Source organism: Ambystoma mexicanum, chromosome 1p, assembly GCF_040938575.1.
Source record: "Ambystoma mexicanum isolate Mex_15411 chromosome 1p, UKY_AmexF1_1, whole genome shotgun sequence".
In the NCBI taxonomy this organism is placed as follows: Eukaryota; Metazoa; Chordata; class Amphibia; order Caudata; family Ambystomatidae; genus Ambystoma; species Ambystoma mexicanum.
In genome coordinates this window covers 1,309,967,905-1,311,121,337 of record NC_090921.1, presented here as the reverse complement: position 1 = coordinate 1,311,121,337, position 1,153,433 = coordinate 1,309,967,905, and the positions used below count along the sequence as shown (strand labels likewise).

At 46.3% G+C, this 1,153,433-nt stretch overlaps 3 protein-coding genes across 4 annotated transcripts; 2 read left to right on the top strand and 1 right to left on the bottom strand.

The window, feature by feature from the left end:
• Positions 1-204,381: 204,381 nt before the first annotated feature.
• Positions 204,382-212,056, top strand: LOC138453482 (prolactin-2-like). The gene is made up of 5 exons (XM_069606385.1): positions 204,382-204,461; positions 207,207-207,388; positions 208,889-208,996; positions 209,299-209,478; positions 211,172-212,056. Exons 1-5 carry the CDS (start codon positions 204,434-204,436, stop codon positions 211,358-211,360), a joined length of 687 nt encoding a protein of 228 aa, XP_069462486.1. The 5' UTR covers positions 204,382-204,433; the 3' UTR covers positions 211,361-212,056.
• On the bottom strand, positions 212,028-408,334 carry PIH1D1 (PIH1 domain containing 1). Its single transcript, XM_069606372.1, has 11 exons — positions 408,167-408,334; positions 360,241-360,360; positions 329,779-329,845; positions 328,971-329,156; positions 328,584-328,645; positions 291,460-291,541; positions 290,819-290,915; positions 274,029-274,076; positions 248,657-248,747; positions 220,276-220,419; positions 212,028-212,801 (listed from the first exon to the last, which is right to left on the bottom strand). Exons 1-11 carry the CDS (start codon positions 408,326-408,328, stop codon positions 212,766-212,768), a joined length of 1,095 nt encoding a protein of 364 aa, XP_069462473.1. The 5' UTR covers positions 408,329-408,334; the 3' UTR covers positions 212,028-212,765.
• Positions 408,335-408,972: 638 nt separating this feature from the next.
• ALDH16A1 (aldehyde dehydrogenase 16 family member A1) lies at positions 408,973-1,112,280 on the top strand. Of its 2 annotated transcripts, none has more exons than XM_069606350.1 (17): positions 408,973-409,126; positions 522,184-522,286; positions 522,770-522,896; positions 587,897-588,075; positions 685,349-685,426; positions 736,352-736,536; positions 736,700-736,852; positions 737,447-737,644; positions 742,817-742,915; positions 743,756-743,892; positions 745,719-745,824; positions 802,357-802,526; positions 835,504-835,671; positions 913,073-913,277; positions 913,468-913,653; positions 1,074,281-1,074,406; positions 1,110,578-1,112,280. In XM_069606350.1, exons 1-17 carry the CDS (start codon positions 409,022-409,024, stop codon positions 1,110,749-1,110,751), a joined length of 2,499 nt encoding a protein of 832 aa, XP_069462451.1. In that variant the 5' UTR covers positions 408,973-409,021; the 3' UTR covers positions 1,110,752-1,112,280. The 2 variants fall into 2 exon arrangements, with proteins under 2 accessions (XP_069462451.1, XP_069462460.1); XM_069606359.1 differs by lacking the exon at positions 408,973-409,126 and adding an exon at positions 409,628-409,649.
• Positions 1,112,281-1,153,433: the final 41,153 nt, after the last annotated feature.

Below are 1,153,433 nucleotides of genomic sequence, written 5' to 3'. Positions count from 1 at the left end.
TACATTTCTTCAGCCATCATGCTAATCATATCAAAGCCAATTTGCCCTTTGGGCAGTTTTTAGGCTAAAGAGAAATAGTAGTTTACAGCAGGATTACAAAGAGAGTGCTGCTCTCTTGGCTAAAAAACTTTGCAGTAAAGGGTATCCAGCGAAGTTGGTAAAGAGATCTTCCAAAAGAGCCTTTAACAATAATCGAGAGGCATTATTGGAGAAAAGACAAAGAGATGACAAAGGCGATCGGATTGTATTTGTTAATACTTTTTCGAACCTATCATACAAAATCAAAGGCATCATAAATAAGACATGGAAAAAAGTGTATAATGATAAATTAACTCCTCCACCACTGGTGGCTTTCAAGAAAAGCCAAAACATCAGAGAGATGCTCATCAGAAATGATATATCCATTAAACAATCGACAGAATCCAGACAAACTATACTGTGGGGGCTGCCACCTGTAAAGGGACATTTCCCATGAGGAAAATGTGTTATGTGTGCCACTACCAAAGAAACTAAAAAAATAATGTTGAATCCCAATGCTGAGTGGATAATGAATGAAATGACTAACTGCAACACCGAAAATGTCGTTTACCTAATCACATGTCCCTGTGAACTGCAGTATGTAGGCAAAACGAACAGGAAATGCCGCACACGGATGATAGAACATCGTAGTTGCATAAAAAATCAAGTACTGCTAGCACCGATGGTTAAACATTTTGTGCACATGAAACATTCCCACGAGGATTTTAGATGGGTGATTTTGAAGAAGATCTGTGGTAAAAATAAATCAGAAATAGATTGTAAGCTTATACTATTTGAACAAAAAATGATTTATAAATGTCAAAGTCATATCATTGGCCTCAATGAGGAAATAGACTGGCAACATACACAGTGATAAGGGTGCAATTGTGAGATGGTTAACCCCTTGAGAGATGCATTCTATTTCTATTTTTATATGTGTCATGAAAACCAATGGGAAACATAAAGATAGCCAGTTATTGTATTTCATCACACTGGGTACCTTTGAAAATAAAATGTATTTGATGCCGTGAACTATGAAATGTACATGTAAATATATGTTGGGGCAAGCCTTTAAGGTTCTAACTGTGTTGTAACATATATGCATGTTATTATTAAGCATGGACAGTGAGTTTCTCCATCATGAAATGTAGGGTCTTAACCATTTGTTGCACATATCTGTTGACACTAATCGCTGTAACTTTCTGATGAGTTCTTTTAAATGTGGTGGTGTGATGTTGGTATGACCTGTATTATACACAGACATTGATGTAGCCCCTGTACCTGTTGAGGCCGTGATGTTGGCGGTCCAGCTAGCGCAGATCCCCCCGTTACTTTCTTGTCCCTTTTCCATGCCCATGCCACTGTTAGGTCCCGCAATTCATTCAGCTCCTATTAATGTGCAGTCATTTTTTCCTTTAAAGTATTCGTAATAGCGTACTTGTGTGGCCTAGTTTGAGGTTTCTACTACATCCATTGGGATACATTGTAGCATCATAGTGATGCTTGTGAGTGCCGATTTTTATATTTTTGAAACCGAGGGGGTTAGTCCTTTGTTTGTGTTACGGCCCCTATGTATGACATTGATACAACCGCTTTTTTGTGCTGTCATTTTCCTTTTTTAAAAAATAAAAAAAAATATGTGTCCTGGTTTAGAGTTTCTATTACATCTGTTGGGATACATTGTAGTATCTAAGCGTTTTCCGCGTGTACCGGTTTCTATGTCCATGAAACCGTGAGTGTTAGTCCGTTGTCTGTGTCACGGCCTCTGTGTAGGTATTGATATAACCGCGCAGAGTGTGCAGGTCGCGTGTATTACAAACCACGTTTCACAATGATGTTGTACCTTTGACGAACGGAGGACCAGTCGTTGGTGATTTCGGACCTATAATAGGTAATGGCGGGGTACATGGATAATTTGGTAGTGCGGATAGAGCTAGATGCAAGTAGACTGGAGAATATATATGGAGTTGTTGTTGTTGTTTTTTTATATAATAGAACACCTTGGCTTTCTGTTATAGGTTGGTCAACATGGCAAGAGTTTTTTTCATATATTGGCGGCTTGGCTGGAGTACGTGTATTACAGAAGAGGTACTTTTGAGTCAGATGTATTATCTCTGGTGAAGGGCTCAGCACTTTTAGAGTCGTGTATGGGTAACGAAATTGTAGTGGGACACGGCTATGCATAATATAGCTTGGCAAGCGTCCAACGTTTTTTTGTATTGCACAACAAGGTGTAATAGGGTGCAGTAGGGTGTTGATTGCGACACGGTGATGGGTACCCGGTGTGGGAAGTAGTACTGATTGTGGCACGTTGATTGTGGAAATTAGTATTGGTGTTTAATACACGTGGCGTGGTGTTTGTTCCTTTGCAGCAGTGATCACAATCCAGGTTATTAAAGAACCCCCAAGAAGAATTGTTATAGACTTTACTAATGGAGTCTGAGGTTATTCGGTTGCATTTTGGCACACCATCACTACGGAATTCCTACTTGCGAGGTATGTAGTAGTTATCAATATTGGTTGATAGGGACCATTGAAATCCTGCATAATACATTGCATTTAAACAGCAATGATATTGTGGTGTAGGTATTAATGTTGAGCTATTTTTGACGTACATTTTGGATGATGTTGATGTGCAGTCACACCCCCCCTATTCTTGTGTTTTTGACTATTTTAGGAGCACAGGTTTGAAGATTCGTTGTGGGGCCCTGTATTACATGGTGGAGAATAAGTATAACAGAGTTGTTTTCCCCTGAAGAAGGTTCATGCATTGAGCGCAAAGAGGAACTGAAACATGTTGGGACTGTATAACCTGGGTTAATAACACTCAGAGTTCAGAAGTGTTTAATTTGTTATATATATGTGGATGTACTGTTTATAATATATGAAAAAAATATATAATGTAAAAATATAATGTGTGTGAAAAATGTGTACTGTATTACCGTCCACCTTGTGTTGTTGGGTCGATTTTAAGAAATTTTTTTTTGATTTTAGAGTTGGTTTTATAAAGAAAATCTGGTTGTGATAAACCTTATTAAAATAAAATGTTTTTTGATACTGTGAAAAAGTAACTAGGTACTAAGTCTATTTTTTTAAGACTGTTAGTACAAGGAGGGTATTTCTTATATCATACTGGGTGTATAGATCAATATACGATTGGTGAACATAATTACTGTCTCCTTTATATGATATAAATTTGTGGTCATCCCCTGACCGTGAGAGAGAGGGAGTATTCCATTAGGGGTACTATATGCCTTTGATAAGGTAGGCCTATCGTTCCTTTACATGGTGGCTTCACGGGAGGCTTGGACACCGCATTCGAAGAGTAATACCCGCCTGTGCCATTCGTGCCATAAGAGAAACTTTCCCGAGTGACAGCAGTCAGTACAGGGGATTTTCCCTCGCTGTGCTGCAACCTGACCTGTACAATGTGTAAAGTCTTGTATTTTTGTGCCATCAAAATAAGATACAAAATAAAACACCACATATATTTCAACAACGGTTGTTTCGATTTTTTAAATGAATGAAGTGTGTCTCCATTCAAGGATGGACGTCAGACATCTGTGCTCCGAATGGGTGAAGGTCAGGTCGCTGTGAAGCGGGGTGGTCACTATCTAAGCTAACATAATATATTCTCAATAATGCATGCACTAAATAACACTTGTTCAAAGTCTTTCAGTAGGTTATGTCTCTATAAAAGTCACACATATATCTATACTATCAATTAACATTGGATTATACAGGCCTTAGGTTAAGGGTCTTGACCACTATAATACACTGGTTGAAGTGTGGGTCTGTGCTCACAAGAATCTCCGGTATGTGTCATTTGTTATTGATAGGCAACGATATACTGTGGTAGGGGTCTAATGTTAGTTGGGGATCTGCTAGGTGGGCATCATGGCGTGGTCAGTGGTCTGGCACATGAAGAGAATACCTTGCAGGGACACATGGTCAGAATGGCAGTAAGTTTCCACTGGCGAGGGTGCGTGGGCAAGGACATGTTTGTGGAGATGAACGAGCTATATGCTTAGTTCAGGCTGGTTCACATGCAGGACAGTGATCTCAGAGGAAGAGGGATGTTTTACATTTATTAGCTGTTGTACATACTTCCGGAGTTTTCCAGTCAGAGTGGGAACGAGGGTGGGGCCATGTGCTCTGCGCGCTGTACTATCACAGTGAGGCCTGGTCACCAAGATGGAGTCGAAAGGGGGTACAAAAATGGATGCCCCTTGTCCTGCTCAGTGGTCCCATCTACGCGAATGTCAACCAAAGTTAACATCACATAAGGGCAAGGGGCGAAACCACTACTGGAGGCACTTGGTCCGAGTTTCTACTGAGAAGTAAAGGATGAGAGGGGCCTAATGGCCCCTCGCTCCCACACACTTGCCTGCACGCCCACCGGCTCATCCACCGTCCCCTATCAAAGGCATTTCACACCCATGGATGAGCGCTGCCATGGTGTGCTGTCAGGGGTGATAACGGCCAAGGTGCCAAACACCATGTACACTTCAAAAGGTATCCCATGCCCAGGGGCAATCGCTCACACGGCCTCCTCAGACCCCGTGTCTCCAGGCAGGCCAAGCCTGACACTGGCCGCCCCCCTGCAAACCACATAATACCACGACATACACACGTTATTCATTCACAAACATACCCCTGTTTCTAATACTTTATAAACCACTTGATATGTCTCATGAGAACATCTTTGTGCTTTGCAAGTCAATTCCTGAACGTTCTACCTGAGAAGCACTGAGATCTATGCTAATCTGCTCATCGTCGTGCCACCTGTGACCGCTTCGAGCAAACTCGTCAATGTGCTACCTGTGGCCATCAACCTGTTCTCCTGCAACATACTGCTCGGCCTGCTGAATCCAACTGTTTTGTTGGTCAAGGTAAGGCCATGTATCCTAGCCATATTTCACTCATTTTTAAATTTCTATCTATTTGCGATTAGAGTACCCAATAGTGCTATGTTCATTTGGCTCATTGCTATTGACTTGAGTTTCAATTGCTATGCTATCGATAGATCTATTTATTTTCATCTGTGTCAATTGTCATCGAATTCATCCTTCGGGGATCCAGTCTATAATGTAAGCATGTTTCCTTCTCGTGCAAGACAGAACATCCAAGGGACGAGTCACATGTTCAGAGTTTAGTCACATCATGTAAAAATTTCTGCAAACACTAAGCCGCACATGATGAACTGGTATAGTTCCGGCGAGTAAAACAAACTTTGCATTGAACATTGTATGGTTCATTTACTTTTGTATCACATTTTTATTCATCAAGATTGTTTAATAATGTCGATATTTACTTTTCAGAATGTTCTTACAATGCCTGCCTGTTCGATTAGCGGTTGCCCTTTGAAGACCCATGCTAAATCTGAAGGCACTACAATGCATGTATTCACGAAAACTGTTGATCGAATAAGAGAATGGGTCAGACATTGCGGATATCCACTGGATGAGCTAGAAAGTAGAGTCCAAGAAGTCTTACAGGACAAGAGGGGTGGTCGATACCGCATCTGCAGCCGGCACTTTTCCTCGAACATGTACGCCACATCTTGGGTAACAAAGAAGAATAAACGGTGAATGACACGAAAATTGCTTGCAAACACTATTCCCACTCTATTCGTCCACATTCCGCCACTGGTGAGTCAAGTGTCCGTTTTTAGCTGTAGGCCTTGCGGTAGTGTAGGTAGCCGAATGGATTCATTGATATTTTAGGTGTTGTTTCCAATTTGTAATACTTTCCACATTGATATGAGTGTATAGCTTTTTGAATAATGACATTTATCAATATATTATTTTTAGATTTCATAACCCACAAAAGAAATCTATATATGGGCACAGGGAACTGTGCTATATTGCGCATTTTCAATAGCATTACTCAAGTATTCTGTCTCCTTACATGGCAATTTTAAATATTGGCATTTCATAATCAAACAATAATTTACCTTTACAACTGCTTGACTATCCCTTGAATCTGAAGCAAGAACATTCTACTTCTGTGACGTGCTCGCAGTTATCAACCACTTCTAGCGCGTATCAGGTAATCTTACTTGGCTATTCCGCTACAGACTTGTTTTATGCATGTCAAGTAATCGTGTTTATGTATCGTGTGATTATTTTACCAATTGTTTGGTTAGTGCTTTCCAATTGATATACACCTTAGTTGTCGGCCCCTGGTGTTTGTTTTCAGTTATAATTAGTGTTATCCATACTAATGCAAGTACTGTCTTTCAGGGAGATGCTGAAGCGTCCACCACATTGACAGCAGCCCTAGATGTTCTTCAGCAGCACGAGGTATGGATACTGACAGCTCCATCGACCGTGATCTTCAGGAATGGAACACTTGTCGTTTGTTCTACACCATGTTTCATTCGTGGTTAGCCATTGATATGTACCTGTGCGGTCGACCACAAGTGTGTGTTATGTTTTCAATATTGTAATCCTTACTAATGCAAATACTATGTTTCAGGCAGTTGTTGAAGCGTCAACCCCCGCACTTGATGCGGAGCCTGACATTCAAGTAATTCCAGGGGAAGTGGAAGCGGGACCATGCGGATACGAATCGGCGCAACAGCTTTCGGAAGTGCGCACTACATTTACAACATCCCTAGATATTCTTTAGCAGCACTAGGTATGGATACTGACAGCTCCATCGAGCGTGATCCAATAACGTGATTCCATTTGCTATACTTTCTTCCCTTTTAACGCAAGTACTGTGTTTCTGTCAGGACTACAGGCAGACAGAAACATGGACAGGCAGGGCACAGGAGGGTTGTGGGTGTTGTTGTGGGTACTGTTGTGGGGAAGTCAACTTTTCAGGGAAGCTTGCAACCATACAGAAGGCTGCTTTGCCCCATGTGCAGGAAACAGAAGCTAAGGACTGCATTACCCAGCAGCCGGCGTCTAAGGACTACAATCCCCAGCATGCCAAGGGCCAATTGGGGCCAATCAGGGACCAGGAAGGGCGCGGCAGCCCCATCGCGCATGCGCAGAGCCCCAAGCACGGGGCTTGCACTTGAGACTCCATGCCGAGAGGACGTGTGGACCGGAGCTCCAGGAGAACCATACGCGAGGGGCCCAGCCCCACCCGAGCAGCAGCCCGGCCCCTCGCCTACACGAGATAAGTACCTCTCCATGCTAAGCGCCCAAGGGGATCGAGGGGGAAGTGCAGGGGGCGACCACAAGCCCATCCAGAGCCCCTGCACCGATGCAAAAAGCTAAGTGGGCATAACTTTGGCGCCCTACGTGCCGGTCGTACATTCTTTGGGGAATATTAACCCGTACGGGGCGCATTATCATAGGGGTGTTTCCGCCTCCTGGACACCACTGGAGGCCCGCGAGGCGAAAACACTGTACCGAAGAAATCTCGTTACGATCTTGGAAATACGATCAATCACGAAGGTCTGCAGGAAGACCGGTCGTGAAAAGTGACTACGGCAAAATTCGCAGGGGTTTGCAGGAAGACCGCTGTGCAGCATCTTGCATAGAACAATCTAGGCCCTAAGGGGCACTTTCATGTGTGTGTGTGTGTGTGCGGATGTCGCATGAGGTGAATGCTGACAAATTCAGAGGGAATGTTTTAATGCTTGTCAATTTCTTTTAGCCTGCATCTTGAAGACAACACTTCAGACGTGCTCAAGGACGCGACCGCCCTTCACGGACAGGACTCAGAAGACCAGAGCTAAGTTTGCATGCTAATTCTTGGTACTGGTCTGTTGACTTAGGGTAGTAAGGGCGTTCTTATGTGCAAATTGGTGCTTATGTAAGACTAGCAAAGTAAGGGCTGAGGACACCTGAACTAAAGTGCGCAGCAATTAGTCTACCCTAAGAATTCCCCATTCCTACCCATAACCTCTACCTTACCCTCAATCTGGTTTACCTAACTTCCCCTACCTATCCAACCATCGAGACCCTAACCCTCCTTCCCTGCTCTGGTCCAGGAAACCCGTGTAAGCTCTGACTTGCGGGCTCCGCGACCAAAGTGGGGGTGGTTGGTACTGCGTCGCTCCTGCGCCTTGGAATTTGGCCTTCGTGACAGTTTCAGGGAGACGATGGAGCTGCCACTACAATCACAACATCCCATTTAGATGATTCAGATGTAAAGAAATCGGAGAATTAAGTTGATTAAATCTGATCATATTTAAATATTCCTTGATTCTTTTAGACAAAGCATAATTTGTGGTTATCTCTTTATATGTACCTGTGCCGTCGACCCCAAGTGTGTATATGTTTACAATATTGAAAACCATACAAACGCAAGTACTGTGTTTCAGGGAGTTGCTGATGCATCCTCTCCAATACAATCATTCATGGCAGTCCATGCAGAGCCAGAGGTATGGATACTGACAGTTCCATCGAACTAGGTCATCAGAGCTCGAATACTCGTCGTTTGATTGTTCTACACAATGTTTAAATCGTGTTTAGCTATTGAGATGTACCTGTGTGTTCGTCCTCACGTTTGTTTTATGCTAACAATATTGTGATACATAGTAATGAAAGTACTGTGTTTCAGGGAGTCGATGGAGCCTCATTCCGTGCTGTCTATGCGGATACAGAAAATATAGTTGTTGCAGCGCAACAGGAAGGGAAGAGATGCAGAAACGAATTGGAGCTACAGCGTGCAGATGTTGAAGGTCGAGTCAAAAAAGTTGCAAAGAAAAGAAACAAAAATAAGGTTAGTTACAAACAGTTCATAACTTTAGGAATTTTTTTGTGCTGGGGACTATTTTATGTTTTTTTCCAGTCAATTGTACTATACTTTATCTTGTGTTTAAACTGAACATCCCTTTTCCAATCTGTCCTCTAGTTACCCGTGGGTGTACGAACTATACATACACAGACAGTGAAGCGAATGAGAGATGTTGCTTGCCAGACCATTTACACTATGGGGGAACTATTAATTCAGACGCCGCGTGTTGAGACTAGAGATGCTCATGTCCAATGGCCAGAACATGAAATGAATGTATCCGGAGAATCCAGTAAAGTTGAAATGGACCATTGTTACAGTGCGACTGCAACACCACAAGAAGATGATACTGAATGTATTGAAGATAGCTCTGAAGTAGTCGAAGATCAATTCACACAATCTACACCCGCCAAAAAAATTGCCACCAAAAAAGCTGTCGACATTGTTGTGTTCTCACATCAATGTTGAAGTAACAGATGTTGAAATGACAGAGAATGAACCAGCAGCAGCATTCACCAACGCATCAGAACCTGATATCGGCGATATTTCTTTCAATTCTGCTGATTTGTCCGCAACGATGCAGTCCAAAACAAGTGTGATGCCGGATGACATTCTAATGAAAGAGGGCAAATACATAGTATTCAACAGTTGTTTGATGGATATTATAAGTATGCTGAAATGTGGGCATTCCATCAGAGGGAAAGTATGTGGGAAGCCATTGATTCATGTGACTCGTCAAAAACCTGGCAGTAACGTCACAATACATGCCGCCTCTAGATTAAATCATACGTTCTCATGGTCTGCACAACCGATGCTGGGGAAACTGCCAGCAGGCAATCTACAGCTGCATCACTTTTTAGTGGCTCCAGTTTTAGAAAGTTAGAGTCTTTCTTTCAGTTTGTGGGACTTCATTTCATTTCTAAAACGCAGTACTACAAATTCCAACATGATTATCTATTTCCGGCCTTTAGTGATGCTTGGAAAATTGAACAATTGTCTCTAGCAAGTACATTCAAAGGCAAATGATTCAGGCTAGCCGGCGATGGGCAGTGCAACAGCCCTGGATTTTCTGCCAAGTACTGCACCTACCACTTTCAGGACATGGGTAGTAAGAAAAGTGGTCGTGCAGGTGTCCCAATGTAAATCCTCAGTGGCCATGGAGAAACTAGGATTTATAAAATCAGTGGAATATCTACAATCAAGGGGAATGCACATCGACCTCGTAGCCATGGACAGACACGTTTCAATTGCCAGGACAATGAGAGAGCAGTTCCCACATATTAAACATCAATTTGATTTATGGCATCTTGCTAAATCAATCAATAAGAAAATCTCGGCTGCAGGGGAAAAAAAAGTTTGGAAAGTATTTCACAGTGGTCCCAGTCTATCAGCAACCATCTTTGGTGGAGACCCAAAACTTGTGAAGGGTCAGTGGAAATCCCACTTGAAAAATGGTGGTCACTGATGCACCACTGTACCAACGTTCACCGCTGTACAGAAAACCTACATTTCCACCAATGTGAACATGGCCCTTTGTCCGCAGAGGAGGCACGGAAGAAGAAATGGTTGGTTCCATCTTCACCCACACACAAAGCCATTGAGAAGATTGTTTTCGATAAAACTCTATCAAGAGATTTGAGGGGGCTGACAGAATTCTGTCACACAGGAGGTTTGGAAGTGTTCCACAATATGTGCCTAAAGTACAGGCCAAAGCGCTTGCATTTCAGCATGCAGGGCATGAAACATAGGACTCTACTTGCGGTCTTGGCCCATAACGAGAATGTGTGCCGTGAACAATCTAGAACTACAGGTAATGTAGGGATGCTTCGCTACACTACGGCCTTTGCAAAAAGAAGTAAGCAATGGGTGATCAAACCAGTCTATGAGGAAATGGAGTTCGACTTTGTTAAAGGCCTTATTGTTGCTGTACTCGAGAAGCACAGATATGGAATTTTGAGCGTTTCTGTGCAGAGCACTGATGCATTGCCACCAAACATTGCCACTGTGCCATGTCCACCCAAAGAAGAACTTGTTGAGAAGTACAAATCCCGGTTTAAATCATTATAATCTGATTGTCTTTTGTAAAAAAAAAGGTTATTGTACAGTGTACATACAAAGTATGCAAACCCTAACCCCTACCTTCACCATCCTGGGTGGCGAACAACCTGGGTGTCATCTTTGACTTCTCTCTCTATTCACCTCATATCGCTGACCTTGTCAATATGTGTATGTATATATTTTTGTTGATGTAACTAAGTTTCGCAATCTCATATAAATGCTGCGCACTTTTAACGGAGGGGAGGCTTGCGTATTGCAAATAATAAAACAAACAAACAATAAATCTCACTTTCAACTCAACTCCTCGGGTACTTTATACTTTCCCTGACTTTCCCCCAAAAAAGTCAATATCCCCATAGTTATGGTTCTCTAGGGCTGCAAAGCTCGCGGACAATGAGGACAAAATTGGGGGCCTTAGAATGCGCCGAGCGAGCCGTTGCAGATGGGAGAGAAGCCAGTTTGCATTTGCACATTGAGGCCCAGTACATAGATGGATTCGTAAATTCTCACAGATGGCTTTACTACGGGATGTTGCAAAGTAAGAATGTATGCTCATTTCGAGTGAAGGTCAGCAGCTTTGATTTTCAGCTCGCGGCCTGAAGAGGCCCACAACTCGCACTGGCAGTATAAGGTTCTATTGTTTTTTGACCTTGAGAGACAGGGACCATGCTGAAAGGACTTCATTTGAAGGAGGGGTGCAATAACGTAAGAGACGATAAGGCAGAAAATTCAGATACTAGACCGAGTTTCATGTTAGTTCAGTATACGAAAAATCGTTGTCACAAGAACAGTGGGATTTATGGACTGCATTACGCAGAGACACAATGGAAATTACAAATATAATGTAAGTAACTCTTTAGACGCTATTATACCGGAATTAAGAATTAATGAATGGATGAATGAATGAATGAAGAGCAAGTAAAGCGTTTGTGGAATTCGTCTTTGTACCGGGCACATGGGCATGCAGGTCCACATTCCACACGCATGTAGACAAACAGTCGTTTCTCATTGTGTGTTAACCTCGATTTATTTTGTTAGTTTTCGCATTGATTTTAGAGCCGAACATACTCCATTGCACTATCCTTGCAAGCAAATCGTTTCTGATCGGCCGTAATAAATAAAATGAATAATAGTAATAAAGATCGGCTGGCGAGACTATTTATAATTTTTATGTTTTCAAAACAAGTATATCCTACCCTACTGCTACTGCCACCAGTTTCAGACCCCGGCAGATGTTTTTTTCAACCGCCAGCTGCAGCTTCTCATAAACAACTGCACCACTTTGACGATCTTATGGGACGATCGCCAAGGGCCCATATGCCCTTACGCGGTACTAGCGGCTAGAAGCAACATATCAACCTTTACGCTGGCCTAGTGCCTAGTTGATGGAACAGCCTTGCGGTTCACCGTGCGACCAAAGTGCTTCTTTTAACGAAAACCAACACCCAGTATACCATAAAGGAACAGCGCGTGACTCACGATAAAACGGAACAGCATTTGCGGATAGAGAGAAAAGAAAAAAATCACATTCCGATTTAATATGCCAATTGCTGAATATTCTATAAACATTTAATGTCAAATAAATGTACTTTACCAAATGTACCGTTTTGCTATTTGATTTTAAAGTACAGTTTCATATTCCAAATTGTAGCACGCTGTGTTGTGAGTTGATCTGTGTTGGTTTCCGGGTTCTGTGTGAAGTCGCGTAGAAGACGACTGGATGCGTTTGCCTACGCAGCACAGTAACGTCACGGAGAGAGGCGGGGAATATGAATGTTTTGATAATGTCAGGCTCAGGGGCGGGGGATATGCTTTAGTGCCGCAAAAGCAGGTCAGCCAGGGCGATGTGGCAAGTGATAGGATTATCACAAAATGGCAGCTCCCTGGTGCCTGTTTTCGCGTACGTTTAATGGACGACAACTCAGGTACGGTCCATAGGACATTTTTCTAAAATCGTGCGACTTAGGCTTAAAAACACATGGCCGGCCCGTAGGGACAATAAAAGATTTTGACTGAACCATTCCTTTAATGTGTTTCTGCATATTCTGTAGTTGCAGTTTATAAAAGTTGTTCCAATTAAAGGCGGAGTTGAGATCTTTTCAGTTAGCCCACAGCAGGGCTGTTTCCGAGCCACTCTCCCAGATGATGGGAGTTTAATAAATCCTCTGTTTCCTGCAATGATGGCCATTTTCCTTCCTGTGGAAATGTTTTTATGTATTTTGGAGGTATGCCTGAGAATGGGAGCTTGTTTAAACCATCTTCCTCTCTTTCGTCATCAACAAACATTGTATCACCACTTTCATTATTTCCATCATCCTCTCTATCCTCTAAGTCTAGTCTCTTCAGGGGAATCGTCCTATACAATCCACTCATCACTTCTTCCAATGCACTCCTTTCCCCCCTCTGTGAAGATCCTCCTGTACTATTGTGTACACTACAGACACCACTGTCCCTCCTGCTTCTGTACAAATTACCAATTCTCCTTTGCATGACTTCTCCCTTATCTTCATCTGACAGGGTAGACGTTTGGGGTATTTCATCCATTTCCTTGCAAAGACTTTCTAAACTCGTTTCTCTTTCTTTAAGCTCCTGTCCCCTTGTCTCTCTCTTTCTCTTGGAGCACATGCCCCTTAAAAAATCTCATCAATTTCTTTTTGTTGCCTTTCTCTACTCTTTTCTATCTCTCAATCTCTTTCTTCCTCCTTTTTCCTCTCTCTCTTCTCCTACATTTCTTTGTCTATCCTTTTCCTTTTCTTCTTCCTGTCTCTTCTCCCTTGCACTTTTCCTTTTTTATTTCCTATCCTTCTCTCTGTCTACTTCTCATTTCCTTTCCTTCTCCTTTCTCTTCCTCATACCTTCTTTCCCATTCTCTTTCTTTCTTCTCCTGTTCACTTCTCTCTTGTTCCTTTTGCTCTTGTTCTCTTTTCTCTTCGTCTTCTTTCTCCTGTCTTTCTCTAATATCCCCTTGTTTTAGTCATCCACGTATCATCTGTCTAGTTTAAGCAGAGGTTGTCCTCCTATCCACTCATTCGGGGCAATCTCTATCTAATCCCTGTTGCCCTGCCTGCCTCTCTCTTATCAAATCTCCTCCTCCTGTGTCAACTTTGCCTGCAACTCACAGCCTTCCCTGCATTCATCATGGGCAGACGCAGAATTCTATTTATTTATTTGTACTCTGTTTAAAACATCTTCGCTGCTGTACGGGGGGGCATATGTGTGGTTAGTGTATCCTGCTGCTGCTTTTAATTCCTGCAATTAGTATAGTCCCTGTATTACGGGAGATGGATTGATGCTCTGGAGAGGAGGAGGAGCTGAGGGCACTGTGCCCTCCCCTTCATGCTGATTAAGCATCTACGTTTTCGCTGGTGCCTCTTCCGTCTCTTCCCCATGCATTTTGCACAGTTCTAGAATGGCTAATTGTTTTTCTAATTTCTTCCGTTAGTATGCTGCATGCACATATGTTGTCATGTGTTGCACTACTGATCTCGAAAGAGTGCCTTTTTGCGGCCAGGGCATAAACATCTTGCCTGCAGTACCCTTCACCCATTGGGTGTGGTACTCCATAATGTTGTCCTTGTAGCAGGGTAATGCTTTACATAGATGCATAAGGGGAGTTTCTCCCATGATTACATGTCACACTTTAGTTGCTGATACATTCCAAACCTGTTTTAGTTCTACTTACTCCCTATTCCCCCTCCTTCCCACTCTCCCTCCAACAATATTTCCCTTTATTTCCAGCACCTCTATGTCTCCTCCCAACACCACACCTTCTTTGTCTCAAAAACTACCCAGGCAGGCACCACAAACACCACCCATGCTCCAGACCACACCCTGTTGGTCCAAACCACAACTTCACATGCTCCACAATACGCAAAAAGCTTCGATTTTTACAAAACTAGACCACTTTACACCCTACCACTGGAGCCAGCAATCACTACACATTAATACACCACAGTATAATACGGCCGTCTTCTCATCACCTGATGAGGTAACCTTCTCCTATTATCATCCCCCAGAAGGAGGTTTACAACGCACTAGTGTGGACTTGTCCCAAGAAATCCAGCATTGATACCTCATATGAGGTTTAGTGCATTGGCTTCTGCAACCTTTTTGTGTTTTGACACTATAATCAATCCTTTATCATTTCACAGTACCCCAATATACAAACAATTCCCTCCCTCATTTTACCAAGCCGATGCTACTTACGCAAATCTGTGGATCAGCTGAAGATGTTCGGTATCGAACTTCCCTCAATCAGCCAGCCGCCTTTGCCCTGCGGGGCACACCGCGCTGCACCCCATGGGGATTGGTCAGGTATTCCTCCAAGGGGGCTTCTGTCGACCTCTCTCAGTTTACACGTGATACCGGTCTCCACAGGTCACCTCGCAGTCCTCAGGTCACTGCAGGGCACTTCACCAATCTGAGTGTCTTGGCCACCCATCTGACCCACTACAATATGTAAAGATAGTCTGAAAAAACCCAGTTTAAGCAGAAATGATATGCCGGGAAATCCTGTACTCGATAATGGAAATTGTCAAAGTGAAAGGCAAAATACGCTTGATTAACAATACACCTAAAGCAGGGACAGTATACAAGTATTAAGAATCTCACATTACTCTCAAAGTTTCTCCGGTCAAACAGTGGATTAAAACTGAAAAATATGTCACAACTGATGTCATACCACAATCTGGGTTACAAAAACCCATGGGTACGGGGATTGGTTAAGGGAATTGTATACATATAGAAGATATAGGGGTGAGTCTTTTCATTGGTTATATCCTATCTGATGGCCCCACCTGAGACCACCTCTAAATTGATAATGGTGAATACATGTCATCTCTATATTAATTGGTCAATGCAACATATACTGAGCAGCACAGCATTACGAGTTTCTATTGGTTGGCACCTTCCTTACCAACCTTCAGCAATTGGCAGGTCATCAACACATGAGCCAAAACGGGAGTAAGGGGTGAAAATCCTTTCAATTAAATTAAATGTAATCCCCTAATCCTAGACCATAAGCCAGACTTACCTCTTTGTAGTCGGCCTTGCTCTGTGCCACATTTCTGAGAATATGTGGGAAGCCGAAGCAGGTGCTTGTCTGGGACTAATGAATAGACAGTGTTCTTTAGTTATGGGTCACTTGTGAGAATGCCATGTTCCTAATTATTTCACCCTGCATATATTGAGATTTTATCTAATATGAGCGCAAGTGTTATTACTTTTCTAACCACTAGGGAATCATTCGACCCATTCCTTATAGAGTTTTCAGCTCGTAATTATCCGGCTTTCAAAGGCTTGTTGTTCTTTAATTAAGAGAAATATGTCTTGTATCATGGGAATTATTTTCTATGTTCTTTTCTGAACCATCCCTTCACTCCCTAATGTCTCTGTAAACTTGGCTGGGTCTATGCTGCTACCGTCTGGGCTCTGCACGGATCTATAATTCAGTAAATTCAGCAGTTTAAGCTTCCATGAAGCCTTGAGGCCTTTATTTATTTTAATGTTTGCTGTGACTTCTATTTTGTAAAGGATGGTCACCTTAGTGCATAAACTGTGTCACCAGTGCGATATTGGGGTGGGGGAGGGGCAGTAGCCATGAATGACACCTTTGTCTGCCTGTGAACACAAGGCTGCCATATTACCAGGTAAGAAAGTCTCCTAATAGGATGTAATTGATCAAGCAGATGACAAGCAAATAACATTATTAAAGCTGATACGTTATTTTAAAACAACCACTGAAATTAGCCTGATAATCAACCCTAGCACCTCGCCATTTACTAACTTAGCTCCTTTTTGATCATTAAAATATTACAAATGTATGTGGAGATTGAGAATGAGCTCTTTCAGAACAACTCTAACCTGAAGACTAAGATATCTCATGCCAATAGTAGGACAACTGCCAAACACCTTGATCATTTTTTGTCAACTAACATTTGTAAATATTGGTATAAAATCACCCATGGAGAGTATCATTGAAACTTCCATAAGGCAGTTGGTAAAGAAATACATCAACATATAGACAAGAATAGTCTACAATGGAACTTGATGAGGAGGAACTTAAGCAATGAAGAGATCAGAGCTCTTAGTAGCGTTTACTTCTCCATACCTTAACTTCTCCTAGCATTCACATTGTCATTACAGGGGGAGAGCCTCTTGTACCCCCCTCTTTTTTACCCCATATCCTACCACCTCGCCCGTGAACCCAACCCTAACTTTTGGCCAACCTTAACTACATGCATTGCAACTGTGACAAAGTAAATATCTGGCGAAGTGAAGGTAGACTCAGTGGGCCACATTACAACCCTGGCGCTCCCGTAATGAAGGGTGCCGGTACGGGACCGGCACCCTTCATTATGGGAGCGTCTACTATGAGGTTCCCTTTCCGGGTCCCGCGAGGGGAAGGGGGAGCTAATAACGGGCCATTTGTAATGTGCCCATTATTACCTCCCTCCCCATTCCCATTGAGCCCTAAAGGGGCTCAATGGGATGGGGAATGGTTCCTTCAAGGAGGAATTACCAGGTCCTCCAATGTTGGAATGACCCGGTAATTCCCTATTGAAGGAACCCGGTATTGGGGCCCGGTATGGAGGCAGCCATGGCGCTAATAGCACCATGGCTACCTCCATACTCGTAATGAGTCCCAGTAAGTATAGAGGACAGTTTCTAGATGAATTAAAGGGGGGGGTTCCCTCCTGACCTTCACACCATGCTCATGCTATTGAGGCCAGCTATAATACTAGGCTTTTTGAGACCCCCCAAAATAAAGCCTACTGTTAGTGACAGATAGACAAGGCAGTAGTGAAGCTGCCAACTACACTAGACATTGGCTCTGGCTTGCACTATAAAATGCTGAGAGACCCTTGCACAGTGGACTCTGATGAGACCGCACCAAGTACTACGCTCTGATGAGATGTCCCATGTGAATAGAAGCTGCTAAGAGGGCTCCCAGACCACACACATCCCAGACTGCCTCCTTGACTGGAAGCTGCTTAGTCTTTCCCCACACATGAAAATGCCACGACTACTTCGTGAATAGACTTTACTTAGATGGCTCCCTAGACTTGATGCTACTTAGACTCGCCCTATACAAATGATTGCTGAGACTTTTTCAGTCTACCCTAGTGAAACTGCCTCCTGTCCTGGACTTGATGATGCTTAGACTACCCCCAGAATGTACCCTGTGAAGAATGTCCAACTGAACCCTGCTGAGAATGTGCACGAGGCTAGACCCTGATGAGCCTACCATCTAGCGTAGACCCTTTCCATCAGGCGGGAACCGGTAGATAAAGCCTTCTAGAAATTGGCCTCCTCTGACTCTCAAAGATTATTCCTTTTAAGACTGACATAGGCACGTTTAAATAGCACACATACAGATAATAATATTGATCACACCACCAAAGAATTTTTTACAAAGACACATTTTTGTTTTAACTGACAATATAAAAATACAACGATACAAAATTCATACATTACAGATCATAGTCAAAATGTTACATAACTGACCCTAAAAGAACATACCAAAATATTAGATGTGAATGAAGAGAAACTAAATGTGCTTAAACACAACCACACAATATTACAACACATGGGGGTCATTACGAGTTTGGTGGTATCCCGCCGGTAAATCCAGTGTGATACCACCATATGGTAATACTGTTACTGCCACTTGGAATTACTGACAGATTACAAGTGGCTGCAAGGGAAGGTTAATCCCCATTCCATAGAGTCCCATAGGAATCCATGGGTGGATTGCCGGTATTACCGGCACCTGTAAAACCGGTGCCGGTAAAACCGACTGTTGTTTGCCGGTGGGGTGCCTGAATTACCTCCAGCACATGGCTGGAGCTACGCCAATCCACTCCACCTGCAAACGTATAGTTTGCTGGTCCAGAAACGTGCCGGTAAACGTTAATACCGGCACGTTAATTACAGAATGGCAAACTTGCAATGACTCCTAATGTGTATGTTTTGTATTTTATTTTTATTTATATAGTGCCCAACTCCTAGGCACTGTACAAAGGATATGTGGTGAGTCAGAATTAATGGGAAGAAAGAAGGTGGACCTTGAGCCAAGCGTTAAAAAGTGAACGGGAAAGGAGAGAACGAATGGAGAGCGTTCCTATGTTTGGGGTCTAACAGAGAAAAGGAACGGAAGCGGGAAGAGGCACAGGGAGGGAAAGGGACAGATAAAAGAAAAAGGGATTGAGAGCAAAGAGAACCAGAGGGAGTATAGAATGAGAAATGGGAGGAGAGATAAGGAGGAGCAAACCCATGTAGAGATTTAAAAACAATTCACAGGAAATTAAAGAGCAGACGAGTATCAAAGGAAAGCCAGGGGAAATGTTGTAAATAAGCAGAAATAGAGTCACATGGAGAAATCACAGACAACACATCTATGGAGGCATGATAAATGGAGTGAAGAGGGGCTATGTGCGAGACAGGAAGGCCAAGAAAAAGACTGGACCAGTAGAAAAGTCAAGAAAAAACAAGAGAAGAAATGAGGAGCATAGTAGCATCGAAGGTAGGAAAGCGACAGGCCTTGCGGAAGTTAAAAAGGTGAGAGCAACAAAAGATAGAAGTAAAATAGCAGTGAAGGAAAGGGAATTGTCAAAGGTGACACCCAGATTGCGGGCTGAGACAGTCATAAGAAGATACACATGGGGAATGAGATAGACAACAGTGAAAGAGGGGGGTATTGTAGGAGTAGGGAAGAAAGAAACTTCTGTTTTGGATGGGTTATGGTGAAGATAGAGGGAAGGCATCAAAGCTTGGATGGCGAGCATGCAGTTATAGAGGGTAGAGTGGATAGTGTCAGAGAATGAGGAAAAGCAGAGAATGAGTTGGGTATAATATCCGTAAAGATGATAAGAAAACCCAAAAGAAGAGATAATAGAAGCAGGGACGTCATTTCACCAAATTGCCAGTGGTAGCGGCAGTGACATCACGTGACCCTTGACCGCTGATGATATCCCAGGAAGTGATGTTACTGAAAATGGAGCAAGAGAAAGGGTACACAGCTATGTACTCTGTGATTTTGAAAAATTGCTTTGTGCAATTTTCTTATTAGTTTATAGTTGCTTAAGAGGGTGCAGCCCACTAAATAGTGCCTCTGTGCTGGGCTCTCGTATTGGACTGAAGAAAAAAGGACCTAGGCTGATTAGCCATCGGTGTGGGCAGCACACCTGTAATTACCACGAATGGTTAAATATTTTGTATTTTATTTTTTGTCAGAAAATGTATAATGATGAATGAAACTCAATTCAAATAATGTTTGAGTAATGTTCTTTAATCCACAAAATTGTGAATTGATAAATGCTTGTCATTGGTTAAAAATCACCAATTTCTAATTTGCTGTTTTTGTAGGCAAACGAAAAACCCTATGGCTAATGCATTTCGGATATACTAATTTCCTTCTTCAGAGCCGGGTAAATCAACACAGGATTATTTTAGTTCTACTTCCAAAATCAAAAAGAATCAAAAATTGCAAATTCATGTTACAATAAACGTGTTGAAAAACATTTGAAAAGACAGGGTACCCACAGGAGACAACAACGATTTACAAACAACACATAAAGAGAGAGAGAAAAAAGACATATGTCGTTATTAGTGACTTGTGTTAAAGTTTCTGTTAGTTATTCCCAGATCCACATTTAACTTATTCATTGTGCACTCATAAAGCAATGATCAAACATAATTCACGTGTTACAGCAGCATTAGAGACTGTATACCACTTCTTCTCCGTAATCTCATGGTTAATTATACACTTTTCATAGTCAGAACTGCACCAATTTATGCTGATAGTTCATCTATGTGTTAACGGCTCTCGCCAAATTTCATTCCTATCTAAACTTCCTTTTACCGTGTGCGAGCACTAACCTGCAAGTACTTCTATGTTCCAGTCGCTGTCAGCGCTGGTCAGCATTGTCAATTGCGTTCGTAACGCTGTGAAAAGTAAAATAAAATACAATGAACGCGTTCTTATGCGTGTTCATCATGATAGAGAGCACTGCCGCTCTTGTTACGTTGCTACTTATTGTTTTCTTATGCTTACCTTGAGAACTTTGCTATCGGTTGATCTGATCCTATCGTGTGTGTCCTTCCGAGCTGCTTGCTGTCTCGGATGTTACAGAAAAGTGAAACGTTGTCTAGGCAAGGTATATATCTAAGATGGCCATTCGCAGTCGGGCATGCCGGCCATGTTGGTGTGGGCAAGTCCAGTGTCCCTAATATTAACTACTGCGATCTGTCTCTGTAATCTGCTTATTTAACTTGGTTAATGGATGTCTAATGCCTTAAGGGCAAATTATTATTGTAAATTGCATGTATGCTAATTCAAACTATGTGATGGGTTTCGAGGAGTATATATGATACGTGTGTGTTACGGTGTGTATAATAAAGTTGTGATGTGGAATGTCTGGTCTGTGCCTATGTGTATACTGGTGTTTGTGTAATGTAAGCTAGTAATGGTCACAGGTGATGTTTCTACCAGCAATATATTATGTTAAATAAAAGTAAAATAATGAACGGCGGAGCAGTTCAATTGCTGTTACTTTTGAAAGTGTAATGTAAATGTAAATGCTGAAATACGGAGCGCGCATACGGCCCGTGATTAACTTGGTGAAAAACAAGTTTATCTAAATATGTGGATCTATGGTACAATACTTACAGAGATTTGTTTGTTTAGAGGTGACCATACATAATGCGGTTAAGTGATACTAGGCAATTTACAAAGTAATTAAAGAAAACAATTAAGGTCAAATTCATCGTTGATTCCTCACGGTGATAACGCTTCTAGTCAATCAATCCAGTATGCTTCTCTCTGCTGTCTCTTCTTTTTTGTATCTCCGGAGGTGTTATTGATTAGTTCTAGTACTTGGAATCTAAGTTGTGAAATGTTGTCCATTAACCTTATACAAATCAGTTTTTTCTGGGTGCCGGGGAGAAAACAATGACTCTGGTATCAAAAAGTCAAGAAAGACATGAGAAAAATGAATAGTTCCTATTAGTAATAGAAACTCCCTTCCCCTGCACACCATTCAAGAGGGGAAAGAAAATTTTCCAAACAACTCTCAATATTTTCAGTAATTTCAAATATTCAATATATCACTCTTTCAAGAAGTTATTTTGCCACAATCAACGTAAACAAACATTGAAAGTAAAGTTCAATCAACACATTTTCACCTTGAAGGTATTAGTTTTTTTACTAAAGATATTTATAAAAATTGTACAAAATAACATTGTTTTTTCTTTTGAGTTCAATTCACTCAAACCATTGTAATTCAACAAATAACCCAAAGTAATTTCTTTCAACAAATTCAACAAAATTCAGAAGATTTGATACGAATTTCTAACAGATTCAAGGGAGTCAAAGCTGTTAAAAAAATAGGTTTCTAAAGTAAATGTCTACACAAATTTCTAAAAAAGGGGGGATAGTAATGATCTCAACGCGTTTCGAGAGATTTGCCTCTTCTTCTTCAGGAGCAATGACTTACTGCTAACTAGTACAGTAGTCACTAATTTCAACAATTGTTCATAATAATTTCAAAATGATACTTCAATGTGGAATGAGAACAACAGCCCCTTTTTTTTGATAGTGAGTATATCCTCAGGATTTTTCAGTGGCAACTATTCCATTGTGAGATGATGGAAACGTCGTCTTTTCGCAGTTCCCAATTCGTTTATAATTATCTGTGTATTCCTCTACTCTCCGTTTAATGGTGAAAAAGCTTCTTCCAAATTTCACATTTCCAATCAAGTTTTCAGTATGGAATCTTGGCATGGTTTGAGCTTGACACAGAGTCCCATTCAGGGTATATGAAGTATGTTGTGGTCAATTAAAGTTTCCTCCCTGGAACGGTGACTGTTTGCAGCCGCGTATGTTTCTTTCCTCTGTGCTGTTTCCTATCGTGTCGCCGGGTCGCTGTGAATGTATCTGAGTTAAGTGCTCTGCCGTTCTTGAGTTTGTTTCTCCTCCTTCCTGCTCACTCCAAGTCAGGGGACGGGAGTTTCTATTACCAATAGCTTACATCACACAAACACCAGTATACACATAGGCACAGACCAGTCATTCAACATCACAACTTTATTGTACACACCGTAAAACACACGTATCATATATACTCCTTGCAACCCATCACATAGTTTGAATTAGCATACATGCAATTTACAATAATAATTTGCCCTTAAGGCATTAGAGATCCATTAGCCAAGTTAAATAAGCAGATTACAGAGACAGATCGCAGTAGTTAATATTAGGGACACTGGACTTGCTCACACCAACATGGCCGGCATGCCCGACTGCGAGCGGCCATCTTAGATATATACGTTGCCTAGACATCGTTTCACTTTTCTGCAACATCCGAGACAGCAAGCAGCTCAGAAGAACACACACGATAGGATCAGATCAACTGATAGCAAAGTTCTCAAGGTAATCATAAGAAAACAATAAATAGCAAAGTAACAAGAGCGGCAGTGCTCTCTAGCATGATGAACACGCATAAGCACGCGTTCATTGTATTTTATTTTACTTTTCACAGCGTTACGAACGCAATTGACAATGCTGACCAGCGCTGACAGCGAACGGAACATAGAAGTACTTGCAGGTTAGTGCTCGCACTGTGAAAACATAAAAATTGATATGAGGCTGGGAAGCCCAAAAGAAACACACCAACACAGGTTACAAAGGACATACAAGTGCTTTATTAAAAAGCTACAACAGTTACCAAAGTCAATTGACAAACGGATAGCTATTCGGCTCTCAGAGTAACGTAACGAACTTCAACGAGGGTTCGATGCATTAGTAGAGAGAGCGTACATTCGGAATACTTGGGCTTTTATATCCTTTATCCAGCCCTTGGCCAACCCCCTCGCGGGTTAACCATTCTTGGGATCAGGCCTAGGGTTCCTTGCCAGGTCAATCCTATAATGTATACATTTTGATCAGTTCCGCTGATACAGTTGTTCCTTTACACATAGGTCAGGGATAGGACAAGGTCTCAGTTCGCGACCCCGACAAGTGGCCTGCAGGCATATTAATTATTCGTGTGTGCGGAGGTCACAACGGCCAGAATCTCACTCAGAATGTTATTCAGCCTCCATTTTGATGTTCAGGGTGACTTCCACATTACAAGAGAACCTAAAATGGCGGCTAAATCCAAGATGGCGACTAACATTACTTTTCGTTAAGGTCAAGACCTTGCCGCGGAGTCTATTCACATGATATTTTCAGACAACTTGGCGTAGGCCAATACACATTCAATTAATGAGGTAGGAGGCATAATATTATTTCAATTCCAACAGACCCTCCTTTTGACCGATGCCAAGTGCTAATATCATTTCTAATACTTTTGCAAATAACTCCATGTGTTGTCATCCATACATCCCAAATCATTGTCTGTTATATCTATAGCCATTAGGTTGTTCATCAGAACCTCTTGTAACACAAAATCTTTGGATGCTGTATCTGGGGCATACATCCTATGCCCTATTGTGCTCACTGCTTGGGCACAACATCCCCCTAGCATTCCACATATACTCGGAAGACATTGAAAACAGCAACAAAGGAATAGCAGGATCCCCAAAATAACTAGAATAACAGAAAGCACCTTCCAACCCCAAGATCGTAAAGAATCCCAGAACCAGGTACTAAGATTCCAATCTCCTACAGGGATATGTACTTCAGAACTAAGAATATGCAAGTTCTGTATTGCTTTAAAAATTGTCGGCGAGGAATCTGGTAAGAAAACACAGCAAGCGGACCCCACTAATTTGCATACTCCACCTCGTTCTGCCAGAATGACATCTAATGCCATCCGATTTTGGAGTGCTACCAATCTTATTGCTTTTTGTTCTAGTGTCATATTGTAGAGTATGTCCGTGGTCCGGCTGAACGTTCTCTCCAGTACCCTTGCTAATCCCCTAATGTTCTCAGAGTTTATTTGTCCCCAAAAGGGCACAACTGATTTTGCTATATCTCCCAATACTTGCCCAGGGGTATCTCCGTTCTTGTCCCGCCGTGGGCGAGCCCTAGAAACCTCCAATGTACTAGCTACAAATACTCTGGGTAACAGGATTCCTAAATAACAGGTTCCTTGCCAATCCTTGGGCAACCAGGGGAATGCTAAACTACCACAAACAAAATAAACAGGCCCCCCTACGTACAGAGGCCTGTTTTCTCCAGTCAAATTTACAATGTTCATACAAACTTCAAAATCTCCCATTGGCCAAGTGCCATTTCTTTGTACACAAAAGGGGACCGAGTCAGGGCTATGATTTATAGAGTAAGAAGGAGGCACAGCGTCCTTATTGCCTATCAGAGCCATTTTAAAGGAAATTAAAGTTGGAAAAGGAAGAGACAGTTTATCAGACGGCCTAATAGAAGCGACATTAGGTTTACTTCTATTTGCAAAAAGCGAGCATCCCAGGGGAGTTAATTCACGTTTCTCGAAATCATTCAAATTAGATCCATCAAAGTTCCCTGAGATGCTATCATTCCAACGGCCAAAAAATAGTGCTCTAAGAGAGGCATAGCAAGCAGTCGTTAAAGGTAAAGGGTGAATATACCATCCTAGTCCCTTGTTCCCATGTTGCGGTAAATGAGTGCAAATCCAACAATTACTCTTATTAAAAATGGCATGCGTTGCATTCATTACTATCATTAGAGTGTTATTATGATACTTTTGTCTATGTTGGGAGTCTCTAGGGGACAGAGTGTGAAGGTGCACAGAGGGAATCAAAGCAGTCGGTACAATCTCGGTCGGTAGGTTTTAGAGGATAGATTTCTTCGAAGTACCAAAGTCCTACAGCAGTAATTGCAAAAATAACAATTATCGTTATCAAAACACAGCAGTACGTTTTTCGGGGCCCAAGCACATTGTTCATTGTCCAAGTTGGTCACCCCCTTATTCACAAGTCCAGTGCGGGGAGCAGCAGTGGAGGTGGCAGGCATTGTAGTTCCTCAATCGACGACCCCAATGTTCGTTGCTGACGACGCTACGGTCGTGCAATTTCTTAGTCCTTCCCAACCCTAGCCAGCAGAATCCCTTTTTCTTCCTGTTGTTTAACAGAAACTTTCTTATACAAAAGAAAACTTTCAATCACTTCTCTTTCCCAAATGCACGGAAAGACCCGTGCCGTAGTTCTATTTTCTTCGTCAAAGATTGTACCTGGTGGTACCCAAGATTGTTTGATCCGAAAACAAGGTGTCGTCACTTCCTGAGGGAAGCGACGTATCGGAGGCGACGGAAGTCGCAGAGCTTGAAACAGTGTTTTCCGGAAATGATTTTTCAAGAGAGTGCAGAGACGAAATGGACTGTTCCCCAAGCTCCACGGGCTCAGAGAAATTCTCCGACGCACTCACAGCGCTGTTTGCTACTCCAAGATCAGGGACTGTAGCATCAGCGAGGGGTTCTGCTTCTTCTGTAACGTGTGGCGTCGGGTGAGGATGTTTCTTGACGTGCGTCGCGTGCATCCGGTGTTTCTTCCCCGCCACTCGCACTGTTTACGGGTGACTATTCAGCACCTGGTAGGGTCCCTTCCAACGAGGAGCAAGACAGGAAGACCTTTCGTAGGCCTTCACTAGGACCCAACTTCCAGGCTGTATATCGTGTCCTGGGCCCGTGAACCGTACAGGTAAAGCTGAAAACACCTGGTGATAAATGAAATACAGGTTTTTAGTTAACTGGTTACAGTAGTCTACAAGCAATACATTTTCCACCTCTCTCAGGGCTTTAGGTTTTGGGAGACCCCAAATATTAGCAGGTCTCCCCATCACTACCTCGAATGGAGAAAGCCCAGTCTTAGTTTGAGGTGTGGTACGCATAGCCAATAATACAATAGGTAAGGCATCTGGCCATTTCAGTTTGGTATCGGCAAATGTTTTTGCAAGCTTATTCTTTAAGATTCCATTATGTCTTTCCACCAACCCAGCACTTTGAGGATGTCTAGCTGAGTGAAATCCTTTCTCAATATGTAAAGCTGTGCATATCTGCAAAATTACTCCTGCAACAAAATGAGGACCATTGTCCGACCAAATTATCCTTGGGAGCCCAAATCGAGGAAAGAATTCTTTTACCATAATCTTTGCAGTGGTCATGGCGGTAGAATCTTTAACGGGAAAAGCCTCGACCCATTTACTGAAGGCACAAATAATTACAAGAACATATTTCAGATTGCTACACCGTTCCATTTCAATAAAATCACAGTGAATGACCTAAAAGGGACCAGAAGGGGGCCCAAAGCTTCCCCTTGGAGTTACTCTCCCCTTACCCACATTGTGCTGTAAGCAGATCATGCAATTCTGAACATAATGTTTTGCAGTCTCGGGAATCTTGTTAATCACCCAAACATGTTCTAACATTTTCGGGATCTGCTGAGCACACACATGTGTAGGACCGTGTGCCATCGTAACCATTGCCAGTACATATGAATCAGGGAGCAACCATTTTCCTTCAGATGTATTCACCCAACACCCATCATCATCTAGCCTCCCCATTCCTTCGGCCCACCTTTTAGATTCTTCTTCTGTAGCATCAGTTTGAATATCCCGCACAGACCCAATACCTTCATCCATTACATAGGCATCTTTTGTTTCCCTTAGCGCATACATGTCTCTGCTAAGGTCTGTGGCCGTTTGCCTGGCTATCAGGTCCGCAAAGGCGTTCCCTTTTCCCACATCATCTATGACCTTACAATGTTCTTCACATTTCATGATCGCTACCTGCCTATGGAGCAAGAGTACCAAGAGCAATTGCACTATCAAGGGGCCATGCTGAATCTTGGTCCCATGTGAGGTCAGGAACCCTCTTTCCGACCAGAGCCTCCCAAAGTTGTGAGCCACCCCAAAGGCGTACTGGCTATCAGTATGTATATTTACTATACGCCCTTCGGAGAGTTCACAAGCTCGGGTCAATGCTATAATCTCTGAGGCCTGCGCAGAGTTATGCGAAATTCTCTTAGTTTCAACAACTTTACTCAATGTGGTAACTGCGTAAGCAGCTGTAGATGTACCATCTGAAAGTTTGAAGCAGGAGCCATCACAAAACAGCTCCCCTTCTGCATTGTCCAAGGGAGTATCTATAAGATCTATCTTGCCCTTCGTTTCTTGTTCAGTGGTATACAGGCAATCATGTAATTCTTCGTCACCGCAAACAGTGTTTTGTGGGAAAGGTAAGAGTTCAGCCGGATTAAGAACACAACACCTCTAAATTTGAATGTGAGGGGCAAACAGAATTAATTCATACCTTGTTAATCGTGCAGAGGTGAGGTGTTGCGTTTGGTTTTTGTTCAATAGGATATCTACAGAGTGAGGTACCATCAAAATCAAATCATGGCCTAGGACCATTCCCTCACTCTGTTTTACAGACGCGGCAGCAGCAGCGACAGCTCGCAAACATCTTGGCAAAGCGCATGTGACAGGATCGAAGGCGGAGGAGTAGTAGCCGCACGGCCTATTCTTCCCTCCGTATTAATGTGTTAACACAGCCAAAGCACATCCATCACATTCATGCACAAACAACACAAAGGCCTTATCATAATTTGGAGTACCCAGAACCGGTGCAGAGCATAACGCGGTTTTGAGAAGCTCAAATGATCGTTGATGTTCCGATTCCCATGGCAGTGGCAGAGAAATGCCCTTCTTCGTCAAAGCCAACATCGGTTTTATCACTAGCGAACAGTTTGGGATCCACAACCTACAGTAAGAAGCCATACCTATTAAGGCTCTGACTTCCTTCTGTGTATTTGGAACAGACATGCCAGAAATGTGTTTTATTCTTTCAGGTGTCAATCTTCTCCCCTCCTTTGACAGGAGGTACCCTAAATAGGCGACATCCTGACAAAAATATTGAAATTTTTTGAGCGAAGCTTTATGACCATTTTTGGCTAGATGAACAAGCAACAGAATAGTGCCTTCTTTACAAGCACTTTCAGAGTCTGCAGCCAAAAGCAAATCATCAACATATTGAAGCAGTGTACAAGTAGGTGGCAATTCAAGGGTGTCGAGCTGCTCTTTCAAAGCTCTACTATAAATGCTTGGACTTTCAGTATACCCTTGAGGTGCCCTAGTAAATGTAAATGAGCCTCCCCCCAAGGCGAACGCAAACAAATATCTACTTTCCTTATGTATAGGGATGCAAAAGAAAGCATGTTTTAAATCCACAACACTGAAGTGAGTAGCCGTAGCAGGGATCATTGTCAATATCGTCGTCACATCAGGCACGATTGGAAATTGTGGGGTGACAACTCTGTTAATAGCACGAAGATCAATTATGAACCGGTATGGGATTGCATTGTCGCCTTTCTTATATACAGGCAAGATCGGACTGTTACACAAACTACCTGTAATCTCCTCCACCACCCCACGATGCACAAAATCGGAGACAATGCATTTCAAAGCACGCTCGCCCTCAACTGATATTTTATACTGCGGAATGTGTGGTAGTTTAACTCCATGTTTCAAAACTATCTTAACGGGCTCAATCTGCAGTACCCCGACATCATTGTCATCAACCGCCCATAAACATTCCGGGACAATGCTAAACTCGGAAGGTAAAGGTCGAATCAGAAACTGAGAATCAGGAAGTTGCTGTGGTGAAACCGTCAGCCGTACTCCATCAAAGGAACAATGAATTACTGCATTCAATTTCTTTAACAAGTTCAACCCCAGCAAATTCTCTCCACAGTTCGAAGTGAGAAGAAAAGGGCAATGGTCCGTAAAGGGACCCAAAGAAACAGACACTGGTGAAGAAACCGGACAGACAATTGGTATACCAGAAAACTATTCCCTACTAATAATTCAACGTAGGGGCCTTTCTGATTAACGGGAATAGGTGAAGGTTGCAAACCCTGCTTCGGGCAGTCCTAATGAAATAGAGTATCGTCAGAAGGAAGCTCTTCAGAAAGATAGGCAGCAGAAGGGTGATCAAATATGTTCCTCGAGTCCACACTCGAGGTCTGATTTTCCCGTGAAAAAGGTTGCTGAGGATCTTGCAAAAACTGACCTCTATCAGGGCCCCCTGCTCCAGGGCGGCCCCTAGGTCGTCTACCTATACTCCCAAACGCACTGTTTGACCTTTGTCGAAGGACGGGGCACTGTGCTCGCCAATGACCTTCCTGGCGGCAATAAGCACATTGATTACTATTCACAGAACCCAAAGGAGCATTTCCTTTTGGGAGATACTGACCTCTAGTTTGTGTCGTGCCTTCTCTGGGGTTTCTAACAATTTGTTGTAATAATACTTTGGTTTTCAAATCTCCCTTCCTCTTTTCTATTTTCTCCTTCTCATTATTAACACGGTTCTCATAATACTGAGCCATGTGCAAAACTTCAGATTGAGATTTTGCCTGCCAAGCGCTCTCAGAGGACATAATCTGTGACTGGATGTCAGGCAACAATCCACGTACAAATTTGTCCACAAACAACCTTTTCCCAGACTCTGTACCCAAATCCTGCCCACTGAAGTCAGAAAATACCTGCTCGAATCTGTTAAAGAATTCGGTGGCGCCTTCAGTTTTCCCTTGAACACAGGCCGTAAGCTTGTCCCAAATAATTCTTTTCTCTGGAATTATAGTTTTTAATTTTGCGACAATTCTATCAGGCAAAGTGAGTATTACCTGTGGTGGTTTCTCACCTGCTGGTCTTTCCCCATCAATCCTAATCATATTAGCCCACGTATCTCCCAACCCTGGCACATTGTCTATTGTCCGAACCTGCTTCCATACATCTACGGGTAGGAGTACAGAGAATAGCAAATCAATATCACTTAAGGTGAACACAGAGGACTGCAAGACGGACTCTATCTCTTTGTAAAACCCCGTCGGGTTTTTCCTGATATCGGGAACTGATTGTCTAATAGTGTTCACTTCCTGTCGTGAAAACGGGACGTGAACGAATTGTGATACATAATGTGCAGGGATATCCACAGCGGGTGCACCAGTCCCAGCGTTGGCGGGAATCTCAACCTTTGGGACAAAGGTCGGAGGAACCTCTCTCATAGGCAACTGAGATATAGGTACCTCTGGCCGCTTACTAAGCAACAGAGCCAGGTCGAGCGCTAAGGCGGCCGAAGAAGTGTCGGGTGAAAAAGCCCTTTTACAAATCCCCAACAATTCTATGGGGCAACTAACCTTCTTTCTTACACATTCTTCTTGCAGGTACTGTACCATTACCTGAATTACCTTTCTTTGCATTTCTACTGTATACTGACTATACGTGTCATATACTTCATCTGGCGCAATCGATGAATTTGAGATCCATCGAATCGCATCTTTGGTACAAATTCGTACTTCCTCAGGTGCCGATCTATGACACGGAAGGAACCGTTTCTGTACATACATACTATCGTCTTCGTCATCCTCATCTCGTGACTTTTCCAAGTCCTTCCTATACTCAAACAATCTTCCAACATGACCATATACTTTCTGCTCTGTGTCCCTCGAAAGTGCCAAAGCATTTAGATCTCTCACCCCTTGTGGAATATCCGAATTTTGTAATCTACCCCACATCACACATAAATGAGTCCCCAAACCTTCGATAAAAACGTTTTTCTCGGGAAAATTGTTCAAATTAGATAATGTGGAAAAAACGTTAACTTGATCACCTTTCTCCATACAGTGTTTAGTCCATGCAAATAATTCTTGTTTCTTATCTGCAGAAACAGTATTACGAGTGACGATCTTTGATCCTGCACCTTGATCAACTTCAGTCAATACGGGACCACTCTGGAGCGGAGGTGCAGGTAAATTTAATAAAGGTGCAACTATCGGCGCAGAAGGAAGGGGCGGCGCGATAGGTGGAGGAACAAAAACTAGAGGAATAGGAACAATAGGTTGTACGGGGGAACAGGAATAACAGCAGGAACAACAGCAGGAATTGGCAGAGCGCCCAAGAAAGGATCATACGGAGGTGGCGCAGAGGCACCAGGGCTGCGTTCGTTTTTTCAATAAATTCTTCGGAAACATGAAAATCTTTAGAGGGGTACATTTTCTGGATTCCAAGTGAAAAAGCTCTATCCATATTTTTAACTGATTCTGAATGTTTTTCTTTATCATATAACAACGCTTTTTCGGCATTTGTTTTATGACGGCGTGCATGTTTATCCCTACTTTTAAGCTGCTGTAACGCTTCTTTTTTCCAATTCTGTAAAACATCAAAGGCTGCAGGTCTAGCCTTCTTTTTTAGCAAGACCGATTCTAGGTATTCAATACGGGAGATCTCAAAACTACCATTGATTGGCCACTGGAATTCGGAGGCAGGTCTGGTCTGTCTGTGCCAAATATCATTAAATACTATACTACCAATGCCATACTTACAGTACATAGTACATGCCGGCGACCCCTCCTGTGGTGCCGGACGGCTAAATTCCAAAGATTGTCGATCGCTGCGGAACAGAGCCCTGAAGCAGCTAGACAATTTCCCAGGTAGTTCACAAAAAATTGGTGTTACCTGGTCAATAATTGTGTCTGCAGATACAATACGCCAAATTCAAATTGTCAGGGTTAAATTAAGAGCCGGGTCACGACTGCACCTGACCAAACCTAAGGAGGACCGTACGGTTTATCAAAGAACTTACCCAACAAATTTTACCTTGTGTTTGGTGGTTTCGACAAATCTGCCCGCCTCAAAAATGGACCCTCGTCAAGATGCCGTGTCAGACCACACGACTACCGTCCAGGGATCGGATCGTGCAGCGCTGCCGAGGTATCGCGTCTCATTCGGTCGGGCCCGCAGAATCACACTGCCCGATCCCGGTTCGATAGTCTGCATCAACCTTCAATGATCCGGCATCAATCTTGAGGGTCCCTATTCGGGCGCCAACTGTGAAAACATAAAAATTGATATGAGGCTGGGAAGCCCAAAAGAAACACACCAACATAGGTTACAAAGGACATACAAGTGCTTTATTAAAAAGCTACAACAGTTACCAAAGTCAATTGACAAACGGATAGCTATTCGGCTCTCAGAGTAACGTAACGAACTTCAAAGAGGGTTTGATGCATTAGTAGAGAGTACATTCGGAATACTTGGGCTTTTATATCCTTTATCCAGCCCTTGGCCAACCCCCTTGCGGGTTAACCATTCTTGGGATCAGGCCTAGGGTTCCTTGCCAGGTCAATCCTATAATGTATACATTTTGATCAGTTCCGCTGATACAGTTGTTCATTTACACATAGGTCAGGGATAGGACAAGGTCTCAGTTCGCGACCCCGACAAGTGGCCTGCAGGCATATTAATTATTCGTCTGTGCGGAGGTCACAACGGCCAGAATCTAACTCAGAATGTTATTCAGCCTCCATTTTGATGTTCAGGGTGACTTCCACATTACAAGAGAACCTAAAATGGCGGCTAAATCCAAGATGGCGACTTACATTACTTTTCGTTAAGGTCAAGACCTTGCCGCGGAGTCTATTCACATGATATTTTCAGACAACTTGGCGTAGGCCAATACACATTCAATTACTGAGGTAGGAGGCATAATATTATTTCAATTCCAACAGCACACAGTAAAAGGAAGTGTAGATAGGAATGAAATTTGGCGAGAGCCGTTAACACATAGATGAACTATCAGCATAAATTGGTGCAGTTCTGACTATGAAAAGTGTATAATTAACCATGAGATTACGGAGAAGAAGTGGTATACAGCCTCTAATGCTGTTGTACAAAAACGTGAATTATGTTTGATCATTGCTTTATGAGTGCACAATGAATAAGTTAAATGTGGGTCTGGGAATAACTAACAGAAACTTTAACACAAGCCACTAATAGCGACATATGTCTTTTTTCTCTCTCTCTTTAAGTGTTATTTGTAAATCGTTGTTGTCTCCTGTGGGTACCCTGTCTTTTCAAATGTTTTTCAACACGTTTATTGTAACATGAACTTGCAATTTTTTATTCTTTTTGATTTTGGAAGTAGAACTAAAATAATCATGTGTTGATTTACCCGGCTCTGAAGAAGGAAATTAGTATTTCCGAAATGCATTAGCCATAGGGTTTTTCGTTTGCCTACAAAAACAGCAAATTAGAAATTGGTGATTTTTAACCAATGACAAGCATTTATCAATTCACAATTTTGTGGATTAAAGAACATTACTCAAACATTATTTGAATTGAGTTTTATTCATCATTATACATTTTTTGACAAAAAATAAAATACAAAATATTTAACCATTCGTGGTAGTTACAGGTGTGCAGCCCACACCGATGGCTAATCAGCCTAGGTCCTTTTTTCTTCATCACAGGAAGTGATTTAATTTGACCCAACCACAAAGTGACATCACAGGGAGCTAAGGAACACGATCTTTCGCCCCTTGACAAAACAAGAAGGGGCATCACATAGCATTGTTCCTAAGTACACAACGAAAAATATGGTTATGATATCACTATAATCTGATATACATTTCATACAAGAATGGATCACCATATGTATCGTTAATATAAGTGTGTATAAGCCCATATTACCACATTACTGTGAATGCAAGCAGACATCCAAGGCCAAATGATAATGATGTGTTATTATAAAGCACGTACACTTAAGTGCTTTATATAGAACAAATATACATACAATATCACCCAGCCTCTGTTGGTACTCATTTATCGACCTCAGAACGAAAAAAGGCTGGAATGAGGTTTTTAAGAACAGACTAAATCAGGGACTCATCCCCTGAAGTGTGACTGAAATAATCCTTTAATGAGTCTGGCAATTATTGTATGGAATTCCAGAAAGAGAAATGATTTGTTATTCCTATTCTTTCTTATTTAGGGTGACTGCTGAAAGTCTTACACTAGTGCACCCCCCTGTTACTCCAGAAACAAAGAGCCACATGGCACTGGCATCAGCCAGCCCAGGAGCTTACATTTAAAAACATTCGTTTTTTTTAATTTATTTTTTCGGGGTAGCAAGGGAGACCTCAGGGGTCACAGTTGCAACCCCTGGCCACCCCCAAATAACATCCCTGAATAGAAGCAAGAGGAGTAGTCTATAAAGAAAACAGTAGAGGGCCAGAACAAAGCCTTGGGTAACACGGTGAGAAAGAGGGAGAATAGGAGAGGAGTACCCAGCCCAGGTGACCAAATAGGTACGGTTAGAAAGATAAGAATGAAACTAGTCAAGCACAGAAAAGCAGCATCCAAGAATGCTAAAATAAGAAAGAAGAAGCGAGTGATTGACTGTATCGAACGCAGCTGATAGGTCGAGGAGAACAAGGCGCAAAGAACTTTGGAATAACAAGCAGAGTGAAGAATGTCAGGCACAGCAAGGGGGGCAGTTTCGATGGAGTGGTAAGCCCGAAAACCAGATTGATAGGAAGGAAGGAGCGAGTGTAAGCAAAAAAAAGCTAGAAACCTGTGAGTAGATGAAACAATCAAGCTTCTCAGAGAATGGAAGAAGTGAAATTGTGTAGATATTCCAAGGAATTGAAGGGTCAAGCGGGGGTTTTTGAGGATAGGGAGAATAGAAGCATGTTTAAGCATAGACGGAAAGGTGGCAGAACAGAGAGAGGAGTTAAATAAAGATGTAAGAAATGGAACGAGAGAAGGGTAGACCAGAGGGATAAGAAAAGAAGGAATGGAATCACTGGGAGCAGCAGTAGGTTGGGCAGCGCAAAGGAAAAGTAGGCTATAAGAGTCAGAGAGAGGGGAGAAACAGTTCATAAGTGGAAGAGGGAGTAGGAAAGGGGTTCACAAGTTCAAGGGGAAATGGAAGAGCAGAGAAAAGAGAGTTTATAAGAAAAGTAATTAGCAAAGTCAGAACCAGATAGAGGAGAGAGAGAAGCAGGGTCAGAAGAGGGAAGTAAAAGGATATGGCTAAGATTCAGAAAAAGTCAGCGAGGGTGAGATGGAAGAGAGGTAAATAGATCATAGAAATATGTTTGTTTGGTGGAGAGAAGCATAGAATCATGGAGAATGGCGAGAGGACAGAAGATCAAGATCAGAAGATGCCTTGGATTAATGCCAACGCCGCTCTGCCCTACGCAAAGAGAGCGGAGAATGCAAAATGCTGGCCTTCATCCAAGATGACAAGAACAATGATCTTAAATTGATATTAAGTTGCTGTCATGTATGCAGGTCTACAAGGCCGCCTCACCCACTGGCAGCAGTGGAGAGATAGCCACCAGTGACCATCTGGTCTTTTTCCAAGATGGCAGTGCCTTTTGGACCCTTCCAACATGGCGGAATGACTTCTGATTTGCAGCTTTAGACCAATGAGCTATCTTCCAGCCGGACCTACCACTGTTGTGTCACAATGCTTCTGGATCTTTCTCAGGGGAGATGTGTGTTCTAGTCCTGACAGTCTCTATTTTCCCGCATCATTTTCCGCCCTGTTCCTCCGGAGCACATGAATGTTTTTCTTCCCCTGTGGTGCAGCTATCACTCGGTTGTCTGTTTCCTATTTTACTAACATGTGCAGCTTCTTCCGCTGAGGCGGCCCAAGCGGAGCTGGCCTCAGGCCACTCCTTCATGCCACGCTGCAAGTCTTAAAATGACCTGTAGACTCAGAGTGCTGTCACATGAAAGGTCCCACATCCTTGTGCAGACTGTCTGCACACACAGCACTTCGAGGTAACAACAATGGCAGGGGGCTCAAATAACACAACACACATCAATAGACCTGAAAAGGTATGCGTGGCAGCAGCAGGGCCGTGAAAGCCAGGCCCCAGTCCCTGGAGCTGCCAACTGTCGGCAGATTTACACACAGTTGGAAGACGGGGGACACTGTTCCTGGCAGCGCCACGCTGGGGCACGCCAGGCTCCGAGGCAGACGGCACTCTCCTACAGGGGCACAGCGCGCGGCCTCTGACTAGGCCCGTGTGGAAACGCCAGCTGCTCCAGCGCATTCCCACCGGAAGCTGCGGAGCATCAGACCGAGAGCAAAATAACGGGGGGATGGGGAGACTGGGACGGATGGATGTTAGCGGGAAATGAAGACGTCAGGGCCAAACCGGCTGCGGGGATGCTGAGAGGTGTGAGAATGCGAAGGAGCAGGGGCCAAGCTATCAAGCCGTCCGATGGTGGGTGGGGGGAGTTCTCTGTGCTGACCCCGAAGTCGGAACCAGAGCCTCTTCTGGTCGCGCCTGCCTCCTTTCGCCTGCATTTCTCGTGCATTATTAATATCACCCGCTCCTACCTCTCTCGGTTTGCTGCCACTACTCTCTGCCGCCTTCCCCGTTCACCCCCATCCCCTTCCCAAGAGGTCTTCTTTTGTTCATCACTTCTTGCCATCGCGACCCTGCCCATCAAAGGCTCGCCACTCTGTCCCAGGCCCCTTTTCTCGTCGTGTTTGTTGTCTTGTTAATCTTGGTGCTATGCCAATTCATTTTCTCATGTGTCCCGTGTTTTTCTGGCAATCGCTCTCTCTGTCGTGTTCTTATTTTATATTTCGTGGCGCGTTGTCATCTTTTTTGTACTTAGTGCAATCTTTATGTAATCTCTTACACACCGTCAATTCCCGGAGTGTTCGCTGTGCGCACTTCTTAGAATACCGCTCATCTGTTGGGCATTGTATTACATCTCATCACGGCACTCTTATGCTGGCCCTTTTCCCTTCTCTTATATTGGATTTTAGAATTTCCCATTACTTTTTAAATTATTGTTTTAATTTCCCACAACCACTCGCAAATGTCGTATTTCTTTAATCCTGCATAAAGTAATTCTGGTTTTCCCACCCAACCCCCTGCCCTGATACTCCTACGGGAATTTCTTGTTTTTTCATTCCGTTGTGATCTTTCCTCGCTCTCTCCTTTGTCGCACAGACATGTCCTCCGTTTCTCCCCCCTTTTCCCATCTTCCCATCTTCCTTCCTCTGTGCTCTCTCCCGTGCACCTCAAGCATCCCCTCTTTTCATTGCGCCTGTCATTTTCTTTTGCCTCCCTCTTCCCGTCTGCTTCCCCTTTTATCTGTAACTTCCTGTCCCCTCGCACCCACTGTCTCCCACGCGCCACCGAGTTCTTCGTAACGGCTGCCCCTTTCCTTAGTTTCACTTGCAGGAAAAGTGGCATGTTCGGCATGTCACTCCAGCCCCTCCAGCCTTTCAGTAGATGCTTCCTGTTGGAAATCCTCCACTCTCCCTGGATGCCAGGCCGCGGGTGCCAGGAATTCTGCGTGGAAACAAGTAAACGCCATATAGCAAGTGGGTACTTTATATCTATTTATTTTAAACAAACACTGCTCTGTCTTTCCACTTCCGGGCTTCACCTATAGAAAACCCTGCGTACATTCGGCCACGGTAGAACACGTGCTAAACTGGGTAATGTCCATTAACTGCATGAAACAAAAAAAGGCTCATCCTTCCGCGTTCTTGTTTTGTACGCTTCAGCCCGTATGGTGTCAATTTTTTCCTGGAGCTGGATTATTTTGGCGATGCCGCCCTCACATGGTCAAAGAGAGAACTGCCTGCAAAATGCCTGCACCCTGCTTCCGGACATTTTCTAATGTGAGGTAGCAGGATTTTGCGGCAATTCAGCATAACGCAAAATCCCACGATGTAAAATAAACCCGCTTCACTCCCTTGGTCTTGCTCGTGCATAGTGCATAACGTCCACGAACGAAAGCAGGCGAGTGCGAAAACTCGTGGATTCTTTTGAAATGCGATATGTGGATGAAGTTATGGCAAATGCTTGACATAGCAGTTCCAACCTACTTCAGGAATAGCGGGAACACCTTAAAGAATTCTCAAAACACACGAAAGTGGGTAATCTCGTTTATCAGACAAAATACTTGAAGTTGGGGTACCTGGTGCAGTTACTCACTGCGCCTTAAAGTTCATAGCTGCACACACTATGAGGGGCAGACGTGCACTGTCGCTCTTTCAACAATTTTACCGAGGTGTCCAGGGGATGCTTCCAAGACAACTCTTTGGGCCTGATTCATGGAACGTTTACCTATGGGATTGCACCATTATAAAACACTTCCATGAATCAGGCCCTTTGTTGCCAGGGGGAAAGAAAATGGAAGGCATCAGGCTAACTCTTTCTACAAGTACGCTGCATTCCTGTACCAGTACAGCAGTCAAACACGAGTTTTCTGCCGGGCTTAAATGGTAATGTCCCAACTATTTATTTATTTATGCGCTGAAAACCCACAGGCATCGGTGCGCCAAAACATTGACACCAAAAGACACAGGAAGACAGGACACTGATCGGAATGTTAGATCAGATCACAAATGAGAGTTACTTGAAGAGAAAGGTTTTTAACTCTCGTCGGAATCGCATTAGGTTTTGTTCTTGTATTAAAGCCAAGGGGGAGGGATTTCCAGAGCTTGGCTGAAAGGATTGGGAAGGATTTTCCAACAGTCGGGGGTAGTAGGTACAGTTTTTGACCACCTGGTTGATATGAATCTCAGTGCTAAGGGACGACTCAAGGTGGATGCCTAGGGTTTTTACCTTTTCAGATACCTGGATGTTACAGTCTTGAATTGAGAAGACTCAGTAACTGGCAGCGAGTTTAAGCCTTGCCTGAGGTGCCCCAAAAATAAGCAGTTCAGTTTGGTTTCCGTTAAGACACATTCAGTTTAAGTTCATCCGAGACTCAAACTGGCAGTAGATGTGTTCTAAATTCTTGGTATCAATCTCGTAATTCCCAGAGAGTTATAGGACTAACTGGGTGTCATCTGCATAGTTGGTAAAGTAGATACCAATGTCCTCTAAGAGGCTACATAGAGGTCTGACATATGGATTAAAGAGCCGCAGGGATCAGCAGGTCCCTTCGGGACACTAGAGTTGATTGGAGCCAGGGGAGAGGTGGCGTCTCCCCAGCAGCTTCTAGAGTGACGGTGCAGGAGGAAGGACTGTATCCATGTGATAGTTTGCTGACTACACAATCCTGTGCCCCTCAAGGTGTATAAGAGGAGAAGAGTGAACAAGCAGGTCAAAAGCTGCGGACAGATCCAATAATACTAGCAGACCCGATTTACCACTGTCCATAATTCCAAGCATACGGGTTTGAAGGTCTATAAGTACTGTGATGTGGTATGAACGTAGATTATCTGGGGTGTAAGATCTTGGAAGATTCGACAAACGCCTGCAGTTGGCATGTGGCTGTTTTGCCCAATATCTTAAGCAAGAAATTACAATTGGTGATAGATCTTAGATTAATGGTGTCATTAGGGTCAAGTCCAGCCTTTTTTTCCAGGGGTGTAACAGTGACAGCCTTAATGGAGTCAGGAACCTGGTTATTGCTAAAAGATGATTTAACAAATCTCGCAAAGAAGGGAGCAATGATATCTTAATGAGAAGGCATAGGGGAATGGGTCCCTGCCAGGCTCAGACTGGACTACAGGGCAATAGGCCCATTGCCGAACCAAAAACACAAAATGCTGGCGTGGGCCAGTTTGATGAGTTTTTTCACTATGCGGCTAGTAGTTTTGACCAGTGTTGCTGAATAAATATTCTTTAGAATGTACAATTTGCATTACATTTTATCAAAAAACTCCACCTTGGTACTATTCAAATAGTGTCACAAAAGGAATGAATAGTAATTTGCAACTGTATGCCACTTTTTCATTGGTGCCCGAGACAATTTTATGGGCCAGTCCGACCCTGGTCTCGGTTGCTAATTTTGGGGTCAATCTGTACCCAATTCTACAGCACCTTGATGCCTCCATGTGAGGTGATTGTCTGCATTTAATAGGTGTTGGACCATACCATACCATACCATAATCTTCATTACTCCCATTCCAAGTCTTCCTCATCACAGTGCTTACTGTATGAAGTGAGCCCTCACCTGGGAGACATGTGTGTAGTGAAATCTATACCGAAGTAAAGAATGCAAAAAAAGAAAAGCACCATTTTAAAAACAAACATGCGAGCTGCAGCCTGGGCACAGCATCTGAAAAACACACGTGCGAGGAAATGTGCAACGTTTTCAGCGCATCTAAAGTAAAAGCATATGTTCAACATTATTTGACAAGGCACAAAAAGGAATTGAGTTACATGGAAGAATCCAGAATATTTTTATTAAAATGGAAACATAGTTTAACTTGCAATGAAAAGCACAGCCTTTCACAGAAGATCCAAAGGTGAACCCGAGCCTGCATTTTTCTGCTGTTGTTTTTTTCATTTCTTTACAGGATTAAGAATCCAAATTGTAATACAGATACTTAAAATATAAAGTCTCTGGAGGACTTTGATAAGAACATGTAATGTAGTAATGTTGTTCTGTTGAAATGACAGTTGCATAATGAGAAGAAAAGGACTTTTCAAAGCTGCATTGGGGAAAAAACAGCTTTTGGGAATATAAAGCAAACGATTAAGGCCCTAAAATGAAAATAAATGGTACCCATTTACAACTCACATCTGTCTCTGAGTTTGGGCTTAAATCCTTAAAAATACATTGAATGTATTCTGTCCCCTCTCAAATAATCTAATAGTTTAATCACCCAGGCCTCTCCTGCATAGGTGTCCCTAGACGGTGGGAAAAGTGTGCAATTGTCCCCCATTATTTGCTGCTTTGCCCCTCCCCTAAGTGGCAACCTCACCCCCCCTCCCTACTTCTAGCAAATAACTTTTCTCAGGAGTCTTCAAAACTCTCCTTCGCCCAGCCGTCATTCACGTGTTGACACGTATTTTGTTTGCTTAGCCTATGTTGTTTCTTCTGTCCTTAGAGGGACACCACGGGAATCAATGGGCCATGAATATCACTGGATCAGGGCTATCACGGTTACAAGCAGGATTCCAACATGCTGGCACACTATTGTTTTCCAAATGTGCATCTTATACTTTCATAGAAAAAAACAAAAATTACATTTCCAAACTGAAATGTGTTTCTTAAACTAACATCCACTAGTTTTCTTTAAACTGTGTTTAGTTTTCTTTTTGTCTATCACACAAATACCCTGTGATTTTTGTGCCCCTTGGTTTGTGTTGTCTTCATTTATCTTTAGTAATTGTCTCTCATCTCAATTGTTACCCCATTTTGGAGTTTGATACACACTCTTCTTTTTGGCCTTCCCTCAGGAATCCTTAAATAATTCTGCTATCTGGAGTCTCAGTGCGTACCCTTCTATCCCTCTTGGAACCAGGAATTGTGGTATCTAGTTCTCTTCTTTCTTATCCCCAAAAATCATGTTACTTCTATATATATATTTCCAATACAGTCCCTCCCCTTATTTTGCCAATTTCGATGCTCTACTTACATCCGTGGCTCAGCTTGAGTCCCTCAGCATCGACTCTTCCCCAGTCGACCAGCTCGCTCTCAGTCCACGGGGCACCTGCGGGTACCGGACAGGAATTTGGACAAAGCTGCAACTGCCGACCGATTCTTCTCACATGTGTGTTTTTGTCCACTGATCTCCACAGGAAGCTCCACTGTCTTCTGGCTAACGGCAGAAGTTGTCAATCATCTGAGAGTCTAGATCTGGGCCTAGGTCAATTAGACCAGAACATCTGCACTGCTACCAAAATGTGCTTTAGCAGCTTGAAGGGTCTCATGTGCTAGAAGAAATTACCAGCAATGATCTCAGACCCAAATAACTGGACAGACTCAAAGAATATGGCAAAGTACTACTTTATTATTAGCATAAAAATAAAGTAAGGCATTCTGGCGAACAACCAGCAGTAATTCACACACTCACACCCACATGTGATTATACAAAGGTTTCACACCTCGATATGTGTCATCTATAACATCATCCAATGGGGCAAACTGTAAAACCTATTGAAGGGAAGGTATTGGATACGGAACATGTGTACCTATAGTATGTATCAGTGTTAATAAATTCATTGGCTGCCCCTTATCTGGTGGGCACGCCTTGAACCACCTCTAATTAAGTATACAACTGATTATAGCGGAAAAATGGCAGCGGGTTGGTCTTTGCAACTTTGTATAGCATGTTACTACATAGACCCTCTGATTGGTTGGCATGCTTTCTCAACCTTGGAATTTAAGCTCCTTCAGCAGCACATAAGCAACACGAAACTCAGGTGCAGAGAGTAACGTCAAACTACTCCCCACTTTCCCAATTAGTCCCTCATCTCTCATGCCCCAAGCCAAGGCTTCTCCTTTTTAGTTGACTTTGAAGCATATTCTCTGTTCTGGGACATTAAAAGGAGTATAGGCACACCATTATCTTCGCTTGGGCTTAATGAATAGTCCTTGTTTTCACCTTCTCAATCACGTGTGAGGAGACCACACATTTGTCAATTTTCACCTTCTATTTGCTGCTATTTGATTCAGTTAAGCTGGGTGTCATTACCCTTCTTGGCCTTTGGAGACCTGCTCACTCCATTTTGCATAGGTTTTCTGCATATTTAATTGTCTAATACTTGGCTCTTGCAGATGTTTACTTCTTTGCTTAATCTAAGGGAAGTATGTCTTATCCTTTTGACTCCCCTTGTGCCTTGTAATTATTCATTGAAACTCCTTTACAGTGTCTTATTACATGATATAATGCTAAAGATGGTATATGCTTGTAAAACTGCTTAATCATAAATAAATGTGTCTATTGTGCCAACAGCAGTTATTAGGAAACTAAAATATGGGCTGATGGCTGTTAACTTTTGATTTTGACTATGAGGGGCAGTAATTCCCCCAAACCCACCCTGAATATAAGAATATAAGAAAATGACCAGCCCAACGCATCACTCAGTCGAAATAATTTATTTTATAGCAGTTGTTTCAATGGTTCTCTTAATTTGCTCAAAATCACTCTGCGTTACCAACAGTGCAGTTCATGAGCATGACTCCAAAGTCAACAGTATTTCATCTCCAAGGGTTTGGGGGTCCTGTTGCGCAGCAAGCAAGATGGTGGCATTCTTCTGAAGCTCTGCGCTTGCCTATCACCTAGATTCTCATAGCACCCTCTAAAGCCATGTGCAGTGCCAAACCTAGCGGGCATTGAAGTGTGAAGCCACTCTGAAGTCCCCAGTGAAATCCCAATCATCACCAGCGCGGCAGAGGCCTGGAGGTGACCAGAGCTGGGATCGGGCCTGTTGTGCTCCATACTGAAGCTTGGTGGCCCGGTAGCCCTGAAGTGTTCCCTGAGGCGAGGAGACAGCTGGGTTTGGCTTGTGAGGTAACTTTACTAGTAAGGGCATCCTCAGACAACAACCACCTCGGCGGTGCCCCACATTACCTCCCGGGTCCTACTGCAGCAGAGATAGCTGGAACCCCATCATGGAGCGACACCCACCCCACAATTCAGGGGGGCAGTGCAGCACACCGCCTACACCTGGAAGGGGCAAAAGTGTGGGATTGGGGTAACTCGTGGAGTTCACAGTGCTTGCCTGGTGGACTATTTGCGCACCTCCAATGGAAACATTCACCAGCCGCCACTGAGATGCACAGCTGAGAAACTGAAAACTGTAAGCAATGCAATAGGGGCAATGTGAGATTCCTGTAACCATTGGGTGTTGAACATAACTAAAGAACCAAGGGAGCAGTTGCCTCCTTCCCTCTGTACTCTGCACCTGAAGGTGATATTTCATCTGTTAAATAGAATATCATTGCTTATCATTTGAAACTGATGTATGAGTGATATCTCTTCTGTTAATCTGACTTTTTTTGACTGGCTATTATTTAAAGTGGAGTTGGAAAAGATGTTTCCTTTGCTAAATACCACCACTAATTACACATTAGTAAAGGCTGTGCTGGGAGTGATGCCTGCTTGAGTTAAAAGAGTGCAGTCTCTTGCTGAGTGCATAGTGTATTTTTTTGCAACTGTTGAACGCAAGTAACATTTTTAAGATGTGTATTAAATTGATGCAAAACCTTTATTGTCTTAAACCTACTCAGAACATGCTTAATGTCAATTTTATTGACCAGCTTGGTAAAATATAGGTATATTTAAACCAGCTTGGCATGTTGACCCTTGTTTGATGTGCCACCACTCACCCCCTTGTTGTATTTGTGCCTTCTGGTTTGCCCTTCCACCCCCGTAATACTGAACTCTAGTGACACCACTACTCTCCTGAAGGACGCTCTTCACTCCTGGAAAGACTGGATGTCTCATCTAAAGTGCTGCCAGATCCTGGAGACATTCAAAGGGGGTGGGACTAAAGTCATAAATGGCCCTTCCAGCTTAACTACAAAAAACATTTGCCATGACAACAGCATTCACATGAGTCATGTATTTCCCAACTCTGCTGGAAAGAACTCACATCAGATGTTTTGTGTCTGGGCAGAGAAATTGGAGTTGCCATCTAATATTTTGTAAATAAGAAACAAATGCACCATAGGAGTTACAATGGGAATCATATATGTGTTGATAACCTTTGAGCAGAAAGTCTAAGAGACAACTTAAAATAAAAATCAGCTTGAAAAGCCATATAAACTCAATACAAAACGATTTGTTATATATGTTAATTATCTAAATTAGGCAAATCTGGGTAATTTCATGCAGAAATTGATCACGTTAGTGATTTATTTACCCTAGCCTCTGTGCTGGTGAGTCAATTTTTCTGAACTGGGAATGGCCTGTGTGTGTTAAAGTATCTGAGCAAAAAAGATAAACATTTGTAGCAAACACAACCATGTTGTGCCGAGATCAAACTAGCATCATTTAATTTGCCTGAGTGGGAGCAAACCAATTAACCGAATAGTAGTATCATCACATGTGTGGAATATGGTGTGTGAGACAGGAATGTATCAAGAGAGACACAGACTCAAAGATGTTATTTTCAAAATATTTATTTACTAAGGATCCTGGGTTTGTGTAATGCCTAACTGGCGGTAAGGGATGGTTCCCTTAACTGATGTTTCTAAGGGCCTTCGATGTCTGAGAGTCCAAACCAATAATCTGTGTCTAAACGTATGCCTTCCCTCATTCTTTACAAAAAAATATATTAGGAAGTCTTTAAAAAGGAAAAATAGTGGTTTGACAGAAAATAGGACACCAAGTTTGGTTTCAGGTGGTCTTCTCACCAGGTGTAGCTTGGTCAATGTCACAAAAATGAGCTCAATCCAAAAGGGCATGTTCGTAAGATCTTCTCCACAGGGCTCTTGTAATATTCTCAAATCCTTTCATTGTCTTTGGTTCCTTGGGATTCCCTTCCCCAACTTCAACTTGTCCAAGTTCAAAAACAACAAATGAAATATAACACAGTTCCTTTTTCAACTTCTCAGGGTTCCCATCCCCAAGCTTCAATTCCTTCAGTCTCAAAATTATTAGGCCTCTCAGGATTCCCTTACCCAAACACAGACCCCTTTGTTTAAAAAAATAAGTATTCACCTTTGTGTGGCCTCTTAGGGTTCCCTTCTCAAAGCGCAGGCCCCTTTCCAGTTCAATCTATCAGGATGAACCCTTTCTTTTATGTACAGTTATTTCACACAAAATTCACTTGTGGGATACAATCAGAGACTTTTGAAACTGTCAAGTTCTTGGCTCCTCCTAAGCATGACCACTCTGATCTGTTCCCACTCTTGATTCCTTCCACTTGCTTTCCTTTCTCACTTCTTCTTCTGCTGCTTCCTGCACCACTTTACTGTGCACACTTGCACTGTCTTTCATTTTCTTTCCTTTCACCTTGTCATGCCCCTGTCGCCTTCCTTTTACTTCCCGTGCCTTTTGCACACTTCTCGTGCCTCTTGCACACTTCTCATGTATCTTTTCAACCTTTAGTGCTTACTTGCACCCTGCTTTTCTCAACAGGTTCTCGCACCGTCTTTGTACATCATTATTCTTTCCTTCTTCTCTCTTAGCGCTTTTTGCTTTACCAACATTCACTTGAATTTGCTCGATTCCACTTTTCACACTTTCACTTGCTTTCCGCTTCGTTCTGCTTTACAAACCTTTGCTCAGTTTTCGATTTGTTACGCTTTTCAAACTTTCACTTGGTTTTTGCTTCATGCCGCTTTTCTATCTGTGCCTTTCTCCCGCTGCATTCAAATGCACGCTCCCGAGTACCTCTCTCACTAACTTTCACAAAACTCACTGAGCAGGGTCGCGTTTACAGGCGGTTCCTTCAGGATACATGGGGTTGAGGTCAGGGTCTCACCACCTGCCCCTCAGACACCCCTGGAACCAGAACAGATCCCAATGGAATGAGCATTCTGACAAACACCACCAGCAGGACACAAGCTGCCTTACTCTGGCTCCTTGGAGGAATGGCTCCCTAGCCACACTGCAGCTTCTTCCAAACACCGGGCCAGCGTTGTGGCACGCCATTCTGCTTCTGGCTTCAACTCCTGCTGCTCTCTGCTCCATAGCTTCTCGGCCCCAGACTGCATCCCCAGCTCGCTCTCTTCCTTGTGAAAAACCACCCCTTTTATAGTTGCAAAGTCAAGTGGAGTCAGGTGTCAATGGTCATTATTGAATACCTGAGCCTGCCTGATTAGTGGGACAACTTGAGTTCTTTCTTAAGTAGGTTAATCTTACTTTACCCATGTTGTTTCTGTGGGTAATCTTTACTGCTCTTAGTTGCCTCCTCCTCATCTCTGTATCTGTTGGAGATGGGGTGATTTTGAAAATAAGGTAAGAGTATGAGTTTGTGCCTATGAGCGTGTGCTTTGACCACTGTAAATATAATTAGTGAGAAGCTGCATCGCCATTTCCCCAGGGCCTACCCATAAAGACCTTGAATGAATATGACAGAGAATAGATTGGTATTGGCAAATCGTGCTTTCCCTCCTTGTGATTAGATATATAGTCAGTTAGTATGAAAACAAATTAATTTCATCAAATTGTTCGTATGTAGGTGATTTTATTCCTGTAATGTCAGCTAACATGTGATTCGACCTTAGTCGTCCTCAAGGCTGACATAAAAACCATAGAAACATACATAAGATAATGTGATAAGATTAAAACAGTGTGTGTACAAGAAGCATGACTATTTTGTGTGCCATGAAAGGTGACAATATATAGAAGATCAAAGCAAAAAAGAGAAAATAGAAAATTCCAACATATTTGTTGCAAGGCACAAGAATAAATGCAAAGTAATTGATCAGATGATGAAAAAGTTGAACCAAGAGTTACATAGCCAAGGTTAAGTCACCGATACAAGGTTATGCAGAGGCAAGAGAAACAGACAAGGACACATTGTCACAGATATGCATAAGTAAACTCAATCTTGGCATTAGTTGCGGCTCCAGTCTATGGATGATGCCCCTCATCCGCACATGGCCACTGAGTGATTAGAAACCATGAAATATTTCCTACAGAATTTGATAAAAAGTGTGTTGGCCATGATTTGCGTCCAGGGGTATATGAAGATAAGTGTTCATAATATAAATGTGGTTATTTAAACTCGTGTGAGATGAGCTGCACCTTTAGTTATATACAAGTGGTGCATCGTACGTGCCTGGTATGCCATTCACCATTCTAAGTGGTCACCCGATAGAAGTGGGTTTCTGGAAAGATTAATACAGACTCACCCTTAGTATTCCACACTTGGTATGATAACCTGTTGGAATGCAAAAAAAAAGCAATGGCGTGTACTGGATTAAGTCCTCTATCAATATAAGCATGGTAGCCAAATCTGAATCGAAAATTGAAGCCTACCAGAAAAGATTGTTGAGCTTGATTCTGGTAATATCTAGAATAGATTCTCTGAAAGTACTTGATAAATAAGGTTTGGATCCCAAAAGACCTGTCTGTGGGATTTAATAGAATCTGTGAACTAGAGAGCCCTAAATTCACTGATAGTTGTTACACCTGTGGTAGAATTAAAACCTTACCATAGGCTGGCACATTCTGATAATAATTCTTTAGTGATGTATATACATCTTGGGTTGATTCCCAAATCGAAATCCTTATTATTACCTATAATTGAACAGAAATGAGTATATATCCTTACTGGACCCATGTGTACCACATATACCTAACACTAATAATTTGAGAAGACTAAGAGATAACCACAAGGACTCACCAGAAGACTTCTTGGGTTGTTCGTGGAGAGTTTCCCAAAGGGTAAGTAGAAAGTAAGAGCCTCCCCGAGTCCCTTCCTCCACTTCCTATAGCAAAGGCTTATAAGAGAAGAAGGACCTCAGGGAAACCCCCTGCGGTAGAAAACTCTGGTTCGTTGTCTGCTGGACTGAAGTCTTCAGATGGGAAGAGCAGAAAACGGTTGTGTTGTTGATTGTAGAAAGGCGTCTGATCAGACGGTGAGAGAGAGAGAGAGAAAGCGGTAAGTAATTTGTAATGAAGGGCGCATAGAAAACAAAGAAATGGGACAGATGTATAGTTACCCGTATAAAGGATGTCGGTGATTACTGTCTTAAAAGGGGAATCTCTGGTGTATTCCTGAATATGTGAAGTGTTTTGTTCGAATAGTCAAAGTAACAGAAATCAGGTAAATTAAGGTAGACAGGATCTTTACCTGAGACAGTGGACAGTAATGGCAACGGGAGGCTTGTAGCGGTCTTGTCAGCAGAACGGGGGGATAAGGCTGGAGATCACGTCAGTTCCCTTCTAAGTGACAAGAACAACTCTGTCTGTCAACTGACTGTTTTGATCGTGTTTCGATCGTGGCGTCTGTCAATAAATATCCCACTAAACTCCGTTCCTCGTACCTGGCTATCGGAGAGGGATGGGCTGTGATGTCCGCTCAACAAACTCTCGACTGAAAGTTGTGGGTGTGCGTGTTTCGGAAAAGGGACCGCGCCGCCTTCACTGGGAAGGATTCGATCTTAGAGGTGGAGCCTAGATATATCACACATGGAATTGTAATCAGGAGAAGGAATATAGAGTAAAGTAAAGAGAGTATCGAAGAAGCGTAGTATATTCAAACTCACGAAGCGCTGTAAACTTGGGGTAGCAACGCGTCCGTGCGTCGGTGTCAGGGACTGATATTCCGGAGATCAACCAAGAGGGCGTGGCCTGCTCCACACTCGAAACAGCATCCACTAGACCAATGCCTTGCGAAACGGCCGCCACCTTGGAAGGAAAAATGGATGATACTTGTCCATGGGACCAACGATGCAAAAAGAACGAACGTTTTCGGAAGGGCGTGACAGTATGCCCCCTCCGAAGGTCCAGGGATGGGTCCGAAAGAACCGGTGAATCAGAGCTGGGGCATGAACCACCAAGGCAGGCTCCCAAGAGCGTTCTGCATGCAAGTAACCGCACCAATCAATCAGGTACTGCAGCCGACCCCGGAAAAAATGAGAGTCGCAAATGCCAGCAACCTCGTATTCAGGGTCCAATGGAGTAGACAAAGGAGGAGGACGAGTATTCCGTAGTCTAGAGAAACAGTCCTTCACATCCTTCTTGAGTTGAGAAATCTGGAATACCGGGTGAATCCGGGACCAGGATGCAGGAAGTTTGAGGCGGAAGGCCGCCTCACCCGGACATCTCAGGATCGGAAACGGGCCGAAATATCTTGGAGACAATTTGGAAGGTATCAGATGCCGGGGCAAGAATCGAGATGCCAGCCACACCAGGTCGCCGGGTGCGAGTTCAGGCACCGGAGTACGACGCCTATCCGCAAACAATTTCACACGTTTCTGTGCGTTCAGAAGGGAAGACTTAGCAGTCCGATGTCCAGCTTGAATGTCCTTGAGGAGACTGTCCACACCAGGGAATCGTGAAGGCGAAGTAATGCCTGTAAGGAAGCAGATTGGATGAAAACCATATGTGCAGAAAAAAGGACTGGAACGTATGGCGGAATGATGAGAGTTATTATAGGTGAATTCTGCCAATGGTAGTAGAGCACACCAATTGTCCAGAGATGCAGAAATGTAGCAGTGCAAGTAACCCTCCAGCGTCTGGTTGAGACGTTCTGTCTGGCCATTGGTTTGAGGATGAAACCCCGAACTCAATGCCCGGGAGATGTTCAGGCTTTTACAAACTCGACGCCAATAATGCAAAGTATATTGGGCCTCATCACGAGTTGGGCTGTATTCCCGGCTGTAATACCACTGATTGTAATAGCCCTAGCACCGACCGGCCCGGTGGTATTACCACCGGATCACGGGTTGGGCCTTAACGGTAAATCCACATTCCTGATTGGGTCCATTGAATCCAATGGGGAACTTTCGGTGCTAATACTGCAGGCTTATAAAGCCGGCTGTAATACCGCCGAAAACAGGGATTTTCACCTCCAGAAAAAAGCTGGAGGTAAAACGGCCGATTTAGCGCCCAACTCGTGATAGGGCCAGCCCTTAAATGCAGCGGTAATACCGTTACCACCGCATTGAAGGGCTACAGCCCAACTCGTGAGGAGGCCCATTGTGATCCACGGTCCGATACAATAGTGTCTGGGAGACCATGAAGTGTAAAAATCTGTGAGATAAAAATACGAGCCATATGTGCCGCTGTAGGAACCTGCGCTAAAGGAATGAAATGGGCCATCTTTGTAAAGTAGTCCATGGTAACGGTACAACCTTCGGAGATAGGTAATTCAACAATTAAATCTGTCGAAATCATTTGCCAAAGGCGGTCTGGGACGGGCTTAGTAGACAGGAGATCCAGTGGGGCCGAACAAGGAGATTTGGACTGCAAACGTATGGAACACGCAGATACATAATCCTGGATGTCGCGGGCCATCTCGGGCCACCAAAAATGACATTGGTTCAATTCCCTGGTGTTTGTAATGCCTCTATGACCGGCCATTAGTTGCAGGACTGATTTCCTTAACTCTGTGGAAGGAATTAATAATTGTTTAAGTCTGTAAAGACACCCTTGTGAGGGTGTAAGCTTCCATGTGTCTATCATCTTCGGATGAAGCTGTAGGAATTGTGAGGTTGCTTGCGCTACCAATTGGAGGAAGGTAGTGACTACTTGTAGAAATTTCGCTCTGGGAAACAAAGGTTCAGATCGGAAGGGGGTAAAAGAGTTGTAATCCTTTCTTGATAGTGCATCAGCTTTAAGATTTACACACCCTGGAATGAAAGTGAAAACAATCTCATAGGGGGAGAAGAAGTGAGCCCAACGGGCCTGTCTGCTATTCCGGGTCTGTGAGTATTGCAATGCTCGGAGATTGCTGTGGTCCATCCGGACTTCAATAGCATGCCTAGCTCCCAATAACAGATGCCTCCATTGCTCAAAGGCGGGTTTGATTGCTAGTAACTCCCTTTCGAAGACTGTATAGTTAATTTCAGAAGGTGAGAGTGTCTTTGACATATAGGCTACTGGACATTGTATTCCCAGATCATTCTCCTGAAGCAGTACTGCCCCTAAAGCTTGATGAGATGCATCAGTTTCCACTATAAATCCTTTTGTCTGATCTGGGGTAAGTAGTATGGGTCCCGAAATGAAGCATCTTTTGATCTGTTCGAAGGCCTGATGGGCTTTGTCCGACCAATGAAATTTTGCCTCTTTCTTGAGTAGAGCGGTCATCGGTAGGATCTCTTCTGAGTAATTGGGAATGAATCGTCTATAGAAATTGGCGAATCCTAAAAATCTTTGGAGATCTTTTACACATATTGGAGCAGGCCATTCAGTTATAGCCGAGACCTTTCTTGGATCCATGGCAATGCCCTGGTCTGATAATATATACCCTAAATATGCCACCTTGTTCTTGTGGAATTCACATTTGCCTAACTTGCAAAAGAGATGGTTGTCTGAAAGTCTTTGTAGTACTTCTTTAACATGATGAATATGGTCGGTAAGTGAAGTAGAAAAGACCAAAATATCATCTAAATAGACGATGACTGTGTGCAAGAGAATATCCGAGAAAATGTGGTCCATAAAACGCTGGAAGATGGCCGGGGCATTAGACAACCCAAAGGGCATCACTCTATATTCGTAGTGCCCAAAGGGAGTACGAAAGGCCGTCTTCCACTCATCTCCAGCTCGGATCTGGATCTGATGATACGCTCCCAGGAGGTCCAATTCCGTGAAAATGGTGGCCCCTTTTACTGCCTCGCGGATGTCTGGGATCAAGGGCATTGGATATCGATCTGGAATCATAATCTTATTCAGCCCCCGGTAGTCTATACACGGTTGGAGTGTGTTGTATCCTTCTTGGGGATGAAGAAAAATGAAGCCCCTGCTGGAGATGTAGACTCTGTGATAAGACCATTGCGTAAGTTCTTTTGGAGATATTCTTTCAGAACCTCTCGTTCTCGTGAGGACAAAGCATACATGCGACCAAAAGGAATAGGGGAATCGGGAACCAACTCCAGGGAGCAATCATCTCTCCGATGTGGGGGTAGCTGTGCATACTCTGAATCCGAAAATATGACCTGAAAAGATTGATAGTCATACAGAATCTCTTGGACGTTATTCAGTACAGCTGCTTTAGAGCTATTCTCCAGAATTGAGGTTCCAGACCAGAATCCTAGGGCTCCGTCTGTAACACAGTTTTCAAGACAATGTTCTGAACCCAGAAATATAGTTCCGGCTGTCCAATTGATATAAGGATTATGGGTTCAAAGCCAAGGTAATCCTAGTATCAAAGGATAATGAGCTGTGCGTATGACATCAAAAGTGATTGTCTCTTGGTGGGATGCAATCTTCATCTGAAGGGCTTAGTCTGTTCCTTGATGGGACCCAAAACTAAGGGACAGCCATCAAACGACTCCACGGGAATTGCCAAAGGTTTGACAGAACAGGGTATTCTTTGATTTGTTTTCCAGTGGGTATCAATAAAATTTCCTGCAGCCCCGCAATCAATCAAGGCAGAAACTATGATTGAGTCGGAAGAACCCCACTTTAGAGTGACCTGCAAGACGACCATAGGGAGGTCTGGAATATCTGTTGAGAGGATATTGGTAATGTTGAGGAACCTTTCATTGATTCCCTAGCCGCGGTTCCCCGAGCAGTTGGGAGGGAGTGTTTCCCTGTCTTTTAGTTGGTGCAATAGGACAATCTTGTACTGCATGATCTTTAGCACTGCAATACATGCACAAGCCTTGCATGCGTCGTCAGTTGCGTTCTTCAGGGGTAAATCTACCTCTTGTCGCTCCTATCTGCATTGGTTCATCAGTCAGCGTCTTAGTGGAAGTTGAAAAATAAGTAAGTGCATATCTAGTAGGTCGAATTCGACGTTGTTCTTGATGTCGTTCCTGCAACCGATAAGCCATCTGCATAACCATTGAGATCAGTTCTGCTAGATTCAGAGGACGCGGTACTCTGGACACCTCATCTTTTAACTCCTCATTCAACCCTCGTCGGAACAATGTTATCAGGGCATCATCTGCCCAAGAAGTTCCCACAACCAGTTGTTTGAATGTGGTAATATATGACAATAAGTCATGTGATCCTTGCCTAAAGTCCAACAGATGTTCCTGGGCTGATACCGTGATCTCTTGTCTGCCAAACATTGTTCTAAGGCTATTTAAGAAGGCAGGGTAGGAATCCAAGAGGGGGTTGCTTGTGGTGACTAAGGGTGCTTCCCAGGCCAAAGCAGGCCCGGTTAAGTTAGATATCAAATGCCCTACTTTATCTCGATCGTTATGAAAAAAGGCAGTTTTAAATTAAAACTGGACTGGGCATGCCTCTATGAAGGCCTTGAGTTTATGAGGATTTCCATCATATGATCCACCCGGAATAGGTCCAGGGGGTAATTTGGAGCAGCTAGGAACACTTCCTACCTGTTGTCGCAGGATAGCGTCCTCCTGTTTAAGTGACTGTACTTCTGCAGTCAAAGATTGGAGAGCCGTTAATAGCTGTTGCTGTTGAGCCGGATCCATGACCCTAGTAAAGAGGTGTTATTCGAGTAAGTACTTGTGGTGCCCACTCAGTCTTTCTCGGAATACAATTCCTAATCCGTCTCTTGGACGTTGCTATCTGTAACATATATTCCTAACACTAATAATTTGAGAAGACTAAGAGATAAACACAAGGACTCACCAGAAAACTTCTTGGGTTATTCATGGAGAGTTTCCCAAAGGGTAAGTAGAAAGTAAGAGCCTCCCCGAGTCCCTTCCTCCACTTCCTATAGCAAAGGCTTAGAAGAGAAGAAGGACCTCAGGGAAACCTTCTGGGGAAGAAAACCCTGCGTCGTTGTCTGCTGGACTGAAGTCTTCAGATGGGAAGAGCAGCAAACGGTTGTGTTGTTGATTGTAGAAAGGCGTCTGATCAGACGGTGAGAGAGAGAGAAAGCAGTAAGTAATTTGTAATGAAGGGCGCATAGAAAACAAAGAAATGGGACAGATGTATAGTTACCCGCATAAAGGACGTGGGTGATTACTGTCTTAAAAGGGGAATCTCTGGCGTATTCCTGAATATGTGAAGAGTTTTGTTAGAATAGTGAAAGTAACAGAAATCACGTAAATTAAGGTAGACAGGATCTTTACCTGAGACAGTTGAAAGTAATGGCAATGGGAGGCTTATAGCGGTCTTGTCAGCAGAACGGGAGGATAAGGCTGGAGATCCGTCAGTTCCCTTCTAAGTGACAACAAGAAGAACTCTCTCAACTGACTGTTTCGATCGTGTTTCAATCATGGTGTCTGTCAATAAATATCCCACTAAACTCTGTTCCTCCTACCTGGCTATCGGAGAGGGATGGGCTGTGATGTCCGCTTTACAAACTCTCGACTGAAAGTTGTGGGTGTGCATGTGTTTGGAAAAGGGACCGCGCTGCATTCACGTGGAAGGATTTGATCTTAGAGGTGGAGCCTAGATATAATCACACATGGAATTGTAGTTAGGAGAAAGAATATAGAGTAAAGTAAGGAGAGTATCGAAGAAGCGTAATATATTCAAACTCACGAAGCCCTGTAAACTTGGAGTAGCAACATGTCTGCGCATTGTCAGAGACTGATATTCTGGAAACCAACCAAGAGGGCGTGGCCTGCTCCACACTCGAAACAGCATCCACTAGACCAATGCCTTCAGAAACGGCCGCCATCTTGGAAGGATAAATGGATGATACCCGTCCATGGGATCAACGATGCAAAAAGGACCAGAGTTTTCGGAAGGGCGTGACACCATGCCTCATCCCTCTGCAAAAAATCTTGTTAACAATTAAAGTCTTTAAAGGGTACCTCAAATGGTACAGGTTACATTAATTACTGTCCTCAGAACAGATTCCACGGGTTAAATCCCTGGTGCGTGCGCCACATGTTCTCCATTGGCCTGCCGCCATATTAGTTGTTGCCAAAACGAGGTCAAGCGTGTGATGTCACGCGCATGGCAGTGCCGATGTGCACAACGTCACACATCTGACACGCATGACGTCATCCATATCATGCCCGCAATTGTACATTGACAATTATTGTGAAATTATTCCACATCAAAATACACCTACAATGTGTGATGGTATGTGCTAAGAGGTCCAATACACGAGATTGGAAATAGTTGCGTTACTTGATGCTTAATGTAATAAGTGATGGGCAGTTAGTCCGAAACATTCCCACAGTTGTGTGAATGTTTCGGACTAACACCATATATATATTACAGGCGGATTTCCTAACAACCCCAAAATTAGGGGTTGTTAGGAAATCCGCCTGTAATATATGTTGGTGTACGCTCAAGAATCAAAACTCAAAATTAGAGATAGTAACATTGCTGCATGCTGAACTTAGTAGGTTTGGGCAGTTCTTGGGAAGGATCCCATGTAAACTGGATATATTGTTCTTGTGAGATATGGCTCGAGATTTATGTGCTAAGTATATGCTTTGGGAAGTGTGACATCCACAAATGCCAAAGTTCCCATTTTATATTATCCTATAAACAGGTCTCCAATCAGCAGAAGTGTTGGATTAAATGTTCTCTGACCTTTACCCTGTTAAGGAATACTCAATATATAATATAACGGTTGAAGTCCAACATAGTGGTGGTTGTAATATGTATGGAACACGTGTCGGCTGACTTAACGGGAATAAAATCACCTATAGATGAACAATTTGATGAAATTAATTTGTTTTCATACTAATAGACTGTATATCTAATCACAAGGAGGGAAAGCGCGATTCACTAATACCAATCAATTCTCTGAGATTTAAAATACCCCATGAAGGCTGAGAGAGAGTGGGTCAGGATATTATTGGGAATGGGAATGGGTGACCACCATGTCTCACCTTTGGGTATCCTCCTCCCAATCCCTCATGACCCTCCACTCAGGTGATCCTCCCTCGCTTGTCCACCCCCAGGTTTGGAATCCACAAGCGATGGCCCTGCCCTGGCCACCTGAATGGAAGATTCAGAGGGCGTAGGTGGGAGAATACTGTCAAGTTTCTCACAGGTGTTATAGACAGTTATAAATGTTTAACCCCTTAAGTCATAGACTTGATTAAAGCTAAACAGTAGAGGGTTAATGTCAAAATCTGTAAAATGACACCACATCAAATGGGAGAGAAACTGGGTTTGGAAGTTAATCCAATCAGACACCCTCCACATTAATATCCCAATGACCAGAGATGGGTTGGTTTAGTGTGATGTCACTTTTGGAACACTGTGCAATAACATACATTGACTAACTAAATTAGAGAATAAAAAAATGTTTTATTATGTTTGGTTAAAAATTTGAATCAACAAAATCAACCTTTACAACCTTTAAGATTCATAGCAGTAATAAACTCTATGAACAATGGGCACCTAGTAAGATAGCATTAATACAATTAATGGTTATGTGTGATTTTAATGAATCACAAAACAACAAATTAATTTTGTACAGACCAAAAATATCTAAAAAAATAACACATATTTGTCCCTTGTTTGGGGTGTTTCCCACAGCACCCCAAGCTCCCCTGTTTTTGTGTTCATACTTTTCTCCCACCCTCAAAACTTCTATTCCCATTTCTAACTACATATACATAGTTTTAACAAATGTGTTAATTTATTTTAGATGTTTTTGGTTTGCTAAAAATTAAATGTGTTATTTTTCATTTGTTATATCACTGCATACCACAATCAATATCTCAGCTGTGGCAACTTGATAGGATGTATGAGCAATTTTCACTTCTTCCTGTATTGAAATGTTATTTCCAAATAATTATTCCTACTGTAATACCTGGCGTGAAAGTGACAAATGCTAAGGGGGCCTGGGTGCAGTTTGAGGGCAAGCTTTGGTGCAAGGTGCTCTAACTACACAATAAGACACATTTTAGACATTATATCAATCCAAGCCATGACTGATTGGAGAAGTTTGCAACTATATCGAAGTTTACTTGTTTCACCAGGTGGATCTTTGCTTGTAGAGCTGCAATGTTTATTCTTGGCAGATACGTGTAAACCTCCCTCTGATTGGGCTAAAAAATTTACTATGATTATGTTAGAGGGTGGTATCTCTGAGGAAATGCTTGTGTGTAGACCAAGTGCAGCCAGGAATCTGCTGTTTGATTTGGATTTGATTGAAAATAGGAGGTAGCTGTCATCATATAGGGTGTTTGAGCACTTTATTTATGATATAGGATCTAGTGGAGGAATGCATCCTATATTGCAAAAATACACGTCTAAAGAATTGAGACGCACTTGGCTTTATCTAAATTTAAATTTACTTGCCACAGGTGAGGCAATATGGGCTAGAGAAAATGTTCCCATATGTGGGAGGCTATGTTGGCTTTTCCATTGGTAAACTGAGACCCTCTCATTTGGTAATGGTATGCTCTGAGCTTACTACTCTGCATGCCAACACAATAGGAATATTTCTATCTGCTACATGACTTGAAGGGACTGTAAAAATGTAGCACATTTTGCTTGGAGCCCCAACAGTGTCTGTGATGATTGAAGCTATGATATTTTTAGATATGATTTTTCCTGAGCAATTGTCCTATACAATATAACAGTTGGGGATTTTAATTGTGAAACATCCTTGGAGGTTTTATATTGTGATCTACATCTGCATTTATTTTAAATTTTAATTGTATAATCAATTGGTAAGTTTGGTGATTGATGTAATAGCTGGTATGGATTATTGTTTTATTTTGATTTTATGAACTGATATATTGATTCATTGAATTGTTTGTTTTCTGTAGATTAATTTGTTCTTAATATTTATCTGCACTGTTTTTAAATCTGATATTTTGTGTGAAAAGCTTATTTTTGTTTCTTAACCTGTAACACACAATCAATAAATAAAGAGAGAGATAACATATACACATCGACTTCATTAAAATCCACTGATTATTTTACTGTCCCTTGTTGGCCATTTTAAATACACCTGTTATATCTCCAAAGACGTTATTCATTTCATAAACATGTATTAAATAGGACTTGCAAAATTCATATCCATTAATAGCTTAATATACACAAAATCATTAATACCTCACATCATATGCATGTAGACATTTAAATAATTTAATTAAATTCGTCCCATATGCTTCAATTCAAGATAATACTTCACATCACTCTAGTATACACTTCTAGACAATTAGTAAAATGCTGCACCTTCTCAATTGTAGAGATCCAATCCGCCTAATATAAAGAACGATTTGCAAACCCTGGCTGAAAAGTCACATCATCTTCCTTTAGGTGTAGACCCCTTAAAAGATCTTTACAATAAGCACTCAAGTGCCTTAGCGTTTAATTTTGAGATTGTATAATTAGAGGACATAGATCCTCCTATAGGGAGTGCACTGGCGGATTGTACATTTTAGCAAACAAAAACAACAGTTTCCAACGTATTCTTGTTTGCAATGGCAAAAGGCACAACTCATACTTCAGAAGCACAGCCGGAATACAGTTTGGTAGTTTTAAAACACGCCTCCATAGATATCCCTCCAACAAATCCAATTTCTCCCAAATCCACGGCTGCATGGTTTCCATGCCATACAGTAGTTTGAGTAAAACATTTGCCTCGTAAAACTTCACCACTAGTACTAGGGAACATTTACCAAAATGACCAGTAACTTTAACTAATACAGGCGACAGCATAGACACCTTACTTTGTTATACTCCCACATGCTATACTTCGTTGGCCCACCAAACAGAAGTAAACCCAAATAAATCAGGCTGTCCACTTGATCTAAATGCACCAAATTAATAAACCATCTACTTTTGACTGCTTTGCGTCTCTCTGTCAAATCGAGTATTTTACTGTTCCTTGGATTTATTTCTAGACCATTTTTACTTACATAATGTGCAAAAAGGCCTTTAAGACCCTCTGAAGACCCAGCCGTGTACAATCAAATAAAAGAAATTCATCCGCATTTGACAACCAAGTATAACGAACCAGTCCCAGTTTAAGGGGTACAAAGGCAGCCGGGCTCAAATATTCATCAATGTCAGCCATGTGTAAACTAAAGAGGCACAGTGCCATTACACAACCCTGTCTCAGGCCCAATTGTGTGTCGATCTTCCTACTTGAGGTCCCATTCATGTCTAGTTTAATTTGGATATTTAAAGCATCAAGGAGCTTAATTAAGATGTTTAGCATTATTTCCTCAAGACCCCACGCCGCCAACTTGGCTCAGAGACACCCACTATCTACTTGGTCAAAGGCTGATGTAAGATCAACAGATGCCACATTATTCACTCGTATTTCTTGCTCCATGCTAAGTCATGGAAACGATGTATCAAAAGGCCATTAAGAGCAATCACGTGCCCACATCTAAAACCCATGTGATTTTTCTTAATAATACACTACCCATCCACTGATTTTTCCAGGTCTGAAAGGACAGGGACGCGAATACCTTACTATCCGCGTCCATGATCATGATGGGCCTAATGATCCTACTAGGATCAGAGCAGAGTCCCTTTTTTATAGACCCGGGATGACGTACAATATTTTTCAAGACTCTGGGAAGTCATTCCTTACAAGAATCTGTCTATATAGGAATCTCAAGATAATCGCCCAAAGCACAGGGTCAGATTTAAACAATATATTTGTCAACATATTTGGTCCCATTGCACGAGACATACTAGATTTTTGAATCATTGGTATGTCATCATCATCAAATTCCAAGACACATGAGCCCGTCCCAACCACCTTACAAATTCTTTCACATTTCGAAGTTTCACAGACTTTCCCATGGAAATAATCCAGTATTCTGTTTCTGAGATAAAGTTTGCATGAGAAAATTCTTGTGGGACACCATTTTTATTTATTGAGCCCCAAAAGCCTCTAATGCCCTTTTTTTATCAATGCTTCTATCATAACCTTGTAGTCACATTGAATAAGCTTCCATTTACGTAATTTGACCCAGTTACAATAAATCAGTTTAATCTTGCATAACTCTTTCTGCTTCCTCTCCTCACACACCATTTCTCTCCCAACTCTCCTCAATTCTCTTTTCATGTCACGGTTTTTCTTTCTTAATAGGTCATCATAGACATGCTGATGTTGTTTTTACTGCACCATAAAGACCCGTAATGTATTTTTTACAGCAAATGTATGGTCTATAAAATCTTTCTTAAAGTGTTCGAAGAGGTCCGGGGAAACATTTCTCATTTTATACTCAAAATCCTAAGTAAAAAAAAACCTGATACACGCTTTCATTATATATGATCATTTTCCTATCAGACCATTCGATTCTGTTACCTGCAGCGTTAACTACTGCCAGCCCCTGTAATCTGTCCTGATAGACATTTTTCCTCCAGTTAAGCGTTAAAGACAGCAATTTATGATCACTGGCTAAAGTATCTAATATTGACATCTTTTCTGACAGTGATTCCACAAATTATAATCCACAAATAGGTAGTCAATCATTGAATTGAAGTTACCATTCTACCACATAGCTGCCATAGGGAAATCATCCTTAATGTTACCGTTTAACCTTTTCAAGTCCAGTGAGCTAATACAAGCTGACCACAATCTGCCAGTTGTATCTTTCTTGGTTGGTACTTTTACATCCTTTATCCACTCACCAAGATCTTCCCCCTCATCAACCATCAAACAATGCAAATGTAGGTCTCCTGCCACCATGACACAACCCTTTTGATGCGCAGATGACCAATTTTTGAAAAATTCCCTTACTGCTTCCATAAATACGGCAATGGGGCCCACACCAACATGCCAATATATATTGACTATTCGAATAACATCAAAGGATTCGACACTTCTCAACTCAAACTCCAAGCCCAGAGCACCCTCTAAAATATCGGACCGTTGTCCCATTTGCCACTGAGGTACATGTTTTATAGCTGTGAGCAGACCCCCAGACGGATGCCCACCAAGACTATTTTTAGCATTCTGCACCACCAACACCATCCATCACTGGTGGCGTCCTCAGCCACGTTTCTTGTGACAAGATTATATCATAGCTGGTAAGTAGTTTCTCCAATGCTGCATCTTCATAAAGTTTTGAATGGGCTCTTGAATCCCAACAGACTCATTTTACCTTCAGTACCTTGATCGGTTATCCATCGGGCCCCTTTATTCTTTGTACACAAGGTACTCGATACCCATGACCAATCAGTCTCTTTAAAGATAACTGACTGCAACTGTCAAGTCTAACAAGGGATGAAGGGTTTCAACCCCCTCTCCCGAACCACAGAAGCCAAATAGATTGACCCTCCCACCGTGGTTGGCACGGGCGTCTGAATTGAAATACACAGATAACCACATGGCAGCCAATGGGGGGAAGACGGAATTAGGGAAAGGGGGTGGAATGACAAAGGAAAGATAGGGAACAAACAACATGCATCTCAATACAATTACTTAATCCTAACCAAGAAATAACCTAGACTTTCCTACTTGATAATTCTTGTCTTACTTGTCTCCTGAGCAGAGTTTTTTGGGGTTCTTAATTACCCTATACCATATCCATAATTATGACCGTGTTAGTGTAACATGCAGCAAACACATAGCAGACGAGAGCGATACAAACTGCATGACACGTACAAGGGAAGCCCCCTTCAAGAAGTCAACATACACATGGCCCCATGGGCTGACATAGAACATGAGCGAACAAAAGCAACATAACCCAAGATATCCTTTCAGGATTGAAATGAACAGTCTTGCCCTTTATCTCTTAGTAGAAGGGTCTCTGCGATAAGTATTGCCTCATACTTCCCATAGAGATTAAACTAACCCCAACCTGGGGACTGGCTAGTAACTCATTCAAGTCTTTAACGTATCAAGTAAAACATAATTCTTGTCAACATTAATGAAACATGTATCCGTGTACTTATCTTCGAGTCTGGGTGCCTCACAAGTACACCCGGACGTTCTGGTATGTCGCTGTGAGACGCCGCCGCCCCGTGGAGCAGCTGCCGCGTATGGAAGTGAAGGCAGCGGTCTGGAAGGGAGGAGATTTCACCGCTGCGGCCCAGGAGCTATGGGGAGGTCTTACGCGAAGTTTGCGTTGCCTCCCGAGATTAACAGCAAGGCTACACCTGCTCGGCCAGATACTCTCCCTCACTGCCGTGGTTGACAGAAGCCTCGGTCTGCCTTCATAGACATAAATCACTCGCTCGCCATCCTGCGTTCCTCACACACGCCGTCGTGGCCACCCGTGCTGCACAACATTAATTATCAGCACCTGTGCACAGTCGGTCAACGGCTAAATACTCCATTAATGAACTCCAGCTGTCTCCTGGCGCAAATACGTGAACTACCATTGCGCCTCTAAGCATGCTGGCAATCGTAGTTTTTGTCTTATTTCTTACAATATTGTCGTCTAGGCTTGCCCCAGACCCTATTCCTGACAGCAACCTTCCAGGAAATTTCTCCAACCCTACCCACCTGCTCCTTATACAGACCCATTTTCCCCAGTGCTTGGCCCCGCTTCCCTGCTTCTACCCACCAGTAGAGGACCAAATGGTGTGGCTTCATAACCTAACTAATGCATTATCGGGCCTTCCTTCATGATAATGTCAAATACAATTTTAGATATTATGTCAAGTGTGAGTAAATCCACTTTTGCATCTTTTATAAAATCAACCCTTGCTATTAGTCGAAATTGATCGTAGGTTTGGGATTTCAGAGAACAAGAAATTTTTCTGATTCATCACCACGGTCTGGGATCTTTCATTATTCCTTCAAGTATTCTTATTTTCTCCCACATTGGACTACCCCATTTATCTTGGTCATCCCTATGCCATAAGACAACAGTCTCTTCTTGGTGCGTCAAGTACTCAGCCCGTGGCCTGCTATAAACATCCACTGAGCTTGCTCCTCTCAACACACTATAGATTTGGTGTGTAACTCCATCCTCCCAATCCTGCAGTGCCCGCTGCTTGACATAACCCATACACCTTGATTGCACACCCCTTAGAGTACTGTTAGAACATGGCTTCTGTTGGCGGGTACCTATGTCTTTTTATTCACCAAGGTCCCTACTCTCCCGGGTGCCACCAACCTCCCCCACATTTCTAACCTCTACCCAACTTAGATGACCAAGATCACATTTTACTTCCCTGACATTTGGCTGTACAGCCAATGGTTATGAGCTCACCCTAGGAGAATACATATGTCCTTGGTCTATAGCCAACATGTCCTGATATTAAGATGGCCCGAGCTACTGAGATTGATCCAACAAGCTCAGGACCAAAGGACCTTCCATGTTACTCACACCAGATGCACTAGGAGTACCCTTAATGAGGTTCTTCATCATTGCTGTTGCTCCCTAAGTTGGGTTGTCAGGATAGTAGCCAAGTCACTCTGCAGTTGATTCCCCAATTTGTCCATTATGTTCTTTGTATCTTTCCTGCTGATTTTTAACATCAGCATATGAATTTATTTTTACTTCACTTCCTTGATCCATTCATTGTTCTCTGACTTCCTTGTCCTTTTGGTCTTCCGCCAGGGACACATTCAGAGCTGTAGAACCCTGGTCTAAAGATTTTCCAGACTTCCATTTTTTCAAAGCCATACATTCCTTTGCATGAATCATGTTAGTTACTGAAGTACTCGCTATGGATATTGGCGTTATCTCCCAATTCGACACATTTCTAAGAATCTTTCTGGAGCCTTTACCCTTCACTTTTCTAATTTTCTGTTTTTTAGGCTTTTTTGGTTCCATTGTGTTACTTTTTACACTTATTATTTGGGTGTTCTTCTCTTGCCCATTCTGGATTAATGAGACTATTCAATTGAATGCAGATGGTGTAGGGTCAGTAAGTACAGGTGAGATAAGATAGATAGCCACCTGATTACGTGTCTGATCTTCCAGGACCTGATCCAGGACCGCCTTTTCCAACAGGTTCAATAGAGGGGGCCCTTTCTTGGTCGCCTATATTAGCACATCCTGCTTCCCCACACTGACTCTTGACACCACCATCCTTGCTAGGAACTTGTGCCATTAAGACACACAAAGAACATCCTGGATGCAGACCTCGTTCTTTCATCCTAGATTCTTTGAACATGTGTTGTTCAAAGTGAGTGCACAGGTCCTTCTCACCCATTAAACTGTCTTATTTTGATGTCAATGACTCCAACATAACTGTGTGCAATTTCACTTAAATGTTGATGTTTTCACATAAATGTATGAACGAGGTAAGTACAACGTGCATTGCATGTGACAGCGAACCATCCACCGCTGTCTTGATGTTTTCCTCCCCTTCTTGCCAATTAACAGAGTGTTCACTTTCCCCAACCTTCAAGGCTTCTTTTCCTCTCTGTCTTGGAGAAGAACATATAACCCTAATTTCTTCCAGAGTTACGTCATAAATACATCCAACAAGGGAGGGATGGCAGGAGAGGTTTCCTCTAGCTGGCGTGATGTATTATTGTCCAATAAATCCATGTCTTCATCCCCGCACGGGTTACGCTCATCTGGATTAAAATGCATTAATTCAGCATCCGAGATGGACAGACTCTTATTTGCCTTTTCCTTTGATTTCACGACCTGTACACCCTCCTTTTTCCCAAAAAAGGATGTAATTCTGGATTCCTTTGCCCCCTTGGCTCCTTTCCGTTTGCCTTTTTTCGGCATGGCAAATATTTCTCTATTCACATCCTGCCCGCCATCTACTTTGTTTACATTCCCCCTTCCTCTTGCATTTTCACCGCCGTGGACCCTACAGAAAGCTTGGGTCCCCTCTTAATCAGTGAAATAGTAGGGGAAACGGGTAGAGGCAGGGCCCGGGCTAACTCCAGCTGGGGGACAGCTAATCGTTTTGACATACATGAACCAAAGCAATAATAACTCTAATTTGCATGCTATGCAAATTATGCATCAAGCATCTGCAGGCACAACAAATGTCAAATAAATACACTCACCACGCTGCTCACAAAATCTTGACTCTCGTTTTTCTTTTCACACACAATGTTGGCACACTGCAGTTGTAAATTTAGATTGTAGCCAAAAGTAATGGACTGCGACCGCACATCCAAACACCAAACACACTGCCTACACACTGTGCACACTGCGCTCCAGTGTTTTTGGGTGTGTTCACTCTTGCTGGCCGCCATTGAAGAAAGACTGTCACCCCCTCCGAAACGCAAGTAGTCCAGGGTCCGACACCAGCAACACCAAACACACTGCCCGCACACTGCGCATGCTCTGCACCGGGCCAGTGTTTTTGTGTGTGTGTGCACTCCTCATGCTGGCTGCCACTGAAGAAAGACTGTCACCCGCTCCAAAACTCCAGTAATCCAGGGACCAACACCAGAAACACCAAACACACTCCCCACATACCACATGCACTCCGGGCTGGTGTTTTTGTGTGTGTGCACTCCTCCTGCTGGCCACCACAGAAGAAAGACTGTCACTTGTCCAGTAGTTCAAGGACCACCAAAAGCAACACCAAACACACTGGCTGCACACCGTAATTTTTAGAGAAATTATACATGCTTTTAGGTGTGGTTTCTGATCTATAAAAGTTAAAACCCATAGATTCTGGACACTCGCTCACTCATTGATGGAGGGGAAGAAAGAGAGAAAGTATCATTGAAGACTACAGAAGGGAGAATGGAAAGATTGCTTTCCATTTGGACCAATTTTTGAATTATAAACATAGCACTGTAATTGAGGCCTACCTGGAGTTAAAATTCCAGGGCTCCTTCAGTGGAAGAGACAACAGAGAGGCTGTAGAGGGAGCTAATACCTTCTTGTGTACTGATGCCCACCTGTTCACAGAGGGGAGAGTTAAACCAACCCTTAAAATGGTACCCTCCTGTCTGAGAGATAGACAAAATAAGTTCCTAAATAAGTATAATGCCAAGGGGGAATATATTTCTTATGGGAAAAATACTCTAACAGGGAGCAGATTAAATTCTGGCCCCTTCATATTTTTTTATTATTTCTTTATTTATTGAGCATTTGTTAGGTGTCTATACAACAGAATGGTGTTTCCAGGTGCCACAAGACAACGTGGGGAGGGAACAAGGGGAGAAGATAACATAGGCAAAAACAGTAAATATACAATTGTGATCCTACTACGCCTTGTGACATCCGGATATGCAAGTGCAGTGAAGAGATGTGCAGGGGATGGGGATGGGTGGGTGGGGGGTCGGGAGGGAGCAAGGAATGCACAAGTGCTGGTGGGGGCCTGGAAGGGAAGTGCCAAGGGGAGCCAAGGGAGAAAGCCTCAGACTAAGTGCTAGGGTGGACGAATCGCAAGGGTGGGATGCACAGCCACCAGGCAGGGGTCCCGCAGGGGCAGTGCTGGGTACTAGTTTCAACTGGGTAAAGGTCCTGGTATCCTATGAGGTTATGATATGATATGATATGACATGGTATATGATATGACATGATATGATATGATATGGCATTTATAACGCTCCTATACACAAGTGTTTCAATCATGAGTACCAGGCCACCAGTCTCAGCAGCAGTGGGTGATTAGCAAGGAAGGGGGAGATAGAAAGATGTAGAGAAAAGCAGGGTTTTGAGAAGTTTCCAGAACTTAAGGAGGTCCGGCTCAAGTCTGAGAGGTGCAAGAAGGCTGTGCCAAAGGGAGGCACCAGTCAAAGAGAGAGACCTGCTCCCCACTCGTTGCTTGTAGAAGCGTTTGACAAGCTGAGAGTTGTAGTTGGAGGAGCAGAGGGCTCTAGAAGGGGAGCATTTGGGGAGGGAAAGTTGGAGATAGCATGGTCACAGACCCCAGAAAGCCTTGTGGATGATGCAGAGGGTCTTGAATTTGATCCTTGCGGTCACCGGGAGCCAGTGGAGAGATTTTAGGACTGGAAAGATACAGTCCCTGGGCTTGAGAACAAGTTTAAAACCGGCAGCCCTATTCTGGATTAGCTGAAGGGGTTGTGGGGAGGAAAGATGGTGTTGCAGAAGTCCAGCCTAGAGAGAACCAGAGCTCTGGAGACATTGAACTTCTGGAGGAAGGTGAGGAAAGGGAGAATGCCACTGAGGAGGTGTAGCTGGAAGTGGGCCTTCTTGGCAAGGTCCAAGATGTCAGGCGTGAAGCAGAGAGCAGAGTCGAAGATGTGTCCCAATGGGAAGGATCTCCATCTTAATGGCATTAAGCCAGAGATTGTTAGCCACATACCATGCTTGGATGGTAGTTAAGCAATCAGGGATGAGAGAGGAGGAAGAGGAGGTATATATATATATATATTTGGTTATTTTTAGTAGAGGGAAGTTTGAAGGAAAGCTGTGTGTCATCAGCATAGCACTGGAAATGAGGAGACAAGGAGGAGGTCAGGTGAGCCGAGGGTGGAAATATATATTGAAGAGCCACGGCGATAAGATAGATGGAGCACTGGGGGAGGCCCCAAGCAGAGAGTGTGGTGGTGGAGGAGAAAGAGCCCGGTTGTAACTGGGAAGGGCGGTTAGTAAGGAAATAGGTCAGCCATTCCAGTGCCCGGTCTGTGATGTCGAGGGTATTACCGAGCCGTTTTATGAGGATAGAATGGTTGACCGTGTCAAAGGCAAAGAAGGGGTCGAGGAGAACGAGAACAGCAGGAGAGTTAAAGCCAAGATTTGCAAGCATGTCTTCACAGGTGTACAGGAGAGCAATTTCAGTGCCTCTGGATGCCCGGAATCCAGATTGGCGGTCATGGTGTTCTCGGGAGAATAGTTCAGGGGCAATGTGCTTGCCTTGGAAGCAAGAGGACATGGAGCAACACAGGTTCGATCCCCGGGTCCACGCTTAGAATCCTGTGGGTATTAAGCGCGTTATGAATAACCTATTATATCATATCATGGAGGCAACCAACAAGTTCAGTGTGGAAGGTCATTTGGGGGAGGACCAGTTTCTCCAAGAGTTTACCCAGGAAGGGGGTAGTGGAGATAGGGTGATAGTTAGCAGGGCAGGAGGGGTCAGCAGACAGCTTTTTTAAGAGAGGGTGCACAAGGGAGTAGTTGAGGGAAAGAGGGAAAGAGCCAGTGGTGAAAGAATGATTACAGAAGTCGGCAAGATCTGGCGCGAGTGAGGATAGGTTTTCCTCAATGGTTCTAGAAGGGCAGGGGAGCACCTGTTGGGAGTAGACCTTCATAGAGCGGACAGCTTTAGAGACCTTATCCAGTGCTATGGGCAGGAAGGATGAGAGTATGGGCGTGGAAGGAGGGGAGCCAAAGGGAGGCAGGGGAGCAGGAGCGAGAGTGGAGGTTGGGGTGGAGGAGAGTGAGGAAAGGATGTCCTGAGTTTTAGATGTGAAATGTAAGGCCAAAGCGATGCAGAGACCCTGGGAAAGGATGGAGAGAGGTAGAGACTGCAGTTGGATTGGTGAGTTCCTTGCACATTCTGAAAAGTTCAGCCTTGTTGTTAGTGGCTCCAGAGATGCAGATTTACTTTCATTTGTAAGTACTGAGGGATGGGAGTGTATATATTGACTGTAAATCCTGAGAAATTAGAAAAAATTGAAAAAGTATATGTGCTTCTGGAATTGTAGATTTGATCAAATAGATCCTATCATCTGTATATCACGAGACGCCCTGACTGCTTCTCTGTGAATTGCACAAGCACAGCTGAGTAAAGGGTGTCTGTGTGCATAACTAGAAAAATTAAGCAATTGAAATAATTTCCTGGTTACACTACCAAGCAGAGTTCTGTTACTAGTGCTGATTCCTTCAAGAAAGGGGGAAAGAGTTATTAACTGCCACCTAATTTCCTACCATTAAGTTGCCCATTGAAGATGACAAATGAACACTTTTAAACTGTAATGCAATAGAAACACCACTGAAGTGGGTGGGTGGGTGCTGCAGAGTTATCAAACATGGCGGTTGCCTGAATTATGGGCTCCACACTGTACTGAGACATTGACTAGCATCCCGACGGTGCCACCGTCCAACTTTGCTGGGTGCACATCAGAAGGTGAGCTGCAGCGCAAAGGGCAGTATGAAGCACAATCGGGACACCGGAGGGGCACTAAAGGCTAGTCCACGGTGCGTGGGGCTGGGCCTGTAGCCATGGCTGTTATGGTTCTGAAGTCAAAGGACACAGCAGTGAAGTGGGCTGCGGCGTGAGTGGTGTTATGCTCCCCAGTTTCGTCGAAGGACACTGCTGAGCACCAATCTGGACAGAGGCGATGAGACTCCCTTTGCTCCCCATAATCCGTGGAGCCGAGAGTCGACTGGCCTCTTACCCTGGTTAGTGGTATCAATGATGACCTGAGGCATTGTCTTATGGTTGGGAATAAAAGGCAGTGCTTTTTATTGCACATATATAATCATACAACACATTAGGATAAACGTATTTAACCAAAACACACAATGAAAAGCACTGTTATCTTTTGGGCACTGGGACAAGAGGCATCTACCTGGCCCGTGCCGCCAACATCTTTCCACGACTTTGTGGGCCCCGTTCGTTGCCCTGCTATTTTCTCTCTTCTCCTTTTCTTTTCTGGGTGGGTGGGATTAGGGAAAAGAAAGAAGTCTCCTGTGTGCAACGTTCGGAGGACCAAGGAGAACTGGCTTCTTCCTCCCAGCTCCTTCCTTTTATTCCCTTCTCATAGCCTGAGGCTTTGCATTTTCTCAGGGGCTTCCTGCCTCTCTGACCTGCTGGTGCTGATGCCAATTCACACCTAGGTGTGGCCTTCTTTCCCTTTTTGTCCCTACACTTCCTGTCCTTACGCTTGTCCCTGCCTATGCTGACACCCTGCTGGGGTCAGTGCTAGTGTGCTGTTTGGTGGGAACAGCGGGCGGGGCGCCAAGGCTAGTCCCACATTTCTCTGGCTGTTAACAGCAGCCAAACTGTTCTGAGGTGAGATACACTGCCCTGGCCCACTGGATTATTACCCCTTGCCTGGTAGCTCCATTGGTGCCCTATTGCACGGCACAGCCAAGTACTTACCATGGAGCCCCTGCAGACATAGTGGTGCGGCGTGCTGCCATGGACTGGCAAAACTCCTCTCAGGCTGAACAGCAGCTGCAATGCTCTACCCTGGCTGGGGGTGCCGGGTGCACCGGAGCTGTTCCATGGTCAGGCCACCCTGTGAGTAACATTATTGGAGGCTTCTGATCTCTCTGGTCCGTGGTGTTGAGTCCCATGCTGGGGGTTGCCTTCAGGGTGGTCTGACTCCCAGCTGTGCACAAGTGGGCCTGAAGGCTTGGTTGCCTCCTGGAAAGATATGTGGTCTCAAAAAATAAGCGACTCGAAGTTTGCGACTGCTGGATGGCAGTGTGGTGAAAAGAAGCAAGCCTTGGGTGCACTGTGAGTAGGAATCCTTGCACCTGCTTGTGGTGCCGCATATGAACATGGGAACCTGGGAAAAATGTTTATACCATGCAAATTGCAACTCTTGCACTTGTAATTGTGTAGGAGCTGTGACTCTACACATTGGCTGTGCAGTGACGTATGAATATGGTGCACAGTGTGGGCAAAAAGCAGGGTAGCCTGGACGCATTTGTTGGGTCTACACCATGGACATGGACTCGTGTGCATACAGCGCCTCTGGAGATGGAAGAAGATCCATCGCCAGAGTCACCCCTTGAGCTGAAGCACATTTTTCACACCATGCAAGCTAGCTTTGCTCTGTCACCAAGTTAGATGATAATAATGCCAGTGTGAACTCTCTGTCGGTGAAATTGGAGAAAGGAGTGATTGTATAATCAGGGCCAAAACAAAGATAGGCCACCATGACCATGCCCTGACCATGTTGCTTCGGGCATGCAGTCTACGATCGTGTCCCTGACTAAGGCTGCCCAGGTGAAATGTTATGATCCAGAGTCATGCTCCTGACGTAATAAAATACACACTGTGGGAGTCCCCAGAACGCCCAACTAGGCAATATGGACAGATTTGTAGAAGATCTCCCGATGAAGATTCTGGACGTCCCAGGTCTCTTGCCGCACTTTACAGTGGAACGTGCGCACCAAGCCCTGGAGCCTAAGACCAAACCTCGAGCTCCACCCAGACCATTTATTGCCTGGATTCTGAACTATAGGGATTGTGACCCATTGCTTGAATATGTGAGGGAACAGGGGGAAGTATGCTATGAGACAAGCAGATATTTCCGGACCCAGGCGTTTCCCTGGCAGTACAGCATGAACACAAGTCTTTCCTGAGTGTAAAGAAACTCCTGAGAGGGATGTCAGATCAAGTATGTCATGTTATTCCCAGGGAAGCTTCGCTTTCAGTTCAAAGAGAACAAGTTTTTCTTCACGGTCCCAGACGAGGTGCATGCCTAATTGTGTACCTTCCTGCCAGTTTATAAGCAACTCCTATTTCTGATTCATCAGGCTAATGCTGCACTGTCGAACATGTGAGAATTTCGTTAAGGTACAAGTGCGTGTCCCACCAGCGCCCCCTGTTAGCGGGAATGCATGCGCGAGGTTTACGTAATCTTCATTGTGTTCGAGGTGTACACCACACATGTTGGGGCTGTAGGGAGTGAGGGCGGTGCGTCGGGGGTGTTGTATTACAATAATTTGGCTTGGTTTTCTTGTTGGTAAATGAGCTTGGTGCGGCAATGCTATGCTGTATATACAAATTATAGTATGTGTATATGGTGAGAAGGAGTGTTGCTGGCTCTTTGGGATGGACGGACATTAAACTGTTGTGTTGGAATGTCAGTGGACTGAATAATCCCGTTAAAGCACGTAAGATCCTCTCCAATATTGAAAGGCATGGGGCAAAAATCGTGCTCCTGCAAGAAAAGCACGCTCCTAAATTAGTGCATGAATCATTTGCTAAGAAGTGGGGTCCTCACAGATTTTATAATGACTATTCGTCCCAATCAACGGGTGTATTAACGTTGCTTCACAAGTCACTCAATTTCCAACTTAGTTACTTCAGATGTGACGCTCTGAGTAGATATGTTCTTCTTCATTATGTTTTTAATGGTTCCCCCAATCTGCAGGTGAATGTCTATAGACCTAACATAGATAACGCAACATTTTATCAGTGCATATTATGCCTGCATGATCATTCCCTTGGGGTTCCGGTAATATGGGGTGGGGACCTCAACAAAATATTAAATGTGCAGTTGGATCATTCTAGCTCTACGCGACGCTCCCATACCAACTCGGCCAAAGTAATTATCAACTCTACTGCAGACAGGGATTGGGTGGACATCTGGAGATTCATGCGTCTGACGGATAAGGAATTCTCATTCTTCTCCCTAGTGCACAATATGGGTTCTAGCATTGACTTCTGGATTCTGTCCCATTCCTTGATCGGGCAGGTGAAGGAATGTATCATACAGCAAGCGCTATCATACCCAAGGGCTGTTGTGTGCTCTATCAATACTAATAATAAATAAATAAATTCTGCGCACCTCCTCAGATCTCTCACCACTCCTGCTCGGTACAATATTGGGGTGCTAGGCCCAAGGAAGACCTGCATGGTGGTAAGTCGTTGGCACTGCTGGCCATTGAATTTGAGACCAACATTCATGACAACAGCCACACATGTTTTGACACAAGCAAGGGGTCAGTGTCTGCTATGTGCTCCCTGTGGCAGGCGTTCAAGGTCTACATTTGTGGAATAGCCATGAGCACAGAATTTGGGGTGCTTTGTAACATACGTAGAGTTAGCAGCATCTGAGGCTGAAAAAGCTAATGCAGACATATATCCTAACACAAGAACCTTGCAGACTTCTGCATATTAAAGAGGAATCAGTGAGAGAAAAAATACTTCTCTGTCCCGGTGATGGCCAAAAGGTATGGTGAGGCAGACCGGCCAAGCGGGGACCTTGCCAGGCTTATACGAAGTGAGGTGGCAGGGGCTGCTCTATGGCGGTGCGTAATGACTCAGGTGATGTATGTGTCAATCCTGACGCCATACTTGATGCATTCCTGCTTTTCTATAAGGCCTTATACTCAGAAGGACTGGGCATGTTGAAGGCCAAAAATAAGGGATTTCTAAGCTCCCTCCTGACGGCATTGCTTTCACCGGGAATGGTGGCTAGACTCGAATTATCGTTTACATTGAAGGAGATTTTGTCTGTAAATTATATGTTTCCTATGGTAAAACAGCGGGCACAGATGGACTGTGTGTGGAATTTTATAAAAGAAAAACGAGGTGCGCTTTGTGCCTACATGTGGCAACTTTGAGAGGAACCTGAGGTGGTCATTATACTTTTGTTGAAGCCTGGCAAGCCCCCGGAAGAGCATGGCTTGTACCGCCCTTGTCGCTTCTGAACGTGGATAAGAAAATGATTGCTAGAATTTGGGCATCACATTTACAACCAATTATGCCATACCTGATACATCCAGATCAATCGGGTTTCATACCTGGATGGTGCACGGTGCTTGATCTCAGGCACCTCTTTCATATAATCTCACTGATTAGTTCAGACATGTCTGCAGTTGCCGTTACGCTCAATGCTGAGCAGGTGTTCGATTGTGTCCTGGCAGTTTAAATTTGAAATACCGGAGCATTATTGGTTCTGTCCTTTCTATAACGTCTTGCATTAAGTTGTTGTACACTCAAACAATGGCTAGAGTTAAAATTGGGCCTGGTCTTTCGCAGGTCTTCGTGTTGGGTACCAGGCAGGGCTTTCCCCCTTCTCTTCGCTGTAATCATCCAACCTCTGGCAGATCTATTTAAGTGTCGACATAAACAAAAAGGGGTTAGACTGGGTCATCTGAAATAGTCTAGATCTATGCGGATGATATCTTGATATTTATTAGGGACCACACCACCAAATAACAGCAAGTAAAGTCTGATGTTATAAACATCTGGGAATAACTGGTCCAGGTTTGATACATTTCACCTAACAGATACACAACTTGTCCAGTGACCAACTTGATTCTAAAATGGTCACTGCAGTAGATCATCTATTTGGGAGTGGTCATCTCTAGGGACAGCTGTCAGCTCTACTTGAGGAATGGCAGTGCATATTTAGAGGCTCTCCCATCCAATTTAGCCAAGTGGAAAAAGTTGCCCATATTGCTAATGAGGAACATCGCACTGGTTAAAATGGTTGTGCTACCAAAGATGCTGTACTAATTCCTCAATGTTCCCTTAGATTGTGTAACAGATTTTTCTCAGGCCTGAATAGCCACATCACCCGAATCCTCCGGGCCACGAGGGTGGGACACAAATGAAAATCGCAGACATCTGAAGACCATTCACAAAGGGGGGACTACAAGTCCCAGATTTTTAATTATTATATTCCTTCACTCCACAGGCTAACTTATTCTCTTACTGGGGGGAATTAATAGTGCCTCCTACCCATATGTGAAAATAGCAGAGAGCTTCGCTAGACCTATGCACCTTGGGGAGGCCATGATCAGCAGTGGGTATGTAGATGCATGTCCATTTGACTCCTTGGGCTCTACATTGGGAGCTTGGCAACAAATGTTGAAACGTTTGTGCATGGGACACCTGTACAGCCGGAAGGCTCTGCTTTGCAGGGTGTTGGATCGGCACCAAGCATGGACAGGGGACTCGGGAAGCCTGGTTGCCGGTGGGAATTGAATGCTTGGGTGATCTCTGCTCTGACAGGGTTATTTCGCTCATGGCAGGACCTTCAGAGACAATTAGGGCCTGGTGCTGCCGTATTATTTATATTTGCATTTTAGGTCAGCATTTGGGAACAAATGGACAACTTTCCCCAGTGAGCTTGGGATGCCTAGGTGTGTGGAATTTATTTATTCTTGTCTGCCATGTCATCGCTTTATATCCAAGTTTTATACCATGATACAGCATGAACCCATAGAACCCGACATAAGGTCACATGCATAAATGGAATGAGGCTCTTGGCATGTTTGAGGGGGATGATGTGCGGCAAAAGATATGCTCATTGACTAAGGAAGTATCATTCAATTCTATATGACGTCTAATACATTTCAAGATATTGCATAACCTACACTACACACCTAAGATGTTATATACATTTTATGGGAATACCGGGGGGTTGCTGCCCAAAATGTGGGACAGTGGAAGCTGATCATTTACATATGTTTTGGTCCTGTCCAAAACTTGTCCCCTACTGGGTGGCAGTATGCGCTGAGATGTGTGCAATGTTGAGTATGACTGTACCAGTCAATCCACTTTGGAGCCTACTTGCACATTATGATAAATTGGAAGGGATAAAGCACGAATTTCTTAACCTAGCCTTTCTTTTAGCTGAAAGAGTAATTCTGCTTCAACGGAGGCATGCTGAACCTCTGAATTTACAACATTGGCTGTGGGATCTTACATGGGAAAATAATAATGAGGATGTCTATATATCATTCCAACCAGTAGTGAGTCGACCTAAGGACATATGGATTTTTTTACCATGCCTACCTGTTCACTCAAAGTAACAACCAGGCTAAAGACTTAGGAAGTGGTGTACTAGATATTCCTGACTGCTAGTGAGTTGATCTATTTTACCACTTTCACCCACTCATGTAATATCTTTATTGGGAATGCACTGTACTGTTTTAATCCTGTAATGTTGTGCTGATGTAACGCATCTTGCCAAGCTAACAGTAAAAAAAAAAGAAACAGAGCACGTTGGTGTCCTGAGCAGTTGTGTATGCATGTGAGAGTGGAACTCTGCATTCCCCTTAGAACGATACAATTCAACGAGTGGTTTTAACAAGAAACAAGAGTGAGATGCTAACGCTGTAGGTAGAGCACTAGTCTTTCAAGGACCAAGTAACACCTTGAAGAGGGCCTAGTGTGAGGGTCGAAACACGTGTTAGCACACTATTGTTTCATTGCAATTAAAAAAAGAGAAATTGCTATTCTTTGCCCACTGTTTGCTATTTCTTATTGTGGAATAAGGACATTTTTAACATATATACTAGGGTGTATGCGCATGCGGCTTAGGACACCTATGTGCTCTGTTTCTTTTTTGTGCCTCGGGGCTCTAGTCACGCCTTTTGACCGCTGCAGCTGCCCATATTTTTAGTGTTTAGATGTGAGCTCGGTGGGGTGAGCCCAATCCTCAAACGCTAATAAGTTTTAAAAAAAGTTCAAAAAAAAGAAACCCACTGAAGGGAATTTAGCAAACATATATTTATCATTTGTGTAAGTGATTGAACTGCAAGACATTGGGCCTCATTATGACCCTGCCGGTCCGGAAACAACGGTGGCGATAAAACCGCCTGCACCATTGTCTCCGGACCGGCAGGTTAAGAGTTCTGCAGGCGGGTGGTGTCACTCCCGCCAGGTGTGACCTGGCAGGAGTAAGGCCACCCGCCTGAAGACGGAAATGGAAACACCAGCACCGTTATTTACGGTGTTGGTGTTTCCATGGTTCCCATCCCCATGGGTTCAAGGATACTACATGAAGGAATATTTGCAAAGTACAAGGGGAGAAAAAAGGATAAGCCATGTACGTAAGACATATTTCTCTTAGATTAAGCAGAAAACATCTGCAAGAGCCAAGTATTCGACAATTAAAGATGCAGAAAACCTTTACAAGATGGAGTGAGAAAGTCTCCAGGGGACAAGACGGGTAATGACACCCAACTCAATTAAGCCCAAACGATGATAATGTTGTGCCTACATTCCCTTGAATGTCCTAGAGCAGAGAACAGGCTTAGTGGTCAACTACAAAGGAAAATCTTTGGCTTGGGGCCTGACCGATGAGAGATGATGGACTAATTGGGAAAGTGGGGAGTAGTCTGACATTACTCTCGGCACCTGCGTTTTGTTTTGCTTGCGTGCTGCTAAGGAGCCGAAAGTCCAAGGTTGGGAAAGCATGCCAACCAATCAAAGGGTCTATGTAGCACCATGCTATACAATTTAGCAAAGACCAACCCGCTGCAATTTTTGTGCTATAATCAATATGATATGTATTTAGAGGTGGGTCAAGGCGTGCCCACCAGATAAGGGGCAGCCATTGAAGTTATAAACACTTATACATACTATAGGTACACATGTTCCCTTAACCAATCCCTCCCTTCAATAGGTTGTACAGTTTGTAACATAGGATGATGCCACAGATGATGCATATCAAGGTATAAAACCTTTGTATAATCACATGTGGGTGTGAGTACTTGAATCTCGCCAGATTGCCCTACTTTATTTTTATGCCAATAATAAAGTAATACTTTGCCATATTCTTTGAGTCTGTCTGGTTATTTGGGTCCGAGATCATTACTGGTAATTCCATCTAGCACATGGGATGCTTCGAGGTGCTAGAGCACATTTTCATAGATGCATAATTTGTGTATATTTAAATTGATTCAAATAATTTCTATTTTATTAATAAATGCGACTTCCTTGTAACCCTGTATATTTTCTGTCCGAAAGGGGAGGCATGCTGCTAGAAAGCCATGTTTTTAAATTTGGGGTCCCAGGTTCATAAAAGGAACTTTAAAAATTGTGTGTATCTGGTTTAGGAGGGAGGAAAATTCCATAAACGATACTCGGCTGATTAAAACATCCTACAGGTGATTCACAAGCCCCCTATAAAACCTTTGATCTTTCTGTTTTTTTAAATTCTCCCCTAAGCTGGGTATAAAAGCACCTCTGACTCACTGAGCATTCTTGTTTGATTAACCATTGGTCTGAAACCACCATGGGTCGAGGATGGAGGGATGTCAAAGATTGAGGCAAGAAACACCTGTACTTGGTGTAATGAAGATTAATTGGAAGCAATCGGGCCAATCCCCTCTTGGTCGTCTTTCTCACCACATTCCTTACTCTATGAGGATGTACCAAGCTAGAATCCTTGCAGAGCTATAACCAAATGAAGCATATGTAGGTTCTGCTTTGGCATCTGGTCAGTGACAGCTATCTCATTTCCCACAAGATCAACGAGCAACCCAAAGACACTAAGCTAACACCTCTGGAATTGCATCTTGGGTAGTGTATGAAAACTCAGGAGCTGCAGAGCAACTTAAAGCCATTGCCTGGAACTTCATGTAAGTCACCAGTCCCTGACAGCCTCCTCCGCAATAGAAAGGCATGCAATAAAAAGAGTCATGGCCCGCACTGAGGGCCCAACTAGAACAGTGCAATAGGAGAAAACCACGGACAACACAAAACAAAGAAAATATTATACCCAATGCATTTATTCCCTTCTACAGATGCAACCTGTTCCAAACAGGACACCTCGAAGACAACACCCCGGGGAACTTCTCTGCAGTTAATACAGACACACTGATAACCAAGAAAGCCTGGGTAGACAATGGGGAAATTGGTCCTGACTGACAGTCTAAAACTCAGAAAAAGGGAAATGAGTTCCTAGTCGTGAGAATTTTGAGAAGACCTCACTGATGTCCAAAATTGAAATATGAAGATGGAGCATTAGGTTCGTCAATCAGGGGAACCTAAATGACAGCTAGTTGCTATAATAACTTAAGGAATGGCAGAGCAATCTCCTCAATGGACAAGAATATCATATCAATTACCTGTTTCGTGAGGAATAATTCAGGGGAAGACAACTGCCAAGTGCCAGTAGAACAAGGCCCCTATTCAAGGGCCGATCAGCTGCAGACCCTGCTTAGTTTTAAGGAATGCCATTATTTCACTCACAGCTACACCACAAAAGGAGAAATCGCAAAATATCCCCTTTTATGGAAATACATAAAACGAATCAGTCAACCACGTAAACTCAGACTGTCTTAAACCAAGACATACTAGTACCCTTGAAACTAAAATGCTGCAGCAAAACCCCATACACAACCAGGAGCAGAATGAAATCAACAAGAGAAGTGCCTTTGCAGAAAGCAGACAAAACACATTTTACATAATGATGATCCTAACAGTCGAAGACTAATATTCCCATTCACATGCAAAATAGGGCAACATAGACATAGCAGACGATGGACCAGCCTGGCGAAAATAACTAGCAAGAGAAAACCTGAAAATACATGCAAAGGACCTTAAATGTGGAACCAAGGAGGTTGACAGAGAGATAGTCCTACCTGGAAGGAGTTGGAACTCAAAGTGGCAGTCTGATATAAGATAAGCCAGTCAGAAATATGGACAGCCCTACCCATAACAGAACATCACCATAGGGAAAGAGACACACCAGCAGGCATGCCACAGCCCCAGGACACAGATTCCAAAACCTAAAGATGACAATCACACCTGGGAATATTATTAAAAGGTTGATACAGAAGATAACTTGCTAATGTATAATTATTCAAAGATTTGGTACTGGACAAGAAGGCCTAGAAAGGGACAAGGGATTCAATTGGCATACTTCCATTCAGACAGTTTAAACCTAAACACACATGCAAAATTACCTACAGAGAAACGTCATGCCCCCTCTTCCTAAGGTATATGAAACCCCCTTGGAAAAACCTATGGATATTGTTTTCTCCTTTTCCTGTGAAAACTGAAATGAGCATCTTGTAAAGGGAAATACAAGCCTAAGCACGGTAGGACAACTTGAACTTCCCCTACCTCGCACCTAAGGCAATTGTTTTGAATAGCAGTTCACAAAAGTTCTAAAAAAATGATTACCTTTAGTCTTTCCTGTAATGACATACTTCCATTTGGCAAATTGCAGTAAGCAATTTCAGGGGCATAGGAAGCACGGGCCTGGGTGGTGATAAATCCACCGGGCAGTACAGAGTAAAGGGGATACAATACCATGTATCCTCTCCCAGACCCCCACATTTCTGAGCTAACAGGGCTTGTTTTGACGGGAAGGCCCACAACTAGCTTCCGGATACAAATAAGCTCTGGCCAAAAATAAATAACACTCCATGATTATTGTATAATGTGCTGCCCTACTGACTAACTGTTGTTGACAACTGAATTCAGATCTGATGAATTTCTTCTGTAGCATTTTCCGGGTTTATTGTTTTACACACAGTTTCTGTGTTCACTGGAGCACAACTCGTGTTGTGTTTATACCCTTCTTGGGGAAATATACTGATCACGTGCAATAACCCACAATGGTATATTGATGACTTTTGAGTGCCACAATCGCTCTGCCACCTAATAGCCCAGACTATTGAGATGACTCATTGCTCCTCCCAGACCACCACATGGCAACCAATCAGTTTGCTGATTGGACACATGTTGTTCACTGCTGGCACCAGAGCAGGGACGACAGCCAGGAACTAGGAAGATATAAAAACAAGCCTTGGCAAAGACAATAGTTTGGGCTTTTGTGAAGACATAGGAAAGGCACTTTCCAGGCACTACCACAGTGGTATTTACTGGCTATTAATGGAAACCGGTGCAAAATAGTGTGAGTACCTGGACATCTAAGAGCAGTGCCTTCAAAGGCATAATTCCTATTCACAAGACAGAGCAGTTGGCTTTGACAGTGCTTGTTTTTAACAGGCCTTGAGTGAAGGACACGCATAGTGCTTATAAATAGAGTGGCTGAAGGCAGACCTGGTTAAGACATTTTTATTACACCAGTAGCATGTTTAATTAAGTAATTAAATCTCGGAAGACTGCTTTGAGAAAGCACTGGCAGGTGCTACGGTTGCAAAGTTTGATGGTTTGGCTTGAATAAAGCAAGCTAAAAGAATTCCTATGAAGAGGTGTTTTGGGTGAGGAGGGGTAGGAACTGAGAGGAAATGGCCATAGGGATTAGCATGACCATGGGCAGTCAATTGGTGGGCAAATAACCAAACAACACCTACAAGCTTTGTTTCCCTCCTCATATGCCATTTCTCCCTATATGTAATGTAATGCAATAGTTTCGGCTTATAGGTGGTGCTGAAGCACCACCTAATAGCACAAATTAAAAAACAGTAATGATGATTGACATGGAGGTGCTTATGTCGTCTGATGTTTCCACCCCATCCTGCAGTGAGCCAATCATGTGTCACTGTTCTCTCTGCCTTCCTTGAGTGCTGAGTGTGGCCGTGGGTGCAAAAGTGAGTGAGTGCACCTGCGCGAGCTTCAGAGCCAATCAGCATGAGGGCCCATGCTTTGAGAGGCAGCAGGCCCTGGCTTCTATCCTGATTCCTGCCTGCCTTGGATAAGATGCTTCCCCTCGCCCTATGCGGTTGGCAAACTGCAGCAGCTTGCCTGAGGTGGCTGCTCTGCCTCTGCCCTTCCTCAGTTCGTGGTGTAGCAGGTTGCCACCACTGTTACTGTTTGTACGATCAGCACTTTCACATTGCTGCCTGCAGCTTGCCTGTCTGATATTTGTGATTTTATAGACGTTTAATGTATTTGATGTGAATATGTGTATTTGCTTATTTTTGTTGGTCACTGATTGTTTGTTTTTTGTCTAATTTTGTGAAAAGTTCACAAGTTCAACTAAACACAATAAAAAATTTAATAAAAAAAAGGACAGCCAGCCAGGAACTCAAGGAGCTCTTCCCAGAGTTGCACCTCAGGCCATGAGGTGAGGGAGACGAATAGCCATCAAATTGGGGAAGGTACTTGCATTCATCATCCATGCAGGGCCATCACAAGGTGAGTGCCAGTTTGATTGGCAAACTGTCCCAGAGCTCACGGGGCAGGGTGGCCTCGCTGGGTGGGGGTACCTCATTTGTTGTGTTGCAGGTTATTATTTTCATAGCACTTCTGGTGTCTGCGGCCAAGTCCCAGTGATGAAGAATTCGGATGCGTGGCTTTGTGCGAGATTAGCATGCAGACACTTCGATTTAAATCCCAGCTTCAGTACCTGATCGGCACAGTGTTATGATGGACCAATCTCTGCATCTCCCTATGTCTAAAAATGTAATTATGCAGAATCTGATGTGAATCTGTAGCCGCCGTCTGCTGTGCTGCTGTGTACTAATATAATCCCATCTCTTTTAGGATTTTCTAATTTGGCCCCCACAGCCCAAAGGCCAGATTTCTATTGGTGTGGTAGCAAATAGTTGAGGGGGCCCTGCCGCCATCTCAAATATCAGATTTTATCCAGCAGGATACGGGAGATGGGCAGTAACAGTTCACCTTTCACATTATGGTGGATTTGTAATAACCTGCTTAGAGTACAACAAATATACACAAAGTTAAAAGAAAATGAAATGGGGTGCTGAGATCTGTAACCTGCAGGACACTGTTTCTGAACCCCACCAGGACTGACTCAGCCTTTCTTCCTTACAGAGGCAGATAAAATGAGTACTGTTTAGCTGACCATTGAAACCCCTGATTACTTAAGCGCCAGGTTAGTTTAAAGTGCCCAAATAACATGACTCATAGATTTAAAAAAATGTTTGAGGAAGAAATCTGGTCATCACATTGCGGGAGGGAGCCTGAGGAGGGCACTGAAAAATATTTCTGACGTGGCAGCCTCACTGATCCCTTGATTCTACAAGGCACACAGTGAGGGGGCTCTTCCATGCATGGGGTGCGTAAATAAATGTATGGTTACAGAAAGCAGGGATGTATACCTGTATATATATGTATATATGAGTACCAATTTTGGTTGGGTGATATTGTATGTAAATATGTGCTCTGTAAAGCGCTTTGGATAAAGACGCTATATAAATAACACATCATTATCATCATTATATCCCAAGAGGGCAACAATTCTGAAAGCAACGGAGTGTAGTTTTCGCACAGCATGCTGTACGAGCTAAATTATGTCTTTGTCTTTTAATTGTTTGTATAGCACCTTGTACCACACGTAAGCCAGGAAAATGTAATCTCAGTCAGCTACTGGGCCTCTTCTAAGCCATGGGACATTTGATTCACAGTCATTATTGGCCGGGGTGACCTCCCTGGAGCCTGTGTCTCCAGGAGAAAACAAAAGCAGGTGACAGATGGGGCATGCGTCCATATGTAACAAGAAAGTAATATTAATGCTAATTATGTTGACCCAATGCACAATAAATATGTTTTGGTGTGTGAAGACTTTTGTTGATAATATTTTCTCTGGCAATTATGTGCGTGTCGAACTATTGTAGGAGGAGCTGTACAAATTAGAATACACAGACATAGGTTACAATCTTGCCTTAGTCCCTACCACTCAATTTTGGCAATCCTTTTGAAACACAAACATCCCTGACATGCTTCTCTGCGAGTGTGAGCTTTCCAGCACGTCTGTTATAGTTAATCTTTGATGCAGGGCTGGCATCCACACACTAGCCATTACCACCGTGTAAATCTCAATCAGCGCTTAGCTAAGGTGATGGCTGAGAACAAAAAAAGAGTGATAAGAGGCAGGACAAGTGTGATCTATTTGTCTGCATAGTCTGACATGTTGCACTGTGGGGGAGGCCACCACCGGGCTACCTGGCAAAAAATTATTACACTTTTCTTAAAAACTTAAACACATCATGATAATGCATAGTGTGCTGATGAGGTATTGCAACCAAGTTCAGATCAGATCAACTGAACTTCTAAATAACCAGTTTGTGCCTTCACTACAGCACACCCTTTATGGTGATTCTATTGTTATTTGTGGAATATATTAATACAATGGAATAATCAAAGTTGAAATGAATATTGATAAGTTTGAGTTCTACCATGGTGAAGAAGATAGCTCAGTGTGTTAAGCACTTTTTGCAGAGATCTGTGTTTGTGTGCTGGGATTGATATTTGTGTATATGCATGCTGTTGATAGGAGCATTTACTGTGCTACTAAACAACATACCTGCAGGAAAAGGAATTAATTAAGTAAGCTAAAATAGCGTCATTATGTGCTGGTCTAGTTAGCGTGCTGGGTGTCTTTCCTCACGCCAATATTTTTTATAGCAAGAACAACGTTGCAAGATAAATTATAGCTGCTACATTTCCCAGTGCCACCCATGTACTGGTTTATGCAAAATGTGCAAACGGAATTGATGTTAGCATTTCTCAAAGCCCTTCTCATCTCTTCTTTACTTTACTTTAATTTGTGCTTTCTATGAGACATATCTTTCATACTACGGGTCCCCTTTGGTCAATGTCCTGTTTTTTAAAATCAATTCCTGAGCATGACGTATGTCACATTTTAGAATGTACAAAATGTGAAGAATTGCAATCTGGCAACGGCACAAACCCCTGGGTTTTGTGATTTTTGTTAATGGAGAAAATGATGCAGGTAATTTCATCTCCAAAAGGGCAATCTGCTAACAAGGTTCCCCTTTTTGTCAACTCTGTGCCAAAATCATAGTGTACTTGTGCCCTGCTGCATCAGTAGCCTGATCCGCAGTGCCTGCCCTGCTCATGGCGTAGAGCAGATTCAAAGGTCAGAAGATGCCCATTCGACAGCGACAGCCATGTTTTTGCCATGCAGGGGTGGCATTTAAGATATAACCCCTGTACCAAACCTATGATGATCATGAGTAGCCCATGCTGGTGGCAGGGTAAACTCTAAATAAAGCAATGCCCGAGTTCAGCCATGGTGCATGGTACTGCCTATGATCATGGCCACCACATCCCAAATGATATCGCACATCTGTCAGCTCCTGTGAGTCAGCTCTGCTGCAGAAGGTAATGTGTATTCTGGCCAGCCGGATGGAGACTGCCAAATGGCAGTACAGGAACCTGGAGGACCAGGTCACTTATTTGATCTTTTTGTGAGGGCAGGTAACAGCCTCCACCAGAGGAAGTCCTGGCCCTGGCATCAAAGATGCACACCCATACAAAAGAAGTAACCTTACACCAGGGTGCTGCATCTCAAAAGGCCTTTGTTCTTAGTGAGAAGTGAAGGGGGCAGGGTTAGAGTAAGCAAGAATGAGACTTCCACCATCTTGATTCTCTCTGTCTCTCTCTTTCTCTTTCTTGTCCGCTCCACTTCCGCTGGAGCAAAGCTCTTTGGGTGCGACATCAGAAGGGTAAAGTCCACTCCATTCAAGAACAGGGATTGGACCACTAAATCAGGCTAGCATTAGTCAAATCACCTGCGGACCTTTGCCATTAAAAGATGGGGTCTCCCACCCCTTCTTTAGATTTTCTCAGATCCTCTTGGATTCTCTCTAGGCACGAAGATTCACCTGAGAAGAACTTACTGGAAATCCTTTGGGAAAGTTGTGCTTTCCAAAGCCCTCAGTCTGAGGTGAAGAAGGATCTGCCCAAGGCAGAAGGAAGGTCCACCCCCTAGCCACTGCCAGGGCACATCGGGAGTGACCTTTGTGGTGACCACTCTGCACCAGAATCTCCTGAAACTGGGAGAGCAAAACCTGAACGGAACCATCCTATCCCTCCCCCTAACCTCCCTGAGTAGGCTTCACAGCAGCTGGAGGGCCAGACGGGCCAAAAATCTCAGTTCTACCAAACCGGTCACTCTGTGTTTATTGCACCGCGAACGAGAGGGAAGGTTCCAACGCTGGCTTTTGCACTCCTCCACTAAGTCAAATAATTGCTTTCACTTTGAACCAGCTTGACTCTGCCTCGTCTCCTACCTAAGCCTGTCACCTACAAGGCCTGAATCAGCTGCTCGATGCCGGAAACCAACTAGAATCACTGGGGAGTCGCACACTGACTCTGACTAGGGGTTACAACCATGGCTCAGCTGAGCTAAGCCATGAACAGCCGCATCATCGGCCTGCACATCGATGCCCCACAAGTCAAACCTTCGACGACTGTTGATCACAGACTCAAACCGCTGGAGCGTTGACCCCTCCCAGCAGGTAAAGCTGGAGCGTTGACCCCTCCCATCAGGTAAAGCCTGACTCAGCCTGGCCCAACTGGAAAGCAATCTTTTAACCGCTCTGAACTGCGTCATTCAGAGTGCCCCTTCTGCTGCACAGAGCAACCACATTTGCCCCTACTCAGCACTCACCAAGAAATGAATCCAGGTTCTGTTGAAACTGAACTGCCCCCTCGGTCCACTTGGGCCCTAGAGACTAGTCAGGTCACGATCACACCTATTTTCAAAATCAACATATCCTTTTAGTGGATACTAATTCTCCTTCCACCCCTAGACCACGTTCAGTGTGCTAGTTTCTTTTTACATCTTCTCTGTTCTTCTTTCGGGGTGGGTTTTTGTACAGTATTTTCTATTTGTTCTGTTACAAGTGGTGTGTTCAATTAAAGTATATATATTTGTATACTTCCTTGATTGAACAGTCCCTTTATTTTGGGCTGTGATCCTATGTTATATGGGTCACTACTCGTTCACCCCCACCCCCTGTTAAGAGCATAGCCTTGCCTCTGCCCATGTTACCACACAAGGTGAATGAGATGTATCGCTTAACTGTCCTTGTTCGACCTTTATGATTGAAGCACTCTTTGGCTCTGTTAAGCATTTAGTCTGGAATGGTTCAATTTTCTGACATAATGATTTTGCAATGTGCAATCTAGATGGGAATATATAGTTCAATCTTGGCAGTGTTTGACACGTCAGCCTTGGGCAGTAGAAAGCATAAACTCACTGGGTGCTTTTAATTTCATTCTATCTATGATTACTTGAATGTGTCTGCTGTGTGGGCATGCACTGAAATGTTAAGAGGCTTTTGATGTTTTTTACATGTCTTCTGTTTTCTCTGCTGCCTGGTGATGTAATGTTTTTCCAAGTGCATGTACTTTGGACACATTCATGCACAAAATAAGGGTCAGATTGAACAGTTATTATTAAATAAAGACTGACTTAAAACATGGTTTTCCTTTATTTAATTTCAAAATGTACATATTATTAAAAAAGCAAAGTGAAAATGTCTTAGATATAGCACCCTCTTTGGGAAACTGGTCGTCAGACTCCCATCCAATGAGGAGGTTCAGAATGGGGGCTTTACCACATGGAGTTGGAGGACACCATCTTCCCCCGTGGGTAAAGATAAGTGCACACTGCCCTGTGTGCCCTTCCTCCCACCCCCACTATCCACATCTCCTCTCCCCTCCGGCCCCCACGCAACTTACCTGGCCCTGCTATGTCCCTCGCTGGCGCCGGGAACACTAGTGTTACCAGTGCATCATTGACCCGGCAATGGTTGCCATGGAAAGGGAGAAAGGACTATGTGTAGTTCCCTTCTCCCCAATCCATGGTGGCCATCTTATTTTGCAGTTTTTTTAAAGTTGAGAAATGGTGAACATGTGGTTTCTCAACTTAAAAGAACCCACTATTAGTACCTTGGTACAATGTGCTGGGGTACTAATAGCAATATTCCCCTCACAGGGGGGTCATTACCAGGGCAGGTGATGCCCCGGCTATTGTTAAAGCCCTTGCTTCGCTCTGGCTTCTAACTGGTCCGGGGTATTACCTGGCCTGGTAATGGCCCCCCTGCCTGCTTAATATTGCTTAATTAACAACTAAATAATCAATTTAAAGCCTAGACAAGTTTCTGTTTAATTTGACTCGAGGGATGTAAACCCTTAATTTTGCAGGAAGCGGAGCAAGCATCAGTTTTGTGAGGGGAAATTTCCAGGGGGGCATTGGTTTGAGGGGGGCTGTCTGTGCCCCGGATCCCAGAAACTGTTAAGATGGCCATGCCTCCACTTCCTCCTCTGTTTCTATCCCACACTCTGGTCCAACCTCCCCTCCACACTCCATGTTAAGCAACTGTCTCCTAACTCCTACACCTCCCTCTTGGTTGTCCTTCCTACGGCAAGTTAAAACTGTCGTATTATTACAAAAACCCGACAGGGATCATACAAGACAATTTCGATTCTTCAGTACATCTCAATTTTACAAGGCGCGTTTCCCAGTTTTGATGCCACATGTCGTCATCACCTGGGCCCTCCCCCAAAAACCTAACCCCATTTCTAACAGGGTGCTGGGAGTAGTATCACCTACAGCCAGCCCAAATAGAGGTTATTCTACTGGCCTTTACATGTCAGGTGGCTGACCTGCCCCGTCCCCAAAAAACAATCTATTGCATTGTTGCAGGGTCGTAGAATTACCATTGGCCCTTGCCCTCTGCCATCCACCCCTGGATTTCTGTCTCTTGATTGTTTAGATCTGGTCTCCCCAGGCCTGGGACCCAGTTCAGTTCTCAGCTCTCTGTGCAACTCTTCAAGGTGATGTGAAATGACTATGGTCCTCATTACGAGTTTGGCGGTAGCCATGGAGCTACAAACCGGGCTCATTTACCTGGTTCCTGCAATGAGGAATAACCGGGTTATTCCAGAATTGGAGGACCCGGTCATTCCTCCTTGCAGGAACCATTCCCCATTCCCATTGGAGCGCCCATAGGGCTCAATGGGGATGGAGTTAACAACGGGCAGATTACATCTGGCCTGTTGTTACCTCCTTCTTCCCCTCGCGGGACCCGGAAAGCACGCCTGGTTTTACCAGGCGTGCGATCCGGGTCCCGCGGTGGGAAGCTTGTAATCAGCCCTGTTGGAATGAAGGGGGCCGGTCCCATACCGGCCCCCTTCATTCCGACACCGCACGGGTTGTAATGAGGCCCTTTGTGTCCCAATTGTATCTGGTAGTAGACCACCTTTGCCTATGAGAGTGTGCTACTGATTGCAACATCTGTCTCACTTCTCATCTGGGTTGCTGAGAACGGCTTGTTTTACCACCACGGGTGAATGCCCATTGGCTAGTTCAGCTGCATCACGTGGTTGTGGACCACAAAACTGACCTCTTTGGGTCTGCATTTATGAGGATTTATTCAGTTTCCCTGCAGCTAGCCCCTTGTCGCTTGGAGCTTGGAATGTGCTTGTTTTATCTCTGACCTTGGCTGTGAGCTTGGTCTTCACTTCGTACAGCCTGAGCCTGCTTCCCTTGTCTGGTATCTTGTAGCTGAGGACTTCTATAATTTTCCTTAGACTCATAATGTGATTTCTACATGCTCGTTCTATAGTTTGTTTCTTATAGGTTAGTCATAGGTGGTCCTACCAGGCTCCATATGAACTCCTGTCGCGCCATAGAGTTAATTGCCATAAGCATCTGCAATCTTGTTCTGGATCTCTTGCTGCCTTGCCTTTCAGCATTACTGCATTTGGCTGATGAGAAAAATTATTAAAGCGTTTGACAGTATGTATATGTATCCATCCTCTATCTACAGAACTGTGTAAGCATGTTCTTCATGTATGGGAATGTGTGTTCGTATTATGCTGTACATTGCTGTAAGTGTTCTTTTTGGCTACCGCTGCTATGTCGTGGTGTCACTAGTGACATCAGCAAAGTGACTTCTTAGTACTTATTCGATGCAGTCCAATAATAGTGTTCGGATCCACGATCTCCGTCGGGTTCCCTGGATCTGGAAGGATAAGCACCGGATATGGTTGGAATGGCTGTCTGAGAGGATACCTCTCTGCATATGTGTCAGTTGGAAGTGCACTTGGGGATCGTCCCAAAAATGAATGACTTTGGGAATTCTTGATTCTTCGACTTGTCATGCACATGGGGGTGAGGAGGGGCATTACTGGGACCCTCTCTTCACCATGAACAGGAAACCCACAGCACCTGTTCTTTTATCAGGAGTGAGCTGTCTGATTGGAAGGACAGGGGCAAATGAAAATGTCCCCATGTGTAGCTGTTTGAGCTGCGGAGCACATCATGCCTCCATGTAGCAAGGAAACATAGGAGGTCTGCTATCTTGGAGTCAGGAAGCGTGTCCTCCGTGACCACCAGATTTCAGGATGATGCTGCAGGCGACCCTTTCTATACAGAGCGATGTCTGATTTTATTGACTACCAGCAGCACTCACGCACTTGTCTTTCAAAAACATCATATACCTATTAGTGTTATCGGTTTGTTTGCAGAGTCCCGCACCCATAGGCTTGCAAGTGGCAAATTCTGTGCTTCCATCATTTCTCCTTTTCAATTTACAGGTATACTTCAGCGGTCTCAGGGCCTACCAGGTGGAATAACATACGAGGTTAGGGATGGGACAGAGCCTGCGTCTCGGGACAGGCCACAGTCCACAGGCCCATCCCCTAGCCTCTTAACATTGACTTTGTCACACCCTCTATATATTGCACATCATAAAATCATTTGTTTAATGACCCACCCAAGGCAGCACTCAATGGATACCATGACCCACTTCTAATCACACTCCCCTGTTAGACATGTACACCTTCCTGATAACCTCTTAAACATATTTTCTATCTATAATACGGCATGTGTCCAATTCTTGTTGTTTCGACTCTGTCTCCTTTGAGCACCTGCTCCTTGTGTGTGGCTGCTAATCTGGATTACGTGTCTATGCAGGGAAAGTGGGCAGTACATTTTTCATAACCCTACTGATCTGTGTCCATGACGCTATATTTATTTATTTATTTATTGGTCATTTGTCAGGAGCTTATACAATTAGCAAAAACTGTTTAAAAGCGCCGACAGGGCAACAGTGTGGGTACAGGGGAAGGTAGACAATGAATTACAACACAGATAAATAATGTAATTAATATTACAAACATATAATGAAAATAACAGGGAGGGGAGACAAACCTACTATGCCTTGTGAGTGTTCAGGATTTGCAAGTGCAGAGGGAAGGGGTGGGGTAAGGGATAGGTGCTGTGGTGCTCATGGAGAAGTGTTTGGGGTGAAGTGTTAGAGAAGAACCTAAGTGCAGCCTCCCATGGGAGCCTAAGTAAATGCAGTAAAATAGACAGCGGGTGGAATGAGAGATGTGGCGGGTCAGGGCCCCGGGGATACATAATGGCCCTGCACATCAGTCACGCTACTTTATGATTAGCAGGGAAGAGAGGAGGAGAAGGAAGAGGTAAAGAGAAAGGTCTTGAGGCTTTTCGGAACTTAAGGAGGTCCTGGTCAAGTCACCAGGGGTGTTGCTAGGTCTGGAAAAGACCCGGGGCTACGATGATGTCGGAACTGTTGGGACTGGGGGCTAGCTAGTCTTTTGGCTGTAGCTCCTGAGATTCTATCCGGGGCTACAACCAAAAGACCAGGGGCTATAGCCCCCTTAGCCACCCCCTAGCAACGCCTCTGCAAGTCACAGAAGGAGAGGAAGTCTATTCCACAGAAGAGAGCCTGCCGAGGAAAGTGATCGGCCACAAACTATCTTTTTAGCAAACCGCTTCACACGCAGTTAGTTGGTGCCAGAGGAACACAGCAGTCTAGAAGGGGGGTATTTGGTCAGGAAGCATTGAAGATAGAGTGGTTCCCGGCCCCAGATAGTCTTGTGGATGATACAGAGGGATTTGAATTTAATCTGTGCTGAGACCGGAAGCAAGTGAAGGCTTTGTAGGGCAGGAGAGATGCGGTCCCTGGGCTTGAGGCCAAGGATAAATCTTCCTATTCTGGGTTAGCTGGAGGGGTCGCAGGGTGGACGAAGGAAGAGGCTATTGCAATAGTCTAGCCTGGTGTGGACCAGAGTATAGGTAACATTGAGTCTCTCGGGGAAGGTGAGGAAGGGTAGCGTTCCTTTGAGAAGGAAGAGCTGAAATGGGACTTCTTGATGATGTTCTGAATATGAGGGATGAAGGAAAGGGAGGAGTCGAAGATGACTCAGAGATTCCTGGCTTCAGAGGAGGGGGCTGGGGGTGAGCCCATGGAGGAAGGCCAGAGTGGTGAAGGGAGGAAGTAGCATGCAGGGGACCCAATAGGGAGAATCCCTGTTTTGCTGGCATTGAGGCAGAGGTCATTAGCAGTACCTGGGTGGCAGAGAGGCAGTCAGGGATGAAGGAAGGTGCAAGGGCATCAGTAGGAAGTTTGAAGAAGAGTTGTGTGTCATCAGCGTAGCACTGGAAGTTGGGGGAGAAGGAGGAAATGAGGTGTGCCAACAGAGAAAGGTATATGTTAAAGAGCCAGGGTGAAAATATTGAGCCCTGGGGGACGCCACAGGTGGAGGAGGAAGTAGGGGAGGAGATAGAGCCAAGAATGATTTTGGAGGAACGGTCGGTTAGAAAGGAGGTAACCCAGTCCAGTGCCCGCTCCAGATACCAAGGGTATCATGGAGCCTTTTTATGAGGATGGAATGGTTCACTGTGTCAAATGCAGAAGAGAGATCAAGGATTAGGACAGCATGTGAGTTGGAATCCAGGGATGCAAGCAGTTCTTCACGGGTGTTCAGAAGAGCAGTTTCTGTGCCTCTGGATGCTCAGAATCCAGACTGATGGTCGTTTAGACCTCTAACAAGTTTGGTATCAGAGTTGAGTTGGGGGAGGGTCAACTCATTAAGCAGTTTCCCCAGGAAGGGGTTGATGGAAATGGGACAGTATTTGGCTGGGCACGAGACACCTGAAAAGGGTTTTTTAAGGAGGGGCGCTCAAGGGAGTGCTTGAGGGAGGATGGGAAAGAACCAGTAGCAAAGGACTGGTTACAGAAATCAGCAAGAGCAGGGGCGAGAGAGGAGATGTTGTCCTTGATGATTCTGGAAGAGCATGGGGCAACCTGTTTCGAAGAGACCTTCATGGAGTTGACAACTCTGGTGACTTCTTCAGGGGAGACAGGGGCAAAGGAGGAGAATGAGGAAGGAGGAGGGTGAGTAGCAGGAGAGGGAGAAGGGGGAAGGTTGGGTTGGAATAGTGTGTGACAAGGCTGTTCAGTATGTCCTGTTTTTTTTAAATGAAGTGATCGGCGAGTGATTTGCAAAGGTCCTGGGAAGGAGTAGAGTAAGAAGATACTGCGGACGGGTTGGCAAGTTCCCTGCAGATTTTGAAGAGTTCAGCCGTGTTGTTAGATGCATTGGGCACTTGTGCCTAGGATGTGAGCTCTTTTTGTGGCATGGATGGAGAGCCCATAGTGTCTCTGGATCAGGCGGCAGGCCACTTTGTCAGAGGAGGAGCCTGAAGCGTGCCACTTACGGTCAGCAGCCCTGCACTTATGTTTCAGGGCTGCAAGTTCGGGGTCGTACCAGCTGGTATGCTTGAAGGTAGGTTTCAGGCGGATCCTCATGACTGGGTCAAGGATGTCAAGGGTGTTGGTAATGGACAAGAGGGCAGAGTCAGTGGTAGAGTCTGGGTCGGGTGGGCAAGAGGGAATGACGGTGGAAGAGAAGAGAGCAGCTGACACTCCTTTCATCGGACGATGTTCGTGAACGAGGTTGATAGAGCTTTATGAGGAGTTGTCACTGGGCAATAGGGACCCAGATGAGAGGTGAGGAGAGTGGGGTCAGGCCAGAGGAGAAGAGAGAGAAGAGAGAGTGAGGTATTATGGTCTGTACTTTCCTCCTGGCTGCTAATGTCCCTTAAAATGTCATTTGTTGATTAATCTGATTCCAGAATGGATTAAGTGAATCAGTCAGGAGATTACAATGAAATTCTCATGCTTATTTTCATTCCTGCCAGAGCAGTCTATCAAGCTAGGGGGTTTGAGTGGGATGAAAGGGGACAGGGGGCAAACAGACACCCTTGGAGCCCTTAATTTCTTTGGAATGGGCCCAATTTACTGTGCCAATTTATTGATTTGCCCCAATGTATTGTGCTCTAAGCTACAACAACCCTTAGGATAGCCCTGTCTGGTGAAATGCAGTGCTGCGTTGCAAGGAGAGAAATCAGGGAGGCCACCAGTGTAAGGGCATTTCAGTCCTTTCATTTTACACGTTTCCTGGAGCCTTGAATGCTAAAAATGTCCAGGAGTCAGACACTGACTCAGGTGAAGCCGAATGTCTGTTCATGGTTATTCCAAAAGTAAAACCTGCAAAGTTAAAATAAAACTAGAGACCCTTTACTTTCAAATTGCAATCACAGCAATACATCTCTGTAATGACAATAAATAGAGCTAAGCATTTTTGCAGCCAGATTTGGCTGCTTAAGATTCGCTGATCCGCTGATCCTGTGGATCATACATTGACCCAGGCACACGCAAGGCCCTGAACATTGCCTCACTGGCCAGCGCTGTGCCACCACAGAAACCACAGATCATCGATCAAGTGAGTGACTCGAGTTACACTCACACACAGTACACACACTGCTTGACACTCACACACAGTACACACACTGCTTGATATATATACCCTGTCTGATTTTAATTGGAGTACCTAGAACCAGAAGAGCGTGTGTGTGGACATCCCCAGCGTGTGTGCTTCACACCTCAGTCTTCTGCCCTAGGTATCCAGATCGCACAAACCAGTACTTCTCCTTCAGGTAAATAAATAATAGAGGTGTTATGTACATGACACTTGTGCAGACAAACGCGTAGCCAACTATAATTATTAAAATTATGGTATTTCTTGAGCACGGACCTAATGTCGAGTAGTAATGAGCACTTTACAGAGGTATACAACAATACAGATACACAACGGAGCGCTTTTCAGTGGAAACAACAAAACAGATATACAGCGGGCGGTAGGATACAGCAGGGCACAGAGACGAAGGATACAGCAGCACAGAGTGGCAGGGAACTACTCCACAGTAGCACACGAGGAGTTTGTGCATTCAGCTACACGGGGAATGGATTGCAGTTCTGGTAGATTGCCCAGACTCTGATGTAATCCTGCATTTTAGGTGGATATGGTGCCGGGAAGGGATCCGGTGGGAGACGAGTGGACTGCGTGAGCTTTCTTAGGTTGTTATGTTTTAGAGTTATATTACAGGGGACTACGTTTTTGGTATGGAAAGCATTTCAGTGATGAAGATTGTGCATAGATTAACAAGTGCTGCACAAGGGCTGGAACTAAGAGGATGGGTATGCAATCCAGGAGCGTTTATTTATTTATTTGCATTTGTAAAGCACCTATCAGCCCTGAGGCATCGTGGCGCTGTTACAGAAGGCTTTGCTTAACATGCATGGTACATTAGGAAAACAGTTTATGCAGTAACGCAGTAAGGTGGAGGTACAAAAAAGTTAGAGGATAGGACATGTTCGAGGGTTACATGCAAAGCTGTCTGTCCTTACATACATGGAAGGCAGGGCTAGTTAAAGAGCTTAGTTTTGAGCGTCCTGCGGAACATTGTGAATGATGTTTCCTTCCTGAGTCATAGTGGAAGCACATTCCAGTTCTTTGGTGGCAGGAAAGGAAAGCTTGCACCTCCCACTTTGGTCTTTTTAACGGTGGGGATTGAGAGCTGGTCGCAGTGCTGGGCCCTCTTGGGTCTGTTTGAGGTGGCGCTGTGGATTCTCTCTGATAGATAGGGAGGAGCAGAGAGGGAGAGGCACACGTGTGTGATGGAAAGAGTATCCGCTCTTTAACTGGAAGCCAGTGGGCGTCCCTTCTGGCATGGGAGATGTGTTCCCTTTCTGAGATGCTTAGAGCAGCTCTAAGTGCGTTATTTTGTGTGATTTGTAGTTTGCTGAAGATTCTGGTTGATGTGCCTAGAAGCAGGGTGTTGCAGTAGTCTAACTTGGCTCTAATTGTAGCTATAGCTACGATTAGGAGGTTTTTGACCATGTTTATGATCTTGGTGGTGCGTGCAGCGGATGAGGAGATAGCATTTACTTGCCGCGTCATAGAGAGGGTGGAGTCCAGGGAGACTCCAAGTGTTTTGACTGTTGATGAAGCAGTGATTACAGTGTTCTCAATGCTGAAGGAGTTGTATTTGCTGTCGAGTTTGTTGAGGATTTCTTTGGGGCCTACCAAGAGTAGCTCTGTTTTGTCCCCATTGAGGCACAGACCATTGACTGCCATCCATGCCTGGATAAGGGCATATGTTTCGTTGAGTGTGGCTGCATCCTGTCATAGGAGCCTGTGAGGGGGAGGAGAACTTTGAGTATCATCGGCATAGTTGGTGTAGGCTATGCCGTGATTGTCTAGCGTTGGCAGGAAACAGGAATATTTAATAGAGAGAAACCAGTACATTTCTATAGAACTACCATGACAGCGAGGTACAGTGTGTGCCTAAAACAGGCCGCATACAGTCAGAGAGCAGTTTGGATTCCTTGCCTGTTTAATTCTTGCTTGGCATTTCTGCTGAGACATTCAGCATGAACCAGTGTTGTGCCAATTCTGGTAGGGTTATGTGGCAAAATGATATTGAAAAAGACCAAAGGACACATACTGTCCGGGCTTCTGATGGTTGTCCAGGCAACATTCAAACCAGTTTATCCTATGATGTAAATAACACCATTTTTTAAAATAGACATAGCAAGCGAAAAGGATCTTTCCACATGCCCTGTCTAAGAAATACCAAGTACAAATGTATACGACTTCCCAGACTAATCAGGGTTCCAATATTGAGAAAGAAGGATTACCATTCTCCAAAACACAGATAATGTTTTCTTTAGTCAGGAAAATCCCTGAAAAAGCTTGTGTTCAATCCCCCCCCCCAAAGAATTTCACCTATGAGAAATGTATTCACATTGTGTCCATGTTGTGATGGAGTCACGTGAACGCGACGGCAACGTTTGCCGCCGCGCATGCGGTGGTTAAATAAAGTGGGTGTACCCCCGGCTCAAAAGTGCGCAGTGGGAACCCGAAAAGTAAACGTCGTATACAGAAACACATCAAGGGGGGCACAGTTTCCCTGTATTCGCCTGCAGGGAAAACACTACATGAGGCAGTCACAGTCTGGGGCAGTGGGAGCCCACACAGCCTAACACTGGTAGACAGCAGAAAGGCCGGGAAATCAAGTAGCCGGAGACAAGGGAAAGCTGAAGCTGCAATTCTCCAGTTACTTGTGTCCCAGCCGGGTCTTATCAGAACCTTATTCTGTAAATAATGTGTTTACTAAACAAAGTGCCTCTGCCAACACGTGTATTGTACTCTAAAAGGACACTAAAAGGTGTGAGGGTTATTAGGTCTCCTGACATTCCCAGACCGTTCAAGGCTAGATATTAAGCTGTCTGAGTAATTCCCCCAGTCTGTCCCCAATTATTTATGTGAGATGGGAGGGGATGAAAGTGGAATTTCACCTTTAACTTAAAAAGGGCAAATACTGAAAGTGCCACAAGGGGGATCTAGATGTGTTAAAGGGCCTACTCTAAAGAACCAAACTAATGCCCATGTCTGGGTCCCTAATGCGCACAGTCTCATCGATAAAGGCCCAACTTGTTTATTGGTTTACACCACAGGGTTAATTTTATTAGAAGGTCTGATTGCATGCAGTGGACCACCAATGTTAGCACTTACCTGCTGCTGGATCCCCTGCATGCAATTTTAAACATTAGTTGGGGTGGTCAGGAAAGGTCCCAGCAATGAAGAGGGGTTCAGATTGTGCACACCATATTTGTGACTGGGGGTGCGGTGAAATCTTAGTGATGTTTTAATTTCATATGTATCCAGTGTAGTTAAATGTGAATGGGATATGTTACTTTAGTGGTACTTTTTGTTTAAAATTGATACATATTAGATTTGCACACGCGTACATAGAAAGAGAAAATGCTAAAACCGCAAAATGAAATATAAACACGATTCAGACATAATGTGCTACAGAGTGCCCAGAAGCTGGCAACAAGGAGTTTCGTAATACGCTTGCAAGGAAGAGGACTGGTCATAGAGAACCCACTGCGTAGAAAATATGACAGTCATTAATCATGCATGCACACAGGTATAAACACACAGGGAATTCATAAATCTGCGTGTAGTGTTTTTTTTTTTTTTTTACAAATGGATGAAAACATGGCAGTCAGGGTTTTGCAAGGTGAATTCTAAAGTGACTTTGAGAAACTGGTTTTGCTGAGTTTCAGGGGCAGGGGAAGGGTAAATGAGTAACTACAATTTCATTCAGATGGTCAGCTCAGCTAATAAACATGCAAGTGTTTATGAACTTGTAGTTCCGCAGGAGGTAGATGTAATCTCTTTAAGTGCATGGAAGTTTTGCTGAGGGACCCCGCCATTTGTTTTGACCAGTAATAAACAGGTGAAGTGGTGCTCGAGGCCAAAGTAATCGTTAACCAGGGGTTTCAATTGTATTCTCAGATGTGCTGTGCATGCTGAAATGGTAGTCATTTAGATTAGAATGTTCTGGGACGCCAGTAAGATTGGAGTGGCTGAGATAGTTATCGTCAGTTCAAAGAGAACATGTTTATTAAGCTTTCCTCATGTAACTTGAAGTATCCATTTGTATTTCTATTCTATTTATTCATATAGTGTGCCTGGCCCGGAGGCATTTGGATGCATTTCTTAGGGGTTATAGGTTACATAGTATGCAAATCAAACACAGTAAAATTACAGTAAACTATACAGGATATAAGCATATTAGTTACAAATTATGGTGTACTATACAAGATATAAACAAATTAATTACAGGGTGAAAATAAGGACATAAGCAGTAAATGTGGTTTACTTTACATGATATTTACACATTAATTACAAAATAAAGATCAAATCGGCAGAGCCGACCCGGCAGGTCAAGCACCGGCAATCAGTGTCGGTTAATGAAATCAATGGGCCAGAGGGGTACTTTGTGAGTCCTGTGAACCATGTGCAATTATGTTTAAAGGATAAGAGGTTTCAGGCCAGTTGTGACCTGTAATGAATTATGTTTGTATATGAATGTGTAACCATGTGCTGATGTCATGACACACCATGGACGAATCTCAAGAAGTGGTGTGCTATGAATATGAACTGAAGGTGGTAGGTAAGATAACAAGTGGTCAATGAGACTGGACGAATTGGAGAAAGATGCTATTTCTTTGTTTTGGATTTTTCCAAACACATGTGGGGGGTGGATTGTAATATGGGAGTGTTTTAACTGTAGGAAAAATGTATATAATGTGTCAACTTATGGGGTTTGGTGAGACTTTTGTTTGTTTGGTTCGACAGGGTCATCTAGCTGCTCCCCAAATGATTGTGCTTTAGGTACAACCGTGCACTTGCTTCTTAAGTGGTGGGCCTGCTTTGAGTTAAGGTGATTAGGGTCCCACTCATCCATTTGGTGAGCCAGATAGGAGCTGAGGCTTTCTGAGAGGTTGGGGGTCTCCTGTCTGCACACCACAGCTGCGGTACCTCACTGCAGGGAACAGTCTTCATTGAAAAAGAGAGATTTGCAGCTGCCATATTGGTTAAATGCCCATCTGTTCCCCGGAGACGTGGTACCATGGTCCAGCTGTGAAGGATGACTTGATGGAGTACTACATCAAAGCACTTTTGGGTTCACGTGAGTGGTCTTTTGCGGGATAAAGCAAGAGGGGAAATAAGGGTAAAAGAGATGGGTTCCAATTTAAGGGGTTTGGTAAGGGTAGGCTTGGAGTGCATGTGTGAAGTTAGTTGAGGTTACAGGCATTGAAAGGGTCAATGCCTTGAAGGTGTGACTGGACTGTTTTACAGAGGGTTTCCCTGGGGGTTCAGTCCCTCCGCTTTGTAATTCAGAGCGGGGGACACAGGATTACGAGAGATTTCCTTCGCCTACACGAGATGCTCTTCTGGTCCAGGTTAGTGATGAGTCTTTATTCCAAACTGTGAATCCTGGTTTAACACGAGTCTTAACATTTAGCGATGCCCAAAAGATTAATATCACTCAGATCAGCCATGGACCAAATGCAGCAGCTCGTGTCGGCAGCACAGTCCTTAACCCTCGAAGTTCAGGGCTTAAAAACAGGAGAATGCCGTATTACGGCAGCAAATGGTACGGGCTCCCCAAAGCTCAGAATTACCCCCTGTCCCTTTACCCGGGGGTAAATATGATAGTAACCCTCATAAATTGAAGGAATTCCTGGAATCCTGCACAGTGCAGTTTACTTTCAAAGCCTAATTTTTTTTCCCAACAGGTCGGCATCAAGTGGGGCATATGATCTCACATTTAACCGGAGCTGCACTGGTTTTGGCCATGCCTTTAGTCACCACAAATAATCCCATCCTGGACTCTTAGTCTGCTTTTACAAATAGACCTGAAAGCCATGTCCAGCTACCAAGAAATACTGTGGCATCACAAGAACGTCTGTTAGATTTTAGGCAAGGGTCTCAGGACCTTCTTACTTAGATAACCCGCTTCAAACAGATGGCATCAGACACGGCTTGGCCGGATGATGCGATGATAACTCTCTTCCAGAGGGGTTTTTCCGAAGAGCTAAATGATGAGGTCTCTCAAGTTTCCATCTATGTACGCTATGTCGATTATATCTTTGGCATCTGGACTGGATCATCAGAAGAGCTACAGGAATTCTTCGACATGATGAACGGAATGCACCCTAGGATCCAATTCACAACTCAAACCAGTGAATCACCAATTAATTTCCTAGATGTTGAAATTAACAGCAAGGGACAGAACTTGGAAACCAGAATCTACCCAAAAACTACTGACAGAAATAGTCTCCTACTGGCGACTAGTTTTCACCCGCAAAAAACTAGTGACAGTGTGCCATTGAGCCAATTCCTCCGCTACAGAAGGCACATCTCTGAAACCAATGAGTAAGAGCGCCAATCTACGCTACTGCAGATAAAGTTCCAAGAGAGGGGCTATAACCCCACTTTGATCTCAAACATTGCAGAGAAAGTGAGATTGATCAATAGAGACACTCTTGACACCCAAGCCTCCCAAAAGAGGAGAACCTCTTGTCTACGTGACGACACACTCCACCCAGGATCACAGGAGCAAAAAGATAATACAGAAAAACTGGCCCATGCTACAAATGGACCCTCAACTACAGTAATTGTTCCAGCAACCACCGACATTTGCTTATAGGAACAGTAAGGCATTGCGTAACAGTTTGATGAGAGCAGAAATGACAACTACACCCACACGTAAAATTCAGTTTAAAGGGACATTACTATGCCAGAATTGTCAGCATTGTGGGAACATAATACTAGGGAACAGTATTACACATCTACACTCAGGGAAACCCATCTGGCTCAAACATTCATGTACTTGTGACTCTACCAATGTAATTTATGGTCTTAAATGCCCATTTGGCTGTTACTATGTGGGTATGACCACGAGGAAGGCCAAAACAAGATGGACTGAGCACAAGTCTAGCATAAGCACTAAGAATCTCAAATCACCAGAAGCCATGCACTTTGTTGAGGCTAGGCACACTGTGGCTCAATTAAAATGTGTGATCCTTGAACAGGTTAAACAAGGAAACAGGGGAGGATATTCAAAAACGATTGCTATAAAGAGAGATTCTATGGGTGGATCTTCTTGACTCGCTCAGCCCGAGAGGCATGAATTGCGACTTTGATTTGATGTGCTTTGTGTAATGACCTATGATCTTGCTTATTGCTTATTGTTTATTGCTGCATTCTTTGACCAGATAGGATTTGTACCAGACATCGTCGAGCGACATACCCGGTTCAAAGTCTTAAGATGCAAACACTAGATTGTCAGTGGGCATGTCCCATGAGGAACGATCTAGAAACATTTTCCCTAATGACTATACTTCCTCTGACGGCTGGCCTAGACAGGTATGCAGAGATTGTGAGTGGGTGAACACCCGAGAGTCTATGAGATGAACTGCACTCAGATCCCTAATCTCACCCTGACAGTAAGGGACTGCCAATATATCTCTTTTTTGCTACTAGGTTACACCTAGAGAGGTAGGCTTTGCGAATACCTGGTACCTGCACTTTATACTACACTTTGACCTTCGACAGAAGGGCGACACCAGTACCTGACGTCCACTTAACTGCCATATGTTAACAAGTATTGAGCTTCGGTTCCTTAGCAGGGGTGGGGCGCCCCGCAGAATTGTTTCTGCACCTTTGCCCTACGGCCTGCACATTTACATCACAATTCTAGGTAATTTATAGGTCACCCATCTAGACAACTATTACAAACTTTTGCCCGACGGCCTGCTAACCATTTTTAAAGACCTTCTCCCATTGCCAGTGGGCGTATACATTTTCAAACTTTTACATCTTTTACAGTTGTAGGGAATCCGATGTGGAGCCTCTATTCTTTGATTCGCGACTATTTTCTGACTTATGACAACTGTTATCTTTCTTTATTATTATTCTGTAACAAGATTGCTTCCTTTGGCTTATTCGCATAATTCCAAACCTAGTCTGTGACTTGGGGCAAGGGCTTGTTCCCCTGTAGTCATGGACACACAGTCCCACACCAAGATGGTGGCCGATGAACGTGGCACCAGTGCGGACGGGTGCCATGATGACCACATAAACAGTGAGGGATCGGGCAGCGCGTCTCCCAGATGGTCTGCTCCGATCCCTCACTGTATTTCCAAAGTAAGCACTTGCTAATGCCTACGATACTCTCCATGTCCTGATGATCTGACCTGCGACCCACGCGGGCCAGACTTAGGACAGCCTTGATTCAAAGGAATGCAGTAATGCAAGTACGAAATGACAACAGTTGCCTGATAGCCACACACGTTAACCTGTCAGGGTACGGATTAACAAATGAATCGCAACTTTTATTCACTTTCCACGTACGCTGTACTTCATAATCCCCTTCAAGTGAACGCTGTATGTTCTCATATTAAATATTACGTTTATCTTACCTTATTGCAGGATTAATACCCAGGCAATTTACATATAGCCTTGTAAATGTGTTGTATTAGATAAAGAACTGTCACTATGTTACCTTAAGGTTATTAAAGACACCATGCCCATGGTTATGGGGACACATGTCCCTACCTACACCATGGGACTTACTCCTGTTGCTCAAAGGGTGATAGCTAATTCCTCCTTTGTGAGTCCACGCTAGACCTATACAATTATATCTCTTTTTTAATCCCTCCAGAGAATTCAGTGCCTCTATGACCGTACTCCTGACACTACTCGGCTGCTGTTGCTGGGTGAGTTTCTTTTTACATATACCTAAATGGTATTACAGCACACATTGGCCCTCATACAACACCAGCGCTGAACCATGGCGCTATTAGCACCATGGTTGGTGCCTGTGTTGTAACGGGTCCGCCATGGTTCAATGGGGAATTACCACCCCATTCCAAGGTTGGCGGGGCAGTAAATCCCCATTGAACCATGGCCCTTCCCCATTCCCATTTTCGCCCCAAAGGGCTCTATGGGAATGGGGAAAGCGCTAAGTACAGTACCGCAAATTGCTGTACCGTACTTAGCACCAAGGTCCCTTTGCGGGTCCCTACTTTAACTGCTGGTCTAGACCAGCCGTTAAGGTCGGGTCCCGCAAAGGGACCTCGTAGTAAGGCGCTAAGTGTTTAACGGCGCCGCAGCCTTTTACGGCGCCATTAAACACTTAGCGCCAGGGTCGTAATGAGGCCCCTTGAATTTTAATATTGGATGTTATACATGGATGTTTTCTTCCAAAGGTAGAACCCTACCTCACCTAATGTTCGTAAAAAAAGTTTGAAGGTCAGTACCTCAATATGGCACATGTACAAGTGCATTTCCTATTCAAACCACTAGCTCATACTGAGTCACTCTACTTGTAACCCCCCCAGGTATCCACAGGCAGTGTATGTGACAAGACTTAGGAACAAGATAGCTCCACAGCCCTGAAGATGGATCTTTAAGATTCCGAAACGCGTTGGCAATCCCACAATCTAAAAGGAGCCTTTTTGAATATATTTATGATTCAGCGGCTTCTGGCCACTGTGTATACTTATGTGAATGTTGTAATCACAAAGCCTTTATTTGTTTAATGTTATTGATTATTGATTTTTGAACAATATTTTTGATTGCTCTTGAAAGAATTGGTGGAATGAACACTAAACATTTATTCAAAGAAGTGTTTGTTATGTACTATCACTTTTTTCCCTGGTTATAAAAAAGATTCTTGTTTCACCAGGATTGACGACACGTCATTTCTTCTGAAGTATTCTGTTACTTGAACTCTATTGTTGAAGTTGAAATTTGTATAATGATCGTTGATCTCCAAAAATTATTCTGTAATCTGACTTACTAAAGCGAAAACTCTTGGATTTACCCGGTTTGGGTGCTCCATTACTAAAACCACTGAATTCTTTGTGACTATTCGTCCTCCAAGGAGTGCATCATAGGGCCACCGCTTGGCAACAATCGGTTTGTGTTTTTTGCAGTCTCTCGTGTTTCCAGGCCAGTAAATTTATCTGAAATGATTACTCTGGTAATGAAAATGGATTATCTTCTACAGGAGCGACATTAGGAAAGGTGCAAAGACAGGCCTCATCGTCCAAGAACAGCCAGAGGACCTCTATCGCAAGAAGAACGGAATCGGAGACATTCACTTGACCTGTGTATGTACTGCGGTTCTAATGACCATCTGGTAAGTAAAGGATTGCCTGATAGCGCCTCCCCACAAGTCGGGAAACGCAGCGACCCGATCATAGGGGGAACCGCGACTTGGGTACTGACATCAGGCTCCCAATCCTCCCAGGATACCACACCCCAGATGGAACTTCCAGAAACTCCTATGATGGTTTTCTTGGTGACCTTCAAGTGTGGACCTTTGGAGATAACACAAATCCCCACCTTGGTAGATAGTGGAGCCGCAGGAAACTTCGTGGACGATCATTGGGCTCAAAGCAAGGGCCTGCCTCACCTCGCCAAGAAAACATGTATTCCCATAGAGAGTGTAGATGGTAGCCCCCTCATGTCAGGTCCCATTCGCAAACAATATGTAGAGAAACAGAGGGTGGGTGAGGCGCACACTCAAGTTCCAGTGTTGAATACCTGCTGCATTTCAAGTTTCTGTTCTCCTCCAAGCACTTTCATGCCTCTAACAATCCTCAGGGAGGATGTCTTTTCAAGTGTTGCAAATTAATCTCAATTGATCTCAAGGAATTCTGGTAGCAGTAGTCTGTTTTTGGTAACCCCTGCCGTTATTGGCGGCAAGTGTGTTCGATTATAAACATCAATAGTGCTCTGAGTTTGGGATTTCATCCACAGACGAACGTTCAGACAGAGCATCTGAACCAGACATTGGAGGGGTATCTCCGTTATTTCAGCTCCGCAGCCCAGGATAATTGGGCGGATAGCCTTAGTCTTGCAGAATTTGCTTCCAACAACTCTATTCATTCCGCCTTGAAAATGAGTCTGTTCTTCTGTTCCTATGGGTATCATCCAGTATCCTTCCCAGTGTCCGTACCTACCTCCACTCATTTCCCAGACATAGATGACCTGGTTTCACAGATCCAAGCAGGACATGTCTCTGCCCAAGGAGCTCTACAGGACGCGCAGGATCGTGTGAAAAGGTATGCAGATCGGCATTACACCCCAGCTCCAGTTTTTAGAATATGAGACAAAGTTTGGTTGGCTTCTAGATTCCTCCCCCGACGCTTGGTTCCCTCCAAGCTGTCCCCTCGCTACTTTGGACCCTTCAAAATTCTGGGTCTGAGAGGACCTGCACTGTCCGGCTTTAGTTGCCTCCTTCCTGGTCACAGTTGCACCCTGTCTTCCATGTCTCACAACTGAAGCCTTATGTGCCAGACCGCTTTTGCAGGAATAATGTTTCCAGGCCTCCTCCAGTTTTGACTGGTACAGGCCCCGAATATGAGGTTTCCGGAATCTATGATTCCCGCTACTTTTGGGGTCGTCTCCAATATTTTGTGGATTGGCAGGGTTACTCCACGGCTGTTCCGTCTTGGGAACCTGCATCTGCGGGCCATGCAAATCGACTGATCTGTCGCTTCCACCGCCTGCATCCGGGCAAGCCGGCGGATCTTCCCCTTCGGAGGGGGCATACTGTCACGGCTCAGAGAGAGAGATGCTCTATCTGGCGCTGTTGGCGTCACACGGCCCTGGTTACAGAACCTTCTCCCAAGATGGTTGCGTGTTTAACGTGACGCATTGCAGTGTTCCTGCTTCTCCACTCTTTGACCACACCCCCTGGAAGCCTGAAACCGCATATTAGCAGCCAGCAACTTAGCAAAAGTGCATTGCTACTCTCCCAGCAGGACTCTCCTTCGTATTGGCAGTTCCTTTGCGGCTTTACAAGCATTTCCTGGTTCGTCTCTGAGGCGCGTCCATTGCCTAGCAACGGTATATCCGCCTGCAGCATATCGTTCCCTAAGAACAAATTAGGAATTATTTTGTTGATATTAACTCTCGACACATTATTCATCCCTTAGCAGAGTTGTCCTCCGCCTTTCAGGCTGTACCTCAATGTGGGACGGCAGCCCACGCAAAGACCCGCCATTGTACAGATTTTGTCCTTCATCACAGTCCCAAACGGTTCTGCGAATACACGCCTGTAGGCTCCACCGTCTTGCCCGTCTTATCAGTACTCACCTTCTACACACTCTCACTAACACTACTACTTTACATTCCCTCTAGAATCCCTCAGTTCAGGAAGACAGAGGAATTGTTCAGTCATGCCAACTGAGTTAACAGCACAGAACTCTGTAACCTCTCCTCAAAGGGTAATTTTCCTCTGCTCTGGGTGTACTTCACAGATATTGGGGAAAACACACTCATTCTCTTCTCTCGCTCTCTCCTCAAAGGAAGGTCAGTGGGAGTATCCACAAGTAACCCAGCACTCGATATGTCAAGGGCTTGTCATCCCTCGTCTCAGCACTGGAACATCCCTCTGATGAGAGCCTGAGAAATAAATTCCATCAGGGTTTTTTTCCCAAGAGGGTTTCCTTGGGGGTTCAGTTCCCTCCGCTTTGTAATTAAGAGCAGGGGGTGCAGGATCACAAGGGATTTCCTTTGCCTACACGAGACGCTCTTCTGGTCCAGGTTAGTGAGGAGTCCTTATTCCAAAGTGTGAATCCTGTTTAAACACGAGTCTTGACATCATGTTACTTGAAGTTTCCACCCGAACGATGTGCAATTATATTTAAAGGTTAAGAGGTTTCAAGCCAGTGACCTAGAATGAATTATGTTTGTATATGAATGTGTAACCATGTGCTGATGTCATGTCCTAACACGGACAGATCCCAAGAAGAGGTGTGCTATGAATATGATCTGAAGATGGTAGTTAAGATAACAAGTGGCCAATCAGACTGAAAGTATTTGAGAAAGATGGGATTTCTTTGTTTCAGTTTTGTCTAATCACATATGGGGGTGGATTGCAATAAAATATATGGGCATGTTTTAACTTTTGCAAAAATGTGTATAATATGTCAATTTATGTTGTTCAGTGAGACTTGGGTTTGTTTGGTTCGACAGGGACATCTAGCTGCTCCCCGGACGGTTTTACAATGAACTTGATTTACGTACAACTGTGCACTTGCTTCTTAAGTGGTGGGCCTGCCTTGGGTTAAGGTTATTAGGGCCCCACTCGTACACATTTACAATATGGACTTTACAAGGGAAGAGTAAAAATAGGTGAAATCACCTTTACTCTAATGGTCTGTGCTCCTAATTTTGAGAAATAAATGTAAACGCTGCGTGCAAATTACGCTCCTATGAAATTCACCAGCTTCTATTAGGTGCTAAATGCTGATGGAGATGTAAAATGAAGACAGAGAGGAAAGCAGGAGGGGACTGTTAATTCCACTTCGTGCCTCTTCCCCTTCTTTAAAGTTATTGAAAATGTTCCGGGGCAGAAAAGCAAGACATAAACGCATTATGCCTTGTTTTTACTCCTTGTATTGCCGCTCCACCCCTTAGTAAATGACCTGCACAGTCTCGCTTCTCTTCTTTCTGGCTCTCTGCACGCACCTTCTCATCTTTTTACCAACGTCTAAGTCAATTAATGCTTCCTCCTGTACTGCTGTAAATTACCCTGCTTGTCCAATAATCCCCTTTGGTTGCCCACCTTGTTTGATTCTGTGCGTCTCAGAATTGGCCCAATGCCAAATGCCAATCTTTTCTTTCAGGTCTTCACCTCCCTATTTGGATAACTCGCTCCGGTTCATCCTCTCTTCCCCTGACCTGATTGGCCAGCTGACTATCCCCCTGGTATGGCCCAAGGGTTTAAATAATTGGTCTTGTATTTTGAATTCAGGTTGAAGGGGATTCAGCAGTGCACAGCTTCCTGCAATGCAACTAGCCTCAGGTAGTTATCGTTGTCTGTAGCAGTGACCACCCCTGAGCTGAATAATCATGTAAGGGAGGCCTATGGGAGTGAGGGACGCCATGAGGTGGAAGATTTTATGTGTTTCTAAGCTAGATACTTGTCGGCCGAATTGATAATCCCACCTACTCCGGTGACACAGGAGAGAGTGAACAGCAATCAGCCTCCATGTGTGAATAGCGCAACAATCTACCACTCGCTAAGGGAATGTTTGTGACAGTGTGTGTTTGCCTCTCATATGGCTCACTGACCCAGGCTAAGATCATTTCCCCGTTGCTATAACTATATTCCCAGGGCTCAATGTAGGATAGCAGATTGGGCAGAAGGAAGGTAATACTCTGGAGGATTCCCATTGTACCTCCCCCAATTAGCATATTATAGCCATTGTGGGCATCCCAGCCGCCAGAGTAGTCTAAGTTACGGGGTATGCATTCTGGCGGGAGAGGGGATCACGTGATGGGAAAGGATCAGGGAGGAGCGTGCAGAAACACAGGGACCTAATAGGCATTGCAGTTTCCACAATTTAGAAAGTGCTGTACAAGGGGGGAGGTGTTGAATGGGAGAAAGAAACTAAACAAGCATTAACAATACCAACAGTTTGGGCTTTTGTGCAGGCATGGGAAAGGCACTTGCCAGGCACTGCCATAGTGGTATTAACTGGCCATTAATGGTAGCAGGTGAGAAAATGGTGCTAGTACAAGGGTATTTAATAGACAATGCCTGCCAAATGCCTAATACTTATATACAAGCCCAAACTGCTGGCTTTGCCCATGCTTGTTATTAACAGGACTTCAGTGGAGGACATCCACAGTGGTTATACATTGGGTGGTTGAAGGCAGACTGGGTAAAGACATTTTTATTACACCAGTAGCGAGTTTACAGTTCCAATTAAGTCATGAACTCTGAGAAGACTGCTTTGAAAAAACAATGGCAGGCATTTGCAGTGCAAAGTTTGATGGTAAGGCTTGAATAAAGCGAGCTCAAAGTGTTCCCATGAGGCAGTGTTTTGGGCAAGTGGGGGCAGGAACTGGTTGAGAATGGCCATAGGTATTAGTATAGCCCTGGGCAGTTAATGGCTGGGTAAATAACCAAGCAACACCTACAAGCTTTGGGTCCATCCTCATATTTCATTTCTCACTCTCTGTACTCTGATGCAATAGTTTTGGCTTATAGGTGCAAGCACCACCTAACAGCCCAAACTAAAAAGGACTAAGATGACATCGTAAGAATAATTAGTAAAGCAAAAAGCTCAAGGGCTCCCGGGCCGGATGGCCTGACTAATTTCACGATTAAGCAACACCCAGAGATATGGGCAGATGTCTGTGTGGCCCTCTTTCAGAGAGTAAATTTACAGCGGCAGATGCCACAATCATGGAAATCTGCTGTGATTGTCCCGGTGTTTAAAAAAAGGGACAGAACATTCCCGAAAAATTATCGTCCAGTTGCTTTACTTGATGTCCTAGGGAAAGTGTATGCAACCATGCTACAGCACAAATTAGTAAAATGGGCAACGCAATCGAAACATGTAGACGTTAGAGAAACAGGTTTCGTTAAGCAGGTTGGATGCTCGTTGAATTTGTTGCTGTTGAACTTACTCAAAATGGAGGCGATTAGATCACAAACAACGGTATACCTCGCCTTCATTGACTTTTCCAATGCGTTTGACACGATTGATCGAGCACTTTTATGGATCAAAATGCGTGCATGGGGTTGCCCGGAAGATCTATTGGCTGCAATAAAAGAACTGCACACGGGAACCTCAATCAGAGTACGCCTGGACCAAATGGGTACTCTGTCGTCACCGATCAACACTTTCAAGGGGGTTAAGCAGGGCTGTCCATTGGCGGCAGCAATATTTAGCCTGTTTATATCTGACATTGGCAAATCCATTGAGGCAGTAAATTCCTTTCCTCCAAAAATGCATAGATCTCAGCTAAGTTGGCTTCTCTACGCCGATGACCTCATATTGTTGGATTTAACACCCATTGGCCTACAAAGAAAAATCAATGCAATTCAACAATATGTGGCTGAGAACCGGCTGCTCATTAACACGAGGAAATGAGAAATCTTGGTTCTAAGAAACCTTAAAAGTGGTAGGACAAGGCTTGCAAAAAGAACATCATGGTCGATGGGACATGACAAATTGCTAATTTCACCTTGCGTAAAATACCTTGGAATGACGGTCAGTTCCTGTCTTAACGACTAGCGGTGACAAAAGGGAAATGCAAGCAATTGGCGTGTCAAGTTCTTGTGATAAAAAATAGATTTGGGAAATTTTCTCTGAAGGCGGTTTTGCGATTCTACGAACAAAAGGTAATACCAGTATTAACGTATGGGCAGAAAATGCTCTGGGCTGCTCATGGGAGGTGTGGCCAACGCTCAAAAATATCTTTTGGACCAAAGTACTGGGTTTACCGAGAGGAACAGCAACGGCAACCATACAACATGAATTATCGTTAATCTCAATCCATGCGAGAGTTTGTTGGAGCCTGTTAGCACTGTATCACAAAACAAAAGCATGCGAACGAATTCCGCAATTTGAAATTTTCCATAGTGCCACCTCGTCTGCACCAGATGTTATGTCAATGTGGATGAAACGTTGCGAAACCTTAATGTCTGAGTATGACATCAGGCCTGAGGTGCTCCAAGGTAATCCGAATGCAGCAAAAACGAAACTTTGGCGTGCAGATTGGGATCTAACATGTTCCAAAGGAGCGTCCTCTAAAATGATGAGCGAGGTTCCACCTGAGGCTCGGGAATATAACAGTTTACAAAAATACATTGTATTATTCCCCGATCCTAATGCCCAAAGGCTGTTCATGCATTTTCGGCTGAATGGGTTTAAAACCAAAGAACGGTTGCGAGCTTGGTCAACAAACGCAAACCTGAATCCGATGTGTTGATGCTGCACACAAGAACCTGAAACATTAAAACATATGGTGCTATTCTGTAATTGTTATGTTTCAGCCTTGGAAGGTCTGGCAGAAATGGTCCCTTTCTCGGCATAGGAGATCGATCTATGGCTAGAACCGTTTTGAACGGTCTAGTCTTCCTCCAAGATGGCCGCCTCATGCGACGTTTCTATAACAACGCACTGAAGCCTACGCTCAGTGCGTTGTATCGCTCCCATTTCCTGTTTGACGTTCGGATCCTCCGTTCGTTAAGCCTTCTGTTCGCTTTTGCTGTTCGTTCCTGCTCGCGGGTTTTTTTCCGGCTTCTGTCACTCCTCTCTTCGGACTGCTCCGTCCGTTCTCCTCCTCTTGCCTACGTTCTGCTTTCTCTCTCTCTCTTCTGGGTACGGGTGGGTATTCTCTCGCTGCTCACCTCCGGTACCCAGTTAACTCTCCATTAGGGCCCTAGGTTTTCTTCCTTTCCCTGTGCCTCTGCACGTTCTGGAGCCCCGCTCGGCGTTTCTATCTATTTCTTACTCTGCTTTCTCTTTTCTTTCTCCATTTTCCCTGCATTCTTCCTATTATTAAACTACCTTCCCAAGGAGTTTCCCATTTGCACTTGCTGCATCCACTGCTTGCTGGTTACATCCAGTCTCACAGATTCGACTCTGACCAAGCCCCACGTACAGCCGAAGTCCTCCAGGGTTTTTTGGTGCCACAGATGCTTTTTCCCTGAATTTAAGGCGGGCTTGCTGGGGGTGCCACTTGGCTGGGAGTTTCCCTGTTGCCAAGGTGGCCTCCAGCGGATCCCGTCCTTACCTCCGCGACAAGAAGGCAAGGATCAGAAGAATGAAGACCCAGAAGGCAACTCCTAGAGGAAGTAGAGAGACCTCACGGACACAGAGCACGTCTTCAGGAACCTCAGGTGAGGAGGGGTCACGGGAGACAACCGTAGCCGGTAGCAATCACGACAGTATACAACGCCCAAAAACTCCCATGGCTACCCTGGAACAATATCAAGAGTTAGTGGCTGCCATCCAGGGACTCACTTTGCAGATGCAGAACATGCAGGCAGAGAACACCTCTTTGAGACAACAGGTGGCCGCACGAAATGAGGAAAGAGGTGACCTCCCCCCTATGCCTCTGTCGTTTGGCAAGTATGATGGAAGCCCCAAGTCGTGATAGTAATTCATGGATGCCTGTAAGGTGTATTTCATGTTCAGACCGAAGGCCTTCGAGACAGATGAGGCGAAGGTGGGTTTCCTAATCTCAAACTTGGTGGGGAATGCGTTGGCATGGGCCACTCCATTAGTGACTAATAATGACCCAGTCTTACAGAATTTTGATCAGTTTTCGCAGCAGTTTCAAGCAAGATTTGACCGCCCAGAGGTGGTTTTTGCTTCTTATGAGGCAATGCTGGACATCCGGCAGGGTGGTTTGGTTCTGACGTCCAAACTTATGTTTCCAGATTTCAGAAGTTGGCCACAGAGCCGGGATGGCCGGATTCGGAACAACAAACCATCTTTAGGAGGGGTTTGCACGAAGAACTCAAGGATGAACTTGCACGGGTATCTCGACCCAGTTCGTTCCAAGAACTGGTTTCCTTAACCCTACAGATCGAATATCGGCTGAATGAGAGGCGTCTTGAGAAGAGACGGCAACGGGGTTACTCTCCCTTGAATGACCCTCCTCCAGCTACCAAGGAAGTACCTAAGACGGAGTCGGTACATGAAGAACCTATGCAGATCGGTTCAGCTAGGGGCCCGCTGACACCCGAAGAAAGATGGAGAAGACGAGAATTGGGACTATGCATGTACTGCGGGTCATCTAAACATTTACTCTGTAATTGTCCCGATGTGCCTCCCCAGAAGAAGGGAAACGCTCCCCCCCACCCCGAGTCTGTGCAGGGGTGACGTCGGGGGAAACCACCGAAAGCCCTGCGATCACACCCAAGCCCCAGGTTTAACCGAGGATTGTCGGCTGATGGTTTTCCAGGTCCGACTTTCCAGCGATTTTGGATAGCGGCGCAGCAGGGAACTTTGTGGATAGGGTTTGGGCTACAGACCAAGGAGTTCCCTGTCAGAACAAACACCGGGCCATCCCGGTCGAAGGAGTAGATGGCACGCCTCTCGTCTCAGGACCCATAGTATTAGAGACAGAACCTTTATTGGTACAGATGGGAAATTACCAAGAAAGGATCCGTGTTGATGTGATAAGAGCGGCTCATTTCCCTATAATATTGGGTATTCCTTGGCTCAGGAAGCATAACCCTCACATAGACTGGTCCCTTAATACCCTGAGTTTTGACTCTGGGTTTTGTCATGAAAACTGCCTCTGTCGACAGGTACACGAGGAACAGGAGGGTCGAGGCTGCACCCTACAGACTAAGGTGGTCTCGAGCATTCCGCTGGTATACCAATGCTTTGCTGAAGTATTTGAAGACAAGGTACCACGCCTACTACCACCCCACAGACCCGAAGACTGCGCCATCGAGTTGCAGGAGGAAGCAGCAGTGCCCTTCGGAAGAATGTTCCCTTTATCTCTTCCAGAAAGGAAGGCCCTAAAGGAATATCTGGAGGAGAATCTGGAGAACGCACTGATTCGTGAGTCACGATCTCCCGGTGGGGCCTCTCTGTTCTTTATACCTAAGAGGGGAACCTCTGAACTAAGACCCTGCATTGACTATAGAGGACTCAATAGGATCACCTGTCGGGATAGATACCCAATGCCACTGATTAGAGACATCCTAGAGGCTGTGCAGGGGTCACGAGTATTCACCAAACTGGACCTAAGGGGGGCTTATCATCTCCTTAGGATCAAAGAGGGCAACAAATGGAAGACTGCCTTCAGGACTCCCCTAGGCCATTTTGAATTTAGGGTGATGCCATTCGGTCTAGTTAATGCTCCCGCAATTTTCCAGAGGTTTATGGACCGGATATTCTCAGATCTATTATACCGATCCGTAGTTGTTTACCTTGATGACATTCTTATATTCTCTGTGAATTTTAATGAACACATTCAGGTGGTAAAGGAAGTTTTGAGACGTCTCCAAGAGAATCAGCTCTTTGTGAAGCCCGAAAAGTGTCAATTTCATGCTGACTCTATCCCTGTCATGATCTCTGCTTCCAAAAGGTCAGGGTTTTCCCAACTCCCTTGGAAGCAGATCCATAACCCAGGTTCCGAGTGCCAACCAGTCCCAATTGGGACCTTTTGGACCCAGTCCTGGCGCCAGTGGCACCAGGCTCATAAATATGCCCAGTCCCAGCGCTGGAAGCGCCAGGCTCATAATGCTTGGGCGGACTTACCTGCAGCAGACCATGCTGCTTACTTGCCTGCCAGTTGAGCCTCTGATCCTCTTCTGTTTGGAACTACTTTTCCTGTTGGGTGGGGCAGGAGCCACTCCCTAGATTCAGAACACTGGAACTCTTCTGGAAAGCAGGAACTCTTTTCTTACCTAGGCGTGGCTGTGGAAGGAGACACCTAAGCACTACAGGAGGCTATTTAAACCACACCCGATGGATGAATCTTGCTTTGCGTTATTCTGCATCCTCTGCAGCAGAACGCTCATCGTGTCTTCTGCATCTGATCCTGGGCCTAAGGAAAAAGGCTTACCATCCTGAATCCAGTCTACAGCAACACCTATAAAGACAAGAAAGAACAGGTTAGCATTATGGTCTTCAGTGACAGCTCTTCACTTACCTGGTCCATCGGCTGTCACCAACGCCTCGCGCTGCATTCCGGCATCTGAAAGACAAAGGCTTACCTACTCTTCGTGCGCTCCGGAGGTCTTCGGCGCTGCATCCCGCATCTGAAAGACAAAACAAGGTGCGTTTAAAGACATTGGGGAACTTTAATACTCACGTGCCATTACTCCTTTCCACATCTAACCCAGTGGGTATTCCGGCACCCTGCAGCCGCTCCGAACTTGTACCTGCAAAATAAAAAGACAGTTAGAGCGCATCGTGAAGCAGGCAACAAGCGCTTACTTACGTGCTTCCAGGCGCTTCTATTCATCACACGGGCTCCATCTTCAACTCACTTCAGCCCGTCATCCGCCATCGCCGGAACCCTGCAAAACAAGAGACATCATTACTAAAGACCTTAAAGACATTAGAATTACTCGAAACTTACAGTTCGTGCAGTAAACGACGGACAGCAGTCCTCTGAAGTCAAGAGGCCTGCTCCCCTTAACCAGTGAAGAAACTGGTTACAGCACCCTGCCCCGAGGCAGATGGAGAGCACAGCGTTCACTTACCTAAGGTGAGAGCGTTAACCTTTGGGGTTCTACAGGAGAAGAGAAAGGGAAGAAGAGAGAGACATTCAATAACCCAGTTCCTTAATCCCATATTTTCTATCTGCAGACATCTTACCCTTCGAGTCAGACATACAGTGCACAGAGGTCCAGCCCAAAGAGCCAGCCGTGTGTTACACATCACCTTTGAAGATAAGGTATACGCCCAGTCAAGACCGGCGCCTCTACGGGAATCAGGTGAGCGTTACAGAATGCAAAGCCTACCACAAAACTCCCGTCCAGGCGCTATGGAAACCTCGGATACCGACCAGCTAGCCCAGTTACTTGGGGAACTAAGGGCAGAAGTGCATGCAGCCCGTCAGGAAACGAACGCTCTAAGAAGGGAACTGATTATTTCCAAGGAGCGAACAGATGATCTCGCTAGACAATTGCTACAGTCACAAGCCGGACAGACCCTGTTACCCGCATCTGGGGGAAATCTTCCTTCTACATCCTCTATGAATCCAGTGCAGATCAACCTACCTGGGAATGTACCTCTGGCTCCGCCCGAACAATTTTCTGGTGACCCAAAGAGGTTTGCAGTATTTATCAATCAGTGCCGGTTGCATTTCTTATGCCGGCCAGCAGCCTTTCCAACTGATCAAGCTAAAGTAGCTTTCGTGCTTTCATACCTTAGTGGCAATGCGGCAGACTGGTCGATCCCTCTAGTAAATCAAGATGATCCGGTCCTCCATGATTTTCAAGCTTTTCAGCTCAGTATGGAAAAACTGTTCGCAAGACATTCACAGGGGCAGGCCTTGGACAATGAGCTTCTTTCGTTGCGACAAGGTATTCAAGACCTTTTGGCTTATATTGCGTCTTTCAACAGACTGATAGTGGAAACTCAATGGCCTGAGGACAAAAGGATTACGCTGTTTTATAGAGGTCTACGTGGAGAGCTCAAAGATGTGTTAGCCCAAGTAGTGAATCCCCCACAAGATTGTTCGGACTATATAGACTTAGTCGTTCAAATAGATCACAGACTGCAGAACAGGAAGGCCGATCGTTCCAAGTTTGATGCTCGAGTATTTTCCAAACCGCCAACTCCTTCCAAAGGAGTTGACTCCGGGGAACACAAAAGGAGCGGGAAAGGAGAAAACAGTTGCAATTATGCCTCTATTGCGGAAACTCAGGGCACTTTCTTCGAGACTGTCCGGTGAAACCTGCCAAGAAGGCAGTAGGAGCTGCAGTTACCAAAGTTACAAACTCTGAGCAGGGAAACGACCTCGCCCGACAAGAATAGAGGTCCTCTTGCCGAGCGTGAAAACCAGTTGCGTGACCTCGCATTTCGTGATACCTATGGTCCTCATTAGCCCTGATAATCCGGATCGATTACATGCAATTGAAGCTTACGTCGACAGCGGTGCCATCGGCAATTATGTGGATCATGAAATGGTTTTGAGGATGAATCTAACTCTTTGTCCCAAGGCTGTAAAGGACGTCAGTACTACGGTGGATGGTACGGAGATAGCCTCCGGGCCAGTAACGCATAACACTCAAGAGGTGACGCTAGTAAGTCAAGATGGACACCATGAGAAGATCGTGTTCGATGTGATCAATGCCCCTCAGTTTCAGATTATTCTAGGAATACCTTTGTTAGAGAAACACAATCCTCTGATCGATTGGCGAGCAAGAACGGTCCAGTTTCCAGAATGTGTCTCTACTTGTCACCCTCCACCTGGTGTTGCACTGGCAGCAATTTCTTCAGAGACTCCCCAGTTACCTCCCGAATACCTAGAATACCAAGATGTTTTCCGGAAGGATCAGGCTAACTCTCTACCTCCTCATAGGTCTTATGACTGCCAGATAGACCTGATACCTGGATCTACTCCTCCTTGTAGTAGAATTTATGCCCTCACCGAGCCTGAGAACCTTCACCTTCGACAATACCTGGATCAATACCTGGCAAATGGGTTTATTCGTCCTTCCAAGTCCCCTGCTTCTTCAGCTTTGTTCTTCGTTCCAAAAAAGGAAGGAGACCTTAGAACTTGTATAGATTATCGCTCCCTGAACCAGATCACCGTTAAGAATAGATATCCGTTACCTTTGATCCCTGAACTCCTGGACCAAGTCAGAAAAGCATGCATATATACAAAGCTGGATCTTAGAGGAGCTTACCACTTGATACGAGTAAAAGAGGGCGATGAATGGAAGACGGCCTTCCGCACCAAGTATGGGCTATTTGAATATCAGGTCATGCCCTTCGGACTTTGCAATGCCCCGGCCGCCTTTCAATATTTTATGAACGATGTCCTCAGAGAGCTCATAGATGTGTGTGTTGTTGTTTACATTGACGACATCCTCGTTTATTCTTCATCGGAATCTGAACATCGGAAACACGTGAAAATGGTCCTCGAAAGATTGCGTCAACACAAACTTTTCGCTAAGTTGGAAAAATGTGTTTTCAACGTGACTGACGTTGAATTCTTGGGATTCATATTATCACCTGGCGGAGTGCGTATGGATTCAAAGAAGGTCGATGCAGTTCTCAAATGGCCATCACCATCTTCCGTAAAAGGTGTGCAAAGCATGTTAGGCTTCGCTAACTTTTACCGCAGGTTTATCCCCGAATTCTCTCGAATAGTCCAGCCCATCACTACCTTGTTAAAGAAAAACAAACGTTTTGAATGGTCTACCGAGGCGGAACAAGCTTTCCAGGATTTGAAGACTAAATTTATCTCTGCACCAATCTTAAAACACCCTCGCCCCGAACTCCCCTACATCGTGGAAACTGATGCTTCAAGCCTTGCCATGGGGGCAGTTCTATCACAAAAGGACCCGGTAACCAATCAGTTGCATCCCGTGGCATTTTGGTCCCGCAAATTCTCGCCTCCTGAAATCAATTACACGATTACTGACAAGGAACTTCTGGCTATCAAGTCTGCCTTTAAGGCTTGGCGGCATTATCTGCTGGGGGCCCGACACACCGTTACTGTCATTACGGATCACCGAAACCTGCAATATTTGAAAACCGCAAAAGCCCAATCCTCTAGACAACTCCGTTGGGCATTATTCTTTGCCGAGTTTGACTTCATAATTACCTATCGACCTGGTACAAAGAACGGTAAAGGTGATGCCCTTTCTCGGATGGGAGTGGAAGAACATTTGATCAACCCTAAACCTGTACCAATCATTCCCGAACAAAGAATTCTGGGTGTAATCACCACAGAATCCATAGAGGAAGTTAAGGATAAAGCCAGGCAACTTGTAACTCCAGCAGACATACAGAATTGGCATCTGCAGGGAAAGGACTTTGCAGTAAAGGACAACTTATTGTATTTCCAAGAACGATTATACCTACCCAGCACAGATTTACAGAAAAAAGTAATCTCTTGTTATCACGATTCTTTAATGGAAGGACATCCCGGTATGGCCAAGACCTCAGAAAAGATCAAGCTCTACTTCTGGTGGCCGTCTTGGAAAAAAGATATCAGAGACTTTATAATGTCCTGTGGAGTATGCGCCCAAAACAAGAGTCAAAAGGAAAGACCAGCAGGCCTCTTACGCCTTATTGACATCCCACCTCGCCCTTGGCATACGCTTTCTATGGACTTCATCACCGATCTACCTCCATGCTCCGGATACAATACGATTCTAGTAATCGTGGACTTATTCTCCAAGATGGCGCATTTCATTCCGCTCAAAGGCTTGCCAACAGCAGCAACTCTGGCCCGAGAATTTCTCAAAAACATCGTCCGACTGCACGGTTTTCCTTCGGTTCTAATTTCGGATCGAGGTAGTCAATTTATTTCTCATTTTTGGCGAAGTTGCTGTCGGTCGGCTCAAATTGATGTGAGACTATCGACCAGTCACCACCCTCAGACCGACGGACAAACCGAGAGGACCAATCAAACTCTGGAACAGTATTTACGCTGCATGCTGCAACAAACTGAAAAAACTTGGAAAGACATCCTTTGGATAGCCGAATATGCCTACAATAACTCTGTCCATTCGGGAACTGGGAAAACCCCGTTTTTTCTTTTGTACGGCAGTCACCCTCGAACCTCGGAGTTGGATCCCCTCCAAGATCTTGAAACACCAGCAGTAGACTACCTGCATTCTACAATCACCCAAGCCTTTAAGGAAGCTGTTTCTCACCTTCAAAGGGCTAAAGAACAATACAAGAAAGGAGCAGATCAACATCGGAAGGAAGCCCCTCAATATCAAGTAGGGGATCAAGTCTGGTTATCCACCAAATATCTACCTCTAAAAGGGCCACTCACATTCAACCCAAGATACCTTGGTCCCTATTCCATCACTACCATAGTAAACCCAGTAGCGGTCAAGTTGGACTTGCCCCCGCACATGAAGATACATCCGGTCTTCCACGTCTCTCTATTAAAACCCGTGCAACCTCAAACCCGACTAACTAAATCTCCAAAACCTATCCTAGTTGATGGAGAACTCGAGTTTGAAGTCAAAAGCATTCTGGACTCCAAGATCTCCAAATCTAAACTATTTTACCTAATTGACTGGAAAGGCTACGGCCCCCAAGAGAGATCCTGGGAACCTGCTGAATATGTCCACGCTCCTCGCCTAATCAAAAGATTTCACCGAACATTTCCTGACAAGCCAAAACCCCCGGAGAAGCCCGGTTTGGGAGGGGCCTTGAGGGGGGGTACTGTCATGATCTCTGCTTCCAAAAGGTCAGGATTTTCCCAACTCCCTTGGAAGCAGATCCATAACCCAGGTTCCGAGTGCCAACCAGTCCCAATTGGGACCTTTTGGACCCAGTCCTGGCGCCAGTGGCACCAGGCTCATAAATATGCCCAGTCCCAGCGCTGGAAGCGCCGGGCTCATAATGCTTGGGTGGACTTACCTGCAGCAGACCATGCTGCTTACTTGCCTGCCAGTTGAGCCTCTGATCCTCTTCTGTTTGGAATTACTTTTCCTGTTGGGTGGGGCAGGAGCCACTCCCTAGATTCAGAACACTGGAACTCTTCTGGAAAGCAGGAACTCTTTTCTTACCTAGGCGTGGCTGTGGAAGGAGACACCTAAGCACTACAGGAGGCTATTTAAACCACACCCGATGGATGAATCTTGCTTTGCGTTATTCTGCATCCTCTGCAGCAGAACGCTCATCGTGTCTTCTGCATCTGATCCTGGGCCTAAGGAAAAAGGCTTGCCATCCTGAATCCAGTCTTCAGCAACACCTATAAAGACAAGAAAGAACAGGTTAGCATTACGGTCTTCAGTGACAGCTCTTCACTTACCTGGTCCATCGGCTGTCACCAACGCCTCGCGCTGCATTCTGGCATCTGAAAGACAAAGGCTTACCTACTCTTCGTGCGCTCCGGAGGTCTTCGGCGCTGCATCCCGCATCTGAAAGACAAAACAAGGTGCGTTTAAAGACATTGGGGAACTTTAATACTCACGTGCCATTACTCCTTTCCACATCTAACCCAGTGGGTATTCCGGCACCCTGCAGCCGCTCCGAACTTGTACCTGCAAAATAAAAAGACAGTTAGAGCGCATCGTGAAGCAGGCAACAAGCGCTTACTTACGTGCTTCCAGGCGCTTCTATTCATCACACGGGCTCCATCTTCAACTCACTTCAGCCCGTCATCCGCCATCGCCGGAACCCTGCAAAACAAGAGACATCATTACTAAAGACTTTAAAGACATTAGAATTACTCGAAACTTACCGTTCGTGCAGTAAACAACGGACAGCAGTCCTCTGAAGTCAAGAGGCCTGCTCTCCTTATCCAGTGAAGAAACTGGTTACAGCACCCTGCCCCGAGGCAGATGGAGAGCACAGCGTTCACTTACCTAAGGTGAGAGCGTTAACCTTTGGGGTTCTACAGGAGAAGAGAAAGGGAAGAAGAGAGAGACATTCAATAACCCAGTTCCTTAATCCCATATTTTCTATCTGCAGACATCTTACCCTTCGAGTCAGACATACAGTGCACAGAGGTCCAGCCCAAAGAGCCAGCCGTGTGTTACACATCACCTTTGAAGATACGGTATACGCCCAGTCAAGACCGGCGCCTCTACGGGAATCAGGTGAGCGTTACAATCCCATACCTAGGCTTCATACTATCCTATACGGGCGTCTGGATGGACCCAGGGAAGATTGAAGCTATACTCCAATGGCCAGAACCCAGGTGTGTCAAGGAGGTACAAAGGTTTTTAGGGCTGGCAAATTTTTATTGTCGATTTATTGCTCACTTCTCAAAGATTGTCCTACCACTCACGGCCCTATTAAAACAGGGGGTTAAGTTTCAGATGGACTCTGACGCGATACAATCTTTCCAACATCTCAAGAGATTGTTTACTTCCGCTCCCATTCTGGTCCAACCTGATCAGACCCGTCCCTTTGTCTTAGAGACCGATGCTTCTGAGAGTGCCATTGGAGCTGCCCTGCTCCAGAACTCAGAGGACGGGGTGGAGCATCCTGTAGCCTATTTTTCCAAAACCTTGAGCCCCAGTGAAAGAAATTACTCGGTATTGGAGAAGGAACTTCTGGCGATGAAAAGAGCCTGTGAAGAATGGAGACACCTTTTACAAGGATCCCTTGAGCCCTTCGTCATAAGAACTGATCATCGCAATCTGCGGGTGCTGCAACAGATGGAGTGCACCAACGCTAGACATGCAAGGTGGGCGTAATATTTTTCCCAATTTGATTTCCACCTTACGTATCTACCAGGCTCTCAAAATACCTTAGCAGACGCCTTGTCTAGAAGCTAGGAGGTTTCTTCAGAAACACAGTCCAGGAGCGAGCTACTGCTAGCCAATAAGAGGTTTATATCAGTGGTCTCTAGTTTCTCGCAGGCCATGCAAGAGGGGATTCAGAGCCGCGACCGAAGTGACCCCAATCTCCTTCGGACTGTTATATCATGACTCAGCTTTATTTAACCCAACGCATAATCTAAGGACGCCGGTGTTGAGGTGGTGCCATGAGTCTCCCCTGGCAGGTCATAAGTGCCTGAGCAATACGGTGGAATTGGTGAAGAGGATTTTTTTATGGTGGCCAACCCATGTCTCAAGATGCCAAACGATATGTGTCCTCTTGTCCTGTCTGTGCCTCTATTAAATCCCAGACCGGCAGACCTTTGGGTTTGTTACAACTTCCGGAGGTGCCCTCTCAGCCCTGGGAACATGTGTCTACTGACTTCATTGTGGATTTACCTCCTTCGGAAGATCACCGAGCCATAATGGTCACCGTGGACTCCTTTAGCAAGGTGGCTCACTTCATCGCACTTGCAGGACTCCCTTCGGCTCCAGAAATGGCAACGGTATTCCTTCGTGAGATTGTTCGACTCCATGGATTACCTAAAACAGTACTGTCAGACAGAGGGTCGCAGTTTACTTCACGATTCTGGGCCTCCTTGTGTAAGCAATTAGGAATTCAGAGAGCGCTATCATCTGGATTACATCCACAAAGCAATGGCCAGACAGAGAGGCTGAATGCCACCCTCGAGCAATACCTCAGAAGTTTCTGTAACAGAGAACAGGACAATTGGTCATCTTTGTTACCCTTGGCAGAATGTTCGTATAATAACACCTATCATTCTGCCATTAAGATGAGTCCGTTTTTGTGCACCTACGGTTTCCACCCATCCCATGTACCAGACATTCGGAAGAAGGGTTCAGACTCTCCCACTGTGGACAGTTTATTGGAAGCAATTAGATCCACCCAAAGGATGGCCTTGAGGGCATTGGAGGAAAGCCGTAAGAATACCAAGGAGGGGGGAGATCGACATAGACGAAGCAACCCGGAGTGGATACCTGGAACTTTGGTTTGGCTTTCGACTAAATACCTTCCTCGATGGTTACACCTTGGCAAATTCGCTCCCAAGTACCTAGGGCCTTACTCTATAGTTGAACGAATCAACCCAGTGGCGTACCGTCTTCGACTCCCTCAGAATATGAAGAGAGTTCACCCTGTATTTCATACCACCCTATTGAAGCCTTATGTACCAGATCCATACCAGAGACCTAGAATCCAACCAAAGATACCTTCCTTCTCGGAACCCGAGGAATATGAGATGTCTCATATTGTGGACTCCAGATATTACCGGGGGTCCTTACAATATCTGATTCATTGGAAGGGGTACTCTGTTGCGGAACGCACCTGGGAACCCCGCCATCACATTCATGCACCTCGTCTGCTGCAATTGTTCCACAGAAGACATCCTGACAAGCCGGGTGGAACCCCGAGTTGGAGGGCTCATACTGTTATGTTTCGGCCTTGGAAGGTCTGGCAGAAATGGCCCCTTTCTCGGCGTAGGAGATCGATCTATGGCTAGAACCGTTTTGAACGGTCTAGTCTTCCTCCAAGATGGCCGCCTCATGCGACGTTTCTATAACAACGCACTGAAGCCTACGCTTACTGCGTTGTATCGCTCCCATTTCCTGTTTGACATTCGGATCCTCTGTTCGTTAAGCCTTCTGTTCGCTTTTGCTGTTCGTTCCTGCTTGCGGGGGGTTTTTCCGGCTTCCTTCACTCCTCTCTTCGGACTGCTCCGTCCGTTCTCCTCCTCTTGCCTACGTTTCACTTTCTCTCTCAATCTTCCGGGTATGGGTGGGTGTTCTCTCGCTGCTCGCCTCCGGTACCCAGTTAACTCTCCATTAGGGCCACAGGTTTTCTTCCTTTCCCTGTGCCTCTGCACGTTCTAGAGCTCCGCTCGGCGTTTCTATCTATTTCTTACTCTGCTTTCTCTTTTCTTTCTCCATTTTCCCTGCATTCTTCCTATTATTTAACTACCTTCCCAAGGAGTTTCCCATTTGCACTTGCTGTATCCACTGCTTGCTGGTTCCATCCAGTCTCACGGATTCGAGTCTGACCAAGCCCCATGTACAGCCAAAGTCCTCCAGGGTTTTTTGGTGCCGCAGACGCTTTTTCCCTGAATTTAAGGCAAGCTTGCTGGGGGTCCCACTTGGCTGGGAGTTTCCCTGTTGCAAGGGGGCCTCCAGCGGAGCCCGTCCTTACCTCCACGACAAGAAGGCAAGGATCAGAAGAACGAAGAACCAGAAGGCAACTCCTAGAGGAAGTAGAGAGACCTCACGGACACAGAGCACGTCTTCAGGAACCTCAGGTGAGGAGGGGTCACGGGAGACAACCGTAGCCGGTAGCAATCACGACAGTAATAGCCTACGAACGGAAAAAGCGACATCTTGGCCTCTGGAGTGACTCCCACCCGTCTCTTAATGCTGAAGAGTGGTGCAAACAAATGTTTAATGGGAGAGACATGAAACTAGTCCTGCCTCTAACACATCTTTTAGCGATAATTGAAAATCGACTGTTAGTCCTAAGTGTACTTGGAATGAAGTGAGGATGGGAAAACCTTTTTTTTCGGACTCTTTCGAAATCCTTCAAATACGAGCCTATGATGATAAGGTAGAAATACCCAAACACCCAAATAAATGGGTGAGTTGGATTTAGCAATAGCAATAAGAAGGATTGTAAAGTGAAGGAATGAGCTGGTAAGAATGTTTAGTTTTTTATTTATTTTAAAGGTTTGTATGTAAACCAATAAAAACATTTTTTTTTTAAAAAAGGACTAAAAAGAAGCAGGATTACAAAGGTTGGCAGACAGGTCGGTATGGGTGCCAGATCTCTGGCCTCCTGGTATCCCGGAGAAATACTGGGTCGGTCCTGTTTTTTTGTTCAAGGGGGATCGAGTTGCAAAAGGACCAGGGGTACTGTACTCCTGGTATCGCTCCCAATGGCAAGGGGGTAGGTGGTACATTTAGACTTGAAAGCTAACGTTGTAGGTTTTTTCCTTTACTGATAATTAGATTGTCCTGAGATCACTACAGCGGATTCATTCTTGACATTACTCTGTGTCTGTAGCAGGCTGTGTACACCCGACCCTTGCAAGTGCACTGTTGCACGTGACATCCTGCCATGGACCACGCCATGAGCGTGTGACATGCATCCTAGGAAAACAGCTCAAGTAACTCCCAGATCCGATTGCCAGGCCTCAGTGAACGGCCCCTATGGGGGGGTGAGCGGGCGGTGGTCGGAGGGGGCTGAATAGAGGGATGAGGAAAATTCAAAGGATAAATTTAGAGCAAAAAGCAATCAGCAGGATAGCGGGGAAGGGGCTGCCATGATGAGATACAAATCCATTCATTAGGCCCAGGGACAGGCTGTCACCTTCCAGAAAGGCTTTCATGAATTTTTAACCAGAGGCTGACCTTTCCAGAGTGTGCTGGATGGGACCGCTCCTGCCGAGAGACATCTCTGTGATCACTCTTCGGTTTCCTTCAGAGCCCACCTATCCCTCCCGCCATCAGTCTCCCAGCAATCATTGGTCTATCCGAGAAAAGACAGGCTGCCTGGCTTTCCGAAGAGCATACACAGGGGCTACGGGATTTACACAGCTGCTCACTACAGTCAGTAGTTTCTCTGTAAGTCTGAGGATCTGCTTCACGCTAGCATTTAAAGCAGAGTCAGACTCAAGGGGGCTAGGAAAGCAAGTCACCTTACCATGCTGCAAGAATCCCCCTGTGAGGAGCAGAAAACATGGAAGATGAAAACACGAGCCTCTTTTGGTGTCCAGTATTTCCAAAGATAGCATTGCTCCCAATGTGCAACTTCCCCTTAAGGATTTATCTTGCATGGGCTGCACTGATCTTGGTTTCTCTACAGCCCCCTCCATACAAAAGAGGACACATGGGTGGGTGACTGGGCACCATTTTAGCGACACCAGTCTTACTTACCCAGCAGAGGTCCAACAGTTCACCAAGCAAATGGTGGCACCATCACACTCATTGAGATCTTGCCTGTCTTGCTTCCCCCAAAATTCCTGAATGGGGATAGATCCTTTTTGGTTCTGGCTCCATGTCTCTGGAACAGCCGTATGCATCCAATGGGAAAAATTCAACACAAATCAAAAGAGGACTGAAGAGCTTACCCTTCCTAACAGTGCATATGCGCTGGTAAACAAAGCGGAACCCTTAAGGGTTCAACATGTATTACGGCCCCTCTATGTCAGAGTCAGGAGGCCTTTGAGTTAAGGAATGCTTTTTTGAATATAGTTAATACAACATGCCCTTCAGGCCTGAACTGATGCTGGTCACATAGCACAGTGAGCTAAGCGGTCGCCACGAATATCTGTGTGCAGCATGCTGTGGCAGGTTCGCATCCCGGCAGGGTCAACTCATCCTTCAGAGGTCGATAAATTGAGTAGCACTTTGTGGGATAATAATGCCTTCTGTTATTTCAGGTCTCTGAGACCTATGGATGTTTAGTGCTATATAAGAAATACATTATTATCCCCCACCTCTCTCCAGACTATTCCCACTGGATCCCCTCATTGTGGCATTCCACTATTCCCAATACAAATCTTTCCTTCTCACTCCTCTGTATTACATTGCCACCAATGTGAAACTCCACGAATCTCCTGTAGTATTCTGCAGATACTCCCATTTCTTTGCAGAACTGCTGATATTCTCTCCAGCATAAACTAAATAGCCCCTGTTCATGCCTAAGCTAAGGCCACTCTTGTCCAAAGATAACAAAAAACAATGGGATGTAATAATGAGTTGACGCCTTTAGCACAGCGCCAACTCGAAAAGCATTTACGACCTACCAGGGACGGAACCAACTGAAGATTGTGGGGGAGGGGGCTGGATGGCAGTTTTGAAACCTGGTAGTGAGTGGGGCCATTAAACACATTGCACTGTTGAATCCCCAACCCTTTCCCTGGAGGCTGAATGGCTATTTCTACTTCCTTTGGCCCATTAGATGCATCTTTCACCACAATTCAGAGGCTATTTAGAACAAAGAGTCTAATCATTGGAGGTGTGATCCATCTAAGCCCACCAGTTAAGCCTTTAGATTCATCACAGGGCAGTGGTCTTCAAACATTGTTATGCCAACTCCCCCTGTCCCCCTTCTCGAAGAAACATTTGTTCAGGTGCCCCGCCCACCTATCCCTGGTCATGGGATTAGCTGGCATGTGGAAAGGGAGGCACGTGGTGTGTTGAGCAATTCCTAACCCAGGGGTTGGCTGTTGGGTGATGGCATGTCAAGATGCCACCTTCACCCACTCTAATAAATGCTACTGAACCTTTTTAGCCTTGAAGGGGAGGCCCCCCTTGGATGCTTTTGAGGGATATCCTATTGAGGTCAAGATGATATTTGGTTTTCTATGAGGCTGAAAATGAGTACCAAGGAGGACAAATGTATACCAAGGATGATTGGATAGTATGCTTCTGCGGCAGGAGGAGTGAAGAGGGGTCAGAAGCCTGCTCATCAAACCAATTGTCTCAGATGGTTTTCTGCAGGTGGATGGAGCGGAGAATATGTTTCAAATTTAAAAGATCACTGATCACTAAGGATGTAATTTACACAGCATGGAACAGGCTTGCTCAGAACATATGCTTTTTCGTTTTGGATTCTTAATTTGCACTACCTTCTTTGGTTCCTCATCTCTCACCTTCCCCTGCTCACTCTCCACTATCTCTAAATGTGTCACACTCCCTCCGCTGTTTTTTCTATCCGTCCCGTGTTCTGTCACCCTTCCCTCTCTCCCTCCTTTGGTGTCATGTTCGTACTCTTGTCGACTCGTTCACACTCCCTTTTGTGTTCTCAAATTCCCTCTTGAATTCTTGATACCTTTTCTCATTCTTTCCCTTACTATTTAGTGTCCTTTGTCTTTGTGACTCCTCCCTGTTCATTCTGTATCACTTCTTTTCCTCCCATCCTGGCATTTTGTTTAGTTTCTTCCCTTTATGCCTACTATTCTCGTTGCTATCCCTCCCATGAAGTCTCCTCACTATCCCTCACTTCCATTCTGTCTCTTCACTCACCCTTTCTTTGGTTCAGCTGCTTGGATCGTCCTCCATCGCATTCTCTTTCTTACCCTCTACAATGTTCTTTCTCTTTCACTCCATTTTAATCTTGCATTACTCTCCCTCCCATTCTGTCTCTCCTTTCTCCCTCTTTTTCGTCTGCTCTATTTTCACCTCCAATTTTAGATTTTGTCTCTCTTACCCCCCTTCTCCAGAGCACTGAAGTTGCCCCATTCCTCCCATGCAGTCATGGTGTTTCCTTCCCAGCAAGAGTAAAACTCCCAGGATGCAAAGAATAAAGCCTGGACTGGATGACCCAGTTATATACGGGATTATGCCATTACTTCGACCGAAAATGTTGACTGTCTCAGTACCCATTTCATCCCATATATATGTGGGGGATGGGTATAGTAAGTACATTATGTTGTACAGAGTAGGAGGGGATGTGGGGGGGGGCTCCCCCTGCATATATATGGGGTGAAAATGGTACTGTGACAGTCAACATTTTCAGCAGTTACAGTTAATTGGTCGCAGTGATCACATAAATCCTTTATATACCACTATACCATATGGTAAAATTCTATAACTCTCTGTCTGTCCCGCTCTCCCCTTTTGACTCTCTATCCGTCCTGCTATACGCCTCTTTTTCTCTCTCCCTTTCCCTCTATCTTGCCCTCTCCTTCCCCTTCACTCATTCAATATCTTGCTTTCCTCACACTCACATTCTCTTGCCTTGTGCTTGCTCTTACTCATTCTATCTCTGCTTTCATTCTTAATTTCCCATCTTCCAGTTTCATCTCTCTCTCTCTCTCTCTCTCTCTCTCTCTCTCTCTCTCTCTCTCTCTGTTTGTGCCGCTCACTCTGTCTATCTCTTCTTTCTAACTCTCGCTCTGTCTGTATCCCCTTGACCTCTCATCCTGTCCCTTTCCCTATGTCTCAATCTCTCTCGCCCCCTACATGTATGTGATTGTCACGTTTCACCCTTTTCGTTCTGTTTCTCCCTTCAGCTTTATATGTGCTTCTGATTCATATACAGTGGCTCTGTCTCTTCACTTTTATCGTACTCTGATCTTTCATCTCCTCCCAGACCCTTTCCCGTTTGTTTTCTCTCACTTCAGTTTTTTGTTTTCTGTGTAACAGTTGTGGGGCACTTCCCAATGATCAGACCAATCAAATACAACCCGCCAGGGAAAAAGACTGGATGCACCCGCTTTTGAGAAAGACAAGAGTTTTATTTTGTACACAAAAGGAAAAGGCGACAGAGTATTATGAATCCACTGCCACAGAGCTCTCTGGCGTCTTTTGTACAGGATTTGGGTTTTAGAAACACAAATCGTCACTCATGAAGTAATCGATATACAGTATTAATCCCCACCCTCACTGTCTGCCGCCTATTTACATACTAATGATTACATGTAGCCTATTCTCTAATTGGTTACGCTGTTTGTTCACTCATCTTATTCACACGTGAGTAACGTCTGTGTCCACCATGGAATGCTGCAATGCAATTGGTTTACATCAACTGGCACCACCGTACCTTTCATCCTAGCAATGTGAGATGCACCTGGTTATCAATATGAACTCAGTGGGACTCTTTGAGGTCAGTCTGGTCCTTGCGGACAAAGCAGCGCTTTTTTTTAAATCTCAGACACATTGGGGGCCCCATCATGCCCTCCCCACTATATGGGTATTGTTTATTAGCTCTCCCTGTCACAAAATGTAGATAATGTCATTCTCTGTTTTCCTCTTTATCAGTTCCCCACCCCCAAGAGTGAACTTAGTGTCCCACTAATCAAAGGATTAAGTGCCAATTTTCCTGCACATCTGGTAGTTCAAATGGAGTGACCATCATTCTGGAAGGCACTAACGTCTTAAATCCTGGTTCATGTTTTGGCATTTCGAGACCTCTGCCTTCTTTCTCAGGAATACGACCTTGGTACTAGGCTGCAGCCCTTCACTTCTTCAGCTACACACATTCCTACTTAATTAGTTCAAAGACCTTAACTGATGTAGGGGTCTGTGTGTGTTCTTTGCCGCGCCTGGGAATTGGGATGCAATGATGAGACGAGAAAAAAGACTGCATTGTTCTGTGTTGTCATTGTAAACACGGGCTGCAAGGATTCAGGCCTACTCGTAAATGCGAAACACCTCCCTGCCCCCTACACCGCCCTGTGTTAATTTCCAGAATCTAATATATTTACTGCAATTTAAATTGTCTAGGAGGGGCAGTGGTCTGGAAATGCATCCCAACACAGCCACAGTTGTCGCAGTGTGCCCTTTTCAGCGGACTCTGCTTTCCACTTCAGTAACCGAGAAATAAAAACAGCGTGAAACTTTCTTTCAGGTTGTGCTTATTACCATTGTTGTGCCCATTTGCTGGAGGTAAAATGCACGCAGTCTTAGTTGAAATGCAAATATGCCTAAAAGGTTTGGGTGGTGATTCTCGCTGTGGGATTCCTGCACCCCTGAGAAGTTGCCAGAACTCACCAGGGGAGCGAGCGCCATACTTTGAAGACCACAGGGATCTAATGATATTTCCTAGGCAGGCTTCTGTTCTCTGCCTTTGTGTTTGCTGCCAGGGTGTCACGTTAATGATTGTTAAAATACGCTGAGTTTGAGAAATTTGACAGTCCCTTGCCATTGGAGCGGGCTGAGCATCACATCAGAGTGATGCATTCTGCCTCAAAGTGGCAGGGCTTTAGCCCTCCCAAGCCCAACGATGGCACTGCCCATTCAACCTACAGGCAGAAATTGCCTTCTGAGAGGTCCCAAACCTGGTACCTCATCCTTGCAAAAGCCAAGTGAGAAGGCTCAGGCTGGCCCGGCTTGGATAAAGAATTTGACTTTTTGCCTGTAACCGAACATCCCTCCTTGGGAAGAGCTTCCAGGTAGAAACAATCGACATGTCCAGGAGCTCTGTGTACCATTGGTCCCCCAAGAGCTAAAAGAATGATGGTTACTCTCTACTGTCTCACCCATTGTAGGATGTTTGGAATTACAGGTCTAAGCAAGAAGGCATACACACAATCGAAATGCCAAGCCCCAACTAGATCACTCCCCAATGACTGCCAGAAGGCACACTCCCAGGAACATAAAAGTGGCACATGTGATTCTGACTGGTGGCAAACAGATCTTCCTAAGGAAGACACCACTATGCAAAGTAGGCCTCCACCACTTTCTGGTGCCCCTGTCTCGGCGTGCAAAAATCAGCACTCTCTGACACATATACCGATTTGTACATCTCGTACCTTTTTCCGCCCCTGGTGGTTACCATGGTGTCTATCTCTATGCCATGGACGCAGAAGGTGGATATGATCTGATGTTCCTCTACACGTTACTACAGTATCATTATTGCTATGTTCTGGAGGCGAACATGATTTGGCGCTTCTCTACACATCACTTTGGTAACTTCTTGTTACGTCTCACATTACCTTCAACATCATTTAAGTGCTGCAGGTTAATTCCCCCAGCGCTTCTGATTAATGTCGGTATGCGCTCCTACGTACCTCCCTTTTGAAGTTCAATGTCTGAAAACCTCGAGACATTCAGCCTTCCTACGTACCTCCCCTTTGAATTTCAATGTCCGAGAACCTTGAGACATACAGCATTCCTGTGCTACAGTCTCGAACTGCTCACGGACCACCTTTCTGTTTTCCTTTTGTTCTTTTCCTCTGTTGCTTTCATTGATTTACGACCTACAGAGCATTTCTCAGACAGCTCCTGCCTTGACTACTCGGCTCCCGACCTCGGATTTCCCCTGGGCTCCTCTTGTATTCGATTCTATGCCATATTGCCCACAAGGTAACGAACCACGCTTTGCTAACAGATTGCATTTCAGTCTAGCACTTACTATCAATTACTTTGCTTGCTTGCCATTTGTCTGTCTATTATTTGATTGAAGGAATACATTTGACCAAAGAGAGCTAGTTTTGGCTGACTGGAATTCTCTCCTTATCATCTAATTCCTTAACTTCACTGTATTCCACCATTCATAAACAGGTTAGTGGTTCTTGGGTTGCTTTTGCACTATTTTATGTATTCATTGGATTAAATGAACAAGTTACTTACCCCTGGTAACGTTCTTTTGACTGGATGTTCCTCCCACATATTCCTCATCTTTGATATACGTATCGTCAGCTTTGCTGCGTCAGAAAAAAAATTCCACAGCAGAGGGCGCTGTGCTTGATGGCAGGGCATCGATGTCCCTCGAGGGTTGCTGTCGAGCGTCAACGTAATCAGCAGTACAAATAGCTTGAGCCTCGCCGGTTCGCTTCAGTTCTGTTTTTTCGTTTCCATCACTGAGGGCTTGACCAGGCGTACCCCAAGACCGCAAGCTCTCAGAAAGCGCAGAGTGTAAAACACGTAACTTGTACAATGGGGTAGGCTGGGAGGGGCGATGAGCGATACGTGGGAGGAACATCCAGTCGAAAGAACATTACCAGGGGTAAGTAACTTGTTCTTTGAATGGATTGTGTCCTCCCACGTATTCCTCATCTTTGATAGACTCCCAAAGCAGTGACACTTTGGAGGAGGGAGTACCAATTAATTTAGTCATGGACCGTATGAAGAACAGCCTTTGCAAAAAGACCTCCTTGAGACGAGGTTGAGTCTAAACAATAATTCTTTACGAATGTATGCATAGACGACCAGGTGGCCGCGCAACAGATATCATTTAGCGGGACACACTTTTGCAGAGCCACAGAAGTTGAAATGCCCCTAGTAGAATGAGCCCTTAGCCCATCTGGCAGTTCTTTACCTGTCAATATGTAACATTTTCCAATTGCTAGAATCTGGATATAGTCCATTTGGTTTCTGCCAGGCCCAATTTGTGGCCGGTACCACTTCTATGCTGATGACACTCAGCTCTTCCTATCCTTTTCTTCTTTCACGGCTGACATTCGTGCTACTCTTTCAACTTTCCTGTCAGCTATCAAATCCTGGATGACCTCCCATTTTCTCACTCTGAACGCCGGAAAGACTGAAGTTTTATTCTTTCCCGCCAATACTCTTACTACAGTCTCCTCCCCCATGTATTTATTTTTCTCCCTTCAGTCTATCCATCTCCTCTACTTCCTGTAATCTTGGTCTCTACTTCGATTCTAACCTTTCCTTTGCTCATCATATCTCTGTCACATCCCGTGCCTGTCGATTTCATCGCTAAAACATACGCAGAGTCCGCCCTTTTCTCACTTTCCATGCCTCAAAAGTGCTTATCTCGTTGTTAATCTTTTCTTGCTTTTCCTATTGTTGTGTCACCTTTTTTGGTTTTCCTCACTCACGTCTTGCTCCTCTTAAATCTATATATCACTTGTCTATTTGTTTACTTTGTCTTCTTTCATATCGTGACTCGATCTCGTCTTCTCTTACCTCACTTGGTTGGTTGTCTTTCTACTCTAAACTTAAATACCATTTTCTTTGCCTAGTGTTTAAATCTCTCTATGGACTTGCCCCTGGCTATCTTGCATCTCTCCTTTCATTCTACTCTCCTCGTTCTCTCTGTTCCTGTGATCTTTTTAGACTGACCGTTCCCCGCCCTCCCTGCGCTCAATCCCGCGTTCGTTCTTTTCAGCTCCTCACCCCTCTTCACTGGAACATGCTCCCTCTGTCCCTTCACTATATTACTTCCTACTCCTTGTTCCGTTCTTCCTTAAAAACTCACCTGCTTCAGTACCCTTATTGATTGTTACCGGCTGTAGCTGAACCATGATCTGCACCACTGTTTTTATGTAGCGTTGATTTCCTATGTAAAGCGCTTTGGATAAAGGGGCTAGATAAAGAAAATAAAAATACTAAAAATACAAATGCAAATAAAAGCTTAGAGCCCCTTTTTGGGTCTATCCTGTGAAGCCTTTCTTCCTCCTTACCTGCATGAGGGGGAGGATAAAAAGTTGGCAGTGTTATCTTCTGCGACAAATGGAAATCAGAGACTACCTTCGGCAGGATTGATGGTTTGACTTTGAGGATGACTTTATCCTTATGGAAAACAGTGTAAGGAGGCTTACAAGAAAGAGCTTGTAACTTACTCACCCTGCGGGCTGATGTTAGAGCCACTAGTAGGACAGCTTTTAATGTAAGAAGCCTTAGAAGACATGAATGTAATTGCTCAAATGGAATGCATGTTAGAAATTTGAATACCAAATTTGAATCCCAAAAGGGCACATGAAATGGGACTGGAGGGTACATGTTAGTGAGACCCTTTAGAAATTGCACAGAGACCTCTTCAGAGGAACGGTTAACAATGGAAAGCGCAGCCAGGTATCCTTTTATCGTTCTAATCTGGAGCCCCAGATTGGCTAAATGTAACAGGAAACAAAGCACCATAGGTGTGCCACATAGGTATGGATCCACATACTTATCTCTGCACCAATTATTGAACTTATTCCAGCGACACCGGTACAAGGATTTGGGTGCTGGTCTTCTGGCCGAAAGCAAAATCTCCATTACGTCTTCCGGGAGGTCCCAATCTTTATATCTCGGCCTCTCAGAAACCATGTGTGAAGGCTGAGTGTCTTGACCTCTGAATGGAGAACCCGACCTTCCTCTCGTGAGAGAAGATCCTCTCTTTGTGGAAGACGTATTGGAGGGCAGATGGACATGTCCAGAAGGTCCAGGTACCACAACCTCCTGGCCCAATCCTGGGCAATTAGGATCATGGGTTTCCCAAACTTTCTTAACCTCCTGATTACGTGAGGAATCACGGGGACTTGAGGAAACGCATACAGGAGTGGAAATTCCCAGTCCACTACGAACGTGTCCCCTAGAGGTCCTCTTGGAGGAAATTCCCTTGAGCAGTACTGTTTGCACTTCCGATTGACACCGGTCGCAAACAGGTCCACTTGAGGGGTTCCCCAAAGGGTGAAGATCTCTTGAAGGACTTCCTGAGCTAGTTTGGAGACCGTGCTCTGCCTTCTCAGAGGGTCCACCGCCGTGTTCTGCTCTCCGGCTAGGTGAACTGCCGACAGAGAGATTCCTTTTTGTATTGCCCAGAACCAGAGCTACATTGCATCTCTGCACAGTGGTAGTGACCCTACACCACCTCTCTTGTTGAGGTAGTACATGGCCACTGTGCTGTCTGTCATTAACAGGACATTCTTTCCCCATACAGAGGGCAGGAAGGCCTTCAACGCTAGTCTGATTGCCCTCAGCTCCAAAAGATTGATGTGTAGTTTGGACTCCAATGGAGTCCAATGACCACTGATTGTCAGTTCATTGGTGTGGGCTCCCCACCCTGTGAGTGAGGTGTCTGTCACTACCGTTATCTCCGGCCATAGTTGCCAAAAAGATTCTCTCTTGAGAACATTGTCCCTGCATGTCCACCATAGAAGGTCCTGAGAAACTCTGCTCAGAACTTGCAGTAGATCCGGCATGTTCCCTGAAAATTGGGACCACTGAGTCCTGAGGGCCCATTGAAGGGATCTAATTCTCAATCGGGATTCTGGCACCATAAAAATGCAGGATGCCATGGGGCCGAGCAACTTCAGAAAATCGAAGGCTGGCAGATGCTGGGCATTTTAGAACTTTGTTACTGTCTGCAAAATGTGTTGAGCTCTCACCTCGGGAGGCAAGGCTTTCCCCGTGGAAGTATCCAGGACTGCTCTGATGAATTGGAGTCTTTGGAATGGTATCATATGGGAATTCTTGTAATTGAGGGAGAAGCCCAGTCTGTGTAGTGAGTGGCAGGTGATTCTGAGATGTTCTTGGGCCTGTTTGGGTGAACAAGCCCTGATCAACCAATCGTCCAGGTAGTGGTAGACGTGAATTCCTCCTCTCCTGAGACTCGCTGCCACTACCACCATCAGTTTGGTGAAAACCCTCGGGCAGAGGTTAGCCCGAATGGCAGAACTCGAAACTGATAATGAGAACTGCAAACCTCAGGTACTTTCTGTGCTTGAGATGGATTGGCACATGAAAGTAAGCATTCTGAAGGTCCAATGATACCAACCAATCTTGGAGTTGGAGAGCCTGAAGGATCTGAGAAAGGGTTACCATCTTGAACTTGGCCTTCCTGAGGAATTTGTTCACATTGCTTAAGTCCAAGATGGGTCTCCATCTCCAGTCCTTCTTGGGAATGAGAACGTAGGGGGAATACGAACCCTTCTTCCTCTCTGCTACAGGTACATGTTCTATTGCACCTTTCTCCAGCAGGATTAAAGTCGTCTTTATCCGGGGGAACAGAGGGGTAAGCAGACTGCCTGATCGATGGGGCTGCCTGAACCACCAAGCTTTCAGGTGTAGGGTGTTTGGTCAAATAGTCCAGATCAATACTAGAAGGCCTATATTTTCTGGCAAAGTTCCTGTTTACAGCAGGTCCAGATTCTGGAGTTTTGCAGTTTGCCATGACCTTCCTTTGAAGGGCTGCATGAAAAGGTAATACTGGGTCCTTCTGAGGGCCTTGATTCAGGATATCCATCATATCGTCTTGTTCATAGGCATGAGCATTCCTGCTCCAGCCCATGTACTCAATGACCCTATTCATGATGTTCCTGTATGCAGAATCTGCATGTTCAGCCAGATCAGGTCTGCCAAATTCCAGCTGTGGCGAAGTGTCTATACCACTAGCTGACTCGAGACAATCAAAGATCAGTGGTCCTGGATTCCTGATTAATAAAGCTCCTCAGGAACATTTTGCGTGCCATAACGCAGACCAAAAGGGGGAGAATCCTCCTCAGAGGCTTGCTCTTCCCCATAAATTGAGGCCATAGACTTGAAAAAGTATTACTTCAGCATAGGTTTATAAACTTTCTCCAGACTGGGCAGAGGCCTCGAAATAGTCGAAGTGACAGTCGAAGGCGCTGACACTGGCTTCGACAATGGCGTCGATAACGCTAATGGCGTCGATGAAACCTTCAACAAGGGTGTCGACAAAGGTTTCAACACTATCAGCGTTTTGCTTGGCGTTACCTTCGACTTATGTTTCGACAGGCTTGATTCTGTCGTCGATTTGCTCTTTTTCTGAGGTATCAGAGAAGGACTATGTTCTTGAGACGATATCGTCGACGATTTCTAGTCGGACTGAGAGCGATTCGCCGGTTTGACACCCGGTTTTGCCATGGTAGTCTTTGACCTCTCTAAATTGTCCGAAGGAGCAACCAGGGCGTGGCCTCTGCGTGATTCCTTCGAGGGGGTTGAGGCCGCATTCTCAAATATATGCAACATTTCACTCTTGAAAGCCTCCCATTTTCTGAGGCAATCATTTTTGGTTGGGCACCTGATAACCTCGGTAGAAGAATCAGACGAAGAAGAAGATGGAGACCTATGGCGTCTCTTCATCGCCGAAGACGAAGATTGTCTCGACTGACTCCTCAAGTCAGACTTCTTTGACTTTTTGCGCCGGGACGAGTCCCTAGACTCCCCAGACATCTTATCCCTCTTCGAAGGTGACTTCGAAGCCTCCCTCCCACCACCAGTTTACCCCAGCGTTCCGTGAGAGCTTTTCCTGTCATGGCCTGACAGAACACGCAGTCATCGGTTCAGTGTTCAGAACCCAGGTACCACAGGCAGACGCGGTGGGGATCGGTAATAGACATCTTCGCCCGCAGTCATGGCACTTTTTAAAACCAGACCTTGGGGACGAAGGGTTGGAAGATGAAGACATTTCTTGACGAAACTGAAGCGAGCCATTCAACACTCGAAGCAAAGCTTTTGGAAAAACGGAACTGAACCCAACGGGCACGGCTCAAGCTATTTGTACTGCTGATTATGTTGACGCTCAACGCCAACCCTCGAGGGACATCGATGACACGACATCGAGCACAGAGCCCTCTGGTGTGGAATTTTTTTTCCGAAGCAGCAATGCTGACGATACTTATATCAAAGATGAGGAATACGTATTTTCTTTTCTTTCTCCCAGCTTGCTGTGCTGGTAGTACACTGCTCTTTCATCTGAACTGCGGTGGTGCCCGTTCTTCCTAAGGGCAGCACAGTATCTCAAAGGGAAGGTCACCCTCTTTTGAGGAGATCCTTATTTGGGTTCATTTCATTTCGGAAATTGTCAAGACGACACCAGCCGATTCTGCTTCACCCCAGGCAACCTGATTCCATACACGTGAGTCTGTGGCACTCCGCTTACCCCCACAATCTCATGAAAACTTTCCTCCTGTCTGCAAAGAGCAAGGTTCTGCTTTTTTCCAGCAAGGTGGCCCAGCAGATGGATATGACCTCCATGCATAGCATCTCCAGGCACCTGAACACCACCTCTCCCCTCTTCTTCAGGTAATGCAGGAACTCCCCCTCCATGTCTGGGTGTAATCAAGCAAGCGTGAAGTGTATACCCCTCAACTATAGGAATGAAGCAACTCTAGCGACCTGTTCAAATTAGGGCCAGGAGCTTTATGTATGTTTGTTTGTCTTTCATATGTTTTCCCCTTGAGTCTTGCATGCAGCAAGTTAATATTCTCGTTTCTCCTGCTGTACAGTGTTATCACTCCCAGGGTCAGTTTCACTGGTCACCTAAGGAAATTGTGATCTAGCAATTTTCCCATTAGGGGATTGCTTTACATGATGATATCCGGTATCCTGGGAGGGTGTGGGCTGACTGACAGGTGCTGTGGCCAATCACATTTTTGTATTGTGACAGTCAGTTCTGAGAGGACGGAGAGCCCCCATACAACTGCTGATATTTTAATGACAAAGGTTAAGGGAGGGGGAGCTCCGCCAAACAACTGCTAGCATTTTAATGCAACAATTGTGAGCTAACAGGAACCTTAGATACGTCCATCAAGAGATGGAGGTGTCCCGGAATCCGGCAGAGCACAGCCCCAGACAGGTTTTAGACACTGATGGTCTGTGAGTTGACTGATTAGTTATCTAATGACTGAAAAAAACTTGATTGTTTAAGCACTGCAGGAATGAGGTAGAAGTGAATGGGGTTTTAGTTACTGGGAAGCTGGCTTTAGCAAACACCCAGTGTTTGAAGCGGGCATGTTGTTGGTGACTTGGGGGAGGGCTCCTGACAGAAGGCATAAATGGTCCAAGGAAATGGCTTTGAGTTCCAGGCTCTGTATGCCTATAAGTGTGTCCTAAATATACCTACTCCAGGAATGTCTCACAGGTATTTAGAGAGGAGGAGGGTTGCGTCTCTCGAATAGAGAGACGTGAAATAAAACACACGAGAGTGCATACGGAGGTTCTCCCCTAAGATGGAGGAAGGGTTGAATTTAGTCATGAAGAGACTGCCCCATAGATGTGTGATTAAGGCAATGTTACGTACAGGCTATGCTGGGAGCACTGTCACGACGAGCGATCAGTTGTCAATTGAGGCCAAGGTACATGTTACTATGTCTTGGTTTCACACAACAGAACGTCAGGGGATTAGTTTTGAATGAGCCCTCAGGGTGGGGTTGTGCAATTGATGTAACAAGGTCAGCTTCCTCATTCTTTCCCTCTCTCCCCAAAACAGCTCTGTTTCTTGCTTTCACAGTCACTCACAATCCCTGGGGTGTTGAGTATGCTTATTTCTTTCTTGACAAATGGTGGGGTCTTTCTCATTTAGGCCTGACTTGTCAGGATGTTGCGTTTGTCAGCCTTGACTTGTAGAGTACTTGGCACCACCAGCTGTAGTGTCTTGAATTATCTAGACAGAGGTTTGGCGTCAGATTCTTTCGCTGCTGTTGGATCTTGGTATTACAAGGCTATTCCCCTCTTGGTTGTAGTGAGGGCCAGGCCCAGCTGGTTACTTGGCCAGGCCTTCATCTTGCTGTCTGTTCCGAACTGAAGGAGTCTTCTCAGGGCTGAGAGGTTGTGAACATTTGCGCTCCAAGTACAAAGTCCCTTGCCTTCCTCCAGGGACATCTAGAGAGATAGCAAGGGGGGCAGGTACCTGCCCGAAGTAGATGATGGTCTTGCGCATCATATGGTAGCATGGTCACCCATGACTTACCCCCACTACTGGACAGGTGACAGTCACATGCCATGTAACAATCCTACAAACCCTTAAAGAGAAGACTGATGTTCTCACGCAGAGTATTGCACGCACTCCCCATCACAGACTCAGCAAGATGTGAGCCCCAATGTCATCAGAAGCTATCATTACAATCTTCAAGCATTGAAAAAAACTTTCCGTGGGTCCTCCAGCTGACACTGTTCCACTGTCATCGTAGAAGTGCACGAACATGTGCAGGCCCACAGAGACAGGAAATCGAAGCTGCTGGATTGGCCGCTGCTTGTATTAAACTATCAGACATACACTATTCCAGTGGGAAGAAAGCAGTTCACCAGCATCCAGTCACACTGCAGCATCAATGGGGATACACATGTGAAGTCCCTAAAACTGAGATCAGCCCAAGGCCCCCTGGAATATAAAAGGAACGACACAGGAGGTGTTACAAGGAAACATCAAAAGGGTCAAAAGTGAGCCAACTGGGTGTGGCAGAAGGAAGAAAACAGGAGATGGTAGGAGGAAGACAACAAGAAGTAGCCTGAAGAGGAAAACAGGAGGTGATAGGAGAAAGACACTTGGAGATTAGGAAGCAGGAGGAAGCACCCAGCACTAGGAACGTAGTAGATAGCAAGAGCATGAATGAGAGGGCACGCACCATCCAAGGTAGGGGTGAAACCCTGATGAAAAGGGGCTTACCCCACAGTCGGGGTCTGGGGCGTGACAAGCAGATGGTATGGCATGAAGGAGGGGCCCAATCAGAAGAGGAGATGTGGAGGGTAGAAATCTGGATGCCAAGGAAAGGAGGTGTTATGGCCTTCTTAAGATTCTCTGTGGAGACTGAAACATACAGATACTTGCTCCTTCTCAAATATACACCTCTCTATCCAAATCAAGTTCTTTGATGTTTTCTGTATTCCTGTGGCGAATGAGACGGGCAAATCCAGTTATCTCTTTGCTAAAGTAAAGAACCGTCTTCACCTGGTTCTTCAACTTGTGCTTGAGACAAAGTGATGATCTACAGGACCTGCCATTGGATTTGATGTGGTTGCTTCCCACCATCACCAGAAAACAAACAAGAGGACTCTTGAAAGAAAAATAGAGACTATTGGGACTGACTGAAAGACACTAGGGAGGTGGAACGAAACCGAGAACAAGTCCCACAGTTGACTAATTTCCCAATGGGAAAATGAAAAAGAAATCTTTCTGACAATCTAGGAAGAACACATTATTTGCCATATTGGGACTGGTAATCGGTTTGAAGGTGTTGAAAAACTGCTGAGAAAGAAATAAAGCACCAAACTAAGTCAACTTCAGGAGTAGGAATTAGGTTAGAGTTCCGTCCAAGACACACAATTACTAGGTTTCTGTACAGTGAGACATTTAAAGAAAGAGTCAAGCTCCTTCAATCCTTATGCCAGGCATGATTTGAACTGTTGATCAATGTCCATTAGATGAAATTCAACCTGTACCCACTATCCTCTTCACTCCTTCCCTCTTCTTTTCTCCTCTTTTCTTTTCATTCCTCTTGGCCTTCCATCCCTCTCTCTCTCTTTCTTCCTCTCTCTCTCTCTCTCTCTCTCTTTCTTTGGCTTTCTCTGCTTACTCCCTCCTTCCCACTTTCAGCCCTCTTCACATCTCCGCAACATAGCTCATTCCTCCTCCTTAAATATGCACCTCTCCCTCTTTTCCAGTTTCTTTGATCTTGTGTATGCCTTTCCCCCTCCCTATACCTTTCCCTTTCTTTAGTGCCTCCTTTACCAATTTCCTCTTTTTTTCTATAATTTTCTTCATTCGTCTCTTCCTTTGGTCTCCTGCTCACCTAGCCTTCTTCCTCTCTTCGTAGGCTCTTCTTTTCCACCTTATCCATTCTTGTCTCTCCCTCCTTGACCTGTGCTCTTCTCTCTTTTCCTCTGCTTCCACTTTTGTCTTTCTCACCTTCCTCTTTGAACTTCTTTCTCTCCTCTACTCTTTTTACTCTTGCTACCACCTACACTGCTGTTTCTCCCACACGTTTTACCCCCACCTGCATTCTTATCTCTACCACTTCTGCTCTTCTAACATCCTCCTCCGCTCTTCAATCTGCATGATCCGTTCCTTCCTCTCCCTCCACCGCCTCCACCTCCACCTCGCTGCCTCTCTAACTTTCTTACTCAGAGCTGAGAGAATTGTGCGAGCATGCTCGCTGATTGGTGGCTGCATTTGTCAAGAACAAACTCATCCTTCCTAAGTAGAAAGCAAAAAAGCTCAACAACTTCCTGGGTTCAACTGTGAATCTTGGGAATGGATAGTTGGAGGAGGAGAGAGGAGGGTGAGTTAGTCAGTCAGAAATATTTCATTTTTGATATTGTTTTTAAAACATAGCAACAAAAACAGTAATAATAAATTGTCCGTATTAGTTACATACCTAAATCACAGCAATTAATATATGTAACTTTAGGGAAATACAGTATGAGTCTGTTTAAATCCAGTTTTCCAAATAAAATTGTAAAACCAATTACAGAAATAAAAAACTGCATTGGTATAATAAAGCAGTTCTAAGAAGACTGCAGAATTAGTCTAGATCAACCTCAAACCTTATTCTCATAACAACCGTCAAAATGTTTTCTAATCTCCAAATAATTGAAACATCTACAGCTTGACAATACATATAAAAAGCTAATTTACATTGCCTGATGTTCAAATTCATGAGGACAGGGATAATGTATTTAGAATGAGACTTGGAATAACCTTTATAAAAAGCCCCTCTTTTATTCAATTTATATGTATCCTGTTTAGACACAGTTTTAGCAAAACTAAGAGTAGATGTTCCTTGCACAGAAAAGAAATTGATATGTAGACTCGCATATGTGGATGATGTTGTGCTGTTGGAAGAACACCAACAGACCGAATTCCTCTATTACAAGATTATAAGAAATAATGCCACATGGTTATTAATGCTGGGAAATCCCATGTTATGACATTTGAAAAAGTTAATACAAAAACATATTATTTCTCTTCTGGAGATGCGTCATCTCCGATGCGAGAGAGCGCATCGGCTTTGCCATGCATGGGGCCTGGCCAATAAGAAACTGCAAAATTGAACTGTGCAAAGAACAGATGCCACCTGATTTGTCTGGAATTGGTACATTTGACAGTAGAAAGGGCTTGAAGGTTACGGTGATCTGTGTAAACCGTAACAGGATGCCGTCCCCCCACTAAATGGTGTCGCCACTCTTTAAAAGCAGCTTGTATAGCCAGCAACTCTCGTTCCATTATGGTATAATGCCTTTCCGGGGAAGTCAGTTTTCTGGAAAAGAAAGCTACCGGATGGAGTCGCCGAGTCGTGGGGCATTTTTGTGACAAGATGGCCCCAAGGGCATTGGCAAAGGCATCGGCCTCGATGATGAAAGGCAACAGGGGATCTGGATGCAACAGGACTGGGGCCATAGTGAAAGCCTCTTTCAGAGTCTGGAAGGTGTCCTGAGCCCGATTGTCCCAACAAAAAGGAACTGAGGGGCTGGTGAGGCGGGTCAGAGGAGCCCCAATAGATGAAAATGATTCAATAAATCTTCTATAAAAGTTAGCAAATCCTAAGGATTGCAAACTCTTAAGAGACGTAGGAGTAGGCCAGTCTAGGACTGCTCGTATTTTAGCATCATGCATGTGGATACCCTGAGAGGATATCACAAAACCTAAGAATTCTACAGAGGTAACGTGAAAAATGCATTTTCCTGCTTTGGCATACAACCCGTGTTCACGAAGGCAGAGCAATACCGTCCTTACTTGTTCCGCATGTTGTGACAATGTCACGGAAAATATTAATATATCGTCCAGATATAATACCACAAAAATGTCTAACACATCTCAGAAGATGTCGTTAACGAAATGTTGGAATGTAGCGGGGGTATTACATAAGCCGAACAGCATCACTAGGTATTCAAAGAGGCCGTACTTGCACTTAAAGGCCGTCTTCCACTCGTCGCCTCTACACACCTGAACCAGGTTGTAGGCTCCCCTCAAATCCAACTTTGTAAAGATCTTAGCCGATGTGAGACGATCCAATAATTCCGAGATGAGAGGTAATCGGTATTGATTTTTTATCGTTACCGCGTCGAGTGCACGGTAGTCCACACAAGGGTGGAGGTCCCCCTCCTTCTTTGGGACAAAAAATAAATAAATCGGGGATGCAACTGAGAACGGAAAGGTCTTATATGACCAAGACTTAAAGCTTTCTCAATGTAACTCTTTAATTGTTCTTCCTCAGGCTGTGCCAAGGAATAGATCCGCCCGTGAGGAAGCATGGCAATGGGTACCAAATCAATAGGACAGTCGTATTCCCGGTGGGGCGGAAGTCGTTCAGACAAACCCTTATCAAACACATCGACTAAATCCAGATATATGGAAGGTAGTTCAGGTACCACCTTTGTGGTGGCATTAACAGTGTGCGTGCTTGATATTAACGCCATGCATGGAGAGGAGAGAGGCATCCCCTTAGCGGGAAAACAATCTACCTTGCATGATGGAGAGGAAAACATCATCGTTTGTTTCACCCAGTCAATGACAGGGTTGTGTTTTTGCAACCAAGGGAGGCCCAAAATGATCCCAAACTGGGGTGCAGAGATAAGATCAAAGGACAGGTATTCAGAATGCCCTTCCACCATACTCATTTGCAAGGGTTGCGTTTGTTTTGTGACACGGCCCCGAAACCAGACAGGAGCCATCTACCGCATAAATTGCTTCTGGTGGGTCTTTAGGGTCTACAGGGATACCATAGGTTGCTGCCATTTGCTCGTCCATATAATTGCCGGACGCCCCAGAATCGATCATGACTGGACTAGAGAAGGTCTGAGCGTTGGACAACGAAAAGGACATGGCCAGGTATATATGAGTGGCAGCTGGGCAAAGAAGCGAGCCATTAGAAGGCTGACCCTTCTCATCGGCTCGATTTAGGGACGGGTCCTGGCATTTCCCGCTCGTTTAGCAGGGCGCTTCGGACATGCACGAATGAAATGCCCCATCTGTCCACAATACAGACATAGATTATTTTGTAGTCTTCTCTCTCTCTCGGCTTTCCTAAGCGGACATTTCACTGCCCCAATCTGCATGGGTTCTACATCCCCAGGGACTGGGGAAGATACCAGTTCAGATTTACTGGGGCGTAGATCAGGATATCTGCGTTCTCCACTCCTCTGTTGCAGATGAGCATCCACCTGCAACACCAAATCAAGAAGGTCAGAGAATACTGAAGGCACAGAGGGAACAACGGACAATGCGTCCTTCAGTTCATCTGACAAACCCTTGTAGAAGACCGCCAACTTTTTCTGTTCAGGCCAAGAGGTTTCTGTAGCCAACTGGTTGAATGGGCAAGGTGCGCCAATAGGGGTTGTTTACCCTGAGAAAATGCCAGAAACTCCAAATCCGACGCCTGAGCTTTATATCTGGCATCAAAAACCAGGTTCATAGCTACAAGTAAGGCATCAAAATCATACAAGACAGGGTGATCAGATTCCAGTAAGGGGTTTGCCCAGACTGCGCCATACGCCATAAGTGTGAGAGCACGAATGCTGCTTTTGTTGTGGAATTGGGAAATGCCAAAGGACGGCATAAAACATGTAGACGACATTGGTTAATGACTGTCCTGTAGGATTTAGGATCCCCCGTGAAACATTCTGGTGGGGCCAAGCAAGGGAAAGGGGCCTGGTAGTACCACCAGAGCCAAACCAGGCTGGGGTGTCGGAGGGATGGGTGGTGGTACAAGAGCGGGAGCATCCCCAAACTCCTCGTCTGTGGAGAAGGGCTGCACAAGGCTTTGCATAACGTCCATTCGTTGATGCAAGGAAGCGTGTGCTGCTGCCATTTCTGTACGGAGTGTGGAAAAGGCCTGCATCATAGCAGCCATGGGATCCGCACTAAGATCCATTACAGACAGGCACCAATATTGGGCTCCTAAATCTGTTGTACTCCGCCAGATCCGCCGTTAGTCCGGGAGACCAACCGGACTACACGCCCCTGAAGAAATACAGACTTTCTTCCTGAGAGCATGGCTTGCAGGGTAATGAAACCTGTCAGGCCAAGGGCTCAGGCAAAAAGGCGGAATGCACAGCAGAGCTAGAGGGAAAAAACACAAGGCGACCATTACATACCGTTGTTTATGGCACTGAACCAATCCCTCTAACCCCTCCAAGACCCACAATCTTACCTGTGTAAATTCCTTGGTATATGGAATATGACGACGCACAAGGCAAAGTGGAGGAGCAGGTTTTCTGGTAGCACCTTTGAGTGTGTTCCAAAGAAAGTGTTACTAATGCCCCAAGACCAGACAAGTGGGATTCCCTGACCCGGGCAGCACAAGGACGCTACTAGGGAGGTGGCAGAACACAATCCTGGGTAAAACAGCAAAGCGTCCCAACAATCCAACGTGTTGTTCAAACAGCAAAGCATCCCAGTAATCCAAAGTGTTGTTCGACCAGCAAAGCATCCTATCAATCCAATGTGTTGCACAAACAGCAAAGCGTCCCAGCAATCCAAAGTGTTGTTCGACCAGCAAAGCGTCCCAACAATCCAATGTGTTGCACAAATAGCAAAGCGTCCCAATAATCCAACCGGTGAAGATAGAGTGCAAAGTGTCCAAAAAAACAACAACAAAAAAAGTGCACAAACAAAAATAAACCAAGTTCAGGAAAAAAAGGCAGAGTGTTATAAAACACCTTGTTACAAGGAATGTTTTGTAAAACTAAACACGCTTCTCTAAGAGGAGCGCAATAACGGGAACTGACAAGAGATACAGAGCCAAGAGTCAGGAAGGGAGCCGAGGACCAGAAATGAGGAAGGGAGTCCACAAGCAGTCCGGTAAGAGTTCTGTGGTCAGATAGGCAGGGCTGATCGGAACAGCGTCAAAACAGAATCAGAAGGCAGGTAACGAGTCCGTGAGGCAAGCAGGAGTCAAGAACCAGGTAAACAGGGAAAACTAGAAAGCTTCTGATAAACGCTGCTCACCATAATACAACGGTTTAAGAGCACCGGCTTTACGTGGCTAGATAAAGGAAGTATGTTTGTGCGAAGCTTGGAACTCATACAAAGAATCAAGCGTTCCAAGAGCGTGCCACGCGCAAGTCCCATTGGGAAGTGTAGTGCTTTAACTGCGCTGACCCCGGCGTTGATTCAATTGTCAGGGCAAGCGCCACGATCTCCCCCCCACGGGCATGAGAACGCCATAAGAATCCGGGGGGCATGACACCCCCCACCACTTTCATCTGCATTGCACCAACCCGGTCTGCTTGATCTTTCCTGCTCGTTACTGCCTCCTTTAATAATCGCCACCCCTCCTACTTCTTTCCAACTTTCAAGATGTCCCCACCTCATTGTGGCTCCCACTGTGTTTTCCTGTTGCTACCACCTCCACCAGCTCCTCCTTCCTCTCTACTGCAGGGTTGACCTCCTTCCTTCCATTCTAATCCATGTTTGACCGCATCCCTCATTGTCTCTGAAGTTTCCCCTTCCCCCTCCAAAGTCTTATTGCCTCCTCCTGACACCACCTCCTCGACCTCTTCACTACCTCCTGCTCCTACTCCAGGCTCAATCTCCACCATCCTTGCAATGCGCTCCAAGGTCCTCCAACGGACAGCCACAACCTGCTCCAGCAACCTAAATTGCAAGGCCTGGACTATCTTGATTCTCTAGAGCTCTTCCTCCTAGACTTTTTTTGGACTTTCACTAAGGACCTGCAGCTGTAAATGTTTGGAGGGTGAGGTCTGTGATTGGCTGTGGCCCCAGACTCTCTGTCGGCCAGAGTGAGGCTGCGATGGCTGGCATTAGTCTAAATAGAGCCTGACAACTGTCTTGGGGCCACTTGTATTTGTAAGGAGTCAAGGACCTGCTGGTGCCTAAGTGTTAGTCAGGTTAGATTATTTAAGAAGGTTTAGGGTTGTTTACGTTGTCTTTTATTTATACCTCATGGGCTTTAAATTGGACTTGTGTGCTTGCAGACCTTTTCTGTGCATCTGCGAAACCCACAGGTGAGTTTGTGGACTAAGACAGGAATTCAAACCTGGCGGATGCGCAAAACGTGTCTCCATGGTGCTCTGGGATTATGGAGGCCTGATTGGGCACCCTTCCACATCCTTTGGGTCAGGGGTCGGCCTTCTGGGGGATTGGTGTTGGGGAGGGCTCCAATATCATTTGGTCCTCATTAGGGAGTTGTGGTATTATCACTGTGACAGCCCACTGCCAAGTGACCTGGAAAGAGGAAGAGCACTCTAGGTGTCCCTCCCAATCTGCATAGGGGACTAAATCCACTTGCTCGGGAGGCATCAGGCCCAATGATTTCTCTCCATACTGTCCATAGAGCCAGGGAAGGGACTTGGTTACATTACCTAACATGGAATCCACATCTTAGGAAGTAAGTATCCATACCAAATGTCTGCTGGTACTTAGGCCGCCTGGGAATCATGTTGTTTGCAGGTTGCCAACCACCATTCATAGGCAAGCTTGGTTGTTTTGTCTAATAGAATTCTGAGTTCCCACATTGTAGCCGATTCTGTCCATTGGTCTCCTCATCCATCTTGCAGCAGTTGCATTCCTAAACTGCAATCTGGGACAAGAAGGAAGCTTGAACACATCAGGCCCAACAGACCTTCCATTGACTTACTGCACTATTTCTCTCAAAGGAACACCACTCCCACACATGGTAGTTTGTAGTTGCTGTAAATATCATTTTGTTAGATTCACTGAAAAGTCTATGTTCTCTAAATGATTCATGCGAATGTCCAACACACCGATCATTTCCTGATTACTACTCATTTTCAAATGGCAATCGTCTAGGTAAAGGTACACATGAAGTCCAGTTCTTAAGGCCAGTAAATACTGACAGACATTTGGTGAAGACTCTTGGTGCTGTCTTCAGGCTGAACAGTGGGGGGCCATTCCTTTACTAGCGACGTTTGTTTATATGGAACCCAACTTATGTACTGTGCTTTTGATGCATCAAGACATTGAAATAGCATCTTCCATGTCTCGAGGCACCAGAAAGGGATCCCTTTGTATGTTCTGTGTGGAGTGTGACGGTCCTAAACATTTCACACATTTCCCCTTGCTCCAGGCTGGGCACCGCATATAAGGGTTACAGAATAATTAAAAGCATTGCCTGCTCCCACTCTTTCCTGGTGCAACTTTTCACCTGCTTGATTTTGTTGCAATGACAAAATATCTTACCTCACTGTCACACATTGTTCTGAGATGGAGGCATGGCTTGGGTCAAGTTCTCAAAATGAATGTCATACCCTGTGATTTCGACCTTCTGTTCGTACAATTGCTTCTTTCCGTTGTCAATGAATCTGGGAAAATCTTCCTTCCACTAGTCTATTATGGTATTGGGAGGTACGCAGGAAGTCAGGAAGTGTTGCTTGATGGGTGTCTTTCAGTGAAGGGCTCCAGTATTTGGACAAGGAATGCTGACTCCTGTGAGAAACCTGAGGGTATGCTCCCAAGTAGACCCAAGGAATCCCTTATTCAGGTGGCAAGGGAAGGGCTGGTGCTCTCAGATCCCAACCCTGGGGGTGGACGAGAGAGTGAGGATCACCTGGGAAGGGAAGCCCAGGGGTTGTGCTTGGGGAAATACCCCAGGTGAGACGCACTATTATACTGGAGAAGGAGAGGACGACGAGATCTCCGAGACCTTTGTAGGTTTTACCACATCGGACTCCCTTCCTCCCTATAAATCTCTTGCCCAAATCCCACAACACCTCTGTATATAACAAATGCTCTAGGATCCCACACCCCATTGCACCCGAACACCACAACTGCCAGAATCACTGTTTTCCTGATTTCTACCTGAATACTCCCAAATATTCTTCTTCACGGCCCTCTGATTATTCTTTCCTGAACTCCCAGTCTACTTTGACAAAACACTACCGTTCCCACAATTCCCCCGTTTATCTCACAATAATAATTCTGATAATTCCTGTTTGCTTCACAAACCCTACCAATCTCACCCTTCTGAGTTTACCAAACCACCTAGTATGAGGGCTATAATTCCATATGACACTGCTTCCCCATCCTACCCGTAAGATACTTGGGAACTCTACCACCCCCCTTTTCCAACACAAACACTGTCTCATACCATGAAAACCGACAGATTAACCACAGTGCTGTTTACCTGACATGTCCCAACACAAGGGTCAGGCAGAGTCAGGCAATTAATAGTAATAGTAACAAAACACACCCGACAGCCCTTTCCTCTCCCCACAGTGATAAAAGGTGGAATACGAGAGCACAATACGAGCAAGGCAGACCGCAGGACGAGAGAGCTATCCAAGCATGGCAGTTCAAGAGCAGAAATCCGGCGAGAACCAAAAGGGCGACAAGGAGGGAAGCAACCTTGCCCTTTCTGACCCAAACCATGAAGCCTCCATGGGAGGAAACATAAGACCACAAACAATAGCCAGAGTGTGCTGCAGCAGATGTCAATGGTACATGGAGCATGCCTACACTGATCAGCAGGACAGAGAGAGACGCCTGCTACTTTGGTACAGCCCTTGACTCCAGATACAATATCACAGTCAGTGAGTCGAGGGAGAGCTGATAAGAAACCGAACTGTGTTGAACGAAAGTCGCAAAGTGGCAAATTGAGGGAAGGTCAAAGAGCTGTTAACATTCAGGGGAAACCCAGCTGTAGAGAGGTCCAGCACCACGTGGGTGCTCACTCGAGAGACTCTGGTTGATCCCGCGTTTGTTGAAACTACCAATACCAGAAGGCCCTAGGAGAGCCGGAAGGAGAAGGTCAAAGCAGTGATACAGGGGTCTAAAAAAACACATGTACAGTCAAAAGTCTTTGACCTACACGTAACTGAAAAGCGAAGGGAGGTTAATCCCATATAGTGAGAAAAGAGAAAGAACTGAATGATTGGCAAGAGTGAACCCGACAGAGGGATGCCAAAAGAAAAGGGGTGAAGTCTGAAGTCCCAAAAAACAGTGTGTTGACAAGAGTGAACCCGACACAGGGTTGTCGAGAGCACAGTGTAGACGGGGTAGGGCTTGAGCAGGCAAGGCCAACCCAAAATCTGTAACTCTGTCAGCAGCATTCTGTGGGCATTTACAGATGTTAATGTCAATGCGGTGGGCCCAACTACATTAGCTTCAGGCCCCACAAGTTAGACCATCCTGGCTACGCCTCTGGTCCACAGTGAACTGTTTAAAAAGACATTAAGGCTTGTGAGTGGGGAATTGTTGTGAGAAAAGCCGTAGTGAACCCGACGGAGGGAGGCTGATATTCGAGATGGATCTCAGCCCGGAAGAGGGGGATCCAATGGTGAAAAGGCGCCACCTAAAGAGTTGTGAAAGCAAAAGAAGAAAGTGTGTGAATGAGAGCCATAATAAACTTGACATCACCTCACCGACACATAAATGCAAAAGAGAAATATTTTGAATGCAAGCTAGAGGGAACCCGACAGACGGAGGCTGATATTCGAGAGGGGTTAGAGCTCGGAAGAATCATCACACCAAGTGCAATCCGAAAATAACTTTTGTTTGTTATTTTGAACCTATCAGGCCATTAGGAGCAAGACAGTCAACCACCCAAGGTCCTGATATTGATAGGAACTGTTTGTGGACCCGAGCCTGGAGGAATGGGCTCCAGGGATGAAAAGACATCACCCAAATTACAAGCAGAAAGGAACTTTTGTTTATTGTTTTGAACACATCAGGTTCCCGGAGGCAAGAGACTTTTTGTAGAAGAGACTTCTACTGATGGCAAACCTCATGACATTAGCAATGAGATCCTAGTTCTCAATGTTGTACCTTCTGTGAATCTATCCACTGTAATAAAAGAGAGCACTGATCTCTACATCCGTCAACCTGGTTGGAGGTTCTGGGAAGATGACCAGGGGTTCATAGACTTCACCATAGTCCTGGTCACTCACATCAAATTCAAGGGTGGAAATCATAACAAGAACCACCAACGTTGCAGATGATGGGGTTGTGGGTAGAAGGTTTGGGGTGGGCGAATGGGGAAATCTTCAGAAAATATATTCCTCTCCCTAAATACCCATCTAGTATATTTGTTTGTTTATTTGTTTATTTATTTATAGGGCGCACCAAACCCGTAGGTAGCTGGGTGCGCAACATCACAAGAATACTTAAAGCTTAATTACAGGTATAGACAGGTACAGAAATACTTGGAAGCTTAGTTACAGGTGTTGACAGGTACAAATAGGGGCCTGCATGTAGATATACAACAGTAGCCATAAGTCTAGTGGTTGTTAAGGCGTAGCCAGGTGCGGGTGTTGCGTCTGAAACTGTAGTAAGACTGATCCCTACTGAGCTCAACTGGTAGAGCATTCCAATGCTGGGCCGCTTTTACTGGGAAGTTGTTGCCTCCTGTTTTTTTTTTTTGTCTGAATCTCGGTGTTTGGAGGCAGTAGGAGTTGGATGTCCTAGAGGGTCGAGTAGAAGTTTTTCTGTTTAAGTTTTCCTTCAGGTATTGGGGGGACTGCGTTGTTGAGACATTTGAAGTTAAGTGACACAGTTTTAAAGAGGATCCTATTGCTACTTTTCATATATTTAAATGATCAAACGTGACAACTTATAATACAAGGGTTGGAAATACAGAAATGTAACTTGCTGGTTTCCAAGAATCCTCAGCTGTTCTCTTAATGCTAAAGTTGATCATACTTCCTTGTGTGCTACCCATAGACAGCCTGAAATCATCCACCCTGTGATGAATCATGCAAGCACCAGACATGAGCCAGGCATTGAATTCATTTCTAAAAGGTCTTCTAAGGGTTATACGGACACATTAAAGAACTTCTATTAGGGTCAGCAATGTGAACAATAAGCAACTAATTAAGTCATTATGATGAGTTCTGAGGGCCGTACCTGGTGGTACTGGCCAGCAGACCACATTTAACGAGGGCCCCAGGGCAATACTAACCCATACAGGCTTGAGGAACTCATCATTATGGCCATTAGCACCCCAGGTTTACATTCCAGAGTGCTAACAGGCATTTATTTCTTTGAAAAAAATGTGTTGCAACCAGCAAGACCCGTTTCAAACCAATACTGGCTGCCATGGAAATGGATGCGAGGCTAAATCGGAGCCCCTCTTCCCTTTTTAATGGTGGCCGGTGGATATGAGAGGAGTGGTGATGCAGTGCTGCAGTGTCGCAGCCTCTTCACGGAAGTGGTGGGGAGGAAGGAAGGGGATGGGGAGAGAAGAAGGGATGGTGTGGGTAGGAAGGGAAAATGGGGGTGGCCACTGCGAGCTCCAAGGCTGCTCGGAAGATGGGCTTATACGGCGAGATTCAGCCCGTGTTCTGAGCAACCTGATTGTCTGAAACGCCCACCCTGGGTATTAATCTGGGATCAGGATGGCCATACACCAAAGTAAGCATTATAGTTTCTTTGGGGATGTTTAAAAGGGTCCAAAGCAAAGGTCCTTTCAGTTGTGGTTAGGGCCAGGTCCGGGTTCTTCACGGCAGGTTAGTGAAACAAAACCAAATGTCGGGGTATGTGCTCAGTGTCCCAAACAACCTTTCAAAGAAAAAATGTCTCATGATCTTGTTATTTCGGTCCATAGTAAAGTCTCAGTTTCTGGTAATCTCCTTTCTTGTGCAGTTAGCATATAGTGGGGAGTCATCCTGCCTGGTCTGAAGTCTGTAGTAGAGTCTGATGACTGAATCTGTAGCTGGAGTCATGCTGGAGATGGCCTTAACCTAAGAGCAAGACTCATATGTAGACATGAGGTCAGCATAAGGCTTTTACAGGGTTACCTCAAAGCCACCTGCCTCTTCTGTGGACCTGGTACTACAGTATTCCAAACCAATCTCTCGCTGCTGTGCTTTTCCTGTATCCTGTTGATGCCTCATATAAGGCTTTCCTTTATTTCTTCTTTTAGTCTCATCCCCCTCTTCTATTCTCTCCTGGTCTTCTTTTACTCCTCCTCTTCCTTACTCATAGTGATTCTCGGCTTCACCTCTTCACTCTTATTACCTTGCTCTTTAATAATTTCCTAACTCTTTAGGACCATCTCTTTATCGCCCCCTCCTATAGTAAGGGCTGGCTCCTTCACAATCTCCTCCAGGATTCATAGGATTCCTCTCAGCACCACCTCCTTAACTTCTCTCCCTTAGAAACCTCTATAATCATTGGTAATGTTGCAATTGTTCTCTTACAGCTTTCTGGGTCCTTAGATCCCCATTATAAAAGGGGTATATATATATTTCTCTCTCTATATATATATATATATATATATATATATATATATATATATATATATATATATATATATATATATATACACACACTTTTCTCTCTCTCTCCCTCTCTCTCCCTCTCTATTTCTCTCTCTCTCTCTCTCTCTCTCTCTCAGCTTCCTGGGTCCCTCTCCATAGCTTTCTGGGTCTCTCTCTACCCTATTTCCTGGAGCTCTCTCTCTCTCTCCTTGGCCTCCTTGGCCTCCTTGGATCCTCTCGGCAGCTTTCTGTGTCTACCTTTCCCAATCCTCCTGGGTTTCCCTTTCTCCAGACTCCTGGGTCTTTTGCTAAACCAGCCTACCGGGCCTTTCCCTCCCCAGCCTCCTGAGTCATTCTCTCCTCAGCCTCCTATGTCTTTCTCACCCCAGCATCCTGTGAGTCTCTCTTGCCAGTCTCCTGGACCTCTCTTTCCCCAGCCTTCTGTCTCTTTCTCTTTCAAACTCCTTCAATGAGCTCTAAAAATCTGAAATCTGGAAGTGGACGGGGCTTGCAGTGGTGCCTATGTAATTCAAGAAGAAAATAGGCGACCTTGGCACAGTGACATTGTCAGGTTATAAAAGGACCTAACATGCTATTTTCAGGCCTGGAATCCTCCAGACAGATGGTAGAAGATATCTAAAAGTGCGTCCAAATCTATCAAAGTTCTAATTCTGGAGAAATAGTTCTTCACCATGCCTTAAAAGCTCCGGGCAACTGTACTTAATGCATAGCTGCTTACTCTTTGGGCCCTCTGCCCTCACTTTCTAAGGAGACAAGAAACCTTGGGGTCATCTTCAACCCTACCCTTTCCTTCTCTACTCACACCACAGACCTTGCCAAAAAGGCACACTTCCAGCTACACCTCCTCAGAGGTATTCTACCTTTTCTCACTTTCCCCCCAGAAGCCCACTGTCTCTAGTGCCCTAGTTCTCTCCAGGCTGGACAACTGCAACAACCTCTTCCTCACTCTTCCTACCTCTACTCTTTGCCCCCTGCAAATAATCCAGAACAGGACTGCAAGACTGATCCTTGGCCTCAAGCCCAGGGACCATATCTCTTCTGCCTTGAAATCTCTCCACTGGCTCCCGGTGGCTACAGGGATCAAGTTCAACAACCTCTGCATCTTCCAGAAGGCTTTCTGGGGTCGGGGTGCACACTACATCCAACTCTCTCTTCTGAAAAACCTTCCTTCTAGAACCCTTTGCTCAGCTATCTTCAACTCTCTGAGGATCAGATGCATTTCCAGGCAGAGATTGGGGGATAGATCTCTCTCCTCTGCAGGTGCCTCCCTCTGGAACGGCATCCCTGCCCCTCCCTCTCAGACTTGAACCGGTCCACCTAAAGTTCCGGAACCAGCTCAAGACCATCCTTTATCCTCTCCCTCGCTCCCTTGCAAACTTACCTATCTGCGCCTCCAATTGATTTGCTTGGTTCCCTCAGAATCTCACTGGTTCCAGGTTCCTCCAAACCAGAGACAGTTCTTGCTTTGCACTGCCTCCTAGCCTATCACGCACTTAGGCGCTGTAACTGTAACCTCAACAGCCCCCTGCCTCCTTGTACTTACCCAGAGCCACACTGACCTGGCTGCACTTACTTTAAGCCAGGCTGCTCTGATCACACTTCCCCCTTACCTCTCCCTTGAACTTACAGCATCGCACTGGCATGATATGAATATAACAAGGCCTAGTAGGATCGTTTGTCTTGTCCTCCCAATGTTTACCCTACCTTGTCTTGGAGCAACTAGAAACACTTGTGTACAGGGACATTTTAAATGCCATAGCATATCATGTCTTGACCCTATTTTACATACTTCCCAATCTGAGATTCATCTTGTCTAGTGTTAAAGAGCAGCTATAGTTTATGGTGAATGACCAATACTATTTTACTTTGACAATCCCCTGCAAAATTATATGGGGCATGAATGTGTTGAATGTGGATGGGTTATGATGTTGTACCTGCAGCAGAATGGGTCCGGTCAAATTCATCTACGACCCTGGCTGCGGTGAAAATTCCCTCCTGTAGATGAGATAACATTATGATCACATGCCACTTGGTCTCCGACTCCCAGCAACTACAATCTGGCGCTCTCAATTGGTCATGGCTACCATCTGTACAAGGGCAGGCCTTTAACCAGGTCAGACAGCCTCTGGGATGCCTTTAGCCAATACTCGCTCTTAACAGTAGCTTTTTTGAACACCCGTGGTCAATCGGCACCTAAGGACAAATACCTCATTATGTTTTATGCTTTCCAATTTTTCATTATTTCTCTTACAAGACGTATTGCACATGTAATGTCCACACTAGGATTGGTATCAGATTTCTTTCCTACTGGCCTCTCATTGTACTAGGTGCCGCTGACAGGTGGCCTTTTAGTGGCTATCGGAAACACATGCGGGCTCACAACTGGTAAAATATAGTCTGTTACTGAAGGAATGTCAGCAGTGCGAGTTCTATACCACTCAGTCTCTTCCATACTGTCATTATTAATTGAAAATATTCACTGAAACCCTGCAAAACATTCCCTAGTTGAGTTTGAGTAACCTAACAACAATCCTTGATGATTAGCACTCGAAAACTCATCAAGGTTTAGTCCTGATTGCAGGAGATTAAAACGCCAACTGTGCTGGTATTGATGATCCCTTTAGTGGGCGGAAGAAGGGTTCCCTGTGTCCCTCAGGGCTGGCCGGCCGTGCTTGGTCATCCTTTATGAGTAATAACGAATTGCATAAATTAAATGGTAATGTGCCGGGTGAGTCTAAAGTGGGGGCTACCTGGCATGGGGGTATTCTTGAGTCTTGTACTGATTAATTCTTTGTCAGTGAAGTATTGTTTGCAAACTGCACTCAGATAAATTTGAGCGACCATAATATACTAGTAATGGATTTAAAATGTTGCACCACTGTGGCCCCATGTCTCAATGAAAAGGCCTAAAAATGTGAGTAGTCATGTCTGGGACTCGCATCCGTTGGATTCCCTGTACTTCCTGTAAATTTAATAAGTGCATCTCGCCTTTGATTGAGAACCTCCTTCCAATCTGTCTCACATTTTAACATCTAAACACTTTTGCAGGCCCTCTGGGCACTGTATTTACTAGAGGGAATAAAACTAAACTTAATCATACTCATGGGTTTGAGGAGGTTGTCTTTAATAGGGAAAAAAGAGCTTTGCCGCTCAATTAGAGCAACTCCTCGCCTAATTGTAAACCTTGTTGTGGCTTGTAAGGAGATTAAGTGTCTGAAGCAGAGTTACAATAGTTGAATAATTGGATGATCCAGCATCGTCACCGTATGATTCGAGAAGAAGGAAAAACTATCTGCATATTAGTGACCAAAGCAGATGCAGAATTCTGGTAAATGGCTGAAAGTAGTCAACTTGAGAGTCAGACTAACCAGTTTGTAGTTATTCCCCAGTATAATCAAGAATACTGATATGAACATTTGGAGGTTCCTTTTATCAATCATGTGGCTTGTGTTATTCCTAGTACTTTCAGCATATATTTGTGCGTTTCTGCTTGCACCCCCCGTCTGGTCGTCCTCCTCCTCCTCTACCTCCACCTTCACCTCCGCCACCACCAAGGACATCCTGTCCAGCCTCTCATCCTCTGCTGCTTCACCCTGCGCTCTCTCCTCTTCCTTCAGCCCCCCTGCAGACACACCCCCTCAATTCTCAGCATTTCCTCTCTTGAATCCCGACAAGGTTTCTAGACAAGTCCGATCTATGAAAGCCTTGTCAAAACAGGTTCTTCCCTGTTCTTCCAAAACCATCAAGGACCACATTGACACCCTCGCTCCAGCCTTGGCTGAATTCAGCAACCACTCTTTCGCCACTGGAACCTTCCCTTCCTCCCTGAAGCACTCTCTTCTCAAGAAACCCTCAGCAAACCCCTCCTGTCTGGCTAACTATCGCCTTATCTCCATCACTCCTTTCCTGGGCAAACACCTGGAAAAGCTGCCCATCTCCCAGCTCACTCTCCACACTGAATCTGTTAGTTGTGTCCATGACCATCAGTCTGGCTTCGGAGCATCCAGAAGCACGGAATCTGCTCTCCTGAACATCTGTGAAGACCTGCTCTCTTAGCTTGATGCTAATCTCCCCTCTGTCCTCATTTTACATGATCTCTCGTTTGCCTTTGACACGTCAACCATGACATCCTGCTCAACCGGCTCCGTGATAACCTGGGTATCCCTGATCAGGCTCTGTCCTGGCTGACTTCTTTCCTCTCGGACCAACCCTCCAAGTCCAACTTGGGTCTTTCCACTCCTCTATCTCTTTCTCTACCTGTGGTGCTCCCCAGGGGACTAACCTTTCGCCCTGGTTGTTCAACCAATACCTGGCACCTCTTGCCTAACGCATTGCTGCCCTCTGCTCCAACTTTCAGTGCTATGCGGACAAACAGTTTGCTTTCAGGCTCCCCTCTGCTGCCTCTTCTCCTTCTCTCATCCCGGATTGTCTGTCTGCAATCCAGGAGTGATGTGCCGCCAATGATCTCTGCCTGAATGTCAGTTAGACAGAGATCCTCCTCATTGGCACACCTGCACCTCTTTTTCCTGCCTCTCTCTGGCTGGTCTTGCTTGGCCCTGTTCCTGCTCCCACCTTTGAGGCTAAGAACCTCAGGGTCAATTTCGACTCCACACTCTCCTTCTCACCTCACATTTCTGATGTCTCTAAGAAGTCAAACTACCAACTGCACCACATCAGAGGTATTCTTCCTTTCCTCTCCTTCCCCCAGAAGCTCTCTGTCTCTAGAGCTCTGGTTCTGTCTAGGCTTGACTATTGCAACAGCCTTTTTCTAAATCTGTCTGCCTCTACTCTCTGTCCTCTACAACTCATCCAGAACAGGACTGCAAGACTTGTCCTTTGCCTCAAGCCCAGGGATCGAATCTCTCCACGACTGAAATCTCTGCACTGGCTCCTAGTGGCTGCAAGGATCAAGTTAAAGACCCTTTGCATTGTCCACAAGGCCTTCTGGGGTCTGGGACCGCAATACCTCCAACTCTCTCTTTGGAAATATCTTCCTACTCGAGTTCTTCGCTCCTCCACCTCCAGCTCCTTGAGGGTCAGGCACATCTCCAAGCAGCAAGTTGGGGGCAGATCTCCCTCTTCTGCTGGCGCTTCCCTCTGGAACAGCCTCCCTGTCTCTAAAACTTGAGCAGAACCATCTCTGGTTCCGGAAGCACCTCAAGACTTTCCACTTTGCTTCTGCCTTCTATCTTCCTCTTCCCTGCTGATCTCCTGTCTGATACTGCACTGGTCACCTGGCTACCCTCTGAAATGCAGGCCCAGGTCCCTGGCCACCCAGCCCAGCTGCACACCTGCACTGCCTCCTGGAGGCAACCCTTGCACTTGGGTCTGTATCTGCAACCCTACAGTCCCTTGTTGGCGACACTTAACGTTGCACGGACACCTGCTGGCCGCACTACAAGTTGTTGATCCTGTGTCCTGCACTTGCTCCTCCTCCCCTTCCCCAAGCACTTTCCTCCTTCACTCTCCCCTGCACGTGCACAAGCTCAATTTCACTTGGCCTAGTAAGATCGTTGTCTTGGCCTCTCTTTGTTTCCCCTCCCATGCCCGTTGCACCTTGAAACACTTGTGTATAGACATGTTATAAATGCCATATCATGCAACACTATATTAAACACAATTGAATTGTAGTGGCTTCGTATGAATGACAGTTTTTGTTACTAATATGTATTTTTTATTATTCGGCGTGTAGTAAGTTACAAAATTTTTGCCAATCACATCACTATCATCTTCATTTCTCCAGCTCTTATATTACCGATATTCTTTTAAAACCAATGTCCAAGTATTTTACCAATGCATACAACCACTTGACATTTGAACCTGCATATAGGGCTTCCCACCATCATTCAGCATCCAGTTCAAATTTTGGGTACAGGTGGTCATACAAATATACACTTCTCAGATGTCGTAGTTCCAGGCATAACAGAGTCAGGTGTTGCAGACACTCTACTTCTCCATCACAAAGTCTACAGGTTGTGTTATTGGAACCTATTCCATATCTGCATAACGTTGTTCTGTTGTGTAGGATGTTCAGTCGGAATCTTAAGAACAGGTATCCATTTTTAGGGTTTGGAAATTTAGTCAAGTAGGATGGTATCACATTGAGGCACACTGTTGTAGTTTTTGAGAGGGAGTGAATCTTTGAGCCTAGTCTTTTCATTTCTGTAATTCTCCAGTCGTCTGCCCACAAGATTCATTTAACGTACGACGGGTTACGGCATAGAATCTCTACAGAGACGCCCACTTCAGATAGCAGGGCAAGGCAAGATTTCTTCCACAGGTCCAATGACAATCTGCAGAAATATTCATCTTGGTGATAGGACATTGAATTGAATCAGACATTCCGATGTTTGCGTTTAGCTGAAGAGTAAAAGATTTCAATTTAACTCTTACATAGAGAGAGAGGAGCCCAATCTAGTGTTGGATAATGGATATGGGGACAGTATTCGGTAGGCTTAGAGTGGTTCACCAAAATGTTCCTTCGAGCTTGTCCCATGTTTTCCACGGTAGCCCAAGTCAGGCCTCTGCTGCATATGTGATTGCTTGAATTACCTTCTGGTTATAGAATTGCACAATTGGGACAAGTGAGAATTCCCCATATTTCCGCCCTATTATTGTGGCTTGCGATGTCAATTGTTTTTGTTTGAGTTCCAGGTGGTCGTTTCACAGGCCTTCATTCAGACTTGCACTGATCAATATGTATTTTATATCTACCATTTGCTAATAGCTTCGTTACTTGGGAATTTTATGTTTTCATCTCGCTCCCTCAACCAAACTTTTTAATATCTGATGTTTAAAATAAAAAAATATTCATATCTATCCGACTGTCATGTGCCTGTTGGAACACCTTAAATGTAACATAGTATTGAAAATTAAATGGTGATGGGAATTGGTATTTAAAAAATATTATAGGTAAATGTAATTTTTATCGGAAATATATACTTTTAAGTGTACATTACCCGTATTTGTTATTGCAACTGTATCTGATGTTATGTTTGCTTTCATGGCAATTTGTCAAAATAAAGTTAACATTGATGGATTGATTGACTAACCAAATTAATGGCGCTGTTTGGAGTGCACACTTTTTAAAACTGTATTCTTTTGGTCCATCTCCCAGTGCATGGGTCCAGAATTTTGAAAACCCAGAATGGTCCCTTACATTTCACATTGATGACATCTTATTGATGATTAATGGGATCAGTGACTCTAGAGCTCCTGGACCTAATGGCCTCTCGAATCTTGCCTTTAAAAACTCCCCATTTATGTGGTCTAAAATCCTGTACTTTCCCCTTCTCTGATATTGTTGTCAACAAAATCACACCGGATACCTGGAAGGAATCTCATGTGGTTCCATTCTTTAAGAGGGGAGAGCGACTAGACCCCCACAACTATAGGCCAATGATGCTACTCCACGCGGACAGTAAAATCTTTGTGATTTTAATGCTGAAGGAAGTTGAAGCCTGGGCCATTAAAACCGGATTCTTGAGAACATCTCAATACGGATTTAGGAGGAACATTGGTACCATGTTAAATGGACCAATTATTAATCTGTTGCAGCAGTCCACCCTAAATATCTCTGAGACGCATGTGTTACAGTATTCTGTTGACTTCTGCTCTGCATTTTATATGATAAATTGTAGCATAATATGGGTCACATTTCACTCACAGGGTCTTCCATCAAGGCTCCTCAACATAATTGTGTATTAGCATTCTGACACCAACATTAAGGTCAGATTGGATTTAACTGGGATCTCATCGGATACTAGTCCCACGTATCATGGGCTGAGACAAGGTTGCATTTCGGCGCCCTGTCGCTTTAACACACACATAATAAATATCCAATCTGGGTCAACATATCAAATCATCATCGCTTCTACCACCTCGTCTTGGGAATTTACATACCCATGTTTGGCTTACGCGGACAATATGGTGCTCTTGGTTCATACCCCCATATGATTCAGAGGCTTTTGGCATCTCTCGTCCAGTACGTGAAAATTAACGACCTCATTATTAATAAGAGTAAAACCAAAATCATGTGACTATCGCCCTCTAATCAAAAAATAATAGACTTTAAATGGGTAGGTGAGGGTTCTTCTCTGGAGGTAGTTAAACTCTTTCCTTACTTGGGTATAGCCCTCATCTCCAATGGGAACAAATCCACAATAGTGGGTAAGATCTGGACAAGAGTTAGAAAGTTGACCCCAAGAATTAAAGCTCTTATTTATCAATACGGCAGATTTTCGCTCTTACCTTTCAAAAAGTACTATACTGGCAATGTTATCTGCAAGGTTACTTATGAGCTAGAAACCATCTCGTCATTCAATGTTGATGATTTTGGATGTTTAGAAGGGAACATTTGGAGAGCTCTGCCCCATCTGCCGAATTGTGTCCCTGTCTCTGTGATTAGATTCAAACTGGGACTGCTCTCCCTTGGAGCCACAATACTTTAAGTACACTCTGCCTCTATAGGAAGGTGCTCTTAGCGCCTCCAAATTCATTATTCGAGGATCTAAATGCAATTCATGAGAAAAGCAGAGGTGAGCTTCTTGCAGGATGGATGACTAAATGTCATTCTCTTCTAAATGAAACTGGTGCAAAGGGGTCGTACTAGTGCAATGTCCCCAGACCATTAACAAGCGACTGTGGGACCATGACTGTATTAAGAGCATGCACGATTTGCCTAGTTACACACTATGTGAAGACTTAAACAGGTTCACAAGAGAAAGGGAAGTCTCCCTACGTATCTTGTAAAAATCCCACGTGGTAACTGGAGAAGCTAGTATATGAGAGTATGTTTTAATCTCTTCCACGCCAATACAATTTTGCACCTGAGAGACAAAATGGCACATCCATCAACAGTTTGTCGATTCTGTGATCAACCAGTGATTGAGACCCTGAAATATTTGCTCGTGCAGCACTTTTGACTCAGGGGATCGATTATATAGTCACGTTTGTTTTTAATCTTGCCTTTGTAGAATCAGCCCCTTTCTGGTGTTGTATATTTTTAGCTTCCAGTACTTCATTGTCATTGGCAATTTTACTCTTTTTAAGACACACCATGCTTGTTGATTTGTAGAGTTCTTACCACTTAGGAAGTTATCCTAAACTGATTATAGCTAGATGAAATTCATCTTGTTTTGTTGTCTGTCTGCTGGAATCGGTCTATGAACCATAGTTTAATATTTTCTGATGAATGTCTTAACCTGTCCACTGCGCTGTAAAATTGTATATTAACATAATTTTTATGTAAATATGTTTTCTTTTTTTAAAAGCATTATTTAACCCCTTAAGTGTGGAGGGCGAGCCATCTCGTCCTCCGCACTACGTTCACAGTCCAGAGGATGAGATAGCTCGTCTTCCGTACTACTCACCTCTGGGGTAGGGCGGAGCGGATCGCTGTACTGCTGTCCCCAACCCCCAGGCTGTGAAGGGGAAGACCTCCCCTTCAGTGCCTGCGGGTTGGGGTGCAGCCGTGATGTCTTCGGCGCAGGCTACGTGCGCGACTTCACCAGGAAATGAAATTTACATGTTAAGCGAAAGGCTCCAGCATGTACATTTCGCAAACACGCTTTTGCGTGCTATAAGGGCATTTATTGCCCAATATTCTTGAGTGAGGGCTCGTTGGAAAGGGGATGGCCCAGCAATGGCCACTACATCACCACAACATTGATTTTGGGGGTACCCCCGCCCACACCAGGCCAAACAGCCCCCCACCCCACCAAATGGCACGATATTTTGCCTTCTTTGGGGGCAGATGAGTGCTGTTTTGCACCCATTAGCCCCCAAGGAAGGCAAAAAAAAAACATTTGCCAAAAAGAAAGGCACACTTGGAGCATTAGGGGGCCACCCCTGTGCCTGTGGGTCAGCACCCCCAGAAATCCCCCAAGGATGGGGCTGATTCTTGGTGCTTCACTGGGGGAGGCAGAATTGAGGGTCTGATCCCGTTTTGCCACCCCAGGGAAGCAGCAAGGACCACTAGGCCACAAGGGATATGCCCATCAACCGCCCACACCACAGGAAATGCCAGCCAGATGGCATAATGTTGTTTTGCCTTCTTTGGGGGCAAATCAATGCACCTATTTGCCCCCAAGGAAGGCAAAACAACATTACACTCCACATATAGTGGAACGCCTGGGGGTATCAGGGGAATAGCCCTGTGCCTGTGTCCAGACCCCTTAGTATTCCCTCCCCACACCCCAAGGATGGGCAGACCCTTGCCGACTCCTGTGGGGGGGGCACTGGGAAGCAGCAAGGACAACTGGGCCACCAGCAATATAATCTTGAGGGTGGGGTCCCCAAGTAGACCAATCCGCCCCCCCACTCTCACACCCACAAAATGCCAACAAGATGACATTATGTTGTTTTGGCGTCTTTGGGGGCAAATTAGTGCAGTTTTGCTCCCATTTGCCCCCAAGGAAGGCAAAACAACATAGGGCAATTTTGCCAGAGGCACGCTTGGTGGCATCAGGGGGTGGTCCTGTGCCTGTGGGGCTAGCCTCCTCAGGAATCCTCCCCATGGTGGGGCATATCCTTTCTGCTTCCATGGGGGGGCAGAATTGAGGGTCGGGTCCAATTTTGCCAACCCTGGGAAGCAGTAAGGAGCACTAAGCCACCAGGGAAAAGATGTTGGGGTTGGGGGGCTGTTTAGTCTGTTGCCCGTCGCAGTACCGTCATATGTCCTGGATCTCTGGCTGGGCCACATTAGAACATAGCCCTCCGGGGAGGGATGGGAACTTTGCTGGGTCTCCAACGGACTGCCACACTGCTGGGGGCGGTCGACACATGTGCAAGGCAGACACCCAAGGCCGGGGGTAGCACCCCGGTCGTCCTAGAGCTCTGGCTGGACTGCATTACAGCTTTTTCCCTCCGGGGAGGGGTGGGGACCCTGCCAGGGCTCCCTGGAAAGGCTGCTGGGCCTGGGGACAGGCGGCCGGGGGCAGTACCCACGCCTGTCCTGGAGCTCTGGCCATGCAGCATTACAGCTTTTTCCTTGAGGGAGGGGGACTGTGCCAGGTCATCTGATGAGCGCTGCTGGCCTGAGGGAGGTCGATCTGTGTGCAAGGCAGATGCCCAAGTCCTGGGGCAGCACCCCAGGCTGTCCTAGAGCTCTGGCTGGACTGTGTTACAGCATTTCCCCCAGGGGAGAGATGGGGACCCTACTGGGTGCTCCCTGGGACCGCCACTGGGCTTCAGAATGGTTGACCCACATTGGAGACAAGCGCTGAAGGCATAACCCCCGGCCCTCCTGGATCTCTGGCTGGGCTACATTACAGCTTTTCCCCCCTAGGAGGGATGGAGATATACTGCCGGAGCTCCCAGGCACCTCTGCTCAACTTGTGGAGGGTCGACCCACATTGGAGACCGGCAACCAAAGCTGGGGCCATCAACCCGACCATCCTGGAGATCTGGCTGCCCTTGGTTACAGCATTTCCCTCCAGGGAGGGATAGTGACCCTGCAGGGGCTCCCTGAGACTCATGTTGGACTTGGGGATGGTTGGGACACATGGGAGACAGGCGACCAAGGATGGGGACATCACCCCTGACCATCCTGGGGCTCAGGTTGGGCTGCGTTTGAGGTTTTCCCTCAAGGAAGGGATGGGGACCCTGCCGGGGCTCCCTGGGACTGTCGCTGGACTTGTGGAAGGTCGACCAAAATTGGAGAGAGGCACCCAAGTACGGGGACATCACCCCCAGCCACCTTAGAGTTCTGCGTGGGCTGCGTTACAGCTTTTCCTTGTGGGCAGGGATGGGGACCCTGCCGGGGAACTCTGGCACCACCGCTGGACTTGGGGATGGTTGACCCACATGGGAGACAGGCGCGCACGTCTGTGAATATCACCCCAGGCCGTCCCGGACCTCTTGCCATGCCGAATTACAGCTTTTCTCTCTTTTCCCTCCAGGGAGGGAAGTGGACCCTGCTGGGACTCCCTGGTACCGCTGCTGGACTTGTGAACGGTCCACCCACATTGCAGACAGACGCCCAAGGCCGGGATGCAGCACCTCCAGCCATCCTGGAGCTCTGGCAGCGCTGCCTTACAGCTATTCCCTCTGGGAGGAATGTAGACATTGCCGGGGCTCCCTAGGACCGCCGCTGGGCTTGGGGACGGTCAACACACATGGGAGACAGGCACCCAAGGCCAGGGGCAACCCCCACGGCCATCCTGGACCTCTGGCTGTGCTGCGTTACCGCTTTTTCCTCCGGGGAGGGATGGGGAACCTGCTGGGCACCCTGGGACAGTGGCATGACTTGTGGATGGTTGACCCACACTGTAGACATGTGCCCAAGGCCGGGGACAGCACTCCCGGCCATCCTGGAGCTCTGGCTGGGCTGTGTTACAGCTTTTCCTTCCAGGGAGGTATGTGGATCTTGCCAAGGGCTCCCAGAGACCGCATTTGGACTGGTGGACTGTCAACCCTGTGGGATATATTGACACACTCAACGACATTGCACCACATCACCAAGATGCATTTGCGCAAGAGACAGCAACCTGGCTGCGCTGCTCCTGTGCACACCAGGACTTCAAAACTGATTTTTGCAGCAACAAAAGATGGCTGCACCATCCTGCCTAGTACACTTCAGGCAAGATGGAACAAGGGGATACACTGAAAAAGTATACCTGTCATGACCCATCGGACACGTCCCTTCTGGGCCTCCTGGTCCCTGTCCCGCCGGGGCTTGCACTCAGTTGTACTACCAACATGGCCGCAAACACTGAACGCTGCCTACCAGTCTTCACATTCATTGCAGCACGCTCGATAAAATAGCCAAACCACCGCGCATCTCAACGCTACTGTTAGCTGTGGCTAGACGTGTGCTCCGTAGTTCGCTTTCACGGTTCCCGGACCCTTGCTCCATTGTATCCCTTCTCCTTCTTACCCAACCTTCTCCCGGAATCCGTACACCCGCCTCCGAGTGATTCTTCCCCTTATTTTTTCCTGGATTTCCTGGAGTTTACTATCGATCCCGGACAAGAAGTTGAACGAACACTGGAAGCCGAAGACGGCCGAGCGGGATTGTACAAGACCCGAACCATAAGGAAGAAAACTTCTACAACGGAATCCATCAAGCAGCGAAAACAGGTGAGAAAGGGGGAAACCTGTGACAATACCAGCGTGTTCTAAAACATATATGGAATCAAGTGAACAGGCAGCACTGCATTGCTGCAAAGGCAAACATTCCCCTTCAAAATGAAACCTTTTTTTCACCCTTTCAAAATGCTGTGTTATGCTATTCCCATCTGTGCATTCTGAAACCACTGTGATGGAAACGGCCCTGCCAGGCCCGGGATAATTCATGGTGCCTCAGAAAAACCGGCCATAATTCCTGAATAACAGGTCCTGTCAAAGTAGATTTGAAAGAAATCAACAAGCAACTTTCTTTTCACTCGCACAGGAACAGGCATTTATTTATTGCCAAAATGTATCCAGGCGCAGAAGTTCAAACAGACTTTTTACTCTCCGAGCCAGGTCAAGGATAAATGTATCTATACTTTAGATAAAACTCCTGCTGCAAGGAAATGACTACAGCTGCAAAGAGAGTGGCAATCTGAGGAGCTGGAAACCGAATTAAAGAAAGAATGCTAGCAGTTTTTAACACTTGTGGAAAAATGGGCTGTGCTGACTGAAGAGAAAAAAATGGCCTGTTTAAAACTAAATTGTTAATGAAAGCCTCCTTACTTATCAATGTAAAGGGATTATTTTAGTAGTGATATACACACATAGGATATCTTCTGTCACAGGTTTGTTTAATTCAAGAACCAAAGTAAGAAATTAAAAGGTTTAAAACACATAGGCTAGAGTTGCAAGATCTCAGAAAAACCTGTTATTCCAGTTGCCTGCTATGAAACTTCCCAAAGGAAGGGAGATACACCATAAATCCAGGACAGGTAGGTGCGAAGTGCCAGCTTTAAAATCTTTGTATGGGACAGGACAATGAGAGTTCACAAGCTCGTCAGACATTTGTCTGTGCTCCAGGCTGGGACAATAGCAGTCCTGGGACACTCACTTGTCAAGTGCGAAGGGGCAATAACACCTTCAATTAAGAATGGAAACCCCCTTGCCTGGAAGGAAATGACAAATGCCTGCAGTTGGAGGAAGAAGACAACAAAAACAGGATCTAGTAACAAAGGGACTGCCTTTTGGTTACAGAGATTATGTTATAAAGAAACTTTAAAGACTTTTATTTCTGTATCAAGAATTTGTAAAAAGTTTGCAGTTTTAAATCTCATTTTGTGGGATATCTTTCAAAACTTGGTAGAACTCATTGTCGCATGGGGTACATAATTTACGAAATATGACAGATTCCAAGGAAAGTATCAATGTAGCAAACATACAATTTTGTACATACACCCCTCGGGACAATTCACATTTGGGTATAAAATTGTGGAACTTTAGGCCAAATCTTTAGTGTGTAAAACCACCAAAATGTATCAGAAAGTCAAAACAAGGTTGCACAGACCTGAGGATTGGACTGAAATGTGATGCACATAATATGTAACTTGTGTGTATAATTTGCCAAGAGTTTGCAAGTGAAGAAATGTATGTTTTTTGGAAAAATCGGATTTTAAGTAAAGTAAATGTGGGAGTGTTGGGACATTGTAAACCTCACCTCATAAATCTGACATCATCCTCTTAGAAATCCAACCAACTGAGAGCGAGGCAGGGACTAGCTCCCCTGCCCAATCCAAGTCGATTAGGGGAGGGCAAAGTTAACTGTGCCCAGCCTCTACCTTGATGATGTCATTTTGCATTATAAATAAGGGTCCCTGAGAAGACCCTGGAGACCAACACACTCTTCCTGATTTCCTGCGCTGTGTTCCTGTTCCATCTTTCAGACTCCAGACTCCATCTACAAGGCCAAGCATTGCTGATCCTATTCCAGGGCCCATTGCAAAACCCAAGCATTGCTGATCCTGCTCCAGCAATGCCTACTCTACAATATTAAAGCCCACTAATCTCCAAATAACTAGGAGTAACTGGGGTACTTTTGGCATCCTAATCCAGCTTGGCTTGCGGCCACTCACTGCATGCTGCTGCTATCCTGCTACCCTGATGACCTATAGTATCCAGTAACCAGAATTACCAGCCCAGAAGAACTATCCTTTGGTATCCAGTCCATGCCCAGCTGATCTGTCCTGCTGATTTTGTCCAGCTGTCCTTTGTTAGACCAGATCTGTGTGATGACCAGAACCGCTGACTGTCCAAAATCCAAACTACAAAGTGGACTGTGAGTATCAATAGGAACCATAGAAAGCCATAGTATACCTTGCCTTGCCTTTAGTTCCACTATCTAAGTCACCCTGTCCCTATTCTGATAACTTGTAATATCAAAAATCATCCTTGAAACCCTGCCTTTGATTTTTGTGCTAGCGCCAACATCTTTAATAATTTTTTCTTGTGAAATCCTAAGCCCTTAGTCCTCTTCCGAGTGATCGGACTGGTTCCGCCAGGGCAGGCGCAGAGGTGCTAGGGTTGAACTCGCGAGTCAACCCTGGAGCTTAATGTGTCTCAATCTAGTAGCCTAGCCTGAATGCTGTAGTGTACAGTAAAACTGTCCTTGTTAAAAATTGATTCATTTGCCTTTTTCGCACCTTCATTTTCTCAAAACGCACCTCACTAGATCTTGCATAACTCACTCAATTTACCAGCTAGAGACCTAATTTCACTTCCATATTGTACCTAGGATCCATAGCTACGATTTACAATATTTCACCCGTTTTTTATTAAAAACCGTTTTGGTAAATTCAGGCAGGAATTGCAAAGGTTTGCTAAATTTACAACATATCATTTGAGTATAAACTGTTTTAAAATCTTCCATTCAATTTCGAATTGTATGCTTGTGCTCAATCCATTGCTTGTGATTACTAGTATCTTTCCAGTGTTGCTCCAGTAAAGAATTGTTTTTGTTTCAAGAGTTTTATACATATTCATTCATTCATCCATTTCCGAGTGTCATTTTTAGCATTGTCAGGGTTTAAAATTAGTTTTCTGTCTTGTTTGGGGAGGGAAAGTCGGATTTCCATTCTGTTTTCCATTTGTCATTCCTAATTACCTGATGCTTCTGTTTATCCACTCAAAATTGATTATTTGTGGGTTGAGGGAACATTGCAGGGGGAAATTCTAACTCCAGTGCTATCTTATCTAAAATCAAAAAGTTCTCCTATTCCCTGGTGTTTTGTAGTTGTGTCAATAGAAGGTTAAACTAAGTGCGTGCATTGCTCACATTCCTATTGTTCTTATCACCCCATTTTTGATTGCTGCCCCATATTGAAAATTGTATGATTTCTTTTGAATTTACAAATAAATAAATATTACATTTTATCAACCAGCCTGGTTCATGGTCCATTGTGACCCGGGGTACTTGAAAAGGGGGTGTGATATGAGTGGTGTACCATCTCAATATTAAATCTAACATAAAACAATAGCATTTCAGTCATGCGCTGCATACTGCGCCGAGACTGAGGTGTGCGTCGCCTGATTGAAATCCTTAACAACCCACATGGGAGATAGGCACCCAAGGCTGGGGGCAGCACCCCCGGCCGTTCTGGACATCTGGCTGGGCTGCGCTACAGCTTTTACCTCCGGGGAGGGATGGGGAACCTGCCAGAGCTCCCTGGGCCCACGGCTTGACTTGGGGATGGTCGAACCAGGCTGGAGACAGGCACCCACAGCTGGGGGCAGCATCCCCATGTGTGCTGGAGTACTGGCAGTGCTGCATTACAGCTTTTACCTCCAGAGAGGGATGGTGACCCTGCCCGGGCTCCCTGGGATTGTCACTGGACTTGGGGACGGTCGACCCACATAGGAGACGGGCACCCAAGGCCAGGGGCAGCACCCACGGACGTCCTGGACCTCTGCCGGGACTGCGTTACAGCATTTCCCTCCTGGGAGGTATGTGGATCTTGCCGAGGTTCCCAGACACCGCAGTTGGACTGGTGGACTGTCAACTCACATGGGAGACAAGCACCCAAGGCTGGGGGTAGCACCCCCGGCCGTCCTGGACATCTGGCTGGGCTGCGCTACAGCTTTTACCTCAGGGGAGGGATGGGGTGCCTGCCGGGGCTCCCTGGGACCACAGCTTGACTTGGGGATGGTTGAACTAGGCTGGAGACAGGCACCCACGGCTGGGAGCAGCATCCCTGGCTGTGCTGGAGTTCTGGCAGTGCAGTGTTACAGCTTTTACCTCCAGAGAGGGATGGTGACCCTGCCAGGGCTCCCTGGGAGCGCTGCTGAACTTGTGGATGGTTGACCCACATTGGAGACAGACACCAAAGGCCGGGCCCGCCCCATCCCCGTCATACTGGAGCTGTGGCTGCGACGCATTACAGCTATTCCATCCGGGGAGGGATGTGGACCTTGCCGGGACTCCATGGGACCGCCGCTGGGCTTGGGGACAGTCAACCCTCATGGGAGACCCACATGGGAGACAGGTGCCTAAGGCTGCGGACAACACCCACAACCATCCTGGAGCTCTGTCCTGGCTGTGTTACAGGTTTTCCATGCAGTGAGGGATGGGGACCATGCTGATGTTCCCTGGGACCGCTGCTGGACTTGGGGACAGTCAACCCAAATGGGAGACAGGCGCAGAAGGCCGGGGACATCACCCCCAGCCATCCAAGAGCTCTTGTTATTCCGTGTTACAGCTTTTCCCTCCGGGGAGGGATGTGATAACGCTGCAAGGACTCCATGGGACTGCCGCTGGACTTGGAGAAGGTCGACCCACATGAGAGACAGGCGCCCAGGGCCGGGGCCAGCACCCCCGACTGTCCTCTAGCTTTGGCGGTGCCTCGTTACAGCCTTTACCTGCAAGGAGGGATAGGGAACCTGCCGGGGCTCCTTAGAACCACCGCTGGACTTGTGGTCGGTCGACCCATATTGGATACAGGCGCCCAAGACAAGGGACAGCATCCCCAGCCGTCCTAGAGCTCTGGTCGTGCTGCGTTACAGCTTTTACCTCTGGGGAGGGATGGTGACCCTGTATTTGGAAATCGTCGGCCCACATGGGAGACAGGCACCCATGGCCAGGAGCATCACCCTCGAGAATCCTAGAGCTCTGGCTGCAATGCATTACAGATTAACACTCCAGGGAGTGATGGGGACCCAGCTGGGGCACCCTGGGACCGCCGCTGGACTTGGTGACAGTCAACCCACATGGGAGACAGGCGCCCAAGGCCAGGGACATCACCCCAAGCCGTCCTAGCGCTCTGGCTGGGCTGCGTTACAACTATTCCCTCCCATGAGGGATGGGGACCCTGCCAGGGCTCCCTGGGAATGCCACTGGACTTGGGGAGGATTGACCCACATTGCAGACAGGTGCAAAAGGCAAGGGGCAGCACCTCTGGTCGTCCTGGAGTTCTAGCTGGGCTGCATTACAGCTTTTCCCTCCGAGGAGCGGTGTAGACCTTGCTGGGCTCCCTCGGTCCGCTGCCGGGCTTGGGGACGGTCAACTCACATTGGAGACAGCCACCTAAGGTCAGGGGCAGCACCCCCAGCTGTCCTGGACCTTTGCCTGGTCTGTGTTACAGCTTTTCCCTACAAGGAGGGATGGGGACCTGCTGGCACTGCCTGGGACCACAGCTGGACTTGTGGACCGTTAACCCATATTATAGACAGGTGCCCAAGGACGGGGGGCAGCACCCCCGGCCATCCTGGAGCCCTTGCTGTGCCGGGTTACAGCTTTTCCCTTTGGGGAGGGATGATGAACCTGCTAGTCTTTTTGTGTTTTTATGTTTATAGTGATCAACCATCAGTGCAAGGAACCAAGTGAAAAACCCTGCCAAGCACCACACACTAACTGCAGAAAACGTGAGACACGACCACCAGCGTTTCAGGCTTCCGCGATATGCTACCGGCAGAGAAAGACCAGCCGAGAGAAAATGGATCACAGCAACATCATTTAGATGTGGCAGACAGAGAAGCCGTGCAGCGCTGCTGCTTGATGGCGGCAAGCACACACAGCTGCCACAGAGCAACCTAGAGCACCATAAACATAACTGAGGGCCCAAAACCCTTGCCACTATGAGACTTACCTTAGGGATGCCAGGAACTAGGCAGTCTGAAACGAACAAGGACATCATTACTCTTCCATGGTGGGCCCACAAAGAGGAAGTGAGCAGGACTCAGCCCGCTACTTGCAACTTTGCCAGTCATTAGAACATCCCAGGTGAGATTGGCCAAGAACAGAGAACCAATCCAGAGAGGGGGGTGAGGGATAAAAGGAAGCCACAAGAAAAAATAAGTGTGGGTTATTTGGGTGTGGTCAGAGGATGTAGATAACCAAAAGAGCAGCAGGAGGGAGGAAGTAACAGCGAAGTGTAGAGTTGATTCATGGAGAAGGTAAGGTATTCACTAGTGAGTGAAAGAGGTACTGTGGTGTAAGTGTGCATGGAAGTGTTGCAAGTGTGATTAGGAGGAGAGTAGGGTATGAATGCGTAAATGAATGCTTAAATAAAATAAGGTGTCTGAGCTAGAAGTGGGTGGAGTATTAGTAGTGTGGAGGAGGTGGTTGTGGCATCATAGTAGTAGTGTGGAAAGAACAGTAGTAGAGTGTAGGAGCGAGTAATAGTGTGGAAGGAGGAGCAGAGTGGAGAAGGGGGTAATAGTGTGGAGGGAGGTGTAGTGAGTAGATGGGTGTAGTAATGTGGAGGAAGGAGTACTAGTAGGAAGCAATATCATCATAGAGTGTAGGCGAGTACTAGAAGGTATGAGAGATATTGAAGGAAAGAGGAATATAAAAAAGGCGGGTGGTCTGAGAGGAGGAGTGCACTAGAGAGGTGGAAGAGGAGAGAGTGGGTATGAGAGGAAAATACCAAATCAAGCAGGGAGTCTGCAAGGCACAAAACCCACATCCATCTAAATAACTAACAACTGGCTATAGAAGGGAACGTTAGGCAGTCCCTCAGCCAGTTTAGTGAGATAAGGGCCTTTAGGTGAACAAGAGTGCGGATAAGCAAGGAATCCTTGCAGAAAAACCATCCTTACTCTGCATGATTATCATTGCTTCTCCGTGGTGAATTTCCTTCAAACCCTTTTCAGAATCATCCATCCTCTCGGCACTCCTCATGCCACAAGAAGTATACCCTTTACATTCCAAAGCTGTTGATGAAGATATCACCACCGCCGCTTTCTATTTTGTGGGTCACAAATGGAAAGTGTGTGGGGCGCATGGTAAGACATGGACGTAGGGCAAGCCAACGTGTTCGCAACACACAGAATGAATGTGGGATGAGGGGCAGAATGGATGTGGCAAGGTGCCAGACAGCATGCAGATATTGTAATTTATGACAGGTGTTTAATGAATCTCACTTCAGGCACCAGCAGGTAAACTGATGCCGAAACCAGATGTCACGCTTCAGCACTCCTGGATATATATTCATAGAGGGGCTCTTACACAACATTATGCATCTCATAAGCAACTGCGCGGCTAGACTGTGGATGATCACAGATAAAGGTGCCAGAGTTCATTCAAGAGACCGTCAAGGTGTATGCAGTAAAGTTCCAAAGTTCTGCAAGTGGGAGCATCAGGGCACAACAAGGAGAGGCAACCAACAGGGTACAAAAGTAAAACAATGCACTGACCCTTCCATTCTCAAACGTTACAGTACTTTCCAATCTTTGCATTTACAGCCTGATTCGGATGGGTGCAGTTGCAGGAACACAAACAGGGAGAACTGTGGCTCCTCTTTCACCCCCCTCCCTCAACCCCCTCACCCACATCCACCCATTCTAAATAGTGTAGCTTCAGGAGTTCCCACACAAATGTGGGATCAACACACAGGAACTCCCCACCCCCGCCCAGGGTTTCTACAACCACTGCACCTACAATAAACACTAGCTCAGTTCTGACGGATTGTGCTTGGATTTACTGTGGTTGCAGAAACATATTGCAATTAGTTAAATGGGACAACGGTAGCTGACATTCCTGCAACGGCAACCACTCATGTGAGACTACCACTGTATATCTGTTAGTAGGGCAGAGATGACCATAGTAGGTCTGCATGTGCGCTATGACAGGTACTGCAACATGGATGGTTACAGGATTTCCACATCTTTACCAGCAGATATGTAAAAATGTGGTGATCTATTTCTGCAATATGCAAAAACGCATCAAAAGGCTGACCTTGCAGACACTTGGACATTTATGGTCTGTTCCTAGAGGCGCAGGAGCTAGAGAATTCCTGGGTAGGGCAGAGCCAGAGTGGTGCCACGGGCTGATGGAAAGGGACATCACACGCTGTGACGAATCAAGCTAATTTATTCCTTCTACCCGGGCAAGCCTCCTCCTTTGAGGCTATGGAAGTGAGCCCGCTTAGCAAGACCCTCCACTGGGGTTCGGGAAGCAGGACCTCACTGGGAGAGACTCACCCGTAGAGGACAAGGACTCCTGTTCCTTTGAGAAACTCCCTAAGCCATTTCTCATGGTAGCATACATGGGACTGTCCGACCTGAAGAACAATATAAAATCGAGACACTTGGCTGAAGGCAAAGCTAAAATATGTTGTTGCTATCAGGAAAATGGTTCTGTCTCTTTAAAGAGAGACATCCAATCAACTAGGACGAGCGAAATGAAAAAAGGAGGACACGCCCAGGCGAGGAAGACAGATGTATATGGAAGCAGGGGAGACCCCCTGAATGCATAGCACCTCAGAGAGGAAGAGTCGAGGAGAGCCGTGGAGCCCGCGACTTTAGGAGGTATTCAGACACCAGGAACAAAAGGCTGGAGAGCCAGCATTTACCCGGAACGAGAGACAGGAGAGAAGAGGATATACATCCTGGTGATGGTGTGACCACGACTTCATGGTGTGCTGTGCGCCCTTACGACGACACTGAAACCATAAGGCTGAGAATTCAGTGAAAAAATATCTTACTCGCAGTGATAAGAGGACACAGAGCGAGAGAGGACCGATAATGGCAACCCGGTCGAAGCAAACAGACAGAGGCCGAGCGAACAAGAAGAACCTGAGTGAGTGCAGGCGAAGGAGAAGTTCCCCTGTAAGACCAGAGGTAATGGGGAGAACTAGAGGCCACCAGGGAATCATTATTTAACAGGAGAAACCGTCCCAGTGAAATTGGCAAAGTCTTGAATGTAAAGTTAATGAAGTTGAACTTTGATCATGTAAAAAGAGAAAATCACGCTGAAGCCTGAGAAAGAGGTAATAAAACCTGAATACAAATACCCTAGGAAGGGGGGAACATACCCAACCTCGGAGGAAGTAAAGAATGGGTACCTGGAAGAGGGAATATTCCACTGAAAGTAAAGGAATTACGATTAACAATGAAAGAAAGATCACTAAGATTCAAACACCAATATCCTGGGATGGGGATAAAATATCCAATACCCTAACAAGAAGGGAAGAGTGGAACAATACAGGAAAAGAGAGTATGCTAATGAGAAGAAGAAAGTAACGATTAACTATGAACGAGAGGTCAGTAAAATGAGGACACCAAGACCATGCAAAGAGGAGAAAATAGTCCCTAATTCAAGAAGCATAAAATGGAACGTATCAGAAAGAGAATTCTATGAAGTAAAAGAAAGAGGAACCAATAAGAGAAAAGAAATACAAAGTAAATCATACCAGAGAAAGAAATTAAACCCCACCAGAAAAGGGGAAGGAACATTAATAGCCAAGAACGCATACTACATGTTAAAAGTATAGGTTACCGAAGCCTCCAAAGCACGTTAGCCTGAATCGAAGAATAACCCTGGGTGCAAATATGGGTTCCTGGAGAACAGTGGCGTCGCCAGGAATCAAATTTAGGACGGTCACAGAGGGGGCCAAAGACAAAACTAGGGGGGGCACAGACAAATGTAGGGGGAGAACATGGTCACTGCTCGTTTTAGGTGGGGGGGCACAAGGTTTCACAGGGGGTCCCCGGCCCCCCCAGCACCCCCCCCAGCGACGGCACTGCTGGAGAACAACCCCTAGAGTGAAGGAAAACCCCAAAGGCATGGTGAAAGAATTACAAGAACTCATACAGAGGATGACAAACTATTTAAGAATATCGTTCTAGCGAGAAATCTGTGCTGAAGATGAACCATAGTTATTTAAAGGCAGGGAACACTCACATAGAAATAGGGAAAGATAGGCTTTTTTCTTATTGAATAAAACACTCATAAGAAATGTAATCACTGTGTCTGCATCCTTCTTCTGACCCGCCACAACGTCTAGAATATATATATATATATATATACACACACACACACACACAATACATCAATCTCCAACCATCCATCACCCATTTACTCACCTTATCATAGAGTTAGATCATTAAAGCTGTAGGTCCAGAGCAAGCCACTATTTTCTTTTGGGGGGCTTAGAGGACATTTTGTAAGGAAATTCCGAGTGAACACACTGTTCTCCTCAGTGGCGGCCAGAGACATCACCTTACCGTTTTTATTAAGTGCACCCATTTACTAAAGTCACACAATATTATTCTTTTTTTTTTACTGCACTACTCATTGCCGTAGTAGTCTCAAAGCACGTAAACCTTTTCCGAGTTAAGGTACATTAAAATCCCACCCTGGGACATCAGAACCTTAGTTTGCTTAGGATAAATTGACCGGAAGATGGTGTGATATAAGAGAGAAATGTGTAGAAGTAAAAGCTGGTCCGGAGCATGATAAGGTGTGTAAACGGGTGATAGTTGAAGATTGATGTATTGTTCATATATATGTAAAGTCTGGTTGTGTGATGGTCTCAAGATGTGCTCAGGGTATCCTAAGTATATTGTGGGCATGGTTATGCTCGGCCATCCCCAGTATATTGTGGGTATGTTTGTTTGTGCTCGGGCTATCCTAGGTATATTGTGAGCATTGTTGTGTTCTGGCTATCCAAGTATATTGTGGGCATGGTTGTGCTTGGGCTATCCCCTGTATATTGTGGGTATGGTTGTGCTCATGCTATCCTAGGTATATTGTGGGCATGGTTGTGCTTGGGTTTACCCAGGTTTATTGTTGGCATGGTTGTGCTCGGGCTATCCTCAATGCATCGTGGGTATGTTTGTGCTTGGGCTATCCCAAGTATATTCTGGGTATAGTTGTGCTCAGGCTATCGTAGGTATATTGTGGGAATGGTTGTGCTCGGGCTAGCCCCAGTATATTGTGGTCATGGCTGTGCTCAGGCTAGAACCAGTATATTGTGGGCATGGTGTGCTCGGGCTATCCTCAGTATACTGTGGGTATATTTGTGCTCAGGCTATCCTAGGTATATTGTATGCATGGTTGCGCTGGGGCCATCCTCGGTATATTGTCGGCATGGTTGTGCTTGGGTCATCCCCAGTATTTTGTGGGTCTGTTTGTGCTCGGGCTATCCTAGGTATGTTGTGAGCATTGTTGTGTTCTGGCTATCCCCAAGTATATTGTGGGCATGGTTGTGCTTGGGCTATCCCCTGTATATTGTGGGTATGGTTGTGCTCGTGCTATCCCAGGTACATTGTGGGCATGGTTGTGCTTGGGCTTGCCCAGGTTTATTGTGGGCATGGTTGTGCTCGGGCCCTCTTAGGTATATTGTGGGCATGGTTGTGCTTGGGCTAGCCTCAGTATATTGTGGGTTTGGCTGTGCTCAGGCTATCCTAGGTATATTGTGGGCATGGTTGTGCTCAGGCTATCCCTGGTGGTATAGTGTGGGCATTGTTGTGCTCGGGCTATACCCAGTATATTGTGGACATGGTTTTGAGAGAAAGAGTTCAGGGAAAACAGAATGTAGTGACAAAGAATGGCTTAACCGAAGTGGGAGAATGGATGCATTGCCAGTGTGGTGCTGCAGGGCACCTTTGGAACTCACCCAAGCTTGATGTGGTGCACCTTCAGACCTCATCACGAATCACTCCTGAAAGATTACTTTAATAGTGATATGGTGCTCTATTTTTCTTCCAAAATGCTGCCCATGAGCTTGGTTTCAGAAGATCTACTTTATGCAAGCTGCCTAAATTGGAGGTTCAGCTTTGCTATACTAATGTGTCTTGAAACCATTCTCTCACGCATGCCTTTCTTGCTGCGGCACTTTTCTTTTACATCAGATGCCTGAAAGAACCCTGCACAATCTTCATCACTGTAGCAGTTGGTAACTAGAATTGCGGATGTGGTCAACTGACAGCAAAGATCCTGTTTATGAGAGTCACCCCAAGAAGTGAATACAACACCCGCAACGACTCGCGCCAGTTCCGCAGACCCAGGTGCCACCGCAAGGTACGGGGACTACGTGTGAATCAGCCAGCATCACCTACTCACATTCTGTTGTCAGTGTATTTATTCTGTTTTGGATTTGGCGATTATTCATGTGCTGTTCTAGCCATCCTTGAAATTGTGGTGGGGGAAGTTATTGTAGGGGTGGCCTTTGACCTAGTCTCTCATATTTAGGCCCACTTGGTATTGCAGTATGCCATTACACAATCAGCCTCCTGGAATCCTGCCTATTGACCCTTCCCTGTGACATTATTATTTATTATTAAAGGTCATTTATAACGTGCTTAATACCCAGAGGTTTCTAAGCGCGGACCTGGGGATCGAACCTGTGTTGCTCCATGTGGAATGGTGCCTTGTCATCTGTGTGGCAGTTGGAGCTTGAGGCAATGTGGTGCTGACAAAGATACAGTATCTCTGACAAATAGCTAAGCAGGAGTATTTTGCAGTGAACTTACTGTGGAGCAGTTCCCTCCCCCACTTCCTCCCACGAAGCACATTACAAAAAGGGAGGCAGGTCATATGGACGTTTTTCCTAGAAAATATAAGTTGTTCAAGCATGTGGTGGCCGCCCCACCAGTATTTCTCAAGGAGTTGTGGAGGTAGGAGCAGCCTGGGGAAAAGAAAGTGGAGATGCCCATGCGAGTGTCATATTCAGGGGGGAATATTCGTACACAAAACACTGAAGCAAAATTGATGAACAAAGTTATTGGACCTAGTAGAAGAGAGCTAATCGTATGTATAGACTGTCATGCAGAATCTATAGATATTGTTAAAGCATCAGAAATGATCTGCCAGTTAAGATTAGAACCTAAGGTTCTAATCTTAACTGGCAGATCATTTCTGATGTTATATATCTTGGCTGTTCGTTAATTGCAAGGCTAAAAAGAGAGCTATTCTTCAAGCATTAAAACTTCCCAGCCCAGACATTGCAGATGTTAGGACGCAGACGCCAAAGATTTTCCGAAGCAGCACAGCTGTGGAGATTACCTGTCATAGATATGGAATACGTCGGAGGACCCAATCCCCTCGAAAGGGGGCACAGGTCAGCAATAAAAACTGGGTGGACCTAATGGAAGCAGCCAGTAAGGATAGTGCCAAATCCTTCCCGATTATTGCAGTCAGAAACTTTATTGGGCTAGATACAGGGTGTCCGAAGGCATATAGTACAGTGAGGGACTGTGCAACTCCTTCCTAAGCATTATCACTACTAATCATGCCACTGCAGGGGATATTAGACTGGCTTGCAAGGAGGGGCGACTAAGTCCAATCAAAATGATCGAGTTGGAATATGTTTTGGGAAGGCAAAGACCTTCCCAATCAAATGGGCGTGATGGGATCCCAAATTATATCTTTTGTTCTCAAATACAGCTTTGGCGCCCCTTTTTGGCGCATGCTTTTAATGCAATCATTTTGACCAGTCAAACCCCACAGATTAGGAAAAAAGGGATCATAGCGCCTATTTATAACAAGTCCTCGCCATCATCTTACCATCCTGTTACTTTATTGGGCAGCACGTCCAGGCTGTTCTATGGAACAATCCGGAAGAGGTTAGAGGAATGGGTGCTAGAGAATAAGATTTTGTCAGACACACAACTGGTCTTTATGGAAGGAACATGTACAATCCATCAGGCCTAAACTAGATCCCATTTTGTCCAAATATGTATTAGCTTTGGGATCCCTGGTCTACATGGTCTTTATGGACTTAAGCTCCACATTTGACCATGTTGAGAGGAGACTCCTTTGCAAACCCTCGATGAGATGGGGGGCCCAAGACATTAGATGCACATGATGGAGGCTCTTTGTGAAGACTCCAAGGTCTGTGTCCACTCTGGCACCAGGGGGAATTCAGTGAATGAATTTCAGTCCCTAAGGGAGTTAGACGAGGCTGTGTGCTAGCCCCTTTCCTTTTCAATCCGTATGTAAATGTCCCTGCAACTCACCTGGAGGCTACTGAGGCAGATGTGCCATGTTGTGGGAATAGGAAACTGCTGGTCCTCAGCTATGCTCCTAGCTAGAACCCCAAAATCATTGCAGATAGTGGTTCAGGAATATTAAGTATATGATGTCCAGCAGTCTAAAAGCTCATTAGACCAAGTGTTTAGTCATGTGTGTCTCCAGGACAAAGAGCAGATTTCTGCCAATTGCTTTGGAAGGACATATGTTGGCACAGTGTTCTTATGTTGACTACTTAGGAAATCGTTTTAACAATTGGGTGACTTGGAACTACCATATCAACCAACAAGTCATCAATGTGAGACAGCCAACAGATGGACATATTTGTGTTTGCAAGGACCATGTAAGATTACCCTCTTGACCATATGTTCTCAAAATAAAAGGGGCAGAGGTATTCCTGCAGGCTCGCATGGCAGCGAGATATATGCTTTCGGGAACTTGGATTCTCTACAAAAGGAGAACTTGTAAGTTTATTGGCGGTTCCACCCTCTATTTCAGTGCACTCTGCAAACTGCTTCTAATTATTTAATTGACTTGTTACTCTCAAGACCTATTCTGCTATGGTATGCTTTGTGGGCATGTCAATATGATGTGCTGATGAAAGTATCAATCAGGAATTTGCTATCTATGGGAAGCTGTAGCAAAATAGGATGCCTTGCTCCTAGGGGGTCTTTACTACACAACGTAAGGACTACCTACTTTGATAATCCAGAAACTGTTACTAGTTTACCCCAACACACACTAAACAGTAAACACATGCAATGTATTGCCCTAAACAGAAAGGCGGTGAAGATTCAAAAACCTCATGTTGGGGCCCACTTTCCATTTTCTCTAAAGGGCAGCGGGGTACCCCTCGATGGTTGCGAATAACCAACACAGGCTGCTCCTCACTAAGGCTAGGGTTAACCTCCTCAGAAGGCAGTGATACGTGATCTGGGAAATGATCAACCAGAGGAAGTTAACCAACGCTGCATTTGTGGGCAGCACGAGACACTGACCCATTTTGTTTTGCTTTGCCCCTCATACGTAGATATCAGGAAATATCTCCTATTGGGAATTCTATGGGAGAGTGGACGGAGGCACTTCAGATCTGTGTTAATGTTTTTTTGGTGCTCAGCAGGGGTTAGGGGGATACTTGCCTTTGCAAGTTATCTAAGGAGTGCCTGGAAAAGGAGGATTTCATTGTTGGGGGTTAATGTGGGGGGGAGATGAGGAATCAGGATTTGATTTTTCCAGGGATCATGCAGTGTGCTGATGTGTTTTAGCTTTTATTTGAATGTATGTATATGTGATGTTCTATTATCTAATCAATTATGTGCATGGCATGGATTTTACTTTGTATCAGAGAGTGGACATAAGTGTGGATTATACGGTTTTATAATGTAAATATTAGTTTAACTGAAATGCATGCTTTGTCTTGAGTAATGTGATTTTTGTGTACAATTTATTTTGATAAAGGTAAGACTACATCATCTCTTCTTTATGGGGTTGGTTGGCACCAGTCGATGGGCGACATGACACTACAAATTGTAATAGTTTGGCATTGTACTAACCAACCCTGGACACTTGACAGGTCGTCAATATATGAGCTAGACACGGTGTAGTTGTAAGAGAGGCCCATGGATTGTCCTTTGTTAATTTAAAGAAGATACCATCCCTCATCCTCAAGCAATGAGACTGTGCAATCACTTTGTACTTGACCTTGCAAGGCATCTTACATCTGTGTACTTTAGGGAGGCTTGCAGGTGTCCGATCTTATGCTGACCACTAGTGCTCTCCAATTATGAGTCGGGTGTTAGTGGATCGTGAATGGAATGGAATTAGCTAATTTTGACGTGTGTGTCGTGTTTTCTGTTTCCACCAGGGACACTCTTGAGTTATTCTTTATGGAGTTTATTGGCTTGCTATTCTATTGCACCTGGTAAACAAAGACTGTTTGTATTCTTATAACTTTTTAATGAATTTGGGAGTATCCTGCTTGCATCTTGGGAACTGCTATCTCGTGCCTTCGTTCTTGTGGACCCCCGCCCCCATCTCATTCTAACCTTAGACCTAATTGCCAGCTACCGTCTGATCTGTGCATAGCTCTGTATTTCTGTGGAATCAGCCTTTTGAGGATGTCTCGAATTCTTGAGGCCTTGGTCTATCTAAAAGAATGCTCTGGCTTCCATTTTTAAGAAGATGGATACCCTATTACACTCTGGCTTCTATGTTAGTGAGCTATGCTCACGCATAGTTCATGTTGCATTCAGCTTATACATTTGCTCTGTTAGTGTGCTTCATATTTTGTGGTTGCTATGTTAACATTTTTCATGTATAAAAGCATATTTGACCTAGTATACATGTGGAGTACATATTTGCTTTCTGTCTAATGCATGCGCTTATTACTGATCCAATATTAGCTAGAATGCGTTTTCCATCTTCAGCTTAGATTGTCTATATTTCCTGTTGTACCTTCCTGTGTGGTGTGGTTGGCTTAGTGAATAACGCTTCTCACCTGTGCGATAATAGATTGGGGCGGGGCAGAAGCTATGGATGGCCTATCTGCAACTCAACAAAGCCAAAATGTCAAAGAAAGATTCTGAGAACGTTGTGTTTAGAACTGTATCAGAAGTATGTTTTGCTATGTCTGAGAGTTTGAAAAGGGAGAGGGTTTTCCGTTTTCTCTCTCGTAAGCAAACCTTGCTGGTGGCGATCCAGGGCTACAGAGCATTTTCCCGGCATCAATGTTACCTTGTGTGGAAGGTCAGAAGAAGGACACAGACTCCGAGTAGACAATTCACTGCTTTATTTTTAAAAAAGGAATAAAGCCTTCCTTTCCCTATTTTACAAGGCATCCCTAACCAATGCAACCAGCTAAGGTGCTCATCAGTCGTCAGTACATTTCTATAAACGAAACGGTACACTTGCGACTCTAACTCTAACCTATCTGACCCTACCATTATGTCTAACAACTCCAAATCTGGAGAGCTTCTCCTGATTTGTGTTGACTTATCTTTCAGCCACTTTTCAATAGATGAATTTCAGATAGTCTCTAGTGATTACCTTTATCAGTTCATACAGTTGATGTATTATTGTTTTGGACTTTGGAGTCTTTTCCTGTTTTCTTCTAAAAGGGTTGATCCTTTTCTTCCCCTCTGGTAAACTTGTCACAGAATAATCTTTTCCTCCTGGGCTGTTTCCTGTTTCCCTGAACAGTTCATAGTCTTTGATTTCCTTTTGCTCTTTATCTTGATATGATTTTACCAGTTCTAACTGGTTCTCATGGTTCCTGCTTACACCTGGTTATTTTAATCCACTTAGGCCTTATTGGTTTGACGTATTATGAGCTGGGTCATTCCCATAATATTTCTCTTTCCATTCTCTCTGTACTGACTGTACAACACTTCCATCTGGACTAAGAAGAGTATGAGCAGTCCAACAATGATTCTCATTCACTCTTGTTATGTGTTCTCTCACGTGATTGTGACAAGTATGGGCATTCCAATAATGATTCTCACTCTTATTAGGTTTGCTCCCTTTTGACTGTAATAAATATGAACATTCATATAATACTGGTTTTCATCCTCTCCCCTGGGTCTCCCGTTATCCCCATTATCTTACTTTCTTATGGCCAATGTCAACATGATTTTCGTTCATTGAGGATCAGCTTTCTCTGCTCGGAAGCGGGCTTCTTGTGTTCTTTTGCCAGCCACCCTTTCCTCTGGTCATCTAGGATGGCGATTCAGTATTTCTGTTGTCCGCTTCTCCCAAGCTGATCATATCGGAATGGTTTTGACGTTACTTGAACCTCTGGTCCATCAAGGTCATCTTGTCGTCACGCCACCGGTCCCAGCTTTTCTCTGCCTCTCTCTCCGCTTCAGGATGCCCTGCATCCAATGTCAGTTCCTCTGGCTTCCTGGTTACCAACGCCAACATGCCTGTTATCTTTCTGTCTCTCGTGTCTGCAAGACGCTGCGCGTCTAGCCTCTGTTTCGCGTTGAAGTCAGTGTTCCTCCCTTTTAAACCCGCAGGATCCTCTCGCATGTTCCCAGGCTCCTGCCCTTTTTGGATTGACGTAGCCGTGGCACAAAACTTGGTTCCTCTTTCTCTTGTAGATTCTCCTCACCTCCATACGTCCTCTTCTTTGTCCCAGTGGAATGAGAGTTTGTAAGGAGGTTTTCCATTTCGTAATAGCAATAACACATATTGAACTTTTCTTTACAGATCTTCTCCTCAGAAAGGTTTGAAAGGAGTTATTTTGCAAGGTCCTCTAGCAAATTCCTCCTGTGAACAGGAGTCGTCCTCAAAGGGGGGGGGGGGGGAGTCTCTCGTGGTAACACCCCACTTGCCTGTACCCCTAAGGCTTACCTCCCTAGCCTCACATGGGGGGCTCCCCCTTGCGTAGAAGGGACAAATTCCCTAGATCGGTCACACTGGTCAGGTTGGAATAGACCATCCGGTCCCGAAGTATCGGTGGTACCTGTCCCTTCCACACAAAGCGTTACTTGAATTTTCTCACTAAAATGGAATATTGAATGGTAAGAAGTCTTTTCAGACCCTGGTTTTGAAAGTGCACTTTTGGTGGAAACTGACCAATTACATGCGTGCATATATAAATATGTATGTGGGGTTAGGGGAGGCACAGGGTAATGGTCAAACCCTGGGAGTACTTCCCAAAACAACTCCTCACCTGTGTCTTCGATGGAGCTGTCTGGGGTATCGGAATCCTTCTTCCGACATGGTCTTCTCTGCTCCTTTGTCTTCTTTTCTTTCTTTTTGTGCAGGTAGGGGCAAGCTCCCTCAGAGGCCACCTTGACAGGTATGGATTCCAAGTCTAGGCGACCCCAGAGGAGCAAGCCCCCAATCAGGGAAAAAGCCTTTAAGGCACAAAAAACCCTGGGCGGTGGTTGGTCTGATGCGAGTTGTAGAACAGTTGTAACTGGTAGCACTGAAACAGTCTGTCTTCCTAGGCAAAGAGTCTTTTTCCAAGTAACACACCAATTATCCGAAAAGGTAAATGGACCAACAGTTGCAGTAGTCTGCTCCGAGTCTGCAGAAGATCATAAGTACCAAGTAGCAACTCCTGTCAGGTTCAGGAAGCAGCCGAAGAAGCTATGCCGCACAATAGAGGGCTGGAGACTTGCTACAAATAGGAAGTCAGTAACAAGTACTAAGATACAGAAAAAGTAAGTACTGCAATGAAAGAGATTGCGGTAAGTCAGGAGAGAGTTCAGGTGTTTTATCAGAACGGAATCAGTACAAAGGAGCGATGATAGAGAAGTAGTAAGAAATACATGAACCGAAAAGATAAAGTAGGACAGCAAGCCGAATAAAAGAGGAGGAGGCAGATATGTAAGGACAGGCAAAGCCGCCAGATGATAAGGTAGAAAGCACTCTACAAAAGGCAAAGATCCAAAGAAAAAGCATAAGTGAAGGATAGGTAGATACGGAAACGCAGAAGTGACCGCCAAGGAAAAAGGGGAGGATAGAAAGTAGCAGTAAAGGAAGGAATCCTGTGAACAATTACTTTGAAGAGGAATGAGTACCCTAGCATGCAGGAGGGCAACGAGGAACGTAGAAGAGTTCGGAAAATAAACAGCAAGAGAGGAGTAACAGAAAGTTTGCAAGAACGCTGGTGAAACAGGAACCAGCAGCGCTTAACCAAAGACGGATACAACGCAAGGAAGCAACAAGCAGTGCACAGTATTATGGGAGTAACGGCCATCTTGAAAAATAACTAGACCGTCAAAAATGGCACAAAGGGAGGCCATTTTAGAAGTACTTCCACCTTTGCCACACTTCCAAGGGCGGTGCATGACAGTAATCCCCATTTAACAAAAAGATTACTGATCAAATTAAATTAGACCAAAAGTGAACGAATAAAGTGCACGGCAACCAGACTTGTGGGTATTACTCCCAAGAAAGGACCCACGCCTGAGACGGGTCAAATGGACCAGCAAATGGTCAGAGCATGCAAAAGCGGTGACCGAAAGGAAGGTGACAGTGCAGGCACCACAGACTTATTGGAGATGTCTAAATGTGGGAGTGACCGAATGGCTTCTTTGAAAAACCCAAGTATTAAAAATAAAATCAGACCGTCATTAAGGGCAGGATGAAGGGTCTTTGGCCAGACAAGCAAGGCATCCGTCCGTACCCTGTACCCTGGCCTACACAGTGCTGCGTTGCTTTCAAAGCACCTGCATACATACACACATTCTTAAACCTCTGATGCTCCCTCAAACGTTTCACTGGCGTGCAACCATTGGCCCAACATGTATCCTGACAATGCTGAAAAGAGGGTTCCATGTGCTAATATCCCCAAAAAGATATCGCTATACAAAAATATCGCCATATTTTTGTGGCGATATTAAGCCATGGAACCTGCGGGGGTGTGGGGGGAACCCCCGCATCCCCTATAACTTTTTTACTGGAGCAGGGGACACCCCCCGCAACCCCCGGTCCTAATTGCCCCATAAATTATCCCCACTAATAATATCGCCTATGGCCTTGCCCCATGACCATATATATATGGTGATATTATTGGTGGGGATAATATTACCTGATACCAAAAAAAAACCCAGAAGCTCTTCTTTTTGGCCCTCCTCACAAAAATGCTCCCCTCCCAAACATTCACGAAGAGAATGCTCGGCGCAGATTTGGATGCCTGACAATGCGTCTCTGGACATTTTTGTGATATGTTTATCAATAGATACAAAATATAAAGGAAAAAGAAATAAAAGAAGTGTATTGAGTAGCCTGAAACAATTTGAGGACTATCAGGAGGGAGGTCACAAAAACCTGCATACCACACGAAGCTGGAGAACACTGGCCCCAACTTAGGTATTAGGACCCCAAAACCACCCTTCTACTGATCCCACCCGAGGGGAAGGGGCACACACAGTGACGACCCCCTTACCCATCGACCAAGATGGCGGCAGGCCCCAAGATGGAAAAAGCCAGAGTCTTTGTCATAGAGCCTGTCCCACGTTACATTAACCGATGAAGCTCAGCCCAAGATCATGCACGTGCACACCCTTAGCCAAAGTCCTCCGAAAGGGAGAGGGATCACACTATATAAACCAAGAATCTCAGTCTAGCAGTGTGGGTTATTGAAGAAACAGAAGAAGAGTTTAGATGAGTGGTAGAGGAGATACTAGAGGAGTGTGGAGAGGAGAGGGGGAGAAGGCGACAGGGAGATTGGAGGTTGAACATCAGTTGAGGCAGGAGGTGTGAATGAGGATTGGAAGTTAGGGTGGACATCAGGAGAGGAAGGAAGTGGTGAAGGAGGATTGGAGATTAGAGGAGAGGGCACACATCAGGGGAAGGTGGTGGTCATGAAGGTAGACTAGTAGTTGGGGGTCTAGCATGAAGAGGTGGAAAAAGAGGAACGAGGACCAGAGGATGGCGTAAGAGTGGGGGCAGCTAGAGAGCATAGGAAGATCCTGGCAGAACAGGTCAGTACAAGGCAGGGATACGGGAGGAACTATGAGTCAGTGCTGTCACTCCGATGGTGAGGGAGCTTATTGCAGGTTCAGAAAAGTGATGAAGGACCCAATTATCAGGACCTTAGAAATGGGAGATAATCATGTTTGGAACCTCCGAGAAGAACACGAAGACGGTTGGGGAACGGGGAGAGTGGAAGAAAGCTGAAACCCTTCTGTGCCCTTTTAAAGGATAGCCAGTGTACGTCTGATGGAAGTGAGCTCCTCAGATTAGGACTTTTGTGTTTAGATAGTCATGGTGTACAATACGCTGGAAAGCCCACAGACAGATGGATCGCCACCCGAAGCGAAGAACTGATTGAGACCTTGGGATGGTAATAAATAAATGCAATTTGCAGGAACTGTATACTGGATTTGGTGCACCAAAGGCTCATAGGATTCAACCAAAGACATTCCTTAACCAGGCTTGGCCAAACCGAACAAAACTCTAGAGTCGATATGCCAAGTTTGAAATTTACAAAAGATTTAAGTGTAGTTAAGGAACTCATGGTGGCAACAGTAAAGACAGACACAAGTAGTTCAAGGGTGTTTGTTAAACTGTATGAGTAGGTTAGAAAAACGCCTCATCTAAATCTAAGATGGGAGCAAGCTTCGACCATCAAACAATAATAAGGCAGTACTAGTGGTGTCATAGTCAAATAAAAACGGCCAACACTAAAAAAACTATTGCCAATCCTTAAGCTAAATACAAAAAGAAGTGTGGGATAATGTTCTTCAGAAAGGAGTTGTTCACAAATAATAAGTCAGGATGCAGTACTTGAGGTCTCCCTTCCCCACGTTTTCAGCATGCGACAAGTTAGGACTTTGGAGCACAGCATACGCTCGAGCTTTCTCAGCACAAGCTAATAGTTGCGCTTTCAGCAATCACGGCTTTCGTGGGTTAAGTCTCTTTTCTACCAAAAAGTAATTTGCTGCTGTGGGCCTGATGTGTTCAATAAATAACAGAGTTCCTTTTCACATATACATTAAGGGATGCCTTTTCCACGCCTGAGTCGCCCTCTTGCGGGCTCAGACCCTTCTCAATTGTTAGCCTCCCTCCGCCGGGTTCCATATGCCTTTCAACACAATCTTCTTTGTGACATTCACAAATGAAAGTCTTTTGAAACATTTCAGTGTGGACATCCCTCAGCTGGGTTCCCTCTTGTCAACACACTATTTCGGGAATTTAGACTTCACCCCCTTTTTAATCGGCGTTCTTTGATCGGGTTCACTCTTGCCAATCTTGTCAATTGCGCCTTTTCAATTCGAATCTTACGATGCTGGATTCACTTCCCTTAGTTTCACAACTGTCGGTCAAAGACTTTCGACTGTACAGAGGATTTTCCAAGACCCCTGTATGACCACTTTGACCCCCTTCCCGCCTTTCCCAAGGCCTTCGTTTTATGGTAGTTTCAACAATCGGGTAATTGACCAGAGTTTGCTGAGTGAGCACCCACGTGGTGCCGGGCTCCTCTTTTGCTGTTTTCCCCCTCTTAGCATCAATAGCTCTTTTAACCTTTTACAGCTCAATAAGCTGTTTGTTACTTTTCGTTCAACACAGTTCTGTTTCTTGTCGACTCTCCCCTCGACTCACTGGCTGTGACGAACCACTTGGCTTTCTTTCTCTTTGGAGTCATTGTTGGTACCACGGAGACCAGCGTCTCTTCCCGGCTTGGTTATCAGCAGAGGAGGGTCTTGTGTTCTGTTGACATCTGCGGCAACAGACGCTGGCTATTGTTCACTGTCTTAAGATTACTTCTGCAGAGGTTTCACTGTCCTTGGTTGGAAAGGGCAAGGTCGCTTCTCCCCTTGTCACCCTCTCGGTATGTCTTTCTCCTCCACTTGAACTGCTGTGCTGAGTTCGCTCTCTCATCCTGCGGTCTGCCTTGCTTGTATTGCGCTCCCGTGCTCCACCTTTTATCCCTGTGGGGAAGGGCAAGGGCCGTCAGGTGTGTGCGGTTCTGGTCAATTGCCTGGCTTTGCCGGACCCTGGTGTTGGTACAGGTTAGGTAAATGGCTCGAGTGTTAGTCCATCGTCTTTTGCAATATGCGAACATGTTGGTGTCGGAAAAGGGGGGGTAAAGTGTTTGTGTATCCTACGTAGTAGGTTGGTGAAAAGGTGTCATAAGAAGGGGGATAGCGCATCTCACCCGTCGGTGTACCACTTCCACTCCCCAAGGACCCCCCATCCAGATGATCCTCTCTCACTGGTCCACCCCCAGAAACTGGATGCAATAGCGATGGCTGTGTCCTGGTCACCTGGATGATAGACCCCCGGGTACTTGTCAGGGAGACACCTTCAGGTTTCTCACAGTAGCAACTGTGTCTGTCTTGCAGATCCCATCCACTCCTGTATAGAATACACAATATATCTTGGCTCAACAGCACTGCTCATTCCAATAGTCCCCATACAGAATGGCAGCCCACATACAGACGGTTACTCCTGCGGCAAATGCGTTTTTTAAAGTCCCTCTTCCAATCAGTGGTGGACTGGGAACCAAAAGAATCCCTGGAAATAATTTTCAAAGTAGATCCATCACACATTTTCCACAAACCCACGTCTTTTTCTATGAGAAAATGTGGACATAAAATAGGTTAACACATAAAAGAGGACCAGGTTGCAGAGGCCTACGTGAAAATCCACAGTGTTCCCTATAGGCCAGTCCACCCCTGCTGCCTGGGTATTTGGCATGCTAGTTAACGGTGCATTAGCACACAGAACACATCTAGTGAACTCCAAATAGACTCCGTGAGCCATTCTTACATTCCAACAACTTGAGATGAATTCAAAAGAAGGTAAAATAAACCATTACAAACTAGATAAAGCTGTGAATGGAAACTTGAACGGGTTGAAAAACAACTTCCCCCTGTGCAATAATGCAGATTGTCCTCAGAAGAGAAAGTTTACAACAAGCTCACTCGACAAAATGAGATGAAGGCAATAAGAAAGGCAGTCTAATTTAACATCATTATACGGCGACAGTTTAAACATTTTATAAAATAGTACAGGTAAAACAAAACTGAAATCCTGAACAGAATGGAGTCTTGGAAACAGCTGCTAGAGATGGAAGAACCCACCAAAATGTCTTTTGAATGAGAAAAACCCCTCATTCGATTTCCAACTGTTACTGCTCATTGTACATGGCTCTACATGGATGCATTATATGATCATCTTTTACTCGAGTGACAGGACATAACCTGAACTGCGGGAGACCATTATTTCACTTTATTGTATGTATTATGAGTTATGTACCATGATATAAAACAATCTCTTCAGAAATAGAGGACAGCGCAAGTCACTTGTTTCGATACAGACTTGCATAGAATTCTCTTGGCGATATGACTGATCAAGTGGCAGATATTTCTTGAAATCGCAAGACATGCCTTTGGTGGTAACTGACCACGTCTGACATTGTGATAGAATGAAAACAATTTCCTCGCATCAAATGCGAGGTCTACAACTGAGTCAAGCTCTTATAGTTTCAGGAGGCAAGTCTTTAAGCATGCCGGTCTACAAATCCTCACATCCAGCGGCATTCCCCGGGCAAGCCCATCTACGTGGTTGGAGACGAAAGTCACATTTAAACAACCATCTACCAACAGTCTGCCAATCTACTTGCAAATTCATCTTTCACCTGCCAAAGAACAGCATCTTGGGAGGACTGAGACATCTCCCGATCATAAGCTGTATTTAGCCAGTAAGGAATGTGTTTGTTTGTTGCAGTGAAAGAAATTCCAGCATCACTTTCTCCACTTAATGGTCAGACTTCTTCTCCCTCTCTCCGGGAGATGAACAGAATGCTTCTGCACCTGCCTTGATACCCAAGGCTGCAGTTGTTGCACACAACTGCTGCGATGATGATGATTCGAGAAGCATGCCCTAGATTCAGGAAGTACATTTGCTAGTCAATTTCCTACGAAACTTTGTTGTAGGCACTTGAGTTTGCCAACATTTACACTACCACCTGCATACATCATCTTATATGGGTATAGAGGATTCCCTTTTAGACCCGCTTAGGAGAATATGCAAATCGGCACACTTTATAGTTGAGAACTCTCCTCTATCAGATAACTAGGCTAATCACTGCATCTTCATTACGGCTTTGGAATAGTGGCATTTTTTGAGGAATCCCTCTTCTTTATCCCCATCTACTCCATCATCTAAATAAATATGGCAAGAATGACTAGGATCAATTAATACCATGATTCTGCCCTCATTGATTCCATCATTTCCCTGAATTGGGACTTAACCAACAGGGGGACCCATCAGGAAAGCATCAGGTGAATCTACTCAGCCCGTTTCACTCAAGGGAGAGCCGTTTTGCATGAATCTATTTGAGTAGCTGGTCCTCTTACTGTGCTATATTTGTTAACACTTGGCTGGTTCGCCTTGTCGACGTCCCTTTTCAACTACGAAAAACAAAATGCAATACTCCGCAGTGACCACTGGATGTCGGACCTATGCACAGCATGTGATTCTAAGCAGATTAACAAACATCAGAATTAATGTTATTAAGAATCCACAAGAGCTGGTCTCCACCTTTAATTACTTAGGTGTCCTTTTTTCAGCTAAATGGTCTTCGGCTGCTCAGATTTCTCAAACCCAAACCAAAATGAAACAATCGATGGGGTGATTTTGAGCCCATCAACAACGTTTGGCAGTACATCATGTAATGCTGCGATAATTGTAAACCGCAGCCCAAGTTTTGTATGGTGCAGCACTTTGGGGGTCTAAATTCGCAAGAGGTTTTTATCCCAATCAAAAAGAACTTTTTGAAGAAACTCATATGGGTAAATAGTTCTATGGTAAACGTATTGGTCCATCATGAAACCAGTTTAGACAGGTTAAAAGATAGACTTTTATGTCAGGGGGCTCTTACATGTAAGGTAGGAAGGATAGGGAGAAACTAGACCAATTTGTAGGAATATTGTAGGTTACTAGCCCGGCATATCATACTTTGAGATATTTATCCATATATCCCTCCCTCTCCCTCTCATTCTATGTTTTGGTCTTTTTCTAAGTGGGCATGGTCAGGTTACCCCCCACCCCTGCCATTGCTGACAACAGCACGATTAGAGGAAAAATACAGCTAGCTTTGGGTGGGGGTGGGGAGGGCGATGCTGTATTTACATGCAAAAAAAAAAAATCAATTAAAAACAACAAAGAGGAATATTGTACAAAGAAAAATGATCTTTCTGAAATGTGCCAAACCTTCTCTCCACAAAAATAAAGTCACTCTTAGCACCCCTCAGGACACGATGCTGGAGTGCTAATGGCCGCAAAGGCAGGTTGACCCATCCAGAAGCTGCACTTAGCCGTTGTTGAAAGCCAATGCTCCCATTGCTTGTGCCTGTAAACTTGTGCAAACGGGCTGTTACTGGCTGGTTAAGAGTGATGCAGTGGCAAATAATGCCTCATTACAAATAATTCACATTCTTTTCAAGGGCCCAATGGTAAAGGTTGGGCCACTTGCTCTTTCTCCCAGCCTGTATGGTTTGCAGATTGTCTTTGGGAAGGCTGACATGGTCACGGAATTGTTCCTCAGGGGACAAGTTTAGCAATAGTGGCGGGATGAACTACACGCCTCTGCTAGCAGGGCAACAGGTCCTGCACTATAGGGTGGGGAATGGGGGATTCACTGGCAGACAGAAGAGGCAGCTATCTGAGAAACAGAACCTGTTCAGGCAAAAGGGAGCCGCCAGGATCAGCTGGTAAACTACCAGACCTTTCGTTTTAGCACCATATTAGGAAGAAGTGGTACAGGATGGGTGCCATAAGCGAATTTACCTTTTCAGTTTAGCAACACATATGGCAAATCCTCAGCGGTTTCATCCCGTCCCTGTGAGGGAATGGATGAACAAACGTTACATTCCTGCTTGGTTGGAACCTGAATTCCTTTGACCACACTTTCAACTAGCCACTAATGAATTATGGAATGGTTCTTGGTTGATTGGACTACAGAGGGAAGTTGGGTGAAGCTATAAATTGCATGCATCATTACACAGGCCAATTGCACTAACCCAGTCAGATGCCAAAGAGCAGAAAGGATGTACCCCAGAGTCAATCTTGTGAAGGATTTATTGAGACGGGGAGCTTGAAAAGGATGGGGGGTGGCTAAGACCGCTCTAGATTCCCTCCCCTTTGTACACCATTAAACTTCTTTAAAAGAACTAAGAGCAGGCATCCCCTGCCACCCTTCAAAACACCCAACTCCTACAGCTCTGCAACTTTAGGCAGAAACCGAGCGGGCAGGCCCTGGAAACCTTGCTATACTAAGAGTAAAGTTCTTTTAGCATCTTTACACATTTTAAGATGAAATGAAAGGCTGCCTCCCACTGGTTTCAGGGGATCCTTAACAATTGCCTTCCTTTGTTCAGCAGATGTAGCAGAGGAGAAGTTCTTACAAGGATCTCGTCTGTCTGGGAGCACCAGTGGAATTGTCGAGCCAGGTCCGACTACAGCTGTTTTTCTATTAGGAAAACTCATTGAGAGGCAAAAGAAGCAGAGTTCTTGGTCCTATGCAGTGCAGCCAAAACAAAACCACAAAGTAAGGGCTACACGGTCAGGGTGATTTCTCCAGAATTGTATTCTGGTCAAACAGAGTTGTGTTTGTGCTAACAACGCTCTCCAACTCACAAATGAAAGGTAGGGAAACCCTTCCATCAGTACCGAGCTCGTATCCAACAACAGAACTGATTAGATGAGAAGTACTGGAGGCAAGGTGAATGTTTTTTTTGATCAAACAATTTTATTGATTTTATTACATAATACACAAAAGGAACAGTGACCCTGAGGGGGTCCAACCACCAGTAACATCATAAAAGAAAATAAGGTCCGTCTTTCAACAACTTAAGGATATGTTAACAATTACTTATACACTCTTGCTTTGCCATTACATACTGGCCACTGGCCTGTGACATGCAATAGTTTTATTGTGCATTCTCCCACTTTTCCCATATTTTCCCCCGCTTTCCCAGGGCATCCTCTGGCCGCATATACTCTTCGCTCCATCGCAATGCATGCTTCTACATCAACTATCAATTGAGCATGCTCAGGGGTTACATCCGAGCCCCATAGCTTGGCAATGTTGCGCTTGATCAGTGCCGTGGTGGTTGCAAACAGTAGCTTGTCGGTGCGAGACATCTCACCCTCTTCCTCGACACCCAGCAACATCAATTTCGGATCTCTGGGCACAGTCCGACCCAGTACCTTACTAAGTGTGTCACAGCAGCATTGCCAGTATAGCGTGATGTGTGGACAGCCCCATATGATGTGGAAAAGGGTGCCCTCTTCCTGGTGGCAGCGCAGGCAATTCGGGTCTGTGATTTTACCCCATCTATACAATGCAACCCGTGGATAGTAGACTCTGTGCAGTATTTTGAGCTGGACAAGGCGTAACCTGGCCGAAATGGCAGTTTCCCTCGGGTACATTAGGATTGTTATCCAGTCTTCAGGCAGTATTTCTCCCACATCCCTTTCCCATTTAGATTTTAGACTCGATAGCTCCGGTGTGGCAAACGAGGTGAGAACATTATACATCACTGAGGTGATTTTGGCGTCTATGCTATCTAGTACCAGGTTCCTCTCTATGGGGGTGCAGTCTGCCATGTCCCGTAGGTTAGGCAAATACCGCTGTAGAGCATGACTTAATTGCATATACCGGTATCGGTCAGTGACAGGGAGGTTGAATTCCTCCATCAACCTCTCGAATGTCACAATTCCCCCATCCCGAATCACATCTCCCACTTTTGTTATTCCCGCAGTTATCCAGTTCCGCCATTTTGGGAGCCTGTCCAGCTCAGGGATGTGTTCATTTACCCACAGTGGCTGTACCGGCGTGGTTTTCCCTTCCCAGTTTATGTGTTTATGCGCCTCTGCCCAGATTAATGCCCGGTGAGCAGCCATTGTTTTGGTAGTGTTGCTATTAGTTTTCTGGTATAGGCACTCTAGTGGGGTTATGCTTGCTCCATCCAGGGTATCAGATTTAATATGAGGTAGCGAGGGGTTGCCATGTAATAGGTCATTTATCACTGCCATCTGACTCGCCCAATAGTACGTCTGTATACGCGGCAATCCTATGCCTCCCTCCCAAATGGAGCGCTGCAGGATGTGGAGCGCTATTCTCGGGTGCCCATTGTTCCACAGGAGTTTCCGGAGGATTCTGTTGATTCTGTGAAACTCCCGTCTGGGATGTGTAACGGGGCGTTTTGGAGTATGTACAGGAATCTAGGTAGTGCCATCATCTTAAATAGTGCTGCTCTCCCCAGTAGGGTCAGTGGCTGAGCGTTCCAGTGTTTGACGTCCTCTGCAAAGCGGTTTATGATTGGGTTGAGGTTTTTTTCTACGTACTCGTTTAGATTCGTCGTTATCTGAACCCCCAGGTAGCGAAACTGGTCAGCTTCTATACGAAAGGGGCAGTTCTGTATCTCTACGCTACCCATCTCTCTCAGTGGAAACAATGTGGATTTCGACCAGTTTACCTTCAAACCGCTAAAGGATTCATATTCCTTCAGTAAGCGTATCACTGCAGGACAAGAGGTTATGGGGTCTGATAGATACAGGAGCAGGTCGTCCGCATACAGTGAGACCTTATCCTCCCAATCTTCTGTCCACCGGAAGCCCTTCCACATTTGTGATTCTCTTAACAGAATCGCCAATGGTTCTATGGCAAGCGCAAAAAGCATTGCAGACAAGGGGTATCCCTGTCGTGTCCCCTTGCCCAGTTTAAACGGCTGCGAGAGCCATCCATTTACTCTGGTCACGGCCTCTGGGGACTTGTATAGCAGCTGCACCCATTCCAGGAATTGGTCACCAAAACCCATTCGACGCATTATTTCCCACAGTGCTGGCCAGTGCACCGAATCAAAGGCTTTCTCAAAGTCTATTGCTAAAAGCGCCAGGGGACCCCGCAATAGGGAGGACTTTTAAAGTGCAGCGTGCAGTCTGTGTATGTTCATACTCGTAGACCTCCGGGGCATAAAGCCGCACTGGTCTGGGTGTATAAGTGACAGGATAACTTTCTGCAGCCGATTTGCTAGTGCCTTCGCCAGGATTTTGGTCTCAGTGTTGATTAGCGAAATTGGCCTGTACGAACTGCATTTCTCTGGAGGCTTATCTGGTTTGGGGATCACTATTATAGTTGCTCTCCTTAGGTCTGGGGGAAGCTGTCCTTGCTCCCTCGAGTGTGTGTACATTTGCAGGAGATGTGGGAGTATCGCACTTGGTTCTATCCTTTTCCATGTCTCCACCGGGAAGCCGTTCGGTCCCAGTGTTTTCCCGGGGTGTAGTTGTAACATGGCCAACCCTAGTTCCTCTTCAGTAATGGTTGCCTCCAGTAGATCTCTCTGTGTGTCCGTTAGGCTGGGAAGGGTGATCCCGTTCAGCACGAAGAGGTTAGTGGGGGCTTACGGTGACCCATAGAGCGTTGCATAGTAGGCTGCAAAGCCTTCTGCGATAGCCTGGTCTGTCCACAGTGGTTCCGAATTGTCGGGTTTGATCATCCTGACCTGTTTGTGCCCTTCATCCCTGCGCTCTAGCCAGGCTAACAATTTACTCGCCTTATCTCCAGTCTCATATAGTCTGGCGCGCATCGTGGTGTGCGCCTTTTTAGCGTTGTCTAGGGCTACATTGTGCATTTTATTTTGGGCAAGGACTAGTGCTCGGTTCGTTTCAGGCAGGTCTCGCACCAGATGTGCGCGCTCTGCACGTTCCACCTGTTCTTCAGCCTCATTTACTTTTTGCATTTGAGCCTTTTTGTGCGCCGTAGTCCAGGAGATAATCTCTCCCCGCAAAGCCGGCTTGTACGCTTCCCACAACAGTCCTGGGTCATCAGTTGACCCTGCGTTTAGTTCAAAGTAATTGGTTGTGGTTTCTTGAATACGCTCTACAAGCTCCGGGAAGCCTAGGTAATAGTTGTTAAGGCGCCATGAGGGGGGAGGGATTGGCCTTGACGTTGATAGTTCTATTAGTAGGGGCGAGTGGTCAGAGATGCCGCGTGGAAGTAGTGTGGCGCTAAGTACTCTATGCACCTCTGTGGTTGGAACGAAAAAATAGTCCAGTCTAGAGAGGGAAGCATGGGCGCCCGAGTGGAAAGAGTATTCTCGCCCCTCGGGGTGAAGGTCACGCCATACATCCCTCAGTCCCAATGCTGATGTGAAGGTGGCTAGCTTAGTGTGCGTGTCGGGATTCCTGCCCCTTAGGTGTGTACGGTCCATACCCAGGTTCATAACATTGTTAAAGTCGCCGCCAAGGATTAGTGTGTCTGAGGGATCTTGTACTATTAGGGGGGTTATTTCTTCTATGAGGTTTGGTAACAGCGCGGGTGGTGCATACACAGCTAGTATTGTTATGGTTTGGTTCCATAGGGTTCCTGTCATATGTACGAATCTGCCTCCTGTGTCCTGTGACACACTGGACAGTGTCAGCGGCAGTTTCTTATGGATCAGTATGAGGACCCCCCTGGAGCCTGAGGTAAAACCCGAGTGCAGTGCTGTGCGATAGTTACCACGTTTGAATAGGTTGCATGTGGTGCCCGCTAGGTGTGTTTCTGTAAGCAACGCCACATCCGGCGCTTGCCTGTTCAATGCTTGGGTGACCAGTCTGCGTTTTATCCCACTACCCAACCCATTGACGTTCCAAGTCAGGAGACGTAATGATTTCGTATCAGATCTAGCATTCGTCATCTGGTTGGGGGGTGGGTTGCTGTTGGGCAGTATATGTAGGATTCCGGGAAGATGCACGAACTATTGTTTCGCCGTGTGATGCAGGTTCGTAGGAGTGAATATTTAGTGTTGTCGGACCATACATAAACAAAAGTAAAGACGAAACCCAGAACAAGGGTAAAACTACCCCTCCCCCCCAACTCCATCTCTTGCTCCCGGTAGTGTTACCTAACCCCCCTCCCTATACTCCCACCCAACCTGGAGTATCTGTCGCCCGAAATTTAAACAGAACAAGTAAACCTTAACTAAGCCACTCTCAGTGGCATATGAACTTCTTAGATTACACTACACCTGTCCGTGGTGCTGTCGCGGACTTCTTTGGTTTTAGTCTTCGCTCGTGGGTTCGGGTGGCTGTTCGGCCACTGGCCTGGTTGTATTCCGTGCGTAGATCGGCGTGGGGGTGAGAGATTTTGTGGTGCTCCTAGGGTCAGTAGCTTGGCTTTCTGCCCAAAACTGCTCCCAGTTCATATTTCTTCCCGCAGCGGGTTTCCTGGTTGTGGACGCTGCTGTTGGCCTTGCTCTGGTGGACGTTCTGGGCGAGAACTATTGCGTCTATCTCTCCTTCTCCCCTCCGTGTTCCAGTCTCCTTCTATGTGCCGTTCGGCCCAGTTCCACGCCTCTTTGGGGTCGGTGAAGTGCACGGTCGTGCTCCCATGGAATATCTTGAGCTGGGCAGGGAAGAGCAGTCCATATTTGACACCCACTGATTGTAGACGTTTCTTAAGCGGGTCAAATGACTGTCGTGCTTTTTGTACTTCCCTGGTGAAATCGGGGAAGAAGGCTATTTTGGATCCGTTGAATGTGACCGTGCCCTTCGATCTTGCCAGTTGGAGTACCGTGTCTCTGTCCCTATAGTTCAGAAACCTGGCAAATACTGTGCGTGGTGGAGCTCCTGGTATCACCTTGCCAGCTGGGATGCGATGGGCCCGCTCGATAGAGAAGAATTTAGAGAATGCCTCTCCGTCATAAATATTCGTTAACCAGTCCTCAAGAAAGAGTTCCATGCATTCCCCTTCGGCTTTTTCCGGCAGGCCGATTATGCGGATATTATTGCGCCAGGATCTACCCTCGCTATCGTCCACTCTTGCTTCCAGGGTCTTTATCCGTGCTAGCATACTCGCCACTTGCCTATTTACGCCTCGCAGGCCGTCCTCGGTTTCAGAGATTTGTGCCTCTGCCTCTCCCGTGCGGGAGGTCAGCTTTTGCAGATCATGGCGTAGCAGGGACACGTCTGCACCGATGCTGTCCATCTTTTTTTCCATCGAGGTCCTGGAGTTGGTGATGGCGCTCATGATATTTCTTAGGGAAATATTATCCACATGGTCCGAATCGACCGGTGGTGGCCTCTCTGGTGAGCGGGGTGCTGGTGTCGCTGCATACTGCTCGATCCTGCTCTGTGTGGATGTTTTCCTGGGCTTCTCCTTACCCATTCTCAGTTTGGCGTGGTACTGTTGCAGTGTGCTGGTGTCTGGTCCCGGAGGTGGGGGGTCCAGCAGGTGCTGGGGGTAGGCACTGCTGTTGGTGCTGGGCCCGCTGCGGCCGGCGGGTATTTATGCTCGCTTGACCAAACAATGTCTATTAGCCACACTTTCAGCAGTTCTGTGGTTCTATCCCCTGGTAGCGGCCACAACAGATGGCCGTGGGGGGAGGGAAGGCGGTTCGCTAGCACTCTCTATCCCACCTTCCCCTCTCCTTACCACATCGCCGGATGTTTCAGGCCTCGGGCAGCAGGTCCCTGTCTCCGGTTGTAGGGGGCGTGCTAGTCGGATCACCAGCCGGTGTGCCGTGCGTCTTCTTACGCGCCAACACTGACACGCCAATCTTCCCGCTCCGGGCCCTCTTCAGGCCCCCAGTTCGGTTGGGTTCTCGCTAGGTGGGCTGGGCCTGCGACCACTGTACTGCCCCGCCACTGCGGTCAGGATGTTGACTGCAGGGCCCGGTGGAGCGTGCGCCGGCCGACAGTTAGTGCGCGCTCGCAGTTATGGCGGCCATCTTGGGCTAAACACTTGTCGCGGTTCCTGCAACTTGCACTCGATCTGGACGGCGATTCCTTTTACGGATTTGCGTCGGAGCACCGCGATTCGGTGCAGGAGAGTCACACACCGCTGGAGTATTTCAGGGTTCAGCTCGGATATATATTTTAACAGGATTTTAACAGGATGAGGCCAGTGGCACGGGAGCAGCGCAAGCTCACGTCCTCATCGGATGGCTGCTGGCCACGCCCCCCGAGGCAAGGTGAATGTTGATAGCATTACTGAACAACACAGCTGCATGCAGCCCCAGAATAGAAAACAGCTCTGTGGAATGTGGGAACGCAGAGGCGTTGCTGGGGGGGGGGGGCTAAGGGGGCTATAGCCCCTGGTCTTTTGGTTGTAGCCCCCGATAGAATCTCAGGAGCTACAGGCAAAAGGCTAGCTAGCCCCCAGTGTCAACAGTTTTGACATCAGAGAAGCCCCGGGTCTTTTCCAGACCTAGCAACACACCCCTGTGGGAACGTACCTCAAAGGGAGGAAAGAGACTCATACAGTACCAAGGCAGTCGTAATGTCGATAGCAGAGGCAGTGGTGGCGAGTGCCAAGAAGCTCTAAAGCACTTGCAGGACAGATAATCTGAATATTTCATGAACACCATTGAGATCCAACACCTGAGCCCCAAACTCTTCACTCTTTACATCAGGGAGTGTATTTCCATTAAAAAATAAAGCAACTCGGATGAACAGCTGGAATTAGTCCAGAATTCAGAAAAAACACTGCATTTCCCCAGAACAGGTATTAAAATACAATCTGGGGGAAAGGCGGGTTCCGTGAACTAAGCGTTCGAAAAAAGAAATAACGGTTTCCGATTCTGTGTAGCAGACTCCGAATCTGTTGCTAAGGATCCTAGACAGAAATCCTGACCGGCAGTAAAATCTTGAAGGCTCCTGCAGTCATAAAAGATGTGCAGAGGGGACGTGTATTAAGCAGACATGTCACACCTGGACATTACAAAAATGACATGTGAGGGACTGAAGTGGGAAAAGGAGAAGAGGAAAAAATGCGGCCTTGAAAGTATATTTTAAAAGTCATACAAATAATTTACTAAGGAACACTCTGTGGGAGGGCAGCCATAGGAGTGCCTTAAAAAATAAACTCAAACTGCTCTGAAAGGATGTCGAATCGTCGAAAGGAACTATTCTGTTATGCACTGACCAGGAGAGCTGGGGTAGAAACTTGGGAGTGGTGACAGACACTCGTGGTTCTAGATCACGATCCAAGTCAGAGGCGCACAAATCTGACTCCAAACCCTACATATCTGTCACGTTTCTGGATAGCCACTGAATATGTAAAAGATTTCCACATGTGAATCCATTGGTAGCAAATTTCTGTTCTGAAATTGCGTGTTGGATGCTCTGAAAACCGTTCTTGCTTGCGGATCTCCAGGACCAGCTTTGGGCATTCCCAATCTAAGAAAGTGCAATGCAAACAGCTCCGATATTCACTACTCAAGGCATATGGCAAAGATGGGAAGAATGGGTCACTGTATGCATAGGCATTGACCAGTCTCCACACTGTCCTCACACCGATAAGGCATTAAAGGTCCAGGACACGAACCTAAACTTCAGTAATGAAAATAAGACTATTCATGACATGGCTAGAGCAGGCTCATTGATCTTGCATCATCATGATTGCAGGCTGAGCTAAGCATCCACCTGTAGAGGCAATAACCTTGTATCGCTCCGGATGAAACCTCTGCAGCCGAGCGAGGCAAATCTTGAAGATAAGTTGATCCTGACCGATTTGGAAGTTGCAGCTTGAAAGAATGGTGGCAGCATTGATCCGCCACAAAAATAAATGGCATGCTCTAGTTTATTATATTCTCAAATAAGGGCATGCGCCCTCTGTCGAGTGTTGCAGAGTAGCAAGATTGTGCATGCTTAATTTGGCCGCAAGGAGGGCTACAGAGACAGAATTGTCCAGAGTCTGTATAAAAGATGCTATTTCATCCCCTACCTCTTGAGACCAAAGGTAAAACTAATCAAAAGTCATTGGTCCCAAAAATAGCTTCTTACTACCATGCACATGTGAACGGCACAATCAAATACTGATCCTGTGTCAGTTTCTTAAAAAGATGCTAGGAAGGAGAAAGGCTGTGGAGGCATTGCTTGCTTTCTAGAAGGGCTAAGTCTTATGTAGTCTTTGAGCTGGAGTTAGAAAAATGTTCCTCTGTGGATCAGAGCTGTGAGCATCAGTACTCACTATGTGCACACAAGTATTAAGACAACTTTTTGTCCCAAATCCAGCACGTCAGCGAAAACAGGGAGTTGTGACTCAGTTCTTTCTCCAGCTGTGTGCATGCATTACGACAGAGTTGCAAAACGCTTAGCATTGGTTATGGAATACTACATGAGCAAAGAGAGGAGACCAAAACTCCCTGGGTGTCCCCGGGCAAATGCATTGCACGAGGAGCCAGAATGCAGCCACTGCTGTTAAGACCCTCTGCAGAGAGGTATCCATGTATAAAATGGCGTCAGATTTTCTTTTCTGATCCTCATATGGTTGGGTGTCTGTGGAACAGAGCAGGCATGGTGTCCAGAGCTCAGCTCCTTATGGGATGTGGTCGTATGAGCCTCCTATGCAGAAGTGATAAGGCGATGGCCTGGACTCCAGCTAAACACAGTTCAGCTGGAACAGGGTCTACGATCCCCATTTTAGGATTAACCTAAGCAATGGAAAGAGTTCCCAATGCAAGCGCTATAGAGGGACGGCAGCAGTGGGGGACGGAACGACCAGAGGCCCTTTTCTAAAGCCAGGAGCTTAGGCAGAAATTACATTAATCAGATAATTTCCTTAAAATGAGCCTTGGTGATGAGCACAGCCTGCCCATGCAGAAGCGCTCCTCCTGAATATGGAGCGTGTGCTGTATGTTTCTGATTACCATCCTGATGTCACCAGCACGAAGCACGCAGGGGCCAGCCCATGCTCCTCGGGGTATAAAGCGCTATCCACACAAGGGGCAGAGGAGAAAGAACAACCAGACCTTGAGGGGGCTCAGAGGAGAGGGTACAGGTCCAGACGCCATGATCGCTACGGGAACCTCGCTTGCAGGTACCAACTATGTGCTGTGTCTGAGCAAACGTATCGATGCACATATGAGTGGGGTACAGAACATGTGTGGGTAAAGGGATATCTATATCAGGAAAGAGAGCTGGAGGCTAGCATTGCAGCATGTAGTGAGATGGTCAGAATGAGCGGACCTCCTAGCATCTACCCGCCATTAATGTCGGTGTATGTTTGAGAGCATCCATTTTGTGTTATATGTAGATCCAAATATTTCTGTCACCTGACAGTGTATGCATTAGATGTGGGTGTGCATGGGGGAATGTTTCTGGCCTTAGACACTGTGGACTAAGCATTCAAGTAGTTTGCTATGGTTCAGAGGGTACATCCATTTGTTCTACCATTCAGGGACACTGCACAACAAGTCCCATGGACTTCAGTGAAATCCTTGTCAGGGCTACATTAAGAAAAACCTACTTTTCATTACATTCCCTTAAAAAAAAAAAAAAAAATATATATATATATATATATATATATATATATATATACTACAAGCACCAAATAGCATTTTCAACGATCTATGTTTAAGCCAAGAACGGGTAAGCAGCTCTCCTGTGGTAACCAGTACAGCATGCTATGTTGCACGTACACATACATACATACATACATACATACATACATGAATGAATGCATAGGCCCATATGCCGAGGGCCAAGGACAGGTGTCTCGTTGCAGCCTGCTTAAAGTCTATTCCGACACAGCAAAATGAGCTAAGCTGGAGAGAGCAGTTTAGAATATGATCTTGCTAAAACCATGGCAGATACCCCAGCTCACGTTTTACTATCTTTAATTCCAAATAATAGCTAATATTGTTATAGAAAGGCAGTATCACTCTTTGGAATGCAAAGACTGCCATCTTCCAAACGCAGGAGATTACATGACTTTCCCCAGAAGCATAGAATGTATTTATTTATTTTGTTGATAGAATGGGAGAGTGAATAATGAACAGTAATGCCTAAAAGTGTATCTCCAACTGAATTTTCCACTAAATTAAAAAATAAAAAGCATGACATCGAGGAAGGGAACTTCAAACTCGGTTCTCTGAGTCCCGGAGTAGGTACTTTAAACTTTCAGACACTGCTCTGCTGTTCTATGCTTTATCCATCCAGGATGCCATTGAGGTGAAGGAACACTTTGGGCACATTCAGGTGGTTAACAAATGTGTGAGAAACGATCCTGAATGTTCAGCCAAATACCTGCATTTCACAATGTGTGCGCAGTGCGAAGCATGTTCACATGGAAATCGCAACGGGAAGAGACTGTGTCAAACTCCCCACACAGTCTTCAGGTCAATTACCAAATTACTCCTATAGTCAATCATCCAATTTCTCCAAAGTTCGTTTATACAAAGCTTTGCATTCTGCAGTCAACAATAACTGTTCTAAATTGTTCAACATAAAATAAAAAACCTTTTCCAAATGAAATGGCCACAACTAGTGAAAGAAAAAAAGACTTGCAGGTGTGCCACAGACGCCATGCCAAAGCTTTGCTGCGCTGCAGCAGTAGCATCAGTAGGTTTGTGGTTGGCACCTCTGATGCGAATCGCAATTCTCGAAACGCACATCGATTCCATTATGCTCTTTGAATGCCAATGATAAATTGAATCGCCCGTGTGAATGGAATAGATAGATAACTTACTTTCAGATACAGGACTAGATGCTGACAACACAAACATCTGGAGTGGATCGGCATTTGTGTGGCTGTGCTACAAATTAACAAAACATCAATTTGAACTAACCAGAAATACTTTTTTACACCACCCACTCCTTAAAAAAAGCGTCAATGGCCGAGACAATCTAATACAAATGTCTTACATATAAACCGTTTCCTAGAAAGGATGCCAGTGTTGCCTTTGTAAAGCTTCATGCATTTTTGACAGTTTGTGCGACAGAAAAGAAGAAGATTTGGTATGTAAGCTCTGTTGTATCCTTTTCTGTTGCTGGTGATACTCGTGTGCATGACAGAAGAGGCGTCTTTTAAATACTCCTGCTCGATTTACAAGACTGTCAATGCAGGTGTGCAAGGGGCTTTCAAATTCACACATGTTTACAAAAGGTGTGCAGTTTACATGAAGGGGCTTCTACCGCCGTCTCACTATCTGCCAGAGGTGGCCTGGTCGAGAGGGCATCAAGGTGTTCGGACACTAGCCCTGTGCAGGGCTATGATGCAGGACAGCTTTTCCAGCCATGCTGGCTTTTCAGATGCACACAACGTACACAAAATCACTCTACAGCGGTACGCTTCTGTGTGCCTCAGGTGGCGATAGGTTTCAATGTCGCCAAAAATGATGGGCGATGTTAATGCATTGTTGGTTTTGCATCTCGATGCGGTTTGGAAAAAGGAATGGTCAATTGAGCCAAGATCTTCAAGCAAATATCAAAAAGTGGCGTGTGGCAGAAGACTTGCCACAAGCCATTTGGGATAAAATAAAAGAAAGGGGGCAGAAGCAGGGAGTGGGGAATAGGAGGGAAAACATACAATAGTAAAAACCAGATTGAATGATAAAGCATTAAAATGCTTTTCACAACAATGTTATCTCATCTAGAGCTTGTGCCACCATTTTTTTGTGTGCAGCGTCAATTGCAGGGCCACCGATGCAAATGCAGGTCAGCGTGGTGACACAAGACTGAGTGCTGTGGGCTTGGAGCATGGTGGCGCTGAACTGGCAGGGCTGTGTAGAGGTGGGGTCTTCTGGCCTTCTCATTTTCATGCCATTCTCCCATCTCCTTGCAGGCACATTGCTGGCCGTCCTGCTCATCATCAATGTGATCATGATGAGAAACGGTGTCATCTCCTCCCCAATCTGCCCCGGCGGACCAGCCCAGTGTCAGATCTTGATCGGGGACCTCTTTGAGCGTGCAGTGAAGCTCTCGCACTACATACACTCCCTTTCTACGGAAATGTTTGAGGACTTTGTGAGTATGCCAATGCCAAGTCTACCCATTATCTGGGCAGGGGTCCAAGTGGGGATGCACATTGCACAGCTGCAACATTTATTAATAGGACTCTAAAGGTATTACCAGAAATAAACAAGGCTTCTTTGGGGAGCAAATAAATAACATTTAGACTGGATGTCCGGCCTAAACAAGCAGATGCTGAACTCTTTCCTCAGGTACTGACAAGAGTTTGGGAGTACACAATGTTAAAGACGGGGCTGATGATATCAGACACAGGTAACAAGAAGTAGCCCCACTGAAAAACAAAATGTTGCATGCTTACAAAAGAGCAAGTTACCTACTGAAGTACCTACTGTACACCCCTAGTTTATAGACCCCTTATCTACTTACTCTCTGTAATTATTGGATAAGAACCTTGCCACTATTCCAGTCGAGTGCTAAACATAGGAGCCCAATAGAGATGCAGAATCACCTGCAAAATATTCGAGATGGGATCATGCTAGAAAAGCCCAAGGCAGCTGGATATTAACTAAGAAAGCCTGTTTGATAAAGCTGTGTGCCAACTGAGGACATTTTTTTAATATGCAAAATTAAGGGCTTTGGCAAAAGCTTGGGTGCTGTACCTAGCACGGCAAGAAGAGATGCACTCAGTGTAGGAGCGAAGGTGAAGGCCAGCTTTGACGTCAGGCTTAGTTTGGAAATATCCAAATTAAAAAAGTAGTTGGTGCGTGTGGTGCCTTTGCCTCCAGAAAGGGTCTGAAGGTGTTGAATAGCTGGATATTGTGCAGAAGATGCCGCAGGCAGCAAGCCGTTTGGGGATGCTCAGTTATGTGACATTGTTGGAATCCTTCCAAGCATATGGCGAGAATCCACTGGTTCTAAAACAGATGCAGTCAAAAGGTACACCGGATAGCATGACTGAGCTGGCAGCTCCCATTCCTGCCCTGGTATAATTTCCTCTGAGTCAGAACACAGGAACATGTGTTCACCCATTGTCTGAAGCATCAACACATTTAGCAGGTACGGGCAACACATGCTACAAATCTGTCAGAAAGGAAGAAAATACTGCTCTGGGGTGCACTCTTCATGGCACGGTTCCTACTGGACCCTGGGATGAGGTAAATGGTTAAGCATAGATTACCCACAATTACCAAGAGGCTCCTTGAGAGAACAGGCTGCTTCTGTGGATACACGTTTAATCAAACATTCACTGTGTCAATGTATCAATTAAAAGCGTTGATTGAGGTAAGTGATGTATAGTTCCCTTGAAGACATATGGAGCATGGTGTATTATTCATCCTAGATTTACAGTGGCATGCAGCAGCCTTTTAAAACTTTCTCTAGGAACACCCTCCTACAAAGGTGTGCATCCAGGGTCAGGATTAATGTGATGTAGTCCTTATGCAATAGGGACTTCAATAACATTTATGGGCCATTTTTACTTTAAAAAAAATACTGGGGTAAGCTACTGTATTATGGGTACAAAAATCAAACCAAGTCTGGTTTCTTTTTCTGCAGGATGAGCAACATGGACGTGGCCAACAGTTTCTCGCCCGCGCTATGAATAGTTGCCACACCTCATCACTGAGCACGCCCGAGGATAAAGAGCAGGCCCTGCAGATTGATGTGAGTAGCGCTGCCCCTTTGTTGTAATCCGGGATGGGTTTCGGGACTAATAGGGTTTGGAGGCAATAGACTTTGAAAATAAGAAGGGCATGGCTTGGTATTAAAGTGAGGCATAGGTGTCTCCTTAATGATCACATTTCTACCAGGTTCAAAGCACGTTAGAGACTGGTCAAAGGAAGGTCTCATGCGAATAGATAATCCACCAAACTTTATAATCAAATATTAGACAGAGACAAATCAGTGTGTATCCATTGTGTTGAGATCCTGTTTTTATTTTGTATTCCCTTCTTACCTCCCCACAGCATGAGGAACTGATGCACCTTGTGCTGAGGATGCTGCGTTCCTGGAATGCCCCGCTGCTTCACATCTCCACCCAAGTACAGAACTTCGGTGAGGCGCCAGACACCACCATCTTGAAGGCGATGGAAATGGAAGAGCAAACCAAGCGACTTCTTGAAGGGATGGAGAAGATTGCTCGGCGAGTGAGTACTATCCACATGATAGTTGTACCTTAAGGTCCGGCTAAACTCTAGAACTATAACTTTAAATCAAAGAAATCCATTGCAACTCAGTCAGGTGGAGACCCCAGAATGTGAAGGCTACTACTGTATACAATAATATTTGACCAGGTTACGATCACACACTAGCCCTGTGCTGTGAGGATAGCTCAGGGGCAACGGCTCGCTTTGGAAGCAAGTCGGAGCGGAGCAATACATGTTCGATCCCCAGGTCCCTGCTTAGAAACCTCTGGGTATTAAGTGCGTTATAAATAACCAATTAAATTACAACTACAATGACTTGGTTACATCAGTGGCACATTTGAACACGTCATACATATTTACCGAGCTTACAATATTGACGCCATTACATCAGAAAATTGGTCCCATGAACACACACTATAGTGTCTGTACTATCCATTCATCATATGGGAACACATTCCTTGTGGCAACAACAGTCATCTGGATGTGCTCTGAAATGCGCATGCTCACCCTGAGCCTGTGATAAGAAATCTCTCGCAACAAAAGGGTCATGTGCCAAATAGTCCTTTGGAAACAGACTGCAGTTTCCGTGTAGGAACCAAACCTCACGGCCCATACAATCAGCGGACTAGTGAATATGAATTTGTAACTTTTGTACTATCTAAACTAGCCAAATAAATGCTCTACATCTGGACCGAGAATCTTAGGATAATCATTCAGGCTGCAACACCAGCCGTTTGGGTTATGTGAATAGGGCATCGTCGCCCAGACTTTTAGTGGCTCCACTGTAGTGTGCTAAAACAGGCCTTTTCCCACATATGAATTGATGGATGGGCTGATAAATCTCCACCATGCAATACACATTTAGATAAAATCAGGGTGGACGGAATGGAGGAAGGGGTATATATTATTAACCTTCGCAATTATTGTTTGACTAGCAGTGTTCTTAACGCTTTGCAGAAGGCTTCACCAAACTCACAGGCGTTACCTTTTTTACTATAAGGGGAGATAGCTCAGCAAGTTAAGTGTTCAACATACAGGACCCTGGTTGGAATCTTGGCAGGGCTCATTCATTCCTGCATCCTTCAGAGGATGACAAATTGAAAACCATTACACCAGGTAGTAATAACACCGCCATAACACATTATAGAGGCGACCAGACGATGAAGGAATCCAGAACTCAGGGCTACATTTATTTTAAAAAATTGGAACATTAAAAAAAAGATAATGCACCAGCAAGCTACTCGGTTCATAGTGTGCGCATTGTGAAATTGACACAGTTCAGTAGCGAGGTGGGATGAAGTCCAAATTTGGAAGCCAAGCAGCAAAACGAGTGCATTGCCCTGGGGTGTCTTTCTGTACCCTAGGGACCACCAGTAGCAACTAGAAAACATCTAAAAGCAGGACAAGTGGGCGACTAATTATGGAACTTATGTCGCAGATGTGGAAGGTAATGTCCGTGGAAGACTACAAGAAATAGGTTAACCAAATCGCTATTAAAATAGTTTTTAGAGTTGCTTGATTATCATCAGTAGAACATCAGCAGCTTGGAGGGTCAGCAGGTGGGGACATTTAAAACTCTGCGTGCAGAGGGGGTGGTGGGCCCCACCCATGGTCACCTCCGCAGACACGCCACGGATTAAGTAGAGGGCATTGTCACAGTACAACATTAATCGTCTTTTTCTTTCTGATGTAGATTCAAAGTAATCCCGGGAACACAGCGTTTCCACAGTGGTCAGGACCAGCGGAGACCGAGGTGCCTGGTGACAACTCCCGCCTCTTTGCCTTTTACCACCTACTGCACTGCTTTCGCAGGGACTCGCACAAAATCGACAACTATCTGAAACTACTGAAATGCCGCCTGGTGCACAAAGGAAGCTGCTAGCAGACAACTTCCCCCTCTATTTTCACCCCAGAGTCAGAGGTGTCTTGGCCATCATCGCTGCAAGGCAGCGCTTCAAAATGCAGCTCTCCACAATGAGAATTACTCAGTGTGTGGTTTTCCTGAAGAGTTCCCACGCATCATCTTTCAACCACGACCTCTCACACAACCATTCCATCCTTAGAAAACTGTGTTAAGAGGTCTCCCTTTTCTGCAATGCTCCAGGAATTCCACTCTCTTGAAGAGATATCCCTCGAGATAACCTATCTCACAGATCCTACATAATTCACTTCACCTCTATCTCCTTCTCTACATCTTTGCATGTAACAGGCGTGCATGGTGTGTTGCGTTTGCACTGCATCCTTTACAGCCCCTAGTATATGCCGTCTCCCCTTTCTCTACGAATGTTACAGGTGGTGGTCTTTACTTGCACTGGTTCACTTGTATGAAGAGGTTTCATGTTGGTATGCTTCCCTGCAGGAGGCCAGCTATCCCAGTCTGAATGTGAATTCCTCTGGAGATTTCACCCATCTCTGTCTGCTTCCATCCATCCATCCATACACCTACTTACCAAAGGCCAGTATCTGCTGAATACGTATGCTTCTTCTGTGTGATCTAACCATGCTATGATTCCCTATGCAAGATTCCCAATTCAATCATCATTTCATGATTATTTTTCAATAAAAAAATATTTATTAGGCAAATCTTTATGACAGTTTTTTTCAAAGCGCTGTTACATGAAATCTTTTTGAAACTGTAAATGGGAACAATCTTCCACAGTATGCACTTCAAATATCAGTACTTACAAGAACAAACAAAAAACAATATACATCCATACAAATGGAGCCATCGGGAAGATTGTTGACAAAAAAGTCATGGTCTCCGAGTACAAAGAATACGGAAGGGTTTTTTGTTACAATGCAGATTGACCTACATAGTAAGCGCCTGTTTAGGCAGACACTTCTCCTGTACTTTGGACGTCTGAGTTGGCCATGCCATAATTGGAGTACGTGGCCTTTTAGACTTGAACAAAGTAGAATGGATTGGATCTGGCTGGAAAATGTAGTAGGGGGATACAAGCAGGATGTCTGTGAGAGTGTAGAAACCACAGTAACTCCTTACTTCTTAAATGTCATACATTTGAGCACTATGCCCAGTAGTATATAAAGAGCTTTTTAATGATTTTACAGAGAAGTGTTCCTTATATTTATGGGCTGTTGAATGTTCTGATTGCAGACAAGGGGTTAAAGCTGTCCATCTTCTCCAGAAGCGCCAGCACCAGGCTCAGCGATTTGCCTTACAGGGCCGAGGGTCAGGCGATCCATGCTCGGAGGGAACACAGGTTGCATTTACAGTAGTAAAGTTGGAAAAGAAGGCCTTGCTTTCCACCAGTCAAGAAGATTTCCCACTATGCTGGCTGTACTGGCATGGTTATGGTCAGCACCTGCAAAAAGAAAACCATACCTGAGACATTTGTACTACACATACATGAATGCAAAAGGGGGAGGGAAAGTGTGAAGCAAACTGATCTAGGCACTGCCTGCCAAACCTACCAACCTAGCGACCCAGCACCTTTAATCCTTGTTCTGCCTCCTTCAGAAGTAGCTGGGACCTACACATTCCACGGGTTGGGTCAGAAATAGCACGCAAGGGGCAACCTTTCGCCCATATAATGCTGTGTGCATGTCCCACTCTCCCTACCGGCAAGGCCTGCCCTTGCATCACCAACTATTCCTCTCCATTACAAAGTTATTTTCTAGCATATACACTTGCAACACAGCACAAGCTAAAAGGGATGAGAGGGTATGTGTTATGAAGAAGCAAAAGTTAGGACAGAGTCACACAGGATCACCTTATACCAAAGTCTTTGTGCCACTCTTCAACACTGGCCGTGAGCAGACGGCATAGCCAAATGCACTGTGAGGTGGGGGTCACGATATGGTCACGAGGCTTCAAACAGAAATGTTACAAAGAACCTAGTTTCCAAAATGCATGTTTCTTAGAAGAGGGGTTCACAGAGTAACATTCACATGTCTGGCATTGTCACATTGCAAAGCTACTAAGGCACATTTTCCTCTGCTGGAATAAGTATTTATTTAATTTACAAAGCTTATATAGCGCTTTTATCTAAAGCACTGGCCAAAGATACAAGCAGCACAATCAAAAATGAAAAATGACTGAATAAACTGTGAAAATGAAGTCCCGGTGTAAGAAATAGGAAGAAGTTGAGAGGATACTAATTGAAGCAGAGACATTTTAAAGAATTTCTTGAAGAAATAAAGAGTGGGGCAAGAGAGAAAATACAAAGGAGAGCATTCCAAAGTTTAGGAGCTAGAAGTGAAAATTATCGCAATCGGGAAGATGAGCAACAGATGGAAGGTATTGAGGCAGTGCAACGCTCTAGATGGATGATACAAAGAAACCAAAGAGCAGAGATAGGAGGGAGCCAGTGTATGAATACTCTTGAAAATGACACATAAAAACTGGAATTCAAATCGTTATTTCACTCGAAGCCAGTGAAAACTTGACAAGTACGAACAAATATCCGAAGCTACAGCTAAACTAAAGAGTGTTCTGAGTGCAGAACTTAGGATAGAGGGCAGAAAAAGAACATTGTCATTAATTAGGCCGCCGTGTAAAGAGCAGCAATAATTAAGACGTGAAAGAACAATAGTTTGCAACAGTATTTTAGTAGAATTAAAATTCAAAAGAGGTCGTGTTTTCCTAATATTCAAAAGATGAAAGTAACAAGATCGAATAACAGAAGCAACTTGGGCCGAGGATGAACTAAAGATTACGCGCTTGACGATTGACAGGAACCTCAAGAGGAAAAAGAAATGGACCTGGGTAAAAGGCAGAGGAAAGAACTGAATTTCAGCCTTTTTAGGGTTAAGGGAAAGAAACCGATTAGCCATGACTTCAGAGCAGAGAGACAAACAAAGTTGCTGATGAACAGAATCATTAAATGAGGAGTATGAAATCTGTGTCAGCGGCATATAGGTGCATGTGAAACCCATTGTCAAGAATAAAGGTAGCCAACAGATGATATGTGCAGATGGAAAATAGGGGGCTACAGAGGACAGAACCCTGGGTAACTCCAAATGGGAGAGGATGTGACAGAGATAGACCCCTTCCAGGAAACAACAAACAAGGGTAAGATAAAGAAGAAATAACCCATTTGAGAATAATATCAGAAACGTTCAAACAAAAAGTGTAGAAAGAAGAGTAGGGTGGGCAACAGTAGGAAAGGTGGTGCTAAGATCAAGGCAGACAGGGATAGATGACTGTTTAAGATGGCACCCAAGAGAAATAGAGTTTAGAACAGAGAGAAGAGCTGGTTTCATGGAGAAGGCAGGCTGGAAACCAGACGGATGAGAAGGGAGAAGATCAAAATAAATTAAGATGAGAATGGATGAAATGCTGGGGTAATTTAGAAAGGTAATGAAGGAACGATATGGGATGGAAATTAGAAGGTTCAGTAGGATCCAGGGACGATTTTTGGGAGGAGAAGAATAATACTGTCAGCTTTAAATGTAGACAGAAGTAACCAGAAGATAAAGTAAAGAATAGTTAAAACGAGTAGATAAAACAGGAACTAATGGAGGAAGAGCAGGTTTGATAACTGGAGGAGGTAGGGCAGCAAGAGGGAGCAGCGGTAGGGCGAGTCCGAGAACTGTAAGAACCTCAGCCTCATAAATGGGGATGGCCAATGGGCAGAGCAAGGATGCTCGTAGATCTATCGGGAGTAGGAGCAGCCTGCAAAGTAAGATAATGTCTAATTTTCTCCATCTCAGAAAGAAAAAAGTTGGCAAAGTCATCCTTGTACAAGGACGACGCCCTTGAACAACTGTGGCTGTACTAATTGCATAGCTGCAAGAGAACTGCAACTACCTCCTTAACATGGTAAAGTCAACCATGCTCTATTTGTAAAACGATACACCAAACATTGGACGGGGCGAGGGCGGGGAGGGGCAGGGAATAGTGAATTAGCTCCAATCAAAGTGGTAATGTGACAGATTAAAAATAAAAGATCGGCCTGTGTATTAAGTCACCTAGTCTTCATGAGAAATTTTATAAATTCTCTTGTTGATAAACCATACAATTCACGTACCCTTTGGGTATAAGCTCGAAGGGTACTTGAGAACTGTAAGATGTTTTATGCACGCAGGAAGATTGGAGCATGCAAAATCCACAATCTTTCAAAATTACCCTTACTGTTTTCATATAATAAAGCACAAGGGTCACCAGGCTTAATGAGGCAGGCAGTACTTGCAGATGCATCAGATAGAGCAAGATAAACTTAGGTTTCAAGTAACTTATACATTCTGCTGTTCTGCGGAACTGGCTCTGTCCTGGCCATCTGCGTGCAAACAGGAAGCATCAAGGGATGATTCACAACATCCATCCCTGAACCCCACCTCCGTGTGGCCCGGAGGAGGCTATCAGAGGTCCGATTCAGAGCCCCAACATGTGCTGCTCTGTGCATGCTCAGACTACAAATCAGACGCCCTGATTGCCTGCCTCGGAGCTGGGTCTCACAACCATGTGAACTTGGCAATCGCAGCTATTGCTACACAGAAAAAGAAATCTACAGATTCATCTGTCCATGTAATGAAATATGCATTTGTATGACCAAACAAGCAGTCGGTATTTGCTTGGGCACCACAGATCTAAACTGAGCACTTAAAACTTACAAGCACCAACTTGGACTAACATTTTGTGGAAAAGCAACGCACGGACATGCATGTCACAACCAAACATGCTTCATTTCCCCACCTCTGCTACTGTAGCCTCATCTTTTGCTTTCTACGGACATGCATGTCACAACCAAACTTGCTTCATTTCCCCACCTCTGCTACTGTAGCCTCATCTTTTGCTTTCTACAGACATGCATGTCACAACCAAACTTGCTTCATTTCTCCACCTCTGCTACTGTAGCCTCATCTTTTGCTTTCTTCCTACTCGACAAACTTCCCCTTTTGTAAGTAAAACATGGAACAAATAGTACAGCAAACTCCAGAAATCCTCATAGGAAACCTACCCTGCTTATTGCCTGCAACAATACCACAGAGACTTGAGTGAGTCAAAGTGCACCTCAAGGAAGCCAATAAGGTCAGTGGAGTTGGCTTGAGAATTACCTATGGGCGTGCCTAAGGCACCCCATTGGGGCCAATATGTATGGCCTGCTGCCATGTCACTTTGCTTGGAGCATTGACTCCGATCATGCCCCTGGCTCATCGCAAATCACCCTCTGTGGCAGGTGAGCACGGCTGGGCCATGGCCTTCATCCATGCTCAGGCACCTCCATATCAACCTCTGAGGTGGCAACGCACGTCCTTAGGAAATGCTCAGTAGCCATACCTGCACCACTGCCATCGCACAACAACCATATCTCTGCTCCTATATGCACAGCTCATGACATCACCCCAAATCGGCTTTTCCCTGTGAAATCATGTCTTCCATATATTTTTTCCAATTGTTGGGTTGCATTTTCTTTGTGTTGTCCACGGCATTTAATTAAACTGACCCTAAACAGTTGCAGTGCTCCTCTTTTTCTTTCCCTTTGTCATTGCTCAAGTACTAGGGGTGCAGAGAAGGGTGAGGAGTGGTGAGTAATATCGGAGAGTGGAGGTAAGCAGTAAAGAGAGAGGAACATTGGAGGGATAGAGAAGGAAGTTTCACGGGTTGTAGGGAGGTACAGAGGTTGGAGTAGGAAAGAGAAGAGTAGGAGGAGATAAGGGAGCATGATAGAGACATACAGGGAGAGGAACATCAGAGCACGAAAGGGGAAGACCCAGCGGGCCGGAGTGTCTGGAAGGCACAACCGTTTGTGACATCTCATTGCCATATTTCGAGCAGAGTGACTCCTCAATAGTTCCCAGAGGGATATTAGATAGATAGGGGGTTGCCTCTAGGCCATCTGTGACAGCAGCCATACACCACATTGGCCGAAAGGCCGGAGCAAAAGGCAGCAGTGAGGTTGAAAACAAAACCCACTGGAGGGGTGATGGAAGGATCCACACAAGAAGTGAAGGGTGTTTAGGTGAGGTCAGGTAGTGTGCATGGAGACAGAGACCAGGAGAAGGAAGGAAGGAAGGTGGGGTGGCGAGCTGAAGAAGTTGGATAGGAGTGCAGGCGAGGTATTCAGTGTGAGAGAGAATGGTACCCAGTGGAGAGTGTGAAACTGCGATTGAGTGCATGCAAGAGTGAGTAGAGCGAGTAGCATTGGAGTGTAAGAAGATGTGAGAGAAATTGGACGGGGGGGAGCACAGAAGGTGAAGGTGACAGGCAAGAGAGGACAAGAGAGCGAGAGAGCGCAAGGTGAAATTTAGGGGGTGTGGTTGTGAAAGATAGAGGAGGCAGGAGTTGTAGAACAGGAAAATGTGAGAGTGGGAAGGGAAGTGACAGGGGGAAGAGGAGGAGTGTGAGACGATTGTGATAGAGGAAGAGGTGAGAGTGGAAGGTGGGAGAGTAGGAGTGAAAGAGACAAGATCAGGGAGAAAGTGTGGGCGAGTGGTTGAGAAAAGTACCATCTCAAATAATTAAGAACATATTTTGGGGAACACTAGAATAGTGTGCACTTAAGTACTGGGGGAAGAAAGATAAATAAGGCCACGGCTTGTAGGTCCTCTCATGGTAGAGAGATTATCCTAGACACTAGGGGTTACCAATAACTTTGGGCGACAGGGAAGCCTCGGTTAGGGTAGAGGAAGCCCACGGGACTCTGTGGGACGCATAGTCAAATGATGCTAACGCTTCAAAGCCCTTGCCACATAGAGTTTATTTATTTATATATATTTATAAAGCGCCCTACAGTGCTCGGGCATTTAAGCCAGGAAATGGATGAAGGCATGATTCAGGGTTACAAGAATGCGGCCCCACAAAAGTACTTAGAGCAAAGTCGATTACATAGTGATCAGTTACATTAAACATTACAAGGAATCATACAGTGTGAGCAGCCGTTGAAGGCGTGACAGGATGACCTGTCATACAAAGATCCTGGTCTTGATAGCTTTCCTGAAAGCTGTGTGAGAGTCAATCTGACGCAGTTCTGGAGGGAGAGCATTCCAGTAGGTGGCAGCCACGTTAGGGAAGCTCGAGCCACCAGCACGCACTTTGTGTGTGGTGGGTACTGGTATTCTGTTGGGGTAGACCATTCTTGATGGTTTGGAGGTGGTGTGGGGGATAAATCTGTGGGCTAGGTAGGGTGGTGCCAGCCCGTGAAGGCATGTGCGTGTCAAGGCCAGTGTTTTCAACACAATCCTTTCCTTGACGGGAAGCCAATGAACCTTTCTCCAGATTTCCAAAATGTTGTCATGTCTAGAGATGCCCGTAGCGGCTCTCAGAGCATTGTTTTGAGCTAGTTGGAGTTTGGCCATGTTTTCGCGAGAGGAGGTCCCTACAAAGAGCTCATTGCAGTAGTCCATCCTGGAGCCAATAATCGCCCTAGCAATAGTGAGGCAATTCTCTTGGGAGAGGAAGGGTCTGGCTGCATTAAGAAGTTTGGAATGGTACGCTGATGCGGATGCAACAGCATTGACCTGCCTATTGATGGTTAGGTCAGGTTCGATGTACACACCCAGAGTTGATGACTTTGGAGACCGTAATAGGGATGATGTCGATAGTAAAGGAAGAGTATTGCTTGCCCAGTTTTCCCAGATTCCCTGGAGAGCCAATTAGTAGAAGTTCTGTCTTCTCACTATTGAGACAAAGCCAGTTCTCTGCCATCCAAGTTGGATTGTAGAGTAGATGGCATTGAGGGTGTCAAGGTCGGTCTGGTAAACACCTGAGAGATGGATTAACACCTGCTAGTTGGTGTATATATACACTGCATAGTTGGTGTATGAAATGCCCAGTGAGTCTAGAATTTTGAATAGTGGCCTTGTGAAAAGGTTGTAGAGTGTGGGGGCAATGCAGGAGCCCTGCGGGAATCCACATTTTATGAGACTCGGGTTGGCACAGGAAGATTCAGAGAAAACCTTCATGACTCTGTCCTGTAGAAAGGAGGTTATCCACGTACAGGCGCTCGGAGAGAAGTTGGCTGCGGTGGAGAGGTGGTGACATAAGGTCTGATGATCCACCAGATCGAAGGCAGCGGATAGGTCCAGTAAGAGAAGGAGTGCGGGTTTGCTGACGTCTCTGAGATTGTCCATTTGATTTTTTAAGCCGAGCAGGGCAGTTTCCGTGCCATGCCTGGGTCGGAATCAGGATTGCCACAAACCGAGAAGGTGGTTGTTCTCAATGAATTCTTGAGTTGAGAGTTGTTAATAAAATTCCTTGAACCTTACATTGCGATTGCGAGTTTGTTACGCCATCTGTGATGGGTAGGATAAGGAATAGCTTGGACACAGTCGAAATAGTTACTGGAATAACTGAAGAAATATAACTATGGTGCTTCGAAGTTGATGCAGTTCTAATGTCAAACGTACATATTTATCATTATAGATACAAGCCTACTTTATAGTAACATTAAATGTCTGTTTTGATCAATGCAGGAAAGGGTGGTTAGAGCAAAACCAAGCAGGACACAAAAAACAGATAGTGAAAAGAAAACACCAGTACACAACTGAAAAGAAAAAACGTTGAATGCTCCAAAAAGAAGAAAACAGAAAGTTAAGAACAGAGAAAGCCTCACAGAAAAGCCAACATCCAGGATTCTTTTGGTGTTGATGGAAGGCTGTGAGGGTCTAGACAAATTAGTAGTTCTAGTTCATCACAGAAATAGAGAGGGACTTAATGGGTATCAAAAGCTTTTTAAAGTGTTTCAGAAGAGCCACCAATAGAGCGAGATCGATCCACAGGGTTTCTGGCAACTCAACAATAAGCATGCAGCATTCATAAAAGCTTTCAACTATTCCGTTCCAAGTTGGAGAACTTACTTTATGCGGGAAATGCAGCACCATCTTCCCATCACTTACCTTGGTGCTTTTGTTGAACTGGGCGCCACTGTCTTCCTGGATAATGTTATATGGGATGAAAACTTCGAGGTGATATAGATCTGGGTGTCCCCACAACAGAATGCGGTCCTCCCCGAGATCCAACACCAAGGAACGAACTGAAGGCTGGAAAGATAGGAAGATGCTCATTACATGCGACTTGGGAAAAGCACGAGATCCTGAAACATTCCCGCTCAGTTGGGTACTGAGCGCCCAATCATTTCCCTAAAGAAACAATAATTGGCAAAGCCAATAGTTTTGGGTTGTCTATACGTACTAGACATTTGCCAGGCTCTGCTATTATGTGCCAGGTACACGCACCATTTTGCAGCTGCTACCATCAGTGACAGTTAGTACCACTAGGCAATGCCTGTCAAGTGTCTTTCCCATGCCTACAAAATAGACCAAAAGGTTGGCATTGCCAATGCTAGTTGCGTAGCCTGCATCTTCATTTACACAGTCAACTCATGTTTAATGGGCACCTTTGCCAGGTGGCCTGGCGCCCCTAGGTTATCCTCTGGGTACAACAAGAGGAAGGTTTAAAAACCTTCTGTGTATAATTACAAGGGGAAGCTTCTTCAAAACTCGCATCCTTCACACAACCATGCACTGACCAGCGCCACTGAATGCCTGTTGAAACAGGCAATGGTAGAGCAAGCAGTTTTGCAAGGACATCACTTTTGCAGGTTGCACACCATTTCATCAAACACATACAAATTATTTGTGTGCGGGCTATCGGTGCAGTTATCAATGGGTTATTAGCCAACACACTATCAAACGCCATCACTATGTGTTGCACTAAACAACTTCGTGTAAATACCACACTCGCAAACACTTTGCTTAGTAAAGAGCCAACCGTTTTGGCATGATCATAATCTCCCTACTAACATTTAGCGGATGTTGCCATCCTATGACCAAGTAGTACCACTAGCTCAATGCCAGAAAAATGCCTGTACGCACTTCAAAAATAGTAGCTTTCCTAATGCGCGTTTACTGCTAGCTATGGCGAACACACGCGTCTCCATGAGGGCGAATACAAGCTACTGTAGTTAATTAGCACGATATGGAATCCAGCAAAACAAACACTGAACACAGTAACTGATTGTGGGTTCCATTGCCGCGCGCATGTGATTTATTAGGGCAGACTCATTACATTACAAGGGGTGGGGCCATCGAAGAACAGATTGTCATATGGGGGAACAGTATATACTAATACGAGGGCTGTCAATAGAGTATCATGGTGCAGTGCTTACCTACGGAGGTACACGTTAGTGGTGCTTACTGGGAGAGGAGGATACACTGTAACGAGGGCAGTCATGCAGGGGTAAATAAATCATTAAAAAAGTTGAACATGTATGTTCATGAAACGATCAAACTGGCTACCTCATCAGCTGTTATCAACTTCTGATCTGTAGTCAGAACAGCTAGTTCGCACTGGGATGAAGAAGGGGCGTGCCCTTCATTTCTCACCCTGTTCGCCATCCACATACAGACGCTTGTAAGTAGTGCTTAGCTTGTCGTTTTTCGTGGACAGCCGCGTCAGAGTTCTTCGTAAAAATATAAAATCCAACGTGTTGGAATGAGCAAGAAATTCTTCGTGTTCCTTCTTTGCTGTTGTCCGGATTGTTCTAAAGCTCCATTCCTCATAGATCACGTGGATGGAAATCATTGGCTGTGTTTGGGAATGTATTGCAATGTAGCCTTGTGATCTAGTGCGAACTCCACACATATGAAGCGTCTGTGTATACAGTAATTACCATTAAAAAGTAAACGCCAATAATTAACATTTAGATCTGAGAGAAAGTCGTTCAGTATTGCTTTGAAATTAACCACGTAACAAAACAAGACGATACTGATGGCTTTCGCAGTGCTTATTTTTAACAGGGATTAAGTGCAAGGAACAGATGGAAATGTGATATAAACTAAGCCTCCTCCCAATCAGGAACACCAGAAGGTATGTAGTTTACATGTAGGTTTATTTCTCTTAGTTGTAAAGTAGAGAAAGCACTGGGACATCCATCTAGCCCAGCACCTCGGGTCCAACTGACACCAGTAGAACCCTGCACACCAAACATACATCAACATTCCACCTAGAGTCCCAGTGACATCACCACACCAACACTCCACCTAGAATGTTAGTGACATCACACCATCCCAACACTCATAGCCATAATCAAGCACAGCACAGATTATGACATATCCCCCTCTCTTCAACAACACAACACTAGAACCATGTTAGAGACCCATCGCAAGTGCAATATCACCAGAAAAGTTACAGCTCAGAAACCATTTTCTACTCCCTCTGAGCCAAACCGCTACAACCCCAACATCTAACCAAGATGTTAAATGGAAAATACAGAAAAAATAACTCAAGCACAAGCTCTCCCCAGAACCTGAACCCACTCAGCTACAAACCCGCTGAATGCAACACAACAATGGAAGAACCAAAAATAAATCCTTCACTGTGGAGACCCCTTGCATCGCAACCAAAACTAACCCACTCACCATCTAATCCCCGCACAGACATGTGGCCACCATGTCTGTGCCCAACACCAAATAAATCCAACCAAAACTATGATCCTACCACTGAATTCCATAACAACACAACACTGTCACCATAACTTACTCAAAAAGCACCTTACCACCCTTAAAAACCCAGACAGCAGCTCACTGCCCACTAGACAGCACCTCACTGCCCCCTTAAAATGAACCAGACAGCACCTCACTGCCCGCTAGACAGCACCTCACTGCCCTTAAAACCCAGACAGCACTTCACCGCCCGCTAGAGAGCACCTCACTGCCCCCTAAAATAACCCAGACAGCACCTCACTGCCCGCTAGACAGCACCTCACTGCCCGCTAAAATAACCCAGACAGCACCTCACCGCCCGCTAGACAGTAGGGATGTAACGGTATTACGGTATACCGTTAAAGATAACGTGAACCACTTAATTGAACAATAATAACCGTCACATTGTTTATACCGGTATACCGTTCATACCGTTAAGTGTGCTTTTCAATCTGATTTGGAAAGGCTGCAGTAAGCAAGTGCTGCGCAGTCTTGGTCCTGCACCGTTGGATGTGCCGTCTGCCGAGTAGTTTTCAGTTGGAGCAGTTTTTAATGCCATTCCATAAACCACACGTGCCTGACACAAAATCAATATGTTAGCAATAGGAAGAATAAATACAGTGCCAAGAAGGAAAAGGGTTTACTTTGGGTTGGCGGCTTTGGGGTTTATATATTTATAATGGATAATGTTTTCTAAACATATGACAATGGGGGATTTCCCTGATTCTATCATTGAATTTACATATAATAAGTCACACTGTAAAATTTACTCATCTCTAAGGGTATTCCTTGCTGCCATACCAAAGGGTAAAATGACCATGATTACTGAACACCTTTTGGCCCGCAAGTAAACTAAAGGCTGTAACGTAAAGAGAGAGTGCGCGTGTGCGTGCGCGTGTGCGTGTGTGCGTATACTACCATCAGGCTCCAATGATCTCTGGCATGCAGGTTATCAAGATGGCAACATGTTCATCTTCACCTGTAGCCAGTGGGGGAGCTAAAAGCCTAAAGGACCACTTAAGAAAAGCTATTCAGTTTGGTTTGCCAGTCGCAGCAGGGCTGCCCCCCCCCCCCCCCTCCTCCTCTCCACATGTGTGTTTGTGCTTGATGGAAGCAAGGGGTGGCATTTCAGTGGAAAGTATGTTGAAAAGCCCAATTCTGACCCTGGGTGCCTGGTTTTGTTTGTGATGATAAATCTGACAATTTATGACTTTTAAGAAAATATTTGTTAAGATTAGTTAACTCCACCTGCTATACCGCGATAACCATGATATACCGTCATTTGGCAATAAGGTTATTGTACCATCATAAAACTAATACTGTGACACCCCTACTAGACAGCACCTCACTGCTCCCTTAAAATGAGCCAGACAGCACCTCACTGCCCCCTTAAAATGAGCCAGACAGCACCTCACTGCCCGCTAGACATCACCTCACTGCCCTTAAAACCCAGACAGCACCTCACCGTCCGTTAGAGTGCACCTCACTGCCCCCAAAATAACCCAGACAGCACCTAATTGCCCCCTTAAAATGAGTCAGACAGCACCTCACTGCCCCCAAAAATGACCCAGACAGCACCTCACTGCCCCCCTACAATACTGACATCATCCACACATAACCAGGGGACATGCCCCTACGAACATAACAAACACCACCGCAGGACAACATTAAAACCCCACATTAAGGGATAACCTCATCAACTCTATGGCGCTAAAGTCCTGCGCCAAACCCCAACATGTCCCTGAAATGCAAAACAACAAAATGCATGGCAAGTAATTGTAAATGCAAATATGGATGCAAGTGACATGGCGTTAAAGTTCCTACGCCATACCCCCACCCACATGTCCACTCCAACCAACCTGCGAAGAAAACATTGTAAAAACAAACATTACCATTTCCCATGGACCCCACACCCACGAGTCCATACCGAAAACCCAAAGACATGTCCTAACAGCATGCCACATACATAAACACAACAATATAATATAAACATAACAGGCCTTTAAACAAGTAACATTGACCCAGGACCAACCCAAATATTTTTTCACCCCAGAGGCCACAACGTAAATACAAACAGCATTAACCATTAAAACCAGCCTCACCAAACACATACCTCTGTTTAGTCCTTTGTTAGTTCCTTTTTCATGTTACATATGCCTCACTGGTCCGGATCCAGCACCCGCCACTTTACCAGCCTTCTTGAACATGCACTATCTACATGCAGCTTGCACGTTTTTCCAGCAAAAAGATTGTAAATCCCCATTAAAGCAAACCAGATCACCACGCTTCTCACCGGCTCCCATGACAAACATCTTCCTGCAGGCATACACTCAGCAACCTCCAGCTGTGCGGAAAAATCATGAACACCTGGAAAATCCAGTCCAAATGAGGAGCACGCCACCATGGCATGTGTCCCAATATTATTCCTGTGCTCACCAATGCCAACAATAGCTTCCGACTCCAACGCCGGCAAGACACTCACAAGCAACGTTGCGTTCCAAGCGGACGTTGCGTTCCAAGAGGTTGTTGCGTTCCAGCTGGGTGTTGTGTTCCAGCTGGGCCCACTGGAATGCCTGTCCTCCGCCCACCAACGCTGGCCTACCTCCAACCGCATTCACCTTTTCCGCTGCCGGCTCCACAGAGGAAACACCTCTGGCCGGCCCACCAAGATGATTGGTGACTCTCAAGCCGCCGCTCTGCTCACGCTGCACGGCCCTGTACTGCACACCGCCCGGCCTGCCTGAAACCTTGCATACAGAGACTGGCTCCATACCGTAACATGCGCATTGATCAAGGCGCACAGCACACACAGAGATTGGATTAAGCCTCCTCCAATCTTGCACAGGGCCCTCAGCCGCTCCTGAAACGCCAGGCACCTGAAGGATAATCACGGCCACACCTCCGCTTCTCCAGCACCAGCCCGGCATGCAGGATTAAACAGACGCCACCTCCGATCCCTCCAACATGGGGCTCCTGCCACTGCTGCTCCAACGCCAGCCACCTCTGGCTAATCCACAATAGCCAAAGCAAAGCGGGACAAGGATGGGCTGCTCAGACCACAACTTCTGCTGCACAGCCACTCCTTTGGCCACCTGGCATCCCGACTGGCAGGATCCCCTTCCTGGCCCTACCCTGGACCACCGCAGTACCGCCGGGCCTGCAGCTTCTTCCTCTTTGATGGATGCCTGCCTGGAAGGCAGCGCTTCTCACCAGCTGCCCATTCCCAGCAGCTCAGGAACCATCCTCGTCGCCAGTGATATAAACTAAGCCTCCTCCCAATCAGGAACTCCAGAAGGTATGTAGTTTACATGTAGGTTTATTTCTCCTAGTTATAAGGTAGAGAAAGCACAGGGACATCCATCCAGCCCAGCACATTAGGTCCAACTGACACCAGTAGAACCCTGCAGACCAAACATACATCAACATTTCACCTAGAGTCCCAGTGACATCACCACACCAACACTCCACCTAGAATGTTAGTGACATCACACCATCCCAACACTCATAGCCATAATCAAGCACAGCACAGATTACGACATATGCCCCTCTCTTCAACAACACAACATTCATAGCCATAATCAAGCCCAGCACAGATTATGACAAAATGTTTTGTATTACTCCAGTAGCTCATATACAGCTGTAAGTAAACCATTTACTCTCAGAGGACTGCTTTGGGAAGAAAAAAAAACATGACACACCCACACACGCCAAGACGTTGGATATTGCCGTGCCATAGAGCTAGCACTATGAGATCACAGCAGGATGTGTTTTGGATTCGGGGAGGGGTAAGGTAGTTGGTGGTAATGGCCATAGAGATTAGCATGAACATGAGCAGTCAATAGGTGGGTAATAACCCACACAACGCCCACAAGTGGTGTCCCTCCTCACATCTCGCTTCTATCTGTTCCTGTGTCAATAGTTGACATATTTGTGACGCTATAGCGCCACCCAAAAGCCGAATCTAAACGCCCAGGCATATACGGTGAGGAGGAAGCGATCCCGTTTTTTTTGGGTATCAAATTACATTGATTCTATTTATAGTAAACGGATAGTTATTTAAAACATGTAAACTAGTCAGCTATTCACACATCATAACGCAAGGCATTTGATTGTACCTTTCATTTTACATGACAAGGAAAGTCCTTCTCTTAGAGATAGACACCAGAAAATGCATAGGTGGCTTTCAAATTAGAGCAGATTTCATCGGTTGTATGTATTTTGATTCGTAGTTAGCAAATGGGTGCACAATGTTATTATGCTATAAAAACATGCTATGATGTACAACTGTAAATTGCCACGTCGGTTTGACATGTACTGTATGTGAGTGTGTGTGTTGGCACATGGGTGTCCTCGCAGTTGGACAGAGCAATTGTATTTCTATACGCAATGTTCTGTGCGCACCAAATGGCTACCCGTTAAGTAAACATCGTGCGTATGAAAACCTATCATCTACAACGTCGGTCTTGTAAGGCACTAGAAGAAACACAATCAATCACAAATTCTGACTAACGTAGCAAACGGTCTGCAATCTTCTCCCTTTAAAAACTTCCAAACCATCGCTTTCGAGTGCAAAAAAAAAAAAAAAAACTTTGCCCTGCTCTGCCCTGCCTAAAATGCAAATGTTGTGTACCCATGTGTGCCTCCACCTATTGCTGAACTTTGCCCGGCCCTGCCTGAAAATGCAAATGTTGTGTACCCATGTGTGCCTCCACCTATTGCTGAACTTTGCCCGGCCCTGCCTGAAAATGCAAATGTTGTGTACCCATGTGTGCCTCCCCTTATTGCTGATCTCTGCCCGGCCCCTGCCCGCACATTCAAATATCCAAGTCCCCATATTATCCACTCACGACCCGCCCATCAATGCTCTGACTTGCATGCTAATGTAAATGCCCTAGAGTCAGAAACGCTCTCTACTGTGCTACTCGCCCACCCTAGCAACCCACTCTACTCTACTCTACTCTACTCTACTCTACTCTACTCTACTCTACTCCCCACTAAACCTGGCAAACCCACCCCACCACTCAGCTGAACCCTCATCAACGCACACTCGCTCGCTCTCAGCCCATGCCTTGAACATACACGACCCAATCTCCAGCCACAATCTTGATCTCATAATCAGTGAGACCTGGCTTGATGAAGCCTCCGGCCCTGCCCTCGCCCCAGCCATCCCGCCGGCTTACAACATTATCAGGCAAGACCGCCCCCACCTGAAAGGAGGCGAAGATGCTATCATAGCTAAGGAAACTATCCCAATCAGAAAGATCAACAGCGAATTAGGAAACAACAGTGACTACCTTTTCCTTAAGATCAAACCCTCACCCAATTGTACCACTGCCCGCCACACCGTCTAATGCCCCCAGGGCCTGTTACTGACTTCCAAGAGGGCCTCACACACTCCATCACCAACAACCTAAAGAAAACCACAATGGCTATCCTCCTAGGAGACCTTAACCTTGGCCTCAACGATCCAAACGACGCCCCAGCCACTGCACTGGCCAAATCTATAACCACTTTAGGATTCAAACACGCCGACACTAAGCCCACCCACATTAAAGGTTGCACCCTTGATTGGATTGCTCACCATAACTGCCCCCCTACCAACACTTCCATCTCTCCCATCCCCTGGTCAGAAGGTCAAACCACCATGTCATTCTCTTTGAGCTCAACACTGCCAAGGTCACCCTTAAACCAGAGACACCCCTTGCCCTGCCCTCACTAGAAGATTCCACCTGCTGACCAAATAAAGGCTAATTCCCTTCCTCACAGTGCTTGCCCTCAGACCCCCATTTGAAGAAGACCCCCCCTAGCGACTCCTCCAAACACGGATTTGACAAAATAGCAAAGAAATACAAATCAGCCATAATCAGAGCCAAAGCCGCATCCTTAAAGGCATGGTCTAGTAAAAAATGTTATTGTCCCTACGGGTCGGCCATGTTTTTTTAAGCCTCAGTGGCTCGATTTTAGAAAAATTTCCTATGGACCTTACCCGAGTTTTCGTCCATTAAACGCACGCGAAAACAAGCACCAGGGAGCCGCCATTTTCTGATAATCCTATCTTTTCCCCCATCGCCCTGGCTGACCTGCTTTTGCGGCACTAAATCAATTCCCCCGCCCCTGAGCCTGTCATCAGCAGACTCGTACCGCCCATTTCCCAACGCCAAAGCACGTCTCGTGTCAACATTCGCTGCGCTTCAGCTAATGACGTGTCGCCATGGAAATGGCAGGACGCCTCTTTCCCCAATAAGTATAAACAGACCGTTTCACAACACACAGCAGCAGATTTTCGATTCCATTCCTCTCTCTGTGTTACTTTGAGTATTCTGTCACTCGTTTCAGTGCTCTGGTCAGCTACCTTCGCCGCTTGTAGCCAGTGTGAACACCTGTACCATCTTGGTAAATTATTTTACTCTGTTTACCACACAATGGCTACAATAATGCCCTACATGTACGAGCCTGAGTATACCGAGGAGGAACTACTGGAAAGGGAAGCACGCGAAAACGATGGGGATTCGGACGGCAGTTGGCAGGACGAATCAACAGATGAAGAGCCTGGGCCTAGTCGAATGGACGGCGTCTCCACCTGGTGCACATGCAATTGGTGCGAGCTTATGCCAACTGAGGATGAGAACTGCTGCTGCCGAGAAAACTCGGGATGCCTGGCCTACATTTCGGAAGGCGAGCCACGACCGCAATGCATCACCGAGCTGCCAGACTTCAGGGCAGCCTGCCTCACACGGGCCGTGTTGAGAATAATGATGGTGCTTATGCATGAACTTCGCGCAACTGTTCGTCCTCGTAATCCGAGTAATGAGCAAGTATACTCTGCTTGTCATGCCACTCCTATTTCATGTTCTTCTACTATATCCAAAATTACATCTACATATCATTGTAACGCATGTAAGTCGTTCAATAGTGTGCATTGTCTAGATAGCATTTGTCCGTGCAGAATGCCATTAGTTACAAGAATTGTCATTGACAACAAACGTTTATTAAACTTATCTTGGTCATTTAAAAACAGTTTGTTTCATTCCTTTTCACAGGTGGTACAGGCTGGTGGCCTATAGTTCCTTTACATGGTGGCTCCACGGGAGGCTTGGACACCGCGTTCGAAGAGTGATACCTGCTTGTGCCGTTCGTGCCATTAGAGAAACGTTCCTGAGTGACAGCGGTCAGTACAAGGGATTTTCTCTCGCTGTGCTGCAACCTGACCTGTATAATCTTTAAAGTCTTGTATTTTTGTGTCATGAAAATAAGATACAAAATAAAACACCACATATATTTTAACAACGTGTGTTTCGATTTTTTTAATGAATCAAGTGTGTCTCCATTCAAGGATGGACGTCAGACATCTGTGCTCCGAATGGGTGAAGGTCTGGTCGCTGTGAAGCAGGGTGGTCACTATCTATCTAAGCTAACATAACATATTCTCGATAATGCATGCACTAAATAACACTTGTTCAAAGTCTTTCAGTAGGTTATGTCTCTATAAAAGTCACACATATATCTATACTAACAATTACCATTGGATTATACAGGCCTTAGGGTCTTGACCACTATAATACACCGGTTGAAGTGTGGGTCTGTGCTCACAAGAATCTCCGGTGTGTGGCATTTGTTTTTGATGAGCAACAATATACTATCATTGATATAAAGGCGATATACTATATATTGCTATAAAGGCGGTTCGCGCCAGTGGATGAGCGCTGGCATGGGGGGCTGTCAGGGGCGCGAAAGGCCAAGGTGCCAAACTACATGTACACTTCAAAAGGTGTCCCACGCCAAGGGGCCATCGGTCACATGGCCTCCTCAGACCCCGTGTCTCCAGCCAGGCCTCCCCTTGAAGCAGGCCGCCCCCCTGCAATCCACATAAGTGTGTCTCCATTCAGCAGTCTTCCTGTGCCTTATCTGCACGCCCCAGGGCCATCCATCCCACCCCCTGTATCAAAGGCGGTTTGCGCCGGTGGATGCGCGCTGGCATGGGGGGCTGTGACGGACGCAAACGGCCAAGGTGCCAAACTACATGTACACTTCAAAAGGTGTCCCACGCCAAGGGGCCATTGTTCACATGGTCTCCTCAGACCCCGTGTCTCCAGGCAGGCCTCCCCTGAGGCAGGCCGCCCCCCTGCAATCCACATAAGAGTGTCTCCATTCAGCGGTCTTCCTGTGCCTTATCTGCACGACCCAGGGCCATCCATCCCACCCCCCTGTATCAAAAGGCGGTTCGCGCCAGTGGATGAGCGCTGGCATGGGGGGCTGTCAGGGGCGCGAAAGGCCAAGGTGCCAAACTACATGTACACTTCAAAAGGTGTCCCATGCCAAGGGGCCATCGGTCACATGGCCTCCTCAGACCCCGTGTCTCCATGCAGGCCTCCCCTTCAAGCAGGCTGCCTCCCTAATACCACGACATACATACGTCATTCATTCACAAACACCCCAGTTTCTAATACTTTAAAAACCACTCGATATGTCTCATGAAAACATCTTTGTGCTTTGCAAGTCAATTCCTGAACGTGCTACCTGGGAACCACTGAGATCTATGCTAATCTGCTCGTCGTCGTGCTATCCGTGAACTTCTGTGACCGCTTCGAGCATACCCATCAGTGCGCTACCTGTGGCCATCCACCTATTCTCCCGCAACATACTGCTCTGCTTGCTGAATCCAACTGTTTGTTGGTCAAGGTAAGGCCATGTATCCTGGTCATATTTCGCAGATTTTTAAATTTCTATCTATTTGCGAGAAGAGTACCCAATTGTGCTATGTTCATTGGTCTCATTGCTATTGACTTGAATTTCCATTGCTATGCTATCAATAGATCTATTTATTTTCATCTGTGTCAATTGTCATCGAATTGCATCCTTCGGTGGTCCAGTCTATGATGTAAGCATGTTTCCTTCTCGTGCAATACAGAACATCCAAGGGATGAGTCACATGTTCAGTTTTTAGTCACATCATTTATACATTTCTGCAACTTATGCAAATACTAAGCTGCACATAATGAACTCGTATAGTTCCTGCGACCAAAACAAACCTTGCATTGATCATTGTATGATTCATTTACTTTTGTATCAAATCTTTATTCTTGAAGATTGTATAATAATGTCGATATTTACTTTTCAGATTTATCAACAATGCCTGCCTGTTCGATTAGCGGTTGCCCTTCGAAGACCCATGCGAAATCTGAAGGCACTACAATGCATGTATTCCCGAAAACTGTTGATCGAATAAGAGAATGGGTCAGACATTGCAGATATCCACCGGATGAGCTGGAAAGTAGAGTCCAACAAGTCTTACAGGACAAGAGGGGTGATCGATACCGCATCTGCAGCCGGCACTTTTCCTTGGACATGTACACAACATCTTGGGTAACAAAGAAGAATAAACGGCGAACCACACGGAAATTGCTCGAAAACGCTATTCCCACTCTATTCGTCCACATTCCGCCACCTGTGAGTCAAGTGTCTGGATTTAGCTTTAGGCCTTGCGGTAGTGTGAAGGTATCCAAACGGATTAATTGATATTGTAGGTGTTCTATCCCTTGTAATAATTTCGATATTGATATGATTGTATAGGTTTTTGAATAATGACATTTACCAATATATTCTTTTTCGATTTCATAACCCACAAACGAAATGTATATATATGGGAACAGGGAACTGTGCTGTATTGAGCATTTTACAAGTATTCTGTCGCCTTACATGGCTATTTTTAATATTGGCATTTCTTTATCAATCATTAATTTACCTTTACAACTTCTTGACTATCCCTTGAATCTGAAGCAAGAACATTCTACATCCTTGACGTGGTAGCAGTTATCAACCACTACTAGCGCGTATCAGGTAATCTTACTAGGCTAATCCGCTACAGACCTGTTTTATGCATGTCATGTAATATTTTTATTTTATTGTGTAATCATTTTACCGAATGTTTGGTTAGTGCTTTCCAATTGATATACACCTTAGTTATCGTCCACTGGTGTTTGTTTTCGGTTATAATTAGTGTTATCCATACTAATGCAAGTACTGTCTTTCAGGGAGATGCTGAAGCGTCCGCCACATCTACAACATTTCTAGATGTTCTTCAACAGCAGGAGGTATGGATACTGACAGCTCCATCGAGCGTCATCATCAGAGCTGGAATTCTTGTCGTTTGATTGTTCTACACAATGTTTCATTCGTGGTTAGCCGTTGATATGTACCTGTGCTGTCGACCCCAGGTGTGTGTTATGTTTTCACTATTGCAATCCTCACTAATGCAAGTACTATGTTTCAGGCAGTTGATGGAGCGTCAACCCCTGCACTTGATGCAGAGCCTGACATTCAAGTAATTCCAGGGGAAGTGGAAGCGGGACCATGCGTATACGAATCGGCGCAACAGCTTTCGGAAGTGCGCACTACATTTGCAACATCCATAGATATTCTTCAGCAGCACGAGGTATGGATAATGACAGCTCCATCATGCGTGATCATATAACGTGATTCCATTTGCTATACTTTCTTCCCTTTTAACGCAAGTGCTGTGTTTCAGGAAGACGACGAAGCTTCCACTACAATCACAACATCCAATTTAGATGATGCAGATGTAAATAAATCGGAGAAATAAGTCATGAAATGTGATCATATTTAGATTTTCCTTGATTCTTTTGGACAATGCATCATTTGCGGTGATCTCTTTATATGTACCTGTGCGTTCGACCCCAAGTGTGTGTTATGTTTCCAATATTGAAAACCATACTAATCCAAGTACTGTGTTTCAGGGAGACGACGGAGCTTCCACCACAATCACAACATCTCATTTAGATGATGCAGATGTAAAGGAATCGTTGAAATAAGTCGATGAAATGTGATCATATTTGGATTTTCCTTGATTCATTTGGACAATGCATCATTTGTGGTTATCTTTTTATATGTACCTGTGCCGTCTACCCCAAGTGTGTGTTGTGTTTCCAATATTGAAAAGCATACTAATGCAAGTACTGTGTTTCAGGGAGATGCGGATGCCTCCTCTCCAATACAACCATTCATGGCAGTCCATGCAGAGCCAGAGGTATGGATACTGACAGTTCCATTGAAATAGATCATCACTGGTCGAATACTTGTCCTTTGATTGTTGCACACAATATTTAAATCGTGTTTGGCTATTGAGATGTACCTGTGTGTTCGTCCTCACGTGTGTTTTATGCTAACAATATTTTGATACATAGTAATGAAAGTACTATGTTTCAGGGAGACGATGGAGCCTCATTCCGTGCTGTCTATGCGGATACAGAAAATATAGTCGTTGCAGCGCAAGAGGAAGGGAGGACATGCGGAAACAAATCGGAGCTACAGCGTGCAGATGTTGAAGGTCGAGTCAAAAAAGTTGCAAAGAAAAAAAAACAAAAAAAGGTTAGTTACAAACAGTTCATAACTTTAAAAAAATGTTTGTGCTGGGGACTATTTTATGTTTTTTTCCAGTCAATTCTACTACACTCCATCTTGTTTTTAAACTGAACATCCCTTTTCCAATCTCTCCTCCAGTTACCCGTGGGTGTCAGAACTATACACACACAGAAAGTGAAGCGAATGAGAGATGTGGCTTGCTAGACCGTGTACACTATGGAGGAACTATTAATTGAGGCGAGGCGTGTTCAGGCTCGAGATGCTCATGTCCAATGGCCAGAACATGAATTAACTGTGTTTGGAGACTACAGCAAAGTTGCATTGGACCATAGCTACAGTGCGACCGCACCACCACAAGAAGATGTTATTGAATGTATTGAAGATAGCTCTGAAGTAGTTGCAGATCAATTTACACAATCTACACCCGCCAAAAATTTGCCACCAAAAAACCTGTCGACATTGTTGTGTTCTGAAATGACAGAGAATGAACCAGCCGCAGCATCCATAGACGCATCAGAACTTGATATCAGCGATATTACTTTCCAATGTGTTGAAATCTCCACAACGTCACAGGCCGAAACAACGTTGATGCAGGATGACAGTTTAATGAAAGAGAGCAAATACATTGTATTTGACAGTTGTTTGATGGAAATTATAAGTATGCTGAAATGTGTGCATTCCATTAGAGGGAAAGTATGTGGGAAGCCATTGATTAATGTGACTTGTCAAATAAAAGGCAGTAACGTCAAAATTAATGCCGCCTGTAGATTAAATCATAGGTTCTCATGGTCTGCACAACCGATGCTGGGGAAACTGCCAGCAGGCAATCTACTGTGTGCAGCTGCATCACTTTTTAGTGGCTCCAGTTTTAGAAAGTTAGAGGCTTTCTTTCAGTTTGTGGGACTCCATTTCATTTCTAAAGCGCGGTACTACATATACCAACATGATTATCTGTTTCCGGCCATTAGTGATGCTTGGAAAATTGAACAATTGTCTCTAGCAAGTACATTCGAAGGCAAACGATTCAGGCTAGCCGGCGATGGACAGTGCGACAGCCCTGGATTTTCTGCCAAGTACTGCACCTACCACTTTCAGGACATGGATAGTAAGAAAATTGTGAGTTTGGTGGTCGTGCAGGTAACACAATGTACATCGTCAGTGGCCATGGAGAAACTAGGATTTATAAAATCAGTGGAATATCTACAATCAAGGGGAATGCACATCGACCTCATAGCCACGGATAGACACGTTTCAATTGCCAAGAGAGAGCAGTTCCCACATATTAAACATCAATTTGACGTATGGCATCTTGCTAAATCAATCAATAAGAAAATCTCGGCTGCAGTGAAAAAAAAAAGGTTTTGAAAGTATTTTGCAGTGGTCACATTCTATCACCAACCATCTTTGGTGGAGCTCAAAAACTTGTGAGGGGTCAGTGGAAATACTACTTGAAAAATGGCGGTCACTGATGCACCACTGTACCAACGTTCACCGCTGGACAGCAAATGAACATTTCCACCAATGTGAACATGGCCCTTTGTCCCCAGAGGAGGCACGGAAGAAGAAGTGGTTGATTCCATCTTCACCGACACACAAAGCCATTGAGAAGATTGTTTTCGACAAAACTCTATCAAGAGATTTGAGAGGACTGACATAATTCTGTCACACAGGAGATTTGGAGGTGTTCCACAATATGTGCCTAAAGTACAGGCCAAAGCGCTTGCATTTAAGCTTTCGGGGCATGAAACATCGCACTCTACTAGCGGTCTTGGCCCATAACAGCAATGTCGGACGTGAACAATCTAGGACTAGGGGTAAAGTAAGGATGCCTCGCTACACTAAGGTGTTTTCAAAACGAAGTAAGCAATGGGTGATCAAACCAGTCTATGATGAAATGCAGTTCGACTTTGTGAAAGGCCTTATTGTTGCTGTGTTAGAGAAGCACAGATATGGAATTTTGGACGTTTCTGTGCAGAGCAGTGATCCATTGCCACCGAACATTGCGACTGTGCCATGCCCACCCGAAGCACAGCTGATTGTGAAGTACAAATCCCGGTTTAAATAATTGCAATATGATTGTCTTTTTGTAAATAAATGTTATTGTACAGTGTACCTGTAAACCTAACCCCTACCTTCACCATCATGGGTGGCGAACAAGCTGGGTGTCATCTTTGAATTCTCTCTATTCACCTCACATATGTGTATGTATATATTTTTCTCATGTCTCATCTCATGTAAATGTAAATGCTGCGCATTGTTAACGGAGGGGAGGCTTGCGTATTGCAAATAATAAAACAAACAAACAATAAATCTCACTTTTAACTCAACTCCTGTGGTACTTTATACTTTTCCCTGACCTTCCGCAAAAAATTAAATGTCTCAATTTGGGCTGCAAAGCTCGCAGACAACGGGGACAAAATTGGGGCACTTAGAACGCGCCAGCCAAGCGGGCCGTCGCATTTGGGAGAGAAGCCAGTTCGCATTTGCACATTGAGGCGCACTACATAGACGGATTCTAAACTTCAAGTTCTCACAGATGCCTATACTACGTGATGTTGCAAATAAAGAATGCGAAGGACAGCACCCAGATGAGGCCCACAAGTCGCACTGGAAGTATAAGGGTCTATTGTTTTTTGACCTTGAGACAGGGACCATGCCGAAAGAACTACATTTGAAGTGAGTGCGCAATAACGTAAGAGACGATAAGGCAGAAAATTCAGAAACTAGACCGAGTTTCATTTTAGTTCAGTATACGAAAAATCGTTGTCAAGAGCACGGTCCGTTTTACAGACTGCATTATGAAGAGACACAATGGAAATTTCAAATATAATGTAAGTAAATCTTTACACGCTTTTATACCGGAATGAAGATTTAATGAATGGATGCATGAATAAATGAATGAATGAAGAGCTAGGAAAAGCAAGTAAAACGTGTTCGTAGTGGGCACATGGGCATGCAGGTCCACTGGTCTCACCGATCTCGGTCCTTGGCCCAGCCACTTTTCCCCGCACTGCCTACCTGCACTACGGGACTGTCTCTGTATCCTTCAGCCCCTTCTCCCGGCATTTACCTTGCACTTGCCACCAGCTGGCCCTATTATTTAATTTGTATTCAACTAACCATGTACAGCCCTTCCCCATGCGCGATCAGAAAGACACTTGGCCTAGTAGGATCGTTGTCTGTCTGCCCTTGTTCCCCACCTGCCTCGTCACGCCTAGAAACACTTGAGTATAGGCGCGTTACAAATGCCATATCATATATCATATCATTCCTCACGCATGTAGACTGTCGTTTATCATTGTGTGTTTGCCTCGATTTATCTCGTTACTTTTCGCATTGATTTTAGAGACAAACATACTCCATTGAACTATCCTTGCAAGCAAATAGTTTCTGATCGGCCGTAATAAATAAAATGAGTAATATTAATGAAGTTCGGCTAGTGAGACGAAATATAATTTTTTTTGTTTTCATAACAGGTATTTGATCCCATTCTGCCACTGCCATCTGTTTGAGACACCAGCGGATGGATTCTTCAGCAGACACCTGCAGCTTCGTGTCAACAACTGGAGCACGATCACCATATTATGGGACGATCGCCAAGTGCCCACATGCCCTTACGCTGTACTAGTGGCTAGAAGTAACATTTCAACCTTTAGGCTGGACTAGTGCCTAGTTGATAGAACAGCCTTGCGGTTCACCGTGCTTCCAAAGTGATTCTTTTTACGAAAATGAACACCCTGTGTACCATAAAGGAACAGCGCGTGACTCAAGATGAAACGGAACAGTTATTGCGGATACAGATAAAAGAAAATAAATGGCTTTCGGAGTTCATATGGCAATTGCTGAATATTCTCTAAACATTGAATGTCAAATAAATGTACTTTACCAAATGTACCGTGTTGCCGTTTCATTTTAAAGTACAGTTCCATATTCCGAATTGTGGCGCGCTGTGTTGTGAGTTGATCTGTGTTGGTTTCCGGGTTCTGTGTGGAGTCGCGCAGAAGACGACTGGGCGCGTTTGCCTACGCAGCACAGTAACGTCACGGAGAGAGGCGGGGAATATGAATGTTTTGATAATGTCAGGCTCAGGGGCGGGGGAATTGATTTAGTGCCGCAAAAGCAGGTCAGCCAGGGCGATGGGGGGAAAAGATAGGATTATCAGAAAATGGCGGCTCCCTGGTGCTTGTTTTTGCGTGCGTTTAATGGACGAAAACTCGGGTAAGGTCCATAGGAAAGTTTTCTAAAATCGAGCCACTTAGGCTTAAAAAAACATGGCCGACCCGTAGGGACAATAAAATTTTTACTAGACCATGCCTTTAACACGAGGATAGCTAACGCAAAATCAGGTATTAATGAAATCTTTGCCATCTTTAGGGAGTTTGAAACGCCTACTCCCTCCTCCCCCCCACCGACCCTCTCCAAAGACGAAGACATGTGCAACAGCATCTAATTTGCCATCCTAGACAAACTCGACACCCTTCAAAGTAAAATCCTTGCCCACCAACAGTTTCTCAACCACCACATTTCTCACCTCCAAGATAACACTCCTAAAGACTCCCCGCATTCACCTTTAAACAAGTCAATGAGCAACAAGTCATCTCCCCGCTCAATTCTATAAAACCATCCAACTGCAAAGGGAACGCCTGCCCTGCTCAACTAATCAAAGAATGCGCATCCACCATGGCTCCTTTCTTAATGGCTTTTATAAATGCCTCTGTCTCCACTGGGCATGTCCCAACCTCCCTTAAGGAAGCACTGGTTCGTCCTCTCCTAAAGAAACCTTTGCTTGACCCAAACATCCCTGGAAACTACAGACCCATCACCACAGTCCCTTTTCTATTAAAAAATCCTCGACAAAGCAGCTAATCTGCAAGTTCAAATTTGAGGCTAACAACCTTCTCGGTCTCCGACAGTCAGGCTTCCACCCAGGCCACGGTACCGAAACGGCACTGTTAGACCTCAAGAATCAAATGGATGATCCCAGAGACTCTGGTAAACCAACCCTTCTCTTGCTCCTAGACTGGTCAGCGGCCTTTGATTTGGTGGATCATAATACCCTTTGCCATACCCTCTCCTTTCCTCTGCTGCCAACTTCTCTGCCAAAGCCACAGCCTGGATAATAATAATAATAATAATAATAATTTTGCATTTATATAGCGCTACGAACCCTCAGGTATCTGAGCGCTGCTTATTATTACCCACGGTGTGTGGTGCTCATTTATCGACCTCGGAAGGATGAAAGGCTGAGTTTGGCCTCCTTTCTGCAAGAAAGAGTCATGAAAGTCTTCTCAGACCAAGCCTGCGCCAACCCGAGTCCCATTAAGTGCAGAGACCAACAGGGCTCCTGCATCTCCCCTACCATGTACAACATATTCACTAAACCACTGTTTAACACCCTCGAATCCCTAGCTATCACATATACTAATTATGCTGATGATGCACAGGTCCTGATCCCTCTTACCGTTGATTATGAGTCCGACACGAAAACCCTAAACTCCATCTACTCCACCATACAAGCTTGGATGGCCGAAAACTGGCTCTGCCTAAACAGTGATGAAACCGAGCTTCTTCCATTTGGATCCTCTGAAACTTTGAAGAAGCTGGACAACCAGTACAATGCCTTTACAATTGACAATACTCAAATCTCAGTCTCCTGAGCGGTCGAAAACCTTAGGAGTCTATCTGGACTCCAACCTCTCAATGACCAGATAAGTCAACTCTATAGCGTCTGCATCAGCCTACCACACTAAGCTGCCTAATGCAGCAAGACCCTTCCTCTCTGAGCAAAACTGCCTCACCATAGCGCAAGCCATAATCGGGTCCAGACTGGACTATTTTAATGTCCTCCTAGCGGGCACCTCTGTAAAAAATATCAACACACTCCAGACTGTCCAGAAAAATGCCCTCTGGGCAGCCACCGGCATCCCCAAAAGGGATCACATCTCAGCGGCCAGGAGACAAGCCCACTGGCTCCCCATTAAAGAAAGAGTCATTGTTAAAACATTGGCCCTCACACACAAATGTCTCCACAACACAGTCCCCCTGTATCTGTCAGAGAGAAGCACTACATCAACCACAACCAGAGACACTAGAAATGCATACACCAACCGAGTCACAGTTCCCAAGACACAGAGTCTGTGCCGGAGGCTCCAGCTTCCCGTTCATCACTGCTTCTCATTGGAACTCCTCCTCACCCTACCAAAGAGGTATAGACTCACACCTAGCTTTTCACAAAGCTATCAAAACCATGCTGTTTGTTTGATCTGGCCCCTTCTCGCCACACAGCTCTTCTGAGCTAATGGCAGGCACTTCCGCCTCCTGTAACCTCAAAACTGTACTCACTCTTGCAACCAACCCTGAAACATTCACTGTAACCTGGAGCAATGATGTAATTTACTCCTGTAGGGAAACTGTTATACGCTCACTGTAAACTAGAGCAAAGCAGCTGCCATCTAACTAAGACACATTCTTGCAACAGCACCTCGAAGCCTCTGGGCTGCTACTGCACTTTATAAATTAAAAAAATAAAATTAAAATAAATATTGCGTTTTGCACCGTTTTGTGGCGCTTACTGTTAAGATTACACAGTTTAATTATGCTCACTGTAACAACCTCTTACATTCTAAAAGTGAAACAGAGCTAAATAGGTATGCAGGTCTGTGTTGCTGTTTTGCAGAGGGGGCGAGTAGGAGTCCAGTGCACTATGCCCCTGGTGGATTGTTGCAGCAGCCCCGTTAATTGGATTAGGGCTTGGCCCTCTGCCTGCCGTGTCCCTGCAGGCTGTGCTCCCTGTGCGGCTATGCCTATGTGTGCACGCTGCTCCGAGTCCCGGACTCTGAATGTAGGTGTGCCTTACATGCGGCAGTTCAACAACACTAAACATGCAGCTCCTGCAAGCTAATCAAATCGACAAGAGTGGATGTGTGTAGTTTAGTACAAAGGGCATCAAGTATTGGGAACATTGATTCTATGTCAAGGCCGGAGGCTCACATTATGCTTCTCTTTCTTTATTCAAAACACGTAAAGAAAGCTCAGCAGCAAGATATTTTTGTGTACCTGAGTGCAATAGGTAATATGCATAAAGAAGGTACACCAAAAAAAAAATATAATAAAACACAATAAAACACAATAAACACATTAGACCATGTCCATTAGTCTCTGGGGAAAAACAAGAACTCCATTTCCCACGGGACTTCCCTTAAAGTTCATTCAGAGGTGACCAACATGTGACATTAGTCCTCCAATAGGTATGCAGGTCTCTACATAAACAGTCCTGAAAATGAAATGATGCAACTTCCTCTTTCTTTGCTGCTCACAGCAAGAGATAAGTACATTTCATGTTCAGCACTGTTTATGAAGTGTTTACATTATTATTTTAAACATCATTAGTGATATTATTGAACTTAATAATATTATATTGCTAGTGTCTTTTAGCTTGTCTGTTTTTAACTTGCCCGCTTTGTGGCTCTGTGATTTATTTCTTTGTTTTTCTCCGACGCCAGCTGCTTCCTGCTGGCGTCGGAGAGCGCGCATGTACAAATGCTCTGCTCGTGTTCATTTTTAGGGCTCCTGTCAGCATTACAGCTGATTGAAGGTCCGCTGGAGTGGAACCTTCCACATCCTTACGCTCGCTTCCCCAACCCAGCGAATTCCCCACAGGGCTCGGGAAAGCCGACACAGCCTGGTTGTACACTCGGCGCTGCTCGTGATCCACCAGGGGGAGCTCCTGCTCTTCCTGGTCCTTTTCTCCATTTCCCGGCGTTCGCGAGTGCATTTCCGTTGCAGATTATAATGGATTTGCGATCGCGAACGCCAGAGACTCTCCTTCACTGATTAATATTTAACATATTCCTAAAAAATAAAAACAATCTAACACTAAGAGGACAAGATCCTTATAAGCAGGATCATCTCAGTTTTAATACACTTACTGGTGGGCTACAGGGAAGGTGTCCAGTAAGCCCAGAAATTAAAAAGAAAAAAAAAAGGTGAGAAAGGTGCATATAATTGACAATGGCAGCACAGTACTCCCCGCAATCAGATCAGGCTTGGTCTGAGTGTGAGGAAGATACTTGCTATATTGATGAAGTGGCAATGGAAAATAGCCTGCAGAAGATGCTGGGATCTTCTGTTGAGACCAGCATTAAAAAGGCCATAACTGATATGCTCCTACCTATTCAGCAGCGTCTGGATACTATGGAGGAGCACATGCGAGAATCCTCCCCACCAGCGAGGAAAAGGACCCAAAAAAGGAAGCACCTTACAGAAGGGGGATGTAATCCAGCTCGTAAGAGCGGAAGCTCACCGACCCCACCACGCCAGCCAGAACCTGCCACTGCTGCCGTATCGGACGCTTTCTCCAGGCTAAAAAGAGCCTTTATGAATAGGAAGGTAACCCCTTACTATGATGTACCCTCTTACCCCGTTGAGGACAACAGGGGTACTAGATCCTCAAGCCTGGAGGGCGATAGACAGGGCATGGAAGACGACCAGAGCAGAGGCGTGTATGACGCCGATCACTCTCACACCTCCTCTGATGAGGTCATTCAAATCGTGGGTTCAAAGCCCTCAAGTTCGGGGATTGTGGCAGCCCCCATCCCCAAGACGACAGCCGGGAATCAGTCTCCTTCAAAGGGGATGTTCGCGCCCAAGGATCTAATACACCCCAGTTCCACTGACTGGGAGCAGTCTTCTAGGGCAACTAAATACAGCTTTACCAGACTACGCAAGCCCCTCGATAAAGAGCTCAGAGCCAGACACCGGGCCGAATACCCCCGTCCAGAAATTCCAGAAAAAGTAGCTCTAACCCCGGAGTTAGACTCTAAAACGATTACATTTTTGGGCAAAAAAGTGAAGGACCTTAGAAAAGGCATAGACCGTGCCTGAAAGTCCTGTCAGGAGAAAGTTCTGGACATTACTGGTGCACTGGCTAAGATCTTGGACCTGGATGAAGCAGCTATCGACACAGCCAACCCCATTGACCCGATGATTCTCTCAGGCTGGGCCCAGCAGGCCATCTGCCTACTAGGAAATGCTAGTTGTGCTTTATCAACTGAGCGTCGTAAAGGCATCCTGTTTAAAATCCACGCCAAGTTGAGTGAATTAGCGGACACAGAGTCAGGTGCTGCTGCTCAGGGCCTACTTTTTGGGGATCCTTTCATGAAGGAGATGTCGAAATTTGTCGGTACCTTCACCGCATTGGACAAAGCTCAGGCCTCCATCAAGAGAGTCTTCGCTTCCAAAATGTTCTCCAGGGCCGGACGAGGTCGATGTCGCTCCTGCGGTTATTTCTTCGATAGAAGACCTCAACACTCCAGGGACCAGCATAATGCTTGGCAAGAGCACACCGATACCTTCTTTCCTTCAAGAGGACGTGGAAGAGGGAGTGCCTGGAGAAGAGTGGCTAAATATCCAGCCCAGCAACAATCTTCAGGTCAGTGTACACATAACAGCGCCTGGGCCCCAAACGCCTATAGGGGGGAGGCTAGCTATCTTTGCCAGAGCTTGGGATACCTTGTCGGGAGATGCCTGGGTCAGGGACACAGCTCATGGTCTGCGCCTAGAGTTTTTCGCGCAGCCCGTTCAAGTCTGTCGCCCTGCCCCTAGAGTGATGTCCGAAATAGATCAAATAGCAATAGACAATGAGATACACAGCTTATACCAAAAGCAAGCGATTCACCCCTGCTCAAGTAAAGGAGGTTTCTTCAGCCCCATATTTCTGGTACGCAGAAAACAAAAGATGCGGCCAGTAATAAACTTAAGAGCTCTCCACGAGTTCATCGTTTACCGCCATTTCAAGATGGAAGGAATACACATGCTCAGGGACATCTTGAGACCGAACGATTGGCTCATGCGCCTAGACCTGAAGGATGTTTACCTCGCAGTGCCCATTCACCAGGCACACATAGGTTATATGAGATTCTCATGGAGACAACGAGACTGGGAGTTCACAAGTCTATCTTTCGGGCTCTCCTCAGCAGCTTCGGCTTTTTACAAAGCTTCTAAGGCCAGTAGGAGCTCATCTAAGAGAACAGGGCGTCCGGCTTATCATTTATTTGGACACTATCATCTTCATGGCTCAATCACAAGAGCTAGTTCAGCGGCAGACCCGGCTAGCCATAGATTTACTGCACAGCCTCAGCTTTCTCATAAACTGGGAAAAGTCAATTCTTTATCCATCCAGGAACCTGCAATTTCTGGGGTTCGTGGTGGCTACTCAGAATTCTCAACTACGCCACTCACTGGCCAAGATTCACTCCACCAGATGGGAGATCCGCAGACTCCTGCAGAGGAGTCTATTTTCTCTTCGGGAGCTAGCAAGAGTAATAGGCTTGCTATCCTACTCCATCCAGGCGATATTTCCCGGTCCCCTTCAATACCGAGACTTACAGAGACTGAAGGGTCAACACTTAAGGCGCAGCCTTTCTTACTTCCAACACCTGACACTATCACCTCAGGCGAGAATAGAGCTCAACTGGTGGCTCACTCACATGGAAGCCTGGAACGGCAGAGCCATCTTCAGATCCACCCTGGATATCGTCATCAAGTCAGACGCCAGTCGCTCCGGTTGGGGAGCGAGATGCGGCTCTGTCGCCACAGGAGGAACTTGGTCTCCTCAGGAGCTGGAGATGCATATCAACTGCCTGGAGCTCCTCGCAGGCTCTTTCGCAGTGCGCTCTTTTGCCAGAGGCAGAGCGCGTTGTTGTATCTTGCTGAAAATGGACAACATTTCCGCAGTAAGGTACATTAATCATCTAGGTGGCACCAAATCGAGGCCTCTAGCCGAATTAGCCAAGGATTTTTGGCATTTCTGTTTGGAACATCGGATTTCAGTCACAGCGGAGTATCTCCCTGGCCGCGCAAACGTGGTAGCGACTGGTACTCCCATCATTCCACAGATTACAGCGACTGGAGGCTCAGAGAACTCTTTCTCTGCCTCCAAAAGGTTTGGGCTACTATGTCCATAGACCTCTTTGCTTCCAGACTCAACACCCAGCTACCAGTGTTTTACAGCTGGAGGCCGGATCCGGCAGCAGCTGCGACAGACATTTCTGCAACAATGGACCCAGGAAATCTATTATGCCTTTCCCCCATTCACCATGATAGCAAGGACCATGACGAAGGCATATCAGGAGCGTACGGCTCTGATCCTCATAGCGCCAGTCTGGACCTCTCAGACCTGGTATCCAGTTCTTCTGGAACTTTCTTCGGATTCTCCAATCCTTCTACCCCAGTTTCCGGATCTCCTACCGGATCCGTCAGGGCAGCGTCATCCCCTCCTCAATAGATCACTGATCCTAGCGGCCTGGAGGATTCCAGGTCAAGATGGAGAGTCTCCGGCATGTCACCCATGGCGGTCAGCCTTATCGAGGAAAGCTGGGCCGCCCCTGCTCCTCTTAAGAGATATTCCAACTCTTGGAGCGCCTGGAGTACTTGGTGCCGAAGGAAAGGATTACATCCAGTTTCAGCAACTATCGAGCAAATCCTGAATTTCCTAGCTTCTTTAGTTGAAAGAGGTCTCTCCTACAGGACAGTTAACGCCTATCGTTCAGCCATTTCTGCTGGACAGAACCTCGTTCAGTGGGTCCCAGCAGGAGAGCATTACCTCATTTGCAAATTACTCAAGGGTATCAGACTTGCAGTCCCCCGCCTCCGTCCCGATACGACAAGCTTTGGGACGCTAAAGTGTTGAATCTTTTTCTGTCATGTCTGCATAATGAGGAGTTATCCCGTACGGCCCTATCCGGCAAACTAACTACCCTTCTCTGCCTGGTCTCTTGCAGGAGAGTCTCTGACGTCAGGGCTCTCGATCTAGTGGGTAGGACCTTTTCTCCTTAACTCTTTACTCACAAACCGTTATTCCAAACATTCCTCTGTTCTCATCTTATTGGCCCTCTCTGCCACTTTTGAAACTGTTGATCACCAGCTTCTTCTAGCCTCTCTATCATCTTATGGCTTCTGGTGTTCTGTCCTCTCCTGGTTTAAATCCTACTTATCTCACTGAACATTCTCCGTTTCCTGGGGGCGAACTACTTCTGATTCCTATTCTTTTGCCGATGGTGTTCCACAAGGGTCGGTTTTAGGACCTTTTCTTTTCTCTCTTTACACTTCTCCTCTTGCAAACATAATTTCTTCTTTTGGTCTTTGTCACCATTTCTATGCTGATGATGCGCACAGCTTTTTCTATCATTCTCTTCTTTTTCTTTTGATATTCATGCCCAGCTTTCTACATGCTTAATGGCCATCAAGTCATGGATAGCTACCCACTATCTTTCTCTTAATACTGCAAAAACCGAACTACTCTTTTTTTCCCCTGTACTACTATCCCTCCTCATTCCTCCTCCGTTCATTTCCTCCATCTCAGCTCTTTTTTGTATCCACTGCTCACAATTTGAGGCTTTATTTTGACTATTCTTTATCTTTAAAACACCATATTTCTATCTCTTGTCGAGTTTGTCGGCATCACTTATTCAACATTAAAAAAGTTTGTTCTTTTCTAACTTTCGACTCAACTAAACTATCTTCTCACGCCTCTTTTTGCTCTACCACGCTCTTTGGTCTTCCTGTATATCGACCTTTTCCTCTAAAATCTATTTTTAATGCTGCAATTAGGGTACTCTTCTGCTTGACCACACGCAACTCTATCTCCCGTTCTTCACACCTTGGGTTGGCTTCCTTTGCATGCACAACTCAAGTTCAATTTTCTCCCTTTAACTTTCAAATCTCTCTATGGCCTAACTCCTGACTATCTTTCTTCATTAGTCTCATTCTACTCGTTCTCTCCGTTCTAATACTCAGTTCTGATTGACAGATCCACCTCCTCCATGTGCACAATCACGCTTCCGTACATCTTGCTCCTCTACACTGGAACCTTCTTCCTCTTTCTATTCGCTCTATCACTTCCTATCCCCTATTCCGTAAAGCACTGAAATTACATCTGTCCCAGCAAAACTGATTCTGTGCATACTTTGTCAAATCTCATGTCTGATTGTATCGTTTGATATTTTTGCTCTGTAAAAGCACCTTGGATTAAAGCGCTATATAAATAAATACAATACATGCATTTATTTATATATTTCAGACATACACGCTTTTCGAGATAAACAACAGTGTTAGCCAACTTGGACATAAAGGGTTCAAAGAGTTTTTTTGCACAGCACATTTGCTTCATACAAAAGGAAGATCTTCATGTACATTTTCCCAACTCCAGTGCATTCCTTAAAGTTAAAACCCTGCTCATAGGATGGAAATGCAGAGACACTAAATGTAAAATGGCCATTCCTTCTGCTTCAGCCCCAAGGACTTGCATCACTCTGGACTAACTGGAGCTCTCATGTGGCATTTATGTGTACTAAATAGTGGAGATTATCTAATTAGTGGGCCGGCCAGGAATCTGGCACAAAAGTTCAACTGAACATTGGGCTAAATGACTAAACCCCTGGACTAAGGAAGAGAAAGTACCAAAATCCATTGTTGCAGTTCTACATTTCTTAGCTGGACCTTGCAGCTCCTTTGGCAGACACCTAGGCACTCCCACATAGCCATAGATATTTCTCATCTTACTATCCGCCCTGCACAGTTATATATGCTTATACTCCACTGATCCTCCTGCAAGCTCGGGTAATGCATCATCTCATAATGCTTGCCTTCACAGACAGGTAATCCTCCACATCACGGACTCTCATGCACTGCCAGGTACTAAGTCGCCTTCTTGGATTGCCAACAGAGGCAAATTATATCTTACTGCACTCACTCTCCCGTAGCCCAATACTCCCTTGCCAAGTACACCTTCACCAAAATTGTTCCTCCTGCAGGTGCTCCTTCACCTAACCAGCTCCTTCACTCTGCACGGTACTACCACAGTACATACCAAATCTCCTACACTTCTAAGGCATCCATTTCTAAGCAGACTTGCATGCTGCCAAATTCATAACTATTGCATGAACATGTATGCTTTGGGCCACCACAGAACCAAAGCACTTCTATGTTGCTATGTTGTGTGTAACAGCTGAACCTACCACATTCGCATGTAATATATTAATTGCATACTACTTCTGTGTTACCAGATACTCCCTACACCCAACCCTCCTACTCTTTCATGTTGCACAACAGTCTGGCGCCATTTCCCTCCTCTCCCATACTACTAGGTACTCAAACAAGCCCTTGCTTTACATCACTAGCAGATACTTCATAACCACATACTTGCTCTACAATCGTGATGAATAGGAATAAGCCCAGTTGTCCCTAAAATTAAGTCTCTCATGCTTTACAACATCTTATGCAAATCCAGACATCTTCAGCCATTTCCTAAACAATCTCAGGACTAGAGAGTTATAAGCATGTTAGCAATTGTAACATATGCAAATAAAGTACGCCAAGACCACAAAATGTCAGTCTTTCAGAGTAAGGCTGAACTCACCGTTTTGGGCAGGGAAATCTCTGCCACTAGGTAGCTGGGTTGCCCTTCCGCCGGCTCTGCTGTGATGGTGAACTCAGGGACTGCTGGAGAACTGCGCAAAAAAACAGAAAATAGCAAGTAGCTTCTCTTTCTCTTACACAAGGGTACGTTTCATTTATGAAGACTTTCTGCATAACTCACAAAATAAAAGCAGGAACCTGTTCCATGGTGCCAAATCAAATGCCGTAACGCAACTCAAGGTGCTACATTTCTAAGATGCAATATTTGCTTCCACCTCCATAAAAGAAGCAATCTAAAATAATACGGACTGCGAACCGGCAACAAATGTGCACGTTTCTCAAATAAAAATGTGCTATGAAACAACTTGGACTACAATAGTATCAATCAATGCAAAGCGTTGTTTGGCCAAAATAATTAATAAATAACCTACTCAGTTTCCTGCAGGTGAAAGAATACAGAACTGAGTACTTCTCTTGAGAAACAGGTTTCTGGTAAACCACTGCTGCCTCTTCTACCCATACCAAATAAGCAAACGTGCTCTTAATTAGTCAAACGTTACTCACTTGGCAGCACTACAGTGCGGACATCGACCGTCCAGCAGTGTTGAAAAGTCTACATAAGGAGAGAATATCTTGTGTGCTCCAGGTGGAACGTAAGAACCTTACTCACTTAAAAATGACAAAGGGCTATTTCACCGTCTCTGTAAGGGTTAGGAAGAAATACTGGTAATGAAATGTCCTGGTTGATGAAAACCTAGGGCTTCTTTGGGGAAAAGGGAGGAGTGCATCTGGGTCTCCACCTTGTCTTTATGAAAGAACAGAAGCGGGTCCTTCCAACACAGAGCGACCCAGTGGGCAAACTTAATGGCTTCCAAAAAGGCAGACTTTCAAGTAACTATTTCATTTTGAAAAAAAGTTATTTACGCTCGGTAGACACAATCAACAATGAGTCAATACAATATGGGGCAATACAGGATATGATAGCATATAGCAGTTCTAACACCTGCATCATATCAGTTTTTTGTTCGCCCTAACCAGTGGTAGTCTTGGAGCTCCTCTCAGAATATCACTGCTGTCACATCATGGGGTGATCGTGCAGGAGATTGACTTCGGGCTAGGTACACAAGGAATTCAGACGTAGGTCTTTGGGTCTAGATGACCGTGACAGTGTTCCTATATACAGCTCCCAGCAGTCTTCTACCCATGTAAGTTCTCTTAGTCAATCCTTCCCTCACTGGGAGCTAGAGTCCTTCCATTTCTCAGGATACATCGCTTAGCAAGCAGGCATCCCCGGTGGGGCTGGGGGAGGGGGATCTCTGCCATCTTTACGGGACCTCATGCCAGATCCTGAACAAGCCACTCATATGAGATGAGATATTACTAGTGGGTGGTCTATCACTTTAGATAGCGTGTCAAACACTGACTCCAGAAGTCTAATAATTTGTAATAATTTCATAGCACATGCAAATTACCAGTATTTTCACATTTACATTTCGGGCATCTGCCATCATTATCAGGGCATATTATTTTTAAAGTTTATCTGGCATATAGTGCAGTCTATTTCGTAACTTGAACTGAATCAATTTAAATTCTGTGTTCAGTGATATATTTCTGGTGAGGGAACACATCCTACCCCAGAGTTAGTTATCTCCAAATTAATTTCCACTGCCCATTTCCCCCTTGCTTTGGCTACCTGTATTGGGGCGTTTCTTGGGGTTTATAGTGATAAAGTCGAATGACAATGCCAAAAGTCATAATGTCTATAAAAAAAAAAAAGTTGAGAAAAAAAATGTCTAATTTCTTTTTTTGGTTGCTTTTTGTTCGAAATGAGGGGTCCCCCCCCACAACCTCCCTTTTTTGTAATTTATTTTAGTTTTATCCCGGTTTTTTTTTACCTCCGGAACCCAAAAAAAACATGTAAATTAACATTTTTTTTTTTCGACATTATGTCTTTTGACATAATGTTTACGACTTATTCACTGCCTACCGTTTCTTGCATAGAGAGGCTGGAAATCTGCGACTACCATATGAATTGGAGATTTGGCGAGCACTTTATTTTCTGGGGGCTACATCGGGTAATTTACCCACCACTATGAGGCTGCAGCCCTCAAACTGTAGAACTGTAGTATCTCAGTGGGCCTCTTTGGCCTTCCCTCCATGTATGAAGCGTTATAAAATTCCCCTCTGGAAAGAGGTCTCCAAATGTATGGTATCCCAACTTTTCCCAAAGCGTGTGAAGTGTGCCATCCCAAGTGAGCGGGAGATCTGAGAATCTTCACTGCGGAAGCCATTTATAATATGGACACTGTACGCCAGTCTTTGTGAATATAGACAACTAAACAGTAGTGCTTTCAAGTTTGTTTTGTCAACAGCCAGGTGCTCCAATTGCACATGTGGCGGGTATTTTCATTGCCTTACCATCAGGACGTGAATGCCATTTTTCCCGGACCACCTCTGCGTGCCAAAGGAACTGGGACAAGGAACCATATAGTTTGGTGAAGTATCCCCTGCCATGCCATTTTTAAAACCCCATCGAATTTTTTAGAAAATGGGAGTGTTGGGAGGGGGTGGCACCCCCCCAAAAAAAGAAATAAAATCACTGGGTTTTTTCGAGAAAAAAAAATCGCGGTAAAAAACCCACGAAAAAATATCCCGGGATGAAATGACATGGAACCATAATTTTGACCAGAGCCAATCTGCCAGCCAGTGACATTGGCATATTTAGCCATTTACTCAGTTTTGCCATCACATACATCTCGTGTGCGTAATAGTTGTCTGTAAGAAGTGAACCTTTGCCCCTGCATATCACCAGTCAAGTCTTTAATGCTGTTCGGTGCCCATTTCAGGGGATATATTCCTCACTGCCGCGCGGTGCTGCCAGTTAGGCGGACGATTTCAGATTGCTTGTAGTTTGCAGTGAACCCCTAGAACACACCAAACAGCGCTATATCTTCCATTATCCGGTAAAGATTAACATGCGGGTCCCTGATGTATAATACTTTGTCGGCGCACAACAGGATTATCTCAGGGGGTCCAGCAAGGTGGATTCCGCGCCCCCTATGGCATTCCCAAATTAGGTCTGAGATGGTGCTCTATCGCCAGTGCGAATAGGAAAGGTGAGTCATTTGATTTGGTTCTGTCAAAAAACGAAACAATTCTGGGCAGAGGTCTGTGAAAGACTGGGCTTGGTTTTGAGTTGCACTGTCAGAATTAATTAATGCTTCACTTTTGGTGCTTGATGACATAGTTCAGTAAGAAAATATGGTTCCTCCAGGCTTGTATGTTTGCCAAAAAAATTATTTTACGGTCCTGGAAATCGTTTGCTTCCTTCAGCATTGACGATTGGGTGGAGGAGTTGTTAACCGTATCCACCTATGAGAGAGACATCTACAAACACTGTGTAGATGCTGACACGTTTTTAGATATATGGGTATGCTTTCTTGATGTTTATGGCTAATGTGTCCCAATAGAATGTATATGGTCTGTTGTGCGCTTATTCTTCATGTAACACTTCTTTTATTTCTTTTCTACTTTCTTTCATCATTTATTGTCATTGATGCTTGCTCAGTAGGATTGCAATTTTGTCTTTATTCATTTCGATGATTATAATGTCGAGACTATTCTCAATGTTTTCAGTCAATTTTGTTGAATTTTATGATGTGTGTAATATAAAACAAATAAAACATTGAAACCAGGAAAGGCGACAGGGGCAGCCTTGGCATGCGCCCCTTTCTAGCACAAGTATTTTGGACAGGCATGAGTTTACTAAAACCCTGGCCACCGGGCGAGTGTACCAGAGTTTACTGTATTTTATTTTCTGATCCCCGACCCAAAACTTTTAAGAAAAATTACAAATAGGTACTGCCAGGATACCATGTCGAACGCCTTCTGAGCATCTAGTGGTACAGCAGCAACAGAGGCTTTAAAGTAGTGGACCTCACCCGGATGAAGCATGCCTGGTGGGGAACTAGATGGGGCATCAGGGGTAGTAGTCGATTCGCTATAATTGTTCCATATATTTTAGTGCACACATTAATGAGTGATAGGGGCCTATACGATCCACAGTTGTTGCTGGGATTCCATGGTTTGAGTAGCACCGTTATGGTGGCCTCACGGAGCGTCTCTGGCAGTTGTGAATTTCTCAGCGACTCCTCCCAGACCTGGAGTAAGTGAGGGGCAAGTATTGCACCATAAGACATGTACAATTGAGCGGTTAGTTCATCTAGACTGGGGGCTTTGTTTCGCGGGAGCTCTTTGATAACCTGCATGATTTCTTCAACAATGAATATCGTGTTGATTTGTGCCCTAGCACTATTAGAGAGTCTAGATATTGAGATGTTATCTAGTAAGGCATGGATAGCGGGCTCACTTTTGGGTGCACTAGCACAGTAAGGTCTTGTAGAATTGTCTAAAAATGCTATTGATGTCATGGTTCATGAATTTACTACCACCTTGATCGCCTTGGATGCAGTCTACCCGAGCTGGGCCTTTCTCCGGCCATATTGATCTCCAAGGTCGTTCTCCCTCTCCATATCTCCTGGCTGCTTTGGGTTTCATTAATTTAACTTCTCTATTTGCATGTTCTCTAAATTGCTCCAAGACTGCTAGCAAAGCAGGACTTGGGGTAGCAGTGTATCTATTTCCTAAGTCTACGTTCACACTCCTCCAAATCTCACCTAATGGTCTTGAGTACCCCAAACTGCATGGACATGGCCATCCCCCTTATGAACACCTTAACGGTTTGCCATAAAATGCAGTAAGAGACCGCATCCATATTAAGGTGGAGGAAGAATGTGCGTATGTCATCGTCAATGTCAGTCCCAAATACTAGATCTTGCAGCGCTTCAGATTTGAATCTCCTTGCTGTTCGGTTGGAGGGCTGGCTCCCATTGTCAGCTGTAACATAATGGGGGAGTGGTCAGAGTATGTACGTGGCAGTATTTCAGAGTTACTCACCTTCCCCATTCGAAGCAGCGAAATCAGAGAAAGAGCGAATTTCGGACGACATGTCGTGCACCGTGGACTACTAAGTGAATTTGTGTGTTTGGGGGTGTGGTGTTCTCCATACATCACTTAGTTCAAGTCCGTCCATCTGACGCAGCAAGATGTGTGCAGTTTTAGACTGCGGCCTAGGCGCTTTGCCAGTTCTAATCAGTTGCTGGTCCAATACAGTGTTCAAGCCCCACCCCCCATATTATAGGCACTAGTGTATAGCAGCGTCTCTGTTTGCTAAGGTACAATTGTGAGAAACCTGAAGGTGTCTCACCCGCTAGTCCCTGGGGATCGGTCATCCAGGTAACCAGGACACCACCATCTCTTTTAAATCCAGTTCCTGGGGGTGGACCAGTGCGGGAAGATCACCTGGATGGGGGGTCCTTGGGGAGTGGAAGTGGGACACCGGAGGGTGAGACGTGGTATCCCATCCTTGTAACACCTTTTCCTTATCCTACCAGGTAGGGTACCTAGGAACACACCCTGTCCCCAACACGAATAAAGTCTCGCGTAACAGCTCACTATGAGAGAAAACGGACTAACAACCGAGCCGTATACCTGACATGTCCCAACACAAGGGTCAGGCAGAGTCAGGCAATTACTGATAAATATACACACCCGACTTCCATCACACTTCCCCACATGGATAAAAGGCGGAGCTCGAAAGCACACTCTGAGCAAGGCAAAACTCACGAGGAAGCAGCAGTTCAGAGATGGCAGTTTAATACGAGGAGAAAGACGGCAAGACCAGAAAGGGTTACAAGGCAGGAATTGCCCTGGGCCTTTTTAGGGTGAGAAAACCGCTACTTTCACGAGCCCTTGAGAATAAGAAACATACTACTGGGAATTAAAGCTGAAGAAAGGTGCATTGTGTCCCGAAGGTACCCGGGGTTCTCCTGCATCGATAGCCAAGGTGGGGAGGAGCAATTGCTGCTGTGGAACTACTGTCCATGGCTCCAACAACAATGCTGCTCCAGTACAGTCTGCACAGCCAGTGAGTCGGGGAGACTGATAGACCGGTCTGTGTTAGAACCAAGTTTGCAAGCGGCAACATTGTATGAAGAAATCTGCAAAGAACAGAATGTAAGGTGTATGTGGTGAGCGACGTGAATATAATTGAATATCCAAGGAGTGACAACTTTTGAAACCAAGGTAGATGCCATATACAGAGTGGTCCGGAGCCACATGGGTGCTAATTCAAAGGACTTGGTTAGGCATCTAACTGAGAGTGTAAAAATTGTGAACTGTGAAAATCGTAGTGGTCCTGTTACGGGTCAAGCCAAAACCTGTGCACATTCGAAAGCTTATACAAACTGTTATTGGTCTGAGCCCAGCTGAGGGAGACTAATTGTATAAAAAAGGATCTGAGCCCGACTGAGGGGACTCCCGGGTGAACTGTGAGTCACGCAAGAAAAGATTGTGGTACAAAAGGGATCTGAGCCCGGCTGAGGAGGATCCAGGGTGAAGAGTGAATCGCCCTACTTGAATACTTGGAAAGGAACCTTTTCATTTTTTTGATACATCAGGCCCTCTGGATCAAGAGACTTTTGATGACTTAAGAGACTTGGGCATAGAAGGCCCTGATGCTTGGAATAGAACGGTGTCCTCATGCCGAAGAAGACCAAGAGTGTGCTATGCTCGAGTGAACCACCTTGCGCCGTGCTGAAAACGTGGGGAAGGGAGGCCAACGGCGTGAACATCCTGACTTATCATTTTGTGAACACTTCTTTCTTTTTCGTGAACATTTCCCCAAACTATTTGTAAATTAGCATTAAGGATTGGCAATAGGTTTTTTAATTTATACCCTTTTATTTTGACAAGACTCACTAGTACTGCGACATTATTTGATGGTCGTAGCGTACTCCCATCTTTAGATTTAGGTTTAGACAAAAGTTCAATAAACACCCTTGAACTGTGGTCACTCGTGCCGGTCTTACTTTGATACCATTGCCTCCTTACACTGCTCCTGCAGCACTGCTTATGCAGGCTTCGACTGCGCAGTCTCTGCCTGGTCACCCTACCCTCCGCTCCTCAGGAAGGGCGGGCTCCAGACCGCTGCAGCTCGCATGCCCCTTCTTCCTCTTGTGCCCGTCCATTTTCCACCCATGTCAGGCAGGCCCCAGTGGCAAAGGCTTTTGGAGCCGGATTGTGTCGGGAGTGGGTCCAGAGGCTGAAAATATTCTCTGGTGCTTCCCAGCTGGTTTAATAATCGGTTCTCTCACTATACAGTGGATTTGCCCACAGCTGAACAGGACAGCGATGGGTGCAGAGGCTCAACAGTTCCCAGCCATCTTGCAGCCACCGCCCCACCCCCAAGTAACTATTTCAAATGTGCTGAAGCAAGGGGCGCAAACGATCCTGGAGACAAAGACACAACTACATTCAAATCGGATGAAAGATGAGGCCAAAACGCTGGGTAGCAGAGCCTTAGAAGGACAATGAAAAGCATCTTGGCCACTGGATTGGTGAAAGTAAAGATTGGATCCAACATTTACCACCTTATTGCGAACAACAATGTTGTAGTGCCACTGCACTAATTAAAAAGGAATTCCTGCTGTGGTTAAGGTAGGTGCCAATAGTAGAAAGATAAATCCTGCAGGATTCCATCTCCATCACAGACCTTGCCAGATGGAACAAGAATAACAAAACATAGTCAAATATGGCTTACAGGAAGAAGGCTTTTGCCACCGTGACAGTGCCAAACAGTACATTTGCTAGTGAATGTAATGAGAATTTATCTGGCTGCTTTAAGGAGGTCTAAATGCTGTTGGGAAGCCCAAGCTGGCTATAAATCGATCCCCAAAAATCATGCAACTGAGGGTAGAGTTTGGTGCGTTCATTGCAGCAGCATACCCATATGCTGCGTCAGTAGATCTACCTTCAGGGAACTAACTCTTGGAGAGAGATAAGACATCCCAGGTAGACTGAAATCCAGAGTATCTGCAGCTACTGGGGAGCTAAGAGGATAAAGCAAGAATGGTCACAGCTGTGGGACAAATAGACGACTTGAAGCCAAGATTAGATGAAGATTATTTATTACAGCCAACAGAAAGTAAGGAATTCGGTTTAAGCGAGGTCACCTGGTGGGGTTCTTGCAACAAAACAGGAAAGAAGCCAGTCTGATCTTTGGACGTTGAACCTTAGTCGTCACCTCCTGTTCTTAAACTCTGCCGTCCTTGTAGAAAAAGTCACTTGTGTTTGGGGGTTTTAAGTGCCCTGCACCTTTTTCTTCAGCTGGTGTGTTGACTTTCTTACCTCTTGTAGAAATTGACCAGATATCAATCTTCACTTCCGCTGCTGCAGAAAAACCTGGCACCACAGCCTTTGGTGACTCGGTTCATCTGTATGTGGGCTAAGCATCAGACAATTTGGATTGCATTGTGTCCTGGCATCCTCAGGCTTAACGTCTTGACTAGGCTGTCGAGAGGATTTACCGAGTGCTGCTGCTCTACCAACATAGGAGCGTCTATAGGCATGGAGGACTAGTCCAGCCTCTACTAGGGCACCTCCTCATCCTTGTCAATTCTCCCTTCCTCCTTTCTGCTCATCCCTGCCCTCCTAAATCTCTCCCTCTCCTCCTTGCAGTTCTGCCATGCTTTGATATGATTCTCCTCCCCAGTGTCTGGACATGTTATTCCCTCCTCCCTCACATGTGTGTACTTTATCTTTTTCTCCTCATATCTGGACTTTTGCCCCCCACCTCCCTCTATTCCTTTGCTCTTCCTCCAATCTCAACACTCTCTAATCCACTTCCTCTTTGATGCTGCTCAGCACCTCCTCCTCACCCCTTCTCGTTCCTATTCCTCTACTCTGTCTATCCTGGTCTTACCTCCTTCACTGGCGTCTCAATACTAATCAGCTCCACCTCTCCTCCTGCTCCTCCTCTCCAGATCTTAAATCCCCCTCTTTCTCAAGCCTCCACTCTCGCCTGCCATTTCAAATTACACTTCATCCCCTCGACCCCTGGTCTTCGCTTTCTTCCTTCATCCACCTTAAATGCTACCCTCTAGCTGGTACACCTCTGGACCTCTCTTCCTTCACCTTTCTACCACACCACACTTCCTAGCTCTCCTTCAATTTGTTAGCAGTGCTTGGTGTACCTCAGCTGGCTGTGTTTACCTCTAGAGCATCCTCCAACTTGGATTTACAATACAGAGGTTCCAGGCATCCTGCAGCTTCATGTCCTGATCTCTCTTCGTCTCGTGTAAGCAATGAATTTCCTGAGTAGTAGGTAGCCTTGAAAAGGTTGACATGGCAGTACCACGAAGGCACACAAGAACCAAAGTCACAGACAAGTGCCTGGGATCATACCATTCTTCCGTATCGCTATGGTGGGCACTGTGGATGACCGCAATGGCTGACAAGTGTTTTTGATTAAACTCGTTCTCTGTATTTCTAAGGTGGGCTGTGCAGGCACCCCCAGTCATGCATCCCTTGAACAAACTCCCTTTGATGTTAAACTGCCTCTTGCCTTTTTTGCTGCCAAACGGCTTTCAACGGTGCATGGGTCTCAACCAGTGTCAGGGTAAAAGGTTTGCCTTCCTCACCATGAAAGATCAGGCGTACCTGAAGGTGCTAATACATGCACATGAGTATCGGGTTACCCCTTCTTGTTTGCTTCTCCCGCTCTTTCTTGTCCTCGCCATCTCCTTCTTGCACTTCTCCTTGAGCTCAAGCGATAGGCTTCATGGCAGGAGAAATGCCCCCACACCTCCCAGAGAGTAGTACCCCAGGTGTCCAAACAGGTGGTTGCTCCGGCTTGCTAAAAAGGTTGACTATTGGATATCCCAAAAAAGAGGAAAATTGGATGTAGAACAATATAAGTAATTTCCCACTCATTAGGAGCTTAACTCCTCCGACACAGCATTGGCCTGATAGGACATGAATGCATAGGCTCTGATAGAGCGGCCATCAGGAATGTCAAAACCAACTTTAGGTCCCAGCCTGGAACCATAAATGGGGTAGGCGGAAACTTTTTTTAAAGGGCCCCTCAAGAATTGGGTCATAACCAGGATTATGAAGAAAGATCCTTGAACTGGAGACCTCTTAAAAACAGACAACGCCGCCAAGTAGCCCTTACTGTACCAATCTGAAGGCATGCAGAGGCCAGTGACAAAAGGAACTCCATCACTGAAGTGGTGCGGCAAGCAATAGGGTCCATCATGCATTCCCTGCACCACGCCTTAAATCTTTTCCATCTGCATGTTTACAGCAAATCTCCCAGATGGTCTGCGTGCAGCCAGTAGCATCTAAATTACCTCTTTTGAGAGGTCCCAGTCATCATATCTCATCCTCCACGCATGTAGGTTGAGGGATTCTGTGAAGTACCTGACCTTCTGACTGGGATAGGATGTCTGGCCTTCAAGGCAACAGGAGAGGTGGACAGATGGTCAAGTCCAGGATTTCCGAGTACCATGCTCTCCTCACCTATTCAAGGGGGTGATCAAGATCATAGTGGTTTCAAAACCTCCTCATCCTACTCAGAACCCATGGGAGGACAGTTATCAGAGGGAAGGCATAGTGGTGGTCGAAGACTCACTCCACCAGTAATGCGTCCCTAGTGCACCTTTCGCTGGTAAGTCCCCTCAAACAAAACTGTTTGCCCTTCTCGTGTGACCTTGTATCAAACAGATCTACTGTCGGGGTACTCCACTAAGTGAGTAGCTCCTAGAGAACTTCCTGGAACACTTCCCACTCGTGTGAGACCATGATCTGCCTGCTCAGAGCGTCCGCTAGCCTGTTCTCTGTTCCTGCCAGATGGACAGCGGAAGCAGAGATTTGGTTCTCCAGAAACCAGAACCATAGTTGCAGTGCTTCCTTGTATAGGGGTAGAGACCGAACACCTGCCTGTTGTTTAGGTAAGGTATGGCCACTGTGTTGTCTGTCAGAACAAGGCCATGCTTCCCCTTGTGGGAGAGTGCGAAGGCCATCAAGACTAATCTGATTGACCGCATCTCCAGCCTGTTGATATGTCACTGGCATTCCATTGGTGGCCAAAGGCTGCATTCCTGCATATCCTCACAGTGAGCGCCCCAACCCTTCAAAGACGTGTCCGACATCACCTGGTCCTAAGCCACAGAAGCCAAAAGGGTCCCCCAATACTTATGTCCTCTCTGCTGTACCACCGAGATAGGCAGTTGCCCATTGGCTTAGATATCTTGAGAATGTTCTTCATGGCATTGAAGGTCTGGGACCACTGATCCCTCAACAGCGATTGCAGACAATGCATGCACAGTTCGGGCACCAGAAAAAAGCAGGAAGGTATGAGTCCTGAGAGGCAGAGGAAGGAAGCCGCTGGTAGGCTGTCATGACTCTGGAAGGGCCCAGTCATTTGCCTGACACTGGTGACTCTTTATTTGGGGGGGCAGAGGGAAGCCTTCCCCAACAGTGTGTCCAGGACTGTGCCGATGAACTGGAGCTTCTGTGTTGGTGCGATGTGGGACTTCTGGAAAGTTGAGGAGAAACCCAACCTGTGGAGAAGGTTTTCCCTCGATCTGTGTCGATACCTGCTCCAGGGGCTTTCCTTGGATCAGCCAGTCGTCCAGGTATGGGAATATGTGAACACTGGACCTCCTGAGGTGTGCTGCCACCACTGCCAACAGCTTAGTGAATACCCTGAGTGTGGTGGTTAAGCCAAAGGGGAGAACCTTGAATTGATGAGTCTCCCCAATGATGAATCACAGGAAAGGCCTGTGTGCCGATGGATTGGCACATGAAAATAAGCATCCTGAAGATCCAGCAACACCAACCAGTCCTGAAGTTGCAGAGCCTGGAGAATTATTTCTTTCAACGTCACCATCTTGAACTTGTCTTTCCCCAGCAAGGCCTTGAAGTCCAAGATGAGACAGAGTCCATCTCCGTTTTTGAGTACCAAAAAGTAGCGAGAGTACCAGCCCGACCCTCTGTTTGGGTGGCACCTCTTCCAGGGGACCATTCAATAACAGGGTTCTCAGTTCTTCCTGGAGCTGCTGTTCCGGTTGTTGCTGGGGGGCAAGGTGGTCGTCTGTCTGGCAGGCTGCATGAGCGCGAGCTGATGACGGTCTGACCCGACATCGCTCTGCCTAGAGCGACGCTATTCGTGGAAAATGATCCATTCTTTCAAGATATAACCCTGAATTCTCCATAAATATATTGTGCCTGTGACGGGGGCCACCTGCGCCAGCAATCCCAGGCGAGAACGGAGCCTGGAAAGCCCTTTTGGGAGAACTGCGGAAGGAAGAAACACTGTATTGTTAACAGGGCGGGCTGAAGAGCTGCGTATGCCGAGCAGGGACCTGCCGTGAGCTGGAAAATTGAAAGCTTGGTGCAAGGGGCTTCCGCTGGAAGGCAAGGCTGAGAACTGAAGGGGGAGCCAGGCGTGAGAACCAGCTCATGCTGGCCTCTGCAACGGCGTCCGCAAACTATAGCTGGCATCCTGCTGCTGCTGGCGGCGGCGGCGGCCATGTGCTTGAGGGGAGGAAGACCGGCTGACACGCTGCTTTCCCCGTTGTGCTTCTATAGCTCAATGGTGGCTGCTGTAGGACTGTGTCCGTGACTGCAGCGATCGGTATCACCGCCCTGCAGCAGGACTCCACCTTCCCCACTGGGGGGCGGGGCACACGCCCTGTACTGCAGTTTCCATCGTGGGAGGTGCCCTGTGGGAGCCGACCACCTGGGGATTCCACACACCTGTTGAGGGGAGGGGCACACAGCTTTTAAACTCTTAAGGTGTATATTCGTGGCATGTCCATATCCAGGGAAGCAGGTATACTGAAAGTGATAAGGAGGGACCTTCAACGCTCGGAAACCAAACTTAAACAACTAGAGCAGGAGAACTCAACAGTGACAAGCCCGGATAAATTGGCACAGATACAAGCCGAGTTAGAACTCTTCCAGTCACATACACTTAGGGAAATACATTATTTTACACGCCCACAGGCAGCCAGGAGATATGTTGAGGGCGAGAGGCCGGGAAGGACACTGGCTAGACTGACCAGATCGGAAGGTGGGCATACTCGGGTAGAGTGCATTAACGACGAGCATGGCTTCCCGCAGTGGACGGACCACAAGATCCTTAATGTTTTCTCTAGGTTCTATAGCACCTTATATGCGGCAGGGCAACCATAGAATGAACATACTGTACACTCCTTCCTAGATGAGATTCCTATGTCATCCGTGAGTCCTCAGAAGAGAGAAGAGCTTGAAAACCCGATCTTCCTAGAAGAGATAGTGAAGGGGATAGCGGATCTACCAAAGGGAAAAGCCCCAGGACCTGATGGTCTCATTCCAGAATTCTATCGAGAGCATGTAGCGCTGCTTGTCCCACGCCTTCTTGAGGTTTGGAATGAGTCGCTTCACGACTCCATCCTTCCTCCCACGCTACGAAATGCTACCATAACGATCCTCCTAAAGGCCGGGAAACCGAGTAATGAGTGTGGGTCCTACAGGCCAAATTCTCTTATGAATATAGATACAAAAGTCTTGGCGAATAGGCTCCTACCACTCATGCCCTACTTGATCCACGATGATCAAGGTGGTTTTGTCCCCAGCAGGTCGACATCTTTGAATATTAGAGGGCTCTTCAATTTGATGGCCAGAATTGACTCCGACGCAGAGGCAGTAGCAGCAACACTAAACGCGTAGAAGGCCTTTGACATGGTCTCATGGCAATACATGTGGTTGGTCCTTGAAAAAATGGGCTTTGGTCCAGAAATGATCAGGTACATTAAATTATTATACACGTCCTACAGCAGGTTTACTGATCAATTCATATAGATTAAACAGGGGCACCCGGCAGGGCTGTCCTTTCTCCCCTATCCTCTTCGCTCTGTTGATAGAACAAAATGGCCGACAGTATTAGAGCTCAGCATGCTCAGAAGGGTGTCCGCTTGAATGACCAGCCATAGATAATATAATTATACGCTGATGATGTGCTGCTGTATATTAGGGTGCCACACACAAACCTTGACCTGATACTAAGAGATGTGATCCGGATGGAGAAGCTTCCCTGGCTTCATGATCAACTATAGTAAATCTGAGATTTTCCCCACTCACAAAGAATACTAGTCAACCGGCATGCAAGTTCCCACTCCGTTGGTCACCAGAGGGAATTAGATACCTGGGGGTCCAAATATCCGGGACCAAGCCAAAGTTATTGGCCGATAAATATGGGGCGATGAAAAAAATTGGTTGACACTAAGCTAGCCAGATGGTGCCCACTTCCCATGACGATGGCGGGCAGACTATCCCTTGTGAAGATGATTTTGGTGCCTAAACTACTTTTATATTTACGCAAAGCGCTGAATAATGCAGCCCCCATTTATCTGACGGACAGATTCCAAAGGAGAATCTCCTCTAGACCTTCAAGATCAATAAACAACAATAGCCTCATTGTACCGAGATTTAGGTTGTCTAAGTCAGGGGGTGCCAGCTTCCCAGTCAGAGCAGCACAACACTGGAACGCTTTACCACACCTTCTAAGAGAAGACCAGCCCTACCTCAAATTTAGAGCTAACTATATAAGCTGGTTGAAATCTGAGGATATTTAGCCATACCTAAGTGTAAATAACTCTCCCTGAATTACCTTACGTGTGCCACCTGTATCCCGATTAACATGCATGCTCCTCTATACGTAGCATTTCCCTGTATCATGGTTGTTATGTATATATACCTGTCCTATATTGCTATGTAACATGTAACCCTAAGTCTTGCATATTCTGTACTGTTTGCGCCCTGATACCCTTGGGTCGGGTGCGCATTATAAATAAATAAACAAACAAATGTCCCCATCTGGCCTGGGAAGCAATATTTTGCTAAACTACATGCTCTTTGTGCACAATTCCGATGGCACGCTGTGTTGTGAGAAAGAAATGGACAGATATGACCCTACCCTACGAGAGAGGGGGTTTCACAGCCCCCCCCACCTCGAGCTGTACTGGACAGAAGCACACGCCCAAAATGCCTCCTTCTGGTATACTGACTCCCAGTGCCCGCCTCATGTGAAACTTGAACAACTGGCAGTGGGAGATTGACCTCAAAATTGATTTGAACCTAACCTATAAAGACGACTCCCCAATGGACCCGATAGTTACCACGTTACTGGCGTGGCACCGGATATTACCATCTGTTAAGGAGACACGCCATTACTATAGATGGCTCCCTAAATCGAAGCTCCCTGGGCTAGAACCCACATATGATCCAGAGCTGATGCACCATTGGCAGTGGTTGGGATATAGGGCACTGGAGGATCTATTCCCTGATGGGAAGTTCATCACGTCCCAGACATGGCGTGGGGGGCACTCTGGATCAGGATTGGAAATGCTACAATACTATAGGTTGCATGCAGCAATACGATTGGTATGGCCATGCTTCCTGGCTGAACCCCCTGAAACCAAGGAACTGCAGTACATTGCTAATACCCAGAGTGCCAGTGGGATAGTTTTCTCCCTGTATAAGATGCTGCTGAACAAAATCCCAGACTCATTGTCCAGGGTGTGTGAGGCATGGGCTAGCGAGCTAGACTCAAGACCTCTCAGGCCCCCAATGGAAACCTATGTGCTCCCACACATGTACTGTCTCCCTCAATTTTAGATTTCGCTGTATACAATATAAATTGCTGAATAGATTGTATTATAAGCCCAAAAGGCTTAACCGGTTTGCCCGACAGTCACTCTACACCTGCTCCAGAAGCCAGGCTGAGGAGGCTGACCATATACACATGTTTTGGGCCAGCACCCAACTCCAGAATATTTGGAAAAAGGTCCTACAAGCACTTACAGAAATCGCTGGGTATCCCATTGAATATGATGCATTGGGGGTTCTGTTTGGTGTGTGGAAAGGCACTGTGAATAAAAAAAAATTAGCTTTTCTAAATATAAGCTCTGGTGTAGCCAAGAGATGTATACTCCAACACTGGAAGCAGTCGTCCCCTACTACCTTCAAAATGTGTCTGACTGCACTAACTTGGACTAACATGCGAGGAGGAATACACTGGTCCTACACTCTCGACCAAAGAACATCTGGACGGAGTTCCATACGTACCTATCTAACCACTCTGATAATAGAATTGTAAATATGTCACTGAATCATTATGGACAACTTAACTCTGCAAATGTGTAAGTAATGTAAGGTGATATTCCTGAATGCAGCATTGTGATCATAAGGTATTTCATGTGTCTGTGTAAGTACTAAGAAACTACCTGGTACCCTTGTTCTCTGTTGGCCAATAAATAAAAGGTTACAAAAATAAAAATCAGCTTAGTAAGGCACAGATGCCCCTGCCGCAGCTGCTGCTGGGCCCTAGAGGCCTCTCTGCCCCATCTAGAACACGAGAAAAGCCGCTTGGCTTGAGTGAGCTGTGCCCTCCTTCCAAACGAAATGTATTTATATGAATTTATATAGCGCACTTGCAGCCCATAGGCATCGGGGCGCTGTTACATAATGGAAAACTTAGTTAAATGGACACGTCATTGCTTACTGGTTACATTAGGCGTAGCAATGTTGTGGAGAGTTACATGAGGTTACAGGTACGCGGGACTTGGTACATAAATGGTACATTAACATTCAGCATTCGTATGGGTAATACAGTCCTAAGGGACAGAGTGAGTAGGTATTAGGGGCTTCAGATAAATTGGCATGTTTGGATTTCCTTGCAGAAGGCTATGTGTGATGAGATATTTCTAAGCCTGGGAGGAAGGGCATTCCATTTGGATGCTGCAATAAAGAGGAAGCTTGAGCCTCCTGCCCTTGCTCTATTGACCTTGGGTACTACGAGAAGGTTGGTGTATGGGTTTCTCGTTGGTCTTTCAGTGGTTGGTCTAGTGATTGTCAGAGAGAGGTATTGGGGTGCTGCATGGTGGTAGCACTTGAGTGAGGGAAAGTGTTTTAAAGAGCACACATTATTTTACAGTTAGCCAGTGTGGTTGTTTCCGGGCGGCTGAGATGTGGTCTCTTCTAGGGCTATTGAAGGCTGCACAGAGTGTATTGTTTTTCACAGTTTGTAGTTTGTCAATATTCTTTTTTGATGTACCACCCAGGAGGACGTTACAATAGTCTAGATGGGAACAAATTATCGCTCTGGCTATCGTCAGGCAGTTATCTCTAGTTAGGTAGGGCCTACCGGCGGTTATAAGTTTGGAGTAGTAGGCACAGGATGAGGCGATGGAATTGACGGGTTTAGTCATGGAGAGGTTTGAATCCAAGTAAACGCCCAAGGTTTTTACAGACTGGGATTAGTATGTTGTTAATGGTAAAGGTAGTGTATCGGCTGTCCAATTTCTTTTAGAATTTCTGGGGAACCAACTAGTAGTAGTTCTGTTTCGTCTCCATTGAGACATAGCCAGTTTAGGGCCATCCAGATTTGGATAGCAGTGTAGACGGCATTAAGTGTTTTGGAATCTGCTTCGTAGTTACCTGTAAGTGTTGGTGATGCCTAGGGAGTCAAGGATGCGGAATAGAGACCTGGAGGGAATGTTGTAGAGGGTAGGTGATATGCATGATCCCTGGGGAACTCCACAGTGAATGGTGCTGGGGTGAGCAGAGGCTAAGTCAGAAAAGACTCATAATTCTACCTTTGAGAAAAGAGGTGATACATGTTCTGGTGTTAGGAGAGAATTGTGCAGAGGCTGACAGATGTTGGCAGAGGGTTTCATGGTCGAGGAGATCGAACGCCGCCGATAGGTCAAGGAGGAGTAACAGGGCTGGTTTACCAGAGTCTCTGATGTCATCTATTGGGTTTTTTAGGTCAAGTAGGGCTGTTTAGGTTCCGTGACCAGGGCGGAAAGCTGATTGCCAGAGACAGAGGAGGTTATTAGCTTCCAGGAATTGCTGGACTTGCAGGTAAGCTGCTTTGTCCATTATCTTGAGAAGGAAGGGGATCGTGGTGATGGCCTGTAGTTACCTGGTGTGGATGGGTCTAGTGAGGGTTTCTTTAGAAGTGGGCGGACCCATGCTTCCTTGAGACATTTTGGGATTATGCTGGATGAGAATGAGGCATTGATGAGGGCGGTGAGGAAGGGAGTAAGGGTGGAGGCGCATTCTTTGATGAATGGGGCTGGACATGTGTCACCTTTGCAATTAGATGTTTTGATGGATTTCATGAGTGCTAGGACTTCACTTTCGTAGGCTTATCTAAAGGAGAATAGAGGTGAGTTAGGGTTATCAGAAGTGTCGGTGTTAATTTCTTCAGCACGAAGGAGGGGTCCTTGATGGTTGAGTTCCTGCTGGCTGGTTTTGATCTTGCTATGTAGCAGGTTGAGTTTGCTGAGCATGGCATCTTGGATGCTATTTCACCAGGCTTGATATTTTTCAATGAGTTGGGGAGGAGGGGTGATTCTAACTCATGGAGAAAAAAATCTCTCTAGTGTTAGAGCTCGCTGAGTCTATCCTGTCTTGAATGATATGGCTTTTGCTTTAACGATGGACATTTTGTATATTTTTGCAAGTCTGTTTAATTCGTTTTTAGTGGAATCACAGGGGTTGGCTTTCCAAGTGGAGAGTGCTTCCCTTTTTTTGGAGCGCAGTTCGAGGAGGTCAGGAGTGAACCAAGCATTGGTATGTTTGGTGCGTTTAGCTTTTCTGTGAATGAGTGGGGCAATGGTGTCTATGGCTTGAGTGATGAGAGTGTTGAATATTTGGATTAATGCTTCAGGGTCTTTAGAGAAGGGCGGTTTTAGGGCAGGAACTGCGAGGTAGGGTAGGAATCTCTCTTTGGTCAGTTGGCGGGCGCTTCTAGTGAAAGCTGGTGGGATCGGTGGGGACAGTCTATGTGCTGCCTTATTGTTAGTGATCTGAAAGAAGATGGCATGGTCAGTCCAGGGCAAGGGTAGGTTGGCCTTAGTGGCGATTTGGCAGCGATGGTTAGCTATCCAGTCAAGGATACGGCCCTTCATGTGGGTGGGGTCTGTGCTAACTTGCTGGAAACCTAGTGTTTAAGTGCTTTGTTAAGGGTTTTTGCTGGTAGATCTTTCTGGTCGTTTAGTCCAAGGTTGAGGTCGCCTAGGAGGATGGTCTGTTTTTCTTTTTATTGTCTGCAAGGAAGTGGGTTAGGGAGACTTGAAAGTATGTTGTAGGTCCAGGAGGGCAGTAAACTATATGGAGTGAGATGGTGCAGTTAGGGCATGGGTTAGGTTTGACGAGAAGGTGGTCACTGTTGTGTGTTTTATCCACCTTTCTAATGGGAATGGAGTCTTTAGCAATAAGGGAGTCTCAGCCGCCTTTGCAGTGGGGGCGATCCTGTCTGAAGATGGTGTAGCCAGGGGGGATGGCAAGCAGCAGTGCTGGGGTGGAGGATTTGTGGAGCCAAGTTTCACTAATGCCCAGGAGGTCAAGATGTTTAGGGATTATAAGGTCTTGAACGTCAAGGGCGTGGGCAGGGAGAGCCCGTGCGTTGATAAGGGCGCAGTTGAGTGGTTGGTGTGATATGTTACTTGTGGTAGGGGTGTGAGATTCTTGTTTAGGTGTGGTGCTTAAAGGCAGGTCGGGGTAATGGAGGAGGTGGGCGTGCTTAAGATGTCAGGTGGTGGGACATGGTTAGTGTTAGGGCCATCTGCTCTCTGCTTCTGGGTGGGCAGTGTAGTTATATCGTGAGTAGTGGGGGCAGGTGCATCAGGATTCTTGTGTGATACAGTAGGCAGAGTTGGTGGGAGCTAGAGTATGTAGTGAAGGCTGTGATTATAGGGTCACAAGGTTGGTTGCAGGTGAGGGGAGTTTTAAGGGCAGTTCAGCAGTGGTGGAATGGTGGATAAGCTTACTTTGTGTGCAAGCTGCTTGTCTTTCTAGTAAGGTTGTCCCAAGGCTGGGTGGTGAGGGATATGCGTGTGTGTGTGTATAGGTTCTGGAGTTGAGAAGGTTCCTGTGTTGGCCTAGACAAGGGCGGGTAGGGTAAGGTTGGTGAGAGGTGTTGGTGGTCTAGGAGAGGGTGGTGGAGGTAGATGGTGTGGTGGTGGGTAATGAGGGTAGGAATGGGTAGGGCATGTGAGGGGGTGGTGGCGTGGACATCCTAGGCGTGTAATGCCATTGCCTGTGCGGGTGAAAGTGCCTCTTGTTCATGGTCAGAGTATATGCCATGGTCGGGGTGGGGGGAGAAGATGTGTGGGAAGGATACAGTTTAATGTAGTAGTGTGAAATTGGGTCACTGGCATACAAAAGTGAGACTATGGCTGGGCTAGACTCTCCAATGAGGGCACACAATGGGAGTTTCTAAATTATAGCACAATGTATACAGTAGTCAGAACACTAGGACATAGTGGTCGCTAGGCAGTTTCCAAAATTATGGCACATGGCAGTTTCAGAATTATACCAGAGGGCACACAGTAGTTAGAACGCTATGGACATCGTGGACGCCAGGCAATTTTTGAAGATTTGTCACAGCGGAACAGTACAAAGGTTCATACAGGATGGTAATGGGGCGCCAGGGTGGTCAAAAATACACAGTGAGGCAGCCCACTACCAGATGCACAGTAGCAGTAGTGGGTGCAGAGTGTGGGTGGTGTGTTGTATACAATTCCGGCATAGACTGGCAGCACAATAAGCGTAATTGGTGAGGGGTGGCGATGGGCAATAGGATTTCAGGTCACGACTGGGCAGTAGCTGGCGTGCAATATGCCGGCATAGGTAGAAGGGTAGGGGTTGTTCTCATTAGTGAGGGGAGCGTGAGCTCTGAGAACGGCTAGTAGGCAATGAGATGAATTCCTGGGCAATCAAGGTCACAGTAAAACCTGGTACGGTACTGGGTGGGCACTTCTTACGGCAGTTACTTCGCGCTCTCGGACACCTCGGTCAGGCTCAGTCAGGTGCCTTAGTGTGTGCCTTGGGTGTGAGGCGTGCGGCCTGCGGGCGTGCCCAGATTGGCTGAAAAGCTCTGGAGTAGTCAATGGGCTACCAGGAGGCTGAGAAGGCCAGGAAGTATATTGATGGCAGCTGCGGCCATCTTGGATCGGTTTAACCCTCGTGGTTATACATACAAATAGAATAATGCTACTGAAGTAACTCCATTGCAATTGCAATTATAAAACGGCACACTCAAAGGTTGTATAAAGTAGAACGAAGCAGCGGGCTCCTCGAAGGATTGGTGCAGACGTCCAATGTACCGCCTGTAACCTCTTCCCCTAGAGGAGAAGCTGAAGGATTGGTTTGCAGGTTGCTGCACAGCCAGGCCGAGTGATTTTGCAGCTAGCTTAGAATTTTCTCCATGGATTTATCAGCTTTCGGGCCGAACAGGTGCTAGCTCAACACAGTAGATAACCCCATTGCCTGGCCCAGACTATCTTCACTGTCCAGACAAGCCACCTTTTTGCCGTCCTCAAAGATACGCAGAAACCCCTCCCTCATCACACCAGCTGGGATATGCTCTGCTGCTTCTGCTTTAAGCCTCCACAGCCCGTGGGAGTACTTTGGGAACACACAGGATGCATTCACTACCTTCAGGGTCATGCTGCCCAAGGCGAACAGCTTCTTAGCAAGGGCATCAGTCTTTTTTAATTACCTATCTGTTGGCAAATTAGGTTGATGTGGCGGGTCTGGAGCTCACAGTAGCGGCTTGCACCACTAGACCTTCTAGCTTTGGTGGGAAGACATGAAAGGTAAATCCCTACTTGTTGGCTTTTATTTTTTGATAAGCTCCGAATCCACAGCTGGAGTGGAACAAGGCCTCAGCCACTGAGTAGAAATGGGGTCTGCAATGGCAGCATTAAAGGGTAATGCTCTCTCTGTTTGTGGGCCTGTGTCAAGGATGTCCATGATGTCATAGGCCGACAGGGGCTTCACAGGGCCACCCAGACCCAAGGATTCAACCACTCTCTCAACCGTCCTTTAGTACTAAGCATTAGGGTGTCCATAGGGAGCGGCTGGCTGCATGTCAAGGTCAGGAGATTTGTCCAGACCACTTACGTCTTGGAGCCCTTCAGCAAGGGCAACCAAATCTGCCTCGTCAGCAAAATATCCATCTCCCCCCAGGGTATTTACCCATAGACAAACTCAAAAGACACCCGGTCCCCCTCAACATTGAAAATCGACCGCATGGTGTCAAAAGACATCAAGCGAGAATTGTCGACAAAGGAAGGATCGGTTGTCGGCGCAGACCTCTACCACATCAGGCATAACTGTGCCAGTAACTCAGGGCCCTTCAGCACTACGTATTTCTCCCAACTGCGTCCTGTTGCTGTGCGCCAACTGCTTGTTTGGTGTTCAACTCTTATGGTTAGTATTTTTCACAAAAAAACATGAGTTTCCAAATATTCATTCAATAGTTTCTTTATTTCTAGTATTCACATTACATTATATCATTCAGCTTCACTTTAGTGCTCGAGTTTTCTCATTTCCCCTTCTTGGTATTGGAGTTCTCCATTTTCTCTCTCAACATGTGTTTCCCCATGGTCTATTCCCATGGTTCCTCAGGAGAGAATTCTGTCTTTCTCCCAGTTTCCTCTCTCTCAGTACTCATTCCGGTCTTCTTTGTCTGTTTTTAAGGTGTCACCTGTTCCAAATTTGCTCAAGGATACGATTGTCCTTCCTTCAGCCTTCAGGCACCCTTTTTCCCCCCCGATAGTCATCATGGTCCAGCACAAGGGCATTGGACCAGACTTGGCAACCTTTGTGCCCGGAACCTCCGGGCACAACTGGATCTGTGGGAGCCTGTAGAGTCGAGACTGGAGTCATACCAGCTGCGGCCATCTTAAATATTTGGAGCATTCGCTCCTTGAAAGTATCCTACTCTGCCTTTGACGTGCCCGGATTTGGGAAGATCTTAACGCGCTCTTCAAATTAATCTGAATCGTGCCTGTGTCATTGGCCTTGCTTCTTCTTATGGGAAGACCAGGACGATGAATGGCTTTGAGAATGCCACAGTTTGTTAACTTTTTCGGATGCCTGTCCTTTTTCTGGCATGGGGCCCTCGGTCTCTTGCCCAGACGACCTGGTGGTCAAACGAGCTGGGGATTGACGGGGGCTGCCTGCATACTAATTTAGTTGATCACTCCCTCAACGAATTGGGATTCATTTGTTGACAAGAGCCACAATCCTCACCATCATGATCTTTACTGAGGCGCCATAGACAAATGCCATGCGGGTTGGTGATTGATATCTTGGAGGTGCAGTCTTGGAAAAGCTTGAAACGGGACGCTTTAGCAGCAGACATATCGACGAAAGTCGATAGAAAATTAAATTCAACAAACTTGGCAAATTCAATCACGAGAGCGCGGAAAAAGGGAACGGCGGTACTGGGATGTAGTGATGTAGTATACATGGCGTCCAACATCTTGCCTGGAACCAACGAGTGGCACGGTCGAGTCAAGAGGGATCCGCAGTCAAGCCATACTATAAATCCTGTCAAAAAGGTTTCTGAGCCACGGACACTGGAATGGATATCTATCTGATGAGGAATCTGCGGGAGAAAGCAATCCATTGAAGGGAAATATACAAAACTTCTTTGAGTAAAAAAAGGGTATCAACTGCTCCAGAGACTCTTAGCGAAAATTCTGCCTCCATTTGAAAAGACATGCTTGGAAGGCAAGGAAAGACAAGCCAAGCCAAGGCAATGCAGAAGAGACAGAGTCCCGAGGCCTCGTCAAGTCCAAGGCACGGCAGGCACAAGGAATAGGTTATTGGTGGGAAAATGTCAACCGTATATGTGCAACACGTAATCCCAGATTACTCTGGGTGTGGTAGGTGCAAAAAAAGAAAGGTTTTGGGCACAGCTAAGCACCGCTGCTGCGTGAAGCTCCAGTCCCATCTGCATGGAGAAAAGTACTGAAGACTGGAATGGGGAGCATGCATGAGGATGATGCCAAGAAAGAGGAATGTCAAGGCATGCACACAGACACGGCCTTTGAATCATAATGCAGATGAGCAACATGTTCTAGACCTGTCCCTGACCCTGAAGATTATCCCAATAATTTGTGGGAAGAGGACAGGACATAGGAGTATTCATAAAGATAAACTCTGATTTTGGTAAATCATTGTAATATGTTGTTTCATATAATCCGGTAAATCAGTAAACAGCATACACCCCAATTTGGGGAAGGGCTCAAAACCGATAGAGAGTGAGAGGTGAACGGTATAAATGTGTGGGGTGGGGAGGGTTAAATTGGGGCATCAATGAAGGATAGGGTAAAAATGTGAGGAGGAAATTTGAAGAACTGGGGGGTAAAAAAACAGATTTTATGTAACATAAATCTGTGCACGATGGCCACTAAAATAATAGCATGGGCTGCTTTTTCATAACTATTCAAACTTTGTTTGATATGAGGACTCTACATAAGACAGGCATCCATTTTGCTGGGTGTTCCCATGAAATAGAGGTAACTGTGGCATTCTTTGCAAGGACATGGTTTCAGTAGTTCTAGCTGGGGGCAGAAGTGACAGTCTATTGGCTGAAACCTATTGTGTTTTTTCATTTTAATATTGACTATTTACTTATGCAATTTCCAGAATATATTTTTGCGCTACAGCCTCCCTCGTGTACTTGCACGTTTTGAACACTCACAAGGCATAGTAGGTTTGTTTCCCCTCCCTTATTCTCACTATTTGTTTGTACTATTTATTTACTTATCTTTGTTATAATGCACTGTCTACCTCCCCCTGTCCCCACCATGTCACCCTGTGGGCGCTTTGAAACAGTTTTGCTAATTGTATAAGCGCCTAACAGATGACCAATAAATAAAAATGTAACCGGATTCAAGCACAACAGCAGCACGTGCCTAGTAGACCTATAGCTTACTTCCAGCATCCAGGTTTCCGATGGATAATTTACTGGCCTCTTACGTGCATGTCAAATAGGTGCATTTTTCATACAGTTTATGAGAAAGATTAAACCCAGCCACAATGAATCCACCCAAAAGTGTGACATCTCTGGGGGAGTGTGGAGTCGAGTGAGAATCGGGTGATGGCCGGGAAAGTGTCTCCAAGCAGCTGCGAGGCAGAAAGCTGGCGGGCTTCGTCTTCATGGGACGAGGGCACCTTAAGGCAACGGACACGAATAATGTGGATTTTGGATAAAAAGGGCTTGTAAAATAAGAACATTTCCAACGGTAACAAAAGTGAACATATAATTATGTTAGAAAACGTTAAACCGTGGCCGCCACCCCGACCCCCCCCCCCCAAACTTCATCCGTTTTAGAGTCCGCAGATTATTCCAATTTTGGAAAGTAAAGCGTATGTTAGTATCATTTAGAGAAACAGAAATTAACATTGTTTGGGTTTTGGTAATGGGTTAAATAAAAACACACACACACACACGTGTTACATTTTGAGGACCACCCAATCGAAAAAAGACAAGATTTCAACTGATCTGTTTACTAATGAAAGACGATTGAGGTTTGAATATGCAAACATGCAAACACGCTAATAGCCTTCACTGTTGGTGTAGGACAACCATTTATGGTATTAGGAACAGAAGAGCTACCTACCTATCCAGCTCAGTTACCAGCGGTTTACTCCGGGACTCATGCTCATTACTGGGGAAAAAAAGACAAGCAGCAAGTGAACACATTGTGAACAACGAAATCAATTGAACGATGAATGACCAAATAATGCAACAAAGAGCTGGGAATAGGTAGGCCCAAGCCACATGTTAATGGAAAACTAGACAGATTAATAATGCCTTTAATCGGTGGTCATTCACACAGTCTATGAAAAAGACCAAAGGAAAAAGTGTCACATTTGCCCAGCTCATTCAGGCCACTGTTGACACCCATTTTGTACAAATACCAGTCCAAATGGGCTACGCATAGATAAAAAAAAACTTCCGCCAGAAATACATTTCCACAAACCAAAGGTCACTGAAATATTTCCCACTTCGTGTAATGTATGTGGCACGAAGAAAGTGAACGTACCCATTTTAATGTAGTTTAACCAGATTATCTACTAGGATTCTTTTTAATTAATGAGCCAAACCCTGTATTTCAACCACATTTTTTAAAGTGGATCAGTTAATAGGGCTCACATCACTACCCCTTATATAGCAAAAATGACAGACATGATTAGCAAGAACGTTCCCTGGGCAAGACTAGAAATTAGAACTAGCAAGCACAATAATGACCTTGAGACATGTGCAGATGGAGACCTTGCTATAATGATAAATTGGTAGGGCATTAGCAATATACATTTTTGCAGCATTATCAACAATGACCAACAGACTGGAATAGCCATAGTGATCTCATTAGAATAGCAAGAATTACAAACCGGGCAGCATTGGCACGGGTAGTATAGCTCAGTGGCAATGCGCTCGTCTTGGAAGCAAGAGGACGCAGAGCAATACAGGTTCGAATCGCAGGATCGCACTTAGAAACCTCTTCGGTATAAAGGGCATTATAAAAAAACAATTATAATGGAATCAAACTTCCCAGCCCCTTCTCCACAGACATTTTCCCACACAAACGCCTCAGCCATAATACCACTCTACTACATCACATACATAGCTTCCCACACCGTCCACGAAAACGCCCCACATTCACTTCACAAACACTATTCACCAAACCATTCACACAGACAGACATATCCACATTGCATTGGCATCCCAACAGATAGTTCACCACTCTGCTTCCACACAAAATACCCACATGGGGCTAACAACACACACTACTCACACACACAACCCCCACACCCACTGATCAATTGCAGGCACATTCCAAATCGCCACCCAGCCGCACCCCACTGAGACACAGTGCCACCTTCCATCCATCACCTTCCATCCATGCTTGCACAGGCTCATTTCGCCCATCCATCGCACGACCCAAACAACCACACAAAGGGTAGGAGACAGTACAGAGCAAATAAAGGAGAGGATGTGGGAGTAGAGGGTGGGGAAAAAAGCAGATAAAAACATGTCTAGATGATAAGTGAGCACCTTTGCAAACTGAAGATCTTAACTGTAATTCCCACCAAAGATCTTAATTCTAATTTACAGTGTACAAACTTGATTAAAGTTGTGTGATTGCAGGTGTATCTGATTATCTTCCTAGCAATTAGTAGCCTAATTGGTTGAATCACTAGGGCTGCAAAGAGGTCCACAGTGTTTGCAAGCAGTAATATGGGGTAACAATTGCTAGACCGAAATGACCACAAGTCTTCAAATACAGACCTTTTTGTTCGCAAATACATGATTAAGTCACTGAACATACCACTCATCACTGTCATATTGCTCTTTATACTGGTGTTCAGTGGTTCACAAATTATCAAATGGGGAAGCCTTGATCTTCAGGTTCAAATGTAGACAACCCTGCTCCTATATTGCACGTTCCCTTTTCCAATACTCAACAATCTTTTTTATTTGACATAGTAAGTGATGTCTGTGTTAATTTTACTTTTTAAGCACTCCAATATTTGGTGGAAAAGGAAAATGGAGTACAGGAAGCGATAGTGATGTACCAAAAATCACACCATTTTGCCCAAGTGGGTTAAAGAGGATTAAGGATTAAAACACATTCGGGGGAAAAAAAAGACCTGAACGCACTGGTCACGAGGCAAACAGCAGCGCAAGGTAGCAAATCATCAATTAGCGTAATATGCTAAAATCATGAGATACATTTGCATTAGTAAACAAGATGCAGCGGATTGGGAGGAAATGTGGGTATAAACAAAATGTTTTCATGTTGGATTACAAGCAATATATTTCGAACTATCTGTTTAGTGGAAACATCATTATTTGGCCCAGGTTTATAAATTGGTCACTGGAAAGAAAGGTTGCGATTAGCTGGTTCCATATGGCTCTACAAGGTTTTTTTACCAAACTACATTTTGTTTGTATTCATTTGGTCTCTGACAAATCCAGGCCAGAGCAAAGCCCACAGTGGGCTAAGAATTGGTATATCCCAAGAGCCACGCAGGGCTGAACATAGGAATATCCCAGGAGGGGTTGAGAGAAGCAAGCTACCTAGCAGAGGTGAACAGGCCATAGCCCACCTAGGGCTGAGAAACCATTTAAGAGAATGAAGGCTGAACAAACCACAAGCCCACACAGGACTTAGTCTTAAATAACCCATGAAGGGCTAAAGAAAATGAGAAAAGGAAGGCTGTGAAAACCACTAGCTTATGCAGGGCTGAGCATCAGAATACCCTAGGACAGTTTGAGAGCAGCAAGCTACCAAGCAGGGCTGAGCAGGCCTGGAGCCCACCAGGGGCTGAGGAAAAAGTTATCCCATGAGAGAATGAGCGAAATGATATAGCAACCAGGGTTCACCAAATCTGTAGCCTAAAAGAGGCGATGAAGATGAACAATTCAGAAAGGACAAAGAGCGAACTTAGTTTCTTTCGTGAATACTGACCTATGCAGGTCCGGAGGAGATTTCCCACGAGATGGGATAAACACCACTGTTTGGAGTACCCAAAAAGAACATTGTTTCGACCTAAAGGAAAGCTGAGAGACACTTTTGTTTTGGAACTTTGACACTCAACCAAGAACTGGGAGATATTGTAAAAACTCTTTGGTGGGGGGCAGAAAAGAAACAGCCTGCACTAAATTACTGAAGGGGGCAGGCATAAGCGTCTGTTCCAAGATCAAGCTTAGCTTCCCTTCATTTTTTTTGTTTATAGTAGTAGGGCAGATAGTAGGTTAGAAAAGATTTGGACAGAGTACAGTGTTTAATTGTGAAACATCCTGACGAGCACCCATTTGTTTTTTTCTAGGGTATGGATCCCTTCATAGAAATAGGAGGCTTTCCTTAAAAAACCCACCTGTTGAATCATGTCCTTTGGTCCGTCTCCTATATCTGACTTAACACACCTCATTTACATTGGTTTTGATCATTTTGACTTCCCGTATTCTACATTGTTTTATAAATAATCATGCATGCCTTTTCTGCTCTAAATACCCGGTGTCTAATATGGCCACTACACCACAGCTCATCTGTAGTCATCTTCCCTCACTCGCCACTGTCCGCCCTTACCTTTCTGCTTGTTATTGATTCCTTGATTCCTCATGGGGCTTCCCGGCCTGCCCCCTCATCTCCTCCTCCCCTCATTGTAGAGAGTACCTTGACCTGTTGATCTTCTGCTGTTGGCTATTGCTATTGGCTGTTGGCTATTGCTTCCTGTAACAGCTTGTTAGAACTTCCCAGTTGCTTCACAACATCCAAAAATGCGCATGCACTAAAATGGATGCTGAAAAGTTATTTTCCTTTAATCCAAACTCTGCTCCTTTTCCATTTAAATTCTTAATTATGCTTCTTTATTTTTTCTTTGTTAAGTTTTGAATTTGACAATTGTTATTTTTAAATGTTGACGTTTGATGACAAGCTGTCAAGGCTAAAGGCGAAGTTGCACATTTTTAAAATCAGAATTATGAAATTATTATGGCTCATCAGGTTTACAACAAATCCTATCCAATGAGAAAAAGCTTTCCATGCTCCATTGAAAGATAAGGAGCGCCATAAAATGTACTGGCAGAAAAGCCATTAACAGACGTGGTCTGGTGTTGGCACTTCTAGAGACTTGGTAAGGCAGCAGCACATAAATCAGATAGTGTTAACGCTTTGCCCAAGATTTTGATCTTAAACCGCAAGGACTATAATCTATATGTTAGAGTTTTTATTTTTTATTTTCTCTCTCTCTCTCTCAGATGTAGTCAAAATGAAAAGCTTTTCAGGAAAGGATATCAATCTTATAGGAAGGATGTGTGAGGGTGAGTACGCGGTTACGGGTCTAGGAGGGGAGATTGTAGTCAGTTTCAAAGCCTACAGTGGGATCCTGTGTGAAGTCAGGCAGCTACAGGTCCTGAACATGGACCAGGCTTTCAAGAGCCGAACTGTAAACTATGAATCTTGGTGCGTCAGGGAGGAAGTGGACTCAAACTGGTCAGTACCTGATTTGGTCCTTAAACTCCTCCATGCGTTCCACCACCCGAGCACTGCCTACAAATCAGATATTGATTTTGACTTCAGGCTTGGACAACGGATTGGAGCAAGGCAAAGACATAACTGCAGTCATCACTAGGATGTCCACTAAGGAAGGGATCCTGAGAGAGTCCAGATTGAAGGTGAAAGTAAGGCAGCATGGAAAGCAACTGCTCGCCATTCCAGACTACCCCCAAAGAAGTGGTGGATTGGAGAGAGGCATTCGAGAAGGCTTAAATGATCGCCAAAGAGACTGTGAAAGTGATCCTGGCCAAGCCCGCAACCATTAATATCTTCTTCCTACAGTGGTGAGGGCCACTGCAGACTAAGCAAGCTGCAACATTTAGCTGATGGAGGAAGAATGTGGGTCCAAGGACAGACTCTACTGTTGGGTTACGCATCCCATTACACCGAGATAAGTGGTTGTCTTTGTTTCTTTTTGCATGTATTCTGCCCCAGTTTTGCACTCTGGGTTGGTGCCCCCTTATCAGGGCCATGTTATGGAATTTTGGGGCTCGGGGCACAGACTCCTTTGGGGCCCCCCTCTGAACCAAAGAAATTACGGGATACAAAATCCCTGGTCGCCGCACCCACATCACAAACAAAACCCCGAACTTGATATTTTGTCCTGCAGCAATTAAAATATCAATGGGGCTCCCTACCAGTCTTCCTTACTTCTCTTCAGACTAGCTGGAATCGGAATAATGAACAAGCAGCATTTGAAGGGCAACATTTTCAGTGCAGGACGAGGTTAGTTGTGTTCAAGCATAGGTAATAGCAGCCACGGGAAAGGTGTAGTTTAAATGCAGGGCGCAGATAAGTAGCTGAATGAAAAAGGCACACAAACCCCAGCATAGAGAGATGCCTCAGATTAGCAGTCTCATTAAAAGTAAAAGTGCCCAACCATGTAGACAGATTGAGGATATAAATTAGAAGCTATGGTTTTCAAGAAGTTTTGTTATTGGTCCGCAAAGAGCAAATGACTTTGTGGTGTGCAATATATCAATGGTCACGATTATTATATACAATTCAACACTGCAGCCAGTAAAACCATGAGTGAGACTTTTTTTGAAGAGCATACCCTTAGAACGAAATGGCTCGGAGACTGAACGACCGATTCTTGGCTAGGTGTAAATTGCCAAAAATGCCAGATTATGTTTTACCAACATGTTCTGTAATTAGCACCTATTCTGATGGTCTTGTGTTTCACTGAGGGAGCGCACACAATGCACCAGTTCAGGAACCTATGCGCCTGTTGACAGCATTGGCTTGAAACCAACCTGGCATTCAACAGTTCCGTAAACAGGTCGTTTGCATGTGGATTCTGGTGTTACTGCTCCACATTAGTGACAGTGTAAACATGTCATACACTACCTCCTCTGGTGGTGGTCTGCTTATTGCACTTTCACAATTGTGGAGGATTGTGACCAGAGAAAAGAGGAAAGGTCGCCCCCCCTGTCCCAGTCACAACCTACCTTAAACATCCAACTAGACATGTGCCTATGCATGGGGGTAAACACAACAGAAGTGCTTCTCAACAAAAAAAAAAAAGAAAATCTCACAAGTGAGCCTGATCCTAATTGTGCTGATTTAAGAAGATATTTTGCACATAATTTAAAAAAACTGCAACGTTCCTATAATGACCGGATTATTGTTTTGTGGGGTGTTGGAGGGATGGGTTGGTGAGGATTGTTCCACAGTGCTACAGAAAACTTAAAAATGAAACGGAATGCAAAAAGGGGTGTTTTAGGCAGCGCTTTTGTTAAATTGCGAGTGTTGTGCAATTGTACAAAACTGCTGCCGAAAATGTGCAATCTGCCCATTAATTTAAAAAACAGGCGCAATGCAGACCGTTCATGACACAGCAGTATCGTCCTCTGCGCGGATGCCCAGGACCCACTGAGAATGAGGACAGTACCTGTGCATCAAGAAAAGGCGCAATGCAAATCAGAGATTCTGAACCTATCATCATCATCATCTCCCTCAGACGCTTTAGACCTGCAGGCCCAGGCACGCTTAGGATGGGCTAAAGAGGGCGTTATATAACTAGGCATAAGAATCACTCCATCCCTTAAAGATGTATATGTAGCTAATTACCCCGCCCACCAAACCCAATTAAAGGACCTGGAATCTCCACTCAAAAAATGGGACCCACTCACGATCTCATGGCTGCGCAGAATTAACTCTTCCTAGAGCACTTTACTTATTTCAAGCGCTACCTATCAAAGTACCTTTATCCTTTTTCGGTAAACTACATAGAGCAATCTCTACTTTTGTATGGCAAAATAAACCCCTGCGAGTTGCCAAAGCCACACTAATGCAGCCGCCAAACAAGGGAGGGACGGGTCTCCCTAATTTTCTGACATATTACCATGCTGCGCAAATCAGGGTGATAATGGAATGGTCAATGGGTTCAAGCGAGGAGCGCCGAGTACAGATGGAAATGGCTGTGGGGGGACCCAGACTAAAGGATGTATTGTGGCTATCTAAACCTGATCGCCCAGCAAATATTCATGAAATGATGCACACAGTTGAAAATACCTGGGATGACACAGTGAAAAAACACGATATAACAACTTTTCCCTCTCCTCTTACGCCCCCTATTTTTAAGCACCAATTTACCTGGGCCTGGACCCAAATGCTTTTAGAGAATGGAAGGCAGCAGGGTGAGAGAAATTGAGAGAGATGTTTTCGGGGGGAACAGTAAAACCATTTACACAATGCAAGCTGGAGCTGGCGCCACATGAAAAATTCAGGTTTAGATGTTTCCAGATGAGACATTGGATTCTGGCTCCCGCGATTAAGGCTGCGGCCACCAGGGAATTAACATCCTTTGAGCACTTTGTGCTATCAAATCTAGGGAACAAGACCCTTATTTCTAATCTATACAAAAAACTGGGGGGGGGGGGCACAAAACGAAGATTACCTATAAAGCACTTTGGCAGGCCACATTAGGAGAAGAGGTCGGCGAGCAGGACTGGGAAACACATTGGAGAGCAATCCCCAAACTCACTAGATCCATTCAAGTCAAAAGAATTCTGGCTCAAACTCATGGTGCAATGGCATTCCACTCCACCCTGCCTAGCTCGAATGAAACACACTATATCAGATAAGAGCAGGAGGGAATGTGACCATGTTGGGAATTGGAAATACATACGGCTCAGCTTCCCGAAGCAGGCTAAATACTGGGGAGAGATGAATTCGTATTTCCGTGAAATATTTTCTATCCATACTCTTTGCTTGCTAGTTATGTTGGACGAAGACTTTAAACAATGGGCAAAAGCTGCCCAGAAAGCTTTTGTGATATTGCAATTAGCAGCTCTACTTGTAATTGCTCAGAATTGGAATAGAAGAGATCGAACCTCAAATTTCAGAATGCTTTTCGAAAGTATGGTACTTTTTACCTTTAGAGTGGATGACATACTGCTTACAGGGGGATCTACCATTTTTTACTGAAGATTGGAACATTGTGCTAAACTGTTTAAATAAAGATTTTGATATCCAGCACTGCCCACAAAAACTGCGCGCACTGGGCATTGTTTGATATGCTGAATTAGGGTAACGTAGCAAAGTGGTATTGTTCATAACATTGCACTATTTTTGTCATATGCAGGTGGGGGGTGGCCTGGTGAATTGTTGGGGTTAAGGGGTGGATGGGTTACAGTTTGTGTTGTACATTTGTAATGGCAATACATTCTTTTTTTTTTAAAAACGAAAATACAGAGGGATGGTCTTTACCACGCTCACTACGCCTTGAACAGAATCGAGCCCTGATAATTTTCAACAGTTTACAGACTGGAAACGTGGACAAGTCAGGCAAAACAAGACTACATGAGTTGCCCAGGATCACACATGTTGGTTAAGAGGTGAAGCTGAGATTTGAGCTGAATCTGCAATTTCTGTACTTGACCACACTGTTTCCCAGTTCTTATAGAGCAAGGTGCAATTATTTGTGAGTGTTTAACTTCCATGAACTAAAATAATGCCTTATTGTTTTAGAAACTGACTTGGAAAGAACACAATTCACATAATAACCCAATATGACATTTAAAAACAAAATTGTAAAGTAGTATTTTATGCAAAAGGACAAGGATTCTAGCTTCATTTTCACTATCACCAAGGCAAGTATACTAGCACCACAATATTAAAGCTCACATCAATTAAGGGCTTGATCTGGGATTTTAATTGTATTTTAAAGCTTTACATACACCCGAAAGACAGAATTGAAGACATATTATGTGCAGAAGTACCTTTTAAATTGTATAATAAAGCAGACTGTTTTTTGCCAAATGAGCAGACTAGAAAATAAGTTTGCCAGATGTCTGTGACATTTGGTTGGCTCTCTTCTGTCTAGAACCCCTTGCACTCAGATGACCTGCATGAAAAGAATGATCAAGCACTAGGCTAATCAATGCCACACGTAAGTGGGAAGACACACCTTTTCACAGGAGACAGCACAGTACAATACAGTGGCATAAGATGATTTGTCCAGGATCACTGTAACTACTGCTGGAAAAGCCGGGATATGATTCTCAACACTTTGGTTACAGTGTCTCGAATTTGACAACCTAATCACCTCGCTCTACTAACACTTCACATTCCTCATTGGGAAGTGGTTGCTAGTTTTAACAACCCTCATTTGGAGGAACAAAGTTCTAGACCTGCACCAGATGGATTCTATGTCACTTTCTATAGCTGGCGCTAACTCGTGCAATAAGATTTCTTTGTAGCACACGTTAAGTGTTACTAAAACAAAAGTATATATAAATGAAAGTTTATCAACCTCAGACACAGGAAAGGCTAAGTCGGCCTTCCTGGAATTTAGTAATGTGATTTGGCATATGAACACAAATCTCTGTAACCAGTGCCTAACAAACTGAGCTATATTCTGAGCAATCAAGGCACTCAAATCTATCAATATGCATTTCAACTTTCGGTATGGCACATTATCTATATATAAACCACAGAAGGGTGAGAATACTACAGGAGTTGCGGTTTAATGACTGGACAAACTGTATTACAGTGAACACAAAAAAGCATTATAGGATTAATTGATAAGACCAAATGTACTGGTCAGCAACAGCCTGTTGGACGTTTGGAACCTCAGCAAGGCACCATACATGGTATGGGTTATTTTAGTTTTGTAAAACAAATGGGCACGGACTGATTTCAATCAGACAACCATGTGGGGGCACCTCCAGGGTGGGGGACTAGGGCACATGCCCCTTTTGCCCTCCCATAAAAACATCTCTGGAAGACAGGAGAGAGTGGTCAGACCAGGAGAAAAGGATAGTAAGAGGGTTGGAGAGTGGGATGTCTGTTGAGATGAGAGCACCCAAACTGTGTCCGGCAGAATGGTTGGGCCAGAGGGAAGAGTCACAGAAGAGTACAGTAGCCACATCTGGAGAGTCAAGATGGATATTAAAGTCCCCAAAGAGGATAAGCTTGGGGGAGGAGGCAAGAAGAGAGGAGACCAGGTCCGACCGTCCGAGAGGAAGAGGGAGCTCGGTTCCGAGGGCCTGTAGATCGTAGCAAGAGTAAGAGAGAAGGTAGGAGATACAGATAGCCTGCAGACTAGGCTTTCAAAGGATGAGATTTAAATGGGGAGGATGGAGGCACAAACCCTCTCAGGGAATATTGGAGCCACACTGTCACTGTGAGTAACCTGAGGGTATTCTCCCTGCAAGACCTCGAGAATACCTTTTTCAGGTGGCCAGGATGCAGCAATCCCTGTTGGATCCAGTTCCTGGGGGTGGACCAGTGGGGGAGGATCACCTGGGTAGGGGAACCCGGGGTTATGCTCGGGGAGTACCCCAGATGAGACGCGGTATTGTGCCAGAGCAGGAGAGAAGGGCAAGATATCTGAGGCTTTCATGGACTGTATTGCATCGGCTTCCCTTCCTCTGGTTATATCTCCCCGGCCCAGATCAAACAGCCCCTCCGTACGTAATCAATCCTGTAAAGTCCCAAACCCGGTTACACCCAAAAAGCAGAACTCCCAGAATCATAGTTTCACCGGTCTGCATTTGAATGCTCCCAGTCATTCTCCTTCCCATCCCTCTGACTGCTATCTTCCGTACTCCCAACCTACTCATAAAATACTAGAGTTCCCACAATCCCTCTTGTTTATTTCATGGCCCCAGCTATTCCTGTTTGCCCCACAAACCCTACCAATACTGTCCCGCTGATTGTCATTTTCCGAACAACCAAACCACCATGACAGAACACAACCGTCCTTATGATCCCCTATGTTCTGTTCTTCATCCTGGTCATACACGTCGTCCATTTAACAAACCCTCCAACACCTACACTTCCGGGAGCACCCCAAACCCAAATACGAAGGCTACAATTCCATGTATCACTTCTTTCCCTTCCGACTTTGAAGGATGTTTGGAAACTCTACCAACCGCTTTTTCTGATACTCCAACCCCTTCCTTTTCTGACATGAATACTAGTTTGCGGTCTTGTAATAGAACACATGTCCCGACAGAAAGGTCAGGCGAAGTCAGGCAATTAACTTGAACCACACACACCCGACGGCCCTTCCCTTTACCCACAGGGATAAAAGGTGGAGCAGGAGAGCGCAGTACGAGCAAGGCGAGTACAGCAGACAGCACGAAACTGCTACCACGCGGCAGTTCAAAATATGGAGAAAGGCGGCAGGAATCTAGAGGGTGGTAACGAGAGAAGTGACCTTGATCTTTTCATCCCAGGCCTGCATAACCTTTGTGGAAGAGATCCTAAGATTGCGAACAATAGCACAAGTGATCTGTAGCAGATGTCAACAGTACACGGGGCAAACCTATGCCGATAAGCAGGAGCGAGGAAAGCTCCTGCACCCGTGGTACCGTCCTTCACTGCAGAGAAGCCAAAAGCCAAGCGGTTCATCACAGCCTGTGAGTCGAGGGTAGAACCGATTAGAACCGGGCTGTGTTGAGTGAGAATCGTAAAGTGGCAACTTTTAAAACAAAGCTGATGAACTTTGAATGAACTGTTAAAAGCGTTAAGCGGAGCCCAGCTACAGAAGGAAAGTGGCACCACGTGGGTGCTAACTCGAGAGACTCTGGCAGAGCCCCATATGAGAGAAACTACAAGTACCAGAAGGCCATAGGTCAAAGTAGTCATACAGAGGGTCAAACTAAATCCCTGTACAATCGAAAGACTCATATACAAGCACTGTGAAAGAAAGGGAAGTGAATCCCACAGCAAAAGAACATTGAGAAACCAAGGGAATTGAATCCCGTTAAAGTCAAGAGGGGTCCGAGCCCGACCGAGGGAGATCCAGGGGTGAAACTATCACCCAAAGTTGATTGATAAAGGAACTGTGATATATTGTGAAATACGATACAGAGAGGGTCAGTGCCAAGAAGAGGGAGACCCAGGGGTGAATTTGTCACCTGAGGTGAAACTTTGGAATATGATTGAGAAGGGTCAGCACCCAGAAGAGGGGGGCCCAGGGGTGAACCCATCACCCAGCGAACATTGGAAAAGAACTTTCATTTGTTAAAGGAATTTTTGTTTTGTTGTTTGAACACGTCATGTCCTCGAAGGCAGGAGACTTTCAAGTGAAACAAGACTTGCCCATCGAAGGCCCGGATAACTGAAAGCTCGAGGGTTAAAAGCTGAACCGTTATCTCATGCTAGAAAAGCCCGGTGTGTGTGTCCTGAGAGCTGCCATTGGAATTGTCGTCTCGTGCTGGAGAAGCCTGAGACTGTACTCTGCTTCAAGTTCCCATCTTACCCCATGTCCAAAACATGGGGAAGAGAGATCCAGGCTACTGCCTCCTGACATATTATTTAAGAATACTTCATTCTTTTCTTGAGAACTATAACTATCCCACACCCCTTTTTGTATTAGCTGTGAGGTTTGGCAATAGGTTTCTTAGTATAGTAGTCCTTTTTGTTTTTACATGACAACACTAGGACTGCCTTATTTTTCATTTGCTTGCTCCTATTTTAGATGTAGGTTTAGATTAGGCGTTTTTCTAACCTGTACACTGAATTCATGGTTCAATAAACACCCTTGAACTGTGATCACTTGTGTCTGCCTTACTTGTTGTCACCATGAGTTTCTCACATCACCAGACCAGGAGGGTCTTGGATTGGACAGGATCTTGTAGCGCTCAGTACTCTTGTTTTGGTTCAGCTTTTGCATTTCTCTTTTTTAAGCCAAGTAGATGTTTAAGTTTTATAGATTGGACAAGGTGTAAGTCGGTTGGTGTGGACTTATTTGTTGATGTGCACAGATTTGGGTTTAGCTGTGCTGGTTGAGAACATATTCTTGGTGCTGGTGAGCAGGTACCTCTGTGCTGTCTTTGCCTGCCATGATAGGTTGTTCGAGGATTACTGTTACTGCAATCACGCTTTGGGTTCTTTGTATTTTGACCCTCAAGTTCATTCCCCACGATTCCCCACTTGGATATGCAGACACAATCACTCACTGGGTAAGCAGGTACGATCACTCATGGGTAAAGATGTCAACTATGAACACTCCACAGACTTCAATTGGTACTTGAAGTTTGTAACCGAAATGTTAAAGGGCTTAACTGCTGTATGAAGGGCAGGAGGGGTCTGTTTTAGTTCAATAACAAGGCGTGTGATGTGGCCCTCCTACAGGACACACACGTGGAGTCTTAGAAGGCTGTGAAATTGGCACAATGGTGGGTTTGAAATGTTTAAACTTATTATTGGTCTCCAAATCAAGAAGAGTCCTAATACTGGTTCGCAAAAAAGTATCAGTTCCTTTATTGTCCTCTGATCAGGATAGTGAAAGGAGGCAGGTCTCTTAACATGTAAATAAATAACACTGTAGACCTTTGATGTAATGTTTAAGCAACAATGGACAAAAAAAACGATGTCCGCAAGGCAAATTGGTACTGGTCAATACTTGCTAATTATTCTGTTGTAGAGAAACTAGATTGTAACAGAAAAGTTTGATAAATCTTATCAGCTGCCTTTGTCTGGATAAGTCTGACAGGAGTGGAAAAGACTTTGCAGACCATAAAAATTAGATTATACTCTGGCCTAATCTCATTTTTATGGTCTGCAAAGTCTTGGTTCTTCTACAATAATATCCTTTTCACTCCTGTCAGACTTATCCAGACAAAAGCAGCTGATATAAGATGTATCAAACTTTTCTGTTACAATCTAGTTTCTCTACAACAGAATAGTGACCAAGCACGGATTCCTTTTTCCTTTTCTTTATTGACCAGTACCAATTTGCCTTGTGGACATTGTTTCCTATAGATGTTGATGCGTGATCTGTATGTTCAAATTTACTGTAGAATTTGCTGTATAGTATAAAACACAATCTTTTGTTTTTGGTATACTGTCATATCTCTATGTTGTTGGTCTGCTCTTCTTTGAATACAAATGCGATGTACACTTGTTGTTGGTTACTGGTCCACTTGATTTTAAAATTTGATTTTGTGCAATTCAATTACTTTGACTAGATATTAAGACCTATGGGTCTACAAAATAAATAAGTTATTTGTACACATTTGTGCATTTCTTTTCCGATTAAATTTGATTTCGTCCATTACAGCCACCCGTCTTATTGATTGTGTGGTCCAACAAATCAGATCTGTAATTGTTACATTTGAGAAACCCCACTCTTTTGTTAGATGGAAAAATATAGAGCTATCTTCCTTTGCTTTTTTGCAACTATATTGACTCTTAAATATGCTGCAGTAATGTTGTATGTTTTTTGAAATTCAAATTGAACCCTTGGTCATTGGCGTCTCAGCCAATAAATCATACATTTGCGCAAATTCAACCTTTGTAATAACAAAAATAACAGAAATGTTGTGACTCGACAGTCTGGGAAATGTTTAAATACTACATGAGGGGATACCGGATGTCTGTGGGGCGGGAAAAGAACAGAAAGACAAAGAAATGGAGAGAATGAAGAAGGATGTCAATAAGCAGAACGCCAGCTCACAAACTCAGGTTTTGTATATTCCAAGAGAGAAGTCGAGAAACTGAAATTGGAGTTGAAGTTGCTGAGCAAAAGGGTGAGAAACACGCAGTTGTGACTCAGAGTCAATTACTTTGAAAAAGAAGAGAAGAGCGACAGGCTTCTGTCACACAAGCTTCTCTGTATGAATAGTAAACAATCACTGCAATACGGGATCCATGAGGGGCAACTAAAAACAGTCAAACAAGGATCAACAGGGAATTTGAAGACTTCTACCAGGAATCATAAATATCTGAAAATCAGTGACGCATTCCAAAAAATGAATATTTGGATGCAATGGACTTGTGGGAGATTGCGCCTGGACACCAGAAAGATTTGATCCAGAGGGGTTTGCCAGATACCAACACCTGCATGTCAGGGAAACTCTGTTATAGATGCTAGGGGGCAGTGAAAGGGTCACACATTTCTGGGACAGAGTTAAGAGGGATAGATTCAGGGTCATAGGAATGCCAATGACAGATACCTGCAAGGTGTTCACGATGGGAGCAGACTCGGACCTTGAACAGCTGTTGCACGGGGGAACGAGCCAAAGTGCCCTTCCTTTGACGAGTGGCGCTAGGAGGTGTGCAAGACCTGCATAATGCAGAGGGCTATCCTTGGCCAGAGGTGAACAAAACAGATTTACGGCAGTCCTTTGAGGACCATTTTGGGTAGGACGATATTCCTGCCATGCATCATGATGATACCTGGCTAATTGATATGATCTAGTACTGAAATACATATGTTGTTTTCCTAAGTCTGTAGTTATTTTGTCTGTTTATTGTAAAACAAATAAATTGTGGAATTAAAAAAAAAGTCTGTTGTTGGTCTTAAGTCACTTTCCCCTTACTTTTATCACATTTCTGTTTATGAATCAGAGTGCCCATCAAATAAAAGAAAGTGAGATGTTTTAATGTACATGTTTAAGGAATTAGCAGCTGGGGTGGGGATTGACAATTTTTCAAGGATTTGGGAGACATACACTTCTACCGTAATGATAACAAAAGAAAGATGACATTTGAATGGGAAAGGTTCTCGGCTAACAAAAAGGAAGGGGTTGTTTTTCCCTAAATCTAGCTGCTTGTTACAGATTTATAATTTTGGGAAAAAACAAACGAGTTTGAGGTGACTGGTTTATTGAAAATCAGGTGTGCTGAGATTTTACACCCTTAGATTTAGATATTCTTTTTTTAATGTGCCGAATATTCCTGTGAATCCTTTTGGTGTCTCACTCCAAGGCCTTTTAAGGGAAATGTAAACGCTTTAGGGAAATGATTTGAGATCTCTGAATGACATTTCAACTCAATGTCTCCCGACTATACACAACCTTAACCTGAGGAGGCAGAGCAATTCATTGCAGTCCTATTTTTTTTCCAGGATCCTTAATCTTCGGTTTCATGCGACAATCGGAATGCCAAAACCTATTCAGAACAGACCCACACCTATCATCTTAGACAGTTTGCAGATACATTTGCAATAAGGCACCCATCGGGAATTCGATTTCTCGAAACAAATCAAAGAAGAAAATAAATGTACCTGAATTAAGCTCCCAATAAAGGTTAGTCCCACATTGGTTAGATTCTCCTGTGCAACCTGGGTAACTCTGGATAGTTTGATCAGGCCTCAATATTTGCACCTGCCCCTAGCTACTGGCTAGTGATAAGACTCTTGGCACGTAAGAAAAGGTGTGCTATGTGTATATGGAGAATTGTGGTGGAGAGTGGGATTTTAGGTCTAGTTAGTAGCTTGCAACTTCCTCTTCCAAGCAGTCGGTCATTCAATATTGATGGGGCATGAGAAAAAATACTTTAAAACTCCACAAACACTAAGAGATATTGTTAAAATATTGCTGAAAACAGAACTGCCCTGAAGACTTAGATTCAGCCCAGTATCCAAAAAACCAAGCGGTTTTAAGAGAATAAGCTTATTTTGTCATAAAGTGAAAAGTAGCAAGAAAAAAAGGGCCACATAGAAAGACAAAGCAGTGTAAAACGCTGACTTTGAAGAAAAATAACCGTATCTGAAGAGGAAAATAAATCTTTAAAATAATACGCACTAAAGCAGCTTTGTTGAATCCACACAGAAGTGCCACATCAAAGGCTGTGCTGCCCAAGATGATCAATCTGGGACATTGGGAAAAAAAAGTAAAACTGCCGCCAAGGGGGGGGGGGGGGGGGGGGGGGGGTGGGCGCATCAGATTGTTTGTGTTTGAAAGGTCCCAAAAACCTTGAGGGATCTAATTACGTGCATGGGTTAAATAGTTCACATGACGCGATGAAAAGGGCTAATCTGACAAACCTGTGACTCACCACAACATCCAGCATTTATGGAGCAAAGTCAAAGTTGGTCCCACCCAGGTAGCAACCATGCAGTCACTTGTAGCACTTGTCCCTAGAGGACTGTTAGGGTTTACCTGGTCTCCATCTCTTGGATGATGGGTTTGGACTTGGTCCTGATGTTCTGCTCCGACACGGAACCCATGAATTTCCTGTTCTTTAACATTCGCCATTCTGAAGTGGAAGGAGGCAAGAAAGGTGTCAGAGAATTCTGCACATCACATGGATATTTCACATTAAGTTAACATGCCTATTAATTATGACTAAGATGCTTGCCGGATGTGAATATATGCAATGTTGCAATGTGTTCACTTAGTAAAAGCTGTAAGTAAACAACCTCACATACAAGTGCAAGTTGATTTTCCTCTGTTTTCCATGAGCAGGACAACTACTCAGAATGCTAACCTATTGGGTACGAACACCCGAATCACAATGCCTGCTCACCATTGTTCATAGGATACTAGCATGAATCATGGGCACGGCCTGACCTTTTTTCAAAGACACACCTCATTCCACTTACGATACATCTGGATGAAATCAGAAGGATAGCTTCATCCTAATCAAGATACAGCTAGGCAAAGCCCTCCTTGTTGCTTGTTCTGCCATACATCAGGAGGTAGTGGGATGAGTGTGTTTTCAGGAGCAGCCTAAGCACCCTTTAATATGGATCATCAACCCCCCTACTCCCACATGCATGTTGATTCCATCGCTCGCTTACCCCTAGATAGCTCTAGCTGGTACTTGTTCTCAAGACCTTCCAGGGTCACAGTGATAAAGAACTCCATAAATAATTCATTTCCCTACAACAACAAAAAAGACAGAAATTAAGAAATCAGGAGGAGCTACTGAGACTAGGAAGGATGGAAAGATTCACTCACATGATTGGCTGGAGAATGAGAATTCAAAACAGACTGGTGTGCACAAAGAGCAATGAGGGGTGGGTGGAATCAGATGGCAGGTCAAGGAGGACTCTATCTCAAAAACCCACATCTCTATCAAAGGGAGTGCTTCAATGCAGCCTATTTGTTTGCATGCATCTCACCAGGTGCTTCCAACTACCTGATGGTACCATTTGTGGTTGTAGAGCAGCAACATTGGTTGCCTCTCACAGAAAACGTACATTTCTGCATGTAAGCACTGTAACATCTTTTGTTTAGAGTTACTGTGCATTCAGCAGAGTGTTTACTCAGCTCAACGATGCTGCTGCAGATGGGCCACAGGGATGCACTCCCACTTGTCTTACATTGCGAACAGTGCTATTTTCCACTAGGGCCCATTCCTGATAAGAGGGCTTTGTTAACCATATGAATTAAATAAAAAGATGTTTCTTAGATCACAACTATTTGAGGCTCATTTGTATTCATGGCAGTGTCCATAAGTGGCAGCTACAACCCCTTTTCGGACACCAAAGTGGTGACAAAGAGTACACTTGCCCACCCAGAAGCTGTACTGCAAGAGTAACCTCGGTTACACATCGGTCTCCACAGCACACAAAGCAATACGGTGGAGAGATCAGCTTTTGAACAGCAATTGGGTTTGGCAAAGTCATCAATGATTGGATCCACCGCCGTTTTAGTTTCGACACTTAGGTGGTGATTCAGCATCAACTATGAGCCAAAAGGACTGCAATGGAGTACACCTAAGAGGTAGGGGGTATCTGAGGAGGGACACCCACTGACTGCCCATGGCCCTACTAATCCCTATGGCTATTCCCACCAACTACTTTCCTCCTCCCCACCAAAAATGCATTCACTGAGAGTGAAAAGTCAAACAGCATTCTTTCCCCACCAAGGCCAAGAGTGCTGTGTTCAGTGTATTGAATGATTATCGTTATATATTTGTATAGTGTGAACCTAAGCTTGGGAGCAATGGAATGCTGTACATGTATACAGCAAAACATTGGTAGCGAACATTTTACAAGTCGTCAAGTAAACAATTATTACAGTACAATATGGATGGGGTGTGCACAAGTTGACAGCCATCTAGTTTACGCCAAGGAATTCTGTTCTTTCTAAAACTGAAGGCGTCTTGGAGCAGTCCAGATTGCCACTGGGATTGACTGGATCATGGCATGAGAAGCATGGATTCCCAGTTTTCTCCTTGCGGGCTAGTCTAGTTTCCAGTCTGGTGATGGTCTTACTGCGAGATGACCATGTGCTGTCCGACGCGTTTAGCCATAATTTAGGTTGGAAAAACGGACGTGATTACCTTGTAGGTGAGGCACATGCGTTTGAACCAGATCCTCGCCTGGATGTGGAGCCAGTGTAATTTGTTGAAGGTGGAGGGTTACATTGTTGAGTTTCTAGAGCCGGCAATGAGTCGAGCAGCAGTGTGGTAGCCCACTCTGAGGGGTGTGACGTGAGCTGCGGGGAGCCTTGTGAGGAGGGCATTATCCCCATCGACATGCAAGGTTTCAATGGCCTGCACTACCGTTGAGGTCCTGGAGGGTGGTGGAAGGTCTAGATCTTGCGCAGCAGATCGGATACCAAATTCTTTAAGCCTTTTTCATGATCGGCTGTTGGAAGTATAGATTGCAATCACAACGAAGCGTGGTGATCTGGTTGAGTGGGGGAGAGGAGGGTTGAACCCTGCCAAGCGCATTTTGTCCAGCCACCTTTGAGTGGGGTGCCTGCTTGTAGGGTTGGCGAAGGAGTACATATTCAGTCTTGTGGAGGAGGGGGTGAGCAAGGGTGAAGCTTTAAATGGGCACTTGTCATTCATGTTTGAACGGTTGCAAGGTGTTCTATGTTGTACTAATTTCCTCTTGTCTTGTACATAGTTCATATAGTTCATCCTTTGCCTTTCAGATGGAATTCTACCAGCAGTATGTGACATCATGGAATGGTGTAGGGCAGAATGTGTTCCTATGATCTAGGGGCAGTTAGAGGCTGTCAGAAGAGGGAGGACTTCCAGCCCTTCTATGCACGTAACATAATAAAATTCTTATCTACATGCTGGTCGTGATGCCTTTATTATAATAGCACCAGGGAGCAAAGAAAAGATGAAAGCATTGAGGAATTTCTCACTGCTTTAAGGGGGTTGGCGGTTAAATGCCAATTTAAGCCCTGATGTAGTGAAGAACACCTAAGGGACCAACTAATGATAAAATGTACTGAAGACAAGGTGCGTGAGGAATTAGAGAGAAAGACCAAAAGCCTTTTTTAGAGCACAACCGTTTCAGGCTCATTTGTGCGCAGTGTGGAGAGCGTAAGCAGCACCTACCACCTCCTGGGATATAGAACAGGTGTATTCTCAGTTGCGATATGCAGTACCAATCTGAAGCACCATCAGTAATCAGGTTCCAACCCCTTGTTGATTATAAGATAGCATTTCAATGAAAGTCCAATGTTGAACTAGAACTATTCTCTTTTCTTGGCCTAAAATACTATTTATCAGGGACTGCCAGTGCTTTCCTAGTAACACTTACATAAAAAACTATGAAACAAAAAACAGCATTGCATCACTAGCGCTTCGAGAATATCCAGTGGGCATTGTGTGGACACGGTAAAGTTGGCTTGGCTCACAATCAGGAGCCTTTGGCAGCAGTTTAGGCAGTAGAGGGGCACAGAGTACTTTCAGAAAACTGTCTACCGAACACCATGGTTTCAATTCAAGCAAAAACACTGATATTCATAGACGGTCACAGTTCACATGTAACGAAATATCTAATTTACAAGACCCAACGAGTGGAAATATCACACTTTGTAATGGTTAGTCATGATGTCCAGTCTGCAAGTCCCAGGCAGTTGTGTGGGTGATCAAAGACGACACTTTTTAGGAGATCCGAGTAACTGAACTGCCAATCTAGAATAAAACAGATGGTTTACACGAACACCTGGTCGGTTCTCCTTTTAATGGTAGCCTGAACGCACAGGTTGTACTGTTCAGAAGCCATATAGACAATATCAAATAACAGTATAACACATAGATACACACTGAAGAAAACATACATCCTTTTATTCAGAAAAAACGATCACAAAAACATACATTTGCACGAACCTGTGTAATAAAAATAACATTACAATATAAAAGCTCTAGCCATTCTTGTAACAAAAACAAACGCATTTTTAGAATTGAAAGTAGAGCCATCGCTCACACCTGTAGATAGCCATCCACGCAAACGCGGTTGAGTATGTATTCTCTTCAACATTCCAGGCAACAAATAATCTGTGGTCGATATGGAGATTAAGAAACCTCATGACAGCCGCGCTCTGGTGTGGGTACTCTCAATGTGAGCCTGATTCAAATCGTTCTAATGCAGGGGGATGACAATCTACACACGGATATAGTCAAGGGAGCAGACATTCATTCATATACGCGTTCTCTTGGACTTTGCCCGATTATGTAACACCACACAATCAATGATTCCAAAGCAAATTGCACAAAGAGCTACTAGCAAGTATTTCCTCTCCCTTGCCTTAGCATTCTCCTACCAGCAACTGTCTCTACCCCTTTTTTTAGGGTAATGGTCAGGCTGGGCTGTTCTCATCCAACAGCCTGAAGTTGTCATCCTGGGCCAGTACTGTGGGCTTCAATAGGTTCTCCTCTCTCATTAGCCTCTGGCACCTGATAGGATCTGAGATATAGTGCTTTGTGGTACTCTTCCTTCAGTCATTGTCTCAGCCAGCTTCCAATAAATAGCTCTCTGCAGGCTTCGAACTTTCCTGGTTTCCCTTTTTGGACATTGCCAGGGTGTCAGTGATCTAATTAAGCATGCTTGTAGCTTTCCGTCTTTCTGGTTCCTGCTCACCTCCTGCTGCCTTGCTGCAAACTGTGGGTTTATACAGTCAGCCTGATTAACCAGATTAATCCATGAAGCCCATGATTGCAGTTCCCCTAGCCTCGTTATGTTCTAACTCAAGAGGCCGAATTAAACCTTATCTCTGATGAGGTTTGTCAGCTGTTTTGGTTCCCAGTTAGTATGGTCATCTGGCCGTAAATCTTGCCTTTCCTTTGGTAATTGGGTTTGCTTAATGATTCCATTGTGGCACCCGCGGCTTTAAAAATCTGGGGCAGAGGGGCATTTTTAAGTCAGGCAGAAGTTCATCTGTAGCTCTGTCGGAACGATGGATCCCACCCGAGCAGAGCCAGGGCTTCTTTGGGTAAGTGGTTTGCATTAAGCAGAGCAGTGCCACATACAACCCTTATTTTACAAGGTAATAAGCAGACATCTTCTTGAGCAGAAAGATTTCAAAAAGTAATATTCGTCAATAAGATGGGCTGTTCTTAAGTCTAATATATCGCCCAAACGCCCCATCCTGAAATGTGTGGGAAGTGAGCCACTAGGGCCTGGGGTGGTCCTGGCGCTGCCAGATGTACCTCCCAAAGGGTGGACGATGAAGGATCTTGCCACAAGTCGGTCTCCACAGAGTCACGACGCCCTCCTGAGCAGCCCATTGCAATCTTGAAATCAGAAACGGAGGATTGCCGTATAGAGCACGCAACAGTCATCTGAAGTCTGTTCATGGACGCGTGGAATTTATAAACACCATCGGGTTGACTTACCCGCACAAAAGCATGCTGCCAAGCGCTCACCGCCCATGTGCTCAAGCAATCCTGCAGTGGCAGATAGTGCATCTCCGTGGAGCCGCTAAACACGAGAGTAATTCTAAGATGGTGCCACATTGCGTGCACGCTTTTGAAAATTCGTTGTTAACTAATTAACCTAGTAAGAGTCATTACACAATAAACCAATCCCCAAATCTGACTAATAATCACATAACAAGGCCAAGTAAAACTCCTGAGAGGAATAATCAATCCTGGGAGGGAATACAAACCCATATGAGACTACTTTATACCCACAAGCGCATGGGTATGAAAGTGGCTGGGATAGTGCATTGATTGTTTTGGACCCAGAGGATTCAAACATAAGTGGCAAGGCTGTCTGGATACAAGGGCAGACTGCTGCATAGAGGAGTACTGGAAGGGATGCTACCTGAAGAAAGGCAGTGCAAGCCTGGAAGTAGAGGTGGAGAGCTGCTATGCCCTGGAGGAGGTAGGCCAACACAATGGGCACAACAGCCTCTCGGGTTCTTGGGTGGGAATTGGAAAGAGAGCCAAAAGCTTTCCAACACCGACCCCCGAGGACCGCAACTAAAGTACAAAGGTCCATGGCAGAAGGACAGAGGAATATCAGCTGCCTAAAAAGTGGAATTACCCAATCTGACCCTTTACATTTGGTCGTTGGGTAATTGTGACCTAATTATAGGTCTTACTTTTAACCCTTTTTTCTTTTTGACCTTAGTACTTGAACATGAGTAGCAGGGGTTGCAGGTGTGTGCCCCGCTCTTCACGTTCAACTATCTGCGCATCCTTAACCAGGGTGGCGTGGGACAAAAAGTGCTCAGGCTCCAGTATTCAATGAACAGTCAAAACGGGGGCCCAAGCAATTTTACTGTTGGCAGTCTGCCCGCGAACAAAAAGTTTACGGCCAGATCATATAAGTACCCTCAAAGAGAGATTTGGGAGAAATACTGTTTAACCTTAAGAAATCCCAGGTACAGTAGGGGCCTGCTGTACATCCTGAAAAGCACAAAGCCCAAGAAGGACTAATGGGTATCTCAGGATTCACAAAGATCCAGCAGGGACCTGTAGTGAATGCTGAGGTATCTAAGGCCCAGGAAGGAAAAAGCATGGGAAAGCCTATGAAACAGTGTAGTCTTCAAGATGCAAGGTGAAAGCAGAGGGGCCAGAGGAAGAGACAAGACGGAGTAGCTGTTACAAGAACCTCTGCAGTGAAATACATTTGTTTTGTTGCGTTAGAATATGGTTGGACCTTTGTAGACTAGATTTGTGAACGTTTGTTTTGGGACAAACCACAGGACCATTTATGTTATTCGCTTAGGGTAGCCAGGAGTCCAGAAGACTTGTTACAGTTAGGTGTTGGAACTCTGCACTTGCCATCCATTCTGAGACTTTAGATTGTAGACTAGGGTCTCTCTGAGAGCCAAGATTTACCAATGATATGATATGAGATGATATGGCATTTGTAACGCGCCTATACACACGTGTTTCAAGGCGCGACGAGGCAGGGGGGGGAACAAGGGGAGACAGACAACGATCCTACTAGGCCAGGTGTCATTCAGATCGCGCAAGTGCAAGGGTAGAGGGGAAAGGGAGAAGTGCAAGGGGCTATGCTATGTTCTGACACCTTTTAGAAAATCCACTTTGTGTTACCACGCCCTGCACACAGTATTATTTTTGCTCGTCCTCCAAAATCTATAGGCATTTATTTAACCCCACAAATCGAGAATCTTCTAATAAAACCATTTCTGTTCAACCACCAAAATTCATTGTTACGTGTCGTTGCTCAGCCTCAGCACAGTAGACCGGCAACGGCTTCTCCTCAAGAATAGATGGGCACAAGTAGAGTTCTATACCGGCCGTTATGTTCTTGATGAAGGCAACACTGAAAAAAACTATGTTCCAAAGCAGAGTTGAATAACTCTTGCCAGTTACAAAATAATTCCAGACAGCAACTGCCAATATGTATATTAAAGTGCGACACTTATCGTCCTACAGTAAAGTTGAAACCTATGATCCATTGACTTCTGAAAATTCTACGGCTAAAAACATTTATGTACCTCCCATGGTGCCTTGCATCAGCTGAGGCTTTTCAGGAGTGAAAATCTGCCATTCTTTTTTACTGATATGAGGCATTCCTTAAAATATTAGGAATGGTTGAAAGGGCTGTTTGCCTTCAGGATGGAGCGGGGAGGGTGAAACTTGTTGCAAGTCAGAGTTGGGGGACCTGGTAAGGTATTTATTTTCATTCTTTTTGTGAGGATTAGTGAGATATTTGCAAGAATGGGCTTTCCATTTTGAAACGAGATTCAGGAAATAAGAATGTGCTTAAAATTATATTAGAAGGAGGGCAAGATGATATTTACCATCTTATCTTATCTTAATAACACTTGTAAAGCGCAACATATGCCCGAAGGCATCTTGGCGCTAAGGTTAGCGAGGTAAGATCAGACCTAAGTGATGGACTTGAAAGAGTTTAGAAAAGAAAGGTCTTCAGAGCTTGACGAAAAGGCAAATGAGCCTCATTATTACGCAGGGCAAAAGGGAGAGCGTTTGACGCACCAATACATCTCTACCTCCTTTCACTTGTTACATACAAGTGGCTTCCCATGGTATTTTCGGCTTTCCAACTCCTCTCTCTGGTTCTTTGGTTTGTCGTCCCTTTTCAGCATTCTCGGCACAGTCCATTTGAGACTCTGATTTAAAGGGATATACTCAGTTTCTTGCTGTTGATAGTATATGTTCACCTTATCTTCATGAAACTGATAATGTTCTGGTGTATTAGGAAAGTCCATATACGCCATCATTTAGAGGGCGTCAGGGAGTTCCTCAACGGATCGGGAGTCCTGGTCCCCAAGCGGGGAGTCTCTCCCAGTGAGGTTCCACTTGCCTCGACCTCTAGGGAGGGTGTTGTGGAGTGGGCTCTACTCCCTAGCCTCAGGGAGCAGGGACCAATTCCCTCAATTCGACACAAAGGCATTGGCTAATCTTTTTTTGTACATCTTCGTCTTCTCACGATTATCAACAAGGTATTTGTGGGATCTTGTATGCAAACGGGGCAGCCTTTTCAACAGTCACGTCTTGTGAGGGGATTACATACAATAACTAGAAAATATTTTGTACAATGAAATCCTCATGACAAAACCTAATAAGAATAAGAGGGAGATAACAAAAAACACTTATAATATTAACTAAAACATACCAAATATATTGCGCATTCTCGTTCTGGATCCTCATTATCACAAAGTGACTGTAGACCATGACCAGGGAGCGATACGCCAACATAGGGGAAATCCTATGGTGCACAGCTTAGAAACATACCAATAATATTGAAAACAACAACTTTGATATACAAAGTAAGACATTTCTAATTTTAAGAGATGTCATCAGTGCTGTCATTTCATAGGTATTCCATGTGCTTATGAGCTGCCCAACAGAGGGCTTGGAGTCAAGGTGCCATAGTTTCCAATACTTGCCAAATTTCAAGGGTTTTGTTGTGTTAAACCATAAACTTAACGTCACTCCAATCAGCAAATTTCAAGTGTTTTGTTGCATTAAATTGGTTCCACTCAGCTATGTGTTAACTAAAGCCATTTCATTGAATATATGTCATATAACTGGGTTCCCACCCTAAGGCACAGGTCAGTCACAGGAATGCTCTTCCTCCTACCACCACTAGAGGCACATAGGAACCCCAAGGGGTTAGTCATGGGGGCATTACCCAGTTCTCCCACTAGTGCATATATGCAAGTCTACCAAGCGGGTAGACATAGAGGCATTTATACCCCAATACCTATGATACTATACTGGACCAAAAAGGAGGTGGGCAGAGGGTCCTTTTTATTTGTTTAAACTTTATTAAATGGTCATGTCGATAATCCCATATTACAAGAATGTATATTCACGTTGCATAGTATCTCCAACAGCAATCATTTAGGGGTGTACACATAATAGCATAGAGGCAGAGGAAAAGTCATTATAAGATCCCATATCACATAGATAGTTTCTGAAATGGGCCCAGATATCCTTGGGGCGCTTTGTTACAGGCATGGACAATACAAAGGATGGGCTTTGCATTATTTCTTCAATAATTTCAGCAACACAACAAAATAATTTAGGGACAGGCCCAATACATATGAAAAGCACCCGCTTGCGGGCCACCACATTCCAAACATTCACCACAACAGTTCTTTGTAAATTTAGCCATTTTTACAGGGGTGTAATGTAACTGGTTGAGGATTTTAAACTGGATTAGGCGTAAACTGGCATTCAAAGACACTGTTTTAGTCAGCTGGTAGTATTTGTGCCATTGTTCTTCAACTTTTGACATTCCCACATTTGACTCCCATATCGCTTTAATGGTGTTCTGGGATTGGGTATGCGATTGGATTAGGCCATAAAGTTGGTGACATTCCCATAAAAATGCACACTCCAGACAAACACTTTCCCCAAATATTCTAGGATTGGAGGTGATAATATATAATTATACCCCTCCTGGAATGTTTGGGGAAAGAACTTTAGGGGTCAGAAAAATAAGTCACCTAACTGGTTACTTTTTCGTGGTGAGATTATCACATGAAACTTGCAAAACCACAGCTTAAAGATGCAAACTAGGGTTATCAACTGGACACATTCACAAGGGGCGAATGGACTCATTTGCTGTAGCGGTTGTAAGAGTTTTCTCTTTTGGAATTTTTTTTTACTATTCCTTTGTTGTGGTGGTCAAAAATAAACCCTGTTTTGTTACTGAAACCTACCCTTCTGTCAGCTTCTTTGTGCCTCCCCACCCAGATACGCGGTCAAAATTTATTTAGTAGCAGCTTTATTAGACACTTGTCTTTAAAGCATAAACAAAACACAAAAAATACCTTATCATTTCAATATCAAACATAAAAATTCATCATGTACAGTGACACTCATCACAATTAAAATGACAACTTTAGGAAAATAAATGATTATTTAATGATGGTTTATGATTTCTTTGGCAAATGTCATCATACAGTTGGCAACAAAGGAGCAATTACTTACTGATAATATCCTTTCTATGGATTCTTCTCCTGCAGAATCCTCATCAGATGGATATCCCTTCCAGCGTCAGCTGCTCAGAAAACTTTGACAGGGGGCGTAAGTGCGCCTCGACTCAGTCGTTGATCCACCTCGACACAATGCGGCAGTCATTGACTCCGGACATGACGTCAGTTATGGTATAAATACTAAGTCACTACGTCCCTGTACCTTAGTTCCCCACCTCCGAGGTCAGCTGTTGCTGCAGAGGAAGATTGTAGAACTGGCAGAAATAGCCACAACTCTCATAGAAAACGAATGTAACATGAGCCCCCCTCCCAGGATGAGAAACCGGGCTGAAAGTCACAAGCAAATAAGAAAGGCCGAGAGGCCCAAAAAGTGAAAGATCACCACCTCTCCTATCAAGAGAAGGTTGGACATCAACAATCAATGAACAGAGGCGCTTTCATAGCGGGGCTGGATGAGAGGGTGATGAGAAATCTGCAGAATAACCCATAGAAAGAAGATTACCGGTCAGTCATTTTTCCTTCAATGGATTGCATTCTCCTGCAGATTCCTCATAAGATAAGACTCCCAAAGCAGTCTGGAGGTGGGATTAAAGTCCCTAAATCAGGAAGCTCTGTTGCACTGCTCTTCCAAAGATAGCATCAGCCTCACGCAACCCGTCCAAACAGTAATGTTTGGTGAAGGTGTACAAGGAGGACCATTTTGCTGCCCAGCAGATATATTTAACCGGTAGCCCCTCTGAAGTGCTGAAGAGGCTGCCACACCCCTTGTGGAGTGAACCCTGATGCCTGACAAAAGCTCTTTCCATGCATGTTGGTATACAGAGTGTAATCCATCTGGACAGCTTAGAAACAGCCAAACCTTTTCTTAACAGGGAAAAAGCCACAAACAGCTGCTTGGCCCTCCAGAACTCAGCTGTCCTTGCGACTCACAGAAATTAAAGGCCCTCTTAAGGTCCAACCTGGGCAACCTCTCCTCTTCCTTGTAAGGGTGAGGAGGAGGGTAGAAAACAGGCAAGTCTATGCCATGGGAGATGTGAAATTCTGAAATGAACCTGAAATTCTAAAATGAACTTGGTCAAGAACCCTGGCCGCACCTTCAGCAATACCTCCACCTTAAAGAAGCAGAGAAAAGGAGGCCTACATGATAAGACCGGCAGCAGGCTGACTCTTCTGGCAGATGCGATTGCCACAAGAAAGGCAGTCTTCAAAGTTAGTAACCTAACTGGGCAAGAAAGCAAAGGCACACACAGAGCCGCCATGAGGAAAGTGAGAACCAAGATAAGGTCTTGGTCTGGAACAAAAAAAAAGGAACAGGCAGAAACGTATTCAAAAGGCCCTTCAAGAATTGGGCCAAAAGCGGGATCATAAAGGAAGACCTGTGATTCAGAGAACGTTTGAAAACAGACAAAGCCACCAAGTACCCTTTGACTGTTGCAACCTGAAGACCTGACGAGATGGGGTCAATCTTGCCTTCTCTACACCATGTCTCGAATCTTCACCATCTGCACGCATACTGCAATTTTGTTAACGGTCTGCATGCAGCCAGCAGCACCTCAAGAATTTCCTGGCACACCTCACACTCGTCGAGACCGTGCTCTGCCTGCCAACGGTGTCTGTCAACTCATTCTCTGACCCTGCCAGATGGACCGTAGAGAAAAGGATCTGGTTCTCTAACAACCAAAACCATAGTTGCATCGCCTCGCTGCAAAGGGGAAGAGACTGTACACCTCCTTGCTTGTTCAAGTAGTGCATTGCCACTGTGTTGTCTGTCATTATCAGGACGTGTTTCCCTTTGACAGAGGCCGCAAAAGCTTTCAGGGCTAGCATGATCACACGCAACTCCAGCCTGTTGATATGCCACCGGCTCTCCATTGTGAACCAAAGGCCGTTCACCTGCAGATTGTCACACTGAGCACCCCAATCTTTCAAGGACACATCCGTGACCAGCCTGACCTGGGGCCACGAAGGCCAGAAAGGTTCCCCAGCCACCATGTTGTGTCTGCTGGCCCACCAAGTGAGATCATTGGCCACCGACCTCGACACCTTGAGAACATCCTTTAGGGTGCTGAAATACTGGGAACACTGACCCCCCTAAGTAGCCAATGCAAGATCACAGGCGCAACCTGGCCTCTGGCACTAGAAAACTGCAGGAAGCCATGAGGCCTAAGAGGGGGAGAAAGGAGGCGGCCGGCAAGCTGGTGTGGCTCTCAAATAGCTTGACCATCTGTCGCACACTGGCGACTCTCTCCTCAGGGGGCAAGCCTGTCGTGATAAACTGCTAGGCGCTTGCAGTAACCTGCATTTGCACTAACCCACTGAGCTATCTTGTGTGTATTAGAGCCTATTCGAAGCGTGGAGGAAAATGCTGGCATCAACCAGGCCTCTCGAACTGGGTGAGCCTGCATGCTTGCAAGGGGTTAATTGCGAAGGCCTTTTCTGAAGACATAAAACATCTAGCATTTGCAAGAGGCTCTATGCAGCCCTTGGGAGCCAGGAACAGCTTTGTTCGTCTTCGCTCTGCGAGTCAGGTGCACTGATAAGGCAAGAATGTCTGATCTTCTCAAAACACAGTGCCCGAAGCCTGGGAGCCAAGACTGGTTGTTTCCAGTCTTGTAACTTTCCAAGCGAAAACATTTTTACTGCCGGGAAGGGTGAGCCTAGAAGCTTCTCGAAGAGCTGACACGTCATGATGATTGACGTGCAGCTCCTAATAAGAGAACTATACTTGGACCAGGGAAGGGAGGACTCATCCTGGTCTGTTGGAAAGACGCGCGTATCAAGAAGAACAGTGCCTGGACGACCAGCTGTGCACTATCTGGGCCGAGACTCCTAGCATCACATCCCCGCTCTGGTGTAGGACTGTGGGGGCTTGGCCAGTCCTCCCCTCCTCTTCCGAGGAGTGCCGGGCACCTGTAGCGGCGAGGGTCCTGGGTGTGATCAGATCGTACCTTCATCTACATTTCATTAGGAGCGTAAGACCAAATAATTGCATATTCATCTGTGATTGATAATTGGCATTATATGGCTTGCACTTTTCTATTTCCACATTATTGTAAATTGCTGCTTAGTTCTCATTAGACACTGTAGATAATAAATGCAAGCATCATATATTCTGTGTGATTGGCTTTTTTCCAGATTGAGTTCATTGTGCGTCTTAAACCTTATTTGTGTGGGAAGGTAATTAGGAGTGATTTACTTTGCACAGAGTGCTGGATCCCAGGGAGGTGCGGGTACTGTTTATCACTACAAAGCCTTCCCCTCCCGAATCTCCAGGACTGCTATAATGAACTGGAGCTTTTGAGTTGGTGTTGTGTGATGCTTCTGAAGATTTATGGAGAAGCCCAGCCTGTGCAGCAGTGAACAGCGGTCTTCGAGGTGAGACAAAACCTGCTCCAATGACTTTCCCCAGATCAGCCAGTCGTCCAGGTATGGGAACACATGAATACTGTACCTCTGGAGATGCGCTGCCACTAATGCCATCAGCTTGGTGAAGACCCGTGGAATGGAGGTCAACCCAAAGGGGAGCACTTTCAATTGGAAGTGCTTGTTCCCTATGAGGAATCTCGGGTGTCTCTGATGCCTGTGATGGATAGGCACGTGAAAATATGCATCCTGCAGATCCAATGACACCAACCAGTCCTGCGACTACAGAGCCTGGAGAATCTCTCAGAGCGTCACCATCTTGAATTGGTCTTTCCTCATACACTTGTTCAAGGCCCTGAGGTCCACACATAGGCCGCTGGTTGATAAAGACCAGCTACTCTTTACAGAGGGAGTATACTAAGATTTATCTTCATATAAAGACCAAGTTTCAGTGCTGGGCAAATCTCAATGTTTTCTTCAAACCCTTTGTTTTGCTTAAACTTTATATTTTGTCTAATGATCTGTCAGGTACTTCGCAAGACATTTTTCACACGCATTTCTTAAAGGCTTACTTCAATGCTTGTTCAGAATACACATCAATAGTTACTGAGTCCTAAAGATAAGCACCCATCAAACTGGGAAACCTAGAGAAGGGACCAATTAGATCATTCCAGAGGAAGTTTTAGACCATCACATCCAGTTAGACAGCTCTTTAGATAGTAGGGGTCAGTAATCACTAGTGACGAGTCTGGGGTTGAGCGACTCTTGGGTTAGGGATGTGTGAAAAACCAGAGGGTGTTTCACAACCAAGTCCCCGGGGATCCCGTACTCTGGTGGCCAGGGAAAGGCCATTGCTATTGGATTTCGACAATGGTGGTGGACAAGTGAGGGATGGGGTCCTCGGGTAGAAGCACTCAATGGTGAGACATGGCATCCCCTTTTTCCACAACCCATTTAACCCCTATCCCTGCTTATTTTATGGTAAACTACAACTCCCAAAATTCCTCCCCAATTTGTTGTGACAAAAGGACTGCAGCAAGGAAGATGAAGAATGAGGTTAGAAGGATTCCCTCTCCTGACTTGCATTGGCCCCGTCCCTGTAATGAGGCCAGGCAGAGTCAGGCACGTAACTAACAATGTACACCTACACTTATTATCACGCCCTGTGAAGATAAAAGGTGGCATGCACAGGCACATTTTGAGCAAGGCTGGGTACGAGAAGTAACCGCTCTTGCGAGGCTGATGCGAACCAGGCTGTGGAAAGCCAACAAGCTCATCGAAAGTTGAGAGGATCAAGAGAAAGCCAGGCAAGATTCCCATGCTTTCGGGAGGTCATGAGCGTTATAAGAGTAAAGCTGAGCGAGCGGAGGAAAGAAACCTTCAAATTGCCAGAAAGCGGCACGCAATTCTCCTGTGTGAACGGCAGAGTTGGGGAAGAGCAGAAGAGGTAACGGCCTTGTGCAGCAGAAAAAAGATGAAAGAAATCCAATTACAATTAACATGGCCGGTGAATTGTCGAGAGAAACAAAAGTCTGGTTGATGTTAAAGACCCTAACCAGCTAGTCCTCCAGGTAGGGGTAGATATGGACACCTGATGCCTGGGGGCGACCGGCGCGTTATAAACTAAAATACATACATACATACCCCCCAGCCCTCACCACAGGTGAGCCATCATGGGTACAAGGCACTTGGTAAATACTCGCGGGGCAAACTGCAGGCCGAATGAAGAGCTTTGAACTGAATGTACTCCTGACACCACAAAGCGTAGGTATCAGCGGTGTAAGATGCAAATAGGGATGTGGAAGTAGGTGTCCTCGAGGTCGAGGGACGCAAAGAAATCTCCCTGTTGTAACTGCGACAAAACCTGCTGTAGCGTGACCATGCAGAATGTTTGTGACTTTAGGAACTTGTTGAGCACCCTTAGATCTAAGCTGGGTCTCCAACCCCCTGGATTGTTGTGCAGTGCCTTTTTTCTTACCAGGCAGTAGCAGGAGTAAACTCCTGTCTCCTGCTCGTTTCTCAGAAACCTTATCTACTGTGCCCTTCTGCTGCACAGCTTGCACTTCTTGAAGCAAGAGGTGTCGTAGTCTTTCTGGTTTGTGCTTGGGAGGAATGTCTGATGGATAGTCAATGAATTCCAGCGAGTGGCCCTGCTCGAGGAGGGATAGCACCCATTTGTCGGTTGTGATTAGTGTCCATTCGCCGACGAACTTTGGCAGGCGTCCTCCCACTAGGGTGCTGAAATGGGAGGGCCTGACCCTGGGATGGTCATAGTTGCTTGCCGGGCAGGCCCCTTGACTGGGCTGAGCCACGGCGTTGCTGTGAACCCCTGTAAGACTGGGATATTTTCCTGTACTGGTCCCCTGATGAATACGGGATCTTGTAAGAGGAGGAAGACTGGAACGTGGTGCGGTTATCACGCAAAGTCCTGCCATAGTAACCTTTTACTGAACTAAAGTACTGGCGCCTTTGCTGAAGCATGCGCAAGGAGCGAACGGTTGCTGAGTCTGTTTTTATGGACTTCAGGGCCTCGTCCACCTTTTTTCCAGAGAGGGCAGATCCATCGAAGGGCATATCTATGACCCTGGACTGGACATATGGTAGAAAACTGGTGTCGCATTGACCCACACCTGCTGGTGCAGGACCACTCCGTTCCCTAGCTGGCGAAAACCAGTTCCTGCAATTTCTACAGAGACCGTAATGGCATGGTCGGAAGCCAACTCGCCTAAATGGAAGCGGTCTAAGATTCTTGCTTCTTGTCGTCTGGTAGGAACTCCAGCAAGGGACCCAATTTGTACCACAGCTCATGAACGTAGCATGCAAGTATGGCCATTGCATCTGCCGCCCTGATAGTCGTGGCTGCGGTGGTGATAACTTTCTTACCAAAAGATGCCAAGGCATTTTCCTTCCTTGTCTGGGGACAGAGCAGGATGGGGATTGATTAGCTGACCTTTTCCTGGCTGTAGCTGAGACAACGGAGTCTGGTGTGGGTCGAGTACATAGGCAGCGCTCTCCAGGGCTCTGTATTTGTCGAACTGGTCATTTTTAGGCGGTGCAATTGCAGGATGTCCTAAGGTGATAAGGCCACCTTCCCAGACGTCTTCCAACTGTGGGGTAGACATGATTGATTGTCTGTGCGGGTACAGAACACTTTCCCTTCGCTGTTACTGGCTGCCCTGGACATGAGAGTGTGGAAGGCTCCTACCTCATCCGGGGGGGGAAGAAAGGAGAGAGAAAGGAGAGGAGAGAAAAAAAGAGAGGAGAGAGAAAAAAAGAGAGGAGAGAGAAAGGAGAGAGAGAGAAAGGAGAGAGAGAGAGAAAGGAGAGAGAGAGAGAAGAGAGAGAAAGGAGAGAGAGAGGAGAGAAAAGAGAAGAGAAAAAGGAGAGAAAAAAGAGAGGAGAGAAAAAAAGAGAGGAGAGAAAAAAAGAGAGGAGAGAGAAAGGAGAGAGAGAGAAAGGAGAGAGAGAGAGAAAGGAGAGAGAGAGAGAAGAGAGAGAAAGGAGAGAGAGAGAGGAGAGAGAAAAAGAGAGGAGAGAGAAAAAGAGGAGAGAGGAAAAGAGGAGAGAGAAAAAAGAGAGGAGAGAGAAAAGAGAGGAGAGAGAAAAGAGGAGAGAGAAAAAGAGGAGAGAAAAAGAGGAGAGAAAAAAAGAGAGGAGAGAGAAAAAAAGAGAGGAGAGAGAAAAAAAGAGAGGAGAGAGAAAAAAGAGAGGAGAGAGAAAAAAGAGAGGAGAGGGGAAAAAGAGAGGAGAGGGGAAAAAGAGAGGAGAGGGGAAAAAGAGAGGAGAGGGGAAAAAGAGAGGAGAGAAAAAAGAGGAGAGAGAGAAAAAAGAGGACAGAGAGAAAAAAGAGGAGAGAGAGAAAAAAGAGGAGAGAGAGAAAAAAGAGGAGAGAGAGAAAAAAGAGAGAGAAAAGAGAAAAGAGAGAGAAAAGAGACAAAAGAGAGAAGTAGAGAGAGAAAGAGAGAAAGAGACAGAGAGACAGACAGAGAGAGAGACACACCAGGGTTTTCAGAGTGGTGATGTCTGACCGGTGCAGGAAGACGTTGCTGCAGGGTTGCCACTAGAGTGGTGAGAGTAGATAAAAGGTTTAAAGACATGTCTCTTTGTGTAGGAGTGATGGCTTGATATGAATGCAGAGGGGGTAAAGGTGGTAGCCTAATTCAGCTTGCCAGCCCCTACCTTCGAGGAGGCAATGTCCTCTGCTCTGGAAGGACGGCAGTGATATGATGGCTTCTTCCTCTTCAGATTGTGCGAGCTGGCTCCGACACCACAATGCTACTCGGCAGCATGGCTACCCCAAGGTTAGGAAAAGATGCTCTTGGGCAGGCAGTCAATGCATACACTGTACTGGTGTCTGAAACGCCAGTGACGATGGCCGTGGTTACAATTGCCTGGTGGTCATTTTTGTCCGTCGACTGAGCCATCAACGAGGTTGTCGTCAACGTGTGTGACAGCTGTGGATGAAGATGTCATTGACGAGATCATTAGGTTGGCGGGGTAGTCGTTAATGATGTGGTAATAGTAGTCGATGACGGCTTAGCTGATGATGAGGAGGAAGTCGTGATCGTTGATGTTCGCTGCAAGGCAGTCATGGTAGTGGACGGTGTTGAAGGCCTTGGGGTAGACAACCTGGAGTGAGGCTTGGTCGCTGACAAAGATGTTTTCGGCGCAGATTTAGAGGACGAGGAGCTCGTCTTTGACCCTGAAGAAGTGTGGCCCCCAGATTTGGACGTGGACTTAGGGGACGTTACGTCTTTAGATCTTTCATCCCCTGTTGATACCCCTTGGGCACTGATCTTTGTCGATGACCGGTCCTTGTGCGAGGATCTGGGCTCGTCGGTTGAGGAATCCTTGTGCCTCTTCTTGGAGGCCAGGATTTCTTGCAGCCTAGACCTATTGCTAGAGGTGGTTCGCTGGGCCGACCTGCCCCGGCTTAACGAAGCATGACTCTGGACTGAAGCAGAGTCAGAAACCCTGCCGGCGTCCTCGAGCCAAGCGACAAGTCAGCAGCGACGATCATTCAGTGTCTTTTTGGAGACCGACTTGCAAATTTTGCAGTCCTGGATGATATGGTGTGGATGAAAGCAGTAGTCATGGTGATCCTCTATGTAGACATTCTTCAGTCTACAGCAGACACAGACTTTGAACAGGCTTTCTCTCGTGGATTCCGCCATGAGGTAGGCCCAACTATGCAGACAAAGCTTTGGCAAAGGATACCAGCAGTTGGGCAGTCAACGGTAGCTGTCGCTGCTAAAACCGGTCGAGTAGACGTCGAAAAATATCTATTTTTTGTGGAAAAGATGTTAATTATTTAATTTTATCATAGAAGAGATGATTTTTGAGGACTCCCTACCCTAACGTGCGGTAAATAAATCTGAAGATGGCCGACAAGGGAGGCGATAAGGGAGGTGTTCCAATTGGCTGTGGGCAGTATGCCCCAAAAATTACTATGATGGAGCATAAAAGTGACTGAAAGTTTCAGTTTAAGTGTAAACTGCTCTACGTTGCCTGACGGGGAATACTCACAACATGTGACTCTATGAAAGATCCTATGCTGGAGAATAAACTATTATTCCGCACAGCAGTAGTATTGTTCATCCATTATACTCTGAAATAAACTCCAATCCTCACAAAATTATAAAGAACGCTATAAAATATATTCCAAACAATCTGCATTAACAGATGTTCAACCTATATGCTTTATAGCAAGTATGAAGTATTTCTTCATCATTGCCTACGTTGCTGGCAGGCGTTTTAATGATCGACCATCAGCTGCCTCCCTTCTGGGCAAGTCATTCACTTTCACTGGTTCTTAGTTTTTCTCCTTAGCTCCTTCCAGGTTCTGGATTATAGCCACCAAAAGGCTTGCAGAAGTTTGGCGTCCTTTGGCTCTGGTACCCACTGAGGTCTGAGTTGTAGCCCTCAGCATGCTTGTGGCTCTTTTCCCCTTTTTTCTGTCCTTAGGATCACTTCCTTGACTGTGCCATTAACCGCTTCTCGTAGCTCGTTTATATTGGAAGTCAAGCTGGGGAAGATAGCTCAGTGAGTGAGCAATTGCTGCTGTGATCTGCAGTTCACAGGTTTGAATCTTGGCAAGGCCAACTCAGCCTTTCATCCTTTCGAGGTCAATAAATGAGTACCAACTTCAGTTGGGTGATAATTGTATGTAAATATGTTATCTGTACAAAAGCGCTACATAAATAACTAATCATTATTCTAACTGAGCAACAATCCACCTGATCGGTTCTATCCGCTCTGTTTCGGGATTGGCCTATTTTTATCTCTGGGTGTGCTTCGTCAGTTGCCCTCTCTGCCCATTTATTTCTAAATGATGGATACTCCTCTTTACTAGGGCAATTAAAATCTCCTAAGCTACAGCTGGGGGTGATGTCTTAAAACGCCTAGTTGCCTCTTTGTGGTACGTTGAAAGTGCTACAGGAGCAACGTGTGTCTGCAGCACCACAATTGTCAGCTGGTGGTTCCTTTCTGTTTGGCCCTTGGGAGTTTAACATGTGTGCCATTTTCCAGTCCATGGGATATGGGAAGGGGACCAGAGAGTGGTCCAACAGAACAAGCATTATTTATTTATTCATTACATTTGTATAGCGCTCATACAGCCCTTGGCATCACGGCGCTGTTACTTGTGTGAGGCTTAGTTACAGAAAAAATATAATTTTACATATTTAGTGAAATACATAACATACAATTGCAACATATTTAGCTTGCGAGGATTCTTGCTGATGAGTGTTACATGGTTATGAGAAGAGAAGTGTTTTGATCGCTTTGCGGAATGCCATATGAGAGTTTTCTCCCTGCAGGGATAGTGGCAGGACGTTTCAATGCATAGTTGCTAGAAATGGGAAGCTTGCGCCTCCTGCTCGGGCGCTTTTGATTTTAGGTACTGATGTTAGTGTATGGAGTTCTTATCGGCTGGTGGAGGAGAAGAGGTGCATTCTATCCGAGAGGTAGGGAGGGGCCGTTCAGTGAATACACTTATGCGTGAGGGCAAGGGCCTTGAAGGTAACTCTCTTTGACCGGGAGCCAATGGGCCGGTTTCCTGGCAGCAGTGATGTGTTCTCTTTTCTGAATGCCAATAGCTGCACACAGGGCATTGTTTTGCATGACTTGTAGTTTTGTAGCATCTTTTGAATCAATGTGCATTAACGACTGGTTAATCGCAATTGCGGTCTCTACATGACACTAGCTCTGTGAAGCAATGAAGCAGTGTTGTTAGCGATCAGGAGAAGCGCTGCTCTGGTATTTATCATGGTATAGAAGATGGGTATGTGCTCTGGGGTGGCATCCCCTGGGTAACTATTGGAACCTATTCCTTGATACCCTGTCTTGGCTTAAGTGCATAGCCTCTCTTGTGTCTTTGTGAAATAGGATGGGTTGCGGAATGTGGTTGGGGATCGAGTCTATACCTCCTCTGGGTAGAACAAACCAGAGCTAGTGGGCATCACAGACCCCCAGGGTCCTCCAACACCTATAGCGGGTACAAAGGTTTGATGTGGGCAGTGCGAGGGCGGCTGGTTGAGGGCTATGAGAGAGTCTGCTAGAAGTTCTATGATGTGTCATTGTTAGTGTGAGCATCTGTAGAATCATACATGGATACATTTTTGGTGTTGTAAGGGTTTATTCAGGATCATGGCGTGATCTTTTAAGAAAAGTTCTGTTGTGGTAATTACTTGTGATGCACAAAGTACAAACTGAATCAACCATAGGTGCTATAATTGCGAAGCTGCCTTGAAATCACAGAAAAATTAAGGAAGGGGGGTGTGGGGGGCGTAGCGGAAAGGAATCGGGATTCAGGGATATTTTAGCAAAAGGAACTTGCAAACATGTGAATTTGTAATATTTTGGCTGAGGAAGATGGACACTATCCAAGAGAGAATAGTTGGCAAACAAAAACAGCACTCTGTATATTCTTCAGTCATTCATCGCCGTCCTACCTTCCTTTCGCCTCCATCGTGTGACTTCTTTAGACCACTACTCAGTTTCCAGAGTACCTCGCTTTCTCTAAAGTACATATAAGGCAATATCAGCACTTTTTTCAGTGTTGGAACCTTCCTAGTGTTACGTTCACCTGGCTCCCACAGAGGCGTCGATCGGAACTGGACAGCTGCGGTCTCCACCAATGGGACGCGTAGGGCCGAGATGACGGACTGGATTGGCCCACCTAGCTTTGTTTGCTTGGCCCGTAGGAATATTCTTCTGCAAATGGATAAAGGGAATTAACCACCCGTGGAGTGGAGCGTAAATCCCCCCACCCCGGCTGTTCTCCCCACAGATCACCTTTGATGTCCCCTCTTATAGTCTCACCTGATGGTTTGAAAAGATGAGCTCTCCATCCTGCATTGAGCGCAGGGGCGCGTTGATAACCAGTTGCTTCACTGGCTCGAAGGAATTGGTGAGTTCCAGAACAATATTGACACCGAGATTCCCGGCAAGACGCCGTAAGTATAAAGTTCGTAAGAGTTCAAATGCCTGACTTTCACTCTTGTCCGATTCCTTGCAGGTTGCAGCTTGACCCTAATGAAGAGTTCCTCGCGGCTACCGGTAGTATTCTGGTAAGGATTTGTATTTTCCAACACAGTTCGATAAAATAATGTCAATATGTAACCTGTTGCTTTCTCCCTTATTCAGGCGCTGAGAGAAAGTATGAAGTCTCGGGGAATAATACCTCCGGCGGTAAAATCAGGTAAGTCTATTGAGGTGAGGAGGGTTCCCCTTGTTAGTCCCTTTGTTTCACCTTGCTGTCCTTTTGTTTCCCCTTAGGGGCCGGGGTTCGGCAAAGATGCAGTGGAAGCTGCGCCGACCCGTGAAGAGGAATAGTACCCACGGTGGTAAAATCAGGTAAGTCTATGGGGGGGTAACTAATATTCCTCTGTGTATTCCTTTGGCTCACCTTGCTGTTCTTGTCTTCTCCTTAGGTGCCGGAGTGCGGCGGGGAACATGCAGGAGGATGCGGTGGAATGTGAAGATGCTGCGAAGATCGGTGAGTTCAGAGCGGCGCTGCAGCAGGCGAGGGGACGCGCATAAAATAACTTCTTTCTTCCACCTCGAAGGCACGATGGATCGGGAATTCAGGTAAGGATCAAAGGTATTGCTCTTGTTCTAACCTTTTCTCCTTCTTTCTCCCTTTTTCTAGGAGCTCCAAACTCGAGGCAGGCGTGGCAGAAGGCTGGATGCAGACTTGCAGGCACGGTGAGCGTTACGCTGCTGGATGCAGAATAACGGGAAGCGTGTGCTGCTCTTCGGGTGTGGTTTAAATAGCCCCCAAAGTAGTCCCAGGTAAGTATTCCTCCCCAGCCCCACCCGAGTAGAAAAATAGTCCCTAAGTAGTCCCTTCCAAGCCTCTTTTGGCTTGGAGCTCTTGCAGCATGGTCTGCATCAGGCAAGTTTGCAGCATGGTCTGCATCAGGCAAGTTTTAATCTATGAGCCTGGCGCCTATGGCGCCAGGACTGACTCTCCATATGAGCCATAGGCGCCAGGACTGGACCCAAATAGCCCCTTGCAGGGGTGGTTGGGATTGCTTAGGATAACTTGATGCCTGCTTCTGGGGTTGCTGGACTTGGTCTGGGTCCCCAGGGGTAGGCATCATGACACCTAGTAGGCAACAGCCAGGTGCCCTGCCACCAATTACCAATGAACCAAAGGGAAGACCGAGTGGAACCTCAGCACTCAAGGTTGCGATGAACAGCTGATTGAGCACTTTTGAGCCAATGGATTTTGGGGGGGAACCTGGTTTGACCTTTGCTTGGACCACTCTGCCAATCCATGCTCAATAGTCCACACACCACTGGGGTAATTTTGCTTCTGTAGCCTTGCATGGCAAATTGTGTAGAGAGGTACTCCCATGCCACCCCGCTAAGCTAAGGAGAGCCTTCAAGACAGCATATTTAGGATGTGCAGGCGGACATTAAGGAGAGGTGACGATAGACACCTCCAACACACTAGTTTCACGGATCCGGATATGTATCCCATTATCCCAACAGCAAACTGGTGGCACACGATACAGAACAGAGTCCTGATTGAGGCCAGTGGAGCAGAGGTAAGTAAAAAAATAAAAAGCATGCGTGTGTGCGTCCGAGGGCTTTAGGTCAACCAGTTCTGTGTGTGTCTGTATGTGTGCATGCGTGTTAATACATTCAATCATTGTGTGGGACCGGTGCTTGTAGGAGGAGCGGGGAGGAGACTAGTTGTTGGTGCATGAGGGGTCAGGGTATGAGAAAACTGCCATTATTGGGCACAGCAACAAGAGTGTGTTCTTATAGATTCAATACTGCATATATGGGCACAGTTCTCCTTAGAATGTCCTCTTAGTAATAGTGGCATTACTGATCACAGCAACAGGTGGGTGCTTGTAGTGGAAATACTACATACATAAGCACACCCACCAAGAAAACATTCCAATAGTGCCATTATATAGCGGTGCACATTATGAATCCCAGTAACATAAGATACAATTATTTGGCATTTCAACATGCACGTGTTCCCAAAATGGCAATAGTGGGCACACTGGGCAAAATAAAATACTGGGCCAGGTTCGATCTACCAGGATTCACCCGGCCCGCTTTACACAACTTGGCCCAGGAATTCGGTCACCAGCCAACCCCCCCCAAACCCCACCCCCAGCTGTCACTCTTCGAATAGGTCACAATAGCAAAGCACCCAAGGACTTCAGATTCCAGCGCTGCTCCTAGCACGCACCCAGGTTTCTCTGACAAAGCAGTCCGGGAGTCAAGTTGCATACATGTCGCTCCGTGCAAGCGGCCTGAGCAGCTAAAGACTTTCTAGCATTCTCCCCTAGCCATTCAGGGGCCAGCTTCTCATGCATCATATGTTGACTCCACCACAGACAAGAGTCGGAGGATGTAAAGAGACAATCTCAGGCAGCCCTCGTGTTGGAAGCTACCCCATCTTACCTATGAGCCTGTGAAGGAATCAGGAAGTAGACAACTGAGGAAAGTCTGGGCTACAAAATTTGATTAAAAACCACAGTGAGGTTGGGATAAGGCCCATCTTGCCCTATGCTAAGGTGGGTGCAGGATATTTTTACCCATGCCAATGCGCCCCACTGCACCCCTTTACCAATGTGAAAAGAAACAGCCACAAATGGATGTGCTAACCCCTGTGCGTGCAAAAATCTGCAAAACTGTGCATGGTTCACCATCGCAAAAGGCTGCAAACCCCTGCCACACACAGTCAAAGTTGGGGTAAAAACAGAACTCACTTCAGGAGAACGCCAGTGGGTGCTGTTCCATTCAACATGAAGCAAGGCCACAGAATTGGGCTAAAAACCAGACATTCCTTTTAAAATGCAGCTTCCCCAACCAATTGCAACCTTCAAAGTGCTGTTTTGGTGCTAAATTCAGTCATTTTCCAAGTGAACCATTGAAATTAAAAGTGTACTGAAATCACAGATCCTCCAGGTGGCTCAGAGAAACCGGGCTGCACTGATTGACAGCAGCTAAGAAATGTATTACATGAAAAAGGCAACCCAGCAACATTTATTTCAAGTTCCACAGGTAAAATGCAGATAAAAGTGGCAACATATAACAATTTCAGCTGTGCAGAGAAAACTCCAAACAAAAGGCTGGATACAGATCTCCAAACTGAAAAAAATATCAAATCCGAGCACTCAAGGACAGAAATAATGGTGCATAAAATGTGTGGGTGCTGCAGAGGAAAAGCTGATGTAAAAGACTCAGTTTAAATGTGCTTTTTCCCTGAAGAAGTGCAAAATTCGCCTGTTTGAAAGCATGTGTTTGTCAAGAGCTTAATTCCTTTAATTGTCAACTATGTTCATTGTATATCTTTTAAATGAAAGATTTTAGGTGAATCTTAAAGTAACCCAGTTTGGAGTTAACTGGTTAATTCTGACTGGACAGTGCCCAGCCTGCGAAAGATGACACTTCAAGTGACACTCTGCTGCTACCAGGAAGGCTTAATTGATGCTGGAGGGTCTCGCATATTTAGAACAAAGACCTCATTAGACATTCGTCTTTGGCCCAGCCAAGGACAATGGCAGGCTGAACACTCATCCCTTCTGGGGAGGGGAAGGAAACTTCCCTCTACACCCCACCCTGATCAAAGGGACAGCTGTTGTCTGTTGAAAGGAGAGAAAAAATAACTACTAAAAAGAAATCTGTTGTTTAAAATGCCTATTTGTGATTACGTTTTGAAAACCTTTAACTTTGCCCCATGAAAGAGGACAAAAATCTAACAATTGGTAATTGTAAATCTCATTTTACGCTCGTTCTGTGGAGATGTTAGTGGACTCTGTACTACATAAGGAACCAAAGTTACATGAAAAGAATAAATGTAGCAAAACTACTGATGCTGCAAACATAATATTGTATACCCGCGCTCTAGGGGTAATCGCCCAGATATGTACTGAATTAGCAATTGTTAGGCCAAACTGTTATGATTAAAATTGACAAAATTCCACAGAACGACAAAGATAGCTCTCACTAAGTTGGGAGTTAGACGTAAGGATAACCCACAAAATATGTAATATATGTGTCCGATTTTATTACAGGGCATAATTATAGGAATGTGCATCTATGGGAAAGTTAAATTGTGGTTCAAATCAATGTGGGAGTTCCCAAATCACATCATAAAGAGGACAGCTCTTTTCTGACTTCCAACAAGAACAAGGCAAGTTTTTTTGACCACTCACAGCCGTGGGGGTGTGGTTTGAAATTCTGCCCCTACCATAAACTTTGTGTTGTCACTTGGCATGATAAATATAGGAACTTCACCACACACAGACACACTGATTCCTGACTACCTCCTGATTTCCACGCAGCGCTGTGTTCCCGACTTCTTCATCCTGTCCAGAACTTTTCATCTCGTCCTGAATTCCAGACTACTTTGCAAAACCCAGGTCCATTATTTGCTGAACTCTTTTCAGCTAGGCCCAAATCCTGAACCATCCCAAAAGAACTTGAGGAATTTAATTCTGATCCAGTCTGGCTTGCTACCATTCATGCTTGCTTGCTGAAACTCACCATCCCGCTAATCTACTGTGTCCAGTGACCAGAAGGGCCAATCCAAATCCAGTCTGAGGTGCCAGTCAAATTGACCAGAACCGCCCAGCTGACCATCCTGCCAGAGGTGCCCTGCTGCCGGTAGACCCAATCTGTGATGAACAACCTGACGGTCCAATCTTAATTTACAGTGGACTGTAAGTATCAACAGGAAACATAGTAACCCATAGTATCTATTGCCTTGTCCTATCCCAATCTTAACCCATCCCATCTTAACTTCAGAACCCTAATATTGTCAGAACCATGTTTGTGCCGCTTTTTCTCATTTGTTTCATTAAACTATAAGCCATTAGTGATTTGGATTAGGTAAATTAATTCCCAGAACGGAAAACAGAGTATCACACGTGAAGAGTTACAAGCGGCCGTGCGTAACTGTGGAGATTCACGGGTGGCATTCTCTTTTTCTTTGTCATTAATATAGTTTAAATAAACCCAATCTGTCACTTTCAAAACCAAATTTCTCTGTTCAATTTTTTTCAAAAACACCTCTCACTAAAACTTACATAACTTCTTCAATTATTTCAACTCTCAGTTAAACCTAAGATCTGTAGCTACATCCACAACTAAAATCCGCAGTGCGAAACAGTGCATTTGACTGTTTTTATAAACAAATCACATAGGGAAATTTACACGCAAATTTGCATTTTGCAAAAGTTTTACACGTGTCTTTTCCCATTCAAAGTGTTTCTTAACTTCCATTGCTATCTAAAGTGTGTACTGTTATTTATCATGTAGCTCATGTTTGTTAGAACCTATTCAGTATTGCTCACTTTTTGCACACTTTGCATTGTTTCACAAAGCCATTTTCAAGTGTCATTTAAAAAAGTGTAAATTTCCCAAAAAACGGTTTTCTCTCTTGTTTGGGGAGGGAAGATTGTATTCAAACCCTGTACACTGTTTTTTTTTATTCCTGAATACCTGCTACTTACTTACATCTGTGTAGAATTGCTGAATTGTGAATTAAGAACTTTGCAGGCTTAAATATTAACCTAGGCGCTATCTTTTCACAAACCAAAACTGTTCTTTTCCTGTGTTTTATCTTCTGTGCTGCTCAAAGTGAATTCAATTGCTTTACTTATTTTCTAATTTGTATTGTCACCACATTGGTGATTGCTGCCCCACATGTATATATATATTAAAATTTGTGTTGATTTGAATTTTAAATAAATAAATATTGACCTTTACAAACCAGCCTGATTCCTGGTCCCCTGTGAGCTGGGGGTATTTTGAGGAGGGTTTGATATGAGTGGTATATCACTCAGAATATTGAACCTATAGACATAATAAATAAGTTTTTCATTTGTGCATTACATGCTAGGCGAGACCCGGGTGTGTGCCTGATTGAAATCCTTAACAGAATTTGGGGGCTCGTGCCATGATTTTGGGTTCGAGTTACCACCCGTGACAGTCTAACACAGCATACTAGCCTGCAGGGTACAGCCACCTTGCTGGGTTGGTGTACTGTGCTACACTGTACATGCACCTCTCAAAGATAAATACTCCACAAATCAGGCCTGTTGTAAAAGTAAATTCACCCTAAAATAAGTCATAAGGAAATTGATATTAACAAAATGGCGATCCCAGTAGAAATTAATATGGCTAGGGAGCACCTCCTGCAAAAACTGTTCGTCAGGGGTGAGTGGCCAGAACAGAATGAGCAGATCTGGCTACAAGAAATCAAAGAGCAGGTCACTGCCGTGGACCTAGATACATGGCAGGACACGGGCCCATTACACCAACCTCTTAGTGAACTGTACATGCCTCCAAAAGCTAAAGAGGAGCAGACAACAAAAATTGCCAGAATAGCGAACAACCTATACCTCCCCATAGGAGTAATACAGGAAAAACATGCAGAAAACAGTTCTGGCAAAGAAGCAAGTGGAAACACTAGAGAAAACCCAAACTGATCTGGACTCAGCAGAGCAAAGGGTACAGAAGAGCCAAGAATCAGAGACAGAAGCTAGGAAGTATCTGACAAAACTGAAAGAAGATCTGGCTCTCCTACAGCAAAAGAAGGATACCCAAGATACCCAAGTTCAGGCACTGAAAGATGAGTGTCAGGAAGGGGTTGACTCTTTACAACAGAGTCAACAGAAACTGGAGCAACAATTACATTTTAATAGATCTGCGAAGAACAGATGGTCGTCCTACAAGACCGTATAGACAAATTAAAATAGGAAAACAATAAATCAATTATTAAAGATCTAGAATCTCAAACAGATTTTGATGAGGCGCGCCAGAAGTCCAATGCATTCAAAAAACAAAGGGACGACCTGGCTGCACAGAGGGGTACTCTAAGTCAGGAGAGGGATGACTTAGGCCATGAAGTCAGCCAATTAAAATCCAAGATAGAGGAAAGAAAGCTGGCCCTCCAGGAGCTCAGTGAAGTAAAAACCGAATATAAGAAGTTACTAGAGCACACCAGATGGGTGGAGTTTGCTTTGGAAAAGAATAACCAGACCAATGATGCTAAAACTCAGGAGGTGAGTCTCCTGCAGCAGAAATTGGCCCAGTGTTTCCAAACCAGGCAGGAAGCACAGAGAGACAATGAGGCTCTCTGTGAAAAGAATGATAGGCTCCACAAACAGATAGCCATGCAAGAGCAAATCATTGAGACCAGTAAGGCCTTAATAGAGGAGCAAAAGAGTCAGATTTTGGTAGATCACCAGGGAATAGGGGCTGAAAGAGAAGAGGGAGGGAGGGACAGAGAAACCCCTGAGCAGAACATCAGGACCCCAGTAATCAGGGACTCTAACCCCTTCAGTACCATGGACTTTGCCAGCTTCATGTCCACTGGCTCATATGAACCAGGGGCCATGGGGATAGTAGATTTCAGCATAATTGGCAACATGGGACTGACAGATCAGCTCCTCCCAGAAATTGATGGATGGGCATCTCAGTACAGATCCCCAAATGTTAGGGCTAGCCTCTCTGATCAGGAAGACTCATGTGAGGGGAGAGTCAGGGAACTGGATCCTCAAAAATACCGCCTACCAAAGGATCAGTTTGCCAAATTTGGTGGGGAACTCCAGGAAATCAAGCCCAAAAAGAGTATCTTAAAGACCTCTTCCCAGCTAGAGCAGTGGGGAGAGGAGGTACTATGCCAATCCTGGGAGCAGGGGAGAGTCAGAAGACAGCGCCACAGGCATCAAGAAACTAGGCCCCCACATTCTGCAAGACATTCTCAAGCTCGCAGAATCAGGGAGAGCCTAGAGGATCAGATAGCCACCTCCTGTAGTAGTGCCTCTGAGGCAGACGATGAGTGGACTCGGGTGACTAAGACCAAAAAGGCCAACAAAATTAAGAGGACTCTACCAAAAGATCCCCTGAAGCAGATCAAGGCCATTAGGAGTGTTATAACTCCCTATCACAAAAATGCCAAGTATTCAGTCTGGGAGCACCTGGAATTATACAAATAGATGATGGATACTTTTTATCTGAAAGACAGTCAAGAGTTGCATCCAATATGTAAAATGGACATTCTCCCCCGAGTACTCCAGCTTCTTTGCAGGGCTGGAGGATCAGAACCACTCAAGATGGTCCACCTACAGGGCGGCCATCTTAAAACATTTTTCTGTCCATAGGAACCCCCAAGAGGCACGCAAGGCGGGCATCAATCTGCCGTGTGGGGAAGACCAGGCCCCACAAGAATTTGTGCAAGTACTTAAACATGCCTTTGCGCAGACCACCAGGAGGGTGCGCACTGACAGTAGGGAGTTCATTAACACTATCTTCCATGCACCCCCTAAATACATCATGACCCAGCTGGTGAGTGACTTTCACGAGAAGAGATCACTGGACTGGGTCATTGAACAGGCAACCCGTATTTATGAAGTGCAGAAACCTGCAGAGAACATAAATACCAATAAAAACCCCAAACCAGCCAACACCCCTGCTGCTGCTAAGGTGGCGGAACTGAAGGTTTCCCCCCATTTTAGATCTGGAGATGGGGGTGGTCTAAAAATATACCTATAAAGAACTTACCTAACCAAGGAACCCGAAGGCCCTCGGGCCAATCCCAATCAGGTGGTCAGGAAGGCAACCCCACAAATGGGACCCCTAAATCCCCTTATTATATAAGCCCCTGTTACAAGGGTTTGTGTGGACTCCCCCAGCCCAAGGGGGGATCCAATCAGGTAGGCACCGCCCAGGGGAAACTTCCCTCCCAACTTTGCCCAGGTGGGCAGTAACCCCCCAAATGCCGGGTTGAGCTTCTATCCCCGGTACCCGCAAAACTTCAACCCACAAAACAACCCTCCTTTCTTTCCCCACTTTCTTGAGCCCAGACAGCCCAATCCGGGAGAGGGGAGGCCAATGGTGGAGTGTTACCAGAACTATCCCAACCCAGGGTATTATGGGAGAAGGGACAGTTACGCTTCCCGTGATCCACCTAGGATGGACCAGAGACCCCCGTAGCAGCCAGAGCCGGTGTCCCAACTGGAGCACCAGGTCCAGAACTTGTCCCAGGATCTGGGTCGCATGTTGAGGGCTCAGCAGAACCCTCAGATGAGCATGGTGGTCCAGAACTCGACAAACCAAGGGTCTGGTACTCCAGAGCAATGACGGGGAGAGAGTCCCGATAACCCACTGGTTCCAAAGGAGGCGACACGGGGGAAGGGGTGGTGTAAAGCCTTGGAGGAAGCTTCCTTCCAAACTTGTGAAAAGCCCCTGGAAACCCAGGAACCGGAACCAGAATCTCCTGCCCCCGAGAGTCTGCAACCCAAGGAACAGAGGGCGGGTAGGAGAAATAAAAGACCTAAAAAGACCCATTTTGTGGAGGAGGTTAGTGTCCTCCAATTTGAAGGAGGACGGGTCCTCAGAGGACTCTGGGAGAAGGATCTTCTCCTTCCGGAATGGGGGAACTCCTCCCAAAGAAAAATGGGTCCCGAGAGATCCTAATCAAGACTCGGTAAATGTGGGGACTGAGTTAGAACCGCCCATCATTGAACCCCAGAATGATAAGCCAGAAAGCCAAACATATTCTGGGGACTGCCTCCAAAAGGGGGGCGGGGGATAGCCCAGAATCAGAACCGGGGGAGCTCAAAACTCCCCCAATATGCATCTGCCATATTTTTCTTAAGAAACCCCAAGCGCTCACACTACCCCTGTGTCAGAATCAAGAGTCACGAAATTAACCCACCAACTGGCCCAAAATGCACATTATCTTTGCCCCCTTGAGGAGAAGGAGGGAAGATTTCATGCCCCGGTCCAAGTACAAGGGCAATGTACATTTTTGGCACTGGTGGACACTGGATCCCAAGTCACCCTTCTGTCAAAGAGAGCCTTTGATCAGCTGAATTCAGGAAGAGTGTAGAGATACCAGATCCCTCTCACCCCTCTTCCTGGACAACTTTAGAACTTTGATGGCAATGAAATTCCTGTCGAGGGGACTGGGGATTTGGAAATTAAAATTGGGCGTCACAAGGTGAAACACCCGGTCATAGTCGTGACTCTGGAGGGCACACATGTTTACTGGGGAATGACAGCCTGCGTAGACTGTCTCCCCTCATAGACGGTGTAAACAAGGTCCTCTGGACCCAGACTAACCGACCAATAAAATTAAAACATAGTGTCAACCATGTTAGTTTAAATGGCACATGCCACATGGTTGAAAAAAAACCGGATCATATTGAATTCCATTTTCAAAACAACCAAATCCCTTACGTGACAGTAATTGCAGTAGGACAACAAACTGGTGATGGGAAGTCCTCTCTATTTTTGAAAATCACCCTTCCTTCCAGTCTCAGGTGGCATTCCACACTAGAAGGAAATACTCTGAAATTCTATACCAATTCACAATCAGAAAATCCCACTTCCATAGTCCAAAATGATGAGAAACCAGCTCAAAGCTTAGCTGACTTTCAGAATATTAGAGAACAGTTGTTTATTCCTATTCAGTTAAATGAGGGGAAAGACTCTGTTCTCGCCCGAGTGTGCGTGAACCACGGTAAGAGCTTCATCAGCAAAGCCATGTTCCGAAAACTCCCAAAAGATCCAGCCATTCCCACATTTAAATTGATAGACAAATGGGAAATGGACCTGGAAACTCCCAATTCCAAACATCTCCTGCCTAGCAGGTGCAAGCTCAAAATTTCTATAGGCAACAAAAACAGTGCATAACTGTTGGGTCGTGCAAGATGTCCCTGCTGCATTTTATTTAGGCAGTGACATTCTCAATCGCTTTGCCATTTGTTTGGACCTGATAAACCTCAAAGCCTGGTTCCGATTAGCAGGTAATCCCATGGACTTTGATGATCCAGAGAAAGCCTTTCGGTCAGCTCAACTGCTGCCATATGAAGGTGAAGTTCAGATTGGAGAGGAAGTCACCATCCCAGAACGGACCCGACTATTCCCACTTAAAGTAAAAATTAAAAGAGGAGAGAAACTGCAAAATCCTGACACATACGTTCATCTCAACGCCCATCTGCAACAGCAAGGGTTGGGGCTAAACCCACCACCATTAGTCAATACAGAACACGACACCATTCCAATAGTGTTGGATAACAGCGACCTTAGGAGTATCACCCTGGGCGCAGGCACCATTATTGGAATGGCGGTTGATGACCGACATTTTTCCATAGATTTAGGTAATGAACTGATAGGACAAACCCCCAATGACTGTTTTGACAGTGATAGCGACAATGACACAACACCAGGCAGGATCTTCACCCGGCATGGGGGTGATTTCCTGGTGTACTCTTACTGCCCTTATGGTAAGGAAGAGGTGACCTGTGACTTCAGGAGGGATGAGGTGATCTTTCAAGTCCACCAGGACTGCCTTCCCCACCTGAAGCCATCAGTCCAAGTCAGTACTTTAACCAGGGTCTACTCCACCCAGCTGGGGGAGGCCACTGAGATAGCCAAACTAGAAGTCTTTCTGGGCTTCAGGCAAATGGTTGAAGAGAGAGTCAACCTAGCTGATGCATGTGAGACTCTGGAGCAAAAGCTAAAGTTGAAACAAGTTTTCTTAGATTTTCAGGATCTCTTTGCGGTGGACTCACGACTGTGGTCGCACCGAAATCCATACAAACAATTCCCACGGACCCTGGTATGAAGCAATACCGCTTGCCTCTCGCATCTATGTCCCTCACAGAAATAATTAAAAACCTTGAGTCCCGTGGGAATAAATTGTCCAGTCCACAGCACCTTGGATGAAGGCCTAACTTGTCCTATGCTAATATGGGATTTCCCTACCAGAACGAAACGAAGGACAGTGAGTCCGAAAGTTCAACTTAAAAGTCTGTGTCCAAAACCACTCTGTGCCCTCACAAATAAAGATAAACAATGTGTAGGGAGGTCAATAAAAAAAGAAATGGTGATTAACACAAAGTTCTAAGCTTCTTCCAGCTCCTAGCTTCCTCTTCAGCTCCTCTTTCCCAAGTTAAATTCCACAAAATCCTTGAGGTTCCCTTCCCAAGTTCAAGGCAATACAGTTCCACACAATCCTCAGGCTTCCCTTCCCCAATCTTAAGGCATCACAGTTCAACAGAAAGGGGTCTTGAGGCTCCGTCTTCAAGACAGCAATGCAATTCATCAAGTCTCAGGGTTCCCTTACCCAAGACTCTAATACTTGGTTTCAAACGTCCAATGTTCAACATAACTCTAGAACAACTTGACACTCCTTCTGGATTGCATTAACAGTTCACGAAAAGTGCTCCTTCGTGGGTTGTTTCACAGTGTCTATGTTTCACCATTGAGGTTTCCCTGGTCTTGGTGCAGTTGTCAGACCACACGGTCCACCCATCACAGATCACTCAACCAGGAACCATAGGTTTTTCAGCCCAAACAGGTTTTTTTTTTTATGTACGAGTGTGTGCAGATTCACATTCACTTAGATTCTTCTTGTTGACCTCTTGACTGTATGTGCAGGTTAACCCTCAATTGGCTTCTCCTGGTTATCCTTTTGGCTTTGCCACAATGTGTCACACACCTTCTTCCAGTCTTTGACTTTACCACATGGTAGTTATTCATAAAGTTCACTTGACTTTCCCAATTTCCTTGTGGTGGTCTTATTCATTCCCCACTTTTCTGTTGGGGTCATTCACACTTGCGCTCTTTTAAATGGGCACTTTCCCATTTGCTTTCATCATCTCGCAGCTTTGCCCACAATGTTTTCACTAATTTTTGTATTCAATATTTTCTTAATATTTCCTTTGCAAGGGTTCACCACTTGTTTATTATTCCAAAAGGTTTACTTTGTTATACAGAACCACGCTAAATTACTTTCAGAATATTCAACATTCAGGGTTTTTTATTTCCGTTTGTTCAGCATTCTCAGAATACACTACAGCAGGGAGGGTTCCAGACAGTTTTCCCTTGATCACACTCACCGGTTATGCGCGACTGCTCTCTGCAGATTTGCCGGTTCTCCTTCTGTGATCCTCCAGGATCCACGAGCTACGTCTCCCTTGCAGCAGCCACTGAAAGCTTCCTTTGATCTCCCGCTTGCCGCAGCGTCTGTCGGCTTCGGGCGAAGCACAGCCCCCTGATGTTGCTATCGGCAACCAGAGTGTGGCTGTAGATTTACACCCTCTCATGGCCCACACTAGGCCCAGTCGTCTCTCTCCTTCTCTGGACTCACACGGCTCCCAGTCCTGGCTCCGACTTGTTTCTCTCCAGCCCGTTTTGTCCCCTGCTCTTCCTGCTCGCATGCAGTCTCTTTCTACATGGCATTCAGCCCCACCTCTTATACTCCATAGGACTATTAAGGTCCCACAGGTGTGGTAAGTAAGATCAATTAACTGACCTCTAAACAACTTATTAGTTGGGACATGCTGACTTCCCCAATGGTACGCATTCACAGTCTTCTTCTTCGTCTCAGTACCAGAGTGGTGAAAATACCTATTGGTGTTAACTACTCCTAGTCACGTCTTCCTTGTCTCAGTACTGTGAAGGGTCAAATGAGGGCAGATGTCTTATAATAGCCCATAAAGGCTGGGGGAGGGTTAGGTTGGTTTTCAGAGAGAAAAGGGGGATACCATGTCTCACATGTGGGCACCCCACTCTCAATCCCCAAGGACCCTCCACCCAGGTGACCCTCCCTCGTTCTCCACATCCAGGGTCAGGATCCAAAACCAATGGCCTTTCCCTGGCCATCTGAGCAGAGGATCCAAGGGGAGTAGGAGTGAGGATACCATCAGGTTTCTCACTGGAGGCATATCCTGAGGCAGCAGCATCAGACACTTTTCTGCAGCATTGGACATCAGGCTTACATTACTCTTTTCCTCCTTTTGCCCGGATGGAGAGGATCCTAGTACATGTGTGTAAAGTTTGCAGATCTAGTGATAGTCACTTCTCTATGTACTTTGCATGTGTGGTTTCCAGTTGTTCTGGAACTTTTCCCTGGCTTTCTAATCCTATTACCCCAGAGCCCTCTCCTTCTCACAAATCTTTAGGGTGATCCTCACCCGTTCGGGAGGTCTCAAGACTGTGGAACTGATGGCTTGGATTATTTCTCGGTCACTGTCCATCACAAGCCTTTCGAGGAAGGCTGAAGTACTTATAAAAGGAAGTGCTGGGCTTCCCCCACATTGAAATGTCATCCAGTGTCACTGGGGTTTGGAGAGGGGCAACAATCCCGTTTCTGCCTCTCTGGGTATGGTTCTTAATTAACTGGATAATTTTGAGGGGGAAGAATGCCTACTGCATGATTAAATGATTGCTCTGCAATGTCATGCTCTAGTGTACCAGATGCTCATCACAACCCCTCCCCACGGCACGTTACACCTCGTTTTGGAGCATCAATGTGGTCATCAAATTGTTTGAATCCTGGTGTTCTAATGTGAGGCTTTCTAAGATATACCTCTCTTGTAAGTAGTCAATGTTGTTGTGGGTCTCTTCGAAGAGGTGGTCTATGTTTCATCATTTGACATTAGGCAGGGTTCAAAGTTATGGGGAGCTCCCAAAGTCAGACACCTATGTGAATTTTACACTGTGTGTTTTGGGCAATCTATAAATAAACATTAGGGCACATCTATACGACATTTAAAAGCATAAAAAGTCATAAATAATGAACACAATTATATGTTCCATATTATGTGCAAGTTAGATTTGAGGAACGCTTTGTCCTAGCTCCTCGTTCCCCAGTGATAGCTCCTGCTCATTGGTTAATGCTGGATACCCAGGAGCTACTTTTAGCTCCTGCTTATCCAATCTTAATTTTGAACCCTGTTACAGGTAGGGTTGTCCCCTGATGGCATAGTATTTCATATCTCTAGGCGTACTAAATGTTTATCTCGTGCAATTTCATATCTGTTTTTTCTGAACTTTCTCACATACTGTATCGTCCATTGCCTTAAGGCTTAGAAGGTCACAGTCTCTCCACAAAACAGAGGATGCACAAGCCCTTATTTCTCTCTCATAGACCATTTCCAAGTTTGGGCACCAAAGGAAAGAAGAGGAGGCAGCGTTATCCGGAGGTTTTCTAGTTACAGAGGAAATTGGATTAGAGAGTCACATGACTTATTTTTTCCAAGTACTACACATGCGCTGAGGTTTGCGGAGACTTGCAGTGTTTTGGTGTTGTGATGTTTTTTGTCTCGTCGCTGAGCTTCTCATATGTTAGATAATAAAAGGAAGAGGAGCACAATGTTCAAAGTATCAAAATTATTCTACACTAATGATTGGAAAATGACCACTGACAAGATGAGATGTTAAACAGGTTTAAAAGTATAAGTGTGGTAACAAATAAACTATTGCTATGTGTTGTGCAATATATAGAAGTTAGCTCGTAATCAGAGTGGCTATGGACTGCTAAATCCAAAGAGAATTTAACAGATATCATTACAAGGCAACTCATCTATGGTGAAATGACCTGCAAGAGCTTCAGCAAAGATGCTCAACTTCAGACAAGAAGAAAATCACTCACCTGGATCTTCTGAAAGAAGGTAGAGTTGATGGCAACATCGTACACTGAGCATGCATTTCCACCTACAAAAAAGTTGACAAAAAGGTCCTGGTCAGTGGGCATTGTCGAAATGTAACTCCTTCCTTCCAATTGTCAATCCACATAAAAGTGAATGAAATTTCTGTGCACTTCGGGCAAAACGCTTCAATGGAAAATCATCAAATTCTATTGTATATTGGGCAAATGTTTTAGCAGGGCAGAAAAGACCCGTCAATGAATCACAGACAGAGAGACTATGAACACTTGGAGGTTTGCAGCATAATTTGCACCATGCACCAAAGTGTTTTTATATTGTAATCCATCCTTCACAGCGTAGCATTTACTGCTAAAACAGTTAAACATACTCACTGTTGTCCATTTCAGTGTGGGCCTCGCCGAGACTCATTGGCACCCTGAATCCAGAGGGATCATCAGACTCAAGGATTGAGACCAACTCCTGCTCATTGAAGTCTGGGGGTGCAGGGATGTGCTCTGATTTGCATATATTTACGAAGATCTTGTCGTTCTGCGAAGATCGAGTCTTGATGCAGAACCCTTTGTCAGAGGGCAGAAAAGCAAGCAAACATTAGTTTGATAACATTTCCAGGAATTCCCATGAAGTATGTATTGTCACAATAAGCATGAAATGCACTTGTAAGTCTTTCTACCAGACTCTCCTAGTATAGCCATTTATATAAAAGGTAGGAACAAACAAACTTGTATTTGCTTTGCGGCTTAAAGATGCATGCTAGTGCCCAGGACTTCAGTCAAAGACTGGTGTCCGGTTTATTGTTGGAGAAAGCCAACCTACACATCGGTCGGCACATCGTGCAGTTCTACTGGGCAGATGTGTCATGCAGCGGGCAGGATGAGCACATAGCAAAGGTGTGAAAAAAGTACTCTAAGACCTGGGCAGGGGCACCATCATCCTCTGGATTTATATCAAGGCACCGTTTCATGCAATATATAAGAACATGAAGACACATGGGATCATGTGCTTCCAAAGAAGCCGGTCATTGCTGCCTTAGGTAAAACAAATCTGTAGCCCTAGATAACCAGCAGCCCAGAATCAGGGAACGCTTCATTCCGTTGAGGCTGATGCCCCATTTTGGCCTGGTTTGGCCACTAGAGCAGGCTCGCTCATTTATTCCAAGATAGGAAATGACACTCCCCATACCTGGCTGCGGTTGGATGGGTTTGGAATCTTGAGTGATGGGCATCCTGCTCTGCATTTCTTGTGTAGCCTGAAGGAAAAGATCCATGAAAAATATGGATGGATAAAAAGCTGTTGGAAGGATATGAAAACAACACCACTACATATAGGCTTTAAAGCAATACAACTTGAAAAACATTACCCCCGATTACGTCTTTGCTCGTTTGACGCTGCATTGGCCCTTCAGTTGTGGTCTCCCTTTATGGTGTTTTATTTTTTACACATTTTTAGAAATTGCAGGATAGTGCCGGTAAGGGTGATTTTTACCATTTGGTGAGTCATTTCAAGGTAGAACAGTGTTTCTCAACAAAAGGAAGGAGCAGGCTCTATATAGTCGTAGCTGCGGTAGAGCAGTCTGGCTGCGGTAGAGCAGTCTGGTTGAATTCAAAGGAGAGAGGGAGGGGGGCTGGTAGTGCATTCCACAATGTTAACCAATGAAAACATACAACACTGGTATACAGAACAATATACACTTTTACTAAATCATTCATACATATATATACATGGTCACAAAAGTACCTAGGTTAATGTGTAACACATAGTATATGTATAAAAACAGTAACAGTCAATTTCACCTAAACTACATGTGTTGCCCACTACTAGATGATGGGCACAACACAGATCCAAGGGATGGGGAAAAAGGGGATCCCTAGATAATACAAACACAAATAAATAGTTCTAATCACGACCCTATATGCCAACACAGTCATCGTAATTCATAACCCCCCATTAGAAAGTAACAATGATCCTAATGTACACCGTACATTTAATTTAGAACCTAGTGGGATTAAAGGGGTTAATACTTTACAGCCACACCCAAATGGCCACCAGAAGTTACAATATGGTTAGAATTATAGCACCAGACTCATTAAACTCCTAAAAAAGAAAAAAGGTACCGTAAAACTACAGTTATGAAATCTAACAGGGCATTTTTCATAGACATGCGTGTAATTTAAGACCAAGGCCAAAGACTGGAACTTAAGTAAGTTCCATTGATTTAATCTGTATGTTTAAACTCTCTAGACCCAAGGGGTTCCAAGGAACAATATCCAAATGCAGGTAAGTGCATGGTAAAGCCATAAATCACCTTCACATTTCGTCATCAACGGTTAAAGAACATCTAAGACATGAAGCAGAGGAACTTTTAAGACTAGGTTACGATCTAACTGAATTTAAGGACAAAAGTCAGAACCAAGGGAGACCCTCAAAAGGGTTGTCACTCACAAGAAAACTGACAAGACACACATCTTTGGTCGAATGCAAGAGAAAGAAGAAAACACTGGTTCAACACCACACAGCCAAGCTAAAAAAAGGCTTGCAGAGACCGACCTGACAATAGTCAGGATAGGTACTCAATGGAAATTCAAGCCACAAACCTTGCTCCTAACCCTCAGCAGACAGTCGTTTCGGAAGGCCAACGTAAACTTCCAACTTTGCAATTAAAGAAGATGGAACAACATCAATCAAGCAAAACAACAAACGACTTTATGGAAACGAAAAAAGGACCATCACCCAAGTCCTACATGCAAGACCTGTCCCTCCATCCCCACGACCAACGAGGCCAACCATACAATGCCTTTGGTCCTGGCTTTCAAAAGCTTTAACATTCCAGCGGAACAAATAGCAACTCAAGCCCTTTGAGGCTTCTGGGCAGGTGGGCCCCATGTCAGCTACTCGGGCCCCCAACTTGCAGCTATGCTCCTGGAATACTAGGGGCTATCTTCACCGGACTGCTAAGGGAGATGTGGACCTGGGAGCCTATGATATCTTATGTTTCCAAGAAACGTGGCTCACTGAAAAACCTATCCTTGATGGATATGAAACTATCTTAGCACCAGCTAAAAAAGGGAAAATGGGCTGCCCCTCCTCAGGACTTTTCATGGCATGTCGGAGTGGACATGGTCTCTCTGTGATCAAACTACTGATGTCAAATTACTTTCTGCTGGCAGTGATGCTATACTGGAACCAAGAGGGTAGTTCTGTAAATTCTCAACAAATAACCCCGGTTGCAGTTCTAAATACGTATTGGAACCCCGTAACAATAGAATCCACGCAGTACATTGAAAAGATTGAGAGTGTGATCGACGAGATCTTAGCAATCCACCAGGCCTACCACATCTTAGTCTGTGGTGACCTAAACACTAGTTGCAAGATACAAAACCCCAAAGCCAATCCTACCTTAGTCGATCATAGAGGCTCTCTCTGGCTCAAACTAATGAACTCGAGGAATCTGTTCAGCCTTGATACCGTATTTGGAAAAAAGGATGGTCTTCCAACATGGAAAAGTGATAACCTCCAATCTACAATTGACCACATATTTGTCTCCAGGCTGTTACTACACTTGACTACATCTTTCGAAGTTATTCAAACAAAGGCTAGTGACCACAACCTTTTGCAGACGACTTGGCAGTCCACTACTTGCAACCAGGAAAGGATGACTACTCGGTTGTCAGTGAATAACCAAGGAAACAGGCTTAAACTTTCAGAAAACTGCATTAGAGAGCTGAATAATAAATACAACAAAGTAGGCCCCAAGCTTGACAAAATGGTCGACTAGGGGCCCTTACTTAGAAAAGAAAACTAGAGACAAAAAAACCTTTGAATCCTCCCTTGAAAAAACACAACTACAACAAGCTTCTGGTGCTCAAGCAAAGAGAGCATCGGAAAATTAAAAGAAGAGCAACTAACTTGAACCCACAACAGGCTATAGTAGCTATTTGTGAAGCCATTAGAAATGACCAGTCTTGGGTTAGATCTTACAGATGGAAGCTATACCAATAAGATGCCGCCTCAATGCTCAAGGCAATTTGTGGAAATAATACCAGAGAATTCTGGTCTCTTCTGAAATCCATCTCGCCAGAAAGAGAAGACGCGATTTTGAACAGAATAGGCGAGGCTACCTGGGTCAGCTATCTCAAAGTCCTTTTTCAACTTCCTGCGGGCCCAAACCCAGCAAGAGCAGAAACAGTGCATGTTGAAGGGGAACAACATCAAGACCAAATCAATGAGCCAGGCCCGAAGGGTTCCATGTCATTTATTCGCGGGATGTTTTTTCGCTGGGATTTTTACCACGATTTTTTCGATGAAAAAACCCATCGAATTGTTTTCAAAATTATTTTCGGGGTGGGGGTTCCCCACCAACCCCCCCATTTTCTTTCATTTGTATTTATTCCCAAACACCCACACCCCAAATATATAATTTACTAACACCTCCTAAAAAAATTAGATGGGTTTTTTCGATAACAAATTTGCAGCAAAATAAAAATCCTGCGATGAATGGACGTCGTACCGCCGAAGACGGACGAACCGGAAATGGTTCCCACAGACTGGGTGAAATTCGGCGATCAGGATGAAATTGTCGCCCTATTAAAAGAAAAACTGAAAAATTCTAGGGCACCAGGGCCAGATGGGCATCACTAACCTTGACCTCAAGTCCCACCCAGAAGAATGGGCAAAATTTATCGGAAACGTTTTCATTGGGTGTGCAGAGACAAGATCTATTCAAGCATCATGGACATCCGCCATTGTGGTCCCCATTTTTAAGAAAGGAAACAACTCTGATCCTGCAAATCATTGACCGATCGCGCTGCTGGACCCCATTCGGAAGGTATTTGGCTCCCTGCTTTTAAGGAAATTTCAAACATGGGCAAAGTCAGCTCCATGTAATGACCACTTTCAATCTGGCTTCAAAAATAATACAGGAACAGCTGTAAACATCTTACTATTAAGTTTTCTAAAAAGCAAGGTAATGGAGGGCGGTCCACGTCCGTTTGTCGCATTTATCGATCTAACCCAGGCGTTTGACCGAGTCGACCGAGTTCGCCTTTGGAACACGCTCCAATACAGGAAATGTCCTAAAGAAATTTTAGAACCTATAAAAGCTCTGTACTTGAACACCACCATGAAAGTGCGCCTAAGTCAACAAGGCTTGTTATCAGCAACCATTCCAACGTTAAGGGGAGTGAAGCAAAGGTGTCCTTTGGCGCCCACGCTTTTCTTGGCATACATAGTTGACTACAAGGACACAAGATTTTGTCAGATTTTTTCCATCAAAGTTAGCCCAGTCAAAAATCAGACTACTCTACGCGGATGATCTAATTCTATTCGATCAGACTCTGATAGGGTTGCAACGACAACCTATTCAAGCATATGACGCAAAACAATCTTGAAATCAAAATCGAAAAAACGAAAATTATGGTACTTGAAAGGTCTGCCAAGCAGGCTGAAAAACTGAGATGGTCTCTTAACAAAACCAACATAGACAAAGTCAGCACCTTTAAGTACCTTGGAGTTATGTTGGACAGTACAAAAAAAGAAGCTGCAACGCAAGAAACCCTCCAGGCTAAAACCAGAAACCTGGCAACACAGGGAAAGGCGATAGATAGGAAATTTGGTTGGGGGCGCTGTTGCACGTGACGGAGCATGGCCGCCTAGTGAGAAGCTCCTCTGCTGGACGACTGCATCCATCTTGCCCGATGCGTCCACACGCTTGATTCCTGACAAAGAAGACTGGGGCGGCATCTACTGGACCCTCCCCCACCCCACACCACTGCTGCCCGAGTGTTGGTTCTAGACTCCCTCTGTGCTCGGAGAGATCTGCACATTTTGGTCGGCCGGGAGGCTGCAGGGTTTTGATCCGCCTGCGGCTTCTGGCAGAGCCCGACCCACTTGCCAGGAGTTTTCGTGGCTGTGCGGCCTGCTGCGGGGAGGGGCAGTCATACGCGGTCCTCCGCTCCCTGTGATTGTTGCGGGCTGCTGTTCGGCACCCGCCATGGTGGCCGCCGTCGTCCTACTCCCCACTGCTGCTGCATATTTTCAATTTGACATCCCCTCCCCCATGTTCGTAGCTGCTGAGGGGACCCATTTACCTCGGCAGAGGCTGGAGCCCAGTGTGTCCGTTGTGGACGGGCACGACCTGCAGGAGTTCTATCCCTTCTGGCTGCGATGGGGTGGCCGGACTGCCCCTCCGTAAGTGTGCGCTCTGCACGCTGGAAGACCCGTAACATTTTCAACACAAGAGGCCCCTGCTGGTCCGAGCGCCGAGAACGAAACACACCCTCACATGCGGTAAGTCCCTGCACTGGCGCACGCGGCGAATATAGGGGGCACTGAGTCACACCCTGCGCAGACACCATTGTTTGATCTGGTTGGGCCCCCTCCCTCTGACTGTCTACTTCTGCTGCCCAGTACGACCACGGCTGGCCCCAATTCTTCCCCCAGCCACACACTGCGCCTTTCTTCACGCTCTGGACATCAGAGGAAAAACGCATCCGCGCCTAATACTGAATCTGGGTGCTTGGGTGATGGGGGGCCCCCGCTACGTGGGAGAGCACAGTTCAGTCGTCTGTTGAAGCACCAGCCTGGCCACATCAGTGTACTCGCCCCGATAACAATGGACGCTACACTTCTCTAATCAGCCCTAGTTCAGTGTTTGTAGACATGCTCAAACAACCTACACAAGGCTCCTGAAGCTGGGGTTGAAACTCCATAACCCCCTCAGGCCCACTGTGGCTCCGGCCTGGGTGGATGGACCAAGCTCCTTTCTACACTCTTCATACCATCTCAACTGCTGTTTTATGCTAATCGGCCGTCCATAATAGCATCTCCTTCCTATTCCTCAAAACACCACATACCCGACTGTGTCCACGACTACAAGGGGTACGATACCGCCATTTGAAGGACTGGGGTTGATGCGCATACCTGGCTGTCACTAACCCGCCATCTGCAGCGAACTCAGTGGAGCTCGCAGGCCCCAATTCGTGTCTGTGTGGTCAACTACCACAATATTTACTCCTTATACAAGGCTCTTGTGTCAAGCGCCCCCCCACCAGGGACCACTTAGCCACTTCAGCAGGATCCCCACATTAACCAGTATAGGCTGCTCAGGAGCGTGCTCCTGCCCTGGAACCGAATCCGCTGCATAAGTACAACCTACTATTAAGCAACAACCTTTGGCCCCTGTGTGCACCACTCGGTAGTCCCCACCTGAGTGGTTGACTGTGTGCCACTGTGACCCGGCACAGCGCCTACTCGCCACGGACCCAGGCGGTATCATGACCAAGGGGGGTGGGGGGGCAAGAGACAGAGTTCCATCAATATGTTTGTGAAGACCCCAGCCAAAACATCTAACCCCGAGCTGCAGGCTGAGCCCACCACATCCACACCTCCTGACCCCGCCGAATCCCAGAGAATGTTCGAATTCATGCGTGAGGGGTTCACCGCTCTGCACTCTAAGCTCGATGACATGAACGGGACCACATCATCGATTTAGGCCCACATGGAAAAAAACTGATGGCCGGGTGGCGGAGATCGAGACCTGGGTGGGTGTTACAGAGGACGATATAACCTCCCTACGTACCGAGGTTACCACCATGTCCAGACAGGTGGCAGAAGTTGCAAAGAAAAATGAGGATCTCGAGTCCCGCTCGAGACGCAATAACCTTTGCATTATCAGCATTCCTGAGGACGGAATCGAGGGCCCCATGGAGGACTACATCGAACACACCTTGCTTCAACTACTTGACTCCCCCAAGTTGTCTCCACAGTTTGCCATAGAGCGGGCTCACCGTGCCCTCACAGCGAAAACCCAAACCTGGCACCCCCCCCCCTCCACCCCATCATTGCAAGAGTTCTAAACTACTGCAACCGAGATTCATTGCTTAGGGCGGCTAGAGCCAAGGGGGAACTCAGATTGGGTTCAGCCAGAATCAATCTATACCCAGAATACTTATCTCCGTCCAACAAGAACATAAAAACCTTCATGGCAGTCAAACAGAGACTACGCGAACTGGGAGTTAAATATGCCATGCTCTACCCAGCTATGCTACGAATTGAACATGCTAACCAGGTGTTGTTCTTCACCATCCCAAAGGAAGCATCCAGATTCATGTACGAACACTTTCCCGGATGATCACATTCACCTAAGTGTCAGAGAAGTCACTTTGAATTGCATTACGCAGTGTGCGCTCCGACCTGGGGCACCCCCGCCCACTCTCTGTTGAAGTGTTCTCTGTCCTCATTTCTAAATTGTATGATAATATTGTTTGTTCATGATATGGTCCCTTTGTTGGTACCTCCAGTCTTAATCATTAGCTGCATTGGTATCATGTTTATCCATATGTCCCCAGCGAGGAAGCTCTACCGCCCTACCGGCGCTTAAGCCACCAGGCAATGATGCCACTGTTCTTGGGTCTGTTTATGGTTCTGGTTGTTAGAAGTTGGGTTTTCACTCCTCTGATTGGGAGAGGGTTGGGGGCGGGAAGGAGGGGGTTATAGGAAAAAAAATACTTGACATGCAGTGAGGGTTAGGAGTGTGGGCTCCGATTACTGTGAATGCAACCCATCAATAGACTGCTGACCCGATACCTACTGCATCTCATGACTCAGTTTTCCCGATGGCTGATCATGACATAGTCTGCATGAGTTGGAATGTGAGGGGTCTTGGCAACCACAAAAAAATGCGGAACCTGCAGTTATATTTGGAACATCACAGGGTCAAGGTTCTCTTTTTTCAAGAGACACACGCTAGATCTGAAGGGTGCACCAAGTTCGCCAAGAGCTGGGGACCTCAGAGGTATTACACAAGTTACTCCACTCAGAACAGGGGTGTTATTATAATGATCCATAGAATCATTAAGTTTCAACATATTCTGTCTCACATAGACCCGCTGGGGCGCTACATCCTGCTTTATGGGAAACTGCAGAACAAGGAGGTTGTTCTTCTCAATGTGTATGGTCCCAACACAGATGATCCTGAATTTTACACACACTTGGCTTCTCTCCTTACTGGCTTCCCTCTGATCCCAATCCTATGGGGTGGGGACCTAAATACGATCCTTGATGTTGAATGGAATGGATCGGGATCCCGACCCCGGCAACTTTCCAATGCAGCTAAAGTAATTTTAACCACCCTATCCCAACTATCAACGTCGGACGCATGGAGACTTGTGCACCCTGAATCCCACATGTACTTGTTTTATTCTTCAGTACATGATTCACACTCCAGGATAGATAGATGGCTCACCTCGGACATACTCATTACAAGCATCACACACATGTCAATTCTACCCCGGACATACTTGGATCATTCCCCGGTGTTGATTTCCCTTGATTGGGACTCAACCCGAGGTAAAACCCGCTTCTACAGGATGAAACCGCTGTTGCTACTGGACCTAGCATTTAGTCAGGACCTACAGTCAGCAATAGATTAATATTCTGCACTTAATACTGGGTCGGTCCGCATGCAGGCTATCCTCTGGGATTCCTTTAAGGCCTATATCAGGGGCATAGCCATCTCCAAGGAAGCCGGGATCCTTGGGGTGATTCAGAGGGACATATCAAAGAGCAAAATGACACTTTCATCCCTTGAGACCCAATACGCTCAGTCACACTCCACTAAAGTCCTGTCTGATATTGGCGTGGAGCTAGACACCTTCCGTGCACACGCTGAACGTGAAAGGACATTTTTGGACACCCCCGGACTTGCCAGAAGGTACGGAGAGGGTGAGAGGCCCAGCCGTGTGTTGGTCCGACTACTCCGCTATGAAACCAGCTCCCCCAATATCCTGGCTATAGAGAAACCTGACGGATCCCTAGACCTCCTTCCACAGGATATTAATGATGTGTTCTCTGCCTTTTATGAATACTTATATTCCAATGTCGATGTCGCCCGCACTTCCGAATTTCATGCGTTCCTAGATAGCCTGCCCCTATCAGTCCTTTCAAACGAAACTCGTAACGAGCTGGATGCCCCAGTTACAGCTGATGAAATATCTAAAGCTATTGACTCCCTGGCCTCTAGTAAGGCCCCTAGCTCCTATGGCCTTCCGATAGAATTTTATAAACACTTTAAGTCGCGTCTGGTCCCCCAACTTTTGACACTCTGTTAGGAATCCTGGGAGACGGGCGTTTCGCTGCTCTCCCTCTGCAAAGCCATCATAACTATCCTCCTCAAACCAGGCAAACTCACCCCCCCCCCCCACAGCGGAACATATCGCCCTCTTTCCCTCATTAACAGTGACGTTAAGATTTATGCCAAGGTCTTGGCCCTAAGGTTGACGCCCTACATGTCCCACATTATTCACCCAGATCAATCGGGATTCATCCCAGGTAGATCCACCCGTCTTAATCTATGCCGACTATTTAACATCATTAGCAGAATTGATCCCAATACCCATGCAGTTTAAGTGGCCCTTGACATGCAAAAAGCTTTTGACTCAGTTTCATGAGATTAGCTCTGGCAGGTACTAGCTAAATGTAACTTTGGTCCCTGCTTCCTGTCATGGGTCAAACTACTATACTCTGAACCAGTAGCCAGGGTCTGCACTGAGGACAGATGCTCATCTCCCTTCCGTATCACTAGGGGCACGAGACAGGGTTGCCCTTTTTGCCCCCTTATCTTTGCTGTAGCCATTGAGCCTCTGGCTGACAGAATACGGCAGGCTCACTCGCATCGAGGACTGAGAATGCTAGGCACACCGGATATAATTTCCCTTTACGCTGACGACTCTCTACTTTTTATTGACGTCTCTCTACTTTTTATTCGCTCACCGGAACATACCGTGCCCCAATCCTCGATGATGTTCTTTTTGGCAGGATATCTGGACTCAAGGTTAACTGTTTTAAATCCATACTATTCCCACTCACAGACGCCCCTCTTCCCCCACCTGATCTCATTGGATTCACCTGGGCTCAATCCAAACTCACGTACCTGGGGGCAGTGGTAGCCCAACAACCCAAACTGATACTCAAGTCTAACTTTAAGAACTATTTGACCACATTGACGCCCCCCACCCCCGAGTCTCGGCTGCAGCGGTAGGCAAAATGTTCCTGGCCTAATCCAAAATTTGGGCACTATCTAGTGTCCCTTTTCATAGTCTTCTACCTCTCTGGAATTTCCTTGTGGGGGTCCCTTCCATCCCACCTCCTGTGGCAAACTTGTGGGCAGATTCTGGATTCGAATCCATCCGCGACATCTTTGTTCAAGACAACTTCCGTGGGCGGACCTGCCCGAGGTCGTGCATCTGAGATCACCTATTTGGCTTCAGTACTCTGGCCTGCGTAGGTTTCTCAAGAGGAGTTACGTAAGCTTTTCTGTCATTCCTCCCGATGATCCCATCCTTGCCAAACTCATGAACATCAATAACTCTAGGGGGAAGGTCTCTAGGCTCTATGCTTTACTGCAATCCAAATCCGCTCTATCATTTGATAAACTCAAACGTTCTTGGGCAGCGGACCTGGTGGATGACATCACCGACCGTTGCTGGAGGCGCATGTGTTCTCCAACCCGTGAAGTGTCTTTCAATTCTCGCTTTAAGCTCATTCAATTCAAAATTTTACACAGATTCCACTACACCCCAATCCGGCTGCACCGCATATCACCTACACATGTGGCTTCCAGGAAGTGACATATCCACATGCCTTGGTCCTGCTCGTCCCTTGTACAATTCTGGGCGGAGATCTGCTCCACAATGTCCAATATCCTGGATCATGAGATCACTCCGTCCCCAATGGGATGTTTATTTCATGACTTCCCTGGTCTTGGCCGAGATTGCAGTAGACTTGGGGGACTCTGCATGCTTCTTGCAACATGTTGTATCCTACTGTGCTGGCTCAGACCCCGGGCCCCCACACACTCTCAATGGCTCGCAGCTGTTACTTGGGCCTCGGATGTTGAGGAGGCCTGGGTGACTCAGCTACCCCCGATGTCCAAACCTAGGTCCCGTTCCGCTCCTATTTCTCCTCTTTGTCTGCAGAAGATTCCATTGGGTCACACGGGTCCTCTTCTCCCATCACTAACCCCACCTGAATTATGTACCGTATGCTGGTCGCTTGTATGCCCATAGTATACTTAGGTGCTATGTTTACTTTACAGGATTGATGCTGTTGTACATCAAATGCTATGTCGGAATTCTGATGCCTTGTACAGCCTCATGCTCACCCTGCTCTGTAATGTCAAGTGCTTTAAATAAAGATAATAAAATAAAAAAGATAGGAAATTTGGCCATTCCTCAACCATCCCTGCACTGAACTTCTATAAGATGAAAGTTGTTCCCTTCATCACATATGGGGCTGAAGCAATGCCGTCGATTCCTAAAAACGTATGGATGAGACTAGAGGCACTCTATTGGCAGACAGTGCTGGGCCTCCCAAAATCTACAACGGCAGTACTAATCAGACGTGAACTTAGTTTACTCTCTCTGCAAGGTACCCTAAACTGTAATTCCTTGATGCTCTTCAGGAAATGTGTGATGTCTAACTCCACATCCCTATATAGTCTGATTAACAGTGAAATGAGGGATTCAAACTGTAAAATGCTAAAAACATGGAGAGATGACAATATAACACTACTGAAGACAGTACAGAGTGGAGAGGAGGAACTGATTCACAACCCAGTAAAAGCGTTAAAAAAGTTAAAGGAGCTGGACTGGATTGAGACTTTAACATTGGTGGAAAACAACAAACTAATGTCTCACTTACCCCCGAACACGAAAAAAAATGAATGAATTACAGGGGTATATCAAGAAGTTTCCCAGCAGACCGGCGCATACTTTCATACTAAGAACCAGACTGATTCTCCTAGACACAAATGAAATCTGTGCAATCAGAGGCCTCTCTACGACTAACAACTGCAGATTATGTAAAGTCACCAGTGAGAAAGAGACAATTCGCCATCTCCTCCTGTCATGTCCAAGCACTGTGTGGATTAGGTCACAATTTGAAGTATTACTTCACAAAACCTATAATGGCGGATGAGGATATCTGGTGGTCAAGGATGATCAGCGGATACAAAGCCACATGGCAAACAGCAAACTATAAAATCTTGCAACACACAATGGCAATTTTGACTAACCTATCAACATCGCCTACATAAACATCATAGGCCTTGAAAGAATACATTTTGCCAGTCGTCCGGTCAAACACCAAACATAAGAAAATCATCCTAAACGCTAAACTACCAACTTAGAAGAGACTTAAACTGGGTTCTGTTGTTAAAAATCACTCTGTGATTAAAACCAACATTAATTAAAAAATCCAGGTAAGTGCCTTTTTAGTCACACAAGGACAATTTCCAGTAAGTTCAAAAGTGCCCCTTGGGAATCAATGGGACAAAGTTGGTAGGTACATCCATGGTTATGGGGAAAAGAAAGTTAAGTCACAGTTCAAGAGGACGACGACAGCACAGGAAAGACGTCCAGCAGTTGAAAATCAGAACCAGAAATAAAAGTATGGGACAGAAGTCCAGCCTAACTTGGTCCCAAAATTGTAGCAAAAGCTTCTCGAAGAAAAATCATCCATTGGGTAATTAAACCTGCAGAGTTAACAGAGCTCTTGCAACAATTCAGCAGAACTGAGTTCGGGTCAGGGTTTCCCCTAAATAAATCCATACACTCAAGGGCAGCAGGCAGGCACGCAACTCAAAATCTCAGCAGACAGCTTCTCAAAAGAACACTTCATAGTCGTCCACAGGGGAGAAAAACATGAATGTAGATTCCTTGCTGCCATTTGCCCTTCTCGCTTCCTTGTATCTCTGCTTCCCTCACTATGTCCTTCCCCCTATGATTTGTAAAGCACTCCGCTGCTTCCAATAGCTATGTCCGAACTGAATAAATACCATAGTAATAATGTCTCTGAGAGAGCTTCAAAAATGTAATCAAAGGCTCAGTGACATACAGCAAAAGATCATCTGCAAACACTAAATAAAAAGTTCTGTCCTCCCCTTGTACCTGACGGCACACTCCAGCGGCTCCACGGTGAGTGCGTATAATAATCAAGATATAGGGCAATCTTGCCATGTCCCTCTACACAATCTGAACACTTTTGACCAGGCCCTACTTTTAATTGTGCTGGCCAATGGAGACTGATAAAGCGGCTGCATCCAGCCCATCTAGTTTTCCCCCATTCACACATGTAGAAGAAGCCCATTCATAACTTGCCAAGTGCAGGCCTTCCAAATTCTTAAAAATCCCACTAAACCTGCAGGGCGAGTTTCTTAGTTTACATGCTCGACTTAAGGAAAATGTGCTTGCCCAATGGTGACGGGTGACAAAATATTTACCAATACTTTCTATAAAATTGTGCATGTACCACAAGAACCCTTTATATTTGGTGCAATGCTGCCACCCAAAGGAAAACCATGCACAGTCAAACTTTTATTAGCCATTTACTGCAAAGTTTTTTTTTTTTTTTTTTACATATCTTCTCACTCACACTCTCTCTGAAGGGGATATTCCTTAATCAAGTGCCATTATATAGCCGTCTGCAAAATTTAATTAGTGATTTACAATAGAGGCAACACTAGTATCACCATATTGTGATCCCACCAGCTTATCACTTCACTATTGCAATCTAAGATCAAGTGTTCCACGGCCATATGCAGCAATATATAGTCCATTCTATTATGCATGTGGTGATGGTGAAACCTTTCTCTGCTGAATGAGTAGCACACCAAGCATTAAACGAAAAATAGCTCTACAGACACAAAAAAGCTTTGAGACTACTGATTTTCATTTCTACTGCTCCCAGTCTATAAGATAACCAGTCTAAACATGGATCGGAAATGATATTAAAATCACCCCATAATACAGAGAGATCATCTACTCAACCAGCCAAACCAGCTGGGCTCGATTCGGCCAAAACATTTCCCAATGTGACCTTTGTTTTACCCCCCATTCCTTTGATAACTTTCAAAATACCTTCATATGACCTTTTCACTTCAATGACATCAAGAAAGACTCTTTGTTGTAACAATATACCCACTCCATTCTTCTTTAGTGGTGCAGAGGCCCAATACACCTGTCCTAAGTGGCTCCCATATATTCGGTATTCCTCCCCCTTTTTAAAGTAAGTTCCTGCACAAATAAAATAGAAATCTCATAAACAAGAGACATTCGACACCCAGAACACTCGATCAGTTGGTACTCTTGGCTTGAGTGCAATGGGAAGGCGAATTACTAATGGGAGTTGCTACGTCTGCTCCTTAATACTGCATGCGTCTGGGGCACCCAAGGTCTTAGTACCACAAGAAGTACCCATTATAGAAACACAGTATCCAATTCACCTTGCACTATGCTGGATTAAAGGCACTTTCCAGGCACGCAACGTCCATCTGGAACTTATCGATCCTGACCCCGAAAGTGCAAAACAAGTTCCAATAACCCTAACTGCCTCAAAGAATCGCATCTAGTAATCGAAGGGGCAAGATACGTCAATAACGAATGGCAAAAAACAACACATGCATGCAGGGCAGAAGGACTCTTGGGGTGAGAAAATTGCAATACTCTTGGAGCAGACCTGTGAGCAAACATGGGCAGAACATATCACAAAGCTAGCTTGGATTGCGGCCCTCGAGAAACCAGTCAAGGTGCACCCACAGAAATCATACAAACTTTGTTTTTTCAGCAAAGGGACAGTGCTGTCGGGTCAAACAAACAATGCAACAGATCTGTCATAGTCCCCGACCTCAAGAAAGGGACAGCTGCACTGATGGCTTATAAATGGATCTGTGGCCAGCAAGCGTACTTGCACCTCCCGCCGTCTTGGAGGGGCTACTGTTCGCTAGCAACTCATTCTGCCCTGCTGATCGTGGCATAGAAGCACCTAAAGGGGGAACTATTGCTCGAAGCTCCCACCGTGTCCCCCACCTTCAAACCTCGACGCACATAGCCACCACCAAACTTTCACATGCTCCCTGAAAAAGAGCCCTATGACCAACTACGCAGAAGAAAAAGAGCATCAAATTACATTTCCAACGACTCGTCTGAGCTGTTTGCACAAATTCCTGAAGAATATAAGCTCTACAATTCAACAGAGAAATGTTTTGCATCCTTAGTAGCCAGCAGCCAGACATGGGCCAATGCAAATGGCTCAAGATAGTTTGATGGGAATTAATCCAGCTGGCAATTGATACTGAACAAGGGTTAACACCATAATAGTGGAGCTGAAAACTCTGAGGCTCATGACAACGCAGAACAGGTAAGTGTTGGACCTCCTGACGGCTATGGAGGGGAGGGTTTGCAAAAAAGATCGGGAGTTCATGTTGCACATTCGTACCTTCTGAATATGCTGAAAATGGGACATTGTCACAAGTCAATGCTGCTGTACATGAACTAGGGGTGAAAATGAAGAAAGTTGCGGGGGGTCCAGGAAGAGGACTGGTTTACCCTGGCATTCAGCTGGGTCCCATCGTGGCTTGGAACATTGGTGAAGATGTTGGTCCCTAACTTCATGGTTATATATATAAAACTTTATTGTGATATAATCCTAAAATTAGGATTTTACACAACATTCAATTCTTAATGTACAAAATCATATGAGAACAAAATTATATGAAAAAAATACATTTAAGGAACAAGTTACTTACCTGTAACTGTTGTTCTCCAGCATTAGTCTGGCATGGATTCACATGCTCATGAATATTCCCCGTCGTCAGGCTGGGAATCCTCGGTAAAGAAAAAACCAGTATCAGTTTCGTTTCTGATCTGTCTTTCGTAGTAATATCCAATCACTGGTCTCTGCGTCATACTGACCACAGCCAATGACTGCCCTCTACCTAAGCACCGCCTATGGCAGCCATCTTCAGATTTGGAAGCACGTGAAGTGGCAGTATGACCAAGTGAAGAGCCGCAGAGGGGTAGGCGGGAGGGTTCGCATGTGAATCCATGCCAGACCCATGCTGGAGAACAACAGTTACAGGTAAGTAACTTGTTCCTTCTCCAGCATGGGGTCTGGCATGGATTCACATGCTCATGAATAAAGAATACATAGCAGTACACACATGCACAACCACGGGAGGTGGCAAAGGCTCAACATTAAGCAGTACATCCAACTCAACATTAAGCATCTTACCTCCTCACCAGGCTCACCTCAGGCGAACAGGTTGCGCAGCACTGCTTGGCCGACCCTGGACTCCTCCCTGGAATCCCGATCGACGCAGTAGAATTTCGTGAAGGTGTGCGTTGACCTCCACGTAGCAGCCCTGCATATGTCCAGCAGGGGCACACCAGAAAGGAACGCCGTGGTAGCTGCGATCGCTCTGGTGGAATGGGCTCTCGGACGGCCAGGCAGCGGTCGGTTTGCCAACCGATGACAGTACATGATACAGCCGGAGAGCCATCTGGAAATGGAAGCCTTCGATAGAGCCTTCCCCTGATTGACAGGTCCAAAGTTCACAAAGAGTTGTGACGTCTTCCGAAATAGATGCAGGAAGACATCATTCCGAGGAGGGACTTGATGGACCTCACCTTGGCCACGTCGGAAACCAACATCCGCTGTACCTTGCCCAGGATACACCTGGTCCTTTCCTCCGACGGGGAGGCCAGAAGAGACACTGTGTCGAGCTTCGCTCCCAGAAACAGTGCGTTTTGCGTGGGTACCAGGTGAGACTTGGCGTAGTTCACGGAGAATCCCAAGTCCGTGAGAAGTCGGACGGTCCTTGCCGTGTGATCCAGGGCGAGCTCCCTCGACTTGGCTCGGATGAGCCAGTCGTCCAGGTAGGGGTAGACGTGGATCCCCTCGCGGCGCAGCTGCGCCGCCACCGGTGCAAGGCACTTGGTGAATACCCTGGGGGCCGACCGTAGTCCGAAGGGGAGGGCTTTGAACTGGTAGTGACGCCCTTGGACCACAAACCTGAGGAATTTTCGGTGCCCCTTTAGGATGGGAATATGGAAGTAGGCATCCTCCAAATCCAACGACGACAGGAAGTCTCCTTCCTCCAGCTGACCCAGGACATGCTGGAGGGTGACCATCCGGAACTTTTGCGCCTTGATGAACTTGTTCAGACGTCGCAGGTCCAGGATGGGGCGCCATCCCCCCGTCTTCTTCTTCACGAGGAAGTATCTCGAGTAAACTCCGGAGCCCCGAAGTCTCTTTGGGACGAGTTCGATGGCGCCCTTCCTCAGCATCGCCTTTACCTCCAGGAGAAGTTGAGGGACGTGAAGTTCTTTCCTGGCCACGGGGGGGACGCGCGGACACCTTCTTTGAAATTCGAGCGCGTGGCCCCGGGCCAAGGCGTCCAGCACCCAACGGTCGGTGGAGATGGACTCCCACACGCTGACGAATCTCGCCAGCCGGCCTCCCACCGGGGTGCTTCGGTGGGGGCCCGACCCCACGGTCGGTTCAATCCTGCTTCGACGAGGCTTTGCCGCCTTGACCTCCTTGGCGACGACGGCGGGGTCCGCCAGACTTGCCTCGTCCTCTGTAGGCTTCCTGAGCCGACAAGCGGGCCGCTTGACGGTAGGTGGAGAAACCGCCGCCTGAACCTTTGGAGGCGCCCTTGCCTCCGCTGCTCCGAAAGGGCGTCCGTCGTTGTTGGAGAACTCCAAGGGCCCGGGCCGTCTCGGTGTCCGCTTTAATGGCCTGAAGGGAATCGTCCACTGTTTTCCCAAACAGGTTGTTCCCATCGAAGGGCATGTCCAGGACTCTGGTCTGAACGTCTTGACGGAAGTCCGTAGCCTTGAGCCATCCACGCCGCCTAAGGCAAACGCCGTTGCCCAACTGGCGGAACCCGGTGTCGGCGATGTCCGTCGCAACGGTAATGGCGTGGTCCGAAGCCACCTCACCTTCCTGCAGGATCTCCAGGGCCTCTGCCCTCTTGTCGTCCGGCAAGAAGTCCAGTAGGGGAGCCAGTTTGTACCAGAGCTCCCTGTCGTAGCGGGCCACGATAGCCAAGGCGTTGGCCGCTTTAATCGTCGTCGCCGCAGACGAGATGACTCTGCGTCCCATAGCGTCCAATTTCTTTCCTTCGCCGTCCGGTGGGGAAGTCGATGTGGAGGCCGCACCCCCCCCTGCTTTTTTCCTGGCCGCCGCAGAGACGACGGAGTCCGGGGTAGGCTGCGCCCGGAGGCACAGGGGGGCCGTGTCCGGGACCCGGTACTTCTTCTCGTACCGATCCCTTCTAGCTGGCGTCGTGGAAGGGTTCTTGAGGAGGGTGAGGCCCTCATCCCAAATGTCGTCCAATAGAGGCACTGAGAGGACCGTCTTCCTCTTGGCCTCGCGCCGCTGATAAAGGAAACCTTCCTTCTTCTTCTCCTCAGGGCAGAGTTGGAAAAGCTCGGATGCCCTGGTGATCATGGAGTGGAAAGATCCAATCTCGTCGGGCGGAGAAGCCCTGGTGGGAGGCGACGACGGTACATCCTCGTCGTATACCTCGTCGTCCGTACCCGTCGCTGCCGTGTCAGTCCCCGTATCATCCCCTCGGGTGGACGGGGAGGAGGGCTGGAAGGGGCGCGACGGCTGAAAAGGAGGCGGAGGGCCTTCTCCACGTGCGTCTTGTCCTCATGTAAGCAGTAGAGACAAAAGGAGTGTTCGTCCTCCTTAAAGACGTTCTGCAGCTGGCATCCAGGGCAGACCCTGAACAGCTTTCCGGGCGTCGAGCATCCCTTCTCCTGGGCCATGTCCGGGCCTGAGAAACTTCTGGAGTCCTCCAAAAGCGTAGCTCGACGAAATCTTCACCCTTGAGGGGCGCAGACGAATCCGACACGGGTCCCCGTTGATCGGATGGAGAGTCGGTGGAGCTTGAGGCTCTTTTGACCGAAAAAACGAAGTTTTTTGAGAAAAAACGTGAAAAAATAGCACTAACGCTCGAGAGCAATAGCACGAGGATCCCAACACATGAACGTGCGGTAAAAATCTGAAGATGGCTGCCAGAGGCGGTGCTTAGGTAGAGGGCAGTCATTGGCTGTGGTCAGTATGACGCAGAGACCAGTGATTGGATATTACTACGAAAGACAGATCAGAAACGAAACTGATACTGGTTTTTTCTTTACCGAGGATTCCCAGCCTGACGACGGGGAATATTCATGAGCATGTGAATCCATGCCAGACCCCATGCTGGAGAAAATGCATTTACAATTCAGCAATGCAACATTTAAAATAAATCATTTCAATTTCAGTTTCAAGATTACAGAATTCAACTTCCAAAACCTCAAGCAAGTCCATCAATCGATACAATGCATTACATAACTCAGGTTCTTAGAGAAGGTAATGCAGTGTATGAGAGATTATTCCTCTCGGGAGGGAAGTGTTGATAACAATGATTATTGTCTGTATGCTTCTGTAAAGTCTTTCCCGATGATTATTGTCCGTATTCTTAATAATGTCTTTCTTTTCCCCAACAGGTGTTGGAGATGGCTCCGCTGAGTCGTGTTGCTGATAGTGGACCCACGCGGTGCCTGAAAGGGATGGAGTGGACCCCACTAGAGGGTAAGTAGTTTCTAAACGAAACGCAAGGCTTAGGTGTTGCACGGCCAAGCGTTAAATGTTTATGCGGTTTCTAACCTTGTGCTGTCTTTATTTCTTGCAGGGACGGCCTGGCGTCGAAGATGGAGAGCGGCTATCCGGGAAGCTGTTCGCGGCTGCAAGATGGAAGAACCGCGAGGATGCCTGGCGAGAAGAAGACTTCTGCGTGAATGAAGACTCCGACAGGTGAGGAAGAGGCACCCAACAGCAGATGGATTTGAGGAGACAGATAAGGTGCGCGCTGAAGATACTGGTGTGAAGCTCGTAGTGCTTCAAGCGGTGGTATGGCTGGCTTCAGGTAAGGTGCATGCTGCGGATGCCGGATCGAGATTGGATGCGCTCCGTGCAATGGTATAGCTGGACCCAGGTAAGGTGTGAGTTGAAGATGTACAGCTGGAATCAGGTAGGTGTGCGCCGAAGATGTGAAGCTGGAATCAGAAGATGCAGAGCGGGAGACAGGTAAGAGCGTCAGACGGCGGTAAGCGTTACGCTGCATACAGCAGATTAACGCGAAGCCTCAACATGCGGGTGGGGCCAGCTTAAATAGTCTGGTCCTAGCCACTCCCCTTTAGCTCCGCCTTGTGGCCCCACCTCACCACTCCAATGGATGATTGCAAGTGCCTTCCAATGCTTTCTAATGGCTACGCCCGGCCTGGATACACGTGCCTTGGACCCCAAGTGTGCAGAGCACACATTCTTATGAGCCTTGCGCCAAAGGCACCAGGACATGGCCCATTTGAACCCTTTGGAAGGAGGAAATAAGGGCCCTTGTTTATTGGCCATGACAGCGATACAAAAGAAGTGGAGATACAAAATGAGCCAAACGACCACCCCGTTCACCACACAGTCCCAATCCCTATTGGCGATGTGTACCACACAACCATTGTACCTCCCCCTGATCCCGAAAACTATAAAGAAGTGTTGGTGGATTTGGCAGTTGACGGGGGTGCATATACAGGACCTGCACACCTGAATAGTATGCGCAGCAAGGGGAAAGTTGAAGACATGTGTGCAAGGCGTGGATGCCAATAAAGGGAATGTCAGCATAGGATGAAGCAGAAAGGCGCTCAAATGAGTGTAAATATGGTGGAGGAGAATTTGTTATTGTAGAAGTAACAAAAGGGGGGAATGTTGGGATGGAAATTAGCCTATCCCACCCCCTATGCGCTTTCAGGTTAGGCAAACACCATATGTAGCATACAAGGAGGGAGCAAACCACAATTTGAGGCAACATGTAGAGGCACTGTAGCGCCCAGAAATAGATGCGCGACACTAGAAAACCTATAGCCCATGACTCCATTTTGTAGTAGGCCTAAAAGGGATAAATTACAGGCTTGCGATGTTCACATCCTCTGCTCACTAGGCCCAATCTCCGTAAGACAGACTGACCAGAGCCCTGTTCCCATGGAAGTCCACTTCCCCCTCATCCCTCTAGTGGTGTGAATATTTATTATCTTCCAAAGGAATGCGCCCTGCAAGAGCGTGAGAAAACACCAGACTCTCACTGTGTCCATTCATCTCTACTAAGCTGCCAGTAGGCCTCTAAACCCCACCCAGCCAATCCAGAGCCAGCCCTACACCCCTGACACGACCAAACCACCTTTGTATCCCCCAATGTGTGCACGATACCCCTGACCCACCACAAATCACATGTCTGCAGAAGGTCTAAGCATGCACGGCTGTATTCTTCCAAGCATGAAAACATATCCCTTGTAACACGAGGTACAGGGAGGGATAAATTAAAGATAAAAACCCTGGGTGGAGACCTTGAGTGCGGGAAACTGCGGTATCAACGAAGCCCTGAAGGTGTGGGTCAGTGTGACTGTATTTTATCCTCCCTTCCCCCTGGCACCATTTCCTGTACCGCCCAGGTGCCTGCCACAATGATATAATAACCACCCACATTCAGCTCTGTCACCGTCACTGACACTTGGATGGCAGTTTCGAGTGCCTTAATTTCCTGTAATACGTCTCAGATATCTTGGTTCGTTGCCACATTGGTTAATTGCTCTACTCTCCCTTTCATCAGAATCCAAGTATAAGGATATCTGCCCTCCAAAACAGCACTATACCAACAAAATGGCACCTGAGCAGCTTCTGGGTTAGGGCACAATCTTTTCATTGTACTTGTTTCTCGCTACAGGGCTTGTCATGGGGAGCCTCAATTGGGCTCAGCCCTATCGCTTGCAATTCTCAGAAATATGTTTTTAATCCATAAGGCAGCAGTGTTTGTGTTACATAATACTTTAATGTTATTACTGGTGGTGGTTCCAATGATTTGTATTGCCAGTATTCACAAGACTCAAGCGAACACAATGCCAGCACCAGGCATGTAGTAAGGGGCTTACCTTACCTCCTTTATGGCACCAGAAAGTGCCTCCTGCACCCATTAGCCCTCACCTCAACTCTGCTGCACAGTAACAGCATTTACAGCCCTCCTTCAATATGTAGTGCCTTACTAAAAAGGGGGAGGAGTAGTCCACTACCTCCCAAGGTACTCTTGTTTCACGTGCCTATGTTTTGCGCATAGAAACACTTGTGTACAGGTGTGCTATAATAATATCATATATAATTGCCTTCTGCCCCCCATTTACCCACAGCTGCCATCTCACCCCGGGGTAAGAGCGGGACTTCTGGCCGACTTCCAATGACAAATCACTAGCCACCCAATCCAAGCACTACACATCGCTCTCTCCTTTCAGGATACAGGAGGTTCACCATTGCTTCCGCCGTGATTCCAATTCCTGCCCTAGTGACTCATTTTATGTAGCGGATTTCAATTCAATTCTCGCTCCACCCATTCGTCGGGTGAGGTCTGGTGCATTTCTGCAACGAGAACTAATGCATTTAGTGGGACCTACACAATCATTTTCTGCTGGGCTCAGGGAGAATTATCAGGAGCACCACGTCAGGCTGCCTTCTTGCCCGTGCCATATATATCATATCCATATCCATATCCTCCTCCTCCTCCTCCTCCCTCTCCCTCTCCTCCTCCTCTTGCTCCTCCTTCCCACCCCCTGCCTCTTCTTCCCTCCCCCCCTCTCCCTCACTCCCTTTCCCTCCCTCTACTCCTCCACTCTGTTTTTTCTCGCTTTGTCCACTTCAACCTCTTTTTCTAGTCATTTCACCTTTGCACAATGTTCTCGCCCTTCTTCCACTCTGACCTACACTCGCTTTCCTACCGGCTCCTTACACTAAAACCTTCATCTCTTCCTGGGATTTTTTGCATTTGGTCCTGTAAATTAAGCTATGTAAATAAACTTTTATTCTGCGACCATCTCCCCCACAGTGGAATTATGGCACAGAGAACTGATAGAGCAGCATTGTGCCCCACACCCAGGGTAAAACAGACCCTGATCTGCAAGGAAAAGTAAAGGGCAACAGGTGAGAATATAAGAGAAGCAGCAATTTGATAGAAACAGATAAACAACTGGAAAGGTACAAGGAGGAGGGGTGCATTTGTATACACTAGTATTGGCTCAAAGATTGATTAGAAGAAGAGGGAATCAAAAGCACATACGATCCCAAACCATTTTCTGTGGGCATAGTTTCTAAGTCAATGCGATTAAGTTTCTTCAACACATTTATTTTGAAACATCTCTCCAGGTAAAATAGGAGGTTACTCTGGGAGCATTTTTTACTGTCTGCCAGACAGAAATTTCAAGAGTTCTCTGTGTAAAGGTGAATGCGGTGTGCAAACCTGAAGTTTGACTCAGACCAGAGAACATGGTGCAACGTAATTTTATTTAAATGAAAAGAGAACACCCAACTTGCCCTACTGCCAAGAGGACATTCCCTTCCTATGAAACTAAAAACTAAAGTGATTGTCAAAATGTCAGAATAACCAAAAACAGTTCTCTGTCCTAACCTGTCCAACTATCTGGCCCTACCACTAGATGAAAAACAAAATAAAGAAACTGCTTTTGACACTGGGGTTGCATCAACACCTCATAGCGGACCCCCTTCTTCCTCAGACAGTTTCTTAATATCAGTTCTTCGCAGGACACGCCCTGATCTGGGTCACGGCAACAGTTCTTGTGAAACAAATCCAGATATCTCTCAGTTCCTTGCAAATACAAAAAGGTAAAAAGCCACCGAGTCCTCGATCACTCAATGCACCTAAGCTTACTTTGCTTGCATCTAGAGGAGTATTCGCCTTATGCTCCTCCCCCAATATCTTATCTTGAAGCCCATCACACTGCCTCGCGTTTTCCCACTGGCGGGTGGTGGGGACTTTACACTTTGTAAATCAATATTCTCTATGTCCTCAATTCCCGGGGTCCTTGGGACCCCTTAACTCGGATGTCGCCTCTAGCCCCTTGCTTCTACTTCTTGTAGGCTTCTGCAAGAGATTGCTAAATCCCAACCGGAGAAAGGGACGCAATCTAATTCTCTTGGTCTTCTATATCTTCATCTTGTATTATATCATTTAGGACTCCCCGGTCCCCATTTAGTCTGCTTAGTCTACTTTCAGGCTCCTTGGATGTAAAAGGGTTCAGGATTTTCTCTGTAGGCTAACCACATTATGTTAATATGTACCAGATGTCAGTTGCTTACCCAGGCCTTGTTCCGCAGCCTGGGAGAACCCCCCGCCCCCTCCAGTTAATCAAATAGAAGGAACAACATCAAAGAGGCGACAGCTCCTTCGAGCGAAGTAGATTTACATATCCCATTTAATTATATTCTCAACACTAAGCAGTAGGCAGTCTTACAGTGCCAATGCCAAGTATGGTATATTGGGCATAGCTTAGGTGCTATATGCACTACATTAGTAGTGATGTGAATATATGTTAGTGAATCCATCCCAGATGTGTGATGCTATACTAATTGGTGAAGGATATAGACATAGAACTGAACTCAAAGAAGACCTCAAAATGTGCACTTAACACAAGCCTTTGGCAAGTGATATTTGACTTAGTAAGAAATGATGTGCTGTGTGCATGTAGAGAACTGAGAGGACATGAGTTTTTATTCCTGGGTAGTAGCTTGCGATTCAATTTGCTTACCCCTTCTTAAAGTATGCAGAAAGTTATGCAACAGGATAAAAAGACGTTGAAGAATATTACATGTACATACTTTCTGGCATGAAACTAATTTATTACAGGTGTACAGATTATTCACTGAAGAATAATCTAAAGAAAATACGAATATATGATTTCCTGTCAGCAATTCTGTGGCTATATTTTCCAATCCTACACCCACCTACCCCTTCCTCCGTCCCTCCCTCACTGCCACGCTCCCACTCTCCCACCCTGCCACCCTCTCTGCTTGCCTGCTCCCCCTCCCTCCCTTCCTCAACCTCTCATCTATTCCAGCTCCTACAGCCTCATTCAATTTCCTCAATACGTACAAGGAAACATGTCCTTGGCCAGGAGCACTGTGATTGATTAGTTCAGGTTAGCCTTTGCAAATGTATAGACTGCACTCGGGGCTGGCATTTTGTGTCAAACCAAAGTGCTAGAAAACTTGTGGCACACATAGTATTCTTTTTATTAGAAGTAACAGGGACTAAGAGAATACATTGTCCAGCTAAGAACCACTACCCACTTTCACAAGCTGGACCACGCTAGCTGCAGGCTTGTTAGGTATGAGTGGGCTGATGTGGAAGATGCATGGCAGCTGTGTGCACTTTAAGAATGGGGTGTGTGATTGTTTTATATTTGGGCAGGCAACAACCTCCCCATGCAAGGTCTTTTGTGCGGCGAGCTATACTCTAGCTCTGGGAACAGAGGCTATTTAACAGCCTTTCGCCATCTTGAAGGGAGGCAACATTTTACATATAGCCTCTTGATTCGCCAATAGCATTGTTGTAGTCTGCTGCAGAATTCTACTGATGGTAGAGTTTGTTTCCCCTGAGCCAGCAGGCGGTGCTCGGGTTTGAGGCAGGATGGGCTTGTCGCAGATATGTGTTCGGGTGCCTGACACAGCTGCTAAGTGACATTTGTTAGTGACACGAGTCTCGCAAAGTCATGTGATTGTGGGCGTATGCTCTGAAGACCTCAGGTTTACTGTTTCCAAACTGTTTATACTTTCTGTACCACAATGGTGGTCTCAGGGCACTATTCCCCAATACTGCCTATGGGCCAACACTGCTGAGCGGCTGATCGTCCCTGGCACCCAGGATCTCCCAGTCCTCATCCCCTAGCCTCTCCCCTCAGACCATTTCAGAGTTATCAATTGTTTTTATGCATCAACTACAGAAAACAACTTGAAAAAAACAGACATATTTGCTCACTCCAGCCCAGAGCAGCAACTGAACAAAATCACAAATATCACAAATAAATCACAGACATAGCAAGGGGTTACAAGCATCATAAAACTTTGCACACATCGCATTAAGTTGTAAACATCACAAACATAATACAAACCACCATTGAATGGCATAGTCAAGAAAAACATTTTAAAGTTCCATTTCCCTATGTATGTCGTGTGTGCTCTGCCTCACTCACTCACTCAGATCAATTTTACGCATTGTCAAACAAGAAATATAAGTGCCCAAAGGTGAAGGCCAGGGTGGCTGCGAGGAAAATCACCTCATTCATTTAACTGTATTGCTAGGCGTTCCGGTTATTTTAGGTTGAGAGAAAGCCTCTCCATAGAAATGGAAAATGCAGGACACCAGTTTCTTCTTTATTAGTCTGCAAGGGGCAGCAGAGAGCATTCAGATGGCTCACACTATCATGGTCAGGTGGTGGGCCCAGGTGGGCCGTCTTGGTCTTAAAACCGATGATATTTATAACTTCTATATTTTCGCTAAATCTCCCTATGGAAGGTCCATCTATCACTAAGCGTATTCGCATTATAGCTGTCCAGTCCAGAAAAGAGGTCAGTAAGAGGCTGAGCCTAATCTAGCTCACTACTTTCCCACAACTACTAGTTAAAAAAACAAAACAACACTGGGGGGAGTATTCCTACATTTTATTTTTTCCTCTTAAGTGTTTCTAAAAAGTTGAATCTTCTGCGTAAATTTGGAAAAAATGATACTTTTCTTTGCCTGCCATTCATTAGTCTGAATGTTCTGGGGGTTAAGGGACTCAGCCTGAACACTTAAGGTCTACCGGTTTCAGCAGATAATGCAAACGTCTGACCGCTTTCTTCGAAACCTAACCAGCCTAAAGCGGTTTATCTAAAAGACAGAAAGTTAAACAATCGTCCTCTGTGTGCCAGAAGTCGCTTCCTTTCTTCTGTTATTATACTGTAGTGGGAGACATAAAATATATTGGATATCACTAGATCTATCCTCTGCTTGGTTCTCATGAGGAACCTTTTACTATTTCCTAGTTTCTTTACCCACCATCATAATTCCGGCGGTGTTCCAGGGGACCTGTATTTTAATTCAGCCAGTCTGTCCCTGTAATGAGAAAACCACAAGGGAAGATCTCAGTTTCCACCAAGCATACACATATTTGTATACACAATGTGTAACCTATCACACTATCCTATGTATTGCTTCTTACCAGTAACATTCTGTTTGGCCACTTAAGAGCTGCTGGCCAATCAGGGTTCCATGAACGTTTTCTGACTGATCTTACATCTTCAATACCTGTGGGCACAATACCCTCAGTCAGTGGGCGTTCTTAATTAATTCGAGCTCGTTGCAAGAATTACACAAGAATAATTTCATAACTAATTCACGCACAATTTTGTAAATAATAGCAAATCTTTTTTGGACTATTTCAGAATATTTTAACTGTTTTCTAGTTGTTGCCTGATGTACAACGAGAACATACTTCTATTGCTAATTTTCCATCTCGTTAGACTGATAAAGCGCAGTCCATAAGGTGCAGTTATGTCGCTGTGGAATCTTAGCCCGTATTAGTTTCCCATTCCACGTGGCACTCCGGATACAGAAGGTGAAGTGCAAGGTGCTTTCTAAAATGCCCTCCACTTCGCCGCTTCACGACAACTCTTGGCTGCACACCTGCAACCCACTGCCTGCAGATTCAATCATTTAGCTTACTGGCACAGATTTTTACGACAAACTCCTAGACCGCGGGAGTGTTCCTTCGTCCCTGCGCTCTTCTTGCTTAGTTATAGCGGCATGCCTGCTGTGCTATTAAAGGCATGTTTCCTAATCACGTAGCGTGCAGCAACATCGTTATTTTGATGTTTTTCCATCCGCCATCTTTCAGTGCAATCCATTCCATGTTGAAAACGTGCTCCGACTCAAAAAATTCTGCGTTTTTCACAGCACTCCAGTGTGCTCTTCATATTTGTATCCATATGCATAATTCTAATATATATTTTAAAATGTTAAATTTGCATGTCCAATTTTATTACTGCCATGCTCTTTTCTTATAATCACAGTACTATTCGGCAGCCGCCAGTTTCAGATATTTTTTAAAAGGGTTCACTGCCTTCTAGAGTCTGCAATATATTCTCTTTGCTCTAACATGATCTGTACAAAGTATGGTTCACAAGTTCCATTAATATATTTTGGGTGGGTGTATTTGTATATGGGGTATGTTAATGACATACATGTGTATCTCTACGTATTGCAGTCATTTTCAGACATTTTGGATAGGTTATGCTGCGCATGTGCAACTTCAAGTTGGTATTAGTCCCACACATTAATACATACATTTTCTCAGCAATCATTCATTCACATGCATCTATTTTTCCTGCGACCGAGTCTGTCTCCATAGTAAATGGAGTTTCACAGGATTGCAGATTGCAAGAAACCTTTCACGTGTGTTAACACTTCCAGTGACATCAGTGACACACATTGCATGCATAAGAGTTAACCACGCAGAGATCCTTGCCTTCCAGTGTCCCCAGGAGAGCCACTGTTCGTCCGGCATCATCCATCAGTACCTTGCTCACCTGAATAGGCACTCGCGCCACAACCCAAATCAAAACTCCTCTAGCGTATTTCAAGTAGGACGTCCCTACCACCACCCCCCACCACCTTTCCACACCATGTGGGTTTCTTGGTGCTAGGGGCACCCCATGCCATTTCAGGAATCCCCCCCGCCCATTGACACTTCAATTCTTGGCCCAAACCCCAGACATTCCAGGTCCCAATTTTCAACCCATCAACCCCCCCCCCCCCCCCCCCCCCACATGCTGGATATAATGGTCACATCTCGGCACATATTTTGATTACCGTCACAGATTCTTTCCGACAAACGCACATACCTATATGTTGCTGATTTTTAGGAAATGACCGCCTACAATGTAAGGAATACATTATATAATAAAATGGGCCGCTATATAGACGACATGCTCATGATAATTAATGGCACAGAGGAACAGCTTAACCATTTAATTTTGTGGCTGAATGATCAGAATGCCTTTCTGAAATTCACGCATGAGGGAATATGCAGGCAATGTGTTACGTGAGTGCAGCCAAGAGTTGGCGTGAAGCAGCAATGTGGAGGGCATTTTAGAAAGCAGCTTCCACTTAATCTTCTGTAATCAGAGTACCATGTGGAATGGGAAACGAATATGGGCTAAGATTCCACAGCCACATAATTGCAGCTTATGGACTATGCTGTATTCATCTAACGAGATGGAAAAATAGCAATAGAAGTATGTTCTCGTTGTAGATCAGGCTCAGAACTAGAAACCAGTTAAAACATTCTGAAATAGTCCAAAAAAGAAATGCAAATATTTACAAAATTTCTAGAGAATTAGTTACAAATTATTCCTGTGTAATTCTTGCAACGAGCTAGAATTAAAGACGAAAAGAAAGAAAAGTCAGAAAACGTTCATGGAACCTTGATTGGCCTGCAGCTCCAAGTGGCCAAACAGAATGTTACTGGTAAGAAGCAATACATAGGATAGTGTAATAGGTTACACATTGTTTATAAAAATATGGTGTATGCCTGGTGGAAACTGAGGATATATTCCCTGTGGCTCTCTCATTACAGGGACAGACTGGTTGAATTAAAATACAGGTCCCCCGGAACACGACCGGAATTATGAGGGTGGGTAAAGAAACTAGGAAATAGTCAACAGTTCCTCATGAGGACAAAGCAGAGGATAGATATAGTGATATCCAATATATGTTATGTCTCCCACTACAGGTTGATAACAGAAGAAAGGAAACAAACTCAGACTTCAATAGATCTGCTGCTATTGATATCATGTTGCATTGTTACGACAACAAATTCAAGGTGCAGGCCACATTAGTTTATGCTTCTTCATCCTTCTTTTCCAAAACACAGTAGAGGTGCTTTGAACAGGAGGATAAGCCAATGTCCATGATACCCCCAGAAGATAAATATTCAGATGGAGCAGTAGCATTCTAAGTTTTGAAAAAGTGCATGATCTTGGAATGTTGGTGTACATCTTACTAAGGGATCCATTTTCTGTTGACCCACCGTTAAGTGAAAACGAGGATCCCTCCGACACATATACAGCAATAAACTGCCTAGAACAGACCGACACAGAATAGCCAAATACTCCCGAACTGCATACATCAACACCAAGCTATCTTACGGCTTTCACCCCTGCAATGGGAAGCGCCATGGCTGTACCGCCCACCAACCCGAGCGAAGGTAGTCCCTGGCGAAATAAGGGCTTCTGCGAGGGCCATGGGCCATTACCAGCCATGGTCACCCCACAATGTGGGGGTGAAAGCCAATCATTTCCCGGCATTCAACCAGGGTGCAAATGCTTCTTTTTCTTCATCGGGAGATTTGCGCCGCTTGCACAGCTAATCCCCCAGTCGGGGAAGGGGACATTTAAAAAAAGATGAAGTCCCTTTTCTATTTCTATGGCAGCGGCCAGGAGACAGAAGGAGATCTGGGAGCAGAGCACAAAGCTCCGGTCCAGCAGGTAAATGGTGAGGATAGGAGGGGGTGGGGAGTGTCCGCTGTTCAAGCCACCTGATTGGCTAAACTGCCTTTTCTGGGTGTGAATGCATATTCCCCCTTTCCCCATTAGCCAATCCTAGCCCTCCCACCGTCTTTCACATACACAAAGGCAACAAAAGAATGCAAATGGCCAAAGAGTAGGATATAAAACTCAATCACATAACATTAAGAGCACCGAGTGTTAAACAGTTTTCTATAGTCAATATGAATACACAGACTTCGCTTCAGCACTGGGATGCAGTACTCCAAATGGCATTGTCCCCACAACAAATTGCAGTAAGGTACCACTTGTAAGATACCATATCTTACTACTGAGTGAGATTTGGTATAGTAGCTACCTTGGGGCGACACTTAGTCAGTGATCAGTTACCTTTAGCAAGATCTGCTTGAACATGGTCTCATCATTCTCTTCCTCCATCTCCGTGGCCAGTAGGCTTTTGTTGGTTGAAGTCATGACTTCACATAAACAAGCTGTACCTCGGGAAAAAGTCTGCAAGCAACCAAAAAATAGCATTATGAGGGATAAAAGAAACGATAAGGCACAATATGGGCCAATATAAACACAAAAACTGCATTTTAGGACAGAAGTTATCTGGGAAGTATATAACAAACATCTTGATAAACCTGACATTTTACTATAATATTCAAGAACATCTTAACATCCAGAATACCCATGCAAATCTGTTCACAAGCAAGAGTGAAAAGTTAGCACTAACCATTTTGGGCAGAAAAAGCATAGGCCCAATAATTTTTCACATAGTGATATTTCATAGTGATATCTTAAATGGCATTTTGAAAACTAGCACAACAACCTTTGAACTTACAAGAATAAACATCACAGCATCTCAAGGGATGAGAGTTACCTTGAGATGTGAAGCCTACCTATAGAGATGGGAGAGAAAAAGGGGCAAAGAACAGCAGGAAAACCGAATGGTTCGGCATGGAGCGACAGAATGGAACCTGTGAACCTAAATATGAGATATGAATACAAGATCGAGACAAGGCCAGCAGAGGATTTAAAGGGAGTAGAGAAAGTAAGAGTGAGACAGAGAAGGAAACAGAAATGAGAGATTGAGAAAGTGAGGGAGATAAAGAGCGAGCTATCTGCACAATGGGATTTGGAAAGTGATATCCAGAGGGAGAGATGTACAGCAAAGCCCAACAATTTGTGCATTTCATTCCAGAAGCGAAACACAAATTGAGATCCTCTGTCATTATATTTTCTTTTTTTTTTATTTATTTATAATATATACATAAATACAGCAATATAACCATTAAATCTTATATAAAGGAATGCAAGAGTAACAACGAAAAACCAAAAAAAAACTAATAGAAATCATTAAACAAGTTCCAGATCTTCTCATATGATGACAATTTGCATTTCAGTTTATATATCAGCTTTTCTGTCCTTGACAGACAATGCATCTCTTGTATCCAATTCTCAAAGGACGGAGGTACCCGACCTTTCCACCCACGGAGAATCAGCCTCTTGGCCACAATGAATGCCCTAAAGGTCCACTTTTTAAATGCAGAGCTGACATCTTCCATCCCCGAATCATCACCAAGGACCACCGTCCTAAAATCAAGGACAGACCCACCACCAGTAATCCTGTCACACACATCACAGACCTTATTCCAAAATTCTCTCACCCTCACACAGCTCCACAGCATGTGTTCCAGCGACCCAACTTCCTGAACACATCCCCAACAATCTGGCAGTCTCTTTTATGCAGCGTTTCAGGGCACCAATACACGCGATTCAGAATCTTAATCTGGCGAGACCTTTCACTCAGATTCAGCGAACAAGGAGAGACATTACCACACATATTCCGCCAGGCATCGATGTCAATCTCAGACCCAATTCTCTCACTCCAAACTCTCCTTAAATTGTCATTACTTTGATAATGTGACACGATTAACTTGTACAGTCTACTGGCCAAACCACCTCCCTTCCAATCTGATTCAGTCGGGAAAGCCCTCACATCCCAAGAGTCTGACCAGTCCACCTCACCTACAGCCTTCTTCAGGCGTCTATAAGCAGAGTCAGATAGTCCATCAAAATTCCATCTCTCTCTCAGCTCAGTAGCAGTCAACCACCAGTCTTCATTCCCCAAATCAGAGACCAGTTTAATATCCATCAAAAACCATTCAGGCCAAAAAACTGTCCTTGAATTATCCCTAATCCTAGGATTCAGCCAGATAGAGGCACTCCTGCACTTTAATGCGTCACGACCCAGCAATGACATGACTTCAATCCATGAATTGCGCAAAAAAGACGTTGCCAACAGACTGCCACCAGGAATCTTTGCATTAGTGGTCAACAAGGCTTCCGGGGCCAGCGGCCCATAGGCACTCGATTCCGCCACCGCCCAGCCATCCCAAACACGTGACAAAAACGGAACAAAAGAATGAGCAGAAAAGGCCAAATGGCAGGCCCTAAAATTTGGAACACCTAAACCACCCAAATGGACTGGAAGCTGCAACTTCCAAAGACTAAGTCTTGGAGGTTTTCGGTCCCACAAAAATTCCTGAATTAGACGATCCAGATCTCTCCAGTAGCCACTCTTAATTTTCAACGGAAGCATGCTAGATACAAAGTTAATTCTAGGCGTCAAATTAATTTTCAGGGCATTGACTTTCCCCCACAGCGAAAGATTAAGCAGTGACCATCTTTCCAAATCCATCTTACAATCTTGAATGACTACCCTCATGTTTTCATCAACCATAAGGGAGACCAGAGACGTCAGCCACACCCCCAAATAGCGCAAGCGCACATCGCACCAGGAAAACCCTAGCCCCGTAACCAGAGTCTTATCACACTTGTTGGGTAGGGGCAAGACTTCAAGCAGTTAATCTTGTATCCTGAACAATCGTGATAATCAGACAAAATCTTCATCAGACAGGGCATGGGCTCTTCCAATTTTTGCAGCACCAACAAGAGATCATCCGCATAAAGCCAAGCCTTTTGCATAACACCCCAACAATTAACACCTTGTAAAACCGGTTCATTTTTAATGCAACCTGCTAGAGGCTCAATCGCCAAAATGAACAACAAAGGAGAAAAAGGGCAACCTTGGCGCGTGCCTCTGAACAAAAAAGATTTCAACACCACCCCATTAGTCTTAACGGTTGCCGTTGGATTGGCATATAGAAGAGCAACCCAAGAAACAAAATCCTCACCCAAATTCATCCTCCTCAGCACCGAAAACAAATAATCCCAACAGACCCTGTCGAAAGCTTTCTCCGCATCAAGAGAAAAGACAGCGGCATCACAGTCCGTTCTATTGGCCATTTCCATGGTTAGAATCAACTTCCTGATATGACTTGACGTACGTCGATTTTTCATGAATCCAGACTGCTCTCCACCAATTAAAGCAGGTAGAAACTGTACCAGGCGCATAGCAAGAACCTTGGCAAGAATCTTATTATCGGTGTTAATAAGGCTGATTGGGCGATAACTAGCCGGATGGAGACTGTCCTTACCCTTTTTCAAAAACACCGAAATAGACGCATGGTTAGTACTTTTAGGAAGCGTACAGACTAGTTTGCTAGAAACAAACATCTCTCAATAGTTCTAAGGCCGAGTTCGGGAGGATCCGATAAAACTCACATGGGAGGCCATCTGGGCCTGGGGATTTACCTACATTCAGCTTTGAAATAGCACTTTTGATCTCATCAACCGTTATCATATCTCCAAGAAGATCACGCTCAGCATCCTGAATCCTGGGCAAATTCAAATTACCAAAAAAGTCTGCACCCCTACCAGTAATACCTGCCTCATTGCTATACAGATTCTCATAGAAGTCTCTAAAAATTGTGTTAATTTTATTGGGGTCAAATGTGATTCTACCCTCCTGGTCAACCATAGAAGCAATTGCTGACTCAGAAATTCTTTTCTTCAACCGGTATGCCAGCCATCTGTCACAACGTTCACCCTTTTCGAAATAAGTACACTTAGAATAGAACAAGCCACGTTCAGCCCTCAGTGACAATAAGTCTTCCATTTCCTTTTTAAGCTTTTTCAAAGATGTCAATTTTACTGAGTCAGTAGGATCAAGCATCAAATCCCAAGAAAGCTCCCCAATACGTAGGTCGAGATCCTGTCTTTTTCTCTCCTCCCTCTTCCGTTTACCCCTAGACAGCCCCAAACAAACACCTCGCATACAACATTTAAATGCTTCCCAGGTGTTCGCCACACTGACTTCCTCTGAACGGTTCTCCACCACAAAATAGTTTGCTTCCGAAACAATCTTTTCCAATATTTCATCATCCAATAAGATTGAGGTGTTCAGCTTCCATGAGGAAGTCCTCACACACCTAAATTTAAGTCTCACTTGTATCACAACCGGGGCATTATCACTCAATAAAATATTACCCATATCACACGAGACAATACTTTCCGACACATTCCCACTAGTAAAAAACATGTCCAGCCTGGAAAACACCCCATGAGCACTAGAAAAGAAACTGTATTGACGTTTGTCTAAGTTCCTCAGGCGCCACGTATCTTTCAGGTTATGCTCCTCCAAGAGGGACCCAAGTGCCCGGTGATGATGATCACAACGCAACACTCGCCTGACCTGACTTCTATCCAGTATAGGATCAACCACCGTATTAAAGTCCCCCCTAGAAGAATATTAGGATTATTCAAATCTAAAAGGGTCTGAGCTACCATTCTAAAAAAGGAGCCATCATCCACTGTTGGAGCGTACACATTGCAAAGCGTCCACAATTCCCCCTGAATCTCTACCAACAAGGCAATCATTCTACCATCCTTATCTGCACATTCTCTTAAAACTTTAACAGGCCGTTTCTTCAGAAACAAAATAGCTACGACCCTTGACCGTGACAAAAATGAAGAGCCATAAGCAGAACCAACCCACTCCTTTTCAAATTTGGAAATTTCATCTGCCAAAATATGAGTCTCCTGTAAAAAACAGATGTCAGCATGCATGTCCTGTAACATGTGAAATACTTTCTTTTTCTTTAGTAAATTATTGACCCCATTCACATTCCAAGAGACAATACAGAGATCATTGTCTACCCCACCTGTGCGTGATGCCATCATTACACTCTGGAGGTCTAAAACATCAAAAGCAAAAACAGAACAAAAAAAAACCTGAAAAAGTACACACACTTAAATATAAACTAAAAACAAATAGTAAAACACAAAAAGAACAGATAAGACTGCGAAGTCTATTCAGCCCAAAAAACAATTTAAACAACATTCCAAACCATCCCCAGGACCTCACCCAAGGAACCCCGAGTCATTCGATAGTACATCAAAAGTAGTCACTACCAGAAGTAAAATGCCAAATCAAAAAAAAAAAAAAAAAAACACGTGAGAAAAATTGCATACACTCCCAAGCCTCCAACCCCCCAGTCCCCAAAAATATGAACATTTCGTAGAATAATCAGGTACAAAAACTAAAACCCACTAAACAGTTAAAGGTATATATGTACTGAGATATAACAAGCACAACATAAAGGCAAACGTAGTACCTGAACCCAAAAAATGCAGAGAGTAAAACATGCAAAAAAAACAGTGTCAAACCCCATGCATGTGGCATGAATCCGTGTAGTCAGCATTTGTCTTGCCCATGCAAACATCCCAATAGGCCGAACTTGGAAAACAAATCCCCAATATACCAGTATCCCTTCTTTTCTTAGTCCAACCATCAGTAACGCCTAAAATGCAATGCAGCGGCCCCAGGAAAGGCCATGCAGCTCAAGAAGCACTAGCAGACCATTCTGCAGAACGAACGAACCAGGACAGACATTATAGTGCTTTCTGTGTCATAAAAATGGTGCTTCTAAATTTCCTCACGTCCGTTCTCAAAATAATTCTTGCCTTCCATAACCACAAGGAATGGATCTGGTTATAGGAGGTTTTGACAGCAGCATCCGTAAAGGTGAGGGACAATGAAGCGTTCATAGCAGTGGTCTCGGGGGTGCAACACATCAGACAACGTGGGAGTGAAATTGTCCAAACTGGTTACACGAAATGTGAGGCACGGAGAGGTCCGTGGGTGTATGACATCCAAAGACCTCAGCATTGCACCCTCGGCGAGGATCCACGTAACATACACCACCCCTCCATGATTCGGGCTGGCGTGACGCGAGTCCCACGTTCCACGCTTCACACGATGCACTGCATTAAGTTCCAAACGAAAGGCTGCAAGTGGAGGCTAAGGGTACACACAGATCACCCTTCAAGTCTTTATCACGTACCTCACATCCTCCGGAAGCAAGATCCAAGGACCACACCATTCCTGCTCGCAGTTCGTAAGCAATCCCACCAACCACCGAAACGGACCAAGGGCGGGCGCTCATTGCAGCGCGGGTGGCCTGAGAATCACACGCCGGCCCGAAAATCTGACGGCTTGGACGTCCGTGCGTGGCACATGACCTGAAAGAAGGTCCTTTACTCGAACAAGGACAAAAGTTTCAGGAAGCGCGGACTGAAGCCGCGAGGAGGAATCCTGAGTGAATCATATTCCACACGGCGAAAAACAAGGCAAGATAAGTTCCAAAGCCTCATTTGAAGTGACAAAACGTTAACTGCCACCTGTATACGGCGCCATTTTAATATCCAAAAACTCATTGCCAACATTGTGAAAAAATGAACATAACAAGATAAAGTCCAAAATCATAAGATGGGGAAGAGGGGGGGGGATGCATGCTGGTCTCAGTTCACTCCATAAGGGCAGGTCCAGGTAGACTCCTCTTATATGTTTCTAGCCACTCAAGACTGTATTGTTTTAACAAAATGCTGGCCAAATAATCAGAAAAAAGGTACCTTAGCAAAAAGGTTTGAAATATAAAAAATGTGTAAATTAATCTGCTAGCACCCATGTGGTATTGTTTTATTGCGATACAGGAAAATCTGAGTATATATGCCAGGTTTGGAAAGGAAAGAGGAGTGACTGCAACAACCCTGCTGGTGCAAGTAAAAAAGAAGGTGCTCTTCTGCAAGTCTCCCAATTCTTGATGGAATCAAAACATCTTGCGTCATGTTCATCCACGTAGCATGCCTCTATACACTTCTTGGGTCATTTCTGACCAAAAAGCACAAACATTACACTGCATGTCAAGATTGCATGTCAAGATTTTAGGAGGTTTGTTTTGGCGACTGTGTTCCACAATAGTTTCCCTTAATACAAAAGTCCATGTGTTGTGTATTCTGAAGGAGTAATCTGAGGTTTGCACTGAGAATTGATGCTTGGATTGAGACAACATGGGAATTACCTTTTATGCCAAGAGGAATTGAGGCTCACTTTGTGTGCTGCATCTGAACTGTAGTATTTTCCCTCAAATCAAATAATTTACTCATTTAATTTCCATAGAAATTATAAGCTATGTTAGATTTACCTAATTTTGGGAACTGGGTTCCTTACTTTGACTCTTAATTTGTTCACATTATAGATATTTTACAGACCAACATACCACAAGACGGTGGAACAACGTCCACGCCATTAGAAGGAACATAGCATTATTTGAGCCTTTGGTAAGCACCAGTGATGGCTACCTTGCCAGATTTCTTTTTAGTTGCCTGTACTATGATGTGCTTTGCAAATAAAAATAAAAAGAAATACGGGATTTTTGCGAAACACGTCATCTTGCTGCCTAACCTCGTGGCTTGGGGATTATGGTTTTAAAAAATATAAACAAAGATACTCTTTTGTAGCTATTTTGGACTACAGAGATTTTGAAACTTGTGAGCCAACCTTGAGTGTAACTCCAAGTTGCCTGTGTCACTACAAAGGCTGGTGATTGATATATATGTATATACCACTCCAAAAACGTTCTCCAATGGTGCTCAAAACTTCTTTCAGCAGTTGCTCATGTAGGTTAGAGAAAAAAATGTTTTAAACATACAATGCTGTATTAGGGTGGGAAGGGACTAAATATCAGACACAAAACCACTATAAAGCCTAGAACACAAGCACTCAATCTCAATAAACGTGCTAAAATGTAACATTTATTAGGTAATAAAAAACATGTAAAACAGTACAAGTCAGCATGGATTTACAAACTAGTTGATGGGCTCCATAGCCGCTATTCTGATGCCACGAGTTCCATCCCTTCTTCAGGCTAATCTTACAGCCTAAGGCTATCAGGCCGTTTATATGTTGTTCAAACAGGAAACAGAAATGCAATTCGTCTGATCATGTGTCCCATTGGTGATGCCATTTAATATGGCTAAAATCGAACTGCCATCTTGTACTAGTCTTTGTCGACTGGCCAATGCTCGGTTTTATTTTAATACTCACTGGATTTGCAATTGAAATCACTCATTCCCATTTATATTTAAATTCTGTATGTTACATTTGTTATATTTTCATCAATTCGGCCCTAAAGATAAAATATCTATATTGTATGTTAAATACCTATACAGTGCATCCTGCACGGCGGCGGCCTGGAGACCGCATCTTTAAAAGGCAAGTAGATAAGCAGCAGCTCATCTTCCATTGTCTGTGTTTCCTATATTCTATGAGCAACTCCCACATTGCAGCCTTACCCAAGTGGGTTTTCAGATTCATGTCGATCTGTATATATATATATATATATTTTCAATCTGCAATAACCACTTATTCATATTAAAGTGCTAGTGCCTGTTCATTCTTTTCATTGATCATGTATCAATACAACCAATGCTACAGTATAGTATTAGTGCAGTCTTAATTATGCCCAAGCAGGCTACATCACGTGACTGCTGAATGCCTAAACCGACCAACATTCTCATACATAAGTGCTAGTGCATATTCTATTTCTATATTCACTGTCAAACATTATTATAATAACCATATTGCAAAATCTGACATTGAGATCTAAAGTGCCAATTGTTAAAGTGCTTAGTGTAATGTCCATATTTTAACAGAAGGTTTAGAGACATTTTAACCATCAGTCTCCTAACATTTCTCCTCCTGCATTATGCCCGTTTGGTTTCCAATGTTCTTAATGTATGTTCTCTATTACCACTTGTCTTATGCATAGGCACATGTGCTACTGCAAATAATCTCATTACCGTGGCATCACTTGAGTGTTTCTCTGCAAAGTGCACCGCTAATAGATAGGTCACATCTTGATTTAGGATAGCCCTATAGTGTTGCAATAGCCTCAGTTTTAGTTGGCAGATAGTAGACCCCACGTAAAGGAGGTTGCAAGGACACACTATGGCGTATACTACAAACTGAGTGAGACAATTGATTCTATGTTTGATTTTCCAAATCTTCCTCAAATTCTGTCCATAGTGCAACATGCTTGTTTTTTCTGCAATTATTGCACATCTTGTAATTGTAACACTTATAGAACCCTTTGGGCTGTTTGGATTTGCCAAGCCAATTCTCTAAAGTATTTCCACATTATACCATGCTGGGGGCGATCAGATCTTTGAGAGATTTGGCCTTACCAAAGGTCATCAAAGGTCTCTCTCCAATAGATGCACTAATGATATTATCAGTGCATGGAATAGGCCAATGTTTTTGTAAAATGTGTCTTATCGCTTTGGCCCGATTACTGAACCTTATGATAAATCTAATTGGTTCAGTATCTTGAGTCTTCGGAGGTTTAACTCTCAATAAGTCTTTTCTTTGCCTTTGTACTGTTTGAGTATACGCCTTAATTATGTCATTTTTTCTTGTAACCTCCTTGCAAATCCAGTGAGTATTAAAATAAAACCGAGCATTGGCCAGTCTACAAAGACCAGTACAAGATGGGAGCTCGATTTTATCCATATTTAATGGTATCACCAATGGTTCACATGATCAGATGAATTGCATTTTCGTTTCTTGTTTGAACAACATATAAACGGCCCGATAGCCTTAGGCTGTAAGATTAGCCTGAAGAGGTCCCCGAGAAGGGAGGGAACATGAGGCATCACAATAGCGGCTATGGAGCCCAGCAACTAGTTTATAAATGCAAATTAAAGAAAACTCCCGGAAATCTGCGCCAATATTTAGATGAAACAATGATGATTTAATCGGGATATGGTCACAAAAGTTGCCCTTCCCGATGACATGTGTTTCAGCTCTACGGAGCCCGTTTCAAATCAGGGCTAGAAATATATACATATATTTTAACAGTTACCCAACATTTAACAATATATTGGAAAAAAGAGCAAACGAGTAAATACAAATAAAGACCAACATTAGCAGATGTTAGGTTGATCCAAACAGGTCACACAAAACATTTAGTGTGGAAAACATCATCAAGTGAGTGCCACAATAGCCAAAAATGTGTAATATTTGAGACAGAGATTGCAGGTTGGTGATGGAGAGGATTGTGAAGGGTTAGAGAAGTGGAGAGAGCGGGAGAAAAAATATAAAAAGAACGAGCATTCTTTCACCAGTTATTCATTGTCTAGTGATGCTTCTGATGAGAAATGGTTATCTCTTTTCACTCTACTCGCTTCAACTGACCGTTTCTTTCTTCCCTTCCCACAATGTCGCAAAACTACTGAGAAGACAATAGGGATGAAGGTGTTTAGTGGGTGTAAACATGGAAGAAAAAGACAAGATAGAAGAAAGAAATAACCTGAGAGCAAGGATAAAGGAATGCCCACTGTTCGCGACTGCGATGATAACATTTGACAATCCCATCAACAACAGATACTGGGAGGAATGGGTATAATGCAACCCAGAGGGAGACTGCAGCTATATGACCTGGAGTTTCGGTGACCATGCAAATTACTATGGACATCTTGGCGGAGTAATGAAGAAATAGCTACTAAAGCCAAGAGTGACAAAGTATGAAGGTTTGGTCGACAGGTCAACCAGATAGGGTGCTGAAGAGAGGGTCCCTGGAATGCCCCTCCTCACCCCCATTAACATGGTGTCCTGAAGCGTCAAAAACGCACAAGCCACTCATTATTCAGACAGGCCCCAGAAGGACCAGTGACTTACACGTATGCAGAAAGATATTCTCTCAGAAAGTCATTCAAACCTTATCCAGTGAATGTCTTTATGGATACAGGCATTGGCCACTGACCCAAATGCCTCGATGGATGACGTTGACCAATGCCGAGAAACCACTGTGCTGACGTCAGTGTTTTACACAAACACACACTTGTATACGCGAAGAACATGCTTACACAGTTCTGTAGATAGGTCAGATACATGTACATACTGTCAAAAGCTGTTTATTTTTCTCATTAGCCAAGTGCAGAAACGCTGAATGCAAGACGATGAAGAAATGCAGAGCAAGCTTGCAGATGCTTATGGCACCTAACCCTATGGAACTACAGGATCACATAAGGATCCTAGCAGGACCAAATACGACTAACCTATAGGAAACCTAGCACGATATATAGATGTTTAGAAATCATAGTATAATTATAACAAGGATCAGATAAGGCTACAAGCCACAGGACGATGACTAGGGAAAGAAGAACCAGGCTGCACAGAACAGGAAGGCCAGGACTTGCAGCCAAGTTCATAGAAAAGCAGCACATTGCAAACTTAAAACGAGCCATCTACAGAAAAACAGAATAAATCCTCAGAAATTGCAGACCAGAAGAGCTTGATGTGGCCGAGATAGACAATGGTTATTCACCCGCGGTGGGAAGATAAACAGTTCTCAGCAACACAGAAATGAAGTGACACATGAACTGGTCAACGGCGTTGCAACCTGGAGAGCACTATCACAGGTAAATGTGGTACTGCTAACAGATACATTTGGAACACAGTCATTCTCATCACCTTGAAGAGGTGCACAGAGTGATGAGAACCAAACCAAGCTGGGTCCCAGGCCTGAGGAGGCCAGTTCCAGCCAATCAGGGGACAAAAATCCAGGGGTGGATGGCAGAGGGTGGATGGCAGAGGGCAAGGGCCAATGGTAATCCTGCGACCCTGCAACAATATAATAGATTGTTTCTTGGGGAAGGGGCAGGCCAGCCACCTGACATGAGAGGGCCAATTAACTAAGATCCATAGGGGCAATCTATATGGTATACCACTCCGATCACCCAACCAGAAAGAGGGATAGGTTTTTCGGGGATGGGCTCATGTTGAGACTTTACTTTGCAACAAAAAGGTTTGACAGAGGTTTGGGAGCAGTGACTCTGGAGATTTTTGAATGTCCTGTATGATCCCTGTCGGCTTCTGTAATAAACAACAGTTCTAACTTGCCCTTGGCCGAGTCCCCCGTTTGTTCTGGGGGAAGGATTGTTGGGCCCTGGGGGCTGAACGGGTAAGATTGTAGTAACCCCCAGACCTCTTGCATACCAGACCTCACCAACAGAGGTGTCAGTGTCCCCTCCATTGCTGCTCTTCAATTGAACTATCTCCCACCACACTAGAGGGCAGAACATTTATCTGGTATCTGTGAAAACATTTGTAAACAATATATGCCATCTCTGTTGGTGCTAATTTAACTCAAACCAATTTTTTCATCCTACATCGTGACTTTGACGACTTCAAGAATTGATAAATTAGAAAAAAACTCTCCTAATATTTGTTGGTCCTGCCAAGTTGGTAATACAGACATTCTGCATTCAGTCTTTAATTGTAAGTTTGTTAATTCCTTTTGGAAGAAATATTTTACCAGTAAGTAATCCTCACACGTCTGTTCATCTGCTCCACTCATTTTTAGAGTCATTTGACATACATGCCAACATTTTGAAGCACCTGGGAGAGAGGTTTCATCAGAGAAATCGGGACAAATTAATTTCCCCATAGGAATGCATTGGGATTGTATGTCAAGACAAGAAGGATCAGATTATGCTTTCTCCCAACTTTACTTCGCGAGCAGCATACAAACTAAGCAATAATATATACATAACTAAACTACATTTCCCATAAAGTTTTGAGTCTTTGCTAGTTCATATATCATTGGTCTTTTCTTGACACGTGATATTACAGACCAATCATCACATTCCAAGTCCCATAAACACCACCATGATCTTGATCTTATCCTCCATCTTTGCTGCTTCGTGTGAGAAACCGGAGGGTGTTCTCCCGAGTAGAGCCTTGAAATCTCTTATCCAGGTAGCCAGGACACGGCCATTGCCGTTGGATCCAGTTCCTGGGGAGGGCCAGTGGGGGAGGATCACCTGGGTTGGGGAACCCGGGGTTATGCTCGGGGGAATGCCCCAGGTGGGACACGGTACTATGCCGAGGTAGAGGAAGAGGAGGACTGCATCTCTGAGGCCTCTATAAGCTATAATACCTCTGCCACGCTTCCTCCCATTAAAACTATCCTGCCCAAATCTAACAACCCCTCCATGTCTGACCAACCTGGTAGGAACCGCCTCGGAACCAGGAAAAATTACATCTCCAAGAATCCCTTCTTTCCTGTTCCCTACCCTAATATTCCTAATCATTTTTCTTCACGTCCCGCTAATTATTATTTTCCCAACTCCCGGTCGGCTTTGACCAAACACTATCATTCCCACAATTCCCCTTGTTTAGATCCCGATAAGAATCCTGGTCATTCCTGTTAATTTCACAAAACCTACCAATCTCCCCCTTCTGAGTTTACCAAGAACCCTATCGAGAAGGCTACCATTTCCCAGAACACCTTCTCCCCCCACCTATGATGTAGGATGCTCAAGAACTCTAACACCCTCCTTTTTTAACCCAAACACTTCTTTGCAATGTAAACAGACTAATGTTAAACCTGTTTACCCGACATGTCCCAACCAAAGGGGCAGGCAAAGTCAGGCAATTAACCCAAATCACACACACCCGACGGCCCTTCCCTTTCCCTGCAGGGATAAAAAGGTGGAGCATGACAGCACAGGCCGAGCAAGGCAGACCGCACAACGATACAGCTATCCAGGTCCGACAGTTCAAGAGGAGGAGAAAGACGGAGAATATCGAGAGGCTGACAAGGAGAGACACGACCTTGCCCTTTCCGACGCAGACCCGCGAAGCCTCCACAGAGGGAATCGTAAGTCCGAGGACAATAGCCAAGTGTGCTGCAACAGATGTCAACGGTACACGGGGCGTGTCGACGCTGATAAGCAGGAGCAAGGGAAACTCCTGCTACCGTGGTACCTGCCTTGACTCCAGTTACGGAGAAAGCCAAGCAGTTCAGCACAGCCCCTGAGTCGAGGGGAGAGCCGATAAAAACCGGGCTGTGTTAAATGAGAGTGGCAAGTTTGAACCAAGTTCAATGAGCTGTGAAAAGTGTTAAGGGGAGACGAGGGAAAATCAGCACCACGTCGGTGCCAGCTCGAGAGACTCTGGTCAATCCCCGTGTGAATGAAACTACGGAAACCAGAAGGCTGTAGGAGAGCCGCCAAGTTAGGTCAAAATGGTCATGCAGGAGGTCAAGCAAAATCCATGTACAGTCGACAGTCTTTGAAATACGAACTATAAAGAAATGTGAATCCTGCATAAAGAGAAAGCAAGGGAAGTGAATCCCGCATGGTGAAAGTAAAAGGGAAGTGAATCCCGCCAATATTCAAAGTACAGGAACGGCACGAGTGAACACGAAGGAGGGATGCAAAAGAAGAGAGGCAAAGTCTAAAGTCCCAAGAAACATTGTGTTGATAACCGGGAACCCGCCGAGGGAGATCCACTATGAACGGTTTGAAAAGACATTGAAAAGCCAAGGGAAGTGAATCCTGCTAAAGAGAAGATAGGAGAAGTACACTGTCCCACTTGTCATTTAGAGTCCGACCCCGAATGAGGGAGATCCAGGGGTAAAACCATCACCCAAAGTAGTGTCTGGGGGGTCAGCGCCCAGAAGAGAGGAACTCAGGGGTGAAGCTGTCACCCAAAGCATTTGTAGAACAAAACTGTGTTTGTTGGAACTATCAGGCCCTCGAGGGCAAGAGACTTTTTAATGGAAAGAGACGTTTAAGCCATCAGAGAACCCGATAGCTGGAGCGTAATTGTTGGCTTGTGCTGGGGAAAGCTTGAGTCTGTGCTGTGCTCAGGAGACCCAGCTTATCCCGTGTTGAAAACCTGCAGAAGGGAGACCCCTGGCAATCATATCCTGAGTTATAATTTGAGAACATTTCTTTATTTCCTTGAAAATTATCCCTCACTCTCTTGTATTTAGAAAGAGAAGGGGGTTTCTCCTGGGTATCTTGCTTCTGTGCTTCAAAGAAATTGTTTTTCCACGCAGTTTGCTGCGTTTTTTGTCGCTTTTATTCGTGAAAATGGGTAGTTGTTCTTGAATTTGTGGTACACATTACAGTACATCCGGGGCTCTTATATCCCATGTTGTCAGCCGACACGTGTTTCGCCCCGTAGGTCTTTATCAAGGCTGATTCATATTCAAAACCATGTAAGGTGACAATTGTTACATTAATGTGACATGAATTATTTAAGATAAGTGCAGAGTGCATGGTGTTGGGTGATAGTAGTGTATTTGGAATTTGATTATACATTTTTGTAAATAATACAATATGCAGGGGGAGAGAGAAGGAGGGAGAAAAAAGGGTTAGCATAAGAGTTGGGCGAGTTCAGATTCAGTTTGTGTGAGTATGCAGGCCTCTTACCTATTGGTTCTGGTACGGTGCCCCCTGTGGGGTCCTGGTAGAGTGTTATGGGTCCGCTTGTCCTGTATATACAGTGGCTCCTGTTGGGCCCTATAAAAGGGGATGGGGGAAAATGATGGTTGCATAGGGTCAGGTTGTGCTAATTGGTGCATGGTACATGATAGAACCAGGCCATGGAGGTGGGGCGTGTTGTTGGTTTTGGTTTAAGTGTGGGCCATTGTCTTGGTAGCATGGCGCGAGGTGTGTTGCGACCCAGGTTTGGGTGCACAGTCCCTGGATTTCCCGGTACCAACATACATAGTTGCATAATTGTGCAGTAGTGTACTTATGGCTAGGCGTGTTTGGGCGGTGCTGTGCCTATCTGGCTGGTGCCCATGGTTGGGCTGGTGCCCTGGTTGTGGCTGTGTAGTGGTAGAGGTTCCATGGTGAGGTGCAGCAGTGGGTTCCTGGTGGTGTGGAGGCCGTCTCCCCTGATAATGGCGCCCGATCGGGAGTGCAATTGGGATGATACCGTTGAGTGAGGGGGTGATGCGCCTGTTTAGTAGGGGAGTGTCCTACTTCAGGCTCTGTCTAGTGTGGGTCCTGCTTGGGGTTCTGTAGAATCTGAGTAGATGTGGTCGGGTGCAGCAGTGCACAGAGGTGAATCTGGGCTGTCACCTATACGAGTGTGGCATCCGAGTAATTCCGTACGGCTGTGCTGGCCAAGGTGGGCATGGGGTGGAGGGCAGTAGATGAGCCTCCTCTAGTTTCCTAATGACCGGCACTGAGTCTTACCTAGAGTTCCGTATTCGGCATCCTGTTGCTGTTCGTACAGTATGCCGTAGTCTGAGGTTTTCATAGGATGTCCCGCGCGTGCGCATGGGCGATAGCGGCTGGTTCCTGCGTGCGCATGTGCGAGGGGAATAGCAGGTGCGGTGGCCGCACATGCGTCTAGCAAGATTGGCGGATCACTGAAAGGTGGTGATGTCCACTAATTGTTCGCTTACTGATATGAGGGCTAAAGTAATTAAGGTGGGGGTGCCACAGATGTGCCAGTGTGGTGGATGCCTGGCACGTTTTTTTGATGATGGATGTAAGGTCTTGATAGCAAGGTTCCTGCATTAAAGTCTGTATCCTAACACATTTGTGCATGCGCATAGCGTGTGTTTCAAGGATCGGAGTGTGTTGTAAGCGACCTGGCGGCTGATTAATCGCCAGGCGGTCAGCATGTGGGAGGTAGAGTTGTGACCTTCCTGTGTGGGTCCGCAGTTGGCATGCTGTGGTGAATTTCAGAGGAGGGTTTAGATAGTTGGCCTAAGGAAGTGCCATTGAAAGTGAAAGTACAGTTGAGGATTGTCGGGGGCGATCTGTCCTGTCGGATGGATATGGCAGGGTCTCAGGAGGAGCGGGATAGAGGGCATGTTATACAGAGCGACTTTTACAAAAACACATTAAAGTCATGATCACTGGTAAGGCCATTCTTGACACATCTATAGCGGAAGATGAGTCTTGCTTCTTCCTGTCGCAGCCTTCGTACTCTGTCGCCTCCTCTTGCTCCCATCTTCACTGTTTTTAGTCCTATGAATCTTATCTGGCTCTTCTCTTCCATCTGGTAGTTTTTCTGCCAGTGGTTGGCTAGAGGCAACCTCGGGTCCGGGAGTGAATGCTCTTTATATGTGCTCTTATCCGAATTCGTACCTCTCGGATAGTACTCCCCATGTATATCTTGTCACATACACAAATCAGTGCATAAATTACATATTTTGTTTTGCAGTTTGGGTGTTCCATGATTTTGAATGGTGGGCAGCCTTTGAATATTGCACATTTGGTTTGCGTAGCATATTTACACATGGAACAAGTCCTACATTTTGTGAAGCCAATTGTTGTTTGTACTGAGCGAATCTTTTGCCAAGAAAGGACAAGAAAGATGGGCTAAGTATGTTTCTGAGTGCGGGGGCTCTGCTGTATGATAGACTTGGGTATGCTTTCAGACTGGGTCTAATGTGTTCATCCATTAATAGCAGGTCCCAGTGTTTGGCTAATATTTTTTGTATTTCGTAGCTGTCCATATTGTATCTGGTCATGAATCTGATTGTTGATTCTGTAGTTGTCTTCTTTGTTTTGGGGGCGAGTAATCATCGTAGTAGTAGTAGCTAGCTTTCTTGCTTCCGTGAGGTTTTTGTCGGAGTAGCCTCTGCTTTTGTATCTTATGTCCAGAAGGTCACATTCTTCGGAAAAGTGTTCCTGAGTGTTGTAATTCCTCTTTGCTCGAATGTATTCTCCTTGTGGGATATTACGGATAACACTTTTCCTGTGGCAGCTTTTTGCACGTAATATCGAATTGACCTTGGTTGGTTTACGAAAGGTTCTGGTGATTATCCAGTTGTCTTGGATTGCAATTCTTAGGTCCAGAAAGTCAATTTGGTCTGTGCTAATATGACTCGTTATCTCTAGTCCATAGGTGTTTTGATTTAGGTAGTCCACATATAGGTTTATGTCCTCTGGTGTTCCTTTCCATATAAGGATAACATCATCTATATAGCATGCCCAGTTGACAATCAGGGTGGTAAATCTTCTCTCGCTCATTCCATGTTTCTATTCGTATGAATGCATGGAGCAGTTGGCTAGCGCTGGAGCATAAACTGGCCCCCATAGCAATCCCCTTTTGTTTGTTTGTAATATTCATCGTTGAAAATGAATGCGTAGTTAGTCAATGAACATTTTAGAAATTCTTTTGTCATGTCAGCTTGTTCCTGGTGTGATGCTGATTCATGGGTTAGAAGGTAACCTAGACTGGTGATGGCCAGTTCATGGTCGATGGATGTGTACAAGGCCTTTACGTCTAATGTGGCCATTATGAAATTTGGTTCCCATTTGATCTGTGAAAGTATAGCCAAGGTATGCATGGTGTCTCTGAGGTGCGTCGGAATCTTGATGACTAGGAGTTGGATAACATTATTGATGTATCTTGCAAGTGCTTCAGTAAGTCTTCCTATTCCACTCATGATGGGTCGCCCATCTGGGATTTTGTCAAAAGTTTTTGTGAATTTTTGGCAGAAAATAGAGAGTTGGCATGATCGGGTGATCTGTTCTGATAATTCATGTTCTTCATCCGTGAGGAGCCCTTCTATTTGGTAGTGTTTTAGTAGTTCTTGATGTTCCTTCAGGATTCTCTGTTGTGGATTGTTGTCTAGTTTTTCATAGCTTCCTGGTGTTTGGAGGTGGTTTTCTGCCATTTTTATGTAGTCCGCTTTGTCCATTATTACAATGTGGCCACCTTTGTCGGCCTCTTTGATTACGATGTTTTTTTCTTCCCGCAGTCTTTTTAAAATGGTTTGTTCTTCTTTGGAGAGGTTGTCCTTACTGTTTTTCTTGTGGTTGTGTTGGTCATCCAATCTGTATAAGTCATTGATAACTGCTTGTTGGAAGGTATCAATGTAATTCTCTGCGAAAAGTTGAGGCGTAAATTTAGATTTGTTTTTTTAGGTCTGGGATACTCATGGCTACATTCTGAATCCCAAGTTCTTTCATGCAGTCTTTTTTTGCTCGTGAGATCTTCTTCCAGTGAGCTTAGGAGATAGATGTCTTCTAGGTCACATATAGTGAGAGAGCTTGGTTGTGGTGTCTCTTCTCTGGGTTTGTATGTCGGTGGTTTTGTAGCGAAGAATTTTGTCAGTTTTAGACACCGTGTGAATTTGAAAAGGTCAATTTGAATATCTACAAAGTTGTTACTTCAGGGTGAAAAGGAAAGTCCCTTGTTAAGTACTTCCATCTCTACAGATATTAGTTCTTTGCATGATAAATTCATAATTAGATTTTGTTGTTCTTTTGTCCCGTTATTTTCAGGGACTGTGACCGTGTTTGTCTTTGCTCGATTTCTTCCTCCAAATCTCTTGCGTCTTTTGTCTGGTCTTCCTCCTCTATCTCTTCTGGCTGGGTTCTTGCATTTGTTAATGGTACTGCGAATGTAACAGTTTTCTTTGTTTGCCGTTTGATACAACTTGCTTTCTTGTGTCTTTTTATTTGTTCTAAAAAAGAAAGTTTGGTTGGTTGTTTGTCTGTTGCATGTTCGTTTCGTTCCGTTGCTTCTTCTTGTTCACCGTCTATTTCAGAGCTTGCAGGTGAACTGTTAGGTGTGCTCTCTTGATTTTGGTTTATCTTGGTCATATTTTGCTTGGTAGGTAAATACTCTGTCCTCTCTGTGGTCTTTATCATCTCTGAAGAATTTATGTAATTTCCTCATGTTTAATTCGTCCTGGTGAGTTTTGAGGATTCTGTACATTGTTTTGAAGTTTTTCCCCTTAGTGGATGTTAGGATATTCACGGCATTGCTCACGTAGTGTAGCCGTAGAATTCCTCAAGGCAATATTCCCTTGGTGTGAGGCACAAAACCAAAAACACCAACTAGGATATTGTCCAGAAGAAGAGATCAGAAGAGGACTGGGCCTGCACCAGAACGACACCTCTCAACAGAACTTCTGGCGATGCACCGGAGTGAAAGGGTCTCCACAGAACTGGCAACCTGGGAGCAAACCTCAAGATTAACACTAGGCAATAAACTTCAAGATGGAATCTAAACAACCGCAATATGACACTAACCTGGAGCACAACTAGATGATGTTCAAGAAACAAGGATAAGAAACAACCAGGCGACCAGAACCAGAGTTTCCTACAAAAAACAACCACCAAATGTAAAGGATATCACAAACCCAATATTATAATCCAACTAAGTTGAAGTATGCTTACCGATGTGAATGGAGCAACACTGGTGTAGGGTGAACCCGATGGCACGAGGACGGAAACCTGAGGTGACCAGTCTCTAGTCCACAGGGTGCCCGGACTCGACGGCACGAGGACGCCTAGACTAAGGTGGTGAGTCTCTAGTCCATAATACCACCGGACCCAACGGCACGAGGACGCCTAAACAGTGTAGACCTAGACCAGGGTATGAGGAAGTTGCTTTGTGGTTGTTCTGGAAGATGCAGGTATTCTCCAGCAGTGCAGGCAAGACGGTCCAAAGATGTCCTCAAAAACGGATGCAGGGATATGTTCTGATCCCTCAAAGAAATAGGTGTAGAACAGGAAATCCAAAAGCATACCAATACCGAGTCAGCGACCCAGTACTAACATTGGATAAGCGTGTAATGAATATGGAAACAGGGGGGAATGTGGCTCAGGAAAAAAACAAAAATCCTATGACAAGTTAGTTGACAACTGCAGGCAACAAGACAGATAAAGGGAAATCCACTCAATCCAAGTATTCAAAACGGAGGTTCGAAAACAGCGGGTAACAAGACAAATTCAGAGGATTCCAAAGGCAGTCCAGAAATTCGTACCAGAATTCAGCAACATGCGGACAAAAAACACAGCCAGGGGTCAAGACTAAGGCAATCCGAAGGGCAAAAAAGCAGGTCAAGGTACCAATAATATAAACGCTGGAAAGTTCAAAGAACGAGACTTACTTCAATTAGAAGCGCCAATCTGCTTCTCCTTCCGGCTTTTGAACCTGAAGTCACGTGATCCGGAGTCACGTTGCACGTGACCAAAGCGCTGGGTAGAATGACCTAGTTTCCATGGAAACCGTATGCGCTCCAGCAAACGGGTCTGTGCCGTAAGAAATACACGTCGCAGAGAAGTCTTGCTGTGTGCACGGGACACAATATCGGTAGGAGGTTTAGAACGCACGGCCCTAAGACCCCTTGAGGGACATGAAACCTGTAATTTAGTCACCTTAACATTACGTTTCTTGACAGTTCCCTCACCCAAAGAACGCCCCTTCCCCCTGGACTCCCAAAAGTCTGCAATCAATTTGGGAGCATGAATGCTACCAATGGGTTCCCATGTACAATCCCCTGGACCATAGCCCTTCCAATCAACCAAATATTGCCGAATACCCCGAGACACACGAGTATCCACAATCCGATGAACCTCGTACTCCCCAGAGCCTTGAATCAAAATAGGGCATGGCCGAGCCTGCAGCCTTGTGGAAGGGGGGCAAGGTTTGACCAACGACACATGAAAAACCGGATGGATCTTCCAACGACCCGGCAACTCCAAGCGTAGTACCAGAGGGTTCACTACCTCAAGAATCTTATAAGGACCCACAAAACGAGGCCTGAGAGTTTTACAGCCAGAGATTTTTAAATGTTTAGTGGAGAGCCAGATCCGAGAACCCATCTGATATTGAGGCACCACAGAATGATGCTGATCATAAGCCCTCTTGGCTGCTGAATGAGCATCATACAACTGTTGCTTGACTGAATCCCTTACCCTAATCAGATCCCGCACACAAGCGGAGGCCGCCGGTACGGCCAGAGGAGGAATCGGAGACAAAGGTAATGAACGTGGATGAAAACCAAATAGAGCAAAGAAAGAAGAAACAGCTGTGGATGTGTGCAAAGAGTTGTTATAAGCAAATTCAGCCATTCCTAGTACGGAAAGCCAATTATCCTGATGTTGCAGAGTAAGGCAACGTAGGTATTGTTTCATTGTTGAGTTAAGGCGTTCTGTCTGCCCATCTGTCTGTGGATGATAGACGAATATCTGTCATCAATGCCCAAAGCAGAAGTAACCGCTTTCCAGAACTTGGAGGTAAATTGTGACCCTCTATCAGAAATGATTATGGCAGGCAATCCGAAAGAACAGAATATGTTCTGCAAATACAAATATGCTACAACCGGAGCAGTAGGTAACCCTCTACAAGGAACAAAATGGGCAACCTTCGTGAAATAATCAATGACCACCCACAGAGTGTCATAACCCCGTATAGCAGGTAGTTCTACAACAAAATCCATAGAGATCATGGTCCAGGGTTTATCCGGGACAGGAAGAGGTTGTAATAGACTTATAGGGTTTGGAACAAAGGCCTTTTCCTTGAGCACATATTGCGCAGGAAGACAGATATTGGTGGACAGTTTTACTCATAGAAGGCCACCAACACCACCTCGTCAAGAGTTCCAGAGTTTTTCGCAGAACTGGATGGGCTGCCACTTTGGAATCATGGCACCAGTTTAATGCCTTGACACGAGTGTCCTCGTCTGGTAGAAATACATGACCCTGAACATAGGGCAGACCATGTACAATATCTAGGTGGTATTCTTTAATCTCGATAGGATCAGACCGCACCCAGTCCGTCAACTTGGTTTTCATGGAAGGCTGTAAAACACAACCACATGCCACCTGATGAGGTAACACGAACACATTTTCTGGAGTTGACACGACGTCTGAAGCATGTAGACGAGAAAGTGCATCAGCGTTAGAATGTCGCGCACCAGGACGATACGTAATCACAAAGTTGTACGCAGCAAATAACTCATGCCAACGAGCATGTCTAGCTGTGTTGCACTTAACTGAACGTAAGGCCACCAAATTCCTATGATCAGTGTATACTTGTACGGGCGTAGTAGTACGCAGAAGATGGTGTCTCCAGATGAGAAATGCATCTCTTACTGCCAAGAGTTCTTTTTCCATGACGGAATAATTCTTTTCATAAGGAGTTAATTTCCGTGAATGGAATGCTACAGGATGAAGGACTCCGGTATCCCGACATACTTTGACAAGATAGCACCTACAGTTATGTCTGAAGCGTCTGCTTCCACGACAAAAAGGTAGTGTCGGTTCCGGATGTTGTAGTATGGGGGCGGTCATGAAAGCCTTTTTCAATAGATCAAAAGCAGTTTGCGCTGCTGGGTTCCACTGAAAACGTGCCTTATTACTAGTCAATGCAGTCAAAGGTGCCACAATGACCGAAAATGAACGTATAAAACTAAACGCCTATAAATATTAGAGAATCCCAAAAAGGACTGAAGCGCCAAGACAGTGATCCCGCAATCTCTGCAAGACCGATGACACATGTTGAATGTGGGTTTCCAGATTTGGTGAATATATAAGAATATCATCCAGATATTTTACCACATAAACATCCAACATATCCTTGAAGATAGCATTGATGAAGTGTTGAAAAGTGGCCTGAGCATTGCAAAGCCCAAATGGCATTACGCAATACTCAAACAAGCCATACCGTGTTTTGAAAGCGGTTTTCCATTTGTCTCCTTGCCGAATCCTCACAAGTTTGTAGGCCCTTCTTAAATCTAACTCAGTAAATATTTCGGACGAACCTAATTGGTCCAAAAGTACAGAAATAAGAGGGAGTGGATATTGGTTCCTGATAGTGATTGCGTTCAATACTCGATAATCTATGCAAGGCCTCAAGTCACCTTCCTTTTTAGGTACAAAAAACATAGGAGAGGCCACTGGTGAGCGTGAAGGTCGAATAAAGCCAGACTTGAGAGATTTGTTGATATATTCTTTCATGAGAGGGTCTTCCTTGATAGTTAAAGAATATACTCTGCCGACCGGCAATTTGGCCCCTGGAACGAGATCGACTGGACAATCATATGGTCTATGAGGTGGTAAGATCTCAGCTCCCTTAGGATCAAAAACATCCCGGTACGTGGCGTATGCTTCTGGAAGTGAGATTTTAGCGGCTACCCCAACCACAGGGGCAGTCAGCAACAATGGTCGACATGGATTACTGATTTCAAGGCTAGAGGAAAAACAGGTTTCTTCACAATAAGAAGAAACAAAATCTACTCCACCAGACTTCCAGTCGATGCAGGGATTATGTAACGACAACCAGGGTAGTCCCAAAATGAGTCGAAAATGGGGGGCAGCAATGACATCAAAAGAGATGTGCTCCATGTGTCCGATACCAGTGGTCATAACTAAGGGCACTGTACTTTCTGTAACCATACCGGATAGAAGAGTGGTACCGTCTACTGCATTTACTAATTCAGGTTTGTCTTTAGTAACCAAAGATATTTTCATATCATGAGCGTACCTCATATCAATGTAATTTCCGGTGGCACCGGAATCAATGCCGGCCATGGTGGTCGATGAAGAGCCAGAATCAAGAACCAATTGGGTCTGAAAAGCAAACACAGTGGGAAGTACAGGGTTTTGAGAATTCAAGCGCGCCAGTAGGACCCCTTCTACTGCCGGGCTTTCAAGTTTCCCCGGCTTCTTTGGTTTCTGGGTGCACTTCTCATAAAATGTGGTCAGAAGCCCCACAAAAGAAACATAGGTTGTCTCTCTTGCGTCTTTCCCGTTCTTTGGAAGTAAGGGGCCCCCGGACCGCCCCTAATTTGCATTGGTTCAGTACCTGCAGACGGTATTACGGGTATAGTTACAGGCGCCTGGGTCTTACGTTCGCCTTTACGTTCTGAGCGCCTAGCATCTATTTGTAATACCAGGTCAAGAAGATCAGGAAACGCCGTGGGTAATACAGGTATAGTGGCCAATACATCTTTCAATGGATCGGACAACCCTTTGTAGAACAAAGAGGATTTTTTCTCCTCCGACCAATTAGTTTCAGTTGCCAACTGATTGAATTTGGCCAGGTAAGAGAACAGAGTAGAGTCTCCTTGTACAAGATTCAATAATTCCAAATCCGTAGCTTGTGTTTTATATCTAGTGTCAATGACGCGACTCATAGCTTCCAGAAGCGCGTCACAGTCATAACAAATGACTGCCTTCCTTTAAAAAAGGATTGGCCTATGCAGCCGAAGTACCTCCCAAATGCAAGAGAACAAAGGCTGCCTTGGTCGTGGAATCGGGAAATGAATTTGGACGACATAAGCAGTGTAAGCGGCATTGATTGACAAAGGTCCTAAACACCTTGGGGCCCCCAGTAAATCTTTCAGGGGGAGCAAGGGGAAATTGAGCCGTCACATACACTGGGATTGAACCCTGGGTACCTGACGCTGAGCCAGAGGCTGAGGGTCCTGGTACCGATGCCACACTAGGGCCAGTAACTGGAATGGCGGCTTGAAGCTTGTCCATTCAGCGTCGAGTAGCATTATGGGCTGCCGCCATATCATTACGCAGATCTGCCACTAACTGCATGATCCCTGCCAAATTCTCACTGATCTGCATTTTTGTTTTTTGGCTTCTAATTATGTTAGGATATTCACGGCGTTGCTCACGTAGTGTAGCCTTAGAATTCCTCAAGGCAATATTCCCTTGGTGTGAGGCACAAAACCAAAAACACCAACTAGGATATTGTCCAGAAGAAGAGATCAGAAGAGGACTTGGTCTGCACCAGAACGACAACTCTCAACAGAACTTCTGGCGATGCACCGGAGTGAAAGGGTCTCCACAGAACTGGCAACCTGGGAGCAAACCTCAAGATTAACTCTAGGCAATAAACTTCAAGATGGAATCTAAACAACCGCAATATGACACTAACCTGGAGCAGAACTAGATGATGTTCAAGAAACAAGGATAAGAAACAACCAGGCGACCAGGAACCAGAACCAGAGTTTCCTACAAAGAACAACCACCAGATGTAAAGGATATCACAAACCCAATATTATAATCCAAGTAAGTTGAAGTATGCGTACCGATGTGAATGGTAATGGAGTAACACTGGTCTACGGTGAACCCGACGGCACGAGGACAGAAACCTGAGGTGACCAGTCTCTAGTCCACAGGGTCACCGGACTCGACGGCACGAGGACGCCTATACAGTGTAGACCTAGACAAGGGTATGAGGAAGTTGCTTTGTGGTTGTTCTGGAAGATGCTGGTATTCTCCAGCAGTGCAGGCAAGACGGTCCAAAGATGTTCTCAAAAACGGATGCAGGGGTATGTTCTGATCCCTCAAAGAAAAAGGTGTAGAACAGGAAATCCTTAAGAGTACCAATACCGAGTCAGCGACCCAGTACTAACATTGGATAAGCATGTAATGAATATGGAAACAGGGGGGAATGTGGCTCAGGAAAAAAACAAAAATCCTATGACAAGTTAGTTGACAACTGCGGGCAACAAGACAGATAAAGGGAAATCCACTCAATCCAAGTATTCAAAACGGAGGTTCGGCAACAGCGGGTAACAAGACAAATTCAGAGGATTCCGAAGGCAGTCCAGAAATTCATACCAGAATTCAGCAACATGCGGACAAAAAACACAGCCAGGGTTAGATCTGTGATCAGCAATTACCTGACTCACTGACAGTTATACTGTACATCAGTATTAACATTAACCTGATGGGAACAGGCCCAAGGCTCCTGTATATAAACAGATAATCTCACAAGAGTCACTGAGCAGCATGAGTAGCTCCAGTTAAGAAGGAAGGGCTCCAAAAAAAGGATTGGGCAAAATAAGAGAGGCCGGCCCAGTACGGGGCAAGTTATTCAAAAAGCTTGGGGGCCAGTCTGGCACATGGATCCAATCAATTATCCCTGAGGAAAGACAGCCTTAAATTCTTCCAAGGCATGAAGGAGAGCAAAAGATCAAGGAAGAGACAAAGGGGGAAGGAAATAAGGCACAAGACGCAAAGACCCCACAGGCTCACCACAAAAGTGCAAAAGAAAGACAGTGAGATCAGGGAGGAAAGAAAGCAGGTGACCCGATGATCACGTTTATGAGTAGATATGTCAACTCTGGTTTATAGTCAAAAAGTCGAAAACATAATGTCGAATAGCAAAAATGTCGAAAAAAAAATGTCGAATGTAAAAAAGTCGAAAAAACATACATATAATAGGAAAAGTCATAATTTCGAAAAAAAAATGTCGAAAAAAAAATTGAAAACCCAAAACACTTTTTTTTTTTTTACCCAGATAGTAACATTTATTATGGGGGGGGTCCCCCCCCAACCCCCCATCCCATCCCAAACCCCTACCCCAACCCCCCCCCCATCCTCCCCATCCCCCTCACCCCCCATAGATATACCTTTAATTATTTAAAAAAAATCTTTAATATAATATTAAATAATTAATTAATTATTTAAAAAAACATCCCAAACCCCTATCCCCAACCCCCCCCCCATCCTCCCCATCACCCCCACCCCCCATGGAAATACCTTTAATTATTTTTAAAAAAAAGTTTAATAAAATATTTATTATTAACACATAAAATCGAAAAAAGTCGACATTTTTGTTTTTCGACATTTTTGTTTTTCGACTAAATATTTTCGACATTTTTACTTTCGAATATATTGTATTCGAAATTATGACTGGATACCGTCAACTCTCTGCCAGCCGCTAAGCATACAGCAGGTCCTTCGGAGACAAGAGCCACTGGAAGGAACAAGACGATCGTAAGCCCAACCCATTACTCCCCTCGCCTGTAAAGGGGCTGGAGACACGCAGAGGGAACAGTCTAACTCAGGCGAGAGCAGACTATAATGCGCAAATGTTGAAAAAAAGAGATTCCTGCAGTAGGTGGGAGACTAGCGCGATGCGTAGAAAACTGGTGTCACATATCCACAGAGGTTTGGGTTCTAGATAATGTCATAGGTTTCCACATAGATTTTTATACCCTACCAGTACAACAGAAGTGGCCAAACTCGTTACTACAAAGCATAGCAGACAAGATCCTACTGGATGCAGAAATAAAAGGTCTGGAACGAAAAACAGCCATTGTGCGGGTGACAACATTCCTCAGAGTTTCATAAGCAATATGTTTCTAGTGAAAGGGAACACAAACTGAGGGCAGTTATCAATCTGCGAGTCTTAAACGGTTTGATTATACACAGGTATTTCAAAATGGAGGGTATACACCTCCTGAGGGATATTTTGCAACAACGAGACTGGCTGATCCGGATACATCTCAGGGATGCCTACCTAACGGTTCCCATTGCAACAGAAGTACTTAAGATTCTGCAGGAAGGGACAGATATGGGAGTCCACATGTCTTCACATGTTCTACATATCGGACCGACTACAGAGCTGTGGTGTATCACCAAACTGATGAAACCGGTGGTGACGTATCTGTGATAGCAAGGGATACATCTGATCATCTACCTGGATGACATATGCATAATGTGTCAGGACAGGGATTTGATCAAAGAGCAAGTGAAAGCCACAATAGTTCTACTTCAGTTGGGTTTTTACTGAACTGGGAAAGATCACCCCTGCACCCGAATCAAACCATGGAGTTTATAGGTTTCATGGTAGACCCGAACGGCGCAGGGGGTGCTAAACCTTCCTCTGAGAAAGTAGACAACATCAAAAAAGAGATCAAGAATACTCTAGCGAAAGACTTGATGTTGCTGCTGGAGATAGCCAGACTGGTGGGTCGCCTGGCATCATGAATCCAAGTTATTTTCCTGGGACCACTCCACTACCGGGCCCTGCAGAGATTCAACATCTCAGAAGGAGCTTATCTTACAAACAGAGGGTGCCACTATCACGGGAAGAGAGAGAGGAACTGGAGTGGTGGCTTCATCATATGGATGACTCGAACAGGAGAGCAATATTTGGCTCGTTCCTGGACCCGATAATAGAGTCCGATGCCAGCAGATGGGGATGGGGAGCCCGATGCGCAGATTTGTCAACAGGAGGCAGGAGGTCAGGGAAAGAACTAGACCTATACATCAACTGCCTAGAATTGTTGACAGGCCCGTTCGCAATGAAATGCTGGACACAGGGCAATGCAGAGTACTCTTCAAGATGGACAACATGTCCACAGCCAGATAAACAGACTTGGTGGCAAGTGATCCAGAATGTTGGCAGAACTGGCAAAAGAATGATGGCACTTATGACTTTAGAGGAAAGTCTCAGTGATGGAGGAATACCTGCCAGGACAATAAAATGTGGTGGCCGACTGGAACTCCAGGTTCCTCAGGGATGCCAGCAATTGAAAGCTGGACGAGAAGGAATTCCAAGAGTTGATGACGCTATGGGGTCTATGTTAGACCGACCTATTTGCATCGAGACAGAACAGGCAGCTTCCTCTGTTTTTCAGATGGAGGCTGGACCCCGAAGCGGAAGTGACAGATGCATTTCTCCAAACTTGGGGTCCAAACACAGACTGTGCATTCCTGCCGTTTTCAATGATAGCAAGGACTTTAGCCCAAGTGAGGAGACAGCAGGTTTCTCTGATTCTAATAATTTTGGATCAGATAGGAAAAGCTTGGTTCCCCAATCTTTTGGAGATGTTGCACAACACCTGCTAGCTTTACCAAAGAACGACCTGATCGTGTAAAACCCCATGGGGGCAGTCACCTACTGGTAAGAACCGCAGCCTCAGCCTAATTGCATGGGCGATTTCAGGGGATTCTGGGCTAGGCTGAATGTATTATCGAGTCGTGGACACCAGGAACTAGGAAGGCATACAGATCAGTGTGGGCAAATTGGCATAGCTGGTGTGTGGAGAGGAACAAGCATTCCTCTAAACAGATGTGGTGCACATAGCTAACTTCCAAGCTCAGATGGCGACACAAGGCAAGGCTTACAGAACTGCTAATACAGCATGCTCTGTGATATCAGCAGGACATCTCCATATAGAGGGGTTACCAGTGGGGGGAGAGGGGGGACAAGACACCCTTTAACATGCAGATTGTTGAGAGGAATTAAATTGCTCAAGCCCCCTAAGGAGAAGCATTCACAGTTGTGGGATGTGGATAGAGTTTTAAAACTTCACATCATTGCCGGACAAGGATATATCTATAAAAGCGCTTCCTGCTGAGTCCGAGCATTTTGCAGGGTTTGGCGTGTGGTGTGCGCACAGGTCCATGCTGCCAGGCCTGTCCTGGAGACTGCCCATTTCAGGTGAGATTTGTTGTTACAACTACTACTCCCGACTACTGCGCACTTAGACAACAGCCGAGGGGGGCTGCACGATGTTGCTGTGGCCCAGAGTACCGAAGGAGGGAGCTGGAGAAGTGCCTATCCCCGCCTGCCGCGGCCCTGGTCCAGAGGGTGCTCGTCAAGTTTTGGCCCAAGCCCAGAAGGGGGAGCTCTGATTAAAGATGGAGAAGGGACCTGTCCAGAACAAGTAAGGGTGTGGGAAGGCATCAGCAGACAACTCCCAGATACTTTACCAGCAAGAAGGCGTTGTTAACCCACTTACTGTAGTACTTAACCCAGAGTGTTTTATGTGGTGTGGCCCAAGAGTATCACAGCCACCTAGTTAAAGAGGCACAGCCCCAAAATTGAAAGAGAGTGAATGGACAGTGACCCCAGGTTCAGTGGGAAGAGAGGAGCTGGCAGCAATGTGCAATTTCGAACGCCTGGCCCAAGTAACATGCAGAGGCCCAAACAGAGAGTGAGCGACTCCCCAGCATCAAGGCAAGGAGCGGGTAGGCCTGTACAATCTCAAGGTCCCCTGCTTCACAGTCACCCTGTGCGAGAATTTGATATGAAGGGAATTCCCACATCCCTAGGGGTCAAATGGGCACATTGGTTGGAAAGATTAGACATGTTTTATGAGGCGGCTGAGATAACAGATGATGCACAAAAGAAGACTTGATATTTTATGCAGGGAGTGATGTCCACAGGCTTTGTTATATGCTGCCTCCAGGAACTGGAACCTATCAGGAGGCAAACACGGCACTTAGCGAATATTTTGCACCCATGGTGAACACTGAATTTCAAAGATTGCGATTGTGGCAAGCGACACAGCGCCCAAATGAGTCCTCGTTCTACGTGAGGCTTTGCCCGCTAGCCGCCACTTGTGCTTTTGTGGATGAAGAGGGAGAGCACTGAGGCCAAATAAATCAGGCATGTCATTCCAACAAACTGCACACAGATATTGAAAGAACCGGGCACGCCCCTAGCAAAAATGTTGGAGTGAGGACGAGCCCATGAGCTGGCCACAACACGGTAGGCTATGATGGAGGACGCCATCAAGGGGCTGAAGACAGGGTAGGTGTGCATGGTCCAGGAGCGGAATAAGAAGAGTGGAGGAGGAAGTGTGACAGCCCTAAATACTCGAGCAGAAGATGTGGGCCCGCAGCCATGTAAGTAGTGAGGCAGAGTACTGCCGCATTCTGGAGGATTCCCGGTGATGGGGCGACAGGGCGGGCAATGTCACAAAGTAAGGGCACTTTGCTCCTCTTTGTAAAACTCTGTGGACATCCATAAGTGCCACCAAAACAATAGTCCTGAGAAAAACCGACGTCCCGAAGCAGCCGCACAGATGGCCACCAGCGGTGAAGAACTAAAGTGGCCCGGAAACAGCGGTCAAGAGGAGAACGTGGTCGCTATGTGTGAGCTAAAAGACGAAGATGTGTTCTTCCTCTGGGTTGGAGAGCAGGATGGTCCGTTGAGCAGCGCAGGAGCTGCGGCTAAGAAGTTGCGTAATAAAGAGGTGGCTCACTCGGAGAAGAAGGACATTGGTTGAGTGGTGCTGAGGGCCCGTGGAGCACCAGCTCGTTATGGTATATTGTTCAAGTTATGCAATATTTGGTTTTGTTATAGTTTTTTTTTTTTTTTTCATTTTTATTTTATTTTCAAAACCAAACAAAACACCACACAATACAACTGTTTCAATACATAGAAGCATCGTTAAACAATCACATTTTGCAGTATAATTTTCCAACCTCCCTCCTCCCCCTCTCAAACTAGAGCTGGCTCACTTGTGTCATCTGCAGGGGCAGTATCGAGTGGCGCAGTACTTATGCGCTCATCATCCGAGTTCTCCGATTCGTTATTACCCTGGTGAGGGTTTGCCATGGAGGCCGCCACTTGCCGCCAGGCCAGCAGGGGCCCTACTTCCTCCTCACCCACCCTAGTGACCGCTTCAAACCAAACTACGGATTCCGCTTCCGCCCATTTTAGGAGGGCCGCCCACCATAGCTCCACCCCGGGTCTGTGGGCCGCTTTCCAGCCCATAGCAAGGTTTTGTTATAGTTGGCATGGGATGTTATGGTTGAGTGCCTCCCAAGGCTCATAACGTGGCATGTGTGAAGTAACACACCATGTGATAATTGTTAACAAAAGACGTGCACGCTTTCACGTGCGCCAGTTCCATACTGCCAACTGAGTCAATTGTGTGTGTTTCCACTAGCGCGTGCAACTGGTGGCGGGGCCGCCCCTTACCTGAACCCATAAGAATTATTATTTTAGGTTGTAGAAAGTGAAAATAGCAACATTTTTAATTGAAAAATTGGGAGGGTTGTCATGTATGATCTGATCTTCTGGCAGAACAAAGATGCTTAAGTTCACTCTCAATCAGACAAGGATTTTCCTGCTGCTGAAAATTGACCCATTGTTAAGATGGATTTCTAAACTCGGACCCTGTGGGCAGAAGTTTAGGAGTCCACTCTAGTTTAGTGGAACAGGGGAACCTGTTGGACAAGCCAGACCAATCACTGTGAGTTGGCAGCCAATCAAGACTAAGTCTCAGGAGGAGTGAGAGTGATCTGAAGCCCACAATGAGCACACACAGTAAAGCTCCACAAAATACGCTTAGAAAAGTGTATATAAAAAATACATATACATTTATTACGGGCCTTATAATTCAACAAGAATAAACCACAGTAATATAAAACAGTTACCACACATGCCTTTCACCATTTACCATATATACAGTTACGTTTAGCCTAAAGCGGTTAAGGGGAGAACACAGCCACAACCTGCAACAGAAGGGTAGGTTTACACAAATACAGCAATAGGCAGTCCTTCTGAATCAATCCCCAAGTTAAGCAGTCCAGCCCTACGAAGTGGGGAGCCTTATGCACAAAAGTACAGTAGTGGGTTGAAAACACGCGGTTGTGCGTAATGAGAGAAAGAGGGTCCTCTTCAGGGAGCTGTAGCTGTTCAGGAAGGTGCCTGAGATGATGAAGAACAGTGTCCTACTATTCGAGGAAGGTCTACCCTTGCAGGCAGAGCGACTTTCGGGAATAGCTAGGGAGCGGAGGCGAGCCCAGCTAAGGTGAGTATCTTTTTAGGGATTCTTGTGCGTAAAGAACAATGGCTGTGCCAGAAGGCCACTGGTAAGTGATGCAAGTACTCACCGACCCTCAACATAGTCTGGGCCAAACTTTGCTCGTCTAGGCCAGGTCGCTTAGAGGTTCAACCCCTGCAGTTGCACATTGCTCTGGCTCTCAGCAGCTGCGGGACAAGATGATCGGAAATGGTGGGGCAGTAGCCTTTTTTCAGCTCTCGGTGAAGAAAAGAGGACAGTTCCAGTGCAGCACGTCTCAGGGAACATGGGGGCAGGCAGGCAAGGCTCCTACAACTACCGTCACCACAGCAGAGTGATACAGGGACTACATGGCGCACTCTCTTAGATCGCGACCCAACTAGGACTACGAAATTTGGCGAGAGAGTGCCCACAACAAGCTGGCGATTCCTTAAGTCTGGAGTGTCAACTCGGGACGGCGGTGGTCCTATGAGATACCCCGGGTTCTATCTGGTCAGTTCAGTGGATGGCCCAGGAACACTTCCGATGAGGCTTATCATGAGGTGCCGATAGTAGTTGTTCCACCTAAGCCAAAGGGTCAAAGTGATCGATGCAAAAACAGGGGTTTGAGGGGACATCAGGTCAGGGTGCCAAATCTTCCAGCACGTCTCCGGCGGTTCCACAGGTCTGCTTTAGCATTTCAAGATACTTGCCTCCTTCTGTAGTATGGAGTGAACTTCAGGTGATCGACCTCGAACGGATGCAGAGGCCCTTCTTTTATCCAAGATTAATTTTGCGCTCCAATCTGGGATAACCAATCAAAGATCTGTTCTCTTGCATGCATGCCAGAGGTGGACCAATCACGGGCCAAGGTGGTCCCAGTCATTCAGGCATACCAGACACAGTGGCACCAGTAGTTTGGATTGGGACCAGACAGTGACAATTTACTTCCTGGGCACTAGCACAAGTGACATGCAGGAGCCCACAAAGTTTGCGGTTTTCGTAGGAGGCTGCATGCCCAAATAAGGAATTCCCGGGCCTGCTTGACCTGGGGGAAGGCAAAGGGACAAAATGGCCAAAGTATAGAACAAAAGACTTTGTGGCACAGCCATTTTTGGCACTGGCCACAGTCTTGAGCCAAACGCGGTTAACGCGATATGGTTCATAAAAACGAAGTAAAAATATTTTAAAAATAAACTGCTGCCACCAGTTTGTACAAGGCACACTTGTATAATCACTGAAAAATCCTTAGAGGGTGTCTAGGGCCATAAAACCAAAAGGAGCCCTATGCGCTGTACTTTAAAGGTACTTGGCACATAGATAAATTGATGTGCAATTGATATTAGCCTACCTGTGCAACTGATACTGGCCTACCTGTGCAATTGACACTAGCCTACTTGTGCAACTTATTTCTTTGCCTACCCCAACCCACTAGTGCAATTGTTGTACAATCAACACTAACCTTCTACTAGCCTACTAAGTGAACCTCACCTGACCCAAAACACCATCTGAGATCCCACGGCGTAGCCCTGAACATGCTTAACAACCTGAGAACACTATCTTTAGTATTTACACTTAGTCTCCTAGTCACTATGTCTCTAGCCACCCCCCTAACGCGCCCTCCTCTGGATAGAAATATGAGACTTAGATCCAGACTATCCCGGCTCTATGATCCTAAAAATACCAACAACCGTACAGTGTTACCCACTCCTAATAACAAGATTACGTCCAATATAGTAAAAAAAACTTGCTAGTCCCAATAAACCTGAAACCAAACCTCCCCCCTACCCCACAAATAAAGGCACACTATCCCTATCTGGATCACTTATCAACGCCAGATCCCTAGTAGCCCATGCCTCAGAAATTGCAGATACATTGCACAATGAGAATCTAGACCTACTAGCCGTAACTGAAACTTGGCTCCATGATGCGGCAGGTCCTGCCCTCATGATAGCAATACCTGAGGGCTACCAGATACGAGTGGACAGGCCTAACTCTCGCGGTGGCAGCCTAGCTATCATCGCCAAAACTAGCCTCTCCATTAGACCGGCAACTCCAATTACATGTCCCTCATGCGAAGTTCTCGCAAACTTCCCCTATCTAACAACCGTACTTTAACGATCCACCTGATATACAGACCTCCTGGCCCACTAGGAACCTTTGAGGAGGACCTTACAGATATCATAACCAGCAACACTAAAATCCACTCACAAACCCGGCTACTGGGGGATTTCAACCTCGACTTCAATGAGGCTGGAAACAAACATACCCAAGCTATAGCTGCACTTCTCAAAGATCATGGACTCTCACAAAAAGTCCTATCCCCCACCCACCTCAAAGGTAGAACCTTGGATTGGGTGGCTGACTCGAACTGTAACAATATTATTACAGATAATGTCCCACAATTATGGTCCGACCATCACCTCATCACCTTCTCAGCCACACTCGACCTCCTTAGTCCTAAAACCATTGAGATGGCACCTCCCCTCCCCACAAGAAGCAAAAAGGACATCACAGCAGAAAAACGACTCCCGCACCTCCTCCCTTCTCTGAATAACGTTAAAGGATAGTTCCGGGACTTTTTTTTTTATTGTTCCTACGGTTCGGCCATGTGTTTTTAAGCATAAATCGGTAGATCGTAGAAAACTTTCCTATGGACCTTACCCGACTTTTCGTCCATTAACGCACTCGAAATCAGCCGCCATTTTGTGATAATCCTATCATTTCCCCCCATCGACCTGGCTCACCTGCGTTTGCGGCACTAAATCAAATCCCCCGCCCCTGAGCCTGACATCAGCAGACGCGTACCGCCCATTTCCCAATGCCAAAGCACGTTTCGTGTCAACAATCGCTGCGCCTCAGCTAATGAAGTGTCGCCATGGAAATGGCAGGACGCCTTTTTCCTCAATAAGTATAAACACACCGTTTCACAACACACAGCAGCAGATTTTCGATTCCATTACTCTCTCTGTGTTACTTTGAGTATTCTGTGACTCGTTTCTGTGCTCTGGTCAGCTACCTTCGCCGCTTCTAGGCCTTGTGAACACCTGTACCATCTCTGTAAATTATTTTACTTTCTTTACCACACAATGGCTACAATAATGCCCTACATGTACGAGCCCGAGTACACCGAGGAGGAACTACTGGAAAGGCAAGCACGCGAAAACGATGGGGATTCGGACGGCAGTTGGGAGGACCAGTCAACGGATGAAGAGCCAGGACCATGTCGCATGGACGGCGTCTCCACCTGGTGCACGTGCAATCGGTGCGAGCTAATGCCAACCGAGGAGGAGAACTGCTGCTGCCGTGAAAATTCCGGGCGCTTGGCCTACATTTCGGAAGGCGAGCCAAGTCCGCAATGCATCACCGAGCTGCCAGAGTTCAGGGAAGCCTGCCTCTCACGGACCGTGTTGAGGATGATGATGGTGCTTATGCACGAACTTCGCGGCACTGTTCGTCCGCGTAATCCGAGTAATGAGTAAGTATACTCTGGTTGTGATGTCAGTGATGCCACTACTAATTCATGGTCGTCTCCCACATATAAAATTACATCTACATATCATTCGAACGCATGTAAATTGGTTCCATATTGTGCATTTTCTAGATAGAATTTTTTTTCAAAGCAGAATGACCTTCATCGACATTGATAAGAAAGTTTTGTCATTTTAATACCGTTTGCATCTTTCTTTTTCACCGGTGGTACAGGCTGGTGGCCTATCGTTGCTTCACTTGGTGGCTTCACGGGAGGCTCGGACACCGCGTTCGAAGAGTAATACCTGCCTGTCCGGTACTTGCCATTAGACAACATTTCCCCAGCGACAGTGGACAATACCGCGGATTTTCCCTGGATGTGCTGCAACCGGAACTTTACAATGTGTAATGTTTATTATTTATGTTCAATTGAAATTAAGATCTAAAATAAAACCCAACATATATTTTAACAATGGTTGTTTTGATTTTTTAAATGAATCTAGTGTGTCTCCATTGAATAGTCTTCCTGTGCCTTGTCTTGTCACACCACATGTCTCCGGCCAGCATCCTCCCTCACGCTGGCCGCCCACCTTCAATCCACATAACCGTTGAACCCATATGCAGCAGACATACATATGTTATTTTGCGGGTTGGCATCAAGCCTCCCGGCCTTGCCTCCTCCCCCAAAAATACTTACCACACCACTTTGTTCAAGCGTTGGCAATAAAAGGCCGTTGGATTTTATTGATACAAAACATGGTTATAGGTAAATAATCAATATGGTTGATCATAATAAATCATCCTTTTGGGCACCGGGTACAGAGATGACCCCCTCTGGCCCGTGCCGCCTTGCCACCACAGGCCAGCCTGCTGCTGACTAACTGCCTAGGCATCCAGGGTCTCCAGGGTGAACTGCACCCATATATTCTCCTGGGAGGGTGAGGTATTTATAAACTCACCCCCCTGCCTTCCATGTACTAGATCCTGCAGCCTGCCTCTTACATGCAGTTAGATGGCCTCTCCTTGGTGAGGCCCTGCGGCAAACGAGTCTTGTCTGCACGACCACCGCCCCAATCCACCCCCCGCCCTATCAAAGGCAGTTCGCACCGGGGTACTTGCGCTGGCAAGTGGAGCTGTCAGGGAGCGATAAAGGCCAAGAGGTGCCAAAGACCATGTACACTTCAAAGTGGTCTATAGAGCATGGGTTGTTGTTCCCATGTCTACCTCCAGACCCCGTGTCTCCTGCCAAGCATCCCCCCTCACGCTGGACGCCCCCCTGCAATCCACATAAGTGTGTCTCCATTCACGAGTCTTCCTGTGTCTTGTCTGCACGACCACCGCCCCAATCCACCCCCCCGCCCTATCAAAGGCAGTTCGCACCGGGGTACTTGCGCTGGCAAGTGGAGCTGTCAGGGAGCGATAAAGGCCAAGAGGTGCCAAAAACCATGTACACTTCAAAGTGGTCTATAGAGCATGGGTTGTTGTTCCCATGTCTACCTCCAGACCCCGTGTCTCCTGCCAAGCATCCCCCCTCACGCTGGACGCCCCCCTGCAAACCGCATAATGCCACGACATATTCACGTCATTCATTCACAAACACACCCCTGTTTCGAATTCTTTATAACCCACTTCATATTTCTAATGAGAACTTCTTTGCGCTTTGCTAGTCAACCCGTGAAGGTGCTGGTTATCTGCTCTTCGTCTCTGTGAACTTCCGTGACCACTTCGAGCAAACTCGTCAGTTTGCAACCTGTGAACTGCTCCCTGTTCTACGACAAGAAACTACTCTGATCCCTGCATCTAACTGTTTGTTCGTCAAGGTAAGGCCATGTACCATAATCATTTTGCGTCCAATTTTTTAAATTATATCTATTTGCTAGTAGTCATCAAATTGCATCCATGTTTTCTTTTCGTTCAAGACAGTACATGCAAGGAACTAGTCACATGTTCTGAGTTTAGTCAAATTATTTTTCTATTTTTTTAAAGTTATTCAAATACTTATCCGCATGTGAATAACATGTATAGTTCCAAGAACCAAAACGAACCTTGCATTGAACCTTTTATGTGTCATTTAATTTTTTAACACATTGGTATTCATAGAGAATTGTTGATCTTTACTTTTCAGAACTTTCCACAATGCCTGCCTGTTCCATTGGCGGTTGCCCTTCGAAGACCCATAAAAAATCTGAAGGTACTATAATGCATGTTTTCCCTAAGACAATAGATCAGATAAGAGAATGGGTCCGATATTGCGGATATCCACCGTCTGAGCTTGAAAGTAGAGTCCTAGAAGTCTTTGCGGACAAGAGGGGTGATCGGTACCGCATCTGCAGGAGGCACTTTAGCTCAGACATGTACTCCACATCATTGCTAATAAAGAAGAACACACCGCGAGCGAACCGAAAATTGCTCTCAACCGCTATTCCCACTCTATTCGTCCACATCCCTCCACTGGTGAGTCAAGTTTACGGATTTAGCTCTCGGCCTTGCGGTAGTGTGTAGCATTAGCTAACAATAATTTCCCCATTTATGTATCCACTCAATATGAAGGCGGAAGATTCTCCATCCGTGTCGTTATTGCAGTCATCAGCCACTTCAAGCGCCTATCGGGTAATCTTAATTTATCGTGTAATTATTTTACCTAATGGTACACCCTAGTACTCGTCCTCTAGTCTTTGTTTTCAGTTATAATTATTGTTATCCAAAATAATGCAAGTACTGTCTTTCAGGGAGATGCTGAGGAGTCCAATGCATTGACGACAACCGTTGATGTCACTCAGATGCTCGAGGTACGTTTCCGGACAGTTCCATCGATGGAGATCATCAGATCTTGCATTCTTGTAGCGTGATTGTTACACACAATGTTTCTTTCGTTTTTAGCCATTGATATGTCCTTCTGTCGTCGCCCTCCTATGTGTCTTCTTTTTTCAATATTGTGTTCATTACTAATGAAAGTCCTATGTTTCAGGGAGTCGATGGAACATTAGTCCAAGAAGAAGGGGGAGCATGCAGTTACGGGTCGGCGCAATGTTCTACAAGAACATCACCCCTAGTAGTTGATGCAGATCTCTGGGTGGTGACACTTCCAACGATCGAGCAAATCGAATCATATTTAGATATCCATTACTTATTTTAGACAACTGATCATTTGTGCAGGTCTATTTAGATGAGCCGTTGACGCCTGCACAAAGTTTATGTTCTTTTTAACAAAATAGAAAACCATACTAATGCAATTACTGTGTTTCAGGGAGTTGCTGAAGCGTCATCTTCAATAATATCATCAATGGAAGTCTATGCGGAGCCCGAGGTATGGATCTTGACAGTTCCATCTAACTAGATCAACAATGCGTGAATAATTGCCGTTTGAATGTTCTACACAATGCGTTCATTCGTGTTTTGCTATTGAGATGTGCGTGGGTATTGGTCCCCAAGTACATTTTGTGTTTTCAATATTATTATACATACTAATGAAAGTTCTATGTTTCAGGGAGTCGATGGAGCGTCAGTGCGTGATGGATGTGCTTATCATGAAAATATAGTCGTTGCAGCGCAAGAGGAAGTGGAGACATGCACACACGAGTCGGAGCAACAGCGTCCTGATGTTGAAGTTCGAGGCAAGAAAGTTTCAAAGAAAAGAAAGCAAAAGAAGGTTAGTGTCCTGGTCACTATATTATGTTGTTTTTCACTGTTAATAGTTCAATACTGTAAGTTGTGTTTAAACTGAACATCCCTTTTCCAATCTGTCCTCTAGTTGCGAGTGGGTGTACGAACTAGATCTACACAGACAGTGAAGCGAACGAGAGATGTTGCTTGTCAAACCTTTTGGCAGGGACTTGAGACTGGAGATGCATCGTGCCAATGGGAAGAATATGAAGTGATTGACAACGGAGCTATACCACCACCAGCCATTGATAGTGAATGTCCTCCTGGTAGTTCGGATGCAGTCGGAGATCAATTCACAGAATCCACACCCGCAAAAACTAAGACCGCGAGAAAGTTGAAGAAATTGTTTTATTCACCCATCGCCGGAGAAGGAACAGATGTTGCAATGGAAGAGAATGAAGTGGACGACAATGAAACACCATCAATATCACTGAACATAGCGGAAAACGATATCAGAGATTCTACCTTTCATGTGAGTGACATGTCCTCAACGTTACAGGCCGAACCAGCTGGGATGCAGAGTGACAGTATAAGGAAAGAGGCCAAATTCATTGTATTCGATAGTTGTTTGATTGATATTATTATTAGGATGAAATGTGGGCATTCGGTTGGTGGGGAAGTATGTGGGGAGCCATTGATTAATGTGACTCGTGCAATTCGAGGCACTAACCTTAAAATACATGCCACCTGTACAAAATATCATCCTTTCTCATGGTCTGCACAACCCATGCTGGGCCAACTGCCAGCAGGCAATCTACTTTGTGCAGTGGCCGCACTTTTTAGTGGTTCAAGTTTTAAAAAGTTAGAGTATTTCTTTCAGTTTGTGGGAATCCATTTCATTGCGAAAACTCAGTTCTACAAATACCAAATCGATTATCTATTTCCAGCCATTAGCGAAGCTTGGAGAATGGAAAAAATGTCTATTGATAGTACATTCGCGGGCAAACGGTTCAGGCTAGCCGGTGATGGACAGTGCGACAGCCCAGGATTTTCAGCCAAGTACTGCACCTACCACTTTCAGGACATGGAAAGTAAGAAAATTGTGAGTTCGGTGGTCGTGCAGGTGTCACAAAGTACATCCTCAGTGGCCATGGAGAAAGTTGGCTTTGTAGCATCATTGCAAGAACTACAATCGAGGGGAATGGTGATCGACCTGATAGCCACGGACAGACACGTTTCAATTGCCAAGACAATGAGAGAAGCGTACAAAAATATAAATCACCAATTTGACGTTTGGCATCTTGCAAAAACAATCAATAAAAAATTGTCGGCTGCAGGTAAAAAAAAAGATATGCAAGGTATTTCACAGTGGTCCAAGTCAATCAGCAACCATCTTTGGTGGAGCTCAAAAACATGTGGAGGGTCGTTGGAAATTCTACTGGAAAAATGGCGGTCAGTAATGCTACACTGTAGCAACGTTCACCGCTGGACCACAAACCAACATTTCCACAATTGTGAACATGGCCATTTGTCCACAGTGGAGGCACGGAAGAAGAAGTGGTTGATTCCTTCATCACCCACTCACAAAGCCATTGAAAAGATTGTATTTGATAAAACTATAACAAGAGATTTGAGGGGACTCACGGAATTCTGCCACACAGGAGATTTGGAGGTGTTCCACAATATGTGCCTAAAGTACAGGCCAAAACGATTGCATTTTGGCATGGAGGGCATGATAAATCGGACTCTTCTAGCGGTCTTGGCACATAACCATAATGTTGGCCGTCAACAAAGTAGGACGACCGGAACTTTAGGGACGCTTCGCTACAATAAGGCCTTCACTAAAAGAAGTAAAGAATGGGTGATCAAACCAGTGTTTCAGAATATGCAATATGAGTTTATTGAGAGACTTATTGTTGATGTCCTAGATAGGCACATACATGGAGTTGTGAACGAACCTGTGCAGGGGACAACTGCATTGCCACCCAACATTGCCTCTGTTCCATGTCCACCTAAAGCAGAGCTCATTGTGAAATACACATCACAGTTTAAATGATTGTAATTTGATTGTCTGTTCTCTCGAGTCTCCTCATGTTGCAGGCCCATTGAATATGTGTATCTATGTAATGTGTAAATAAAAGTGATTGCTCAGTGTACATGCAATGTGTCTCTCCACCGTTGCCCCTCCCTTCACCGTGCAGTTGTGCGAACCACCCCGGTGTCACCTGTGACTTTGCTCTGGAGTCTCCTCATGTCGCAGGCCCATTGAATATGTGTAGCTATGTATTGTGTAAATAAAAGTGATTGCTCAGTGTACATGCAATGTGTCTATCCAACCTTGTTCATTTGAGCATTACATTAAACCAAACAGTAATATAAATCATTTTTCAAAAAATATAGAATGTCTCCGTATTTATGGTTCTCTGGGGCTGCAAATGCACGCAGACAAAATGCAAAGATGGAGTGTAAATTTCAAGTCCTGTGAGATGGCCTTACACTGAATGTAGCTAACTAGGAATGTGTGCTCGTTCAAAGTGAAGGTCAGCTGCTTTGATTTTTTGCTCGGGTGCCGGAATGGCCCACGACTCAGTATAAGGTTCTATTGTTATTTGACCTTGACAGGCCGGGACCATCCCGAAAGACTTCTTTTTGGGGGTGTGGTGCAATAACGTAAACGATAATGAATATAATTTCAGAAACGAAAGCCATTTAATGTTCGTTCATTAGAAGAAATAACGTCGGCATAGAAGGAGTGGTATTTCGGGGCTGCCCTACGCACAGACACAATGGAAAATGCAAATATAATGTAAGTAACTCTTTAGATGAGTTTATACCGCAATTTAATTACTATACAGTAGCTTTAAAGACGGGTTAAGTTGTACTTGTTCGTTCTAAGTGGCATATTGTTTTGTACCGCGCACTATCTTGAGGAGAACCATCTCCTTTTACGGAAGCACCTCAAAACCTTCCTCTTTGCTTCTGCTTTCTCTTTCCCTCTCCCCTGCTACAACTGGTCCACTGTCTGCGACCTCGGTCCTGGGCCCTTCCACCCTCCACCTGCACTGCCTCCCTGTCAACCCCTGCACTGGGGGACTGTCTCAGTATCCTACAGCCCCCCCTTCCCAGCACTTGTTCTGCACTTACCTTGCACTCGCCACCAGCTGGCCCTATGTATTTATTATTTTATGCTACTTACCTTGTACTCCACTTCCCCCCTCCCCTTCCCCTTGCACTTTTACCTTCCCCCTACCCCTGCACTTGCGCGATCTGAATGACACCTGGCCTAGTAGGATCGTTGTCTGTCTTCTCCTTGTTCCCCCCCCCCTCCCTGCCTCGCCACGCCTTGAAACACTTGTGCATAGGCGCGTTGCAAATGCCATATTATATCATATCAGTGACGAAGTGGTCCACTGGCGCTCAGGCGGCTGTGAAAAAGGCGGAGGAGAGGGGGTGGGTTACTGGAAATGACGTATAATACCCAGTTGCACTGTCCTAGCTATGAAATAATTTCCCGACCTAATATATAAAATGAATAATTTTAATAAAGATCTGATGGTGAGACTAATTTCATTTTTTATGTTTTTAAAACAGGTACATCCTTCATTATTGTATGTGTCACCAGTACCAGACACCGGCGGATGGCTTTTACAACCGCCAGTTGCTTCTCCGCGTGAACAACGTTACCACCCTGACCATTTTATGGGACGATCGCCAAGTACAAGTATGCCCTTACGCGGTACTAATGGCTAGATGCAACATACATACCCTTGTGGTGGCCTAGTGCCTCGTTGTTGGAACAGCCATGCGATTATCAGTGCGACCGAAGAGCTTATTTTATCGTAAACCAACACCCTGTGTACTGCACACGAACATCGCTTGCCTCAAGACGAACTATTTTGGATCGAGAGCAAAGAAAAATGCAAATCGCTGAATATTCTCTAAACATTTGATCTCAAATAAATGTACTTTACCAAATTTACAATCTTGCGGTTTGATATAAAAGTACAGTTTCATATTCCGAATTGTGGCGTGCTGTGTTGTGAGCTGATCTGTGTTGGTTTCCGGGTTCTGTGTGGAGTCGCTTAGAAGACGCCTGGGCGCGTTTGCCTACGCAGCACAGTCACGTCACGGATAGAGGCGGGGAATATGAATGTTTTGATAAAGTCTGTTTCAGGGGCGGGGGATATGATTTAGTGCCGCAAACGCAGGTGAGCCAGGTCGATGGGGGGAAATGATAGGATTATCACAAAATGGCGGCTGATTTCGAGTGCGTTAATGGACGAAAAGTCGGGTAAGGTCCATAGGAAAGTTTTCTACGATCTACCGATTTATGCTTAAAAACACATGGCCGAACCGTAGGAACAATAAAGTCCCGGAACTATCCTTTAACAATAATGCTGACCCTAAATCTTTAGTGGAAATCTTCAATACTGCCATGTCCCAAGCCTTGGACTCCGCCGCCCCACTAGAAATGCGCAAAGCCAGACATAAATCCCACCTCAACGCATGGTTCACACCTCAACTTAAAGAGTTAAGATTACAGAAAAGAAAATGACAAACGATCTGGCGCCACTCCCCGACTACTGTCAATAAGGCTAAATTAACAGAACTCTCCAAATACTACGAAAAAGAAATAACCAACACAAAAAAAACGTATTCAATGATAGAATTGCAAAAGCTAGCTCCAATACTAAGGAACTGTTCTCCATCCTCTGTGAAATGGAAGTCCCAACTCCACCGGCAGACACTGTCCCGAAGGACAAGCCATGGTGCACTGCAATCCAAAAAGCCCTCCTAAACAAAACCACTACACTCCAACAGAAAATAGCAATTAAAAAAGCCTCTCTGCCCCCCCCTCTGAGCAACAACCATCCCCTGACACAGGGTGTAACACAACTACGCCATTTACCTTTAAAGAAATCTCTATTCTTGACACGGAAAAAATCATTCTCTCTCTAAAACCATCCAACTGCAAGGGCGACAGTTGCCTGGCACAAATCAAAGGATGCGGCTAGAGACCTTGCCCCATTTATCTCCAAGCTCATAAACGCTTCCTTTAAAACCAATACAGTACCTAATAACCTCAAAGAATCCTGGGCCCTCCCCCTACTTAAAAAACAAACACTAAACCCTACCATCCCTACCAATTATAGACCAATCACCACTGTCCCCTTTCTAATTAAAATTATTGATAGAGTAGCCTATATTCAAATTCAGGAATACCTAGAAGCTAATCACCTACTAGGATCACGACAGTCTGGCTTCCGCCCACTTCGCTTTGCGGTACAGAAACTGCCTTGCTAGACCTTAAGACTCAAATTGACGAGTTGTAGGACAAGGGACAAACAGCTATGCTACTTCTCCTGGACCTCTCTGCAGCGTTCGACCTAGGGGATCATGCAGTCTTATGTAACCATCTTAGGTCGGCGGCGCACTTCTCAGGGGAAGCCATAGCCTGGGTCCAATCCTTCCTGGCCAACAGGACAATGCGAGTCTTTTCACCCCTAACGGCTGCTGACCCAACTCAAATCTCCTGTGGAGTAGATCCTGTGTCTCACCCACTATGTATAACATCTTTACTAAGACTTTGTTCGACAAATTGGACAGACTGGGTATCACCTACAAAAATTATGCAGATGATACCCAGATCCTCATTCCCCTTTCGGGCAACTTTTTGGAGGACACAGCCTTAGTAAACAGAGTATACCTCCTCATTCAGGCATGGATGGCATCTCATGGCCTCTGCCAGAATGACTATAAAACTGAGATACTAATCCTAGGCTCTGAAACTAACATAAAAAAACTTAACCCTAACTATAACGCTTTCAATATCTACAACAATCTCATCAAGGTGATGCCAGTGGTCAAAACACTAGGCTTCTATCTTGATGCCACTCTCTCGCTCAAGAAACAAGTCAACTCACTCGCATCCTCCACAGTTTATACCTGTAAGCTTATCCGAGTTACAGACCATTCCTCTGTACCTCGAGTTGCATCACCCTCGCCAAAGCCCTTGTAATGTCGAGATTAGACTACTGTAACGCTCTCTACTCAGATGCCAACAAAAATATCATCGACAAAATACAAAGAATGCAAGGTAACGCCCTAAGAGCAGCCCTGAATATCCCTAGGAGAGAACACATCTATGACGCCAGAAGAGAGGTTCATTGGCTAAAAATATCTGACAGGATACTTCTAAAAACAGCCTCCCTTACCTCCAAATAATTAAACAACTTGGCCCCACCCTACCTTGCTGAAAGGATAAATAGAAGATCGTCCACACGTCCAACGAGAACAGCCAATGCCTATACCCTGGAAATGCCTAGATTTAAACGTGCCACAAATGGAGGATCTAGCTTCCCAGTTATAGCAGCACAAACCTGGAATGCACTACCGTATGACCTCAGAAAGGAACAACCTTATCCTAAATTTAGACTCAATGTAATTAAATGGCTACGAACGAATGACTGTTAGCTTACCTTCTCGGGTACCTTGCACTCCTGTCTCTGCTGCATGTCTCTTACTTGCTTCCCTCTGTATGCCTCTGTAACCATCCTGGCAGCCTATTTTCAAACTGTCTTGTATATTATATGCTTTTTTGTACCCATTATGTAACCAAGCTTAAGTTGTCTTGACCTCTACTGCGCCAGGCTACCTAATGGGTTTGCCGCGCAATACCAAATAAATAAACAAATAAAAAGTTACCAAGGCATGGCAACATAGTCTAAGACTAAGGGAAACACAGTTTCCCAGTACTGACAGTCTGAAGGACGTGTCAGTTTCCCCATAACTGATAAGCAAAAGCCCAGAAGAGCGCAGCTGAAGGCTGGCTCTACTGGAAAAAGTCAGGCTAGGATCAAAAATAAAAGTAGAGTTTGGGGATCCATGAAATGGAAGGAAAGGTGCAGTAACGAGAAATCAAATAATTCCTAACGCTTATTACCAGAGAGGGGGTCTGATAAGGAGCGAACTCCAAAAAATTCAGACCTTTTGCTATTCCTGTCAGTACATTCCGTTTTTAAAATCCTACTTCACATCTGAAATACGCATACTTGCCAACATTCTGTCACCAAAAAGATGTTGGATTTTTCAAGTTTCTAAAATAATAATTCCCATAACAAAGACATCACAGGAAAATACAAAACATACACTGTTGGCACCATTGAAGCATTCTAAAATACACAACCCATCAAACATCGCAACATGGAAAAATGTTGAAATGGTAAAAATGTATAATTCTGAATGGTAACTTAACACCAAATTCAATTACATAACTTCATAGAAGGTAATCACACAGAGCTGGTAGGCAACGCGTGCTACTGCTCTGTTGCAGCAGCCCTGACAGCACATATTTATTGCAAGTTAAACACTGAATGAAATGGAGACTGACACCCCCTCAGTCAGATAGGCAGATGCTGTGTGATGGCCTTACGCTCTGCCACTTGCCTTCACTGGTGGTTCACCTAAGGGTTGTCACGGCAAGAGTGCAGGAAAGTGTCAAGTGGGTTGGTCTGAGCAAAATCAAAGTAATCACCTACCAGTCAACTGTATAGACAGACTAATTAATTTTGTCCTGGAGCCTGCCTTTTTGTCACATACTCGCTACTGTAAAAAGCAGTAGGATCTGTCACTGAAATCTGTAGGCGGTAGGAGTGCTTAAAAACAGTATCTTACTGTCTAAATCTGTAGGGTTGGCAAGTATGAATACGTATTACTCGCTTCCTGAAGTGAACCCCATGGTTGGGTCACACCCACTGACACCCCCTCAGTCAGATAGGCAGATGCTGTGTGATGGCCTTATGCTCTGCCACTTGCCTTCACTGGTGGTTCACCTAAGGGTTGTCACGGCAAGAGTGCAGGAAAGTGTCAAGTGGGTTGGTCTGAGCAAAATCAAAGTAATCACCTACCAGTGAACTGTATAGACAGGCTAATTAATTTTGTCCTGGAGCCTGCCTTTTTGTCACATACTCGCTACTGTAAAAAGCAGTAGGATATGTCACTGAAATCTGTAGGCGGTAGGAGTGCTTAAAAACAGTATCTTACTGTCTAAATCTGTAGGGTTGGCAAGTATGAATACGTATTACTCGCTTCCTGAAGTGAACCCCATGGTTGGGTCACACCCACTGCCCACCAGGACGGGTCAGTATCTCACAACACACGCTTACCTCTACGCTACTGCTTCTAGTGACCGGAGAATGCTTGGCAACGGAGCAGTAAAGGAAAAGGGACTGAAAACCAACAGCAGAGACCAAGAAAACGGACAAGAAGTTCAATCCCTCCGTTGCCCAGTGCCTGCCCTTCTGAATCGGTACAATAGCGGCAGCCATGTTAGACGTTTCCTGGTGCAACAGAGGCCAGACGTACATGTCCCAAAAATAATATAATTGAACATTTGCGGACGAATAATCAAGAAAATAAAAAGCGTATATCCATTCAGTAATAGGTAAGACATGATCAAGTAATAGAGCACGAAAATAGAAATGCACTGAAAAATATAATGTTTTTATAAACAGATGCGATTTGCTTCTTCCCAATCCAGACTCTGTGATGATATTAATAAAAAATAATTTACGACAATGTATAGAAATCTTTCAAGAGAGGCAACCTAGGACGAGGAGCCCTGCCAGTCCTGCTTTTGTATTCACTGGAGGAAAGAGGCGGCCAGGATAGGATCGTTCAAAATAAAATGTGTTTTGTGTGGCACAATTTAAAGTTTTTAGACGGAATACAACAAGGAAGAAAAAAATATGTTTTAATATTTCTACTAACGTATTGATACATAATTAAACATGTACACTATTTATTTAAAATTATGTGAACGGTATCTTCCAGACTCATCCTTACACTTTAATGTGCGTATACTGCACTTCATATTAAGGCGGCCTCAGTAGACGTGCTTCAAGACCCATTTCCTCGAACTTCAACATTTTCTGAAATTCTGGGAAACAAGTGACAGCTTAGTCGAAATAGAAAAGGGACAGCCGCTTCTTCCTGTCACACAGCAAAGGGGAAGCAAGACCATGGCTGCTAGCACCCAGCTTCAGAGCGGAGGACACTGTACAACCCGGGACATCTTCAGCTCCATGGAGTACGGACCCGCCCCAGAGGCAGCGAACCCTGCACAGGTAAAATGGCATGGGAGTACGGCACACACAGAAGCAGCAACAGGCAGTTACTCCAGTTTTAGCAAAGGGGAAGAGAGTTGGGCTGCACGCACAAGTGGCACATTATAGTGGTACGTTATGGATGCATATGGCAGTATGACCCGAGCGTTACACGCTCACTGAGACCCTCGAGTTTTCTTTTCTATGTGCATTATCGTACTTTTTATAACGGAAGTGCATTGTGCACAATAAAATACGGTTTCATTTTATACTGGACTCATGACTTTTCTGCCCCATTGGCAGTGAATCCAATTCCAAGCCGATTTAATAAGTTAAGGCTGACGGGCATGTGATATGTGCATGTCCTTATTTCATGCTCCATCGCATCAGCCCCGTCTCCTCTTACTTTGCTCTTATTGGCTGTGTCTGCAGCACTGGGCTCCGCCTCACGTTAACAAGGCGATCTTTTCAGCAATGATCCATCCGTCCCTGAAATAACTGGACAAATGCCGAACGTGATTTCCGCAGCAGAGACTCGTCCATGGTCTGTTTTTTTGGGCGAGTCAGTGCCCATTGATTTGAGTGTGCATATAGGGGGCTTGGCTGGTGAGACAGATGATTGCAATGCGGGTGACCGCCAAAAGCTTGTGAGTTGAGAGCTATGCAATGTGTACTCGAAAAGAAATTAAGAAACCAAGCTTTTAGCAAGTTGGGATTCAAAAAGAGTGTTTTTAAAGCGGTGGAAACCTAATGTAACGGCCGTGTGTGTTGTAAGCCTAACTTGTTTTAGTGGGCTCTGTTACGTGTGCACTCACATCACGAGGGCAGGCAGTATGCAGAAACAGGTGGCATAAATATTGCAATGCGAGCAATAAATCAATAAGTTATGGAGACGGGAAGAGACGTCTAACTTCTTCTTTATTCTTCTTCTTCTAATTAACGAACGCATGTGCGGACCCACGCAGGCGCTTCCCCATCCTAAAGGATGATGTGCACCTAACCCACCAATCAATACTTAGCTCACATAATCTCACAACTCCTCCCACCGCCCCGTCTGCCTCACAAAATCCAGCAGCACACTGCTCCTCTCCCTGCCTCTCACCCCGTCACCTCCCAGCAAAGCCTTCCCACTCATCTCAGCCACACCCAGCGCAGACAACCGAACCCTCATCAATTCTCTCTCCTCAACATGCCTCTCACACGTAAGCAAAAAATGTCCCAGTCTCAGGCACCACACACACTATACAGTCCCCCGACTCACGCTTCCCCACTCGAAACAGTCAGTCATTCAGCCCCACATGCCCTATCCTCAACCGATTCAGCATCACCTCCTCCCCCCCCTCCTCCATTCCAGACTCCCCGCATCCACCTTCAACGACACTTTCCCACGGACACCAAACATCCACCTGCCCTTCACCCCACTCACCCACCTCTTCTGCCACTCATCCATAACCCGCCTCACAACCACAGCCTTCACCTCATCCACACTCAAAGGCAACCTCATATCAACCACTCCCCTCATACCCGCACCCGCCGCCAGATCCACCAACTCATTACCAAAAATGCCACTGTGACTGGGGACCCACGCCAACTCCAAATCCATCCCCCCACGCACACACCGATCAATCTTCCTCCTGATGTCCAAAATCACATCCTTCCTATCACCATCCCCTGTCACAATCGCCTGCAACCCACTCATTGAATCCGAAAACACCACCATCTTTTCAAACCCCAATTCGCACACCCTATCAATCGCCAACACAATTGCCACCAGCTCAGCCGTACAAATCGACACGTCAGACGTCCCACCTTATACTCCCCAAGTGCCTTCCAGATAAAACGCTATACCCAGTCTCCCAGACACAGGATCCTTCGAACCGTCCGTGAACACCTTAATCCGTCCTTCCCAGCAAAAATATGCCTGACCCAAAGCCTTAATCTCACCCCGCAAACCCTGCTTCTTCGACACCAATCTCGCCAACTCTAAACATACCTTCGGAGACCCCAACATCCACATCGGTAGTCTCACCAAATCCATACCCATGACTGCCAACAACTCGCCCACACCCCACTGCACCCCCTTCTCCCACATGTGAAACCCCAAAGTGACCCCCTTCTTCCTCCACCCGTCCCTATAATAATCAAACCTCCAATTATACTGCAAACATTCACGTACCGGGTGAGCCACACTCTTTGCACTACACTTCACCCACCACCTCATATTCAACGCATCCCTCCTCAACCCCAATGGCATCTCCCCCACAAGCACCTGAACTGAATTCACTGGAGAGGACCTCATCACTCCCGAACACACCCTCAATGCCCTCGCCTGCACCTTATCCAACTGCAGCTTCTGACTCGCCGTGAAACCCACTGCTACCTGACATCCAAAATCCAACACACTCAAAATCAACCCCTTATACAACATCCGTAAACACGTCTGATGCGCACCCCACTCTTTCCCAGACAACGCCCGCAATAAATTCAACCTACGTTTACACTTATCCACCACACCATCCACCTGCAAATTCCAGTTCAGCTTCCTATCCAAAATCACCCCCAAATACCGGAACTCCTCCACGCTCTTCACCCTCACACCTTTCAAAGCCAAGTCCAACTCCTGCTGCACCCTCCTCCTCGAAAAAACCATACTCACACTTTTATCCACAGACACCGAAAAGCTCCACTTCCCACACCACTCTTCCATACGCCCAATTGCAGCTTGCAGCCGACTCTGCACCAACAACAAACTCCGCCCTCTTACCCATACCACACCATCATCCGCGAAGAAATCCACCCGACACCCGCCAAAGCCTGAATCAACCCATCCATCACATTAAACAACATCGAACTAATCACACTCCTCTGCGGCGTCCCATTCTCCATCTTCCAAACCTCAGACAACACACCCCTCACTCTCACCTGGAAGGTCCTATCAGCCAAAAACGCCTTAATCCACTGAAACATCCTCCCCCTCACACCCATCCCCAACAATCTCACCAACAACCCACTCCTCCACACCATGTCATACGCCTTCTCCAGATCCAAAAAGAATGCCCCCACCAACTCCCCATCACACAACGCCTCCTCCACACCAGTCACCAACCTCACTAACGGATCAGCCACCGACCGATTCCTCCTGAACCCACTCTGAAAATCACTCAAACACCCATTCGACTCCAAATAAAACCCCAACCGCTCAGCCACCATCCGTTCCATAACCTTACACAGCACAACAGTCAGCCCAATCAGCCTATATGACCTACACTCCGTAGGGACCTTGCCACCCTTCAGAATCGCCACCACAATCGCTCTCTTCCACAACTCGGGCATACCCCCACTCACCCAGATCTCATTGAACAGTGCCAACAGCTCCACATTTACATTCCACCGGCAACATCTCCAAAAACACATACATGACCCCATCCACCCCTGGACTAGACCACTTCCCTTTCCGAATCGCCCCATCCATCTCCACCATAGAAAACGGAACCTCATACTGCTCCTCCCAAGGCCCAACATCCGCCAACAACTCGCGCACCTCTGCCTCAACCACACCCATGGCAAGCCTCACCGCCTCCGGATAGTTCCCCGAACTGTGCACCCCCGCAAAATACTCCCCCCAACAAATTCGCCTTCTCCCCATCCTCACTGACCACCTCCACCCCTTTCAACAACACAGACACATCACCCTGTGGCCTCATCAACCCGGACATCCGCTTGAACTGCTTCCAAACCTCACCCACACCAGAATCACTCCCCAGGGACCCACAATAGTTCCTCCAATATCCACGCTTCCTCCCTCTAATCGCCCTCTGCACCATCGCCTTAGCCTTCTTATAAGCTACCAAATCCACCAACATACCCGTTCTCACCGCCCTGGCCCTAGCCTTTTTATGCGCCGCCACAGCCCTCGTACATTCTACCGACCTCCAAGGAACCTCAACCTTCCCTCCTCTTCCCTTCACTATCTCCGGAACTGCCGCCACTGACGCAGCTCTCAATCCCTGCACCAGGTGCTCATTCCATACATCCACCCCCCCAACCCTACCCCGAGGAACAATCAATTCTCGACACAACCCCTTATACAGCTCCCAATTAGCCTTCCTAAAATTCAACAGACTCCCAACCATCCGGGGTCTGACCCCCTACCTCACCCCTCACAGTCACCAAAATGCCAGAATGATCGCTTCCCATATCTCCATCCACACGCACCTCCCACTCACATTCACCCGCAATCGATGCAGACACCCAGGTCAGATCCAAACACGACAACTTCCCAGTCCTCGCATCCAACCGCGTACCTGAACCATCGTTCAGCAGAAATAGACACAACTCATCCGCCATACCATCCAATAGTTCCCCATTCGCATCTGTCCGTTCACTACCCCACAACGTATTGGCACTGTTGAAATCGCCACACAAAACGCAAGGACCCACATGTCCCCCAATCACTCCAGACAACACGTCCACCTCCACCACCTCACGCGGATTATAATAATTCAACACCAATGCTCCCGACCCCCCCCCTATCCGAATCCCCGCCCCAATTGCCTCCACCGCTCCATCCACCACAATCTCCCTCGCAACCAACCCTTTCCGAACTGCCAAAGCTACACCCCCCCTCCCCACCAGCCTATCCTTACGAAACAACTCAAAACCTGGAATCACAAACCCCAGATCACCCCTCAACCACTTCTCCTGAATACAAACCGCATCAACACTCAATTCCCCACACACCACACTCCTGTCCATTCCTCAACAAACTCCTCGCGTTCCACTGCAAAATCCTCAAACAGACACTCCACTCTGCTTCCGCACTTTAGCAACCATCCTGAACACATCCTCTTCCAGCACATCCACAACACTCAAAAACCTCCTCCCCGCTTCCACCACACCTTTCGTTAGATCCGACACACTGACAGACAAATTCCCCTGAACCAGTTCCAGCACACTCACCACAAAGCACATAAACTCAGTTTTCGGGAGAACCACCAAATCCACGCCTTTCACCGTCCCCACCACGTTCATCTTTCCCACAGCCACACCCACCACCGGCTCACTCCCACACACCTCACTCACCACCCGCACCGGTTTCACCTTTGGCACAGCCTCCGCATAAGTCAAACCTTCCGCCGCCCTCACCTGTACCACCTCTCTCGCCACCCTGACTCTCACACCCCCTAAACGCAGTAAAATGGCCCCCCACAATTCCCACACTTCACCGCAGTCTCCATCTTGCATTCCTTGATATCGTGATCCCCACCACACCTCCCACAGTGCCTCTCATTCCTGCACACTCCCGCCACATGTCCAAAATGTTGGCACTTATAACACCTCAAAGGCAAAGCCACATTTCACCCGAAACCTCTGAAATCCCAACACCACCTCCTCCGGACACTCCGCCCTCGTAAATCGCACCGCCACAGTCGTGGACACCACCTTCCCATGCTCATCCCTCTTCCCAACCTCCACGCCTCCGCCAGCTGCTCCTCCACCACAGACAACGCCACAGACTCCGGTACTCCATACAGCACCCCCTTACACGACACACCACTCTGGTCAAACACTCGCACCGCAAGCTTACCCAGACTATGCACCTCCCCAGAATTTTAGCCTTTCTACCAGCATCCGTCCCTTCCACTAACAACAGGCCCCCAGCCACCACTAGCACCCGAGTGACATCCCCCACAGCCGCTTCACCCACCCAGCAATCACAAACGGACTCTCCCCCTGAAATGTCTTCTCACGACTAACCGGCTTCAACACCACCTTCCACACACTGTCACACTGCATCTGCACCACCCCAGATACACCGCTCCCTGAGATCCCCTGCCCCTCCAATGTGCTCATTTCCTGGGCCCCCGACCCAGCACTGCCCCTGTCCAGCCCCCCACCATCATCTCTGTGTGCAGACCTGCTTCGGAGCCGCACCTCATCTCCCTTCACAGATGAAGATTGGACAATCGCTGTCCTACCCCTCTTTGTCCCCTCCACCACCCCGCCTTCACCTCAGCCTTCCCACCCCCCTTTGACATCCTCGCCAACCTCCTCCATGCATACACACCCCCTGCACCCACCCAGAGAGGCCACACTGCCACCCCGAGCCCAGCACCCTCCACCCAGACACCGCTCTGCCCTGCCTGAGTCCGCCCCGCTCGCTCTGCCACTGCTTCCGCAGCACGTAGCGGCAGACGTCACGTTCACTCGGCAACAGCAGAGGGAACCCGGATGCAAACAGCCTTCTTCTTTATTCAAGCGTGAACTGCCGTGCCGGTCGTAACCCTGCCCCTTAACCATGTGGGTCGTAGCCCACCAAACAAATGCAATAAAGAGAGGACTCATCCTCTAACAAATAACAACAATCAAAGTAGGACATTACATCTCCTCCCTCGCTTTAGCATGCACCTGGACTGTTTAGTTAATTTCCTCAATCCATCTCGTGGGTCTTCGTATGACCCTCCTGGATGGACTGCGAGCTGGTGGAGGAGCACTCATGTCTGCAACGTCGCTGCTGCTGTCGTCGGCATCTTCCTCATGGTATTCAGAGTCTATGTCCGATGAATCACCTGCTGTTGTGCTGGTGTGTTGTCGTCGCCTCTGAAGGTCCTGAAGAAGGAAGAATTTCTGGTGACTGGTCCCTGAGGGCTGGCTGCCGTTATCATTGAGCCCTGAACATGTGTTAAAGTCATTGGTTCAGGTTTGAAAGCAGGAGTGTCCTTAGTGTTTTGACTTTGTCGCACTAAGACTTGATCTCCTATTTGGATTTGACTTGGTCATGCTTGTCTTTTGGTGTCTGCGTACTCTTTCATTCTTGTCTTGCTTTCTCTGTCCTTGATTCTCGCGGCATCGACGTGGGTGGGGCTCATCATGGGTTGTGTGGCAACCTAGTTCTTATGCACAAGACACACACCCGCCGTTACCAGCTGGAAACCCTAAGCTGCACTCCTGGTGGGACATAGTCCCCAATGCTTTCTCAACCTCGTAAGCTCAGTCAAGCTCCCAGTTGGAAGTGTTTTGGCTTGCGATGGTTGCTTCTATAAATTTGTTTCAAAGTAATTTCTCATCATTTGACTGGTATTCAATTGGTTAGCAAAGTATATCAAACTCTGTCTGCAGTCAGGAACCACAAGGCTGAGTCAAGACAGGTGTTAGACAGGTAGTGTATTTTTATATATTGACAAAATCAATTTACACCACACTGTTAAATTAAAGTGTGGGATACCGATTCAGCAAAATAATATATTCATACATTTCCAAAACAATGACAGTAATACAGTTGAGCTGAAAACAGCGCTCAAAGAAACCGTAACGTGTAAAGAAGCTTATACAAAATACACTTCATTAATTTAAGCATTTAAAGAAGGGATTTGTTTCTAGCAAAGAAACCACATTAACATGTTTATCCTTCTGGGCAGTATCATTCACTCGGCTCAGAACTTCCTAAAGACACTCCTATAAAAGTCATGTGTGCCAACGCGTTTTGGATTAATCAAAATCCATCTTCAAGGCAAGGCGTGTTTTAGTTTCAACAGTGTTCAATTTGAATTTCTAAAATGAATAAAGATAAACTAATTCTACCTCTATGGTAACTGGGAGGTTTATCAAGTTGCTCTCATGTAAGTAAAGGTACACTAACCTTGATTTCTGTGTAAGTAGAAAATACTGGCTACTACATGTGTGGTAAATACCTCAATGTTAACTGGGAGGTTTATCAAGTTGCTCTCATGTAAGTAAAGGTACACTAACCTTGATTTCTGTGTAAGTAGAAAATACTGGCTACTACATGTGTGGTAAATACAAAATAACACAAATTGTAGGTGTCCATCGCGATCGTGTCAACCTAAGTCCCCCACGCAATGGGGCTTCACAAAACATTTGGGCATCCGGTCCCCATGGAACCAGTGCATTTGTGGGGATAAAGCCCCTTCAACTAGCAGCTAAGAAGTGACATTATTTCCACTCTAGTACTTGCAGAGGGAACAAAATGTGCCGCACCAATATGGCACCTGGAGCCGGGACGCGTGTGCGCGCCGCCTCCATGGCAACCATTAAAACAAGCCAGAGACAAGCAGCGCGTCCTGACGACGGGCTGCTCGATTTCTCTTTCGGATGTGGTCCTTGAAGGTGAGTGACTATAGGGAGATACTCTGAGCCCTGACTCCTCCGCTCTCACATAGACTGTATTAAGCTGCAGAATCGCTTTTGTCCTTTAGAAGACGAGCGAGCACCCGTCTAGGGCCGCAATTCTTAAGACTCCATTTAGTGACACACTATGGACGGTGTGTGCTACCATGGAGTAGAGTCTCTACCACACACGAACATAGTTGCTCAAATTTATACTAATCGGGTTTCTATCCAGTTAGACCCTAATTCAGTTACAGACTTTATTAATTCATATGTCTATCTAGAAGCTATGGTATATATTCACCAGACATGACCTGAACACCTTCTACATCTCTCCTTGACTGTAGCCGCCCGCACTGGGAATCATAGCCTGCCACCTTCACATTACCCGGGGAGGTGAGTTGGTATTCCTACCGGTTAAGTAGATTAAACAACATATGTATCGTTCTAGAGTGAGACTCTTGCCCAAGTATGGACACTTACAGTTTGTGTTATTTTGTATTTACCACACAGGTAGTAGCCAGTATTTTCTACTTACACTGAAATCAAGGTTAGTGTACCTTTACATACATGAGAGCAACTTGATAAACCTCCCAGTTACCATATAGGTCTAATTAGTTTATCTTTATTCTTTTTAGGAATTCAAATTGAACACTGTTGAAACTAAAACACGCCCTGCCCTGAAGATGGATTTTGATTAATCCGAAACGTGTTGGCACACATGACTTTATAGGAGTGTCTTTAGGAAGTTCTGAGCAGAGTGAATGATACTGCCGAGAAGGATAAACATGTTAATGTGGTTTCTTAGCTACAAACGAATCCCTTCTTTAAAAGCTTATATTAACGAAGTGTATTTTGTATAAGCTTCTCTACACTTTATGGTTTCTTTGAGCGCTGTTTTCAGCTCAACTGTATTACTGTCATTGTTTTGGAATTGCATGAATATATTATTTTGCTGAATCGGTATCCACACTTTAATTTAACAGTGTGGTGTAAATTGATTTTTTGTCAATATATATAAAAATACACTATCTGTCTAACACATGTCTTGACTCAGGCTTGTGGTTCCTGACTGCAGACAAGCAGACTGACAAAGTTTGATATACATTGCTAACCAATTGAATACCAGTCAAATGATGAGAAACATATTACTTTGAAACAAATTTACAGAAGCAACCATAGTAAGCCAAAACGCTTCCAACTGGGAGCTTGATTGAGTTTACGAGGTTGAAAAAGCATTGGGGACTATGTCCCACTAGGAGTGCAGCTTAGGGCTACCAGCTGGTAACGGCGGGTGTGTGTCTTGTGCTTTTAGTTTTCTGAATCCCAAGTGGCCTCGAGGTTCTCCCTGCTGCACCTGATTAACCTAAATTAATCACACAGACTCATAAAAGACAATTTGGCCCAATTGCCTCTAGTGTATGCTACGATATTGTTGTGCCTCCCACCCCATATTTTTGCTCAATCTAGTTCTTATGACTCGCCCGAACATTAGAGCTGACAGACATTCACCTGTAGAGCTGTGAGGTGTGTTCCTATATTCATGTAACATTGTGCAAATGGCTTGCATGAATGAGCCATTGGTGATGGAGCATATCTGGAGGGTGCGTTTGAGGATTCCAATGAATCTCTCCACCATTCCATTGGCTTGCGGCCACAGCGGCGTGATCTTGCGGTGCTGGAAACCGAGGTGTTCTGCAAACATGGCAAAGTCATGTCCACTGAACGGGGGGTCCATTGTCTGACTTTACTATGGATGGGATGCCATAGTCAGCAAATGTTTTGTCCAGAGCTGGTATGACGGTATGTGCGCTGGTGGAGTGGATGAGATGAACTTCCGGAAAGCATGACATTTCGTCAATGATCTCCAATGCGTATTTGCCATTTGCTAGAGGTCCAAACATGTCAATGGCTACTTCGACCCACACTTGTAGTGGCATTTCAGAGGTTTTGACGGGCTTGAGAAACGTGCGTGGGGCCACTGCCTGACATGCTAGGCATTTTCTTAGTAGTCGCTCTACTCGTTCATCCATTGATGGGAACCACACCTTGGTCCTGAGTTGCCGTTTGGTTGATACTATGCCTCTGTGCCCTCCGTGTGCAATATCTAGTATTTGGTCTTGCAGGGTAGATGGAATTACAATTCTGTTTTCTTTTAGTAACAGACCCTCTGGTGACGTCGACAGTGTGTCGAGAAGTTTGAATGTGCGGAAATGTTGTTCATCGCCTGTGGGTATGCTGTGGTCACCCCTCCGTTTGCTGTGCCACTGGTTCGACCGCAAACACACCTGTGTTGTCTGAAGTAACTGGTCCTTTTGAGTCGCTTCCAGTAGTTGAGTAGTGGTGATAGACTTGGGGAGTGCACTGCTTACCAGGTAGTTTAAGTAATGTTTTGCTTTGTTTGACTGTCGCTCATCTTGAGCTGGAAGTGGATGCCTGGATAAGAAGTCCGCGGGATTGTTGTCCTTTCCCGGGTGATGGACTATTTTGAAGGAGTACTCCTGTAGCCTTAACCCCCACCTCGCGATGGGTGGCAGCATTTTGGCTGTTGGTTTGCCGTAAATGGTGGTGAGAGCCTGGTGGTCAGTGATTATGGTGAACGGTCGTCCATAGAGGAATAGGTGGTAATGTTCACGTGCCCATACTACTGCCAGGCTTTCCTTTTTGGGTTGGGAGTATGCACATTCCGTGGTGGACAGACTGCGGCTTGCGTATGCCACAATTCTTCTCGCAGAGTCTGGGGATGCGCCAGGCTTGGATTGCACTAGTATTGCTCCCAGTCCCACTGGGCTCGCATCAACCGTTAACTCGGTGTTGAGGTTAGGATCGTGGTATGCCATGCATGATGCCGCTGCAATCCGCTTTTTGACTTCCTGAAAAGCTTCTTCACAATCACTAGACCACTGGAAGTCCTGATGTTTTCCGGTAAGTAGCTGGAGTGGCATGCTTACCGATGAAAAGTCTTGTATATATCGCGTGCAATAGCTCGCCATGCCGAGGAACGAGCGTATTGCAGATACACAGGTGGGTGTGGGGGTCTCTACTAACGCTTCAACCTTTTAGGGGTCAGGTTTCAGACCATATCTCGAGAAAATGTGTTCAAAGAATTTCAGAGTGGATTTACTGATTTCACATTTATTAGGGTTGAGTGTGAGATGGACGTTTTCCAGAGCCATGCAAACTCTCCTCAGTGTGTCATCATGACTGTCTTGAGTGGTGCCAAATATTAGAATGTCGTTAGAGTAATTTAAACAGTTTGGGATGTGTTTTAATTACCTGGTGGATCTCATTTTGAAAAATATCTGTGGCTGAAGATACCCTGAAGCTGAGTCTTTTATATCTAAATAAACCAAGGTGTGTTGAGAAGGTGGTGATGTACCTTGAGGCAGAGTGCAATTCTAGCTGGTGATAACCCTTATTTAGGTCTAGTTTTGAAAACACTTTTGCCCCATGTAGTAAGTGCATCATAACAGTCATTCTGGGGGCAAGATGACGCCCTCTTTCTATGGCTACATTTGGAGTCCTCATGTCTACGCATATGCAAATACTGTCCTTGTTGCCCTTCTTGGGTACTGGACAAATTTGGGATACCCAGGGTGTTAGTCCTGACGCCGGTTCAATGATGTCATGCCGCAGTAATGACTGGATTTCGTCTTCAACGTGCTTTTGTATGTCGAGGGATATGCCTCTGTAGTATTGCGCCGTCGGAGGGACTTGCGGATTAATGTGCCGTTTGTCCTTTAGTTTTCCCAAACCTGTGAATAGAGCTGGGAACATTTTCTGCATCATGTCCTTTGGGCTAGCGGTGTATGTTGACATTATCTGGTACATTATTTGAATAAGTCCCATTTGGATTGCAGGTTTGAAGCTTAGAATGCTGCAACCTGTCACTTCTCCCTTATGACGTAGATTTAGATTTTCTGGCTTTTGTCCTTGTATTGACAGTATGCCGTGAACATCCCGCAACAGTTGAAGGGCTTGTTTGATCCATAGGGATATATCAGCGTGTCTGCTTCTTTCAGCGAATATCTTTATTATTTGTTATGTCATTTATTACATTTACGGTTGCCCCTGTGTCAATCAAGAATTCTCTGTTTTGTCCATTTAGTTGTAACAGTAGAGTGGGGCTGTATTCTACGGCTACGCTATTGCCAATGGCATGAACATATCCCCTTTTTTCGGTCCCCGCTGGAGGAGGATGAGTGTGACTCGCGTCTTCTGCGAGGGGAGTCAGCTAAATATCGAATCTTTTGTCTGGAATGTCGTCTTTGCGAATCATGTCTGATTCTGTGATGGCTGGGGTTGTCTCTTCTTTCTTCCCACCTTCTATCATCCCGAGGTGGTTCACGTGACTTGCTGTGAAGCCGACGCCTGGTGGCGGTGGGCAAGTGTTGCCTGCGGGGTCTTGGACTTTCCCACCTTGAGTTGTGGCCAACTTGTCTCCATGTGTCCCTGCTTGATTCTGTTGGTTGAAAAAAGTTGATGTTCCTGCAGACGAGCTGAAAGTGGTTTTCTCCTCCGCATTTGTTGCAATTGTGTCCAATGGCTGGACATGGGCCGACGTGAGGAAATTTGAAACCGCACCTGTAGCATTTTCTTTGCTCTGTCGAGTCCCTTGTCGTTCTGATGGGGCATATGGTTGTAGTTGAGGCCGATTGTGTGATCTTGATGTTGCCTAGAGATTCTGTCTGTAGTGCTAGAGCAGTGTCGGCTCGTGCCAGTTGTAAAATTTCTTCTAGTGTTCTGCTCTTTTGAAGTAATTTCTTTCTGAATTCGTGTGATTCGCAGCCGGCGATGGCCCGAGATTTTAATGCTTCATCCATTGAATATTTGTCAAAGTCACAGTGTTTCGCTCTTTTCCTTAGTCTCATCACAAAGTTATCCATACTTTCACCACTTTCTTGTGTGGATGTGTGAGAAATGTGCTGTTGGTAGTCTACATTTCTCAACGGTGTGATGTAGGTGTTTAATGAGTCAATAATACCTTGAAATGTGTCTGTATTGGATTCTGGCATTTCAAACACAATGTCTCGTACCACCGGGCTTAGCGAGTGTAGTAGAATACCTCGTAAGCGGCGTTCTTCCCTCACACCTGATGCATCAATGTAGATGTGTAGTTCCTTAAGGCACCTGATGCATCTGGGGGCCAGACTGCTGGTGTCTGCCATGTCAAATGGCTGCATGGCTTGTAGCTGAAGTGATTCAGAGCCACTATGTTCCTTAGATGTGGGGTGGTGTGGTGTGGTGTGGCATGGCATGGAGCTGGCTGATGGGCTCATGATTCCGCTGTCAGTATTGGCTTCAGACATTTTTGTAGCAGTCTTGGCAGAGTACTTGAACTTTGATGATTGACTGGTGACTTTGGTGTCTTGTCGGGTGCTGCAGACCTGTATAGCAGTGAGCAGGGCTTTGAATTTGCATGTGAACCGCACCTGTTGGTTTATGGTTCTTTTAATTCACCCCTCCACCCCTCCTCAATTCTCCACTCCACTCCTCCTTTTTGAGATGTGTGCTCTGCTTCTGGTGATTTGTCCTTCTGGTCCACTGGCCCTCACCATAGTGCCTTGTTTTCGCACAACTTGGTGGGGTTACTTCAAATGGGAGTCTTCCTTTGGGATGCGGACCTGTGTTGATTACTCGGTTCGCTTGCTCGCTTCGTGATAACCATCATATTAATTTGCATTTAGAGCATTAGGTAACCATATGAATTTAGGTGACCAGGTGAATTAGCAGTTTACAGAAGTATGCAGTGTTGTATGGTACTTTGTAGAAAAACCTTGAGAGTACCATGGCGGCTGTTTACATCACTTTTAATTCTATGTCAAGACCGGAGGTTCGGATTATGCTTTCTCTTACACTTACTTTTTGAGCAGCTTTACAAAAAACAACAATAATAACCAGTACCAAAGTCAAAAACTACAAGTCTCACTTAGTCTTTGGTAGTCCAAGGTATTATTGGTCCATGAATAAACACGTGATAAGCCTGACCAAACCACACCCATACAGTCTCATAAACACTGCTACTCTTTTGTAACCTGCTCTTTCTTTGCTGCTCAGGCAGCTAGTTAAGTCCATTACTTTATTGTTGCTTACATTTGTGCGTATTATATCATATGCTTTCATTGCAGCGCGAGGGCAGCGTTAGTCCGGGTGTGACGGAGCGTATCTGCGTAAGGATCTCTATGTTCATTGAAGTTGCGGTCGCAACGGAGCTAATGCTCTGGCGACCGCAACAGCTCAAGAAATCAATAGGGTGCGTTGCAATCACGGAAGACAGCAAAGCATGATGGGACCTTGTAGTTCTGGCGCTTCAGATCTTCTTCTGGGACCGTTGGTGAGGTTCGCGAACATGAGGAATGGTCGCTCTGACAGGAAAAGCACCTAATTGCACGGTGCAATATAGAACACAAACGGAGATTGTCAGAAACTCTCAGATGAATTTATAACGTGCGTGTAGTACGCACAGCGTCCCTGCTTGTCGTGAGAGCCATTGCAGCTACTTTAAGTGATGGCACTGGTAAAACCTGGTGCTGAATGATTAGCTTCTGGTCTCACTAAATATATATATGATCTTGTAAATTGACGGGGAGAAGGCCCAAGACTCCTTTGACTTTCCAGATATATTCACAACTTCCCTGTTAATATTAGCCATGAGCTCCTCCAGTGTTGAAGGGAAGGCTAGTGTTAGCCAGAAGGGAATTCACCTAGGCATGGGACAGGTATTACAGAAGGCTCTGGGAGCTACCTGGGGACATGGTTCCCAACAGTTTACACTGATGGAGGATTGGAAGAGCTCCAAGGGGTAAGAGAACACTGAAAAGGGGGAAGAAAAGCAGCCCTCAGGTCACAAGAGGCCCAGACCCTGCCTCCACCATCCCCCCCAGGCACACCACAAATGAAAAAGAAGGTGCGATCCAGGGGAAGATATAGAAGGTGGCGAGACGGGTCCTCCAGTTCAGACGAAGGAGATGATGACCGGCAAGATGAGTTCTCTGAGGAGGAGGTGGTTTCAATATCATACTCAGACAAGGAGCGTAAGAAAGCTCCAAAGAAAACTAAAGTCGATGATGCAGAGGGTGACAATTTTGACCCGGCGTCATTAATCCATCCTCAGTCTTTCAGAATGGGAGCCGCGAAGGAGGTCAGAAACAAGTTGAGGGCAGAATGCCCAAGACGTTGCTGAGGGGATCGCTGACACTCCAGAGATCGACGATAAAATGGTCACTTTCATGGTGAAGTATGTGAAAGAAGTGAGGAACGGCCTGGACAGGTCCTCGCGATCTTGCCAGGACAAGATTTTGGGATATCGTGAGTCCTATCACGAAAATATTTCAGATGGCTGAGGAGGCCCGCGAGAAAACGGAGGCAATAGATCCGGTGGTACTAACCGGATGGGCACAAAAGGCCAGTTGCATGTTGGGGAATGCTAACTGCGCAGTTACAACTGAAAAGTTGCTGTTGGTAAAAATATATCCCAAACTTAGCGAGCGGGCAACCTTGTAGTTGGCAGCTGCTACGAAGCGGAAACTGTTCGGGGACTTTTTTTTTTTTTGTTTTTTGTTTTTTATAAAGGCGCAGATAAAATGTTCAACTCTTATGCAGCCCTCAACAAACCTTCCTCAAGAGGTTTTTCGGCAGGCACATTTACGAGAGGGCTGGCACAGGCAGGGGGCGCTCTACCAGCCGGTGCACGTACAACAGACCCATCAGTGATGGAACATAATGAAGAGAAACCAACCCCCGTTTTTCCTTCCCGAAGTAGAGGAAGGGGCAGAGGATGGCGACAAGGAGACCACCAAAAAAATAACAGTGGTGAGAGCGAGCGAGCTCAAGCGTGCAGTAAGCATAGATCTCCCCGCAGTAGGCGGGAGATTAGCAACGAATGTAGACTATTGGCCTACCATATCCAAAGATGCTTGGGTCTTGGACAAGGTCCAAGGGTTTCACATAGATTCTTACATGACAGCAAGGCAGAAAACTCTTCCAAATCATATATGCCTAAGCGTAGAAGATCAGCAATTGCTAGAATCAGAACTGAGAAGCTAGAGTGCAAAGCGGCCAAAGTGCAGGTGACCGACTCCTTAATAGGTTTCATAAGCAATCTGTTCCTGGTCAAAGGGAAACGCAAGCTAAAGCCAATTATCAACTTGAGAGGGCTGAACATTTTGTGATTTACAGTCATATCAAAATGGAGGGGATTCACCTCATAAGGGACATATTATTACACAGAGATTGGCTGGCCAGGATAGACCTCAAGGATGCATACCTGACGGTGCCCATTGCGGTAGAGCACCAGAGATTCCTGAGATTTTTCTAGGGGAAATCGACATCGGAATTGTGTTGCCTACCGTTCGGCTTGGAGTCGGCACAAGGTGTTTCACCAAGCTGATGAAACCGGTAGTGGCACATCTGAGAGAACAGGGCATCCGACTTATTATATACTTGGACGACATTTGCATAATGTGCCATGACTAGGAAACGCTTAAAGCTCAAGTGAATATCACACTACAATTACTCCAATGTCTGGGGTTCCTGAAAACTAGGAGAAATCCAGTGTTCAACCAGATCAGTCCATGGAAGTCCTGGGGTTTGTCGTAGACACAATCGGAGGATCACTCAGTTTAACAATTGCCAAAGTGAATGACCTCAAGAAGCAGATCAAACACACTCTGACGAAAAGAGAGATGCGTTACGAGAGATTGCCAGGCGGTGGGATGTTTGGCTTCATCGATTCATGCCATATTCCCGGGGCCTTTACACCAGAGTCCTGCAAAGGCTAAATATCCAACACTTCAGGAGGGCGTTTCTTATGAGCAAAGCGTCACGATTTCTCAAGAGGCGAGAGAGGAGTTAGAATGGTGGCTCCAACACATGGATGCATGGAACGGGAGAGCCATATTGTTACTCACCACTCCGAAATAGGCCGAGGATGCAGAGAAGTGACCAATCGATATTCAGCCTTCCATCCCAGCTCCCCTGAGTACAAGACTCGGGCTTCCTCAAAGAGGGGCTCTTTTCCACAATGTACCTCTCTGCTGTTTCAGTTGGGACAGACGGAGGTGTCAATTGAATAATAGAGCGGAGAGAACACACACCGCCAATACCAATGCTGCAAAGGAATACAAAGTGTTGAGGTTAATGGAAGTGATTAGAACATTTGAATTAAATGGGCAACTACCTAGATAGATATTGGAGTGGAGCTTCCCCGGGGTGGATCTACAAGGAATAAAACAAAATGAGTGGAAATGATCTAATTCAATATCCGTCCCAACTATGTATAGAATTGATAACAACTAACCTGAATAAGGATATATTGAGGAAAAGGAATCCAGGAAACAGAAGACAACAGGAGAAAATAACAAACAGGGATGTTAGTATAGGGAAGTAGCCCCGGACGGCACGAGGGTCGCACTAGTGCCGGGTTGGTGCAGTTCCAGGAAAGCGTTTATATGCACTTAAGGACAATCTCACAGGAAAGTCACTAAATGTCCCAGAATCCAACAGAAGACAAATATCCAAACAAGTCGTGGAGATAAACAGTAGCAAAGATGGGGATAGTCAATTAAGTATGTACCTGAGCACACATGTATCCCGAGTAGCTGTAGAAAAGATCCGGATGGTAGACAGCAATTTGGTTCCGAGTGCAGAAGCGGCAAACAGGAATGAAGTACCGCAAGAGACAGAAGGGAGCCGGATCCAGTAACGTTCCGAGTCAAACAACCAGACGAGCACGACAGGAATAAAAGAGGAGACTAGGCAATCCAGTAGTCAGGCAAAGGTCAAAACCAGGAGTTCAGATGAGGAATCGTGTAGGAAGACACGAAGAGGAAACGGACGTAACTGCGTGTAGCTTGTAACGCTAATTAGCAGCAACGAGCCCCTTGGAAGACGGTGGTTTTATAGTCGTAAGAGGGGCGTGTCTTGGCATTCGTCTTCCACGTACAAGACGTGTCAGCTGACCCGGAGTCCGTCGAAGTTTGTACAGACGCCATGGTAGCCTGTATCTGGTCCATAGAGGAGTTTCTACAGAAGTCGTACTCTGCAAGGAGATCTGCGGGGAAGCCTGAAGTGTAACACATATATGGCTCAACCCCTGACCTAATTATAGAATCTGATGCTAGCAGATGGGGTTGGGGAGCCTGATGTGGGGACCTTTCGACAGGGGGCAGGTGGTCAGATCAGGAAGCATCATTACACATAAATTGCCTAGAATTGCTGGCAGGGTCCATTGCTGTGAGATGCTGGACTCTTGAGAGGGCGCAATGTTGTGTGATCCTCAAGATGGACAATGTGTCAGCGGTCAGTTATATAAACAGATTGGGTGGCACAAGTTCCAGAATGTTGGCAGAGATGGTAAAGGAGTTCTGGCACCTCTGTCTACAGAGACCAGTTTCAGTGACGGTGGAATACCTACCGGGCTACCGGAACGAGATTGACGATTGGAACTCCAGATTTCTGAGGGATGGCAGCGATTGGAAGCTGGACGAGGTACTGTTTTAAAAACTGATGGTGCGATGGGGACTGTGTCAGATCGTCCTATTCACATCAAGGGATGCTTTCCTCCAGTCATAGGTGCAAGGCGTGAGTTGCACATTTCTCCCTCCTTGCCCCCCTTTTCAATGATCGTGAGAACCTTAGATCAAGTGAGGAGGCAGAAGACCTCTCTAATTCTGATCATTCCGGATCAGAAGGGTCACGCTTGGTTCTCCAGTCTCCTGGAGTTGACACACAGCAACCAGTGGCTCTTCCCAAGCACAAGTTCATTGTGCGGGACCCCAGAGAAGGAAGCCACCCGCTGATGCGGACAGGCAAACTCAACATGATCGCTTGGGCGATTTCAGGGGATCTTGGGTTAGGCCAGGCCTATCGAGCGGGGCTGAACTCATCAATTAATCTTGTGCACCACGGACCCATAGAGCATATAAATCTGCATGGGCGATCTGGAGTAGTTGGTGTATGGAAAGGGACGTACATCCCCATGGAACAGATGTGGTTCACATAGCCAAGTCTTTTAGCTCAGATGTCAGCACAAGGGAAAGCGTATAGAATCATTAATACAGCCCGCTCTGCGATCGTGGCGCGCCACCCTAAGATTGAAGGGGTGCCGATAGGGGAACACCCACTGATATGCAGACAGTTGAAGGGGGTAAGAATAAGTACACCTCCCAAGGAGAATTACTCACAGTTGTGGGATGTAGATACAGTATTGAAACTTTTTCTAGCGTGGCCGGATAATTCAGAATTATCTATGAAAGCTTTATCAGCTAGACTGGCTATGCTCTTGTGCCTTTTTTGGTGGAAAAGAACTTCAGATGTCGGGTAGGTAAATCTTGTCACTATCACCCACTCGAGGGATGTTCTTCATTTCGAAAAGGGCTAAAACAGGCTTAAAATCTATTTCCTACAATACATTTCCAATTCAACCCAAGCTATGTCCAGTTAGATGCATAGCGGCATACGAGGGATGTGAAACCGGTGGGGGTGTCAGTTATTCACAGCCTTATGTAGGCCGTATGGAGCTGTGCCACCAGCGACTGTAGCCATATGGTTAAGATGGTTGATGGTACAGGCCGGTATCGATGTACACTGGTATGGTGCACGCTCAGTGAGGGGAGCAATGGCCACAAAAGCTTATACTATAGGAGCCAGATTGGAAGACATCATGAGATCAGCAGACTGGTTAAATGAGTCAACATTTAAAATAGTTTATTTCAAACCGATTGAGAAAATGGCAACATTGGTGTTAAGAAAGCTTTGAACAAGCATAATCTGAGCCTCCGGTCTTGACATAGAATTCAGATTTTCAACACATTCTTTCCAGAAAGTTATAATTCTATTAAAGATACAGAGGCAAAGGATTATCCCACTCTTGCAATCATGTAGGTCAATAAATGTATTTGTATCATGATATTTTGGAATCTTATCGTAATGATATTGATATGTCATGACACGATTTCCCACCCTCTTTGATTGAGTGCACTGCGATACGTAACGTGTTTATTCATGGAGCAATAATACCTTGGACTTCCAAAGAGACTAACTAAAGTGGGACTTGTCGTTTTTGACTTTGTTACTGTTTTTTTTATTTTTGTTTTAATTTCTTTTGGTAAAGCAGCTCGAGAAGTAAAGTGTAAAAGAGAGCATAATCCTTTGCCTCTGTGTCTTTGATAGAATTATGACTTTCTGGAACAGTGTTGAAAATCTGAATTTAGGCCGCACATTAATCTTTTGGCGGCCTTTTTTTGCTGGAGGCCACCACCAAGTAATTCTAACGTGGCAATCTGAGCCGTGCTGCTGAATTCTTCTTTTTTTCAGTATTTAATTCCTGGGATGCCATTTTTCTTTAATTATTGTCTCTACCTTTAGTAGGACAGCCTTGTGAGCCATAGAAGAAACACTTTGAGATGACTGTAGAAGATATTTATTGTGTCGAGCAAGTACTTTCCGTTTAGAATTGTGCAAACGCTGTCACTCCATTTGTCCCATGGTAGCTTGTCCCTTTTTTGGGACTTTATGGGTGATGGAGGATCTCCAGTGACAGCTGTTTGGCACTTCACTCAGCTGGCTACGACTGAGTGCTATCTGTCGTTGATGATAAAGATCCATATTTCCTGTCTAGCCAAGCTTTATTCTTCACAATGCATTGGTGGCCTTTGTGTGTTAGTGATCTTACTGTTAGCACATGTTACAGGCAGACCTGTCTTAGTGCCCTTCGCTTGATTTGGTTGACTCTTTTTGAATAGTCAAGATGGCAGAGAGTTTTGCTTTGGTAGTGGGCATTTTCGTGCAGTAAATTCTTCCACGTTCCTGTTTTGACTTCTTGAAAGTCTTTTCCATATTGGTTTCATCAACAGCTTCTAATGGCTGCTGTTCTTTTGGGGTTCTTAACTCACTGCCATCCCCACGTTTTTCTGTGTGTTCTGCTTCACAAATCTCCCTGATGGGGCCTTTTGTGTAGGTGTGTTGATAGTCTGCAGGATTGTTTAGCCCTAGGTGGAATATAAAGAAATGTTGTACTCTTGCTTGGGGAAAGGGCATAGAGAAGACCCTTGAAGGGTGGGTATGAGTAGCGTGTGGTCAATAATCACTTTGAATACTTTGCTGTAGCTCTAGAGGTGGAAGTGTTTAGCACCACAAAGGCGAGCAGTGGCCTTACATTCAATCTGTGAGTGCCAGTGTTCTGTCTCAATCAGATCTTCTGGCAAATGCAACCACCTGGTGCTGGCTTTTCAGCTACAATTCTGTCCAAGATCCAAAAACGGGCATCTAGAGACTCTGTGTGTCTTTAGTCACGTTGAAGTAGGCTCTGCCGATGTTACCGAGTACCATATTCCTGGTCTCTTAGAATGCTGCCACTGGTGGCATCCCTGCTCACTGTTGACATGTTAGACTGTGTCAGGCTTCCTAGAGGCTCAGCCATCATGGGATCTAGCATCTGCAGTAGTTGGCAATACCTAGAAAACAGTGCAGATGTGACGACAAGGATTGAGGAGTGGGTACTGCCATGGGACCTTTAAAAAAATAAAAATCTTATCTTATTTTCTAGTTAGATTTCACAGCATGCAGATCAAAGATTTATCGAAAGGACTGCAATGCCGATTTTGAAGTATTCTCACTTCTCTTTGTGAAGCGTGATGCTGCATTCCTTGATTATTTTGAATATCCTATGGTTTAAAGTACACTGTGCTATTTTTTTCAAATTTTTAGGACTCTTTCAAGACCAACTAGTGCATCTCTGGTATTATGGAACACCTAAGCGGCAGTGGGGATGCCAATTATAGCTGCCTGTACTGGTGCAGACTCGTATGGGTGGAGAAAGTTGTGATTGTTCTTGCCCGCAAGTCTGGAAGTTATCTGAAGCACTGTGATTGGCTCCAAGTGTGTCATGTGATGCACTGTCTCCGTTATGCGGTCTCCTCTCGGCATTCAGTCCAGGTTGTCTGCAGCAAAGGGACAAATGCAGCAAAGGGCAACTACCTGTTTGGGTTTGTTGGCCCTGGAAAAGGCCTGGGGCCAGAACCCCTGCAAGGACTTAACCAAGCTCACCCTTTACCCGACTCCTGCTTTCATGCTTACGGATCCTTCCACCAATTGACAATCAAACTACCGCTGGGTTTCTATTACCTCCACAGGACCAAGTAACATTACTGTTTTGGGCTTGATAACTGTCATTTGGTTCTCTATGTCCCAATTGTAGCCCAACTTAGAACTTAGATTTGCTTCTTCTCAGCCAACCATCTACCCCTTCCCTTTCTGCTCACCCACCTACCCTCTCTCTCACCCTTTTTGTCATTTTTTTCACTTGCCTATTTCTTCAATCCTCCATCATGCACCTTGACTTTGTCCCACTCCTCCTTCTACTCGCTCTTCTCATCCCATTCTCTCATAGACTGCGTTGAAGCTGAATACTAACCACTGCCTCAATTTCTAGCCTCTACACCCATCTCGCTCTCCCCACACCCATCAAACAAGATGTTCCTCTTCTCCCAGAATCTCCAACTTAATCTTTCCCCCTTGCCTACCGCACAACACCTGCTCCTCTCCCCTACCTCCTATCACTCCTTCACTTAACCTTCAGAATGGACAATCTCTCTGCAAGTCTTTCTACATCACTGATCACTGCAACTCTTATCACCCACAACTTTCTGTTCTTGCTATCACAGAAACCTGAATCTTTTCTCATGACTCTACTACCGTCTCGTACTGGGCCTGACCTAGTGGAAAAGATGGTGGTGTGGGATTTCTTATCAATAAGGCCCTCAACACCGCCCCTGCCTGACACCCCCTCTTGCTCTTTTTAATATGCCACTACTCCACTCCTCCCTCATTTCTCACTGTTTGACTCCCTGGTCGTCTCAGTTCCTTCTTTAACGAGTTGAACCTTCTCTTTGGGTCACATCCTGCCAAATTCCCCATTTCCACGATGGAGGTGTTAACCTTTCAAGCCCTTCACAGCCCCCTGCCTCGAACATAACTCCTTGCCATCTGACTACTCTCTCCATGACGAGCCTATCCACTCTGATGGGAGCTTTCTTGACCTTGCTTTTCTCTCTCATTAACTCCTTCCTCTGAACTCTTCACTGCCCCTCTCCCTCTGATCACTCCACTGTTCACTTAAACATCTCTTTCCCTTCACCCTGTACTCCTCCTCCGCTCTCTTCAATGACTAAGTGGAAATTCAGGCAGGACTCTCTTGACAATGACCGGACCGTTCTCCTGTTTCTCGCCCCTATTCATGCCTCTTGCATTGACCATGATTTTTCAGACTTTGATTATGTGCTTTGACCAACGCTATCCTGCTCGCACATTCACACCTTCCTGTCTCGTCTTTAGCCCTGGATCCCCTTTGAAACTCAGACCTTCAAAACAAACATGTACCATGACCTATGATGCTGGTGCAAATTACAGAACCGTAGCTTACTCCTATGATACACAAATGTCCTTCCTTCCCTCGCCTCTGCACTGCACTATTTCAAATCATCATACTTCACAAAGCTAATCTTCTCCCTTGCAAACATCCATCTACCATCCAAACTTTGCTCATTCCCCAATATCAATTGCCTCCTCCTTTTCTGCTAATATCTTTGCTTACTACTTTTCCTCTAAAATGTTTGACACTTTCACAGCCCCACCCCCTAAGCCTCCTTCTGTCCACCACCTTTACTACCTGTCTTATTTAATTAGCCCCATCCTTCGCAGGGCCAGCGCATCTTGAGCTCCTATTGAACATTTTTCTCCCCAAATGTCAGACTTCTTGGTCTCAATCTAAGGCTCATTGACCTCTTTCCACCGGATATTTCTCTGCTTCCTTAAAATCTGCAACTGTCTTGGCCCTATCTCTCTGCTGACCCAAATGTCCCAGCAAACTATCTACTTGTTAATTATTCAAAAAGTTCTTACGCGGTGGCCTTCAACCAAATCACTCATTACCTTGAGGATAATGGCCTTGTAGGTCTACTGATTCTTACCAATCCGATCTCTCACCCTTATGGATCTCTCTGCTGCTTGTGACATTGACACCCACTCCCCTCTCCTCTTCACTCCCCAGATCCTTGGGTTTCGCAAATCTGTTCTCGCCTGGAATGCATCCTACTTGGAAGAACAATCCTTTAAAATCTCCTGGAACTCGCAAACCTCTGAGCTTATCCCTCTTTTGTCAGTGTCCCCCTTCCCCCTCCACCCGCACCCCCAAAGGGTCCATCCTTTGCCCTCGGCTCTTCACCCTCTATACTTCTACTCTAGGAAGACTTGCTTTGGCTTTCACTATCCCCTTTTTGCTAATGACACTCAAATCTTTTTCTCCTTTCCCTCCTTAACCCTAACTATCTCAGAACAGATAACCAACTGTCTCACTGCAATTCGTCATTGAATCTCTGCTGCCTCATGCTGAACTCTTCAAAAACAGATGTCCTTTTTCTCCTAGCTTCCAGCGCCATCCCTGCCCTTCTCTCCTTCCCACCTCACTCAAGCCAAGTGACCTTAGGGTTCTCACTACCACTGCCTCTGTTGCTCGTATTAACCTTCTCAACATTCATACAATTTGTACTTTTCTTACCACTCTACAAAAACTCTAATACCCACCCTCATACTTGGCAAGCTACTACCGCTCAAACCTATACTTTTGCCTGCCTGCCTTCTCCTTTGTCCCTCTAGACAAAGTCCTCAACTGTGCTACCTGCGCTCTCTCTATAACCTACCTAGATGCTCCTTCAAGTCTACCTACCAACAATATGTTGGAAGGCTCCCCATGCACAGCCGCTCCCTTTTCATGTTCCTTCTCATGAGAATGATCGATGGTCTTGCTCCTCAGTACCTTTTGTGTTTGCTCACCACCTTGTTCCCTCATATTCCCCCTCTGCACTTAACCACACTGTCACTTGCCCGTCTGTGCCTCTCCTTGCTTCCCTCTTTCTCCCTATTTGCCCCCACTCCATTGTAACCTGCTGCCCATTACAATTAAAGCCAGCCTAACCAAGAATCTCTTCAAAGCTCGGCTTAACTTAAATTATTTGTTAAAGAGGGAGCTTCACCCTCCCCATCCTTCTTAGCCCCCCACCACCCCTCTAGTGACCCTTAATAATGTCATTTTTTATATTTGATATAGTGCTCCTCTTGAGATTGACGCACTCGCCCCTTTAGGTTAATGTTACCTTTTGTAAGTTACTTGTTTTCTTACATACACACAAAATATTATATATACACACACACTGGCAAACAAAACGTTAAAGGAACGTTATTGTTAAGTTGCACCAGCAAAAACCTATGCAACTCAATGGACAAATGTTGTTACAGTGATGTGAAGGTCACAGGTACAACCGAAACCCCTGAAATTTGCAGCTTATAGTAAGCTAAGCAACCATAACTTGCGCCACCACTGTGCACTGCTAAGACTAACATCAAAGATGACATCGCAAATGTCCCTTTCGGGAACAGGAGCCGGACTCTCAGACAGCGGCAAAGTATAGGGTTGAGCACTGTACGCAGTATTTTTTGGAAAGGGCAGGCTTAACAAACACATTGCTATGTCCCTTTGCACATGCATGTTTCCGAACAATGTACAGCTGCTTTCTGGGTGAAAAATCTCCACAACAATTTGCCCAAAAGACACACCGTACAAGTGCTATGTAATATGTTTGCGCCTTTTCTGAGCAACAGAGTGCGGCCCACAGGTTTGCCCTGCAAGTAATGGTGCACCATATCTGTTCACCTACAGTGCCTCTGCAACTAGTACCAGCTATGTCACTGTGCCTGGGTACACACATTAGTGGGGGAAAATGATTAATGGTCCTTGTTGGCACCCACTCCAACAGCAGCGATAGTCCCCGTTGTCGCAATGTCATTGACAACTTCCAAAAAAAGGGACGATACGCATGTGCGTGTACCCACGTACGGCTACAGCCTTCTCCAAATGAAGCATAAACATTTCTTCTTGCATTTCCAGTTTCTTCTTTGCAGTACGCTGGCATTGTGTACTGTTTAAAGGTTCCACATGCTTCCACCAATGAAGAGGTCTGCATGTAACCGTATCAGCTCTGTACAATAGTCATCTGGGTACACAGCCCACCCAGATATGTTATTGCGTAATCCCTGTGGCTTCATAGTCCCATTTCCATCGGCGCCATCCTGAAAATGTCCATATGTGGCTTTTGTGCTGCATGCAAGCGTGGGGGCAGAACATGCAACCAGGTTAGGGGATGTTTGTTGTAAGGGGCGGCTCTTAAAAGAGCTTAGTTAGTTTTCGTATTGTAAAGGCTTCTACAGGAAGAACTTCTTTTCCATTTTTTTTTATTTTCTCTTTTCTTGTGCGGACATTTAAAGTAAACTTTTCACCGCATCTTGTAGACGGGCAAACGAAACAGCATTACCAATGGGCGACAAAGAAATGCCATCCGGTTGGAAAAATTATGCATTTCCACAAGTAATGAGGTAATTGTTGCAGAAGAACATCCCAGCAGCGGACAAAGTATTCATGCTTTTATTGATGAGACGCCTTCCAGCGTCTGGCTCGGAACAACATCCATGATCAGTGTCCCACACTCTTCGTGGTGTTATCGATGAGAACAGCACCTTCACATTGGGGAAAAAGCCTCTTCACTAGCTTTAGCAACCTCTTTTTTCGATGGAACAAGCCTAAACAAGAAATGTAACCCATGTGCATGCTGCCGCAGTGAATGGTCGATCACATCGCCTCTACCGAAACTTAGGTCTTTGCAAAGTGCATCCATGTAGGTGACAACTGCACTCGTAGACACTGTTCCACGCCTTCCAACCCGAAATTCCCATCAAGTTTCTTTCCAGGGCATACTCATGCAGATTTAGTAGATGGGCATCACCTATAGGCAACAAAATAGGTTTCGCCATGTCAATCAGCCTCACTACCGAGAGAATAATGTACAGCAGTGTGAACGCCCTTTCCAGTGAACTAGACCAAACTCCCATGTTCATTGGACAACGTAAAAAGCGCATTCTCACACGTGCGGTTCCCAATGTACCGCGAGGGCCGCACCCCAGGAAACCAGTACCAGTCCTTCTTTTGTCCAGCACCACCTGATTGGGTACGGGTAAATGGGCATACACGAGCACCACCTGATTGGGTACGGGTAAATGGGCACACACGATTCCACCAATGCCATCCAAGACGTTACCATCTAACACTGGCTGTGCTGCACAAGACTTCATAGGTATCGTTGGAAAATGATATGATCATTTATTTATATTGCATGCATACACAGGTGTTTCAGAGCGCGACCAGGCAAAGGGAGGGGAACGGGAGAAAACAAAAACAATGATCTTACTAGGCCCAGTGAAATTGAGAACGTGCAAGTGTATGGGGAGGGAAAGGGGGAGGAAGTGCAGGGGAGGGGGAGAAATTGGAAAGTGCAGAGCATAAGAGAGGACAAGATAAATAAAATAAAATCAGCCTACTACTGTACTGTCACTTGCCAGCACGTCCAGTAGAAATTTCGGTAATAGATTTCAAAATTTCTGCATCCACATTCACCCACTTGCGCACCCACTACCACAAATTTAACGTACCAAATATGTTTCTGCACTATGCGTTTTACTGTGTTGTGAGTACCTCTGCGCACGGTATCCGCTACTGAGCGGCCATTACGCTCTTTAGAAGCATACTGTTTTTTTCCCCATCCCCTACCATGAAGTGGCATGTTAGTGATGTGTGCTTGCAACGTTCTCATTGACCCATATCAGACCGTGTAATATCGACACAGGAATTCCTTGCTTTGCTTCCCACAGTGGTACGAAATGTTTTCCCCACTAACCCACCTACTACATAAAGTGTACAAAAATAGCATCAATACCAGCATTTATTGTATCGTACCCAGTTAAAACAACTTTCCAAAAGATCATTGTCTGCACAGCTGTACTTTTGGGTAGGCTGCACTGTTACAGCAGGCTCTTTTTAAATGTACCCCCTTGCACTCTCCGCCCTCTGCATCGCATCCAGAAGAGAGGAGTGCTCGACTTGGGATGGTATCTGTCCTGCAGTAACATGTCACCAATAGCTACCAGTGGCTTCAAGCAGTAAAGGGAGAAGACTGTACATTATAAAGAAGGACTTCTGGACCCTGGGACCACAATACTTTCAAATCTAAATCCCCAATTCCCTCATCTGTCTCCAACTCCCTCAGGGTCACGCCCTTCTACAAAAAAAATAGTTGTTGGTAAATGTGCTTTTTCACCTGGGCTGTCCCTCTGCAACATGCTCCCTGGCTCCTTCACACTTGAGGGGAACCATCGCCAGTTCCGGAAGCACCTCAAAGTCTTTCTCTTCGCATCTGCTGTTTCTGCTAATCTCCTCAGCTAACTGCGTGACGTACACTTAATCTGCACTACTTATCTGACGACTCTGTGTCGGACCCATGTCACCTCCCCCTGCCAGGCAAACCCCTACACTGGCAAACCCTGCAATTGAGGACTTTTCCTGTATGCCTAACAGGGTATCCACCACCTTGTGTATGCACTTATCCGTACACTTGGCCTATATTTTTACTTGTTGTCATTTGTTCATCTTCTTCCCATGTACTGTACCTTCCCCTCCCTCCACCCATGTTCTTGGGTGATAAAAGTCACACCTAGCATAGTGGGTTCATTGTCTCTGCCTCCTCTCTTTTTGCTTCCTTTGCCTCGTTGTGGTTTGCTGCATGTATGTAGGTGCATTATGAATATCGTAGCATATAATCGCATATCATTTCATATTATAACATACACACAATGCATGCAAAACAGTGGGATGCCTGCCACTTACTGTGTACACTGCAAAGTTGTTGTTTGGTTTCCGCACTAGCCCCCTTACTGCACACGTGTCAAAAAATATTGGGCACACACAGCACACCTTGCATGTTACTAACTCCAAAAAAATACATACATTTGATGCATACACCCAGGCTGCTTGCTCCTTAATTTGCTCACTTCCACCTTAGCCTTCTGCACTTCCTTGTGCAAAGAAACTTTGTGGTACACTTTTTGAGTACATACCTAACCCACCAACCTTATAAACAATTTTTTGCTCCACACTTTCCTATCCATGGCTCCCATCCAGAAAATGGCTGGATGTGGCATGTGAAAGAATAACGTACAGCGTAAACCTCTGACTTTTAGTTGTAGAGAGGGAGGGGTATATGGGGGGTAGGGGTAGGGGTTGGGGGCTAAATGTAAAACAGGTTAAGGAGTTGGGTCTGTAGTACCGTCTCCGAAAATAAATGGTTACTTTTGACTTTTTTTTTTGTTTCCCCTTTTTGTTATGTACATGCTTACTTAGATATTTTTTTGTTTTGTCTTTCGATGCGTTTCTGTTCCCTTCTCCTCCTCACACTTCTACGTACTGAACGTCAATGCTTCTTTTACAGTTCTACAGGATTGTACGCAATGCTGCGTGCAGAGTGGCAAACAAAGCAGCATTGCTTTGGAGGAAAAAATCCCCTTTCCTTGCACCCAGTGGAAATGTTGCTCCTTAAAGCTTTCCTAGTCGGTGCTGAACATCCCAGCACTGCACATCAAGACACATGCTTCTGTTTATGGAACACCTCCCGACCTGTAGCTGTGGGCAAATTACAGCCTAATGTGCAACACGTGCAATTACCTACAGCATGTGCTTGCGAACGCATAGCACCTCAATGTGGTGGTTCCACCAAGAGTAAAATGCTCTCTGCGCCCATTATTCAAAGGTCACCATCCCCGGAGACAAACGGAGGCAACTGTACATATCTGCAGTATGGTATGCTGGCTGTTCTCAAGGGAATAGGCTCTTGGGTGTATAACCAACGGCCTACAGCCCTTGGCCATGTACCCAATACTGTAGGCCTTACCTACAGCCAGCACAACATAATGGCCTCATGAAAGAGAATATTTCCCACATACTCCAATACAGAAACGTAACATGTGACGGGTGGTGCAAAAGGCAACTAATATCAACCACGAGTAGTGCCATGTGGCTCTCTAATGTGCAAGATGGTGGCATAATGGGTACCATAGGGTACCAAACTCATATCAGGACACTTGTGCTGTTCACCCACGTCTACAAGGTCCTGTACAACAATTGTTTTCAACATCGCCACCAGTGGAGACATGCATACTTAAGAGCATGTCAGCGTTATGGTGGCATGCTATTCAGCACGCCTAGCCTCTTCGGTCACTGGCCTATAGGCTACAGGCTTTTTGCCATACACCCAACAGTGTTCCCTTGGGCACACCCAGCCCAACATAACAGACTTATGCAGGTTAACAAGTGTCCAGGTACATGCAGGTCACCCCTAGCCACTTCTAAGCATCCACTACTTCAGCACTTCTCCCAACAAAACACACTGGATGAGTCCGCACTCCATCAGGTCCAGGCATGTACTACACAGTGTAGGAATTGTAACCAATCCCCACAACCATAAAAGCAACATTTTATGCAATTATCACAAACCAGGTACCATATGGTACCGGACGCATATCTGGTCACCTGTGCTGTTCAACCACATCCACAAGGTCCTGCACAACCATTTTTACAACATTGCCACCAGCGGAGACATGCATACTTAAAAGAGCATGTCAGTGTTATGGTGGCATGCTATTGAGCAAACCTAGCCTCTTCAGTGACTAGTCTACGGGCTAAAGGCTTTTTGGCATAATGATAATGATGCGTTATTTATATAACACCTTAATCCAAAGCTCCAAATACACCCAACAGTGTTGCCCTTGCCCACACCCAGCTCACCATAACAGACTTATGCAGGTGAACAAGTGGATAGGTACATGCAGGTCACCCGTAGCCACTTGTAAGCATCCACTACTTCAGCACTTCTCCCACAGGACACACTGGAGGAATCGGCACTCCCATCAGGTCCAAGCATATACTACACAGTGTAATAGTCGCAACCAATCCCCACAACCATAAAACGAACATTTTATGAAATGATCACATACCGCACATCGAGGACAGCATTGTAAAAACTACTTCACCCCACAGCACTCTTTTGCCGGTGCATGGTGGCCACCCATTTATGGAAAGGTCTACACGCAACATACCCTACTGCAGTGTAGGTTGCAAGTTTCATATGTTCTCCATTGCTCTCCCCTTCTGCCATTGGCCTACCATCACTGACCGCTGGGCCTCACCACACACTCAACACCCTAGTGCAACCTATGTTTTACTTCTCATTTCATGTGTAATGCAAGCCCCATCTGCAAATGGGCCTGCCAATGTTCACCCAGGCCACATCTGTACATACGTTGCTCAATTACATTGTGTTGCCTGTGCATACCGGTATGTGAGTGGCTGTGTACATTTTGCATTTTGCAACTTTCTCATGCTGATGACTTCCTTTCATAGCGCAATGTGGTAATAGGCTTCATCAAGGAAGGGTCTGATAAGGGCCTTCCCATAGCAAATGCAGATGGTGACATGTGGCTCCCTATTGTACAACAGGGGTAATTATATACACCATATTGTAATGTACTCATAGCATCTCACTTCTGTTTCACCAAGTGCACAATGTCCATTGTAAGAATTGCAACTATTCCCCACAACCATAAAAGCAACATTTTATGCAATGATCACAAACCAGGTACCATATGGTACCAGACGCATATCAGATCACTTGTGCTGTTCAACCACGTCTACAAGGTCCTGCACAACTATTTCTTTCAACGTCGCCACCAGCGGAGACATGCATACTTAGAAGTGCATGTCAGCGTTATGGTGGTGTGCTATTGAGCACGCCTAGCCTCTTCGGTGACTAGCCTACGGGCTACAGGCTTTTTTGGCATACACTTCAACATCAGACTTATGCAGGTCACCCCTAGCTACTTGTTAGCATCCACTACTTCAGCACTTCTCCCACAGGACACACTGGAAGAGTCGACACTCCATCAGGTAGTCTCTCTCAGGTTAAATTGGAAACTGTTCCAATGGCTATAAACACTGGGATCTGCCCTGCAAAATCATTCACCAGATGTCTGTGTGTGCGTTTTAATAGTCTTACATTAATTGGTTAGATCTGACTTTGCCCCCCTCGTAGAATCAATATCTTTCTGTGTAGATTGGCTGTATGCAAGTTGCAAGCTATTAACGAGCCATAAAAAGCACTTGCCACACCAATTCTATAAGTGTACACACAGCCCAATGTTTCTTACTTAACAAGAGTGAAATATCACCAGCCAATGGCTATTGGCGAGTGCAAATGTTGCACCCTGCACAGTGTATGGTTTCAAAGCTTTTGAATCCCTTAGTTGATACTTTAGTGGACATTCATATTTATAAAACTTGCCTTGTCCTGGAGAACAAAGGGGGGCAAGGTTATAGCAAAGTAAACTAGAATGGGATGCAGAGGCTTCATGATGCCAGGTCTAGGCAATGTCGCTACCTTACCTGGTCGGTAGTTAAAGGGGCCGTGTCACTGACTCGTGTCCTTATCCCCAGGAGGGGAGGGAGTTCCTCTCCATGCGACTCTGCTGCATATCACCACCCCTAGGGGGACTATTAACGGCCGCACCTCTCCTCTGGAGAGAAGTGGCACCATTTGAAGGATCGTCACAGGACTCATCAGGAAGGTGCGGGTATGCCGAACGGCAGGTAGGACATATCCCATGTAACAATTCCCTGCCCAATAAATAGCTAACCAATGGTAAGCCTGGTCCTCGCAGATGAAATGTGTCCCATAATAAGTGATGTAACCAGATTGGGCAAAGGTGAAATCGGGCTGAAAAGAAAATGTGACATGCTTAATGACAGGGTTCGAAATTGAGGGGAGCTGGGAGATATATAGCTCCTGCTTGTAGCATAGATGAGCCTGGTTTGCTTGGCACCAACGGCTACCAGGAGCTACTTTTGGCTCTCCAGGCCAACTGTTGCCAAGCTTATTTACAATCTATAAATAAGCATTCAAGCACATCTATGTGACATTTAAATCATAAGGGGTTATAACAATAAGCAAAATTATACATTTGCATCTTACGTTGAAGTTAGATTTGTAGAACACCATGTACTAACTCCTGTTTACTGGCTAATTCTGAATACCCAGGAGCTGCTTTTAGCTCCTGTTTATCTAATCTTAATTTCGACCCATGTAATGACTATACTGCCATTGGTTGAAAGGTAATCTCGACACTTGCTATTTTCCATGAAGGGTGTACCCCAGTTGATGTAACATATAAGGCCAGTAGCCTGAGATGAAAGGTGAAGTGCTGCAGGTTTTCTGAATACCTGATCTGGGGTGGGGAAATTTGGAGGACCAGTAAAGTCCATCTGGGAATATGAATTGCTACAGGGTCTGGGGATCGGGTAATCAGCTTGAGATCCAGGCAGACCTCCCACCAGTTGAAGGGGGAATAGGGGCTAAGGGGAGCTTGGAGGACACATCATGAGGTAGGTGTTGTGATAAATCCTGTGGAGTCCTTGCAAAGACCCTACCTAAAGTCTTCTCCCTGGTGGCCAGGGGTAGGCAGCTGTTACCTGATCCTAATCCTTGGGATGGTATTAGCCGGGAGGATCACCTGGGAATAGAAGGACTCTGTTGTGAGAGACAGTATTTGTCGTCCTCGGTGGGAGAGATTTCAGTGATGCCAGAATACGGAATGGCTTGTCAGAGTGAGGTTTCCTTTCCCAAAACTACCCTCCTTGGTGGTTGCGAAAATTGTGCTAATCAACATATGAAACTGAATCAATCATTTATCAAGAGTAAGACTGCTTAGTAAGAGTAATCATCAGGTTAATAATAGATGTGGACATCAGAACATTAATACTTTAAATTCTGATGAAGCTAACATTCCTTAAATTCTTACCAACCATTGAGTCCTTTTTAAAACTCCTTTTGAAGATGTAATTCTATGTCAAGACCCGGAGGCTCGGATTATGCTTCTTTCAACTTTACTTCCTCGAGCATTATAACTATAACAAAACAATAAAGCAAACAAACTACAACTCCCTGTAGTTAAAGTCCATACTGTTATTGGTCCATAACTAAACACATGACCATATTCCACCCAAAGTCCATCACTAGCTCCCTGAACCTTTGTCGCCATCTTGGAACTTCCTTTCTTTGCTGCTCGGGACAATTAGATTTTTCTGGAAAGAATATTGTGTGCTGGTGTTTTGTGACAGCACAAGCGTGTGGGGATATTCTGCGTGAGCGCAGGTGAAGGTGTTAGGACGGCAGAGCATGCAGGCTGGGACGAGCGTGTATTCATTTATTCATTCTTTTCGGTCGCCGTGTCTCCAGGACACGTGAGACGGACTGACAGCAGAGGGCAGAGCAAACGCGGAACTCGGGTGAGGCCGGCCAGAGAGACATATTTCCGTAACGCCCGTTCCGTGAATCCGTGTCTGCAGTTGCCTCCGACAGCAAGCGCACCGATGGGAACAGTCGCTTTCAAGATATAAGCGGCGGCGACCAAATATCCCTACCGAAGCAGAGGAAAGCCAGGCGCAGGGCACACAACTGGTAGAAGCTACAAGCTTCAACATTTCTCAATCGCCCGATGTAGTGCAACAGCACCATCTGGTGGCCCCCTAGTAAAAGTTGCAGAAAAGCAACTGTTTGACAGGAGCAGTTCCACGTAAAACCTGCCTGGGTACGTAATCCATAGGTTGGACCACTGCACACACTGATAGTGTGGCGATTGTGACAGGTTCAGGCCCAGGAATCCTGCACATTCATTTACTGTGGGAACTCCTGTTAAGATGGATTTCTAAACTAACCTGTGGGCAGAAGTTTAGGCGGCCATCCTAGTTAAGCCATCCTAGTTAAGTAGAACAGGGGAGTCTTCTGGACAAACCAGACCAGCTTGGCAGGTGGTCAAGACTAAGTCTCGGAGAGTGATCGGAAGCCCAAAATGAGCACACACAGTAAAACTCCACAGAATACACTTAGACAAGTGTATAAAAAATACATATACATTTATTATAGACCTTCATAATTAAACGCGAGTAAACCACAATAATATAAAACAGTTACCACACGTGCCTTTCACTATTTAACATATATACAAGTAACATATATACAAGTACATTTCGCCTAATACGGTAAAGGAAAACACACAGCCTTAACCTGTAACAGAAGGGCAGGTTAACACAAATATAGCATTAGGCAGTTCTTCAGAATCGATCCCTAACTTAAGCAGTCCAGCCCTACGAAGTGGGGAGCCTTGTGCTCAAAAGTACAGCAGTGTGTTAAAAACTTGCGGTCATGCGTAATGAGAGAAAGCGGGTCCATTTCCGGGAGCTGTAGCAGTTTAGGATGGGGCTTGCGGTGATGAAGAACAGTGTCCCACTATTCGAGGAGGGACTACCCTTGCAGGCACAGCTACTTTTCGAGTTTCGAAAATAGCTAGGGGGCGCAGGCTGCCCAGCTAAGGTGAGTATCTTTTTTTGGGATTCTCGTACGTAAAGAACAATGGCTGTGCCAGAGGGCCACCGGTAAGTGATGCAAGCACTCACCGATCCTCGACACAGTCTGGGCCAAACATTGCAAGTCTAGGGCAGGCAGGTTCAACCCCTGCTGTTGCACGTCGCTCCGGCTCTCAGCGGCTGCGGGATGGGACGATCGTCCGTGGCAGGACAGTACCCTTTTCTCAGCTCACGATGAAGAAAAGAGGACGGCTCCAGTGCAGCATGTCTCTGGGCACGTGGGGGGGGGCAGGCAGGCAGGCAGGCAGGCTTGGCTTCTACAATGGCTGTCAACACAGCAGGGAGGCGCAGGGACCGCAAATGCTTGAGGCGTGGTGCACTCTCTTAACCATTTAACTGCCATGGGTCCCCCCACCCCTCCAGTGCCAAAGTGTTACTCACCACTCCGAATAGGTCGAAGATGCGGAGAACACAACCTTGGAGATGTCGGTAGTATAGAATTCCGAGTTCAGCCTTCCATCCCAGCTCCCCTGAGTACAAGACTCAGGCTTCCTCAAAGAGGGGCTCTTTTCCACAATGTACCTCTCTGCTGTTTCAGTTAGAACAGACAGAGATGTCAATTGAATAAAAGAGCGGGGAGAACACACACCGCCAATACCAATGCTGCAAAAGAATACCAAGATATTAGACAGTGTTGATGTGTGGATGTTAAACAAGTGATTAGAACAGTTAAAAATGATTGGACAACTACCTATATGGATATTGGAGTGGAATTGCGTTTCCCCGGGATAATCTACAAAGAATAACACGAATGAGTGGAATAAATCTAAATCAGTATCGTTTCCCACTTTAGCTATAGAATTGATAACAACTGACCTGAGTAAAGATAAATGGAGTAAGAGGAGTCCAGGATTGTAAGGGGAGTTCTGGATTCTGAAGACAACGACAGGAGAAAATAACAAACAGGGAAGTTAGTATAGGTAAGTAACCCCGAACGGCACAAGGGACGCACTAGGGTCGGGTTGGTGCAGTTCAGGAAAATGTTCATATGCACTGAAGAGCAATCTCACAGGAAAGTCACTCAATGTCCCAGAATCCAACAGAAAACAATGTCCATGGAAGACAAGAGATATGTACCTGAGTACACAAGTATAGTTGAGTAGCTGTTGAGATGATCCGGATGTAAACAGCAAAATTGATGTGCAGAGCGGCAACCAGGGAAGAACCGCAAGACACAGAAGAGAGCCGTATCCAGTAGCGTTCCGAGTCCAACAACCAGACGATCACAACGAGAACAAGGGAGGAGACGAGGCAATCCAAAATTCAGGCAAAAGGTCAAAACCAGGAGTTCAGATAAGGACTCGTGTAGGGAGACACGAAGAGGAAACGGATGAAACCGCCTGTAGCTGGTAACGCTAATTAACAGCAACGAGCCCCTTGGAAGACGGTGGTTTTATAGTCGTAAGAGGGGCGTGGCTTGCTGTACGTCTTCCACGTACAAGACGTGTCAGGTGACCTGGAGTGCGTCGACGTTTATACAGACGCCATGGTAGCTTGTACCTGGACCATAGAGGAGCCTGTAAAGAAGTTGTACTCTGCAAGGATGCCGGCGGGGAAGTCTGAAGTGTAACACAAAGCCTTTTTTGGTGATTTCGGTATGTCACCATTCAATCCCTTGTAACCTTTGTGTTACATGAGATCTCTTTTTCAGAAAATGCCAATAAAATGATGTACAAAGAAACCCGTGGCTTTTTCCTTGTAAGAGCTAGGAGCAAATGGTTTGCTGTGCTGAATTCGCCATTTTCCAGGCTTTCAAGAACAGGTTGAGTGGAAACCAAAAAAACATATTTTGATATGGTTACCAGCCGTTTTGTGAGAGGTAGGCATGATTTTGGCCTTTTTTTTTTCAATAGGACATGCATGGACGGAATGGAAGAGAAGGGTAGGAAAGCTGAATGGGAAGACAGAAAGGCATACCTTTCTGAAAAGTAGACAGAATTCCAGATTTAGGAAGGGGTGATTTGCGCAGGTCAGGCAACATCTATGTAGGGAAAAAATTCCACAGTTTGGGGAAAAATTGGGAAAATGACAGAAAAAAAGGTATGTGGTGGACAGGTTGGCCTGGTAAGGCAATGGCCTCTGTGACTTCTCAGAAAAGCAATTCTCCGCTACATTCCTCGGACTCTTCCAGTTAGGAAATCACACATTTTTTGTGATGTTTCACAAAGCAAGCAATACCACAAGCCAAAAACTGAGCCATGGTACATAGATGTGTTATGCCTATGGCCTAAACAGACGTACTTGGCATGTGTATGTAAAGAAAATAATGTGGTGAGGAAGGGCACTCGTACATTATTTTAAAGGGCACAGGCAGACCTTTTGAAGGGTAGGTGACTTGTGCAGGTTACAAAATTATATAGTGTCTAAAGCAGCGACTAAATGTTAGCCACGTTTGGGAAATTAAAGGGTTGTGTGACAAAGTGCAGCAGCAAATGGTCGAAAATGTTATGAAAACCACGCAAGCACGACAAATGTCCTACCTTCCCGCATTGCCACAGGTGTCCGGATGAAAACGGTACTTAACATGTGTGACTGCACCTACCTGGGCTCAAAGGGAAAAGGCTAAACCACTGGTAACCCAAAGTCTTTCAGCAGAGCAGATTTTGCAGGATTTTGCTCATGTGGACAACCTACAAATTTGGGCCCAGTGTGTCGAAGCCACCAAGGAAAACGGGGAACCTCATGTGTTTCCAAAAGGAAAAAACCCGTGGGAATCCAGAGGTCTGACGTGCGTGAATCGGGGTAGAATTTATTACCCACAATCCCTAGCAATGTCCGAAAATTGAGGGGGGGAGGGAATTTTCAGACATTTCCCTCTGTCCACCCACTGAAACGCGGCACCAACAACACATGTCCTACCTTCCCTCGTTCCCACAGGTGTCCCGTCGAAAACGGTACCTCACGTGTGGGTGCACCTACCTGGGCGCAAAGGGGAAAGGCTTCACCACTGGGTAACCCCCAACGGGTTTGGGAAGCCAACCTACAGATTTGGGCCTGGGGTGTCGCAGCCATCAAGGAAAATGGGGAACACTATGCATTTCCAAAATGAGGACACCCGTGGGAATCAACAGAGGTCTGACTTGCATGAATCATCGCCCCAGAATGCATTACCCAGGCAAGCCCAGGCAAAGTCGGAAATTTGGGGAAAAAGCAAAATTTTCTGACATTTCCCACCACCAACCGACTGAAACATGCCGCCGACAACACATGGCCTATCTTCCTGCGCTCCCACATGTGTCCCACTGAAAGGCAGACCTTGTATGCGTGGGTGTCGTCACCTGGGTGAGAATGGGTAAATGATCCGTACAGTAAGTGCTCTTGGAATACAAGAATCACTGTGTAATACCCACTGCCACCCTGTTTCTCCTCCTGAAGCCCATTCACATGCACCTTTGCTCACACTCCTCATACATACACTTCACAGTGCAATAGGACAGACGGGGTTGGTTTAGCACATGAAGGGAAGTTCATGTGAGCAGTAAAGCCACGTCAAGGTACCAACCGTTTTAGCAGTAAAGCCACGTCGAGGTACCAACCGTTTTACTGCCCATTCATACACCTTTTCGTGTATGCAGTCAGTAGGCATCCATTTCAGCAGTCGCACCTCTACCAAATCACTTGATCCACAGCAACCGTATCTGCACACTTATATCATGTGGACATCTGCTCACAATGCAACCGTGTCTCTAGCGATATCTTTCACACCATTTTCCAGTACTTGCATAGCTGTGTCTGCTTCCAAATGTCATGTGGCACCAACCGTATCTGCACACTCGCATCGAGTGCACATCTGCTCACAATGCAACCGTGTCTCTACCGATATCTTTCACACCATTTTCCAGTACTTTCATAGCAACTGTGTTTGCATTCAAATGTCATGTGGCACCAACCGTATCTGCACACTGATAGCAAGTGGACTTTGGCTCACTTGCCTACCTGGCCTGCAGTTGCTGTCTTTCACACCAACTTCAAGTACCGCCGTAGCAAGTATGCCTGCATTCACCGGTAATGCTGAAGCATTCATATCTGCAACCTTACCCACACTAAACACACATCCACTAACATGCTAAACATTTCTGCAGTGCTGGGAAAGTGCATTCACAGAAATGACGTCTGCATGTACTACGGTGCTTTACCTCACTCGCACAACAATCGTATCGCAAGTAATTCCTACAGAAGACATTTCAGTCACACCACACATAACATTAGTTCAGGTAAAACAATAAAGAAGGCAGGGTGGTACGAGGTACACAAGACACCGGCGCCATATATATGGTGTCAAAGTACCACTTTCATGACCCTTGGGCCTCAAGGGAGGGAGCCAAAGTGGCATGTACTGATTTCGAAAAACACCCCTTGAGTGGAGGGAACCGGAATGGTGTTCCCGTCTTCTCCAACGCACCCCTCGAGTAGAGGGAGCGGGACTGGCATTTCTTTGCATGGTAAGCCTCAGGTGGCAGGAGCCGGAATCGCATTCCTTTCCAATGTACGCCTAAAACGGAGGGATCTTCACTGAGGTTTTTTTCTAAGGCAGGCCTGAAGTGGAGCGAGCTGCACTAGCATGCCTGCCAACACCCCCCAAAATGGAGTTGACCATAGGGGTGTTCCCTTCTTCTCCAAGGCATGCCTCAAGTGGAGGGAGCTGGAGTGGCATTACTTTCCAAGATACCTCTCAAGTGAAAGGAGCCTGAATTGCGTTCCTTTGCAAGTCACTCCTCGCGCAGATGGAGCTATACTGACCTTTCCTTCTAAGGCAGGCCTCAAGTGGAGGGAGTAGGACTAGCAATGCTTGTGAAGGCACGCTAAATAAAGTGAAGTGAGTTGAAATGCTGTTGCGTTTTTATTGATGGTACACCTCTAGTGCAGGGAGCAGGAGTACCGTTCCTTTGTAAGGCATGCACGAATTCAGAGCCTATGGGTCCCTTTCAAGGAATTATGGGCATTCCCGGAAATCGGGTGATCTCCCAATACTTTTCCTTTGTATGATACAAAAGGAAACGAGGCTGTAGGCAGAGGGCATTGGGGACAGTACACCCGAGTATCCCTCTTCATTCCTTGTTTTGTACACACCTTACGTTTTCTGTAAGGTTGTGTATTCATGGTTGTGGCCGGAACATAATCCGCAAAGTGTCGACCTTTCAATCTGGCCACATCTACCTGTGGAAAGGAGGGAGTTTGTACATGGACAATAGTCCGAGATTGTACAACTTATTTCTCAAAGTTCAGAAACAAGAGGTTGTTTTGTGGAGCAGCTGCATGGTACTCAACATAAGCATTGTGCGTAGCTACATGCGTATTGATATTTTATTTCTATCGCGCTCGTACACAAGTGTTTCAGAGCGCGACATGCATAATGTGTATGGCCAACTTTTCATACCACATGCGCGACTTGAGTTCAGCATGGTATGGCTGAAACAATTGGTCTGCTTTATCTACACCACCCATGTACTTGTTGTAGTCCAGAATACAGTAGGGCTTCTACACTTGCTGAGCCTGCCCGTAGCAAAGTGACTAGTGAAGTACTCCCATCATGAATAGTACTTAGCATGTGCACATCCCTTCTGTCGCAGAATTTTACTGCCAACAGTTCATCCCGCCGCAATGCCATACATGCTCCCTTGTCCAGCTTCTTACATACAAGTTGTCTTGGGAAGCCTTTGCAGTTACTGCGGATTGTACTACATGCCAGTGTGCCCACATAGTGCAATTCCTTGAAAAGTGGAATTCCTGTGTAGAAATGGTCCACATACAAATGGTGACCCTTGTGGAGCAATGGTGTGAGAAGATCCCAAACCATCTTCTCACTTATCCCTAAATGCACTGGGCAGCCGCAGGGTTTAGGGTGGAGTCTTCATGTGTAGACGCTCATGCTGTAGGCATACCCAGTGGTACTTTCGCACCACATGTACACCTTGATCCCATATCGTGCTCTCTTGCTTGGAAGGAATTGCTTGAACAAAAGCCGACCTTTGAACAACATCAATGATTCATTAATGGATATGTTCTGGTTAGGAACATACACCTCAGAAAATCGCTAAGTAAAGTGCTTCAGAAATGGCTGAAGTTTGAATAGCCTATCACAATTTGGGTCAGTTCTGGGTAATGCTGCTGAGTTGTCATTGAAATGCAACATACGTTGCAGTGCTTGAAAGCGATTTTTACTCCTTGTTGCTGGATAAAAAGGGATTGAAAATACCACTTCAGTAGACCAGTACAGATAGACAGCTTCAGCGATATTCCCATGAGCGGAATGAGACTCCAACATTGGTCGTTGGAACCCATGATTGTGCTCTGGAATGAGGTTTGAGAGTGGGACCCAGTGGCGTCAAGAACTGTGCAGCGTACACATTGGTTTGCTGAACCACATCTGTAATGAACCCATCATCAACAAAAAGGTTGAAAAAGTCAATAGGCTGAAACCCATCTGTATTTACTGTGCACCCTGATATTCCAGTGAAAGGGGGCACAACAGGCTGATCCATTGCTGGAGGCACCCACTGCGACTCTTCAGCCATATCAGGCTCTGGAACATTCCTTGCACATCCTGCATGTCACCTCACTCTTACAGGTACCCTGCGTGTGGGAAGTGTTGGAAAAGATGCATGTACTCTTTCATCCTCCTCTTCAGAGGAGGAGGATCATCATCATCATCATCCATGGAAAACTCGCTTCCCGAATCAACTTCCTGCTCACCCTCAGAAGCACTATCTGTTTCAAATTTCACATCCGGCTATGTGCCTTGCTCTGAGCCGCACTCCCATCAGTGCAGCGAAAGCCTTTGCACCAGACGTTTACTACTGTCGCGATAGAACCCTTCACTGCCCAAAGAACAGATAAAGACTGAAACGATAAGTATCTTTGCTTCTCAGTATGGAACCTAGTAAAGTAAGTGCTATTGAATGCCACAGACCAAGACCACAAAATGTCCAGACTCTGCTCATAAACTGTAGCAGCCCTCTGTAATGTGGTGTACTCTCAGCACTCTACAAAAACAGAGTACTATTCTGCAAACACTCAAGTGCAATGCTAAGGACCAGCTCACTGCTTTCTTACAAGTGGGTAGACCGCTACAACACACCTGCACCTACAACAAACAATCTAAGCAAGATATAATCTTCAGCTATACATTACACAAATACAAGTGTGGGGACGAGGATGGAACCCACAATACCAATTCAGAGACAGCCAACGTGCGTTGCACCCCCCCCTCCTCCATTGGGTGCAGGTGGATGGGAAATGCAGGTGAGAAGCAACCGCGTAACGTATTAATGATTGGGTGAGGTGAAAAGGCAGAGGCGATTTAAACGCAGGCAGTGAAGATAAGGAAAGCACATGGCAGGACCTTCCAGACAATTGCTGGCACACTTTCGACAAAACCCCCTGCTCATTCACATAGGGTCCTGTGTTTGAAGGTAGAAGGACAGAACAACTGAAGAGCCAGCAAGTGGAATTAGGCTGCTGAAAGTGGTGATGGTTTGCAAAGAAATAGGCGGCGCCGACATATTGAATACATTGACATTCCATGAACACAACATACTAATCAATTGCTAGGAAATCAGTGTCTCACTGTCAACATATTTACTCACCATTTTACTACCATGCCATAAAATCCAGTAAGTCCATCAGTGACTGGGCTCCCCCCCCGCACCATGGCGTTGGGGCAAAGTTCAAAATGTCAGCAATGAAAAAGTCTGTGCCTCTCTTTGAAAGGTGTACCCCGTCTCGATGAAACATCAGTTCACCTTTTATGAAGCCATAGTGAATTGTCCAAATTCTATCATTGCCCTTTGTCAGTCTTGCCAGCTTGCCATTCAGTTTCCTCACAGAGGAGTTGATGGCTTTTTCCTTCCCTGGAGTTCTCCAATCCCTCCTGGGAATCATCTGGGTCCAGGCCACCACAGTGTTTGGAAATCTGTGATATCCATTCCAGTTCCGCCCTCAATAGCTCCCGTACTCCTTTGCGTCCAATAGATGCCAAATAATTTCCTCCCAGGTGCACCACTATAAAGTCAGGAGGGGGGGGGGGGAATCTCCTTTTGCCTGGGCATCGCAGATGGCTCCTCTGAGCTGCTGAAGGTACATTTCCCCCGATTCCCCAAACCAATGGACAGAGAGAACATCCCTCCTAGCCCCAGATGTGGTTGGCCATCTGAAATGCCCTGCAGCTTTTTGGATAAAGGAGTGACTGATAATCCACACAACCCTCATCCTCACGAGGAAATGGAATATGGGCAGACATACAGTTGATCAATTAGCACAACTATTGCTTCAATACATGTCTCTTGCAACAATCCCAGACACACAATTCCCCTAATCTCAAATGCACTTCACATGTGAGAGAATAGTGTGCCCCTCCATTTTGGGTGGGGGGAGAGGGATATCTCCCCCCTTTTCATTACATAATGATTGGTGGTTTAGTGCTCCCCCCAACCTCCGAAAACCTGCTTCTGTCATCCTATCCTATTTTATTTTTTTGTTTTGCCCCTTCGCCATGGGGCCGTTGGGCACAGTAGTGTGCCTATCTGCACCCAGGGTGGGCAAAACGCACTGCCTCATGCTTTGGGGGCCATGTGTCAAGTTTTCTACTGCCCCTCTCACCCCAAATGGTTGGGGGGGGGGGGAAATCTCATGTAGCCCTCCCCGGGGCTACATATGGGCAGAAATCTGGTTTGTGCCCCTCAGCCCCCCTAAAATGAATCCTTTTTTTCTCCCTACTTCCCTTGGGGCAGATTGGCACATTAGTGTGCCAATCTGCCCCCAGGGTGCCCAAAACCTACAGCCCCATCCATTGGGTGGCCTGTCCCACATTTTCTGGTGGCCCTCTCCCCCCACCCCAAATGGATGGGGGCATCTCATGTAGCCATCCCTGGGGGCAAATGCCCCTTCCTAGGGGGAGAAATCTGGCCCCAGGGGGGGCTACATGAGGTGCCCCCATCCACTTGGGGTGGGGCGGCAGGGGGCCACCCCCCCTTTCTTTGGAGAATCCTTCCTGGTGGTCTAGTGGACCCTCCCTCCCCCACCACCCCACCCTCTCAAACCTCCAAATCTACCCATCTGTAAGGACACGCTGGACAGCTGGGTGCCTTAACAAAGAGTCTTCATTGACCAAAAAATAAAAATAATAAACTGGTTCAGGAAGTTTTCCTTTGCAATTGTCTCTTATCCAGCCTGGACGCCTTCGGGCTTTGGCACCTTATAAATAACATAACAACATAACATCTAGACTTTAGGCAGTCTAGGGCAGTCTGGGTCTACAGCCCTTCAAAGAGTATGGATCAACTCTGGTCCTAGTCCTTGTAGGCACAGTGATGCTCAGCAGCTCCCTCCTCGCCTTCCAGCCAGTTCTGAAACAGAACAGAGAAGAATCTGTCAATCCTTTCTCAATGTCTTCTTAATATAGGGGCTGGTGTGTCAATGCCCAATCAGATGCCATCATACTTGGAAGCCTTCATAAGCCCCCCAACCCCCACCACCTTTTTTCTGACATGAAGATAGCCACAACGCCTCCCAGACTTGTGGCCGCCTGGACTCGTTGTTTTGTGTCAATGGGCGAAATACGGAGGGTAAATCCCTGTATTCCATACTTGTGTCTAAATAGAGAAACAAATCATTGCCTACTGGAGTGTTCTCCTCCCGTGCACTGAACGGGTTCTGTGAAACGGCGTTGCTCTTTTCCGCGTCCTCCTCCCATAAACCAAAAGTCCTCCTTGAAGCGGCGTTGCAGCCTTGCGCGTTCATTAGAATGACCGGAGGGTTCTTTGGAGCCGCGTTGCTGCTTTCCGCGTTCATTAAAACGTCCGCGGTAAAGGTGTTGCTCAGGTCAGCGTTTTCGCTCCAACACGTGTCTCTCCAACATGTGTCAGCTGGGTTGGTGTTCTCATTCCCCCTGGTATGGAAGGTGTCCCTGTCTCTCTGAGTGGCTGTAAGCGACCCTTTATCTGGTGTCGGGTTATCTGTCCAGGGAGCGCCACAGCCCCACCCCCTTCCATCTCGCCATCTTCCCTACGGGTCGCAATCGTTGGCTGGCCACATTCACAGGGTGCTTGACCTACTTCCCTGGTAGCTTCCATGTTCCCGTTGGCCTGGTTGTTCTGGCCTGCCTAGCTATTTGCCTTACACCATCATTTTTCTTGTTTCTTTTGTTTCGGCCCTTCCCTAGGGGCAGGTGGGCACCCATCTGCCCCGGGGGGGCCCAAAACTCCAGCCCCATGCTTTTGGGGGGTCAGAGGGAGAGGGCCACTTACATAGTAAGCAGCCCCCCATGTCACAAACAGATCTCTGGTGGTCTAGTGGCATTGCTGGGCGTAGATCAACTGGCCATTATGGAAAGATTGGCTAAAGTTCTCACAAGGTATGGAGGAGCTTAGAGGGACACCAGGGAGACTGAAAGGGGGTAGACATGGAGCCCGCAAGGCACAAGATGCCATGAGCCACCTCCACCCCTCCCCGGGGGGCACGCCACAGAAAAGGGAGAAGAGGAAAGCAGTGAAGTCCAGCAGGAATGGTAATCGGTGGATCAGTGGCAAGACACATCCTCGTAGAAGTCAGAGGATGATGATTGGCATGATCAATCATCGGAAGAGGAGGTAGAGGTCGTATCATCTTCTATTGAGGAAAGTGCTCCTAAGAAGAACCTCAAACTCGGAGGAAGATAACTGGGAAGATTTTGACCCGGATGTGATGATAGACACCCGTGCTTTATGGAGTGGGAGCCACCGGCTTAAATAGCCACATATTTAAAGAAACGCCTGAGAATGCCTTGAACAAACTAGGAGCCTTGAACACTCTGCCCTATCTTCCGGAGGGAATAGCAGAGACTCCGGCGATATATGACAAAATGGTTACTTTCATGAGCAAGTATGCTGAAGATATCGAAAAAGGGGTAGACTGGTCCTGGCAGTCCTGTCAAGACAGGATGCTAGATGTCGTTGGGCCTCTCACCAAAATCTTACAAATGGCGGCAGAGGCCAAAGAAAAGAACAAGGCTATAGACCCCACGATAAGGATGGGCACAGAGAGCCAATTGCCTTCTAGGAAATGTCAACATTTCACTCCTAACAGAGCGACGTAAATCAGTACTCGTCAAGATAGACCCTAAATTCAGCGAGTTGACTACATCAGAGGCAGTGGCAAAAGGAAAGCTCTTTGGCGACTCCTTTTATGAAGGAGCAAACGAAGTTTGCAAACTCATACACAGCCATTGATAAGGCACAAGCATCACTAAAAAGATTTGGAAAACAAATGTTTGGACGGGATGGCAGAGTAAGGGGTCGCTTGGCCAGCAGCTACACGCACATCGATGGAGGCAGCATCAGCGAAAACCCAACCCTTTCTTCCCATCAAGGGGGAAGAAGAAGAGGTAAAGGCTGGAGGCAGTCATAGCGCCAACAACATAACTCAGTTGAGAACAGACACTGAAAGAGTGAGTGCCTACAGTAGGCAGGAGAATGTCGCAATGTATAGCACACTGGTGCAAATTATCATCAGATACCTGGGTTATAAGTACGGTACAAGGGTTTCAGATAGATTTTCACTCCAACCCAACTCGAGAAACGTGGCCAAACAAATTGGTTCAGAGCACAGCAGACAGAGAGCTATTGGATGCAGAACAAGGACTTCGGGGCAGAAAGCAGCCATAAGAGAGGTGTCGGATCAGACAGGTAGCTTCATAAGCAATATGTTTTTAGTAAAAAGGAAGCACAAGCTGAGACTGGTTCAAAATCTAAGAGGAGTAAACAGCTTTGTGCTTTACAGGCATTTCAAGGTGGAGGTTATTCAACTCCTCAGGGACATACTACAGAGGGGAGATTCGGTAGTCAGGCTAGTGAGGGATGCTTATCTGACGGTACCGATCACTGTGGGGATTCAAATGTCTGGCCTTCGGGCTAGCGTCCGCCCCATGATGTTTTACAAAATTGATGAAATCAGTAGTGATGTTTCTAAGAGCACAAGGAATGCGCTGGGTTTTATCTATTTAGAGAACATCTGCATAATGTGTCAAGACAAGGAGACATTCCAACAGGTAGCTGCTATTCTGGACCTGCTGGGGCGGTTAGGCTTCCTAGTAAACTGGGAGAAGTCTCTACCTGCATCCAGAGTAGTCCATGATTTCCTGGGATTCTTAGTGGATACCTCCAGGGGTACACTGAGTCTACCATTACACAAGGTGAACAACCTCAAAAAAGAGATCAGGAACTCGCTAGCTAGGGAAATCTCACTCTGGGAGATAGCCAGGCTAGCGGGATGCTTGGCATCTTCGTTACAAGCGGTATTCCTAGGACCGTTCCATGACACAGCCCTCGGAGATTAGATTCAGCATCTCAGGAGGAGCGTGTCATACGAACAGAAAGTAACTCTGTAACAAGAGTTCAGGGAAGAGATTGAGTGGTGGCAACACATGGAGGCATTTGGAACTCCAGATTTTTAAGAGATGCCAACGATTGGAAGCTGGACGAGAGAATGTTCCACAGACTAGTGGTGATGTGGAGTCTGTTTCAGAGGGACCTATTTGCACCGAGGCTGAACAGACAGTTGCCTCGGTTTTTCAGCTGGAGACCGGACCTGGAAGCAGAGGGGACGGATACGTTTCTGCAATGCTGGGGTCCACAGCTGGAGTATGCATTCCCGCCATTCTCAATGGTAGCTAGAGTGAGGAGGCAAGGGGTGTCGATAACGCCGGCATCAAGGGGCCATGCCTGGTTCCCAGATCTAATGGATATGGCGTATGACAACCCTATTGCTCTGCCGATGATCGCATTCATTCAGGACCCTGCGGGGGACACTCATCCTCTGGTTGGAACAGGCAGCCTCAACCCCATTGCGTGGGTGATCTCGGGTGATCCTGTGCTAGGCCGGGGATTATCGAGCAAGGCTGAACACATCATTGAGGAATCCTGGGCTCTGGGAACCAGGAAGGCAAACGGGTGAGCATGGGCGAACCGGCAAAGCTGGTGAATGCAGAGGAACGTACATTCCACTTGAGAGGATATAGTTCATATAGCGAATTTTCTAGCACATCTAGCGGCGCAGGGCAAAGCTTACAAGTCCATTAATTCAGCCCACTCGGTGATATCAGTAGGACACCTACGGATAGAAGGAATGGCAGTATGAGAACACTTGATATTCAGACTGCTGAAAGGGGTCAGACTGATGAGGCCACCAGTAATGAAGTATGACAAGTTGTGGGATGTAGATAGTGTTATGATGTTTACAGCATGGACTGACAACGAGTTGTACAGGAAAGGATTATCGGCAAAATTGGCAATGTTGTTCTGCTTATTGAGTATCGGACATGAGGACCTTGGAAATCAATATGAAATCTTTTACACGCAAAGGGGTATATTATGGAGAACTAAGACGAATCTGAGAACAATATAGTATGTTGCATTCCCGGGTCAACCAAAGTTCTGCCCGGTACGGTGTTTACAGGCATATACAAACATGACCGAGGACATACGACCTGCCGGGGTATCACAATTGCTCATTGCACTAAGGAAACCCTTTTGGGGCAGTAGCTTCGGCTACTCTAGCGAGATGGATGAGATGGGTAATGAGCTAGGCAGGGATTGATGCTACGTGCTATGGCGCCCATTCAGCAAGGGGCGCAATGGCGTCTAAGGCTTTTAATGTGGGCGCTCAACTGGAGGACATCATGAATAGAGCAAACTGGTCAAATGAGTCGATATTCAAGACATTTTATTGTAAACCATTCGAGAAAGTGACAACGCTGGTGGTAAGTAAGCTTTAAACAAGCATAATCTGAGCCTCCGGGTCTGGACATAGATTTCACATTTTCAACACATACGTTATAGAAAGTCATAATTCTATTAAAGACACAGAGGCAAAGGATTATCCCACCCTGCTAATCGTGAACCATAATGGAAACACGTCAGTTGTAAATTATGATGCAATTTATGTTCTGTAAATTTCTGATGCAACACGATTACCCACTCAGACCAGATTCATGGGTTGTTACTTATTGTTTCAGGGTCCATGGCGGATGTCAAGCAGACGGGAACGTAATGTACAGTGTGGAGTTCGGTAGAGGTCAAGCGTTTACTGGTTGGGACGCAAATGTTGTGGATACCAGTGGAAAAAAAAAAAACGTTCGAAGATGGTGATCAAGGTTTATGGAGATGGGCTATTGGTGGAATATGGTCACGTGTTTAGTTATGGACCAATAACAGTATGGACTACTAAAGACTCGAACTACAGGGAGTTGTAGTTTTTGTTCGCTGAGAGAAGCATAATCCTTCCCCCTACATGTTTATATAATGTATGTGTAGAAAATCTGAATTGATGATAGGAGTGAATACATTTCAGAATAAAAGAAGTAATCTGAACATTGGGGACTTCAAGTCCCACAATGCGCATAGTACTGGGGTGCGGAAGAGGGATTCAGAGGCACTAGACTGCAAGGTGCAGTCAGTGGTCCCAATCGCCCACACCGGACTGGTACTTTTAAGTATATAAGGTGCAGGAGGCCATTAGAAGTAGAAGGTGGAGTGACTGCAGAGACTCCACATTGCAGTGGCAGCAGAAGGAAAACTGAGCTGTCGGAGCCGCCGCCGCTATCTACAAAGCGGATGACAGTCCTGAGAGAGCGTCAAAATTTGATGGCCTTGAATGCAGAGGTTGCGCGGCAGGAAGCGTTGTTGAAAAAAGCTGACCCTCAGGAGAGAGAGAGGCTCTCCTCATTGTAAGGTGTGTTGTGCTCTGGTGGCAGGCAAGCACTAGAGTGTTCGCGGAACAAGGAATGCTCCTCTGCCGACTGGCGCGGGCCATTGGAAGTGAAACGAAGCAGTTTGCTGTGCCGAAGGAGGCAGAGGAAGCAGAAAGCACTGTGGCAGCAGAGCGACCGGACGCGTATGCAGCAACTGTTAGTTCACCACTATTGGGTAACCCCAGTACGCTCTGTAATCGCCCACTGGCCATTACTAGTATTTTGAATACCAAGCTGATAAGTTAGTGGCAGAATAAGACCTTTGTGAACAGACACGAAGGTTATAATTGCACTTATAAAGGTTGAAATAATTTCCAAAGCCAAAAGAGGACAATTCAGAAGCAAGCTTATTCTAATACCTATTGCCAGAGCGAGGAAAAGGGCAATAGTTGGAAAAGACCTCAACAAGGATTGTCTAAGCCAAAGAAGAGCAAATGTGATCGAAGGCCATTATCAGAATTTGGTTGATGTTAAGTGGGAAAACAAGAGTCGGGAAAGAAGCCCTCTTAATAGAAAGCATTCAGGAGGAGAGTACCATAGCCTGCATTGCATGTGGCAATCACAAGAGTGGAACAAATAGCACCGATGATCATGTCTTCCCAGAAGTAGTAGTCCGTACTGGTTGTTGACCGTCAAAAGACTTTAAACTTTACAACAGAAGTACTTGTAGTAGTGTTAGGCGCTTTTAGTCCTGGCAGGCGAGTATACCAGGCAAGGGATTTTGTACTAGTAGGTCTGGCAGGTTAGTAAATCAGGAAGAAGTCGTTTAAGTACTGTGTTGTGGTGAAAGGCTATGAAGAAGTGACGAGACCACTAAAGTATTTTCTGATCCGTTGTGGAATCCTCCTGACAAAACATTGTTATTGATACATATGAATTGTGGAAGTGTTTTTGTTTCCTAAGAACATGCCTACGGATAAGGGGCGTTTCAGCCACTTTTACTCTCTTAAAAATTGGCAAATGCTGCCAAAAAATAAAAATGGGGTTTAACATTACTCCCAACTAAAAAATAAGACACGGGCACGTAGAACCATGTGTCCATGCTTTCACCTACACAGCTCCATGGATATGTTTGGGCCAGTAGTTCATGTAGTACCACAGGAATAAACTACTATTATTACTGCCTTTATTGGAAAAAGTAAACCTGCACCTTTTTTAATGTGCATGAATAACCAGGTGCAAAGAAATATTTGCAAAACCATTTCCTTTTAAAACATTTTTACTTGCTTGTAAAATACTTCCTTTGGGAATTGGACTAAAATTTTGACTCCCTAAAAATAATTTTACTCCTCAAATGCTCCCACTTCCAAATCTTATCTGGAGCACTGCCTAAGAAGAAGTTGTGTTGAACTCTTTTCTAGAAGTGGAGAGCTAAAGACTTGTCTAGTTGAACTTTTAGTCAGTTCAAGTGAAAGACTTTTGGAGCAAGACTAACTTTATAATTCGTACTTGATTGCACAACTAGACATTTTCTAGTAGGAACTGTTGATTGAAAATCCTGCTTTGAATCTGGGAAAGGGGATCTCACCCAGGTTACAAGGAGAAACAGTTGAACATAACTGTTATTTCTGTTATGTTTGAGTTGTCATATATTCCCTCTATGAATTTGTTGTATGTATAAGTGCGAGGGACAGATTCCTTTAGTTTATATTGATAGATGGGGGAAATCTTCTTCAGGGTAGGTATAGTGTGGCGTTTGTCAAACCCCTTTTGAGTTAATAAAATGGCATCTTATGTAAAAGTTGTCTGCCTCACATTTCTGACCCTTCAAAATGTGCACATACCCAACAATCTGAGACGTTAAAAATGTAGGTGTACTGCCAGGTAAGGTCAAGGTTAGTGTTCTCACTTTGAACCTAGGGTGAGCAGATGACTATCATTTTCACAACATGTGGGTTTAAAGCAGCAGTCGCAGTGAGCCGGAGGAAATCGGTGAGCTAACAACTATTTATATACAGGATGAACAATGCTCTTTTTGATCACAAAAGAACATATAGTAGATAAGAAATCAGATTTGATAGAAGCAGTGAGCTTTTTACAATGGGATGAGTTTGAAGGACATTCTGACCAGGTTGTGAAGGGGAGTAAACAGTCACCGGGGACAATACATAAGTATACATACATAGTTTAAGGACATCGAACATTGGAAATTTTTGAGTGCAGGTAGGCAGTGCGGCCAGCTGTGTTTGGAAAATGACGGTGATGGGTGAAGTGCTAGAGTGGAGGCAAAGGAAGTGAAGGGCAGAGGCAGGTTAGAGGTGAGCGGGGAATGTTAGCTAGCAGGTAGGGTAAGGGGGTAATCCGCGTTTAGTTTGGTTTTGAACAAATCCACGTTGACTGTTTCTCGGATGTCCAGGGGAAGAGAATTCCATGCAAGTGGAGCATGAAGAGAGAAAGAGTGGAAGCGAGAAGAAGCACAGGGAGAGTGAAGAGCCACAAGGGTAGTCGAAGAGGCAGAGCAGAGATTACAAGAAGGTTTAAAGAGTTGGATAGAGAAGGATAGAAGAGTGGTACCGTACCGTGGATAGATTTGTGATCCAGGCCAAGACATGTTAATCTGGTCCTGTTTTGCATTGTCAGCCTTCCAGCATGGTGACGGTACAAGGAAGTAGGTGTGAAGTGAGGGAATTCAGAGTCCTGGTTGCGAAGTTAATGATCTTGTCGAGAGAACAGAAATCATAGATTGGGAGACCAAAGAGGATGCTGGCACAGTAGTCCAGTTTAGAGAAGACTAGAGCGGTTAAGAGATGCTTGACGGTGTTGAAAGGAAGAATGTGTGTGTTTTTTTTTTTTAATGTTTTGGAGTTTGAGGTGTCCTGCTTTTCCAGTTTTGGAGATTAAAGAGAAGGTGAAGAGGGATGGGCAATTCACCCCCACTTCCCCCTCTATAAGGTACATGACACGGAAGAACAGGAGATATCGTGATCGGCCATACTATTTCGGACCAATTAGTGCTTCAATGATCGACCAGTATGTCGAGAGGTACCCAACCCTAAAGAATAGGAGCAGTACAAACCTTACCCAACGTGGATGAGTCTCAGGCTGCGACTAAGGAGACTTCTATGGACAGTATTGATTTAAAGCACCGAGAAGCCAAAGCCATTGATGTTGTTAGAGACACCATAACATAGCCGCGTTAGACAGGAAGTACACGTGCCATCCACGCATCGGGACACAGCCATGTACCCGAATACATGTAGAACACATGCGTAACAGTTCTATAAGTTGGAGGACAGATACATATACATACTGTCAATGCAGCAACACAGAAACCGCAAGAAACGAGATCCTGAACAAAGCTTGCAAATGCTTATATGCAAATAACCTTATGGGACTGTAGGAGTACCTTTGGGACCTGACAGAACCACATGTGACTAACATATGGAGAATATAGAATAGCTCAAACATGTAGAAGCCATGTTATGGCACAGGGAAATTACAGCAGGCCACAAGCCCTCAGCAAGAGCTGAGCTCTATCTAGGCTGAACAGAGAGCCAACGTATGAGAACGGCCAGCTGCCAAGGCCACTAGATACGAGTGACATTCTATTCCCAGAATGACAGGAACACCAGCTGCAATAAATGCAAATAATTCTTCATAATTCAGAGTAATTCATAGCTGCAGAAGTTCCAAATCGTAGTCTCCGAACACGTGACCTGGCCGACTCAGATGATGTATCAAAACCAGAAGCTGGGAAAGAGAGTCAGTCTCACGCCGCCAAACAGTAGCTTGCAACAAAGTGTTGCAACGAGAGACAAGTGTTGCATGATGTGAACGGGCACGCTCATAGGCTATGGTTGTACACACAAGTTATATTGCAGACACATAGTCGTTCTTTTTACCTTGAGAAGGTACACCAAGAGCTGGGAAGGAAATCATTTTGAGACTGAGCCTGCAAACTCCTAGTAGCCCTTATACCTACCTGGGAGTTTGTCCCCAACAAGTTGGTAGCTAGAAGACGGTTGGATGTGCCAGCACGCATCAGGCATATGTTTTGTAACTAAGGTATTCCTGTGGGTTTGGTGTTTTAGCTCGGGTCCTAGATGATGGTATCCCCGTGAGCGTTCGCAAGGAGCTAGCCTAAGATTGCGTAAGGTGAATTGACTAGTTAAGTCTCCTCACATTGGTTGACGCAATCCGGTGCAGTTCGATCACAAGAGAATATTGGTATACTCTGCCTGGAGAGCAGGAAGACAGCTGTGGGGTTTCTGTGTGTATTTGGCTATTATTGTGTGCATGCAGTGTTCCGTTTACCTATAGTGTCTTAATAGCTTGGTGAAGTCACCCTTAGGTTTGCAAATAGGACACAGAGTTTTGAGATGGTGAGGAGCTAGTATTGAGAATTTGGGATTGACAGACGAGGTGAACCAGTGGCGGTGGGCGGAAGGCGCATGCGCAGGATTGTGGTTGTGTGCCTGACGAGGCCCTGATTGTGAAGGAGGGGCTGTGTGCGCAGCATGCCTGATAAGGTGCCGAGCCAGAGAGGCTTGTGGAAATTGGAATGTATTATTTTTGCATTGTTATCTTTTATTCCTGAACGGCAGATTATCGAAACTCTCGACTTGAGGTCAAGTAAGAGGTATTGAAATGTATCAAGCCAACAGTGGGGGAGTTACTCCTTCAGCATTTGTGTAAGACACTTCCACATTACAAATAAAGCATTTGTAAATATAGCATAGAATGGTCCAAAAGTACAGAGGGTAAATTAACCAAACCATGGCCACCTTGTGGAAGTTTCTCCAAGGACGTGCAGCAATTGCTATTGACACACATACAGGGTGCTTACAAGGGGAAGAAATTGACCAAACGCATGGCCGTAGTAGAGTTGTGGCACATGTTCCAGGCGGGAGAGTGGGAAACAGCGAGGCGTCAATGGATGTTTAGCCAATCGGAGGAAAAGGAAGAAGGGATTCATTCCTCCTCCCTGTGCCCCTACAAGTGTAGTATCTGAGGCTACAGACGATGAACCGGCAATGTAATCCCATGGGGGATCTAAAAGCAGCAGAGGGGTATACAAAACCGACATATAAGCCACCACCATACACTAAAGAGGATAAGCCGAAGGGCACGAGACAGCCTGCTAGTGATGCGGGGGCAAGTGGAGAGACCGAGCAGCACGCAATGGAGAAGTTCGGGAACATAAGCACGAGCAAATGTATAGCAGCAAAGGTACTCTTAAAGCTCAAATTGAAGACAGATTGAGAGGCAGAAGGGGCGACTGAGGCCATACAGAACATGAAGATGGACAGCGGGATGACAGACTGGGCAGAACTAATGGAAGAAGACAGAAAGGAGAAGGACAGGGAATTGAGATTAAAGCGCAAGGACAGAGAAATAAGGAGCAGAGAAGACTGGGAGCGGAGAAGGGAAGAGGAGCAGGAGCATTTGGAAAGGAAATGGGAAGAAATTACAGAAAGGGATCTGAAGGAAAGGAAGAGTGGAGAGGGAGATGAGGGAGAAAAAGGGGAGAGAACTAGAGAAAGCGGAGATAGCAGAGCAAAAAAAATACAAGTTAGCTGAAGGGGAACAGAGCAAGTTGCAGTTGACCAGACTGGCAAGAGAGCGAGTGCGCAGGAAAGAGGACGAGCGAGCAATAAGGGCAGTGAAGATGCAGGTGGTAACGGATAGGGACAGGAACAAATGGGAGGACGACGACCGAGCTGAGCCAGATGCACAAATTCACGAGGCAAGAGCGCGGTAGGGGGGAGTGGAGCAGGCCTAGGCGGCACGGCAGGAGGCAGCTGGCATGATTTAATAGACTTCTATCTCAGCATGAGACCCAACACAGACTTGACATCGAGGAAACGTACTTTTGCTGGCGGTTTCTGTAGTAACATGGACACAGGGTCCGACAATGATGACAGACACAGTGGGAACGAGAGGGGGAGCAGCACAGTCCACAGGGGAAGACCAGTGGCGTCATGGGAGTATAGGGCCCATGGACACAGAGGAGGAGGGGTTGATTCAGAAGAGCAAACATAGCAGGCGAGTGACGGGTGCACCACACACCACACATGTTAACGGACTCTGGGATATCCCCAGACGTAGGAGGGAGGAGACGACAAGTTTGAGAGAACATATATGCACAGATGTCGAGGATGACAGAGGGCATCGACAAATTAGACTGTACCGAAGGATACCGGAAGAGAGGGCGGCATATTCACAGATGCTTCTATTAGAAAGGGGAGGGACAAGACCTCAGTATGTGCCTTGGAAGCACACAGACCAGGAGAATATGAAGTGCAGTTTACCATCATTGAGCGCAAGAGCGGAGAAATGGATTTATGAGATGGAGAAACTGACAGCAGGTCACAGATTAGTAGTGGGTGACGTACAGGGACTATTAGTATCGATACTAGGTGACGCGGCTGATGTATGGAAGAGGGCGGGGTTCCTAGGGGTGACGACACAGAACACATTGAGCGCAATTTGCAAAACTAGGGCTGAATTATGTCAAGCTTTACGAACACAATACCCAGACACGTCAGACATTGGGGCGATTACGTCACGCAAAATGAGCGAAGACGAAGACCCTGTTCAGTACATTCAGGAGATTCAATAGCTTTGGCGCCTCTAAACTCGAGAGACTTAGGACAAGGCAATAGCAATATTTTATCACATTTTGGTGCAGGGACTACCAGAGCCAGTACCAAAGAGTTTGAAGAAATTGGTGGGGATGGAAGCAAAAGGATCCTTCAAATGCCAGGCTATTCAAGTCCAAAAAGTATGAGCATACTCATCCTTGGCACTTAAGGGGTTAAATAAAAAGCAGAAAAGAGGACGCCAGACGAGGCCAAGTTTGTGCAGCGAAAATTATCAAAATGTGCAATGGAAGGGCCGGTTATAACCAGCCCCACCCAACACACACACACACACACACAACAGCAGTATCAACCACAACCGTTTGCACCGCCCATGTGAAGAGGGTACATGGGGCGGGCCACAGCAGGGATTCCGAGCAAGGGGAGGTGTTTACAAAGGCAGCATGGAGTCGGCCCACGGATGCATCACAATAAAGTGGGATTTTGGGGGTATGGGCAGCAGATGCAACCGAGCACAGAAGACTTTTCGGGAGGTTTACCAGGACCGGGGAAGGGAGCCACAACAGTGCTGGACTGGCGGACAGTTGAGACATATTTCACTGGCCTGTCACTTTAGAGGGACACAACAGAATTGGGGAGTGCAGGGCCAGCAGCACTATCAAGGGGGCGTAGAAGATAATTATGCATAGGACCAACCGCCACAAGGGCAGATGCAAGGCACATATCGGCAAATGCCACAAGCACAATCACATGCACCATTACAGTCCCAGACAAAGGTACCACAGATGGCAGCACCACTACCGCAGTATTTACAATCACGACATATTGGGGGGAATACACAGCAGTTAGCACAGATGCACGATGATGACGCACCAGAACCCATGGACCCAATAGTTTTGTTGTATTTTAGGGAAGGGGGGTGTGTTGTATCCTACTGTTATTACAGCCTTTGCTATGTGATGGAAGGTGGAGTGTTGACGGTCATGGAATGTGCAGGGGTTTCTAACAAGCACAGTTGGAGACTGGCTGTGAAGCGTTTAGCTTGAACTTGTGGGGCATGTTACCATGATATAATCTTTATAATGAAGATTACTTCAAACCGCTACCTGCCTGTCCCCTTTGTGATTACTTCACCATTGTTCTTCTTAGGCATCACCTTCTGAACCATTTTATTTGCCACAGTGACTACGCATGACTGTGCGTGTGATCCCTGGCTCGGGCTGCAAGAAGTGCCATTCCTCCTCTTCAGTTCTGGGCAAGGTGTAATTTGTCTGTGACATACCCCTGCCATTCTTCCGTACACCCCCCTACTTTATTCCATCATAATGTTTATTCTCTGGTGAGCTTGGTCGCTTATGTGACCCCTGCTCCTGCGACAGAAGAAAAGACAGTATATTAACCATACATTACATTGTCTGCATGCTGCATATGACTGTTCCAAAAGCTGCAGGGATGGTGGGTGGGTACATTTAGTGCAGGGTGCTGTGACCGAGGGCTTCTTCCCTTGCCGCTTGTTTATTGAAGGAGCAGGAATGCCTTTTAGCCATTAGTTTTCGACACTGAATCTCTGCGCATTCGCTTGGTTTTAGAAAGCAGGCTCCGTGTGCAGCCCTTGTGCCACAGCCCAAGTTAAACTTTTGCCCGCTTTAGGGGACGCTGTTAAAGTCAGATGGGCACCAGGTGAAGTAATTAGCAGGTACTTTATTTAAGTTTAAGGGAACGAGCAACACGCGCTGCGCCCAGCTTATCTCCCAACAGTGAACTTGTTCCAGAACTCATAAAGGTTCTGGAACACACAGTAAAAGTAAGCAGTAATACATAAGCATATTTGGGATGGCTTCGGCTGCCTCAGTGTTCCAGAGGGTGATGAAGTGTTGAAAGGAATAGGGAATGTTGCAGTATTCCAAGCATACTGGTGTTTGCTGGTAGCGAAAAGGAACATGATGTGGTGTTGAAGTGTGTTCTGGAGAGATTGAGGAAGGCTGGTCCCACCGTACAGAGGAGCAAATGTAAGATTGGAGTGAGAGAAGTGGAGTATTTAGGGCACAACATTTCGGGGCAAGGAGTTTCTCCCAAGTTCAGTTTGGTAGATGGCATATGTAAAGCTCCTGTGCCATTAGACGGGGAGCAATTAAGATCTTTCATGGGTATGGCTGAGTTTTACCATAAATTCGTTAACAACTTTGCCGCCATATCTAGTACATTAATAGATTTGGTGGCCCTGCTGCCGTCAACACACATACATAACTCCACAATAATAACCTTCTCTTACTCTTCACACCTACTATTTGGACTCTCTGCTCACTCTTAATTACACACTTCCGCCTGTTGGCAGCGGAGAATACATCAGGCAAGAACAATCTAATTATGTGTCGTGCTCCACAGATTCCGCCTAGAGTCTGAGTGAGTGGGCTCACTTCACGCCTCTGAAGAACTTAGACTTTCATCCCGAGCGCACCGCCTGCAGGGTAGTATAACCTGTCAGGCCGAGGGCTCGGGCAAAAAGGCGGGACAAACAGCAGAGCTAAAACGGAGAAAAACAAGGCAACTGTTACACACTGTTGTCTGGCACTTATGCCAATTGTCCACCCCCGCAATTCCCCAGGCTTACCTGTGTGTGTCCCGGAATAGTTGGTGTACCTACTTGTGTTATCAGCAGAGCGTCCAAGGTAGTGGTAAAATGTGCGAGTCAGACCGCAACCTTCACTTCAAACAGCAGAGCGTCCATAGAAGTGAGGCGCGGACAAGCGGGAGTCCAAAGGTGACTGTGAGCAAGGAAGTAATGCAGGTCCCAGCTGAGCGCAGAGTCTCAGGAATCAAGAGGGTAGGAAGATGCACGGAGAAGAGTCACTCCACGAGAGCTGGGAAAAACAGAGTGGTGATGGCAACCACAGATCCTAGACAAAAGGACTGGAAACGGGAAGAGGCCGATGAAACCGACTTAAATCTGGTGTGCAGGGCGGGGTAATAGCGGTCCGTGTTCAATTACTGTGTAAGCAAAATAGAATGTTGCAAGCACAGAATCGTAGACCAGAATGAGAGTCGAAGGAGCAGGCAGGAGTTAGTAATACCAGGAGTAATACCAGGAGTTTAAACAGACAAAATAGAACAGACCAAGAAACAATTGCTTCTACCATAAGGAGACGGTTTAGGAGCAGCGACGTCTGAGGGGGCTTCGCTTAAGTAGGAAGACATCTCAAAGTGAGGCTTGAAACGCTTGAAGGATGCACTCGGGGCACTGACAGAGCGCAAGGCCAGCTGGATCCTGTAGTTCCCTGACAGCATTGACGCTGATGACCTAGGTGCCAAGGTAACCGCCAGGTCTTGATGCCGGTTCGTTGGCGCCGCAATCTTCGGGTCATGACATGTTACATCTCGACGTGACTTTACAGGTTCCATTTTGCGCACTCAAACATTTCACAGGAAATCTGTTCCTGGGTTACTTACTTGGAGTGTCTGTCAGGAGGAATCCTAAACAAAGCCCCGGTCTCACTATACCATTTTAATCCTTTTTCTGTCGCATTTTATTCGGTGTACTGTGTGTGTTTTTTTATTTTATATCTTTGTTTTTTTAAATTTAATTTCTGAATATCAATCTCTTGTGCTTTGACTACATCTGTGCATTGCAGTGGATCTTAGCCTAATCAAATGATGTATGATCTGCTTGCTCTAGTCGGTGGAAAAGTCTCTTTATTTCTCCTGAGGATTGTTCACTCCACCCGTATTTGATCCTATGCATCCGAGGGATTGCTGAAACCTATTCAAAAGGCTTTGTAAACGAGCACTACTACTCGTATTACCTTTTTAGTTTTCCTATTACCTTCTGTATTAAATATTGAGCTTGTCCCTTTACATTGTACATGGTCTATCAGACGAGTCGTGCCATTGCTAAATCTGACTGTTAAAAAGACCGTAGCTGTCTTGGGGATGTTTGTGGTGCTTGGCCCTAGTCGCCACAGAGTTTGCTTAAAAGTATCTGTCTGGTGGTTTTTAACTGTGTAAATTGTACATAAGCTTCAACTTATGTATATAGTTAAGTGAAGCATATTTTAAGTGCAGCATCCTTTGTAGAGGCTGCATGCTCCAGGTCATGTTAAGATTTGTATCTAGTTGGCCAGGCAGCCTGGAATGTTATTGTGGTTGCTTGGGTGATGACATCCTGGCCCAGGGTTCTATTTACAGATATAAAGGACTGAACCCATGGAGGTTCAGGATAGTTGCCATGTTCTCTACTGCAGGAGGGCCTCATTATAACACGTGTAACTTTAATAAAGCGTTGGAATACTTACCTGTCTGGCTTCTTGTGGAGCTAACAGTTTTGGCAATGAGCTTCTTGAACCCAGAGGCCCTCCTGCTCTTGGTTGTATCGCTGTCTCTCGGTTGGACCCTGCTGACCTGCCACGCGCAGGTGAGGACTGGTCATTGCTGCAAGCGTGCTGGGTGCTTGTCTTGAAGTGTCTTCCACTCTGTATCCATCGCGGCCTGTTGCTTTGCTGTGGTTTCTGTGCTTTGCCCTCCATGAGTCTTGGAGGTTGGTGGCGCCTGCAGGTTGTGTAGACTGGTTGCCCTGCTGAGCGGGCTTACATGGATCTGCTTGCTTTCAGTTACACAGGTGTTCATCACTCCGTGTAGCTCTTCTTCATCCCAGTACTCAAGGCGATTTGAGTTGGATTCTTTTTCCTTCTGTCTGCATTTACTTGGAGGGTCTTTTTAATGTCTTTACTTGTTGGTTACTACTTTCAGGATGAACAACTTTCCAGCTCAATTTCTTCCTATTCCGGGGGAGCCTGCTGTCAAGTGGAGTGCCTGGAAGGAGGACTTCTTGGATTATGTGTTGGCTATTCATGGACCAGGTTTTGGTAATGAACGACGGAGAGCTCTTCTAATGCACTCCCTGGGTCATGTGGGCAGGTGCATTTTCAAATGTTTTCTGGATTTGCCTCCAACAGCATCAAGAGCTGGAGAAGGTGAGAATGTACTTAATCCATATGAGGTCATCCTAAAGAAGATGGATTTACACTTTGAAAAAAAGGTTAGCATCATATTGCAGAGAGATTTTTTTTCTCCACTAGAGACGAGGTGGCGGAAGAGATGGAAGATTTTGTGACTGCGCTCAGGGAGCTGGCAAATAAATGTTATTTTGGAGAGACATACAATGTGAACTAGAGACTAGTTTAGGTTGAAGGTCAAGGAAAACAAAATAAGGGAAGATATATTGGCTAAAGTGGACCACACCTTTAGAGGAGGTAGTGGTCCTTTCTAGGTACGGTCATAACTTTCAACAGAGAGGTGTTAGAGAAATCTCTGATCTGGGAGAGTGTGAGGTGGTTGAAATCACTCGAAATAAGATGATGTGGGAAATTCCTGGTCAGTGAGTGAGTGGGCCCTGCAAGAGGTGTAGACAGGAAGCCTCATGGAGTGATTGTAGTGAATGGTGTGGCAATGCGCATTTTGATTGACTCAGGATTGGATTATACGATCATCAACGGAGATGTGTGGCAAAATAAATGTTGTCCAACTAACCTGATGCCACCAAATATTACAGTGAGTGCGTATGCAGGTGCCCATATTGGCATCATAGGATGTTTTGTGGGTTTGCTGGAGTGACGAGAGAGAGAGGGACAGACTAAAGCAACAGTCTGTGTCTGAAAAGGAGGGTGCCTACTCGGCTGGTATCAGCAATCCAATATGTACATAGTGATTGAACCTAAGGTTCCAGCAAGCATAGCGAATATAATAAACAGGAGTAGTGAGAAGGCTGACGATAGATTTGGCAAAGTCTTTAGTGAGTGTCTTGGCTGCCTGCTATGTGCAAAAGTTAACATTGAAGGAAGGGACGAACCCTGTAGTGTCGAAGCGCAGATGTGTACTGTTGGCATTGAGGGATGACGTTTCAAAGAAAATCAAAAGACTGGTACGCAATGGTATAATTGAACATGTGAAAGCCTCTGAGTGGTGTGCCGCCGTGGTGGTGGCAAGAAAAGGAAGTGAAGGGGTTCGATTGTGTGCACACCTTAAAGCCCTTAACACGTGTGATGGTGGATCGATTTCCACTAACAACTGTTGGGGAAATGCTGGGAGTAATAGCTGGAGCGAGGATTTTTTCCACTCTTGACATTGCCTTAGGTTATCACCAGGTAGACCTACACCCTGAGTCGCATGATCTTACCACTCCTCACACATGATGGAACCTTTAGATTTAAGAGTATTCTGTTTGGCCTAGTGTTTGCTCCAGGGTTCTTTCAGAGTGTAATGAACTCCATATTGGAAGGAATAACAGGCATTGCATTCTATCATGATGACATTTTGGTCACGGGTAGCATAATAAAAGTTGAGCCTTGTGGTTAGGAGGTTGCAAGAAGCAAGTTAAACACTGCACAAAGCCAAATGTTAATTCAGGGTATTGGAAATTGATTATTTGGGACACAATCTAACTGGAGAAGGGGTAAGTCTCTAAGAGAGCTTGGTCAAGGCAATTCAAGAGGTTGAAACCCCCAAAGATAGGCAGGGAGTGCTTGGCTTCCTTGGAGTATTATGCAAAATGTAGACAGACGTTTTCTGATTGTTATGGCAACGTCAGGGCTTTATGCAAGAAGGATGTGGCATTAGAGTGGACGGTGACTTGTGAAAAGGAGTTTAGGTACATTAAAGAGGTGATTTCAAAGGCACTCTGGCTGACATGTTTTGAGACTGGCAAGGAAGTGTGCATTATGACAGATGTCCGTGCCACACATTTGGTGCTGTATTGTTTGAAAATAGAGGCATGGAGATGGCTTTGGCCTTTGTATCAAGGGTGTTGAGAGGAACAGAACCTCTCGATTTGGTTATTGAGAAAGAGGCATTAAGTGTGCTCTGGCTGATAAATTCAATGCTTCCACAGGGGGAAAAAATGATATGGTCTTAAGATATCACAAACCACTATAATAATAATAATACCCTTATATTATTCACCTCGTAGCATATCGAGAAGTATTGCAAGCCCATGAGTTTGAGGTGCGGTAGGCAAGGGGAATATTATTGCAGATTATTTGTCCAGAAGCGGTGTGAACACCACTGTGGCAGGAACAGAGGAGGAGGTGGAGTCTTCCCATTACGTTTTTGTGGGGTGTGAAGAAGCCATAACTAGAGCGGGAACCGGCGGATAGAGCGGATGAAGAGTTAAATGAAAGTGAGGGGCTTTGTTAAATCTAACGGCACTGACTGCAATGAAGAGGTTGGTTAAGAGATGTTGTATCGTGTCAGAGATGTTTTAAGTGTAGAAGGTGAATTATTATGTGCAGGACGGATTGTCCCACCTTCTGGTATGAGGAAGAGATTTTTGGAAGAAGCACCTGGTGGACATCTGGGTATCGTGAAAACCAACGGACAGCTCTGTTCAGACAACTGGTGGACCAATTTGGATTGTGAGGTAGAGAGTCTGTTTAAAATTGTAGTGAATGCGTGGCCTCAGACAAAGTGCTCAAGATTCAAGTGCAACCTCTGAGGCTTTACCATGGGAGTTTGTGGCATTGGACATACAAGATCTTGTGTCAAGGAAAGGTGTTTCCGAATTTAATTTTTGTCCTGGTGGACTTATATTCGAAGTGAGTTAAGGTCCAGACAGTGCAAATCTCATATTGCATGGCTGCTGGTGAGTTCTTGGAGGACGTGTTTCAGCGTAGGGGGTTTCAAATGAAATGTTGGCGGACAACAGCATTCAGTTTACGTCAAGAATAATGAAAGAATTTTCTAAAAACATTGGTATTGAGTATCACAGCACTTTGTGGTTACACCCATCCATGAATGGGGTAATTGAGAGGTTCAACAGGACATGGCTCTGCGAGGGGGGAAGTGATTGGAAGGATAGCATAAGGAGGACAGTGTATGCGTATAGGATGTGGCCACATTCCACAACAGCGTTAATACCCTCTGAAGTGTTAAGAAAGGCAGCTACCTATGCGTGTCCCCCATGGCTAGCACGTATGACATTTGTTACATGAGATGAACAGGTTTTCAGAGAGCGGGTGGTTGGTAAAAATGAGAAAATGAAGGAGTATCATGAAGGTATGATCTTAAAAAAAAGAAAGCATGCCTAACCGGGGGGGGTGGGGGGGGGGGGGTGAGGGGGGGGAGAAGGTGAGAGTATGTGTGCATAGGCACTGTGGCGTGTTGAAAAGAGAGGGTACATTTAAGGGGCCGTTGGAAGTGAGGAGAGTCTTCAGGGATGCTGTTCAGCTGGATGATGGCAAGGTGTGGAATAAGAGCATGATTGCCAGAAGGATTGTCAGATGGTGAGGAGAGTGGTGCAGAACATTTGCTGTTACACAGCAAAGTTTTATTAAAAATGGGAGGTATTAAGTGTGTTTTAACTTTTGTGTAAATTGTTCATAGGCTTCACTTATGTATATAGTGAAGTGCAGCATCTTTTAAGTACAGCATCCTTTCAACAGGCAGCATGCTCCAGGTCATGGTAAGATGTGTATCTAGTTGCCCAGGCAGCCTGGAATGTTATTGTGGTTGCTTGGGTGATGGCATCCTGGCCCAGAGTTCTATCTAAGGAGATAAAGGACTGAGCCCATGGAGCTTCGGGCAGTTGCCAGGATCTCTACTGCAGGAGGGCCTCATAACATGTGTAACTTTAAAGTTTTGAAATACTTACCTGCTTGACTTCTTGTGGACCGCCCACACGCCACCATAAGAAGAAGCTCCCCTTACTCTATCCTTTTTACCTTGTGGTTTCACTCTTCTACATCTTTATTACACACTGAACCCTGTGAGACCCTGGGGTGGGCAAAGGTCTCCTACAAAGTAGGGCATGCCTCTAGCTAGCAGTTGCCCTTCATAACCTGCTTAAACAACCACTGTTCTCATTTCACTCGTACCGCTGCTTTCTGCCCTAAACTATCCTATATTTCGCACAGACACTGCATGCAAAATTAAGACGTACCTCCATTTCAACCCAGAGAATAATTGCATCCCTTCAAGACAGACGGTTACATTATTTAGTCAGAATCACACACCTTCTTAGACCATCTCCCTCTTTTTATTCTCCTCTGCAGCGATGCCCACACAGTGCAGAGACTGATTCAACAGGGCTGCATGTGATTTAATCAAATTCATGAACAAAAAATGCATTTTTAAAGAACCCAAAACATTGAGGTGGGAAAAACATTGTTTTTCGTAGTCTTTGGGTTGGGTTCCTGTCCGCTCCCAAACCCCCTTTTAAAAAAAAATATATATACTTTTCCCTCAACCCTTAAACCACTTTACCCATTCCAACCACATTTGATTACCCTTCTATAACGTGTTATTTATTTTTTCGTTGTTTTGGGTTCCTGCATACAGAAGCGTATCAAACAAACGCATAAAGAGGACTCTCCCACGCAGCTGGACTCACCCCCACCACGTTGCTACCATCCTAACCAATTAAAATCCGGTCCACCCCACCCAACTCAACAAGGGAGCTTATCAATATGCCTACTTGGACTCCATGGCGATCAACTGGTAGCAGTCTGGCTTCGTCCAAAAGGAGGGAGTGGGATGTGGTAGGGGGGGGGAGGGCGGGGCGGTGTGGACATGGGGGCGCATGATCTTTGATTTGCAATTCTTCTTCGCTCTTGCTGCATTGACTAGACAATGGCTGGAAAGAACGGCTGTATTAATCCCCTACACACTATTCAAACCCCATGACTAGAAATATTTGATCCTACTGTGCATGCAAATTGTGTGGAATTAACATGCTATTTGACACACACTCGGCATTTAGTAGTGTTTTTTGTGAGTCATCCTTCACGGTAAAAGACACATTTACAAGCATATCTTAAAAACATTGTGATGGCATTGAATTAGAACTGCATGGGGCTGTAAACTGTGTCGGTAGGTAAATCTGATCATGTTCCTACATACATAGTGCAGAAAGTCAATCAAGCCATGACCAGGGACACTTAAATATGAAATGTAATCCGTCCCACTAACTAACATAATTGTATTCATAAACACTTCAACAAAACAGGAATCTAACACTGAGGAAGACCAGACCAATACCTTAAAACTCCATACACTTTGTAGTTACAAGTAATCATCTGCCTGCAATCGCTTCATTTCGATAAAATGGGTAGAAGTATAACTAAGTTGGGAGACAAGCCCAGAGTGGAGTAGGGTGTCCCTCATGACAAGGAGTTATCTGGCAATCCTAGTCCCTTGTAAAATACTCCTCTGGTCCTTGGATTCCTGGTGAGTCACTCTCTTCTGGTCTGTCGTGCCTCTGGACCTCGGCAGCTCTGGCCCTTCACCCTTCAAGTCCTTGGCTCCCAGTGGGTTGCCAGCAAAACCAACCCGTATCAAAATACTTCCTTTTTCTGTGGGCTTATGCTGCCTAAAGTGCACTTTGAAAGCCCCAAATATCCGTTGCTCGCATGATGTGTCCTTGCAATCAAACGCAGCATTGACTGGCGAAACACATGGTAACCACCATGTCGCAAACATTCTACCTCCCCCAACTGACAACACCTCTCAACTTCTCCCCCGAATCAAAAGTTACACAATGCAACGCACACGACCAAAAGGTGCATAAAATATCTGAGTGCCACATTGACCCACCACATATAAACCAACATAACTGCACCGTTCTCACTCACAGACAACGCAGTCAAACGAACAAACACCACGGCAGCCTGGAGCACACATTAATCACTGCTCCAGACCGCTCATAAAATGTACACCCCTCAGAGTGTCCCATCTCTTCAGATCTGCACGCATCCACGTTGTAACAAGCGAACCTTTCCCTGCCCTCCGTGCTTCTACATTAGTCGCTTACCCTACCTGGGGCGTGTCCTGAAAATTCTGGGAACCGTTAAAAATGGCAGAAGGCATGTTAGACCACATTCAATAACATAACCTAGCATAACGGGCCATAGAAAATAGTCCTCCTCTCCCCCTTTCTTTTTCATTTGTGACAGAGCTCTGGATGGCCTAAGCAACTTCAGTGATTGGCAGCAGGGGAGGACATGAATGTTGGTTCTGCCGCAGACCCCCGCTGTACTTGCATCTCCGGTGCACTGCAAGGCTGTTGAAGACAGTGGCCCTCATTACGACCTTGGCGGAGAACCATGGTGCTATTAGCACCATGGTCCATGGCGCTAAGTTGCCAACTCCGCCATGGTGGTTGGCGGACTTACCGCCCCATTCCGACCTTGGCGGGGCGGTAAGTCCCCAATCCCCATTTGCCCTTCCCCATTCTTGCCCCATAGGGCATAATGGGAGTGGGGAAGGTGTTAATTACGCCACCGTAAATTACGGTGGCGTAATTAACAACAAGGTCCCTTAGCGCCATGGATTTTAACACCTGCTAAAAGCAGGTGTTAAATCCGCCATGGCGCTAAGGGAACTCGTACTCGGGCGGTAAGGGTCGGCGATGTTTACGCCGGCGTAAACCCCTTACCGCCTGGGTCGTAATGAGGGCCAGTATGTTTGCCTGTCAAATCAAGTTATATAGGACTGAGGGAGGCCAAGTGCAGCAACAATGAAATGCTAGGTGATCGCATTAAAGGCCACTAACGGATGAACATCAGGGTACACTATTTTGTCCCTAAAATAATTACATCTGCCCGATTGTAAGGGCTTCTTTTATTTCTTATGGTGCGACCTTAATTCCTTATAAGGACTCCAATTCGTGCAGTTGTCAGAGGGAGATTACGTGATTTGCCTGGGGTCACACACTTTGGCTAAAGCAGGGATTTTAACCCGCCCCTGAAATGTAAGCACTTGATGGCGCACTTTCCAAGAGTGACTTGGTACAAATATTTAAGTTTTGGATTTCAAGGTCTACAATGATACGGTCTTATAGAGTTTGCAAAATACATTTACTGCAGCAACCTGACAACATGCAAATCCTTATAGAAAGACGTTAAGCTAAAAGAATACCATTGTTGTTTTATTTTTCACATCCTGAAAGGAAACTGTACATCCTGTTGTGTACTGCGTACACGAAGTACGCATGCGCGAGCAGCTACGGGGCTCGCGCATGCGCGTTAGTTTAATAAAGGCGGTGCCCGGCAGTTCGCGCCGGAGACCGGAGCCATCACACGTCTCCGGCGTGTCTTCCTTGCATGCATGGGTGCGTGTGGCTGTATGCGTGTGTGACGGCTGGAGGCCGACCCCCAGCACATACAAAACATCCCAGTTTACGAAATATTGCAAGCTGAAACCGCTCCTATTTAACACCACTGTACTTTCACAGCTGTATTACACAACTTCTTTCAGTGTGAGTCTTAAACTGTTAGGTATGGAGATTCTTTGTCACAAACCATCAGCTTGTTCTTAGTCAAATGTTCTTCGAAGTCCTGCATATCGCCATAAAGCAAGCTTTAACAAAAAAAAGTGCATGCATGTGACGCAGGGGGTGCTTTATTCTATTGCTCGAAGTGATTTTTTGAAGTGGGCACAGATTTGCTAGGTAGAAATGTCCTTTCACGCAGAAGAAAGGCTCTGTTGATAAGGACTAGCACAATAAATGTGTTTGCTAGATCATGCAGGCTGCAGGCCAGGCTTCGGGGGCTGTGTGAGTGTGTCTCAGCCTGGCAGTCACTTGGGGAAATGTGCAGTGTTTGTTCTTTGGAACCGAGCTGATGCGTCTAAGGTGCTTTTCGTGAACCTTTGAACCTCTAACCCCCCCCCCCCACCCCCTGCCCAGCTTCAACTCGTACAGGATTCTACCACCTGCAACTCCACAGAAGGTTTTTTACTTCGAATTACATGATCCTTCACCATTGACTATTCTGGCCTGGTCTATTGGAAGATGTGGGCCGCACAATCTGGACAATGAAAGGTTGCAGACCCCAGAACTAGTATGTCAAACAACCTCACTACAAAATAAATCTTTAACTGCCACTATTTTCTCCTCCATTTTTCCTCTCTTCATACTCCTAAACGTACGATCCTTGGCCACATATAAATAAGTAATGAACAATCTCGTATCTGAGCAGCAAAAGGACCTACTTTTTCAGATTGAAACTTGGCCCAAAGGAGACTACCCATCCACCTATCGTTACCAAAGCCATTCCTGCAGGCTACAAAAGTACTAAAAAACTGAAGCAAATGATCTGGAAGGTTCGCAGTTCTTTTCAAAGACTCTGATAACTATCACTTCATTTCCTGACCTTGCTGCTGCACTGTGTAAGTTCCTTTTTATTCAGCAAAATCTGTTCCTTCTGACTCATTCCTTCTCTACGGGCCTCCTGGTAACACTTCCTAAATTCAGGTTAGAACTGGCAGACTTAATTGTAGGATCCTTCCCTAACTTTCCGAATCTCTTCATACTCAGTGACTTCAACATATGGCTAGAAATACCATCCAGGCGTCTTATCCCTAACCATGAGGCTCTTGACCTCTAATTACTCTACTGACCCCACACTTATAGCAAGTCATACAACTGATGGCATATTTGCCCCCACCCCTCAATTTCTTCCATTCCTTAACTATGCTTGGCCTACCCTGGGTAGATCACACAGCCCTACTGCGACAAATCAACTTCCTGGGCACCACTGGTCCAGGGATGAATATCAGTTTCTAAACCATCAATCAACCCCACACCTCTAATACACCAGAAGGGATCCGAACAGATTGTAATAAGATGACCTTGTCCAATTTTTGGTAACGTGGACGGAACAGCAGGCTTATCTCTGCAAGGTCATGGATTGTTGGTTAGTTGCAACACAGCGAAAATATAGTTATTACCCAATGATAAAAAGGACTGGCCAGTCACAGCTGTATAAAAATATCTACATTGTTATTACTGTAGCAGACAGTTCTAGCCCACTACAATTACAACCCACACTGTAAAGTAACAGAGGACAGACAGTTTCACAAAGGGAAGGGATGCACTCTGGATACTGACAGGAGGGTAGTTGGTAAAGTAATCAGTCTTATAGTTTAAGATTATTTGGTTCTGTCACCAATGGGGCAAAGGGTTGTAGCTGTCTCCAGGGGCCTTCAGAGAAGGACCAGGGGGGCAGAATCACAATGTACCTGGTGCTGAAGAAGTTCTTGGTGCTTGACAACGTCGAGGCCAGTCCAGGGCGCTTTGCAGCCCTTAAGACGGAGTTAGTGGCAGGAGACAGCTGCAGGTAACAGGCGATGGGCAGTTCGGCAAGCAAGGCTGGACGGACGTCTGCAGGCTCCGGCGCAGCAGCTTGGGGAATGGAATATTTGTCTCTGTGCTGGTTGGCGGATCTGAAATGCTGGTTGAGACGTCTCGGACGGCTCTGGTGACTGCGGCATGACAACAGTCAGCGGTGCAGCCGGATGTGGTTCGATGGCTCGACTGTCTTGAAGTTGTCCTTAAAAAGATGGACGCTGGATGTTGCTTGTGTGGCACTTCTAGCTTCTTGCAGGGCTTGTCCTTTCAAGGTGGACAGCCCAAAGCACTGGAGGGTGTTAGCAGGCAACAGCCTTGTCCTTTGTCCAGAGACTCTCTGGCACTTCTCTCCTAGGAAGCTTGTTGTCAGAACCTAGCAGGGCACGTTTCTGGAGCTGCTGGACAGGTTCTCTGAGTCCGGTATCTCCCTCTGTTCCCTGGAGATGTTTAGGGGAGGGATCTTGCTTCCCTCTTGGAACTCCTGGCCTTCCTTCACTGGCAGAAGATTTAAGCTAGACTGTACCTTCAGCTCGGGTCCAAATGAGTCCTCCTTCTTACTTCTTGCAAGGTCTTCACATGATCTTCTCAGTGAGGGGCTCAGCCCTCTGTTAAAGCCAAACAGTCCCCAGGGATTGGTGTAGGCTAAGTCTAACTTAAGTGAGCCAATCCTGGGTCTCCAACAATTTTCAGTGATGCTTCATGTCAGAATCGGAGTGCTTGGCAACAGACTGGGGAAGGATGACAACATATACATATACGTCCCACCCATCTTCCTGTCTGCTGTATATCAAAGTGTTTCCCTAATTAACTGAGCCCTTTGCTGCGCTTGATGACAACATGAGCCTCCTTTGAATTAGGGGGTTGCAGGCAGACTTTCGTCTCCTACAATTCACATACTTCCCTGCTCTGAAAGAAGTGGTTCCAGACAGGACATTCACTGCCACTTCGTACCAAGGAGGTGTGATAGTACTAAGTTTGACACATTGCATTACAAAGAGGTGTTGGTACCTGGTCTCCATTGTCACTTCCTGCGCCCAGGCCTTGCTTGAGGCCTGCTAATTAACATTCTTCAGTATTCACCACCACCAGCAAGGTTTGACAATGGAGATGCAAATCCATGGGGCCTTTGAATTCCATTCAGGCTGCCCAGGGCCAAAGGCTTTTGATGTACCCGCAGCTGTCAGGTGTCAGCTACACATGCCAGGGGAGAGTGGTGCTGTTAAGCAGTGTCCTCCCAGAGTACATGACTATTTTTCTGCTGTGTGGTGAGCATGGAAAATGTGTGCGGGAATGGCCCCACATATTTTAGGAGGTTGTTCTCCCATCATTCATTCTTTTTAAACAAACAAAAAGCTGAGGTCAGCGCACTCTTCCCATGTGGATGGCCGAATCCCTCACACCTACCCATCTCTATTATCTTTCCCTGTCGAGCTTCTTTGCTTTTTGCTGAAATAAAACATCCTTACTGTTAGTTTGACCCCTCTGGCGAAATTGCATGTCTGCTGGAAGCTGCTCCCACGCTGGCACTCCGCCTGGCACCTGGGGCAAAGCATATTTTATTTGTACATTTATAGCAGCAGGCAAAGCCCATGGGCATCTAGGTGCTAGTTACAGTGAGAAAGTCACAGTGCAGAAGGACGGAGGTGGAGTGGAATGTCAATTGAAGAGCAAGGTTTTGATCTGCTTTCTAAAGGCGTTGTCGGAGGGTTTGTCTCTCGTGTGGTGGTAGCTTGTTCCAAAGTGTCAGTGAACAGACTGGGAAGCTGGATCCCCCAGCTTTTGAGTGCTTGAACATAGGCGTGAAAAGGCAGTGTTTGTAGGCGGATCTTTTAGGTCTTGCTGGGGTGTGTGTTTATTATTATTTTTTATTATTATTTTTTTATTTTTTTTATTTTTTAGTTTATCCTCTAGGTAGCTCGGTGCATCATTCGCAACACATCGGTGGGTGAGGTGAGGGACAGTATTTTGAAGTTGATTCTGTCCTTAACTGGGAGCCATTGGGCTGCTTTCATAGATACGAGATATGGATCATTCCTTCATGCCATAGTGGGAAGGAAATTGACCGAGCCACAGGGAAAACCGGCAGTATAAGCGCCACCATGTTAGTGAGTCTGCAAGTGTGGAGGATCTGTGTTGGCTTTCTGGGTATGTGCAGTACACAAAGCACTCTGGGTCTTAGACGACAACGAGGCTGGCCCATTCCTTATTCTAATGCCTATTTCTCTGTTAAAGGGGCACACTGACATTGTGTTTCAATCAAGGTCTTGCGGTGAGTGTTGCTGCCCCTTTTTATACAATTCCAGCACATTATTCCCCGTTTGGCTGTACCTTGTTCCTCTGTCTTGCCTGCTTGTCTCCCTCAGGTCCGTCTTGCTTGGCTTTCCCTCCAGCTCTAGTTCCCTCTTGCTATTTGTGCTGTCTGGTTTCGTGCCCTCTTCCTGCCTGGCGATTCCTGTCCAACCATTTCTCGCTACCATTCTCATGATAACCTGTGATTATCAGCCCTAAGGACTCAAGTCGTCCATCAGAGTGAGTGTTCTCGATCTCCTTTCTCCACATTAATGGTAAACGGCTTACTGCATTGTGGAGCAAAGGGTAAGTCACTGGCAGAACTTATTCAGCAGTGTTGTCCAACTCCAGGCCTTGAGGGCCGGTATCCTGACAGGTTTTCAGGATATCCCTCATTAATATTCATGAGAACAAATGTGCATACAATCATTGTATGCAAATATATCTCATGGATACTTATGAGGTGTATCCTGAAAATCCAACATGTTTCTGGCCCTCAAGGCCTGGCTGTGGACAACCCTGCTCTACTGTGTACTGCAAGGGTCTTCCTGTGAACACTAATAATCATCCTAGACCACGACCATGACCTTGCCTCACCCAAAAACTGACTGGCATGTTCCAACAATGAGAAAATAGAAAGAAATCAAAATACTAGAGGATCTTGTATCACTGCTTCAAGAACACGGGCCCAATCCCACTGCCCACTCCAATCCGTTATGTGCTATTTATGCTTTAGAACACAGGCTTTTGGAATCAGTGTAATTTCCTATTGTGTGGTACCAGCAGCAAGGCTCTTACACAGTGGAGGTATGTTTTGGGATATAGACTTTTATTGATCAAGAAAGGGTGGGAAGGGGCCTCTCTATCCCTAAATTCCCAAATCTAAGCAGGGTTTCCCCACCTCAAAAGAACTAATGAAAACAGTCAGAATGTCCAAAGCAAAAAAGACCAACAATGTATTTCTAGTCTTGTCTCTTAAAACACAAAGAATCTTCAAAGACAAATACTACAACACGTTTTCAGTCTTTGGATTTAAACCCCTTTGGTTCCAGCTTTCTATTTTTGGGTGCCAATCTCAGACTCTCAATACTTGAAGGGGTTTGGATGTACTCTCCTGCCAAGACCCATTTATTTCCTATATTCTCCTTCTTTCTCATGTAGTGCTCCAGCCCCTGTTATTTTTGATTATCTTGGGGGTACCTGATACTTTTATCCTTGGTCTCTCTTTTGGGTGCATGTCCCAGACTCGCAATGCAACATTGGGCTTGCTTGATTTACTCTCCTGCCAAACAAAGCCTTTTTTTGTTTTTGAACTTGCTTTCATGCATCGTGTCTGACTCACTTTATGTACGCTACTTTAATTGGGTGATTGGGTGCATGTCCCAGACTCGCAGTTGCTGTCCACAATAGCCTGGTTCCCTCTCCTGCCAAGCTAATGTTTCTTTATCTTGCGTTTAATTGTCGTTCATTAATTTGCCATATATTCATTATTGCTTGGGGTAACCACCCCCTTGGTTTTCGTTTTTCTCTCAAGCTGTTAGACGAAAATGTTCTGGGACCCTACTTTGGTCCTTTCCGTGTTTGTCCCAGCTTCCCGGACCTTCTGTTACTTACCACCAGCCCGCATACCTTCGGTCTTGGTTTGCATTCTCTATGCTGTAGGATTCCTTCCTAAGGCTTTGTAACTGTCGGGCTTGTTTTCGCTTTGGTTCCGCGTCCTTGTGGTCGGCAAGTGTGAGTATTTTACTCCCCATTTCTTTTTAAATTGGGAGTAAAATGATTGTTTAGGGCGTAAGAATGTTCAATGAGTATTTTATAAGCGGGTAAAAATGAACTGGAAAACGGAAATGTGTTCATAATAACTTCTTTGCACTTAGTTATTCATGCACATTAAAAGATACATGTTTGCTTCTTCTGATCAGACAGTAATATTAGTAGTTTCGGACATATAGGGCCAGACCCAAGGATGGGAGACCAGTAAAAGATACAGCGCCAACAAGAGGCCGGAAACGTTTGTCTCCTGAGAACTATCTCTGGAGGACTGAATTCCGATCATGAGATGCATTACTTCCTATGAATCTGTAATATCACTACAATCACTGATGGTTCTTATACACCCAATGTGACACTGCAATGTTATTTGAACTCATAATGTCACTTACATATGATTATTAACTTACTTTGGGATATGGGGGGCGTGGCTACATGGCCCCGGAATAGGACGTGGTCCCGAGGTGCTCCTTCCGATCCTGATCCTGAAATACATACATGCTCGGCGGCAGCTGCGAAAAGGAAACTAGAATCCATAGAAGCATAAAGGTACAGAGCACACTGCGGTCATAACTCTGGTGAAAAACGCAGCATAGGACGTGAACCGCGGGCTGCAGAAGATAACAGCATTAGATTGGCGTGACAAACAAGATGGTGGCTGTGGGAGAACAAAGGAATGCACTTTGAGACGGCTGGAAGAAAGGAAAAAGCTGCACCACAGCCAAACGAAGGCGGACCCTGGTTGGGGAACGAAGAGGGGCCGGACTGAAAGGGAGGCATCAACGGCCGCTTGAGTCTGCCTGATACAGAGGCTGCCACAATAATAGAAAAGGAAGCTACTCGGAGACGGCCGAAAAAGTGATCCACAAGTGCCCAGCTGTTTGTGAGGACCACATACTGCTGTCCCCGGCGGAGGAAGACGGAGGATTTCTGCGTGAGAGACCCCGACGGACGAGGAGAGGAGCCCCGGAATGACAACGGAAAGTGTTGTGCAGTCAAGGACAGGAGGCACATGCCAACTGGCTTCTGAGACCCCGGCGAGTCAGCAGAATAGTCCACAAGTGGTCCGCAGGAAGTTCGGAGTGGGGGGTCGATGCGACACTAAGCGGTGGGGGCGGACAGAACCCGCTACAGCGAGCATGGAAACCGCGCAGTGGGCAGGACAATACGGAACTTGCAGTAGCAGACATCATTGAGGCAACCCCAGCTCACCAGCGTGACATGGAATATAAAAACACTGCAAAGTCAGACACTAGAGCGGCCTCATCAACCCACTAGCTTATCTGGCCACATTAAGATAATAAGCTGTGGGGAGCCCTCCATCTTGCGGACAAGCCGATTCGAACGTGATTCCAACAGAGTGGAATTGCAAACTGAATACCCTGGACCTCCTCCCAATTGCTAAGGAGCGCACACATACAATGGGAAGCAACTGAAAAGCACAAACGCAGGTCCTCAGGCCCTACACACAAGGTGCACATAGATGCAGCACACTGCAAAAGGGAGGAAAACCGCACGGGTGAGCTCAAACACTACATCCTAATCGGAAAGCAGAAGGGGAAGCAAAGCGCACAACCCATGAGAGCAAAGGAAGAAATAAAGCCCTTGAATGCCGTGCAGCATGAATCATAAATGGACACAGCCAATGTACCAGCTGCCCAGAGACCCATTATAAATACCAGATAAGGTGGATATGCTGCACAATCCAGACACAACTTGGGATAGCTGGAAGAGAGCAGACAGTGAATGCGTATATAGCGAATGGCATAAAAATAACGGAGCATGCTGTGCTGAGGCTGGAAGCGGATTCAAGGGCACGGACATAAGGGTGCTAATGCAAGGCACTGGTAGAAACATTACATCAAGAACAAGGAGCGCAGCAAAGAGCCCTGCGGCATACAAAGAATTGACGGGTCAGACATAAGGTTGGCATATGACCACGAACCCTAAAGAGCGGACGCAGTGACACGGCCCAATGAGGGCCGGTATACAAAGGCAATAGGAGTGGCAGCAGCCAGGAGACGTGGGAGAGCACAACCCACTCGCGGGATAATACAAATAGCACATGAGGACTTAGACCAAAGCCTCCCTCATGAACCACAGTTAACTATACAACAGACCTGAAGAGCCAGAGACTACACTCCCGATAACCCGAATTGAGGCACACAACAACATTGAGATGGTGAGCAAACGGACGAAGACAAAAGGGAAACCATCCACGTTGGAGGAATACGCAAGAACACTGCAGCTGACAGAATGGGCAAGGAGAAAGGAGAAATCCCCCCTCGCCCCCCACGGACACCACCCTGGTGCGCAAAGATCAGCAGATCCTAGAAGCGATTGCGGACCTGAAACTAACGTGAGAAACTAAACTGGAGTCAGCCATGGTTGAATTTAAGGCAGCACTGGAACTCAGAGTTGGCGCAGTCCAGGAGGAAGTGAATCTACTCAGACAAGATGTCTGAGTGCTAGCAGAATGTACAGGCGAACTGGAAAAAGAAGTGACTCCAAACACCGCTGCATGTGCGTCCCATACATCGGAGATCCACATCCTGAAACAACTTGTGAGCAACCTGGAAAATAGAGCGAAAGGACGTGCCCGGAGAAATAACATACATATCGTGGGACTACCGGAAGGCGCAGAGGGATCAAACCCAACATACTATGTTGAGACGATGTTGCTGCAAGAAATAGGGGGAGGGGCGCTCACCAAAGGATTTGCAGTGTAAAGCACGCATAGAGCCTTAACCAGGAAGCCACCGCCAGGAGCCCCTCCTCCCCCAGACCAATAATTGCCAAAATCCTGACTTATTGGGATAGGGAGACGATCCTAGAACACTTCCGGAAAGGGGCACGATACAAAGGGCTTATGCAAATATTACAGTGTACCCCGCTACACACTCTTGGTGCAGGGACGGTGAATGAACTATGGGTCAGTGAAGAAAAGACTGCGAGAGGCAGGCTACAAATATATGTTGATGTATCCGGCGAAACTGAAGGTGTATCACAAAAACAGCCCTGTTCTTTGACGCCCCTGAGGATGCGACAGAGTGGTTGGATGCCCAGAACTGCCTGTCGGAAACAGACAACCAGAAAGCAGACGGATCAGATAAGTAAGACAGCGACTGCAGTAATCAAGGTGCTGTAAAACTAGACACTGGGACTTGAATGTAAGCTAGGGCAAAGCCAGCCGGAATAGGCATGAGGTGAGTTGAATAAATAGATATGACCGGGCATGGCACAACAGTACAAAATTGCAGGAATCTTGATGGACTTGCTGTCACACCCCCATAGATAGTTTAGTTAGGTTACCGATAGATTGGTAACTCCCTGCTGGGTTCCTAATATCGGCAACACCGAGAAAGGACCAAATGCGGGGTAGCCTGAGATCCAGGGATGGAGCTGGGGAACAGTTGGGAACGGGATGGGTGGGGGGAGGGGAGGGAGTTGGGAGGTAAGCAGTGAATTTAGTTGGGGAGATTGGGGGGTTGGGGGTAGTTGGGGGTTTTATGTTGAAATTAGACAGGGAACGTGCTCCCATCCACGCCAAACCATTCGGATAGAAGGACAAGGAGGGAGGGAGAAGGGACAGGGTATGGATGATAATGGGAGACCTTATAATAGTAACCTGGAACGTCAGAGGTCTCAACAGCTACCTGAAGAGAAATAAGGTAATGATGTACCTGAGAAGGCAAAACGTGATCTAGCCTTATTGCAAGAAACTCACCTCACCAAAGAGAAACAAGAGGTGGTAAAGAAAAAGTGGAGGGAGACCACCATAGGAGCAATGCATTCGGCATATGCCAGTGGAGTAATCATTTGGGTGGCGACACATGTGCCCTTCCAGATGCTACAAGCCACGGTGGAGCCGGACGGGAGGATGGTAATGATTCAGGGGGCTGTTGGAGAAGAGAGAACTGAGCATTATAAATACCTATGCCCCTAACCAAAACACAGTGGCCTATTTTAAGACACTTTATAGTAAAATCAGTCCCCACATAGGCGGCACTGTTATATGGGGTGGGGACTTCAATTGCATGCTGAACCCCAAAATGGACAGGTCAAACACTAAATTAGATAAGCCCACCCCGGCAGCGAAAATGCTACAAGCTCTGCTGAGAGACTTCGGGCTGGAACATATATGGCGGCAGCAACACCCGAATGATGGGCACTACTCACACTATGCCGCCTCACACAACCTGTACACTAGACTGGATTACATGTTTGCCACTTCGGAACTTGCTGGGGAAATGACGGGTTCAGAATATAAGGCGAGAATATTATCGGACCACTCCCCTCTGGTCCTGACGTGGCGACATCAGCACCCTAGAGCCAGGATCCCAACATGGAGGCTTAGAGCTGAGGCATTGAAGGATACCGCATTCCGAGAGGACCTAAGGGAGGAGATAATCGGGTATTTCGAAAATAGCACAGGAAGTGTGGAGTCAGAGGGAAACCTATGGGTGGCCTTCAAGGTGGTAGTGAGGGGAGCAGCCATATCTAAATCTAGAGGGCTCCAAGGGGGTATAGTGCGAGAGTTACAGGAGACAGAAAAGAAACTAGAAGTAATTGTGAAAAGAGGGGGCACCTCACAGGAAGACGCCGAACAGGTGAGCCAATTACAACAGGCTTGTAGTGGGCTCTGGGAGAGGCAATGCAACCTGAATTACAAAAAATACATTGAAACACAACACGCAGGGGGGAGTTAAACCGGGAAGGCTACTCTCATGACTATACAAGAACGAGACACCAAGATCATCGATTAGGAAGATAACGGGAGAAGCGGGCCAAGTCTGGAACACACAGGAGAGTGTGAACGAGGGATTCCTTAGATTCTATAAACACCTCTATGAAGAATCAGGGGAGACCGCAGAGCAGGAGACTCGGGAGACGCTAGAAGACCTAGGATTACCTAAATTGAATGAGGAAGATGGGGAGAACCTGGATGCCCCAATCACAATAGAGGAATTGGAGACAGTGGTAATCATTTGCCCATGAGCAAAGCCCCTGGGACAGACGGGCTCCCTAGTGAATTCTATAAAATGTATAGACAAGAAGTGCTCCCCCCGCTACTGGCAATGCTAAACGAGGCCTTCGAGAAAGGGAGACTACCGCAATCTCTGAGGGAGGCGATAATTCTTCTACTCCTCAAACCTGACAAGCCAAGCACAGACTGTGGGTCGTACAGACCCCTATCCATGTTAAACCAGGATAATAAAATGCTCACAGCTGTACTGGCTAATAGACTGAAGAGGGTAATAAACAAACTCGTACACCCCTACCAAACCGGATATGTCCCAGGTAGAGGCATATCCGATAACCACGGCTCCACCATGTTATAGAACAGGCGTAGGGCGACCCAAGTGAAATAGCAATAGTATTGCTAGATGCAGTGAAAGCCTTTGACTCTGTAAGGTGGCCTTGGATGATGGCGGCCTTGAAAGAATACGGGATGGGACCAGGGTACCAGCGGTGGGTGAAAATGGTGTATAGCACGCCAACAGCCAGGGTAAAAAACTGGAGCGATCATTTCAGCAAATGGCAACTTAGCAGAGGCACGAGACAGGGCTGTCCATGGTCCCCGATGCTGTACATCCTTGCGCTAGAACCATTAGCGATCTGTTTGAGACAGCAATGCAAAGAAATGGGGGTCCACACTAAGGGGGGGACCGCACTTGTTATAATTGTATGCGGATGATATGCTGCTATACCTGCAGTACCTAGAGGAAAACTTGCAATACATCTTGGAGATGATGGAGCGCTACGCGACTCTGTCGGGCATAACGGTGAACCCCAAAAAATCATGCATGTTCCCTTTTGGGGAGGTACAGAGGAGTCCCACAGGAGAATTTACCCTGGGAGATCAGAACATTCAGATACCTGGGGATTAACATATATTACACGATTGAAGACGAGCACAAATATAACACGGAGAGGGCAGTAGAAGGAATCAAGAAAAGCATGGGATTCTGGGCAAAGCTCCCCCTGGCCATGGTGGGAAGGGCGGCCTTGCTCAAGATGGTGGTCCTACCTAGGCTATTATATTTTTTCGCAAACATTCCACACATGTTGCCCAAATGGTTTTTTATTAAACTGGAGAGTTTATGTAGAGGTTTTTTGTGGCACAACTCCAGAAATAGAGTGGCCCTGGAAACTACAGAATACGTATGACAGAGGGGGCATAAACCTGCCGAATTCTGAGATATACCACTTGGCAGGGCCGTTACAATATGTCACTAGGTGGCTGTCGGAAGACAAGACAGCAGAATCTAGATTGCTGAAGAGTGAATGCAACCCTTATTTCCTAAAAGAATGGGTATGGCTACCCAAACCAGAGTTGCATGGGCGATCGAGATTGCTGGAACTGGGCTGGAAGACATGGCACAAAGAGCGTCGAGCTATGGGAAACCCGACCCCATGCTCCTCGCAGGCACCACTTGTGGCGCTATGCGGGGTGGATGAGCAACTGCGGAAAGGGATCCACAAACACTGGGAGCCGGTAGGCCTAGCGACCCTGAAAGATATATGACGAGAAGGGAAGGCATTGGACTTCCAAACAATAGTGGATGAGACTGGGGTACATATGGGGTAGTATATCACATATACTAGAATAATTAAATGGGTGAAAGAAACGTTGTCTGAAATAGCACTAGCAGAACAACACTGCCCTAGAAACGATGTATGATATCTCAGAAGGAGGGCACGAAACATCCCGGATCTATGAACTGGTGATGTCCAGGGTGGGTAAGGAGTTGCTCCAATTGAGATGGGACTGGGAGGAGGAAGCGGGAGAACCTATGCAAGATGGGCAGTGGGAAAGAGCTCGGAGATATTACAAACAGGTGTCTAGGAATGCGAGGCTGCAGCAGATTCAGTTATATGACCCCCAGAAAGGTTGCCAGATTTGGAAGTAAAGAAGAACACAAATGCCCCAAGTGTGGGGAGGTGGATGCCGGGATGATCCATATGCTCTGGGCGTGTCCGGAGGTGGGAAAATTCTGGGAGGAAGTTAAGCTACGACTATCTGAAAAGGGGATCAAGCTAGATATGGAATATGTATGGGCATGCATGATGGGGGGATTTACCAGACCACACAACCTGAAACAAGTTTGCAAACTCAAGGACCTGGCCTACATCCTGGGCAAAAGGAGAATAGCCATGAGCTGGAAAGCAGCCGACAGATCCAGATTAGAGGTATTGTGGAACGATCTCCTGAAATGGGCAGAAGCTGAGACAGAGGTATGGTACGAGGCAGCCAGCAGAGGGGAGGATAACGAAGTGCGACCTCTGATAGCATGGAGACAAATGGTAGCCACATTGTTGAGATCCTCCCACGCCAATTCCAGTGAATATGACGCGTCCGAGAACGGCGAAGGGGATTAACCCCAAAAGAAGGGTAATCCGATGAACTGAGGTGGAAGCTTGCATTAAAGTGGGGAGCGGGGTGAAGACAGTAATAAATAATATGCAAATGTATGCTAAGAAGCTTGTAACAGAAAATGTCGGGTGTGATGGTTATGTTTTGTTGTAAAAATTAATAAAATTGTATTTTTTTTAAAAAGTACTTTGGGATATCGCCCAAATACCGAACTGCCCGATTAGAGCCTCATAATATGGGCTCTTACACTACTGATTTGAGAGCATAATACAGAAACTAAATTCTCCACTTAATAATTGTATATGTCTCATTAAAATAGCAAACTTGGTATATCTGATGTATGATTTCAATGCGCATCGGCATGCACAGCCTCTGAGGTTCAAGAGGCCGCTTTGGTTTTCCGCACTCGCCCGTAACAATGGAAGTATTAACTGAAACATGTAAATTAATATCTGAAGCACATACAAAACTGTTGTATCCCCTATTGCAATAGAAATTACTGAGATCCTTTAATGAGCCTAGGGGACAGAGTGACAGTTTTAGAATCGACATTAGTTGGCGAGAAATGAACCATCCAGATCGTCAGAGCGTGATGACATCACCACGCTCGTGACCACAACGTGGTGCAGCTATGACGGTATGTAATCTCATTTAAAGAATGGTGGTGCTCATGACACGACGCAGAGCGCCGCCATCCTGAAAGATGAAATCTTGAAAGAACTTTACATAACCAAATTAGGTAAGTGACTGTGCTCATATCACTGCAATACGATAACTTGGCCACGTCCCGGAAGGCCATGTGAGGCACTTCAGCCAGTATTACTGAACCCCACTTATTTTAAACCACTACGGACACTATCCTCTAAAGAGAGCTATTGCATATACAATTTTGGGCAGTTAACTAATGCTTGTGTAAAATAAGCACTATTATTAAAAAAAACACAGCAGACTTTATTCCCTAAAGGAAGGAAGCAATGCTGTATAGATAATGGACCCCTAATTAACTGAAATCTAAAGGAAACCATTGCATATGCATTTTGGGAATTTAACTAACACTTGTCATACAGCGTTTTCAGATGTCAATTAACCACTATCCAAATCACAGCAAACACATTTCCCCTGAAGGAAGCAATGCTGTATAGACAATGGCAGCTAATTAACACAAATCTCACAATGGGTGAAACGGAGATTAGTGGCATAACACCACTAAATCACAAAAAATGAAGATTGTTTGTGCCCAAAGTTAAGCTGTAACAGTTTTAATGTGCATGGATTGAACGTTGTTGCACTGTGACGTTGTAGTCTCGAAGTCAATGACCACTTCCACGCAGGCGCCCTTATGGAGATCTAACACGTATCTGGTTCAACACTGATATACATATATAGGCAGCCTGGGCACCAATACTGTAGATATGCATTCGGTTTAGATATCAATCATTCAGGCACCGAACAGCAGATAGCGAGAAATGCTATAACTGGGCACCTGTATCATAGAAATGCAACTGGGCATAGATATTACTCAATTAAGCACCACAAGGCTGATAATTAACAATGAGCGCCAATATAATATGGACATAGAAATACGCACACTAGAAATAATCAAAGAAATGTTTTAAATTGATATGACCGAATAACAACTGGGGAATTATGGAATAGATGTACCCTTGAACTTACTATGGGTTGCACTTAGAAATGAAAACTTGAATAAAAGCACAGACTACATGGCATCTTAAGAAAAAGCCCATTAGGTAAGACTCCTTAATGGATTGGTTAGATTCCTTAGGAATGAAAGTATCTTGGAAGTGAGACTTCTAAGCACTATGATTCAAACAAAATAGAACATCTAAGACAGGGTTTCAAGATTGCAGGTAAAATCTTTATACAATATACATAAAAATAAACACTCCAGCGGACTTCAGTTCAAACCACTACCGATTTATGGCGAGTGCACAAGTGAAGTACCTGAATGGCACATCATATCTCCTTTACACAATTGTAGCCTGCACCAACACGGTTAGTTCATCATTCATTTACAAAAGATGATAAATACAAACATGTTTAGCATATATACTCCACAATTTAGCCAATGCTTATCTATTCTTAAGTGGGTATGACAAACTGTTTTTCGCAGATGTTCCTGCTATGTCAAGAATCTTCCATTTACTCATAGCTCAATCATATATTCTTTCCACCAGTTCATGGTCAGTTACTAGTGTTTGAAGTCATTGAAACCTAACCCCATCTGCCTTTTGCATTAACACCAGTAATCCTTTTTAATCAGGCTTTGAAGGCTGTCTTCCATGGATTTGATAAGACCAAGAAGACTACAATGCAGTGTCTAACTAAACTTTGTTTAATCCGGTCAGTCTTTACATAGCATTAACCCACATAATGGGCTATGTTGAAACAAGGTTTTATTTCCCTGCTAGATGAGAGGACTCACATTTATCTTATTTAACCTAGGCTGCATCAACAAGGGCCAACAGACCTGAACACACCTTTCTGCACAGATCCAGTTTTTTCAACACCAACATGTTTTGCAATGACTAGGGGCAAAAAGGCCACAAGTGCATTTCTATTTTGGTTAATTTGGTGAAATTGACAAATGTACTCCTTAAAGCCTTGTAAGAAAACAGGGTTTTTGGTTGCAGAAATGGATTAGCTTAGGGCTAATTAACTACATATTTATTTTATTATATTCTAAAAGAAGCCACACTAGACTTGTAGGTACTATCATTTCATTCTACCTCTTTCCCTCCCTTCTTCCTCACCTCAAAACCAACAATTACATCACCAATTGCGACATTGATACTGTATGTGACTGTATGATACTGTTTGTAAATTCGCTATACATTCTGACTAAATATGTATGCTAAAGAAAGGATGTAATAATACTTACAAAGGGAACCAAATGTACTAATCTCATGCCTGCAACTGGAATTAACGAATGTTAATATACCAAACAGACTGTAAATAAATCTGCAAATGAAGATGTAACTTGCTTACAAATGAAACTCGCAGTTTAAGCACATTTGAATTTTCAATGTACTAACCACATGCCTACAACTGGCACTAGCGAATGCTATTATAATTGAACAGAATCTTTATTAATCTACAAATGAGATTCAAGCTGTATACAAATGAAACTATTTATGTGCCTTGAAAAAGCCGAAGGGGCGAAAGAGTGGAACGTGCCTCCAAAAAGGAGTAATGTTGGCACCATGTATAAAATACTGTAAGAAGTCGAATCTCTAACATTGAGTCTGAGTAAGGTTGTTTATTCAATAAAAACCCCATTTTTTTAAAATATTAGTAGTTTCTTCCTGCGGTACTATGTGCACTACTGGTCCAAACATATCCATGGAGCTTTGTGGGTGAAAGCAGGGGCGCAAGGTTCTGTGTCTGTTACCTATTTTTTGTTGGGAATATTTGCACTCCCTATTTTTATTTTCGTGGAGTATTTGCCTATTTTTATGGAGTAAAAGTGGCTGATACACCCCTTATCGGTGTGGCTCCTTGTGCCCAAATTATACTCCATACAACATCAAATCCACCCTACATATTCAGAATTGGCAATTAAAATGTACCTTTTGTATTAACTAATATCCCATTGTCTGGCGTCAATCAATCTCTGTAGTACCACCCTACCCCAATCTACTCTCCATTTTACTTCTCCCCATGGACTAGCACATTTTCATTCTGCCCCTTCACTGAATTGCAGAGATGACTGCCGTAACCATTCACTTCCGAAACCGCATGTACTCCTCTGCCTGATTCTCGAATGCAAATTCTGCTTGATGCCATTTATTTTTACTATTCTTTTGTGTAGTCATTTTGCTTAGTAATATCATCATTACACACTTCTTTTGTGCAGTGTGTATGCATTTTACCTGCTTCTAATGGGTGTCTTTTACAAACCTGTTCCTGCTTTGTACTGAAATAAACGCGTTAGATTTACTATAGTTCAAAATTCCAGTGCAAACCCATGAGGGGAGGCTTAGCGGGTGTGAGAACATCATGGTAAACCATGCTGGCAATGCAGTCCGATGGACCAAAAATAATTTGGTAAAGATTGATGCTATGCTTGTGGATACACTTGGGGCTAATATGGGAATGCTGAATAATATGAATGCTTATGAGATAGAGAGTTGGATTCATAAACTGACTGGAAAGTCAGGCGGTATTAAAAATACAGGGTTGGCCATCTGTAGTAAAACTATCTGCAGATTTCATATGACCACTCTAGATGCTTATTAAGCCAGGCGCAAAGAGCTGCAGAGGTGGCGTGGTAAGGGGCTTGCTCGGTCGGAACTGGCCATATGTAATAGAGAAATTAGGAGGAACTACCGTTCATGGCTGAAACATTGGAGACTCTCCATCCGTAACGAAAATTGGCAACATATGATCAAAGCTCTACGTAGTAATTGTCCGAGGATGATATGGGCAAAGTTGGCGAAAGCCAAGAGCGAGGTGAGAAAACTCAAGACAACCCCCATACAGGACACCGTATGGAAGTCGTACCTGGAAGACGGGACTAGTGACCAGATTCAGAGCCATAGTCCAGAATATATGACTGGTGGTTGGCCCATGTCTTTTAGTATAAAAACGGTTAAAAATGCCATGCTCAAATTGAAAAATTCAAGATCCAAGGGGCCAAATGGTTTGTCTAACGTAGTCCTGAAGAAAAATCGTGAACAGTGGGCTAGATCTTAAGGATACTATTTGAGAAGGTTTGTTAGTCCCAGACTATCCCCAAATCAGGGCAGCAGGCGGTACTCCTACCGGTCTATAAAAAGGGAGATGGGATGTTACCGGAAAACTTTAGATTGTTGTCGATGCTCGATGTAACAGGAAAAATATTCTTTTCTTTTGTTTTGGAGCTTTGCAGACATGGGTGAAAAAATCAGATTTTACATTTAATTCAGACTAGTTTCCGAGCTGGATCCAGCACAACCCATAATCTCAGGGTTCTGGACTCTCTAATAAGAGGAACTTCGCAGACAGGGGGACATACGCTATATGTAACCTTTGTGGATTTCAAGGAAGCGTTCGATGGAGTGGATCGAACAAGACTCTGGGGGAAACTCAGCAAATGGGGATGCCGAGCTTGGCTTACCAACATCTTGAAGGGTCTTCACCAGTACACCCAGGCTGGGGTACGACTCACAGAAGAAGGTATGGAAACCGCAATGGTAGAGATACGAAAGGGTGTGAAGCAGGGATGTACCTTGGCCCCCATGCTATATATGTCAGACCTCCCGGACTGGTTAATCCCAAAGGTCGGGTGCTGTCCAAAGTTACGGGGACGCCTTGTGCCATGCCTACTTTATGCAGACGACCTTGTCCTGTTAAATTATACTTAATTGGGAGCTAAAGACATGGTTACTGCACTGTGTAATTATGCGACTGAAAGTAAGTTAGAAATAAATATGGAGAAAACCAAAGTCCTGGTAGTGTCAGCAAAAAAAGTGACGAGACCTACTTTTAGCACTCCATTGGGAAAGGTAGATTATGTGGCTTCCTACCCGTACTTGGGCCTTGACATGAGTAGTACCAAAACGTGCATGCATGTGGCGGAGCTAAGATGACTAAAGCCCTAAGGATGACTCAGCTGATGATACATTTTGCGAGAGAACCAGCTGGGTTTTCCTTTGATGGAGTTATCATTTTATACAAACAATGTTTCTGCCCCATAGTGCTGTATGGTTTAGAGGCTCTGTCATTGAGGGATCTGGCTTGGCTGGACACAGTGGAAGGGCGGTTTTGAAAACTGATATCGAGGCTTAAAGCCGCTGTACCAGCCCAATGTATCAGACTAGAACTAGGACTGACCTCGCTCAAAGGAGAGCTGTTGATGAGGCGTGGTCTCCTACACATGAAAATTCATGTTAATCCCAAATGTCAACTATTGTGCTTATTAGTAGAATTAGACAATTTTAAGGGGTTTGTTAATAACCTATGTGGTCTCATAGGGTGGTACCCCTATTACTTAAGGGGAACCAACTATGAAACCCTAAAACGTGTCTTCACAAAGGAAATCAAACGGTGGGACTGGGTTGGCAACTATACCCACTTGGAGGCGTTGCGTAGCCATACAGAAGTGGCAGGAGTAATGCACAAATATCTCCAGCCACAGCAATAACTTAGATAGTGCCCAAGTTTGAATATTCGTTTTTTTAGACTGAAGTTGCGCACTAATCATCTGCCAATATTGGCATCAATTGGTCCACAGCTAGGACTTTCCCTAAGAGAAAGGTATTGCCGTATATGCAGGAATCCGGAAAAATGGAGACTGCGAGGCATATTTTAACGGAATGCGCATTCTTGGGCAATGAATATATGACAATTTAAGGCCATTTTGTCCATGAATATGACTCGATTAAGAGTGACGATTTCTGGAGCTACTGCCTAAATACAGACAATAAGAGTCCATATTGCCCTGTTGTGGGATACAATTAAAAATAGATTACCTGTGGTGAATTTTGGGGGAAAACCGTGAGGTGCCTAAGATAGACAAGGTCGCTTGATTTGATAACTAAGTCTTAGACGTGGCTTTAGATGACGTTTTACTCTGTGTTATTGTTTTAAAGTAAGTAGCTATGAGTATAATAGGTCTTGAGTGGTATCCAGTATATTCTGTATATTTAGAGGTTTTTAAAAGAAATAAGAATTGATAAATGAAACCTTTTTATAAATCTTGAATACATTTTTATTAATTATGTTGAATTTGAATTGTGTGATTTAAATATTGAACTACTGTGATTATAACTGTTGTAAGACGATGTTAAAGTGAATATTTTGTAAAGCTTTTATTATGAAACTAAACAAATAAAAATACATTCTAGTGCAATTTCTTTACTCCTGAAATACATATTACGCGACAGCCTAGAACGACTGTCTAAGCGCGAATCTGGCCTCATCCCAGACAAATCAATGCTCCAGATTAATTTTCCTGTTCATAATCTATAATGAGGGTCTAATTATATCCCAATCGTGGGGTCTAAGTATATCCCAAACTCTATCGGTCGTATGCTGTTGTTCACACCTAGTACTTCGACTTTTCAGACGGAGCCCTACCAGACTCTGTCCACTTTTTTTATTTTCATCTTGCATGCTTTATATTTTATGCCGGCGCACTAGCAAATAAACTCACTAAAACAGGTTTGTCCCCCCGCCCCCAACGGTGCTTGAGCTAAATAGACTCTCGTGTCCTAGCCCATTTCTACCCTTGCAGTACAATACTTTACTTGAATGTACTGTAGACCCCACTGTGAATTATAGATAATGCATAGTCTATAATACGTAATGTCACTGGGCATTAATTTGCCATGCATCCTTCCCTCCTGCCACTCTTTCCCAATGTTCTATGCATGCATACTTCTAACAACCAACCCTTGGTGCTGACATGTCAGTCAGCTTGCTTGTCAAACCCAAGGACTATAATTGGATCCTGAGTTTGGGATATAATTGGACCCTCTCGTTATAGATTATAAACAGGGACATTAATCCGGATCATTGATTTTGTCTAGGTTGAGGCCAGTTCAGTATTTAGTGTCTAATACTAAAATGTTATTTGATATTTGTATAGCGCCTACTGCCATTGGTATGGCCTCAAAGCACTGTGGTGGATAAACACCCTTCAGAATATGGTAGTCTGAGCAGGCAAGTAAATGAAAGCAGTACAATGCGTGCGTACAATTATTGCCAAACTGGTGAAAAGTAGAGATGATTAGATTAAAGCAATGTTTTTTAGTCATGCAGCACATATTGCAAAGGCATAAAAGGGCTGTCCGTGGCTATGTGACAACTGGACCTAATTTATTGTGGGACTCTGCTTTATTCTATGCGTTGCAGCACTAGGGCGATGGTACGCAGCCTATCAATCCCCATGGCAACTGTGTACAACTAAAGGCACTGGTGTACGTTTTATGCAGGACACCTGCCTCAATGACTAACGTGAAGTCGGCATGTGCAGTACATGCACAAGTAAAAGACCGATACCACCAGCTCACAACCTCTAGTCTGTACCATCGTTTTTGTTGAATAGAAAATACTGAATTGGCTTCAAGCATGGTGGTGATAATGCGTAGTCACCTATGGATTCAGTTCTCAAAGTGGCAATAATCAACAGCAGCCGAGTTCAAATGAGACCAGCATCATGTTGGCAAAACTCAAATGGCTATATTCAAGCTGCGGAGTTCCAAGTGTTAGACTTTACAGCTGCCGGATTCAGATCAGCAGAGTTTCATGTGGCGACAGCTAATGGATACAGGCGTTGTGGGAAAGTTGCCTCATCCCTTACCTTGTCTTCAAAGGTCCTTTAAAATGGTGCAGACCTCAGTAGCAAAATTCAATGTGGTGAGACCTCACAGTAGCGATAATTTGGGGTGGCAAAATTTGAAGCAGCAGAACCCAAAATGGTTTAAACCTCACAGTGGCAAAATTCAAGATGGCCAAATTGAAAAACAGCAACACGCACACATGTCTAAGCATCACAGTAGCCTCACAGTACCACAATTCAAAGTGTTGCAACCCCACTGCAGCACAATTCCTATGTTGTGAAACCACACAGTGGCAAATTCAAAAGTTGTGATACCTGAAAGTACCAAGGCTCAAATGTGGTGGAACCTCATAGCAACCAAATTGAAATTTGCCCACAATAAATTCAAACCGCACAGTAGCCGGATTCAGATGTGGTGAAACCTGACCATAGTGAAACTCAAATTTGGTGGAACCGAACATCAGCAAAATTGAAATGTGGTGAAAACCCACAATAGCCAGAATCATCTACCTGAGACCTAATCGCAGCAAGACTCCAATGTGGAACAACCACACGGCAGCAAAACTCTGATGTGGGGAATCCTAACAGCAACAAGATTCAATGTGATTTGAACTCTGCAGTAGCAAAATTCAAAGCAGTGATGAACCCCTGGTAGCAAAATGCAATTGTGGTGATTGTAACAGAAAAACTCAATGTAGGAAAACTCTGCAGTCGTGGAAATAAAAGTGGCAAAATTCAAAACAGCAGAGCTCCGAGAAGTGCAAATCTCAGTGTTCAAAACAGTTGATTTTGATGTGGAGACGAGGGTTTCTGACCAAAATACTGACGCAAGAAATCCCTAATGCGCGTTTACTGTGCATTCAGCATTTTCAAAAGTTCAGACTCCCATTACAGTGACCAAGTGGAGCAGGGGTTGTGGGGGGTGTCCCCCGCTTCCTCTGGTCACTGTAGTGGGAGTTGAGGGTTGCGGTGGTGCTCCCCACTTCCATTAGCTGGAGAGCGGGGGACAATAAGCTTTATTTTTAAAAAAGTAAAAAATTCAAATAAATAAAAAAATGACCCTGCTTTGACAGCTCCAGCTCACGTTAAGTGGGAGTCACTCACGCTGCAGGGACAGAGATGAGTCGTCGGCACACACAGAAATGTGCTGACGAAAGGTAAGTAGGGACGGGTAGGCTTGTTGCGGCTGTGGGCCAAAGTGATATATGTGATCACTGCGCTGTGCCGTAATGAAAGTCGGCTTTTTGAAATGGGCGGCGCCGTGATCACATAGATCCGAGATGAGTGATGGACATAAACTATTCAGCAAAATTGCGTCGTCCATTACCTTTTAGTCGGTGATCCTCTGGGTCAGCAGGATGGGTACAGTGCAGGGTGCCCGGCCAACAGACAAACATTAAATTGTCCATATACACTGCCCGGGCAGGGGTGCCCTCAGAGAGAGACCGCGAGGAGTTCTGTTCTGGGTCACATGACACCGAGCAGCACCAATCGGGGCCTCGCAAGGGTGGGTGGGGGAGTTTGTTTTGGGGTATTTTTATTTAAAGATGTATATGCAATATTATTCATGCTTATTCAATCTAGGCTGTCACTTAATATATATTTCAGGAGAATAGAAATTGTTCTGGAACTTTGAACAAGACGACACGAAGAAACACAGGTTCGATCCCCAGGTCTGCGCTTAAAAACCTCTGGGTATTTAAGCACGTTATAAATACGCAACTAAGACCAAAATAAATTCCTGTAACAGCGCCTCGATGCCCAAGCGTTGTGTGAGCGCTTTAAAAATACGAATAAATAAATGTTTATTTCAGTTCAAAGCAAAACGGGTTTGGAAAAAGAGAACAGTTAGATTAGTTGGCAAGTTTATAGGTTAGTGCGCTGGCATAAAATATAAAGAGTTTGCCATAACTCCCTTTTATGGGGCGTTTGTCCTTACAATTTGACCCGTAGAAAGGTGTGTGGCGAATTGGAAGGAGGACGCGGACACTCTTGAGTGCATGTTTCATGTGGTTTTATTAAAGGGAAAAAATAGAAGGCCTAACTTTCCCTGTCACTATGGATGGTCCCTACTTATGTTACTAAGGTGCCCGTCACTCACTCATGAATGTCCAAAGGAATAAGTCTGCGGTCCAAACTTACATAACTGACCCTACTGCTATGATAATTAACTTAGGTCAGGGAATGGATCCCTTATTGGGATTCCTTATATATTATTAAAATAGTCTCTGGTTATTTCTTGTATCAGTCCCTGTAACTCTTCGAGTGGGCTATTAGCTTTTATCTCCTCCTTGTATATGGCTTTAGTGGATCTTTTATGAGATCTGTATTCCTGGTTACTAGATTCAAGTATTCTTGAAAAATATGATTTCTCTGGTAGTCCTGTTCTCCTGGACAATTATGGTTCACCTTGTTCTGGTCTGTATGATTTTGTGTAATGTTCACCGGGACAGTTCTGCTGAACTCTGGCTCATAATATTCGCTTTCTCTTATGTTAGTCTCTTCTTGTATAGAAACCGGGCTACTTTCCCTTTTTCGTGGGTATTGTTACACACTGTTCTTTTCTTTCATGATTTTCAATATTTCTTTCTCTTATATCACAATACTTTAAGTTCATTAGTTTCACATAAAGTTTTTCTTTGTGAAATGTACTGGGACGAGTGTCTTGCACGGTACGATTCCCTCTATGCCTCCCGTTGTCCCTGTTACCTCTGACTGTCAAGGAAAATGTCTTAGAGATTCTGGTTTCTCTGGGAGCTTCCCTCTTGCTCCACATTGCCGTCGGCTTGCTTTTGCCTTCATTTCCTTCCTCTGATTTTTCTCTCCTCCTTGTGGCGTCCCAGTATTCTGCCGAGTGACCGGGCACCTTGTTGCGTTGTGCTTGCGGTGGTATCATTGATAGTTTGTGGGCCAGCTGCCCACCAGTGATCCTTTGTGGTTATGCCACCACCTCCCGCTGGACTCCTGCCCGTTTAGCGTCTTACAGTGGGGATTCGCCGTAACTCTGGCATCTCCCTGTTCAGTACAGTGCAAGCTTCAAACTTGCGGGCTTCATGGCTCACACCCACTCTGCCTCCTCGGGCTGTCCCTTACCTGCGTATGCATTCCTCTCTTTGTCGCGCATGGAATACTCTCTATTCAACGTACTCGTCCTAGTGGATTGGATAATTCCATTTAAAGGGACATGTACTCTTTCTGGGTGATTATGGCATATATTCCGTTTTTCTTCGTCCCATACTTGTTGTTTAAAAGTCTCTGATATTTTAAAGCATCCCATGTAGGCCACAGTGTGCATAGTTTTAGGGAATTCCACATAGGAACGCGAGTCCTTCTCCCCTAAGGGGGAGACTCTCCTGGTGAGGTCCCACTTGCCTCGACCAATAGGGAGGGTGTTGCGGAGTGGCCTCACCGCCCTAGCCTAACTGGGGCAGAGTGGCACTCCCACTTGGGGAGAAGGGACAAATTCCCTTGATTCGTCACAGCCTCCATAGTACTAGCGCAACGCGAGCACCTTTTTAATTCCATCTTGCAAGCACTCAACAATAAAATTTAGCATCATGCTTGGACTAGTTATCACAATACTAGATAGTATCTGAAGTTTTACTCGCGTGGCTTCTTACGAATTGGAGGTTGTTGAGTTTTGTTCGAAGAATTGGGTATGTCTCCCTCAAGTCACTAAGAGACCAATGATTGGGCTATCAGAGACCGGAAGGCGGCATCCACGGGAAGCCCTCAGGGGAAGAAAACCCGCCGTTCAGATGCCTTAGCGGTGTCCAATGTTTTTCTGTGATGCTGAAGGTAAGATGAATCCTAATCCACAGCGGCTGCAGACAGCAACAAATAGGAGGAAATGGAATCCTTCTGTGAGTAAATCCACAGCGGCTGCAAACAGCAACAAGGAGGAGGGAACCGAACAGGAACGGAATGGCACCGGCAGCGCCGTGGAAGGAAGGAATGCAGGAAGCACAGTGAGGAGCAACTGAAGGAGGAAAGAGGAGGTTAACAGAGAAGGCAAGGTAGGAAGGGCAAGGAAGTAATAACAAGAGCGTAGCGATAAAGCACACAAGGTAGCCAAGTAGCGACACACCTACCCGAAGTTCTGAATGCACTAAATGGATTCGGGTAGATGGCGGTCGCCATCTTGGAACGAACTAGACCGCTGCATTGGAGTTGGAATAACGGAACAAAAAAGGCGCCATCTTGGTTTCTTCAGAGTGTAACTGGGATGATGCTTTTTCCATTGCATCATAAGGATCTCCGTGTGGTTTTGACACTAGTCTAGATTCTGTTGTCTCACTGATGTTTTTCACTAAGCCGAGTCACACATTACTTATACCTTTCTCTCATGCATATCTAAATAATCTTTGTTCCGACACCTGCATCCCTATTGCAACAACCATATCCCATTCCCCTCTTTCCATCTTCCCTACCCAATCCTACTCTTTCCAGTTGACCTTTTCTGCAAATTTCTCTCCTTTTTATTCACAGAAAACGGTCTAGCTACCCCCTGACAGGGGTCACAATAAGCCTTCTCTCGGACAAAGTCTGGCACTGTAAGACCACTAGAGTAATACTTGGCGTAGTAGAAATACTGACCGATCTATGCAAATATACAAAGTGTAACATAACATTTACACTTTCAATATATTGCCTGTTGTGCTAATACAAAACCAGCACATATAAATTCTCCCACACTTCTATTTTTCATTCGTGTATATTTATTCTAAAATACAAGCATTAAAGAAATGTCTTGCCAAGCAAAAGAATACTTGACTACAATACTAGCTTTCTATTCTTCAGCTATTCACCTCTAGAATTCTACAGGCTTGCAAGACATCAATATGCATAGCCACCTAAACTTCTACACAATAAAACTAGATTTTGTACTCCCAAAAGTGCTGTTTGGAAAGGAAGGAGTGCCATTAGTCATGTGATGTTACTTCAGGCCCCCCTATGGGGAACAGGAATGCCCAAGGAAGTATTCCCCCTTCCTCTTCCCTTATGATGGAGTCCCAAGCATTCGTTTGTTACATGGGAGCTGAACAGAGTTACCAGGTGCAGGGCACCTTAATGTGGATTGCTTGGTTTCTGACCTACCTGAGTTGCTGCCCTCAGTGCAACTGAGGACCAATGGGTTCTTTCCCTCAACTCCCAGGAGGAATCTTAATACACCTGCCATGCCAAAAAAGGATTAGAGAACTGACCCGAGAGCGGGAAAGCCCAGCCTGCGCCAGAGTGCAGAGGAGAAAGTCCCTCAACCGAAGGAGGGACCCATGAGGAAAGCCATGAAGTCTGCCTGGTGCAGAGCAACTCCAGGCAGCTCGAGGAAAACTGACACTCCAACAAAGGCGGGAGCCCAGAAGGACATGACGTGCAATATGATCTTGACATGCGTTGTAGCTATGCATGTCGAGACTTCCTATGTATATGTTATGTTATATTCATTTGTAGAGCACGCATCCTCCCAAGAGCATCTTGGCGCTAGGAAAACCACAGATACTGCTTAGGGACTGACATCCTGACGTCTAAAACACAGTTTTCAATAAGCGCCTAAATTCATACTGATTCTCGGAGGACCTGAGAAAAAGTGGTAGGGCGTTCCGCAATTGATCAGCTGCAACAGAAAAAGCCTGCTCTCCGGTCCTAGATGACTGAAGTCGAGGAACAGAGATGAAATGCAAATCCTGAGAGCGAAGAGAATGTAAGGAACAAACTCCGCTCCCTGGCCATAAAATGCTTGATGAGCTATATATAGGGACTTCATTTTGAACCTTTTTTTGACAGGAAGCCAGTGAAGGGAGCAGAGCAACAGGTACATGTGAACACTATAAGGAGTGCCGGTAGTGACCCGAGCTGCTAGGTTTTGGAGAAGCTGCAACTGGCACATGAGATAGGTGTTGAGCCAAGAAGAGTGAATTACAATAGTCGATGCGACTTAAAATAAGACTGGCGACAACCAAGGCATGAAGATGTGATGGAAGATAATTTAGTACACTGCAGAGAACCTTCAGATGGAAATGGACAGCTTGACACATAGTGATGACCTGGACCTCCGTAGAGAGCGAGGCAGAGATCCTGAAGCCCAAATCTTTAACAAACGTCACCGGTGTAGGAATTGAGCCCAAAGCAGATATCCACAAAATAGTCCACAGAGAAGGGGGATCCAACACCAGAATGTCCGTCTTGTTTCCATTCAACTTAAGCCAGTTGTTACTCATCCAACAACCCCCAGCTGCTAGACACTCCCTAAAGTGTGAAGACACATCAGATTGAATAAGATTCAGCCGTACAATGATCTGAGTGTTAGCATAGGAGTAACCGCGGAGGCTGTGAGAGTGTATGAGATGAACAAGAGGCTGCATGTAGATTTTAAATGGCATGGGAGACGAGGTGGAGCCCTGATGGACCCCACAAGAAAGAGAACAAGAATGAGACCGAAAAGGAGGAAGAGAAAGAGATTGGCCCCTATCAGTCAGGAAGGAGGCAAGCCAGGATAATACGTGACTGGAGAGTCCCGCCTAGGCCAGGCGAGTCAGCAGGAGGGAGTGATCAACTGTGTCGAAGGCAGCAGATCTAATAAACCCAACTGAAAGGGGTCTAGAAAATAAGTTTCCAAAAAAGACCAAAGAGAAGAAATCAAAGACTCCAAAGTTTTCATGATAAAAGGGAGAAGTTGAATTGGCTGAAATGGTGGGGTAAATTGCAGGTTTATTAAGAAGGGGAATAACGAGAGCCTGTTTCAGGTCTGCTAGAATAAATCCGGCAAACATGAGTGGTTCACTGCCTGAGTCACCCAAGAGGCAATCTCTGGCCTAATATCCTTAAGCACACCTAGGGGAATGGTGTCAATGGGAGATGCTGATTTAACACCCTTGTTGGTGGTTAATATTGCCTCTGGAGTGAACATACAGGGGTGGGGCAGGGGGGGGAAGAAGACCACTAGTGGAAAGAAACAGCCTCCTGTATCGCCAAAGCCAGGTTGCCCCCCACTCAAACTAGATAATCCAATGTTATTATGAATATCCTCGATTTTAGAAACAAAAAAAATCTGCCAGGATGTTGCAAAGCATTTGGGAAGGAATCACACCTGCCGAGGAGGATGTGTTAGATGTGTGAGGTACCGGAGGGCATCCTCACTTATACTTCCCCTGTATCCTCCTCTCAGGTGTCCAGGGAAAGGCCATCGCTCTTGGATCCTGACCCTGTTGGTGGAGAGACCTTGGGAAGTTTGGAGAGGATGTCTTTAGTTGAGACATGGTATGCCCCTTCCCTTGTCAGAAAGCACTCTACCCTCCCCCTGCTTTCATAGGTTATTGGCAGTCATCACCTCTCTTCTACACACAGAATATCCCACAACCATCTTACTGTAAGAATCGGACGAAGAGGAGGCGACTGGGAGTTATACATACTTTGGTACTGAGTGTTAAGAGGCAATGTGCACGGAATCGCACAGTGTACAACTTTGAATCTAAATATGTGCATACAATACCAAAGACTTGTGTATACTAAAACCCAGGAGTACAAATAGAGTGAAACAATAATACCAATATATGAAAAGGGATGTGGGGTAAGCACTTAGAACCTCCTTATGGCTGAAAGGAAAGTCGGCAAACTCCTTACCCACTATGCTATTACAGATACTGACAGCGCTAAGCCCACGTAGAGGGCAAGCAAGGACAGGATCTGTGAGCTGACACTCTGGATGATACTGAATAAGGAACTTAGAAACAGTACTCGCGAGGACCGGAAAGACCACTTGAATGTCAGTAAACTCACGAACCAAGTTGATCAAACAGGGACCCTGAAGGCTATAACAGCAATGGGCGGAGGAAACTAAATACATAAGACCCTAGTCAAGGGGCAAGTAAGAATAGTGATTATAAAATAGTGAGGAAAACAAAAGGGCATTCACACTGGGACTAGTTACAATAACACCCACACCTAATAATCAATGGGAAATAAATGCAGAAGTGCGATGGAAAACATGGAATGGATCCCAATAGAAAGTAAGGATCAGGAGCAGTGAAAATTATATCACAAAAGGAAACCTTAAGGCAGGAAGCTAAATCTATAAAGGGAAAGACTAAAGCATCAAGTTTTTCAGTAGCAAAGGACAGCAACAAAGAAACAGAGAACACAGGCAAATTGGGCAGCATCAAAGGGTAAAGCACAGAGAAAGGCTGCCTGCAGACAGAGGAAGACAGAAAGGGAAATCCAGAAAGCAGAAATCAATTAAGCACAAAAATCCGAAATCCAGGGCAGAGGAACAAGAAACAGAAACAGGAACTAGGAACTAGGCACAAAAGCTAGGAACAAGGGACCAGTCACAACAGGAACACTGCAACAATGACCAGCGCTAGACTGAAGCAAACTGAGGCTTTTAAAGCTGCTTAACGAGCACACCCCTCAGGTGTGCCGCCTGCTGCACCTGCAGCCACAGGTGTTGCCTATCCTCCACCCAGCATTGTCCTGCAAGGGAGGAGGTGAAGCAGTGAGCAAGGCATTCTGGGAAGCATAGTCATTTGATTAAAGTAGCATGCTGGCTGCCAAAAACCTGGAATGGATCCGGAAGGGAAGTAACTTGGAAAATAAGGTTTTAGCGCTCCCAATTCATCAGAACACTGTAGCATAAGGTCCGGAGGAAATGTCCTGTAGGGAATAAACCCCAAAACATGCCCCCAAGTGGCAGGAACGGGAGCGAAGGGAGCGAGCCGTGACACTATACCCCCTCCCACGGCCGACTCCAGGCGGCCGTTACCCGCACAAAACATCTTCCTTCCATGACAGGAGCGCTTTGTCTTCGGAGGTGGCACTGACGGAAACAATGACCCATGGGCAGAAGCAGAGGGACTGGAATGAATAGAATCAGGCCGCAGTCTAGAAGAGCCATAGGCAGATTTTCGGTGAGGAAGAGACTCATGGGTCGAAGAAAGGCATGAAGGACTTGCAGGACCCGAAGCAGAGTTGGAAGGTCCAGGAAGCTCAGTCTCTGGGAGCGAACACTCATACATCATTGAGGAGGGAGGCAGGCTGGTGCAACATGCTTTGGACAATGGTAGATGCTCTGGTAGCCTCCCTGCTGAGAGCGGACACACAGGAGGTGAGAAAATAGCAGGTTTCAGGAAATGTTCATGTTCAGAAAAAGAAGGTGGCTACCGAGGTAGAGGTTCGGATCTTCTCTCATCATTCATCTGGTTAAAGGCCTGTGGTTGAGGGTGACCAAGGTTCGACTGCATCTGTCCCACGCCTTGGGGGCCTGGAAGTCCAATGGGTTGTACGAGGCTGGCACTCCTGGTGTCAGTCATGTAGCCACCTTGTTGCACGTGGGATACAACCGCAGGGACGTTTGGCATACCGATAGGAGTGATAGACGCTGTACTTGGTACATCAGGCACACTCGCAGCAGGAGCCATAGCAGGCACATCTTGAACTGCAGCAGTCACACCCTTCCTTTGGCTACTAGCACCCGGATGGTGCAGCAGTTGGGGGGCCGTGCCCCTCCCCTCCCTCAGGCTCATGTGGGATCCGGCAACAAAAAGGCTGTCAAGCGGCTGATCCAAACCGGCCCCCAAATGTGAACCGTCCAGCCCGTTATCCTGGTTGGCTACTCGTCCGGTGTCTGGGCCATGGCGGATGGTATCCGTCTCCCTCTCGTAACACTCCAGGCAAATCCAACGGCCTTGCATGTAAGGCCCTCCCAAGTCGTGATCCAGCTTGATGTTTCTGGCAGAAGTCTCAGACTCAGATGTTGCATATGCGGGAGGTGCTGATTCTACAGTCAAGCAGTTGGGAGAATCAATTTGTGTAAAAGGCTGACCTTCTGGTGATCCTCCTGAAGCATAAGAAGGGCAGGTTGGACGTTCATCCGTAATAAATGGTTGGGATTCAGGAGGTAACTCTGAAGTAGATGAATCTGCAACATGATCAGACAGAGTAGACAGGTACACCTCCGATATTGGCAGCGAGGCTGAGCAGGATACAGGTCTTTCATGAACTGAAGCCAAATTAGCAGTAGGCTCTGGGACCGGAGACAGGCACTCAGGATGTGCTACCGGAGGCTCCATGGTTGAAGGATAATCCGCTGGATGAGTCACTGTAGCCGAAAACAGGCATGCCAGAGGAAATTCAGAGGCTGAGGGCATGCAAGCTGGAGCCGTCTCGTTAGCTGAAGACAAACTTGTCAAGGTCTTTGGCTCTGACCACGTACATGGTGAAGGCTCTTGAGTGACTGGCAGACATAGCAATTGTTCATTGATTGAAGACACGTTTGACAACGATGACTGCAGAGCCGTGGACTGGATAATCGAAGAGTCAATAGTTGTAGGAGGACAGACTGAAGTCCCAGAAGTCGACAGGCACATTTGTGGCTCAGGAATGGAAAGCAACTTTAGGGCGGTTGACTCCTTGGCACCAGTAACCAAAGACTGAGCTGTACCCATGCCGTCCCTCTCCTTAGTGGATGACACAGAGTCTCTTCCTTTGTAGAAGTCAAAATCAACCAGAGGAATCACCATAGTAAAGTCTCTGTTAATCAGGATTTCGTCAAATGTCCATTCCTCTGTCTTAGCTTCTGAAAGTGGCATATTAACAATCAACAGTTCAGGAATTGCCTGCTGGGTCTTTGGTTCAGTATACTGTGGAATGAGTCCATCAAAACATGAATTTTGTACTGTCTTTGACTGTTCATTGTGACAAAAATTGGCAGAAGGAGGAGCGAACACAGAGGTAGCATCGTTTTCCACATCAGCTTGAATGTCTACTTCAGTCTCAGCAGCTAGATCAAGGGCAGAACCTAAGCCTACCTTAGTGACTGATTCTGTGTATGCCACCATTGTGGATTGTGTTTGGAAATCAGAAGCATGTATGTGTTCAAGCTCAGAATTATGGCAAACTGCTACACAGGAAATCTTAGGTAAAGGAGTGGCTTGTAAATCTTCAGCTAACGGCAATTCCTGACAAACAGTAGAACAATTGTCAGAACCTGTGCCCTGAATAAGTGCTGTGCTAGAAAGAGGACTTTCACTCCCAATAGATTTTTCATATTGACAAGTATCATGACCTACAAAAACCTCCGCACTCAGGGATTGAACAGTATTCACTTCATCAACGGATAAAGTTTGAGGTGTATTCAGAAAAGACTGTAAGGTTTTATTCTCCTCTAGTAAAGTAATGTATTCTTGTTTTAACTCCTCAAGTTCAGCTTTTAGCATGCCCCGCCTTAACTGTACATCCCTATCAGTAGGCACAGGGGAAGGCATGGTAGCATCAGGGCTGGATCCTGCCCTAGCCATCCGGATGTGCACTGATTGTACATTGTCATTTACTGCTTGCAGGTTTTGTGATCTATGCTCTCTCTTACCGACTTGGTCTGTGTTACCCTTAAGCAGACTACTGACATCAGACCTCTTGACATTAGGGACTACAGTAAGTACTTGTGCAGAGGAGTAAGCAGTAGACTGAGGGCTGAAAACAGAAGATATGCAATGAACCCCTCCATTCTTTATGTTTGAATCATGAAACTGTTCAATCTGAGGTAAAGCACAACCGGAATCATGGGGTTCAACAACAGACGTACTTGTGTGTAGTAAATCTAACAGTGTGTTGTTTTCCGCTGCTAAGGCTTGTGCGGACATAGAATCTGGATCAAAATTAAAGACAGAACTAGGATCAGGCAATGTACGATGGGCCATCCTGTGGGTAAAATACTTTGCACGTAAATACCCATTTGTAACAAGGAGTTCATTTAAGTCAGGATCAATGATTTGATTGTCACAGGTAAACTTAAGGGAAGCTTTCTGTACAAACTTGTTAGTGGCCTTGCTGCCTTTCTTTCTTAAACTGGCCATATTCAAACGGGAATAACGGCTGGTCATTCTGTTAAGAAAGGAAGAAGGCAATGTGCACGGAATCGCACAGTGTACAACTTTGAATCTAAATATGTGCATACAATACCCAAGACTTGTGTATACTAAAACCCAGGAGTACAAATAGAGTGAAACAATAATACCAATATATGAAAAGGGATGTGGGGTAAGCACTTAGAACCTCCTTATGACTGAAAGGAAAGTCGGCAAACTCCTTACCCACTATGCTATTACAGATACTGACAGCGCTAAACCCACGTAGAGGGCAAGCAAGGACAGGATCTGTGAGCTGACACTCTGGATGATACTGAATAAGGAACTTAGAAACAGTACTCACGAGGACCGGAAAGACCACTTGAATGTCAGTAAACTCACGAACCAAGTTGATCAAACAGGGACCCTGAAGGCTATAACAGCAATGGGCGGAGGAAACTAAATACATAAGACCCTAGTCAAGGGGCAAGTAAGAATAGTGATTATAAAATAGTGAGGAAAACAAAAGGGCATTCACACTGGGACTAGTTACAATAACACCCACACCTAATAAACAATGGGAAATAAATGCAGAAGTGCGATGGAAAACATGGAATGGATCCCAATAGAAAGTAAGGATCAGGAGCAGGGAAAATGATATCACAAAAGGAAACCTTAAGGCAGGAAGCTAAATCTATAAAGGGAAAGACTAAAGCATCAAGTTTTTCAGTAGCAAAGGACAGCAACAAAGAAACAGAGAACACAGGCAAATTGGGCAGCATCAAAGGGTAAAGCACAGAGAAAGGCTGCCTGCAGACAGAGGAAGACAGAAAGGGAAATCCAGAAAGCAGAAATCAATTAAGCACAAAAATCCGAAATCCAGGGCAGAGGAACAAGAAACAGGAACTAGGAACTAGGCACAAAAGCTAGGAACAAGGGACCAGTCACAACAGGAACACTGCAACAATGACCAGCGCTGGACTGAAGCAAACTGAGGCTTTTAAAGCTGCTTAACGAGCACACTCCGCAGGTGTGCCGCCTGCTGCACCTGCAGCCACAGGTGTTGCCTATCCTCCACCCAGCATTGTCCTGCAAGGGAGGAGGTGAAGCAGTGAGCCAGGCATTCTGGGAAGCATAGTCATTTGATTAAAGTAGCATGCTGGCTGCCAAAAACCTGGAATGGATCCGGAAGGGAAGTAACTTGGAAAATAAGGTTTTAGCGCTCCCAATTCATCAGAACACTGTAGCATAAGGTCCGGAGGAAATGTCCAGTAGGGAATAAACCCCAAAACATGCCCCCAAGTGGCAGGAACGGGAGCGAAGGGAGCGAGCCGTGACACTGAGACGAGGAAGAGGACTGTGGAGGAATACTATTGCAATGGCCAGGCATGTCTAGCTAATAGGGCTAACTATGGTCAGGCAACTGAAGACCAGGACTTGCATCTGCAACCATTTAACAGGCCCCAGGTGCATAAAAGGCGAGACTGCTACGGAGAAAGGAGGAAACCTGCCTGGAGGACAGGACGCGGCTTTCAGACGTGGAGCAGGCTGGAGTAGGTCTAGCGGAATGGACACTGTGTGCAGCAGAAGGGTAGAAAGGATGCCGGTGCGCGTGAGAGGGTCGAGACACCTGCAGCACCCCTCTTGCCTTGTGTCCACAGTTGGAGCTTTGGGACTTTGAAGGCTCCCAAGCACTGTAGGCCGCTGGCAGCTTCCGCGAGGGAGGAGCGGAGCTACGCTCAAGCAGTGAGGTTCGAGGAAAGTAGATGCTGCTCATCGGGCTCCCGAGAAACACTGAGGGAGTGAAAGAAACCCAGAGAGCAGAAAGAAGACTCCCGGAGATGCGGCTGCATACCAGTCAGTGTAGAGAAGGGAACACTCAGACCGAGTGCTCCAGGGGCTTTGAGCAGGCATACGTTATAACGAACGAACTGAAAACCAGAACCGTGAGTTTTGGATCCGAATCTAGGGTTTATGAATGCCGAAAAAGCTGCAAAGTGTTATTGAGATTTTTAATAGTGCAACAAGTAATATTGAATACCGAACTAAAGGAAAGATATGGTAAGCATATGAAAAGTGAAAAGCAAGTGATCTGTACTTATGCAAACTGTGAAAGCAAGGTGGGTGAACACAGAGTGAGTTGTGTGGAAAGCACGTTGTGGCAAAGCCAAGAAAATGCAAAGGAGAACTAGAAGTGAATGTTGACCAATGACACTGTTGCAAACTGAGCTTTCTTGCCAACACAGGTTTTCTCTCTAAGAGCGGGGAAGCATTACAAAAGTGCCACAGGTTATCGGCTGCGTGACCTATGACGAGTGGACCGTGTGGTCTGACAACTGCGCCTAGACCGAGTGACCCCCTGCTTGAAAAGAGCCAAGGAAAGCAAAGACAAAGAAGCTGTATTTAGTAACAGGTAGTTCTAGTGAATGAGAAAGAGAGCAATCTGTGTAAACCATTGAAAAGCCTGGATTTCCCTGCCTATCAAAATAACTAAAGGAAACACTCTAAAAAGGAATCAGTCCCTCACACTAATACATATATAATCTTATAAAGGTAATTAATGGCAATTAAAATGTATCATAAATGACAGTTATTTTCAACTTGAATCTAATAACTGTGTATCATTGTAACCTGGGTTGGTTCCCCTTCCACAGATTCAAAACAGGAGATCCAAATAAATGTTTAAATAAGGAAGTTCCTTTTTGTGACCAATTTATTTTTTATCATAAAGTTTGTGTTGTTTCCAAAAGTCTTTCACTTGACTTTTAACACAAAAGTTCAATCGGATGAGAAGATATCTATCTCTTAGGTGTAGAAACCAATTCTATGCGATTTCTTCAAGGAATTGCGAAAGTATATTTGTTTTCATTTGTTTAATTAAATAAGTTTTCGTTTGAAATAGGCTTTGTGGTACTGAAGAACAACTTGGGTGCCTGGCATTGGGGCTGGAGGAAATGGGGAGCAGGGCAAAGTGTATGACTAAGTAGAGCAAAATAGCGTGCTGTAAATTGCAGCAATACTAAAACGCATTTGTGGGTGTGAACTGTGCAGGCAGGGAATGGCCGAGAGGGTGCACTGCCCAAATGTGCCTTTTGCTAGTGAATAAATGGTGGGGAAGAGAAGAGACCTCACAAAGAGGGTAGTTGATTGGGTGCCCCCATTAAATATTAATGAAATGGAAAAGTGAGTGCTTGGTTTGTGTCAGGAAAGTGGTACCTGGGTAGCAGGTAGGGATCTCCTTTGTAAAGTATAACTAAGATGACTTGTTTTTTTTACATTGTGACAAGGGCCCCTGCTGGGATTTGAGGGTGAATAGCAGGGCAAACCTAAAATCTGCAGAACCCCATCTTCGTAGCAGAGGACAGTCGCATGTCTTACATGATAGCAAACACTCCGGCTGAGCAAAACCTCCAGAGTTCCCCACTGGGTCCGGGTGAAAACCTGGGCCAGATCCATAAAAAGAAGCTGAAGGTTTTGTAGCGACTCCACCATAGGGATCACAGGTCCCTAAAACCGAAGAGATCACCAGAGGATGGGTCCCCAACCCAGGTCATCCCAGTCTTTCCGCACAGAAAAGGAGCAGAAGGAATACACCAGCCATAATGTGCCTTGTGGATTAAAGGACAGCCCAACCAATATATCACAATCACTGCCACTGGAAATGGAGAGCTGGGGGGAGTCTGGGCCAACCAAGAGCAGTTGTGTTTAAACCTCAGAGGAGGACCCACACCCAGTGTGGAGAAACTGCTTCCTCTCCTTGATAAAGTAAAAGAACCAACATTACAGCCTTCCTTCCTCTCAAACATCTGGTAATGGAACATACCTAATAAGAGCAGGACATGGTCAAAGGAATCTTCAGTGGGAGAAACCTATGGCAACAGATGGAGAGTGAGAACTGCATGCAAGCACGAAGGGACGGGGCAGACTAATTGAGAACCCAGATCACCCCTCCTGCCTCTTAAAGCCCACACCCCCTGTGGACTTGAAGGCAGGAAGCTGCACCAAGCAATCAGAACAGTGTCCTCACCTGCAGGCAGAGGTGCAGCACGTTACTCTGGAAGCTATCCCTGGAGAGGTGTAAAGACTGTATAAAAAATAGCAGCTCTGAACACATACTCTCTTAGTGTTTGAAGCAGTAGGAGGAGGGATGAGATCTGGAGAGCCTGAAGTGGATCCCAGAACATGGCACTAGAGGAGGAGTGAAGTGTTAAAGAGGAAGTTGGGAGAAGAGTTTTAGTGAGCAGGGCACTATATCCTTATAAAGTTAGTAGATCACTATACTTTTTAGAGGTGAGCAAGGCAATGATCCTTAAGTGCTTGGAGGAGAGGTGTTGACGATGGGTGGTGATGGGTTGTGGGGAACAGGGGAGTCGGAGGAAGGGTAAAGATGGTTTCTTAGACGAGTTGGAAATATCCAGACAAGAGGTGCAGGTGGTGTTGGAGGAGGTTGGAACTTTCCGGGAGAAAGGTGGAAGGCTGAGGAAGAGGTACTGGGTGCAAGGAGACGCAACAGGAGTAGTTGGTAGAGGTGAGGAACATCAAGAAAGCGGTTGAGAAGTTGTAAAAGGGACAGTAGGGGGAGCCATGACAGCAGGCAAACCTAAGGAGTTGGAGAAACCGCAAAAGGCAGAAGGAGGGGACTTTTAAGATAAAAATGGCGAAAGTGGTATATGGAGAGGAGATGGGTTGCAAGAAAGTGATGAAAGAGAGGCAAAAAGTTTTGGAAGCGGTTGCTAGGGGGTACAAAGAGGAGGTAAAGGATTATAAAGCAGGAGAGGTATTTGGAGAGGGGGCCAGGACACATCAATTTGTAGAGGATGTGGTTGCAAACTTGTTGAGGATAGGGACCAAGGAAGTTGCGGCAGAGGATCACCAGAGTGAGGAACATTTGAGTATGAAGGAGATCGGTAAGGCAATGCAAGTGAATACACTGGTGAGGACAGGGGGAATCCGAGGGGAAGAAGGTTGCACATTTGTAATTGAGGAGGACAGAGGAGGCACAAGAAATGCCAGAGAGAAGATTGGACCTTGGGTGGCCGGGATGTGGTTAGAGGAGAGGCCCCGATCTGAAGGGGCAGATCGCAATGTGGGAGGAGGTACTAGAGAGCAAGGCGTGCCAGTGAGGATGGTAGAGCCTACCTAGTTGTTAGGACAAGACCTGTAGCCCACTCCCTCCTGCCTGCTGGACCAGAATCCTTGCTCCCTAAGAAGCCCACCATCGCCTGCGGGGTGTCAGAAAAGAGATATCCTTCCCACCAAAATAGTCTTGAAATAGAGATTTGGGGCCTACCCTGGAACTTGGTAGTGACCCTACCGATCTGTAGACACAGAAGGGAAGGAATGAATAGGGGATTTGGGATCTTTCCAAGCAAACCCGCACCAAGAATATTTGTCAAGGTGACACTGACTAAAGGAGGGGTCAGCTCAAGAACTTGAGAGATTTTTGATACGCTTGATCCACTCCGGTTTGTTATTTTAACCACAATCACCCAAAAAACTTTGCAAACTTTTTATTTCAGTCAGCCTTGTCTCTTCTCTCCAGTGACCGTCCTACCCATATATAGTATTTTGTTTTTTTGTTTTATGTTTGTTAATCTGTCCTTTTCAATCCAGTATTGTCAGTATTTACTTTTCAGTAGTTGTGTTGAGATCTCCTGTTGAATGCTGGAAGTGTGTGTTTGAGTAGAAACATGTTGATGCCTTTGGAACATAGATTTAGAAATGTCATGTATGGGTTATGGGATCAAATTAAAAGGGGACATACCTTGCCTTTCACATTTTTGTTTCGTTTCACAATTAGGATCCAGCATTAGGGTACAGATGAATTATGAATAGGATGTTAAATTAAAGATTTGAAAAATAAAAATGATCTTATTTTGCTCTCTTGGAAAATGGTATCATGTAAAAGAGAGAGAATAAATACTTTGAAAGCATGCAATGGTGAAGAGTTCACTTTAAAAAAAAATGTTTTAAAAGATATGTCGCGTGCTACCCATTGACGAGGACGAGATTTTCATACCATAACACATTTTAAGTGTGTACAGGAAATCCTTTCACTTCGCTAAAATGGAATGCGAATTGTAGGATTACACCTGAACAAGTGTGCTCTGTACAGGAAACTTTGTATTCGAAAATGTTCTTACTAGAGGTGTGAGACAGTGTAACATGTCCGCCTTTTTTGTGTCTAATGATTGGCCACATTTTCAGGAACTTTGTGACCTAGAACATTTTAACAGTACATGTGATCTGTTAAAACGTGTACCTTGATTATCAGATTATCGGGAGGATAGCTCAGGGGCAACGTACTCTCCTTGGAAGCAAGACCACACGGAGCAACACAGGTTCGAACCCCGGGTCCGCGGTTAGAAACCTCTGGGTATTAAGCGTGTTATAAATAATCTATCATATTGTATCATAGCACCCGATTGTGTAACTTGTAGACTTTTAATTATTATTTTTTGCAGGTTACATTTTTAGGGGATAAATACCAGGAGTGCTCTAATTTGGGAAAAGGTTTTAAAAAGGAATGACGATTTCCCTGACAAGAGTATGCTCATGCCATGGGCATGATCTTACATGACTGCATCAAAGGCGTGAGGTGTTAGAACATCAGCTCCGCCTACAGTGTCTCTTTACTTGTTATGGAACACTTGCTATGCTCCCTTTTGGCCCGTTTCTTCCTATGGGTGTTTTAGTTTTATCATTGGGTCTGGCATGTGAGAATCGGGCCTGGCCCTGACTCCCTTTAATCTCTTCAATTCTGATGTAAGCCTTTTAGCCCCTGCCCAGTGCAATCTAAATGCAAGTGAAGGGCAATAAAGGACCTGCCCAGTCATTGGTCCCATATAGCGCGCCATCTTGTTTGTTTATTGATTTGTTAAGCACCAAACCCGTAGGTATCTGGGCGCTTTGCGTGACTTACAAGGGTTACATATGCACAGATAGAAATTTACGAGAGAATATTTACAGGCAATATAGAATGCATCTATTAACATATACAGTATCAAGATAAATGTTACTTTGTTTAGCTCGTTGTGTTATGTAGTGACTGTCTGTGTCATGCTGTGAGTCTGTGTTGTCACATGGAGTGTTGCTGTGTGAATGATGGAATGTTGATCTGAGGGTTCCATACTGAGGCAGGCAGTTAGAGCTCCCCTGCCTGGGTGATAGGCCCAGTGCTGATTCAGTCCAAACTCTCATATATATATATATATATATCCTTTTGTAACGGTTCCTTAAGTTCATGTAATAAACCTTATAAGTAAACCAAGTAAGCCTGGAAGTTACTTTGTAACATTGGCGACGAGTCGGTCTTTAAAGAAGAATCTGCGCACAAGAAGAAGTTGATGTCTGAAGGAGCCTGCTGCGGGGGGTGCAGGAGAGAGGAGGACAAAGTGGTGGTCAGCACCGCCCCCACAATACAAATAAGAGACCCATCACCCAGGGTTAAGGGGGGGGGAAGAGCAAGGAAGTCCCACTTCATGAGGGATCAGCAAAAATTGAGAGGGCCCAAGGGGTTAAAGGATGAAGCAGGGCCTAGGAAGGGAGCTTGGCAAGGGAGCGTGGCCCTGAAACTGAAGTTGCCTCTGGTGAAGATGCCAAGACCATATAATGGGAAAGTCAAGTTGAGAGGTCCCACTAATGTCCCACACCTGTTGTAGGTGTATCAAAGAGAAAGAAGAAGCATCTAACCGCTATGGTTTTGAGGTAATGGGACATGCAATGTTGTGGTAATAGTGACAGTCCCGTCAAGCAACTGGGGAGAAAGTGGACACTGCCTGTCCTGATGGGCCACCCAATACCAGTAGTGGGAACAAGCAGTCAGAAGCCCACAACGCTGCAAAGTCCCGTTTTATTATAGGAGAAAATGGGAGGTCCTGAGTGAGTCAGAAAATACCCTTTCACATTGGCATGTTTAATGGACACTTTGCTGCATATTGTGCGCTGCGCACATTGTGTAGAGGTTGGTCTGTGTGAGATGTAACAGCCACCAGTCTCTCACCGTGTATGAGTGGCCGTTGGGAACGGAGAGCTCTGTTGGGTTCTGGCCTCTGTTCAGCAATGATGACGATATTGAGGGCCCTGGGGTATTGGCGAATCGCTGGAACGTAAGTGTGGCGTTCGTACAGAGAACGTTGCGAAGTTGATGATGCACGTCCCAGCGCAGTCAGCGGACGTTCTGAGGAAAGCACCTGCTGTACGACGCTACGTGAAGAGGAAGCGTATGTGTATACACCGCTGTGGACTGTGTGATTTGATGACGCGCGACGCATCACATACAGCAGTTGTTCCGAGGAAAGCCACTGTAGTTACGTTGGAACGTGATGAGGAAGTGATTAGAATGATGTATCATACGTTTACTGAAGAATGCGACGGCGGATATTATAAAAACATGCGGGCAGTTGACAAGTCGAAAAATGTGTGTTTTCGTCTAGGATAGCGTATGGTGAGTTAAATGCCTTCTGTTGACACTTGAAAAGTATCAGACTTCGTACTCAAGAAAAAGAGAAGGATCTGCTTTGAAGTCAGGAGGCAGAAGGTTAATACATCGCAGAGTCGCTGCTATCGAACAGCAGAGACATGGTAGGGAAATGTGTCCAGGTCAACAAGCAGATTTGGAGAGCACAGCTGAAGTCCATAACGCAAGTGAGGTGAAGATGCACTGTATCCTTTTTGAAATAATGGTTGTATCTGAGATGCTGTGAACTAGATACAACAAGTTGGAGGATTTGCAGGTCAAGATGCAGATCACTCAGGGATTTTTAGAAATATTAGAGATATGTTATCAAGGAGATCGAAGTAAGCAATAAAGAGGGAATTGAAGTATTTGATAGTACCTTGCGTTGGATTGAAAGGAGTTTCTTGTGGAAGAATGGGTTAGAGTAAACTTCTTGAGGATTTTCAGGCGTAGGTTGCTATAAGCAACATGGACTTTTAGGAGCAAAGTATGTCATAGGGTCAAAAGATGACCATGGACTTGTAGGACTACACAAGTCAAATTAGGGTCATAACCTGGCCATGGACTTTTAGGACAAAGATGTTGAAACTTATGTTGTTCTACAGTTGTGAGTTGCATTTACATTATACTACAGTCATAACATTACGTGTGTATGTATGTGTCACGATTAGTATTAGCAAGAGGTAGCACCTCTGATGTGAGTGTCACTGTGGTATTACTTAGAGGTAGTGCCTCTGGTGAGTATGACCCAATGGGTATTTGAGGGAGGTAGCGCCTTCGGTTTATGTGGCAAAATTGGTACTTGAAGAGAGGTAGCGCCTCTGGTGTGCATGGACGCAGTGTATGTGAGGGAGGTAGTGCCTCCGGTCTGTGTGGCACAATTGGTACTTGAGTGAGGTAGCGCCTCTGATGAGCGTGTCACCAGGGTATTTGAGGGAGGTAGTGCCTCTGGTTTTTATGCGAAGAATTGTATTGGAGAGAGGTAGCGCCTTTGTTGTGGGAGACGCTGTGATAGTAGTGAGAGGTAGCGCCTCTGGTGTGCATGGACGCAAATGTATTGGAGAGAGGTAGCGCCTCTGGTGTGCATGGACGCAAATGTGTATGAGGGAGGTAGCGCCTCCAGTTTGTGGAACATTGTGTTGTGCGCGAGAGGTAGCGCCTCTGCCAGTATGAAGTAGGGCATGGATCTGTGTGGATCAGTGCCACGTCGGATTGTTTCCACAATTGTTAAAGGAGGTATTGCCTTCGTAAGTGATTCTCTTATATGTTGTTGTGCCAAAGCATGTGCCTTCTCCAGAGTGTCGGTTTTGGCATGGCGGACTCGTGCAATACTGCCATCGGGTTGTCAGTGGTCAAATGCTGGGTAGCAGATGGGTTTGGGATGTCTGGCCAGTGTCTCATGGTTATCTGCAGTATTCGATTGTATTGGCTAAGTTGGTTGCACCTGATAGGCTGAGTCTATTTGGCGTTTGAATTTGTGAGTAGTGCTGTGTTTTTTTCCTCCCGTTTAGATGGTGATGCGTTGCATTGAGACGGGTCCGGCAAAGTGTTGTGTTGTGATTGTCCCAGTGTATGTGTGTGTGACTGGTAAAGGAAGGAGATGTGTTATGTAGTGACTGTCTGTGTCATGCTGTCATGCTGTGAGTCTGTGTTGTCACATGGAGTGTTGCTGTGTGAATGATGGAATGTTGATTTGAGGGTTCCATACTGAGGCAGGCAGTTAGAGCTCCCCTGCCTGGGTGATGTGGCCAGTGCTGATTCAGTCCATACTCATATATATATATATATATATATATATATATATATATATATATATATATATATATATATATATATATATATATCCTTATGTAACGGTTCCTTAAGTTCATGTAATAAACCTTATAAGTAAACCAAGTAAGCCTGGAAGTCACTTCGTAACACATTGCTTGCAAAGTAAGAACTCCACTGGACTGGAGCCTGGCTCTGTTCTGTATAGCAGTTTCTGCTGAAAAGGTCCGTGGGGTGGAATGTTGATTCTGAAATAATTGCACTCTTGTTCTCATTAATGTGCACGAACTGTAGATGTCGTTTTTTTCCTTAATATTTGAAACGTTTAGAGTGTTTTTGCCAGCCCACAGTATTAACTCTTTCAAGGGTACTCTTTTTCCAGGCATGGCTCGATGCTCACGGACGAAGTTTCGGGCATTTTGTGAATGGAAAGTGGCTCAAGCCAGAGGGAAGGCAGACTTATGCCACTAAAAACCCAGCAACAGGTGAGTAGCCCAGAATACCGCATACTAAGGCTCGTTCCTGGCTGTTTTAATATTTAATTTCCCTGGTAGTCCAGTCAAGTCAAGTTACTGGCAGAACTGCAGTAACTTGCGACACTGAATGCCAGTGCTAGACGAATGCCATCTTGCTTCTTCTGTAAGTTTTTTTTATTAAGTGCCATTCTCAGTGTGACCACTGTTTGTCATTACTGTACCCATGTGTTTCTTCCATCCTTCATAACAGCCAACAATGCCAGTTGTCACTGTGCCACAGCCTCATTGGATCCTGCAGAAGGCATTACAATTCCTGCCTTCTTGAGTAGTGTACAGTCATCCCTTTGGGATCTTCATGTCTCCTTTCATTAAGGACTCCTTGGAGGAGTGTAGCTTAATTAGCATCTCCTGCTACTAATGAGGGGTGATACTGGTCTGTAGTGGTGGGTTATGTAATTCTGATCAAGCCATTTCTATTGCCCATCTCTCTAGGGGAAACCCTTGCCACAACACTTCAGGGGGTAGATGAAGATGTGGAGGTAGCAGTGGAAGCGGCAAAGAAGGCTTTTGAGACTTGGAGCAAACTCCCTTGCCATGTTCGCGCCCGGCATATCTACAGGTGAGTCGATGGAACTCTGACCACTTCCCAGCCATGTATCCGTGGCAGATCCAGTGGGCAGGACTGACGGAGGGCCCCAAATCGGCATGTTGTGGACGCAGAGCTCAGGGTAAACTCAGTGGCAGTTGCAAATGTGACAATGTTGAACTTTAGGAATAGATGTTTTTAATGTTTTTTAAGTAGCTTTTTTACTTGGAGTTGTATTTTTAGGGATCTGACTGACTGTAAACCACTGGGCCATCTCACTGGGATTAGCTAGCAATAGTGGTAAAGGAAAACGTCAAGCCTGAAAACTATTGTTGTTTGTCGCTGTCAAACTCTTTGTTGTCCCCCAGGACCAGGTGTAATACTTGCTGCCTGCTACTGTTATTTTACTGCTTGGCTGCACCAAAAAATTGTAATAGCTGCAGCTGCTGTCTACATATCAAAAACACAGATTTTTTCCTAAAATGGCCTTTAGCTTAACTTTAACCAAACTCTGCCAGTGCCCTAACGTGGCGCTTGATCACACAATAAGAAAAAAGGACTAATACCCTATATTTAAAAGAAAATCTCTGACCATATCACATGACCAGGTTCATTCAGGCTTCAAATATCGCAAGATAGAAGCTGATGAATAAGGCAGCTATTTTAGCCCGCTGTTTAGAATCAGTTTACACCTAGGAACAAACCTATTATTTTTAATAACTTTTGAACCATAGGACGACATTTTCCAAATGAGATGGGTGGCCCGGTCACCTTAGAAATTCATGTAATGGTTCCAAAGCTATCAAGGGGGAAGGGGAAATTGTTTTTTTTCACTTTTTGCTCTGGTTTTTCAATAGATAAATGTCAAATTTTTTTATCAAGCGCGCAGTCTAATCCGCTGGACCATTTTTTTTTTTTTCGGCACAAAACGCTTGAAGGAAATACTTTGTTGGTTTGGTGTAAATCTGTCCAGTAGCTTTTTCTAAAAGTGAGTGGCATGCCCCAGTACCCAAAAAGTTAGTTGGATGTCTCGTGATGCATTGTGAGCTCAAAGCTTTTAATTTTCAAAAAGCTCACATCTTGAAAATCAAGATTTGCGAGAGTAAAGTTATCTATTTTTGAAGATTTTTGTTTTTTTAAATGGCTCTAAAATGATATGATGGGACTGAGACGGGTAGTTTTGTGACTGGGAAGCATGTGGGATCGGATGAAAATAATTTGTGAAGGTTTTGGGGAGCCTGGGGATAGTATTGAACTCATTTGTTTCTTGAAATCGTAAAAGAATGTGTGCAAAAGAAGCGCGTGTGGGCCTGATGCACGTTTTTTCAATAGCATTTGTTTTGATTAGACAAGCGTTTCATGCGATTTAACAGTGAAGATATCAGTTTTTCTTGGTACGTCTCGATCTTCATATAAGATCCATGTAGTAACAGTTTTTAATGTTTAAACAGACGGTGACCGATATTGACAGGCACTGTGCTCCAATTAGCACCTGGTTGACGTGATGGAGCTCCTAATAACATTCCCAATTGTTGCCTGCTGTATATTCGATGTGTGGTACAATTTTTCATGAAAGCCTCTAGATGGCGGCAGAGCGCTTTTCTAAGGCGAGCAGCCTGCTGTAACACGGTACACCCCGTTTTGGCGCCGCCGGTTCGGCACGGTCCGATTCGCCGCGGCCAGTTCGGCGACGGGATGTTTCGGCGCTGGGATGTTTTGGCGTGCTGCACACCAGTGCACATCGCCTGCTGTTTAGGGAAGCGTTCAGTGCAGTGCACTGAAAGTGCGAGTTTCAACTTCATCCCACACTGTTTTAAGATGAAACTGTTCTAGAGCGGGTTCATTTTTAAATAGTGTGGGATGAAGTTTAAACTCGCACTTTCAGTGCACTACACTGAACGTTTCCCTAAACAGCAGGCGATGTGCACTGGTGTGCAGCACACAGGACAGATTAGATCTGCCGGGCTCACGAGGGTGGGGGCTGTGCTGCTCGGAGCAGACTGCTCCGAGCAGCACAGCCCCCACCTTCGCGGGCCTGGCTGTCTAGTCTGCGTGGCTGTGGTGCCTGCATGAAGAACTCGCAGGGCATTTATTTGCGCCAAATCGTCCGACGCCGAACCGGCCGCGCCGAAATGCCCTGCTCCGGCTGTAACAAGTGCCTTTGCTAATATGCCCAGCACCAGACTCGCATACCTGCCTACATTTGAAAATCAAAATTCCTGAGATTTATGCCCCGCCCACAGCCACACAAGACTCCGCCCGTTTGCACATGGCTCCGCCCACACGTCCAACAGGTAAACTCGGTTGTTGTAGGCTTCAGTTTGCTTACTATAGCATTGAAAATAATTCATTCAATGCTATAGTTAGCAAAATGAAGGCAGTGCTGCCGCCTTCACAATAGTGCTTTCAATCCATGTAATTGGATTGAAAGCACCATTTTTGCGGTGGCGGCGGCTTCTGTTTGTTTACTATAGCACTGAAAATAATTCATTCAATGCTATAGTAAGCAAACTGAAGGCGCCGCCGCCGCCGCAATAATGCTGCTTTCAATCCATGTCACTGGATTGAAAGCAGCATTATTCCTGCTGCAGCGCCGCCTTCATTTTGCTTACTATAGCATTGAATGAATGATTTTGGTAAGCAAAATGAACGTGGCACAGCCGCCGTAATAATACTGCTTTCAATCCAATTATATGGATTGTAAGCACTATTATTACAGGGATCGGGGGTCGCATTGAGCACCGTTTCCGGGTCCCGCCCAATTCTCCATCCGATTGGCTACCGGCGGCAGCCAATCAGGTGGAGAATATGACGGGACCCGGAAAGAATCTCAAAATTCCTGAGATTCACGGGACTTTTCCGGAGACCCGGAGAAATGCTTAAAATTCCGGAGTCTCCGAAAAAATTCCGGAGGTTAGGCAGGTATGCACCAGAGTGCTTGTTCAAAAAGCATTCACGCGCATTGGAGGCATGCAGGCGGCGTGCACTCTATCTGGTACAACCAGCCTTCCGGATGTCATGCTTCTAATTTTGCTTCCAGACGGACACAGTCCTCTGCAACAGAATTATTCTCACACCATGATCCGTATGACCTACCCTAATTTTATATCAATGCTAGCAGCATTTGTGAGTAGGGCTGCACTACATATTGGCCAAATCATCCATGGAAATATTCTCCAATTCACACGGGGCATAGCTCTCAACCATTTGTGTTGCAAAGGCGGGTGAAATCACCCGATTTTGTTTTTGGCGGGTGAGACGCCCATTAGAATGAATGGGCGTGCAGGGGGCTTGGCGGGTGAGTCAGTCCTTTACAGGGCGGGTGACACCCGCCAAAAGCGGGTGAGTTGAGAGCTATGACGGGGTAATTTCATTAAAAGAATCGCCAAGTTGAAATTCAGCTCCACAAATAAGGCAGTCACATTTAGCAGTGAAGAGCACTGAGTAGATAAGGTGGGTAACTTTGTAATGTGCCTCCTTATAGCTTGGTTAGCTTTCATGCTGATCTTGTAAGCTTCTTCCTTTTTATGACGCCAACAGTGTGAAGCGTTTTATTGGGTGTGTATGGCTGCCCGAATGAGCTTCTAAAAAGCTGCTCTTTAAAGTGGCAGTTTTAAGGACTCATAACTCAGCAGACCTTTTCACAAACCCTCCCTAAGAGTAGTCACATTTTGACATCATTTTCAAGTTATTGAGGCCTACAGATAAAGGTCACCAGTGCCTGACAATCGCAGGACACGGACCTCGTCAGCCTTTGTAAACACGATGACATTAGTATTGTTGTTTCAAACAAGTTCTCATTTTAGCTTGAAGTACATTCTAAAAAGGCACGTAACCGGCCGTATGCTATAGCAAACTGGAGTACCTTGTGTGGGTGGGAAAGGGAGAGGTCAAGTGAAAGGGTGGTGCTAAGTGCTTAGGTTTTAAGCCTTTGACCATAACCTACATTTATGGTAAGAAGTGGAAACGTGCTATGACGATTTATTCTTACTTTGTTTTATTGGTGGCAGTGGGACTGTCTCAGAAAAAAGAACTCTGGCTCAAAATACACCCTACTAGTCAAATGTTTTTCTTTATAATGCATTAATGGATGTACAAATTGATTCCTGACTCTTTCCGAGATTCAGGATTGGTGCTCGTCCAACTGTCTTCGCCTTAATGACAGTAAGATGGAGATCCTTCTCATTGGCATCCCTGCGCCCACTTTCCCTCTCTCAATATGGCCGCCCTCCTTGGGCCCTCTATCCTCACCTTCCTGTGAGGCAAAAACCCTTGGTGTCATCTCCGACTCCACTCTCTCCTTCCCCCCTCACATCACAGACCTTGCCAAGAAGGCCCACTTCCCGCTGCACCTCCTCAGAGGTATTCCTCCTTTTCTCACTCCCCCGGCCCCCGAAGCTCACTGTCTCGAGCTCTGGTTCTCTCCAGGCTAGACTACTGCAACAGCCTCTTTCAAATGGATTGTGTCCTCCAACGTGTTCCTCCTCTTTGACATGGAATGTCCACAGCTGTGCTGCTTTGGACAATTTTCGGCAGAGGGCATCCTGTGTCGATGGCGTCCGGTCGATGTCCTTCGAAGGCCTCCGTCGAGGGTGACGTCATCGGATGTTATAAGTAGCATGCACAGCGCCCGTAGCCTTAGTTCCGTTTTTTCCGCAAATGTGTTTGCTTTGAGAACTCGGCGCGCCTCGTGTTATCTACTTTAATAATGTCTTCTACCCCAACGACCCTGCGGTCTGGCTTCAAAAAATGCTGGGACTGTAGGTCCAAGATGTCCATCACGGACCCGCACCAGATCTGCTTGTGTTGTCTGGGCGAGAGCCATGACACGGACGACTGCTCGAATTGCCAGTTGTTGACTGCCAAGGCCTTGCGGGAGTCTAAGGAGAAATTACAGGTAGGTCGGGGTTCCAAACCCTGTAAATCCAAAGAGACTACTGGTCTATCCACTGACGACTCGAGGAGTGACTCTCCCCGTCGGAGGGTGTCCAGGGGATCTTGGTCGCGGAGTGGTTCCTGTAAAGACTGGAGGGGGGTGTCTGTATTTCTGCTCTCTATATGGTAGTGTAGAGCCACAGAGAACCCCAGCCAAGATTCTCAATTACGGTAGCTATGGTCGAGCAATCAAGGCCTAGCTTCTCAGGAGGTGATGTGGGCTGGTTCTTAAGTACAGTGTAGTCCCCAAGCACCCACAAAGGAATGTCTTCACACTGTATTAGTGAAAACAGTCTTTATATAAATAAGGGTCACAGGTTATATACACAATCACGATAATACACTTTGTTCTCCGACAATTCTAAAATACTAAATATATACAGTCCTAGGTGGTACCACTATTACTCTGATTCCATTAAAATGCATCAATTGTACTCGGTTCAAATAGCATATGAATCAACAGAGCAAAATGATATCAACCATAGGTTTACGAGGAAAGCAAGCTGGTTAGACAATTGGTAGAATACTGGCCCTGTTACCTAGACACAGTTCCATATGAGGAACCCCCCCCCGGGCAACCTGTAAATGAAGATGCACTACAAGCCCAGTCCATATACTGTCTATTAAAGTCTTATTTTCATCTATAGTTCTGCAACCCAAATGCACCTTGTGTTGGAGAGTTCTTCGTCGGGAAATCGACGCCCTTCTTGAGTGCGCTCCATTTCAGGCAGGAGCCACGGTTCGTCGAACTTCCGAGATGAAGAAGTTGTCGTCGAGGGAGCAGCTTCGATCTTCGCGGTGCTCGTTCACGAAAGCTTGTGAACGTCCTGTGAAGAAGAGGCATGCGGTGTACCTCGGCGACGAGTGTTTGTTGCCGCAAAGAGTGAATGAAGAACTTTGGCCCAGCAAGGGCGTCGGGCGTCGGCGAACGTGACGTGACCACGGCTGGCCTTCAGTAGGTCTTCGGGTGGTGGGAAACCCACCGGCGGATTCTCCTCGGTCGTCGGCCACCTTGACTTTCTCCGGCAGGACGAAAGCGGTAGGCAGTGATGAACAAGGGAGTCCTTCGATCAAATGTTCTTGGGCAAAGGGAGCACTGCGGCTCCGGTCGGCGAAGGTGGTCGTCGACGGTGGATGGCTATCCGGCGCTTCTCTTAGTCCTCCTCAGCAGTCCCCTTCTCCGGTCTGCAGCCTTTCGTAGGCCTGTCTACCAGGGAGCTTTGGCGAAGATCAGCTGGTGCACGATGGTCCCTCGTAGCTCGGGAAGAGGTCTCTTAGCCAGGTCCTCTCTTGGATTAGTTCCTTGAAGGCACAGCAGCTTTCAGATTAGCGAAGGACAGCAGCAGCAGTTCCTCTTCTTCCAGTGGGCTTCAAAGTCAAGCATCAGTTTCACCTTCAGCTTCTGAACGATTTCTAGCAGTGAGAGGCCCCCAGATATACTGTTGATCTCCCAGTCACTCTGCTGGGTCACACTCAGGCAACCAATCATTCAGAAGGGCATTCAGGAGGTCAGGCAGCCAATCGGCTCACAGTGCATTCAGGCCATTCTTCTCCATCCAGACACTCACAACACAGAATGTGGATTCGTACAAGCACTCTGCCATTCAGCACTACACACTGCATTCATACCAGTTTCGGGCACGGCTGTCTCAGTCATTGTGTCAACCACCAGATAAATGTGCATTCTGTGTTATGGGTGTCTATTATCATTCACCCAGGTCCCACCCCTCGGGCATACCCACAACATACAGTCATTGGGCAGGCTGCAGCCAGTCTGGCCTGGACTTCCCACAACACCATATATGGAACTTCCACCCAACAGCCAGGCAGGGGGAAGGGACGGAGTCGGGGCTTCCCGGGACTTCGGGAAAAGTAAGATAATAGGCGATAGAAAGCAAGAGGCCACAGGGGCCATCTTGTTTCCTATCGGGAATCCACCGATTCCAATGGCAGGGCCTGGGCTTCCCAAAATGGAGGATCAGCACAGAGCTGCCACCAGCCCGTACCCTGCTCTGTGGGCCACACACAGGTGCCCAAAAACATACACTAGGAGTACAGGGTAGTACTCCGACCCATGGGTGCCATAAGGGTATCCCAAGGGTCTGTTTACCAAACCAAATACAGGAAGAGCTGCACCACTGGGAGTCGCACATGTACTCCTGCGCAGAAAACAAGTCAGAACTCATATGATAAAGCAATAAAGGACAAGGATATGGAGGCCCTATCCCTCCAATGTATTTCCAGCATCACAGTTCCCGCCACTCGTCCTCGTCGAGGCACTCCCGGAAGCGGCGTCACCGTTCACCTTCCCCGTCGGATGATGGCTCTGCGAGGAAAGTGGCTTGTCACACTAAATCCTCTACTCCGGTGGAATGGGAGGCATTTAGGGAGAAAATGCTGGAGATTTTTCCATCTCTGGGCACTGTTCCGTCTGCGCCTTCGGTTGAAGCCGGCAGGGGAACGGTCTCGGTCCGACGCTCGCGAGCCCTTAGGCCCGGGCGGTTGGCGCGATAAACATCGGGAACTGTCGAGGTCCCGTTCGGACAAGGATCCGGTAGATTGCCAGAGACGTGCCAGATCCAGGTCGCGGTCTTCCTCACTGTTAGGAAAGATTTCTTCATTGTGGGTAATTTTCCTTCCATGTGGCAACCCCTAAACTTTTTGCTGTTGTTTTCACCAGGATCTAGACTTTGCCAGAGAAGTGCAGCCTTCTGCCGCACTCCTCTGGGCTTTCGCTCCATTCTTACGGGGAAACTGACATGCCCTTAAGACAGTCAGTACCGGGAAACGTTGTTTTCCGTAGTTCTTTTATCATGTTGCAGCTTTCGCGCAACATGGCACAAGAGGGCACTGTAAGCTAAGTTACTGCTCTCTTGGGTCTCTAGTCTTCTACAGGCCCTAGATACTCTCTTTGGATTGTTAATGAACGGTGCAAGAGAATCACGGACGAGACTGGTGGCAGTGATCGTTTCTTTGTGTTTTTGAGCTCCTTTTGACCTTTAAGCGCGTTTCTCGCACTTAGCCCAAAATGGTGGCCTGGCTCCCAAAATGGCCAGACCACGAGGCTCTTTGTCCTGTCGCTGACCGCCTTGCCCCCTTCACCTTCCCCAGGTCGAGCCGACCCGGGGCCTTCCTTATTTGGGCATGTACTTTCCCGCGAAACACAGATGCTTTCGCGGGCTTCAACAGGCCTTGTGTGTGCCTCCAGGATGTGGGCTGGGATGTCTGGTCCCAATACACATCCTGGGTGCCAGAGAGTCTAGTGTGTCGTGAATGCCTGGGACCTCCGTGGTCCGTGATAGGTCCACGTATGGTGTGAGTGTTTTGTGAGCAGATCTCCCATTGGGTCCCCTCCGTTTTGGCGCGAAGGGAACCGTGGATAAGAGGGGGCTGGAAACACCACTGCCATGTCGATCTCCTGAGTTCTCACGAACGAAGGAATACAGGAGCCAAGTATCCTGCAACTACGAGGCTGAACCGAGGAATCGCTGGTGACACGCTGAAGGACTGCTCCTCTGCACTGCTGTCGCTTGGTGAAACCCTTTCTACCTCTGATCGAACGAGAAGGCCTGTACTGGTACTTCGACCCCTTGGAATAGTGGGAACAACTATTCTCTGCATCTTCACCATCTCCTGCACGTAAGCCTTCAGAAGTGTCTCTGGGCCATCCAGTGGACTGACCAGCCTACCCAGGAGTCTTGCTTTGTAACCGCCGTCAGGTTGTATTGTATTAAGAGTCCTTGCCACTCTCACACGATTCGTACACTTGGCATTCCCAGGTCTGAAGTGAGAAGTGTACATTGGGCTGAAATACACACGGCCGCTCCGTTGCCCTGCTGTGGTAACAATCTGTGCGGGTTCACTGCGTTTGGGACATCCTCAACTCTGACTTCTGCTGCTGCGGAATCTACACGACGCGAGACGTCCCCTGCTCGTATCTGGGCATGCCTGCACTGAAACTGACGCGGAGAAGCCTGTGTCTGCCTGCATCGGGGACCGGTGAGTAGCATCGCTAGGAATTGGTCGCCCTCCTGCAGTAGCCCATAGCTTTTCCCTGCTCTGTCTAACAGCACGCCTTTCCGTACTCGCGCTCTGCTTCTGCCCCCAGTGGAGGCTGCGCTTGAGTCACGGAGCTCTGTTCATCTTCATTTGTTCACCGAACTGAACTGCCTGATTCCCTCGAGGAGGCTCCCCTTTTGCCCATTGGCACCCGCGTGTGCAGGTACTTTTGAGCACAAGGCTCCACTCTTCGTAGGGCTCGGACTTCCTTTTAGTTAGGTGCCTCTGACTGGGTCTAATTATTATTCGCACTGCCTGTTTTCCTCCCCATCTAGGTGGTCTACACATTTCGTGCGTCTAACTCGTTAGACTTGTTTGTATTTGTATATATATTGGATTTGCTTGGTATTTGTTGGTTTACTTGAGTTCTATTGTGATTTCTCGCTACGGTCAATGTTACAAAGGCCTTGTAATAAATGTGTCTATAGTTTTAATATAACACCTGCTTGGAGTAATTTGTAAGTGTCCTTGCTTTGTGTGCTCATTGCAGGCTTTCAGTCACCCTCACCCCTCTTGAGACCTAGTCTTGACCGCCGCGATCCCTACCCTGATTGGTCTGGCTTGTCCAGAGGTTACCCTGTTCCAAGAAACTAGGCTGGCCTTCTGAACCTCTGCCCCTCCAGGACAGAGTTCAGAAATCCATTTTAACACTCACCAAAGAAACCGTCTAAGTCTGGGAAGGGGTCAAGGAAGGCGTCGACACCATCAGGGCCGTGTCCATCGAGTGCGGCTGTCAGGGCTTTGCCCTCAGCCAGGCCCTCGGAGCCTTCGGCGCCTTTGTCGACACCCTCAATGCCATCTGTGCCTATGGGCCAGAATTTGCAGTTGGAGGCCTCTGTGGCTCCCCCGAGAAAGGCTCAGTGTAAGACTGTGAAGCCCATTCTTGACTCCAGGTCTTCTCCTGTCCCTATGAAGGAGTTCTTTCTTTCTCTACAGAACACATATGAGGTTGAGGAGAGGTCTGATGTGGAGTTGGAGCCTTTTGATATTCCTGGTGAAACACCTGAAGTTCCTGACATTGTCCTTTTCCGTCAGTCTTTACATGATGCCAGTGGCCTTGACACATCTCCTGAAATTGAGTTTGGTAGGCCAGAGCCTGGGGCTCATTCTGAATCATCCTATAGGAGATTGATGTCGAGAGTTACGCAGCACCTAGGGTGGCCCGGCCCTCCAGTTGAATTCGACCAGGATAACCTGACTCACATTTTAGATCAGGGTCCCTCCACTGGCCCATTGTTGCCTCTTCACATGGCATTACAGAAAAGGGTGGCTGCTACTTGGAAAAGCCCCGGAGTCCGTTCCGGCGGTCAACATGTTGTTGGCTAAGAAATACCGCCCATCCAGTAGCGACCCCAGCTACCTATCCACACACCCCACTCCTGAGAGTTTGGTGATTCAGGCGGCCACGGCCACCTCGAGACAGGCGGCATACCCTACCATCCCTCCTGATGGGGATGACAAGCACTTCGATGGATGGACACACAAGGTATTTTCGGCTGGGAGTATGGCGCTGAAATCCGCCAACTCCACCTGTGCCTTAGCCAAATTTTCGCACACTCTGTGGAATTGCCTCTCTGGCAGCTGAGCATATTCCCAAAGGGGAAGAAAGGGATGGGTTTCTTGTTATTGTGCAGGATGGCAGGGATGCCATGTGTGAATCCTTTCAGTCTGGGTTGGACACGGCTGATAGTGTCAGCCGATCCATGGCTGCGAGCACTGTGACACGCAGGTTTTCTTATAACCTATTTTATTGATTTTTTAAACATTCATACAACATGGTGGGGGGAGCTGTTGCGCACGAGAGAAAATGGCGGCTCTCGTGTGAGCTCCGGCTCGACCCAGGGCCGCAAAGCCAGAAAAAGATAATTTGCTGGCTCCGGTTTCCCGCGATTTTTGCAGAGAACAGTTAACAATATCCTCAGATTACCCACACGAAATTTCGAGCTGATCGGTGCAGTGATTCCAGAGATAAGAACCTGGATGGTCGACGAGACAGCCCGAGAATCGTCGGCCGGCGAGAGGAGAGAGGAGCCCTGCCCCGAGACGGCAAGTGCGGCGACAACGTACCGCTCCTATCATCCATCCAGCAGGGGAGAGCCGTGGTTGCCCCGAGCGTCGTGGAGTGCCCACTGGCCCCATCCGCCTTCGTCGCTTCAGCGACTCAGACGAGTGGCGGCCTGCCCTCGGTTCGGACCGCGTTTGCAGAGGTAGGCCCTTCCCGCTCCCAGCGTGCAAATCCTCGCCCTCCGCGCACCCAGCGAACTACACCGCTGCCCCCTGCGAGCTCGGGGACTGCGGGACAGGTGGTTAAAAAATCAGCTTAATGAGAGCCTTGTGCTTCACTTATCGGTGGGACGCGGGAGGGCCTCTCTGTACCTCTTACGCAAGCCAAATTTAATCCTCAACCCCTGGAACTGTTGACGCCTGTGCGCCGTGACTGGCGCTCCACACTGCTATATATGACGGATCTGTAAGATACAGCAGACCCTACTATTAAAGCAACGGCTGGGCACTGATTCCACCGCCACGGCAGCCGGGACACCTGGGACGACGAGACGATATAGCGCAGAGTAAAATGTGGTAGAACTATCATAGCCATCCCCTTGAGCGCTAGGATAAGCTACATCTCCCGGACCCGAGACGATGCCCAAGAACTTTGGTTCAAAGAAAGGCAGAGGAACCATTGATAAATACACGACCGCGATGCAGAGGGAAACTGAGCCTGAGAGGGACGGGGAAACGCCGGTACATGAGAAGCAGATACCCCCGGCTACCATGATGGACCCCCAGGCCGTTTTTCAGGCGATGCAGCAGGGCTTCGCTGCACTCACAGACAAATTGGATGGGATCACAGCGAGTGTCGCCAATCTAAAAGCACAACTCGACAAGACAACCACTCGCATGACTGAGGCGGAATCCAGGATATCTGGCACTCAGGACGCTTTAGAGGCCCTGAAGAGCACGGTATCCACAATGGCTATCGAACTTGGCACAGTGAAATCCAAATGTGAAGATTTGGAGGCGAGACCCCGGAGAAACAACATCCGCATTATTGGTGTTCCGGAAGGGGCCATAAAAGGTTCAATGGAGAAGGCGTTGGAAGACCTCTTACGTACACTATTGGGTGATCCCGGATGGTCGCCGATGTTCATAGTTGAGAGGGCACACAGATCACTGGCCCCGAAGCCAAAACCCGGGGCATACCCCAGGCCCATCATAGCACGCATGATAAACTACAGGGATAGGGACTTGATCCTAAAGACCGCCAGAGAAAAGCAGGAGCCCAAATGGGAGGCAAATGTTATTCGCATCTTTCCAGATTTCACCTTGGCGGTCCAACAGGAAAGGAAACTATTCACAGGAGTCAAAAAAATGCTACGCGAACGGCAAGTGCAATATGCAATGCTCTACCCCGCCAGACTCAAAATCCAACATCAAAACAAGCCATATTTCTTCACATTTCCCGAAGAAGCGGCGAACTTCATAGAAACGCACATTCCCCCAAACAATGGACAGACCTAAAGTGTGGGCGATCCAAACAAGATTGAGGCCTAAACATTACCACCACATTCTCGAAGTGAGAAGGAACTGCAACGCCAGAGGCTTCCCCCCTGGAGGCCCACATCAGGGATGTTAAAGGAGATTGTACATGTTCAATCTGCAGTGGAAACATCGTCCCAAAAGCCGTTAGGATATGTGAGAGCAACATGCGTGAACAGGACACGATACCTATAAGTAAAGCTGGCTTGGGCACTGGAGATGCCGCAGCCCCCCCTGTAGCAGGTGCTCGAGATGTTGTTGGGAGGGATGGATATCTAATGGCACAGTTAAAGTTAGGGGAACTGTGAGGGAGGGGGGAGGGTTTTACATGGGAGTTTTGGGGTGTTGTTATCATAGGATGGTTGGTAAAGCAAAAAGCACACAGATATCAGGCACAACGACACTTCAGCACACAATGGCAGATTATAGGAGACTACATGGCAGCGATCGCCCCATGGACAATGGCTAAATTAGACAAAGACAATATTAATGTGCTCAGCTGAAATGTAAGGGGTCTGGGATCCAGGATTAAGAAAAGGAAGATCCTGGCCTACCTCAATAGGCATGCTGCCAAGATAAGCTTCTTACAGGAAACGCATTCCGCACCTCGACAAGGTGAACAATTGATGCCCAGCTGGGGCTCACACACCAATATTTCACGACATACTACAGCCGGGCGAGAGGGGTTGCAATTCTGATGCATAAAACGTAGTCCTTTGAACGTATTCATGTTGAGTGTGACCCAGAGGGGAGATATGTTTTGCTTCATGGCAATCTCTATGATAAAGAATTTGTCTTTCTTAACTCGTATGGTCCGAATATTGACCAGCCAGATTTCTATGCCTCAGTGTTCAAAAAATTAGCAAGATACCCAACAGCCCGGGTGATATGTGGTGGGCACTTCAACACAATTCTAGATGTACATCTTGATCACACATCTACACAAACTAGAACACTGACTAAAGCAGCACAGGCAATACTCCTACATATGGCAGATCTACAACTGAAAGACGCCTGGAGAACGTTGAATCCTACCAGGAGGGAATACACCTACTACTCCACAGTCCATGACATGCACTCCAGAATAGATTTATGGCTAATAGACGGAGACAGCATGGCATGGGTCACAGACTCCCATATACATCCAAGAACATACTCGGACCACTCGCCGATGCAACTGACACTACGAATCCCCGTTAAGGTCAACACCAGGCCCCCTTGGAGATTTAAACCTGCAGCCTTGAAAGACTTGGTTTATACTAACTCGATGAAACAATATATACAGGAATACTTCGATAACAATGAACACTCGGTCTCTACCCAGTCTATACCATGGCAGGCGTTTAAAGTCTGCGTCAGAGGTCACTCAATATCCGTAGAAGGCGGAATCCTCAAAGACATTAGAAATAGGTTAGCTAGACTAGAAACTCAAATAACGTCCCTGCAATCACAGTACGCTTCCTCCCTGTCACCCCTGCTCAGCTCTGAATTCAAGACCAAACTAGACGAATACACCGAAACAGCGGATCAAGAGGTCAGATACTTCGATCGACCAGCTGCAGCTCGTAGATATGGGGAAGGGGAACGCCCGGGGAAGTTATTAGCAAGAGCAGTACGTGTAGGGAATGGCCCCACAACTATACCCTGCATACAGATGCCTGACGACACGATGTCCACAGATCAGGACAAGCTGAAGGGGACCTTCTATGCTTACTATAAAGACCTATACTTCCCGCAATGCGCCTTAACAGATGCTAAGATAGAGAGCTATCTTGCCCAGATACCCACAACCGTTTTAGCAGATGTCACTAGGGAATCATTGGAGGTACCCATCACCAAGCCCGAAATACTTGAAGCAATAAAGGCTCTCCCCAACGGGAAAGCGCCGGGCACAGACGGGCTGGCTGCTGAGTTCTATAAGGAGTTTGGTAGTGAACTGGCTCCCAGGCTTCACGCTGTATTGATGGAGGCACTAGACACAGGTGAACTCCCCGAAACCACCAGGGAAGCTATAATTACACTCTTGCTGAAATCAGGGAAGCCCCCTGGGGAATGTGGGTCATACCGGCCTCTATCCTTAATAAACACGGATGCCAAGATCCTGGCCAAGATAATAGCAACCAGGCTCACATCACTGGTGCCATATATGGTACATGAAGACCAGGCTGGGTTTATATTGGGCAGATCTACGGCAACAAATATAAGGCGATGTCACCAAATCATTGCCAAAATACCCCCAGAGACCCAAGGAATAGCAGTCTCCCTAGATATGCAGAAAGCATTCGACACTGTCTCATGGCCTTTCCTGTTCGGGGTGCTACGGAACTACGGATTTGGCCCAAACTTCATAAAGTGGATCCAAATTCTATACACACGGCCACATGCTAAGATCAGAATTAATGGGTCCTTCACAGACATACTAGAACTACTGGGTGGTACCAGACAGGGCTGTCCACTCTCCCCGCTACTCTTCGACCTAGTTATAGAACCCCTCGCGGACATTCTCAGATCAAGTTATAGTACACTCGGGATATGGCTTGAGGGTAAACCGCATATTATAACGCTATATGCAGATGATATTTTGTTATATCTGAAGAACCCAGACCGCACTTTGGGAAAGGTGCTGGGTGCAGTGAAAAAGTTCGTCGAATATTCAGGTCTACGTCTGAACCCCATTAAGTCTGAGATATTCCCGCTCACAGACGCCACCACGCAGCCCCAAAACCTACACGGTCTCATATGGAGCCCAGTACACATTGTTTACCTAGGCGCTGATGTTGCCAGGCCCGCTCAGCTGTCCCGAACATTGAATTACAGTTCATTAGCAGACGCACTTTGCACCAAAATGAAGCGATGGAACGCCCTGCCCATATCAATGATGGGGAGGATAGCATTAATTAAAATGATCATTTTGCCTAAGCTTTTCTATCTCTTCAGTACAGTACCGGTGTGGCCGGGTCGCGTACTTTTCTCCAGAATCAATAGTGCATGCATGGCGTTCGTGTGGGGAGGCCACTCGAGACTGAGTTGGAGGGTGCTAACTGACACATATCCTAGAGGCAGCCTAATGGCCCCCGACATGGTATTACCTGGCCGCGCAGGTGCAATATGCTGCCGGCTGGGCTACATGCTTCCTAAACCCTGGCCGTCCACCCCCCCCTGCGAGAGAACAGGAGGCAATACTGGCTGTACAGAAAATCACTAGGCCCACATCTAAACGATACAATACTCTACACCCATCCAATGTCACAATCACTGCATGGGCCAAAATCGCTGATATATTTGGAGCCAGCGTGTTATACCACCCGAGCATGCCAATATGGGGCGACCCCCACACACCCTTCCCCGTAGACAGTGCAGTGGCGTTGCACTGGAGTGCCAGAGGCGTCACACAATGGGGACAGCTGTTCCGGGACAAATGCTTTCTGAAGTGTGAAGAGATTAAAGACACGGTGGGAAATACAAACACGCACAGACAGCAGTTCGACAAGGGTGTGCCAATTACACAATGGATTTACCCATTATTCCCGAATGAACCCGAAATAAACATGGGACTAGGTTACATATTCACGGGGGGGGACTCAGAAGGTCACGGCCTCTGCTCTCCAAGGCCATAATGCAAACACGCCCGAAGGCACCTCACATGGCAAAGGCCGGTTGGGAGCGGGATCTGGACCAACCGATAGAAGACCAGGATTGGTCCCAGATTTGTGCACTGACCAAGTTGATATCATGCAACTCCAGATTCAAACTGATCCACTATAAAATTATCCATAGAACCCACTACACGCCGGTGAAACTCAAGCGACTATACCCTGCTCTCTCTGGCAACTGCCCAAGATGTAATTCTGAAAATGCGAACATATACCATATGTTGTGGGACTGTGTAGAACTGAGACAATATTGGGCTGGGGTCTGTGGAGCTCTAGATATGATGGCAGACCAACCGGTCGAATCGACACCGCAGTTGTGTATGCTAGGTGCGATTGGGAAAATGAACCCAACTTGGCGAAAACTGCTCAATTTAAGCCTCCTGTTGGCAAAAAGGGTCATATTGATGAGGTGGAAGAATGCTCGACCGCCAACAATAGAGGACTGGAACAGCGACATGCTGTGGGCTAGCGACACCGAAGAACTGTACATAGACTCAGTGATGGCCCCCTCTAAACCCAGAAATATATTTCGAAGGGATTGTGTCCTCCGACGTATTCCTTATCTTAGATAGAAATCCTTCAGCTTTGCTGGCCTCGGAAAATTTTTTCGCCAGAGGGCGCTGCGCGTCGATGATCGCCGAGTCGATGACCCTCGACGGCCTCCGTGCCGACGTCGACGTCATCCTGCCTATAAAGGCCGCGCGCAGCGTCCGTTGCTCAGTTCCGTTTTTCCGCGCTTCGTTGTGCCTCGGAACACCGTTGCTCAGTTCTCGTCAAGATAACGTATATAATAACTACTATTTACCTCGATATCGATGGCATCCTCCTCCGACCCGACGACCCCTCGGTCCGGTTTCAAAAAGTGCCGAGACTGCGGGAAGAAAATGTCGTTGACGGACCCTCACAGGGTCTGTTTGTGGTGTCTGGGAATCACGCACCAGAGTTCGGAGTGTGAGGAATGCCTTTCCATGACGGCGAAAGCCTTGAAGGAGCGTAGGGGGAAGCTCGAGAGAGGTAGGTCAACTTTAACTTCCTCGAAAGCTTCTTCGGTAGAGTCGAGACGTTCGTCTCCTCACCATAAAGAACACTCTCGATCTAGATCACGAAGTGGCTCCCACCACTCGTCGACATCGAGACACTCGAAGAAGAGACGTAGGAGATCCCCTTCGTCATCTTCGTCGAGTTCTCCTGAGAGAGTTCATTGCCCCACAAAACGCAGCTCGCAAGCTGAGTGGGAGGAATTCAGGAAAAAGATGCTAAGCGTCTTCGAGAAAGCGGCCTCGTCCCCCTCGAAGACAGCTGAGGGTGATACCCCGGGTAAAAAACCCAAAAAATCTAAACGCCGCGAGTCGCAGTACCCGGCGGAAAAGTCAACCCGAAAGCGCCTCGAGCCATCGGGAGATAAAGCATCATCGACGCCATCGTCGAAAACTCCTTCGAAACAGAGGTCGGCGCCATCGACGCCGTTGTCGAAGGATTCATCGGCGCATCAGTCGATCGAGTCGACGCCGACGTCGACGCCGATATCGACGCCGGTGAAGGAAAGAACCACGGCTACTCCACAGCCAACGGTTAGACAAAAGACCTCCGACTCGACGCCGAGAACGTCGACGTCGTTCTCGAGCAGGACTCCGATCCTTTCGAGTTCTTCGAGGCCTAGTACACATTTCTCGACGCTTTTCACGGCGCCTTCGAGTACTTTCACGTCGGTGTCGACGACATCGACGTTTTCAAGGCCTGTGATGATGGCTCCTTCTGCATTGGAAATGGGGTTTATACCATTCCAAAAACCAATGTATCCCCCTTTAACCTCGATTTTTGAGGAAAGGGAGGATTCAGACCAAGATATTGATTTACAGAGGACCACATCACCAGAGCCAGAGACTTTCGCCTCTGAGGAAGGAAGATTAAAAAATCTTCAGGATGCACTTCAGGAAGCTAGTGGCTTGGACACTTCTCCTGAAGCAGAATTTATCAAACCAGACCCAGGAGAACATGCGGAGACTCCATATAGAGCTCTGATGTCTAGAATCATAGAATTTATGGGTTGGTCTGCACCTTCTCCTGCCTTTCAGCAGGATGACCTCACTGACATACTGGACAAGGGCCCACAGGAGGATCCTGTGGTTCCATTTCACTCTGCTCTACAGAGAAGGATTTTGACAAACTGGGAAACGCCAGAAATTATCCCGGCAGTAAATAAAAAACTGTCAACAAAATACAGGGTGGCTAGTTCTGACCCTGAATATTTGTCAAAACACCCTACTCCTGAGAGCTTGGTTGTACAGGCTGCAACCTCATCAGGCAGCACATCTGCATACCCCACTGCTCCGCAGGATAGGGATGACAAAAAGTATGATGCCATGGCTAAGAAGGTTTTTTCTGCCTGTAGCATGGCGTTAAAGTCTATTAACGCGACCTGTACGCTCGCTAGGTTCAGCCACACCCTTTGGGAGTGCGCTTCATCAGCGGCTGACTGCCTCCAAGAAGGAGAGGAAAGGGACGCATTTTTAAACATCATCAGGGATGGTAAAGATGCGATGTGCGAGACCCTACAAACTGGCCTAGATTCTGCTGACAGTATCAGCAGGGCCATGGCGGCAAGTACCACAATCCGCAGGCATGCGTGGTTGAGGAAGTCTGGTTTTGCCTCTGACGTGCAGACCAGGCTTTTGAATATGCCCTTTGACGGTTCTACCCTCTTTGGAAAGAAGGCGGATGACAGTTTGGAGAAACTGCAAACGTCCAAGGCAGCAGCCAAGTCATTGGGAGCTGCTATCCGTCAGAATACCTTTCGTCCTTCGGGATCATCGTGGAGAGGACGGTCCTTTCGTTACTATTCCTCATATGGAAGGGGCAGGGGACGACCGGCTCAAAGAGGCCAAGGAAGATTTACCCGTGGTGGACGGGGTAGGGGAAAGAAAGCCGCACCCGCAGGAGCAGGAGCCACTTTACCTTCGGCAACTGCATCAGCCGCTTCAAAACCACTCTGAGGTCTCCCCTCACAGAACACCAGTAGGGGGCAGGTTAACTCGCCATCTGACGGAATGGCAGGCTATTACGTCAGATGCTTGGGCTCTGGAGACAGTGGCCCAAGGTTACTGCCTGCCCTTCCTACATATCCCTCAGAGTCATCCACCGGGGAACAACCCTTTGAAGCTTCCAGATCCGCTCCTCTTGCAGGAGGTTTTAGACCTGCTAGAGAAAGGTGCCATAGAACTGGTACCTGTAGCGGAAAGGAACAAGGGTTGGTACTCCCCCTACTTCATAATACCGAAGAAGGACGGAGGACTGAGACCCATCTTAGACTTACGGGAATTGAACAAATTCCTCCGAAAGGACAAGTTCAAGATGGTGACTCTCTCTCAGATCCTTCAGGCCCTCCAGCTTCAGGACTGGTTGGTATCTCTAGACCTCCAGGACGCTTATTTCCATGTGCCGATCCATCCCAGGCACAGGAGATACCTGAGGTTCGCAATTGGCAGCTCTCATTATCAATTTCGAGTTCTGCCATTTGGGCTAACCTCCGCCCCGAGGGTCTTTACCAAGCTAATGTCGGTTGTGGCTGCAAGTCTAAGGAGGGAAGGGATTCATGTCTACCCTTACCTAGACGATTGGTTGATCAGAGCTGTATCTTCGGAACAGGCTCAGAGACAACTAGATTATGTTTGCCACTTCCTTCACAAGCTGGGCTTCTCCCTCAATTTAAAGAAGTCACAGATGATACCATCACAGAGACTCCAATTCATTGGAGCAGTCCTGGACACTTCCCTGGGAAAAGCCTTGCCACCAGAGGTGAGGGCTCGAGATATTCTGCAGATGGTCATCAGATTTCAGAATGCCCAATATCTCCCAGCCTACGACTTTCTGAGGTTGCTAGGCCTCATGGCATCCTGCATATTCCTCGTGCCGGAGGCTCGCCTGAGAATGAGATCCCTCCAGTGGGCACTGAGAACTCAGTGGTCACAGTTCTCAGGAAGGATGACAGATCTCCTTCGGATCCCGGTCAAAGTAGCCCGAGACCTTCAGTGGTGGGCCTGTCGGGAGAACATCCTGAAAGGAGAAATGTTTTGGCAACCATGGCCGGAGATAACAGTAGTCACGGATGCCTCACTCACGGGGTGGGGAGCTCACGCCAACGACTTGACCATCAGCGGTCGTTGGTCTCCATCGGAGTCCAGACTACATATCAACCTGTTGGAGCTGAGAGCCATCAGACTAGCGCTGAAGGCTTTTCTGCCGTCTGTACGGGGAAGAAACGTCCTAATAATGACGGACAATACAGTGGCCATGCACTACCTCAACAAAAGAGGAGGCGTAGGCTCACTACCACTGTGCAGAGAGGCGATGCAGCTCTGGTTTTGGGCAATTCAGGAAGGAATCTCTCTATCGGCAATTCACCTAGCCGGAGAGAAGAACTTGACAGCGGACGCTCTGAGCAGGCAGAGCACAGTCTCTCACGAGTGGGAGATAGCTCAGGAAGTCCTTCAAGAGATCTTCGCCCTTTGGGGAACCCCTCAAGTGGATCTGTTCGCCACCAGTATCAACAGGAAGTGCGACAGATTTTGCTCAAGGGAATTTCCCCCGAGAGGAGCTCTAGGAGATGCGTTCGTAGTGGACTGGGAGTTCCCACTTCTGTACGCGTTCCCTCCGGTCCCTGTCATTCCTCAAATGATCAGGAGGTTGAGAAGGTTTCGGAAGACCATGATCCTAATTGCCCCGGATTGGGCCAGGAGAACGTGGTACCCGGACCTTCTAGACATGTCCATCTGCCCTCCAATTCGACTGCCATACAGAGAGGATCTTCTCTCGCAGAAGGAAGGTCAGGTTCTCCATCCAGCCATCAAGACCCTCAACCTTCACGCTTGGTGTCTGAAAGGTTGAGGTACAAGGATTGGGACCTTCCGGATGATGTTATGGAGGTGTTGCTTTCGGCCAGAAGGCCGGCAACTAAAACTCTATACCGCTGCCGTTGGAACAAATTTTGCAGCTGGTGCAGAGAAAAGAATATTGAACCCTTTTCTTGTGGTACACCTATGGTGTTGTCATTCTTACTTTACCTGGCTAATTCAGGCCTACAGGTTGGCACAATTAAGGGCTATCTCGCAGCGCTATCAATCTTTAAGCGCACTGCAGAGGAGCCTTCATACTTCAAAATTCCATTGGTAATACAATACCTAAAAGGATTAACTAATGTTTATCCCCCGAAACCTTTTCAAGTTCCCTTATGGGATTTAAACCTAATTTTAAACTTCCTAAAGGGTGCCCCTTTTGAACCACTACACTCTTGTTCATTGAAGCTTCTCACCCTCAAAACTGTTTTGCTAATAGCATTGACATCTGCTAGAAGGGTTAGCGAGTTGCAAGCCTTATCGTGTAAACCTCCACATACAATCTTTTACAAGGACAAAGTTGTTCTTCAGGTGAAGCCTAACTTCCTCCCGAAGGTAGTCTCGGAGTTTCACATCACTCAGAAGATTATATTACCTTCTTTCTACCCTCCTCCTCATCCGGGGAAGGAGGAAGAGAGACTGCACAGGCTGGACCCTAAGCGAGCCTTGAGCTTCTATATCAGCAGATTGGCTAAGATCAGACAAGCAGACCAACTCTTTGTAGGTTATGCAGGACATAAGTTGGGCCTTCCAATAACAAAACAAACCATCTCCAGATGGATTATTTTAGCCATTCTGGAGTGCTACAAATTGGCAGGAAAGGAGCCTCCTCAAAATCTAAGGGCTCATTCTACCAGGGGTATCGCAACATCCTCAGCCCTTCAAAGAGGGGTGCCAATTCGAGATATATGTGCGGCTGCCACATGGTCGTCCGCACATACATTTACCAAATTCTATAGCCTGGATTCCTCCTCTAGTCAAGAAACTAGATTCGGCAAGGCTGTGTTACACTCTGTCCATTCTGGAAGGGTAACATAACTTTTATTACTCCCGCCTCCAGTCACAATACCACTGCTATGGGAGTCTATCTAAGATAAGGAATACGTCGGAGGACACAATCCCTTCGAAGAACTAGTTACTCTTACCTTGTAACGTTCTTTCGATGGGATGTTCCTCCGACGTATTCCTTATCGACCCTCCCATCCATCCCCGCAGTATGACTTCCTGTGGGTTTGCAGCCTATGCTCCTTCAAGGTGATTAGTCTAATCCAAAAACATTACTGGGGACTACAAAACGGAACTGAGCAACGGACGCTGCGCGCGGCCTTTATAGGCAGGATGACGTCGACGTCGGCACGGAGGCCGTCGAGGGTCATCGACTCGGCGATCATCGACGCGCAGCGCCCTCTGGCGAAAAAATTTTCCGAGGCCAGCAAAGCTGAAGGATTTCTATCTAAGATAAGGAATACGTCGGAGGAACATCCCATCGAAAGAACGTTACAAGGTAAGAGTAACTAGTTCTTCTTAAACCACCCCCCATCACCCGGGTAGGTTCATCGATCTGCTCAAGTCTTACCACTCTATACATTTCTTTTCCAGTTATACATTGCTTACAGTGTTCCGTATTGCGCTCATACGCACCCCCCCTGCCGGCAGTTCTCGGGTCACACTTTCTTCCCATTTTCCCCAAATCTTAGTAGTCTTTGCCACGCACCCCGGTGCTGTGTAAATTCTGTGTTCTTTTGCCGCACAGATGTCCATTTCATTAGACCATTGAGCCACTGTCGGGCACTCCGGGGCTCCCCATTTCTGTGCGATATCACGCTGTACCAAGCCCATTGCCGTGGATTGGAAGATACCCTCCCATTTATTCGAGGTGTTTTCATCTGGGGCCCCGAGTAACATTGTTGCAGGTTGTAGTGCTATTGTGCGTCCCAGGATCCTTGTTAATATTTGACGGCATTGCGTCCAGAAGGTCTTAATTCTGGGGCATTCCCAGAGGGGATGAATGAAAGTGTCCTTCTCCCCCCCCAGGCATTTCAAACAGTTGGGATCCGCTGCCCCTCCCCAACCGAAAAGGGCCACGCAGGGGTAATACACCCTGTGGAGTATCTTGAGTTGTACCAGTTTGATTTTAGAGTTTATTGCGATTTCGTGTGGGTGCATGAGAACTTGAATCCAGTCCTCTGGTTCAATCGTGCCAACATCTCAGTCCCACCTAGTTCTGAGGCTGACCATCTCTGGGGCGGCGAATGTGTTAATAGCTTTATATAGAATAGTTGTGACCTTGGTGGGGATGTATTGTGTAAATAGGTTGTGTTTCAGGGGTATGTAATCTGGTGCATCGATGAGTGCTTGTCGGTGTCCATTGAGGGCGTGTGTTAGTTGTGTATAGTGGTAGTGTTCTGCTGCGGAGATTCTGAATTTCTGCTGCTGCGCCTCGAACGGGAGGATGGAACCATCGGCCATAACATCCCCTTCTGTGGTTATCCCGGCCCCTACCCACCTGGTCCACGCAGCCAGCTTCCGTACCTCCGTCAGCATGTGGTTACGCCACAGTGGTTGCGCCACGGTGATCCTGTTCCCCCAGCCTATGTGGGTGTGTGCCTGCCTCCAGATGAACGCAATATGTGCCAACATCCTTTGTTGAGGGGGGCCTGGGTAGACTCCTGTATATTGTTTCGAGTGGCGGGGTGTCATGAATAATGGGCAGTTACGCTCTGATATGCGGGAGTTCGCGATCCCCGTGGAGGAGGTCATTGACCACATTGAATTGACTAGCCCAGTAGTAGTACCTAAGATGTGGGACTCCGATACCGCCCTCCCAGATGGATCGCTGCATTGCGGTCAGTGCAATTCGAGGTTGCCCACCCTTCCCTATCAATTTCCTAAGGAGGCGATCCAGCCGAGTGAATTCCGAGTTCGGTATGACCAGTTGGGCGTTCTGCAGTATGTAAAGAAAGCGTGGAAGTCCCATCATCTTAAAGAGGGCCGCTCTACCCATAAGTGTAAGAGGGAGGAGCATCCAGTGCTGTACATCCCCAGCAAAATGATCGATTTGTGGATGCAAAATTGTGGGGCACATAGTCCGAGAGATTCTCAGAGACCCATATGCCCAGGTAGCGGAAGCCATCTCTCTCCACTCGATATGGGATGTCCCGGGGGATTGCTATGTCACGCCTTTTACTGGAAAAATGACTGATTTTCCCCAGTTTACTCTGAGGCCACTGAAGTCACCAAAGGTCATTAGCATCCGGGTTATAATTGGACATGCGCGGTCTGGGTTGCTCAAATAGAGTAATAGGTAATCCGCGTAAAGGTAGACCTTATCCTTTCCTTCCTCTGGCCTACGGAATCCAGACCATGTTGTAGCCTTTTGGAGCCATCGGGCAAGTGGCTCAATTGCTAGGGCGAAGAGGAGGGGGACAGTGGACAGCCTTCCCGGGTGCCTCTGCCCAGCGGGAAGGTCCCGGAGGTCCTGCCATTTACCCTGACCGCGGCTAATGGAGCCTCGTATAGAAGTTGAACCAAGCTAAGAAAGGCTTCCCCGATGCCCATGCGCATCATTGTTGCAGAGAGGCTTTCCCACACCGAGTCGAACGCCTTCTCGAAATCAATCGCAAGAAGAACGAGTGGTGTATCGAGAATTGGGGCCCGTTCCAGTAGCGGGTGTAGCCGGCGTAGGCTCATTCTTGTCGACCCTTGTGGCATGAGGCCGCATTGGTCCTGGTGGACCAATGAGGATATAACCGATTGAAACCTGTTGGCCAGTACTTTGGCCAGAATTTTGGCTTCACCGTTGATAAGCGATATCGGTCTGTATGATGTACACAGGTCGGGGGGTTTGCCATGTTTGGGAATAACCACAATGTTGGCTGTTCGCAGGTCTGGCGGAAGGGTGCCCTGTTCTCTGGCTGCAAGGAACAAATCGTGGAGGGGAGTCGCCATCTTATTACTGCCCAGCTTCTTCCAGGTCTTCATCCGAAATCCGTTAGGACCTGGTGTTTTCCCGGATTGTAGCTGGGCCATGGCCTCCGCGATTTCGACTTTGTCTAATTCCCTATCTAGATGTGTTCTCTGCTGCTCCGATAACTGCAGGAGCATGATCTCGTCCAGCAGGGATGAGTCTATGGAAGACATTGGGGCCGCATAGAGCGTAGCATAAGAGTTGGCGAAAGTCTCCGCTATCTCTGGATCCGTTTGGGCCAACCCGTTTTGGCTATCAGTAATCTGTCTGACGTGTCTGTGTCCCTCTTCACATCGCTCCAGCCAGGCCAATAGTTTACCTGCTTTGTCACCCTATTCAGAAATTCTGATCCGTGACTCCCTGTGCGCCTGCCTTGCGTTATCTAGCGCTGTGTTATGGAGGGCCGCTCTAACCTTCAAGAGGGAGCGTTGTGTTTTGGGGCTAGTGTCACAGATATATCTAGTTTCCCATTTATCTACCTCACCCTCTGCCTCCGTCAACTTTCCTGTGGTGTTCTTTCCTTTTGTTGCACGTCCAGGCAGTAATTTTCCCTCTAAGTACTGCCTTGTGTGCCTCCCATAGTATGACGGGGGTCCTCTACCGAGCCCGCGTTTATTTCAAAGAATGCGTTAGACTTCTCGGTAATATGTTCCACGAACTCGGGAAGGCCCAGGTAGTAATTGTTTAACCGCCATGTTCTGGTCGGCAAGGGTCGATCCGTGCGAAGCATCACCTCCAAGCGAGAGTGATCGGATAGTTCTGCCTTCCTTACCCTATATGCGTTGGAGGTCGGGAGAAAGTAATCTAGCCTGGATAAGGATGCATGGGCTCCCGAATGAAAGGAAAAGCCTTGATCTGTGGGGTGGAGTTCTCTCCACACATCACTTAAGCCTAGCGCTGATGCAAAGGTCGCCAGCCGCGTAGGCCTATTCAGGTTCCGATTCCCGATGTGGGTCCGGTCTCGTGCGTTGCACATGACATCGTTGAATTCCCCCCCCCCCTCCGAATCCATAAATACGGTTGTTGTTGCGTCATCAAGGCAGTCACTTCTCTCAAGAGACCCTCCCACCCCCCCGGTGGAGAGTGTATCGTTAGAATGGCCCCAAAGTGTGCCCCGCAGCATCACGATTCGGCCACAGGGGTCCTGCTCCACTGCAGATAGCTCGAAAGGGAGCCGCTTATGTAAGAGGATCAGGACTCCCCAAGATCCCATTGTGTATCCCGCGTGATACGCTAGTCGTCGGTAGTTGGTTCTACGGAAGAACTGGCAGGTAGAGCCCGCTAAGTGGGTCTCAGTGAGGAGGGCCATGTCAGGGGAGCGCCTGTTAAGGAACTGCATAATGAGCCGGCGTTTAATGCTTGAACCCATGCCATTTACGTTCCAGGTAAGGATCTTTAGGGACCTGTGGCGTTCGTTGGGTGTCATTGGGGTTTGTGTATCTCCATTAGTGCATCTATCTTGGTTCTGTGTAGCCTTTACTGTCTGGGAATCTGGGGTGTTGTGCCTGGTAAGTAATTAGTGCGTTTGGCGGTGGAGACCAGTCGTACTTGGTGGGGGCATGAGCAGTGAGTGCAATATGTTTGGTGGCATCATGGTAAGCAGTAAAGTGATGTAACCTCCCAAAGAATATATGGTGTAAAACAACTTCCCTACCCCCGTCCCCTTACACCTCCCCAACATGAAGTATCTGTCGCCCAAAATCTACTGGAGCTTAAAAATGATGTCCCCAGATCAACTTAGTATAAACTGTTTCCACCTTCCCACCGACTTAGTGCTCCTTTGTGAGTCAATGGTCTCGGATCGGGGGGTGGCGTCCGCCAATGGTATGGCATATTGGTGAAGAGAGCATGTGACTCGTTCATTCATCCGTCCATGGGTGGAGGCAACCCTCTGTTGATGTTGATTCAGAATGAGTGCGTTATTGCAAGTGGTTGCCGAGAAAGGGGCTGGTCATGGAGCGTACCAGCGTTTCACATCCGTTCTTGCATCTGGCCAGTGTCATTCTTAACGTTGCTATGGATTTGGGCCTCCGTCCGGCTCAATCAGAATCTCCGGTATGGGTTGCTGGGCAGGTCTTTCTCCCCTTGGTCCCGGTCTTCCCTTGCGGTTTTGGTCGGATCTGGCCAGTCTCCTCCGATATGGGTCTCTGCCCATTTCCAGGCTTCCTGAGGATCAGTAAAATGGACAGTTTTGCCTTTGTGTTGGATCTTCAATTGGGCTGGGAACAGTAGCCCATATTTCACATTCATGGAGTGGAGATTCTTTTTTAAATGTTTAAAGGATTGTCTGGCCTTCTGGACTTTGCGGGTATAATCCGGAAAGAAGGCGATTCTGGCTCCATTATATGTGATTGACCCTTTTGTCCGGGCCATTTGTAGGATGGTGTCTCTATCGCGGTAGTTAAGAAGCCTCGCAATGACTGTCCTCGGGAATGCGCCCTGGGCCGGGTGACCCGCAGGCATTTGGTGTGCATGTTCCACTGAGAAGAAGTTTGAGAAGGTGCAAAGAGGTCAGCCAGCCACTGCTCCAGGAAGAGTTCCATGTTCGGTCCTTCTGTACATTCCGGCAAGCCCAAAATGCGAATATTTTTGCGGCGGGACCTGCCTTCTCCCTCGTCAACTCAGGCTTCCAGGGCTTTCAGTCGGGTTAGTGCTTGTGTGAGTTGTTGGTGCACCCCGCCGAGATCGTCCTCCACGCCGGACAGTCGTCGTTCTACCTCCCCCGTCCGGGATGAAAGTTTCTGGAGATCGTGGCGGAGGAATGAGACCTCAGTAGAGATGCCATCCCATTTCTGCTCCATCGAGGAGCGCAAGTTGGCAATGGCGGCCATCACGTCTCTCAGCGACAGTGATTCGTCTGGTGGAGGGAGGGGTCGCCCCTGGGTCCACGACGCTCGGTGCAGTAAGTGTGCTTGTGGCATATTGGTCCACGGTGCTTTGCGTCAAGGTTTTCTTGCGTTTGTCCTTGCCCATGATATCGCCTTGCGCAGACTGGTAGGTGTGAGTTCTGGAGGTGCACCCTGCCTTGTGGCGTTGTTCGAGCTTCTGTATTGGTTGCGTTTCTTGTTGCCTTGTATGCAGGCTTAGTTGGTTTTGCTGTTAGTTTCCCACCAGTTCCCCGGAGTACTACAGTACTGATCCGACCCCTACTTCGCAGGTATGCATGGATTACTGCATGCTTCGTGGGCGTGTGGGGCCACCGCTCATGGAATTAGAGTTCCCGGGGTGCAGTAAAGCTGCCCAGCTTGTGGTTATCCTTCTTTCAGGCGGGCGCAGTGGGCCAGGATAAACTTCGCTCCCACTCTCCCACTGGTCCTTTGGTGGTTTTATAAAGTTTGGTGTGGATAAAAGGGAAGTGTGGTGAGGAGAAGCATGGGGGGGGCAGGACAGCCGCCACGGTACCACCAGTGGGCCGCACTCCGGGCCAGTCGGGTCCCACTGCCAGCTAGGTGGTCTGGGTTACCCTGGGGGAAGCCACCTGTTTGGAGGCGCCACCCGTCCACACACTAATTGGGTATTCAGATGTCACACTGCACATATGTTATCGTGGCCGTGTGAGAGGCTTGTGGCCATGGGAGTTCCACCCACTTGCGTCAGATGAAATTATTAGCTGGTGGCACCACCGGCCCACACCGCACCCACCTCTGTTGCCGCCCTCGCCGGCCCGTTGTCCCCCAAACAGTGCCGCCGTGTCTCCAGCTGATGAGGACCCTTCAGGCAACCGATGAGCAACCGATGAGCGGGTGATCTGCAAGTGCAGTCTGTCCCCGGCAGCACCCCCGCAGTGCAGTAGTCCTTCTTCCAAATTGGGGGGGGGGGCACGCAGCACGTTGCCGGCAGTCTCTCTTGTGCAGGGGGAGGGGAACAGGGCCCCAGAGAGAGAGAGAGAGAGAGAGAGAGAGAGAGAGACCGGAGGGCAGTCTCAGGAGCGTCCCCCTCGCCCATTACGACCCGCCGTGCACAGCCTCTTGCGGGTCCAGGAGCGCTCACAATCGGGCCAGGCTCCCCTCTCTCTCACCTCGAGTCGGGCGCCTCTCTCGGTGGATGGGTTTCCTTGGAGCTCCGGTCCGTCAGCTGCTCAGGAGGTTAGGGCCCCTCCGGTCTGCGTATCGTCCACGAGACAGGCAGCACTGGGTGGCTCTGTCCCGTTGCGCCTCCTCTTCCCTCCACCCCCGATGCCGATGACTCCCGCGGATTCAGGCAGAGTATGCAGAGTGTTGGCCTTCATTCACTGGAGGCGACCCGCCATGGCCATCTTGCAGGGAACCTCATCTCCGGGCGGGAGTGGCGTTCGGGTCGAAGTATCCCCTCCGATATTCCGCCTCGGGTCTTCCAACGCTCGCCGTTTTCTCTGCAGATTGTTATCTTGCAACACGCGTGTTTGTGTAGCTATTCTGATTGCGAACACAGGCTATTTTCAGGATAATTGTTGGCGGGCTGTAAAGCGAGTGGGAATCGCGTCTTCCTCGCTCGCATGCTGGCCACGCCCCTGTGACACGCAGGTTTACGTGGTTGTGGAAGTCGGGGTCTTACCCGGATGTGCAAGCCCGTCTTCTCAACCTTCCCTTTCACGGTTCTCATTTGTTTGGCAGCAAGGCAGACCTCCAAAACAACTGCTAAATCTTTGGGCGCAGCAGTGCGTCATCCTTCGCCTTTTCGTCCTAGGGGACAGCAGTAGAGGGGTGGTTCCTTTCGTTACTACACCTCTTTTGGTAAAGCGAGGGGAACGTCCAGTCAAAGGGGCCAACATAAAGTTCCTCGGGTGAATGAGGAAAAGGTGCCAAAGCTGCTCAAGCAGCTGCCTCTTTGCCTTCTGGAGCTGCCGCCAAACCGCTATGAGGCCAGGTCTCATTGTTTGCCGGTTGGGGGCAGACTGTCTCAGCATCTCGAAGAGTGGCGAGCCATCACTTCAGATGTGTGGGTTCTGGAAACAATAGCCCATGGCTACTGCCTACCCTTCCTGAGTCAGACTCACGACAATCCACCGGGGAAGCTCTCTTTGAAGATTTCGGATCCGCTCCTTGTGCAGAAAATGGCGCTCTAGAACCTGTGCCTGTGGTGGAGAGGAACAAGAGCTGGTATTCACCATATTTTTTTATTCCCAAGAAAGACAGAGGACTGAGACCCATCTTGGACTTACATTGCTTGAACAAGTTCCTCAGGAAGGAAAAGTTCAAGATGGTCACTCTTTCTCCGGTCCTTTAGGCCCTTCGACTTCAGGATTGGTTGGTGTCATTGGACCTACAGGATCCTTATTTTCATGTGCGGATCCATTCAAAGCACAGAAAATACCAGAGGTTTGAGGTTTGCAACTCGCTCTTTCATCTTTGAGTCCTGCCATTCGGGTTGACCTCCGCCCGAGGGCCTTCACCAAGCTCATGGTGGTGGTGGCAGCGTATCTCAGGAGGGGGGGGGGGTGGGGGGGGTTCACGTCTACCTCTACCTGGACGATTGGCTGATCAGGGCACATTCTCCGGAACAAGCCTTGGCTCATCTGGAAGTCACCTGCCACTCCCTTTACGAACTGGGTTTCTCCCTCAATTTCAAGAGGTTCCACATGACACCTTCCCAGCAGCTCCAATACATTGGAGCGGTGTTCGACACATCCCTGGGGTTGTGTTCGCCCCCAAGGTGAGGGCTCATCACATTGTCCAAATGGTCAACACAATTCTACATACCCAGTGTCTCCCGGGTTTCGAATTCTTAAGGTTGCTCGGCCTCAAGGCATCCTTCATTTTTCTGGTGCCAGAGGCCAGACTAACGATTAGATCCCTTCAATGGGCTCTCAGGACGAAGTGGTCGCAATTCTCAGGCAAAATGTCTGATCTCCTTCAGATTCCGCTCACGGTCTCACAGGATCTTCTGTGGTGGGCCAGCAAAGGGAATTTGATGAAGGGAGAGCCTTTTTGGCAACCTTGGCCGGATGTGACGGTAGTGACGGATGCTTCCCTCACAGGATGGGGAGCTCACGCCAACAAGCTGACCATTAGCGGTCGTTGGTCTCTGTCGGAGTCTAAACTCGACATAAATCTTTTGGAGCTGAGGGCCATCAAGCTAGCTGTGAAGGCTTTTCTGCCGTTTGTGCCCGGGAAGAGTGTCTTGATCATGGCGGACAACACAGTGGCCATGCATTACCTCAACAAAAATGTGGGGGGGGGGGGCCTTAGGGTCCCTCCCGCTGTGCAGAGAGGCGATGCAACTCTGGTTCTGGGCGATAAAGCAAGGAATCTCACTCTCGGCAGTTCATCTGGCCGGAGAGGAGAATGCAGCGGCGGATGCTCTGAGCAGGCAGAGCACAGTCTCCCACGAGTGGGAGTTGGCTCAGAAAGTCCTTCAAGCCATCTTTGCCCTTTTGGGAACCCCTCAAATGGATCTGTTCGCGACCGTTACCCACCGACCGTGCGAGACATATTGCTCGAGGGAATTTCCTCCGAGAGGAGCTTTAGGGGATGCGTTCCTCATGGATTGGTCATTCCCACTTCTGTACATGGTTCCTCCGATCCCCGTCATTCGTCATGTTCTAAGGAGGTTGCGGAGGTTCGGGTCCCGCATGATCCTAATTGCTCTGGATTGGGCCAGGAGAGCGTGGTACCCAGACCGTCTAGAAATGTCTATCTCTCCTCCATGCCGTCTTCCTCACAGAGAGGATCTTCGAGCGGGGTGGGGTGGGGTGGGGCAGGGGGAGAGGGGTGGTGTTTTGTCAGGTTCTCCATCGAGAGGTCAAGATTCTCAACCTTAATCCATGGTTTCTGAAAGGTTGAGGTATAAGGATTGGGACCTCCCATATGACGTGTTGGAGGTGTTGCTTTCGGCCGTTGGCGTAAGTTTTGTGACTGGTGCAGAGGACACAATGTCGGTCCTTTTCAGTGTTCCATTCCGATGGTTCTTTCTTTCTTGCTTTCTTTGGCCCACAAGGGTCTTCATGTGGGTACCATTAAAGGTTACCTGGCAGCTCTATCTATTTTCAAGGTCTCATCTGAAGAATGTTCTTACTTTTTAAGATTCCTTTGATTACCCAGTTTCTGAAAGGGCTCATGAATGTTCCCGTCGTCCCCTTTTCAGGTGCGGGTTTGGGATCTGAATTTAGTCTTGAAATTCTTGATGCATGCTCCGTTTGAACCTTTGCACACTTGTCCTTTGGCTGTTCACCTTCAAGACGGTTTTCTCGATTTCGGTTAGATCTGCTTGCAGAGTGAGCGAGTTGCAGGCAATTTCGTCTAAGCCACCCTTTACTTTGTTCCACAAGGATAGGGTTGTACTGTGTTTACATCCTTCCTTCGTACCTAAGGTAGTGTCTTTCATTTGAGCCAGAAGGTGGTTCTTCCTGCTTTCTATCCTCCTCCTCATCCTAGTAAGGAGAGACTCCATAGGTTGGACCCTAGGAGAGCTTCGAGCTTTTATATTTGTAGGATGTCCAGGGTCGGAGTGGATGACCAACTGTTTGTGGGGTGTACTGGACACCGATTGGGCCTGGCTGTTACCAAACAGACCTTGGCCAGGTGGATTATCCTCACTATTGCTGAATGTTACAGATTGGCTGGCAAGGACCCGCCTGAGGGTTTGCGAGCTCACTCCACTAGGGGCGTGGCTACATCCACATCCCTGCAACGGGGAATTCCTGTTAAGAACATTTGTGATGATGCAACGTGATCTTCCATCCACACCTTTCTCAAGCATTACTCCCTGGATACTTTCCATGGTCAAGATATGGCCTTTTGTAAAGCAGTGCTTTATTCTGCCATCTGATTGGGTATATCTTCATTCTTCTCCCTCCTCCAATCACTGATACTGCTTTGGGAGTCTGTGAAAGATGTGGAATACGTTGGACACAATCCATTCGAAGAACAAGTTACTTACCAACGGGTAACGTTCTTTCGACTGGATGTTCCTTCAACGTATTCCTCATCTCCCTTCCAGCCTGCCCCTGTGAAGAATATCCTATGCTATTGCAGCTTGCGTTCCCACAAGGCTATATGCTGTCAAGGAAGCATTGTGTGCGGGTACCTCACACATTGTGGAGGGAAGAAAACATGAACTGAGGCTACGGGCGCCGTGCGTGCTACTTATAACAGCCGATGACGTCCCGCTCGATGGAGGCCTTCGAGGGACATCGACCTGATGCCATCGACGCAGGACACCCTCTGCAGAAAACTTTCCGAAGCAGTATAGCTGTGGACATTACATGTCAAAGATGTACGTTGGAGGAACATCCAGTCGAAAGAACGTTACCAGTTGGTGAGTAACTTGTTCTTCTCAATCTGCCTGTCTCTACTTTGCAACTTTTCCAGAACAGAACTGCAAGACTTATCCTTGGCCTCAAGCCCAGGAACCATATCTCTCCAGCCCTGAAATCTCTCCACTGGCTCGAAGTGGCTGCAATGATCAAGTTTTAGGACCCTCTGCATCGTCCACAAGGCTTTTGGGGGCCGGGGCCCACACTACATCCAACTCTCTCTACCTTCCTTCTCGAGCCCTTCGCTCAGCTACCTCCAACTCTCTAATGGTCAGAAGCTTCTTCAGACACAGAGTGGTGGGCAGATTCCTCTCCTCTGCAGGTGCCTCTCTCTGAAACGGCCTGCCTACCCCTCTCGGACTTGAGCTGGTCCACCTCAAGTTCCGGAAGCAGCTCCAGACCCTCTTTTTCTCCTCTGCCTTCTCTCGCTTGCTCCCCTGCTAACCTTCCTGTCTGGTGCGCCGACTGGTTGCTTGGTACATTCAGAGTCTCACTGGGTACCTGGCTCCTCTAGGACAAGTCCCCCTTGCACTGCCTACTGCGCACTTAAGGGCTGTAATCTGTTACCTGTACAGCTCCCCGTCTGACTTGCACTTAACCAGAGCCTTACTGGAACTGACCGCACTTCCCCTACCCTCACACTTTACCCAACTCCCTTCCCCCTGCACCTCTCGTTGTCACACTTGCATGGTCTGAATGTCATAAGGCCTAGTAAGATCGTTTGTCTTGTCTTCCCTTCCTTGTCTTGTGGTGTCGATAAACATTTATAAACAGGCGCGTTATGAATACAATATTTTATCGTATCATATATTTTGGATGGGGAAATAGGAAGGCAAGTTGCTCCATGTGCACAGGTGAAGTATTGCATCAGTGCAATGTGCTTGGTCTGTTGGAAACCTATGATTGGTAGGGGATGTTTGCATCTCTGCCATGTGCTTAAGGCACATAGTAACAAGACAGGCATTTCACCATCGGTGCAATATACTGGACATGTGGAAGTCTTAAACAAACAAATGCCCTCTGGCACCCACACTACCGTTTCATGTGCCCTGGCACATTGCAAAGATACCATTGCCCATCATTATTCACTGCAATCTGCTAGACAAGTTGGAGCTGACATGAGTACTGAAAAACATTTGTAGATCCGTGCAGTATGCTTCAACATGCGCAGACTGCAATTAAATCTAATGCACAATTTTTACTTTTGTAATGATATGGGGAATGTCGATTTGCAGCAAGTTGAATTTACAGTGTGCACAACCATTAAAAATGGTCAGTAAGCACTATGACATTTGTAAATCATAAATGTGTTGAGGAAAGTGCAATGAATAAAGGATAGGGCATTCCTCCTTCTTCACAATGTGTTGAGCCTTCATGTATCAACAAACTCACTACGCTTCACAAAGTGCCATTTCATTAATTGAGGCAAAACATTCTTTGAGCAGATTACATGACCACTGGCATTCTATTCGCAGATGTCCAAAATGTACTGGGGTCCAAATAATCGTCTTCTGTAGTCCCTCACGGCCAGGATGCAAGAGTAGTACAGGTGGCGCCATCCACTACTCCCAACAGAAGTACTCCAACAATGTACCCTCTCACCCATACAGATGTGTAAAATGGCACAGGCGATGACGGTCTGTGGCACAGAAAGCTGACCTTCAACGGGAATTATTCTTGTCCTTGATCCTCATTACAAATTTGCTGATATTTCAGTGGTAAATCTGCCAAAATACCCCAAATGGGTATACTGTTAATGCCATTTGCTCCGGCAGAATTACTGACTGATTACAAGTGGTGGAGGCAGTGTTAGTCTCCATGCGGGTTTCAGCAGCATTTGCACCGGTGGCAATTTGGCCTGCAGTAATTCCGCTTTTTTTGGCAGTAAGGTGACGGAATTACCTACAGCATTTTGCTGCAGTCTTTCCCTCCACCTCACCACCAAACTTCTAGTACGGCGGTGCGGTAATGCAGTGGTATGTTTCCACTTCATTACTTCCGCATTACTTTCCTCGCACCACTGTACTTGTAATGAGGTCCTTTGTACTCTCAGTCCATGAAGGGGTGGGAGAGCTGTGAAACAGTGCAGCGAGGACAGATTCTCTTCAGAGCTCAGGTTGCCACAGCCAAGATGGTTCAAAAGCAGTCTATCGTAATGTGTTTTTGTATTTAAAAAGTTTCCTTACACTTGGTGTGGTCCATGGATCAGGGCCCAGAACAGAGAAAGTTTTGAAAAAGAGAAGAGAAACTCTGAAGGGGCTTCACCACAAACCTTTTAGAAGAGGTTGACTGTGCAGATTTCTTAGACACCGATGCATGCAACAAGTCTTTGTCTCGTGAGTGTTAAGAGGTGCTGCGCTGCAACATCTGATGCCAGTTGCACCCTCGGCTGCACCACCAACAATTGATTTTACTTTTTAAAAATGTGGTCAAGCTTCTGTGCAGAGTGTACGCCCCAGTGTCACCTAGGCTGGACTGCACTCATGGTATCTCTCCACCAATGTCAGCTGGTGAACATAGGAGGACACACCAGAATTGCATGGTTCCATTTAATAGCTCCTGTGTCAGTCAAATACCTCCTGGTTAGAAGATGATAAAGATGTGCTAAATGAGGTTCCAAGGAGCTACTTTCAGCTCCTGGTACACATCTCTATTTTGACCCCTGAAGAGAACATGCAACAATTATTAAAGCAAGGTAGGGGCCACGTCATTTTGGAAATGGATATAGTTAAGACCGAGAAAAATGCAAACTTTTTCAAAGATCTTGGTTCTCATTCTGATCTAAGATCTCGATTTGTTATTGAGTGTCAAAGGAAAAGATAAATACATCACAAACATAAAATATTAAGATGGGCAAGCACTGTATATGCTGGTTCGGGGCTGTAAGGGGTCAAGGTTAAGACTCAGACACAGTTGCATGTTACGTTTTTGGTTGTCAACTTTTATTTTCAAAATAATAAACAGGCTGTAGAAATACCATCTATCTCTAACTGTATGAGGTGTTTCTTTGCCTCAACTGAACTAAGGAATGTCTGTGTTGGAATGTTAAATGAAGCGTTTCAGTCCTATGTCCAAAATCCTAAACTGACCATTACACTCTAAACTAAATACAAGGTGAAAATTTGATTTTTCAGACTTCTACCTTTCTCTTGAAGTTTTAAACCTAAAGTTCTAAGGTGCAGAAAATAAAGTTCCACTAGGAAAGAGGGCTTCCCTTCCACTAGATTTCATCCAGTGGTTTTGATAATATTGTATCACAGTTCCAAGTTGTTCAAGGGGGAAACTCTTCACTTGAGCTTCCTCTAAAGTATATAATTGTCTTGAATCCAAACATAGTTCTCTTGAATCCTTAAAGGGGTATGTGTTTTCCCTTTTCTGTTATACATTTTCTCAATCCTCCTTCCTTTCCCTGGTTTACTCACCTGCCAGGGTATTGTTACTTTCTTGCTTGGGAGTGAGTCCCAGACTCACTGTTTGCCTGGTTCACTACCCTGCCAGGGCTTCTCCGTCTTTGTTCAGTTTCTCTTTTATGCATCTCTCAACACTTCTCCAATATTCGGTCAGTAACCCTTGTTCATTAACTCCACTGCCTTTTATTTAGGCTCTTTCTCTCAACAATGTTCGCATCTTATCAAACACTCGACTCCTAAGGAACTTACAGAACTGAAAGGGAAATGGGAACATGACCTAGGCACATTAGAGGCTGAAGAAAGGGTGGAGGCGCTGATGTTCCCCCAAGAAATAGGCATTGATGCCAAGTTGGGAATGATACAGCTCCGAATACTGCACAGGTCATACTGCTCCAGAACAATGATGACTAGAACGGGGGGGGGGAAGCGGGTGAGGATGGTGAATGTCTCTGATGCAGAAGAGCACAAGGCACCTTCTTCCACATGATCTGAGAGTGTGGGGTGTTACAGAAATGTTGGGCAACGTGTGTCACTAGACTCTCCAGATTAAAGGGATCCCCGGTACCAAGAGACCCCAAATTGATACTGTTCGGTGTGTGGGGAGAAACAGATTTCACCAAATGCAAAAAAGCATTCCTGGGAGTGGCACTAGCGCGGGAAAGAGATTAACGGCCACCACCTGGGGCTCTGCAGACAAAATATGCATAGATCGATGTCCAACGAAATGAGCAGGTGTGCCTCCATGGAACGACGTATCTACACTGCAAGGGTGTGCCCCTGGACATTTCAGAAAATATGGGGGAAGTGGGAAGAATAAACAATGAGTCCAGAGAACCGTGGAGTGCCCTAACGCAAGCTAGCACCTCTCCCCTCCCCCCTGCAGTCTGGGAACTTTGGTGCTCCAGTTATGGCCTCTATCGTCAATTGTCTAGTTTTTATTACGACCCAGCTGACTGTGCTGCTAATGTATATTCAAATTGTTTTCTTGTCTTGTAAAACTTTTTAAAAAGTTATATAAAAAAAATGTTTTCATATCAGCAATAATTGTACTGCCTTTACTTAAACTTGTTCTCTCAATAGTATTCATATCAGTAATGATTTCAGTCTTCAATTGAGTTCCCTTGCGCAGTACGCGGTGCACAGCATTCACCCAGAAGTGCCCCAGTAACCCGCTCACTCTCCCTGGGCTTACTGGCTCTGTGCAGCGTCTTCAGCGTTCCTAGTGTTTCACCGGCATCTGCGCTCCAGGTTCATTGACTGGCAGTGGGCCTTTTGAGTTGTTTGCTTCCCGCTTTGCCTTTGGCTGCCTGTTACAGAAAATCGATGAACTTCGCCCGATCTGGCTTCTCTGCACATTGTGCCCGCTGGTCTCTATGCTGTGCTCTGCATCCTGCTCGCCTTTGGCGTTCCCCACCGTGTCCGCATCCATCAGGTGCCTCTCTAGTCTCCGTCTCTCTCGTTCTCCTGAATTCGGTTCACCTGTGTCATTTTTAAATGTACCGGTCTTACTCTGCAGTTTCCAATGACTAGAACGCAGCGTTGGCTTAATATGTCCAGTCATCCTTATTACGCCATCCCTCTTCCTCGTCTCAGTACCAAAATGGGGTGGGAGCTGGGGGTAAATTAAGTTCTGGCCTAGAAAAACCTGGGAAGTTGGTCTTTATATTACAATAAGCCACTTAGTAATGTTGCAATGGCACATGGTTGTCACTAAAACTTATGGCTGAAGGGTTGTCTTGACTCAATCTTATCCGGTCTCCCTGGAGCTTATACTCTTCCCCTGTGGTCCTCCCGCAGATGGCCAGACCCTGGGGTCAGAGTCACGCAACTTCTGCCTTTCCTTGGCCATGGAAGAGAGGCTTCCTTCCAGGGAATCGGTGACAAGGTTGTCCGATTCGTTACAGGGCATAGAAATTATTTTAGATGAATTAGAATAAACAATCAAGAGCTTGTTTTTTTTTTTGGGGGGCTTTTTTGGGCCGTCAGCACTGAGGATCTTGATTCTTTTGTATTGGACAAAGAAAAGATGAAATACTTGATAAAACCCACATTGAGTAGCTTACGAACACACATGGTAACCTAACTGCGAGCGCTTCCTTTGGTATCGGAACAAAAATAAACTTGGGATTACAGGTGGTGGAAGGTATAACAGTGATTTGATGGCTTCCAATTTGTTCAAACTAAATGGAGGAAAAACTGAGGTTCTAGTGATTGGTTCTTCCTTTTCTAACCTCTCTTGAGGTGTGGAATATTGCCTGTCGTCTCTTGGGCCAGTCAATTCAGTAAAAAGCCTGGGTGTTTAACTTCTGTCCAGTGGCTATAGAGAAGCCCACATTTCTTCTGTCTGCCAGTCTGGATTTGGTAAACTGTGGGGTTTGAGGAAGATTTTACCTTTCCTTCCCCTTGATTCTGGTGGTAAGGTGGTGACCCCTCTATCATGGTTTCAGTAGATTACTGTAATGGTATCTACTTTGGTCAGTGTTCAGATGAATTTCTAAACTCTGACCTGGTGAGCAAAGGTTTAGGAGGCCACCCCAGTTTAGTGCAACAGGGGAACCTTCTGGACAAGCCAGACCAATCGCGGTAGCTTAGCAGGTGGTCAAGACCAAGTCTCGGGAGGGGTGAGAGTGACCGGAAGCCCACAATGAGCACACAGAATACGCATAGAGAAGTGTATCTAAAAAATACATATACATTTATTATAGGCCTTAATGATTAAACACGAATAAACCACAGTAATAAACAGTTACCACACACACCCTTCACTAGTTAACATATATACAGTTACGTTTCGCCTAATGCAGTAAAGGGGGAAAACACAGCCACAACCTGTAACAGAAGGGTCGGTTAACACAAATATAGCATTAGGCAGTTCTTCAGAATCGGCCCCTAACTTGAGCAGTCCAGCCCTACAAAGTGGGGAGCCTTGTGCCCAAAAGTACAGTAGTACGTTGAAAACGCGTGGTCGTGCACAATGAGAGAAAGCAGGTCCTCTTCATGGAGCTGTAGCAGTTCAGGAAGGGGCTTGAGGTGATGAAGAACAGTGTCCTATTATTCAAGGAGGGTCTACACTTGCAGGCAGAGTGACTGAGATTCAAGTTTCGGGAATAGCTAGGGAGCGCAGACTAGCCCAGCTAAGGTGAGTATCTTTTTAGGGATTCTCGTGCATAAAGAACAATGGCTGTGCCAGAGGGCCACCGGTAAGTGATGCAAGTACTCGCCGATCCTCGACACAGTCTGGGCCAAACTTTGCCGGTCTAGGCCAGGTCGTTTGTAGGTTCAATCTGCATGTCACTCTGGCTCTCAGCGGCTACAGGATGGGGCGGTTGTCCATGGCGGGACAGAAGCCTTTTCTTCGCTCCTGATGAAGAAAAGAGGACAGTTCTAGTGCAGAACATCTCGGGTTCACATGGGGGCAGGCAAGGCTTCTACAACGACCGTCACCACAGCGGGACGACACAGGGGACGGCAAATGCTTGCGGCATGGTGCACTCTTAAATGGCGGCCCAGAGGAGCTAGGACTACGAAATTTGGCAGGAGAAGGCCAGGACCACAAGCTGGTGATTCCTAAAGTTGCGACTGTCAACTCGGGATGGCAGCTCTCCTTTGTGTGACCCCGGGCTCGAGCTGGTCAGTTTGCTGGATGGCCCAGGAACACTTCTGATGAGACTCTTTGGTAGGGTAAGCAGGAGATGCAGAGAGTAGTTCCCACTACTCCAAAGGGTCAAAGTGTCCTTGCAGGCCTTCTGTGATCAATGCAAAAAGAGCGGTCCAATGGGACAACAGCGGGCTCAGGGTGCCTTTAGCGTTTCAGGATACTTGGCTCCTTCTGTAGTTCGGAGATAACTTCAATTGATCGACCTGGAATAGATGCAGAGCCCCTTCTCTTATCCAAGATTTGTTTTTTGCTCACATCTGGAATAGCCAATGTAAGATCTGATGTCTTGTATGCACGCCAAGCGTGGACCAATCACGGCACATGATGGTTTCAGTCTTTCAGGCATACCAGACATACTGGCACCAGTAGTGCTGATTGGGACCAGATAGTCCCAATCCTCTCGCTGGGCACTAGCACACATGACCTGCAAAAGTTGCGGTGCATGCCCAAATAAGGAATTCCTGGGTCTACTCGACTTGGAGGTAGGCAATGGGACAAAATGGCCAAAGGACAGAACAAAAGACTTGACGGCCATTTCCTGCACTGGACATAGTCTTGAGCCAAATGCGGTAAACACAATATGGTTTATTAAAAAGAAGTAAAAATACTATAAAAGTGAACTGCTGCCACCAGTTTGCCCTAGACACACGTGTACAATCGCCCCAAAAATCCTTAGAGGGTGTCTAGGGCCATAAAACAAAAGGAAGCCTATCCGCGGTGCTATAAGGTACTTGGCACATAGACAAAAAGTTACCAAGTAATGGCAACATAGTCAAAGATTAAAGGAAACAAAGTTTCCCAGTACTGACAGTCTGAAGGACGTGTCTGTTTCCCCATAACAGATTAGCAAATTGCCCAGAGGAGTAAAAGCAAAACAAAAGCAAAAAGCTTAGGGGAGTGGGGGGGGGGGCGTCCATAAATGAAGGGAAAATTGCACCTAAGGGAAATATTTCCTAACAGTCAGTGAGCTTTCTACTCCATGCCTTCAGATCCTGCAGCTCTCTGCTGCACGATTTGCCCTTGAGGGGCCGAGGCTGTCGCATTCCAGTGATTTGATGCGCCACTTGCATTGGCTTCCGATTGAGAGCCGAATTAGCTTTGAAGTACTGTGTTGTTCACTGCGCCATTCACGATACTCGTGCTGAATTCCTTCAGTCTATGCATACTCTTTGGAAGCCTGTTGGACCTCTTCGATCATCTTCTCAGGTTTTGCTGAGAGTTCCTCGTTTTTGTAGGGCTTGGGATGGGGGGTTGGGGGTGTGTGCTCCTTCTCAGTCCTAGCCTAATCTCTGCCTGCATCTCTTTGAGACACTGACGACTACCTGCTTCGAGATGCCTTGAAAACGTACCTTTTCTAACCTTCGAGCTCTCTGCTTCAGTACCCTATCTCTGTGTTCTCTAGCGCCTAGATTCCTTTTGGCCTTCGTTAGCACTCTATAAATCCTCTTACAATACAACATAGCAACCGCTTGAATTTCAGTGAAAAATACTTTAGTAGAAGTGATGTTAAGGTGCCAATTTAATGTAATGAAATCCCTGAAATGCGACCGGTGTTTGGGCACTACATTAACTTTTACCTCCCATTGCTCAGCCCCTAAGCATCCGGATGCCAACACAAATGACATCACACATGCCGCCTCTCGGTGAAATCACTGGTGCAGCTGGCCCCCGGTGAAAGTAAGAGCTGTGCAACATTGAAAAAGCATAATAATGCATCTAAAACACAGTAGGTAGTCCAGTGAAAAGCGTGTTTGGAGTTTACATTTAAAAGTACAATCAAGGCATTCTTGCACTTGATATTGAATGGCTACTATCCACGAAGACATACTCTACGTTAGGGCTGGCTGATGTATCTAGTTTTGGAGATATATTGATATATTTTCAAAATAGATATAGGATGAGACAATATTGTTAACATCAAGATATATTACATGCACTATTTCTTTATTTACATGTTGATATTTACACAGCTGTGTGTGTTCTCAAACAGGAACCCTGTATTTGCACTTTATTTTGATCAATGCTTTATAAATAAAGGTGTTTGTTACATCTCACATATAGTTGGTGGCTTTCAACTGAGTATTTAACCCACATAAACAATATCGATCTATATATCGTATATGGTTATTCAGCCCAATAATATTGAGATATGACTTTTGATCCATATCGCCCAGCCCTACTCTGCTACCTTTGTCACTCTGTTCTTAAATCAGTCCACTATGAAAAGTAGAAATTTGGAGTAGTATAATTATGACTTTGCACCAGTCCACCTTAAATGAGTAACATACATGAGAAGGAACGTTTTCCAAAATCCCTTTATTTTACATATCACAACAAACTTACTGCCAGTATAAAGAAGCAAAAAGTAGGCATTGATCACGTCAAATGGTAAATGTTATGGCAGGTGGCCTGCAAACAATAACCGTGTTAAAAAAAAAAAAACGTTTCCTTTCGCAAGGACGCAGGTTTATCCTGAAAAGAGTAGAGAATGTACTGTATGGATGCAAGTTGTACCTTGATAGCATATGGGTTTCATTCTGCATTTTTGCTGATGCTTTAGACTATCACTCCCATGATCACTCCCCTTGTCTGTGTTGCCTAAGGCTGGTGGGAGTTGTAATTGAAAGCATCTGGAGATCCAAAGGCTGTAGACTGCTACTCTGTCGTATCTGGCAATGTGGATTTTTGTGACCATGTACCAATTTCTGACGTTAGTCGACTTTAAAAATGATTTATCTGAGCTAGAATGCCCTCCATCTCAAAATGCACTTAAAAATATTTAACCATCAAAAGTTAGCGGTGGTGTTGCAGATGAGTTTGCAAGTGCTGTAGTTTTCATATGTGATGGCCTCAGTGATGTCATCTGAGATGTCATAAGTGCATTCTAGTTACCGGTTATCACTGATGATTAAGTGACCTCCTATGTGATGTCCTCAGTAATGTAATTTGCGATTTCATCCGTGTACTGGGGGGCTGCACAATGTTTGGCTCATACATAAGGTGGCATAGCTCCAATGCTTTCTGCAATAAATCAGCAACCACTTTTTTTTCTACTATATATACACACCCCACAAAATAAACTTTTCTAGTGATTGCTGCTTTGTAATAACGCCTTATTATTATTGCTGTTTTATTCATATAAAAAAACAGTGCATACACAGGCGTTTTGTTTAAGTATTAGAACATCGTCCTCTATTTGATGTAAAAACAGGTCCTCTGTAGTTCGTATTAGAATTCTTGTAGATAAGACCCAGTGAGACCAAATAAATTCCCAATGTTTCACGATTTATTTAAGTGGTGAAGCTGGGATTTAAGACCAGTCAGAACGTATGGGACTGAGCATGCCCTCGCAGACCAAGTTGGTACAAATGTGCTAATGTTTGGCTTTGAAAAAACTCACATTTAAATAGATGACTTGTAAGGTACACAAATTGTAATAAAGAGCTTGACAAATACATGAAGCCTTATAGAAATAGTTTAAGCAAAAAAGTGTAACTAACTTTTTTGACCCTGCCCCATCCTGATTGGCAGACTACAACTACCACAATACAAGGTTGTGTGTATTGGGTAACTTGTTTAATGCAGTAATGTGGAGCCAGTGAACATTTCTCTTTTGGACCATTGTAGGCAGTCGGATTGTGCCCACTGCGGTGACCCAGTTTTGAATCCTGTCTGGGGGCCCAAGCATATGTTTTTAGTGAGACTGTTTCTCTTCGGCAACAGGAAGGGGTCATGGATCTGCCCCCTCTAAATCATCCTCTGCAGCGGATAACTCATAAAGGTCTTGTATTTTGTTCTTGTAGCTTTCTTCTGTGATTTTACTTTGAAGGATATCTGTTATCCAATTTTATTTTCTCTGAAAAATATTATATTTATTTCCCTCAATGCCTAATTAGTTCCAGACTTTAGTAAGGTAATTCATCAATTCCTTTTTAACTCCTGTTTTCAAGCTTCTTGAAGTTCCAGGAACGTTTTCGCAACATAGCCCCTCTTTGAAATCAGGGATTCTCTTCTGTGAGGAAGGCATGGAATCAAGCAATAGTCGGACACAATGGATAAAAGTTTTGAAAACCTTTTATTTAAAGTTTAAGTTGGGTTGGTAGAATGCCTAACTAGCCCTAAATCTAAAATGAGAGTAATCGCGACCATTCAACAAATAACACATATGTCCACATCAGTCTGGTCAAAATTAAAAGGCTTATACTAAGAAAACCTAACCTTGCCCTCCTTCTCAAAATGGCAAATGTGTTTAGGGAAAACAAAAGGAAAATAGTGTCTCAAAAAGAAATGTCAGAATGGCATCCGCATCATCTCCCTTCCCCAGGTTCAACCCCACATGGTCTAGAGAGTCTCTTAAAAAACCAAAGGATAGATGGATGGCACAATTCGATCAGTCTTGCACACTTTCGCATACTGGTACAATTCAACCGTTTAATCTTAGGCTTCCATCTTCTGGTAGTTCAATCACTTCCTTTAGGCTTCACCCGCCTTGCCATCAAAATTCAGTTTGCATTCACTTTCTCAATTTCTCACAGTTCTGAACAGGGTTCCCACTGCTGGGCTCAAGCCTGTCTCTCTTTTGTGGGGGTCCTGTACCCCACGTTATATCTAAGGTATCCTTGTCAGTGTCGAAGACTTTCGAAACTGCAAGGAATGTATATAGACCTCTGCATGACCACTTAGACCTCTCTTTCAAAATTCTTCAATTCGCTATCAATACTCATCTTGTGGCACAAGATTTGGTACTTGTGTTTCTCACTCTTTTTAGTCTTCCCTCTTGGCCTTTTCAAACGTTCATGTGTAACACCAATGCCTCTTGCTATTTCTTTTCACCCAGTGTCTCTTGGTACTTGTAGTTCTTATTCTCATTAATTTGCTCTCTTGGCCTTTTCCAAAGTTCTTATATTTTGCCCTCTTGGCAAAGTTCATATATTTTCACTTTTCTCTTATTCAACTATCTTTATCGCGCTTGCTTTCTTTCTTTTGATCTCCGCTGTATTAACTTTCAAAAACTCATAACATTTCACAGAGGCTTTCGAATGTGCGACTTCACCTTGAAGAACCACTCTGTTACTTTGTATCCTTTCTTTTCAATAATTGTTGTCTTCATTAACATTTTATTGGCACACGTGCAACCTTCACCTTTCAAATTACAGTCACTTTCCCTTTAACATCAACCAGACTTTTGTTCCCTTCGATAACTCACCGGTTGTGTTAATTGGATTTCTTTTCTCTTTTTCCTTCGGTTCAAGGCCGTTCCCAATGCCTCCTCTGCTCCTCCCCTACTCTGCTGTTCAACCGGGAGGGTTGTGGGCCACATTCTGGAAGCTTAAAGGTTTCTTTCCTCCGCTCATTCGGCTTTGCTCTTCAAATGCTCATGGCTTCCCGAAAGTATGGAAATCTTGCTTGGCTTTCTCTTGATCCTCTCAACTGCCAATCAGCCTGTTGGCCTTCCAACTTCTACAGCCTGGTTCGCTTCAGCCTCGGAAGAGCTGCTCTTCTCGTACCCATCCCCGCTCAAAGTGTGCTTGTGTGCGCCACCTTTAATCTTCACTGTGAGTGTTACTAAGTGCCAGGTGTACATTGTTAGTTACGTGCTCGACTCTGCCTAGCCTAATTACATGGACAGGGCCATTGCAAGTCAGTGGAGGTAATGTTTCGGATCCCGTTCCTCATCTTCCTCTGCGCAGTACTGTTAAGATAAAGTGCGGAGGAATTATGGGAGTTGTAGTTTCCCATAAAGTAAGCAGGGATAGGGGTTGGATTGGTTCTGGGGAAAGAGGGGATACCATGTCTCAACATTAGGTGCTTCTCCCCCACTCCCCAGGGGCCCCCTACCCAGGTTGTCCATCCCTCCCTTGTTTGTCCATCCCAAGGGTCGGCATCCAAAAGCAATGGCCTTTCCCCGGGGACTAGGTTGTGAAACACCCTCTGGTTTGTCACACTACATTGACTCTTTTTCACATCTTAAAGGTATTGCAGATCCTGTGCCTTGTGAATTTGAATATTTATTCATTACATTTCTTTACAGCTCCCCAGACATGTAGGTACCATGGCGCTAGTACATGTTAAGGTAACATATGAAACAGATAATGTCATAGGCAAAGGTAACAATGTCAGTGCTGGCAGTTGCAAGAGAGCGGAACATAGACTTAGTCGTATTTATTGGAAAACCAGGTTTTCAGATGTTTCCTGAAGAGGGTATATGAAGTTTCATCTTGAATAGAGGGCAGGAGGAAGTTTCACAGTGTGGCAACAGTGATGGGGAAGCTCACTCCCCCTGCTCATTTGCTGTTGTATCCAGTTCTTGATGGGGCAAGGGAAGACGATGAGCGAAGACAGCGTGATCTCTTTTTTCTGGATTTGTGCTAGATAAGAAAGGGGGGTGCACCGTTATGGATGCAGCGGTGTGTGATTGACAGGATCTTAAACTCAATCCGGGCTTTGACCTGTAACCAATGGGCGTTCTGCCTGGCTTGCGAGATGTGGTCTGTACGTTTCATGTCCGAAGCAGCACAGAGCACATTATTTTGGATCAGTTGAAGTTTAGTGAAGTTCTTGGTGGAGGTGTCAGAGAGGAGGACGTTTCAGTAGTCCAGCTTGCATCCAATGATGGCCCTGCCAAAGGTAAGGCAATTTTTATGCTGCGATTTATTCATTTTGTGGAGTACGCTGCAGATGAGGCAATGGTGTTTAAGTACTTTTGCATGGAAAGTTCTGCGTCGATGTAGATGCCCATTGTTTTCACATGGCTGGAGACGTGGGTAGGGTTACCGTTGATCGAAAAAGATGCAAAGGCAGGGTACAGTAGTGTGAGCCGATAATGGGAAACCCACAATAAGGAGCTCAGTTTCATCATCATAGAGATGGTGTTCATCCATCCATTTCTGAATGATACTATAGACACGGTTGATGTTTGCTGAGTCCATTTTGTGATTCCCAGTGATTTTTCAGATGTATTTGCGTGTCATCTTCAAATTTAGTGTATGAAATGTCGAGGTGGTCAAACAGTGGTCTCGTGTACATATTGTAAACAGTGGGGGGTGCAGGAGCCCTGAGGTACACCATAGGGCACCGTGATGGGGTCTGCCACATCAGTATCTATGAATACCCTAGAGGTGTGGTCACTGAGGAAGTATTTGATCCAGCTATTGGTTTCTCTGGCGAGGTTGAATTTAGAGGTGAGATTCTGACTGAGGATGTAGTGGTCGACCCGGTCAAAAGCAGCCGAGAGGGCGAAGGGTGGCAAGATATCCTGAGTGTCGGATACTGTCGGATCCTGTTGAGCTGGATCTTAAGGTCAAGGAGGGTAGCTTTGGTGCTCTGTCTGGGTCTGAAGTCATTGCTGCTCCAGGTGGGCTTGGAGTTTGGTATAGGCTGTGCGGTCAAGGATTTTTGAATAGGTAGGGCACTATAGTAATGGGGCGGTAGTTGGTAGGGGGGGGGCCAAGTGATGGTTTCTTGTTTAAGGGCATGACCCAGACTTCTTTGATGGATGTAGGGACCAAGCTGCACGGGAATGAGGTGTTGATAAATGCAGAGACAATGGGTGTGAGCAGGGTGGCTCAAAGCTTGACAATGTGGGAGGGGCGCATGTCACCTTAACAATTTGACGGTTTGAGGAGCTGGATGATGGTTTGGATGTCTGAAGGGGGAAACTGGAGTAAAGTGGTAGGGAGGAAGGCCGGCTGCAGTGGTGACAGATAGAATAGGAGGCGCAGAATCTTTGCTGGTTATCAGGGACTTCTTAAGGAGGGGTTTATGCCTTAGCTTGCAGTTTTGTCTTTGGTGAAACTGGAGATGGGAGGTACTGTGGATTCAAGCTCTTTGAAGATTTTGAACAGCTCCTTTTGTATTGGAACTGGCTTCCGGGATTCTGGTATTATAGATACTAGATTTGGTTGTGATTTATAGCTTTTGCGGATTCTCTGACGGAGGAGCAGGAAGGCTTCTTTGTTAGCTATAGAAGGGTTCTTTATCCAGAGGTGTTCAAGAGAGTGTTTGTGTCTACGAAGGGTGAGTAATGTTTCAGAGAGCCATTTGTTATTGGACTTTCTTTTCTGCACAGTGGTTTTCAGTGGCGCATGGAGGTTAAGTGCGTGTAGTAGTCACATTATGTGTAGTAACAATGGCTTCAGGGTCATTGCTTTCAGGTTGGGACAAAAGATCGAACAGAATGGTGGGTTCAAGCTGTTCCTTGGTGAGTTTGCAAGTATGTCTGGAGGTTATGGCACATTGTTTGGCGCCTTTGCAAGTGGTTTTGGAATCTAGGAAGAGACTGAATAGGATCAGCGAGTGGTCTGCCCAGGGAACTTGATTCACAGAGGTGATGCAGACGGGGGTGTTAAGATTCAAGATCCAGTTGAGGCTTCAGCCTTTACAATGGGTCGGGATGGTGATAGATTGCATGAAACTCAAGTCTTGAAGTGATGCCATGAGGTCGGTGGACTTGGCATCTGAAGCATCATTAAAGCCTAGGTTAAAGTCTCCAAGGAGAATTAATTTGGTGTTGGGTTGGATGAGCGGGCTGAGGCGGAGGAGAGGGATGTCTGTGAGGTGAGTTCAGATTATTGTGGTGACGGTAGAGGAGGAGGATATTGATTGTGGTTTGTGCATCAGGTTCGAGTTCGGCAAGCTGGAGTTTGAAGCCTTGACTGGATGGTGAGGCTCTAATGGATAGGGAGGTTTTAGTGATGAGAGCCACTCTGGCTCCTGATTCAGCAGGTCTGTCAAACCTGAGGATTGTGTAATCTGTGTGGATGGCTAGAGAGAGAGAGGGGGGGGGTGGAAGCATCATGCAGCCATGTTTCACTGACTGCGAGTAGATCAAGATTGCTGTCTAATATGAGGTCATGGATGATGGTGGCGTGAGCGCAGAGGGATTGTGCATTGATGAGGGCACACTTGATACTATTGGGTCTGGAGGTGGGCAGAGTGGGCATGCAAGGGATTGGTGGCATTAAAAAGTGGGTGGTGTTGTTCTCAGTGCCTTCTGCAGCACATTAGGTGTTATGGGTGCAGGGCAGACGTCAGCTGGGCAGGTGTCCTCTGTGCATGCAATGGGTGGCGACTGGTATATGGGCGGCTGGGAGCTACGGGCACGTAAATGTTTGAGTCTGAGTGGACCAGTGCAAGGTATGGCGGTTGGCAGTGGATGCAGGAAAGGCTTGGGTTAGGCCTTTCTGGCTAATGATGAAAATGTATTTGTATGCATATATGCATTAGAGTGGGCTTCAAGGGCCTGGATGGGGGTGGAGGTGGTCTTTTCATGCCATGAGGGCATTTGTGAGGGCTTCAAAGGCCCGGATGGGAGCAGGGGGTGAGGGAGGGCGGGGAAGTCGGGCGTGCATCATTCAAGGGTTTTGGTGTTAGCTAAGTGCATAGTGCGGCATGTAAGAAGGTTTGGGAGGGGTGGGGTGGTCTGAGCACTCACAAGCAGAATTCTCAAGGCCAGACAAGTCTGGTCTTGTCGGTGCGCACTCAAGGAAGTGGTATTGGTGATGGTGTAGAATGCAGGGAGGTGGCGCAATGGAGGAGGGGTCGGAATATTGAGCCAGCATGCCAATTTAACAAAAGGGTGTATACAATGCTGCTTACCCGGATGGCGCAGGGTTGTAGATACGTGGACCAGTTGCCGGTTGGAGTACTAGGACGTTGAAGAGGGAGGGCATTTCATTTGCATTTCCCGATGGGCCTGGACAGGAAGGGTCCTTTGGTGTGGTACTTTGGGTAGGGCCGGCTTCGCCAGCCTGCTCTCTTCCTGGTCATGTGTAGGATTGAGAGAGATCCCATTGGCCAGGGAAGCAGCCATGAACGCTGCTGTGGCAAGAGTGTTGCTGGATGTGTTCCCATGCTGTTAAAGGCAAACAGCAATGGGCTCGATGTCTGCGCCCATTTTAGAGCGGTTCACATGCTCATCCAAAATCATTGGAGGAGGATGGCCAGTCTCAAGGCAGGGTGCTGTGCGAGCAGGGTCCCTGAGTGGGGAACTTCCCAAGCTGGTTTCTTCCTCACATTTTCATATCGATATGAAAATGTTCAGGTATGTGCCCAACTGTAAGATTCCAAAACCAATCCTAGTATTTCAGCCCTAAGATCCTTGCTACCTTTCTTTATCTGTAGTGCCTAAATCTAAACTTTAGACCAGCAAGGTATTCGTCTTCTCTCTTCGCCCCATCTTCTGAAATAAACCTAAACCTCTTCAGCCAGCTTTGCAGAATTTGCTTTGTTATATACCACTGCAAATCTGTGCCGAGTGCTTGGAGAGGACGACAAAACTGGAGCTAAAGCAGTGATGGGAGTATGGCTGATAACCTACTTTCGAACATGGGAATGCCGGTTGGTCATTCTAAACAATCGATCAGCAGCGTACTTGACAACAGCTACAAGGCCTGCTGTTTCTTGCCAACATTCTACATCAGTGTTCAGTGTTTCCCTTGGCAAACATTCCACCTTGACAATGCTCACTGCAAGGCCCCAAGCACAAACTCTTCAGTTTCCTAAGCAGTGTTTTTCATATTTTACGCTCACTGCACAATAGCACCAGAGCGTGGGGAACAATCCCACGTTCCAAGCCGTCTGATGGCCGGCTTCCCTCGCGCCATCTTCCCCCACCCTCTGTTCCCCTTTTCTTTTTTTTTTTAAATCCTCCCCGTGCTCCTTGCGACGACGAGTCCCACCACAGCATCCGCTCCTTCTACTTGCATCCCGCAGGCCGCCATGGAAAGGGAAGAGGGGCTCTGCCTTCCCTTTCCTTGGCACCCATCTTTGTAAAGGATTTTCTCACCTTTAACTGACACGTGCTGCATCCTGTTTAAGGAGGGAAAACACTTTTTAACTTTTTTTTTTTTTTTTTTAAACTCCCGGGTTACCGCTTTGGTAACCTGGGGTGCTAATGGCCTTAACACCCGATCCGGCCCGCCGGATCGGGCGTTCGCAAACACTCTTGCCTTTGCCCTGGGTCCTTAACTCGGCAGTGGTATGAGAACACCTGTTACAGCCCTCCCGCCCCTGGTCTGTATTGCCACGTATAGAAAGAGAGGTATGGTACGTTAAGCAGAGGAGATACATTTGACCGCATGCGTGAACATTTGCTTTCACTTCCTTGCGATTTCTTACATAGTTGCTTTGATCGCTCTCCCTAACGCGGTGTAACCCTGGTCCGTCTCCTTCTCATGTCTGGATCTGCTACCAGATCTGATCTTGCTGTGGTCAAGTGGGGCACGAGCACCTTCTGCACTTTTAGACTACTAGAGGGTAGATGCAGGCTCAATTGTTCTTGAGCTATTTTAGGATCTCCCTGCCTCATCTGCATTAAGATCTGTGAGCAGGGCACATCAACTTAAATACTCTCTTAGTAATTGACAGTATACATCTGTCAAGGCATGGTCATGTTTCTGCTTTGGAAATCCTCTTTAGAACTCGCCCTGCTTCTTTTGTAGTATTTTGTTTTTTTTTCCTTTTCCCTCTTCCACACCTTCCCATTTTGGGCATCTGCCTTTTTTCATCAGGATGGCAAGGTAAGTGACCCAGGCTTCTGACTCTTTCATGCTATGTTACCCCTGAACACAGTATACTGTCCATGCTCTAGTAAAATTAATTGAAATTATAAGAATAAATCATACCTTTTTTAGGCCCGATCTGTCCTACTAAGGAGTTAATCAAAAATATTTCCATATTTATTTGCAAATAGACCCGGCTTCTGGAAATGTGTTGATTTATTTATTCTAGGCTAATAGTGTCTAGCCTACCAGTATATAGTTGTATTAACCACGGCCTGGATTTTGTGTACACCATCTGACAGTCCTTCCAAAGTTATTTGCATTTATAGAAAGCTTGGCTGTGACTGATCTCAGACTCGCACACGCTTGCCGCCACTCCCCCGACCCCCACCAAATTAGATACTTGCAACTTGCAGTTCATTTGTATGTGATCTTTACTGGGTATAATGTCTGTTATTCATGCAAAGTGATGGTTGAGTGCATATGTCAACATTCTACACTAATCTTTATTAGTAATATCCTCTTTAAATTCTTTTGACCAGCAGTTCTCCGATTCAAAACTTCATTTGCTGCCTTTTAGCAATGTATATCTTTGCACAGTGTTCTTCTTGGTGATTTAATTTTCGTCATGTGACCTAGAAATAATTCATAGCTGTGACAAAGTACCATGTTGAAGGCCGAGTGATGGGACTGGGGTGACCTTGAGGGCTTGGAGTCCACACGCTTGCCATTCCATCACCAGTCATAGGTTAGTAACATTTATGGCCCCTGGTTGACCAGGTCTAACAAGACTGAGAAACCAAGAGTGGTTCTCAGAGGGACAGCTTGTTGAGACAAGCATTGGCTCACAAGGAAAAGAGAGGGCGGTGAGCCTGGGTCCTCCAAAAGCTTCAAAAGTGTATGCCAACTCCATCAGTTGCCCTGAAAAGTATTAAGGTCAAACCCACTGTCCTTCCAGCAAAGACAAATCCTGACTGTTTTAAACTCCCCTGCAGTCTTGTGGAGCCCTTTGCCACCTTATGAAAGGACCTCTTGTACAGTTGATGGAGGGGTTGCTGCTCACATTAAGGGGGCAGTTCGGGGGAGTAACCAGTAACAACCTGCAACCTTTATTGGGAAAAATGACTTTTTTTCATCAGAAAGAATTTGTTGTGAATATGAAAGCGAGACCGGTTTTGCGACACTTTGGCTCTAGTGGGCCGCAGAATCCCTGCCGCAGGTATCCTTAGAGCTTAGAACTTTGTTATGTAGGATGGTGTCAGAGGTATCCGTAGAAAGGACTGAATGCAAAATAAAACGAGGTAGAGATTTTTTTGATCTAATTTGCTACAGATTTTGTCACAGGTTTCCCCCTTTCTCACCTGTTTTCGCTGCTTGATGGATTCCGTTGTAGAAGTTTGCTTCCTTATGGTTCAGGTCTTGTACAAGCCCACTCGGCCATCTTCGGCTTCCAGTGTTCATTCAACTTCTTGTCCGGGATCGATGGTAAACTCCAGGAAATCCAGGAAAAAATAAGGGGAAGAAGCACTCAGAGGCAGGTGCACGGATTCCGGGAGAAGGTTGGGTAAGGAGAAGTGATGGAATGGAGCAAGGGTCCGGAACCAGGAAGGCAACAAAGTTCTGCGATGGCGAACTAAGGAGCACACGTCTAGCCACAGCTAACAGTAGCGTTGAGACGCGCGGAAGCGTGGGGGTGTGGCTATTTTATCGAGTGTGCTGCAATGAACGCGAAGACTGGTAGGCAGCGTTCAGTGTTTGCGGCTATATTGGTAGTACAACAGAGTGCAAGCCCCGGTGTGACGGGGACCAGGAGGTCCAGAAAAGGCGTGTCTGATGGGTCATGACAGCATGCCTCCTCCGAAAACCCGTCCCGCCAGGTTTGCCCGGGTGTATGAGATGGAACCTACAGAGTAACCTAGGGGTGTTCAAATTGGAGACGGGTTCCCAAGTGCGTTCACTGGGTAGATATCCTTTCCATTCCACCAGGTACTGGAGCTTACCACGTTTATATCTGGAGTCACATATTCGGGAGACTTCATATTCCAGTTGGTCATTGACAAGGACAGGGCTAGGTCTGAGGTTAGTCCGAGAGGTCTGGATGTATGGCTTTAGTAGAGATGTATGAAAAACTGGGTGGATCTTCTTCCAGGAATCTGGCAATTTGAGGCGAAAGGCCACTGGGTTGATTTCTTTTATAGGAAAAGGCCCATAATATCGGGGAGCCAGTTTATTTGGCCATAGATGTCGAGGCAGTAGTTTCGAGGATAACCATACTTTATCGCCTATTGCGTAGGAGGGGCCTGGTCTTCTCTTTGAGTCTGGATAATGTTTGGTCTGATTCCAGGCTCTTTCTAGCTGTTCTTTGGCTTCTCTTTGTACATTGATAAGTGTTTCAATCCAGGAATCGACTGTAGGAACCAGTGTAGGATGGGGGAGGACAGAAGGTAGAACCGAAGGGTGGAACCCCTGTCTACAAAAAAAGGGCTGGTTTTAACAGCCGAGTGATCCGAGTTATTATAGGTGAATTCAGCCACATGTATTAAAAGGGACCAATCATCCTCGACCTTGGTAGCAAAACATCGAAGATATTGTTCTAAGGTTTGATTCACACGTTCAGTAGCTTTGTTGGTTTGGGGATGATAGCCTGAGGAGAGAGCCCGTTGAATTCCTAGTATTCGACAAAGGTGTTTCCAAACCTGAGCGATGTATTGGGGTCCTCTGTCCGATATTATCTTGGAAGGGAGACCATGAATCCGGAATATGTGTTCCAGGAAAATTCCAGGAAGTTCTGATGAGGATGGTAGTTTATACAGGGGTGTAAAATGAGCCAAATGAGTGAACAAGTCAATGGTGACCATGATAGTCGTGTATCCCCTGGAAGGTGGCAATTCCACAATGAAGTCTGTAGAGATAAATTCCCAGGGCCTTGTTGGTAGTGTAGGCTGCAGTAGGAGACCCGCCGGTCTCTTGTTATCATGTTTGTTCTGACTACAGACAGAACAGGCTTGGATGTACAGCTTTACGTCAGTCTTCATTCTAGGCCACCAGAAACACCTTTGTATGAGACAGAGGGTATTGGTAATGCCACGATGTCCAGAGTGAAGTGTATCGTGGCAAAGGTTTATTATCCTTTGTTGTAGTTTCTGTGTGGGAATGGCTAAAGCATTATCTTTGAACAAATATCCATCCTTGGTTTTCAGATCCCATTGATTCTTCCTTGATATGTTCTTCCAGAGTTCAGAGGACTGGGTTTGTAAGCGAATTTCTTCCAGGAGGCTGATTGCGTGAGCTACAAATATCGTATGGGGAAACATCTTGGGGAATGTCTGGTCTTCAGGAGGCTCGTAATCAGGACGTCGAGATAAAGCGACAGCAATTATAATCTGCGTTCCAGGGACATGGTGAATCTGGAACTGGTATTGGGCAAAGAAGGTCCAACGGGCTTGACGGCTATTTCTGCATTCCAAGGCCTGTAATACTTGAAGATTTCGATGGTCCGTGCGAACCTGGACCGGATGTTTTGCTCCTAAGAGTAAATGATGCCACTCGGTAAAGGCTTGACGGATGGCTAACAGTTCCTTTTCTAAAACCGAGTAATGGGTTTCACTGGGAGTTAAGGTCCGTGAAACATAAGCAATAGGATGTTCCAGTCCGTCGTTGAATTCTTGTTTCAGAACTGCTCCAATGGCGTAGTTAAAGGCGTCTGTTTCCACTAAGAAGGGTCGATTGATATCGGGTTGAGCCAGGATGGGAGCTTGGGTGAACTCTGATTTCAAGCGTTGGAAGGCTTCCTCCTGAGTTGTTGCCCAATGAAAGGGATCGTCTTTCTTCAACAAGGCAATAATCGGTTGGACTATCTCGGAAAAGGAAGGTATACATTTCCTATAGAAATTAGCTAATCCCAGGAAGGACGGGATCTGATTCACGGTGGTCGGACTTGGCCAGGATAGTATAGCCTTTACCTTGGATTGATCCATTCCAATACCTTCTGGGCTAAGAACAAATCATAGATAGTAGACAGAAGGAACATGAAAGAGGCACTTCTCGGGTTTTGCCAGGAGCTTGTGTTCACATAGCCGTTGTAACACTGCCTTAACATATTCCTCATGCTTGCTTGGGTCGTTCGAGAATATTAAGATATCGTCCAGATACATGATGACAAATAGGAATAGCATATCCGAAAACACCCGATCCATGAAACGTTGGAAGACCGCCGGGGCGTTAGCAAGTCTGAAAGGCATGACCAAGTATTCATAATGACCAAAGGGTGTTCTGAAGGCTGTCTTCCATTCGTCACCTTCTCTAATACGGATCAGATGGTAGGCACCGCTAAGATCCAATTTGGTGAATACTACGGCTCCTCTTACTGCTTCTGGGATGTCTGAGATCAAGGGCAACGGATACCGTTCCTTTAGGGTGCACTGATTTAGGCCTCGATAATCAAGGCAAGGTCTGAGCTCATTGGTGTCTTTCTTTAGAACAAAAAACAGTGATGCTCCTGCTGGCGATTCGGATGGTCGAATGATGCCATTTTCAAGGTTAGTATCTAGGTATTCACGGAGGGCCTTTTTCTCGGGTTCGGATAAAATGAACATCTTCCCAAAGGGGATCACAGCTGAAGGTTCGGTTTCAATAGCACAGTCTACTGGTCTATGAGGAGGTAAGGCTTGAACAATAGCAGAAGAAAACACATCAGAGTATTCCTGATAGACCTTAGGAACCTGAATGATGTTTGAGACCGAGAGTGGACCTAGATAGTTTGCTGAAAGTCCTTCCGCTGGTGTCGGAGCGGGGTCCAGGGGTAGGCAATGAGACATGCAATGTTCGGAACCCACGAAACAAGGAACCTGCTGCCCAATTGATGTATGGATTGTGTCTTTGTAGCCAGGGCATTCCCAAAACCAAGGGGTAATGGGCGGATTTTATGATGTCAAACCTTATCTTCACTCGATGGTGGTTTATTGCTAGCTCGATTTCCTTAGTCTGGAGGGTTATTGGTCCGGAAGAAAAGGGTCTCCCATCAATTGCTTCTACAGGTTGCATGACATTCCGGGATTCGTAGGAAATATGGTGTTTAAGGACCCATACTTGGTCTATGAATATTCCCATGGCCCCACACTCCACTAGTGCCAGAATGGGGTAGGTGTTCTTCTTGGATGGGGATAGAAAGGCCTGTAAAATAACCAGATTGTTCTTTCCAGGAGAGTTCAAGGATGGTATAGATGTGGAGCCAACATCTCTCTCCCGAAACTGCGCTCCATCTAGGATCGGGAGCTGGCGTTTCCCGAACGCCCTGGAGGAGCTAAAGGACACTCTCTCACTAAATGTTTGTCCGATGCGCAATACATGCATAAACCGGTATGGATCCTTCGTAATCTTTCTTGGGGGGGATATAGGTCCACGGAAGGCCCCTAATTGCATGGGTTCAGGTTGGTTAATAGGGGCAGAGCTGTCTTTGGATTTCGTGGGGATCTCTATGGGGTTCTTCTGGAAGGGTGACTTGGTTTTCTTTTTTTCTGCCTTCCTTTCCTGTATGCGAAAGTCAATCTGTAGAGCAAGATCCATAAGGTCCTGGTATGAACTTGGACGTGCCACCCTGGCCAGTTCATCCTTGATGTCTTCGTTCAACCCTCTAAGAAAGAGGGTGAAACAGGTTTCAGAGGACCAGTCTGCTTCTTTAGCCAATTGCTTAAATCGTGTAACATATGTGAACATATCCTGGGAGCCCTTCTGGAAATCGAGAAGGCGTTCCTGAGCACTATAGACCTGATCTGGACGGTCAAACATGGTCTTAAGTGCTCGAATGAATCCGTCATAATCATCCAGGAAGGCATATACGGCATTAACTAATGGTGTGGCCCAGGTTAATGCATTCCCGGTAAGGTGTGAAATAATAAAGCCCACTTTAGCCCTGGGGGTGGAGAAATAATAGGGCTTAAAAGTAAAGTGGACCAAACAGGAATCTAGGAATCCACAAAGGTTCTTTGCTGACCCATCGTATTTGTCAATAATGCCGCTCAATAGTACGCTCTCCTTTGTGGCAGAATCGCGGGATAAAACCAATTGCTTTAGCGCGGCATTCTCTGCCCTTAGGTTTTGTACTTCGGTCGTTAGTTCCTGCATGCCGCGCATAAGATCCTGAACGGCCGCCTCCGTGTCTGTATCGACTTCGGTCAGGTGGCGTGTCAATCTGTCACAGGTTTCCCCCTTTCTCACCTGTTTACGCTGCTTGATGGATTCCATTGTAGAAGTTTTCTTCCATATGGTTCGGGTCTTGTACAAGCCCGCTCGGCCGTCTTCGGCTTCCAGTGTTCGTTCAACTTCTTGTCCGGGATCGATAGTAAACTCCAGGATATCCAGGAAAAAATAAGGGGAAGAAGCACTCGGCGGCGGGTGCACGGATTCTGGGAGAAGGTTGGGTAAGAAGGAGAAGGGATAGAATGGAGCAAGGGTCCGGGAACCAGGAAGGCAACAAAGTTCCGCGAAGGTGAACTACGGAGCACACGTCTAGCCACAGCTAACAGTAGCGTTGAGACGCGCGGAAGCGCGGGGGAGTGGCTATTTTATCGAGTGTGCTGCAATGAACGCGAAGACTGGTAGGCAGCGTTCAGTGTTTGCGGCCATATTGGTAGTACAACAGAGTGCAAGCCCTGGCGTGACAGGGACCAGGAGGTCCAGAAGGGGCGTGTCCGATGGGTCATGGCAGATTTTTGTTTATTTTAAGTAAATAGGTGGGTGGGGTCTCTATAAGGGTATTCGTTAAGGTAAGGCATGCTAGGGGGATGGTGCAGGGTCAAACAATTCAGTCATTTCTCCTTTCGTTTATTTCATGGAGAACCGGTTTCAGACGAGATGTGTGGCAGTGGTGGTCAGGCAAGCCCAGGTTTCCAATGACTGTGGGCACTTGCATGCAAAAAGAACACTCTTGCCAATCAACCGTGTTGAAATTGGAACGCTTTAGTCTGCAGAACAGCCACAGTTGCTACTTCAAGGGATATGTATTCTGCATGGCAGACGTAACTGAATTATTCGTAGGGCCTCAGAGGTGCGCTCAGGCCCCTCCACCAATTCACAATAACATGGGAAGGTGCAGTTCCTCGGAAGCGAGAACATCAAAGGGAAATAAAGGAGCAGAAGTGAAGGTTGTGACAAAGTGTAATTGGGAGGGGAGAAGAGGTTAATTGAGGAGAGGTGAGAAGAGAAATCTTTTATCAGGAGAGGGATGGAAAGAGAAGGAAAGAAAATGGTGGAGGATTACAGTGTTGCAAACCGACAAGCAGGTTAAAAAAAGTAGGAGGGGAAGAGTAGTGTGGTGAATCTAGCACTATCGTGACTGATTCTCTGGAGGAAAGCTTCTCTTTTAATGGTCAGGGAAAGGCAGAAGCTACTTGACTCTGACCCTGGGGGTGGCTATCTGTGGGAGGAAAACATGGGGAGGACAAACTCCAGAGAGGCAGAACAAAAGCATTCTATCAGAATAAACATTTACCTGTATCTCTTAGTGATGCCCATTTGCCTTTTCAACATTTTGGTATGGTATATTGTAATATAAAGGTAGAATCTCCAATCATGACTAATCATTGCCCTAATTTGCATTTCCCTCTGCTTGACAGCACTGAGACAAGGAAAAGCACTGAAAAGGACTGAAGTAATAAAGATCACTGGAAGCGGGAAGCAGATGCTGCGCTCTAGTTTTAGGAGACTGTTAACTATGCCAGGAAGCTTAAAGCTGATGCATTGGACCAGTATTTGAGGGAGAAGCAGCTCAGAGAGAAACAGCAGAGAGGCAGATTCACAAGCTGTATGTAACTTGTTCTGGTGCCAGTCGGGATGCCGGAGATGAAAAGCAGCATGGCGGCTGACAAGAATGGTGTGCAGGAAGACCGAGTTGAAGCTTACTTGAGAACAGTGGGCAGCTGGAGCAGCCGGAGCGAAGGAAGGAAAAAGGAAGGCTGACCGGCTGATGGAATGCATGCCCAGTCAGCGGATCGAGAGAGGCGCAGAAGAAGGCACACGAGGACCACCAAAGCCGCCCCGTAAGCCCATGGAGAATGAATGGATTACCTTGGTGCATGAAGCCAAATGCCTGTTGCAATGAGCATGCAGGAGATCCCGATTGAAGACCGTAAAGAAACTGACATGGATGAGAACTTTGTTTTAAAAGGGGTGGCCCAATACGGGATTCATAAATATGCAAACACTGTTCAAGGTGGTACGGAGACTCAATGCTTGAGAAGATTTGATATAAATGTGAATAGTGTTGAGAGAGAGCTCGGAGACCCATCACTTGAATAGAGGAATTAAAACTGTTGTGAACTTTGTCAAGAAAGGGCCAGTGACCCAATATTGGAAACACATCGTCACATGGATGAAAGAATGCTTGATTGTAGAAAGGAAAAGCCCTGGCGGGTTAGTGCACCGGGCAAACAGTGAGTCTGGGACTTACACCCAGGAAAGGAGCGAGAAAAGAAGCAAAGAAATATCCTGGCAGCAGAGTTAACCAGGAGTTATAGGAGAAGTGAACCTGAAATTGTGCATACAACAGGGGGGAGTCCTACCCCTTTTAAGGATCAATGAGAAAGTTGCAAATACCCTGTTAGGAGAGTATACCACGGGTCGTGAGAGGAAAGAGTGTGAGAAATTCAACTGTGATCAATTGACATATAATCTACCATAAGGATTATAGGGTAAGTGGGGGACCTTTTCCTGGTTTAACTTTATTTCCTTTCTGTTTGGCACCTTTACGTTGAGAACCGAAAGAAAGCTACAAGTACATAGCGTACCAGAATCACCATTTGCACATTATACTGCGTTTACAGTGTAACGGTCAGTTTATGGTTTTTGGACACAGGACGACATGTGCTCTCTTGTTTAACATCCTGACACAGACGGTCCTTAGTTTTGTTGAGGCAGGGAAACCCTTCTTAGTATTTCTCCCAAACCTTTTTATTCTTTTCTGGAAATAAGTATATAACCAAAGCCTAACATGCCACTGTGTCCTAGTCTTACTCTTGATCCCGACCAGGGAGAAGCAAGTGGCAAGCGATCAGGAGGAGGAGGGGTGCCAAAGAAAGGGGCAGAAAGAGATTTGCCTGGTTGGGACATGTGTGCTTGGAGAGACTACTAGCTTTGTGGTGGGAGCAGTACCTCTAAGGTCTTTGCCTAGAAGGTGGTTAAGTCTGACTGTCCCAGGGCCCAGTGTTATCTGACACATGGCCCACATTTAGGCGGTCCAGGGATGGTGATGCCGGGATTTACCCATAGAAAGGTGCAATGACATGACAATTTCATGAACTATCCTCAATAAGCCAGGGAAGAAATGTGGGGATCTTAACCCCCAAAGAGTGCCTTTTTAGCTACTGGTTGAAAAGAGTGCAATATCAAAAAAGATTGGATACAAGCAATACATTTTATTTGGTCATATATTTACTATTACAACACTTTCTTTTGAATGTCAATGAATCCTACTTGTTCGGTTACACCAGTTTTATGAATGTGACATTATGGCAGAGAGCAAATGATTACCCAAAAATAGGTAATTCTGATATATTAAGCAGAGCGCAAAATTTCATCCCATTGGATAGTGATAATTAACTCTTTGCAAGTTTTAAATGGTGTTTTGTGCGTCTGTGTAGAAGCGAGGTGGCCAGTGACTTTTTATGGCTGGCTAATGGCTTGCAACTTAAAATTTGTATTCCTGTTTCTAGAATCTTACATTTGTAAGTGAATTCCACACAATTCCTTGCACAATACAGATTACCTTTTTAATCAGACCTTTTTAAAAAAAATACAGTGGAAATTGTATTGAAGATTATTTCACAAAAGGTTCATGCAGTAATGGTCTGACTGCTTAACCGGTAAATATTTGAGGCTTGCAAAATTGTTGGCTGATAGTTCTATTTTCAAATCTGCTGTCGCACAGCTCCTGTGTAGATTTGTTTTAGGATATTAATTGATGAAGCACATTGGCTTCATTATTCCATGTAAACGTAACCGTGAAGTCACAGACCTTTTGAAAGTAGCGACAAGGCAGTTTATGGGCTTACATTAGATATGTTTGTCAGTGGATGTTAACATTTTCTGTGTTGATTCTTCCAGTAAGTGTCAAACTTGGTTTGCTCGCTTTTGTGCTCTCTTGTTTCTTTCTTAGGTGTTTTTTTTAAGGTTAACTTGTACATTGTATTGCTCGAGGAGGCAATCTTAACTCGCAAGCGTTTTTAGACGCTGTGTTCATACAGAAAATATTGCTGTTTTCTGATGAGTGATTCCGTATGTGGAAGCAAACCACCAATTTATCAATAATTTCTCAGTCTTGATATAGGATGTTTCTGGATTACTTCTCTGGTTTGTTTGCTTACAACACTGCAAGGCAGGAACCATCTATTCACTCTCAGTATAGGTATATTGGTGGTTTATTCTGTATTTCTCAGCACATGTATAGGTTTGCAAAGGAGACCTCTAAGTGGGCGGCCTTATTGAGTTTCCTGTTTTATTCATGTGATTTCCATTAGAGTACTAACAATAACTAGCGTTACCTGTGGTGTGTTTCATACATTATGAGTTGCCCATAAATCTTCCTATCAAGCACAATCTCAAGACTTTTCAAGCTCTGTGGCCATGACGGTCATTGGCAGTTCATGGATTAAGGCGATACCCACCGTGACGATCCGGTCTTTGACGTGAGCATGGACATTGCATCCAGTGCTCCAGATAAAATTGGGATGTGGGAGTATTTTACTCCCTATTTTTTTAAAGTTGGGAGTGTAATGATTTTTTTAGGGAGTAAAAATGTAAGCCCAATTCCCAATGGGAGTTTTTTTTTTAATAAGCAAGTAAGAATATGATGTCTTAGCTGAAAAATTGATTTTTGTCTTGTAATATTGATTTCTTTGCACCTAGTTATTTATGCACATTAAAAGATACATGTTTACTTCTTCCAATACGACAGTTAAAATTGTTACTTCCTGTCGTGCTATGTGCACTGCTAGTCCAAACATATCCATGGAGCTGTGAGGGTGAAAGCAGGGGCACAAGATTCTGTGTCTTTTTCCTTTTTTATTTGGCAGTATTTTTACTCCCTATTTTTATTTTTAGGGAGTAAAAGTGGCCGATGCACCTCTTATCTGTAGGGCTGATTACAACAGTCTATGAAACTTTCAGAAACCAGCCAGTTTGCCCAAGTATTACTACATCAGCTCTGCTAGTATACTAAGGTGAACCTCAATAATGATGACCGAGAGAGAGGTCAAAATAAAATACATATATAGGCACCCTTTTTGTTTTTTTAAATGGAAAAAAACCCCACAGCTGGTCAGATTTTCCCAAGGAGCAAAAACCCTGTTAAATTCAATGTAATCCATCGTAATAAATGAATTCTTTGAATTTAAATGTTTAGGCCAACGCACATGTAGCGCCAACTCTTTAAACCCACGTTTGCCAGCATGTTGTGTTTCTCTATAGTCAGGGTATTCAGTGGGCCTCATTACGACCCAGGCGGTAAGTTACCGCCTGGGTCGTACCTTTACCACCATGGCGTAAACTACGTTTACGCCATGGTGGTTGGCGGACTTACCGTCCCATTCCGAGGTGAGTGGGGCGGTAAGTCCCCATTAACCCATTTACCCTTCCCCATTCCCATTTTTGCCCCATAGGGCATAATGGGAGTGGGGAAGGCGTTAATTACGCCACCGTAAATTACGGTGGCGTAATTAACAACAAGGTCCCTTAGCGCCATGGATTTTAACACCTGCTAAAAGCAGGTGTTAAAACCTCCATGGCGCTAAGGGACCTCGGAATCAGGCGGTAAGGGTCGGCGCTGTTTACGCCGCCGTAAACCCCTTACCGCCTGGGTCCTAATGAGGCCCAGTGACTCCGTAAATGATATGTTTCACATGTGGTGTCAATTACTAGCCCTGCCTCTCTATAGAGCATATAATAATACCTACGAAATGCTTAATTGATTGGTTCAAGAAAGGGTTCCAAGCTGCCCATAGATAATGAAATATGTTTTTTCATGTGCACATTGAATCCCCAAGATTTTGCCAATGTTATTATTTCTCTCATTAAACTTTTAACACCCTCTTATATTGCCTTTTGTTTCTTCTTTGGTGATGGTCAGTCGCTTTCTGTTTTTGCACCGTTTGGCTAAGAGTGATGATCTTTTCACCTGGACCTTGCTGCTACATTGCTGGTTTTAATCTAAAATACATCCTGTTCTAGAATAACAGCACATGTTTTGCCCTCTTTTAGATGGGATAAGGGGATTGAAGCCGTTTCTAAAGAAACCCACAATACATGAATTGGACCCCCTTCTTCATTAACAAGATATTATTCAGTCTGCTACTGAGGATTACCTAGAACAGTGGATTGGAAGCTGGCCTCGAATCTGGCTTGGCTGGATATATTGATTAAGCTCACTCATGGTGAAATGATTGGATAAATTGGAGGGGAAAGGGCGGCAGATGATTCTTGGTTTGCCAGTTGATGTTCTATTATGTTGATGTGTGCCGGCACAGTCCGGTAGTTGTCAAGAGCATCTCAAAATTTAATAAAATCGTGTCTCCATAAAAATGGAAAAAAGGTTTAATTGTGAAGTTGATAACACTAAATAAAAAAAGAAAAGAAAAAGAAATTAAGCTCACAATTTGACGTTGATGCAGGGATATTGAGGATGTCTGAGAAAAAGAAGGTATTGATAATAACTCGTATGCTGGCACCATCAGATGCGGATTAGGTCCAAATCTTAAATAGTTGCTTCTGTGAGAGGGAGCATAGCTATTTTTGATTTTTTGTTGACACTTTCCAACAAACACACAACGTCTTCTCATGATCGCCAACTACTTCATAACCTCTGTGTTTGTTTTAACATCATCTTATTTTCCAGAAATAGCTGCCGCTTTAGCGTTTGCATGTATCCGTTTTTGGTGAGATCACATTAGAGGGCGTATTTCTTAAGACCACTGGTTTTAGATCCCTTTTCTGAAACATATTGTACCTCCTTTTTCTCCTTTTCTCTCTACTTGTTTCTCTCTCGCTCTTTCTTCCTTTAAGTCGTTCTCTTCCCTTTCCCAGGAGTGCTCTGCTCGTGTCTTCTACCCCCTCCCCCTCACTTCCAGCCTCCTCCCGTGTCTGTGCCAACCGCATTTGTAGCCCACTCATGCTCGTCTCTCTTTCACCTTCCACCAGCATTGCCCGCACTGTGCAGAAGCACCAGCGCCTCCTGAGTGTGCTGGAGAGCCTGGACAATGGCAAGCCTATTCGAGAGTCCAGGGACTGCGACCTGCCCCTGGTGGTACGCCATTTCTACCATCATGCCGGCTGGGCCCAGCTAAGGGACACCGAGATGAGGGGCTGGAAGCCTCTGGGTGAGTCTGCATGCCTACTGCTTGATGCTCAGCATTGTATTAGAGGCATGGCAAAAGTAGCACACGCTTGCTATTTGTATTGTGCTATTCTTCTATTGGCTAAATAGTTTGAATCTAATAAGTTATTTTAATATGTTCTGTATTCTGCTCGGATGGCCCTGTGCACTGGCTGGACCTTGCATCATCCATGTCCTTCACACATCTCCAAACTCTTCTATTTCCTGAACCCTGCAAGTTCTTCAAACATTCCAGCTGTAGTACCTCTTTGCAAAGTCTACTATTCTAAAGGACTACCCTATTGTCCTGCCTAATGCTGTGATCGAATCTACGCTCAGACCCTTTCGTTCCTGAAGGTTTGTCCTCTTTGATCTGAGTCGCCTCCCTTTTCCATGATCCCGCCAAGCCGCCTGCCTTTGTTCTTGATCTATCCTAATAGAGGGCACCTATGATATTGCCCCCACCTCTGCCCTCTCCCTGCATCCTTCTATTCTGTACTTGACATTATGGACACCCCCGCTTTGTGCGTAAGGCTGGATGAGCATAGGCCCATCCTGCTTAGCTATGCCTTGGTGAGGTTTACCTTGAGCAACGGTCTATCCTTTGCGGCCTACAGTATAAATTGTAGCAGGTACAGTTTTCTGCACCCTGGCACATGTCCCCTAAATAATGAGAAAAGAAAGCGTGCATGCAGGCTTGGAGGAAGGATGCTGAACGACTTGAGAAAGAAATGCTATCGGGGCCAATGGGCTTAGAGTATGGCTTACTGTATGTTTGGGCATCAGCTGACAGCAATAGGAATGTGACATCCGGGAGGCGAAACTAGACCTTCATAAGCTCTTCAGCAGAAGAACTTGACTGACTTTACAGTACATTGATTGATAACATAGAAGATTGTGTACAGTGGGCAATGTGCAAGTTCAAACTGTGTGAAGTCTAGCAGGGTTCATCTGAAAAGATAGTTGCCCCTTCCAATGCTTGGATGGTTGCCATAATTATGACTTGTGCTCCTTTCTTTCATGGCAGCTTTGTGAGCCCTTGCGTTTCTCCAGCTCGGGCCTCTACCTGCACTGTCCCGGGCATAGCTTCCACTACTTGAGGCCACCATATTAGCAAAATACCTCCTGCAGCTCTTATAGTTGATTTACCTCAGAGGTGGTTCCTAAATGTACCCAGCTCTTTGGCCTATTCCTCTCCTTGTGATGCAATTATAGTGCTTAAAGGAGCAAGGGACTATATAGATGTGACACAGTGCCCCACTAGAGATCTATCAGTTAGTGCACACAGTGCTTTGTGGCACACTCCGCATATGTGACAGAATTGTGCACATTAACGCGAGGCAGAGGAATTGCATGGTCTGCTTTTAAATCCTGATTTAAGAACTCAGAGTAAACCCACAAACCTGAACGCGTTTTATGACCTCCCGGTTTTCCCATGTCCTTTGCCAACAACTCGACCATGTACAGTATTCCAAACCTGGTTTTCCAAAACCTTTTTTGTGGAGTGGATGGCCTAAGAAAAATTTGGTACACGTCAGAGATCCAATGCCTCATGCCTGCTCAACAAAATAAATTGCTGAAGGAACTGCAGTGTGATTGGCCTGATGAACTGAACAGCACCGGATCCGGATTGGCCTGATGAACGAAACAGCACCGGATCCTGGAAACAGACACAGATGACATTTCTAGAGGTAAATTCCACTTGTGCTTGCAGATCAACCCACTTAGGTTAGTACTGAGTGAGCAAACACTGCGGATATTGGTTGTGACCAATGATTTCCCACAACCACAATAAAAGAGGAACTTTGCTCTTCTTTTTCATCTTTAAGTAAGCAAAGTTCATTTCGAGGGGATTGGGTCCTCCGACGTATTTCATATCTATGACATGTAATCACCACAGCTGTGCTGATTACATGTCATAGATATGGAATACGTCGTCGGACCATCCCATCGAAAGAACGTTACCAGGTAAGAGAGTAACTTGTTCATCTGTACATCCTTGCAAGTAGGCTTGGCCATAATTGGAGATTTTCATACTGAAGAAAGGAATGGAGGATTCGGAAAATAATCGTACCTCTTCTTCGACTTTCTGTCCAGTGGTGAAAAATGCACTTTTTTGCACGACCCCGGCATCATTGGACAGGCAAACGTTCTCCGCTTTTTATGATTTTTGCATTGCGTGCAAGAAAGATTTTGGCTATTAGTCGGTCCGAATTTTGTCTGCACTCTGGCTGAAATGCCGACCATTGTAGCCCATCAGTGTGAAAATAATGAATGGCTTCATAATAGGCTGACATTTTCACATGCCCTGTGCAATAAGGCACAAGTACATTTTCTTCTGCCCCCAGTGAAGGACAGTTGTATTTGTGCTCCGCCGGCATGTTAGGATTATGGGGAGAATCTATCAAGTCTGCTTCGCCGGAGAAATGTTGCTACTCGCAAGGGCACTTTCTGCATTTTTATTAGAACTATTACATTTTCAAAAGGTATTTTGAAGGTTTGTTTGAGTGTCCTTTGCCCCGTCATGACATCCTCTTGACTTGCTTAAATGCGGCTATGTAGTGCGTGATCCACAGGATGTCATGTTGCCATGCCTCTCCTCTTTTTTTTGGACACCTTGCTTCTGGATCTGGACACATGCAGTGAGCACTGGATGGGCTCCTTCGTTGACTTGCAGCAAAACGATTGTCTCACTACTTGCCAGGGGCGGGTAGTCCCCTGGCATAACTTGCTGATGACATGATGTGGCACCACTGAAGTACGTTTTATTGCAAGCCAACTTCTGGATTTGGCTTCTAAGGGGTCAAGAGTAAAGACTCAGACACAGTAACAGATTTCAGATTGAAATATAACTTTTATTGTCAAAATAATATGAGAGTTTTGAGGAATCCTGCCTATCCCTAATTAAGAGGGCTTTCTCTGTCTCAACAAAACTAAGGAATGTCTGTGTCAGGATGCTCAACAAATGAGCGTCCTCCGTCCTGTGTCCAAAACCTTAAACTGACCCTTGCACGCTAAACTCAATATACTGTGCAATTCACGGATTTCTGTAAACTATATACTGGTAGCTTTTTTTCAAAGTTCCAAACATAAACTTTTAAGGTACAGGAAAGAAATAATGGGTCCTCCCTTCCCCTATGTTTCTTCTGGTCTTCCACGGTCTATCAGGTACTTCCCAAAACAGATCAATGATGATCCACTACTTTACATGGGGACAACACTTCCTCCTGCATTTCTCCTTTCATTCAATGCTTTATTTCACAGTTTCAAGGGAAACAACCCCCCGCTCCCAGCGAGTCTCCCTTAAGCACAAAGTTCTTTTGCATCTTTCAATCTCTCACTTTCTGAATCTCGATCAGCCTTAAAGGGGTATGGTTCTTCCCGTTTCCATTGATTGTCACTGTTCCACAATTTCAAGGACAGGGTTTGACCCCTGAGCCTGCTCAGTCTTTTTTCTACCCCTATTGTACTCTCGTGTCAGCATACTTGCAGTTTTAATTCTTCTTTTGGTCTCTGAGTTTCATATATCCTTCAAAGGGCATGGTTCTTTCCTTTTTGAATTGAAGGTCACTGTTCCACAATTTCAAGCAGGGTTTGTTTTTATCCCTAAGCTTACTCAATCCTTTTCCTACCTCTAGTGTACTCTCCTGCCAGGGTATTGCCATTTTAATTATCCTTAAAAGCGGTATGGTTATTTCCTTTTTATACTGGTTATCACTGTTCCACAATTTTAAAGTGGGCTTTTACCTCTGAGTTTTCTCACTTCTCTTCTTGCCCCTCGTTTACTTTGCTGCCAGGCTATCGCACTTGGCTTCGGGGTCAGAGAATCGCACAATGCCTGGTTTGCTTTCCTGCCAGGGCTTTTTCTGTCCTTTCTTGGGCGAGAGTACCAGACTCACTGTTTGTCTGGCTCACTATCCTACCAGGGCTTTTCCGTTCTCCATTCATTCTCTTACATCCAGGAAATAATGCTTTTCAAGTACTGGGTCACTGACCCTTTCTTAACAATATTCGTATCAATCACTTCAGTTCCTTTCCTTGGCTCTCTTGAATTGTCGACTGTACGTGGTATATGCACTGAAGCGCCCCGGTATCCCATTCGCTCTCTCTGGGTTTACCAGTCTTTACTGGCAGCTTCAGCGTTCCTCACGTCTTTCCATCTTCTCAGCTCTCGGCCAGCTGAGTGCGAGTATGTTCTTTTGGTCGCTTGGTTCCCACTTTGCATTCCTCTGCTTCTTGCAACTCCAGCTGCCTGTGGCAAAATGGCAGCAAACTTCTCTCGGCTTGGTCTCTCTGCACGCCGTTCTCGTTGGCCTCTGTGCTGCGTCCTGCAGTCTGCTTGCCTCTTGTGTCCCACCAGCAGCAGTAATCAAAAAAATGATGGGTGGAAGGTTTTGAATTAATCTGAACCACTGACATTGCTCTGGGCAACGTTCCACAACACCATTTCAAAATCAGTCCAGCCATATGCAAATCAGTCGGGTACTGCCACCAATGGGAGCAGCCCAGCCCGAACTGCTAGGCCAGGTCCCCTCTGCACAAACACCATCATCGGAACAAGTCTGATTCAGCTTCAGTCTCTCCCTCTCTCCCCTGTTCTGTTCAGCTGTGTCAGTTTTAAACTTCCCGGCATTGGTTAGCATTTTCCAAAGACTAGAGCCTGGAGATGGCTTACCACTTCTGGTCATCCTCATTACTCCATCCCTCTTCTTCGTCTCAGTACTATAAAGGGGGCTATGAGCATACAGTTAACAATTATTCTGTCACAGTTTCTGCTCTAGTATAACAGTATGACTTAACGGTTCGGGCCATGATGGGTGGGTTATTGGGCAGTTGGGTATGAGGGACATACCGTGTCTTATCTGGGGATTCTTCACTCCTCCCCAAAGGGTTGCCTCTCTCCATGTGGTTCTCCCACAGGTAGCCGCCACCTGGGGTAGAGTCAGGCAGCCGTCCCTGGCAGAGGGGGAGAGACTTTCCCCAGGAAAGAGTGATCATAATGCCAGATTCATCACACCTCTGAAAAAGCACTAATGCTTTCAATGTGAATGGTGATCTTAGTCCATAAAATGAGTTTTATCAATACCCACTCCTTTTTGGACCATTCTAAGCTCTTCATAAAATGGCACGCTTTATCTGCTGGTTGCCAATACAATGTTAGAGTTACAAATGATGTATGAGATGCTTCTAAAATGACCACTTCTAAAACCTGATCAGCAGTGAAAGCCAACGCAATTCTCAAGGCAGTTTAAAGGACAAAATGTTACGATGTAACATGGAGAAAAAAAATATCTTCGGGACGACAAAAGCAGGTCTTCCGGTTAACATACACAGTCCGGCATCGTTTGCCCCCTCCTTTCCATATTCTCCATTACCTTGTGCTTTTCCCCCCTGATTTTCACAAAATCAGACCCAGGCGTATTCTTGGAAAAACAAGGCTGCAATTCTATTATTTATTTACGCATATGTCAACATCTGACGATCGGCATCGCATATTCTTAAAAAATGTCTCTACTCCTGCACCCCCATATCCCATCAGTCTTATTTGGCTAATGCACAATTTCGTCCATAATGCAGGTCTCGCACCCCCTCCACCGCTACAACCTTCCTGAGCCTCCCGCTCGGGATGAATCATGTGTGCCCGGTATTGGGCTCTGGGGAGCGCCGTTGTTTCTTTTGTTCCACCATCCCAGGCTGGAAGCTGGGGGTGCGCGTCTTTACAGACCTCTCCGCCCCCTGCTGTGTCAGGCTATACAAGGGGTTGATTGTTCACCGTCATTTATTCTGCAAAGAGTCTCCTGCTCTGCTTGATCATCTGTGTGACCGCCACTGCAAGGAGGGGTTATTGCTCCTTCCCCACCACCATTCTCCCACTTTTTTACACTTAAAAAAAATTTCTAAACCCAGCTCGATCACTGTGTCCTCTAGATCCAGCAGGAAGAAGTACGTGCCCACCTGCAACAGGTGAACCCCCGTCTTTTATTTTATTTTAATTTTTAATTTTCTTTAATTTTTTTTTAATCAAATTTCTTTGATTTTACAAAAAGCTGCTCGGTCTGTGCAGGAGGGATCTTCGTCTTTTGTGTTGGGAGTGAGTTACTCTGCGGGTAAAAACGTTTGATTTACAGATGCTTGGAGGTTATCTTCTTTGAGGCATTTTGCCAAGGATAAGTCTATGATCTTTGCTGCTGCAATCGTCCAAGATGTTTTGTTTCCACTTATGAGTCGGTTCCACCAGACGACTTCTTCTCGTAAAACAGAGGGCTTTAGTAGCGGGAGTAAACAAGCTTGACTTAGGTCGATTGTTTTTGTGCAGGATATTAAAAGATGGCGTATTGTTTCGGTTTGTGTGGGATCTTTGCACAGTCTGCAAGTACTCACGTTGGACAGACCTCTCAATGCTCTAATTTCATTTGTTGGTAAGAGGTTTAGTCGTGCCCTTAAAAACAGTTGTCTTGTTGTTTTGTCAGGAAATCTTCTCCCGATTAGTGGGTGATCGTTTAGTTTTTTTGTGTGTTGCGGCAAATGGGCAAGAAGTTTATTTGTTGTTGCTTTTTCTTGCGTGAGTATCCAGTCTTGTAGATCCATTTTCTTTTTGATTTTGTTGGGGGTGAGGAAAAGTTCTTCTTTGGTGAAACCGAGTTCTATCAGAGTATTTTCCTTTTTTTTTGCCCAGGCGGCTAACGATTTGCAGTTTCCTCTTTGAATTTCTTGATTGATTAGTTTGTACTGACTTGGAGCATCTGGCATGATTATTTTCCTGTATAGCAACATTTCATTTGCATCCACTGTCGCTTTCAATGAAGTTAGTCCTAGTTCTCTTCGGATTGCCGCTATCGCTGTTGATTTTGGGAATTGCATTACTTCTCGCCAAAAGTAGCCCTCCAACTTGTCCCAGATGGTTTTTGGGATTGTCAGGAAGGCTTCCCCACCATATGTCGGCGCTGGAACCACTTTGCACTTGAAAAACTTTGATTGGGAGCAAAGAGAAGCGGCCAAATTTCCTGTCCATTGCTCGACCCAGAGCTGTTAGTTTTCTGGTCTTTTCCCAAAGATTGTGTTGCATTCTTACTTCGTTGCCTGAGCTGTCAATTAGTACTCCAAGATATTTGAGCTCTTTTACCACTTCAATTTTGGTGTTCTCAATTGACCAGTGGAATGTTTTTTTTCTAGCAGTTGATTTCTCGAGGATCAGAATTTTTGTTTTCTCCTTGTTTATTTCGAGGTTGTTTTCTGAAATATAGTTTGCTAAGTTGTTTAGTTGGCGTTGCAGCCCAACAGGGGTTTGATCAAGGAGTATAATATCATCTGCGTAGAGAAGCCTTGGAGTTGGGATATCACCCAGTTTTGGTGCGAAGGTTCTGAGATCTTTACCAAAGTCTTTGTAATCCCAATGAAAGCCGTAAAAAGTGCTGGAGCCAACGGGCATCCTTGCTTTACGCCTCTGCTGATTTTGATTTCTTTTGATAGAGTTCCAGCGTGGTTTAGTTTTACCCTCATTGATGTGTCTTGATGCAGTGCCTTTATAGGCTTTAGTAATTGGGGTGGGCATTTCCATTGTTCCAGTTTGGCCCATAGCCTGCTTCGGTCGATTTTGTCAAAGGCCTGTGTAAAGTCCACAAAGGCTATGAAGACCTTACGTTGCTGTGCTCGAGTTTTGTTCTTTATGATATTAAGTATCATGATGTTTACTTGTGTACCAGTGTTCTTCGTAAAGCCTGATTGGAGGGGATCCCAGCTGGGTGAGGTTGAAGCCCACCTTTGGAAGCCTTTTAGCAACAGTGAGCCAAAGATTTTCCCGATGGTATCTAATAGTGCTATTGGGCGGTAGTTAGTGGGATCAGTTCTGTCGCCCTTTTTGAAGATCGGGACTACCGTGGCCTTTGTCCATGAGCGGGGTAGCAATTTTGAGGTTGTTACCGTTTCGAAAACAAGGCTTATAAACTCGGCCCATTCTTTTGGGTTGTTTTTTAAGTCTACATTTGTTATTCCATCTGGTCCGGGCGCACAACTAGGCTTTAGTTTGCGGATTGCATCTTCTATATCTTCAATGTCGGAGATGTCTTCCCAATTTGAATTGTCGTTTGCGGTGTTTAGGGTTTGTAGTCTGTTGGGGTTTTGGAATAGGGTGGAAAAGTGGGTCGTCCATCTTTCTTCACTCACTGTGTTGGCTAGGTTGTTGGCCTGGTTGCTGTCTATCTTTTTTATGAGTGACCAGAAATCTCTCGAGTTTCTTCCCATTACCTTTTTGAGCATTTCTTCTGAGTCTTGTTGGTTATAGTAGAATGCGGTAAGATTTTAACCAAGCTTTATATTTTGCTGTTTCTTCTCTTAGTTTTTTTTCCATAAGTATCGATCTTGATTTTGCTGCAAGGCGTTTTAGTTGCCTTAGTGCACGGCGCTTGAGTACCAATAGTTTATCGCACTTATGATGTCTTTGGGGGTTGTCTTTTTTCTGACCCGTTGTGGGGTTTGTCTGGTATTGAATTAACAGGGGTTGGTAGTCTGGTTCAGTTTTACACCGGTTAGGCTCTTTGGCAAGTTTGTTTTTGTAGTTTTGTGCCAGATCTTTTATCCTTTCAGCGTTCTGTCTTAGGCGGTTGCCTTGGGTTGTTACTTCCACTTCTTCCGACATTACGTGTTTGACTGGGCGTTGTGTGGTCCATGATATTAGAAGGATGTTATGATCGCTTTCCTCTGTGTGTAGGACCTCAAATGAGGTTAAGAGTTCTAACATACCTTCTGAAGCGAATATATAGTTGATTGTTCCCGCTTGAGATGCTCTTTCCCAAGTTGGAATTAGGGGTTTTGTTGTTGACAGCAATGCCGTGTTGTGGAGGTTTCTGGAGTCCATTAATTTTAGCCATTTTTTACCTCTTGAGTCTCCTCTTGTCTCGCTGTTGGGTGCTGTTGGGTAAGAGCTTTTATGGGGACATTTAGCGTTCAGGTCTCCGCAGACAATTAATTCGGTGGTTTCGGAGTTTATTTGGGTCTCGTCTATTTCTGTTTCAATTATACGAAGAAAATCGTCATCTGAAATTTTGTCTGGGTTCCAGTACGTTGTTATTATTACGATCGGGGTTTCCCAGCTTTTGTTTGTGATCGTGTTTTGTCGGGTCCACTTCACCTTAATTGATAGATGGTTCTGTGAGGAAGATAGCTCTTTGTCTATTTCCAGACCGCTTCCTTTTCGAACTGCGATCAGGAGGCCTCCAGATGGACGGCCCGTTTTTCCTCTTATGGCTTTTGAGGTTGTCAGTTCGTAGCCGTCTAAAGCTGGCGAGGTTGTCAGCCAGGTTTCTTGTAGTGCTAGAATGTCGAAGTCTCCTAGATTTGTTTTTCCTGTTTTCATCAGGTGTTTGAATCCTCGGGTGTTCCACGATGCCATTTTCAAAGTTGTTGTCGTTGAGAGCAGGTTTGTTGTTTTTCCTAAGGGTGAATCTTTCTCTGCTCTCGTTGGTCGTTGCTATTTAGTAGGCCTGTTTGGGGTTGTTTTGGGAAACCAGGACCATAGCTGTTTTATTGGTCCAAGGGAGAGTCCGGTTGTCCTTTTCTGTTCTTTGTCTTTAAGGTTGATTCTTGGTGTTGGGAGCTTTTCTGCTGTTGTTTCTTTGCCAGCGTCGTTGTTTATCTTTCTGGGTTCTCTCTGTTTCAGTTGTTGGTGTATTTCTTTCTCGCCTTCTCGACTGGTTTTCAGTGTTGGATGACAGTTTTTTTGCGGGGTCTTTCCGGTGGTGTTATCACCTTTTCTGTTAGCTCCGAGGCGGTGCGACTAGAAGTTGTCCGGGCTGGACTGGATCTGCTGGTTGGGTGTTTGGTTGTCGGTCCAGTATTCCGTCAGGAGATAGCCTATTTGTCGTGTATCTGTGTCGGTTTCTTTAGACTGGGTGATTCTTGCATTCTTTTTTATGTGTATGTATGATTTTGCTTTACGGGCTTTGTGGTATGGTTCTACTAGAGGGATGTCTTCTGGTTTCAGGTGTCTAAGGGACTTGATGTTTCTGAAAATTTTCATTATCGTTCCTCTATTTAGAGTTACTGCTTCAAAGTTGTGATCTGTTTGTTCCATTTTGAGGATTATTGTCTGGCGGTTTTCATCATTCTTTTTCTTTAATGCACGGGAGGTCCATTCTTTTCTGGGCTTATTCCAAGGGGCCTTTTTTCCTGATCGGGATCGGCTTATTGGTCTGGTCGAGGGGTTCTTTCCTTTTGACCTCCTGGTTTTATTTCTTTCAATGTTGGGGGTGTCTTTGTTGTTGATGTTGCATCTTTCATCCAAGAATAGGGCTTGACTTTCTTGGGATACTAGCAGGGTTGGCTTTGGTTGGGAGGAGAGGTTCGGTCCTTTCGGATATCTTAAGTTCACTCTGGGGGTGTTGCGATGTGATGTTGCGCTTTTTCGTCTTCTTTTTGTTTGTTACTTTGATTTTGGTGGGGTCGAGTCGATGCTGATTGTTGAGACCTCTTCAGCATCTTGATCTGGCGTTAAGTGTATGGACAGGTTCATTAAGTTTGTATCCGCCAAGAAGTCTTCCGTTGTTCTTGGCGATTTTTGAATAGATTGTTGTCCCAGTTGATGAGTGGGGGGTGATTTTGGTTGCTGGTTAGTAGAAGTATTTTTACAAAGGTAGCGGGCGCCCCTCTCTCGCAAGAACAGACATGATAACCTGTTCAGTGGTTATTAACCACTTGAGAGTTCGCAGCCACTGCTTTTACTCACTGTGCCTTTCACAGATGGGAAATATCCATTTGCATATCAGTCTTTGTCCTGCCCAGGGGCAGTCCAGCACCGAAATACAATGGCAATTCCAATCTGAACGAGAGTACCACCAGCAACCCCATACACGTGTTTCACCCTTGTTGGGGATCATCAGTGAGGTGAAGCTGATGCCTCTCTAAGCACAGTGAGAGGGAGACCACGTCTGGTTGCCCCCAGGAGACCTACGGTTACCAATCCCAGGTTCCTTAACAAATATTTTTACAAAGGTAGCGGGCGCCCCTCTCTCGCAAGAACAGACATGATAACCTGTTCAGTGGTTATTAACCACTTGAGAGTTCGCAGCCACTGCTTTTACTCACTGTGCCTTTCACAGATGGGAAATATCCATTTGCATATCAGTCTTTGTCCTGCCCAGGGGCAGTCCAGCACCGAAATACAATGGCAATTCCAATCTGAACGAGAGTACCACCAGCAACCCCATACACGTGTTTCACCCTTGTTGGGGATCATCAGTGAGGTGAAGCTGATGCCTCTCTAAGCACAGTGAGAGGGAGACCACGTCTGGTTGCCCCCAGGAGACCTAGGGTTACCAATCCCAGGTTCCTTAACAAATATTTTTACAAAGGTAGCGGGCGCCCCTCTCTCGCAAGAACAGACATGATAACCTGTTCAGTGGTTATTAACCACTTGAGAGTTTGCAGCCACTGCTTTTACTCACTGTGCCTTTCACAGATGGGAAATATCCATTTGCATATCAGTCTTTGTCCTGCCCAGGGGCAGTCCAGCACCGAAATACAATGGCAATTCCAATCTGAACGAGAGTGGCTGCAACGTGTATGGGGTTGCTGGTGGTACTCTCGTTCAGATTGGAATTGCCATTGTATTTCGGTGCTGGACTGCCCCTGGGCAGGACAAAGACTGATATGCAAATGGATATTTCCCATCTGTGAAAGGCACAGTGAGTAAAAGCAGTGGCTGCGAACTCTCAAGTGGTTAATAACCACCGAACAGGTTATCATGTCTGTTCTTGCGAGAGAGGGGCGCCCGCTACCTTTGTTAAACGGTTAGTAGAAGTAGTTTGTTTTGGAAGAAGTATTTTTTCTGGTCTGCCACAATCGGTAGTTGAATCTTTGGTCATTGTGTGATTTTCTGCCAGTGTATTTTTTTCTGAGGATTGGGTCGGTAGATCTGTTGTTGTGTTGAGTTGGTTGGGTGACTGATTCTTCTTGCGTGTTTCTTTTCCTTTGGTTCCCAGGATTTTCTTTATTTTGGGCTCTTCTGGTAGTCTGCTTCGGAAACTGAAGATCTGGGCGCATAGTGGTTGCTCTGTTTGCGTTTCTGCTGTCGAGTAATGTTTTTGTTCTCCCTTTTCAGCTCTTGGAGTATGGTCTTTAGTTTTTATTTCTTGTTCCTTGGCCGTGATGAAGCCTTCTAGAAAGATTAGTTTCGTATGCATGAGAGCAATTAGGGTTGTGTTGTCTTTTAGCGTGTCATTCAGGGTCTCGTAAAGTTTGCCGAAAGGAGCTAGAGCTATGGTTATCGCTGACATTATGGTCATCATGTCTGGTTTCCTTGATGGAGTTTGTTTTTTGAGGGAGGCTTGTTCTGCCGGGTCTAGCCGGTGATGTTTGGGGCTGTTCAGATCTTGATCTTTCTTGTGTCTGATTGTGTGGCAGGTAACTTCCTCTTTGGTCCCTTGTTAGGGTGCTTGTTCTCATGGGTCTGGGCGTTAGCAAAATTTCCCAGTCTGCTCCGACTGCTGGAGCTGGTGGGTCTTGTCCTTGATCAATGATTTTATTTGTTGCTGTTTTGGGAGTTTGGGATTCCGGCGGCTTGGTTTGGGATCCAATGTTTGTTTCTGCTTCTGAGTGGGTTCCATTGGCTTGGGAGGGTGCATCTTCGTCCAGCTGTGACTTGGTTTCCTTTTGAGGCAGAGGGTCAATAGAGTGCTGTGGGTGTTCGTCTATGATTGCCGCTTTTGGTGGTGGTTTGTCCATGAGTTTGCCAATTGGCGTTGTCGAGTCCTGTGTTATGCTGTTGAAGTTTTGACTAGGCTGGTCACCTTGTTTGGCGATGTCCAACGTTTTTTTCTCTAAGTCTAGGGCCTTGGATGTCATTTTGCGAGCTTTAGTTGTCGGCACTGGGTCAGTTAGGGCCTCCAGTATCTCGTCGTAGGTTAATTCGTTGAGAATATTGTGTTTATGTTTCCCCTGTCCGGAGAAAAAGTCTTTCAGGGAATTGCAGAAGGTGGTTTTTAGTAGTGCTTCATTTGTGGGGTCCTGTTTCCCTTTTATCGTTTTTTGCTGATTGCGGTTTTTGTTAGTTTTTCTTTTTGTCTGGCAGCCATTAGCCTGCTTGGATTTCTGTGTTTTTTGAGCAGGCTGTGTCAGACATTTTTTTTTCTTGTTAGTTTCTGTGCCGGGTGCGGAGTCTGTTTCAGGTGTGACTTTTTTGCCTGGAGCGAACTCTTCCCAAACACTGTTTGGTTGAGTTCTGTTGATCGCCTCTAGGGGCGCTCTTCCAGACTGCGGGGGTGTTGGAGCGAGGGGCCGGGGAGGCGTGCTGTGATTCTCCCAGCCCTCAGCTCCTGCTGCTTCCTCTGCGGTCTCCGACAGTGCTGCGAGCCGGTCTCTCCGCGGGAGCTGGAGCTGCCGGCGACCTGGTCGAAAGCCTCAGCGTTCGTCCTTCGCAGGTGGTGCTGGGAGCCGGTGAGATTTCTCGGTTTCCTGCAGCGCTCATGTTATTGTTGTGAGCGGGGTCATCCGCGGTTGCTCCCCCCGTTGGGGCGAAGCCCCTCGCAGCCTGTCCTCCGACCTGCTGCAATGGGCTGCTCTCGGCGGGGGGGAGATGGCGCGAGGTCGGGTCTTCGTTCGGCTCTGCATTTGATTCTTTTGTGATTTGCGGCTGAGAGGCCGAATTATGGTGCGTTGTCACGCCGGCTTCGGTCGCAGGCGACGACTGAATGCTTTGAAAGTCTTTAGCCAATGACATGGCTTTTTTTGGTGCTGCAGGGATAAAGATGCAGTTTGAGCGTCCGCTGGGAGTCCCGCTTGGGGTGGTTGAGAGTGGGGGGGGGGATTTAGGGCCAGGATTTGCTTGAACTGGTAAGCGTGCTTAAGGTGCTTGTTTTGTGGCTGGTTGGTTTGTTGATTGTGAGGTTTGAAGTATTGATGGAGCCGGGACCGTACTCCTCAGATATCTTTTTTCCGGTTCTTCGACCTCTGTTGTTGGTCTCCCCTGCGAAGATTGCGCGGGGTACGCGGGTTCTGGGTTCATTTCTTTTGCAGCCTGACAGCCTTTCAGTCCTGACAAGGACTGCAAAGACTGCTCAACTCTGCTCGAACTCCGCGACCGCTCTGCGGTGCTGGGTAAGTTTTGTAGGTCCTCCCACAAAATGGTGGCTGTAGAATGGAGCACAGAGAGAGAGGCAGCCTGGGTGTCTCCTTCAATTGTTTAGAAATAGGTAGAATATTTTCAAACAGTGAAGAAGTGATTCAAGTCTCAAAATGATTCAAGCAGAAATGATTCTTCAATAGTTTCCAAACTTCCAAGCAAATCACTTTCTGCACGCCATGTGAAGAACAACTTGGCGTAGGTGGGTGGTGAATGTGGAAAAGGTCCTGGACGAAACAGCCAAATCAAGGCGCTTGAAGAGCAGAGTTTCTGGCTGACGGCGTGTACGGCTGGGGACAGGCTATGGACATGAAGCAGCCTTGATTCCTGGGCCTTGGAGACGTGGGTCTGCTTACCTTGCTCTGGCCTCTTGTGCTAAATTCATGCCACACAAAGCCACACAATTCTTACCTGGGTAGTCATCTCCTGGTCAGTATCATTGCTGTAACATTACGGCGCTCAGCGAGGAACATCGCAACCTGCAGCAGGTACACAGTTTGCCGACCTACACATCACTGCTGCGCTGTATTGGAAACGTCACATCCGGCGGATAGGGAAACCCCCGTCTTTGTCATAGTACCCTGCTACTCCCAAGTGTATCAGACCGTGCTGTATTGTGGAAAAGCCTGCACACCTACAGAACTTCGCTATTACCATATTCAATTTTTGCTGCATTATTTTTTATTTTTAGTTTTTTTTTTTCTTTCCAGTGCTGCGTGCGACTTCACCACCCACCCCGTGCCCACCACTGGAATCTAGGTATAACTTCTGATCGCACAAGTGCCCACTTCCTTGCTAATTCTCCAAAAGGCACCAAATCTCTCCTTGAGAAGTTGCCCCCAAACCCAGCTGCGCCAGGTCATTCCCACATCTGGGGGGTGTTCTCTCATCCAGCTGCGCCTTTAGACTATCCTCCCGCTCTGCCCACTCCATTCCTGGAAGCCTGAACTAATGCAGCTCAGATTTCTTGAGTTTACTTTCCCCTTTCTCTTTTTGAAGTTGGCACATTCTGCTGTCCGAATTACAAAGGAATGCCCGATCACCCATGCCACTTTCTTGTCCAGCGTCCGTGTCTGTCAGGGAGGAAATTCAGAGTTCTGCGTCGGTCAGTACCCTGCAGGTTATTCTGCCTTATGTATCTCTTGTAACTGACGTCCATCGCCCAATCCCTTGTATACTTGCCCCCGCGATGGCCGACGTAGTAGCTGTCCCAATCATAGATGTGTGTTCCATATTTAGGAGGGTTCTTTCTCAACTTAATGAAGACCACCTTCATGACGGCACGGAATTGAAATCGGCCTGTATCGCTGTAACCCCTTTAAGACACACACAGAGGGCAACACCCTTCATCCGTGAAGCACTGTTAGTGCACCCATTGCCCTCTTTCTTCCTGATCTGTGTTTGACCTCCTGACCATTACTTTTAATTCTTGCAACTCTAGCACGGCATCAGTCCACAACAGCCCCCCCCCCTTCCCTCTCCCCCCAAGCCATCTGTATTCTTGCTGGCCAACTCACTCACTTTGAAACTCCGAAAGAAAGCTAATGTTACAACTGTCCTGTGGAATCGCACTGCTGCACACTTCCAGGAATCGATACCCGTGACACCCACGGTTCAACCCGGAATCGGGACTCTCAATGTGGAGGATCCAGAGACTGTAAGCCGCGCTCTAGTTGTTCCCGCTCCCCGGACCGCGGGATTAGCTCCGCCCCCAACTTCCGGAATGGTATTTCCGGCAACAGGAACTTCAGCACTACGCATTGCTTCTCTATGCAGAGTCGCGCTGCGCATCGTAAGTTTGCTACCTTCTTATCTGAAGTTATTCTTCTGCTGCTTTTCAGTGGATCGTTCCTTGTAGCTTCAATCCTTTTCTCCTTACTTTTCCATTTCCTGAAACTTAGAGATCTCGATTTCCTTCCGAGCCCAGCGGATCAACAGGAAGTTACCTCCCTGTGTTCCTGACTGTTCTCTCTGGTAGTGTTTTGTTCTGTCTAGCTATTTGTGTTTCCGTGTCTCTCACAGGGTTTTCTCCCTCTAATCTTGCTTATCTATTACGTCAACATTAGATTTCAACTTCAGACCTCCTATTCAGTCTTCAGTCCCCTCGAGCTCAAGCCCTCCATCCTGCTCATTACAATTCCTCCCTTGGGCTATCACCTGTTGGTAAGACTCCAATTCCTACAACATTCTTTGCATCTTCGTGTCTTTACTTTTGGACATATCCTAACCTCTAATACCATATAGGCGCTTGCCAACCCTTCACATCCGATTGAAGAGGAAAAAGCTTAGAAGGGAATAGGCTTGTCAGGGTAAGCTGCCTTTCTTATCCCTACCACTCTACTATTAGAGATTCGGTATCTTTACTTATCTGAAATTCTATTCTGTTTCTATCAGAATCCTCCCTGACAAGATTCCGGTTCACAGCCCAACTATTGTGACCCTCCACCAACCGCTGCAGGAATCCACGCTCCCCAGCAGCACCTCACAGGGTTTTTTCCCTTGGGGGTTTCCCCTGGAGACTTCACTCCAATCTAGCCTTTGGCTGGGTTTGAGAGGGGTTTTCAGGTAATTCCCTCCTGCTTCTATTTCAAAGAGAGCTGACCATCACGGAATGAGGTGTCATTCTCATTTGCCGAGAGATAATTTGCTTCAAGTGCTTTGTTAGTATAAAGTTTTAACAGCTAACGAGAATGCTGCTTTGAAATGTTTTACTTCAAATTCCCCAGTGCAAAGCTCTGGTAACTCTCCCATCATTTCCGCCAATAGACTTGGCTGCCTATGGTCCGACTGCCTTCCTTTCTTTCTACCCCAGCCTTTCATGGCTGCCATTATTGCATGTCCCCTGGTAGGATCCCTGCCCTCCCTTACTTTGGTGAAGAATGCTACTGCTGCCAAGCACAATGCCGCCCATGCCATTGATGTGTTAGCAATGTATGCTGTGATGAAGCCGAGATGATTTCCCCCAGGAAACCTGACCTGGAACCCCTCTCATGTGGCCATGGAAAGGCATACACTTTCTGATCCTGACCCTGGGGGTGGTGTTTGCCGGGAGGATTACGTGGGAGAGAAAACAGGTCAGGGGTAATGAGAGACCCTCTTTGTTACCTTTCCCCAAGATCCCAATTTCCTAATAGCTTCTTGTAAACCAGAAGTTGTTAAAAGGGGTGACCTTTGTGTTAGGGACTTCAAGAACCAGAATTCCCAGAGTACTGCGGTGAATAATGTAAATACTGGAGGGGGTATCTGTACTGTTGCCCTCTATATAGTAGAGTAAAGGCACAGAACACCCCAGCAAGGCTCTCAATTTCGTAGCAGTGGACGAGCAGCCAGGCTTAAGCTTTCAGGAGGTGATGCAGGCTGGTTCATAAGTACAGTGTTTCCCCAAAGCCCCCACAAGGAATGCCCACTTGTGTATAGGCGCGTTATAAATGCCATATCCTATCATATATCATATCACACTATGTTGGGTGATAACATAGCTTCTTTATATAAAATAAGGTTCAGTAATATATACAAATATAAATAATAACACTTTGTACTTGGAAATACATATTCAAAGAATGGAAAATATATATAATCTGTGGTACCACACAATACTTTAAATTCAGTAATAGATGCACTAACTGCAGACAGTTTTAAATAGCCATGTGAATTCTTAAGTGAGGTGTATCAGCATAGAATAGGGAAGAAAGGCAGGTATGTTATGAACAGTGGCAGAATACTTTCCTTAGACTATGTAAGAAATTCTGAGTGAGGATCCCCCCCACCACCTGGGCAACCTGTAATGGAAAAGTTAGTGAGTAACTTATTATATCTTTTTTAGGCGAGTCCAATAACCACCTGCTTTCTTTCAAAAGGTTCTACCACCCCAAGGTATCTCAGAGGCCACAGAAAATAGGATCCAAGACAAATCTGTGACACCTGGACGACTCCTGAGGTTGGAAAATGCTCTTCCTCGTCACAGTACCTTTGGTGCCTTGGCAGGCGAAGTGGCAGAGTTTGTCCGTTTCACTCGCCAATTACCTCTGAGGATCGACCCCCAGCACTCTCTTGGAAGAAGGAGCCACTGGGATCCTGAGTCCAAGAAGAAAAATTTAACCAGTCTTTCTGAAGTTCAGCAGTTTTACTCTTTGTGGTGCTCTTTTGGTTGAAGATTTCTCTGACTGTGGAACTTGCTGTGGGCTTGGCAGATGAGTAAGACCGCTGTGACCCCTCGAGGACTTCTGGTGGCGACAGGTGCATAGGTCACTATTGGTGACTGGTTTCAGATTTATGCGGTTGTCTGACTTTCTTTTCTTCAGGGCTGCAGCCACCGCACGGACCTCTGGACGGCTTCTGGCGACCTTCACTTGACCACTGGAGTGGACCTCGGACCCTCACCAAGTCTAGACTCTCAGGACATCTTAGTTCGCTTCTGATGGTGGAAAACTCACTAGCAGACCTTCCTCTGTACTCAGTGCCTCTGGGCTCTCTCCGGCGGGAAATAGTGGTCAGGGGTGATGGCAAGGATAACTTTTCAAATGTTATTAGGCAGTTGGAACTTTCACCGCACCGGGTGTCAAGCAGAACTATGCCAGGGTGTCCCCTCCTCTGGGCGGTAGACGGCAACTGATTCCAGCGGTCACGAAACGGAGCTCCGGACCCTGGGTGACACGAATGGACATCTTCGGCTCGAGATGCCCGGGCACTTCTCTTCAGGGCTCACAAAGACCCCTTCTCCAGACAGGAGGCACACCGGTCTGTCTTCCAGGGCACTTCGGATGAAGAGCAGCAGTTTGCACGATGGTCCCTCGTAGGGCGGGGTAGGAGGTTTCCTTCGCAGGTCCTCTCTGGATCAGTCCTTGGAAGAACGCGACAGCTTTTGACATACATGAATAAATGTAGTAGCAGACTTCTCCTCCATTTGGGCTTCAAGTAACCACTTCTTCTTGCTTCAGCTTCAGCTTCAGCTTCTTAGCACATTGATAAGTGAGAGGTCCCCAGATAAACACATCTGTTCCTCATTCACTCTGGCTGAGCCAGGCTCAGTCAGCCAATTACGCAGAAGGGCATTCATTCATGCATGCATGCATGCAGGCAGGCAGCCAGCCAGCCAGTCTGGCTCACAGCTATACCGGCCATTCACTCCACCCAGACACCCATATCAAAGAATGTGGATTGGGTAAGTACCCAGCCTTTCAGCACACTACACTGCATTCCTGTCAGTTTGTCAGAGCTGTCTCATTCATTGTCACACACACCCCGAAGCCAGACACCCACAACAAAGAATGTAAGTTCCCTTCAGATTCCATTCATACAGGTTCCACCCCTATGGTGTACCCACAACACACAGCCCCTAGGAAGGCTCCAGTCAGTCTGACAGGAGGCAGCCCCAGAGCCATATATGGTATTTCCACCCAACAGCCAGTCAGGTGGAAAGGGAACAGACCGGGCTTCCCAGGACTTTGGGAAACAAGGTAAAAGGCAATAGAAACCAAGAGGCCACAGGGGCCATGTTGCCTTCTGTCAGGAATCCATTGATTCCTATGGCAGGTCTTGGGTGTCCCCAAAAATAGTGGACATTCAGAGCCACAGCCAAGTCAGCATGTAGCTGCCGCCAGCCCATACCCTGCTCTGTGGGCAACACACAGGTGCCCAAAAACACACATGGGGTACAAAGTTGTACCCCGCCCATGGGTCCCATAAGGGTATCCCATGGGTGCTGTTCACCAAAAGATAAAAATGAAGAGCTGAACTGCCAGAGGTCCAGGCTAGACCTCAGTGGTAGAAACCATAGAAAAAACACACACAACAGTGGTAGGACAAGACAGGAGGCCTTGTGTCTTCATAAGGCATTTCCAGCATCACGAAGCAGAGGGCTGCAGAGGCACAGGGTTGCAGAGTGCAGCCCATTAAGAATAATGACCCACACCTCAGGATGGCTGAGAGGCATAAAAGCCCCTCAAGTGCAGACCAGCAGGCGAAGGGGGGCAGCCAAAGAAGCAGCAGAGCAGTAGTGTATGGAGGAGATTTGAATCCTCCACAAAGCAGCAGAAGAATCGTGTAAGAGCCAGGATGCCTGGACCAGAGTGGCAAGACAGGTTGATGCCGGTCCTGAGAGGGTCGTATGGGCTCAAGATTTTAGCTGCACAGGCCACGCAGCGGAAAGCGCACCTGTTTGTAATTTTCCCCAAAGTGAAGCATTCCGCGGTGGCAGGCGTGCGCCAGGATGCTGGGGAAACTTCAGCTGCAGTGGTTGCGCAGCGGAAAGTGAACCTGTTTGTAGTTGTCCTCAGAGTACAGTGTTAGGCAGTGGCAGGCGAGCACCGGATCACTGGGGAAGCCGCGGGGGCTCTGAGACGCTGAAAGCTGTGCAGGAGATGTTGCTGAGCCACCTCGGAGAAGTAGCACAGATGAAAGAGGCGCAGCGGGGCACACAGAGGCGCAAGTCACTGGTGTGTTCACTGTGCCGTTTTGACCCTGGTGTGCTCTTTAGTTACCCGTTGTCTGAATCCAGACGTTCTCTTGAATAACGAACTAAAGCAAAACCAATTACTAAATTTTACATATACCAAGCTGATGTAAATTAAAGCAGTTGGCAAATCGAGACGCCAAGATCCTACCCAAAGGAGGGGAGTGCTGTATAGTGGGTGACAAAAGCAGCCAATCACACAAGGGGCCAATATCTCAATCTAAACCACCATTGCCAGTCAAAAGGCACACTCATTTTTTTTTTTTTTTTTTTTTTTAAACCGTTGTTTTATTAGTTCGATCAACAAACTTTTACAACATTTATAAAAATATAAATTCTTTTCATATTACATAAAATATTTCATTTTTTCATTTTTTAACAATTAGACAAAATTAATCTGCAAACTCTCGTGTATACAATATGTTAGGAAAGTTTTCAAGAACAGTTTTCATATATAACAAGACAAACTGAATATACTAATATCTTCTTGAAACTTTCAACACAATTTTACGATATTTTGAGTAGATATTGCTAGTGTGGTGGGGAGGGTTGCAGTCATGTTTAAGTTTTCGTATACAGAGCGTAACATTCAAAAAATTGCTAGGGATTACAGTATTAGAGGAATGCAAGTACACATTTTCTTGCATTACAAGTTCCCCTGGGGCTTACTCATTCGAAACCTCGTCTCAAGAGCGGTATTTATAATCGTTAGGAATCTACATAGAGCTAGTATAAAACTCGTTCGCGTTCCCCACATCGAGGCCAACCAAAGCCATTCCCTGTTGTCCTCAGTTGGTACACCATTAGATGTAATAGTTAGTGTACGCGTTGTTTCAAAATGAGGGCACAGTGTAACTAGATGTTTTAGTGTTTCCTTAGCTGAGCAATCATTGCAGAACCTACATCCGGCATCTGCAATAGCCTTCCAATACGGACTCCATCCACAAATTCGTTCTAGGGTGAGACATTGATTCAATTTAAAACGAAGATATATTTCTCTGGCTTTATTGCAGGGAAACTGAATTAAATAGGGTTTGTGCGGTCTTCTAGTGGAACAGAAACGAGCCGCTTCCTTGTAACTCTTTAGTGATTCAATTTCCATTACTGTTCTACACCAGTCATTTTCTATGAGACGATGTTTCACATATCCCTGTCGGAATTCTAAGTCAGCTGGTAAAAGTGCAATTCCATCGAGTATCTGCACCATTTGAGCATAGTAGATTGTAAAAGAGGAGCATTCTGGCGCTATCATTAACTGTCCCAGATCCTCATATAAGCAATTAGAAGGAGGATATAACATTCTGGCAAAGTTAGCTAATAAACGCCAATTACGACGTGCAGATAATGCAGTGATACCAAGTTCCTGCCTTAATAGGCTATTCGGTGTCGATTTGGCCAATCTTAAGGCTCCCTTCCACATACATCCTTGTATTTGATCAAGATGGCTGTTGATGTCCACTAAACACATATCTAAAGCATAAAGGATGATAGATTCCACTTTTAGGATATAAAATTGGAGTAATGGTAGCAGGGAGAATTTGCAAAACTTTAGATATACCAGCCGCATCTGTGTGGCGAGAGGTGCCGCTTTTTTGTGTAGTACATCGCACCACATAGCGATAGAATTGCAATCAGAAATAGTATAGCCAAGGTATCGGATCTCCGGCACAGTGGCTAAAGGAAAGCTGTCAATCTTCCAATTGCGTGTGAGATTCTTTCGCTTGTGGTTTCTAAACACTACTATATTTGACTTTTCCACATTGCATTTCAGATTGTGATTCGTGCAGTAGGATGCGAATAGATCTAATTTAATTTGCATCCCTTTAGGCGTGCGATCAAATAATACGATGTCATCAGCAAAGGCTAGCCATTGTACTTTAAGATGGCCGAGCCTTGCCGGATACGAGATCAAGGAGTTCCAGATGTCGTTTATGCCACATATATAAAGGTTGAATAGTGTAGCAGCTAGGTTGCAACCTTGTTTCACGCCAACAGCGATGTTTATTGGGTGGGTAGTGGCACCTTCGCTATTTACTCTTACCAAATAAGTGGTATTTGTATGAAGTTTCGCTATTAGTTGTATTATATACTCAGGTATATTCATTACAACCATTTTTTTCCATAAGAGTGCACGAATAACTGAGTCAAACGCAGAGGTGAGATCTATAGATGCCATATATAGTGGGCCAGAGTCCTTAATCTTGTGCTTAGCTAAAAGATGGGCCATGATTGTAGCATTTAATGGAGTACCCATTCTTGCTCGAAATCCAATTTGGTACTTGGAAAGAATCTTGAGATCACTGATAACCGTCTCGAGTTCCCTTAAAAGCAGGATCGCAAACACTTTAGCAGCGGTATCAATTAGAGCTATCGGTCGGAAGTTGGAAGGCTGAGATCTTGCTCCTTTTTTATATATTGGAACAATAATGGAGGCTAGCCAAGACTGGGGAGTCTCTAGAGATGTCAACATATTATAAAAGAAGGTCTTGAGTATTTCAGCCCACATGTCAGGATCGCGTTTTAAGACACAAGCTGGAATCCCGTCAGGGCCTGCAGCTTTTGAAAATTTAAGCGTACTTATCGTTGCTGCAATGGCGGTGGTGTCCCATGGAAGAAAAGAAGGATGTGCTAAGCACGACCATTTATATTCGATCTCTACAAAAGGCCGAGGGAGAGCAAAATTTTCTTCAAAGTAGGCTCGCCAAACCTGTGGAGAAATCGATAGGGATTGATCAACCATAAGGGCTGAGGTTCCCACCCTCAGTAAAGCCCAAGTGGATCGTCTATCCCTATGGCATAATGTACTGAACATTTTCTGATTGTCCTGATTGTGAAGAAAACGTTTATGATCTCTGCACTTGTTCCGATATCTGTTCACTATGCGTTTTTTTTCTATCAAGTACTCAGACCATGAGGAAGCCACTCTCGCGATCTGTCGCAGTGCTAGCCGCATAACTCTTCTAGCCTCACGAATGAAGCCAGAAGGGTCAGCGGTTGACCTTGAGTTATCCCGATGGGCACATGCCCGTAAGGACTGTAAAACGTCCGATGTTATTTTAAATAAATCCACCCTCCCTTGAGTAGGCAACTTCCAATTTTCCCCGATGTTACAAGCAAGATTCAAACGTGCAGAGATCATTTCGTTAGCCCTGTCACAAAGTTTCGTGGCCCATCGAAGAGACAGGCCAGGCCGATCCCCTTCTATAAACCCTTGCTGATGATCAATAGGTAAATGCACTATATCCATTTGAATCTTCAAATGGATAATGCAGTGGTCCCCATACCCAGGTTCATGAATTGTAGCATTGGCGGAGTGTAAACCTCGGGAAGTGGCAAAGTAATCAATACAAGTCGCTTTATCTGCTCTTCTCCATGTGTGGAAATCGCCCTGAGTGCAGAAGGGGACAATATCAAGTTCCCAAGATTTTAGATATTCTTGCCATAACTTGCCTCGCTGCCATGTTGGATGCGTACCCTGCAGATCTGCAGATTTAGAGCTGAAATTCATGCAGTAGGCGTTGAAGTCCCCTCCCAGTACAATATCGCAGGTTGGATGCAGGGTGAGGGTGTCATCAAGTAACTTGTCAAACTCTTTAAACACATCTCTTAGAGTAAGCAGTACTGGATTATGATATAAAGTTATCAACAGGAGAGGGTTTGAGTGAGAGCCTTTAAACATGATTAGTACAGCCATTATTGCTTTTGCATTGAGTACATCTAAGACCATGACATCTAAGTTGGTGGTTATGCATATAGCCAGGCCTCCATGTGGTCGTCCACCTGCGCCACGTTTGGCTTTTAATTGAAAAACAGTGTAGCCAGGCAATATAAGTTCGTGAGTACACATGGTTTCCTGGCATAACATGATGTCAAAGGCGATTTTCACACGAGGATTACAAAACCATGCCTTTAAGTTGGTAAAGCCACATGAATTCCAAGAGAGAATAGATAGGGGAACAGCTTACTTAATGAGGTATGTTATTCATGGCTGGGTTTCGGATGTTTTGTAAGGCGGTCAGCCAGGACCAATCTTTACTGGTGTTAGATAAATTTACCAGTTGCGCAATTACATCTGTGCCTTCCATTCTGGGCAAGTCACTGATAATCAACTTCGGCGGTGGAATGGGAGGAGGGGGAAGGGGCATTTCATTAAAAGATATAGCATCGTCAATTGAGTCAAACGGGTAGAGCATTAGTCCAATAAAACGAAACTCCTCTGTATATTGCAATAATAGGTTGGTGATAATCGCTGTTTGGACCTTGCACACCATACGATGATTTTGAGTTGGTGGCAGTGTTATCCATTCAATATCGGTCGTGTGCAAGGTGCGGAGCCCCGGAATGCGATTGAATGCTTGCATCAGGGCTGAGCGATTAAGTCGCTTTATACCATTTTTGAATGATATAATCTCCCATCCTATAATAGTGGTGGACTGTTTTGGTAATTCTCCCGTTTGCAAAACAGGGTCCCTAGACTGGCCTGGAGATGCTTCCTGCTGGTTTTGTTGCTGGGCTTCTCCCTTCGTGCCCTGAGTGATGGAAGGTCTGCTCAAGCTCTCCCGGACATTGCCAGGATGCATGGGCTGTTGCCGTTCCATGACTGGTTCACTTGTGCCAGTAGCCGTGTGTAAGTCACATTCCGTAACGTTGTTACTGGGTGGAGGAGCATCAGCCCTACTTTTCTGTGTGGTTTTATTTTCGATGGTTTTGAAAAAGTTTGGTAATTGGGACTGGGCCAAAACAAGGCCGGGTCCCTCATTAGGGGAATGTGGTGGCTGTAAGGGACATTTTTTTAGATTTTTATTAGGAGTCGTTGCATCCGAATTCAAGTCATTTACAGCATTTTTCAATAATGGAGGTTTGGATATATCCTTTTCCACAGTTTTACTTTCATTTTTGCCTTTCTTTTTTCCATTTGCTTTAACTTGGGGGATCGGTTCATCATGTACAGGTTTGGACAGTTTTAGCCGATCTACTTTCCTTTTTAAAGCACGGAAAAATAGTCTTTTTTCCTTTCTTGATGCAAAGGAGTGTTTAGCCTGGGGCGGAGAGGATTCCTCATCTGCAGTTGGCATGTTTTCAAGCACGATTGGAGGATTCTCAAGTGACGGATCAGACTGAGAGGTAGTAGCAAATAGTTGGATTAATGCTGAGGGGCTATCCGGATAAAACTCTTGCCCTGTCTCAATCGTGGACGAAGAATGCCCCACATTTGCTGCTTCTTGGCTAGGTTGGAGGAAGAATAGCAGCTGATCTAGTTTTTCTGCCTGTGCTGCCACCTCTCTACATAGTTGGGCGTGGGTGAGGATTTTGCAAGTGTTGTCGGGTTTGGGGGCAGTCAACGTTTGAGCAAATGATTGGGGGAATGCGTAGTTAACTAGGGAGGGTTTCACAGTGTGAAGTTCTTTGTCAGGGGCATCTAAGTCATCTGTTTGAGTAGTCACTGATGTTGTGAGGGAGATTTTTCGGGACGTCATTTCTTGACGGGCCACCCCCTGTCTAAGTGAATCTGCAAATATGAAGCCCTCTAGTTTATTGATTTTCGTTAGAATATCTATGAGTGTTGATTTGCAGTCCCTCAATTCGTAATGTGTGTATTCGTGGCCACGATCTAACAGGTTAAGTATCCTGGTTAAGACCGGGTAGGATGCTTCAAGAGATTGCATATCCCCTGAAGGTTCCAGCATGTCAAAGCCCAGCGGATGATTTATATCTTTTTTAGAGGGGAGGTGCCCTATATTGGTATCACATTTATTGATGTCAGGCGAAAGCTGGGTAGGGGGCATTGGCCATGCGCTGGCTATCGGAGAGTTGGAGGTCGCAGGTGCATTGGCTGCTGATGCTGTGGAGATATTGAAATTCTCCATGTGTAGCTCGTCATTACAGTGTATGTGGACATCGGCCCTTTCATAGCCCGTGTGGGTAACTGGGGTAGACGGCCCAAGGGATAATCTGACACGTTTCTCCAGAGCAGCGAGCACCACCGGCGCCAATATGGAAGTGTCCGAGGGGGATAAGGGCATGTCATCAGTTGTTGATTCTGTTTGGACAGAGCCGGTGTCCATCCGCATACTCATAAAGCTTTTGCGAGGGGCTTTGAGATTTGGGCCACTACAAGATGGTACAAGCTCAGGTGTAAAAGAGGTAGTTGCCCCCATTGGTAAGGGATGGGCACGTGCATAGGAAGAAGCCATCTCATGTTTTAGTAAATCATGATCAGTTATTGGTGCCCAAAATGCTGGTGCTTCCGCATCCTTATTTAGTACCGTTTCGGTATTTTTTACAGGGTCTTTAGACATAAACATTTTTTTATTTTTCTTAATTTTTTTTTTAGGGTTTTTGCAGGGAGACGATTCCAGGGGGCGCCCACTACGGAGACTTGAAACCATTGAACCCACACATACAGAGTAAAAAATTATGTGAAGTAATACCTGTCCTCACTTTTGTCCAGGCTCCCAGCCTCACTGCCTAACAGCCCAACAGCCACTTGGAGCCCACTTCGATGCGCACGCGCAATGCGCGTGCGCGAGGGCTATATGGAGTAGCCGAGGCTGCAGGGGCGGGCAGATAGGCGGAGTCAGGCAGAGAGTGACTGCAGTAACAGGGACACAAAGAAAGGACAAAACAGACCGTTAGGAAGTGGGGCAGAAAAATGTTCGTAATAGGTGAAACATAGAGGAATGGCTGCAGAAAAGCCGCACCGGCGCTTGTGGCAGAAGACACTCTAGCACGTTTATGAAAAGAGTTAGTCAATGTTCATTTACTTGTAGGTCTGGCCAATACTACGTTTCGCTTGCAGTGGTCCTTCCTCATGCGCACGGCGCGTGTAAGCAGGACGAGAAACAATCGCAGAGCAGTTCCACGGGTTGTTGAAGTGGAGGAATAAGTCCGGGCAGCCCAACAGCCACTTGGAGCCCACTTCGATGCGCACGCGCGATGCGCGTGCGCGAGGGCTATATGGAGTAGCCGAGGCTGCAGGGGCGGGCAGATAGGCGGAGTCAGGCAGAGAGTGATTGTAGGTCTGGCCAATACTACGTTTCGCTTGCAGTGGTCCTTCCTCTTGCGCACGGCGCGTGTAAGCAGGACGAGAAACAATCGCAGAGCAGTTCCACGGGTTGTTGAAGTGGAGGAATAAGTCCGGGCAGCCCAACAGCCACTTGGAGCCCACTTCGATGCGCACGCGCGATGCGCGTGCGCGAGGGCTATATGGAGTAGCCGAGGCTGCAGGGGCGGGCAGATAGGCGGAGTCAGGCAGAGAGTGATTGTAGGTCTGGCCAATACTACGTTTCGCTTGCAGTGGTCCTTCCTCTTGCGCACGGCGCGTGTAAGCAGGACGAGAAACAATCGCAGAGCAGTTCCACGGGTTGTTGAAGTGGAGGAATAAGTCCGGGCAGCCCAACAGCCACTTGGAGCCCACTTCGATGCACACTCATTAAGGCAATTGAGAAACAACCAGGGTTGTACAAGGAGATAACTGAGCCTAACTGTGTGTGTGTGTGAAGAACATTGCTGTGGTGTAGAGAAAGTCTAAAACCCACATTGCCAAAGAAGTGTGAAGAAGAGGAAGAGTTATCAGCATTTGGATAATAATACAAGGGTGGAACAAGATTGGCAGGAGGGATGCCCTTCTGATATGAGGTTCAGGAGGAAGTAAGCATTGCCTGTCTTGAGTGTGGCAAAAACTTAGGTGTAGTAAATAGCACCAGTGTGATTTTTGTGTCCTCTGAAGACAATTCTAAACTTCATTGTGTGAAGCAGAAGACCTTGTTTAAACCTTTTGAAGTTGACCCTTACCACAGAAGTACTTTCGGCCTGACAAGGGAGTATACCAGGTCTTAGAACGTTTTGCCAATTGTTTCTGTGTGGGGAGTAGATTTTCTTGGCTGGCAGGAGAGTATACCAGACCAAGAGTGTTGGTGGCCATTGGTTCTGTTCTGACAGGAACACACTGGAGCAGAGTGTTGTAGTGGTAAACCTGGCACGAGATTGGCTCAGGTGAAAATTCATGAAGTACTGTGGTGGGGTAAAGCTTGTGACGAAGTGGTGACAAAATATCCTGTCAAAGGCATTTGTTTTGAAGCTATTGAAGTTTCGAAATATTCACTGTTGATGACAAAAAAACTGTCTGCAGACCTTGAATACAAGTGGAGAGGGGAAAGCCGTGTTAAACAATTTTGAACCAGCTTTTGGAATCCAAGTTTGAACTTTGTTGTCAAGTTGGATTAGAAACAGAACTGAAGTGTAACTTTTTGTTATTACTCGGGATTTCTGACCTTTTTTGAATATTTAAAAAAAGGCTTGCTTAAATCTGGGGAAGGGGAGTTCACCCAGGTTACTAGAAGAAAGCTTTTGTGGTGTGACTTATAATGTAATACTTGTTGTTGTTAAACTGCCATATCTTTCTTTATTGATTTATTGTGTATACGAATATGAGGGACAGAAACCTTTTTTTGTTTGTTAGCATTTTTATTTAGTTTAATTTAGCCAGGAAAATACTGGTCCGAATAGGGGGTAGTGAGGCATTCATCCAACCTTTTGAGTTAATAAAATGGCATCTGTTGAAAAATCTTCACAAAGTTGTCTGCCTTATATTACTTACCCTTCACAATGCCTTCTGAATGAACTTCCTGACTTTTTCTCCTGTGGTGCCCGCCGGCTTGGATCACGCTATCAAATTGTCATATTGTGCCTTGTAACGCCCCAATGTACCTGATGCCGAAGAGTTTCTCACTAGCATTCCTAATACTTATTTGATATGCCCCAGAGCCAATCCGGGAAGGCTGTCATCTTTGTCCGCCTGGGATGCCAGTTTCATGAATTTCTCCCACTGTGAACGAGATGGAGCATTGTTATTCTTTAAGCCTGGTATGTGCCGAGCCCTCACCTCTGTTAGACATCAACCACATTTTTGTCAGAAATCTCAGCATCGTAAGCACAGAAGGGCACTTTCCTGAGCCACTCTTAACCACCTGCACCACTGCCTGATTGACACAGCATAGCGTAGTCTTCTTGTTGCTAAGCTTTTCCTTCGAAATCTGGAAACTAACTGCAATTGGAAATAGCTCTAGGAACTGTGAGAAACCGGATGGTGTTCTCTCGCCTACTCCCCCGGGATCTTCCATTCAGGTGGCCAGGGAAGGGTGATCGATCGCTTTTGGATCTCTACCCTGGGGGTAGACGAGCCAGGGAGGATCATCTGAGAGGAGGGTCACGGGGGATTGGGCAGAGAATACCCAAAGACGAGAAATGGTATTTCCCTTCTCCCCATTTCCCATCTGAAACCCCTTCCTCAGCTTTCATGAGATATTTGCTATCCCATTCCATCTCCCCTCCCGATTTTTGACAAATACTGGGAAGAAGAAGAGGCAAACGAGAGATAGCAGTGAGGATTACCTCCATGAAACCGCTTCAGAAACAAAAGCAAGACAGCCACCTACTACCGTTAGGTTGGCCCATTAATAGGGTCAGGCAGGGCCAGGCATTTCACACTGACTCCACTTGACTCTTCTGTGGAGTATAAAAGGTGTGGTTTTGCACAATCAGGAGAGCGAGCTGTGAACTCTGAAGAAAGATGCAAAGCCAAGGAGCAGGGAGCTGAAGGGAGAGGAGCCTGGAGAATCCGGAGGAGAAGAGCGTGCCGCAACTTGAAGGGAGAGGAGCCTGGAGAATCCGGAGGAGAAGAGCGTGCCGCAACTCTGGCCCGGTGCCTGTGAAGGGCTGCAGTGTGGATAGAGAGCCGGATTGAGGCAGCCCGTGTCCTGCTGGCGGCGTGTGGAGGAGTGCTCGCTCCCTTTGGACGTGTGCTGTTCCCATGGGGGTCTTAAGGGCGGGTGGTGAGACCCTGACCTCGATCTCCTATGCCTTTTTAGAGGACCACTAGCCAGCGCAACGCTACCTGGTGAGTTTCAAAGGGGAAAGTGATGAGAAAATCGTGAGCGTGCGGCTAGCTGGAGCGGGAAGGGAGAAAAGACTGAATGCAAGCAGCACGAAGCGGAAAGCAAGAAAGATGGCGGAAACTAAAAGGAAAGCAAGAGCTAGGCGCTTAGAGAGCGGAAAGGAAGAACAAAGCTTGGTGATAAATGAGAAGGGTGCGAGTGACCCGAAAGTGAAGTGAAGATGCAAGTAATCACCAGTGAGTGAAACAAGTCTGCAAGAGGCACAGAAAGGAAAAAAACAGGTTCAAGGGTGCACAAAGACAATAAATTAATGTAAGGAAGACATGGTATCAAAGTAAGACAGACACAAGTTATTATTAAATTGAACTTTTATCAGGGGTGTGAAAAACGCCTATCTAAACCGAAATCTAAGATGGGAGCAAGCTACAACCATCAAATAAATAATAATACAGTCCTAGTGGAGTCTAGTCAAATAAAAAGCGCCTATACTAAAAAATAAAATAAAAAATAAAAAAACAAATATTGCCAATCCTTTCCGAAATGCTATAAAATAGTGTGGGATAATGTTCACAAAAGAAGTGTTCACAAAATGATAAGTCAGGATGATTAGGCCGTGGGCCTCCATTACCCACGTTTTTAACACGGGACAAGGCGGGTCACTCTTGAGCTCTTGAGTTTTTTTCGGCACAAGGTCACTGTGCCCAAGTTGCTTTCGTGCAAAGTCACTTGCTTCAGAGGGCCTGATTCACCATAAACAACAAAGAAAGGTTCCTGTCCAAATAGTCACGCCGTGCAATTTACTCTTTGCCCTGGATCCCCCTCAGACGGGCTCAGATGCTTCTTTTACAATTGGTCCCCCTCAGCTGGGCTCAGACCAACTTTAATTCACAGGCATCCCTCAGCCTGGTTCACATTTGCCACAACAATATCTTCCTTGCTGAGTTTTACTGTGAACCCTGGATCCCCCCTTTTCTGCGCTCCAATCCCCTTTTCACAATTAGTCCCCTAATCCGGGTTCCGATCAATTTCAGTTCATAGGCAATCGAAGACTTTCGAATATGCACGGGCTTCCACTTAACCCGCTGCAGGACCACTTCGATTTCACTGTTCAATAATCGTTTACACTCTCGGGGGTGGGGAGGAGGGTACCAAACGGAGACCTTCGAGTGAGCACCCACGTGGTGCCGGACCCCTGTGTATCTGGTACCTATTTTGGTTTCACAGTTCAATCGCACACAAGTTCTTTGTTCATACAATGTTGCCGCTTGCAACCTTGATCGTCACAGTCCAGTCAATCAGTTTCTCCAGACTCACCAGCTGTGCTGAACTCGTTGCCGTTGCTTCAAGGATAGTATCACAGTGGCAATTGCTTCTCCCCGCCTTCTCTATCAATGCTGAAGAGCCCTGTGTACCTTTGACACACGCTACACCACTCGTCAACTGTAATTCCTGGTCTTAAGGTTCTTTTTCCTGAGGCTTCTAGAAAGTCGCAATCCTTTCTTGAAAAGGGCAAGGGTAATTCCTTCCTTGTCGTCCTCTCTGGTCTCACCGCCTTTCTCCTCAGTTTAAACTGCCATCCCGGAATAGCTGCTTCCTTGTCCGTTTGCCCGTGCTCCGAGTGTGCTTTGGTGCTCTGCCTTTTATCCGGATGGGGAAGTGGGATGGAAGTCAGATGTGTATAGTTGTCAGCAATTGCCTGACTGCCTGGCCCTTGTGATGGCACATGTCAGGTATACAGCTTTGGCGTTAGTCCGTTGTCGCTCACGATGAACTATCCGTGAGAAAGTGTTTGTGTCAGAAAAGCGGGGTAGGTTCAGTTTATAGATATCCTACCTGATAGGATGGGGAAATGGTGTCATAAGGAAGGGGATACTGTGTCTCACCCTTCGGTGTCCCACCTCTACTCCCCGAAGACCACCCCCCGCCCCATCCAGGTGATCCTCCTGCACTGGTCCACCCCCAGGAAATGGATCCAATAGCGATGGCTGTGCCCTGGCCAATGGGATGACAGATCCCGGGGACTACCGGGTGAGACCCCTTCAGGTTTCTCACAATGTGCAAGAGGCACCGTGAAGAGAGAGTGAACCTAAAGGGAAGGTGGCTGGGACACGGCAAGCCGAGAGAAAGCAAGACAAAGAAGGTGCAAGTGAGCACAAAAAAGTGGAAGATAACCAAGGGATGCAGGAAGCACCTGGAAGAGGAAAGGATAGAAGAGAAGCAAAGCAAGTACAGGAAATACAGAGAGGGGCCAAAGATCAGAGTGGTCACACTTAGGATGAGCCAAGAACCTAGCGTTTTCGAAAGTCTCTGATATTACCCCATGAGAAGGTTGTATGAGGAAAGGAACTGTAAAAAAGAGACACGCACATCTTGACCATTTGAACTTTTTTGTTTAAAACTGAAGAGGCCTAAGCTTGGGGTAGGGAACCCTGAGAGGCCTAAGCGAAACTGTGTTGTTAAACTGAACTTGTGTTTATAATTGAAGGGGCCTGAGCTTGGGGAAGGGAACCGTAAGAGGCCTAACAGAGGTGAACTTTTATTGGGTGAAACAAGGAGGCATAAGCTTGGGGAAATGAACCCTGAGAAGCCTGGAAGAAATTATTTTTGTTTGATTTGAAACTTTTAAGGAGTGAAACCTGGGGAAGGGAATCCCCAGAAACTAAAGACATTGGGAATTGTTGAACAGAGTATAAGAACTTTGTGAATAAGAGCTGATGAACAACTTCTTTTTGATTGTGCTAAACATTGATGATACTAACCAAGCCACACCTGGTGAGAACACCTGAAACCAGCTTTGGTATATATATTTGTTTGAATCAGTATTTTCTTTATTTTTTATTTTACACGTTTTACAAAATCAAGGAATTCATAAAATGTCCCCTTTAAGATGATTTAAACTTATCCTTCCAATGTGGAAGCTTGTCTTTATTGATGCTTTTTTAGGAGCTCACTAGATTGTCTATTACAGATTCTTCGTCTGTGTTTCGTATCCTGGGTTTTTCCGCGAGACTATTCGTCATAGGTTCTGCATTGTTATTTATTGTCCTGTTTTCCACTAGTCTCTTCGGCCTGTTTTGGGAAAACTTTGAGCCAGAATGAGACCACAGCTATCACAAAAGATGTCTGATCTCCATTCTTCAGTGCCATCCACCAATCTTCTTCGTTATATGATCGAAATTTTGAGAAGTGGTGGCCCAGAAATGTTTTTCTCTCCTCGATTAGACCTGGACAGTAGAGTAACAGATGTTAAAAGGTTTCGACCTGATCTATTTCTTTACAATGTCGACATTTGTTTTGATCAGATTTTCCCCTTATTGCAATGATCTAGCCTGAAGGCAGATGTAACTTTCAGCAGTTCATTGGTAGGTTAGCTGTTAGCTAGTAAGTGGAGGCGACAGCAAGAGTACGGATCCAATAGTTTTCGCCTAGTATCTTTTTTACTCTTGTGGGGTTGAACCTCAAGTCTGCTTCTGTACAGCGTATTTCTTCCAATTTGGATCTGTTTTTGATCGCCCAATTGTTCAGCAGTTTACTTGCCCCACCCAACAGTTCATTGTTGATGAACTCAAGTATTTTCGGTTGAGTTGGTAAACTGATTTCGAGGGGATTGGGTCCTCCGACGTATTCCATATCTATGACATGTAATCACCACAGCTGTGCTGCTTCGGAAACTTTTTCGGCGTCTGCGTCCTGCGTCGATGACGTCGATACGCCGTCGTCGAGGACCTCCTCCGACGTCCGACGTCATCCGATGTGATAAGTAGGACGCACGACGCCCATAGCCTCAGTTCCGTTCTTTCCGCGAACGTGTTGCTTCGTGTTTCTCGGTTCTAAGCCTCGACTCTTTGGAGTTCTGTTCTTTCTGGTTCTTCGAACCTGTTCGTTTGTGAATTTCCTTCGGCGATGTCTTCCACTTCGTCTTCAACCCCGCGTCCGGGCTTTAAGAAGTGCGGGGAGTGTGGTTCCAAGATGTCGGTGACTGACTCGCACGACGCCTGCCTCTGGTGCCTCGGGGAGGCCCACGACACGGATGACTGTATCGACTGCCAGTCGCTCACGTCCAAGGCCTTACGCGAACGTAAGAAGAAGTTGTCGGTAGGTCGGGTGTCCAAGCCCCGGAAGTCGAAGTCGGCGGGGCTTTCGACGGATGATTCGAGGGGTGACTCTCCGCGTCATCGTCGGAAGTCTCGTCGGTCTTCTTCTAGGAGTGGGTCTCGCCACTCATTAGCCTCTTCGAGGCATTCTCGGAAGCGCCGTCACCGGTCGCCTTCCAGGTCCTCTTCCGAGGATTCTGCACGGCACGTCGGTTACCCCACCAGCCGTGCGACGCCGGAGGAATGGGCTTCCTTCGGGAAGAAAATGTTGGCGATTCTTGAGTCGCAGGGTACTCAGCCGTCCGCGCCCCCGAGTCGGGTCGGCCGTGTGAGGTCGAGAGACGCCGCTCGCAAGAGTGGTCGGCACGAGTCACGGGAGCGGTCCCGTTCGGACAAGGAGGCTCGTTCTCGCCGTACCCGTTCCAGGTCCCGGTCCTCGACGCGTTCGAGACCGTGTGCTCCTGTGAAGTCTTCGAGGAAGACATCGACGTCTGAGGCGTCGAGGGCGTCGACAGGCTTTCTCGAGGCTCCGGCTTCGAGGACGTTGTCGAGGCCGTCGACGATCAGGTCGTCGAGGGACACGCTCGGGGCTCCGGCCTCGAGGGCTGTGTCGACGCCGCCGATACTGGAGGCGCTGCATCTGACGTCGACGCCGATTTCCTCGACGTCGACGCCGATCCTCTCGGCGCCGTTGCCGGTTTTCTCGGCGTCGGCGCCGATTCGCTCGACGCCATCGACGCCTTTCGTGTCGGAGGTGCCCCGTGTCACGGGTGTGCCCCCTAGGAAGGCTCTGGTTAAGAGCAAGCACTCTCGGGTGCCTTTTCGCCACCTGGAATATATTTCGGAGGCGGATGAGGATTCTGATGGCCTGGTTCCTAGTCTGGTGCCAGATGAAATTGTCTCGGGCCATCGTCAGTTTGACGATTTGTGGCAGTCACTGCATGATGCCAGTGGACTGGACACCTCTCCGGAGGTGGAATTTTGTAGGCCTGTGCCTGGCTCCCATGCCGATTCCTCGTACCGGCGCCTTATGGCTAGGGTGTCTGAGTATCTGGGATGGTCTGCTCCCCCAGGGGAGTTTGTGCAGGATGATCTGACGGACATCCTTGATGTTGGTCCCCCAACTGACCCGGTACTGCCGTTCCATATGGCTTTACAGAGAAGGGTGGCGGCGGCTTGGACTGCTCCGGAGAGTCTCCCGGCGGTGGGCAGATCCTTGTCGCGTAAATACCGTCCAGCCAGTAGCGACCCCTGCTACTTGACCAGGCACCCCACTCCGGAAAGTTTGGTGGTGCAGGCGGCCACGGCCCCGGCAAAGCAGGCGTCGTACCCTACCTTCCCTCCTGATAGGGACGACAAACGTTTTGATGGCTGGGCGAAGAAAGTGTTTTCTTCTGGTGGTATGGCGCTTCAGGCGGCCAACTCCATTTGTGCCTTGTCACGTTTCACGCACACTCTGTGGAACTGTGTTGCGTTAGCGGCTGAACGTATTCCCGAAGGGGATGAACGGGATGGCTTCCTTTCTATGGTCCAGGATGGTAAGGATGCCATGTGTGAGTCCGTTCAGTCGGGTCTATACTTGGCTGAATGCGTCAGTAGGTCCATGGCGGCGGGCACCGTGATACGCAGGTTTGCGTGGTTGCGGAAGTCGGGGTTTGCTCCTGATGTGCAGTCCCGGCTCCTCAACATGCCCTTTGATGGTGAACACCTTTTTGGCAGCAAGGCTGACGAGAGCCTTGAGAGGTTGCAGTCCTCAAAAGCTGCAGCGAAGTCGTTGGGCGCTGCAGTTCGCCAACCTCCGCCTTTTCGTCCTAGGGGACAGCAGTGGAGGGGTGGTTCCTTTCGCTATTACTCATCCTTCAGTAAAGCGAGAGGAGCTGGCAATCAAAGAGGCCAACGCAGGGGTACCAGAGGTGGACGACAGGGTACCCGTGGTGCCAAGGCCGCTCGGGCAGTTGCCTCTTTGCCCTCAGGTAACGCCGCAGCCGCTCCCACTCAGTCGTGAGGCCATGTCCCATGGTTCGCCGATTGGGGGAAGGCTGGCGCAGCATCTTGTAGAGTGGCAAGCCATTACTTCAGATGTGTGGGTTCTGGAGATCATAACCCACGGCTACTGTCTTCCTTTTCGGCACAGGCCTCGCGACAATCCACCGGGGAACCTCTCTTTGCAGAGTCCGGATCCGCTCCTTGCGCAGGAAATTCAAGCCCTGCTGGAGAAAGGCGTCATAGAACTGGTGCCTGTAGCGGAGAGGAACAAGGGATGGTATTCCCCTTATTTTTTGGTTTCGAAGAAAGACGGGGGATTGAGACCCATCATGGACTTGCGCGGTTTGAACAAACTCCTCAGGAAGGACAAGTTCAAGATGGTTACTCTCTCTCAAGTTCTCCAGGCCCTTCAGCTTCAGGACTGGTTGGTGTCACTCGACCTCCAGGATGCTTACTTCCATGTGCCGATCCATCCCAAGCACAAGAAGTACCTGAGGTTCGCGGTTGGCGACTCGCACTTTCAGTTTCGGGTCCTGCCGTTCGGATTGACCTCCGCCCCGAGGGTTTTCACCAAGCTCATGGTGGTGGTGGCAGCGCATCTCAGGCAAGGGGGGATTCACGTCTACCCCTACCTGGACGATTGGTTGATCAGGGGGAGCTCTCCCGAGCAAGTCCTGGATCATCTATCGATCGCCTGTCGCTCCCTTCACAGGCTGGGCTTCTCCCTCAATTTCAAGAAGTCCCATTTGACACCAACACAGCGGCTCCAGTACATCGGAGCAGTGCTCGACACTTCCCTGGGGCAGTGTTTTCCTCCCCAGGTGAGGGCTCTTCACATTCAGCAGATGGTGCACAAGTTTCAGCATGCCCAGACGCTCCCAGCGTTCGAGTTCTTGAGGTTGCTCGGCCTCATGGCATCCTGCATTCTTCTGGTGCCAGAGGCTCGCCTGCGGATGAGATCTTTGCAGTGGGCACTCAAGACGCAATGGTCGCAGTCCTCCGGCAGGATGTCGGACTCGATTCAGGTGCCGTCCTCGGTCGCCCGGGACCTTCTGTGGTGGGCCGTCGAAGGCAACTTGATGAAGGGGGCTCCATTTTGGCTTCCCTGGCCGGAGGTGACGGTCGTGACGGATGCATCCCTCACGGGATGGGGAGCTCATGCCAACGGGCTGACAGTCAGCGGTCGTTGGTCTCCGTCGGAGTCCAGACTCCATATCAATCTGTTGGAGCTGAGGGCCGTCAGGCTAGCCCTGAAGGCTTTTCTGCCGTCTGTGCGAGGGAAGACTGTCCTGATCCTGACGGACAACACAGTGGCCATGCACTACCTCAACAAACAGGGGGGGGCAGGGTCACTTCCTCTGTGCAGAGAGGCGATGCAGCTCGAGTTCTGGGCCATCCAGCAGGAAGTTTCGATCTCGGCAGTTCATCTGGCCGGAGCCGAAAACGTGACGGCGGACGCTCTGAGCAGGCAGAGCGCAATCTCTCACGAGTGGGAGTTGGCTCAGGAGATTCTCCTGGAGATCTTCGCCCTTTGGGGGACCCCTCAAGTGGACCTCTTCGCCTCCAGTGTCAACCGGAAGTGCGAAAGGTTTTGCTCGTGGGAATTTCCTCCAGAAGGAGCCTTAGGGGACGCGTTCGTGGTGGAGTGGTCATTCCCGCTGCTGTACGCGTTTCCTCCAGTCCCCGTCATCCCGCAAGTGCTGCGGAGGTTACGGAAGTTCGGTTCCCGGATGATCCTCATTGCCCCGGCGTGGGCTCGGAGGACGTGGTACCCGGACCTTCTCGACTTATCCATCTGCCCTCCACGTCGTCTTCCCTACCGAGACGATCTGCTCTCACGGGAGGGGGGTCAGGTTCTCCATCCAGAGGTCAGATCCCTCAACCTTCACGCTTGGCTTCTGAAAGGTTGAGGTATAAGGATTGGGACCTCCCTGCGGACGTGATGGAGGTGTTGCTTTCGGCCCGAAGGCCGGCAACAAAGTCTCTGTACCGTTGCCGTTGGCGTAAGTTCTGCGACTGGTGCAGAGTTCAGAATGTGGATCCTTTTGCATGTGACATCCCCATGGTTCTGTCCTTTTTACTTTCTTTGGCCCACAGGGGCTTGCAAGTGGGTACCGTTAAGGGTTACCTGGCGGCGCTGTCCATCTTTAAGCGCTCGTCTGAAGAGTGTTCTTACTTTAAAATCCCTTTGATTTCACAGTTCCTGAAAGGGCTCACTAATGTGTTCCCTCCGTCCCCTTTCCTGGTGCCCGGTTGGGATTTAAACTTGGTTCTTAAGTTTCTTATGGGTGCTCCGTTTGAGCCTTTACATTCTTGCCCTTTGAGGCTGTTAACTCTGAAAACTGTGTTTTTAGTTGCGGTTACTTCCGCTCGCAGAGTGAGTGAGTTACAGGCACTTTCAGTTAAGCCTCCCTTCACTGTATTTCACAAGTACAGGGTTGTCCTTAGAGTTCGTCCTTCTTTTCTTCCGAAGGTAGTGACGGAATTTCATTTGGCCCAGAAGGTTGTTCTTCCGGCATTCTATCCTCCTCCGCATCCTGGTAAGGAAGAGGAGAGGCTCCATGGGCTTGATCCTAGGAGAGCTTTATGCTTTTATGTTTCACGCATGTCCCGGGTCAGAGTGGATGATCAACTCTTTATTGGTTACGCTGGAAAGCGTTTGGGGCAAGCTGTGACGAAACAGACTTTGTCTCGCTGGATTGTTTTGGCCATCTCGGAGTGCTACCGTTTGGCGGGTAAGGACCCACCGGCTGGCTTGCGGGCCCATTCTACCAGGGGTATGGCTTCGTCTACTGCCCTGCAGAGGGGTGTTCCTATTCGCAACATCTGTGATGCAGCCACCTGGGCTTCAGTACATACATTTGTACGTCACTATTGCCTTGATTCCATCCGGGCACAGGATCTGGCCTTTGGCAAGGCGGTCCTTTGCTCTGCTATTTGATTGGCTATTCTACATTTTGATTCTAAATTCTTTCCCTCCTCCTTGCTTTGGTACTGCTTTGGGAGTCTGTCATAGATATGGAATACGTCGGAGGACCCAATCCCCTCGAAGAACAAGTTACTTTCTTACCTGGTAACGTTCTTTCGATGGGATGGTCCGACGACGTATTCCATATCGCTCCCGCCCGGCCTTCCCCGCTGCAGAATTTCTTTTGCGATTGCAGCTTACGTTCCGCAAGGCTTTGTGTCTGACTGGCAGTTGACTTATGTCACACGTTCTGGGGGGAAAAAACTACAACTGAGGCTATGGGCGTCGTGCGTCCTACTTATCACATCGGATGACGTCGGACGTCGGAGGAGGTCCTCGACGACGGCGTATCGACGTCATCGACCACGACGCAGACGCCGAAAAAGTTTCCGAAGCAGCACAGCTGTGGTGATTACATGTCATAGATATGGAATACGTCGTCGGACCATCCCATCGAAAGAACGTTACCAGGTAAGAAAGTAACTTGTTCTTTTCTGAACAGCGCCAGGCTGTTCCATTCTACTGCAGCTTGAAGAGAAAGGAGACCCAATTCTCTACGTATGGTTGCTGCCACTGTAGCCCGTCCCCCGGAAGCAGCTGTAAGCCCTGCAATACGGCCACTGCTCCCCTGTCAGCTGGCCCTGAAAGGATTTAGCTGCTATCATTTTGTGGATGTACCCTGACACATCTTCGTCCCAATTCATACTGGAAACATCTGCATTTTTAGCCTGAAACCTTAATTGTACTACTAGCAGTCCCTCCCCCTCGCCCCTTACTGCTTCTGGGCCTCTTGGATACACTGTTCATATGTGATTAATGAAGCTGCATCCCCTGGATACGTTTTGACTGTTATTGCTGTATACCTTGTGATCAATCAGAGGTGATCATCCCAGAAACCCTGACCGGGGGACCCTTCTCATGTGGCCAGAGAAAGGCAGACGCTTCCTGATCCTGACCATGGGGGGTGGTGTTCTGCGGGAGGATCACATGGGGTGGGACTCAAGTCAGGGAAATTGTGAGAACCCTCTAACTTCCTTAGTGATCGCATGGTATGAATGGCCTATTGCAAAATTAAAGCCTTTTGATAGAAAAGGAACAAGAACATTAGGGATTTCAAGTCCCATAATGCTCCAGGTACTGAGACGAGAAAGAGTAGCTCAAAGGTGCAGAACTGTGATGTGCAGACTAGTGGTTCTAATGACCCACACCCGAGCGGGACGTTTGAATATTTAAGGCCCCTTCAGGTGCAGGCCACTAGAAGAAGTGGGCAGCAGCATTGGGAGAAGCAGAAAGAAGACGCTGGGACCGCCGCTGTTATTTCAGCAGAGTGTGGTGCTGAGAGAGTCGTAGAAGCTGGAAGTTTACCTTGCAGAGAAAGTGCAGTGGGAAGAGGTGAAGTTGCTGGCCGTCCCGCGGGAAAGAGGAGCTCTCCGTGCCAGTGTCTTGCGCCGATTGTTGGCGTTCACAGGAGCACACGAGGAACGCGACCAGATCCTGTTGCAGTTAGCGCAGGCCGTGGGAGTATGACCAGAGCTGTCAAACTCCCCGGACCCAAGGTGAGAAGAGAAGATTGCAGCAGGTGAAGCAGATGCGCAAGGGAAGACTGGTGAGTTGGCCTTCATTAGGTGACTCCGGTGCGGTACACGCTGGACTACTGGCTAACGGTCATTTTGAATACCGAACAATTGAATTAAGTATTTGGAAGCCTAATCTACACATTGAAGGAAAGCGAGAGGAGATCAATTGTAACAACCATAGCCAAAGTAAAGAAGGGATAATGTTTAACCCAGATTACAACCATCATAGCCCTACTAAAGAGGGGGTAATATTGGAACACAATAACAACCAGCATTGCCTAAGCCAAAAGAAGGCAATTATAAGAAAAAGAGGAAATCATTTTTCTAAGGAGGGACATGTGTATAAAAGAAATTACCAACAGTTAACTGGTGTAATAGTAGAAAACCAAAGGTGGCAGTAGAGAACCCCTCCTTGTAGAAACCCTCAAGGGGGAGAGAAACCTAACCTGCAGTGCAAGTAGCAAACATACCAGTGGAACAAACCGCATCAATGTGTATTGTATCCTTATGAAAGAAACCACACCACAGAGTACTTTGTAGTAGTGGTAGGAGTTTTTATCCTAGCAGGAGAATATACCAGGAAAGGGATTGTTGGTGGTTAGTCCTGGCCGGTTAGTGGACCAGGTAGAAGACATTGAAGAACTGCATAGCGGTGGAAGGTGGTTTTGCAATGTCCTCTAATGTGTTTGAACTGTGGTAAAACCACTCTGACAAAACATTTTTGTTCATGAAAGAGAAAGGTGAAAACAGTTTTTTCAAAGCAGAAGAATTATAGTGCAATATTGACTGGCAGTGTGAAACTAACGTTTATTGATTTATTAAGCAAGAGTTTCTGGAAACTTGACAATTATTCGGAGGAGTGATGAACCTTGTCTGACAGTGGGACAATCCAAGTGCCATAGAGTGAAGAAACTTTGTGTTGAAAGCAAAACGTGGCTATTGAGAGGAACTTTGCATTGCCTTTGAAACAGAACTGGATTACTGAAACCAACTTTGACTGTGACTTTGAATTTTAAAATCCTGCTTTAATCTTGGGGAAGGGGTAACCAACCCTGGTTACAAGGATACATGGTTATACAGTTCATATGCAAATCTAACTCTTATTTTGTTGAGTTTGATTGGCCATATGATACCTATATTATATTGTTGTATATACAAGTGTGAGGGACAGATACCTTTTTTGATGTTAGTATTTTTCCTTTAGTTTTAGTTGCATAGGCAGGGAAATGCTTGTTAGGTTAGGAAAATGAAGTAATTTATCACACCCATATAATTTGATAAAATGGCTACTTGTGAAAAACCTCTATCCAGTTGCCCGCCTCGCATTTCTGACCCCTCACAACCTTCTGATGCTATATAGCAAGTTCATAATGTTGCGCTCCTCTCCCTGGCCTTGTATCTGTCTTAATCTTTCTTCCTTTCTTTCACCAGATCCAAACCTAGCTGTTCTTACTCAAGCAGGGAGAACAGGTCTATGAATGTTTTGTTCGGAATTTTCTTTCTTTTATTGCGACCGGGATGTACCAAACCAGCCCTGCAGGTCTCGTCGCCATTGGAATGAACCCCAGGTCTATACGGATCCCCACTGCGAAGTCCAGCACGCTCTCCTGGCTGGGCTGCCCATTCTGGCAATGCTCTTCTCATGCCACAACGCATCTTCCGGGGCGCACTCCCATTTTCTTCTTTCCTTGTCACTATTCGCAGTTACTTGCATCCTGCACTCCCCCTTGACACCTTCCTTAGACGCTTCCGTCTGCCGCCCCCCCCCTCTGGTCTACACTTCCTACCTTGTGTGCAATGCTAGCTTCTTTTGAACTTAGCGTGGTGTTTGTATTGCCCTCCCTGCTTGAAGCAGCTTGCAAACAATAATTATTTGTGCATGCATTCACATTGTCAACGTGTATGTTCTCGTTCATGTTATTTTTATGCAACGCATGCTTTACATATTGCATGACCATTCTGGTAATTGCTCATAAGTTCTCGGTGTCAGTCGCTGCCATTGAAGCCACAGGTGTTGATTACTGTCGGTTTGTGCTCTCCGCTGCCTTGTTCTCCTATGCTTTTTGCCGCGCAGTGTCATAGCTCTCTTGGTCGGCAGTGGAAGGGGGGGCGGGAGATCTCTTCTGTGCTCTTCCATTCTTTTCTTCTGCATCGCTGCCCGCTTGATGTTGCAATTGCTTGTTCTTTCCCCATAGGCTGTGGCTGTGTGTCTGTGATGCAGTCTTCCTCGTCCACTTCATCCAACTGCACTACCTCCTGCTTCTCTGCAGTAGCCTGCACTACTAGCCACTCCACTTTTTAGCAGTGCTAGTACAGCTGAGCCTTCTGTGAGGTCCATGATATGGCTGGCTGACTGCCCCTACCCACGTTCTTCCCTGTGCTCCAGTGGGGCTTTGACCCTCTTATTTTATCCCTATAACAGTGCTCCTGTAATGTGCCCCATGCATGAAAAACAATTTGCTGACGAGCCCGCTGTTGATCAAACTGCCTCTTTAGAAGGTGGTGGTGTTGCCATCTGCATTGATACTTTGCCGTCAGGAGTATTCGGGTCCACTCGGCCCTTCAACCTTCGAAGGTCGATAAAATCTGTATCATTAAATTGAGCAACAATAAACATCTTTTATTAGCGCCAAGATGCCCCTATGGGGGTGAACGTGCGCTTTACAAATACGCCCGTTATGTTATGCAGTACTCCACTTGGTCACAAGAAGCATGTGCACAGGCCTCCTCAGAGGAGTATCCTTTTGTTTGCAGTATGCGGTGGTCTTGGCTAAGGAGAGCACAATTTGCCGGTATCTATCTTTGATATGTTCCCAGAGCCGCACCAATCCCCTGGTTCCCCTCCTCAAGACCAACCTCCCTTTCCCGTGGGATCTTCCTCCCGGTCACTGGTCACTTATGACCCGTGACCTCCAGGAAGCACTCTCTGCATCCTGCAAGTAAGGGTTGGGGGCCTTGGCCCTCCGCCATTTTGCTGGCTTCCCCATTTCTCTTTCCCCTATTAAGGGTAAGGAAGGCTTTGCCTCTTTTTTAGAATTCACTTTGAGGAATAATAATTTGTTTGCATATTGTGCTTCCTGTCTCTGAATGAGTTGTTCCCTTGTGGATAAAACCCACTTTACATATCTCTAATTCTTGCATCCAATCTCCCCACTTGATTCCCCCCACCCCCCACCATTTGCTTGATACTTTGTTTATTTATTTATTTATTTATTGTGCGCGCCGGACCCTGAGGTAGCAGGGCGCATTTGACAAGAAGGCTTACAGCTTGGTTACAGAAGTTACAAAAATACAGATCATGGAGAAACAAAATGTTCTAGCTCCAAAGGGTGAAGGTAAGGCAGTGACGTACATAAACAAAGATACTTACAGAAGTTGTATCGGAACAGAGTATAGTAGAGACAATTCTCTTAGCTCCACAGGTGGAGGTGAGGCTGTAGGGTACAAATATAAAACGGTTTGCAGACATCAGGTCGGTGGACAGTCATAATGTCGACAGTAAAAATGTCGACAGTCAAAATTTCGAAAAATAAATGTCGAAAAAAATAATGTCGACAAACAATAATGTCGACATTTTTTCGATATTTTTTCAAAATTTTGACTGTTTATTGTATGAATAAATAAATATATATAACTTAGATGTGTTGAGTATGAGGGGTGGTGGGGGGTGTGGGGTGGTGGCAGGGGGGTGTTGGGTGAGGGGGGGTTGGGGGGCCCCCCCATAGTAAATGAAACTCTTTTTATTTATTTAATTATTGAATAAATAAATAAAAAAATAAATATATATATAATTAGTATGTGTTGAGTGTGAGGGGTGGGAGGGTGGTGGTGGGGGGTGTTGCAGGGGGGTGTTGGGTGAGGTGTTCATAGTCCTAATTGACATTTTTTTTGTCGACATTTTTTTTTCTAAAAAATGACTTTTTACATTATAAGTATAGGATGTCGACATTATTGTTTTCGACATTTTTTTTTCGAAGTTATGACTATAAACCCATCAGGTCATCATGAAGTTGACGTTAACAAAGTGGCAAATCTATAGCAGGTGCAGTTACATAGCATTCTCAATAAGCCATTTTATAGTGTTCTTTCTAAATTTGTCGAACGTTTGGTCAGCTCTGAGAGTGTGAGGTAAGGAGTTCCACAATTGAGCTGCCCTGACAGGGAAGCTAGATCCTCCAATAGTGGTCAGTTTAAATCTGGGCACTAGGAGGTAGTTAGGGACTGGCTGTTCTTGTAGGTCTAGTGGTGGTTTTTCTGGTAAAACGTTCTGTTAGGTAGCGAGGGGCTTTGTTATTTAAGCATTTGTGGATAAGGGAGGCAGATTTGAGGTTAATTTTTTCCTGGGTAGAAAGCCATTTATGTTTTCGTCTTATTTCTGAAATGTGTGCTTTTCTAGGAATGCTTAGAGCTTCTGTCCGCCCAAAGTCAGCCCCCCTCCATCACCCCCTCTTCAATCCATAAAAGCACTCCTACACTGTCTAGTGCACCTTGGGAAACTGTCGCCGTCACCCAAAGGCTCAAAAGAAACCATTTCGGAGTGCCCAAAGCGTGGCACAACCAAACAGTGCTCGGGGACTCCACGCAATGTTATGGTATCCTCGTTTGGTTTTCAATCTCGGAAGGATGAAAACGCTGAGTAAGGGCCTGCCTGGTAATTTTATGACCAACCATGTTTTTTGCGATTTAAGATGCTAAAGAGGCGTGCAGAGAGACCAGCATTTACACAGAGGTAGAAGGGGCCCAGTGGCTCGTGCCGCGGGACACGTACTCTGATAAATGGCATTCGCAGGTGTAGAACGAGGTGCTTAATCGTTGTCAAGAGGCAAAAACAGCTCTTCAAAATGAAAATTGTGCCCAACGTGGAGCGAGGCAGAGCTGAAACGGGCAAAGGGATAAGGTAGGACTGATGCGGTGGCATAATGAAGCTTGGTGGTTGAAGGACTGGAGCAGGGTAGGGTGGATGGTACAGCAGAACCAGGCATAGTAGGCGCTATAGCAAAGTGAGGCAAGAGCAACAAGAGCGAAGCAAGGTCCAGAAGACTAGAAAGTCCATTAAAAGTGTTACTGCTCCTATTGGTTCTAGCATCCAGGCCTTAACCATCTTGAGAACTCAGTCGAACCCAGGGCACGGACGGCTAGACCCTACAGCATTCAAGGGAGGAGTTGTTTCATGCATGTTCCCTGTGATCCCCACGTATGCAGAGCACCCAGAGGATTTTCCAAAATTACTCTTGTCCAACTACCCATAACTGTTGAAACCAATGAGCGATCCCACCTCAAGAGGCTGCAAAACATTCTCTGGAGGCCTGCAGCATAATGAAAATGAGATAATGGATCTTCCTAACCACAAGTGCACTTTTAACCCAGTGCCCCCCAGCAAGCCTAATGCCCAAATGGCAATTGTGACCTAGCATAACGTTAATGCAGAAATGTGTGAAGGGCTCCAAGAATTGTAAGCTACCGCGGGCATTCCTTCTTTTAACAGGAAAACTGGCTCCCACAAAGTATCTCCTGCGTTGAATAAGTGCATCTGTCATGACCTATAAATGCACTTGCATAGACCATGCATTTTCCTCTTGCCAAGTTAGAAGGGATCGGCTGAAATTCTTGACCTAATTAATTTCATTACAACAGTGTTTTTTGGAAGCATCAGCCTTGACAATAAATGTTTCCCTGCGAAATGTGAGCTCACTTGTTTATCAAGGCTTGAAAGGCTGGTTTCAATTTCCATTGTCATCCTTTCTTCTAACTAAAGAGCGGTGAGAACTTCCCATCGAATCTCCAATAGACATTTGCAAACCTAAGAAATCTGTGTACTTCTTTAGGGGGATCTACAACCTGGGCAGCTTTGTTTGCTCTGTTCTCATCATTCATTGCCAAAATTATGAATCTTATAAAGTCCCCAATTTCTTGTTCGCCTTAACATTTTTGAAGCTTACATACAATTATTTTATGTGTTCACACTATGGACTGAAGAATTTTGAACATAAACAAGAATCCAGGTGATACAACACATGAAATAAGACTACTGTGGTGATGATAAATGCATTTGGGAGACAGGGCCTCCATGTCCTTGTCCTGTACTCCTTTTAGCATGTGTGTTCTGTGTTGTTTTCTGCACAGGAGTCCTTGTGGGACTCCTGGCAGTGCAGCTCTTCCCCCCACCCCCTTTTTGGTTGTGGTGAACAGAGACCCTGGGGATACCCTTATGGCACCCATGGGTGGGGGCACAACCCTGTACTATTATGTGTTTGTTTTGGGCACCTTTGTGTGGCCCACGGAACAGGGTATGGGCTGGTGGCAGCTCCACGCTGAATTTGACAGACAGGTGATCTTGAGTATCCTCCATTTTGGGATACCCAGGCCCTGCCATAGTAATCAGTGGAGTCCTGATAGGAGACAAGATGGCCCCTGTGGCCTCTTGGTTTCTATAACCTGTTATCTTGTTTTCCCAAAGTCCTCGGAAGCCCCGACTCTGTCCCTTCCCCTGACTGGCTGTTGGGTGGAATTTCCAAATATGATATTGTGGGGAAGTCCAGGCCAGACTGGCTGGAGTCTTCCCAGTGACTGTATGTTGTGGGTACACCCTTGGGGTGGGACCTGGGTGAATGGAGGGTTTGACCAATATGCACTTCATGTTATGGGTGTCTGGTATCTGTGTGTGTGACGCAAAGGATGAGACCGCCCTGCCCGGAACTGACATGAATGCTGTGTGGTGTGCTGAAAGGCTGGGTGCTTGCCCCAATCCACATTCCCTGTTGCCAGTGTCTGGGTGGAAGAGAATGGCCTGAATGCACTATGAGCCGGATTGGCTCCCTGCCTGTATGAATGCCCTTCGGAATGATTGACTTCCTGAGCCTGGCTCAGCAGTGTGAATGAGAGCCCGAACAGTATATCTGGGGACCTCTCACCAGAATTGTTCAGAAGCTGAAGTTGACACTTGAAGCTGCTTATCCTTAAAGCCCAGCTGGAAGAAGAATCGCTGCTGCATTTGCTTCGACCCGATCTGAAAGCTGTCGAGTCTGTCGAGGACTGATCTGAGAGAGGGCCTGACTAGCAGACCTCTCCCCGAGCTACGAGAGAACATTGTGCAGAGAGTTGATCTTCACCAAGGCCCCCTGGAAGCCAGTCCCGAAAGGCTGTCGACCAGGGACTGGGGCAGCCGAGGAATCTCGAAGTGAGGCACCCGTACACTGATGCCATCGAAGTCCATTGTCGTCGATCGGGGTTCGGAGGTTTGCTGCAACCGCTGACAGCCTGTAGAGTTGTGTTGCCCAGAAGCGGGGCAGCTTGACTCTGTGCTTGCCAACGACAGGAGCCGCATCGCTCCGCCTTTGTCTAAGACACTTTGAAACGAAGGACTCCCTTGCCATCACCGTCGACCGCTTTATCCAGCCGGTGAAAGTCAAGGTCGTAGATGAACTGAGTAGAATACGCCAGACTCCCGCCACCCGAAGTCCAACCAGATCAACGAAGATAAAGATCAAAAAGACAGCCATGGTCAAGTCGCGATCGTCTATGCCAATGTCGACACTGGACGCCCCCTGCCGGGCCTACGTTTTTCATTGAGTAATCTTTGCATCAACAAACTCTTGCCATCGAGGTGTACCGCACGCCTCCTCTTCACAGGACGTCCACGACCGATCGTCAACAAGCACCACAAGGTCAAAACTGCTATCTCAACAACAGTGTTCCCATTTCTTCGAGGACTATCGACTCCCTGTGGCACCTGCTTTAAAGGGAGTTCACCCTCAAGGGATATGTCGATGAACCGTCGAAGAAACTCTGCTAAACCAGGTACATTGGGGTAGTAGAAAATTTTTTGTAGGAAATAAGACTATCTTAAACATATATGGACTCGGCTTGTTGATGCACTTTATTTACAGATTGCCCATGTGGGGGGGATCCTCACACAGAACTGTGACTCATTAGCTAAAGTACTATTCTGCCATTGTTTAACCTAACTTGTCTTCCTTCATATGTCTGATGTTGATTCCCATTGCTATTTAATTTGTATGCCATTGGAACTGTCAGCAGTTGATGTATTTTAAAGGAGTCAATAGTTTAGACTGGTACCACATAGACATTGTAAATATTTGCTATATGAGATTTTGCCAAAGCACAAAGTGTGTTATTGATTGTGTGTATATATATTGAACCTTATTTATCCAAAGAACTGTGTTGTCACCTGACATAGTGTGTGGACGCTCCTTTGTGGGGGCTTGGGGACTACATTGTACTTAAGAACCAGCCTGCATCACCTCTTGAGAGCTTAAGCCTTGATTGCTCGTCCATTGCTACCAACAATAGAGAATCTTGGCTGGGGTGCTCTCTGCTTCTACTCTGCCATATAGAGGCAGGAGTACAAATAACCCCGCTCCAGTCTTTACAACTACAGTCTGAGAAATATTATTGATCAAATACTGAAAGGATTTGTAGGCACCTTGCACAGCCCAGAGGACAGGTGTGGGGATTCATACTGTACCGGGTGTGTTCAGGTTCTACCTGCCATTCATCACCCTCATATCTGTACTAAAGCGGTGGCTCTTCCTTGCTCCAATTTCAGAATATCTGTGCTGTCCAACCTCATGGACCTGATAGTTAAGGGATGGCTCTGTGGTTTGGTAGTTGGATCTACTACCTGACAGTCTTTCTGTCAGGTAGTATATGTACCTGGTAGTTGGATCTACTACCTCAACAGCCTCCCTAACCCTCTCAGACTTGAGCCAGACCTCCTTAAGTTCCGGAAACTGCTAAAAACTCTGCTTTGCTCTACCTCTTTCGCTTCCCTGCTAATCGCCCCACTGCCGCTGAGACCGGGGCCCTGGTCCTGCTGAATCTCACAGGATACCAGGCCCTTCTACCCAGTTGTTACCAGCACACACCCCCATGCCCCCACGGCACTGCCATGCGGGCCTCTGCCTGGCGGTTCTACACCCCACCCTTGGGAGTCACCCGCACTAGCACTTGGTCGGAGGCTTCCTCCTTGGCACTTCCTCCGGTGTCCCCTAACAGCACTTGTCCATTCCTTGACCCCGCACCCATCCCTACCTCCTGCACTTCTTTTCACTACACTTGCACGTCCGAATACCACAAGGCCTAGTAGGACCACTACTGTATATTTGCTGTTTTGCTCTCCCCTGTTCCCTTCCCATTTAGCCTTGTGGCGCTTTGAAACACAATTCTGCTGTATAAGCGCTTAACAAATGCTCAATAAAATAAATAAAATAAAATGCATAGGGCTACATCTCTGGGGTTCTTGGAGATGAAACCTATCGGAGTTTTATCGGAGTGTGCAATGTAAGCCTTTTTTTAAATTTCTTGTAAATGGTTGTGTAATTTAAGATATTTATGCACCATTGCATGAGAACTATCGTTTCGAGGGGATTGGGTCCTCCGACGTATTCCATATCTATGACAGGTAATGTCCACAGCTGTGCTGCTTCGGAAAATCTTTGGCGTCTGCGTCCTGCGTCGATGCGCCGTCCCCGAGGACCTCCTCCGACGACCGACGTCACCCGATGTGATAAGTAGGACGCACAACGCCCATAGCCTCAGTTCCGTTTTTTCCGCGAACGTGTTCGCTTCATGAATCTCGGTACGCCTCGACTCGTTGGAGTTTGCTGTTTTCTATTCTCGGTTCGTTGAACCTGTTCGGTTTGTTGTGAAGACCTGTTCGTGGCGATGTCTTTCACATCTTCGACCCCGCGTCCGGGCTTCAAGAACTGTGGGGACTGTGGGTCCAAGATGTCGGTCACGGATTCGCACGACGCCTGCCTCTGGTGCCTCGGGGAGGCCCACGATACGGACGACTGTTTCGACTGCCAGTCGCTCACTGCAAAGGCCTTGCGTGAATGCAAGAAGAAGCTGTCGGTAGGCAGGGTGTCTAAGCCCTGGAATTTGAGGTCTGCGGGGCTTTCGACAGATGACTCGAGGGGTGACTCTCCGCGTCATCGTCGGAAGTCTGGTGGGTCCCCTTCCAGGAGTCGGTCTCGCCACTCCTCCGCCTCTTCTAGGCATTCCAGGAAGCGCCGGCATAGGTCGCCTTCCCCGTCCTCTTCCGAGGACTCCGCCCGTCGGCGGGTCGCTTATCCCTCCATGCAAGCGATACCGGAGGAATGGGCTTCCTTCGGGAAGCAGATGCTAGCGATTCTGGAATCGAGGGCACCGGTCCGTCCGCGCCTCCGAGTGGGGTCGGTCGGCACCGGTCGAGAGACACCGCCCGTATGCCTTCGGGCTCGGGTGGTCGGCATGGCTCGCGGGAGAGGTCCCGCTCGGACAAGGGTAGCCGTTCTCGCCATGCCCGTTCCAGGTCCCTGTCCTCGACGCGCTCGAGACCGCGTGATCCTGTGCCGTCTTCGAAGAAGACGTCGACGCCTGTGGCGCCGAGGTCGTCGACGATTTCTCTTGAGGCTCCGCCTCCGAGGGGGTCGGTGACCAGGTTGTCGAGAGACCCGCTCGGAGCTCCGGCTTTGAGAACTGTATCGACGCTGCAGATGCTGGAGTCGTTGCAGCTGACGCCGATTCGCTCGACGTCAACGCCTTATCTGTCGACGCCGGCGCCGACTCGTTCGGTGCCCTCCACGCCTTTTCTGTCGACGCCAGCGCTGACTCGTTCGGCGCCCTCGACGCCTTTCGAGGCGATGGTGTCGGAGGGGCCCCTTGGCACGGGGTTTGCCCCTAAAAAGGCTATGGCTAAGGTCCGGCACTGCTTTGGTCCGCAGAGGTCTTCCTCTCCCCGTCTGGAGTACATTTCAGAGGGTGATGAAGGCTCTGTTGGCAGCCTGGTTCCGGTTCCAGATGACCTTATCTCGGGCCATAGCCAGTTTGATGACCTGAGGCAGTCACTGCATGATGCCAGTGGACTGGACACCTCTCTGGAGATGGAGTTTTGTCGGCCGGAGCCTGGCACTCATGCCGATTCGTCATATCGGCGCCTTATGTCTCGGGTTACCGAGTACTTGGGTTGGTCAGCTCCCCCGGGGGAGTTCGTTCAGGATGATCTCACGGACATCCTTGATCTCGGTCCACCCACTGACCCGGTCTTGCGTTTTCATATGGCTTTGTAGAGAAGTGTGGCGGCCGCTTGGACTGCTCCGGAGAGTCTTCCGGCAGTGGGCAAGTCTTTGTCGCGAAAATACCGTCCAGCCAGTAGCGACCCCTGCTACTTGTCTAGGCACCCCACCCTGGAGAGTTTGGTGGTGCAGGTGGCTACGGCCCCGGCAAAGCAGGCGTCGTATCCTACCATTCCTCCGGATAGGGACGACAAACGTTTTGACGGCTGGGCAAAGAAAGTGTTTTCTTCGGGGGGTATGGCGCTTCAGGCGGCCAACTCCATATGTGCCTTGTCTCGTTTCACACACACGCTCTGGTTGCTTTAGCGGCTGATCATATTCCCGAAGGGGACGAACGGGATGGTTTCCTGCTATGGTTCAGGATGGCAAGGATGCTATGTGAGGCCGTTCAGTCGGGTTTGGACTTGGCGGATTGTGTCAGCCGGTCCATGGCGGCGAGCACCGTAATGCGCAGGTTTGCATGGTTGCGGAAGTCTGGGTTCGCTCCTGATGTGCAGTCCTGGCTCCTCAACATGCCTTTTGACGGTGAACACCTTTTTGGCAGCAAGGCTGACGAGAGCCTTGAGAGGATGCAGACCTCCAAAGCTGCAGCGAAGTCGTTGGGCGCTGCAATTCGTCAACCTCTGCCTTTTTGTCCTAGGGGACAGCAATGGAGGGGTGGTTCCTTTCGCTATTACTCGTCCTTCAGTAAAGCGAGGGGAGCTAGCAGTCAAAGAGGCCATCGTAAGAGTACCAGAGGTAGAAACAAAGGTACTCGAGGTGCCAAGGCCGCTCGGGCAGTTGCCCCTTTGCCCTCAGGCAACGCCGCAGCCGCTACCACTCAGTCATGAGGCCAGGTCCCATGGTTCGCCGGTTGGGGGAAGGCTGGCGCAGCATCTTGTAGAGTGGCAAGCCTTTACTTCGGATGTGTGGGTTCTGGAGATCATAACCCACGGCTACTGTCTTCCTTTTCGGCAGAGGCCTCACGACAATCCACCAGGGAACCTCTCTTTGAAGTGTCCGGATCTGCTCCTTGCGCAGGAAATTCAAGCCCTGCTGGAGAAAGGCGCCATAGAACTGGTGCCTGTTGCGTAGAGGAACAAGGGATGGTATTCCCCTTATTTTTTGATTTCGAAGAAAGACGGGGGATTGAGACCCATTATGGACTTGCGCGGTTTGAACAAACTCCTCAGGAAGGACAAGTTCAAGATGGTGACTCCCTCTCAAGTCCTCCAGACCCTTCAACTTCAGGACTGGTTGGTGTCTCTCGACCTCAAGGATGCTTATTTCCATGTGCCGATCCATCCCAAGCACAAGAAGTACCTGAGGTTCGCGGTTGGCGACTCGCACTTTTAGTTTCGGGTCCTGCCGTTCGGATTGACCTCCGCCCGAGGGTTTTCGCCAAGCTCATGGTGGTAGTGGCAGCGCATCTCAGGAAAGGAGGGATTCACGTCTACCCCTACCTGGACGATTGGTTGATCAGGGGGAGCTCTCCCGAGCAAGTCCTGGATCATCTGTCCGTCACCTGCCACTCCCTTCACAGGCTGGGCTTCTCCCTCAATTTAAAGAAGTCCCATTTGACACCAACGCAGCGGCTCCAGTACATCGGAGCAGTGCTCGACACTTCCCTGGGGCAGTGTTTTCCTCCCCAGGTGAGAGCTCTTCACATTCAGCAGATGGTGCACAAGTTTCAGCTTGCCCAGAATCTCCCAGCGTCCGATTTCTTGAGACTGCTCGGCCTTATGGCATCCTGCATTCTTCTGGTGCCAGAGGCTCGTCTGCGGATGAGATCTTGGCAGTGGGCACTCAAGCTCCAGTGGTCTGTCCTCCGGCAGGCCGCCCTCGGTAGCCCGGGACCTTTTGTGGTAGGCCGTCGAGGGCAATCTGATGAAGGGGGCCCCATTTTGGCTGCCCTGGCCGGAGGCAACGATCGTGACGGACGCATCCCTCACGGGATGGGGAGCTCATGCCAACGAGTTGACAGTCAGCGGTCATTGGTCTCCGTCGGAATCCAGACTCCATATCGATCTGTTGGAGCTGAGGGCCGTCAGGCTAGCCCTGAAGGCTTTTCTGCCGACTGTGCGCGGAAAGAGTGTCCTGATTCTAACGGACAACACGGTGGCCATGCACTACCTCAACAAAAAGGGGGGGGGCAGGGTCACTTCCGCTGTGCAAGGAGGTGCTGCAGCTCGAATTCTGGGCCATCCAGCAGGAAGTTTCGATCTCGGCTGTTCATCTGGCCGGAGACGACGACGAGACAGCGGACGCTCTGAGCAGGCAGAGCTCGATCTCTCACGAGTGGGAGCTGGCTCAGGAGATTCTCCTGGAGATCTTTGCCCTTTGGGGGACCCCTCAAGTGGATCTCTTCGCCTCCAGCGTCAACCGGAAGTGCGAAAGGTTTTGCTCGCGGGAATTTCCTCCAAAAGGAGCCTTAGGAGACGCGTTTGTGGTGGAGTGGTCTTTCCCATTGCTGTACGCGTTTCCTCCAGTCCCCGTCATCCCGCAAGTGCTGCGGAGGTTACGGAGGTTCGGTTCCCGGATGATCCTCATTGCTCCGGCGTGGGCCCGGAGGACGTGGTACCCGGACCTTCTAGACTTGTCCATCTGCCCTCCACGTCGTCTTCCCTACCGAGACGATCTGCTCTCAAGGGAGGGGGGTCAGGTTCTCCATCCAGAGGTCAGATCCCTCAATCTTCACGCTTGGCTTCTGAAAGGTTGAGGTATAAGGATTGGGACCTCCCTGAAGACGTGATGGAGGTGTTGCTCTCGGCCAGGCGGCTGGCAACAAAGTCTCTGTACCGTTGCCGTTGGAGAAAGTTCTGCAACTGGTGCAGAGTTCAGAATGTGGATCCTTTTGAATGTGACATTCACATGGTTTTGTCTTTTTTGCTTTCTTTGGCCCACAGGGGCTTGCAAGTTGGGACCATTAGAGGTTACCTGGCGGCACTGTCCATATTTAAGCGCTGGTCTGAAGAGTGTTCCTATTTTAAAATTCCTTTAATTTTGCAGTAAAATTCCTTTTATTTCGCAGTTTTTGAAAGGGCTCACTAATGTGTTCCCTCCGTCACCTTTTCTGGTGCCAGGTTGGGATTTGAACCTTGTTCTTAAGTTTCTTATGGGTGCTCCGTTTGAGCCTTTACATTCTTGCCCTTTCAGGCTATTAACTCTGAAAACTGTGTTTTTAGTTGCGGTTACTTCCGCTCGCAGAGTGAGTGAGTTACAGGCACTTTCAGTTAAGCCACCCTTCACTGTGTTTCACAAGGACAGGGTTGTCCTTAGAGTTCGTCCTTCTTTTCTTCCGAAGGTGGTTTCGGAATTTCATTTGAGCCAGAAGGTTGTTCTTCCGGCATTCTATCCTCCTCCGCATCCTGGTAAGGAAGAGGAGAGGCTCCATAGGCTTGATCCTAGGAGAGCGTTGAGCTTTTATATCTCGCGCATGTCCCGGGTCAGAGTGGACGATCAACTTTTCATTGGTTATGCTGGAAAGCATTTGGGACAAGCTGTGACGAAACAGACTTTGTCTCGTTGGATTATTTTAGCTATCTCCGAGTATTACCGCTTGGCGGGTAAGGACCCTCCGGCTGGCTTGCGGGCCCATTCTACAAGAGGAGTGGCTGCGTCTACTGCCCTGCAGAGGGGAGTTCCTATTCGTCACATCTGTGGTGCAGCCACCTGGGCTTCAGTGCATACTTTTGTACGTCACTATTCCCTTGATTCCATCAGAGGGCAAGATCTGGCCTTTGGCAAGGCAGTTCTGTATTCCGCAATTTGATTGGGCATGCTAAATTTGTATTCTAAATTCTTTCCGACCTCCTTGCTTGGTACTGCTTTGCGAGTCTGTCATAGATATGGAATACGTCGGAGGACCCAATCCCCTCGAAGAACAACTTACTTTCTTACCTGGTAACGTTCTTTCGATGGGATGGTCCGACGACGTATTCCATATCGCTCCCTCCCTGCCTTCCCCGCTGCAGAATTTCTTTTGCGATTGCAGCTTGCGTTCGCAAAGCCTTGTGTGTCTGACTGGCAGAAAACTGGTGGCACACGTTCAGGGAAAAAACTATAACTGAGGCTTTGGGCGTCGTGTGTCCTACTTATCACATCGGGTGACGTCGGTCGTCGGAGGAGGTCCTTGGGGACGGCGCATCGACGTCATCGACGCAGGACACAGACGCCAAAGATTTTCCGAAGCAGCACAGCTGTGGACATTACCTGTCATAGATATGGAATACGTCATCGGACCATCCCATCGAAAGAACGTTACCAGGTAAGAAAGTAACTTGTTCTTTTGTTCCGTCCCCAGTACTTGTCCTCTTGCCTGTATCCTTTTTTGCCCAAGGGCTTGGGCGCAGCGTCTGTGTATTTTAACGTCGCCAGCTCCCATGCACAGAATATAATAAGCTGTTTTAAAAGGAGCATAGGGAGTGTTACAAGGGCTGCTTCTGAATCTTAGTCAGTAACCTTCAGGTTGCTGGACCTCTTAGGAGCGCTAAAATGGTCCCTGATTGGGTACAGCAACACCAGGAAGAGTGGCGTTTAATAGAATAACACAGGCAGGCTGATGATGAACTGCACTGCCCTGCCATCTTGTAAATCGCATAAAGAACAAAGAGGGCTACAGAGGGTTCCCTTTCTGTTTGTCTTTCCAAAATACAAAATAAATCATATAAGGGTCAAAGTACCTAAAGCAAATTTCCATATTTATTGCCCAATATTTCATCTCGATCTTTGTTAGACACGAAGTTCTTCTGTGACTGCCATATGGTTTAAAATGTACCCGGTTGAAATTGTGCCTTATGAATTGCTTGTAATAATATTACATGCCAATACAATTGCCAGTCATAGTCCTCTTGAAGCAGTTGAACGTTCGGCATATTTGTTTCAATCCATATTAATTCATTCACAATTCTGGTGCTACCAATCGGAAATAAAACATGATGGATGGCCATCAGGGCTGGCCCTGGCGGCAGCAGCGCCCCGGCATCAGAGCGGGGTGGTAATCATGTGAATAGGGTACTGATGCGTGCGCGTTTAATAACAAAAGGGCACCTGCCATGCCTTCTCCCACTTCGCCAGCCCCGGGGAGCCCTTGAAAGACTCCCCCGAGCTGGCATGGCAGGGGGCTAAGGGCACTCTGGGGGGGCATGGCGCCCTGGGCGGTTGCCCGGCCCACCCCACCCTGCCCTAAGGCGGCCCTGCTGGCCATCTAACTTCTCACCTGTCAAGAGTAACGGTTGACACGAATTCTTAAATTTCTGTTCTTAGGACATGGCAAATAATAAATTGCAGCGATTTGAATTTAGTGAGTCTGACATGCCCTGTGCTTTGCTGAGTGAGATATTCGGAACGTCTGTCTCATGGAAGAGTTTGCTGAATACTTTTATTGTTGCCGTAGGTAAACGGAAAGACACTGGTTAGCATATCCTGCAGATAATAGGCTACAGTGGTCGTGGGTGAAATAAAGTGCCGCTGCAAGCACGCAATCTATTATTGTACACAAAACTAAGAAAAGGCACCTAAATAGCTACCATGGAAATGTAGAGCAGGGCTTCAAGCAGAGCCCCTCTTCCATTTCCATTGGGGCAAGAGCTGGTGGCGAACTGCGGGGCCGCAACGAGGTGCGTCTGCTCCTCAGAACATACCGAGGTGAGTGTGGGCCAGTGAGGGTGGGGAAAGGAGGAGAATGAGAAGCCGCGGGGGCGGGGGTGTGATCAGCTTGCTCAGAGCACAGGCTTGGGTCATGAGACTCAGCCCACGTTAGCTGATAAGCCTGGAAGTGTTTTTGTGCTGGAGAGTGGCATGCGGGTGACACGGATGGATGACAAGTGTGACAAGACAGGCAATACAGAATGACAGTTGCAGGAATGAGGAGACTGACGACCATGATGTGAGGTGGAAAAAACTTTGGCCACAAGCTTTATTTTAGTACCAGCCATGGTGCAAAAGAAAAACCAGCCATAACATCACATGAGGATAACAATACTATATTTTGGGGACAGAGGGAACAGGTGAGCAGGGGGCTCTAATCCCAATTAGGGGCCGCTCGAGGCTGCTCACCGCCGCCATTCATATGAAAGCTTGTGACAATTGTTTGGCCACAGCGTGTGAGCTGTGACATGTTCATAATTGGTTGTCTTTGGAGCAGGTTCATCCTGCTTTCTCTTGTCCTTTCCAAGTGAGGTGGGGAGGTGTGCGCTTGTGTGCCTTTCACTGATGTCTAACCTGACCAGGTTTAGCACTTGCGCCCTCTCTTGCTCACAGGGTGATTTTCGCTGAAGTTATGGCTCTTGATCCGTATTTCTTGATAGAACAAAACCCCGCGTTGTGAAGCCTTTCACTTGATCCTCCGCGGGATGTGTTCTTGGAGCCATTTTGATTTTTTGGTCATGTGTTTTGTACTTTTCCACGGATGGAGGCGTTTTAGCCTCTTGGTCCACTCTTTGGAGATGAATTTGGCACTTTCTCCACACATGATCCACTTGAGTTTTTGAAGCCCCCACGCTCCGTTTGCGGGCTAGTTGTTTCCTCGGGGGTGGGTTCTGGGAGCCTTACTAGGGTCTTCCCTGCTCCAGATCCACTTGTGCTACGAGACCCCTTCTGCGCATTAGGCTGCTTGTTTTACAGCCGGGGTGGGTTCAAAGAGCCTTACTGGTTTTTTTCCCTGCTCCCAATCCACTTGCATTGTGAGACCCCCTCAGCACTTAGCGCTGCTTGTTTTTACTGCCGGGATGGGTTCAACGAGCCTTACTGGGTTTTTTCCCTGCTCCTGCTCCACTTGCATTGTGAGACCCCTCAGCGCTTAAAGCTGCTTGTTTTTACAGCCGGGGTGGGTTCAAAGAGCCTTACTGGGTTTTTACCCAGCTCCCGATCCACTTGCATTGTGAAACCCCCTCAGCGCTTAAAGCTGCTTGTTTTTACAGCCGGAGTGGGTTCAAAGAGCCTTACTAGGTTTTTACCCTGCTCCCGATCCACTTGCCTTGTGAGACCCCCTCAGCGCTTAGCGCTGCTTGTTTTTACAGCAGGAGTGGGTTCAAAGAGCCTTACTGGGTTTTTACCCAGCTCCCGATCCACTTGCATTATGAAACCCCCTCAGCGCTTGAAGCTGCTTGTTTTTACAGCCGGGGTGGGTTCAAAGAGCCTTACTAGGTTTTTACCCTGCTCCTGATCCACTTGCGCTGTGAGACCCCCTCAGCGCTTAAGGCTGCCTGTTTTTACAGCTGGAATGGGTTCAAAAGGAGAGCCTTACTAGAATGTTCCTTGCTCCCGAACCACTTGTGTTGTGAGACCCCTTCAGTGCTTGTGTTGTACTATTTCGCTGCTGGGGTGCGTTCTAAGGGCTTAGCTGGGAACTTCCCCCGCCCACGATCCACTTGCGTACCTCAGTGCGCTTATCTTGCATAAACAAAATTGTGAGAGGGTGGGTTCCACTTGTGGTGAGACCCCCCCTTCTGCATGCATGGAGGTGGATACTTGAGGCTTACTAGTACATGTTTCTGCTCAAGTTCCTCTCTCCTTTTCACTTTTGTTATACCCCTAGGGCTCCCACCTGTATTGATGTTCTCTGGTGGATTCTGAGCGCCTGGGTCTTCTATAACTGTATTTTCCTGGAATATTAACTGATAGACAAAAAGACCCCCCGGTATTTTAAGAAGGCCCTTCTTGGAGTTGAATTTTTATGTTTATTTTTTGAAGTGAGGCGTTTTAGCGTCCCCTAATGCTATGATTGTGTTCCATTTTCTACCTGGCCCTCGCTATAGCTTTTCCTTACGGTTATTTGTAGGGTGGGAGGGATGGTTTTTTAGACCTGCAGCCGTCCTGCTGCTGTTCGTGGCTGACGGGGAGGAAGCATGAGAAGGGCCACCTTGCCCCCGCCAGATAAAGGCAAAATTCGGCCTGGGGGCAAGGCGGCCCCTTCTTTGAACTTCAAAAGGCCCCCGCTCAGCATCCGCAGGATGGGAAGGGGGGCCTTTGAAGTATGGAGGGCAAGGTGACAGGGGGCAGCGACTGCCGGTTGTCACCTGCCCCTCTCACCTCGCCCTCCTGTCTTGGAGACGCGCTGTCTGGGTTCCCATTGTAAAGGGACCCAGCAGCCCGACCCCACCATGTGCATGCTAAGTGGGGCAGCGCCAAAAGGCACTGCCCCACCGAACTTAGCACAAACCCCCCACCTCCCAGCTTACGGCCCCGGGCCTCCCATCCGGGTGGGCCCGGGTGTATTGGCTGCTTCACCCGCCATGGTGCTAAAGTAAAACAATAGGAGTCCTCGAATATGTGATAAGTGCTTTTTGGAGGTTTGGGAAATATTGCTTCAACCTGGGATGTTTTGGGGAACTATAAAGTTTTACTTTATCTTGTCAAATCACATTTTGACGCATTTTCTTTTTTTAATGATTTTTTTTCACTGCAAAATGCAGAGGCGACCAGCCACACCCCGCTCACCTATGCCCCTCATCTCCACCTTTTTGTATTCATCTAACCTAAACCCACCGTCATTATTTTTTTTGCTGTAAAAAAAAGGGAAATAAATGCAGCAAAATGAAATGTGTCCAACTTGTTGGTCGAACAAAGTGGAGCATTCCTGTTTTGGTAGCCAATAGCAAGAGAACCCTTATTTTTTTGTAAATGTTTATATAGCGCTTCCTTTTTCTGCTTAATTGGGCAAGACAACTCCACACTGTTTTGTGCTCCGTTGATCTGATGCAGCCGTTCTGTGACGTTGTTTATCATTTTGTCAGCACATGGCTCAACGGAGTTCGAAGCACCTTCATGCCCTGGCTATGGCCATGCATGCACTGTGAAGAGGAGATGCACGTGATGGAGACTTTCTTTCAAGCAAATAGGCATTCAGATACCTGTCGTTCGCTGTAACGTCAGCGGGCACAGGGTTCAGTGTTTTTTTGGTCTACTCCTAATAGATTGAAGACCTGAGTTTGAGGCTGGGGAGCGCTTCCTTAACTGGATGAATGCCTCGTGAACTGGGTGACTACTCTATTGTGTGGGCGCCAGGTTTCAAACCGCTCAGCCAATGTTATTTTGTTGTGTACTGTGTACCCTTCTGATCGTGCTATATCTCATTTATTTTTAAATTTTAATGCATCCCTTACTGTGTCCCAGATATTTGTATCTATTTTTTTTCGAGGAATGGCAATGGACCATGTCTTGAGTATTTATTGTAAATGTTGTTAGGATCTGTACTGCGCACCAATGGCATTTGCATGGTCTATTTATTAATGCATATATTTATTCAGTGTTATTTGATCGGGCACATGTATTGATCCCACAAGTACAGAAAAGTTAGCATGGTATTCCAGTGAATGTGTTCAGGAATGTTAACCATTTAGTATTTTTTTATATACTTCTGCATTTTCTCTGGTCATTGTGCCAGTATTGCGCATACAGCACAGACGGACTGGGACTCCATGGAATGCGTTTAGTACAGCGTAGGTGTGGTGCAGCAAATGAGAACAGACACTGTTGAATGCATGCAATATTTATTTCATTTGTACCTTTTTTTTTAAATATTTTTTTTTTCCATGCTCATTTTTAGATTGCAAGGGTCGTTGGAAAGTCATCCCATACTGTACAGTAAAACAATCAGCACTTCTTGATGAGCAACCATGCCCTTGAACCAGCTTCCTCAAAATCACTCTGTAACTGAAGCTGCCCTTAATTCTCTCCCGTTGTCTCCTCTGCTATTTTACACTTGGCTGAGGGCAGCACTGGGAGCACACTTAAAGGCCACCTCCACCACGCACTGATTTTCAGTGTACTGTGAAGGCATCGTGAAGCAAGACACGCAGAACAGATCCAAAGTTCAAAATAAAATAATGTATTCAATCAAATGTCAGGATGGTAATAGGCCTAACTTGTCCTATGCTAAGGTGGGATTTCCCTACCTGAATGAAACTAAGAAAGGTCCGAGTCAAAGAGTTCAACTTTAGTCTGTCTGTGTCCAAAACCTATCCTGGCCTTCGCAACTAAAGCTAACCAATGTGGAGGGCTGTCAATAATTAAAGGTGATTAACACAAATGGTCCACCCATCACAGGTCGCGCAACCAGGACCCCTGGATTCTGCAGCCCACACAGGTTCTTTGGCTCCTGCCCTGTCTATCAAGCCACTTTCAATTGTTTCCTCTTAGTTGGCCTCCTGCCTTTGTATGAAATTGTATGCTTCTCTGGCTTCTCCATATCAACCTCTTGGTTCTACTATCACGTGTCCCACACCTCTTGCAAGCCTTTGGCCATGCCGTACTGCATTCATGCACAGAACTTCACTTGGTGAGGGTTTTATTCATACCACATCTTTCAGTGGCACTCTTTCACACTTGCGTCACTCTTTCAATAATTTTCTTTCCCATGAGTACTTTTGCTGTTCTTTGATATTTGCTTTGCCCATAAAGTTTGATTGCATTCAAGATTGAATATGTCTACCTTCAAGGTTCCATTCAGTTCGAGATTCAATATGTTTCCGTAATGTTCAATTTCAAATTATTCCTCAGTTCGGCATGTAAAATACATTAGTTATGCCTAATTCACCTTTCTGTTCAATTCAGTGTTAAGATGCATTTGTTCCCCTTAATTTCATATTTCTGTTTCAGTATTCAATTTGTTGTATTAACTTTCAAGACTGTTACTTGTTTCCGATCCATTAGGTGCACGCAACTGCTTTCTCGAACACTCATCGGCTCTGTGCATCTCCTTCCAATGGCCTCTGTAGCTTCCTCTGTGCTTGCGAGGTCGACAGACAATCTGTTGCATGCCCTGCTTGCACGCCGGGCATTCTCCTCTGCCGCTGGCAACGAAAGAGGTTTCTCTTTGGACGCGGGCAGCGTCCCCTTTCCCTGGTTCACCCACAGCTCCTGTTGCTCGCTCCCAATGCTGGAGGCTCCCACACCTGTGGCAATGATACGGCCCAGTCGTCTTGGGCCCCACAAGTTCCCTGGGTGATCTGCCGGTGTCCTGGCTCCTTCTCCGGTCCCACCACGTCTGCCTCCACACAAATGGGGTTTTCTGCTGGTTTCTATTAAACCTATTTGATCTCCCCACCACACCATCATTAAGAAAACCCAGTTAGAATGAAAAAAATAAGGAAGAAACAATTGAGTCATACAAATCTCAGAATATGTTAGACAAGAAGAGTCTAAAGAAGTCTGGAAAAAGGGGAAGAATAATAAGAACCAGAGGACACCCCATGTCTTTATGCACTGGAGATAAAACCACATATAATATCCCTATTGTCTTAGAAAGAAAAACTGTCTGGGCAAAATCAGATACGGGAAGTAAGAAATGCGCCATAATAGAGTTACTACCCCTGGGATGGAAAGAAGTAGGAAAAGAGGGTCACCTGTGTACACGGCCATACTCAAAATCATCAATTAACCCAGATCCCCATTACTATGTTGGGAAGATATAAAACCTAACTTTAGCAGTGATTTACAATTTATCAGCCCAGTTAGTCCTGGGAAGTGAGTTGACCCAATTCAATCAATGGATTTCTCAGGTGGCCCAAATCATAGAATCTTGGAATTAGGCTTCCCTGACCAATGAAACTAAAATCTCTCCCTCCGTAAAGAGCACCAGTGAAGAAGAAAGTAAGGTTTTCTTAAGGGTAAACCCGGTACACCAGAGAGAAGAATCCAACCCAAGGGTTATGAATGTAGGCTTCTTCTCCCGGTTTCCCTATGATGCACCCCGGTCCAACCCGCATTGGGGATCCTCATTTTATACACCTGAAACCACTTAAGAGGTTGCATGTGGGTATCCGTACCTACATTTGCATGACCATGATTAAAGAGACATGCCTGACTCTCATTACACTCTTCAAGCATCTTCTTAGTCCCAGTACTAAAGTGGTAAAATGGAGGTGTAGTGTTTATTACTCTGTCTCCTCTTCCTCGTCCCAGTACTATTAAATGTTAAATGTGGGGAAATGAGGGGAGTAGTTTTCCATTAGCCCATTAAGGTTGGGGAAGTTTAGGTTGGTCATCAATAGGGAAGGGGATACCATGTCTAGCCTGTGGGTACCCCACTCCCAGTCTCCGAAGACCCTTCACCCAGGTGATCCTCCTTCGCTTCCCCACCCCCAGGGTCAGGATCCAAGAGCGATGGCCTTTCCCTGGGCCACCTAAGAAAAGATCCACGGGGGTCTAAGAGTGAAAAGACCCTTCGGTTTCTCACAGTATGCACTTATGTCATTTGTTGACTTAAGGAGACCTAATTCAAATGACATCTGCTATCCCCTCAGAGAACTTGACCTGGATGGCCTCACTCTCACTGAGATTTGGTTCACAGCCACCTCTGTCACAAGTTTTGACACTCTCCTCCCTGATGGCTACAGGATCCTCTGCGAACCTATAACCAACCGACCTGGAGGTGAAGTAGCTATGATCTTTCCGGAATGGGTCCCTGCTTCTGTCATTCGTGCACAGGTCTACTCCTCATTTGAATGCCTGGTCTGCAGGCTCTCTGCCTCCAGGCATGTCTCTGTCTGTGGCCACCATCTACAGGCCACCTGGCCACGTTGCGCTCTTCCTCTCAGTGAGCTGTTCTCTCCTCTTCTCTTCTTGCCTCTACCTCTCAACGTCTCCTCCGCGGAGACATTAACATACACCTGGATGCCTCTTATCCCTCCTCTGGGCTCTTCTGCGACACTCTCTATCTTTCCATTCTATCCTTTGGTCTGACACACTCTGCCGGACACACCTTGGATGTTTTCATCTCCTCAGACGGACATCCCCCTCTTTAACCCTCTCGCCACTCCTCTCTTGGACGGACCACTTTCTGCTCTCCTCTGCCTCTCAGGTTAAGAACACCCCAGCACTGCCACCTACCTTCTTGGTCATTCCGCCCATTAAGCTTTTGTCAGTGAATGCCTTTGCCTCTACTTTCTCTGCTTCTTCTGCACCTGCGGCTTACTCCTACTCTTACACTGCCCTCTCTAACCTGCATCTTTCTGTCTCCAACACTCTGAATGTCCTTGCCCCTGTCATGAGCATCCGACTGAAGCCTACCTCCAAGTGCAACTCTTGGTATGACTAGGACCTTACTGCCCTGAAGCGCAAGTGCAGGGTTGGCTGAGAGGAAGTGGAGGGCTTCGGGTGAATCCTCTGACAAACTGACCTGCTGCCTGCTCAAAAGGCAATACAGACTCCGTCTTGCCCAAGATGAGGGTTCACATCAAAGCCTGCGTCGTCTCTGCGGCCTCTAACAACACGGCTGAACGCTTTAAAATCTTCAAGGAGCTGGCCAATCCCTCTGCAGTCTACCTCTCCTGTTCCCTGTCAGGCCCTCTGTACGGCTTTGGCTTCACACTTTACCACTAAAACTCAGAACATCCTATCCTCGCTCTTTCTACCTCTCTCGGCCCCCCTCTGGCCACCTCTCCCTCTCCTCCTCCTTTTGCCTCTTTCTCTACGACAACACCTGGCAGTGTTTCTAGATAAGTCTGATATATGAAGTGTCATCCAAACAGGTGCTCCCCTGCTCCTCCAGAACCATCTAGGACCACATTGACGCCCTTGCTCCAGCTTTGGCCGATTTCTGCAATCACTCGCTTTTGTCACTGGATCTTTCCCCTCTCTACTCAGGCACTCCCTTGTGCACCCCCTCCTTAAAAAGCGTTCTGCCCATCCGTCCTGTCCGGAAAACTATCGCTGATCTCTATCCCTCCTTTCCTGGGCAAACTCTTGGAAAAGCTGGCCATCTCCCAGCTTACTCTCCACACTGAATCTTTTGGTTGTCTCCATGACCATCAGTCTGGCTTCAGAGCAGCCAGAGGCACGGAAACTGCTCTCTTGAACACCCGTGAAGATGTGCTGCCCAATCTTGATTCCAGCCTTGCTTCTGTCCTCAGCTTTGTTGACCTTTGCTCTGCTTTTGACGTGGTCAATCACACCATACTGATCAATCGACTCTGTGAGAAACTGGGCATCACAGATCAGACCCTGGAGTAGTTGACCGCCTTCCTCCTGGACCGACCCTCCCAGGTCCAACTTGTGTCCTTTCTCTCTACCACCTCTCAATCCACATGTGGTGTTCCCCAGGGCTCCATTCTCTCACCCTGGCTCTTCAATGTCAACTTGGCCCCTTTGGCCCACCAGAGCTCTACCTTCTCCTCTAACTTTCAGTGTTGTGCGGATGACACTCGACTCACTTTCAGGCTCTTCTCAGCCTCCTCTCCTCTCTCGCTCATTCCTGACTGTCTATCCGTGATTCAGGATTGTGTGCCTCCAACGAACTCTGCCTTAATGCCAGTAAGATGGAGATCCTTCTTATTGGGTCCCCTTCTCCCGCTTTCCCTCCCTCTCTTGCCTTGGGCCCTCTTCCTTCACCTTCCTGTGAGACAAAAAAACCTTGGTGTCATCTTTCACTCCACTCTCTCCTTCTCTCCTCACATCACAGACCTTGCCAAGAAGGCCCCCTACCAGCTGCACCTCCTCAGAGGTATTCTTCCTTTTCTCCCTTTCACCCAGAAGCTCACTGTCTCCAGAGCCCTGGTTCTCTCTAGGCTGGACAATTGCAACAGCCTCTTTCTCAACCTTCCTTCCTCTACTCTCTGCCCTCTGCAACTAATCCAGAACAGGACTGCAAAACTTATCCTTGGTCTCAAGCCCAGGGACCGTATTTCTCCACTGGCTCCCGGTGGCTGCAAGCACCTCTGCATCGCCCACAAGGCTTTCTGGGTCCGAGGCTCGCACTACATCCAACTCTCTCTTCCAAAATATCTTACTTCTCGATCCCTTCACTCTGCTACCTCCAACTCGAGGGTTAGAAGGTTCTCCAGGCAGAGAGTGGGGGGTTAAATCTCTCACCTCTGCAGGTGCCTCCCTCTGGACGGGCCTTCCTGCCCCTCTCAAACTTGAGCCACACAACCTGAAGTTCCAGAAGCAGCTCAAGACCTTCCTTTTCTCCTCCACTTGCTCTATCTCCCTCCCCTGCTGACCACCTGTCTGCAGCGCAGACTGGCTGCTTGCTTACCCTCAGTCTCACTGGGTACAAGGCTCCTCCATGATCAGTCTCCCTTGCACTGCCTCCGGGCCTACGGCGCACTTAAGGGTAGTAACTGAAACCTTTAAAGTCCCCTGCCTCCTTGCACTTACCCAGAGCTGTGCTGCACTGGCTGCACTTACCCAGAGCAATGCTGCCCTGATTGCACTTCCTTCTTCCCTCTCCCTGATACTTTACCTTCTCCCATCCCCGTGCACTTGGTGTTGTCTCACTTGCACGATCTGAATGACACCAGGCCTAGTAAGATCGTTTGTCTGACTTCCCTTGTCTTGTCGTACCTAGAAACACTTGTGTAAAGGCGTGTTATAAATGACTGATCATATCATATCACCTGCCACCCTTTGATTCATGCCCAGCAGGCTTCAGGCAATGACCATCACTTAGGCCACGCCCCCTTATAACTGCCTCCCTCTTGATTTCTCATCCCACTTAAAGTAGTGCTTCTTGCATGAGACTAGTAAAGATCTGAAAAAGTGGATGAGGCATCCCTGGAAGAAAGAGCCCCCCACAGGTCCCCACTTGCTCAGGGAAACTCGCCCTCTGCAGCCCTCTCAGAAACAAGGGAAGTCTGCGTCTCCTTTGTGACTTGCAGTGACTTTGTGTTCTCCACATGCACAGAGCACACTATTTCGTACTCTCCAAGAGTGCATTCTCACTAGCCAAGGGCTTGTGGCAAGTGCAAATTTGGTGGCCCGAGTTACACAGTGACACTATTTCAGTTCTTCAGGTGTTGGGTCTTGGTTTTTTACCATAGTGTGGTATTATCTGTGACGGTTTAAATTTACAGTGACAAAATAATGTCCTCTTGAGAAGATGGCAATACAAATCCCTTTTAAATCTCCCTTCGATACAGGACATTTTTTGATTTAGAAAGTGAGCAAGTGAAAGTAAGGATATAGTTTTGGATGGTAGCGACTGCCAGGTGGGGGAGGTGGCGGGATTTGGGGCAATGGGAGAGCATAGAGTGGAGGTATGGATGTGCTGTCTTGCTTTGAGCCCACAGTTAGCAGTTTCTTGTATAGATAGATACATATGTACTTGTTGAACCTAAAAACAATACACTTTAATGCGCGACTGTGGCACGTGTTTCAAGGGGCTCTGTAATGTAAAGTGGTCTTGCATAGCGCACCTGTGTCATTTTGGCATTCTTGTTGTGTAGCCCTGCAAAATAACAGGGGGGATTGCCTGTTAATGTGTTTTAGGAAAAGGTGGGTGCAAATCCAACGGTGTTGATGGCTGCCTGGTGGAAGGAAGCATGTCTTGCCTCAGAGTTGGTATGAGGCTACATGATAGTGTTGAGCGATACAATAATTAATTATAGTTCTTTTATAGCTCGCTTAATACCAAGTGGTTTCTAAACACAGGATCGGGATTGAAACCAAGACAAACATGTTGCCCCTGAGCTATCCTTCCTCCCTAATACAAACCAAGATGGATCAATGTAGAAGCCAGTGCCGAGCAATCGGATTGGCAACTGGCATGGGTGGAAGCTGTGTGATGAGAACATAAAAAATAAGCTGCAGAGCAGGGCTTCTACATCATTGTAGTATGTTTGTAGGCACTAACCCCAGAAAGCGGGGACCCTTCCAAATTTAAAATGGCCTACCTACGCTGTAACACGTTGTTTATTACTCCGATCCCCTTAACAGATGGGCTCTTCCCACGTGAAGAAAATAACCTACATGAGCAATGAGATGATCTGATGGAAGATGAGTAATATACACCGCCAGCTGGAATTGCAGAGCCTGTGAATACAGTGACAGAAGTGATGGACCAACCGATAATCTTTTTGTCCCGATGACCACCATAAATAAATTGCAGAAAATGGTTGACATTATTTTGGTAAAATGTCCTAAAGTTCATGAGACCATCCCCTTGAATGTATTGCGTGGTTGGCCCTACATATTCTGGGGAAACAGAATGAAGAATGGTCTCCTAGATAATTTATAAGGCTGGCACGTGGCATTGGCCTTCTTTTTAATTAGCACAATTGTGTCCAAAACATAATGGTGTTTTTTTTGTCTCTGGCCATTGGGCTTTATACTTCGGTTTCCACAATTAAAAATGGAATACCCAATTGAACTAGTGGCTGAGGGTATGCTATACCCTTTTAGAAAGGCGTTGCACATACTCCTCACTCTGGAGACAAGATTCCTAATAAGGAAAGTTGAATTTATTGTTGGTGTGCAGCATTTTGATCAAAAGGTGTTTATAGGCCCCTCATGTCCGTGTGTGTCGGGGTTGATTTTGTGAGTAGTGTGGAGGTAACAGAGTGGGTGGTGGAAAGGGATTGGGGTTGTAGGTTAGTGAACGGAGCCTCTTGGTTCCGAATGATTGTTCAAGTCGCACTGAAAGTTTTAAATGGTCTCAGTTGGTGGAGTTCTCATTGTTCTGATTCTGTTTAAATAACTTTGGGAGACTGACCTAATGGTGTCCAGTCTCCCCAATTCCTTGGTTGAACTGTTGTGTGCAGTTTAGGGAGCAAACTCGGGAGTCTGACCTCGCATATCCTTGTTTGAAGCATTGTTTGGATGTGTTGGAGAATGGGTAGTAGTGGTGGTGTTCGTGTTGGCCTGAGGTGTTCGGTTGGGTGTTTAAGGATGCTGCACTAGTCTGTTATTTGAATAGTCCAGCTTTAAGTGGTTTTCTGAAGGACTGCTGGTTTTCTTCTATACAAAGCCATCTGGGAATAGAGCACCAGAGCATGGTTGAGAGAAGAGAAGGACGGTCCTCTTTTATTTCTCAGATTTAAGCTAATGCCATGCTGTTGGGCCATAGCATGCTGATTGCTTGTTGTTGTGGATGATTTTCCTCGTGGTGGCTTCCATGAGCGATGCTTAATAGTATGAAGCAAATATGGATGAAACGGCCATTTAGGGTACAGGGGTGACGGGGTGCAGAGTGTTCTAAAATCTTTTATTCTGGTCTTAAAGTTTAAATATTGACATACTCGTTTGTCAAATGTTTACAAATGTCTTCTTCCAACCCAAAAAATAGTTATCCAATTTGCTTTTGTGGGGAAACATTTTACAATAAAACCCTCAAACTGTGTTTACTTGCCCGATTCAGGCAGCAGCTCTGTTACAATGGTTCTGCATAAGGCCTCATAACCCGCTGACCCAGTCATCAACTCTGACAAGTGAACCCATTTGGGCAGATTCATTGCAAAATGTCTCCACACAGAAAATCTTAGCAGAACTATTTTTCTGATGAAGTATGTTTTGTAAAGGTCTGTCTGGGATATTTAAAAAGTAATCTGCAGGAGGTGGAACAGAATGAGAACTCAAGAGCCACCTCCATGACCCTGGTCTGGCCTGGCCCTGATCTGCCTGGTGTAGTCTCACTGCTAGAAGACTAGTGGTGGTGCCCTATTGCCCTTTTGTCAACACCCTAGATCCTCCATACATTTTGGGTAAGGTGATCGTAAACTGCTTGCCAGCATCTCATACCTGTTACTCCCCACACCAAGGATCGGAAGATTGGAACCGGACCTTGAAGACAGAAGTGGTGGAATTCTCGGAGCAACCAGTCTTAACCTCTGCTACCCTGATTTCAGTGAATCGGGCTTCCTCAGGAAGAGGGGCTCTTGTCTATGATGTATCCCTCTGCTGTGTTGATATGACAGACCGAGGTATCAATCAAATAAAAGAGCGGGGTAAATGCACACTGCTAGACCAACAGCTGAAAAGAAACCACAAAAAGGGTTATACGCGGTACAGATGAGAATAGCAATTGAAAGTACAATCAACAATTAATGAATACCTGAATAACAAGTTGGTTGGAGTAGCCGAGTATGTACAGAGCCTAGAAGGACAATTGCAAAAGACAATGAGGAACTAACAGACTTAAAGGACTCCCCTTAAACCCTAGAGAATGCACGAGTAACCTGGAAGGACATGGATAAGGAGCAAAAAGGAAATCCTGCTGGAAAGGACACAACGACAGGAGAAAATAATAAACAGGGATGTTAGTGAGGTAGGATACACCCGAACGGCACGAGGGACTTGCTAGGCACAGATTTGTGCATGTAACTCGAAAGCGTCCTGAACTGCACTTGTAAGATAATAGTACAAATCCAGCACAATGTCCAAGGTAACGTGTAGTTTTCTTCACAGTGTGAGCAGGCAGTGTTTATCCAAGAACAAACAATCACAAGAAGCAATGAGCACAGTTTGAAATGAAGGAACACTTACTGAAGGAAGTGAACCCTAAATTGCCAGGGTTGACCGCTCCGTTGCAGCCCTTGAGGAAGGAACCAAAAAGGCTACAGAGCGTAGGAAAACGATTTCTGACAGGAAGCCGCCAACAATCCAAGAAGCGTTCTGAGTCATAACAGCGTGTAGAACCAAAGACAACGGGGCAATCCATAAGCGGTCCGAGTGGAAGGCAATGTCGAAGAACCAGGGAAAACACGTTGAAAGGTAGAAGCAAATTCACAAGGTTGAAGAAGGAAAATAGCACAGGGGCTACACACGTAGGGATACGTGTAAACTACAATTAGCAGCACCGAGCCCCGAGAGGAACCGAGTTAAGAAGGCAAGGGGGGGGGAGCGTCGGTGTACGTGTTGTGCGTAATGAACGTGTCAGCTGACACGGCCGATGCCGGCGTCCACACAGTCTCCATGGAAACTGATAACGCTGCCACACCGATGTCTTTCCCCGAGCTGTGTGAGTCGGCGTAAATGCGGAGGGGGAGTGGCGAGAGTGGTGCTGCCGAAGCGTAACAATACCAATGGGACGGGGCACTCATAACCCTTGAGATTGAAAACTGCACGATATCCCCTTAGACTGAACTGAGGCACTGTGTCCCTGGTATAGGACGAACCAGGCCAGATACTTGTTATCCGGCCCCCGTGCCATACTATAAAGGTTGAGCTGTGCGCTATATCCCTACTATGTTGAGAACGGAGAAACTAATGGAGACTCGTATCCCAGCTAGAAAGTCAGAACACGGACACTTTACAATTTCGGACACAGATTAGCTTTGATCATTCAGAGAGGGATTGCCAGTCTAGTTGCAGCTAAACCATTAGTCTCTATTGGCATCTCCCGCACGTGTCTAATAAATTGAGGTTGGTTGCAATCTTACCTCTGTAATATTTTTATTTTTTGTCGGGTCTACCAGAAACTGCCTCTCATTTTCTAGAATGATAATGCCAGTTTACCTCCTAACTGCCACTTCTAAGCATAAAGAATAACGAGGATTGCACGTTTGGTAACCCTCTAAGGGTCATCGTCTCGTATTAGACATGCTAGTTATATAATCACCCTGTTAAAGTAACACACAGGCTAGGCTAGTAATGAGGAACAAACACCAGGATCCATGCAATCGAGTCCAGCAAGTAGATACGTTTACAGCTAGTGTTAATGCGTGGTCTGTGATTATCTCTCGGCAGTGCGTCTGAGAACAAGTGGAATGTTAATGAATGTATATCTTGCAATGGGATGCCTGGTGAGAGTTAAAATATATATATCCTTTTGAAAGCTTTACTTCTCCAGCATATGGGGTCTGTCATGGGTTCGCATGCTCATGAATATTGCCCGTCGTCAGGCTGTGAATCCTCGGTAAAAGAAAAAACAGTTTCACTTTAAAACTGTATTTCTCTTCTAAACCAATCGCTGTCCTCTGCGTCATACTGCCCCATCCAATGACAGTCCTCTGCCTAAGCCCCACCTCTGTCAGCCAGCTACAGATTTTTACTGCACGCTTCAGTGTTGGGAGTCCTCAAGTTGCTCTCCAAGTTATTTAGTACTTTTTTCCATGTTTTTTCATGCACATGTTCGATTTGTGTTCCATTGGAGCACTTATGCTGCTATCTTCATCGGCTGGCAACAGGGATATGTTGTTGAATGTGTGTGCCCCTCAAGGGCTTGTTCTTCGTCAAAAATTCTGGAAGGCCATCATGGGCCTACTTTGCGCCCTACGACCATGAAGGAGGAGAAAAAGGAGGGAAGGACCCTTTTCAGGCCCGCACCCAATGCGGGCTAAGGAACTTCTTCGTGGAGGACAAACGTCAAGTGTCAGTACTGCCTGCACCCAGATCTGAACAAGGATGGGTGTAAAATATGCCTGTGCTTCTCGAAGAGAACGAAGAAAGACAGGTATAGCAGGCTGGCGGCATGGCTCAAGTCGAGCAAGGCCCCTGACCCGTCCTCCTAGCAGGGTCATGCCTCACCAAGGGCCGGTTGGTCCGAGGAGTGGTCTTCCTCCTGGAGGAGGTTGAAGTCCTTTGGGGACACCCCATCTGTGGATCCGTCGGTTAGACTGCCATCGCCGTCCGCCTCGTTAGCCAGCCAGCCTGCCATCAGGTTCCGCCTCATAGATGGGACATATCCATGGACATCCTGTCAACTCTCCACACCCTCATGATGGTGATCCAGAAAAGGTTGGCTCCAGCTCCGGCACCTGTTGTACCGCAGGCCCATGTCCAGCTTTCACTTAAAAAGAGGAAGCGTCATCCGACACCGAGGCATCTGCCTCCACCACGTCGTGGTTCGACTCCACCAGCGGACCCAGATTACACACACAGACACTTGTACGGACACAGCCACTGGAAACGACAAAGATGAGGACTTTGTCCCAGCGGAAAACTGATCACTGCACCTGGATGCCCCTCATAGATGCTCTCCATCAGACATGGTGGGATCATTCCACTTGATCTCCAGGGCCTTCTAGCTATTTCAGCTGGTGCCTGAGGAAACCAAAAGGATGGTTTCCTATACCAGCGACGGGAGTCCAAGAGGAAGACTTTCATGTCGGTAACCCCGGTCAGAGGCCGGCTGGCGAGGTTTGAGCGCAAGTGAAAGATAATCACCACTGACAGATGGTTGCTGGACGCTCTCACCCAGGGACACACCTTCGAGTTCCAATGCAGGTATCCTCGTATTCCACTGGTTCCACGTCAGGAGCAGCACATCCCTCGGTTCCTAGAAGTGCAAGCCCTGTAATGGAAAGGGGCGTTAGAGCTCGTTCCCCAATGACTCTGGGGCTACTGAGTCTATTTGAGATATTTAATTGTCAAAAAGACGATGGGGAGGGGCGGGGGAGACGGTTGTTGGAGACCCATCCTAGACCTACGCCGTCTGAACATGTACCTGAAATCCCAAAAATGCAGGATAGTCACGCTGCCGCACATGCTCGGCCAACTGGAGGAAGGGATTTTTTGACGTCATTGGACCTGGAGGATGCATGTTTCCATGTCCCCATCCACAGGAAACATCGGAGGTTCTTACGGTTCGTGGCACAAGGCCAACACTACCAGTTCAAGGCCCTACCGTTCCGCTTAAAGTCGGCCTCAGGGTGTTCACAAAATACCTGGCCCCGGTGGTATACACGCATATGTGTACCTGGACGATTGGTTGAGAATGCACCTGCTCCTGGGACCGGGCCGATGAGCACTCGAAGGAGAGTGTCCGGCTACTGATGAAGCTGGGGTCCTCTGTAAACTATCCGAAGTCCTGCTTAATGCCATTGCAGAACGTGCTGTTCCTCTGTGCCAGACTCAACACAGTGGCTTGCCGGACATCCCCCTCGGAGGAGAGTCTAGCAGCCATTCAAGGGAAGGAAGTGAAGCGACTGCCATCGGCGAAGACTGCCATGGTTCAGTCCATCGCCATTGCTGGGTATGATATCCTGCATCTACCTCGTCTGTCTCTGCAGGTTGCAAATGTGACACCTACAGGAATGTGACCCCTATAGGAATTCTTGGATTCACATTGGATAAAAGTGTTTGGGAGTTTTGTGGACAAGATCCCCCCCGCCCTCAACAAGGAGTTTCAGCGGGCAATAGAATGGTGGGGGGTACGCTCCCACATCGCCCTGGAGATGGGATTTCAAACCCTGCCATACCAGGAGACTGTCACCACGGATGCCTCTCTGGAAAGTTGGGGGAGCTCACACCAGACCTCTACACGCCAGAGGTCTGTGGCTTCCGGAGGCGAAGGATCTGCACATCAACATCCTGATCCTGGAGCTACGCGCAGTGTTCTGGGCCCTCAAGTCTTTCCTGCCGTTGAGAGGTAAGGTGGTGAGGATCTTCATGGACAACAACACCACCACTATTTTCTACAATAGGAAGCAAGTGAGCACTCGATCCCCAGCGCTCTCCAAGGAAGCTTGGGGCTTGTGGCATTGGGCCATCAGACATGGGATGTTCTTCATATCGTTCCACCTGTCAGGCGTCAAGAACACCATTGCCGACTCCCTCAGCAGGGAACTGCGCTCCTGCCCGAGTGGGAACTTTGTCAGGATCAGGTGAACCGTCTGTTCGTGAAATGGGGCAGACCCCCAATTGATCGGTTTGCCACAGCGGCAAACTCAAAGTGCCAGAGGTTTGGCGGCAGATTTCACCAACCAAGGAGCACAGGGCACACATTCTCCTTCCCGTGGGAGGGTCTGTTTCTGTATGCTTCTCCTCCATTTCCTCTCCTGCTACTTGTGGTCAAGACACTCGGACAGTGTTGGTGCTAGATAATACTCATTGCAACAGCGTGGCCGAGGCAGATTTGGTATCTGGGCCTACTCAGCCTGTCGGTGTCGCCTCCAGGCAGGTTGCCGGTGCTTCCGGATCTGCTCACCAGAGAGAAAGGCCCAATCCTTCATCACGACGCTGGATTTCTGAACCTGAAGGTATGGCTCCTGCAGCCTTAGAGTTTGGGGGTTATGAGCTGCCAGAGGACTGCAGGTAGGTCCTCATCAAAGCCAAGGCATCGTCGACACTGAGTGCTACAGCCATAAGTGAAAGCATTTCTCTACGTGGTGCTGATCGCAGAAGATTACCCCTCTGAGGGTCACGCCCCCACAGATTCTTCCACCCTTGCTTTCCTTGGCAAAAGATGGTCTGGCTCACACATCTGTCAAGGTTCACCTGGTGGCCATCTCACTATACCATATCCCCGGGAAGATCCTCGTTGTGGTCCCACAGACTCGTCAAGGAGTTTCTCAAGGGGCTTTTTCGTTATTTCCTGTTGGTGAAGGCACCTGCCCTGGCATAGGAACTCAACATAGAGCTGACAAGACTCATGGGGGCACCCTTCAAACATATGCATCAGGCCACACTCCAGTTTCTCTCGTGGAAGACAGTGTTCTTGTGGCCATCATGTCAGCCAGACGAGTGGGTGAGATCTAGGCCTTGTCCTGCAAGCAGCCGTATCTGACTTTCCACAAATCGAGGGTGGTGCTGCGTGCGCACCCCACTTTCATTCTGAAGGTCCCGTCGGAATTCCACCTCGACGAGCCTTTGGTGTTGCCTGTTTTCTTCCCAAACACTTTTTCGCTGGCGGAGAAGACCTTGCGTTTGCTGGATGTTGCTCATGCCTTGAAGTGCAATGTGGTTCGCACTAAGAGTTTCCGGAAAGACTTCTCAATTGTCGGTGAACTTTGAACCTTTGAATCATGGGAAGGCCTTGTCCAAGGCTTCCATCTCAAGATGGCTCTCCGGCTGCATCATGCACTCTCATTGGCTGGCTAGCTGGCCTTTGCTGGGCTGTTTGAGAGCCCACGTCACCAGAGCGATCGCTGTGACAGCGTTCTATTCGGTGGGGCTCTGCTCGACATCTGTAGTGCTGCAATATGGATTTCCACGCATACCTTCACAAAGTTCTACTGTGTTGACAGGGATTCCATGGAGGAGTCCAAAGTCGGCTAGTCAGTGCTACGCAACCTGCTCGCTTGAGGTGAGTCTGTTCCAGGGGTAAGTGTTGATTGCTTCTGTTGAGCCTTGCCACCTCCTGTGGTTGTGTAATGTGTACTATTGTGTATTCATTATTCATGAGCATGTGAACCCATGCCGGACCCCATGTGGGAGAAGTTTTAAGTTACTTACCTGTAACTATTTTCTCCAGCATGGGTCTGGCATGGATTCACATGCAAACCCTCTCTCCGGCCCCTCTGCAGCTCTTGTGGGGTCATACCACTCGATGTGCTTACCAAACCTGAAGATGGCTGCTAGAGGCGAGGCTTAGGGCGAGACTGTCATTGGAAGGGGCAGTATGACTCTAGGACAGTGATTATTTTAGAGGAGAAATACAGTGTTAAAGTGAAAGTGAAACTGTTTTTGTTTTACCGATGATTCCCAGCCTGATGACAGGGAATATTCATGACATGTGAATCCATGCCAGACCCATGCTGGAGAACAGTACTTGCAGGTTGGTAACTTGGATCTAATATAACATCTTTGGGGTAACAATGAATGGTGCCTAAATGAAGCAACGCATTTGGAGGCCCATAGAAGTACTCCAGATCTGCTAACATTATTTGTCATAAAACGGCCTTCACGCTGTGGATTACGTTCATAGGGATTCCGTTTTTGCCTATTGAGAAATGAGGCATTAATACTAATGTCGTTTTTGAAGGGATGGTGTTAATTTTCCCCTTCAGACTTTACACGTTAATATGGCGAGATAAAAGGAATAATCATATATACCAGCAGAGGGCGCTATTGTATTTAAACCTGGTTGTTTCAAAAACATGTTTATTTGTGAAATTGTCAAAATTACCCGTGGAATATAGTGTTTTGAACAATTTGAATGTCTCCCTCACATTTGACGTGATAAGAGCAAACTTCAATCATGGAAATTATATTCGTATTCGTGTCACGCACCTAAATGAATTGCTTTTAGTGATGGCTCAAGAGATGTATATGGTGGTTTCGAAGTTTGGCATGTTGGTAGTGTCGCCTAAAATAAACACTACATATGCATATTTATATATGCACACATATTTACACACAGGATGTGGAACTAGGGGCAGGGAAGGGGGAGCGGAATATGGGGGAACGCTGCATTAAAAGAAAAAATGAGGTCGACCAGAATCGCCACTAAAAATATTGGTGTCACATAGAGCCTACTCAAGTAATTGTGATTTTGAAAAGCAGGAACCACATGCAAATAAAGTTATTTAATTCAGCCAAGAAGTTGTTTGACGAAACAGAACACTATGGGCTGAAAGCAAATCCCTTTTATGAACTGTAGTGACTGGTCCTCTATTCACAGGCACTGCCTCTACGAGCAAGGGTACCCTGGAGATTCCCAGGGGCATGCTCCCCGTGGGGACCCCTAATAAACGGCTCTTGGGCGGCAGGAAACAGTCTGTTTGATTAACGGAAAGAGGACGATTATGACTGGAGAGATATGCACTGGACACTTTTGAGTTGGGGGGTGCCATGGAGGTCATGGTCCTTTCAGAGGGTTGAGTGATACGATTGGACTCGTAGAAATCGTAGAAATCTCTAAATATGATATGCTATAATATTTTATTTGTATTGCGCTCATAAACAAGTGTTTCAGAACGCAGTGAGGCAAAGGAGGGGAACAATGGAGCACAAAAGACGTTACTAGGCCCAGTGACATTGAGAACGCGCAAGTGCATGGGAGTGGGAAGGGGGAAAGTGCAAGGGGGAGGGGAGGCGTGGAAAGTGCTGAACACAGGATAAAACAGGTAGTGCAGCCAGCAGATGGCAAGTGCAAGGTTAGAACGCAGACAAGGGAAGTCTAATAATACGTGCAGCTAAGGGGACTGTAGGTTTGCAGATACAGACCCAAGTGCAAGGGTTGCCAGGAGGCAGTGCAGGTGTGTAGCTGGGTGGGCAGGGACCTGAGCCCGAAATCAGAGGGGAACCCGGTGCCCGGTGCCGAAGCAGTCAGATCAGCAGGGGAGAGGAAGAGCGAAGGCGGAAGCAAAGAGGAAAGTCTTGAGGTGCTTCCGAAAATGGTTCTCCTTAAGTTTCAGAGCGGCAGGGAGGCTGTTCCAGAGGGAGGCCCCAGCCGAGGAAAGAGTTCTACCTCCAACTCGTTGCTTGGAGAAGCGACTGACTCTGAGTGAGTTGTAGGTGGAGGAACGAAGAGCTTGAGTATGACGGTATTTAAAGAGGGAGAGTTAAAGGCATTGTGGACCCAGGCCCCAGAAAGCCTTGTGGACAATGCAATTGGTCTTGAATCCTTGCAGCCAATGAAGAGATTTCACGGCTGGAGAGATACAATCCCAGGGCTTGAGGCCAAGGACAAGTCTCGCAGTCATGTTCTGCATGAGTTGCAGAGGGCGGAACGTAGAAGCAGGAAGATTTAGAAAGAGGCTGTTGAAGAAGTCCAGCCTAGAGAGAACCAGAGCTCTGGAGACATTGAGCTTCTGGGGGAAGGAGAGGAAAAGAAGAATACCTCTGAGGTGCAGTTGGTAGTTTGACTTCTTAGCGACGTCAGAGATGTGAGGAGAAAAGGAGAGTGTGGAGTCGAAGATAACCCTGAGGTTCTTAGCCTGACAGGTGGGAGCAGGAATAGGGCCAAGGGAGGCCGGCCAGAGAGTGATAGGAAAAGAAGGTGCAGGTGTGTCGATGAGAATCTGTCTTACTGGCATTAAGGCAGAGATCATTGGCGGCACACCAACCCTGGATAGCAGACAGTCAGAAATGAGAGAAGGAGAAGAGGTGGCAGAGTGAAGCCTGAAAACGAGCTGAGTGTCATACGCATAGCACTGAAAGTTGGAGCAGAGAGCGGCAAGGCGGTGGGCGAGAGGTGCCAGATATTGGTTGAAGAGCCAGCGAGAGAGGTTAGACCCCAGGGGAACACCACAGGTAGATAGTGAGATAGAGGAAAGGGAGGACCCAAGTTGGACCCGGGAGGGTCGATCGGAAAGGAAAGGGGTCAGCCAGGCCAGCGCCTGATCGGTGATACCCAGGTTATCACTGAGACGGTTGAGCAGGATGGCATGGTTGACAGTGTCAAAGGCAGAAGAGAGATTGAGTAGGATGAGGACACATGGGCGGTCGGAATCAAGGTTGGATAGCAGCTCTTCACAGATGTTCAGGAGAGCAGTTTCCGTGCTTCTGGCAGCTCTGAATCCAGACTGATGGTCAAGGAAACCACCAACAGAATCGATGTGAAGATTAAGCTGGGAGATGGCCAGCTTTTCCAGGAGTTTGCCCAGGAAAGGAGTGATGGAGATCGGGTGATAATTAGTCAGGCATGAGGTGTCGGCTGTGGGTTTCTTGACAAGAGGCTGCACAATAGTGTTTCAGAGGGGGGGGGGGCTCCATAGGCGAAAGAGGTTGCAGAAGTTGACCAGAGCAGGAGCAAGGGTGTCAATGTGGGCCTTGATGGTTTTGGACGAACCTAGACGAACCTATTTTGACAAGACTTTCAATAGATCAGACTTGTCTGGAAATCGTGTCAGGGGAGAACATAGGAAAGGAAGAGAAAGGGAGGGGCGCTGCAGGAGGGCCAGAGAGCGAAGGGGGAAGCAGAGGAGAGGACGAGAGGGTGGACAGGATGTCCTGGGTTTTTTAGATAAGGTGAGAGGCAAGGGCCGTGCAAATGGCCTGGGAAGCAACAGGAGAGGTAAGATTGTAGCGGGGTTGGCCAGCTCTTTGCAGACTTTAAAGAGTTCAGCCGAGTTGTTAGATGCTGCAGAGATGCGGACTTGGATGTGGGCTCTCTTCTTAGTTCGGACAAGGAGCCGTATTGCCTTTGGAGCAGGCAGGAGGCCAGATTGTCAGAGGATGTACAAGAGGCCCGTCATTTTCTCTCGGCCACTCTACACTCGTGTTTAAGGGTGGCTAGATCGGAGTCGTACCAAGAGTTGCACTTGCTTTGGGGCTTCAAGGTGATCCTCATGACCGGTGGGCAAGAACATCAAGAGACTCAGAGATAGAAGAGTAGAGCAATGAAAGGGCTGTGTCAGGATGCGAGTCAGCCAGAGGAGGGGGAGAGAAAGTGGTGGTGGAAGCCTCAACTGACACACGATTCATGGGTTAGATGACGGAGAAGGTAGGTGACAGTGTAGGAGTTGGCTTGGCCAGAGGGGTAGAAAGGGAGCGATGTGATGAAAGGGGGGAATGATCACTCCAGGAGAGAGAAGTGGTCAGAGGGATGGAGAGAGGGAGGTCAGAGGAGATCAAAACATCCAGCGTGTGCCCTGCAGAATGAGTCGGGCCAGAGGGGAGAATAGAACGAGAGAGAGAATCGCAGAGGTTGCGAAAGAGTCCAAGCCAGGAGCGAGGAGGAGAGGTCTGCCCACTCAGAGTGGAAGGAGGTGATCTGACCAGGTGGCCGGAGGGGGTGGTGGGGTGGGGTGTGGAGAGGGGGGGAGGAGACAGAGAGAAGGTAAGGTGGGGAGAGAGAGAGATCTCTATATCTATCTGTGGGCGGTGAGGATCTTGTAGCCATCAAGGAGGAGAGTGTCAAAGCTCGTGACAGAGCGGTCTGTGAACCATGTCTTGGTGAGACCAAGGAACTCGAGGTCAAGTTCTTCGAGGAGGTGGCAGATGTCGGAGAAGTGTTTTCCGGCTGAGCGAGAGTTGTGGCAATGTGGAGAAAGTTGCCATCCTTGAAGGACTTCCGGGAAAGGCTACAGATCAGAGGTACGCCCTGTGGATGTGTAGACTGAGCCCAAAGGGGGGGCAGGAGAGGAAGGACGAAAGGGCTGGGTCGACGAGGAAGGGAGGGAGGGAGGGGGGACGCAAGGCAACAGAAGAAAGGAAATTGATGAGTCAAGGATAGCATCTATCAAAGAGGAGAAGTTTGGCCTGACGGACTTGCACTAAAACGTTGCCATTCAGGTAAACATTAATGATGACCTTAGAGGAGAGAAAGGGGGCCAGGAGGGCTCCCAGCGAGTGCCACCATAAATGGGAGAAGAGGAGAAAGCACAGAGACCATATGAGTCCATAGATGTGGCGAGGGAATGTCAAAGAAGATGTCGGTGAGGGTCTGTTTAGAGGATGCGCTGGTGTAGTTGTCAGCGATAGGGAGACCAGGGTTCGAGACCAAGATATCCTTTTTGAACTTCTTCCTGCCAGACTTGGTGAGAAGGGGAAGGATAGTCGATGGAGAAGCAGTTAGAGAAGATAGGAGAAACAGAAAGCACCAGGGGTGAAGTAGAGAAAGAGGGGGGGGATCAGGATGGGAACAGCGGGGGAGAGTAACACAAAGCAGTCGCTGGGCCAACCAAGTTCAAGTGAAAAAAATGAAAGCACACAGTATAGAGACAACTGTGCAGCAACATTCAAATTGTTATCAGTAGGTGAACACACAGCTAGATTCAAATTGCTAACAGTGGGTGAAAACGCAGCTAAATTAAAATTGGTAGCAGTAGGTGAAAACACAGCTACAAACAAATTGGCAGCAGTAGGTGAAAACGCAGCTACATCCAAATTGGTAGCAGTAGGTAAAAACAACGCTACATTCAAATTGGTAGCAGGAGATGAAAACACAGCTACATACAAATTGGCAGCAGGAGGTGAAAACACAGCTACATTCATGGCCATCTTTGAAGTCAGCGGGCTGGGCTAGTATCCAGATCAGCACCCTGTACACTTTGCATTGGAGCTGGTTGCTGGCGCTTACAGTGGGCACATTGAGCAGAGCCATGCCCATTGAGTACATTGGGGTTCTTTGAGGTGACTGGCCGTGTCCTAGGCAAGGCGTCTACTAGGCAGACCCCCATGATTGAGCCTTCGGGCATTTGGTTTCTTTTTGAAGTGCGAGGGGTAGAAAGCCATGCCCAGAGCACATTGCTCGCATTGCAGGCTGAGCTCATAGACACTTGAAAATCATGTTTATGGCCCGCTAAGGGATTTGTGCTGGATTTCAAAACAAAAATAAGACTCAACATAAACATTCCATGGCACTCCTTTTTTTCCTTGGCTCTTTTGTTTGCCATGTCCTGTGAAACTTTGGTTTATGGGCATCAGTTATATCGTTTGTGGCATCACGTGCAGTGCATGGAGCTAGACTGGTTATGGTCACCTTGGAACCATAACTGGTGAATATTTGTGGTTTCAACTATGCTGTCCCTTTAACTAAAGTCTTTTTTCACTGTGCCTAGACGTTTACGGTACTTATGAAGTCCATGTTGAACACTTGTGTTGCACTTCAATCATATTGCAAATGATGAAAACTACACTGAGGAGACCGACATGCACGGACATTCACATAGATGTCGCCCCCTGCATGCAATGTAACTTTTCCTTTAAAAAATGAGCCCCAATGTGGTCCAAATCCCTGCCTTTTGGTGTAAAGTTTGGTGATTACACTGGCCTATGCAGTGCCTACGAGACTGAGTTCCAGAGTTGCCTGATACAAATATGGTTACCTGACCTAGTCTCCATGCAGGTTGCTGGTGGCCTCTCTCCCTGGAGGTGGGGAGTGTGCGTTCACTCCGCCCTGGACTCCTATATTCAGCATACTCTGTAGAGCAGGGCGCCACAGGAGCGCTCTTGGCAGGTAGACTAGACTGCTGGTTATGCAGCATGGTGACTGTGGCTTCCTGTGCGCAATCCTGCCTTCCTGTGCGGAATCCTCTGCCTCTGCATAAAAGGCGACAACACAGGGGCATTCTGTTGCTCCCTGGTTCTTGGGTTCTCGTTCGTCCCATCATTCACCAATCACTTCTAGCTTGCGAAGTGACCTAATGCCTTCCACTTTTATGGGTGGGCATGTGAACTGCCACTGTTGAATGGCAAAGGGAGGACAAACCTCTAGTGATCTCCTGGTACTGGGCTGAAGTCATAGGCTGAGTAGTGTGGGTTCACTTTGCTTCTCTTACCAGATCCCTACCTAAGTAATAAATTACAGACAACTTATGTGTATGGAAAAGTTGTAGGCCGTAGGCATTTTATTTTCTTACAGAAAATACAACACAACAAAAATAATTACACAGCCATATGCTTTTGGGCACATTGTGTCCAGTTCCAAAGCTGCCCAAGGCTCCTCCTGAGTCCTTGTTATCCCTGAGCCTTCGTTCCTGGGCACATGCCGCCTACAACGTGTCTTGGACCGTGTACCGAAAGAGTACTCGGCGTTCTTACTTCTGCTTGCTCCTTCTTTTTTGGACCGTGTACCCAGAGAGTACTCAGCGTACTGGCTCCTGCCTGCTCCCCCTCTTCTTCCGTTTTTCTTGTAGGGTGGGTTGGGTGGCGAAATGTTTTTCCTTCCCCTTCTCCAGGTACCAAGAGCTTACCCGAGAGAGGTGAGCTCTTACCTGGTTTGTGCCACCTCTCCTTTTCCAGGCTTACTTATACCCCCCCACCGGCCTTTTGTTCCTTCCTGGGGGCGGCCGGGTTACCCCCTGACCCCTTGCTGTTACAATTCGCACCTTCCCAGGTGCTGTTTCCTGCCCTTCCTGGGCTTTTGTTTCTTGTGGCGCCATTCGGACGCCCCCCCCCCTACGCTTTCGCGGCGTTTTCCCCCACCCCGCGCCTAAACTCTGAGACTCTCTATCGTCCTGCATTTCATGCGGCCCGGGGCCTGGGTCATAGGCTGAGTAGTGTGAGTTCACTTTGCTTCTCTTACCAGATCCCTACCTAAGTAATAAATCACAGACAACTTAAGTGTATGGAAAAGTTGTAGGCCGTAGGCATTTTATTTTCTTACAGAAAATACAACACAACAAAAATAATTACACAGCCATATGCTTTTGGGCACATTGTGTCCAGTTCCGAAGCTGCCCAACGCTCCTCCTGAGTCCTTGTTATCCCTGAGCCTTCGTTCCTGGGCACATGCCGTCACACCTGAGTGGGTGTTCCTTGTGCCCGCTCAGGTCCCCCCCAAAAGCACCCTACCTACAACCCCGTTCCAGGAGTGCCCTAAAAACGTTGTTGGAAAAAACCCCCATCCCTTCCTTTGATAGGTGCACCCCGTCCTGGTGAAACATGTCCGGATTGTTCCGGTGTAAGCCATGTCTTATGAAATGCAGCCCTGTGCTCTTGCAGTACTTTTCTACTGATTTATTTAGTTTCTTTCTGGCTATCTCAATTGCGTACCTCTTCTGTGCCCCATGCCAGACCCTTCTTGGTATTATCTCTGACATAAAAATCTCGGTTTTCCACCAGCTGCGGGCTATGCTATGCAGTGACTCGCAGATGTTCCTTTGTAATTTACCCCTGTTTGTGCTCACAAGGTCGTTCCCCCCTAGATGTATAATCAGGTCCTCGGGGCATGGGGGGGTGGGGTTCCCTGAAACCTATCAGGTCCGATAGCCTGTCGTGGATGTCCTCCCAGTGCATCCCCGGGAGGCCCCACCATGACGTAATTGTGTTCCTGAAATGTAGTCCTTGCTTCACCTCTTCCAGCCACCTCCCTGGGTCACAAAAGAGTGCCCCACTATCCATGCCGATTTGTATGGTCCGGCCTCTGTAGAAACGGGGGAGATAAGCGTCATATCAGTTCCTCCCTTATGTATTTCTTAAAACATTGCGACTTCCATCCCCCAATTCGTCTCACCCCCTTTGCTCCCAGGCCCCCCGCCCACGCAGAGGTTGCTGCCCCTATCCTAAAAGAGTGTGTCCCAAATTCGGCTGGATCCCATCCCGCTTTCGCCACCGCCTGTTTTAATACTGCCTGAAACTGGTACCTGCTGAGCGCGCTGCCGTCCCTATGGATCAATAACTGTCCGTCGACCTCTGGTCGCAGCGCCAGGAATTCTTGGGTAATGCATCTGGGACAGTGGTCCTTTTCTCTGATGCAATTGAGATCTATTGCTCTCCCCTTCCCCATTTGGTCTGTCTTAGATTTCCTTAGCATTATCGACATCCCCTTGATACCCATACCAACATCTTTTCTTGCCAGGCCGTCTCCTGCCACCGTATTCCTGGCCACCAGTTCCCCTATTCTAAATGCTCCATAGTATGCTAGCGCAAATGCTGCCCTGAACAGCGCGGTTTCGTACGTGCTGCTGCACGTGTCTTGCAGCACTTTTAGCAGAATTATCAATTTCCCAAAATTTACCGGCCTTCTGCTATCTGGTTTCTTCCCCTCTAATTTTGCCCATCCCCTCATAGCGTATTTTATTTTAGCGCAGTCAGTCGGGTCTGGTATGCCTGCCACTTTTGTGGTATATGCCACCGCCGCCAGGTGCGCTGCTGCCAAGCTTTTCTTTTTCCCTTTGGCAAATGCCCCTTCAAGAAATTCACTAATTTTTTCCGTTGAAATTTTCTCCACTTCTTTTACACCTGTTTCCATCAACACATTTTTTACATACTTTTCGTAATGCTTACCCGTCTGGTATGTCAGGGCATTTCTGGTCAGCTTGTCGATGACCCTTTCCTTTCTCCCACCTCTTTTGAGTCGACCTTGAGGCCAACCGTGCTTTCCTTTCTAGTGCCTCCAACGGGACCCATGCCTTTCGTGGCGTGGGCGTTCTTTCCTTGTCAGCGTCCGGTCTCTGCTCCCTGAATTTCTCCCACTGAAAGCGAGAGATTGCATTAGCCACCACATTTTCTTCCCCAGCGATATGCCTCGCTTTATGCATGTATTCATTTTTAGGCTTTCCAGTGTGATTGCCCTCATTAATTCCAATACCAGTATGCATGACGCGCTTCCTTTGTTTAACACGTGCACCACCGCCATGTTATCTGACCATACTGCTAACTCCTTGTTCCCTAGCTCTTCCCTCCATGCGCATAATGCGACCCATATCGGGAAGAGCTCCAGCAGCGTTATGTTCTTTGTCCATTCCGGCACTTGCCATGATTTTGGCCACTTGCATGCACACCATTTTTTCCCCAGTATTGCGCCAAAACCAAAGCCACCGGCTGCATCGGTGAACAACACCCTTTTACCTTGATCGTTCACCGGGGAGCACCATATTACCGCCCCCCTGAAGTTTTTCAGAAATTCTGCCCATACTTCCAGATCTCTCTTGATTCCTCCTCCTAGCCTGACCCTCTGGAGCCCTTTGGTAGCACCACTCGTTTTCAGCTCGATCCTTCTCTGGAACACCTTCCCCTGAGGTATGACTCTTCCTGCGAAATTCAGTTTACCTGCCAGTGCTTGCAATTCTCTCACTGTTGCTTTGTTTCTTCCTCGTAGTTCCTTTATTGTCTTCAGCAGCTCAGTCACCTTGTCCTCCGGGATCCGAGACACCTCCCCTTGTTTGAGTCGATTTCTGTACCTAGGAATTGGATAACCTGCGTTGGCCCCATCGTTTTCTCCTCCGCTAGAGGAAAACCCCACTCGCTCGTTATTTCTACGAATTTGTCTAGTGTTGCCCTGCATATATGCGCACCTTTGGGGCCGACAAATAAGAAATCGTCCAGGTAATGTACCATCATGGACTCCCTCATCTCCTGTGTTACTGCCCATTGTAAAAATGAACTTACCCTCTCGAAATATGTGCATGAGATGGCGCACCCCATCGGGAGGCATTTGTCGATGAAGTATTCCCCCTCCCAATGCATGCATAACCATCTTTGTGAACTGCTGTTGACTGGCAACAGGCGAAATGCCGATTTAATGTCTGCTTTCACCATCCATGCCCCTTCCCCTGCCTTTCTGACCCGTTCCACCGCCTCCTTGAAGTCTGAATATGATACTGTCGCCTCGCTCTGAGCGATGCCGTTGTTCACCGAGGCACCCGGGGGGTAGGACAGGTGATGTATCAACCTGTATTCCCCCTCTTCTTTTTTTTGGCACCAGTCCTAGTGGTGAACATAAACATTCTTCGAATGGTAGGGCCGTGAACGGGCCCTCTACCCTCCCTAGTTCTACTTTCTTCCTGATCTTACTGGTCACTATCTCCCTGTTTTCGCTTGCTGATTTTAGATTCCTGGGAATGTCCTGTGCTCCCTGCCCGGTAAACGGGATGTTGAAACCCTCTCTAAAGCCTTGCCTGATCTGTTCTGCCGCTTCTTGGTCGGGGTATTTCCGGAGCCACCTTTCCATCTTCCCGATTTTTACCGGCGTGGCACCTTTCCTGTCCCAGTTTTCATTTCCGCGTCTCATCTCTTCTGCCGCTTGGCGCCGCGGCCCTTGTGCACTTGGAGCTGCTGTGGTCACCCTTGCATCTCTCGCACTTGTGGTTGAATTTGCACCTCCATCCCCAGCTGCATGGTACTCCCTTTTCAAAGCTCCTGCATTGCGCTTGTTCCGCTTGTGCTGTCTCCGTGTTCCCACTGCCCCCACCCTGTGTTGTCGGGGGCAGGCTGCTCTGCCATCCTCTCTGTGACCCGTAATTTCTGTTCTAAAAACTCTGGTCTCTATTCCTGTCATAACTGGCTTCGTACCTTCTGCCACTCGATCTATAATCCGTTTTGTAATCATTCTGCCAGTACTGCCTTTTCTGCTGTCCCCCTGTGCTCCGCTCCTTGGAATCCCATTTCTCTTTTAGCACGTTAAAAATGTAGAGGTAAAAGTTTTCTTCGTCCCAGCCCATATCCGGAAAGCAGTCCATCTCCTTTCTGAACTCATGGTCATACTCCAGCCATGCATCCCCTCCAAATGCTGCGTGGACCTTCTGCACCCTCTGTTGATATGCCACTAACTCTACCCCGTCTTCCGGAAATTTTTGTAATATGATTGTAGACATTATGGTGAAGGCCGACATCCAATTGTCAAAGTTCCTTACTACTGGCCCCTTTTTTTAGTAAGCTTTTTTCATCCTCTTTCATGTCCTCCAGTGCTACATTCATCCCCCTCTTTTGACAATCTAATAATGTAAATATATCGATCAATTCTTTTCTCCAGATTTTTTCCTTTACTTTGTCATTTATGTACCAAGCCATCGCTTTCATTGACCTGCCCTGTGCGTCTTTACCCATGGTTGGCCTGCCATATTTCGTCATGAGTGGCGTCTCGTTTTCCGCCGCTGCCACCAGCGGTACTGCCCCCGGTGGTGTGGCCCCTGCCCCTATGTTTGGCCCTACCGGTACACCTTGTGGTGTTGAGCTCCTTGCGGCACCGGGACTACTGGTGCCCCTTGTGGTGCCGGGACCGGGGCTTCCCTGGGCTCAGCTGGTGCTCCCTGTGGTGCAGGGACCAGGGCCTCTCTGGGTTCTGCCCCAGCCCCCCCTACCCAATTCCATCTTTCTTTGCTCACCACTCCTCTCCATTTAACCGAGGCCTTTAGGTGACCCCTTTCTTCGTCATCACTGCTTGATTTGTCTGATGAACTCCCCTGCCACTCTTCCCTGCTTTTCTTCCCCCGTCTGCTCTTCTTGTCATTGGTTCTGGGCAACTTACCCGAAACCGTACGCAATTTTTCAACATTTTTACTATTTTATTCCCCACATTATTATTCATAGTACCTTTCTTTTTATCTTTTTTCTTTCTCTTGGTCGGTGCCTCCGTCCGCTCCTCTGCTCTTTTCGACTCTGCTCTCCCCCTTTTCTGTCTTTGCGGTACCTCGTCTTCTCCTTCGCTGCTGCTGGGCTCTATGAACAGAAGAGGTGACGTTGCCTTCGCTCTTTGTTCTTTCTGCATAACTTCTAGCACCCATTGTGCTCCATACTCCTTCTCTGCCTTTCTTGCCCATTCTCAGAATTCTCGGGCCCTCTTCGCTCTTCCTTCTGCCATCCTTCTCGTCTGAATTCTGTCGGTCGCGCTACTGTTTGGCCACTGTGAAAGTATCCTTCGCTCCTGCTCCGGCACTGTTGTAGCCACCGCGATAGTATAAACTTCTAGCGAGGTAGAAAATGCGTGAGCCCGCAAGAGCAAACGTTTTTCCTTCCCCTTCTCCAGGTACCAAGAGCCTACCCAAGAGAGGTGAGCTTTTACCTGGTTTGTGCCGCCTCTCCTTTCCCAGGCTTACTTATACCCCCCCGGCCTTTTGTTCCTTCCTGGGGGCGGCCGGGTTACCCCCTGACCTCTTGCTGTTACAATTTGCACCTTCCCAGGTGCTGTTTCCTGCCCTTCCTGGGCTTTTGTTTCTTGTGGCGTCATTCGGATGCCCCTCCCTACGCTTTTGCGCCGTTTTCCCCCACCCCGCGCCTAAACTCCCAGACCCTCTATCATCCCGCATTTCAAGCGGCCCGGGGCCTGGGTCACTCCTCCTCCACACGACCAAACATTGATCCACACTGGGGAGTGGAGTAAAATATTGTGTGCAGTCTTGGCTATTGACAGCTTCTAAAATCATCTAATATAATTATTCCTCGTGGGTACCTCCGAACCAGCCTGAATCCCTGCCATTGTTTCCCTTCTAAATCTGTAGCATTTTAAGTGGCCAAAGGTGGGCAGTGCTGCATCCCACGTTGTCCTCACGCTTTTGGCTGTCCTTTGACATGCAGCGTAGGTGAACGCAGCTTCTGCAAGCCTCTCTGTGGCTTGTGAGTGTTCTGGGGGGTGGAACAGTCCGCCATCGGCCTTCTTACATGATTTCGGTTGACTAACAAGGGAAGCATCCTTCGTGCACTGCAAGGTCTGGTAGGCAGCACTGGCCCTTAGTGCATTTCTCGAGTTCTTGTAAATGGCTCCCATTCCGTTCTGCACATACATTAGTTGGGCAGACTCAGTCTCCACTCAGAAAGGATGCAGGCAATGGAAATTATCCTGGGGGACAAAGCGCAACAGATGAATCTTGCATCATCATCAGCAAAGCTGCGGTTTATTTCATCGGCCAGTAGCCACAGCGGGTGTGTGTAGGCAAATGGAATCTATGTGAAAATATCGACGAAAACACTGCGAATCCAATAATACCGATTTTTGTTTTAACCCATTTCATGTTTATATATGCAAGGAGAGATGCCTGTAGTCCCCCCCATACCTCCTCACATTTATTATCAACTTAACCCATCCCCCCACATATGCGGTGAAATGGGTCTTTAAAATATCGACATTTTCGGATTCGAAGTAATGGCCTGCGATATTTTGTAGTAATACCGGATAATGCATACAAATCAGTGGCATAGGGTATAAAGCGTCTCTACCTCTAGGAGGTTGGTATAGGCAGATGCAGAGCTTCCCTGCCCATTATGTGTAAAAGAAACTCGGTAGATATCTTTAGGTATCTATAGAGAAAGAACATAATCTGTGCCTGTTCTCAGTCTTAAAACCCTGAATGGATGTGCAAAGTTAATGTGTGGGTACGACGTCCTTTCAACGCAGGATGAAATTACGTGGGGTTTTTTGTTGCATTTTTTTTAATGAAAAAAATCTAATTTTTTAGGGGGGGTTAGAAATATGTATGGGGCGTGGGTGTTTGGAAATTGATAAAAAAATTAAAGGGGATTGGGGTGTGGGGGGACAATCCCAAAATTAAAAAAAAAAATAACCTTCAATGAGTTTTTTCATTGTAATACCCACGGATTAAAACCTGTGACATGTCATCGCGTGAATAAATGACATGGAACCAATGTGTGTGCTTATGGCAAAGCAGGTGTTGCAGCTTCACCTGCCCATCATTGGATAGTACAAAGAAACGGCAATGCAATTAAGAACCTTCTGCTCTAATTGTATGGTGTTTGTACTTGCCCAGCGATCCGGGGCCTCTCTGACTGGATATGGTCCAGGCATTTGCATGGGGTTACATAGGTTGGTCCTTCATTACTGGGTGGACTCAGTAGATTGTCGCTAGGTGTAGAGTTTATTCCTTCCAACAGGATGGCATCGGGACACTGGAAGATGTGGTGGCTTAGTAGTGGAATGTGCAGAAATCATGGAGGCCCGCACAGCCATTAATTACTTTCAAAAGTCTCCTTACAGACCAGGAATACACTGTACATGATACAGCCTGAATCCACACTGTCTTTTTTCCACATGTATTTTATGTAATGGTGGTCCTGCCTTAAATGTTTGTGCAATCCCCATTTTACACCTTTCAATATAGCTTAGGAGAGATGTTTCTCATTACTGTACGATCGGGTCCTCCAAAGCCTGTAATGAAGAGTTACCACAAGTAGTTAAAAAAGGAGTGCACACTGGGCAAGAAGTAACGCTGTTCATTACAGCTGGGGAAGCTCAAATCAAACAGAACAGTGGAACAAAACTGGTTGATGAGAGTTAGAAACAGTTGCACTTCAAACTTTTGTGGTTCCCACGAAGCTCACTGGTTAAGATATCATACACGTATAGCTAGACATATAATAGTCAAACATGATTGGAGCAAACATATCTACCCTCTCCCAGCTCATCTCTGCCCCATGTGGCGGCACATTGCTTCCCGATTTGCAATTGGTAATAACACATTTATGCTGGCCTCTGGTCCTTTATTCATCGGCCATTGGCGAGCAACAAAGCGGAAGGAGCACAAGGCATCCTGAATTAGTGGGAAGGCAGACATTCACATGGCACCTGCAAAATAGCGACCTTTGCTAACACTGTAGTGGATACTCTGGAGGTTGGTAACCTTTCAGGGACACCAGAACTTACTGCCTGATTGGTTCTTCAGGAAATGCGCCTCAAATTCCACCTCCTGTTACCATTCAAGCTGGCCAGAGGGCAATTTAGGGCTGACTTGGAGTCACGTGGGTGCTTCTCTGGATCAGCTCGACTTCCTCTGTTCCCACGAGCAGCTGTGGGACTGGTTCGCTGACCTTGATTACATCACCCAGTGCGGTCTCGGCCACTACGGTCTGACTGAGACGAGCAGCCTGAGTTCAGCCCCCCTCACCCTCCATTTCCCTTAACCTTAGTGCACGGGTCATGTGCTCGAAGGTGTGCCTTCAGGATGAGGCCCAACCTGTGGCATCCCCATAGTGTGCCTACCTGTGGTCTCACCTTTCTCGTACTTATGCATACAAGTCCTTTGTATCAGTGTTGGGTCATTAACAACGTGTCCCCTTCTTCCTTGTTCCTTCCCAGGCCTGATCCGAAGGCTGGCTATAGCTCCCAGAGTTTCTTGGTTTCTCCCCTAGGAGTGTGTCCCAGCATATCCTGCTTATTCCCTAAATTGGTAGGCAGGCCCCCTGTCTGGCACTGAATTAGTACCTTCATTATTCAGCAAATCCTATGTTGGTTAGAGACATGTATCACGAAGGTGACAAACATCCAAGACCAGACCAACACAATAAAATTAAATTCAAAGTGGTTTATAAAGAGCTAGAACAGTGTGGGGGCAAAATAGTAAATGGATGTGGCATAAGGTGCAAATTAAAACCTGTCCGGAGAGATCTTGTGACTTCTAACGAAAATGTAAGGAAACTCGAAGCTCACAATGTCTGTTTCAGGAGGTATCAGGATTCCCCTCCCATGAAGTGAAAATGGTGTACAAAGAAGTATTTCACAAAAAGAAAAGTCTTTAGTTCTCCATGTATTGGGACTCATCTTCTGCTTGGTTCCTCAAGGCTGAGGTAATCTCTGGTTTCACTGGAACGTCACCCCTCTGTTTCTCTGCTGCTCCTTTTCTTTGCTGGTCCGCTGTCTCTGCTTGCCGTGGGTGAGCCTTATGAAATCCTATAGCGGTGAAGGTAGTCTACCACTTGGAAGTCCTCGATCTCCCATACCAAGGAAGTCTGGGCCTAGACGTCAATTTTGGCACTTCCAGAGTCCATCATTTCTGCAAGTGAAGCTCGATGTGGTGTGTCAGCTGGGATTGAAATTGGTTTTTAGGATCTGCCCGCTTGGATGGCTTGGAATGCAACTGTCACTTGGTTTTGGCCCTCCCCTTAGCGGTCCCCCCTCTGGTGTCACACTCTAACCCAGCCCCCTGGATGGGCAGTTGTATAGCTGCACCTAGTGTGCCAGTACCCACAGACCTATGTCCCTCAGTTCCCTTAAAGTGCCAGTAACTGCTGGATTATCATCTCCAGTAGAAGCTGAAACAACGTTTTTGGGGGACATGGGAGGGGGTAACTTTCAGGTTCCCACATGGTCTTTGTTTCCCACTTGTAGAGGCTCTGCCTTTTGAAGGTCCTTGCTCCTAGTGAGTGCCAAGTGAGGGTAACCAGCAGATCCCCTAATAACACCCTGCTGGCCCATTCTCCGCTAGCTTGGGTAGACATTCAGTACCCTTGCCACCACACTGCAGGTCCCCAGAGTGAGGCAGGGGACTTAGTTACACATGTTAGGCTCCAAAGTCTTTATCAAACAATCATTTAAACACCAAATTGTACACCTTTATTTCCTACTTCTGATTTTAAAATAAGTTATGTTATGTCAATATGCTTTTTTACTGCACCAAATCACCACCTAGTATTAGAGCTTGAGGCTTGTCCATAGAGTGACATACTGTGACTCCACTGGGTGGATGCAGATCTTAGTTTGCGGGAAGATGGGAAAATGAGCAAGGGGAAGATGAGAGGATAGGAAAGTGTGAAACTACAAACACAGGGGGGGGGTGCAGCAAGGGAAGGATCTTTTGTGCTGGCATGGTGCATGTCAATCCTGCTTGGTGGACTATAGTTCTGCAAAAGAGAGGAAGCGGATACATGCTACCCAATTACATTTTCATTTGAACCTGTAGTTAATGTTGAATTGCATACTCAAACTCTAACCAAATATTTTTTTTAAATTAAAGAACAGCCATATTTGTGTCCTTTTCTGCGGTTGTTGCTTGGACAGTCTTCATGGGAATTTTAGTTTTTAGCATTATTTTCTTGTGTTTAAAAAACACTGGGTATGTATTTTCATCTTATCTGTAGACACTACTCGATTTGTGTTTATGCACTAGGCGTGTAAATCAGTCCGATGAGGTAAAAGAAGTACTATTTAAGTGCTCCTTTTATTGAACCCATTGCGCGTTCCTAAGCATATGTATTGCCACCTCTATGGGTGATGGTTACCTACCCGTTCGTGTCAGTGGTGACTTATAAGGTAAACAAATATAACCACGCTGGTACGTTTTCTTCTACGTTTGTTGCTGCCCTGGGCCTCCGTGTAATCTCGTCTAAATGCTTGTTTATAGGGCCTTTAGTGATCACACTTAGCATTTGTTGGATGCTGTCTTTAGTCGTTGAAAAAGCTATGCTGGAGGTTTCAAACTCATATCCGTGTGTGCGTGTTCGCATGTGTGTCGGTGTGTGCATCTGTTTTCGTTTGGTGGCCTCAATAATCTAAGGGGCTTGGTCAATTAAAACCTGGTTAAAGGCCTTTTTTGTCTCGAGGGCTTGATGTCTCAGGTGGGTAGTGGCCCAATATGAACTTTCACAAAGGATGTAGCCTTATCTGAGCCAATCTTGCCCTTCCACTCATGAATCTATTTTTGTTACTTTGTAGCAGTTGCTGCAGACTGGCTGAGAATAATTTTCCCATAGGAGTCAATTTCATGGATCATTTTGAGATTGTGTCAATTGTACTTCTCCAAGCTGCAATGGATGCTTGCTTTCAATGGTTTGAAAAGAAAATGATGCCCTTATCTCTCCTTTTAAGACTGCTGTTGCTGTCCCGTTCGTTCTTTTACACACTCCCAGGCCAAGGAAACCTTTAGTATTGAATGCAACACGTTTCAGGTCGCCCATATGTATCCAATTTGTATGGTTTTACAGAGTTCAGCAACAAAGCAATGTGCAGAGCGCTTGTGGGTTTAATAAAATTGACAGTTATGCTTTTAATAATTGCACTGCACCACATCTAGAATTTAGTGCATTGGGTTGGTGAACTATGAGATAATTGGAAAGATATTGTAAGTGCTTTTCATAGATTTCAGAAGCAGGGTACAGCTTTAGCTGCATCCCAATTCGGTTGCTGTGGTTCATGTTGAAAACGAAAAAGATAACAGGGCACCAGCTAAAGGATGTGTCATCCACACAATTTTGGAATGCAAGGTGGGCGTCCATGAGGTATCATGAAGTGCAAAAAACAGTGACACTAGATTGTCAGTTAGCTCATTATATGCAAGGGGAATTTTATGCGGAGATTGTAGAAAAATAATTTCGGGAAGTGATCCAGAAATTTAGAAGGGAATATCGGAATGCAATACTGGAATGAAAAGTTGGAGTTTTGATGCAATCGTGGAATGTCAATAACGTTTTAGTAATCGAAGAAAGAGAAAGGAACATGAGTGTTCATTGATTGAATTGGAGGTTTCTTTTCAGAGGGATTATTAAATGGGAAGGGAATCTTGCTAGGGAAACTTGGCGTGTGATCATGGTGTGTGAAGGTAATATTATTAGAGGTAATGTGTGAGAAGCTTGTAAAAAGAGTATACCCCTGCGCTGATCTGTTCTCTCTCGGTTGGTTGGATTTGCTCCTGCAGCCTGGTATTAAGGTTCCAGTGGGACAAGGCTCCTGAAGTCCCAGGGTTTATGAAAGTGGGGAATTGGGTTTGGAACCTTATTTGCAATGGCGCTGTATATAACAGTTGCCAAATGGTATAGTTGTACCCAGGTATGACTTTCCAATGACTGTTGGACACAGTTGGGTGATTAATTGCCAACACGTGTTTCGACCTGGTGATGTTTATACACATGATTCCATTTGGGGTTTGACAATTTAACACATGAGAACAATTATTTCCATGCATACAGTTATTATTTCACGGTGAGAGATGCGTTCGGTGAGTCGTGAGTGTAACAAAACAAAATAGTAACAGTGAGCATACAGAGTAATAGAAGCACATGGATCATATTAATTACATAATTCAAGGTTGAAGGCACAAAGGAGGGGAGAAGGGCGAAGGGAGAATTAGCATAAGGTCAGGTTTGCGGGCAATCTAGTGCTGGGTAGTTACAGAGGATTCTTACCATGTAAGAGCGGGCCCGGTCTGTCCTGAATTCTGCAGCGACTGCTACAAGCAAAAATAGATTCATGAGTGGAAAGCCAATGTACTAACAATTCTAGATTAGGTGCATCTCTCACCATGAAATAGTAACTTTATACATGGAAATAATTGTGATCTCATGGAACTTCTCATCGTGACCGACTGTTAAATTGCCAAACCCCAAATGGAATGGTCTATAAATATCACCATATATTCATTTGTACCACTGTACTCACTCACCACACTTGCACACAATTTCACTATCACACCCATGCACAGCCTTGAGAAAGACCTTAGGGCGTAACACCTGTTGGCTATTCATGACCCGCAAACGGCATATACCCAAAATTCCAACTGTAAACAGGTCTGTCTGCTCACCTGGGGCAACCATTGTGATCTGACCAATGCACCAATAAATCCTTAATCGCCCAACTGTGTTTAACAGTCATTGGAAAGTAATACCTGGGTACAACTATACCACTTGGCAACTGCCATATCCAGCACCATTGTAACTGTGTGACTTTTGGGACCTCATTTTGGCAGAAGAATGAAATATGAGACAGTGAGCATTCAGCAAGAAGGGAATATCGTTGGGGATCGTTGGCTGAGAAGAAAAGATCTTATGGGCTGATGGAATGTCGAGTGACTACAAGTGTCAGGTCCTGTCATGGCCATTCAGGCAGAGGGCAAACATAAGTTAATGGAATATGAATCTAGTGATGATGGTATGTAATTCATTGAGTATCACTTTATAGTGCCAATTTTAACCACCTGTCTTCTCTCCTTGCAGGAGTTGTGGCGGCCATTGTTCCATGGAACTTTCCTCTGATGCTTCTGACATGGAAAATCTGCCCTGCTCTGGCAATGGGTAAGTGTTGAGTGAGTACTTCACGCCTTTTTAGGATTTGTTGGTATTTATTGGAACAACGATTTGCGACAGCAAGCACTGTCAACTTACAAAACACCAACTGCCTACAATTTATTCCAGAATACCACTACGTACAATAACATTCCAACCGGGAACCATATGAGCTCACAATGCTGCTTAACCAATTGAAACCATTTGACACATCTACTTACTAGGAATAGCAAGTCATAATGTATACATAAACCAACATTTGTTTTGATTATGTGAATTATTATTTTTGCACAAATGCCAATCATAACAGTAAGTCTTTCGGTTGCCTGTGGTTTTACATTGATTGAGACCTCTGGTGAAGCCTTCAAGTGAATATTGCAGGAGCACCTAGGGTTAAATTTAGTTGATGTGAGGTAGTATAATCTCATATCTATCAATTTCTTAATAAGACGGTTAATACCAGTGACCAGTTTCTAAGCGTTGGACTGGGATTCAGACCTGTGTTGCTCTGCATTGCCTTGCTTCTGAGACAAACTGTTGCCTCTGAGCTATCCTCCTGTTCCAGATCAAGTACTTTGTGTATTGTGTGCACCCCTTAGCATTGTGCTCTCCAACTGTAAGCATTCATGGAGAGTTGGCACAGAAGTATGATGAAAATGGGTCAATGCATCCAGTACTCTGCCTGAAGTGCCCTCTTAAGCCATCCATGGTGGCCACCAAACCAGCACCTCAATCCCTGGCGAAACTACCGGTTAGGTCAAGGGAAAACTGCACTTATCCCTCTTCAGCTCGCGGGACATTTTGAATATATTTTGATTGGTGCCCTGTCATGTCATTGTTAGACACAGCAAATGCCAAGTCCATGTGCCTGTGTGTGCTAGAAGGTGCCTAGGGCCACATTCTCTTGTCAATGTAAACTGTGATATGTTTTACAACTTGATCAACTCAGGCCATCTCTATTATCTTGCCCCTCTACTTATGGGCCAAGATAATGGAGAAATACAAATCAAATACACTTTCTCCCTAATCAAGGCCATCCATAACCCCATCCCAACATTCCAGCATTGCAATATAACTCTTACACCTAATCATTTTCCGTTGTACTGATTCGTGTTTACTCATTTAGCCAGCATGCAGCTGACATAGCAGACGTCATTGCACACACCAAACTAAACATCCTTTTTATAATCAAAGCATGGGGAACAGTCACCCGATTACTCATTTATATTTTAATAGTCCAAGTGTGTACCACATACTGCATCACAACAGAACGCACATAGTATGAGTAATATACACCATGATATACGAAACCTCTTGCTCATTCCCCCCTTCTTCGGCACCTTAATAAATTCATCCTTTCAGCTCATTTGAAGGCCTGCTTGCCTATCAGATTTAACAGATGAACTCACTGACTTCACAGCCCTTTCCATGACTTCACAGCACTTTCCACAAAGGGAAAAACAACACTTTCTTCCAGAGTCTTCAACCTCCCTGTTGGTGGACCACTGAGATCATGAAAGAAGTCTTTGTCAACCTTGCCACCGCCATAAGACTAACTTTGCATGCGACTTCACCTGCACTATTAAAGGGCAGGATGCCCGACCTTGGTATTTTCTCGATACACGCCCTTTGCTTCCACAACCGCACAACTGTCCCAACCATCATGCCATCCCATTCATGACCTTATACTTCACTTATTCACAGAAATGCTAACCAAAGCCAAACGCCACAATGCCCACTCCAAGCGTCCTCATCAAACAGCTTCATCACTCACCTCATCCTAATTCCCTGCTCGCAAGACAATGACTCACTTGTAGACAACTCTCAAGACTGGATTACACCACTAAGTTGACCATCCTGCAGCCACTACATCCAACACCATCAAACCCAACCATGCATCCCCTTAACACACACATGAAATTAACAGAAATGAGGCATGTACATTCCGGGAAAACATTTGCGTATATATCTAAATCACAATCAGCCTTCACTGCAGTATAAACTGCTTGGAGAGCCCACACATTGACCACAACTTAAGACAAAATTACACTTCTGTGCCAACAAGGGTAACATACTCTTTAAAGCTAACTACATTGCCCCGTTTTGCTCCCCCACCAACTATCACTCACTTCCGCAATCTACTGACATAAGTCAATATCTAATCAGTATGATTGGTAACATCGGACACAATGGCAAGCCCAAAGATTCCACTAACAATAACTTATCCCCCACCCACCAGATAGTCCTAAATGATATGATAGGATAGGTTATTTATAACGCGCTTAATACCCAGAGGGTCCTAAGCGCGGACCCGGGGATCCAACCTGTGCTGCTTCGTGTTGTCTTACTTCCAGGCAAGCACGTTGCCCCTGAGGTATCCTCCCGAGACATCTGATTCTTTCACCCCACTCCCCATCAATGATTTGAAATGCGAACCCTTCTCTCATTCATCATTAAGTCCCTTACTCGGGGAACATTCTTCCCTATAGTCAACTAAAACACGTCCCTCGCTCTGGAATGTTAACTTCCAAACTAAAAACTACAATAGCATCCCAGTGCCGAACATACCATGTGCATCAAAGCCGAATACCCGCCCATCATCCAGGGTTCTGCTACAGGTGGTCACCAACACTACATAATCTCTTTTAATCGACAATGCCCTTCAAATCGCAGACGTAGAAAACCCTGGCTTACTCGTCCCCCTTGACATGTCTTCAGCATTCAACACGCAAGGCCCTCCTTACCACTGATGAGGAACAAGAAGGCCTCAGGTTCTTAGGGGAACCCCAAAGCAATAATAGACTCTGAACCAATACTGATGAATAAACAAGTGCTTATTAGACATAAAATAGACAGAATACACTGAATTGTCAGCTGAGATTCAGGTCAGCGCATTATGACAATTGGCAGCAGCAGTTGGCAGTAGGCGCTCTGAGTTTTGCCCCAGAGTGCATCTTATATAGGCATGTCACAAGCATATCACTAATATGTTCTGGCATTGGCTTAGCTCCAGGTGCAACTTTCCATAATGGTCCTGTAATTTTACAGCAACTGTGAGCTGGGCCTTGCAGTTTCATGGGTACATTCTGTTGCAATATATATGAAACAGGTGGTGGTGCCAGAAACACGAGAACAACTGAAGAACAAGGCAAAGGATATTACATCAAAAAATTCATTTTATTTTGTATAAATTGTAAAAAGTCTTTAATTAGTTCATTTTATAAAAAACATCCTATATAGCAGACATTCATACATTCATTCATACTAATACAACTCTAAAAATAGTACATTTACGTTTTGTTTAAAAGGAAAAGTGAAGCAAATGCAACAACTGTTCCATTGTTAAGATCAAAAAAATTATTTGTTTCCACTTTCAAGAAAAACAATTAATGTGATCAAAGGAAAGCAGACAAATACAAATTCTATATAGTGGAAATGCAAACAACACTTCCAACATTCAGTAATAAAGGTTCACTCCAGACAAAAGTTATCGACTATTAGTGCCCAGACTATTGATGCCAATATAAATAAGTCTTCTTAGTCAAACAGGCTTCTTAATACATAGTTTTGACTTGGATAGTTATCTATGTCTTCATCAGGATAGGGATGAACCTAACAACATTTCTGTGTATCCCTGACCTTCAATTATCTAACATTTCCTTGACCATTAACCTTGAACGATTTCTCTGGGGCCAGTAGTGCTCTGTTTAACACAAGGATTCACCCATTAGGGCAATGAGTAACACATTAGTGCATGTAAACCAATTTAAGTTCTGATTCGAAAATCAGCTTGATTTAATCTATAAGGATCGCGGTTTCAACTTCCGCGTGTGGTTTTGGACATTAACGAGCGTCGCCGTCTGATTCAGATCGTCAGGCTGGAGTGATTGGAATGCCATAGAGCGCGTGCATGGCCATCTCACCGTTTTTGTATATCTGCAATACAGAGAAGCAGCATATGCAAAAACAACTGTTAAATTCCATACAAGGTGATCATGCAGAGTGGAGAAAAACAAGCAGGCACTGGTGGAGGATATGACGTGTCCTTGGAACCGTTGCTGGGGGCCTTGTGGTTCTGTCAGGCTGGGCGTGGATATGTCAATGGTGCTCTGCGCAGTGTGAGTCCACAGGTGGGGCAAAGATGGAGTAGCCAGGGCCTAGAGCTTGTGAGGTAGTTTAGCAGGACAGGACATAGAAATCCTGCCACATCACCCCCTGCACCCAGTTTGGTCATCCCTGAGACCGGATGAGACCACAGTGCACAGGATTAGCGCAAGCACTTGGTTTAAGATACCCTTTAATACATAGGAAAGCTGTGTATGAGGGTGTTGTCATAGAGAGCAAGATGCCCTACACCTATAATTTGGTAAAGTTCTTCATCAGACAGTAAGCCAAAAACTTAAAAATATATTTATTTTTCTTCCTATGGTGGGCCGGGTTCTCCCAGTGTGTGCTCAATTGTGAGTGGCAACAACCTTGCCTCGACCGGCAGGTGGGAAGACTGCTTTGCACAGCAGACTAGTAGGCAGCGTATGAGACATCATATCATGGCCAGATCAATAATTAGTACCAGAATAATCATAATGCCATGTAAAATGGAGGAGCCCAGTGAACCATGAGCATTCTGAAACCAGGCAAATGACGATCTGGAATAGACCTCATTGATGTCATGCAGGGTGCTACCGACCCCCGGGGAGGTTTTTTACGACATTCCCGACCTGAGATGAGTTATCGGGAACCCAGGTACAGCATTCTTGTCCTATAATTTTACCGGTCCCCTCCGCTTTTGTGGCTAAAATGTAATCTTAGGGCCATTCTATTTTGCAGGACCATAGTTCTGATGACTACTTGTTAGTCATTGAGTACTGCAAGGCCTTTTGCTGTATTGTCTGCAAGGAGGACGAGGGCGTGTAAGTCAGCTCTTAACTCCTGTCCCGATGGAGGGTACAAGGAAACCCAGAACACCTTTGAAGCAATCCCATCAGACCTTTTTATTTGCTGAGGATATGCCATTAGAACGGTGCCTGTGTCTTTTTGGCCAGGGTGAAGGAACCCAATGGTGCAGGCCCCTTGCCAGGTTGTGGGAAGCCATTGGTAGGTAAAAGTGCCACAGAGGAAGTAGGTACCCCTAACTGTGAAGTAGGTGCTGTGAGACTAACACAGAAACTGGGGGCAAGTGGAATTGTGTTCGGTGATGAAGGTGTTAGGCTTATAGTAGTATGCAGAGTGGGTAAAACCCATAGGAGTGGAGCCATTTTGGGAGTATGTGAAGCATGCAGTGGGTGTGAATGAAGTCTGATTGCGAGGAAGGAGAAGCATCCTTCTGGGGAGGAATATAGGGTTCCCCCGGGAACAGGTGAGGCTAAGCAGATGGACAGATAGATCTGATATATCCCAGAAGTAACACCAGTCAGCCCAATCAAAGGGCACAGGAATGAGTGAAACACCCCATTGGGCATGTGTTGGAGGGGGGGTGCACAGACATAACAGTCAGAGGTATGCATAATTTCGGCATATGCCCACGATAAAGTCAAGAAGGTATTAATTTGTGGAGGGAGGTTTGAGCTATCGGCACCACTGCAGCATATTATATAATTCCATACATGGTAGATAACAAAAATACAATGGAGAACCCAAGGTGGCAAAGGTCCATTTTGGATTCCTCCTGCTGCATCAGCATATATTATAGCTTTGTACATAGAAAGGGCAGAGTGGAAGGCAGTCAGGAGTGATAGAAATAGCAGAGTCCAAAATAGGAAAACGTAGTCCATAACACAGGAGGTAAAGACATGTATGAGACTGATATAAGGAATCAGGCCCACCCATCTGGGCAGTAACTTCTCCACTGAATATTAGCCGGGTTTGCTTGAGAGCAGAAGTGAGCAGTAATCGCTGGAATTACATAGGTGGCATTGAGAGACGTTTGAATTGCATTTTAGTGGGAAAACAGACAATAGCAAATGTATGATTTATATTAGACAGTAGCATTATGCCTAACTTGCACAGTCCAGCCCGACGGAGATTGGGGCCTTATGCCAAAAAGTTTCAAAGAGTACTGGTTGTTAGAGGTACTGCTAGATTGTAGAGATATTGATGATAAAGTTCCGAATGCCAGCAGGAACAACGATCGTTGATGGGTGTGGCTGTAACCTACTTCTGTGTGGAATTGTCACCTGTTGGAGACAGGCAACCTGGTAGCAGCACTCCGCAAGTTATACCTCGAGATGGGTTGCAGAGGTTCGTCGTCCAGGAGAGCTGGATGCGGTGCTGCAAGAGGTGTGGATGCTTGGTCCCCGGTAGGTAGCTGAAGACCCTGGACTCTGGAGATGACAGCTTTTCTGTGTCTTTCGTGCCAGCGGGGTATCTTTGTCCTGGACCCCTTGATACTTGTTGGCTGGTGGCACAGTTTTCACACACTGACTGGTGTGTACCTAGAAGTCATGACCTTTGCAGCGTACTGCAGTGTGGGTCGTCGGCAGAATTTGGAAAGGTCCTTTCCAGCGAGGATGCAGTGAGGACTTTCGCTAATGGACCTTTGGGATCACCCAGTCCCCTTTCTGGAGGCTGTGGCACAGTGTTTCAGGTGGTAGTGGCAGTGCTACTTATATTTGCTGGAAGTGAGAACTTTTCAATAGGAAATAACAAGGCCATCATTCATTTGAAAATCACAAAGTTCTGGCGATTGGAGGGGCGTGGGGTCACTGGCATTCGCATGGGCCTTGCCATAGGTATTTATGGTGGTGAAAGGCTGTGTAACCTATTCAGTGTTCCTTATGTCCATGAGTACAAGAGGGAGGGCATCTCGCCAGCTTAACCTAGTCTTGTGGCACCTGTTAGCAAGAAGTTTTTTCAGGTCAAATTTTCGTCTCTACGAATCCGGAACTCTGAGGATTATGACTACAGTGAACATTCTGGAAGATGCCCAAGGCATTACAAATGTTCTGCACCGTTTGTCCAGTGAAGTGAGTACCTCAATCAGAGTTTTGGGGCATTTGGAGGACAAAGCGTAGAATGCATTCCTTGAGCAGTTTCTTTGCTACTGTAATGGAGTCTGCATGCATGCATGGTTAGGCTTCAGTCCAACCTGAAAGTGCATCAATGACCACCAAAACATATTCAAAGGAGGCGCATTTGGTCATTAAGATAGTATATTTACAAAGGGACCTTGGGGAAGTTTGTGTACCCTGGGAGTTTTTTCACAGGCTTTCCTGGTTTGAATGTGTGATGCATGTGGGTCAGTAAGCACAGTACTTTTGTGTGGTTGAGGGGAATCTGGGAGCATACCAATACTTCTGCACAACCTGCATTCAGTTTTCCTTTACTCAAATGTGAGACAGAGTGAGCAACATGTCCTGCACCATCACGCCATTGACGATCAGAGCAATACACACATCCTTTATTTTCCAAGCTTTGTTTCTCATCCTAGAGGGCTGCGTCTTGGAGGTCTACCAGGCCATAAAGGGATAATAGGCAGTCCTCTAAGGAGAGGAGAAGCAGCAGCACATAATCAGGAGCCTGAGGGACATGTAAGGCTGCACTTTCCGCATAGCAATCTGCCAATGCCTTTCCCTCCTTGCTGCCATCGGTGGAATATGTATGGGCCTTGTATTTTACAGTGAACAGCACGGACTGTAACAGGATAGCGTTAGGCAGTGCTTCAACATAAGGTGCATTGAGATTGGGAGTACCTTGGCAGTAAGGTAGCCTTTCTGATTCCAGAGGGTCCCGTAGTTATGTTAGGTACCAAAAGAATTGCGGGAGTCATTGTATATAGTGGCTGTGCATTGTGTGGCGATTGTGCAAGCCCATGTGAGGGCAATGAGTTCTGCAACTTGTGCCGATCGTACTGATGGGAGTTGGAAGGCTTCTAACATCTCAAAGAAAGTACAGATGGCAAAACCTGCCTGGAGAATCCCTATGGAATTTCTAAGACATGAGCCATCCACGAAGATAACCAGGTCCGCATTGGGGAGGCGGACATCTTTTAGGTTGGCTCGTGGAGCTGAAACTATATCAACCGCAGCAAGGCAATCATGCGGGGGACCGTCATCTGGAGTGGGTAAAAGGGAAGCTGCACATCTGATGAGAGTAATGTTGGTGGCAGAGAGGAGCAATTTCTCATAATTGGTGAGATGGGCAGCAGACAGATGTGGAATTTTTTCCCTATTGAGGAGGGCTAATACACTGCCACGTTTGGGGTAGGCGAGCGCGATTTGTCTGCTTTAGTCAGGAGAAGAGCTGCAGCAGCTACAGCTCTGAGGCAACCGGGGAAAGTGGAAACTACAGGATCTAACTGTGAGCTGAAATATGCCACAGTGCATTGTACGTCCCTGTGCTTCTGTGTGAGTACACCTAAGGCGTACCCCTCTTTCTCATCACAGAATAGGGTAAAGGACTTGCAGTAGTCGGGCTTGGCGAGGGCTGGTGCCATAGAGAGGGCAGTATTTATTTTAGAGAAGGCTGTAGTAGCCTCTGAAGACCAAGTGAGTTTGTCAGTTTGGGAATCCAATTGCATTTTTTGCATAGGAGCTACAGTAGAGGCATTATCAAGGATCCAGGGGCGGCAGAAGTTGCTCATCCCTACAAAAATGAGCAGAGGTATTTTAGTGGCAGGGATGGGGCATTGCAGAATGTAGGCAACACGGGAGTGCGCTATGCTCCTAGCGCCTTGAGAAATGTCATGGCCTAGATGGAGAACTGTGGAAAGGCACAGTTGAAACTTGGCTTTGTTCACTTTGTGACCATTGGCCGCTAGGGTGGTGAGGAGGACCTGTGATCTGGGAGTGAGGCCTCAAAAGAGGAGGTCATCAACGTATTGGATCATTGTGGAGCCAGCAAGGAACGTGAGATCCTGGATGTCTTTTTGGAGTATTTGGGAGAAAAGAGAGGGGGGGATTCCACAAATCTCATGGGGAGTCATCTGTAGATCATTTGACTAACTTTATATGTAAACAGTACAGTGGGGTGCCATGTAGATGCTTGCTAAGGCCAGTTAATTGGGTTGCAACAATATACAGGAGAGAGACTGCCGCAGACCAGTGGAACTGTTAGGTGACCCCAACCTAATCGGAAACAAAAGGTGTTCCATGGAACATGCGCTGTCACAATAAAGCATATATGGCACAATTTTACAGTTTCAGATTTGAGTGACAAATCATCTAATTTAATTGGTGAAAACGGTATCTTTGCCGCTTTTGCTGACAAGTGCTTCGTTCCCCTTTGGATCTTTTTCAAGGCGCGGCTTGTTTACGAAACAATTGAAGGTATACCATTGAAATTCACTGTTAACATGTTTCAAACAGCAAAGCCAAAATTAAAAGCACCCGTAAACAAATGAACAAATTCATTGTGGGAGAGGGAAAGGGTCGACCTATTCCAGAAAACAATCCACCAATCGGTTCAAGAATCGGCAGAAAAAAGATTCAAAATCAATTGCGACATACAGTGAGCATGGTGAGGAAAAAGAAAGAAAAGCAAAAAACACAAAATTAATGGTGAAAAGTCAAACCAATGATTACAATAATGATCATCTGATTGGTCATTCTGAACAGTAGCATGCTAAAAATGTGTCAATCCATATTAACACCCTCAAAACACTAAGAGTGAAGTGTGCAGTGAATATAATCACCTGCTATTGAACTGATATCATGGTAGGGTAATCACAATACCACATACACTTGGAATACACTTGCCTATGGGCCATTAACCACAGGGGTGAGTAATGGACTCCAATGCTAAATTGTCCTTAGACTCCCTTTGCATAATGCATCTTTGTAATTACGCCCAATGTGCTATTCAGAGTGCATGTGCCGTACAGTGCCAACCAGGCAGTCACGCAAGAAATTCATAATTACATTGATCATTCCCAACATGGTCGTATAAGCCATAAATCTAATCTGTCCCAAATTGAGAGAGCTGCTTTGAATGACTTAGCCAATGACCCTAACATAGTCATCAAAGAGGCCGATGAAGGTGGGAACATTGTAATTCAAAATACTATTGATTATTTTAAAATGGCTAATCACCATCTGGCCACTCCCGGATGTTACAAGAAACTTGCGAAGAATCCTAGTACCCAAACAGTAACCGAGCTCACGGCCCTCATCCAAGACTGGCCCTCGCAAGGCATGCTAACAGATGACAAATTGTCTTTTTTGATAAGACAATACCCGGTGATTCCAACTATGTATTTCATGCCCAAGATTCATAAACGTTACAAAATACTGCCAGATGTTCGACCGATTATGAGCGGACTTGGATGGGCAACTGAAGGCCTTTCGCAATACATACTCTGCAATTAAAGACCTGGTCGCAATGTTGCCTGCAAACTTAAAGGACTCCACTCAGACTCTGTCTATTCTCAATTCTATTGAATGGCAACCACAATTCAAATGAGCAAGTTTTGATGTGAAAGCACTGTATACATCCATCCAACACAGTCCGTCTTTGGATACTATAGATTTTGCTTTCTGTAAACACTCTGATCATCTTGATATGTTTGGAGAATGATGCAAAGCATTTCTTGCCTTCACACTCGATCTCAACCAATTTTTGTTCAACCGTGAATACTTTTTGCAAACGAAAGGTGTTGCCATGGGCGCTAAATATGCACCTTCTCTGGCGAATCTATTTATGGGTTATTTTGAGCACACAGATTTTTAGAAAATCAGAATTTAAGACGGAAATCATATTATGGAAGCGGTACATAGATGTGCTAGTGATGTGCACATCTGAGAGTTTTTCCTTCTTCCTTCGATATCTCAATCAAAATGGGTTTGGCATCAAATTTTCTGGTTGTATCGGCACCAAACATCTTGAATTCCTTGATCTGAGATTTGACATAATCAATGACACCCTCCAAACCAAAGCATTCAGAAAAGCAACAGCTGTCAATGCAACGTTAGATGCCAGCAGCTGTCATCGAAAGTCAGCTATCAGTAATATTCCGGTTGGCGAATTTCATCGTGCCAAAAAAAACTGCAGCATATGAACAGGAATGTGACCTGATTGCGAAAAGGTTCAAGCAACGAGGGTACTCGTCTCATTCCATACATAAAGCCTTGGACAAAACTAACCGTCTCACTCGAGATTCGATTTTGAACCAGACCAGTCCAAGGTTAATCCAGTCGAACCGGGAGGTGAACTTCATTACCAAATTTGTCAAAGATAACGATTGCCTGTACAGGATTCTTAAACATTGGTATCTCTTGAAATTGGACCCAAATCTAAGTCAATATATTATGGAAAGGCCCAAGCTTATTTTTACTTAAAGTAAGACTGTGAAAAACAAATTAAGTCCCTCTTTTCTTGACCTAACTCTTAGCCAAAAACAACTTCCAGTTGGCTAAAAAGTAGTCCCCCTGGTTTTCACAAATTTGGGACACGTAATTTCTGTCAATATGCGTTGTAACGAGGGGTGCCCGGTTAATGGTGAGAATACAAAAGGTTCTAATGCAATAGGGCCGAGTACATTTGCTCAAACAAAAGGTTTGAATATTTTTTTTAATTATATATTTTTTTGGGGGGTTTCGTTTTGGTAACAGTGGTTTTTATATTACTGATAAGTCTGGCTGCTCAGTCTCACTACCAGCTTGTGTAGTACAGACCTATACCAATAGGTGGTTTACATGATGCAAAGAGGACAAGACTGGTGTGGTCTCCTACAGGGTTCCTGCATACAATCCTGCCTAACAGGCACGTAGCTCTTCTATGTGGCATATGATCAAAGTGGTACTTATCGTGCTCATGAAGATGAAAACGAGACTGGGGCTGTCCCAATTCCTGCATACCTCCTTCCGGGCAAGACTGGCTCTGGTAAACATCCTCCCCAGGCTGAGAGGAGTCCCCATTCCTCCTTGACAGGTTCAGGACCCTGACCCCGTCACAAATGCTTTCTAGACCCCTGCAAGGATTTCAATAATGCTATTACCTACACTTGCTCTAATGTTGAAAGATTTGCTAATGGGGCACTGCTGGTTCTTGACTGCATGATTTTGACAGCCATTAGAATTCTTAGTACTGAATTTGAGAACTACGTAGATCAGAAATTCCAGTATTGAAGGTGTTACTGACCATACACACCTAAGAGCACATGAGTCTCAAACGTTTCAATGAGAAGCATACTAGGCTGTAAAGGTGAATACAGCTGTGAAGTGGAGGTCTTCCACCCCCCCTGTTCAGCTCAGAAGGAACAACTCTGGAATAATCTCCCTTTCCTTTAAAATACCTGCTGCCTCCTTCCTATCTTTAAAGAAACACCTTGAGGCACACCTGTTCATGTTCAAGCCAATAAGTGATGGATAGTAGGATTTGAGTTCATTATGACCATTGGCTTTGGGCAGGACACCTTCCATAGAGTTTTCTGTCTGTGCCATTACAGAAGGGGACTAGACATATGCTAATCCTTCTAGGTCTTGCCAACAAAGGGTGCGGTCCAGCTCAACCGCTAGATCAAAGTCCCCTCTGCAGTGGAACACAGGGAGTAATGGGGAGACATAGGGCCTCAATACGATATTGTAGACAGTTTGGTGGTTAACATACTGAATTCCTGCCAAACTAATTTACTGTTACCGCCACTTGGTCCGTTTGGTTTGCCACAGGGTTACAAGTGGCAGTAGGCCAGTGTTCATCCTTGTTTATGGTGTCCATAGGACTGCATGGGTTTTTTGGCAGGATTACCATGAGCGGTAATCCCACTGATAGTCAGGGCTTGGAAGCACAGGCTACGCTCTCCATGGTAGACTCTTGAAATATTCTGAAAAATCGAATGTGTTGCCTTTGATAACGCTACAAGGCATCAGATCATTTTTGAAAACCAAAATTTCTATCTGCCTTAAAATCTTGAAACCGTGCTATTTGTTCTTAAACGTGACTTGATAACTTTGTTGGTTGCTGTGTGGAACATATTGTACCTAGATTAGGCTATTTTGTTTTAACAACGTGCATCGTGCTAATTACGGATTGAAGTAAATACATGCAACTGAGCATTAAAGCAAGCTCAGCACCATTTTACTACAAAGCGCTTTAGTAACGCCCATATTTGTTTGGAGTGTTTGGATTGTGTGCCTGATTGATGCATCTACACTTTACTTACCTGCAAATTACCCTGAACCACAAGTCCCAGCAGCACTAGCGCTGCTGAAAAAGAAACGTCAGGCGCTTCAGCGCCGGCGCTTCTGAGACGGTGCCGGTCTATGCCGGTCCCGGCGGACAACGGCCATCGGCCTGACACTCTGCCCATTTTTCCTGCCCACGCATCCAGCAAACAAGGTAAATTATGGGGTTTTCTAACCTCCTGCACCTACTTACTGACGCAAAGCGCTTAGAAAATGAACAATTTGTTAAGCACTATATAAACACTAAGGATGTGCCGCACCCCGATACTACACAACTGCCAAGTTGTAGTAGGACTATAATTTCAGAACAACCTAAGACTCCCCCTAAACCAGAGGCCCTCAAAATAGCACTACTTAACACATGGTCCCTCAATAAACATGCACAAAATGTTCACGATTACATCCTCGAAGAAAATTTAGATATCCTCTTCCTTACCGAGACCTGGCTACAAGAACCTACCGGTCCAACCATTAGCACAGCTGTCCCTACTAATTACATCATTCATTTTGAAAATAGAACAAAAGGAAAGGGAGGCGGAGTCGCCATAATAGTCAGACAAGACATACATCTTTTTTCATCGCCCATTCAATGTCCCGGGTGCGAAGCGCTCCACCTCAAATTCACCCCCTCTCAAAACAACTGCATCAACTTCATTGTAATTTATAGACCTCCATCACTCATATCTGATTTTAACGATGATCTCTGCCATATTCTTAACAACCTTAAAGGAAAGAATACAGGCACTCTTCTCCTGGGTGACCTCAATAGATGGAGGGGAAACCCTACTGATAAAGAGGCTATCAGCCTAGAAAAAAACCTTTCCAATATTAGCTATTCGATTGCCAACAATGGTCCCACCATCGGTTCCAACAACCAACTTGACTGGATTATTTCTAATAACGTAGACCTTACTGTAACTAACACACAACCCTGTATCTGGAGCGATCATTACAAAATCGAAGCCATACTATCCTTGCCTTCCAGAAAAACCCAATCCAACAATTTACCCATAACCACCCAGAGCAGAAACCTCAAGAAAATCACGCCAGACATGCTTTCAAGGGGGATCGCACTCATAATGGATAACACCACAGACAATGACCCATGTGACACTATCATTACCACCTATAACAACTACTTTCAAGATCTTCTAGACAAGAATGCCCCACTGAAAAACAAACTAGTGCGCCCCAATCTCAACCACCAAAGTTGGTACACTACGGAACTAGGCACCCTAAAGACTATCAAAAGGAAACTTGAAAGACAGTGGCTCAAGAACCCTACAGCACTCAATAAAGACACTTGGAAGAAATCGGATACTCAGTACAGAAATAAAATTAAAGAAATAAAAAAAAACTACTATAACGAGCAAATCTCAAGTGCGTCTAACTCCACGGGAAAGCTGTTTCAAATCTTAAAAACCTTCGAAAAGCCACCCACTCTTACCCCCCCATTCCAGCCATCTTTGCTGGACTGCGAAAAGGTCCAAGCTGCTTTCTCCCAAAAAATCTCAAAAGCTAGAGACACTATCTTAAACTGCAATACCACGGACATCCCATTGACTCACATCAATACGGACTCCGAGATAAAAGTACTCAAATTTAAATTCACATCAATAACACCAGAAATCATGGCAGAGACTCTCTCTAACATGAACTGCACTTCATGCCCCGAAAACATACTGCCCCCCAAGTTCATTCTAGATAATATAGACGTTTTTTCACCCTTTCTTTGCCGTATGACAAACTCGTCTTTTAGAGACCAGACCGTCCCCATTAGTCTCAAAACAGTCACAGTCACACCATTGGTTAAAAAACCCGGCCTTGACCAGCAAAATCCTGCCAATCTCCGCCCTATCACGAACTGCAACTTTTTGTTGAAAGTTCTCGATAAAGTGGCCACCCACCAACTACAAGAGTATGTGGACAAGCACGATCTGTTACATCCCCAGCAATCAGGATTCAGAAGTGCACATAGTACGGAATCAGCATTACTTGACCTTCAATCCAAGATGCTAGAAATTCTGGATGGAGGCAAGGCCGGCCTGCTTGTTCTATTGGACCTTTCGGCAGCTTTCGACCTACTAGATCATGGGAAGCTCCGTGAGGCCCTGGGAAAAGCAGGTAACTGTGCTGAGGAAGCTATCAATTGGATATCCTCTTTTCTGAAGGACAGAAAATCTAAAATCACATGGGGTGGACATTCCTCTGGCACGAACCCAGTGGATTGTGGTGTCCCACAAGGTGCAAGTTTCTCCCCTCTCTTATTCAATCTTTATATCCGCTGCCTTTGCGCCCTCCTCTCACAGCTGGGTATTTACTTTACCAACTTCGCAGATGACACCCAACTGATTATAGAACTCAGCGGTGACCATTCCAGAGACAACAACAGACTCTCAGCAATCTATAATACTATAGAAAGTTGGATGAAAGCCCACTGGATGTGTCTGAATAGTTCAAAAACTGAACTTATGACATTCGGATCTCCAAAAGCCCTTTCCAATTTAGGCTCAGCCTACTCATCATTTACTATCAAGGACTCCAATATCCCGGTTTCTAGTAAGGTGAAAACACTTGGCATATACCTGCAATCCTCACTAGGTGCAGATGCCCAGGTTACTTTTCTCAAAAAAAACTGTCAATACTATCAGAGACTCCTACACCGCATTAGGCCGTATCTTAATGCCACAAATTGCGCCACGATTGCTAGAGCCACGATTTTATCCCGACTGTATTATGGGAATGCGCTAATGCTCGGTTCAAGTAACTCTTGCATTAAACAATGCCAAATAATCCAAAACAATGCTGTTAGAACCATCACCGGGAAGTCCAAGCGTGAGCATATTACCCATGAACGCATAGGCCTTCACTGGCTCGCCATTGAGGAGCGCATTAAATTCAAATCCTTGACACTGGTCCATCGCTGTCTTTATGGCACGGCCCCCACATACCTAGAGAAGGAATTTCGCTGGTACGAACCAAGCCGCTGTCTAAGATCTGCTAAAAAAGGGCTACTCAAAGCCAGCCACACCAAAGTCAAAGCTAATGGACTTGGGAGAGCCTTCCCCACAAAAGCTGTAGCACTCTGGAACAAGCTGCCGGATAATCTTAGATGTGAAAGTAGGTACCTGCCATTTAGGAAGCAGCTGAAAACATTACTCTTTCGGTAATTGTTATATATTCAGCATAGACTCCCTTGAGCCCCCTGTCACTTCTTTTCTCTTCTTTCTATGTTGTCCTGTGATCTTGTCCTCTCGTGTACTTGTCGCGCCCTGATGCTCGCGAGCTCCGGCGCGTTATAAATATATAAATAAATAAAAAATATTTGGTTTTAAAGTGGTAGATTTTCTGTACAGTTTGATGCTGGAGGAAAATCCTATAGTAAAAGGTCAAACTTGTAGTTCAGCAGTGTGATATAAATGTCAGTAATTCTGTTACTGTCAAGTGGTGGTAACGGAATTAGCACCAGTTTTTTTTTTCCTGCACTGCCAAACTCGTTAAAAGGCCAGTAGTTCTCTGAAAATGGTACTTGAATAAAAAATAAACATTTGGACATGTATTAATGGTGAAGGTACTTAAGGAACTGACTGACGAAGTGCAGTCCAGTATTTCCTTTTTGTAAGGAAAAACTGTACAAAGAACGATGGCACGCGTATGTAGATATATATTTGAGACTGGTATGAATGATGAGGTATCCAAGATTTTGTTAATCAGCAGTGGTGGCAGATTATAGTTTTCTAAATGTTTTGGTTTGGATTTCCTAATGTTTTCGATGAAGGGAATCTGCTGAAAGATAGAAAAACTAGCAAGGGGAGGATAAGAGGATGGGAAAACATGAAATAAATACTTCAAACGCAGGGAGGAGGGGATGCAGAAGGGGAAGAATGTTTTGTGATGAAATGGGTGCGTGTCAGTCCTGTTTTCTGGACTATAGTTCTGCAAAAGAGAGGAGAAGTTTGTCCTAAAGTGTTGTGATAATTGTCTTCCTACATGCTAGCCAAATGCATTTTCATTTGCACCATGTAGTTAATCTTAAATGGCATACTCTAACCAAATATTTTCCAAAAAGAAATTAGAAATGTGAATGTGTGAAAATATAAATGGTATCTGCTAATCAAAGTGAATATTTATAACTATATGCGACTTGGAGATCTTTTTTTGTTATGTTCTTGAATAAATTCACTGCTGCTCTATTCTGGATAAGCTGGATGTGTCGCGGAGTGGACAAAGGTAGATTAAGAAGGGGCCTATTGCAATAGACAAGCCTAGAGAGAACCAGATCCTGGGTAACATGGAGTCTCTGGGGGAAGGTGAGGAAAGGTAGAATTCCTTTCAGAAGAAAAAGCTGAAAGTGGGACTTCTTGGCAATGTCCTGAGTATGAGGGCGGGAGGAGAGAGAGGAGTTGAAGATGACTCAGAGGTTTCTGGCTTCCGAAGAGGGAGCAGGGGGAGAGCCAAGGAAGAAGGCCAGAGTGAAGGGAAGAAGTCGGGTGCCGGGGTCCCACTAGGGAGGATCTCCGTTTTGTTGGAGTTGTCCAAGATCATTGGACATACACCAGGCCTGGATGGCTGAGAGGCAGTCAGGGATGAAGGAGGTTGGAAGGGCATCTGTAAGAAGTCTGAAGAAGAGTTCTGTGTCATCAGCATAGCACTGGTATTTGCTGGCATGCCTCATTTCCTCCTTTTCCCCTAGAGTAAGGTAGATGTTAAAGAGCCAAGGTGAAAGAATCGAGCCTTGGGGGACGCCACAGGTGGAGGAGGAAGTAGGAGGAAGTAGGGGAGGAGAAGGTGCCCGGTATGACTTTGTAAGAGCGGTCAATGAGGAAGGACGTAAGCCAGTCCAGTGCCCGCTCTGAGATACCAAGGGTGTCTATGGGGTTACACATTGGTTGGTGTTGAAAATCTAGGATGAGGCGTGCAAGCAATGCTCGAGTGGAGTGAACAGGTGAGTGGGCAGGCTCTGCACACCTTTTTCTGAGGACAGACACCGTCACTCCTCGGGTTTGCAACAATTTAAATGTACTGTGCTGCCTTTAATTTGTTTTGTGTGTTCCCCCTGCTACAGTCTTCCAGTCAAATCCCGATCTGTGAGTATTGGGGGCAAGACGCTTTTCTCACTTGCCCTCAAGACCACATACAGGTCTGCTCACAACACTTGTGAAATATCTCATTAGTATTTTAGACTGCAGGGAATATTTAAATACAGGATTTAAGGGCTTAAACTCTGTGCACCTTTTAAACTTTGGCAGCAATTTTATAAGAAACGCGCCTATTTTAAGTTATGTGGGTGTTGTGAGGAGTCAGGAATGAAAGTTGGACACAAGTCAGTCATGATTGTGGTTAAAGACTTTTATTGAATATAAAAGGGGTTGGGAAAATGCCTCTCTGACCCTGTCCCAAGAGGATTTTCCCTACCTAAACCAAAAACTAAGGAACCGTCTGTCAGAATGTCCGAACATTAACTGTCCTGTGTCCAAAGTTCTATTCTGACCCTCACACTAAAAACTAACTCTGGTGAAAACCATTGGGTGGTTTAGAAAAGTGTTCATAAAGGAAAAATAAATGGCTCCAACAGAAAGTTCCTCAATGATAGTCTCTGGTTCCAAAGGTTGGCTCCATTCCCTTGGATTCTTCTTTACTCCTTGAGGTTTTGTGCACAACAGTTATTTTAGCTCCTCTTGTTCAATTATAAGATTTATTTACAGAACAGTTTGGTTTTATGATCTTGGTTTTTATTGTGGGAACCGGATATATTTCTCTGTCAGGTGATGTTAATCCTTCTCTTTTGTTCAACACACATTGCCCGGAGTACTCCCCTGCCAGGACTTCTGATTCGCACACTTGAATTTGCTTGATATACTCTCCTGCCAGGGCTTCTGTTGGTCACTCGCTGGTGACTGCCTGATATACACTACTGCCAGGACTTCTGATTTGCACACTTGAATTTGCCTGGAATACTCTCCTGCCAGGGCTTCTGTTCATTTTGGGGTTTTTGCCTGCCCCTAAGTTGCATATATATTGTGTTGAATAATGTACCCTTCTGGTAGATTATCCTCCCTCTATTTCTTATATATTTACACTGTGCACATTCACACATTAGGCAAGGGGTTGTTTGCCACTTATTTCTCCCCTTCTCAATATGTCAGCTATATTCCTTTCTCTTAGTTAAATTAGGTGGCCTCAATGGCTTTTCTTGGCCTGCCTCAATTCCCTCGTGGTCATTTGCTGAAGGGTTCCCATCTGCTTCCTTCTTTTGCCTTTGCATTCGCTCACAGGTCTCCTGCGGCTTCCACTTCATACGCTTGCTTTCCTCTTGACTCCAGTATGTGAAAAGCTGCATCGGTTCAAACATCCAGGAGGCCTTCAGTGGCTCTTGGCGTTCCTGCAGCGTGTCTTGGAGCAGCAGCTTTCTTCTTCTCCCTCTGTAAACCATCTGGCTCCACGACGCCGGCCTTTGCCTGTCTGTTCCTCACAGAGAGGTGCAGCTCTCTTCTCGGCAGTCACTGCCTCTCATTCTCTGCTGAGACTGCTTAAATTTCCCAGGCACGGGTGTGTGCCAGAAAACACTAGAGTGCTCGCTGAACTTGCACTCTTTTGCTGGAAATTGCTTGTTCCTTCTTCCTCGTCACAGTATCTTGAAAATTCTGGGAACAGTAGTCCTTTGTTGACAATTGACTCACAGAATCTGGATAAGCATTTTTAAATGGCAAGTCCGTTTTGGTTGAGTGATAAGTGGAGTTGGAAGGCTGATCCATAGGTTTGGGACAAAGGGATTCCCTGGCCTTCCATAGGAAAGGGAGTAGGTTTCAGATGAAATTGCCCTATTTGATTGTTTACTTTTGGTTGTTAGGTCTTTTTTACCTAATTAAAGGTGTTACTTTTTACCTTCTTTCATTTTGACCTACTTACCTGAACATGAGGAGCAGGGGTTGTGGGGGTGTCCCCCCGCTCCTCATGTTCAAGTACGTAGGTCCAAAGGTGGTTGTGTGGTTGTCCTCCACATCCTTAACTATGGTGGTGGGGGACAAAAATTGCTTTGGCTCCCATTTTCAATGAATGGCCCAAACGGGGGCCCGAGCAGTTTTACTGCGGGCAGTCTGCCCGCGAACAAAACATTTATTGACATCTCGTATACGTATACATCCTTTCAGATATGGGAAGGTCTTTTCCAAGAGAGAGTGGGGGATACCATGTCTCACCCGATTAAGCCATGACATCTTCCGGAGGCTGTCCCCTCCCATGTGATCCTCCTTCATCTAGCCGCCCCCAGGGTCCTATAGTTGCCCCCCAGGTGCGTCCTCTTGCCACATGAGAAGAGGTCACCGTTGGGAAATCAGTGATGACTCCATGATTAAACTTTTGGGAGGCAAAGGCTTATTTGTCCTGGGCACGTTGGGAAAGACCAATTGAAGGAAATGTGCATATTTCACTTTAACATCTGTTCACCTCCTGTGACGTCACTTGCTATTGTGAGTCCCCCCTACACTTTTTCTTAGGAGTTGTGCCCTGCTTTCTATTTGTGATAAACATTTAAAAGAATAATTTGTGAAAGGTTTTCCTATGGAACAAAATTGTGAAACAGGCAACCCCAGATGTGTTTTCAATGCCTTCCTGATCGTGCACTTGAGCTGTGTAGCATTGTTTGTGATGAAATTGCTGCTAACCTTGTTATGAGAGCGCCATCTCCAGCCCTTGTATCTTGATTTCTATGGTACTCTTTTTTTCTGTTGCCTGCCTATAACTTTGATTGTTATGTATTCTGACCTGTAGTATGCCTCCCTCATTATTGCGGGGATAATGACCAGCCATCAAGTTGGGGAAGGGTCATTATCTCAAGCGATAATTACCCTTCTCGAGGTCTGTAAGGCTATTAGCATGTGGTGATAGTAGCAATACATGTTTGGAGTTTTGGTGGTGAAGTAAAAATGATGCTTTAAGAGTGAGTAAATAGACCAATGATGTAGTAAATTAAATGCGGTTTCATTTTGTAGTATTTAAATAACATGGTTGTCTTTGTAAGTTAAGCATTTTAATTGAACTTGGTTTAACATGAGCATGCATCGGGTGTCAAGTTAAAGGTTTCTCTAGAAAGTGAAAACATTTTCCAATGTTTCATCTTTCTCTTTTGTGTGTTAAATCGTATGTTGCAGCAAAAAAAAAATTCCTCTTGGTATCTTGTTGAAACAAAATCGTGTCTAGAATTTGCATTGTTTTCCTGGCGGTTTCTGAAGACAGAATGTTCAGAATGCAGTCACTACCAATATTTCTTGACTTCATTCTAAACACTGATTGGCTATGAGTAGGTCAATAACGAGTTCCATGTGCTAATATTGTTTATATAGGTGTATTGTAAAATGCATAATCGTTTCATGTATTTGAGTAGTAGTACCTTCTATGTAACCATTACCTACTTGTGACTCTTTGTTTAAACAGCATTCCATTCTTTCTAGCTTTAGGCTATGAAAATACGCCCTCATAAATATGACAGTCATGTGGTATCTCTTGGTACTGTCTTCCTCTGCATGCCTTTGAGCATGGCGGAAGCCCGTGTCAGAAGATTCTAGGCTCTCTGAACTCCCGTACTCTGCCTCTAACCGGATTACAAGATCAGTCGCTGCTTCGGACGCGCGCTAACACAATGAGGCCAGGCTCTCATCAGAGCAGATTGAGGTCGCTTACGCAACCGGCCCTCCTTCCATATGGAAATTAATATCCGCCACTGCTGTCCAAGATCAACTACAGTGGCTCGATAATCCGGCAAACAAAGATATTAGTGCAGGCCAGCCCGCCTCCCTAAAAACTAAAGCTGCCCCCGCAGAAGTATGAGGACACTCTGACTGGGGCATATTCATTTCTAATGTACACTATTTTCGCTTCATCTGTAGTCTAACATTTCTGTTTTAACGCCTGCATTTTTCTACGTTTTTGTTTGCAAAATGTGAAGGGGGTCCTCAAGCTTTTTTTTTTTTCTTCATGAAAGAGGACATGGGAAGTTGCGTATTTAGGAGTGAACGTCTCTTTGTACTACTCAGTCCTTGTGTGATGCATGCGTAGCCGCAAAGCCCAAGTATGCCTGCTCTGATTAGCTGCACTTGCTACTCAGATGATATAATTCCGCCATTCTTTACTTCGCTTTGAAAATTCCCTTACTACTTCAAAAAAGAACTGTGCTCAGGCTGTTGTTTTTGCTACGAAAATCAGACAACAACTCTGCGTGTAGACTTCCACTCTCTCTTTTTCATTCAACCTAGTGTATTTTATGTTAACCGACATAATTAACAATCATTATGCACAATTCATCTGCCATCTGTTCTGGAAATAAATACATCATCACAGCAGATGTATTATATATGGTATTGTTGTCTTGCAACTAATTTTAGGTTTTTAATATTAATCAATTTTTTTAGCATGTACCTAGCGTTGAGAAGCAACAAAGCACTTTACAGTAATAGGGGTAAGAACACGGTGAGGGAAGCAGAGAAAAAACAGAACAGGGAGTTCACCGGGGAAGGCGAGCTTGGGCAATTGGCAGCAGGGGGGTTCTACAAGCAACCAGGGAAGGAGACTGTTAGGAGCAGATTACATTCTTGGGTAGGGTGTGGTGTGCATTGCAGAGCTAACCCCTACCATGGCCCCCTAAATAGTAACAGTAATGCATAATATCTCATGATTTGTTTACACCCAATGATATGAGACAGAGACCTTCTGAAAGTTGGAAACCTATTACACTTTATTGGAAACATATGGTCGTATTATTTGAGTCATCCTATCGGGCTGCCCCAGCCCTGCTCAGGTCTTCCGAATGCCTGGCCCAAAACCTAGTCCTTTTCCGAGTGGCTCTGCCTTACAAAGTCCATTGTCCAAAAACCTGTGAGCCATCTCACTTCTATTGCCGCTCTTGCGAGAACGGCCCGCCCTGGTATCTGACTGCCAGTTCAGTCACTCCCATTTGGACAATGGAGTGAACCAAGGCCACTGCATCAGTTGTTGAGGAGTCCCAACCGTCCTTAGTGGTATCAGTGCCTGTGTCACCCCATCCTGCCTGAAGCAGCCAGTGGTTTTAGCTCGCGCAAAAGCCTGCAGCATGCCTCCTTCTCTGGGACCGCCCTTGTAACTCCGGCTGCAACAGAAAAAATCATTAGAAAAATTGCTACAATCACCTGTGCGTAAAAATTGGTTCACACGTGTCGGGCATTTATAGTACACTGTTTACAAACAACATTAGACCCTGTCCTCCTAGACACCCTTAATTCATCCCTCTTTACTCCTACAGCTTGGGTGGGAGGGTGGTTGCTGCTGCCTGGACTGTAAAACAGACTCTGCTCTCTCAGCCCAGGCAATTTATGCGCCCAGAGGCACCAGCCGTTTCCGGCCGTACCCCCGGAGGAACAGGCGCCACGCCCCCTCAGAGAGGAGGCAAGTCCACGGAGGGGCTGGCCAGACGGACGGCCTGCTATGTCAGCTGCCCCTCTAGCGCCCCCTGCGTGGGGTGGTGCACCTGCTTAGCGGAGCTAACCCCTACCATGGCCCCCTACATAGTAACCGTAATGCATAATATCTCATACTTAGATTACACACAGTGATATGGGACAGAGACCTTCTGAAAGTTGGAAACATATTACACTTTATTGGAAACATATGGTCGCATTATTAGTCATCCTATCGAGTGGCCCCAGGCATGGTCAGGTCTTAGGAATGCCTGGCCCAAAAGCTAGTCCTTTTCCGGGTGGCTCCGCCAATCCTGCCTTACAAAGCCCCATGTCCAAAAACCTGTGAGCCATCTCACTTCCATTTCCGCTCTTGCGAGAACGGCCCGCCCTGGTATCCGACTGCCAGTTCATTCACTCCCATTTGGACAATGGAGCAAACCAAGGCCACTGCATCAGTTGTTGAGTCCCAACCGTCCATAGTGGTATCAGTGCCCGTGTCACCCCATCCTGGCTAAAAGCAGCCTGTGGTTTTAGCTCACGGAAAAACCTGCAGTGTGCCTCTTTCTCTGGGACCGCCCATGTAACTCTGCCACGCTTTGGGGTGGCAACCCCAATGCCTCCACTAAGTAGCAACCCATCGCCCTACTCCCTTAGCATCATATGCCTTCCTGCTTTCTTAGTGTTCTAAAGATACCCCCCGAATCCCTTCAGTGTACTTGTCATACCGATGAAACACCAACCTTAGCGAGATCTCGTGGATCTTCATTGCCCAATCTCCTATTCCTGAAGAAAACCAACACTCCAATCGCGTCAACCTTTCCCACCCACCGCCGTGCCAAAAAAAAAAACAAAGCATCAACGAATAAGTGAAAAACTATCTGGGGCTTGCGAATTATAACATTATTTATACAGTGCTACGATCTTAACTTGCCCGTCCTTCGCCCCCCTCTACTGGATGGCCCATTGATATTTTTGGGAAGTAACTCTCACCCCACGTTGAGCCTAGCCCGGGATTTCTTATCCTTCAATGAGCGGCCCTGGTACTTACAAATTCTCCCGTATTTAATTCCGGGTGACCCACAGCCTTGCCCGGGCTTCCTGTGTATCCATTTGCCCCAACCACTCCTCGCACAAGCGGCCCATTGCTGGTCGCTTTCTGCCATTCACCTTTAGGTGAATTCATATAACATCATGTATCAGTGTTGCCACCTCGACCCGCTCCTGGCACTAGTGTCTGCTTGTGGTAGACCCAGAGCGTTGGGTCCAATCGCCCCCCCTAACTGTTCTCTTTTTTCCACACACTAGAGATCGCCTCTCCAGGAGGTCCACTCTCAAACCACGTGTTTTACCTCACCAGCACGAGCCCACCTTGCCAGTGCTGTTCTTACCAACCACTCCGAGCTGTTGCCACCTCAATCACTTTCCCGGCAACCCTCAGCCTGGTCCTTAGATCATGCGACACAAATTCGAAAATGAGTAGTTTAGACAATAAATGCCTCCACAAAAATTGCAGGTCGCCTGCCCCCATGTTACTTATTTCCTCCACAGCGCCCACTGGCTGTATCTGACCCATGTTCGCATCGAGGAATCTCAATGTAACTTCCATGTAACACGCCAACTTCTCATGTTTGTCCTTCATTTCTAACCCCTTCCCCTTTTACCATTGTACAGATCCCTGCATATGCAGACTGATTTTACCTTTCTGCACCGCTTTTCAACCCTGTTGCCATCCCATGCCTCCCTCATATAAAAGGTGCACCAATGGCCGTGTGCTATTTTTGCTAGTCTGACGTCCCCTATATGCCCTCCAGTGACCCAGAGAGACCACCAGGGAACTATGTGCTTAGTACATAGCGTTCCGTACATCCAGCTTTCACATAAGATGCCAACACATCAGCGTGTCCACATGTATTACTCTTCCACTTTGGAATGCTTTATCGCTCTGTCCTAAGTTAAGTTTGACCCCCAGTCGATGTGGGGATCCACACTGTAGCCGTGTGTGAACCGTAGACCCTTATTGACACATAGAACCTTATTGATTACCAGGTATGCTGCAAGAACATCTGTGTATCTAGTTCTAAACCGCCTGAGGGGACCCTATGTAGTTCGACTTGAGGAAGCAACAAGGAACAAAGTCCTGCCACCCTTAATAACACAGTAACATTAAACCCAGTAATGTAACACTTTCCTCTCAATTCCTGGCCAATAACCCCATATTACCATGCCCTTGTTGGATAAAAATCAACTACTAACATGGAAGCTGACCTTCTAGTCATCCTGCCTCTAACAAGGCGTGCCAGGCACACCAAATTGCGCTACCTTTCCACACATTCCTTGTTACTATGATTCCCTTATCACTTTCAAGGTGGAACTATGCTCCTGAAATAGCATTGCCTCCCCCTTGCAGCAGCGTGTGAACCCATAAATCATTATTCACATGGTATGGCAAGGAACCGCCGTGTGTCCTGGTTCTAACCCACCTGGGGAGGGGGAGCCCTAAGCACTTCGACTCGAAGCAATAATACAGCCATGCCAAAATGAATAACTTAGTACCGTTATGTATCCTTTCCCACAAATTCCAGTTCAGTCTACCCGCCACAATCTACTGGGACCAAACCCCCCCACCCCCTCCCCAGCCTCATGAAGTGGGTGGTGCACGGCCCATTCAGACATCTAGCCGTTTAAAGACAAGCTCCCGAATGGGAGTAAACCCAGTACTGGAAGAAGTAACCCCCTTCCACACCTTTGACTTTCGTGCCGCAGTGCAGAATATCGTCATGCCATTCACGGTTGAAATGTAACTGTTAAAATGGAAGCGTGATCTTCCCGTCTTCCTCTCTCACAACCCTAGCAATGTGCCGCAGGCATTTACATTTACACAAAGCAACATCACCTTATCCTCAAGTTACCTTAGTAAATATAAATAAGAGCGTCCCCCCATACCCTATAAAATCATGAAATGAGCTTTGTCCTTCCCCACAACCCCTGATAGGTGCCCTAGGCACTACGCAAGGCAAAACCACCTTATGTTAACTCAGTAAAGATAAATACAAGTGCCCCCCCCCCCCAATACCACTTAAAATCATATATAAAATCATATGATATGGCATTTGTAAGGCGCCTATACACAGGTGTTTCAAGGCGCGACGAGAGGGGAAGACAGACAACGATCCTACTAGGCCAGGTGTCATTCAGATCGCACAAGTGCATGGTTGGAGGGAAGGGAAAGTGCAAGGGGAAAGTGAGGGGGGAAAGTGCAGTACAGGGTAGTGGAACAACAGATAAATAATAGGGCCAAACTGGTGGCAAGTGCAAGGTAAGTGCAGACAAGTGCTGGGAAAGGGGGGCTGTCGGGATACAGAGAAACGTCCCGTAGTGCAGAGGTTGCCAGGGAGGCAGTGCAAGTGGAGAGTGGCCCAGTTGCAGGTAGAGTGCAGTTTCAGTAAAGAATTTAGCAGGGGAGAGGGGGGGAGAAGGCAGAAGCAAAGGGGAAGGTTTTGAGGTGCTTCCAGAACCGGAGATGGTTCTCCTCGAGGTTTCAGGGAAGCAGGAAGGTTGTTCCAGAGGGAGGCCCCTGCCGCAGAGAGAGATCTACCCCCAACTCGTTGCTTGGAGAAGCGGCTGAACCGGAGGGAGTTGGAGACGGATGAGCGAAGAGCTCGAGAAGGAAGATATTTAGGAAGAGAGAGTTGAAGGTATTTAGGCCCCTGGCCCCAGAAGGCCTTGTGGACAATGCAGAGGGTTTTGAACTTAATCCTCGCAGCCACTGGGAGCCAGTGTAGAGATTTCAGTCCTGGAGAGATACGATCCCTGGGCTTGAGGCCAAGGACAAGTCTTGCAGTGCTGTTCTGGATAAGTTGCAGAGGGCGGAGAGTAGAGGCAGGCAGCTTTAGATAATGGCTGTTACAGTAGTCCAGCTTCGAGAGAACCAGGGCTCGGGAGACAGTGAGCTTCTGGGGGAAGGAGAGGAAAGGAAGAATACCTCTGAGGAGGTGCATCTGGTAGTTCGACTGCTTAGAGACGTCAGATATGTGAGGAGAGAAGGAGAGTGTGGAGTCGAAGATGACCCCGAGGTTTTTTGCCTTGCAGGTAGGAGGAGGGCCAAGAGAGGCCGGCCAGAGAGTTGCAGGGAAGGAGGGAGTGGGTGTGCTGATGAGTAGAATATCAGTCTTACTGGCATTAAGGCAGAGGTCATTGCCGGCACACCATTCCTGGATAGCAGACAGTCAGAGATGAGGGAAGGCGAGGAGGAGGCCGAGGGTAGCCTGAAAATGAGCTGGGTATCATCCGCATAGCACTGAAAGTTGGGGCAGAGAGCGGCGATGTGGTGGGCAAGGAGTGCCAGATATTGGTTGAACAGCCAGGGAGAGAGGTTAGATCCCTGGGGGACACCACAGGTAGAGAAAAAGATGTCAGAGAGGAAGGACCCCAGTTGGACCTGGGAGGGTCAATTGGAGAGGAAAGAGGTCAGCCACGCCAGAGCCTGACCAGTGATACCCAGGTTATCACGGAGACGGTTAAGCAGGATGGCATGGTTGACAGTATCAAAGGCAGAAGAGAGATCGAGCAAAATGAGAACACACAGAGTGTTGGAGTCAAGGTTCGAGAGCAGGTCCTCACTGATGTTCAGGAGAGCAGTTTCCGTGCTTCTGGCAGCTCTGAAGCCAGACTGATGGTCATGAAGACTACCAACAGATTCAGCATGAAGATTAAGATGGGAGATGGCCAGTTTCTCCAGGAGCTTGCCCAGGAAGGGAGTGACAGAGATTGGGCGAGAGTTTGCCCGGGCAGGAGGGGTTGGAGTTTCTTAAGAAGATGGTGCACAAGGGAGTGCTTAAGGGGGGTTGGAAGACTCCAGAGGCAAAGGAGTGGTTGCAAAAGTCAGCCAAGGCAGGAGCCAGGGAGTCGATGTGGTCCTCAATAGTTTTGGAGGAACAGGGGTGATACTGTTTTGACGAGACTTTCATAGGTCGGACTTGTCTGGAAACCTCGTCAGCGGAGAGAAGGGGGAAAGGCAGAGAAAGAGGAAGGAGGGGTGGCTGCATATGTACCCAAGTGCACCAATACGCGCAATGGTCTCTACTCTACTGCTCCATTAACAGCGTAATTGTAGCTCTGTCTAAAAACCTCTGGAAATTCAGGGTGGGGGGGAAATTGTGCCTGGCAGAGACTTCATACACCTTGCTTGTCCAGTAAATCCTCTCTTAACCTGCCTAGTACCCTTCCAACCTTGCCACTAATTTCCAGCTTTTCACTAGTACGGTGAACGAAACCTGTGTTTTGCACATAAAACACCTTATTAACACCAAAGCATGTCGTAAGTCATTCCTGTAGCCCCCCCCCCCCCCTTTGGGCCTCTCAATCTCCCCCCTCCCCCCGCCGCTTACCTTCTTTCAGTATGTGGAACAAAATATTGCGTGCGCATTAGAGTGCATGCCTAAGCGTCAGTCCCACCTCAGTATTAAAACGGTGGCCTCCAATCAGCCCTAGACATATGAATGTTTGCCCCTCAATGCTGTGTGCTAAACTGCATGTGTGGCCGGTCACAATCCTTCCTTCTGCAATACCTACCCCTTACCAATGGTAAATGGTATATTCCGCCTATTACAGAGGAAATACAGTCCAGTGGGGGGGGTGGCTGGGTGGGGATTACGAGGGAGGGGTAGTGAATACACCATCCCTTAATAAGTAAGAGAACGTGAATGATAACCTAACCTGGAAACATGGTATATGCAGCCTGCACTCTGAAAGCTGTGCAGCGCCGGTGATCGCGCCTTGGTCGTGCGCTCAAACCTCCGGCATCCTAACCATACAACCACTGAGATGGCATGGGGGCGAGTAACTGATCTAAATGGAGACACTGCTCCAACGGACGTGTGACCGTCCCACCTTGAATGCCCCTTCACGCCAACCCCCGGGGGACCTCAATTCCTCTGTTGAAAATAACTATACCACCTGTCCTACCTTCTGACGAGCGAACCTTGTAAAACCATGATCGTAGCCTCGAAGCTACGTAACGCCCGGCCCGACCCGGCTTGGTTTCCGACATCGGAAGCGCTGCAACCCCCCGTGGTCACTGTCACATTACTTATCCTCACTTAATTCTAGCAAAACATGTGTTGCTAAGTTCTATTCCTTCAAATAGAACGCAACCCGCATTCCCACCAATGATTCTGAACTACTCCACTAGCAGGCCTTGCACGCGTGACAACTTCCCCTAAATGACACTTTAAACTCAATCCGCCCTTTCGCATGCCTGAGAGGTGGGGATAGTGCCCCACAGTGCTGTTCCATCATTGCAACTGGGGACTTAATGCCGAAAACCAGAGTATAAGCGCAAACGTTTTCTTCAACCACCATTTTGACCTGAACATATTTTATCATATGTGAGTAACTGACAGTCCTTTCTCACAACATGCTCCACAAACGTGAACAGCCCCCCCGAACCCCTTTCCCCTCGGCATGACCCCAAGTCTGACCCCTCGTGGTAGCTACCATTATTATGTATAATGAGTTAAATACTGGTGAACCCCTTCCAAGCGTGGGCACTTGCTTCCAATCTCACTCAGACCCCTTTTTATCCCCCATTCTCGCCAAAGACAGCCTACCGTCTAGGCTCGCCCAACAATGCGCTGGATAAGACCGCTGTCCAATAAGCTCAGTGACCCTTGGCTGGACATTCCCCTTTTCTTAAAAGCATAAACATAAAATACACAAAAGCGGATGGTGTTTCGTACCACGTCCAAGTCTCCCTCTCTCAGTAGCGCCTTGAGGCACTTCACTTGTGTATAATGCGCTTTACCCATAGACAACCCATTCACCTTACATGTTTACATGTCCCCTTTACCCTTAATACTTCGGCAACCTGTCGCCTGCCCATCTGTCACCTGCATGCGCCCAGATTCCCAACCGGCGCGCCCTTCTTACCACTCCTGTCTTGGCTTCTGTACTTTGCGACAAACCTCCTTGCCCGGGCCTTCCTTGGGTTTGCGATAGGAACCTGTAACATTACATGCCAACCTGTTCCTTTCAAGCAGACGTATTTAAAAGCCCCTTGCTCTGCGGCCTGTACCAGATACACCCCTGCGTCTACAGCCCTATATAGTCTACCAAATCCCTAGAGTCCCCTGTCCAGCACCACCTCCCCATTTCCTTGTGCCCTGATCTAACTGCACCCACCTTCCTTGCTGCTAAGGGATGATAGTCCCACTACTCCTTTTAGCCCCCGAGCCACCGTCCCTCAGCGCAAGGAATGCGAGGTAGTGTGCCGTTACCCATCTAGTTCCGTGACCCGCATCCCGGAATTGGCTCCCCGCCCCTGAAGGTAAAGCAGCAAAGTGGAGTATAGGCCACTCCTAGAAGTGCCAAAAACATTGCTAAACCAGCGCAGTATTATTCCTGCTACTAAATCTGGACATCTGCTTTACATAGTAAGCAATCGGAGCCAGCTCACAAGCTGCTTCTAATGTTAACTAAACCCCAAATCACGGGGAGGACAAAAGGCGGGGTGTGCTCTGTGGGCCAGACCCCGCCACTCACTCCTACATGAGAATGCTTTTGCACTGTGGTTTGAAAGGCCCAGGTCAGTGCGCGGATTCACGTAAAAAAGTTAATTCAGCACATGCCAGAGGGCGGCTATTCATAAATGGGTTGGAGCATTGCGCTAATAGACTGCTGGGTTGAGGGCCTGGCAAAGAAAGGCAAACCCGAGAAAGGTGCTATACATAGGAATAGAACACTCCAAACAGCGGAATATTGTCAGGCAGATTCACATTAACACTATTGTTTTGCTGCTGGCATCAAAAGGCTGACAAAATCCCCCTCGTTCCATAATCCGCCCTCCATTGGCCCGATGGGAAGATGTTAGTGTTGGAGATGCAACCGATGTGCTCCCTCTGTGACCTGAGAGAGCGAACCTGCCACACGCGGCACTCGGACCGCATTTAAACCTTTGCTCCGACGGCCTGCCACAAAGCACATAGCATGGCGACCGCTTTCCTGACCCCTGCATCGTGCAACCGCTCTGACCCATCGCGCTTGTTCCGCAGCAACACACCTATCTCGGCCCATAACCATCCCTGCACCAATTGCACCTTGCGCATGCTCTCTGAAATGTCTGCCCCCATACGTGCGGACATAAAGGTTTGCAGGCATGAATCGACCCAGCGATCGCAACCTCCCGGTGTTCTGGATCGAGCTATGTACCGCACATTTCTTCAATCTTCCTCCAGGCCTTAATCTTCAAAATGAACAATTTCCATCACATTTCACAAAAATACAATTAAATACTCTTTCCTCTTGTGCCACACTCCAGCCATCTGTCCCGGAAGTAATTAATTGGCATTTCGCAACTGTGGGCTACTTTTTCCATTGGTGCCTGATAGATCTGCATGGCCCCCGCCCGACCCTGTATGTAGGCTATGCCTGCTCGGAAACTGCGTTCCCCAAACCTACACGGTACGTGCGGGCAGCATGTCAAACAGGAGGCACGGCGACAGCACACATTTCACCACCCACATCCCTATTCCGACCTACACTACCAAGCTTCTGCAAAGCGCACCTTTGCGGTGCGAAAAACCGATGTTTAAATCACTGTGTGAAACGCTCTGACACAGCACACTTGTATGCTGCGCCTACCTGCCTTTCCCTTTGCTGCACGCATAATCCTTTACCAGCGCACAAATGCTCTCCCTCCAACACCAAAAACGGCATCCGCTGGCCATTTCCCGTAAACTACTAGAATTGCAAGCTATTGTGTACTGACTCGCTCTAAAGCAGCACAGTGGTACAGCGACTGCACATTCCTGAAAAATCATATCCAGATTGTTGCTGTCCCGCATTAAGGCTATCCCAAAAGGCTACAGTTCGTATTGTAACCCAGAACCCTTGCCGGCCCACAGCATCTCCCCCCAGGCCATGCGTGTGCTCCCATCGGCCGCCCGTACCGTGGAGGAAATGCCAAGGACCAAAGGCCCCATGGCAAACCCATCCATCAACTCCACTCCTACCATAACTGCAAGATGCTGCCAAAACTGTTGTTGCTTGGCTGGCAAAGGGACTCGGCTCTCTCAGCCAAGTCTATTTATGCGCCCCGAGGGACCAGCTGTTTTCCAGCCGGACCCCTGGGGGAACGGGCCCTGCGCCCCCTCAGAGAGGAGGCAAGTCCACTGAGGGGGTGGCCAGAAGGGGGGCCCGTTATGTCAGCTGCCCCTCTAGCGCTCCCTTTGTGGGCTGGTGCACCTGCTGGGTGCGTGGACTGAAGTGTTAGGGAGGAGCCATTAATTGAAGAGGAAGGTCTTGAGCTTTTTCCTGAACTGTAGAAGCGATGGAGCAAGTTTGATGTTGACAGGGAGGAGGTTCCAGAGTCTTGGAGTGCAGATACATAGAAGGCCTGCCTTCTGGTTCTTTCCTTCCTGCACCCCAGTTCAAGTCTGCTTGTTTCCTTTCCTCTTCTGGTGGATGGCAGGCCTCTGAAGATTCAGAGTTTCTTACTGCGGTAGCTTGGGGACTTCAGGATGACAGCCTTGTAGGTGATTCAACATGATTTGAATTGAGACAGACTAACAGCGGGAGCCAGTGTAGTTCGATGAGTGTCGGGGTGATGTGGTCAAATTTGCAGAGTCCTTTTAATGAGTCTTGCTGCAGCATGCAAGACCCATCTCAGGGGTGCCAGGGTAGTTCCTGGAATGCCTTCCAAAAGGGCATTGCCACCATCCAGGATCTGAAGTTTTTTTCTGGGATGGAGGGTTTGCTTTTCAGCAGGAGAGAAAGTTGGTGTTAGGCCTTTTGTGTTTTCCTTCAGCTAAAGAAAGTTTTAGCTCTCTGCCTGAACTTTTAAAGTTGGTATTTTGAGGCATTCTGGTGTCCATCAACTATTAAATGATGGAAATAGTACCTCTTTTTGCCCATTGAATGGAAGCTTTGCCCCCCCCCCTTTTCATGTATTTACAACCACCTGCCATGCCTCGAAGTCCTGTCTAGGCAGGAATCTATTTTGGGCACTGGCATATGAGCTGAAACTAACACAACCCTCATTTTAGGAAAGGATTATGCACCTGTCCCCAAATGATCTCCCTATCCAGTGCACCCGAGTGCTCCATGCCTTCCTCTTAGTGTGTGCTGGTTTCCAGTTTGCTGACAAGCTTTACTTTGGGCTTCTTGACATTATTTGATGTGCTAAGGTAGAGTCTGTCCATTCCTGATGCCACCCTTTCATCCGGCTCAACCAGTGTCTACGGAAGAGAAAACCTGTTTGGGGAGAGGGATCTTCAGAAGATTATTTGCAGTTGGAGATGATGATAGAATATGTCTGCAAAGTTAAGGACTTCAAAAGTGACAGGGAGCAATCTGGAGAAGGCCAGGGGATCCCACAAGTAGGTTGGTGCCACAAGATCGATCCAGGGAGAAAACCAGCAGCTCTAGAGCTTGGACAAAGTGGGCAGGACTGTGCACTAAAAAGGCAGCACCAGAGTAATATGCAGGAATAGGAGAAATGATGACAGGAAGTGCAAATTGAATGATCAATGTCGGGGAAGGGAATGGTGGACAACTTGGGGGCGACTCCTGACTAACTTAATGCCTCACCTGAACATTTGTGTCCAAGCAAGACTTATTAAGGGTTTGAATTATTCGTCGACAGAGAAAATGTTGTAGCCTGGACTTACAATCAGGGTGATGGCTATCTAGGAATGTAGTATACGTATTTCTGCTTAGTGGTTCAAGTATAGCCCGCAACCATACAAGTACAGAGGTTGTAATGTAATAAGTGTGTCATAATTTGAGGTTTATCAATGGTTAGTCCTCCATTTAGGTCATATCCCAAAGTGTTGCTTGGACAGCCAGCCCTATACTGCTATGACGGGTGTCTCCCGCCTCCAGTCTTTGTCCGGACATGGCAGAGAAAAGAGCAGACACAAGGCTCCCATTTGGGTCATGCTCACATGGACAGGCCCTGTTAGCAAGAGCCATAAACCAAAGAGGTCTCTTGGCAACACCATCCATGGAGTTACGTCTCCCTAATAATATGCCAAGTGCCACTGACCCGCAGTGTTCCATTCGGCTTCCAAAACAGCGCAATGAGTTTGACCTGGCAATGCCACCATGTTTTTTTCTTCTTGGATTACAATGCCCCCATGAGAAGAAGCTTCGAAAATATCTTCAGCATGTTGTATTCGCCATCCGAAAAAAGTTGATCTAGAGTTTGATGCCAGGGGCATCTACTGTGATGGAAGCACAGGAGGCCCTTTTTGGTGGAGCCTGTCATCCGATTGTTGCGGGAAAATTCGACCTGCTGGTGGAGGATTTGGAACGCAGCAGAGATACTCTTGTGGGAACCCTTTGCAGTTGGTGGTTCCAGTTGTGTATCTGTTTGACCGCAACAAAGCATGCATACTGAGTAAACTCAGTGGTGCAGGAGGTGGTGAATGTTGTGATGGAGGCGGCGGGAGAAGCAGTTTTGAAGGTGATGGGGTTCTCTCCCTGTGGTGCTGCAGGTACAAAATGCAGGTGCAGTGTTGTAGGAGACAGCTGTGGGGGGGGGGGGTGATGTGCAGTGGGACAGTAGAGGCTGTTTAAGAGTAGAGCCGAGGAGCTGGTGGCGGCTGCAGTGGTATAGGAGACTGCTGTGGGGAGTTGGTTGATTGCATTTTGTGTGTTTGTGATTTGTATGTAACCGATAAGACAACAAGTGTAAAATGTTATGTTACAGAGAATGCATGGTCATGTTCAGTATGATGTATTGTCAGATATTGCTAGGTTTTCATTGTTATTTAAAAGATAGAATTTTTAAGTCATGTATATGAATGTGTCCTTAATTATTAAATATCATGAGGCTAATAGGACGATTGAAGCTTTGGAAATACATTCAAATTTAGCTTTAATTTATCGCACGTGGTTTACTCTTTTTGGTTAGTTGTCGATTACCTCTGTTCCCCACAATGTATGGGGAAATCCCAATATTTTTCAGACTTGTGAAAATACGAGCAGATCTTCTGGACCATGCCAATAGTCATCTTCAGGCTGCAATGGCTGATAAAAATGTGCCCACACAAGGTGTGGCAAGGGACGTGGCATGATATGGCCAAGCCTTTGGAATGCAGGGACTTTGGCGATTTAGCCACCGTGCCACCTGTTAGTGCATGTCAAAACGTAAGTACTGCGTGGATAACAACACTTCCGTCCCCAAGCACCAAGAGAGATCAAAATCTCACTCGCTGACCGATTGTTGAGGCAACAGGTGACTGGACCAACGGCACCGCATCCCCAGGTATCTGCTAAGTAAAACAATACAGGTTACAAGCACTTCGTTGGTTAATACAGGAAGCACAAACTAAAGGAAATTCACCTACCAAATCTGGAAATGTAGACCGGAGAAGGTGTATAATTCCTGAGGTACAGGAGTAAAATCTCCTGCTAAAGTGGTGCCGAGTTGTGTGCAGGAAGGGTCCAACACCTGATGTGGTGTAGCCAAAAGATGTTGTAGCATGCCCCAAGTGGTCCAATGCAAGGTACAGAGAAGGTCGTCCTAGACACGTGTAATCCAAATGAGCAATGCAACGTGAGCCGAGTTGAGGAAAATCCAAGAACAGTCCAAAATAACGTGGCCAAGGTCCAGAATCCAAAAGACAGTACTTGGAAAATCGCACTAACATGAAGAGCTTGACACCGACCGGGAACATAGCTGAGAAGCAGTGTACACCGCGCCGAGTGTTCATTTATGCTCGTTGCCAAGGGAACTAGTCACGTGACTTTGGACGTGACTTGATGTGGGCATTCCCCATCGATCAATCAGGTGCCATGGCACCGGCCAATGCAAGTGCGGCTGCAACCGTTGACAGCGCCCTCTTCGTGGAAGCACGGCGCCTTTCAATCTGTCTCCCGCACAAAGGGGTTTTATGGTTTATTCCCCCACATGCCGGTGAAGAGGAGGGAGGAGCTGGAATGTGCTTGCGCTGGGAGCGGAAGTATGAGCGTATTTGATTTGTGACAGTGCATCACCTCTGATGATATGATGTGATATGATAAGTTATTTATAACGCGCCTGTACACAAGTGTTTCTAGGCGCGGGGAAGGGAAGACAGGGGGAGGACAAAACAAACAATCCACATGGCCTTGTGTCATTCAGATCGTGCAACTGCGACAATGAGGTGCAATGGGGAGGGGAAAGTGCCAGGCAGAGGGAAAGGGAAACAATGCAGCATTGCTCTGAGTAAGTGAAGCCAGGGCAGCGCGGCTCTGGGTAAGTGCAAGGATGCATGGGACTGTAGAGGTTACAGTTAAAGCCCCTTAGTGTGTGCTAGGACCGGAGGCAGCACAGGGCAGACTGGTCGTGAATGAGCCTGGTACTCAGTGAGACTCTGAGGGTAACCAAGCAACAAGTCAGTGCAGCAGATGGGTAAGTCAGGTAGGTCAGCATGGGTGGGAGAGAGAGAAAGCAGAGCAGAAGAGGAGAGGTTTGAGCTGCTTCGGGAACTTCAGGTGGTCCGGCTCAAGTTTGAGAGGGGCAGGGAGGCCATTCCAGAGGGAGGCACCTGCAGAGGAGAGCGATCTACCCCCACTCTCTGCCTGGAGAAGTGTCTGACCCTTAGCGAGTTGGAGGCAGCTGAGTGAAGGGCTCGAGAAGGAAGGTATTTTGGAAGAGCGAGCTGGATGTAGTGTGGGCCCCAGCCCCAGAAAACCTTGTGGCAAATGCAAAGGGTCTTGAACTTGATCCTTGCAGCTATCTGGAGCCAGTGGGGAGATTTCAGGGGTGGAGAGATTCGGTCCCTGGGCTTGAGGCCAAGGCTAAGTCTTGCAGTCCTGTTCTGGATTAGTTGCAGAGGTGGGAGGGTAGCGGAAGGAAGATTGACAAAGCGGCTATTGCAGTAGCCCAGCCCAGAGAATCGGGGCTCTGGAGACGGTGAGTTTCTGGGGGAAGGTGATAAAGGGAAGAGTACCTTTGAGGAGGTGCAGCTGGTAGTGGGACTTATTGGCGAGGTCCTAGAAGAGAAGGCGAGAGCGGAGTCGAAAATTACACCAACGTTTTTTGCCTCACAAGAAGGCGATGGAAGAGGGCCCTCTTAGCAGTCCACTCCCCTGTGGGCTTTGCCGTCAAATCCTTGTGGCCTGTTAAAGAAGAACATGCCCCCTGCTAAGACCCTCAACTGTGAGGATCTTGCTTGGTAGGGGAATAGAAGCTGACCCAATGCACAGTGATGGCCATGTACTCAGTCCTTTGTCCACTGGGCCACAGCTTTATGATGAAGTGGACATGTTTGCCTTCGAAACAGGTCTAGTGCCTAGCCCACTGTGTAAACAGTCTGGTTGTTTCACTCTGGTGTAAACCTTTGAGCGAAAAGTAACTGCCACTAGGAATTCCACAGCAGGGATCTGCTATTCAGAACAGTCACTGAAACAGGGTTTTTCCATCAAGCATTACAGCACAAACTAAAAACCCATTATTGGATTGAGGTGGGTGCTTTCAGGGCACTTGTAATTTATGGACCACATCGGATTCCTTGGTGGCCCTCTCCTTTGCATTCATGGATGGTGTCAAAGCAGATGAGCATATATTTTGTATGCTTTGCTGGTAAAGTTGTGGTAGCTCGCCAATGAATGTGCCACGCAAGATAATTGTTTTTGCTACCTTACAAAAAAAGCACTTATTGTGAAGGCATCATGACCAAGACACAGACAACAGACATAAAGGTCAAACAAAATATATTTCTCCAGCATGGGGTCTGGCATGGATTCACATGCTCATGAATATTCCCCGTCGTCAGGCTGGGAATCCTCGGTAAAGAAAAAACCAGTATCAGTTTCGTTTCTGATCTGTCTTTCATAGTAATAACCAATCACTGGTCTCTGTGTCATACTGACCACAGCCAATGACTGCCCTCTACCTAAGCCCCGCCTCTGGCAGCCATCTTCAGATTTTTACCGCACGTTCATGTGTTGGGATCCTCGTGCTATTGCTCTCGAGCGTTAGTGCTATTTTTTTCACGTTTTTTCTCAAAAACTTCGTTTTTTCGGTCAAAAGAGCCTCAAGCTCCACCGACTCTCCATCCGATCAACGGGGACCCGTGTCGGATTCGTCTGCACCCCTCAAGGGTGAAGATTTCGTCGAGCTACGCTTTTGGAGGACTCCAGAAGTTTCTCAGGCCCGGACACGAGAAGAAGAGGAAGAAATCCGAGCGGTCTTCTAAGACCTTTGAGGACGCCCCGGCGACGGGGGTCCAACACAAGGCAAAGCACCGCGAGTCCGCTGGCACCGGGAGCGCCGAACGGTCGGGCTCTACGGGCGCCAGGCAGGGCGCGCCCTCCCCGGCACCATCAACCACGAGCCAACGCTCTGGGTCGGGTAAGAGGAAGGCCGAGCACCCGGCGAAGCTCCTGGAGAGGCCCCGGTCGAGCTCGAAGGCCCCATCGGAGGGGGAGCGAGGCAGTGTCCCCCCCTCAAGGATAAGGCGGTGAGCGCACCTAAGGTGGTGAAGGCCTTAATCCATCCGGCCAAGCCCTCTATCGAAACTGTCGCGGCGGCCCTGGCTCAGCCTGTGGGGGCTACACCAGTGGTGGCGACCTCGGGGCTCAGAGTCTCCCTGCCACCTCGGAGGGAGTCCTCTTTTGTGCCCATCGATAGGGCCCCCGTGAAATCCCCCGTGGGGAAGAAAAAGGGGGGGCAGGGCGTCGTCGTAGATTCGGCCTCAACCTCGGAGGAGGAGCTGGTCGAAGTCTTAAGCCACGGCCTCGGCGTGGAAGAAGACCGGCCCGTCGGGATGGATCCCGACGCAGGTGACGACGACATCGAGGGTACCGACGGGGCCCCTGATCGCCCGTCGGATTCCCCTCTGCCAGCGCCGCGAGACAACTCGGCGGCCATTTTGTTGGCTATACAGTCCTTATGCTCAGAGATAAGGACGAGACTACCGTTGCCGACGGAACCTCTCCCGTCGGGGGACCCAGAACCGGGACCTTCTGGTGTTCCCCCTACCAAGAAAAGAAGGATCCACCCTCCGCCTCCTTTTCAGCCGTTGCGCCCCTTCCAGCCCTCCTCCCCGTCCACCCGAGGGGATGATACGGGGACTGACACGGCAGCGACGGGTACGGACGACGAGGTATACGACGAGGATGTACCGTCGTCGCCTCCCACCAGGGCTTCTCCGCCCGACGAGATTGGATCGTTCCACTCCATGATCACCAGGGCATCCGAGCTTTTCCAACTCTGCCCTGAGGAGAAGAAGAAGGAAGGTTTCCTTTATCAGCGGCGCGAGGCAAAGAGGAAGACGGTCCTCTCAGTGCCTCTATTGGACGACATTTGGGATGAGGGCCTCGCCCTCCTCAAGAACCCTTCCACGACGCCAGCTAGAAGAGACCGGTACGAGAAGAAGTACCGGGTCCCGGACACGGCCCCCCTGTGCCTCCGGGCGCAGCCTACCCCGGACTCCGTCGTCTCCGCGGCGGCCAGGAAGAAAGCGGGGGGGGGGGGTGCGGCCTCCACATCGACTTCCCCACCGGACGGTGAGGGAAAGAAATTGGACGCTATGGGACGCAGAGTCATCTCGTCGGCAGCGACGACGATTAAAGCGGCCAACGCCTTGGCTATCGTGGCCCGCTACGATAGGGAGCTCTGGTACAAACTGGCTCCCCTGCTGGACTTCCTGCCGGACGACAAGAGGACAGAGGCCCTGGAGATCCTGCAGGAAGGTGAGGTGGCTTCGGACCACGCCATTACTGTTGCGACGGACATCGCCGACACTGGGTTCCGCCAGTTGGGCAACGGCGTTTGCCTTAGGCGGCTTGGATGGCTCAAGGCTACGGACTTCCGTCAAGACGTTCAGACCAGAGTCCTGGACATGCCCTTCGATGGGAACAACCTGTTTGGGAAAACAGTGGACGATTCCCTTCAGGCCATTAAAGCGGACACTGAGACGGCCCGGGCCCTGGGAGTTTTGCAACAACGACGGACGCCCTTTCGGAGCAGCGGAGGCAAGGGCGCCTCCAAAGGTTCCGGCGGCGGTTTCTCCTCCTACCGTCAAGCGGCCCGCTCGTCGTCTCAGGAGGCCTACAGAGGACGAGGCAAGTCTGGCGGACCCCGCCGTCGTCGCCAAGGAGGTCAAGGCGGCAAAGCCTCGTCGAAGCAGGATTGAACCGGCCGTGGGGTTGGGCCCCCACCGAAGCACCCCGGTGGGAGGCCGGCTGGCGAGCTTCGTCAGCGTGTGGGAGTCCATCTCCACCGACCGTTGGGTGCTGGACGCCTTGGCCCGGGGCCACGCGCTCGAGTTCCAAAGAAGGTGCCCGCGCGTCCCCCCCGTGGCCAGGAAAGAACTTCACGTCCCTCAACTTCTCCTGGAGGTAAAAGCGATGCTCAGGAAGGGCGCCATCGAACTCGTCCCAAAGAGGCTTCGGGGCTCCGGAGTTTACTCGAGATACTTCCTCGTGAAGAAGAAGACGGGGGGGATGGCGCCCCATCCTGGACCTGCGACGTCTCAAGTTCATCAAGGCGCAGAAGTTCCGGATGGTCACCCTCCAACACATCCTGGGTCAGCTGGAGGAAGGAGACTTTCTGTCGTCGTTGGATTTGGAGGATGCCTACTTCCACAGGTTTGTGGTCCAAGGGCGTCATTACCAGTTCAAAGCCCTCCCCTTCGGACTACGGTCGGCACCCAGGGTATTCACCAAGTGCCTCGCACCGGTGGCGGCGCAGCTGCGCCGCGAGGGGGTCCACGTCTACCCCTACCTGGACGACTGGCTCATCCGAGCCAAAACGAGGGAGCTCGCCGTGGTTCACACGGCAAGGACCGTCCAACTTCTCACGGACCTGGGATTCTCCGTGAACTACGCCAAATCCCACCTGGTACCCGCGCAAGACGCTCCGTTTCTGGGAGCGAGGCTCAACACAGTGTCTCTTCTGGCCTCCCCGTCGGAGGAGAGGACCAGGACCATCCTGGGCAAGGTGCAGCGGATGTTGGTGGCCGACGCGGCCAAGGTGAGGTCCATCAAGTCCCTCCTCGGAATGATGTCTTCCTGCATCTACCTCATTCCCATGTGCAGGCTCCGGATGCGCCCGTTGCAGGAGTTCCTGGACGCGCGCTGGATCCAAACGACGGGCAGCTTCGAGGAAAGGATCACACTCGACGAGAGCTTCCGACGAGCGATCCGGTGGTGGGGCACCCGCGCGCATCTGACGGCGGGCTTGGACTTCCAGACCCCAGCCCACCAGGAGACAGTGACCACGGATGCCTCCCTGGAAGGGTGGGGAGCGCACACCGAAAATCTGCACGCAAGAGGCCTTTGGCTCCCGACGGAGAAATCCCTACATATCAACGTCCTGGAGCTCCGTGCAGTGTTTTGGGCCCTCAGGTCCTTCCTTCCGTCCCTCAAGGGCAAGGTGGTGAGGATCTTCACCGACAACACCACCACCATGTTTTACATCAGGAAACAGGGCGGAACCAGGTCCCCAGCACTGTCCAAGGAGATGCAGGACCTGTGGCATTGGGCCATCGCCCAAAGGATTTTTCTGGTGCCGTTTCATCTGGCAGGGATAAAAAACACCATCGCCGACTCACTCAGCAGGGAGCTGCGCTCGTGCCACGAGTGGGAGCTACGGCAGGATCTAGTGGATCGCCTCTTCCGACGGTGGGGCACACCCCAGATCGACCTGTTCGCGACGGCGACGAACTCCCAAGTGCCAAAGGTTCGCCAGCAGGTTTCCCCAGGCGAGGAGCATGGGCGATGCCTTCTCGTTCCCCTGGGAGGGCCTGTTCCTTTACGCGTTCCCTCCATTGCCACTGCTGATCCGGATCATCAACCAGCTCAAGAGGTCACGGTGCAGGATGATCCTCGTCGCACCTGCGTGGCCGAGGCAGATATGGTTCCCGGACCTTCTGGACTTGTCAGCGTCCCCGCCAATCAAGCTGCCCGTGGACGCGGATCTACTCTCCAGAGAAGGAGGCGCCATCCTCCACCACGACCCGAAATCGTTGAACTTGCGGGCCTGGCTCCTGCAGCGCTAGAGTTTGGAGGATACGACATACCGGCCGACTGCAGAGAGGTTCTTGCAAAGGCCAGGGCGTCCTCGACTCTTAAATGCTACGGACACAAATGGAAGAGGTTCTCTGTCTGGTGCCGCGCACAGAAGATTAACCCTCTACGGATTACGGCCCCCCAAGTACTGCCGTACCTGCTGACGCTGGCCAAAGCTGGACTGGCACACGCGTCCATCAAGATTCATCTTGCTGCGATCTCCCGATACACCAGAACCACGGGGCGGACGTCCTTGTGGTCTCATCGTCTGGTGAAAGAGTTCATGAAGGGACTGTTCAGATCGTTCCCGCCGGTGAAGGCTCCGGCCCCGGCGTGGGAGCTCAACGTGGTGCTGACCAAGCTCATGGGACCTCCGTTCGAGCCTCTGCACTCAGCTCCGTTGAAATTTCTGTCGTGGAAAACAGCGTTTCTTGTGGCCATCACCTCCGCACGACGAGTGGGAGAGATCCAGGCCCTTTCCTGCAAGGCCCCGTACTTGACTTTTCACGCAACGAGGGTAGTGCTCAGGACGCACCCCTCCTTCATGCCCAAGGTACCGTCGGACTTCCATCTCAACGAACCCTTGGTGTTGCCTGTGTTCTTCCCGTCGCCTTCGTCGCCGGCTGAGAGGACTTTGCACTCGCTGGATGTGGCTAGAGCGCTAAAGTTCTACGTGGACCGCATGAAGTGTTTTCGGAAGACGTCACAACTCTTTGTGAACTTTGGACCTGTCAATCAGGGGAAGGCTCTCTCGAAGTCTTCCATTTCCAGATGGCTCTCCGGCTGTATCATGTACTGTCACCGGTTGGCAAACCGACCGCTGCCTGGCCGTCCGAGAGCCCATTCCACCAGAGCGATCGCAGCTACCACGGCGTTCCTATCTGGTGTGCCCCTGCTGGACATATGCAGGGCTGCTACGTGGAGGTCGACGCACACCTTCACGAAATTCTACTGCGTCGACCGGGATTCCAGGGAGGAGTCCAGGGTCGGCCAAGCAGTGCTGCGCAACCTGTTCGCCTGAGGTGAGCCTGGTGAGGAGGTAAGATGCTTAATGTTGAGTTTGATGTAATGCTTAATGTTGAGCCTTTGCCACCTCCCGTGGTTGTGCATGTGTGTACTGCTATGTATTCTTTATTCATGAGCATGTGAATCCATGCCAGACCCTATGCTGGAGAAGGAACAAGTTACTTACCTGTAACTGTTGTTCTCCAGCATGGGTCTGGCATGGATTCACATGCGAACCCTCCCGCCTACCCCTCTACGGCTCTTCACTTGGTCATACTGCCACTTCACGTGCTTCCAAATCTGAAGATGGCTGCCAGAGGCGGGGCTTAGGTAGAGGGCAGTCATTGGCTGTGGTCAGTATGACACAGAGACCAGTGATTGGTTATTACTACGAAAGACAGATCAGAAACGAAACTGATACTGGTTTTTTCTTTACCGAGGATTCCCAGCCTGACGACGGGGAATATTCATGAGCATGTGAATCCATGCCAGACCCATGCTGGAGAACAACAGTTACAGGTAAGTAACTTGTTCCTTATTAACATTAATGTCTGGATAGTCAGAGACCTATCTTGCCCTATGCTAATGTGGCTTTTCCCTACCTGAACAAAACTAAGGAAAGTCTGAGTCAAAGAGTTCAACAAATGTCTGTCCAAAACCTATATTTGCCCTCACAACTAAAGCAACATTGTGTAGGGATGTCAATAATGAAAGAAATGGTGATCAACACAAAGTCTGAGGTTCATCCAGCTCCCAGCTTATTCTTCAGCTCCTCTTCAAGTTCAAGACAGTTCCACAAAAAGGTCTTGGGATTTACCGGGTCCACTTGCATTGAGCAAAACAAATAAAATTTATTTTGCTCAATGCAAGTGATTCCCGGTAGAAGCCGCAAATGACAGAACTCAACACTATTTGGAGGAGGAAAAAGGATGCAATGAAACTTTGGAATGAACTCCCCCATGACTTTACAGAGTCTAATAACGTTCTCGAAATCAGAGGGTCAAAACTCTTCTGTTTATGCAGTCAATCCAAGGGGAACACTGATTGTTTTGAACGACAGCGCTTAGATGGCCTGGCCAATAGCAGTAGCAATAACATCAGGCTAGATGTCAGGAGTGGTAAAGAAGACACCATGTCAAGTTGTGGATTTGGGTGGGTGGGTTGGGGAGCCAGTTATGGATAGAGAATGTTTAGTTCATCAGGGGAAGACCACGGGAATCTCACATGATTGCTGCAGCAAAGCTGCAAGATGAGGATTACATGTCCGTCACGCAAAGCGATGAGTGATGGGGTGATGCAAGGGGGGGGTAATGGTAGAGGAAAAATCAGTTGAGTGGAGTAAGAAGCTCTGGAAAAAGGAATCGGAAGCATGTTGAGTGCCTGTGAGGACGTGGATAACTTTTTAATTCTGAGCAATTTTTCTCATTATTGCAGGAATTTGTGACCTTCCACGCTACTGTAGGAATTTGTTATTGAAAATTATTACGCTAAAATTATCGCAGGAATAAGGAGTTGGAAATGGAAAGTTTCAACATCTGCAGTGCTTACATCTACTGGGCAGGGGGCAATGGTTCAGCACTCATTTAAATCAAGCCCACCTTAACTATGTGCCCCCTGTTGTGCAGTCATTGACCACAATGATGAAATCGGATGGCAACACCGGTGACAATACCAGTTACTTCACACATGCCATCATGCATGACATCATTGAGATCAATACATTTCATCATGTCATTATTGATTAAGTTGGAATATCTTTTTTCACCTCTTTTGATACATATTTTATTTCATTACACTTAATGATAGCAACATGACATGGAACAATACACTGATACAGAAGTATCATATGAGTACGTCTACAACATTAATTTATAGTGCTTATTAAAATTAAAATATGAAACGTTATACAAATGGTTTGAATTTCATGTAATACTAAGAAATTTGTCTTGGAAAAAACATTAGTGAAGGTGACATTAATGTGCCTCTTTAATACCACACAACCCCTGAAATTCAACAGGTGGTGGTAGCTATGCCACTTTTAACTATGAGGCCCTAATTGTGTGCTGATGACATCACATATGACATCACTTATGGCATGAGTGACATCAATGGTACAGCGCATGACGCGTTCAAGAAAGAGAGATGCAGCATTTAAAATGCGTGTTTCTTCATATAAGGGTGTATTGAGATGCAATGCTTTGGTTGGAGTTTGCATTTAAAAATACAGGCCATTTACAACCATGGTATTCTTACACATCTAAGTTACTCTGTATTGATTGAGTATTGGCTATGATGAGATACTCTAGCCCTTTTATCAGGCTGTTCAAAGAAGACATTTTAGTACTCCAATTATGACTTTACACCTGTCCACTAAAGAATAAAACCTACATAATATGGGGCAGTCTCAGGCCCCAAAGTTATATCACTATATTTTGCACCTACTTTAAGTGTGCAGAAGTACGAGCCTGACACAGAGGTGGCATATTGGTTGATACAACTTTTATTGATCACACCACTCTGGATGTAGACTTCAAGGCACAGTTTTTGTGCGAAGAATATATGGTTAAATGTTTATTGCTTGTATGTTCAAATCAACAAAGAAATACTGTGCTCCAGCATGGGGTCTGCTATGGATTCACATGCTCATGAACATTCCATGTCGTCAGACTGCGAATCCTCAGTAAAAAATAAATCAGTCTTGCTTTAAAGCTTAAACTGCCTTTCTCCTATCAACCAATCACTGATGTCTGGGTCATACTGCACCCATCCAATGACGATCGTCTCCCTAAGCCCCACCGCTGGTGGCCATGTTCAGATTTTAACTGCACACTTCAGTTCTGGGAGTCTTCTTTAGTTGCTCCATGAGCTACTTCTCGATTTTATTTTTTGGTGATAAATTGTCCTATTTTTGTACGAATGCTAATCAGTACCGGTGGCAGGGACCCGTTGCCAGTGAGGATCGAACCGCTACACCGTCGGATCTTCAAGTTTGAAAGGACCGAGTCGAGGCAGACTTCGCGCCTCACCAGGTCCGAAGAAGGCAAGAGGAGCCTGTTCAAGCTCTGTGACAGATGTGGTTTGAGGAACGTCTATGTGGAAGACGGGCACACAAAGTGCCTTTACTGTCTACATCCCGAACACAATGAGGACTGATGTGATATCTGCCGGGGTGCCCCCCGCGCAGACAAAGCTTGACTGTTACCACAGGCTGGTGGCTTGGCTGAAGGAGGAAACAGCCATAGTCGCGACCCCCGGCGGTGCAAAGGCCACATCCAGGTCAGGACCACCATCAGAATGTTCTCCTTTTGGGGAGAGGTCAAGATCCACCAAGGATGCGCCCTCACAGGAGATCCATAAAAAGGCTAAGTGCCACACTGCCGACCGGACAAGGGCTTCCGTGACAGCGGGTCCCAGTTTGGAATACACTTGCTCACCTTCGCCGTCCACGGTAAGCCTGCCGGTGAGTGGTATTTCGTCTGAAAGGCTACCTACCTCTTCAAAACAGAGTTTTGTCAAAGCATAGGTCAAGAAAGGACACTCGCAAGGAAGACTCATTGATGCCTGCGTCCAGACCCTAGTCAACGGCAGAGCCGCCAACGAGTCACAAACTAAGGTAACCGTCTGCAAAACCGACGTCTACCGATATGTCCACGACAAAGTCCTCGTCAACGCCTACTCGTCCATGACTGCTCCGCCCATGGCACCTCCATCGACAGCCTCGTCTACGGTCCCATAGACAACCATCTCTTAGACCATGACCTCGATGACGAAATCTTCGGCAAGGGTTACCCTACCTCCCTCGCTGGCGGCTTCTACCGCTCCGGCCACGACTACCATCGCCTCGACCATGACTACTTAGTTGGTGAAGGCTCCAATCTTGTCTTGTCTTCCAGTGGGTTCTTTCGACTCCGTATTGTCAAGGGCATCTACCCTGTTCAACTCGGTACCCAAGGAGGAGGGATTCCTGTATGAGAGACAGGCATCATCCAGGAAGACAGTGGCTCTATTCCACTTCTGGATGTCTTATGGGAAGAGGGGCCTAACCCTTCCTGCTGAGATGGGACAAGCTGGAGAAGACGTATAGTGTCAGCACCTAAATGCCTAAGATCCCAACCGTCCCCGGACTCTGTGGCCGCAGCAAGTAAACAGTCGGCCAACCCATCCTCAAAATTCTTGGTTCCTCCGGCCAGGAAGGGCAGAAGCTGGGCGCAATGGCCAAGCATATTATCTATTCAGTTGCTTCGACAGTAAAAGCTGCCAATGCCCTGGCCATACTAGCTTGCTATGACCGGTAGTTATGGTAGAAGCTTGGTCCAATCCTGGATTTCCTCCCAGAGGACAAGCAAACGGAGGCCTTAGCCCTGTTTCAGGAGCGAGAGGTAGCTTCCGATCATGCCATTACAGTGCCTTTGATGTGGTGTACTCATGTTTTCGCCAGATGGGCAATGAAGTGGCGCTAAAATGACGGGGATGGCTTAAGGCTTTCAATTTCAGGCCGTATATGTAATCTAAGGTCATCGATTTGCCCTTCGATGGAGATCTGCAAGGTGGTGGATGAGACGTAGCAAGCAATAAAAACAGACACCAAGATCGTTGGTCGCTGGAGACCTTACACCAACTACTATCCTCATCATTTCCGTCCTCCACAGAAAAGTTTAGATTGTCTAATGACTACGCAATCACCACCTACCGCCAATCCTCCTGCTACTCTTCACAAGAGTCATACAGAGGCCGGTCACAGGCCTTTGGCGGTGAAGCTCAATGTTGGCATTGTCCGCAGACAAAGGCGCAAATGCCCAAACAAGCCTGATCCGGCCCACGGCATGGACCCCACTTTTGCACCCTGGTGCAGGGAGTGGGGGACTGTCTAATGCAGTTCGTCAAGGAGTGGGAAAACATCACCACTGGACATAATATGCCAAGGACACACCCTGGAATTCAAACACAGGTGTCCACACATCCCTTTGGTGGCAGAAAATGAACTGCACATGGACCAACTGCCGCAATAGGTACAGGCAAGGTTAAACAAAGGAGCAATAGAAACTGACCCTCTGCCCCTCTGTGGCTCCGAGTGTACCCCAGATACTTTCTAGTCCAGAACAAGTCAGGAGGGTGGTGCCTAATCCTAGATTTGCGATGCCTCAACAAATACCTGAAGTCTCAAAAGTTTAGGATGGTCACATTGCAGCAAGTGCTTGGCCAACTGGAAGCAAGGGATTTCCTGGCTACATTAGACCTTGAGGATGCCTATTTTCATGTCCCCATACACCAAATGCATTGGAGGTTCTTACGCTTTGTGGTTCTTGGACATCATTATCAGTTCAAGGCTCTACCCTTTGCCCTGAAGTCTGTTTCAAGGGTGTTGACGAAATGCCTAGCGCCGGTGGTAGCCCACCTGCACCTCAAGGGCATACACCTTTATCCATACCTGGACAACTGGATTATACAGTCCCCCTCGCAAACCACCGAGACATACGCCTCCTGACGGCGCTCAGATTTTCCATCAATTATCCGAAATCCTGTGTAGTGCCATCATAGAACACGCTGTTTCTGGGCACCCGTCTCAACACAGTGGCATCTCTGGAATTCCCCTCTGAGGAGAGAGTGGCAGCCACATTGGGGAAGGTACGCTGAGTGACTGCGACAAGAGTCATGGAGGTGCGCAACATCAAATTGCTTCTGGTTATGTCGTCCTGCATTCACCTGATTCCGTTCTGCAGGCTGTAAATGAGACTGCTACAGGAGTTTCTGGACGCCAGGTGGCTCCAGATCACATGCAAGTGGACAGAAAAAATCGCCCTCAATCAGGAGTTCAGGCAATTCAATCGTTGGTGGGGGGTACACAAGCACCTCTCACAAGGAGCTCTGTTTCAGGCAACGGTCAAACGTTGCTGCAGCAAGATGATTCTCATCGCACCGGCGTGGCCTCGCCAGTTCTGGAACTTGTAAAGCTGACAGTCGCCAAAGGCATCATGGCACTGACTGTGATACTAATATGTTAAGATAACTAACTGGAAAGGTGGTATGCTTTCAGATTCCTGAACAATGAAATATTATTATAAATGTTTTGCGGAAGAGCATGGAGTTTCTTCCATAAAGTAGGGGCGTATAGTGATAAAAAAGACCGGACAATGTTATGTCGAGCAGTTGGAGATGACAGATGGGACACTTGTTGATTATATGAGAAATTAAGAAATGGGAACCAGAGCCTTAAATAAATTGTCCTCTAGGACACTTAAAAGGTTAATAACCTACCTTTTGCTTTAATATATTACACACTATGGAGTATATAGGTGGTTGGTCTGGTGTACCACATGAAGAAAGACTTGCCGCCTGTGCTTTAAAGCAATAGCATGAAGTAGACCTATCCTGACATCATGCAACGCATTGCACCTGTTATATTAAGGCTTATGGAGCTTTCACTCATAAAGAGGACTTTACATCGGATCAGTTTTGGAGCACGGTTTGTTGTGCAGAGTCATTGGTCATTACCTCTGCGGCCCACAATGTCTGGAAAATTGCGAGTATTATTGAAGCCTGGTATTTTATGACACACTTTAGCACTGGTCACTTTATATAGGAAGATTTCGCAAGAATTTTTAATATCAAGATGGTTTTAAGGTTTGGCAATGTATATTTTTTGCCTGTGACGAAAGTAGTACTTAAATTATTTATTTATTCATCTTATGTAAACATATTTCTTCTTAGTTTGTACGTGCATGTATGTCAATATTGTACTTGTTGAAAAAGGTTGAATTTGTTAACCAAATGCACTTAAATAAAAAATAAAACGGAGCAGTAAAAGGCCTGAGGGACAACACTGAGAACCATGACTGGAATCCTCAGATGGAGAGGTATCTAGTGGCCAGTAGTGGTTCTGAAGGAGTATGAAAGGGTGCGTCAGAGGCTAAGCCAGCGTAGGCATTTGGAATGACTTGTAGTCTGTTGATCATATGATGGGAGTCCGAGATGTAAAGCACTACCGTAATAAAGTTGAGAAGCTACTAGTGTAAATACAGTCATAGGTTGCAACAAGGCTTTCAGAAGGGGGAGAATCATGCACAGTATGTTTTTACATGGGAAAAGTAACTACTGAGTACTGTTTCTCGGCTGCATTCAACTCTATTGTATTTATTTAAGGTTTATATTCATTTATTTATGTTTCAAGTGGGCTTAGGGCTATACATTGATCATGGGTCCTTCCCTTTACCTCAAAATACCTGATATGAAATGCAGTTAGGCTTGTTCTGTGCCCCCACTTAGCTGACAGTTGTTCACTGCCCTGCATTCTCATCGACTAGTGGATAGACCAAGTTCTTAGCCGTGAGATTTTAGCATGGTCTCTCACCTCATCAGTGATCATCCCCGTTTCTCTCTTCGCACAGGGAACACAGTCGTATTAAAGCCAGCCACTTACACACGCTTGACAGCACTTCTGTTGGCTGAGATCTGTACTGAGGCTGGGTTGCCCCCAGGAGTCTTCAATGTGGTCACAGGGAACGGGCCTTTCGGCAGTAAGCTAGCTAGCCACCCAGACGTGGCCAAGGTAGCATTCACTGGCTCCACAGAGGTAAGTGAGCGGCACTGAATAAACCTTGGGGTGTGTCAGCCAAACACATCTTTTGCAGGCCCCTACTTTAGACCGCTAAGCGACACTTGGATTGCATAAATCTTCCAAGAAGCCTGGCACCTCTTTAAATGAATACTCTGCTTCTTTTTTTTTCCCGCCTCAGGTGGGGCGGACCCTGCGGAAAGCCACTGCAGGCACCGGGAAGAAACTTTCCTTGGAGCTTGGGGGCAAGTCTCCATTCCTGGTGTTCGATACTGCAGACTTGGACAGTGCTGTGGAGGGCGTGGTGGATGCAATTTGGTTTAACCAAGGGCAGGTATGTATTGCCAGTCTTCTCTGAATTGGTTGCAGTCTGCAATAAACCTGGAAGTGACGTGCCACTTCAGTGGAGCCCTGTATTAGAGTAGGAGGAGCACTACATGGAAAGGTGTGCTGCCCTGAGAGAAGCGTGTGGGGTACCAGCACTCGTACTTTTTCTGCCCTACATCCCGATTGATTATAGCCTACCAGCATTACTTCATTTCGTCCTGTCCGATGCCTCTATACCCACAGGGTATTCCTGTTTGCTATCTAGTTCTCTGTTCACCTTGCCTTTCTGTCTTCTGTTTGATTGTATGCTATTTACATAATTCTTTGGTTTCTGTCTGCTGGTCCTGGGGAATTTTGTTCCACCTTTGTCTTGCCTGCTTCTGCTGCATATATTGTTCAATCACTTGTATCGTCTGATCGTGCTTGTTCGGCTGTCTGCCAAGTCCTAATCTCCTCTTTGTAGAATCCCCCCTGAAGTCGAAATGGCTTGTGCTGGGTCCAGTCTTTCACTCTGTACTGTCTCGTCTCTTGTGCTGGATGCACAGTGCCTCTGTATCTTTTCTGATTGGGTTGGAGTAACGTGCACGTTTCCATACCTCAGGTTTGCAGTGCGGGATCCCGACTCCTGATGCAGGAATCCATTGCCCCAGACCTCCTGCGCAGGTTGAAGCAGCGGATGTCGCACCTCCGGGTGGGCGATGGCCTGGATAAAGTGATGGATATGGGCCCGCTGGTGGATGAGACGCAGAAGAAGTCGATCATCGAGTTCGTGGAGGAGGCAAAGGCAGAAGGCGCTGAGGTAAAGTTGGGGAAGATTTTGACATGTATTGTTATCTACGCTTCCTGAATTGAAATTGTAAAAGCACAGTTTATGTAACAACCAAGCCTTTCTTTGTCTTGGATTGTGTGTCCTAGCTGTGTCCGTTGTCAACATCCACTGTTCATGTTCCCGCAGAAAATATCACGTCTTCACTCAAAACAAATTTCATCTATTAGACATTCACTATATTTCTTGTTGTTAGTTCAGTACTTAATTGTCAAACATATCACACAATTGCGGTAGAGTGCAATATTTTTAAAATGTGCTCAACCTTTTCAAGACCTGCACTACATCGGGTGTAACAAGCTGTGGAGCTCACGGGGAAAAACGTGTACAACTTCAAATGTATGCTATAGTGAAATTTGAATGACTAAATTAATAGAAATCTTAAATACACTACAGTTGAATGTAGCTGTGAAGCAGTAGCCAGTATTTGCGTTTTTTATGAAAAAGTTGACATTTTTATATTCAACATCACGTACTGCCTCCCAAGGAGGCAACCGACCCAGACCCTGAACTTGAACTCTGCATCTTTTGAAGTTGGCAGCTTCATGTCTTAAGTCTCAGTACCAGCATCTAGGATTAAAAACCATCTAGAGGATGTAAGTTACAGCCCTAAAGGGAAGACCTTGTAAGTTTAGACGAAGAGCTTTGGGTATGAACTATACAATGTCCTACCTTAACTGAAATCGACTCGTTTGCAGCTGTGAAAGTTATTTTCATGTCTGTGAAAACATACCCCAAGAGACTAGGTCATTGTTGTTGTGGTTAAGGCATGATAGTGTTCTTTGATCATTGTTTTGAAATACCTTTTTGTGTGGTGGTAAGTAATTCTGCATAGGGTTGGTGAATTTGAGCAGTGTCTATGGGCTTACATGACACTGATTTTCATAGAGATGAGGTTGCTTTTAAGAGTATTTTATTTTACTGCTGAGATCTTCGTGATAAACTTTCAATTTTTCATTCTACTTGTAGTAGTTTTGCTCCAGTGCAGCACACGTGTTCACGCTTTGAATATGGAGGACCTTTGAATGTGCTTGTTTATTTTCTATAGTTTTTTTTCTGGTTTCCAAGGCATCACATGCTGGTCACCGGCCTCTTCAATGAGCAGAACTCATTGATGAGGTACCGAACCAGTTGACCAGAACCTTCAGTGACACCAACAGGAGGAAACGCACCAATCCCACCCTAAAAAACCCTCTATTGATGCATTCAGATCATGATGTAATTCAAACTTTTCTGCACCAGGTTTTAAGGCCTTCTGTAAGATGGTACCAGGATACATTCTGAGGTTTCCCCAGTGCCCCATTTCCACTCCACACCAACCAGGGAGCTCTGAAATGCAATTCCAAAAACAGAGCGGGCGGGGCCCTAGGCTCTGCTGTGCACTTGATGTTCTGCTACAGCTCAGGAAAACCAGGAAAACTTACTGCAACAGGATAACACCATCCCCCATAATATGTTCTTCCCCCCCTGTAATATCTAACATTTTTCCCATTTTCATTACTCGACTCTATCAAGCAGATAAGTTTCTTTCTTTATAGGCTTTGTGTGTTTGTGTAAAAGTGACATGAAGTGGTGCAATATAAGACCCGTTAATACAAGAAAATCGATCAAACTAAATCATGAAATGTTTTTGGGATTTAGTTTTGAAGGCGGGTCAGTTTCATGACTAGGCATCTTCGGGTACATAATCTTCTGATTAAATCTGTGCTATTGATCAGTGATGAACACTCTCCTGGTACGCCTCAGTCTCGTTCCACGTGAGAGAAATCTTTCACAATTTGTACATTGAAGAGATTGATTGTGCTCTTTTCTTGTTAATGAACATATGGGAAATGGCATATTTGGAGTGACGTGAATTTCTTTTGCATATAGGATGTTTGCATCCAAACATAGACTGCGATCTTGCCCCTGACAAAAGAGGAATCCATGCAAAATTTGGTAGACGTGGGTTCAACAGTGTGGATTTGTATATCCGGACAAACATACATACACACACACACACACACACACACACACACATACATACATTCAGCTTTATATATAAAGATATGGCTTGGTCTAGGACACATATAGTTGAAGGGCAGTAAAAAAAAATAATTGAGCTTCCTGGCGATCTAGCAACTTCATTTTACTCCATTCCTAACTCCCTATTTTCTCCTCACTGGGTCTTGCAGATGTGGCATAGTCGCCCAGGCCTCCTTTGCAGTCTCATGAGCCTTATATTTGCAACGCCAAACTACCTGAGGTTGTAGCTAACTCAAGGTCTATCCATTCTACTGACATTGGCGAATCCCAAAGTATCATCACTGCTTCCTTAGAGGGAGCCCCTTCCCATGTGGCCAGGGAGGTGAGGCCGGTACCCGATCGCCCCCCTGGGGGTGATATTTAGCAAGAGGATCTCATGGGGAGGCAAACCCCTATGTGATCAGTGACGACTATCGTGGGAGAACGCAATATCCCCCACAAATCCACCTCTTACCTCCACCCTTCCCCGCCCTGTTATCCTCTGCCATGGATTTTTATAAAATTACCCCAACTACCAATACTGAGACAAGGAAGAGCAGGGATGACTCGCTAAGGTCACTCTGACCACCCCTACTGCATATTCTTACCTTATATTGCCTGCATGTACCCTCATATGTCCATGTTTTTTTTAAGGTATAAGGTAAGATTCCCTTAACCAGTACTGAGACAGGGAATCACATAGACTATACAAGAGCGAGTAACAGAAGTACTGGGACAAGGAGGATGTATCGAATAGTAAAAAATTCAAGATCAGAAACGCTGACCTGGGACTTGACCTGCATTGCCAGCTATTATAAAAACAGAGGAAGAACTCTATCAATAGAGACTGCAAATCAACAGAGGAGAGAGCCCAACCCGGGAAGTTCAGTGTATGAATACTGAGGAAGCCGAAACCAACCCTTTTTCTAAGCTAGGATGCGAGAGGGAGGGACCCTTTCACTGATGGTCCAGAGCCACTCCCAAACAGAGCAGGAAGTTGAAGGGTGGTGGCCTCGCCACATGGCAGCGGGAAAAGGAATCCCGTGGAAGTAACCTGGGTATGGATCAAAACAAAGCTGGCGATCAAGGAGTCGCCGGAAAAGCCGCTCCAGCAAATTCAGGGGATGTGAAGGAAATGCCACGCCCAGCAGGCAGAGATGAGACTGTCTCAGTCCAGGAAGCATGGCCTGGAAGACCATCTGCAACCTACAGGCGTCCCTAAAACTGGGAGGTTACTGTAAAGAGGCAAAATTTAAAGGATGCAGCAATCGGCAGCACAACAGGGGAAGTACTCGATGACAGACGGAACCTCGAAGCAAAGTCCTGCTGCCCTGAAGGCGTGAATATGGAGAAAAGGTACGTGGGCAGCGAGGGAGGGGCTGGAGGTCCGGGAAGCCGGGAGATAAATATGTGAATCCAAGTAGAAGAGTAGCTAACCCTTAAAGTACAGTGTGAGTCTGGGACCCACACCCAAATAAAAGTAAAGTAGTAAGAGGGTCTGGGACCCTACGTGAGACTGAAACTTAAGAGAAAGATACCTCTGCTTGGCAGGAGAGTAAACTAAGCTGGGAAAAAGCTGCATTGAGAGGCTGGGGCCCGCGCCCAAGTAGAGGCTTATGAATAAGTGGGTTTAAGACCCTAGGAGAAAGCAGGGCATATGGGAGCAAACCAAAGGCTTGGCACGAGAGTAAACCAAAGCTGACCCCCACCCATTTGAACAACAAAGCCTGAAAGGGCCAGGAACCAGAGAAAAGCAGAATGGTTTATTAAAGAGATTAAAGGGTTTTGTACAAAAAGACTGTATCTAAACGGTCGCATAAACAAAAAGTTCTAAAAATGCTACCACCAAAGGTTCGAACATCAAAGGTTCGAACCTTTGGTGGTAACATTGCAGGTAAGTTAAAACATTTATTTTTAAAAAGGACTGCAGGGGTGTCCCCCGCAACAACCCTCTCACTATACTTTACGGTATAGTGAGCAGGGGTTGCGGGGGAAACCCCTGCTGCCCCCGTAAAAGAAAAAAAGAAAAGGACCCTGCAGCGCCTGTTCCCATTCACGGAAGTGAAAGGGAACAGGCGCCACAAGGACCCAGCGTGAAGAAGGTAACTGGGGTTTGTTTATGGTGAGGGTGTGTTGTGTGGGTGGAGGGGTGTTGGGGGTGTGAGTGGGGGTATGGGTATGTACGTGTGTTTGCATGAGAAAGGTGCAAACATTTGGTGGTTCGCACCTTTCTCATGCGAACTTTCCGGCCGCAACAAAATCACCCGCAGTCGGATCACGTAGATCTGATTAAAGAGGATCTGGAACCCATCTGGTGAATGAAGAGAAAATCAAGAGGGGCTTGGAAACTCAATTTATTGGTAATTGACCTCTAGCATCATATTCCTAGCCACAGTATCTGATTAATGGAGAGACAGGGTAGACTGTGATGCCTGGAAAACGTAAACCAGTAAAAATAGAAGGAGCACAAGGAGGACTAGGGGTGGAGAAGTCGACCCGCCCCCGGTGGAAGTGAACATTGTGTTAAACTAAGAAGAAGGACCTGAAGTTGAAGAGCAACCAGGGGAAAAGAGTACATTCTCCTGGTTCGTAAGGACATTGTAAGGAAACCTGGGGAAGGAAGTAATTCCCCCAAGAATTGGAGTCCTATAAAAGTTTGCGGACACTTGAAAGAGAGAAAAACCTGGGGATGAGTCATTGCCGCAGGTATTTTGTTGAACATTTGAAAGAGCCAGTGGAAGGGAGCAACCTCCCAACCCCCTGGCATTTGTGAAAAGTATCAGAACCGAGAGGAGGGAGGCATCCCCTTGATCTTTTCGTTTGGGACCTTTGTTGTGCACCTATTTGATATTTGTTTAAAGAGAACATCTACGACACATCGTCTCAAGGAGGGCCATATACACTTTATTCTTAAATTGTTAGTGTGAGGGTCGGTATCACAACGGTGGACTTTGTTTACTTTTGCCATCCTGACTGGCACATTAGGGAAACCCCTCCTGGCCTTCGAGAAAGATAGGTTTTTTTTTCCCAACCCTGTTTTCTTCAAAATAAAAAAAGTTTATAGCCAAAAATGTACCACCTGTGTCAATCTCCTTACTTCTGCACTGTTGCCCCACTCATTTGTTTTTGGTTTCTTTTCAGGTCTTTCAAGTGTCTGAAGTCATCCCAAATAAAGGACTATTCTACCCGCCAACACTTATCACCGGCGTTGACACCACATCCCGCTGTGTCAGAGAGGAGGTAAGCCCTCACCTTCTCCTCTCACCCCAGAAACCACATACACTGGTTCAAGCAGGGCTAAGCACTCTGTCTGAGAGCAGGTAGGATCCTGCAAGGGCACCCTGTTCCATTATATCAAGGGCACGGGGGTGGGGGGGTGTCAGGAGCCCCCTTTAGAAACAAGCCAGTTCTACGATAAGGGAATTTTTAACAACCGCTGACAATATGTGAGAAAATGGGAAATGGTTAAAGGATTAAAGGCACAAACATTTTAGAGCAGAGTTTCAGGTAAATGGGGGGGGCACTGGGTTTGGGGGAAGGGGGCCTGAAGGAAGTACCACACCACCTCTCCCTCGCCCCCATGACGGAGAGAAGAAAATATGCTTTGCAAAAATAAAAACAGACCTTTTCCAGAAGACATTTTCTAAGACGACCTCAGCCACTTAGGGTGCCACCAGCAGGAGATCCACAGGGGTAACCACATTGGTTCAAAAATACGTCAAATCTGAACTTCCTGCACGCAAAGTGGTCCAAAAAGACCCTTTGCTGGAGGTGACACATCCTAGAAACAAATGTGCCTAGAAACTCACTATGTCTGTGTCAGGATTTAAGGTTCCTGTATACCCAACCCCCCCTGCTCTGTTTGGGAGGCAGTGTGAACCACTCGATACCTCCCTCACCAACCCATGGCTCTTTCACATTCTCCCTTTCAGGGAGAGCTTTAAACTGCTACTTCCTCACCTGTAGCATAAATGAAGTTATAACTGCTGTTTTATTATCTGGACCCATTATCTGTGCGTGCATCAATCCCTTAATTTGCAGCTTGACTATTGTCTTTTCCTCTGTCCTCCATTCTTCTAGATCTTTGGTCCAGTGTTAGTTGCAATGACCTTCCGAACAGCAAAGGAGGCCATTGTCCTGGCAAATAACACACCGTATGGGCTGGCCGCCAGTTTGTGGACCGAAAACCTGCCTCTTGCAATGGAAGTGGCGCTCAGGTGAAAAGATGTTGTGTTTGTCTGTGGAACTATAAATGTCTGGTACACCATAGGGTATTCTTAAATGAAGTCCATCGTGCTTTGTTTGCCCTTTTGAATTGACTGAACCTCTCTAATCTAACTACCATTCTCAGCTGTCATGTGTCCCCATCTGTTTTAGACAGTGTGCCCTTTCATTGCATACAACCCAAGAAGACAAAAAACTAACAATGTAAAAAGTGTTCCTTTATTCACACGATTTAATTGTCTTGATGGGTTGCCGACACAAAGTACTTTGCAATAGTACTCTGATTGGTACAAAATGTGCTGTTTAGGTGTTTGCTGAACTAAGGAGGTGTTTGTGGAAATTTATTTCAAGGACATTTGCTGTTAATGTAATTTCAGCGGCCTTGTATAGTTTCTGTCTTCCATGATTAGTGCTTAGCTCTGTAAGAGAAAAGGGAGCAGCCGTTCAGTAGTGGGAAAGGCAAATGCGAAACTTGTGATGTTGACGAGTGCAGGTCGGAAGTACCCAGTTCCTGAGTGCCAATCTGCTTTCTATGGGTTTGCCAGAAAAAAACGGAATATGCTGTCCATAGGGAAAAGCCCAAGATCGGATAGCAGCAAGTGCTTTGGGTCTGGTTAGCTGCTGATGTGGGCGAGTCAGCGCAGGAAATGGGCCGTAACAAGACTGAGCGGCGCTCTGGCAAATGTCTTGCCGGAGCCCCGCTCCGTGCTCCAGACCCAGGGGGTCCCAGGCACGACTCTTGCAGATCCTATGCTTCCACGAGCAGACCGCTTTAAGAATTCTCAGCATGTGTGCCGAGTCTTCTGAAAGTAGTCTGCTCGTTGTAACGCAGTCTGCTCCTGCTTCACAGCCCATTCTTCAATGAGCATTCAGAACTGTAGCCTGCCTACAGAAACTGATGAAGCCTCACATATAGTTTTGCTTCTGTTCAAGCTGGTAAATTTGACCTTCATTTTACAGACATCTCTTTATTAGGGTGACTATTGTGACCAATCAAAACAAGAGTCCATTAGTCACTTAAAATGCTTTCTTAATGAATCACTATAAGACATGTTTAAAATTTAAAATTGTGCAAATGTTCCCTTAATGCTCTTTGCTTTTATGCAAATAGCGAGGATTGAGTTCTATATAGAGATACTGTTGTACAACCTGGCTGAGGGCCTGCCCCTTGGCCCCGCCCCCTCCTTCCTAAAACTCTGCCCCTTCTAAGAATTGATGGTTCCCCCAAGAAATGTTTTCCATTTCCAGCACTTGGGGGAGTGCGACAGGACTAAAGGAGAGCTTGGTCGTGGCTCGGTTGGTGTTGATGTTCTAATGCCCAGGAATGTGGTGGCCTTCTGTGGGGAGTTTGTGTGTCTTGTAAGGTGGTAAGAGATATTAGAGGAGAGTCATTCCAGGCAAGGGGAAGTAGGCCGTACAAGGCAAAAGAACCTGCAACCCTACACTCCTACCCCTGGCCTCTTGCAGACAGGTCTTATTTCTGTAGCTTGCAATATCATCTCTCTCTCTCTCTCTCTCTCTGTCACTCTGTCACATAGATACATTGTACCCCATGAAGAACAGAACACTCATCTGCTCGTTGGCAGATGAGGAAAAGGTTCAGAGTGGAGTCTCAGACATTACCATCACTGCTAAGCCTTATGGGAGGCAAGAAAGTAAGGTTCAGTGGAAGGGCAGCTTAATATTTGAGGACTGCAGACACCCATTTCTCCTTCCTTAGTATCTCTTAAGGGTCAGCGATATTCATCTCCAGCGGCGGAGACTCGAAGTTCAGGGTCACTTAGCCTACTTAAGCTTCCTCTTTCATTTCTTTATCCAGCCTGAAAGCCGGGACTGTATGGGTGAACAGCCACAACATGTTCGATGCTGCAGCTGGATTTGGAGGGTACAAGGAGAGTGGCTTTGGCCGAGATGGAGGCAAAGAGGTAAGTGCCCTTCTGTGTTCTCTCTTCTGTATGCTTTCTTCCCAGGTACAAACACATATATAGGTTTGACTTATAAATGCTTTTTTCCAGCATGGGGTCTGGCATGGATTCACATGCTCATGAATATTCCCCGTCGTCAGACTGGGAATCCTCGGTAAAAGGAAAAAAATCAGTTTTGTTTTTGAATTGTCTTTCTCCTAATAACCAATCACTGGTCTCTGGGTCATAATGCCCCCAGCCAGTGACTGCCCTCTACCTAAGCCTCTCCTCAGGCATCCATCTTCAAATTTTTACCGCACGTTCAAGTGTTGGGAGTCCTCGGGCTTAGCGTCCAAGCTTTTACTGCGTATTGCGTTTTCTGAAGAGTTTACTCTTACTTTTTTTGTCAATTTGAACCTCAAGCTCCACCAATTCATATTCGGATCAACAGGGACCCATTTTGGAAATCTCGATGCCCCTCAAGGGTGATTTTTCATAAAATTTCACTTCTTGGAGAATTCCAGAAGATCTTGGAGGCCTACTTCTCATGGTCCTGGCCGAAGACAAAGGAGACTTGACGCCTCTGTTTAGGATCTGCCCAGGATGTGGACTACAGAACTTCTTCAAGGAGGATGGGCACTCTCAGTGCCTCTATTGACTTCACACGGATACATCGCACGTCGAGGAGGCCTGTGCGTTCTGAAAAGACATGTCCTCCCGGACCATGAAGGACCATCACAAACGACTTGCTGACTGGCTGGAGTTGAAGAGCCCGGCGGCAGGTGAGCCCCGGCAATATACCTCTCCTAAGAGGATATCAGAGCGGACTTCTAAGACCTTTTGCGTGCGCTCCGGCGAGGGGGGTCCAACATAAGGCTACACACCTTGAGTCTGCGGGCACCGGGAGCGCCGTTGGTACGTGCTCCTCGGCTGCCAGGCCGGGCGCTACATCACTGACGCCGTCAACCATGAGCCAATGCTCCGACCCGATGAAGAGGAAGTCTGACAACTCTGGGAAGCTTCTGTAGAAGACCCAGTTGGTTCCGACAGAGAAAGCCAAGGGGGAGCGAGGCGGTGGCCCACCCCCCATGGTGAAGGTCTCAGACGAACCTAAGGTCGTGAAGGCCCAGGTTCACCAGGCTAAGGCCTCGATGGAGGAGTTGGCAGCGTCCCTGGCAAAGACTGTGAGGACGGCCTCAGTGGAGATGGCCCCCAAGCCAAGAGTTTCCCTGCCCGGCCGGAGGGGAATCTCCTTTCACGGCCATCGATAAGACCCCTGTGAAGCCCCTGGGTGAGAAAATGGGGGGGGGGTGGCGATAGTCCTCCTAGGACGAGCTTTCAGGACTCAAGACGGTTCTCGACAAGCAATTTGCCGAGGTCAGAGCCTACGGGGAAGGACCCCGATGAGGCGGACGTGGAAAGCGACTCTGGAGATGGCGAGGAACGGCAGATCGATGAAGAGCCAGAGGACTCTACACCGCTACCGTCGCAACCGCCGCCTCTACCGGCGGACAGGTCGGAGGACATCTTGCTAGCCTTGCACACGCTGTGCACAGAGATAAGGACAAGGATGCCCTTGCCTCCGGCGGACGATCCAGCGGCGCCTGGACCGTCAGAGCCCACCATCCAAGCGAAGGCGGGTCCATCCTCCCCCGCCCTTCCATTCTTCACCTCCATCCCCTCCACCGAGGGACGAGACAGAGACAGACAGCGACGACAGGGACGGACGATGACGTCGATGACGGAACTGATGTCCCGTCCCCCCGGCCCCAGGCTTCTCCTCCCGACAAAATTGGCTCCTTTCACGCCATGATCGCTAGGTCCTCAGAGCTTTTTCAGCTATGCCCCGAAGAGCAGAAGAAGGAGGGATTCCTTTACCAACGACGAGAGGCCAAGAGGCAGACCGTGCTCTCGGTCCCGTTGTTGGACGACATCTAGGATGAAGGGCTGGCCTTCCTGAAGAACCCATCTTTGGCCTCGGCAAAGAGGGACTGGTACGAGAAGTAGTACCGGGTTCCAGAGTCTGCACCGATGTGCCTCAGAGCGCAGATGTCCCTAGACTCGGTGGTCTCCATGGCGGCCAAGAAGAAATCGGCTGGGGCGACGGCGTCGACTTCCACTTCCCCGCCGGACGGCGAGGGGAAGAAGCTGGACACCATGGGACGTCGGGTCATCTCGGGGTCGTCTCGTCAGTGGTGATAACCATTAAGGCGGCCAACGCTCTTGCTATCGTGGCCCGCTACGATAGGGAGCTGTGGTTTAAAATCGTCCCTCTTCTGGACTTCCTCCCAGACAACAAGAGGGCAGAAGCCCTTGAAATATTACAAAAAGGCGAGGTGGCTTTGGACCACGCCATCATGGTGGCCACGGACATCGCCGACACCGGCTTCTGCCAGATGGTGAAGGCGAGCGTCCCCAGATAGCACGACCCTCCCCGCAATGAGAGGCAAGAATGGACTCTCCCACGAATGGGAATATAGCTAGGACCAAGTGCGGGTGAGCTTAAGGGAAGCTTTATCTAAGTCAAAATAGGGCATGCAAAGAACTCTGCAAGCTCCGAGAGCGCTCTGTCCGACAATAGCAAAGACAGGCGTTTTTATTTACAAAAAGTGTCATAGGCACCTACACACTATAGGGGGCACATGTACATGGGGATTGGGTGGCGTCGACTAACTATATTTGCAGCTGTGATGCGTCTCTCCATGGTTGGTGGACACCGCCGGGTGCCAACGTGGGGTGGGCAGGTCAGCTGGGCTCATCCGGGAGGCGCTGTCCGGTCAGGCGTGGTCAGTGTCATTGATGGACTTCTTTCTTGGCTTTCTGCCCTAAGGGCCCATTCATTCAATGCTGCAATGTCAGTTGTCCTGTAAATCCTACAATAGGTTATTCTACAGGTTAATATAACACAGGAGGAATGCGCATTAGGTGGGGTACTTTGGCGATACATCAATACAGGGTTGCTGTTATCCTGTTGACTAGGTATCATAGGCCACGGGGTCGGGTCTCAGGGCATGGGGTAAGCTGTCCAGGCTTTGGGTCTCAGAAGTCATGACGGATGCTTTTACACAATGTTAGTGCAATATTAGGTGTCTTCTTTTACAAGCGTCATTAATCTGGGGTGAACTGATGGGTCGTGGGACCTATGAGGGGACACCTCTGGCCTTTGGTTATGGCTGGATTTTGCTGCTGGGCTGTAAATAATTCAGGTGGCTGTTCATGGCCATGTGAGCTGCGGGGGAATCATGAATGCCTGAAACGGCTCCAGCCAAATTGGGGGAGGTGAGGCGGTGTCGCTCGGGCCTTTGCTTTCTCTGGCAGGCTTCAATGGGAAGGGAGGAGAGGTGGCCTTGGATATGCCCACAATGATAGTCTTCTAGCAAGCTGCAAACTGTAAAACGAAGGGATTCGCATAATATAAAATGGCTAAGGGGTCACACATCTATAGCATTTACAGCAGTACATATTCATTTCAGAATCCATTAACTATATCTACAACTCCATTAGTCACAATAGGGTAAGTATTTGCAATATTAGCAGTTTTAGCATCACACTGTAAACACCATACGTGAGGTAGCATTAGGGTTGGTGGAGCACGCAGGAGCAACAGACCAATACGGTTGACAGCAGTAATACACATTAAACCTGTACATTTGCACTTGATGGCATTCTATGTATCTTATTTACATGAGCTCACAATACTGTCGCACTTGTGTTCCTTTGCACTCTAGCAGCACCAGGGAAGTCATGACATAAGGACTTGGTATCATTCACTTTACATTACCCCTAGAGAGGCACATAGTAGGAGGCCAGAGACCCTGAGTGTATTGTGCATACTGAGGGGGTTTGAGTATTGTGACCATGTGGTCGCACAATGACACATTCTTCAGTTCGTACAGGGTTTTGTCATGATCTCTGCTTCCAAAAGATCAGGACTTGCCCGACTCCCTTGGAAGCAGACCCATAACCCCGGTTCCGAGTGCCAGCCAGTCCCAATTGGGACCTTTTGGACCCTGTCCTGGCGCCAGTGGCACCAGGCTCATAAAGATGCCCAGTCCCAGCGCTGGAAGCGCCGGGCTCATAATGCTTGGGTGGACTTACCTGCAGCAGACCATGCTGCTTACTTACCTGCCAGTTGAACCCCTGATCCTCTTCTGTTTGGGACTACTTTTCCTGTTGGGTGGGGCAGGAGCCACTCCCTAGGTTCAGAACACTGGAACTCTTCTGGAAAGCAGGAACTCTTTTCTTACCTAGGCGTGGCTGTAGAAGGAGACACCTAAGCACTACAGGAGGCTATTTAAACCACACCCGATGGATGAATCTTGCTTTGTGTTATTCTGCATTCTCTGCAGCAGAACGCTCATCGTGTCTTCTGCTTCTGATCCTGGGCCTAAGGGAACAAAGGCTTACCATCCTGGAATCCAGTCTTCAGCAGCACCTGTAAAGACAAAGAAAGAACAGGTTAGCACTACGGTCTTCAGTGGCAGCGCATCTCTTACCTGGTCCATCGGCTGTCACCAACGCCTCGCGCTGCATCCCGCATCTGAAAGACAAAAGAAGGTGCGTTTAAAGACATTGGGCAACTTTATTAATCACGTGCCATTACTCCTTCCCACGCCGAATCCAGTGGGTATTCCAGCACCCTTCAGCTTCTCTAAAGCTCCGAACTTGTACCTGCAAGATAAAAGGGACAGTTAGTGCGCATCGTGAAGCAGGCTACAAGCGCTTACTTACGTGCTTCCAGGCGCTTCTATTCCTCAAGCGGGTTCGATCCTCAACTCTCATCAGCCCGCCATCCCCCATCACCGGAACCCTGCAAAACAAGAGATATCATTAAAAAGACTTTTAAGACATTTGAAGTGCCCAGAACTTGCTGTTCGTGCAGTTAACGACGGACAGCAGTCCTCTGAGGTCAAGAGGCCTGCACCCTTATCCAGTGAAGAAACTGGTTACGGCACCCTGCCCCGAGGCAGATGGAGAGCTCGGCGTTCACTTACCTAAGACATCTTACTCTTCAAGTCAGACATACAGTGCACAGAGGTCCAGCCCAAAGAGCCAACCGTGTGTTACACATCACCTTTGAAGATACGGCATTCACCCAGTCAAGACCGGTGCCTCTGCGGGAATCAGGTGAGCGTTACAGAACACAAAGCCTACCGCAAAACTCCCACCCAGGCGCTATGGAAACCTCGGATACCGACCAGCTAGCCCAGTTACTTGGAAAACTAAGAGTAGAAGTGCATGCAGCCCGTCAGGAAACGAATGCTCTAAGAAGGGAACTGATTATTTCCAAGGAGCGAACAGACGATCTCGCTAGACAATTGCTACAGTCACAAGCCGGACAAACTCCGTTACCCGCATCAGGGGCAAATCTTCCTTCAACATCCTCTACGAACCCAGTGCAGATCAACCTACCTGGGAATGTACCTCTGGCTCCGCCCGAACGATTTTCTGGTGACCCAAAGAGGTTTGCAGTATTTATTAATCAGTGCCGGTTGCACTTCTTATGCCGGCCAGCAGCCTTTCCAACTGATCAAGCTAAGGTAGCTTTTGTGCTTTCGTACCTTAGTGGCAATGCGGCAGACTGGTCGATCCCTCTAGTTAATCAAGATGATCCGGTTCTCCATGATTTTCAAGCTTTTCAGCTCAGTATGGAAAAACTGTTTGCAAGACATTCACAGGGGCAGGCCTTGGACAATGAGCTCCTTTCATTGCGACAGGGTAATCAAGACCTTTTGGCTTATATTGCGTCTTTCAACAGACTGATAGTGGAAACTCGATGGCCTGAGGACAAAAGGATTACGCTGTTTTATAGAGGTCTACGTGGAGAGCTCAAAGATGTGTTAGCCCAAGTAGTGAATCCCCCGCAAGACTGTTCGGACTATATTGACTTAGTCGTTCAAATTGACCACAGACTGCAGAACAGGAAGGCCGATCGTTCCAAGTTAGATGCTCGAGTATTTTCCAAACCACCAACTCCTACCAAAGGAGTAGACTCCGGGGAACCCATGCAAATAGGGGGCCTGAAAGGACCACTAACACAAAAGGAGCGGGAAAGGAGAAAACAGCTGCAATTATGCCTCTATTGCGGAAACTGGGCACTTTCTTCGAGACTGTCCGGTGAAACCAGCCAAGAAGGCAGTAGGAGCTGCAGTTACCAGGGTCACAAACTCTGAGCAGGGAAACGACCTCGCCCGACAAGAATAGAGGTCCTCTTGCCGAGCGTTAAAACCAGTTCAGTGACCTCGCATTTCGTGATACCTATGGTCCCCATTAGCCCTGAACATCCGGATCGATTACATGCGATTGAAGCTTACGTCGACAGCGGTGCCATCGGCAATTATGTGGATCATGAAATGGTTTTGAGGATGAATCTGACTCTTTGTCCAAAGGCTGTAAAGGACGGCATTACTACGGTGGATGGTACGGAGATAGCCTCCGGACCAGTAACGCATACCACCCAAGAAGTGACGCTAGTAAATCAAGATGGACACCATGAGAAGATTGTGTTCGATGTGATCAAGGCCCCTCAGTTCCAGATTATTCTAGGAATTCCTTGGTTAGAGAAGCACAATCCTCAGATCGATTGGCGAGCAAGAACGGTTCAGTTTCCAGAATGTGTCTCTACTTGTCACCCTCGACCTGGTGTTGCACTGGCAGCAATTTCCTCGGAGGCTCCCCAGTTACCTCCTGAATACCTAGAATTCCAAGATGTTTTCCGGAAGGATCAGGCTAACTCTCTACCTCCTCATAGGTCTTATGACTGCCAGATTGACCTGATACCTGGATCTACTCCTCCTTGTAGTAGAATTTATGCCCTCACCGAGCCTGAGAATCTTCACCTCCGACAATACCTGGATCAATACCTAGCGAATGGGTTTATTCGTCCTTCCAAGTCCCCTGCTTCTTCAGCTTTGTTCTTCGTTCCAAAAAAGGAAGGAGACCTTAGAACTTGTATAGATTATCGCTCCCAGAACCAGATCACCGTCAAGAATAGATATCCGTTACCTTTGATCCCTGAACTCCTGGACCAAGTCAGAAAAGCATGCATATATACAAAGCTGGATCTTAGAGGAGCCTACCACTTGGTACGAGTAAAAGAGGGCGATGAATGGAAGACGGCCTTCCGCACCAAGTATGGGCTATTTGAATATCAGGTCATGCCCTTCGGACTTTGCAATGCCCCGGCCGCCTTTCAATATTTTATGAACGATGTCCTCAGAGAGCTCATAGATGTGTGTGTTGTCGTTTACATTGACGACATCCTCGTTTATTCTTCATCGGAAACTGAACATCGGAAACACGTGAAAATGGTCCTCGAGAGATTGCGTCAACACAAACTTTTCGCTAAGTTGGAAAAATGTTTTTTCAACGTGACTGACGTTGAATTCTTGGGATTCATATTATCACCTAGCGGAGTGCGTATGGATTCAAAGAAGGTCGATGCAATTCTCAAATGGCCATCGCCATCCTCCGTAAAAGGTGTTCAAAGCATGTTAGGCTTCGCTAACTTTTACCGCAGGTTTATCCCCGAATTCTCTCGAATAGTCCAGCCCATCACCGCCTTGTTAAAGAAAAACAAACGTTTTGAATGGTCTACCGAGGCGGAACAAGCTTTCCAGAATTTGAAGACTAGATTTATTTCTGCACCGATCTTAAAACATCCTCGCCCAGAACTCCCCTACATCGTTGAAACTGATGCTTCGAGCCTTGCCATGGGGGCAGTTCTATCACAAAAGGACCCTGTAACCAATCAGTTGCATCCCGTGGCATTTTGGTCCCGCAAATTCTCGCCACCTGAAATCAATTACACTATTACTGATAAGGAACTTCTGGCTATCAAGTCCGCCTTTAAGGCTTGGCGGCATTATCTTCTGGGGGCCTGACACACCGTTACTGTGATTACAGATCACCGAAACCTGCAATATTTGAAAACCGCAAAAGCTCAATCCTCTAGGCAACTCCGTTGGGCACTATTCTTTGCCGAGTTTGACTTCATAATTACCTATCGACCTGGTACAAAAAACAGTAAAGCTGATGCCCTTTCTCGGATGGGAGTGGAAGAACATTTGATCAATCCTAAACCTGTACCTATCATTCCCGAACAAAGAATTCTAGGTGTAATCGCCACACAATCCATAGAGGAAGTTAAGGATAAAGCCAGGCTACTGGTAACTCCAGCAGACATACAGAATTGGCATCTGCAGGGAAAGGACTTTACGGTGAAGGACAACCTATTATATTTCCAAGAACGGTTATACCTGCCCAGCACAGATTTACAGAAAAAGGTAATCTCTTGTTATCACGATTCTTTAATGGAAGGACATCCCGGTATGACCAAGACCTCGGAAAAGATCAAGCGCTACTTCTGGTGGCCGTCTTGGAAAAAAGATATCAGAGACTTTATAATGTCCTGTGGAGTATGCGCCCAAAACAAGAGTCAAAAGGAAAAACCATCCGGCCTCTTACGCCCTATTGACATCCCGCCTCGCCCTTGGCATACGCTTTCTATGGACTTCATCACCGATCTACCTCTATGCTCCGGATACAATACGATCCTAGTTATCGTGGACCTATTCTCCAAGATGGCGCATTTCATTCCACTCAAAGGCTTACCAACAGCAGCAACTCTGGCCCGAGAATTTCTCGAAAACATCGTCCGACTGCACGGTTTTCCTTCAGTTCTAATTTCGGATCGAGGTAGTCAATTTATTTCTCATTTTTGGCGAAGTTGCTGTCGGTCGGCTCAAATTGATGTGAGACTTTCGACCAGCCACCACCCTCAAACCGACGGACAAACCGAGAGGACCAATCAAACTCTGGAACAGTATTTGCGCTGCATGCTACAACAAACTGAAAAAACTTGGAAAGATATCCTTTGGATAGCCGAATATGCCTACAATAACTCTTTCCACTCGGGAACTGGGAAGACCCCGTTTTTTCTTTTATACGGTAGTCACCCTCGAACCTCGGAGTTGGATCCACTCCAAGATCTTGGAACACCAGCAGTAGACCACCTGCATTCTACAATCACCCAAGCCTTTAAGGAAGCCGTTTCTCACCTTCAAAGGGCTAAAGAACAATACAAGAAAGGAGCAGACCAACATCGGAAGGAAGCCCCCCAATATCAAGTAGGAGATCAAGTCTGGTTATCCACCAAATATCTACCTCTAAAAGGACCACGCACATTCAACCCAAGATACCTTCGTCCCTATTCCATCACTACCATAGTAAATCCAGTAGCGGTCAAGTTGGACTTGCCCCCTCACATGAAGATGCATCCCGTCTTCCACGTCTCTCTATTAAAACCCGTGCAACCTCAAACCCGACTAACTACATCTCCAAAACCTATTCTAGTTGATGGAGAACTCGAGTTTGAAGTCAAAAGCATCCTGGATTCCAAGATCTCCAAATCTAAACTATTTTACCTGATTGACTGGAAAGGCTACGGTCCCCAAGAAAGATCCTGGGAACCTGCAGAATATGTCCACGCGCCTTGTCTAATCAAAAGATTTCATCGAACATTTCCTAACAAGCCCAAACCCCCGGAGAAGCCCGGTTTGGGAGGGGCCTTGAGGGGGGGTACTGTCATGATCTCTGCTTCCAAAAGATCAGGACTTGCCCGACTCCCTTGGAAGCAGACCCATAACCCCGGTTCCGAGTGCCAGCCAGTCCCAATTGGGACCTTTTGGACCCTGTCCTGGCGCCAGTGGCACCAGGCTCATAAAGATGCCCAGTCCCAGCGCTGGAAGCGCCGGGCTCATAATGCTTGGGTGGACTTACCTGCAGCAGACCATGCTGCTTACATACCTGCCAGTTGAACCCCTGATCCTCTTCTGTTTGGGACTACTTTTCCTGTTGGGTGGGACAGTAGCCACTCCCTAGGTTCAGAACACTGGAACTCTTCTGGAAAGCAGGAACTCTTTTCTTACCTAGGCGTGGCTGTGGAAGGAGACACCTAAGCACTACAGGAGGCTATTTAAACCACACCCGATGGATGAATCTTGCTTTGTGTTATTTTGCATTCTCTGCAGCAGAACGCTCATCGTGTCTTCTGCTTCTGATCCTGGGCCCAAGGGAACAAAGGCTTACCATCCTGGAATCCAGTCTTCAGCAGCACCTGTAAAGACAAAGAAAGAACAGGTTAGCACTACGGTCTTCAGTGGCAGCGCATCTCTTACATGGTCCATCGGCAGTCACCAACGCCTCGCGCTGCATTCCGGCATCTGAAAGACAAAGGCTTACCTACTCTTCGCATGCTCCGGAGGTCTTCGCACTGCATTCCGGCATCTGAAAGACAAAAGCTTACCAGCTCTTTGCACGCTCCGGAGGCCTTCGGCGCTGCATCCCGCATCTGAAAGACAAAAGAAGGTGCGTTTAACGACATTGGGCAACTTTATTACTCACGTGCCATTACTCCTTCCCACGCCGAATCCAGTGGGTATTCCAGCACCCTTCAGCTTCTCTAAAGCTCCGAACTTGTACCTGCAAGATAAAAGGGACAGTTAGTGCGCATCGTGAAGCAGGCTACAAGCGCTTACTTACGTGCTTCCAGGCGCTTCTATTCCTCATGCGGGTTCGATCCTCAACTCTCATCAGCCCGCCATCCGCCATCGCCGGAACCCTGCAAAACAAGAGATATCATTACAAAAGACTTTTAAGACATTTGAAGTGCCCAGAACTTACCGTTCGTGCAGTTAACGACGGACAGCAGTCCTCTGAGGTCAAGAGGCCTGCACCCTTATCCAGTGAAGAAACTGGTTACGGCACCCTGCCCCGAGGCAGATGGAGAGCTCGGCGTTCACTTACCTAAGACATCTTACTCTTCAAGTCAGACATACAGTGCACAGAGGTCCAACCCAAAGAGCCAACCGTGTGTTACACATCACCTTTGAAGATACGGCATTTACCCAGTCAAGACCGGCGCCTCTGCGGGAATCAGGTGAGCGTTACAGGTTTGTAGATTTTTGACACGGAAGTCGTGCACGAGGGATATCATTGTAATGCTATATATGTATGAGCAGTTTCCTGGTGTGGGATTAAGGCTTTTGTTTCATCGAGGACGGTTCACAGTTATTTTCCAAGCCAGCCCCGCTGCCCGGGTCACGCTGAGGATAATGATGCACTGCGGAAGGTGAAAGATACAGTGTTTGCTCTAACACTAGCTCATGTCTGACTGGTCGTGGGAACGGGTTTTCAGCGGATCTGCCAGGGAGCGGAGGCAACAGGGTAGACGAGGACTCTCTAAAGGTGGGGGGCCGTGCTGCAGCGCACAAGGAGTCATGTCTTAAGATGGCGTTCTGGTTTTCAAAATGGTTTCCTGGGCCTAGCCTAATACAGTATGTTTAGTCGATGTGTCGGCCAGTGGTCCACACACCACCTGGGCCCTGGTGGCAGGGGGGGTCCCTGATGAGTCATGGACATCACAACGAGGGGATTGCAGGGGAAGGGGGGGGGTCCTCTTTGACCTGTCCTCCCATACAGTTCCCCCCTTTCGTTACTTAAGTAACGAATACCGTAACTCCCCCAACCGCTCTCATTCTTTTTCATCAGCCACAGCCTCATCCCACGCCGGGGTGCCTTTTATTGGCATCCAAGCCCTGCACACCCCCCTCAGGCTTTCCCCCCTTCTAGCATATTCGTCTGGGGTGCAAGTTAGATATGTACAATCCCTAGTTCCCTCCAAGTCTACCCACACCTCCTCATACCATTCCAGTTCCCGGGGCTCTCTAATTGTTGTGTGCCATAATCTATCTACTATATCCCCATTGCGGTATACCGGCACTATCTGGTATTTAGGCCCCGGCTCTTGTCTTGTTTGCACTTGAGCATCCTGCATAGCTTGCACTGTTGTGCCTCGAGCATTGCCCATTGTCACCATCATCAATGTACCATTTGGTACTGCGCCTGCACAGCATCGATGACCCATCTGGCAGACGCAAACAATTAGAAGTAAAAACACTACTGTTGGCATTAGTAGTTTAACAGTCAATCCCAGCCATGATGGGACCCAGGAGAAGTTATCGAACCACGTGCTTGCTTCTGTCCCGCATTCCGTTTTCATTCTTTCTCCTAGGTTGTGCATTGCTGCAATCACGTGGGACAATGTACCATTATCAGCGTCTTCAGAAGGTACAAAAGTGCAGCATGCACTTCCAATTTTTTGGCAAACACCTCCGTCCATTGCTGTTAATAGGTCCAGGACATACCTATTTTGCATTGTCATTAGCCGCAGGGCTCTCAATTCTACCTTGATCACGTTGAAACCTTCCTCTGTATCGTTTGCCAACTGGATCAGCTCCCAGCGTGTTATTTGGAGCCACTTAGCATTTGCTTGTGCCTGGATGCTTGGAATGAGTGATGCGAAGAAGGTCTCTGCAGAGCTAAACAATCGATATCTGTCTGGGATCTGTGCCAATAGCTCTGAAGATGCTTTGGATATGTAGTTGGATGATCGTCTGTTTCGGGACAGCATTTCCTCCTTGTTGCCAGAGGACAAAACATACATCTGCGGTTATTCTGTCAGTTGGGCCTTATTTTCACGGGGGGCTTCTTGCCCCTTCCTGCCCCCGCCGATGTGGCTCTCTGGTATCACCATTAGTGCTGAATGTGGTGTGGCCAGTGAGCAACTGCCGCTCCATGATTGCGGGAGATGCAAGTATGCCTGGCGGCCTCACACCCAGTATGTGTCCATGAGTGCTGCTGTCCCCTTCCTCATGTCTGGGATGGTGAGAGTCCTGTTGCAATCTTTGTTTACCCCCATTGCGGTCTTTCCTTCCCCCTGGAAGCATAGTTCATATGTTATTTCTTTCTGCAGTTTGAACGTTTTTTCAATGGCAGTCACCCACGTTAACTTTGTGATGTGCTCTTTCCAGATGGGTGTACATATTCTTTCGATCCACTGCATTTTTTCAGGTCACACTCCCCGCAGTGCCTCCGCTTTGCATGTAACTTCTTCGTCTTTCCATCGGTTGTCTGTAAATAATGTCCCCTTTATTACAAAAAATTGTTCTTTCAGGCATATTACTCCTTCTACTTTCGGGTAGCATGTTTTCTCATTCTGCAGCATGCTAAAAGTTATTTTGTGTGCCTGAAAGGTGTTCTTAATTCTGCACAGCATAAGATGAAGGAGACATTGGGCATTTATCAGAGGCAATTCTTTTGGTAGCAACACCTTGGGTGTTCCTGAGGCATGGGGGATAAGAGAGCAGACATAGAAGCTTTCATTTGTTGTTTGTTTAGCAGTCGCGCTCATGTCTGCATACCATTTATTAGTCTGGTGAGGGTGTCTTGGGTCTTCCATCTGATCTAAACCCAGACCATAATACTTGTCATACTTCCTACTTCCCACTTCCCTTTTCCTCCTATTACTTCTAAGATATCTCGCAGCTTCATGGGCGATGTGTGCTCTATACCCCCCTTTTCCTACATCCCCTTCTGTCCATTCGTCATACAGAGATGCAAACTTTTCTGCCATCTTTTTGTTCTCTTCAGTTGTTCTATGATGTAAGGTACTGGCTGCTTTAGGGGTGGTTACTTGTGTGGGCAGGGTAGTGGGGGTATTATAAAGCCACGATATGACAGAAGGGTTGCGGTCATTTAGACTGAGGGCATTGTAGTTAAAGACATTTGGCAGAGGACTTATGCTAGCATTTATTTCAGCACTGCTTTTCTTGGAATGGTTGGTGGTTTTGGGCGGTTTCGTGTTATACCCCCACACAAGCTGGTATCCGTTCCATACCAAAAAATCACCATCTTTTGCATTTTCAGTTGTTAAATCTTCATTTCTAATATTACTTCTGTTCACCCCTCCCCCCTCCTTCATCTCAACAGAGATGAATGCTATGAACCAATATGTGCTTATGCCAAACAGTATCACAAAAAATAATACGATACACAGACAATCCACATTAATATGAATATCTACAACTTTCTACTATAGCATTTCTATATCTTGTTATTCTATTGCTCTCCGTTGCGGGCTGCCCGTTTGTTGCCATGGTTGTTCTATTTGAAACATAAAAGTACATTAAGTATATACATGTAAACATTTTCATTTTGTACAGTAGCCACCATACAATTATAATGTGAGATAGAGGGAGAGAGAGGGGATGGGTGTAGAGAGAACGAGAGAGAAATATGCATATTCTCATTTTAATCACTTTTTCCATTTTTCATTTCATCCCTTAATGTTTTTCATTTATTTCTTTCTCGTACCTGTGAATCAATTTCTTTGTTAGCATATTAATATACCTGATACACTTATTTTTAGCTGCACCTTTTTCATTTAATGTTTCATTTGTTATTGTTTGCTGTTGTCTGCGCCTCCTCATCCACTTTCTTCTGAACATTATTGTAGGCCCTCCGTACGTCTGTTAGATGTATCCAGTACCTCAGCCCTTTAACTTTCACTGCTGTGGGAGTACACAAAACTACCTCGTATGGGCGATGGAATCTTGGGGCACTCCATCTGCGCACAAAGCTTCTAACATAAATAAAATCCCCTGGCATTAGTTGTCCTTGGGGGCTCTCTTCCACAAATGACACAATTTGGTTTCCCTCTTCTGGCGGTGACAATTGTCTTGAGATTGCACGCGCTGCTCTAGTCAATTTTTTCAGATAATCAGTAAACTCATCTCCTAATACTGTGGCGCTTCTATGTGCATCTGAGTGTCTACGCAGCAGGGAATGTGCTGTGTGCATTCTTCTCCCCGTCACAATTTCGTGCGGGGACAAGTGGTGGTCCTTACTTGGCTGGTTTCTCAACTCGAATAGTACTAGGGGTAAGCAATACACCAAGTTCTTTTTGAGTGAGAAGCATAGTTTGGACAATCTTCCTTTTAATAGGCCGTTTATCTTCTCCACAACGCCATTGCTTTGAGGGTGGTAAATCAAGCAAAGCTTGTTTGATCCCCAATAATGCAGTAACTTCCTTGAACAGTTCATTCACAAAATGAGTGCCATTGTCTCAGCGAATCATGTCGCAAATTCACCAGCGCGGGAATACTTCCCTCAATAGGAACTTTGCTGCGCACTTAGCATCTGGACGTGCACATGGACCAGCCTCAACCCATCTTGAAAATTGACATACAACTACTATCATGCAGCGTGCCCCATTACACCTTTCCCCCCATGTCTGCATAATCAATATGTAGTTCCCGGAAAGGCCCTGTTGGCTTTGCAATTGTCCCTCTGAGTGTCCGTAATGTCATTCCAGAATTGTATATCTGACATGTTGTGCACTCCATTGCTAACCTTGATATATGTTCCTGGAGCCCTGGCACAAACCAATCTTCCTGTATCTCTGCTGCTATGTGTTGTTTAGCATTGTGTGCTGGAAAGTGAAATTGCTGGAACGCTATCTCCATTAATTTAATGGGCATCACCACTTTACCTGTGTTATTTTGGCGCCATAGTAAATCTGTTGCCGACTGGCTGCAACCCCTTTTTTCCCACAATGCTTTTTCTTCATTACTTGCTTCTTCCTCTAACTCTAGTATTTGTGATATGGGCATGGCATTGTACCCTTCTGGTAATTCCTCACTCGCTTGTTGCTGCAACATGTACTCGCCTGCAGTTTCCTTTTGGAAATATGACGCCTCGTTTCTGCCGCGTTTCCCAAAGATACAATATCTGTATTGGACGTATGTGCTTGGCACTTGACGATTGCCACCATTGTAGGTTCTTCAAGTGCCTCAATTAATTCCTGTAGCAACTCGGCATGCTGTACTGGGGTTCCATCCGCCCTGCGAAACCCTCTCTGCCCCCACCGGGCCAGATTACCGTCTACCGTTGTAGTCATGTATGCTGCATCTGTGTATATTGTGAAAGTGCATCCCTTGGCTGCACGTAATGCTTCAATTAGGGCAACAAGCTCTGCTGCTTGTGCGGAAAAGTGTGATGGTAGGCGATATTGTACTAGCACTTCGTACTCACCTTCCTCTAGTCTCACTACCGCCATTCCTACATGGTTTTCACCTATATCCATGTCAATTGATGCTGATCCATCTACAAAGTACACCTCTCCTTCTGTTAGGGCATTTTCACTTACCACCGGGCTCTCACCCTCTTCTCCTGTGTATGTTGCACAATCGTGTTTTTGCATGTCTTCTACTGTACATGGCTCTGTGATGAATGTCGCTGGATTTACTGTTCTACACCTCACTATGTGAATGTTGGCGCTGGATAATATTATCTCGTATTCTGTTGCTCGCTGTGTTGTTAGTGTGCTTTTTGATCTTTCCAGTATCGCGAAAAGGGAGTGTTCCACATATAATGTAGCGGAGCATCCCATTACTATGGTGGCACTTTTCCCAATGGCGAACGCGGCGGCAGCAAGAGACTGTTCACACACAAAGTGTCCTTGCATAACTGCGTCTAGTGTGCCACTGTAGTAAGCCAATGGCTTGTGTCCCATGGATGTCTTTTGTGTCAGGACAGCGGTCATTAGTGTTCCCTTGAGTGAGAAAACAGGTAAAATTCGCGCTCATAGTCCGGGTTGGCGAGCACTGGAGCGCTTGAAAGTCACTCATCTCTTTTGACCATTTTATTTCTTTATTCTCCTGCTGGGCCTCTTTGAGTGCTTGTAGTAAAGGTCTTGTGTATTCTGCATAGTCTAGTATCCATGCTCTGCAATAGTTGCACATTCCTAAAAACCTCTCCATTTCTTTTACCGTTTTTGGCTCTTTTACTGCTGTGATTGTTTCTACTCTGTCAGGTATTATCGTTTTGCCATCCTTTGATATCAGCTGGCCCAGGTATAATACTTCTTGTTGGCAGTATTACAGTTTCCCTCTAGCCACTTTGTACCCCTTGTGGGCTAACAGTGTTAGGAGTGTAACTGAGTCCTTCCTGCACTCTTCCTCATTCTGTGCGCATATGAGCAAGTCATCTACGTACTGAATGATTGTACTCTCAGCTGTCAAATTTTCCAATCTTCGTGGAGGATACGATTGAATATACTGGGGCTCTCACAGTAACCCTGTGGTAACCTGCAATGCTCATATCTTTTCCCCCCTCGTGTAAATGCTGTCAAGTATCTGCTCTCTCCTGCCAGGGGAATGGAGAAAAAATGCATTTTTCAAATCCACTACTGTGAAATATGATGCGTTCTTTGGGATACTGCAAAGTATTGATGCAGGGTTCGGGACTAGGGGAAACTCTTTTTGTATGACGTCATTTAGTGGGCGTAGGTCCTGGATCATCCTCCATGCCCCTCCCTTTGTTTTTTTGATCGGGTAAATGCAAGTATTACATGGGGAATTTGAGGGTACTATTATTCCCTGGGCCAATAAGGCACTTATCGTTTCTTTTATCCCTTCCTCAGCTTCACGGGACAATGGGTACTGTTTGACTCGGGGCAGGATTGCTCCTGGTTTTAGTTTTATTGTGACTGGGGTAACTCCGTGCAACAACCCTACATCATGGGGACCTGTATGTCCACAAGTTGCTTGGCACTAATTTCATGTCCTCATCAAAGAAGGAAGGTGGTGCTCCCACCACAGCCATTAACTGTACAGGCACTTCTCTCGTTTGTATCAAGATATCACATGGTATTGCTATTTCCATTATTATTTCTCTGTCACTTTCTGAGTCTGAAAAGAGATCCTCATCTGATGGATCAGGTAAGGCAATGTCCGCATTGATGCACAACACAGTGCACCATTCACACCCGTCTATGTCCATACCAATTACTGCAATTCTTTTGGCTGATATCTCTACTGCGTGCATATCCAAAGATATCACTGACCCCGGTGTAATGTCTGTGCGTACTATTGGGCGGAAGATGAATTCTGCTGGTACCCTCCATTCTAACCTTTTTAGCTCAGGTACTACTCGTGCTAGAGTTTTCAACCCTTCAATCAACACACTTTCATCTACCGGCATGCCACGTATCTCTGGTGCTGTTGCTCGCGCATGTACCACTAGCATTACATGCAGAGGACATATTCCTGGGGTTGAGCAAACTATCCCTCTTTCTGTGAAGGATATAGTCCTATTGAGCTTGCTGAGAAGGTCCCTTCTGAGCATGTTTATTGGGGAATGTTCGTAATACAGTAGGGGCGTCCTCGCTGTCTTACCCCCCGTGGTCACATCCAACTCTTCTGTGTAAGGAACTTCGATGACAGCGCCAGAGAACTCCTGCGTCTCCAACCTACGGTTAGAAAGCGGAAACCGACCCTCACGTATGCATGACTTTTCGGCTCCCGAATCCACCATAAATATGAACTGCTTGTCTCCTATCTGCGCCCCCACTAATGGTTCCTCCGCTGCATTGTAGGTGGTAGATAGGACGGGACCCGCGAGTGTTCCCTGTGGGCTGTCCTATGCTGGCTGCCTCATTGTTCCCCCCTGACTAAAAACATTGCCTGACACAACCGCCACACTACTATAGGGGGCTGGGGTAGGTGCCCCGTTCGCAACTGTGGCAAAGGGGTTTCCTGGTGTGTAGTGCATAGGTTCGTCGTTCTGTGGGTGACCCTGTGTTCTGCTGTGTTGAACGTGTCTTTGGTCTACATACCCTTGCTGCTCTGGCCTCTGTTGTCTTCCCATTGGGAGGCCATATGGGCTCCCTGGGTGGGGGTTACCGTATTGCTCCACATCCTGAAAACCGTTGTTTGGTCAGTTTCTACATTCTCGTAAGAAGTGCCCCCACTTCCCGCAATTCCAGCAGCTCCCTTGTGCACCTCTGGGGCGTTGCACCCCATATCCTCCATTACCACCGTACCCCTGCCCCCCTCCTCTGCAACCCCTGTACCCACCTCGTCCCCTGCGAGGGGCCCAATCCTGCCACTGCAGACCTCTGTACTGCTCCTGTCCATTCCACTGTGCTTGTCCCGCTCCTGCCCAATTCGCTGCCATCCTCCCCTGTATTGCTACAAGCCCCTCCTCCTTTATTCGTTTGCAGTGGTGTACTATTATACTCTGTATTTCGGGCCACCCCTTCGCCTCGATTCCTGTAATTTTGTCAAGTGCTTTTTGTACCTCTTTTGGCAATCCTCTCTTGATTATGAAATAAAATAATGATGTTGACTGGTACCAGGGCGTGCCCGTTTCCGCTCTCCACATCTCCTGTACCCGAAAAATATAATCCAGAGCATCCTCCCCCTCGTTCATTGTGCATTGCATAACCGACTGCAAGTCTGGTGTGTCTGGAAATGTTTCTCTTAATGCGCCCCACACTCGTGCTCGTACTGTGTTAAAGGAAGCACCATCATGCCGGTCACAATCTAATGTTATCCCCGGAAAACCGGCTTTTATCCACACTCTATCTGCTTGGTCCCCAACCGCTGATACTAGTAGGCTTTTTACATCCCCTACCGCCAGTGGGACCCCCGCTGTCTGTTTCTCGAATGCATATATCCACTTACTTGCCCCTCCGGACAGTGGTGGTAACAGTTTTAACAGATTGGCCTTATCCATTTGAGCCCAGGGTATGTAGTTTGGTCTCCCTCCTCCCCTGTGTATCAATGGGAGTTGTAACTTCCCCTTTGTTGCTTTGCTTGTACTCCCCTTCGTTCCCTTCCTTCCTAGCGGGGCCATTCTCCCTAGCCTGTTTCTTAGTCGCCCTGTCCATTCCTCATCCATTGTTCTCCCCAGATGTGCACTATCCATTCTCCCACTCTCTCCTCCCATTCCCACACTTAATCTCCCACCTTCTTCTTCATCGTCCTCCACATCACACCACAAGTCCTCTCTTCCCCCTGTAACCAAAAGCTCATCATCTGCATGTTCACTTGCCCCGTCTATTTCTATTATTTGTGTGGGCTCTTCTTGTATTCTGAACAATATTTACCCCTTCTTCCACCCCTCCTCAATCGTCCTGTCATTGTTTTGTGCCCTTGGTGTTTGCTCTAGTCGGGCAGCGTTTGTCTCACTTTGCTCGCAGATATTTTGAATTCTAGATAATTTATCTTTTGCTAATGAGAGCCTTGAATCTAAATCCTCTGTTAACTTCCCTATATCTACTGTGGGTGTACATATCTGTCCATGCTGTCTATGACCCTCGTATGGCGGGGGTGCAGTCGGGCCATGTGTTGTTGTAGCTTGAGTTGGGGGCACATATGTGGGGTCACTATACCCTTCTGAGGGCACCGGTTTATTAAGTATAGGGTACAACCATGTCACTTCACCTGGTTTTTCTTCCTCCGTCAGTTCTATATCGCTTTTGGGTATCAGTAACGGGTTGTCTGTGGTAGATGGCAAATTGGTAGTCGGCTCTATCTTTTTGACGGGAGGCACCTCTTCAAACAATCGCCAGAGATCTAATATCTCCCTCCTATGGTGGAACTGTTTGCCCTTATATTTCATGAAAATGCATGTAGCCACCATGTCTAGAACATTTTTATCAAAAGATCCTCCTTCGGGCCATATTTGGGGCAGACCTTCTCCCTTTAACTCTGTGACCCACTGATCGTGGTAGTTTCTAATGCGTTCAGCATATCCAGGTAAACTCTTACAGATATGAGCCAGGGGTGTCTCCGTCCCCATTGTATGTGGTTGGCTTCTGTAACAATATATGTATAGATATGTATCTTTAAAATTCTATGCTTATCTGATACCTTCGCAATAAGGGGGTGTGCGGTTGTGTACTTTATACTAGAAATTACTTAGGGGGCACATACAAGAGCAAACCACCTTCTGCACACTATCAATATTTCCAGAACAAATATTCAAAAGAAACAACTTAATTCATTGGGCTTAACACCTTATAATGTTTCCAGCTCACACTTACCATGACCACACCATGATCATGCATATTTTACAATCCACTACAATCATCATAACATGGCTTTGTGTCAACACATATAATGCATATACAATGATAGTCGTTACCCTGTTGGAAGTTTAACCTTTAATCTTTCTCCCCTCCCTTGTTTCCCCTAACCTTTCTTTATTTGTTATGAGGTCCCCCTTTTTCACACGAATCTTTTTGTCTTTACTAAGTATTTCACCTATTTTTATTTATAGACCCAGAAAGAATCAAAGAAAAGTGTTTACTAATATATTCACTGTGTCTCCTTTTTCTACCAGACACCTTTATCTTATTCTCCACTTGTTCATATATTCCCAGTACTAGTCAAGATGGCACCATGCGGCGCCGCCTTCTACCCCCTTGCAGAGCTAGGTTCCCGTCTCTTTATCTCTTTTCACCTTTTGATCCTAATGGCCATATGCAAAGAAAAAGGAAAGAAAGTATAGTATTGATTCTAGTGATCCCCACCGCGTCCCCCTTTTAAATGACCTAGTTTTTTTTTTAATCCTGTTCCCTTCCCCTACTCCCCGTATCCCTTATGATCACTCGCACTTAATACTCACATGACCGTCTTGAACCGAGAGTCTCCGAACTGGGTTCGTCTAGGCGGCGCTGCCTCACGCTCAACGTCCAGCCCCAGCTCCGGCGAGCGGTACTCAAAGGGGATTTTTTGAAATGGGATCCCTTACCCTTTCTCTAATACGTGCGCACTTCTGAGCGTACCAGTCGCCGTAGGCGGGTAGCTTTCCGGAGCAGGCGTACCGTGCGTCTCCCCTTTGGACCGGAGATTTTCGTGCCACAGGGGATGGAAAGGACGTACCAGGAGATGTAATCACGCAATCGGGGAGCACCTTTGAAGGCGAGCGTCCCCAGATAGCACGACCCTCCCCGCAATGAGAGGCGAGAATGGACTCTCCCACGAATGGGAATAAAGCTAGGACCAAGTGCGGGTGAGCTTAAGGGAAGCTTTATCTAAGTCAAAATAGGGCATGCAAAGAACTCTGCAAACTCTGAGAGCGCTCTGTCCGACAATAGCAAAGACAGGCGTTTTTATTTACAAAAAGTGTCATAGGCACCTACACACTATAGGGGGCACATGTACATGGGGATTGGGTGGCGTCGATTAACTATATGTGCAGCTGTGATGCGTCTCTCCGTGGTTGGTGGACACCGCCGGGTGCCAACGTGGGGTGGGCAGGTCAGCTGGGCTCATCCAGGAGGCGCTGTCCGGTCAGGCGTGGTCAGTGTCATTGATGGACGTCTTTCTTGGCTTTCTGTCCTAAGGGCCAGGCACACCCCATTCATTCAATGCTGCAATGTCAGTTGTCCTGTAAATCCTACAATAGGTTATTGTACAGGTTAATATAACACAGGAGGAATGCGCATTAGGTGGGGTACTTTGGCGATACATCAATACAGGGTTGCTGTTATCCTGTTGACTAGGTATCATAGGCCATGTGGTCGGGTCTCAGGGCATGGGGTAAGCTGTCCAGGCTTTGGGTCTCGTTAGAAGTCATGACGGATGCTTTTACACAATGTTGGTGCAATATTAGGTGTCTTCTTTTACAAGCGTCATTAATCTGGGGTGAACTGATGGGTCGTGGGACCTATGAGGGGGCACCTCTGGCCTCTGGTTATGGCCGGATTTTGCAGCTGGGCTGTAAATAATTCAGGTGGCTGTTCGTGGCCATGTGAGCTGCGGGGGAATCATGAATGCCTGAAACGGCTCCAGCCGAATTGGGGGAGGTGAGGCGGTGTCGCTCGGGCCTTTGCTTTCTCTGTCAGGCTTCAATGGGAAGGGAGGAGAGGTGGCCTTGGATATGCCCACAATGATAGTCTTCTAGCAAGATGCAAACTGTTAAACAAAGGGATTCGCATAATATAAAATGGCTAAGGGGTCACACATCTATAGCATTTACAGCAGTACATATTCATTTCAGAATTCGTTAACTATATCTACAACTCCATTAGTCACTATAAGTTAAGTATTTGCAATATTAGCAGTTTTAGCATCACACTGTCACGATGCGTGAGGTAGCATTAGGGTTGGTGGAGCATGCAGGAGCAACAGACCAATACGGTTGACAGCAGTAATACACATTAAACCTGTACATTTGCACTTGATGGCATTCTATGTATCTTATTTACATGAGCTCACAATACTGTCGCACTTGTGTTCCTTTGCACTCTAGCAGCATCCGGGTAGTCATGACATAAGGACTTGGTATCATTCACTTTACATTACCCCTAGAGAGGCACATAGTAGGAGGCCAGGGACCCTGAGTGTATTGTGCATACTGAGGAGGTTTGAATATTGTGACCATGTGGTCACACAACGACACATTCTTCGGTTCGTACAGGGTTTGTTGATTTTTGACACTGAAGTCGTGCACGAGAGATATCATTGTAATGCAATATATGTATAAATGTATGAGCAGTTTCCTGGTGTGGGATTAAGGCTTTTGTTTCATCGAGGACGGTTTACAGTTATTTTCCAAGCCAGCCCCGCTGCCCGGGTCACGCTGAGGATATTTATGCACTGCGGAAGGTGAAAGATACAGTGTTTGCTCTAACACTAGCTCATGTCCGACTGGTCGTGGGAACGGGCTTTCAGCGGATCTGCCAGGGAGCGGAAGCAACAGGGTAGACAAGGACTCTCTAAAGGTGGGGGCCGTGCTGCAGCGGACAAGGAGTCATGTCTTAAGATGGCGTTCTGTTTTTCAAAATGGTTTCCTGGGCCTAGCCAATACAGTATGTTTAGTCGATGTGTCGGCCAGTGGTCCATCCACCACCTGGGCCCTGGTGGCAGGGGGGCCCCTGATGAGTCATGGACATCACAAGGAGGGGACTGCAGGGGAGGGGGGGGGGGTCTCTTTGACCTGTCCTCCCATACAATGGGCAACAGGATGTTCAGGCGAGGGTGCTGGACATGCCCTTCGACGGGAACAACTTGTTCGGCAAGGCAGTAGACGAGTCGCTGCAGGCCATCAAGGAAGACACTGAGACAGCCCGTGCATTGGGCACGCTCCATCAAGGCCGGCGGACCTTGTTGTCGTCGCCAAAGGCCCCAAGGTCGTAAGGCCTCTGTGAAGCAGGACTGAACCGGCCGTAACGTCTGGCCCCCACCTGAGCACCCCAGTGGGAGGCTGGCTGTTGAACTTTGTTGGCACGTGGAAATCCATCTCCACCGACCGTTGGGTGCGGGATGCCCTAGCCCATCCGTGGCCAGGAAAGAAAACCACATTCCTCAACTACTTCTAGAGGTACGAGCAATGCTAAAGAAGGGCGCGATAGAGCTCATCCCGAAGAGGCTTCGGGGCTCTGGAGTATATTCACTGTACTTCCTCGTTCGAAAGAAGACCAGCGGTTGGCGGCCCATCCTAGATCTCTGCAGCCTCAACAAATGCATAAAATCCCAGAAATTCTGGATGGCCACCCTTCAGCATGTGCTGGGACAGCTGGAAGAAGGAGACGTCCTGTCTTCGCTAGACCTGGAGGATGCCTACTTCCACATCCCCATTCATAAGGGGCACCGAATGTTTCTGTGCTTGGTGGTCCAAGGATGGTACTACCAGTTCAGGGCCCTCCCCTTCGGTCTGAAGTCAGCCCCAAGGGTCTTCACCAAGTGCCTGGCACCGGTGGCAGCGTAGCTGCACCTGCAGGAGATCCAAGTCTACCCCTATCTGGACGATTGGCTCATCCAAGCGAAGTGAAAGGAACTCGCAGTCGAACACACAGCGAGGACGGTCCGCCTGCTCACGGAACTGGGGTTCTCAATAAACTATGCAAAGTCCTGCTTGTAGCCAATGCTGATGCCCAGTTCCTGGGAGCCAGACTCAATACGGTGGCGCGCCTAGCCACACCGTCGGAGAACAGGATAAAGGCCATCCTGGGCAGGGTACAACAGCTGTTGGCCATGAAGGTTGCCAGGGTGAGGTCCATCAAGTCCCTGCTCAGCATGATGTCGTCATGCATCTACCTCGTTCGGCTGTGCAGATTGCGCATGCGGCCGCTGCAGGAGTTCCTTGACGCCCATTGGATGCAGGTGAAGGGAAGTTCCGAGGACAGGATCGCCCTCAATGAGACATTCCGTCGGGTGATTCTATGGTGGGGGGGGTTTGTGCGCATCTAGCGGCGGGCACCGACTTCCAGACCCTGGCGCATCAGGAGACGGTGACAACAGACGCCTCCCTGGAGGGATGGGGCACACACACCGGAGATCTCCACGCCAAGAGGTCTTTGGCTCCCGGAGGAGATGTCGTTGCACATAAACGTCCTGGAGCTCCAGCCCGTATTTTGGGCCCTCATGTAATTTCTCCCGTCCCTCAGGGGAAAGGTGGTGCGGGTCTTTAACGACAACACCACAACGATGTTCTACATCCAGAAGCAGGGGGGCACCAGATCCTCTGCTCTCTCCAAGGAAGTGCAGGACCTATGGCACTGGGCCGTCGCTCAAAGGATGTTCCTGGTACCCTTTCATCTGGCAGGAGTGAGGAACACAGTTGCCGACTCACTCAGCAGGGAGCTGCGCTCTTGCCACGAGTGGGAACTTCGGCAGGATCAGGTGGACCTACTGTTTCGACGATGGGGCAATCCTCAGTTCGATTTGTTTGCGACAGCGACGAACACCAAGTGCCGGAGGTTCGCCAGCAGGTTTCCTCAGCCGGGGAGCATGGGGGATGCGTTCTCATTCCCTGGGACGGCCTGTTTATCTACGCGTTCCCACCGTTGCCGTTGCTCCTACGTCTCATCAGTCAACTCAGACGGTCCTGGTGCAGGATGATCCTGATTGCACTGGCGTGGCCGAGGCAAATATGGTACCCGGACCTTCTGGACTTGTCAGGGTCCCCTCCAGTTAAGCTCCCGGCGGACACAGATCTTTTCGCCAGGGAAGGAGGTGCGATTCTTCACCACGACCCGTCGTCACTGAACCTGCAGGCCTGGCTCCTGCAGCACTAGAGTTTGGTGTATACGAGATCCTGGCGGATTGCAAGGAGGTGCTTGCCAAGGCCAGGGCTTCTTCAACTCTTAAGTGCTACGGACATAAATGAGAGGTTCACCGTCTGGTGCCGTGCACAGAAGAAGAACCCTCTATGGATTACGGCCCCTCAAGTTCTGCCGTCCTTGCTGTCGCTTGCCCAGGCGGGGCTGACGCATGCCTCTAACAAGATTCATCTGGCGGCTATCTCCCGCTACACCAGAGCTCTGGGGCGATCGTCGCTGTGGTTGCATCGCCTCTGAAATTCCTGTCGTAGAAGACAGAGTTCCTGGTGGCCATCACCTCCGCACGACGAGTGGGAGAGATCCAGGCCCTCTCCTGTAAGCCTCCGTACCTGATTTTCCACACAAGGGTCATGCTGAGGACGCACCCCTCCTTCATGCCCAAGGTGCCGTCGGACTTCCATCTCAACTAGCGCTTGGTGCTACCTGTTTTCTTCCCGTCACCTTCGTTGCCGGCTGAGAGGACTTTGCACTCGCTGGATGTGGCTAGAGCGCTGAAGTTCTACGTGGACCGCACAAAGAGTTTTCCAAAGACATCACAGCTGTTTGTGAACTTTGGCCCTGTGAGCCAGGGGAAGGCCCTCTCCAAGGCCTCCATTTCCAGGTGGCTCTCTGGCTGCATCACACTGTCACCGGTTGGCAAACTGACCGTTGCCTGGCCGTCCGAGAGCCCATTCGACCAGAGGGATTGCTGCAACTACTGCGTTCCTGTCTGGTTGCCCCTGCTGGACATCTGCAGGGCTGCTACGTGGAAGTCTATGCACACCTTCACAAGATTCTACTGCGTCGACCAGGATTCCAGGGAGGAGTCCATAGTCGGCCAAGTAGTGCTGCGCAACCTGTTCGCTTGAAGGTGAGCCTGGTGAGGAGATAAGAGATGCTTAATGTTGAGTTGTTGAAAAGCTTAATGTTGAGCCTTGCCACCTCCCATTGTTGTGCATGTGTGTACTGCTATGTATTCTTGTATTCATGAGCATGTGACTCCATGCCAGACCCCATGCTGGAGAAGGAACAAGTTTCTTATCTGTAACTGTTGTTCTCCAGCATGGGTCTGGCATGGATTCATGCAAACCCTCCCGCCTACCCCTCTGCGGCTCTTCTCTTGGTCCCACTGCCACTTTACGTGGTACCAAATATGAAGATGGCTGCCTGAGGAGGGGCTTAGGTAGAGGGCTGTCATTGGCTGGGGGCAGTATGACCCAGAGACCAGTGATTGGTTATTAGGAGAAAGACAGTTCAGAAACTAAACTGAAACTGATGTTTTCTTTTACCAAGGATTCCCAGCCTGATGAAGGGGAATGTTTATGAGCATGTGAATCCATGTCAGACCCATGCTGGAGAACAACAGTTACAGGTAAGTAACATGTTCCTTATTTTGCAATACTTAAACAAAATGACCTAAGTCAAGAACATCAAATTCTGCATCCGCAACTCTGCAACCAAACCATAAAGTTCATACAAACCATATGCAGGTTGGTCATATTCATTGTCCAAGTATGCATTTAAGTGCACCATTGTCCTCTGGTGGTACGTAACTTCTGTGTGCCCTGAAATAGTATTTATTTGCTGTCAGATGTTGACCAATGTCACTTAAACAATTTCATTTCCAAATATTGTTTACTCCTACATCACTAATATTTAAGAATAGCAATTGTTGTATTCTAGAATCTAGAACGTAAATAACCAGAAAACATCTGAGACCTGGAATGAATGAACAATTTTTCTTTTAAATTTGGGGAAGGAGTATTTTACTGGACAACACAGTTGATGTGAATTTGTAAACATTGTTAAATCAATTGAATCAAAAAAAACATTTAAAAAAATTGTTGTTTTGCATTTCACTGCCATTCTAACTCTGTGTTTGTTTTTGTTGGGGGTTCAGGTAAGCTGTTTTTGACAGACATGTGAGGAGCCTCGCAATAAATCTTGCTGCTATCGTTTTGTTTTTTTTGTATTTATTTGCAGAAGAGGGATACCAATTTCGATCACAAATGACTTACAGTATCATATTTACAGATGGTTGGAAGCATTCCCGCAGAGGTGAGAGCAAGCGGTGAGCTAGTTTAGGACTGTGTAAACAAAGTAGGACATAGACCAGGGACAAAATGAACAGAAACAAATTTATATATATTTCAGACAGGTGAATTATAATGGTAACAATCTAAAGGGCCATGCACTTTAAAATAAAGAAGACTACTACACAAATGTACAAAATTACATAAGTGTCACAGGGGAGAGTGGTGGGGCCAGATTGAGCGGATGGGGAGAGGGCACCCTCTTTAGCAAGTCAGTGAAGGTTAAAGCAAGATTTGAAGAGATCAAAAGTTGGGCTTGCTTTGATTGTGATGGCCAACGGGTTCATGTGGAGCCGGGAGATTGGGGACAAAGAGCGGAACTCCGAGAAGGGACAAGGAGGGTATGGGACCGTGAGGTTGAGTGCAGAGGAGGAACGAGATGGTGAGTGAACTGTGATGAAATCAGACGGGTACTAAGCAGCGAGGCCATTAATAGACTAGGAGAAGGGACCTGGAAAAGGGAACAGTTGTGCATTGAGAGCCAACCAGAATGTTGTCACTAAACATGGAGAGCATCTGGGTAGGCTGTAGAGTGCGAATTGCAAAGGCGTGGACTTTGTCTAAAGGTAGGAAGGCCAAGGGGTAGGTTTCTGCTGTAGTCAAGTTTGCAGAGCACAATAGTTTTCAGATTGGGGAAAGGTGTCCTTTTCTTATTAACCAATGTTGAGGAGGTTAATATAGGCAGCATGGCTGCGGTGAATTAGGGAAAGGTGAAAAATCAGTAACAAGGTGAAAGTGAAAGCCAAAGGAAAAGAGAAGTCTTCCTAGCAAAAGTATAGAGGGTGAAGAATAGAAGGCCAAGCACTGATCGCAGGGGTGGTGTGTGGGGGGTGCAGACGGGGAGAGGGATGAGGTCAGATGTTTGAGAGTTCCAGGAGGTTTCAAAGGATCGACCAGGAGATTTTAAATGATTGATGTTCCATGTAGGGGGCTATCCAGGTAAGGGCACATTTTCGAAATCCAAGGTTGTGGAGAATGAGGGGGTGAGAGGAGAGGTCGACCATGTCTAAAGAGGCAGACGGGTCCAAAAATCTGAGTACTGAAGAGAGTTTGGAGCAGTGAGTATCCAAGAGGAAGTTGGAGACATGCATGAGTGCGGTCTTGGTGAAGTGTTTTCTATGGAAACCAGATTGACATGGCCTTTGCAAGTTATTTTGTGATTTGGTTGAAATCACAGGTAAACTGGTGATAGTTTTCTGCAACATTTGGGTCAGCAGAAGGTTTAGGGATAAGATAGTTTCACATTTGAAGGAGACCGGGAAGAGCACAGCAGGGGTGAGAGGTGTGAAACTGCTAGGAGATGAGGCCAGGCTATTGGGGTGAAGTCAGGAGCGCAATATGGGGTTGGTGCTGTGAAGGATGGGTGCTATTTCAATATGGGAGGAGCAATGAGAGTTTGGGTGGGAGAGAGAGGTCTGTAAGACTGTCACGCATTTTGAAGATTTTAGAGGGCAGTCATTAGCAGGGAGGAGGTGATGGATATTGACGTGAGAGTTGTTTACAAAGCTTGGAGGGTAGATGAATGTTTGCATGGGATAGTGAAGGGAGGTGATTACCTTTGCAAAGGAGGATTTGGCAGTACATTGCAGAGGTAAGGGCAACAAGGGAATTTTTGTTGGCTAGGAGCACAGTAGGGGTCTGGTATTTGTGCCAGAATCGTAGGTTATGCCACATGTTTGTTTCGGAGGGTCTGAATTTCAGCGGTGATCGATGTCAGTGGACTCGGATGGGAAGGTGTGAATGTGGCAGCTGCGTTGGTCAAATGGCGTCCTAAGTTCATAGTAAAGGTCAGAGAAAGTATGGTCAATGGAAGAGGCATGAATAAGGCAAGGAGAGAGGTTCACACATCAAGATCAGGGCCACGAAAGCCCTGCCTCAATTGCTTTTGGGTTTAAAGAGGGGGAGAGGAGTAGAAGGACCAAGATGATAAATTAAAAAAATAAATTATTGGGCTTTTATATCACGCTTTGTGCCAGAATCCAAGCGCGAAACTGGGTTTGTAATCCATGCTGCTCAGTGTTGTCTCACTCCCAAGACAGCCCATTGCTCCTGAGCTACCCTCCCGACCCAAAATACGCAGTGGAGTGACCAGAGGAAGATAGTCAATGGAGAATCTGAGAAGAAGAGTGAATTAGAGAGAAAGACAAGGTCAAAAGACTTTCCACTGAAATGGGTTACTCTGATCCTGCAAGGGTGTAGGACATGTTCATATAGGAGTGGGTTATGGTCAAGGCAAGTTTTTGCAGAGGGCTTTCATATGTTAACGTCCCTCAGCATGACAATCGGGATGTTGGTAGGAAGTGACTGAAGTAATAATCGGGGAAGAAATTATTTGAGAGGTCCAGGGGATCTATAGAGCACCATAACAGTGAAAGGAGGAGGTGATGTCAGACCGGAATGGGGGATAGCGTTAAGGGCCTTATTGATCAGGAACCCCGACCTTCTGCCCTTGCCAACAGGTTGCAGGGAGTGGGAAAAGACAGCGGAGTGGGTGTGGAGAGCTGTTAGTGTAGCTGAGTCATGAGGGGAGGTCCAGGTTTCTGTGATGGCAAGAAGTCAAAGTCGAGGGTTATAAGAGTCGAAGTGGTCAGTGATGTAGAAGGGCTTCTTGAAGGATTGTGCATTCCAAAGGCAAAGTGAAAGAGTGATGGAAGTGGGGAGAGAAGCAGGTGTTGTGCGGTAGGCGAGGGGTATAGGTGAGGTTGAAGATCCCGGAAGAATGGGAGCACCTTGTTCGAGTGGTGCGGTTGCACGGGGGAAAGGAAGTAGATGCGAAGGCCAGAGAGTGAGGCAGATATTAGACCAAATTGAGACTGAACACTATGGGAGAACGGAAGGAGAAATGTGAATATGGGGAAGAATGGAGCAAGGGCTAGGTGTGTGATGGAGGGTAGATGAAATTGGCAAGTAAAGACAAAAGGTTTCAGCCCAAGAGAGAGGGGTAGCTGTGTGAGCAGAAAGGGAACCGATGGATGGGTGGCTTAGAACAAGCACATTGTAAGTTCTAAGATGGTCTAGAATGAGGCTAGAGGTAACCAAAAGAGGGGCCAAGACCAGAAATGTTCCTTAGTCCTGTAAGATAAAAGAAGCTCTGCCGTGATTGGATAGTCAATGGGTGGAAGGATCCCTATGTGTGGAAGTAGAGCTCCGTGAAGTCCTGGGTTGAGAGGGGTCCCGACCCTAAGCCCTCAACGACCCCAACAGGGCAATCACCCTTTTCTACTTTTGTCCCTAGGCAGCAGAAACCTAGACTGCATGCCCAGGGGAGGCTCAATAAGGCACAGGTTGCGTCACATGACCCCCTGGGATCCAGTCCCTGTGCTCCAGATGGCTTCCAGACTTGAAGGCAGGCTCCAGGAAGCTTCGTTTTGCAGGCAGGACCTTCTTACACCCACTGTGTCTTTCGATAGAGCAGATTGTGGCCAAGAGGGTGGGTGGGGGAAATATATTCCAGTCAGTCACATATTCCTCTGGGAGCCAAGAACAGGGGGCAACTATTTGGGTCTGGGACGCTGTGTGGAAAGGAGGGCATTTATGTGTGGGACTCCAGCACACTGTAGTTGGTATGGACATGGGTATATAGTCGGTGCAGGAGCAGAGACTGTAGATTCAACGATCAACCCATGTCAGATTAGAGCATTTTATTTTTATATTGGTAAAAAGTTTATTACAAACCTTTATATAAAAAAAATAACTACATAACCAATTAAAAAAACAAGATCAGATAGGACCGAAACAAACCCAAATCCAACTTTTAAAATAATTAAAATTCCCTGGTCCCGCCCAAACTTCAAATTAAAACTTTCATAACATATTTCCACTAGACTTATTGCTTCCCCGACCTTCTCTAATTTAAGTGCAAGAGAATGTCTGGGAGTCCCTCTACCGGCATAAACACAGCCCATTGAACTGTTCTTTGGCGGATGGTCCTTGGCAGATTCTCAACCACGCTTTAGCTCACTGCGCTTTTCACAGAGGGGAAATTTCTGTATGCATATCAGTAATTGTCCCACCCAAAGGCAGTCGACATGCTAGGAAAATCTCCTCTGAACAAGAGTACCAACAGCAACCCCAGACACGTATCTCGGCTTAGTCAGGGCCTCATCAGTGAAGTGGAGCTCTGCCTCTCTGAGCACAGTGGGCAATGGGTCCACGTCTGGATTACCTTGGCAACTTGGGGTGAGACCCCAAGTGCCTCAAAATATGCAAAAGTGGGTGGATCGACCCCAAGAGAGTCTCAACCACGCTTTATCTCACTTTGCTTTTCGCAGAGGGTTGCTGTTGATACTCTTGTTCAGAGGAGATTTGTCTAGCATTTCGGTGCTGGTCTGCCTTTGGGTGGGGACAAAGACTGATATGCGTGTGGACATTTCTCCTTTGTAAAATGCGCAGTGAGCTGAAGCGTGGTTGAGAATCTCCCAGGGGCCATCCACTAAAGAACAGGTAAATGAGTGGTGTTTGTGCCGGTAGAGGGACTCCCAGACCTTCTTTTGCATATTCGATAACACATACAGATTTCTTTCAAGAACTGCACAAGTCCAAAAATTGCCATAAAATCATCAGCTCTTATCAAAACATTCCAGAATTTCTCCGCCTCATGGCATTGCCTCTCCTTAATCCAGTTGCCCATATAGCTTGTTCTTAAGTCTGTCATTCCTGGACAAAACACTACAATGTGTTGTGGTGGCTCCATTTGACCTTCCTTTTTACTAAATCTACACCTTTTAGTCATTCACTTTTTTATAAATCAACAAAATTACTGATCCCAATACCATGTGGAAGATTAAGACTCTGGTATTTCGGTAAAAGACCATATGCCTTGCATTCACTCCATAATGCGAACTGCAAACGCCGGCCATTTTTATCTGCAGTGGTACCAATCTAGTCTTGTTGCCAAAGGTTTTTTTTGGGATCTTTTCATGATTTGACAGAGCTGTTACCGGTTTGCATTTAAAGATTCTAATATTGCTCTGCAAAAGATCGGCCACAGGGGCAGATATGGACATCAAACATTTACGATATAGAGCCAGTGCTTTCCATATTGTCCTTGTGTACATCGAGATCAAGCCCAGCTCCTATGTGATCACCGATGTCTCTATTAAATTAGGCAACTTCAAAATCTTCCTCCCAAAAGTGCCTTCCAAGGAATCCCATATTTTAGCCGGGGTAAATAAAGAAGCCCTCTGCTCCATAAATAAACGTAGGGAAGACCTTTGCTTCATAGGCCTTCACAAGTATTATGGAAAATTTCCCGAAACTTCTATTAATCAAGATCCCCAGTTTTCTTCCTCAGGGCCCCTCTTAGAGTACCATCCTCGATCTTTATTTTAATATGGGTGCCCAGGTAAATCAAAGTCTGGACTTGAATTATAGGAACTCCGTCCAGATACCATTTAAAGTTTGAGACTTTTATTTCTGCACGCGGGCCAAATACCAACATTTAGGTTTTTACAGAGTTTATCTCTAGACCATTTTGGTTCAAATACTCCAATAGACCCTCCAAACTTCTTTGAAAGCCTGTTGGCGTTTGGTCTATCAACACAAGGGCCCTCATTACGACCCTGGCGGAAAGCGACTGACCGGAGCGCCACAGCGTAAATAGCGTTTCCGCCATTGCACGAAGGAGCAAAGTGCGGCCCGTTCCGACCCATCGGGCACGAGCACCACGGCATGGCGGAAGTGCAAAGTCCGCGATGGCGGAAATGACCCCAAAACGGCCCACACCGCCGCCGTACGGCGCCCTAGGTGCAATACCGCCACCCCTCCTAGCGGTCACCGCAGTGTGCGCCTACCGGAAAGTACGGTGCCCGGAAATATACGGAAACGGAAGTTAAAACATGGGCCCGGAACGGGAAACATCCCGGCGTACACCTATAAATACACTAAAACCACACAACCACTAAAATCACTACCCTGAAACACACCCCAACCCGTCAACCACCCTAGCGAAACCAAGAAAAATGGGAAAAGTAGCGAAGAAAGCGTGCGACCGCAAGCGGCAGGTCCACTTCTCCCGTGAGGAACTCACCGTGCTAACAGAGACCCTCCAGGAGAATGCTGCCGTCGTCTTCTGCACGCAAATGACCAGGACGGCACTTGCAAACAAGAAGGCCATATGGGCTCTGGTGGCACAGCGGGTAAGTGCGGTGGGGACCGCACCCCGCACCCCACAGCAATGCCGCAAGCGATGGGACGACCTGCGGATACGCGTCCGCAGCATACTCTCTGCCAACCGCAACATTGCCACAGCCACCGGGGGAGGTCCTGAATCACCCATCAAGTTGACCCCCTGGGAAGAAATCTGTGCCTCCACCATCGGAATGGAGAGCATAGAGGGAGTCGGAGGGATGGAGAAAGGAGTGCAGACATCCGAAGATTCAGGTAGGTGGGCCAGATAAAACAATGCCAAATCCACACAGTCCATCCATGTGAAGTACCATGCGTCCACATAGTGCAACAGAAACACATGTCCAGGAGAACGTCCACACACATCGGCCTGATAGCGCACGTTAAAACCCACAATAAATACATAAATAATTAAAAACCCCTAATACACGCACTACACGTGCAGCAGGCACACCCTAACTGCAGGCTGCCAAACAACTGCACCCTCACTCCACACACAAATCAAAGCACCTCCAAGGCCCCGACCCAAATCACCCTCAGGTACCACCCCAATGCATGTGATACAATGCCATTCCAATTCCCACAGACCCATCAATAACCCTCGCCCTCCTTTACTCCACCACAGGGTCCGATCCAAACGACGAGCTACAGGACACCCCTACCAGCACACCTGCAAAGAGGGCCAAGACCAACGGCCAGAGACCCTCCACCTCAGCTGCACGCATCAAGACACGGCAGCAGCACAAATCGGGTGGCAGCACAGAGGAGGGAACATCAACAGGCACCCCAGCAGCCAGCATGCCCACAACACCACCACCACAGGTCCCCCCAATGGATGCCACAGAAGGCACTGCCTCTGGTGGCAGCAGCACCATAGGTGACACCCCATTGATGGCAGCATGCTCGGACACAGAAAACGGGGATGCCGAAGTCAGATCCATCCATGACCTGTCCCAATCCCCCTGTCTGTCCCATCCCGTACAACATGAGGATACCACGCAGGGGCACCCACAAGACGACGACTGGCCATCCCCCACAAGCCCTGTGGCAAGGCAACATGAGGACAACAGCCCCTCTGTGACACCCCCGCAAATGGCCATGGCCCAGCAGAGGCAACAGTCCCTCGACCAGTTGATCGAACAACAGCAGCAACTGGCCACGCTCCTCAAGGACCATGCTGATGAATGTGGGGGCACTAAGGCAGACATAGAAACATCAACTGAGACACTTAGGGCACAAATCGAGAGTAGCACCGAGAGCCTGAGAGTCCAAATGGAGAGTAGCACCGAGAGCCTGAGAGTCCAAATGGAGAGAAGCACCGAGAGCCTCAGGGGGGAACTGCATGCGACGGCCAAGGACGTATGTGCCGAACTTGCCGCAGTGCGCCGTGTGCTCACTGAGCTCTCGCAAACCCTTAGGGACATGCATGGACGTGAGCAGGCAGACACATCATCCGTTGCAAGTTCCGTCCAGGGCAGCCCCCAACGTAGATCTGGAAGGAACCTGCGCTCCACAGGCAGGGGTGCCCCTGATACCCGCAGAGGGGGCATGCAATAGCGACAGCCCACTGACAATGAGCATCTTTGGACACTGGTGTTCGGGGGGGAGGTAGGAGGGTGGAGGGGGTGTGTTGGGCTCACTTGGGTGGCGGGTCGATAGGGTGTTCAACATGACATCACATATGCCATAAAAAGTGCACGATCAACCAATGAGATGTGTGGACATTGATCTTTGTGTACTAGGCCATCATAGGCGTACAGTCCATATTGTGCATGTCCCAGACACACGCAGTGCCACGAGTCCCGTGTCCATGTATCAGCCACCAGGCGTGAGTGCTAGAAGCATACATCAATGAGATGCTGACGAATGTCACGGGCCTCCGGTGCCTCGCAGACTCCTTGAGGTGCTGCCACATCCCCACCCTCATCATGACCATCATCAGGTGCTTGCAGTTCTGCGTCAGGGGGCATGGGCACATTTCTACGTACGCACATGTTGTGGAGCATGACACATGCCATCACCATCTTTGCAACCTTCTCATGGCGGTACAGGAGTGCCCCGCCAGACCTGCTGAGGCAGCGGAAACGGCCCTTCAGTAGGCCGAATGCCTGTTCTATGACTACACGGGTACGTGAGTGGGCATGGTTGTAGTCCTCCTCATGCTGGTCCCGTGGGTTCCGGACTGGTGTGAGGAGCCATCTCTTCAGTGGATATCCAGCATCACCTGTATGTGGACGAGAAACGTATGATGTGGAATGCCATTGATACGTACGCACACCCCCCCCTTCCTGCCAGGTCATTGCCAATTCACATACCCCACATCATCATGCATGTAATGAGACTCACCGAGTAGCCAGGATCTGTTCCCTGCGTGTCGCTCCATGTAGCGTGGTATTGTAGAGTTCCTCAAGACCATAGAATCATGGGTTGATCCAGGGAATCGGGCACAACAATGTGTAATGATCCTGTTGGAGTCACACACCATTTGTACATTCAGGGAATGAAATTGTTTTCGGTTGCGGTACTGGGCCTCCATGGCATGTGGGACGACCAATTCAACATGGGTGCAGTCGATGGCACCAATGCAACCCGGTATGCCGGCAAGTGCATGGAATCCCACTTTCGTGTTTGTAATTTCCTGCTCCGAGCGTGGTAGGGAGATGTAGTCGTCTGCGTGCTGCAGGAGGGCATCGAGCACTTGCAATAGTGTCCGTGAGAACAGTGGCTGAGAAATGCCATGCAACTGTCCGACTGTGTGCTGGTAGGTGCCTGTGGCCAGGAAGTGGAGTACAGACACCACCTTCAGTAGGGGTGGGATGGCGGTTGGGCTATCTATCATGCTGACAAGGTCAGCCTGTGTCATGTCCACAATGGCGGCTATGGTGTCCCGGTCCAGACGGTAGAGGGTGTGGATCTGCTCATCAGTGAGGTTGAACGGATGTGCTCGGAGGCGTGGTATTGCGGGCTGCCTGCGTGGTGGTAGTGGCTGTGCTGGTGGGCCTTGCTGGCCCTGCCTTGGCCTCCTCCTCCTCCTGCGTCTCCTCCGTGCGGCTGGTTGTAGTTGGTGTTCGTCTTCTTCTTGGAGTTGGAGCACTTGCAGTGCTATCAGGTCCCCCAGGGCCAACATCGCGAGTCCTGCCGGTAGCATTTCGTGTGGTTGTGGGAGGAGACTGGCTGTGCAATTTATGTGTTTTCAGGCTGTATGGCCTCCACCTGTGGTGATTCATTCCACCTGTGCAAACTGCTCTCCCCTTTGGCCGAGCACGTCACGCGCACAACGCTGCAATTCGGGGAATGGTATCTTGCTATTGCTATCATGTATTTGTACCCGATGGCCGTGTAAGATTGGTTGATATGTTCATTCTGCTGTGGTCCCATTGTTTCACATACTATCTGTGCAGTCGCGAACAGACTTGTGAAGGGTCAGTGGAACGTAGTACTCGAGTAACGGTGGGCCCTCATGCATCACTGTACCGAGTTGCAACGACGGGCGGGGCGTCCCATTCGTGGGTGAAGGCAGTTGCCATTTTCACACACAGCCGCACTCGATGGAATAATTAGTGATTTCAAACGGCCACAGATGCCTTTCCGACGTGGTGTTGCAAATGAGGAATTCGAAGGGCGGCGCTTTCGGTTTCCAGCTAGCGGCGAGGAGATGCCCACAGGTCTGACTGCAAATATAACGTTCTATTGTTCAATGTCCTTGAGACAGGGCCCATGGCGAGGGAGCAATGATTGATATGAATAGTTTGGGATGCGCAATAGCTACGTGGGCGATGAGGCCGGCCGTTCCCAAATACATGTTACTTCACAACACTGGAATTACGGCCTGGGGCACTGTGGATTTTGCAGGCTGCATAACGCACAGACTCAATGGATGTTTCTAATGTCATGTGAGTAATTATTCAGGCGTTTTGATCCCGGGATGAGGGAATGATGAATGGATGCATGGGCAGGTGATTTGATACAGAGTTTGCCATGTACAGGGCTTCTTGGGATCTATCCGCCTCCCCTACGCTATGTGATGCAGGGCTGCCATAGTGGGACCATCGTCTATCTGGCCTTGTTGAGCCCTCCCTGTCTCGAGGCGCCCTCAGACACTTGTGTCCATGCACGTTAACATTCCCATCTGATGGATTCTGTTTTGACAGACGCATGCACAGGTACACTCGTTTGTGATGGTGTTTGCACCTCGATATAGATGGTTATGAGTCGCAAGTGGTTTTGGGGTGGTGATGATCCTTTTGAGTGGGCTAGCATGCATATGGCTGTGGATTTCGTGTGATCATTGAAGTGAGTTGTTCGAATGTAGTTCTGATGGCCATTCTGTTCTTTTTCTTTTCTTTTGGTTGACAGGTATCTCCTCCCCTTTTGCCACTGCCATCTGTATGCCACTCCTGCAGATGGATTTTACTCCCGACACCTGCTGCTTCGTGTTAATCAGTGGAGCAGCATTACGATCTTATGGGACGATCGCCAATGGCCCACATGCCCTTACGCAGTACTGGTGGCTCGGTGCAACATTTCGGCCTTTCAGCTGGACTAGTGCCTCCCCATTGGGACGGCCCTGCGGTTCTGTGCGCTTCCATGTTGCCTTTTCGTACGTGAATGTGGCTCTGTGTACCATGGGGGAACAGGGCGACACACAAGTAGTGGCTGGTCATTTCTTGCGGATGCAGCCCACAATGGTGATTAGTGTTTTGGAGTTCATGGCCTGATGGCTGTATGGGCTTGGTGACTTTGATGTGCATAAATTTCTATTCTGATTTGGCCCGTGTAGCGTTTTTCTTTGCAAGTGATGTGGCATATGCCTATTTGGGGGGCGATGTATTGTGAGGAGATCTGCATTGGGTTCCAGCTTCGGGGTTTAGTTGCGTGGTACTGTACTGGGCGCGTTTGCCTACTAAGCCCGTGAGGTCAGGGATGGGGGCTGCCTATATGACAGTTTGAATGTTGTCATGCTCAGGGGCGGGGGATTGGGTTTTGTGTAACAGATGCCGGTCAGCCAGGTGGACTGGTGGAATGATGTGATTTTCGGAATATTGCTGGTCACAGGTGCCTGTGTTTGCGTGCGTTTCTTGGTGGGGGACTGTGGTCATGTCCATTGGGATGGCTTCTGTATTCGTGCCATCTGTGCCCTGCAGCTCCCATTGGCCCCTCTTGTGTTTCTTTTGTTCGTTGGCATGCATGGGTGACTTGTACATTTCAATGGTTGCATTGTGACTTCATTGCACCTACGGGGAGTTGTACTTTGTGGGCAGGGAGCGGTGTACAGGCACTCAGTGGGGCCGTTTACGGTTGATTCGCGATGCCGTACTTCTCGCCATGGCGGAATGGTACATTACGCCATGCCTGATGGCGTTAGGTACATGTCCGCTAGGGTCGGAATTGGCGTACCCTTGCGCCATGGTGGTGTTTGCGGTTTGGCATGGCGCGCGCGCGCGTGCTTGGTGCAGTTAGCGTTGGCGTTCACTACGGTGTCGCTAATGGCTTCGTACTTTGCGGTGACGGGTCATAGTCGCACCGAGCGCTATTCGATGGCGGTATTGCATTTCCGCCATCGTTTTTCGATTTCCGCCAGGGTCGTAATGAGGGCCAAGGTCATCGGCAAAGAGGAGGCTTGCCAACCTGTGATCACCTAAATTGGGTGGAAAGCCTTGAGACTATCCAATGTTTCACCTAGATCAGACATGAATAAGTTGAAGAGAGTCAGGGCAGGCAGCCTTGTTTTCGGCACTGTTGCGTATTAATAGTTCTTGTCAATAGACCTTGCGCACTAAGCCTGATATTCACATTTGTGGTCATATACAGTGATTTAATCGCTGTATGACGATCCCCAGGACATTTCCATGAGTCAAACTGGGCCCATAATAACTCTCTATCAACACAATCAAAGGCCGTTTTAAGATCTATAAAATCCATATAGATCGTCACACCCTCTTTGACCATCCTACCTTTTAGGATATTTTGGCAAAAAAGGTTTGGGTCTTTTCCCATCTCCTTTTATAAACCCTGTTTGACAGGGGTCATATCTCTTGGTATTGGTAATCCATCTTTGGTGGTCCCCTAACAACAACCCACCAGAAAATGTGCCCAATACATCACGAAGGGTGATTGGGTGATAGTTTGCCAGATCAGCCCTTTCGCCTCTTATGTATCGGCACAATATTTGCCGAACGCCATGATTCTGGGATGGTTGCCAGCTTTATCACTTGCCTGAATAATATCTCCATAAACGATACCCACTCCTTTGGGGCCACTTTAATCATCAAGTTAGTTAAACCATCCGGGCCGGAGCTCCTGATGGACTTGCTTTTTTAACTAGCAACTCTAAATCGAAAGTGTCAAAAGAAAATGACCAGCCCCTTTTACTGTCTACTGGTGGATAATCCATTGTTCCCTTCTTGGCAAAAGGTGTTTCATAGAAGACAACTCAGTCTGTTTTAGTTACCGTGTTTGCCAAGGGTATCAGCTGGTTACTGGTTCTAATTATCAATTACCAAGTAGATCTAGTGTCCTCCTTCTGTACGCTAAGCATCATGGCGTCAGCATCTTGCTGGCACAGGATAGCCTTATAAGAGGCCAACCAATTTTTAAATCTTTGTTTTCGCTTCCTCACCAAATGATGCACAAGATCATTTGCTCAGCCCAAGAACCTAATCCCTTTACTGAGTCATTTTTTCTCAATACAGATCCTCTCATGAAACACATGGCAATGCTTTGCCCCAAACTTTGGACCTTGTTTCCTTCACTGGTGAAGTCTAGGAGCAATGGAACATACTCTATAGCATTGTCCAACTTATCCACTTAACTAAGTTTTCACGTAGGACTCCTACATCTTGAGGCTTCAACCATACTCAGTTTCCACCATTGGGAACTTCTATGTTACCTGCCCAATTTTCCTCCCACTTATCATCCCTTCGGCTCCATGCCAATCTCACCAGGGCATAGTCACTCTTCTTTTTCAGGATCACTGACAATGATGTTATGTCATTGACAAGCAATGACGATACAAATACATAGCCCAAAATGGACGACTGAAGCCCATTTGACGAGGTTTTGCCCAGAGGTCGACATTTAACATAAACAATTCTTCCATCATCTCAAGCCAAGCTACTGCTCTCGCCTGCTCCCGACCCCTGCCCAGCTCCCCTTCTATGATCATCGCACCCTTGACACAAATGGACAGTTCAAATCGACCCCCCCCCCCCACAAACACAAACTGTACATTGTGGCTACCATAACATTTATCAATGACATCCATGATTACCTGTAAGACAGCGTTAGTCGTTATCCACTTTGGGTTCCAATAGAAATTGATAAGTCCATTGTTGCAATATTGCATCTTTCACCTTCAAAGAAATCGTTTGAATAAATGGGTTCAGACAGATCATATCCCCAACAACTAAACCCCTTGCACTTTTCACCAAGGTCAGCAAGCCTGCCGAAGGCCACCCTCTAGGTCCACATACAGCTGGATTTATGTATGCGCTAGATAGCTATCATATAGAGGGGGCTTCATGAACCACGTTTCTTGCAAACATATAATATTGATTGTTCCTGATGTTATATCTACGTACCTGGATAAACTAGAAAAACCTCTTGTGTTACAGAAACCCAATGTCCACACTTGGTCTCGGTCTACCAGCGTCGCACCTTCGGCTTGCTTACTCATTCTCCTCTCTTTGACACTATTTTCCCTAATGGATCGAATACCCATATTATCACAATCAGTCACCTTTAATGGGCCTCCCAGCTTTTTCAAAAAAGACCCCCTCCTCCTGGATTTCTGTTAAGTAGTGGTGTTCTTTTACAGCTGCTCTAGAGGAAGGATGACCCGCCAGACTAGTCGTCTTCCCCTAACCAACCTTTGTTATCCTGTCCATCATTTCTTTCTTTGTCTCCTCTGGTGAGTGGTGGGATTACCACAATTTCATTTGCAACCACTTCATTCAACTTGAATTCCAGAGGCAAGATTAGATGTGCCATTTGCCTAAGCAAAGATTTCACCCCTTTCATTACCAGATGCAATATCACTTGATAGATTTCAGCTTCTATTTCAGATTCCACTATCTTGATATCTGGGTGTAAAAAGCATAGCAAGGGAATGTGATGAATCAATTTCATTACATTTGAGCGATTTTAAAATCAGCCCATCATTCACAGGCAGTATGCATTCCAATCTTAAATTAAGGGACTCATTTGGCTCGATATATTGTTTTCCAGGATTTCACTTTTTTGCCTGACCATCAAACCTCAGGAAAGGTAACGGTTTGTTCATCAGGGAAAGCTCCTTGAGTTAGGTAGTGTGATCTCATCAATCCCTTCCCTTAAAGAATTGCCCTCTTGCAAATGTTTCCCTTTTGTAGTAGCCGCTCTGTCTCTCTTCCAGCATCAGAAGAAGCACATTTTCATGACCGCCTTCCTACATATCTTTATCAAAGCCCTGCCTTACCTTTTTGGCATTGATTTGTCTACCACAATCCTTTTTTACTGCTTCCTCCAGAGATTCATCACAAGTTTTAAAAATCGAGTTAACCTCCTCTTCTTCCGAAATGTATGTCACCGATGTACTCAGGGTGGAGAGGGAGGTGGATATTCCGCATTTGCTCCTCCACGCAAGCTTTGTCAATCTGGACACGGTCGCTCATCCTTCCAGGTTGATCCTTTGAAGACCTTTTACAAGGTGACAGAGGGATTTTCAAATTTATCAAAAATGCCCTTGAGCCATTTGATTTTCCTCTTCTTCAATGAGGCCATATTTTTTCGCGTTACACTGAGGAAAAAATGGTCGGTCCATATCATCAAACATCTTCTGCTTTTTCCTTTTCTGAAATATTGGGACGAGAACAGACAAAGGTTCATTTATTTTCATTTTCTCCACAGGTTTTGGAAGGTCAGCCAGCCCACTCATTTCCACTGTAGCCAATATACTCTCTCATTTTAACGTGGCAGTGGCCACCTGCTCCTTTTCCAAAGGATCGGGGATCTCCGCTGACAATTGGGTTAGCAGTGGCGCCAAATTTTTACATTTCCAAATGCACCATGATTTGCTCCTCAGCAACTTTAGATAAACGTCCTGAAACCCCAATGAAGAAAGTCTTGCTTTTTTATTTTGTATGGAGGACTTTGCTTTCAATATCTCCACTAAATAACCCAAAAGATGCTTTTTTTCCCACCCATTTAGCATTTGGCGCAATTTGCAAGTTTTGCAGTAGATGTTCGTCACATTCTGCCTCATGGTCAACCTTAGACTGTAAGGAAGAAACATTCTTCAGTAAATATCACTTTGGAATTATTAATCGCCAAAAGAGTTGACTGATCTTTGAAGTTATCATTTATCGCTTCGAAGAGCTTCAAAAATGCACTGCATTGCGACTTAAATGCTGTTGAATTTAGCCCTGGCCGTCTAGTCATTTGTGGAGAAAAAGCAGAGTTCTCCAAGGTGGAAGCAGAAGAGAGGGGAATCATTTAGTTGAGGCGAAGCGCATATTACAGATGAATCTCCAATTTTGCCATTGGCCTTGGCTGGGAGGATCCCACATTCACATTGGTCGTATCCCCAGTGCTGTACTTAGCCTTGCATACACCCCCCTCACTAACTTTACTCCTCCTCTGCCAGACTCTACTCCTTCACCAGATTACGACCCTTCAAGAAACTCTGTCCGCCTTGGCCTAAGTACACACACCCCAGCCCCATTTTGGCTGCATAACAGAAGGATGTTTTTAAGGCTGAAGATTAGAAGGTTATTGCTTATTGCGTATTCAGATCAAGATTTAGGGAAGGAAGTGTGTTCTACAGTTGAGTGCACCAGAGCTACTTGTTGGGGCAATAGGCTACTTTCGATTAGGCCAGAAAACAATCTTTCACACAAGCAATCAGAACATAAGCCGTCTGCCACCTGGGCACAAGTGAGGGAAGGTTGGAATGAGGAATTTTGCTTTCAATGATATCTGGTTTCTGGTGAGTTGCCTCCTGCCACTTCGAGCAAAACACCTACGCTGGTCTGTACTATGAATGTTTCAGGCAACATAAGTACATTTCGACATGCTGTCTTGTCAAATGTTAAGTTTACGCATTAAATCTATGCAAATGTTGAATAAAAAGAACTACACCAGTTCTGGTGTTAAAAGGGGGGAAAATGGAAATCATGCAAGTTACCATCTGCTGCAGCCTGTGTACCTCCAAAACCTTGGGTTGGAACGCCATTAAAAGATAGAAAAATCACAAGGGACATTTTTAAACTCTGCCGTGGCAAAAACACCTCATTTAGAGTAAAGACCGATGGAGAAGGTTCTTGTGCACTCTCACGGTGGAGTAATGGATAAGGGTGACCCTGAACATTCATGGGTGGAAAGCAACAGCATTCCTCATAGCTGCAAAATGCAGGAAGCTTGTATAACACATGTAGTGGTACATACCTTTTACATCATTGCTTTTTTGTGCAATTCTCCAAAATACCCAACACAGAGGGTATTTTGTACAATGGCACGTGTGTGTGTGTGTGTATGTGTGTATGTGTGTGTGTGTGGGTTTTGATTGTAAAGGCACTGCAATGATAATGGGGAGTTGCACCAGTAAAAGCAATGAGGTTCTGGCAGTTTTGGATCTTAGAGTATTTTGGGAATATAAGAATGACAAGTGAACTTTATATTTGTCAGATATGCCCGTGAGGTGTATGACCGAATCACTAAGTAATGTGTGCTGGGTTTGGCGAGCATTTTTTTTGTTTAAACAAAAGTGACTCTAACAATAAAGCTTTTGTAAATATCAAGCAGATATACAAGTGTGGCCAGCAAAGACATTAGCTGTCATAATGGAATGTCTGCCAACAGCTTAAAATCACGTACCCATTGTTGTGGCCCAGCCAAACTCCACTAATCTACCTATATGTTTAAAAAATGACAGCACTAAAAAAAACGGAAATAAAATGCTGCTCCATAACCACCCTAGGCAAAGGCCCTCTCAGCCTTATTGTAAATACGTCTGTGCTTCTGGGCCTGATCTCACCAAAATTAACCCTATGACCTCTTCCTTTCCTACTCTTGGACTTTAACAGAATCATGTCATATGTTAACCGGGAATGCCCAAGACTTCAAGCTTCACTCTATAGGTGAATTTAATAATTTGGATATAAATCTTAGTCAAGGCCAATCGCTGTGGTACCATATACTTCAATGTAGACTCATGCCTGAAGCTATCATATTTCAGTTAACGTGACCGCTTTATGTACAAAATTCTCTAACGTGGAGTGGTCCTGTGTGCCTGTTGCCAGTCGTTGCAAAGCGGCTGGTCTGTCTTCCCTGCCTATTGTTTGAAGGCTGCTTGCCTTTTTCTACAAAATATCAACTTTTGCTGCTAAGTGGCGCAGAGTGTTCCTGTGTTCCGGGGGCAGGAGGCTGCAGTCTTTGTGCAGATCGTGGTTTATTCAGTTTCACCAGCTGTCACCCCGCACACTAGACAATCAACAATCAAGGAATGGCAAGATGAGCGGGAAGGGCTTTTCCATGGGGAATTATGTGAAACAAATAAAAATAGGCAAAAATGCTGACATTGTTGGTATTAAGCCCTGCGCGTGACCGATTGTGTAAGAAAGCTTCCTTAACCCACTTAAAAGATGGCAGAACTTGGGTGAATGATTCAAAGGGGGGGGGGGTCTGGCATGCTCAGGTCTGGTAAATATATGGAAGGGAAAAAAAGCCCTTAGAACTCTTGAGCAAAGGTTTGTTTTTGGAAAACGGCAGGGGGGGGGGAGCAAACACTGGTGCAAAGCGAACCCCAAAAGAAAGGGGGGACAGGAGGAGTAGATATGGACTGCTTGGTCAAGTCAAGGTTGTTGGACTTAACATATGTCAAAATATTGGCTGCAGTTTCCAGCTCTGGTTTATCACCTACAAGTATGAGAGGGGAGGATGTGAATCGTCAGGATAACAAAAAGACCTTGGACGAATTAAAGGTCGCACCAAGCAAATTGCCAATATGGAGAAGATTCTCGGCGAGGAAAGGCAGACTGCTCCAGGAGTGAAGGAGGTCTGGGCTGCCAATCTACAGGTAGGCAGGGAAAATCGGTCATTGTTTGCTGCACTTCCTGTGATAAAAAGAGACGGGAAGGAAACGATCCTGCTGATGGATAGGCAGTTGTGCCCAAAAAGTGGGTTGGCGACCAGTAAAGTGGCCTTTCCTTTTGCTGTGCTAAATGTACAAACCCAAAACAGTGTCCCAGGGATGTCTCCACTTGCGGCAGGGCTGTCAAGAGACATTGCCAATATTAAAGCAAATATGGAGCCTAAATCGAAGCCAACGATGAGGGTGATGGAAGAGGGCGGTCATAAACAAAAGTGACCAAAATGGTTCTAGAGAGGATGCAACTCTAGACACCCGCTCTGCGGCAGAAGAAGAGCATGAAAGTAGTGGTGCTCGAGCAGGATACACATAAACGTATTTACAACAAGGACGACTAGGCCCAGGGTGGCATTTTATTGCAGTTTGTTTTCAATTTACTGGCTGTCATTTTTTTAATATTAAGCCAATTTTGTTTCTACGAGTCTGGCTGATCCACAACACTGCAAGTAATTTTGAGCTGTTATCCGTCATTCCACTGTGACAGCTAAAGTTTGTGATGGCCAAACTTGTATATATGCTTGATATTTACAAAAGCTTTATTGTTCGGGGGACGAAAAACAGCAAAATGCATACCAAATGCAGCATGCTTTTTAGGTACTTAGGAATTCAGTCATACAACTCTCAAAGACATATATGACAGATATAAAGTTCTTTGGCCATTATTATCTCCCCAAAATGCTCTTTAAAATGCAAAACAGCCAAATCCTCATTGGTTTTATAGGTGCCACTTCACATTATCTTTGGAGTTCTTTCTAATCAATGCACACACGCACTGTTAAGCAGTCAATTTTATATTCAAATACACATCATCTTTGGAAACCGTTGCAAAAATGAGGATTTTCTCTTCAGAAAAGTAAGGGTGAAAAATTATGCGTCATTTTACAATATTAAATGCATGCCTTTGCTTAAGCCAATCACAGAGTTCCCACAGGTGGCACTAAAATGATATTCAGAAGCAAGCAATAATTTCACTCTCATGCTCAACATTTGAGGTCTGTGGCCGCCCAAAAGGTGCACGCGTGAAATAGATGATAGAGAAGTTAAAATGGCGAAGAGTAAACCTGAATGCGCAAATGCATCAAGAAACCTTTTGAAAGGATACCCAAAGCCATAGAGTGAGAACAAAAACTTCACCAAAGGTACACACTGTTTTACAACTGTAAATGTTTCCCATAATGATATCCATTCAGCCATCTATACAGAGGCTGCTCAGTGCTAAGCGGGCAAATGGCATCCCAGCTGGGTTTATCATGTGTCTTTGAAGACATTCTGCTGCACGCTTAGTACTACCAGGAGAACCAATTGCAAAGTATGTTACAATGCATAACTGTGATGTTTATAAGTGATCTTTACATTTATTATATTGTAAAAGCAAGTTAGGACTTTTACTGTGAAACAGTACTTCACACGACAGCAGGATACCTATATCTATACCCACAAATCTAAACATTTTACTATGTATTGTACAGTCCAACCAACACTACAGAGTTGACAAACATTTAAAATTCCCTTAAACGCAAGCTGGCAAGACCCGTAGCCTAAACCACACCCACAAAGGTAATATTGGGCTGGAACGCACAATACATTGCTCAGTTTTACTCTTGGAGCATTGGGTATTTTGAACAATTTCACAAACGGCAATGATGTAAAAAATAGGTACCACTTCATTTGTTATAAAAGGTGCCTGCATTGTGCAGATACGAGGAATGCTGTTTCTACCCACACACAACTGTTTCTGCTCGCCCATATCCATTACTTCACTGTGAGAATGCACAGCCAAAGATTCCAAGAACCTTCTCCAACTGTCTTTACTCTACTGAGGTGTTTATGGTCAGGCAGAGTTTACAAACTTAATGTGATTTTGCCATATTTTAATAACATTCCAGCCCAAGGGTTTGCAGGTACATTGGCTGTAGCATGTAACTTGCCTTATTTCCATTTTCCACCTGCTAACACCAGAGCTGTAACCATGAGAAAGGGGTTGGAGTTATTTTTATTCAACGTCTTTATAAAATGTGCCTCTACCCTTTGTATATATTTCATATGTGAACTTTACCATTTTACAAGAATGGATGTAGGATTGTAGTTATGTTGCATTAATATTCCAGACCAGTCTAGGTACTTCTCATACAGTAACATCAGGCAGTTTGTGAGAGAAATCAGATATTCGCATTGAAACCAAAATTCCTCATTCCAACCTTCTCACTTGTGTCCAATTGGCAGACAGTTTATGTTGTTATCGCTTCCTCTAAAAGATGGCTTTCAGACCTAACCAAAAGTAGAGAATTAGCCACAACAATTAACTCTAGTGCACTCAACTGCAGAACTCTCTGCCTTCTCCAAATCTTGGGCAGCAGAGATCTGTAAACGCTCTTTCAACTAACATAACGTAGAAGATGACAGGCTTGATTTAATAGAGAGGAAGCAATAACTTTCTAATCCCTGCAACCTTTAAAAATGGCCTTATGTCATGGAGCCAAAATGGGGCACACAATGGGGGTGAAGAGGCGTAGTTTGGACAACGCGGACAGTGTTTGGCGAAGGGGTTGAGTCTGGTGAAGGTGCAGAGGTCTGGAAGAGGTGGAGTAATGTTGGGGGCATGCACCTATTTGGGCCTAGGGCAGCAGAAAGCCTAAATACCCCACTGCGGAGAACATGATCACTATAACAAGTGAACATAAAGTAATTCCTCTATCCCAAGACATCTGGCTTGCTGGCTATCTTTGTAGATGAGATTTTTAAAATGTGTACTTGGATTAGGTGTGAGGAGGCAGATTGATTCTAAAGCCATGATTGAAACATTCTCCGACATCAGATGCACCTCCGTCTCAAGTTGAGCTGCCTTTCTTCAGTTTTCACCTTGTATGCCTGTACCCGTCCCCTGCCTAAAAACTGAGGGACAAGTTGTTTGAAATTGTCATAGTCCATGGTCAGGTTTCAGGAGGCTGTGGGGCAACAGTGTGGGCATTAATAGAAAAGTGACTCGCATACATTTTTCACAACTGATTGAGCAGTCCCTAGTGGCTAGTTATCGTGACAATTATGATAAATGGTGCTTCTTAAAGCATTTGGATCAGAAACATTGAAAGTTACCAGCAGCCCAGTGCACAGGGTCATGAAACTCGCCAGTATTTGCAGAGAAATCCATTCCAACTGGTCTAATACTTTGCCGTTCACAAGGACCGGTCCAGAAAAAACAAGATGAAGCTCTGTGGTGGCATTCTATCCAAGATCACACCAAGGCAAAGCAGTGCAAGGACCTGTGATTACCAGCCTTCTGAACTAAACAGATGGAACCTTTGGCAGCACTCCCTCGCCTCGGCTTGATGGGACCAGCTGCATTGACATCCTCAAAAATTCCTCTGCTCCCAAAAAACTTGCTGCTTGCCGCACATGGCCTGAAACGGAGGCAGGAGCACAACATGTCTGAGGGGGTAGAGTAAGTGACCCACTTTAGTACAATATTCTCATCAAGACATCGTCCTCTAAGAACTATAGGACTTTAAAGAACCCAAGGTTCACCCGATCTGCATCACCAGGACACTATCTGCACTGCCTGTCGACTGGGCCTACGTTGTATGTTGCTAGAGAGCTGCACTATACTCCAACAGCAGAACACCATTGTTTCCGCCCATTAATATCTCTGCTAACTTCAATGTCTTGTTGTTGGGGATACATCCTTTTTTTCTAAATGCTTTCTAAATAGTTTGACAGCTCAGGGCGGTTTTCATACCACCACAAGCATATCAATGTTTGTTTTACACTGCTGCATTGACTTCAATGGAAAAAGTAGTAAGGGTGTGGAAGGAGGAGACTAGCAACAATCATGCCACCTGTGTTTCAGACTTGTATTCATAATTAAAGAGAAAACCCTATCTTTCCCTTTCTTCTAAGAGGGGTTTCCCTGCCTCAACCAAATACTAAGGATGTGTCTGAATGTATGTAGCTAAAAGGTTAAAAAGTCCTTTATCAAAAACCTATTTCCTTCCTTAAAGTTTGTAACTAAACTAAAGGGTTGGTGAGTCTTCTTGGTGCAGAACAATGTCTCCCGACTTCCGGAGAGCAATCTATGGTACCAGTGGTTTGGAGGGACTACATCCTGAGGGAATAACTCCCTTCCGCAGTTCGCAATCCCTTTCACAGGCACAACACAAAGTTCCATCTTGAAAGTCTCTGCTCACTTATAAACCAATGTTCCAAAAGATCAACAGTCGCAGTGCCCTGGGAATGATGTCCTTCCCTGGGCTTTTTTTGACTTTGCTTTGCAGTAGACAACACCAGGGGTATAGTTTGCTTCCGCTGATCTCTCTTGGTTTGCAGTTTAACCGTAGTAGGAGGAACAACTTTCCCCTGACCCTTCTCAGGCCCTCTTCCACAGTTTACAAAGCCTGGGGTGAATGACTCCCTTCCCCAGACTTGTACCTGCTTGGTTTACTAGTCTGCCAAGTATGGTCTTGTTTTCACAATGTTCACAATGTCAGGGGGAAGGGCTCTCTTCCCTGGTCCTTCTCAGGTTTCTTTGGATATATGTGATTTCCCTCCAAAAAATGTCAGAATTATTTTTTTTAAACAAAAAAAACGGAAAATCACTGTTTTTTTGTTTTGTTTGGGGGGGTCCCCATGCCCCTGTTTCCCTATGTTTATGACCCAAACCCCTGCCCACCCGTATGAACCCCTTACCCCGCCCAATATATATATATTATTTTAATATTTTCATTTTTCTTTGGTGTCGTTAAAAAATCATTCCCTATAATTCTTTCGTTAAAATCACTGGATATTGGTTTCTTTTAGCGTTCACAGTGCCTGGGGAAATGACTCCCTTCCCCATAGTCCTTAAAGCCTATTATGTTCTTGGCAGGTTTTTAACCCTGTGATTTCTGTTCAGTTTCTAGTGCTCAACTGGGACAAGGAAGATGGCTCTGGTCTCCCCGTTTGGGTTCTGCCTCTAATGTTGGGGTCTTTCTTCGGTCCCCTTGTTAGAAACTACCCTTGTCGTTTCTCCCACTGTTCCCGTTCACTTTGGTGCTCCTCTCCCAGCTCCTTACTTGAGGCTTCTTGCTTTGGGCACTCTCCCGTGTATACCACAGCCTTTCATGGCTTCCCACAGCCTTCCCGGTAACCCACGTTCCTTCTGACTTGGTGTGCGAGGGTTCCGGCCTCTCCTGGCTGCTGCTTTTCCACTACGGGCTTCCCTCAACAGCTGTGGTCTTCTTCTGTGCACCGTCTCTGCCATACCTGGCCCCTCGCAGTTGTCTGGTCATCTCTTGACCACGCAGTCGTCCTCTCTCATGGAACCAGACTCCTGCTTTTAGAGCCTTCAGGTGAGTCCCTTTGGCTAGGACCTGCTTGGGACACCGTTCCTGCTTCACCAGTGTCCTGCTCGGTTACTCCTCCTTCTCCGGTTGCGAAATTGCAACCTTGCTTGCGGGAGCTTTCAGGGTACGACTGATCCTCGCTTCAGCCCTCCTTCCCACTGAATTGCAGATTGTCTTTGTTGAATAGAAAGCTGGTCTTAGTTCTGCCGGGTATTCTTTATCATTCTGCGCCTCTTCTTCTTGGTATTGATGTTCTCATCCTCAACTGGTCTACTTGTACTCTTCTTCATCCTTTCCACATATGAATTGCATATGTAGTCCCTACTCTTCCTCAGTAGATCTTAGGGGGGGGGGCAAATTAGCTACCCTACAGAGATACATGAAAGTGTGTGGGATTATGGGCCTCTGTATATAGGGTAGGATGAGGGAGGTGGGGATATGCTTTGGGCATACCACGTTCTTCCTGGACAGTCGTCCTTAGTCACATAGGGGGAGTGGGGTCCCTCCCCATGACATCTATCCGCTGAGTACCACCCCCTGGGGCACTATCCGGTAGTGGCCTCACCTTGCATGCCTCATGGGAAGGTGCTCCCCCTAGGGGAGAAGTAACGACATCCAAAGATTCATCACAACGTATATTCCCTTAAAAATAAACACTAACTTTGAGACATCATAACCTTCACTGGGGCAACCTTTGGTCCAGGAAGCCACGCTTGAACATGAACTCTCCCGATGATGCTAACTTTGCTGGGTTGTGCTTTCAAGACTTGAACCAGCGGTAAAAATGGCAAGTTGCAAGGTACTAGCCAGCCCTAAAAAGTCTCTCCCCACCTCAGTTCTACACATACACAGAGCACACAGTGTATTGCTCACCAAGAGTGAACTAGCACCAGCCAATGGCTAGGGGGGGGGGGGGGGGGGGGGTGTGTGTGTGTGTGTGTGTGTGTGTGTGTGTGTGTGTGTGTGTGTGTGTACACACGTTTGGAATCCTGCTTGAACAAGCCATTGTACGAAGTTACTTCTAATACTGCATTTCCATTTCCTTGCACATGAAAAGATATATTACATTTTTATATTGGGTGAATATTCCCTTATTGTATCTTTTGAAGTGTTTGACATGCCCATAATGACCCCGCTTCCCTCTTGCAAGTTTAGCTTAGGCTCCTCCATGTTGTGTTTTGTGTTTGTAGAGTCAGGTGGACTTGAAGTCATTGTTAGAGATATTTATTCACAGCCCTCTGAATAGGGTTGTGGAATCATCTAGCCAAGTGGCAAAACAGGGTTCTAACCAAAACCCAGGCCTCTCTAGAAGAGTAGCTATGGCAGAGAAGCCGAGCTTAACTCAGGAGGGGGTAGAAGACTGGAAGTGAAGTACAGTTGGACCCCACAGTTCCCCCCCAAAGTATGCATCAAACTGTTATTCTGAAAAATATGCACTTTTAATAAAATCACACAAGAAATAACTTATGTCAAATGAGCAATTTGGTTGAACATAACAAAAGTAGAATATGGTCTGTGAATATCCAACCCACTGCTAAACTGAATGATCTTTGTCACTGCCTGGTGGTAGGCACAATAAAAGGCTCAGGGGTAGGAAACAAAAGGAACAATAAAACCTCCATTGTGATAGTCCTGATCAGATTCCAAAATGCAGAAGCAGTCACACTAATCTGATACCATAATCCACAACATCATAAATGTTACAAATGCATGCTATTCGTTAATACTGTGCATAGTGAGAGAAAGTGATTAACACTTTCACAACTAAGCCCTGAGGGCCACCAAAGGTTCGGTTTATATTCAACTCGTAATACAAGACCTATATGTGCTCATTGCACTCCTAGAGAATAAATGCAGTAATGACCACCAGTTCTACAATGCAAACAGAGCATCCCAGTAATTAGCGAGGTCATTTTGTGTTTGTATTTGTTTATAATTTGTATCGCGCTCCGAATCCTGAGGTAACTGGGCGCTGGAAAACTTGTTACAGGCATAAATAAAACATCGACAACAGATGGGAAGACCAGTGGTTACAGGTAGGTCTGAGGACAGGGAGATATTGGTGAATGTTACAGGCTTGAATATCAAGAATTTGAAAATACAGATACATTCATGAGTACATCCTTATTTAAAGTCCAATGTTTTGCAGGAAACTTTAGATAAGTACCCTTAGGTCACTTAGGTGGAGTTCTCCAAGGCGGTTAAAGTTCCCTATAGGATATAATGGGCCAACGTCTGTAGGCAGAGTCATGGTTTTAGGCAAAAAGGCAGGTAAATCTGTCTTCTCCACACCTCTGAGAAAGAACTTAATCAAACCCAGGCGACACCAGAGGAGAGGAGACCCTGTTGAAGAACTCCAGTGTCATGTATGATCCAACACAGCAGGGTTCGAACCAATATGTCTTTGTGAAAACATAAAAGGAGTCTTGCAGAAACCCATGGACCACAGGGATATCCGAGGGTAAATATCAGAGTGACTCATCAGCCACGGGCAGGTACTGATGGTTGCAGTTCCCAAAATCAAGCAAAGCAACCTGATGTGTACAAGTCTGCTCTTTCAAGTTGAGTTACAGAACCAGGTCATCCAGGGACTTGAACCCGAGACTAACAACCCAGACTTCTATCGACCTTCCCACAAGAATGGCCCACCAGCTATCGGTAAAAACAACTGAAGAAAAAGACCCCGGAAAGAATGGGGAACCTAAACAAACGATCCAAAAGGCTTGGCAGACAAAGCAAGCCATCAGAAAAAAGTTCCTTGGTGAAACAGTGGAGGAACCCAGGATGGCCTGAATTAACAATAGAAGCTACTCTTCTAGACATCGGCTATTTTCCACCTAAAGATGCACAACTAAGCAGGTTACTCTAGTAGACCGTGTCAGGAATAATTCGAACACGGAATGCCCAGCCAGTGAGAGGATGAGGGGGAAGGATGAGGACAGCTCAGCAAGGGCATCCAGCAGGGATCAACAACCTTCTCCAGCCACCCCAGTGGTGACATAACTCTACTTCTAGCCATTTAAATGGGTCAGACCCCAGGCCTTACCACCTGGTAAGGACCGCAATCCATGTCCTCCGATTGCCCAGCTGCACCACCTGCTGCACTTTCACATGCTCCTGATCCCAGGCTCCCCCCGCCCCCCGACCCCCCCTTAACTCAACCTCGAATTTGGACCCTCTTGGCCCACTCAGCTAAAACTAATACTCTCATTCAGGACATGTGCTGCTTCTGACACCCCCACTGACGCACCCACAATAGCAGCCTAGGGACCACTAGTTCCTATCTCGATTTACTTGGCGGACACATCTTTTTCTGCATTTGTTTTTAATGGAGAAATGGCTCTTCTTTTTTTTTTTTTTACTTAAAGAAATGCTTTTAGCACCCTCGACAAATAGTTATGACCCCATTGTAAGTTGCGCCTTGCCGGGTGCAAAGGGCCAGGAAACTTTATTAAACTGCCATGGCCTTTAACTTGTTTTTCCTTGACTTTACCTTAGGGGAAAGCCTTGCAGATCTGGGTTATTGCTCAAGGAAGTGCCAACATCCGTATAAAAAATTTAAGGCCTGTGAAAGACTGACCAGTGCTCTCGAGGAGGGGATTGCTTGACGTCAAAGGAAACAATTTTCAATAAAAACAAGATTAATTTCAACTACCAAACGTGAAGAGCTATCTGCTCGTTAGACTGTTTCCGAACAACTAATCTAGAGCCACCAGCTTACTCTGTGCAGTACTGGGCATCCGGGACAGGGGTATAATAGGACGGCTTCTGCTACCAGCTCGTTGCCAGTGCCCCATCACAGCACCCTGTGTGCACACGAACCGCTTTCAGTCACGCAAAAATCAGTGGTAGTCGTGCACTGAACAAAGCAGAGGGAATGTGGTCTCGGCAGGGAACAGGCCAGGAGGAAGCATAGTGCAACATGTGAAAGGTGTGGCATCCGGAGCATTGCAATAGTGACTAGTAACCAAGGCTCATATTACAACTTTACACTTGCACAGGGACTTAAATGGACAAATCCACTAAATAGAATGGTAAATATGGCCGTAGAAAGTAGAGGAATGGTAAACGGAAATAAATGAAAGTAGTGGAACACCGCTCCCGCACACTTCGATCACTGACAAAAATACACGGTAAGGTGACAAGTCACATGGACATGCTGTACGGCAAGGGATGGGACACCTAGACAGATGGGTTAGCGTTCTTTATTTCTGATTACTTTTGATTATTAATTTGGTGAAATAATGAATACAAGTGTGTTTTAAATATGCACTGTTTGAAGAAATTAAAAGGTTTTATAATGGTTTTTACCTCATGTTGCATTGCCAAAAACGTAAAATATGTTTGCTTATAATCGGTATTCAGAAATGGTGTTAAAATGATGCCATAAGGTGGTGTGGTACATTTTGGCAATGTTTGTCTCCTCAGAACTGCTTTCTGGATGAGGGTTTCCCTTTCCTTTGGTTAGTAGCTTTAATTTGTCCTCTGCAATATGTGTGACAGGTTCCCTACTGGGATTGCTTTTGTTTAATGTTGCCCACGATCCTAGCGAGGCATTGGGAAAGCGTTCTTATCCATACTGCGCAGCCCGCCCCTTTCACACCACAGGGAGAAGTGCAACCTTCCAACGAGCAGGCACAAAGGAAGGACGCCTCCTTCCTTCACCACAACGGGTTAACGCCTACGTACTGCAGTGCGCAGGAAAAACAAATCCAACCACAAAGGTTTATGCAGAAAGAGTAGGAGTGAGCAACTTGGGCAAAAGGCTACTGCAAGGAACTGAGCGCACATCTCGAGATTGTAGAGAGTTTGGGCACCTGTCAGAATCATCATTTGTCTTATGCTAGCCTAATGATTTTGGGGGCAATGGGTGCAATGTAGGGAGGGAAATTAGGACACTTGGGCCGTTTATGCACAGTTTGGGACACGTGGACAGGACAGTGTGGGGATCTTCCACAGCCCTTGATGACTAGCCTCCTGCAGCCTCCAATACACTCCGAAGTCTGAGCTGCACAGCTAAGAGTACTATTACTTGTATATGTGCCTTTTGATGCTGTGCAGCAGGATGCAGCCAGTGTTTAGTATTGAACCTATATAAAACTAGAAAGCTGATGCAGACTCTTATCCCTTACTCTCTTTACCTTCTGTTTTTGCTCCTAGGGTCTTTACGAATATGTGAGGCCCGCCTGGGAGGGCGAACCTCATCCAAATCCAGGAGACCTCAACTACAAAACATTTGCTGCTACCTACGGAGCGGAAGTCCCTCCTATTCCTGGACAGAAAGATGTCAACCGGGCAGTCGTCTTTGTTCAGGAAGACCAGATACCCAGGTACTGTCTTCTTTCTCGACCTAACGCCCATTGCAAATAATTGCCTCCAAAATTAATGTATAAATGGGAGGGGATCTCGCAGGCAGCCTTCCAGAGCAGGAGCTTTTCCCATTCGAATAGCAGAAAGTTCCACATGTAACGTCACTTGCAGCATGGGCGTCATGTTTTACTCCCATTGCAGGCTAAGTTTGCACTTATAAATAAGATGCCTCGTAGGCAGAGAGATCGATTGGGCAAGTAAATCCTGCTCTTGACGCTTCAAGGGTCCAGTGGCTGCAGGGCTCTGATGCATTATAAGCAGAATGGGCTTCGCATGATGTGAGGGTCCTGGGTATAGACCACTTGCCAACCTAATGCATTGAACAGAGGCAATGAGCGGTTGCCGGGGGCAGTGATGTGCTCTATCCTGGAGCCCCAATGTTAACTTACGGGGCGTGGGGAGTCCTTAGACTCAAAAGGCACCTTTAATTAGGGGATGAGCTGGCCAATGAGGGTTTGCCCTGTGGCTCATGCGGCCCATGGATAATGGGCATTGAGATGGAGTTCTTTCCATTATGCACTGGCCCTCATTTATTGTGTCATACTCTGTTCTCTGTTTCCGCAGTGCTGTGCATTGCATAATAATCACCTAGAACCTGCAGGAACAGAGACCCTGCAGATCCTCATTCCTCCCACAAGTGTTTCGTGCCCTGAAACACTTGTGTATAGGTGCGTTATAAATATATCATATATCATTATCCCAGGTGGAGGTCTGCAAGGCCTCTGGCCCTGCAGGCAGCTTGGGAGCAAGACAGCACAGCCCTTAGGAATCCTTCAGAGTGTCTGTTTAGATACTGTCACCTTGTGTGACAGAATGCCAACTGTGAGGGCGGAATGTCTAAAGGGTCTATGATTTTTAATGTAAAATGATCCTGGTAAATCTGTCTCTGAAATTGAAGTCTGCTAATCACACTCCCCTTTCATAATGCTCCATGTTAAAAGTATAGCACCGATTGATTTTGATTATTTGTATCGCCCTCCAAAACAGACTTAAGTGTATACAGGCGCAGATGGAAAGAAAGCCTCAAGATGAGGTGCTGGACAGATCGTATTCACATGCTATCCCTGAAATGGGAGAGTCTATTTGAACACGTGGGGGTTTTAGATCCTTCCTTAACCGGACTAATGACTGACAGGATCTAATCTTCATAGGTAGATTGTTCCAAAGCTTGGGTCCATAGACTCCAAATCTCCCATCGCCTCCGGATATAAATTTTGTGCGTGGAATATTCAACAGAAGCTGATCTCCTGAGTGTAATTCTCTGGCAGGGTATTATCGACAGGCTTTGGCCCTGAGATACTCTAAGGCAAGCCCATTGACACATTTGTAAATTAAACAGGCTACTTTAAATTTAATTCGGTTCTCGACCGCCAGCCAGTGCAGAGATCTGCGGAGCAGTGAAACCTGTTCCTTTTTTCCCCAACTGCCCCACCAGTCTAACTGCTGCATTCTGGGCCTTCTGCAGTCTGTATTTCTGCTTGGCCGGAATGCCCACCATTGGACTGTTGCAGTAATCCAGGTGGGTGTTCGTCATAGTCCCCACAACAACTGCATGATCTTCTAATGGTAGGAATGGTAATACATTTCTAAGCATCTGCAGGGTATAATAGACTGACCTGACCTTGGCCGCCACCTGCGCTTTGCTACCGATATTCTCCTGCCAAACACACATTTTGGGGCGAATTGTAGCTTTTTGACGAGAATATGTGGGGAGAAAGATTGCTTTTCGTTCACAAGTCTCTGCTTGGGCCCGAACAGAACAATCTTGGTCTTTGTTGCATTACGTTGCAGCTGGTTATTGACCAAACACTGGTTACCTCTCATAAATGCGTCCTCTATGTTCTTCATCTCGATATAGATTTGAGTGTCATCGGCATATGAGTGAAAACTCAAGCCATGACTCCTCACTATATTTAAGACTGGACGATATTTGCTGGACGATATCTGGGATGAAGGCCTAACACTGTTGAAGAATCCGAGCACAGCCCGCACAAGTGGAACATGCTCGAGGAAATAGAGTCCCGGACTCGACCCCCTCACCCCCCAATGGCCTGGGGTACCAGCTTTCACCCAAATCTGTGGTCTCAGCCGCAGCCAGGAAATTGCTCTGCAAATCAGTCATCCTTATCCATGGTACTGCCGGACCAAGAGGGGAAGAAGCTGGACACTATGGGGAAAAGGATTATCTATACGACTGCTAGCACCATTAAAGCTGCTAATGTGCTGGGCCCTATTCTTGTTTACGCGGACACCGGATTACGTCAGATGGGAAACGTAGTGTGTCTGCATTTACATAGCGCTACGAACCCTCAGGCATCTGAGCGCTGCTTAGACCCACGGTGTGTGGTGCTCATTTATCGGCCTCTGAAGGATGAAAGGCTGCATTTGGCCCTGCCAGGATTCAAACCTGCGTCGGCAGGCTCTGCACGGATGTCAAAGCGAGTGCTCGATCTCTTAATCGGCAGCGATGGCTGTAAGTCAACAACTTCAGGCCAGACATTCAGTCTAAGGTTCTGAACATGCCATTCGACAGGGGGAAAACTTTTTGGCAAGGCGGTTGACAAGTCTCTTCAATTCATCAAGACTGACACAGAGAAGGAACATTTGCTGGGCATCCTGCATTAACGTCGGTTGTCGTCCTTTGGTTACTTGAGGGGAAAACCTGGCTGGTCCTCCAAGAGCTACACCGCCCCTTATCGGCAGCCTTCCCACTCCACGACGCCGGAGGCTTACAGTGGCTGCTCACAGGCATATGGCAGCAGAGGACAGCTGTAACGCTTACCTCTGGGGCCCTGCAGGAGTGCCTGGTCCGGTCTGTCGGCGGGCTCTGGTCCGGTCTGTGTATATCTCCGGATGCTGTCCAAGACACTCCCTCCACACTGCCCACTGCAGGTTAATTCACCCAGTGGTCAGGGAGGCAGGAGTGGCCCGGATAATGGAGTCCTGGACGCTCCTGTGATGCACCTCCAAGGTGAGTATGGCCAAAAGTCACTCCTAGTCTCTGTATAGGTGCTTATACCCAGTTCCTTCACTGGGTTTATGATGGTAAGTATGTTTCAGTTACTTCACTGAAATAGCGATGGTTTTGGCCCAGTTCCTTCACTGTGCTGGTGGGTGCCCAGGCCTGCTGCGGCACGCCAATCTGTCTTGGAATAGTCTTTACAGGGTGTTGCAGACACCCCCCTCGAGGGTTTGATTGGGTGTCTGTGTACCTGCAAATTGGCAGTCTTTTCCCTTTTTCCGTCTGTTTCTTACCAGGTTCAGAAATGTTATGACAGGGAATGCAGCCGCGTGTGAGTGCCACAGGGACTGCTGCTGAGGGATACTTCCCTGGTAAGTAACACTAAGATGATGGGCGGATGCTGATGTTGTAACTTGCCTTTGTTCTTTCCTTTATAGCAGGAGCGAAGGAATGCTGGACGCAAACGCACCGGAAGAACTGTGGCGATGCTGATCGGGAAGCGGAGGAGCACCGCGAGTTCCACGTGTCCGCAGACAGGCAGCCGGACTGGATCTTCGCTCCTGATGTTCTAGGACTCTGATGACTGGATCCGTTGTGAAGAGCAGAGCAGGAGATGTCTTGATCACGTCGTGAAGATCACAGCGTGCAGAACTGGACTCCCGATGCAGTGTGAACAGATCCTCGGTTGGCAAGCGTCACGCTGGCAGCCGGAGAAAACGCTAAGCGCCCACCCAGCACCACTAGACTACCATGGAAGCTTATATCATGGCCCTCTGGGGGCCATGTTGGATATTACTGAATGGGCCCAACCCAGGGGCCATTTTGGATGGGACATTTTGCAATCTAGGCACTGGCAGCAACTTGTGCCTACCCCAGGCAGCTAACCTCTTAACCCAAATACTACCAATATTACCAGTCTGAGCCCCTGGCTTGCCGGGGATCGTGACAGCACTTCCCCCCCTTAAAGCCCCCCCCCTAAGGAGGCCTGGGCGTTCAGGGCGTTCTCGATGGTATCTGGCCACCAGGCGAGGTGCATGCATGTGCTCCACTGGTTCTCAGGTCCGATCTAGAACCCCGTAACCTTTATAGTCCACCAAGTAATAGTTTCTTTTCGGACGATTTTGGAATCCAGAATACTCTTGACTTCGTACTCATCTTCTCCCTGTGTGACTATAGGTGGAGGTCGTCTGAGGGTATCTCGAGTACCAGGGTGTACAGATTTTAACAGGGAGACGTGGAATACAGGATGTATATCAAGTACCGGTGGAAATTCTAGTTCCATGGCCACAGGGTTAATGACATTCTTTATCGGGTATGGACCAATGTATTTTGGATGGAATTTTCTGGGTCCTTTCAACTGGATATATCTTGTTGACAACCATACTTTATCCCCTTTCAGGTACTGAGGCTCGGGAATCCTTTTCCTGTCTACAAAGCGCTTTTGGTTGGTCTTGTTTTCTCGGAGGGCCTGTGTGGCCTTTTTTAGGGTTTCTTTAATCTTGGTATCCAAAGGTGTCGGAGGATCTAAGGTTGAAATTAGCGGGTCCCGTCCATAATAAAGAAAAAAGGTGAAACTTTGGTGACAAATTGCTGGCTGCATTACCACTGAGTGTTGCCTTTATTATTTATTTATTGTTATTTATCTGTTTCTCCTCTGCTTCGCACTTTCCACCTCTCCCCCCTTCCATGCACTTGCGTGTTTTCAATGTCACTGAGCCTAGTAAGATCGCTGTTTTGTTCTCCCCTGTTACCCTCCCTTACCTTGTCGCGCTCTGAAACACTTGTGTACGAGCGCGATAGAAATAAATATCAATCAATGGAGCTGTGAACAGTGTTATTGTACGCATACTCAGCCGCCCATAGCAGTTCCTTCCAATTTTGGTCTCTTTGGGCGAGCATGCAGCAGAGATATTGCTCGAGTGATTGATTTGTTCTCTCCGTCTGTCCATCCATCTGGGGATGGTGGCTAGTGGACAGACTGAGATCGATGTGAGCTTTGACACAGCAAGCCCTCCAGAATTTAGATACAAACTGGCTTCCTCTGTCTGACACTACTGCTGAAGGAAAACCGTGTAGCTGGACAATGTTATTCAAGAAGATTTGAGCAAGCGTTCCTGCATTAGGTATGCCTTTCAAGGTGATGAAGTGCGCCATCTTGGTAAGGAGGTCCACCACTACCAGTATTGTATTGTAGCCTCCACAGGAGGGTAGGTCTGTAATAAAGTCCAAGGAAATGGTGTGCCATGGCGCCGGTGGAATTCTTTGTGGTTTGGTTCTTGATGCCTTGTTCCTAGCACAGATGTCACAAGACTTCACGTGTTGTACAATGTCTTTCCGCCAAGTGGGCCACCAGAAATGTTTTTGAATTTTTGCTATACCAGGTTGACCTGCTGTAAGAGCATCGTGGTAAGTGCTCATGACCAGCTCTCGCATTTCCTGATCTGGTAGGTAAAGGCGTTTTTGGTACTATGGTAGATTGTTGATAACAGAACGTTGTGGTCCTTTTGAAGCCCACGTCTGCACTTACGATGGGATCATGACTTCAGTGATTTCTTTGTGGAGGTTCTCCAATGTAGTTTGGCGATTACTTGTTATCCTGATTAACTTTTCTCCGGGTATGATGGGTAATGACGGAGGAGATGCATATACATCTTCTTTTTCGGTTTTTCAACCGATTCGCAACAGTGCGTCCGCCTTTCCATTCTTTACCCCGGGGCAGTAGCTGTGAAATCGTACTCTGAGAAAAACTGAGCCCAACGCAGATGTCGCGGAGTTTGTGATCTAGCTGTTCGTAGGAATTGCAAATTACAATGGTCGGTTAGAACTGTGACTGGATGTCGTGCTCCTAAGAGGTAGTGCCGCCATTCATTGAAAGCTGCCTTTATGGTAAGAAGTTCTTTATCGGTCACTGCGTAATTCTGTTCTGCTGGGTTGGGTTTTCTAGACCAAATGGCTACTGGGTGCAGCTGGTTGGTGTCAGGGTCTCTTTGGGACAAGACTGCTCCCATAGCAATGTTAGAAGCATCTGTTTCCACTAGAAATGGGAGGTCTGTGTTGGGGTGCTTGAGTATTGGTGGGGTGGTAAACCGTAGCTTCAGTTGTTGGAAAGCCCTCTCGGCTTCGGCGGTCCACTGAAACGCACAATTTTTTCGAAGTAACAATGTTATCGGATGGACCACCTCTGAAAAGTTGTCACGGCTCGCTCCCTTCGCTCCCGTTCCCGCCACTTGGGGGCATGTTTTGGGGTCTCTTCCCTACTGGACATTTCCTCCAAACCTTATGCTACAGTGTCCTGATGAATTGGGAGCGCTAAAACCTTATTTCCCAAATTACTTCCCTTCCGGATCCATTCCAGGTTTTTGGCAGCCAGCATGCTACTGCTGCTTTAATCTAATGACTATGCTTCCCAGAATTCCTGGCTCACTGCCTCACCTCCTCCCTTGCAGGACAAGGCTGGGTGGAGGATAGGCAACACCTGTGGCTGCAGGTGCAGCAGGCGACACGCCTGAGGGGTGTGCTCGTTAAGCAGCTTTAAAAGCCTCAGTCTGCTTCAGTCCAGGACAAGGCTGGGTGGAGGATAGGCAACACCTGTGGCTGCAGGTGCAGCAGGCGACACGCCTGAGGGGTGTGCTCGTTAAGCAGCTTTAAAAGCCTCAGTCTGCTTCAGTCCAGCGCTGGTCATTGTTGCAGCGTTCCTGTCTTGACTGGTCCCTTGTTCCTGGTTCCTAGTTATTGTACCCAGTTTCTAGTTAGTGTTTCTTGTTCCTTGTCCTGGAATTCGTATTTGTATGCCTAATTGATTTCTGCCTTTTGGAAATCCCTTTCTCCCTTTCTCTGTCTGCAGGTAGCCTTTCTCTGAGCTTTCCTTTTGCTGTAGCCCAATTGCCTGTGTTCACTGTTTCCTAGAAATTGTCCTTTGCTACTGAAAGACTTGTTGCATTAATCTTTCCTTTACAGGTTTAGTTTCCTGCCTTTTCACCTTGGATGGGTGGGAAAGTTTCCCTTTTGATATCGTTTTCACTGCTCCTGATCCTTGCCTTCTATTGGGATCCATGCCATGTTTTCCTTTACACTTTTACATTTATTTCCTATTTTATTATTAGGTGTGGGAAGCTGTTGTAACTAGCTCCTGTGTGATTATCTTTTGTTTTCCACACTGTACTATTCCTTCTTGCCTCTTGACTTGGGCTTAGGTATTTAGTCATCCTCACTCTTTGCCTTTACTGCCTTCTGGGTTCTTGTTTGATTTACAGGGTTGTGGGTTAGTACTGACTTTTGAGAGGTCTTTCCGGTCCTCGTGAATACGGACATCCAAGTGGTCTTTCCGGTCTTCGTGAGTACTGGCATTCATGTGGTCATTCCGGTCCTTGTGAGTACTGTTTCCAAATTCTTTATTCAGTACCGTCTAGAGTGTCAGCTTACAGATTCTGTCCCTGCTTGCCCTCTACGTGGGCTTAGCGCTGTCAGTATCTGTAAGAGCATAGTGGGTAAGGAGTTTGCCGACTTTCCTTTCAGTCATAAGGAGGTTCTAAGTGCTTACCCTACATTCCTTTTCATATAGTGGTATACACGAGTCTTGGGTATTGAATGCACGTTGTTATATTCAAGGTTGTTTACTGTGTATTTTGTGCACATTTCCCCTGCCATATCCATCGCCTTCTTCCTTTCCTGACAAAAGTCAGCAATGAACCATCTTTGGAAATTTGCAAAGCCTAGGAAACTCTGAACAGTTTTGACCGAAGAGGGTGATGGCTATTGTAGTGCGCATGAAAAGCACATTTCTCAAGTTTTGCAAATAGATGATGCTGACGCAACTTTGCTAGAACTGTTCTCACATGGTGCACATGTTCCTGAATGTTTTCCGAGTAGATCAAGATATCGTCAATGTAAACCATTGCATAGACGTCCAGCAGTTCTCTCAACACATCTGTCATAAAATATTAAAATGCTGCTGCCGCACTACATAGTCCATGACAGTGTATTCAAATAAACCAAATTTGGTGCGGAAGGCCGTCTTTCACTCGTCCCCCAGCCTTCACGCGAACCAGATGATAGGCCCCTCTGAGGTCCAATTTTGTAAAGATTTTTGCCCTTTTACTTGGTCCAGGAATGCAGGAATCGAGGTCAGAGGGTATTGGTTTTTTACTGTGAGTTTAAGTGCTCTATAGTCTATGCATGTCCTGAGGTCCCCCTCCTTCTTGGGGACGAAGAAGAGAGCAGAAGAGACTGGAGATTTGGAGGGCCGGATAAACCCATTAGCAAGATATTGGTCTAAGTATTCACGTAAGTGTTGGTTTTCTTTCTCCATAAGAGCGTAGATTCGGCTACATGGTAATTGTGCTCCTGGGATCAGATCGATTTGGCAATCATAGAGCCTGTGAGGTGATAGAACTTTGGCCTGTTCTTTGCGAAAGACGTCCTGAAAATCCCTATACTCCGGAGGCAACTATTCCATGATCTCAAGAACAGTTCCTAACATCTGTATTGCTGATCCAGGTTTCTCTTGGCATCCTACTGAGGCTGAATAACAGGTCTGAGAACATTCTGCAGGAAACCTCACCGTACGAGCATGCCAATATATGACGGGATTATGGCGTAACAACCGGGCATAACCAGGATAAGTTGGAACTGAGGAGCGTTAATAAGATCAAAGACTATTTGCTCCCAGTGACCGTCATGGCATAGCAACACAACTGTTCCAGTACATTGGGTCATGGGCCCAGAGGTCAACTGAGTTCCATCCGCGGACAATATGGTATCGATCCTTTCCCTTGTCTGGGTGGGCACACCTATCCGTTGGGCCATTGCGATGTCCATGTAATTACCTACTGCTCCGCAGTCGATGTATGCTTCCAGGGCATGCATCCGTTGTGGCTGTTCAGGGTTTAGTAGGATAACTGGCGTAGTAGGATGCGAGACCGCTGACGTATCTCCCTGTCCCGACAAGCCGGTCTCTACTCTTGTCGAGCCGTGTAGTTTTCCGGCAGTTCTTGTAGCTCAGTCATGGTTTCTAGGACCCCCAAAGGCTTCTGAGGTATTTTATTTGGGCAGTCTTTTAAGAAATGTCCCAGCTTCCCGCAGTACAAACATAATTGTTGTTTCCTGCGTCTTTCACTCTCCTTGGTTAACGGACCTTGTATGCTTCCCAGTTGCATTGGTTCAGATGCATTTTCGGTGGTTCGTGGTGTTTCCTTGGGGCGAACATACAAAGGACGATTTTCAAAACGGGTCCGGTCAGACTTTTTCTTGCAGACCGTGGTCAAGCGGGACTACCAAGTCTATGTAGTCTGCACAATGATTGGGTGGGTTCACAACTTGGACAAGGACGTCTTTTAGCTCACTCTGTAATCCCTGATAGAACAGGGTAATTCTTTTCTCCTCCAGCCAGTTAGTTTCCACCACCAATCGATTAAAAGTCGTAATATATGCAAGCAGGTCCTGAGAATCCTGTCGAAGGGCTAGTTTTTCTGCATCCAAAGCCTGTCCTCGGGTACGACGGGAAAAGAGCTTATCCATTTCTTGCTGGACCTGGACAAAGTTATGTAACACAGGGTTGTCCCGATCGACCAACGGGACTGACCAGCTAGCGGCATGCCCCCCTAGGTAGGCCAGGATGAAGGCTACTTTGGTTTGGTCTGTCGGGAACGTCCCCAGTCGGCATAAAAAGTGAAGCCGACACTGGGTCATAAACACCCCATACTTTTGGGGATCCCCCATGAATCGTTCAGGCAGGGCAAGGGGAACAGTGACAGGAGTGGTTACTTGTATCTGTGGTGGTGGTGCTGCTGCCCCATCTGTAGCGCCGGGTAATGGTGTTTGCCCAGCTTGAGTGCTGGTGAGGCGCCTTGCTAGTTCCTCGGTTCTCTCCCGGTTCACTATCAATTCCTTCCGTGCTCCACTGGTTTCTGAGCGTGCTGCATGCACCTCAGCTCGTAACTCGCCCAATAGGAGGGCTAGCTGGTCGACTTCAGATGCCATGACACTCGGGCAAAGCAGTAACGTGGGCTTAGCGTTCTGTAACGCTTACCTCTGGGGCCCTGCAGGAGTGCCTGGTCCGGTCTGTGTATATCTCCGGATGCTGTCCAAGACACTCCCTCCGCACTGCCCACTGCAGGTTAATTCACCCAGTGGTCAGGGAGGCAGGAGTGGCCCAGATAATGGAGTCCTGGACGCTCCTGTGATGCACCTCCAAGGTGAGTATGGCCAAAAGTCACTCCTAGTCTCTGTATAGTTGCTTATACCCAGTTCCTTCACTGGGTTTATGATGGTAAGTATGTTTCAGTTACTTCACTGAAATAGCGACGGTTTTGGCCCAGTTCCTTCTCTGTGCTGGTGGGTGCCCAGGCCTGCTGCGGCAAGCCAATCTGTCTTGCAATAGTCTTTACAGTGTGCTGCAGACACCTCCCCTCGAGGGTTTGATTGGGGGTCCGTGTGCCTGCAAATTTGCAGTATTTTCCCTTTCTCTTTCTTCCCAGGTTCAGAAATGTTATGGCAGGGAATGCAGCCGCGTATGTGTGCCACGGGGACCGCTGCTGAGGCACACTTCCCTGGTAAGTAACACTAAAATGATGGGGAGGTGCTGATGATGTAACTTGCCTTTGTTCTTTCCTTTGTAGCAGGAGCGAAGGAAGAACTGTGGCGATGCTGATCGGGAAGCGGAGGAGATCCACGAGTTCCACATGTCCCCAGACAGGCAGCCAGACTGGATCTTCGCTCCCGACGTTCCGGGACTCTGATGACTGGCTCCGTCGTGAAGAGCAGAGCAGGAGATGTCTTGATCACGTCGTGAAGATCACGGCGTGCAGAACTGGTCTCACGATGCAGGATGAACAGATCCTCGGCTGGCAAGCATCACGCTGGCCGCCGGAGAAAAAGCTAAGCGCTGGGTGTGTCCCAGGGTGGGGTTTATATAGCCCTGTGCCCACCCAGCACCACTAGACTACCATGGAAGCTTATATCATGGCCCTTTAGGGGCCATGTTGGATATTACTGAATGGGACCAACCCAGGGGCCATTTTGGATGGGGCATTTTGCAATCTAGGCACTGGCAGCAACTTGTGCCTACGCCAGGCAGCTGACCTCTTAACCCAAATACTACCAATATTACCAGTCTGAGCCCCTGGCTTGCCGGGGATCGTGACAACAGCATTGGTGCTGCCAGCAGGACAGGGCCCTGGAACCTAAGCTGGCATGAACTGGCCCTGGACTTGGAGGGGGGACTCGAGGTGGGGTCCCTTGTGCACCCCGTGGGAAGCCGGCTGACTAGGTTCGTCAGCGTGTTGAAGGCCATCACCACCGACCAATGGATGCTGGATGCTCTCGAACGGGGGCACACCTTACCTTGGAGTTCCAACGCTGGTGTCCCTGAATACCCCCTGTAACTTGTCAAGAACAGCACGTTGGACAGCTGCTGCAGGAGGTCCAAGCCATGGTAAAAAAGCCAGCAATAGAAGGCTTCCCCCAGCACCTCCAGGGCTCCGGGATGTACTCCAGATACTTTCTGGTCCGGAAGAAGACTGGAGAGTGCAGGCCGATCCTGGACCTGCGATGCCTCCACAAGTACCTGAAGTCCCAGAAGTTCAGAATGGTTACCTTGCAGCACGTGCTCAGCCAATTGGAGGAAGGCGACGTCTTGGCATCTCTGGACCTAGAGGACGCATACAGAAGGACTGCAAGATCCTGCGGTTTGTGGTCCAGTGGCAGCACGATCTGTTCAAGGCACTTCCCTTCAGCCTGAAATCAACCCGAGAGTCTTCACAAAGTGCTTGGCTCCTGGGGTGACGCATCATTGTCTGTAGGGCATCCACGTTTACCTTTACCTGGCCGATCGGCTAGTTCTACCCTGCTCCCATGCTCTGGCGAGCCAGCACACAACAAGGACTGTGCGTCTGCTGACGGATCTGGGATTCTCCATAAATTATCCAAAGTCCTGCTTGGAGCCATTACAGAACACTCTGTTTTTGGGTGCACGACTCAACGCAGCAGCTTGCCTGGTGGCTCCCTCGGAAGTGAAGGTGGTCGCCATTCTGGGGACGGAGCAACGCCTGTCGACGGATACAGTGCAAGCCACGAAGTCGCTGTTGGGCACATCATCCTGCATCAACCTTGCCCTGCGTTGCAGACTACACATGAGGCCTCTCCATGAGTTTCTGGATGCGATATGACTTCAAGTCTTGGGATCATGGACGGACAAAATCCCCCTCAATGAGCAGTTCCGATGAGCAATGCAGTGATGGGGCGTGCGCTCTCATCTCACGCAAGGGGCCCCATTCCAAATCCCTCCTTACCAGGAGACGGTCACCACGGATGCTTATCTGGAAGGTTTGGGAGCTCATACCAGACAGTTGCACGCCAGAGGCCTCTGGCTGCCAGAAGAAAAGAAACTTCACATCAACCTCCTGGAGCTTCGGGTCATCTTCTGGGCCATCAAGTATTTCCTGCCGTCGATGAGGGGGAAAGGTGCTGAGGATCTTCACAGAAAAAACAAACCACCACCATGTTCAACATCCTGAAGCAGGTCGGGACACGCTCTCCATCTCTCTCCAGAGAAGCCCAGGATTTGTGACACTGGACCATTCGTCAAGACACATTTCTTGTTCCCTTTCACCTGGCGGCACCTAGAACAGCATTGCAGACTCACTCAGCAGGGAACTACGTTCTTGCCACGAGTGGGAGTTTTGTCAGGACCAGGTGGATCTTCTATTCCACGAATGGAGTCAACCCAGAATTGAAATTTTTCGCGACGGCAGTGAATTCCAAGTGTCAGACGTTCGCCAGCAGGGTCCCACTGCCAAAGAGCATGGGGTGGTGCATGCTCGTTCTCGTGGGAGGGACTGTTCCTATACGCTTTTCCTCCGTTCCCGCTCATGCTGAGTGATCAACACACTCAGTCACTGCTGCATGATATTCGTCACTCCGGCGTGGTCGCAGCAAATCTGGTATCCAGATCGATGTCTGTCGGCGGTTCCGTCCATGAAGCTGCCACTACTTCTGGACCTTATGTCCAGAGAAAGAGGAGCGTTTCTGCCCCCCAACCTAGCATCGCTGAACCTCAGGGCCTGGCTCCTGCAGCCCTAGAGTTTGGATATTATGATTTACCTGCAGAGTGTAAGGACATCCTCACCAAGGCCAGAGCCTCTCAATGTTGACTTGCTACAGCCATAAGTGGAAGTGTTTCCAGTGTGATGCCGGGTTCAGAAGATTACCCCTCTGCGTCTCACAGCTCTGCAGAGCCTACCCTACCTGCTTTCCTTGGCCAAGGCTGGACTGGCTCATGCCTCTATCCAGGTGCACCTGGCGGCCATATGCTGTTACACCAGGGCCCCGCATAGGCCTTCTCTATGGTCGTAGTGTCAACAAGTTCATCAAAGGACTATTCAGAACTTTACTGCTGGTGAAGGCTCCTGACCCAGCTTGGGAGCTCAATGTGGTTTTGACTAAACTCACAGGGCCTCCTTTGACCCGGAGCCTCAGGCCCCACTCAAGTTTGGGTCGTGGAAGACTGCTTTCCTCGTGGCGATCACCTCAGGCGGGCGTGTCTGGGAGATGCAGGCTCTGTCGTGCAAGCAGCCATACTTGTCCTTCCACGCTTCAAAGGTAGTACTGTGTATAGACCCCACCTTTAGGCCGAAGGTGCCGTCTTAGTTCCACCTCAAAGAGCCTTTGGTGTTGCTCATCTTCTTCCCAAATCCACCGTAGTCGGCAAAGAGGGCCTTGCATTCGGCAGATTTTGCTCATGCCTTGAAGTTTTACATGGTACGCACGAGGAGCTTTCGGAAGACTTCTCAGCTGTTCGTCTATTTTGGACCTGTGAAGGTTTCGATCTCCAGGTGGCTCTCTGGCTGCATCATGCACTGTCGTCGACTGGCTAACAGGCTGCCTATGAGCCCACTCCACCAGAGCCATTCCAGCAACGACTGCGTTTCTCTCTGGTGTGGCCCTGCTAGGCATCTGCCACGTGGAGGTCTACACACGCATTCACAAGGTTCTACCGCATCGACGGGGATTCAAGGGAGGAGTCCTGCATCGGCCAAGCGGTGCCACACAACCTGTTGACTTGAGGTGAATCTGTGGGATTTTTAAGAATTTGCAAGGCTGTAATAGGTTGCTTGTTTAAACATCTGATAGCCTGCATATATTTGTAAGGCACTCGTAGAGGGAGCAAACCATCCCAACATTCCCTTTCACCATCCTTACTTTTATGTGCCGAAGTGTGATGCCAGTGTTGAATGTTAGTCAGAAATAGAAAAATACTACTTATGCCACCAGAGGGCACCATTGCTTTGAAAAAAATCAGACATATACATTGGAAAAATTACCTTTTCTGCTTCTAGTTGGGCAGGCACTGAAAATTGGAGAGAAAAAATATCAATTTATAGCACCAGCAAACCACTTCAGCTGTGAATTTTAGCCTGAGGGATTGAATGGGGAAATGTTTGTTTTATTTGTCCAGTGTGAGAGGTCCTGCTCTCTTTATAGACATTTTGTTTTCTATTTCTATAGGTATGGAAGTGGACGGGAACTAAAGGTTATGACATTTCACGTCTTTTTCCTCATAAATCTGCCATTGTTTCATTACTAGATCACCCGAGCACTGTTCCATTATGGCAGGGAAGGGATTTTTGTTTTTTACTTCTCTCCTAATGGGGATTTGAACTCCTGTGTCCCATCTAACTGAGCTTCGCTGGTGATGGATGGATTTCTTTCACTGTGTTTTCTTAAGTGTTACAACCGTCGTAAAACACAGTATGTTGGGGTGGAGTGGAGGAAAGACTGAGCCAAGGTATGGGGCTTATATTGAGGAGTGGGTGAGGCTGAATAGGGTGAATATGCTGGGGGGCGGGGCGACAGGATGAGGGGAAGATGGTTCTTATATTTTGCTGGACTGTAGAGTTTTCATGGGCTTTGTCCCACACAGAGCCCGTCTGTGACGGGTAGTCCTGACATTGTTCCCCTGAATCAATATTGGCTGCCGGATGCCTTCCCTGTTTAGTAGGGAAGCACAATGGCTGCCTTTGAGGTGCTTTATGTAAACCAAGCATTACAGTAATAGAAATGAGGTTCATGACCCAGCACAGTGATACCTGGGGAAGGACTATATTCATTTAAGAGGTGCAAATGGTGGGTGATCAATGGGAGAGGAGCATAACACTGCATTTTCTGTGGAATGACTGAAGCAATATTCATCAAACTGCTCTGCTTTTTTTTCATTGCCAAGACCTTTTTAAAACCCAAATGAGATTTGTTTAGTCTTGCATACCTTTGGCTGCTGCTACTGTAATCTTGCATTCAGGATGGTGAAAAATAAAGCTGTACTCATTTGTTTTGTTCAACATGTTTCTGTAACAATATTTCGAAGGGATTGTGTCCTCCGACGTATTCCACATCTTTGACAGTAATTACCACAGCTATGCTGCTTCGGAAAACTTTTTTGGCGTAGGCATCCTGCGTCAATGACGTCGATACACTGCCCCTCGAGGGCCTCCGTCGATGTCACCGGATGTTATATATAGGACGCATGGCCCCTGTAGCCTCAGTTCCATTTTTTCCGCGAACGTGTTCGCGTCGGAATCTCGGCACGCCTCGGTTCTTTTACTTCGTTTGCTAAAGTTGAGAAGATGTCCTTGTCTTCTTCTACCCCGAAGTCGGGCTTCAAAAAGTGTCGGGAATGCGGTTCTAAAATGGCCATTACGGACCTGCACGATGTTTGTCTGTGGTGCCTCAGTGAAAGCCACGCCACCGATGGTTGCGATGAATGCCAGTCCCTTACTTTCGAAGTCCTTGCGGGAGCAGGAGTTGACGTTGTCGGTAGGAAGGGTTGCTAAACCCCGTAAGTCGAAATCCACTGGTCTTTTGACTGACGATTCGAGGGGCGACCCTCCGCGTCGGCGTAAGTCCAGGGGGTATCGTTCTAAGAATGGGTCTCGCCATTCCTCTGCCTCTTGAGGCATTCACGGAAGTGCCATCGCGGGTCGCCTTCCTTGTCAGAGGGCTCAGACGGACGGCGGGTGGCTTCTCCCACGAAACACTAGTCGCCGACTGAATGGTATGAATTCTGCCGGCAGATAGTGATTTTCGAATCGCAGGGCACCGTTCCGTCCGTGCCTTCGAGAGAAACCAGCAAGGAATGTGCTAGAGCCACTGCTCGCACGCCTTTGGGCTCGGGTGGTCGGCACAATCATCAGGAACCGTCGAGGTCCCGATCGGACAAGGATGATCGCCACCGTGCCCGGTCCAGGTCCCGGTCCTCAACGCTGTCGAGACCGTTGGAGCTTGTGAGGCCTTCCAAGAAGGCATCGACGCCATTGGTGCCATGTCCATCGAGGGATTCATTCGAGGCTCCAGCTCCGAGGAAGTCGTTGACACCATCGGCGCCGAGGCCATCAAATGACACGCTCAGGGCTCCGGCCTCAAAGCCGTTGTTGAAGTCGTCGACGTCTCTTCCATCGGCACCCTCGACACCTTTTGTGGAGGATTTATTGGAGGTGCCCCGGAGAGCTGTGGAAGCTCCAAGAAAAGCTCTTAGCAAGTCTGTGCGGCCTATGTTTGACCCATACTCTGTTCCTCCACCCAGGGTGGAATTGTTCCAATCCTTGGAGTACATTTCAGAGGTGGAGGAAGGGTCTGATGAGGAGGGGGTTGTGCCTCCTGAGGTTCCTGTTGACCTGTTGTCTGGTCATAGCCAACTGGAAGACCTTTGTCAATCTTTACATGACGCCAGTGGTCTTGATACCTCTCCGGAGGTTGAGTCTGGCAGGCCTGAGCCTCATACACATGCCGAGTCCTCGTACAGGCGTCTCATGTCGAGAGTGACTGAGTACTTGGGGTGGTCTGCGCCACCTGTGGATTTTCTGCAGGATGACCCGACAGATATATTGGACCAAAGTCCACCAACTGACCCGCTGTTGCCATTTCATATGGCGTTACAAAGAAGGGTGGCGGCAGCTTGGACTGCTCCGGAGAGTCTCCCGGCAGTGAATAAGTATCTTCCGATAAAATACCGTCCAGCCAGTAGTGACCCCTGCTACTTGTCTACGCATCCCACTCCGGAGAGTTTGGTGGTGCAAGCAGCTACGGCCCCAGCAAACCAGGCTGCGTACCCTACCATCCCTCCTAATAGGGACGACAAGCGCTTTGATGGTTGGGTGAAGAAAGTATTTTCATCTGGGGGTATGGCTTTAAAGATCGCCAACTCCATTTGTGCCTTGGCAAGATTCACTCACCCTCTCTGGAATTGTGTATCTTTGGCGGCTGAACATATTTCCAAAGGGGAGGAACGGGATGGTTTTCTAGCCCTCGTTCAAAATGGCAAGGATGCCATGTGTGAATCCATTCAGTCGGGTCTGTACGTGGCAGAATGCATCAGCGGGTCCATGGCGGCGAGCACCGTGATGCGCAGGTTTGTGTGGTTGCAGAAGTCGGGGTTTGCTTCTGATGTACAGTCCCGGCTTCTCAACATGCTCTTTGATGGTGTCCATTTTTTTTGGCAGCAAGGCTCACGAGAGCCTTGAGAGGTTGCAGAAGTCCTTGAGCGCTGCAGTACGTCAACCACCGCCTTTTCGTCCTAGGGGACATCAATGGAGTGGAGGTTCCTTTCGATACTACTCTTGCTTTGGTAGATCGAGGGGAGCTGCTAGTCAAAGAGGCCAACGTAGGAGTACCAGAGGTGGAAAACAAGTTACTCGAGGTGCCAAACCCGCTCGGGCAGTTGCCTCTTTGCCCTCAGGCACTGCCGCTTCAGCTCAGTCATGAGGCCATGGTTCGCCTGTTGGGGGAAGACTGGCACAGCATCTTGTAGAATGGCGTGCCATTACTTCAGATGTGTGGGTTCTGGAGATCATAGCCCACGGGTACTGTCTTCCTTTCCGGCAGAGGCCTCACCACAATCCACCTGCGAAGCTCTCTTTGAAGCGTCCTGATCCGCTCCTTGCACAGGAAATTCTATCCCTGCTGGAGAAAGGCGCCATAGAACTGGTGCTTCTAGCGGAGAGGAACAAGGGATGGTATTCCCCATATTTTTTGATCCCGAAAAAAGACGGAGGATTGAGACCCATCATGGACTTGATTGGTTTGAACAAGCTCCTCAGGAAGGACAAGTTCAAGATGGTTACTCTTTCTCAAGTCCTCCAGGCCCTTCAGCTTCAGGATTGGTTGGTGTCTCTCGACCTCAAGGATGCTTACTTTCATATGCTGATTCATCCCAAGCACAGGAAGTACCTGAGGTTCACGGTTGGCGACTCGCATTTTCAGTTTCGGGTCCTGCCGTTCGGATTGACCTCCTCCCCGAGGGTCTTCACCACGCTGATGGTAGTGGTGGCAGCGCATCTCAGGAAAGGGGGGATTCACGTCTACCCCTACCTGGACGATTGGTTGATCAGGGCATGCTCTCGCGAGAAAGTCCTGAATCCATCACATGGCACTCCCTTCACAAGCTGAGCTTCTCCCTCAACTTAAAGAAGTCTCATGTGACTACCCAGCGGCTCCAGTACATCGGAGCAGTGCTCTACACATCCCTGGGGCTGTGTTCCCCTCCCCAGGTGAGGGCTCATCACATTCTGCAGATGGACAAGTTTCAACGTGCCCAGCGTCTCCCAGCGTTCGAGTTCTTGAGATTGCTCAGCCTCATGGCATCCTGTCTTTTACTGGTGCCAGAGGCCAGGTTGCCGAAGAGATCTCAGCAGTGGGCGCTCAAGATGCAGTGGTCCGTTCTCCGGCAGGATGTCGGATCCCGTTCAGATTCTGCCCTCGGTCGCCCAAGACCTTCTGTGGTGGGCCGTCGAAGGAAATCTGTTGAAAGGGGCTCCGTTTTGACAACCGTGGCCAGCGGTGACGATTGTGGTGGCCGCATCCCTCACGGGTTGGAGAGCTCATGCCAACGAGCTGACAGCCAGCAGTCGTCAGTCTCCATCGGAGTCCAGACTCCACATCAATCTGTTAGAGCTGCGGGCTGTCAGGCTAGCCCTGAAGACTTTTCTGCCGTCTGTATGGGATAAGCATGTCCTGATTATGACAGACTACACAGTGGCCATGCACTACCTCAACAAAACGGGGGGGGCAGGGTCACTCCCACTGTGCAGGGAGGCGATGCAGTTCTGGTTCTGGGCCATCCAGCAGGAAATGTCGGTCTCGGCAGTTCATCTGGCCGCAGACAAACGCGGTGGCAGATGCTCTGCGCAGGCAGAGCACGGTCTCTCACGAGTGGGAGCTGGCTCAGGAAGTTCTGTTGGAGATCTTTGCCCTTTGGGGAACCCCACAAGTGGATCTCTTCACCACCAGTGTCAACCGGAAGTGCGAGAGGTTCTGCTCACGGGAATTTCCTCCAAGAGGAGTCTTGGGGGACGCGTTTGTAGTGGAGTGTTCCTTCCCACTGCTGTATGCGTTTCCTCCCGTCCCCGTCATTCCACAGGTGTTGCGGAGGTTCGATTCACGATTGATCCTCATTGCTCCAGAGAGTGTGGTACCTGGACTTTCTAGACATGTCCATCTGCCCTCCACGTCGTCCTCCCTACCGAGACGATCTGCTCTCACGGGAGGGGGGTCGAGTTCTCGATCCAGAGGTCAAGTCTCTCAGGCTTCAGGCTTGGTTTCTGAAAGGCTGAGGTATAAGGATTGGGACCTCCCTGAAGGCGTGATGGAGGTGTTGCTTTCGGCCAGAAGGCCCGCAACGAAATCCCTGTACCGTTGCCGTTGGAGAAAGTTCTGCAGGGTACAGAATGTGAATCCTTTTCAATGTTCCATTCCTTTGGTTTTGTCTTTTTTGCTTTCTTAGCCCATAAGGGCCTGCAAGTAGGTACCATTAAAGGGTACCTGGCGACGCTGTCCATATTTAAGCGCTAGTCTGAGGAATGTTCTTATTTTAAGATCCCTTTGATTTCTCATTTTCGAAAAGGGCTAACTAATGTGTTTCCACCGTCCCCTTTCCTGGTGAATTTGGATTTTAAAGTTCTTAATGGGAGCTCCGTTTGAGCCCTTACATTCTTGTCCATTGCGACTATTGTCCTATAAAACTGTATTTTTAGTTGTGGTTACTTCCGCACGCAGAGTGAGTTGGTTGCTTTCACTTTCTGCCAAACCACCCTTCACTGTGTTCCATAAGGACAGGGTTGTCCTTAGGGTGCGACCTTCCTTTCTTCCGAAGGTTGTGTCAGAATTCCATCTGAGCCAGAAGGCAATTCTTCCGGCATTCTATCCTCCACATCCTGGTAAGGGAGAGGAGAGGCTCCATAGGTTGTACCCTAGGAGAGCTTTGAGTTTCTATCTCTCACGGATGTCCCGGGTCAGGGTGGACGATCAGCTCTTTATTGTTTACGCTGGAAGGCATTTAGGTCAGGCTGTGTCCAGGCAAGCCTTATCTAGATGGATCAGTTTGACGATCTCCGAGTGTTATCGTTTGGCGGGAAAGGACCCTCCAGTAGGCTTAAGGGCTCATTCTACTAGGGGTATGGCTGCCTCCACTGCCCTACAGAGGGGTGTTCCGATTCGCAATATTTGCGAAGCAGCCACATGGGCCTCTGTCCATACTTTTGTGAAACATTATAATGGGCAGGTTTTGGCCTTTGGTAAGGCAGTCCTATATTCAGCGATTTGATTGGGCATTCTAAAATTCTAAATTCTTTTCCCACCTCCATACTTTGGTACTGCTTTGGGAGTCTGTCAAGATGTGGAATACGTCGGAGGACACAATCCCTTCGAAGAACAAGTTACTTTCTTACCTGGTAACGTTCTTTTGATGGGATGTTCCTTCGACGTATTCCACATCGTACCCTCCCTACCTGCCCTGCTACATAATTTCTTATGCGATTGCAGCTTCCATTTCCGCAAGGCTTTCTGTAGTCCTACTTGCAGGAGATTGGTGCCACACGTTCTGGGGAAAAAACTACAAATGAGGCTACGGGTGCCGTGCGTCCTATATATATAACATCCGGTGACGTTGACGGAGGCCCTCGAGGGACAGCATATCGACATCATCGACGCAGGATGCCTACGCCGAAAAACTTTTCCGAAGCAGCACTGCTGTGGTAATTACTGTCAAAGATGTGGAATACGTCGGAGGAACATCCCATCGAAAGAACGTTACCAGGTAAGAAAGTAACTTGTTCATGTAGTCAGTTTAGTTCCTTATGTGATTTTTTTTTTTGTACTTTTCAATGCATCGCTACAATACTAATCAGCACTCGGGGAGGGAGAAGCAACCATAACAGGCTGCTTGTATCGCAGCCTGAATCCCACAATCCAAGCTCACGTTCAGAGCGAGCAACCTGGCAGTTGCTTCCCCTCCCTTGCCATCTCCCCCCCACCCTTTACTTCATTTTCCCAGTCCCTCCCACCCTCACTTACCCGATGGCTGTGACAGCGGCCTGCTGCTCAGTCTTCCTGCTACTTGGAGACCTGTCTTCCAGCTCTGTGGCGGCCATCTCTATACAATGTTTTCTATGAATGAACGGAACGCTGCAAGGCGTCCCGTGCCTTTCATTCATAACAAAGACACTGATGTTAGCACCCCGAGTTACCCTGAGTGCTAATAGCGTTAAGTATCCATTCCACAGGCTCTACTGGGGATTTGGTGGGGGGGTTGTTAACGTTCCTTCGCTCAGGCCTTTAACTCAGGCGCCCGCGGGCCGTTTCCCACCGGTCTAGCCAGTGAAATGGGTACTTAACGCAATATTTCATCTCTTGAAACCCAAACCTGAACACATTTATTGTGAGAATATGCTGTCAATTACTTAAATTGCAGACTGGTGCACCTAGGTGTGTGTGCTCCTGGGCAAATCATGTAATCACACTGTGCTTGATCTGCCAAAATTGGGAGTCCCTAGAAGTGGTTTAGTGGGCAGCTTTTGATATTAACACCCCGTCCCTTTCGTGGTTTACTAAACTCGAGAGATGTTACAAATTATCAATAGTGAGCATTTATATATTGCATACCACACTCTTATTTGTCTCTTCAATTACACACGGAAACGCCTATTAATGTCAACACCAATGATGTTATAGAGTATCAAAGTCATGACACTGCTTGTACTGTTATTTTCCATGATGTCACTTCCGATGATGTCATACAGATCCAGATTAGTGGGTCTGCATGCCTTTTGCTGCATAGGGCCTCGGAAAGCCCAACATAAGCCAGAAAGGTCTGTCCCTTTATGTTTAACAGTCTTATAGTCTTGTTATTTTTGTGCTGTGCTTGTGGTGAAATGCCTTTTGCAACTGTTGTTACCATAAAAGGTGAAGGAGAATAGAGGCATGAGTGATGCCGCCTGAAACCGCATACCACAAACTGCTTCTGATGCACCACCGCATCTAATGTGTCCCTCAAAAGCATTTTGTAAATTTGGCCACCCTAATTACCATTTATTTTTTACACCCCGTCTCCTGCTAAAAAGCATGTACCCTAGTTTGAAAGCGAACAAAAACAAGGCGCTGCAGTTGTCGACAACCTGCCAGGCTCACCAGTACCTTTGTCTGCTTTAAATCCTTGAGGTTGTTCATCTATAAATCACTGGAAACACGTTCGAGGGGCCTCAAATCGCCTGGCATTTGAGTATTTTGACTTGCCTTCAAATTGGTTCTAGCTTGAATAATGGTGCTGGAGAGAGATCCTGCAAATATACAGCAACATAATGGAAGATGGGAAGGCACAGCAATAGTAGTAGGATATATAGCTATTATTCCAGTAAAAGATGTATACAATTGTGCCAGCCGCTACTCTTTTACTTTTTATTTCGGTACCCTCGGCCCCATTGTTTTTTGGGAACTCTTACTAGCATCCCTCGCCCCCAACATTACAGAGCGAATAAGCTATGCACCTGTAGGGGGCGTCCATTCTGCAAGTCTTTGGGTCCCTTGAATGAAAGCTATTGAGGCCAGCTTGCAGGGGCAGCTATTTTACAAAGAGCTGGAGAAGTGGCTTATTAGACCCCCTCCTTCCTCGATCAATCGCGCTCCACGTGCCGACGTCTGGGCCTGCGGGGCTAATGGCTATGAAGGTGAGTAGGCCTCAAGTAAGGTGTTTCGCATCAAAAAAGACTGCAACACGATCCTGGCGCCTGGCCGCTGGAGGCGAGGAATTCGATCCCCAAGCGCGCATTCCTGAGGTTGGCGAAGTCTACTGATAGAAGCCAGCATAGGGGTCGATGGGAGGTGGGGGACAGGTGCAGCAGGTGACTGTTCAATCACAATCTTTCCCAAGAGGACGGCGCCGGCGGGCAGGCAGGCACTTGACTTGAGCTGCCCCGCAGTCAGACCCTGCCAACCTGGCCCCGTTCACCCCCATGGGGAATCGGCACGCAGTGTATGACTTCCACAGCACCAAGTTCCTATCGAAATGTTCTGAATCGCGCCTGCAGGTACATGACATCCGGTAGATGGATAGCTGGGGTCGCCGAGAGAGCAACATTGTAATGGAAATAAACTGCACACCAGTCACTGAATATGCACAACCCTCGCGCAGCCCACGCTCCCTCCCCCCAACCCCCTTCCTCCAACGTCGCACACCAGCAGTTAAGGCTGCACGTACGTTGGCCAACATCCAGATGGGCTAACAATATATATAATCCTGGATGTGTACAGATTTGTAAAGTGATGTTTAAATACCCTAGCACCCCGCCACCTGTAATGGAGAGAGCCAGGACGCCACCAACGTAGGACTTGGGAGGGCTTAAGCCCTCACAATTTGGAGCTGAAGGCATCACTGCTGTGACGCCCTGTCAACGTGGCACCAAGAGCAAGAATCCGTCAAATTTCTCACTTGAGAGCGGTCTATTAATGGCAGCAGCAACAGCAAACCGCACAGACAGTGACCGAGGGCAAAAGCCTTCCCCCGGTTAGTGGTCGAAGTGGGCCGGAGCGGTACTCCTCTACTTGGTTTTCTTTCTTTTTTTAAAAAGTTGCCCTGTTCCAATACCTTTTTTATTTAATTAAGAAACCGTTCTGGAATGGTTTAGTTTTAAAATAAAAGTGTAGGAAGAAGTTGAAACTTGCACTTGAGTACACTGCACTGAACATTCCCTGAAATAGCAGGTGTGTTTGGGGGTGTGGATTGCGTGTGTGGGGGGGGGGGGGAGTGGGGTTTGTGGGGAGCGGGGGCAGGCCAGCAGGGAACATAGTTCCACTACTTCTTTTCGTACATGTAGACTCCCTATAATGAAGATACAGGCCTAACTGCTGGGCCCAACATTGAAATGGCCCACGAGTCCAATGAGGAGCCCGTTTATGAAACTAAACAGCCTCAGAGTTGGGTTGAAAGATGCATCTAATGGGCAAAATGACGTTGAAATACCTATTCAGAGGAAGGGAGGGCTCAACAGTGCAATGGGTTTAATGGCCCCACTCACCACCAGCTATCAGAACTGCCACACCCTCTCTCCTCCCCCAAAAACGTTTGCGGCTGGCTCGGCCACTGAGAGCTGCTCTGCACATGTGTCGGAATGTTAACCTTCCACCAAGCATTGCATGGCCGCCCCTTACCCCCTCCCCCGCTCTCCTAGGAGTCTCGATTAGTAATCCATGTTCATCTGCCAAAGGAGATGGCAGATGGGTGTCTAAGTACAGGTTTATACTTGCACACCCATCTGCCATCTCTGGAGGGCAAGGGAATTGCAATGTTTACTGGACTCCACGCTTGGAGATTCTGCTAGGTCCTCCATGGCCTTCTGAAAGTTACCCAAGTGGACATGCCTGTAAAATATTATTTAGGGAGGGGTGTGTTTGTCTGGTCCAGATCCCCCGCCTGCCGTAATTTCGTGCGATATGAGCATTTAAGCAGGGCATCTGGGACTTGGGCAGAAACAGTGCTCAGTGGGCGTTAGCTCTTCATATTGTGCGACTCTTTCTCCGTTTGGATGTGGAATTGTGGTTACTAAAAGAACCTGACAAATCTACAGACATTACTCTGTAGATGCGGTCAATACGGCCTTTTATGCAAGCGGAAACCTGACTTATTGGCCTAGCAAAGAGAGGACGCATAAGGAGGGCTGAGGGGGCATAACATCTGCATTGCTGCAGCAGTGAACAATTGGGCCCCACAGCAAAATTCAAGGCTGAGATGCTGAAAGTGCCTGAAACATTGGAAAAGAGTGGCCATCTAATTTTCATGCCTCGGCACGGAGCGGATGCTCACTTTCCATGCTCCCAAGAGTGGCTGTGACACTTATGAGCGTTGAAGCGCCGTGCAAGTGAGGAGGCCCTAGGAGGAAGCATGCCCTGAAGTGGACCGGGCGCGCGGGCGTAGACTTCTGTATAGATCATGAAGCTATTTTGAAGCCTATGTTCCTTATTCATTTGGATCAGCACCCACATTGGGACATTGGAAACCAGCAAGTCTATCTGGATCCTGGGCTTCTGAGTGATCTTCACCAGTGTAGTCATTGACCCTGCTGATTGGGCGTTCACTCTGTGCTGCTTTCTCTCCATCCTCGCCCACACAAGCACACACCTGTGCACCCTCATCTGCCCCACTCTCCTGCTGAGGTCATCCTCCTATGCGGCTGCCCCCTCGCCCTCAGTGCGTGCCTCAACCTGGGTTCTGCTTCTGAGGGGCACCTTTTCCTTCTCTTCCCCATTCACTCTTACACTGTGGAATGGCCAAAGGGGCTTACACCTGCTGCATAGTTGCCTGCCAACATGATCCCTTCCAATCTTTAGGCAGTTATCCAGTCCTGGGGTTTTGCTTGCATTCTGGGACTTGTGCTTTTCCCATTAAACAAATCAGGCTACAACTCACAGAATGCAGAGAACAAATCACGAGTAGATCAGCACCTGCAGACTGAATTGGATTCTGTTGGCAATGATGCTACTGCCTAACAAGCCACACAAGCGCGTTGGCCATGTCCCCCAACCCTGCATCCAAAGTTTGGGCACTTAAGGTTCCTCCATCCGATCCCATAGCCGGGGACTTGTAGCCCTATTGTTTGCAACTGTGGGCAATATGGCCTATTATCACCCCACAGCCATCCTTCCTAAGCACCCTTGCTTCGGTCGGGTCCATAAATCAGGCTTACAGGCGAATAAGAGGCCATACTACGGGCAATAATGGGTGGCTACTCTGCCATAAATGTGACTGACTATACCCCTGAGCCACTGGCCTTTTAGAGATATAGGTATGGGTAACATCTCCCATTTCAATCTAGGTCGAACACCTGTTACCCTCAAGTGGTAGTGGGTTTTGAGGTATGACTGGAATCCGTGCTTTACATGGGCCAGTCCTATCTGCCCTGAGGGCCGCCATTTGTCATTTTTTTTGTTAAGTACCAGGACTTTTGGAAACTGAAAGAGTACCAGTACTCCATGATGGGACAAGTTGAAAATGAACACGTTTCGCTAATCTTTACGACCGGGACTGCAGCCTTTGTTGTTCAAAGCTGTAAGCGCTCGCTCTTTCTCGCACTCAGGCCCTATTCTGTGTCTCAGCCTGATGCTTTTGTGCCCCATCCTGTCAGCAGTCTATGACAATACTTAGGCCATCTTAACATGTCATCCTGTCCTTCTGATCTCTTGCATCGTTGTGGCATGCTGGGCCCAATTCCCAGATAATCGCTGCGATAAAACAGTGTAAATGCAGTCGAGGCACAGATGCAGCGCAGTTTACCAGGTCTTCCACGTGTAACTTAAGACCAGAGCAGGAAATGGGCCGGAACAAGATGGAGAGGCGCTCTGGCAAGACCTGTCTTGCCCTGTCCCCAGACCAATGGGCTTCCCCTCACAGATCTGCTCTGAAGACGTGTTCTCGCACAGAAAGGAGGCTTTCAGAACATTGCAGAGCAGCCAGGGCTTCTGAAAGCGGTGTGTGTTTGTGCGTGTGATAAGACGAGCAATCCGTTTTTTAAACAAGCAGAGGCACAGGAAACTGAATATAGAAACAGCTAAAACCTCACATACTTGTTGTAGCTGTCTTCTTCTTCTTCTCCTCAATTATCGGAGCGTCCAAACTGGTATATATGTACTGCAATGTGCAAACAGTTGTTTCTCAGGGTGAGTAGCGTGACCAATAAAAAACTGCAGAGCCCAGCCTCCATTATTCGCTCAAAATGATTTCTTACTGAATCACTATAAGACATGTTAAACATTTAAAATTGTTGACATGTTCCCACAATGCTTTGCTTTTATGCAAATAGCCAAGTTTGGGTTCTAGGAAGAGAAGTATCTCACAGTGGTATTGTGACCTAGCCTAGGGCCCCGCCCCTCCAAGGATGAGAGGGTTCCCCTAGTTATTTTTTTTTTCATTTCCAGCACTGCATAAGACAGTTTATTTGCATATGTGCTCATGCTTTTATTAATGGCCCTGAAATTATTTGCTGATTTTTAAGCACATGAATCATGGCACTTTTCTGGGAGTTAACCCCTGCCACAAGTACATCACATCCTAAACATGTTGCAAGGCGGTTTTTAATCATGTACTTCTTGTCCTGCAAACATTTCCGGGGTGGGAGGGTAACCCTTCAAATGTTGGGAGAGGGGCTAACTTCAGAGACTGTGGGGGAGGGGCAAACCTATTTGTGCAGGGGTGTCTAACTTCGTTACACATTCTAAGGAGGCTATTCTGGTGAAGCTTCAATGTGAAAAGTAGTTAACTCCCTCCTTCACGTCTGAAACCGAACACAGCTGCGAGAAGGAGCTGTCATGTCATGTCATGTCCTGCACCCCCAAACACACCCTTCTAGTCTCTCCCCTGACATGCAATCATGGCCCCAACATCATTTCAAATGCCTAAAAAGGTATGCCTCCGAATGCCGTTGCCAACTATGATCCGCTGTACACTAGTAATTGCTGGGGCTTTGTTTGTCTGTCCTGCAACGACTCTGTAGGTCAGCCCGGTCAAGTAAACGGAACCCAACATTTCAATGGGGGCCGGAGGTTGGGGGGAGTTGCGTTCCGATCTGCCCAATGGTCGTTGTGCCACTGTTCTGTGCAGGTGTCTTTGCCCTGTGACTGTGTGGATACGCTGGTTGTTTACTGTACAAACAAGTGGCACACAAAACATCTCCCTGCTGTGTCCAAGTAAAACCACTTGTGTCATTGGGAAACGTAGAGGTGTATGATTGTAAGCTGATGCACATTTCAAGCAATTGTCAGAGTTCCTAAAATTGTGCCTAATTGTTTTTTGTGTTTTTTTTCTGTTTAATATATAAATGCTTCAGTGCTCATTACCCAACACATACAATGCTTTTTTTGTTAAGAATTCTAACCAAGATGGCGTACGTCACAGGACACCTGGTCACCTGGGAGCTTTGCAATGCTCAGCATCATCAGTTCTACTAAGAATGTTACTGTGCCGCAATACCCAAGATCCCTTTGTGGTAATGGCAGGTTGTTTGAAGTATTACCATGCTGTATTAAGAGATCTCCTACTGCTTCTGGCATGCAGCTTCCTATTGGGTCCCTCAGTAGCTTTGCGCTCTCCTGCTTCACTGCATCATCTTTCCCCCACACCCAGGGTAAGACTTTATCAATGTTACCGGTCATGTCCCAATTTTGCCCCTACAAATCGTTGCTCTGCAATTTGCAATGTTCTTGGGTCAGTTCCAGGTGTACATAGCACATGCTGCACAATCAGGTCATATGCAGTGAGTTGCACCTCTCTAGCTAAATATTCCTTAGGTGGTGGCTTTGCGACCCATTGTACAATGTGAAGGCATCATGAAGTCAGACACAAACAACAGACTTAAGTTCAAACGGACTGTATTTATTAACTTAAATGTCAGGATGGTAGAAGGCCCAACTTGCCCTATACAAATATGGGATTTCCCTACCTGAGCAAAACTAAGGAAAGTCTGAGTCAAAGAGTACAACTTAAAAGCCTGCCTGTATTCCAAACCTATGCTTGCCCTCACAACTAAAGCTAAACAGTGTATAGGGATGTCAATAATCAAAGAAATGGTGATCAACACAAAATGCTGACCACCTTCTGGCCCCCATTTCAAGTTAACTTCCCCAAGTTCAACGCAATACAGTTCAACCACAAGAGATCCTGAGATCTTGTCCTCAAGACGGTATGCATAGTTCAAGTCTGAGGGTTCTCTCCCCCAAGATCTCCCACCCGTTTTGGGCTATAAGTTCATCCCTCCCTGCACACTTAGAAGTGAAGGCAGGAAAGCCCTGCTTTCTGATCTTTTGATCGATTGGGGGGGGGGGCCCAACAGGTTTATGGTCAGTGGTCTGGTGTTATCTTGTAGGTTGGAATTCAGGGGTCCTAAAGCCAGGGCATTGGTGTGCTATAACTTAGGGTTGGGACTGGTGGGGGTTGGAGGGCCGTACCCTCCTTCTCATGGGATCGCACCATTCACAGGCACTCAGTCCGCCTCCCGTATTTATTTTATTTATGTATTGTATTATATGCCCAAGCCGAAGGGTATCACAGCGTAGTTACAGAGAAAGCTTGACTTAAGATTACATGATAAAAGATAACAATACTTGATCTTGGTTATTACATATACAGTGGTTACATGGGTTATAAACAGCGTTTACGTTTACTATACAATATTTACATAGGTCATGCAGTGTGGCGTTACAGAAGAGAGCACGGTGCTCAGTATTTATTAAAGAGCCACGTTTTTGAGTTGTTTCTTAAATTTAATCAGTGAGGGCTTGTTACTAATGTTAGCAGGGAGAGAGTTCCAGATTCTAGGGGCTGCTACAATGAAACTAGATCTGCCTGTTCTTACGTTGTTGAAGCGTGGGATGTGTAGCTGTAAGTTTGCGTTAGATCTAAGGCATCTGACTGCAGCTTTGTGGTTGAGACAGTTGTTGAGATAGGTTGGGGCCTTGCCAGAGACACATTTGTGTGTGACTGTGAGTGTTTTTTGGAGTATTCTGGCTTGGATGGGTAGCCAATGGGCATCTCTCCTGTGGTGTGAAAAGCGATCTCTTTTGCTTATGCCTAGTGCTGCTCTTAATGCTTTGTTTTGTAGTAGCTGCATTTTATTGATGTTTTTTTGTGGCGTGCCTAAGAGGAGTATGTTACAGTAGTCTAATTTGGTTAAGATGAGGGCTCTTGCTAGTGTGATGCAGTTTTGTTGCGTGAGGAATGGGCGGCTTAGTGAGATAAGTTTGGTAGTGTAGGCTGTGGTTGAGGCAAGTGCGCTGATGTGCTTGCCCATGGTATGGCTAGAGTCCAAGTATACTCCTAGAGTTTTCACTTGGTTAGAGATTGGAATGGGTGTATTGTCAATGACTATGGATGTGTAAAGTGGGTGGAGCTTGGCTAGGCGGGATAGAGAGCCTACTATGAGGATCTCCGTTTTTTTCTCCATTGAGACATGAACTATTTGCAGCCATCCAGTTTTGGATGATGGCGTAAATTTTATTGACACAGATGGTGTCCTGTTCCAAATTGCCTGAGATGGGAATACGTAGCCGTAGCCTTGCAGGGCACATTCTTGCCAGGGTGAGAAGGTTGGCAACATTTTAGGAGAATTAAGGGTTTTATGGGGCTGGGCAGCTCTGGCCTTTCTAATCGGTGTGTGGGATGCAACCTATTCCCTTGCTCATGTTCGCGGCCTCGGCCTGGGGGGCTGACTGCCACACTATGTGAAGCTTTGTGCCGCATTATGGCTACTGATATCTAAGATGGCTGGTATTCTCGCATATGTGTTGTGCCCACAAAGCATGCGATAATGTAATCCTACAGAAGCCTTCAGGGAACCCTCCTGGTCTCTTACAGTGCCTGCGGCGGCCTTTGCCTTATCCTAAAGCGCCTGGGGGTGCAGGAAGAGGGTTTCTCCTTCCCAACACAGTTTAGCGCTATTTGGAAACTTCCATTTAGTTAAGTATGCAACATATTTAGGGTAGCGTTATTTGGAAAACTTCCATTCAGTTTGGTATTCAATTTGTATCTCGTTTCGCTTTAAAGCATTAATTAATGTGGAGCGTCATTCATAGTAAAACAGCCCGAGCACCCGGTTTCCGAATGTCTTTTCCCCAGCACTCTCCGGTTTGCAGAGTCTTCCTCTTGTGGCTCTTGCTGCTCCTCTCAGCTTCCCAGGTTGGAGGCACATCCTCAGTGAGCCCCGCTCACATAACTTTCACTTTTGCATGCGCTGGCAGCTTTGTTACCACGGGATGGACGCGGACAGCGTCCTCTTTCCTTTTTGCTCGTTAGCAGCTCCCAGCTGCTCTTACTCTGCCACAGAGGCTCCCACACCTCTGGATTCTCTGCCAGCGTCCTGGTCACATTTCAGGTCCCACCACGGCTGCCTCCACACAGAAAGGGTCCTCTGGCTTTCCCTCTCCAGTCCTCCCTGCTGCTGCTCCACTTGTCTTCTCACTTGTTTCCCTTTATACACCTGCAGCCCCGTGACAAGCTGCAGTTGAGGACTTCTATTAAGAATTGCCTGACCCTCTTTAAGAGGACATGCCTGACCTTCACCAACTTTAGACTTCTTCCTCGTCTCAGTACCTAAGTGGTGAAAAGGTGTTGTGTTAATCACTCTTAGAGCCTGATTCACAGAAGCGTTTTGACAGGGGTTCAAAATGCAAAATTGTTTCACATCTTGATGACCCAGGGATCGGAGGAGTAGTACGCAGTACCACAACGACCATTGGCTACTCCCCTGAGCCCTGATACCTCTGCAAATACAGTCAAAACAGTCCATGACTTCTTTCCTTTTGCAAATGTTTTTTTGGCTCAAGTCGGAATGAAACGTATTGCTTTATGGCAGCACATGTAGTCCAAAACCTACATACTCTTTTTTGCAATATATAAGCCCGGGGCATCTCCCATGCGCTTGCATATAGAAACGTTATTACATTTGCACAACCTTTGGCAGGTGGGCTTTCTTGCAAGAAAAGTGAATGTGGGGCCAGAATTGTACAGTAGCCTGTGACATGTACAACAAATTGAAACAGCATTGTGACAATCACATTAATAGGAGATTGGACAATTTTCTCACACGGGCCACTGGGCAGAAACATTATTGTGCAAGGAAATATCACAGTTCTTAATTGTAATTAGGTGGGGGTCATTTAGGCTGCATGACAGTCCAAAAGGTCCAACCTGGATTGGATTATACTGCCAAATAACCAAGAAAAGTTTGGTGAATTTCAGTCAAGGATGTGGGAAAGTCAAGCCACAGAATAGACTAGGTTAGAGCAAACAAAAGCTTGGGGAGGCACATGTCAAAAATATTCAAGTAAAGCAACATGGGATATTATCAGGAAAGTCAATGTTTTCAGCATGAGGGTTGATTTGAAGATGGGAGACATTTTCAGTATGATAGTTTTTTCTAACATGGGGACCAGATATTCAGAGAATGCATAGAATCTTGGCAGCGTGAACCAGGCAGGACATCTTAGGTGGTTCCTTAGGTCGGCTTTGATCAGAGCCAGCCGGAATAGGAGACCGATGTTGCAAAAGAACTTTTGAGGCTCAGAGGAAGTTGTCATCTAGCTGGTGAACTTTAGTTCTAAAACATTGAGCAGGAGTCAAAATGGTATGGACACAGCAGATGATCACACACAAACAAGGTGGATCTGTGCCAGTTTTCCTCAGACTTGATCATAGTATTGCGGATATAGGCGCACATTCGGCCATCATGTAAAAAACACTGTTTAGAAAATGTTCTCCAATTGAAAATCTGCAGAGAAACTCAGTTGGAAGCCAAGTTATACACCTGTACCTGAGATGTTTGTGTGCCATTCTCCCCAAGCCCATGCTCGGAAAAAAGAGGAACTTACAAAGAGAGTGAATGAGAAGGTGGGAGTGAGTGGTGATGGGGTGCAAACAGAGGGAAGTGCAGAGTTGCTAAAAGCAAACTATACAACACAGGGCGACACAGAATGGGATGAATACAAATGGAGTGGAGTGCCTAGTTAGGGCCCTGGCGCGAGAGCAATCTTTGGTCTCTACTAGGGTTGAGCCTGCGCCCTCTAAATCCTAGATCAGTGAGTAGCTGCACTGCTTTTTTTTACATTGAAAGCACTGACTGGAATGAAGTGGTCTCTTTTGCTCATAGTCAATGATTGCACATATTCTGTCTCTGCAGTGTGGATCGCACATACAAGCTGTATTACGCTGGTGCCCAGAAGAGGCCGGATGGCATGTACTCGCGCCCTGTCAGTGGTCTCAGTGGCGACGTGGTAGCCTACGTGGCTGACGGCAACAGGAAAGACGTGCGAAATGCAGTGGAGGCGGCTCACAAAGCTGCGCCTGGGTAAGTGTGTGTTGCACCTTGGTGACCGTGTGCCTGCAAGGATGAGTGTGCCCAGAAACCTAGTGCCTACTGTGACTGCCATATTCTTATTTCAGGATTCACCCATGAAAGGACATTCATCCACCACTTCTGCGTGCCCCATACTTATTTAGAAGTGAGACTTCACATGCTACCTGCAGTGCATCAGTCATCAATGATTAGACATAAGCAGTAATAAAAATGCCATCTGCAGTGCTGATTAAGATTTCTCAATAGGACCACAGCAACATTGCATGAAGGAACTCTTTTCACCTTAATGCACGGCTTAAAAATGTGTTTTTGCATAGATGGATGCAAAGACCGTGCTGCAACGAGTAGAGGCAAAAACCTGTACTCGCAAGTAATTTTATTTTTGCTTTAGTGTGCAGCTTCTGAAGATTCCCCCCCTCACTCTTCTTTCTGAGGCACCAGATGGGATGCCTCTCCTACACTTGGGTGCAGACTTACAAAGCCTCATTTCTGCAGAATCGTTTATAGGTTTGCTGACCATTTATGCACGAGGCAAGCGCAGGAGAGATGAGCTACTGGACGGGGTGGGATAAGAGTTCCATTGTGGGAGTGAAGTCCCATCCGCTCCTGCAGATGCGCAAGCTGGACGCGGCAGTAGCCTTTAACCACGAGTGCAATACACAACATTTTTCCAGGGATGTGTGTGTGGGCAGCAGATTGCCCTTTGGTAGTCGGTCATGTTGGAACAGCAAAGATGATCAGCCTGCCGCTTCCCCAGTTGGACGGTGCCTTCTTGAAGATGAGCTGTTAGGAAAGAAAATGACTCCAAACTGTGAAGTTGGGGGCCCTCAGCTGAGGATCTCGATTGACGCCATAGTGCACTCTTCTAATCCATCAAAAAAATGTTGGCTCGTAGAGGTCAAATAGATGAAAGGGAACGACTTACTGGTCTAAATTAGCAATGCAAACGTATAGGTAAAAACAGTGCTTCATCTAACAGTGCCAGTGCTTTTCTTTCAAAGGACTGAATCTTATGCACTGCCAAAATGCCACGTGACTTCATAAAAGGTTTTTCAGCACCGTAAAAGTGCAGGATACTTCAGTATAAGACGAGTAGATGAAAATAGACGCAGATCAAGGATAGTGCACCTGGGACAGCATCACTAAGTATCCACACTAATGGAAATAAGCAAAACTGCTAAGCATACAGGGTCAAGCATATGAAGGATGGCGTGACCTCATCCTGTTGGGGACTATAGGGAGTACTGACCTTAGGATTAACTAGAGGAGGTTGGTGGCGACTGTAAAATGGACCACTAGATCTAAACTGAGAATAGTGGGCGTGCTGAATAGCCGAGGGTTCTGGCCCTCATCAGAGTCTGACCGTTCGATCAGTAAGCTGCCTGCTGAGGGCCACAGGCTGTTAGAGGAACCAAACCAAGATTGGAGCATAATCAAGAGTCATAGTAGACAGACCTACAGTGCTTAACCTTTTGAATGCTAAACCTCAACAAACCCCGGGCCCTGAGAGGGTCCTGACTTCTGCAGCCAAAAGAGTTTTGGCCATTGTCCCGCTCAGTTGTGAGGTACACAGATGGCTGCAGCCCCTCCCTAAATTTATGACGTACATGTACTTGGGGGCAACACAAGATTATTTTTGGTGGAATTTGTATTTACGTCCTACATGAAAAGTACAGCTGTTTAAACATTTTTTTTTTAAACAGGATCTTGCAGAGATTATACCTTTTTTATTAAACTAGCTAATATTTTGGGTTCCTGACTTTCACGACCACATAGGTCTTTTCCTCCAGCAGTTACATCAAAGGGAGATGGGGAGGGGATACAATCTAATAGGCCATCAGCAAGAAATGGATGATGGACTGTTTCCAGATTTGAATGAGATGAAAGGTCTGCGGAAGAGTAAAGAATTTGTGACAACAAAGGTTGGCTTTTGGACAGGATTTTCATAGAGATTATATTTGAAGAAAAAGTAAATTGTGTATTAGTTATGAAAGGTCTAGAGGTAATTGAAGAATAAGAAAGATTGGCAGTCCAACACATACCAACAAGAATGTGATTTCTAGCAGATGTTCTTCTTTTTACAATGTATAATTGTTACTTCGGTCTGTTTTTATTCTGTGCTCAAGCCAATACAATGATTTCCCTGTTTAAATAATTTGAGAATTCATCATAAATAACATGCAGGTAACCGAGTTAATAACAAAAAGAAAAGAATACACTAAAGAATGAGACTGATACCAGCTGGGAGGCATCTGGTTTATTGACAAATATCTTTATTTGAGAAGTATTTTACTAAAGCAGGAAGGTGCATACCTGCCTAGTCTCTGGGTTTCGTCCGGAGATTTGTGGTTCCCATGCTCTTTTCCGTGGAAGATCGTGGAGTCTCCAGGATTTTCAGAACTTCCAGCAACTCCACCCACCCCTCCATGTGATTGACCACAAACAGACTGCTTCTGGCCAATCACAGAAAGTGTGGACACAGACACAGTATCATGAGCAAATCCCACCCATCTCTGGCATTACACCATAGTGTTTGGGTTTTTAAAAAACATGTGGTCGGGGTAAGTGGGCGGCCTCTTGCAATGTGTGGTCGGAGTCTAGCAAGTGGATGTGGGTGGGGTGTTGCGTGACGTCAAGCTGTGGGTTTTTCTTTTTAAAACGTAGGCAGGTGTCAGGCTGGACCTCCTCCTACCCTGACTCCTCCTCATCTGTCTCTTCTGGAATCTCCTCCACGCTGACTGTACTCTGCTTCTTCGTCTTAATTCTTGCCTCCTTTCCAGGCTTCTTCTCTTTCATTTGTCGTAGGTAGGGTCGCGCTCCCTCGGCAGCCTCTGTGGTCGGAATACGCGTATAGAAAAGTATAGAAACACCGCGAGTGGCAGTATAAAGAAGGTCGGGTAAGACCTCAACAAAAAGGGAAAACACGGGAAAGAGGAGTTAGGCTAGTCGCTATGAGAGACTGGCAGTGCACGTAACAAGGAATGATACAACGCGCAGTGCGCTGGTCTGATTTGCCAGTTATAGGTTCCGTCGGCCATCTTGAAATAAGCTAGACTGTTAAGTTAGGAAACCGGAAGCCATGTTAGTAGTACTTCCAACGTTAAATCAATCTCCAGGGCTGGTGCATGACAGCAGGTCTGGGAAGGTGGCATGTTGAATCAGCCACACTTCCGATATCAATGAAAGTTAAAAGAAATATGTGGACCCGAGGTCGTTTACAGTTTTAAGTGCATCGAAAAAGAGCTCTAATAGAGCAAATATCTGAATGACAATTTTTCCGTTGGCCTACCAAAGTAAGAGGTAACAGGGATTCCTCACTTCCTTATGGAGCACAATTTCTTTTGAAATCAGTATAAATGGCACTCTTGAAATAAACATAGCCATGTCATTAATGTTTATGCTGAATTAGTGGTTGTGCCCTCTAGTGCCCTGATCCTGTGCTATCTCCACCTTCCATCTTCTCATTTCCCCCTTTTCATGTTTTTCGAGTGGAACACACTCGGTCAGGGTATCCGGCTGTGTCCATTCTCACACGCCCTTTCCTCACCCATCTCATCTCCCTTCCTCTCTCCCTCTCTTCCCTCTACTCTTTTCTCTGTAATGGACTTTGATCTTGGGTGCCTGCCCAGTTGCCCACAGGGTGTGTTTTTTTTTTTTTGTCTTGGAAGGAACTGTTACCAAGACCTCTTTGCTACCCACCTCAGAGCCAGACTAATCAGTCCTTGCATGCTATTGGATCCACCAGACCAGTATTGCACTGGGCCACGGCACATCTCTCATTTCACTTCACTTTGCAATGCTATCTAGTGCAGTTACTGATCTAGTGACTGGCTGATGGCGCAACAGATTCCTAATCTGTGTTTACACTGTGCATTTAACCCGAGGAAGAAGCACAGTGCCAGGAGCTGCCACCAGTTTATGGATTTTATAATCTGCAGGTGTGTGCAAAAACCGTCACCCACAGGACGATGAATGCAATGTATTACTAGTTTTTCTGTGTCCACTCAAAAAGCACTCTGCAACACCACACAGAATCAGTGCATTATAACATTGTGTGCTGGGTGCGGTGTGGAGCTTGAACCAGGTGGCCGTGCCTTAGTGAAGCTCCTAGCTCCGACGCCAATGGGTGAGCGCTTAGAGGCTGATCACAGTGGCGAGCACCCCTGGATGATCTTTGCTAACAGGTGGAGGGGGTGCGCTTTTGGGTTCCCTGGTACTGGTGATGCAGCGTCTCATCAAAGAGGATGGAAGATGTGCCGCGCTGTGTATGCAACACAGGACCTTCTTCCAGACAAGACTCTACTGCAGCCCGTATGTGTAGCATGCTATTTTTAAGGTGGACAGCAAAAGGTGTTCATTCTTTTCACAGAGCCACCCGAGGGTGTGCACAGATGCAGTTAACAATTGAGTGGCCAAGCCCTGCACAGTGCAGTTGTCGGGAAAGTACAGAGGCACCCACAGGTATTCTATTACGTGCCTTGGCTGTTTTCATGGACAGTTGGAGCAGAAGTCGAAGTAAGAAGTGTATGCGTTAAGTCCTATCTGATACCTTGGCTTTTAACAACAGCTGTTGACTGAGAAGGATAGGAAGAAAGATAAACCCATAGACTATTACTTGTTCATGTCACAGGGCAATATAAGCAAACAATCTGACCTGGAGAGGTTCAGACCATCCTCCCAGTCTATGGACCCGGTTATAGTTGTGCTGGGGCGCCTTGAAAAATCAGTGTCTCCTCTGGAGAACACATTTGACAAAATGGCGGAGAAGGTGGCACAACTGTAATTGAGAACCTCTGTTCTGGAGCAGAAAATGGCAGAGTTGGTACAGTTATGTGCCCAATTATCCCCGGTAATAAAAAGGACAGGAAAGGAGGTGGAGGCCGCTCTTAAGGGGCAAAATGCCCTGGAAACCAGACTTGAGTACTTTGAGAAAGTGATTTGATCGAAACAGATCAGGGTTATTGGCCGCGCATCAGGCGCAGAAGGGGACGACTCAATTGCATTTGCAAACACCTGGATCCCGAGATACTTAGATGCAAGGTTGCAGAAGACCCCATATATGTGAAAGAGGGCTAGCTGATCAAGGTGCGCTCCTCTGACATGAAGCAAAACTCTCAAGTAGGACCACACTCATTTTAAAGGTCTCCGACGACCAGGATAGAGAGTGTTAAAAGCAGCAATGGATAAGGGGAATCTGGATTATCAGCAGCATAGGATGCTCCTTGTTAGGAAAGATTTCGTAATTGTAGGTAATTTTCCTTCCATGTGGCAACCCCTAAACTTTTTGCTGTTGTTTTTTACCTTGTTCTTGACTTTGCCAGAGAAGTGCAGCCTTCTGCTGCACGCCTCTGGGCTTTCGCTCCTTTTCTTATGGGGAAACTGACATGCCCTTAAGACAGTCAGTACCGGGGAACGCTGTTTCCCGTAGTTTCTTTTATCATGTTGCGGCCTTAGTGCAACATGACACAAGAGGGCACTGTAAGCTAAGTTACAGCTCTCTTGGGTCTCTAGCCCTCTACAGGCCCTAGATACTCGTTTAGGATGGTATTTGATCGGTCCAAGTAATTCAGGGACGGGAATGGTGGCAGCGATCGTTTCTTTGTATTTTGAGCTCCTTTTGGCGTTCTAAGCGTGTTTTCTGCGCTTAACCCAAAATGGTGGCCTGGCTCCCAAAATGGCCAGACCACGAGGCTCCTTTGTCCTGTCCGCTGACCGTCTTGCTCCCTTCACCTTCCCCAGGTCGAGCCGACCCGGGGCCTTCCTTATTTGGGCATGTACTTTCCCGCGAAACACGGATGCTTTCGCAGGCTTCTACATGTCTTTTGTGTGCCTCCAGGGTGTGGGCTGGGATGTCTGGTCCCAATACACATCCTGGGTGCCAGAGAGTCTAGGGTAGTGTGAATGCCTGGGACCACCGTGGTCCGTGATTGGTCCACGAATGGTGTGTGTGTTGATGAGCGGATCTCCCATTGGCTCCCCTCCGTTTTGGCGCGAAGGGAACCGTGGATAAGAGGGGGCTGGAAACACCACTACCAGGTCGATCTCCTGAGTTCTCACGAACGAAGGAATACAGGAGCCAAGTATCCTGCAAACAAGAGGCTGGACCGAGGAATCGCTGGTGACCCGCTGAAGGACTTCTGCTCTGCACTGCTGTCGCCTTGTGAAACCCTTTTCACCTTTGATCGAACCAGAAGGCCTGTACTGGTACTTCGACCTTTGGAATAGCGGGAACAGCTATTCTCGGCATCTTCATCATCTCCTGCCAGTAAGCCTTCGGAAGCGTCTCTGGGCCATCCAGTTGACTGACCAGTTTACAAGGGAGTCTTGCTCTGTAACCGCCGCCAGGTTGTGTTGTTTTTCGAGTCCTTGTCACTCTCACACGCTTAGTACACTTGGCGTTCCCAAGTCTGAAGTGAGTAGTGTACATTTGGCTCAGATACACACGGCCGCTCCGTTGCCCTGCTGTGGTGACAAAACTGTGCAGGTTTCTTCGATTGGGACGTCTTTTTACTCAACACGACGACAAGGCGTTCCCTGCTCTTCTGAACCTGCCAGCTGCTGAAACTGACGCGGAGAAGCCTGGGTCTGCTTGCATCGGGGACCGGTGAGTAGTTTAGCTAGGATCTGGTCGCCCTCCTGCAGGAGCCCATTGCTTTTCCCCGCTTTGTAAAAACAGCACCCTTTTGTCCGTACTCGCGCTCTGCTTCTGCTCCCTGTGGAGGCTGCGCTTGAGTCGCGGAACTTGTTCTTCTTCTGTTGTGCACTAACCCGAACTGCCTGACTTCCTCCGAAGAGCTTCTCCTTTTGCCCGTTGGCACCAGTGTGTGCAGGTACTTTGAGAACAAGGCTCCACTCTTCGCAGGGCTCGGACTTCCATCTAGTTAGGTGCCTCTGAAGGCGAACTGAGTCTAAAGCATTATCGCACTGCCTGTTTTCCTTCCCTTGCAGGTGGACTACACATTTCGTGCATATAACGCTTGCGACTGTCGTATTTGTATATATATTGTGTTGATATGGTATGTGTTGGCTTAATATTGTGATACTGTGATTTTATCGCTACGGTCATTGTTTTAAAGGCCTTAAAATAAATGTGTATATATTTTTGATATAACAACTGTTTGGAGTAGTTTGTAAGTGACCTTGCTTTGTGTGCTCATTGCGGGCTTTCAGTCACCCTCACCCCTCTTGAGACCTAGTCTTGACCGCCGCGATCGCTACCTTGATTGGTCTGGCTCGTCCAGAGGTTACCCTGTTCCAAGTAATTAGGTTGGCCTTCTGAACTTCTGCGCCACCAGGACAGAGTTCAGAAATCCGTCTTAACAAATTGGTGGCAGGGGTGGGATACGACTGAAGGTATCCAGTGTTGCGCACGAACTAAGGCATTTCAGGTTATTCCAACCAGTACACGTAGTGAATTGTTGTAGTATAACTTTAAAAAGGCCATAGTCCTATCTAACAGTATGGAAACAAATAACTTGTTAACTTTAAATGCTTCCAAATCAGAAACATTGAAGAAGATGTGTGCGGAGAGAGGTGTTTCCTCTCAAGGCACGAAATTGGAAATGATCCAAAGAATCGTGGCGTGGCAAGAAGCGCAGCTTGACGCTATAACTTCTGAGGACAGTGCGGAAGGTGGTGGGGCTGCTCTCACTAGTAGAACCGACGGTTCTGCCGCCACACTGATCCATCGCGACCACGAGGACAGGGAGGACGAGATGTCTAATGTTTCCTCTGCCAGTGTTGATGGGGATGCTATGCTTGAATTCAAGAAGCAAGAGCTGCGGTTTAGGCAGCAGGAGCTTGAATTCAGCATAGCCAAACTAAAAATCGAACATGCAGAAAAACAAAAGGACAGGGATCACCAGTTGGAACTGGCCAAGCTTCAGTTTGCAAATGGGTCCAAGGGTCCTGGACATGGGTCTGGGGCTTCCTCTCATCCACGGTTTCCGAAAGATCTGCTCAGTGTGTATGAAGAAAGGAATGACATTATGGACTGGCTGAATGCGTTTGAGTATGCATGCGAAGTTCAACAAGTTGACAATGCTGATAACAGACTGCCCCATTCTGGCTGTAGTGCCATTATGGAAATGTCGAAGGCTGAGCAAGCTGATTTCGCAATGTTAAAGCAAACTCTCATTTTAAAGTTTGGGAAGACTCCGGCCCAATATTTGAAACGTTTCAGAGAGTATAAGAAAAAGGATACTTGGGTATCTTATGTCACTGAATCCTTGAAAAACTTAACTGGCTGGGTCGAAGGTTATAAGGTTTCTACCTTCGAAGGCATGATAAATCTTGTCATGCTGGAACACATTTTTGCTTCTTCTTCCCCGGAGCTTAAGCAGCATTTGGCCGATTCGAAGGAGATAGATCCTAAGAGGCTGGCCATTGCAGCAGACTTATGGGTGTCACATCGAGTGTCCCATAAGGACAAAACTCATCCTGGTAAGCAGGAGGAAGGGAAAAAGTCCAAAGATATGGAGGGTGGAGAATCTGCTAAATCTTCTTCTCACAAGGGCCACAACAAGAAAAATAAGGGTAAGACACAAGAGATCTCACAGGGTAGTGGAGGACAGCCTCCGAAACAGAACACTGGTTACAATAAGCCTCCCTATGTAAACAGACCCAATGGATCTTGTTTTGCTTGTGGAGCAACTGACCACGTGAAGGGGGATCCCCGTTGTAAGGTTAGACGTTTGGGGGTCCACTCCGCTAATCTGGCCTTCTCCTCCTACGAGGAAGAAGAGATTACAGGAGCATCCTTCTCCTCAGACTCATTTCCCAGCGGGATAGAGGCTGAGGTAGTTTTAGTGTCCCTGGGTTCCTGGGAGCCTAAAGTCGCAGAGGCTTATGCTAGGATTCCGGATAATACCAAGCACTACTTTAAAGACAGTGTGCTGATCAATGGAGTAGATACTCCAGCTCTTAGGGATAGTGGGTGCAGTCGCACTGTAGTGGATTCTACCTTGGTAGACTCAGAGGAAGTTGCCAGAGCTACTCTGATGCCCACTAAGTTGGCTGACGGCCCCCTCCGTATGTTTCCCGTAATACCTGTAAATCTTACTTTAAATATTACAGCAGTCAGGATTCCAGTGAGCATTCAGAGAAACGTCCCGGGAAAGGTCTTGTTAGGTAATGATCTCAGAGCTTTAGGGCTCGTAGGAGACACTGCCGAAAGACCCTACACACGGTCTCAAGCACGGGCAGCATTGGCCAAGTCCAATACGCCGCCCCAGCCGAAGGGGAAAACCAAGGCGAAAGGAGTCGACAAGTCAAGACGAGGGAAAGAGAATATTCCCCCGAGCTCGCCTACCACTGCGGTGGAGGAAGTTGGTCAATCGCCCGGGCCTGACGAGGAGGTGGCGATGCCTGAAGTATTCGACCCCAACTATCATCCTGAACTAAAAGACTTGTTAGTTGAAGGAGGTCCTGATAGGGAGGAATTCAGTAAAGGCCAACGTGAGTGCCCATCTCTGGAAGGCCTAAGGAGACAGGCCTGCGCCCAGCTTGAGGGTGAACCTCCTGGGACGCATAGGATTTATTGGGAAGGTGGACTCCTGTATAGTGAGCCCACAGAGTATACAGAAGGAGACCATAGGAGGTTGGTGGTTCCCCTTGCTGTTAGGCCCTTCCTCCTGCAGTTGGCGCATGAAGTTCCCCTTGCTGGTCACCTTGGTATGAAGAGGACCAAGCAAAGGTTATCCATGCACTTCTACTGGCCCAAGATGGGGGTGCAAGTAGAAAGTCACTGCAGGAGTTGTGCCTCCTGCCAGTTGTCTGGTAAGGTTGGCGCGACAATCCAAGCTCCGTTGGTACCGCTCCCAGTTGTGGGGGTACCATTTGAAAGGGTAGGGATCGACATCGTTGGTCCCCTTGACCCGCAAACATCCTCAGGCAATAGGTTTATCCTGGTGCTGGTCGACCATGCAACCAGATATCCTGAGGCCATCCCATTGAAAACTGTAACTGCCAAGTCAGTTGCAAAAGCTTTACTCGGCATATTTACTAGGGTTGGCTTCCCTAAAGAAGTTGTGTCAGATCGTGGCAGCAACTTTATGTCGAAGTATATGCAGGCTATGTGGAAAGAATGTGGGGTCACCTACAAGTTCTCTTCTGCATACCACCCCCAGACCAATGGTCTGGTGGAACGTTTCAACAGAACGTTAAAGAGCGTGATTGGGGCTCTGGAGGAGCCTCAGAGAAGAAAATGGGATCTTCTTTTACCATGCTTACTGTTTGCCTACCGAGAGGTACCACAGGAGGGTGTTGGCTTCAGCCCCTTCGAACTTCTGTTCGGTCATCCCGTACGGGGACCCTTAGCCATCGTCAAGGAGGGATGGGAGATGCCCACTCCACCTGTTACTACCAACGTAGTTGATTATGTGCTAGGGCTCAGAAAACGGATGGTACTTCTAATGGGCTTGGCTAGTGATAAATTGAAGGCAGGGCAAGCGCTGGTGAAACATTGGTACGACCAGAAAGCTTCCCTCATCAACTTTACACTTGGTCAGCAAGTCCTGATCATGAATCCCATAAGGCCTCGAGCTTTACAGGACAAATGGTCAGGCCCTTACCCAGTGGTGGAGCCCCTGGGTGAGGTTAACTATTCAGTGGACCTTGGAAGGCCTGGACAGGCTCCAAAAGTGTTTCACGTGATTAGGCTGAAGGCTTTCGTCCCAAGCGTCGAAATCGCAGCACTGCTACTGGTTTCAGATGTTGAGGAAGAGGAGTCTGAACCTCTCCCCGACCTGTTCCAAAGCAGTCCTTCAGATAGCTCTTTTGAGGGTGTCCGAGTGGCCCCTCACCAAAATGGACAAGGCTCAGTGGTTTACCTTGGACATGAAGTAGGTGGAGGGAGGAGACAGCCTCTACCCAGTAAGGTACAAGCAGTACAAGACTGGCCTACCCCCACTACGCAAACCCAAGTGAGAGCCTTCTTAGGACTCACGGGGTATTACCGCAATTTTGTGGCAGACTATGGCACCATAGCTGCTCCTCTGACTGCCCTCACAACTCCGAAGAAACCCAAGAAGGTAACTTGGACCGACGAGTGTGAGAAGGCCTTCAATGGCTTAAGACTCCTTGTGCCAGGCCCCTGTCCTCAGGGCCCCTGATTATCAAAGACCTTTTATCGTGCAGACGGACGCCTCTGACACTGGGATAGGAGCTGTACTATCACAAGTAGATGAGAAGGGTAAGGAACACCCTATCGGTTTTATTAGTCGCCAGTTTAAGGACAGAGAGCTCAGATGGTCCACGGTAGAGAAAGAATGTTTCTCTGTTGTGTGGGCCCTAAGGAAGCTGAGGCCCTACCTCTATGGGACCCACTTCACTGTGCAGACTGACCATAAGCCGTTAAAGTGGCTAATGAACATGAAGGGGGAGAATCCAAAGTTGCTTAGGTGGTCCATAAGTCTACAAGGCTTCGACTTCACTATTGAGCATAGGCCAGGTGTCCAACATAGCAATGCTGATGGGTTGTCCAGAATGTTTAACCGACCTGAACAAGAGACTCATCCAGGGGTGGATTAGTTCCCCCTGTCCATAGTCTGGGAGGGGCGAGTGTTAGGAAAGATTTCGTAATTGTAGGTAATTTTCCTTCCATGTGGCAACCCCTAAACTTTTTGCTGTTGTTTTTCACCTTGTTCTTGACTTTGCCAGAGAAGTGCAGCCTTCTGCTGCACTCCTCTGGGCTTTCGCTCCTTTTCTTATGGGGAAACTGACATGCCCTTAAGACAGTCAGTACCGGGGAACGCTGTTTCCCGTAGTTTCTTTTATCATGTTGCGGCCTTAGTGCAACATGACACAAGAGGGCACTGTAAGCTAAGTTACAGCTCTCCTGGGTCTCTAGCCCTCTACAGGTCCTAGATACTCGTTTAGGATGGTATTTGATCGGTGCAAGTAATTCAGGGACGGGAATGGTGGCAGCAATCGTTTCTTTGTATTTTGAGCTCCTTTTGGCGTTCTAAGCGCGTTTTCTGCGCTTAACCCAAAATGGTGGCCTGGCTCCCAAAATGGCCAGACCACGAGGCTCCTTTGTCCTGTCCGCTGACCGTCTTGCTCCCTTCACCTTCCCCAGGTCGAGCCGACCCGGGGCCTTCCTTATTTGGGCATGTACTTTCCCGCGAAACACGGATGCTTTCGAGGGCTTCTACATGTCTTTTGTGTGCCTCCAGGGTGTGGGCTGGGATGTCTGGTCCCAATACACATCCTGGGTGCCAGAGAGTCTAGGGTAGTGTGAATGCCTGGGACCACCGTGGTCCGTGATTGGTCCACGAATGGTGTGTGTGTTGATGAGCGGATCTCCCATTGGCTCCCCTCCGTTTTGGCGCGAAGGGAACCGTGGATAAGAGGGGGCTGGAAACACCACTACCATGTCGATCTCCTGAGTTCTCACGAACGAAGGAATACAGGAGCCAAGTATCCTGCAAACAAGAGGCTGGACCGAGGAATCGCTGGTGACCCGCTGAAGGACTTCTGCTCTGCACTGCTGTCGCCTTGTGAAACCCTTTTCACCTTTGATCGAACCAGAAGGCCTGTACTGGTACTTCGACCTTTGGAATAGCGGGAACAGCTATTCTCGGCATCTTCATCATCTCCTCTCCTGCCAGTAAGCCTTCGGAAGCGTCTCTGGGCCATCCAGTTGACTGACCAGCTTACAAGGGAGTCTTACTCTGTAACCGCCGCCAGGTTGTGTTGTATTTCGAGTCCTTGTCACTCTCACACGCTTAGTACACTTGGCGTTCCCAAGTCTGAAGTGAGTAGTGTACATTTGGCTCAGATACACACGGCCGCTCCGTTGCCCTGCTGTGGTGACAAAACTGTGCAGGTTTCTTCGATTGGGACGTCTTTTTACTCAACACGACGACGAGGCGTTCCCTGCTCTTCTGAACCTGCCAGCTGCTGAAACTGACGCCGAGAAGCCTGGGTCTGCTTGCATCGGGGACCGGTGAGTAGTTTAGCTAGGATCTGGTCGCCCTCCTGCAGGAGCCCATTGCTTTTCCCCGCTGTGTAAAAACAGCACCCTTTTGTCCGTACTCGCGCTCTGCTTCTGCTCCCTGTGGAGGCTGCGCTTGAGTCGCGGGACTTGTTCTTCTTCTGTTGTGCACTAAACCGAACTGCCTGACTTCCTCCGAAGAGCTTCTCCTTTTGCCCGTTGGCACCAGCGTGTGCAGGTACTTTGAGCACAAGGCTCCACTCTTCGCAGGGCTCGGACTTCCATCTAGTTAGGTGCCTCTGAAGGCGAACTGAGTCTAAAGCATTATCGCACTGCCTGTTTTCCTTCCCTTGCAGGTGGACTACACATTTCGTGCATATAACGCTTGCGACTGTCGTATTTGTATATATATTGTGTTGATATGGTATGTGTTGGCTTAATATTGTGATACTGTGATTTTCTCGCTACGGTCATTGTTTTAAAGGCCTTAAAATAAATGTGTATATATTTTTGATATAACAACTGTTTGGAGTAGTTTGTAAGTGACCTTGCTTTGTGTGCTCATTGCGGGCTTTCAGTCACCCTCACCCCTCTTGAGACCTAGTCTTGACCGCCGCGATCGCTACCTTGATTGGTCTGGCTCGTCCAGAGGTTACCCTGTTCCAAGTAATTAGGTTGGCCTTCTGAACTTCTGCGCCACCAGGACAGAGTTCAGAAATCCGTCTTAACACTCCTCTTTCCAGTCCTCTCTCAAGTGACTGAGAAAAGAAGGGAGACACTGATTGCGCTTAAAGCCTTTCTCACCTGAGGGGTGACGGTAGGGTAACTCCAGCCTGCTAAAATAAGTGTCTGTAAGGAGAGGATATATCTTTTGGAATGCTGAAAGGGCAGAAGTACTCTAATGATCTATCCCAGAGAAGGGGAAGGTTGACCCAGATGTCGGCTGAATGATGTGGGTGTCCGACGATAGACAGGACATATGTGGTCTAAAGAATGTGGATAGTGAAGATGGGAGGGGTGCATCCCAGAGATTTGGGTTATCTCTAGATGTTTCCTGATGTGAGCAAGTGAAATTTGTATAACCCATACTGAAACCATGATCACTTCTTGATGCTGTGCTTAGTTTGAGGAAAATGGTGGGACCCAGTAAAAAAGAAAAGCATCAAAGTTCACTGCAGCAGTTATTTTAAATTATTTATCTATTTATTTTGGATATCAACAAGTGTTTTGCAGGTAGTGTGCTTTGTCAAGGTCTGAATTTCATTAGTAAGTATGACACAGTGCTGAATAAGAAGAAACACTGAAATGAAGGAACCTGGTACGATGAGTTCTTACGTTTACACGTCTTCTCAAATTAATCAAACCTAGCATCATCCATGTTTAGTAATCATTACAAATGGAGGTTAATGCTCAGTTGCATTGGTACTTAAAAATAACCAACTCATTTGAGAACAGTTAGGCGTATAATGATCAGAAGGTGGCAGCTTTCACTCATGTAGAGTATCAAACATATATTGAGTTTCAATGAATAGGTTATTACTATGGCTTTATCTACCAATATAGTTATAGATAACGTTATACCATATCATAGTGTCATAAAAGGTGTGTTCACTAATTGCACATATCGTGTAGAAGAATATTAAAGTATATAATTAATGGCCATTTCAAATGCCAGTTATGCACCCTCTTTTGTTAAGGATTTTAGCCGTGCTTGGGGTTGAACAATATCTCAAGCCGTGTAGTTTTTAGACATGATGGCAAGTACATAGTAAAATGCATTGAAATGTATTCATGTAGTGAAACTATTTACCCAATCATTTTGATGTCTGGGCTTTGAGCCAGGCTAATCGGTTGTTTTGGAACAAACTGGTACACTACGCTGACATTATTTCTGGACTGCAATCCAATGCTCTCGGGAGTTCCAATTTTTCCTTTTGTTTTGGTAAATAGTACTGACTGTACCTTTTAACAATAACAAGGTCCTAAAAGACTACAAGGCTTCCGGACTAGGCCAGATATGAGCGAAATTGACTGATGGGTTTAGAGATAATTTGGCTTCATGTTGTTGGCATTGTGCCTTTAGAGATAATTCAGCTTCGAGCTGTTAGAGATGAATGGTCTTTGTGCCTTGGGTAAACAACGATTCTGATGCGATAAAAGGCTGGATTCTGGTGGGGGCAGTCAGAGCTGTTCGTGATCCTGAACAAGGCAAGAATGGAGGCCGGCAGAGCTGAAGGACCCAGGAGCAAGCTCGGATTACTCTTTCCATGAAAGCCTATGGAGAGGGGAGGTGGAATTGTCCCTCCTTTTTTTCTGGTTGTATTTTGAAGTATCTGAAATTGCATTTTTGGTCTCCAGAATGTCAAAAGGCTTTTCTTTTTAAGAACTACTATTATTGAATTAGCTGCGTAGGGAAGCGTTACTACCTCTGGCAATCAGCTCACCACCCATGGAAATATTTGAATCATAATTGGCTGTTTGCATAATGGTAAATTCCAATTGACACAAAATCCTTTAAGGCCTTTTTACCTTCTTTGCTACTTTTTGCTAAGGGACCATGGTGATTTTGATGGATGGTTTTTACAATTGGATTTAATATCTTTTGGATTTTTCTGGATTGTGCTGACCACAAGCCTTCATTCTGGCTTTGGGCATCTAGCCTTCATCTCTCTTCTCCCTACCAGTTAATTTCATAAGGTTGTCATTGAGAATTGATGAGGTAGTCAGTTAAAATGGCTTTTATGCTTCTGAGATGGTTGACTGGTCTTCAGTGGACATAGAGGCAAAGAAAATGATAGCTGCATATTCATTTATAACTTTTTGCATATTAAGTGTGTTGTGTAGTTACAATTGTTGGCAATGTTTCTTTATTACTTATTTCTTGTAATACAAATTATTGCACTATACAGGAGAGTGAGAGCATTCAATGAGGGTTCATTATTGAGAATCAAGTCAAAATCATTTGAGCATATTAATTAAGTATGGGGCATCGATTTGAAGTACTGTATATTGTCATACTGTATATGGTGCATGTTTTGATGAGGAAGGGGTTAGTAGAAGGTTTGAGCAGTGGACCGTCAATGAAATACATCACATTAGTAAATCAGTCCTATGTTGATGAGTGAGCGTGGCTACTGTAGGGGGCAGAAATGTGAGACCGACACAAAAGTATAATTTTCTCAACGTTTGCCATTTATTTAAATAAAGAAGGGTGAAATGAACTTTTTTTTTAATGTATTATTTTTTTAATTTACATGTATTTTTTAGTTTCGTGTGTAAAATAAAAAGGGTTTTAAAAAAAAGGGGAGGGGGTTAGGGGAACCCCCCCCCATTTCAAACAAAAAATAACAAAAACAAGACATTCAACTTTTTTTTCGGTAATATTTTTTCAACATTTTTGCATTCGAAATAATGAAATTCGAAATATGAACTATAAACCGTCCAAAAGGCATCTGACCCTCACACTAATACATATAACAAAAGTGTACAAGAAACAATTGTCTGTCTTTAGTTCAACAAAGCAGTGCAAAAGTTCCCACTTAATTTTAAGAGTACTCCTGGTGACCAGGGTCGGGCTCCCCTCCGCTGGATCAATTCAGGAACACCCATAGGAAAGTTATTTTCAGTTCAACACAAACATGTCCTTTCCTTACACAGTGTCTTTCCACTTGGTAAAGTAAATATCTCTTTCACAGAACACTTGTTCCTAAACCAAGGCAATTGTTCCTCCACACAATGATTCTTTCAATGAAATACTTTGGTCAGGATAGCACATCAACTACCTTTTGATGTAACAACAAATTGTCAGCATGATAAAGTTACCAATGTCTTTCCACAACACCTTTTTTTTTTATCTCAACCGCACTTCTTGAAAGCAAATGTTTCTTTCCTAGTTTACTCACCTGCCAGGAAGAAAACTTTTACTACTACAGTTCCACTCTTCTTGGTGGCAATATGGGTTGCAGATTTCCCCAAACTGGTGTCGTAGGAAAGGAGAATTGTGCCCTTGTTGCCCTTTTATCTCTCTGTCATAGTCTCTGTGCTGTTGGCACTGTGGGTTACAGGTTCCCCAGGTTGACATTTCATAGATGGAGAATTGTGCCCTTTTTGCCCTCTTATATTTCGACAATTAAGGGGTTTAGGTAAGCGTTCATTCAACTCTTTGCCTCCCCCACCTTGTTTCACTTTGCTTTTGGACTCCCTGTGACTCAATTGCGGGAGCAGCAAACGCTACAACGTATCCTGTATCTCTTCTGAGGCTCAGTGATTACATTAGCAGCTTCGGCGTCGTCCTAGTGTGCTGCACGGCCCAGCGGTTCCTCCCTTCAGTGTCTCAGGTAGTTCTTCTGTTCTCTCGCTGTCTGGCTCTCCCTCTCTAGGAGTGTCTGCTGCTTCATTGTCAGCGACCACAGCTCTCGATCTGATGTCCTCCTCGCATACACTGGCATGTCCGCCTTTCTGCACACCTGCGGTCCGATAAACGATCTGAACCCAAGCCTCGGCTTGGGAGAGTGAAGTCTCTTCTTGATTCACCTGCAGCTTCAACCTCTTCAGAATCTTCACGGACAGCTTATGCAGCTTCTGCTGCTTTCCTTCCTCTTCCACTTTCACCTTCACACAGCTGTGTTCCATTTTCAAGTTTAAATGTCCCGCTCAGGTGCCTTAACTCCAAACAACTGGACTGTATATTCTCTTCAATGGTACCTATGATCCTCATTGTCTCTTGATCTTTCTTCCTCGTCCCAGTAACACAGGCATTATGGATCTTGGAGGCCATACGGAATTTACATCTTTTAGGTCTACTCATTTCTGTTTGATTGTTGAACTGGATGTTATTAACATTAGGCGATGTTCATTGAGGAATGTGTCACTTAACATTGGGGCTAAGATTTCTACCCAAGTCATAAGCACTCAAGTTTTTTTTTAATCAAATTCAGGCACTTCCAAAGTGTACAACTTGTTCTGCCTAGGTAACTGTTCACAGATGAGAGGGACATTTGCAATGATAGCATGCCATTAGATATTGGGGAGTTATAGGACTCTCATCCTCACAAGAAGATTAATACTGCATCTCTCCCAAAGAAGTCACCACTTCCACCTGCCAGCCATCTCTTCCCATGTGATCCTTCCTCAGGGCTAGAATCAGGTAGCGGCTGCCTTCCCCTGGCCACATAGGAGCAGATCCTATGCTGGTGCTCAGTGATGACTCTGCATGATTTGTCCCACTACCCACTGCAGGTTTTTTTGCCTACTCGCTCTTTTGATGCATAGTGAAAGGTGTATGCTTTTCTCTACCTGTATTCCCACCACAGCTCCTACTGGGGGTCTCTAGGACACTACCCTTGGGGTTGAGGAAAGGCCCTCTGAAGTAGAGGTGATGAGAAACATGTGACCTTTAAGGCTTATTAGCACTAATTTCTATTTATTGTTTCAAAGTTGGTTGACATATGGGTTTGTTGAATATATATATTTCTGAGGCTTGTGGAATCTGCTTAGATCACATGCTGTGCAAAGGCCGACATCTAGTGGAAGCTGCGGAGTATTAGTTTGTTTTTCGAAACTCGAAAATGGGTGTCGACACAGGGCGTGCCAGTAATACTATCCTTAGTGTGACGTCCACTGTACCCATGATCCCTCACGCGTCTAGGACCGTCAGATTGGTTTTTTCCGCCATACTGGTCGGAAGCATCCCGCGGAGTTCTTGGCCTTAGCCACAATTTTGCTAAAATATCTTAATATTTCCCCATTTCTCCACCCCAACGTCGAGCCACCGAAGTTCGACACTCGACGTCGGCCCGGAGGAGGAATCCACCGTCTCCAGCTGCATGACGGACTTGGGCCTCGGAAGGCCTCTGGCCCCGGCCTGGGCCTTGGAAGGCCTCTGGCCTCAGCCCGGGCCTTGGATGGCCTCTGGCCTCGGCCCTGCAAGTAGGGAGAGTGGGGGGTGGCACATACTCTACACTCTTTTATATATAGGTACATCTTCTATATATTCCTACAATCATTAGCCCGCTGCCACAAGGTGCGTATGGAGGGTACCCCTTTCCAATTTTGCCCCAAATGCAACCGCAAGTACCCTTGGGTTGACGGACACACCACGTGTAACCTTTGCTTGCCGCAAGACCACCCCGAGGCGAACTGCAGAGCGTGTAATAGGTTTAAACCGAAAACACTAAAGGACCGTTTGATCAAGCGTTGGGCCCACCACGCCAGGCGTCAAGAGGCCATGGCAGCGGAGGGCGCCTTCAGCGATGGCAGCGACGCCGTGCTTTCGGACGGTGAGGGCAATGTGGCATCGAGAGACAGCCAAGCGCAAGTCCCAGACCTCGGAAGGTCGTCCGGCAGGGCGGCAATGGGGAAAACACCCGGCGACACAAGCGCTACCCACACCACTTCCACCAAACATAAGTCCCACCGAGACTCGATGCGCACGTCGAATTCTCGGAAAGGGGCACACAGAGAACGGTCCACCGGATTGGTGTCCTCTGGGCGTTCTCGATCTAGATCGCCGCATGACTCCAGGCAGCCATCCACTCTTGCCAAGAGTGCCTCGCTCACTAAGGTAACGCGGGTTCGATTGTCGGAAGACGAAGCCGACCTCTATCCCCAGGCCGCACTCCAGGAGTCGGCGGCAGCAGACCGCTTAACGGCTGTTCCTGAGTCCCAACCTCCACACTCTAGAGAAAGGGAAACCACCCCCGAACCTCGACGCCAGACGTCGAAAGGCTCCGTAGGGGCGAATAAACAGGGAAAACACTCTTCCACCCACGGGGATGGGGGGAAACAACAAAAGAAGCATTCTTCCACACCTCAGAAGCAGTCAGACAGGCAAAAACAGACGGACAAGTCTCAGTGCAGGGGTCCTTAAAATGACAGAAGACTAACACAGAGGTCCAGTCAGGACAAGACAGGGAAACTCTCCCAGGAAAGAGTCATTCCCAGCTCAAGGGAATGGTCTAGTGACGGCATAGACAGAGTTATGTCTAGGATGTCGTCTTTGGCAGACTTCTATGCCAAGAATCCTGAACACTTCCTCTCATATACCCCTGACGGGGCTTCGCCCTCAAGTTCTAGGGACCCGATACCCCCAAGTAAGAAGTCCCGGGTTGAAGCACCAACACGGTCTTCGGACCCTTTCTGTATACAGCCCTACTCTCAATATAATGAGGATCCACACTTTATTGAGGATCCTGATTTGTGCATGTTGGGAGAACAATCTGGGATGGGCTACTACGGGGATGATGAGGACCAAGAGGAGGAAAAGGATGACCCAGAAGCCTACAGGGTAGATTCCCCAGTAGACAAAGATCCCCCGGTTACCGACTCCCCGGTCGGCAACCAACCTCTCCTGAATGAAGTTCTGTCCAGAGCGGCAGAACACTTCCACATTGACACCGAGGGAGCACAGGAAGAGAGGGTCTTTGCCTAAGAATTAGTGGGAGAAAGAAGACCTGTTGCCCAGGCCATCCCTATCTTTAAATCGATACAAAGGAGGATAGACCCTTCCCTTGTAAATCCCAACCTCACCAGGGCGGTAAACCCCAGGATAGAGAAACTTTTCAGGGCAGCCCAATCAGACCCGCTGTACATAAGGGGGCAACTGAAACCGGACTCCCTGGTAGTTACAAACACACGAAAGAGGGCGGGAACACCCCTGTCATCGTCCAAAGCTCCTCCCGACAAGGAGAGCAAGAAGATTTATGGCTTGGGTAGGAAAGTAGCCTCCACTTCCGCCTATCAGGCAAAGATTGCCAACTCCACCACCCTACTGGCGAGTTACAACTGCCACCAGTGAGAGGAAGTCGCGGCACTCATAGACTCTGCCCCAGAACCCTTAAAAGGCCAATTGGCACGGGTTGCGTCGGAGGGAAGTGCCGTGTCCGGTTGCATCTTAAAAGCAACCTTTGATACCGCGGATAACGCCGGCAGATTGATAGCAGAAAGCACTGTTCTCAAAAGACATGCTTGGTTACGCCAGTCTGGGTTCAAACCCGAAACACAAGCATCATTAAAAGACAAACCGGTGGAGACAGATCTACTCTTTGGGAAGGCGGTAGAGGACGCCCTGGAAAATGCCAAGGATGAGTACAAGACTCTCAAATCCCTAGGCCAATTAACCAACAAACCCCCGAATCAAAGAGGGAATGGCAATTTTCGTCGCCCACGCGGACAAAATTCCCACAGAGGAACAAACTATTCCCAGGGGCAGGGTACACCATGGAACAACAAAAACCAGCAGTCTACCCAGAGTTAATGCAGGGGTAATAAGAGGATGTGGTAAGGGTAGAGGCAGCCCCAGTAGAGGCGGTGACACGTCTCCACCAAAACAGTGACGTTCCATTCAGGGTCCCTTCTCACACATCCCCAGTAGGGGGACGCATTACCAACTTCACCCAAGCTTGGGAAGGGATCACATCAGACAGATAGGTGCTGTCCACAGTGTCCGCAGGATACTGCATAGAACTGTTAGAGCGTCCCCGAAACCACCCTCCACGTCAAAAAGTACACTCATTAGACCACCAGAAGATCCTCCTCGAAGAGATCGCCAATCTTCTAGCAAAGGACGCGATAGAACTCGTCCCGGGACACCAGGTACACAAGGGTATTTATTCAACTTACTTCCTTGTGCCAAAAAAAGATTTGACAATGCGCCCAGTATTGGACTTAAGGCCTGCAAACAAGTATGTCAAGCCCCAAAAATTTCGCATGACTACTCTCCAAGAGGTAATCCCCCTCCTAAAAAAGAGGATTACATGGCAACATTGGACATGAAAGGTGCTTATTTTCATATTTCCATGTTCCCAGCGCACAAAAGATACTTGCGCTTCAAGGTGGACAGTCGGCACTACCAGTTCAAGGTACTGCCCTTTGGGATAGCCTCGGCTCCAAGGGTATTCACCAAGGTACTGGCGGCGGCACACCTACGCAGGGAGGCAATCCCAGTGTACCCTTATCTGGACGACTGGCTCATCATGGGGGAGACCCCAGTAATTTGCAGAACAAACATTCAAAGAACGATCGACCTCCACTTCGAATTAGGTTTCTCCATAAACGAGAAAAAGTCAAGTCTGGTGCCAAGCACCTCCAAACAGTTCTTAGGAGCTGTCCTAAACATACAAGAGGGGTTGGCATTTCCATCAGAGGAAAGAATTCGGAATATACTGCTGCAAATTCCGCACTATCAGGCCGGTCGCCAGATAACGGTACGCAAAGCAATGTGTTTGCTGGGCATGATGGCGTCATGTAGTTACCTGGTCCCCCACGCGCGCCTGCGCATGCGTCCCATGCAAGAATGGCTGGCGAAACAGTGGTCTCAGGCAAGTGGTCATTGGGACGATCTAGTGGTCGTTTCGCCAACACTTGTACAAAGTCTTCACTGGTGGACAAGAGAAAATCTGTCCAAGGGGAAACCCTTTTACGATCCCGAGATACAGGCGGTAGTCACAGCGGACGCATGCCTGTCGGGGGTGGGGAGCTCACCATATCCACCACACACCTCTGGTCTCACTCAGTGGCCAAGAATCAGATCAACCTGCTAGAGCTTCTGGCAGTATTCGGAGCGCTTCAAGCGTTCGAGCCCTACCTGTTGAACCTGTCAGTGCAGATCCGGACGGACAGCACTACAGCCATGTTTTACCTGAACAAGCAAGGAGGGACTCGTTCGCCAAATCTGTCCAAGGTTGCCCAGAAAATTTGGATATGGGCACTCAGACGGAACATCTTCCTGTCATCGCAACATGTTCCAGGGGATCTCAATTCTCTGGCGGTCGCTTTGAGCAGAGGTCCCCTCCCAGAAGAACACGAATGATGTATACACAGAGAAATCGTAGAAGATATCTTCTCCCAGTGGGGGTTCCCCACTATAGACCTATTCCCCACAAGCGAAAACAGACAGTGCCCAGGATTCGCATCCAGGTTCCCCCAACCAGACTCCCAGGGGAACGCCCTGTGGATGGACTGGTCAGGGATGTTTGCGTATGCTTTTCCACCAACACCTCATCAGGAAGGTGGTCAACAAGATGAACAGAGAATCGATGATGCTCGTTCTGGTTGCTCCCGTGTGGGCGAGACAACCGTGGTTCCCAAACGTATGCAGACTAGCAGTGTGCAAACCCATCAAACTCCCGGGCTGGTACAACCTACGCAGGGTTGGTTTTTAACTCACTAAAGGTACACCTGGCAGCTCTGTCAGCATACACCACCTCCCATAACAAGGTGTCGTGGTGGAAAGTACCAGTGGTTAAAGCCTTCATGGAAGGAGTAAAGAGACTTCACCCTCCAATTTATAACCCACCACCAGGATGGGACCTTAACGTGGTGCTAGCTAAACTCATGGGCCCCCCATTCGAGCCCATGCATAAAAGCAGTCTCAAACACCTGACTTATAAGACAGCCTTCTTAGTAGCAATCACATCGATAAGAAGGGTCAGTGAAATTCAGGCTCTGTCAGTGCAGGATCCTTTCTTTACAGTTCATAACGATAAACTGGTTTTACGAACACATCCTAGGTTCTCACCTAAGTTTATTTCAAGATTCCACGTGAACCAGTCCATCGAGCTTCCGGCTTTCTTCCAAGACCCACAAAGCTCGGCTGAGGTGAATCTACACACTCTAGATGTGCGTAGGGCGGACTTACTCTATGTAAACAAAACCAGACCGTTAAGGAAAACTGACCAACGGTTTGTCTCTGTAGTTACAGGCAAAGAGGGAGATCGCGTCTCTAAAGGTGCCATCTCTAAGTGGATTGCTAACTGTATCCAGCTTCGTTACTCTCTTTCTGAAAGAACTTTGCCTTTCACACCAAGAGCCCACTCTACAAGAGGTATTGGGGCCACTCTGGCTTTCACTGCAAATGTACCCCTTGACACCATTTGCAAAGCAGCTACTTGGAGCTCTATTCACACCTTTACTCAGCACTACTGCATTGACACCCATTCCAAGATAGATACTCAAGTGGGACAAGCGGTTCTAAGACATTTATTTGCTCATGACCCTTCTCACATCCCACCTCCTTCCTCTAACACTGCTCGCTAATCTATGCACAGCAGATTCCACAAGCCTCAGAAGAGATACATTACTCACCGTAATCGTATTTCTGATGCTTGTATCTGCTTAGATTCACATGCGACCCACCCTTCCTCCCCTCTGAGAGAAGGCGCATGGATGCTTGTAGTCTTATCTATCTATCTGCTTGGATTATCTATACTCGCGCTACTCCTCATGCTACCTCATGTCAGAAAAAATACAATCTGAGGGTCCTAGACGCGTGAGGGAGCATGGGTACAGTGGACGTCACACTAGGGATAGTATTACTGGCACGCCCTGTGTCGACGCCCATTTTCGAGTTTCGAAAAACAAACTGCAATACTCCGCAGCTTCCACTAGATGTCGGCCTATGCACAGCATGTGAATCTAAGCAGATACAAGCATCAGAAATACGATTACGGTGAGTAATGTATCATGTATATGCATATTTATATATATATATATATATATATATATATATATATATATATATATATATATATATATATATATATACTGCAACCGCAGTAAAATTGTGGATTTTGACTCAGCCAGCAAAGTAATGGCTTTTAATTTCCTACAACAGCAGTACCCCAAAAGGATTATTGAAAGGGCGTATTTGAAGGTCCGGGAAATGAATAGACATGTAATGTTAACAACATCTAAAACGGACCGAGCGAAAGAGGAGGAGCAAAATACTACCAGGTTAATTCTGACATTTGGAAGCCATTCGAGTATTATTAGACGAATAGTCAACAAGTACTGGAAAGTGTTGAAAGCCGATAAGGATATAGGTGGCATGCTTCATGACCATCCTGATATCACCTTTAGTAAAAGTGCCTCCATCAAAGATTTATTGGTGAAAAGTTATATGGCCACAGAAAGGAACGACACGAACACCAATTGGCTTTCTTTAACAGGAACAGGTTTCTTCAAATGTACCAGATGTAAGATCTGTAAATACGCAAAGAACTGTAAAAGTTATGAGCATCCTATACTGAAACATCTGGTCTACATCAACAGCAAAATTACATGTGAATCTGAATTGGTGGTATATGCTTTGATATGTCCTTGCTCAAAATGGTACATCGGAAGCACAAAATGCAAGCTGAAAGTACGTATCTTGCAACATGTGAGAGCCATTATTAATAAGGACTGCTCTTACCCTATGGCTAAACATTTTTTGGAAATGCATAATGCCGATCCAGCTTATCTTACGTTTTTTGGCATTCATAAGGTCATCCCAGGCCCCAGGGGAGGTGATAATGAAAGAACACTCCGCCAAGAAGAGACTAAATACATCTTAGACTTCGAGAGTAAAACACTGTTGGGACATAACATCGATGAGGAGCTTCACACATTTTTGGGGACATAAAGATCATATTGAATACGATAATACCCCCGGCAGCTCATTTATTCAAAGCACCTTTTTCATAATTGTATATGCTTAATGGATTGTGCATTGTTTCATTTTTTATTCCTTTTTACTTATCACTTCTTTCTTTCACTTTTTATGGTGACTTTCAATTTGACTCAAAAACAATTTGTTTAATATACTTGGCTCAGGTATGCCCATAGGGAGGCCTGTTTTTGATTTATTGATTTCATCCTGGCAAGCAAGTAGTGGCAATCTGAATACAATTCTAAGATATTAGATGTGTTTAAGATGGTGTGATTATATTTTTAGTTCAGAGTTGACATCTGGGCATTTTTTACCTGGTATGCATATTTGACATTTGAAAGTATCCTTTCCCTTTTATATCTATTTTTTGATATTATCAAGTTATAAAAATACGGGAACACCATATGGCAAGGGAGTTATTTGAAGTCACTACTACAAGTAAATGTTGGGATATATTTGCTTTTATTGTGTTGTATTATACAAGAAAATGAATTCCTTTGTTTTGTATTGGAAGTATTTTTAGAGAGATGTTTATAGCTGGCACTATGCACTTTACAATATGATATGAATGTTCTCTATATCCTTCTATATATACTTACTGGATCATAGGAATGCATTGTTTGCACAGAAGCACCACGCACTTTATATTGTCTCAACGCTACTCATTTAGCGAAGATATTAATCTCGCTTCCAGGCACTCCATAATTATGGTGAGATGCACAAGTAGTTACTTCTTTGCTTCGCTAATAATATTTTTGGCAGATTTTTTCTGTTACCCTTGCACCCTTACCTTCATGTACCCAATGTGAAAGATAACACTATATTATCTAGTCAAAAAAAACATGGGAACATCATATGGCAAGGGAGTTATTTGAAGCCACTACTAGAAGCAGATATCGGGATATATTTGTTTTTACTGTGTCGCATTACATAAGAAAAAAATTCCTTTATTTTATTGGAATATTTTAGAGAGATGTCTATAGTTTGCACTAAGCACTTTATAATATAACATGAATGTGCTTTATTGTTCCATATGAACTTACTATATCATAGGAATGCATTGTTTACACAAATGCACTATGCACTTTATATTGACTCAACGTTACATATACAGCGAAGATATTAATCTCGCTTTTAGGCACTCCATAAACATGGCAAGATGCATTAGTAGTCACCTCTTTGCTCTGCGTACATTTTAGACAGGTCTATTTTGTTACCCCTGCCTCCATGTATTAAATGGGAAAGACAACACTATGTTTACAATATGATAGTTTTGATGTTTCTCGTAATGCACTTACAATTGTAGTTTGTGCCATATATTATGAGCTGATTTTCTGAAATAGCACCAACATTTAAAATGCCAATTTTATTCGTATTTGTCTTGCTATGGCTGAAAAGTCATGTTTAATATTTAAACATATGCTTATATCCTTCTGCAATGTGAACCAGCAGCCCAAGCCAAGATGGCTAATTGCCACTATTTTTGAGATTTTAAGTCACCTTTTTTATGTCTTTCACTTTGGTGGGAGTGTCTGGTATAAAAGCAAACGCTCTATGGTTGATGAGTGACTGTGAACAAGCCACTGGTTAGTGGTGAAACGCGTCAGGCTGCCGTCTGGCCAAGCATAATTTGCACTGGGAGATTACTTTTTATCTGTTGCACACGCAAAATAAAGGCTGTTATATTATATGCAACCAATGCTGCAGTGTTTGCTGTTGGATTTCCGTGATTCTTTGGATTATTGGAACACTTTTGTTCGTGGAGTGCTGCTCGCCTGAATAGTTTCTGGTTGAAGCCGTTCGTATTTGAAATATAGATATATATATATTTGTTTTTTTTACAAAGCCACGGTAGTGGCTGTGTAGTTATGGTTAAGTTGCTGTTTCCATAGTATATGGGCCACTCTGAATTTCTTTGCAGGGGGACTTTTTGGGGGGTCCCAAAACGTCTTTTTTTTCCCATAGACTGAATGGGGGAAAAACTTTGCGCACGGCTACAGGCCAAACCGCTGGATGGATTTTCACCAAATGTGCGGCAGGGGCTTGGTCCCAAAAGCGTGCTTTTGTAAATTTGGTGACAATCCGTGCAGTAATTTTCTTTAAAATGACCAAAAAGTAGGTCTCAAAAAATTAATGATATCTATGTCCGCTCTGCGGTCACACTTCCCTGTTCACTCCGCGGACAAGATACCGATTGGCTAAGGGGCTGGCATCATGACCGCGGACACGCAACGTCTCTGCCGATTGGCTGCAGTGAGCCGTGTTCTGCGTCAGATTGTTTGGATGCGTCCGACATCTTGGATCCGCTGACAGCGCAGCGGCGACCAGCAGCAAAATGCTATTTCGAAAACTGTTTTGCTGTGTCAGAGTGCTTGGGGAGGTTCAGACAGTAAAAAAATGGGTGAAAAAATATTTGTTCAGGCGTCGGGTGTTAATGATGTATTCCCTATGCTCGCCTTTTTCGGGATGTTTGTAAGTACAGAACATGAGGGGTCTCATAAGGGTAGTATTTCAGTCCGTGCTGTGCACAGGGAACTTGAAACTGTTCTAAGGACATGCGTGGTGTTAGCGAACATTGAAATTGAGTACATGCCGTAATTAAATAATTTTATTCTATGGGTGTGGTATTGGTTTGTACGCCGCCATGGGTGTGACATGCTGCGGTGGTTGTGGCCAGGGCCTAGAGTCTTGGATGCATGGCCGTAGGCCGAAGGCCATACTTCCAAGACTGTAGGCCCTGGCCACAACCACCGCAGCATGTCACAGCAATGGATACACTTGTAGTATTGCTTATCGATCAGATGGTTGTGGGGAGTGTGTAGAGTCTTGGGTGCATGGCCAAATGCCATGCACCCAAGAACAAAGTTATAAGCACTGGAGGTATAAGCCACTGCACACCCATACATTGTAAGATCTATGGACATACAGCTAGGAGTCTAGCCTCTGGCCACAACCACTGAAGCATACCACACCTATAGATACACCCGTACTACCGCACATCACTCAGGTGGTTGTGGGGAGGGCCTGCAGTCTTGGGTGCATGGCCAAAGGCCATACACCCAAGAACAAAGTTATAACCTCTGAACTTTTAAGCCAACATGGGTTTTATATAGTGAGGTGGTTGTGGGCAGGACATAGACTTTTGGGTGCATGGCTGCAGGCTGTAGGCCATACACCCAAGAGTGTAGACTCTGCCCACAAGCACTGCAGGATATAACATTCATACATCACACCCATACATTCGATTATGTATCTGGTAGGTGTGGGCAGGGCCTAGAGTCCAGGGTACAAATGGAGTGCATGCTACAGTTATAATGTTTCATTCTATGGGTGTGCTAATGATTTATAAGCAACCATGGGTGTAATATGCTGCGGTGGTTGTGGCCAGGGCCTAGAGTCTTGGGTGCATGGCCGTAGGCCGCAGGCCATACTTGACTCTAGGCCCTGGCCACAACCACCGCAGCATGTCACAGCAATGGATACACCTGTAGTATTGCTTATGGATCAGATGGTTGTGGAGAGTGTGTAGAGTCTTGGGTGCATGGCCTAAGGCCATGCACCCAAGAACAAAGTCATAAGCACTAGAGTTGTAAGATACTGTACACCCATACATTGCAATATCTATGGACATACAGCTAAGAGTCTAGACTCTGGCCACATCCACTGCAGCATACCACACCTATAGATGCACCCGTAGTATCGCACATCACTCAGGTGGTTGTGGGGAGGACCTGCACTCTTGGGTGCATGGCCGAAAGCCATGCACCCAAGAACAAAGTTATAACCTCTTAACTTATAAGCCAGCATGGGGGTTATATAGTGCGGTGGTTGTGGGCAGGACGTAGACTTTTGGGTGCATGGTTGCAGGCTGTATGCCATACACCCAAGCGTGTACACCCTGCCCACAACCACTGCAGCATATTGCATTCATACATCACACCCATACAATTATGTGTCTGCTAGGTGTGGGCAGGGCCTAGAGTCCTGGGTACAAATTGAGTTCATGCATCAGTTACAATGTTTCATTCTATGGGTGTGCTACTGATTTATAAGCAACCATGGGTGTAAATGCTGCAGAGGTTGTGGCCAGGGCCTAGAGTCTTGGGTGCATGGCCGTAGGACGTAGGCTGTAGGCCATACTGCCAAGACTCTAGGCCCTGGCCACAACCACCGCAGCATGTCACAACAATGGATACACCTGTAGTATTCATTATCGATGAGACGGTTGTGGGGAGTGTGTAGAGTCTTGGCTGCATGGCCGAAGGCCAGCACCCAAGAACAAAGTTATAAGCACTGGAGTTATAAGCCACTTCACACCCATACATTGAAATATGCATGGACATACACCTAAGACTTTAGGCCCTGGCCACAACCACTGCAGCATATCACAGCTATAGACACACCCGTAGTATTGAACATCACTCAGGTGGCTGTGGGGAGGGCCTGCAGTCATGGGTGCATGGCCAAAGGCCATGCACCCAACAGCACATTTATATGTAGTGTAGTTACAAGCCACAATGGGTGTGATATGGTGTGGTAGTTGTGGCCAGGACGTAGAGTCTTTGGTGCATGGCCTAAGACTATGCACCCAAGTACAAAGTTATAAGCACTGCAGTTATAAGCCTTTATGGATTTTATATACTGGATACCCATACATTGAAACATCTATGGCCTTACACCAGAGACTGTAGCCTGTGGCCACAGCTACTGCAGCATATTACAGGTATAGGTACACTCGTACTATCAAACCTCATTCAGGTGGTTGTGGGGAGGGCGTAGCGTTTTGGGTGCATGGCCGAAGGCCATGCTCCCAAAACCAACTTTATACGTAGTGAAATTAGAAGCCACAATGGGTGCGATATGCTGTGGTGGTTCTGGACAGGACCCAGAGTCTTGGATGCATGGCCAATGGCCTTGCACCCAAGACTGAAGTCATAAGCAGTGAGGTTATAAGTGAACATGGGTGTGCTGTGGTGCGGTGGTTGTGTGCACGACCTAGCGTCTTGAGTGCATGGCTGCAGACCATGCACCTAAGAGGAAACTTATAAGTAATTAAATTACGAGCACCATGGTTTTGATATGCTGCGATGGTTGTGGGTAGGACCTATAGTCTTGGTTGCTTGGTCGTAGGGTGTAGGTGTTGGGTTATACATCGAAGACGCTAGGCCCAGCCTACAGCCACTGCACCAATCTTACTGTCATAGATTATACGTGTAGATTTGATTATGTATGACATGACTGTAATTATACTTACTGTTTACTTTGTTCAGAATCCATATATGTCTTACATGACTTTAGTACTTGGCGGAAATATCCTTTTTTAATTTCTGTGTTAAAAGCTAAAAGCATGTTAGTGTTTGCATTTTATGAACACTGATTACATTGTATAATAGACAGTTTAGCTTTTTGTTTTTGACCCTCATATTTAGTTTACAAACCAGTGTACTGTGCATTTTGCTCAGTTTCTGTGTTTGTATTTCAAATCCTTGGGTCTGGGGGGAAAAAAATCCTTGTCGGATTAAAAAAAAACCTTTATTTGCTATGCTACAAACTATTTCTTTTTGTTTGAGTGTTTCCTTGTTCTTTCTGATTAATGTTCTGTCTGTTGCCTTGTTGCAGATTTTTAACAACAGTTAGATACCTGTTGGCGTATTCTAACTGTGCATTTGTTGTTACGGATCTGTGGTATTCATTTATCTGTTTCGTTGTTATACACCCTTGGGCAGTTAGGTACCTGTTGGCGTATTCTAACTGTTTGTAGTCTTTTTTACTTGATTTTTTGGTAATGTTGAAGTACACATTAGTTATTACATTCTGGCTTTAAGAAGATTAAATGCACATTTGTAAGATTAGCTGGCACTCTCTGCTTTAGAGTAATGGTGCTATCATTACATTCCAACCATCCCCCACATTTCTTTTTAATGTATGCAGTGTAGTGACCTGCATTGGTTGTAGCTCCTGCATGGTAGATTATACCTACTGTTGTAAAGGTTTTCTATTCAAGTGACACTTGACCGTGTGTGAATCCAGACAGCTTGTAGTTGTTTTTGGTACCATCTGCATTATAACGTATAAGCATTGTGTAGTTACTATGTGTTTGTATCAGTAAGGTGGAGTGATTGGCTGAATTGCACATAGTACATAATCTGCCATGGTTTGCATTCTGTACAAGTTGCTGAAATGGAATGGATTCACAATTCGGTACGGATACATACACAAATCGCTCATTTGGGATTTTTTCCTGTATCACATTGTTACAGAGAGTGCATGTATGTTTCCACATGTATGAAATCTGGAAGATTTCATTTATAGGTATGCTTTTGTTTTCCAGTACTTGTAGTAAGTACATTAGAAATTCTTGTGGATCTTCTTGTGAGTTTATAGTGAATCTCACCATTCCAGCACAGTAGTCCAATTCTTGTCTTATTCCGTGAACACTCTACGTGTTGTCAGGATTGTTTGTTGCGTTTCTATGAAGGACTAACATTTGCAAACACAATTGGTCGGTACTGTGTAAGTAAATATTGTTAAGAATTGGTGGCTATTGAAATAGAATATTCATTGCTACATTTGCATAGCAACTTACACCAGTTTCATTCGAAAATTTGAATGGACCAGCTAGTCCTGTATCTGAGTGCTTTTTTTTCGGACTTTGTGTTCCTTCTTTGAAGAAGTACCTGGTTTACTTTCCCTAATTGGTTCTTCTTTGCTTGTGGTAATTTATGAAGTTTTAGTTTCTTTTGTTTTCTTTGAAGGATTTGCCGTCAGATTCTGTTGCATTTCTGTTTGAATTAGTTTTCTTTTACCACATTTTACTTTTTCTGGAAGAGGATATTGTTTCAGATGGGGGGTGTACAGTGAACGCAAGGAATATCAGCATTCAGTTTACTTGCATCAAAGTTGATTAGAAATAGACCGTCAAGTGTACGGCGCTCATGCCTTCTTTAAAGACTGTGTTTCCTATATCTATCAATGCTTTGTCTAGGGTAAGACCTTGGAATTTATGAATGGTGACTGCATATGCAAGAGTCAGAGAAAATTGTTCTCTACGTACATACATGTCTTTGAAGAGAAGAAATCGAGCAGTTGAGCGCCCTATCCTTTTCACTTCTGAAAGTTTGTCAAAGCGAATATTGACAAACTGGATGTTGTTGTCACCTGGGTATGTTTGAAAGTCAACAACTGTACCCAGTGCCCCATTAACTAGCCCTTGCTCCACGTCAAGGTTAAGTTTAAGCATTAATCTACAATTTAAGGATAATTTTAATATTTTTTCCAACCCAGCTGTGTTGGAGATTGAATTTTCTAAGCTATTTAGTCTTCTTGTGGCTTACTCACACATGGGTAGTGCCATACCATGTACGTCTAGTTTGTCTGTGGTGCAAATTTCCATTATTGGTTGCATTTCTTTATTTAATATTGTTTCACAGCTTGCAAGAGTTGGCATTAAGGCCATACAATTGACATTTTTGTGCGCTAATTGTTCCATAACATCAGTAGCACATGCATTATCGCCATAAAGTGCATGAATGTGCCGCTTTTTCAATATTGCTTGTGCTTCTTGAGATAGTACACCAACTCTAATACATTTTAAGATGTTGGCATAAGTGAGATCTGCAGATTGCTGCATGTTTTCTGTTAATTCTCTGTATTGGAAATGTTGGCAAAGGTTGACATTTCCTGTGCTGCCAACAGTTTTACGGCAGAGTTTGTGTCCTAAGGTTTTAAAAATGGGTTCACCTTTCACTGGTATCAATTGTAGAAGATCTCCGAAAACAATAATGTGTTTCCCTGCAAAGAGTTCTTTGTAGTTTGTTTTAAGTACTTCTTGCAATCTGAGGTGAATCAAAGCCAACATTAGGTTGGAGACCATGCTCACTTCATCTATTAGTAGCATTTTCATTTGTTTTAATACTCTGCATAGTTCCATTGCAGCTTCTGCAGAAAGTTTGTAATAGCCTAATTTGTTTTGGTGTTCTACTGGAAGGAGTAGTAATCGGTGTAAAGTGACACCGCCTATGTTGTCAGCAGCTAAACCTGTGGGGGCAGTTACAACAGCTGAGAGTTTGTTGTTGGGTCAATTGTTGAAGGAACTTGCTGATGATTTTGATTAAGAATGTTTTTCCTCACCCAGCTTCACCCCTGACGTACAGTAGTTTAGGTTTGTAATTTTGGCAGGTACATTCTTTATTTTTGTGTTGTACACCATGTGCAATTTGTTTTGTTACGTCTTCAAAAATGGTGCGCTGATCTTTAAGTTTCGCTTGTTGTACAATTAAGTCTTCTATATCTTCTTGATAGTGACACATGGTGTTTTCCACTTCTGTCATAGCTAATTCTGCCTAATTTGCTCTTAGTGGCTGTCCTAGTGGTTCTTGGCTTCCTGTTACAGAAGGTTGACTACTGTCAGAAGAGTCCTTATCTATTTGGGCCTGAAGTTCTTCTTCGTGTTGCTGTTCATTGCGCAACATTGTTTTGTACTGCGTAAAGTTCACATCAGTGATGGCGCTTTCATTTGCTTTGAAAGCATCTTCATAGCAGTCATAGTTATCTAGTATCTCTTCCTCTTTTCTCCATGGTTTAAAAAGTTGTAGCAGAGACATGTAATATAGTTCTTTCTGTTGAGGAGTTTTTAATGACAATTTGACATTATTAATTAAGCTTCGTTTGGCAAGTTTCACTAAGCTGCCTTCACAATCTGTCACTCTATATCTACCTTTGCTTTCATCGGGTTTTATATTATTTTTGTATGCAAAGTTTTGAACTATGTGGTATAGACACATGCTTCCCAAAGTGCTACTCCTGTTCGGATAGTATGTGTCCAGTAAATTGTTTTTTAAAATGTCTTGGCTGTTGGGAACATTTCTGGCAATTGTTTCTATGTCCTCATATGATTTGAGAACTCTTTTTCTAGATTGAGCAGGACCAAGACTTAGCCGTACTATGTTATCTGATTTTCCATACAAAGCAGTACCGGTTAAACGATCTGCAGCTTCATAGGTACCACATTCTCTATGAGAGAGCATTTTTATGCCTAGGCTGTACAATTTCTGAGATAGTGTTTTGCCTGATAGGTCGTCCCAGAGGTCTTGAAGCTCTGTTTTTTCTGCTTTTGTTAAGTAGGCTGTAACATATCGTGCAGCAATAGTGGAAATGTCTGCAATGCACTGCATATCTATGTTTGTATTCCATAAGAGGGCAATGATTGCATTGTAATCATTGATATATTTTGATTCTTCTGTTCTTTTTATGTAATACGTGTTCTTAGGTGATTTACCTTTAACACTATGTCAAACTGAAGACATGAATTTGTTCACTTCACCTGTTTCTATAACTGGTCTAGGGAAACCAAAGCGGCATTTGGTGTAGTATTTCCCTTTGTTTTTGTATTTGCGATGACAATATTTGCCACATTTGTGTCTTTGAAATTGTAAAATCTGCCCATGCAGGTCACTATGTGTCCGTTGTGAAGGGATTTCACAAGTGACATATTTTTGGATGAACTGCAAAACAGTGGCATCACTGTCGTGACCAAATTTAGGTGCACCTTTGATCCATAAAAGCATGTGAATATGCGGTGCTCCTCTCACTTGGTATTCTTTTCTGCAAAAGATGTGTTGCACTTCTCCGAGGGGAGGCAGTTTTATTGCAAGTAAAGGGTAGCATAGCAATGAAACGATGATGGAAATATCTTGACACATTAGCTGGATCTTGAGAGTAAAGGTCTCCAGTTGTTAATATATCTATGTTGGTTTTGTTGTTGTTTGATATGCGTAGGAACTCATGTAAATCTTCCCATGCATATTCTGCACAACTTAGTGTAACAAACCAAGTCGGTGGTCCAAGTTTTCTGATCATACAACATACGTCTCCGTGCCGTCGGAACCAGTATTCTTTTGTACCACGCATGTTTGCAAACAGATTTGTTATACTTAATTGTAAAACCTCATCTTTTTCTTGTACGTTTTGTGTTGATTGCGTAGCTGACATATTTTGAAAGTGGGTCCCAGATTTCAAAATGTGTGCAACTCCGTAACATAGGGTTGCTAGTTCACTTTCAAAGAATAGGTGGAATATGTATACCACATTTTGTCTAAATCTGGGATCTTGCGAATACATAAGTAATGAGTGGTATTCTGATGCCGTAATCTGAGTGGGTCTCTCATCGTCTCTTCCACCGTTGCCAGTAGGAAATAGCAGTGGAAAAGCATGTGCTTCTATACTTTTTTCCCATATGCTCATTGGTTTGTCGCATTTGGTAAATTTCTAGTGCATCATCTATGCTTTCATTGGAATGCAATGGATGAATTTTGTAATGGTCCAAAAGAGTGGTGACTGCAGCAGGATCCAGAAGTTCAAATTGTCCAGTTTCTGATGAGTCTTGAATTATTTCAGTTGTTTCCCTTAAGCTTTCTTCAATATTTATTTCCTTTTAGTATTTGTTATTGTCTTTTAGATATTGCAAGGCTTGTCTCACTTCATGTAAGTCCACCAGTTGTTGCCAATTTATTTTTTCTTTTGTTGGTACACCATTTACCAAGACAAATAAAGAATGCTCTATTGAACGTTGCACTCCTAGAGTGTGTACAATTTCTGTTAGATCTAATGGCAAATAAACTACTTTGCCACAAATGCCTTTAACCAATTCAGAGGGAGGTAATTTAGCTGTTTTTGTTTGAAGGTGTATAATTGCTTGAAATGGGTGAACTGTTTGGATTATGATGCGCTCATGCAAATTGAGTTGTTGCAGGGTTTTTGGTAGTGGGAACAATTCCAAATTATTTGTGATAGCACGTGAAGGAGTTTGGTTGTTGTCCAGTTTTGTAGTGCAGTAACTGCAACATATTAGGGGTTCATTTTTTGGTATTTGTTTTCTGCTAAAAGGTAGAGAGCTTTTTTAAACCATTTGGAATCTTCATTGGCTTCTATTTTGTATCCTATGTCTATATTTTTTGTGGTATCTTTTGTAAAACGTTCTGCGGCAACACACACACACGGTTTGGTACTTCAGCCGATGCACTTTTAAATTTTAGGTTTTTTTTTTGTATGTGTGTAATAGAAGGTTGCCATGTGCAGAATTGTTGCTAGTCTGTTCTAAAACTATTGCATTTTGTAAGTGGCTTTCACTTCCAAAATATTTTCTCTGGATACGGTCGATTTCTTCTTGTAGGTATTTGGGTGTACCATGCAGAAGAGTGTTATTTAAATTGGCTCATTCTGAAGCTGGACTTTTAGCATAGTATATTTTATACACTAGATTTCGTACATTTCAATGACGTATTGATATCCTTTTGATATCATGGAAGGTGCTTTTGCAAATGGGTCCTGAAATGCAGGCTAATGAATGGCCTTGTAGTCCTGTGAATTTGCGCACTGGACAGATATCCATATTTTGCAGCACTTTCATTTTAATTTGGTCTTTACCTTTCACATACTGATTGAGGAACTGACGTAAAGATTTGAAAGATTTGTTTGGAATGGCACACATTGACGTGCACAGCCATTTGTATTCTGGACGGTCTGGTTCATTCAAATCGAGAGGAAATTCAGAGTTTTCAGGGGATACTTTTCTAAGCAGTGTTTCCTGTTCCATGATGGTATTATTGATTTTTTTCATACCTTCGTCCACTGCTATGGATGGCACTTGTTTGTTTGATTTTGTTTGTATGCTTCTTCGTTAAAATATGGTTCTGTGGTTGTGTGACTCCATTCACCTCCACAAATATGTAAGAAGTTATTTTTGTTGTCATTCCGTTTATTTATAAGTTTCTTTTGTAGTTTGGTACTTGGGTTTTGTTAGTGGTTTCATCCTATTTAACACTAATATAAACAACTTCCTTTTGAGAAGGATTGCACTGTCCACGAGAGCTTGTAGGATTAATTTTCTACGTTAGGTTTTAAGGGTTGAGGATGATTTCGGTCCTCTTCTTATTAGATTCTGAAGGACTCTGTGGCAAAACATTTTTGCTAAAATACTTTTTTTACTAGGGGTTCTTGTTACTATATCAGGATTAATAGGAGCATTGTTAGCAGTACTGGTAGCCGATTTTTTGTGAAGAGGTTTGTGTTTCGTGCCACATTTTGATGGAGGAGGTAAAGCTTCGGTGGTTGAAGCTTACTTTGTTTCGCTAAACAACTGTATTAGCTGTGTTGTTCCAACATTCTCTGCAAACTCTGATACAGATGGATGCTTAGTTTGGACACTTTTATTTTTATTTGCTCTATTTCTGCGTTCCTTTCTACGGACTTGCTTTTTGGTAGGCATGGTTTGGTCTGTTTTACAATGTATGTGTGCTGTGTGCATGCGTGCATGAGTTTGATGGGGAAGCTCTTTGTGGTGGTGTGTGAATGTGCATTGGCCTCTTACAATGATTTGGGAAGGCTATTTTTCTGTCTGTTTACTACTACAATGTGCTTCAGATGAGAGTGCAAAGTGAGCTAGTGGTGAGGAGAAGCATTAATAGTAAACGTAATGGTATAAAATTGAAACAGCTATTTGTTTTCTAGTACTAACATTCTAAGGCTTCTGTATGTTATTTGTGTTCCAAAAACACAGGGATTTGTGAGCCATTCTGCCTTTTATTCTTTGTTTAATAAATGGGGATTTGTGGGTAGAATGGTTCAGAAATCAATGTTTGTTTTGGTGCGCAAATTAAATAAATAACCCACACAGTCTCTTTGAGGAATAGTTAAAATATAAAGGTAGTACTGTACTTACTTTTATTTGCGGAATGACCAGGTTTCTTCGAATATGTCATTTGCAGTGTAGATGCTGTTGATTTTCAGGAGAGTAGTCTTCACTGCGATTGTAAAAAGAAGTTAGTAACTTTGTGTGTTTAAAGCAGTGATGTTACTGTACATGTTAATTTTGCATCTTTCGTCTGAGTATTCTCCTTTGATATTTCAACACAGTGCATGTGTGCATTTCACTTCACTATGTGCTGCCTTTTTATGTTATTTGCAGTATGTTAGTTGCAAGTGATTCAGAAATTAGTACAATTTTTAGGTTATGAAAATGCCTAGTTTTTTTTAAGCTGTGTTATCCATAGCAGAGAGGTTTGTAAGTGATAGGTCATTATAGTAGATGGGAAAAATTTCACTACTTTCATATAACAAGTACGAATCCGAAAAATCGGGAGACCCTCAGAGGGAGATGTCACCACAGCAATCGGGAGCATTTATTTTTCTCATACGATCGCATTGGAAGTAGCAATAATGTAGGCGGTACACAGTAAAAAATTGTGACATTTTCTAATGGAAAATCGAGTTTCGCGCTAAATAGGAAGGGTTGTAACGTATGTATAGGTTATGCGGGAGACAGTAAGAAGTAGTGTGGTTCGTCAATGAAAAATCAGACATCTTGCACTTAAAGGGGTTGGTATGTATTGGCTATGCAGATTTAGTGGCATTAATTTGTTTAATTTGTTTAAATGAAATCATAAGGGTTGCACATGTTCTCTGATTAAAATATGCATACCTGTACTTTATAGTCATGCATGTGCGCATGCATGGAGCTGTAGGTAGAAATCCGTGACACTTGCACAGTAGTTTTCGAAGTAGGTGCTTTGCAATGATATGTGACTTGCATTCAGAGTGATCAATATTACATTTGAAGTGTGAAATTTTGATGACAGAGTTAGATGTAGAGATGTTGAATGTGATTGGTGGATGGTTGTGTGACTGCTTAGCTGTGTCCAATGAGGGAATGGATTCGCGAGTGATGTGGAAAGGGTAGAAGGACCGGCTAAGAGTTACCTGCCGCACGTGGACAGCACTTGTCCGCAGGTAGGGCGTGTCACATACGGGGTTCTACAGGAAATCCAGCATGGAAAGGGGACTCTAAGCATCAGCCAATCAGATGTTCAAATTGCTCTTTTGTGCGTACACTGAAGATCGCAGAGGTGGAGAGGGTCAGTGTTTTTTTTATTTTTGTCCATGGTTTACTATGCTGAAAGTATGCCTGTGGCATACTTTTTTTATTTTTGTCCATGGTTTACTATGCTGAAAGTATGCCTGTGGCACACACTTTCGATGTGAGAGGAGTGGAGGTGGTGTGGAGCGCTGAGACTGATCGCAATGTTGCGGCAATTCCCCAAGTTTGCAGAGACCTGCGTAGGATGACCATTCCTCATGTGGTACTTTTGCACTACGGTGCTTGCCATTTGGGCTACGTGAGTTCACGTACTTTGTTGGAAGATTTGGAACAGTTGGTTCAAGCAGTTGCTAGAGGAAAATGGGACAAAAGTTCTGTTTTCTGTCCTGATCAGAGTATTGGGAGGTGTAACATCAATCGCGGCATGCATGCTTTCATGTTACGAGCTGGTATGTTTTTCTGCATCCACGAGAACATTGTTCCCAGTAATGCGGCTTATTTTGAAGCAAATGGGGTTGCGTGATCTTCTTTAGGAAATGCCATGTTCTTTTGGAATGTAAGGCTTGCTTTGGAGAAGGTTCTGTAACGGTTGTAGGAGTAAAGTAAGAAGAAAAAATATTTTTTAAAAACAAAATAACAGTGTCTGTAAGGCATCTGCCCCCCCCCAAAAAACAGCTCTTTTCAGGTCCCACCTTAAAGGGAAATAATATTTAAATGTACAGTCGTCACGCTCTGATCCTCTACGTGTCCGCGGACATGGCGGTAGTTTGGAGGCAGCGCGTATTACCAGCGGGGATTCTGGGGTGGAGACGCATGCAAATGAGAATGGGCGAAGGTAGGGATTGGTCAGTAAAGTTCAGTGGGTGTGTTCTGAACGGAGAGATTTAGTGAGAACGTCTTTTTCCTGAGAGGAGAACAGACAGCTATGGCTGTGTGTGCTCGAAAACAGACTATCTAGATTTTGGGAGACTCATGGATACATTGGCTGAAGGAGCATGCAGAACGTTGTGGTACATCTGCAGATCTTGGATTTCCTCATGTGGAAGTGCACTGGCATGGGTGCGTGGAATGAGGTGGCTGGACTTGGTACCTCTCTGTGCTACTTTATAGACAGAGCGTCATCCTGATATACTTATCATTCATTGCGGAGGAAACAGTTTAGGCCATGTCTCTGGAATTTCTTTGCAATTTGGAATGAAGGAATTGCGAAGCTCATGGACATGTTTCCAAATTGCCAAATAGTTTTTTCCCATATTGCGCAAAGACAAATATGGCTGCGTTCTTCTGCATTTGGTCCACAAATGGAGAAAGCGAGGCACAATGTCAATAAGGCTGTTTGTGCCTTTCTAAGAGATGTTGGCATGTCCTCATTCCACAATGAAAACATTTTGTTTCGCAGCTCTTTCATCTTTAGCAGAGATGGAGTCCATCTCACATATGCTGGCAATCAGATTTTTCTTTGCAATGTACAAAATGCATTGCAACCTTTTTTGGATTCATAGTTACCTATTTGGCAATCCGTTTTTTCCAATTTACAGTTTTTGAAACACACAAAACACCACCGAAAGGCTCTTTTCAGAGCCACCACTTACTTCCAGCGAAAAGTGCATTGGTTTTGCTCCGCTTGCACCTCCATTTTTGTGCGTCCTACGACTGTCCGCGGACTTTTTGAAAAATGCGCAGAGGCCTACAACGGTCACTTGATAGTTCTGTTGTTAAACTGAGAACGGCGGCTCTGAAAAGAGCCTTTTTTGTAATTTTTGTTGTTTTCCAGTTTACTGCTTTTGAGCACACAACACACCAGGAGAGGCGGACAAAGGAGGATAAGGAAGGGACACCAACCACGGGGATAAGAAAGGGCAGGTGGAGAGAGAAAGATGTAGGGTGGCCTTTACTTAGGTAGGGGGAAGTTCTTCTGGTGCTCCATGACCGTAGCCTCAAAAGCACTTCGAAGACTCTCCCCCTGCAGAGTACTGCGTTGCAGTACATACACAAAATTATGACCCTCGAAAGGTAAGGGTCAACAGCATCGCGAATGGGCAGCTGGAGGGATGCGTTCCCCCACAAGAGTGTCTCTTGTGGTGAGAGGATCGGACATGGAGGATGCTGTGGAGGAACTCAATCTACTACATTCTTCATATGGCACCACCTTGCGAATGTCTGCACTGTGGAACGAAATTAGGTGTCGCTTCATGGTTGTCGTACCAAAGCTGTACGCACCAGGTCTCCCGTGACTCAGCACCAACTGGCACTGGTTACACCTGACCAGGTTCGCACGTGCTTTTGGTACGTTCCCAAAAATGGAAAACAACCGCCACACCCACGACTCCCGGCGAGTGCTTGTAGTGCGGAGTTCCTCCACCTCATTCTCTTCTTCCTCGATCTCTACATCCTCACCCGTATTTCCTTCTGCAGGCCCTTGGGAAGGTGGTGGCGGTGGAGGGTTTGGGGGTGGTGCTGAGGCTAATGAAGCAACAGTAGCCATGGATGCCATAAGGATTATTTGGCTAATGGTCGCTACAGCAGTAAAGGCAGCACAACTTAATCTGCTAAAGCCAGAAGCACAATGAAGATGAGCTCGGGGGTGTGGCCATTTATAGGGGTGGAGGGGTGCGGCTCATGACCATATTGATCACTCAAAAGCGTTGCAAAAATTCTAAACAATACGTTCAAAGGTGGAGCCATTGTATGGGACATGTGAAATGGTGATGTCAAATAATTTCCCATGTTTGTATAAGTTCTTTTGCAATGTTGCGGAAGCAGGCAAACTGCGCAAATTAGTCCACACGCTCAGTGTGGTGCCGTCACATGATGACGCTCAGAACACATCCGCGAGGGAAATGGGTGCCCGCTGGTCAGCAAATGCAGAGTAACGGACGTGCGCATGCGTTCTATGGACAGTGTTCGGGTCCTGAAACTAATTAAATGTGCGACACAAGTGAGATGGACAGTTAGGGACAGGCACGATGTTCGCAATTCTTATGGGTGCTGTGCGTACATGATCTGCTGGCTGTACGGCCAGGTACAGTGTCCTTAGGACACCTCCATTTTGTTTGACTACGGACATGCCGGCCATCGCGCCTGTTCTACGGACGGTGCCATCTTGGCTGCTGATGGTACGCACAGGTATAGTGTCCTTAGGACACTCCCATTTTGCTCATTTACAGACATCCCAGACACCTGGTGTGTTCCAGGAACATGTTTTATCTCGTTTGTGAGCAGTACAAAGACTTATAATGTCCTTAGGACACCCCATTCTGTTCATTTTCGCACAACAGATGGTGCGTTCTGAGATCAGTTCCATCTTGGTTGCAGGTGGTACGGGTAGGTGTATTGCCGTTAGAACATCCATATTCTTATTGCTTACGGCTAGGTCGAACAATCGCGCTGTCCGCAGACATTTTCACTCTTTTTAAAAAAAAATGTTTTGCCTCAAACCCTTCTACTACAACTAACATAAAAAAAAACTTTCAATACACACACACACACACATCAATCAACAGAAATACAGGGGGAAGCAGATACTGAAACGAATATAGGGGAATTAGGGTTTAACACGGGCTGGTTGTGAGGGGATGATTTGTGAGGGGATGAAGGGATGGAGGTTTCATCAAAACGTTTATTTTCTTCCTGAAGGTTTGGCGATGGTTCACTAGGAAATGGAGAAGGGGGCGGCAGGTACAGGTGGAACAGTGATATCGTATTTTTCCTCTCACAAATTCCTCCACAAATTGCCTTAAACTGTTAAAATTGTCATTTAGTATGTCCATTTTCTCTTCTATCCTTTTCAGCCTGTCTTCCGCTGTGTCCTTTGTTGGTGTTTCTTCTTCTTTTACCTGGTCTGTTAAAAATAAATATATATATGTTAAATACCCATAAAATACTGACCATTAATTTGCGTATGCAGAGTAGTTTGTACCATTATTATCGCCATCTTCGGTCATTTCCCCATGCGGAAAATTCTCCTCCAACCATTCCAAAGCACTGCACATTTCTGTGTCAAAACAGAGAGAAATATTTTTTTCTGCCCCTCAGACAAAAAAAGTACACACACGTATAAGAAAAATTAAGTTCACTTAGTATTTTGTTGTAATTTGTCTTCGTTGTACTTTGTCGCTCCTGGCTGCACAGTTTCTGTGAGGTAATTACGTTGGAGGCATACCTTTTTTTTGTTATGGTATAATCCATTTCATTCTACATTGTCATTAAATGCATGGTTATTGTTTCAGACGTTTAGGTTTACCTATTTACTTATTAGTACTTATAATGTCTTTGTGTCATTTTTCAAAGTTGTGCATTTTTCATATAACGCAATAGTACAATTCAGATACCCCCTGACTGTTTGGGTACTGTTGACCTCGTCCGCACCCGTCTGCAGACAGGCGCTCAGTCCGTGCCTTTCAAATATCATTAGCGAGGGGGTTTAGTATGTTCTATGTTACATGTATATAAAGTAAGGAAATTATACTACATATCTCCCAAAATCACATGATGAAAGTGTATATTCAGCAAAAAAACTTTATTAACGAGATGTTATGATTAGGTTCCCCTTCAAAAAACCTGTGAAATTCAGTTAAAAAAAAAACTTTGTTAAAGGGACGTTATGGTTAAGTTGCCCCACTAAAAACCTGCGCAATTAACAAAAAAAAAACTTTACAAACTTGACATTATGGTTCAAAGTGAAACCGAAAACCCCCTAAAATCACCAGTTATGGTAGGCCAAGCAACCATACCTGCCCGCACCACTGTGCACTGCTAACACTGACACCCAGGACATGAAAGATGGCATCACAAATGTCATTGATGACATCACTGATATCATATGTGTATATATGTGTTATAATTTGTTTTTTTTCACTGTTTTTGTTCACAGCCATATATATATTTCTGATGTTTGTTAATCTGCTTAGAATCACATGCTGTGCATAGGTCCGACATCCAGTGGTCACTGCGGAGTATTGCATTTTGTTTTTCGTAGTCGAAAAAGGGGACGTCGACAAGGCGTGTCTGTAACACTATCCCTATAGTGACGTGCGTTGTACCCACAATCCCTCACGTGTCGAGGTCCCTCAGATTGTTTTTTTCCGCCCAGCTTCTGGTCGCCTTACGCAGAGCTCCTAGAGAGACATTGCAAATACTTACTACGGACCTCGGTCCTTAATTATACTTATTATATTATTAAAGATCCCTCCCCTCGACGTTAGCTGTGAAGCTGTTTCTCCGCCGAGCAAGTTTTCGACGGAGGGGAAGAGACGGAGGAGATCCTTCGGCGCTGCCGAACACGTGGCCTGGCCTCGCCGGCCAACATACAGTAGAGAGAGTGGGGGTTCGAACTTTTATCTTCTCTTTGAGAATGTCTTTCTTTCTCCCCTATCTTTCCCTGGGGGTTGTTATCACCAGTTATTATTGCCTCAGCTATGGAGAGGACACCTTTTAAGTTTTGCCCACGCTGTAGGGGCAAATACACTTGGAAGGACAAACACAAGCTCTGTAATCGTTGCTTGCCCCTCGATCATAAGGAGGACAGCTGCGCGGCCTGTAAGCTCTTGAAACCAAGAACTCTTAAAGAACGCAAAGTTAAGAGGTGGGCGGACTACGCTATGTCGAAGTCAGTTTCCTCACCCGCCGCCGCTGTTACAGAAAGTGACGAGGAGGGTGATAACTCGACGTCCGTTACGGAAGTCATTAACCCCCAGAAGGAGCGCTCGCGCTCCTCGACGTCCGTCCCCGGCCCCGACGGGCTCGGCTCACGCCCTGCTTATGGGGATAAACACCCCGGCGACAAGGACGCACATAGACCCCATAGGCCTAAGCACACAACCCACGGCTCTTCTTCGTCAAAGACGAAGGATCCATCAGCGCCGAAGGGGACGCAGGGCATTCCGGCGTCTACCTCAGACCGTAAGGGTCTCAAGCCCCACCCGCAAATGCAGCCGCGACCAGCGATTGGGCTTTCATCAAACACGGGCGCTACCCCAAAATCATCGACGTAACGCTCCATAGAGCGGCCGTCGAGGAACAACGCGTAACGCAGGCAACGTCGACACCAGAGTCCTCTACTGACAAACTCGTTGTCGAGAGCCTGGCGAGAATTGTTTCCGAAGACAAACGTAAGCGGACGACGAAACAAACGTCGAATACCGCACAAAAAGCTATGGCAACGCCGAAAAAGCACAAGAGTAGCCAGGAACTGCCCCCTTCATCTAAGGGCACTTCTGAACTACCGGAGGGCTTTTCAGAGGGCGACGGAAACCTTTCTTCGACGTTGTGGGAGCGTTCTGAGCGTGAAAACACTGATTTCCCCCCTCTAGACTATTCAGGGGTCCCCCATGAGACCCTTGAAAGACTCCATTCTTGTATGGAGAAAATGGAAAGGTTTTTGGGAAACCAAAACCCACCCACACCCAAAAGACCAAGAGAATGGCCCCAGGATGACCCTAGGGTCAAGATTCCTAGGCTGTTTCCCCCTTCTACAGACGTATATGACCTCACGGAAGAGGAGCAATACCTCCAGGAAGATGAGGAGTGTTTTGGGTGGAGAGGAAGAACATGAGGAAGAGGGGTTTGAAGAAGATCCTTACACTAGTGCAGGAGCTTTCGAAGAAGATACAGCTACCTCGCAGCCCTGGCAATCCCCATCAGTGCAGCCTTGGCAATCCCCATCAGTGCACTCAGACCCTGATGTCTTTCACCCTTCTCCTCCCAAGGATTCACCTATTGGAAACACCTCTCCCATAGATGACCAACCTTCACTTAATGCACTATTGCGCAAGGCAGCAGCGCATTTTGAAATAGACACAGGGGAGACTCTTCCTGACATAGACTTTGTAGAGAAAGTTATTAAAGGAAAAGCCCCTGTTAGTCAGTCTATTCCGCTCCTGGCTTCTATAAAGAGAAGAATAACTCCTTCCCTTTCCAATCCTGCCTTAGTCAGAGGGGTCAACCCTCGGATAGAGAAGCTCTTCAGTCCTTCGTCCTCTGACCCTTTGTACATCAGAGGACATTCTATTCCGGACTCCCTGGTAGTTACTAATACAAGGAAAAGAGTGGGGGTACCACTATCCACTAGTGAGGCACCACCTGACAAAGAGGGCAAGAAGCTCTATGCACTTGGGAAGAGAATCACGACGTCCACCGCCTTCTCAACTAGGATTGCAAATAACAATTCCCTACTAGCTAGCTACGCAGATGCACAGTGGAGCAAGCTGCGCAGCGAAGCAGAGGACGCACCAGAACCCCTGCGTTCACGCCTGTTAGCTATAATCTCAGAGGGAACGCTTGTAAACCAGGGCATCGTAAAGAACTCCTTAGATGCCGCAGAGACGGCTGGCCGTTCCCTGGCTCAGGGAATACTTCTCAAACGCCATGTCTGGCTGCGCAATTCGGGATTTAAGCCGGAAACCCAGGCTTCCCTGATAAATAAGCCCATAGAACAAACGCATCTGTTTGGGAAAGCAGTTGATGAGGCCCTAGAACATGCGAAGAAAGAGTTTGATACCATCAAGACTCTTGACCAAATTTCTAGGCCCCCTAACAGACACGGCTATGGCAATAGACGCTCCTTTCGTGGCCAACGCCAGCAGCAAAACCAACAGCAATTTTACTCTGCTACCAACTGGCCCTCTAACCAGGGTAACAACACCCAGTTCAGTCAAAGAGGCCAACGCCGTGGCAGAGGAAGAGGTCGCGGCTCCAGCCCCAAAGGTTCCACGCCCAATACCAATAAATGACCCGCAGATTCGGGTCCCCTCCCATGCATCACCGGTCGGGGGCCGGCTAACATCGTTCCTTTCAGCATGGGAGGGAATATCGTCAGACTGCTGGGTATTATCCACCATAGCCCACGGATACTGCATCGAATTCAACGGTTCCCCGAAGTACAGACCCCCACGGAACCGACGCATGACACCGGAACACCTCACCATTCTTCTTCAAGAAGTAGAAGAGCTACTGAAAAAAGAAGCTATAGAGGCTGTCCCCCTATCTCAGGTAACGGAAGGTATTTATTCAGTGTACTTCCTGGTACCCAAAAAGGACTTAACCATGCGCCTTGTATTAGATCTGCGCCCAGCGAACAAGTTTGTCAAACCCCAAAAGTTTCGTATGGTGACCTTGCAGGAAGTAATCCCACTGTTATCACAGGGGGATTACATGACAACACTAGACATGAAAGATGCATACTTTCATATTTTAATGTTGCCAGCGCACAGAAAATACCTCAGGTTCAAGATAGAGAACAAACACTACCAGTTCAGAGTACTACCCTTCTGGATAGCATCTGCACCAAGGGTATTCACGAAAGTACTGGCAGTGGCAGCAGCCCACCTGCGCAGGTTATCCATCCCGGTATACCCTTACCTCGACGACTGGCTCATAACAGGGGATTCTTACGAAACATGCTTCTCCAATACCCAAAAGACCGTAGACCTTTTGTCCCAACTGGGCTTCTCCATCAACGAAAAGAAGTCCAGCTTAGACCCCAGCCAAATCAAACAATTCCTAGGGGCTCTAATTCGAACAAAGGACGGCCTCGTCTTCCCCTCCAACGAGAGGGTACAAAACATGCTGTTTCAGATCCCCCATTATGTGGCAGGTCGAGAGGTGACGGTACGCAAAGCAATGCGCTTGCTAGGGATGATGGCGTCATGTATTTATTTGGTACCTCACGCGCGCCTGCGCATGCGCCCAATGCAAGAGTGGCTCTACAGCCAGTGGTGTCAGGCCAGCGGACAATGGGACGATCTAGTGGTGGTCTCGCAGGCCTTGGTTCTCTCGCTACGGTGGTGGACAAAAGAAAACCTGTTATTAGGGAAAACTTTTGCCACACCCGCAGTGGAAGCCACTCTAACCAAAGACGCATCCCTTACAGGATGGGGGGCTCACCTATCCCATCAGACTGCTCACGGAGCGTGGACTCCGAGCTTAGCATCCAAGCATATAAACCTGCTGGAACTACTAGCGGTGTTCAAAGCACTGAAAGCCTTTCAGGAACACTTACAAGGGAAGACAGTGATGGTCCTCACAGACAGCACCACAGCCATGTACTGCCTCAACAAGCAAGGGGGCACTCACTCTCCCGGACTGTCCAAGCTGTCCCAGAATATATGGAAGTGGGCTCTCAAACACAACATGTTCCTACTATCACAACATGTACCAGGGGAACTCAATCTGCTAGCAGACAAACTCGGCAGAGACTTCCCCCTGCCCGAAGAGTACGAATGGCAATTGCACGAAGACATCGTCTTAGACGTCTTCACGCAATGGGGATTCCCGGAAATAGACCTGTTCGCAACTCTGGAGAACTCACAATGCCAAAGTTACGCCTCCAGGTACCCCCAGAACCAGTCCAAGGGGAACGGTCTGTTGATTCAATGGTCAGGGAAATTTGTTTACGCCTTTCCCCCGACTCCCCTTCTCAACAAAGTGGTGCACAAGATGCACCAGGAGCAGGTTACCATGATATTAGTGGCCCCAATGTGGGCCCGGCAGCCATGGTTCGCTCACTTGATGGAGATGTCCCTATCTCCCCCAGTGAAACTTCCCTGCCCGTACAACATGCTGTCACAAGACAAGGGCAGGACACTGCATCCATGCCCTCAGACCATGAACTTAGCAGCCTGGCTCCTGAGATCATAGAATTTGGACATTTATAACTCCCGCAGAGATGTATGGACATCCTCAGGGAAGCCAGAAAACCTAATACTCGCCACTGCTATTCTAGCAAGTGGAAGAGATTTGTCATCTGGTGTAGAGGTAAGAGCATCAACCTGGTTGACTGCTCTCCCACTAACATTGTTCTGTACTTGACCCATTTACTGGATTCAGGTCTAGTGTTCAATTCCATTAAAGTCCACCTAGCGGCACTTTCTGCATACACCACTTCCCAACTTAAAGTGTTGTGGTGGAAGATACCAGTTATCAAGGCCTTCATGGAGGGGGTAAAGAGAATACACCCTCCGATAGCTAACCCAGCTCCCGGATGGGACTTAAATGTGGTACTTTCTAGACTCATGGGCCCTCCTTTCGAACCCATGCACAAGGCAACTCTTAAAGACCTCACTCTTAAGACTGCTTTCCTAATAGCTATCACCTCCATTAGGAGAGTAAGTGAACTACAGGCTCTTTCTGTACTAGACCCCTTTGTAACAGTTCACAAGGATAAGGTGGTTCTACGCACACACCCAAGGTTTGGACCAAAATTAATCTCGAAATTTCATGTAAACCAGTCAATAGAACTACCAACGTTCTTTCAAAACCCTTCCAGCTTGGGAGAAAAAAGTCTGCATACACTAGATGTACGCAGAGCTGTCATGTTCTACATGGAAAGAACCAGACCACTGAGAAAGACTAATCAGTTCTTTGTCTCTGTGTTAGCAGGAAGAGAAGGAGACGCAGTTTCAAAGTCCACTATATCTAGATGGATTGTTCAATGCATCACTCTCTGTTACACTCTTGCTAAGAGAGAACTACCCTTCAAGCCAAGAGCACATTCCACTCGAGGCACTGGGGCTTCCATAGCGTTCATTGCAAATGTTCCCCTTGAGTCCATCTGCAAAGCGGCTACCTGGAGTTCTGTGCACACATTTACAAAACACTACTGTCTAGATGCACACTCTAGATCTGATTCCCAGGTGGGACAGGCAGTATTAAGACATCTTTTCTCTACTGTTCCTTCTCATAACCCACCGCCAACTCCGGGTACTGCTCGCTAGTCTATGCACAGCATGTGATTCTAAGCAGATTAACAAACATCAGAAGACAATGCATTACTTACCGTAAAAGCATTTCTGATGGTTAGATTCACATGTGCCCACCCTTCCTCCCCGCTCGGATGGAAGGAACATAGACGTCCTTTTCTATATTTCTCTCTTTTCTGTACTCACTCACATCTAGAAGGCTCCCTCAGGGCAGAAAAATACAAACGGAGGGACCTCGACGCGTGAGGGATTGTGGGTACAACGCACGTCACCATAGGGATAGTGTTACAGACACGCCTTGTCGACGTCCCCTTTTTCGACTACGAAAAACAAAATGCAATACTCCGCAGTGACCACTGGATGTCGGACCTATGCACAGCATGTGAATCTAAGCAGATACAACCATCAGAAATGCTTTTACGGTAAGTAATGCATTGTCATATAATTCAGTAAAAAAAATGTTGTTAAAGGGACGTTATGATTAAAGTAAAACCGAAAAACCCTTGACATTCTCTAGTTATGGTAAGCTAAGCAACCATAACTCGCACCACCTACGTGCATTGCTAAAGACTAACACCCAGTAATTAGCACAAGAGAGAGGGGGGTTCACGTGAATCAAACCATAGAACGAATCAACGGGATAAATTACTTGCTGTGCAGGAGCTGAATGAGGGGATAGACCAGGTCAAGGAGAGTAAAAAATCAATCAATCTTTAATAGACACATGTTCAATTACATTATACATGGTGCTGAAATCACGATAAAAACACCATAAAAACACAATAAATACTGAACATTTCCAGTTAAAGTGCATATTAGTCCAATAAATGTCCTAAAATGTGCATAAAATGATTCGATAACATATTGCATGAGAGGACAGCTTAAATCTCAAATTAATGCCAAATCTATATTTGAAATCAAAATTATAAAACCAAAATAAGGCAAAAAAAAGGAAAATGGAAAATAGAAAAAGGTAAAAAGGAATAAAAAAAAATGTATTATATATGTATATAGAGGGCACCATCCCACACGGGTCAAGACAGTCAATGTTACCCGCAAGGTAAATAGGTTGTCCCCAATCAAAAAGTCAATTTTATTGTAAACGGACAAGTAGGAATGCATCAATATACACTAACATGGATGCAATACTTGTCTCCAACCTGACCATTATAATCAGACTAACACCCAGGACATGCAAGATGACATCAAAAATGTCATTGATGACATCAATGATGATATCACATGTGTAGCACCTTTGTTTTTGTTCACTGCCATATATATATAATTCAGTAAAACAAGTTTGTTAAAGGGACGTTATGGTTTAGGCTGATCAGGCTTCTACCTCTCAGCCCTGTCAATCATCCCAGCCATCTCTCATCTTTTCTGATCTTTATGATATGTCTATTGCCAAAAAGTCTCGCACCTCTGCAGATCTTTATGATATACATGCAGACACAGAAAAATATCAAGAGGATGATCAATACTATGATGTAGAGGATGAGGGGGATGATCATGATGACGATGATGCGGAGGTCTATGCTATGGACTCTCCAGTTCCACAGGATTCCCTGTTACGTGATTGCCCATTGGATAATCAACCCCTGTTTAATGACATATTGGTCAAAGCAGCTGAGCACTTCGGCATTGAGACTCAAGGGACTCAGCAGGGCAAGGATTTTGTCGAGAACATCCTAGGGAACAAGAAAGCTGCCACCCAGTTTATACCCATTTTAATGTGTGTTCAAAGAAGGATACAACCTTCACTTGAACTGCCCAATCAAACAAGGGCAGTTAACCCAAGAATAGAGAAACTATCCCACCAACCCGTCTGATCCCTTGTATATAAGAGGACAGCCTATGCCGGATTCACTGGTGGTCTCGACTACCCGGAAGAGAGCTGGTACACCCTTGGTCTCTTCCAAAGCACCACCAGACAGAGAGCAAGAAACTCTATACCATGGGTAGGAAAGTGGCTACTTCCGCAGTTTAACATTCAAGAATCAACATCAATTCCACACTGTTGGCAAGCTATGACTGTGCTAAATGGGACGAGGTTACTGCCCTAGCTGACTCTGCTCCAGAACCTCAGAAATCTAAACTTGCCCTTGTCGCAGCCGAAGGCAGAGCCACTACAAGCAGTCTGCTTAAAAACAACCTTGACACTGCAGCTCATGCTGGATGCGTCAACACAGTGGTCACTATCCTCAAGCGCCATTGCTGGCTTCGACAGTCTGGATTTAAACTAGAGACTCAGGCAACCTTGCCCAATATGCCAATAAAACCTAGTTTTATTTGGTAAAGCAATGGAGGATGCTCTAAAGTCAGCCAAGGATGAGTATGAAACACTCAAGTCCCTTGGCCAACTTACTAATAAACGGACCGGACAAAGAGGGGGGGGGAAACAATTTTTGCCGTTTTTGCAGACAAAACCAAAGAGGCTCGGGTTACGGACAAAATCAAAATACATCTTGGAATTACAACCAGGGTCAAGTGTCCCAGGGTTATCCTAGAGGCAAGCGCAGCGGCTGAGGGAGACCCTCCACTTCCAGAGGTGGGGGAACGCCTCCCAAACAATGACGCCCTGCTACAGGTTCCCTCCCATGCCTCCCCATTCGGGGGATGGATTTCATAGGAGGGCATAACCACAGACAAGTGGGTGTTATCAACAGTAGCGGGAGGTTATTGCTTGGAGCTCCTAGAAACACCATCAAACCTTCCCCCGCACCAGAGGGAAACATCGAGAGGAACAGCTCATCTTGGTAGAAGAAGTCAACGCCCTACTCCTAAAGGTCGCCATCGAGATTGGGCCGTCCAACAAGGTAAACAAGGGTATCTATTCAACATACTTCCTTGTACCAAAGGAAAATCTAACCTTGCGCCAAGTATTAGACTTGCGCCCTGCAAACAAATATGTCAAGCCACAAAAGTTCTGCATGACTACGCTACAAGAAGTAATCCCTCTGCTAAAACGGGGGGATTACATGGCAACATTGGATATGAAAGATGCTTATCTTCATATTTCAATCAAGTCTTGTACCAAGTACATCGAAACAGTTCCTAGGAGCTGTATTAGATACCCAAACAGGCGTAGCCTTTCCATCCATGGAAAGAGTGCAAAACATGCTTTGGCAAATACACCAATATCAAGCCGGTCTCCAGATAATCGTACGCAAAGCAATGCGGTTGCTAGGCATGATGGCATTGTGCATTTATCTATTCGCACACGCACGTCTGCGCATGCGACCAATGCAAGAGTGGTTGGCGAAACAATGGTCTCAAGCAAGTGGTCAGTGGGACGATCTAGTGGTCGTTTTGCCAACACTGTTACAAAACCTATGCTGGTGGTCGAGAGAAAATCTGTTAAGGGGAAAGCCCTTCCACAATCCGGAGGCGCAAGCGGTTGTCACGACAGACACGCGTCATTTTCTGGGTGATGGGCTCATTACCTTCACCACACGCAACGCGGTCTGTGGACACGGGTCACGCCGCAGAACCATATCAACATGCAGGAACTACTGGCAGTACTCAAAGCACTTCAGGCATTCAAGATGCAACTGACAAACCAGTCGGTTCTAATTCAAACAGACAGCACAACTGCCATGTTCTATATCAACAAACAGGAGGGCACACACTCTCCAAGTCTATCCAAGTTGGCGCAAGAAATATGGAGGTGGGCACTCAAACGGGGGTTGTCCCTATCCTCCCAACACTTTCCAGGTGTACTCGACACTCTAGCCGACTCTCTGGGCAGGGATCCCCTACCAGAGGAACAAGAGTGGCAACTACACTCAAGCATCGTAGACCACATCTTCTCTCAATGGGGTTATCCCACAATAGACTTGTTCGCTACAAAGGAAAAAGAGCAATGCCCAGACTTCGCGTCCAGGTTCCCCTAGCCAGACTCCAAGGGGAACGCCCTATGGATGAATGGTCAGGGAAATTTGCTTATGCTTTTCCCCTGACCCCATTAATGCGCAGAATTGTGAACAAGATGCACAGATAACAGATGACGCTCGTCCTAGTTGCTCCTATGTGGGCGAGACCACCATGGTATCTACATCTGTGCAAACTGGCGATGTGCGATCCCATCAATCTCCCGTACCTAATCAACCTGTTAACCCAACACGGGGGAACAACGGTACATCCTCAACCACACTCCGTGTACTTGGCAGCATGGCTCCTGAAGTCATAGAGTTCGGACACCTTAATCTACCACAGCGGTGTATGGTTATCCTCAAGGAGGCACGAAAACCAAACACTAGACACCGCCATTTCGACAAGTGGGGAAGATTTGTAATTTAGTGCCAGTCAAAACAAACCAAACCCCATAGAATGTACTTTTTGATTGCCAGATTGCAGTCTTTGTCGGCTTTATTTTCCTATTTAGGGCTATCTTATGTGTGCCAAGAAAGTTAACAGATTGACCTGGATTCTGCACCCTTAGTGCTTATATTGCGATTGCAACAATATTATGAAGAAGTTTTCTTTTAGAAAGACACTTTTGTGGGTTGCGCTTCTGGTACAAACGTTCTAGACACCAAATGTGTTCTTTTTCCATACGTTTTCTTTTTCTTTTTTGTATATTCTTATTCATATTTTCATTGTACACTTGACAGTTTCTTTCTCTCTTACATTAACTTTCATGCAATGTCCAGATTTGAATTTTCTCATTTGCATTAATGTTCATGCAACTTTGATTTTCAATTCACATACTTGTCAATTGTTTCTCAAATGCACTAACTTTCTTATATTTGTTTCTCTCAACACGTGTTTCCCCACGGTATGTGCCCGTGGTTCTTCACGAGAGATACTAAAAAGAAAGTGTAAAAAAAATAAAGGAATAGAATAAGAATCAGTAATTAAATAAATAAAAGTAGGTGATTAGAATGTTGGGGTGGGAGAATAAATTTATCAGATTATGTAGCCTCAAGTAAAATTCTTTCTTGTTCTGAGTGGAGGTTGATATCTTTCTTTTTAGATTCTTATGTATATTTTTTAATTGTTTCTCTCAATTTTTCGTTTTTTACTATTTCTCTGTTTTTTTTCAAAAATATTCTGAGTGCTTTTATCTGAAAATAATTTTAAGCCAAAAATTTGAACCATACTTAGAGTTTGTATTAAACATAAAAATCTAAGTACATATGCATGGCAAGAATACCATTTTTTTCCCAATGCTACAGCTTTTTTCCGTTTCAGGCCTTCTAATATCTCCTATCATAACTACCATAAAGTAGGAAGTTAGGCAAAGTGCAAAAAAAAATTCCTAACTATTCTTTCTTGTAAATACCTTTCAGTTCTTTGTTGTTCCTCGGTTCGATTGCCTCTACAGCGTGCCAGGATCCGCGCTGTTTGATTAACTGATTCTCTTTTTTTTTAAAGCCCCACGATCGCGTGATGGCACTGCGCAACGTAGCGTGAGGACGTCACGCAAAAAGCGGCAGGCAGCCATTTTGGGTTGTATATTGTAATAATTACTTTAGCTCCCGCGTAAGTATTTTAAGGCAATCTTTTTTTAGAAGTAAAGAGATTGTTTGTTGAAAATGTCCTCAATAATTTGTGACAGAAGAAAAGAAGAGAATTATTTTAGGTGAAGAAATTATATAAATATTCGGAAGAGTAGATGAGTGAGTATAGAAAAATAGAAGAAAAGATAGAGGGAAATAGTAATATCAGACGAGAAAAAGTCCATAAATTACAGGATAACTAGTGTAAGCCAGAAGTGAAGTGAACCTATTTTTCAGGTTGGAATATAATCGCACAAATAGTTTGGTCAACACTATAGTTAACAAATCAGAGTTTAGTCTTTTGCAACATTCATATAAACGCTTTTTCACTCCAACTATGGTCAGTATCTGTTACAGGATAGACATTAAGGGACATTGGAACAAAATAACCTGACTTTTATAACCAGTAGGGCATCTCATGCTCTGAATTCAGGCCAGAGTGGCACGTATCCAGAGTACATATCCATTTCGCTTCTGTTTCCTCCTCTATCCGGTGTGTCAACTCTTTCCAGGCCAAGACATTTTATTTTTTTGATTTCAGTTAGTTGGTGTTCTTGATTGTGATGTAATGTAATGTCTTGCCATCAATTATCTTGTATCATTATTTTTGATGGCTCGCAAATGTTCTTGAAGTCCGATTTTCAATGATCTGATAGTGCTTCCAACATATCTTTTCCCACAGATGCAAGTGATCACATAAATTACATATTTCGTTTTGCGGTTGATGTACTGTTTAATCTTTTGGGATCTTCCATTTGGTAGCATCGTTTCCTTTGTTCCATTTTCGATTTGAATACAGATTACACACATTTCCACAGCTGTGGGTTCCTGTCGGTGCCAGCACTTTTAGGAATTGACTCAGACTTTCAGTTCTGTCTTCTTTAAGATGGCTAGGACTGATATTTTGTTTCAAAGTTGGTGCTCTTCAATAGATTATCCTTGGTTTGACTTCTATACTTTGTTTAATTGTTTCGTCAGTTTGTAAGATGTTCCAATGTTTTTTCAGAAGCTTATTTAGAACAAATGCTTCACTATTATAAGTGGTGATAAAGTCTACTTTTGTCTGTGTATTTTTCACTTTTGGTTGGTCTTTTAACAAGTTTGTTCTTGGTATTTTTTCGGCTTTTCTTATTGCTCTATCCACTTCAGTTTTGTAGCCTCTCATTACAAACCTTTCTTTGAGATTTGATACATGTTATTCATATTTGTCTTTAGAGCTGCAGGTCCGTTTTATTCTCAATATTTCCCCATAGGGTATATTCTTAATTATATGTCTGGCAGGATTACTTTCAGCATGTAGAACCTTATTTACTGCAGTTGGTTTGATATAAAGATCTGTCAATATTTTTCCTCCATCTGTATAGATTTGTAAATCTAAAAACTCAAAACTCTCTGGACTTATTTTATCTGTGAATTTCATGTTAGTTATTTGTATTCAGATACCTTATGTAGTCTTGCAATTTGTCTGTCTCCATTCCATATCAATAATACATCGTCGATGTATCGCCCCCAGTATACAATGTATCTTTCTTTGAATGCTGAATGTTGCCACGCATGATTCATCTCAAAATGACCCATGAAGAGGTTGGCGTAGGAGGGCACACATTTTGCCCCCATCGCCATTCCCTGCTTTTGTCTGTAGATAATTTTGTTAAACATGAAGAAATAATTTTTTAGTGCGTAGTGTAACATTTCCAAAATCATTTTGTTTTGTTGCAGAAATGAGATCGACTTTGATTTCAGAAAGAATTCTGTTTCCATCCCTTTGAGGTGCTCTATACTGGTGTAAAAATGTACTCCTTCACACATTCTAAAGTATTTACTCTACTTGTTAGATTCAGGGTTAGTAAGAAGCAAATGCCATCTTTATGGAAGAACTAATGTCACCAATACAAGGAACTTCAGGCTTGGGCACACCACAACTGCCTTGAGAGTTACTATCCTCTAAAAGCAGTGACTCCATGAATCTGGGTGGCAGTAATGGGGGAAAAAGGCCAGTTACATCATGCGTTGTGAGAAGCTCTTGAGAGAATTAAACACACTTCTCCAACAATATCGGCCTTAAACTCAGTGCTGAGCACTTTCGTAAACCTCTACAATAATATCCTTGATGTTTGTGCGCATACTACAATTCTAAGTGATATAAATATAAAATTGGAATTGTTAGCTGCAGCCTCTGGCCTCGATTTTAATGCGGCAGTTCAGAGGTTCTGTGGAAAAACTGCATAAGGTGAAAGACTATGCTATTCAGAGGGATAGAGAAGCTTCTCTGGAAGTGGGATCCCCCGGCGAGACAAATCTAATTACAACTACAAACCAACCTTTAGCCGCAATCAAAGCCATTGATAAGACTAAGCAAAAAAATAAAAGTGGGGAAACAAAATCAGAAAGTAAAATGTAGAAATAAATCTTCACATCCATTTTTACACTCATTACATTCAACAGAATCGGCTGCTGCAGCAGCCCTGAAGAAGTTGCTGAATATAAAATCAATTACGCAGAATCATGAGATAGTGGGGCCTAGTATTGGGTCATGGGGTTGCAATGTGGCTAAAGATATAGGTGTGGCGATTTTGAATGGACATAATGTAAAACTGTACAAAGAATGTATTCACTCATGCAGATCGATTGCAAAGTGTGATCGTGAAGTGTGACTTAGGATACCAGTTTAGATGTTAGAGATCACAGTGGTAATGACTTGGTAACCACCACCCCAAGAGTGTGTCCAAATGTTCTAAATCACTGTATGACGTAGACGGGTGAAAATATCAACAGCTCTGCAATATGATTGGAATGATCCCAGGGAGAAGGGTGATCTACATATCAATTGTGGAGTTTTAACATTGCATAAAGCATTGTCCACAAACCTAATGTGTCAGAATACTGAGTATAATATCCAAAGTTGGGGTTGTAAGAAGAATGTTGGAGTACAGGTAGTAGATGTGTCTGAGATGAGAGTCCCCATTGGTATTAAAGGGCATCATTTTGAGTAGCAAAACAAATGTTTTATGTAGCTCAGCAGATCCATCTCTTGAGCCACTGCAGATGTGTAATGTGCAGGAATTTAGCACACAAACACAAAGAGTTGTAGACTCATCAATTAGTATGCCCACCAGAGTTCCAGCCTGCAGGCCGACTCCGAAAAGGGTAGATCAAGGTTTAAAAGTGTGTTGGAAAACTGGAATGCACACAAAGAATGAAAAGTATAAGAAATGACAAAGATTTGTCTGCTGAGCACTTCTTTTTGTGTTTTGAAATGTATGTTGGGTTGTTAAGATAATTCTAATGTTATATTAAATCGGTCAAATGTATTTGCACTATTGTTTGAAAATCCCTGTCTGCGTCTTTATCTACAAAGGATATAGAGCTAGTAGATTTTTTTTAATGAGCGCAGAACGGAAATAGTGGCTCTAAAAATTCCTTCCTGGGCTGTTCAAGCAATGTTGTGGGAGGAAGTAAAGATCCTTAGGGCTATGGGCTATTACTTGCATCCTTGCCCATATGCCCATATGTATGCAACCATCGAGATTTGGAACAAGAAAGAAACGTCAAGTTCTGTGAAAGGTTTGGTGGATACTATGTAAAAAGGGCTATAGGAACCCCATGCTCTGAATGGAATAAAGAGAGAAAAGGGTGCTTTATGAAGCCACAAAGTATGGATGATTGGAACTGGTTACCGGTTTCTCCATCTGATGATAAATTGAGAATAGCTGCAAGGATTCATTCCTAACAATGGCAGGAAAAAACAGAATATGAATGTAAACAATCTCCACAGATGAATAGATAAGATTGAGATACTATCATGGAGCATTATGGGCTTGGCAAAACTTAGACAAGACAAAGAATTGATAGAATTTCTGAATCCCTATACCATTGTGTTGCTTTAAGAAATGTGTGCGTTGGACACATTGGGATGGTCATCAATGTTTTCAATAACCAGCCTCAAATGAGACTGGGGTGTAGACCCTCCGGTGGGTTACTTATTATGCCAAAAAAAGACATCGAGTTTGGTAGGGGAGTGTGTCTCCCATAACAGTAGGGGAATTTTGGCAAAAAAGGTTTTGCTTCCTGGGGGATACTCTCAGTTTTTGCTTTTGAACATTTACTTGCATCCCTCAACCTCTGATTTGCAAGCCTTTTTGGGATATGTAGATACAATTATAGAGGTATTTCAAATTGAGGTACCAGAAGGTGATATTATCTTGGCATGCGATTGGAATGTAATATGATTGCTCCTGGAATAATGCATAAAAATAATAAGAACTGGGAGACTGAAAACCTAAAGAGGCAACGTGAGTTAGGTCTAGGTGTGTTTGACCGTCTGAGAACTGATTGCAGCAAACAGTTTGAAAAAAAACAGCCCGCATGCGATCAGGATCAAACGCACTCACACCAATCCTCCACCCCCAACCCCCCGTTCCCTACTGACCTGTTCGCTCGCCGCCTGGTTGACTGCAGCTCTGCAGCATCAGATCCGTCCCTCAAAGGCAGGTCCGATCCGACGCTGCAGGGTCGCTTTTGCTTTTTTTTTTAAAGAAATGTCAGCCCCCTGCCTCCAATATTGCGGAAGCTGGGGACACCCCCGCAACACCGCAAGGCTAATACATACTGATCATAGGAGCAGGGGACACCCCGGCAACCCCTGCTCCACATGTTTGATATGTATTAGCCAATTTGTACGTTTTTATTCAATCAAATGTTACAGGCCAAATTCGGTCAAATGTACCATTTGCCCAAATAAAAACCAACACATTTACTAATAACTTCTGGACAGACTTAAGTGATACTTGGGGCTTATCCATTTTGGTTTGGCAGGTGTTTGGGGACATCTCAAGCAAACCCAAATGACATAATGTGAAACCAGGAACATGGATTGATCGTATTTCTCTTTCACAGAAGCTTTTCTACGCATGTAATAATCAATTGTTAATGGAACATGAAGCAAGTCATCACTGCATGTTGGCTGTGGCACTACAGTTGACAACTTTTGCTGCCCCTTGACTGATGTGTAAGGACTTAATAATGAATACAAAGAAAAACAGTGTTAAATGGTGACCAAAACGTATTGAGGGTTTCAACTCCAAAACTACCAACTTGTGGTGGAACCAAACATTGTTCAGGTCCAATTGGTTAACACTAAACACAGAACATTTTTACTTGTTTTATTAGAGAACATGTAATTAGAGTCTGTGGAGAAGGGACTAAGCCTTCAGCAAGTTGCCTAGTTCATAAATATAATAGTAAGGTGCAGCTGATGAAGACTATGAGGCACAAAACAGTTATGGTAAGAAAAGGACTTGGTTCTGTCAGATGCCGAACATTTTGATCACAAGGGTAAACAAACATCTGAAAACTGAATAAAAGTGCATACATTTTACTCCTGCTGAATTTATGTTGGGTGTTATTTTGGGGCAGGGCTCGAGGAATATTTGGTTGGTTGTGCAAAGTCAGGGTCACTCCAATATAGATTTACAAATTAATCCCATTACTGAGGCAACATGGAGAGGGCATTTCCAGAAACTATATAAGGAAACTTCCTCGAACATTTTTTAACCCGATTTGGAGGCTTATTGGGCCTCGAGTATGTCCACGTAGACCATTCTAGAAGCAGTTGTTTCTGCTTCTGATTCACATGCCACTGGACCAAATGATCAGCGTAACAGGAGAATAAAAATTGATCCAGAACTTGGGCCTCCATACTATATCTTTTTTTGAAGATATATTGGCAAAAAGGTCAACCCCCGTTTTGTGGAAAACATCTATTTTTGTATCAATCTATAAGAAAAGGGATCGCCTAATGCCTAGTAGTTATCACCCGATGGCCTTCTTGGACACAGAGTGTAAGATCTTCTCACTCATTTTATTAAAGGAGATAGAGAAATTAATACAGTTAACTGATCATCACGCAAAATTTCAGACGGGTTTCAGGAGGGGGATCGGGCAGGGACAAATGGTTTGGTGATTAATGCTTTAATAGAAAAAGATTGTGAAAAAAGAGACCAAGCCCCTGAATGTGGCTTGTGTGGATCTGACCTTAGCTTTTGACATGGTGTATAGGTTTCTTCTCTGGACAGCAACTAAAAAGCTGGAATTTCACAGCTACTCTTCTTACTATATTGCTTGAGGCAGGGATGCGTTTCAGCTCCCTGCCTCTTCAACCTACACATATCGGATTTGGTATAGTAAGTCTCCTCATTCATAGCTCCTAAAATTGGTGGTGAAAAATGTCCATGGATATGCTACGCAGATGACGTCCTTTAATGGATAGGGCACAGATAGGTTTGCAGCACCCAACTAATTGTTTTGCCATGTATGCTTCTGAAAATAACTTAAAAGGTAATTCCAGCAAAACAAATATGCTATAATGGAGGTAAACAACGTTTCTCTTGGGTTTCTTGGAATTGTAATAATGAAACGCTGACTTTGTTGCAGTCTGTCAAGTATCTGTGTTTTACTTTAGTAAATTGACATGTAGGGCTGCAATGAAAGATAACCTTTTGGTTTGAGGAACACAGCTAGGAACACAAATGAGTGTAATTGCGGCTAAATTCTGTAGGTTCACATTTGTTCGTCTTGTTACTTTCTATAACTGTAAGGTATTACCTGTGCAATTATATGGATTAGAGACCACTTGTTTCTCTTAAACATTCGATTTCTGTAAATTACAAGGAGGGGTATGGTGCAAGGCTTTTCATTTTACCAAGTGGTGTTCCTGTCAGTCGTGTAAATTACGAATTAGGTTTCACCACTATCAGATGCATTGTTAGTTGGAAAACTCTCTTTATATAGGAAAAATGCAGATGGGAACTGCGATTGCTCTATACTCTTTGATGGGGAATCAATTAAATGAATTAACAAATGGATGTCTTCTAAATTTTAAATGTAAATGTATGGAGATTTTAGTTGGGTACAGTACAAGTTTTTATCTTTTTCTTACTGATCCTGTTGCAGCCAATAAGATAGTTTTAAATGTGAACTAGTGTGAAACGTGATGGGAGGGGTGCCTTGAAAATGCCTTCTTACATTACCCATTGCCCAAATGACTGCATTATGCGTACATTTTGAAGGATTTATTTGAATCAAGTACACACGAGTGAAGTGTTGTTTAATTGAACAATTACGTTGACTGTAGATTTTGTCACAATGAAGTTGAAACATTAAAACATCTTTTTGTTATTTATCTTGCACTTCAAAGAATTGATTATTTTGCAAAATGTGCTCATGAAGAGATCTTCTGGAATGAAACTTTTTTTTGGTTTAGGATTTTAAGTGGATCATTAACGCCGTTATTAATTGTGATTATCTTATCTAAATTCTTTCAAACTTGATGTTGTTTTTTATTCATTGCATTTGTAATTGTAGATTGGTCTTAATATTGTGATTTTTATTGTATTCTGTTTGGAGGCGTTTTTCCTTTTACTATTAACTATTAACTTATTGTGTTGATAATTGTATAAGGTTTTTAATAAGCTAATATATCATTTTAAAAAAATTGTAAAACGCTGTAGCAGGGGTCCAGTTGATTGGTTGACAATAGAGCGCAGGACTTAGAACATGGAAATAGGATATTGGACTTGAAAGAGGAGACATGGTAAAGGAATGATGGAACAAGAGGAAAGTCGTGGACGAAATCAAGCAACAGCGTCCTACAGGAGAGCTACCTGTGTTGCGATGCAAGAAGTTGCCGAAGCAGTCTCGTGTCTCGGGCATCCAGACGTGTGGTGCGTAGCGCAATCTTGGAAATAGATCAGACCGCGTGTAGCAGAGCGGTCTGGGACATGATGGACCAATGCTGCGTTTCATACGCCAGCATTTCCATAGGGATAATGCGCCGTCCTCGGAGACAGGAACAGAATCCTGACAGCACCTGCATAAGGACAAGTTCAAGATGGTTACCCAGGCCCAAATCGTTTAGGGCCTCAAGTTGCATGACTGTTTGGTGTCCCTGCATCTCTAGCACAGTTACTTTTATGTGCTGGTCCATTACAAGCACAGGAAGTAACTGCGGTTAATGCTGAGCAATGCCGACTAACAGTTCAGAGTCCTATTGTTCGGTCTTTCGTCGGAACCCAGGGTCTTCGTCAAACTGCTGGTTGTGGTTGCGGCTCCTTTCATGTTGGAAAGTGTTCATGTCTTCCCCTAGCTAGATGATTGGCTCTTTCAAACCTGGTGTTGGACCATCTGTACTGCATATGCAGTCTTTCCCAGTTGGGCTGCTCCCTGAACTACAAGACGTTCCAGGCTTCACCATCCCTGTCCCTCCAATTTTTTGGCACGATCTTGGACACCCACCCTCCACAGGGCTTACCCTCCCGAGTATTGAGTGGTGAAAATCCTTCTGATGTTGCATGTTTTCCATGCGCAGAAGCAGGTCGTAGCTTTCGTTTTTTGGTGTCTTCTTGTGGGCTTCTGCATCCTGGTATTGCCGGAAGCCGAGTTGCACATGGGGTTGCATGTTCGACCCATTGCAGGACTCATTAGTTTTCTTCAAATCTTGTGTAGTGGTTGCTGGTAAAAAACTTTGTGAGAGGGATTTGTTTTGGCACCCCTGCACCCAATAGTTTGCAGTCAACAGCCCTACAGATAAGGGGTGCATCAGTCACTTTTACACCTTAAAACTAGGCAAGCACTCCTGAAAAATAAAAACTGGAAGTAGAAATACTCCCAATAAAAAATGGGAAATTGACCTATAGGAGCTTGTGCCCCTGCTTTCACCCAAACAGATCCATGGATGTGTTTTTGGCCAGTAGTTTGTGCAGTACCACAGGAAGAAACTACTATAATTATGGAAGAGGTCAAATTTTATCGTTTAATGCACATGAATAACTTGGTGCCAAGAAATATTTCTCACAAAAACATTTGTTTTGTAGTTGAACATATTTTTACTCATTTAGAAAATACTCCCATTTGGAACGGGAGTCATGCTTTTATTCCCTAAAAAATCATTGTATTCCCAACTTTCAAAAATAGGGAGTAAAATACTCCCACCTCAAAATCCTATCTGGCGCACTGGTGGTCACTGACCTATCCCTGGTGGATTGGGGCACTAACCTGCTGGATCTTACCTAGAGTGGACTCTGCTCTGCAATGGAAGCACTGGCGCACATCCGTTTGCTGGTGCAGATGATCAGGCTGGTCTAGATTGCCTTCCTCTCCTCAGTGCAAAGCAAGACTGTGCTGGCCTGATTGACAACACAGTGGCCATGCACTACATCAGACAACTGGGTGAGGTAAGGTAATTGCCTCTGTTCGATGAAGTAATGACTATTCCTGTGGTTTGGAGAGCGACTTGTCTATAATGGCAACTCGCCTCACTGGGATGGAGGTAACATTGAATGCATTGAGCAGACTGACTTCAACCTCTAACGAGTGGGCAGACCTGCCAGGAAGTTGTGGAAGATGTCTCATCTTGTCGGGTGATTCCCCAAGTGGACCACTTTACTTCCAGTGTGAACCGTGTGGCGTGCTGGAGTAAGGAATCTGACAAAGGGGTTGCATGTTTACAACAATCTTTATTTAAATAATAATGGAAAAGGCCTTTCTTCACCTGTCACTAAAGGGTTTTTGCTACTGAACTAAAGAAGAACTTGAGTTCTCGTCGTCAGTGTGGTTGTCAAACTCAAAATGCCTGTTCTATGTCCAAACTAGCCTACTCTAGCCCTACCACTAACAAAAGACATTAACATAAATGGCTCCAGGAGAATGACTCCCTTCTGCTGGTGCAATGGGATCAGCCCTAGGGGCACATTTCTATTAGTCTGTGGTAATGGTTCAAGTTCTGCACTTGTAGAGATTACCAGGAGAATTACTCCTTTATCCTGGTCCAACAGTTCAACAACTATCTCCTCCTGGTCGACTTGGTCACTCTCCAAGCTGCTGTTTGGTAACCTTTTTCCTTAGTTTCTGATTCAACAATTTAGGCGAAAGAACCAGGAGAATGACCCACTTCTCAAGGTTCAGTTGGTTCAGCCGTTGGCCTACTTTGGTTAGTTTCCTGCAACAGTTTTTATCAACCTTTGCACTTCTTTCCAGGCTTTTCTTCGGGCTTGCTTAAAGGTCAAACACTCCTTTTGTTTCCAACAGTTATTTCTGGTATTTCTTTCCCCTCTTGTCGGTGAAAACAGGGGGAACTCTTCCCATAGTGTCCTTGAATTCTTCGAACACTCTGACAACAGAGATTGTTCTTGTGGCACTCTCTAGCCTGAATGTCTCTTTTGATGGTAGAGTGTTGAGGGAGAGTACTCCCGATATGTTCTTCTCTTTCAGTTTCTTTGACACAACAACTGCGACGAGGAAGATCACTAGTGATGTAATCTTCAGACTTGATAATTCTATCCCAACTCTGGAGACGAGGTAGATTTCTCCCGAGGCTTTCTTTCCTTTCAATACTCTTGATAACAGTTACTGAGACAAGGAAGGGTGAGGAACCCGAGGGTATACTCCCAAATACTCACCTTGGATCTTCCTCTTGGGTGGCCAGGTAAAAGCCATCGATTTTGGATCTTGAGCCTGGGGGTGGATATGCAAGGGAGGATAACCTGGATGGAGGGATCTCTCGGAGTAGGAAGAGGATGTCGCAGGTGAGACAGGTATCCCCCTTTCCCAAACTAGCATGAGTCCTACCCTCCCACTGCCTTCGTAGGGTTTTGTAAGTCTTTTCCCCTTCCACACATACACGCACTGTCCCACAATCGTATGCCTTGAAGACTGGGACAAGGAAGAGCAGCTAGAAGTAATGCACATTTTTTGTCAATTTCACCACTTTGGTACTGAGATACGGAAGATGCCTATGGAGGGTCAGGCATGTCCAGTTAATTGGTGCAAGTGAGTCCGGCAAAATACTCGCACCTGTAACCCATTGACAGGCCACAGGTGCTTAAAAGGTGGGCCCTGCAACATGGAGAGGAGAACCTGCCTGGAGGGAAGGCAATAGCAGCGAGGTGAGGAGCAGCCTGGAGCGAGTCCGGTAGAGAGGATGCTGTGTGTTGCCAGGGGGAAGGAAGGTGCCACGACCTGAATGGGCCGTGAAAGGACCAGTGCCCCAGCAATTGCCGGAGTCGCGTGTTTCCCAGCTAGAGCTGGGGAACACAGAAACCTCAACTGCCGCAGGACACTGTCAGAAGGTTTTCTCGAGCGTGAGCGCTGCTCGCTGGAGCTGCCGGTGCATACCCTGGTGGAAAGAGGAAGACTGAGAGCAGATGGAAGAAGCCCGGAGGAGCAGACCGGCCCTGTTGAGTGTGAGAAAGGGACCGTTTGTACCGGGGCGCTCCAGGGGCAGAAATTGAACATTTAAAGTTAATGATCGAACCAAAAAATTATGAGAATGGGGTTTGAACCTGAATGAAAGAACTTTGAATAATGAACAAGCGGGAAATACAATGGCACATATTGAATAACGAACTAAAGAGAAGATATGGAAATATTGTGCATATTGAGCACAGAACTAAAGAAGATATGGAAATATTGAGAAATTACAGCTAGAGTGGAAAACACATGTGCTATGGTGAAAGTAATGAAATCTGCAAAAAATGCATTGGTGAACAAAGTGAAAGCCTGTAATGAATACGTATGAACTAAGTGAAAAGCAAGTGTGAAAGACAAGTTACTGAACTTGAATGGTTAAAGTGAAAGCAAGGTGGTGGGTGAGAATATACACCACAGAATAAAGGCAATACAAGTTGTGGTAAAGCCAAAAGACTGCCAAGGAGAAATCACATCACATGTTAAGTACTGACACAATGTGGAAAACCTGTGTTGGTCAAGGGAAATTCAGAGCATCACAAGTGCCAAGAGTTATCTGTTGCGTGCGTTCTAATGGGTGGACCGTGTGGTCCGACACCTGCGGCTAGACTGAGTAGCCCAACTTGGAAAAGAACCAAGAGAAGCCAGGGACGCGGCTGTGTGGTATACGTGTTAAAGTGATAGACAGCATCTGTGCTAACTATCATGGAATCCAAAGGATTATAAAGTGAAGCTGAAAGTGTTGTTGGAAGTCAAGAGACTTGAACTGTGTTTTGCTTGGGGACGGGAACCCAAGCCTCTTTGTGGAACTATTCGAAACTGGGGAAGGAGAAGTTGAGACAAGCCCAAGCTGGAAGGAGCTCAGAACTTTATTTTGAACACTGTTTCTTTTGGTGCTGACATCCCTACACATTGTATATCTTTAGTTGTGAGGGCAACCTATGTTTTGGACACAGACAGACTTTTAAGTTTCTCCTACTGACACAAACTGTCCTTAGTTTCTTTAGGTAGGGAAATCTCACCTTAGCATAGGGAAGGTTAGGCCTTACTGCATCCTGACATATAAAATAAAGTACTTTTTATAAGCAAAGTGAATTTGTTGCCTGTGTCTTGCTTCATGATGCCTTCACATGCGGTTATTCCTGATACCTTCTTTATTTTCAGTACTTTTGATGCAGTGACTAAGATGAGGGAGATTGCTCCTCTCTGAGAGATGCCAGGAAAGGCGATCTGCTCTTTGTGGGTTATGCTGATGCTTGTTCTGGTTGGGCTGTGACTAAGCAGACCCTGGCAAAGTGAATCATCCTAATCATCTCGAAATGCTATGATCTAGCTGGGAAGGATGTGCCTGGTGGTTTGGGGCTCATTCGACCAAAGGCGTTACTGCCACCTCTTACACACAGAGGATGAGGGCCTGGTCTTGGATGCATGTCAGGTGGCTGCATAGGCTTCGCAGCACACATTAGCCAAAACTTTCTGCCTGGTTTACGCTATTATCAGTCTTCAATATGTCCTATGTGGTAGGTGTTTTTCTTGCTCTGATCTGTACTCCAGATTGACATACTGCTTTGGGAATCTATCAAAGATGAGGAATCTGTGGGAGGAAGGAATCCATTCAAGAACAATTACTTACGTCCTCGTAAAGTTCTTTCAGATGGTTTTCTCCCACAGATTCCTCATCGCCCTACCAACCTGCCCCTTTTGGCAGGCTTCTGTGCAGCTCATCTGTTCTTCAGTCCCTTAGCTTCTCAGAGCTAGGGAAAAGGCAGAACTGGGATCATGGGGCACGGAATCTCCATATATACTGGCCCCCAATGTTCTATCCAGCGTGGGTTGCCCAATGGTGCAGGTGTAGTAGATGCAGAACAGTGCTGCTTCCCCATTGGTGAAAAATGTCCTAAGACAAGCTGGGTCTGGAGATGAAATATCAAAGGAGAGGAGCCATTGGGAGGAACAACGATCACAAAGAAAATGTCTGAAGCAAGTAATTTGCTCTTTGGAATGGTAGAGTCTGATTTTGCAGCTCTACAAAGGGTAATATGGCCCTTTTCCTGTACTGAGTCCTGCTAACTTGCATTATTTATTTAGGTGCCTTGGAGTGCTATATCATCTTCCTGCTGCTTCATAGTCTTTGGAAAAGGGAAATTGCATTGCAACTCCAACATAACTAGACAGATACCATCGCATTACAGGATGTTTCTCAACGTGTTTTTATAACAAAACTGTGCTTATGTTCAAAGATGAAAGGCGGAAAAGGGGCTAAGACAAAAATCAGGCTAACTACCTTTAAATGCGATAAATGGCCTTGAAATTTGGCAGGAAGAATCAAAATAAAACACAAGGATAAAGAAGTGCAAGTCTACCAAGGCAGACAGATGGTGTGCGAAAAAAACAGGGGGTTAAAAAATGAGGGCTGTCAGTCTTTTTCAAATTCATGATTGCAAACTTGTTGGATTGCATTAACACCAGTCAAAACATTTTACTCCCAGCGCTGGGTACTTAGCCAATAGCATTGTATGGAGTAGTGGGCACTACCAAAGTAGGGAAATCCTTCACAAACCCTTTCAAAACGCAAGAGGGATCCCATTAAAACATGTGCATGATCGGCCACCAGGGGGCGCACGGACGATGCCAGCCTTCGTGTGAGCTCCTAACCCACGGGCCCCTATAAGTGAATTGAGCCCCCACTTTGGCCCCCCCGTACCCAACAACGACACCCTGAGCCACATGAAACGCCCCCCCACCCCCTAAGCGAAAACCCGGCCGAAATCGGACCCTTGATCCCCGAGAAAAACACCAGAGGAATCGACCTTCCCCGCCGGTGGAGACGCAGACACGGGAGAAGGCCTCGGCCCGCGGCGCTGGTCTCCGCCCCCGGCCCTCATCAAGGAACATCAGCGCGGAACCTGAGCTCCGGCGGGAGAGGCAGCGGACCGCCGCCCGCTCCGGAACGCGTGGAGGGTCGCCCCCCCCCCGCGCTTCCGAAGAGCGGACTCCTCGAGCAGCCGGTCCCATAAGGGATCGGCGCCGCGGAGGTAAGTGCCCGCCCGGACGTGGGGGCTTGGGACTGCGCCACCCCAGTGAGGGCCCGCACCGCCCGGACTAAAATAACCGCGCTACCAGGGCCCCCCCCACACCAGCAGGAGACCCGACCCTCCCGCAACCAAGGGGGGACCTGCCGCGAGCCTGCCTCCCGCGGCACCCCCCTCTGATTGGAGCACGCAAATCAACCGGAGGAGGCCCTGGGTTGGTGCGGGTCCCGAGGCCCCAGCATCGCTCCCATCGGCCGCAACGCGGGTTCCCACGAGACCGCGCTCTCTACCTGGCGAGAAAGAAAACATCCGGTCCTCTTGGTGAACCATAACTACCCCCCCTTGCTGGGGGTCTCCCCCCACGCAGCGAATTTACCAGCACACGAAAGGGGGGGCGGAAGGTTGGGCCCCCACTCCTGGGGCGTGTGCCCTCTTCTAAAAAGGCCCCAAGTTACAAGCAGAACGGAAGAAGGACAAAAGGCCCTACAATTGGAGGACAGTGCAATACACAGTGGCGCGCGGCCCCCCTTCAAACATCTGCACCTTAAATCCTCGCCCTGAGACCTGGGCCCACACACCTCCACCAGGGCCCGACTACAGGACGATATCGACACCTAATACCCCCCCGAAAAGACGTTGAATCCGACGAAGGACATAAACCAGTGTGGAGGGTAGAGCCCCTGGAGACAGGGCGTGTGCCTCCTCCCACTCCCGCCAAGGGAACCCCCGCCACGAGGACAACCACCTGGGTGCTCCCCGATACCCCCCATGTGCTCTTCAACACACCGGTTCCGAGGGTAAGGCCCCCAACCCAGGGGCGTGTGCCTCCTCGTTGGACACCCCTCCATGAACATACCAAACAAGCTTGCCAAGTACGCCTACAGGCCAGCAGCTCAGGCTCCTGGCCCTGGATCAACAATGTCGGTAGAAGCCATCGAAACGGGTGCAGCTGCCACCAAGGGAGACATCGCCGCCCTCTTAGCCGAAATCCGAAACATGGGCGCCAATCTCGGCGGCAAAATGGATAAGATGACCCAAAGGATAGACAACATCGAGGAGAGACTGGAAGGGGTCGAGAATAACCAAGCCTCTATTGACACTCTAGAAACCCAAATGGAGCTCAGAATACGAAACATAGAAAAGAAGGAGGATGAGATTCGCCTGAAGATAGATGATTTGGAAAATAGAGAGAGAAGAAATAACCTACGGTTTTTTGGAATCCCGGAGAGAGAAGGGGAGACAGAGGAAGACCTCAAGCAGACTATACACGACATCATCAAAATCCTGACTGCGGATGAGGACATTGATGAACTCAAGACCGAGAGAATTCACAGAGCCGGCGGCCCCCCAGGAGGCCCGAGATCAGTCCTTGCCAGATTCCATAGATATCAGGACAGAACGAAGATACTCGCCAAGGCCAGGTCTGGAGGCACTCTTACCCTTGGGGGAGCCCAGATTACTATTTTCCAGGACCTTTCATCACTGACACTGGCATTGCGTCGCTTATGCGGTCCCCTCACGAGATGGCTAAAAGAGCAGGGCACGAGATACAGGTGGGGATACCCCTTCTCCCTCGCGTTTGAACATGGAACCAGAAAGTTCCTACTACGCTCTGAAGAAGAAATTAGAGAATGCATTGCCGACCTCCTCGGACAGACCCCGGAGGAGGGCACTCAGGGATCACTATCGCAGGGCAGATCACGCTGGGAACTTCAGGGCCCGAGAAGGAAACGAGTGAAAGGCTCCAGAAAGTACAGGCGGCCCAACGATACACCTGAACACAAACCAATGACATAGTCGCTTCAAGCTCTAGATCCTGGCGACTCAGGACTTCATGATCCTGGCAGGAAACCCACTTACATAACGGATCGTGGGGCCCCTTGGTCCGCGGTTCCACCACACGAGGAGTGAACGGCCAGTCCAGCACAGAGGAGATACCGAGGAAGGATGTCTCCCGAAACTGCATGTATTATAGAATATGTTACTTTGAAGTGGGAATCCTTGTTGTTTGACACACTGTTGTTTGATACGTGTTTTCATGAGAAGGGGGGTGGGAGCTCAAAATGTTACCTTGATACTATTAGTTTACGGGGTCGTGCGGTTACGACCCTCACTGGTGGTCCGACAGAAGACCGGTTGTTCGCATCCAGTCCAACTCGGACGCCACCACGGACAGTCACAAACCCTCATTGTAGATTTGAAGATAGACGTGATAGTCCAGAGGGTGACGGGTATGCAGTCCAATACCCTACAGGGACGGGAGGGGGGAGGGAAACGGGGAATGACACAGCCCCAGCCTCTGTTAGATAGAGGCACACACCAAGCTACTTCCAATAGGGCAATCTCGCACAATGGGCTCCACGACGATGCGATGAAACTTCACGGACGCACTGATGTCACACAGACATGATAAACCAAATGACACGCAGGGTAAGCTTAAAATCGGCACGCTCAACGTTAAGGGCCTCAATTCCCCCACCAAAAGGTCACTGGTGATGAGAGAATTCAAGAGGGCTGAACTAGACATTCTTTTCCTACAAGAAACTTGATATAGCAGAGGGGAGGAGAGGAAGATTCTTTATGCCAAGCTGGGATCGGAATACTGGGGCTCTGGCCCGCTGAAGAAGGCAGGAGTCGGCGTATTAATCAACAGAAAGATCCAATTTGAACTCTTAAAGTCATGGATGGACGTCAGTGGTAGAGCACTAGCCCTGGTGGGCAGCATACAGGACACGGTTGTTACCCTTGTGACAATATACGCCCCCAACACAGGCCAACACAGATTCCTCCAGAGGATAATACCTAAAATCATGTGCGAAACAGAAGGCGAAGTAATTATCGGAGGTGATCTGAACATGTGGATGGACCCGGAACAGGATAGACAATCAGGCCGCCTCTCAACAACCCCACTCGTTGGTGCCAGACGCCCACTAGCCGCAGACATGATGACCGCCTACAACCTCACCGATGCATGGAGACACGCCAACCCCAACCGTACTGGCTTTACCTTTTTCTCGGCACCACATGCAACCTTCTCCAGAATAGACTATGTATACCTAACCGCAGACCTCATCACGGCGATGACTGAAGCCGCCATAAACCCTGTCTCCTGGTCGGACCACGATATGGTCACGGTCACCCTCGACCAAATGGCCCTGCCCCGAAGATGCTCCAAATGGCGCTGTAATGAAACCCTCTTTAAGGATCCCACCTTTCGAGAGGAGCTAGAACAGGACATTACCCGATACTTTGAGATCAACAACACAGGGGAAACCTCTATGAACACAGTCTGGGAGGCAGGCAAGGCGACCTGGAGAGGCCTACTTATCCGAGAAGGAGCAGCCAAAAAAAGAGAAAGACAACTAATTGAGAACAGGATCCGGAATGAAATCACGCAACTGGACCACATGGCACAAACGGCTGATCAGGATAGACCACGAAAGATTAAAGAGGCCAACGATAAGAGAGAGGAATTAAGACAACTAGAGGCGGGAAGCGTAGCGCGTAAGCAACAGCATCTGAAGCAGAAGCACTATGAACATGGGGACAAAGCGGGCGCCCAAGACTACGAGGCCAACGCCAAGAGAGGTGGGTCCCCACGATTCAAACAGAAGAGAACCCTGACGAACCGACTCCTCCCAGTGTCCCTGAAGCTTTTGCCGACTTTTACGAAAAATTATACTCAGCACGCCCCCCCTCGCACACGGAGGCCATAAAAGAATACCTAGAGCGAGCACCCTTGCCCACCCTCCCAACGGATACTGCACTCACATTGGAAGCCCCCATAACAGGAGAGGAAATCGAAGAAGCTATCAAAAGACTCCCAACAGGGAAAGCCCCCGGAAACGATGGATATACAGCAGGGTTCTATAAAACTTTTAAAGACGCCCTTCTCCCATTTCTGGTTCCCTAATTCAACAACATCCTAGACTCCGGCGTGGCACCCGACTCCTTCTCCAAGGCACTGATAACAGTCATCCCCAAGGAGGGTAGGGACCCAAAGTTGTGCACCTCCTACCGCCCAATATCTCTATTAAACATTGACGCCAAAATCTATACGAGAATCCTGGCTGCAAGACTGGAGTCACATATGCCGGCAATAATCCACAATGACCAAGTAGGCTTCATTCTGGGCAGACAAGGAGCAGACTCCACCCGGAAAACTCTACACTTAATCCATGAGGCCCAAACTTCACAGAACAATCCAACGCTACTCTCAATTGATGCAGAGAAAGCATTCGATAGAGTCGACTGGCACTTCCTAGAGGCCACATTGCAAAAGATAGGCCTAGGCCCCACACTCCGATGAGGAATCAAAGCAATCTATAAGTATCCAAGAGCATCGGTCTCAGCGAACGCTCAATTCTCCCGGTGGTTCCCCCTTAACAGGGGTACAAGACAAGGTTGCCCCCTATCGGCAATACTGTTCGCACTGTCCTTAGAACCTCTCGCCGTGATGCTACGAGCTGATCCTGCAGTGGAGGGAATCCAAGTGAGTGGTAAAGAATATAAACTAGCCTTGTATGCGGACGACATTCTGCTCCACCTGTCAAACCCAACGTCTTCCGTTCCGAGAGCGATCCAGCTAATAGAGGAGTACGGTGCACTCTCTGGATTTAAAATCAACAAATCAAAATCTACTCTTTTTCCACTTCATGAACCATCGTCGGAACACCAGAGCCCCCTTGCGCAACTCGGGCTGATCGTCGGAGGCCCGACATTGAAATATTTGGGAATCAACTTAACGCGACACCTCGACGGCCTCTATGAAGCCAACTTTCCCCACCTCCTCGAGGCTCTCAAGGCTGATCTCAAGAAATGGAAACCGCTTACGATATCCTGGATGGGACGCCTGAATGCGATCAAAATGGTGTCCCTCCCACGGTTTCTCTATCCCTTCCAAGTCCTGCCGATCACAATTCTGGATCACTTCTTCAAGCAAGTCAGAAAAGCCATCCTACATTTTTTGTGGAACGGAAAGAAACCCAGAATCCCCCACGAAGTCTTAATACTACCAAAAGAGTTAGGGGGGGTTGGCCTACCGGACATAGAACGCTACTATCAGGCCACACAGCTCAGGATCTTAATCCCACATCTCCGAGAAAGGAAAGACCTCCAATGGGTCCACCTAGACAACAACGTTCTATACAACGTGACTCTGGCAGAGTGGTTATGGGTCCCCAGATCGAAGCTATCGAGGAAGCTGCGCAACCACCCGATACTAAGCACGTTGTGGAACATATGGAGGAAGGGAAGAGCAATGTCAGGAGTCACCACATGGCCCTCGCCACTGAGCCATCTTTGGTCCCCTGGAATCGGAGAGGAAATCCCGGAACATGCCAGATACCAATCTTGGTTTGATGCCGGCCTTGAGAGGGTCGGCCAGCTATGGAGAAAAGGGAAATTCATTTCGATAACGGAACTCGAGGAGGCCCTCCAAATCCGCCCGATACCAGTTTTCCTGTACCTACGTCTGAAAGGCGTCATATCTAGGAAGGAATGGAAGGATACCACACAGAGAGAACTAACGCCCTTCGAGACGATCCTAGACACAACTACTACCTCCAAATGCCTCATAGCGAGAATGTACAAAGCCCTAATCACCAAAGACAACGCACCTAATCATCGTCTAAAAGCAAGATGGGAACGAGACTTTGCCAGAGAGTTCGACCAGCAAGCCTGGAATAAAATATGTGAAACACCGTCCAAAATATCAATCGCGGCCCAATATAAATTGCACGCAATAAAATTACTACATAGATGGCAATACGACCCACAAAGACTGTCCAAAATGTTCCAGACCTCCAGCCCGAGATGCTGGCGACATTGCGGAATGAACGCCGATTACTGGCACATGTGGTGGGCCTGCCCCAAGGTCCGCATCTACTGGCAGGAGGTCCTGGGATGGATCAAACAGCTGGAAGGCATAAATAGAGAACTGTCACCCCTCCTGGTCCTGTTTGGCCTCGAAGAAGAAGACGACGAAATGACAAGAGTAAAAGGTCTGGTATCCCCCCTCTTACTTGCAGCGAGAGCTGCCCTCGTGATAAAATGGAAAGCTCCTCGCCTACCTAATAAAAGGGACTGGATACGGATCGCTACAAATATTTACACTATGGAGAAAGTAACAGCAATATTACATGATAGAGCTGCGCGACAGGAGGAAGTCTGGTTCGATTTCACAACAAAATACATCTCGCGCTCGACCATGGAAGACTCGACTCAGCAGGGAAACTGCTCCTGATCCATGCCACCAATCACTGAAAACTGAAAGACCCCTTACTGACAACCCTTGCGTGTCACAGACTATACAGGAGAATAATCATCATCAGATGTTCCAAGATGCGCGTTACGTAGCTCACTACGACTCAGAAAGCCAATGCCCTGAAGGAAGCGGACATGAGAAATGGGAATAGGGAGGGGGGTGGGAAGGGGGGAGGGGAGGGGGGGTTTTCTTTTCTCTTCTTTATTCTCTTTTTCTTTCTTCTTTCTGCTTTCTCCTGGAATACGAAGCGTTAATGTTGATAACTGTTGTTAAGGTCGACTTGGAGTTTCTAATGAAGTAGCTCGCTATGTACAATGTATATCCACCTGTATGTTCATATTCCTTGTTAAAAACAATAAAAGTCAAATTTAAAAAAAAAAAAAAAAACATGTGCATGCCCACATGAATTTGCACCAACGCTAACCCCAGAATAGGGATTTTCAAACGGCATGGAGAAGTATATTTTAGTTCTTTCAGCCCACTGCTTTGCAGATAGCTCTTTCCTTCAAGGGTTTTCTAGAAGCAGCCTGGACAAGCATGCAGCCTACGGTGTGTTTGGTGGAGGGAGAAAGCGGGCACAAGTTTAAATACTGCCATCCCATCATCCCCCGCACACAGGTACACGCACGCACACGAATTTCTCTCCAGGCCAATGCTAACCTTTTCATTTCAAGGAGATATAGCCTATCCTTAAGTGGAATAATTGAGGAGTCCGCTTGCACTGCTATGGTGAGGATGTTTGTCAAATTGCTTTGGGGTCGGTGAGTTCTACATGCTGAGGGTAGGAAAAAGGCATTCACAGAAACAGGGAGAGGAACTGTTATGTTGCTTACTTGCATACCCCATAAAGGCTGTCTCAAAGCACTGAAGGGGAGGGTAAAAAAAATGGGAAAGTTTAATGTTGTATACGTTATTTTATGTTGACCGGTTAACAAAATGATATTTATTGAAAACTGTGCCAGTCACCACCGTAGTGGTCTCCAGCGCTGAGCTTGCTGGTCAGGAGAGTGGCGTACTGTGACGTCTCCAGGGGTATCTAAACAATTACATTTTTCGACGGGGCATTCTCTGAAATAGTAATTCGGGGATTACATTCCCGCAGGATAGATGTGGCCTGGGCTAGAATAGACTGTGAAAAGTGAATGTAGTTGGGGAACGAAAGGGTTGGACTGACTGCTATGGATATGTGGGTTTTCTAGGTTGTTGCAAACATGGCACTCAGGAATGTGAACCCACGTATTGATTTATTTTTATCCCAGTGTGCTCAATACTTATTTGCTTCCAAAAAAAGGAAAAACACCCATAATTAATAACTCGGCAGCAAAAGGTGTGTAGTTGAATATTGCCTGGTTTCCTCTGAATTGATGAATTGCCACTTGCACATGGTTAGAGCTGAACAATGTTGTGTCTTGCTTTTAGCTGGGGCAAGCGGGCTGCCCACAATCGTGCCCAAATTGTGTACTACATGGCAGAAAACCTGGAGCTGCGGAGGCTGGAGGTAGCAGCGCGGCTGAGCACCCTGACCGGCATCACAGAGCAGGCGGCACTGAAGGAGGTGGACCTCAGCATCCAGCGGCTTTTCTATTGGGGGGCCTACTGCGACAAGTATGGCGGTTCCGTTCAGGTATACCTTAGCAGCAGGGTGGTAATGGTATGGGAGTCTTATGTAGATTGCATAGGGAAGAATTGAGGGCTTTACTGACCATCTTTGCTGCCAGAGACCACTGGCTCTTCAGCATTTCCCTTAAAAGTCAGTCCACCACTATCCTTCAAATCCATCTGATGCCACTTCCTCATGTTTCCTTTTGCTGTAGGAGACGCTCCTTTATGGGGCCACGGTGCAGATCCGCGAGCCCATGGGTGTGATTGGTATCGCTTGTCCCGATGAGAGCCCGCTTCTCAGCTTTGTCAGCCTCTTTGCGCCAGCGATTGTGCGGGGCAATGCTGTGGTCGTGATACCCAGTGAGCAGTTTCCTTTGCCAGCCTTGGACTTCTACCAGGTCAGTATGACCTTGTGTTCATCATTAAGGGTACCAGTGCACTTTGTTTTGATTAGCACAGTTCTCTATTATTTCAAAAGGTTTGGTGGGGGGAGCTTCCACTTGAAATGTATATGTAGAATTCCATTTGGCCCAAGTCACACATGCCACTGTGATGGCTTCTGTGTGGCACAGTGGCATGTGTGACTTAGCTCAAGCAGTTTATTCCACTTTTAGATTAATCCAAGAGGAGGGTTAGCACAAGAGAATGCCATAATTAGAGCACATAAATCAGTATGGGAAACTCGCAGATTTACATTCAGAAAATAGTCATTTTTCGTGGGTTAGGACCGTTTTTGGCATGTTATCCTCTTTGGGTAGAGAAAACCGCAGAAGTCCTCTTTTCCAAAAGCGTCATGCTTTAGGGAAATAGGTATTTTAAATGTTAAATGCTCTCTGCATACTAATGCGAGATTAGCATGAATCCAGAGGCTCATACGAAGTATTGAGGATCTATATTTAGATGCTACTCTTTTGAATTTTCGAGCAGTTGTAGGGAGGTGGATGACCGGAGAAAGATAAATTCCTAGATTTTGCTTGACTGGCATGGATTGTACACAAGAAGAAGGAAAAGGTTCACGCCATGACCATGAAGGGCATCGTATCTGTAGGAGGAGGATCTCTGGACTATAATGGGCAGTGGTGCTTATGGGTTCAGAGATGGTGCTGGAAGCCCAACTTAGGAGGAAAACCTGCGTTATCTTGATTATCTGACGCACCGTTTCGGAGGTAAATCCGTACAGACACACACATACACATAGACCGTGTCCATGAATGCACACTTTGAGCTAATTCAGTTTACATTTTTATTTGGCACATATCTCACCTAGAAACGTTCATGGTTTATGCCGTGCGCCACTTCTCATGCCGCGTTCTACCAAATGATTTCGAAATGCATTTTGTTGTTCGAGTTAGGAGGGTGGTGGGTGGTGTGGCGGTCCTTGCAACCTCTGCTTAGTTGCCATGACAGGCTTCTGCTTCAGGGCCTGTTAGATAAGGCTCCACATAAGTGTTGTCACTATCAAATTAATATCCCCGGTATTGCTTAGCATGAATGTGATGATTGTCCGGCATTTGAAAGCAAAGAAGTCCCTAAATATTTCAGATGGGCCACAGCAAAAAACACACTATCTAATGTGAAAAGGTGGGATGACCGATGTTGAGCTAGTGTACTCTGCGTTAGATTCATCTGTGGATGCAGCTCCTACTGTCTGACTTGGGGCCTCCTAGATGTATTGTCACACTAAATGCCACTGCTATTCTGGCATAAGAAACAAAATTAGTCACTAAGCTTTTATTGCATTTTTTTAATTGGTTGACAAATGTATAATTTGTTGTCTTTGGAAGTGTGATTAAGAGGTCTTCTTCAGAGATGTTATTTTTATGGCTTGAATTTGTATTCTGTTTTAAGTACATTATTAAGAAATTACCTTCTGCTGCGGTCACCGGTTTGAAAGTGCGCAGGATTTCCACCAAGTTAACCCAAACTCTCACAATGTTAACATGACAGAGCAGTTTGGCTGCACTCTTGGGAGAGTAAGTATATACTATTTAAAGAAGTTGCACAGAAGGTAAATACAAATGAGGTTAGACAAAACGTTAATACTTTGGATCCCTCAGGTTGGGGCACAATTCACCTACCTGCAAACAAGCTTCGGCACTAGAAGTCCACTACGGTGGTAACCAATGCAATATATACTACTAGCATTATCTTGCATGGTAGTTGTGAGATTGGAACAGAGGACCTAAAAGGTTTTTATTTATTTGACTGTTCTGTAGCGCTACAATTGTTTCTCTGCATCGGCTATAAGATCCCTTTCGAGGGGATTGGGTCCTCCGACGTATTCCATATCTATGACAGGTAATCACCACAGCTGTGCTGCTTCGGAAACTTTTTTCTGCGTCCTGCGTCGATGACGTAGATGCGCCGTCGTCATGGACCTCCTCCGACGTCATCCGATGTGATAAGTAGGACGCACGACGCCCGTAGCCTCAGTTCCGTTTTTTCCGCGAACGTGTTGCTTCGTGAATCTCGGTTAACGCCTCGACTCTTTGGAGTTCTGTTCTTCTCGGTTCTTCGAACCTGTTCGTTTTTGTGAGAATCTCCTTTGTGTGAAGATGTCTTCTACTTCGTCTTCGACCCCGCGTCTGGGCTTCAAGAAGTGCGGGGAGTGTGGGTCCAAGATGTCGGTGACGGACTCGCACGACGCCTGCCTCTGGTGCCTCGGGGAGGCCCACGACACAGACGGGTGTCCAAGCCCCGGAAGTCGAAGTCTGCGGGGCTTTCGACGGATGATTCGAGAGGAGACTCTCCGCGTCATCGTCGGAAGTCTCGTGGGTCTCCTTCTAGGAGTCGGTCTCGCCACTCCTTGGCCTCTTCGAGGCGTTCTCGGAAGTGCCGACAGCGGTCGTCTTCCAGGTCCTCTTCTGAGGACTCTGCCCGGCACGTCGCTTACCCCACCAGCCGTGCGACGCCGGAGGAATGGGCTTCCTTCGGGAAGAAAATGCTGGTGATTCTCGAGTCGCAGGGTACTAAGTCGTCCGTGCCCCCGAGTGGGGTCGGTCGTGAGAGGTCGAGAGACACCGCTCGCAAGAGTGGTCGGCACGAGTCACGGGAGAGTTCCCGTTCGGACAAGGGGACTTGTTCTCGACGTTCCCGGTCCTGGTCCTCGACGCGTTCGAGACCGTGTGCACCTGTGATGTCTTCGAGGAAGACATCGACGTCAGAGGCGTCGAGGGCGTCGACAGGCTTTCTCTAGGCTCCGGCTCCGAGGAAGTCGTCGAAGCCGTCGACGCTCAGGTTGTCGAAGGACACGCTCGGAGCTCCGGCTTCGAGGACTGTGTCGACGCCGTCGATGCTGGCGGCGCTGCATCTGACGTCGATTTACTCGACGTCGACGCCAATCCTCTCGACGCCGGCGCTGATTCACTCGACGCCGGGGTGTCAGAGGTACCCCGTGGCACGGGGGAATCCCCTAGGAAGGGCTCTGGTTAAGAGCAAGCACTCTCGGGTGCCTTCTTTTCGCCACCTGGAATATATTTCGGAGGTGGATGAGGATTCTGATGGCCTGGTTCCCAGTCAGGTTCCAGATGAAATTGTCTCGGCCCATAGTCAGTTTGACGATTTAAGGCAGTCACTGCATGATGCCAGTGGACTGGACACCTCTCCAGAGGTGGAGTTTTGTAGGCCTGAGCCTGGCTCTCATGCCGATTCCTCATACCGGCGCCTTATAGCTAGGGTTTCCGAGTACTTGGGATGGTCTGCTCCCCCAGGGGAGTTTGTGCAGGATGATCTCACGGACATCCTTGATGTTGGTCCCCCAACTGACCCGGTACTGACGTTTCATATGGCTCTACAGAGAAGGGTGGTGGCGGCTTGGACTGCTCCGGAGAGTCTCCCGGCGGTGGGCAGGTCCTTGTCGCAAAAATACCGTCCAGCCAGTAGCGACCCCTGCTACTTGACCAGGCACCCCACTCCGGAGAGTTTGGTGGTGCAGGCGGCCACGGCCCCGGCAAAGCAGGCGTCGTACCCTACCATCCCTCCTGATATGGACGACAAACGTTTTGATGGCTGGGCGAAGAAAGTGTTTTCTTCTGGTGGTATGGCGCTTCAGGTGGCCAACTCCATTTGTGCCTTGTCTCGTTTCACACACACTATGTGGAACGGTGTTGCGTTAGCTGCTGAACATATTCCCAAAGGGGACGAACAGGATGGTTTCCTTGTTATGGTCCAGGATGGTAAGGATGCCATGTGTGAGTCCGTTCAGTCGGGTTTGGACATGGCTGAATGTGTCAGCAGGTCCATGGCGGCGAGCACCGTGATACGCAGGTTTGCGTGGTTGCGGAAGTCGGGGTTTGCTCCTGATGTGCAGTCCCGGCTCCTCAACATGCCCTTTGACGGTGAACACCTTTTTGGCAGCAAGGCTGACGAGAGCCTTGAGAGGTTGCAGACCTCAAAAGCTCCAGCGAAGTCGTTGGGCGCTGCAGTTCGCCAGCCTCCGCCTTTTCGTCCTAGGGGACGGCAATGGAGGGGTGGTTCCTTTCGCTATTACTCGTCCTTCAGTAAAGCGAGAGGAGCTGGCGGTCAAAGAGGCCAACGCAGGGGTACCAGAGCCGCTACCACTGAGTCATGAGGCCATGTCCCATGGTTCGCCGGTTGGGGGAAGGCTGGCGCAGCATCTTGTAGAGTGGCGTGCCATTACTTCAGATGTGTGGGTTCTGGAGATCATAACCCACGGCTACTTCGTCCCTTTCGGCACAGGCCTCGCGACAATCCACCGGGGAACCTCTCTTTGCAGAGTCCGGATCCGCTCCTTGCGCAGGAAATTCAAGCCCTGCTGGAGAAAGGCGCTATAGAACTGGTGCCTGTAGCGGAGAGGAACAAGGGATGGTATTCCCCTTATTTTTTTATTTCAAAGAAAGACGGGGGATTGAGACCCATCATGGACTTGCGTGGTTTGAACAAACTCCTCAGGAAGGACAAGTTCAAGATGGTTACTCTCTCTCAAGTCCTCCAGGCCCTTCAGCTTCAGGACTGGTTGGTGTCTCTCGACCTCAAGGATGCTTACTTCCATGTGCCGATCCATCCCAAGCACAAGAAGTACCTGAGGTTCGCGGTTGGCGACTCGCACTTTCAGTTTCGGGTCCTGCCGTTCGGATTGACCTCCGCCCCGAGGGTTTTCACCAAGCTCATGGTGGTGGTGGCAGCGCATCTCAGGCAAGGGGGGATTCACGTCTACCCCTACCTGGACGATTGGTTGATCAGGGGGAGCTCTCCCGAGCAAGTCCTGGATCATCTGTCCGTCACCTGCCACTCCCTTCACAGGCTGGGCTTCTCCCTCAATTTAAAGAAGTCCCATTTGACGCCAACACAGCGGCTCCAGTACATCGGAGCAGTGCTCGACACTTCCCTGGGGCAGTGTTTTCCTCCCCATGTGAGGGCTCTTCACATTCAGCAGATGGTGCACAAGTTTCAGCATGCCCAGATGCTCCCAGCGTTCGAGTTATTGAGGTTGCTCGGCCTCATGGCATCCTGCATTCTTCTGGTGCCAGAGGCTCGCCTGCGGATGAGATCTTTGCAGTGGGCACTCAAGATGCAATGGTCGCAGTCCTCCGGCAGGATGTCGGACCCGGTTCAGGTGCCGCCCTCGGTCGCCCGGGACCTTCTGTGGTGGGCCGTCGAAGGCAACTTGATGAAGGGGGCTCCATTTTGGCTTCCCTGGCCGGAAGTGACGATCGTGACTGATGCATCCCTCACGGGATGGGGAGCTCATGCCAACGGGCTGACAGTCAGCGGTTGTTGGTCTCCGTTGGAGTCCAGACTCCATATCAATCTGTTGGAGCTGAGGGCCGTCAGGCTAACCCTGAAGGCTTTTCTGACGACTGTGCGAGGAAAGAATGTCCTGATCCTGACGGACAACACAGTGGCCATGCACTACCTCAACAAAAAGGGGGGCAGGGTCACTTCCTCTGTGCAGGGAGGCGATGCAGCTCGAGTTCTGGGCCATCCAGCAGGAAGTTTCGATCTCGGCAGTTCATCTGGCCGTAGACGAAAACCTGACGGCGGACGCTCTGAGCAGGCAGAGCACGATCTCTCACGAGTGGGAGTTGGCTCAGGAGATTCTCGTGGAGATTTTCGCCCTTTGGGGGACCCCTCAAGTGGATCTCTTCGCCTCGAGTGTCAACCGGAAGTGCGAGAGGTTCTGCTCGCGCGAATTTCCTCCAAAAGGAGCCTTAGGAGACGCGTTTGTGGTGGAGTGGTCATTCCCGCTGCTGTACGCGTTTCCTCCAGTCCCCGTCATCCCGCAAGTGCTGCGGAGGTTATGGAAGTTGGGTTCCCGGATGATCCTCATTGCTCCGGCGTGGGCTCGGAGAACGTGGTACCCGGACCTTCTCGACTTGTCCATCTGCCCTCCACGTCGTCTTCCCTACCGAGACGATCTGCTCTCATGGGAGGGGGGGGTCAGGTTCTCCATCCAGAGGTCAGATCCCTCAACCTTCACGCTTGGCTTCTGAAAGGTTGAGGTATAAGGATTGGGACCTCCCTGAAGACGTGATGGAGGTGTTGCTCTCGGCCCGAAGGCCAGCAACAAAGTCTCTGTACCGTTGCCGTTGGCGTAAGTTCTGCGACTGGTGCAGAGTTCAGAATGTGGATCCTTTTGCATGTGACATCCCCATGGTTCTGTCCTTTTTACTTTCTTTGGCCCACAGGGGCTTGCAAGTGGGTACCATTAAAGGTTACCTGGCGGCGCTGTCCATCTTTAAGCGCTCGTCTGAAGTGTGTTCCTACTTTAAAATCCCTTTAATTTCACAGTTTCTGAAAGGGCTCACTAATGTGTTCCCGCCGTCACCTTTCCTGGTGCCTGGTTGGGATTTAAACCTTGTTCTTAAGTTTCTTATGGGTGCTCCGTTTGAGCCTTTGCATTCTTGCCCTTTGAGGCTGTTAACTCTGAAAACTGTGTTTCTGGTTGCGGTTACAGAGTGAGTGAGTTACAGGCACTTTCAGTTAAGCCACCCTTCACTGTATTTCTTAAGGACAGGGTTGTCTTAGAGTTCGTCCTTCTTTTCTTCTGAAGGTGGTTTCGGAATATCATTTGGCACAGAAGGTTGTTCTTCCGGCATTCTATCCTCCTCCGCATCCTGGTAAGGAAGAGGAGAGGCTCCATAGGCTTGATCCTAGGAGAGCTTTAAGCTTTTATGTTTCACGCATGTCCCGGGTCAGAGTGGACGATCAACTCTTTATTGGTTACGCTGGAAAGCGTTTGGGACAGGCTGTGACGAAACAGACTGTCTCGCTGGATTATTTTGGCCATCTCGGAGTGTTACCGCTTAGCGGGTAAGGACCCGCCGGCTGGCTTGCAGGCCCATTCTACCAGGGGTATGGCTGCATCTACTGCCCTGCAGAGGGGTGTTCCTATTCGCAACATCTGTGATGCAGCCACCTGGGCTTCTGTACATACATTTGTACGTCACTATTGCCTCGATTCCATCCGAGGACAGGATCTGGCCTTTGGCAAGGCGGTCCTTTGCTCTGCTATTTGATTGGCAATTCTAAATTTTGATTCTAAATTCTTTCCCTCCTCCTTGCTCTGGAAATGCTTTGGGAGTCTGTCATAGATATGGAATACGTCGGAGGACCCAATCCCCTCGAAGAACAAGTTACTTTCTTACCTGGTAACGTTCTTTCGATGGGATGGTCCGACGACGTATTCCATATCGCTCCCTCCCTGCTATCCCCACTGCAGAATTTCTTTTGCGATTGCAGCTTACGTTCCGCAAGGCTTTGTGTCTGACTGGCAGTTGACTAATGTCACAAGTTCTGGGGGAAAAAACTACAACTGAGGCTACGGGCGTCGTGCGTCCTACTTATCACATCGGATGACGTCGGAGGAGGTCCTCGACGACGGCGCATCGACGTCATCGACGCAGGACGCAGACGCCGAAAAAAGTTTCCGAAGCAGCACAGCTCTGGTGATTACCTGTCATAGATATGGAATACGTCGTCGGACCATCCCATCGAAAGAACGTTACCAGGTAAGAAAGTAACTTGTTCTTCTGCGTAAATGAGGAAACCGGAGAAAGAGGCAACCATAGGATGCAACGTGGTGTGGGAGAAAGGGTTCAATGTTTATTCACCCCCTTCTATTTCCTAGTGTGCTTTTTTAGTCCACTTGTCCTTCCTTTGATTTTCACTGAATGTTTAGAAAAATATTTTGTTTAATGGTGGGCCCTAACTCTCCTCTCATCCCGTTAACACACAAATCCCTCCTATAACCTACACACACACACACACACACACACACAAACATTGTACAAAAACGTGGACACAGTAAAATCTAGGAAAAGTGCATGAAGAAAGTGCGTGCAAGGAAAATGTGTGAAGAAAAAAAACGTGATGCGAGAGAAAGGTAAGTTGGGTGATGGCGGACAGATTCTTATGGTAGATCCCAGTAGTTTGCTTAGTTTGGCCTCCTAGGATTGGAGATTGGATTCAGTCGTTTAAGGATACGTGTTTGGGCACCATGTTGGGTAGCAAGAGCAGAACTTGCAGGGAGGTCAGTCACTCTGTACCTGGTATGTCTTGACTTGATTACCACCCACCTCAGCTGCCAAACTACTCTCATAAAGAGAACTGTTTTTGGCATCCTTCTAAATGTGGGTGCTTTCCCAGGTATGGTTTGAGGGTTCTCCATACCAGTGGCTCTTGAAATCTTCTGTTTTACCACTGGGGTTTTTTCTTTGCCATCGGGACTTTTGATGACATGATCTGAGACTTATTCATGTAGAGGGTTCTGACAGCAGATCAATGGGTCCTTTTTACATAAGTTCTCTGCAGTACAAAGGACTTTAAACGTAATTCGAGAAGGCATCAGTAGCCACTATGTAAATTGGATGTGCCCCAGGTTTTCTGCCTAGTTTTTCCACTCTTTAGTTTAATTCTTTTGTGGGAAGCTTACAATGTGTTGCCCGCAAAAATGTTACGTTAGACATTAGTTGCCAACAGCGATGCATGTGGCTTGTTAAAAACCTCACCCATCATATAGCCAGGTGCTGATGCTGGGTTTTGTCCTGAATTTGTGCAGGAGCCCAAACAGGCCAAATGTATCATTATTGTAATGTTAGCGGTCTTTACATAGACTAAATAATCGTAAATGCCAAATTCTATTGTTGGTGCAAAGCATGCAGTTAACAACTTTAAAGTTTTCACGTGTTCACCATTGCCCCAATAACTTTTCTTCTCACTAATTCATGAATCCAGTTTGGCTCTTGAGGGTAAATGTTGCCTTTCGGGGGAATAAGCAATTGCATCCTGTCATTCTGACACACTTCAGTATATTTTGTAGCCACGCAACTTTACAGATGTCTCGATCAGTCCAGTTGTCTTGGATCCTGTGAATAGATGGAATGACTGGATTTACCCAAACTATCACCCAAAATGTTAATGGAACTGTTGGCAACATACAGCAGCAGGACTTCTGCATATGCTGGCACTGCATGCATGACAATTACTTCTTAAAGTGAAAATACGGCATTATTGGGCATATCAGTACAAATATGGTCTTGTAGTGCAATAACTGCATTATTTTTATTATTCAGGTAATGCAGTCGATACAAATATGACTTTCACAAATAAACACAGAATCACATATAAATACATCATGATACCACCACTAAATAGAAACATCATCATACAGAAAATTATGATCTACTTAACCAGTCCTCTGAACACATATATCTCACCCATTATATTGTGATAAAAAACCTAAATTGGTCAACAAATTAATTACTTAAAAACTTTAAAACCGTTTCATGTCAATCTTTGCCAACTCCTCTGTATCCAACCGTTCTGCATTGTTCACAAAGCGTTCAAAGAACTTAGTTCTAATTACATTCGTTCCTGGACATTTTATCAAAATATAGCGTATTGCCTGTACCATTCCCACATTACATAACATGCAATCAGTATTGGCTTCAAGGTCTTTTTGGCGTACAGCTAAACGCTCCCTGGTTGGCAGCACATTTAAAAATAATCTCAGGAATTCACCTCTTCATTTAGCATTTGGAAATGTTTGTAGATATGATGGTAGAGGTTTATCTAAAATTGAGAAGCAGTTGTGTAGCTTCTAATTACGTACAGCATCAGTCGCTGTAATCCAATCTGTTCTCAATGGTGCTCTTTTAACACCTAATGGGTTCAGTGCCAAGTATTCCAATGATTTAACACATTTAAGTGGTATTTCCAACACCATCTTTTCTAAAGCTGCGAGATTGGCACTAGAGACCTCCTGTAACATAAGCTGCACATCCCCATATAAGGTGTTTGCAGATGGCACCAGGATTGATCTATATAACTGAACTAGACACTCTGTGACCTCTTTCCAAGCTCCTAATGAAGAGACGGAATTGGCGGTGGCAGGGGAAGATTCAAAACTAATCTGCCCACGACTTTTGTTCAGTTGAAACCTCGAGGCCTGTGGTGGGATGACCTTCCCCTTATAGAATTTTATTAAGGTTAATATGGAGAACCTACACCATCTTCAAATTAGGCTTTTCATCTGGCAGATCATCTGATCGATTTACCTCGGCATTCTATTCTTGATTACTATGTTTGAATATAAATCCAACATAAAACCTAGATATTTAGTTTCAAATATTATTTCTAATGTCTCGCAATTTAGAAACCATTTTGCGCGTATTTTATTTTTATTTTTTAATGGATTGATAAAGCGCATTACATTCTACTTTGTTGGATTGATAATGAGATTGTTAATTTCTGCGTAGGCCTCCAGCCCATATAACAAGCGTTGAAGGCCTCATGGAGTGTGTAGAATGTCTGCGTATGCAACACAACAAACCTTGCACAAACCCACCTTGGGGCAGACTAGAGCCTGGTCTTCTAATCCTTTATTCAAATCTGCAAGATAGAGGTTGAAGAGGCAGGGGCAAGAAATGTGCTCCTGTCTCACACTTCTCTCTTTTAGAATTGATATAGTTAGAGGTCCTTGGCCATTGTGAGAAACCTGAGGGTGTTTTCACCTCTAATCCCTTGGGATCTTCTGCATAGGTGGCCAGGAAAGGGCCATTGCTCATGGATCCTGACCCTGGGGGTGGAGAAGTGAGGAAGGATCACCTGGGTGGAGGTACATTGGGGATTGGGAGTGAGACATACTCGGGGCGAGACACAGTATATGGTTACATGTGATTTTATCGAATGATAAAACAAAAAATAAATATTGAATGAAGGAAATACATCTAGAAAAAAAGAGATTATGTTCTCTGTTTTGTGGGATACCCTCCAAACCCCCCTTTTTCAAAATAGTTTCCCCCACCCCTAAAACTATTCCCATTCCCAACCACATATAGTTTTCTAAAACTCATTCTTTTTTTAGTTTTTTTGTTTTAGATGTTTTGGGTTTGTTTAAAAATGCATTCTTAGTTTTCTATTTGATAACATCACTGCATACCCAGTATTTCCCATTTCCCTTCCAAGAGGAATTCTCTATTGCAAGGGCAGTAATGGGATATTGTTATGCATGTCCGATTAATCAAGAAAAGTGTAGGAGATGCCATCAGTCCAGGCGTACCAGAAAGAGGGCAAAAGGGGTTAAATATGAGATGGGTGAGACATGGTAGCCCTCTTTTTCTATTGAGGAAAATACTAACTTTCCCCCAACCTTCATGGGCTATTATTATAAACCAGCTCACCTAATTTTTCCACGTGACATTTGCCAGTACTGGGATGAGGAAGAGACTAGGAGTTATGCAGACCAACATGCAGCTACACCACTTTGGTACTGAGACAAGGAAGAGGGCCTCAGACAAGTACCATTGCAAGGACCAGGCATTTCTTACTAATAAGCCTAACTATAGTCAGGCAATTAAAAGAAATGACTCACACCTGCAACCTTTTTTACACAACCCAGTTGTATATAAAGAGGTGGAGACAGGAAGGTGAAGAGAGAGAGAGGCGAGACACTGATGGGAGCCATGGTGAGCCATTCTACAGCATGAGAAGTATACTGGGGACTGAAGCAGCTGAGGGTCCAGGCGAGTGTGGCATGGGAGCAGGAGCTCTGTGTTGAAGAGACAAGACGGAGAAAGGATACCGCATGAGGGGTTGTCCTTCATTCCATTGAAGGGATTGCTTGTTCTCTTGTGGCACTGCAAAAGCGTGAGAGTGTCAGAGGGGCGGAGAAAGACCCCCTGGAAGGAAGCCGCCAAGTTTGTGGCCAGCGCCATACAGAAAAAGGACTTCAAAGTGAGCCAGTGACTTTGCAAGATCGATAAACCCAGTATTACTGTAACTGCTAGTCTCAGGAAGTGAAACTGTATTGTTAAATGAGAACAGAGACGTGTACAATGTATCAGAGTGGTTGCGTGCCTTGTTAAAGAAACAACCACATTTTCAAAAGTCTCTAGACATCATGAATCCTTCCTTCTTAATCAATTAACGTATTGTTGAAGTGGTTGTGTGCCTTGGTTAAAAGAAGGAAAGTTATCTAAAGTCTTGAACTAAGGAATGAAAATAAAACATGTAAAGTGTGCGTTGAAACACTTGTAAATGGGCGCGTTATAAATGCCATATCATATCAATGTGAAATTACTGAAAGCCAATGCATATTGAGCACCGAACTAAAGGGAAATTTAACATTGAAGTAAATCAGTAAACTTTGAATACTGAATATAATTAAGCAACTTAAGACTCCATTGAACCCTGAACTGCAATTGAATAATACTGAATGCATGTTGCACAATGAATCGACTCAAATTTTGAAGCTGAATATATCTCAAAATAAGACTGAATTAAACCATGGAATGCAATTGGATAACATTGAATGCCTGTTGCACAACAAATTAACTTAAACTTTGAAGCTGAATACATTAAAGGCTGAAGGAAACCCAAAACAGCGATCTTTAATAAGTGAATACATTGTGGCAAGGCTACCATTCCGAAAAGGGGTGTGTGACACATGGTAGCAGAGCCACAAGGTGACTAAGGAGAAGTCAGAGGAGTCCAAGAGCACGCTCTAAGACCAGAAACCAATAAAGCGGAATCCGGTAAAGATGACATGGTGCACAGGAGCAAGTACCAAGGAACCTGTGTGAGACACTAAAGTCTTTAGGAAGAGAACTTCTGCATTTAGGTTGTGTTATTTAAAACTTGGGAAAGGGGACCCCGTGTTTGGTTTTGAACTATAGTGCCTCGAACTGGAGAAAGGTAACCTTTAGGACTTTTCCATGGAACTTTCGTATGCTTGGGGAAGGGGAGCTGAGAGAAAACTGTGAGCTGGAAGAAGCTCAGCACTTTACTTTAAAAACTGTTTCTTTTGACTTTGACATTTGTTTGTTCTAGTTGTGAGGGCGAGAATAGGTTTTGGACACAGATGGACAGTTAAAGTGAACGCTTTGACTCAGACTTTCCTTATTTTCGTTCAGTTGGGGAAATCCCACCTTGGCATAGGGCAAGTTAGGCCTTCAACCATCCTAACATTTAAGTTAATGAATATATTTTGTTTGAACTCTGTGTCTTCTCATGATGCCTTCACACCAAAGAAATGGACCTGTATACAGGAGTTAAGCAAGCGTTTTATTAGTGAAAGGAGACCCGGTGGAAACCCCCAATTTCTTAGTTTATACCAACGTTGGTCTCTGTTTACAGTGTTGAATGTTTTCGACAAATCATATAGGGGTGGATTATCTGATGACCAGGCCTTGCTGCGTATTATATTTATAATCAGGCCATTCAATGAGGTGGACATTCCCTTCCTGAATCGTATCTGAGCTTTACACATGGAAACAGCCCAACATTCAAATTCCCTGAGGATGACACTGGTAAACAATTTACTACCTACATCCAATATGGCAATCAGGCGATAGTTTACCAGATCCAACAATTGCCCTTCTTGTAAATTGGGATGATGATGATTGCCATTCTCCAGCCGGAAGGAGAACTTCTATAACAAAGTATATTCTTAAACAAGGACCAAGAAGACTGGACACCATAGAGCTATATTAGACTTAAGTATAACATTCGAAAGACCATTCGGTCCAGCAGCTCTTGAGGTTGACAAGTTCTTTATAAGCCCTGTTAAAACTTCAGTATTCAAATGTAATGACCCCAGACTACTATCCTTCCACTCCTCAATGTTTCCAGGATTTGTGTAGAGGTCCTCAAAATTTTGTATCCAAACCTCTTCCGACACTCTGGAACTGGATTTGAGTATGCTGATAATTTTTTATTAATGTCCAGAAATTTCTCGAACTATTGGAAACCAAGGTGCTCAACATAAATTCTCCATCTTCTTGAGGTTTGAGATATGTTTTCCCTCTCATCCAATTTCGATATTCTGACTTCAATTTTTTACTCTCATAAATTCTGATCTTAATGTGCACTCCTTGCTCACATCCTGATATTTTTCCTCAATTCCTTTTATTTTTTTTAGCCAGTTCTCATGATCAAAAATATGTTCATGAAAACCCTCAGTTTATAACCCATAGATAAAGGTTCATCTTGCTTGCAGATCAAATTCGGAAAATTGGCAGGTGTAAAGACGGATGTCAGGAAAGGAAGAAGGCGATGGATATGGCAGGGGAAATGTGCACAAAATACACAGTAAACAACCTTGAATATAACAACGTGCATTCAATAGCCAAGACTCGTGTATACCACTATAAGAAAAGGAATGTAGGGTAAGCACTTAGAACCTCCTTATGACTGAAAGGAAAGTCGGCAAACTCCTTACCCACTATGCTATTACAGATACTGACAGCGCTAAGCCCACGTAGAGGGCAAGCAGGGACAGAATCTGTAAGCTGACACTCTAGACGGTACTGGATAAGGAATTTGGAAACAGTACTCACAAGGACCGGAATGACCACATGAATGCCAGTACTCACGAAGACCGGAAAGACCACTTGGATGTCCGTATTCACGAGGACCGGAAAGACCACTCAGAAGTCAGTACTAACCCACAACCCTGTAAATCAAACAAGAACCCAGAAGGCAGTAAAGGCAAAGAGTGAGGATGACTAAATACCTAAACCCAAGTCAAGAGGCAAGAAGGAATAGTACAGTGTGGAAAACAAAAGATAATCACACAGGGGCTAGTTACAACAGCTTCCCATACCTAATAATAAAATAGGAAATAAATGTAAAAGTGTAAAGGAAAACATGGCATGGATCCCAATAGAAGGCAAGGATCAGGAGCAGTGAAAACGATTTCAAAAGGGAAACTTTCCCACCCATCCAAGGTGAAAAGGCAGGAAACTAAACCTGTAAAGGAAAGATTAATGCAACAAGTCTTTCAGTAGCAAAGGGCAATTTCTAGGAAACAGTGAACACAGGCAATTGGGCTACAGCAAAAGGAAAGCTCAGAGAAAGGCTGCCTGCAGACAGAGAAAGGGAGAAAGGGATTTCCAAAAGGCAGAAATCAATTAGGCATACAAATACGAATTCCAGGACAAGGAACAAGAAACACTAACTAGAACTGGGCACAAAAACTAGGAACCAGGAACAAGGGACCAGTCACGACAGGAACGCTGCAACAATGACCAGCGCTGGACTGAAGCAGACTGAGGCTTTTAAAGCTGCTTAACGAGCACACCCCTCAGGCGTGTCGCCTGCTGCACCTGCAGCCACAGGTGTTGCCTATCCTCCACCCAGCCTTGTCCTGCAAGGGAGGAGGTGAGGCAGTGAGCCAGGCATTCTGGGAAGCATAGTCATTTGATTATAGTAGCAGTAGCATGCTGGCTGCCAAAAACCTGGAATGGATCCGGAAGGGAAGTAATTTGGGAAATAAGGTTTTAGCGCTCCCAATTCATCAGGACACTGTAGCATAAGGTTCGGAGGAAATGTCCAGTAGGGAAGAAACCCCAAAACATGCCCCCAAGTGGCGGGAACGGGAGCGAAGGGAGCGAGCCGTGACAACGGATTCCTCTTGATCTACCGTCATGTCTACCTTTTAGATCATTTAAATGTTTATTCAATGTAGACCCGCCCACTCTAAACATTTGAGATCCTGGTTCCACCTTGGTTTACTACAAGTTTCTGTTTAGTTCTATCTCCAGTCTCAATACCCATTAAAAGAAATGTGTGGTTAACATATTATGATCACTATTAACAGTTTTCTGAATCTCCATTGCTGAAACATGTCCCTTGATAATACCAGATAGTCTGTGGCAGAATTGACCTCACTATTCTTCCATGTTGGGATAAGATGGAGATCTCCATTAACATTTCATTCCCTATTTTCAAGTCCTAGTCCTTCATATATGACCTCCACACCTTCCCATTTTCTCTGGAGGTTTGATTTTTCGTCGACTGGGTGTCAATAGGTAGGAAATGGTCCCCTGCAAGAATTATACTTGTTGCCTCGTCTTGTGTAATGGCATTATCGGGCACAGCAAGCATGAGCCTGTTCTTACGGTGGCAAACTGCAATACGGACATGAATTGGCACAGCCAACATTAAAAAGGCTTATACTGGTACACAGGCATCACGAAATGTTAATGCGTGCATGTATTGTGGGCAGAGACATCGGAAAATTGGGTTGTAAAAGCATTTGTGTGTATTTCATCCATTGGAGTTTTTCACGTCTTGCATAAAGAACAGATTTATACATTGGTTGAAAATTGAGGGAAAAAGTAAAACAATTATTTTTTTAGGTAAACCTGCTTAATTAATTGTGGTTGGGTTTGGGCTCTCGCCCTAGGCTAGGTCGCTTGCGCTCATTAGCTGGAAATAATATGCCTTGCACCTGTGAAAATGTTCACCAGCTGCCACTGGATGTGGTAGAATTAGATTTACAGTTAATGGGGAAGAAAAGAAACTAGCACTGGCAAAGTGAAAAGGTTTGTCACCATATGAAAAGTAATGCCTTCATAAGGCTGGTGGTATAGCTCACACTTGTAAGGTGCACCCTTACTTCTGCAGGTGCTGCCATCATATTCTAAGTGCAATGTCAAACGCCTCAATAATGCCATAATTTTCTGGCAAAGTTACCATATGTAAGCTGAAGCCCCTCTGGAGTTGTCATCCAGTGCCATCTGCAACCTCAAATGCCCCAACGATGACATCACGCATCTGCTACTTCACCATACGGAAGTCGTGCATTGCAGGTGTTTGCCATCGTATGACTGGGGTGCAGCCGCAAATGCCTGGCCCCTGCAGTGGATGGAAGGCACCCAGGGCCGAAGCGATTATTTTCAGGCGATTGCAGGAGCCTCACAATAATATAAAGCCAATCGGCATTTATTTTAAGAAATGGTCGCTCACATAGAAAAAAAAAAAAAAATCGGGTGTATGTGAACGGCCAAACTGTTACAAATGTTATACACAACTTAATCAATTCAATCTTTCTGGAGGCGGGATGCCCCGCCCCCCCTTGTCCCCTGGGGGAGAGGGGGGGCGGGGGGCGGATGCAGGCAATTTCTTTCATGTTTAAACGGCCTCGCTCTGGCAGGTTTTTTGTCAAATAAACAATTCTATAAATGTTCAGTGGGAGGTCCTTTTAAGACGTTCTTTAAAACGTGCCTACAACTCTGCTGAGTGTTTAACTTCTCTGCAAGACGTTCGATATAACTTTAGAAATTAGGAGCAATCTGTTTTTTTAAAATGGCCTGGTCTACCTATAGAAACACTTGATAAATGTGGGAACTTGACAAATTGAAAGTAAATGTTAATCGGCACTGCAGGGTTGAAAAGAAACCGACTGTGGGGCCTGTAGGCAACTTTTAAAACTTTTTTTGTAGGACTTTCCCGGTGCGTGCCCTGCAGCTGAAAGGACTCGAGAGCACCAGTACACGTCGGAACATGGGTGAGTGCCCTGCAGCTGAAAGCACTCCCGCAGAGCCGGCCTGCAGAAGTCATGACTGGAAGTTGTCAGGCAGAAGACATGGCACGGGGGTGAGTGGTGAGTGGTGAGGGGGGCCGGGCGGGGCTGGAGGGACACGTGGCATCAAGGACAACTGGGAAATATGTGCGCAATAGAAAGCAGAAGGGTGATTGCGTAGAGAGACACAAGGAGACCCACAGAGGTTGGGGGCTTGACACATACATGCCAACCCTCCCGATTTAGGCGGGAGACTCCCGATTTTCGAGTGAAAAATACTGCTATTTTTCACGTTCTCCCGCCTAAAATAATGATTTCCCAATGCATTCCAATGGCGAAATTGTTTTCTCCCGATTTCGCTGTAGAACTCTCCCTCTGTCACTTCGGAATGTTGGCATGTATGTTGACATGAGACGAAGAAAAGCTAACCTAACGCGAGGGGAAAATGGCGAATGGCGGTGCCCGTGACATGAGGCTTTGTAGTGCAGCGTTTCTTTACTGACGCGCACAGCATTCTGGATGGTTCCTACGACTTCTTGATGAGCAGCATAAAAGTGTCAATGACAGGTACTACCTAAGTCCGCTTGTTACCCGGAGCAGGTGGGCGGGGGGCTAACCCTTCAAATGTTGGGGGGAGCTAACGCTTCAAATGTTAGGGGAGGCACTACAGAGACCGTGGGGCAGCTAGGGGCACACTTATCTGTGGGCGGGGCCTCTAACTTCTTTATACAGTCTAATGAGACTATGCTAGTGCAGCATCAATGTTACAAGCAGTTAACTGCTGTGAGAATGAGCACTCTCGTGCGCCCTCTCTACCCTTCCAATTACTCCTCTGTCATGCAACTACTAACCCCACATCCAGTGTGTCACTGCGACCAGAAATAGGCTCGGACACTCAAAACAAAGTGGCCCACCACTCGCCTTAAAAAAGTGTCCCACCCCTCGCATCAAAAAAGTTGCCCTCAAACCATCATCCGCGAGTCGCGTCAATTCATGATTTTGCAGAAAATGCTACTTATAGAGTGTTCATGTGTCTGTTACATTGCAACACAACTCATAAAATAACAACTTTGCATACAAGAATGGATAACCATACGTATCATTAATATCTGTGTGTATAGATCCATATTGTCAAATGACTGTGAATACAAGCAGACGTCCAAGGCCAAATGATATGTTATTGTATAGCACTTACGTTTAAGCTCTTTTTTTTATAGAACAAATATGCATACACTATCACCCAACCTGTGTTGGTACTCATTTATCGACCTCAGAAGGATGAAAGGCTGAGATGACCTTGCTAGGATTCGAACCTGAAACCTGCAGATCACACACACATCGCAGCAGCAAGCGCTCCGCCCACTGAGCTATCATATCGGCTATAGTAAAATGAGCAATTATTCTGTAGTGGATACCATTAAACTGGTAACTGAGATTTAACAGCAGACCAGTTAAGTTCATCTGCAGGTTGGGTGCAAATTTGGCCGCATGTCAAGCCTGCCTACATCTGGCTTCAGAGGTTGGCAAAATAGGGAAAGCAGCGCACTCACAGGACATCCCATACTCTGAACGCTCATTACCTCATACATGCAAACAAACATCCTGAACAGCATGCCAGGGAGATGGGAAAGATAGACACACATTACAACAAAGCATTCATTGTGGCACAATGAAGTCAATGGCCACTTGATGCGCTATGGTCAAATATTTCTACACTGTACACAGGGACAGTTCCTTACCATCTTCATTGACGTCAGTCCGTCAAACACTGGGGTTTTGTGGGAGTGATTGGCACCCATATTATTTTCTAGGTTCTTTTTCATCGCCCGCCAAAAGGTGCCCGATATATCCGTCACCATCATCATCTCCCGGAGGTTCAATCCAATTGCAAGAAAAGGTATGAAAATGAATCCACAAAATAAAACCAAACAGAAGTGGATAGAAATTTCAACTGTTCAATGAATGGTGCAGGCAAAAAAGTCACCTCCTGCACATGTGGGAAACATCCCATCCACGTTTGCAACTTCATATAGCAGTGAATCCAAGAACTTTGCACATTAACACTGGCAGAATCAAAACCTTGCATATCCCTAATGAGAGGTGGCTGGAGTCTGTTCTAAGGTTGCACACCAAAACGGTCTTGTTGGCGTCACGGCGCGTTTACCTGATAGGCCTCAAGGCCATGGTGCATTGGTCACCAGAAGGGGCTAGGCGCCACAATGCGCCAGTAACTTGAGTGGCTACAGGGTAGCAGCAAACCGGTCACGGCCATCAACTCAGGATCAATAAAACCCAACCCTAAAATATGACATGGATGAAAACCAAATTGTGCGGCTGGGCGACGTCGCAAAGTTATTCATTAACCAAATAGGCTTTGCCCAGCCCTGAACAAGGAGCAGTTGATCAATCAGATGGCGCGATAAGCTTGGAGGTCAGGGTTGGTAACACCAGTGTCATTTTGTGCCTTTGACTGCCAAGCATTACCGGTCGAGGCAGGACTGGGAGCTCAGTGGCAGTTCAGTCTTACTCCACGTTTCCTTGGAGTGACAAAATCTTCAACAACCTCGCCCTGTCCACAGCACATCTGCCTGAAGAGCTGTGCGCAAGGCAGGCACAACCTGTCACTGGAGAGAGCTCAAGCCACAGTGACTGCTAACACCACATTGTCGCAGCATCCTGCTATACGCCCCAGGCCAGGGAGGAGGGGAGCAGCGCCACGCCCTGCCACAGGTGTTCTTTGCCACAGAACCTTCCCTGATGTGGACATGCCAAACAGCCGCCGTCTGTGGAAGTAATGGTCTGTGAGACTCCATTTGACACTGCTATGCTATGTTTAATAAATTATTCAAAATAAAGGAGAAATACATTCTCGGAAAACACTCTCTCTTCTCGGCCTCATCCTGGCCTCCCTTTGAAAGCAATTTATTTTAAAGGACCTTCCCATGCAAACTTCTGTAGCACTCTGCGAATTTGTATTTCTGCTGAAAGAAAATTCCTGATAAAACAACTCTCCACATCGCCCTTAGAGTGATCTCTCAGCAGCTCTGAGGCATTTCCTAATAGCTAGGAATGCACAGCGACTAATTGTGCACATGTGAAAGTTTGACAGCGCTCTGTAGGTATAAGAACATGCCGCATAAACACTTTTTTGTTTCTTAATGGGGGGACCGGCGCAAATGCAATAAATCGCAACAAAAGGAGCGGCTCCTGGAGTCGCTCCTTTTGTTGCGATTCATTGCATTTGCAACAACTGGTGCCATGCCATCGCCGGATCGGCTCAGGGCCTGCCGGGCCAACACGCCTACGTGATGCATTCATCAAAGAAAGGTAACACTCATGTGTTACCTTTCTTTGATGAATGCATTCACTGTGCGTTGTGCAGCGATGAGGAGCGAGCTGGCTGCTGAGCGGGCTGCAGCCCGGAGACAAGCCAACCAGCCCTGGGCACACTGGCCCACTGTAGTAGACCGGCCTCGGATCGGCCCGTCCACAGGCCGAATGACCGACAGGCCCGTCCGATCCTGCCCACATCACGAGAATGGAGACGTTGGAAGATTTGTATACCTACATCAATAACAACTTCCCTCCTCGGCATGTATAGTATTCGATTTTGGCTCACAATGGTGGCAAAGAATGCAGTGTTTACACAGAGCTTTCAGATGCAGGTGTTGCTTCTTTAAAGCCCTGTAAATATCCGGAATTAACCCTGAGATTTCGGGGCACTCCCTAGGATTCTGAGTCACCTGGTGCAGTTTGCTTTTCATTTGGTGTTCTGTGAATCCAGGCCGCCAGCATTCCCTGGTTTCACCACTTCACCAAAGTCATTGTTTGTGGGCAAGTCCCATGTTCCTTCTGTGATCCTGTACCCTTATGTGAAAAAGAAAAGTGGAGAGGGGCATGTCCGTTCAGGCTTGTCTTCGCCTCGATGCAAATCCTGACTGCTTAACACTGAATGGGTGGACTTTAGTCCCTTTTCTGTTGAGAAACAGTACTTTCTCAAACATGCCTGGCATAGCTGCATTTGCTGGGGTCATTTTTACTCAGTCTGCATACTGCTAATGAGGCGCCGTCTCTTGGCAAGATTATGGTGCTTGGTTTGGTAGCACTCCCTGCTTGTTGAATGGATGAGTGCCGATGTAGGGAGGGAAGTCTGAACCTGGATGTGTTAGATTGTATTAAGAGACACAGAGGTGAGTATTATACATTAAATTCTTCCTTACTTCAACCAGAGAGTTGCCATTCTATGTCAACACCGAGACATCCTATTATGCAAGTTTAAAGCCCTTGCAAAACAATATTTGCCACATGCTGAACCTTCTTATGATCACATTTTTAAAAGTAGATTCCTTAGACGAATTAGCGGCACAGACAATCTCCTTCAATCTGCCCCCTAAAATCATTAACTTAGTAGAATGGGCCCCAAAGTTGGAAACCTCCACCTCTGCCTCCTTCATGAGCCATCAAACCCAACACGCCAAAGTGGCTATGGACACTGTACGAAAAGGTGGAAAGAGGAATCAAAACACATTTTGCAGTCATAACACCGTAAACAATGAACCTCACATTGCTTCTGATCCTCCGGGACAGAGGGATAAGAAACCGGGGTAGTCCTACATTTTCTTCTACGGGAGATAATAAAAGTTACAGCTTCAGGAGAGTAAACCTAATTGGCAACATTCAAAGCTTTAACATCAGCCACTCACTTGATAGAAAGAAGACATAGTAACATTGTTAACTTTGCGGAAAGTTGTTGTAGAGCCAAACTCTATTGGTCAGCCACAGAATACTGAGCCATAGGAGGTATCTTGATACGTATAGACTGCAATGTTTTTTGTCAAGGAAATGCCTACCAACCGGTTCACCTTTCACCAGTATGAGCCCCATGGATATAGCTGATCCGAAATGATTGTTCTTTACACCTTTCCTTCCTTAAACAAGGAGACTAGGAAGTTAACCACCTAACCATGAGGCAGAAATGCGATCGATACCCTCATCCATGCACCAGCCCACCCACATGGCCATGCTGTCGAATAAGAAGATTGAGTGGATCTGGACCAAGAGTCCCTGATAACCTGGAAAGCGACTCCAGAAAGGCCTGGGAAAGATCAACACTGGCAGAAATCGTCCCTTCCATCAGAGAAAGCTGATCTTATAAGATCAACTTGTGACAACCTAATCCCAGATCTATCAGGAGATGAGGGAATGATGGATGGATGGATCTTGGGGATATTTTGCTACTTCTGGAAAGGCCGAGAATCATGCTTCAGAAGGCCAAAATAGAGTGAGAACAAGAGAACCATACTGCCTGTGCATCTGAGTTGGGGGCCCTTGCTTTTTTGAAAGTAGGCGAAATGCATAACCTCAAAACAGAGTCCCAGCCCTGTAGAAACACATCCACCACACATGCCTCTGGATCCGGATGCCAACTGAGGACCCTGACCATTGAGTTCAGCAGAAGAGAGGTCTGGATCCAGTGGACCCCTAAAGACCTAGAGGAGCACGAAAAACCTTGCTGTCCAGCCATCGGCCTCTTCTGTCCTGAATGTAAATGGAATTCCAGTCTGCCACCAAATTGGCCAACCCTGGAGGATATTCTGCTTGTAGCATTATTCCCTTGTCTGAGACAGAAGTGCCAGAAATCCTTTACTAAATCTGCTAAGCCTTTGGGCCTCGTTTCCCCCTCACCCCCCAAATGGCTGATTTATCTCACAGCAGAGATATTGTCAATTTTTAGTAACGCGCAACAATTCCCCTGGCCTCTGGCAAGGCTTTTCAATGCGAAAGAGACTGCCAAAAGTTCCAATTTATATGAAGAGACCTCTCTCCTAACAACCACTTTCCTTCCTTAGAAAAATTCTCTCTTCGAGCCACCCAACCCATCATACTTGCATCGGATTCTAACACACCGGGAAAGAGCCTGAAGATCTCTCCCGTTTCATGCTTCCATGTGCTTTAGACACCATTCTAACTCTTCTTTTGTGTCGGATGACAACCGCACTACCTTAGAATAAGGCATTCCGTTTGGAGATGTCTTGCCTTCAGTCTCTGGAGAGCCTTGTAATGCAATGAGCAGGATAAATTGCCTGAAACAAGGCTGATAATATCCCTATTACACAAGCCAGGAGTCTGAGAGAGAGGAACCTCTCTTCCTTAGGATGGACTTTTAGTGACGATTCCCCTCCCTCCATTCTTTTCTTTGGAACCCCTAAATTAGCATAATTTCAATGTATTGTGGACATTCAATCCTCTTGAAGGAGGGAGTGCCTCTAAGTGGATTCTCTCGTTTTGAAGGAACAATAGACTACGAGCACGTGAAGTGCTTTTAGATTCATGATCAGACAGAAACCTCCAACCGAGTTTGGAACCAGAAAAATTGAACTGAGAAAGGAGATGCTAGATGAGTCTGGGAATAACACCTCGTTGAGAATGACATCTCAAACCGCTTTGCCCGCCAATTCTTGCTTCTCCGAGTCAAACACTCTGGGATAGCAGCACCAATTGACAAGGGTGAGAACAAAACTTGATGATGTCTCCTGCTACTGTCTGCCCGACCAACACATCTTTTGTCAGAGCACACCAGTTCCGAACAAAACAAGCCAACCTTTCCGCAAGCCTTTCCTGGGAAACACACTTAAATGTAATGTGTGCACAGGATGAGGGATGAGAACATCCTGATCCTCTGCTGGAGTGCCCTCTCCATTGGTTTCCTCACTGAGGGAAGATGGTCTCCAGTGTACCTCTGTCAGATAAAGACCCTGCACGCACCCCTCTGGATGCAAACTGCAAGAGGCGAGAAGGGCCCTGGAAGGGACTGCTGGGTAGCAGGCCCTTCCTTCCTCTTCCAGCCCTAGGAAAAACACTCGGAGAAAAGACCTTTCACATACTGGTCTGGTCTTTGTCCTCAGCTGTGTACATATGCGCAAAGGATGCCTAATCCTTCACAAATGTGTCCCCGAAAAGAAAGCTCTGTGCTTTTGACCCCACCTGAGAAGAGGCAATGTCTGCCAGTTTGTGCTCTATGTGCATCAAAAGTGCCTTATGTCTCTCACTGGACATTGCCGAGCAGGCATACACATCTCTGGACCAATCTCAGCAGGACCGTGGCATCTAGAGTGGACCCATTAACCGTACCTTTCTCAAGGACCTAAAATATTTGTGTAAGTGGCCCCAAAACATCCAGCAGTATATCCTGGTAAGGACCTAGTGCCTGGTGTCCCCCTCTTGGGATCTTTCCCTTTTTTTGGAAAGAAACACCAACATAGATTGGTCCATCTCTGGGGTCTGTGCAGCCTTGTCTGGGAGAATAAGGTAGCTTCTCCCGCTATTTAGATAGAAAAATATTGGGACAGCCAATATTTTTTTAACTTTTTTTAACCTGTGTAATGCTACGTCTGTTCATTGCTCATATGTTTGTTTATCTTGTTAATTAGTTTCCTGACCTTTGGGATTGTGGTCTGTTTAGAGTATGTATTTAGACTGTACCAAATGTTCAAAACTTCTTTTGATGTTATTAATTATCTCAACATGTGGCCTGCAAATTTCAATTTTTTTATGCCAACCTGATACTGATGTATTATTGGTTTATAATTTTAACTTGTAATGTTTGATGCTTTTATGGCAAACTGCCAAATAAAGCTATGTAACAACTTGTCTGGGAGCTGGGCTTCGGGCACTTTGACTGTAAATTACCTCATGGATTTTCTGACCCAGTGTTTCATGGATGGACCCTCATCTTTCGATGGACATCACTCTGCTGAGCACGGAAGCTGAATAGCACAGGGGTCAAAGAAGGGCTCCCCCAAGACATCCCTAAAGACGCTCCTTACCAATAGGAATGTCCTTCCTGACCTTTTTTCAATTAGGAGGGTAATCGGTCATCTGAAGGGGAAGAAGAGCAATCTGAAATTGAGAGGACCTGATCTTGTACCTACCTGTGTGAAAATTACCATCCTCCTCCTTTTAAGGGGGTACAATTCAGACCTGGGTACCTTATATGAGGAATCTTTGTCCAAATGCTTGCCATGCCAAGCTACCTTAGGGATTGAGACCTTCTCACCCATGCTTTATTCACGTATAGGTCTTGTGATCCATCTGACATGTTTGTAGATGCTCTTATTAATTGAACTGCACACCCCGGTCAGACATAATCTCACCTGTCTCCTCTGGGTGATCTTCACCTGTGAGGTGACTCAACAGGCATAACCCAGAATAGAAGACCTGAATTATCTCTAATGCAATTTAGCTGTGGCCCTACACATGTAAGGGGCCATGCACTAGATGTTTTTTTCTTTTCTTCCAGAGATTATCTTGTGGTAACTAGTGGGATTCCGCTTGTGTGTTCTGACACTTTTACCATTCCCTTGAGTTTAAAGCTTTTGTCAGTTAGGAATAACACATCCCCCAAAACCAAACTGCATTCCTAGAAAAACGCTTCCCTTAATCAAGTAAGTGACTTCTTTCATTCTCACCCCCGCCTACTTGACTTAAACCCAACATTTCCTGACGACATGGTCTACCTCAATATCTGGCTCAATCAATGTTTTTACACTCTTCCAACAACAAAAATCTGTCACACCTGCAGTAAAAAAAAAAGACAGATTGAAAATGGTTCACTCCGAAACTAAAGGAAGTAAACTGAAAAAAGATGCCTTGAAAGATGTTGCAGAACACCCAATCATCTATCGAGTAAGAAGAATCCTGCTACCCACGTGGTATATTACAACAACGGATTTGCCTAGAAATATTGTGGTATTATAATGGCTGCATCTGTAATGAAAGAACACTGCAGAAATAACTTGTAGTCAGTGAGCTGCATGCCCCTAGGGCCCTGATTACAAGAGTCCATCCTTCCTTAGAATTAATTGGAAATATGAAAACCGGCTATTTGTTTCTAAAATACAATCAAAGAAATTGACCAATCCTAACTCCTCATAGGTGTGTTGCTTTCTCCTTTTTAAATATGCAGCAGTTTATATGGTTAATAAGAAACAGCAAATGTTCTGGCTCACCCAAGATCCATGACCAGGCAAACTTTTCAAGGAACTCTTTCAGCCAAATAAGTAGCTAACTGTAGATTGCACTTGCATTGGATTTATCCCCAGACTCTATTAGGCTGACAGACTATTTGTATGCATTCCTGCATACGCAATTCAGCAAATTCAGGATTTTACAGCACATGCTATAATGAGTACGAGATGATGGGAATATATCACTCCTCTCTTTCGAGGTCCACCTTGGGTTCTTGCCTCTGATCGCATTTCATTCAAGATTCTTAAAGATGCTTACAAGTCATATCGTGGCCAAGGACAGAAGTTAATTCTTGATCAGCTCAATCAATATACCCCTCACCAAACATTGGGATCAGCATCTGATCTTCTAATTGTTGAACCTCTACGCTGCAGATTGCGAATGGTCGGCAGATCCTTTAGCTATCTTGCTTCCTGGCACTGGAACTCTATGCCAACTTACTTCGGAAGCTGTAGTCTTATTGAATTTCAAAAGGAAGTCTAAGGTATACGTTTTACAAATGTTTCCGGCCTTAATAACTTAGCTGTGGATGCTTGCCACTTTTACCTAGCACCAGGTGGCCTCTTCTTGCAGCAATGCATTTTAGAAGTACCAAAATGTAACTTTATACCACCAGTGTCGGGCTCAGTGCTGCCAGGGTGTCGCCTAACCCTGATGCCTGAAACCTCCTTCAACTATTTATGCGGGTGAGTCCCATGGTTTGCTTTTCAGGCACTGTTGACTTCAAATTGTGCTCTGTGGGCCCATTCGTAGAAATCTGGAGCACTTTCACTAGCCACATTTTATGACTTAGGAAAGCGGGCCAGGGCAATCTTCCATATACCACCTCAGGTTGGCATGAGGCAGGTGGACTTTCCAGGCCCCCTGAGTCTCTCGAACCCCTCCTAAATCACATGATGTGTGTTGTTGAGGGTAAATACCATGATTCCAGCATTCAGTTCTTGATTTTGTACTGTGCTCAACACGTGACATACTGGCTCGGTACCACAGTGTTATGCTGCTGCCCCCTCACAGCAGCTCCATCTGCACACAAGCCACTGAAAACTCATTACCATCTGCCAACAATGGTCCACACAGATTCACCCGCTCCAGGAAATGGATACTATACTTGCAGGCGCTAGTAATACCTGTACAGCCCTCCAAGACAATGTTCTGGCTAACGATGGAGAAGGACAGGCCCAGAATCAACTGGACCAGCAAAATGCTTCTCCCTTTAACAAGTCCGACCCAGATATAAAGGCACCACTAGTTATGCTAGATCAGACCTCATATCTACAGGTATTAACATCACTAGCAGCACAGTTTCCTGGGTTCCTCCTCTAAGCATCTCCCTACTGAATACTCACTCACTTGTGCAGCATGGAGTAGAAGTAGAAGATTTAACTACATCAATTCCTGGCATTCTTGCTGTGACCGAGACATGGCTTAACGAGACCACACTTACAGCTGCCACTCTAGCCCTCCCACCAGACTATCGGACCTTCAGAGCTGATCATGTAGGCCAGAAATGGGGATGGTAGCTCTACTCACCAAGAACCTTCTGAACTGCCATATCCTTAATCACATAAGCCCAGAGAGCTGTGAAAGCCTTCGCATAATCTGATAAAAGTAAAAATAAACTCTAACACATCCTTCAGTGTCCTGACAATGTACACACCACCCTTATTCGTGGAACAATTTCTCAACCTCCTTGAAAGCGTTACCAAACCCAAATCACCTGTGATTGTACTGGTTGATTTTAATATATGGGCAGAAGACAAACAAGATAAGCAAGCAACGTCATTACTAGCTACTTTGGATGCGATTGGTCCCACTCAATGGACTTGAGCACCTACCCATGTCAGAGGACACACGCTGGACTGGTCTTGATGACGCATCACCTGCATACCACAGGGGTTGTGGCACTACTGGTGCCCATGGTCCAATCACTGCATGGTTAACACCTAAGTGCATCCACCAGTACCTCAAGCGAGGCTGGATGAACAGCCTAGAAACTTTTAACAAAGCAGGATCGTTATGAATGTGACTCCACTTAACTTTTCCGCCCTCCTGTTTTCCAGGTAACTCCCACTAGACGCCTTCAATAATCCACTGATTTAGTCACTCACCTTATGTTTGTTATTAATTCCTCTATAGAGACCCTTGCTCCAGAAAAAGGTAAGAGGATGAAGAATGAAAACATCAAGAACTCATGGTACAATGATAACCTCATCCAAATAAGACTTATGAAAAGATCCCTGAAAAAGGGAATGATGCAAAAATCCCTGCCCTCAAACTTAGTCTCTATAAAGATTCAGTGAAAAAGTTCAAGTCTGCCATTATCGAAGCCAAATCTAAGAATTTGAACACAAGAATTTCCAACACTAGATCCAGTCCCAGCGAACTCTCTAAAATTCTTAAGGAATTTGAAGGAACGTCCACGGTCAATCAAACCTACATCAGAGACTCATTCTGGTGTCAGGAAATACATATTGACTTTTCCGCCACAATCACGGGTCATAAACTAGCTTTTCAGGAACAGCAACTGAGACTTATGGGCTCCGGGGGAAGTCCCATATACGCCTCATTATCCACAGTCCCCATCAATAACATGGCACAAAAATTTGATTTTAAGCCGTGCACAGTTCCCGAAATATACAAGATAATCTCAGATCTGAAACCTATGTCTTCTACAGCAGATATGTCCCACCAACATCCTTAAAGGATCCTTGGATGTTCTGGTCCCATGGATTACCAGATTAGTTAACCTTTCATTCGGGGAAGGCTTAGTCCCACACTCACTGAAGGAGTCCTGGGTCACGGCACTCCTTTAAAAATAAAAAATGTATTAAAATAAAAGTGGGGTACATTTACCCCCACGCCCCAGCAGAATTCCCCTCAGTCACCAATCTGCACTTCATCAATTGAGCAATTACCAGCAGAATGGCGGCACTGGCTCCTTTAAGGACCATTCTCTTGCATCAAAAATGCATTTGCAGCTACAAAGATTATGGCTGCACTGTCTTTACCAAGCACTTATTGGGCAAAATGGAACAGGGAGAACACAGAGAAAGGCTGCCAGTGTGTTTTTTATGCGCACCAAAGAAGAGAATTGAAAAGCAGCCTGCTTGGCTGCTTGCTCAAAATTTCCAAATGAAAAAGGAAATATTTTGCATTAAAATTATGGAGCCTGATGCCCTTTATCATCTGTTCAACAATGCAGTCATGATCCAGTGAGACCCAGCTATGCCCAGCCATATTCGGGTTGTGCTCCAGCAAAAGAAAGCATTTTCCACTGAATGACCGGCTGTATCAGGCAACATCTGTGAAATCACAAACAACTTTACTCCCAGCCGTATGGGAAAAAGGACTTGCTTTGCAACAAAATATCATAGCTGATTTTTTTCAAACGAAGCCCTGTTCCTCTGTGCCTATGTAGTATCAGTGGACCTTTGCCTTGAACAGATTGCTGTGTAAGAGTAGGGCTGCAAACAATGTTCAGAATCGAGATGGAAGAGAAAACCGCATTGGGAGGTGACAGAAAAAGAAAAATTGCCCACGTCTAAAAAGGGTTGCTTTTGCAAACAAGAAAAATGTCTGTTTTAAAAATGTAATGTTGAATAAGGCCCTGTCCTTGCCTAGAATTGTAAGGGGGTTTTGTTTGAAAACATATATGGGTTGTTTTATTTCAACAGACTTGCTTCTGATTCAGCAAAAAAATAAATAAGTAACTAAATAAGTGCATTTACTGTGGAAGCCACATAACAGGTTTTCCTGCTTGGGTTCAAAGGACATTTGCTTGCTGGGAACAGGAGTTGCCTTCCCCCAAAGGGGCCAGCCCCTTGAAAACTATAAATGGACCAAGAGGTAGCATCTCAAATGCTCGTAAGACTTTTTGTTGGGCTCAAGCCTGTTACAATAGATTCCAGGACACTTAGGTGTGAAATTGCAAGTAACACCTCCCCTCAACTTCAACTGGGGGGCTTCAAAGCCAACTCCAGAGCAACCTTGGAAATTATGCCCTTATTTGGGAGACAATGCTAGCCATCTGGTTCAAAAGACTATTTTAATTAATAAACTTGGGACTGTTATTTCTGCTATTGGACAACGCAGTAATGCAAAAGTTTTACAGTTTAAATGTAATTTTTGGGGCATCACATTAAGACGTGGTAGCTTTCACTAACATGTTGGGGACGGAAATGGCAGAAAATTGTATATTCTGAGGAAAGTGTACATGGTGCCACTTTGAAATCCCATCCATATCCTGAGAACTTGTTTAAGATAGTCTGAATCCTCTGTGTAGCCTGTTTCTTAATTTCATGTGTTGGCGCCATTCCTTCCCATCCCTTTAGTCCATTGCATAAGTCCTTAGTCATATTTGGAGTCAATTAAATAATTTCCACATAAAGAGACACATGGCATGAAGGGGGTTAAGATGGCCGCTTAACCTGTTTCATGGGCAGCATTATCTTCTTGATAATCTAGTTACAAAGACATAGGGCCTCATTACACGGAAGGCGGTAATCCAGGGTGCTATTAGCACCCTGGACCATGCCGGTAAATTACCGGCACCGCCTTGGCGGAAAGGGGATTTACCGCCCCATTCCAAGGTTGGAGGGGCGGTAAATCCCCTTTCCGCCATTGCCCTTCCCCATTCCCATTTCTGCCCCATAGGGCTCTATGGGAATGGGGAAGGCGCTAATTACGGCACCGCAATTTTGCGGTGCCGTAATTAGCTCCGAGGTCCCTTAGCGGGTTGGTACTTAACGCCTGCAAGAAGCAGGCGTTAATTCCTCCAACCCGCAAAGGGACCTCGTAGTACGGCGGTAAGGGTTAACGGTCACCGTTGCCATTAACGGTGACCGTTAACCCTTACCGCCGTCCGTGTAATGAGGCCCATAGTTGTAGTAGCACTTGTCACTTTTCTTTCCAAACCGATTCTCTCTGTTAACTGCTTTTATTTTCGGAAACCCAATTTCCTTTTACATTGAAAATCTCATCCAGTTATTCAGCTAGAATCCATCTTTCGCTTTCCTATTATCCCTGTGATGTGCATCTATTACCCAGCCTAAAAAACACATTCCGGATCTGTCTATTTCGCCCGTTTTCTTTTTCTTCAAACCATTTGACATTTAATCTTGTAAAGGAAATGCATCTTTCCAAAGTGTGATTTGGCTGCACTGTGTTCTTATTTCCAAGTTGAATTGTGAACTGTATGCACTGTGTTGATACCTTGCCTTGTAGTTGCTAGTGCACTTACATCACTGATCCTGTTAGAAATCATATTTACCCCACTTATTCAACTGCACATTACATTAATTAGTTAGCAATTCTTAGTGTAATTTATGCAACTGCAAAGGTTTTGCTTCCCATTTCATGGATTTTAAATCGGTTTAGTGCCTAGTATCCCTGACTCCTTGCTGCTCCTTTCTATCCACTCAAAATTCGATTAATTGGGGTTTGAGGGAGCATTGCATGGGGAAATCTTAACTCTGGTGCCATCTACCCGAACAGTAAAATTGCTACTATTCATCTGTGCTTTGGATATGTTCTAGTAGGTCAACCAAGTGAATTTCATCACTTTACATTGTAATTATCACCCCATTGGTGAATGCTGCCCAATATCAAAATTGTGAGATTTTCTTTGAATTTAAAATAAATAAATATTGTATTCCCACCAACCGGCCTGGTTCATGGTCCATTGTGAAAGCGGGTGTGAGACGGGTCGGGTGCCAGCTCAATCTGAATTCTAGGAAATAAAGAAAAAGTATTCTAATTGAGCGTTACATCCTAGGCTAAGGGCAAGAGTCCTGGTCTGGAGTGTGACACCCAATTAGAATCCTTAACAAAGAGTACTCTTGAACCAGCTTCATCAAAACGAATTCGGCCCATCAAATGCGCCATTTCTGCTTAAATTCTTGGACAGAGTGGCATATTTACAACTGCAGGAATGTATAGAGAACATCATCATCTTGGGCTCCTGTCAATCAGGCTTCAGAGCCAGACATGGAAACGAAACAGCTCTGCTGGATCTCAAGTCCAATTTTACAATGCATAGTGGACAGAGGTCATCCAGCTGTGGTGTTGATGTTGGATCTCTCAGCGGCCTTTGATCTTTTCGACCATACTCTTTTGGTGGACAGATTAAAGGACCTGGCATGCTACTCTAACGTGGATGCTCGATGGATCACCTCCTTCTTGGGACCTCGTTCTGCCAGAGTGGCAACAGAAGGTGTCAAATCTATACCAACTGTCATGACCTGAGGAGTTCCACAGGGATCTTGTATAGCCCCTGTCCTGTTTAACATCTATATTAGGCCGCTGATCAACCTCTTGGACCACCTGGCTGTGCAATACACCAACGACAACCAGGTTGTCCTTGAGTTGTCGGGCAATCACACACAGGACTCTGAAGCTGTTAATGTAGTCTATAACACCAGCCAAGTCTGGATGTCCTCAAAAACTCTGGCGCTCAATAGGGATAAAATTGAGCTCCTCGTTGTGGCCTCGGGGCCTCGACTAAAGAAACTGAACCCTGCCTATGAAAGGTTTATCATCGCTGGCAGCAGGATCACAGTAGCTAAATGTGTAAAAAATGTGGGTGTGTACTTGGATGCAGAACTATCAATGAGATCCCAGGTTGCTCACACTCGATCTACCTGTGGTTATTTCATTAAGCTCCTTAATCACATAAGGCCTTACATTTCCACCAGTAGCAGATCTCTTCTGGCCACGGCTCCAATTAACACCAGGCTAGATTATTGTAATAGTCTATTGGTGGGAACTTTGCAAGCTAAAATGTAATCCCTCCAGATTACCCAAAATGATGCTGTCTGCACGATTCAAGATCTCTATAGATGAGACAACATCACGATTGCCAGACGGGACCTGCACTGGCTTCCGGTCAAGCACAGGATCTCACACACACGCTCTTGACACGATCGTACAAATGCTGCACCTCCAAAGCTCCTAAATATCTCACAGACCACTTGACGGTGAGTCAGCCAAGTCGAAATTTGCGGCCTAGTTAACTTCAAAATGGTGCAACTACAGTTTAAGCTGGCCAAATTTGGTGCGATCAGCTTTGGCATACAGGCACCTAAAGCATGGAATGGTTTCCACTTGTTCTCTCACACACTTCCAAACATCGGTTCAAAATCATTTGTCCAATCTTAAACCAGGCTGAAGTGAACCCGAACCTGCTTCCAATCCTCCAACTGCTTTGACCTCCCTAAATGTCACTGTGCTGTCTACGTCCTGATTGTTGTGTCCGCCCATGTCGTGCTTTACAAGAAATGAATAACTGAAATAGAACTAGGAAAAGTAAAAGCTTTTGTTATTATTGTCAGTGATACTACTCTATAATCTGAGTGTTAAGACTATGGTGCCCAACAGGCAATGCTTTTGTTTGTGTCTTGGCTCTGTGTGTCACAGAACTGTCATCAGAGATTGTTGGAGTCACAGCGCCTAACAGGCTTGAAGGTCTTTTTGACGTGTCTGAACTAATGTGCAACCGTCTTAAAGGATTGCAACAACAACTCAAAACATACAGCTTCTTGATTCTTCGCCACCTGTCAGCATCATTGCCCTATAATCTTTGAGTACTACAACTCCCCGCATGCAGTTCTTCTTGGCTCTCTTTTACTCATCAGTGCCACTACACTGTGGCCACTGGCCATCAAACTATAACGTTCAAACTTTGGGTCTCTTGGCTTTATCTTGTTGAATCCTGGGGCTACCTGCCATCTCTTGAGCCTTTTAACCACTTCCTCTTTCCACTTTCTGTACCTTTTACATCATCCGCCTGTGGCTCTCCCGGGGCGCTCCACCTCCTAAGGCATGCGAGTGCTGAGACTAACGTGCAACGAGCAACATATACCCGGCCGGAATAGTCCTTAGGGGTGAAAAAGTGTGTATGGTTTATTCAAAAAGCATGGTTTTGAAATTGCGTTTGAAACTGGCTCAACTAGAACACAGTCCCAAGTCAGGTGGCAGGGTATTCCAAAGGCGTGTGTCGAAAAAGGAAAGCATCCCCTTTCTACACGTGACAGTTTTGCTTTCGGTAATTCCAGCAGACCAGTGTTATTAGACCCAAGACTGCATCTGTCTGGTAGCCATTTCAGTTGAGTTGTCAAATAGGTCGGATCTTTTCGATGCAGACAAGAGTAGGCAATGCACAGGGTACGAAACATAACCCTATTGGTTATAGGAAGCCAGTAAAGCAAACTCCTTGCCGCCGACACATGGTCAGTTTTTCGCAAGCCTGCTGCTACCCTGACTGTGTTGTTCTGAACAACTTACAATCGATTGATCCCCCCCGACCCACACCCAGTAGTAAGCTTGCACATTAGTTCAGGCGACTGCCTATGATCGCTCTAGCCAGGGTAGCACAGCTGCACATTTCAAGAAAAGGTATAGGTTGAGCCAGGAGCTTCATATAATATGAGGGGTTGGACACTAGTGAGCCCTCATTGAAAGTTCTTGATAGACGGTAACTCCCAAGGTCGTCACTTTCTTGGGTCTGCAGCAGACAATCTGCGATTTGAATGAGGAGTATGCTTGGTCTAAGTGACGCAGCTTAGAGGGAGTGCCTAGAATTATAAGCTCTGTTTTGGAATGGTTCAAGGCAAAGCCATTGTACAACATCCAACAATGAATACTATTGTAGGTGACATTGATGAATTCAGTGTCTTTGATGCAATTCCGAGTAAGTGGGAAGAGACACTGAGAGTCCTCTTCATAGTTGGTGTAACAGGTGCCTTCCGCATCCAGTTGATCAGTGTCGGCATGAATATGTTAAAGAGTGGGTGACAAACAAGAGTCCTGCAGCACTCCACAGTCCAGGGCATAACCCCCTGACATGGCCTGCTCATGGAAGATCTTAGCTGTACAAGCTGTTTCCTTGGAAAAATAAGCCCTTTCACATAGTCTGCTGGCTAAGATGGAAAGATCGACTACATCGAAAGCAGCTGTTGGGTCCAAAAGTCAATACTGAGGATTTGCCTTTATCCATTTGCCTTAGAATGTTGGTCTTAAGATCCAATAATGTGGATACGGTACTATGATGGCTCCGAAAACCTGACTGCTTGCCAACTAATATGGAATGTGCGCTCAGGAACACCTGGACCTGTTTGTGTGCCATTTTATCCAGGACCTTCAAAAGAAAAGGCGAGTTTGTGATTGGGCGTTAGTTATTTTCCATGCTCAGATCCAGAGAAGGCTTCTTTAGAAGGGGTGTCATCCAGGCTTGCTTAATCTCCTTTGGGACTAACATTTCTTTAAAAGAAGCATTAAACTTGGCAATGAAGCGGGAGCAAGGTGCAGGGCACAGGCTGTAACTATTTTCGCAGGACCAATATCACCCTTACAGCTGGTGGGTTTTATCCTACTCAAAAGTTCCTGGACATCTGCTTCAGTCACCTCCCTAAAGTTAAAGGGCTTAGGCTGCGGAGTCTGTTGACTAGCCAAATTAATAGGGGGTGGAGGATTCAAATGAGCTAACCTGCATTTAATATCATCTTTCCTCAGAAGGATCTTGCTGGAAATTGCCTTTTCAATTTGAATACACCAGTCAGAATCTTTCACAAACGACGTGTCAAGGACACAGATCTTCAGCCTCTCTTAAAAATGTTAAAAAGGGCCTTTATGTCGGAGGCAGCCATCTTTATCCTACTCTAGTAAGAGTAGTTATTTGCAGTAAAAATGTCCTCTTTGTGCTCTTTAGATGCTTGGGAATAGCTTGATTTATCCTCAGAGGTCAATGTATTTTGCCATTTTTTTTTTTATTTTAGTTTTTGAATTTCAGATGAATACCAATTCTTTGACAGTATGGTCCTATCTTGTCTAAGCCGATGAGGAGCCAGGATCGTCCACAGCAATCACCATCTCATTCCTGGGTGGTGGGGGAGAGGCAAACTTATTTGTGTGCGGCATCTAACTTCTTTATGCATTCTAATAAGACTTTTCTAGTGCAGCTTCAATGTTACAAGTAGTTAACTCTCTCCTTTGTCTGAAAGCACCCACTTATGGACTGCTATGAGAATAAGCCATCTCCTGTCCCCTCTCTACCCTTCCAATCACTTCCCTGGCATGCAAGTACTAAACCCACATCAAGATTTCCTTGAAAGCTCATCTTTTGCATTCCCCTTCCTATTAACCTTGATTCCCTCTTTCTATTCCCCAGTTCAGTTTCTCTTTACATTCTTCTGCAAATTTTTCTGTATATTGTTTTTGATGGTTTGTCTCATGTTGTACAATAATGCTTGCATTTTATTCTAATGTATTCTTGTTGTTTCATGTAAAGCGCTTTGGTGTAAAGCGCTATATAAACCTAATAAATACAAATACTAAATTATGCATTTGATTGCAGGTACTAACAGTGAAATGTTGTACGTTAGTAATTGCTGGGCCTTTAACAGCGAAACCCAGGTGCTGTTGTCCGGCAAAGGCTCTGTAGGTCTGCCAGGTCGAGTCAACATAGGCCAGAATTTTAAGGGGGAGGTGGGGCAGTCAGCTCAATGGTGTTGTGCCACTACTTGTGTTAAATCCGTTGGTTACTTATTGGTAACCTTCATTACCCATAACCCTATTCTTCCTTGTCCCAGTACATGTGCATGAGGCCCTTTACTCATACACAACTACTGGGATGAGGTAGAGGGACATAGAGTTAATGCCTGGCTTAGTTACCTGTAATCTTCATTACTCCTAGTCCCACTCTTCCTCATCCCAGTGCTTGCCTATGAGCCTCATACGTAAGCACTGGGACAAGGAAAAGGGACATGGAGGCAATTCTGGGCCGAGAAGCTGTTTTTGGGGGTTGAGGCTGGGGGTGGGAGGGAGAGGGATATGTGTTGGGGTGGGACTGGATTGTGCGATAAATCATAATGGTCATCCATGTCCAGGCTAAGCAGGCATGATATGTGGTATTAGTGGCTAGAGAGGCATTTTGGTGCAGCTAATCTAGACATTTTGTAGTTTGGCATGACTTTTATTAACTGGGCATCTCTAATAAAAGAGTACTGCTAAGTGTAATTACCTCGCTAGACTGGCATTTCAGTGCTTCCAGTCAAGCCGTTTCTTACTGCATCATTGTATATTTTTCTGGGTATCTGTGACAAAATAACCATGATAAGTGTTATTGTTTCAACTGGTATTTGGTGAAACCAGTCTAGGTATGTCTAAATGTGGCCTGGCATGCTTGACTGTAATTTGTTATTACGTGTCTAGCCTGGTCTATCTACATTGTGCACCCAGTTGGACATGTTTTCATTGTGGCATGGCATTTTTAATAGCAAAGCATTATATTAATTAAAGCATTAATGTTCCTGTGTAATGTTGGTGACATGCATGTATTGGGTTTTTGGATTGGTGTTGCCCTACAAAACAATTGCAAACACTTTGGCCTTTTATCCAATTTTTCCCAGAAGTTGTGCTGTATGACGCATCAAAACACATATTTATATCTTTCTCCTAGTGCAGTGTGCAGCGTCCCTCTGCAGCAGCACATTCGTGCGTAGGCCGGCCCAGGGAGTGGTGCGACCTGTCATGTGTTGCTGAGGTTGTGGGGCGGGGCGTCATTTGTTGCAGAGGTTGTGGGGCAGGGGGCCTCAGCATGGCTCTCAGGGTGTCGCCAAATTTTGTGTTAAGCCACTGGTAGCACCTGATGTGACTTAAGGACGCAACCCTGTGAATGAAATGTGTTTAGGGGAGTCGTCCGCCTGCCTGCTAAAAACACCTGAATCCCAGAGAAAAGGTCTGTGTGTTTGTGCGTGAGCTGGGTGAATGAAAACGCAGGTTCCATTTAAATAGACTTCTCCACTCCCCATTTAAATATTCTGCCTCCCAATATCCCCCTAGCCTCCAAGCCAAGCCCCGAATGGCGTGAAAGAGTTGTTGTCTCCGTCCCTCCTTGTGGTTTACTACTCTCCCAGTTGAAGAAAAACAACTATTGTAAAGCTATTACTCCCCTGTGAGTGACGTCTTCAGTCTCCGATGCCTACCTTTGCTGATGGGTCTCTACCTTGCCGGGCGTATGTATTGCTCTCGCGCAGGGGGCATTGATGTTCGCGCATGCACAGTGGGGGTCCGAAGCGGACTCCGAGCCATTGTAGGACAAAAGTGCAGGGATGGGGCAGGCTGGCGAATTTAATAGAGGAGAACCCCGCCACTAAGCAATTTAAAAAAGACGTGATACGTGTCTTTGTTGTCCGAGTACATGTCTATAATATTTTCCGTGTGCATCTATGTATGTGTGCAGGTTTTTCTGTGTATATGCTTGTGAGCCCATAAAGATGTATGGGGTTGCGTTTATGTATGGGTATTAACACTCAGTTTTTTAAATTATTTATTTTTGGCAAAATCCTCAGTCGCAAGCACCCGTTTAAGCACACATTTTTAGAAGGTTGTGTCTGAAATTATGCAAAATAGTTTTTAGAAAGTTGTGTCTGAAATTATGCAAAATAGTGTTAGCACACATCTAGGCAACATGCCATAACACACAAATAAGTCTACCTTCCCTCTTGTAGGCCACGCACAGCACACTTGGCCACGCTGTTTCCAGAGCCCCCCTCGATTTTGTATCCCACTTAAAGCGCTGCTTTGTTTGCTAGACCCGTCTCTTGTCGGTGCCTTGCATTTTGTGTAAATCCTCTTCTACACATAGTACTTGTCCGCGCAGGGTAGGTAGTTCATACTGCCAGTGCTTTCATCAACACTTCAGTGTTGTGCTGTTGGCCACCGCTCACCCCTGCACGGTTCTTTAAGCATCTCAGCTCTGTACAGCCCTCGCAGTAATGCATCACTGACCCCCTGACTCTTTTGTCACACTATTTCTGTTCCCCGTATGACGCCTAACCGGGGTCAAATGTCTGTGGGCACCGTTGAAATCCTTCTGCCCTCTGCCTCTTTAATGATGACAATGGGGCTGCTTTTGCACACTGGTTGCTTGTGTTAACATGGCAAGGAGAAATGGCCTAGCAATTGGGAAAGGACTTCTGCCATCAGTGTCAGAATTTAGACTGATTTGTATGTAGCTGCATCCGTTCTGGAGTGGAGTAGGAAGGCCAAAAATTAAGGCTGTCTGCTCAGGGAAGTGGCCAGTAGGTATGATTAATTCAAACCCTTCTTCCATCCATCACTTGTTTGCTTTGATTGCTGCGGTTTTCTTAACCATGCCCTTTTCTTGCATAGCACCATGCAGCAGTATCTCAAAAAGCTAGCAAGTTTCCAGAAAGCAGGATGTTCGCCCTATATAAAACAGCAAAATAAGTCAACCAATAGCTTGGAAGAAGTTACCATATTCTGATCTAGTTTATCTGCTTTCTCGCTTTTTTTGGTCTACTAACACTCCTGCTGAGCCTGGGATATGACACTATGTTTCGTAATGTTGGTCAGTGCCTACATTCTGTCAGTCAGCTGCTATCTAGGGCAAACACATTTAGAGCTAAATGGGAGGACTGGTCCATATTGGAGGAGCTGAAGTTGATTCGTTTTAAAGAAACAATGACAAAATCAGTTCGAGAAGATCCACATTTAGTTTGTGAGAAACCCCAATAAAGAGGAAATGGGTCTATAATTCCTGTCCATATTTCTGTAATGTATGTTCGCATACGAACAGCTGCCCCAATAAATCAGTTCTGACCAATCAACACTGTCAAGAAAAGGTGAATTGGCCCTTTTCTAGCTCTGCTACTTTACTCGTCCCCACCACCCACTAAGCCAAGTCCAGAGTATGACTAGCTATTCTTCATACATTTCCACTGGCTCCCAAAGCGGAACAGATCATAAGTGCAAGCTGTGTGAAGCCAAGATCTTGCATTTTCATTTTATGCCAAGTTTAGCTGAAGGATTTTTTTCCATAGGTTTACCTATCATGGCATGCTGACAATTGGAGAATTCGATTCAGGATGGAGAACATGTAACGCTCACCTGATTCTCGCAGAGGCGCCGGTCTTGACTGGGCGACTACCGTATCTTCAAAGGTGATGTGTAGCACCTGGTTGGCTCTTTGGGCTGGACCTCTGTGCACTGTATGCCTGACGTGTAGAGTAAGATGTCTGCAGATAGAAAATATGGGGTTAATGAACTGGGGTTATTGGGGTGTCCCTATCTCTTTCCTCTTCTCCTCTCCTGTAGACCCCCAAAGGTTAACACTCTCACCTTAGGTAAGTGAATGCCGAGCTCTCCATCTGCCTCGGGGCAGGGTGCTGTAACCAGTTTCTTCACTGGGTAGGTAGCGCAGGCCTCTTGACTTCAGAGGACTGCTGTCCGTCGTTTACTGCACGAACGGTAAGTTTCGAGTCATTCAAATGTCTTTAAAGTCTTTAGTAATGATGTCTCTTGTTTTGCAGGGTTCCGGCGATGGCGGATGACGGGCTGAAGTGAGTTGAAGATGGAGCCCGTGTGATGAATAGAAGCGCCTGGAAGCACGTAAGTAAGCGCTTGTTGCCTGCTTCACTATGCGCTCTAACTGTCTTTTTATTTTGCAGGTACGAGTTCGGAGCGGCTGCAGGGTGCCGGAATACCCACTGGATTAGATGTGGAAAGGAGTAATGGCACGTGAGTATTAAAGTTCCCCAATGTCTTTAAACGCACCTTGTTTTGTCTTTCAGATGCGGGATGCAGCGCCGAAGGCCTCCGGAGCGTACGAAGAGTAGGTAAGCCTTTGCCTTTCAGATGCCGGAATGCTAACCTGTTCTTTCTTGTCTTTATAGGTGTTGCTGAAGACTGGATTCAGGATGGTAAGCCTTTGCCTTTCAGATGCCGGAATGCTAACCTGTTCTTTCTTGTCTTTATAGGTGTTGCTGAAGACTGGATTCAGGATGGTAAGCCTTTTTCCTTAGGCCCAGGACCGGATGCAGAAGACACGATGAACGTTCTGCTGCAGAGGTTGCAGAATAACGCAAAGCAAGATTCATCCACCGGGTGTGGTTTAAATAGCATCCTGTAGTGCTTAGGTGTCTCCTTCCACAGCCACGCCTAAGTAAGAAAAGAGTTCCTGGGTAAGAAAAGAGTTCCTGCCTTCCAGAACAGTTCCAGTGTTCTGAATCTAGGGAGTGGCTCCAGCCCCACCCAACAGGAAAAGTAGTTCCAAACAGAAGAGGATCAGAGGCTCAACTGGCAGGCAAGTAAGCAGCATGGTCTGCTGAAGGTAAGTCCACCCAAGCATTATGAGCCCGGCGCTTCCAGCGCTGGGACTGGGCATATTTATTAGCCTGGTGCCACTGGCGCCAGTACTGGGTCCAAAAGGTCCCAATTGGGACTGGTTGGCACTCGGAACCTGGGTTATGGATCTGCTTCCAAGGGAGTTGGGAAAACCCTGACCTTTTGGAAGCAGAGATCATGACAGTACCCCCCCTCAAGGCCCCTCCCAAACCGGGCTTCTCCGGGGGTTTTGGCTTGTCAGGAAATGTTCGGTGAAATCTTTTGATTAGGCGAGGAGCGTGGACATATTCAGCAGGTTCCCAGGATCTCTCTTGGGGGCCGTAGCCTTTCCAGTCAATTAGGTAGAATAGTTTAGATTTGGAGATCTTGGAGTCCAGAATGCTTTTGACTTCAAACTCGAGTTCTCCATCCACTAGGATAGGTTTTGGAGATTTGGTTAGTCGGGTTTGAGGTTGCACGGGTTTTAATAGAGAGACGTGGAAGACCGGATGTATCTTCATGTGCGGGGGCAAGTCCAACTTGACCGCTACTGGGTTTACTATGGTAGTGATGGAATAGGGACCAAGGTATCTTGGGTTGAATGTGCGTGGCCCTTTTAGAGATAGATATTTGGTGGATAACCAGACTTGATCCCCTACTTGATAGTGAGGGGCTTCCTTCCGATGTTGATCTGCTCCTTTCTTGTATTGTTCTTTAGCCCTTTGAAGGTGAGAAACAGCTTCCTTAAAGGCTTGGGTGATTGTAGAATGCAGGTAGTCTACTGCTGGTGTTTCAAGATCTTGGAGGGGATCCAACTCCGAGGTTCGAGGGTGACTGCCGTACAAAAGAAAAAACGGGGTTTTCCCAGTTCCCGAATGGACAGAGTTATTGTAGGCATACTCGGCTATCCAAAGGATATCTTTCCAAGTTTTTTCAGTTTGTTGCAGCATGCAGCGTAAATACTGTTCCAGAGTTTGATTGGTCCTCTCGGTTTGTCCGTCGGTCTGAGGGTGGTGACTGGTCGATAGTCTCACATCAATTTGAGCCGACCGACAGCAACTTCGCCAAAAATGAGAAATAAATTGACTACCTCGATCCGAAATTAGAACCGAAGGAAAACCGTGCAGTCGGACGATGTTTTCGAGAAATTCTCGGGCCAGAGTTGCTGCTGTTGGCAAGCCTTTGAGCGGAATGAAATGCGCCATCTTGGAGAATAAGTCCACGATTACTAGAATCGTATTGTATCTGGAGCATGGAGGTAGATCGGTGATGAAGTCCATAGAAAGCGTATGCCAAGGGCGAGGTGGGATGTCAATAGGGCGTAAGAGGCCTGCTGGTCTTTCCTTTTGACTCTTGTTTTGGGCGCATACTCCACAGGACATTATAAAGTCTCTGATATCTTTTTTCCAAGACGGCCACCAGAAGTAGCGCTTGATCTTTTCTGAGGTCTTGGATATACCGGGATGACCTTCCATTAAAGAGTCGTGATAACAAGAGATTACTTTTTTCTGTAAATCTGTGCTGGGTAGGTATAATCGTTCTTGGAAATACAATAAGTTGTCCTTTACTGCAAAGTCCTTTCCCTGCAGATGCCAATTCTGTATGTCTGCTGGAGTTACAAGTTGCCTGGCTTTATCCTTAACTTCCTCTATGGATTCTGTGGCGATTACACCCAGAATTCTTTGTTCGGAAATGATTGGTACAGGTTTAGGGTTGACCAAGTGTTCTTCCACTCCCATCCGAGAAAGGGCATCGGCTTTACCGTTCTTTGTACCAGGTCCATAGGTAATTATGAAGTCAAACTTGGCAAAGAATAATGCCCAACGGAGTTGTCTAGAGGATTGGGCTTTTGCGGTCTTCAAATATTGCAGGTTTCGGTGATCCGTAATCACAGTAACGGTGTGTCGGGCCCCCAGCAGATAATGCCGCCAAGCCTTAAAGGCAGACTTGATAGCCAGAAGTTCCTTGTCAGTAATCGTGTAATTGATTTCAGGAGGCGAGAATTTGCGGGACCAAAATGCCACGGGATGCAACTGATTGGTTACCGGGTCCTTTTGTGATAGAACTGCCCCCATGGCAAGGCTTGAAGCATCAGTTTCCACGATGTAGGGGAGTTCGGGGCGAGGGTGTTTTAAGATTGGTGCAGAGATAAATTTAGTCTTCAAATCCTGGAAAGCTTGTTCCGCCTCGGTAGACCATTCAAAACGTTTTTTTTTTCTTTAACAAGGCAGTGATGGGCTGGACTATTCGCGAGAATTCGGGGATAAACCTGCGGTAAAAGTTAGCGAAGCCTAACATGCTTTGCACACCTTTTACGGAGGATGGTGATGGCCATTTGAGAACTGCATCGACCTTCTTTGAATCCATACGCACTCCGCCAGGTGATATGAATCCCAAGAATTCAACTTCAGTCACGTTGAAAACACATTTTTCCAACTTAGCGAAAAGTTTGTGTTGACGCAATCTTTCGAGGACCATTTTCACGTGTTTCCGATGTTCAGATTCCGATGAAGAATAAACGAGGATGTCGTCAATGTAAACAACAACACATACATCTATGAGCTCTCTGAGGACATCGTTCATAAAATATTGAAAGGCGGCCGGGGCATTGCAAAGTCCGAAGGGCATGACCTGATATTCAAATAGCCCATACTTGGTGCGGAAGGCCGTCTTCCATTCATCGCCCTCTTTTACTCGTACCAAGTGGTAAGCTCCTCTAAGATCCAGCTTTGTATATATGCATGCTTTTCTGACTTGGTCCAGGAGTTCAGGGATCAAAGGTAACGGATATCTATTCTTAACGGTGATCTGGTTCAGGGAGCGATAATCGATACAAGTTCTAAGGTCTCCTTCCTTTTTTGGAACGAAGAACAAAGCTGAAGAAGCAGGGGACTTGGAAGGACGAATAAACCCATTTGCCAGGTATTGATCCAGGTATTGTCGAAGGTGAAGGTTCTCAGGCTCGGTGAGGGCATAAATTCTACTACAAGGAGGAGTAGATCCAGGTATCAGGTCTATCTGGCAGTCATAAGACCTATGAGGAGGTAGAGAGTTAGCCTGATCCTTCCGGAAAACATCTTGGTATTCTAGGTATTCGGGAGGTAACTGGGGAGTCTCTGAAGAAATTGCGGCCAGTGCAACACCAGGTGGAGGGTGACAAGTAGACACATTCTGGAAACTGGACCGTTCTTGCTCGCCAATCGATCAGAGGATTGTGTTTCTCTAACCAAGGTATTCCTAGAATAATCTGAAACTGAGGGGCCTTGATCACATCGAACACGATCTTCTCATGGTGTCCATCTTGACTTACTAGCGTCACCTCTTGAGTGGTATGCGTTACTGGCCCGGAGGCTATCTCCGTACCATCCACCGTAGTAATGACGTCCTTTACAGCCTTGGGACAAAGAGTTAGATTCATCCTCAAAACCATTTCATGATCCACATAATTGCCGATGGCACCGCTGTCGACGTAAGCTTCAATTGCATGTAATCGATCCGGATTATCAGGGCTAATGAGGACCATAGGTATCACGAAATGCGAGGTCACGGAACTGGTTTTCACGCTCGGCAAGAGGACCTCTATTCTTGTCGGGCGAGGTCGTTTCCCTGCTCAGAGTTTGTAACTTTGGTAACTGCAGCTCCTACTGCCTTCTTGGCAGGTTTCACCGGACAGTCTCGAAGAAAGTGCCCTGAGTTTCCGCAATATAGGCATAATTGCAACTGTTTCCTCCTTTCCCGCTCCCTTTGTGTTAGAGGACCTTTCAGACCCCCTATTTGCATGGGTTCCCCGGAGTCTACTCCTTTGGAAGGAGTTGGCGGTTTGGAAAATATTCGAGCATCAAACTTGGAACGATCGGCCTTCCTGTTCTGCAGCCTGTGATCTATTTGAACGACCAAGTCTATATAATCCGAACAGTCTTGTGGGGGATTCACTACTTGGGCTAAAACGTCTTTGAGCTCTCCACGTAGACCTCTATAAAACAGCGTAATCCTTTTGTCCTCAGGCCATTGAGTTTCACTATTAGTCTATTGAAAGATGCAATATAAGCCAAAAGGTCTTGATTACCCTGTCGCAACGAAAGAAGCTCATTGTCCAAGGCCTGCCCCTGTGAATGTCTTGCGAACAGTTTTTCCATACTAAGCTGAAAGGCTTGAAAATCATGGAGAACCGGATCATCTTGATTAACTAGAGGGATCGACCAGTCTGCCGCATTGCCACTAAGGTACGAAAGTACAAAAGCTACTTTTGCTTGATCAGTTGGAAAGGCTGCTGGCCGGCATAAGAAGTGCAACCGGCACTGATTGATAAATACTGCAAACCTCTTTGGGTCACCAGAAAATCGTTCGGGCGGAGCCAGAGGTACATTCCCAGGTAGGTTGATCTGCACTGGATTCATAGAGGATGTTGAAGGAAGATTTGCCCCTGATGCGGGTAACGGGGTCTGTCCGGCTTGTGACTGTAGCACTTGTCTAGCAAGATTGTCTGTTCTCTCCTTGGAAATAATTAGTTCCCTTCTTAGAGCATTCGTTTCCTGGCGAGCTGCATGCACTTCTGCCCTTAGTTCCCCAAGTAACCGGGCTAGGGGGTCAGTATCCGAGGTTTCCATAGCGCCTGGGCGAGAGTTTTGCGGTAGGCTTTGCGTTCTGTAACGCTCACCTGATTCTCGCAGAGGCGCCGGTCTTGACTGGGCGACTACCGTATCTTCAAAGGTGATGTGTAGCACCCGGTTGGCTCTTTGGGCTGGACCTCTGTGCACTGTATGCCTGACGTGTAGAGTAAGATGTCTGCAGATAGAAAATATGGGGTTAATGAACTGGGGTTATTGGGGTTTCCCTATCTCTTTCCTCTTCTCCTCTCCTGTAGACCCCCAAAGGTTAACACTCTCACCTTAGGTAAGTGAATGCCGAGCTCTCCATCTGCCTCGGGGCAGGGTGCTGTAACCAGTTTCTTCACTGGATAGGTAGCGCAGGCCTCTTGACTTCAGAGGACTGCTGTCCGTCGTTTACTGCACGAACGGTAAGTTTCGAGTCATTCAAATGTCTTTAAAGTCTTTAGTAATGATGTCTCTTGTTTTGCAGGGTTCCGGCGATGGCGGATGACGGGCTGAAGTGAGTTGAAGATGGAGCCCGTGTGATGAATAGAAGCGCCTGGAAGCACGTAAGTAAGCGCTTGTTGCCTGCTTCACTATGCGCTCTAACTGTCTTTTTATTTTGCAGGTACGAGTTCGGAGCGGCTGCAGGGTGCCGGAATACCCACTGGATTAGATGTGGAAAGGAGTAATGGCACGTGAGTATTAAAGTTCCCCAATGTCTTTAAACGCACCTTTTTTTGTCTTTCAGATGCGGGATGCAGCGCCGAAGGCCTCCGGAGCGTACGAAGAGTAGGTAAGCCTTTGCCTTTCAGATGCCGGAATGCTAACCTGTTCTTTCTTGTCTTTATAGGTGTTGCTGAAGACTGGATTCAGGATGGTAAGCCTTTGCCTTTCAGATGCCGGAATGCTAACCTGTTCTTTCTTGTCTTTATAGGTGTTGCTGAAGACTGGATTCAGGATGGTAAGCCTTTTTCCTTAGGCCCAGGACCGGATGCAGAAGACACGATGAGCGTTCTGCTGCAGAGGTTGCAGAATAACGCAAAGCAAGATTCATCCACCGGGTGTGGTTTAAATAGCATCCTGTAGTGCTTAGGTGTCTCCTTCCACAGCCACGCCTAAGTAAGAAAAGAGTTCCTGGTAAGAAAAGAGTTCCTGCCTTCCAGAACAGTTCCAGTGTTCTGAATCTAGGGAGTGGCTCCAGCCCCACCCAACAGGAAAAGTAGTTCCAAACAGAAGAGGATCAGAGGCTCAACTGGCAGGCAAGTAAGCAGCATGGTCTGCTGAAGGTAAGTCCACCCAAGCATTATGAGCCCGGCGCTTCCAGCGCTGGGACTGGGCATATTTATTAGCCTGGTGCCACTGGCGCCAGGACTGGGTCCAAAAGGTCCCAATTGGGACTGGTTGGCACTCGGAACCTGGGTTATGGATCTGCTTCCAAGGGAGTTGGGAAAACCCTGACCTTTTGGAAGCAGAGATCATGACAGAACATTAAGCTACAATTTAACTTGTTTTGCTCAACATGTCATTACAATGATTCACATATAGTCAGGTTAATTTATTATGCGACTTGTATACTTTTAAAGTCATCTCTATAAAGCTTAGTATTAAGGGTCTTGTGAAGGCATTACTAAGTAAGACTCGGACATCAGATTTAGCTTCCTAAGACAGAGCTTTATTTACTTTAAATGCCAGGATGGAGTAAGGCTTAGCTTGCCATTTGCTAAGGTGGGATTTCCCTACCTAAAGAAAACTAAGGATAGTCAGTGACAGTAAGTTCAAATAAAACATATGTCTGTGTCCAAAATCTCTACTTACCCTCACGACTAAATCTATACAATGTGTAGGGATGTCAGCAGCAACATATAGTGTTCAAAAGTAATGTTCTGAGCTTCTTCCAGCTCTTTAACTTTCTCTCAGCTTCCCCTTCCCAAAGGTCAGAACAGTTCCACAAAGGCCTCCGGGTCCCTTCCTCAAGGATTCAACACAGTTCAGCAGTTTCTCAAAGGTTTCAGGGTTTAACATCTCCAAGGGTTCAACACAGTCCATAATGTCTCAGGGGATCCTTCCCCCAAGATGCCAACTCTTCCAGCTTGCAACACCCGAAAATCAGTTCAAATCCTCTGGCTCAAAACAGTACCAGTTCAACTCCTTGTTCATTTCCAGTGGGGGTCACTCGGTCTGGGCATAGTTGTCGGACCACACGGTCCACCCATTACAGGTCATGCAACCGATAACACTGTGTATTTTGCGGTACTTCTGTATTCTTCCGGTTCTAGTAATTACAGGTTTTTTTCCTCTCTCCACCTGTAGTCAGTCCTGTGTAATCTTGTATCTTGGATCAATACTTTTCACGTTTTTCTTGGCACTCTTTTGGCTTTACCACAACTTGTATCTCTTACAGTTCACTCTGTGAGGTTTATTCATAAATGCTCATAATGCTTTATTGCTTGCTTTCGGGAAAGTGGAATGGCAGGAGTCTTGACCCTCTCACGGCCAGTCGTGGCCCAAGCGTCTCCCCCGCACTCCTGCTTACCCTACCTTTCCTCCAGCCGGTTACTCTCCAGCCCGCTCTGCTTCCATGCACTGCATCCCTCTCCTCAGGCCGTCTCTCGCTCTAATACACCTGGGACTTGTTAACAGGCTGCAGGTGCAAGTCCTCCACATTAACTCCCTGACCTTGGTGAAGCTTATTTGTGGGACATGCCTGGCTATTGTAGTTGAACTCCTCAAAAGCTCTCTTCCTCGTCTTGGTACCAAGTGGTGCGAATGCAGGGAAGTGTGCATAACTCCAAGTTGTTTATTTCTCTGGTTGGTATTAAGCTGATATTTGTCTGTATTAACAAGAGGAGGTTGATATGTGTTCATCCCATCCAAATGAGGTGTGTCCTCCTTGTTGGTCTCTTCCTTGTCCCAGTATAATGAAGTGAAGAAGCTCTCTGGTTCCTCAGTCTTCAAACTGAAACATGAACAAATATGTTTATCACCTTGAGCTGGGAAGATATGTTGTTGGGTGCCAACATTTTAAACTAGACTCAAATCCCAGCTTCAGCACTTAACCAAGGAGTGTGATCCTGGGCAAATAATGTCATCTCCCTTGTGCCTTAGACGGGGTCCCAAGAAGTGATTACGTTTGCAGTGTATGCAATTCCAAAAAATCCTCCCTAATTGTTTTCTAGACTGCAGGTACCTTATATATATTCATAGTGACCCTTCATTTGCACCATACAAAGAGGCATGTGCCTGGGTAAGTCTCACTGTGGATCTACATTAGCTTTCTAGTTGTAGCTTCTGTACCTTGGCTCGCTCTCAAACATCCTAGCATTCCTTCACACCCTCAGCTCAATTGAGTGTGCTGCTTAAATGCAGTAAAAATAACATGTTGTATATGCTGCAAAATATCCCATTCCATGCTGCAATATTCTGGGTGAGGGGTCTATCTTTTACAATAAGTTGCCAGGCCTCGAAGCACCTCCTCTCCGGCAAGTGGTCAGTTTCCAGGAAGGCATTATTGGAACGTGCAGAAGCCGAGATGTAGTAGGGGATGGGGGCCTACCTTGTTCAAACAAGATGACAAGGAGGGGGCGGGTGTCTAGTGCATGGGAGTGGTCGTGAACAGGCCTGTTGGTTGGATGAATGAGGAAGTGGATTGAAGGAAAAGGGGGGAGCAGATTGGAAGGGCAGATCAGTGGGAAGATACTTCCACACTGCCTTTCTTGCTTTGCAGCATCTCTTTTGGCCTTGAGGTTGTACTTTTTCTTTTCTCTTCTAGATCAATGAATGCACATCAGTTGAATTAAATGTAAATAATTATTTTTTAATTCTTAGTTTGAGCATGATGAAATGGGATTGACGTCTAAGACTCTTGTTCATGGGGTGTATGCTTTCATTTTGCAAGATGAGCCAAAGGCAGGTTTCTCTCTGGGGAAGAGGAAAGTGGAAGAGGAGAGCAGATGGAAGATGAGAAGGTTTGAAGAGCAGATGAACGAAGAAGAGAGGAAGGAATAGAAAGATAAGGGGAGCAGATGGGAGAGGATGGGAGAAGGTTTTGAAAGGGGAATAAGCAAGCATTTTATGTTGGAACGAGAGGGAGGAGCATGTGTGATTTTGCAAAGGGGGGCAATAGAAAAGGGGTTGATTTCCCACTTAATTGCTTTAGTGGTCTCGAGCAGAATCGCTTTGTCGGAAAAACCTGCTGAGGTGACAGACTATTCCCAGCCGGAGTCCGAATCATGAATGCACAATTCCAACAGTGAAAACATTACAACTTAAAGAACATGAATCGCTCTCTTAAAGTTCATCCTCGCACTCATGCAAGCCATTAACCCCACCCACCCTACGCTCTGTATCTACAATCCACCCACCTGGGACCCTCCTTGTTCTTAGACATGAGGCCCTTTTTCTTAAATCTGTCACCGATATTGGGGCAGCTTTTCCACCTAGCACCCCATATTAACTGCTGTCGAGAAACGAGCTATATAATCTCGGGCCCTATAATAAGGGATTCTCGTATTATCCATGCAAGAAATGTTGTAAACGCCACCCTCCTTCTAGACTGTGCAGATGCTGTAGCTCTCCATATAGAATGCCTATCCTGCGCAAAAGACGCGACATGTAAATGATGCCAGCCTAGGCCAAGATGCCCATGCAGTGTGAAATGCGCTTCTTCCATGCACATATAGTGCACAATTTTTGCGATACCAGCCAAAAACAGATGCAATGCATGCAAATTGCATTTCGAGGGGTGCAGGTGTGTTCGATAATGCAATAGTGACCGCCACCATTGTAGATCTCCCAGCATACTGTAGCCCCTGTTTTCCGGCTCCGGTCCAGGTAAAGGTGTACACCTGCCTCGCCCCAGACCAAGGACAGTCCCCATGGATACCACCACCATCTCCCTACCCCCTAAGACTGCTGGACAGGGAGGGGCACTGCACCTGCCAAATAAAATTGCTGTTAACAGGATGTGGGCTACAACCTGAGTTCTTAAATGACTAAATGGACACATACACCAGAGTGAATTTTATAGGGATCCCAAACGGGGGGGCCTCTTTAGTTATAAAAGCACTTCTTTTTTAATTAAAAATATTCCCTATGCAAGACTTACTTTTCCCCTGGCATGAGTACCAACTAGAGAGGGACCATGCTTTGCAAGCCCACCCTTCCTTGGAGGGGGTCTCGGGACCCAAATAGTGAGTGCAACGCAACAAGCCCCTTCACTAACTTCAGGTATCACCCACATGGAGTGTGAGGCCAGAAAATAGCCTAAGCCCACTAGAAAATATAGCTCTTGACCACAGATCTGGCGTAGTAATGATGAATTACTTATCCAAGTGGATCGAATTACACTTTGTGCCGAACTTTACTAGAGCGAATGTCATTAAAACCCTAAGCAGTTTCTTTGATTTGTGATGGTCTTCCCAAACATACAATGACATCCAGTTGGTTTCAGGGGAAATTACAAATTTCTTGGAAAAGACCAGATCATTCAGTTCAAGGCTGTGCTATATTACCTCTAGGCCAACATGCACGTGAAGAAGGCTAACAGCTTTATTAAAGTAAGTTGCCAAATAGCCAGAGCCTTCCGCAAAGATCCAGTGGAGGTGTGGTTGCCCCTAGACTTAGTCTTAACAGCGTCATTGGAGCGTGACTGTTTCATAACAAGAAGGACGCAGTGCCTACTCTCCATTGATGCCTGTTTGTTTGATGACCTAAGAGTAGATTCTACTATCTCAATCCATGACATGCTGGAGAATAAGAAGCACCAAGGATGTAAAGAGATATTGACGCAAACACTTGAAATAAATAAAGGCAGTTGGGTAAAGATCAAGTTAAACAACAAGAATGCCACTTTGTTAAAGTTCACTGTCCCCAGGTGTGTACTCAAGTGTGTCCACAACTACCCACGACTATGTCCTCACTTATGACAACCATGTGTGGAACTTGGAAAATGTAGCCTCTGGCCCCAAGGGTTGGACAGGGTCCAATACGAATCACCCTTGAATGAAAACACTGAATCTCCCACTGACACTGAAACCCATCACCCTGGCAAACTTGGAAAGGACCCGTGAGAGTTCCCCTGTTCTTCCCCTCCAGCAGCTGATGGAAGCATTCCTGCTGCTTGCAGTAGAGACAGATGAATGAAGATTGCCTGGTATTGTGTTTTTGACGTGACCATTATGCAAGCAGGATTGGACTTGATATAGAAAATGAGGTATGGGGTACCGTGCTCTCCAGCCCCCTTGGCATGATTGTAGGGGGTGAAGCGAGCTATGCATGCGCGAACACTGGGCGTGCAGATGAGGGAGTGGCCGACACGGCCTCCGGCCGTGCTCTTGGATTTACCCGTAACGCTTATAGAGCGTGCTTAATTTGTGGGGGGAGGGGCCTTGCCAGGGCTAAGTCCTGCCACTTCTTTCTGATACCTAACACTTATTTCTGACCCCAGCCTGATTATGCTGTAGTATTTTGGCAACTTTATTATTTTAACTCAGTCCTAGTAATATAACAATCAACTGCAGAGTGCACTGGCCAGGGTCTCTACATACTGGGCTGGCTCATTGTTATTCATGAACCTGACCCAGATTGGCAGGGGGTGGGTTATTTGTCCATTTTCACTAATAACAATGAGTTGGAAGGTGACATTGCTGGGCACTGATGCCGGCCATACTGGCACACTGCTTCATTCGCCTACAAGACATTGTTGCACTTCTGTACTGTAAACACTGGCAGGATGGGTTGACAGCAACAGGCCAGTCACCAGCCAACAGCCCCAACACAGGGGCAAGGTCAATGAAAAGGCCCATGTCCAAGAGAAGTGCCTGTCATGAGTGGCCACCTACACAGGAGGATTTTGCTGCATGGTTTGACAGGCAAGGTCCTCAGTTTTGTCATGATTGTTCCTGCATTTGTCCATCAATTTACCATGGGAGGAAAGCACGTTGGCTCATGTATCCTGTGGATAGATGGTTAACATGTTCAACCTGCCACCGATGGGATCAGAGCATGTTAATGATGCGTTTCAAAGAAATACTTAAACATGTTTTATATTTCAAGACACAACTAATGTTATGTGGAAATTGCACAGTGCATCAATCACCCTTAATGAACCAATGGGAGTTGCAACTTATACCTCAAATATGTTGACACTGTAAGGAGCAGCCGTGGGAGGTGTCAACAGTGGGTGGGGCACCGTGCGCCCCCTTGTGTCATGGGCGTGCTAGAAAATATTTGTACCCTGGCACTTACATTCTTGCAAATTAAGCACTGCTTATAGATGTATGTTGATCATTTAAACAGTTACTCCAACACCTAGCTTGTTAGTATTTCATACCACCGATACAGCGGGACCCAAAACTCCACAGGCTATCCAGAAATGCAGATAAATACCATTTCTGTCATTCAATTTTGTAATAGTTTGTTAATAGCTTTCATATTGAATCCATCATCACATTTTAATCTCACAGCTCTGAGGCATGTCCAGGTGGTGGCGTATCCGGATGAGCGTCCTTTTTGTATTAATGTGATGGCATTATGTAATATGAAATGGAGAAACAGGAAAAACGAATAATGAATTTTGATGCGTCGTGCTCGGCACAGCTGGGGCTATTATTTCGGAACCTTACTGTTGAGCATTCCTGAAACTTCCCCTCTGAGCTCGTTGTCTGGCATGTTGAAAACTCTCATGGCGAGCCCTGCTAAGAGCAATCGATATTGATTGAGCAATGTGGTGTTTGTTTTGGCCCTTGGCACTTCCTGACCGATCAGTGACCTGCATTCCCACCCCGATTGCCAAGGAACCGTTTCGAAATATGACAACGATAAGACGTCTCACCCCCTTCTATTGCTCCCTGGGAGAGTGTCGTTAGCCGATTCCAGAAGGGCCTATGTACGGCAGGCCAGAACGTGTCAGTCTGAGGCTACTCGAAGGAAGTTTCAGAATCCTGCGAAAAAAAAGTGCACTGATCGGCTTCAAGACTTCTGTCTTTTGCCTAAGCGTTGCATAGTTGCGTGTCTGACGCTGTCACAGCGCTGCCTGCCGCCCCACCACCGATTCTTAAATGTGCACAGAGATCTGAAGGGTATGCCCCACTTTCTTCGACTAGCAAACAGATCTAAACATATTTAGGCACTTTTTTTAAAAAGCTTTTTTTTGCCGCAAAAAAGATAGATGGTGTGATGGGGTTAGGCGGCAGCCCAGGCATGTAACGAGGTTAGTTGAGCAAATCTGGCTTCAGCCCCATCCACCTGCCAACCAATGTGGTCTGAGGGGCGGTGCTTCCACACATAGCTTTTTGTTAGTAGGAGTGGGGTGAGAAGCTTTTCCTGAAACTGGCGGCTTTAAAGTGTTACTGGGTTCGTGCATAAACATTTATTTACACAAACGCAGCAAAACTTTAAAGCTGCTCATTTCAATTAAGGCTTCTCTCGCCTCTCTAACAAAAATCAAATGCACACATCGGCCCCCTCCCCACGGATATGAGCGACCCTATGTGTTCTTTCGCACCCGAGAAGGGGCTGATGTGCAACCCTTATTTTTGTTAAGCAGAGAGGGGAGGGAAGCCTTTTTTCAATCTAGCAGTGTTAAACACTGTTGCATGTTAGCTCATTATGTTTGTATGTATGCGTTTGTGCAGGGAGTGTGTATGTAATATCTGTGTGAATTATGTATGGGGACTGGGTGTGCATGTAATGAGTGAGTGTATAGTGAATGGGATGTTTAAATGAGTGAGTGGATGTGTAATTGTGTGTGTGCGCGCGGAGGTCTAACGCGGGGCTGCTCCCATTTGATACTTGGGCCCCATGCCAGACAACCCTTGTGTTAGAACAGAGAGAGGTGGAGCCTCCAAGTTTAACCAACCCACCTTCTGAAGTGGCCCCTCCCATAACAAATTGCCCCAACCCCACAAAAGAAGGGTTTGTTGTGCCCCTGTTGAGTGCGGTTGCGAGCGGATTCACCTCACATTTTGCAGTTAAAAAATCGGTTTAAAAAAGTGTTAAAAATGTGATTCAACCGGTTAAAGTTTAACAAAAACTCACAGATCCATCTGTAATGCAAGTGTCATTTTTTGTGTCCAATTGTCAGAGCAATGACGATGAGGTCAGAAGTTTGGTTTTACAATTGAATTAATGATTGGGTTGCAACGATGTTAATACGTCTGTCTCAATTAACCAGTTAAATCAAAGTTATACAATTGACTCCATACATGCCAACTTTCTGTGACCAAAAATCTGTAGGAATCTTAAAGTTTCAAAAATAGTCAGACGAGGAGGTAATGATAGGAATAGGGCGCGTCAGCAGCCCATTGTCATTGAATGAGCCCACCGCCACGGGTGCCTTCAATGACAATGAGGTGCCTGCCACGCCTTCTGCCACCACGCCAGCTCAGGGGAGCCCTTGAAAGACTCCCCCGAGCTGGTGTGGTGGGGGGCTAATGGCACCTTTGTCAAAGGCACCCGCGGCGGAGGGGCGCATTTAGCCCACCGCCGTGGGTGCCTTTTACATCAAAAGTCTGCATGCCACGCCTTCTCCCTCTACGCCAGCTCGGGGGAGCCCTTGAAAGACTCCCCCGAGCTAGCGTGGTGGGGGACTAATGGCGCCTTTTGTCAAAGGCACCCGCGGCGGAGGGGCGCATTTAGCCCGCTGCCTCGGGCGCCTTTTACATCAAAAGCCTGCATGTCGCGCCCTCTCCCGCTACGCCAGCTCGGGGGAGCCCTTGAAAGACTCCCCCGAGCTGGCGTGGGCAAAAAATTGTCTTAATTTTTTTTTTTTTTTTAAATCGGTATTTGTTGCCAATAAAGTGGTAGGCGGTAGGACTGTTAAAAACTGGTATCCTACTGCCTAAATCGGTAGGGTTGGCAAATATGTGACTCCAGCACAATACCCCTCAAGCGCATATTTAAACATTCAGACCTTTTAAACACTGACACTATGGGCAGAGTTTCACCCTAATGTGTGTACACTTGGCAAACATTTATTACATAACACATTAGGAAATGTGAAAACATTTGAACTCGTCCATTCTCGCACTCCATTTAAATATTTTACGTAAAAAATAAAAATATCTCTGTCCTATTTAAACTGTTTTTATGTAAGGTCATAGCAAAACATTGACATTTTGACAGTGAATCGTAATCTGACTGCACAGCAGGATTTTCTCACATTTTCAAGTACGATTTGGTCTTTGTGGGGATTTTTTGGATCTATGATTACTGCGCGGATTATCACTTTTTATAGGCATAAGGTTATCCAAATCCTAACCTATGGGGCAGGGATGCTCCTTATCTTGCAATGGAAGGTATGGGCCTGGGTGGCGAAGAATATTAAGATGACCAAATTCTCTCTCTGGAGGTCATCCGCCACAAATTGCCTTTGCCCTTGATGGCCTCCATAGTTCTATGGAAATCGGTCTCATCATACCGGAAATGTATTTCAACTGTTGGTGTACTACCTTTTTCCATATTAAGAACCCAGGGGTTGTTAAATGATACACTCTTCATGTAGTGGGCTCTCCAGATAGTCAATGTGTTACATCACTATGAAGTAGACATTGAACTGTTGATGAAAAACCCCCTGAAAGTGAAGGGAATTCTGGAAAAAACAGATTGGATCCAAACTGACGAGGTGAGAAATAAAAAAAATCCCTGTCTTATAATTGATGGAAGTAGAAGGGTCTAAATGATCTGCCAGTATATCTTTGGAAATTTCCGTCGGCATTTTATAGAGACCTTCTCAGATGCTGTTTAAACATCATGCCCACCCGAGAGGTACAATTGAAAAGACATCAAATTGGGGAAGAAAGTGCCTTTTGTAGATTCTGTAAGAATAGAGAGCATCTAGAATCTCTCTTCCATGTGGTCACTGAATGCCGTATGCTTAATGAACTTGGAACCTTACATCTGGGGGTACACCTGAATCCAATAAATTCATTACCAGCCACACAGTCGTGGGATTGGATAATATTGGGAGAAACGGTGGGTCTGTGTTAAGAAGGATTTCTGGACTCTGCCCAAGAGGGGCAGAGGTTCAGAAGGCCAATCTAGTTTCTTGGAACAGGGTAACCTCTGGACAAGCCAGACCAATCAGGGTAGCTATGGCAGGAGGTCAAGACTAGGTCTCAGGAGGGGTGAGGGTGACTGAAAGACCGCAATGAGCACACAAAGCAAGGACACATACAAATTACTCCAGAAAGGTGTTATATTTAAAATATAGACACCTTTATTACAAGGCCTTTGTAACATAGACCATAGCAAAAAATCACAGTAATACTAAAGTAAACCAATATATCACAACCAATACAATATATATACCGGACCATGGGGTCTAAGGGATTATAAGCACGAAATATGTAGACCACCTAGATGGGGAGGAAAACCGGCAGTGCTGGTAATCATTAGACCCAGTTCGACATCAGAAATACACCTAACTAAGAGGCAGTCCAAGCCCTACGAAGAGAGGCGCCTTATGCTCAATAGTACATGCACGTGCTTGTGCCAAAGGACAAAATAGGGTCTCTTCAAGGGTCGCTAGCAGCTCAGGAAGGTGGATGAGACGATGAAGAACAAGTTCCCACTATTCAATCAGGACCTCCACTTGAGGGCAGAGGCAGTTTGAGAGTGCGGGATGGAGTCGCTATTTCGCAATAGCTGTGGAAAGGAAAGGGGCCCTCGGGAGCCACTTCGTGTGTAAAAATGGGCTCCTGCGCTAGGGGCCACCGGTTGGGGTAAGGATTACTCACCGGTCCCCGACGCCGGCAGACACAAACTTCGCCAGTACAGTCCACTTCGCTGGCAGGTTCGAATGCGACAATCAGGACGTCTCGACACCGTGTAGACTCCGAGATACAGCGAGGATTCCCAAAGGGGACAGTGGCGATTTCTCCAGTCCGGGAGGAGGAATCGGCCCAGTTTCACTGCAGCAGGCTTCAGGGGCTAGGGGGTCACAAATGCAGCGAACTTGCACAGGTCGTTGCCACAGCAGGGCAACATGGTAACCACGTTTACTCCGGTCCGGGCGCACTCGTCTCACTTCAGACCTGAGAATGCCAAGTGTATGAAATTCGGTGTGAGGGTGCCGTGGACACAGAGCAAGCAGTATACCAAGTTTCGAGGGCCTCCACGAAACAACGGCGGTATCAGAGCAAACGTCCGGTGTAAGATGGTCAGCCCACTGGTTGGCCCAGGGACACTTCCGAAGAGGCTTACTTGCAGGGTTTGATGAAGGTGCCGAGAATAGTTGATCCTACTATTCCAATGAGTCGAAGTGTCTTCGCAGACCTTCTAGGATGATCAGATGCAGAGGGTCCCACAGGATGACAGCGGGCTCAGGGTGCCAACCTTCCAGCGGGTCACCAGCGGTTCCTCGACTCAGCTTCTTGTTGCAGGATACTTGGCTCCTAATCCTTTGTTCGTGTGAACTCAGGAGATCGACATGGTAGTGGTGTTTCCAGCCTCCTCTTATCCAAAGTTCTCTTCGCGCCAAAACGGAGAGGACCCAATGGGAGATCTGCTCACAACACTCACACCATACGTGGACCATTCATGGACCACAGTGGTCCCAGGCATTCAGGACACTCCAGACTCTCTGGCACCCAGGATGTGTATTGGGAACAGACATCCCAGCCCACATCCTGGAGGCGCACACACAAGGCATGCAGAAGCCCGCAAAACCATTGGGTTTCGCGGGAAAGTGCATGACCAAATAAGGACTTACCCGGGTCGGCTCGACCTGGGGAAGGTGAGGGGGCAAGATGGCCAAAGGACAGGACAAAGAACCTTGTGGCATGGCCATTTTGGGAGCCAGGCCACCTATTCGTGCCAATCGCGGTAAGCGCGGTTAACATGGCAAGAAAGGGTTAAAAATACATAAAAACGATAGCTGCCACCAGTCCTGCATATGATACAACTGCACAGTCCATAAAAAGTCCAGCGAGAGTTTCTAGGGCCTTTGGAAAGACTAGAGACCCAAGAGTGCTGTAAGGTAAGTTACATTGCACTCTTGCACAAAAGTTGCAACATGAGGAAAGGACTAAGGGAAACAGTCTCCCAGCACTGACTGTCTTAAGGGCATGTCAGTTTCCCCATAAAAAGTGAGCAGAAGCCCAGAGGAGTGCAGCTGAGGGCTGTGCTTCTCTGGCAAAGTCTAGATCAGGGTGTAAAACGGCAGCAAAAAGTTTGGGGGTTGACGCATGGAGGGAAAATTACATACAATTATGAAATCTTTCCTAACAATCTGGTATTGAGAATGCTGACATTTGTGGACATATTCTTTGGTCTTAAAGGGGAAACCTTTGCTGGTTCTTGATGATGGACAGGGTCTTGCTAGCTGATCGCTCCTTATGGTAGTTTTGTTTTTGGATGACTTAACTTTCGTGTTATATTTGAATGTCAGACCTCATTTGCTCCTTTTCATTTCTTTTTCCCTTGATTTGGTTTTGTATGGGAGAAAATGTTTTTGACTGGTTTTTAATAAGTTTGATGTATGAAGAAGGTATCATGATATATATTGGTTTGGAATTATTAACTGTTAAAGGTTTCTTTGTGTCTTATGAAACCAATAAAACTTTTTTTTTTAAAGTCAAATTACTGTGCCGATTTTACTACTCAAGTCAAAAATATCTACCTTTTTTCCGACACCCCTTTTCACTGCATATATATGTGGGAGGGAGACCGCCGTCACCCCGCGCCTACTTCCCGCAACATTAATTTACTGTACCCATCCCCCACATATATATTGAAAAGGGGGTCAAAAATAAAAAAGTGGAAAATTTCGTCTGGCGCAGTAAAGTTGGCACAGTAAAGTTGGCACAGTAATGGTATGATCCCAATTTATTGCACCTGAAATATCTGTTTTGATAATAATATCCTTTTTATATAATTCTCGAAGCTTTAGAATTTTTGCGAAAAGCAATATGTCTCACGAATGAATGCGTAGTCAATGTTAGAGTTCTTGCCAAAGCCTTTCGTGTTTACAAATTTCACTTCTCTGAACATTTTCGTTTTTCAGAACACTAGGAAACCTGTAGAACCAAGTTGTCTTTTTCAATGGATTGCTTTTCTCCTGCAGATTCCTCATCTGATAGATATCCTCATCCTGCTCTGCTGCTCAAAAACTTTTCAACAGGGGGCGTAGTGGACCTCGATTCAATCGTTGATCAGTCTTGCTCGATCGTCTGCTAGGGATGTGACATTGGGTGTCCTATATATTCCACGTCACTATGCCCCATTCCTCAGTTCCTTTTTTCCATGCGCTCGCATGCTGCTTCAGGAACATGACATCAAGTCTTTGCACATTTTTTCATAAAACCTCGACCGCGATGTCCACTCTCGGGATTTCGGGATTTCGGGCTTTGAAAGGTGCACCGACTGCCATTCCAAAATGTCGTGACGGACCTGCACATGTGCGTCGCGCTCCAAGATGCATATGAAATCTATTTGTGAGAGGGCCGTCAAACTTGCTTTGGGTTTACCGTTCCCGATATCCCTGGAACGGTCGCTCGTCCATTCTCCGAGGCCGACACAGAAGAGCCCACCACCAAAAAGGAGAAGGAAAAGCATTGGCGGAAGGCCAAAATGCGGTCACACTCAGTCACACTTCCTCGTCTTCGTGTAAGAAAGAGGCGCCACTGCCATCAACAGGAGTCCAGCTAAACGTTGGAAATAGGGAAGCCTTCGGCTGGGCCGACCACTCCAAGAGTGGGAACATTTCCAGAAAGAAATGTTAGATATGTTTAAAACACATACTGCTGGGGGGGGCGCTGTTGCGCGCAACAGGAATGGCTGCCTGATCAGAGCGCTCCGGCCCGAGAAACATCCGTTAAGCATTAAATCCTTAATCTGGGGCTCGCTGTGGGTTGCCGAGCACCCCGAGACGTGAAATAAGTGTTGGGACACCTGTATGAAAAATCCTGGAACTGTTGGTGCCTGGGCTGCGGGGCTACGTCATGTGGCGGTTTCGGTGGGGCAGAGCTGGGATGCGCACGACCCCTGGAACCAGAAGATTGAATCCTCGGGCCGCTGACGCTCTGGCCATACGGAGCATAGAGTGGAGGGCCTGCAAAATTAAGAACGCGGTGCTGGAGGGCAGCGGTGTGACCTGACCTGGTTGGTTTGCCCCCCCCCCCCCTTCCATATCCACACTGGACCCGAACACAGAGGGACCTGGACAACGCTGCGACTGCTGGATGAGGCCGCCTCCCTGATACCGCTCTATCAGGGTTTGCACGCCCAGGTGCTGGTGGAAGGGAGCTCCCGCGCTCATGAGGCCTGTGGTCCAGGAGAGGCGAGTCCCGCTCGTACTGCAAGATCCTCCCGCTGGGATCGCCTCCCGGTGCGGACACTGCCTGCGGCCCCCAATTGAGCGAGGAAGCTGCTCTTGAAGACCGAGGGACAGCCCGGCTACGGGGACCCCTGTGAGTGTGCGACGAGGTGGTGAGAGATGTAGGGATCCTTCTGAGGGGCTATACACTCGGCAACACACTGGCCGTACTGTGGGCATGTCTTAAGGCAGTGGGGAACCACTGACCTGCTTTTTGTGCTGGCAGCGAACGCTAACAGCTGAGGGACGCGACGCGGATATCTCCCTGCACACTACGCTGAGCGGCCCCAACACACAATAAACATAACTTATATACCAGGCTGTTTGCGGGCGTGCTGAGGCTGCAGCCAAAGTCAAATGGAAAGGAACACTGCTGGGCTAATATCCATGTGAACCCTGCTGGGCTGGTCGCTGCCCGAGTATCTGAGCCCACAAGTGAGTGAAACTTATACTGTCGGCGCAAACCAGTGTCATTGCTGACACTATGGGCACTTACTGAACATTGAGACAACCACCGGAACCACAGACGGCCTGATGCCCTAGGCGGCCACTAGTTGTGTCGCTCATCGCGGGTGGGCCTTGTCAACCTGTACCCAGAACGTGGGAGGACACAATCCATTGGCAAGTCAAGCGGACTAGACAATCCTGATGCTGAGCTATCACCCATGCAAAACTTGACAAGATTGCCTCTGACCCGGTGCAGTGAATTAGCAGTGCTCCGGTGTGCGGAGTGGCCTGGTCCTCCACTGGCCAAGGCTGATCAACGGCGGCCATTTCCTTCTCCTGGCATGGACTGGGGGTGAGCGCCCAACGATTCGCGTGTCATGGTGAACACGAGAAAACAAGACAAAATGGCAGAAGGAGCAAGTGCTAAGAGGAAAGGGCCGTTGGATTTGTACTCAAGCAGTCGGGCGGGAAGCAACGAGTCTGAACCACCATCAGCATCTAGCCCTGAACTTGGTGTGGAGAGTGGAGACCGGGTCGAATACCTAACCAACATAGTTCAAAATGGCTTTCTATCCCTGAACATGAAATTGGATGACATTGTAACGACCATTGGAACACTGAAAACCAGGGTTGACAAGCGTAACCTGAGACTGACTGAGGCAGAGAACAGGATTGGAACAACCTAAGACACGGTCGCACGTCACGACCAAGATATTGTCCAGCTCAGAGAAAACTTGAATAAATTACAAAGCAAATGTGAAGATCTGGAATCGCGTTCGAGAAGGAACAACGTGCGAATCGTCGGAATTCCAGAGTCATTTGGCAAAGAAAAAATGGAAATGCGTCTGGAAACACTCCTTAAAACCCTTTCGGAGCAAACTCCTTCTCAAAACACTTCCTAATTGAACGTGCGCACTGCACTCTGGCTCCAGTGCCGAAACCCAGGGCCCCGCCTCGCACGATCATTGCAAGACTGCTCAATTATAGGGACAGTCACTGTCCTTCGGATGGCGAGAGAGCTTGGGACACTGCAATACGAAGAAAGCCGTATAGATATCTCCCCTGATTTTGCTACCGGAGTACAGGCAAGTCGAAGGTCATATGAGCCAGTTAAACGTTTAAGAGCACAACGGGTCCCATATGCACTAATATTTCCGGCCAAGTTGCGTATCCAGTATGGAGGAAGGGCACACTTCTTTGAGACTCCTGCTGCAGCCCTGGCCTATCTGGAGGCCACCATTCCGCTTCGTGGACCAGACCAGAACGGGAGACACCCACCTGCAGTGGAGGACTGAACTTTGTTGGATTAACTCGGTCCATATGAGTATCCTTTTATGTGTCGGGGTGTTTGGCTCCCACGGGGGATCCAAGTAATGTTAAGCGGGTCGTGAGCCCGATCGGGTAGCCTCGTGATGGCAACGAAGCACCCTCAGGAATGTTCCTAATAGTTATTGGGGCAGATGATGTGGGGGGGGGCAGGGAAAACAGGGATGTTTTGTATTATTGCGACCACCTAGACGAGTTTGAGTCTTGGGAAAGAGAACGCATTGATGGAAAGTTTTAGGTTAATTGTTAAATGGTCTCGCGGACACTGGCGCCGTTCAAAGGTTGGTTACTTGTACTTTTATGGCAGTTGCAATATGTCACAATACGTTTTACAAAGGTAGCGGGCGCCCCTCTCTCGCAAGAACAGACATGATAACCTGTTCAGTGGTTATTAACCACTTGAGAGTTCGCAGCCACTGCTTTTACTCACTGTGCCTTTCACAGATGGGAAATATCCATTTGCATATCAGTCTTTGTCCTGCCCAGGGGCAGTCTAGCACCGAAATACAATGGCAACTCCAATCTGAACGAGAGTACCACCAGCAACCCCATACACGTGTTTCACCCTTGTTGGGGATCATCAGTGAGGTGAAGCTGATGCCTCTCTAAGCACAGTGAGAGGGAGACCACGTCTGGTTGCCCCCAGGAGACCTAGGGTTACCAATCCCAGGTTCCTTAAAAAATAGTTTTACAAAGGTAGCGGGCGCCCCTCTCTCGCAAGAACAGACATGATAACCTGTTCAGTGGTTATTAACCACTTGAGAGTTCGCAGCCACTGCTTTTACTCACTGTGCCTTTCACAGATGGGAAATATCCATTTGCATATCAGTCTTTGTCCTGCCCAGGGGCAGTCCAGCACCGAAATACAATGGCAACTCCAATCTGAACGAGAGTACCACCAGCAACCCCATACACGTGTTTCACCCTTGTTGGGGATCATCAGTGAGGTGAAGCTGATGCCTCTCTAAGCACAGTGAGAGGGAGACCACGTCTGGTTGCCCCCAGGAGACCTAGGGTTACCAATCCTAGGTTCCTTAAAAAATAGTTTTACAAAGGTAGCGGGCGCCCCTCTCTCGCAAGAACAGACATGATAACCTGTTCAGTGGTTATTAACCACTTGAGAGTTCGCAGCCACTGCTTTTACTCACTGTGCCTTTCACAGATGGGAAATATCCATTTGCATATCAGTCTTTGTCCTGCCCAGGGGCAGTCCAGCACCGAAATACAATGGCAACTCCAATCTGAACGAGAGTACCACCAGCAACCCCATACACGTGTTTCACCCTTGTTGGGGATCATCAGTGAGGTGAAGCTGATGCCTCTCTAAGCACAGTGAGAGGGTTCCTTAAAAAATAGTTTTACAAAGGTAGCGGGCGCCCCTCTCTCAGACAATACGTATACATAAAATATGGTTGATGGGTTAAAGATAAAACTAATGTCATGGAATGTCAGAGGCCTAAATAATCCACTGAAAGCTAGGAAAGTTGGCAACTATGTTACTAGGCACGGGCCACATATTCTAATGTTGCAGGAAATACACGCACAGGGCCTGGTCAACGAGAAAATATTGACAAAATGGGGCAAAATGCGATACTACACAAACTACTCCTCGCAGTCCAGAGGGGTTTGCACACTTACACACCACTCGCTGGGCTTTCTTGCCAAGGGCCACTTGGCGGACCCGATGGGCAGGTACATATTGGTCTGGGGGGGGAAATAGCGGGGAAACAAATAACCCTTGGGAATACCTATGGTCCCAATTTGGACGACCCCGACTTTTACTTGAATATGTTCGAGATCCTTAATAAACACCATGCACCTTGTGTCATATGAGGAGACTTTAATGTCGCACTAGACCCAGCCCTGGATAGATCTGCCAAAGGGACCCCATCCTGTTCCCCTTGACAATAGAGCCCATGGCAGCGGCGGTTCGATTGAGACATAAAAACAAAGGTATCACACTAAAGGGAGCCACCCAATTAATATCACTATATACGGACGATTCATTACTCTATGTTCGAGAACCAGATAAAAACATCGCCCCCATCATGGCAGATATCACTGAGTTTGCTGGGTATTCGGGGTATACAGTAAATAACACTAAGTCAGAAATGTTCCCGCTTACCCCTCTACAAAATGCCCTGTACTAACATGTGGCCTTAAATGGTCGGAACAAACATATTAGATACCTGGGAGTACTGGTTTCCGGGAGTCGACAGACCCTACACATGGATAACCACGATCAGGCTTTGCAAATACTTAATACTAAACTACAGGTTTGGAGAAACCTCCCGATTTCATTACATGGTAGAATTGCAATTCTTAAAATGATTGTACTTCCAAAATGATTATACCTATTTGTAAACGTCCCTATATGGCCGGGAAGGGAATTTTTCTCCAAGCTCCGATCCATGATAGCGTCCTTTCTCTGGAGTGGTAAGGTGGCCAGGATAAGCTGGGAAAATATGACAGAACCATATGAAACAGGGGGAATAGCGGCGCCAGACTTCAAGCTCTACTGCTTGGTGGCGCAGGCGCAGTTTGCAAAACATTGGTATGACGAAGCAGATAACTCACCCCACACGTGGATAGAGGAATACACCACCACACCCACAGTCGTTGGATCAGTTATCTTTGACACAAAACACACAAATGCGTGTGAATTTGACCCCGTGAGCTGTACCGTGAGAGCCTGGGGGGCAATATACAAAAAATTGAAAATAGAGATCCCTTATAACCCCGAGACTCCCCTATGGAACTACCCGAATATTCCCCCCACATTCGACATTAGCATACAGGAAGCCTGGGTCCACGCTAAAGAAATGAAGGTAGGAGATATGTCTATAGATGGGAAGTTCGTAACCCTTGCAGTATTTACGAGAGGTATGGGAGGGGGCCCGCTCCGAACACTACAGTATTATAGAATGAGATCTGCGTATCAGGCACGCTGGCCATCCTTTCCTGGTGAACCCCCCCCCCCCACCCATGCATACAACTTGTTACAACACAAGGTGAGCTGGGAATCTCCAAATTATATAAGACAATACAAACCCACACTCCTACGATTAACCGAGTGAAAGAGAAATGGGAAATACATGAAAATGCTGATACCTGAAGACAAATGTGGAAGATATTGTGCGCTTACGAAAGGGGTGTCCCTCAATGCGGGACTGCGCCAAACACAATTTAAAATCCTAAATAGACTGCACTACACGCCTGCAAAAATTGTGAAATTCACACCCGATGATTCAGGCAACTGCCCCAAATGCGGGACCCAGCAAGCGGGATCCTATCATATGTACTGGGAATGCCCGGCCCTGGGACGGTTCTGGGAGATGGTGGTCGCAATGTTGGCTGACATTACGCAGATCCCCCCCCCCCACATTTGACCCCTCAAAAATATTTGTTCGGGGATATTGGAAAATGTTCTGAAAAAACTAGGAGGCTGTTTAATGTATCATGTATTATTGCCAAGAAATGTATATTGCAAGCATGGAAAAGCCCGAAGCCCCCGAGCCAAGCACAAGTCGACCAAAAGGCATTTGGGGCCCCTTCAGGACATACCTTTGCGACCTGCTCTCGGATAGTGAAACTGCCTTGTAAACTGTATACTGTTTAACATTTGTTGATGATATTATTGTAAGACAGACCATATGATGTGTTGATTGTGTGCTGATGTATCTGTTGAGACCATCAATAAGATGTTTTAAAAAAAACACATGCTGCTGCAGGTGTAGGTACCCCACCCCTGAACAGCAAGCCTTGGCTGCAAAAGCGGCACCGGCACTCCCGAACCCACGCATGCCAATGCCATTGGTGTCAGAGAAGCATTTGGGCTCTATGCCGGAAAAAGTGCAGAAACCATCGGTGGCCGGGCCTTCTCAAGTGCGTTGAGAGGCTGACATTCCCCACGTCACAGTAATATCCAATCCTCGAACTGCGCAGACGTCTGCTTCATCGCCATTGAAAGAAAAGCCCTTTGCGACGGATCCTTCGTCCCGCTGTCCAGGTCTGGATTCTTCGAGTCCGTGGCATCTATTCTCAATGCAAACCAGGGCGGATGACCAGGGGGACATCAATCCGATGCCTACAGGGTCAGGATGTGTTCATTTTCTTTTGATGACCGAGCAGCCCTGTTGGCATTAGCCCAATGATAACACAACACCAGCATCCTAGACACGTCTCCAGATGTCGAACTTCATCAGGGTCAGCCCTGCAGGTACCCATGAAAAGTTTAGGGCCTTAGTCGAAAGGGTAGTAGACAACCTAGGTTTGAAGTCCTCTTCAGCAGCTGTTATTGGCTACAAAGTGACAGACATCTTAGATGAAGGTCCTGTGACCAAGCGTAACATGCCACTTAATCCGGCAATTGCAGACCCCCTAGCCTCCTTGTGGCAACATCCCTGCTCCATTTCCCAGTCAACTCTAAACGTTACGTGGAAGTACAGGCCGGCAAGAGGAGATCCATCTTTCCTTGCTTTTCACCAATCTCCACAAGGTCTTGTTGTGCAGGCAGCGACCATCACCACCAGACCTGCGGCATCCACTTCAAATCTGACTCCGGACAGGGAGGGTAAAAGGTAGTATGCAATGGCCAAGAAGGTCGTTACTTCTGGCAGCATGGCGTTGAAAGCCACCAATGTGGCATGTGGATTTTCAACATATTCTTTTGGTTTATGGACAGCCGTGGAGCAGGCTACGCAGTACATCCCCCGAAGGTGAAATGCGGGATGGGTTTACACGGCTGGGGGAAAATGGGGAAGGAGGTAGCCAAGCAGTCATTGCAAATGGGCCTGGAATTGGCAGACTGCGTTGCCTGTTCCATGGGGTCGGCAGTAGTTTTGAGAAGACAAGCCTATCTCAAAACCTCTGGCTTCTCCCTGAACGTCCAGAATAGGTTACTTGTTATGCCTTTCGATGGAGGGTTTGTTTTTGACCAGAAAGCTGATGACTCTTTGCAAATGTTTAAGACGCCTAAATTAGCTGCAGAATCGATGAGCCTAGCTGTGCAGAGGCTGCAGGCACTATGTGCCTTACAGCAGGAAAGTGCAGCTCCCACAGGCCACGCAGGGGCAGATGCGTTTCTCGCACCACGGAAGGGGCAGAGGGGCTTCCAGTGACCAGCACCACCCTCTAAGCCATTTTGATTTCACCTCCAACGACTTACCAGTTGGTGGACGGTTGCAGAACATTTGCCCCAGTGGCAGGAGATGACCTCCGATGGCTGGGCCCTGCAGCTCATACGGTGGGGTTATTGTGTGCCCTTAAGAAAACCACCGGACAGACTCCCACCGTCTCTTATGATATGATCATTTATAACACACCTGTAGACAAGTGTTTCTAGGCGCGATCCAACCGGGACAGGAGCTCCAGGAAGATCTGCGAGCCCTGTTGAAGAGTGCCGTGGAAGAGCTGGCTTGCAATCGGAGAAGGTGGGGTTGTATTACCAGTATTTCTTGGTACCCAAGTAGGGAGGAGATCTCCATCCCATTCTGGACTTCAGGGCCTTAAACAAGTTCCTGAGGAAAGACAAGTTCAGGATGGTGACGTTCAGAGAAATTCTCCACGCTCATGAACTTCAGGACTGGCTAGTGTCAATAGATCTGCAGGACCCTTATTTCCATATGCTGATACATCAAAAGCACAGGAAGCTCCTGAGGTGCCTCATATTGGTCAAGCACTATCGGTTCAAAGTGTTTGCTTTTGGGTTGACCTCCACTCCAAGGGTCTTCGCCACGCTTATGGCTGTAGTCGTGGCTCACCTCAGGAGATCCGGGGTCCATGTTTTTCCATACCTGGACGACTGGCTGATCCAAGGGATGTCGGTAGGGCAGGTTTTATCTCATCTAGAGGACACCTGCCTGCTACTGCACAGGCTACGTTTCTCCCTGAACTTGAACTCGCATATGACGACAGTCCAAAGGCTCCAGTTCATCAGAGTAGTCCTAGACACCCAGGAGGGAAAGGCCTTCCCTCCCTAGGAGAGAGTCGACTGCATAGCACAGATGGTACACTTGTTCTGGAATCACGCCACCTTACCAGCGGCTTCCTTCCTCCACTTCTTATGTCTCATGGCCTCCTATATTTTTCTAGTGCCAGAGGCCAGGCTGCGCATGAGATCCCTACAGTGGCTCCTAAGAGGTAATTGGTCACAGTACCTCGGGGTGCTCATGGATCCCCTCAAGGTGTCCAACCAAGTAGTCCACGAACTCAGCTGGTGGACCGACCAAGGGAACCCTTCTGGCCTCCTTGACCTCTGGCCCGAATGGTCACAAATGCATCTCTGAAGAGTTGGGGTGCTCAATGAGAGGATTTGCAGGTGGGCGTCCTTTGGTCAGCAATGGTAGCCAGGTGGCACATCAACAGGCTGGAGTTGCGTGCCATTAGGCTAGCCCTGAGGGCTTTTGCTCCATTTCTCAAGGGGAAACATGTCCTGATCCTAACGGACAACATGGTGGCAATGCAAAACCTGAACAAGCAGGGTGGCTTGCACTCCCTCCCCCTTTGCAGAGAGGTGATGCAGCTGTGGTTCTGGTTTCTGGAGAATCAAGTCTCAGCTGTTCATCTCATGGGGACAGAGAACGGCGTGCCAAATGAACTCTGCAGGCAGAGCACAGTCTCGCACGAATGGGAAGTGTTCCAGAAAGGTCCTGGAGGAAGTCTTCTCTCTCTCTGGGGTACCCCAGCAGTGGATCTGTTTGCCACGGAATCCAACAGAATGTGCAGACAGTTTTGCTCGACAGAATTCCAGGCGAACGGTGCGCTGGGGGACACGTTCCTGGTGGATTGGACCTTCCCTCTCCACCATTCCTTCCCCCAATTCCCGTCATCCCATAGGTTCTCAGGAGGTTAAAGAGGTTTCAAGCAACCATGATCTTGATCGCCCTGGACTGTGCAAGGAGAACGTGGTACTCTGACCATCTGTCCTCCTCACGGGTTGCCTCAGTGCCTGGAATTCCTGACCCAGTCGGAAGTAAGATGACTGGGATCTCTCAGAGGAGGTCCTCGAGGTGTTGCTGGCTGCACACAGGCCATCTACAAGATCTCCGTTTGTGGGCAGGTGCAGATGATTTGAGGCATGGTGCCGGGAATGCAAGCTCAGTCCCATCTCTTGCCCCACCACTACAGTAATGGAGTTCCTTCTGTCACTGGCCTAAGCAGGCCTTCAGGTTTAGATGTGTCCTAAAATGTATAGATTGTCCCAAAAGCACAGAATTAAAGGCAAAGGGTGTGCGGCTGTCAAGAGCTGCAGGACTCTGGGAACAGCTAAACAGCCTTTGCTTTCCTCTGCCTCCAGTGTGTAAAAGCCACATCAAATACCCTTGCTGGCAAAGCCCGCGTGGCAGAGGGTGCCCGGAGGCTGTGAGGGGATCCGCTACAACAGCGGTATCTAAAGATCATCACTTAACTGGCGAACTTGCAGGAGGTCCCGTGCCATTCTACCGCAGAAATCGGCTTCCTCCTGCAGAGAGAGGATAAAGAGGACACTGAATGTTGGAAGACCTCTGCTTGCTAGATCAGGTGAGCAGACTTGCAGGGTTAGAGTTACATCCTGGCTCTGTTTCTGGCAGCCACTTGTTTTTACAATTTGGCCCCTTTGGTGAGTGCTTTGGGCGCTGGACATGACTCTACCAGGACCCTAAAATGATTCTCAAAGGTCATAAACATCCAAATACTTTTGCTCAATTGCCCATTAAACACTTAGCTGCCCGCCTGCTACTTTTCCCATTATGCCCTCCCTCTTGCCAAAATGGAAAACCCTAACTGTGAGGAGAAAACTGTTCACTGCCTCCCCTCGCCCTTCATCAGACATGGAGACGAACAGGTCAAACAATGCTCCAAGAGCAGTGGTAGAGGCCCATACTCTTAGTGAAATCCACCAGTTTCTGCGCAATACTACTATTCCTGTATGCCTGGACCCATGGGGGGGGGCAAAGTTACCAAGCAGACTTCTAAAGCCAAGGCCGTTAAATTTGATAAAGGCCCCAGCTATAGGGACACAGATGCTTCAGGCGAACTGGCGCATTGGGACACTGAGGTCTCTGCCAAACCTGTGGCTAATAAAATAACGCCTGGGGATAAGTGTGGTAAAATGCCCCGGCTCTGGAGAGACTTTGTTCACCTGTGGCTACGGAAAGCTAAAAACTCCAGGTGAATGGCACCTTGGCAGCCGCTATGACTAGGCTGACCCCTATTGAGTCCACCACGCCACCCTCCGGACTGTTCCCTAGCCTGCTTACACTAGGCAAACTTGACACCACGGATACTTCTAACGCCACAGGTTTGCAGGAAATATCACTACAGATCACTACTCGGAGGGGAAAAGATTGTCCTATACCAAAAGCTGCTATGAGTAGGTCATCTAGAAGAATGGTCATGTGCCACATAATTGTACTGCCAATCATGATAAGGGTATAGCACTTGGTAGGGGAGGGTCAATCTATTTACATAGAGTGCCAACATTGCCCCCCCTCAATGTTAAGAACCTAGGGAGACCCTTGTGAATAAGTGCACTCACTGGATCCGGGAAGTGCAGGGTTGCCTGTTTCTGACATGGGAAAAGATCTTACGGTCTGCCCTACGAGGGGGAAGTGCCCGCAAATGTATTCAAATCGACTTTGGAGCGACCCAAGTGTGGGAAACAGCATATTGGGCTATGATGACAGGAGATATCAACCCCCAGCCAAGACTGAGATTGAAGTTGGAGCACACTGTGGGGGATATACCGAAGTCAACCCTCAAAACCGCCCCCGCTGGCCTGTGCTCTCTGGTTCCAACACAGTCCCATTGGGGAACAGGTCTTGTGGAAACTCCCCGTGGGCGGTTCCATGTGATAATGTCCCTACAAAAATGTCGCCAAAAAATGGCTGTGGTCTGCAGGGACGTTATCACATTGGACATGCGGGGGACACCCCTGCAACCCTCAAACCCTTTTTTATTTCAAGACGAGTGGGGTACACCCCCCGCAACCCCTGCTCCCCTTGACCCATATACCTGGTCACCATATATAAAGTCGCCAAGCCTTTTTTCGGTGAGCATATGTATGGCGACCATATATATGGGGATACCCGTTGGGATAAATCTCTGCGACAAGCTAGGAGAGGATTGACTGCCGTTCATTGATGCAGGAAATCACTATGGAAGTGAGTGTGCTGTGTAATCAATATTGAGGATGGAATGTTTAATTTGTTATTGTTTTTGACCTCTTTGTGCCACAATTTCCTTTTTGATGAAGAGAATTAAATTCAAGTAGGTGTGTTTGTTGGGTATCAGTTGGCCTGGGGAGCCAAAAGTTGCTCCTGGTACCTCTTGGTTTCAGTGTTTTCTCGACTCCAAGCAGGAGCTAGATGGGTCCCAGCTCCGCTCAATTCTGAACCCTGCATATACCTATTTGTAGTTGCAGGTATAGAGCATTCCACATATATTCTCCCCACAACGTATATGAACTTAACTAACCACTCAACAAAATAGTTTTTGGCTGATAGCTCACAAGAAATAAACTGAGGTTAAGGGAGCATTGGATGACCAAAGATGGACAATTAATGATAATGTAGAACGCCTGATGTTGGTGCCCCCCACGCCCTACAAAGGGAGTTCCATGTCGGCATTCGTTGTGTAGAAGGGATCAAACTAGGACTGGTTTGACATTTTGAATTCTGTCTAATGACATTTCTGGGACTCAAAAGGTTTCCCTAGGGTAAACGCACCCTGCTCGACTATGGTATGGTATTGTTTATTTATATACAGCCTATACCCAGGCAAGTGTTTCATAGCGCTCAAGGAGGGTGGGAATATGGGGGAAAAAGAAAACAGTTGCTCAGAGCCCTTAAATTCTGAAGCGATAATAGTCTCCACAGGCAGAGTGAGTAAAAAATACATTTAACAGTTTGGGAGACAGCAAATAGGCCTGGTGGCGATTCTGCAGTTTTAACAGGGCAGTTAAGGGGTGAGGACAAGAGAGAACAGACATACGATCTTCAGGCATGGTGTGTAACGATTGAGCAAGCGCAAAAAGGGTCACATGGAGGGGAGGAGGGGGGGAATCAAGTGTACCCGGTCGGTTGAGACAGGGGTAAGTGCAAAGAGCAACAGGTAACTGATGGAATAGGTTTATTGACAATATCAAAAACATGTTTTAAGAAAGACCTTTAGCTTAGAAATGTGTTATTATTCAGGACAGTAAACTGGTTGAGTCACATTAAAATTATGTCAACATATCAGTGATGAGGCTACAACTCAGCGCGGATTGGTTCGTCTCTGTCATTGTAATCTTTTGTCCATAAATTCTTTGGCTAAGTGTTTATGAATGCTTATGTGTCTGAGAACAGTGAGCCCTCATGTGCATGGTCTACAAGCCAAGAAGGTGCAGGCATTTCTCCCCCTGTTGAATGGCAAGACAAAACCTAGGGCTGAAATGAGAATGTCTTACATGGCTGTATTTACTATGCATCAGATATAAGGTGTCAGAATAGTGGGCAGATGTGTGATGTTCTGCAGCGTGGGGGTCTGGCATGGATTCACATGCTCATGAATATTCCCCGTCGTCAGGCCTGGAATCCTCGGTAAAAGAAAAAACTGTTTCACTTTCACTTACAAACTGTATTTCTCCTCTAGACCAATCACTGTACTCTGGGTCATACTGCCCCAGCCAATGACTGCCCTCTCCCTAAGCCCCTCCTCTGGCAGCCATCTTCAGATTTTTACTGCACGTTCAAGTGTTGGGAGTCCTCGTGTTTTGCTCCATGAGCTATTCTACGTTCTTCACGCCTTTTCGATGAAAATTCCTATTTTTGTCAAACAGAGCTGGTCTGCTCTTTCTCTCTATTGGCCGACAAGCAGGGATCTGTTTGTCAGTGAATTTCAGAGTCCCTTGAGGGCAAGAATCCTCGAAGTTTCCTCGAAGATTCCAGAAGGCCATCAGGCCTACTCCGCACTCTGGACCGGACCATGTCAGAAGAGAAGAAAGAGGGAAACTCCCTTTTCAAGCTCTGCTGCAGCTGCGGACTGCGGAACGTGTTTGTAGAGGACCAACGCCTTCAGTGCCTCTACTGTCTCCATCCGGACCACAGGAAATCTGCATCGGGTTACCATGAAGGATCGTCACAGTAGACTGTCTGCGTGGCTCAAGACAAGGCCAAGCACTGCAAGTCCGTTTCCGTCGGGGTCCCGACGCAAGTGTGGCCTGCGATGGCCAGGGTGCGCTCATCTTCACAATCTGCCTCTATCTCCAGACATCGCTCCAGCTCCTCCTCGAAGAGGAAATCGACTAACCTGGCGAAGCTGCGAGAAAAGCCAGAGAAGACGAAGGTGCAAGAAAAGGCGACTGACCTACCCCAGAAGGCCCAGGCGGTCCAGGTGAAGTTGTCTTCAACGATCGAGTTTGTGGCGGCCACCCTCTCGAAGGCCAAAGCAGCTGGCCCAGTCAAGGTGGCCCCGGTGGTGCCCTGAGGCGGGAGGCCTCGGCAGGGCCGGTAGAGAAGACACCGGAAAAAAAGATGCCATCCCAAAGCCCGAATCCTCAGGATGCAAAAAAGGGGAGGGCGGTCTTGGGACAGGCTGTACTCCAGGGCACAGATATTTCTTCTTTGGACGAGGAGGGCCAGATGTCCATGCACAAGATCCAGTCGGACATGGGGGACGACTGCTGAAATGCTGACTGGGATGATGATGGCGGAAATACCGACAGTGACGACTGCACAGGCCTAGCAGGACTACTGCTCTGACCCCAGCCGGGATATGTATCGCTGGAAATCCTTTCGACCCTACACACCCTGGTGTTGGAAATTCAGAAAAGGATGCTGACGACACCAGCCCCAGCTCTGGCCCCGTTGGCCCCGGATCAATCTCCCATGAAAAAGAGAAAACGGTACCCTACCCCACCGCATCAACCTCCACACAAGCGTCACGTGCCCCCCCCCCATAGGGACACTGGGTCAGCCACGGCAACGACATTGCCATGGCGGTAGTTCGCCGCAGTCAAGGGCTTCTCCATTGGATGAGGTGGGTCCGTTCCATGCCATGGTCACCAGAGGGTCCAAACTCTTCCAACTGACACTGGAAAGAGACCAAGAAGGAAGGTTTCCTCTACCAATGGCGCGAGGCCAAGCGGAAGACCATTGTGGCGGTGCCTCTCCCGCACAACGTTTCGGAGGAGGGCCTAGCTTTGATGAGGAATCCAGCCATGCCCTTGGCCAAAAGGGATAGGCTCGAGGAAAAAGTACCAGGTGCCGCAGTCCACACACAAGTGCCTTTGATCACAACCTTCCCCGGACTCAGTGGTTTCAGCGGCAGAGAGGAAGAAGTTGTCTAACCCCTTGTCTTCATCCTCCTCCATCAAGTACACCTCTCAAGATGGGATAGGCAGCTTACCCGGGCACTCCCAGGGCCAGACCCACCCTAGATAGAGTGGGGGAGACGAGGGGTATGCATGTGTCCAGCTCCTCTATCCCTGAAACCATGTATGTACATTGAAGAAGACTAAGCGACCAGGGAGGAGGGTGTAGTAGGTTGGGACAGACTTGGATAAGACTTTTGCAGTATGTGTATAAAGTGAAGTTGAGGTTTTGGGACACACGGAGTGGTGCCAATTTGGCAGTTTGTGTGTGTGAGTGATTGAATCACTAAAGGTAGTGAGAAGGGGTGTGTGTGTGTGTGTGTGTGTGTGTGTGTGTTTGTGTTTGTGTGTGTGTGTGATAGTGTGTGTGTGCACAAACACGTGGCAGAAAGGTTGTGGAGAGTAGAGGCAAGGGTAGTGTTGGCAGGAGTGAGATTTGGAGGGGAAATGGATAAAACAGGATGGAGCTGAAGAGTAGGAGAAGGAGGGAGAAAGAGACGAGACCAGAAGATGAGTGTAAGAGAAGGAAGGGATCAGGAGAAATGGGAGTGAGGGATAAGACCAGGAGTGTGGAGACAGAGGGGATGGTGAAGAGAGGAAAAGGTTGAGAGACTCATCTGTAAGAGAAGGGCACCAGGACCTTCAGACTATGCGGCTAAGTCACCTAGAAAGACCCTGAAACAGTCGGAGATAAAACCACAGCCTTTGAGGCCCTCCCTAGGACAAGGCTAAGCCCGACAGTAAGGTTACCCTAGCTCTGGTGAACAGATTCTGCAATAAGACCTGTTGGAGTAGGCGAGACTGGGCTGGGAAGGTGGGAGCCCCCCTCAAATGTGAGTTAACGGTCCACAATGACTCGCCCTAGACTGAAAACATATTGGGTTTGTTTTGTGACTATTTAACCTTGCCACACTGGTGAACACCATGAACTCAAGGATTGGATGCTCCCACCAGAAGCCCCATATTCTGCTCTGTCAGAGCCCCCAAAGATGTAGGCCATTGCAGTGATGGGATACTTCAGATGGGGTACTCTTAACAGTATAAGCTTTCTCCCAGGGGAGCCCTACCATTGCTTAAGAATCTCTAGGCGTAGTACGTGGTTCGGTGCTGACCGGGGCTTAGCACTAGAAATTACTTTTATAGCCAGTGCTAAGCAGCATTTTCTGCATCCGTGTAGGGTTTTTGCACACACGCAGTGCTGGGGGTCATGGGCCTTTGCAATGAAATGCTGGTACCCTGAGGTGAGTTGGTGTGATTTATGCACCTGTCAAACGTAGAGATGGTGCCAGGGTGCTGCTCAGTTCCATGTTCTTTTGCTCCCACGGATGCCAAAGGCCTCCTTACGTGCATCTCCATGCTCTGGGGACATTACTTCTCAGGGATGGGAGAGAATTGTGGAAGTGAAGAGAAGAGGACGCTACAGCCTTCCCACATCTCCTGAGCTCGGTCCAAGCATTGGCTGCAGAAACACGTGGCGGACTGACCCTCCCATTGATGCAGCACCATGTGGCTCTGGTCAGTTGTGCATGATGGAGGGCTGGTTAACCTGTGCCTATAATTGTCCGGACCTGCTTTGCTACACATAACACACGATGGCGAAAAGAAAGGGGGTGAACGCTTCTTCTCTCAGCTGCCAATGGTTTGCTTCCATAGGGTAAGCATCACGTAGGCAGATCTTTAGCAGCTGACGTCCAACAGCCCTGTAATGAGAAGACTTCTTTCTCTTTGCCACTCACATAGTCTTGCTAGCCCCCTTGTTCCGGGTGGACCCGAGAAAAGAAGCTTTATTGTTCTCTGATTCTCCTGTCTCAGCCCCTAAGCAGGCGGCGCTTAGAGCAGTGGTCAACCTCAGCCAAGTTTGCTTTAAGATTTATATATTTGGACCAGTCGGCTTCTCACATTCTGTGCCAGTCTTCACTTATGGAAGCAAGCAGAATCATAAACAAGTTAAAAAGCAGGGCAAGTGAGTTGTCTTAGAACACTCATATTTGTTTAAGAAGATGCACTGAATTGCATCACTAATTATTTGCCATCTTTGTTGTGCCGAAATGAAAATGACTGTAAATTTATATGGTAACTGAAATGACATTATCTGTTTCTACGTAGTGAATTATTAAGTATTGTGTTCTTTTTTTTACAAATGTGGGCATCCCCATGCCTCCCCTTTTACCCTCCCACCCATGTCCCTACCCCAATATCCCTTAACCATATATATATATATATATATATATATATATATATATATATATATATATATATCTCTTCCCCGCAAAGTTATTTTGTAATCGTTCATTGTCATGAAGTGATTAGCTCTCATAAAACGACGGTTTATGCTAGAAAACAAATGCGCAGTAGTGCTAGAAATTCATGTTTTGGCACAAATCAATTAATGCATGCACATTAGTAGACTTGTATTCCTGTGTATCTTACCACAGAACACGAAGCACACAGTTGCCTTGGTAACAACGAATCTAGGTCACAAATCGAGGGCAAATGATGGCATGTGCAGAAAGTGCTTTGACCTCCCTATACAAAATATTTCCGGAGTGCAACAACCACAGGACCCTGAATTATAACGACAAAGCTACAACCAGTGCGGGCCTTCATGCATGTGTCGACTCCCTCTCTATGTGTGCTTTAAACCGCACAGGATACAAGTTCAATATATAATGGATTCAAGTAGGTTTCAAACCAGCGTGTAGGGAGCTTTATCATTCGTTCCGTTTAAATTATTTCGGTTATCTTGGGGTAGCTTTCATCATTTCACACATGTGCATAACCTTTTTATGGATTTGTTATGGAGGCAGTTTTGTGTACATTTCTGACAGCACCTTCAACAGAGGATGTGTTGCTGCGGGTTTTTCCAACCTTTTGGTTGGCATGGCTACTACACGGCACACTTTCAGAGGCGCATGCCTCAACGTGCTGGGCAGAGACCACAGACGAATAGCATAATACCCATGTTTACCCTGTGCCATAACCAGGAAACCTGGCTTTGTGTTTAAGTAAATAAATGCAAGTAACCTCTCTGTAACGCAGAGGGAGTTTTGCAGCTGGCTTTTTGAAAGCCTGGGACAGATGCCCTCTCTAAGTGTGAATGAAAAATGGAGAGCTTCGCAGTTGCAATCCTTGCTTATATCTGCATCCGCGAATCGTATGGAGAAGCTTCAGAGTTTTTCTAATCTTGCAAGATGGGGACACATGACGAGGAGAGTGGTGCGCCAGGCCTTTGCTAGGTGATGGAATCTTTCAGTGCTTGCTGGAGCTGTTGCAGTGTTGCTATCCATTCTAGGCCAGTTCAGCGTGAGAAGCGCTTGCATGGTTGATACCCAAGTGGCACTTGGTTTATAGGAGGGAAGTTTGCACTGCTGAGTCGCATGCTGTACCTGTTGTATTTGAAAGTCGCTGTCATTGCTCCAGCCACTATGTTTGAGAGAAGCTTGCCCCTAACGGCTGCAATAGTAGCCTTCTTTACTGAGATCTATGTTGACCTGTTCTATGAAAGGGAAGCTTGCACAGCGGAGGCCCATCGTGCATTTCTTCCATACAGGAGAAGCCGGCATTGCTCCAGCCCATGGTAACCTGTTCTGTGCGAGTGATGCTTGCACTTACGTGGCCCTTGCACTATCTCTTGCATGTAGGGGAAGCTTGCACTTTCATAGCCCATAGTGACCTGTGTGACAGAAGATGGGCTGTTGCTCTTGAAAAAATGACTTACTCTATGTGAATAAAGGTTACACAAGTGTGGGACCTGCTGTGCACCTGTTCGTTGTGAGGGATGTTCGCACTGCTGTAGCCCTTTGTGACCTGTTCTTGGTGAAGTGAAAGCTGCACTGCTTTGATGCATGATGTATTGTTTTTTCGTGAGGGAAGCTTGCGTCGCTATGGCCCATAGAGTACTTGGTCTTGATGACGAAAGATGACTCATGTTGGACCTGTTCTGTGTGACAGAAACTTGCACTGCTGGGCTCCATGCTGTCCTGTTCTCTATGAAGGAAGCTTGCACCGCTTTGTCCCCCTGGTGTACCTGTTCTGTTTGTTAGAAATGTGCTCTGCTGCAGCTTCTCCCGGGCTGCCCCCATTTAACAGATACCTGCAGTGCTACTGCCCTTGGCATGGCTATTCTCCGTGTTGGGGTGACAGTGGATGCCCCTGTTGAAGTAGAGTTCTCTTTGGGGGAAACTTGCACTGCTGATTCCATGCTGTGCTTGTTCTATATGAAGGACGCTTGCACTGTCATGCTGTGCTTGTTCTATGTGGAGGAAGCGTGCACTGCTGACCCCATCCCGTGCTTGTCCCATGTGGAGGCAGTTTACCCTGCTGAGGCCTATGCAGATCTGTTATGCATTTGACACAATCTTGCCTTGCACTTTGTGTTCTGTGAAGCTTGCTTTGCTGTGACCAATTGTGACTTGTTCTTTGGGCGGGAAGATTTAATTGCTTTAGCCTTTGTTGGCCTGTACATTGTGATTGATGCATGCGCTGCTTTGGGCCCTGCCTGTTGTAAACCGGCACTCCCGTGGCCTATGCTTACATATTGTATGCGTGGAATGTATGGTCTACTATGGCTCATGATGACCCCTTCTTTTTTCAGGGCCACCTGCACTGCTGTGACCCACGCCATAACTCTGTTATGTAAATGTGTGCGACTTTGGCTCATGCTGTACCTGCGTTATGTGGTGCAGCTTGCCTTGCTGCAGCCCTTGCCGAGCTATTCTGTGCCAAAGAAGCATGCACTGCTACAACCCATCCCGTGCCCGTTACCTCTGACATGTAAACTTGCAGTGCTGCTGCCAGTGGCATGCCTGTTGCGTTTGAGTTTTGCTCTAGTCTAGTGCCTCACCTTTTGCCTCCTTAGGTCCAGTAAATAAAAAGTGAATAGAGAAGTACATAAATACACAGCCATAGTACAACTATCATAATAACATGCCTAAGTAGGACATGCTAAAGAAGGGAAATTATCTTTAAAGTGTATTCTAAATTGTGATAACATAGCAGAAAGGCGAGTATCCAGAGGCAGAGTATTCCATAGTTTAGGAGATATGCATTTGAATGATCGAAAACGAGGGGCCGCACGGGGAGGATGCTGCATATTGAGTCGAGTGTAACAAGCGAGTAGGTTGATTTAGAGAAATAAGCGCGGCAAGATAAATACGAGCAAGTCCACAAATACACTTGAATACAACACATAGCAAAGGAAACCCAAATCTAAAGGAAATGGGCAGCCAATGTAAACAAGCCAAGTAGGATGAAATATAAGGGGTTAGATATGAATTAAACACAATCCTAGCCCAATGTGGAAGGAACAATCATTGAAATGTGAAAGTACCAAGGTCAAAAGTAAAGTTTTAGTTGCAGAGAGTGTGAAGATGTTTTTCTAATGCTGTAAAGTTGGAATCGACAAACGCGACTGACCATCAAAATTTGATTTAGCTAAATAAATGTTGAATCAAATACAAAACCAAGATTACATGAACTAAGGGGAAATTCGAAATTAAAATAGGAAAAGGAATAAATCTAGGATGAACAATGGTTTTAGTTGCTAAAAGAAATGCAAGATCTCTGTTTTTTGGGGTTTTATTCGTAAACAAATTGGATGCCATGGAGGATTCCACCACCGCAAGAGGACAATTGCTGGTGAAGAGATTCTGTAAAAATGAAAAACCTTTCCAGGAAACGGCTAGAGTGCTGAACAGTATTTGTTGACAAATTAAGATAAAGACTTAATAATTGTAGGGTGCTCTATAGTGTCAAAGGAAGCTGGTAAGTCAATTAAGTACTAGAATGGAAGATTACTTGGTATGGCGAGCCTGCAAAATAGAATTAGATACTGCCAGTAATGCAGTTACTGTAAAAAGACCAGCTGGGAACCCAGAGTGCAATGGTGACAATGGGTTATTACAGATATGATAATTTGATAGTTGGGAGTGAAACATTTCTTCTAACATTTTGATATTTGTGACGAGATATAGGATGATAATTGACATGCAATAAACATCAAACTTTGATTTCTTCAGTAATGGAATAATAGTATCCTGTTTAAAGTCAGATGCCAAACAAGTTGGAAGAGAAACATTAAAGAGAACCACTAGATATGACGAAGGAGAAGGAAGTTCCAAATTGACAAGAGAAAAAGGTTGGAAATTGGAGTTAGCAGCTGTAGAATTAGACAGAGACATCCCAATCACAGATCAGTAAAAAAGAAGAAAAGGAACAATTAATAATAGGAGATAATGTAGACTTTCCAGTCAAAGCAAAATAAGAATGAATATCCTCAGTTATTGTAACAAAAATAAAATGCTAAATAATCAGAAGCTAATGAGGATGAACGAGAAGAATCAGCTGACTGAGCTGAGAGTAACATGGTGATATTGGAAGAAAGAAAACAAGGTGAGGAACAATTAGAGGATAAAGATACTGATAATCTGATTTAAAGAATTTTATTCAAATGTACAGGCTTTATTCAATTCAATATAATAGAAAGACTTTCAGACGTTCTGTTTTCATGCCCCGGCACTCGGAACTATGAATGTGTTGCTGTAGAGTAGAATAGATCTAGTAAAACAAGGACAAGAAGGTTTTTAGTTTAGGGTTATATGGAGATTTAGGAGAATGCAAGTCAAGGAAAGATAGAATAGTCATGAATGTTTTTATTGCAAGTGTCTACTTCAGATGTGAATACTTTCTACAAAAGAAGAAATAGATTCTATCAGACTATTGAATGAGACATGTTGTATATCTCGACGCAAAAAGATATATATTGTGAACAGAATTATTCATAAAAGTGACATGTGGAAAAGAGTAAACTGTGATGAGCTCAAGGAATGCAAATAGTAGAAGCACATTCAAGGTTAGGAATATCTGATGGCACAAAGATGAGGTCTAAAGTGCCTCATGCATTGTTCCAAGGAGCAGAAGAAATCAGACGAGCTATAAGAGGACATCCGAGTTATTAAAGGTGATGCAATGAAGCCAGATGAAAATGTAGATGGCAGATGAGTCGCCAGCAACAACTAGAGTTGCTCAGAGATTAGAAATTAATGAGCAATGAATCAAATTCTTCCAGAAATGTGCGTCAGAGCCATGTGTACTATAAATGATTAAAAATCCCAGCTGACAATGAACAGAGAATTGTACATACTGAAATTCAAAGTAAGAGACCACAGGGAGAGGAGTGAATATAGGAGCAGCAATCCAACAGGGATTAAACGGCCGCCAAACCCTGCCACCCAACCCAGACGATATTGGAGTATGAAGAAAAGAACGTTGTGAGGTATTTATATCCACATTGGCCCATGAGTCATAGGGACAAATCCAGGTTTCAGTAATGCATAAAAGTCAAATTCAAAGAAAGAAAAACGAAGAGTAGCTTCAGTTTTGTTAAAGACTTCAAAGTAGTCCAGAGACCTAAATTGCAGGAAACGCCAAATTATTTTGGTTTGATGCTCCTGAATAATTCCTATAAACCTTTGTGCATGGAGTTGTATGTGTCTTTGACTGTTGTAACAGAATTGTGAAAAGACAAACCTACCGGGTTTATTAGCCAGTCATATAGCACAGCAAGTTGAGCGCTCATTCTGACATCTGTACGCAGCCTGCTGATGCAGGTTTGAATCCCTGCAGGGCCAACTCAGATTTCATCCTTCTGCGGTCGATAAATTGAGTACCACGAAGTGGGATCGTAATATCAACTGTTACTTCAGCGCTTAGTAACCTGCAGGTTTGTAGATCTATATACAACTAGCTATTATTATAGATATTATTACTTCAAATATTCATGAATTGTAGTCTTTCTGTAGCAGAACTCCTTTTAATGGAAAAGGCCTAATTTCACGAGTAGCTGAATGGCGCAGATACATCTACAAGTAGAACAAATGGGGAGAGAAGTGGAAAGGGGAGAGAAGATGAGCAATGGAAATGTTTTCATGATATTGCTAGCTAAATAATAAGTTAAACGTAAAGCTCTCACTTGAACGTATTCTGAATCCCTGCTCAAGGAATACACTCCAATACGTCTTGGTAGTGAACTTGTGTGCTTTCATCATGTGTGAGGGCTATGTATGATAGCGGCTTTGTTTCACCCGCAGCTCAAACACTCAGGCCTTTTTGTTAAGATTGTACTGATGAACAAAAGGCATACTCATGCACTGGGGTTTTTGGCTGCCCTTTGTAAAGGGTTTTGACAAATGTTGGTTCTTCTTTCTACTCTTCCCCTTGACTGAAAATGAAAAAGGCCAGGTTTACAGTCAAATTGCAGTGACACATGTAAGGACATTGTCTGGTGCACCGAATTATGCTGACGAATACTTAGTTAGCTCCGGTTAAAGCATACCTATTATTTCACTAAAATCGGTGAGGAATGTAAGCCTGTTCATATTCCAAATATTTATGAAACCTTCCTACTGTTTGAAGATGTATATACATAGAACAGCTGTATCACCATGGAGTGCAGTTGGACCCCTGATATCCCTAGTCACAGAAATGTCTTAATTTATGTACAAATATGTTCGTTATCAGAATGAATCTGTACCACGATTGACAGGATTGTGCCCACCTCATTGATTCCTCGTCTTGATAGATATTTATCCAGCATCAGCTGCTCGGATTGTTTTTTTTACAGGGTGCGTATTGCCACTTGACATACTCTCGACTCCCTCTTATTCGGCCGTGCCATTTCTCAATGCCAGATGTGACATTGATTGCCATACTAAAGGGATGAACTATGACCCCTTACCTCAGTTCCTTTTCTCTGCATGCTCAGAACGCTACTCTGAACACGCTCATACGTTCAACCGCTGTGAGGACTGCAACTCCAAAATGTCCCTCACTGAACCACACACAATCTGCGTTTTGTATCTCGGTCTCTGGCATTATACAGAGCAATGTGGTTCTTGTGTGGCTATGAACCGTAGGGCGATGGACGCTTGCTGGGACGGGGTTTCTATGGACTGAGGACCAGCACGGCCGCCCCCATGCGGAACACTGGGGAACTGCATTCTGCGGTCTAGCCTTCAGGGTTGGGCCCACCCCAAGGTCTAGCCTTCAGGGTTGGGCCCACCCCAAAGACACCTGGGATATCGCCTGCTATTTAAACCACGCCTGACTAAGGGCTCGCGCTTCGCGTTATTCTGCCTTTGCAGCGTGACGCTCATCCTTACCTGCTCTGCAGCATCCATCGGCTTCGGAGTCATCCAAGGCAAGAACCATCGTCATCCTTACCTGCTCCACTGGTCGCCCAGAGGGCCTGCATCTTCACGACATCTTTCATCCAGTCGGATTCCCGGGGGCCATTCTTCTCCGGGTCATCGCGACCTACAGAACAACATAAAACCACAGGTTAGCCACTTGCTAGGACGCTCTCAGCGCTGCTTGGCGTTCTTCTTAACCTTATCGAACTGGCTTCTCCGCAGCACTTGACACCTGCAACAAGAAGCAAGGAAGTCATCATTTCCAAATTCAACTAAAGACATTGCTAGCATTTAAGAGAGATTGCTTTTCGCTTGAAAGACTTTCCTGAAAGTAGGAGTTGCAGCCGGTCTGAGCTCCGGCCCTCACCAGTGAAGTAACTTGGCGGTACGGTGCCACCATTCGACGCGGCCATGCCCGGCGTGGCAGGACGGAGAGCGTACCCTTATAGAAAACAAGGTGAGAGGCATTCTTGGGGAGCGGCAAGAGGAACTCGGGAGGTGGGTTACGAGGACAGAACCAAATCTTACATACCCCTCCTATCTTCTAGAGTTGCCACTCGATTACCCGGGTTCCAGGACAGGTGAAGGGTTCCGGAGAGCATCCCAGCTATCGGAGAGGCACCCGCGTGGACCAACAAGGTGAGCGTTACAGAATGCGAAGCCCTAACAAAATCATCCACTTGGGCATCTACTATGGAAACTTTGGAGACAGACCAGTTAGCCCAATTGTTGGGGCAGTTGCGCGCAGAGGTTCATTCTGCGTGGCAGGAAACCAACGCGTTACGAAGGGAGTTGATTGTTGCCAAGGAGAGGACGGAGGACCTCGGGAGGCAACTTCTTCAGTCACAAGCAAGACACGCACCGCTGCCGGGAGTTGGTCAGTCCACCTCGGCTACCGCAAGCAATCCGGTTCAGATTAACCTCCCTGGGGCTGTGCCGCTGGCTCCTCCGGAACGGTTTACGGGAGACCCCCGGCGATACGCCACCTTCATGAACCAATGTCGCCTCCACTTTCTGTGCAGGCCTGGGGCATTTCCCATGGACCAAGCACGTGCGACTTTCGTTTTATCCTACCTTAGCGGGAGTGCAGCTGACTGGTCAGTTCCATTCATTAGCAGAAATTACCCTCTGCTACAAGACTTTGATGGATTTCAGCGGGAGCTGGAAAAACCTTTCGCCCAACGCCACCATGGACAGGCCCTTGATAACAAACTCTTGTCTCTTCGTCAAGGGAGCCAGGATCTGCTGACCTACATCATGACGTTCAATCGACTAGTGGTTGAGGCTGATTGGGCTGAAGATAAACGGACTACGTTATTCCACTGGGGTCTTCGTGGAGAGCTAAAGGACGTCTTGGCCCAAGTGGTGGACCCACCTCAGAATTGTGCCGAGTTCATTCATCTGGTAGTCCAGCTGGATCGTCGGCTACAAGGTAGGAAGAGTGACCAAGGGAAGTCATATTCGTGCCCGTTATTCGTACGTCCCAAGGATCATGCTCCGCGGGGCCATGACAGTGAACCCATGCAGATAGGAGGGGTCAGGCCCCCGTTAACCAAAGCTGAAAGGGACAAAAGGAGGGAGATGCAATTGTGCCTGTATTGTGGGAGAGCAGGCCATTTCTTAAAGGACTGCCCAGTCAAACCCCCCAGGTGAGCCGTCTGTGCCACGGATAAGGAAACCCCTGAAGAGGTATCGGGGAAACGACCAAGCCCGACAATTGTAGGGGTCAAATTGTCGAGCGAAGAAATCCAGCTTCACACCTCCCATTTTGCGCTACCGGTGATTTTAATTCCACACCAACAGTCGTCAGATATGCATTCGGTGGAAGCCTACCTCGACAGCAGAGCGGTGGGGAACTATATTGATCAGGACCTTGCAGCAAAAATGGACCTAGTCCTGTGCCCCAAGCTAACTGCAGAAACCATAAGCACAGTTGATGGCACCGAAATCACGTCGGGTCCTGTGTCAGAGTGCACCTCTGAACTTACCCTCCTGTTAGGACACTTACCTGGCCTTCTCGTCGCATCCGTTCCCGGACGTGGCAGTTGTACCCTTATTACCGGCTTGGGAAGCGTGGTTGTAGGCAGCGGGCCGGCGCTCGCTTGCATGCGCGAACCTCGCGGGTAACCAGGAACGGGCAGACAAGCTTGTGTTCCAAGCCTCGTTCTGGTGCCCGCTCGGCCATTACGCATGCGCAGCCCCGCTAGCGTTCCATGCCTCGCTTTCGTGCCGGACGCTGTAAATAGCGTCCAGCCCTCTACAGATCGCGTCTTAACGCGGTTTGTTCCCCACTTACCGTCGCTTGGTGCCTTGCATCAGGTTCCTGCTCCTTGGTTCCTGCTTCCTTGTCCGATTCTCTGGCCTTTCGGGCTGCCTTAGCTCCTGTTGGGTCCCTTCCTTGTGGTTCCTGCCTTCCAGTTCCCACTCCCCTCCCTGGGTTCATTTCTATTGGGATTAGTTTCCCTTGGCTCTGTGGCTCTTAGGAGGTTGTGGGGTTCCCATCTTGGCCTTCTCCCTCTCCTTGGACCTTCCTGTTCCCTGGGTCCACTCTCTTCCTGATCTCCTTGTTTGCCTGGATCTTTCTTGTCATTTTGGCTCTGGGTGCCAGCCCTCCTGAGTACCAACTGCCTTGGTGGATCGTGCCTGGACATCTTTGAAGACCACTCATCCTCCAGTTGTGAACCTCTACCGGATCTTACCAGCTCAACACCTCATCACCTCCCTGTCAGTGCTTGCACTGCCCCGACGTCACTTTAATCTGCAGGGAGGTGAGCCAGTGGCGCTGGGGGGTGATTCCAATCCATCCCTGTTCCATTAGGGTTGGGTCGGGGTCGCTTCCTAGCGTTACAATTTCTGCATAAGGTTTGACGGTTTACCAGTCTGGCGTCACCGGCGAGACCAGCAACTGAAACTTCAGGTACGCAGCGCTCCCGAGACACACAGCTTAACACCTCCTCTGCGAAGAGGGCATCGCGAAACTATAGTGTTTGATCTGATCAAAGCTCCTCAGTTCCGACTGATCCTGGGAATGCCATGGCTGGTTGCTCATAACCCTCGAATCAACTGGCGAACACGCAAATTGGTTTTTGCCCACAGTTGTACACACACTTGTTACCCGAAAGGGCGGAAGACAAAACTCGCAAATTCCCCGGTGCGGGAGGGACTGGCCCATGCCCTCAGAGGGGTTGTGACCCTGCTGGTTCACTACCAAGATTTCCAAGACGTTTTCCAGAAGGAGCAGGCAAACACGTTGCCTCCCCACAGACCATATGACTGTCAAATCGACCTGCTACCTGGAGCCCAGATCCTATGTGGACATATTTACGCGCTCACGAAGCCTGAAAAGCAGCACCTGAAGCAGTACCTGGCCAATGGGTTCAACCGCACGTCCATGTCAAAAAGGAAGGTGATTTATGAACGTACATAGACTATCGTGCATTAAACCAGGTGACCATCAAAAACCGCTATCCACTACCCTTGATTCCGGAGTTTACTGGACCAGGTCAAAGAAGCCAAAGAAGCCAAAATCTACACCAAACTGGACCTGAGGGGGGCATACCACCTGGTGCACATCAAAGAAGGGGACGAGTGGAAGATGGCCTTCCGTACCAAATACGGCTTGTTTGAGTATCAAGTTATGCTGTTCGGCCTGTGCAACGCCCCTGCTGCGTTCCAGTACTTTATGAACGATGTCCTCCGAGAACTCATCGACGTCTGTGCTCTGGTATACATCGACGACATTCTGGTGTACTCAAAGTCTGAACAAGAACACATTGAGCATGTGCGGGCGGTCCTGGCCAAACTTCGTGAACACCATCTGTACGCGAAATTGGAAAAGTGCTTGTTCCATGTTACTGAGGTGGAATTCCTGGGTTTTGTCCTCTTCCCCCCCCCCCCCCCTCCAAGGCATACGAATGGACGCTCATAAGGTAGATGCAGTCCTCAACTGGCCAGCACCCACTTCGATCAAAGGAGTCCAAAGCATGTTGGGTTTTGCTTATTTCTACCGCCACTTCATCCAGGGCTTCTTCCAAGTTGTGCACCCAATTACTTCCCTGCTCAGAAAATGCAACAAGTCCTTTAATTGGACTGAAGAAGCAGAAAAGGCCTTTCAAGAGCTCAAGACCAGGTTCACCTCTGCCCCTATTTTACGACACCCGCGTCCAGATCTCCCCTACATCGTGGAAACGGACGCGTCCAGTTTGGCCATGGGAGAAGTTCTTTCCCAAAAAGCCCCTTTGGCGGGCCAATTGCACCTTGTGGCCTTTTGGTCACGTAAGTTCACGCCTGCGGAACTCAATTACGCCATCACAGATAAAAAGTTACTGGCCATAAAAGCAGCCTTTAAGGCATGGCGACACTACCTGCTGGGAGCCAGGCACACCGTCACGGTAATAACTGACCACAGGAATCTCCAGTACCTGAAGGGAGCGAAGGCTCAGTCATCACGGCAGCTACGCTGGGTCCTTTTCTTCTCAGAATCGGACTCTGTGATTACGTACCGACCCGGGGTCAAAAATGGCAAAGCTGACGCTCTTTCCCACATGGGCACAGATGACATGGCACACACACCTCCAGACCCAGTGGCCATCATACAGGAGAACAGAGTACTAGGTATTACTACCACCATGACCCAGAGTGAACTGCTATACGAAATTGAACAGGTCTTTACCCAGGAACAGCTACAAGAGTGGGCCTCTCGAGGGGAGCACTACAGTCTCAAGAATCAACTACCGTACTACCAAAATCAGCTATTTGTTCCAGTGAAGGAATTACAAGGACAAGTCATCTCCAACCACCATGATTCCCTCATGGAGGGTCATCCGGGTATCACCAAAACCTTAGCTAAGATACAAAAGAAGTACTGGTGGCCAACTTGGCGCAAGGACGTAACCAAGTTTGTGGCTTCATGTGGTGTATGTGCCCAAAACAAGTCTAGCAAGCAAAGCCCTGCCGGACCCCTCCAGCCGTTGGACATTCCCCCAGCCCCTTGGCACACATTGTCACTCGATTTTATCACCGACCTCCCTCCATGTCAAGGCTTTAATACCATCCTGGTGATTGTGGATTTATTTTCTAAAATGGCCCATTTCTTCCCCTTCAAGGGTCTTACGACTGCTTCCGGCCTCGCCAAAGTCTTTCTGGAACATATAGTACACCTACACGGGTTCCCGTCAGTCCTAATATCTGATTGTGTGTCCCAATTCGTGTCTAGCTTTTGGAAGAAATGCTGCTCGTTGGCCCACATAGAGTCTGGCTGTCCATTAGCCACCACCCACAGACCGACGGCCAAACTGAGAGAACAAATCAGACTCTTGAGCAGTACTTATGCTGCATACTGCACCAAGGTTAAGGGGGCTGGAAGGATCTTCTATGGATCGCTGAGTACGCGTATAACAATTAGCTACATAGCAGCACGGGACAAACGCCATTCTTTACGATCTATGGACGACGCGCACGACCTCTGAACTCGACATCCCTACAACCCTGGAAATGCCTGCAGTCGAGACTCTACACACAACCATCATTCAAGCCTTCAAGAAAGCTCAGGAACACCTACGACATGCTAAAGCACGCCAGAAAAAATGTGTGGACCAGCGTTGCTCCGAAGCCCCTACCTATCAGGTGGGAGATTTAGTATGGCTTGCTTCCAAGCATGTACCAATTAAAGGAACCCAAACATTTCGCCCCCGGTTCTTGGGACCGTACCCGGTGGAGACCATCATAAATCCGGCAGCTGTGAAACTGACGCTGCCAGACCATATGAGAATGCACCCAGTATTCCATGTATCGCTCTTGAAACCATTTAGGCCGGGGAACCCGTGTAACTACTCCCCCTAAGCCGATTGTCATTCGGGGGGAACCTGAGTACGAGGTAAAATACATTCTGGACTCTTGGTGAGATCGAAACTCTACTACCTATTAGATTGGAAAGGATATGGGCCTCAGGATAGGACGTAGGAACCGAGTGAATACATTCATGCCCCTCGCTTGCTCCACCGTTTCCATTGGACGTTTCCCTCTAAACCATCTTGAAAGGGGCCTTAGGGGGGAGTGCTGTCACGATCTTATCCCAACCAAGGGCTAATGGGGCTCTAAGGACCTTGTTTGGGTCTCCTCGGATGCCTTGGAGCCAGTCCTGGCACAGTTGGCATAGGAGACGCTTGCTGGGAAGGGAGTTTCTATGGACTGAGGACCTGCATGGCTGCCCCCATGCAGAACACTGGGGAACTGCATTCTGCGGTCTAGCCTTCAGGTTGGGGCCCGCCCCAAAGACACCTGGGATACCGCTCTGCTATTTAAACCACGCCTGACTAAGGGCACGCGCTTCGCGTTATTCTGCATTTGCAGCGTGACGCTCATCCTTACCTGCTCTGCAGCATCCATCAGCTTCGAAGTCATCCAAGGCAAGAACCATCGCCATCCTTACCTGCTCTGCAGCATCCATCAGCTTCGGAATCATTAAAGGCAAGAACCATCGCCATCCTTACCTGCGCTGCAGCATCCATCAGCTTCGAAGTCATCCAAGGCAAGAACCATCGCCATCCTTACCTGCTCTGCAGCATCCATCAGCTTCGGAATCATTAAAGGCAAGAACCATCGCCATCCTTACCTGCGCTGCAGCATCCATCGGCTTCGGAATCATCCAAGGCAAGAATCATCGCCATCCTTACCTGCTCCACTGGTCGCCCGGAGGGCCTGCATCTTCATGACATCTTTCATCCAGTCGGCTTCCCAGGGGTCATTCTTCTCCGGGGCATCGCGATCTACAGATCAAAATAAAACCACATGTTAGCCACTTGCTAGGACGCTCTCAGCGCCGCTTGGCGGCGTTCTTACCTTATCGAACTGGCTTCTCCGCAGCACTTGCCACCTGCAACAAGAAGCGAGGAAGTCATCATTTCCAAATTCAACTAAAGACATTGCTAGCATTTAAGAGACATTGCTTTTCGCTTGAAAGACTTACATGAAAGTAGGAGTTGCAGCCGGTCTGAGCTCCAGCCCTTGCCAGTGAAGTAACTCGGCAGTACGGTGCCACGATTCGATGCGCCCTTGCCCGGCGTGGCAGGACGGAGAGCGCATCCTTATAGAAAACAAGGTGAGAGGCATTCTTATGGAACGGAAAGGGGAACTCAGGAGGTGGGTTACGAGGACAGAACTAAAGCTTACCTACCCCTCCTGTCTTCTAGAGTTGCCCCTTGATTACCCGGGTTCCAGGACAAGCAAAGGGTTCCAGAGAGCATCCCAGTTATCGGAGAGGCACCCCAGTGGACCAACAAGGTGAGCGTTACAACCACTTTGCAAAAGCTGCCGCTCGGCAGACTGCTGTCAAAGTCTTTGGCGAACTTGGTCTCAAAATCCTCAGAGCATGACCCTGAGGGGCATATCCATGAGAAACATCAAGAAGGAAGAAAGGAAGGCATCACAAATCTAAAAAACGCTTGCACTTTGAGGACGACAACCCAATCCCTTTCGAAATGGAGCAGAGCCGCTGGGGAGTGCAGCCCTGGATCCGTTGCCCGATTTCATGGGAGATAGGGTTTGCTACAACTAGCCTCCAGGCTGCAAGCTGACTTGACACGTCTCCAAAGTGCCAGGAATCAACCCCCCAAAGCACACACAAATTATCAGTACCACAAGACGGTAATTATGGCACTCGGCTCGACACTCTGTTGAAGCCAGTTTTACGCTTTTCCCTTCAGTGCCGCCATAGCGTACCCAAGTTTGGCGCTGGGGGTCGACGCAGAGCTGACAAAAGAAATAGGCCAGAGAGAGGTGAGCTTCTATTCTTGACGTCCCGCCCAAACTCCATCACAACAGTTGCATCAAGACCCTCGACTTCAATATTATTCTTGTGCCTTTGAAAAATCTTTGCATGTTCTATGGAACACCATCACGGAGGCAGCCGGCCATTTCTCAATGGGGGAAGTCAGGGATGGCTTTTTGGAAATCATAAGTGGCGTTAAGGAGATGGCATGCCAGGCACTCCAGGCTGGATTGGACGTGGACTTCGGGACTGGTTATGTCAACGGTGCTGCGCCTGTCAGCCTACCTGAGGAGCTATGGGTTTTCCCGCAATGTCCAAACGAAGCTGCTAGATCTGGACTTCGACGGAGAACCTCTGTGTGGCCCCAAAGCCAATGAGTCCCTCAAGGTTCAAAGACTCGGGTCAAGAGGATGAGGCTATAGGCAGTACTCCACCTTCCCAACAAGGGTGCAGCTTCCCCAGGCAAAGCAAGGGCAGTGTAGATTCTCACGGCCAGGGAGAGGCAGAGGAGGGTTGAGGAAAATGACTCCTGCTGCCACGTCGACCGCACCCACGCCTCAAAAACTTCTTTGAGGTCTCCCGCCATACATCTCAGGGTGGAGGAGAGTCTCTGGGTTCTTGGGCAAATTGAATGGATCACTTCTGACTGCAGGGTCTTTCAGTTGGTAGTTGGGCTGCTGCCTACCATTTGTGAAACAGCCACCAGGCAGACCTCCACCGACTGCCAGAATGGGATTGCTAGGAGGAGCTGCAGGCTCTTCTTTTGAAGGGCGTAGAAGAGGTGCCAGCTGAGGAAAGAGTCTTTTGCTGGTATTCCAGATACTTCCTGGTCCCCAAAAAAGGTTGAGAATTCCGTCCCATCCTGTCCTTCAGGGACATGAAAATATTTGAGGAAAGACAAATTCATGATGGTGACATTGAGAGAGATTCCCCTGGCTCTACAGTTTCAAGACTAGCTGATGTCACTAGAACTTCAGGACGCCTGTTTTCACATGCCTGTCCACAGAAATCACAGGTGTTTCCTGAGGTTCGTCCTTGAGGGAGGGGCGGGTGCACAGGACCAGTTGAAGGTGCTCCCTTTTGGCTTGACCTCCACACCAGGGTTTTTACCAAATTGATGGCACTAGTAGTGGCCGATCTCAGGAGAAGCTGTCATCATCGTTTTCCCATACTTGACGATTGGCTGATCTGAGCTTGCCAGAACAAGCACCTTGAGGAAACCTATTTGCTGCTGCACAACTTCTTGAACTTAAAGAAATCACTGATCTCAAGAGCTCAGAGGCTACAATTGTTCAGAGCAGTCTTGCGCATATGGGAAGGGACAGCTTTTCCTTTCCGAGGAGAGAGTCGCCAACTTGGCAAAGATGGTCAGTGTTACCCAGAATTCCAATAGTCTCATGGCATCCGCTTACCTGCACCTGCTGGGCCTCATGGCATCCTCTATTTTCCTCATCCCACATGGGAGACTCCTGATGAGATCTGTAGTTGTTTCTCCGGAGCCAGTGGTCGCAGTATTCGTCAAGCTATCAGATGTGCTCCGGGTTGATTGTCGACGACCTGATTTGGTGGAGTGACAGAGTGAAAATGTTGGCTGGAGAATCTTTCTGGGCAACCTAGCTGGAAGCTCAGGTAGTCACATACACCCCTCTGAAGGGTTGGGGGGCTCATTGCCACTCTCTACAAATCAGCCACCTTTGGTCCATGAAAACATTGTTGCCCCATCGATCTGCTGGAGTTGCAAACTGTCAAACTAGCGCCGACAGTGTTAGCGCCTTCTGTGTTGGGGCAGCATGTCCTAGTTCTAAGGGACAACACAGTGACCATGCACTACCTCAAGAAGCAGGGAGGCGTGGGATCACTGCCCTTAGGGAGGCCATGCAGATAGGATTCTGGATGCTTGAGGACAACATCTTGCCTCGCAGCTCATCTGGCAGGGGCAGGGAATGGGTTTCGCGGATGCTCTGAGCAGGCAAAGCTCGGTCTCCCACAAGTGGGAGCTGTGCCCAGGGGGCATTGGGGAGATCTTCACTCGGTGGGGCACCCCAGGCAGTGAATCTGTTTGCGACAAAGGAAAACATGTAATGCTAATAGTTCTGCTCAATGGAATTTTCCCCTGGGGGGCATTGAGGGACAAGTTTCTGGTGAAGTGGGCCTTCAACCTGCATTATGCGTTCCCGCAGTTGCTAATCATCACTTGGGTTCTCAGGAGGTTAGGGAGATTCAGGGCTCACCTGATCCTGATCGCTCGGACTGGGAGAGGAGGACTTGGTATCCGACAATCCTACAATTGGCCATATACTCGCCTCTCTGGCTTCCTAGGAGGCCGGACCTTTTGTCTCAGTCGGGAGGCAATGTGCTTCACCTGAATCTGGAAATTCTCAGCCTGCATGCTTGGCTCTTCAGAGGCTGTGGTACGGGGACTAGGACCTTGATGAAGAGGTACTAGAGTGGTTATTGACTGCACATAGAAAGTCCACTAGGTCCTTGTACAGGTGCAGCTGGAGAAAGTTAATGGCATGGTGTAAGGCAAAGGGAGTAGACCCGATGTGGTGTCCCACCTCCTCAGTGATGGAGTATTTGTTGATATCAGCCTAATTGGACCTACAAGTGGGTATGATATGGCATTTATAGCGCGCCTATACACATTAAAGAGTTATCTGGTGGCCATTTCCTTGTTTAAGAGGACCCCAGAACAAGGTAATTTTTTTTACCATCCCAGTGGTGGGCCAGTTCTTGAAGGGGTCTGGTAATTCTTTCCTCCTTCGCCTTTTGTGGTCCCTGATTGGGATTTGAACATGGTTATGACCTTTCTGATGGTGCCTCCATTTGAGCCTTTACATTCTACATCCATCAGACTTCTCACATTGAAGACTGCCTTTTTGGTGGTTATCGCACCCACAAAACGGGTCAGTGAGTTGCAGGCATCATCTTGTAAGCCCCCTTTCCTGAGTTCTTCAAGGAGAAAGTGTGCCTGAAAGTTTTCCCTAAGTTTCTACCGAAGGTGGTGTCAAAATTCCTCTTGAGCCAGAGGATAAATCTACCAGCCTTTTACCCTGCGCCCCATCCGTCTAAGGATGAAGAGGGACTCCACAGGTTGAATCCCAAGAGGGAACTTTGCTTTTACCTGGTCAAATCTGGCTCTTTCAGGAAGGATGACCAACTATTCATTGCGTTCTCTCAATCCAGGTTGGGGCAAGCTATTACCAAACAGACAATCTCTGGTTGGATAGTGCTGTTTATTTCGTCGTGCTACCAGAACACAGGTAAGGAGGTACCATCAGGCCTTAGGGCCCACTCAACCAGAAGGGTTGCAGCTACTTCGGCCCTCAAGAGGGGAGTGCCAGTCACGGACATTTGTCGAGCGGCAACATGGCCTTCTTTACACACATTTCCCAAACATTACATCTTAGACATCGTCCCGGGAGCGGATGCTAGTTTTGGTAGAGCGGGCCTCCAGGTTTCCTGTTGTGACCTCCAACCCTCCACTGACGTGGATACTGCTTTGAGAGAGTATCAAGATGCAGAATCTGTGGAAGAATGCATTCTTCTTCCACAGATTCCTCATCGCCCTCCCAGCCTACCTCGCTTGGAAGTTGCAGTCCGTTTTCAGGCTTCTGTGAGCAAGTGACATGAGGATGCAAGTGAACCACTGGTACAAAAGGGTTATCCAAGTTGATCCGTTGCTTCTGGTTTCATTAAAAAAATATTAAAAAGCAAGCAACAAGTTGTTCGCTTTTGTTTTGTTTAATTTGCCCTTCCCCATTGGTGCATCTTTCCTCTCGCAGGCATTTCCTCGGGAGAAAATGTGGGGAACTGATGTAAGGGGGCATAGTGCATCCGTTTAGCATGGTGATCGATATCACGTCCGGTGTCGTGGAGTGGCGCAGCTGAATACAAGGGAGTAGAGACACGATGTCGAGTGCACTATGCCCCCTGTTGGAAAATATTCTGAGCAGCCGACACTGGATGAATATCGGTGAAGATGAGGAATCTATGGCAGAAGAATCCATAGAACGAACATTATTGGTAAGTAATTTCACCTTTTAATTATTGTTCATATGCACCTTGTAATAGTGTGGTATTGAGAGTTGTTTGCGCTCTTGAAAATTCATGAGTCACAAGCCAAGTCATAGACACTGAAATGTCCCACTATTAAAGCATTTCAAATGTAATGTTCTGAAAGTAAAAGCATAATTACAGCATATCCAAGTTAATGTACATTTTATTTGAATAAAGTGATTCATCCTAATAATAGATGCAGTTCATTAGAGTCCAGACTCTATGGTTTTCATAGTAACAATTAGTTGGCTTCTCATTGATGAGGTAGTGATTCTGTCACCACCTCTTTGAGTGGTTTCTGTCTTTTCAAGCCCAAGGAATCTCGAGTATTACACCTTGTCCTCATTGTTTTCTGGTGCCCAATAATGTGTTGACGGGCATTTCCTATCCTTGTCTTGTTCCTATAAGGCTTTCCATACTTGCTTCTAGATATTTTCTTGCAAATGCATGCGATAGCATAGACAATAAAGGTACTGCAGCAGTTCATAATTTCCATAATTTTGTGTATATTTTAGTTCCAATATTAGAACTGTGAATCTTGTTCAGTGCAAAGGAACATGCATTGCATGATCACAGTTGTAAACACCTGGTTTCAATGACAGAAGGTGTGGATGTTTTATTCCAATCAGGATTTTAAAATTACTTAGAAATAATTAGTGCGTACCGAATACGTTTGTTATCTGTATACTATAAGTGATCTATCATGAATATCATTTTGTTACTCAGGATCCAGTTGAACACACTACCTATGTCTAGCATTTGATGGAGAATGCACCTTTCGCTGAATATTGTGTAATAAATAATACTTCATTGCTATTTTGATATCAACAAACACTTGTACTGTTTGTGAGTAGCTGGTATGGCTTCATTTATTATCTCGCCTACATAGCCTCTTTCTGTTGATCTCGCACATGCAATTTCTTTCTCTTGGTGCATAATCTGTGTCACTGCTACAATTTTGTTTGCCCCGTTATTAATTCTCCTGTAGGTATATTTTTAACCACATGGTTTTATGACAGCCTGTGGCTTGCAGAAGGGAATGAAGTTTGTTTTCTTTTCTGAACGATTTGGTCTCTATCTTGTGCTCAATAATAGAGATCTCTAGATCTAAAAAGGTGCAATGCTCTTGTCATAATTCATAGTCAGTTTGATTTAAAATAGATTCTTGTTCAGTTCCTGAGCGCAGAAACCTAGTTAGGTGTCTGAGCCCTGACCGATCAGGAAAGTATCCGTATATCATATCCATTTGAATATACACTGTTTATTGTTTCAAGGTTCACGTTATAAGTCTACTGTCTAGTTGCCCCACAAATAAGTTGGTCGTTGAAGGGACATGGAGGAAGGGTCTTCCTCCAGTGGCCGCTACCTTTGTCTGTTTGTACCATTTTCCTTTGAAAATGAAAAAGGGATTTCTCAAGGTGCTGTATTTCATTAATTTCATTTTATTTAATTTATAGAGCGCCTTTCGCCAAAGGCACTGAACAATAGAAAGTATTAAAAAAACAGCACAATTCATGATGATAGCAATTGAGTATATGTACAAATGACATCACAAGATAGAGAAAGCAAAGAATTTAAGAGACAAGAGAAGATAAAGTGTAGATTTTGAGATTTGTTTGAAAAATACAAAGAGATGAGGCTGAACGAATAACATGTCCTGCATCATGTTCTGATGGTCATGCAGATAGACTGATTTCCTTGCATGAACGCAAGAGAAGAATTCTTTAGCTAGTTTATGGTCCGTTCACATATATAGGGCAGACACATTTAAAGGTCACCAACTAGTATTGTTCCTTCCTTTTGAAGTTAATTGTGTTTATGCTTGTATCACTCATACATTAAGGCACTTCTATCAAAATGGATCATAGGTACCTTTCTGTATATTCTGACAATGGTTCAGTCAAAGAACCTGCCCCGCTAACTATAGGTTTAACACTGCGTAAATGAGTGCAAGACTAACTGTAGGTTTAACACTGCGTAAATGAGTGCATGGTTTGTGGAATTTGGGCAGAAAATATATTATTTATTGCATTTGCAGCGTCGCCAAACCCAAGGGTATCACGTTGCTTGTACTAATTGTGATGATTTACTAGATGTCACTTCTACCAGAGGGAGAGCCTCTTCCAATGAGGCCTGGGAGGTGAGGCCGCTACTCGGTAGTCCCCCTGGGGGTTGTATGATGTGGGAGGATCTCAGGCGGAGGGACTCCCCTTCTAGGGATGAGTGCGACCATCTAGGATGCAGCCCTTGTAACATCAGCACACCCCCTAACTTCTCTTTCCCCCAATAACTTCTTTGAAGAGAGTAAACCTATGTACTGTTATCGGGTAGAACTTGAAAGTACTATAACAAGGAAGAGTGTAGGAGACAGGAACATCACTTGCCACACAAGTACTGGTACGAGGTGGCTCTGCGCCTGTGTCAATGACAAAATTACGAAGGGGCTTAAGGACCTGCACTCCACCAAGTCAAGTCATAGACAACAAACCTGGAGCACATCTGATAGCTCGACGAATACTGCGACCACTGGCTCCGCAGAACCAACTCTAAGGATCTCATCAGGAGTCTCCCCTGAGGCATCAGGAAAATAGAGGATGCTATGAGGCCCAGCAGATGCAGGTAAGCGGATGCCGTGAGACTTTTGGAATTATGGGTAAGACTGACCGCTTCCGCCACGTTGGCGACTCTCTCCTCAGAAAGGAAAAGCCGTCCCTTCCCAAACCCCCAAGACTGCTCTGAAAAATTGTAGCCTCTGTGCTCTTGAGATCTGCGATTTCTTTAAATTCAAGGAGAAACCAAGTTGTGCAGCAGCAAATAGGTTTCCTCGGGGTGCTTGTTTTGGCAACCAAGCTCAGATCAGCCAATCAAGTATGGTAAAACAAAGATGACCGCTTCTCCTGAGATGGGCCACTACTAGTGCCATCAATTTGGTAAAAACCCTGGGTGCGGAGGTCATGTTCACCCGCCCCTCCCCCAAGGACGAACCTCAGGAAACACCTGTTTTTTCTGTGGACAGGCATGTGAAAACAGGCGTCCTGAAGTTCTAGTGACATCAGCCAGTCTTGCAACTGTAGAGCCAGGAGATACTCCCTCAATGTCGCTATCATGAATTTGTCCTACCTCAGAAATGTTTTCAAGTCCCTGAAATCCAGGATGGGACGGAAAGCTCCCTTTTTTGGGACCAGGAAGTATGTGATAACAGCAAGAGCCTCTTTCCTCAGCTGGCACCTCTTCTGCTCCCTTCAAAACAAGGGCCTGCAGCTCCTCCAGGAGCTCCCGGTGCGGCAGTCAGTAGCATGGTGGAGGTCTGCCTGGTGGCCGTTTCACAAATGGTAGGCAGCAGCCCAGCTACCAACTGAAGGACCCTGCCATCAGAAGTGATCCCTTCAATTTGCCCAAGAATCCAGAGACACTCCTTCACCCGGAGATGTATGGGGGGGGAGACCTCAAAGAGGTTTTTGAGGCGCAGGTGCTGTCGACGTGGCAGCAGGAGTCATTTGCCTTAACCCTCCTCTGCCTCTCCCTGGCCATGAGCATCTACACTGCCCTTGCTTTGCCTGGGGAAGCTGCACCCTTGTTGGGAAGGTGGAGTACTGCCTATAGCCTCATCCTCTCGACCAGAGTCTTTGAACCTTGAGGGACTCATTGGCTTTGGGGCCAAACCGAGGTTTTCTGTCGAAGTCCAGGTCTAGCAGCTTCATTTGTACATTGTGGGAAAACCCATAGCTCCTCGGGTAGGCTGACCGGTGCCGCGAAGTCCACGTTTAATCCAGCCTGGAGTGCCTGGCATGCCATCGCCTTAACACCACTTATGATTTCCAAAAATCCATCCCTGACTTCCCCCATTGAGAAATGGCCGGCTGCCTCCGTGATGGTATTCCATAGAACATGCAAAGATTTTTCAAAGGCACAAGAATGATATTGAAGTCGCCGGTCTTGATGTAACTGTTGTGGCCTGCACCACTAACCCTTTGGTGTTCGGGTGGGACGTCAAGAATGGAAGCTTGCCTCTCGCCGGCCTATTTTTTTTTGTTGTCAGTTCTGCGTCGACCGCCAGCGCCGAACATGGCTCTGCTATGAGCCATTGTCAGGACTTTGAATTTGATGCAGGCTTTGTTGGGAAGCTAGTGGGCTTTGCGTCTGACATGAGATATGATCGGTGCATCCTATGCTGCCCCAAGCTGCTCTGAGTGCATTGTTTTGTATACTAGTTGAAGTTTAGATAAGTTCTTGGTAGATGTGCCCATAAGTAGAAAATTGCAATAGTCAAATTTGCTGCCTATAATGGCTCAAGCAAGAGTTAGGCAATTGTCAGGAATTGTCTGCTGATGTTGATCAGTTTAGTTGTATAAGTGGCAGAAGATGAGAGGGCGTTAACATGTTTGTACATGTTGAGGTTTGCATCCAGGTGGACCCCAAGTATTTTTACATGGCTTGAAACGTGTAAAGAGTTGCCATCTATGGTGAATGAGGAGAATGCAGGAACCAGGTTCTTCAGGCGATGGGGGGGACCCCCCGATGAGTAGCACCGTTTTTTCATCGTTGAGGCAAAGGCAGTGTGTGGTCATCCCGTTCTGGATGATGCCATAGATCTGATTGATGGTGTCTGTGATGTGTAGGAGAATCCAGGTATCATCCTCAAAGTTCGTGTATGAGATGCTGAGGTTGTCTAGAAGGTCGACTAGAGTTTTGGCGTATGTTGTATAGAGTGGGGGAGATGCATGAGCCTTGAGAGGCATTATAGGGAACCAGACTGGGATCAGAAGCCACTTCACCGATGAATACTTTATTTTATTTGAATTGCTTTGCATTTATATAGTGCACACAAGCCTTCAGGCATCGGGGCGCTATGATCCAGTTACATATGACCGCTTAGCTGGGGAGGGCTTGATGCAGGAAAATAGAAAGGGACATTCATATTTAGGGCAGTTGAGACATTTAACATAGTGGTAAGGCTAAGGCAATGAATATCCATTGATTCAGGGACAGAGATATTACTATGGCCATGCAGGGGACTGCTGCTATAAGTGGTGATGGCTCTCGTTGGTTTGATCATGCGAACAGCCAGGTTGTTAGGTCTCTTCGAAAAGGCCCAGTAAGAGTTTTCGGCCCCGAGGGGCTGAGGGAGGGCATTCCAATGTTTAGCCGCAAGGACGGGGAAGCTTACTCCTCCTGCTCCAGTTCTTTTGAATTTGGGTTGGATTAGTCTATGGGTGTAGGCAGTTCTGGTAGTTAGGTGGGAAACAATTTTCTGAGCTAGGTATGGTGGGGCCACTTTGGATATGCACCTGTGGATAATGGTGAGTGTCTTGAATAGAATTCTTTGTCATATAGGAAGCCAGCGTACCGCTTTCAAGGCCTCGATATGTAGTGGTACTTTGGTAAGTTCATTGCTGCCCGAAGGGCATTATTTTGAATGTCTGGAGCTTATGTATGTTGTAAGAAGATGTTCCTGCAAGAAGGCCATTGGAAGGAATACTCTGGAAGGATCTTATCCAGGTGGTTACCTCGGGAGGGGAGGAGGGGGGGGGGGCGGCGGAGTGGAACTTTGTGTTTAGGTGATGACAAAGGATGTCATGGTCAACGAGATCCAAGGCAGCAGAAAGATCAAGGAGGAGCAGGAGAGCTAGTTTGCCTGAGTAGCAGATGTGGTCTAGTTGTATTTTAAGATCAAAGAGGGCGGTTTTAGTGCACTCTCCCACATGCCCCCTCTGAGCTTGTTCTTGTGGACTCCTTTTACCAGGTCTTTTAGTCCCATTATAGCCTCATCTGCATATCTAGAGCCTTTGTTTCTCTCGCAACATCATCTGCCTCCAATCTTTGGTCATGCTGCCATCCCATCTGCCTTTTGCTTGTCTTCCTGCTGCACTTCTCCCTGGTCCCTGGTGCTATGGTCTTCTTTCACGTGTCGGGGGTATGTAACCTTTGGCTCTTCAGATGTTTTGGACCAAAATTCCCATCAGCCCTAGCCAGCATAGCCAACAGTGAGGTATCATGGTAGTTCTAGTCTGAAACATCGGGGAAGCCACAGCTTGCAGACGCCCACACCTAGCACGTATCAGTCACTTAGAAGAATTGCTGAATCTAAAATTTACTCTGATTCGAGAAATGTTTTCATACTTTTGCTGTTCTCTGCCACAAGGTTGCAGTCTTTGCCTCTTCTTTCCCTTTGCCCCACCTCTACCCCCAGTGGAACTCTTCTTCTCAATCTAATATTCTTGATTGGATCTAAGGGGTATTTTGGGGATTCTCTTTAGGAGTTCCATGGCATATAGACAAACCTGTCAGGCTCCTGGCACAATTGCAAAGGTGTCTGTGTGTCCAGCTAGTGGTGTGTTACGGGGTACTGCAGGTAGGATTGAGGTGTTTTGTAAGGAATGTGCATACAGCATGTAGTTACTCTCTTGCATAAGACCTACAACTGACCAATTCCCAGGATGATTTTGGGAGACATTTTGGAAGCCAAAATGCTGACCAGGCCAGCGCCAGCCCCTGGTTAGGGAGACCTGAAGTGCTCGCATTTTCAGACAGAAAGTATCATCCTGCTATGATGCCCAGCCCTTGGCTCTGCTCCAATAGTTATTATTTTTATTAATCGAAATAGCTTCTGAGTTGGGGTGAAAGATTGATCTAGTGAGCAAAGGGAAGGTGCAATAGCAATCCATGCTCTGGAGCTCAGGGGAAGAGGGAAAGTCGACAGTGCAACGGGTTTAATGGCACCATGTAATGCCTGCTTTCAAAATTGCCATCCACCTACCTCCCCACCCCCCTCCCCCAAATGTCAGGCTCTGCCACTGAATGTTAATACAATAATGTTTAACTTAACCTCCCTCATAACTGTTTTCAAATGTTGAACAATAGACTGACCTATCTATACACATGGCAAGAAGCAACCTTTTGTTGTAATCACGGTTAACATTTGAAGCTTCAGCGATTTGCCAGGAAATTCTTTCATTGGTCTTATTTGGTTTGGCAAGGATGAGGGGCTTGTTCACACCCTTTGATTACATTGCAACAGGTCTGTGTCTTCGGTAGAACACACTTTAATTCAACCGAGACTTTGCTGTTTTTCTCACTCACTCAAGCGTACGCTCACAGGGCCTTGTGGCTAATCACTACCACAAATGGCTCTTGGTTTAGGAAATCCCCGGGTCCTCAGCTGCAGTTCCTTGCCAGTGCTGCAGTCTAAGGCAGTTGTATATTCGGCATGCAGCTGAGCGTTCGACCGGCCACTACATTATCTCACATTTGGAGGATTTGAAGCAGACCTCGCATTTCAATGGGGTTTCTTTTTGAACTAAGACCACCCCATCTGTCATTTGTTCAGATTATTCCCCTTGATAAAATGAGACAGAATTGTGGGCATGGGCAAACTGGCTCATCTGACTCGACCTGTCTAAGCAGAGGGGATTGAACCTGTTTAAATGTGTCAAACCATTAAGAACTGAATCTGGAAGTAATCCGAATGATTCCATCCCCAATTTGGCAACGTGAAAGAAGAGTGTACTTGGTAGCCTTAACCTGATTCCAAATGTGTATGAATCATTTCAGATAGCATGACGGCCCTACGAATTTAAGGAACGCGGTTTAAGGAAAATATGAAGTAGGAACTGCACTTGCTTTGGAGCAAGAGACTAGTCGTTGAGAGTGTATCCTTAGCTGTCCTTCCCCATTCTGCACCATAATTATAATTATTGTTTTATAAAACACCGGAGACCAATTTCTAAGCGCAGCACAAGACCGGGATTCGTACCTGTGCTGCTATGTGTTGTCTTGCTTCCAAGACAAACCCATTACCCCTGAACTATCCGCCCGGCATTGTACCGGAGTTAACTGCAATTTATTTTAGTCTTTGAACCCTATTTATTGCAGAAAAAGTTGGTTCTTAAAAAAAAAAGGAAGGTAGTTCGGTGTCTCAAAAGAAGGCAATGTATGGGCTCCAACAGCAAAGCTGTTGCCTTTATGTGGTCATAGGTATTTGGTAAGTGTGAAACCGGTTTGATTGTTGCAAGGTCTCACCACACATCTTGTCAGTATTGTGTCTGAGGCGTAGGAATATCTGTGGCCTTTTCTGTTTGAACTGCACAAGTAGGGTATTTCAAAGGACCGATTGCACTCCTTGATATTTTATTGCTAATTGAGTTTATTCACTGAGGTTTGCTAGGGTTACCAAACTTCAAGTATACGGTTGTGCAAACTAGACTGGAATTGTCAACTGAGCGATTTAGTGGGTTGTGCTAAACTGGCACTGTACTAAAGGGATTTTAAAACTGGGTCATTCTGAGAGTTAGAAGTGCATAAATACTGAAGTTGTGTAATGGTAATCTGGAGTTTTACAGGAATTGTGTATACTGGGATGTCAAACAAAATGGAAAAATATTGTTGTAACATTTGAAATACACTGCATGGAACTGGTTTTATAATGGGTTTGTCCAGGCTGGATATTTACACTTGGACTTTGCGAACTGGAATCATAATGGAAATGTTTAACCTTAACCTGGGAGTATTGCAGGATTCGGCACAAAGGACTTGCAAACTGGAAACAAACTGGTGTTCTCAGCCTTGGCACTCTGGACGGTTACCAAGCACATGAGCAACAATTGAAGGTTTAAAGGTGATGAGGTGCTGCTTGTCCAATAGGGTTACCATTCTCTGATTCCTGGGCCGCAAGCCAGGACATTTAACTTTCAACTTTACACTGCCTTGTATCTTTTGTCCTAAGAAATGGATGGGAACTAGGGTCTCTGTCGTCCCATGTCTGGCTCTAATGAATAGGCATTCTCTGCCAGCTGCAGGTCCCTTGTGTAAGGACTGCATTTCAAATTATTCTTCTCAGTATTTTATAAGGATTTTAGCCATTTTACTGTAAGTATCTTTTCCTTCCATTAGCCTCTAGAGACTTGTTCGAGTGATTTTCCTTTCAATGTCGGGCCTCAGTTGGTGGGAATCTGATCTTTTAGCAACATTTGTTCCCTTGCTTCCTCTGAAAGGATTGTGTTTCACACCTGGAACCTGTATATCGTCTGTACTGATTGGATGCCAGTTCAAACCTTCCTTTCCCTGATAACCTTGGAAAACTGCATTTGTTCTCTGAACTGTCCAGGCTATGCTTTCTGCTGGCTCAGCGAGACAGGGTTCCTCTGCAATCTTGAGGCTTTGCGACGTACCCCATTCACCTAAGTGTGGCTGTGTCCATCTTGGTTTACATGGCCACTAAGTTTGGTTGCCTTCTGCATTTAGCAAGCTTTTATGTTTATTCTCGTGCGTCTTGCGTTTCAGCATAGAAAAGAGAGTATGTTTTCTAACCTAGTGGATGCAAGCATGTTCTTCGTGTCAACGTGTAATTTGACATAGTGTTTGTGTATCTTCGTTTTGGATGTGTATGTGTCTAATGCACCTACGTGTGTTGGCCTCAGCCATGACGTAATTTGCCTTTTTCATGATTAGTTTGTTCAATTGGTTCCATTGCCTACAGATTTATTGCCTCAGGGACATTGTCTGGGTAGGTTCTGTTGGGCTGCCTCAGTGAGTAGCGCCTCTCAATCCGGTAGTACAATGGTGGTGAGGGGGTAGATGCCAGGAGCGATGTGCACACAATGATGGACGCATTCATCTGCCTCTCTTAGTTCCCCTCTCTAGTCGAGTCATCGACTACACTTACTGGAGGACCTTCCCCACAAATGTGTGCCTTGGAGGTCCACTCCTTCGCCACCTGCCTGAGGTTATCATGATACTTCACATGCTCGTCCACACTGCAGGTCATATAGCAGTACTCCCCGTCTGGCTTACACCATACCAAACGTTCCATGTAATTGTGGGCATCCTGGGGATAATAGAATTGTGTACCTGGAGGGAAGAGGGGACTTTGTTTCCAGTGTGACTGCAGCACTTCAAGTGTTTGTGTTTGCTCATCTGTTTTAGTTTCCACATCTACCAATATTTTCATTCCTATTGTTTTCTGGGTCGTCTTTTTGCATTGTGCCATGACTACTCTAATGACACAGAATCCAAATAGCACTTACACTAGTGCAAATATATGAGTACTTTTAAGCCGTTTGCCATCCCGAAGGGGATCTGGGAGAAGACATACGGCAGCCAATTGTCATTCATCCCCAATTAATTTGTTTCTTCCTCCGTTTTAGCATGCAGGTCTGATAGCAGCGTTATTGCTTCTGTAAGGGTCCCGTTTTGCTCATCGTGGGCAGGTTTGTACGTACAGCAGGATGGCCCGATCTTTGTGCAAACGCCACCCTCTGTTGCTGTAATAAGGTCGAGGACATACCTATTTTCAAGAGTCTTGAGCCTCACAACCCTGAGCTCTTGCTTTCTGGCATTGAACCCCTTTACTATTCCGCTGATTGTCTACACCAGCTCCCAAAGAGTAATCTGCAACCACTTGGCATTCCCATTTGCCTGTATTCCAGGAACAATGCAAGTGAAGAACATCTCTGTTCTGCTGAACAGCCTGTGCTCCTCTAGTATCTCGTTAAGTGCCACTTCCATCTTGCTGGGGATGTAATTTCCTCTTTTTACTCTGTTCAGCTCCAGGGACCTTTTCTTCCTCTGGTGTGCGTCCATTTTGGGGAAAACATCTATCCTTATGTCTTTCCGGGACACCACCAAGGCTGGTGTGTTCAGTAGCTCCAGGGAACATATTCCTCCCCAATTCGGAGGCAACAGCATGTAAGCCTTGGAACCACAGGCCTAATAGTGGTCCATAAGTACTGCTGTTCCGACTCTCATACCGGTTATCTTCGAAATGTGTTTGCACTCTCTGTTTTGCCAACCTTTTATGGAGCATCATTCTGTTCTGCTAGCATTCTTGAGGGGTATTCTAGGTAGAGGACCTGTTTTGGTTTCTACCCATGTGGACAACTTTGAATACTCTGCCAAATCCTTGAGGCACTCCTCATTTTCTTTCTGCACCACTTCCACTGTAACTGTCAAGAGTGCTTGTTGTTTGGACCATCCAGTATGTATTGTATCATTTTATCCGCACTCCAATAATCCCCTATCATTGACTGTGTTTTTATAAAGCTATCCTCATAAGGAAACGTCTTTTGTGACATCCATCGTAGTGTAGCCCACTTCGCTTGGAACTGACCTCTAGTCATACTAAGCGCCAAATGCATTAGGCACTGTGGCCTAGTCGCTGGGATTTTATTGGCTACAAAAATCCTGGAGGTGCTCATGGCGTAGGGAATGAGAGAACAAACGTAGCAGCTCTCCCCTGAAGCCTCCCTCCCCTCAATGCTCTCTCCCCTCGCAGGTCATGTGCTCGTACCACATATTATTGGTGATGTGGGCTGAATTGGTCATGTAGGCATTTACATGCTTGAAATTGTTGGTGACGCTCTGTTTGGGCCTCTTTACTCTTTAGTGGCACTGGTAAGGGGTTTGGTCACTACTTCAGTTACTAAGGGAACAGGGGTCACATTAGCATATAATGGTTCAGGTGCATAATACAGTGCTGCTTTCCACAATGCTAGAAGGGTAAAGAGGAAGGGACGGCCGAATGCAAAAAATATTGCTACAATTGCCTTAGTGTAATTCATGTGTTGCAAGTGAGCACGCCCATTTATTTGTCTGTAAACTAGAACTCAATGCTTAGCAAAATCTACAGAATTGTCTACCATCATCATTGTTTCGTGGCTGTCTTTATGTTCACACGCTTATGTTCTGAATACTAAACTCTACAAGAAGAATTGAACCAGTAATATGCACTCAGAGATGAATTGGGTCTTTGCGTTGCTGAGTAAGGCAGCAGTGGGTACCTTGCTTTTCTTCAGTACTTGATAACTATTGGTTACCTAGGTGAGAAAGGTATAGACGAAAGCTGAAAGGGCAACATTTGACATTTGTTCTCTAGTTTTATCGGAAAAGTTTTACTTTTCAGGTAAAAATCTTCATCTAAGGATGCAGTTCATGCGAGTGGGTTGATTCTTTGTGTAAAGAGACAGTGTGCCTGCACTAATGCTCCGTTCATGCTAGTCGGCTCCTCATCATGGACCGCGTCTGCACTCCTTGCTCAGCTTCGTTTGGGGTGTGAGGCAGGAAGAGTCTCGCCTGTAACATCGTTTGACGTCTCCTATATGAAACCAGGATCTCCTGCCTACCAATTGAACAGTTGTGGGGGTGACACTGTCTACTGTAAAGGGTCCATCAAAATGTGGCTTGTGCCAGACCCTATTAAAATTTCTCAGCAAAACTGTGTCTCCCGGATATGGGTGGGGGGCGGGTGTTTAAGCAGTTCTTGTGGGTCTACTGATCTGTCGTCTTCCCCGTTCCTCTTTAACCTCCCCTGCCGTGCTTGAAGCTGTTGGGGAAATAAAAGAAACACTGCCCATCAAAGCAGCAATATACTCGTGCACTTCAGTTCCCAAAACAGCAGCATTCTGTGCATCGGTTAGTGCTCTGGTGGGAGAAGCAAGTGGGATACGCATGCAGCAGCCTGTTACCACCTCATGAGGAGTTAAGTAGTGGGCAGAGCCGGGCTGGTTTCGTAGTGCAAAAAAGTGCTAGGAGTAGGCAATGGAGCCACCCTTTTTTCAGAGTCCCCTTTAGTTTGAGCATGTCATTGAGGTGCTCATAATCCCTGTTCGACTGCGGGTGATAAGCGCAGGAGAACGTGTGCTTAATTCCCAGTAGGGTTGTGATATGCTCAAAGACTTTGCTCACAAAATGCGGTTTGTTGTCGGATCAGAGAACATCGCACACACACCATCGTGGGTATACCTCTTGTACGATGAATTTTGCAGCGCAGGTGGAGTCAGGGTGGGTGCACGTGCCAGCTTCGATCCAGCGAGAGAAAGGGCATACGACTACCCGACTACCAGCATGTATCCGCTGTATCAGCTGTTAGTTATCATATCCATATAATCTATATGCAGATGTTGTAAGGGCCCAGTGGGCGAGGGTATTGCTCCTCTCACAATGTCCTGCTATATATCTTTGACGCATGCAAAGGCATCATGAAGTAAGACACAGACACCAGATTCACTTGTTTACAAGATGATTTATTTCTCTTAAATATCAGGATGGAGTAAGGCCTAACTTGCCCTATGCTAAGGTGGGATTTCCTTACCGAAAGAAACAAAGGATAGTATGTGTCATTAAGTTCAACTCAAAAGTCTGTCTGTGTCCAAAACCTATACTTGTCCTCACAACTAAAAATATACAATGTGTAGGGATAACGGCAACCACAAGAAACAGTGTTTAACATAAAGTTCCGAGCTTCTTCCAGCTCCTGGCTGGTTTGAGGTTCCTCTTCCCCAAGTTTAGAACAGTTCCACAAAAAGGCCTTCTGGTTCCCTTCCCCAAGTTCAACACCATTCACAAGGTCTTGGGGTTCCTTCGCCAAGACAGCAACTCTTCCAGCCCCAAAACCGCAGATAGTCGACTCTTTCAACTTTCAACAATGTTTCCAATTCAGCTTTGTTACCTTTCAAGCTTTTCAACAGTTGACATAGATTGCTCTTTTCTTCAATTACCTCAGCATTCATCATTTAACACAGTTCCTGTATATTGGCTTTCCTTGGTTCTTCCCAAGTAGGGGTTAATCGGTATAGGCGCAGTTGTCGGACCCCACTGTCCGCCCATCACAGGTCATGCAATCGATGACCCTTGGCACTTTGCTTATATTGTCACGACCCTCGCCCAAAACCCCCTCTGGCAAACCTATTGGCCAGGTGGAGTCAGGACTCGGGCCTCTAGAGCCTGGAATCCTCTTCAAAAGCCCTCATGCGGCCAGTCCTGGCGCCAGGCTCATACACCATGAACAACAATGTGCTTGGGAACTACTTTATTGTATTGTCAGCCAACATGGAGGCATCCACATAGCTTGGTTCCTAAGAACCAAGCTATGCGGTCTAGTGTTCTGGGTGTGGCAGGCCTGGAACTACTTTCCCTGGTACTACTTTACCTGGGCTATATAAACCACACCCTGACTGCAGAACATGCTTCGTGTTACTTTGCAGCTTGCAATGTGACGCTCACCGTGTGCAGCTATTCCCTCGAACCTCGGAGAAGCAGAACCTGCAAGGAGACAAAAGGAACATCATTACAGCAGCATCTTACCTGCAGTCTTCATCTTTAAACACTCGCAGCTACTGAGAACAGCTTCCTCGAATCTGCACGCCTCCCGGACAGAACGACCTGAAAGAGGAAGATAGAGGCAACATTAAAGAAAGCTGTAGAGACAGTTACAAATTACGAACTGCTCAAAAGGCTTACACGGCTGGTTGCCTCTCGGCTGGCACCACTCCGGACATTCCACTCGCGCTGAAGAACACCCCGACCTACAAGGAAGGAAAACACAGGTTAGCAAAGGCAAGACTTTGCAGCGCTGCGCATAGCGCTTACTTACCACATCATAGCGCTCTTAATGTCCCATCATTTACCAGCGGGGCTCAACCAAGCCAGTTCGCCGCGCTGAAGCTCTGCATACCTAAGGGAGAAAAAAGAGACATTTTAAACAAAGAAAGGCATGCAGGATAGCAACAAAACTAAAGAACAGCAATAAGACCTACCTGAACAATATCAAACGGGCCGGCGTCAGTGAAGTAACTGGACTGCACTCGCCCATGAAAGACAACGCGCCCCTGCAAAGAAGGCAGGACGGAGAGCATGCCTAATTCTACCACAAGGTGAGGAGAGGGCACCAGAGGGACTGAAAGCATACGGGGTGGAAGTAGGATACTTACCCCAGTCGGTCAGTCTTGAACACAGTCCTCCGGTATTTTCAGGCAGAACCTTCCCCGCAGACTACGTCAGGGCAAAGCTGAGAAGCATACCAGCGAGTAACCCAGCTGGGTGATGTCCCTGTGGATACCAGGTGAGCGTAACATATATTCATATCTTCTTATAGGACTTCCTTGCCAACAAAGGGTTTTCTCTCTGTACCTGTGTTATTAGTCCAAATTCAATTTTGTTCCTTCTTGGCAGTTTCTTGACCATGCAACAGTGTGATTTCACCTTATGCATACTTTCACATTGTCCATCAATGCTCTTTACAAGTTTTCACTGTGCTCGTCAACGCACATCGCTTTCGTTTCACTCGTTCAGTATTTTCATATACTTTGCACATCTTTTCCTTAGTTCGATATTCAACAAGTACTTTGCAGCTTGTTCGGTTTCAAATTCTTTTCGGTTTCCAAACCCATTCAGCATCATTCTCTGTGCAATCAGCATTTCCATTTGCCCATTTCCAGCCCCTGGAGCGCCCCAGTCTGAGTGTTCCCTTTCTTTCACTCACTGATGTCTGACAGCTCCTCTGGGCTTCTCCCTTTCTTCTCCTGCTTTCTCTCGCTCTCTGTGTGCTTGTCGGAAGATCCGGCAAGACACGCTCGCTTCTCTCAAACCTGCTACTGTGGTTGGCGACACATTGGAGTTTTCTGTGTCTCACAGCTCCTGTTGTGGACACGTGGCACTGGGGGCTGCAGGGCTCCCGACACTCTCGTGGCCAGTTCTAGCCCTGGCATCTTCCTCACTCCTCGACAGCGGCCTTTTCACCTGCCCCTCTCCAGCCTGCTCCACGTTGGGTTGCTGCGTCCTTCTCTCCAGGCGTGTTCTCTCCTGACTTTCCTTTTATGCACCTGTATCCTCTCAAATTGGCTGCAGGTGCAAGTCCTTTGACTGACCATAATTAACTTCAGTATTGGGACATGCCTGGTCATAGTAGTGGTATTCATAGTACTTGTCCTCATCTCAGTATCAAAGTGGTGTGCACGAATGGAAGTGTTCATTACTCCTAGTCGCCGCCTCCTCGTCCCAGTCTTAAAGGCATGCGAATGTGCGACAGTCTGTGTGTGGAAATGAGGGGAAGATTGACAAACTACAAAGGCAGGGGGAGCTATTACGCTCACCTGGCTCCCACAGGACTGGACAGCTGCGGTCTCCACCAATGTGACGTGTACTGCCGAGATGACAGACTGGACTGGCCCGCCCAGCTTGGTTTGCTTAGCCCGTAGGAGTATTTTTCTGTAAATGGAGAAAGGGAATTAACCACCCGCAGCGTTGACAGTTAACCCCCCCTCCCCCTGCTGTTCTCCCCACTGATCGCCTCTAATGTCTCTTCTTAAAGTCTCACCTGATGGTTTGGAAGGGTGAGCTCTCCATCCTGCATCGAGCGCAGGGGCGCGTAGATAACCAGTTGCTTCACTGGTTAGAAGGAATTGGTGAGTTTCAGAACATTGTAGTTCGTAAGAGTTCAAATGTCTGACTTTCACTCTTGTCCGATTCCTTGCAGTTTGCAGCTTGACCCCAGCGAACAGTTCCTTGTGGTAGCTGACGAAGTTCAGGTAAGGATTTGTCTCATCCAACACAGTTCAATAAAATAAGGCCAGAATGTAACCTGTTGCTTTCTCCCTTATTCAGGTGCAGAGAGAAAATATGAAGTTCGGGGAATAATGCCTCCGGCAGTAAAATTAGGTAAGTCTATTGTAGTGAGAAGGATTCCCCTTGTTTGTCCCTTTGTCTCACTTTGTTGTCCTTTTGTTCCCCTTAGGGGCCTGGGTACAGCGAGGATGCTATGGAGACTGCGCCGACTCATGAAGAGGAATAGTACCCCCGGCGGTAAATCGGGTAAGTCTATGGGGGTAGTTACTATTGCCTCTGTTTATTCCCTTGGCTCACCTTTGCTGTTCTTGTGTTCCCCTTAGGTGCCGGAGTGTGGCGGGAACATGCAGAAGGATGCGGTGGATCGTGAAATGCTGCGAAGGCCGGTGAGTTCAGCGCGGCGCTGCAGCAGGCGAGGCGGCGCGCGTGAAATACTTCTTTCTTCCAGCTCAAAGTCGCGGTGGATCCGGAATTCAGGTAATGATCGAAGATATTGCTCTTGTTCTAACCTTTTCTCCTTCTCTGTCCCCCTTTTTCTAGGAGCTGCAGACTCGAGACGCAGAAGACTGGATGCAGGCTTGCAGACACGGTGAGCGTTACGCTGCTGGATGCAGAATAACGCAAAGCATGTGCTGCTCTTCGGGCGTGGTTTAAATAGCCTCCAAAGTAGTCCCAGGTAAGTATTCCTCTCCAGCCCCACCGAGTAAAAAAAATAGTCCCAAGGTAAAATAGCCCCTTCCAAGCCTCATTTGGCTTGGAGCTCTTGCAGCATGGTCGGCATCAGGTAAGTTCTACTCTGAGCCTGGCGCCTAAGGCGCCAGGACTGACTCTCCATATGAGCCTGGCGCCAGGACCGCACCCACACAGCCCCTAGCAGGGGTTTTTGGGCTTGCTCAAAATGACTTGATGCCTGCTTCTGGGGTTGCCCTGAGGTTCCTCACACACACATGACACAATTAAAAACAAAGGCGGCAACATGCTCTGTCAAATTTGGAGCGTTACAGTCTTCCGCAATCTGCACTGCAAGACTCTTTGCTTGTTTGGGTCGGATGATGGAGTTGCTCGAATGCTACCTGCACTAATGCAAGGGGCATAACCAGTTTACCAGTGCTCTCTTGTCACCTTAAAGACTTTGCAGGGCACACTGAACACCCCCCTCCTCAAAAGCTCCTGCTCTTCTGGTGGGGCTCTTCCCTGTAGTTCTACTATCTGGGCAATGGGAAGTGAGTTAAAACCTTCCTTCACTGACATGTTGCGCGCTTGTGCGTGTTTATTGTTTGGGGTGTCAAATCCAGTAATTTCAGGAAAATATGCTGCTCTTTTGGTCTCTGTGGCATCGTTGCCGTGGGAGATTGTCCTCCCCCTCGTGTGGGTTGTACACTTCACCACAGCAATGGCCGCTGGGAATCGTAGTGCGTTTGAGCCTGTCCAAAAGGGCAGCATGTGTTGCGCTCACCTGATATCCCGGGGGCATCTGGAAGGCTCTGAGATCTGGGACCCTGGGTGCGTAGTTGCCGAGTGCTGAATAATGAATCTTAGTTATTTGTAGGATGAGCAATCCACCCTGCGTTTCTTGTGCAGGAGCGCTTGATGTTTGTTAGCGAGCTGCCCGAGTTGCTTCACCGGTGCAGTATTTCCTTGGGCCCGGGCCTGCTGTGACCCTGAATCTGCTGGTAGGCAGGTAGGTTTGTTAATTGTAAGTCTTTGTTCTGTTTAGGGTGGGAATTCATTAATGTCTTTATCTCCTTCTTTTTAGGTGCGAAGGTCTTGATGCTGGCGTGCCAGATGGAGAGGCACGTTTCTAGGTAAGAGAAAGCGCGAAGCGCAGCACCTTTATTGCCTTTTAAAGCTAACCTGTGTTTTCTTCTTCTCCTCACAGGCCGCTGTGGTGCTGTGAGTGGATGAGAGCTTGATGAAAAACAGGGCCCCGGAATCCGTTAAGGTAAGTACAGCGCTGTGCGGTTGTTTAATATTGAATGCAAACCTGAATATGTCTCTTTTCCTTTACAGATGTTGCTGTGGTGCTCCGGATGGAAGCGTGGCGTAGCGCGATGGAATTAAGGTAAGACTGATGGAATTCGATGTTTTGGAAGCGCGCATTCTAATATTGTTTTTCCCTTTCTCGTTATTGCAGGTCGCAATGTTCGAACAGCAGCTGTGGTAGCGGTTCGCCGGAAGTCCTTAAGCTAGTACTCACAGGTGAGTGATGTTTCTTCTTCTCTCGGTTTCCACAGATTGCAGCCCAGTTGAGATGCTAGATGGTGTTTACTCAGGTAAGACAGAATAATCTTGTTCTTGTTCTTGCAGGATTACAGGAAGATGCTGAAGACCAAGAGCTGGACACGGTGAGCGTCACGCTGCTGGTTGCAGAATAACACGAAGCGTGTTCTGCAGTCAGGGTGTGGTTTATATAGCCCAGGTAAAGTAGTACCAGGGAAAGTAGTTCCAGGCCTGCCACACCCAAAAAACTAGACCGCATGGCTTGGTTCTTCGAACTAGACTGTGTGGGTGCTTCCATGTTGGATTTAAAGGCTGATGTACATAAATGGGACCTAGATTGAACAGCCCTTCCTTCCTACATATGAGCCTGGTGCCAAAGGCGCCAGGACTGGCTCCAGGAACCCTTTTGCAGTGGTTTTAAGGCCCTCTGGTTTCTGGTGGGAGCCTGCTTGTGGCACAACTTGTGCCCCCTCACAGTGGTCATGACATCATGCTGAACTGGCATGCCATAAGCGCATAGGAAACCCTGCCTTTTCCAACGTGACAGTCCTGCATGTACTGTTGATGTCACGTGTGCAGCGTCGGAGTACACTGTGATCTCCTCATTTTCGTGTACCCTGAGGGCTGCAATAAGTGCCACTAATTGTGCTGAAAAGTGTGAAGGAAATCACGTGCTCGCCACTACTGCAAAAATCTCACTCTCTCACTTTCACCACTGCCGTCCCTGTGAGCATTTCACCTGTAGTCTGGCCAATTGTGAAAGACCCATCAATAAAGAGCACTCACACCTCACCTCCGCTAAGAGGGCGTTTTCTCTAACGTGGGATATGTAGTCATAGTACTCGTTGTATTTGTGACAGTCGTGTACGTAATCCCCTTCCTCCACTGGTTCTGCTATGAAGGTTGCTGTATTCACTACTCTGCACCTCACCACTTGTAACTACTGGGATTTAAATGATCACTTTGTGCCCAGATACTCTGTGTTTTCAGTGTGCTTTTGGGTTTCTTAACAATGACAAGGGCATGCTCCACGTACAGTGTTATTTTGCAGCCCATTATGATATTCGCTGACTTCTCAAGTGCAAATGCTGCTGCACCCATTGCTTGTTCACAGGGGTAGTGACCCTTCACTACTGGATCTAAAAGCCTGCTGTAATAGGCCAAGGGTTTGTGCCGCAGAGTAGTCTTTTGTGTAAGTACTGCTGTCATCACCACCCCATTAAAATGTGAAAATAGAATTATTCATGATCATCACAGATCCCCATAACTGGTGCACTACATATTGCCTTTTTCAGTTTGTCAAAGGCTTCTATACTTTCATTTGTCCATGCCATTTTGCTGTTATCTCTCTGAGCTTTTTGGAGTCCTGCTAGTAGGGGCCTGGTGCATGTACTGTAATCAAAGACCCATGCCCTGCAATAGTTGCATAACCCAAAAGATTTCTGCATTTACCTCACCGTTTTGGATGTGGTGTTTTGGTGCACACATCTGCTCTTTCTGCGGTTACATTCCTGCCTTCCTGTGAAATCAACAGCCCAATGTATAGAACCTCCTTCTGACAATATTGTAATTTGACCTTGCCCACCTTGTGCCCCTTGTATGGCAAGACTGTCACCGGCTGAATGGAGTCTTTTCTACACTGTTCTTCTGTCTCACTGCACACCCAAAATATCATCCACATACTGAATTACTGCGCGGTCAGTGTGTATGTTCCGCAAATCCATTTAAGTACCCTGTTGACTATAGAAGGGGAAGTCACACTACCCCTGGGGTAATCTTATGTTTTTCCATTTTTTATTTCTGTATGAAAACAAGGTTGGATCTTGTGATTCCTCATGAAGGGTTATCAAGAAGAATGCATTTTTCAGATCAATCACTGTGAAATGTGTGGCTTTGGATGGGATGTAATCTGTTCTCAAAACGGCATAAGCCACAGTGGGGATAAACCAAACTTCTTACTCTGCGAAGGAATGTTTGTTGTATACCAAAAGAAGTTCAAATGTCTAAAAAGTGCCTAATGATAGGGTATCTTATTAAACAGTTTCGCAATTCAAAAAACAATTTTATTAATCAAACAACATATCAATTAAAAAAAAACAATCATAAAAATGATCATATATCATAAAACGAATACAAAAACTTAAAACAACACAAGTGAAACCAACATGAGTGGGTCCTAATAATGTAATTCCTCTACCATGAGAGAAGATTTGAGGAATCGACACACAATATTATACACCCCTGAAGAATGTCCTACATGTTTGTGTTGAATGGACCGAAACTTGTACAAGTTGAGAATCTATAATGTACTAAAAAGAAAAAAAATGAGCCGAAAGTATTGAGGCCTAAGGCTCTCGGTGTGAATGGATTACACGTGTTGACCTACAACCAATTACATTATTAGGACCCACTTACGTTGGTTTAACTTGAGTTGTTTTAAGTTTTTGCATTCGTTTTACGATGTATCATTTTTATGATTTCTTTTTAATGGATATTATGTTGTGTGATTACTAAAATTGTTTTTTGAATTGTGAAACTGTTTAATAAGATACCCTATCATTGGGCACTTTTTAGACATTTCGATGGGATGTTACATAAAATGGTTGCTGGTTTGTGAACTAATGGAACTCTCCATGACCCCCTCCTCTTGTTGCTTTCTTCACTGTGCACAAAGCTGTTACATTGGGAATCTAATGGCACTAGGTTTCCCTGTTCTACCAGCGCTGCGATTGTTTCAAAAAGGCCATCATCTGATTCTCTGGACATAGCATATTCCTTAACTCTGGGTAAAATTGCTCATGGCTTCAATTTGATCTTCACTGCCCCTACTCCCTTCAATAGACCAACGTCACAAGGGCTGTTGGTCCACAAAACATCTGGCACTTGTGCCAAGTCTTCTTCAAGAAATGATGGCCTCCGTTTTATGAGGTCCATTCTCTATGGTACTTTCCTGTTCTCAATTCTCATACAATAAGTAATGCTTATAAAAACACCCCTTCGTCATCTGAGTAGCCATCTCGGAACAGCTCTTCATCTGTCAAGTCGGTCAGTCTGTATCCTTCATCTAAGGCGATTACTGCCCGCCATACTTTCCCTTCGTCATCAGTCCCATGAAGAATTACTCTCTCGTCCCTTACTATAACTGCTTCCAATTCTAGTGCGAACACATGTCCCTACTCCTCGTTCATTGGAATCTCTGGTCTGAACAGAAGCTCTGCAGGTAGTCTCAATATGGTGCCTTGTATCCTTGTTAGCCATGCTAGTATACGATTCACCCCATAGTGGAACACCTTGGGATCTAGGAACTCCCCCTCTGTGCTGTCTGACCACAAAAGGCTAAAATGAATTCTCATGCATTCATGTAGTGTATCCCTGGAGTGGAGCACACAATTCCTTGCTCGGTAAATGAGATAGTCATGTTGAGCTTCGTCATAATGTCTTTTCCCATTATGTTCACTGGGGTCCGGTAGGGATATACTAGTGTTATGGTGAGGTTGTGTTCCCCCACAGTGAAGGGCAATTAATCCGTAAATGGAACTAAATGTGTGGCCGCAGAAAAGCCCTGTACATTCATAGCTATGCCTGAATTTGGGTAACTTCCTTCGCTAACACAGGATCTAGTGGCCGCATATCTAAAGAAAAAAGAACGTCTTGTCACCTATGGTCATGCTTTACTCGTGGCTCCTCTTTCGGATCAGGTGAGACTAATAAGATGGAACACATCATGTCAGTCTGTGTGCTGTCCTATTGATGGTATAGGTACATCCCTGTTTTGGTGAAAGGATTCCCTCCCACTACCGTCACATTCCCTATTCGTGGTGCGGGAGTCTGTACTGTAGTGTTTGTATTCCATGTAGCCCATGGTATTCTGCTGCGTCGGTGCTTGGGGTTGTGTCTGCAGTTGCTGCATCTGTGTGTGTGCCTGCTGCGGTTGTCTGTGGCTGTACTGGTGCTTGTTGCATTTGCAGTGCATGCGTCAGGTGGATGTGTAGTGTATCTTGAATATGCTGCCCCTCCTCTTGGGTCTTGCCGGTTCTGTTGCTCCCCTCCCCTACTTCCACACGCTTGAGCTATGTGTCCAGTCTTCCCACACACCCAACATTCTGGTGGTGCTCCTATGGGCCTTGGCTGTCCCTGTTAATCCATCCTCCTGTGGGGCAATAGTTGTACTATTGTGAATCTCCCTCCTGCGACGCTACCTCCTGCCATTAGCTGACTGTTGTGGGGGTTTTGCATAGTTCCTCCGTCTCTGCTCGTTAACATCGCCCCTTTCCTTGACTATTTTGACAATTTTTTCTGGACTAACTTCACTTCATCCTGTTTTTTCCTCACATTTCTTTCGGGCATTCTCTTGCATTAACCGACAATAGTGTATTATAGTCAGTTGAATCTCTGGTCACAGTCTTGCCTCCCTCCCCACTAGATTCTTAAATTGCTTTTGTACATACTCTGGTAATCCCTGGCTTAATATAGGATAGAATAGACCTACTGTCTTGTCCCACCGGTCACAAGTCTCAAGACGCCAACGCTCTTGAATCTCTTGAATGTATTCCATGTGTCCTCATTCTCACGCATTTTGTGTGCCATGATTGCGCTTATTTCTGACATGTCGGGATACTGTACTCGGAGTGCCTGCCTTATGGCTGCCCTGCAGTTATTAAAAGGTGCTCCAGCATGTATCGTGTTCTGGGTCATCACCTCAGGATATCCTGCTCACTTCCAAATGTCGTCTGCCCTCTCCCCAAGAATGACAACGAGCAAGCTTTTGATGTCGTCCACTGCTAAGGTCATCCCTGCTGTCAGTTTCTCCATCTCATAAATCCATTTCTCCAGCATGGGGTCTGGCATGGATTCACATGCTCATGAATATTCCCTGTCGCCAGGCTGGGCATCCTCGGTAAAGAAAAAAATCAGTTTCAGTTTCGTTTCTGAACTGCCTTTCTACTAATAACCAATCACTGGTCTCTGGGTCATACTGCCCCCAGCCAATGACTGCCCTCTACCTAAGCCCCTCCTCTGGCAGCTATCCTCAAATTTTTACTGCACGTTCAAGTGTTGGGAGTCCTCGTGCTGTAGCTCTCGATCTTTTACTGCGTATTGGGTTTTTCCAAAGAGTTTACTCTTATATTTTTCGGTCAATCGAGCCTCAAGCAACACCGATTCTACTTCCGATCAACGGGGACCCATTGGGAAATTTTCTATGCCCCTCAAGGGCGAATTTTCATCTTCTTGGAGGATCTTTGAGGCCTACCCCACTTGGCCATGGCCCAGGACGAAGGAGACACGACACCTGTTGGATCCAAGCTGTTTAGGATCTGCCCTGGATGTGGATTACAGAATGTCTTCAAGGAAGATGAGCACTCCAGGTGCCTCTACTGTCTTCACGCTGACAAATCGCATGTAGAGGAGGACTGTGCGTTCTGTAAGAACATGTCCATCCGGACAATGAAGAATCGTCATACTCGACTCACCAACTGTCTGGAGGGGAAGAGCCCAGCAGCAGGTGAGAAGAAGTCGTCTGAGCAGTCTTCTAAGACCTTTGAGGGCGCTCCAGTGACGGGGGCCCAACAAAAGGCTAAGCACTGCGAGTCCGCCGGCAGCGGTGTTGTATTGGGCTCCTCGGCTGCCATACAGGGTGCAATGTCGCCGACTCCATCCTCGAGCCAACACTCTGGCTCGGTGAAAAGGAAGTCAGATAACTCGGGTAAGCTTCGGGAGAAGCCCCAGTCGTTCCCGACGGAGACAGCCAAGGGGGAGCGAGGCGGTGACCCTCCCCCCGGTGAAAGCCTCAAAGGTCGTGAAGGCCCAGATTCACCCGTCTAAGGCCTTGATTGAAGGAGTCGTGGCTGCCCTGGCGAAGACTGCGGAGGCTACCCCAGTGGAGACGACCTCCGGGCCTAGAGTTTCCCTGCCACCCAGGAGGGAAAGATCTTTCCAGCCTATCGAGAAGGCCCCCGTGAAACCCTGGGATGAGAAAGAGTGGTGGGCACGGTAGCCCTAACGGACACAGATACCACCTCCGAGGATGAGCTGGCTGGCGTCAAAAAGATCCTAAACAAGAAGTTTGAGGAGGCCAGAACCTACGGGAGGGATCCGACGAGGCAGACGTAGAGAGCAACGGGGGGCTGACGAGGAACCGTGGACCATCGAGGAAGTGGAGGAACCCGTGGCCCAGTCTTCGCTCCCTTCGCAACCCATGCCACAAGACAATTCAGGAGCAATCTTGATAGCTTTGCAGACCCTGTGTATGGACATAAGGACAAGGATGCCCTTACCACCAGCGGATGATCCAGCGGCGCCTGGACCGCCGGGGAGCCCACCAAACAAGCAGAGACGAGTCCATCCTCTGCTTCCTTTCCAGCCTTCACCCCCATTCCCTCCTCCTAGGGACGAGACGGGGATGGAGACGGACGACGGCGGTGGTGACGATGGGATGGATCTCCCATCACCCCCTGCCCGGGCCTCCCCCCCCCCAATGAAATTGGCTCTTTTCATGCCATGATCGCCAGGGCATCGCAGCTTTTCCAGCTATGCCCCGAAGAGCAGAAGGAAGGTTTCCTCTACCAACGACGGGAGGCCAAGAGGAAGACCGTCCTCTGTCCCCTTACTGGACGACATCTGGGATGAAGGACTGTCCCTGCTGAAGAACCCGTCCACGGCCCCTGCAAAGAGGGACCGGTACGAGAAGAAGTACTGGGTCCCGGACTTCGCTCCTATGTGCCTTAAGACACAGCCGTCCCCGGACTTGGTGGTCTCTATGGCGGGCAAGAAGAAATCGGCTGGGACGACGGCATCAACCTCTACTTCCCTGCCGGACGCCGAGGGGAAGAAGCTGGATGCCATGGGACGATGGGTCATCTCATCGGCAGCGATGACCATCAAGGTGGCCAACGCCCTCGGGATCATGGCGCGCTACGACAGGGAGCTGTGGTTGAAGATCGCTCCCATCCTGGACTCTTGAAATCCTGCAGGAAGGTGAGGTGTCGTCGGACCACGCCATCACAGTGTCCACGAACATCGCCGACACCAGTTTCGCCAGATGGGCAACAGCGTTTGCCTTCACCGGTGCGGTTGGCTCAGGGCCACTGATTTTCGTCAGGACATGCAGACCAGTGTACTGGACATGCTGTGATGCTGGAAATGCATCGGAGGGACAGGGCCTCTGTATCCTTGTCCTTTACTGCTTTTTATTGTGTGTTCTGTCGTGTTTTCCACGCAGGAGTTAATGTGGGACTCCTGGCGGTGCAGCTCTCTTTTGGTTTTGGTGAACAGACCCATGGGATACCCTTATGGCTCCCATGGGTGGGGGTACAACCCTGTGCCCCTAGTGTATGTTTTTGGGCACCTGTGTGTGACCCACAGACCAGGCTACGGGCTGGTGGCAGCTACGTGCTGAATTGACTGGTTCCTTGAGCGTCCTCCATTTTGGGATGCCCAGGCCCTGTCATTGGAATCGGTAGATTCCTGATGGAGACAAAATGGCCCCCATGGCTTCTTGCCTTCCATCGCCTGTTACCTTGACCTTCCCGAAGTCCCAGGAAGCCCTGACTCTGCCCCTTCCCCCTGACTGGCTGTTGAGTGGACGTTCCATATATGGTAGTGTGGGGAAGTACTGACCAGACTGGCTGGAGCCTTCTCAACGACCGTATGTTGTGGGTACGCCTGTGGGTGGGACCTGGGTGAATGGAGTGTGTGACGAATACGCATTCTATGTTGTGGGTGTCTAGTATCTGGTGTGTGACACAATGACTGAGACAGCCCTACTCGAAACCAGTATGAGTGCAGTGTGGAGTTTTGAATGGCTGGGTACTTGTCCCAATATTCATAACTTGTTGTGAGTGTCTGGAGAGAAGTGAATGGCCTGTATGCACTGTGTGTCTGATTGGCTGCCTGCCTGCCTGAATGCCCTTAGTCGTGATTGGATGCTTGAGTATGACCCAGCAGAATTAATGGGAGATCAACAGTATATCTGGGGACCTCTCGCTGCTTGGAATCGTGTTCAGAAGCTGAAGTCCACTACGACGAGTAACTAGAGTAACTGAAGCTTGACCTTGAAGCCCTGCTGTACGAGAAGAATTGCTGTTGCTCTCCTTCACAATCTGAAAGTTGCTGTGTCTCCAAGGACTGACCCAGAGAGGACCTGGTAAGGCGCCCTCTTCCCAGCTACGAGGGACCATCATGCACCAGCTGATCTTTGCCAAAGCTCCCTGGTAGACAGACCTTTGACAGGCTGCCGACCCAAGATGGGGACTGCTGCGGAATCTCAAGGAGAAGCGCCCGGACTGTTGTCCGCCACTGTCGACAACCGCCGTCGCCGACCGGAGCTGCCGTGCTCCTGTTTGCCTAAGAACTTCATTTGATCCAAGGTCGCTCTTGCCCGCATCGTCGCCGCTATATCCTGTTGGAGAAGGCCTGACCGTCGACGCGCCAAGGAGCATCCACCGGTGGGTTTCCCGCCACCCAAGGACCACAGAGACGCCAACGACTCGACGCCCTTGCTGGGCCACAGTTCTTCAAACTCTTTGCGGTCCAGAACTATCGACACCGAGGTGCCCCGCACGCCTCTTCCTTGCAGGACATTTACGCTTCCCTGTCAATGAGCACTGCTAGGAAAGAAGCTTCCACTTCACCGTCGTAGCTCACCCTGTTCTCTGTCGGGCGTTCGATGACCCGTGACTCCTACCTTAAAGGGAGGACACTCAAGAAGGGCTGTTGATTACCTGACGAGGAAGGCTACAACGCCAGGTACTTTGGGGTTGCAGAACTATTGGGAAGTCTCTTGTGAACAATATATGGACTGGGGTTGTATCTTTATTCTACAGGTTGCCCAGGTGGGGGGGATCTGCGCACAGAGCTGCGCTTATCGGTACTGACCAGTATTTCTGCCAATTGTTCGTATCAACTGCTTCCCTCCTTCTTTACTGTTGGTTTCCTTTACGACTTGATTTGTGTGCCATTCTAACCGTACAGTTGATGCACTTTAAAGAGATCTAATGGTAATTGTGGTACCACGTAGAACTGTATATTTGCCATTATAGATAACCGAGTACAAGATGCGTTATTGTGATATTGTGTATAACCTTGAATATTAATCATATAAAGACTGTTTTAACCGATACAGTGTGCGGACATTCATTTCTGGGTGCTTGGGGACTACACAGTACTTAAGAACCAGCCCGTATCCCCTCCTGAGAAGCTAGGTCTTGATTGCTCGTCCATTGCTACCACAATAGAGAATCTTGGCTTGGGCCCTCTGTGCCACTCCTCTACCATATAGAGAGCAGAAGTACAGACCCCACTCCGGTCCTTCACACATGCCCTTCGACGGGAAGAACCTGTTCGGCAAGGCAGTGGATGAGTCACTGCAGGCCATCAAGGCGGACTCTGAGACAGCCCGGGACCTGGGTTCTCTCCATCAGCGACGGCCGTCCTTCCGGACCTTCGGAGGCAAGTCCCAAGGTGCCTCCAAAGGATCCGGCGGCAGTGCCTCGTCGTACCGCCAGGCAGCGCCTCGTCGTACCGCCAGGCAGCCCGCTCCTCATCGCAGGAAGCCTACAGAGGCCGCAACAAGGCAGGAGGACATCGTCGTCAAGGAGGCCAAGGTGGCAAGGCCTTAGCGAAACAAGACTGAACCGGCCGTGATGTCGGGCCCCCACCCGAGCACCCCAGTGGGAGGCAGGCTGGCAAAATTTGTAAGCGTGTGGGAGTCCATCTCCACCGACCGTTGGGTGCTGGACGCCCTGGCCAATGGGCACTCCCTGGAGTTCCAAAGAAAGTGTCCCCGTTTCCCACCTGTGGCCAGGAAAGAAAACCACGTGCCACAGCTGCTCCTAGAGGTACGAGCAATGCTGAGAAAGGGCGCGATAGAACTCGTCCCAAAGAGGCTCCGGGGCTCCATAGTATACTCGCGGTACTTCCTTGTCCGAAAGATGACCGGCGGCTGGCGGCCCATCCTAGACCTTCGCCGTCTCAAAAAAATGCATCAAGTCCCAGAAGTTCCGGATGGTCACCCTTCAGCACGTGCTGGGAAATTGGAGGAAGGCGACGTTGTGTCATCGCTGGACTTGGAGGATGCTTACTTCCACATCCCCATACGAAAAGGACATCAAAATTTCCTAGGGTTTGTGATCCAAGGACGGCACTACCAGATCAAGGCCCTGCGCTTCGGGTTGAACTCAGCGCCAAGGGTCTTCACCAAGTGCCTGAAACCGGCGCGGCTGCGCCTGCAGAGGATCCGCATATACCCCTATATGGACGATTGGCTCATCTGAGCAAAGTCAAGAGAACTCGCTCACACAGTGAAGACCGTCCACCTGCTCACGGAACTGGGATTCTCGATCAAATTTGCCTAGTCCCACTTGGTACCATCGCAGGACTCCCTGTTCCTGGGAGCCAGACTCGACACAGTGGAACGGTTGGCTTCACCGTCGGAGGAGGGGACGAAAGCCATCCTGGGCGAGGTACAACGGCTGTTGACCATGGAAGTGGCCAGGGTGAGGTCCATCAAGTCCCTGCTCGACATGTCATCGTGCATCTACCTCGTGCGTCTGTGCAGGTTGCGGATGCGGCCACTGCAGGAGTTCCTCGATGCCCGTTGGATGCAAGCGACGGGCAGCTTTGAGGACAAGATCTCCCTCAAAGTGACTTTTCACCAAGCGATCCGGTGGTGGGGTAACTGTGCGCATATAGCGGCGGGCATGGACTTCCAGACCCCGACACACCAGGAAACGGTGACAACGGACGCCTCCCTGGAAGGATGGGGAGCGCACACCAGAGATCTCCACGCAAGAAGCCTTTGGCTCCCGGAGGAGAGGTCACTACACATCAACGTCCTGGAGCTCCGAGCCATGTTCTGGGCCCTCAGGTCGTTCCTCCCGTCCCTCAAGGGCAAGGTGGTGAGGGTCTTCACCGACAACACCACCACAATGTTCTACATCCGGAAGCAGGGTGGCACCAGATCCCCAGCCCTATCCAAGTAAGCGCAGGATCTGTGGCATTGGGCCGTTGCCTACGGGATGTTCCTGATACCCTTCCATCTGGCAGGAATAAAGAACACCATCGCCAACTCATTCAGCAGGGAGCTGCGCTCTTGCCATGATTGGGAGCTTCGGCAGGATGAAGTGGATCTCCTGTTCCGACGATGAGGCAATCCCCAGATCGATCTATTTGCGACGGCGACGAACACCAAGTGCTGGAGGTTCGCCAGCAGGTTTCCCCAGCCATGGAGCATGGGCGACGCATTCTCTTTCCCCAGGGACGGCCTGTTGCTCTATGCGTTCCTGCCATTGCTGTTGCGACTCATCAGTCAACTCGGACGGTCCTGGTGCAGGATGATCCTCGTCGCACCGGCGTGGCCGAAGCAGATTGGTTCCCGGACCTTCTGGACATGTCAGCATCCCCCCCCAGTCAAACTGCCAATGAACGCAGATCTTCTCGCCAGGGAAGGAGGCGCCATCCTCCATCACGACCCGTGATCGCTGAACCTGCAGGCCTGGCTCCTGCAGCACTAGAGTTTGGAGACTAGGATATCCCAGCGGACTGCAAGGAGGTGCTTGCAAAAGCCAGAGCATCTTCGACTCTTAAATGCTATGGACACAAATGGAAGAGGTTCTCTGTCAGGTGCCGTGCACAGAAGATCAACCCTCTGCAGATTACAGCCCCTCAAGTGCTGCCGTACTTGCTGTCGCTTGCCAAGGCGGGTTGGCGCACGCCTCCCTCAAAATCCATCTGGCGGCGATCTCCTGCTACACCAGATCTCCGGGGCGGTCATGTCTGTGGTCCCATCGCCTGGTGAAGGAGTTCATGACAGGACTGTTCCGCTCGTTACTGTCGGTGAAGGCTCTGGCCCCGGCGCGGGAGCTCAACGTGGTGCTGACCAGGCTCATGGGCCTGCCCTTCGAGCCTCTGCATTTGGCAATGTTAAAGTTCCTATCGTGGAAGACAGCGTTTCTCGTGGCCATCACCTCCGCACGACGAGTGGGAGAGATCAAGGCCCTCTCCTGTAAACCGCCATAGCTGACATTCCACGAGACAAGGGTAGGGCTGAGGACGCACCCCTCTTTCATGCCCAAAGTGCCATCGGACTTCCATCTCAACAAGCCCTTGGTGTTACCTGTTTTCTTCCCGTCGCCTTTGTCGCCGGCTGAGAGGACTTTGCACTCGCTGGATGTGTCATGGCCACCAACCCAGGGCCAACACTTTCATCCTCTAAAGGGTCCAAATGGACCCTGTCCTCGCACCTCTGGCGCCAGGCTCATAAGAAAGTGTGCTCTGCACACTTTGAATCCAAGGCACGTGCTCTCAGGCCAGGCGTGGCCATTAGAAGACATTGGCAGGCACGTGCAGGAGTCTATGGGAGTGGTGAGGTGGGGCCACAAGACGGAGCTAAAGGGGAGTGGCTGGAGCCAGGCTATTTAAGCCAGCCCCACCCGCACGTAGAGGCTTCGCGTTAATCTGCCCTGGGCAGCGTAACGCTATCCGCCGTGTGCAGCTCTTACCTGCTTCCAGCTCTTAACTCCAGCTCTGCATGCTGGGCCTGGACATCTTCTGCAACGCGCGCATCCTACCTGAATCCAGCCATATCATCGCCCACAGCACAGCACGCACCTTATCTGAATCCAGCCATACCATCGCGCTCATCTCCTCTGAATCCAGCGATACCATTGCTCTCAACGCAGTGCGCACCTTACCTGTTCCTGCAAATCCATCGCCTGCAGCTCGTCTCGTCCTCACCTGTATGAGCGTGCCTACGCGGGAGTCTTCTTCTCGTCCAGGTCTTCAGGGATCTTTCATCTACCAGCCGCTGACAGGTTTTCGGACTGCTGCTCTCCACCAGTCGACACCACATGAAAAGGAACGCACAAAGTTAGAAACTGCATAAACACTTAACGCTAAGCCTTGCATTTTACCTAAAAACTCACTTACCTGCCAGTGGGGCCGCTCCATCATCCTCCTGGCACCGTGCAGGCTCGTTCCCAACACCGCGACTCTGCGGGCCATCTTCACATCTATTGGGGAAAAAGAAAGACATTGTTAGAATTACGAGCCAGAACCGTTGGAAAAGACATTGCTAAAACCTACGAACAATTATCATTATTACAAACACTTACCTTAAAAAGGGGATGGGTTGCAGCCGGTCTGGGTCATCACATATACGGAGCAGTGAAGCAACTAGGTCTATCTACAGTGCCCCTGCAGAAGAGAAGCAGGACGGAGAGCTCATCTTTGCTAAAAAGGTGAGAGTCTATGGAAAAACGCATGCTTCAAGGGGATTTGTTTCTCCGACGTATTCCACATCTATGACAGCAATCACCTCAGCTGTGCTGCTTCGGAAAACATTTTCTGTGTCAATGACGTTGATACGCTGTCCTCGAGGGCCTCTGTCGAGCCGACGTCACCGGATGTTATAAGTAGGACGCACGATGCCCATAGCCTCAGTTCCGTTTTTTCCGCGAACGTGTTCGCTCTGGAGATCTCGGCGCACCTCGGTTCTTCTGTTTTCTATCGGTTCTTCGAACCTGGTTGTTTGTGAAGACATCATGTCTTCACAAACGGTTGGGATTCAAGAAGTGTCAGGACTGCGGTTCCAAGATGTCGCTTACGGACCCGCACAACATCTGCCTCGGGTGCCTCGGCGAGGACCACGCCACTGATGACTATGACGATTGTCAGTCTTTGACATGGAAGGACTTGCGGGAGCGGAAGAAGAAGCTATCTGTAGTTAGGGCTTTCAAACCCCGAAAGTTGAAATCCGCTCGGCTTTCGACCGACGATTCGAGGGGAAACTCTCCGCCTCGGCGTAAGTCCGGGGGGCGTCTCGGTCCCGGAGTGGTTCCCGCCATTCCTCTGCCTCTTCTAACCACTCGCGGAAGCGCCGGCACGGTCGCCTTCCTTGTCCTCGTCCGAGGACTCCGCCAGACAGCAGGTAGCTTGTCCTACCAAGCATTCCTCTACTGCGGAATGGGATGCATTTCGTAAGGAGATGATGGCTATTTTTGAATCGAAGGGCTCCGTTCCGTCCGTGCCTTTGAGAGAAGCCGGCAAGGAATTCGCTAAGGCCACCGCTTGCACGCCTTTGGGCTCGGGCGGTCGGCACGATCATCCGGAGCTTTCGAGGTCCCGATCGGACAAGGTAGATCACTCTAGCTATGCCCGCTCCAGGTCCCGGTCCTCGACGCCCTCGAGACCGTCTGAGCCTGTGAGGTCTTCTAAGAAGACGTCGATGCCATTGGCACCATGTCCGTCGAGGGACTCTCTCAAGGGTCCGCCACCGAGGAAGTCGTCGACGCCCATGGCGCCGAGGCCGTCGAAGGACACGCTCGGGACACCGCCCTCGAGGCCTGTATCGAAGCCATCGGCGCCAAGCTCGACGCCGATTCCGTCGAGGCCCTCGACGCCTTTTGTGGAGGCTTTACCGGAGGTACCCCGTGCATCGGTGGAAGCTCCACGGAAGGCCCTGAAAAAATCAGTGAGGCCTTTGTTTGAGCCTTTTTCTGTACCCTCATCCAGAGATTTATTCCAGCCTCTGGATTACATCTCTGAGGTGGATGAAGGGTCTGATGAAGGTTTGGTTCCTGATGAACTCTTGTCTGGTCATAGCCAGTTGGAAGACCTGCATCAGTCTTTGCACGAGCCAGTGGTCTGCACACCTCACCGGAGGTTGAGTTCGGTAGGCCTGAGCCTGGCACGCACGCCGAGTCTTCATACCTGCGTCTCATGTCGAGGTTGATGGAATGCTTGGGGTGGTCTGTGCCACCAGTGGATTTTCTGCAGGAAAACCTGACAGATATCCTGACCAAGGTCCACCTACTGACCCGGTGCTGCCATTTCATATGGCTTTACAGAGAACGGTGCTGGCGGTTTGGACTGCTCCGGAGAGTCTCCGGCAATGAGCAAGTCAGTGCTGAAAATTACCGTCCAGCCAGTAGCGACCCCTTCTACTTAACTATGCACCCCACTCCGGAGAGTTTGGTGATGCAGACGGCTACGTCCCCGGCAAAGCAGGCGTCGTACCCTACCATCCCTCCTGATAGGAACGATAAACGTTTTGATGGCTGGTCGAAGAAAGTGTTTTCTTCAGGGGGTATGGCTTTACAGGCAGCCAACTCTGTGTGTGCCCTAGCACGTTTCACTCACACTCTGTGGAATTGTGTGTATTTGGCGGCTGAACCTATTCCCGAAGGGGAGGAACGGGATGGTTTTCATGCCCTCGTTCAGGAGGGCAAGGATGCCATGTGTGAATCCGTTCAGTCGGGTCTGGACATGGCAGACTGTGTCAGCCGGTTCATGGCGGCGAGCATCGTGATGCACAGATTTGCGTGGTTGCGGAAGTCGGGGGTTTGTTCCTGACCTACAAGCCCGGCTTCTCAACATGCCCTTTGATAGTGTACATCTTTTTGGCAGCAAGGCTGACGAGAGCCTTGAGAGGTTGCAGACCTCCAAAGCTGCAGCAAAGTCATTGAGCGCTGCAGTTCGCCAACCTTCCGTTTCTTCGTCCTAGGGGACAGCAACGGAGGGGAGGTTCCTTTCGATACTACTTTTCCTTTGGTAGATCGAGGGGAGCTGCAAGTAAAAAGGGGCAACCGTAAGAGTATCAAAGGTGGAAAACAAGGTACTCGAGGTGCTACGGCTGCTCGGGCAGTTGCCTCTTTGCCCTCAGGCACTGCCGCAGCCGCTTCAGCTCAGTCATGAGGCCATGTCCCATGGTTCGCCAGTTGGGGGAAGGCTGGCGCAGCATCTTGTAGAATGGCGTGCCATTACTTCAGATGTGTGGGTTCTGGAGATCATAGCTCATGGCTACTGTCTTCCTTTCCGGCAGAGGCCTCACGACAGTCCACCAGAGAAGCTCTCTTTGAAGAGTCCGGATCCGCTCCTTGCGCAGGAAATCAAATCCCTGCTGGAGAAAGGCATCATACAACTGGTGCCTGTAGCGGAGAGGAACAAGGGATGGTATTCCCCATATTTTTTGATTCTGAAAAAAGACGGGGGATTGAGACCCATCATGGACTTGCATGGTTTGAACAAGCTCCTCAGGAAGGACAAGTTCAAAATGGTTACTCCTTCTTAAGTCCTCCAGGCCCTTCAACTTCAGGACTGGTTGGTGTCTCTCAACCTCAAGGACGCTTACTTTCATGTGCCGATTCATCCCAAGCACAAGAAGTATCTGAGGTTCGCGTTTTTTTTGTGTGGAATTTTCAGTTTTAGGTCCTGCCATTGGGATTGACCTCTGCCCCGAGGGTCTTCACCAAGCTCATGGTGATGGTGGCAGCGTATCTCAGGAAAGGGGGGATTCATGTCTACCCCTACCTGGACGATTGGTTGACCAGGGCGCGCTCTCCCGAGCAAGTCCTGGATCATCTGTCAGTCACCTGCCACTCCCTTCACAAGCTGGGCTTCTCCCTAACTGCCATGGGTTTCTCCCCCCCCCCCCCGTGCCAAGGCCTTTTTTGGAGATTTCAGTATTTCACCATGCAAAGCCTTCTAACATTTTCTCCTTCATTAACCCCTTAAGTGCCAAGGACGAGCTATCTCGTCCTTGGCACTGAGGAGGTAATCCCAAGGACGGGATACCTTGTCCTTGGCACTTAAAGGGTTAAAGAAGTCCCACTTGACACCTACCCAGCGGCTCCAGTACATCGGAGCAGTGCTTGACACATTTCTGGGGCAGTGTTCGCCTCCCAAGGTGAGGGCTCATCACATTCTGCAGATGGTGGACAAGTTTCAACGTGCCCAGAGTCTCCCGGGGTTCGAGTTCTTAAGGTTGCTCGGCCTCATGGCATCGTGCATTCTTCTGGTGCCAGAGGCCAGGCTGCGGATGAGATCTTTTCAGTGGGCTCTCAAGATGCAGTGTCGTCGCAGGCCTCTGGCAGGATGTCGGATCCAGTTCAGGTGCCGCCCTCGGTCGCCCAGGATCTTCTGTGGTGGGCCGTTGAAGGCAATCTGATGAAGGGGGGCTCCATTTTGGCTACCCTGGCCAAGGGTGACTATGGTGACGGACGCATCCCTCACGGGATGGGGAGCTCATGCCAACGTGTTGACAGTCAGCGGTCGTTGGTCTCAGTCGGAGTCCAGACTCCATATGAATCTGTTGGAGCTGAGGGCCGTCAGGCTAGCCCTGAAGGCTTTTCTGCCGGCTGTGCGGAGAAAGAATGTCCTGATTCTGACAGACAATACAGTGGCCATGCACTACCTCAACAGAAAGGGGGGGGCAGGGTCTCTCCCTCTGTGCAGAGAGGCGTTGCAGCTCTGGGTCTGGGCCATCCAGCAGGAAATTTCGATCTCGGCAGTTCATCTGGCCAGAGACGAAAAAGTGGCGCGGACGTTCTGAGCAGACAGAGCATGGTCTCTCAAGAGTGGGAGCTGGCTCAGGAGATTCTCCGGAGATCTTTGCCCTTTGGGGGACCCCACAAGTGGATCTGTTCGCCAACACTGTCAAACGGAAGTGCGAAAGATTCTGCTTGCGGGAATTTCCTCCAAGAGGAGCCTTAGGGTACGCGTTCGTAGTGGAGTGATCCTTCCCACTGCTGTACGCGTTTCCTCCAGTCACCGTCATTCCGCAAGTGCTGCAGAGGTTACGGAGGTTTGGTTTCCAAATGATCCTCATTGCTCCCGCATGGGCCTGGAGAACGTGGTACCCTGACCTTCTCGACATGTCCGTCTGCCATCCACGCTTTCTTCCCTACTGGACGATCTGCTCTCACGGGAGGGCGTCAGGTTCTCTATCCAGGTCCCTCAACCTTCATGCTTGGCTTCTGAAAGGTTGAGGTATAAGGATTGGGACCTCCCTGAAGATGTGATGGAGGTGTTGCTTTCAGCCAGAAGGCCCGCAACAAAGTCACTGTACCGTTGCCGTTGGAGAAAGTTCTGCAACTGGTGCAGGGTTAAGAATGTGGATCCTTTTTCATGTGTCATTCCTGTGGTTTTGTCTTTTTTGCTTTAGTTAGCCCACAAGGGCCTGCAAGTGGGTACCATTAAAGGTTACCTGGCGGCGCTGTCCATATTTAAGCGTCGTCTCAGGATTGGTCTTATTATAAGACTCCTTTGATTTCTCAGTTTTTGAAGGGGCTCACTAATGTGTTCCAACCGTCACCTTTCCAGGTGCCCGGTTGGGATTTGAACCTGGTTCTAAAATTCCTAATGGGTGCTCCATTTGAGCCTTTACATTCTTGTCCTTTTGAGACCGTTGACCTTTAAAACTGTATTTTTAGTTGCGGTTACCTCCGCTTGTAGAGTGAGTTGCAGGCACTATCCGCCAAGCCACCCTTCACGCTGTTCCATAAGGACAGGGTTGTCCTTAGGGTTCGTCCTTCTTTTCTTCCGAAGGTTGTGTCGGAATTTCATTTAAGCCAGAAGGTCATTCTTCCGGCGTTGTATCCTGCTCTGCATCCTGGTAAGGAAGAGGAGAGGCTCCATAGGTTGGATCCTAGGAGAGCGTTAAGCTTCTACATCTCATGCATGTCCCGGGTCAGAGTGGACGATCAGCTCTTTGTAGGATACACTGGAAGGCGTTTGGGTCAGGCTGTTACTAAGCAGAACTGGTCCAGATGGATTATCTTGACCATCTTGGAATGCTACTGTCTGGCGGGTAATGGCCCTCCGGTAGGCTTGAGGGCCCATTCTACTAGGGGTGTGGCTGCCTCCACTGCTCTGCAGAGGGATGTTCCCATTCGTAACATTTGTGAAGAAGCCACATGGGCCTCTATCCATACTTTGGTAAAACATTACTCCCTGGACTCTATCCATGGGCAGGACTTAGCCTTTGGTAAGGCGGTCCTCTATTCTGCAATTTGATTGGGTATTCTAAATCTCTAAATTCTTTTCCCACCTCCATACGTTCTACTGCTTTGGGAGTCTGTCATAGATGTGGAATACGTCAGAGGAACAAATCCCCTCGAAGAACCAGTTACTTTCTTACCTGGTAACGTTCTTTCGATGGGATGTTCCGACAACTATTCGACATCGTACCCTCCCAGACTGCCCCTCCACAGAATTCTTATGCGATTGCAGCTTACGTTTCCGCAAGGCTTTCTGTAGTCATTCTGGCAGAAGATTGGTGCTACATGTTCTGGCAAAAAACTACAACTGAGGCTATGGGCGTCTTGCGTCCTACTTATAACATCCGGTGACGTCGGCTCGACGGAGACCCTAAAGGGCAGAGTATCGACATCATCGACGCAGACGCCGACATTTTTTTCCGAAGCAGCACAGCTGTGGTGATTACTGTCATAGATGTGGAATGAGTCGTCTGAACATCCCATCGAAAGAACATTACCAGGTAAGAAAGTAACTTGTTCTCTCATTCTGGCAAGAGGAGTGTGAGGGGGATCGCAATCCAACCGTGGCATTTTAACTGCCTCTAACCTTCTCCCAAGGCCTTTGCCAGCGACCAGAGCAGTCCACCCTACAGCAGCTGAGGGTAGAGCCGGATCCAGGGGAGTCAACTCCAGGGAGGGCCCCAACCGTGCCCCAACGCCCCGCAGAGATCTGTTGAGCGTAACAGGATGTGGCCAGAGTGCTGAAGTTCTACGTGGACCACACAAATAGTTTTCGGAAGACATCACAGCTGTTTGTGAACTTTGGCCCTGTGAACCAAGGGAAGGCCCTCGCGAAGGCTTTCTTTTCCAGATGGCAATCTGGCTGCATCATGCACTGTCACCGGTTGGAAAACCGGCCGTTGCCTGGCCGTCCGAGAGCCCATTCAACCAGAGCGATTGCTGCTACTACAGCATTCCTGTCTGGTGTGCCCCTACTTGACATCTGCAAGGCTGCGACGTGGAGGTCGATGCACACCTTCATGAGATTCTACTGCGTCGACCGGGATTCCAGGGAGGAGTCCAGAATCGGCCAGGCAGTGCTGCGCGACCTGTTTGCTTGAAGGTGAGCTTGGTGAGGAGGTAAGAGATGCTTAATGTTGTTGCTGAAATGCTTAATGTTGAGCCTTGCCACCTCCCGTGGTTGTGCATGTGTTTACTGCTATGTATTCATGCTGGAGAAGGAACAAGTTACTTACCTGTAACTGTTGGTCGCCAGCATGGGTCTCTTAACGATGGCAACTTTCATTTCAGGATATCCTTGTCCATTTGTGGCCATGATATACATTGTGGCAACCACCCCCCCCTTTCACTTAATAGTGGGAATTGGGTTATCTCTGCGTAATTCATGACTTTTGTTACTATGCATGCTCCAGTCATACTCTCCTTCTTTCCTCCTGGTAATGTCCTCAGCCTCTGAGCATACGGGGTGACCTCATCTAGACTATGTGAGTGGCCCTTTGGGTACTTATTGTGTGTCTTAAGTGCAGACCTTTCTCTTCCTATCTCTTCTTCCTCAGATGACCCTGCCTCCTGTTCTGGGCTTGCCCAACCCCCGCCCCCCCCTCAGGGGCCATGTGCGCTTCTCTCTTCCTCATCTCAAAATTCAGCGGTTTTAATATGATTTTCCTGCCCTGCCTCTTCATGGCCCCTCCCTTTGTAGAGACCATGCTGTGCTCCTCGCTACCTTAAGAGTAGCCCTGCTATGCCTTCCGCTTTGATATGTCTCAATCCTCCTTCATATCCCCTCTCCTTCATCTTCGTCGGGAAGCGTATGATTTTTCACTCTCTTCCATTTCCCTAACCCATCCCTCCCAACTCCTTTCTCTTTCCTGCTCTCTGTTCAATTGCACCTGTCTCACCCTTTCATCCTCTGCTTCCCTTGCTGCTCTCTTCTGCTTCCTTCCGACTTTCCCTTGCCTCCTTTTTTCTCAGTCTCCCTGTCTTACCTTTCCTTTTCTCTCTGCTTCTTCTAGCTCCCTCCTCCTTTTCTCCTGCCGCTTTATTTCCTTCTTTTCCTTTCCCTCCACCTCTTTATTGCTTTTTCCCATTCTCTTTCTTCCAAACACGCTTCTTCTTCCTCTTTGTGCGGTTTCTCTTTGGCTTCCCTTTCTTTATCTTTCGGGTCGCTTTTGTGCTGTCCATCTAGTTTAGGCATTATCTGTCCTCCCACCCACACGCTCTTGTCTGCTGTTGTTCCTTCCATGTCGCTCTCTGCTAACTTCGCCTGCAGCTCACAGCGCACCTTATACTCATTGTGCATGGATAGTAACATGGCTCCATTTATTGCCTTTTCATGACTATATGCAGGTGGTGCATGCACAGGGTTAGTATAATCTGCCACTGCCTTCAATTCTTTCAATGGGTAAATTCCTTGTCCCTTGTTTGGTGGATCGGTGCTCTGGGGAGTAGGAGGAGCCGTGGGTGATTTGCCCCCGGTCATGCTGATTTAGTATTCCCTCTCTCCTGAGTGGGTCCCCTCGTTCCTGAACATCGTCCATGATTCTAGAACTGCTAGCCTGCTTTGTGGCTTTTTGCCCTTATATGCAGCATGTAAATACGTGGGCATGTGTTGCAGCACAGGTTTCTAAAGACTGCCCTCTTTGAGTGAAGGTTTTATCATCTTGCCTACTGTATCGTGAGTCCACTCCGTGCTATGCCCACAAATCTTAACTTTATACCATGGAAGGGACTTGCACATATGCATTAGGGGCGTGTCTCCCATGATGGCACGTTGCACTTTTGACTGCCGATAGTTACTTGACCTCAAAATGTGCTTTTGTTTGCACTCCAAATGTTTTCACTCTATTTTCACAACCTTTTATCAACTATGTATTTTTTTTCCAAATTCTAACATTTCTCAAGCCTTCCCGCAAGCCTCTCCAGCTTCACCAACAAATATGGGTGCACACCACAATCACCGCCCATACTCTAAACTCCACCCTTTAAGGCTAATCCCAAACATTCGCATGCTGCCGAAGCCTGCATCAATACCAAAATTACTTCTTTTCATAACCTCGAGCCGGCTCCCAACTCTTCAGCTATTCCCTCATGCCATGAAACCAAGATCTTTTCTGTCACTTTGCTACAATCTGTGTTCCCCCTACTGTGGGCCAACAACCCACTTTTATCAATCTTCCAAATTCTATTTGCAACTTATCTCTCGGTGCGTACTCCTCCGCCATTCTTCCTCATCCCTTTCCACTTACACCAATAACCTCTATACACGTACAACATATGAGTGCACGCTTGAAACACAATAGCCAAAAGACCCCAAACTCACAGCCGTCTTCTTTCCACACTCGCAACAAGTGATCGTTCCCGTTTAACTGCCCTTGTAGGCCTGTAGAGGCGTGGCCCTTCTATGCCTCAACATAGTGTGATTCTGGAAATGCATTGGAGGGACAGGGCCTCTGTATCCTTGTCCTTTACTGCTTTTTATCATGTGTTCTGTCGCGTTTTCCGCGCAGGAGTTCATGTGGGACTCCTGGCGGTGCAGCTCTCTCCTTTGGTTTTGGTGAACCAACCCGTGGGATACCCTTATGGCACCCATGGGTAGGGGTGCATGTTTTTGGGCACCTGTGGGTGGCCCCATAGAGCAGGGTATGGGCTGGTGGCAGCTCCGGGCTGAGTTGACTGGTGGCCTGAGTGTCCTCCATTTTGCAACGCCCAGGCCCTGTCATTGGAATCAGTAGATTCCTGATGGAAACAAGATGGCCCTGTTATCTTGATCTTCCCGAAGTCCTGGGAATCCCTAACTCTGTCCCTTCCCCCTGACTTGCTGTTGGGTGGAAGTTCCGTATATGGTAGTGTGGGGAAGTGTTGACCAGACTCGCTGGAGCCTTCTCAACGACCGTATGTTGTGGGTACGCCTGTGGGTGGGACCTGGGTGAATGGAGTGTGTGACGAATACGCATTCTATGTTGTGGGTGTCTAGTATCTGGTGTTTGACACAATGACTGAGACAGCCATGCCCGAAACCGGTATGAATGCGGTGTGGAGTGTTTAATGGCTGGGTACTTGTCCCAATACACATAACTTGTTGTGAGTGTCTGGAAAGAAGTGAATGGACTGAATGCACTGTGTGCCTGATTGGCTGCCTGCCTGCATGAATACCCTTAGTCGTGATTGGATGCTTGAGTATGACCCAGCGGAATGAATGGGAGATCACCAGTATATCTGGGGACCTCTCACTGCTAGGAATCGTGTTCAGAAGCTGAAGTCCACTACGAGTAACTGGAGTAACTGAAGCTTGACCTTGAAGCCCTGCTGGACGAGAAGAATTGCTGTTGCTCTCCTTCACAATCTGAAAGCTGCTGTGCCTCCAAGGACTGACCCAGAGAGGACCTGGTAAGGCGCCCTCTTCCCGAGCTACGAGGGACCATCGTGCACCAGCTGATCTTTGCCAAAGCTCCCTGGTAGACAGACCTTCGACAGGCTGCCGACCCAAGACGGGGACTGCTGCGGAATCCCAAGGAGAAGCCCCCGGACTGTTTTCCGCCACTGTCGACGGCCACCGTCGCCGACCGGAGCCGCCGTGCTCCCGTTTGCCTAAGAACTTCATTTGATCCAAGGACGCTCTCATCCGCATCGTCGCCGCTGTATCCTGCTGGAGAAGGCCTGACTGCCGAGGAGCACCCGCCGGTGGGTTTCCCGCCACCCAAACACCATAGAGACGCCGACGACTCGACGCCCTTGCTGGGCCACAGTTCTTCAACTTTTTGCAGGCCATAACTATTGACACTGAGGTACCATGCATGCCTCTTCCTTGCAGGACGTTTACGCTTCCCCTGTCAACGAGCACCGCTAGGAATAAAGCTGCCACTTCACCGTCGTAACTCACCCTGTTTTCCGTCGGACGTTCGACGACCCGTGACTCCTGCCTTAAAGGGAGGGCACTCAAGAAGGGCCGTCGATTCCCCGACGAGGAACGCTACAACGCCAGGGACTTTGGGGTTGCAGAACTATTGGGAGTCTATTGTGAACAATATATGGACTGGGCTTGTATCTGTATTCTACAGGTTGCCCAGGTGGGGGGGGTCTCCACACAGAACTGTCTCGTGGTACGGGGCCAGCATTCTGCTAATTGTTCAACCATCTTGCTTTCCTTCCTCTCTCTACTGCTGGTTTCCTCTTTATGATATGATATGATATGGCATTTGTAACGCGCCTATACACAAGTATTTCAAGGCGCGACGAGGCAGGGAGGGGGGGAACAAGGGGAGACAGACAAACGATCCTACTAGGCCAGGTGTCATTCAGATTGCGCAAGTGCATGGGTAGGGGGGACGGGAAAAGTGCAAGGGGGAAAGGGAGAGGGGAAAGTGCAGTACAAAGTGATTAGTAAATACAAGAAAAATAATAAGGGCCAGCTGGTGGCAAGTGCAGGATAAGTGCAGACTAGTGCTGGGAGGGGGGGGGGCTGTAGGGATACAGAGACATTCCCGTAGTGCGGGGGTTGCCAGGGAGGCAGTGCAGGGGAGAGTGGCTGGACCAAGTGGAGAGTGGCTTGGCGAGTGGCCCAGTTGCTGATTCAGTACAGTTTCAGTGATTTAGCAGGGGAGAGGGGGAGAGAAAGCAGAAGCAAAGAGGAAGGTTTTGAGGTGCTTCCGGAACCGGAGATGGTTCTCCTCAGGTTTCAGGGAGGCAGGAAGGCTGTTCCAGAGGGAGGCCCCTGCTGCGGAGAGAGATCTCCCCCCAAATCGTTGCTTCGAGAAGCGGCTGACCCCAAGGGAGTTGGAGGCAGATGAGCGAAGAGCTCGAGAAGGAAGATATTTAGGAAGAGAGAGTTGAAGGTATTTTGCCAACGGCATATGTGACATTTTGACAGTATAGTTGATGCCCTTTAATGGGATCTGATCATATTTTTGGTACCACTGTAGAACTGTATATATTTACCATTGTTAATTTTCTGAGCACAAAGGGAGTTATTGTGATAGTGTACATAACCTTGAATATTAATTATATAAAGACTATGTTTTAACCAATACAGGGTGTGGACATTCCTTTGTGGGGGCTTGGGAACTACACTGTACTTAAGAACCAGCCTGCATCACCTCCTGAGAAGCTATGCTTTGATTGCTCGACTACGTTACCAATAATAGAGAATCTTGCCTGGGGTCCTCTGTGCCTCTCCTCTACCATATAGAGAGCGGAAGTACAGACACCCCCCCTCCAGTCTTTACACATAGGTAACCTTCTCTTTTTTTTTTGTTTACTTTTTTAATTCTTTTTATTTTTTCTTCAATATGAAATAAGGTGCCAGTCTCGGGAGAATATCTAAGCAGCAACGTGCTCGCCTTGGAAGCAAGACGGCATGGAGCAGCACACATTCGATCCCCGGGTCCACACTTAGAAACCTATATTCAGCCCGTTATAAATAACCACTCATATCATATCACCTTCCGCAGCTCTGGCTACAGCCCTAATCGCAGGGAAATGTTGTCACTTCTCCCCCACAACTTGTATAACATTTCCGTCCCACCTTTGTTTGTCAGACTGATGTTCTCATACTTACATCCGTTGGTAAGCAGACACCTTCAGAACCGCCTCTTCCCACAATCTCCCATTCCGCTTTCTGGTCTGCAGGGCATACCATGGGGAGCGGGCAGGATTTTCACAAGGGGGGCTCCTGATGGGCGTCTAGGATCATGCGTGATTGACAATCGGTCCTCTCAGGGCACAACAAAGTCATTGAGGCTCGCAGCTGGAAAAAAAGAAAATCACTGAGGGTGTTGGCAAACCATCCTCTGCTACCATATGTTGTAATTGGGACGAAACCCCCTAAGGATAAGCAGGCGGACGGCCAAGTGGTAATCCCACACCCAAAAAATCGAGTCCAGTAATGTGACAAATTACTATTTTATTCAACAGAAAACATATAAAACAGGTACAACAATGGATATCATGGTGACTTCCACTTCCTCCACTTGTTTCAGGCTTGTGAAAAGTTTTTAAGCATATGTGACGTCACAATAAAAGATACATTTAAAAAACCTAAGGTAGGATGCGATTGGGTGAGTGACTCAATTAAGTATAGATTCTATGGTGGGTTAGTACACAGATTGGTCAGTCCATATTTAATGGCTCCGCCTGAGAACACCTACAAGGATACATGAGGAATCAAGTCATCAGAGCACTCTGTGAGTGGTGTCTGCAACACTGTTGAGGTGATCTTTAAAGGTGAAGAGGGATTGTTCAGTGGTGGCTTTCTCAACCATGGCACTCTGGACGGTTACCAGCACATGAGCAACAATTGAAGGTGATGAGAACGGCCCCAATAAAGCTCTGATTCCTAAGTGGTGAGCCAGGACATTTAGCTTTCAGCTTTACACTGCCTTGTAACTTTTGTCCCAAGAAATGGATGGGAATGAAGGTCTCTTTCTGCCCATGTCAGGATCCAGTGAAATAGGCATTCTCTGCCAGCTGCAGGTCACGTGTGTAGGGACTACATTTCAAATTATTCTGCTCAGTATTTCATAAGGATTTTAGCCCTTTTACTGTGAGTGTCATTACCTTCCTTACTCTCTAGAGACTTGATCAAACTATTTTCTATTGAATGTCAGGCCTGAGTTGGTGGGAATCTGACCTTCTAGCAACATTTGTTCCCTTGCTTCCTCTGAACAGATTGTGTCTCACACCTGGAAACTGTCCGTACTGTTCGGGTGCCAGTCCAAACCTTCCCATCCGTGATAACCTTGTAAAACTGCATTTGCTCTCTGAGCTGTTCAGGCTTGGCTTTTCTGCTGGCTCGATGTGCCCCATTCACCCAAGTGTGGCTGCGTCCTCCATCTTGGTTTACATGGCCACTCATTTTGGTTACGTTCTGCATTAAGCAAGCTTTTATGTGTATTTTCGTGCATCTAGCGTGCATCTAGAGAGTATATGTTGTCTAGACTAGTGGATGCAAGCATGTTCTTCAAATCTACGTGTAATTTGACCTAGTTTTCATGTATCTTCATGGTGGATATGTATGTGCTTCATGTCTTATGCACCTACGTGTGTTGGCCTCAGCTATGACTATGACATGTGCCTTCTCTATAATGACAGTTTGTTCAATTGTTCCATCGCCTGCAGGTTTATTGCCTCAGTGATGTCGTCCGGGTAGGGTCTGTAGGGCTGCCTCAGTGAGTAGTGTCTCTCACTCCGGCAGCACAATGGTGGTGAGGGGGTAGATGTCGGGAGCGATGAACACTGTTCATGTCTGTAACGTCGAAATGGGGAAAGGGCCTACACAATGATGGACATGTTCATCTGCCTCACTTCACTACAAGTTACAAAAAAACTTTACAAACACATTGAAATGCAACAATGTGGCCATTCCAAAACCCGAAATACACCACCTTTTGGTTTTAAACACACAACTACTGTTTTCTTTTACTTTCCTCGTATTTTATCTTTTTTGTAAATTATCTGATGTTGTCTGATGTGGCTATGCCCAGTTATCCAAGTAAAAGTTTGGCTTCAAACATGACTTTCATGTAGCCTGTGGCTCAAACGGGGCCCGACCAAGAAAGGGCTACTCACTTGTCCCCCGAGGAAAAAAAGATTGGAAATAAAGACACAGACATCAGTGTTGAATAAAATACTTAGTTTTATGTTTGTGTATTTTCTTTGTGTGTGTGCGTTTAGGCGTAGAGGATTAATCCATCCAGCTGTAAGGAACTCATGGTGGCAACAGTAAAGACAGACACAAGTGATCACAGTTCAAGGGTGTTTATTAAACTGTAAAATGCAGGGTGGAAATACGCCTAACCTAAATCTAAGATGTGAGCAAGTTTCGACCATCAAATGAAAAATAAGGCAGTCCTTTTGGTGTCTTGTCAAAGTAAAAGGCCTATACTAAAAAAAAAACTATTGCCAGATCCATACTTTCCACCCTCAATTTCCCCCTCTCGGGCTCGGACCCCTAGGCTTCCTTCGATCTGGCTCAGGGCTTTCTTTTGGGTTCTCCCTATGCTGGGCTCGGATACCAATGCCAAGCGGGACAATCCACTTCTCCTGCTCTTGCAATATTTCTTGCATTCAGGAATCTTAATTTCTTTTTAAACAGTTCTTCAGGCTTCGCCCCTTTTTGTTGGCCTCCCTCTGCCTGGTTCACTCTTGCCAACATTTGCAAAACCGTTCACTGTGGACATCCCTTGGTCGGGTTCACTTCTGTCAACACACTGTTCATAAGGACTTCAGGCCTTGCCCCTTTTTGTTAGCATCCCTCTGCCGGTTTCACTCTTGCCAACATTTGCTAAACAGTTTACTGTAGACATTCCTCCTTTGGGGTTCGCTCTTGCCAATCTTGTCATTCGTATCTTTCTCATTCATCTCTTGTCATGCAGAATTCACTTCCCTTAACTTCACAATCATCTGTCGGCCAAAGCCCTTTGACTGTACAGAGGATTTTACAAGACCCCAGTATGACCACTTTGATCCCAATTCGCCTTTTCCCAAGGCCTTCTGGTTACAGTAGTTTCTACCATTGGGTAATCTCCCACAGTTTCCTGCATGAGCACCCACATGGTGGCGGACTCCTCTGTTGTGGTTTCCCCTTTTTTCATCAATGGCTCTTTAAGCCTTTCACAGTTCAAATTAGCAGTTTTCTACTTTTCGTTCAACACAGTTCGGTTTCTTATCGACGCTCCCCTCGACTCACTAGTTGTGATGAACCGCTTGGATTTCTTTCTCTGTGGAGTCAAGTTTGGTACCACAGAGACGAGCGTTTCTCCCCAGCTTGGTAATCCGTGGAGGAGGGTCTTGTGTACCATTGACATGTGCTGCAACACATGCTTGCTATTGTTCGCGGTCTTGCGGTTCCTTCTGCAGAGGTTTCACGGGCCTTGGTCAGAAAGGGTAAGGTTGCTTCTCTCCTGGTCACCCTCTCGGTATGCGCCATCTTTCTCCTCTTCTTGAACTGCTGTGCTGAGTTAGCTTTCACATTGTGCGGTCTGCCTTGCCCGTTCAGTGCTCTTGTGCTCCAACTTTTATCCCTGTAGGGAAGGGAAAGGGCCGTCAGGTGTGTGTGTAATTCTGGGCAATTGCCTGACCTTTGTATTGAGACATGTCAGGTAAACAGCTCTGGTGTTAGTTTGTTGTCTCTCGTGTTGTGTGAAAGTGTCTGTGTCGAAAAAAGGGGCCGGCAGTGTTTTGGCATATCCTTAGTGGTAGGGTGAGAAAAAGGTGTTGAAAGAAGGGGGAATACTGCGTCTCACCTGTTTGTGTCCCACTCACCAAGGCCCCCCCTTCCAGGTGATCTTTCCTCTCTGGTCCACACCCAGAAACTGGATCCAATAGCGATGGCCGTGCCCTGGTCACCTGGATGACAGATGCCCGGGGCCTAGCCAGGGAGACACCTGCAGGTTTCTCACACAGGCCATCATGGGCCTGGATGGAATGTCAGAAAGAAAAGAAACAAAGGGACTGAACCCCCTCTGCCCAGGAAGGCAGAAGAGAAAGTTCTAGAGGTTTTGAAAAGAAAAGACAGAAGAACTTTTGAGTGGACAAAATAAAAGGAATAAGAAACAAAAAAAGAGAGATAGACGAGAGAATTCCCTGCAGGCACCGTGCCCATCAGGTCCGAAGGACATTTTAGATGCCAGGCTACATAAGGCAAGTGTCACGGCTTGGTAACGGTGGGCCAGTGCTATGTCTCTAGTGCAGCCTGCGCTCCCGGGGCCAGACCGGGTGGGCCCTTTGATATTCAAGGGTTCAGGGCAGCGTGTGCTGTGCTGTCCAGTATGGGCCACGTAGCAGGGTGGCCCAAACTGGGCAACCCAGCCATGCCCCTGATTTCCCACCTCATGGCCAGTGATCAAGGGGCTCAATAGCCAGTCAGGCTACCCGGTGATGAATTGCAGCAAAGTCTGCTGCACCCTGAAGAAATGTCCCAGGCTGCCTCATCATAGCAACCCTGGTGAATACAAGCCTATGGTTGCTGCAACGAAGCAGCCCGGGTGAACTAAAAAGTGGCCCAGCCCTTCTTTCCAATACATTATGGAGGGGGAGCGGCCATGAAGATTACACCAGGCAGCAGGCCCGGCGGTGGGAATGGTAGAGCCCCGACCGAAACCAGACGCTACCTGGAATAAAGATGGCGCTCCAGGGCTCAGTGACGACGTGGGTGGCCTCAAGAGGTATGGGTCACCCAGAAGATTGAAAAGGGGCCACGGGTCATAGCAGAGATGTCAGCCAGCCACCAGCCCACAGAAGGCCACCAAGAAGATCTGGTGTGCTACGGGGCCACAGCGGTGAGGACTTGCTAAACCCCCAACTGGGCAGAGGGCTGCCCAGAGACTTAAAAATGCACATCACACGCAGTGCGCATGCATGTCCCCACATGGTAAACACAGCCACACCAGAAGAAAGAAGCTGTGGGGCACAGGCACCAAATTCAAGCAAGGACAGGCTCTTCAACAGCCTTATCATGGGAGTTCACCACAGAAACAGACCCATGAAGGTACTGTGAAAGAGGCGGCTTGCTGTAGACGTCACCCCTGTGCACAAACACAGGTTTTACATGTTGTATGTCATTGTTTATGTTGTTGTATATTTATGCATATATGTTTTAGTGTATAGTAACTGTTTGTAGAAATGTTATGTTGGGGAAATGTTGGGAGGAAGAACCATTATGTAGGGATTGTTAAGTAGGTAATAACAGCCTCCCTCCACTCTAAAACCTGAGAAGAACCATCTCCGGTTCCGGAAGCACCTCAAGACCTTCCTCTTTGCTTCTGCCTTTGCACCCCCCCACTGATCTGCTCTCTCTTGGCACTGTGCACCTGGCCACCCTCTGTCCTCCGGACCCAGGTACCTGCTCACCATGCCACCCCCTGCACTGCCTCCGGCCCACGCCGTGCACTGTGTTCTGTATCTGTGCCCGTACAGTCCCCCCTCTTTTTCTTACTGCACTTATCAGACCTACCATGTCTGCTGCCTTAAACACTGCACTTGCCACTTGCTGGCTGCACTACCACTGTTTGTTGCCTATATTATTTATTTATTTATTTATTATTTGTTTCTCCTTTGCTCCGCACTTTCCACTTCTCTCACCTTCCATGCACTTTTCCCCTCTCCCTCTTGCATGCACTTGCACGTTCTCCATGTCACTGGGTCTAGTAAAATCGTTGTTTTGTTCTCCCCTGTTCCCCTCCCTTGCCTTGTCGCGCTCTGAAACACTTGTGTATGAGCACGATAGAAATACAATATCAATTCAATATCAATTCAATTCACTTCAACAAGTATATTGCAAACAGTGCAAAATTGAGCATAATGTGGTCTTATATAACGTCCTTCCGCCAATAATGTTGGTCTCGCTGCGCACAACTCTGTAAGAAAGGAGAACAAAATGGTAATGTTTTATGAACTCAAAATTCTAATATGTATTCCCAAGTTACTACAATTACTGTGCATGGAGAACACATTCTTCAAGCCAAAACCTATAAGCAAAGACTTATATAAATGACCATTATTTTTGTTAACCCCAAACTTGCTGTTAGTCTCCAGCACTGCCAACGAGAATTAACCTTTTCACTAACATTCCTAAATATTTACTATACATGATAAATAAACTTTTGAGAACTTGTAACATTTCAAACAAAAATCTTTTGCATTTCTTTTTTAGAATCCAAAGCATACCATATGATTTCTCACAATCAATGTAAACATTTTTCAGTATATTCTCATAAAGCAACTCCATGCAATATAATAATATTTGAATTTTGAACTTATATGGCTTCATGGATCAAACAATATGATTCCTCCCAACGGGTTTTGGATATGAATCCCTTTTCGAGGGACAGTGCAGTCAACTTTCCTTTAGAAGAATAAAAAAGTATAACTGTCCTTATTCCACTGATGTGTGAATAACTAGAGAAGTTCACGCTATATTTACAAGGTAATCTGTACTAACCTGCATTAGACCTTGCGGATTAACAAGCATATTGATTTTAAAACGACTCCCTTCTTAATGTCTACTTCCTGCAGAACATGAATTTCGATATGAACTCTTCTTTCTTTCGGTCTTTAATTCTATGCTCTACAAGAATTTTAACAATGTTGGTATGTTCTACGATCAAGATTTATTAAATGAAGAAATAAATCTTCAATGTCATTCATCTTATTGTGTATCTTCTGTAGATCCCCGATTCAAGTTTAAATAACTTCCAAGTCAATTTGTGCATAAAAGGGGTTCATCCACACTGTTGGGAGGATGATTTACCCTAACTAAAATGTCATTTATTTGCTCCACATTCAAATAAACTGGACACACTAGTGCTTGTACCTACATCACTTCAGAGAGTGGATGAAATTTGCTGCCTTTTTAATCAATTTTCAACTGAGTTGATACACTTTCTGTGCTGAAGTAGTTGTTGAGCAGGCCTAGGAAGATGGGTGTCAAGTCTGGAGATTTCATGATGGATTTGTAAAGCTTGGAGGCGGCAGGTGCATGGATCCTCAGGAGATTCTGATGGGTTGCGTGAGTTAATGGTAGCTTGCAGGTCCTCTGCAGAAAGAAGGTGGAAAGATGATGGGAGGTGTTGGTGGCATCTGTGGTGGCGTGTGGGTGTGAGCACCCTTTATTGTCGAGGTGATCCTGGATGTCGAGGATCTTTTTGGTTGAACTGAACAGCAATCTGGTCACAGAGCTCTTGGGTAGGGATAAGCGGTGGGGTTTGTGTTGCAGGCTGTCATGTTTTTGAATACTCTGATTTTATACATTTACCTTTCACTGTGATGCACAGAATCAGTACATTTGGAGTAGTGTGCTTTTTTTGCTTTGACTACTTCAGCCCTATAAAGGCATAACTGTTGATGGTAGGTGAGTTTGCTAGCGTGTTTCCCCTCCAGATTTTCTCCAGTTTTTCTTATTTTTTTAGTAGTTTCGCGTGAGTATATCTGTTCATCTGTTCTTCAGAGAGGTGGTCACAACTGTTAGAGGATTTCCTGGAGACAGAATACTGCAGCAATATTGCCGGATTATATTTTTTGAAATGGTACATATCCACCAGATTCAACAAATATTCACTTGGCCATTCACTAAAATGGGAGAACATTTACCTGTTGTGCATTCCCAAATCAGCTATGAACAAATTGGAGACAGATCTTTTTGCGTTGCAGGCAATAGGGAATAGTAGTCCTAAATGCCGATGGATAGCTTGGCAGTCAGGTGCCAAATTAATAATCTCCTGTTCCTAAAAAAAGTTTGAGCCCTGTTTAAATGCTGCAATTCAACTTGGTCTGTGTATCTCAACACCATTGCTCCCCTTGCTTGCTGTACTCTTTACAAATATATAAAAAGTAATGAAAATGACAAATTCTTTATCTCCAAAATGAGTTGAGACAGTGGATTAGAAAAACTGTCAGTGGAGGGTGATAAAAGATACATTTTCAGAAACGAGTGCAGCCCCAAACTATTTTGTTATTTCCAGGATTCTAGGGGGTTCTTTCTTGCTGCTCTAGGGAGTTGATTTATGAGTGACTTCGAAACATTTCAGAATCTACATTGATGATTTGTACAACCTTGGTGTCGCCACATGAACTGTTGTCCGCTGCCTGATAGGGATGTAACGTATTACGGTATACCGTTAAAGATACCGTGAACCATTTAATTGAACAATAATAACCGTCACATTGTTTATACCGGTATACCGTTCATACCGTTAAGTGTGCTTTTCAATCAGATTTGGAAAGGCTGCAGTAAGCAAGTCCTGGTCTTGCACCGTTGGATGTGCCGTCTGCCGAGTAGTTTCAGTTGGAGCAGTTTTTAATGCCATTCCATAAACCACACGTGCCTGACACAAAATCAATATGTTAGCAATAGGAAGAATAAATACAGTGCCAAGAAGGAAAAGAGTTTACTTTGGGTTGGCGGCTTTGGGGTTTATATATTTATAATGGATAATGATTTCTAAACATATGGCAATGGGGGATTTCCCTGATTCTAGCATTGAATTTACATATAAGTCGTCACACTGCAAAATGTACTCATCTCTGAGGGTATTGCCTGCTGCCATACCAAAGGGTAACATGTCCATGATTAGAGAGAGAGAGAGAGAGAGAGAGAGAGAGAGAGAATGAATGAGAATATATATATATATATATATGCGCGTGTGTGTATGCGCACAAGCGTATACTACCATCAGGCTCCAATGATCTCTGGCATGCAGGTTATCAAGATGGCAACATGTTCATCTTCACCAGTAGCCAGTGGGGGAGCTAAAAGCCTAAAGGACCACTTAAGAAAAGCTATTCAGTTTGGTTTGCCAGTCGCAGCAGGGCTGCCCCCTCCCCCCCCCCCCCTCTCCTCTCCACATGTGTGTTTGTGCTTGGTGGAAGCAAGGGGTGGCATTTCAGTGGAAAGTATGTTGAAAAGCCCAATTCTGACCCTGGGTGCCTGGTTTTGTTTGTGATGATAAATCTGACAATTTATGACTTTTAAGAAAATATTTGTTAAGATTAGTTAACTCCACCTGCTATACCGCGATAACCATGATATACCGTCATTTGGCAATAAGGTTATTGTACCATCATAAAACTAATACCGTGACACCCCTACTGCCTGAGCTTGTAAGATCAGTTTCATGTGATTGTTCACAAAAGATTCTTTTTTGCATCTCCCATTGTGTATTGATGGTCGGCATTGGGAGTTATGAAGAGGATTACCTTTTTCTTCCTGATCCTCCACCCCCGACCCAATAGCCAACTGTCTGTCCACTACTGACTATATGGTTGCCAACCCCCGAACCCCTACCCATCTTACCCACCCTGGCTCCCCACTGTCACCTGGTGATCCCACCCTCCGCCCGAATGCCTAGCACTCCTCCATCTTCCTCTGCCCCCACCACTCCAGAGTCGTCCTGCCCCCGCACGACTGTGATGGGGAGGTTTTGCTGTGGCAGATTTCGTCTAATTCAATGTCATCTAATGTATTTTGACAAATTTTGCCGGAAATATATGTGAGGAGTGGGTTTAGGTGAATAAATAATGTAGTGGGCTTATTGGGTGGGGGACTTATGGGGTATCCCCTCAATAGATTTGTGGCAAAATCTACCACAAAGAAACATTTTTTTTTATCGAATTCAATAACATCTTTTTGAGAAAATCACATAGAACTACTCGACTCCCACTACACTCCCACCCACTGTCTGATCCCATAAGATCTTTCTAACGTAAGGATAACTCTCCAATACAGTGTGTCCTAGCTGGAGACCTGTGTAACCTTTCGTTTTCCCATCCTGCCTCGTCACAGTATTTATCAGTAATATTACATAACCGGATGGGAAAGGGAAAGTGTGAGGTAGAAGTAAAGAAATGCCCTTTGTGAAACATGATATAAAAGGCTGCATTGCCAAATTCCACAGCCAGGTTATCCTTAGGGCCGCATACTGGCTCTATGTTGGCGTCGGGCGTGCTCACGCGATGCAGTGCAGGCTGGCCATTTACATTGCTCCAGTTTCAAAGTTCTGCAGCTGCCACATTCCCCTCACTCTTTGTCCTTTCCTTTGCCGGTCTATGGTTCCTCCCTGGCTTTACAGTTCCCCACTGGGTCCTGAATGGCTTCCTTCCAGATTTAAATTCCTCTCTTCTATAGCTTCAAAAGCCTTGCCATCTATAATTGGCTACCAGCATTGGATAAGTGGTTTCTCTCCGTCCCAAGACTCTTTTTGTTCAGTGTGTTGCCTGTCTTTGAGCTGACCTCACAGATGTCATCTTAGAGTGAGCACCCCAGAGGCAAAGGATTGGCAGAATGACTTGGGAGGTTGTTAATTTCATGTACCATATCCAGTTGGTTCTCTATTCTTGCTCAATTCTTAACATCTGCTCATAATTCACAAAACTGTGGGAGCCCATCTACTGAGAACGAACAAAGCTCAAATAACCTGTTGAATGGGAAGTATCCCAATCGCGAGGGTCTGCAAACACGTTTTGGCTCATTATACCTTTCACAGGTGAGAGGCTCAACTTCCTCCCACTGATGACACCCAACAAGCCAGAAACGTGTCTAGGGTTGCTGATGGCATCCTATCCCTTCAATTGCTGTGCATTTCCAGTGGTGTTCTGCCCTTGTGAGTGGGACCACATTGGTATACAAATTGATTTTTCTCGTCTTTGAAAGGTACGCTGTGCTCAAGCGTGGTTGTAGACCCTCCTGAGTCGGAGCTTTCCCATAAAACAGCGTGTTTAGCCTTATTTGTTATCATCAGAGGAGCTTCCAAGTTTGTAAATTTACTCATTGTTATGGCAATCACTACCATCGCTAACCATTTTAACAATCTGGCAAATGAGACTCCTTGTCCTTCGCACTAAACATGATTCCACTTGGTAATGGAAGGGAAAATCTAAAAGTCATACTGGCCGTAACTTCAGAAATACCTCAACGTATTTGAGATTTTAAGAGGCTGCATGGTGCCAACTTGGGTGGCAAGCAAGAGTCTCTCTAGCTCACAAAAAGAAAGAGTTACATCCAAGGCAATCTCCCAAAACTGTCCCAGAGTCGGGACCCTCTCTGTCACCCATAAGCCACCTGTGTTCTGTCTCCTGTGGACTCCTCTTTAGTCTAAAAAAGCATGTCAGGAGACTCACAGTAAGCAAATGGTGAAGTGTCTCTTCTCGAGAACTAGCCGAGCCTCACATTCTTATGCGGACAGCTGTGGTGCCCCTTTAACAGGCACACGCGGCAGAGTGACGTAACTCTGTCGCATGTGGAAATTAATAATTGTGCCAATCACGCGAGCTCGCAGAGCATGCGTGGTGCCCGGACGGGATGCAGAGTCCCCTGTGTCTTCTTTTGGCGCCGGGGTGCTCACGGTGCAATGGGAGGCCTCATAGCAGGATGCCCCTTTCCACAACAGTGTCCAAATGAGTATTCATGGCTTGGGGCTTGGCATTTTTTCTGTAAGGTTGCGTATTCTGACAAAAGAAATTAAATTAACGCAAAGCCCACCTGCTCAAAAGGATTTCATACTGAGTGGCTATCAGAGACATATTTCAAATATAAAAAAAGCATTCTAATGTCCCCAACATGCCCTCAGATTTTATGCAAATCACGAGGAGACCCCATTGCTGCCATTTGTCCCCCTTCCTTTCTTAAAGGTGATTTATTTACAGAATGAGGCTGATTTATTCTCTGATTGTATTGATATACTGGGTGAGAGAGCGATTTGCAAACCCCAGAGAAATTTTATTACAGGGTGCAGACTGGATGCAAAACACAGATCAAGTTCCCAAATCTGGGAACTCCCGTCCTCTGCACTTTATGGGTGGCTCAATAATGAGTCCTATTATACATTTTTTCTATTAAGAAAAAGATTTAGGTAATATATTCAATTGAGATTAACAGGAAAAGGATCAATAATAATTCTTCAATTGCATATGTACACATATACACAGTGACAAAATGTACATTAGTTTAAATCCAATGATTTATTTAGAAGCCCAACACGTTTCGTGAAATGATTCACTTCTTCAGGGGCAATTTTCATAATTTTTCAAACTTTTCAAACAATCTCTGAAAAACATAACGTTCACATAAATCCACATGAGAACCAATCATCTCTATGCAGAGTATCTTATATACCTTTACAAAGGTCATCATATTAGTCATATAATAACGCCTAATTTTGTGGATGTAGATACAAATAGATAAACGCATATTACGCTCATACATTTGTTTCTTACTAATAGTCATAGACACACTGTGTCTTGTGTGTACAAAAAAGTCCATCACAAGGTGAATCACATAAAATGTCTAATTTGGTATGTTGTGTTTTAACCCCAATAGTGAATTTAAGTAATTGCTGTCAAATGTAGGGCATGTCAGTAAAAAAGAAAAATTACCTACGATTTTGATTGCATCAGTCATCAAAAAGATAGTTTTGGTGGGAGGTAGATCTGTCTATTCACGTCAGAATATGCTGAGATCCTATTAAAGAAGTATGCAAAAAAATTATTATTGAAATGGAGAGAAAGGTGATTAGAAATAAGGATAGTAAAGGCTATGACATAGCTGTATCTTACCAGAAAGGGTCTAAACACAATTAGCGAGTAAATACTGAAGAGGGATCCCGTTCAGTAGTGTGGTCAGCCATTTTGTTCAGCAAAGAATGGGCCAGGGAAACCCCTGATCTGGAAAGAAATCCGAAAGAAAGGGAGGAATTTAATGACCCTAGAGGGCTTAAAGGCAAACACATATCAAGGGTCTAAGTGTACTTAAGTTGTACGAAATAGTGTAAAAGAAAAGAACACTGTCTTCCGGGGGGAGCTGTCTCCTGGCAGGATCTGCTACCAGACTGGATGCAAACACTAACATTTGAGACGAAGCAGAGTGGCTCAGTGACCCAAAGTACAATTATGCAGAGTCTCAAGATGTGGTGTTTGTGTCAGACATAGCCCCCTTCAGTCCACGCTAGGGACTGGAGATGGAACCTTTTTCACCAGAAAAATCATCTTCCCCTTTAAATTTAGATGCGCGCTGTGGCGTGGCCCTGGGAGCATGCGCTTCCCTGACTCCGCCCACCGGTGCCAAACCCCAGTCCTCTTTTCGGTGTGGACAGAAAAGGACCGCTTTCACCAGTGTTCCTTGTTTAGGCCTTCGGCCTAGTAATTACATGTGCTCTTCCTCAGAGAAGTACTTGATGTGCTTGACTATCTAGGTGTCACCTACACGAATTACGCTGATGACACCCACATACTCATACCCATCACTGGTGACACATTGCTGACTCTAAAGCCCTTAACGACATTTACCTTGTCATACAAGCCTGGATGGCCCAGCACGAACTGTGCCTCAACGATGACAAGACTGAGCTTCTCATCTTAGACAGGCAACAGAGACTTAACAAACTGAGTCCCCTGTTCGGCTCCTTTAACATTGACGGTAATTTGATTAAAGTATCTAAAGACACCAAAACTCTGGGTATATACCTGGACACCTCCTTGACACTCACCAGACAAACCAATGCAGTTGCCGCTGTGTCTGCATACACTTGCAAATTGATCTCGGCCTGTCGCCCATTCCTTACTTCCCAGAATTGCATTACCCTGGCCAGGACCTTGGTTATGTCCAAACTGGACTACTGCAATGCACTGTACCAAGGCACTAACCAGGCTAATCTTAACAAACTTCAGACGACCCAAAACAATGCCATCAGAGCAGCCTTTCACATCCCCCGATCTGCCCACATCTCAGAAACCAGGAAGAACCTCAACTGGCTCTCAGTCGCCCAAAGGATCTCCCTGAAAGCACTGGCCCTCACATACAAATGTGTTAACCACCAGGCCCTTTCATACTTAGCCTCGCGATTCACTCAATATATACCAGCACGAGCACTCGGATCTGCACAAACCCAAGGTCTTGCGATACCTAGATTCAAGCTTCATCCTGCTGGGGGCGCTAGCTTCCCTGTCCTGGCAGCGAAGCTTTGGAACACTGTACCACTCATGATCAGAACGCTACCTTCATTTAACCAATTCAAACACAAAGCCAAGCTTTGGTTAGCAACATCCCACTAACAACCGCTCTTCTGTTTTTGGACGGGCCATCTGGGACCTAGCTCTGTTCTGCTCCGTTCTGATTGTTGCCTTGATTTGTAACGTCAATTGTATACTTTGTTTACAATCTGTTGGAACTTTTGTGATGATATGTCCTACCCGTAATGTAATGTCCACTACCTGTAATGTAATGTTCTACTAAGATATGCGCCCAGTTGCCCTTGGGCCTGGTCTGCGCTATACAAATAAAACAAATACAAATACTTTTTTGTCTTCTTTTTCTCTTTCAATGGTCAGGTACCGCTTTTGTCCTCTGACGCCACTCTCTTCCCCGGCGCATGTCACAATGGCAGGCTTCAGCAGGTGTCCAGCCTGCGAGGGTCCCTTCCCAACATCCAACCCCTACGCCCTCTGCCTCCGTCCGCTCTGACACTGCGCACCCTGAAGAACAGACTAGCCAGGTGGAGGGATCTCTTCGGAAGGTCGCCTCCAGAGGACCTGAAAGCGTTTGTGAAGTAGAAGACCAGGCCCAAGGTACGTGCATTGTTCTCCTCCGCACCCCGCAAAGGCAACTCCTTTCCTAGGAAGCGCACTAGCGGGAGGGACCTAACGGGTTCTATGACCAGCACTGAGGCTGCTCCAGCTACTGCCCGAGGTCGAGGGGGTTGCAGGATCCTACCGGTGATTCCGCTGAGTTACTGCAAGGTTCTATTAATGGGTCTCAACCTGAGGGGCTATGCCCTAACACTGGACTGATGTCTGAGGGGGGCGCCTGTACGCAGAACTACCAGCTCCATAGTCGAGAGCACTCTACCTACCAGGCCCCAACCTGAGGTGCAGGGTAGGCCTCAACCTCCATCGCTCTACATACTGGATGAGGCTGGTCCCAACACAGTAAGTACCACGACGCAGGCACATTGCATGCAGCAAAAAAAATGGCCACTGGGCCAGACAAAATGGCAGCTCACTCGACAGCATCTCCCTTTGGGGACCAGGTAGGGGAGCGAGTTTCCAGGTGGGACTGGTCAACGCCTGTCACTGGATCCATAGCATACTCGTCAATTTCGCAGGGCAGATATACCTCACCCCATACAGCGAGACAGGGCGTGCCTCGGTCTCAGCAACCTCAGGGCCCTGCATCTATGCCTATTCCATCAAACACTCCTCTGGCCTGTGAAGATGGGTTATTTGAGAAGTTCCTTACTATCATGAGGTCCCCACAGATGGGTACCATCCTTACATGCTCCCTCCGGTACAGCCGCTAGCACCTTTGGCCACGCCGCCTTTTGGGTCCAGCTCCTATGGGTCCAGCGCAACCCCAGGCCCCATCGCCAGTCCCTACGACACCGGCTCCCATGCCTGTACCAGTGACGGCAGCCCCGTACACACTGCCGCAGCTGCCTCTGGCGCTGATAATCAGTACACCACAGCTTCCTGTGCCCAGCACTCCTCCTGCTGCACTGTACCAGCAAGACACAATGGGGGACACAGATGAGGAGGAGGACCCAGACACCATCAGCCTAAGCCTTTCACGAACGTCTGGCAGGCCTTGCTGAGTATTTGGGAATCCCACAGCCCCAGGTGGAACAACCGGAGGCGGGGGCATTGGCAGAGGTTTTCACTCTACGCCCCACGGCTAGAACGGAATCCCACTGCAGAAGGACATGGTGGCGCTTGCCAGAAAAGGATGGCTCAAGCCACATTCTACCCAGCCTACCAATTGGCGTCTGGATGCTAAGTTTAGGCAAAAGGAAGGGGACCCCCTCTTACTGTCGGCGCACCCCCAACCACACTCCTCATTGATGGTGGCAGCATCGCTGTACTCTAAGCCTCAATAGTCCTCGGCTACAACAGCCTCAGCACTCCTCAGTAAGGAGAAGATCCTGGAGGCATTTGGAAAGAAAATCAATTCCAATGCCACTCTCCATCTGTGCCAGTCCAATGCGGATGCCATGCTGGCGGCGGTCAACCAGAGGCTCTGACGGGAGATCGCTGACTTCCTACCTGAACTTCCTTTGCAGAGCCGCGCTCGTTTCATGGGGGGCCTGGCTGAATCAAAATAGTGGCGCAGGACATAATGGAGTCCACGGTGGCTCATACTGATACCTCAGGTTGCGCCATCTGTATTGCTATCGACATGAGAAGGGCGACTTGACTAAGGGCGACTAAGTTCAATCCAGATGTCCAGGAACGTCTACGGAACCTTCCTTTCGAGCAGGGGACCTGTTCCATTCAACAAAAGATGAGGAACTCGATAAGGAAAGGAATAGCTCTCGGACTGCAAAGTCTTTATCGAACCTCACCAAGTCCACCCCTAAGACACATGGCCAAGCGCACCAGCGCTCAGACAAGGTTCGGTCCTTCGGAGGCTTCAGGGGCTTCCAAGATAGACGGTCCAGACAACGGGAGAGATCCCCAAGCCGTCACAGGCCCAAGCAGCACAAGATGGCTCACAAGGGTTTTTTACAGTCCTCCTTCTCAGCCCCAGCCTCAAATGGCAAGAAATCGTGATACACCCATCCGGATCCACGAGTCTCCAATAGGGGGGCATGCTTGCCCTTCACGCTCACCACTGGCAGACAAGGTTCATGGGCCCATGGATCCTCTCAGTAGTATCCACGGGCTTCCGGCTCCCTTTCCTTCAGAGTCAGGCAGTGCAGGAAGTCCCAGCCTCTCAGCAGGGCCTGGGCTTCTATTCACACATTTTCACCATACACAAAAAAAACAGGCTGGCCTGGGAGTTGTTGGACCTTTCCACCTTGAACCTTTCCCTTCTCCAAAAGTTGAAGATGGTTACCCCAGCGCTAATAGCGGAGACCTTGCGTGCGGGAGACTGGATGTGCTCCCTGGATCTGAAGGATGCCTACCTACACGTCCCGATCTGGCAACCCCATCGGTCCTTTCTGAGGTTCAGGATCATGGGTTTTCACTTCCAATACAAGGTTCTACCCTTTGGCCTCAATTTGGGTTGCAGGGTCTTTACAAGACTAATGAACACTGTTCACCCCACCCCCTAGAGGTCAGCCCTCGCAGAGTGGTCCCTTAACAAGTCACACTGAGGCATCTGCATCTGTCGCAGGCTAACCTATACCTTATACAAGGGGCTAGGAGCGATGCTAACAGGAGCCAGTACAAAAGCAAGTGGGCCAGGTTTTGTAACTGAGCAGGAACAAAGGAGGTTGATCCATTGACCTGTGCGTTGGATGACGTGTTACCCTTCCATGCGCACCTCGCACACTCGGGGGTGCTGGTAGACACATGTACCTGTCTGGCGGCCATTGGAGCCTACAGGAACTCGGAGGAGGAGGTATTTTTATCCTCTAATCCGGTGGTTAAGACACTTGGCTGGCCTGACCAGGCTTTATCTGCCTATCAAGAAAGCACACCCAGTGTGGGACCTCAATGTGGTCTTGTGTGCCCTGGTGCATGAACTGTTCAAACCTATGGCGTCTGCAACATCAGGCTAGTCACCATAAAGACAGCCCTCCTGGTGGGCCTTACCTCGACATGCCGGATCAGTGAAATTCAGGTGCTGTTGTCCTCAGAGCCTTATACTACTTTTCATAAGTACAAGGTGGTGCTTAGAACTCACCCTTCATGCTTACCTTAGGGTGTCTCCTCTTTTCACCTAAATGAGGATATAGTGCTACCAATGTTTTTCGTTGACCCTAAGGATGACGCTCAGTGGCTATTGCACTGTCTGGATGTGAGGCGTGCGCCAAAATACTACCTGCACAGGACCAGGAGCGTCCGTAAATTGGATGCCCTCTTTGTCACCTTTGGCGGGTCAAAGCCTGACTGTCAAGCCTCCAAGGCTTCCATAGCAAGGTGGATGGTTACGGCCATCATGAAGGCATATGAGGGGCAACACTAACTTCTTCCAGAAAATATGCATGCCCACGCAATCAGAGATAAAGCCACGGCAGTTGCTTTCCAGAGGCACGTTCCGTGGCAGGTTTATCAGCAAGGTGGCTACATGGGCTATGATCTTGGCCTTCTGCAAACACTACTGCTTGGATGCCGGCTCCAGGTCGGACGCAGCATTTGGTCAGGCAGTGTTAAGGAACTTGTTTTCTTAAGAGGGCACCTCTCCACCCTGGGGCTACATTCAGTTGTACTCACTCATACAGTATGGTGGAAAGGGGACTGGACGCAGGAGTAATTATAAGTTACTCACCGTAGTGACCAACCTACTCCTAGTTAACAGTCCCCTTTCCTCCATATGTTCCACCATCCTCCCCCCTAATAAAACTGGTGTCATTAGGGAATGTTAATATTGTCGATGCGTCAAAGGGGACTGAGGAGCGGCGCAAGTGGGTGGAGTCAGGGGAGTTCATGCTCCCAGAGCCGCGCCCCCGCATGCATCTAAATTTAAAGAGGAAGATGATGTTTCTGTTGGAAAAAGATTCTGTCTCCCGTCCCTAGCGAGGGAGGCCCATACAGTATGAAGGAAAGGGGACTATGGACTAGGAGTACATTAGTCACTAAGGTGAGTAATGTATCATTTCCAGACTTAAAAGACTGCCAGCTGTTTCGCCGTGGGAAGTCTGGGATTGCAAGTTATGGTCAGTGGCAGATGGGTCTTTAGTGAGAGCCAGGGGGCCTTCTTTATCTAAAGAATTGTGTTGTATATGAGACGGGTTTATAAAAGAGTTATAAAATAACTGTCTAAACATGAGCAATTGCCTGCATTTGATTTACCGACTCCAAATGTGGAACCAAATTGACAGAAATATTACCTGGTCATCTAGGCTTGCTCTCCACGTTCAAAATCATCCTGATGTAAATAATGCAGTTGAATGCAACTTATGACAGAAGTAGGCCAAGTAACTGAGCATAAGATATTTGTAGAGGGCTAGTTCACCACCACAGGGGTAGCTTGATGGAATCTAGGTTGGGATATTCTTAGTGATTAAAAAGTGGTGTTTGAAGGAGGTCAATCACTACCAGTATCTTGGATACAAACGAAAAAAAGTGTGCGTCCCACCACCCGCCCCTGACCTCCATCAGGAACCTCTGGTTCACAGCGAGTCTAGGCAGTGGGACCAGGCATCTGGTTTAGATGCTGCAACATCAGTGGTCCCTGTAAATCCCTCCAGCTGCTGCATAAGAACCAATACCCACCCCTTAAATGCAAACTACCACGATCCCCAATGATTTCCGCTCCATGTATTAGTTTTCTCCCTTCTGTTCCTCCTTTCGCCTTTTGCAATGGGCTTTTATCCCTTTTCTGGTTTAGTCTACCTTCTACCCTAACATTGCAGATCTGCGACCTCTCCTCTGTACACCCCTGCCACCAATGCAATGCATTCTCTAGATCGCATGCATCCTGCCTCCACGGTTTGCTGAGGCACAAACAGTCTTTTCTCTTCCGTATCACCCTTACTATTGCCCTGGCTACACCTCTTTCATTTCTTGCTCATTTACCAAGATTCCACCATCTCTTCTTTATTTCCTTGTTGGCCTCCGTTACATAGCAAATGAGTCAACTCTGTCAAGGCCGGCAAGAGCCCGGCACACGTCACTAAAGTAAGAGGTGCAGGTGTGGTTGCAAGAAAAGTGGAACAAGTGGGTGGTGAGAGCAAACGCCAGAAATGCTAAGTGGTGTCTGAACTGTAAGCGGCAGGAATATAGGTTTGACTGAAGGGCAGAATTTTATATGACAGGTCTGAGGAGTACGGAAAGAAGTGTGGAATGTAAGGACCCAGGCAAAATGGCACCACAGTCTCCTAATCAGGACCACTCTGATAAGGAATGTCTATTTTTATTTCTCCTTTCTGTACTCCTTGACTGTCGAGGCTTCGGTCTACCCACGCTCCAACCTTCTGTGAGAGGTTGTAGAGTGCTCCCTCTTTCAAACCGCCACCCCCAACCTATTCTGAGTTTCTGTTTCCATGGTTATACAACAAAAACAGAGGGAAGACACATTTTCTTGGGAAGAATGGAGGAAATTGAAGATGTTTTATTTCTGATACCTTGGTCGTTTGTTTTTATGTCCTTCACAATAACTTTCAAAACTGCTGTTTGATTGATCGCTTGTTCACTTTTTCCTCAATACTGTTCAGCAATTCAACCTTTTGTTCAGAACAAAACGGTTTTGTTAGATCGCTGCTTTATCATGGTCCCATCTCTGACAGTTGTACGAGGTCTTTGACATTCACGAGAGAGACCTTCTTTCCCTCAAAGGTAATCGTGTGCTAGGTATTGACAATGTCCTTTCTATTTTTCTGATGTTGTTCCAGGTCTTTGACACATCCGACCTTCCAGGAGGGGTAGTGAACATTCTCACTGGGGGCCGTGATCACCTCACCAAATTCCTGGTGGAGCACCAGGATGTCCAGGCCATGTGGTACTTCGGGAGTGACCAAGTAAGTGCCACCGCTATAAATGCAGGATGATTGTTGGCCCCTTTTAGGAAAACTAGCTCTTGATTGACTATGCATTGCAGCAATGAGAGTTAATAATATCAATTGCTTGGCGGCATATGGTTTGACGTATTGCACCTATACATATCCACCCACATATGACAGTTTAATGAGCACTCCACTGTTTTTGGCAAGTAGCCTCTTCCTGTGCACTGGTGGAGTCATCTGATCTGTGCTTATGTGAAGCACACTGATGTCAAATGCTGCTGGCTCATCGCCTCAATCTGAGTTTGTTTTAAAGAAATAGTTTGTTCCCAATTTGTCAATTCCAAAATACATGCATCACAAAATCCCACTATGCTCCCAGTTTGGCAAACCTAGCATATGCCCAGTTATTATAAACCTTTGTATATTCCCAGTTCCCAAGCCCAATATGTTTCCAGTGTGTACCATCTCATTATATTTGGTATTTGGCAAACTTCGTATATTTCCAGTTATACAACCGCAGAATTAGGCCCACATTAGACAATATCAGAATGTCACTTTCACAATTACATTACACACCCTGTGAAAATCCTAAACCACTGAGGTCACACCCCACCATATTCTAAAATTGCTAATCGTAGTACATTTTGAGTGTGTCAATCACGGTATGAAGCTATCTTGGCAATTGCTGTTTAACAGCCCCATTAATGCAGCACGTTTTACCATGCCAGTATTTTACAAACGTTGTGATCAGTCTGTTTCAGGGTTACTAAATCCCACTATAGTAACAGTTGGGTCCAGCACAATTTCAGTATATACACAGAACCCCCAATAATAGTATATTCCACAATCCCAGTATATTCTCACTTTGACCATCCCAACATATTACCATATTTTAATAGATTGCTTTTCTCGCACTGATTTCTCATCAGATAGATATCCCTTCCAGCGTCAGCTGCTCAGAAAACGTTTCAACAGGGGGCGTAGTGCACCTCGACTAGCTTGTGGATCCATCTGGACTTGATACGGCGGTCGTCGACTCCAGACATGACGTTGGTTGTCGTACATATAATACGTCACTATGCCCCCATCGCTTAGTTCCTTTTTTCTGTGCGCTTAGCATGTTGCTCACTCTAACAACTCTCATTCGAGAATTTTTTTCACACTGTTTTTCATCAATTCGACGTGATTTTGCTGAAGTGTCCACTCCCAAGGTGTATGACTTCAAACGGTACAAGGACTGTAATTCCAAGATGTCTATTACGTTACCACACAGTGTCTGCGTGTGGTGCCTCAGTGTTGGTCACGTCACCAAGGATTGCGGTTCTTGCATGAAGATGAACCTGAAATCACTCCAGGAGAGGGCAGCGAAACTAGTGATCGGTCGGCCCCATCTAAGTCTCTGGACACTCAGGTTATCGGAGCTCGATAAGGAAGGGCCCACCCTGGAAAAGGAGAAGAGGCACCAGATGAAAACTAAGGAACAATCCCATTCCTGGAGTCATTCTTCATCCTCCTCCCACAAAAACCAAATGCTGTTAATGGCATAGGCACGAGTCCGACACTTCTGAAGACCGCGGTAAGTTGTCATTGGGCTCAACATCTAAGGCAGAGTGGGAGGCCTTTAAAGATCAGATGCTCGGTTGGCCACCAGGGGGCACACAGATGAGAACCTCTCCTGCGTGAGCTCCCGTTCCGAGGTCGCCAAAAGCGAAATGAGCCCCCGTTTTTGGACCCCCCCCCCCGGAGCTGAAACTCGTTACTGAGGTGTGGGAAGGTCGCCCCCACTTGCGACAGAAAACCTGACCAAAAACGGCCCGGCTTCCCATAGATATCCGCATGTAAGCTCGGAGCCGAAAACCAAAGCTGGCCTCGACTCTGCCCAGAGCTCGTTGGGGACTGCCGCGACACCTATGCTTTGTGAAGCGCGGCCTGGAGGCTGCCTCCCTGCGCTCATGTGCCACCACTCGCAGAGGGAAAGAGCCCGACAAACGGGGCGGTGTGCCGGCCCCAACGGAAGAGCGGTGAGAGCCCTCGTGGGAGTGTAGACACTGGGCCCCCTGGGAAGAACACGGAGGTTGGAGCCCCGGCGCCTCCCCTCCCGCTGGATTGCGGTTTCGGGGTGGGCCCGCCTCCTGGACTCGATAGCCGGCTGCCGGACAGAGGTGCGACTCGGCGGTCAGAGGGCGAGGCGGTGACGCTCCCCCGAGCGCGGAAGAAAGTGACTTCTACCGACCCCCTTCCCTGTGCCCGCATCCTTGTGGCGGTTTTGCCTCAACGCCATAACGGGCCCGGTCCCGGCCTCGCCCATCCCCCACGGCACAGACCGGGTCCCCACAAGCTCGACAGCCCGGTTCACCACAATACGCTTGAGGGTGGCCGCGTATTGCGCGCGGAGAGTCAATTCCCCGGAACATGTGAACCCAAGGCCTGGGGGACAGCCTTCACTCGCCCCCCGGTCTGCGACCCGATGGCACACCTGGCTAACGAGGCAGATATGTAATGCTGGACATATCCCCCTACACCATCCCAGGCTGAAACCGTGTCAGATTCCCCGAAGGAGTTAGCAGCCCAGCAGCGGAAGGCAGACACGTGGGGACTGGTCCCTGCCCTGTTGCATAAGCCCCAGGATATTTACCCCGAGGAACACAGAATTGCTCCACTGCACTGGGGACGGCAGTGATACGGGAAGGCCGCACAAATCATCCAAGGTGGCCTACCTTGGTCCCCTGGGGTGCACGGAAGACCTGACCTCCCCTAGGATAACCCCACGGGGCCGCCCACACGATAGGCGGTTTCCTCACATATACTGCGAGCCGTCACAAAGAAACGTGGTGTTATCCCTGATTCAACTCACGGCCGCTCTCACGGCCGAACCACCCTACCCAGGTCGCAAAGACAGACTTACCCACACCACAGAGGCAAAGGCCCCCTGAGGCGGTCTCGCTTGTTTGGAAAACATAATAGAGCCAATACAAAGGGAAGGGGCGTGTGCTTCCTCTGTGGCAACGAATACCCCAGCAACTAAACCGTCCGAAGTCCAGTACACACAATACCAGGCGCATGAACCCCCAACAGATACCACTGATACGGATACAGCCGCCACTAAAGGAGACATTGCAGGATTGCTCGCAGAAATAAGGAATATGGGGGCCAACATTGGGGGTAAGATTGATAAACTCACACAGCGCCTCGACAGCATAGAGGACAGGGTTGAGGGGGTTGAGAACGAGGCCTCAATTGACGTTCTCGAAACGCAGCTGACCCTCAGGATAACCGAGGAACAACTTGCGTTTTTTTGGGATTCCAGAGAAAGAAGGGGAAACAGAAGAGGACCTGAAATCGACCCTACATGACATCATCAAGCTGCTTGTTGCCAATGATATTGATGAACCTAAGACAGAGCACATTCACAGGGCGGGGGGGCCGCTTGGAGGCCCGCGATCAGTTCTGGCACTATTTCATTGCTACCAAGATCGGATGAGAGTGTTGGAAAAGGTGAGGAGTGGAGGCACGATCACCCTGAGTGGAGCCCAAATGACCATTTACCAGGACCTCTCCTCCCTGACCTTAGCCCTGAGGAAAATGTACAAACCACTTACCACATACCACATGGCTCAAAACTCGTGACACGCGCTACAGATGGGGATACCCCTTCTCTCTTTCCTTTGAACATGAGGGCACGAGAATCAGGCTGAACTCTGAGCAGGAAATTAAAGCATGCATTTCTGATCTACTAGACCCACAGGATCAGGAGGGATCTCGTGACCATGCCCCCAGGGACGAGAGGGAATGGCAGACACAGGGTCCGAAGAGGAGGAAGGTGAAAGGCTCGAAAAAATACTGTAGAGGAAATGGCTCCCCGGAAGGGGGCAGTTGCCACTTGACGAGTATGGTACATTCCGGTTGATTTAAATTCTGAAATGGAGAAGACAAGGGGGTATACTGAAAGGATGTGTTTGAAACTCCCACCTATATTGCACCAATATGCTCACTCTGGGGGGAGGTTATAGGGGGCTCATTAGTCAGTTTCGATGTTTATTATGTAAGGGGACCATGAGGTAACGGTCTCCTCTGGTGGCTCGGTTTCGGGCCAGTGCTTCCAACTGGGCTCAATCGGACGCCACCGAACTCGGGGAGGGGTGGGGGCGGGTGGGAAGGGGGGGATGGGGACACGTGTCAAATCAAAGGTACAATTAAGTGTTCTACAAGGGAAAGTGGTTTCATGGTTACTCGAACATCATGGGAAGGGGTTGAAATGGTCAAGGAGCTTGAACGGGCATGGAAACCGCTGTTGTGATGACCGTTGAATCATGTTCCAGGGGCACCATGAGGGTGGGAACGCTGAATGTTAAAGGTCTTAACTCGCCCACTAAGAGATCACTCGTCTTTAGAGAATTCCGAAGGTCGAAAATGGATATACTTTTTTTGCAGGAGACCAAATATATGAGAGGTGAGGAAAGAGTGATCCTGGGAGGGCGATCTGGGTTGGAGTTCTGGGGCTCGGGGCCACTGAAGAAGGGAGGGGTGGGAATACTCATCAGAAAAGGGATAGACTTCAAGGCCACAAAGGTCTGGTCATATGCGGAAGCTCGAGCCCTGCTCATCTCAGGGACCATTGGGAAGGTGTCCATCACAATTGCCACGGTTTACTCCCCCAACGTGGGGGAGGTCAGAGTCCTTTCCAAAACGATCCCCAAAATCATGCTAGAGGCGACAGGGTCAACACATGGGCAGACCCCGACTTAGATTGGCATCCTGGTAACCCAGAAACACGTGATAAATTTGGAGGGCACCACGCCCAATTCAAAGCAATGATGGAATTGTATGGTCTGGTCGATGTGTGGCGTTGTATGCACCCTATAGGGAGGGCGTACACCTTTTTCTCAGCCCCGCATAATACACTTACCCGCATTGATTACCTCTACTCTTCAAGAGACCTATACGACACGGCCTCGCACTCAGAAATCACGGCGATCTCGAGGTCGGACCACGATATGGTGATCGTCGACTTAGTATGGGGGTCCCTGCCAGTTAGATGTGGACAATGGAGGTGTAATGAGACGTTGTGGAAAGATCCCGTTTTTAAGTTAGAGATGGAGACTGAAATTGAAGAATATTTTTGACTGAACGATACTGGGGAGGTCTCCAAAACAGGGGGTCTGGGAAGCGGGTAAGGCAACGTGGAGGGGAATTCTCATGAGGAAGGGAGCCAATAAAAAAAAGAGAGAGACCTTGATTGAAAGCAGACTCCGCGGGGAAATCGCCCAAATAGAGAACGATGCGAGGGAAGGGGATGCTGTTGATTCCGACAAAGTTGTAGAAGCCAAGAAAAAAAGGGAAGAACTATGCCTCCTAGAACATGAACAAGTAGCTCGCAAACTTCTCCTCTTGAAACAAAAATTTTATGAGAAGGGGGATAAAGCAGACGCGCTGTTGGCAGCCGGACTACGTGCACAACAGGCAGAACACAGGGTGCAAGCAATATCCGATGGAGGATCCGGCTCGGATATAGGACGATCCACCATCCCAGAAGTCTTTGCAGACTTTTATGAAGCTCTGTACACTTCGGAGAAGGACCCAGACACACCTAGCATTCGATCCTGCTTAGATGATGTCGACATGCCCAAACTGACACGCACTGAATCAGAAACCCTAGACGCCCCTATAACGGGGGGAAGAGATTCAGCAAGCGATAAAGCGACTCACGTCAGGCAAATCCCCAGGGGAAGATGGGTACACGGCGGGTTTCTACAAGACATTCGCCCCACAGCTTACGCCCTTCCTTGTTGAATTATTTAATCGAATCCTAGAGACGGGGAATCCCCCAGACTCATTTGTCAAGGCACTCATAACGGTTATCCCGAAGGAGGGGAGAGATCCCAAAAAATGTGGATCGTACCGTCCCATTTCCTTGCTTAACATAGACGCCAAAATATACTCCAGGGTCCTGGCGGCTAGGATTGAATCATTCATGCCCCGCCTTATCCACCCCGACCAAGTAGGTTTTATACTCGGCCGTCAGGGTGCAGACACCATGCGCAAGACATTACACTTGGTGCATGCCTCCCACAACCTACATACCGACCCCGCGCTGCTTTCCATCGATGCAGAAAAAGCGTTCGATAGGGTAGAATGGGACTTCTTAATGGAGGTTCTTCAGAAAATCGGATTGGGCCCAAACCTTAGAAAAGGAATCCAGGCAATTTATTCGTCACCCACAGCCTCAGTATTTGTGAACAGGGAATACTCTAGGTGGTTCCGATTGACGCAGGGTACCAGACAGGGATGCCCCCGGTCGGCCATTCTGTTTGCCCTATCACTTGAACCGTTGGCATACAATATTAGGACGCTGGCATAGAAGGAATCCGTCTGGGACACAGTACAAGTTGGCCCTGTACGCCGACGACATACTCCTACATGTGGTCAATCCTGAAACATCCATCCCCCGAGCCATATCCCTCCTAGCGGAGTATGGTCGCTTATCGGGGTTTAAGATTAATCGCGCCAAATCCACACTCTTTCCCCTTCAGGGAGATGCAGAGGTAAACATCACAAAATACTCCTCCCTGGGACTGACGATCGAGCACGACACAATGCAATACTTAGGGATACAAATTACGAAACAATTAGACTCCCTATATGAAGCGAATTTCCCACAGCTTCTTACTAAACTCCGTGCGGACCTGGCCAGGTGGGGCAAATTGACGATTTCATGGCTTGGCCGGCTTAATGCCATAAAAATGACCTGTCTCCCGAGGTTTCTCTACCCCTTCCAGATGCTCCCTATCAAAATACCGGAACGATACTTTACAGAGGTTAAGAAAGAGATTCTCAAATTCCTGTGGCAGGGGAAAAAGATCAGGATAGCCTACACCACGTTGACGCTGCCCAAAGATAAAGGGGGGTAGGCCTCCCTGACCTCAAGAAATATTACGCTGCCGGTCAGCTACTTGTATTTGTCCCTCACTTACGTAGCCATAAAGAGCCACAGTGGATAGCAATGGATAATTATTACCTAGAACCAGCGACACTCGGGGAATGGATATGGGCTCCACGGAAGAAGGTACTAAAGAAAACAAAGGAGCACCCGCTCTTTGCCGCTATATGGGAAATATGGAGGGAGGGCCCAGGGATGAAAGGAATCACAACATGGCCGTCGCCACTGAGCCACTTATGGTCCCCGGGCATCAACAACCACATCCCCAATGTTGAAAGGTTCCAGGCGTGGTATGAGGCAGGACTAAAAAGGGTGGGCCAGCTCCTCCGAAGTGACTCCTTCATCACTCTCCCAGAACTAACTGAAGCCCTAAACATAGGAGTTCTGTCCACTTTCCACTACTAACAAATCAAAGGGATCTTGACAAAGGCAGCGTGGAGGGAAAAACTGAGTAGAGATCTCACCCGCTTTGAGAAAAGGCTGGACTCCAAGACCGATAGGAAGGGCTTGATTTCCCTCTTATATAAACTACTACTAGAGGGGGGCAATGGGTCCACGCTTAAACTCCGAACGCAATGGGAGAACGATATGGGGATGGAAATCGAAAATGACGTGTGGGACAAAATGTGTATCATGGCCACACGCACCTCAATATCATGCCAATATAAGCTCCACTCCATCAAAATTTTGCACCGCTGGCAATATGACCCGTATAAGTTATCCAAGATGTACCAATCCTCCTCCCCCTCCTGTTGGCGTGAATGTGGGCAGGTCGCAGACTACTGGCATATGTGGTGGGGATGCCCCAAGATTAAGGTTTTCTGGGATGAGGTTTTGGGGTGGATCAGGCACACTGATGGGATCTACAGAACTGCAGACCCGCACCTAGTCTTGTTTAGTCTTGAGAGAATTGAAGATGAATGGACGAGGGTCCAAGGCCTAACCCCCCATCTGTTACTAGCGGCGCGGGCTCTACTGGCTACTAAATGGAAATCACCCATAAACCCGACTAAGAAGGAGTGGATCAATGTGGTATTGAACATATGTACCATGGAGAAAATCACTGCATCGCTCCACGGTAGGGCAACACAATGTGAGCTCTTATGGTCAGATTTCCTAAGATCATACACATCCAACGAACGCCCAGCACCAGACGATGATGAGCCCCTATCCTGAAGGAGCCGGATCGGGTCCCCTTCTTCCTGTGTATTGATCTCCCCCTACCTGGCCCAGTCCCCCTCCCACGTTACTACTCAAACACCACTCAAATGATGAGGGCACGCCCCCCTCATGTCGAACCCCTGAACACACCACATTGAATAAGTCTCAACCCCTGAAGATGATCACATGACCACGACACCTTAATCCCTAGGCGACACGACTCCCTTTCCCGGGGAGGGGGTGGGGGAAGGCGAAAGGTGTAAATGTATGTTAGGAATGAGAAAGGTATTGATGTTATTTCTGCTGTTTTTTTTCTTGTGTGCGTATTCTTGGTCGTATGCACCGTATACTAATGATATCAGGCCATGTGAAAGAGCACGTTGCAAGTATGTACCTACTATGCTCGCATATGTAACTGTTTCTCTGTTTTTCCTTATTGAGAAGAATGTTCACTATGAAAACCTAATAAAATCGAATTTTAAAAAAAAGATCAGATGCTCGATATGTTTAAGGCAGCTGCAGGTACCACTCGTGCCTTGACGCAGCAGGCCTCAGCAACTTCAGTGGCGCCCGTGATTCCGGCCCCAAGAAATCCACATCAGTACCGATACCATTGGGGTCGGCACCACTGTTGCCAAAACAGTCACCTCTTCGAAACCGTTATCTGTGCCGTCTGGCGCAGGGCCATCATTGTCAGCACCAGTTCCGGTGCCTGAGCGTTCGTATGTCCCGCAATCCAGATCGGCATTTTTAAACACAATGGCCCTCATTACGACCCTGGCGGAATTCGGAAAACGATGGCGGAAATGCAATACCGCCATCGAATAGCGCTCGGTGCGACTATGACCCGTCACCGCAAAGTACGATGCCATTAGCGACACCGTAGTGAACGCCAACGCTAACTGCACCAAGCACGCGCGCGCGCCATGCCAAACCGTAAACACCACCATGGCGCAACGGTACGCCAATTCCGACCCCAGCGGACATGTACCTAACGCCATCAAGCATGGCGGAATGCACCATTACGCCATGGTGAGAAGTACGGCATCGCGAATCAACCGTAAACGGCCCCACTGACTGCCCGTACACCGCTCCCTGCCCACAAAGTACAACTCCCCGTAGGTGCAACGAAGCCACAATGCAACCAGTGAAATGCACAAGTCACCCATGCATGCCAACGAACAAATGAACCTCAAGAGGGGCCAATGGGAGCTGCAGGGCACAGATGGCACGAATACAGAAGCCATCCCAATGGACATGACCACAGTCCCCCACCAAGAAACGCACGCAAACACAGGCACCTGTGACCAGCAATATTCAGAAAATCACAACATTCCACCAGTCCACCTGGCTGACCGGCATCTGTCACACAAAACCCAATCCCCCGCCCCTGAGCATGACAACATTCAAACTGTCATATTGGCAGCCCCCATCCCTGACCTCACGGGCTTCGTAGGCAAACGCGCCCAGTACAGTACCACGCAACTAAACTCCGAAGCTGGAACCCAGTGCAGATCTCCTCACAATACATCGCCCCCCAAATAGGCATATGCCACATCACTTGCAAAGAAGAACGCTACACGGGCCAAATCAGAATAGAAATTTAATGCACATCAAAATCACCAAGCCCATACAGCCATCAGGCCATGAACTCCAAAACACATTTCACCATTGTGGGCTGCATCCGCAAGAAATGACCAGCCACTACTTGTGTGACGCCCTGTTCCCTCATGGTACACAGAGCCACATTCACGTACGAAAAGGCAACATGGAAGCGCACAGAACCGCAGGGCCGTCCCAATGGGGAGGCACTAGTCCAGCTGAAAGGCCGAAATGTTGCTCCGAGCCACCAGTACTGCGTAAGGGCATGTGGCCCATTGGCGATCGTCCCATAAGATCGTAATGCTGCTCCACTGATTAACACGAAGCAGCAGGTGTCGGGAGTAAAACCCATCTGCAGGAGTGGCATACAGATGGCAGTGGCAAAAGGGGAGGAGATACCTGTCAACCAAAAGAAAAGAAACAGAATAGAATGGCCATCAGAACTACATTCGAACAACTCACTTCAATGATCACACTAGATCCACAGCCATATGCATGCAAGCCCACTCCAAAGGATCATCACCACCCCAAAACCACTTGCGAATCATAACTATCTATATCGAGGTGAAAACACCATCACAAACGAGTGTACCTGTGCATGCGTCTGTGAAAACAGAATCCTTCAGATGGGATTGGTAACGTGCATGGACACAAGTGTCTGAAGGCGCGTCGAGACAGGGAGGGCTCAACAAGGCCAGATAGACGATGGTCCCACTATGGCAGCCCTGCATCACATAGCGCAGGGGGGGCGGACAGATCCCATGAAGCCCTGTACATGGCAAACTCTGTATCAAATCACCTGCCCATGCATCCATTCATCATTCCCTCATCCCGTAATGAAAACGCCTGAATATTTACTCACATAACATTAGAAATATCCATTGAGTCTGTGCGTTATGCAGCCTGCAAAATCCACAGTGCCCCAGCACGTAATTCCAGTCTAGTGAAGTAACATGTATTTGGGAACGTCCTGCCTTATCGTCCACTACGCAATTGCGCATCCCATACTATTCATATCAATCATAGCATTCTCGCCATGGCCCCTGTCCCAAGGACATTGAACAATAGAACTTTATATTTGCAGTCAGACCTGTGGGCATCTCCTCGCCGCTAGCTGAAAACCGAAAGCGCCGCCCTTCGAATTCCTCATTTGCAACATCACGTCGAAGAGGCATCTGTGGCCGTTTGAAAACACTAATAAATCCATCGAGTGCGGCTGTGTGTGAAAATGGCAACTGCCTTCACCCACGAATGGGACGCCCCGCCCGTCGTTGCAACTCGGTACAGTGATGAATGAGGGCCCACCGTTACTCGAGTACTACGTTCCACTGACCCTTCACAACTCTGTTCGCGACTGCACAGATAGTATGTGAAACAATGGGACCACAACAGAATGAACATATCAACCAATGTTACACGGCCATCGGGTACAAATACAAGATTGCAATAGCAAGATGCCATTCCACGAATTGCAGCGTTGTGCGCGGGACGTGCTCGGCCAAAGGGGAGAGCAGTTTGCACAGGTGGAATGAATCACCACAGGTGGAGGCCATTCAGCCTGGAAACACATAAATTGCACAGCCAGTCTCCTCCCACAACCACACCGAAATGCTACCGGCAGGACTCGCGATGTTGGCCCTGGGGGACCTGATAGCACTGCAAGTACTCCAACTCCAAGAAGAAGACGAACACCAACTACAACCGGCCGCACGGAGGAGACGCAGGAGGAGGAGGAGGCCAAGGCAGGGCCAGCAAGGGCCGCCAGCACAGCCACTACCACCACGCAGGCAGCCCGCAATCCCACGCCTCCGAGCACATCCGTTCAACCTCACTGATGAGCAGATCCACACCCTCTACCGTCTGGACCGGGACACCATAACCGCCATTGTGGACATGACACAGGCTGACCTTGTCAGCATGATAGATAGCCCAACCGCCATCCCACCCCTACTGAAGGTGGTGTCTGTACTCCACTTCCTGGCCACAGGCACCTACCAGCACACAGTCGGACAGTTGCATGGCATTTCTCAGCCACTGTTCTCACGGACACTATTGCAAGTGCTCGATGCCCTCCTGAAGCACGCAGACGACTACATCTCCCTACCACTCTCGGAGCTGGAAATTACCAACACAAAAGTGGGATTCCATGCACTTGCCGGCATACCGGGTTGCATTGGTGCCATCGACTGCACCCATGTGGAATTGGTCGTCCCACATGCCATGGAGGCCCAGTACCGCAACGTACAAATGGTGTGTGACTCCAACAGGATCATTACACATTGTTGTGCCCGATTCCCTGGATCAACCCATGATTCTATGGTCTTGAGGAACTCTACAATACCACGCTACATGGAGCGACACGCAGGGAACAGATCCTGGCTACTCGGTGAGTCTCATTTCATGCATGATGATGTGGGGTATATGATTCGGCAATGACCTGGCAGGAAGGGGGCGGGGGGGGGTGTGCGTACGTAGCAATGGCATTCCACATCATACGTTTATCGTCCACATACAGGTGATGCTGGATATCCACTGAAGAGATGGCTCCTCACACCAGTCCGGAACCCACGGGACCAGCATGAGGAGGACTACAACCATGCCCACTCACGTACCCGTGTAGTCATTGAACAGGCATTCGGCCTACTGAAGGGTCGTTTCCGCTGCCTCAGCAGGTCTGGCGGGGCACTCCTGTACCGCCATGAGAAGGTTGCAAAGATGGTGATGGCATGTGTCATGCTCCACAACATGTGCGTACGTAGAAATGTGCCCATGCCCCCTGACGCAGAACTGCAAGCACCTGAAGATGGTCATGATGAGGGTGGGGATGTGGCAGCACCTCAAGGAGTCTGCGAGGCACCGGAGGCCCGTGACATTCGTCAGCATCTCATTGATGTATGCTTCTAGCACTCACGCCTGGTGGCTGATACATGGACACGGGACTCGTGGCACTGTGTGTGTCTGGGACATGCACAATATGGACTGTACACCTATGATGGCCTAGTACACAAAGATCAATGTCCACACATCTCATTGGTTGATTGTGCACTTTTTATGGCATATGTGATATCATGTTGTACACCCTATCGACCCGCCACCCAAGTGAGCCCAACACACCCCCTCCACCCTCCCACCTCCCCCCCGAACACCAGTGTCCAAAGATGCTCATCGTCAGTGGGCAGTCGCTATTGCAAGCCCCCTCTGCGGGTATCAGGGGCACCCCTGCCTGTGGAGCGCAGGTTCCTCCCAGATCTACGTTGGGGGCTGCCCTGGACGGAACTTGCAACGGATGATGTCTCTGCCTGCTCACGTCCATGCATGTCCCTAAGGGTTTGCGAGAGCTCAGTGAGCACACGGCGCACTGCGGCAAGTTCACCACATACGTCTTTGGACGTCGCATGCAGTTCCCCCCTCAGGCTCTCGGTGCTTCTCTCCATTTGGACTCTCAGGCTCTCGGTGCTACTCTCCATTTGTGCCCTTAGTGTCTCTGTACCTCTCTCCATTTCTGCCCTAAGTGTCTCAGTTGATGTTTCTATGTCTGCCTTAGTGCCCCCACATTCATCGGCATGGTCCTTGAGGAGCGTGGCCAGTTGCTGCTGTTGCACGATTAACTGGTCGAGGGACTGTTGCCTCTGCTGGGCCATGGCCATTTGCGGGGGTGTCACAGAGGGGCTGTTGTCCTCATGTTGCCCTGCCACAAGGCTTGTGGGGGATGGCCAGTCGTCGTCTTGTGGGTGCCCCTGCGTGGTATCCTCATGTAGTACGGGATGGAACAGACAGGGGGATTGGGACAGGTCATGGATGGATCTGACTTCGACATCCCCGTCTTCTGTGTCGGAGCATGCTGCCATCAATGGGGTGTCACCTATGGTGCTGCTGCCACCGGAGGCAGTGCCTTCTGTGGCATCCGTTGGGGGGACCTGTGGTGGTGGTGTTGTGGGCATGCTGGCTGCTGGGGTGCCTGTTGATGTTCCCTCCTGTGTGCTGCCACCTGATTTGTGCTGCTGCCGTGTCTTGATGCGTGCAGCTGAGGTGGAGGGTCTTTGGCCGTTGGTCTTGGCCCTCTTTGCAGGTGTGCTGGTAGGGGTGTCCTGCAGCTCGTCGTTTGGATCGGACCCTGTGGTGGAGTAAAGGAGGGCGAGGGTTATTGGTGGGTCTGTGGGAATTGGAATGGCATTGTATCACATGCATTGGGGTGGTACCTGAGGGTGATTTGGGTCAGGGCCTTGGAGGTGCTTCCATTTGTGTGTGGAGTGAGGGTGCAGTTGTTTGGCAGCCTGCAGTTAGGGTGTGCCTGCTGCACGTGTAGTGCGTGTTTTAGGGGTTTTTAATTATTTATGTATTTATTGTGGGTTTTAACGTGCGCTATCAGGACGATGTGTGTGGACGTTCTCCTGGACATGTGTTTCTGTTGCACTATGGGGACACATGGTGCTTCACATGGATGGACTTTGTGGTTTTGGCATTGTTTCATTAGGCCCACCTACCTGATTCTTCGGATGTCTGCACTCCTTTCTCCATCCCTCCGACTCCCTCTATGCTCTCCATTCCGATGGTGGAGGCACAGATTTCTTCCCAGGGGGTCAGCTTGATTGGTGATTCCGACCCTCCCCCGGTGGCTGTGGCAATGTTGCGGTTGGCAGAGAGTATGCTGCGGACGCGTATCCGCAGGTCGTCCCATCGCTTACGGCATTGCTGTGGGGTGCGGGGTGCGGTCCCCACCGCACTTACCCGCTGTGCCACCAGAGCCCATATGGCCTTCTTGTTTGCGAGTGCCGTCCTGGTCATTTGCGTGGAGAAGACGACGGCAGCATTCTCCTGGAGGGTCTCTGTTAGCACGGTGAGTTCCTCACGGGAGAAGTGGACCTGCCGCTTGTGGTCGCACGCTTTCTTCGCTACTTTTCCCATTTTTCTTGGTTTCGCTAGGGTGGATGACGGGTTGGGTTGTGTCTCAGGGTGGTGATTTTAGTGGTTGTGTGGTTTTAGTGGTTTTATAGGTGTACGGCGGGTTGTTTCCCGTTCCGGGCCCGTGTTTTAACTTCCGTTTCCGTATATTTCCGGTCACCGTACTTTACGGTAGGCGCACACTGCGGTGTCCGCTGTGATGGGTGGCGGTATTGCACCTAGGGCACCGTACGGCGGCGGTGTGGGCCGTTTTGGGTTCATTTCCGCCATCGCGGACTTTGCACTTCCGCCATGCCGTGGTGCTCGTGCCCGATGGGTCGGAATGGGCCGCACTTTGCTCCTTCTTGCAATGGCGGAAACGCTATTTACGCTGTGGCGGTCCGGTCAGTCACTTTCCGCCAGGGTCGTAATGAGGGCCAATGTCGACGATTTTCACCCATGACAGTAACCGAGTACCATTTGGTCTTGAACCAGCAGGTGGAGGCAATGGGGGGCACAAATTTCTTCTCCTACCAGGCCAATTTACTCAACTTGGCTGACGGGTTACGGGATGCAAGTGGCTTGGAGACTTCTCCCAACTTAGATATTCAACAAGCCCATCCCTATGGGCATGCACATGCCCAGAACTGCACCACAGTAGACAGGGTGATAGATGCCCTGTGTGTGGGTGCTCCAGTCAAACCCCTGTCAAGCTATGTACTCACTGACATTCTTGACCAAGGACCCCTTACAGAGGCGGCCTTGCCCTTCAACATTGCCTTGTGACTGAAACCTTGTTCAACCCCTCCTGTGAATTCTGAATTCACAAAAAATGTAACCCGGCAAGGGGAGATCCATTTTTCCTCTCCTCCCATCCGACTCCGGAGGGCCTGGATGCGCAAGCTGCCATGGTCAATACTAGCCCCGCCACATCCACATCCAATCTCCCTACTGATATGGAGGGTAAAACGTCTGACACCCTTGCAAAGAAAGATTTTGCATCATGCAGTATGGCCTTGAAGTCTGTAAATGCTTCCTGGGCTTTTCCAAAATACACTTTTGGTCTTTAGAAGACATTTCGGGAAGCTTCAGAAAATATTCTTGAGCGAGAAACGCGAGATGGATTGTAGATGACAGAAAAGAGGTGGCCCACTAGTCTTTGCAAATGGGCCGGGACGTTGCCTACTGCGTTGGAAGAGCAATGGGATCAGCTAAAGTTCTGAGGCGTGTGAGGGGTCAGAAATGTGAGGTGTACAACTTTTGGATGATTTCTCAAAATACGCCATGTTTTATCAAATGCCTCACTATCCCAACTCTGACAAGGATTTCCCTACCTATCAAAACAAAACAAAAGGAAAACACTAAAACACAGGATATCTGTCCCTCACACTTAAACATTAAATACACAAAGAAATATATGGCAATTCACAGTAACATCAATATTCATATTCAGTCTTTCTTGGTAACCTGGGGGGAGCTTCATGTTTTTAGTCTCGTTAAGAGAATACATATTACCCTTTACTCCCACATATTTGGCCAGGCTGCTACCCCCATACGAAAAACACACCCTTTAAGTTTTGCCCTTCTTGTAATGGAAAATTGCCCTGAAAAGACTTGCACCGGGTGTGCAATCTGACTCCCCAGGGATCACTCCGAGGGACAGTGCAAGTCGTGCAAACTGTCGTGCAAACTGTTCAGGCCTAAAACAGTTAGGACTGCAAAACCAAACACTGGGCCCACCACGCCATGCAGGCCGAGGCCGCCATGGACGTTGAGGGAGCCTCCAGCGACAGCAGCATCAACGTCTACAGTGACGCCAGGGGCAATTGGGATCCATCAGATTCCAGCGTGCGAGACCCCAACAGGCAGGCCGACAGTTCTGTTACGGGCGCTGAGGGGGAGGTCTGAAAGTTCTCTGTCCTCTGGGCCATCGCGGTCGGAATGACAACAAGACAGGCCCCCGAAAGAGACGGTAAACTCAGTTTCTGACACTGTGTCTAAACCCTCGAAATCCTCTAGCCCCGACGACCAGGGCGTCAAAAGAAACATGTGCCCAAGACCCTGTTAGAGGGCCATACATCGAAAAAAACCAGAAGTCTTCAACGTCACAGGTGAAAAAATCCCAGACTACTAAAAGCAGGGGTTGCAGTACACCAGAGGGCACTCTGCCAGGGGCTATGCACCATTAAAAAAAACCCTCCCCCAGAGCCACCACCTGCACCAACTACTCCTACCCCTGCCCCCTCTGCTCTGCCAAGCTCCTCTCAATGAACAGAGCAATTTGATAAGGTGATGAGGAGTATGTCGTGTTTTATTAATTTCTTTGATGACCATCCCGAATTCCTGCAAAACCTTCAGGGCACACAGCAAACTACGCAAAGCACCCAGCCTACCGCCAAAAAAGCCTGCCTAGACTCCACACAGGCTTCCACCTCACATCAGGTCCTAAGGCAAGATGCTTACTATTGTACCACTCGAGGCTTCCAGGACCGTAGCACTTATACAGACACAGACGACCAAGGGGACACAGTGGACATTGACCAATATTACGATGGCGATGATGAAGACTTTTACGTCATCCAGTCACCAGATCACACAGACGCACCGGTGGCAGACTCTTCAGTGGATAACCAATTCCAATATAACAACCTGCTCCTGAAGGCTGCAGTGCACTTCAAGATAGACCCACAAGAAACCCAGGTCAACAAGGGCTTTGTTGAAGACATCCTTGTGGATAAAAAAATCAGCAACCCAATTTATCCTTCTGTTGCAATCAGTGCAAAGACTCATCCAACCCTCTCTACTCATACCAAATCGAACGCGGGCAGTGAACCGGCGCATCGAGAAGATGTTCAGACTGGCCCCAGAGACCCCTTATACATCAGGGGGCAGTTAAAACCTGACTCGTTAGTGGTGACAACTACAAGAAAAAGAGTGTGAATCCCTCTGGCCCCTTGCGAAATCCCTCCTGATAAGGAGAGTAAGAAAATGTACACCTTCGGAAGGAAGGTGGCCTCTTCGGCAGTTTACCAAACTAGAATTGCTAATAACACAACTCTATTAGCCAGTTACAACTGTCACAAGTGGGATGAGATCGCCGAACAAATCTAATTGGTCCAAGAGCCCCTCAAGACTCGGCTCTCACTCACCATTGCAGAGGCAAAACAAGTAACCAACTGCATCCTCAAAAACTTGGACGCAGCGGACAATGTAGGAAGAATTGTGGCAGAGGGCACACTGATTAAACGTCACGCTTGGTTACGGCAATTAGGCTTCAAGCTTGAAACACAGGCAATCCTCCTTAATATGCTCATTGAACCCAATGCTTTGTTTGGTAAAGCGATGGAGGATGCTCTAAAAGAGTGCAAACGAGGAATATGACGCCCTCAAATCATTAGGGCATCTCACCAACAAACCATTTGGACAATGGGGAGGTTAGAACTCTCGCCGTATTAGAGGTCAAAACTCTCAACGGGCTTCAAATTATAATAAAGGTGGCCAAAGCTTGTCTTGCGGTACGTCACAGGGACAGTCCTGAGTTTCAAAGAGGCCAAAGAAGGTCTAGAAGTAGGGGCAGATCCTCCTCCTCCTCTAGAGCGAGCTAAACCCTCAATGAACACCTGCTACAGGTTTCCTCCCATGTCACTGCAGTAGGAGGCTGCATTTCACACGTTACCAACGCATGGGATAGAATCGCTTCAGACAAGTGGGTACTTTCCTCTGTGGCAGGCAGTTATTGTATAGAGCTGATCCAACAACCATCCATATAACCTCCCACCAAGACAAAAGCACACCTCCCAGGAAGAACGTAGTATCCTGTTGGAATAGATGAAGGTGCTGCTTCTAAAGGACGCCATAGAAATTGTCCCAGTAGACCAGGTAAACAAGGGTATTTATTCAATGTACTGCCTTGTGCCAAAGAAAGACCTAACAATACGCCATGTCTTAGACCTGCACCTTGCAAACACCTATGTCAAGCTGCAAAAATTCCACATGACAATGCTACAGGAAGTTATCCCACTGCTAAAGCAGGGGAACTACATGGCATCCTCGCATACTTTCATATTTCAATGTTCACAGTGCATAGAAGGTTCTTGCATTTCAAAATAGCGAACCAACACTACCAGTTCAAGGTAATACCCTTTGGCATAGACTCCGCTCCTAGGGTATTTACCAAGGTACTAGCGATAGTGGCAGCACATCTACACACAGAATCGATCCCAGTGTACCCTTATCTGGACGACTGGCTGATAGGGGAATCCCCCAAATTTGCAAGCAAAATACCTAAAGGACAATCAATCTCCTGTTCAATTTGGGGTACTCAATCAACGAGAAAAAATCAAGTCTTGTTCCAAACAAGACCAAACAGTTCTTAGAAGCTGGCATGAACACAGAAGAGGGTCTAGTCTTTCCTTCAAATGGAAGAGTGCAAAACATACTGCTGCAAATACCTCGGTATAGAGCTGGTCACCAAATAACCATATGCAAAGCAATGCGCTTGCTCGGTAGGATGGCATCATGCCCCACACGCACGACTGCGCATTCGTCCAATGCAAGAATGGTTAGCGAAACAGTGGTCTCGGGCAAGTGGTCAGTGGGACGATCTAGTGGTAGTTTTGCTTACCTTCATACAAGCTCTACGCTGGTGCACAAGGAGAACATGTTAAAGGGGAAACCTTTTCACAATCCTACGGTGCAAGCACATCGCTCACTGGGTGGGGAGCCTATTATCGTCACCACACAGCATGGCCTGTTGACGCAGATCGCGTTGCAGAACCACATACATCTTCTGGAACTACTAGCAGTGCACAAAGCCCTTCAAGCGTTTCAAGTGCACCTGTCAGGCCAAACAGTCCTCACGGACTGCACCACCACCATGTTTTATATAAACAAACAGGGGGGCACACACTCTCTAAGTCTGTCCAGGTTAGGACAAAAAATGTGCAAGTGGGCACACAAGCGGGGCATGGTTCTAACATCGCAACATGTTGCAGGGGAACTAAATTCTCTGGCAGCCTTATTAAACAGAGATCCTCTACCCGAAGAGCACGAGTGGCGACTCGACAGAAATATTGTAAACATCTTCACACTATGTTTATGTTTAGGCATTTATAATGCGCACCTGATCCCCGAGGGCTGATGGGCACAGATTTACAAACGAAAAACATAGAAAGCCAAGGAACATGGCAAGAGTAAAAAAAAATTGAAGAGCCGGGCACATATGAATAATAAAGCTCTCTAGGCAAAAAGCAGGGTCTTCAGCTGCTTCTTAAAAAGTTCTGTTGAGGCTATAGTTCTTAGCATGGGTGGAAGGGCATTCCAAGCATTTGGGGCTGCTATTTCAAAGGAACCCTGCGGTGCCTTGTTGGCATTGCTGCGCGGAACTGTTAGAAAGGGGAACCCACCTCTGGACTTGTTCGCCACAAGACACAGGTTTCCCCAACACGAGTCCAAGGGGAACGCCCTGTGGGTGAACTGGTCAGGGAAATGTGCCTACCTTTTTCCTCCAACTCCTCTAATGAACAACATGGTAAACAAGATGCACAAGGAACAAGTGACACTAATCCTAGTTTCTCCTATGTGGGCGAGACCACCTTGGTTTCCACATCTGCGCAAACTAGCGATGTGCAAACCAATCAAACTCCTGTGCCCCTACAACATGCTTACACAGTACAGTGTGGGGACAATGTTACACCCTCAACCTCAGTCTATGAACCTGGCAGCTTGGCTCCTGAAGTCGTAGAATTTGGACATTTAAAACTACTTCAAAGGTATGTGGACATCCTCAAGGAGGCATGTAAACCAAACACGAGACACTGTTACTTTAACAAGTGGAAAGGATTTGTAATATGGTGCCAGTCAAAACAAATAACTTAATCATACATTCTTCATTACATGTTCCACTTACTAGACCCAGGCCTAGTTTTTAGCTCCTCAAAGTATACCTCGCGGCTCTATCCACGTACACCACTTCACAAAGTAAAGTGTCCTGGTGGAAAATCCCTGTCATTAAGGCATTCATGTAGGGAGTAAAGACTCCACCCTCCCATTTCAAACCCGCCTCCAGGGTGGGGTCCAAATGTAGTACTTGCAAAACTCATAGGACCCCCTTTGAGCCTATGCACAAGTCCAGCCTTAAACACCTCACATATAAAACAGCTTTTCTGGTGGCTATCACCTCCATGATATGATATATGATATGACAAGGTATGGCATTTATAACACGCCTATACACAAGTGTTTCAAGGCGCGACGAGGCAAGGGAGGGGGAAGAGAGGGACGACTGAGACAACAATCTTACTAGGCCAGGTGACATTGAGATTGCAGATCGTGAAGGGGCAGGGGGCAGTGTAGCACATGAGATCAACAGGAAAAAAAATAGAATAAAATTAAAAGCAATAAGTAAAAAGTGCGGCCAGCTTGTGGCAAGTGCAAGGGTAAGTGCAGACATCAGGTGTAAAGTTCTGGTAGAGGACTGTAGGGATACAGAATACAGTCCCCAAGTGTGGGGTTTGCCAGGGGAGGCAGTGCAGGGGTGCAACTGGTGGGAGAGGGGACCAGGGCCCCAGATCAGAGTGTGGCCAGGTGAACAGTGTAGTTTTAGTTTCAGCCAGGAGTTCAGCAGGGGAGAGGAGGAGAGAAAGCAGAATCAAAGTGGAAGGTTTTGAGGTGCTTCCAGAACCTGAGATGTTTCTCCTCAAGTTTCAGGGAGGCTGTTCCAGAGGGAGGCCCCAGCCGACAAAAGAGATCTACCACCAACTTGTTGCTTGGAGAAGCGACTGACCCTGAGGGAGTTGCAGGCTGATGAGCGAAGAGCTCGAAAACGAAGATATTTAGGAAGAGAGAGTTGAAGGTATTGAGGCCCCAGGCCCCAGAAGGGCTTGTGGATAATGCAGATGTTTTGAACTTAATCCTCACAGCCACTGGGAGCCAGTGCAGAGATTTCAGTCCTGGGGAGATGCAATTGCCTAGGACAAGTGTCACAGTCCTGTTCTGGATGAGTTGCAGAGGGCGGAGAGTAGGAGCAGGCAGATTTAGAAAGAGGCTGTTGCAGTAGTCCAGCCCAGAGAGAACCAGAGCTCTGGAGACAGTGAGCTTCTGGGGGAAGGAAAGGAAAGGAAGAATACCTCTGAGGAGGTGCAGCTGATAGTGTGACTACCTAGAGACATCATAGATGTGAGGAGAGAAGGAGAGTGTGGAATCGAAGATGACTCCCAGGTTTTTAGCCTCACAAGTGGGAGCAGGAAGAGGGCCAAGAGAGGCTGGCCAGAGTGTGACCGGAAAGGAGGGAGCAGGTGTGCCGATGAAGAGAATCTCAGTCCTACAGGCATTAAGGCAGAGATCATTGATGGCACATCACTCCTGGATAGCAGACAGTCAGATGAAAGAAGAAGTGGCGGCAGGGAGCCTGAAAATGAGTTGAGTGTCATCCGCATTGCACTGAAAGTTGGGGCAGAGAGCAGCAATGCGGTGGCCAAGAAGTGCTAGGTATTGGTTGAACAGCCAGGCAGAGAGGTTAGACCCCTGGGAAACACCACAGCTAGAGTTAGAGGAGAGGAAGGACCCAAGTTGGACCTGGGAGGGTCGATTGGAGAGGAAAGAGGTCAGCCAAGCCAGGGCCTGATCAGTGATACCCAGGTTATCACTGAGATGGTTGAGCAGGATGGCATGGTTGACCGTGTGAAAACCAGAAGAGAGATCAAGTAAGAGGAGGACACGGGTTTTTGGAATCAAGGATGGAGAGCAGGTCTTCACGGATGTTCAGGAGAGCAGTTTCCGTGCTTTGGCAGCTCTGAAGCCAGACTGATGGTCATGAAGACAACCAACAGATTCAGTGTGAAGATTTAGCTGGGAGATGGCCAGCTTTTCCAGGAGTTTGCCCAGCAAAGGAGTGATAAAGATTGGGCGATAGTTAGCTGGGCAGGACGGGTTGGCAGAGGGTTTCTTTAGAAGAGGGTGCACAAGGGAGTGCTTCAGGGGGGAATGGAAGACCCCAGTGGTGAAGGAGTGATTGCAGATGTCCGCCAGGGCATGGGCCAAGGTGTCAATGCTGTCCTTGATGGTTTTTGAGGAGCAGGGGTCAACCTGTCTTAACGAGACTTTCATAGATCGGACTTATCTAGAAACGTCATCTTGGGAGAACAGGGGAAAGGCAGAGAAGGAGGGAGGAGAGGTGGCCGAAGAAGGGCCAGAGGAAGAGCAGGGAGTAGAAGGGACAGGGAGAGGAAGAGAGAGTGGACAGGATATCCTGGTTTTAGAGATAAATGATGAGCCAGGGCCGTGCAGAGGTCCTGAGAGCAGACAGGAGAGATAGACTGCAGCAGGATTGGACAGCTCCTTGCAGATTTTAAAGAGTTCGGCCGAGTTGTTATATGCCGCAGAGACGAAGACTTGAATGTGGGCTCTCTTCTTGGTGCGGTCAGAGAGCCAGTATTGCCTTTGGGACAGGCGGCAGGCCTGTTTGTCAGAGGATGTACTGGAAGCACGCCATTTCCTCTCTGCCACCCTGCACCTGCGTTTAAGGGCATCGAGGTCTGAGTCATACCAGGTGTTGCACTTGGCTTTGGGTTTCAAGCGAATCCTCATGACGGGGCAAGAACATCAAGAGTATCGGAGATAGCAGAGTGGAGCATGGAGAGGGCTGTGTCAGGTGTGAGTCAGCCAAACGGCGGAGGGGTGGGGGGGTGAGAAAGTGGCGGTGAAAGCTTCAACTGACACACGCTTCATGGGTCGGATAACCGAGAAGGTAGGTGGCAGTGCTGGAGTTGGCCTGCCCGAGGGGTGGAGAGAGTGAGCTGGGAAGAAAGGAGCCAAGTGATAACTCCAGGAGAGAGGAGTGGTGAGAGGGATAGAAAAGGAAAGGTCTGTAGAGATCAGAGCATCAAGAGTGTGTCCTGCAGAGTGAGTCTGCAAAAGAATCCAGGTTGAGGACAGGAAGCATCCAGGTGGATGTTAAAGTCTCCAAGAAGGAGGAATTGAGTGGTTGAGACCAGGAAGGAAGAGGAGAGGTTCACCCATTCATAGAGGAAGGAGTTGTTCTGACCAGGTGGCCGATAGATGGTAGCCACAGTAAGGGAATGGCTAGGAGAGAGAGAGCCTGCAGACGAGGCATTCGAAAGAAGAGTAGGCCTGTGTAGGAATGATAGAGGCAGGAATCCATTCAGGGAAGATCAGGGCTACACCCCCTCTGGAATGGTTGGACCTGGGCACGGAAAGGATGTTGTAGCCGTCAGGGAGGAGAGTGTCAAAGCTTGTGACAGAGCTTGCCATGAACCATGTCTAGGTGAGACAGAGGACATCGAGGTCAAGTCCTTCAAGGAGGCGGCAGATGTCAGATGAGTGTTTGACGACTGAGCGAGAGTTTAGAGTGGCAATATGGAGAAGGTTGCTGTCCTTCACGGACTTCCCGGTAGGGGTACAAATCAGAGGTACGCCCTGCGGAAGTGTAGAAGAAGTGTGGGTGGGGGCAGAAGAGTAAGGCGGAGAGGGCAAGGTAACCAAGGAGGAGATGGCAGCGGGGGGCAAGTAAGCCGTGGAGGGGATAGCGGGGAAAGCAGGAAAAGAAAGGAAATTGATGAAGCGTGGGATGCATCTATCAAAGAGGAGAAGATTGGCCTGAGGGCCTTGGACCAAGACGATACCATTCAGGTAAACATTAATGATGACCTTAGAGGAGTGGTAGGAGGCCAGGAGGGCCTCCGACCGGGTGCCACCATTAATGGGAGAAGAAGAGAAAGGAGAAAGCACAGAGACCATATGAAGATTCCATAGGTCTGGCGAGGGAACGACAAAGAGGATGTCGGTGAGGGTTTGCCTAGAGGGAGCATTGGTATAGGTGTTGGCGATAGGGAGGCCTGGTTTGAAGACCAGGATGACCTTTTTAAACTTCTTCCTACCAAATTTAGTGAGGAGAGTAGGATAGTCGATAGAGAAGCAGTTAGAAAAGATAGGAGAGACAGAGAGCACCATAGTGTAGGTAGAGAGAGGAGAGAAGTGTCAGTGAACTACAAGCTTTGTCAGTGCAGAACCCTTTCTTTGTTATCCACAAAGACAAGCTGGTATTAAGAACACACCCTAGGTTTTCACCCAACTTCATTTCTAAGTTCCATGTCAATCAGTCCATCGAACTACCAGCTTTCTTTCAAAACCGATCAAGCTCAGCTGAGAAAAAACTCTATACACTAGATGTAAGGAGGTGCGGTATGTAACAAGACTAGACCGATTTATCAAAACAAACCAACTGTCTGTCTCCATAGCACCTGGCAGGTAAGGAGACCACGTTTCCAAAAACACCATCTCCAGATGGATAGTCGGATGCATACAGCTCTGCTACTCTCTGTCAAATAAAACTCTACCTACCGAGAGCTCACTCTACCAGGGGTAAAGGAGCTACCTTGGCCTTTATTGCAAACATCCCGCTGGACGCCATTTGCAAAGCAGCTACATGGAGCTCTATTCATACTTTTACTCAGCACTACTGCATTGACACACTCTAAAGCAGATTCCCAGATGGGACAAGTGGTGCTAAAACATCTATTTGCCACTATACCTTCTCACAACCCACCACCTTCTCCAGACACTGCTCGCTAATCTATACATATTCCATAAACCTCAGAAGGGATACATATGTATATGTATGAAAAAGCTTTTGTTAAGGGACAGTTAAGGTGATCAGGTTTAACGCAACAAAGCCCATGCAATTCAGCGGACATGGGAAGTGATGATCATCTTAGCTCAGCGCGTTCCTTGTTGATGACCCCTAGGATCTAATGGTGTGTTATTTATATAGCACTTACGCCTCAGTCTCTACATAGAACACATATACATACATTATCACCCAACCAGACTTGGTACTCATTTATCAACCATGGAAGGATGAATGGCTGAGTTCACCATGCCGGTATTTGAACCTGCGACTTTCAGATCACACCCAGATTGCAGCAGCGAGTGCTCAACTGACTGAGCTATCTTAATGGCCTCTAATTTTGTTTGTCATTGTGAATCCCATTAGTTATGTATGTGCTCATTGGCTTTGCAACGGGGGGACGCTGGGTTAAGGTGATCATGACATCACACATCTGTTGAATTTCAAGGGTCTTGTTGCATTAATTCTCATTACCTTAACTTTCCCATAACTAAAGTTTTTTCAGTGAATTTCAAGATTTTTGTTATACCATAGTTTATTGAAGGGCTATTAGCGATGGCCTTCGGCCATGTGGCCACTGTACATTTTCTGCCAGTAGGTTGCCTTGGGGACTGCTAGCCAAGGCATTACGCCCTGGCCAGTGTATATTTACCAAACCATGGGAAGTAGGATTGGAGGAGGCCTCAGTGAGCAAACTACCAATATGGGTCGGAAATTACCTACCAATACTCCATCAAGCGGTTGGAGTATAATTTCAGCAAAAAAGTGCCAGCGAAATGCCTCAGTAAGAACTGATTTAGTACCCATGCCCCTGGAAAATCATTTTGAGATCTTAACGTCCTCTGAGGATGTGGATTGACAAGAGGTGGTTACAGAGATTAGAGCAACTGTGCCGACCCCCCCTAGCATCTCATGAGAGTTTGGCCATCGAAAGTCTGCAATTGCGCCTGCTGTCTTGGAATATCGCAGGCGCAACTAGGAAACTGAAGTAGGGACCAGTGATGGAACTCCTTCAAGTTAACTCAGTAGTCCTACTCCAAGAAACCTGGGCATTAGCACCTCCACGCCTCTATGGTTTTATATCTTTCGATATCCCAGCTAATAAAAAACCGAGAGGCAGATACTATGGTGGTTTGTGTATTTTGATCAAGGTTGCTCTGGAGTGTAGGATTGAGGTGATTCTAGCAGGGCTGGATTTTCTGCAGGTGGTGCTATTAACAACCAGAAAGGGGGATGAAATATGTATCATTAATTTTTATAACAGTCCTCACATCTCTGATTAAGATAGACTGACTAAGGTCAAAAAATTTAAGAATCTGCTGTCCAAGGGAAGTAGGAAGTCCAATTTTTACATCTGGGGTGGGGATTTTAACATTAAAATGGGGGTGGGGGGTAGGCATGGATGTTCTAGACCCCCTTGAGGATCGGGTAGAGAATATCCCGCCAAGGAGTATGAGATATGGGAGAGTCTGCCCAAAGGGCCTCCAGCTAAGCCTGTGGTTGCTGGAATGGGGCTTTCACATCGTTAAAGGCCGTATGGCTCCAGACATACCAGGTGACGGGACATATAAAAATCACCAAGGTTGTTCAACAATTGACTATTTTTGGAACTCGGTGAATCTTTGGAAACGTTGTAGCAAGCTTTGAGGTGTTGGTGGACACACACAGCGACCATTTGCCCATTTGTCTAACACTTAAGGGCTTGTTGGGGGATTGGGCATCGCAGGGTACAGCCCCTAGTCCACGGTTGGGAGTACCCACTGGTGCAAGAAGAATTAAATGGGGTACTATCCTAGAGGAAGAGTTACATTACATCTCCATTAGTGAGAATAAATCCCTCGTGTTGGACATTTTGGGCAATCATCAACCTGTATGTGTAACTGTTGAGAAATGTGTAGAACTATTGGCTGCCCTCACATCCAAATTTACCATTGCTATAAAGGCCAAGGGCATTGTATTAAAAAGAGGATGGTTTGATGAGGCATGTAAAAGGGCGAAAAAATTATTGTTGATAACTTTAAAGGACCCGTCCAGTAGCAGATTGGCGATTGCCCAAGATAGGAAAACGTACCAAAAGGAGCTAAAGAGAAGGAAACATGAGATAGAACAGGCAGCCTGGGAAGGTTTCTTGAATGCCGCCAGGAAAGGGGACCAGAAGGCATTCTGGGCATTTGTAAAAAGTGGGCCGGAGGGGTGTTGGTCCAATGTGGGGAGAGGCACACATGTGGAAGAAGGGGCCTGGCTAACGCATTTTGGTAATGCCACCACTCACCGTTCAGTCTCTTCCTTGGGGTTCCCTGTCACCAGTTTCTCCTGCTTCCAGCTTCTCTCGCGTCAGTTTCACAAGCCAGCTATGTTCCAGATCTACACGTTGCACTTCCTGCTTTTCCTCAACTCTCGCAGCACCGCTGAATTGAAACTCATGTTCTTCTCTCTTCCAAAGAGCTCCTCCTTCTATTTTTGTGACGTATAGCTGGGCCTTCCCCAGTGTAGACCCATAGTCCTTGCTCTCTGTTGCTTGCATGTTCTGTATCACTCAGGCACTCTTCTTCTCAGTATTCAGAGTATGTTTCTCCATAGTGAACCTATGGTTTTATATCACAATATCAGTGGCTTGATCTTCTTAGTTTTGGGAAGGGGGGTCTCTCCTGCTGAGGGCCCGCTTGCCTCTCACCCCTAGTGCAGGTATTGCATAGTGGTCTCACCTCCCTAGCCTCACAGGGAAAGGCTCCCCCCTTGGGGAGAAGGTACTGAATCCCGCAATTTGTCAGTTTCTTTGGGGCCCATTAGCCATGGCCTTTGGCCACTGTACATGTTGCAGCAATAGGTTTCTTTGGGACCCACTAGCTACAGCCTTTGGACGTGGCCACTGTACATGTTGCAACAATAGGTCCCTTTGGGCCCACTAGGTATAACGTTTTTCTTTGTTCACTCTCTTCTAATTCCTGCAGGATTCCCCTGATAATGGCAATATACTACAGATATAGCAGCAATGAACTACCCATGTCTGCGGTATTCCCCCGGTAGCCCTGCGAAAATGCTGAAACGCTAAAAAATAAACAAAAATCTTCCCTGCCCTTACAGACGCTCGCCAAGTGCCCTTGTCCTCTTTCCATCGTCCCTCCACTCTCCTCAGCTGCTTTTTCCCCTCCCTGGCCCCTTCTATTACCTCCCTGTCGAAGACTCCTTTGTGTGATACATTTTCTTTACCGAGCGCATCTTGCGTTACCGGAGGAATATCGCGCGATTCCCCCAGCATTCCCCCAGCATTCCCCCAATAATCCAAAAACTTTCAAACTAACTGGCTCCCCAGATCGCCTACTACTCTCCAATTTCACATGGTATCCTATTTCCCCATCCCCACCTCTAGCCTGATGCAATTTCATCCTTTTTCTTCCTCCAAATAGCTTTTTGAACACTTTTAATGTTAGGCTTCCCCTGGTATTACCACGGTAATCGCTTGCATCAAGCAAAAAGAGGCACTTTTCATTTATGAATAGCCTCTCTACTGCAAAACACCAGCGGAGATATCGCTATATTTTTGGGAGAAGGGGGCTCCCCCTTCCCCGTCAAATATTTTAAAACCTTTTGGACAGAATAACCCCAAACCTGTCCAGGAAATTAAGTCAATGCTTCGTGCCCAGATTGTTTCTTGTTTGGTCCAATTCCCGCCAGCGGTTTTTGCACTTCCACTTGATCAAATTTTGACTTTTTCTCTATGGGAAATGGGAGTAGGCCAAAAACAGTGTTTTTTTGCTTTCTTGATAACTTGTTCAGTTCTTAACAAATCTTTCCCATTATTTGGGTGGGGAGGGTCAGTGACAAGCTTTTTGTTTGGAAACTGTCACCCAAATCTGTCCACCAACTCAAAAGGTATTAGCAATAGAATGCACAGATTTCCTATGCTTCATGTCACTCACTATAAGGTGGCGACCACTGCCCTATACTATATATGTCATAAATCGGGTGGAGATCTGTGTACCCCAAAACTTTCCTTTTGAGAACAGCACTCCCCACCTTTAAGGGAGCAGGCACTCAAAACAATTAATGCCAGAGGTGAGAGGAAGCAAACTAGAGAGTAAAGGTCAGTCTAATAGCTGGGAGTAGGGGTGGGGCAGTGCCACTGCCCTTGCCACCTTATGGTAGAGATCAACACAGTCCTCAGTCACAGCAAGATTTCCAGGGAGGCATAGGGATTGTAGCTTGCAACAATACTGGTCCTACAAAGTCAGGAGACCAGAATTCATCTACCCTGGGAGGTAAGTCAGATTTCCTCAGTCGCTAAGAAGAGCTCCAGCATTGGGAAGGTTTCTGGAAGGTTGCAGGTTCAAGAAGGGCTTCCTCAGCTCCGATCTCTGTCTCTTCTTCCATGTTCAGGCACTTGTCCCCAAGTTCTACTGTTAACTTAAGGAGAGGCTTGACATATATGGGTATTTGGGGCTAGAAGACAAAAACAGCCCCTATCTTAGGACTGAATATATTCCAGTATGTAAGCAGCCCCCAGTGAATAGGGCTGCCCAATTTGAAGTGTGCAAGTTTCTTCTTGCGCAAATTCCAGATATAGTCTGGCCTTCATCAATACACCATTCAGAAAGCTGTCTCATCTGTTCATTGAGAATGCTGCTACTGCCCTGAAACTCCAGTGGGGGCATGGCCATGACAATATTTGGCCACACACACATCCCATTCTGTCCTCCATAGAGTGGGGAACCCCCCATTGGTACCACTGCCCCAAGTTGAGTTGGGCAAGTAGAACGTATTTGAGATATTTACCAAAAGAAAGGCCTGCTCCAGTGCATTCTTTGGAGCCTTGAAATGAATTGGAACACACTTCTATTTTGGACATGCTTCGAGTTACTAAATCGAATGACCTCAGACCTGCTGGTGGTGCGCGTTCTGTGTACAGCATTTTGGGAGGGGCCCAATCTTCAACCGTAGTTGAAAAAGGGCCCATACAAAATGACACTACGAGATGCATTTCTGACTCCTTGCTCGCAAATCACAGTACCTCTACACCCTCAAGATCTTTGTCTTTTGGGGGTTTGAATAAAATCCAGGAAATTGATTCTCGCAGCTTATGAATTTATTCCAACCAGCATCCTGTTGGAGAAAAGACTCACCCACTCCTACTCGAATGTTTATTTCCTGAAGGTAGGTACAAAGCAGGGTAAGTATATTAGCACTATTTGCCGAGATCCCTAATTTGAGAGCAGTCACCTCTCAGGTCCTAGATCGAGTGGACTTTGTTGAAGACGACCGGACTGACAGTCGTCTTCGAAATAGGCTCAAAGATTGTACATGAGGTACTATTGAAGGAAGCATCCACTCTGTTCCAAATGGGTTTTGACATGCAAGCCATCAGGCCACAACCAAACTACGAACATCAAAAAACGCAAGATCTAAGGGAGGAAAAAAACTCCTTGCAGTTGTGTCTCTCAGTAAATACTTTATTTCAGGGTCTGAGGAATGTGTTGTGGTCTTCTATGAGCAGATTGGCTTCCTGGGCTTGGGTCACTGGACTTTGAACTCGACCTCAGGCACTCGACAGCCTTCGGAAAGGGTTCCCTAGCTATGAGATGATTTGAAAGTGGCCTGTTGGTACACTAGAGGCCACACTTCTCTGTTCGCAAACATTGAGACTGTCAATAAAGTAAGGGGATTTGACATCTTCCTGCTCTAAGAGACCTGGCTCATTGAGAAACCGTTGATGGATGGCTACAAAGTTGATGCCCATCCAGCTGGGAAACTTCATAAGGGGTGCCCCTTCGCAATAAACAAGCTGGTCAGTCCGCAGGCTTTGTGAATCCAACATACAGACTGGGGCCATAGCAACGGAACTTGAAGTGCTTTGGAAGTCAAAATTTACACCTATGTTAGTCATTAACATCTATTTACATGAGAGGGTTGCCCCCTCCAACCCCCCGGGCCCTTTTCTTCACGGCCTCATGGTTTTTCTTTGATTGTTGGGAAAAAGTAAATCTCGGTTTTTGTACTGTGTCAGGGACTTTAATTCACCATGGTTTTAATCAGAGGTGAGTGATCCAAACCCATTGTTTCTGATTGAATTATCACAACACGTCAGTAAAGTAGATAACAGCTGCAGATGGTTGACTTGCCCTAAATCGTTGGGCCTTTAAATACTAAATGGTAATGTTACTGGCGATTAACTTATGCATGATACATGGTCTAGCGGGCATAATTGGACTCTCATTGACTACATTTATACTGTCTCTATGCATTATATGATCATTTTTGTGTCAAGAGCACTACATTCAGCAACCATAACATCCTGGTTGGCGTATTTGCCATTGAAAGGAGGGTAGAAATGAAACTTGACCTTTCAGAGGTAACTGTAAATTCGGTTCTAAATAGAATAAGGTGGGACAATAGGAAAATGGCACATTTGGATTTAGAACTGGATAAAATCTTTGAGGACTGTTCCCTTGACTGGAAACATTTTACGTTCACGGTAGATGAGTGCCACCCCACCTATATGGTCTAATTGATGGAGCATTCCCTTCCCTTAGGTATGGCAAAGCCGATTATAGTTTTAGGAGGCACCCTCATAAACCTGACCCATTCTTGTGGGAAAGGAAGTGTCACTTAAAGACTGAGATTAACAATATCAAGGGGCTTAAGCTCTCCCTAACTGTCTGTAACTTTAGGATTGGGAAAGCAAAGCTCTCTTACAAAAATTGGGTTAAAAATCTTCGTGCCTCAAGGCTCCAAAGAGAGGGAGAACTCATGGTCGAACTTCTTAGAACTAAAGACTTCTCTGTTTTTTGGACTCAGATTAATCCAATGGGATGTTTAAAATCTAAATCTCAACTAAATCCCATTCCGGAGGCCCCCTGGGTCGACCACTTTTTCTGTATATGCCAGGGATGATGGTGACTTTATATGGCAACCAAGAACAGACCATTGCAGACTGAACTTATGTGAGGTCAATGTTTAAAGATGTGAAGGCAGGCGCTCTGTTGCCAGTCTTTAGCTTCTCCTCCTAACGCACGTTTTCATGACTTCCATCAATCTTAAGGGAGGCTGAGGTTCTGTGTTTTTTCAGGCGGGTCTGCATTTGTGTTTCAGGTGTAACAAATTAATTAGCTCTGAGGATTCTGGTACTTGTATTTTTCGCACTTGATTTTGCTGGAAGGTGACTGGAAACAACTCCCTCCATAGCACAAATCTTCCCCTTGATTGGGGGGAGGGGGAAAGTCATGTTTGTGGCTCTCCAATGTAAGGCATGATGGCCCTGCTGCACTGCCTTGTGAGCCCGGGACTCCTGGAACAATGTTTAAAGATGTGAAGGCAGACGCTCTGTTGCTAGTCTTTAGCTTCTCCTCCTAACGCACGTTTTCATGACTTCATCAATCTTCAGGGAGGCTGAGTTTCTGTGTTTTTTCAGGTGGGTCTGCATTTCTGTTTCAGGTGTAACAAATTAATTAGCTCTGAGGATTCTGGTACTTGTATTTTTCACACTTGATTTTGCTGGCAGGTGACTGGAAACAACTCCCTCCATAAACTTATGTGAGGTCACACAGAAGGAAGTTGAAGACTGCATTAAGAGGGCTAGTAAATAGGGGACAGGAGAGCCAAATAGCTTTAATAACCTGTTGCTTTAGTGAGATGCAGAAAAATGGGCTTTCGTATTGAGTTTGTAATTCAATTATGTTATTAGGACAGGAAGATTCTCGGAAACCTGGTCTACCTTCTTCGTGGTTTCTATCCACAAAAAGAGAATGAGAAAGGACCCTAAAAATGACTGTCCCATCATGATAATGGATGCAGACTCTAAAATCTTTGCGTCAGTAATCCTCTCGCATTTACAATTATGGGACACAGAGGCAGGGAGGCTAAAACTAAATTCAGACCAGCTTCTGAAAAAGCCAGGGGACTGGTCTGAATGGATACTTGGTTAAATGTCTTCAGGAGTCTGTACGGTCCAAGAAATGTGAGCATGTATATGTGGCATCAATCGATCTTTCGAATGCCTTCGATTGCTAAACTGTTCACTTCTTTGGACCAAGCTGCATTCTTGGGGAATCCCTGGTGGCCTCCTTAAGATTTTGGTGGGGCTTCATTACAACTCGAATATCCCGGTGTGCCTTAACGTATAGATTTTCCTTGACAGAGCTCTCTATACTTCATCTGGTTTAAGACTGGGTTGCATCTTGGCACCCTGTCTTTTTAACCTTAACGTTTTAGACCTGAGGGATCATCTAACTAAGGAAGCCTTTGCTTCTCTAAGATTAAGGGATTCCTAAATTATTGTAATGGTGTATACCAATGAATTTTTCCTATTCGATCTTTCACCCTTCTACCTGCAAATGCTGACACCTTCTCCAGGTACACGGAAACAAATTTCCTAAAGGTAAATCCAACTAAAACTAGCGTGATGCGCTGCCAGAAGCGCTGGAGGCACACCTGGTACATGAATAAAACAAAGTTGGTATACTCAAATAATATTTGTTCTGGATTCCCCATTCTGGATTACCCCTGTCAACTGTATTTAATGGACTTCCTAAAGAATAGGTAATTAATGCTCACTAGCCAGCTGTTAAAGATCGGACATGAATACGGGAAATTCTCTGCCCAGCCCATGCTTAAGTTCTACGAGGGGAAAATTGTACCTAAATTGTTATATGGGGTGGAAATGTTCACTTCTTGTATCCTTGTAAACTTTCCCTTTTTGAGGGACTTATTTGTAAAAAAGCCTTCTACTTAATACATTCTATATCTACATCGTTCATAAAATACAAGCTGGGACTGAAATCACTTAGAGCACATGCAGACTGGAGAATTCTATCAATGTGCCAATCCTTGATACATCCTCCCAAGGATACTGTATATGAAAATCTACAACAGTACATGCTACAAAAAGCAGAGAATTGTGTTAAGAATTTTGAGTCATATTGTAATAACTTGCTTCAGGAACTGGGTCTGCACAAGTCTGAACTTATTCTCAATCCATGCTCTATAAATAAAATGCCTTTTTAGGCCAGATTGGATGCATACTATGGATGATTTTCACACTCCCGATCATTATGTCACCTTGTTGGCGATCATAAGCGAGTGCGACCCGTTGCACTGGTTTATGGTCTTTCCATCGAATGTTTTGTATCTAGGGACATTTCCATTGTATATTTTGCAATGAAAAAATGTGCATTGAATGCATTGTTAATTTATTTTTTTGGTTGGTGAGGTCCCTCAGCCCAACTGCCCATTTTTTACCCTTTAAAACCCACCACAAAAACAATCACTCACCCCTCAAAAACATGCATTCAATGCATATGTTTTTTGTTGCAAAACCCTCGATAGAAAAACATTTGATGGAAAAGAATTTGATGCAAAGACCTGTTACCTGTTGCACCATAACTGAACATTTATCCATCCAAGTTTCTATGCAATGACTTTCTCAGATTCAGATTAGACATCTGTCCTACAAGGCAAATACAGGCCCGTAGAGGCATCATTATGAAGAATAAGGCACTCTGCAGATTTTGTCAACATCCTGATGTGGAAGAAACAATGCAGCATTTATTGTTAAAGTGTAAGCTCTTGACTGCCTGCCGACAAAGGTATTTTGGGAAATTGATCCGTAGATTGGACTGGATTGTTCTTGACAACTTTAAGGGGTACTGTTGAGGGGTCACCCCACTTCAGTAGTTATTGTTGTCGTGGGTTTTATACAAAGTCTAAACTTGGAGTAGGATCCTTGAAGTTAACTGTGGGTAACTTTATGGAAGAAGAATGCTGAATGCTAAACAAGGAAAAATAGCATTAAGTACTGCTAATTCTGTTAATTATTTTGTAATGTTTTAGCAGTTATTTGTTTTATTAATTTTATTTAATTAATTGTTCATTGATTAATTGCTGATTTACTGTTTGTGTTTTCTTTTTTTGTTTCTTTTGCAAAAGGTTGAATCTTTGATTTAGCATACTCAAATAAAAAGAAATAAATAATAAAAAGTATTCCAGCTGCAGGACGATGTACTGGATTTTACAAGGTGTTCACCGATGTAGGCATACTCTAGGTACCACAGAACTGGCTACATAAGATTATGGAAAGGCTGCGACAAATCTGTTTGGGCACAGCCAGGTTTGCAAGGTTGGCCACATGGGGAACAACGAAGGGAATACTGAATGTGCCCCTTCTGAGGGACTGACAGACTAGGATCAGGGTGCACCATGTACCATAAGTCCTTAGGTGAAGGGAAAAAGTTGGTAAACCATCCACAGAAGAAATAAAAATATAGAGATACTGCCAAATTGACAAGCTGGCTTTCACTCCCAAAATGTTCCTCATGAGGGAAGGTTGGATTTGATAGCAGGAGTGAACATTGACAATCTTTTCGCGCTCTGAAAAACGTTTGTATGAGCATGATACAAATAAAATATCATATATCATATTATGGCTTTACGGTTATTGCTGGGGAGCAGTGGTTTAAGCACAGCCAAGTTATCAGATCTGTGTTTAGTTGAGTGGAGATAAACCCATCTATGTTCAGCTGGGTGAGGTGTAGGTTCAGCCATGTTATCAAACCTGCATATAGATGAGTAGGGGAAAAAAGAGTTCAAGTTAAGTTTGGGTGGAGACATCCCATATAATATTACCTGGAAACAGGTGACTGGGGATGGGCCCATCCCTGGAATCAGAACTGGGTGGTGAATTTCATTTTAGGGGACTTTATCTGTGGTTAACAGGATGATGCCCGACACCGCTTTGCTGGACTGTCTAGAGCTGTCAACAGTAAAAGGCTACTCTTGTCATAGACTAATATAGAGGCAGTTCTGTAGGTCATCATCAGAGAAGAGATTTATGGCTAAAAATAAAAGCTAACAATGCCGAAAGTGGGTCAGACCAAGCAGTACTACCAAAGACTAAGAGTATGTTCTTTTTTTTTATCAGTCATCTATGAAGGAGCTGAAATCTATTTTCTCCCCCCCCCTCCAACTACAGGGATCCAAGTTCGTGGAGTGGTCTTCAGCAGAAAATGTGAAGCGGACATGGGTTAACTATGGAGTTCAACGGAGCTGGGAAGACCCTGAGCAGGGAGCTGGAGAGGAGTTCCTGTACCATGCCACCCAGTGTAAAAACATCTGGATACCCATGGGTGAAATATTTGCCAATTAAAGGCTGAACCATGGACACAGCGAGTAGCTGGATCGACCTAGTGTCACCTCCACTCTTCTTTGCTTTTGATTCTACTTCAGGGGAGACACTGTAGAATAGTCCCCATTCCCACTCAGTTCCATGCCGCAATCTGGTAATCTGCTGGTGGGAAGGGTCTTCAATCTGTTCCACTGTAATCTCTGGGTGGATTGGATGAATACGATGATTTGAAGCAGCAGTGGAGGAAGACCGTTGTAAAAGCAAACTATTTTGATTGGGTGGTAATAATTGGGCTTAAATCAAATCATGTAAAAATGCTACCACTAGAAGTGCCATGTGAAACTATTTTGTGTAGGGCCTCCATTGGACAAAAAATGCAGGCCATTGCTGAGGTTCTGGATAACCACCTAAGCCATTGGTTGTATCCTTTCTATTCAATGGAACATTTCCCATCCTCCACAGTGTGCAAAGATCATGAGGTACCCATTTGCTGGAAATTGATTGTCATACGAGATTGTGTTTCTCTTCCATTGTTTCTTTCAAATGAAGTTTGGCTGTTATGGTTTTAGCTCTGAATTCATGCATTATGATCCAGTTGACCTATGTGAGGAAAATATTTCAGAGCAATGACTCCCTTACACCTGCATTTCGACCTTCTTGCGTGTTAGCATGTTGTGGTGAGATATTCTGCAGACTCAGGTAAGGGAAAAGAATTCCATTCTACATGCTAATCCGATGGTATATTCGATGCTGGGGAAGGCTGCACTGTTGATGTTGGTTTTTACCAGGCAGTGTTCCACTGGCTCCTCATGCAGTTAAGCTCCAACATGGCAAATTGGCACAGTCAATTGTTGTACTCTGCCTTTGAGGAAGTCATCAAAAACACAGTCTTTGGTAATTGAAGTATGATTCCCAGCAAAATCATTTGGCAGCCAGAACTTTGTCATGCGGTGTGGTCCTGCTTCACAAGGCACTGCGGAGAACCACAGGTCCTGATCAGTACATTGGCCTTTCTCAAACCAAGCTGCACTGTTGGATACTATCCTGTACTCTCTATCATGTTCTCTGCTTCCCTTTAACTCTCACCACTTCCTCCTTTAATTCTCCTGTGAGCCTTTGCACCATCTTTGGTTGCTCGTTAACTTTCTCCTGTGCCTCGCCCCTACCCTGTATGCTCCTTGTTACACCATCTTGTGCCCCTCTTTACTCCATTCTGTGCTAGTTAATACGCCCTCCTGATTCCCAAGCTACGCTCTCTCGTGCCTCATAGCATTCTCTCCTATGCACCTCTCTGCTCTTCAAGTGAAAGCCATAACTTCTTGTTCATCTAGGTTTGCAGGTGGGACCCACGTTCTTCATGTATCATTCATGCATTCAGGACAAACCAGCCATTTTGAAAAACAATGTAAAAATGTGTTCTGGTAATTACTGTACTTTGCAAATCTGAATGCAATTAACCAAAACAGGACATTATAAATCCTCTCCATGCCTGACGAGTGAGGACCAATTGTTTTGCAATAAACATGCACTTTGCCTCCTGTTTTATTCAATGTTGTGTTCTGTTTTTATTGATTTGCTTGATTGCTACCCACTGTACTTTCAGGGGACCCATTCATTTTCAACCAAGTCCACTAGTTCTTTGGTTATAATTTGACTTTGGATGGTCCCCACCCGGCAAAGGAGAATTTTTAGGCGTCTTGTATTCTTGTATTCGAGAATGCTATAACATCCAGGCTTCTTCTCCTGCTCCAGGTATCTATGCACACCCTGGAACCACCAAGCAAGCTACAACTGTTGTATCGTAATGAAAACCAAGCAAGGTTGATCTTTTATAATGTTAGAAAACCTTTACTGATAAATATCACAGACAAACATTGGCTTCGATAATTCAGTGTGTGGTGTAAAATAAGGCCCCCGGGTGTGACTAAACTGTGTTAATGGCAACATTTACTCTTCATCTCCCAATGCCTTGGGGAGGAATGGAAACTGGTAATGCGAGAAACTAGTTAGACGGTGTTACTTGCTACTCTTGAAGGAGAAGTCCTAAACGGTTCTACATTGTTAATTTGACAACTATTTGTTTAATTCTGGTCCTCACTTTTCTGGCGGCCATGGTCAAGCACCCTCTTTTTTTCAATAATGAGGTGTTCATCCCAGTGTCTCCTCTCTCTCATCATTTTCATTGCCTACCAATTACCACCCCCTAACCGAAATATATATTATTACGATATATATTCAGTAAAAAAAAGGGACGTTCTCCAGGACGGGCATGGATTCACATGCTCATGAATATTCCCCGTCGTCGGGCTGGGAATCCTCGGTAAAGAAAAAATCGGTATCAGTTTCGTTTCTGATCTGTCTTTCTTAGTAGTAACCAATCACTGGTCTCTGGGTCATACTGCCCCCAGCCAATGACTGCCCTCTCCCTAAGCCCCGCGCCTGGCAGCCATCCTCAGATTTTTACCGCACGTTCAAGTGTTGGGAGTCCTTGTGCTATAGCTCTCAAGCTTTTACTTCGTTTTGTGCTTTTTCAAAGAGATTTATCTCATTTTTTCGGTTTAATCGAGCCTCAAGCTCCACCGTTTCTACTACCGATCAAGGGGGACCCGTTTCGGTTTTTTCTACGCCCCTCAAGGGTGAAGTTTTCGTCGAGTTACGCTTCTTGGAGGATTCCAGAAGTTTCTGAGGCCTACCTCGCGGACGAGAGGATCATGGCACAGGAGAAGGGAAGCTCGACTCCCGGCAAACTGTTCAGGATCTGCCCTGGATGCAACCTACAGAATGTGTTCAAGGAGGACGAGCATTCGAAATGCCTATACTGCCTCTACGAGGACAAAAAACACGTGGAGAAGGACTGTGCGTTTTGCATGAACATGTCGGATCGAACTAGTATGGATAGTCGGACCCGTCTCTCCAACTGGCTGGAAGGCAAGAGCCCAGCAGGTGAGAAGAAAAAGAAGACCGAGCGGCCTTCTAAGTCCTGTGAGGGCGCCCCGGCGACGGGGGGCCAACAGAAGGCAAAGCACTGCAAGTCCGCGGGCACTGAGAGTGGCGAACGATCGGGCTCTTCGGCTGCTAGGCAGGACGCACCTTCACCGACGCCATTAACTACGAGCCAATGCTCTGGCTCGGGGAAGAGAAAATCCGAGAACCCGGCTAAGTTTCTGGAGAGGCCCCGGGAGATCTCGAAGGAACCGGCCGAAGGGGAGCGAGGCGGTGACCCTCCCCCTAAGGTGAAGGCCTCAAGCGTGCCCAAGGTGGTGAAGACCTTGATCCCGGCCAAGGCCTCGATTGAGGGAGTCACTGCGCCCCTGGCGAAACCTATGGAGGCTACCCCAGTGGAGGCGACCTCGGGGCCCAGAGTTTCCCTGGAATCCTCTTTTAAGCCCATCGAGAAGACCCCTGTGAAGACTCTGGTGGAAAAAGAGCGGGGGGGCTGTGGCCGTTACGGACACAGACACAACCTCTGAGGAGGACTGACCGAGAATTTGGAAGAGGCCCAGTCCCACGGGAGGAATCCCGACGAGGGGGACGATGAGAGCGAAGGTGGCGACAAAGAGGTTCCCAACGACGGGGTTCCCGTGGAGGAGGAGCAACCGTCGCACCCGTCGCAGCCTGAGCCGCAGGACAACTCGGCAGCCATTTTGACGGCAATCCAAGCCTTATGCACGGAGATAAGGACGAGACTGCCCCTACCCCAGACGGATGACCCAGCTGAACCGGGTCCGTCGGGAAGCCCTCAAAACAAGAGGATGAGAATTCATCCAGCCCCCTTTCAGCCCTCACGGTCTTCTCAGCCTTTGTCGCCTTCCCTGGTCCTGAGGGATGACACAGGAACAGACACGGCCACGACGGGGACGGATGACGACGGCGGTGACGGCGGTGACTACGGGACTGACGTCCCGTCTAAGATTCCTCGGGCGTCCCCTCCCGACGAAATTGGCTCCTTCCATGCCATGATTGCCAGGGCGTCCAAGCTTTTTCAGCTCTGCCCCGAAGAGAAGGAAGGATTCCTCTACCAACAGCGCAAGGCCAAGAGGAAGACGGTCCTTGCGGTGCCGTTGCTGGATGACATCTGGGACGAGGGACTTTTCCTCCTGAAGAACCCGTCCACGCCGCCTGCCAAGAGGGACCGGCACGAGAAGAAATACCGGGTCCCCGACGCCGCCCCGTTTGTGCCTTAGGGCGCAGCCGACCCTGGATTCGGTTGTCTCAGCAGCGGCCAAGAAGAAAGTAGGGGGGGGGCCCATCGGCTTCATCTTCAACTTCCCCACCGGACAGCGAGGGAAAGAAACTGGACGCCATGGGACGAGTAATCTCGTCGGCGGAGGCGATGATCAAGGCGGCCAACGCCCTAGCGATTGTGGCCCGCTACAACATGGAATTGTGGTACAAGATCGCCCCCCTATTGGATTTCCTTCCAGACGACAAGAGGGCAGAGGCCCTGGCGATCCTACAGGAAGGTGAGGTGGCGTCATACCACGCCATAACGGTAACCATGGACATTGCCGACACCGGTTTCCGCCAGTTGGGCAACAGCGTTTGCCTTAGACGGCGGTGGTGGCTCAAGGTGACGGATTTCCGCCAAGACCTACAGGCCAAGGTTTTGGACATGCCCTTCGATGGGAACAATCTGTTTGGAAAAACAGTGGATGAGTCACTGCAGGCCGTCAAGACCGACACAGAGACGGCTCGGGCCTTGGGAGTTCTGCAGCACCGGCGGCTGCCCTTTCGGAACTCCAGAGGCAAGCAAGGTGCCTCCAAAGGATTCGGCGGCGGCTCCTCCACGTACCGTCAGGCGGCCCGCTCCTCGTCGCAAGAAGCTTACAGGGGACGAGGCAAGTCAGGTGGATCTCGCCGTCGCCGCCAGGGAGGCAAGGCGGCAAAGCCACTTCCAAGCAAGACTGAACCGGCCGTTGCGTCGGGCCCCCACCGAAGAACCCCAGTCGGAGGCCGGCTGACGAAGTTCATCAGCGTGTGGGAGTCCATCTCCACCGACCATTGGGTGCTGGATGCCCTGGCCCACGGGCACACTCTGGAATTTCTCAAGAAGTGCCCCCAAATTCCTCCCGTGGCCAGGAAGGAAAACCACATCCCTCAACTGCTGTTATAGGTAAGGGCGATGCTCATGAAAGGAGCCATCAAACTTGTCCCAAAGAGGCTCCGGGGCTCCGGAGTTTACTCCAGATACTTCCTCGTCAGAAAGAAGACAGGAGGATGTCGTCCCATCCTGGACCTGCGTCGACTAAACAGATATATCAAGGCACAGAAGTTCTGGTTGGTCACTCTCCAGCACGTGCTGGGCCAGCTGGAGGAAGGTGACTCCTATCATCGTTGGATTTGGAGGATGCGTACTTTCACATCCCCATACTAAAAGGACACCGAAAGTTTCACAGGTTTGTGGTCCAGGGACGGCTTTACCAGTTCAAGGCCCTCCCATTTGGATTGAAGTCGGTGCCCAGGGTATTCACCAAGTGCCTAGCGCCGGTGGCGGCGTGGCTGCGCCTGCAGGGGATCCACGTCTACCCCTACCTGGACGATTGGCTCATCCGAGCAAGAACAAGGGAACTCTCTGTCGAACACACAGCGAAGACCGTCCGGCTGCTCACGCACCTGGGATTCTCCATCAACTTCCCCAAATCCCACCTGGTTCCGTCGCAGGTTGCACTATTTCTGGGAGCCAGGCTCGATACAGTAGCGCGATTGGCCTCGCCGTCAGAGGAAAGGACGAAGGCCATCCTGGGCAAGGTGCAGCGTCTGCTGGTCACGGACGTGGCCAGGGTGAGGTCCATCAAATCCCTCCTCGGGATAATGTCCTCGTGCATCTACCTGGTTCGCCTGTGCAGGCTTTGGATGCGCCCTCTACAGGAGTTCCTCGATGCCCATTGGATGCAAGCGACGGGCAGCTTTGAGGACAAGATCTCGCTCAACGAGGTATTCTGCCAAGCAATTTGGTGGTGGTGCACCCGCGCGCATCTCGCGGCAGGCACAGACTTTCAGACCCCTGCACACCAGGTGACGGTGACGACGGATGCCTCCCTGGAGAGGGGTGGGGAGCGCTCACCGGAGATCTTCACGCGAGAGGCCTCTGTCTCCCAGAGGCGAGGATTCTCCACATCAACATACTGGAGCTCCGAGCAGTGTTCTAGGCCCTCAGGTCGTTTCTCCCGTCCCTCAAGGGCAAGGTGGTGAGAATCCTCACCGACAACACCACCACGATGTTCTACATCCGGAAGCAGGGAGGAACAAGATCCCCAGCCCTGTCCAAGGAAGCCAAGGATCTGTGTGACTGGGCTGTTGCCCAGGGGATGTTTCTGGTACCCTTTCATCTGGCAGGGACAAACAACACAATCGCCGACTCGCTCAGCAGGGAGCTGCACTCTTGCCACGAGTGGGAGCTGCGTCAGGATCAAGTGGATCGACTCTTTCAACGATGGGGCAAACCCCAGATCGACCTGTTCACGACGGCGACGAACTCCAAGTGACAGAGGTTCGCCAGTAGGTTTCCCCAGCCGAGGAGCATGGGCGATGCTTTCTCGTTCCCCTGGGACGGCCTGTTCCTGTATGCGTTCCATCCGTTGCCGTTGTTACTGCGACTCGTCAACCAGCTCAAGAGGTCCCGGGGCAGGGTGATCCTCGTCCCACCGGTGTGGTCGAGGCAGATCTGGTTCCCGGACCTTATGAACTTGTCAGCGTCCCCACCAGTCAAACCGTTGACGGACGCAGATCTTCTATGCAGAGAAGGAGGCACCATCCTTCATCACGACCCAGAGTCGCTGAACTTGCAGGCCTGGCTCCTGCAGCACTAGAGTTTGGAGGGTACGATATCCCGGCAGACTGCAGAGAGGTTCTTGCAAAGGCCAGGGCGTCCTCAGCTCTCAAGTGCTACGGACACAAGTGGAAGAGGTTCTCTGTCTGGTGCCGTGCACAGAAGATTAACCCTCTACGGATTACGGCCCCTCAAGTGCTACCGTACTTACTGTCGGCCAAAGCTGGACTAGCTCATGCTTCCATCAAGATACATCTGGCAGCGATTTCCCGATACACCAGAACTGCAGGACGGTCATCCCTGTGGTCTCATCGCCTGGTGAAGGAGTTTATGAAAGGACTGTTCCGATCGTTTCCGCCGATGAAGGCTCCAGCCCCGGCATGGGAGCTCAACGTGGTGTTGACCAGGCTCATGGGCCTGCCATTCGAGCCTTTGCATTCGGCTCCGTTGAAGTTCCTGTCGTGGAAGACAGCATTCCTTGTGGCCATCACCTCTGCACGACACGTGGGATAGATTCAGGCCCTATCCTGCAAGTCTCCATACTTGACTTTTCACAAGAAGAGCGTGGTGCTGAGGACGCACCTCTCCTACATGCCCAAGGTGCCGTCAGACTTCCATCTCAACGAGCCCTTGGTGTTACCAGTTTTCTTCCCTTCGTCGCCGGCCGAGAGGACTTTGCACTCGCCGGATGTAGCTAGAGTGCTGGAGTTCTACGTGGACCGAACAAAGAGTTTTCGGAAGACATCACAGCTGTTTGTGAACTTTGGACCTGTGAACCAAGGGAAGGCTCTCTAGAAGGCTTCCATTTCCAGATGGCTCTCCGGCTGCATCATGCATTGTCACCAGTTGGCAAACCGACCGTTGCCTGGCTGTCCGAGAGCCCATTCGACCAGAGCGATCGCTGCTACCACAGCGTTCTTGTGTGGTGTACCCCTGCTGGACATCTGCAGGGCTGCTACGTGGAGGTCGATGCACACCTTCACGAGATTCTACTGCGTCGACCAGTATTCCAGGGATGAGTCCAGAGTCGGCCAGGCAGTGCTGGGTGGGCCTGGTGAGGAGGTAAGAGTTGCTTAATGTTGAGTCTATGTAATGCTTAATGTTGAGCCTTTTCCACCTCCCGTGGTTGTGCATGTGTGTACTGCTATGTATTCTTATATTCATGAGCATGTGAATCCATGCCAGACCCCATGCTGGAGAAGGAACAAGTTACTTACCTGTAACTGTTGTTCTCCAGCATGGGTCTGGCATGGATTCACATGCGAACCCTCCCTCCTACCCCTCTGCGGCTCTTCACTTGGTCATACTGCCACTTTACGTGCTACCAAATCTGAGGATGGCTGCCAGGGGCGGGGCTTAGGGAGAGGGCAGTCATTGGCTGAGAGCAGTATGACCCAGAGACCAGTGATTGGTTACTACTAAGAAAGACAGATCAGAAACGAAACTGATACTGATTTTTTCTTTACCGAGGATTCCCAGCCTGACGGGGAATATTCCCCGAGCATGTGAATACATGCCAGACCCATGCTCGAGAACAGTTACAGGTAAGTAACTTGTTCCTTATGGTTAAGTTGCTCTACTAGAAATCTATGAAATGCAGTGAAAAAAACTTTGTTAAAGGGACATTATGGTTCCAAGTAAAACCGAAAAACCCCTGAAATTCGCCAGTTATGGTAAGCTAAGCAACCATAACTCGCTCACCACTGTGCACTGCTAAGACTAACACCCAGGACATCAAAGATGACATCACAAATGTCATTGATGACATCACTAATGACATCACATGTCTGGCTCACTAGTTTTTCCTTTACTGATATATCTAGGCCAGAAACAGTCAGGAACTAAAAATTCACTATACTATAGTACAAAGTACTGTATTTGTAGACTTATACTTCAAATATGTTCTTACAGTAATTCACTTAGGGTCCACTCAAAGCATATGAAACATATACAAATGGGAAAACACAGACTTGGAAGAAAGCAATCCTTTCTATGTATGAAGATGATTAGTAAGCTTATCAACACTGTCTTATAGTTTTTGTTTTTTTATTACTGTACTTTCTCTGGATATGTTCATATTTGTACACATTGCACTTACACTACTTTCCTTAGGGTCTAGTCACAACATGTGATAGTTATACATAGCGAAGTAGTAGCTTTGAAGCAGAGCAATCATTTCTGTGCTTGAAGATAATCAGTTTAGTTATGAAGATTGTCAGGTAATACTGCTGTTTTTTGTTTACTTCACTTTCCCTGTATATGCTCTATTTGTTTGTGTTGTTGTCTGTTTGTGTTTTGTGTGCAGTAATGCAATAATGTAGTAAATGGGTTTCATTAGGTACTTATTAAATGTTTCACAGTATGCAAGACTCTAATAAGAAAGCATTTATGTTAGTATTTAACATGCCAAGATGATTAATATTGCATCTTCATGTCTGCTGCACACTATGCCTGTTACTACATGTGTACCTTAGCATATTGGAAAAAACGTCATAATACAATGCTATTTGGATTAATGCATTACTTAATGCACTACGTACCTCATGATATTTATTCCAATGATCCTTGACACTTTTTTATTAATATTACAATAAGAATCCCTTGTACAGACTTTTCATGAAAGGTAAATGCACATGTGATGTTATCATTGATGTCATCAATGACATTTGTGATGTCATCTTTGATGTCCTGGGTGTTAGTCTTAGCAGTGCACGGTGGTGGTGTGAGTTATGGTTGCTTAGCTTACCATTACTGGCGAATTTCAGGGGTTTTCCAGTTTTACTTGGAACCATAACGTCCCTTTTAACAAAGTTTTTTTTACTGAATTTCATAGGTTTTTATTAGTGCAACTTAACCATAAAGTCTTCGAACATCTGAGTTCATTGCACACCTTCCGCACAGTGCCACATGACCATATGCTGGCGCGCGGCATGATGATGAGTCCGAGAACCCGTACGCACTTCATAATAAGATCTGTGCTTTCAACTTCAAAATTTCCCTTGCACAGCTCCAACCTCTATTCCTACTCGTCCATTAACAATCTAATACACAGTACATACTTTTAGCAAAACTGCTATTTATCTTAAAATGGCATCAGCTAAGGCCATCCCTCCTCTCCAAGAGACACCACCACTGCTGTAATCAAGGAGCATGAGAAACACTGCCCCCTACCTTAAAAATAACACACACGCAACGTTTTCCCTTGTCACCCTGCCCCTCCATATTAGTGTTTGGTGCCTCTTCCCTCATTTCCCTACCCACCTTTCGTTCTTAGCTCTCCTGCCAAAAAATACATCCAAAAACAACAAAAGAAATGTTCCTTTAGGAACCACCTTTCACAGTTAAAAAATAGAAAAAAAAAGTATAGACTCCATCTACTTTATATTTCTCAGTAAAGTACATATACTCAATAAGATTTTCCAACATTTCCATTTTGTGTTATACTAATGGCAATATTGGGGCGTTCATCCTCCGCTCCAGGGACTGGAACGGTGGATACCAGCCCAGCAGCCCAAGTTATCAGCCCAAGCAAAGCGAGGGTGCATAAAGAGGTCTCTGGACCATTATCCCCCCATCCCAGCCCCTGAAATGGGGGATGAAGTCCATTAGCAGCCTAGGTTCCCAAAGCGGGAATCCGTGGTACTGAAAAAGAGGATTTTTCCTCCTACACTGGGACGCCTGTGGCGTACCGGTTTCGGAAGGAAAATCTTTTTCCAAGATGGACACCATGGAAAGGGAAGGTGGGGTTCCATACAGGGCCCTCTTCGCTTTCAATGGCAGCTTGCAGAAGGCAAAAAGCGAACCATATGACCATATTACCATGTGCACATTTTTCTTCCCTTTTCAAATCTATCCCTTTTCAAATCTATCCTAATTTCGAATAACTTCACCACAAAGCCAGTCCCAGGTGGACATGGTCACTTTAATCCTATGTTGTGTCCCTTCTGGTCATGGACAGTAGCCAGATTGTCCGGATCATGACCTTATTTCATGACCCGGACATTCTGGCCACAGGCTACCCCTCAGTCTCTAAAGCTATACCGCTATTTTTTTTAACTTGCCAAATAAAAAAACACTGCCACATTTACAAAACCATGCTTGTAGATCCTTGCCAATGCGCCTTACACAAGTTTGCTGGAAATCCACCCACGTTTTATTTTTTCAAAAGTGTCAAATGAATGCACATACAATTGTCATATAAGCTCTGCACAACATCCCACCAAACTTTATAAACTCATTCGAAATCAGGTCAGAAATATCCCATCCCATCCTCATCACCCCTCACTTCCCCAGAGATTATTTCATAAGTTTGACAAGTGCATTGCTCAGAAAATATTATTGTCCCGAGGGTTCGGGCATGTATTTTTATACATACGTTGATCTATCGCACAAATATTTCTAATGCACCTTACCTGACTTTTCCTCTTTTTATAAACATGCGAAATCTGACAGCAGGGTGCAGCCATTTTGTGCTAATCTTATCCATTGCTGCATCGCCTAAGGTAAACTGCCCTGACGTCACTAAATCATATGCCACCTCCCTAGTTTTGCAATGCATAACTTCATTATTACAAACCTCCTTCCATTCAATTCCTTTCGGAATGGTCCCTTTCTCTCAAGGTCAAAAAACAATTAAACCTTATACTGTGTGTCCGATGTGTGGGCTTCCTTAGCTCGCAAGCAAAAATTTGAAGCTGGTGACCTTCACTCAGAATTAAAATACATTCTTACTTTGCAACACCTTGCCTCACCACATCCATGAAAACTGTTATACTCATCCACGTACATCAGGCACTGCAGGTGGCTGCCTGAAGTGCCAGGCTCTAGGGGGCGCTAGTCCGACTCCATTATTATTTTAATTACATTTTAACAGAGACATGAATAGCCCTTTATTTGCCGCGCCCTGGGTGTAACACCAGCACATCAATTTATAAACATCAAGCATTTTAATTAAGAGTGTAAAATAACCTGAAATTGCTTCTATTTAATATTGATAAATATTGGGCAACCAATATAAACAATCGAGGAACAGGCATTCAGAATGTAGTATTACTCTGTAATACCACAATGTAAGGTTGGGGTTGCAGACTGCAGAAGCAACAATCTATGTTTACAAGTCCACAATTTCATGATTATACATCTCCATCCCTTGAATGCCAAAATGCAATCTCTTTTGCCTGTACTTTAGGCACATATTGTGGAACACCTACAATGTAACTTTCTTGACAAAAAATCACTTTTTTTTTTTTTGCTTCTTGCAGCCATATCCCATCCCATCCTCATCACCCCTCACCTCCCCAGAGATTATTTGATAAATTTGACAAGTGCAATGTTGTGTTTTTTAATATGTTTTTACTGCGATGTCCGCGGACACCAAACACGGATCCAAGATGGCGTGTCCCTCGAAACAATCCGACGCACCTCGCGCTTCATCCCAGCCAATCAACGGACACGTTGCAAGCTGATTAGCCAATCGGTGTCCTGTCCACAGAGCGAACAGGGAAGTGTGTCCGCGGAGCGGACATAGATATCACAATTTTTTTTGTGACCTACTTTTTGGTAGTTTTAAAAAAAACTACTGGACGGATGTTCACCAAATTTACAAAAGCACTCTTTTGGGACCAAGCTGCTGCTCCTGCCGCAAATTTGGTGAAAATCCGTCCAGCGGTTTGGGCTGTAGGCGTGAGCAACTTTTTTTCCCCATTCAGTCTATGGGGGGAAAAAAAGAAATTTTGTGGACCCCCATATAACTTTGCCCACCTGGACCAAACCTCACCAACCTTTGCAAGAAAATTCAGAGTGGGGCATATACTTTTTCTGCAAAGTTTGGTGAGGATTCGTCCAGGGAGAACGAAGTTATAAGCCGCCCAAAAAGTGCTCTTCCTATCGGATTAGCAACTTAACCATAACTACACATTTATATATATATATATATATATATATATATATATATATATATATATATATATATATATTTATATATTTCAAGGAAAAAACTTTAGTTGCAGGGACATTAAGGTGGGAACCTTATGCAACACAACCACTAAAATTCAGCAAAAGCCTCCTTAATGTCACGCCCCCTGTTGGGCAGCCTATGACTATCACCACTGGTGACATCACGATTGATATCACTGATGGCCTTTGGCCATGGCCGGTGGGCACGGCAACCGCTGTCCATTTTAAAACACTACCAGATCACTGGCCATGGCCGGGCTTGGCCAGTGTGCACAGTCTTTGGCTGTGCCCACTGTCCATTTTAGAACACTACCAAACGACTAGCACTGCCAACCTATAGTTCATAGCACTTGCAACCCAAAGACGTTAATCAATCACAAACTGATTTTGACCGTTTTGACTGTGGCATTGGTATGTATAAAAGATTGCAGGCTTTGAGAACTCAGAATGTTTTTAGGCAATCCGCAGTGTGCTAAAATAATTCGCCATGGCACTCTGTCCCAAATGCAATGCAGCTGAAGCTAACTCGATGAATGCGTACTGGGAATGCCCCCCGATAAGGCAGTTCTGGAAGGAGGGGGCCAACATACTCAGCGACATTCTGGACATACACATCCCAGCCACCCTACTGAAATACCTACTGGGGGACATTGGGAAAGTATCAGTCAAGGCACGCAGACTCTTCTCAGTAGCGAGCACAGTTGCTAAACGGAATATACGTAAATGTTGGAAGGCGAAAGAGGCCCCTACAACCAAGACATGGCTCATGGACCTGATCTCCATACACGAATGTGAAGAGAGTTATGTGAGTTCCATCCACATGCAGGCCAAAGGACATTTGGGCCCCGCTCCGCTGATACCTATCCAACATCCAAGACGAGGCTAGTGGAGGATCAGCATCACTTAGCCCCATATGATATGCACTTTATGCCCGCAGTTCGGAGTTAATGTCCTGCAATAATGTACTATGCATAAAATTGTTATGAACATTGTTTTTGCTGTAATGTAACCATCAGTTGGAGAAAATTAATTTACAAAAAAATGATTTGCCATGGATCGCAAACTGTGGTTAAGCAGTGTGCTTCAAGACCCTTGTTTTATGGCCGGTCTCTTGGTGACTATTGCGTGATTCCAACTAACTGTGTTTAAGCAGCACGGAACAGGGGGAAAATGACTGATTGCAAGAATAACATATGTCCAAGCACTTTTACACCCATTGCGAAAATCAAAAGCTAGCACCCATGAATATACGCACAGTAAGTGAACATATATCTTAAAGTGAAATATACAAATTTAGTTCAATTGACCTTCCCCTTAGAAGAAAGTGTCCAAGACAAAATAACATTGGAGTTTTAAAAAACATTAATGAACACCAGAAAAATAACCACACCGAGGAAATGTTCCAATAAACATGTTGGCAAAGTATAAACTCAGCACTCTGTCGTGAAATATTCCCTGTGAAAAAAATCCCAATACGAAACTAGTGCTTGTGGTCTTGTGGGTAAGCGTCTGCACTGGGAACATGACAACCTGAGTAAAGTCCGGGTAGCCAAATACTTAAGCACGCTAGCTAACCTAAACAAAAACAAGGGGTTCCATCCGTCCTCTGAAAAAAAGATAAGCTGTCTACCCACATTTGTCCTTAATTGTGCCCTGAAAATCAGCCACCATTGGGGGAAAGTAACTGCACCAGTCTCCAGGATTGCAAAATCTCATGCCACATTGTGGGATAATACTCATGACTTACTTGCCCCCTGATTATTTCTCCTCCTCACCCTCATGACTGCCTTTCAACAGTACTCTTCTTTGCAAAGGTAACTTGAAAGGTGCGTTTACCATAGTGTCGCCCATATATATAAATCCTTATAGAACTATGTTGGGCAAAAAGTGTACAATTATGGCATTATTCCCCGCATTTTGACTGGGAAACTACAAATACCAGAATACAATTCAGCAAAAGGCAAACACATGTTCTCTAACTGCAATACCTTCAAGGACTGACAGTAGCATGGGTTAAAAAAAAAAAATAATCCGGATGCTGTGTGTTTTCTTAGTGTTATGAGATATTTAAAACTAAGAAAACACACAGCATCCGGGACTGAGGACTGTTTCCCATCCATGCAGTAACCGGTACCTACCCTCCTTAGCTTCAAAATGAGGAAGAGCCCTGCCCCCACGGGCCATGTTTCTCCAAGTGGTCTTGTAACTTGTGCTCATTTATTTGGCTACATGACCTGAGGGTGCCGGCTGCTACCTTGCTTTGAAGCTAAACTGGGTCAGTCCTGGTTACTGCTTGGATGGGGGTACCGGATGCCTATTGTTTTAGGGCCATGACCAGTGATTTTTCACCCCCAACGTCCCTACCTGTAAAAATATCAAGCCGCTATCTAGTTTTTCATTTGCATTTTTTTTCACTTGCAAATGTCTTTTTTTCCTGCTTTTCATTTTCCGTTTGGCTTTCTCTCACATCGTATCAAAACAAAGATGGAGGGTGACTCATATCTAAAAAAAAAAATCCAGGTTTTGGCAATTTACCTGAGATATAGCTATCTATTCTTGATAAGGGGGCACCCTCTTTTCTGTTGAATATTTAAAAAACTACTGAACGGAATAACCCCAAACAACAGAAAGGCCTCCAGTAAACGCTTGATGCCAAAGTTGTTTCAGTCCTTGCCCAAATCCATCCAGCAGTTTGGGCTGTTCAGTCTAGCAAAAATTGACCTTGTTTGTATGTGGGAAAATGAAAGGGAAGTAGGCCGCTACTTTGATTTTGTTTTGTATTTTTGTTTTCTTAGTAACTTTTTTATATAACAAAATAAACTTTTTCGGGTGTGCAGTGGAAAAATGGAGAGTACGGGCAGTTTGACAGTTTCACAATGAGGAGTGTGCAAATCAGCAGAGTATTTCAAACAGTAATGACGTCTCTATGGTTCCGTACAACGGCAAACATAAGAAACATCTTCAAGGTGCAAGCATGTGTGAAGCAAATAAATCAGACATCTTGAAATGTTGGGCATAAGAGCAGAATTAAATAAAAATGCTCTGTAAAGAATACTGAACCAAATGTGTGTGGAAATATGTGCGGACAAGCTCAGATAAAAACTGAATACAGTTAATCAAAAGTATACGTAACGTGTATCTGTACAAATGGCTAACAAGCTATGGGGTTTTGCTATATAAGAGAGAAAACCACACAAATGGTGATCATAACACAACGACCAGATTTTGTCACAACAAAATGAAAATTCTCTGAGCCACACAATATGCAGTCCCACAAAGACAATAGTGTATATTAATAAAAAGCAAAAATGGAAATGATGTCGGACTAGAATGCTAAAATAGCATTTGCATAGGCCCTAATATCCCCAATGCAAGCCCTTGTATACAGTCGATTGCCGAAGTGCAAAATTTGCAATTAAAGTGCTTTGTGCTAATATACTTCGTGTCCCCACGAGTGTGGATGCTCATGTATGAGATCTAATGAATTGTAGATAAAAATGTCAGCGAATCTCAGCAACCATAGTGCAGCATGTCTATAAAGACACATACCCAAATTACAAAAATAGAAAGCTTGTCTAATGAATTCGTATTCTGTCCACAAGTACAATGCAAATGTCAAAATTGACTATACATAAGCTGACACCACGGTTGAACTGACAGGTAAGTGATCAGTATCTGCATACAAAAAACCCCATGGAAAATCAAAGGTAAGGGGGAGGGGAAAAAGTGTGCAAAAACTGCAAGTAAAAAGTTATGCATAAAAGTGCAAGTGCAAAAAATGCAATACAGTACAATTCATACAGATAAAGTGCTTAGTGCAACATTATGGCAAATAACGGAGTAGGGCTCATAGTCGCAAAAGCTACAATAGAATACCCACATGAAGAAGTTAACAATGTTTACCAACCAGTCACAGAATAAAGCATGAAAGGCCATAATGGCCTAAAACCAAAGATGGATTTGCTATAAAAACATTCGCAATAAGAACAGACTTGATAGTAGAAGAAAACATAAGAAAACTGTAAATCAGAAGAAGAAGAAAAGAAAAGAAACAAACATCCAATATGAGCCATGGCCAGGAATAAGAAATAGACCAAAAGAAAATGGCTGACTCAAGTAAAGACTAGAATGAAAAGAGGAAAAAACTATATAGAGAAGACAGTAAAACCAACTGAACATCAAAAAATTGTCACACAATATAAACAACTGTTAATTGAAATAGCAATATAATAGAAGCTCGGAAGAAATATGTACATTATTTCTGAAAAATATCCTGAAAGACGAGCAAATGACAACAAATATATCAAATACATCATAGTAAGCTCAAGTTCCTAGAAAAGAATAAAGCTCTTCATCCAGATTGTGGCCTCCAGGTTTTTTCATCTCGAAATCCAAAATACACCTGGTCTGATTGCCTAAAAGAGAGTTCTCTCCGTCAAGTTTGCCAGCATGAACAGTTTTAAAGTGTATCGCCATGGGATATGTAAGGTCAACATTCTAGATGGCCCGAATATGTTGTAAAATCCTAATTTTGGTGCTACCTACATACCATTTCTTACAGGTGCAGGTAAGAACGTAACCACAAAGGCCGTGTCACAGGTAAATCTGGATATGATAGGAATATTAGTAGCCAAAATAGGATGGCACAAACTGTTTGTGTTAGCAGCATATTGACATGCCTTACATTTAGTACACCTATGAAGGCCAGAAGTTTGAGTATTGAGCCAGGATTCTGCCTGTGAACCAGTAATTGGACTCATGTAGCTAGACACAATTTTATATATTTGTGTTCTCACTGCTGATACAGACATCAAGCGTCAAGTTGCACTCTCTGAAGCACTTCACCATTAACAGTCAGATTCAAAGAGTAAACATATCTTCTTTTAATCTTGCATCAAATTATTTTAAAAGCCATGGAATATGGCATTCCCACAATATCAAGCCCCGAAATTTGGCAGCATAACACGTTTTGCGACTTACTCGACGCTTGTACATACCGGCAGCCCATTCACACAGTGCAGGTTTATCTTTTTATCAGACTTGCACTGTTTAGACTTCTTTACAGATATAAAAGCAGGTGACACAGATAATCAAAACAATAGACTGACTCATGTTTGTAAGCGGCCTCATTTGAGGGAAAAAGAGATTGGCCATGTTGTAAGTATACAGCAAGTAAATCGTTGTTATGGCTATGATCTATAGATGAAATCGACTCACTGTACATGTGTAGGTTGTGCCGAAGCATGCAAAAGACGCATATATCTGATCTCAGTGGATCAAATCATCACCTTCCATTCTCAGTATGGAACCCAATTGGTTCATTGGTTCATAGTGCTGGAAGGAAAGTGCGTAGCAGCATATATTATGATAATAAAGTGCTAGGTGCAGTCCAACATGAACGGAATAGATGCATAAAGTGGCATTGTATTAGTCGTGTATGGACAAGACAAGGATCTGACTGGCGTGCAGCGCCACCCATGAAATATGGAATCTATTAATAGAGAGCAGCAGCTATGAGATGAAGTGTGTAGTGCTCTAATTCCAGCTGCCAAGGAAACATACATTCGAACTCTGTCATGTGCCATAAAAGCCCCGGAGGGTTACAAGTTGACAACATGGTATGTAAAAATAATGTTAAAGGTATTTATACAGCGCACCATCACCAACGGAATTGGTCCCTAGGCGCTCAGGCGCAACTGCAAACAAGAAGGCGGGGTGGGTTAGTCAGGTGAAGAGGGAATAGGAAAGTGAGAAAAGTGGTGTGATGTTGGCAGCTTCCATTCGGTTTTCACTGTGTGCTGAGCTTTGATGTGAATATCAGATCGATGCGAGACCTCGTGTGCTGTTGGTGCGGTTCATGTGTTTGTTGTGGTGTTGTGAAGTGCGTGTGGTTTGCTGAGCGAGAAGATGGTTTTGGTTTGCTGAGCGAGAAGAAGGTTTTGTGGCTTTTTGTGTGAGCTAGTTATGCAGAAATTTGAGCATATGGTTAGTGGGTTATATGTCTCTTAGTCATTCTAATTCTTGTTCTATGTATCCGGTTGTCTTATAGGTAGGCATCTTCTTTTACTTTCCTGTCCGTTTAATTTAATTGTTATGAGTGATGGCATGGCACGTTCCCAGCGGTGTTTTTGAACTTAAGTGTAATAGGTAGGGGCGTGTATTGTCCACCACTCTGGTATTGGTGCTGTAATTTAGCAATCACCCACTCCCTTGCTATCTATTTCCTGTCGTTGGTCCATTGTTGCCTCTGTGTAGTTTGTAGGCAAAGCTGTTATTGATATATCGTCCTTCCCCTTCCATCCCAATCTATCTCTTATCATTCTATCTTATCTATCCCTAAATTGGTAAGTTGATATGCCGTAGATTGTTCTTCCCTAACTTCTGTTTAATGGCCGATAGCTTAGGGGCATCCGGAAGATTGGTTTTTTCTCGCAGCATTGTTTCAGCTGTGTATATGCCCCCATAGGCATTCTTCTAGTTATGGGGAGAGGGAGAGTCGAGATTTGAGGAGTTTTCTGAATAGGAGGTGATTTCTTGTATTTCGTATGTTCTTTGGTAACTCGTTCCAGGTTTTTGGGGCGAGGTGAGAGAAAGAAGATCCTCCGACTGTTATTTTGTACAGAGTTCCATTGGCCAGGGGATGTAGTGGTTGTCTCCTCTGTTTTTTGTGATGATCATTATTTCTGTTTTACCGAGGTTGAGTTTGAGGTAGTTCGAGTTCATCCAGTTGTATATTTCACAAAGGTAGTTTTCTCTAACGTTGTGTTTTCTTCTTGAGTGTCTTGTATTTTGTAGACTATTTGTGTATCGTCACTGTAGTCGTAACAGGTGAGGTTGTGTCTTTTGATCTTGATTAGTTGAGACCGGTAGATGTTGAATAATAAAGGGGAGAAGTATGATCCTTGTGGTACTCTGCATGAGGATTCTCTTGGGTTGGAATTGAAAGGTTTGATCCATATGGTCTCTGTTTGTTAGGAAGGATTTGATCCATAGTAAGGTGCGGTCGGTGATTCCAATTTCTTTCAGTCTCACGATGAGGATGTTGTGGTTAACTGCGTTGGATGCCGTAGAGAGGTCTAGAAGTATCAAAGCCGCACTATTGTCTGAATCTGCGTTTGCCTTTAGGTCATCCCATATTGAGAGAAGTGCTGATTCCATTCCTCTCATTGGAAACAAATAACCACATTAGAGAAAGTAAAACTTTGAACGCTCTAACTGATACTGGCAATAATTTGAGAATTAGAAACAAAAAATGCTATCAGCCTATGTAAAAATAGGGTATTTGAAAAACCATCCTGTACGGCTCCCTACCGATTATTAGAAGACACTATACATGAGAGTGCATCACATATTACCAAATGCATTGAAAATGTGCTCACATAATTAACTCACAACATTATATAATTCTACTATGTTGGAATTAAGCAAAATGGGCAGATGGCACCAACTGACATTATTCAAGATGGTTTAAGGCCTACAGGTGGCCTCTCGTGTGTATCACTAGTAAGGACAGCAGAGTCCAACAGGTAACCACACAACTTGGTTCATATGAGGATCCGTCATTGCTACTGCAAATAAATTGCTGCCTTAGTTCACAAATTTAGTCACGTAACTATCACCAATGAATAATTGAAAATTAAAACGTGTGTAGAAAAACACAAAACCAAAGAGGGGGCGGGTGGAAGAAGAAAGGGAAAAAATGAATGAAAATAGAAAACAGAATACATTACTAACCAAATCCCTAGATATACAAGAGATGGATGGAAGTTCAAAGAATAGAAAAAGTGGGTCTCACAGAAAATACTAATCAAATCAGGCAAAGAGTAGTCTAAAGAAACAGGATGATGCAATGGCACAAATAACGACAAACCAGTTGACAAAGTAACAATTCCATTATAGTCCCAAAAAAGTATACAGTTCCTCGTCAATGTTGTGTCCATTAGGATATTTGGTTTCAAAGACTAAAATACATTGTTTCTTGTTGCCAAAGCAAACACTCTCTATCGCCTCCACGTGGTCCCACTTCGATCCTGTGAATTCCAAAGTAGCTGAAACCCAGTAGGTTGCTTTCATGGAATTATGAGAAATGTTTTGCCATGGCATAGTTAGTATCATTATTGAGGATCGCTTGTACGTGTTGTTGGATACAGATTTTTAACTTGCATTTCGTGCTCCCAATTTACCATTTATTTCATAAACATTTCAAGACATAAACCACATAGTCTTTTTCACATGTATTTTTTCTGCTATGGGGATTAGTTGTCCTAGTATAGGATATCTGAAAAAGGTACAATTGTGCGCATATTTACTATTCTTGCATCTACTGCATTTGGAAAAACCTTTCCTTTGGTCGCTAAGCCACGTACTGGGTCCCTTGCAATCCTCATGTTTCATACGTTTCACCAATGTGTCCTTAACTGAAGGATTTCTTCTAAACCTGATGCCTGGATTGGCATTCAATCTATTAGATAAATCATTATCAGACACCAGGACTTTCCAGTGTCTTTTAAGTACATGTCTGATAGATTGGGCTTGGGTACCAAAAGTAAGGATGAGTCGTGTTGTCTCTTTTTCCTTATCAGTCTTCCTGTTTATTTGTCCTGTGAGAAGACTGTCTATCACACACACATGATTTAATATATGCTTGTTCGATGACCCTCTTGGGGTGTAACTGTTGCTGAAATCCCCAAGCCGTGATTTTACTTTAAGTGTCCAGAGTGTAACAGTTCCTGCGCAATCTAATTCCCCATACGGAACACTCCATATCAGGTTCTGGAGGTGTCCATTCATCGTATGGAGAGGTGTTAGTTCCCGTGGGTTTCCTATGTAATTCACTGGTGAGATGTTGATCGATGACTCCGATTAACGTCCCAAAAAGTAATACATGTTGGACTGTGAATTTCAGTGAAACTTAGGTTTTTATTGTTGCAATTGAGCATCTTAACAAAGTCTATCCAACCTTGTTCTGTCCCTTTTCAGATAATGAACAGGTCATCGATGTATCCAAGCCACATTACAAGGTTTTTGGTCTCTAATTCGTTCCGCTCTGACCAGACATTACATTTCTCCCAGGAACCCATAGTAAGGTTGGCATAGGATGGCGCGAAAGTCATGCCGATGGCTGTACCTTGTAGCTGTGTGAAGAATTCATTATTAAAAAGCAACACATTGTTTGTGAGGCAAAGATCGATGATGCCTAGGACCATTTCCGTGTGTTGTAGGTAGTTGAGGGATCTTGTGTTAAGATAGTGCTCACCAGCCCTTTTGCCTAAATCTTGTCCTATGGATGTGTAAAAAGATACGGAATTGTACGATCGGACCGAAAAAAAAGTCTGACTGTACAAAAAGTCTGAAAGTGCATACCACCAAAGGTCCGAACACCAAAAGCTCGAACCTTTGGTGGCATGCATTGTAGGTAAGGTAAAAATATAGGGAGCGGGAGTTGCGGGGGAAGCCTCTGCAGCTGCCTGTAAAAAAAAGAAAAAAGAAAAGGACCTTGCAGCACCGGTTCCCAATCACCAAAGTGAAAGGGAACTGGCGCTTCAGGGACACAGCGTGAAGAAAAGGTAAGTAGGCTTTGTTTATGTTGAGGCTGTGGGTGGGCAATGTGTCGTGGGTGTGTTGATGGGGGTGTGGGTATGTAGTGATTTGCAGTGTTTGCTCGCATGGGAAATGTACAAACCTTTGGTGGTGCATATATTTCCCAAGCAAACCTTTCAGTCACTGACTTTTCTGTCACAAAAATCATGCAGATCCCAAAGATACAACATCCATAGTTGCCATAATGTAGTGTGATTCCCACGGCAAGCCATGAATTCTGGAAAGGAAATCTGCGGTGTCCTTTAAGTAGGACGGGAGAGAAGAGACAAACGGAAAAAGAACTTGATCAATGTACTTTGACATATTCTCCAAAGGTGACCCAACCAGTGTCACAATTGGTCTCTCCGGTGGTTGAGTGATGCTTTTATGTATGTTCAGGAGAAAATGGATGATGGGCACAGTAGAATTTGTGGTGAAAAGGAATTTGCAATTTTCTTCTTCGAGGATGCCGTTATCCTCCCATTCCATTATGAATATTTTAATCTTAATCTCCAATTCTCAGATTGGGTTTGAATTAGTCTCTCATAGCATTTCGCGTCATTGAGATGTTTTATGCTTCTTTGATGTAATCCTTTTTATTCATAATGACAATGTACTACCCTTTGTCCAATGGTTTGATGATGCAGTCGGGTAAATCAAGTAATTCCTTATATCTCATTTGTTTGCATCTTCGCATGTCTTTTAGATCCCTCATGAAAAGTGTTTGAAATGCTTCAATATTGCTTCCTGATGAGACTATGGGATTAAATCTCGACTTGGGCTTCAATTTGCTCTTGGTTTTCTAATCAATATTGCTCTCCAGTTCAGTGAGATTAATGGGTTCAATGTTTGTACCTGCATCCAGCCCTTTCTCCAATTCTACTAGGGTTGATAGGGTATTCAATTCCCCTATTGTGATGTCAGGTTTCCCTTTTTCAACCACTGTCTGGGGCTTGATGTACGTATTAGTAGCAATAAAATCCTTGGAGTTGTATTTTCTATATGAAGTTGTCGAAATCTATACCAATTTCCACATAATCACAGTGTGTCGTGGGGCAGAGGTTTAATCCCAGGCTGAGCACTGTGTGTTGATTTTCAGTTATAATGTGGGTTGATAACTTTTATCTGACTATTCATGTCTGCAGTAGATGTACCTATTTGCCAGAGCGCAGCACCATACCCGAAGTACCGTTTGTGCCCCTCTACCCCCTCCTCGTTTTTTCCGGCCACCTCTTCCTCTCACCCGCATATGGTTTCCTCCTCTTGCTTGTTTTTGTGCCTTATTTTGTCTAAATAATTTAAAAAGACACAGGGTTCCTCATTTTCACTACCTGTAACATCCGATTCGGAGGTCGACAGAGTTTCACTCAATGTACTCTTGTTATCACCAATCGATGTGGTGGGTTTTCTCATGGTTATTTGTCTCAGGTGGTCAAATCTTTGGGCAAAAGTGTACACCTGTCCATTTTCATAATGTTCTTTATCACACAAAAAAACGTTCGCTGTTTTCTTAGTTTAATTTCTTCCTCATAACTAGTGAGGTTTTTTTCCATGTTAGTTTCCAACTTCTTTCCTTCCTCGCTCTCAGGTATTTGTGTAAGTTTTTCTTCTAAATCTGCTATTTTAGCAGTATTTTATCACAGTCACCTCCAGCATATTTAATCAACAATTTAAGAAAGGGGTTGGAAAAGCCACTGGTTGCATCGCCCCATTCTTTCAACATCTCCGGATCTTGCTCAGGAAATGAGGCAATAGTGAGGATCCTAAGCCCTCAGCGAATTCTGCCTACGTCAATATAATTTTTCAGGGAATGCTCCTCCCAACACTTCCTGACTTCTTTTTTTTAAAGTTTCTCCAGTTCTTTTAAAAACGTTTCATTATTGGTATATATCTGTCAATGTCGTCCCTTTTCCCCTAGGGGAGACCTTTTCCATGGGGCCAGGGCAGTGCGTCCACAGTACAATAGTCCCCCCCTGGTGGTGGTGCACAGGGGGAGAATCACATGGTAGAGGAAGCCCCTTATGGGATTAGGGACGACCATCGCCTGAGAACGTGGTATTCCTCTACTTTGTTACAGACTCCCTCTTTCCCTAAGCCAAATTCTCCTTCCCAACCAGTGCCAATATCTTTTATTGTAAGGTCAGCCAACCGAAAAAGTTAGACCTGACTAAGGCACCAGAAAACACAATTTGCTTTCCATATAGTTCCAATGCAAGTACTGTGAAGAAGAGGATAACCAGGAGTAAGAAGATCACTCCAGACAGGGGTGGCTCATCCATAATGAGTGAGGGGGCGTCGACCCACCGGGTCTTGGCCCCCTCTCACCAATTATGGAGGAGTCAGCCCAGTGAAATACGAGCACTCCTTCAGGTGTTTTTTTTCTTTTTTTTTAGATGAGGGAGCGCAATTAACTGTCAAAGGAAAACATAGTTTCCCTTTGACAGTTACAGTTCCCTAGCCGTGCAAGCTCAATGAGCCTTGCAAGCTGGGGGCGTTTTCTTCCCCAGCCTTGCATGGCTCATTGGAAATGCTGGTTGGAGAATTGTATGTTTGTATGTACAAAGGGGCGCTCCGGCGCCTCCTCGCACATAAAGACACAGCAGGCTGGAGTGGGGCTCAGGCCCCTGCACGAATGTGCAGAAACCAGGAAGCTAACCGATTCCTGTTCATGGTAGCAGGGGCCTGAGCGCTGGAGAGGAAAGACCCGCGGCAGAAGGTAAGTTTGTTTATGTTCATTTTTCTTTTTTACTTAAATAATGTGTATGAATATGGATGCAGGTTTAAATGAGTGTAATTTCTGTGTGCATGTTGTCTAAATGTGTGCGTTTGCATGTTCATGTATTTGAATATGTGTATGGATACATGTATGCTTGTGGTATGAGTGAGTGCATGATGGGTGTGTGTGTATGTGTGTTGGTCCGAGCTGATTTTGGTGAATGGTGGGCAGGTTTGTGTAACAAAGGCATTTTAAAAATGCCTTTGTTGCACAGCTCCCATCCCCACCAGCTAAAATCAGCTCTTCATCTGAGTTGCTGTGGGGGACAGAGATGGTATTTCTTTACTGGACATCTATGATGGATGTATAGTAAAAAAAATAACACACCTGCCCCGGCAGCACCTTGCATACACCCATAATCACTTTGCTTTTGTATAAGTGGGGCCCAGTGGACAGGGATGGCATTTTTTTACTGGACATCTATTTTAGATTTGTAGTAAAAAAAATACCATACCTGCCCACTGGGTACCCTAGCACCTCACATACACACATAGTCACGTTGACTGTGTGCGTGTTTGAGGAGCTTAGGACCCATGGACAGGCATGTAATTTCTTTTACTTGGCATCTATTATAATGTCCAGTAAAAACAAATCATGCCTGACCTGAGTGCCCCCCAGCGCCTCACATACACACAATCACATTCATCATGCGAGGCATTGGGGCCCAGGGGGCAGACATGGCATTTTTGTACTGGGTATGCCCAATAAGGAATGCCAGGCCAGTCAGTGGGATTCCTAGCACCTCACATGCAATGTCAAGCCTGACCCCCAAGTCCCCCAGCGCCTTGCATGTACATACAATTGATTATCTGTGCATGTGAGGTGCTGGAGGGCAATGAGGGAAGAAATGCCATTTATCAATGGGCTTCTGATAGATGCCCAGTAAATAATACCATGACTGTGCCCCCCACCACCTCGCACGCACGCATTGTGTGCCTGTGATGTGCTCAGGGCCTAAGAGTGCAGGCATGGCAGTTTTTCCATGGCATGTTTTCATACTTTGGCATGCATTTCTAATGGTAAAGCCAATGGAGTATGTTCTTAAGTGGGGATACTGCCATATATTGGGAGAAGAAACAAGGACATGTTTTCGTATAGTATCATTACTGGCATTATGCACAAAGCAAACATGTTCTTATATGGGAATACTAGGTTATAATGGTGCAGTTAGCATGGAAATGTATGGGCACAGACAGTGTGAAAATGTTTTATACTGGCACATATTGTGTGAAAAGGCATGAAAATGTGTTGGAGAAATGCTCCTGTGCACTGTTGGTGACTTGCATCTATTGGATTTTACCAATTTTTGAAAATGTGTGCTCTAAAATGCACCAAAATGTTCTTGGGGGGTGGGGGCGTGGAGGTGGGATCCCCAAACTTTCCTTTATTGGTGCGGGCTCGGTCGTTGTGGCATATCTGGGACATATATTTATGCCACTCCGGTTAAAAAATTCACCAGCCACCACTGACTCCAGAGAACCAGAGTGAACGGTCTCTCACAGCACTTGATTGGTCAAAGGCAATACAAAAGCAGTGGAAAACCAACATGGAGAGAGCCATCCTCTGTGGAGGAAACCCAGGAGACACCAACCCGGCAAACGGAAATGCACCACAGAACGCTATGCACGGAGGCGAATGGGAGCACGAAGGTAGTCGAGGACGGCGGAACTATAGCGATCGCTGGCCAAGAAACCCTCCAGGCTTCCCAAAGTCAGGGCAGCTGCTGGAGAGCAAAGCCACAGGGCGAGAAGGTATCAGTCACTGGCGGAGCAACCACCGATGAGAGGAGATAACAAACGTGGCTGGAGATGGAAACTACAGCCTGAGAAAGGAGGAGTAACCGAGGAAGCCGCTGACCCAGGAGAGCACCCAAATGCTACTGCAGCCTCACAGCAGACCACCTCCACTAGGAAGACGCGAACGGACAGAGGTTCGGGAGGAATTGGGGAACAACTACAGAGCATGAATTAAGAGGGACTGGGACCCTGAGAGTAACAGAGCAAAAGAAACAATGTTATACTTGGCAGGGAAGTAAGCCAAGCGGGCAAGAGACATTATTGTGAGTCTAGGACCAGCACCCATATGAGAGCCAGAGAATAAGAGGGTTTGGGACCCTGAGAGAAAAAGCGACAGTCCAGAAAGAAATATATGCTTTACAGGACAGTAAACCAAGCTGCTGTGATGCTGTATTGCTTGTCTGGGACCCACATGAGAGACAGAGAATAAGAGGGTCTGGGACCCTGAAAGCAAAAGAGACGGACAAGAAGAAAGCATATGCTTGGCAGGAGAGTATACCAAGATGGCATAATACATAATTGCAAGTCTGGGATTCACACCCATATGAAGGTCTAAGAATAAGGTGAAGCTCATTCAAGAAAGTATGGGGTCTGAGACCCGAGGAGCTAAAAGGTAGAGATTAAAAGAGACCATCTGTTATAATTTCCTGGGGGCGTTTGGCTGGAGAGTGCACCAAACATAAGACTTCTATGAACAAAGAAGAGGTGTTCACAGGAAAGCTGGAAACCTTTGTTATGCATCTTTGAGAAAGCTTGGAAAGTCCAGGGAAATAGAGACAAGTCCCCCTGGCTGAGTGAATACTCTGTTTTCTTTTGTATCATTTTTGCAAAGTAAAGGCCACCTCCATAAGGGGCCGACAAGCTCCTAACTTGTCCAGTAGAACAAGAAGGAATCCAGAGAATGGACCTAATCCCTGGTCATTGGAGTGTTACATTCTGGAAAAGGAACACGTTTAAACAAAAAAAAAAAGTTTTAACAATGAGAGACATTGAGAACTTTCTGTTGGCAAGAACTGTCGTGACCATCTTAGATCAAATGTGAAGTAATTCCCTTTTGTACTTTGAACCCATTCCAGAGATCCGGATCCACACCCCATGATATCTCTGTATCAGTCCACAGATTACAGTTGTCCCACTGGGGCTTAATAAACTAAACCACTTGGATATTAATCTATAAGTAAGCTGAGTAATTACATTAATCAAAATATATACATCTTTGCATTATCCATACCTTTTTCTCTCTCACCCCCAACCACTGTTCACTGAAGTGGTGGTTCATCTGTGGTAGCCTCCATTAGCCTTATAAGTGGACCACCTATATGTTATGTGTATTTACACATTTAATGTTTACATTCATTTTTGTATTTTACTAATTATTCATTTTTGTATTTTACTAATTAACGGGCAAAGTTTTCATTAAATTAACTATAGAATTTAATATACCCTGTATACGCGCTATTTAGCACGTAAATAAGAAGCCTGGAGCATCAGTCTATTATTATATTAGAATGGGGAGTAACTGCTCCAAGATGGCCGCCTCTTTAACATCAGAGTTAGGCCATGCTCTGATGGTCACATGATCATGTCAGAATGATAGAGATGAATAAGGCTTAGACCATCCCTCAATGTTATATAAATGTGGGCCCGTGGCACTGAAAATCAATGCACCTGACAAAGTCCTGGCTCGGGAACAGAACGCGTGGTGAACACGGAGTGCAAACTCCAGGACTATCTGTATCCCCAGTAAGTCCATGTCTGTCTTTTTTTTTAAAAAGTGTATTTGTAATGCACTGGTGATTTATTAAAAAACACAAGTGTTTCAGTGCAACCGAGTGCACTGTTTCTTTTTGTTTGTGTCATTCAACTAGTGTCCTTAAATAAAGAGTGGCGCTAATGTGATCAGACAACAAGCTTTTGTTAAACATTATCGTGGTCAGATTTCAGGACCACACAGACCCAGGATCCACCCACTTAGAGGCTGAGCGCTTTTTACTTGGAGCACGTGTGTTTTCATATATATATTAATATAACTTTGCCCACCCCCCCCGGACAAATCCTTATGAAACTGCAAAAAAAAATATATGCCTTTGTCAGATTGATTCTGCAACGTTTCTTGAGGGTTCATGCGGGGGAGGGGGGGTAAAAGTTATAGAAGGGTTACGAAAATGTGTTGTTTTTCCCAAGAATTTTGCTCACGCCTACAGCACAAACCGCTGCACGGATTTTCACCAAATGTGCGACAGAAGCATCGGCTTGGTGCTGAAAGCATGCTTTTGTAGATTTGGTGTAAATCTGTTCAGTAGGTAAAAACGAATTAGCGATATTTGAGTTTGGTGCACAGACTCACTTACCTGTTGGGTCCGCGGGGAAGCCTCTGATTGGTTCAGGGGCCTTCGCAATGTCGAGGACATCGGACACGCCAGCTGATTGGATGGTGAAAAGCTTGAGGTACGTCATATTTTTTGGAATTGCCCGCCATGTTGGATCCGTGGACAGCAGCCATGTCTGCGGATAGCGCGCGTGGAAAAAAGTCTGGAAAACACATTTTGGGTTATTTGATGGCCGAAAGAGACCCCGGAAAGGGTGGGAGAGTGGAATAAAGATTATATGGAGCTGTTTTTCTAGGTGAAAAGGGTGGGCATGCATTCCGCCCGGTCCACGGACACCGCTGTAGACGGTGGACAACATGGTGAACGAACAGCTTGGAAAACACATTTGAGGTTATTTGAAGGCTGAAATAGGGCATAGAAAGGGTAGGGGAATGGAATGAAGATTATATGGAGCTGTTTTTGGAGGTGAAAATAGGATCTGCAGGTGCAGTTTAGTCCGCAGTCAGTTTTGGTATACGTGGACACCAATTGAATTCCTTGGGGGTTCAGAGTGATTTTTCGTTATTTGCAGGCGTATTGTATGTACTTATTATATGGTTTAATTATATTGTGGTATTTATGATTGTAGTACAATTGAGGATAGTGCTTATGGAATATGTATTTTACAGTTGGTATGGTTACTTGTATAAAGTTGTAAAGCTGGAATCTCTGGTTCTTTTTCTGTGAAAACAATAGTATAACTTATTAAGCAGATAGTTGAGAAGAATTAATAGCATACAATTTTGCATACACATTTCTTTTTCGGACCCTCATAAACAGTACATTCTATGTACTAATGTACTATGTTTGGTACAACATTAGTGTGTGGTAAACTGTTGTATTGACTTCAATAATCATTGGGGGAAAAATCCATAGAGGATTAAAAGAAAAAACACTGCAATGATGTCAGTGTAAGTCTGATTGTATGTTTGAAGTGTGTTGTTATTAAGGGAATGTTTAAAGTAGTTGGATACCCATTGGCGTATTCTAACTATCTTGACTTTTAAAAGGTACTATTGTAGTATTATGGATGTATTTAGATACCTGTTGGCGTATTCTGTTTATTGTGGTACAGTTTAGTGAGTATATTTGGGTTGAAGGAATATTAAGTAGGCATTTGTTAGATTTGCTGGTAACCTATGTTTGGAGTAATGGAGGTTTTGTTGCAATCAACCCAACCACTTCTTTTTTTTTTACATATGCACTATAGTGCCCTGAAGTGCTACCAGTGTGGTCTATCATTCCTACTGTTGTGAAGATTTTCTTGCCAAGAGATACTTGGCTATGTGTGAAGCTAGTAAGCTTATTTATTTTTGGTATCATCTGCATTGTACCTAACAAGCATTAGTATGGTATATCGGCTACATGAAATAATTTACATACTGGAACGATTGAGTTGCAAAAATGGCATACTATGCCATGATTTGCATTCTGCAGAAGCTAGTGAAATGGATTCACAATTTGGTATGGATACATATACAAATCATTCATAAGGGATGTACTCTTGTGAAACATAATTGAAGAAAAGCTGTGGGTTCGCAAATAAAGTCTGTGCGCTAGTAATCACTGATTGGAGTAAAAGTTCTATCAAAAATTGTAAGGTGTCAGCAGCACTACCACCCACGCAGCCAGACCACCCTGGCTGGAATTGAAAATTGGTAGAAGAAAGGGTGAGGTGGAGACGCGCTAGATACTGCAACAATAAGGCACACAAATAATATAGTTGATGTTTTAATTGTAGCAGAAACAGCCGACACGTGTTTCGACACGCTGGTCGTTCTCAAGGCTGAGTAGTTAGTAGATCATGATATAACAACAAGAAAAAAAGGAGTTACAAATCAGAATTAATACACACATTAACAACATCATCACATAAACAAAAAATGGCGATTGAAATTAGAACAAAACAAATATACCACAACACATTGTATAATACTACAATATTACATTCTCTGTCAAAATCTTTAGGTAACGAACAATTATGTCTCTCCCTATGGAATTCACCCATTGGGATTCCAAATCCATTAGTGTTAGCTATGTCATGCTAACACTAATGGATTTGGAATCAGCCTCACTGGCCTTTGTAAACCATGTCAAATTGACTTTCTTGATTTACATATTTTTCTAGAAAACAATAATATATACACTAGTACTTTCAGAAAACCTACTGAAGTGAACTCAATTTTGGCTGCTCAGAGCAACCACCAACGCGCCACTATTAATAATATCCCAATGGGTGAATTCCATAGAGCCAGACGTAATTGTTCGTTACCTAAAGATTTTGACAGAGAATGTAATATCCTCAATCAGCGATTCCTCAACCGAGGGTACAAAAGTACTGTTATTCATAAAGCGTATTCGAAATTTACCCTAATTGACCAACATGACCTCCTGACTAATGTGACCAAGCCAAAAGAACATCCCCCATATATTTCTCTAATTACACCGTTCACGGATGATTCTTCCCTTTTGTACAAAATGGTTGCCAAACATTGGCACATTCTAAGACTGGACAAAGATTTACAACCTTACTTGACACCCAAACCAAAGTTTACTTTCACCAGAGCTCCCACGATTAAAAATCTAGTGAGTCCTTCCTTTTTTCAGTAAACAACCAACTACCTCTACTTGGCTACAACAGCCGGTTGGTTTTCACACATGTGGCCATTGCAACCAATGTCCTTGGGCTGTCACCAAATGTAAAATCTTCTGTGACAAATTTGGATCTCAAATTGACATACGTGATTTCATTAACTGTAAAACCACTTATGTGGTCTATGCTATTGTTTGTACCTGTGAGAAATTGTATGTGGATAGCACTATTCGTCAACTTCGTATCCGAATAAGGGAACACTTGTCCAGTTTAAAGATGCCTGAACCTAAATCACCTTTGGCTGTTCATTGGCAATTGGAACACCAGCTGGATAATATTGAGGATTTACGTTTTATTGGCTTGATGAAGGCACATAAGGGGAAAAGGGGTGGCAATCTTCAATTGAAACTACGCCAAATGGAGGCTAAACTTATTTGTTTATTACGTTGCACGACACGGGGTCTCAATACTGATAATGAGATGTCTGTCTTTTTATAACATCTTCCTGTATATTTCACAATGAACTGTATGTCCTAAATTGGTGAATGGAGTTGCACTACGCCGGAGCCACTAAACATCGCATGACGGCACCAGCACCTTGTATCTTTAGCTTGGCCGGTGCGGCTCATTTTTAATGCTGTTTTTGGGATTATTCGCCATTATCTCCAGTTATTCTTGTTATTGCGACCGTATTTCAGTATTTACATTACATGTAACAGCATTCGTTTAATGATCCTATATATTTTTCATTATTGTAACTCGACCCTTATGCCAATTTAGCATTAGACCGCTTATACCATTTTTTGTTTACATCTGACGTCATTCATGCGACGTCCGATCCGTGCGACGCCGCCAACGTCGCCGCCATGACGTCGGCCGTTATCCCGTATTTCTTTCCTCTCTTTCACCCGGACAACTGCTTTCGGGGATTTCTGTGTTATTTGTTCGCTCGATTTACGAGTAAGTACTTTGCCAGGCCGGCTCTAGCACAATTGTTTTCCGTTCCTTTATAACCAGTATCCTTACGATATTGTTTACTTTTGTTTTCAAGGTAATATACTTGTGCGGCCATTACGGCAGGGATTGTTATCTGCATGCGACGTCCGATTGAGTCTCACATCGCCTTCTTTTTTGTGGTATGTTAATTTGATATTCTTCTCCTTTAGTTTTGGTCCTCTGCACAATAATCTGATCCGTTTATTGAGTGTTACTTTAATTTTCATCCATGGTTATTTTGGTTTAGGGATTACCACACCACGATTTATCAACATATTTGTCTTGCGTACGGTAAGCTTGGACTATTTACTATTTTGTTCCCTTTGGACTCTAGTCTCTTCCTGTCAGGACTTAAAAAAGGTATGGTTATCCTATAGTATTATCAATTTCTAGTGAGCTACAGCAATTTGAGATGAAACCGCTAAGAATCAGAGAAAATAGCATGGCACTGAGTGTTTTCCAATGGGCACTAATAGGGTTAAGGGCCATTTGGTGACCATTTATATGTTGCTATAAGACATTCTCTCTATTCGATTAATGAGTGATTGGTGTTTTCAATGCATGGTTGGTGGCTCCGGTGTGTCTGCGCACTGTTCAAAGGGTTTGTCCCTCTTTATATTTTTCCACACTCTGAGTGCTGTATACAGTAAAAGGGACCACCATTCTAGTATTGTATTCACAGGTTGAACATTGTCAAAAATGACTATACTCATCATACAATTTTTTGATCTGTTTTAATTCTTGCAACTGCTTCCACCTCGCGTACTCCACTCTCCAACCCTGGTTCACGGTATGCCAACAATTTTTTGTATTATACAATGTGTTGTGGTATATTTGTTTTGTTCTAATTTCAATCGCCATTTTTTGTTTATGCGATGATGTTGTTAATGTGTGTATTATTGAGTGAGTATTCTGATTTGTAACTCCTTTTTTTCTTGTTATATCATGATCTACTAACTACTCAGCCTTGAGAACAACCAGCGTGTCGAAACACGTGTTGGCTGTTTCTGCTACAATTAAAACATCACCTATATAATTTGTGTGCCTTATTGTTGCAGTATCTAGCACGTCTCCACCTCACCCTTTCTTCTACCAACCCTCTTGTGAAACATGGTTGCAGAGTGTGCATGTATGTTTCCATGTTTATGAAATCTGCAAGATTTCATTTATATGGATGTTTTTGGTTTCTAGTACTTGTACTAAGTACATTAGGAATTCTTGAGGATCTTCTTGTGTGTTTATGGTAAATTTGACCATACCTGCACAGTAGTCCAATTCTTGCCTTATACCAGAGACACTGTAAATGCTGTCAGGATTATTTGTGGCATTTATATGAAGGACAAGCATTTGCAAACATAATTGGTCCAAGCCGTTTAAGTAAATGTTGTTAACAATTGGTGGCAATTGGAAGAGAAGAGAGTTACTTTTGCATAGCAAATTACTAGAGTTGTCTTGCTGAATTTAAATGGACCAGAGAGTTGTATCTGCATCGTTTGATGGGAGAAGAGATGTTTGTCTTTCTTTTCTGATGGATGTGCAGTTGAGTTTGTAGTAGACAGTTCTGTGGTTTTATTATTTAATGGAGAAGGGGTTTGTTGTTGTTTCTTTAGTGGTATTGTTGGGAGTTCTGTTGTAGATTCTGTTTGCATTACTTTTCTTTTTAAATGTTTTATTTTTTGAGGTACAGGGCACACATCTAGATGGGGTGTACAGTGCTCATAGACTGTTGTATTCTAGGATGCAAGGAATGTCAGCGTTGACTTTATTTTAATATAAAAGTTAACTAGGAATAGTCCATTGAGTGTACACAGACGTACACGCGCTACATAACTCATACCTTCCTTAACCTTTTAACTGCCATGGGTTTTCCCCCATGCCAAGGCCTTTTTTGGTGATTTCAGTATTTCACCATTCAAAGCCTTCTAACATTTTCTCCTTCATTAACCCCTTAAGTGCCAAGGATGAGCTATCTCGTCCTTGGCACTGGGGAGGTAATCCCAAGGACGAGATACCTCGTCATTGCCACTTAAGGGGTTAAAGACTGTGCTGCTAATATCAATCAATACATGATCTAGGGTTAGACCTTGCCATCTGTGAATGGTGATAGCATATGCAAGAGAGAGACACTTGTTCTCTGTGTACGTACATGTCTTTGAAAAGAAAGAAACTTGCTATCTGCGGCCAATTCTTTCAACTTCTGCAAGTTTGTCAAAGTGGATGTTGACAAACTGTTGTTGTGTGGATATGTTTAGAAGCCAACAACTGTACCAATTGCTCCATTAACTAAACCTTGTTCTACATCAAGGTGACGTTTTAGAATTACTTTGCTTTTTAGTCACAAAGTTATATTTTCTCCAATCCAGCTGTGTTGGGGATAGATTTTTCAAAGGTATTTAGTCATGCGGTTGCTTGGTGAAACACAGGTAGTGTCATGCCGTGCACTTCTAGTTTGTGTAGCTTAGCAGTATGGGTTGCTTGCATTTCATTTTTTAACATTGTCTAATTGAATTGACTACAGCTTGTAAGGGTTGGCATAAAGGACATGCATTTTCGATTTTGTTGAGTTAATTTCTCCATGACATTGGGAGCAGATATGTTTCGGCCGTATAGCTCATGGATTATTCTAGTATTTAAGATGGATTTTGCATCTTTTGTAAGCAGATCAGTTCTAATGCTTTAGAAAATGTTAGCATAGTTGAGGTCTATAGACGGACTCATGTTTTGAGTTAGTTCTCTGTACTGAAAATGTTGCCCGAGATTTACATTTCGAATGCTGCCAAGTTTGTTGCGACATTGTTTGTGTCCTAATGTTTTGAAAATAGGTTGACCTTTTTACTGGTGTTAGCTGTAGGAGGTCTGCGAAAACAATAACCTGTTTTCCCCCAAACAGTTCTTTGTAGTCAGTTTTTAGGACTTTGTGCATTCTGAGATGAATGAAGCCAACATGAGCTTTTAAACCATGCTTACCTCATCTATTAGGAGCACTTTCCTTTGTTTCAGAATTCTGTGTACTGGAAGGAGGAGTAGTCTGTGTAAAGTTACACCTCCTATGTTGTAGGCAGCTAAACCTGTTGGGGCTGTTACAACAGCCGAAAGGTTGTTGTTTAATGTTTGTAGAAATGTGTTGATTATTTTAATTAAGACTGTTTTACCAGAACCAGCTACACCACTTACATACAGTAGCAGAGGTTTATAATGTTTACAGCTACACATTTTAATTTCATGTTTAAAACCATGTTCAATTTCTTTAGTGACTTCTAGATAAATGGCGAGTTGTTCATCATTTAGCTTTGATTTGAGCACTGACAAGTCTTCTTCAAATAGTTTATATTAACAAATGGTATTTTCTAACTCCGTCATGGCTATTTCTGCTTCATTTAGAATGAGTGGTTCTTGACTTCCTGTAAGGGAAGGTTGACTGCCCTCAGGAGTGTCTTTGCCTAGTTGAACTTAAATGTCATCCTCTCGTTTGGCGTTCATTGTCCAACATTTCTTTGTATTGTTTGAAATTGGCATTTGTTATACCGCTTTCATTTGCTTTTGAATGCAGTTTCAAATGAGTCAGTCAGCTAATAATTTGTATTCTTTTCTCCAAGGTTTAAAAAGTTGCAGTAGGGTCATGTAATACAGTTCTATGTTCCAGAGATATAAATGATAACTTTATATGATTAATTAGGCTGGGTTTGGTAGGTTTTACTAGGCTTCTTTCACAGGTTGAGACTGAATATTTGCCAGTCATGACATTGTTTTTGTAGGAGTAGTTTTGGACTATGTTGTAGAAGCACATGTTTTCCAAAGCAATACTTCTGTTTGGGTAATATGTGTCAATTAAATTGCTTTTTTAAAATGTTTTTCAAAATGTCCTGGCTGTTGGGATCATTTGTGGCTTTTGTTTCTATCTCTTGGTAGGATTTTAGTTCTCTTTTTCAGGATGAATCCGGACCACGGTTTAGCCAGACCACGTGTTCAGATATGCCATACAAGGCTGTACCTGTCTGCAGCCTTGTACCACCCGCTTTCTCTATGGGAGAGCATTTTTATACCGTTGCTGTACCATTTTTGTGATAGTGTTTTGTCAGATGCTATGTCATCCGAGAGGTCCTTTAGCTCTGTTTTCCCATCTTAAGTGAGATAGGCTGTGACATATCTTATAACTGTAGTAGAATTGTCTGCAATGTATTGTATGTCTATGTGTGCATTCCACAAGAGGGCAATGATTGCATTGTAATCATTGATGTATTTGGATGCTTCGTCCCTTTTAATGGTGTATGTGTTTTTAGGGGATCAGCCTTTTACTCTGTATCTAACTGAAGACATGAAGCTATTTACTTGTCCTTTTTTGCAAACAGGTCTAGGGTAGCCAAAGCGACAATTGGTGTAGTATTTACCTTTGTTTTTATATCTACATCTGCAGTATTTGCCACACTTATGTTTTTGTAAGCGTAAGATTTGTGTACTTAGGTCACCATCTGTGGTTTCTGAAGGGATGTTGCAGGTTATGTATTTTTCAATAAACTGTAAAACGGTGGCATCACTGTCATGGCCACGTTTGGGAGCATCTTGTATCCACAAAAGCATGTGGATGTGTGCTGCTCCTCTGTATTTATATTCTGTCCTCCAAAAGAAGTGTTGCACTTCTCCGAGTGGAGGGGTAGTTTTATTGCAGATGAAGTGCAGCATGGCAATGATGCGATGTTGAAAATACCTTGATACATGGACGGGGTCAAGAGAACAAAGTTCTCCTAGTGTTTCTATATCTATTCCATCTTTATGTTGGTTTGCAGTGTGTAAGAAGTCATGGAAGTCATCCCATGCACACTCTACACAGCTTCAAGTAACAAACCATGTGGGAGGGCCTAGGTTCCTTAGCATACAACGTACATCAGCGTGTTGTCGGAACCAGTATTATTTTATACTACGGATGTTTGCCAACAGATATGTGATACTTGACTGCAAAACCTCCTTTGTCTTTTATTTTTTTAAGCAGTTGGGTATCGGACATTGTGTAAAAAATTAGAGCATAGTTTTAATGTGTGTGCCACTCCATAACATAGAGTTGGTAGTCGACTTTCAAAAGGGACAGAAAATGTATTATACATTTTGTATGTATCTGGGCTTTTCAGAATATATTTGTAAAGAGCGATATTCAGATGCAGTAATTTGTGTGGCCCTTTCGTCATATCCTCCTCCTTTTCATGTAGGGACTAGTAGAGGAAAAGAACATGCTTCTACACTTTTTTCCCATATGTTCATTGGGGATCCTTTGGCTTGACACATTTGATACGTTTCTAATGCATCTTCAGTGGTGTCTTTGGAGTGTAGTGGGTGAATTGTATACTAGTCTAAAATGTTGACTGACGTAACAAGATCTACACGGTCGAATTGGCCAGTTTCTGGTGAATCTTGAATTATTTGGGTTGTTTCTTTTAAGTTTTCCTGTTTATATCTTTGCAGTATTCATTGTTTTCTTTTAGATATTGTAGGGCTAGTCTAATTTTGTTCAAGTCAACTAGTTGTTGCCAAATGTCTTTCTTTTGTTGATACATTATTAACTAGTACAATCAAAGATTGATCTATTGATCATTGTACTCCTAGAGTTTCTACATAAAAAAAAAAGATTTAATGGCAAATATACAACTTTGCCACGGATGCCATTTAGTAACTCAGATGGAGGCAATTTGGCTGTTTTCGGCTGATGGCGTATTGTAGCTTAAAATGGGTATACTGTTTGGATTATAAATCTCTCCAACAAGTTAAGTTGTTGGAGAGCCTTTGGAAGTTATTAGTGATAGCGTGTGCAGGTATTTGGTTATTGTCGAGCTTTGTGTTGCAGTACGTGCAAAGTATTGAGGGGTCAGTTATTCTGTATTGATTTTCTGCTGTTAGATACAAAGCTAATTAGAACCATTGCAATCTTCATTGTCCTCTATTTTGTAGGCCATATCTACTGCTTTTGTGCTCTTTTTATAAAACGTTCTCCGACAACAGACAAATACTTGGTCTGGTATTTCAGCAGATTTGTTTTGAAACTTAGCTATTTCTTTTTAGTATGTGTGTGTTAGGAGGCTGGTGTATGTGTGAGGTTTTCGGTAATGTTTTCTAAAGTTACTGAATTGTCTAAGTCAACTTCACGGTCCAAAGTACGTACTTTGGAGGTGCTGTATTTTTTTAAGGAGTTCTTTGGCTGTTCCATGTAGGAGAATATTCTTTAAATGTTTTAGTTCTAGAGCAGGAGTTTTTGCATAGTATAGTCTATGCACAAGAATCCGTATAGTGGAATGGTGTGTTGCTAACATTTTGATGTGGTGGAAGGTGCTTTTGCAAGAAGTTCCCGAAAAGCAGGCTAATGAAGAATTTCCTCTCAGACCAGTGTGGCTGCGCACTGGACAAGGAGTTCATGGTTTGAAGTTTTATTTCTACTTTTATCTGTTAGTTTGATATAGTGATTGAGGAATTGTCATAAACATTTGAATGATTGTTGCCTTGCGTTACATATTGAGCAGCATGTCCATTTGTACACTGGATGGTTTGTTTGGGCGAAAGGAACATTTGGTTTGAACGTTTGTTGGGGATGTTTGTTCATACCCTCGGCCATCACCGTCTATGGCAATTGCTTTTGTTTCTTGTTTATAAGCCTCTTCATTGAAATATGTTTCTGTGCTGCTTGTGTGAATCCATTCACCTTCACAGAAGTTTGAAAAGGTATCAATATAACCCATTTTCTTTTTATTTTACAGCTTAAAGGATTATTCTCCTGCAGTAGTTTTTAAGGGTAGATTGTGATTTTTCATCTTTTGTGATAAGATTGTGAAGAACTCTACGGTGGAACATTTTTCTAACATACATTTTTTTAATTGCTTTATAGTGGTTATGTTAAGACTGGTACATATAGTCTTAGGTTCATTAGTAGGTTTGATTTTCTTTCTAGATATTTTTTAATTCTTGCAACAGGTGCTTCACCTTTCTTTAGTCGTGGCTGGTTTCGTTTTTCTGATTGAGGTTATTGGCTTTTATTTTAATGTTTTCTATACATTGTTTTAGAGGTGGATGAGTATATGGCTTGCTTGCTTTTTAGTAGGCATTGTGTTGTCTGTTCGAAAAAAGGTTTGTGTTTGAAAGTTATGAAATGTGCATGGATGTATTGTGCATGGGTGTGATTGTAGAGATGAATAACATGTTGTGGGATTGTGTAGTGAGATGATAGTTGTGCTTGGGAAGCTTATAAGATTGTGTACAGGTGTGATGGGTTTGGTTTAGTTACTAAGAGAGTGGTGGTGCGATTGAATGAGTAGGGACATTGTGATATTTTGAGGAAGACAGTAAGTGTTATACTGTTAGTGTTGAGATGGTAATAAAGTGTGTGTATGTTACAATAATATGAGTAAGAGTGAAATACTTGTTGATTTCAAAAGAATACTGTAGGCTAATATATAGTGAAACTACACTGTACAATAGTAGAGTTGAATACTGTATTAATGTACTTTGTAGGATGTGAAGAGTGTTCTTTTTTTTGGTAGCTGTGTTTAGGAATGTTCTTATTTCCTGTAATTGTAAAAGAAAATTACTACATATATATGGTAATGGCTAAGTGCTTTTAGTAAGAGAAGTTGGTGTTTATGAAGGTTGGAGGAGTTATTTGGGAAAAGAGTTAATAAAGTTGTGTTATGGATGGTGTACTAAAGTATGTTAAGTATCTTCTTAGAACAATTGGAGTATGAATAGTGTGTTTGGGGTATTAGAATGAACAGGGCAGAAATTGGTGTAAGAATAGCTAAGGATGACATTGCTCATCCTAGGTGCATGGGATCTCTCATTATGTCCATTTCTCTTAGCAGCTAAGTGGTTAATGAAAGAAATGCTTTTTTTGTGGGACAATGTATTTGTAATGGTTGCAGTGTTTTTGAAGAATAGGGAAAGTGTGGCATAGTGGTAATGCAATGGTGGATTGTTGTAGCGCTGTTTGATGTATTATAGTAGAATTTGGAAAATAAGAGTACTTTATATGTAAGGTGAAGTGTATATAGGTACTTTGGTGGTATGCACATATGTGTGAGCAGGTGGACAATGGTGGCAGTGTAAGTGGTGTAATGAGTGAGGTTGGAATGTGTGACATGTTTATGGAATGTTAAATGGAAAATGCAGAGTTCTTTTGAGGAGTATTTTCATGAAAGTTAAAAAAATGCATTGATAGGAGCACTGTATGCAACTGTTTTGTAAAAGGAAATAAAAATAGATGGAAAGGATTTGTAGCACTTGCTGTGTGCAAGTTTAATATGTTGGTAGTCCATGCATACTTGCCAACATAAACATTCCATTCTGTAGGTGGTTATGTAGTCTTAGTTTTTTTGTTTGCCTTGTGGGACTTGTTCCCCTTTCCGATATTACAACTTGGACTAAAAGTTCCAGATTGCACAGAACAAACCAGGACTAGGTAAGCACCTGCAGATTTGAATTTGCAGCAAGTATCCATGAACATATTCTACTTCCATATACCTATTGCCACTTAAAAATGTAGAAATGTTTTGCATCTGCTTTTTCTTTCTTTTAGGAAAAAGTTACACACAGTGCTGCTATAAACGCACATTTTCATTTTTTTACTTTCATAAAAATGCTTCTAACAAACATTTTTGAACGAACAGCTTTCTTTTCTCCATTCGTGATAAATGTCACACTTTTTGAATATTTCATTCCAGCCCGCTTTTTTCTTTGCATTATGGGACTTGTAGTCTGAGTTGTAAAGTGGGAGAAGTGTAATTACAAGCCTTAGAATGCAAAGAAAAAAGGAAGACTTGAGAAGCACCTACAGATTGGAATGGGTCATGTTGGCTGCTATGCATGTACTCTCAACATATTAAACTTACACACACCTAGTGCGACTTTAAAAATATTGTACAAATGTTTTGCATCAGCTTTTTCTTTCTGTTAGAAAAATATTATATACAGTGCTGCTATAAATGGATAAATGAATTTTTAAAACATTTATCAAATTGTTCTAAACAGTAACATCTTTAAATGACAGCATTGTACGTATTTGGCGATTGATGTGAGCAGGTGCTGAATGCTGCAATTAATTGATTTTGCTAGAGTGGTTAAAAAATAGGATATGCTTATTGAGGAGCTTTTTACAGGGTAAATAGCAGGAACCCTCTATGCATCAGTGTTGGCACCACAATCCCCAGAAGCCCTAGAAATAGTGCTGCTTTCACCTTCCCAGACTAGAGAGGGAGAAAGCAGATTACCTTCAGGTGTGCTGCTAATTAGCCTGCTTCAGCACAGGGCAGTATCTAAGCAGCTGCCAGCATGAGCACAGGTCTCTTGTATTGAGTTTGCTCCCAGCCCTGTTTGCCTTGAGACACGATATTCTGATGATTCCTTTTGCTGTCAGATCCTGCTCCTGTTCATGTGCTCTGTGCTCCTTGCCTTGCAGCCTGCTACTCTCCTCTGCCTTCTGCCCTGCTCTTCTGAGCTTCCTGCATTGCAGCCCTGCTCCTGTTGGTCATTGTTCCCTGTTCCCTGTCTGCAGCCCCTTGCTCTCTACCTCCTGTTATCTTGCTCCCTGCCTGCTGTTCCTTTTCCCTTTCTGTCAGTCTGTTTTTCCTGGTTTTAGCTTTCAAGTTCCAGCCCTCGGTTTCCTTGTTATCCATCTTCTGTCCTGCCCTTGTTACCCCACTACAGAGCTACAGTTACCTTGTTATCCGTCTTCTGCCCTTGTTACCCCACTTCAGAGCTACACTTTCCTTGTTATCCATCTTCTGTCCAGCCATAGTTATCCCACTTCAGAGCTACAGTTTCCCTGTTATCTGTCTTCAGTCCTGCCCTTGTTATTCCAGTCAAGATTTACAGTTCCTGGTGACCGATCTGCAGTTCCAG

Coding starts and splice junctions, on each gene's coding strand:
- PIH1D1 (XM_069606372.1), bottom strand. CDS start 408,328: ATGGCTGCCGCTATTGTACCGATTCAGAAGGGCAGGCACTGGGCAACG. Junction 329,157..329,778: donor ACCCATCCAACCGCAGCCAG/GTATGGGGAGTG, acceptor CCTCTGACAAAG/GGTTCTGCATCAAGACTCGA. Junction 291,542..328,583: donor CCTTCTTTCAGAAGATCCAG/GTGAGTGATTTT, acceptor TTGTTGTTGTAG/GGAAATGAATTATTTATGGA.
- ALDH16A1 (XM_069606350.1), top strand. CDS start 409,022: ATGGCTGCTAGCACCCAGCTTCAGAGCGGAGGACACTGTACAACCCGG. Junction 522,897..587,896: donor CGCGCCCGGCATATCTACAG/GTGAGTCGATGG, acceptor ACCTTCCACCAG/CATTGCCCGCACTGTGCAGA. Junction 685,427..736,351: donor CTGCCCTGCTCTGGCAATGG/GTAAGTGTTGAG, acceptor CTCTTCGCACAG/GGAACACAGTCGTATTAAAG.
- LOC138453482 (XM_069606385.1), top strand. CDS start 204,434: ATGATCGCTACGGGAACCTCGCTTGCAG. Junction 208,997..209,298: donor AGCAGGCCCTGCAGATTGAT/GTGAGTAGCGCT, acceptor ACCTCCCCACAG/CATGAGGAACTGATGCACCT. Junction 209,479..211,171: donor TGGAGAAGATTGCTCGGCGA/GTGAGTACTATC, acceptor TTTCTGATGTAG/ATTCAAAGTAATCCCGGGAA.